Genomic DNA, 1140774 nt, shown 5'->3' with positions numbered 1-1140774 from the left:
AGACGGTTCGGCGAACACGAACATCACGGTAAAAGTTTCAATGTTTCGTCTCTTTTATGAGACGTTTGCCGCGAATGAACGTCTTTCGAGAAAGAAGTAGAATCCCGATCAGATCTAGCGAAACGAGTCTCGTTAAAAGAGGCAAACGCGGACCGCGCGGTATCCTTTCTCGAGCAAGAAGAACAGCTTTAACCGTAAGAGCGTCTCGCGAGTAAAACGAGTGGTCGGTGAATAGAGTCAGCCGGAGTATACGATAGACGTCGCGTAATCTGAAAACCGTTCGGCTGATTAAATCGTGGCTGAGCGAACGTAGGTGTCGTTCTATAGCCGTGACCCGGTATCCTTTTAGAAACGAACGGATTCGCCGGCGCAGGAAAAGGAAACGAAGAGTGTACGTGCACGATGCCAGCCAGAACGACGTCAAAGGGTAGAACGCAGCCAGAAGCGAGCGGAACGTGGTCGAACCGATACTCGCAACAACACCGTTCGATTTTACACTTTTATACGAAACGAGCTACGCCGATCACCGTTTCCGTGTTGTTTCGGCCTGACGGTTGTGCCTTTTGATTCGTATACGAAAATAGAGGCGAGTGACCGGTGAACGTTGACTAAAGCGCGCGACCATTGCCAACAAACGGAACGTCGCCGCTTGCCTCGTCGACGTCGACATCGGCGAATCAACGTTGACGCGAGAACGATACGGGAAACGGTGGTGATTCGAGCGGCGTGACTGCGCGTGACGATCGACGCTCCCAAATGGATGGAAAGAGTACGGCCGAGTCTTAACCGGCCTGTAAATAGTCTGTCGTAATTCTCGTCACGCGGCTTCGATATCCCTTAAGTGGCGATATCCCCGGTCGGGTTGTTTCGCAAGCGTACGCAGACTTTCTTTCCTTTTCGCGAGCGAAACGAACCGGAGGAAATAGTGCAGTCTCCAGATTCCAATCGAGAAAAAACGAGAAAGCAGGAAAGGAGAAAGGATATAAAAGGAAACGTCCAGGAAGGAGCCTAATGTTTCTCAACGACATGGAGCTGCTAATGTTCTTAGCAGTAACGGCCTCTCTTTTGGGTTATTGCCAAACAGATGAAAAAGGTAATGTATAGACGTCACTTGGACGGTGACGAAAGAAACGCGAGCTTTGCTTTCGGCTGTTACCATCGCGCGATCGTAAATCCAGGGATGCACGATGGAAAACCGGCAAACATCGACAGAGATTAACTTTTATGGTCAGCGAAACGAGTGGCCGCCGCGAATGTACTTATATCACCGATACCGACCTCTTTTTCAATGGTCCAACGATCTACCACTGCGCTTTTAATAACCAACGAAAACGCGCCAGTCGTAAACACGGGGATACGGCTTGCTCGTTCTACGATCAGTCGATCCAACGGTTCTTATTTTCCAACGATTCCTGGATCGACGAAGCTCGCGTGTATCCTTTTAACGATAATTTTTCGTCGAACGTTTGCTCGTTTCTTTCGAACGGACGCAAAAATTTCAACGATACAATTGCGATACAACGGAAAAAGGAACGCGAAAAGAAAAAGTGCACCGTGAGGCTTTACGCGCGTAAAAATGAATTTTCAAGGATCCAATTATTTTCTCGCGGATAATATCGCGAGAGAAATTTCCATTTTGACAGTAATTCAGAAACTGTTGACCGAAAGTATCGAGAAAGAAGCAAATGAACAGCGACGACGGAGTATCACTCCGTACGGAATCTCTGGCCGTTTTTAATTAGAGTCATCAATCGCGTCAGAACTAAAAAATATTTTCCTGTTATTGGATGACAAAGTAAACGAAACAGCAAATATGGAACGGTTAATTGCAAATATTAATTACAAAATTAGTTTGCTCCGTTTCGTTTCGCGAAAATTATAGCAAAGAGAAATAACGTAGTAATATGAGATGTGGTTCGCTCGGTTCACGGTGACGCAGATGAAATACCAAAGTATGATATCTGCAGTCGCGGTTTCGATCGTCTCTAATTGCCACGATACAGTCCGTGATTCAGTGATTTTCGTCTCGTGTCCTTACCTATTTATGGCTACCGCCCACTTAACGACACGTGAACACCATCAGATCGATATCGACTTATTTACGTTCTGTGGCCGAAAGAACCAACCCAACCCAAGTCTATGTTTTTCGAAATCCAGTTATACACACAGCGCGTCATTGCACTTTCTTTATTTTATCGAAACAACATGGGCCTATTTACGTTCGTTATAAATAGAAAAAGGATTTAAGTGGATGAAACAACCTTCAGTGGCCGCTGTTTATCCGTATGGCGTGGTCTTTTCGTTCTATTTCCTTTTCAACGATTTATAGTTAACGATTCGATACACAGAGACAACGAACCTTTCGGGAGATTTAATTTTAGCGGCGAGAGAGGGAAAGAAGAAACGACGATCGAATTGAAAACGCGGAATCGCGATTTTTCATCTTGACACGACTTTGATGGAGCGCGTAAAAAAACGGAACTAGCCACCGTATCCATCTCTTTATTCGAGGCTACGCATCACTAACCGATCATCGATGCACCGATAAAGCTTCAATTAATCCTCGTATAGAGCATACGCGCCGATCATTCGACGAACAAAGTACGAACTTGACCGATTAACAGATTTTCGAAACCTTTCATCTAAAATAACGTTGCCTGGAGAAGGACGCGGCGCGCATCGGATTTGCGTATAACCGCCAACATCCGCGAGGGTTATCAGTTTTACGTAAACTGTGCTTCATCTACTCACTTCGTGACTTTGATCGGGTATTAAATTTTAGCGAAAGGATACGAGGAAGAAACGAAGAAAGGATAGCTAGAAGTTTGCCCATCGACCAACAAGGTGTAATCAGTTTTTCATTTAACCGGCTAATCCATCGTTTAGCGGATATTGCGAACGCCAACGATCGAATTATATGAGGTAGAAACTTTTAGCCGAAGCTTGAAAAACAATTACCTGCTATTTTTCGTTGTAACTGAGTCGAAAACGAAATTTATCGCTATCGATTTTACAGAAACCATTCTTGATCCTCGGCTACGTATTTCTGTAATAGCCGAACGTCGAGGGCAATCTAGCCGAACATCGAAATACCATGATGGAAATAGCAATAGCAACACGAGTTTAATCAATTTCCCGTTTATCTCGCGTTCCATTTCACTAATCCATCATTTTGCTGGGAAATTAATGCTACGTCGACGCTCGGCCCGCGATCCGAAAGCGTCCGTTTTTCGAGCAGTCGACGCTTTCTCAGTCGAAAGGAGCGTATCGACAGATTTTGTTAATTAAATACGACTGGCCGTTTAACGGCCAATCATCGTTGAAAAGCCGAAATCTCTATTCAGTGCGGCATGCGGAAATTTCGCGCGTCGATTCGCGGAAAATCGCGAATATCGTGAAACGTGGCATCTTAATCCAACGCATTTCACGCGCTCCATTGAAAACCGGAATCCGTCGACGCGACAAAAACGGAATCGCGATACAAGAACAATATCGTCGTAGTCACCTTGCCGTTTATCCAGCTCATCTGTGCTTTATAGACTGCTATAGTTGTTCGTTGGAAACTTCGAACCGACAGGTGCATCGCCGAGTAAAACCAATTCCACCGACGGGACGCATCTACCACGCGACTATGTACCGTGTACTTGTCTCATCTTGTCTCGTCTCGAATTCAACGTGGGATTACTTTACCGAAAAGAAGACGAATACGATGCGGCAGCCGTTCGATGCTTTACCATTCGTAATACGCGAGTTACGAAGAGACAAAGCCGAGTTCGGCTTCGATTCCATGAACACGTCCGACGTCAAGTATCAGCTAAGAATGACGTTTATTGGTCAGACCTGGGGTTAGCTTGCAGAAACGCTACCCCCAAGCGACTGACTTTGCGCCATTTCTCTGCCCTATTATCTTGGTAATTAGCGATCGATCAACATTTCCGATAAGAGAAAATCTGCTTGCAATTGGATAAGGATCTCGACCTCGTTTATTTCTAGGTTGTGCCTTGCGCCGATAAATTCGAACCGTGAGAACAATAAACCCTGTGCGTAAAAATCCACGGATTCTGGTTAACGGGTACGCGTTAGCGTCGTACGGTATCGTCGCTGAACTCTGCCATCGCAAACCAAACTACATTCAACCGCGATACGAAGCTACAGGAGTAGTCTATGCGCGAATAACAATATTACGATCTACACGGTAACCCGAAATCGATGAAAACGATTCGCGGTCGACGTTAATGCTTTTATGCGCTGTTCGACGATGATAGAAAAGGAAAAGCGAAGAGAAAGAAACAGAGATGAAAGAACGGCCCCGAAGAAAGAGAAAAAGAGGATCCTACGTAGTTAATGACCCGTGCGGTTATTCTACGTACTCGACCGCTTTCTTAGATCATTTACACGCCACTGGGAAATAAACTCTTTACAAGTCTCAACGTTCGGTGTAAGAGGACGTCCGATTTCTCGGTATACAGCTAGATACGAGATCTCTCCTTCAACGGTCGTTTAAAGGAGTTGAAGTCGTTCATTCATCGGTCTTGCCAACCTTTTCAATCGTCTACTGTATTTTCTTTCTTCTCTTTTATCCCTCCTTCTTCTCTTCATTACGTTGTCCTCTTTCTCCGTGTTCGACACAATCGAAGTACATCGAATGATGGAAAATATGAAATCATAACGATCGACGACGTCAAATAAATTTTGCTCCGTCGTGGCGCGGCATCGGTCGTTTATTTGCCACCGCTATAGTCCTCCTTTCGCAGTTGTTTCGATTTCCGTAAAATTCCCCGTATTTTGCGAGGCTTCACCGCAGCAATGTGAATTAAACAGGTAAAAATCCATTTTCATACGGTTGCAAACGCGCAGCAGCTGAATATTTTACATCGGTAAAAATTACACGATCCTTTTATTCGCGATATAAATGATAAATAGTTTATAAGCAGGCTTTAACGTTATTAAGAGCGATCAATTATCGCATAGAAATCTACACTGGAATTATTACTTACTGTACCGAATGAAAAGGATTGCCCGAACTGTGCCATATATACAGAATTTTCTAGAAAGCACCCATTACGCGTCTAATCACATTCCTCGACATAAATTATTTATCAAGGTTTTAATAACGTTTCGACGTGTATGAGATTTTTATACGAATGATATGTACGGAACAAACAGGCGAAAATTAAAACGTTGAAACATACCGTAGTTCGACAAAATCGAATATCAAATTCAATTTGATTGTTCGAGGAATTAAATCGCTTAAACATCTACGATATAAAGCGACGCGTTCAAAACGAACATTTTTATCGATAAAATGGAAAAGCGTTCAAACAACGCGTGCGTTCCTCCACGAAACGCAGAAAAGGAATAATCAACAATTTCTAAAGTTTCCGTTTATTTGCAATGTTTGCACCGATTCGTAGAACTCATGCCCAGCGAAATTAAGGGAACGGAAAATATGCGTAAACAAGGGTATCGAATTGTTTCACAGATTCTATTGGTTCGTCGATCGATCGCTATACATTGTCGTGATCCGAGATGACCTTGACCGCCAATGAAACGACCTCGATAACTCCCATGTCATTTAAACGACCTTAACTTCTAACGACGCACGATCCGATTCTCCAAACCTACCTTATTTTTTATTCGAACTGAAACTTTCATAGCAACAACGAGATTACCTACCACTGTTTATAACAAACCCGATACGACTATATTTCCGTTTTATCGTGTCGTTTTCCTCTTTTAAATCCTATCCTTTTAAGGAACGATTTTAAGAAACTAAACTGTACGTTCATGCGTCTGTAAAAATACGCTCTACGTTTTGTAGCTTATTTTAAGTAGAAACGTGTATGCCTATGAACGTGTTCAAAGCGTATACACCTTCCGAGTAACTTAGTACAAAGGAACGAGCAAACATATACTATACATTCATATTTCACGCATCGATAGCTGAACGATTGCCACCCGGAAGGAACAATAAATTTTTCAAATTTATTACAGTGTCGTTTTATGGTGCGAGCTACATTCATCTTCCGGTACAAGAAGCTAAGGGTGCGACTGACATCAGCTTCCGGTTTCGAACTCATCTCGCGGACGCTATGCTGCTATTGGCCGCTGGCAAGACGGATTACTGCCTGATCAAACTCGAAGCCGGCAGATTGAAGGTTCGTTTGCCCTCAATGCTTACTTCTATTAATAGGCTTTCTGTTTGGAGCTCCGTGGTCGCTCGTCGTTAACCAACCGCACGTGCTACAGTCCGACGCGACAGTCAGACTTACGTCCCTCTCTTCCTGTCCCCCTTTCCTCTGTCTCTCTTTCTCTCTTTCTCTTTGACTCTCTATCTTTCTACAACCGAGCTAAGAAATTAGGCTTGCTTTGATACATAGAGAAAGGGATGAAAAAAAGAGAAGGGGAAACGCATAGAGCTAAAACACTACACCGCGACCGCCATAAAAAATGCGAATGGTGAAATACGATTTTCATGCACACGTCCAACGATGACGTTTTGCCGGTTGGTTTTATAACTTCGATAAAAACCGTGATTTTAACGTCGCATCGTTGCCCCGTTTTATTCGAACCATTAAAACTCCGCAAGTAAAAACATCTTATTTATGTACGCCGTTGCTCGTGCTCCTCACGAGCAACGGTTAAAAGGGGGAGAAACAGGGCAGATCGATGCATCTCATGGCAGAATAACATTTATCGGCGAAAGAAGAAAACAACCATCTTTTTTCTACTCTTTGCCTATTTTTCTCTCCCTTTCCCTTTCCCATTACGTAAAAAGCGTTCGTAAAATTCACTCTAGAGCAAAGTTAACGCCTTCCTTTGACTTTGTTTAAATCAATTCCAGGGCATTAAGTTCTCTCTGAATCAGCCGGGCATGAAACGCGCCAAGCCAATAATGAGTTTCAGCGTAAACTTTGATATAAAATACATACCGTTACGACACGATTTTGTTGTAGTTAATAATCCATCGCGTAACTACTGTATCGGAATGATCTCTTTATACCAGGTGAAATAAACAATACGACATTACAACCCATCGATCGCCGTTTCACGAGACAAACAATTTTCGTCGCGTGTCTCAAAAATACAATAGCGGCTCGCGGGCCGGCGACTATTTTTAATTGAATTAAATATGACACGCCGGGATTTAACTTTCACGCGCACGCCACATGAAATAAAATATTGTAATTTATTTCAAAGCAACATCCTCTGTAAACTGCCGTGAAAATTTCTATTTGCAAATAATCGTGAAAACTGTTCTTCCATGGTTGTCGTTAAAACGCGATCGGCAGCGAAATTTGTAACGCGAATCGTTACGTTTTAACTTAGCAAAGAAAAAAAATACCAGCGTTCTATGTCGCACGGTCTAACGAAAAAGTATGGAGGAACACGAGATCGTTTCGTTCAATTATGTCGGGTCGCGATTATACGTCATAATTTGTGCCGTCGTGGGTTTCGTCGGAAACTTTTATGTTTGTTTGCTTCCGGATGATTTTGCTGTAACACGTTGAAGCGTGCCGATCGTTAAGGATTCAACCACGAGTTCTCGGTGCTCGTATGAACGTGCACGGTTATTAACGATCGCCGGTGACGCCGCGACGTCGGCCCGAAACGAATGCTCGTTGCTGAGGAATTAAACGACTCCAACGAACGTACCAGGTTGCATTACGAGGAACAACGATGCACGTGGGACGACAGTGCCCAGATGGACCACTTTGCTCTTAGATAGTAATCGTCGTCGAGCGAGTAGTTACAAATTATGAATCCGTGAGAAGAATCGCTATAAGTATGACGAATTGGAGCAACATCGCCACAAAATGCGTACAACTATCTAACGATAAATAGGAACCAGTTGTTAATCCAGCTACGCTCGTTACGTTTAATTCGAATATATTATATCCAGCGATCGCGTTCATACGATGCAAACGCTTGATAAGTAGAAACAAACGCGAAAGCCCGAAACATTTACAGAGCGCTGGCTATTAATCGTCTGTCAGCGGTTATTGTTACCTGGCCTCAGACAAGGGACATTAATATTCTTTAGCGAGAGGGGATTTGCAAACTTTGAATCGGTGACGCGTATCGTTCTTGATTGAACGTTTTAGACCGATTCTGGCATTAACTTGGGTTAACGCGATTAGCGAAAGTCGCGTTTCGTGTCTCTCATCCTTCGTAAACGCGTTCGAACGTGAATCGATAGACGCAAACGAGATCGTAACACAAACCACGTTTCACCGACGATGAATCTTCGTTAGAAATTGCGAACGTGTAACTCTCAATTAAGAAGCTACATAAAGGGAAGAGACGCAAACAATAAGCAACCGGGCAGACAAAACAGTCTTGACGTCCGCGGCAAGCATTTAACTGCCATCGTACCGTATCGCGCGATTATACGAATACGAGAGGAAAAATTCTCGAACGAAACTCTAATTCGATCTAATTCAGCAAGGAAGAAAAACGAGGAAAGCGCCAGTTCCTTCGCGAACTCTAATAAATCTAGAAAATTGCAGACCGATCAGCCTATTCAGCTGGCCGAGCGAGACCCTGGAAATGCGAATTGCTATAATTCAGCTAAAAATCTAGAACGTCGTGAAAGCAGTTCCCTTCTGGATTCGTCTTAAATCTTTCGGAAACGTAGAGAAAATTACAGAGCAACTGACTTCTTCGATACTACTACGCAGTGGTTAATGCGTGAACGTAACTGTCGGCCGTCTTCTAGGAAATTTAAATCGTCGAACCCGAGTCTTTTTGCGACAACCTTAAGACGATGACTAGGGTAATCCAGTATCGCGATAGAGTGTTGAAATACCGTCTAAGTGCATTAGAGGACGAGGAAAATGCCGTTTCTCGGTGGAGCGCTAGGATCCAAGGTGAAAACCGCGCGAATCTAATTTCGCGAAGGGTTAAGTCCACAGGTCGAACCATGAGAAGACGGGTAGGTGGTGTCTGAGCTTAATTAAATTTGTTAAGAAGATCGTTAAAGAGGATGAGAAGGGGGATAAGCGAGAGAGCAAAAAGTGCAATGGAATCGTTTCAGCCTTGTATGCCTCGGTACGCTGTCGGATCTGCCTCGGCTCTCGTTTCGTGGTTTTACTCGCTTAAAATCTTTTCCATCTTCACGGTTATTCAATTATTCGGAAATTGGAGCTCATCGACGAGAAGTATCGTTTACTTCCGATTGTTTCAGCAGCGCGGTAAATTCGCATGAAAATTTATTCTATTGCGCGTTACAGCGTTTATATTTACCGAATGAACGAAAAATCTCTATGAATTTAATCAAACGTGCATCGTTTGCTTTGTATCGAGAGTCCGTCGAAATGATTCGATGTCCGCCGAAGCACGCAATTCCGAATTCGGTCCGGTAGCCAGAATGTGCGAGAGAGAAAGAAGAAAAATATCATCCTTTTTCTCCTGGTTGTAATCGACCAGTCGAATATTTGTCATTGTTCCCTTTCCAATCACCGGTGCTGCATCGATAATGCACCGACGTGGTCGTCTCTTCGACCTTCGAAACGTATAGATTCGCGTTTACACTCAACGAAGTGTCGTGTCTCTCGCGCTTATACATATTAATGGGTTCCTGCATAGTCATCGGACATCACGCTACTACCGGCTGAACTTGCAACTCGCAAAAGCTCACGCCTTTATTACGGAATCGATCGCAGAACGAGAAGAGACCGTCTGAAGCGTCGGTGTTACGATCGGCTTCGATGCCAATCGCGCAACCTCGTAATTTCTACCCGCCTCTGCGAACGATCGACTTTTCATTAAGGTACGATTCTACCACGGCTGTCTCGGTGGTTCGTTCCCCTGTTCAAGATCAACGACGAAGAGATCGTGGCAGTTACATCGAAGACGTCGCTATAAGTCTCGATCGGTCGATTTAGGTCGCGATTAAAGACTCTTTATCAGAGGCTGCCGCGTCGTCCCACGGCAAAGCGCGTCCCGTACCATCCTAACTCGATAATGCATTACTCGAACCAGTCTCATAATGTCGACCCAAGATGCCGCAAAACGGAAAAAAAAGCTTCGCGTAATCCCTGCCCGTTTGTGGCGTCGTACCGGATACCTGTGCAAAAGGGTCGAGCTTTGGATTAATAAAATGCACTAGCTAGACTACTATGTCAACCGTTTCTTTTTAACCGGTACCTGGATTATCGTGGCCGCTTTCCTTTTTCACCGGACGGACAGTTCCTTGCAGATTTTAAACGAAGCAAGTGTTACGTAAATAGATGCTAATTTTTATTCTAATTTACTTAGATGCCGGAGTCAAGGAGTCGGCGCGAGTAAGTTTCCTAAATAAGGGAAGGATTATGCGGTGAGCTGTTTGCCTTCCTTGCTATTCTTTATGAATTATGTTCTCGGGTATGTGTTCTTCGCAGCTTTTCAAAAACTCGCCCACAGGTTTCAGAAAATCCGATTACGTGCCATCTAGTTAGAGGTAGAGCCTGATAAACGAGCAATAGATGGCAATCTGAGGAAGATCAATATTTAATACGTTTCTAGAGTATCCTTTTACACTACGCATGCATGAACCGAGGATGTGATTCTTGTTAAAGTAGGATGAAAAATGGGACGTTGAATCGCCAAGGGTTTCTCTCGGCCCGGCTTGTCGGAGAAATTTCAAAAAGTATTACTAGCACGAGCTAACCGCAAGAAATCTGACTCTTTTCACAGTCGCGTTTCTTCCGAGATAATAGGAATACATAAACCCAAAATTGTACACCATCGAAAGAATAATTCTCCTTCCATGCGTCACTTTATCCAAATTTCCAACAAGGAGCAATTATCCTTGGAAGAAAGTTGTTCGACTTTGGCCGAGCATCGAAGTCCATGTAATCCAGTCTGTCTTTAATCGAGCGACTTACGAAGATCGTTTCTTTTGATTTTTTTCACAGGTTCACATAAATTTAGGCGCAGGTGAAAGCGAGATGGCCAGTGCTCGTGGATTGACATTGAACGATCTGAGCTGGCACGAGGTAAACCTGACGAGACGAGAAGCGAATATCACGCTACAGATTGACGTGATACACACGACCAAGTCCCTTCTACCAGGACGTTTCTTCGAACTGAATATACACTACGGAGTCTTCATCGGGGGACAGGGTGACTTTAACGAGCTATTTCTAGGTAAGGCGCACCGGCAAGCTTGACTCACTCGGATAAATCGTCGCGCCACGTGACTGCACTAGCTTACTAACTTACGCCTCGTTTCCAACGCGAGGGCCGCACCAGCTACCACGCATCGATTTTGATGAAGTTTCATGGTTACATCGAGAAGACAAATATTTTTTCCTCGAGCCAATCCGCGATAGTCCGTGCAATTACTTCACAGCATTTAACGTTTCTCGTTTAAGATGTTCGTAACGTAGAGCGACTTTCTTGCAATTTCTTTGAAATTTTAACGATACGTTGTTTAACATATTATCTGTATATATGTATACAGACGTATAAATATACATGATTCAATCTTTAGAGAGCCTAGCCTTAGCGAAATGGAAATATTCATCTTCAAAGTTGTAAGTTCTAACGCGTAATCCCTATAGAGATGCTGCATGCCGAGCTGTTGCAAAAATAACTTTTTGATGAATTGCAAAAGAACCGTTCTTACGAAGTTCTTAAAAAAACTAATATGTAGTGTAAAATGATTAAGAGATTTTTTTTTCAGAAAAAAAGTTAGTCTTCGCCCAGCCGTTTCCGACTAAGAGTAACGTGAAATATCGTAATATCGGTATTCTCCGCATCGAAATTGCCGTGTACATTACAACGCGAATTACGTCCATTTCCGAATTATTCGTTCGTACGCGCACGTGCAGACAGCTACGAGATTTCTTCATAGAGAATCTCGGACACGCATGCTGAACATGACCTTCGAGTTTCAACGTGTTTTACTTTCAATAGATACGGTTGCGTTACAAATATCTTAAACCGTTTTCTTCCTTAAGTCGAACAAGACTACGATTTCGTTTCCTTTTGTTCGGTTGAACGATCGCCAACACAGCCTTTAACATCTATCGGAGTGAAAATTTACGAGTATCGTCTACGAGGCTACCTTCAACCAAGATTTTCACTGATAGATTTTTACTACTACCCCAACGATAAAATCCGTCGCGACCGAAATTGAAATAGAAAAACAATATAAGGACGTTCGACGAAAAATATTTCATTGACGCGGTCGAGTGGAACTAGATTTGACAAACCCCACTTCGATTCCACACGCCATTCGTATAAAAACTCATATTTTCGCAACTGCAAACGGATTATACAGAGACGACCAGAGGTTTGTGTTACGTGATCACGGCCCGGCAACAACCAGTTGGGTTCAAATATTCGTATTGCGTTTGTTGCGGCAAAATATCTACTCTATTGCAGAGATTTTCTCGCTCTACGTACAATGGAAGCAACGGATCCCACGATTCGGCAGTCCAGTGTTTCTATTTATTATTTCTTGTGGCACGATCGAATCCGCGAAAAATATTTCCACTCAGGAATTTTCGATTACGAACTGTTTTCGCGATTCTTCTACTCTTGTACTAATTGTGAAGTAGCTGATATATCGTACCAGTCAGAAAGCAAAAGAGAAAACGACAAACGACGATTACGTAGATAAGTAAAAATACAGGATGAATCACTCGAAAGCAATCGTTAGAATCGCTGGTTTTATTTTCTTTCTTTTTTTTTTTTTATAAAAATTAACGCACGACTCGCGGATTTCTCTTCGTTTTCTCTCGAGTATCTTTGAGTGGCCTGGAATATCCTCGAATAGTTATTATTCGTCGTTGAATTCGAAGGACAAAAAGATACGAAAATTTTTCAAGAGGATTCTAGTATTTTTCGTGCTAGTAGCAACGAAGTTTCACTGATAAAAGCTTTCGATTTCGATCTCGATCGTTTAACGATAAACAGCGATACAGAAGCAAATCGATAAGGCAATCGTGGGGGAAACGGAGTAAGCAATTAAAACAGCGATTCGCCTCATATATCAAATAGCCAGTCTGTATCTTTCGACATCGATCTAGTGAAATATTATTTAGTGTACGTCATGGGGGATATTTACTCCATCCATCACTGACGTGCGCACCATCAGCAACGGTCATTGAGCAAGATTAGCACGGAGAATATTCTGATAGTAGGACACCACGACACTGGCCGTACTCTCTAAACCTAATTTCTAGTCGCTGACGGATCGATCATCGATCTCCTTCCCCGACAAGATGAAATTATCGAAGCTTACCGGAATGGCCGACCCGTTAATCGGGATCGTGAAATCGTAAATTGGATGTGTACGGTGCGTACAGCTGACCGACAGAAAGGCCGGTTTCGAGAATGAGAAGCTACTCCTTTCATTCGGATCTAGGCATCCAGATGATATCTAAGTAGCTCCGACAAGATTATACCCGATGAGAAACAATCCAAGCGAGAAATATATGTTATGAATTTTGCTCCTCGCGAATTCCACCAGACTTCCGCGCGGTCGAGTTCTGTCTCTGGTATCTCTGTTGCGTATCTCTCGCAGCTATTTCCGCGGGTTAAATCACAGCGCAAGGATGAACGGTATGGTTCGCCTCAAGCTAAAACGGCAATAACTTGGATCGCAAGAGCACAGTGACAGCGATAGAGACCGGTTGGTTAAAAAGCAAAAATTCATCGGAAGGTGACCGAGGTGACGCGTTCCAAATTGAATACGATCAGTACAAACAGAGAGTGTACCGGTGACGCTCGTTCCCCGCCGTTATTCCCTCGAGCATCTCGTGCAACGCTCGACGACCAGCTCGAAATTCAATTTACATATTCATGACAATTCATTTGTACCCCATGGTACGACATAACCGTACCCACCACCCCTCCAGGATCTCTTATTAATTCCTGCTACCCCGCGAACCCCGTTAAATTCCCGGAGTCGAGGAATAAAGAACGAGGAAAATGGCGAACAGACCGTCTACGTCGCGCCAGTCTCGGACTATTCGTTCGTTCGTTTTTCGTATACAGAGTTTTCGTGTTCGTGCGCAATTTTAAGAAGAAAGGTCGGAACGATCCTACGAAGTCGCTTCTATGCGACCAGACCGTAGAAGAGTTGGCGTAAAGTTAGAATCGCGGCGACTTTTCATTTTCCATCCATCTCGCTGAAATATGCATGAAAACGGTATAGACTGTTAATCTAACTGCGAGACTCGGATGCTTCCTTCTGTCGACTATCCGCGGATTAAGCCAACGACGATAAAACGGCTAAACATTAAAATAACTTTTCATTCGGGTCTTCCCGTTATACAGGTAGCATTGAAAATAAAATTCTCAGCATGAATTTCGTTTATCGAGTGACGTTTCCGTGGCTACGCGAAAATATAGAGAACACTCCCCACTAGACATACATCCGATACCGGGAAATCAATAAAAGTATATACCGAGATGTCGGTGTCAATGTTCTATCGCGAAACATTCGATCACGGTTACGTCCAAATAAATTGAACAGTCTTGAATGTGGCGACAGGGGAAATTATTTATTTTATGGTCGCTCGGCTTCACGACCGCGAATACGGCGAATCGTTTTCATCTGCGAACATTCCGATATCACCGTCTCCGCAGCGACGAAATATCGCGATACATATGAAAGCCAGCGCAGAATATTTTTTATCGCTCCCTCGCTCTCTCTCTCTCTCTCTCTCTCTCTCTCTCTCTCTCTCGTCGTTATTTTCTTCGACGATGCGACGAAAACTACTCCCCTTTCTTTAAATGAATACGAATACGAATTACCAGTCGCCGAGTAAAGCGGAACTCCTTGTACCTGTAATCTCTGTAGAGCGTTTTAGATTTCATTTCATTTCATTTTAGGTTTCATTCGCGACCACGTGCACAAAAACACCAAACGCAGGCGAGGTCCGTGCAAATGTGAAAGATGTTTGTAGCTAATTGGGAGACTGGGCTCCCCCCGATAACCCGTCCGAATCGCGTTTTCTTGGTGATGATCCGCGGTGTTTGTACTGCCTTGGCCCGTGGACTCTTCGTCGTCCCGTTAGAGCAGAGTCTCTTGGCCCAATTATCCGCGGAAGGCAAAATAAGAGATATCCTATCCTCCGTTTGTTCAGATTCCTTCCATTCGATTGGATGCAGTGGATTAGGATTTACAGCCGCATGCGTATGTAGCCATCCTGCTCCATCGTGTCGATCTTTATCCGATGCTGTATCGTTCCGAAGTTGTCCCTTTGATATTGTCGGCGCCTTGTATGCGATAACGTCCGCTGGTTCCGCGTAACTCGGACTGTTATGCCTAGAATCTGGTTTCAAGGGACAGTTGCTTGCGCTCTGAATTGCCCGGCATTAGGCCTTGTTTCTTTCCGAAAGGTGTCACCATGCTGGGTGTCACCTTGCCAGCGCACCGAATTATTTGCCAGCCTGAGCGGCAGAGCGACTTATTTTCCATCCCAAAAAATTCCATATTTTCATGAACTTTGCCAAATGAATGTTAAATATGTTGCAAATTATCGACTAAAGGTCAATCGGTCAGGTCAAACCGATCGGTCGATATCGCGTACCTCGAATGAATTAACGCTCAAGGTGGAGGAGGTTTAATAGATCGAGTGTTAGAGTAATCCAACACTGTATTTGCACTTATTGTATAAACGTAAAGTGTGATATTAGGAACACGGCGGTGTTAAGATCTTGTTAGGGGCTATATTTCACCCGTACGGTACGATGTCTGATGATGAATTGTCCTCCTACGTTGCTGATTATCCCTAACAGCTTTCGTCTATCCCTCGTGCCCTTCCGACTATTCCTTTCCCGGCGTTTTCTACTTGACCTCGGAGTCATTAGGTTTACAGCTCGGGGAGGACATGTAATTCGGAATTTCCTAAAGAAGGGAAGGGTCCATATGAACCCCCTTGAACGGTCCCGTTTAAAAAATTGCTGGTAGTGGTATATATTTATTCTGTAGGCTCTTGTTCTCGTCGTCGATAGGTAATGGGCCATTTTATTGACCTTAAAACCCTGCAAGAGCGATGCGCAGTCTCTCCCCTTCGGAACGGGACATTTTCCAGTGACCTCGGTCCATTTTGCGGTTATCCGCGGTATCTTTAGCCGCCTGTAGGAAAAACCGTTCTCGAAACTTCTCCAATTAATATAATCGTGAAGCACGCGAGAGGATCACGTAGAATGGAAGCTGTGGCACGGTTGCGGCATGAACGATTTACCGCACTATGAACGGCTGGGTTTATTGCCGAGGTTTATATACCGCTACACCGGAAAATGTCATCACGAACCCCTGTCAGTAAACACCCGTACGGTTTTGCATCCTTGTGCGTCTCGTATTACCTTACCCCGGGTATATAACCGTCGTCTTTCACGGAACCGCTTCCACTATAAACGCAACTTTCAAGCCGATACCACCACGCGCGAACAAAATCGGATTCGTTCGATCGTACACCAAACTCTCTTTATCAGGAAATGAATTACCTTTGGTTGAAATTGCTACGTAGATCGGGCTCGTTCTAATAAATTAACCGAGTTACAGCGCGATTATTTTCGTGAATTATGTTTGACGATCGTGTAATGGAATAGGTGGATAGCTTGAGATAGGTTCGATAGCCTAGTTGGTTCCCTGGCAGCCAACGAAACTGAGATTATCTGGCCATCAACCCCGATGTGGTTTGCAACTGACGCTTTCATTACACCGCTCCTTCGCGAAGACCTCCGCCACTGAATAATACCTCGTGAACCGGTGCCAAAGGGTGCCACCGCGTTCTCTACGTTCCGCGAGACTATAAGAATCAGCCTGGCCATCGAATTTAATATCCGCCCGTTTCGTTATTTGCTCGTGCGAACAGTTCGTTCAAAGGGATTTGCAAACGCCGAATCCGAAAGTCGCGCGACGCTAACGACTCGAACGAAATCGTTTAGACCGTTGTTCCAATCGATCACGTGAAATCCAGCGAGTTTCCTTTTTCAAATTTGACCACAGCGCGTCGACGTCGACGATATCTTTTCCTTCATATGTTCCTCTATTCTCAGGGCACACGGATTACTTGAGAGGCTGTATGGCTGACATAATCTACAATGGCGCCAGGGTAATAGAATACGCCAAGTCGAGAAAAGGCCAGTCGGAGGCGACTGCCGTTGCGTGGAGCTGTTCACCGGAATTCGACGCTACAAGAAGCACGGAAGTTAGTTTCGTGGAGGATGGTGCGTTCACAGCGATCCCAAGACCTATTCCACGCTCGGGCTCCAAGTACGTAGATAAATACGGTCCTTTGCGCCGTATGAATTACATCCAAATACTCAACTTGTGGAATAGTAGATAGTCAAATTAATTAACGTTCGAGCAAGGCCTGTCATAATAGAAACGTTATTTCTATTATTAACCGCTCATCGATCTTGCGCTTTTCTCAAACGCAACGATTTCGGTCGCGTAAGTGTCAGTTCCAACGAGATATGCACGCGTACACGTAGCCGATTTTGTAACAGAAAATGAATCGACCTAGGACGATATTATAGACGAACGAGCCTCGCGCATGACGCTTCGTCAACCGTCAAACAGCTGTTATTAGCGGTTTCAGAAATTATCGATAGACGGATGAACCGCTATGAATACAAACTAACAATAATATTTGATGCGTGTCTATTTAAAGCGTCGGGTAGATGTAAAATCTAGTTCCCAAGTCAATGTTAGTGCCAGTCTGTGAGAGACTGCGTGCTTATCAAAACTAATCGACGAGTACAAGTTACCCGGCGAATCGTGCCGAGCTTGATGAACCATTAATAATCGGATAAATAATTTAGCAAGCTAAGAAGGATCTAGCAACACGGCACGACGGAGGTAATTTAATTTCCTCCGAATTTAAATTGCAAGACATTCGTCAGGATGTTTTATAATCGTAAAATCGCGGCGGTATCAAAGGTAGATATCTTTTACGGAACGTATCTTTGTATTTCTTTCGTAGCAGATACTAGTCGGGTAATGTTCTTAATGTTGTTGCAAACCTTTGACGAATGTCCGTACTACTTTCAACGACAAAGGCCAGCGAGAACGCTAGTGAAGCATTTCGGAAAGCTCCAAACAAAAACCGCAATCGCGTTACGACGAAGACGTCGCTACTAGTTACAACAATATCCGCGATTCCTCGTATCTCCTGCTCTCTAAGAAGTACTCACTTTGATCTCATTTTTCGGAATAACAAAGAGTTCCAGGAATAAGAGTTTTGATTGGTTCCACGAATCGCAACGGCAAACTTCTCTCTCTCTCTCTCTCTCTCTCTCTCTCTCTCTCTCGCTCTCTCTCTTCTTCTCTCTGGTTAAACGAAAGATAGTGTTCACGAAATTAACACTACTGACAATTGTACTCGTAAAAGAAAGATCATAATGTACATATATAAGGTATCTCTAGCGTGTAATAGTTCTTTCGTTGAACTTTTAATCGGTATCATTGTGCATGAATTTTGCACGATATGCAAAAGAGCGGTACGGAATACAGGGAAATTCCCTTAGAACGACAATATCGCGAAAATCTTCCGCGCGATAATTAAAACACGACTAACCGAATTATCTTTCCCGATTAACAAATATACAGGAATATCCGAGCTCGATATTCTCGGATAGAATAGAATTCATTTCGCGAAGGACTGAAACAGCTTCTTCGAATTGCACGCGACGTAAAGAATGAACGGGCACCTGGAAGTCTTTGTCTCCCCAAATTAAAAACGAGCTCGTCACGATTCTTAATTCGAAGCTTGATACAGAGGACAAAGGGGGTACGGTACCTGTTGCGTATCGACGGTAACGACGGTGTCGAAACAATGCCAACAATCCTGTTCCCTTCGCCTCTATGTATTGTACGTGGAACATCCTTGGACATCGACGGCTGATGAATTCTGTCGGAGCGTCAGAACGAGCGGCGCGCACTGCAAACATGCCGGCGGAAATGAAAACGCTCGGTGTCGTTTAGACGGTCCTCTTAAACGCTCCTGACCGAATTCAACCAGAAACGTGTAAACAAAACGTTAATCACCACGGAATCCAACAATCTAGGACGACCATTAATTCCACGCGTCCGCGTCTTCATTGCTCTCGTCCGTGTTTTTCCGCGCATTTACGCCATCTTTTGTCACGTATCGTCGCATCTCGAACATTGCGTTCAATCCCGGGAAGATGACAGTCCTAAAAATTGATTAAAGAAACGCTTTTCAGTTTTACAGGAAAGATTTGACAAAAAATTTCAATTTGATAAAAGTACCGCGAGATACTCGTAAGCCGCGTGATCGTCCCGCGATCCATTTAACTCTCGCTGGCAATGATATCGCGCCGCTTTTAATTCGTTTCCATCCGATTATTCTTATCGCGCATCGATACAGCGTTCGAACGCGCTCCCATTTCCACCAGCTAATAATTCATAAAGTTCTAGCAGAGGATTTTCAAGTATTTCGTTAAACACGTTTCGCGCGAGACCTGCAAAACTTCGCGTAGGATAAAGGATGCGAACGATCGGGTAATTTCGCCGGAGCAGTTAAGAAAGTGGAAATTTCGCGTGGCGCTCCCTTGACGGTTTAGCGGGTCCCCATTCATAGGCGGTAGACGCGATCCGAACAAGTCAATTTACGAAATTCTAGCTCGCTCGTGAATAGAACCGGCGATGTTGTTACTGGAGTTTTAACGTTATTCTCAAATACCGTGGCTCGCTTCGTGTATCCGGGCATGTTGGATAAACGCGGTTTGACGAGTTCGACTCGCGTAAAGTAAAGTTGGACAGTGCCGTTCGGCCAACGACTTCCTTCACAATTTTGCCCTCTTCGATCGATCCTCCCCTTCCCTTCATTGTTTCGTAGATGGGAATTCGAGTTGAAGACCGGCGCGGAGAGTGGCCTGCTGCTCTACAACACTGGGCAATCGTCGTACGCCGATTACCTCGGGATCGAGTTGTTCGAGGGTAAAATTCGACTTCTGATGAACAAAGGGAACGGGCCGACCGAGTTGATACACGGCACGCCGGTGGCGGACGGCAAGTGGCATCGGGTGGCCGTTGACTTCAATCCGAGCGGAATCGGGATCACGGTCGACCGTCAAGAAAAAACGATCACTCTACCCTCCGGTGGAAATCGCTACCTCGATCTGGCCGACACCCTCTACATAGGCGGCACAGAGCTGAATAAACGCGCCAGAGCGCTCGGCAAAGGCCTAAAGTCCGGTGACGTGAGCTACAATGGTTGCCTGCGAAATATGCTGCTGGATAACAAGGAGCTCGGTCTGCCGGACGTTAAGATCAGCCAGGGTATCGTCGTTGGCTGCGTTTGGGGATATCCCTGTATCGATTCGGATCCCTGTGTTTCCGAAGCAGTTTGCTCGCAACTAGGCGTCAGCTCTTTTAAGTGCGACTGCGATCAACCACTGTGCATCAGAGCAAACTACGCCGAGGATCACAAGGTAAACGTTTACAAATTCCGCTTTCCGAAGAACGTTTCTGCTTTGCGATCGGATTTCTACCTCCTTCCGACGTACCTTCCATTTTTCCACCAATTCGCTCGCATCTTGTCACCCAAGGAGAAATTAGGTAAGAAGAGAGGCAAGGACCTTCGTGATACGCCTCAATTTCAAATTCCGTAGGTTCACTCGAGGGTAAATTTGCCCGTGAATTTGGAGATACTCTCGCTAAGGCCCTTGGTACTATCCGAAGGGGAACACGCGCTGCTGACGAGCGATAACATTGCCATGGTACTAGACATTGCTAAATATGGGATGGAAGAGGACGGTGTTATCTTCAACTTGGTAACCCCGCCCACGTACGGTACCTTGGCCCTGGATCTTTTAACGACCAGAACCGCGCATTCCTTCACTCTTCAAGACGTTAATCGAGATAAGGTAATGTGTTTCTGCTACCAGTACGCGTGGAACGGTTTTCCAATATCCGTGAAATATCGTAACGTGGAACGATCGGTGAGAAGGATGAATCGACGAACGGCAACGATCCAACAGGTAACCGATATATTCGAGCAACACAAAGAAAAGTGGAAAATCACGTGTTCTTCCAGTTTGTCATAAGGCCACGAGCTATAGATAGTCCGCGGCACAAGGACTAACTTTAGAACCGTGGGGGGCCGCGTAGTGGGCTCGTGTCGTCGGAACTCTCGGTTCGGTCTGTTCTTCTTCTACTTACACCCGATTTATCCAGCGACACTACGTCTATTTATAGACACCACCACCACCACTTATTAACGTTTTTTTTTTTTTTTCGAGGGTTAACGTCGAGCCGAAACCGCTTATCCGTTAAACGTTTTCTTCGAAGCTTAAAAAAGCGAAACTTTTTTCGAAAAGTCTACACAGAGAACGGGCAGAATCGGTAGAATTCGCGCGTCGATTCAGTATGCTAATCGTCGATTCATAAGCTCGCCTCCGCCGCTTTAATTAATTTGAACCGCGGGCAGACGGCAGATTTAGCGCCGGCAATGATTCAACGACGGGAAAGCGTAAAGGGAATCTTTAAGGAAGTTTAATTTTAAAAGCGGCGAGTCACGCGGAAGGTACGAGTTTCAAGATATTAAGGCAGTTTATTGGTTCGTTAAGAAGAAAAGTTCTCCTTGCAGACGCATGTACATCGTGAATAAATCATGAAATAAGGTGAGATAAGTGTCTCGTTAATGGCGAATCTACGAACGACTTTTTATCCGTTTTTTGCAAAAATTACCATGCTCGGTGAATCGTAAAGACCGTTTGCCGACGTTGCTATAAATCGTTATCATTGCGTGTTTACGCATCTTTAGATCAGAAACATGCATATTCATAAGTACTAAAAACATTGTCTACCACAGGCTACATTGTCTCATTAGTGTGACGCAACTCCTTGGCAGGTACAATACATGCACGATGGCAGTGAAACCACAGAGGACAGTATGATCCTGGATGTGAGATTAGTGGCAGGAGCTGGTTACACGTTGCCAGGCTACCTGCGAGGGCGACTTAGGTTTCCACTTCACGTCAACGTTACACCCGTTAATGATCCGCCGTTGCTCGAAATATCGACCGCGAAAGTGCTACGACTCGCTCAAGTAAGACACAAAGACCTATAATTCTTCTATCGAACGGCCGCACGATTTTTCTCCTCGAAACGAGCCTCCGTCCGAGAACTCGAAAGCACGTGAACCTAATTGACGCGAAACAGTCTGAATGCTTCACACGACCCCACTAAATCAATTAATCGAATTGAAGAAATTATAGCCTGCCTGCAGTGTTCGTATCTTTAAGCGAGCATGGCGGTCGAGTCGTAACGAAATCGATTTAAGTCGCCTCCAGTCGTTGCTCCTAATTAACCACTTAGAGTTGCGATCTATCTAAATGGAATAACTTGCTCCGTCATAAAAATCGACCACCCTCGCCGCGTTGAAATCTATGAAACGGTTCAACTACAAATCTTAATGTTTCCATTTCTTATTCGGTTAGATAGAATCGAATTGACCTCTTTATCTGATCGAATCCGACGATAAATATAATCAGCCGTTTATAATCCGTAGGGCACGAGGAAAATCTTGACGAAAGAATTTATTTGGGCGATCGATGCTGACACGCCGTCAGACATGTTGGTTTACACGGTCTTACGTACCGACGCGGATGCTGGCTATGTGGAAAGAGTGACTTACCCGTCGCGACCAATCGACACGTTTACCCAGGCTGAATTAATGCAAGGATTAATCGCATACGTACACCGTGGAAACGGTAACAGCTTCATCGATATTCGCTATACAAACGAACATTATTGCCTGTTAATTGCCATCTATTCGCAGCTACGCTTTATCAAACGTACGCTTGAATTACGTTTTTCAGCGAAACCAAACGCGAAGCTGGATCTTCGAGTGAGCGACGGGATAGAAAGCAGCCAGCCGGCGAGTTTAAGGGTGGCAGCTCATCCCTTGGAAATCAAGTTGATGCAGAATACCGGGCTGGTCGTGGTGCATCGGTCTTACTCGTACCTCACATCAGCGAATCTCTCCTTCGTCACCAATTCCGACGACAACACTATCGATATACGTTACGATATCGTCTCGCAGCCGCAATTTGGAACGATTCAGAAGCTGAAGGACGTCTCGAGTAGTTGGATGAACGTCGACCGTTTCACCAGCAGGGATATCGAGCTACACACGATACGGTATCTTCACAACGAGGGCAGCCCGAATCAAGACGAGTTTAAGTTTCAAGCGAGCGTTAGAGAGGTAACGGCGCAGCACACCTACGACTTTCGAATCACATTCATCGATCTCGAATTGAAAGAAACGAAGAGGGTGCCGATTAACTTCACCAACGTAGCGGAGGTGTCGGTCACCGGGCAAAATCTGAAGTTCCAAACGAATCCATTGACAACCACGCTTAACAAGATCGCGTTCACCGTGACAACGGGACCAAGGTACGGTAATCTGTTCCTTTCGAGTCGAAAGCTAGAAACCGGAGATACGTTCACCCAAGAGGACATCGACTCCGGTAAATTGAAATATCGATTGTTCAAGAGAGCCTATTCCACCATTCTCGATGAATTCGCCTTCAAAGTGAGCGCCCCACAGTGCATCGATTTGCACTCGATCTTGAAGTTTAGGCACTACCTCAGCAAGAACGTGAAACCTTTGGACAGCCTGGAAACTCTGAGGGTGGACGAAGGCTCTAGAGTACCTCTAAGAATACTGCGAACGAATCCAAGGGATTACGGAGTTACGTCGCTGATATACAACTTGACGATAGTTCCGCATCACGGTTGGTTGACCGTCACGAACAGCTCCAAGTCTCACTCGCGGAACAACACCTTCTATTTTACTTCCGAGGAACTTTCATCCCAAAAAGTCTACTACGTGCACGATGACTCAGAGACCAGAGAAGACTCGTTCCAGTTCGTCGCTATCGCCTCGGACGCGGTGGATTTTATGTACGTGGGCTTGTTCCGCGTCGAAATCACAATGAAGAACGACAACGCTCCGGAGCGAGTGGTTCACAAGGTGTTTCACGTGGTGTCGAAGGGCGAAAGGCTGTTGACGAACAAAGATCTCGCGTATATAGACAAGGACATCGACACGAAGCCTAACGAGCTGATTTACACGAGAAGAGACACCCAGAAGAATGGAATATACAGGGTGACCAATCCCACGTCGCAGGTACATGAATTCAGTCAGCAAGACATCGACGACAATCAGATACTGTTTAAACATCAGGGCGATGATCACGGAAAGTTCGAATTTGGTGTTACCGATGGGCATTTTTACACGGCCGGAGTCCTTGAAATTCAAGCCAGTCCTCCTTACGTCAGGTTGAGAGAGAGCAATGGGTCCGTCGTACAATTTAATCGATCGGTTGCCCTCCGACCCAACGAGTTGGATGTTGAAACGAACGTGTACACCTCCGACAAGGATATCAAGTACACGGTGTTGGAGAAACCAAAACACGGGGTGCTGTTGAAACACGGTAGAGAAACAAACTCGTTCAACAAAGAGAATCTGCGTTATGGTATAGTCTTGTACAAACATCTCGGCGGATCTTTGGCAAAGGACGGTTTTAAGTTCAAAGTGTCGACGAAGGGAGCAGAGGCAGAGGGAATATTTCTAATTAAGATTTATCCCGAAAGCTATTGGCAACCGTTGATCGTGCAGAACAATAAAACTGTGTTCGTGGAAGAGGCCACTAGTATCTTGTTAAGCAAAAAGAGCCTGGAAATTATGCATCCCAAGATAGCGGATTCTGAAATAGTTTATTATTTGAAGGAATGGCCACAGAACGGGTATCTGGAGCTACAGATTCACGACGAGCACAGCGACGAGACACGAGAAGATTATATCGGAAACGCGGTGAAGTTTTTCGATCAAAGTATGATAAACGAGGGTCGCGTGTTCTACGTACAATCCGTGATGAATCAAACGAACGACAAATTTGTCGTCGATGTAACGAACGGAATAACTTGGCTGCGCGATCTAAGCGTGAACTTCGTGATCGTCCCGGAGAAGCTGTACGTCGAAACGAAGGGTGTCGTCGTGATCGAGGGAAAGAGCACCATTCTCGATGAAACGAACTTCTCCATCCTCACCCCTTACTATTCCGGCAAAGTGACGGACTATCGAATTCTAGAAAAACCGAAACATGGCGTGATTCTGGAATCAACCAAGAATTCTCAGGTGAAAAAATTCTCGCAGAAACACCTAACCGGAGGAATAATATTATACAAACACAACGGCGATGAATCTTCCAGAGATTCGTTCAAGATGGTACTCGTTGCCGGTGATAAAACCAGCGAACCCTTCGACGTGTGGGTTACGGTGCAACCCGTTAACGACGAAGTGCCCGTGCTCGTCAACAGAACTAAATTAACAGTTTGGCAAGGTGGTTCGATCGCGTTAACGCCTGATAAATTAGCCGCTGTTGATAACGATACCACGGCACGTGACATAACGTTCAACATAAGCGGAGTCAGGAACGGATTAATCTCGTTAAAATCCTCTCCGGAGCTGGATCTTTACAATTTCACGCAGCAACAGATCGATGAGTCGAAAATCATTTTTACCCATACGAGTAAGCGCTTCGCTTTTTATTGTCCGAAATTTCCCGCGATTTATTCGTGAACACGAATTCTTTAAGAGACTTTATGTTCCAGATGGATCCGACGCTGAGTTCAATTTCGTGCTGTACGACGGAGTACACACCACGGAATCTTATACGATACTGATAGCAACTAAACCGGTTCGACTGGCTATCGAGCAGAACGCCGCACTCAATGTTTTTCCATTGACCAGAAAAATGTTATCGAACAAACTACTGTTGACGAAATGCTCGGATGAAACGCGAGAAATAAAATACACGGTGCGAAATGGACCGCATCTCGGCAAGATTATCATGGAAACGAGCGAGGGCGCGTGGTTGAACGTTGAGCGGTTCACGCAAAGAGACATCAACAACAGCAAAGTTTTCTACGAACATACTAAACAATTCATGGACTTGACCGCCAATGATTCGTTTACGTTCGACGTGGAAGCACACTTCGCGGAATCCTTAACTAATCAGGCGAGATTATGATCTTAAGACTCGTTAAACGTTTGCAAGGTGTAAGGTGTCGTTAACTGTGTTGTATATGTTTTCTGTTGCAGATGTTTCAAATAGATATTTCAGTCTCCAGTGGCGGATTAGACAGATACGTATCCGTGAAGAACGTGAGAGTGGAAGAAGGTGGTTCGGCTCAAGTCATCATGAACATCAGCGGAATCGTGTCGTTTCTTCAAACTCACGCTGGTATCGAGAATCCGGCGGTGCTCTCGAGACTGGTCAGTCAACCTAGCCACGGCCACGTGATGATTCTTCCAGATTTAAATGTCACCACTTTCTCCCAGCCACAAATCGAAGGTGGAAAAATCGCTTATTATCACGATCATTCGGATACGTTGGAAGATCGCATCAATTTTTCTCTTTACCTGACCCCTGGTCACATACTGCTGTGCAACACCAGCATTCCGGTAATAATCGAACCGGTAAACGACGAACCGTTCAAATTGATCACGAACGCGCCATCCATTACAGTGGTGCAAAATCAAAATCAAACGATAACTAGGGAGAACTTGTTGACGACCGATCCAGACACTCCGCCAGAGGAAATCGCATACGACGTGATATCTAGGCCAACGTACGGTCGTCTGTTGCTTCTACCATTCAACGAAAATATTTCGGAAGTTCGTCAAGTGAACAAATTCACTCAGCACGATGTCGACTCCAATCGACTGGTATACGAGCACAATGGTCCGCTTCAAGCAGCTTCCTTTTACTTCAGGGTGTGGGATGGACGTTTCAATCCAACGTATACGGTGTTCAACGTGTACGTTTTACCCATCAAACTGAACGTTACCGTTCCCGGTCCTGTGAACCTGCAACAAGGCTCGAACGTAGCTCTAATTTCCGAGAGCAACGTAAAGCTCGATACTAACGCGAGACAAGACTTGGTCATTTACGAAGTAACGGCGATTCCAAAGTACGGGGTGTTGTACGTACGCGACGGTGCGGCGGCCAGCTTTAAGCAAACAGACTTGCTGTCGAAAAGCGTCATGTTCATGCAAACGGACATGACCGTATCGAACGATAGTCTCGAATTAACCGCACGACTGAGCGGATTTGAACAGAAACGCATAAGAATTGAAATAAAGATAGTACCCTTGATGATTATGAACCCTATGATCGCTCTGGCAGGCGAAAAGACCAGGATAACGTTGCAATATATGGACGCCACACCGTTGGCGAAGTTAACGAGCAGTAATCCCATATATACCATCGTGAAGAAGCCGAAATTTGGTAAGATAAAGAGAATCATCAGAAGTTCTTCGTCTTCCGGCGAGAAACGTGGAACTCGAGAAAAAGAAGTGACGAAATTCTCACACCAGGAAGTGATGTCAGGTGTGATTTACATGGTTTGTAGAAAAATTCCAACGATGGAGTACGAGGGAGTAATCGATAGCTTCGTGTTCATCTTAGCGGCCTCTATCTTTCAACCAGCCGTAGGTGAGTTCGAGTTTCGCGTGAAACTCGACATGGACGACTATAATATGACGCTGGGTGGCCCGATGGATCCGGTGGGTCACGAAGGTGAAATGGCGATCGCACCCAATATGAGCAACGACTACCTGTTAATCCTAGGAATGCTTCTTGGCGTATTTTTGCTCGGTGTAGTGGTGATCATTACCATCAGGTGTAGGCATAACAAATACAAACATGCCGAAGAAGAAAAACCAGAACCAACTCCAGCGGTGGGTGTAATGCCCCTTCCAAGACCTCCGGATCATTTAATGCCTGTGACACCTCATGTGAAGCGTTACGCCAACGATCACAATAGCGTTGCAGCCAGTACACCGTTACCGGTTCTACCGACGATGACGTCCACCCTACCTCAATGCAAGGTGATACCTTTAAGTCCATTGGAAAGTATCACAGGATCCGAAGTGGACGTTTCAGCGAAATATCCGTACGGTGTCGCGGATGGGGACGAATGGAGCAGCTTCGACACGTCCGATCTACCTTGTCAATCGGCCACCACGCAGAGGACCAACAACCCCTTGTTAAGAAGAAATCAATATTGGGTCTAGCAAAAGGAGGGCTGTTCGCGATTAAAGCGAAACAGGCCGTAACACTTTCTCAAACCTGAAGACTGTTTTTGTTACAAAACCTTGAGACTAATCGTCGATTAACTATGGTCTTAATGTGCCTAAAGATAATAATTGACTCTGCGAGATGGGAGTATTAGCGAAAGCCTCGATTTTATACCAAAACCTTGACGGAAACTCTTTTCCCAACACGCTCATGCGTAATCGAAGCGTCGATAAGAACATGTACTCGATTACGTTGCTATCAGTTAACGGTTATTCATACTCCGTAAATACTAAAATTGTAAGTACATTGTCGTTAACAATATGTCGAGCATCAGAGTTTCCATCAACTTTTTCGTTTTCTTTTTTACATCATAGTCTCCAACAAGAACGCTAAGTATACATATAATCGAATACCTAGTGAAAGAATACCTTTTTGCGTGGTCTGCACGTAAAATGTTTTGCGATGTATCTTGTTAGTACTGCAAAAAAGTCCTTGCGATTCCGGGTAAGGTGAATTCGTTAAATCTAAAAGAACCCAAGACTATCATCGCTATTATGGATCGAATGTGCCTAAGATATTATCGATTCTTGTAAGAATTTTTCCACGAGGCCTGCACGATGTCGATTTCGCTGTCTTTCCCCGGTTGGATGTCCAGGTTCAAAACGATGCTCTTTAATTCAATCGAGATCGTTTTCGAAACTCGTCTGCTCTCAGCCAAATCTACGTCACTCGGGATACTTCTCCTTCGATGCTTCATGGTGACACTTGTCTTCGTCGATACAAAATTATTGTTTCTCTGTGAAAACTAAAAAGAAAACCGTCACTGTTACATACACTCAATAAAATATCGAGGGTAAATGTCACGGAAATATTAACTCGAGAACACCGGGAGTACTTAGAGGTATTATCAGACGCGAAACATTATACATATGTATTTACTTGAAAAAGTTTTGTAAAGAAAAAGACTACAAAACCGACTGCGTATTTCCGATTTATATACACATATGACGAATATATAAAAATATTCGCGACTTTTCTAAAAAAATATGCACATTCAAAGCATGCAGTACAACCAGAAACACTCGAGTTTTCGCACATATCTTTTTACACGATTCCCGCGATTTCTACTATTCCACATCGTACAACGTCGAATTTTTTAATTGTCATTATATCACTTGAGGTCGCTCCCGTTTCTTTCCGATACACCATCTTACCTTTCGAGCAAAATCTTCCCATATATGTACATATAGAAACAAAAAGATTTGCAATTTCTATTGCCAAATTGAAATTCGGCAACAAAAGATAACTCGAAAAATATGTATAAAAAATCTTTTTCTATCCCTACAAAAATAATTATATCATTTTCTTTATACCTACCAAGATTTATCTCGTCGACGTCGTGAAGGTTAAGTTCATTGAAACTTGTCGATCGAACATGAATCCTCTTATGTGAATACTCTATGACGTTGAAAAATTTATCGTGAATCAATTTTCCAACAGCAACGACAAATTTTATTGTACCGTATTCGTAAATTATCGACCGGCGTACAGAACGCACAACAATGAGAGATACACACATTTTCTTCAGTATTATAATAAATTAATATATCGCTCGATCAATCGATATCAACTTGTTGATTCGCGCGCTCGCCGATTTTTCGACAGATATTTAAACGTTATGTCTCTTAGGGCTGCGCAAACTCACAGTGACCTTAACCACGATTTCTATAAAAACCCTAGGAAACGTATGATTAAGAAAATGCTCTAACGTCGATGTTAATATAGTGATAATGATAATAATAACGATAATTATTATTATTATTATATATAAATATATGAAATATATACACTCCTAAATAGAAGACACTGTTTCACAAATTCGCAGCATATGCATTAATATGATAGTTCCAATCGTGTGGCAAAGAGAGATAAGAAAACGTTTTTAACAGAGATACGTGTGTTGATTAATGAATATGCTAGAAACGAACAGTTAGGCTTTTTTACATCCCCAAAATGAATCGATCCGAGTGCCAAACTTCTATATTATGTAATATATAGTTATATAGGACTGTATTTTCCCTGCCGACTGAATGCATTACTCTTGTAATTCAAATAAACTGAATGTGCGATGTTATATAAAATGAACGAATCATAATTACCTTTATAGACCTGGCCATGATTAATCTATTCTTTGATCAGTTAATTTCATGCATCGAAGGAAGAAATATAACTTTGCTGTGTTGAATATTCTTTCCTCCTTTATAACTTTTCAAATATATTTTACAATAGATAATAAATAATGATATTTCCCAATTCGAGACAAAATATAGAGAATCCTGAACAATTCCTAAACTTGCCGCTCTGAAACGTAGATGGTATAACCATTGTCTAAATATAGAATAGATATGACATTATATGAAGCTACGTGTCTCACGTTCTGAAATACCGACTTCAGAAAAATCTGCGATTTGCTACAGAAAATACAGAAATCATATTATAGGTAAAAGGATCTTCATTTCTCATCTCTGATTACATATCAGACCTATTTTATATCCCATCAACATATGTTAGTTAAACCTACTTTGTAGCATAACGAAATTTCTGATTTTTTGCGCAATCGGTATTTCAGAACGTGGAATACCCAGTCCCATAAGGTGATGAGTCTATTTTATATCTCATCTGTGACAAAAATCACTTTTCAACATGGCCTCATACGTGCGGTAAGTTACTTACTTTCGGCCTTTTAACCTTCAAAAAACGAAGTTAATTCTTCATGAGCGGAATACATCACTCTATAAATCATTCCGCACTTAATTCGTCTTGCTTGTACAAAATAACAAATTAGGCTTCTTTATGTATTTACTTTTATAATCCAATCATGATTACGCTGACGTGTCCATGATAATACCGTGATTTGATTCGGCACGCAGCATTACTTTTCTCTGTTTAATTTGTTTATAAAAATGTTATTATCTGTTCAGAGTCATTAAAAACAGGAGGCCGTTTTAACGTAAAATGAGAATACAATTAAGTGTATTACAAAAGCAACAATAACAAATAACAAAATACATAATAATGTTCTTTCCGCTATTGTTCAGGAATAAAACGTAATTGATATTAACAAATTAGAGTATTTTTCATAACAGAAAATTTTATGAGCTTAATATTTTATATTGTAGATTGGGATTACTATTTCTATTAGTCTGTTCTTTCCTCCTTATCGATGCAGTTAATAGAGATGTATTTAAAACATGCGAACAGAGTAGCTTTTGCAGGTAAGTTTCCAATACTGTCTATCATTTCTGAGAATGTAACTAATTATGCTACTAATATTAATACTATATCAATATTATTAGACGTTGCAGAAAAGTTGAGCCTGGAAAAACACCATATCAACTTTTAACAAATACTTTAACTCAAAATGAATCCAGTATAAGTATAGACTTGTTTAATAAGGATACAAGAGTTCTTTATATATTGCAATTAACTGCATTAAAAGATAATACATTTAGACTCCATATCAATGAAAAAAATCCATTACGTGACAGATATGAGCCTGAATATGCTCTTCAGGATCAACCACAAGTATCTAAATTAAATTTAATTGAAAAAACTACAGATCATATAACTATAACAAGCGGAGAAAACAAAGTTATTTTATATACTAGTCCATTTAGAGTGGATTTATACTCTCAGAATATATTGGTTGTGTCTGCAAATGCAAGAGGTCTTATGAGATTTGAACATTATCGTACAAAACCTAAGTATGCCTCATAAAGTTGCTTTTGATATATTATGCCTAATTATTAAATATACATAATTAATGACATTTTTTAATAATGATTAACAGGAAACCAGAACAAGAAGAAAATGCTGAAAATGCTGAAATAAATAGCAATAGTGATGGTCCAGGTGATGGTGCAGATGATGATCCAGGCGCTTGGGAGGAAAGTTTTAAAACTCATCATGACTCAAAACCTTTTGGCCCAGAAGCAATTGCTTTGGACTTCAGCTTTCCTGGTGCTGAACACGCATATGGTGTACCAGAACATGCAGATTCCTTTGCTCTAAAATCTACAAAACAGGCTGATCCTTACAGATTATACAATTTAGATGTATTTGAATATGAAGTCAATGAAAAAATGTCACTTTATGGAGCAATACCTGTTCTCTATGCTCATGGTAAAGAAAGAACAACTGGTATCTTCTGGCATAATGCTGCAGAAACGTGGGTCGATATTTTATCAAGTGCAGACAATAATGTCGTAGAAAGCATTGTAAACTTTGTATCTCGATCTGCTAAAAAATCACAAGTGGATGCTCATTTCATGTCAGAAGCTGGTGTAATAGATGTGTTCTTTATGTTAGGTCCTAAACCTCTGGATGTATTTAAACAGTACACAACTTTAACGGGTACAGCACCATTACCTCAAATGTTTACTTTAGGCTATCATCAAAGTCGTTGGAATTACAACGATCAAGATGATGTTATACAAGTAGCAGAAAATTTTGATACACATGATTTACCTTTGGATGTTATGTGGCTCGATATCGAGTACACCGACAGTAAAAAATATTTTACTTGGGACGGGCGAAAATTTCCAAATCCTATTGAAATGGTGCATAATTTAACTGCAAAAGGTAGAAAATTGGTTGTAATTATTGATCCGCATATTAAACGTGACCCTGGTTACTTTTTGCATAATGATGCCACAAAAATGGGTTATTACATTAAAACAAGAGATGGAAAAGACTACGAGGGTTGGTGTTGGCCAGGATCATCCTCGTATTTAGACTTTTTCGATCCAGCGGTACGAGAATATTATATCAGTCAATATAGTTTAGATAAATTCCATGGTACCACTAATGATGTGTACATCTGGAATGATATGAACGAACCAAGCGTATTTAATGGTCCCGAAGTAACTATGCCTAAAGATGTGATCCATTATGGTGGTTGGGAGCATAGAAGTGTTCACAATATTAATGGACTTCTTTTGTCTATGGCTACATATGAAGCTTTATTTAGAAGATCAGAAGGCTCACTACGGCCATTTACACTTGTGAGATCTTTCTTCGCTGGTTCACAACGTTATACAGCTATGTGGACTGGCGATAATACAGGCGAGTGGGATCACCTACGTGTAAGTTATCCAATGTGCCTCTCTTTAGCCGTTTCTGGAATGTCATTCTGTGGAGCAGATATTGCTGGTTTCTTCAAAAATCCAGACTCTGAACTGTTCATTAGATGGAATCAAGCTGGTGCCTGGCTTCCCTTTTATCGTCAGCACTCTCATATTGAAACTAAACGGCGCGAACCTTGGTTATTTAACGAAGAAACTCTTCAAATCGTCAAAGAGGCTTTTAGAATGAGATATTCATATCTACCATTATGGTATACACTTTTCCGAGAACATGAAATAAATGGCACTCCGGTAGTGCGACCTTTATGGGCTCATTATCCAAGTGAAACTGAGACATATGCTATCGACGATGAAATATTAATCGGTGACTCTATACTTGTACGCCCGGTCTTTCAACCATCAGTTACAGATGTTAACGTATATTTCCCTGGAGAAGGCACAGTAATTTGGTATGACGTTGATACCATGCAACCATATTACCGACCAGGCTTAGTTAATATTCCGGTGACGCTTCATAAAATTCCGGTATTCCAAAGAGGCGGCTCTATCGTTCCACGTAAAATGAGAATACGTCGTAGTACAGTAGCAATGAAAAATGATCCCTATACTTTGATAGTTACCACAGATTCTGCGGGTAAAGCTAATGGCACATTGTACATCGATGATGAATCTAGCTTTGAATATCGTCATGGAAAATACTTGTATTTAAGACTTAATTTTGAAAAAAATAAATTAACTTCTACATTTATCGACAAATTATCTTCATATCAGACAGAAAGCTGGTTGGAAAGGGTAGATATTGCAAATCCACCTAAAGGTGTTAAATCTGCTATATTAAATTCACGCAGTATGTATCATCCTAATTCAATTCAAAAACGTATCATTTAACATCATAATTAAATTACGAATTATTTGTGTTTTAGGTATGGCAAAGGTTAATTTGGAGACTAAATACAATCCAAACAATAATGTATTAACCGTGCGTAAGCCAGGTGTAAATATGGGAGAAGAATGGTCTATCGAATTGATCCATTAGAAGTTTACTCATCATAGACTCAGTAATCATACATTAATGCCAATTTTCTATTATTCACGTATTTTTATTAGCTATGTGTGATCAAAATGCCATTATATACCGTAACGAGATAAATACAACATAGAATTAATGTAAATGATATATATATCAGATATTTCACCAAATTAAAGATTACTTTGAATTAATTAAACAATAGAGAATGTAAAACTATTACTTAACGTGTAAAGTTTATAATTATGCATGTTAATTTGGACAAAACATATATAGGAGCATTATCATATGTAAGTACATATTAGAGGTAGGAACATTAAATATGTTCCTATGAATAAATATTTAAATACTTAATACATTAAGTTTTATGTTCATATATTTTATAATTAATTTTTAGTTCTACATGATGTTGTTTATTTCTTATTTCGTTAAACAAACTTATTTTGTTGCAAAAATGTAATCAAAGGAGCTGTAAACATGAAATTACAAAGAAATTTTTTATTTTCATCGTAAAAAGATGTTTTATTAAATTAAATACGTTCTGCAGGCGCTTGTTTATGAGCTAAATATAAAAATACTATTGATGATAATGCAGATACCAAAAATATAACGTCAAACCACCTATGATAAAAATTAAATTGCAATTCTCCTAAAACTTGAGTTATTATAATCCGATATTCCGCAGGCATATTCATTCGCATTAGAAGCACAGATGACACAAAATACATACCCTACAAAAAACACATAATTATATCATCAAAAAAGCAATAAACTTTTATCCATATCAAATAAAATAATCTTACCATTATTTGAGCAAGTATAAGTACGATAATATTCGATGATTTGCTGCTTGATATCGCGTAAAAAAACTGAAATAACAGAATAATCAGTATTTAATAGATATTTTCAAACTTCTAAATGTTTTCGAAATAATACAAAAAATATCTGCTTCAAACATACCTTCGTGAGTGTTAGTAATAAACCACGAATTGATGTTAATACAATACAACCAACAAGATAGAAGGAAATGTGTTGAGACCAAAATGTAACATCGATATCAAAACCAATCCAGTGTACTGCAATTTCAATTGCTCTAGTTACGGGATCTTTCTTGCCCACACGATCGAAAACAATATTAATTGTTGACTAGAAGAAAACATAGACTTCAAATCTATAATTTTTTATACAATTCTATTGTATAGATGCTTACAATGAATATTTTCCAAGTACAATACACAGAGAAAAAGTACCCTAAAACATTAAAATATTTCCCCTGCCAAGTAGCAGCCCATTCTAAACGTTCTCTTGCATTTTGAATATCGTGTGCTTCTAAAAATAATTGCCGAGATAATTCTTCTAACGCTGTAACTTCAGTTTGTAACTGTTTAATACCTGCGATTATATTTCATGAGATGTACATGTAAACAAAACTATTTTATATCCTAATCATATCAAAGAATGTAATACATACTTTCCTGATTACTTTTAGTACCACTTAAAGGACCAAACATCCCCCAAAGTCGAGATCTAGCTTCAGTTTGCCCTACAACTTCTCCCTTCTTAGCTAATGCCATTCTCTTTTTCTTAGCCACGATCATATCCATTGTTTGTAATAATCGTTTTTCTATAGCCTGTACGTCAGCATATGTTACAGGTCTCATAAAATAGGCCATTGAAGTATATGGATAATTTACAGCACCAAATCCTGACAATAGTGCCATAACAGTGACACCAATAACTCCTATTCTACTAACACCTTGTTCAATGGATAATAGGCCTTTTTTTGGACTTAAGATTGGAAAGGGATTTCCCACTTTCCAAAACAAGTAAAGATAAAAGAGATATACAACAACTGTTAATGGCCTTATTAATTTCAGTCTTACTGTAAAAAAATGATCGTTTAATATATTCAATATTACATACTAATGTAAATATTTATAAAATACACTCACCAAATCTGATATTGCTAATGATGAAATATGCTATGTAAAATGGAATCAAAACAATTACCATAAATAGAAGCATATAAAGGCCAACATTCCAATGAAAATATCTAGAACTAAATATACATTATATTATTAATGCTCAATTTAAAAAAAATCATTTACTTACCTGGAGTCAAGAACTCCAATTATTTCAAAAATAATTAGTTCGAACATAGTACAAGATAGTGAAAATGTTGTGGAAAAAATTAGTTGTACTAATCTGTGATGAACTTCATAATCCCGAAATAATTTTTTTACAAAAAATACCCATCCTCCCAAGAAGAAAATAATCTGCAATATGCAATACAAATACATAAAAAGATAAAAATAAACTAATTAGGTCTGATAATACATAATCTGGCTAGATGAGATTAACAATACTTGTTATTTTAAAAATAGATTACACAATTTCAGAATGGCACATTTATTATAAAATTATTAACATTAATACAAACAATACATAGTACGTTATAAAAATTTAATAAAGCTAACACCCGACTATTACACAGAAAGTTTAAAATAATTTCACAAAATTTAATTTATTAATTTGCATTTCAATATCCATGAAACGTAAATATGTTTCGAAATTCGCATTATTAATAAAAATAATGTATAATAGAAAAACATAAATATTACAGTTACAATCCTTTAATAAAAATATCAATCACTTATAACCTAACTCTGTAATATCTACGAGTACCGGCAAGAATCTATTTATATTAGTGGAAATAAATTTCCACCTGTGTGATTAGAATCACGAATGTATCTTCCAAGAAACCCATTTTTTAATATCACACACACTTCGCATTGCAAAGTATGAAATTGATCTCGTTGCTTGTCAGAATACGTCAATGAAATTGTCACTGCACATAACGTAGTAGTCGTTATTATAAGATTTGCCCCACTCCGCATCCATTAATACTTTACAAATTATGTTGTGATAAATGCATATTTATACATGTACAAACATCATTGAGAAGATTGGTTTTTGTAACATATTGAACTAAAAAATTTTATACTTGTTTTGATACAGTGCATTATATTTTATAAAGATTACTCTTTGGAAAACGTTATCAAACTAATAAAAATTATTATGAATTACTGCAGATACTACCTATGAATCCGTTTGTATAAACTAAAAGTAAATTCAATAAAATAAGGAAGAAATAAAGGTTTATAAAAAGATTTAATTAAATATTACGTTTACTATTTTAATATACATATGTTCAATTTTATTTTGTCGCATTGGTTATAAAGTATTTATGGTTATAAAATTTAAAAATTCATAATTAATAAATTTCCACATACTACATACGACGTTATAATTTCTTCGAAGGTTATTTCTCAGCTTGTATCTACAGCTTGTTTTGTAGATGTATTCAGTGGTATTACAGGCTAATGGAGATATATACAATAAGCAAAATATTTTATTAAATTTATATTAAAAGTACTGTATATCCAAACTTACCTCATTCTCTGTATCTTCAATATCTTTAAGTGTTTCTCTATACCTTTTAAGTAGTCGTTCATGTGGAGAGGTTTTAATAAGCTTTTTAGAATACTGAAAATCCTTCTTTGCAGGAGTTAAACCTATTTAATTTCAGTTAAACAAATAATTTTTCAAAATTATGGATATACATGCAATATATATAACAATAGTATAAATACTAATGATCATACCTGTTGGATTATCGCGATATAAATCTTCTGTAAAGAATTTGTCAACTTGATCAAGTATTTCTTGCATTTCTAAAATACTTTTGCTATTCACATTTTCTGCATTAATATTTTCACTCTCAAGCTTTTTACTCATTTCTTTAAATACAGTCATAAATGCCATTTTACAATCATCAAAACATTTTATATGTTCATTGCTAGTGGTATAAACTTTCATATACATATCCTGAAAACCATAATATTAAAAATAAAATGAGAATTGAAATAACTTTAACAATTTTAGGTGCCAACTTACATTGATTGCTGACAAAATAAAGCTTTTATCTTTTGCCATCTTTTGCTGCATTTCCGTAATATTATTTTCCACGCAATTTTTAAAACTCATTAATGTATCACAATTCTTATTTATGTTCGATTGGAACTGATCTATTGATATTTTACCTTGTGCTATAGCGCTTTCGTTCAACAATCGAGACTATCAAAAGAAATGAATATCAAATTACCTCATAATATTGTACAATAGGGAATCTGCTTTCCTAAGAAATTCAGTATTTTTTACCTTATCTGTTCCTTCAACAACTACCTTTTTTACTATTTCTAGATCACTTCGAAATCTTTCTTGCAAATCATTTTGTTTTTCTGTCTTTATTTTGCAAGTATCTGAAGCTTGATTATTTATAGTTCTACAAGTTTCATCAATATTGTCTAATATATTGCATATTGAAAAATGATTCTCTTCCTGCTCCTTTTGTACCTCATTAAAACAACGTTGCAAATCGTCCATCATCTGCAAGTAGACAATATCAGGACTGCAACAATATAGTCCTTTTTTTAAAGTAACGTACCTTTGCAAAATTTGTCCGTTTCTCGATAATATCCTTTTGACCCTGTCGAATATTTTCAATATGTTCTCTAATTTCTAACATATCGTTATTTAAGCGAACCCGCTTTTCAGTTGAACATTTAGAAATTGATGTCATGGATTCTTTTGTAGATTCTATTAAGTTATCAATATTTTGAGAAATATCAGTGTTTAGCGCTTGCAAACCTTCAGCTAGTTTATTCTCCAGTAACTGATGAAATTTTTGTACAATATGGGAAGAAATATTATTTAACATACTAATTTTTATATTAGTCATAGCTGTAACATTTTCACTTTTATTTCCCAACCACTGTTGATGCCTTAAATACTAAAAAATAAATATTTTAATTTGATGAATTTCATAATAAAAATATTAATTGTATTTTGTTACATACAGAATCATCCATATTTTTCATCAACTCATTGATAATATTTTGTTTAAAATTAACAAGATCCTGGGACATAACTTGAATCGCCTTTCCAATGTCCTCGCTAACTGATACACTTTGCGCTTCTAAAGAAGCAAAATAGTAAGTATTTACTTACAAAATTCAATATTTCTACTGAATATTCTACTTACCAATATGATCCTTCATAGATGTAGAGAATTGCATTAAATTTTTGGTATGCGATGCAATATCAGCTTCAATTTTTTGGATTCGTTCTTTAATGTTGTTCTTAAACTGTTGTCCAAGAGATTTATTTTGCTGTCCTATTTGTCTATAAATATAAAATGTTAATTTTAAATTCACAAATATAATCTAAAATTTAGGATTTTATCTGAGAGAAAGTGCTTACAATTTACGAAAGATTTTATCATGAAGTTTATTTACATCAGAGGTGGCTGTATCAGCAACATCTAAAACTGTTTGTACTTGTGATAAAAGAATATTTTCAGTATTTGCATGTTTTTCAACAAGAAATTTTTGTTCCTCTTTTTCTCGTTCCGATATTGCCAAGCGTGTTGACGTTGACATTAAAGCATTTACTGTGCTTTTCAATTCATTTTTTGTACTTAATAGTTCATTTGCTTGTTTGGAAGTTATTGATTTTAATTCGTTAAATATTCGCTAAAATAATAATTTTGATTTTTGCATTGTGTAATACAATAAGAACATAATAGAAATTATAAAACTTTGGTCAACAATCACCTCTTTAGAGTTCATACATTCTTCAAGTGCTTTAATATGATTCAATTTTTCCTCTATTTCTTTGCTTTGAAATTCTATCAAAGATTGCATTTCATTGTAACTGTCCGGAGTTAGATAAATACCATTTCGTTCACGACATGCTATTAAATCTTTCTTTAATCTTTCAATTTCTTCAATATATTCTTGAAGTAATGCCTTCTTAGAAAATTTTTGATTAACTTCAGGTCGATTTGTGATATTTTTAGCACGATGTGCATAATCTAATGTTGACAAGGTTTCCTCAAGATTAATACTAGCAGGAGATATTGTAGCAATTATTGAAGTTCTTGTACGTCCACCTAATGATTCCTGGAGCAACCGTGTTAATTTAGATTCTCTGTACACAAAAGATAAACAAGAAAATTCAATATTTGAATGTATGTTATAAATTAACTATCAGAAATTATATTAATTTATTAATAATTACTTAATTTTACCTATAAGGTACATGTGGAGCTTTTTCTGCTAATGCTGTTATAACTCGACCTAAAGTTAATAAAGATTGATTGATATTGCCTGCTTCTCTTGCTCTTCGGTCAACAGCACCAGACCTTCCAACATTCTCACTACCAGCTAGATCAACTAAATTTAGTTTTCCTGTTTTCAATAGCTCTTCACCCTCTATAGTATTCTCCCTTATATGAACAGTAATAGAAAATATTGTGTGGGAACGACTAAAACGCAAATAGTATTAATATTGAATTTCATAAAATAAAATAGACATAAATAGCTATTTAAAATATAAAAGCAGAATATTTTTTAACCTTGAATGATCATTCATCAGAGTAGCTGCAGTCTGCCGTTTTTCTGATCCTTTCTGAAGGATGTTAAATACTTCATTTTTAGTATGTATTGACATTTCTTCTAAACCATGTACTATTACAGCACCTTTTTTAGTTGGATCTTCATATATCCTTTTAAATCATTATACAGAATTTTGAGAAAATAGCAATACATGAACAAAGGGTATAAAAATCAAATACCTTATTTTAGCAGCATCCTCACTAGGAGATAATAAATCAAATATTTCCTCGTTGTATAATTCTAAATAGCTGACTCTTACTGAGTATTCCTGTACGCCTAATACGCGCAATTCATCAAATAAGTGACTTAAAGCTCGAGGTATGATTCCAGCAGTGGTATCCTGTAAATTTTATACATATATACATATATATATGTGTGTATTCATATATATCTTTATATATATATGCATACATTATAATATATAATATATTCTTTTATGTTGTCTATTTCAAGACTACTATTTGTAGAAAGAAAATGTTAAACCAACTGTTTGCCAATGTAATGATGGATCATTGTCAGTTCCTTCCATTGTGAAAGTCTTTCCAGTGCCAGTTTGTCCATATGCAAACACTGTGCAATTATATCCAGCCAAAACTTCTTCCAGCAAAGAACTGACAACTGCATTATATACTTGTATCTAAAAATTTATTAATAATTATTCATCTTTTTTAAAATGTTATCTATATAATATTAAATACTAATTGAAAGACGCACCTGCTTTGAATGAGGTCCAAATACTTTGTCAAACGTAAACTTTTTTGTAAATTTATCATGAGGTCTTTCCCGAATGACGACTTCTTTATTAGATGGTATATCAACAACTGTTGCCGATTTCCCGGCTTTCTCAGCATTATTTATTGGCCTACCATAAAACAAAGCAACATCAATATAAAATTACATTTTAAAACAAAGTTTTGTTTAAGTACTTTAAGTTTAAGTTTAATATGGAATTACCTGACACGGACAAAGACTTGTATATGCTGCTTTTTCTCTTTTTTCGCATTACGCGTGTCGTTCATTTTTGTGGAATAAATCTTCTTTACACTGTGATCGCTTTTAGTTATTTCACCTTAAACATTCGTCTCTTTTTTTCGTAGAATAAGTCGCTACCTTTCACATTGTATATAAACGCTTCCTTATATTATTAACCGTTGAACAATTTAAAATCTATGTTTTACAACAGTTCCAACAGAGGTCTCTTACATCGAACTGTACGTAAAATCACAAAAATTTATCCTCAGTTACTCTATAAATTACCAAAGCAAAACCAAGATATCACTCTACAATCTCCAAACAGAAAAGAAATTAAATAATTAACTAACTACACGGAAACAATAGTTTTATTAATCTATTGTGTAATGATTACAAAAAAATCAAATATCTATAAATCTTTTTATGTAACTTTCAATATCAATAATAAAATTTTTACATATATTATAGAGACGAGGCAGTGAAGAAGTGAAATTCGAATATCACTAGTCGGCAGCCAATAATTGCAAGCGCGGCAACCAAATTTTGTTTCCGTTTACTGTCTCGTTTCGTTGGACAGACTATAGATAAATGTACAGTTACTGATATGCTTTGAAATACTTCGAATCCCTTCAAATACGTAATCAAAAAGAGGTATTGTATTAATTGCATATAATAAATAGAATTACATAGAAGATCAGAATAATATGCAGAGTAAATTTATGAGAGTTGAAGCTTTAATTTAACTCTTGAACAGTCCAAGAACTCGCTTTATAGTTCGAGAAGTATCATTCTTTAATTATAAAGAAATTAATTTCACTGTTTTACGGTTAAATGGTTATAATTTTTCCTAGATTCATCAATGGAGCGATTTTTAAAATTGCTATGAAACCAAAAAGGAGAGAGAATATTTAGATAAAACTAATCTCAAATAATCCCTTATATTCTAAACTTTCATTTGAGCCCTCAAAATTTAACACATTCTGTCTAGGAGTCGAAGAATTTGGATTTTTTAATTTTGTCATTTGTCGATTGAACAGAATTAGATGTTACATATGTACAGTTCAGACGCAAATATCTTAAGAATAAATTATGGGGACGGTATGGTTATTAAGGTTGTTAAATTTGTTTTCTCGCGCTCTACAAAGTTACAAAAAATGAACATGTAGTTCTACTTAAAAAAGATGACGATCTTGAAATCTTGTAAAAAAAATGTTCATCGTTGAACGTGGCCTTCGAAATACTGTAATTTCTGATAACTTCTTAAAAAATCGTGTTCAGGGTGCTTCCTTTTTTGACAGTACTAACAAATCGTGGATTACGTATAATTATGAATTACAAATTGAAGTTCAAACATCTATCACAGTAGAGAAACTCAATTCTTCTTATCAATTTATTTAAAATCATTCATGATATCGTAAATTTTGTAGCAATAAATTTATTTATATTTATACCGGGGGCTATAAATAAATGGCTTAGAAACATAAATTAATTAAAAAATGTCTATGAATGAAATTTATATGTATGAATTCGTTCGTATGCTTACTTTTGGATTTTTTCAAAAAGACTAAGGTTTTTTGGTATTAACTTTTCCATATCTATTTATTTATGTTCTAAAAATATTTACCATGTTTTAAAGTGAAAATAATTCAAATTATCCAGATTATAAGGCATGGACTCTGTGTTTTATTTAAAACTCGTGTAAGTGCATTAATTTTACGAATTTGACAAAATCTTTCTACAAAAGAAATTGATTATTTTTAAAATTATAGATTAGAATATTTACTTAATAGTTTGATTGAATTACATAGAATATATAAGCATAATCCTAAAATTGTATCACAAATTTCTTTCGTTTGCATCTACATGGATCAGAACTGTTTGTGAATTGTTTGCATATACTACTGTAAATATAATATTTCATAAATTAAGATATTTTGCTATACTAGTGCCTTCTTCCTAAACTTTTTCCAATAACTTCCCTTTTCACTTCCTCTCTTTATATAAGAGGTCTATATAAAAACATTTGTAATAAAACATGGCTATTTGTAAAGATGACTATGTCAATCTTTAAGAAAGCAAACACATTTGAAGGATTGTAACCCATAGAATATGAACGTGGGTGCTATGCCATAAAAGCTGTAAATATATTCGTTTTATAATATTTTAGTTCATTTATACTTTCTTTGATATCAGGTAAAGCTCTGTGACAAAGTTTCTTTTCTGGCATATTTTTATAAATTGTTGGATTCCATCTCCTAAAATAAATTATGCATTATTTTTAAAAATAATATAAATTAAATATAATCTATAATAGCTATTACTAGAGTATACAGATAATTTAAATGCAAATACCTGACTAGTTCTTTAATCACACTGCAATCAATAATTCTATAATGTAAGTAATCATTGACTAATGGCATAAATTTTAATAAGAATAAACGATCCATGTAAACTGTATTACCAGCTAGGGGACAACTTTTACTTGGAATGTAGTTTTTTAACAAATTAAGTAACATTTGTTCTGCATCCTTTAAACTATATTTGCTACATTTAGATTTTGCTATCAAGCCAGTCTGGAAAAATATAGTTCTTATGATAAATATAAGTTATAAATGCATGTTCAAAGTTCAAATAATTACTATAGTAAAAGATAGTTGATTCACCTTTGTATGCCAGTTAGTGCACCATTCATTCATATTTTCTAACACTACATCTGGTTGATTAATTACAACATTAAATTCTTCACTTATAATGTTCAAATCTTTGTCAGTTATCAAACAAGCAACTTCCAAAATTGTATCCTTTTCTATATCAAGTCCAGTTAACTAAAAAGGAGTTTAGTATAATATTTTTATACGTTTAAGTTTATGATTACAGTGATTGTATATTCAGAAAAACTAAAGCAATCAAATATGTATACAAATCCTTATGAGTGTATACTATAACTTAACCTAGAAAAAATTTCATAAAATATTTACTTCTGTGTCTATCCATACGATGCAATCACGATTATCATATGCCATATTTTCGCTTGATGAGATCTAAAATATAACATCCGTTTTATAACTATTCTCGGAAAAGGATTTAAAAGATAATTTATCTTCCTCTTTTATCATTATGTTGAAATGTATTCTTTTAAAGAAAATTTTAATATAGATAAACTGATTTGCATAAATTGATTTGCAATTTTGATATATATTACAGGCATCGTTACATAATAATTGATATTTTATAATTATCAAAACAACGTATTTCTCGTATGAAAAAACGTGAAACATAAACTCGAAACATAACCTAATCCCAAATTAAATGTCTATACTAGTATAATTACATAATTGATTATATAGAATATGACTATAATATACTATAATATAACTATTACAATAAAAACTTATATTTTACTTTAATTAAATACTTTAGTAAAAATAAGTTCAGTTATAATGCACTTACTGAATGTAAAACTTAATGCTATGTAATGTACTGCATGTTAAAACCTTATAGAAACTAGAATGACTCTTTCCTATGCCTATTCATTCCTTTCCCTTTTGTACAGCATACAGTATCAATTATATATCAAATTATTTTTAACTCATTACTTATAAGGAGTTCATATGCCAATTTTCATCTCTTTAACTTTAACATCTTGTGGAATATGGGTATCTTTAAAAAAAAATGTTTTCTACCATTTTAGACTCCGTATTTCCAAAAATTATTTCTTATTTCATGTCTACGTCATAAAAGGAATATGTATATACTATACTGTCAAAATTTCACGTTTCTAGATACAACGGGTTTTAAAAATATTGAGGATTTGTTCATATTTTTGTTCTTTTACAGAACATAATAAAATTTCAAATATATATATAGACGTCGTCTATAGACGACATTCGCCCGATGACCTGTGTGTACGAGCGTCGCATAAAGACGACGTCCGTGGGATACCACTTAACCATGAGCCCCGCGCAACGACGTTTTCCGTCGCAGTGCTCCGTTCAGTACCGCTATTCCGGCGGCACGATGGCCCGTACAGCGGTGTCATTCCGACGAAGCATACTGCCGTATGCGAAAGGGTTAATGACAGGCTACTTACTCAAAACGATACCTTTTATGTACACGAAATGAACCTGTACATGAAAATTAACAAGAAGTTAGAATTCAAATTAAACTTTGTTGTAGAATGTCCTTTTTTTTAATTTAAGCTGTAGTTCCACCTATTATGAATTACAATCAAAAGAATATACGAATAAAATATACACGAATAATGTAACGTATGGAATATCGAACTGTTCTTTCGAGAAAAGGATTGTTGGCCCTGAAAAGGGCCGTTCTTATTTTTGCTGCCAGAAAGCATTTAAGCTCGTTCTCCACGAATTCTACGTGCCAACTGGATATCTTTTGGCATGATAGTAACCCTCTTAGCGTGAATAGCACAAAGATTCGTGTCTTCAAAGAGCCCAACTAGGTAGGCCTCGCTTGCTTCTTGAAGCGCCATAACTGCTGAACTTTGGAAACGAAGGTCAGTTTTAAAGTCCTGTGCAATTTCACGAACAAGCCGTTGGAAAGGCAATTTACGGATCAAAAGCTCAGTACTCTTTTGGTATCTTCGAATTTCACGAAGAGCAACAGTTCCGGGACGATAACGATGAGGTTTCTTCACTCCTCCAGTTGCAGGTGCACTTTTACGCGCAGCCTTTGTCGCCAATTGCTTTCGGGGCGCTTTACCACCAGTCGATTTACGAGCAGTCTGCTTAGTACGAGCCATTATACTCTAATATTACACTATGCGCGCAGAAGACAATATACAAATAGAGTTTCCCAGCTCCGACGACTTGGAGTTTATATATCTCACGAGGCAAGAGCTGTGAGCGTCTGATTGGTTCATTGCGACCGAGAAGGGGCAGTCAATCCAGGGAAGTTATTTTGGATTGGCCAGCTCGATAATAGTGGGGGATCAGTGTTTATCATATACAGAGGTATTTAATAACTTTTTAATTAAAAGTGTAATTATCGCTACAATTACAATCCAAAAGAGGCACCATAAAACCAGCTATGTTCCCCTTCCGCTCAATAAAACTACAATCTAACTGCCAGTTAATCTTAAAATTCTTATTCACCAAGCTTGTATCTATGTATATTGTACATGCCTTATCTGCTTACCAAAGCAGAACATGGTGCGATTTCGGAGGTTAAGTTATAAATTGAGATTAATTTTGTATAATCGATCCTTTTTAGAATCATCACTATTTTTAAATGTATGGTAATTCTCCGTTTATACAATAAGACAACAGTCTACTATGTTTAAAATTAAAATAAATATTAATAACTAAATATTAATTCCTCGTTATTGTCTGTCGTTAGATAAGGCCGATGATATATTGTTATAACAAACAGGTGGTTAGTACAATGTAGTTAATAAGATATACATGTTTAAGTTCCTGAATTATATTTCAGATATATGTATTTGAAGACAAATGGAGCCATACAAAAATGGGCACATGAGAACCTAAAATTTTGATGGGAGTTGTATATAAAGAAGTTTTCAACCTTTCTTAGTACTATGTACTACATATATATTCTTTATACATATTGTACTACATATACAAGTCCGTAATAACGATTTTGTCCACTTGTAATTCTTTTAGTATTCTAGGCTTCTAATATGAATAGATATTTATATTTATATTACACTTCGTTCTCCTTGTTTCCCCAATTTGTTAAAATAGTAATTGATATTTGCAGTTTTGCTATTTCTAAATGAGGTAATCATATATCGTTTATTGCGTGATATAAATACAATGTTACAACTCCAAGTCTATGATACTAATCGGCGCCGTTATTCTATAGTTTATGATCTTGCTACATACACGTATCTTGATTGGATAATACAGAATTAATAGATAGTATTGCGAATGATGTTTATTTAAATTTTACTCAGATTACAATTCTAATCGATTAGAAGAATTAAAAAGGAAAACAAGCAAAAGTTCCAATGAAAAAAAGACATTGGTGGCCCTGAAAAGGGCCGATCTTTTTAAGTTTGTTAAAGAAGGTGTTCTCTTGTTTATTTGGTATTTGTATACTTAGAAATTGCCTTTGTACCTTCGTTAATTGCATGCTTAGCAAGTTCTCCAGGCAATAAAAGCTTGACGGCGGTTTGTATCTCTCTCGGTGTAATAGTATTCCGCTTGTTGTACTCGGACAAACGAGATGATTCGATAGCAATTTTCTCGAACATATCCTGCAGAAAACTATTCATAATCCTCATGGCATTGCTCGAAATACCTGTATCTGGATGAACTTGTTTAAGTACTTTATAGATATAAATCCCATAATTCTCCTTCCTCTTTTTCTTTTTCTTTCGATCCGGTTTGTTTATATTAATACTTTCCTGTTTCCTTTCTTGTTTTTCCATTATTTTTGCAATACCTTTGAGAACCATTATTAAATACGTATACTCTTTACAATATAAACACACAGAACATCTATACTTGTTAAAATATAAGCACACGAAATATCTATACTCGTCAAAATATAAACAATCTATACCATCTGTATTAATTGAAAAATAAACACTCAGACTATTTATATTCGTCGAAATACAAACATATACAATGTTGTCTCGTGCTCGTCTCACGTTTCTATTCGGTTCTTCTGCTTTTATAGAAAACATCGTTCAATTCTCATTGGTTGAAAATGTAACGCGTTCATTAATCGTTCCAATGTTCCTGAAATGTTTCCAATGTTTCGTTTAAATTTAAACAGTACCCAGCAGAGACGTTAAAGTAATCTGGTTTTACTTTTCCATGCCTTTCGAAATGCTTTCTTAACTACTAATCGGTGGCAACTTTATCTGTCGAAAAAAGCAAACTTGACGAGGGAGATACACTTCCAAAAAATTTCAAGTATCTTTCTCCTCGCTTCACGAAGTCAATTTCAACTCTCGGTGGTGATAACGGCGACAGGCAATTAACGAAGCAAAGACACAGTTAACCAATGCGACACTATCCTTCTGCATACCATGATACGAAATCAGTTTCTTTCGTACGATAAAAATTTCTCTCTCTCTCTCTCTCTCTCTCTCTCTCTCTCTCTCTCTCTCTCTCTCTCTTTCTCTGCATAGCTGTTGCGCCGCATAAAAAACGACACGATCGTTTTTGTCTTTGTCAGAAACAAACAACAAAAATCGTGAACGTAATGGGGACAGAATCCCAACTGTTAGATGCCTCGAAGGGTCGATTTCGAAAGACATTGTCGTTTTCCAGTCAGATTTTTGACGCTTCTTAATTGCCTTTGCTTCTAGTACTTTTCCAATAAAAATATTAACATCATTTTTAAGGAAGCGCAGACAAAGAGCAGGTATATAAAGAAAAATCTATCAATGGATTTTACACAGTTCATCATGATTTCGATAAGTGTTAAGTCTTTATACATTTTCATTTTCCTTACTTTAGCTGTAAACCGCAATGTCTTCTGCATCTCCCGCAGCGCGTTCGAAATCAATCAATGGGATACAAACTTGATACCCGATTCTTCGTATGGTAAGTAGATACATTGATATAAGTAGATATTTTATATAGTTAATTTATTAAATTGTGTTTGATAATAAAAAACAAAACGAAACAAAAAAGAAGAAGGGGTGGATGAATTAGACTCGACCAGAATCGTCGGTGGACAATTCGCAGTGCCAAATCAATTTCCATTTATGGCCGTGGTGCATCGATTGCTGGGCAATGGAATGACCTCGCAGTGCGGTGGAACGATTATTTCCTCAAGATGGGTGTTAACAGCAGGTCATTGCGTAGTATCTGGACCTAAACAATTTCTTGTTGTTTTTGGTATTTGCAACAAAACCGGGATAGAGTATAATTCCTATAACGGGCCTGGTGTAGCCATGTTAACGAACAAAGCTATACTTCACCCGAATTATCAAACAACCTTGAATGATATCGCACTACTGTACATGCCACGCAATATTCCATTCAGAGGTAAGATCCTCATCGAACAAAGAAGAAACGTGCCCAACAAGCAGATTCGTATGTAAAAATATATTATGTCTATATTATTATTAAATCATTTTTTTTAATTTTTAGCAAGCATTCAACCTATTAAGCTCGCAGGTTATAACTACGTGAAAAAATCATTCACTGGCAGAACAGGTGCGGTCATCGGATGGGGAAAAGACGGATCTTCCGGAGCTGGAACGAAAAGACTAAAGTACGCGCTTCTACCAATTATTTCGAATAAAGAATGCTCCACGTATTGGGCTGTAACGGAGAAACACGTATGCACTTCAGCCTCATACCATCAAGACGCATGTCAGGTAAATAATCTTGTCATTTCCTCTTTTTTCGCAATTTTTTTGCTTAAAAATGCGGAACTTTATTGGTTTTACTGGAAATGCAGGGTGATAGCGGTGGCCCGTTGATCGTATTCAAAAATAATGTCCCTCTTCAAATCGGAATCGTTAGCTATGGAGACGGATATTGTCCCAGTAATAAACCTGGCGTGTTCACCCGAGTCGTTACATTCATCGATTGGATTCAACAAGTTACCAAACTTCGCTTTTAAAAAAATCTTGTACTTATCATATTAGCGGTTTTACAAGAATAGCGGTGGATATTGTTATCTATCTGTTAACGATATTTTTATATATTTTGTGTATTATAAATAAAATTGGGTTATAGACAATTTTAGCCATTTGCAGTTTATAGCTACGTTTACGATGCTATCGAAATTTCCGGATCTTAACACGATTCAAAGGAAACCGATTACCAGATTCTTAAATTCACTAATAGCCGACATGAGTTGCCTCAAACGCAATCGACGCATTGTAAACCTTGTAAACGTTCCTACCTCATTTCGTAAAAAATCGGGCTTTTGAAAAAGAATATCTAACAGCAAGAAGATTTACACCTACATTTTCGACAACGAATGCGATGAGTCTCGCGAAGTATTGTCTTGTGAAGTACATACCGTCTCATAGAGTATTACCTTCAGAGATATTGTTTGAGAAGTATTTTTTTTTTTTTTACTAACAAATATTGCTTTGAGAAGTATTAATCTGTGTGCGACGAGTTGTGTTTAATCCGTATAATCAGTAAATCACTGTATCTCACCTTATCAATTATATTTAGTTTAATCGTTTCACTTTTTGATTTCTAATAGTTGACTTGTAATAGTCTTTCGAAAATATCTCGAAACAAAAAACGTGTATAAATTAGAAATTAATATGTTTCCAATCTTTTTGTACCTATAAATATCTTTTGATTTAGTGTATGTATGTAAGTTGGAAGCAACGCAAATTCAAATATCTAAAGGCGGACTGGTGGACGGTGTGCCGGCGGGTCTTTTGTTCTCAGAAAATATGCAAGGGATACACCTGGGCAGCTGCAAAACGGAGGGGAGATCCCTTTGCTGACTTGACTGCCCATGTGATATGTAGTTGGTAGGGTAGGGTCTCAACAGCATAGCTCCGGAGATTCTAAAGTACATATGTAGCATACGTTACATGTATACATATATATATGCCGACCAACCGACGAAGAATGCAGCTACATTTGGAAGATAGATATTCGTTTTCAGAGCAAAGGGCCTTGAATAAAACTGCTGCAAGATTTAAGATATTTTTAAGGACGTTCTGCTTTCTCTTGATCTTGTGATTTCCCTTTTCAGTTCAAATCTAATGAATTATAGTGATATTTTAATAGTTTTTTCGCAATCAATAATTAAAATCTCCTATGGTAATTCATTATCGGACGCTTCTGTTAAAAATTTCATTAAAAATTGAAAGGAAGCAACGAAGATTATGCAGTAACATTTATTCCGTGTTTCAATGTACAATGTACATGTACTTTATAATCGATAGAATGTATGCAGTAATATCGTATTATTAATTTTGTTATCGTAGTATTAATCGTTTAAGGTATGTATTAGGCAATGAGAGGGAAATTGATTCTATATTAAGTTTCTTTGGATATATGTATGGTTCTATATAGCCAAAGTTTAACCAGACTTTCTAGTAACACATAAAACATCATTTTTTTAATCCGAAATATATGTATAAGTATGTCGGTATGGCAAATTATTTATAATAAGTTAATACTTATTATAGATAAGTAAATATTACTTAATTTAAATAATTAATTGAATTTAGCGATGGTTCGTTATATGAGTAAAGAACCTTCTACGATGCTGCGCTTTTGAATATGCACTGTAGATGTTCGAAGGTACTGATATATATAATCTCTGCTTGAAACGTCGCGATATTTGATTGGCTGGTATGAAAGTGGTGGGGAATATAGCTGTTCGAATGTATAAAAGCGCTGGCACTCGATGCGACGCCAGAGACGAATTTAGTAACCTTAGTGGTAACGTTAATATTGAAAGTGCTATTTGTCAGGACAAAATCTTTCACTAGTAACCAGTAAATTTTTCGATATGACTGGTCGTGGAAAGGGAGGAAAGGGATTGGGAAAGGGAGGAGCGAAGCGTCATAGAAAGGTACTTCGTGATAATATCCAAGGTATCACGAAACCAGCAATTCGTCGCTTGGCTCGTCGTGGTGGTGTTAAACGCATATCTGGCTTGATTTACGAGGAAACTCGTGGTGTCTTAAAAGTCTTCCTAGAAAACGTCATTCGTGATGCGGTTACATACACCGAGCACGCTAAACGGAAGACTGTAACGGCTATGGATGTCGTATACGCTCTGAAGAGACAAGGACGTACTCTTTATGGTTTTGGAGGTTAAAATGCAAAATCATTGTTCTGACATGCAATCATGCAAGCAGCAAAACGGCCCTTTTCAGGGCCACAATTTTTTCCTAACATAAGAACACTCGTTGTACTTCATTTAGAATGTTTCTTGATACATATTTTTCAAATAAAATTGTCTTATGTATTTATAATTCCTGATTAATTTTGTTCATATGTTCAAATAATTTATGGAGTAATTCGATACAATCTGTTTGTAGGTATCACTTTTATTATTACTATGAGATCATTATTCCTTTAGAGAGAACTACTGGCGCTGAAAAGAGCCGTTTGTGTTTGAAAGGTTAATTATGCTTTTCCTTTGGTAAAAGTTCGACTTGAATATCTGGCAGTACGTCTCACAGCGTTATTATTATTACAGAAAGTGATTTGTTGAGTTTTTTGTTATTACAAATATGTAGCTAGTTACAAATGATATGTATGTGTAATTTTTGTTTTCTTATTGTCGCGAGCAACATCAGCCAACTCCGTAAGAATCGTGCTTTGAATAGAAAGGACTATTTGGTTACAACGACAAGTTTGGTTAGGTCAGTGCGCAATCGAATTACAGCTTATTACCACGTGTATTTTTTATTACCAATTCGACTCGTTGGACTGACTATAGATGAAACAAATATGGCGTCCGAATAAAATCATACAATATGCATAAATTTCTCGGTACAAATATCAAATTTGCAATATATTATATTGCCGATTATTAATCCATCCGATAGCATTCACTGAAAATAGATATATTAAGGTTTGTCCTTGACAGCGAAACGAAAAGAACTGATCAGCAGTTCTTTAGCAAACAACGAAGCTAGGGGAAACAAAGCATTTACAATGTAATTACACCCATTCACCAGAAAGTCTAGCGCAAATCAACATCATTAAAACGACTGTGGGTTGGCGGGTACCATAATTATCTTTTCAAGGTCTCAAAGTTAAGAAAAAATGACGAAACAAACTGTGAACAACCTCCAGGCAAGCTAAAAGACAGAATAGAGAACCCTACTCCATAAGAGTGAACAGAAGATCTATATTACTAAAAGATCCAGACAAAATAGTAACCATACAAGTCCAAGGCCCAGAAACTGTGAGTATGGTGTTAACTCTCACGCTAAACATACCAAACTTTAATCCATTCAAATTACTTAGAAACTGCTTCAACACTGAACACAATCCATCCCCAAAAAGCACACCTCCTTTCCTCATAAACTCAAACAAAACAAAAAACATAGAAACATACATAGATAATACCAACACAAAACACACATCATGTAAACCACCCTGATCCATTATTCTACATACACTCACAAAAAGATCTCCATAACACATATGATGATGGCTTGTGAATCAAATGTTTTTTAAACCAGACTAAAATAACCTTTAGAAACACTCAGCAACATGACATTTTGTACCAAAAACAATATCCAATTCCATAATTACTCTTTACACACGAGAAGGCCATAACAATGTCCTTAAAAGGACTTCCTAAAATAGATCACCATGATATAATGACAGAACTCAAAAGCCATAATCTAAAGCCAACATCCTGTACCCAAATACAAAATGACCAATTCTCAAGCTACCCAATATACAAAATCATGTTCACTCCAGGAACCAATGTATTAGAAGTCAGGAAATTAGGAATCATATTTCACTCATGTATGCATTGGGAAAAATATGACTCCAAAAAACCTTTCAAACAATACTTATACTACTAAGCACATGGACAAGTCAAATTACAATAAAAACCCCAATAGAAACCTTTGCAATACACACAGAATAAGCACATATTTCATTAATTTGCAAAATATTGACTTCAAGATAAAAAAAAATTGAAGAAAACAAGCTACATAACGCATACAATAAATCCACTTTCAAAACCAAAATATACATGTACACAATAACTTCTGATCATTCTCCGCACCAACTCATCAAGTCCAGAAATAGACAATAAGATTCCCAAAACACAAACTAGCCAGAAACATTCTCATCCCACAAATCAAAACAAGCAAAGTAGCACCACCAAATCTAAATCCTCAGCATAACAGATAACTCTCTAGAGAATATATAACGCACTACACAATAACTACTTTTCAATACCTTCTCTAGAAACCGAGGCTGAATCAGTCTTTTCAAAGAAGGAGAAAGCTGAATTATTAGCCCCCACCTTCCACAATATACCAAGTATTTCCACACCAACTACTAGCAACACAAATAGTAACTCAAATTCAAAATGCAACACACCCTGTCAATTACAACTATATAATCCCAGTAATAGTTAAAAGATACATGAATATAAACACATAAAACATAAAAGGATTAATACGCAGGACATTAAACAATAATCACAACAATCCACTAATAAACAAAATAGTACGATACGACATAAACGAAATTCCATTAAGAAATAGAAAAACTAACCAAAATTATCCAGAACCTTAGCCCCATTACAATAACCATTATGCTTATGGGTTTTGAAACTTTTATCCTATCACTACTGAAGTGAATGTACCTAATGTACCTAACCAATAAATTACAGGTTTAGAGCGGACATTAAGGCACACAACAGCCTCAGGTACCACATAAAAGCCACACGGTAAAAAATAAAAAAAATTTTTTTGATGTTAAAAGAAAAAGATTTTGAATTGTCAGATGGCAGTAGAAGCGCATTAAATATAGGGAGGGGTTAAAAAGCCGAGTGTTTCTCAGGTGCTGCATTCTGATTGGTGCGCTGCTGTTGGCCCGGCTCGTAATAAATACGATGAACCGGCTTGTGCAGTTCATTCACAGTAATACTTCGAACGAGGAAGGTTCTATTCAATCGTTCGTCTTCATCCTAGTGTAAAACTAAAATGTCCAGTCGTGGAAAAGGAGGGAAAACAAAGGTGAAGGGAAAGTCATCCCGTTCGTTGAAAGCGGGACTCCAATTTCCTGTTAGTCGTATCCATAGACTTCTGAGGAAAGGTAATTACGCCGAACGCGTGGGATCTGGTGCTCCTGTCTACCTGGCTGCAGTTATGGAATATTTGGCTGCCGAAGTTCTGGAATTGACTGGAAATGCAGCACGAGACAATAAAAAGTCCAGAATCATACCCAGACACGTTCAACTCGCCATCCGTAATGACGAGGAATTAAACAAATTACTATGTGGAGTCACCATCAGTCAAGGAGGTGTTTTGCCAAATATTCAAGCGGCACTTTTGCCAAGAAAAACAGAGAAGAAGGCATAAACAATAATACATCCACAAAATGGTCCTTTTGAGGGCCGCAAATTATCTTCAAGACGAAGGATCTTTTCGGATTTTGCTTTGTTCTTTTAATCCTTCGGATTTACACAATTGCCACAATAATCATCGACAACCCACGTTACTAAATTTTGTAAAATGATTAAAATAAGAAAATTATTAGGGTCATAAAATATTTGGATATTTTTCTGTAGCTGTATATAGCGTATTATTTTAGAATATCTTATATATATAAGTACTACAGATTGAATCTTTGGTAAGTTTGTCTAATAGACCAATGGATGTCTTTCATGTCCGTCGTAAAATGAAACGGACAGCTGTGTTTCATCTGGTACACGAAAGGCCCCAAAGGGTGCTAAAAATTATAATAAAGAACATGAGTACTATGGGCCGTACTACAGGCCCTCATAATCGTATTGGAAAACTGTTCGCATTATTACCAGAAAAATATTTCATCATTGTTTTACAAATTATTATTACGTTGTATCATTATATTTACTATTTATTACCCGTACAATCATTTATGATCAATGTGATAAGAAACTTGTAAAAAATGCAGATGAAGTTGACGGTGATTTGGATTTGGAACTTTTTGACAAACTTATTATACAAGTTCGAAATGAATCCATTAATAATAGTATAATAAATAAACGTAAATCAATAATGCCGCCAAAAACTGGTGGGAAGGCAGTGAAGAAGGCTGGTAAAGCCCAGAAAAGTATTAATAAAGCTAACAAGATGAGACGTAGGAGGAAGGAAAGCTACGTTATTTACTATTTTATTATTTATAAAGTTTTGAAACAAGTGCATCCAGGTACTGGTATTTCTAGTAATGCCATGAGTATCGTGAACAGTTTTACAAATGATGTTTTTGAACGCATTGCAGCAGAAGCATCTCGCTTGGCGCACTACATTAAACGATCGACAATTACTTCTCGAAAAATTCAAACAGAAGTACGTTTGCTTCTTCCTGGAGTGTTGGCTAAGCATGCGGTTAGTGAAGGAACTAACGCCGTTACGAAATACACCAGCTTAAAATAAACAAATGATTACTTCAACTACTGGCCCTTTTTAGGACCACAAATGTTTAACTTATCGTGAGAACTTATCCTTTTCTATATTTTCCGTTCATATGTATTTTTACCATTTTATAACCCACTCACAAATTATTATTGGATTCATTCAGAAAATGAGCCTTAATGAAGAAATCTTTTAAAAAATTTAGTTCGAAGGTATGTACAGGATACACGTATGTATATATACCAGTTTTAATATTAATTAAAATAAATTCCTAATGTTTTATATGCGAAAAATGTATATACATCAAGTAACATGTTAAAGTCGCATAATTGTACACAAAGATAATTTATGACTTTTTGATTAGTGATTAGTGATAGCAATAGAGATTAATGATATTTCATTTAAATGAAATTGAAAATATTAACCATTTCAAGTAGTTTAATAAATTAGAAAATGGAAAGTCAATATCAAAAATGTTTACACGGTCCTGGCCAAGATTTTATATCCTTATGTTAATTATATTTCGATCTTGAAATATCGTAAACTAGTATTATAGAGAGGTCTAAGAAATAGCAAGTGTTTCTTTTCTCCATTGATAATACCCGATACGAAATATCGAATTTCTAAAACGAATTGTAAATGAAATAAACATGTTGGTCGTCGTTCTACAAAGCTGCTTACAAGAATTATTGGAATTAATGACACAACGCGACATTATTTTTAGAAATTTCGAAAATGTAAATAATAATTTTAAGTAATAATTATATAATAGTAAGTAATAATTTTTGTACTTAAAATTATAATTTTCAAATTAAAATCATAGTTCTTCAGGAATTTGTAATTAAAATTCGAGTTGATTTAATATCAACGTCAAATAATACAAATTTTCGAATTTATATTATTTATATTATTTCGAATTTATCGAGAATATGTAATATGAGGATAGATTTGGGCAACTTAAAATTGATGACTAGGTTAGGTTTTTTTATTATCGTGTAAAAAAATAAAAAAGATGAAAACGAATACTGTTGAAGTTGTTTTAAGAGTTGTTCCTTATCAAATATGAATTTGTGGCCCTGAGAAGGGCCATTTATTTTTAGAATAAAATTTGAAAATTAAGCAATTATTTTTTTGCTGCTGATTTCACCGTTCTGGAAGCCGCAGCTTTCTTTGGTTTTGGGGTTCTTGTCTTAGCTGCTGGTGCTTTAGTTGTCTTTTTACTCTTTGATATAGCCTTAGATTCAGTTACAGATTTAACTTTTTCAACTTTCCCAGGTTTCTGAGTTGCTTTGACAGTAGATTTCTTCACAGCTGTCGATTTCTTAGCATCTTCGGTTTTCTTTGGGGGATTCGACTTCTTCGGCGACACAGGTTTTCGGATCGGTGACGTTTTCTTCTCTACGGATTTCTTGGGTTTCTTCAGTTTCGATACTTTGACAGTTCGATGTATCTTCTTCGACTCGGAGCTCTTAATTGTAGACAGTTTAAATGATCCAGAAGCACCTTTACCTTTTGTCTGAACAACAGCGCCAGAGGTAACGGCTGACTTCAAATATCTTTTAATAAATGGTGCCAATTTCTCTCCATCAACCTTGTATGTCGATGCAATATATTTCTTAATTGCTTGAAGAGATGATCCCTTACGATCCTTTAGTTCCTTAATGGCAGCGTTTACCATTTCAGAAGTTGGTGGATGCGAAGATTTTGGCCGTTGCGATTTTGTAGACTTCGGCTTCGCTGCCTTCTTCACTGAACTGGTGTTTTCCGCACTCTCCACAGAGTTATTCCCAACTTTATCCTCCATTTTTCAATTATAGGTACAAATAATCTCCTTGAGAAACGAAATGAAGCGTTTCTCAGCAACAGATACCGAGCACAGTTAATACGTATACCGACAATGCCTACTGACGCATACTACCCCTGTATACGTTTGTGACTGCCGACCATAGAGAGTAGCCTACTGAATATGTTGAGCGTTGAGTTTCTCGAAAAACGGTGAAGCGGTAAATAATCGGTTGAATTAATGCATGATTATTTAAAATAATGCATCGATCGAGGTACAATAAATGCATGAGTAAATTGCCACGTGTATCAGGTCTTATTCAACGGCTTTTATTTTTTGCTAAATATTATTTACTTTCATACACAGCCTGATTTTCGAACGAGTGTCTCTTCACGGCGTCAGGATAGCTTGTGGAAAAACAGTAAAAATCCTTTGATTATTGCAAAATTATCCGGTAATTTTCATTGTTAATCATTCTAATGGAACCAACGCTGCTGATTATCAAACATTTTCCGCGAAAATTCGATTAATAGTTGTGAAATTACAAGTTTAAAATAGACACTACCGAAATGCATAGTCTTCAAGAGAATGGACGACGAAGCCTGTCTTGATGTTTTATAACTCAATGATCTATGGTATAAAATTGATGTAATTTTAGATGAATCGTACATTGATACCATAGAATAATGGTAAAATGGTAAAAATTTATAAGAAAATTAATTGAGAAAAGGCCGATTCAATACGTTTGTTTCGAATGTGATGCACAAAAGTCATAACCTCATTAGTATATAAAAAAACAAGTTATTTAATACCATTCATGCAGTATCAAGTCTGATTTTCATTTCTTTGCTAGAATCAAAATATATTTTGAAAAAAATATTAAATTCAGCCAGGTAAAGTTATTGTGGAAAAAAGAAATTTCATAAAAAGGAAAGCAATATACATATCGATGATGTGATGGTAACACGAGCTTGGTATTGCATGTGTGAACAATTTTTATTCTTATAAAAATCGCATTAGCTATTTAGAGTTTTAAAACACTTAACAATATAAATAACAATAAAACAAATAACAATATAAATCATGTGATGCAGACATAAAGATTGCATTATAAGATGGATACTAAGCATCTATTGCGCGTAAAAAATGGTTTCATGTCTTATTATAACAAAATTTTGAATTTCCCTTATATAAATTGTAATATATATGATTTCTATGATGTTTACAGTTATAATGTAGGTATATAACATAATTATTTTAACACAAAAGTGGTGCAAAATTATCAAAACATCTATTTATTTGAGATGAGAGTGTTGCTTAGTCGTTTAAAGTAGACATCTTGTTTTAAATATAATCTTTTATAGTCGTAAAGTAACATAATCCTTTATTAAGACAGCGAAATATCCTATTTACCCAATTATTGGTGTCACAGTATTTTGTAAAGCAATAATCAGGTAACATGGAATTTATTTCGTTATTTTTTAGCCTTCGTCTCTTAAATTCAATTTTTTTTTCTTAATGTGTATGTGTTCAAATTAGAAGAAAAGATCTGCATTTTTTATCATATAATTAATCAAATACTATTCACACATATGTATACATATATATATATATATAAACATAATAAATGATATGTTCAGAAATGGAGTTATAAATAAAAGCAAGGTACTTTTACATAGGGTGCGCCAGTAGTTTAAGAAATTTCAACAATTTTAGCTGCTTTGTTACGAAAGAATATTATTTGACGAAATCATTCATCAAATAACATATGGTATTTTTTAATCATTGAAAACTTCGAAAAGAGTACTTTCATTTAGCGATAGCAACCCTAACTTTGAAGAAATTATTTATACTTAAGTTACACAACATAGAATATATATACATATGCTTAAAGATAAATAATGGTTCATTCTTTTAATTTAGGCACAGTAATAGAACAGTTTATGTTAATACAGCAAGCTTTAACTTAAAATTGTTTACATTTAATCATATTTTATTGAAAAATTGATAAAAATAAAATTATATCTAATACACATATTAATTTGGTTAATTTTTTTGTAAATAAATTGCAATACATTTTTACTAAATTTTCACATTGAGGTTATGTCTCGACTGCATAAAAATTGCATTGAGTTTGGGTTTGAATACAATTCTTTGAATACATACACGTATATTTATAATAATTTGCATTTCAATGAATTCATTATATAATGTGAACATAAACTTGCGATATATGTTTCACTATCATGTGATAATTGTTTAATCTACAAAAAAATATGTACAAGTGAATTTATTGCCCTTTTACATTTAAGATTACATTTACGTAATTGAACGTAAAAGTGAATTTGAAATAAATAAAGATCAACAGGATAGATTAGTCGAAGCATGGGTATCCTATGTAAGCGCGCGAAAATTTATGAGAACAGTGCGGTAATAGTAGTGACAAAACGTTTTGCAGCGGTCGGTCTCTTTGGGTGGGGAAAATCAATAAGAAAACCGAGGTTAAATCACGAGTATGGCTCATTAACGTTTAACGAATAAATCTTGTAGTAATATTTTTTAATATCGCGATATACATATGAATGTGTCTGTGTTTGTGAAATCTTTACACTGACGCTTTCAAAATGTGGCGTCTCTTGATGGACATGGAATTTGACTGAATATAGTGCGTACTCGGTTATCTTTAACAGCTGTGTTCAATAAGAGGAAAATGTTAAAAAACTATGAAATTGATGCTTCTTGACATCTAATTTGAGGAACGAGATATCGAGTTGCGCTTAACAATGTTAATACTTCGAGAAATTTTGTTAATTTACTTTACATTGTGTATCATATCACAAATCAACTATGTTAAAAGTACACATATTTCGGGTACCTTTAATACAAAGGAATTCTTCCGTTTTCTCATAAAATTCGGTTTTCAAAAAACTGATCGTCATCGTCAAAAAGATTCAGTTGGATATATTTTCGGCAATGTAACGTCGAAAAGCAACTTTTCTGCTCCAATAACATTGGCAGTTTTAGATCGTGGTTATTTTTTAGAATATTATGGTAATCGTACATTAAGAGACAAAAACACTGCTTGTACTCTTATGTTTAACACTTTGAATCAAAGTTCTTACGATATGCATTGTAATGAAAAAGGACAAGACTTTTTGAGGTAAGTCGTTTTTTTAAATTCTGTTTTATAATTCTTCAAAGTAGCATTAGAAACTTCAATTACTTAATGTCTTTTTTTATGAAGGAGAATACCTTGCCAAAAAGGTAAATTATGTCCAGATGAAGATTCCATATGGAACATTGTAAAGGGATATCAATTTACATATGTTATACAAGATTTTTGGCAGCCACGTTTTTGGTATATGAGTCTAGTGGCATGTTACAGAAATACAACTACTTGTCAGTGGGAATACTATGATAAACATGATGAATTAGAATATGATATTTGGCTAGTAAATGGAAATCCAAATACTAGTGGCCTAAATAGCTTAACATATCAGTTTTCATATGATAGACAGAATACTATAGAATTATACTTGCTGTTTTTTATGTGTTACATTATACTTGTGCCACTACAATTATATGCTGTAAGATTACAAAAGCATCCTGTAACAAGATTATTCACAGCTAGTTTATTATTAGAGTTTATAGCAGTGTGTTTAATTTTGATACACGTGTTGAAATTTGCTCTTGATGGAGTCGGATATGAACAATTAGAAGTTGCTGGAGATATTTTTGATATTTTATCAAGAGTGAGTTTTAATAAATAATTTTTGTCCTCTTTATTATTTATAATCAAATAACTTATGATACTTTAATTTTACATAATTATTTTTATGTGGTTTAGACATCATTCATGTTACTTCTTCTCCTACTTGCTAAAGGATGGGCTGTAACTAGAATGGAATTGACATGGAAGCCATTGGTCTTTACTATATGGCTTTGTTATGGAGTAGTTCATATTCTCTTATATGTGTGGAACATGGTATGCTTCTATTCATACATATTTCCTTCTGTGAAAATGAAATTTCAATTAAGTACAAAGATAATATTTTTAGACTGAGGTTGATATTATTGAAGATATTGATGAGTATCAAACATGGCCAGGCTGGTTTATACTTTTATTTCGTAGTGCAATAATGATTTGGTTTTTATGTGAACTTAGAAACACTATGACATATGAACATAATACTCAGAAATTAAATTTTCTACTTCATTTTGGTGCATCTTCATTGGTTTGGTTTATTTACTTACCTATTATAGCACTTATTGCCCTTCAAGTAAGTGCATTGTGGAGGTTTAAACTTCTATTGGGTAAGTACATCATAAAATTTTGAATATAACACCATTTTTATCTGCGCACTTTATGGTTATAGGTATTACATACTCTGCTGATTGTTTTGCATATTGTGTAATGGCACATTTACTTTGGCCAACTCGAAGTGAACAATATTTTTTACTTGCACAAGGAGCAGATAATGGGGATGAACTTGATGAATTTAATGAAGCGCCACATGTATTGAATAATTATGTAGAACCTCCAGAACTTACTAAAATAATTACTTAATGTCAAGGCACAAAAGGCAAAGAATTACAGATATGAAAACTCAAACTTATAGTTTGATACATACTGTTTGCCAAATAACAAAAATTTTATAGAATTGATAATACTCTGCTATATACTTGAGACTGATATATTCTGAACACTGTGTAATTAGAGATATACTAATAATCAAATTTACATTTGTGATAGGAAGCTAATAATTGATACAATGAAGAATAAAAAAAATTGGTGAGTATGATATGAGTATCTTTAAATAATTTTTTATTTAGGAAAAATATAGACATATGATTGAGTTGTATCAGTTTGTAGATATAAATAGATGTTGTTATCTTCTATGCAAGGTGTTTGCTAAAAGATGGTACAAAATTTAAAGGGTACTTCTAAAAGTCAAAGTAAGACAAAAATAAAGAATAGAAATCAACTAAAATAGCTACAGTAAAGTTCTTTACATGAATGTGGATGGATGGAAGTGGTGCTATGATATATGCGCAATACAGAGAGAATATACACATATCAAAACAAACGAAAAATAACTATTACACACAGTAATATTTATATATACACGGGTATACACGGAATAAAAAGTGAGAAAGCAAGAACAACTAAAGATAGAACAACTACAGAGAAATAAATTAAATCGACATTAGTACTACAAGTTATTAACTACGAATTAATATATAAATAAAAAAGAGATTTTAAGTTACTACGTCAAATAGTTTTTCCAACGTTCCGGTTTCGTTGTTACAATAATTCTGTCGTTCTGAAATTATTCTAAGTAAGAAACGGTGACGATATCTTAGAAGTCGTTTTCAAATAAAGATATGATCATTATGGAACATATATACTGTTTACTAAATATGTTTAAAGAACGTTTATCACCTCTAGATCAAAGATCAGAACAATAGGCACAGACTTGCATTGGTGGCTTGAAGTTACCATCACCTTGCCAAGCTTTCGCAATATTTTTATTGTTTTTTACACGTCGGTAACTAATTCAATTAGTTGCAAATGCAATTTTCTATTTTTCACTTTCGTTTTATTTTGACTTGTAGAAATACCCTTTAAAATGTTTACCATATTTTACAAAACATTCTGTATAACTTTTATGGTACTGTATATAATAATAATTAGCTATCAGTATCTAATATCTAAGGGATTACATGTTATTTATAATGGTACTTACATATGTATAGTCTTTATTCATATTTTTTACTATTTACAATACTAGTAAATACAATCCTGTAATGTCAAATTTCAACTTTAGATTGCTCATGTCATACTCTTTGATCATAAGAATTTAACACCAAGTACTAATTTAATTCTTAATACTTCATCCATCACTATTTATTAATTATATGTGAAAATTTCAATGAGGTAATCATACACAGTTGTATTTGTAAAAGATTTATGTCTCAGTTTATTCCTAATTCCACATTCTGTACTTATGTATATTTGCTCTGTATGAAAACTGTTCCATTGCACATTTTAGAAAAGTATGAAAGCTGAAAATAAATTAATTGACTGTCTTTATGTTTATTTTATTAGTATATATTTGTAAAAACATGTATGATTCTAATGTACATAAATGAAATTATTCATCACTATATTATACATAAGGTACTCATAAAAAGTATTCTATATGCATTAATAATTTTTTCAGTATTATATTGCAGTAAATACTGTGTTAAAATTTGAACCAATAGGATTATCATAAATATATCTTTTATACGTATTTTAATAATGGCTGTTATCGTCTTAATATATTTTTTGGTCTATAACTATACTTTTACTTTTTCTTTTAAATAAATAGCACCACAAAACATTCAAATATATGTTATTTGAAACATATAAAACTGTGATGCTTTATGTGAGAGTTTCATTCATTAACATTTATTTATGCTCTTATAGGCAACTATAACTTTTTTGCTCAATCTTGTAACAAATCAAGTATTAAAGTAATAAAATATTTACCTGGTATACTTATAAATTGTGTGCATGTATTCTGCAAGATACAATAATTCAAATATATTAATACTTATAAAAATAAATTATTACAATATAGAAAACTAAAACTATAACATTTTCTTTAGATTCATTCATAAAAATCTCACACTCAAGAAAATGTAAATAAAATAATTCTAAAAAAATTGTTCATGCATAGCAGTGCTTTTTTATTTTATAAAGAGGATCAAAATATTTGATATTCATAGGATATGTACAAATGTTTATTCTATTTTTAAAATATTGCTGAAAGTTTGTAAATTAATGTATGTGAATCAATTTTGAAAATATGTACCTATTATTCCTAGATTGGTAATTTCAAAAGTAAAAGACAAATGTGCAAATTATGCTGGCATAAGCTTGCATGCAAGATTGTATGTTATTATATTATAAAAAAATAGAGCGATAACTAAACATGTTCTAATTAAAAATATTCTGTATGTATATCTTTTAATACATAGAGTTTTTAACAACTACATTTTGTTGATATCCTCTTGTATGAAAGCTACGTAGAAAAACAAAGCATTAATAATTAATAAAGTATTAATTAAAACATAAAAGTTTCAAATCAATTATAGATTTATTTGGACAATGCCAACTAATTATTTCTTTATACACTTTTAACAATAATAATCTTACTCAAATTTATAATAGCTTTAATTGTGAAGTGAGATTGTCTATTAATTGCTTTGGACCAGGCCCAATTCCAAGAGTAGATGTTGTACCAGGTTTTAATTGAGTTTTGCCTGCATCTTTTATTATAGAAATTATTAAACCAGCTTTACGAGCATCACTAGCCAATGACATTAACTTCTCTTTATCAGATATCTGTAATACAATTTTAGGTTGACCTTGTAATAACCAAGATGCATATATTTGCTGATATTCTTCATTAGCTGATATTTGACGACAACACTCTACTGCAGCATGGGCACATTGTGCAGCAATTTTTCCCTTTCCCATGGTAATGTCTGATCTTACAACTAGCACCATTTTATAATGTTCACTTTTTGAATATTTTATAGGATAAATAAACACACGTTTTACATAATTCATTAACGACATGTTTATTTATTTAAGTATGACTTTTCTCTTTCTTTTTGATATTTGTCCATACACACTTTGAATCTTTTTACTTGCTCTTGACACTTTCTCCAATCTTGAGTTTCTACTATACACTCCTAAAAATGTAATAAAAAATTAATAATATTTTTACATTATATGATTTCATAATTGCACATATAATATGTGTATATGTAATAATATAATAACAAAGTTAATACTTGAACTTCATAATGCAATTCCATACAACCAGTTTTTTTTAACATTTCTTCAACCGGGTCGTCAACATTTTGTTGATGCGTATTTAAATTTGGAATCATTTTACGTTTAAGTTACACGCATAATATTAAGTTTTGTGGTTATAATAGTAAAGTTTAAAGGTTATTTTTCATGTATTCGCTACACTTTAATACAACTACGGCATTTTATAATTAGTTTAGTAGTAGCAGAGATAGCAGATTGTAGAGCACCATCATATAAACAGGTTTCAATCTGGAGTAGGGAAAATCGTCTGAAAATTGAGTCACGTCTAGTCGTGAAAAATCACATGGATGGTCTACAAAGTTCATGTTCTTGAGGTAGACAGATATGGGTACAGCATCCTTATCTTTTTTTAAGCGTTCATACCATGTCACGCATGCGCAGAATGCAAACCTTCCTGTTTTTCATGTTGATATTTCACAACTAGCCATAATTCAATTTTCAGATAATTTTCCCTAGACATCAATATATAAGTGTTTCATATGTGAAACCTATCTTCTATAAAACCCGTTTATATAATCGTGGTTTAGAGTGCTGTGTATATGATTTTATTTGCAAATGTTGAAACTTTTAGCCAAATGCGAGTTTATTTTTATGATTGTATTTGTTCTATCAGAAATAACCAATCAGACTCCTCTTTCGTATGCCATGTTATGTGACAACTTATTAATTTTATATAATATAAAACAATAGAGAACATAAATCTGGTAATACTGACAAGATTGTAAGGTTGCCCTCATGTAAACATAACCTTATCAATACAATTTCCCTGACTATGAAATGCTTGTGTGATAATATGTGCTGCCATGCTAAATGACAATAAATAATAGATAATATAATAACCTAGATTTGTTTCTTATTTATATCTTTTTTATTTTAATCTTTTCACAGTAATTTAGTAGCACATATATTTTTACATTAATATGTCCTATTTTTATTCCGAATATTTATATCTTATTTCTACTTTATTACAATTATGGTATCTATGTATAATTATAAAAAAATAAAGCGTATTCACATCAATTTTTCGAGGAAAACATTAATCACAATCCGTCTATGCGTTCTAATACAATATTTCAAACATTGGAAATAGAACTTCAGTTGTTGTAAATACAGTGTTACCACGTTGAACATCGCCATTTACTGCGCTACCTTCAACACATAGCTGCTACTAGTGTCTTGAGTTCTCCACCAGACGACAACAAGCTATGGCATAGTAGAGTAGGCAATATGACAAGTAATATGTTCTATTACGTGTGCCGCCAATATTCTTTGATTTTTATGTCCTATTATCTATCAGCCAGATATGCGTTAAATTAGAAAACGTGTCGATGATCGTGTATTACTGATCATACCTGCGTTCACACTGGGGCGTTAAGTGTTCTTCTGCCGGTTGTCAACTGTAACATTTTCGTAAGTATTTAACGCGTTTTTCTTATTGCGATGACTTCAACAACTTTCCTTTTCTTACGAATATAATCACTAGTCACGAGAAACTGTTCAATAAAGATGTTTCATTTATAATTCGTGTTTTTTTTCATTGTTGTAATTCGCAAGATGATATAACAATCCCATAATTCCATAGCACGTGGGTGACGTACGTAAAATAGTTATATATGAATATATTAAAACGAGATGTTACTATATTTCATTGATTTATACATAGAGATACACTTATGCATAAAAACTTTCATACTTGAGTCAATTTTATGGGTAATTGCTGCATGACAAGATATTGGAAAAAAGAAAAATGTAGTGTACAATCATTTTGCAAAAGCAAACTTGCGTGATTATACTTGACTTCTGTATTTTATACATCGCTACGTATCGCAGTATATTTTAATATCGGTTCCGTCCGTTAAAGATCGAGTTACATCACATATTAGAAAATGAATTAGTTTTACATATGTAAGTACGTGCTAAAAAACAGGCACCAAATATAATCGGTAATGCGGTTAAATAAGGTTGCAAGTATTTTAATTTAGACATGTTATTTTAATCAATCACACTACAATTATCGGATGAATAATTCGTTTTTTATAATATCATAACTTGTATCCAATTTTTATAAAGAAATGTATTTAAATTCTATTTTGAATTAAATCTTCTATTTCAATAAGAATTGTTTAAAAACGAACATATGTATGGGTAACGTAAAATCGGTCAATAATTTTTATATAATGTAATAGTGACATTATGTGCACGTTGATGGTAATTTGCTTGTTTATACCAACGTAAATAGTTTTTTGTATTTTCGCGCCAAGTAATACAGCGACTTGTGAATAATAGCAGAAGCTTTAGTTCTCATTTTGCCACTAGGTGGCTACGATTGTCTGTTGTATTCTCGTTAGTGTCCGATTTTGCGTTCAGTTTATATATAAGAGCAAGATGTTAAAGCTACTGTTGGATAGTCAGATGCTTCCCGGGTACGATCAGCGCATATTGGGGCCATTTTACAAGACCACATTATGTGTCCGGTACTTTATGGTTAAAACCTTATGAACGTATCACAAAAATTTGCTTGCTTAACTCATGTAAAACTATCACCGTGGAAGCGTTATATATAGACTATCTTTTGCCATTTGTATATAAGTAATTGTGTTTTATTGTTTTTCGACGTCTAGGTATTAAATTTTGTTTTTCTAATATTCTTTATCATTTCATTGCGTCTTTTATATAAATTGTAGTATTAACTTTTACTTGTCGGAGTCCACGTTTTGAACAGTATTTGTTATGTTAAACTTTTATTCACACAGCAGCAGCATTATTTTGATTCTATTACTCTGGTTTGCTTTACGATGCATTTTATTGCATACCTATATGTATATATATACATATATATAGACATCTATTTATATCTACGTATTTGCGATTTTATTTTATATATTGACAATTAGATAATTATTAAATGAAGCTACAATCACAATTGTGCCACAAGAATGTTTAACGAATGCTTATATCCGTGATTCTTGAATCAGATTAAGACTGATTGAGTCAATTCTTTATTACTATAACTATACAAAATTGAACATCACTGATGGAGAAACCGAAACGAGGCCATGCGAGTAGCGATCAGTTAGTTTTGATATGAATGGATCAGTTGAAAAGCGCGGGAATTCATGAAAATGCTAATAACGGCGGATAATCTGCAATGGTAATAGGGGACGTGTGAATTACGAGAAAGCGGGTGGGATCGAACGATAGACAGTTAATTTTAGAATGTCGCTGTTGCTGCTGACGATAACCGCGACAAACGGACAAGTATCTTTCGAAACAGAGAGAGAGAGAGAGAGAGAGAGAGAGAGAGAGAGAGAGAGAGAGAGAGAGAGAGAGAGAGAGAGAGTGAGAGAGAGACGAGAAGGAACGTAACTTGGAACGGTACGTAATAAGTTTTGCGATGAGACGAAGCAAGAGGCAAGGAAAGCAGAAGGCGAACGAACAAAAGCACCGGTGGTTCGCGCGTATTCTCGTGGTCGAAGTGCGTCCGATGCATCGGGAAGATGTGCTAATAAATACGATTTTAATAAATGACCTTCGCTTTTTTTCTAGTCGGAGAACTGTGTTCGAATCATTTGACTCTGACCGTGGTGGTGGGCACAAAAAGTCAACGGTGCAAACATTCTTCTGTTTCGCGAAGAATTAGCACGCGTGCTGCTTCCACTAAATTATTGATCTATCGATCATGGAGGAAGAAATTGTGAATGGGATTGCAAATAAAAACGGGAATTCAGAAGTGGACGAAGAAATGAAACAGAACGAAGATGGGACGTTCGACGTATCGAGCTACCCGGAGCTAGACCGCTCGCAAACCGGTCGCAGAACGAGTATCTTCAAGTATTACTCGTTCAACAAGAAAGGTGAGTCCGGCCGATTTGTCTTCGATAAAATTGTAACATATAAAAAGGAATCGTTACATCGTTGTCAGTTTTGGAAAATTAGAAAAGAAAGCCATCCTGCAAGTCGTTGCAGGTTGCAACATCGATGCAGCATTCGATCGATGATTTTTCTTGTGCTCGTCCAGTTGTCGAATTCCTTGTAAGTTAATCCTTTTTATCGGGAGTAATATGTGGAGCCAGAGTTTTTATCAGACATATCCGATAATAAACGATAGAGAAACGTCGATCTTCGAACCGTCGATCTTCGAACCGTCGATATTGTTTGGAATTCAAAAATTGGGAGATATAAATAGAAATATTAGATAAGGTAAACAATCAGAAATTCGAATCTGTCGAAGAAAACGTGATAATATGTGCACTTATGATTATACAGTGCATTAGTAGTCTGTTTAAAAATGTAAGAATACAGTATAATTAAGATATAAATATATTTATGCGCGTGTGCATAGCGGATAGGAACGATTGATAGAAAGAATGTTCAATTTCACGCGCGCTTATGATTTTGATTACATTCTCAGACCGATCGCCCTTAACGTCGTAAATGAGATTATTTAAATTTCCAAACTCCATTATTATTATTTGGGTTAGTTATTGGTAGCGTTCAAAGAATGATAAGTATATTTGTATTTAAACACGATGGATGGGGTTTTGCAATCGGAACAAGGAGCATTGGCATTGTGTATGCAACGATAGGTGATGCATAACGTGTCGCGCGCAGTTTCACGAGATTGACAGTCTCGTATCTTGCCGATTCTTCTGCCAAAGTATGTGTCAAACAATCTCTAATTGCGTATGGATGTTTTGAAGGCAAACGTAATCAAATCAGTTATTTAAGGTAGGTCGCGATCATACAAAAAATAGTTTTTGGCTTCCGAAACGGGAAATTTATATAAACTACTATCTATATTATTTATTTCTACTTATATACTATACTATTTATATAACAACTATCATCTATATAAATGATGTTATATAAAGTACATACTCGTTAACGTTGAGCAACAGGGAACTTGAATCATAGAGAAAGATGTATTTACGCCCCAGTCGCAGTACATTAAGCAAAGAACGACATCTTCAAATTTCGAGCATGACCCAAATTAAAAATGCGAAAGTATTTCTTCAGTAACGATTTTATTCTGCACAATGAGACGGGCCTCGTTTCCTCAGGGCTCTCGTTCACTTCTTCCCATTGAAGAGCAAAATCGATAGCATAACTCGGTCGAAAGCCTAAACCTGTTCGCAGACAGATGAGCATAGGGAGTAGAAGGCAAAAATGCACGTTTATAGCAGCAGTAGTGTGTTATGCAACATCGTGTAGACAGTTCAGGACAAAATATTTTGTACGACGCATCGTCGTTTGTAAATGTGAGCGAACCTCTGCGGCTGGGCAATCTAGCCCATTTTTATCACGATGCATTCGGGTTGAAAGATGATACGTTTCGAGCCCGCGTGTGCATCTCGGGTTATCGTTATCTATATATCTGTATAGATGCGCGCTGTAGGCTCTCGATGCACCGAGATCGCATGTTAAACGTGCCTTAAATTGGAGCAAGTCTGCAGGAGAATTGTCGGAGACCTAGTTACCTTGGTCGTTCGACACGGTTTACTTTTGTCTTGGTAGGAGAACAAAATTGGGTCGGAAATTTTAATTCGTATAATATGGAGCAAATTTGCGATTTAATAAAGTATGGATGCCGGTATATGGCATATTGAGCGCAGTTATGGTGGAAGGTAGATCGAGAGTCCATTGCGATAGGAAGGTATAAGAGTGTGTTTCGGTGTCTACCAGTCTCAGACTTGTTAGTAAAACTATCTAGAGTGGTTCCAGATGGATCGTCCAGGATAGTGGAAGACAGGTCAGAAGGTGTTTTTGTAAAGAGATAATGGTTAAAGTCTTTCGAGCAATCGCATTTTTAGTGTCCCTCTGGTGGAGGGTACAGGATTTAATAGTGGCTTTTTGAAAAGGCATATGATGTTGAAGTTATGTTGTAATTATATTGTCGAATGAATACGATGTCGAGGAAAAATTAGTACGATTAGAACGAATGAAGTTAATTAAACAACGTTGATAATGATGCTACTGGTTGCTTGTGCACGTCTCGATATTTTTATAATTACAAAACTGTATAATATTTGCATAAACAAGCGATTTACATAACAGCAAAGTAAATGAACAAAAAAGACGGCAAAAATTCCATATGTCATTTCACTAACGTGTTGTTTATATAGTTTTGATTTTTCCTTCAATTAATTTTTACCCGACAAATTCTTTTTCTCGCCACCCATTTGCACACCTATTGCGAGGAAGTTTTATCTGTAGAAGAATTCCATTATCGCTTCTTCACGATCCTCCTTATTGATTTACAAAGAACAGCCGCCTGAAACATCGAGACAATCGAAAAAAACAGTTTAAAGTTCATATACTGAAGCACAGTATATATATGCACATAGTAGCAATAGAACCGGAAGTTCACAGGCGAATTATTTCATCGCTCGATATAAATTTCGTAAGGGGTACCAACCGCATTTAATAATTTTATTAATTACCTCAATATATTTCGTTAACGTATCGAAGCGCTTTTCAGTATTTTTGTAACAGGTACGTATCTTAAATTTTGCAAAGTGGAGAACAGGTCAAGAGCAGGAAGAGGTAATTAGCCTTCAGCGACAATGAAATCATGCCTCTTCCGTATTGCTCTATTCCGATTTAAAAAGTCGCAACGATACTCACACGCTCACTCCCGCTCCTCTCGTACTACGCGATGCGACGGGGAGAATCTTCCGTGAAATTTTCATTGAATTCCTGTAAAGATTTTTGTAAAGTGGGAAAAACGATATTAGACTTTTTCATCGAGAGATTTCGTGATGTGTAATTGAAGGTGTCGAGATAATAAAGTCGACCGAAAAGTGTTTTTATCTTTAATCAGTAAGCGTTTTAATCTTACATTACATCGGTACAAGGAAGGCTAGACTCGGTGGAGAAAATTGAACTTGGAACTATTGCAACAGACTTCGGTTTATCTTACATTGGTGATTAGATCAGACTAAGATCTACTATCTAGACTAAATAAAAAACAATTGATTGGTGAACGATCGAAGAATAGTCCATATGAATTCTGTTTAAAATTGGCAAGCCTACGTTCGTACATATATGTGTATAAATGGTATGGAAAATCTGAAGGAAAACAGGTTTTTACAATTGTATAACGATTTAACGAACAATATAGCATAGCATTAGATAAATTTAATGATATAAGCTCGATATACGAAGGTTACCAAATACTTTGCAAATACGTTGGAAGATTAATAACCGCGTTATTGACTAAGAGAAATCTTTTGAAGATTTTCTCGCATATCACGTATCAAGTTGGTTTCTAATCTTACAACTATCGTTTCAACCTACTCACGGGTTATCAAAGGACATAATGAAGCATGATAAAAGAGCATATCATTTATTATGTTATTAATCCTTCTCTTTGTGTAACAGAATTACGACGGAATCGTTAAATCAGATTGCAAGTAACACCGTTTGAATAAAATTGTGAGACGTGCATTGCACGTGGCATGTTCACCTTTTTCCTTTTACTTTACAATTCAAAACTGTGTTTGCCAGATCTTGTAAACGTCACGCTGTAATAATATTACGTTTGCTTTTTAGATACAATGCCAAACTTGACGAAGAAATCGGGCCCTCTTATCGGAGTAATTGACGTTGGCACACGGACCGTTCGCTTTGTGGTGAGACATTTTTACAGTACAGTGTATAGTTATTCGACGTTGACTTTATTTGAGTTGATGTTTCATGTAGAATCCTTTTACTACCAGCTATTCTTGACAGAAATCATTTAAACTGGAATAGTACTTCTTACACTATAACTCTTTTAATTTGGATTGTAACAACTTTTATGATCCATGCTATGAATGTATACATTGCTCGAGTATATAGAGTTGTTAACATTAATGGTTTACTAATTGAATCTATACCTTTCGGAAATAAGAGGAACATAAAATGGAAATAAAGCAGAATTGCGTTGCAGGTGTTCAATGCAAAACACATAGCTGAAGTGGCATCTCATCAAATCGACATAGAACAAATAAGTCCGCAAGAAGGATGGATGGAACAGGACCCGAGAGAGATTCTTTTTGCGGTAAAGACGTGCATCAAAGATGTTGTTCGGAAATTGGATGTGCTTGGATTGAAAATAAACGAAATAATAACGATCGGTATTACAAATCAAAGAGAAACCACATTGGCATGGGATTCAACGACCGGTGAACCGTTATATAATGCGATAGGTGTGTCTTGATAATCATAATGTAATATATACATAATATAATATCATAATATAATATAATATAATGCTTATTAATTCTTCTACTATTCCAGTGTGGTCTGATATCAGAACGAATCCGATCGTCGATCAGATAATAGCCAAGTTTCCGGATCAAAGTAAAAATCATATCAAACCACTATGCGGTTTACCAGTGAGCCCGTATTTTTCGGCACTAAAAATTCGTTGGATGAAAGATAACGTGCCCACTGTTAGAAAAGCGATGCGAGATAAGCGATGCAAAGTGGGCACGATGGACACCTGGATCGTTTGGGTATGTGAGTACTGTACGTTTGAACGTAGAGCTTGTCTAGGATTCGAAAACAATTATTATACCTTACAGCAAAAGGAATGATAGATGATGACATTCATGATCCAGAGAATTCATTGAAAAATGGTTACAGAATTTAACGGGTGGCAAAGATGGTGGATTGTATATTACTGACGTAACTAATGCGTCGAGGACCATGTTAATGAACATAGAGACCCTCTCATGGGATCCCACGTTATGCAGATATTTCGACATTCCTATGCAAATATTGCCAGAGATTAAAAGCAGCGCTGAAATTTACGGAAGTATTGCGATTGGTCCATTGAAGGGTATCACCATATCTGGTGTAAGTTACATTTCTACAGACATTTGAAAAAATTGATGTATGTGTCAGACATATAAGACTCTTCATATTTTTAGATTTTAGGAAATCAGCAATCAGCGTTAGTTGGACAAAATTGTTTAAAGAAAGGACAAGCGAAAAATACATATAGAGGTGGATGTTTTCTGCTCTGTAATACAGGAACGACAGTATGTAATATAGATAGATAATATAGTGTGATTCGTTCTAGTATTTGATTAGGAATTATAAATTGTTACAATTTTTAGCGTGTGCATTCTTCTCATGGATTAGTTACAACAGTGGCATATCAATTGGGTCCAAATAGTCCAGCTGTTTATGCGCTGGAAGGTTCAGTTGCAGTAGCAGGTGCTGCTATTAAATGGTTGCGAGATAATATGAAACTTATAAAGGATGTTCATGAAAGCGAACATTTGGCTCAAAGTGTTTTCAGTACTGGCGACGTATATTTTGTACCAGCTTTTACAGGACTGTACGCTCCATATTGGAGAAAAGATGCGAGGGGGTAAGTACAACTTTATGAAGTCTTGCTACATATAAAATCGATATACATATCGTTTACTTAAAAATATTTTTACAGAATTATTTGTGGTCTTACTGCATTTACAACGAAACAGCATATAATAAGAGCATCATTAGAAGCTGTTTGTTTCCAAACTAGAGATATTTTAGAAGCTATGTACAAAGATTGTGGTTTTCCATTGACTAAGTTAAATACGGATGGAAAAATGTCAACAAATAATCTTCTTATGCAATTGCAAGCAGATCTTTGCGGTACGCCAGTATGTAAGTACACCTTATTAAGTATTACCAGAAATAAATAAACGTATGCATTAATGTTTGTACTTATTGGCAGTCAGATCAACGATGCCGGATATCACGGCGTTAGGTGCTGCAATGGCTGCAGGGCATGCAGAAGGTATAGATGTTTGGGAATTAGAAGGTGAAGAGATAGAAAGAGTGCCCAGTGATACATTTTTACCAACGACCACACCAGAAGGTAAAAAACTTTCAAATTTAATGACATCCATATTTTATCTTTTACGAAATGTTTTTCTTCTTTCTATAGAGAGAGATGCTAGGTATACAAAATGGAAAATGGCAGTTGAAAGAAGTTTAGGTTGGGCGGCAGTAAAGAGATCTGACCAAATGACAGGTAAATTTTATAATATCGAGCAAGTAAGATCTGAGATTTCAGGTACATTTAAAGCTATATTCCTCACTTTCCGCCGTAATTTAATTCGTTATTGAATTCCTATCCTTCACCTGCATGCGCTTATTGTAAATGTATCATGCTCATAAATAAAAAGAGTCAGTGTATGTTTGATGGCAATGGGTTTTCCCTGTAAAATGCTAAAATTAATTTAATTTGTATTGGATTGTCTAATAACTACTTGATACTATGGAATGGTTTGTTAACATTTACCTTAAATCCTTGTCCCAGACTTCTGTTTATAAATAAATATATGACCTCGAATATCTTGTTGTTGTTTATAAGCGTACGTATATCTATGTATGAGCGAAATCATGTGAGAGCCTGTGGTTTCGTAACTTAATTCAAAATCAATAATTGAATTTTATGTGAAAGCTCTATTAATTGTTGGAAATCTTCGGGAAATTTTAATGTGTTTGCTTATTTAATGTTCCAGACGAAAGATATTACGTATTGGCATCGGTCCCTGCAAGTTGGTTCTTAATGACAAGCTTTATTTTGTTACGATTAAGTTATTATTTGAAAAATCGGTGACAACATTCATATTGTTACAATGGAGGATCACTTAGATAGCAGATAGCCTATATTGTATTACAAATGCAAATAGGAGTATGATTACCAAGCTTTAATTATAAATAGTAGATCAAAATATGACCATCAGTAACCGATTAAAAAACAAAAAAGTAATACAGGTAAAGACAGCTTTGATTCAATTGAGTAGAACTACCTATACTTTCAAACTTTGCCAAAAGAAATCAATATAGTTAATTAAATGAAGCGCGACACAGTAAATAGCTACCAAGTTATTCGGAATTTCAGAGAAGAAAGTACTAGAAACAATGCACACATACAATAATTTAAACAATCCATTTATTCGTTATTTTTTATTTGTTGTTGATACAAGATAACGTGATATTTCGCGAACCATTACTGCCAAGTTAACAGACACAGGGCTATAGTTTTGTATAGTTTTGTAGGATTGTAAGCATTCGTAATATTTTAGGATTTACAATTAATTAAATTTTTATAATTTCAACTATTTTCGTCGCTTTATTTTGTACGTTTAATTTATTTGTTATATCAACAAAAATCCTGTATGTATAATGTTACAACTATTGTATCATAAAATCAAACATTGGAAATACACGTTCGTCTTGTTTTACCACTGTGTTTATTTTTTCAATTTTGACACTCGATCAGAATATATCCAAGCGATTAATAAAAAAATAAGAGATGTAATCTGGAAAAGTCGTCAGTGTTTAAATAGAGCGCGCTATAAGAGCGCCACAAAGCGTCACGCGGAGGCGAGTGAAACCATAATTAACGAGCTATGGGCACGCTTGGTCGTGTCAGTGTAGACTCGTAGGTATCCGGTGTTGTCAGTACGGAGTAGAAAGAGTAGGATGTGGTATCGTACAACGTTATGGTATATCTCGTGGCTGCGACTTCGTGAGAAGGTCGTCGAGGTAATGAACGCGTCTCGTTGAAGGAAATGCAGTATATTGTATCACGCGAGTGCAGGGCAAGCTAACCTAAAGCAAGGTGTCGGTGGGTTTGTCGAAGGTGAAGTGTAAAAGTGCGCGGGACTCGCATCGAGAGCGAGCACCAAGGAGTCCCGGTGTCGTGGGATATGCACGCACACGTCAAGATGTCGTCGGGAGGACATAGCAGTCGTACTCGAGCTGTACACATAGGTTCGATCTTCCAGAAGCTTCATGGTCGTTTTGCTGATCCTATGACACTGCCGAAACTTTCGACCGACAAGCGAATGTTGGATAAGACCTGGAAACTTATGGACAAGGTAGTCAAGTTATGTCAACATCAGAGGATGAATTTGAAAAATTCGCCACCGTTTATCCTGGATATTCTACCAGATACGTATCAACGATTGAGACTGATATATAGCAAATACGAAGACAGGATGCAGGTGTTACATAGCAACGAACACTTTTGTGTATTCATCAACAACCTTATGAGAAAGTGCAAGCAAGCGATCAAGTTGTTCAAGGAAGGCAAAGAAAAGATGTTCGATGAAACTTCGCATTATCGTAGAAATTTGACCAAACTTAGCCTTGTATTTAGCCACATGCTGTCCGAATTGAAGGCCATTTTTCCAAATGGTGTGTTTGCTGGACATAAATTCCGTATTACTAAAGCAGATGCGGCCGAGTTCTGGAAAGAAAGCTTTGGAATCAGGTGCGTATCGTTTAATCATCCTTTCCCTTTTTTTCTTTGGTTCTTCCTTTTTGTTTTTGATCATGTAAACAGGACACCTGTCTCGTCGCGTGTGCTTTCCACTCTGACGTGCGTAAAAACGAATAATAAACGCGCGCTCTGTGGCTCGCACGTGCGCACACCTAACCTAAAAACGGCTCTGCGTCTCATTGATATTGACATTAGTACATGCACCAAAAACCGGGACGTGTCTACTGGTTTGCACCTGACGCCATTCGTGAAATGTACTTCATCGCTAGCGGAAGTGTTCTTTTTTATGTACGAACTCGTATAAAGGAAGAACTGTATTTTCGCACGTCCTCGAATAATGAAAATCGAATCATTTTAGTCACTCTGTACCTACTATTGTTTTGATAATAATTTAACAATGTTACTATTGTTACAGGCTTTTTCTTATTAAAATTACGATTAATTACATACTAGAAATGTAGACACAATTGTAGGCAATTCTTTTAAGCAATAATATTAATGTACGTAAAACGATTTAAGATTTAAAAACGTTATGGTATCAGTTCCCTTTTAACTTTGAAAAAAAAAAAAAAAGATGAATCGTGTTTTATGTTTCCGGTCTGAAATATCGGTTATTTAGACGATGAAGCGATAAACGCGGTCGTTGATTTAGTTCGGTATATCGAGTAACAGTTACCGCTGTATTGGCACAAAGTTGCTTCCGGTGCAATCGGAATTTCATTTATACTTGGTTGTGGACTGTTGAACCGTGTAAATTGTCAGAATGAATCGTTATCGGGTTATTGTCAGTGATCGGTTACAGCTCATTGACAGGTATTGCAACATACGAATGAAAAGACTAGGAAAGCGATCTACGATTATTTGAAGTCTAGAGATACCTATATCCTGACAAAAAGATAAGAGAGAGAGAGAGAGTGAGAAAGAGGGATAGAGACGTGTAAGGCGGGGAAGTTGGTAGAACGGCGGATCGATTGGTTAGATCCGTTTCCTGGTTACTATTCTTGGGGGGCCGGTGGTTTAGTATCGTTTTACAAAACTGATACACCTACTTTTACTGGAATACGTCATGACACAGTATCGGGAAGCGCGTGCCGTGCGCTCTGGGCTACGTGCCGCGTAGCGATTTATCAGCCGGTATAAATAAACGAGCAGCAGTTCGAGCCAATTCATGAATGACTGACTGCTGTACGGTGTCGCGAGAGATCGTCACGATTTGTCAGAACACGAGACTCGTGAACGAATACCCTTTCGTCACACGCGTTCCGCAGCCACTCATCGCCATGGATTTTGCATACACACTAAGATACATATCACGTATACGCGGTTATCTCTTACTTTTTCTTTGCCGCTGTAAGAATATAAATGCAACTATTTATCATTTCATCTCCATTCGTATATGTACACATGTACACCGTGTATAAATGTTTTAATTGTAATTTATGTTTCTCTACGTTACGATGATGTTGCAATATAGTCTATTATCAATCGATAGTAATGGACTATACACAATTGTTTAGTTAGTTAGTTGTTGAAAGTAGAAAATACGCGACTAAAAATAGAACGAATTTCCTGAGAAACGATAAAACATTAATACTGTATGCGGCGCGGAATCAGTTAAATTAAACATCGCCAGGGAGAAGAGCAAAAGAGAGATTCCAGTCGTGGGTTGTACTTCTTCCGTTTCTCTCTCGGTTAATTTCTCGAAATCGTTTCCATCGCCTGCCCTTTTTTCCGCTTCGTCAAACCGTACGTTCGTAGACGAAGTACGAAGCCTACGCGTTTTCCAAGAAAGCTAAACAGGAGTTTAAAGAGCTTTTATCGGGGAACCGTTCTTGTTTTGAACGTAGGATGCGGGCGATTGCAGTATGATTAACATGCGGCGAGCCGACTCGATTACGCCGATGCGCGAACTTTCAGTTTCCGGTCAAATGATCCGCGGACATCCGGTGGCCTATGTTACGCTCTTTGCGCTGTTACGTTCTGCCTCTTTAATCAAGCAAAACCCCTGGGTATTCTTCCTGCGCGTTCAATTCGGCGTCGATGAGATAAGCGTAAGTCGTGATTTATCTTACCGGAAACAATATTTATCGTTATTACGCTGTGTAAGATATCTTGAAATATTATCTTGTATCTCGGTATTTTTAATCGACCTTCTCGGCGCATAATGCGCGTCGCTTTCAAAGAAAGCAATTAACAGAGAAAATCGAACACAGACCTTTACAAAGCGATGACGTAACTCGAAAGAAGAAAATACCTCGAAAAACAAATCGAACGTGCATTACGACGATACGAAACTATTCCTTGAGAAAATTTCATTTCGTCCCACGTACCATTTTTTTTTTTTTTTTTTTTTTTTTTTCTGTAATTCCAAACTCGGGTTTTCCTCTATCGGCGCATCGATTCGTAACACGCTAATGTATTCGGACGAAATGAAATCCACGTTTCGCGTGCGAACGTATCCTCGACTTGTTAATGGATGTTTTTAATGACGAGTATACCGGAAACGGTGGCAAGGGATGAGCTTTTATCGAAAAGAAGACCGAAGTCATCTATCCGTGACACAGAGAGAGGAGATGGGAGGATAGTAGTGGATTCGTTGCACCGTTCTGTAATCTATAGTCGCGAAGGATTGTACTTTGTGCTGGCTCGAGCTGGGGGGCAGAATCTTCTCTCTTCTGCTCTTTCACTACGATGTATACTTATAACGATACATCCGGATGTGGGTTGGGAAAGCCATATGAGAAAAAAGTGGTGAGGCAGAATGGAATTCAACGAGGTTGAACATTCCGGTTTCTTCGTCTCCTACGATTATTTCATTAACGTATCTCCGGTTCCCTTTTCCCCTCTGGTGAAAATAATTGAACGCCAGAGTCTCTGTCCTCTTCGGGGACAAAGTGGCCAATATTCACAGCGACTTTCGTGCGTTATATTTTATACGGCGTAGCGGTGTATCAAACGTTTAGATAGAGTCAGAAGAAAGAGCGTGAATCATCGACTTACGGCATCCGTTCTAAAACTAAAGGTAGAAAGAGAGGAACGCGTTAATTCGACCGATGCGACGTCGAAGCGATCGATATATTTGGAATTCCGTTGGAAAGAATCCCGATGTTTGCACGCCTCTGTTTATTCTTGAGATATCGGGTATCAGGTGCACAGCGGATCTGATGTCTTGAAAAGAGGGCGTCGACGCGGATGCAATATGTCGCGTTTGCGAGCCTCGTTCGACTTTACAGTACGATGCAGTGTTCTCTCGCCCTCGAAGGTCTCTTGTTCTCGAGAAAACACCTCGATCGAATGGAACAAAAGAAAATATCATTGCAACCATATTGCGTTTCCAAGCAATGAAAAACGCTTCTTTTATGACCGATATACAAATATCTTTGCGGGGGTAGCTTTACGACTCGACCTTCCTTTTTAACTTTCGCACAGAATAAGGCAATGTAAACTTTGAAGAATTACGCGATATAACTCGCTAAACAAATACATTTTCTGTTCCGAAGCGTGCAACGCGTAGAACGTAGTAAAATCCCGAACACAGGAGATGGAATAAAATCGAAGAAAGAAGAGAACGAGAGTGAAGAAGGTGAGCAGATAGGAATCGTCGTAATCCGGTAGACGAAGAAACGCGCTAGCCTCGTTCGAGGAGACCCACGAATGACGAAGTATTGGAAATAGGTTGGGCAGGCAAACTGTTGAAAATCATTAGCGACGTTTAACGGCGTGGGTGGGAAAAATGGAGGTGTGTGAAAGGCAAGACATGCTCGTCCCGGAGGATACTTATTGTTAGCGGAGGATACTATATTAATTCCGGTCGGCAGGGGTTGGAACCACATTGATAGAGTAGGACCGATGCGTATCAGCTATCCGTGTCTGAAGAGTTACGAGCAAAGAGGTCTGTACCCTCCTCCCCTTTCGTAGTCGGCCAGTTAAGCTCGCATCCGGACGTGAGCCGAAGCGGAAGGAAGGGGACGTGACGTCGCGATTAAAGCGAATTAAGCGGAGCGAACTGTACGAATCGGTGTGGCCGCGTCCACGAACCGGGATCCTACTCTTTACTTACGTTTATCAGAACAGCCAAGTGTTTGCTTCCTTTCGTTTATTCGGTAAATCGTATCTCTTATCGGCGAGAGAACTGGAGTTTGGCGTCGTTCGTATCTACGAGCAGATAATTGTTTCGAACGAAAGAGTCTCCCGATGAGGTAGAAAGGTGTGGAATAATTGCAGAGCTTAACCGTGGGATGCTATATACACGATATGCTTGCAGGCAGTAAAGTACCGCGTTTCCTAGTTGTTCTTAGCTGTTTCTTTCGTTTTTTCAAATATAATTTGGAGATTTAAAGCGCGTACCGATTACGCAATGATGCATTTAGACGTTAAAGGCAAGCATGTGTTTGAAAGTTAATTACATATCGGTCGGATATAAAAGAACGCGTGGACACACGACGCGTAGTAGTTCTGTGTGCGCCTTTAAAACCATCCTTGGCTTAGTAGAGCAATGACTGTGATACCCGATATAATACCGATAATACGATTAACACAGGCATCCATCGTCAAGGGAATCAGCCGACGGATTCACACGAGCGTGCAAAACCTTTGAAATAAGCGAACCATCCTTGAAACGCGCTATGTACTCCGATCGTTCCACTGACATTTTCCATGGGTATATTTTTGCCGTCTATTGCGTAATCACATTTAGCCATCGATGGTTAGAAACTTTACCTCGTGAATGCGAAAGGTGTAATTAGAAGCAGGCAAATTTCAAGTTCGGGTCGTGTTGCCCTTTTGCACTACGTCCATCGTTAAAGCAAATGGAACAACGAGAAAGTAAAATTCTGGAACAAAATTCCGTATCAATTTGAGAACTGTGTGTTGGATTTTAAGGTTCAATACAATTATCTGTCGATCATTTCGGGATTTTCTTTTGTCCGCTAAGATATATAAATTTCGAAAGAGCTGCGTGATAACGATGGCTCGTGGATTCTTACCATCGCATCGTTCTCAGTCATCTAATCATTAATATATTACCGCACGATATTTTTAGTACCTGTCTTAACAAAATCTCTATAACAGCGCAGAATCGATCGCGAGTTAAAATTGTTAAAAGGAGCCGTGCTATCACCCTGATGTTATAAAATATGAAAGATTAGTAAAATTATTTGACGTTAGATTTGACGATTAAATTTGGAACGGTAGTTGCACAGAAATCGAAAACATCATACGGATGGAAAGATAGGTACGTTGGAAAAGCAGCGATCTATGAATGGAGGTGAGGCTTGGATCGGTCGGCAAGCAAGGACGACTAATTGTAGCGGTAGTATCTCTCAGCTTCGTTTTGTACGTTGGCCACGCATCGCCGATGTATACATACGCGTGTGCAATACAGATATATCACGGAACATTCAATTCCGAGATAGTACTCCTGCAATAGAGGACGTGACCCAGTTTAATGATGACGTAAAGCGGCTCAGGATTGAAATTCAGGAAGGACACGAAACTCCGTGAATCGTAGTTCTTTCTTCTTTTGCTCCTTCTATTTCTTTTTCATCCTCTTATTCGAACACGCCAGGTGTCTATTTTCGTAATATGAATTTTAAATGCGTTACGAGAAAAAGGGAAAAGAGGGGGGGGGACATTATAGGTAGAGAAGTATTTCACGGACCGAGTTGAGTATTCGCCTTGACCCGCTGGGGACATGATGGCCTGTAATTATGTCATCGTGTTACTCGAATCTGCCTGGGATACATTGACCTATTTTTCCAAGCACAGGACGTTGAATCAGTTTCCCTGGGCAGGCTGTTGCGAATCAGGCAAAATCGCGTGACATCGAATCAGGCCTGACTATGTTTGATTTTCACTATGTTAAGAAAGATGGAGAGAAGAGGGTTGCAGATTGATGGCTAAATAAAAGACACTAATGACGCTAAAAATAGACAAGGTCAGGAATTTCGTGACGTAGCGCAAAAGTGCGCGGGACAGACATTTGCCACCATAAAAAGAGGCAAAGTAAAACACGCCGAGAAAAGCTTGTAACAAAGCATTGTTTTTGATAAAACGTGCTACTAAAATGTAAAATCATTTAAACGAAACAATGCTATAAATGTAGTGAAATGAAAAATTTTAATAAATGAACGTTGCAACAAGTACATATATTATACATGTATAAAGTATATTATCTTCTTGTGCTGAAAACGCGATCTTTTGATGATATAACATTTATTTCCTCGTTGATATAATATCAATACTTACAACACTTGTTTACAAATAGAAGATGTGCAATATTCGATAACTAAATAAGAAACTTCATTGAATAAAAAAACTATTTATCTAAAAGCTTATAATGGATAAGAATAATTCACAGTTCATATATCGTTCTTAACGATATCGGTTGATTGGAAATAGTGCTACTAATAAAAATCATTACATATATATTAAATAATAGTAGAAAAATGCTTAGAAGTATTTTTCGAAATTGTTTTTCAAACTGTTGGGATCCACGTTCGGACCATGACGTTCAACCACTTTGCCTTCTTTGTTCACGATGAATTTTGTGAAGTTCCATTTTATGAAATCACCCAAAATTCCTCCTTGTTCTTTCTTTAGATATTTCCATAAAGGATGCGCCTTGTCTCCATTGACGTCAATCTTTTCGAATATATCGAATTTAACCTGAAGCAAAATATAATAGTGTACTTAATAAAAATCAAAATGGTAGAATGTTCATCGGATTAAGAGATTCGCATTCCTATACCTTTTGTCGATCGGCAAAACTGCATATTTCTTCGGTACCTCCTGGTTCCTGTCCATTAAATTGGTTACAGGGAAACGCCAAGATTCGTAAACCTAAAAGCACGATCTTTCAACAATCGTTTTGGAAAATAAAACGGATATAATTTGTATATCTTACCTTTAGAGTCAGCATACTCATCGTACAGTTCATTCAGTTGTTTGTAATTTGTGGCTGTAAGGCCGCACTTTGATGCTACGTTTACGATTAAACAAACGTGACCTTTGTAACTGTAAGTAGGTAAAAAATATATTCGCACGTCCCTGAACATGGATGAACACATAATATATTACTTACTTGGATAGAGGAACTTCTTCACCTTTTATGGATTTAGCAGTGAAATCGTAAATCGATTTCGCTTCCTTGTAATTATCGTTCCCACTCATGGTTGCTGCTATAACTGAAATAATTTCGATCGATGTTTAAAATATCTCAATGTATGTATTAAAAAATCTAATACGAATTCTAAAAATGTAATTTACATAACAAGTGAATTATTCAGGATATTAGAAGCACATACCAAACATGGGGGAAGTAAAATACTTTTTAATAACATTAGTAAATTGGATATTACTACTACTGAGCTTTGTCACTGTTATTATTATCGAGAGAAATATCAAAAAACACACCACCAAATAAAAATTATATATTGTACTTTTCATCCTTTTCATCTTTTTAACATTTAAATATAAGAGGTATATCTTTTATTATAAAGCTTTTCATTCTAACTGATGTTTACGTCGTATAACGATAATTCGTGATTTTGAGATATGCGTAGATTGTATTGCCATCAACATGAGACAATATCGATCACGTATGCAACAAGGTTACAGTTAGCATGATAGTTGAATATGTTATTTACCGGGATATTTATAACAATCTTATTTTCATTGTTACAATATTCTTGTTGATATTATTGTATATCTGTGTAACACTGTATTGTGATACTGCAAGCATTCAGTAAAGATGATATGTGAGACGTACGTCGTTTCACTTACGCTGCGTCACGACTTTCCGGATATGTTGAAATTTGAATGTTCAATGAAATAAATATTTGAAGAAACAGATTCTTTGAAAGCACACCTAGAAGTTAATGACTAGATTTTGGTGTTTATATCAAAAATGATATTTTTTCCAAAATAATATTGTCATAATAGTGTTTTTTTTATATAAATAAGCTTTTTCATTTCTTGCAACAGGGAAACAACAGGTTTAGGGAAACGGTAGATATCAAACTTGTAGTACGTGCCTGAAAAATTTCTGACTTGAACAAAGCCCACCGGCAGTAGTAGTTTTAAAATATTCATTCTTCGTTGTACAATATATGGGTGAGGAAGTCAATAAAGACGCACAACTATGTTCCTGAAATTTTTCAGTACAAACACTACATCTTATATTATGAAAAGTTTTATATAAGCACTACTTGTATTTATTTTGTAACTTAGCAAAACGTGAAATCATCATTCTATTTATTGTATTATAATCAACTGATTATTTGGATTACATGTGATAAGCTATATGGTACTTCAACCGAGTAAACTTGTGCTGTTTGTACGAATTATGTAATATTTTTCATAATCGCAGTAAAAGTTAATCATATTTGAAATAATGTATTAAATAGAATAAAGTAAAACGATGAAGTGAATATTTTTTGACAATGTTTACGGCAAGCTTAAATCGATTGCCATCTGTCGTTCACTGGATAAACCTCAATGAATTGCATGAGTTGTGATATTTTGCGCCTAATCATTCTGTTTTAATTTTGGATTTTCTTGTGCGATGTAATGAAGGTGTTTATGAAATGATTATGAAACTTGAGAATATAACGTTTGTAAGGGAAACTAAATGAACCTTACCGGCAATATGTAGTCAAATGTCGCAAAGAGAAAACTAGGGATAGAACTGCACTCCAAGAGCTCTGTCTTTACACTGGCGTATCAGTTATGAACTTACAGCTTTTATTGGCTCCCATACAGGCGCAATATGCACCTGTATGCGAACCGGTTACTCAATATTTTGTAACAAGGAAAAATGACATCAAATTCATTTTTATTAATTATAATGATCTAGATTACAATAACTATGTATGTTGTAAATAATGTAATATCGGTTAGTTGTTAGGTTAGGACCGTATTATTGGAGTGGTATTGTTTGTACATATATTACTAAAAAGTCACTTTTATATATGTTTTCAGTACGCTGGTTCCATGGAAAGTTTTCAAAGACAAGTTAAATGAAGTTCATCCAATAAGTTCTGGATTACAAGCCATGGCATTAAAATCGACGATAGATCTCACGTGCAATGATTATATCTCAAACTTTGAATTCGATGTATTTACGAGGTAAGTTTGTAAACATAAAAAGCGATTTGTCTTATATAATTATAATAAATTTACTTATTATTATAGGTTATTTCAACCATGGTCTACACTTCTTCGTAACTGGAAAATTCTGGCTGTGACACATCCTGGATACGTAGCTTTTCTTACTTATGACGAAGTGAAAGCACGTTTACAAAAGTATTGTAGTACTAGACCTGGAAGTTACGTATTCAGACTAAGTTGCACAAGGTTAGGACAGTGGGCTATTGGTTATGTTACATCAGATGGCGATATCCTCCAAACAATACCTCACAACAAAAGTCTTTGTCAAGCACTGCTAGATGGATATAGGGAAGGATTGTAAGCACACTATTTCTTTACTCATAAAAAATTACTAGTTTAAGATTTCTAATTAAACTTAATAATTTGTTTTTAGCTACTTATACCCTGATGGCCGTAATATAAATCCAGATTTAACATGGGCAGTTCAACCCACTCCTGAAGAACACATAAAAGTCACAGCAGAACAGTACGAATTATATTGCGAAATGGGTAGTACATTCCAATTATGTAAAATTTGTGCAGAGAATGACAAAGATGTGAGGATAGAACCTTGCGGACATCTTCTTTGTACTCCATGTCTCACAGCTTGGCAGGTATTAATATTTTACTTAATCTATATATTTTCGAATTGTTTGCAAGAAAATACCGTAAGAATAAAAACAAGTAAATACTTTTGTAGGATTCTGAGGGACAAGGTTGTCCATTTTGTCGAGCTGAAATTAAAGGGACTGAACAAATAGTAATCGATCCGTTCGATCCACGAAGAACACATCGACCGGGAACACAATCAGCATCTGCTAGTAATGCGTCGACTCCCACACGGGATCTTGACCCGGACACCGAGGTATCCGACTAGGAGTAGCACCTACCCTCATTACATTAAGTGTGCTCTATGTATAACAACTTCTAGCAACACACCCCATTTTTAAAGAATGCTTCATGCAATTCATGTGAGATCTCGAGTTTGTACGATTGTCATGTCATGTCATTTATAGAATTATCATCAAACGTGATACCTCTTATGAGGTATGCAAGTTTAAATATAATGACGAACTTACTAAAGTTAATATTTCGGAAAGTAAATAATGTAAAAAGGGACCAACTTTTTTGTCTCTATATAAGCTTCGTTGGAATTGTATTTTCTATTTTTCTTTTCATTTTTCTTTTTCTTTTTTTTTTTTTTCTTTGCATTATTTGTATATAGAATAATTCACAGAATAATTCTGAGAGAGCCTAAGTTTACAAACGATTAATATGAATGTTTTTTACAGTTCACTTGTTTATTTAAACTAACATGTGTTTTTAAATTACTTGTTTGTATGTGTCACAATTTACAAAAAATCTTCCGGTTTATGGAGACCCTAAGGTAGGTTGCTTTTTTGCATTACAAAATCGAGGGCTTATTGTACGAGTCACCGTTCTTGTTTCATTACTACAACTGCGTTTGCACTCAGTCACACTCTTCGTACCGTTTAACATACACATCACTATGTTGTACTTGCTGTGCAACGATTTAGTTAAAATAATGGAACGTACATTTTACTTACGACAAACAGATAATATTTAGAGATAACATTGTAGTCGATGCCCATATCAACTTTACGATAATAATTACATATGGATCACATTTGTACAATAGAGTAAAGGTTTTTGCTCGCGACTAATCAAGAAACCAATCATATTTTAAATGCATGTGCCAATGTATAGCTGGCAGCGTCTTCTTTGTGGTGTATGCATACAAGACTTGAAGTTAGAATGCTTCATCTCTACATATGATTGCATTATTTATTAAATAAGAGATTTGTAACGTCAATATTTTTTCAACAGAGTATTAACCCGTTCATAAACTTGCGTTATGTCCGCACAATTAGGAAATCTTTCGCTGTAACTGAAATCCGTTTAACGAGACCTTGATTCGACACTCCTCGCTTCGTGTTTTGTTTGATATAAATTTAAATTCTTTTTATTAATTGGTTTTTTATTAATGTGTATATCGAATTATGTTCACGAATATAAGGAATGACATGGTAAAAGTATAGAACAAAAGGAAATAGTGATTTTTGTAGTACTAAGAGATAAGAGGCAGATATATAAAACAGAGTGATCTTCCAACGGAAATGACGTTGCTTACATCGAGCAATAGGAATGCTACGTAACCCATGGATGAACAGTCGTTCATTCGTTGTATTTTATTAGAATTAATTATGTACCTGTTGGCGATAGAAACAATGTAATAACATGCGACATCTTTATCAGGGAAAAGATGTTATTATTTTTCTTTACTTTAAAATATTTATTATTTATTCTATTCACGCATAAAATGAACTTTAAGGAGTTATACCAGTGATTGTATGGTAGCACTTCATGCCGAAGTTTGATGCTGTGGTATATACGTTATCATCTTCCCTTTCCTTTTTTTCAATACCTTACTGCTGTAGATCCTGTATGCATTGATGCATGCAAGAGCAATTAAAAAGTCGAATTCACCATAAAAATAAAATTTATATTTTTTTAAGATATAAATTGGCAGTTAGTAATCTAAAAAAGGGGAGTAATAATTTCTTAAGCGTAGTATCACGTATCCCTATATCTACGAATCTATAGATAGTAAACAAAGTCTACGACATGTTGCACTAAAAACTTAAAATTAAAGATAGATTTTTTTACTGCGTTCACGTGTATCCATTAGCGTAATTTGTACAATGACTAGTGCTGCTAATTGATCAGTCATTTAGATCCATTCATGCTGTGCATATCCAGCAATGAAAGAGGTCTAAAATAAATAATTCATAAACATTACAAATTGTAGCGTACATTTCTTCCTATTCATTGTAAGATATTAGGGATCTGAGAAATATGTTCTTTGTTTTCTTTTCGTTTTTTCTTTTTCTATCTTCTTTTCTTTTTTTTTAAATAAAATTGTATTATCATTACATCGTGTTACTTTTGCATATTGTATACATGCATCCCTTTTGCTGGATTCTAATTTCCACGCCTATTGAATCAGTGTTCCAGCAACAGGGAACTACTGAAAATGAACCAAGGTGTTACATCGTTATATCGTTCGCATGATCGTTTATCTTTATTTCATAATGTTATCTACTGGGTCCATTGCTCTGCCCGCTGCATGATCGAAAACTAATCGATAATGTACATAGCCGAAGGAAATTTATTTTGACTCATTGAACGCAGGTAAGTGAATAAATGCATTATGACCTTCTGCTTTATCGCTTTGTAATTATGCTCGTTCTTAATTGTGATGTTCTTTCTCATACAGGTTTTTTTGCTACATTCTTATTCTTTATATTAATTTAAACGATTCTTGTTTACTCAATATAGTTTTAAAAAGATTTATTCGATTATAGAATTTTATTAATTATTAACAAATTTATCATTACTTAAAATCAGAATCGAATAAAATATATTTTCTACGCAATTATGCGTCTTCTAGCGTTAAATAATAGCAAACGTTATCAGACTAAAACAATCTTATTTCTGTTGGCCTATGTCATAGATATTAATGCATGTTTTTCGTTTATTTTTAATGTTTTAGGAAATCATGGATTTGTGTAATGGTCACTGTGGATTGATGTGTTACGATTCGGATGAAGAAGAAGATTCCAGTCCAACAAACTCGCCAGTTTCGACACGAAGAATTGTGCCAAGCCCGCCGCTACCTCCTCGACGACCCTCTCCATCCCCCACGCCAAATAATCATTTGAGGAATGGTCGTCTGTTAACTGTTCCAAAAGAGAATGCTCCACCACCACCTTCATCGACAGCTCAAACGACATTCAATTCTAATACTGACAATCAGCAAAATAATAACAGTAAGCAATAAAAAGTAAAACAATTTAGAGAAACAGAATTTGTTGCGATGTTAATTATTCCTTTCTATTCTGTCTAACTAAGTTGTTTTATAACATCGATGTTTGTTTTATTTTACCAGTAAACTCCGAAACAGGGTACGATATGCTACATCGTGCCTCTTCACCGTCTCCAATGCCACCTTCTGCACCGTTTACAGTAGTCAGAAGTCACGTTCGTCGATCACAAGGAAATCATTTGTCCACAACGCAACAGCAACCACCGCCGACTTTACCTGAGAAATCTAGTCGTATCAGTGGCGGATCTTCGGCGATGACCAACCAAATTACGTCTAGCAATAATGTGCCACCGGTTCCACCACCATTGTCGGTGCCACGACCTCCAAAAGCAACCAGCAAAGAGCACAACAGACAGGATCACCATTACGAGAACACGATCGTGATACCCGGTACGAGACAACACGTCGTGAGGAACATTAATCTGGAAGCGAATACAGCTCGATTGTCCGCCCTGATGAGAGGTAAGGACAATCCCACCGGTTCTTCTAAGCCAGAATCCGCGGCATACGAGAACGTGAACGTCGAACACATTTCCAAGCTGACGGCTCTCGGATTCGCACAAGACGCCGTGATTAGAGCTCTCGGTATTACTAGGAACAATCTTGAAATGGCTTGTGACATACTACACGAATTTGCCACGAAATCGTCTTGACCAGGTATGCATAAAGTGCAAACCTAAAAAAAAAGCAGCAACAGATTATCGTGTTATTCACATTTTAATGGACACTACCTCATAATTCTATTGAACGATAGTGTTTTCCTTGAAAAGAAAAAAGAAAAAAAAAAAAAAAAAGAAAAGAGTCAATACATGATAGACTAATAAATTTGATACGGTAGAAAAAAGTAGTAACCGCATTTCTTCTTTTACAAAGACCAGATTTAGTCACGGTCTCTTCCTTATTTTTTATGTTTCAGGATTAAATACAGAAGAATCGTAACTGGCTCTACTTGCCGCACTTTTAATGTACATTATAAGTAGAAACGTGTAAAACTTGCTGTCGCTGATTACTGGAAAAAATCGTTTTTTCCCCCCCACAAGCTCAGATATCTGGAAATTCGAGCAATACACGCACCAAGAGCCGACAAAGATTTCCTGCCCAGTTAATCGGCAATATCTTCGATCGTTTTTGCACGCACCATATGTCGAAACAATCTTCGTAGAAGATATTCTGAAATACCAGTGTATTTCTTTTCCTTACACATATTCACATATATACACGATCAATACAAATAGAAGAAGACTGCTTAAAACTGCGAGAAGACGCGACAAATGTTACAAATGTAAGTAAGAGTTTTGAACTTTACAAGAATAGTTCGCGGCCGCTGAGTACAAAGTCTTTCGTTTCCCGCGATCGATGCAAGCGAAAATTGCTACCACATGTTTCCCTACGTAGTTCTCCAATAACTACATTTTTCAATCTAAATACTTAAGACAAGGATTTATATATACATTTTTAAAAAGAGCATCTGCATGCAATTACACGATTGTACAGTGGCCAAATTTATTAATAAGCTAATTTAAACGATTCTCCCTTTTTTATCCACATATGTATTTGTCGTTGCTTGTTCCTTGAGAAAAGGAATATTCAGATCAAATTTTTACAAAATATTTGAAATAATACCTCATATACATATAATATATAAATCGAGTTTAACTACGCGCAAGTTATATTCGTTCCAATCCGATGCAAAATACCCTTGAATATTTTTCATGTGCTCCATAGAATTGATATTAACTGTATGAAATGTTTCGTCGATCGCATGTAGTGATTAGCGTTATTTATCAAATGTGATACTTATGTTTTAATAATTTTCGACTGCACTGAATAGACCCATCGATGCATGAGAGGTGAAAATTGTTAATCGATATTTAATTATATTTAGAAAGAAAAGTGTGAAGAGAAAGAACCGAATACTAGATCATGCGATTTGCTTTTGAAACTATTTTTAATAGTTTTGATTTGAGTAATCTACGAAAGTTCAAAAATAAAAATACTCGTAATTGTAAAGCCTCTCCCTATAAGATAATTGAACTTACGGTTAACGACGATTCTTTGAAATTCTGTGACTTTTCTTTGTCGTATCAAGTCATATCTTAACAATTGTAAAGAAAGACTTAATTCTTTCCGTGTAATAATTAAATATTGTCGTCGTGAACGATGAAGAAAACGAAGCACACTTCAATGTCGTGGACAAATTACATTGGAATCGATCCTACCTCGCGATCATACCAAAGGAATGTCGTTATTCTGTAATCGAATGAAGTACGTTGTTAAATGCCGCCTGTAAAACAGGAACAATTCGTTATATTAGACTGTATATTTTGGAGAAGGCAATTAAAATGTTTAAAAAAATTGGACAAGAATCACAGTATTGCGCTTGCAAAATGCAAGAATGTGAATAGCGTTGTTTCATAAATAAAATAACGGTCATTTAAATGGATACGATTTGTCCTACAAACTTACACAATGATTATATTTAACAAAAATAGATGTTTATTTACATACTTTATTAACAAGTGTAGTAAAATAATCATTCAATTCCATTTGCGAAAAGAATTATTAGCCTCTGTTACAAAATTTCGTAGTCCGATATAGGTACTCGATGAATTCAGCTACTCTATTTTTCTACATTGTATACTATTTTGAGATTGGTATGTACTGTAACGTGTTACAATCATTTTGAAGACCGTTCTCTCGAAAAAAATCAATCGGTACTACTACGTTCTCTATCGCGCACTAGCATGTAAGATGAACCGTTTGGTGCAATACCTAGAATAGAAGGTAGATATCTTTCTTGATTGAATTATTCGTTGTAAAAATTATTTTACATATTTCTCCAAATAAAATAACATGTCGTTTATAAGACTGGAAGATGTTTTACCTGATGCTTAAAACACAATTGGGTACATCACGATACAGAAGATAATTCTATCTGCATTTTTTCGTATCTTTCTGCTTCTTCCTTGCTAACCGATGGAATCAATTCGTGTGCGGCTTTTAAAAAGTCTTCCAATTCTACGCCAACATATTCGTCCAATTTAATATCGTTAGAGTTATCGTGATAATTACTTAAAACTCTTCGCGCAGCATTCAGCCATGCATTTGAACAGATAGAATACAAATCTGCACCAGTTGTGTGTTCAGGTAATTGATATATTAACTTTTCTAATTCTTCTCCATTTTCATGGAATTTGAATTTACGAGTCAGTGCCTTTAACACATTAAATTGTGAATCACGATCGGAATGAATCCCTACATATAATAATTTATCGAATCGACCAGGTCTAAGAAGGGCTGGGTCAATCAGATCCGGCCTGTTTGTGGCTCCTATAATGAATATACTACTGGAACAGTCAAGACCATCCATTTCAGCGAGTAATTGGGATACCACACGATCCATTACACCTCCGCTATCTCCACTTCGTCCACGATTGGGTGCTAACGAGTCCAATTCGTCGAAGAATATTATACAAGGTGCTGCTGCTCTTGCCCGCTCGAACACTACGATGTTGCATTTTTTATTTTTCAGATATATGTTTAATACGTATTTTCATTACTTTACCTTGCCTAACATTTTTCTCGCTTTGACCGACATACATATTCAACACTTCAGGACCTTTAATTGATAAGAAGTGAAGCTGATACTCTGTCGCTACAGCTTTAGCAAGAAGCGTCTTTCCGGTTCCTGGTGGTCCATACAAGAGAAGACCAGATTGTCCGAATCCTAAAGTGTTCATCAAAGGTAACTGAATTCGCCGCATTATTTCATGTTTCAGCTTCATTAAACCACCTATGTCTTCCCAATAAACTTTTGGTACACGCGGTGCACCTTTACAATCTGTATATATCGATTGCATGTATTCTGTAAATGAAATTGAACGAATTAAAGCTGATATATTGTAAATAATAATTATTTTTACAGCATTAAAAGTGTACCATAAGCTTTATCAAAATCTTCTTGTAAAAGTGTTAATGGTTTCAAATTCTTAGTACTATCTTTGCAGTGAAATTTTACGGCATTGAGTATTAATGTCGATAAGTCTGAATATCGAAAGTCAGAACACATCCCAGAAATTTTTGATAAATTGACCTGATGATTGAGATTTCGTTTCATGAGTAACCACGAAATTAAATTCGTTCTTTCATTCTGATCTAGATGTTTCACGTGAATCGTTTCGATAAAAATTCTGTTTAGTTCAGCCGGTATATCAGACTCATTTGTAGTAGCTACTATAATAACTGGATATCTTAAATATTTATTATATAATGAATTTATTTCGTTGGAAAAGGTTGATATCACTCTTTCATCCTTTTGACCTTCAGAATTTCTTCCAAATACCTACAAATACTATCTTAGAATATTTGCAAATAAATTAACAAAAATATCTTCAAAGTACCTCTATATTATTTAAGCACAGGATACATGGTACAGATTGTTCAGCATTACGCAGTACAATACGTAATTTAGCCTCTGTCTTTGCTGATGTTAAAGCTTGAACTTCAGCAAAATCTGTATTAAGAAAGTTTAAACCTATTTTTTCAGCCAATATTTGGACTAATTTACGTTTATTTAAACCCTGTGCACCCTTAATAAGGAATATTGGCTTTATTGATAATTGTATATCTGTTTAAGAAATAAAGCATTAAATATCTAATTTATATTACTTAGATGCAATTAGATATTTAAACATTAATCTTTACCATGATTAATAAATGGCAAAATGCAACGCTCTAATTGTTCCAGAGGTGCTGCTAAACTTGATGGATACGAGTTTACATACTTCTCTTTGGTTTGATTGTAAATAAAATGTTTTTGAGGTAGATAACTATGTATATCCGATTCCTGAATGAGTGTGGTTTCTCCATATAAAATATAAGAAGTATCACTATCTGTAAAATCTCTATTATCATTGATGATAGAATTGACTTTAAAATATATTACAGACAGTAAAGGATTGGTATGCAAATACATTTGGTCCAATATATATTCCTTTATATTAATGCTAAATAAATCATTTTTTCTTAAAAATCTAGGTTCAGAGAAATAATTTTCTAATAAAGTACTTATTAAATTATCTGTGCTTTCATATTGATTAGAAATCATAGAAATTTTGGCTTCTCTAGCAAAGTTAATAGTGTCATCTTTTGCTGGCACTGAAAAAGATTGGAAAAATTGATTTTTTATCAAATTCTTATAATCACTTGTCCATTAAAATATATTTTGTACTTACATAAAAAACATTTATCAATAGTGCAATGCAATGCATTTTCTATATTATATTTCATAGTATTTGATGTAAATATTTCAATTTCATCAGTGTTATTTAAAGGTACAACTAAAACTTTATATTTTTTTATAGATACTGTAGAACATATATAAAACCAAGTTGGTGTAGTAATTCTAACATATTTTATGTTTGCCAATAAACAAGAATAACAGTCTATATAATAATTCTTTTCATTATAAAATTGTTTTATTAAATTCTTCAGAATAAAGTCAGACAAAATAATCCAGTTATATTTTGTATCAATTAATGTTTTTAATCGAAAAAGCGCGTACTGTACAAATGTATAAAAGAGTACGTAATTATAGTTGTATTTCATTAATAATTTTGTTAATTCTCGTAAAAAATGTATATAAGAGTATAAAGAATTCATATTGCATTTGTTTCGATTAAAATTGAAAGTTGGAGCCGCATGCTGAAAAGTAAAAAGAAATCGATTTCTATGCAATGAAATGAGAGTCAAAGTTATTTAATAATAGCATTCGCAGCATGAAGATATAGTAAATTTTATACTATCTCTTATATATAATACATAAGTATGTGTATTTTAAATGATATGTCTTGATAAATAAAAATTTTTAATGAAACTTCCAAATGATTTGAAATGAATTTTCATAATAATCATAAAAAGGAAAAAGATAAGATCACTGGCGTACCAATTTTGGACCAATCTGCCAAGTTACTATAGAAACAGTGACGAAGTGGAAGTTCGAAGATCATGCGAAGTCCCTCTGCAACAGCTGTCCTATTGGTAATTTTCAACAGAGATTTGCGTGAAAACTATATTAAGCACGATAAATCTCTGGCTGCATCAGTTCTCAATTATTTCGCATAGTAGATCCAATTAAAATTCGTGATTAGTGGGACGGTAACTCTTGCATCATTTAAAGCACAGCGTAGCAGAAGACAGTGAAAAACCGTTGTTGGCCGTAGCCGTTAAATGAAAAACTAACCTAACCTAGACTGATAGCGTCCTTATTGGAGTTATCAAGACTAGATTTATTCAAATTTGAAGGTCCGCCGCGATTCGAAGAATATTATGCAAAGTTTTAGTACGTGTGAAAGGTTAAGTGTTTCCTAAAAAGACGTTGCTTACGCTTTGTCCTACTATTTCATAGCTTGAATGACTGTTTGCATTATGTTTAACTGAATACATTTTATGGATTAAGTACTTACGGACTTAAAATCTATTCGATTTCCTACATTCTCACACTTTATAACAATATATAATCACTAATATGTTGCATTGTGACACACTGAATAACGAGTCATTTAAAATTTAACATGTAGTTCTATTGTTCCAATTTTTGAATACAGTTTGAAATACCTTTAATACAGACATTTAAAAAATAATCTATCAACTTTTTATTATTTCAATCTTTTTATTTTTAGAATATAAGGTGATTTAATTAAGAAATTATAGAATTAAGAATGGATCCTGCTACAGTTATTGCGCTTTGTAAAGAAAATATTCAACCATTACGTTATGGACGAAATGCTGCACAGTTAGGAACTGCATTAAGGGCACAAGAGGATGCAGATGTTCAACAATTACTCTTACAAGAAAAACAGTGAGTTTAACAATTAACAATTCCTTTTATTGAATTATGATTAAATTAATAGTTTTCAAAGTAAAGTTTTTCTATAATTTATCATGATTATCTCATTATATCCTAAAATAGTAATTTCATGTTATATTTTTAGGATGTATGAAGATGCAATAAAAAATTATGAAGGAGATGATCCTTTAGAAAGTTGGTATGAATATATACTTTGGGTAGAACAAAGTTACCCAAAAAGTGGACATGAGTCACATATTGGGAAACTTTTGCAACAATGTTTAGCTATATTTGAAAAAGAGACCAAATATCACCAAGATCGTAGATATATACGTCTTTGGATTAATTATGTAAGATATTTAAAACATATTTTGTGTTAAAGAAATGTCTCTCTTGTTATTTTATAAAATAAGCATTTGGTTGCAGATAAGTATGCAAAAAAATCCATTAGAATTGTATCAACTTTTACATAACAATGGAATTGGGACTATGGTTGCAGATATGTACAGGGCATGGGCTTTTGAATTAGAACAGATAGAAGATTACAAACGTGCTGATGAAGTTTATTTAATGGGTTTATCTGCCTTAGCAGAACCACAGGACGAATTAGATTATGCGCACAAGTATTAATCACAAAACATACAAATACTAACAAAATTATTAACACAATAACATGCACTTCATCCATTGTAGAAACTTCCAACTCGCAGTTGCGCGTAAAACATTAGGACGTACGGATGATCGTAATGAAGTATCATTGCTTGAACAACGTCAGGCTTTTAGTTCTTTAAAAGCAATAAAAGCTGGGAAAAGAATTGGTAGTATACGTACTGGACATCGAGTACGTGAACACTTTCCTGGTACAGTTCCACAAATTCCATCAACGATGCATCACACTCGGCCAAATTCCAGGATACAAGTATATCAGGTATAAAAGTATTAAGATATTCAAAATACGGTAGTATAGAAATACATCGAGATGTTTCTATAGGATGATATGCCAGCTGAAATGAAAAATTCAAGTATATTAGATCATGTACCAGTAGAAGATACAGTACATAAAGAAAATACAATTAAACCTGGCCCATGGAATGGTGGAGGTAGACGATATCCGTTAATGACACCTAGTACAAAGTTAGCTTTCAAAGGTGCAATTTTATTTACAACAAAATAATATTACTAATGCGTAAGATCGCTTTTTTTATGCATTTTATTGTTACTTAAATCTTAGTTCACGAGGATCAACCAGATGATTTTGATGCAAACAATCTAAGATTATTTCCAAACCATACATATTTTTTTGATGGTAGCAAATACCCAGAGCATTTAACTGTGCCTGTATTTGTGCCAGATCCTCCAAATCCAAATATTATATTAAGGCCACATTATCCCAAAGAATTAGTTTATGCTAATAATATGGATCAAAGTATGGAGGAAGTAAGAGCCCAGTTGTATTTACAAAGGTAATTTATTTTTGTTAATAATTATTTAGATGATAAAATTATTTTGAATAATTGTGATCAATATTTTATAGAGCACAAACTTTAGATAAAAAACATGATGTGTCAGATATAAGAGGGACTAATCATCAAGTGCAGCATAAAGGTTTTGAATCTGAACATCAGAGACACAATGTATCTTTACAAGAATTGCAAAGACAGAGGCAAGAATTTGAACAACAAGAGTTAACAGAGAGACAAAGGAAAGTAGAACAACAACTTAGGGAAGCCGAACAACTTGAGTTGGATAGACAGAGACTTCAAGCTGAACAACAAGAACTCCAAAGACAGCAGTATGAAGCTGAAACTCAAGCATTAGAAACTCAAAGGCGTAAGGCAGAGCAACGTGAATTAGAACGATTAGAAGCAGAAAGAATTGAAGCCGAAAGGATCGAAGCAGAAAGACTCGAAGCTCAGAGAATGGAAGCAGAATTGAATTCGCAACGAAAATTACAGTCTAGTTTTATGCATCAACATCATACATCATCATTAAACACTGAGCCTGAAGAACATTTACTCGGACAAAGTCTTACCGTTAATACGAAAGAAGCAATGTCAGTCGTACAAGACATGTGGCGCTCTCCGGATACAGTACCTACAACGCCTAATTTTCGTACTCCTATGACACCTAGAATTTCAGATGCCAAGACCAAATTATCTTTTGATATACATATGGATAGTTCAATGACGCAGCATGCAATGTCAAACAGCAAACATCATTCGGGATATAACATACAACCTTATAATGATCAAGAAAATCACCAGAATTATTCTGCTCATCAAAGTTATTCTAATCAAGAACATCAAAACTCTTATAGTAATCCCGGATTACATAATACATACCAATATCAAATGCAGGTATAATATAAGTTATATATAAAGAAACATTTTTATATGTAGGAAATTATTATACTAATTCTTAAAATAATTAATTACAGCAACAAGTACATGAGCAACAAGTACAACAACCTCATTCCCGACTGCATCATTCACAGCATCATCAACAATTAATTCAAGCACATCAACAGGCTCACGTGATTTCTCATCATCATACTCTTCCCCATGTCTCGCACTTGCAGTCTCATAGTCAGATTCAACATCATCAATCTCATCCTCAACAACATCAACCATCACATAATCAACACCTTCACCATCAGCCACACCAAGCACATCAACACATACAACATATTCAACAAGTTTATGGCACCATAATGCCCAATGACATTGCTTATCAGCAGTATCCTTCACAGCTAGAATCTACCTTAATACAACAAAATGTAGAGCCTCAAAAGCAGCTTCATTATCCCCCATATAACGAATTAGACATTGAAACTAGCAAACCATACAGGATGCCACCCGAATTACCGTATATAAAGTCTCCAGGAATGAATCGTAGAGATATTAAATATCTTGAAAGTGCCGAAGATAAAGAAAATGCTATCGTCGTTGATTATAATGGACCACTAGAAGAAAATATGACGCCAAAAGCACCAGATGAAAATAACTTATATATTGACGAAAGTCTTGGTATTAGTCCATTGACGGGAAATAATGATACTTGTTACACAGAAGCATTTAATACACAATTAACAAGTTCTACACCTATGACTAATCAATTTAGGCAGTCTTACAAAGTAGCAGAAGGAACTTCACAATATCCAAATCAGTGTGCTGCACCTCTACCGTATGCGACTTTTTAATTACATAATTAATTAGTACAACAACATTCCAATTTATATTTATTTCATATCTCATTTACAGCTCTTCAGAGGCACCAAATGCAGAAACTGAAGACAAGTTGAGTGTCATACTAGAATCTACTAGAGAATATATTTCAAGCAGTTCTGGCAGCAGTACCCATACAAGAAATACTGTATTGGGCTTTACATTAACAAAAGAAGATCTGGTTCCTATAAAAGAACAAAGTATTACTAGAGGTATTTTAATCAAATATATTAACATTTTTTTATTTATTGTAACATTCTTTGTATATGAAGGAAGATTTTTTATCTAACAAGGTGGAGAAGATGAAATAAAAGATGTTACTCTTTCTGCAAACCAACCTTACGAACAAAAATTACAAACCCAAATTCAAGCTGTGCACGCTCAAAGTCCGCGTACGGTACAACGTAATGTGGATCAAATTACTTCTGAAATTAAGAAGAATTGTGATCTACGAAAATCAATTAATTTTAAACTTAACGAAATAGAACAAAAAGAAAAAGTTGATACAATGGAATGTGAAGAGCACCACGAACCAATGGAAGAAGCTGAGGAAGAAACTTTCCAATTACCTTCAGGAAATATAAATCCTTTCGATAGAAATTTGATAACTGGTCTTTTAAAAAAAATAAAATTTCCTCAGCCATATCATGCAGAGGGATATGTGAGATTAAATATTAACTTAAATAAGCTTGTGCCTTCTACTATGATTACGCTTGGTCAGTGTATTTCGATGTAAAAACATCAGATGGAAACATTTTTTCGTTGTTTCGATACTTCTTACCTTTACTTGTTTCACGTATTTAGGTACTGAAGCGTACGATTTGGGAAAGTGCCTTGGAAAGGGAACGTACGGTACAGTATTCAAAGCAGTGAATTTGCAAACAGGTCAAATAGTTGCCCTGAAAACTCAAAAACCTGCTTGGGTTTGGGAGTTTTATATCACTAGGGAAATAAAAAATCGTCTTACTAACCCACATATGGTAAAATATTTATTTATAGTATTCATAAATAACGACTTTAATAAATAATAAATAATAATTCTTTTTCTAGTTACGTGGATTTATGGATGTCTCGATGGCATACGTCGCGAATAATAGTAGTGTATTAGTTTCAGAATATTCCAGATTTGGAACATTATTAGCAGTAACAAATCAAATAAAAATTACCACGGGAAAACCATTGTTAGAACATTTGGCTATATTTTTCACGATTGAAATATTGCAAATTGTGGAATATTTACACAAATGTCAAATAATCCACGGAGACATTAAACCAGACAATTTTCTCTTAATGCGTTTGTATGTACATTTACATGATATATTTATATTTTATGAAACAAATCTATCGTGTTACATTTATAAATATAATTTTAGACCGACGGAGGATGTAAGGCCGACGATACAGTTAATAGATTTTGGATGTAGTATAGATATGAGTCTATTACCAGAAAAAACGACATTTACTCAGGTCATAAAAACAGAAGATTTTACGTGTATCGAAATGCAAACTGGAAAACCGTGGACGTATCAGACTGATCTGTATTGTTTAGCAGCGACAAGTCATTGCTTACTATTTGGTAATTATATGAGAGTTTCGAATATTGGTGGTCGTTGGTTTATCACATCGAAAATACCAAGGTATTTATATTTAAACAAAAGTATTTTTTAGTTATAAAGTTGTAAAGGGTATGATGCATTAAAGATTTACTTAAAAATACAGGTATGCTAAAAAAGCTGCTTGGGAGCAATTCTTTACAGAACTATTAAATATTGAATCGTGCGATAAAATGCCCGATTTATCAAAATTGCGCAATATGATGGAGGAAACATTAGCACAGATGACAGATGCCCAACAGAAATTTAGAAATTTTGTCAATATCTTAAACAAACGATAACAGTTACTGAATATACTGTATCAAATGTTGTGTCCCAATGTGTGCACATATTTAGAAAAGAACCAACATTTATTAAGAAAAATTAATGTTACTATGCTATTTATTATCAAAGTTAATAATATGGTGATATATGTAATACACAGTTAATAATACATGAAATGCACTTTATGGCCTGCTTCGTGGAGGCTTTAATGAACTGTATTGCTTGCACATAATCAATTATATTAAAAATACGAAATATTTCATTCGACGAAAGAGAAAAAGAACTTTTCAATCTGATATTACAGACATTTTATGCTCCATAAGTTATAAAAATGTCTTTCAAGATACCTCGTGACATAGTACCTGGATGTTAGCATCTGTCACGTAAGTTATGTAAAGGCAGATTTGTATAATAAAGTTGAGTAAAAGTAAAACTTTGAGAAAAACGAATATGTAAAAAAAAATAAATATTTATAATACAATGCGCGTGAGATAAATGCGGATGGTTTACTCTACGTTTTGTAATTACTAATGTCTTATAATTACAAGCAGAAAAAGTTGTGTACTAACATATTACCAAGTACACGATACAAGCTTGCATACTATATCTAGATAATATGTATGTATAATATGACCTATATGAGATAAAATAAACTTTTGTTCTACAGATATCAAATTTAAAATTCGAAATTTTCTTACACGCACGTACATGTATTTTAATGTAATAATGTCAAAAATCAAATTGCTCTCATATACTCTGTAACAAAACAAAAACGTAATAAAAGCAAAAACATTTATGCTTCAACAACTGTTCTTGATATTTTGTTTTATTTTAGATACGCTTCGATGATATTTGATAACAAAATATGCAAGCTCATAGTATGCAAAGATTTAACACAATATATAACCAACTCTATACAAAAGTTATATTGATGTATGATTTTTTAGTTTGTTTTATATTTTTCAGTTTAAATGTGCAGGCTTTTTTGCCAATATCCACTAAACAGGCCTTTATGTAGTATATTTTATAAAATGGAATTTATTATATCTCTAACACGCATATGATAGAAATGTCAAAATTTGTGTTCAAACGATTTGATTTTAGATTTTATAAAATGCACAAGAACACTAGGTTGTCTAATATTTAAAGGATGATATAAATTACATGTATAGCATTATAAAACATATTGATAATAATAGACAACCTATTGCTCTCATTAAAAAATTTCTGAGAATATGCCTTATCTTATTTTAACGGTGCAACGTAAAAATATTTATATTCGTATAAGATATATATATATACAATTAGTCGATACATCCATTATAAAAATGAGGGACAAAATGACGAGTGGTACACATCGATGGAATTAGGTTTAATTATACAAATAAATTTAAAAAGAGTATTATCTTAGCAGTAGGTGATATTTACTACCGTTAGTTTACTTATTTTTATAAAATTTAAAAAATATATATTTCTCTCTTCTAAGATTTCTAATCATATTTAAAAGCTTTTGTTCCATAGACTTCTTTGTGTATTATTGTTAAATATATCTTATTACATGAAATTAAAAGTAATTGAATCATTGCAGGCAAGTTTTACATTATATATAAATTAGTAAGATCTTGTAAAATTTTTCTATACCTTGTTATGTTATACTGGTCATTCACAATAACAGATACATGCATACCACGAAATCTTGTATTAAAAAAAGTCAGATTCTTCTAAATATACCTATTTACAAATATTAATCATATTTTAAAAATTGTTATACGGTAATTGTGAATTTTGTAAATCAAATCTAAAACTTTCACGAACTATAAGAAATTAATATGTGACAAATCTTTGTTTAAAAGCTCATAATTGCAAGAGGACATTGCACAAGTGCATAATTTTCATATTAATATAGCTATATAAGTAACATAATTTAATCCTCTCTTCTTTTCAAGTTTTACCATAAAATTTTCGATTTAATAAATACAACAGCAAATTTACATTAACTTTTGCTTTACCAAACATATCCATAATTGGTGCACCTTCAAACTGTAACTCAAGTAATTTTTGTATATCGATATCAATCTTTTCCATTTCTACTCCCATAAATTTACAACGCACGCTAAAAAGACCACTATGTTCTGTTGGACTTATTTCAAAAATTACATTTTTAAACTGCGATTGTGGAAGTCCATCAACTTCTAACAGTACTCCTTTTTCTTGTAGTTTGGCCGCAGAATATTTCAGTGTCATCTTAGATCTTAATTTAACTTGATTATTTTTTTGACTGGCTTTAAGTGCTTGCAAAGATCTGTAAACAATTTGTATCCATTACAAGTATGAAATGTAAGGAAAAATTATATACATACCCTTTGCCTGTGTGTAGATTCTCCAAACATCGTTGTATATATTCATTATAGTACTCTACTTGTTCTTGGTAATATTTGCATTTTTTTTCCAGTCTTTGTTTAGTTGTTCGTAAAGTCTGTAATTCTTTATTCCGAATAATTCGATATTTTCCTTTATTACAAAGATCTTTGGCCACTGCAGTTATAATATTTTGATACCCATCGTCTCGACTGACCCATCCGTCAAGTTCGAGTTTATTAAGATACGCCCGTAACTGAAGCTTACAATCATTCAACGATGAACTGTAAATAAATTTTTATTTTTTTTTTTGTTTAATAATTAATAATTTGTTTCATTACTATATACTATATACCTCTTATGAATAGTAATTAAAGTAGGTGATAAGCTGGAGCATTTTACGTCGTGTAGGTTTTTTTGCACAGGAGAACATACAGGAACTTCTAGAGCTTTAACTAATGTTTGACCTTTTAAGAACTGCAGTACAGAAACCAATAATTCTTTCGTTTTTATGAAGAGCTTGTTCAAACTAGCATCTTCGTCTTCTGGTACTTGAAATTTATTCGTGAGTACCAGACATACTTCCATTTTCCCAAAGCGTATTAAATTCGCTTCACAAGCAACATCAGCTAATAAATAATTGTAATATAACATATTAGGCTCGATTAAATAAAATGAATGATAATAAATTATTTCTTACAGATTCCAAGTAAAGATGCAACAGTTGGCGCAGGACCTAAATCATCCAATAAATCATGTAAGGAATCCATTGGATCTGATGCTATCTGATCTTGATATTCTAACATAAGACAATGAGTATCACAAATTTCCTGTAAGTAATATAATTAAAAAGATTAATAATGAGAAATTTCCGATTTTTGCGTGATTATTACAGTTCGTTTACTTGTAAAGAAATATAAATCTCAGGTCTCTGAATGAGTGTGGCTTCCGTATATTCGTGTATACAAAAATGTTCTTCTAGATCTTCAATTTGACAACAATAACGGAAGAATTTTTTAAACTTTTCATGGCATTCAATTATAAATGGATTCAAACAAACTAGATGTGTGGCCTCTTCACCAAACTAAAACAAAAATTTATATAAAATGTGTGTCTTTTGTTTAGTTCTAAAGATTATGATTGTTAAAATGAATGTAATTACCCCTTTCTTAGAAGCAGCAAATTGTAATATTTTTGCAATACTCGCTAAATTTCTTCGTTGATCATTTGATAATGATCTATCAATTGGTAATGTAATTATATCGAAAGCATCTGGAGCTACAATAGCTGCATTTATAAAATGATAATAAATCAAATTTCCCACTACTTTCAAAATATCTTTTTCTGGAGCATTTGGAAATTTTTCAGTTAAGGAGTCGTTTAAAATTTTAGCCATATATAACATTCCATATGGTATCAAATCTCGTGATTCAGTTATTTTAGTCAAAAATTCTAAAACAGTACTTTGTAATAATTCTATTCCTTTATTTAATCTAATTTGTACTTGCTCATAATCTAAAGCTTGTTGTTGTGTTACCGTATAAGGCAAATTCCTGTTGAAACAAATGATTATAAAACAACATTGACTTACATATTTGCTTTAAACTTACGATGTTTCTCCTGTTTCCATTTCTAACTGATTTCGCCAGCACTTATAAATATCAATGGGATTCGTTTCTATATTTAATGTACGATCGGCTAAAATTTTTTCAATAATTGGTCCAACAATTTGTCTCAAAGCTCTTTGACCATTTAATTGCCGTGCATAATTTACTGCCATTTTCAAGACAAGAGGGTTTCCGGTAACGACTTCAGATGGTTTTTGAAATTTACATCTATATATTAAATTATAATTATTAGTTATCTTACATTTGAATTATATTCATCATATCATATTTTTATGTAATGGTCACTATACCTGATTTCTTCTTGTAATGCACTCCCAAATAATTTTAATAACAAATATTCTTCTCTGATATTTGATCCAAAGTTAAACAATGTTAAAATCACATTTTGGAGAAACTTATTTGTTTTACTTTGAGGTAAGAGGAATAAAAGTTTTGATAAGTATTTTGGATTAGTTTGCAGTGCATAAAACAAATGTTGATATCCTTCCAACATTTTTCGACCTTCTTTAGTTAATGATTTTAAGCCTTTGTGTGAAATAACACCATCCGATAAAGAGCTTCTTTGATCTCTGTTGGAATGCTTTTGCTTTGCAAGAGTTTCTAAGCTCCTTCCATGGGCTACAACATCCTAAAATTTATAGTCTTGTAGATATATTTTTAATCAAGTCTAAATTCAATATATTTTTTTATTTTAAACATTACTTGTAGTGTAATTCTATTTTGTATAAGTAAACCAATTTTTATATCCATACTATCCAATTGTTGGGATAAAACCTGGTTGTGTCGTATACTTTGCACAACTTCGAGTTTTAAATTCTGTAACAGTAAATTCACTATAGAATATAAATAATTGAACTATTGTTATAATATTAAACACTTATACTTGTAACTCTAAGTCTTTGTCATAATCCTCTGCGTTAAAATTTAAAATCGCAGAAAAATGACGAACTACAGGAAATGGTGGTTTTTCCTTATGTAACAATGAACGGAAAGCATGTCTTTCGGCACGACTCCGCCACAAAGCTTGTATTTTTATAATTTTTTCTTCCTAAAAAGTATAATATATTAAATAAACTAATTCAACTCTTAATGCATCATATATAAAGTTGTAACAAAAAAGAAATGGATCATTTACATGTTTTCTATAATAATCCAATATGTTTGCATATTTAGTTTCCACTTTCAAAGACGTATTTTGAGATTTTTTTTCATTATATTTTTTTTTATCTTCTAGTAATTTCTCATATTGTTTACGCTGTACTATACTTCTCCACCAAGCTTGGATTCGAATAATTTTATCTACATTATTATAAAAATATGTAAACCTGTTAGAAAGTTTTTTTCTCAATAAATATCCACGGGCATAAGCTTGGAACCAGATTATCTGATTATTTATTTTACACTTTTTGTGTTTTCTTGCAGTAATGCTTTTTATTAATTCCTGGAAATAACGAACAGATATACCTTTTAACATTTTTTTGATTTAAATGGCTTAAATCTTTTAGTTGTACAATACTTTTATGTCTTCCATATCAATATAAAATGTTTCCGTCAGATTTTTTGGACAATCCCAAGTATAATTGTAGTTCTTTAAATCTAAATAGGATTCATTATTTTTATGAGTAACATAACGAACAAGTTCGCAATTGTACTTTTCACTCTGAAATATGGAAGAAAATTATTAAATTACATTCTGCATTAAATATATAGTTTACTATACAATTATACCTTCATATTTTTTAAATCGTATAAGGTTTTATAACAATTTTCTTTATATTCCTCTGGTATTTTAATACCAAATTTTTGAAGGCATTGAAGTATAAATGACATATCATTTTGCTTTAATCCAATATTAATGTTTGATAAAAATTTACAGACTGCAAAAAAAACGAAAAATATTATTAAAGCACTATAAGCATAATAATAAATAAATAACATATGCATGCATTGTACCATTTTTAACATTTGAAGATTCTGTATTAACAACTTTTGTTACATTTTCTACATCTTCTAGCCACAATTCAGAACCATCAATATGTTTTTCTTCGAGGCATTTTTTAAATAATTTCAAATAAAGAGATACATCTTCTGGTGAAACAGGAGTTTGTAATTTTAAAATAGAATTTTTTAAAGCAGCTATAATACCATTTCGGTCATTTTCTACGACAGCAGAGTTTAATTGACGTAGAACTTGTATTACTGTCAAGACATTAAAAAATTAAAAATATTGTATAATTTACATAGATGTACACAGTTTACACAAAATATACCTTCATCATCAATTTGGCACTGTTGATTGACAGCATCAATGCAGTCTTGAATATCGATATATGTTAATAAAGGACATTCTTCATCAGCTGCCTGCTTTTTACATCGAACTGCTGCTAATGCTCTATAATACTTTACTTTATTCCCTTGATCTAATTCCTAAGATATGATATGTATATATATATATATATGTATATGTACACAAAAATAATTACTCATTACAGTTATAATTATAAAAATATAAACTCACAGAAACATGGCAATCTGGATTTGTCAATGCTTGATAAACTAAATCTGGATTTCCCGTGTCTACAGCTTTACTAATTTCTGCAATCGTTGATAAAACACGCGTACTGGCTACAATATCGCTATATGAAAGGTCGTTCTATTAAGGATATTATTTTTATTAATACAAATTTTTTACATTATTTTATATCTTACATATTCTATTTTTACCTGAGATTCAATACGATCAATTTTCATCTCTTCATAATATAACGGTAATGCAAAATCATCAATTTTTTCTCTCAATCCTAAATCAGGTTTTTTTAGAACTTCATAGAAATCATCTCGTACACCATTTTGTAATATTAGATTTAAAAGTTTTACACAATCCTCACCTACGTTAAGAAAAATATTTGGAATAACAATTACATTTAATAAGATAATCTTTGTTATGCGATACTAACGTTTCCGAGATTTAAGTGCGGTTTCATTTGCTTTATCAATTTCCTTCTGAAATAGTTGCTTCCAATGATGATAATTGCTTTCTGAATATATATTGTTCCACTCAGAGCTTTCTAATAATTGCATTAGTTGTTCTTTATACAATTGTGCGTTCTCGTGAATGATATTCTGAAAAAAATAAAATAATACTGATAATAGAAGAATTATAAACGAATATATTAATAAGAATGTCAAGGTAAAACATACTTTTAAACACAATGTAGACGTCTTTAATATATCCATAAAATCATTATTTTTACAACGAATAGACTGAATTATATTTTTCATAGTACACTGAACTAAAAAAGATGTGCATAGTTAGAAAGAGAAACATAATTCAAAAAATAATAATTAGAAAATAATAATTCTCATTACAACTTACCATTAACACAATTAATATGACCTTGAATTTCTGCTTGAGTTAATAATTCATCATATACATCTGGTACATAAGTATCATTAAGAGACTGTTAAAATTATATTATTAATACTTATTAGAGATATAACTAAAGAAATTTTGATTAGGAGAATCATTGCTTACTCTATTAAGCATAGCTTGTGCTTTAGATTCCTTTGCTTCAAACAAAGCATCAGTGTATTCCTTACAGTAGCAAGGCATAATATTGTTCAACTGCACTACTTTATTTTGAAGAGCAGTTAATATTTTCTCATTATTCTTAAAATGAAATATTCATTCATTAATTATTCAAATTGTTACTTAAAGTACTTTATAAATAAAAGTGACATCCATACTTTTTCTGTAATAGATTGATTGACTGCTATTACTGCAGCATGAAGTGTTGCTGCATCAATCTCCATATTATTTGCTAATAAGCCGCCAATTTTTTGGAAGGAAGGCATTTGAATTCCATATTTCTTTAATTCCTTACTAACAGCATTTATTTCTTCCTCTAGAAAGAATGAAATGGTAACAAAATAACATGATCAATGGATTTTTTCACAGTTTAGTAGAATCACACAAGTACCAGTAAAATTCACTTTTCCATATAAGTCTTGAATTTGTGGAGCTTTGCCCAGTTTAAACAAATGAGTACTCAGAGCATGAATACAATATATTGCACGAGGCATATTTTTTTTATCGTAGATATCTGTTGTTTCTGGCTGAAAAGTCTATTAAAAAATTATTCTTATTATTTTAGGTAAATATAATTATAAATAATAATTTAATCTTATGTAAAAAAAACACGTACTAGTGGTAACTGCATGGATTTTAAGCACTTTAAAAAGTGGTTAATATTATCTGTATGTTTAAATTGTAAACCAACTGCTGCATAGCGCTTTTGTTCAGAGTCATATATTTTATGAACAGACAAGGATTCAGGTGCCATAAAATGGGCAAGTTTTGCTAAATACACTCCGTTTCTTAAATTCTCTTCTAATTCAGTTGTTGGTGGTAAAGTTTCTCTAAGACATGCTTCCATCCATCTATTAAATAAGGAATATTTAGTCATTCTTAAGTAAGCAGAATAATAACAATTTATTAAAAACTTGGCAATATATTTACTTCTTGGCTTCCTCTAAATGACAGAGGTATTCATAAGCAACTGTTTTATGACGTTGTTCATCCATTTCATCTGCCGATTTACGGATATCCGACCCTGCAAAACTTTATCTTCTAAATAAAGAATCAAAATCTAGGTATGTATTCCATAACAATATTACTACAATATTCAATTTCATGTTGCAACTTTCGATTTGACATTTACATGATATAGAGTACAAAGAGAAAATTAAATGTCCACACTGATCATTAATTTTACCTCTTTCATGATTACTTAATTTATCGTCGATATCACTCATATCAAAGGATAAGAAAATGCAATTAACACACAAAAAGTGAGAATGACACACAATAGTTGGAGTACGTTAAATTCTACAAATTCAAACTTGTTCAAAACTACAAGAATGGTGCAACACTGACAAATCGTACCAACTGTAGCGTTGTGTATCTCTAATACACCGTCCAATACTATTGGACAATCTTGTATGAGAAAGGACTATTGTCTACTAACTTCGTACCTCTCATAATTCAATTCAATTCGATTCGATTCGATTCGATTCGATTTAAGTGAATAGACGTAAAACATAAATAATAAATGATTGTTCTTAACTTATTAAACACCAAATAAAATAACTAAATAACAAAGAAAAATTCAATTTCAATTTTATATATAGACTTTAAGATCCAAAGTATTAAAAATCAGTTAAACTAATCAGTTAAGAATTGAAACTAAAAGGAAAAGTTTCTTGAACGTCAGGAATTACTCCTGATTATAATTACTTATATTATATGTGATTAAAGGAAATAAACGATATAAAACGTAATTACAAATAAATTTTATTCAATACTACCAGTAGTTCTAAGTTTCACTATCTTCTCATTTTTATCTTCTTTACTTTTGTCATTTCATAAACTTAACACGTACATGTTAAACCAGCATTTGCATTATTCATTTACAGTTCAAAAAATCATAGATTCATAAAATCTAATGAAATTAATAATCGATTTAGAAGATATAAAATATGTATTTATTACTGGAACCTTGAAATATTTTTATCTTTTTCTCAGGATTTTTGCGGATAATTTCATATAGCATTTAGCTTTCTGAAAAGCCAAAGTTTGTTAACGTACATTTGCATGCGTTGCTTCATTAATGAAACGCACATATTGTGTATACGTTAATATACAGATATTGTCGAAGTAGTGTATGTAGAAGCTAAGGAGGAAACAACGCAAGAATAAGGGAGGGGGCAAGGGGGATCAGATAAAGCAGTTGACCCTCGCCCCTTCAATGACCCGAGAGATATCGTTCACTAAATTCATTGACGCATCTCAGTCGAGTGCGTGGCCTCTTCTACTATACATCATACTGATCGGTACTTTTCGTCATGGTCGTTCATTTCGATCGTATGTCAAAACCGGAAATGCATCTTCCAAAATTATTTCTTCTTTTTTTCTTTTTTATCACAATAGGCCAATGTGATGTTCAAAATTCTATTGGTAAGTGATTTTATATTTTACGAAACAGAAGTTTTCACTTGTTTTATAACTATGAGATAAATCGATTGTTAATCTATGATTTATAATTATGATCTTTATTACGCGCAGTATTAGTAGGATCGATGAAATCTCCTAGTATACCGAATCGTAATCATCATTGTTCATATTATTTAACTCAATCTTCGAGTGATAACGCTTTCTAGGAAAAGATGATACCACAGCACAAATAGCGCTTGGCGAGAAGCGACTCGAGGATCATATTCGCGCGATTGTAAAGCACTATCAGCAAGAAGATCCGATAGGTCTACCTGGTGTGCCTATACCCGATCCCTTGCCAGTACCGGATATGAAGCATTCGTTTTCTATGTATACTATGAACTTCAAACAAATGAATGTTTACGATTTATCAAAATTCCGGATAGTAAACATGGAATCAGAACTGGCTTTGATGCAAGTGAGATTTTTTCCAAGCTTATTTAGATATATACATATATATATATATATATATATATATATATATATATATATGTATTCGATGCAAAAGTCGTAAACATGCGAACTACTTGTAACACCGCCGATAATGCAGCTCAATGTAATCGACGATGAATTCACAAATTTTACAGTATCTTGAAAACGAAAGCTTTGGAAGTCTGAAGCGGAAATTTATTTCAATGCCGACTAGCGGCCAATAAATGACAACATTAGTCTATAACATTCGTTATTTAAAGAACAATTATCTATGCGTCGACTCTTCTTTAAAAAGATATCCATCGCTTCGTCTAAGAACGTCTGTCATTACGAAAAAAATACATGCTAATTATACGACTGTAATGTAAAACGTTTCGCATCGGTGACTAATTACAGATACGTCGCGTCGCATGATCGAGCCATCCTAGAATCTTTGCTAAATTGGTTCACATGAATATTATAGAACGAATAAAATATAATTGCATGGTTACAACTACATCGAATCTAAAAAAAACGCATTAATATCGATTTTCATCTTGATATGCTTTCAAAAGATTTCAGTGACTTTAAATATGAAAAACCTGAACATTCGTGGATTCTATACTCTCTCTTCTTGGCTATCACGATCGGCTGGTAATTTTACTGTGAAATTGTCGGGAGTGTACGTGAAAGGACTTGGCAGGCTGGAAGTGGCCAGCGATGGTAAACTGCAAGCACAAAACATCGATTTGGATTTGACATTTGAAAAGATAGACATGGATTTCAAGAATTTGGGCTTCCTGGGCTCTGTGTTTCAAAGCATGATCAATTCTGTAGGCACCTTTATTTTTGACAGTATCAAACCTTTCATATTGAAGGAAATAAATACGAAAGCTAGGTAAAGATTATCTAATTTGACATTGTTATGTGCTACAGATAAAAACGGTTACAAAATTTTCAAATATTTTAGGGGCGAGGCTAACAAACAAATCTCACAATTGCCGCAGCAATTCCCGAATTCTATATCGCCCTTCGATATGTTAATAACCGAGATCCGCAGACAAATATCTGAAAAAGGCTACGATCCGTTCAAGGTGAAGGATTATAGCCAGACCGTCGGTATATTCACAGTGATGTCGACTCATACTTGGATCACTGGCCTGGGAAGCGTTTACCGAATGGGAAACGTTACTTTAAGCATACAGAACAAAACAGTAAATAATTTGCTTTAATAATTTCCAAAACAGTTTAATTTCAAACTTTTTCTATCGCAGCTGCGTTGGGATTGAATAACGCGACACGAACGATACCTGTTGATATATTATGTAAACACAACACAATGTGCCTATTTATTAGCGTGATTACATCAGTTATTACGTCGTACATCGTAAATCGTAAACAGGCTTTGCTAATTAATTTTAATTACGATCCGTAATTATCTCGGTTCTGCTGTAATCTAATTTGTAGGCGTTGATGCATCTCTAATAAGTATTGTTTGCTTGCTTCCATTTAAAGGTGTATGCAACAATCGATGCTGGTACCCAAGAAATTGAAGGAAAGACTCATTGGGAAATAAGCGTGATTGGTGGTGTTTTATCAAGAGCTGGTATAGTTTCCTTTACTATACAATATTTCAGGGTTCAAGTAAAATTAAGCCAACCCCTGGACACCCGGCAAAAGCCGAACATGGAAGGTCTCGATCTTGAATTGGGTAATATTCAAGCAAGAGTGCATGGAGCTGGTACCGTCGATTACTTAATCGAAGCAAGCATTAATATATTACCAAACCTTTTAAGGTTCGATCTCGATGTTTATCCACTTCTATGTATACGATTAGCGTATCTGTCCATCGATTCATAATGCTATTCAGAAAGGAATAATCTTTTTATAGGTATCAGATAATGGATGCAATAGAAGGACCACTTAAAAGACGTATTCAAATTGAACTAGACAAAGTGGACGTCGAAAAAGAGATTTACGAACATATTCCACACATAGAGGAACATGCTACTAGACATATTCATGGTTTGGTTCCTCCGGAAGAGACGATTTTAGAAGGGTTAATGCCGCCTCAGGATCAAGATGAACAACCATTTTCAGAAAGTGAAGAAAATCGAGGTCCTTCGTAAAAATTGAACTTATTATAAAGTACATAAATAATAAAGTACATTACGCGGTATTTAAATTATTTAAATTTGAAGATACAATTTTTTAACGTCATCAAAGTTACAAAAAAGATCTGTTTACTGACAGAGGTCGTGATAAATACACTGCGCAATACACTGTGTGCTTTGTAAATATTTTTGTTCTATTAAAATATAGTATTAAAATATATTATTGTTATAGATTAATGATAAAGAATCTTCTTATTTCAATATTTAACGTTTATTTACTGAAAAAAAACTTTTATTAAGGATACAATAGTGTACACGAGTGTATATTAAACTATAGTTACAAATATAATGTCCATAACAAATTTTTGGCAGGACATTGTACAATTAAATTTCGTAATATTGAATCATATAGAATATAGATATTATTAATTAAATTGCGTAATAATGCGGTTAAATTACTAATTAAACATCGGTATAACGATGCCGTCATATAGAAATTCAATTCATGATATTTATTTTGATCCTTTTTTTCATAGTATTTCATACATATTCATAGATTCTATGTCCGCGGTTCCTATACATTTCAATATATTGACATTTTTACTATTTACAGTTATAAGTTACGAAAAACGTGTCAATACGTTGAAAAACCTTAGTTACTATTTTTTATGCAAGCTTACCAGGACAATAAATCAGATGTTAGATACATAACCTATTACAAATAAATATAAATACATTGCATACATAAAGAATATATTTAGGGTGATACTGTACTTTGAATTTTACATTTAAATGTCTTTAACATACTGTTTCAATATGTGCGATTTTTTTAAGCTTAAAGAAGAAGTTTCATGATGAATTTCTATGTATTACACGAGTGTCGATTAAAAGAAAAATGATAATATCATTTATTATTTACGCCTTAATTGCTAGCGCGTTACTTCGTTCGATTGGTACGATTCTTTCTCCTGGTGCTGGTAGAGCGAGTCTTGGAGCAGTGACGGTGAGAATACCATCGGACGACAAACTCGGTTTAACGTGGCCGATATCGTATCCTTGTGGTAACACGTATCGGCGCACGAAATGTCTTGACACGTAACCATGTTGATCCTTTTTCTCTTCATGTTTACCCTCGATGGTAATAGATTTGTCGTCTGTTCTGACAGTGATTTCTTCTGGTGCGAATTGCTGTACATCGACAATCACTTGATATTTGTTTTCATCTCGTTCAACGGTGGTCGAACCTCCAACTTGATGTTCCAAATCTTCTATCATGTTCCTCCATGGCTGGAAGAAGTCCTTGAAGGATGGCATTGGTGGTAGTTTCCAAAAATCGTCTCTGGTGCTAAGACGTCTGAAGTGTTCTTCCAATTCTTGATGATAACGATCCATATCCCTCCACCAGTTGCGGAAAAGATCTCTAGTTACCAGTGCCATATCGATGCGAATGATCTGCACAAGATAAATGCGTAATTTCTAACGTGTGGCCATCAGAAGCAATTTCATTGAAAAAGAAGATTATGAAGGTTAAAAATATTCAGTACAAAACAAACTTGGAAATTGAAAATAACGACGAATTTCGAATCAAACGTAACGTTGATATAAAAAAGATTAACATCGACGACGACGTTAGAATAGCATATACAAACGTAAATACTTCGTATTGTTCTATCAAGAAATAAAGCATTGCATGTCACGTCAAAAGTAAGTATGTATATACTTGCTGGAATACCGATCGAATTGCACCGTGTTTTTACGCATTTCAAGAATATCTATTCTTAGATACACGAAACATATCCATAATACGTTATATCAACGTTACGTTTGATTCCTGCAAATTACATTTTCTCTCTCTAAAGGTATTCACTTTTATTTTCTTCCGTTTTCTTTTTTCCGTAAGGATAGATAATGAATTATAAATACAATTTAAGACAATGGAAATAAGAATAAGGAAAACAAGTTTATGATAAAACGATCTAAAAATTACTTGAATTACTAGAAAACTTTGACGAGATTGAACAAAGTTAGAATACATACCTCTCGTTGGATATCCTTATTTTATAAACCACTCACAGGAAGAAATAATCGTTCGTTTTGTATAAAGTCGTTCGTTAGTAGCTCGGAACGTTGTACGAACCTTGCACTTCAAGTTGCAGTTTTTAACTGACTGCGCAATACTGCCGGCCGGGGTTTATATTTGATGTGGCGCGCTTTTCGAGATTTTTCGAACTGTGCATGCGCAGACGCAAACCGTTTCGAATTTTCTTGCGTCAAGTTTCTACTCGAATTTACTAGCAACCGTATCCTAGCCAATCAACGCTTATTCTTAGCACTAAGCGGCTTCTCGTTTGTTCGAGTATTCTCTATTTTTTTCACGCAATTCAAAATACATCGTTTTACATTATGTTTTCTATATATTTTCCAATCCATGCATACTTATATTTTTACTTTTTATGCAAATTATATCTTCTGAATACGTTAGATAACGCGTATAACGTATTTAAGTATATTGTAATATTTTATTTTTTATGACAACTGAAATATTATAAAATATTTTGATTATTTTTATATTTAACGAGCATGTGTTAAAGTTATCTTAGAGTATAAATCATGATTTCTTCCAGAACATTCGATTACACGAAAGAATTTATTTCTGTATTTGTTTACAATATTTTTGAGATTTCCTATTTCAGTAACCATAGTAATCTTTACGAACTCTCATTCAGTAGTCATCAGGGATAAATTTAAGATCAATGATGCACCGATGTACGATGATGTAATATTTGCTATTCTAAAAATATTATTTAACGAACAATTTTAATCGATGACGAATGAATTTGTTCCAGGATATTTTAGCATAGAGGCCAATTTCGAGAGAACGCAATAAGGAATTGAAAAATTAGCTAGTGATTCATATAAGTAGAATAGGTACATACATATATTGAACGTTGATTTATGCGTTTGGCATTTCATCCAAAGATAGACATCGTTTCATAAATATGTTGACTGGATGGTAGCGATCTCTCTATAGTCTTACAAATACTCAATGCAGTAAACAATTGTAGAGTCGGTATAATAGGATACAATCTGTTCCTTTACCGTGGGCCGATATAATAGAATTCACCAATCATAAGCGCGAAAAATTTAAAAACTTTTTAATAAAATCACGTTCCTCGGACTAAACTAATAAACAATTCCAATAACTTTTTTACCGCAGAAAATATAAAAGACGAATAAGAACATTTAACAGATATAAAAATGATAATTATAACAAGGAGAAGATACAATAATAAATAAGGATAGATATTATTTTCATGTATTATTTTTTTCATTTGATATGTTTCATTTATTTAATAGCATTGTATTTATTCCTAAATGTAAATACCTACTTATCGTATATTTTATAATATTACTTATCCTATTATTATACGGAAATTTCTAATGGATATAACACTTTATACGGATTAAGTATTCCATTTGGATCCATCATCCGTTTCAATTCATGCATAAGTTTGATTTCAGAAGAGGTTCTACTCATATGTAGATATTTTGTCTTTGTGAATCCTATTCCATGTTCAGCACTTACGCTACCACGAAGACCAGACACGTATTCGAAAATGAAAGGTTGTAGTTGTGATGCTATGTCAGATTCGTACGACAATATTGAAATCTGGACGTGAATATTTCCATCACCTAATAGATAGAAAACAAATAAAAGTATGATTTAACATTAAAGTCTTCAGCTGCTCGAACAAATTTTCAAGTCGTTCGTATATAAACCAATTAAAATGTTTAATAGGTAATTGTTCAGTCATATACCTAGATGTCCATATCCACTGATTCTTATGATGCGTGGATCGCGTAATCGTTCCCTAAGTACCTCTATCACCTTATAGAAAGACGGAAGGGGTATAGAAATATCGTATTTAAAGACATAACCTTCTCGTAATACTCCTTCGCTAATCCGTTCCCTTAGTGCCCATATATTCTAATTAAAAAAAAAAATTATATTTTTTAGTTCTTATCAAAGATATGAATCTTTTGTAAAAAAAAAAAAAAAAAAAGAGAGAGAGAGAGAAAAAAGAAATCCACCGTAAGTGCGTAAAGTCAAAATTATTATCAAAAGTTCCAAAAGTTTAAAGAATATAAGAGAAAAAATTCACGCGTTACAAATCGAAAATGATGTTTGAAGTAAGAACGTAGTAAGAAAGCAAGAAGGAATAGTTTCAAGAAATTTCAAATAAAAAATATAATTACTAACTTTGACTTTGGTGGGGTCCGAAGTCAGAGTACCGTCTTCGATGATATCGTCGGCAAGCGCTTTCTCTACGAATGAGGTGAGCTTCTCCTCATCGTGACTCGCGTTGCTACCCGAAGTTTCCATCAACACGTAAAATTCGTGACCGTCGGTTCTCGATGTTAGTGGACTTTTTAGGCCAAAAGCCTCAATGGAAACGTCTAACGACAACTTGTCCATCATCTCGAACGACGACAGAATCTCTCCCAATTCTTTTTTCGCCAGACGAAACGCTTTCAACACTTTGTCGAAACTGTTTAGCCCTACAATGGACGATGAATTCTTACGTAGAAATACAGAGGACACTTCCGACAATCTGTAATACCTAAGAACGCGACATTGATGGCCGCAGGAAGCGGTGGACATTGAATGGCGACTTTCGTTACAATTCCCAAGGTTCCCTCCGACCCTATAAAAAGATGTTTCAAATGGTAGCCAGTGTTGTTCTTCTTCAGCGTATTCAAACAATCTACCACGTCCCCGTTCGCCTTCACCTAAAATAAAACGGCTGAACACGGGGAACACTCGCGAGAAAATGTCGCGGTTCGTTTCTGGAAGCTTGGAAACTCACGGCTTCGAGACCCAGAATGTTTCCGTGAAGATTACCATAACGAAGAAGCCTCAAACCTCCTGCGTTCGTGGACACGCAGCCGCCGATCAGACAACTACCCTTGGCACCGAGATCAATCGGCATCATTAATCCTACTGTCGCTAAATGATTGTCCAAATCTTCGAGCACGCAACCGGCTTCACAGGTCAGCACCCCTAATGCGAAGAATCGCCAGATAAAAGAATCTTTCGCTTTCTCGAAGTTTGTCATTTAGACAAGGCCGTTGCAACGTCGGTGACCTTGCCTTTTTGTCCGAAATCTCTGACTTTTCCCACTTTCCAATTTCGTACCCCGGAGTATTATCGTTTCGAATCATTTCGAATTTTTACCAACCTGCCAATTCGTTCGTCTCGATGATTTTATTCATAAGCTTCATAGAAATAACAATCTCGTCGAAGACCGGCACGCTACCACCTACTAGGCCCGTATTTCCGCTCTGGGGGCATACGGCTAACCGATTGTCGTTGCAAAACTTTAATATGGCAGATACTTCGTCGGTAGTTTTTGGTTTCAATACGAGTGTGCTCTTTCCTGTAAGTAATTCGTTTCAACGCCAAGCAATCTATTATCTATCCGCGCTTACGTTGTTTTTCTGTTCGATGCACTATACTCGTCGATTCGCAAGCAAGACACTGCAAAACTTATTTGCTACGATGCATGGAACGTCGTTACGACACAGAGATATCTTACCACTTCGTACGAAGACGTAAATTCGATTTAAAATTCGTAAAAATTTATACAGCACAGTCCGAATGATCGACGAGGAGCGCTGTTTTCTCTTACCTCTGACGATCTTTGAGTAATCTATGTTGTATCCTTCGCATTCTTCTGCATCCGTAATCATCCTGTTTCGTCCGAGCAACTCATTGAAGAATGCCACGTGATCATTGGAAATGTTCGCGTACGGGCCTCTTTTCATTTTGTATCTGTCGCACGTGAACGCCGGTTTCGTAGAAAAAAATCGACATATCGAGATATGCCGGAGCGTCCTAAGCAGCGTTGGAGAATTCATATTCTGTAAAAGATTCACCTTGTCGATTCAAAGTAATTCGCATCGGTGTTACCGGCGTTTCTTTTATCATCTGCAAGGAGATCCGTTCGTTGCGAGCGCACGAATCTCTTCCGGTGTCGCGCCGGTCTACTATTTCCGGTGGCGTATTCCGTGATTAGCGACTCGATTGATCTCCGAGAGAAACGTTCGTGATAATTTAAACGTTCCTCTAATTTTTACTACGGAATTACATTTCAACCCATCGGCGATTGGATAAGTTTAGTGCAACGAGTATTTTTACTCGCCGCGGTTAAAGCTCGTGGATGGCAGAGTCTAATTGAAACAGGATATTTCCGTAACCCGGTCAAAAATTCAACCGATGAAAATATCCGCGGGAGGATCGAAGCGATATTTAAATGCTACAGTGCGATTAATTTCTGTGTTACGTTATATGAAGTATCAAGATGCGATGCGTGAATCGTAGTTAGGTTTTTGTTTAACGCTTTTAAATGTTTAAATCAATACGAACGAATAAATTATAAAGTATGGTATATACTATTTGTTATAAGATGAAAAAACGTGTACACGAGCTAAGAAACAGAAAATCGAAGAAAGGAACGGAAGGAAGAACGATAGGATGAAATTTCGTGATTCTCAAATGATATCGTGATAACATGGTAAAAACCAGGCGTGGCGTAATTACGGGCCCGGGGCTGCTTCCATTTTCTACGCGCTAATTCACCTCTGATGCTCAATCGACGGACATCGAATATTATAATCCACAATGAATGTTGATGGGTAACTCCCCTCCTTCTTACGCACTACCCCCTACCTGCCCCCAGTCAGTCAAGAGGATTCGCGGCGACGCGTGGTAGAATTACAATTGTGCGAAGCGGTGGGGAAAATAAGGTCAGGGGTAGAGGGGTCGAAAGAGCAAAGAGAGAATTCGATGGAAAAAGAGGACGAATCGACTGACAGAGATGCAAATCTGTTGAGATAAGAGGAAAGAGGAGAACACGAATCGGAGAGAGAGAAGCCAATAAGAGATTGGAGTGGGAAGGGGACCAATCGTCGCGATGACTAATACATTCTACGTTTCGATGTACATGCATGAACTCGATTCGCTCGTGTATGCTTTGCTTGTAGCAAAGAATACGACACTCTTTCGCTTCGCATACATATACATACACGGATACATGATCGCGCAGCTGTGTACAGCAGAGAAACCAACACACAGAAACTCGACTACGAACACAAAGGAACGAAATGTACGTACGATATTCGGTGGGACATAGATGTAGTCGATATAGATGTAAGATATTGCTATATCGAAACGTACGATACGTAGCTACGGGTTTCTAAGGAAAGACGCATGCGCGACACCGCCAAGGAGTAAAGCTAATTTCTCAGTGGCGGCTCGAATCATTAACTTGTTACCTTGGCAACCCCGGTCGACCTAAACCATTGGCTGTCGCTTTCCCCCACTTTCCCTTTGCACGCTCTATCGGTCGAACAACAAACTACACACGCCGCCACACTCCTTCGTGGAATATTGTAATTTTCCTAACCTCGCGTGGACAGGAGTATAGACTGTCGCTGTTTCATTCGACCCACACAATCACGCTATCGGACATATACTGTTGTATGTATATGTCAGACATGCCACCGTAGGGACGCGGTTGCTGGGATTGGCGCGACCACGATTCTTCCTACCCTCTGCACGGAACATTCTACTGTCTCGCTCTTTGTCGAGATCCACGACCGGTATTAGAAGATGACCGATAAATCAGCTACGTTTAGCGCTTTATTATATGTACACCTTTTCTAACATTTTATATCGAATCACGATATTGGTTATTAACAATTCTTAACAATGCATATATGTATAGTAGCACGTACGTATATGTACGTATATAGAATCCCTCTTAATCATAGCACAAACAATATAGAAAAAAGAATACATTTATAGGAAAAGTACATATTGGTGATGTTAGTTACATCGAAAGATAACGAAGCGCGGATGAATTAAATCTATAAATAATAGCAAATAAAATTTCAAACTTATAATTTACAATCGATACTAAACAAGAATCATCACACCATAATGTGTAGGATGTAGTAGTAAACCATTCAAGTCACAGTTTTAACAATTTAAACTAAATATAAAATAAGATAAATTTTATGTTTTCAAGTAAACTAGTATTTTATCTCGTAATTGAAAAATATAATTATAGTTTTTTGCGAAAAAGTATCGTCCCCATAAAGGCAAAAAAGTCAATGATATATAAAATCCCATTACAAGGTTTTGAACAGGACAGTATGAAGCTCAACTTAGAAACAGCTGTGCCAGGAACGTAGCGTATATTCGCGAAATTGAATCGAAAAGTACCAAAAATTGAAAAATTTACGAAAATTATTATTTATACGAATGTAATAGTCTAGTTTCAATAAATAGTCATATAAAATTCAATCCTGAACGTATACATCCACACACATAGCTACACGAACACGCACACGCATATACGCGTATTTTATTTTGTATTATTTATGCATTTTAAAGACTTTATTCACTTTCAAAATCTATCTTTCTATAATTAATTATACCGAATTATTATGTGGCCACTATGGATTACTTAGAAATAATTCTAATTGATAATCAGTTATAAAACTACTTATTTTCCTTAAACAATTCGTTAGGGTATCACGGTTGACGATTTTATATATATTATTATGTATGTTCATTGTACATATAAAAACAAGATAACAATTGTATTAAAAGATGAAATTATATTGTAACGCTGATATATGCATTAACAACGTAATAAACAATGTCGAGTACGATACGTGCTTTTATAATAAATAAATTACATTAGAAATATTCAATCTTAAAGAAATATGCAGTACATATATAAAAAGGTAACATAAATATTAATGAAAAAGATTTTTACTTTTCACACGTTCAAATATATAATAGAGTTATGTAGAAATATTACAAAGTATGTATAATATTCATGAATAATATAGAATTTTAATACAGGTAGACTAAAAAAGATAAAGTCCAATAATATAATGAAATGCAACGGGGAATTATGTGACTAGATTCGTTCCTGATGGTATCGTGAAGTTATACTGCGAAATATTCTGCAGACTATAATCACGTATACATGCAGCAGACGGGTAGTAATTGTATTAGTGAAGAGTGTACAAGTATGTGAAGTAAGAGTATGAGTACCGTTACGGGGCATGCGCCTCCAGCCACCATATCCAATGGCCCCGCCTTTCACGGTGCAAACGATGCCTTTGGGATTTGTCCTCGCTGGACCAATGAGCGAACGAGTTTGTCATACGCGACGGGAGAGGTGAGGTTGTAGGAAACGAAGTGGTGGGAAGCAGACAGGAAGAAGGGTAGGGGGGGAGAGAGAGATTTGAGAGAAGCGAGGGGTTCCGCAGATCGTGTGGGAGCAGGGAAGCAGACAACGAATACGACGATTGCTTACGAAACCTCGCGACGTCAACGTATAACAAAACTTTGTTTAAAATACTCACAGTGCTTTTTAAAAACCTATGAAACACAGACGTGTATGATTGAAAATTTGGTCAAGTTAACAGTGGAATCGTGAGGTGACAGTGTCTACGGCGTGTTCGAAAACGTGATAGGTGTGACTGCGCAGTCGCCATGTGAGTACCTGAACAAGTATCTGAAACTCCATGTTATACCGTGTATTTTGGATCTTTAATATTTCTTTGTTATATATTGTTGATATATCGATAATAATCACACTATATTCTACATAACATTTCATGATAACCGACAAATATAACAAATACACAACACAGAACACACTGCATTATATCCCGCCGGATCTTCGAACGTGCTTTATTTTGTAATCCAATATGTCGGCGTTAGGGACGCTGTTCGGTATTCACCGAGATACAATTCCTCTACCGCGCGTATTATAATTTTTTGATAAATTACCGCTGCATAGATAGTTTCTGAAGAACCGTGTGTGTTGTTATTCTCATTATCGTCGATATTACCATTATGGCGAAATCCATGTTGTCAACCGCCCCCTGGTACGGTCGCTTCTCCCCTTCTCTTATTTTTCTTCCCCCTTCCTCCTACTTCTCCCTTCAACCCCACTTTCAATCGTATTTCCCGCTCAGTGAGATGTATTCCCTCTTTCTCTCTAAACCCCTCATCATACTACTAATTATGGTGCTAGTAAGACGACATTTTGTTCGTTCTATCCAAAACTCAAGATGGATCATGTGTTTTCAGTTCATCGATACTTTGAACTCATGCATGAATACAGATTTCTTCTTTACCATCTGATCATCGTGTCTCAACTGTTTTCATCCTTCCGATGTATATATTTCTTTAGATACATACCATATATATTATTTCTTTATTAAATTAATTTATCAAACATTTTGTATACTACCAAACTTTATGTCATAGTGCCACACAAATATTTCTAACCTGATATATTTTTGTAATGTTTAATATAATTAAGGTTACTAATTATTTGAATAGTCAATAATCTCATACAAGTAATTGACAACTATCCCAAAATGATTGCAATTTATCGGAATTTATGTTTATATACTATGCACATGGAAAACTTCAAAAAGTATACAAAATTATAGCTTATATGAATCCTGAACTGCACTATGTTCACGATTAATTTAAGTGCTTTTTCCATCTTATGTTTACATTTCAATGTGTGTTGTAATTATTCTAATTCATGCAATGAGTAATATGATGATTTTTTATAATGATTGTTGTTATGTTTAGTACCTTGTATATTCTATGTATGATCACTTATTTGAGGTTATTTCTCATATTCTAAATATTGAACATTATACGTATTTTATAATAAAATAAGTAATACTATGTATTATATATCAAATAAGTTAATAAATTGATATAACGGTATATTTTGTTTATCACGAATTTCTTATTTTCATATACAATTACATTAAATATTATGAACTAATTTTTACGTACATTGGTACTAAACGAAATGACTTTTTATGTTACAAGTATGCAACAGTTAATTCTTTATTGTAAAACACTTACATTTAAAGTAATATTTGCCACTTCATTCACCTTCACACTTTATTATTGATATTTCACGTCGTAATAAACGAAGAAGAGAAACCAAATTTGAACGCTCCACATTTCACGTGTATCAAGTTATCAAGGTTATGAGCAATAAACATTGCGTAATTATTTTAGATATCTTTACACTAAATATGTTGCAATTAACGTTTCAGTATATTAATTGATAAAAGATTTATATTATGTATAGCTAATGGTTCTTCATTTCTAAAAATTTATAAAAAATTTATATCAACTTTTTAGTTAAAATTATTATAAAATCTATGCTCTAATAAATATTTGTTTGAGAGTGAGAGAAAATGAATGAGAGAAAGAGGGGGGATTATATTAAGTAGAACTGTAAATAAATTATATAAAATGTAAATAATTGTTATTTTCAATATATAGTCGTAATCTACTTTATACTTATAAACCTATCTATGTGAAAAATATTAATCTAAAACAATTTTTCTTTTAGGTGCAGCAAATTAAAAAGATTAAAAGTGACATTTTAATAAGAAATCTATATAAAATGGCAAGGAAAAAAAACATTGAATTGTTAAGAATATAAGAGCAGGAAGAGTACTTCTTAAAGGAAGTTTATTTAAAAAGGTATAAGGAAACATGACAGATGTTAAACCAATTGGAATTTCTCAAAATCAGCCACAACAAACACAACAACAGTCACAGCAGCAGCAACAGACACAGCAACAACAGCAACAGCAGCAACCACAACAACAACAATCTCAACCACAGCAAATGATGATTGCAACCCATGATATTCAACAACAGCAAAATGTACAGCAGCAACAGCAGCATGTTCAGCAACAACAATCTCAGCAACAACAAGTACAGCAGCAAGCGCAACAACAAGTACAATCTCAACAAGTTCAACCACAACAACAAATTCAACAGCAAGTGCAATCACAGCAGCAAATGCAAGTGCAGCAGCAGGTACAGCAACAAGTGCAACAGCAAGTACAACAACAGCAACAGCAACAGCAACCTCAACAACAACAATCTAATAGTGGACCACATAACGTTGTTCCTACTCAAGTGCAGGTACAGCCACAGGTAGCAGCAATTATGCCCCAGCAACAGGTAAAAATTTGCACAAAGGCATATTATTGAGACAGCTTTAAGCAGTAGATTTAAAATTTTTCATCTTTGAAAATAAAATATTTCAGGGTGCTGTTGCAGTGTCAATGCAGCATCAGCAACAGGGTGTTGGAGGTGTATCTATGACTTTATCTGGTCAACAAGGAGGAACGACTATAACTACTATGGCTGCGCATCCACAAGCAGTACAAGTTATTCAACAACCTATGCAGAACCAAGCATATCATTTGCAACAACTTTATAACACCCAAGGAACTCCACTATTGATGCCAGGAAATTTAGCTCTCCATCCTGCAGGCATCAATCCTTCGTCCATACAGGTACTTAAATACAATCCTGATGTTCACTATTATTGAGGCATATAAATTCCTTTCTAAGTAGGATACTTTACAGGTCATAACAGCTGGAAAGCCATTTCAGTCTGCTGCTCAATTAACACCTCATATGCTAACGACAGCATCGACACCAGGTCAAGGAGGTGGTCATCCTGCAGCTGGAGGAACTAAAGTTCAAGGGTTCCCTACAGGTTACTTACCAGTACCTACTTCAGCTACACCTGGTGCAGGACAAACTCTGGTATTTGGTCAACTTGGTGTACTGGGTTCTCCACAACCACCTCCATCTATACAACAACAACAGCAGCAGCAGTCTGCAAACAAACAAGATCAAGTACAAAAGGTATTATTATGTTAATTTTATTTTGTAACAAATATTCTATATTTAGTTCATATTTTATATATATTGCTTTCAAAATGTGTAGTATACTACGTGTACAGCGGCTACTCCGTCCGGCGGACGAGGTGGTATGCAATTTGCTCCTTGGCAATTTACACCACAAGTTGCTTGGACTGGAATACAACCACCGGCGCTTCTAACTAATCAAATATTCATTAGAGGTCCTACTCAACCTGATATGTTTATACAAAGTCCACAACCAATCCAAGCTCATAATGGTTAGTTGTGAATGATTAAATAAATTTTGTATTGTCAACTGAACTAATTTATCATCATCATATTTGATCAGCACTAGCTACGCAACAACAAATTCAGGGAGTACAACAAATTGCTGCAGCTAGTGGAAAACCAAAGGTAATGGATATACAACAACAACAGCAACAAAGTAAGCAAAGTTCAGGTGGACAACGACCTTTGAGTATTTTACCGTCCTCTTTACAAGCAGTACAAGCTGCTAACATACGAGCTGCCAGTTCTGTTTCAACGCAAACTGTTCATGGAGTACAAACTACGGTACATGTACAGGTTACTATAATTAACAGCAACAGTTAGAAAAATGATTTCGACTGCTGCAATTTTCGAATCACGTGCAAACATATAGAAGTTTTTTTTCTGTTTTCGTATAATGAAGAAGAAGTTTTTTTTATGTTTTATAACTCAGAGTGGCAAAGGAAGCGGTAGTAGCGGTAAAGGCCGTGGTAAGCCATTGCAATCGCCGCAACAACCGCAACAGCAGTCACAGCAAACGATGCAACAACAACATCAACAGGTTTTTATTCAACAGAAACAGCATACGCAGCAGCAACAGCAGATGCAGCAACAGTATCAACAGCCGCAAGTGCAGCCATCGCAACAGCAAATACAACCAAAACCAATAATGAGTGAGATGACGTTTCATATACATACTATTTATAGAAAAATGATATAGGTTTTTGTATATCTAATCGTTACCTTTTTTACAGCAAACATGGCTCTGCAACAACAACAACAACCAGGTGTAGTCCTTAGTGGGGAACGTCCGATTATGCCTGTAGTTTCGGTGAGCGGAGTTGGCGTTGCTACATCTCAAATGAGTCAAGTACAACAATCTCCCATGTCTGCTGTACAACAATTACCATTACAAGTATTAAATGTTTTATTTCCTGCAATAAAATTTCCTTAATTTAATTAAAAAATATTTCCATTATATGTAATGTAATTTTTCTAGGCAATCAATTCGACAATAATTGGTAGTCAAATAGTTAGTGGAACAACACAGGTTCAAACGATGTCTATGATAAATCAGTCGGCGGATCAACAAACACATGATAATAATAATTCCGCAATAATGATTGCATCACCCGATCGTAATCACCAAGCTGAATGTTCTTTAGCATTACCATCTGCTGCAAATACTCCTACAGCAAATGAAGAGAATTCTAAATCAATATTGAAAAAGGACGATCCAATTCCAATAGAAGAAGTGACCGTATCTCAGCCAGAAACGACAGGTTTATTGATAATATATACTACATTGATATTCAATAAATGTGTATGTATGTATATATTTTGTATAAGCATTTGCATCTCATTACTGTCATAGATGGGGACCAATCTAAGATAACTTTAAAAGATGAAGAAAATTTGTCGGTAAAGTTAGAAGAAAAATCATGTAGTAATCCTTTAGCAGGATTAGCAAATACGATTAATTCTATTACGAATGGTATCAACAATGAAGACTCAGCGGCAATTCCTGCTTCTGTATCAGTTAGCGCAAATAGTAAACATGTACCACCAAAGGCAATGGTCAAACCACAAGTTCTTACACATGTAATTGAAGGCTTTGTTATTCAAGAAGGTACAAGCTTAATATTTTATATAGATGTTATTGCATTATTAATAGATATCGTTATATTACTTTATATTTATATTATTGATATGTATATGAATATTTCAGCGTCTGAACCATTCGCTGTTAATCGAACGTCATTGAATAATACAGTTAATCAAGAAGCAGGTAATATTTTAAACCGCAGTACTAATTCATCATCTGAAAGAGATAGTCATGAAGAACCTCCAAGTAAGACTTAAAAATTCAGTATTTTTTTAATATGTGTGTATCTTTTTGCTGTAAGATATAAAATGAATCATATGTGTTTATTGTGTATGGCAGGGAAAAAACATGCACCCAATTATCCGAATGACGAAGATGTAAATAATGTTCAAATGGGAAAATGCGAAGCTTGTGGTAATTTGATAGATGAACAAAATACTAAATTCAAAAAAGAGAAACGGTTCTGTTCCTCTAGTTGTGCAAAAAGGTTGGTAAATAAATTATTTCGTAAGTTAGTTATTAGACTTGCAGAAAAATGTAATATAAATTTTGAATCAAATAGCAAAAAGCGGGAAGCAAGAGATCGTGACGGTACTGAAAAACAATGGACTGAGATAGAGACTGAATCAAAAACCGATGGAGATATAAAAAAGAACGGAGAAGAAAAGTCATTATCTAGTACAACTACTAGTTCTTCCGTTGATGAAACACTGCCGAAAGTTAATCCTGTGAAGTGGACGGTATAGATATATATATACATAAATTTATTAAAAATGAAGAAAACTGATATAATTGAAAACGCCTGCTTTTTTTATAGGTTGGAGAAGTATGCGATTTTATACGCGGATTACCAGGGTGTGCTGATTACGCGGAAGATTTTGCTATTCAAGAAATAGATGGTCAAGCACTAATGTTACTCAAAGAAGATCACCTTATGTCGGCCATGAGTATAAAGTTGGGTCCTGCATTGAAAATCGTAGCCAGAATTGATTCAATGCGTGTGGAGTCGTCAAATTCTAATCCTACAACTAATAGTTCGTAAATGTTTATTGTTTAAGGTTTCTACTCGCAGAATTTCAAATTGCAGCCTATGGGCTACAGGGTTTGTGCAAGTATTTGATCGAATCATAGAATTAAGATTTAAAATTATTAAGGTTCAGTACTTTCAATTCTACACTTATGATTTAAAGATCGATCTATGTAAGACTAAGTTCCGTATTATTTTGTTGCTGTATACAAAATAACAATATTAATATTTTAAATTTGGTGTACTATATTGTCGACATATACATATATATACAAATCCACTTTAAAGGGTAAGTCTTACACTGATTGATTTTTATAAATGTAAATAGCATTCAGTTATTGTAACTTTTCTTTGAAATTGAAATGTATGTATATCTGCTTTGGAAAATTTTTCTAAAATATTGCTGTTTAACTAGTATGATCAAGAAACTGAGTACAAATTATGTCTATTACACAAAAAAAAAGATAAAACGTTGTATATAAAGTATCCGGCGTATGTGCGATGTATTTTGTACTCGAAAATTCCTTTTGGAAGCTGTATAAAAACTATTGCCTTCTGTAAGACTTACAATAATCTCGAAAAATATCTGGCACTTTTAAAACGGTTAAGCTTTGTGATGAATAGCAATTTCCATACATAACAATTTTAAATTGAGGTACAAAGTATTTGAAATAATGCGATAACACCTTTGACTATGTTTTACTTTGTAAATGTTTCATGTGCACTCGACTTACATACGTGTAAATATTAAACAAAATGTTTATTTAATATACAAATTTTATAACATAAAAATATTTTATAGTTGTTAACACTAGTTGTCCTTCCATTTAGAACTAGATATTAATTTAGATACAACACTCTAAATGCAAGAAAAATATATTTTAATTTATAAAATATGTGATGTTGATCAAGAAATAAGGCAAATTGTATAATATCTTATAACTGTGAAGCATACTCAACAAAATGAAACGAGTATGAATGTATTATATCATTATTCAACATTTGCAATTGCCAACAATGTGAATATAATAGTAATTGTCTAAATCTTTATTAAGTAGATTTATTAATTTTGTATTTAGTAACACAGAGATCAGTATATAATTATAAAAGAATGTATTTCAAAATTAATATTTTAACGAGGAAAATATTTGCATTTACGAAATGCACAGTATTTTCATATTACAATCTATATTTAATTTTTAATAATACCTTATTAATAGCGATAAAAATCAAGCATTACAAATTTTATCCGTAACAAGTAATTAGACAAAGATATAGTATATGCAAAAATAAAATACAAAACGCATTTGTTAATTCAAGATTTCTCAGGGTATAGTCTTATTATATATCTTTTTATATTGATTTGAATGGCACCTGAGTAACAGATGTGCACAATTGTGATGAAATTTAAATAAATTAGAGCTCTAAAAATATTATGAATTAAAGTCTATGCACAAGTGTACTTTTTCCCCTATATTTTAACAAATATTTCATGCACCACCTATGCATATTTTAAATTTTCTAAATATGACAATGTCCTCTAAAATATATAAAATAAATTCAATATTAGTGAATGAAAATAATTCTAAACATTTTATTTAAATTAGTATTTTATTACGATCTGCATACATATTCTAATTTAATTTCTTACTTTAATTAACAGCTGCTATATATTTTCCTTCTTCTAATAATTCTTCATCTTTCTTCATTTGCATTTCTTGTAGCGCTGGTCGAATATATCGATAATAACAAAACCCTTTATACGCTAAAGCTATTCCAGAAACTACTGTTAAACCCATTAATACCGTTACAGTTCCTCTGTGAAGTTTATCTAAGATATAACTCCTTTTCGCATATTTTGGCAACATTTTTTATTGATATTTTTGTCTGTATCAACAGTTTTTAAAATATATAAACCTGGAAAATATATAATTACTATTACAAATCGTGTAACTGAGAAACGTAATAAAATGTATTTCAATTTATATTATTAATTACGTAATTTGTTACAAGCACCTATTCTATACGAAAGTAAATAAGATAACAGTATATTATAGAGTTAAAAAGGTTTTGACTTCTATCTTTTTTCTAAAGATTAAGCTTTTTATATATAAGGTTAGGAACACGTTTGGTATTCTCTGCTCCAATAAATACTAAGGCTAATACACACACATTCGATGTGAGACGTGAGTCTAACGCGTTGAAAAATAAACGAACCTATAATTATGCAATCTTTTTGTCAATCAAATGAGGTAACAACTTGAATATTGATGAATTTGATATATTTCTATATTTCGTATTTCATAACATTTAAATAAAGAATATAAAAATCATTTCTAAAAATTACTATTTAATTCTTGTACAATTTATATAGATTTTTTACATAATTGTGTATTACACTTTTATAATATATTTAATAATTAATTTATAATATATTTTATAATTGTTTATTGTATTTTTATATTTTAAGACACTTAAATAGATTTTAACAGAATTATTTTCTTAATAAAGTAAAAGGGTTAGTTTTTTAAAAATTCATTAAATATTGTTGAATCTACATCCAAAACTATCTCATCCAATGAAGGCCCTTGTTGTGTCACTGGCAATTCTAAAATAAAAATAAACTTCACAAAACTGACTTTAAAATTAAATTAAATTTGCATCCTTGAAATATATTAAAACGCACTTGATATGGATCCTGTTGCTTTGTATTCCCTAAGCTCTTCTTTAAAAGCTTCATCAAATGTTTCTCGTCTTTCTTTCATCATTTTCTGCTGTTTAAGTTCATATTTTGATACTCTCTCAATATGTTCATCAGCCAATTTTGCTAAAATTTACATTCAGTTTCAGCATTTTTATAATTAGCACATTTTAAATATTATACAAACTACCTTTAATAACATTTAATTCTGCAAGTTTTTTCTCCTTATATAAGGCTAATTGAAATCTATGATCCAATTGTCTACTTTGCAAATCTAACATTTCATTTAAATTTTCTAATTGATATATAGCACCTTCTACCTCCTCAAACATTTCTTGTAATGTTCCTTTAATAACATGAAGTATTTATGATTAATTTTTATACTCATAGTATTCTTGAATTAGAAATGCATTTAAGATAGAAGTACCTATTTGATCCATAAGATCCTGTATTGCATTGTTGATTTTTGGAATGTAAGCTAAAGTACTATTTAGACACGTAATGTTTTTCCATTCTTGTTCGAGTTTTTCATAAATAGTTCCAATGAGTTTATCAGCTTCTTGAGCTTTACCCGAATTTTCTTCTGCTAGCTCATGTAGTTCATTCCATTGCAATTGAAATCTATGTAAGATATCAGCTCCTGCATTGTAATTAACATTTCTGATGTTTCCAGTCTTTTTTTGTTTTGGATTTTCAACAACAGTTAATCCTCTAATACTAAAACAACAAAGTTAATCCTAGACTTATATAAAATACATAGTAAATTATCTTTAACTTTAGTTTTTATTTGTATAAGGTTAAAATTAAATCTTTTACCTAGCAGATATACCCTCTTGAACTGTTTGAAACTTGTTACGCAAAGTGCTAAACATGTTTATAAATTATTTTATTTTATATTTATGATTATAATGGTATATATAATTCAAGCCTTTCAAATTAGTTAATACTATTGCACAAATTACTAATAAGATTTAATTTATTATATTATATTTTCTATATGTAAAGTGTATTATTAAATGTATCATTATCATATGAAATAATTTTTTTGTTGACACATGTATTATCAATGATGAAAATTGTTCATACCGAGCTGATTTTCATAGTTTATATCAAATTGATCACTTGTTTGCATTGAAATACTGATATAAGATAACACATATTAGTTCACAATATTTATAATGAAAAGTTATTGTAAATATTAGCAGCGTCAATATAACCTCTATTTTGAAGACACTAATAGTAGCCTATTTATTTTCATTCATGCAGTATTGCATGTAGAAACCTCCAAAATCAATTGTTAATGACAACTTAAAACATTTGAAATTATAATTCGAATATTAATTTTAAACATAATAAATATAAAATTAGTTAAATTACGCATAATTTAATAAAAAATTCATTATTCAAAATATCATTTATGATTTTTACTTAATCCAAACATATAATTAGCTTATGTACATATGTTTTAATTTCAATCCATTTTTTCATATTTTGTGAAAGATATAACACTGCGCAACCTTTCTGTTAGTTGGCAACACTGATAACGACAGTCCATGCACACATACATATGTACATTTCATTAAAAATAATTACTTTTTGTGTTGTAATTGTTAAAATGTTTTAAACTACGAATAATAGTATTAACATAGTAAATTTCTAAAATACATAAAATAATAATTTTTTATATATTGCATGTTAATACATAATATTCTATTAACATTATGTGCGTTCGATTTATAAAAGATATAATTTTACATTTACAAATTTTGGTTTACATGTTAAGTAATAAAAATGTTAACTACTTATATTCATATGGATTCAATATTATACTATGCTGCATTATAAGGATAATTGTATACTAAGCACGAATGAATAATTTTTGTTACGTTTATGACGAATTCGTGATTTTTACTGCATAAACAATTTAGTGCATTAGATTTTGACTATATATTTTCAACATGAAACAATTTGGCAACATCGTTAAAGCTTAACTCCTTCCCTTTGACAATATGACTGGTGCCTAGCAACCAGTGAGGTCAACAAACGAGGTCAAATTGCAAATTACCTGTGTAAGAAAAATCAGTATATAAATCTAATGAAATAATACATTAAATTACTTTTAGGTAATTGTAAGGGGTATTAATTGAACAGAAAGTAGAGACGATACAATTCATTACTACTAACATTAAGATGAAATTATAGACAGTTAATATATTAACCTAAATTTATGACAAATATTTCAGTTCAAAAAAAATCTCCTTATTAAGAAATATTATTATTATGTTCTTTTTTATATACTATATATTATATTACTTTATCTACAGGTGTAAATCGTATTAAAATACAACAATTTTAGAAGGGTGGTATTTATGTATGTACGTACATAGTACTTACAAATATCTTACTTTTCTAGTTTCAGTTAGAATAATTAATAACTAATTGTCATGCAATATAAATTCGGATGGTTGAAAATAAGAAAAAAGAAAGTTATGTGTTAGTGGAGTCTACAAGTAAAATAATTCTTATGAAGATACATGGCGGAACCGTAGAACTATGTATGTATGTATATGTTGGTATTCCCTGTGTTGCCAAGTTTTCCTCTACCTGCGTGTTCAATTCTGAAATGTATTGTATGGTGATGTATATACACAATGACAAAATCGATAGTGATGAATTTCTAAAACAAAAAATTGTATTTTTGTAAACTTTATTCTATTTCAAACTTTATAAATGCTATTTCAAATTTTAATATGAACATTTTACTTACATTGAATTAATTATTTTTCTGCTTATATCTTTTGTTTATTTATAAAAATGTGTCATAATAAGATGAAAAAATATAATATGCTTTAAACTATTTAAATGATTGATAAGTAATGTAGAAGAAAAACTTCATTATTTTAAAGTTAGAGGTTTTTCCATTAATAACCTTGAACAAGTTGGAGCAGTCCTGTTAAGCAGAGCCTTCATTGAAATCTTTATCTTTTTCTATCCCTGCTACGCACGCAATGAGCATAACTTGAACAAACCTTACCAGAGAAGGTTCGAGCTTAGAAAGTTGTGCGCAACTCGCAGTGAAACCAGATTTGTGGGAGGAGATGCTGGAGAGGGAGGAGTAGTCAGGGATGTTGGGTCAACGTACGTATCCAAGTATCCCCTTTCTCCTTGCATCAAGTTAGACCACTACTATATCGTGGTGAACTCGTCTTCTCCATAAAGACGATTACCTTTCTGCGCATACTATCATGACTACGGCGCATACTATGTACTAGGAGTTACCAACTAAAGGACGAGAAGTTCGTGGTAGGGATGAAATCAATAGTCAAGTATTCCGCGGAATGAGAATGTCAACTTATATTTAACCATTCAACTGCTTGCTTGAGTTTTATTCATCATAAACAAAGCAGCAAAAATAGTTGAGAGTGAACCGCTAATGTAACAGCAACTATTCTTATTTTTTGAGATAAAATACACATTAAAGATAGTGTACAACTGTGTAAACAACGATTCATGAATGTAATTCCTGACTATTTCGAGGTCACATTACTCAACATAGATACGAATGTATCACAAAAAATTAATGCCAGACTATTAAGTAGATATAAAAATCTATAAAGTCGCAATCATTTAATGCTCATAATAGAATAATATAGAATTCTATTCGAATTAAATATAGAATTTTAAGCTCGAGTTGTTTGAGTATCTGTAGAAAACTGTACAGAACCTACTACGATCAATAGATGCCAGATTCGGTCGTTTTCGACATGTTCCGTTAAGTTCCCCTACTATATTCATTCCTGTTGGCCTCCAACCATTTCTGCCACGCCTTGTTCACATGTATTTTCCCGGCAAAACCGGTTATTTCAGGCATTCTTCTTGGTTCACGCTTTTCCATAGAAAACCTACACGTAAAAACGTTTCCCTACCATCACATCAATATTAAACCTTGACTTTCCATTTGATCGAAGAAGACAAATTTGAAATTTGAAACATACGATATGCATATATAATATCAGATGGTAGTGTACGACATATACAAAATGTATAGACACATAAAGTATGTTTAAAAACATTAAATTGTTTTTATATACTGTGTACATCTGTAGTAAATTACAACCATACTTTAAAGTAGTAAGATGTGTACGAATAAATTTAAGTACACATATTCTTACGTAATATATGTTTAAATTGTATAATTTTAATATAAAAAGTCGTAGTAATAACATTGATACGATTTTCCTGAAACCAACAAAAATCAATAATCACCAGAAATTGTGGATGAAAACTGTCATCGCTACACTACAGAATTTAGGCACAATGGTTGATGGATAGTAATTGGAAGTTAACGTTGACGAGAATTTGCTGGAGAATGGTATGGATTAAGAAGGGACAGCGTGGAACATTGAAAGGATAACAGACGGAGACAGTAGAAGTTAGAAAGAGAGAAATAACAAAAAAGAGAAAATAAGAGAATCAGTTAATGAAAAAGGAAGGGAAAGAGATGGCCTGTTAGTAGGAATTGAGAGGAAAAGTAGGGAGGGGTAGAAAATGGGAGAGAAGAAAAGAGTTTCACAGTGATGTTCGAGTTGCGCTTGCGTCGACAATACTTGCTATGAACGGATTGGCTCCCTACTCATACTTGAGTGCATGTTAGGTTGACTTAATTTCAATTCGGGCTCCTCTGCTTCTCCCTACCATTTTCAGTTCCACCATATATTTCGGTTGGTTTCTTTTGTTTTATTGGGTTTTACACAAAGGGCGTACAAGATGTTGCAATACACGCTTACTTTATATATCTTGAATAAGTAGAAATATGAAAGGGAATGAGTCTTTTTTATCTTTGATAAGGAAGATATGACAGTGTGGAGGTAAAAAAATCAAGAAAGAGAAGAGAAGAGAAAAGGGGAAAGGCATAGGGAGAGAGGAGAGGAAGTGGATAAAGGTGGTGGTTGGTGTGCAGTGGAGGAGAAGTTAGATACACAAAGATACGAAACGTCAAGAGGAGAAGAGAGGAAAGGAGAGGAGAAGAGAGGAGAGGGAAGCGCTCAGCGTTTGCAGCGATCGGCGCACGCTACCCCGCGCGCGCGCGCGCGCGTGTTCTTACAAAACAACGCATCTGAACACTCTGAACCCGTCGCTGAACGCGCTTCAACAGTTCGGCACGAATTCACATTGAGTTGATTATTCTGACGGACGCGCGGATTTCATCGCGTCGCCGCCATATTGGCGGCTCGATATAACACGTACTAATAATAAGTTCAGATTGGTTACGGTAGGCATCGTAGTTGACGCGCCGATTTTATCATCGTTGAATGTCGCTACTACAAATGTGCCATAAACAGCGCAGTGATCATGTCATAGTCATAATATTGGCCGTCATACTTAACTATATGTAACAAATCGGATAAAAACTTCATCGTCTAAACATAAATGGTACTACGTGTTTTTTCTCCACTTAATTATATACATTGAATAAATCGTGATTTCATTTCTTCTTTTGAAACGATACATGTAATATCGACGCCGGGTCGGTTGTCATTAATTAAAAGCAAATATAATACTTTCTACTTATATATGTATACATATATATTTAGTTAACAAAATACTTATTTGACACACGTTGAAAGTTTATCTCGTGTTGAATTGACTTTATTACCATTTATATCTTCAAATATAATCATAAACATTAACGAACATCTCTCAATAAGTTTAAATAAAAATAAATTTTGGTAGGAATCATTTTTATGACAATCTGATTAATTTTCTCAGTGATTAAGAATTCTGTGAACTGTTTATTACTGCAAATTAGAATATGTGGATTTTGTTGATTTATAAATATTATCGACGTATTTAGTTGCCAGTAAATAATTATCTAAATCAAGATTGATCATTGTTAATGACTTCATGACAATTTGTGTTGTTAATAACAATGCCTGTAAGTATGATATAGAATAATAATCAACCATAATTGTAATGTTGTTATTAAAAAAACTTTAATAACGATTATACTATACAATAATAGAGAAAATAAATGATTAATTTACAGAGTGGAAATGAGCAATTCATTGGATCAAGACTTTGAGGAATTTAGATTTTCAGACCAAAGCAAAATTTGTAAAGACGATGCAGTGGATGATTTGCAAAAATTTGGTATGTTTTTTCTAAAGTATTGAGTGAAAATAAAACAAATGATATACATAAATGTAATATACACAAGAAATAGTATTAAACGTAGGTTAGTTTCTATAGATTACTTTCTTGAAAATTAACATTTTAGTGGAATATCCTCATTCTGTTAGATGCACTTTTTTTTTTGCAGAAAGCAATATATTTCACTTAAGATATTGCTATAAAAGATTAATGTTTCTAATACTGTGTTACTAATTTATGGTTGTCTTTGCAAACCTATTTTGCAAAATTTCTCTAGCCAAATCTTAACATTGTTATAAAAATGTGGATAAAAATACTATGTTTTTTATTTAATAAAACTTTTTTTTTTACTTTAAAGTGTACTTTGAGCAAATTTTATGGATTTATACTTTATAAGTAAATGGTATTAATGAAAATTTGTATTCTAAACTCTTGAAGAGAGGTTAGGATTCTGTTAGTGCTGCATAATAATTGGATAAATTTGGAGGTTTTTGTCATTTGTTATTGATGTTCCGTTAACAAAATTATTTGGTATAATTTACATTTTTTTATTTAATTGCAATAAATCACAAACTGATATCCTTTCCTTAACTAGAGTTATGATGATAAAATTTGTAAAACGTAATTTTATTACCTTTTTAGCCCGTTTGTATAATTGAAAATATCCCATTGATTATACATGTACTTTAATAAGTAACATTATCGTAAATTGCTATAACTATTTAAGACCGGTAAAAAGCAATTTATGTATGTCCGCAATGGTATCAAATGAAATGCGTTTTGATACGATGTATATCGTGGCGGGAACGTTGCGCTAATATGAAGTGAACCAATGGTGTTCGTTCTTTAGCTAGTATCGATTGGAGAATCCCGTTTTCAATTCTCGGCAAAAGCTGAGGCAATTATCTCGCTTGCGTTAGGTGGTCTGCTGTTGCAACCATTTTGCGTGAACACTTGCTGTTGCTGCATATACATCGGCATCGATTGTTTACATCCGTTGTAACACGGGGAATGCGCGTTGATGATAGTAAGTGAACCTTTGAAATAAACATGTTTGAATATAATCGACGTATAGTTCTCAGACATATCCAACGGGAAATTATATCAGTTTAGCGGATTTGATAGTAGCTATGAAAGCGCGGCAAATTATTTAATCCTTACTTTTCTCAGTCTTTTAATTAAAAAGGTGATTGGACACATCCAGTTTTGTTTTTTTAGATATTCGTCTTCAAGTACAACGTTTTTCGTAAAATAATGCGATTGACAGATGTAATTAGAAAATTATTATATGAGTGTATTGTAATTATTGAGGTTTTCTTTTTTCAGATAAACACATAGACAATCAAAGTACGATATTTTCCTTACGATTTCCATTATTTAACTGTGAAATCTGTAAAAAACAATTTGTAACAAAAAAGCAATTACGTACTCACATTCAGACACATTTAGGAAGACCACGTATAGTTTTAAGAAGGGTTACTTTGAAAAGTGTCAAGAAAAAGAATAGCAATACATATTGGCTAGACCCAGAAAAGAAGGGTTCTTTGAAATTAACGTTAAAAAAACAGAATTTCAACGATCCTCTGAAACTTAAACTCAAAAAGTCATCAAAATCGGAAGATTTTACTGTTGTGAAAAGCAACATTAATCTGGGAACTGAAAATCACAATCACAGAGACGTGGCTGGCGCAACAGAGAATGATCAAAGACATGAAAAAGATACAGAAAGTTCGATTAATCAGCCGTTTGAAAACGTGATGGTAGAACAACAGGTACATTATACTTATAAATATGAAAAATGTTAATTGATGTAATTCTATGGAAAATATTATTATTAGGATGAATATGGAAGCATTAAGTTCAACGCTGACGAACATAATCCATTGGAAGAAAATGATAGACCATCCATAGATGTCAATGAAAGTGATTCAGGTGTAGGAAGTGATATGGCAAATCCATCTGAAAAGGAAGATCAAAATGTTGATGACCTACAAAATACAGATCAATATGATAATTCGGATAAAAGACTCTCTGAAACAGAAGATCATGAAGAATCAGATGCATTGGAAGCAACATGTAGAGAAACAATTGAAAATCTCAAGAAACTTGGTGAACAATCCGGGTAATATGGTGTATTTAAAAATAATCCTCGAATGAGAAATATCCTTACTATAACTCATTATTTAACATTTTAGATGTAGATCTATGAGTCGATTAATTGATAATGCAGGCATTGAAGAGGATGATGATAGAGGACATGAATCAAACATGATACATGATTTAGCAGAGAATCCAGCCATTAATATTATTTCAAAGTCTTCTACGTTTTCAAACCATACAGCAGATTGTACAACAGTGTGTTCTGAAGATGAAGATAAACCTGAAGAATCAACAGAAAGCACAACTGGTTTTAATTGGAATCAACTGTCAACTAATTTATCGAATAAGAATAATGAGAATTCTAAAGAAAATGAAGAAAATGCGGGTGATAATAATATTGAGAATGCTGGGTCCCTTTTACAAAATTTGATTGAGCACCAAAGACATAATCAAAATGAAACCTTATCGAATAATTTACCTTCGGAAACCGAATACGTTTCGCTTGAAAAGTTAGCTGAGACCGTTAGTACTTGTCGCGTTTGCAACGAAAAGTTTAAAGATATTGCTCATTTAGATGAGCATCGGAGCAAAGCTGGACATTATCAATGCAATATTCCGGAATGTATAAATCTTATTTTTCATTCACTATTGGAAGTCTCCATGCATAAAGCTCAAATGCACGGAACGCCCCTTTCTCCGAGCGTGAGCCAATTGTCTCCTCATCTAAATACGAGTTCACCTCATTTGAATCAAAATTCACCCCATTTGAGCCAAGCATCTCCGCAATTAAATACACATTCACCTCATGCAGTATCAATGGAATCTGCAAATACAACAAACTCGCAACAAATAAATAGGAATTCTCCTTTAACTTCACCTCATCAAACAAATTCACCTACATATAACGCAGTAGCTAGTGCTGGGCAGCAAATAATATCACCTGTGAATTTTGAACAACTACCCGCACCTGTTCAACAACTAGCTCAACAAGTACAACGTATGCCACTTCCGCAAACGCAAATGCCTCCAAGTCTTCCACCAGGTGCTAATACAATGATCCCTGGCCCAAATTACTTTGTACAACCATCAGGAAGACCACCGTTGTATAGAGTTCCTGGTCCACAGGGCATGCATTATCCTCCTCATATAACACACCTATATCCGCAGTATGGGCCAGGTCCATATCCACAAATGACTGCACCGCCACAAATGCATCCACAATTGCCTCAGCAAATTTCACGTGGAAGGTATCCGACTCTTGCACAAAATAGTCGGCAAGTACTGTTGATGAAATAATCGTTAAAGCATGTAATATGTTTCTAATCAAAGTTAACAAGATATGAAACAAGATACGAAACATGATGAATTCTCTTTCAAATAAAGTATTAAGCAGTTTAATTTGCATTGTATGTATTGCAGGGCACCAAGGATTCCACAAACGGGATCAACACCGCGGCAACGTATGAAACGTCCTATGCAACAATCAATGCAAGTGCAACAGAATAACTCTGCAATGAAACAACGACGGATGGATGTTTTATTACCAGATAGAAATGAAGATGCAGATTGTCATGTTATTGCACAGCAAAAAAGAAATGACGGTCTGCCTGTTATACAAAATGTTCAAGGTGCTACAACTCAACAAACAAATAGAAATGATTCCACTATACATCTTACGGATTCCATAACTCTTAGTGTTAGACAACCAGGTACTTTTAACACTTGATTATATATTTCTTCCTTAATGTATATTTTATTGTATGTATTTAATTTATGTATTTAATTCTAAATACCTCTTCTAAGATTAGTTTCGATATTAGAAATAAGATTTTATATTTTTATCATTTTTCTATGTTTGTTTTTCTAAATTTACTTTTATGTTTGTTTGATTATATGTTCTGAAAGAAAACTTAACTATTCGTGGAAGAGGTGCATTACAAGAATAAAAAGAACATATTTTACTAATCTAAAGGTTCCGCTCCAGCTCAAGTGCAGAACACATCAGGTGCTGGGGGCAAGAAGTCTGATGCAAAGGCTGTGGCTAATGTACTGGCAGCCAGAGGTATTACTGTTACTCCAGCAGCAAATAAAAATAAATCAAGTGAACAAAACAAACAGCAGATACTTCCCCAGCAACAGAGGACTACATCTTCACAGCAGCCTTTAAATGTTACAGCGCTCACTCTGAATTCTGCTATTTCTATCATACCAGCTAGTTCACAAAAAAAACAGCAAGATCAGGGTCAGTTTGCTGTTCCCCACAATAAACAAAACAAACCAGCTGTGAACGAAGTGGAAAGACCTCCGAGACCTCCCACCGTAGATTTAACGCAAGATACCCCACCACAAATGCCAGTAGTTAGACGTGGAAGACCTCCACGGTAAGATAAATTAAAGGAAGATTCTTCCACATTTATTGATAATATAATATTCTTCATTGTTACAGAGCATTATTAACTTGTCAAGTGTGTGATAAAAATTTCCAGAATCAGGAAATGCTAACTCAACACATGGCTACCCATCGTGCACCAAGTAAATTACTTCACAAGTAAGTATACTTTCAACAATAATATAGGGTACATTTCCTAGATAATAATTATAATACTATTATATATATATAATAATAATGTTTGGTACTAGGTGTAATCTTTGTCCTGCCCAATACCCAACAGCTCAAGCGCTAACAACGCACAAACAGGCGTATCATAAAGAAGTAGACACAGTAGCACAAAATGGTGGTGCAGAATTAGCATTACCGGTCGTAGATTTGAAATCTCCCCATGTGTTGAATCGTTTATCAAATCTTGGTATACAGAGCTACATCCCGTTGTCACAACTAAGTGTTCAAACGGGCGGGTATTTTGGATTACCTATAATTACAATAGACGGTGCACGAAATCCTAATACTTGTAATTTAGGTGCGCTTGGTGCTACATCTATTCTAAGTCTGGGTCCTCTTAAACATTTGTCAAACAGGTAACTGTGGACAATTTTACATTTGATCTATGTTTTTTGTGCAATGTTTTTTTGCCTTTCTATAATTTTCAACAATAAGAGTTGCTTATTATGAATATTACTGCATTGCTTATTTACTGCAAAAGACTTGCTTTTATTCTTTTCATTTTCTAGATAAATTAGATGGCACAAATTCGATTTATTTAAGAATTTTATATAATAATGAATTTGACACTTTTTAGTTTATCTGTGTTCTTCGTTATTTCGGGCAGTTTTACGTTTTTTATTTTGTTTATATTATTAATTTTAGTTTATGTAATTCTAAAGCAATACAGTATTTATAACGAAAGCTGAAGAGGTGTTTGTGTTAATTTAGAGTAATGTAAAAGAAGATTTAAAATACACAATCATTATGACAAGATAGTGTATATGTACATCATATAGTATATTATGAGAAAGTTGCGAGATTCAAGTTGCGCGTAAATCATCGCCATTATTAGTATATTTTTTTTTTAAATGATTGGAAACTCATCAAATGTATTCTTCAGAAGTAATTTTTCGAAGATACAATCTACATGGATAAACAATAGTTCCAAATGTAGTGCCACTCATTAATGTATCAGAAGTCATTGATAAAGTTATACAAACATATTAAATTATTAGAACCCTGCTGCTTGAAATTAGAAAAAAGCAACTCGTTAAGATTAATGAAAAATCACATTGGTTTTACTCGACAAAAATATCATTCATTTGAATGAATACTAGAAACTATCGTTGTGTGATCTTGTATCACTTGCGATATGTGATATACTATTTTGAATCTGATATTGGGAACATTAACATATACATTATGAAAATTACGAAGGTACCTAATTACTAGATTCGTTCATCTAAGGAATTATCCTGGATATTTTAACCGATTTTTCAGGCAGTAAGTAGTTGTATTATACAGTGTTGTTAAATCACGTCCGTGTTTTGAATGAAAGAGTTATAAATTATAAAACCTACAGAGTTAATACAATGAAACTATAAGAGTTAATTATTTTTTTGTCAAACGATTTCGTTCAAACGATATTCGTACACACTATTGAGATGTAATACCGATTGTAAATATATTTTTTAAAAAGGATTACAGTTAAAGCATACGCTTGTTTATACTTGAAACTTGAAACTCTATAAAAATACCATATAGTAGTTGCGTAAGTGATACTTAAACAGCGAACATTTATTCTTATGAAATCATGAGCGATCTTTATTTATTGTCATTCCTATTCAAACATTATTGTATGTAAATAATTATCATTTTTTGTGTACTGTGTATATTTTTAAATAAGTGATCCGTTCCGTTTAAATTATAAAAAATGAAAACGATTACTAAAACGCGCAAGAACTGATTTAAAATAATAATATTGTATATATTTGTATGATAATAAAAAAGTAAAGCATATATATATATATATATACATATATGATAATTTTAATGAAATCTAATTAGTTATATAGCTAATAATGGGGCATTATATTGTTCTAAGTTTACAATAAAGAATATAAGTTTAAACAAATTTTATTCTTAAATAATTCATGAAACTTCAAAATTCATTTTCATTATTAATTGCTTTGAAAAATAGTATTGTAGAACCAACGGAGGATATGGAACTGTCCTATTATAATTTTAAATAAACAGAACATAAATAAATCTTTTAGGAGACATGCTAGTATATACGAATGATTTAATATACATTCCTTCCCATTTTATTTCCAGTTAATACATATTTATAAATATTTATTCACGTTTTGTATAAAGTAAAGAAATTCGAATATACTGAATGTATTACTAACTCTATTACTAAATGTACTACTATATTTATTGAAATGGTTATTCTTGACAAGTTTAAATATTAGAAGATTTATCTAAACAATATATTTAATTAATATAGATTTATTGTTATTAATCAAATATCATGTTTCCACTTAATTAATATTATTTAAAAACAATTACTGTAAAAACTTTTTAATTATATTATTACACATCCGAATGCAATAAATAGTAATTATATTGTTATATGAATTAATACGGAGATATATTAAAAAGAGTGAGGAAGTAAATATAATTTGTATCATAAAACTATGATTTGATTTTATTTCCGGTTGAAATTTTTTATCGCAGTTTTAAGAAACGTCGCCAAGGAGTGTCTTGATTGTTGTCTCAAATTGTAATTATATTTTTCTTTACTTTGCAATCGATAATTTCATATTTTATCTATCTATTAGTACTTATTGTTTTTTATGATATGCGTTATAATTTGTATAAATTATTTACTTTTTTAATTTTATCTATTTTAATGTTATGTTGTAACGTTTAATATAATTACGAATAATCGCGTATGTGAATTATATTTTCAAATCATAATTTCATGTTTCAATAATTTAAATGTTTATCTTAACATATTTTTAACGTATTTTTGTCTTCAATGTCTCAAATAATTTATAATCAGTGATATGTATCTTAAAAAAGAGGGAAGTTTAGAGATTTTAATGTAAAAACATGTGTTAGTGTGGATTCACATATGCGCTGCATAATTGTGACGTTCTGTCATTCAATGTGTAAGCTGCGCATGAAACATAGTTCTGTTTATAGATAATTTAATAGTTTCATTTCACAAAGTTTATGCTCGTTGTAATTGAATTTTTTGTGTTTCGAATGCCTTGTCATCTTCTATTTATCAGTAATTAATAATTTTCGAATGGTATCGTAACCTGTATTCTGGTTTCTCTATCGCCAATTTTTGGATTCACTCTTTTATCACATAATATTACCATCATCTGATTTTGTATTTGACAGAAGCTTATTCCTTCTTATTGCAGATATTTTCTTCGCGTTAGTTTGAAAATTTCGTTATGAGTGCTACATTAAGCTCAAGAGCTGAACAATATTTCTACAGTATAAATCCTTTGGCACAAAGGATAGGAGAAGATATAACTGCAACTAAGGAAGCTTACGAAGGCCTATGGAACACATTAAGCATAGCAGAACGGAATCAAGCAATTAATGAAACTATCATTCAACCAGAGGTTGCATTAAAATATACTTTGAAAAAGCATGAGGTCACTAGAGAATTACCTGAGTGGTATCCGAAACTACGCATACAGACAGGAATGAAATATGTTATCGATGAAACTGGTTCTGTAAGTACTATTTATAAGTTTATAGTAATATTATGTCATAAACTATATATTTTTGCTTTAATATACAAATATCGATTAATATCGGACTATCATAAATATATAATACTTTGAGTGTAAAATATTTTACTATTTATGACTTAATATATATATGCGATCAAGTTCAAAATATTAAGTTAAGACTTCTTAGTTAAAGCAAATTTTCTTTACTATGATATTATAGACATTGCGATGGCGTGACGAACATTCAGCTCCATTTTCATTCATGACTCAGTCACAGATGAATCTTAGTATAATAGATTCAACAGAGGATGCAAAATCAAAATTAATAAGAACTCAATTTGGAGAGTTACCACATTTCTCAAGCCCAGCGAAATCACATAGAAACAATTCAAACTCTCTTAACGATGCTTATACTTCGTCTCATACGGTTAACCGCTTCCAATCTGATTGTTTTTCAAGTAATATCTTTGAGAATGAGCAGTGTAGCAGTTTGTTGAAAGGCAATGTTGATAACGATCATTCTGAAAGTATATTTGCTAAACTGATGAACAAAACGTCTTTATTAAAATTACAAAATAATTTGGCAGATGATATGGAAAGTTTAGTTAGGGAAAGGGACTCGGATACTGATAAAAGTCAAACAAATACATTAGTGGTTATGTCACGTACAAAATCAAGTGACATTAATGAGTCAACAGCGCTATTAGAGACTCCTAGTTCTTACAGTAGTTTTCAATCTTCTCAATTGAATCAGGAAGAAGAAGAAAGGACTATACCAAAAACTGGTTTTGAATTTCTTGATAATTGGTAGATATATTGTGATACGTGCGAGATACTAAATACGTTTACATTTAAATTGCTACATATTATTACTAATTATTAATATAAGTTTACGTTAAATCGCGTTTGTACAATTTTAGTTCCTAAAACGGTAATGCCATGACGGTATTGATCAACATTTCTTTAGATAATATTCATTTTTTAAGCTACATTTCTAGATATTTTCTAATGTCACTTATGATCTCAAATTGCGATGCATTTGCGAATTTACTTTGCTATGAAATATGTATTGGTTGCGAATTTGAGCTTAACCATGGGTAATGTATGCATATTCAATACAGCAGAGTTTCTATACAATTTATGTAAATTCTCTATCTCTATAATGAAGAGGCCTTTCTTTACATCTAAATACTACATGCGGGAATTTCGACATATATCTACTGATATATGAAAAAAGAGAAAATAATCCGAAACATTGAGAAAAACACTTTACAAGGACTTAATGCTTCAGTATTTGTATTTTCATTTAGAGAAATTTTTACGATTTTATATTACGTGTATCTTTCTAAGATAATCATTGACTTTCATTATCTGACCATGAAAGATCGTCGTCAGTTATATAAAGGATATTTAATGAAAGACTGAAGAGGCTATCTCATTTCATTTTTACTATGTTCATATTCGATAAGATTCGCCATTAACTGGTTTCTCAACCGTACGATGATACATTTTATATAGACTATTTAGACTATTCAATGGTTAAATATGTAGTCCTCTATAGTAATAACGATAATTTAGGATAATTGCTGTTACTTGCTCTCTTCTTGTTCTTCTGTGTCGTGAGAGATGAATTAACGAACAGAATAAATCACGTGTATGTGTCTGCGTGAAACGGGTTGTGCTTGCATGTTTAGTAACTGAAAAATATCAAGTCATTTTTTATTGAAATATACATACATGTATATATATGATACAGTATTTTAGAAGCATTTATTATAATATTTAAATACATTCATTCATGTAATATGGTTGCGTTTTTCAATGAATTTAACCCGCTGAGGTTCATTCCTTCCACGTTGATCTTCCTAAAGTTCCCATCTTCACGTGGTCCAAAAGCCTGAGAGCCAGACTAGTAGAAAAAATATTAAAAGGCTACTACTATATATATATATATATATATATATCTTCCATTTTCATATCTCCAAATGACCTATACCTTCTGTCCTGGGTGATTGAACGATAGTTATATTCTCATCTCCACCGCCAATTTTCCCCACTTTTGAGTTATTGTAATAGCCGAAAATATTTTTATTCGCTTGCGTTATACAGTAAAATTCTTCTAGATCGGTTGATCTTGTTAATTTGGCTTCTGATTCTTTCTCGAAGGGTGACACCAGTATCAGACGCCTTTTTGACGATGCCCGGACTGAAACTGGGATAATTGTTTCGTTATATTTATCACGGAAAAGGAAACAATATTTAAAATCTCAATTCTAACGTTAGGAGATTATCGAATCGGACTATTTACCATTTCTGTTCATTTCATCACCTGATGCACCCTTAGCTGTGTTTTTCGATTTACGAGATATTTTTTCAGACAACGTAGATAAACTTTTTGATAGAATGTTCGATCGACTATTTTTATCGGACAAAGATCGACCAGGGATACTGCATTCATTATTGCTTTCTGTTTGTACAAAATAATCCATGTTTTCCCGAAAATCATCTACGATTATTAAATAAATGATTGATTTACTATTCTACGTTCCTTTTGATATATCGTTTTGTCAATATCAAATTAACAAGAAAAATCAGTAAAAGAACCTTCTTTCTTCTCTTGCGTATTCATCGGACTACATCGTCCAAAACCGGAACATTTCTCTCCATCGTAGCAATTTTCTTCTCTAAAATTTCGTTTAAAACTCTCGCAGGTGTCTTTATCGTCCATTAGCGCACGCGAAACTCCTGCTTCCTCCTGTACGCTTCCTCCACAACACTTGTATTGTTCCATCGCCTGTCTCTCGAGCTCCTACAACGAAATCGTTCGTCTTTCGAAATTTTCGTGGCGCTCTCGCTCACGCAGGTGAAATACCATTTCGATTTTAGTGTCGTTAATATGGTCGTAGAGGAAAGACGCGTCTCAGCTACGCGTGCGAATAATTTTCGTAATTTGGCAAATGTGTTGATAAATTTGAAGCGTGGTAAATGACGAGGCGATCGGTGACTCGGGGTAAGTAAACGTAAGAATAAATTATTATACTTGATATTTAAGCGCCAATGATTCCTCGGACGTTCTATATTGCTCCATTGCTTGCTGCTCTAATTCGTCGTATCTAGCGTTGGACACGTTTGTATTATTACAATTATTATCACCAGGCTGCGGATTTTTATGCATTTTTGCGAAATTTAAAGACACGATAGAGTATTTATTAGGATATTTGGTAGATGAAACAAACATTTATTCAAATTCCATTTCTTTAGACGCGCCCTAAAAGATACAGAAATGCGTAAAAATCCGCGATAATAATCATCACATATCGAAACACACGTGTAATATATTGCTTAACTTTATGGCTCAATGGATGTTATTTTATGAACCGTTGTAGATTAAATAGCGACTGCTTATACCTTTTCTCGAATACGTTCTCCAAGGTGGCTTGGTTAGCGGAAGCATTGGTTAACACGTCTCTGTAAAGCCTTCTTCTGTTTCGTGTATCATTTTTATCCCTTTCGCTGATCGACTTTGCCTTCGATCCTTGTACCTCTGGTTTTATTCGTTCGCCGATTCTCGCGTTGTCCTTCTCCCTTTTGCCAATCGAAGTCTTTCTGTCGCTTCTGCCGTCAAAATTCCTCAATTCCGTTACCAGAGTGTTGCCGCCAGCGAGTTCCTTCGTTTTCGACGAGCAACTTTTATCCAGCCATTGAAGGACTTCCGATTCCGATTTGCAACCTCGATTTTTCCCTTCCATCAGATAAGACGCTTTGTGTTGCGAGCTTTTCGATTGTCCGCGGTGCGTCTTCATCGCGTTCCTCGTCAATAGTATCAAATTCTTGAAATCAACGCCTTGGTTTTTCCTCTTTTGTCCCGTTTCGTGATAAAGTTCTATCGGATGCTGATACACCGGTATCGGTATAGGATTCGATTGTAAAAACTTCTCTTGCACCTGCAATATTATTACCTTCGATCAATGTTTAGCTTTACTTTGGATTGAGATATCCGTTCGCAACGACTCTTCATTTTCCACCTGTACGGGATGATGAGTAATGGTAGCAGTTCGCAGTGGTTGCACGGAGGTGCACATTGGGGTCGACGAAGAGCCAGATATTTGTATTTGCGTCGGTTGCGCTGGAATCCTCTGATACCATTGTTGAGGAGGTCTGATAAACGTGCTCGTGTCGGTAGCTGATAGCAGAGGTATACCCGTACTCTGAAATTCACAAGCGTTTCTCTATTCTCTTCTAGGGCGAGCGTTGGCACGCCAAAAGTTTAGGGTTGCTTTATAGAGTATGAAGTTGCTACCAGCGATAGCGCAGAAGGTAATCATTTATATTATTTGCAAAAGGATAGGGTATACTCTGCACTGATTTCGACGATCTTGAAACACGTTTTCTGCGGACACGATTGTGAACAACTTGTCTTTAAATTTCTTTATATATGTTACAGTCGCTGGGTCTTAGTTTTCGAGTTACACGCAGGAATACTTCCGAAGTTTCTTGCTTTCATTTTAAATTTCCTGCCACGTGTAACGATAATTGGAATAAGAGTGTAAATACGGAAGAGACTCGCGAGTTATCCTGTCTTTGATCGATTGAGGATCACTGTCCGCCCCGCTGCATAGGCTAACCTTCTTTCGTTCGTGCAAGAAGGTTTGCTCGCGTGCAGGGGTATTTTCAATTGCCAGTAACTAAAAAACAAAGCCGAAAACGTAACTTTTTTATAATATCAACACCCTGTATAGTATCGAATATATTTCGAGAATATCATTATTATCATTTATTAAATTTCAATCTCGCGAGTCTAAAAATGGAATTCTCTTACAATTCCTTTCGTTCGACCTTCTATATTTATCGTACGTGTCTCACTGTAGTTCCTTAGTTAACTAATCGCTTGTTCACCCAAACTATTCTACTTTATTTCTATTTTATTACTATCTAAACCTGCGTTTATATTCTGGGAATATATTTGCGAATATCGGGGAAACTAAGGCCGAGCGATGATAACACTGGTGGAAGCGTGTCGTTCAGTATCATGCTCCCGACAATACAATTCGTTTCTAGATCGTCGAAACCAGAGGCGATTATCCTTTCGTAAGTAATTAGAGACATTCATTAGAGGAGCAAGTTAGGATTTTAAACCTGGTATATAGTTGCGGTATTTTCATAGGTCCTGTTGTAAGGAAACAATTCGTTTTGGTAACTTCGCTCGTTAAGGGATGGAAAATATTGTATACGATTAACGTTCTGTTCCTTGTTGCTGTTGAATCGCGTTACCGGAACTTTGGGGAAAAATTCCGGCACTTCCGGGCTGAGAACCGGCGGCGGATGTTTCCTCGTTCCATAAGTTTCCGTCCTTACCGTTTGGCACTCTGTCCTAAGTATCAGTGGTCGATATTGAACCGCGTAATAGAATTGTTGCTTGCCCTGACAATTCTGCTCTCGAGATTGTTGTAGTTTGTAACACTGCAAGCGCATTCTCTGTTGAAGGAATTGTTGATGAACGTTGCTGCCGCCCGCTTTCCATAAGCTTCGAACCGCGTCGCTAGTTACGCGAATGTGCAGCTGCATCTCCATTGAATTTTCGATGGTGTAACGTTGATACTCGTAATAACTGTCCAGTTTTTCCGTAGCATCTGATTCTTGACAGACATCGTTTTTTTTTAAATTAGCGACAATCGAATAGAATTTCTAGCAGGGAATATAGCCAGTTATTCTGGCGAATTTGAAAAAAGAAGGATGTCGTACGTTGTTGGTTGATCGCGACCGTGTTACCGATCAGGTTCGCTTCTTTGCTCGACTCGTGGTTCGTTCTGTTCTTCCTCTCCGTCTGGCTGAACCTCTGCGCGTGTCGACCGTGCGAACAGTCTTCCCAATGCGACTTGTAGCCGCATACCATCTTCGATACTTCGTCGTCGGGCTCCGATATCCTCGTTGCCGAGCTTTGCAGCATCGATCTTCCGCGCGAACGTTAACACAGAACGATCGAGTATTGGATCACAGCGAATCATTTGCTAACGTTTAAGTGTAAAAGCTAACAATTCACGATTCGTACGCGGCCCGCTCGACGTTAACCAGGCGAAGTGCTTCTCCACCTCCGGTAGCATCCACGGCTCGGTAACTTCCGTCCAGCAGAAATTTGGTAGCGAAACAGGAGCTGAATCGTCGTCTGACTTGTACGCGTTCTCGCGGTCTTCGTTGTACTCGTAATTGCCATAGCTGGCCAAACGCGAGTTAGGAATAACATCGCGTACGCTTTTCGTTCGATGGACGGTACCATTCTCTTTGTACTTTGCGGTCAATTTGTAATTCTGTCGTAAGACGTATCGTTAATACCTTTGCATTTTTCTATTAGTAGGTGGTTAGCGTATGGAACGATCGAAAGAGAAACAGAACGATTCAGGGAATTTACGAGTATTTTACCTGAATCGACAGAGATTGATTCAATTTTTGAAACGGATCCTCCTTGTCGAAGGTCCAGGCTTTGTCAGCGATTAGACTTATGTTCGCGTAGGCGCTGTTCAGAAGCTCTTCATCGTACGACGGGAATGAAGATATCATTATCTGAACATTCTAACTGGTATCGAGTAATATTTTAGCAAACGATTAAAAGACGTATCGATACAATCCCGTTCTACGTGTATTATCTTTGGTTTGCGTTGGTAGATTCGCGAATCAAGTCGTTTAATCGGCCTGTTTTCGAGACGAATATCGAAACGATAGAGGACTCGAAATACGTTCAGGACGAGAAACGTCAGTCGAATGTCTTCGCGTTTGTGATATCGTCGTGCGGTATAAAATCGGTCGGATATTCTAAGAAAAAAAGCTTCAGGTAGGAAGGAATAGAATATGATCAATTTTTCTCTCTCTTTTCTTTTTTTTTTTACAAATGTCTTGTTTATTACAAATACGATCGATGATAAAGTAGTACACACGCGGCTCATTCACACATTTTGTACAGATCAGGCATACGATATTTACAACGGGCAATTCGCGTAATTTACAAAATTTTGACGATCGATGGTATTGTAGTATAATCTATCATAACGCTTCGAAAGTTCGTGGGAAAAATCAGTCTGGCAATTACACTCTGTTCAACGTTCTCGACGAAATGCTGTAAAATACAACCGTGTATAGCGAGACGTTTAACGAATTTTTCAAGTTGATCGATTACTTTAGCGATCTTAACGGAACGTTGAACGAGTAGCTGTGCAGTCGTCGCGATCGACGCCTACCATCAGGAACGCAAAAAGCGTAGAGAAAAGATCGATGCCTTTCCCTCTATTTCGTTTAAAATCGCATCACTCTCGACTTAATTGATCATCGTTTGGTATTGTGCGACTGTATCGAGATTATCTGGCACAGAACGTCTCAAAATATTTATATACAAGGAAACCTAGTGTACTTATAATAGTTATTTATATAATTGTTGGCGATACAGTCGCACAATAATTCCATTTCTCATCGACTGTCGAAGTGTCGTAACGAAATTCGTTGCTAACAGCGAAAGTTAAGTGTTACAAGGCGATTGTCAGGTCGATACGCGATACAAATTCGTTAAGACTCGACGAAAGCACGGCCGTATCGTGGCTCGTATTTCTAACGATAAAAAAGGTAGTCTCGGTACACTTGAAAAAATCGCGGATTATTTACAAATTCACAATATCGTCTCGACGCGATATAAAGTCCAGACGAGTTCGAGACGATGTTCGAATCATGGCGTAACTCGAGTTCTGTTATTATGGCAAGATAACGATTACATTCTTCGTAGAGCAGCGATCTTGAGCTATCGAACGAGCCAGGAAAATCCAGGAAAAATGTAACGACGCTGCTCGTTCCTACGATTCTAGAAAACGTTCACTTTCGTTCTTCTATCGCTCGCGTTACTCCTTAGGATTTTTGTCGCTCATCCAATCGACGATTAAAGCGTATTCCATTCGCGATGGTATTTTGGTTATTTACGCGTACCTTTCATCTAGCCGATCTTCTTCGATCTAAAAGAAAAAAGTGGCATCGTTGTGCTCCTTCTAACTATGCTACCTAACAATTCTATTATAATCGACGTTGAAACGCTCTTCAGACGTATTCCTCTGATGGCTTAGGTATACTAGCTGGTAATCTAAGCGTACTTGGAACACGATTGGCACTGTCCGGTAGTTCGGCGATATCGATGAACACTCCGACCAAACTATCAAAGTTCAGTCCCCAATTCAACAGATAGTCCCAACTTAGCGCGGTGGTTGTCGTGGATGGCGATCCGCTGTTGTTCGGTCTGTACAATCCTCCCATGTGCGTCGATAGGTCGTCGTCGGAGGCTACCAAAGTACTGAGTGATCCACGGAACGAGCTGTCGAAACCGTCGTAATTGACATTTGGTGGCAGGGGTGGTTTCGTCGTTTGGGAGGACTCGTTGCTTCGTTGATTAACTTCTTCGTCGTCTTGTTTCGCGAACGGATTGTCCGACCGTTTGTCACCGACCAACGAGGTGTTGTCGTATTCCGAGCAGGTGAAACTGTCGTTGCCGCTTTCGTCCGTTGTCGACGAGTTTCTTCGTTCGAGTCTCTCGACCGGTGGCGTGTGTCGTCGGTGAAGATGCAGAGGACCGTGGGTGGGCGGTCCTCTGGCTTCGCTGGAGGAACTTACGGCGTCTAAAGTGGACACGAGGCTCGAGGTTCTTGGCCTCGAGTTCAGTCTTTCGATCTCTTCCGCTGTTAATCCCATCGGTCCGGAAGATACGTTGTTCACGGAATTTTCGTTGTTCGATTGAGGCGCCTTTCGACTGGCCGTTGATCCGGACAGTTGACTCATGATCGGCGAGTTTAAACTTCTTTCGCTGTTGGAGTTTAAAGCGTCTTTGCCTACTCCGCCGGAGGAAGACGTGGTGGCCAGCAGAGCGCTTTGCAGAGGTTTGCCACTGATGTCGTGCAACGTTAGTATTCTCGGTTGCTGAGCGGATAGCTCGCTGCTAGGCGACAGCCTGGCTAACGGCGTGCTCTGTAACAGTTTCTGGGTCGGTCCTGGCGGCTGGCTCACGTTCGGAGGTGGCAAGGCGCGCGGTGGGAACGGTCCGGTGTGTCTGTGTTGCTGACCCGCGTGCTTATGATGGTTGGCGTAGTTGTTAATAGGCGGAGGAGTGGCTTTGTACTTCCGCATACCATCCCGATAACCTTTATAATGATAGACGATATCGATGTCGCTCGGTGCTATGGAGCTCGCGTTTTCCAAGTCGTAGTGCTCGGGCATGTCAGGTTCTGGATTGTGTTCGTGAGAATGTAGGGAAGTTTGAGCGGGCGGAGGCAGGGGAGGATGTTCGTCTCGAATGGGTGGCGATTTCGTTACTTCTCTCTCGATGATGTCCGGCCTCTGAGGCCGATGTTCGGTGGTTGCGTTAATTTCTCGTTCCTTGTACTTTTTCGAGATCAATTCCGGGCCCATGTGACCCACGCCCCGTAGGTCGGACGTGTCGGATATATAGGTATTTTCGTGGCGAGACATCAGATTATCGTTACCCGAGCCGACCAACGGATTTCCAGTCATTATGGCGTTGGTATTTTTGTTCACCACCGATGGAGCTGACTTTTCCTTGTTCTGTCGTCTTAAACGGAATACGATGAAACTGACCAGTATAGCGATCAGCAGAATAACGAAGAACACTATGACCAGGGTGATTCCTATGCTGAGAGGATCGGCAGTGGCCGCTGCGCTGATTCCGATCGGTCCTCTGCATCCGGTGCTCACCTTCGCGTGATACAGCACTTCCTTGAAGATCGAGCCGGACCCGTTGAACGGCTGAATCTCGTTGTTGATGGTGAAGTTGGCCAAACAACCCTCGAAACTCCTAGCGCCAGCGCTGTGAGCGTAATACAGGTCTTGGCTAACTCCACCGATCGATAGGACGGATAGATACGGGTCCAGGAAGTCGTGGACACCGACAGGGTCTAATTCCTCGCCGGTTTGAACGCCGTCGACGAACAGCCTTAAGCCTCGAAAGTAAGAGTGCAGGGTCAGGTTGTGCCAACGGCCATCCGCCAAACCTCCTTCGATGTTCGCGGTCATGTTCACTGGCGATCCGAGAAGAGACGCGTAAAATAGTTGCCCGTTGCGAAGCTGTAACACGAGATTCGAGCCGTGAATTGAAAAGAAACAAAGAAGGAAGGGGATTGTCTTTTCTTTTTCTAATCTGGGAATTTTTTCTAATATCGTTGAGGAAAGAGTTGCTCACCTCTACCGATGTAAAGTGTTTGTTGGTCGCGGCATACACGAGAACACCATCGGGCTTCACCGTTCTGAACATCAAACCGATCGTTTTAAAGGGCGATGGATTGGTTATGAAGCTGGTGTCTTCGCTGACGGTGCGTTTCGCTCGATTCTTATGCCACAAGGTCGAGCCTCTGTAAAGATATTCCAATAACTGCATTCTTCTGTGTTTCTCCGAGATCTGCAAACGACGAAAAGACGGTTATTCGCGATTGGTCGTCTTACTCGACTGGGAATTAAAATTCAAAGCTCGCTTTTAACAGTTTGCGCGTACTTTAAATTCGACGTATCCACCCTCGCTCAACGTGATCGATTCGAGAGCTGCTTCGCAATTGGGCGCGGTTACAGATCCGCACTGGCAGGTCACTTGATGCCATTTGTCGTAACACTTGGAATTCGCACCGCAAACGCTGCCCGAGTCCTTTCCACCTCTCGAGCAAGAATTGTTGTTCGATCTGATGCAGGTGGACTTAACGCCGCGCGATGCCAGCGGATTCGACAGATTCAATGCTCTTCCATTTATAGAAACCGAGTGGACGCAGCCGACGAAATCGTCGGAATGCACTTGGCCTGGCCTCTCGAGCACCGGATCTGCGTTTTCCAGTCCTCCCACCAGAAGTGGATTGTTGTTAAAATTCAGAGTCCTGTAGAAAGCGATTGTCGATGTTTAGTCGGACGATTTTCACGTTTACGAAAACGAATAACTAAGAACGAAAGGCGATGCTAACCCGGTTGGTCCTACGTCGTCCGCGTAGCAAGTGCCATCACCGGGTCTACAATCGTCGCAGATATCTCCGTGTTCTCTGCACATGGACACGCTCAAGGACACGACTCTGCCGTTTCTAGTTGCCGTTACCTTCCTCCATTCTCCGTCCGATACGGAGTTCTCCGTTTTTATGGTGACCGAGGTGATGGCGCTTCTTGCACCTCCGTATGAAAACACCACTCTTCCGTCCACCAGTTCCAATACCACGAAGTCTGAACGTCCTCCGGCTTGTGGCGCGTAATTGTACAGCAGTAAGGCGTCTGGTTTCGTAGTGGCAAACACGATAGTTATGTCGTTGGTGTTGGAATCCAAGGCTGGGAAAGTCATATAAGACAATTCCTCGAAGCCAAACGTGGATCGTTCGCAGTGTCTTCCGTAACGACCCTCTGGACAACTACACGTGTACCTGAATTGGAACGTTGATCGTCGATAAACTTTGAACGAGTGTCGCGTGTTACATGGTCGATAAAAATGCTTACCCAGGTTTTTCTCCTACGCATAAACCTCCATAGAGACAAGGATTCGGTCTGCAAGAGTCCGTAACCGCCTCGCAGTGGTTTCCTCTGTAACCAGCTCGACATAGACAGAAGAAACTGAAGCTATCGGGACTCTTCCTACACGATCCACCGTTCCTGCATGGATTACTCGCGCATGCATCGCCTCTTTCCAGTTCACATAGCTTCCCATCGCGATCGATCGGACAGGTACACTGGAAATCGTATCCCAGTCGTCGACACTGTCCACCCTGAACGTGGTGAAATAACGAAACGATCAAAACGTTAGGGAAAATATATGAAACTAAATCGGGGAATTTTCGTAGTATCGGTACGAATATTTACCAATAAGCAAGGATTCGGAGAGCAAGGATCTTGTCTTCTTTCGCATTTATCGCCGGTGAAACCGTCGCGGCACTTGCAGGTCATCTCGTGCATCATCCTCGGCGACGTGAGAATCAGCGCTTGGCTATCGGTGATTCTGGCGTCATCGTAGATGACCAACTTATCGCTGCAAGAGCCCCCGTTCTCGCAAGGTATGTGCTTGCACGGCGAGTAGCCAACTGTGAAGGTCATTCCCTGGAGAAGCGATCGGATTTTGTCCCGATTACGGTTTAGCAATTCGGTGACTTCGTATTTGCTGCGGTATCCTGTGCAATGAAATTCAATCATTCGCATTTAAACTTGTCAATTTTCGAATCTTGCAATCTTTTCATAGTTCTCGCTCTGTCAAATACGGTTACGCAATGTGAAATACCTTCAGGCGACTCTACGGCTACGTGGATGTTCAAGTCAGATCCAGTCTCTCCAAGACTGAAGATCTTGAGGGTGTCTCCAACATCGACTTCCTCTTGCAGAACGTCCAGCAGAGCACGATAATACTGACCTAAAAAATCTCTCGAGCTTAGTTTCGTTACTTGCAGGGTCACGCTATTTTCGATCGTGCTGTTGGTGAAAACGAGGAATTCCACTGTGACCTTGGATACCACGTTAGGATGGCGACCGTCGTTGCCAGACACGCTTAAAGAGTAGCCGACTCCTGTTTCGAAACACGAAAGTCGCAGATGTATGAGATTTTTCATCCGTCGATTCGAATAATTTCCTTAAATAGATACTCTTCCTACACAAACCTGGTGTTATTTTCTTCGTGTGAAGATCGCAAGCGCTAGGAATACTAAGAATTTTCGGATTCGATCCTTGAAGTATCTTACAGGAATAGCTGCCGGTAACATCGGGGTCGTTAGGATGTACGTCGGCGATCTTTCCCAACGGTATCTGCTCGTTGAAAGAGTGTACTATCACGTGAACCGATCTCGGCGACGATGGACTATCGTTTTGATCCGTGACGATCACGGTTATCGTGTGCTCGCTTCTCATTCTCGGTACTCCAGAATCTTCCACTTCGACCTGCGAAAATCAATCGAAGATCGATCATTACGTCTTATCGAATTAATTCAAAGCGACATATATTTGTTCGTTAGAAGATCTCTACTAACCACGAGATCCAACTGAGGCATAGCTTCTCTGTCCAAACTTCTCGTAGTTTTCAATACCCCGGTATGCTTGTCCAAGGTAACCATATCGCTCTGTCTTCCACCAACCAATTTGTACGTAAAAGGCGCCCCATTCGGTGGTAGGTCAGGATCAGTGGCGCTCAGTGTCATCACGATCGTTCCAGCTGGTTCGTTCTCGTTCACGTAGCCCACCACCTCCGGTGGATCGAAGGTAGGCCCGTTATCGTTGATGTCCAAAAGTTCGATGTGAATAGCCGCGGTGCCGGTTTGCGGCGGAGACCCGGTATCGATGGCACCGATCGTCAGGTCGTAAATCGGGATCGTTTCTCGGTCCAGTTGTTTGGCAGTTTCTATATCTCCGGTCTGCGGGTCCACCTTGAACGCTTGACCCAGATTTCCGCTGATGATCGAATAGGAGAACTGATTGTTCTGCGGCTTTATATCCTTGTCGACCGCTCTAACGGTCAAAACTCGCGTCCCGTGCGCCGCACCTTCTGACACGGTAGCGTCGTAGGTATTCTGCAGGAACTCCGGAGGATCGTTTCCATCTTGAATCGAGACTATAACCTGAGCCTCGTCCGTGTCGTTGCCACGAATCCCACCACCGTTCTTCGTCATCACGGTTAACACCACTCTGTTCTGCGTTTCACGGTCTAATCTTCGCGAGACACGAATTATCCCGGTCTCGGAGCCGATCGAGAAGCCGCGGTCGTTGGACGAGCCGACGAACAGATAGTAGACTCTTCCATCTTCGCCCGCGTCCTGATCGGTTGCCTGAACCAGGCCCACGGACGTGCCAACTTCTGCGCTTTCCGACACGTCCATATGGAACACCGGTTGAATGAACTTGGGATAGTATTCGTTCACGCCTGTGATGTGTACGAGGACCGTGGTGAAGCCGACCATTTGCGGATTGGAGTCCGGATTGGCGGCGACTATGTCCAACGTGTACTCGTTGGCCTCCTCGTAGTCGAAACTGATCAAAGAAGCGATCTCACCGGTATCCTCGCGAATACGAAAGTGATCCTTGCCAGTTCCTCCGAGAATTTTGTACTGGATCACGGCGTACTTGGGCGAGTCGATGTCTCGGGCGATCACCTGCGATTAAAGAGTATCGTAAATGGGATCTAAAGCAAGGAATTATAATTTCAAGCGAAAAGAACATGGGATAAATTTAAGAATATACCTTATAAACGAAACTATCCGGCGGAGAATTTTCAGGCAAGTAGGCTTCGTAAATGCTCTGATTAAACGTCGGTGGATTGTCGTTGATATCGGAGACGTTCACTGTCAATATGGCAACGGCTTGCTTCGGTTCGAATCCCAGGTCCGTAGCGGTGATGTTCAATTTATACTCTTGCACCAGATCGTAATCCAGAGGCTCGAGTATGGTTACCGCGCCGGTGATCGAGTGCACGAAGAACTCGTTCTTCTCGTTTCCAGCCGATATTTTGTATCTGATCATTCCGTTCGGCCCGTCATCGCCGTCGGTGGCACTGACCGTTAGGATGGTGGTGTTGACAGGTTCGTTTTCCGGAACTCTCACCTGATGGCTAACAGCGGCGAACGTGGGAGCGTGTTTGTTCTCCCCGGATATAACCAAGGTCAACGAGACCTCGTCCTTCTGCGGTGGCACGCCTTTGTCGATCGCTTGAACCTTCAACAGGAAGGTGGTTCTCACTGGCACGTTGGACAACGTATTTCGAACGTACACCCATCCGGATTTCTCGTCGATTGAAAAGTATTCCGTCCCGTTAACGTTCGTCATGAAGTAACTGATTTCTGCGTTCACGCCGAAGTCGGCATCGTCTTTCGCCGTCAATTGCACCACCCTCTTGCCGACTCCGTAATTCTCCGGCACAGGATAGAGATAAGATCTCTGGTCGAATCTCGGCGCGTTGTTGTTCGCGTCCACTACGTTCACGTAAACCACCGTCTTCGACGACAGCGGAGGTTTCCCGTTGTCGGTAGCTACGACCGTCAACGAGTATAGGTTTTCCGGCGAAGACGGCCGATGAGTGTGTTTGTACTTGAGAGTCTTCTTGCTGAAAACGTCACCGGTGGCTGGATCAACGGTGAAAAGGTCGGACGGTTGCAACAGGCTGTAGGATATCACGGAGTTCGGACCTTGTTTATCGCGATCGATCGCGGTGACTTGGCCAACGTGCGCAACAGGCGGTTGAAGCTCGGGGAAATGAAAGTGATAAGATTCTTCGTCGAATTCCGGAGGGTTGTCGTTCTGATCTTGGATGGTAATGGTAAGGGCGGTTGCTGCTTGCCAAGCACCGTCCGCTGCCACCAACTGTAACAATACGAACGATCGATTAATGGAAATTGTGCGATGGACGAAGGTTCGTTTCCTACGTTCGTTGATCGGCGCGAACCTTTAACAGATATTCGTCCTGTTCTTCTCTGTCTAAGTGTCCATCCACGGTAACGTTACCGCTAAGAGCGTCCATGGCGAACTTCTCGCCGGGATTCTCCGTGAACCTGTAGGTGACGTTTGCGTTTTGACCGATGTCCAGGTCGCTGCTCGTGATTCTTATGACGAACGTGCCGATCTCCGCGTTCTCCGTAACGTTCACGCTGAATAGTCGAGTGAATTGCGGGGGATTGTCGTTTTTGTCCAACACTGTGAGCAACACAGTCGCGGTGCCTGTAAGCGACGGCTGTCCTTGATCCCGTGCTTCTACGATCAACTCGTAAGAAGCGATCTAAAACGAAACGATGCTCTTTTCTTTTCCCTTTTTTTGGCAAATTGGCTTTAAGTCTGCTCGATATTTTCAAATACTCACCTCCTCGCGGTCCAGTTTCGCGTTCGTGCTAATCTCTCCTGTATCGGAATCGATGACGAAAGTCTCGGTGAAATCGTTGACCAGATAATAGGACACTTGCCCGTTCTCGCCGGAATCACGATCGTTCGCCGAGACTTTGTTGACGAAGAGAGGCGGGTACTCGTCCTCGGGAACCGTAGCGTTGTAAATGGCCGCCTCCATTATCGGTGCATTATCATTGGCGTCCGTAACATTCACGAGCAGTTGCACAACGCTCCTGAGAGCCGGAGTGTCCGAATCACGAACCTCTACCCAGGCTTCGTAGAACGGCGCGGTTTCGTAATCGAATCCAGACGCGACTAACACCTAAACGAAACGACCCATCGTTTTACCTTTCATCGAGCGTAATCGTCGAGAACGATAATTCGTTTCCATTTCGCGCAGAGCTACAAAGATCGGAAAATATCTCGATCTATAACTCTGCACCATCTGTCATATGGAAATCTGTTTTATCGAACAAAATATTGTGAGAAATGTCGATAACGATGGCGCGAATTTCACGGTGTACGGAGCGCGATACGAATAATGGGAAAAGATACGAATCGAATTGCACAGCGAATACAAACCTCTCCGGTGTGAGGATCGATCTTGAGCGCGTCGCCGACGTTCCCGCCAGCCATTCCATAGACCAGATTGCTGGCGGTTCCAACTTTCGGCGTGGTCGCGCTCAATTTCGTGATCACACGACCCTCTGGAACGTCTTCCGGTAGCGTGAACCTGGTGCTAATGGTGGATCGAAAGCTGGGAAACAGTTGCCTCTCCCACAGGTGTATCACCAAGTCGGCGGTGACCGTTTGCGGTTTGACGCCGCAATCGGACGCCTGGATTTGCAATTGGTAGGTGGTTTCGTCATTGGCCAACTCCTGTGTCGTCCTTATCACTCCGCTGTTCGGATCGATCACGAACTTCTCCGCATCGATTCCCTGGAGACGATACACGATCCGGGAATTCTCTCCGTCGTCGTCGTCCACCGCTTTCGCGCCGAACACGAAATCCCCTTTAAAGGAAATTAGGTGTATTTAGCGATGTTGCGTACCAGCTACGCTAGCTTCGCGAGCCTCTGTTATTCAGGTGTTACTTAACGCGTTCAGGCTCGCGTTCAAGTTCTCGAATGACGGGTTAGCCAGTTACAAACTTGTCGCGTTTCTCATTTTTACTTTTCCTTTACGTTCATTTGCCGATGATAAATCCTTTACCTGGTTTGGTTGCACCCGGCACGTAGGCCGTGTATCTTGGACTAGAAAATCTAGGGGCATTGTCGTTCACGTCCTTCACGAAGATCGTCAGATTGACGGCGGAGGCCTGAGGCTCCGTGGGACTCGAATCTTGAGCGACCAAAGTCAAATGGTAGACCGAGGTTTGTTCTCGATCGAGCGGTACCACCGTTAACACTTCTCCAGTTTCGGGTTCCACGGTGAAACGTTCCGAATTTTCTCCCAGCAAACTGTACCTGATGATAGGAAAGATTCGATATTTACGGCGAGTTTAGAAAGATCGTGATTATTTTTTCTTTTTTTTTTTCTGTTTTCTTTTTGCAAAACGCACGCATTGCGAATGTACCTGATTTTGGCGTTGAGGCCCTCGTCTTTGTCCGTAGCGTGAGGTTTGGTGACCCACGTTCCGGAAGCCAGGTTTTCGGTAACCGTTGCCCTGTATTCCTGCCTGGTGAATTCCGGAATGTGATCGTTGACATCGAGCACGACGATTCTAACGATGCCCGATCCAGTCAAAGGCGGAGAACCTGTAAAACAGGTTCGGTAATCGTAGATTGATCGTTCTATGATTACGCGAATAGATTTGGTCGAGCCAACGAGTATAAACAACGCGACCTCAAACGCGAAAACGTGTCGTTTCCCTTTTTCAAACTTTCCTCATCCGCCATTTCTTTCTCTTCCAATCGTTTTTCCGATTTATCCTTGCGATTATTCGCGAATATTCTTCTTTTCTTTTTCCTTCGGACGGAAAGGTTTCGCACGAGATAGCCGATATTAGCGGGAGGTGTTCGAACGATTCGATCGTCAAACGTTGAGTAAGACAAATTGTGATTTCACAAAGTATCGAACGGCCGGGGTACCGGCGAGTTAATTGCGCCGCCTAAAACAGGCCATTATTCTCCGGGGGACCCGATTTCTCTGATTGCAGCAGGTACATTGTACGCGTCGGCGTGGCCCTGGGCCACGCGCCTCTATAAGCGTATATCGTTCAATCACGTGGACCTCTCACGGGGAGGGTTACGGGCACAACAATTGCAAAGCACAATGGTGTGGTCCACCATAGGCGGTGTTCGCCTGGTGGGCAATCCGACAGAAATATACTGACTTACACTAGGAGCGTATGCCGCTTGTTCGTCTGCTTAATTGATGGGGACAAGAAGCAACAGCCCCCCTTGACCGCCCCCTCTCGTTCACCCTCTGTCTCTTTCTTTTCACATTCGTCCCGTGTTATTAGGCGCGTGTATACGCAGTATAGTTTGGGATAAGAAGAGGCGAGAAAACGCGAGATCCCAACCGAAAGATCTTCTTGTCGGTCGTCCTCGTCGCTATCTTCGATTCGCCTGTTACGAGCCATTAGTATCATTCGTTCCCCTTTCGCGTTACTTCCTTGCAACTCCTCGTCGATGGTCTCGCCTCGAGTGCCCCTTTTTCATCCGGATGACACGAAACGTAACGCGGTGTAAGGTGGATACCTGGCATCGTGGTCAACCGTGCTAGGGTCACCCGTTTCCGAGCGGACACGGTTGGCATAAGCGCTATAGGTGGCGGATACACGCGACAGCCATGACGTACGAATAAAATAGGAGTATAATGCGCGTGCTCGAGCAGGATCTCGAGAGATGCGCGTTTGGCTGCGAAGAGACGGTCCAAAAGATCCAACAAACGAAAGCGGGTGGGGTGAAGGGGAGCATTAAGAGTAGGAGGAGGTGGTGGCGGTGAAGGTGGAGGTGGGGGCGGAGATGGAGAGAAGAGAGCGAGAGCGAGAAAGAGAGAGAGAGAGAGAGAGAGAGTGAGAGTGAGAGAAGGGAAAACGAAGAGAGGGTGGGGAGAAGGAGAGTGCAGCGTGGAGGCAGAGGAAGGCATTTGAGAGCGATTATCATAATCGCGCGTCATAACTCTGCAGGCTTGTCTACCTCGGCGGGGACCGATTGGGCCATCGGCCCCCGATGGCTGGTCGAAGGGGGCGGGCGAGGGGCACCCTCGAATGGGACTACTGGCTTCGTCAGAGGAACGAACGATAAAAAAGATTTCGCCGAGGAACTGCCCACCGCTTAAAGAATCTCATCGAACAACCCACAAATTTATATCCAATTTGTATATTACCGCTCATTACTTAAAACCATGCCGTATATCGTCTATTGTTTTGTCTATTCGTCGAACGAGCAGCAAGGGACAAGGGGGAGGGGGTGACATTTTCTCGTCTTAGGAGGCGCGCGACACGACAGTTTGTGCAATCTCGACGCGACGGTTCGAGTTGAGAGAATTTATAGATGGAAAAATAAATTCATGCAACGATCGGTCTGGCGAATCGCCACGCGTATCGTCGTATACGTATATTGTCTTTGACATTTGATGACATTTCGTTCGTTGCGTCGACGGAATGGGACGGCAACAATTTGTACACGGCTTCGCACATTTGTCAAAGCAGCCGGACGAATTTATAGTTGCCTGTGTACTTCTTATTACGGGAGTTGAACCGCTTGAGAAGCAGGTCTTTTCAACGTTAAAATCGACTTCTCCTTTTCGTCTTTTCTTCTTTTTCCCTTTTTTTCCTTTCTTTTTTCTTTATTTATTTCTTCTTCTTCGATTCACCGCGGCTTTTTTAGAAGTGCCAAACCCAATATAATTAAGTCCTTTGTTCGTGCTAATTCGCAACCAGTTTACATAGAACCTAAGACCGGTTACTAAGGTGGCCGGAAAAATATTCTCTCCGAAGAATACTGACTACCCTTTCAATGCCGTCTCTTTGTGCACATCCTACCAGGTATATACCTATTTAGCTGTTCCCCTAAGGTACGCCTGCAAAGAATCTACTGGGAATACCTTCTTACCCGCGATTTCTTTATCCTTTATTCCCTTGCACGCGTGTTTGCCCTCCCGTTGTCCTTTCCCCTCCTCCTCTTTCTTTTACTTTGTTTATGCAATTATAAATTAGCCTTTGACGCTACGTTTAAGGAAAGATCTCAGTCGTGAGAATTATTCAACCAACTTACCGGTATCCATGGCCACTAACGTCAGAGTGTACTCCGCCACCAGTTCTCTGTCGAGGGGTCGAAGCAGAAAAATGTCGCCGGTACTCGCGTTTATTCGAAACAAGTCCGTGTCGCCTTCCTTCAAAAAGTATCTCACTTGGTCGTTGTAAGGTGGAGTATCCGCGTCGTAAGCTTTGACCTGAGACCGACAGATCGAACGATTTTTTCATTTTCCACGTTGAAACGTTCGGAAACGGTTTCGATCGCTGTCGAGCGATTACGAACCGTTTCGTCGAATTACCTGTATCACGAATCCGCCCCCAGGTGGTACCATATTCTCCATAACGTGTGCCAAATAGGGCGAATCCAAGAAAACCGGTGCATTGTCATTTATATCGATGACAGTGATGGTGACCTGAGCGGTATCGCCCCGTGGTGTTTCGCCTACTTCCGAGGCACAATCCTCACCCCTTATCGTCAAATAGTACCTGGATTTCCGTTCGAAGTTGAGATTCTTCGCCACTCTGATGACACCGCCGTCCTCGGAAATGGTGAAATCTCTGTTATCGTCTCCCATCGCGATACCGTATCTCACCCTTCCGTTCGCACCCTCGTCGCGATCCATCGCCGAAACCTAAAATTGAAATTAACCGGCTCGCATCGATCGGAACGAAATAAAAGTATCGACGCCTTTCAACGCTGGTTAAGCGTTCTTCGGGACTTTGCTTCACGCTTCAGTTGCAACGCCTCTCGCCCAAGAACATACTCGTTGCGACTTTAATTAGCGTGACGTAACTGCTCGTGTAATCTCGATTTTATGGTGACTCTTCGCGCGGTGAAACCGCATTCGCAGATATATTTACGAGGGAAAAGGAAATACGAAAAATGCTAACCTGCAGCACGCTAGCCCCGATACTGGCGTTCTCGGCAACAGTGGCTGAGTACTGTCTCGGATCGAACACCGGCGAATTGTCGTTCTCGTCGAGGACCGTGACAGTGACTGCGGTCGAGGACGATCTCGGTGGTTCACCGCGGTCTTTCGCGGTTACTTCCAAGGTGTAGTTTGACCTTAATTCGCGATCCAACGAGCCAGATACGCGCAATAGTCCATCTACGGGACCAACGGTGAAGGGAAGCGTCGTGTCCTCGAGGGAGTACTCCACGTATCCGTTCCGTCCTTCGTCCCTGTCCACCGCCTTAATGGCCATCACTACCGTGTTGCTCGGCGCGTTCTCTATTATCGAAATCTTCGTCGGCGATATGAACTCCGGCGACATGTCGTTTACGTCCAGCAACACCACGGTCACCTATCGATCGAATAACGTTCACGATTAAGTCTCTATCGAAACATTCTTCGCCGTATTATTCACCGACAAAATTCCTTTCGTTCTAACGGTATTTTTCGCCAAAATTATATCAGCTATAGTTTGCGGTCGAAACAATTCTTCCAGGCTAAAGGTAGAAACTAGGCGAATTATCGTTAGAAATACGATAGCTGGGTTGGATGGTGAATCGTGATCGATAGCGCGAGACTGGAATTATAGTTCGTTACAGAAGATGCGGACAAACCTGTACGGTGGAAGACAAAGGCAGAGCAGGTGGCAAAGGGCTATCGGTGGCGCTGAGGATCAAATTGTAAAGTGGCTTTTGTTCTCTGTCGAGTAACTTCCGAGTGAAAAGGGTGCCGTTCGGTGCCACTCCGAAGTCACCGTTCTCGTCACCGCCGGCGACAGCGTAAATTACCCTGCCGTTATCTCCGGAGTCCAGGTCCTGGGCGGCCACGGATAGGATCGGTGTGCCGATCGTCGTATTCTCGACGATATCCGCGGCGTGCGGGCCCGCCTCGAAGATCGGCGCGTTGTCGTTCAAGTCGACGACGTTGCAGTAGACCGTCACCGTCGAGGAAAGCGCCGGGATGCCGCCGTCTGTCGCTTGGACCACCAAAATGTAGTGCTGCACCTGTCGAACGATCAAACTTGTTGTTTTCTTAACTAGTCGACGAACGCGTCTTTCGCTCCTCGTGGGAAATATATTCGCGACGATAATAAAAACATACGAACGGCCAGCAACGGATATAAAGATGAAAGTGACACGGCCAACGACTGCCGAACAGTGTATAGTCGAAAATGGTCGTTTAACGCGAACGACTTAATCGTCGAAAAAGGAAAGTAAAAAGTAGTCGGTCGTTTCGAAGAACAGTTGTTTCCAACGATGTTTTAAAAGAGAGGGGGGAACTTTTTGTTCGCATTAGACATGCTCTTCGCTTGCATCGGCTTCTCTTACGGAGAGGCGCCTAACAATTTTGCAAAGACTAATACGAGTTTCGTGGAAGCAACGTGCTGTTTCTTCGTTTCCGATGCGCTCCGATCTTGCCGGCTCTGTTGTAAAACGCTTTCGCAAGCGCTCCAACGATCCCGCCCAATATATCTGGAAACGAATTACGATGATGAAAGGTTCTATAAACTACCCTCTTCTTCTATGCACCGTTTGCGCTCTTCTGTCCGCTTCTCATCGAAACTCTGTATTAGACCATTTCATATACAGAGCGCGGTCGAATAACACGTACAAGCGGGTGATTCATTATGGAAACGTAAGAGCAGAACATGGAACGAAATTTGTTCATCGAAAGTTTAGTTTTCGAGAGAATCAAGCTTGATAATTTATCAAGCATACTCGAACGTGGTTAATTCCGGATTGGACAGGACTGAATAATCGACAGCGGGTTGTTCCACGTGCGAAGATTAATCGAAAATTGTATCTCGAGACGCTTTGTTTCCGAGAAAAAGAATTTTGAATATTTATCATACGCGTGTACTATATATCTATATCTATTCTCTTGAAAATGAAGCCTGGAGCGGAAAATCGTATTCCACGTTTTCTACTTATCTTCTGTCGATTATTTAGTACTTCCCAGTCCGGAATTAACCGATAAATTTTCAAACTGCATTTTCTGTACACGTTATTCAGCCGCGCTCTGTACGTGCAAGGTAAAGTGTCGTACGCGTTTGTCGTTTACGTCTAGCGATTACGCGCAATTTCGTTAATTCTTGTCCTTCGAACTCTCGTTTCGCTCTGCGAAAGGATGTGACTTTTGGGAAGAAAACGTTACAAAGGGAAGAAAGAAACGACGGCGATTTACAGATCACAGCGTACGCTTTCAACGGTTGAAAACGAAAATTGTGGGTGACGACGTTGGACAAAATGAAATTTATGCGCGCGTCTCGAAATAAGTATGGCTTGTCTCCGAAGCGTAACCATCGGACAGTTGAAAACGTCCGTTGATCGATCTGTCCGACTGTTAACGCTAAACCCTAAATTCTAGCGTAGCCTTCCAGCCGAAAGCTAATATAATAGGCGCGTTCGAGGTTAAACGTAGAGGCGTGTTCATGGTTATAATCGTTGCCCCGGGCTGCTATGCGTTTCACGGTATGTGGATCTCTCGCGTGGACGCGTCGATCGGTGACGTGTGTTAGGAAAATCCGCGGAATTCTGAATGGAAAAGAGTACGTCGTGGATCGGGAACGATGCGTAACTCGCGTTTAGAATTTAAACGAAACGCATCATCGGTGTCGTCTGTTCCGGCTCTGGCAAACACCGATGAAACGTCGATTTCCCAACAGCAAGCGCATCCGATGTTTTAAGTTGGAAGACGAAAGCGACGTATCGCGTGTGAACCGTGTTCCCAAATCGTTTTACACGCTTTCTAAAGATCGATTTCCAGGGATCGACGATCGTACGAACCTGTTCGTAGTCAAGGCTGGCCGTCAACGTGAACACGCCGGTGCTAGGATTCAGAGAAAAAACGTCGTTGGCCCAGTCGGAAATCAGAGTGTAGCTGAGTTGACTGTTGGGCCCGTTGGCGTCTGCGTCAGTGGCGACGACCTGACCTATTCGGCTGCCCCTTGGCACGTTCTCCGGCACGTCGAACGAATACGCGGTGCTCTGGAACGTCGGCGCATTGTCGTTGGTGTCGGTCACCTGTAAAATCGAAAGACACTCTGGTTTCGTTGGCTCGTTTCATAAAATCCTCGGGTACCTGTTCCACGGTGTTAACGTCGAGTTACATCGGAACAGGATAGGAAGATCGATTTTTTTAGGCTTCCGATGAGAGACACTCGTTCCATATATTTTTAGTAGATAGTTGAAGTAGGTGCGCGTAAAGGTAGGAAAGAATAATCGATGTTATTCTTGATCATACTGGATTCATGCTGTTGGAAGGGCTGCCGGCTGTCCGATCGAGAGAAGAAGAAAGGTAACGGGTCAGGATAAACAATTCAGAATCGGAGCTAACGCTTCCTGTTCTCTTTCGATTGTACTCGACGTCGTTCCTGAATAAACATATTTCAATCAAAGCTCGAGACAAGCGGTCGTGCTCGCGGAGCTCGGTTCACCTTCGAACCGCCGCCGGTTTGCGCTTCGAAGAAAGTTTCCTGTTGTTTTTACAGTGGCGATGAATCGTGGAACGGGCTCCGCGAGGAATTTCAAGAATGTTTTTCCAGAGGGAGATTCTACGGAGGCTCGATTCGTCGATAGCGTAGCGCGATCAAACGGCGAACGTTAGCTTACAATATATCGGCGGATGGTTTCGTTTTAGAATCGGACAGGCGTTCGGCGCGTAACGCAAGTGTGCTCGATCTGCAACGACTGAACTGTACGCAACTTGCAATCGTATCTTGCTGGTCAGCGAAACGAGTTCGATGTTCGAAGGTAGAACGAGGAGAATCGCAGGATGGTTGGAATTTTTCGCGCGACCAGCCCTCCGTAGTGGAAGTCGCGTCTCGTTCTCGCCGCGAATAATTCTGTTCGAATAGGACGGCTCGAGAGGATGATCTCGATCCCGGTCGGAAGTCAGGGTGCGAGCCCGGTGAATAGGTTTCCAGCGTCGAGAAGGATCGACACGCGGTGGCGGTATAAAGGAATCAAGCGGAGGTGGGCACGGTTTGATTAAGGAGGGTTCGGAGACGTTTGCAAAAAGTGACGGTTACCCCGAGACACGTTGGATGACGAGGGGAGAACCGAGAGCAGAGTAGAGACCGCGGTGACCAACGATGGAAGGAGGACGAGGAAGGAAAGATGGATACGGAGGGAAGAAGAGGGAAGAAGAGGGAAGAGGAGGGAAGACGAGGGCGAAAGGGAAGAAGCGACGGTGAAGGAGACGGGAGGGAAGAGAGAGAAGGAGGGAAGATGGAAGAAGACGGGGCGAAGGGAGGAGGTCGAAGGAGAGAAACTCTTGTGCGAGGTCGAGCGAGGAGAAGAGGAGAGAGGATATAAGGGGCCAGAAGAGGCAGATTCCGCAACTGTCGGCAGCGGGCCTCTTTCATGGAGCCCCAAAGAGCCGAGCTATGATCGGGACTGGCATTCCTTTTGCCTTTAAGAGACCCGGATAGAATAGCGGACGGCGGGCAGCGAGAACCTTAAAAGAATTCCAGCCATTGCACGTCATAAGGATAATTTTTGCGATTGTCTCCGAGGGATCCTTGGCTGGCCTGTGGCCAACTCCTTCCCGCTACTACCACCATCTTCTTTCCATCTTCGTTAAACATCCCGGTCGCCCTTCTTCGCCTTTTTTATCGCCGCCAATCGTTTTGCTTGGCCACCGTAATGAATTACAAGACGAAACGCACGGAAACCGAGCGATTCCACGGGCCTCGAGAAATCGAGTCTTCGCCCTTGAGTACCAGCGCGTAATCCGCTTTCTCTTCTCGATCGATCCACCCCGAGTATCAAACTGGTTGCTACCGTCGACCGATAGGTCGCGAGAAACTTGGAAATTTTCATCGGTTTCACCGAATCTTCCGTATTCTCGTCTCGTTTCCGTCTCTTTTTGCCGTACTCGGTGTCCCATCCAATCCTGTACGATAATGTCATTTCGAGCAATAGGCGCGTCTCTTTCTCAGCATCAATATATCGCGAATCACGCCGATTGATCCCGTAATGATGAATAGTGGTTGAATAACGGGACAGTGGGTCGCACAATGATCAAGGTAACAGTAGCATCCCCGTATAATTGCAGGATAATAATCAGTGTGCAACGGGACTCGATGGAGGACTCCATCGATACGCGACCGGATCCCTTCCTCGTGCGCGCTCCTTCTCTTCTTACCTCGTCCTTTTTCTTTATCTCCTGTCTTTGCTTCGTCTTTTTTTTTTCTTTTTGTTCTTTCAAACGAACGCTCATCGTCCTCGTTTCATTTCCGACTAACTTTTCGTAACTTTTCGTATCGGACCAAATCGTTAATCGTTGGAAGGACACGACGCGACGCTTCGATTTAACCGAGCCCCATGAGTAATTGCATCAAAAAATCCGGCAAAGGTTTCTAATTAGAAGCACGATCGCCGGATAAAAAATTATGTCGAGTCAAGGGGATGATATATGGAAACGAAACGTACCTGAATGGTTAACGCGATGTCTGTGTGTTGCAATCCATCATCGGCTCGAACTTTCAGGACATACTTTTCTCTGGTCTCTCTGTCGAGAGCCTCGGCGAGTGTCAGTTGTCCCGTGGTCGGATGAAGTCTGAACTGACATTGGCTTTCGTCTTGGAGCTCGTGTTGGCTGGCCGGGTAGAAACCAAGAGCGGTGCCAGGACCTGGATCGGGCCGATGATTCGGTACCAGGGTGTAAGTCAAGGTTCCGATCGTATCCGGATCGTACGCTTTCAGGACCGTGACAACGGTGTTAGGCGGCGCCTCCTCGGAGATTTTGAATTTCCAGGTGCCGGTTCCCCAGGTCGGTGCCACGTCATTCTTGTCTAGAACCGTCACGCGAACCTGTAATTAAAAATTTTTGTTCGATCCTAAGAATTGCTCGTAATTACACGCTGTGTCTGGTAAGCAATAGAGAAGCGTATGATTTCGGGTTAAAAGTCGTTCGCAGCTCCGTCTTGTCGAGCATTATTTTTATTTCGATCATCGGTCGGTTAATTAATTACGGAACGATATTGAAAAGAAGTTACGCGTCGTCGGTACCGAGCGCCAAACAATTAAGAGTTTCTAATTAATAGTGTCTTGGATGCGATTCCTCGCGTGTTAACGATAAATCGAAAAAAGTACAAAGATAAAAGTGAAAGAGAGAGAGAGAGAGAGAGAGAGAGAGAGAGAGAGAGAGAGAAAGACTGTCTGGAAGTTTTGTCAGTCGCCAGGATATAATTATGTGCAATCAATATAAATCTACGGGCCGTTGTTGCGGCGGAGTCACGGTATGCATGCGAAGAATCGTGAGAAAGTTAGTTTTTCGATCCAACTTGTGCATGTCTCATTTCATTAAATTCTCAGTCACGTCAGCGGCCAAGGTTTATGTGACTACCAGAAGCCAGTGTATCGAAACGACTCGATGCTCGAAGGAACAACGATGGTACTATTGGAAAAGCATCGCGCTAGCGATGGCAACATCTTTTCGATCGAGGAACGAACGGTGGTCGCTCTTGCGGCCGTGGAAAGATTTATTCGAGTAACCGTACGAAGCTTTATATTCCACGCTAGAAACTTTGAACGTAATCGGATCGCGTTGCGCGTAGCATAGAAAATCGCTACCGAGACGTTAGACCTTCCTTTCTTTTTTTTTTTTTTTTTTTTTGTTATCCCTTTTTCGTTTTGTATTGGAATTTTACGAACGAAATCAAAGAACCACGAAAGACGAAACTCGACGAAGAAACGACGACGTAATACATCTATTTTCTTATTCTGTTCGCGATCGATTTCTTCATAACTGACGCGATCTCGCCACGTCGAAGAATACTAAATATGGAAGCACGTAGATGATCTTTCAAGCTTATGTAATCCCTGGCTGGAACGCATCGATCTTCCTGGTAATTAGTCGGAGTTCGGCCGTCATTGACAAAGTGCGTGCCATCGATTATTGGCCTAAAATGTTTAGGCGTGCCAGAACGTACGTATCTCGAGATGACGAAACAATAGTCGGTCGCTGGCTCTCGCAACAGTTAAACGGCCGATTTCAGCGTGACACGCGTATGAATAAATTTGACTTTTTAATTATTTTCCAGTGCCGGATCTTGTAGCTGCCTCCTTTAAGTAGCTCGAACACGAATACAATTAATCGTTACGACCGGCGAGGCTGTGTGTCCGTTTGTCATTAAAATTCAAAGGTGCGACGACATCGAAGTCTCGCGTCGCTTATTGGCACAGATCGAAAATACCGATATTCCTCCATCTACCGTTTCTAATGGTGGCTGTGTTCGACGTGAGTACGCAGGAACACGAAAACGCTATATTTATGCAAAATCCCTTGGAATAGCGGCTACCTTCGAGACAGCACGAGACTCCAGCGAGCCGCAGCGGTGTCGCTAATTACGTTTCTACCTATCCACAGCTTTAGGCTAAACGGCCGAAGCCTGTCCTAAGGCATAGTTCGCACGATCTCTTAGATAGGTTATCGTGTACAGCGTTAAACCCGGTAGCGTTTCGATAATCCCGAAGAGGAAGAGATTACCCATGAAATTCGTTGGTATCGAACTTGGCGAACGATCGATAAGAAACTTCGAAGTCGAAGAAAATTCCAAATTTCTCGATCGCTTTGCGAAACATTTCGTTTTAGCACGATCGTCGACGAGAAGATCAAACGAACGGTCAAAGGCATCGGTTAAAGTTTCGAGTTTTCATGGATCGAGTTTTGCTCGGATCGCGAGAGTGTCGGCAAGCCGGTTGCTTAGGTATTTCTCGACTCGTTCCGACCTCTGTCTATTGGCTCGTTAAGGGGATCGATGCAAGGAAGTGGAATCTCGCGACGTTCGTAGAAACAATATCCGTGGATGGTCGCGTCATCGTCACGATCGGAAAACAAGGATACGGGAACGGCAACAATAAGCAGACAAATCAGTGTGGTCATATAGCTGTCTCGGATAGAATATTCCTTCTTCTTTGCTGGTCGCGGCCGAGAGGAGAGAGGGATGAGGTATATGGGCGGTAAGAAACGCCCGGAGAGCATTCGGAGTGCAAGGAAAGATGGTATCTGCGTCAGCGCGGTCGGGGATCAGCGGATCGGATCGAGTCGCTCAGCGGGGGTTTCTTTGGGTCATGCACGAAGTGAGTCCCATTCTTCTGTTGCCCCCTTCACCCTGCCCTGCCCCACGCCTCCTCTCCTCTCATCTTCTTCTTCTTCTTCTTCTTCTTCTTCTTTTCTTCCTTCTCCTCCTTATTCACCTTCTTCTTTTCGTCTTCTTCCACTTCTTCGACGTTTGTCCTTCTCCTCGTCGTTGTCGTCATCGTCGTCGTCGTCGTCATCGTTATCGTCGTCTCTGTCTCTCCCTTCTTTCTTTCTTCGTTTCTGGCTACTCTCGCTCTCCCTTTTTCTTCCTCGCACGCTTCTGTCTTTTCTCAGGCCGGTACTCCGTGCGAGTCTCTCTATCGCCTCTCTTTGTTCGGCTTCGAGCCGATACCAAGACGCTCACGGTTCTCTCTTCTCTACCTCTACCTCGTTGTCCCTTTTACCGAACGGGGTCCTATGGGTTCTCTATGAGGGGTCGAACCACTGACATCGGCCGATTAATAACGTATCTTCGTGGGGGCCCCCATAGACCACGACGGTAACGACGACGACGACGAACGTACGAGCAAGAGGAGAACGACGAGACTAGGAACGAAGGTGCATTGGAAACTCACGGAATTCTGTATACCCATCGGGGACAATAAGATATATATCTATTAATAATTCCCCCCGTGCTGTCCTATGTTTCTTCCTTTTTACCTTTTTTCTGTCGGTCCGCATCGCGATAGTCTGACGGGATAGAGATATTTAGTAAATGGAGGTGCATTAGCTCGATCGTTTGCATCCGCTCCTCTATTTTTATCGGCCGAGATTCGGGTCCTTGTGCGTCGAATTTTATCGCGACCAGCGCGGCGTTTCTTTCGTCTTCTTCTCTTCTTTTTTTTTTTTTGTTTTTTGTTCTTTTGACAACAGACCATCCAATTTTTTCCTCGTTTTTCAACTCGAACAAATTCAACGTAGTAACAGTTTTAACGCCGAAGGATGCGATCGGAATCACAGAAGGAGAGGAAGATTGTTTAACCGGCGAGTTTCTCGTGTATAGAGTTCGTGGTTGTTTAGCGAACGATGTCCCCGTACGAGTGGCACAAGCCGCGAGACTTCTCCGTTCGGTTAATAACGCTTCTTCGAATGAATTCCCATAGGGTACGGGTAAGTTAAAGGGTAGGCTGTAATTCCGCCTAGCGGCTGGAGACAATAAGATATATATCTACGGTTCTTACGACTAATAGCTTTGTTTTCTCTCGAGTGGCACGACACCGAACGGTCCGTCCGTGGACGGGCTTCACTTCGCCGTAGATATGTCTACGTCAAAGCAGCCTCGCCGATGAATACTCGCGCTTACGTTCGAGTTAAGTTGTCTTTCGATCATTTATAACTTTCTGTCGCGCCGAATGCAAACGCGCCCCGTTGTAGGGCGCGCAGTGCCATATGAAATATGGTGGAAAAATAATCCGAAAAAAGACAGCGGTCGAGTGTGCCGCGGCCGGTAAGCAGACGAGTAAACATAAATTAACGAGTGACGTTCCATAAATAATCGGTCAAAGAAACGGGAAATATCTCGCAGGGAATTCACCGATCGGACGGACAAAAGTCTCGTTGGTGTCGCGTTCCAAGCCGATCGAAAAAGAATCGCCGAGTTCTAAAATAACGAGCAACGGCACTCGCCCTCGCCTACCGATGTTTAATTAAAACGATGCGAGCTCGCGTGAAAGCCGGTTGCCACCGCGTGACAGCGAGCTTTGTCACCGTTCGACCTCATCCGACAAGTTGCGAGCGATAATCGCCGGGGGAAAAGTTAAAAAGCACTTGCAATTCCGATAAACGCTATTAAACGTAATCACCGGTATTCCCGTCCTTGATCTTGCGCCGTTAATATTTCACGCGAGGCTAAGATTTTCGCTCGTAATTTTCCGACGGTGAAATTAAGCCGGCCGTGGCCGGGGCACGAGCGTAATAAAATACAACGATGATCGGCGGACAACAACGTAACGCGTATTAATGAGCATTCTTTATGCACGGACGGCTCCAGATCGCGGCTGCTTCTCTTATGTAACCGTCCGCGCAACCAGTTACACACTTGGTCCGTGTTGTAAGTATGTATCTTTATTACGAGTGATATGTTAGTTGGCATACTGCGCGCGGGAGATCGCGCCAGCTTTTCGCATACTGCGAGCCATCGTGAAAGGAATTCTACGCGAAACCCGCTCGACTCTACGTATATGTATATATACACGAATATTATATATATATATATAGATATTTATATATATGTACGAGTATATATCTATATATGTATACAAGATTCAAGATATATCGAGTTACCGTACGATTAACTCGCGAGTGGTGACGTTAAATTCTGTCGCGACACTCTCTGCTCCGTGATAAACATACTAATTTATGTCGGGACAGGTCGACATAGTAAACGTATTAAATTAGGAAATTCAAGTAGCCCTACCAGCGTTCGTTACACGCACAGACGCACAAATACGAACAAGTCGATCGCCTGTCTCTTTCCTCTTTCTTTTTCTCCCCCCCCATTTATTTTTCACCTGTTGCCCGTTTCACGATTCTTCAACGACGCACGAGCGTCGAGTTTTTCTCCGCCGTTGCTCTCGGTTCACTCGGCGACGCGTTTTCAACGCGATAGACTGCAAGTAGACGCGAGCAGGCAAAGAAACTGCAGTTGAAACGCGAATTACCGATGGTCACGGCAGCGATCGGCAGCGACCCGGCAGTTTTCCCGGATAACGAGCGGATCGGTTACAGTATGGAAATTGGACTCGATCGATCGTAAAAGTGTCATGCCCGGTTCGCGTCACGTTTCCCCTCCTCCGGAGACTATCGTCGCGTAGAGAACGGTCCTCGATGCACCTTGCCGAGGTGCGCATATGACGCTACGACGAGCTGCAACGTTTTTTCCCCCATCGAACTCGACGACGCGATTAAAACGAAAAAGCGAGCGAACAAACAGAAGAGACAAGAAGGTTGGCAAAAAGGGGGAGAAAAGTACGTAGAGAAGAAAGGGAAATGATGGGACGAAGAAGGGAGGAATAAAAAAAAAAGGGAGCCGGGTATCGAACACCAGCGAGGAGAAGCCATGGAAGTTTCTATTGCGGTCACTGGCTTTCTGCAACAGGTTCGCTTTGTTTTTCTGCCCCGTCGTTCATCCCCTAAGAGAGAGAGAGGGGCCCTCTCCTGGACTTTCGTTCGATGGGCCAAGAAGACAGGCAAAAGATATTGAATTTATACCGGGAGACGTGGCCTCATGCGAGATGGTACAGACCGCAGCTTGCGGGTTAAGTGTCCGTTACAAGAGGAATATGTCACGGAAAATAGCCGTGAACAGATCGGTGGTTCGTCTTCTTTTCTCTTGTTTTTATGGTTTCTCTTTTAACCCACATAGACGCGCCGCCAACAATGTTCCAAGAGACGTACGTTTTGCGTCAACTCTCGATAGAACAACGTTTATCGGGAGCATACGGTCGCGTTCAACTACTCGTTGGTGTATTACGAACGTACCGCTAGGTTCGTTAGGCTATCCGTATACCGGTACGTAAATAGGTACGTTTCGAATTTTCTTGTGCCGAGCGCACGATGCATTCATCGATAGGATCGTTGCCGCGGGACCGCCAAGTAAAGACAGTTGGCCGGATAAATTAGCGAAATGCATATAGATTTTTAAGATATCCGGGTACCGTTACGCCGGGCTAAACATTCTCGTTTATCTTACGGAGATACAGGCGTATTATAAGTCGAGGAGCAAGTAAGAATGCGATCCACATACTTTTGTAAACGCTTTCGTGAAAGGAGGAAGCGTGATAAATGGAGTGATCAGCGGATCCTAGGAGCACCGTTGATTTCCGCTTATTTCACTGGTATATCGAACGTAGGTATCTCGCTATTGTCAGGTTAATATTCGAAGGATCCCTTTTCTTCTTCTTCTTCTTTTTTCTTTTTTTTTCTTTGAGAAATGTCCAACGTACACGCCAAATCCTAATTTAGCGACGATTATTTCCCTCCTACTCTGTGTCTCGGCGTATCTCCGTCGAGGACAGAGAGAGAGAGAGAGAGAGAGGGGGGGGGGGGGGGGGAAAGAGAGAAACGTCGGTCAGGCAGGTGTTCTTTGTGCAAGATCCGTCAGAGCGTCGTGATGGATCATCCTTTTCAAAATCCTCGGCCGATTTATATTTTTATTTCGTGGCTTCGCAGAATTCGTTAAAATTATATTACAATACAGCTCAAACGAAGAGTAATGAATACCGTTGCCCCGGAACGATAAATGCGCGTCACGATGATCGAGACGTAAAAAGAGTAAGGATAGAAGAAAAAGGTCAAGAGGAACGGGGAAAGATGAAAAAGAATTCGTTTCCACCCGGAGGAAATGATAATCATATTTTACGAAAATGCAAGAAAGAGAAAAGATAGTCGGCGAGGAAGGTGGCGCGACAAGTAAAATATTATCTCGTCACGTTCCGTTTCCCTTGACACTTTGAATCTTCTTGCTGCAACCACCCAGAGCGTCGAATAAATAAAGCGATCATCACACGTGCGCGATTCGTTCGATGTTTGGCCGTGGACCAGAGGAAATTAGCGAACTTCGCCTAATAGCGGAGAACTAACGTTCCCCGCCTTTCGACAAATTCAAATCGAATCGGATGGAACGGAAGCACGGAACGGCGAACGACGAACAGAGCAGCAGTGGAAGGTAGGAGGTGGCGGAGGAGGGAACGAAAGGGGAAGTGGAAAAGGACGAGAAAAGGCGAAGCGGCGATCCGTCCGCGTGGCGGCGGACGGAAGGAAAAGAAAGAAGCATGGCAAAAGCGAAAGGGAAGATGAAGGAAGACGGAGGAACGGCGATGAGAACGGCGAAAAAAAGGTGGCGCAAGATAAGTGGTGTGACGTGCGTGGAAGTAGAATAACGAGAGAAAAAGAGATAAGGGAGAAAAAGATGACGAGGTGGAGATTGTCTGCCGAAGAAACCTCTAACAACCTATGATCACGTTATTAATTGAAAGAGGACCGCCGATGCTACCGGTTACGCCACCGACTTTACGTGCCGTCTTATGGCCATGCGGCACCGGCACGGGCCCATTTTTTAACCAAAACATTCTCGTCGATACATAAAATCTCGACCAACTGCCAAGCCTCTGTAAAGCTTCCGTAATTCCAGATAACCGAGAGCTCCGTAACGACACTCTGTCTCGTTCCGTAGCCTACGGTGTCGGCTTTGACTTTAATTTCCCTCCTTCCGTCCGACGACGTCGTCTTATCAGACGTCGGTACGCAATTAGAACGCGTCTGATACGACGCGTCGTATTCACCGCGACGCGTTCGGATCGGCCAGACGAAGTTTCGCTGGAATCGGTAAAATCGCATGGAGACACAGCGTGGAGGACGTTGCTCGGCAATTCCGATCCCGACTCTCGTGATCGACGTTGACCGACATTTTCCACGAGGCGGTCCGCTTTCGACCGACGATCCCCTGTCCCCTCGAATCCTCGTCTCCTCGTCCAGCCAGAACTGGTCGATTTATTTTAATCGTTGCGACCGCGACAACGTCGAAGAACCGCACGATTCCGCGCGATTTACCTCTTAATCCTTGCGGAATGATAGTTCCGAGCGTGTTGCCACGATTTCCTTTAATTTGCCCAATTTCGTGCTCGTCGTCGGACGATATCGGAATCGACATCGACGTGGACACGGATCGGCGAACGAAATAGCGACGATAAATCGCGGCGAATAGAAGGAGAGGGAGGAGATGGCGAGAAGCAAGACGGCTTCTTCGACCGGGTGGGCTCGTCGATATCGTCGAGCTTCCACGGAGAGAAAGTCGCGTCAATTATACGGGGACGTGGCTTATGGCAACGGTACTACGTGTCTCTCTTTCGTGAGTTCCTCGCCGTGTACGCTTTACTTACGTGGGATACGACACACTCTGTTCGTGCCAACGAAAGAGAAAGGGCCATTCCGCACAAAGGGTTGCAGCCTGTTTTTTTTTTTTTTTTTTACCTTATATTCCTCCCCTTTCTCTCCTTCTCCCCTTTCTCTTTCTCTCGCTCGTTGCACACCTCTCTCCTCTCAGGGTCCCTTTATCATTCCTCCTTTCTTTCTTGCGGGCTCGTTCTGTCGCGCGCGCGCTCGCGCGCGATCTCTCCTTGTCGCTGGACGAGAGAGTAAGAGAAAGAAGCAAGGCGGGAGGGCGATGGTGGAGAATAAAAAGTACGCGCCGGTCGAACAACTCTTGCACGACAGTCACGAGTGTAGGTACGTATGCGTATATGAGCGTGCAGGCGCGTAGAACACGTTCCTCTCCCCAGAGGGGAAAGGGTAGTAGTTATCGGAAAAATGCCTGGTATGCGAGCTGTCACTTTTTCGTTGGCGGTTACTTTTCTTTTTTCCAGGTCTGTTGGTTTTTCGATCGCGCAGCCCGCGGATCGATCTTCGCCACTCTTCTACTATTCGTAGTCTTCGTATCGACTCGCTCGGCTATTCCGCCGTTCCACGAAACTCTCCGTCGTCGAAAGTTTCGCTCGTAAAGCGGTCGATTCGCGCCGCGGTTGACGCGCGAGTCAGACACCGTTTCGAATCGACGTTTCTTCGGCCACGTTGAAGTTTCGAAGGAAGAGGGAGAGCGCGAAATTCGGAAAGACGACCGGCGTACCGTATTGTTCTCGTCGTCTGATAAGTCTGGCCGTGCGAAGACGATCGCCGCTGCCCGAGCGGTTTCGCGGCTACGCCCTTGTAATACGTACAGCACGTACAACAGTACGTACCGGCCGCTACGTTTCTCGCATTCGGCCGGAGGCTGTGGGCTGCGCGATAATGCACCGACATGCACATTCCTCGATTTTCTGCGTCTCCAATAACGTGGGTAGCCTGCCTTATATTTGCGTCTGAGACCCGCCACGTGTGCCGACCCTCTCGGCTCGAGCTTTACGCGCCGAGTAAAGTGCTCGCTCGCCTAACGATCTATAGTTTAACCGATTTTTCTACTTCCCTCCGTTAATTTCCTTTCGCAGATATCTCTGCCGCGCGGAACCATCACGTACAACTTTATCTTTCTCCGGATCGAGAATACCATTCGATCGAGACAATAATTCCGATCGGTTTCGCGATTGCTCCTTCTCCGAATCGTTACTACCACTGCGACCTAAAAGCGAAGCCCGTTATTCACATTTGGCAAATGGTTGGCCGATTACGCGATACCTTGATCAGGATCGAATGTCCGTGTCGCTGTGCAACAAACGCTATCGAAACGGTATTAGTCGCGCTATCGTTTCCAATCTCGCAAACCTTGACCATAAACTATAAACTAACGAATTCACGACACCCGGCATACACGCATAGGGCAAGTTAAAAGTGAACGTCACGCTCAAATAGATACGCGTATTAACGTTAATAAATTGTTGGAAAAGGTTAGCTGAAATTCCGGGAAATACGTCGAATAATTCGTTATCGAGTACGGAATTATCGCGCGCCTTATCGCCGGTCTCGCCGTTCCGATTGCGCAATCCTTCGCTTAACCACCTCTCTAACCGATCGCTCTACGTCAACCGGTACGCACGATAATCCCGGAATTTCTTTCTCTTTGCGCCAGCTATATTTAGAACGCTGGTTCGCTGAAACACGCGCACATTTCCATGTTCTCTTCCATTATTCCGTTTCTCCCGGCGGCTCGCCACGGCTCGCAGATATTACAAATTCATTGGATCGTAGAACAGATCGGGTTACTTTCACGATTAGGTACGAGCCTGAAAGGCAGGGCTAACGAGGTAATCCGGTGAATTTCGAAAATATGCTGCCAGATGATCGTAGAAACCGAGCGGACATCGGCGAAGCTCCTTCTTTCTCTTGGTTCTTCGCGTCCCGTGAAATTTTCGCGTCCCGATCGGAAATCCGCGAATTTTCTCGGAATCGCGCGACGAGGAATCGTTAGGTTTTGCGCGAGTACCGTTTCGACGATACGCTCAGGTAAATATTTGCTCGCGTCTCGTTTCAGATTCGAGGAAAATCCTGTCGATGGAACGCGTTGAAATCGGCGTAGGAGACGAACGAAGGACAGGAAGGTAAATCATGCGACGCGCAGTAGGAAAAAGCGTTCGAATTGGCGCACGATGTTACAAGGGGCCATGTTAATCGATTTGGACACGTGGACGAAACCTTTTCGAAAAGTGGCGATCGATCGGTCTCGGCTATGCGACGATCCTAATCTTGTTCGGATCAGGAGGAGAGGCAAAACCAGAGGAGAGAAAAAAAACGCTATCTCTACGACTCAATTAGCGTGCGGCGAACGGCATCTAAAGTTTCCGCGGAACAAGCAGAAGAAAAATACGAGGGAATGGTAGAGCAAGGAACCGGTGAAAGGTCGAAGAAAGTTGTCCCAGCCTGTTTAGGCGACTATCGATTAAAAAACTTGTCCCGAATTCTTGGTTATCGGGACTGCCGTGAAAAAAAAGAACCCGTATTTTTCATCGGTTCCAATTGCGCGACGAACGTGAGAAAACGAGAGGACGAGAGAAAACGTAGGAGAGCAAGTGAGAGAGTAACGGCGAGAATAAGAATAAGAGAGCGAGAGCGGGCGAGAGAGAGAGAGAGAGAGAGAGAGAGAGAGAGATAGAGAGGAAGAGACAAAAGAGAAGACGAGTCGAGTCCATGGTGCGTGGTCGAGGGCAGACGCGGACGCCGAGAGGAGAAAGAGCAGAGAGAAGGCAGAGGACAAGGATGTAAATCATAATATGTAAATCCGTGTGATTTCGTTTGACTCCGGCTGGCTCGAATGACCGGCGCTCCGAACTGATGGCCACTTGGCGAGGAACTCGAAAAGGCATTCCAAGACTTGCGCCTCTTTCGGCTCGTCGCATCTTCTTTCAGCACCGTCGTCTTTTCTCCTCTTCTTCTCCCTCTCGTTCGGTGTCTGCGCGTCTTTCGTCGATTTTCTTTCTTCGCTGGCTGCTGCTGCCTTTGCTGCTGCTGCTGCTGATGCTGCTGCCGCGCTGTTGCCCGTCGTAGAGACGTCGCCCGTTGAAGGTTCTCGCGAAACCCCGAAAAACGCGTCGAGGAAACCGTGAAGCATCGTAAATAATCTCGTTCGGGCTTCTTCGTGGTCTGCTGCTTATTTTTCTCTTCTTTCCGCGTCTCTTGCCTCGTCTCGCGTTTTCCCTTCTTCTTCTTCTTCTTCTTCTTCTTCTTCCTCGTTTCCCTCGTCCTCGCTTCTTCTACTCGTTCTGCCGGAGGGACAATGCGTCGCGCATCCAAGGATTTTCGTTTCGGTGGTCTCGATCGGCGGTCGATGGTCGATCGGCCCGGTAATTATCGTAAAGGCGGTTTTCAACAGCGATCAACGCGTTCGGTACGCTCTAAGATATCGTAGATGCGTTATCTCGCGAGTAGGATACGTCCTTCTCGGATCCTCTCTCGCGAAGGCCAGTCAACGGGCCAGGTAGCATTATAAATAATTTCCTGGAACCGATTACCCGGAGATAGGCAAGGGCTGTTCACGGTGTTGTAGGGAGCCAAATAGAATCGCGTTTCGAGAAAACCGTGACTGGCTTTCTATCTGTCGGTTGCGATCGGTAAACGATTCTCGAAAGAATTAATAGAAATCAAGCGACGGGTAAACTCCCGTGTATCTCGCCGATGATCGGTAAGGTTATCGAGAAGTGGAAGAAACAACACCGATACGTTTCTCTTTCATCCTTATGCGTTGTTTGTTTATCGATCTATTTAACGATATAACATCGAGCACACGGATCGAAGTATAAAAACGGTAGCACGAATTTGAACGTTACGATTTTTATAATCTCGTACGAGTTAAACATGGAGGATGCTTTAAAGGAAATTACGAATCCGTGAGAAAGAGCCGCCGATTTTGTCACGATTTCGTCGTTCGCAGTTCAGCGAAATCCGTGGACGCGATCCAAGTTACGTACGAAGCAATACAAAGACGCATGGGTACGCTAGGAGCGTACAATTTAAAAAGTTCAAAAGATTCCAAACAGTCGACGAATGTATCGACGATTTTAGAAACTACAAACTAGAAACTATATTCGACTTATTAGATCGTTTAACACTTTGCGCGCTGCAGACGCGAATTCGCGTCTTACACGCTTCGTGCGGTATCCTACAAAAATGTCATTTACTGTTAACAACGGTATAAAATGGTAAAAAGAGCAACGTATGCTAATACAAACGAAATGTTCTGAACTTGTTTTCACGTTACGTGCTTGAATAATACGAAACCGTTATCGATATATCGGATACGATATCGTTCGGAAAGTTCGTGGCGATTCTTGAGGAATTTGATAAAATGGTAAATTTTCCTCGGTACCTCTCCATCGGAAAAATTGTTTTCGAGCGCGTCGCGCTAAAAGAAAAACGTTACTAGTTGATTTTTAACAAAATATCGCACTCGTTGAACGCTGGTCGGAGAATTCGTTCCGACTTTTAATTCCTTGGTCGACGTGAGAAATCACATCGAGAAGCTTCTCGCCGAAAACCCGAGACGTTCTGAAAGGATGGAACGTTGGAGTTGCTGCAAGATTGTGGAACAGAATGGCATCTACGTAATTCGATAAACGCGTACATCGAAACGATCGCGAAATCTCTTCGATCGATGGAAAAATACACGGCAATTGCGGCTGTGCGGTTGTCGGGGCGTACGATCCTCGAAGCGTTAATTTCGCGCCGTTTCGCAACATTCGTGGCCAATCCCCGTGGCCGGGAAGCTGGACTGAGTTTCGCGTCGCTGAAGGGCTTCGAATACTTGTACGGACTCGTACGTGGCTCGTAGCCAACGCGGCTCACCTAGTCAAGGACAACGTGGAATATGGAATCGAATTCCAACGAACGCGGGAAAAATTCCAGATAATCGATCGACTTGGTTCATTGAAAAGTAACGCCGGACGAACACCGTGGCGAAATTGAAGCGTATCTCGATCGTAGGCGGAACGATTGCTTCGTATTCTTCGGGGCGGTGGCGGTGAGCAGAAGAGAAGAAGAGGACAGGGAGGGAGGGAGGGAGGGAGGGAGGGAGAGAAAGAGAGAGAGAGAGAGAGAGAAAGAGAGAGGAGAAGGGGGGAATAAATACGATTCGCTTTCATTCATGAGGAATTTAAGCGGTTCTCTCGACCGCGGGCGTTGTTTCCTCTTTACGAATTACAAGGGAAACAACACGCGACCGCATTGTGCCGCGCGAAACGACCGACAAATAAAAGAAAAACGCAACGACAGGCACGGAATGCGGCGATCGTACGACCTTGATCGAACGATTTACCAAGCCCGAATAAATTTCGATGGTAGGCAGATGCGATATCGCGCACGAAAGAAGAAGAGGGCCCCCTCGGTGTACTGTTATGCTGTTACGCTGTCTCGTGCGAAATGCTGGATAGGCGCGGAACAGCGAGGCAACAGCAACGGCAAACAGTATCGGCAACAGCAACAGCGGCACCGACGGTGTCGGTAGCAGGGAAGGAAGAAAAAACAGCCTGCCGAGCCTGTGTGGTATCGTACGAAGGAAAGATATTCACAAAGTTATAATCACCGGCGGCCGCTGGTCTAAAGAGTCACGTACGAAATGCAGCACACGAAATTCAGGCTGTCAGGCAGCAAGATGCATAATTAAATGTTGCCTCTCGAGGGTGAGGCGCGGAGAGGAAATCGCGCGAACGGCCACGGACACGGGTGCGGGCGCGAGACCCGGATAACACACATAGGGCGGAGGGAAAAAGGCTAAAGGAACAAGAAGAAGGAGAAGATGCAGAAGAGGAGGAGGAGGAAGAGGAGGAGGAGGAAGAAGAAGAAAACTAAGAAGGGAGAGAAGAAGAAGAAGAAGAAGAAGAAGAAGAAGAGGAAGAAGACGACGAAGAAGAAGAGGACGAATAAGATGACGACGAAGAAGAAGAAGAAGAAGCGAGGAAAGAGAGTTGCACGAACTCGCGTGTCGCTCATAGCCAACGGCTCGCATAGTCAAAGGCAATATAAAAGGTATAGAGTATAGAGTGTGGAATTCAGCGTCTCTCAGCTTGAGACCCGGGGTCCGGGCTTGACTCGCTTCTTCGACTCGATTCTCCAGACTCTTTCTCGAGAGTCTCGTTCTCGGCTGATGGTGGAACGAAGCATTCTGGTTCCCGTCATGCTAGCCGTAGGCTTCGTGCGGCTCTTTCGCTTCGCATGCTTGAAAGTCGGTTCACAAGGCGAGCGGTTCAATCGGAGAGAGAAACTTTGGCCGGCCAGGAAGGATCTCCTCTGTTCAACCGGCCGGTTCAGGTTCGTTTTAAATTGATCGACGACCCACCGTCCACCGTATCGTCAAAAATATCGAGATTTAAAGTGGACGAATAGATTGCGATGGAATGTCTCGCGCACCACGATCCTTCAAAGAATCTCAACCATTTCTTTCTTTCGTTCTCTTCTCTTTCCATCCCGCGTACCCTTTTTTTTACTTTATTTTATTTTATTCTTCTTTTCTTTTCTTTTCTTTCCTTTTTTTTTTTCTTCTTTTTTCTCTCCTCTTCGACCGTTTCTTTTCTCTTTGCCGATATCGACGACGTATCTGCTCCTCGTGTCCAATCGCCACGGACACGTTTAATTCCCCAGCCCGTTTGTTTCTTTATTTTCCATCGGGGTAGAATTTGATGTTTCTGTTGCTTTCGTTTTATCGTAGCAGCTTTAAGTAAAGTCGTTTGTTCCTGGAATTTATTGAAATGCGGGAATGCGTCCGATTATCGAACTTGACTGCCTGCTAAATTATTCTTATCCCAGAGATAAACGCAGCCAACAAAATTGGATACCTATCCGTTCTTCTCTGCTTTCATCGAGTATCGATCAAAGTGGCTCGGATAAGGTTGCCCAAAGTGGGCAAATGATACAAAAGGAGTAGCACGACAGCGATGCGAACGACGTCGGAGAAAACCGCGATCACCGAAGCGACGAGGAGACGCGACAGGACAAAACCGGCGGAAAAATGACGACTTTTCCATGGCGCCACTTTCTAAACCGCGTCGATACGGTTAGACGATTTATTTAGAGCGCGGTAGACCGCGGTGGGGATATTAGAAAGGACGGAATGATAATCGAAGGTCAAGTACTGAATGCTCGATACCGGTCGAACGAAACAGCGCAATCGTGTCTCTTACGCGTCTCTATGTAGACAGTTGGTCGTTACGAGGGGGAAAAAAGACAATTGAAAGGTTGTGCTGTCGAGCGGCGGATAATAATCGTGATAAATTCAATTATCGGCTCGTCGAACGATCGAAAGCGAAACGTTAACGTTGATCCGGAAGAAAGCGAATCTCATCGATGAGAACGACCGCGAATCGTTTCGATACAGAGCTGCCAGATGAACAAACACGCGTGAAACAAAAAAAGAAAAAAGAGAAAAAAGAAAGAAAGGAAAACCTCAGTCGATGCGGAGGCGCGAGGAGAAAGGGAGAATGTAAAGGCGAGAGAAAAGGAGGACGAACTGCGTGAGAGTAGAAAACGAAATTTAACGACGAACCGCGAATCGTGTTGGTTAGCCTCGCGTGTTAATTAACTCGGTAAAATCCATAGGTAAACCGATAAAAGGGGCGAGTTTTATTACAACCGTGTTGTCAGGTGAAATCCAGCGCGAAGAAGGGGGATGTTAATCACCGGGGTACAGTTACAGCGACGTTAATCGCGAGAATTCCTCGCTCGGATTCGTACGTGGCCGCGTATCTTCGATGTCGCTTAGTATATAAATCGTGCTCGTAATTATGTGCAAAGTAATGAATTCTAGCGTGGTTTTATGTCATAAAACGAACTCGTAAATATCCGGCCAAGTATCTGACCCGACGGTCCCGGCTATAAAGTACCTACAGTTTCTACTATCAGCGAGCGTTACCGGTTGACACGCGTAAAAACGAAGAAGAAACGTACACCAAGTCCCTTCTGGTCGCTGTAAAAACCACCATCGATACCTTCTCTCTTCCTTCTTTCTTTCTCTTTCTTTCCCTTTTTTTCCTTCCTTCTCTTTTTTTCTCTGCCTCTACTTTCCTGCCTCGAATCGTTCCTTTTGCTTCGCGCAGCTGCGATCGCATTTACAGCCGAACGTTATATCATCGTATTGTCGTAGCCCTGTTGCTTTACGATACCCTGTTCCAACCACCGACGTTGGATAAAATCGCTGGCGTCTACGGAAATACATAAATAGCAAGGTAATAACGTACTGCTTGATAGGCTAATTAACTCGAACGATCGCCAACTATGAGTCGGACCGAAGGCTGTGCCAACTTTTACGTCTGCATTTTCTACTTACTTCTCGAAGCTGTACGGCGAAACACGCCGGCGATTAAAGGCGTGATTTCTGCGATGTTTTCGATCGGAGATATTCCACGGTGCTCGACAAGCCAGAAAAATCTATCGGAGTCCGTTCCAACGTTCCGTAGAGCCGAGAAAACGACATTCGATACACCGACGGTTGTTTCCAAGGTTGGAATTAGTCCGTTTTGTAAGTAGCCGTACTATAAGGGAATTTTTTAACCTACTCGGCGGACGGTCCTTTTTTTTTTTTTTTTTACGGTTCGAAAGTCTCGACCGGCACAATGGCCACCGAGTACCATTGTACCGATTGCACATTTACCGAGAGCTTTTTGTCTCGCGGCGCTCTAATTCATGCCTGCACAAAAGTTCGCCTCGCGTCTACCGCTGGATGACCTTCAAAATGGAGCCTTTATTAATGAGGGTATTCTCTATGCAACCCCTCTCCATCTTCTTCTTTTTTCTTTTCTTTCTTTCTTTTTTTCTCTCTCTCTCTCTTTCTCCTCTTTAACCGTCTTTTGCTGGCTGACACTCTTTTTAGTCCGCTTCGCCATCCCCCGCACGATCAGCACGTTCTGCTGGCTGTTCTTCCCCTTGCGAGATCTTATTTCCCTTTGACCGACGTATTTCGGGCGTTCCGTCGACGAGGAGTCGCGCTCCACGAGACGGTGCCAGCCTTATTAGAATCCGTTGGCGCGCTCTTACGAAAACATACGCAGGAACAGAGGAACGTTGTCGTGTTCGACGAGGTGAACTTAGGCTGGTTCACGGTCTGTCCGGAGCACGTGGAAATCGCGCGACAAATACGAAGCACGAGGTGGCTCTTCCCATCGTTCCCATTGAAATTTACGCAACAGCTTCTGTATTACATTCACAGAATGTGGTCGGCCTTCGTTCGCGACACTCGTCGTTAATCTTCTCACGCCCATGTTTAAACGCTTTGCACCGTTTAATGGCTGATTGAAAATCCGTGACATTTCGTCCGTACACAGGTACCGATCCTTAATGAATCACGCGACCGACCTGCGAATTAGTCACGCGCGCAATAAGCAGAAGAAGAAGACGGTTCGCCGTTAAAACCCGGACGATTCCATTATTTCGAAACTTTGAGGCGTTGGCATTTTTACCGCTAAGTGGCGAAGCTGCGTGAGACCGGTCGCCTTTCCAGATGTGTCAGTTAGATTCGGCGCAAGACAGAAAACGCTTGCTTCGAAAATCCTGTCGCTAGCCGCGAAACGATCCGGCGAACGCCGACGAATAAGAAGATAATGCAGCAGTGGAGCGAAACGTCGCGTCGTACCGTATCGCACCGTACCGCCAGGGATGTCAAGCGTCGTCGCTGGTCAGCTCGATTCCTGGCATCGAGCACCGTTTTCCAAGGTCTCGCGTCTGCCTGTTCTCCGCGAGGTCAGCCTCGCCGGCTTATGCCTCTTTCAGTCGTGAAAAGAGGTTCGCAACAATGCTCGCGAAAAGAGATCCGCGCCTCTCCTGTATACGCTCTTGAGCAAGATCTCGCTCGTATCCGAGTTTCTTTCATTCCACTTCAGTCTGCTCACCTTTTCCCTTTCTTTCGCCACGGTATACCGGGTGTCGGCGTATTTTTTCGTATCTTTGATTCCTCCTTCGTATTCTTTCGTTCGCGCCAAGCACCTACTTATTAGCCTGTGCGGATTAGCGTCGTTCGGTTTTGCGTTTTTAGCGGCATCCAATGGAAATTTGGAAACCGACTGCCAATATACGTACGCGAGTTTTAGAATTAACGTAGACTGTACGAGATTTTCTGCATCTCTTTTATCGTAACGCAGATTCGTCCGAAAGAAATATATATATACATATATTTTTGTGTGTGTTTTCTCTGACAAGAAGAACAATGGAAATATCAAAGTTTACGGATGATCGTGATTCGGCCTAAGACCGAAGGGGGAACATATGGAACATGGACACATGGAAGCGCGCACCCCTTTGAATAAATCAATTTTTTAGTAGCGTCGCGTCGCAGAGGAAATGATCAGCCGTTTGGGGAAAAGGGAATTCGTATAAAACGAAACGAAGAAAGGGTGATTTACAGTTTGAACTCCGATATAAACTTCGGTTTACAACCGGACGCATGGTGGGCCGTAAAGTCGTTCTTAAACTAAACGCGCGATCCTTTACCGAACCAACGATTCCCAGCTCCCTGTCGTATTCTCGCGTCTAGTGTCGCCGGCTGTGCCAGCGGGGCAGCGGGACCTTTTCGAACAGAGGATCGTCGTACACCTACATGACCGACTATTACCCGTCCGCAGAACAATGCTCACGCTCCACGGTCCGGGCTAAAAACAGGAATAGTAATGAACGTGATTGCCGGCCGACGTAAGAACTTCGTATATAACAATTACGCGTGCGTCTCGACAGACGCGAGTTGAAAGCAAAACGAACGTCGCCGGAAGACCAGGGTCGTCGTTCGGCCTCGTGTCCTTCGAGTCCACGGAATCTCTTCGCTCTCGTGAAAATGTCTTTTTCGTCGTACGCGCTGCTCGTCGATTCCTCGTACAACGTGGAGACGTCGTCGCGACGCCACTACGTTTCCATTTGGACGATAGTGGACGCGTCGACGGTTCGTTACGCGGTGACTCGAAGACGAAAGAAAAATGAGCGACCAGCGTAAGGGAGCCGAGCGACTCGGTGGTCGGAACAATTAATATTCCGCTCGTTTCTTCTTGGGACGAGCGTACTGCGTTCCGCGTACAACTGTATCGCGAAACGTCGGTTTCGAGAACAGGGACGGATCGTTTCTCGCGATCGCGTCACCGGTTAACGGGCATTCCGGTTGATAAGCGTTTCGACGAGCGTCGCGTTTGGCAAACCTTGTTCCCTGCCCTCCTCTTTTTCTCGGGATTTCGATAGAAAGGATTAAGGAACCCGTATCATTGTCGCATATTTTCTCGCGTACCGTTAGAAATTCAGGAAATGCCTGGAATATTTTAGTCGCTACCGGGTGTTCGAACGAAGCGCGCTGATACCGCGTTTCAATTTCTAGAAAATCGTGGCGCATTCGCGTCCTATCGTGTCCACGAGGGAGTCGGCCTTTTGGAACGCGACTCACCACGGGAACCGTGCGGCTCGCGGTACCTACGAGGAAGACGTTGATACGCGCAGCAATGGAAACGAGCAGAGAAAAAAGGTTCTCGGAGAAGAGACGCGACAGACGAAGAAAAATTTACACGTGTTTACACGATGTTCGGCACGATCCAATAGCTATGTTTGAGATACAATTAAAAGAAGTGGGAGGAAAAGAGAGAGAGAGAGAGAGAAAAAAGGCGAGAAGAACGAGCCAAGTGACCGAGCGGGATCCGCCCTTCGCCCTCCGCCTTCCTGCGTCCTTTCCAACCTTGTGGCCTTTGAAAGCCAACCGTAAAGCGAGCTCGCGTAGCCGAGAAATCGTAACTATCGCCAACCAAATCGTCGTTACCCTACGTCGCGTTTTATCTCTTTCGTATGCGAAGAAATAGATACGGTGATAGCCGATGAGGAAAGATAATTGAGATTAAAATAAGAAATTAGGATTAAAGATAAGCGAAAGGTATCAATCTTGCGGTAGTCGCGATCCATCTGACAGATACGCACATGCCGAATCTTTTTCCAAGTATTTTACATAGGCATGTTGTAAAACTCGTCGGCCAACAGGCTATGTATATTAAAATAAGTAGTAGGAACCGAATCGAGCGTGCAAACGGTCCATTTCGGTAACATGTTCATTCAAAGATTCTCGGCATCTAAGCGTTCGATTTATGTTAATTGGCGTTCTCACGGGAAACGATCGTCATTAGGGATGCGTATGTCGGCGGTAAACTAATCTTTATGACCCTAATGTCCATCGATGTTTAGAGGAAACGTACTTAAAGCCTGTGATCCTACCGGCGGCGATGGGATCGAAAATCTTTCTCGATCGATCGGGGGGGGGGGGCATGGAATTCGTTCGACGTTGAACGACGGTGGCATGATTTAAGCGGTTCGCGGATATAGATGTCCCATCGAGGAACGACGCACTTGTCGCGTGAAACGTGTAATCGCCGAGTGAAACTTTCACGCGATCCCCAACCTTTCGTCTGTCGTCGTTTAAATTCGTACCGATACCGGGACTCGTTTCGTTTTAAAAATCGAAGTTGAACCGGCGACTCGGTTATTTGGAGAGAAGAACGTAGCGCGTTCGCTGTTTCACGCTCTTTGTTTCCCCCTAGGTTCTATTATTTATATTTAAGAATCTCTTTCGTACAAAGTACACTGTTTCGTTAAACTACCTACGCGGTTCGTCCGTCTTCCCGGAAAAGAAAAAACCAAGAGACGGAGCCTCGAAAGCGTTATTCTCAGAGAACAAAGCGCTTTCCCCCCGCGTATAAAGATCGTCGTATTTTTTAGCGACGATCGCGCCGGCTCCAGGTGATTACTAAAAGAAAAACACGAGCCGAGATGACTAAGGTAAATTTTCGAGTGAAACGCCGGACATCGTGTCGTGCGCCACCTTCGGTCCGACCATTAGTTCTCTACTCGACTTGACTCGACGCGACGCGAGGTTACTTTCAGTCTTTCCCTTTCCGTCACACCGACCACACGTACGATAATTATTTCTTAATCACTTTTTACTCTCTTTCCCCCCCCCCTTTTTTTTCTTCTTTTCCTTTCTTTCTTTTTTTTTTCTACAATGCACGTCGATGCGAAAGTAACACCGCGCGAGTCTCGTACGGTTTGTTCGTACGAATTTTTATATAGTTTTCGAGGGACGAGCGATTCTTCGATATCGTGGCTTCCGCGAGCAATTTTTACGATACAAAGTCGTCCGTTAAACCTGACGCGTGCAACCAACTTCCGCTTCTACCCTGTGCGCCTCCGATAGATTCTTCGAGAAATTGGCGTTGCTACGGTGGAGCGGTGACGCGTAATCGAGAGATCGCGGACGGTTCAACGGCAATTACGTGGAATTCCTGGTGAATTTGCCGGACAGAGTCGCTAAATCGTAAAAAACCGACGAACGAACGAAGGAACTGCTACCTCGCAAAGACACGTTGCGCAACGATCGATATAATTATATCCGTCGTTGGCCGTTTTTCTTTCGACGTCGCGCTATCGTTTCGCCGTTTAAATCCGTCCAATGATCGATGATTATTTACATGAAATTATTAGCTACCGCGGCAAAGAATTATAGTGCGCGGTAAACGATACAGGAAGCGCTGGATCGCTGTTGCGAGAGAATTTTCAAATGAAATATATTACGTACGAATAGCACGTAGAGACCGAGTCCGGTTGATAGTTTAAATAAGAGAGAAATTAGACTTTATGCTCGCACCGTTTCTCCGTGTTCGTTTCACGTACGTACGTAAATGCATACGTAGGCGCGGAGGATACTTTTGCGATTTTCTCGACGAACGTCTCGCTAGACGCCACATCTTCTTCCGACGATTCACAATTCCATACAAAGTTTCATACAAAGATCATAATCGAAGAAGCGAACGATTTAAGGTGGAGATCCCACACGCGTCTGACGAAGCGACTCGGTCGACCGGACTAAACCGCTTACGGAGGAATTCTCGTGTAACGTCGATAAGAGCTAACGATTTTTCTGAATTTCGTTTAGGCTAACTGTTAGTTATATACGAGATTAGGTGTTTTTGAGATGTAAATATAGCGCTGAAGCGGAGATGTAATTTCGTTTCATCTCGGTCTCTTCTTTGTCGTTTGTTAATTTTTGAAAGCCCGATAATTGAAATACCAATTGATTAATCAGTTCGAACGAGGCTCGTTCATCTCGTCGGAAATTTCTCCAAGGATCGAGCCTCAGATTTTTATTCGGTCGTTTATTTATGCTATTTTTATTTATATCGAAAGAGTTAATATTTCTTCTGAACTTTCCAAGCTCTTTTCCTTCAAAAATAGATTCGATCGCAGCGTAAACCATGAACATTTGCGAGAACCCGTTAAATTTTGCATTATGCCGACTGCGACAGACGCTGTGCTGCGCGCCAACGATGGTTACATCGTCAAAGACTCGCACAATTTAGGATAAACGATAACGCGAACCGGAATAAAGGAATTACGGATGCTCGAAGACTACCCGATTTACATGCCAAAAGGGTCTAATTCCGTGTAACCGGTGGTTAGTTCGAAAGGAAATTCATAAAAATCATGTGTATCGTGCGTCGCTGCGCGAGAATCCTCCCTTTAGGTTTCCGATATCCCGCCAACGTTCGATCTCGTGACGTTAGAGTAGCTCTAGATTCGCGTCGAATCGTCGCACGAGTGTTTTAATGCGTTTTCTACGGAACGAAAGGTGAAACGCGGAACGAAAAGGAGAAGAAAAGGGGTAAACGAGAGAAAAAGAATGGCTGTTGGATCGAAAGCTTGGCTCTTCGAGATCTGTACATCCGGGCCTCGTAAGCGCGTAATATTTTCTTTTGCAGATCTCCGCTCGAAGATCGATTTATGTTAATTTCCGTGCGTGCACCTTCCTTTTTATTCCCCGCGTCGCGTCGCATCGACGAGACTCAGCTCGTTGCACCTCTCAGCATGCATGCATGGACGCGTATTTCTCTTCTTCTCACCTTTCGCCTCCCTGTCTCTCCTTCTCGTTCTCTTTCTCGCGCACGAACAAGTATTCTCGCGTGTATACGCGAACTTCCCAGCCAAACGGAATCGATACGTAAGTACGGACGAAAATCGAACAGGAGGCGCAGATCTCGTGGACGCTGCCTCGCGACTAAACGGGATGCTAACCGGGCGAAAAATCGATGATTTACTCGCGGTCATGGCTATCGGCGAGCAAATGGAAATCGATTAAATGGCGTTCGGCTGGTTCGAGGAATTTTTGCCCGGTCGCGTACCGAGTCCTATCGCCGCTTCACTCTACTCGCTCGATAGCGCTATTAATTAATTCGACCGGCCGATTTTTTTCCTCCAGCGAATTCTTCACGAGCGTGGTTGCTGCGATGCTGCTGCGCGCTCCTGTCCCGAGAGTCGCTCGCTCGTTCGCCTGCGCGCGAGTACACGCCGGCCTCGCGCGTTGCTGCGTCTCGCGCGATTTTCTTTTTTTCCCTCTTTCGTTTTCTCTGCGCGCGCTCATGCACGCACACGCGGATACGCGCAACACAGCCACGGACACACGAACGCGCGCAACAGACACGTGCACGGCCAAAGGTATGGCTACGCATTTTTGCGTACGGCAGAGAGCAGATACGTTGTGTGCCTTTACGTATGCCACGTGTGAGGACGGGCTCTAAATCCGCCATCGTGTGTGAGCACCGAGCGTGTTCCACGTGCGTGTGCGTGTAACACGTAGGCAAGAGTTCCCGCGGGGCTCAATCGTTATCGCCGGGGCCTTATCTCGTCTTAAGACTTCTTTGCAAGAGCAACGCGAAGGGGCCCTTCTGCAATTATCCCCCTGTCCTCTCTCCGCCGCTCCGTGCTCCACACTCTTGCTTCTCTCTCTCTCTCTCTCTCTCTCCTCTCTTGTTCCCCTCTCGAAACGCTTTTGCACCGTGTTCCTCCACCTTCTTCTCCCCCTACCCCTGCGGCGGTGCGTCTCTCTTCCTCCCTCTCCCGATCGGAGAATTTGATTTTTCCGCGACCGGCGTATGCGATACGTCGATGCCGGAGGAAGACGTCCTCGTTGGTATTTGTTTAATTTCAGTTGAAACGCCGTACGCGCCAGCCTGCTACGACGCCTGTTCCTTCTTCTTCCGCTAAAGTCCAGAGACAATTTCGCGAAGCTGTTCGTTTTTCCTTACTCGCGTTCATAAGCCGATAAGCGTGTTCGACCTTCGAAACCGAAAAAGATATCGAACGGTTGATTCCTTCGGTGCCGTGCGATCGAAGAAACAGAATATCGCGGCGGAAGAGACGGTTCTCCTCGGGTATAACAACGTTGGAACGGGAGCATTGCATCGGTAGGGCCGTAGGAACGTGACTCGACCCGTTGTGCGACGTCCGATCACCGAAGTTGTCGTTTCACATGGTCGCTTTCGCGACCAGACCCCCTCCAGCGCGCCCTGTGGCAAAATTCACACCCACGCGGTTTTCGTTGCAAAGCGTTTTCTATGGACGGTCGCGTTAAGGCGATCTCGATTTATTATCGGGTCGAATCCGTATTTCTGTAGCACCCCGTATGCGCAATGCACACGAGGGGTGCGGCAGTTCTGGGTTGGTCGGCGGAGGGCCTGACAGTCACTCAATGAATTATTGGCCATAATAGCAGTGGCAGCCGAGGCTGGGCCCTGTTCTCTCTTGCATCTTGGGCCCACGACTCGGTTCCCGGACCCTGTAACCCGTTGGCGTTCTACACCACCGGACGATAGGTATTGTTGTTGCTGTGCGCGCTCTCTCAATAGGCTGCGGCTCTTTCCACATGAAAACTCTGGAATTCCACGATCCGAGACGCGGAACGAGCTTCGTCGAATTATCGTGCGTCGTGTCGGCGTTTCGATCGTGGTGTCCGTTTGTGCGGGGTCGCACGTGTGAGACGAGCAGATTTCACGCGAGAAATCCGCCGAAACGAGCAAAAACCGACCACGCGATAGCCAGAAAATTCACGTCCTCGGTGTTGCAGCGAGTCTCCTACGAAAAAAGAAATGCGTAACGGTTCCCCCTTCTAAAAGTCGTCTGCCCGCGTTCGGATTTTCGACCACCAACTCGCCGCTCCTCCCGTTCCAACGCGCTGATCGATACGCGCGAAACGTCGATACCGGCTCATAGATAACGTAATTAGCGTTACGATCGTTGTTAGCGCTCTTACTATTATCGTTGTCGTTATCGTCACTGTTATCCTTATTATTTTATCATCGGTGTGTTGCTCCCTCGGGTGTCTACCGAGGGGTAGCGGAACGATGGTCCGTCGCGATGGTGACGAGGATGGTGCTCGGCTCGAGAGCCGAGCGAAGGAGGACGACGAGATGCTTGGCGAAGTGGAAGAAGCGAAAGTGGAAGAAGGAGAAAAGCAAGAGAACGAAGAGGAAGGAACAACGAGAAGAGTGAAGCGAAAGAGTAGAAAAGGGTAAAACGCGGCAGAAGCGAAGAGGAAGAGCAAGAGGAAGGTAGCGAGGTGGATGAGAGGGGAAGTAGAGAGAAGGGCTACAGGGGGGCGAAGCAAAGAGGCGAGGGGAAAAGAGGGCAGAGAGAAAGAGAGAGAGAGAGAGAGAGACAGAATGAGTGAGGGAGGGGAAGAGGGGGAGGGGTAGAGTACCTACGCATTGCAGCAGACATTATGCTAATCTGCGAGCGAGGATGTATGCCCGATAAGCCGGCTGTGCCTCGGTATATAAGTCCCCTTCTGCCAGCAGTGAAGCCCAGGGGCCCCACGCCCTCGATCTCACGTACGTGTACATTATTGGGCCGGTGTGAGTGCGTGCGTGCCTTACATTACGTTACCTTGCCGTTTCGTACCCCGGCGTTATCTTCTTTTAACGAAAATCTGGAAGAGCGTTTGGTTGTCTCTCGAGGGCTCGAGATGCGAGTCCTCGCGCCTCCCTTTTCTTTCTCTTCGTTTCGTTCTCTTCCCTCGATATCGACATCGAGAGAGAGAGAGAGAGAGAGAGAGAGAGAGACAGAGAGACAGAGACAGAGACAGAGAGATAAAGAGAGTTAGCGAGAACTAGCGAACGGTGGATCGGTTCGCATAGCTAAAAGCTTGCCACGCGTTTCTATGTACGCATCGCGGGATTCATAAATAACGGGTGATTACGCTTGCTCGGTAGAATCGCGCGTGTAACCGTGGCCGGTTCCGTTCGACCAGCACCGGCAGTGCCAGCCACCGTGTGTCTCTCGGTTCGCCGGTCGGGTGTCGCTTAATTTGCCAAAGATAGCTCGTTAGATATCGTTGGGAGGTCGATTCCTTCCGGAGAAGTTACAAGCTGGCGTACGGTACTGCCGGAGAATTATACGTTCGGGAAGCGAGCCGGGGAGAACGGGCGAACTTCCACGAAACGTTTTCGAATATTTCAATACAATGGTCCATTTGCTGGAAATTAAGCGGGCCGATTCCCTCCGCAATTTCTACACCCCCTATTGCCAGCCAGCCAGCCAGCCAGCCAGCCACTTGGAGCCGAGTCGACGAGGAAACGATATACTCGACGCCCTTGCAAGCCATCCTATTAGAAAATCTCTCGGCCTGGTTATTCTATCTGTCTATTCCGCATTATTTTTCATGCCTGTGCTCGTGCAGGAAGCACGATCGTGTTTTCGAATCGTTGAACCCACGTACTGGTAGCCGAGTAGAGAAGGATGCAACAAAGGATCAGATCGACCGAACATCCTACTTTTCCTTCCCTTTCTTTCTCTCTTGTCTTTCTTTTTTTTCTTTTTTTAACCATGATCATCTATTAGCTACAGTCACTAGGATTATCTTACCACTGGCGCGATTAATATTTCACCGCGAAAGAGATTCGAATCTATTTTATTCGTCGAAACGAGAGGGTGGCAAATGGGAGGAAAATTACGACTAAATTAAGGATAAATTAAAGCCGAGAGACGAGGCTGAATTTCGTTAACTGCGTTATTATACGCATCGACGGCAACGTAAAAACACGACGACCCGGTCCCACAGATTACCGTAGCTCAGCGTTATCTGGTTTTAACGAATTTCTGGAAGAGTATTCGGTTGTCCGGCAGGCTTAAAATGTTGCGGCTCCGTGTGTCTGGACCGCTGATTGTGTCCGTCGTTATCTTTACGCGCGCGCCCTATCCACGATTGGAAGCATCCCGTGACAATTGCTCGCGGTGTGTACGTACGCGCGTACCAACAGAGAGAATCGTTATGTACGCGGCGAACGACCGAACCAACGACGACACGCATTCCACGGATATTTTTCATAATTCCCTCGCGGCGTGATGCATTCGTAAATCCAATGTAATTCTTCCGCGACAGCGAATTAAACTCGCCGCCGTACAGATGATTCAGACACTCTGGATCTTTCTCCTTCTCCCTCTTCGTTTTCCATCTCGGTCGATGGTAAACCAACGCCGACCTCTCTCGCATCGAGATCTTTCTCTATCACCGTGGATTACGGTTATACCACTCTCGGACGAGCATCTTGGGTGGTAACCGATAAATTTTCATAGGCTCTGGCCGAAATCGTACGTACGATTGTGACGTACGGTGCAGTCGCGGGCGAACAGCCTCATTTGAATACAATGCGATTCGAATATCCATCTTCGCGCGTTCTCTCAGCCGCGAAATTCCGTGTCTTTTCCTCTAAGCCACCGGTTATCCTGCCGTCGCATCGGGGACATCGATGCCCCGGAAATTTCGGGCGCGACGTGCCTCCATCAAGTCGCTGGGACGTGGTCGGGACGAGACGCCTTCCTATTCGGTGGAATCGAATCGAAGGTGGTTTCGAGATGAGTCGACGCCGATTTCCGAGAAAATCGTGTCACGGTAACACCGCGGGCATCGCGTACGATTTCGCGATAACCCAAACGCCGTAAAGTTGCTCGAACCAGCGAACTTTGCTCGTGGATCGCGCAGATTTTTACTCGAATTTTCGTACGGCCGAAGCGTTTGAAAAGCTTCGAGGTATAAGAGGAGAGGCTCGAATTGCCGTGGCTCGCAGCAAGGGGCGGGAGGGCAGGCTTTCGTAAGAGAAAGAGGGACAGAGATCTGAAGAGAAAAGAGAGGCCGTCACGCGCGGCGGCACGGGAGGGGGGCCCAAATAATATTTCAAAATTAATGTCATGCGGGGCCTTGCAAAGGGGTCCGGTGGGTTCCGCACCACCTTTCTGCATAAGATAAGGACCCGTTGGCCACCGCGCGAGAGAAAGAGCAGCCTTGCCGAGGGAACGAGCCAACGTGACCACTCTGCGAGCTGGCCAAGTGGGGATGGATATATGTCTATGGAATGAAAGAGCCCTGAACGAAGGAACGAGCGAGCGAGCGCGCGATTCGCACGCAGCAGAGAAGGACGACGCTCTACGTAGGTACGAAACGAGAGGAAGAAGAGGCGCCGAAGAAGAGGAGCAGGACGACGGCGACGAAGAAGCGGAGGAAGAGAGGTGAAAGGTAGGGAGAAGAGAAAATACAAGGAGAGAGAGCAAACAAACCAGCGAGGAAACGGAGAAAGAAGCGCCAAGAGGGAGGGACGAGCAGAGTGTAAGAGAGTGTAGAAAAGAAAGAGAGAGGGAAGGGAAAGTGTGAGGGTAGCAGAAGGAGATGGTAAGAATGCGTGAGGAAGAATGTAAGAAGTGAGTAAGAGCATCGTTGCCGGTGTACGATGAAGGGAGCGCGGCAGCCGTGTAAAACGAAGAAAGAGAGGAGATTGCGAGAGGACGAGAGACGAGAGAGTGGACGAGATGAAAAGGACGAGCAGGAAGAGACCGCGGAGCGTGTAAGATGGAGAATAACAGTGAGTAAGCGTGTAGAAAGGAGCGAGAAGAGAAGGATAAACGTAGAGACAGCGGCGGCGATGACGACGACGACGACGACGACGACGACGACGACGACGACGAGGAGGCTGACGACAGCGACGACCGGCAAAAGGAGAGAGTAGTATTCTGCGTGCAAGGTAGACTAATACCGTAGACGTAGCAGCCTGCATGGTAGTAAGAGGAGGACGAAGGAGGATAACGCGCGACTCTGACCTAGGAAGGAGAAAGAAGAGAAGAGAAGAGGCTCGACCCCGCTGAAGAAGAAGAGGCTCCAACGAAGGAGACAAACGAGACTCCTCCGGAGAGTCCTCCGAAGAATCTAAACTCTCGGGGTTAACGCGTCTCTTTGCCTGTCTTTGCACTTTTTGTTAGCCTCGCTACTACTCCTTCCCTTTCCTCTCCCCTCCCCCCTTCCTTTCGTCATCTTTCTTCTCGAAACATTCTTCTTCTTTTATACTGTCTCGGTGCTTCACCATCGGCGTCTTCGTCTTCTCACGATCTTCTCTCGCCGTTCTCTTTTAATTCCAACGAACGTTGCCTCCGATCGAACAGAAACCCAGTACCGGCCGATCGTCAGGAAAAATCGGATTTCCTTTGCGCTTAAGCCTTCCTTCCCTTCTTTCTTCCCCTACGCTAGTTCTTTCTTCTTTTGCCCGCTACCTCGCACCCGTCCTTCCCTCCCCTTCTCCCTCTTCCTCTATCTCTCTCATCGGTTCTCTTCTTCGTCCTTTCTATCGGTCGAATAGTTACATTCCTGATACGTATCGTACACATACGCGAGGCGCAGCAGCAAACGAAGAGAAGGCGCGCGCGCGCGCACACGCGCGTCTTTCTTTCTCCTTTCTCCCGTAGCTTCGCTAACGCTAATTCACGCTGACGTCTCCGTGCACCGAATAAATCGACGGACAGATGACTGTTAGTTCTCTTAGGTAGGATGATACGAGCAACGAAAGCGAATGCCCGATTATCGGCTCTCGAATCTTCAGAAAATCTCTCGCGGCATAATTGTGCGCGCTTAATTAACCTTCTATTAACATACGGGGCTCCGTTTCGCGGTAATTATCTCGATTAATCTGTTGCTTAATTATTTTGTACAATTGGCTGGTCGTTAAGCAACAAGACGGATCCCAACGTGTTTCGTTCGCCATTAATATCCGTACGAAGGAAATCGCGCGGCTATCGTGGCCGATCGGGTGTTTTCAAACTCGTAAGGCGATATCGATTCACCGAAAACACAAGGCAAACACGGTGGTAGTCGACGAGATGATTAATCGACGATTCGTAGTATTCGAAGAAAGCGGAAAGAGAAGAAAGAACGTCGCGATACGAAGGGGTTTGACAGATGAAATTGCTTGGGAGTCCGGTAGACGTGTAGAGATTCGTGTTCCTTGTTCGAGTGTTTGTCTAGGGGACCTAAATAAATGTAAATCAAGCGCGGTAATCTCAAGGAGAAGCTTCACGGCGGGCCACGGGAGACCAAATCTACCGATGCTATGCATCATTCGATTTTACGTTTAGGCGACGCGTGTTCCTGCGAGCCACTCGAGACAGACGTTCAACCTTTTCACTACCTGCTCCTTTTAAACGTAGAGGCCCAGCCACCAAAACTAGCCTGCCAAGCCTTTTCGATCGATTTATTCCACTCATCGCCTATAACTTTCGATAAGAATATACACCGAGTGGTCGTATTTTCCTCTCCAGGCGAAGTCACGCGGCTTATTTGGTCGAAACGACGAGAAAACGAAACGTTTGCGTCGTCTGGTTCGTCTCGATTGACTGCGGAGATTCGCGACACGTGCACGCACGACGTACCCTACTCGCGTATAATTTATTATTACGTAAGCGAAAATACCTGATCGATATTTCAGTCGCCATCCGATGTAATTACGCGAACAGGGAAGAGAAAGAAGGTTTACGGTCGATAAACAAATAGCAGCTGTGCGACGAAATCGGCTTGAAACGATCGTCCGCGCCAGGTTCCAACGACGGTCGTCGCGTCTCTCGCTTCCCGCGAGCTTCCAGTCAACTTTTTCGTCCAGCCGGTGAATAATCGAAGACCAACCGACGAACGCGTGTCTGTAAATGCTCGTTTTGTTCTGCTTTATAACCGGTGAAAAAATTCGTCAGAATAATGGGCAAGCCTGTAACGTGATGTAACGTGTTTACGTTTAGCCGGACCGATTTCTGAGTCACGATGACGACGGAAATCTTCGGACGACACCGTTGAAAGAATGCGTTGTTTGCGACCAAACGAATTAAAACATGGAAGGAGAAAGGGGCAGGGTCCCGATCGTCGAACTTTTAAGAAGACCGATAAAAAGACGGCGCTGTAGGATAAGTGAAAAGTACAAAAAGGGGCTGCATCGATGGTGAGAGTCGGTTAATGGACGTTCGATCTTACGATAAACACGAACGTGTTTTTCCGCTTGCGTTTCAGAAGAACGTGGAAACTCGGAAGAAGAAGAAGAAAAGAAGAAGAAAAAACGATAAAAAAAGAAAGAAATGGAAGATGGTGACGGGGCGAACAAGCACGCGGACGATCGAGTGGAACGCAGACCGAACTCGATACGGCAGAAGTAGAAGCAAAGTAGAAGCACCGGTGGCAGCAACAGCGGTACAGGTTCCACCGAGTGGTTAGTCGTCGTGGGTAAGAGCGTGAGTCGGGCCGAAAACGCTGGAATCGTATCTGACGGTCATTAGCGAGCGCGCGCTTCTGAACCGCGAGATAAAAACCAGAGGACCAACCAAGTAGTATTTTACCGGGGACATAGTTCCCAGGAATGATCACTATGCGAAGGTCAACCGATTATGAAAAGATAGCGTTCGTGGAATCGTTCTTCCCTTGTTCTTCGCTTCTCCGTTTTCCCCCGAATTCCATCGACGATTTATACTTTCGCACGCCAACGTCGATAAATCCTTTTTAATCGTAGCTTCTTGATTTATAGGAAATATCCGATATCGAGGTTGCACGATTAAGCTGAAATATCGTTGTTCGCGTGCCCGGGATTTCCAAGGCCGAAACGACGATCGAGAAACATCGGAAAAATATGGAATTCGAAGGATATCGAACGACCACTAAACGCAAGGGGCAATATTCCCTTATCGCGGTGAATATGGCAATAAAAACGAAGGAAACGTCCTGAAAGGGTTAATTTCTTTTTTCGCAACTTTGTTCCGCGAAACATTCGCACAGCATTAAAAGTGTTTACACGCGGAACATTTAGATAACTTCATTTGCCACTTACGCTTCTACTTTACGTTACGTTCCGGTATAAATTTCGCGTTGAGTATCGTTTAAAAATTTCCGTCGAATTTCGAGCGGCGTTTTCGATGCAAGCGGAGAGGCCAATGGGACGGACATATCGTGGAACGCGTTATTTCTGGACGCGTTTACGAGTGATGAAAGAACAGAAGAGGGCAGACGGTGAAACGTCTCGAAAGCGCAACAAGCCCTTAATGATGTCATAATTGAATAATGCCCATAATCTTCCGTGGATCTGACTTTTTGCCGTTTTCTTGCCGTCGCTTTTCGTCGATCGCTTTAAATTGAAGCAGTTACACACGTAAATACGTCGGATAAAAAGATGCTGCCGCCTCGTAAAAACGTCGATCATAGTAACGAGTATTAATTTGTAACGCGTATCCACAAATTGATCGATTCTTTCCGCATCGGCTCGTCTTTCCACGCTTATTTGCAAATACTCGCCTAGAATCGTCGTTAAAGTCTGTTTTCGTCGGTCCAGCGTCCAACGTTTACCAACTTAACAACCGTGTAACTCGAGTGTAACGAACGAGATACGTCCGTATGGAGGTAAAAAAGAAAACGAACAGCAAAAGAAAAACAAGAAAAGAAGGTAAGAATTAGAGGAAACGTCGAGCCAAGCCATGGACATCGATAGGAGGCAAAGTAAACGAAGGGACAAAAGAGGCTCATTAAGCCCTAAGGTAGATAAATCCGAGATCGGTGATCAAAATCCATAAAGCGTGAAGAAAGACAGAGAGAGAGAGAGAAAGAGAGAGAGAGATAAAAAGAGAGGAGAGTGAATGGGGTGGAGGTAGGAGAAGGTAGATTTCATGCAAAGGATACCAGTGAAATTATATGGCGAGAATACCTGGTTTTCGAGTGCTCGTGTCAAATGTCCAGGACATTGGGAAAGCAGGTAAAGATTAGGAGGAACAACAATGCGCGCGCCCAATGGCCCTGCATTGGGAAGGCGAACGACAAACGGCGGACGGTGAACGAGTGGCAGCAGAAGTGTATAAGTCCTTTAAAGGATTCGACTATGCTGGTGGAAGAGAGCGAGAATCGAAGATGACGGAGAGGCAGAGAAAGACAGAACGGAACGCAGAGATCGAGAAGATATCCCCACGGGGCACGGGACGATCATCCATGGGATAAACGGTATGCGGTTCTGGAATTTCGTCCTTTTTGTGCGACCGGTGATTTCAATAGACGAATCTCGAGACCGGCATAGGTTCCTGCTGCGCGTATTCTACGGTGACATTTTCAGAAGACTAACAAGAATAATATTTCAATGGGGGTTCTGTTGTGCGTTTGGTCTGCTCACTGCGACGCGCACAGGAATATTGTTGCATCTTCGCCGCAGAATCTTACCGACGCGTATATCTAGAGAAAATATATCGACGCTAAAAGAGCCACGTTCGAATCTTTAACGTCTATATCGATAGCGAGGAAAGATAAAATCCTGTACGACCTCCCCGTCACGCTTCGCTTCCTCTCTTCTTTTTCTTCTTCTTCTTCTTCTTCTTCTTCTCTTTTTTCTTCTCTCCTTTTTTTTTTTTTTTTTTTTTAATCGATCTACAGCCCATCCTCGGCAACTTTAGGTAATTCTTTCTCTCGCTCTCTGCGCGTACGACCGAGATCGATACGCCGACTTTCGTTCAAATGTGCAAGTTCATCCAGTATCATATCTTTTGAAATATCGTTCGGCGTAGTAGGAATGCGCGCGCGGGCGGAACGAAGCTTAAATCTCCCTCGTTAAGTAACGCTGCCATTCCTTTTCTCTTTCTCTTTACCTTCCTTTCTCCTCCTCCGTACACCGGCCACCGCCCGCCTTTAAATTGTCTCGTTTCTCCTACCCCGTTGCCGCCTCTCCTCTTTCTCTTCGTTCTTACTTTTTCCGCGGCTAATTTCCTTATCTCGCGGCCACGGATTTTCGTTCCTGTGATTCGATCAACGACGGGCATCCGTTCGTCCGTGGTTTCCGCGCCACGTTTCGTCCGAGGAATCTTTTCGCAACGAGAATACGTACGATACGGAGCCTAGTAGAGAGAAGAGAGAAACGCACGGGGATGAATTTTGCGAGCGAAGGTGAGCGAGACTCGCTACAGAGAAACGATTTTAGAGCTTTCGTGTTCGCAATTCCTCACGCCCACAGATTTGATTTCTCCGTCCGCGTCGTTTCGTTCCGATTCTTCTTCGCGCTACGCCTTCTAAAGAAGACGTTGAAAAATGAACAGGATGACGATTGTGATTACGAGGGGACGGACAACAGCAACGAAGCGAGAACGAAGATGATGATGATGAGCAAGTAGAAGATTAGCGTAGCATTAAAGGTGCCATCCCGATTTCCTTTATTTCGTGCCCCGTGAAGATCCACCGGCCGACGAATGAACGCGACGAACTTTATAAATGCACCCTTGTAAATCATTTTCTCTGCTCCTTTCGCAGCTCCGCGCCTCTTAATGGCGCAAGCTTTTAATTTCAATAACTTACGGTTAACGCGTCGCAAAAAGGAAAAAGAAAAAGAAAAAAAGAAGAAAAAGGAATATATATCAAACCTATAGAAAAATATAGAAACAATAAAACGAATCGACGACCGGATTGGATCCTCGTTTCGATCGTGACAAAGTTTACGGGAATTCGCGTTACGTAAAGCTCACCGGATCGGGGTTGATTATTTCCCTGTGAAACCTAATGGGAGGGGAAACATCGTGAAATGGTCGCGGGATACCGTTGTTAACCACAGAATGCACAGCGAGGCATCGCTCGATCGGCGGTTTTCATGTAGCGGACCTTTTTTTTGCGAGGCTACCGGCTAGACTTTGTTGCTGCAACGGTACAGGCGCAACGTCCAGGCGAGCAAAAAAAAAAGCAGAAAAAACAGAGAAAATAATGATGATGAGCGAGCAGGGTATTAACGTAGACCTTTCCCCTTTGGAGCAGCTTTCCCGTAGATCGTTCCGCGGGGTTAAAAATTCTCTGCTGCGACTTAAATGGATAGCGTATCGTGTCACGACAATTTCTCCGTCCGACAGACGGCAGAAACGACGAATGGAAAATTAATTCGTAAGTAGAGAGTACGGTTTCGCGTTTAGCGGCATAAACTGTATCGAGCAGCGGGACGACAGACACGGAAATCACGATCGCCAGGCATTGGATAAGTGCATTTGATAATAACACGTCGTACGATGATTGGAACGATTCGCTGTCGTCGAATGACGAGAAAAGAAAAAGAAAAGTAGAAGAAATGGGATCATCGAAATGCATAAACGACGTACTTGCATGGAGATTACATGAAAAGAAGAAGGAAAGTTGCGGGAGACTACTTTCGTTTGCGAGTACCCGTTTTGTTACGTAGATAGAATATCGAGGAAGCTCTTTCAAACACATTTTCTTTCCCTTTTTGTTTTTTCCCATATCGACCTCTCCGGAGAATAGTCGAATCTTTATCGAGCAACATCTTTCCACTACTCGGCCGGTTGGTATCGATAAACTAATCATACGATTCGCAGTAGAAGAGACGGCGAATCTAATCGCGGCCTTCATCTCACCTTTGTGCGAATTAATTTCAACGGTACGCTATCTGGCGAAGATGGCGAGATAGTCGATTGTGAATGGTCACGCGTTCCGCGTACGATATACGGATAGCGATTTACTTTGTAGAGAGGTTTCGGCCGGAGCTGGTTCCGCGTTTGCGGAAGTCGAACGGAATTCGAACGATCATCGATGAAATATTAAATACAGAGGGTCGAAAAAGTGGCTCGCAGTTCGCCGTTCCAAATCCTTAATACGGCAATAACGATTTAACCGCTGGTATCGCTATATACGTTATTACGCGGCCATATTTCAGAAAGGACGAAAACGTCGGCGTAGTTAATTGACGGTTTATCGCGGCTAAACGAGCGCTATTAATCGGACACCGACATAATTATCATCGACTATTATTAAATTCTCTGGGCCCGTTGGCGCGCGTTCACTCGGCCGTACACGACCGGTATGCTACGCGCGCCAGCGAACTCACGCTTTACTCCAGATATATTTATCTAACGTGGCAAGAGAAGGAGGAAGAAGAAAACGAAATAAAAGGAAAAAGAAAAAAGGACGAAGGAAACATTACGCCTACATTTCGCACGAGCTCTCTGGACCCACCCATTGGCGCGCGAACGTGTGTGGGTTTGCCGTTCCGTGGCTCGCGCGCCCATACATCAAGATCACGTTAAAGCCACTTTCTTAAATCAAACGGCGTGCTACTTACTTTATTTATCCGTGTTTCCCTCGTTTTGTCGCCCGGGGATTATCGTATTCCCGTTGAAATCGCAACTTTTCGACTCGATGGCGACCCATTGTCAACGATCCCCGCTGCCCGAGACGACCCTTTTTATTCGACGACTCTATCGGGGCACGCCGGCTATTACTCCATGCTATTATTATCCGTTCCAACTTTCTAATATTAGATACAAACGATATTTCACGTAGGACGAATGGAAGTGGAAAGTTTCGATTAACGAGCCGGCCGTGGCACGCTCTCCTTCGAAGATTTAAGGGGTTTAAGTAGATCGTGATCGATGATAAGTCGGAAAAAGAATCTCAAATCGAGAGCATAATATCGATAGCGCGAACCACCGTCGGTTGAAACTATCGTGAGACGGCTGGCTCGCGACCCAGGCTAATTTACTTGGCCGTATTACTTAACGTTAATTGTTTTCATATCGTTAGTCGTTTCTTAAACAGATACGGTACGTTCGTAATTATCACGGCACTCGCGTTAATAACACTGTATTACGAATACGAGTTACCAAAGGTAAGTTTAATATCGGTAATTAGGTCCGTTAACATCGCGATCCTAACGAAGGAAATTGAATAATACTCACGCTGAGGCGCGCGTTCCTACCAACGATCGAGTCCACCACCCGCTTCGCTCTTTTTTCTTTCACCTTGAAACGCCTCGGTTCCTGGTGTGTACATAGGGCGACCGCGCTAATGAAATTCGTCAACGAGGCGATCGTGAACGAACTATCGGAACGTCATCGTCGACCACCAACTTTTCGAATCAACGGAAGACAGCGGGTGAAAGTTAAAGGCCGATGGCCCTGTTAATTTTTCCCCTGGAAACTCTACTACGGACTCGCCTTGTCCGACATGCAAATCGAATTACCCCGGTCGAGGAATGTTCTAATTGACCGGGCGCGGTAAGGTTTGACAAAAATGCCAGGCGATCCGAGACGACATCGGCTACGAATATGTCTCCGCTTTCATCCCCGTGCACCCGGTGCAAAAAACCGATGATACGAAGTCGATGGCCGAACGAAGAAAAAGAACCGCCGGGCCCTGTTGCAAAGGTTGCGCGCACCGAGGTACCGCGCGCAGAGAAATCAGCAGAGAAACCAACAGAGAAACGAACGGAGAAAGGGAAAGGGTAAAAGAAAGATGAGGGGCAAAGACGTAGGAAGAAAGGGAGAGAACAGAGAAAACAAGAGAGAGAGAGAGAGAGAAGGAGGAGGAGTGGCGAAAAGAAAGAGAAAGGAGCAGAGCCGAAGAGAAGAGAGAACAAAAGTCGGGTCTGGAACAAAAACGTCCGAACTGTAGTCGGTTCCCGAAGAGAGTCACAGATCCCACAGCGAGCGATAAAGGTAGGGTCAAACGAAACGACGAAGACGGGGACAGACGAAAGAAACGAAAGATAGGAAGAAGCAGGGCCCGAAACTGGGAGCACACTCCTCCAGGGGGAGGAGGGCCAGGCAAGCCATAGGGAGAGATCAGGGTGGGAGAGAGAATCTTCAGAAATGAAGCAGCAGCAACAACCAGCAGCAGTCGCACCGGGGGTAAAGATGGACCGACTTTTACCTACGTCCGGCTGTTTGTATGCGTTCACCCGAGATCAAGTTTTTCTCGAGTTCTGAACCTCCGGCAGCGAGCCAGCCAGCAGCACCAGCAGCTCCGACTCGAATCCAACTTGATTTCCTGGCACGCGGTTCATCTTGTCGTTTATTCTCTCCCACTCTTTGGTCGCGCGTCTTTCTAGCTCGTTCTCGTCGTCTTTGTCCCTCTTTTCGTCCTTTCGCTTTTGCTGGATCATCCCCGCTATGGACGTGTGCGTGACTACGTGTATATAACCGCATACACACGCACACACACGTACCTACGCTATATGGATATCGCGAAGATAGTCGACGATAGTGCTGGAACGAGGGATGGTCCCGCGCTGTGGAACACGTGCCCTTTTCCAAAACGAACAACTATCCTATTCCCCTTGTCGCCCACTGGTTGCCTTTTAGTTGGGAATTATACACGGTGTCGCGTAACCGCCTAACCACCACCAGAAATTCTACGGCTAATTTTCGGTGAGAAATGTCCTATCGGAAGAGGACGGTCCAGCCGCCGCCTCTTGCAAATTCGACGACCGTGAATTCCTCAATTCGGAAACGATTCGAAGGAAAGTGGCCCCGCGCAGTCACGGCCGTTTCGTTTTTCCACGCTCGCGTATTTCGCGTAATACCCGATCGCAAAGGCTAATAGCTCGAGGGAAGAACGTAAGTACGTACATAGTCGATATCGATTTCTCCTACCATCTCGCGATTAATCCGATCTGTTCTCTCGAGCCGCTATTACGGTCGTCTCCCTCCTCCTCATTCCTCCCTTCTCGCTCATTCTCGACGACGTATTGTTTTCGACGATACTCTCGTCTTGCAGATTCTTAGCCGCGACTCTCCATCGTTGACCCTAATTACGTTAAGATCATTCTCTTACGTAACGCGATTCCCAAGCAGACGAATCGCCGTGTCTATCGTGTCGTAAGACGAGAAGCCTGTACGCGTAACGCGCCCTGACGGTGGATTAATAAATCCATGCAGTCGCGTTTAACCGGTGATGAACGAGCCGCCGGTGATAAACAAGCTTGCAGGACGGTTGGCTGCGCGTCGATTGCATCCCCGTGTTTCTCACGATTATCTCTTTCTTTCGGTTTTTCTCTTCGACTGCCGCCTCCCCCCAAAATCGAGAGGGAAACTGCGCGCGTGTTAAACCGCACATTACTGTCGTCGCTATCGCTCGCTTTCTCAGGACGGATCGTTTCGAGCGAGCACCGGATGGAATTTTTAGCACGTCGACGTGCGCGCCGCGTGAAGCAAGACGAAACGCAAAAAGGAACGAGCTAGAATCGTGGGCTCGCGGTTCTCTACCCCGGAGAAAGGGAGAAAGAAAGCTGCACGAGGGGAAAGACGAATCTGCTCGACAAAAAGCGGCGAATGACTTTCAGAACGCACCGGATCATTAATATCTCCGGGATGATCAATCAAAGACGTGAACTTACTTTGGTGGACGTCGTACTGGGCCTGGTACCACCAACACCGATGGCGTACAGCTCCACCTCGTACCACTGGATTCCTGTTTCCCTGTCCAGCGCGGCAGCCGTCGACAATATACCTGTCTTGGTGTCGACGTCGAACAATCTGTCGACCTGCGGACCGCCGCTACCAGCAGTCACGTTCGTCACGTAGTATTCGAGATCGATATTCGATCTACGACTGCGAGCACTCACTCTCAAAATGCTTGTGCCGATCGGCTCGTTCTCATACACGCTGCCCTCGATCTGGCCACGGTGCTCCCATATTGGTTGATCGTCCCCATCTTCCCCGGGCACTATCAGGGTCAAATAGGTCTCCGTGGATCTTCGTTCCGCCTGAACGGCCTCGTCCGTAGCGCGGATCCCTACTTGATACTTGGAGACCCGCTCAAAGCTGCTCTTCAGCGATCGCGGCAGTCTTATCGTCAGGTGGCCCGTGTTTCGATGGATTCGAAACATGTCCGGATAGTTGATGCTCGATCTAAGCAACTCGTAGGTGACCAAACCGTTGGTGCTGGAGTCCAGATCTCTGGCGACCAGCTGGGTAACCGTAATCTCCTTTTGATACTGATAGTAATTTCCTTTGAGCGGTAACACGACGGCGGACATGCTGACAAAGATCGGCGCGTTGTCGTTGATGTCCTCGACGATGACGATGACCAATTTTTCCGCGGACAGCCTGGCGCTAGCTGGTTGAGCGCTATCGGTCGCCACGACCACTAACTTGTAGGTGTCGACTTCCTCGCGATCGATCGGCAACAGGGTGTGTATGACACCGGTGGATGGATTTATACCGAATCTTCGAACCTGATCCTCCGGATCTTGACTAGCGATAGAGTACGTGACCACTCCGTTCTCGTTCGAGTCGGGATCCTCCGCCGTGATGGTTACTATCGGCGTGTGCACCAGAATTCCCTCTCTAATTTGTCTGGCTATCGCGGTGTTGGGGAACACCGGCGGATTGTCGTTGGCATCGATAACCTCGACGATCAACGTGGTAACGGAGCTCAACCTCGGATGACCGCCGTCGCTGCAGGTCACGTTCAGCGTATACTTTTCCAGCTCCTCATAATCCAGCGGCTTTCTCAAGTACAACGTCCCTGTCAGAGGATCGATGTAAAAGGTGTCCCTCCTGTTGCCAGCGGATATGGCGAAGGCCAGCTCGCTGTTCGGTCCCAGATCGTTATCCGTGGCTTTGAACCTAAGTAGTTCCGTGTTGGTCGGTGTCGTTTCGAGAACGGAGATGCTTGATTTATCGTCGACGAACAGGGGCACGTTATCGTTCTCGTCGAGCACTTCGATGTGAACGGTCGTGCTCGAGGACAGACGAGTTTCCAAGCCGGCGTCGTGCGCCACTACAGTCAACACGTACGCGTCCGTAGTCTCGCGGTCCAACTCCTTCGTCAGAGAGATCTGTCCGGTCGCCTCGTCTATGGCAAACCGGCCGTGTTGATTTCCATCCTCCAGAGAGTAAAACACATCCCCGTTCAATCCTTCGTCGGCATCCGTGGTATACACTCGTAACAGTTGCGTGCCGATCGCGGCACCCTCGTTTACCTGTACCTTGTACGGTAACCTCTGAAACTGAGGGATATTGTCGTTGACGTCGGTGATGTAGATGACGACCTTGACTCGATCGCGAAGTCGATTGACTCCGTTGTCGGTGACGGTAGCCTCCAAGGTAATGTAGCTGCTACCGGTATTGGTTACCAGCAGCTCCCTGTCGAACACTCGAAGAGACTTGATGAAACCGTTTCTGGGATCGACGGTGAAGTCCTGTTGACTAGCTGGAAGGGAGAAGACGAGGTCGGCGTTGCGACCCACGTCTCGATCGGTTGCCAATAATTTCCCGACGAACGTGTCCGGTGGCTCGTTCTCGCGTAGGTGGAGGACGAAGCTCGAATTGGTGAATTCCGGCGCGTTGTCATTTTCGTCGATTATGTGAACGACCACCGGTACTACCGAGCTTCTAGACGGGCTACCTTGATCGGTGGCCGTTACCTCGAGCGCGTAATAGTCCAGCTCCTCGCGATCAAGAACGTTCTTCACGTATAACTGGCCGTCCGGGAATATTCCGAACCGATCCTCGGTATTTCCGTCGGTTATGCTGTACAACACCCGGCCGTTAGCTCCGAGATCGACGTCGATAGCGGTCAGGGAGAAAAATCTATCGTTCACCGGTGTGGACTCCGGTAGCGACGTCTCGTAGCTGGTCAGCTTGAACACCGGCGTATGGTCGTTTACGTCTTCGATGGTTACCCTGACTTGATGCTGGGCGGATAACGGCTGATTTCCGGAATCCGTGGCGGTTACCTCCAGGTGCAGTACCGTTCCCGGCGCAGCTCGTATCGGCTTGTCTAGATAAATAATGCCAGAATTTTCTGCGACCCTGAACTGTCCTCCGGGATTGTGAGTCAACGAATAGACGATCCTCGCGTTGGCGCTGGCATCGCGATCCCTGGCGCGAGCCAGGCACACCTCTTGTCCTACCGCCGCGTTTTCCTTCAGAAGCACCTCGTCGCCGATCTCGCCCTTGGGAAACCTCGGCGGGTTGTCGTTAATGTCCAGCACCGTGATATTTACGGACGTTTGCCCGTAAGCGAGTCCGGCTCTGGCCGATAATTGCAGACTGTAGTAAGCCACCTGCTCCCGATCTAAACACCCGGAAGTACTGATCGTGCCGGTACTCTCGTCTATCTTAAAGTTACCCTTCGGATCGCCGAACACGATGGCATACGAGATCTTGGAGCTGTCGTATTGCGTAATCTGTACGGTGCCCACGTCTCGAGCGAACACGTTCGACATCGCGCCGCATTCTCCTCTGTCCTCGGCTATCCTGAACTCGTAACCGTTGTAAGTGTCGAACTCCAGGTGTTCCAAGTCTTCCTCGCGAATGATCTCAACCAGAGCGTTTCTGCCAGCCACTCTGTCCCCGGTGTCTTTGGCCGATATGTTCAATTCGTAGAGGGTCTTGTGAGCCGCCCTCAACGAACCCTGAAGAGTGATCTCACCGGTTCTCTCGTCGACTGTAAAAAGTCCCTCGCCACCGGATTCCAGCGAGTATCTGACCTGAGCGTTTTCCCGAGCATCGGCATCGGTCGCCGTCACTTTGCCCACCGATGTTCCTGGCGGGGCGTCCTCCGGTATGGGCATCAGGTACCTCCACGGATAAAACACCGGCGAATTGTCGTTGACGTCCTCTAGAGTCAATATCACCGTCGCCGTGGACGATTGCGGCGGAGTACCTTGGTCCTTGGCGATTACCAGAATCTGATATTCGGCGGTGGTCTCGCGATCCAAGTTCACCTTCGTGGTCAATTGGCCGGTCAGTCCGTCGAGGGCGAACGTTTTCGGATAGTCCCTGGACACGCTCGAGTGAAAGCTGTACGCGACGCTACCGTTCGTTCCTTGGTCGTTGTCCACCGCCGTCAACGTGGCCACGAGACTCTGCGGCGGGGTATTCTCCGACAACGTAACGCGAACCACGTTCTGCGAGAATCTAGGCGCCTCGTCGTTCTCATCGAGAATCGTGACCTTGAGGTGAGTCGAAGCGTACTTGGGATTAGGACCACCGTCTCTGGCGGACACGTGCAACTCTATGCTTCCTTGCACCTCCCTGTCGAGGGTCGCCACGGTGGTGACCAGACCGGTGTCCTGATCGATCGCGAACCAACCTTGCTCGTTGCCCGAGTCGAAATCGTAATAAATTCTCGCGTTCAATCCGGAATCGGCGTCCGTCGCGGAGATGCTAGCCACGAAGCTGCCGGTAGGCGAAAGTTCCGAGAGCACCGCGGAGTATTCGCTCTGTTGAAAGACCGGTTCGTGGTCGTTAACGTCGTTCACGTGGATCACGAGGTAGGCGGTTGCCGATCGCGGCGGCGTGCCTTTATCGGTCGCCACCACGGTCAGATTGTATTTCGGTATTTCCTCGCGGTCCAATCGACCGTTCACGCGAACTATATCGAAACTAGGTGTATTGTCCAGTCTGAAGTGGCCCAATTCGTTGCCAGCACGAATTTCCACGGTGGTCTCGCCGTTCAGGCCCTCGTCGTTATCGATAACCGCGACTGCGGCCACGATCGAATCCTTGGCGGCGTTCTCGTCGACGGTGGCGAACCCCGGCGTAGATGGGAAATAGCTGAACTTTATTTCAGGATCGTGATCGTTCGCGTCCAATAGATTCACCGTTACGTAGGTCCGGCCATCCTGCCTCGGCGAGCCGTGATCTCGAGCAAAGACCGTTATGACGCAGCTCTTTGGACAACCGTCTCCTAGACGCGCCGCGATCGTGCAACTCTGTTGCGGACAATCCAAAGGCTCGACCGTCGTTATGGTGCCTGTTTCCGGATCTATCGTGAACTGTCTCTCGGTATCCGGTAAATAATACGTCAACTTGGAATTGTCCTCGGAATCTTTGTCCGTCGCGTGAACCGTCAACACTTTGGTTCCTACCGGGGCACTCTCGTTTAAAGCGACCACGTAGTCGCTCTGCTGAAATATCGGCGGATTATCGTTCACGTCCAACACGGTCACGTTTACCAAAAGATAACCCAACCTCGGTGGTCGGCCTCTGTCCCTCGCGCAAACGTTCAACGAATAAAATTCTACCTGTTCTCGATCCAATTTTCCCGTCGTTTCCAAATGCAGATAGGACGTTTCACCGGTCGGATTACCGGTCACTTCCAAACGAAATTTCCCATCGGTGTTCCCATTCACGATGAAATAATCGTCGACCACTCCGTTCTCCAGCGTATCCTTATCCGTGGCAGCATCCAGCAACAATTTCGTCCCCACCACTGCCGATTCCGAGAAACTCACGGCTATACTCGACTCCGGAAATTCCGGATCGTTGTCGTTGATATCCAGCACGAGGATCCTCACTTCGATCGGATAGGTCGGCTGGCTGGACAACACGACCAGGTCGAACCTATCGCTGCTCAACGCTTCCCTGTCGAGGACTTTGGCCGTTCTGATCTTGCCGGTTTCGGGATCCAGCACGAATTCCTGCGGCGGCTCGTTGAACCTGTAGGTAAAGCCAGGCTTGACCGGTATCAGGCCTACCAGGGTCCCCTTTGGCTCGCCTTCCCTGACCTCCAGTTGAACCCTGGTATCGACCGCTCTGCTCTGCATCGCCAGGCCCATCGCGGCCGCGCTGTCCTGCGGTAACATCGGTGACCGTCGTGGCACCAGTCTCGTCACCCTTTGAGGTAGTTTGCGAGAAAAATAATCGGACGCGTGTCTCTCCTGGCCGTTGGGTTGGCCGCCATTTTGGTCCACCGACAACAGTGCCAGGACCAGGGCTAGGACCATCGAACTTCGAATGATCATCTCTTCTGTCCCTTCGAACGCGCCCCCTTCCTTACCTAAATTCCTCTCGTGTTCGACGACATAAAAGTATCGCTGCTCCTTTGATACTACCTCTCGTTCTTTTTCCTCATCGTCGGTCGCACGTTCATCTTCCCTCTTGTACGTTTTCTTCACGTAGTTGGTGCTGGCACGCTCGACATGGCACGACCGAACCACGAGGCCAAACGATCCGAGAGTCAACGAGCGGCCGACCAGTTGCTTCGATCGCTAACGGATTCCATGCTTTCGATCTTTCTCTGTATGTATTCGTTTCTTTCCTTCTTTCTATCCGTTTGCTCATCCGTGTTCGTAGGTTCGTGTCTCTCAGCTTCTCTCGGCTTCTTCGTTCGAAACCGGGCTACGTTCTAACCGGGCTCGGCTCGAAATCGGATTAAGGATGCCTCGAAGGTGTGGGCGTTTTCTTTTTTATTCGCTCCTTTTTGCTCGTTGCCGCGGAAAGTCAAGTGAACACGAGAGACTCGAGCCGACAGAGGGGGCACTGACCCGCAGAGCCGCGCCTCGCGAAACGCGTCTGCGGATGCTGCACGCCTCCGATCCTCGATACTTTTCCACCTTCCACCGATCACCACCACCACTACTACCACCACCACCACCACCACCACCTCCACCACCACCACCAACTTTTCGATCCTCTCCGAAATCTGAACGATCCACCCTGTGATACGCGCACGGTAAACAGGGTAAGGTGGTTCGGTGGCGGATCGTTGTCGGATCAAGATTTTTCGCGCGACGCCGCCACGGTTTCCGACCACGTTCGCGGTCGCTGCTCCCTCGCGTTCCTCCGTGTCACTCGATACACCGACACGCGCGATCTTTCCGTTTTCCGCGGTTCCCACCGCTTTTCACCCTCTTCTGTATCGGCTTTTCCTCTCGACACGACACTTTCTCAAAGTTCCCGTGTCACGTACGTATGGGATCAGAGATCGAATCACTTTCCGATATCGAGCCTTTGCTTCGCACAGTCAAACATCCAAAGTTGATTCCCAGCAGCACATCCACCACTAACGGCACAAAACAAACACGTCGTTGGTGAACGATAACCACTGACTCGTGGATGACGATGATGTTCCGGCGGCACGACACGGTGCGCTTTTCCTCGGTGCGACGTGCAACGTCGTAACGAGATCGTTCTTCAAACGTTACACGTTATGATCGGACCATCGATCGGCCAACCGGCGGTTGGCGAACACTTGCTCGTGGAAACTCGAACGTCGTCGTATCAGAGTCGTAGTTTGTGTCGCGATGAGTTTCGCACTCGCGCACGCGACCGTGCTTCTCCCGTGCGTCCACGTTCGCGAAACGTTGGTTTCACGGGGGGAGCGGGATGAAAAAGATCGAGGGGTAAACAGCGAGAGACGCGAGAGCTAGAGGCGAAAAGACGCGAGTGTGCGCGACCAGCGAAACTTACAGGGGGAAGATAACCGAAAGACGAAGAAGAGAAACGAAACGAAAGGGTAAAAAAGAAAGACACGCGCACACGTACACGAAAGGAGCGAAAAGAAGGAGTAACGTGGGCCGTAAACGCGACGACGTAAGGCCCCGTGAACGTACGACGACGAAGAATATCACCTTCCCGAGGACTGACCTGACTCGACTGAACCGAGACGGTCCCAGAACCTCGCCGCTGCCAGGAGAAGCATTCTTCGAGCTTGCTGACGCCGTCCCTCTCCGATCCATCGGGCCCGATGTATGCATCTGTTTCTCTCGCTCTTCCTTCGTTCCCCTCTCTTTCCTTCTCCGTTTCTCCTCTCTCACCGTTTACACTCCCCGCTCCTTTGCCGCGCGCTCGCACACCTTCCATCGATATCACTTTTTCTCTTTCTTCGAAGAAACCTTCGGCTTTCTCTTTCTCTCTTCGGCCACCGTCTTTCGCGTTTCCTCTCTCTTCCACGCGCCAACGTTCTTTGTCGGTGTTCCTCTCTCGCTTCCACTTCCTTTGCCACCCTTTTATCAATATCTTTCCTCCCGTTTCGACTTTGTACAAACTTCTTTGATCCATCGTCTTATTCCAAGCTCGACACTTTCTATCCCTCTTGGTCTCCTGTACTCTCGGCTTATCTCTCTTTCTTTCGTCCCTCCCCCCCCCCTCACATCTCCTGCCACTGCTCTTCGATCCACCTTCTTTCTCAGACGTATTTAGAAAAGCCTCATCTGGGCCCGCATGCTCTTTCTTTTCTCTCCGATTTTCTCAGGCAACCTATCTACATCGCATTTTCTCCCCCCCCCCTCTCTCTCTCCCTCTCTAACTCCTTCCTTCTAGCGATCGGTGTTGCTTTTCCTCTTCGTCTAGTAAAGCATTCGCGAACCCTCCTTTTCCGAGACACCGGTTTCCATCCTTATCTCTCTGGAACTTAGACCATCTTTGTCTAACCAAGCATCGATAGCGTTTTCCCTCTTCGTCTAGAGAAACATTCGCGGTTCTCCTTCTCTTGGCCCTTCTGCCTCTATCCTCCTCCATCTAGGCTCTTTGGTTCGTCGCATCTTTGTCCGTTCCGGTAGTGTCTCCATCTTACCTTGTTCCTTCTTCGTCCGATGCGAGGTTCGTCGGTCGAGCTCTCTCTCTCTCTCTCTCTCTCTCTCTCTCTTCAATCGGGACATGCTAGTTCCACCATCGGCGTGCACGTTCCCTCCCACCCTGGGCCCTACGTGTCTTTTCCTTGCCCCTCTATTCTCCTGCGGAAGGTGGCCGGGCCCCTCATAGCGCCCTCGTTCCCCGTCTCTGTCCCCGCGGCCGTTATCCTCCCACCTTCGACTCTATCCTCGCGCATCCCAGCGTCGTCTCGCGCTGAGATATTCTCCCTTTTGCCCTCGAGGAACGAGCAATGCGGAGGCTCAGGTATGCAAGATGGCCGCCGCTGAGAAGCGTTCGCAACGAGGACCGCTTACGGGCGAACCAGGGAAAGAGACCGGCTATCCGTGAAACAGAGATGGAGCTAGCCGAGGGACGAAGACGGAACTTGCGTCGTATCGGAGGGACGAGGAAAGGACGACCGAGATGAATAATGCGCGGGGGAGGAGGGGTAGCAGAAGAACGAAGAGAAGAGGACAAGAGAGAGAAAGAGGCAGTTAGGTTGACAAGGGTGTGGGGTAGCGAGGAAGAGAGGCGGTGGAACGAGAGGTCTAGAACCACGATGCCGTAGATATATATCCGCGGCCCTGTAGCCACTTTTATAACTAATCCGTTACCACGATCGAACGCTTCGCTCGAACTTTCCACCTCTCTTCCCTCTCGGCTCTCTTCCGTCTTCTTTTTTCTCTCGATCGAGAGCACGGCCGCGCGAGCTACACGCGCGACTAGATTCTCTTCGCTGTTTTCCTTTAATCTAGTTTACTGGGTACCGGCCGCTATATGGACACCAGCGACTCCTCCTCCTCCCTCTACCGACCGTACGTGCCGATTACCGTATCGATAGCTAACCCGATTTACGCGTATGCGCCCACCGCCACTTCCTTCCTTTCTTCCTCTCTTTCTCTCTTCTTTTCTCTCTCCTCTTCCCTTTTTTCACGACGTAACGTAGGATCCTGAACACAGCGTCGCGTGGATAAGATTAAACCCGTGTACGGACGGTCCGGGGAACGTTTGAGAAATCGTTATCTAGCAAGAACGGAAAGTATGCACATACCTACTAGGCGCGCGGGATGGAATGCCACGGGAAATTAGGAGTCTCAAAGTTTTGCCTCCCAACTGTCTCGACTATGAACGTTTTAAGGATCTTTTTATCCGAATGGATCTGGTCGAGGCGTTTCAAACGGAAGCTATCCGTCGGAAATTGATCTTTTGCTTGATTTTTATAAAGTGACGCTCGACAACGTGTCGGTTTTATGATATCAACTTCCTGATTGGCAAAGGTTAACGACAAGTATTCGTCGCGAAGGAGGGCGCGGCAGGATGCCGCCGGTATCCGCGTGCTTGATATCCGATGTTGAGCGGTACGACAACGTGCATGCATATGCCATTTGTTGGTCCATGATATTCGAAAGGTTACGGTCCGAAAGACGACAAAAGATCCTGACATTTATCCAGACGATACGATACGAGCTCTGTGTGATACGACCAGTTTTACAATTCATCTGGTCGCTTGAACCGTATCGCGATCGCGTTAGTGTGAGAAGAACTGCAACGTTAAAAACGATTTTCTCGAACGTAACTTTGATTAATTGGATGCGAGTTTTGAATGGAAGTAGAAGTCGCGGTAAACAAGTAGTAATAACTGTGAAAAGTCAGCCAAGATGACTCGCGGTAGGAATAACTAATCTCGGCACAAAGGGTGATTTATCCGCGACACGCTTCCCATAAATGAACGTGATAAATTTAATAGAAAGCGAAATAATCGCCGTTATTCTTGAAATCTTCCGTTCGACGTTAAATCATCCGCGGCCCTCAACAACCGGTATATTAGGTATTCTTATCTTGCAAGTATCTCAACTTGGTATCATTTTCCGAACACACGTAGGGAACGTACTTTCCTGCAGGCCGATTTACCAATATAATTGTACAAGATAGATCGCTTGATCACGGTAACGCGCATCCACCAAAGCGTACTTCGTAAATCTTATCGGTAGATCCGCGATGGTACACGATGGATCTTCGTCGAGAAAGCTACGATTCGACCAGAAATGTGATCGCTTTCCGCGTAGATAAGCGTTACGATCGCCAACACGGTCTTTGCCGAATCGCGATATCTTGGCCGAGTGCGAAAGTGGATAGTTGCAAACTTCTTAACAACTTATTTTGCGAGTCACGCCCGTGTAAATTTACCGCAGATCGTTCCTCACTCGAAATGGTCTTTTGCGCCCACTTGTCTAACATTATTTCGCGTTGCTACCATATACGGGGCAGCATCATTCACAAAACAGTAAAATTCTATCGAGTTGCGGTGTGTCACGTGGGCGTTACATGCAACAGCTTCATTGTTTCACCGAACAATAACTGTAACATGTTCTCTTCTGTTTATCTTCGACCGTTGGACAACCGCACAAAATGTGTCGATTGTCGGTCGCTTCTGGACTACCTTCGAATGGAAGAGAAAAAAGCAATAAAGAAAAGCAGGGAAGAAATTTCTTTTTTATGTAAAGAAATCGTTTCGTCAACGATTTATTCGTTAATGAAGATTATTAGAGAGTAAGATGTACAAGATTTATTACATAAATTTATACAATAAAAAAAGTGTGTTTATTTTTTAGGTGCTCCATACGCATCCGGCATTCTTTCTATGGTGTATCTATGCTGAGCAACGTACATTATAGGTACACCAGGTATTTTTCGTATTCTCCTCTTTAGATCTTTGTCGTTAGTTGCCACAATGTAGCATTTATGCTAAAAAATTGCAGTATTATAATTACTATAAATTATAAGTACTGTTAGGTAGACCTTTGATTTTGGAACAAATTATACTCACTTGAGTTACTCTATTGACGATACAGTCATCCGCATACGTGCCTTTGTGCATACAGTTTAACCTTTCAAATCTAGGATCTTTCATAATCCTTAAAGCTATTTTATACTTTTGGCCCAATTTTTCCATTTCACCCAACACACAATCCGTTATATATGGAATGCATTTAGCATAAAGGCATTCCATCATATTTTCTATGATATCTAATTTATTTTTAATAGAGAAATTTATAAAATTTGTATCTACCAAAATATGATAAGGAGGTCCTAGTTGTGTGTTATATTGGAAAAACAATGCAGAGGACTGCTGGGGACTATAATAACATCATAATGGTATAATTTTATAATCTAATATTATAAAAATATTACAGCACATACAAGAATACTTACGCTTCTGTTATTTTAATTTCAGTTGGATTTTCTTTTTTAACTTTTCTTGGTGGTGCACGATGCTCTGGTTTTCTACAAATCGTAAATATGCATTGTGTAGGTGGTTCTACATAGTAACACTTTTTTACTTTGTGACTGATAATAAAATTGACTTACATTCTTGAATCTGTCAGGCTTATCATTCTTTTCATTTGTGCAAATCTTTGCATAACAACTTTTCGCGTCCTCTTATTTTTTCCCTGTACATTTCAAATAAGTTGAAAAATAACTTTATGTTTTGGCGTATAAGTTAAACAAAATCATTGCAATATCAAAATTTAAAAACATAACCTAAATACGCGTTTAACATATTTTATAAGAAATGTAATATTTTATAGATAAAATGTTATTTACCATTTTTTATGTTTAATACTCAATACTCTATTATGTTTACAATAAAAATTAGTATATCGATAATCTAATTTTTCACTTCAAAATATATACTGCGCTATAAATTGCGTGCAAAACTGTTCAGTACTACCAACACTAGTATTTTCTGTTTAATTATCTATTACCAATACCAACGTAAAATATGAACCTGATTGTAATATATACCTTAATATCGCCATCCACGTGAAACTACCCGTAGAATATGTGCGCTGTTAAGTGGCTCCACCTAGTGTAGATATTGGCACGGTAAAAATAAATTGTGCAGCAACGTGGCCAAAATAACGAACAAAGAGAATTTAGTAACAAATTTATTGATTAAATGCAACAAAAATGTATGTAACAAATGTAACAAAATTATTTATCAATTATAATTATAATTATTCGCCAATTTTCATACTTACCTTTATTGCCATAGAATAATACATCGCTAAGACAAATCACTCGCTTTGCTATATGATATACATGAATAAAATCAATCTTTATTACATAAATATTACACAAATTTATATTGGATCTTAAATAGAATACTTTTTTATATCACAAGGTAGCAAGAGTGTACTGTAAGGTGATTCATGTAGTAATGCAAGAATGTATGTAAACCGGAAGTCGTCCAAATTCGAAAGGCAGGGACTATGTTTAATAAATAATAAAATAATAAATAAATAGAATACTTTTTTTCAATTTTATAATCCGTATATAATAAAATAATAAATAAATAGAATACTTTTTTTCAATTTTATAATCCGTATATATAAGCAGAGAAAATAACGATTGAAAAATAAGGGAGAATTGTAACACTGAACTCAGTCTAGATGCATTTCCTAAAAGCGCAAAAATTGTTATAGTTCAAAGTTTTCTCAAGTTGTAATTAAGTTATTAAAATATAATTATTTGTTTTGAAGGTTATTTCGTTCAAGTTTTTGCTCATTTCTAAGCGACTTGTTAATTTCATTAAACAATTCAATTTCAAATTTTGCAGATACAAGCAGAGTGCTTCCGCATTTGATTGGTAACAACCCAACTTGAAATTCTCCGAATTCCTGAACAGCCACGCAACGATCTCGTATACTGACAAACGAGATAGACATAAATTTAAGAAAAATTAACTGATTCCTTTGTACTAAAATTACATACTATATGACAATTATCTTTTCATCGTAATTCATAACTGTAATTTGAACAGATGCACAAAATATTCTTGCATTTTAATATTTTGGATTTTACCATTGACCGGAAGTACCATCCTTGCTGACCCCCCACCTTTCTTGCTAGCCCCCTACCTTCCTTGCTGACTCGCCATTTTCTTTCCGCTTTCTGGTAGTGACGCTGAGTCGTGTGCAGGAGACGTTCAGAAGCACCGTGTATTTCTGCTCTTTAAGTACAGATCAAGTACAGTGCAAAATCAGTTGAACTATTACCATTTTTACCAACATATTATCATTGTTGTTGCTATAAATATAATATATATAATTTGATTAAGTGCACAAAAGAATTATTTATGCCTTAATGTTTCTATAACTATCGAAACTTGCAATGGGCGTTGCACTTTGTTTCTGATCTTTTGTGGTTTTGTGTTGCTGAATTTGTAAAAGATGCCAAAAAAATCCAATAAATCGCAGTGGGGTGGCCGAGGTGGAAGACCTGGAAATTTTGATGATAAACACTATTTCGGTATATTTTTCATCATTATTCTTAGGTGATAAACGTAAGTGAAATTGGTCGCGTCTACATTAATTTTTTGCTTTACACAGGGCACGATGACCGTGTACCCAGAAATGATAGAGGTTCCTACCTTGGTAATAGGCCTAGAGTATCATTCAAAACACAAGCAAGACCAACAAGGGATGTGCCTAGAAGTCTAACATTAGCATGCTTAGACGAAGATGTACAAATGGCAACAAGTTCCAATAATAATAATAACAATCGGCAAGTTATTATAACAGGAAGAAATAGAAGGACGCAACGTGGAAGAAATAGCCCTGTGCCTCATAGAAGATATAGGACTAGTTTAGTTCCTAGACCTAAGCGATTTCCTATGGGAGAAACCAATTGGTATAAAATTACTGTAAGTATATCAGGAAATAAATTTTAATGTTCGGTTTAGTTTTAGTTTTAATCATAAAAATCATTTTTGATTACAGATACCATATGGGCAGAAATATGATAAAGATTATATAATAAATAATCTTCTTAGTTATATAGCACCAGAAACTTTTCTTCCAATAATGGTAAATATGAAACATTTCAATTACATTATATAATTACAAATAAAATAATTACAAAGTGTGAACTCTGTACAAAATATAAAAATTTGTCAACAGTACCGAGTTTTTGGAAATGAAGCCAATTTTTACGTAGATGATGAGAAAATAGCCGTTGCGTTACTTGATTGTGATCGTAAAATTACAACTACTGATGGATACAAATTATTAGTAAGAGTCTCCAAATCACCGTTTCCTCAATGTGAAATTGATGCCAAGCTGAAAGAAAGATTGAAACAAGCTATGTCTAAACGATATATGCATGCTACAAATGCACTAGACTTGTCAAGGTTTCACAGAGATCCAGGTTAGAAAAATTTAAAGTAATATTTTACACATAAATTTCTTGTACGGAATATTGTAGTAATTTTGATTGTTACAGATCTGGTTTCTGACTACTTTTGTGCATTATTCCAACCTTCAATATTAAAAACAGTGTTGGACATTGTATCAGAATACATACCAGATTTGGAGGCATTAAATTTGGATGGAAATAAGTTGCAGACAATCCAATATTTAAATATCCTGAATAGAAAATTTCTAAAGTTAAAGATATTGTATATTGGAGATAACAGGGTATGTAATTTAAGCTGATATAAGCTATGAGTATTTTATCGTTTATATCATAGTGATTGATTCAATATATAATTAACGTTTTGTAGATAAAGGATATTAATCAACTGGATATTATCAAAGATCTGAAGTTGGAAGAGCTTAAATTGGCAGGGAATCCTATATGCAATAAGTATAAATCTCGACAAAATGACTACATCAGGTAATGTAGTAGTTCAATACGATCTTCCCTTTCACGATCATGTATTTTCCAAATCTGAATTGAATTGATACTGTTTACAAATTTTAATTAATACCTACAATTAACAGTATATACACTAAAAATATCAACCTATTTATTTATTAGAATATCTATCATATTTTTAAATTATTTGAAATGAAGTAAGTAGTTCTTAAAAATTCCAAATTATTCCTGTATTCGTTCCATTACATTAAACCCCTACATTAATAAGGCAAATATTTCTGTTATTACGATTAACTTGGAGCTTCCGGGCTTCCGGCTTTTCTGTCCTGACAACAGCGACGTGCGGAGGAGGTTTCCTAAACTCCTGCGACTGGTAAGTAATAAACGATAATCGTATTATCAATCACTATACTTCATAAAATGAATGAAATCAGAAATAACTGCTTTTTATATTTTATAAGGATGGTATGGATCTCCCGAAGCCAATCTTATTCGATGTAGTGGACGAAGGAAACAAAATACCCCCTTCTCAGAGGATGTTTGTTGCAAATGCTAAAGCACAAGAAATTGCTAGTCAATTTCTACAGCAATACTTCCTCATATTTGATAGTGAGAATCGTCAACCATTGCTAGATGCGTATGTCGAACATGCGTGTTTTAGCATGACTGTGTCTTATCCTCCTCACTATACTAACAAGTAAGTTTCTGCATACGGATTAACTCAGAAATAAACGACATATATTTTAATAATAATAAATAAATAATCTAATAAACGGGATATTACAGATTAAATGGATACCTAATGGAAAATAGAAACCTAATGGAAAACAAGAACCTAATGGACAATAGAAACCTGTACAGAACAAACGATACAAACAGAAGACAGAAGTTATTAAAACATGGTCGTTTGCCTGTGGTTTCATTTATTTCCCAAATGCCACAAACTTCGCATTATCTAAATACATTCACAATGGACATCAACCTGATAACAGTAAGATCTTATTTCTTTGTAAACAAAAACGAAATGTGCAACCTATTCATTGTGTTATACAGCAACTTTATATTTCTAGGATGGAATAATGTTGATTACAGTCACTGGACTGTTCAAAGAGCTTGACAAGAAAGAACAGCATATTCGTTACTTTAATCGAACCTTTATAATAGTGCCGGAAGGAAATGGTTACTGTATTCGAAATGAACAATTACATATCAGTCAACCGACAGACGCACAATTAAAACAATTGAGTAGTCAACCACAAGCGCAAATACCAAATCCAGGATCACAGACTCCTTCAATTAGCGGCAATGAAGAATCATTAACAGTTCAGTTGCCCGAAGACGTAAAACAACAAATGACGATGACGCTCAGCCAACAAACAAACATGAACTTGGAATGGAGTTTAAAGTGTTTACAAGAAGTATCATGGAATTATGACAATGCGCTCTCAGCGTTTCAAGAATTTTACAAGCGGGGACAAGTACCAGCGGAAGCATTTAATAAATAAGAATATAATACGTGGAAAAGTAAGACTTAGAGAAATTTCAATTTTATTCGTTATTCTTTTCTGCTGCATGTGTCTTTACAGTACATGATAGATTTGTATCTTAATCAGTGTAAAGGTGCAGTTTTCCTAGATATTAGTTCTTTTTCTTTTCTCATCAAAAATAGGGAGTTAATTTTAATCGTATTCATTATGTGTTACAAATGGACATTGACTTTTTTTTCTTACTTTATAATTATAAGAAATTACTGCTTAAAGTCTTATGCGTTTATTGTCTTTATAGCGAATAAAAAGAAGATTGTTGTAAAATACTGAAAACAGCCAATAATTTTTTCCACAAAGTATTGTATTTAATAGCAATCTTCTTTTTATGTCAATGAAATGCATAATGCTTTTATCATTAAAGAATACAAGATGTATATTATTTTTATTTTAAGAGTAGTTGTCTCTCGTAAGTTAAAATTTAGTCATGATTTTTAGCTTTAAAAAATTTCAGGGGATGTTGATACTAGTGTGCGATACAATTGATTTTGACTTTCATTTTTGTATGTCTGAAGTTTCATACAGCAATACAATATTCCAAACTTCAGATTTTAATTTCTTATAATCATTTACAACATACAATTGTAATTCACTTTTGGAATTATATCGAACATGAGCATTGTGTTCATTATGAGAAACACAAATAATACTTAGATTTCTCGCACTGCTAGTTCAATTACGAATCATATTTCGTATGTATATAATGATGCACATTTTATATTATGATTCAAGTAATCTATATCTGATACGTTTGGTCTATCCTAGAATACGTGTGCGATAATACTCTAACGTTTGTAAATAGACAATTTTATAATACTATGTAATTATTTGTGCCTTTCTTTGATTAAACTGTCAAATGAAATGAGCATCATTATGTATGTGATATAGATTAGTTTACATTAAATTTAATAAGGCTACAATGTCATGAATGTATAATCTTAGAAAGATTATATCACATCTCACTTCATATCATGCTGGTTGTTCGTATTTATAATAAATATGTTACATAATTTTATGAACATTTAAATAATGAAAACATCTGTCACATAGCGTGAAAAAAATCTATTCTCTCTGTAGCGAATTTCTTTAATCAGTTTGATATTAAAGTTATTGTGATAAAATAATAGTTCTAGCAAAAGAATTTAACATCGATAATAAAAGAGATACGAATCAACCAGCATGAAATGTTTGTATCAGTTGTTGGGAATTGAAGTACCGCGTTAATTTTATACCTTTCGGAATCTGTGCAAATTTATATATAGATGCATTGTTAGTATCTATATCCATTATTATATGTTTCTGTCAAATCTGCAAATCCAAAGATTAGCTACAGTTCGTGAGCATAAATTATTCGTTGGTATCCGTAAAGAACGCGCGTTTAATAAAACTATATCACTCTATTATGTTACACATATCCAGGGGATAGAGATGAACTAGCCCTCACGATATGTAATCTATTTAATTTATTCATTTCTGAAAATGGTCGAATTGCCTTTGTAATGAAAAAGAAGGACACTGATGAAAGAACGAAAAACAATAGTTCTGATGGATCAGCTGAAATTCTAACAAGGAAGTTTGATCTTTCTTGTCGAAGCTTGTCGATATGCAACAAAATGTGCTACGACAAACAGTCTCACAATATTTGTGCAATGTTAAGAAACAACATGACATTGAAAAGGCTGAACTGCATTCGACCGTATCAGTTACTGCTGTGGACTGAACCCACAGAAAGTTTTGTGCCGTATTGATGTCGATCAGACAGGAGCTATAACCGGCTCTTAATTTTGTGTCTTTTTGAAAGACATAGTAAATCATACTGGCACATGAAACTGATCGCAGTGGTATGACAACGAAACTAAAGAATGGAACAAAATGTATTCGATGTAACGCAGTTTGTTTGAAAGAATTATTCTACGACATAGAATTATTAGTACAATTATATAAAATAAGCATGATTGATATATTACCGAGAGTATAATTTATGCTCACATTCTGTACAGATCTTATTAAAATGATAGAATATTTGTAGCAGTACTGCAAGTTCTTCGGGAAAAATATTTGTTCCAATGTACTGCTAGTCGTTATCAAATATTTTTTCTTTTGCTATATAGAAAGAATGTCATTCAAAAAGGAAGCGAGAGGAAATGTAGAAAAGGAAATAGGGAAACTCAAAAAATGTGAAAAAGATATTTTTATTATCATATACATCACATATGTAGTAATAGATCGATTGATTCAGTAGGGAATATTATTGTTATTTCATTGCGAACTATTGCGTTTATAACTTCATCTTTAATTAAACAAAATATGTAAATAACTGATTAATGTATATGTTCAAGATACATTTTTACATTATGTATACTTGTCAGATTAGGGTACTTGAACATAACATACAAGATGGAAATATGTAACTTGTAATTAATAAAAGTAGATATTTGTATACATAATATATAAGCGTTTTTCATCGGAGGCAATAAATGTAATGTAAATAAGAATTAGAAATTTATTAAATAAAATTTGGTTTTTACAGAATAAATGTGAAGTATTTGATATTTTTTAAGTACTTCCCGTCCACTAAATATCACGTATTTTCAGGTTCAATCACCGCCAAGATCCCGCTTTCTATCACTTACGAATAAGATGTTAATTAATTTTTACTTCTAAAATCATAGGATGCCATAGAATACTTACTTCATCAATTTCTTGTTTCGTTAAGTCCTGTTTTCCTTTCCGTTTAAAGAAACCTAACTGAAAAATGTTATTAAATAAAACATGTTATAATCACGTTCAATAAAAAGATATCTTACCATGTTTAAAATTGCGACACAAATGCATAATAATAACAGCCCCAGCAAAACAGAAACGATAATAATCCATAGCTGTAGCTTTTCCATTTTTGGAGTGTAATAGAACATTGTCATAACTTCTATTGTGGAACTATTTTTAATCATTTTTAAATTATTTCAGATAATATATAGATACAAGTACTTAGAAAATATGTAATAAAATGTAAAATATATTTACCGGGTTCCATTGATATCTAGCCTTTCATCTGGTTTTATGATTTCTACGTTCACCTCGGTGGTAAATTTGACAACGGCTCTTTTATTCCTAAAGTTGGCTTAAGATATCGAAAAAAGCGTAAACGAATGAAACATGTAACCGTATGTTATAATATATGTATGAAGAAGTAATATAAGTGATTACCTTTAAATTTATCGACATTTAATAAAAATTTAATCACCAACTTTCCAACATCTTGTAACGTTTTCAGCGTATTTAAACTGCATACGATGGTCGTACAAACTATGTCAGGTGTTGAACAATTTATATAAATAATATTATCTGTCAAATTTTTGTTCAACGTTTCTGAAGTTTGAACATTCTTCGCGTCACTTAGGTATACGGCTGAAGCCTCTACGTTTCTTTTGTGTATATCAAATTTATCTAAGAATGATTCCTCTTGAACTTCACCTAATTGACTATCCACTAAAATACTCTCGGAAGAGCATTCAAAAAGTTCCCCTGATATGTATAGCTAAAAACATATTTCATCGACAATTTATATCTACAAGAAAGAGAGTCCATAGATTCTTACTTGAGGTTTGTACATGTATATCAAAGTTGTTGAGTCTTCAGTAGCTAATGGCACTTTAATAGCAAGTTGTGCATCTTCTATAGGCGATGCTCCAAGTTTATACACTTGATAAGTATGTTGAAAAGTAATATTTGAAGAACTTTCGTTTAAAGTAGTTAAATAGTAGGCTTCTTCATTTGCTTTCCTGAAAAATAATATTAGTCAAAACAAATGTATTGTTTGCTACAAGACAAATATATCTAAATAATACGAACCCATGCAGAGATAGAGAAACCTCGTTTACTAAATTAAGAGTTTTGCTTATATTCGTCGTTCCATGATTTATACTACGAGTTTTTATGATTGCGTAAAAATATAATTTATTATGGTCATACAGCGATCCATTAATTAAGTGTCTCATATCCAAGTTTAATTTAACACTTCTCTATAAAAAAAAAGCATAAATTTTTATTATCATACATTAGCAATACGATTTGTAAGAAAATGTTCAAAGTACCTCTTCTCCGTTCCAAATGGGGTTTCCCGTATCACAGATTACTATCAAATTTTCTTTCGAGTTATCTTCTTGACAAAAGGGTAAAATGCTACGTAACATTATTCTCTCAGGTAATGTGAACTCAAGTATGGTAAGGTACGCAGGTTCTCCATAGTTTTTCAAACTGATTTCTAAACTTATATCGCTCGAACCAATAACCCACGTATCGTTGTATTGTATATTATAAAATTTTGCAGTAGCGGATATATTAGAATTACAAACTTTATCTTCTCCACAACCGATGTTGAAAGGAAGGAAAGCTTGAGCAGTTTGTAATTTATTGTTTCGCTTTTCAACAAGACAGTATTTGCAAAAATTACTCGACGTATTATCATATAAAAAATCATGTTTCGCAAAAATACTAATCGGCTCGATAAAATCTCGTATGTTTCTCTAGGAAATATCATATTAAATAAACCATAAGTTGATATAAAATTGACACAAAAATATGTTTAATATTACCGAAATATTAACTTGAGCAGATAGGCAAACATTTGACGTCAAGTTAGAAGATTTCAACTCCAAAATTGTTTGTTGAGTTCGCTGGTAACGTTCGTCTATAGTAACTGTAACCTTAGATTTTATAGCTAGAAATGAATTATGATTCACTGAAAAATATAAACAGCTTTAACCGTATGTAAAGATTTACATAATTACATACATGTACCTTGCTCACTATTATAACGTACATTACGTACAAAGTATAGCGGGCATATTTTAACTAAGAATTGCCTAGCGTCTCTTTGTAAAGTATTAGGTACAGTCTCAATTAAAAGTTGTGTTTTTGTTACTGGTTTACTACGTAGTATTATAGCGTGTCCTGATTTGTATGCTCCAACTGCGATATCCAAATATCTGCGCGTAGAAGATTATTGGACCGGGTACTGATCAAATAGATTTAAATATCGCATGGTGAGTTTTACCAACCCATTTGCATCGATATCAACCGGTTTCGATATTGAAAATCCAAATCTCTGTATTTTCTGCGAAGGACGCCGTAAAAATTTTGCAGCTTCGATTCGCTCCGACACTTCCAGATAATCTGAACCGCCGTTAAATACATAGATCACGCCGTCATTCTCCCAAGGTGATCCCACAATAATATCTATTGCAATAAGAAAACAAATTCTATAAAAACCTACGCCATTTGATATAAATGGATTCGGATTACCATCGAATCCATCGGCATCCAAATCACCGCTAGCTATGGCATATCCAAAATGACCTCCTTCTGCGGTCCCGTATAATATTTGAGTCATTTCAAATTGTCCCTGCAAGAAATACATAAAGTACCTACGCCAGAGCTCTGCACTATGCAGTACGATATACTGCGAGACAATATATTTTCAGCGCGAAATACTTCTTACTTTGGATGTACCGACAAATACATAGACTCTGCCGTTATCTTCTCCCCAAAGAGGTGCTCCAATTAGAAGATCATCTAAACCGTCATTGTTTAAATCCCCTACGGCCAAACTGGCTCCAAAAAATTCGCCAATATGAGTTCCATCTAGCTTTGTAACGAACTCACGCGACTCCGGGTTGACTATTATTACCTAGAGAAAGAAATTGTTCATCGAAAATCTTTAATTTGATATAATTTCGAGATATTGTTAATTACCGTGCCAACATAGTGCCACCCGGGAGCTCCACTGGCGAAGAGTAATTGATCTTTTTTGAAGAAGTAACCAGATTCAACGCTGTATCCTGTAAATGTATATCGTTGCATACTAATCATAAAAATAAGTTTGTCGGTATAAAGGGCATACCAAACTGAGATAAATTGTCAAGAAACGACAACTCTATGGACATCGTTTCATTTAAATATACTACATCCACGGTGCCATAATCTTCGTGTTTTGGCTTCCCTACGATGCGATTTATTTTTCTCTCTTTTTTGCCTTCGTTGCCTTTGGTTTGCTAGATTTTATTATAAAAACGTTACTATATGATATAAAAGAATATAACAGTCAAAAGTAATATTTATATACCTTCATTGAAGCATAATGGACAGAAAAGCCATGAAGCGGATTGTACCAAAATTTCGAATCGAAACCTAATCGATCGAAATGATATAATTATTTAATACATACGTTATAATATTAATCATAATTTTAATAATTAATTACATACTATAGGACATAAGATTCTTGTCTTCGATTGACAACACGTCCGAAGAAACTTTCCCACTGTAACACATGCCTTGCAAAGTTTCGAAATTAATATTTGTGAATGGTTTTGAAATCACTACAATTGTCCGCGGTGCGCACACCTATGATTAAAATGTCATTAAAAATTGTATTTAATATCACGAAATTGTTATTAACATTCCACTTACTGTCAGAATCCCATTTATTTCGTCTACAGAAATGGCACTCCCAAACCAACCAAATTGTTTCCGTATAAGTATGTTCATTGCGAACCGCGTTTCGTATCCTTTTTCGTTCTCAATCTTTTCTGGCTTGATTATTTGACATTTGCTATTTTTAATCGCACACCGGAACACGACACCAGGTTCGATCAGGTACGGAAATCTCTGTATAGAAGGCGAGGAATAATTTCCTTTCGGTGCTCCAACTATCAACCTTTCGTAATTATTATATAAAAATTAAATACGATCTAAGAGAACAAATTGATCGATATTTCACATACAAGGAATAATATACGTTACCAGGGTGTATCAGTGTCCGGTTCGTAGTATAAACGTACAGTGTAACCGAAATAATTATTAACGTTATAAGAATAAATAATAGGAAAATCTATGTCTATATTATATCCATACACTGTTCCAACGAACAAGAGGAATATTTCTATAACAAATATTCTGTAAACCATCGTGGCGAATTCAAACTTTACGTGCTCGTCGGAAAAAAGTATAAAACTATCGCAAATTTTTATTCAAGCACAGGAAGACAAATGATAATACAATCGTTGAGATATGTGTCATCATAATACAATTTAACTGTGACTAATGAATCATTTATTTCATCAAACTCATCGTCGTATTACAAGGATATATAAAAAGAATCTGTAGCTGCATTTAAAATCGCATACCTAAAATTTTTGAATTTTTTAGCATGTGTTTTTCGATATCCTTCATGTAATATGGTAAACGATCTCGTGGGTCCTTCGCTGGTAATTTAGGACACTACATATATAAAACATATTCACAACTTATATATTTCTAATGTGACATTTATACTTTTAAATAATCAAAGATTGTAAGTATACTTTGGATTGTTCCCTTAATTCCAAAGCTGCAGGCATTAGTTGGATAGTTCTCTTTTCTCTCTTATCTAAAGTAGGGTGATTCATAAATAATGGTATTTGAAATTTATCCTGATGTGTAAGCTCTTCAAATTTTTTCATCATCTCCCAGAATACTAAAACTTCTCTAGGGTCAATACAACTCTAAAAACATAAGAAACATTATTAGGACTAATTGCAAGTTATCAAAATTCTAAAGCTATATTAAATAAAAATTGCACACTTTTGCAGCTAATTCAAGTCCAACTTCATCAGCCTCAGTTTCAGATTTTCTTTTGTACCAAGAAAAAATGGCACCAAACAATATATACATAGTTAAACAAAGTGTAGCTGCTGCTCTACTTTCATAAAATACCCAAATTAGAAATGAAAATACAATAGTTGCAACGTAATTTATCACTCCAAAAGACAGTATTTCTGACTAGAAACAATTATATTATCATTAATTATTATTTCCTGGATTAGCATTTTCTTCTTTTATGAAATATTAATTATGAAATATTAAAAACGTCATTTACAAAATAATTATAACTCACTGTATGAAGAAGCATATTATGTGATATTTCATGGGCTAAAATAAATGTTAGTTGATCATTGCTTTTAATAAAGTTGAAGATGTCAATAATTACAATGATATTTCTATCCTAAAACATTTAAAATAAAATGTAATTTTTATTATGTAGAGTAAAATTTTATTTCACTTTTTTATATATGTAGATGATCTACATACTGGTAAGATTATAACATTAGGAAATGATGCTATATTATCAAATATACGATGGATTATAGTAATAGTCCAATCAGTGTCTTTAAATAAATTTTTATTAGAGTTCATCAACCGCTTTAGTGCTGTGGCAATTATTTTATATTTGGGATCATGTAATGGTACCACGTTTTTCTGATTTTGCACTATTACCTATATAAATTTGTGACTATGTGAAATACTGCCATTACTTTCAGTTCACCCAAATATTTGTTTAAGTACATACTTGAAATAAAATTTTAGAACTTTCAATTTGTTGAGCTTGATCAACTAAAATTAAACGTAGTTTCTTTCTTATTGGATCTTCCTTCAAATGTGTCAAGCAATAAACAAATAAAATGAAAGATAGAAATCCCAAAGAACCTAGAAATACATATAACATATATTTCTTATGTTATTTTAAATACTTATAAGTGACAGATAGTATACCATAAATAGTATATTTCCTTCGGTTAAACCACCTTATATATTTTTGCTGTTGTTCTATAGTTTGTTTCAACCACCATTTTCTTACAAAATGACCACAACAGCATGATCCAAAGCACAGAATTAATGGTGCAGGACAATTTAATCTTTGAGTTGTATGAAAATTTGATATTTGAAATTTCAAACCCTGCCATCTTCTTTCAAGTTTTTTACATTGAATCGAAAATGTTCTATAATTGGTACTATACAATAGACTTCTTTTTGTACATGTTAAAGCTCTACCAGTCGTTAATCGAAGATATTTGAAATACATTATTTATTCAGAACATTTATATAAATGAAACCATTATAGCAGTATAACTTTTCAATAAATCTTTACGAAGGTTATACACTGAAAAACTTTGCATAGGTCTTTCCTGAAGTGATAATTACTTTGTATGGCATAATATAAGGTTAGGATACATCTTGTTGCTGAAGATCAGATGAAAAAAGAAACATTTAAAGGGAAAAAAAGAGAAAGAGCATATGCTATATGTACTGTAATATATGTTGCTTGCGTTAAAAAGAACAGTATTTTTAGAAAGAAAACCATAAATCCGGTATACGAATGCCTGACAAATGTTTTTTATAATGGTATCAGTGTATTGATGCATCAGCTGATATGTGTCAAAAAAGGCAGCTTCGCTTTCCTTCGTACAGACGTGAACTGTTGATACTTTAAATGACCTCTTGCGAAGAAGGTTTACTTAAGAATTGTATTATTGTATTGAGGAAAAAAATGAAATGCTCCAACGTATTTAAATGAATCTTGCAATTTCATTATATCTAAATATATTTTTAACTGAATATTTAAGAACTATTTAACGTATGTAATGTTAGAGATTTGTCATAAGGTTATAATCGATAATTCAAGCAAGATCGATTAATAACTGTTACAATAGCTGATCAAAACTAATACATAGAATCTAATTTTTTTCCAAATTAACCGCAAATCGAGGATACTCAATTAATTTTCTCGTTTCTTAACGTACAATACACAATATATCTCTGCAAACGTAAAATATCTTAAAATCACTTTGCATAGAAAATGTTGAGAAAGACAATTATATGTATACTTTATTTATGTCTTTCAATCTTAAGCCATTCTTTAGGGATAACTAGTAAATTATTTTTTCACAAATAATTGGAAAATTACATAATTGTTTATATTTATTTATAACATTCAACTTTCAAACAATATATATGCAAATGACCAACGTTATTTTAAGGTACATATTAGTCTCCTCTTTCAGTTATCAATTTCAAAAAAACAAAACGAAAACAAGTCGGTTCGGTTAGAATAAAAATATTTAAGAAACTCATGCGAAGATTACTATGAAAATAAAACGAAAAATTCACAAACGAGACTTAAATGCGTATGACGTATATATGCATATATACTGATCGTTCTTGAAAATAAACCGGACAGGGATAAATTTATGGAGATACAAATTAGAAAGGAATTCGATTGAATATTGAATATGAAAACGGTGCAATTTCTAAGAACAATATACCGATACAGTAAGCGAAGCAGAAAGCACGTACTCGTACGTCTGCTATAAAGGGTTCGGTGTTGATTCTCGGTGCAGCTAGCGGCCAAGGATGCGTGTATTTGTGCGCGTTTTCATGCGCCGGTATTTGCGCGTGCGTCCGTGTGTAAATGCAGGCGCAAGAGTGTGTATGTATGTGTATATGTATATATGTGTGTGCTCGAGGACGTACATGTGTATACGTCCATCATGAGTCAGAACCCATGGTCGGTCCGCGTTTCGTAATTAATTTCTACGGTGAGGAGAAAAATGCGAGTCTAGACTCGGGACTACGACACCTGCTCACTCCCGGGCCGCTTGTCCTCGGAGGACATGCCCGTTGTGCCCGGTAAATCGTGCACCTTTTATCGTCTTTCTGCTCTCTTCGTATCCATTATGTGTGCTTAGTGTTGTGTGTTTTCTTCTCTTGTTTCTCTCGCCGAATCTTCTGTATTCCTGGTTCTGCCCTTCCATCGGGTTAACGTTTCTCTGTCCTTCATCTACAGGTACATCTTATTTAAAACAGGTCTCCCCGTTCGATTCTTCGAACCGCCTCTACGATTCCTTTTTCAGTCGACCAGAGCATAATTTATTTCCTGTCTTCATATATGTTATGAATTTTCATGCAACAACACCAACAGAAGAAAGGACTGTGTCCGAGACGGCATTTTAAGCCATCAAAAGTACGGACACACAAATGGTTCCTCGACTGGTACGTTTGGCCGATTTTGAACTGTCAGTCTTGACGTCGATCGAACTTTCACGAGAAAGAATGGATTGTGAATTTTTCGACAGTTTTGTTTATCGGACTTACCTATCGCTTTGTTTTGCTTTCGTCTGAATAAGACGAATTGAATCAGGTATATATTTACCTTTTATATTCATATTTTCTTTTTCGATTTTCTTCTTTAATTCTTTAATAATGTCAATGTTTCTTCCAAAATAATAAAAAGAATGAAAAGTTGCTAAAAGACTGATTTAATTTTAGGTAACATAAATAATTGAGGGTAAAAGAAATAGAAAAAAAACATGGACCAGAACAGAAATAGACCAAGTAGACCCCGTCTTCGTTCTCATGGCAATTCTGCCAGAGTACTCGTATTTGATCAAGCTGAAAGCGAAGAATCTGCATGCAGCACTGAAGCAGAAGTGCAAAAACGTCCAATTCCACCAAAAGTAGAGAGCAAGGAAGCTCCAGTTCGGCCTGGTTAATAAAGATTTATTATATTTCATTTATTTGACTATTTATTTCTTTATAATTCTTGACATTTAATTTAATATCTGCAGTTAGTGGAGAACTCTCAAATCTGGTTCGAATGAGGAATTCTGCAATTGGGAAGTCTGCACCTTCGTTATCTGTTCACGTGGTTAGTGATATTTATTATTAAATGTTAAATATAAATACACAAACTAATAATAATTATCGCATAAGCCAAATATATAATATGCATATTGTCTGTTTTAGCGTGATTTTAACATTCCCCGGCGTGCTGCTAAAGCAGCTCATCGTAAATCTTTTATTGCAACAACATCTCCAACTTTACCACGTTGTCATTCACCATTGTCAGGTGATATAAAATTTTATTCTTTAATGCTTTGTTTCTGATTATTCAAATGATTCTTCAATGATATTTTATGTATTGTTTATGTACAAATTATTTATGAGTGCTATGTATTTTATGAAAATGTTATATAAGCATTCTGGCATACCTTTACCCAAAATTTTTAAATACGTATATTTACATACATATATACATCATAAATACATATATCCTTGGTTAAAAAATTGTAACACAATTTTCAGTCTATGCAGTCAGATTTAGAAACCTTAACTTTTACCTTTAAAAAAATGTCCTTAAAAACAAATTACTTGTTAATTACTTAGAAGTGTGTATTTTATATTATTTTTACAATTCAATCATCATAGAAAACTAATTTCTTTTTTACTGCTTATTTCCTGATATAGCATTTGTCCCGATTGTAGGCAGTCCTCTAGAGAGTCCTAGGATGTCATCCAGTCCACATTTTGCTTTTGCTCCAATTAAAAGGTATCTATTTCATAACTACTTTTAGTCTGTTTAAATCTGATCTGTTTACCTATATAAGTAGGTGTCGTCATTGTCAGCATTATATTTTTAATACATTATTAATAGTAAAGAAAACAAATGCTGATGCAGAAACTAGGTTGTGAAATCTTTCATAAAAAACTAAGAATATGGCTGTAAGATTTCTTGTTAACAAGTGGTTGGCTTTTCTTGTATATGTTAACATTATTAATTATTATATAGCATTATTAATTAGCATATATCATGCATAGTAAAGTTAATTTTTCATACTTAAATGCATATAATATTTAAGGATCGGTGGGGGTACCACAGGAACTGGAGATGGCAGACGATGGTCAGTTGCTAGCTTACCATCTAGTGGTTATGGTACAACACCAGGTTCCAGTAATGTTTCGGTTAGTTAATTATCTCGATAATTCGTTTAAAGATACTTACAATAATCTTAAAGAAATCTATTAACTAATATACTCAATTAGTCACAGTACTCGAGTCAAGAACGCTTGCACCAACTTCCAAATGTTCCCACCAAGGACGAATTACGTATGCTTTCTTGCCATTTTTCTAAACCCGGCACACCGTGTTCTTCGCATCCAGGTTTTCCAGGATCTAGTATTTCTAGTATTCCAGGCAGTGTATCTCTCAGTCTCGATGAAGAAGGTCGTAGGTCACCGTTACACAGACCACGGTCACGAAGTTTAAGGTAAATACTGTTGATATAATTTCTATTTTTCAGACATTATATTTTCGCTCAATTGTACGTATTTGTTTAAATTATAGCAGTCCAAGTCGATCTCCTGTATTGGACAGCGAAATTGTTATGATGAATACTCTTTATAAGGAAAGATTTCCAAAGGTACATTTTAATAGAAAGTTTATGTATATCGTGATGACATAATACTATATTTACGATTACACTTAAGAATTTTATTTGATTAGGCAACACAACAAATGGAAGAACGTTTAACTAATTTTATTAATGAAAACAAGGAATTGGATGAATATGAGGTAATGGCAAATATGACCCAAGATTCACTACCGATTTTACGGTTTGTGCATCATCAAGTAATTGAAATGGCGAGGGACTGTTTACAAAAATCTCAGGAAAAATTAATTACAACTAGATATTTTTACGAAATGAGTGAAAATTTGGAACATTTGTTGATGGAGGTAATTGTATACAAATTTACATGATAAAATAAATAAGCAATGAACAAACGTTTTTATTTATAGACAAAAGATAAATCACTTGATGCAGCAACAAGATTAACAGGGCTTATCAAAAAATTACTATTAGTAATATCACGTCCAGCTCGTCTATTGGAATGTTTAGAATTTGATCCAGAAGAGTTTTATCATTTACTCGAACAGGCTGAAGGTCAAGCAAAAGTTAACGCGGGAATAAAAAACGATATACCTCAGTATATTATTAACAAACTTTCTCTTAATAGAGATCCAATATCAGGTAACATTTCTTGTATAACTCTTCCTTCTATTCATCTAAATTCTGTGCATATTCACTATGTCACTATATATTAGAACTGCAAGAAGATTTAAATAAACTAGAAGATTCGGCAAGTTCGAGCGATAGTAATTTACAAATCGCTTCAAGTCCAAATAAAGACGATGAAAAGTCTCACCGCGTTCCTTGTGAAGGCGATTATGAAGTATTGAAACTCATTAGTAATGGTGCATACGGCGCAGTGTATTTGGTTAAGGAGAAAACTACACGACAAAGATTTGCTATGAAGAAAATAAATAAGAACAATTTGATGCTAAGAAATCAAGTAGAACAAGTTTTTGCTGAGAGAGATATAATGAGCTTTACAGACAATCCATTTGTAGTTTCTATGTACTGCAGCTTCGAAACAAAAGTGAGTAAACACATATATATAAAATTACATATATAAAATTTAAATATCTGTTAACAAACATTTGATTACAGAAGCACTTGTGCTTAGTAATGGAATATGTAGAGGGTGGAGATTGCGCGAATCTTTTAAAAAATATCGGTCCATTGCCACCGGATATGGCAAGATTTTATTTTGCAGAAACCGTTTTAGCTGTTGAATATTTGCACAGTTACGGTATTGTTCATCGAGATTTGAAACCTGACAAGTACGTAAGAAAAGCATGTTATTAATTCATTCACTATTTCATATATTGCTTCTTTTTTAGTTTACTTATTACTGCCCTTGGTCACATTAAGCTTACTGACTTTGGTCTCAGTAAAATGGGTCTTATGTCCTGTAAGTGACACAAAAGATCGATGTTCGTGAAATATAGCTTAATGATCGTCGAACAAAGTTCTTTTTTCGTTTTCAGTGGCGACAAATCTTTACGAAGGATACATAGATAGGGATACGAGACAATTTTCCGATAAACAAGTGTTCGGCACACCTGAATACATCGCCCCTGAAGTTATATTACGCCAGGGATATGGTAAACCTGTTGATTGGTGGTCTATGGGCATTATATTGTACGAATTTCTAATTGGCTGTGTACCATTTTTTGGTGATACTCCAGAAGAGTTGTTTGCTCATACTGTTAACGGTAAATATTGATATAAGATATAAAAAAAGTTATTTAAGAAGTACTTAATAATATGAACAAAATGATTACGCCTAGATGATATCGATTGGCCAGATGAGGATGATTGGCCTGTTCAGCCAGAAGCAAAAGATATTATAACAGCGTTGCTTCAACAAAGTCCTAGAGATCGTTTAGGCACTGGTGGATCTCATGAAGTAAAAGAGCACCCTTATTTTTATGGAGTAAATTGGAATAGTTTACTCAGACAAAAGGCTGAATTCGTACCTCAATTAATCAATGACGAAGATACAAGCTACTTTGATAGTACGTATAACACATTTGATATAATTCCTATCCTCGTATTAATATTGAAAATTAACAAATCTGTACTATTTTAGCTCGTATGGATAGATATAATCACGATATAGGCGACGATACTGATGACACCGATGACTCCCCTTTGTTCGGATCGTTCTCCTCGTATTCTCCGCAGTCACGAAAAATATCTCAAACCCGTCCACCGCAGATAAATCCTGAACAAACAGAGTCGGATGTCTCAAAGAAACAATTATTCCGTACTGAGCTCGAACGCACAGTCGCGCAATTGTCTTTCGGATCTAATAGCTCAACTACTCCTCCATCCAAATTAGCGGAATCAACTCCGTCAGAAAAGAATCGACCTTCTTCGTCCATTAGAAATACCACGTACATCGAAACGCCTCCAAAGGCGGACAAGTCGAACACGTCATTCACGAGTCCTGCCACGGTGACCAGTGGCGAGTCCCAACTAACAGTTATTAAAAACAGTCACATAGAAGGGACGTGCATCAGTTTGAGTACACCCGATTCCTCGCAAACGGAGTCTGAGGATATCAGTCCGCAGATCCAGAGAAAACGACACGTGCATTCTCGTGATAAGCTGCCCAGGTTCAGTATATGCATTGATGATGAACACATGTGAGTCGTTCAAACATACATCATCCCGAACATTATAATCATTATCACGAAATTAGCTCCACTGTCATTGAATTCAATAATATGCATATAAGCCATCCAAATTTCAAAGCATAATGGATAAAAAATTATATATGTGTAGTTATAACAAATAAATTTCATTTCAGGTTGGATTTATTTGCTGCAAACAGAGATACAACCGAGGAAAGCAAGCATAATTCTAGTACCGATTCTTTCGAATCATTCAACGCCATATCAATTATTCCATCCGCGAAACAAAAGTCGCGGTCTGTAATTAAGTCCGCATCCACTAGTGGATTGTCCTTAGTTATACCAACCAGTGATTTCTCTTGTACATATTATGAATTAAATTATTTCGTGTAAAGTTTTAATGTTCAATTTTAATTACGAAGTCACACTTTTTAGATGATGCGTCATTAAATACTCAACCAATCGAATCTCCTGGTGGATCATCCACTGCCTCTTCAAGAGATACATCCCCTTGTCGCGAACTGAGTCCACTGGTAACTAGCCTAAAACCTCCTATTATCATTCGAAGAGGGCCGTGTGGATTTGGCTTCACTGTGCACACTATCAGGGTTTATTATGGTGATAGTGATTTTTACACTATGCATCATTTGGTTATGGTATGTTACAAATAGTTACACAAAGTCAAATTTTAGTATGTATAGTTTATTTGAATTTATTCCATATTCAATAGGCTGTAGATCAATCCAGTCCAGCCTTTGAAGCTGGTTTAAGACCAGGAGATCTTATAACGCATATAAATGGAGAGCCAGTCCAGGGTTTATATCATATACAAGTTCTTCAATTAATGTTGAGTGGTGGCGATCACGTAACATTGCGTAGTACACCATTAGAAAATACTAGTATTAAGACGGGCGGAAGGAGAAGAGATCTGACTCAGAGCAAAATGGCACGCAGAACGCTGCATAAACAGCGCAAACTAAAACGTGATCATTCCGATAAGAAACGAAAGACGTCCCTTTTTAAACGAATTAGTTCGAAACGAGCTAGTGTAGAGATGCAACAGGTATAGAAAAAATTTACTTCTTTTTTGCTTTTAATCTTCCTCTTTTTCTATTAATCTAAACGAATTAATTTGAAGATACGTGTTAGTGGCTTTTGTCAGATCACTTGTGAACATTTTGAAGAACGCCTTAAATTGTGAATGTACGAGTATATCTGTACAATCTTCTTTTTTATTTTAACACGAAACTACTACTGCTACTACTATACTACGCGCGGCATAAATACTAAAGCACCGGCAATTTCTATGCAACACACTTTATTATGTTAAGTATTACTTTTTTTTATTGCAGCCATTAACTATCAGTTGTCCATTGTCAGCACCCATTCTATCCAGCGACAGCAAACCTCCACTTATGGTATGATTTTTCGTAACGTTCCGTGAACTTCTTGCTAACTTCATTTTAGTTGCTGTTTCTTTGATCGATACTTATTTGCCCGATACAATCCCGTGGCTAAATCACAGCTTTTACATATCTGTTCTTTTTTTAATTGACCGTGACAATGTCAAAGTTTTACACTGTACACTGATCACAAAAAATATTTGAGTGTTCGAAAGAAGAGAGTTTGATGTTTCATCTTCTGGCTAGTACATACTAGCATACCTATTGGCTGGAAACGTTACACGACCTTTTTTGCAGATGGCTGCGGGAATCTGTTCGCCGTCAATGGTAACACCTAGTCGGTCGTTCCAGTCATTCACACGTTCTCAAGAAACGTCACCATACTTTGCAGCCTGTACAAAGTCTGTCTGCAGCCCGTCACCTCCAACAAATCGCGTTAACTCGGATTCTTATCACTCCACGGGGAATTCAAGTCCCTGTTCCAGTCCAAACTCTTCGTCTCCAGGCTCCACTACGTCTGCTGCAAATCTACCGACTATCGCCAATCAGTCCCATTACCAGAGGCCGAGCACGCTTCACGGTTTGAAGCACAAATTACACACAGCTGCAAAGAACATTCATTCGCCGAATCGTAGAAAATCTGTGGGACATATACCATTGTCTCCATTGGCGAGAACTCCGAGTCCATCGCCCCTTCCAGCCAGTCCTACTAGAAGTCCTAGTCCGCTAGCTTTTCCTACAGGACATCAACCTGGTAGCTCGAATACTACGCAGTCCTATAGCCCAGGTAATATATAAATCGACATACGAAGCTAGTAACTTTGAAATAATACTTAATTTGATTTTGAATTGTCAACAAACAATTTTTAACTTTAAGTAATCGTATATATAAAATCGTAATAGAAAAAGTTAGTATTATACATAGAGTTAAATTAAACTGTTGCATTTATAAACAAGCGGACATAAGATGATCATAAGATGATCGATATAAATATGTTTGAAACACTTAGGTGTCTGCTTATCAACGCCAAACAATCAGAAAAAAAGTTATGGACGACCGAAGTCAGCAGAGCCTGGTTCCCCGTTGTTGAGAAGGGCGCTTAGTCCAGACAGACTTCATCCTCGATCTGCGGAGAACAAAACATCGATCTCACCATTGGCAAACACAGTGGTGAAAGTAACTCCACGTGCAACTATAGCGCAATCCTACTCAGAAACCCCCGAGGAGTGTAGTGATAGCTTCAAAGAGCCAAACGACTCAAAAGTGGAGAAGAAAGTGTCAACGGAATCAAAGTCGGATTATTCGAAAATATCTCATGGGATATCGATCAATTTGGGAAACGTAGGTATATCTAATTCTTGCGGCAGCACACAGCTGCCCAGAATAGCAGAAGAGAAGGATTCACCGACCGGTTCAAAGGCTGACGATTACTCGAAGGAAGTTCTACCTTTAGATAAGATGGATAAAAATAACACGTCTATGAGTAAATTGACAGAATCAGAGAATACTGATGACCGTAGTGATCGTGTTGAATCAAAGACAGAGAGGCAGAATTTGTGTACAAAAAATTTAGAAGTTTTATCTATTAATAAGATTGAGGAGGGCGCTCAATCAGATAATTGTTCTAATGTACAAGCGCGTAGTTCGCAAAGCACATTTCACAAGCAATCTCAGAACATTGAAAAAGGTTCACAAGCTTCATCTCAAAAGACATCATCACAAAATAGTGAAAAAGGCTCGCAATCTTCGTGTCAAAAAATATTGTTGCAAGCTAGTGAAAAGAGTTTGCAATCTTCCGCCCCGAAAATATTATCACAAGCCAACGAAAGAGGCTTCATGCAAGGTGTATCACAGAAGTCATCTCAAAACAACGAGAAAGTGTCACTGGCTGCGGTGCAGAAACTACTTCAAGGCAATGAAAAAACATCTGTGCCTCATAAAGTGACCGAACAAAAGGCAGCTGGTAAAAATTCAGAGGCTAATCTGGAAGGGAGGAAAATATCGAAGAAGTACAAAATTGATAGCTCTGACGGCTCAAGTAACACTTCCTCCACACAACACTCGAACACATTTGAGGCTATGGGGACTGGGAAGGACAAGAAAAACAATTAAATAATTATCGTTCGATCGATTGTTTAGATCTGAGAGTGTAACGAGATAAAATGTTTGCGTGTAATGATCCGACTTCTTCTGCCAATGGAACAAATTGTTTGTTTTACAAAAGATACAATTTTACGAAAGAAGAAAATCGAATGTCTGATAGATACACAGACGTGCAAATTGTAACTCGAGTAAGATCAGAAAGATAATGAATCAAAAAAAAAAAAGGTAAACTGGTTTAATGTTTACAGCTTTAAAAGGAAGTTTGTATTCGAATTAAGTATTTATAGGCTTCCATCGAATAACATACCTGAACACATAGCTTTAGCTGGTATTTCTATCTTGTGGCGGTATTTAAACGCTACCGCTATTCTGTAACCGTAATTTTTGTCATACGATCATTGAATACAAACGTAATCCAGATGAAAGTAGAGGATAATTGCAATTAATTACTATTTCAACGGTTTTAAATGAGCGCAGTCTGTTGAAATTACAGTTGCTAATTCTCTCCAAGAAATTAAGAAAATAAGAGCGAAAAAATTGGTGTAATTTACACTTCGGGCTACAGTATTTATACGATCTCATTTACATTTACGTCTAATTATTACTAGCGCATCATACATATATGGATCAACATATAGCAGTCAGCGAATCGCGTACAGATAGGTTTTCAGTATGTGTAATATTTGTGAAGTTAAAGAAAAAAAATGGAAGCAATGCATATCGTATATACTCGTAATCCAGATTCAGATGGAAAAGTTTTTAATGATATCTTTTAATTTATTTAATAGAATAATTCATCTGAAGTTATAATTTTTTCACAAAAGTCAGGTTTACATGTTAAATATTTATAAGATGCATATTTGTAAGTTTTGTGAAATAATGAAACTTTCGTTTTTACGACTTATATGTTTCATTTAATATCGATTATAAACGAATGTCTTTGAGAAGGTTCTCTTAAAACCGGCCTATAGCGCGAGTATATACGGTAAATAATTATCGCCGCAATGATTAGTGTACAAGATGCTCCCGTATGCACAATGATATTAACCTGTCTCAATTTCATTCGACTACACACTGTGATGTATTTAATTGAAATTAATGCGAATTGGTGCTAACATGTACCGCTCAGGTATCTTCGCGAGAACTGGTGCTCTCAGACAAGTTTCAAGTACCTAAATCACTCACTCGTTTAGAAGCAGTGATAAAAGAAGAAGCAGAAGAAATAACAAAAAAGAAACAAGAAAGAGAAACATAGCATTAAAAAGCACGGAGTAGCGAACATATCGCATTGGAAGCATCTTGAAAGTTCTTTAGCGATAAAAGAAAAATAAAAGTTGCGACTGTTTCGAAGGGCAGACTTGGTCCTCTGAGACACAATGTAATCATTTTTTTAGTATTAGGTATGCGTTAATTTATTCTGTATATAAAAAACTATGTATTAGTTAACGAAAGAAGCGTATGTTTTAATTGTGAAAAAAGAAAAGAAATGGTGAGTGAGACAGGCTGCAGTTTTTGGTTTTTATAAGTTGTTTACCGCGTTTATCGACGCTTTCTTCGCGAAAGCTTGCTTATTGTACGGAAAAGGAAACATTGCCATAAGGAGCAACACGGTATATATATACATATAACGTATGTGTGTCTCAGCCATAAGAAGTTACAGTTTGCTCTTATAGATTTTTAAACATATCCACCATGATTATCATATTAACGATGAACTGAGCAATTGTTGTGTTATATATTTCTTTCCTTTTTCTTTCTCTCCAAGAAAATGAAATATATTTGTTTCCCGTCTATTAGCTAAAGCAACAAGAAATGACGAAATAACATAGCCGCGCGATATTGATCATTTACGAGTAAAGTACGAGCTCCTATTGCGTTATGTATTGTACACCGTTTTAAATATAAAGATAGACGATAAGGAAATACTTAAGGAAAAACTGGCTTTAGAGAAGTAAGCAGCGTTACGAGGCACAGTTTCGAGTACCATTGTCATCATCTTTGCACATACCTTCCTAGAGGACTTTTCGTTAACAAGTATTCGCGACAAATTCTAACCGAGATTATTGGCATATCGTTTACTCTATATTAAATTATTTCTCATGCAAAACACTTTGGCTCCGTTCGATTTTTGTATCCGTTTACGAAATGACTTTTCGAAGTCAGGTGAAGCATCACGATTAACCTTGAAGTTTGATAAGAAGAAACTCGCGTGTCGATTATTCGATGATCGCATAATCTTCTGCATCGTTACTAAGACTTTTTCAGACAGCCATTATTGCACCTCTCCTCTTTATCCGTATCCCCTTTCCTCTGCTTAACATATGGTTGATATATGGTCGATGTTATAGCGTTGATGTCGTCTTAGTTAAGAGTCCGGTAGTCGTATTGCGTTTCCCAAGAATTTCGAGGCAGCTTGGGCGTTTTTTCGAATCCGACGAATTCGCTGCTCTATGAGGCTAACGAGATTAAGAGAAATTAAGAATAAGAAAATTAATATGAATAAAAATACAAATGTGTCGTGATCGGAGACAAAGAAGCTCCAAGGAAATGTTGAATGTTTTTCTCCGGACATTTCGTACGATGTTAAATCCTTTTTTAAAAACGGAAATGTATATTCGGCACGGATTCTAGAATTCAGAACAAATTCGAGGAAACGAAGGAATAAGAAACAATCGTCCCTAAGATTTCGATGGTGAGATATTATTAATCTATTATAGTAGACGTATAATATGGCTATTATTCTTTGTAGAAGCGTAGAAGAGCCACGATCGTTGTTGTTTTTATCATTTTTGCTTTATAGATTATTTTCATTCTCGTTCTGCACGTAGACGAGTAAGTGATACTAATTAGCGTTCTGCGATGGGTCAATGGGCGGCAGCAACTCCGGTCCTTAATTGTAAGAACAAATCATAAATGGACGAGCTAGAAATTCGAAAGCTACAATAACTGCTAATTGATCCGTCATAAGTTCTATTCGAAAACGAAAAATAGAAATTTTTGAGAAGAGATTTTTCTACGTATTGTATGCGATCTAAGTGATGTACAGCACAAGACGATCGATGCTTTGTTTGTTGAACAATGCTTTGTTATATTTATACGGATTGTGATCGCTGCAGGGATTTCATGAATTTGTTGGGAGTTGTTTTACGAGGCAAGCAAGCGTTAAAGATGATTCTTTGCTGACGCCAAGCGTTGTTGTATCCTTCAAACGACGAATCCTTAAAATTTGTCAATTTGTTAACAGAAAAGTGGAAAACTCGAAACAGCTTCAAGGATGTCGCTTCTTAATACGCGTTTTTCCTTCCTGTTTCACGAGGGTAAAAAATGTTGTAACTGCGTAAAAATAATAACGACGAATATTTCTACATATAAAACGACACCATATATTCGTCTGGAACTGTTCAATTTTAATCAACGATGATCAAACAATTTTAGAAAAAAGAAAACACAGGAGAGCGACGCTTTGCGATCAATATTCGAATTCTGATAACTTCTTCTTCATTTTTAAGATCTTCTATAGACTTCGTTGTTCTTTTTTCTTTGTGATAAGCAAACGGATATTCTCCATGAGAATGTTTATTAGCGAACTTGATGAACGTTTGATAATTATATTACACACTCTCCAGATGAAATACAGTTTCGTTTCTTATTACACGCTTTGTTGTTTTTCCTTCCGATTCTATTCATATTGTGATACAATGCGCGCGATCCAAGCTAACGTTCGAACAGAGAAAAAAATTAAAATTGGAGTAGGTCAAGTGTGAACGTACTTGGGAGACGTTTTTTGGCATCATCTTTTTGCGTCAGTGTCTTCCAACTGTGGCGTTTTTTCTCCCTTTTTTTTTTTTTAATATATTACCGTTCAAAATTAAAGAACTCGAGAAAATTCTCACACTCTGAAGTACTATATCATTGAGTACATATTTTCTTTAGCTTCTGTTAGAGCTTCACAATTTTTAGCGAAGCATTAACGTTGCTCAATTCTCATTCTAATATTCTTCGTATATACCTTTTTAAATCTGAATTTATGTTAATTTTTTTTATAGAAACGTTTGCGAGTTTTGATGCACTTTATTGTTAATCGTTTAAGTTGAACGTGAAAGAGTGATTTATGACATTCTAATAATTTGCATCATTTGCAAAAAAAAAAAAAAAATAGTAAAATATTTATCGATCATTTTGAAATCGATTCATAACGAAATATGTATTCGATTCGACGTGTGATTGTTAAATTAATCTTCATAACGTGGTATCGCTTGACGCTTTTTTATTTAATACAATAGGAGAATACAAGTCAGCAGAAATATCACTAAATATAGCTATTTATCTTTAATAAATATTTCGATATCTTATTTACTAAATTAACTCCATTATACGCTCCCGCCTCCTTTGACGCTCTACGAAGGATTTCTATTTTCTTATACTTAAGAAGCTTATAATACTTAAGATCTATACTAAAAATCTTCGACATTAGAGAGATCACCTAAATATCTGCCTTATTTATGAAGGAACTTGTCAGGACAAAGTTGAAGTATTTCAATCTAAAGCTGAGAAAGAATTTTTTCTCGAGTTCATTTTTTTAAGAGACCTCAAAGTCATCGATATGTTTTTTAATAAAACTCTATATATTTTTTTACTCCAGTAGATGTAGCTTTTTATTCCGTGTACGAAAGTACTAAGGCACTTATGTACTTTCCTTGTCTCCCATACGGCAAGTGTTACGAAATTAAGGTTAAAATATCTTTTAAACTAACCGTTTCAGGCACAAGTATCTTGATACGTATATAGAACAAGAAAATGCGTCAATTGATGAATAATAAAATATAGAATTTCATTTAAAACGTTACAATTTGACGAAAAATGATCTTCAGAAAAAATTCTTCCCACCGATACACGTGCCCCCTGAAATACCTTAACTTTGTCCTGAGAAGCTTATCGTACAACCGTACATAAGGCAGATATTTATGTGATCTCATTAAGCTGAGACACCCCGTATAAAATATTAACGAGTCCATTGTTATTCTATTTTTAAATTAAAATATTCATGGATACTTTTGACAGAGCGGTATTCCTAAAATGGTAAAAAACGCATCAGACGTCGGTGGATCGAGGATTCACGATTATGATACAGCACTGCAGCTACATTTGGAAACCAGAGAGAACATGGAGGGGATAGGTGATTACGTATGTCTCGTGTGTGGATCACATCTCACAGTTCCAGCTTTCAGCTCTCCTTGAGGGACTTCAGTATGAATCGGGACGGTTGAGTAGTATCCACGATGATGAGGTTCGTCATACTCTTGTTCTTCTGCGGCGCGATCGCTGGTAGTAACGACACCTTGAGCAACGTAATCCCCAGCGACGAGCTACTGGATTTAGAAGAGCAGAACGAGGAGAATAGACTCGCAAATAATAGAACTCTGAACGAAATATACGAGGATGCTGTTCACGCTTATCTGGACGAAGACTGGGATCGTTGCATTCAAGACTTCAACACAGTTTCTCATGGGTAAATCTGAAATTGAAATTATGAATTATAATATATAAATTATGAATTATAAGAATAATGATTATATCTAATTTATAATTATAGATAATTATAAAAAGAGTTGGTAAAAAAAATAATTAGTGAAAAATATTTAGTAATTAGCGCAAGAGAATCCTATACGTATACCTTTACTACTTACTAGAAAATAGAAATTCAGTTTTTAAACTGCAAACATAACAAAATATAAAGTGTTTCACTGTGCACATATATCTTTTTCAATATTCTTTTTATTCTATTTGATACTTTTTTTAGATACAAGGCCTACAAGCGAATGATAACAAATTGTAGACGAAAGTGCCGTATGAAAGCTGAAGGTACACCACCGATTTTTCCACAAAACATCGAGGATTTACACTTTTATGAAAAAAAGATCAAAGAGACACTGTGTCTCTTAACGTGCAATAACGAATATCGGGAGATCGTTGGCTCGAATGTGCTGAAGATGTTACCACGTGAAACTGAACAGAAATTGTTGAACAATGGTATTTATGAATACCTGCATATTTGCTACTATCAGGTAACTAAAAAGAAAGAATAACTATTAGAAATTATCTTATGATTTAATCCTTTTTTTCTTTGGTGCCGCATAAGATAATTAAAAGAAGCAAAAAATATTAAAAATTATAAAATGGCAAATATATTATTATGTAAATGTGTATTATAAAATATGGGATAAATTAATCGATTTATTATAGCTTTCAGTCTTTAAATTTAGCAAAGGATTGATGCTTCTTTAGTATCCCATAAAAGAGTCTGGCGAATTCTAATAAGAGAACTTACGCAATCGTGGCTTCGTAAACCTTACACTAGTGACTTTTTTAGCAGATAAATAATGAGTTTAATGCTCTGAGCAGTCAACTCGACCATAAAGCCTAGCCTACGTAATCGGCGTGCTGATGTTCGGTAGCAATGTACCGGAGCGTATTGCATATGCGTCTCATAAAATATCCCTTCAAACAATCAGATCTCATAATTGCATGAAATATGATTCTAATAAATTTTCGTCTTTCGCAATACTAATCAACTTTTTCACACTGATCCCATGTTTTAGTATAAGGTTTCATATACGTTGCATCATCTCTTAATTCCATAAATTCTATTCTGTTTTTTTTATCATTTTTTTAATAAATATATTTTTTACAGACACATCGATATCAAGACGCAGCCAACGCGCTATTTACCTATCTAGTCGTACATTCTAATCATGAGGTGAATCTGAATCTTTTCAAACGCTATTTAACACTGCCAGGTGTGGAAGAGGAGAAGGTGGTAAATCTAGAAACACCGACTTATGTCAGCGTTTACTTCAAAGGCGTCTCAGCTTATGAAAACGGAGATTATGCAGAAGCCGTCGGTCTGTTCGAGACATCGTTACGATCGTACTTAGAAGCCGAGGAGGAATGTAGATTTTACTGCGAAGGTCCTTTTGACCAGGGTTGGCATCCAGAATTTACTTCCTCCATCGCAAGTGAGTGGATCTGAAACATAAACGAAAGCCGGTATATTGTTGTTTCCTAAAAATAGCCCTCCGTTTCTTTCAGATCATTTTACGTACTGTTTGAAATGCAAACGATCGTGTTCGCGTATGTTAAACAATATAAATGGCGATTACCGCAGACACATGTTCAGAAGTCATTACGATTATTTGCAGTTCTCTTATTACAAATGTGAGTATACTCGCTAGTCGAATTGCGATGCGAACTTAAGATAAGTTAATAGGGATTTTAGAAGCTAGGAACGCAAAATTTTAATTATAGCTGCACAAAACACGTATCTATCTCTAACTTCTGTGATAATATACGCTGTACATTTTTCGTATTTAAAAAATGCATAGCCTTGTACCAAATAAGCTAACAATATATATACTGGCGCATTTATCGCCACCAATATCTTGTTTGTAAAATGTAGCGAAGTTTTCTCTGAGAAATTTTATGAATACTAGAGACACGTGATTGAATAGACCACAAACATATATGCGTCAGTTATTCATGAAATTTACTGATAATAACACCTTGATGTACGAATAGTTAACTTATAAATGTTACACCTTTGCAATTACCATGGCAAATTAATTGTAATTTCGTGAATAGAGCTCTTCAGGAAGCTCTTAGTCATAGCTCGAAGGACGTTTAATTGGATTAATCTTGCGTAAGTGCTTAGGCTGTTCCATTTTAATGATCGACATCGTTTATCCGTGGAAATAGCTCCGAGCTGTTGCCTAATCTAGTTTTTTGCCGCTGACTTAATCTCTCGTTGAGCCAATTTATTTCCCACCATGGGCAGCCTTGCAAAATATTATACTACATTAGTATGTATCATTACGTGTTTTTATAGTGGGAAACTTAAAAGCAGCCTGTGCCGCTGTAGGAAGTTTCTTGCTCTTTGATCCGGTGGATAAAACGATGCTGCAAAACAAAGAATACTATAACGCTCAGCCAAAAGTCAAGGTTGACTATTTTTCTCCGAGAGAGGTGACTACCCAACCATTTATCACCTAAAAATATGAAAATACAAAGTGCAACAAATGCTAATAACATGTACAAAATTAATTATATTCCTTTTTTATTTTTTTTTTTTTTTTTAGGACGCTATCAATTACGTAAAAAGACAGGAATACGAATTGAACCTGCTGCATTACATTTCTAATGAATTTTCGGTTATAAATGAGAAATTCCAGAAGATAAAAAAAGAGAAACAGAACAATGAAACGAATAATACCGAAAAGAAAGAGCCGAGAAAGGTAAAGAATGAGATATAAAAAAGATTGAAAATACATATTTGATACTAATAAACCAATCGACTGAAACACTTATTCGATTTTTACGCGTACGAATCGGTCAGTTATTTTCTAAAGTCTAACATGTTTGTACTTTAAGAAAAGCTCTTGATTACGTCTGTGTATCTTTTGAAAGAAAAAGATAATAAAATATTCACAAACAGAAATACTTTCTTTTTTATCAACTAACTAGTTCTTTTTCCATTCGAATTACTTATGTTTCTATTGGATGTCATATTCGAATTTTCGTTGAAACGCCTATGGGATGCAACCCAGAATGCATCCATGCGTTTATTATACAAGCATGTAGGCGATTAGTAGATTAATTTTTCTAGGAATCCACTTTTAACCGGTTATTTTTCAGATATCAGATACAGAAGCAATACTGCACCCACCACCTGGTTATTCGTTGTTTTATTACACGAAATTATCAAACAATTTTTCAATGAAACGATTCGAGGACCACGAAATACACGATAAAAGATATTTTGAGGCCAAAAACGATATTTATTTAAAAGAAGAGGATCTTGGTGGGCAAAATCGTTATGTCGCCGATGGTTTCCTTAATTCCACTGAGTGTGAATCTATGATGCAGTTCGCTACTGTATGTATCATTAAGAACTTCTATTTTACTCTTCAAAGTTTGTATCTGTATTAACAATTATTTTAATGTACATATATGTATATGTATATAATGATAGATGACTGCGGTAGAAGGAGATGGTTACAGTGAAAATAAAAGTCCACATTCAAAATATGAAAAGTTTGAGGGAATAACTGTTGGGCGAGCGGCTTTGGTAAAATATTCTTATTTTATATAATGTCTACAATAATATGCTGATGTATTAATGATAATGATGTTGATTCTAGATGGTATACTTTGGACAAATAAAACCAGAATGGTTGGAATTGCTTTTAGAAAAGACCGAACAAGTCCGGGACCATGTGGAAAGGTATTTCGGACTAAATCATCGACATCTGTATTTCACCTACACTCATTTGGTCTGCCGCACAGCTCTACCCGGTAATTTTCACCTGATGCATCATCGTGCTTCTGGTTCCTTTCGCAGCCGAAATCGCGTTGCACCGATTCACTTGGTACGACTTGTGGGTAACGGTGACCAGTCAAAACACAACTAAATAATCACTTCCAGATTTTTCCTTTTTCTTTAACCTGAAAAAAGAAACATATACACACAAAAGAAAAAAATGAATACCTATCCCGTAATAAAGCAGCAAATCATTTTTATTTCAATTTAGATTCGCCGGTGAATCGAGACGATCTGAGTCATCAAGTTCACGCGGATAATTGTCTATTGAAGGATAGAGATGTCTGTCTTCGCGAGAGTCCAGCTTATATTTGGAGAGACTACTCTGCGATTTTGTATCTGAATGACGATTTTCAAGGTGGTGAATTCTTTTTCACCGAAGATCGCGTTGTTCGAACAACGGATAACGTTGTTTCACCACGTTGCGGACGAATTGTGGCCTTTTCTGCTGGTAAAGAAAATCTCCATGGAGTTCGTGGTATTTTACGAGGTAAGAGATGCGCTTTGGCGCTATGGTTCACTCAGGACAAGAAATATCTTGAGTACGAGAGAGTATTGGCATCGGCAATCTTGAAAAGAGTTCAACGAGTAGGACCTTTTGAGGGAAAGGACATCCAAGTGCCTCCGAAGTAAATAATATATTCAATGCTTTAAGTATTAATACGTCAAGTAACTTATTGTCTTAAAATATTTCTTTGATCTTCAGGTACGAGGATATGCTTATCCAATATATGCACAGCGATGAATTGCTGAAACATTTTTTGAAAAGTTCTCTATAAGAGAAGTACGAATGGTTGTGAAGGATAGCTACAATACCGTGTTACAATTTCAGAAGTTCTACAGGAGAAGAATAATTTAAAGAGTAATATATGTATTTTTATGGTTAGTAAAATCTGACCTAATATCCAAACTGGGACCTGAGAAGATGCATTAATAGTCATTAACAAAAACAGTGAATCCTAGTAAACATACGTTGAATTATAAATTCTTAGTTTCTCTGTACTTATAACGGAGTCGCTTATTGAAATTATGTACCTTATCAGTATCGAACAGTAGGCTCTTTCGAATAAAATGTCGACGGTAAATTGCTTAACATTAGTATGTGATTGCTTATATAAATTCCGAGCAAGTTATTCTTACATTACATTATATATACATTATATATATATAATACATGAAATTTATTTTGTAATAAGGATGGTATAGAACTTGCAAGAGATCTATACAAGTGTTTTGTACCGATTATAATGAAATCAATTCGCAACACTCGATGTACTCCGCTTGATGTTATATTTTTTTTTCATTTTTATATATCCTGCGTTACTCACAATTTCTCCTTTGATTCATTCATACCATTTCATTTCCTTTTTTTTTTTTTTTTTTTGTTTTAAGTGTACAAAGTATCATTAATTCTTTTTATCAAACCTTCTCGTCTCTGTTAAACATATTAGATCGGCGATTTTATACATTAGAAATGAAATGTCAATATGTGTATTGACACGAAGGATGTCCATAGTCACGGCACACATACACAATTGATGGTTTATTTATATATAAAATATCCTAATCTTTATTAGAACATAGACATTACATGTCAACAGGCTTACATAACCATTCTATGTATCATGTAACATGTATATCGTATTAATTTATCTTTTTGTTCGTATTTATACTATGTATAAGAGTTTATTATGTATATGCAATTGCATTGCAATCCTATCTTTTAACGCATTTCTCGCTCTCTCTCTCTTTCTCTCTTCCTTTCATTCCTTTTTCATGCTCCCTTTCTCTCACACATGACTTTAAGTCCTGTACACACGACTGCCTTTATTTTTTTGTATGCGTGTCAATTCCAACACAAAATGCGCGTGTTTGTTAAAGTTTCTTTCGTGTATGTGTGTGTATGTGTGTGTGTGATTTTATTTATCAGAATCTGATAAAATTGTATTTCTCGTCATTATTACAATAATACGTAAAAAGCGAGTCGCATAAAATCTAATCATATGTTTTATTTCTGCGTAATCGTACGCATAGGAATCGAAAAAACTTATGCCCGACTGTAATGATATCAAAGGGTGATTAAAAGCCGTAGTTAAACCACGTTTTCTTTTTAAACACCGTCAGTTCTTTGTTCGGGAATTCAGTCAGGAAGAAAGTGAACGCGATCATACTAACATTAATTATGTTTCGTTACAAACATTTATTACGAAATTATAGTGACATCTGCGTATCACAGAAGAGCTCAGTCGATTTTTCGCAGGAACCACTCCATAATAATCGTATGCTCTTTTCTTTTTTTCTTCGTCCTTATTTATCTTTTTTTTTTAACATTATCATGCCCAACCATGTACCAAAGATAGATATTTAATCTTTAAATACTGTCGATGTACATAATCAAACATTTCCAAACAATTTTTTCCGATCGAATGCTTTCAGAATAGGATCAATCAATGTAAAAGCTTTACTAAAAGAAACATATCAACATATTTGTTAAGTATTAAACAACATCAAATGGAGTGGTCACCAATTTTATCGCATTACTTAGATGGTTTCTTTATATTGCTCTTCGTAGACCTTTTCTTTGTTTTCCTTTTTCACATGAGTATATGATAATAATAGTAATCATTACTATAATAATAACAAAATGAAATGTAAATTCGTAAAATAGAGGTGGAGCTTCGCGGTTAAACGCTAAATAGTTTTCTTAAAATATAAAATCATCTTACAATGTACCTTTCAAATGAATGATAGCTATAAAAAAGTTTACCGTGCTTGTCATTCAATAACCAAACATAGCGTTCGCACTTTTTCTACGAATTACTTCATAGCTTAAAGGATAATGCACTTTTAGAGCCAGGTAACGAATACCTTGCAACAAGTATCACTGGGACTCGTGCATAGATCAAAATTGGACAATCTAGATCTTTGAGTATGTTAACTGAATTTGTCATTTTTATCGGACGTTATAAATATAACATTAGGGAAGAAATAAACAAGATAGTTTTCATAAAATCTAATAGCTTTGTTAAAATATCAATAAAAAATTAAAAAGTAAAATGTTATAACTTTTAAAACGAATGGAAGAAACTAAAAAAATATTTTACACTATGTGAACTATGCACGAGGATACAACTTGTTGCCGATAATCTAAATTTGCACAAAAGGAAGCATCGTGTGTGCTGGACTATATAATAATATTCGAATTCGATTTTTTCAGACTTATTCTTAAAGTTATTACTTCGTTTTTATATACACATATACATATACACACAGGCGGTATGTATGCACATGTAACTGTTAAACGAGATGGACTGTCTCTAAAAACGGTCGATTCGCTTTAGGAATATATCGCAAAATCATTACAAAAAATACTGAAAATGAAAGAATAAGGAAAAACAAGAAAACGATAGGATACAGTCGATTCACATTAAAAGTTAACGTAGTAATTCTCGTTTTAAAATAATAAATATAGGAAATATTTAATGATAATTATACAAAAAATATTGAATTAATTTTGCAATAATGGAAAGAATGAAACGATCACTGTGGAACTACCATGAAATTTAACTTGCAATTCTTCGAAACTTTCATAAGATCTAAAAAATTAATCGCAAATCGCGCAACTAATTTGTTTGTTACAATGTTAAAATCGTATGTTTAATCATTTTAATAAAGCATTTCCTTTCCATTACTTGCCAATTTCACTTAGCATACGTATGAACTATTACTAATCTATCGAACATTTTGTTCTTAACGTCCTCGCTATTTTCTTTGTTCATAAATAAAGCAAAACTACGTTGCAATTCTTTTTTTGCTTTTTTTTTTTTCTTTACCAGCGTCAACGTACGCAGAAATCGCCGCGCAATAAAGTTGAATTGTGTTGTGAAACAAAAAACACGATTTCATTTCGAGAACCATTAATTTTTTAAATGTACGTGTAACCAAATATTTTTTCAAAAATTCCGCGGATATCGGTAAAAACAGATCTGAAAACGTATATCATAGGACTACATCGAAAAATTTAAAAAGTAAATATAGGGCCTTCGTATAAAATAGAAACGCTAATGTACAGACACGAAGTTAATTGGTGTTACAGAATCTTTACATTTCTTTCAAACCTTCTTAACGATAAGATAGCAATATATAATAATTACATTAAAATTAACGCAAAATTTAACAATAGATTAAGAACATTGTACTGTTTGATGATCTTTTCTAGAGCTTTTCCGTGCTGTTAGGTAAAAAAAGTCATAACGTATGTATTTTGATTATATATATGTATATATATATATATAGACACAATAATATGGCGAGAATATCGTGGTGAAAAATATGCTGGACACCAAAGGTTTTATGCGAGAAAAGTCTACTTACTCTTCGACGTTTTAAACGTTTTCTGCTGTCGTTATCGTCATCGTCGTCGTCGTAGTTACACCTCGTTTACGTATCACGTACAAACTTTACTAAAATAGTACAATCTAATCGAGAATATATAGAAAAATTGAAAAATATACAAGTTATAAAACACAGAACGCTATTCATCAGGTAGCGAGTGACTTACGAAGTCCAACTATGTTTTTCGTTACATTTCTGTCCAAATATTTTCTTCGCCTAGGATCATATATATCGTACCATACTCATCTTAATTTATGAAGGATACGAATTTATGTGATCTTCATTTGCCGCTTTCTCGTATCCAAGATCCTTTCTTTTCCTTTTTTAACACGTAACGCGAATAAACTTTACATTCTGCTATATGGAAATCACGTAGCATCACGGCATCTGTACAAATTATTCGTCTACTATGTAATCTTATTATTGTATCGCACACGTTCTTTGGTATCCAACAGGCTTCCCCACGCCGATTTCGAATTTGAACGAACATTAGTCGTGGTATGGGCAGTGAATGAACAAGCAAGTGCCAATATTAAATGGGCAGGCTCTCCCATTGAGGCGCCCATTCTGGAAGTCGTCAATCCACATTGGATGGTGGAGCAGCGTATCTACTTCGTGAGTCAGAATCTCCATCACAAATATACTTTCCTGAAAGTACACAGAAATTGTTCTCGTAATGTAATTTATATACATTGTTAACTTATTGTAAGAACATCGCGCGTGTAAGGACACTATCGTAACTAAAGAAGCTAAAGAAACAAATAGATAGAGAAAAAAATATAGAAAGTAAATCACTCACCAGATACGAATCTACGCTTTACTAAACTTAATCTATATCCCGGGCCTAAAAGCTCGAACTCAACACCAGATAATGTGGTCCCTTCGCAATTAAACTGTGTGAATATGGTTCCTTGGTTTCCTGGCCCATGCGCAAGTTCCACCCGAGCTTTCAATGAGCCTACGCCGTTACCTTCGCTGTGCTGCGACAGTTCCGTGAACTTCCACAGTACCCGATTCGTGTCTTGTAACCACTGTGCCTGAGGTTTACTATTCAGTGACTTGAAACCTCCGTCTATGGGTGCAGCCACATGAAGGTTTAACAGTGGACTTGGAGAAGCCATAGCACGACTGTTATATTTATAATCAATCTGAAACACCCGTAAATTGTTTGTTTAGCAAAAGATTGCTGTAGTAATGTATCAACGATAAGTACGTACCTTAAGATCGGTATGAGTCGTTTCACACTTCCAATAGGCAACCAGCTGGAAAGGGCATGAACCTGCTCCCTCCTTGCACTTGATTTGATACTTGAGTATGTCGACGTTAAAATACGAAGCTGAAGGGTTTTGTTCAGCCTGTTTGCGTAACAACGTAGTTAAGGCACTCATATTGAATTCAAAAATTGTACTGTCGACAGTTGTCTGCGTTGCATCCCTGCACAAAATATCAATATTCGAACATTCTCGTACGAACTATTTACCACAATCTTCATCCTATCGTAACTTACATGCTGACAAGCTGATTATTAGGGAACAATTTTTCCAATCTATTACTGTTTCGCACGCGAAACGTAAGTTTCGCAGGGCTTGGATTATTCGCTAACACGGCGACGATACCAGCAGGAAACGATAACATCATATCTCCACTGAGTTTCACCTGACACCGTGTTTCATCGGTACCTCTGAAATAAGAGTGTACTATCTCATGGAAAGCAACTGCTAAAGGTATAGTGTCTGCGAGTCCAATCGTGAGCGGAGATGGGCCCCTGGAGGAGCCAACACCAACACCAGCTGTACGAAATTCTAAGCTAGCCACGCTATCGGCTCTGGATATAGTTGCCGGTGACATTCTACCCCTTGGCGAAGGACCTTCTCCTCTTCGGGACGGAGGTCTAGGAATGATGATGGATCCTGTCGGAGTGGAGGATGCGGATTGCTTGGGAGGTAAGGCCGGAGTGATGTCTCCTACTTCCGAAAACAAATCTCCATCTGCAAACGATGAAACCTTCTACATTTCCTGTACATAGCCTAAGTTCCCATAGTACACATATAACGACATGATACTTTTGACAAGACACAGAAAGCGTCCCGATAAGCTGATAGTGCGACGACGAGACTCCCATAAACTCACCAGGGAATCGTGGGTGAGGATGTGTAGGTGGTGCGGATTGTGGCGGCTGTGGTTGAGGCGTCGGTGACAAAGACAGTGGCGGAGGACTTTGCAATGGCGCGTACGGATGACTACCAGTCGGCGTTGAGGCGCTCGATGGTGTACTGCTAGGATTGAACAAGTTTAGGCCAAGTAAATCCGAGCTTGGCTTACCTCCTAATTGCTGTGACACTGACTGAGACCTTTTCATATGATGATCTGAATCGTTATTTGATCCTCTGCGTCCCTGTTACGTAATCGGAAGGATATCGTTGGAGAAAAAAGATCCTCTGAAAGTATTAACACCTAAGAAAGAAAAATCGAAGAGAAGTGAAGAACGTACCGTCGGTGCAGGCGATAACGATAGATTTTCCACGGTCGCCCTGAGTTCGTCCACGCTGGCGCTCATCGGTGCTCCGCCGTTGCTTAGTGGTTTTATTTCTACTCGGATCTTTCGTTCCCTCTCATCTTCGGAATCGGTATCTGAGCTAGAATAAAATCCTTTCTCATTCTCCCACGGCTCTGCCTTTGGTCTAATACAGAAACCATCCTCATCTACTTCCGGTGTCGGTGTTTCAGACTTTCTACTGTCATCCTTATCCTCCCTATTATATAGAATTAGCGCAGTTCAGTAGGATATACCCTCAAGTGTTCCAGCAGGCCCAGTGCATCATGTACACATGATAAAATCTCTTTCTTTTCTCTGTCTTTTATTTTACGTATCAGAAACTAAATTATTAATAATCGTGCGTTATTTTACGTTACAACGTCATTGTGCTTTAGCGGTACTAACGTGCCAATAAAAATTGTAAAAGAAGAATAAAAAGAAAAAAAAAGAATAAAGGAGGTAGGCATAAGATCTAATACTATGATCAAGCTTTTTGTATAAAAATGCTATTTGTGCTACTGGTTATCATGGTTTTAATATTCTCCAATGATAAATTTTTAAGCTCGATCATGGGATTGATCTCTGGTGCACTAGATCTGCTGAATGAGCATATACTGACAGGTCAGACTTTTCTTCTTTGTTGCTGCTCGTTTCCACAATATCCTTCTTCTTTTTCGCCTTCTTTTCCTTTCTTTTCTCTCTTCTGCTGCGAAGAAACCCTGTTGGTTGTGGACACACGGTATGTAGAGAACAAAGCAGCACTTAACTTTTCGTAGTAAATCTGAATACTCGATATCAAAAGTTCTCATACAATGACATGTAGTATTTCTAACTTCTAGTCATTACAATATTAAAAAACGATAAAAATTATTCTCTTCTCTATAATATATAAGAATCAAGGAAACTCGTTTATTATTATGGAAAATAAATTGTACCTTTTAATCGCAGTTAGCGTCAAACGCTACATTTAGGTGCATAAATCGAGTCTAATAATAATATATTACTCTTGAGAGAAGCAATTTTTATCAAATAATTATTTCGTTGATTAACTTAATTGATATGGCGTTACTCTTCTTAATATAGAGTAAAAGGAAACAATTATAAACTAATTGTAAGACTAATTGTAAGAAGCAGAAAGGAACTACGTTTGCGGTGTCAACGTATCTGTATCGAAAAAGATAATATCATTAATCGAGAAATTAATATAAAATCTCCGATTCAACGACAGATAGAAATCAATTTACTTTCCAAGTGTTTAAGGCATAGCGCAACGTGATTAAATATCTACAGGACAAACAAAATAATTGTCACCGGATCAACAAGTAGCAGATGCACTTTTCACGAGCTCTTTTTTGACAGCATTCTCTCTAATTATGCTGACATAAATTTCTGTGTCCACTACACTTATATTCTCTTACAACTTAATATTCGTTTTGAAACATCAACGATCTTTCAACAGAAAAACATATCAGCACATTCTAAAATCGACAAAATAGTTTTAATTGCTGCGTTAAGTCATTAAAAATAATAGATAGGAGATACAGATAATAGCAAAAAAGTATAGCACGTTACATTAGCAGAGGTATAAGAAAACCCATACACCATCACCATCAAATCATATACAGATCTGCAGAAGTCCAATTTCTTCTTTTAAATTGTTTTTCTAACAATAATGACATATGTACTTCCTACAGTGTTAATGATAGGATATTCTTTTCTCGATTTTTCTCAGAACAGTTAACCATATATAAGAGATTACGCAATTTCATCTCGTGTTTGTATATCTCTTGTATACTTCTCTACGAATCGCTAGGGCATACGATACACATGTTCTGCAAGCAAAGATGTTAACTATCGACATGCGAAATTACGAGTAGAGTGACGATAATTCGAAAATGAGATACGATAACTTCATATAATAATTTTGAACCTTGTACATATTGATTAATCGTATTAACTTTAGCATTACGAACATTCAATGAAATAAAGAAAAAAAAAAAAAAAAAGAAGTACAAGAGGGGAAAGAGATATCGTGATACAAAAGGAACATTTACAATAACTACATTGGACAATGATGCGACTAATGAATATAAAAAGGGTTGCTTGCAGAATCACATTACGCTATATCATAAAAGATATCTGCACTTGGAAAATAAATACGAATTACAAGTGAGCCATGCAGTAACAGACTCATAAGAGGCTCACCTGAGGCCCCGTCAGTAGCCAACCCCACATTCGTATTTCAACTTTATCCAAATCCAACTCCCTTTATTTAATTAATTCTATGAGGACATGTGTTTGTTATAGAGGCAACAGAGAAAGTTTCAAAAATTAATTTACAATTGACCCGTTCAAGAATCAGCCTCGAGATGTTAGGTACTGAAGGTTTTTTTTAAAAGGAAATAGGAGATATCTATGAATCAATGTGTATGACATGAAATTTGCTACCATTTTATTAATACACCATAGATAGTTTCAATTTCAGAAACTTTCCAAAATGCACAATTCTTCTTAACTCTAACTTCTATGTTAAATTAATAATGTCTTTTTTATCAAGGAAGAGTGAGCATAAAATATAAATAAAAATTTCACAATGAGCCGTGTTGATAGAAGAACCCCTTGATATAAGTTTACATAAAAGATTGTTAGAAAAACAATTTATGTAAGTAACACTTTATGAAAAAAAAAACAAAAAAACAAAATATTAAGTTGCCTGATTAGATTACCATGTAATTCTAGAACTAAAGCCTATTGTCTAAGCAAGCTTGTTTCAGTGTTAGTCAAACAAGAACAAAAAATATTTCTTCCCTTTATTGTGTGAGATGTATCTACAAATATAAGACCATTTATGTTGACTGAAGAAATATTTTAAATGTGCTTTCAAAGCTAAGAATAAATTAATGTTAGATATGTATCCTTCTAATTATCTGTGAATTAGCAGTATATCACCAGTTATTATCTTACAATATGTCTCTATGCACGTAACATTAATTTATTGTGCTTGAACAATGTTAGTATACGTACACTGCTGATCTAAAAGAGTGCAGAGTGGAGGAACCATAATACACGTTACCACTGTAAGTCACCAGATATTTTATTTAACCACATATCCTGTATGACAATAGAATTATATTGGAAGAGCTATGGTAATAAAACTGTTACCAAATACCATAGATAGAGAACAACCAATAGAGCAAGATAAAGATAAAGGTGTGTGAAAGGAGTGCTTCGTTAAAATTGGTCACTTAAAATTCTATACAAATATATCTCTCCGTTAATTTCAACTGAACACAATCACTTATTTATGTTATATTTTAATTATATTTCATATAATTTTTAGTTATATTCAGTTATATTTTAATTATACGATGGATCTTGATATTTTCATTATAATTAATTACATCTAAATAAATCAATCAAATATTCATAAAAAAGAACAATTAGGTATAATTAGTAACAATGCAAACATTTAGAATACAACAGCAAAATTTGGAAAGATTTGTAAATTTTAATGAATATCGATATTTTCTTAAATAATTTTTAATAAAGTTTTGAAAACATGTTATAGAAAGCTGCAGAAATTTACTAATGATAAACCCTCACCTTAAATGCTTTGATCTAACTACCAAAGAAAGCAACATTTTCATACAGATCTCTTGTATGTGTATGTGTAAAACAGTACCTATACTGTGGTGTGTAAAATAGTACCAATAGTCTAGTAATTACATTAAAATGCGAGTAATGGATATGGCAAGGGTATAGGTAATGACAATGTAAGCAGTTACATTTAGATCCTCTGAGAGGGTTCCTGGAGATGCTGGGAGGTGGAACAGCAGGAGGCAGGTTGTTCCCCTGAGGAGTTGCAGGTGCCGAACCAGACCCTGCTTGCTTCTGTTTGTCTGAAACAACACTCATTGCTTATATCTTTCAATGATCTGTGACTCCAATGGCCCTTTTTTCTTCATCTTGCTATTTTCATACTTATATCTATTAAAATTTAATTACACTATGCACTTTCAGTGGCATCAATAGCACTCCAGAGGGATGTTAGTTTAAGTGATATCATTTTATCATAAGATTTGTATTAAAAAGAACCTGATAATCTTGTAATAAAAACTGTAAATATATAAAGTGTTGATTACATTTTAATTATAAGTTATTTTTAATTAATAATTAATTTAATTATTAATTAGATTTAATTATAATTAGTAAATTCATTCACTTATAAATTCAATATTTATGCTAAAGAAAAAGAAAAAAAAAATACATTTATAAACCCCCTGGAATACATGATAACTTGCAATGTCATCCTCCACCTATTGTTAGATTATAACGCGCAAGCATTGTAACACAACCACATAAGCATAAGTCAATAAAGTTGTTTCGCATATGCCTAGATTAATTAAATTTGTGATTCAGTGCTAAAAAATAAATTGATCAAGTGTATGTATGTGAATAAAATAATAAAATAGTATTGATGTGATAAATAAAAAACTGCAAAACACATCTACCAAGACATAATGTGTGACTGGAAAAATCAATTTCACGTATTTTTAAATAGCTTAAATTTTAACAATTTTATTAGTCATAAAATTTGTTATAATTGATATTGATTATGTTAAAGTATGATACTTTATAATAATAACCAAAAGTTACATTACATCAAGGTAGACAAAAACTATTGCAATTAAAATAGAATGAGGTCTTGTACATTCTATTCAACTTTAAGAACCTACCCTGGGAGTTGGACATGAACAGGTTGAGTAGCGAGGTAGTACGCCGGGAAGCCTTGGTGGCTTGTGCATGTGACAATTCTCTGTCTCTTTCATTCAGATTTTCATTTGTTTTTTCTTGTACCGTCCCCTTTTCCTCATCCACCTGACAACCCTCCCCTTTTAATCCCCGATCGTTTTTTGAACTGTGAATGTTACCAGCAACGCCTGTTTCTCCATTAGCTCCTTTTGATGTTTCCTTAGGTGTCTCAACATTGCTTTCCAACTGAGAATGACTGGTCATTTCTCCTAAACCTGTTATGATCTCTTCATATTCGAATGTACCTGATTTATGAGAAAATGATTTATGTACTAAATACTAAACTCTGTCCATATATTACAAAGATTTTTACCTGGTTTCTCAAAACCTGTATATTTGCTTTGTACAAATTGCTCTAATAATTTGTCCACTGTCATGTCTGAACATTGCCGTTTAAAATCAATATGAACTTGACCAACTTGTTCATGATTTGACTGCAAAACATCAGCATAGATGTTTAAAAACTCCTTCATATGCTTTAAGTGTGTTTCCTCTACATATTGGAATCGCTTAATAAGGAAAGAATAGATTCATTAGTATTATGCCAATTTTCATAGAAAATTTCATTTAAGAGTGATAAGTTAGAAAAGTACCCTGCATGTTTGAGTCATTTTGGTTTGAAAATCATTTCTTATGCCCATATATTTATCAACCAGAGTTTTGTAATCGTCCTGTGCTTTTTTAAACTTAATTTCTGCTTTTTCTAATTCTTTTTGGCTGGCATTGTCTTTCCGCAATTTTTCTAATTCAAGACCCTTTTGCATACGCATATCTTTTGCCTTATGTAATGTCACAGTAATATTCTGTATACTTTGCACAACTTCCAAGGTAGATGACTCTTCCTCTTTTACCTACATATTATTTGTTTTGTTTACATATATGTTTTTTTATAATATAAATATAACCAAGCATCAAAATCAACTACAAAGTAATATGTTAATTAATTAGCTATTTCAAATAATTGTTTATCAGTGTTATTTGATAAACATTATCTTTATATCTTTACAAACACTAGTGTCTGAGAGAACCTAGTGACCTGACTGTGGGCGGATACTGATAGGGTACAAAATATACAAAATGATTCATACTTCAATATGATAAATAGTTACAATAAGTGCAACAAATAAAAAAAACATGTTGCAACATAAAAGAAGCTTTAATTGTTAATATAAAACAATGAAATTTATTGTAAATATCTTTTCTATGTATTACTAGAATAATCCATACTATATTACTTACTAAATATGCTTAGCAATTTTAACACATTCTATATAAACAATTATTTGCAGAAAATATCTAAAACTTTGACTTATCTCTATATAAGAAAATTAAGAAGAGAAAGTTACATACAGCCTTGTGTTTCTTATGTAATTCATCTGTATATTTTGATACATCTTTTATTAGTTCAGTCACTCTTTGGGCCATTTGCAAGTGCAAACCAGCAAGTTTTTCTGCTGCTCCTCTTAAGGCAGCCCAAATAGGTGCAAATGTTCCTTGTGTACTACTGCTACTGCCAGCTTGTTTAGCTAGCTTACTCAGAACCTTATAATTATTTTCTTCTATGGTTGATCGTTCTTTCAGAAACTCAGCCAACTCCTTGCTTGCAACTGCACCATGCTTCATGTTATGATATAACACGTCATATCCATTATTCTTTTCGCCCTTAAATTACAGAAAAATATTCTTTTTGTCTAAATACTTTCTATCACATTTACAGTGCATTCACAATGTATTATTCTATATATCAATACACTTTCATTTCTTACTTTTAATACATATTAATAAATGCTTGAGAACTATTTACTGATATGTTACTAGGATCAGAATTTTTTTATTAATAGAAAATATATTTCATTTGCAATTAAAGTATCATGCCTAAAAGACATATACTAAAGCTATACTTAAGACCACTTAGCCACTTAACACTTGAACCCTGATCATGCTGTAAACTCACACAGAGTAGAACACTTGAGTAACGTCGCTACAATAAGCTGTCATTACATATTATTACTCTTATCATCCTATTGTACATATTACTTGTCACTCATGACATATGGCATAAATTTTTATTGCAAATTTTATTAGTACAGAATAACAAAATTTACAAAATTTTGTTTTAGTTAAATTAATAGACTATAACTCGTTTTCTATAGATTCTGTAATATTTTTCAATAGAATATAAGCGAAGGAGGCAAGATCAATAAAAATCCCTTTTATTTTATAAATTCTTAAATACTATAATAAAACATTAGCTTCATAAAAAATAAATGAATCATTATAGCCTTTTTTTATAAAATTTGATATTTGAGTCATCATAATTATATCCTACATATAATAATCTTCAATAGATAAAATTTTAAGGGAAATGAAAGGAAGTGGTAGCTATCTTATCTGTACCATGCTTCTGTCAGGAAAACAATGTCAAATCCTCCAAAAAATTTATAAAACTAAAGCCCTTAACACAAAATTATAAGAAACATTTGAGTCTTTATGTCGCTAAAATTTGTTAAAGCATAGAAAAAATGCAAAATTTCCAATAATTCTTGTCTACAAAGGGAAATTTTCATTTAGTAGAGATCTGTGTTGCAATCATCTTAAAAGAAAAATATACAAAATTTATATCGAAATATGTAAAACTATACAATAGGAAAATATAATTAATAATACAAGTTATGACAAAAGATCTTGGAACTTTTAAACAAACCTAACAATTTCACTTTCTTCTGCACTTAAACTATAAACATGCATAGAAAACGTAATACATATGTCAACGTGCGATCATTTTTCCATAGGTCATGGAGATGATAGGAAAACGAGATGACAAGGAGGTGAAATGAATAACCTTGTATTCGCGGAAAAGTATAAAGACAAACGTGCCGCGTAAAAGAGAAAAGGAGAAGAACGAGGATGATTATAGTACGGTGGAAGAAAGACAGAAAAGGAGATTTCATTAGGTGAAACACGATAATATTTAGACGAAAACAAAAAATGTTACAGTAGCGTGACGTAGGGACAGTCACGAGAGTAGTTTGTTAAGAGTTTTTACGCAGGATAAGACAAAAAGGGAAAGGAAGAGGGTTTCTCTCCGTACCTAACCTAAATCTAACGAGGATGACATTCTGGGATAACAAGCGAAAAGACACTCACCCAAAAGTAGTCGGCGAAATCCACAGTCATGTTGGAACCGCGATCAGACCATCATAATTTATCTTCTGATATATCAGGCCGAACTGCACCGTTAATAACGAATCATTGACACACACACATGCACACACTGAGGACTACACGATGCAATATCCGAACCGTACAACAGATACGACGAGACGTAACTCAATTTACGACAAACTAACGTAACGTTTCGTGCTCGAACGTTTCGAGCAGAACGAGCGCGCTCGACCGCGGAGACACAGGTCAACTTATTTCAACTATCTCCGTTGCACGTTACTCGTCTCCCTTCCTCTCCTTTTGATAAATACCGTACAGCGTCATCTTACCAACCACGGGCAAAGCTAGTAACTAAAACCAAAACAGTTGATAAAAGTACTTTCTTCCTCCGCATTTAGCACTGTGTATTATTGTTAAAAAAATCACAATTTACAATCAGTGTTGATACGTAATTGTACAATGATCGTATTCCGATTGAAATTTTGTATTTTTTGCTTTCTTTCAAGTATTACAAAACAATTACTTTTAACAGAGATTTTATTTTTGGCTTTCATGTAATATAAATTAAAAATAATTATCACTATGAGCTGAATTATAAACATTTCGAGAGTTTTCGATACAATTGTCAAAATAAAAAGTGAACGCAAGAAATCATATTTTCTTTTAGGCCGCTATTAACGAATTCAGAGTTAATTGTTTATTGCCAACAGTGGAACCAGAAATTAATTAACGCTTATCATAAAACAAATACTATACATATGTAAGTATGTACATATTTCTTTCATCCTTGTTTAAAACCATTCGTATCACGTAGTTAAGTGATTTACCACTTTCGAACAGCGGCGCTACTAAATGTCCAGGGCCGAGCATTTTTTTGGTATCTAACAAACATCCCCCACATTTTTTTTTAGATTTTATTATTTTCAAAAGGCGCCTAAACATCGAACACTCGCGATTGCGTGAAATAACCACGACATCAAATTCAATGATTGGTTAGAGTGTAATGAATAAAAAAAAGGCATTGAAGATAACAGGTTGTAGGTGAATTTTGAAAATTCGAAAGGGGCGGTTGTTACGATGTAAGGTCGGAAGACGGGAGGCGTGGCCTCGAATAATCAGCTCAGGGTAGTCCAGTGTCCTTGCGCATATCCAGTAGCTATACGTACACATGTACTATCGCTCACGTGTGCATCCTATATACTGAGAAGAGAGAAGTTTCGAGCATTATCAATCACTTTCGTCGGTGGACCGAACGGTGGATCTGTTCTCGACGGTCGTCGGCAGGTAAAACGACCCAATTTCCGTGGACTCGAAGATTACGGCGATGCCCGCGAACAAGGGAAACCTGTCGACGCCTCATAAAGAAAAGCCCGGAAACGGCTTGACCACGGGTGCCTCCAAAAAGAAGAAACGCTGCACCGTTAAGCATAAAAGACATTGCAAGCAATATCTGGTGAGTGAGCGAAACGAAACGTTAATTCCTTGCGAAATGAACGGCCATATTGCGATCGAGTCGGGAGCGACACGAGCGTCTTCGATGTGAAATATTTCGTACCTACGCTAAATCTCGATACTAATACGATCGAACCCTTACAAGTATTAAAGTTAATTTCGATGTTCGATTATATTTCTTTTTACTATATTTTGTTTATCTCTACGAACGAAATATAAGCGTAAAATTGGAAAAGTCGCAATGGTAGAGTAGGTTATGTGGCGTAGCTGTCTCGAGTCGAAACACGTAGAGTTTGTTCACCTTTACTGATGCATGGTCGAAGTGTTATGAGTTGCAAGTTCCAACGATCGATCGGTACGAGCATGCTTTGGTGCCGGTCACGATGCAATTTTCATTTCAAGTTCCTCCTGTGATTTAATGCCAAGCCGAAACGATCGAGTAATTTACATATTTCCCTGGCGTTCTTCAAACTTATACGTGCGATATTCGGATTTTTCTCTTCTATGGATGCGATAAATTATTCATCCGGCGCGGCGGTGTATTTGGTAAATGCTTATCTCGTACCGATTCGTTTTCTTTGTCTTTCTTATTCTTTCTATTTAAATATCGTATTTTTATCAGCACGTTGCATTTTTAACTCGTAGACATAAAAATTTGATTTAGGTATTATCTGCAAAATGTTCTCATTAGTTTGTCTTTTTTTAGTACTTTTTATACGATATAAACCATTTACTTTCTTTTATACTTTGTCTTTTGTAAAGAAACTGAACGATACCATGATACGTTCCATTATCATTGGTAACACTCGAATTGGTACGTGATAAAATTTCCTTGAAAGAAGAAGGATGGCTATCGGTCTCTATCCGCATTTTCGGTTCAATCCGCAATCACGAGGGATTTCACACGATGTATTGCTCCGCGAACACGAATTTCGGCGAATATCGAAAGAGTAAACTTTTCAAAATCCTACTGTATAATGTGACAATATATAAAAATAACCTTTCTTAAAATACATCAGTTGAATGTTTTATTTTTTCACGGGCCTTGCATTTGTATACCCTTTACCTCTCCTATCCTTCGAACAGTCGAATTGGTTCTACCCTTTTAGCACCTATACGATCCTTCCTTTACATGTTATACAGATTAAACACGTTCCAAGTTTGCGTGGCCCCATTGCTACTAACTACGAGAGGGTCATTATGCCGTATACATCCGCACAGATCTAGACACACGGATAGAATAAGCGTTCCATCATGTAAGATAGAAGACACGAAATCGTCGAATTATTTCATTAGGCTAAATTCGAAAGAACCGGACCGCTTAGGTATCTGTAATAAGAAACTCGACGATTCGTGTCAAACAACGTGTATATAATATTATAGACTAGCGATAGGCCTGCCGTGTATTAGAAACTTAGGAAGCACGTATTGATTTCTAAGAATGCCAAGAAAAAGAGGTTGGTGCTGATTCGGCGAGAACAAAAGACGACACCAATTCCACTTCTGCAGTCCACTTGAACCACTTGCTATTATGTCTTGTAGGTGTAGAAGTTGGCAAAGCCGTATTGGCTTACCTACATATGTGAACAAATTCCTGAGACACCTTATTTTTCTAATTTCACCGAATGCTTAAAATTAATCTCGTGCCTGATTAACGACCCGATCGTCGAAAATTCAACCGACCAATGGAATAAATTATAAACGTCTATGTGCGATTGACATTTGCTATTGTGATTGATGACGGACGAAAAAGGAGGGAAGGGAGAGAGAATGGTTAAAGCATCGCAAATAAATTTACGGCATATGGCGTACTGCTATTTTTTCCTTTTTTCTTTTTTCTATTTCACACCAACGTGCATTGGATGCGATGTAATTCATGCAATTCGAGCAGGTGCCGTACGTGCGACCGAACGTGGATGCAGTGAACGGAAGCGGAAGTCGAGCGTAACTTATCATCGGCAAGCGCAGGGTACTCGCGTGTATATATATGTGCTGCTGGGTCACGTTCAACGTTATGCTTTAGTGAACTTTGCGTGTCGACCAAACGTTTCTTCTATTCTCCGACCGGCACCCCTGTTAAAGGCTGTCACCCACTTAACAGCACAGCGCATGAACAACATGAAATTAACATCAACGTACATTGCGTTCTGTACTTGAACGTCAGACTAACCCAAATCCATTTTTTTTTTTTTTTTTTTTTTTTCGAAATTTATATACATTAACTCGTCGATCTTCCTTTACTTTCATCGAAACTAGGGTTAGGGATCTATTTACATTACGTTGTAAATAAAGAAAATCTATCGAAGTAAAGAAGTGTATCTTAAGCACGTTATTGCTTCTAGAGCTACGTAAATTTAAGTCCTTTCGTTTCTCGGCAATAACTTTATTCTAAATAAGTCGATTCGAATTAATATTGTTTAGACGTAAGATCGATATTAGTAGAAACGCTTCTTAAATTATTCTACATTTTATCGCGTTCTTCGTTGCTTCTTGAAGCTCGGAGTGATATTAAAATTTGCTAGTTGGTCGTGGCACAGACGTCTCGGAGGAAGTTTATCCGAAGGATTTTATCAACTCCCCTAGTTGATCGGCGATAAATTTGCAAAATAGGCGTACACCGGTACGATACTTGGCTAAAGATTTTAATTAACCCACTTGCGGCTGCATAGACGCTGCCTCTAGGCTCGGCTCATTTTTAACGAGCCGTGGTGATTACCGGTGGTAGGATTCTCGCGGAGGAGAATTAAATCGAGCCGTCGACGTGCTCTTTGTTGGATATCATAATGTCCTATAATTTCATTATTTTTCCTGCTCCCCCCATCCGTCTGAAATTTCCCGGGATGAAAAAACGTCGCGCTTCCGGTATCGTGCGCGTCTCCTCGTCTCCTTTTAATTAACCACGAAAATTAGGCCGGTTACCTGCTTAGGATGGGAACTTTAGGAAACAACAATGCGAGGCTGTGCTCCACGCGAAAGCATTTTTTTGCTTTCTTTCTTATTCTCTTTTCCCTTTTTTCTCACTTTTTTTTCACAAAACAATTTTCCTCCTTCGGTATATTTCTGCTGCGTTGTCAAGGACACTGGATGTACTCCCTTTTTTCTCTCTTTTCTTTTTCTTTCTTTTTTTCCCTATTCAGCGCAATTACAGTAATTAGCCACGATCAGTCGGCTGTTCGCGTGACGATCAAACGGAAACAAAGATCGGATAATCCTTTTGCTATATCGCGTCATAGCCGAACAACGAGCGTAGACGTAAATGCAACGATTAGAACATTGTTTCCTTCGTGACAATTTTTAGATTCTAAGGAGCAGAAACGAAACGCTAAGTGCCTAATTGTCTCTAAAAAGTATCCAATTGTTTCGAGCAACGTGCGCGGATTATCCGTTTGCTGAGAAAGAAAGGATAGAACGAGAAGCAAGCTGCTCGAGATTCGTATTCATTTTTCCCGAGGAAAATAATTTTGACGATAGCAGGAACGATCAACGCTGTATCTGACAACTGCAGCCCCCGCCGTTAGAGTTTGAATCTTCGTCTCTACATGGAGTTCGATTTTAGGCACACACAGCTTTAAGAACACGTAGGAAGTTGAAAAACTCGTGCCCGCATACGCGATTCACCAGTGCCTGTATTGCATAGTCGCAAGTAGATGGTGGTACGTACGTACACGTGCGAATATAAAAATCAACATTTTATTCTGTAGCTTGCACGCTATACGATGCGGCCGCGTGGAACTAAATATATTAATACCGCAGGTAAGTATAAATTTCGCGTGTCGGCCGTACGTACTTACTTTTCTCTCTCGATCGTGTCTGCAGGAATTTCGCGATAATTGCGTATCGTTAATTCTTCGATCTATGACCGTACACTCGTGCATTTCGAATCAAAGATTCTCAATGTTCAGGATCCAGTAGAAATAACAGATATTCGATATTCCGCGAGACTGTAGGATTAAAACGGCGAGTGCGATCAATTCGAGGCACTTGCAAGTTTCATCGGCAGTTGAAATCGTTGATTTCATGGAATTGCTAAAATTACTGGAGAATCTAATGAAAATGTGATTGGAATAGTCGAGTGCGAACGGTTAATTCCTAGTCCTTACTTTATCTACATTTTTCTTTTAAGGCTTTGCTCTTTAACAATTTCCATCCACTTCGCGTGGCTGCGGCCGAGCCGCAGCTCGAATTAATTACGGAGCGATTCGACGTCTCAAAGAAACCGATCGAAGGATAGATAAGAGTACACGTAGACGCGCTAACCGTGAAAATTCGTCAGCCAATTATCGTTGCTTCAAATTTTGTACTTACCAATTTGACGATTCTACGAAATTACTATCTACTCTATAGACGCGTCAAATCCAATTCTATCGGCGTGGCACGCACTTGCAAAATTAGAATAATTAGCTGCTAAATAAAGATAGAGTAAAAGTATCGATTAAATTCGTTTCGTACTTTGCTTAAACGAACGCTCGGATTGCTTCTTCCGAATACAATTTGAGACGCGTTAACCCTCTATCGGTCTTCTGCACGATTGATCCAAGATTCGCGGCAGGAAGAAGGATACGCTTCCTTCGAGAGACAGACCAGACATTTCCATTTGCAGTCCTGCATTCGCGAGTACGAGTATACTACGACGTATAAGGGAGGAGGATCTACCGAGAGGTTTTTTTGAGCCGACGTCTAACATTCTACGTCTGGTTATCGAAGATGATGAAATTCAGGATTATTTAGGTCATGGATATGTTATTTAACGCACACGAAGGAATATCTACGTGCCGGAGAATATCGCTGGGAAAGAGAGTCCGGGTCGATGGAAACGTGCTACTCGGGAATGGTTGGCAGGCGTGTCCCTCCCGCCAACGAAAATAAGTGTTTCACGGCTAAACAGGATATATTACGTGGTGTTACGTAACGATCATCCCTTCAAGAGATAAGTCGAATCGTATCTGTTGTGTGATGTTGGCAATGTTTGCGGAGCTGTAGTTTCTCAAGGTTGAAACGATATCTAGAAGTCGATTAGGTATGATTGATGCGCAGGTAATGGCCACGATGGACTGCAGTCGAGTCGGGATCGGAATAGAAAATTCTACGCGGTAACGCAATCGTAGCGCAAGATCTCGCAAATGATACCTGTACTCGTCGTTCTCCGTCGTTCTTTCATATTTTGTTGCCTCGGAGCGTACGATACTTATTTCTATCTTTTGAACAGAATCTGCCAGGGTTTCTTCGGATCGCGCCTAATAATCTTATCGGTTTAGATCTTTCCCGCAGCCATAAACCCGTTGTTCCTTATTCAAACAATACGCGATAGTCGGCTGAATCAATCGGCTGAAGCCAGACACGGCTGTACACTGGCGGACACAATATCGAAAACGATCCGCGGATCGCGGCGAATCCCTCGAGCGTGTCTCGCCCCTTTTCAATTCGCGCACCGGCCGAACCATTATTCGTCTATTCGAACAATCAGCGTCCCCCTCGTAACCCATATCCCCGGCTGCGTGTCCAAAACTCACCGTACGAATTTCAGCCGCGCCTGTTCTCTCCATTGTCTTTCACCCGTTAAAAAATCGAGAGGAAACATCGAGGAATAGAGAAAATCATGCACGTGCCGTTTTTAGAAATTAGGGGAACAAAAAAAAAAAAAAAGAGAGAAAAATAATAAAAAGCAAAAATAAAAAACGGAGGAATTTAGTCGAAAAACGAACAATGTAAAAGTATGTATCAAAAGCGGTGGTCGAAGCATGGAACGCCGCAAAACGCGCCTATATCTGCATCCGCAGGAAGGTTAGCAGCGTCGCGACGCTGGCCCGACATAGCGGCGCCGGCTACGCGAACGGGACGACTAACAGTCGAGAGGGGGAGAAAGATGCACGATCGAGTGCCGCCTAACGCTCGCGTGGGTGGGAGACAGCCACCGAGGAAGAAGAAGAAGGGAAGCGTCGCGGAAAAACGAGAAAATCTCGCGCGCACGTCAGGATAAGACGATGGAATTTTTACGCAGGAAATCCTCTGCGGAACAGCGTGGAAGATGCATCGACAAATATGAAATGCGTTCAGGGTACCAGCGTGCCATTATCTCTTTGTAGTCGAGCTACTTTCTGAAAGTCTTTTCGCACAGATTTCGTGTTACGACGAAAAGGGCATGGATCAGACCGGTAAATCGATGTTGCACAGGGAAAATGTATAAAAATAAACCTCTGAGACGCTGGCTAAGGGGCAATTTCGAAATGATGTAAATACACGTACACGTGTATGTACTAAAGCAACGAGACTCATCGGATAAATCTCGAGAGTAAGGACCGCAGGACTATTATCGGTGTAGGAGGGTAAGATCCTGCAGGGCATGGCTTTCGTCACGGTTGAGAGAGCATTTTGAAAATTTATACGTTGCTGTGGGGAACGTCGAAACGTAGAAGCGATAGTCGAAGTAAATGAGAAGCGCAAAGAAGAAAGAGAGAAGAAACGGGAAGAAAATTCAGAAAGGGTAACGGTGCTCGTAGGGGGATGAAAGAGACAGGTTGACCAAAAGGGAGTGTACCTTGGCGATACACGGGGCGAAAAACAAAGGTGACTGAGAGGCAACAGAGAGCAGGAAGAAAAGAAAGAGGCACACGAGGAGGAATATAGCTGCAGACGGAGACAGCGACGTGAAAAATCGCAAAAATGCTAAAAAAGTGGGAGAGAGTTGGAAGTCGGATCTAAGGAGAAACGAAGATAGCCACACGGTAGATAGAAAGAGAAATTGCAGAGAGAAAGGCGATACGAAACGGAGAGCGAGAGAGAAAGAGACAGAGAGGGGACTGGAGCGAAGAAGGAGAGAGGAAAACAGGGAGTAACGTTGCGGACTATCGACCCGATCCGGTTGGGCGCCTGCGCTCTGGCAACCCCTTCTACCGTCGAGCCGTCTCGCCGGCGACGCGGCGCTCTACGCAAAGTCGTCGGTGCGATCGGTGCGACGTTGGGACCAGTGCCTCTCACGATTCCGTTCTCGCTCTGCCCTCCGTCTCGTTATTCCGTACGTACAACGCGTCCGAGTGTTACTTTGCATCGTCGCTTGTAATACATTACGCTATATACACATATAATATACAATATATACACATTCGCGCATATACACACATCCGTACACGACATACACGCATAGACACCCGCGCGTAACCAACACGCACGCACGTATGCACGCGAAAAGATTACTTCCGGATGCGGTGAATTTCAGCCGGTGAACATCACGCCGGGCCAATAATACTCTTGGGTAACGCGATCCATCACCGAATCACGGTTACGAGTTTAACTGTCCTCGGAGAGTGGTGAAAGTTGAGAAAGAAGAGGAAAGCAGGAATATATCGGTCTACGGGAAGACAGCGGAAAACCCCCAACGACGGAGACGATGGAGTGGTAGGCTTCGAATACGACCCAGCCCTACTTTGCCTTCCGCTTCCTGTCTTCGCCTTTCCTTCTCTCGCATTTGTCTTCCCTTCGATATCGTTTAATCCGTTCCAATGTCCCTGGTCTCTGGTCGTTGTCCTTCCCTTTCGGGCCGTTTCCGAGGCACGATCGTCACTCCGACGATACTTCGAACAAAGTTATCGCGTACGCGATTCTTTCTTCTTTCTTTCAGCTCATTGTTATCGTACTCTATGGAAAGAAATACAGCCGGCTCCTCCCTCTTTAATTCGATTGCTTTCGACCATTCGATTTAAACTGCACCGTAGATCGAATATCGCCTATCGGTCTTACACCCTATCCTTTTTAGCCACGAACTATCGCGAGCGAACCCTTTGCATTAGTCACCGGCAAGATCCACGTAGGCCATCCTCGCGAATCTACTCTACAAGATTGAAATTCCATCCAATCGAGTGGATAGCAGGAAAGTAACGTAATAGAATTCGATTCGATTGCGATTGCGGGTAGAGACGTACTAGCGCAAAGGGTTAAAGCCCAAGCCTGAAGGAGACCGCATCCTTGGACGAGCCGGCGCAAACACCTTTTCCTTCCCTTTTCGCTGCTGGTACGACACGCTCATACGTCATGTCTTTTTCTCTGTTCTTTCTTTTCCAATCTCTCCCTATCGGCATCGCCACGCTGGTGACTCGCACACCGGCGCTCTACGTCGATCGCGCGCACGCACTCACTGGAATCGCGCGCGCGCGCGCGCGTGCTCGCGCTCGTACTCGCCTGCCTCGTCTACCATCCTCGTGCGCTCGTACACACGTACGCTCAGACGGGCCACAAGACGGACGTCCGACAACCGTTCGCGAATACTGCCTTGAAGGAAGAAGCAGCAGGAGTATAGCCACCGGAGGAAGAAGAAGAAGAGAACGAAAACGAGGAGAGGAGGTAGGAGCAGGTGGTAGAGTGGAGGTGGCGGCGGCGGAGAAGAGGAGAGCAGCGAAGAGAGGCGAAGGTGAGAGGCGAGAAGCGAAGAAGGAGCAGGAGGAATCGAAGCAAGTGTAGCCGCATCGTCGACGCCGAGGAGCCACGTCCTCGGGAGGGAATCAACCTGGCCTGACGACCGTGCCCGTCGTCTAAACGGCCCCGTCGCTACCGCAGCGGCTGTGTGTCACTACTGTTCCACTGCCCCACACACCGCGGCCTCATGATTGGTTCATTCTGGAACCTCTGTCGTGCGTGCCCTTCAATGCCAATTGACAAGGTGAGAGAGAAATTGACCGGAACATCGTTGCATCGTTCGTGGATCGTCTTCCTGATTTTCTAACGATATTTTCACAGAGTAGATTCGCCGGAAGATGTTGGATACGAGAGCCCCGCTTACAAATATTCTCGAATAGTACACGTCAATGGTATCGGTGTACGATGTACAGAGATTCGGTTATTCTTTGTCGTTCCCTCGAGGCTGTTTCTCGATAATACCAAAGCAACAGCACTCCCGATACTAACGTACGATAGTTCTCGATCGTTTGGATCGATGTCGTATCTTTTGGAACGAGTATGTGTGTGTCTCCTACTCGTAGGGGATATTATCGAAGGAGTAGTATAGGTTGTCAGAGGTATTGGAAGAAGAAGGATTCGATCGAGTGGCTCTTTTTCGTATTATACGAACCTCGACGATATAGACGACTCGAAGGGAACCGTCGGTTCCGGAAATACACGATCAAGAATTTTCAAAGAGCCGTAGCTCGATCACAAAGGTAAAAAAGTAACAGCTTGCCGAGTTTCTTCCTCGTCGATTCTCGCTATTATAGTTTGGTATTCAGATTCTCTCGGTACTGCCTCGCCGTATACTTTATCTCGACGATCGATGTTATCATCGTATCGAAATCTCTGTGTATAGCGGAGATTTAGCGAAGAGGGATCGGCGATTTTATCCGACGAGAGAGGAAAGTTTGGCTAGCACTCGAGCTCGACGATCTTCCTAATCGAGACTAAGCTTAAAACTCGATGGTTTATTCTCTTCTAGCAGTTTCATTCGCCATGCAAGAATGATATTTACGTAACACTGATTATGAAATATCGACGAAAATCGTAGCAGATCTTGCGAGCCGCGTTCGCGCTATTTCAACCGTTGCTCTAGCTATTCAAGGTTAATTCTACGCGTTCTTCCTTTCATGGAGAATCTCAAAGCTCGGTAGCGCTTGTTTCACCGAACCGGCCTCGATTAGGCTTTACTACGCGTGACTTTTGTTTCCGTCGCCTTCGTCCGTGGAAACCGCTTTATAGCTTTATCGATCGTTCCTTCGAAAACCGAACTCCTTTTATTCGTCTACGCTCGAGACAACACGTGCTTCCGTAGCGCGGTACACGATGTCCTCCTCGATATCAAAATCGATGCCGGCGTATCGACTTTTACTTCGCTTTTACTATTTAGCTTTTACCACTTGATTGTCAAATAAACGAATTTCCTCCTTTGAAAGGGACAACGAAAGATCAAACACGAAATCGCGTGGCTGACACAGTATGGAATTATAGACACGTGGAATACTGCGTTGAAAGTTCTCCTCGTATCTCAAATTGCCACAATGACAATTCAAGTTCCACGAGGCATCCCGTGCATCTCGCGTACAAGAAACTCGACGACTTTCGAACAATTCCTCCGTGGAAATTTACGAGGTCCACGCGCAATAGTACTCGGGAATCGAAGGTGTCGGTAAGGCTGGTTCGATTTTCCAACCGGAAAGAGGGTGCGACTTACTCGAATATGAAAGTTTCTCGCCAAACTAAAGCCGTTTCTTTCTTTATCCACGTACGATCCTGGTAAATTCTTGCCCCAGAAAAAGCCGATTCTCTCGTCACGCAAATAGCTGAAAAAATTATCGAATACTTGGAAATCACGAGTGTACGTTCGATAAGTAATACGTATTACGGATTATCGGTCAGAGGAACCAATCATCCGCGTGCACATTGTTAGGAACGAACAATACGAAGTTGGACATTGATCGACGGGGATACGTCTGCACGGAAATTATTTCGCGAATCTACTTTGCTCGTCGAACAGATAATTCCTACCATTCCTAGAACTCGCAATATCGTTCGATTAGCAATAACGGTAATAATTCGTCTGGAATACCTTCGAACGTAGTTCGTCCCTAAAGTATTCGTTTGACGATTCAAATGGATCAACGATAATACGCGCGAATATTCGCGATAAAGTTCGTCCAATTGTTTTAAAGCGGATATAGTTTGATACGCGCTTTGTCACTCTTTGTTCTATCTTTTTCCCAATTTATTATTCTCTACGGTCGATGAAAACGACACGCCGGTGAAACACGTCGGCTGTCACGTCTCTTGGATTAATTCGCGTGCGAGGATGAAAGGGTGAAAAGGGAGACGGTTTGTTGGCATTGCGGTTTACTCGAAGGCGCGACTCGTAAATCTCGAAACTAGAGAATTGCCGTGTTCCCGGCGACGCGACGGTTCGCCGTTCCTGTCCCATTTCCCACCGCTTCTCGCGATAACAGCACGTACCAAACTACTATGATCGTTCGTATTAAACGTACGAAATTTTCAACGAGGCAGTTCTATAGCATTCGTAAAACAGCTGCCAACAGTGATTTATAATTTATAGTCGAAACGATCACGGTAGGAATCGTATAAATCCCGAACAACAAGCTCGACTAAGATTGGCAAACTTGATTAGTTGCGCTCGGGAGGAAATGTATTCTGGCGAATCAATGCTAATCCTCTTCCGTTTGTTTTCTAACGAGCGACCGTGAATTTGTTCTGCGAAGAAAGAGCAGGCAATAGAGAAACGAAAGGAAGATGAAACGAAAGAAAGAGAAGGGAAAGAGATAAAAGAGGCAAAGACGGGCAAATTAATGGCTGCTAGTTGAACGGTATATTATACCCATTGGGTAATTACACATTTCATTAGATCGTAATCAATTGCGTGAACAAGTAGACGGCTGCGAACGTTTCGTCGTACACGTATACCATCTTTTATCCGGGAATTAATCACAAGGAGAAGGCTGTAAAGCTGGCACAGCCTCGAAAAGCGTATAGATACGTCTTCCTGTTATCGTCATCCGGTTGTTTCCCGGCGTCTGTACTCCTTTTCGATAAAAAACGAAACTTCTTCCTATCGTATCGATAAACATCTGTTTCTATTTCACTGTCTCTGTTCGAAAAGTAGAGCATCGACTGTGCTTCTACGCTCTGGTAGCCGATTACGCGATGAAATTAGTTTAATGTGAGATCGCAACACACCGGGTAACATCGACGACTGGAATATTTCCTCGGTAACGACGTCTGTTTCCTGTCTCTTCCATCTCAGTCAGAAGAAACACCATTTGTTCACCGACTCGCTGACACGATGACAAAAAGATGCGGCGTATCGATTTTTCGACGAATACGCTCGTCGGTCACCTTGCCGACTAATAAAACGCTGCAACGTTCTTTCCACGAAAGTCGAATTAAGAAACTAGGACGTGTTAGTACGACTGTTAGAACGATGACTAAAAGAAAAAACGACATTAAGTTACAAAAGAAAAAGAATGATGATTCATTTCAAATTAGAGCTATAGTCTCGCGATGGACATAAAAATATCGTTGTTGCTATATTTCCAACACGAGCTATGCCATTAGTGGGATTAATTTGTAACGGAGCTCGCTCTAATACCGTCCACAAGTCGATTCTTTGTAAAACGGATCGAACGCGTACGTTACATGAAATTATACGATGCATTCGTTTTCTTTCAGCCTTATGGAAATTTATCGTCGATTTGTCAAATCGTATCTACGGCTGGCCGGACGTTTTAAGGTCGATCGAGAAGATAAGGAACGAGGCATTCAGAGTGCATCGCATCGAGTTCGAACGATGTTTCGCCCCGTCACCTCCGGTACAATCGTCTAACAATTCGCGTGGCCGAGCGTCATGAAAAGTGGTAGGAGAACACCAGCACTGCGCCACTCTTCATTCGTCGATATGCACTATCACGTGCACCATTCTTCTGTCGGACGTACATTGACTTTTACTACTTGGTCGTCCGACTACGGCTGCAATGCGCAACGCCGGCTAAATTAGACGAAGGGTTCGCGAAACGACCCTTTCGCCAGTCACGGTAAATGGGATAATAAGCCTCGTTCGCAACAACGGAAGGGTAAAAATACCCGGGAAGAATGCTTCTCTTTTGCTTTGCTTGACGTTTCGAAACAACCATTCACGTTGAAATAATCGCTTTTTTTTCAAACGACTTGTAATTATCTTTCACTGGCCGAAAACGGTACATCTCCGTGGCATATTTTTAAAATGGTTTATAAATATAATACAAATACGCGGGTACGTAGGTTGATTCGTAAACCTTGAAGAAACCGCGCTTGCAAGAGGAAGCACTTCGATAAATAGCGGGTGATAGAAATCAGGTTACCCGACTGTAAGCGTTTCAACTACTAAAATTTCTGTGGAACTAGGCCTCGCGTGTGCTCGATTCATTATTTTCATAGGCAAAATTAACCCCAAAAGACTATGCCCTGATATACGTACGTACGTTATCGTCTTGTCCAGAAATAATTGCTCGCCACTCCAAAAGAGAGAACTACGAAATTTCTCCTCTTATTCGACTCGTGACGGATCTCTATTTTCATCGAATGTTCAAAATCCTATCCCAAACGTTAACGTTCCCAAACTTTTTGGACGAAATTCGTCCATGTCCGGCAGAAGAATCTTAATCGAGACGAAGTCGAGTTCTCCCCGCGGGCGGAGTATAGAAACGAAAACGAAGAACGTACGAGCAGCCCATGGAAGAATGCAAGCTGTCACGATGAATTCAACTTTGACACGCAGTATTTCGCCGCTTGCATGCAGCTGGCATCAGGAGGTCGAAGTAGTAGGAGAACACCGGCACTGCGCCACTGTTTCTCCTTCGTCGATATTCTCGGTGTAGCCGGTCGGCGAGTGGCAGTACGTTGACTCCTACTACTCGGCCATATGCCTCTGAGCATAGATTACAACGCGCAATCGTGTTGATAAGCCGCATGTTGCACCGTGTTGTACAGGTGGGAACCGGCCAAGTCAAAGGGCCGTGTCTCTGTTACGTCACTATCTACGCTGCAGTTCCTATCCTCTCCTTTCTTTCTTATTCCTTTTAGTCGTATTTCGTTTGTTCCGGTTAGCAAGCGACGCGTTGGCATTTCGTTCTCTTCAAAGTCTGCAGGACGACGCTCGTTTCCTTTCTTTTTCCCCATACTTGCTGAGAGAAACGGAGTACGTTTACGAGTACGAGATACAACATCTTCTTTATTTTCGTTTGTGTAAGTTTGCTTGATTCTATCGGATGCTATAAAACGATAAGACCGAAGGGTAGAAACGTCTTCTTTCGTTGACCGAGAATACACGAAGATCTTCGCGTTATACGAAGCATTTTGATCGTGCGACGTTGCACAGTGGAATCTTGTTTACTGGGCGGAGAGAATTAGGGGAATTTCTCCCCTATGCTTGTACTCGAGGATACCAAACGATCGCTCTAGTTTGGGGGATGTTTTAGGAAGTATTAGAATTCGTTGTTATCTTACGTCTTCCATCGACCCTTAACGTACGAGGTTTTCAAGGATTACGATATATAGGGCGAGCAGCGAGGGTTCAAATTGAATTGACAGAAATCTACAAAGACAAGAACCACCTGAAAGGTTAGCTAGGGCAGCATCGACTTCATATATATAGTCCTTAGCCTTGGTTTAGTTTCTATAGAATATTCCATTCAACGCTATATATATATATATATATGCATCGATGCATCAATCGACTCTATATTTTATTTCGTAGTCTTCTACCTTTACACGCTTGTACACTACATTGTCTTAAACGATACACAGTTGCAAGAAACTTGCTATATATTTTCGATTTCTTTTCTTGGCAAGCGATACGAACCCGTTTCGCTAGTCTGCGAAATATGTCGCCAATGCGGCACGACACACAGTGAAGAAGTTTCGACCATCGTACGTTTCTCTCTTTCCTCTCTTCGTCAAGAGGTAGATCTACTTTATGAAACATCTTGTTCCACTTCGTCTTCTTCTTCTTCTACTTTTCTTCTTCCTCTGATAAGAATTACGTGCAAGTTACACAAGGACAAGACTCGATCTTACGCTTCGTAACTCCTGCAAAATGTTTGTCTTTTCAACTTTGAACAAGCATTGGGCTACCTTCCTTTGATCAGTATCTGTCGACTCTGTTTGCTGATCCTTCCACTTACATTAATAATCGTCCGGGGAGTTACTATTTACTATTCAGACGCAGCGTAGATGCTTTCCCGGCTCGTTCGTCTTTTCATTCACAATCGGGGTCGTGTTTTCCACAGTTTTAATTATTCTTTCTGACACGGTTCCGCATCGTTATTTCCGCCTCGTCACTAACACGTCCCTGCAATTTTTCTTTCCACTACGCGCCGTGTTTCGCTCATCCTGTGAATCCTTTCGCGTCCATGTTCGTCCAGCAGGATTCATCTGAATTTCAAGCAAGCGAATTTAATTTTTTCTCTGCCATGGTGTTTCCCGCTCCGATTTGTTTTGCCCCTTTCGAATTCCCTACGATTGATAGGAAAATGAGGTCGCGCAAGATTGTCAATACGAGTGCAGGCCACGCTAGGTTTCGACGCAATTGCACGACTTTACTCGACCGATCGATTCTTTCGAGTCGTGTAATAAAAATGAATTAAATAACAAATTAAAAATACGTCCGCGCGAAACTGCATGTTGAATCGTTCGCTTTCTTCGAACAAGTTAGTTCTGAAACGCAAGCGAGAGCAAACACGAGAAAGAGCAGAAAGCAAAACTGCAATAGCGAAAGAGTTTCCTCGTTAAACCGCTTCGAGGACCCGCTATGTCACGGGCTACGTTCCGAGCAGTCGGATATCGCAACGAGTGGCTCGTAAATCCTCGAGTTCACTTCACTGACACCGATCGCGACGGTGACGATCGTGCTGTTGATCATAATGACAACAAAAAGCAACCGTTCAGCGTACTCTGTTCTCGCGATATCACATTTACCGGGCTCGTTTGCCAATCCAATCTCTTCGATCTGTTGACTGTTCAATTTTTTTATAGTCAAACCAAAAGAGTCCTTCGAGTATGAATTTAACGCTTTCTCATAGCGGCGAGTGTTTGCTTAGGTCATTCGTCGTGAAGTTGCTGGTTTCGCGAATGCAAGAATCATCGTCGTCGTATTCTTCGTAAATTTTCACCACAATTTCGATACGAATTTCTTCTCGAGCACTACGCGGAAAAGAAATTGATTAATAAAAACATCGAAGAGTGATAAGCGGGGCCATGCTGGGATATAGGAAGAACGATAATTGTCTTGGAAGTCTAACCAGGGGAGGAAAGAGGAGCTACAAGGGAAAGGAGATAGGATCGCTCTCTCGACGATGTCATCTCGACGTCTCATCGGCATGCAGCCGGTTGGAAAAACGGATTTCTCTCCGTACTCCGCCGAGGCGAAAAATCTTCGATCGCTTGGAAATTACCTCGTGAAACGAGAGACGCGAACGGAGCGAAAAAGGCGATGTCGTTTCGCCGACCGAGAATTCGCGCAACATTTTCGTCAGTCTGTCGGCTGACGGCGTGTAGCAGTGCGCCTTTTTCGAACGTTCTCTAACCACTGACGTTCGAGTAGCGAAAACGAAGGAGTAATTAAAAGTTTAAATTGCCGATTCGAAAGTTATTTGGTCGAAATACCACCAACGATCTTTTCACTATACGCGAACGAAAGACTTGGAACATCGTTCGACCTCGTTTTATATTTTTCTCGGTACGTAACATTCGCAGTTGGTTCTCCGAATTCGTCGAAGTAACTTCTACATACTTCTCTTTCTCTTCCTTTTTCTTCTAATATATGTTACGAGTGGAAACTTTTCAGAGCTGTAAATATTCAAACGCGTGTCCACTTTTCGATCGAACTTTATGGAATTTGTCGATCCCTTTTAGCGTAATGTACGACGTACTGTCGAAGCCTCTGGGATTTCCTCGCAATTCGGCAGCGCGTGAAATATTCCTATTCGAAGCGAAGAGAAGGAGCTTGGAGAAGAAAAAGATCCTTCGGGAGGAGGTCGAGAACACCGGGGTGACAGTTGTATTCGTGGAAAGGAGAGTTTCATTCACACCCGGATTCGTTAATGAACTGCCGGTGTCTTCACTCCGTAGTTCGCGAATTTTATATTCATCTATTTTCGACGAATATCGATCGGTCGCCGCCGCAGTCGAACGATTGCGTCGAATCCTCGAGCAAGCGAATGATTCGCCGACTCGACGAATTTCCTCTCAGAGACGAGTCAACGAGCGTATAATCGGCCAACTTTTCAGACAATTATCGAAGTCGCGAAACGGCCGACTTCGTCGTCTTCGTTCCGTTTTCGCACGCGTTCGCAGATTCGAGCGAGCTCGGTATAATTTCTCGTTAGTTATTCGTGTTTTAATTACGAGACGCGTTCACAGCGGTGTCTCTATTAATTGCACACGCGACATCGTTCGGTGCAGTTTTCTTTGTACTACGGCGTAATTATCAATTAACCGGCTATCTCGTTAAACGCGACTTTTAACGACAATTACTCCGCGGGCCTTCGCGTGTTTCGTGCCCGACTACCGCTATCTAATTTCATCGGAACAATCACATCGACCTTTTGATTTTGCCCTCCCTTCCTCGAATACCGCTTCTGCTTTTCATTTCCGCGATCCACGAGCTCTCAACGATTCGAAGTCGATCGAATCCTCCGCTGGGAGACTCTCCATCGCCTACATCGTGATTAAGTTAACGTAAGTTCTTTCGCTTCGCGAAACTAGTTTCCACCAACAACGGAGGTAGCGTTGTTCGCTTCTTTTTATTCTTTCTTTTTCGTTCTTTTCTTTTTTATGGCAAATAGGAAACTTTCGCGTCTTAAATTGTACCTTTTACCGGTATTTAGCGATCAGAGCGACGTCGATTGAAAATTTCGCAGTAGGTCATCAAATTCCGCTTATCGTTGACTTTGTAAGCGATCGGACGAAATTATGGAAATGTTCGCGTGGTAGGGCGAGTGGCGAAGCGGCGTGGCGTGGCGTGGGCGCGGCGACATACGAAAAGGTTAACAGTGCCCCACATCGGCATTAATAAATGAACGTATAAGGATCGATAGACGGTCGTAAATACGGCAGTCCACCGCACTAGCCGTAGGTGCTGCTTTTCCGTTCTGCATCGACGCTATACTTTTAAATCAACCGATCCATTTTTGATCGCGCCTCTCCTCTGCTTTGCGTTCACGTACGCCACACCGCAACAAATTGTTTCGAAATGCAACGGGAGAAATGCGGTTTGTAACCGACTGCGTAAATATCGCGTCCCGAGGTCGAATACTCTTTGATAACACAACAGAAGAAGAGAATACAATTTTGTAACAAGATATTATGAAATCTATATAAAAATAAAATACAAATAGATTAGCACGACGTCGGTACCATCTCGGCCTAAATTACAATAATTATTTCGCTGCGCGATAGACATATGAGCCTAAAGCTTTTGCAAATGGATTATGGAAGCCCCATGCATCGACCTGTCTGTCTATCTATCGAAACCTTGCAGCATGTTTTAATTGGTACAATGAACGCCCAGATACACAACGTTGGAAATATTTCATGCTCCTCGAGTCGCCCTCGAATCGTTAAATATCAGTTTCTTTTATTTCGGAAATGTCGAAATGCGTAACTTGGTTACTGTTATCCGGCTCTGTAGTACAATATTTGAAGATACAACAACGACGATCGTGCTCGTTGTTTTACTTGCTCCTTGTTAATGGGAAAAAGTCCGGTCGGACAGATGAGCATGGAAACGAATGAAAATATTTAGAGAACGTAGCCGGGTTGAGCATACGCGCTGGTACGCGTGTCCAGACCACGTTGTCACCTCCGCGTTCTCGGACATAGAACCGACAGTATCTGGGTTAAGTAACTAAATCAATCAACTCTGAAAAAACAGGACAACGCAATTAGCGACGCCGCTACAAATCTGTCAGGTTTATAAAATCCCGCGGAAAGAGACAGCTTACCGACCTGCCTGCTAATGCGATAAAATATATCCCCGTTCCTCTTATGCCTTTTAGAAAACGTCTTTTCTCCTCGCCTATCCACGGTCCATGAAAACGATCTGACGTTTGTCGAAATCTTCGCGCCGGTAAAGTGGCGTCGTTCCTTTTTCTCTTTTTTTTTCTATAATTCTCTTCCTTTTTTCTTATCTGTCCTCTGTCTTTGTTCGTCGCAACCTTTACGAAGCCGCGTTGACGCTTTATTTTTATACCAGCGTCGTACATTCATCGAAGGGAAACCGATCGACATTCATGGAAACTCCATTTTTTACAATAAAACAAAAAAAAAAAAAAGAAAGAAAGAAACGAAAGGGAAGGAAGGAAGGAGTCGTTTCTGGTCACTTCTGCGAATCAATACCCGTTGTCATCGTATTCGATTGTACGTGCATAGGTTCGAACATTCTCGCCAACAGCAGATACGATTGACTTCTCGTTTCTACTTGTCGCAGGGAAATGTAAAGTCTATCCAGATATCCGAAGTTGAATCGTACACGCGATATACAACACCGAAGGGGGCCGAACTTATGCTTCGATCGTCACAGACAATCGGCAAATCGTTTTATCGATCGCCTAACCGTTCGTACTGGATTAACTCTGACACGATATGGTTAACAAGTTCGACGTAACGGATCGTCCTATTTATTCAAATTCCCGGCCTTTCTTTTCAAACGTTTGCCCTCCCCCCCAATGATTTTGAGTTCGACGATTCGATCTTTACATCGTTAGGTGTTTCGAAGGTATATCGGATCGGTGAATATCATAGGTGTCGAAAGCGTCGAAGGGAAAAACGCAACAAAGTGTGCGAAACGAAGAGGAGGTGGATGTTTTATTTCACAACGACTCGCGGTGCTTAAAGGGAAAGATCCACGAAATCTACTATGCGATATTTCAGCTATCGTTTTGTAATAACTCGCCGCATCGATTCTGTATTACAGCAGCTCCATTCAGAGTATAGGAGCACGTACACATGGCACGAGTACACTGGGCCGCATCAGGAGCATACGGTCGTTCGTCGAGCTCCGCAACCACCGCCGACGTCGAGTAAGTTCACTCTATTTATTATTTAACTCTCCGTTTATATATACATACTCTGTTCACGATCTAGAAAAAGTCAGTCGTTTGATCAGTACGATCTAGTCTCTTAGCTAAATCGTCGCATAGTTTCGATATCGGTATGGTGTTTGAGTAAATAAAACAGCAGCAGAGCGCTTTAGCAAAAAAAAAAAAAAAGAAGAAAAAATCTACGAAGCGGTTTTCACAAAGAAACTAAAACGAGCAACGAACCTGATTAAGGATGACTGGATAAATTTCCTCAGGCATCCATACCGTGCTGTTTAAAGGTTACATAATTGTCTCCATAAATTCGTTAGAATCATATCAGCAGTCGCGAGCGTGAAAAAGAAAAAAAAAAGAGAAGAAAAAAGAAGAGAAAAAAAAGAGGGAAAAATAGTGACGCGTTCCGCGTTTTTATTGCAACAACGTCGCTGAATCGTCGGGTTGAATAACGTTGTTAGAGACGCGATTAACGTACCATAGCCTCGAAATTCATTCGTAGAAATATGCTGCGAACGGCATTTTAGTTTTCACGTTACGAGCGTTCTCTGCTACGCGGCGACGCTTATAGAGAAATACGCATTGAAAACGCGATCGGTGAATTAAGTGGAAAAACGTGTAATGCGAAATTTAAATAGACGCGATGACGATGTTGATAGCGATAATAATAATGATTATGATCACATTTTAGATGAAAGAAGAAATTCACGCTCGTATCACGCTCCAGATGATTCGTACTTATCGACTTCCATTTTTCTCATGATCTTTTCTTCCCCTTGTTAGTATTGTAAAAGGTGTTTAGCGATTTTATTTCTTTCTTTGATCGTGCTACTTATAGTCATCATACATCTGGTCTCATTAATACCGCACACGCTCTGTCGTCACGTTTCACCTCCCGTTTTCACACCACCACCGCCATGTCTCTCACCTTCGTGACTCGTATAATCGTACCATATATAAGTATGTATAACATTTTGTTTCACTACGTCTGTCTTATACGTCCAATTATACCACTGATTTCTCCATAACGTGTACATTCTTTGTTCAGTCTTGTCGATGTTGTGAACTCTTCACACTTTCCTTTCCTCCATCTTAATTCCTTACTTTGATTGCCGACGTTTACGTGAACGTGTGACAAAACGCTTAATTATATATACAGCTATCCAAGATTCTATATTAATACGAGCCTAAACGTCCTATACATCCTCAGAGTCGCGATTCATAAGATCGCAAAACGTCTCGAGACACGTGGCCGTCGATCACGCAGACTATATCAACCCAATCACGGCTCGTGAGCTACCGTGAAAATAATTAATTAATCACTCGGCGTAGCTATCGGTTATCGATAGCGGCCAGGAATTTACAAACGATTCACGTTTGATTTGGCAACGAGCTTGCTTGGACGTTCTCGTGAACGTGGGATCGGTTTTCGGGCCAATTTCTCTCTCTCTCTCTCTCTCTTTTTTTGTTATCTTTTGTTATTGAAAAAGAAACGCAAAGACAAGCGGTATCGAAACCGAAACGGGTCACTAGACTAGGCAGCCAAAATACGGATAACCGGAAAAGAGCGAGTTTAGCGAGAGAGAAGTAAAAAGCGAAGAACGTAAAGGGAAAGAAAAGTGAACGAAAGACAACGAGTAAAAGGGAAAAAGACAAAACGAGAAAAGAAAATGGGAACGAGAGAAAAGAGAAAAAGAAAGACGAATACGGTGCCAGCTGCGAATTTTGATTGCAGCGAAGCAACCGAGCGCGAAGCTACAATCGGCCAAGTCAACCGAGGATGAGAACAACGAAGGTAAGACGAACGATCGGAGCTACGCAAACATCTAGATTATTACGGTTTATTTCGCTCGTTTTAGCCCCTTTTTTTTAACACCTTTTGGGGGGTGGAATTTCCACTTTGGCCTTGCTCCGTTTCATTCTCAACTCCGCCCTTCTTTTCTTTTAATCATCCCATTCCCCAGGCGCGAGGAGATCCCATCCAACGTAATTAACCCTTCTGAAGTAACTTTCGCTTTCGGAAACGTCGCCAGACACCTTCTTCCGAGCTCTGTGCCGCGACACCGTCGATACTCGTCGACGTTCTATTCGCGAGTTTCACGGTCGAAGGGTTAATAGAGCATGCTTGCTTGCGGTTGACCGATAATTCCTAAGACTCGGTTCGCATTGCTATTTTGTAATCGCGGTTTTGCATCGCCTAGAACAATCATAGCGATAGCCATATAGCGTGTCGAAGAAAAGTAGAAAAGTACCGTGCGATTACAGACCACCGGTCGGTCTCGTGTTTAGAAACAATTCCGTTTTATTCGACCGTTACATACGCATTAATTTCTCGAGGGCAAAGCCGTGCTCGATATAGAATGTTTACGAAGCTTTCGAAGCGACCTTCGAGCTTCGCGAGCTCGAAAAAAAAATGCACCGGATTAAAACACAAGTGCGAACCAGGTCTGAACGTTTCAATCTCCTCTCTGCGCTTGCCTCTGAGTTTTGCGACGAATCTCGCGCGAACATTCTCATCTGTCACGTCGGTGTGTGAATGCATCCATTGTGCAGGCTGTGTTTAGGTTGCATCGACTGTCCTTAGGCACGCGTTTCTTTTTCTTTGTACCCGTTAGATCTTGTATACGTAGGGCATGTTGGCATAACCGATCGAGGTACTTCTCTCGAGGAAACGCGCCAAGTGTACAGTCGCTACGATCTTGAAAAACAAAGAAACAAAGAAGATAAGAGAAAAAGGGAGGAGTGGGGGAAAGAACGTATTTCGTCGAGAAGCGTATCTCATCGAACCGAAACGAACAAAGGTGCACCCTTTTATTTTTCTATCTTGCCCCTTGGAAGAGTCTCGTTTGGAAACGGTGCTCCTTCGAAGACGTTTTACTCTCTTTTGTTTTTGATTTCGTGCATTGTCAAATGTTTTATACGTTAACGTTTGCCAGTAACGGACTGTCCGTTATCACGGACCGCTCGAAACACGTACAACCTTTACCTCTGCTCCAAGTAGATACATAGGCTAGATAGATACTGCACGATGCGCCTCCGCATTTACTTGCACGAAAGTTCGCACAGTGGTTTGCCTCGAAAATGTATCGTTGTATATACGCAGCATATACATATATTGAACTCTATACAACTTGTTACAACTTGTTCCAGAATTCTCGAACTATCAGCTTCGCGATTCGCGCTAAAAATAACCCCTCGGCCCCTCACGGTTTTCGCCAAAGAATTCTCGCCCGAGAAAGTTGAGAAAGAGACGACACGCGATTTTTCAACATCCAACGATTGCTCGATAAACATTGCGTATTGTAAAAAACTCCGAAGCAAATCAATTCCTTCTATAGACAAACGCGGGTTTCCCTGTCCATTTACATAAGATAGAAGGACGATGAATAGTATCCTTGCGGTGCTCGACTTGTCAAGACGTTTCGACGAACCGCTTATTCAACTTTACGTAAAACGGGGAAAACGCGAAGAAAAGAGAAAACGGACTCTGTTTCTATAATTGTTTCCTTTTTCTTCCTTTTCTTTTTTTTAACATCGAGAAAGAAAGCTTCTTCCTAGTTGTATCTGTTTCTCATTTTATTTGCTGCGTCGATCGCGCCTTTCGATTTAGCGCAGTAGAAACGCATTTCAGTTTTGCATACGTCTCTGCGTTTGGGAGCCTCTTAATTGAAATCGTTAGGTCGAAGGTACCGCGCGCGTTTCCTTAGACTTTTCTGCTCGCCGCATTTCTTTTCGCCTGCACGGCAATCAAATATTTTTCGCGGCGCTTGCCTCTATACTTTTGCCGCGTTGTAGGTGGTGTACGCCCTCCCATTGGACTTCAGGCCGATTGTAGCGATTAATCGTTGCAATTAGACCGCAGCTAATTAATTTTCAATCCCGATTCGTCCCTGCGATTGGCAAAACACATGCCGCTATTCGTGTACGCGTGTGTATAGATACTAGATACGCGTATATGTGCGTACGCGATTATCTCGTACGACCGAGACGCGTGATCGTCTGCGTTCGAAAACTGTCGATCGTGAAATTGCGACGATTAATCGTCCCTACGATCGGACGAGACAATCGCTCGAGACAATTAATTCCCGTGTCGTACGCGGAAAACCATCGACTAGGCTAATGCCCGTCACTGGCTAATGAGCAACGAATTTAATTATCGGCCGGGAGATGCGAGACACCGCCGATATTAGATGAATTTGCGGCAAATTACGCCCACGCAAAACCACCGACTCGCCTAACTTAACGGGATTAATCAACGTGTTACAGGGGCCACGATCGTAGTGGATTCGTCGACGGTCACCCTGGCGTTCTACGTTTTTTCCACTTGAAAACGTACTCGATTCCTCGATGCATCGGACCATCTTTTTCTCTTCCTCCTCCTTATCCTCCTCCTTCCCTCGCCATTCTAGTTTCTTGGCAAACGTAAAGTTATATACACGGAACAGTTGCTACGGACGACGTAAAGTCTTTTATCGCGAAAATATTCCGCAATTTTTACGGTGGAAAGAGCCCAACCGTTTCGGAAGACTAGCGGCGACCCACATTTTCGCTACGATTACCGGTTTACTACACTCTGTTCGGTCTGAAAATTATTCCCGTCTGACCTGTTTTCCACTGCCAACGTTACGACGCGACTAATCAATGCTAGTCCATTGCGTATTGCCCGCGAAATCTTCTTCGAATAGCTGTCAAGTGGCGCGATTTTGCTTGAAAACTCGATCGATTCGAGGAAGCACGCAGAAAACGCGATACGAGAAACGTGCGCGGCTCGTAACATAGTCGAACGACTATCGTATCGGTAATCCGGTGTATATCTTTTATGACAGTGGCCTCGATGATTATTAGTTCGATTCGATCTCGTTGACGAATCACCCATCGTTATCTCTGCTTAAATACATTAAGCCAGGCAAGCACACGATTCTACGCGTATCGTACTCGTTTCGACGTACACGCTATCCAAATACATAAACACACACGGTCAATATTGTAATTCTAGTCTCTGATTAATATCGACGGCAATTCACGTCCGATGAATAGTTTCTATCGTTTCAATTGGAATCAGCGCGCAAACGTCCGGCTCGATGATTTTGTCCGATGCGCTTATATTTCGATCAGGTTCGAAGGGGAAACTTATCAAAAATGATCGATCACGCAGCAAATATCAACTGCGTAAATCAACGTTCTATCGCGTGAATACACGTTGAAATTGGCGGATAAATAGCATCAAACAAACACTCGACGAAAATAACTTTCCCCGCGTGCGAACAGCCGCTTCAGTGTAATTAATTTATTTGCAGCCCGCGCGTTGGGAATCGTCGAAACGTGACGCGACGGAAAGAAAGGAGACGAAAACGGGCAAATCTCTCGTTCCTACCTGTTATTTGCTCGCCTTCTTTTCTTCTGGAAACCGCGAACTTTTACTTTCATCGAAACTTCTCTCGGTGAATCCTTATTCAAAGGGAATGAGAGTTGTTTCATTGGCTGAAACGAGAACGTTAGCCCGTGAAGATAATTAATTCATAGCCAGTAAGTCGAGCGACGGTTGAAACTAGAAGGCGTAGGTGCTAGTGAAAGAGGAGGCGGTTTTATCTGTCTCACAGCGGCTATTGATATGCACGGAAATCCTTCTGACAGTTTTCTGGCATGAACTAAAGTCTGCGACATGGGTGACCGAGAAATGCCGGCTGACAATTATATTACGCGACTGTCACAGCTCACGATGGTATTACAATTAAAGAGAAAAGCAACAAATAGGAAAACGGTTGATGGAAAATTCTCGTCCGTGACTCTTCCGTCTGCTTTTCGATTTAGCAAAGCGAAAGGAGCAAACGATCTTACGTATCAGTGCCTAACGAACGAGCGTCCAGTTTTCCTCATTTTTCTCCTATTTTTATGTCATTTTCTTTCCTTTCCGCCGTCAAGTCTCGTTCTTTTTATGTTTTCGAACACAGGAAATCTTTCTTTTTTTCTTTCGGTATTAAATCAATCTCGCGTGCACCTTCGTTCGTCGATCGACTGAATACTTGCACGTTGCACGATCTTTACGAGTGATCGGAACTTTGATCGTTTCTTTGTCCTATAGACCATTGGTATCACTGCGTTCGATCGTGTTTGCCATGCATATGGAAGTTAAGCCTAACATTATTCATAGATCTTGAAAGTAGAGCATCTGTCTGCGGAATGAAACGAAGCTGATGCATGTTTATTCTTATAAAAAACGGTACCGTGTTATCTTTCGAAGCGATCGTTCGACTTGTGTGGCGATGAAACGATAAAACCGTTTTTTCTATTATTTCCCTTGGTGCATGATCTAATAATTCGGCGGCATAAAACGAAGCATTCCCCTACGGATGATCGAGCAGAGAGCGTCGATCTCTATTCACCTACGCAACTGGAGCACAAAGCTGACATCCTACCGATGCGATTAGCTTCGATCAAAACACACTGGAAGAATGGTCCTTATTCGATAGACCTCGCTATCATTCTCCTACTATCTGATTTAGGTATAGATCGAGCCATTTCCAACAGGATACTGATTTTTCGATTCGATTCGTTCTGCAAACTGGCTCGTTGGTAACAAATCTAGTTCGATTAATAACCGCAAACAGATCAACACTGACACCAAAGTGCACGATATCGTCGTATTAAAGTTTCAACGACGCTTATATAACCGAGTTAATGATCCACGCATCGTCACACGCAGAGACACGCAAACATGGACGTGCAAACACACGCGCCACGTACGTACGCACACAGATAAAACAGTCGCATTAGACGATCAGAAACGAGGAGAGACGAATGCATAGACGCTCAACGTCGCATCGATCATTCGTGTGCACGTTATTGTTGACTGTCCTAGCATCGCCTAGCGATAATGGCCGCACTGAAAGCGGAACATTCGCGACGAATCGGTTGCACGGAAATGACAGAATGCAAACGGAAACGCTTGCACGCGAAGAATCGGCCTGTCTCTCTCAAACTGTCCTCTCTTTCTGTTCTCTTTCTGTCACCTGGCTTTTCCCGAAACACTTCGAAGCTTGGAATCGCGTGACCGAAAGCCGGCACGGCACGACTTATCCTCAAAGTACCGGCGGATTACCGTATCCGGCAACTTTTCCTCGAAACGACAACTTAACTTCGTCTCGTGTTCAACTTTTAACCCCTGTGCGGCGATTTCAACGCCGTCTCTTCGGAATCCGATTTCCGTTGACCTTAATTCAACGCGCGGCGCGTCAGCGACGAAACAGCACCGATGGAAACGCGGTGCCGTGTCGCGTCGATTTCTACGAAATACGATTTCCAGTGAAATCGAAACGACGAATCGTTGAACACTGCGTGGAAATCGTGACGGGAAGGACGCGAGGTCGCGGAACGATGGCGAGATCTCTCCGCGAGAACTCGAGACCGAGGAAAACATCCAGCGGTTCACAAAAGCAAGCTTCGCGAAACTATGAGCCACTCGAGACGCTTTCTAAGCTTTTGTCGCTTATAATCGTCTTTCAGCAATGTTCCAAGCGTTCGAGCCTCGAGAGGAGAAAGTGCCTCTTGCAGTTTCTGCTCCGACAGGCGGCTAGCGAAAATATAGAGAGTTAATTACCAAGCGTGTTGGTAAGAGGGCGAACCACGGCTGCTGGATGCTTATGCGTGGACGTGTTGCTTCGAAAATGAAAAGAAACGAGAAAGAGAAGGACTACAAGTTCATTTTCTTCTTCCCTGCTTCTTACAGAGGAACGCTTTTTTTCCTTTCTACGACTTTGTGTGATCTTCTGTGTGCGGCGTACGCGCGCGTGCCTGCAGATACTGCAAGATGTAGCAGCTTCCCGCTTGTTCTGTGTGTTGTCGCCTCGAGATGTTCGCCTCTTTTTATAAGTTCGTTTCCCGTGACATCGTGCACGTTCTCGGCCGCTGTTTAATTACCTCTATTATCAGAAATCGATTTCCATCACCAAACGAAGTCTCGAGCCACTCGAGCGTCTCTCCTGGCTGCTCGAAATTTCCTCTAACCGTGCGAAATTACTACCAGCAATAGGGAGAAAGAACGGAATCGATTTCTAAACGATCGTACGTTCGAATCGTGACGCGAACCGAAAGGTTTCTTTCCACTCGTTCGAAGGAGAAGCGGTCGAGAACGCGACTCGTGTAGTGTCCCTTTCGTGTAAACGAAAGACGATAGATACCAAATGAAAGATCTCAAGCAGCCACGTTTATTCGTTTCAGGACCCACTTTGGAACCACCATTGCCACGGCGAAAGAAATGCCCGGAGCTGGCGTACAAAACGCACGAATTCATGACGGCAGCCGATGGGGGAGGCATCGACGCCGTCGATTCGAACGTTGTAGCTGACAAAGTTCGAGTAAGTGCGAGTCGACGAGCGTGCGAACGTCCCGCGTACTTTTCAGATACGACGCAGAACGAACGATTACTCGGACACGAATGAGAGAAAGGTTGGAGACCGACAAACCTATAGCTCTCGTTATCCATGTCGTACGCGTATCGAAAATCAGGAAATCGATAAACGCGTAATCGGTTCGTTCCTATTTTTAATCGACGATAGAAAAGGGGGGATGTGGGCGGAGGGATGGAAGCAACGTAAATGGAGTCGTAAAAGTTTATTCGAAGCTTTCTTCCAACGCGTAACCCGCAGGCCAATTTCCTCAAGTTCTCTGTCAACAAGTCGTCGTCATCGAGTTTCATCTCGCTCGACCTGTTTTTCGAATGCACATTGACGCGTGCGCTTCTCCCGTACGAGCGTCCCTTTCTTACGCGCGTTCCTCGTGAAAGTACGCGAGCCTCGTAGCCATGGAATAGCGTAGCCTACGAGGCTGCACATCTGAAGTTAACGATCGTGAAATCGTGATTACAGGAAGTTACAACGCAGTCAGGTTTGCCACCGAGTCAACTGAGCAAAGCGATTTCGCGGATCAGCACCGAGTATCGGCTGCAGTTCGCCTGGCCTAGAAGACCTCAACTGACGAATGGCGAGACAATGGCGCCGGAGGTGTTGGCCGCGGGACTTCCTGCAGGTACGACAGGCCCACCTAGAAAATCTCTCAGCATGGGAGCTCTTAAGCAGGGTATCGCCCCTACAGGACCTGCCCCGGTTCACAAGAAACGACCCGGTGATGTCGATCATAAGCGCGATGGTAAATGGAACATCTCGACAAATTTTTTCTCCTCCGATCCAACTTGCGTTTGCTTTCCAAGGGGTCTTGAACCATTTCAAGTAGAAAAAAGTATCGATTTATTTAGTCACGAAGACGTTTCTCCTTCTGGAATCTTTTTAACATTCGCTTGTTTCTCTTTTCCTTTTTTTTCTTTTTTTTTTCTTCTTGTCGATGTATCACAGGAATGCAAGCGTCGGAGTTGGAGCCGCTGGTCGGAGGAACCGGGGCTGACACCATCGACGGAGTGGTGCCCGAGGGCGACGAGCGCGAAGAGGATATGCCGGACTTGAAAATAGCTTTCAGGTCAGAATTCAAGATGACGTATATTAATCCGAGCTAGCTTATCGTACACGGTCCCGTATGCAGCATCGCGTAGACGAAGAGATTCGAAGGGAAGAACGAGAAAGCATCTACGACGATCCGAGGTCGATTGCGACGTGTTTCGCGCGTGTATATCACACTCATCGAGAATGAGAAAAAAGAAAAAAAAAAAAAGAAGAACATACGCTAGAGTACCCTACAACCACGATTGATTCTTTTCAGGGGTAAAAAGTCAGGTAGGACCGTAAGGATATCGGATGATAAAGGGCTGAGCAAACCGCAGAAGAAACCGTTTCCTACGTCTGATGTCATCGAGCTTAGACGACTCGCTGACGAGTACAAGGTAATTCCGGGAACAAAGATGCCACTGTTCCATCCTTTCTTTCGCCGATATTTGTTCTTCGAGTTTCAATTTGGAAACGATATTCCCCCTTTACACCTTTCTTAGTGTCTTTCGTTTCTCGAGTGTTCCCTAGGCAGGCTTTCGCCATCCATAGAACCATTAGTGTACGTGTGTCTTTGTAAATATCCTAAGTGTTACAAATACAGAGCCAAAGGATGAACGTTGTCGATTTACGAGTGCATTCAAACTTGCATGTGTTCGTCTTATCATTTTTTTTTTCAACGATTTCTGAACGTTTGATTCACAACACGACTCAATATCGATCGGCCATCATCGTCAACGATCACGACAAATCTCTACGATCTTCTGTCAAACTCATATACTCATCGTACACATGCATGCACATATTCCTCAGACGTCAAAACCGATCGAAATCAACGAAAATCGTTTGCACACGAAACGTAGTACGATCTGTGTCTTCCATAGCATGTTCTCTATACACGCGCGCGCGTGTGTGTGTTTGTGTGTGCGTGTGCGTATGTGCGCTCGCGCGCGCCATAGTGCCGCTGCAAACGCGTTATAGCTTAGCGCCTAGGAAGTAAAAAGCAACAGAATGATTGATTCTGATTTATATTAGCATCGCGACTGGGGTTGCGGTCTGGCAGCAGAGGACGAGGCTTCGCTGTGGAAACGAGTCTCCAGTAACCACGCTCTCAACGCGCTGTCCCTTGCCAGGCCAGTACACTACTCCACTCTCAAACATTCAAGTTTTCCATGTTACTTGACAATCAATGTCAATGGTAAACGGTATCCGTTTCGCAACGCGATGAACAGAAATATAAAGGTAGAAGAACATCGATAGCAAACGTTAAACAAATTAGACGTAAACGAAAGCTGATTGTACGAATGGAAGGAAATGAAATTTGCCGATGAATTGACGGATAAAAAATCGTTAGAAGTAGTTGCACTCTTGCGATATCAGACGGATTGTTGGTTATTTTCGAATATGGCTATCCATCGAGCTACGAGCACGATCGATCGATCGACAATTTTTCAAATTTACATATTATCCATTCTCGTTGGTACGTATAATTCTCTAGTACTGTGAACGTAGCAGTATCGGCGTATGCATAGGGAGCATCGGCGTTTGACTTGGCACGATTGGATTCTACTGGCGTCCGACTTATCAGGAATGCGACATCGGTGATTAATTTGACGATGAGTTCTAGCATTTATCGTGAATATTCGCTAACCAATTATCGTCAGAGACAGAGACACCTCCATTCATGTACACGCTCTACTCGAGCCAGAGAAAGAGGAGAAAAGAAAAGAAAAGAAGAGAGTCAAGCGTAGTTGTACAGGGACGAATTGTTCGAATCTTCGTACGGGTTTTGTCGTAGCTGCCTTTTATTTCTTCCACGCGATTGTGCCTCGTGCCGAATTGTCAGTGGAAGAAAAAACCCGGTGACAAGTGGTTGCATATTTAGGTCAGTGACGAAGGAAGAGAAAGAAAAGGAGAACACGAGGAAGGTCGCCCCCGTTGCCGCCACGATGACCATGCCCCCTGCTGGCCGACCATCATCGGTACAAGCCAGACCCGTTCACGGAATTTTGCATGACGATTTTAAAGTGGTACGTACTTGTCCACTGACGATTCATTAATCCCAACGATATCGATAAAATTGATGTATCGGCCGACAGGACCCGGAAAGAGCCATTGCTCGCGCAAGGAAAGATTTCTTGATCCGCCATCACTTGGATCGTACAACTGGCGTGGGTAAGTACATCGAAGTAATTTCAAACGGTGCAACAACGAATTTTATGAAAATAGAAAAAACCTGTTCTCCTTTCCTGTCAGGTGACGGTGCACTACTTCCCTCTCCAACGAGAGAGAAGTTGGAGCCCGTGATACCACGACGTCGAGAGGAAACGAAAGAGCACCGCGAGGAGATTCAGCCTAAGACCAAGTCCAGTCCTAAGAACAGTCCAAGAACCGGTCGTTCTCAGAGTCTTGGTCCTACCGTGACCGAACGTCGTTCACCTAAACGTCAACCACCGCGTGCACCGTCCGTCACTAAAGACGCCAAGGTATTTCTTTAAGAAAAAGCCTCGATGACAACTAGCTACGTTCTCGTCAAAGAGACTTAGTCGATATTTAAGACTCGATCACGTGTAAACTGGAAATAATTCCAAGATTAATTCGATGATACAACATTATCGATCGAGTGCCTTTTGTTTAGGAGAAAGAAAAGGAGCCGAAGGACAAGGAGAAAGAGCAAAGGGAAAAGGGCAGTGAGCCTGAAAGGCACCCACGACCGAGTAAGTAGCACGAACAGGCATCGATACGTCCTTTGTCATCTCTTTGTATCGGTACAGTCGATCGATTTAGTATTCAAGAGATCGTAACCCAAATCGATTGGCGCTCGTAATCAATTACGAGTTCCGTGTTTTGCATTTTCGCATATACCATTGAATTTGATTGATTGATTTGGATAGAAGTCTTTATACACATTATTTATATACATATTATGCGAGTTTGGTCTGCTGTTTGCTCTTGTGGGTCCCAAAAGCCAAACCGTTCGTCATACCTGACCGTATTTACCCTGTTCGAATCGTGTTGCAAGAGACATCCACCGCTTCTAAGAGTATCGCTGTACGTGCTTGTATCTTTCTTTGTTCGTACGGGCCGTAACTTCATTGAAAAGTGTCGATCGTAGAAAGATTCGTCGCAGGCCGATCTGCAACGCGCATCTTCTTTGTCAAATGAATTCTTTAAGCGGTGTGTGTCGGACGCGTTAACTGCCAAGTGGTCGTTAATGTTTTAGGCAAATGCATGACACTCCTGTTTAATCGTTTCTATCTTTTTGTCTTTGCCTATGAGTCCAAATCTCTAGTAATCAGTAGCCCTATTGATTGTCCGTGCAGAAAGTTTTGCAACATGTTGTTTACCCCTTTCTTTCCTGAACAACCTCCGTAAACCGCGAATTAGCCCAACCAACTCGTTTAACCGTTCTTACAATTAGCTATAGCAGAATGTTCAATGTCAAACATATATAGTATCGGACAATGAAATCGATCGAGTAAATTAAAGCTATCTGGATAAGTGTGTCCCTTTTTGAACGCCGAGCATTAGCAAAAAAGAAAAAAGAAAATACCGTCATCTTTTATGAAAATAACACATCAACGCGCTTGATCCAAGCATCATCGATAGATAATCCTTGTCACGTTGTTTCACGTATCAATAATATTGTTTCATATATCTGCACCTAGCACCATGACTTTTCATCCTACGTGACGCCTCTCGTTCACTCGTAATCATCACCAGTCACATCTCTTCGATCTACCATCGTCCTTCATCATCGTCACGGTCGTGTAGTCAGCCAAATAGTCATCGTCATTTCGACTCATCCATTGAACCATCTAACGCCGAGGCGGTGAGCAACAAGCATTCGTACGTCGGTCGTAGTCGCGTCGCTGCAACTTCAGCTCATCTGAACTCATTGAAATCATTGGTCTCAAGATAAACGAAAAACCGTACTATCCATTATTTGATATATCCTATCACTGTATGCTATCGATCGAAATCACTGGATGCATCGAGGTAGAGATAAATCTTTGATAAAACAAACATCCCTTGCGCCCGTTCATTCAGCCCTCTACCTCCAACCCCCGTTTCTGTCCTCTGTCAATCTATTCAGTCATTAATCAGGCTAAAAGTTGCTCGCGCGAAATCGATCGCGATCAGATCGACGATCGTCCGAGCATCGTGATCGGATTGATCAGGAGTGGTAGCGGGTGTTTCAGTCACGGGCCCTGGCCGTGTGCGTTGGAGCATACGGGAACCGTCGACGGTTTCCTCGGCGGGTTCGTCGATCAGCGTGCCGCCATTACCGCCACCACCCTCGGGCCCAGGGCCTACTCCGTTCTACAGGAGGTCCCCGCAGGTCCATCGGAAATGTACGTTCTCTGTACCATGTACCTGCTGCCCGCTAGCCCGTCTTTCACGTATTTTAGATATCTCTACAACCCTTCATCCTGCACCAGTTACCACCCGATCACCGTTATACCCTGTAACCCTCCTGCCTTTAACCCTTGAACAGTTTAGATGCTCACATAGGATAGAAGAGAACGTTAAACATAGAAATTACTATTACGATACAGTGCAGTGTCTGTTTATCTAGTTTGGTTAGTCTATCGTGTCTTTTTTCTTTTCTTTCGATTAAACTGTTAAAGGGTTGAACCGTGTATGAAATCGCGTTGGTCCCAACGACGATAGATACTCGATAAGAAATTCGTTGAGAAACGTTAGGATTAAAGTCGATTTTCGAATTATTATTGCTGGCAATAATTGGGAAGTTCTGTGTGGTTCAACACGCGGTTGAATATTATCCCGTTTAAATGATTCTCTAATCGCGAATACCGCCGCAATATCAACCGAAGCTTATCCGTTTTTTATCTTTCTCTCTCTCTCTCTCTTTATCTCTCTATCTCTTTCTCTCTCTTTCGCTGTTCCAACTGTTCAAGATTCATCTATGCTCGAATATTCTTTGACTCGAAATAATTTTCGAAAAAATAACGTCGAGACCGACTATATACTTTACGTACGTGTGCGTATCGCAATGAAATTCCGCGGTCGCAACTTAGTCGTCTACCGTGACGCGACACGTCTTTTGCGTATACCGTGACTACTTGGAAACGGAAATACGAGGAGACCTCGATATTCGAGTGTGGACGTAATTCTGAGCGGGCTCGATAACACCGGGAGACCCTTCAGCCCTCGACAACCTCTCCAATAAGAATGAATCTCAACGAAACGGTGCAGCCTTGCTTAAAATGTTTAATCGGAACGAACTTTTAATATACGAGCCACGTGGACTACGGAACGCGGATTAAACATTCAAGTGGATCGCTGAGAAACTTTGCATCGTAAAAGGATCGAATTTAACGAAATACATCGTTGCAAAGTCCGAAAGACGTGGAACGTTTTTACAGCAACGCGTTCTCCAAATATTCCATCCAATCTAATCCGAGGTAGCGTGTTCGAGGTGCTTCGCTCTACACGCGGATGTTACATTTTAAGCATGGTGATGCATCAGCGAATACTGTCTTACGCTCTCTACTAATTTCCCTTAATGAGGACGATGGGCTTTATTCATCATTGTACTTTGTGTACCGTATGTTCTAGCCTTCCTCGCAACCACCGCTCCCCCCTATCGCCCTCTTCATCACGCGAAACCCTCGACCACTACCACAAGTACCACCACAATTACCACTACTACCACAACCACCACTACCACAACTACCACTACCACAAACACGACAAGTACAAGCGTAAAACCCCCGGTAAAGCATTCGGTTCATACGAGTGTCCATCACCCACCTACGTCGAGCGCTGCTGCTGCGGCCAGGCCGGACCGTGTTAAAGATATAAGCCGGTCCCACCAAGGTCCGAACGAGGCAAAAACGGGCCGCGACCAGACAGCTGCGGCTGCGGCCGCAGCCGCCGTCGCCGATCCATCCAAATCATCCTCCGATAGTCGATACGCGTCAAACCAAGCCGCTACTGCCGTCCAACCTAGTAAGTAGCATGCTCTCTGCCAAAAAAAAAAAAAAAGGCCTGTGTTCTTCTCCGTTGCCTACATAATTTTGTTCGCTCGAACACAACTAAACAACGCTTTCCGTGTCTTCGTTGCTGTCATTATCGTTGTCGTTGTCGTTGTTACCATTACCGTTATCGCTGTTGTTGTCTTTGTGCTGTTCTTATATATAACTACATCTTTTCTCTGTCTTTCTCTCCTCCACCGGTTATCCGTACGCTTTTCCGATCTTTCTTTATTCTCGACTTCCTATTCTCGTCTTCGTATATAATCGCTACTCGAATCCCTACTCTTCCTCTGTTATCTCATCTCGTCTGTCCGTCTTTCTTTTCACGTTTCTCTTATTTTCTTTATGCGCTCTTTACCGTTCCACCGGTACAACAACCGGGGAATATCCTTCGCACAACTTATACTTCCGGCGCGAAATAGAGCGGCCGATTCTCTGTGCGTTCCTCCTTTCTCGTCACGCTTTCATCGTACAGATTACATACCGCGCGTTTTCACCCGGCACACGCGCCTCTCGGCAACCGTGTTTTTAAAAATCCACTCCGCTGCTGCATCTCTCTATCGCTCTGTCCGCGTCTTCCCGCGGTAAATCAAGGGATTCGAGGTAGCTTCGTATCCAACTGTGGTTTGTTCTTTCCACCACGCTGAATCCGTCTCGCAGACGTGCCTTTGTGCGTAGTCGGAGCTGTCGACCGTTTGTTAGATCAGCTTTTCGCACCAACACCTGCACCGAACCACGATTCGAGTCGTCACACTCCGCAGACACTCGAGCAAAAGGAACGAGAGGGAAAAAAAACATGTACGGGAGTTAAGAAGAACGAATCAGGTGGCAGTTAAACGTAAGTGTGCTTCCAACACCGACGAACGATCATTCCGGCCAGAAAACACGAAAACGTTCCTTTTCACGCATAGAGAGACAGACACAGGCGCAACGTGATTCTGCTTGGCTCGTGATATGCGTATCAAGCAACGCGCGACTCTTTCGTTCTTTCCTTCTTGTACTCTCTTTTTTCCTTTTCTTTTTTCTGCCTTTCTTTCTCTGGTCGTGTATAACTCACAGGGTGCCGCGTTTCGTCAGATCAAGGGCCTACGAGAGGAAGCAGAGAAAAGAGGGAAGCAGATTATCCGCGATGTTTCACCACCGGTCGGTCGACGTGCAATCGAGTAAATGTTTCTGCGGTAGAGAAAGAACAATAGCCTGTATGTTAGAGCCCTTTGTCAACCTGTTGCGTGGCCGTGCAACATAGCCGCACATTTACACACATACTATGCCGACACACTAAATCTATGTATTTACTTATCTATCTATGATCTATGTATTTGTGTATACATGTCTCTTCCTGCATTCTGAGTACGCTAGTGTACTTTTTATTCGGATGCTCTGTGCCCATTGTGTAGACCTCTCGTCTAGCCACGAATTACAACCGATTTACGATATCAGCGCTCGATGACTCGACCAACGCTATTTTGTTGCCTTCCTTTTCGCCGATGCCACTGATATAAATCCTTCGACGAAGGACGAGATAAGAGTCCTCTCCTTTTAGCGTCACACGTGGTATTCGACGTTCCGATCTTCGTTAGAGATTCGAGTAGAGAAAAAAAGGAAACCTCGTAACAATTCGAAGCATCGAGTGCAGTTCCGCCCGAACTCGGGCAACGAAACGGATCGACGAGCATATATCAAATCGTTAAAAGCGTGGATAAAACGTTTCAGTGACGGCAGAACCGCAAGTGAACGGGGACGTGACCGGAGGAGATTCGAGCGTCGCGTCGACACCGCCGTCACAGACGCAGTCGCAGCCGCCCGTTTCGGCCACCACCGCAAGCCCGTGGATCGACGACGAGCCGGTAGTGAAAAGCCCGCCAGAACCGACAAGGGTAAAGTCTCCGGAGCAGATGATCATGCGCTCCCCGGAACCGGTCAACTGGACGGTGCCATTGGACACCGGCAAAACATTCACTGTCACTCAAAACGTCAGAGAAGGTAGCTAATATTTACATATTTTTTTGGAGCGTTTTCGTTCTTCTAATAGAATAGAAAAATTGAGAAAGTATTCCGATAGACATCGATGAAGCCAGTTTGGAATCGTTTTGTCAACGACTCTAAACGATGGAACTCGATATATCGAAACGTGTACGTGATGTCTCGGACAGGCTGGGTTACGGAAGAGACAAACGACCGGTTCTCATGATCTCTTTAATCCGTTTATTTTTAAGAACCTTTGACGCGTCCGCATAGCGAAGCGAAGAGCTGGGCACCTTCGTCGGTTCCGTCGGCCCCGCAATCTGCACCACCTGAATTGGCGGCACAGCACAAATCGCAGCATTCTCAGCATTCCGGATATAAGTCACCAGAAAGCGAAAGCGTTTCTATCGGTAGCTTTAGCGGCTTGAACGGGCACAAGGACATGGATTCCGAAAGGGATAGTCCATTGCCTTCGAACGTTCAGGCTGGCGGCACCACCGCACTCGATGAAAATGTAAGGATCTCTGTTTTTAATCGAAACATTGTCGATGATATCGCAAGAAAAGTGAGAGTTTGTTTATCTCTATCTCGATCCGAAACTGAAGGAATTTCTAGAGAAAATAAGAATCGTATGCTCGTTGTAGGAAACAGACGGTACCGAGGAAGAACCCAAGGAACAACAGAGACCGGAGCCATCGATAAAACCTGTGTCTGGGACGAGTTTAAGATGCCTAGAGGATCCGAGTTTCGAATACGATAGAAAGAAAGAAGCTGGTCAACCTGCGACGACAACAACCATGACGACACCGTTATCGTCTACGGTTCCTCAGCAAGGTTACCGTATCCTAGAAGCTGAATCGCCTCAGGGTGGTACCACCGAGGGCGGTGGTGGCGGTGGAGGTAGCATGGGTGGGTTAGGAAGTAGTAGCGGCGGTGGTTATCACGTACTGGAAGCACCAACGGTGGTTCCAGGCTCCGCACAACGTTCTGCAGCGAGCGAGGTGCTGGAAAAGGCGCGAAATCGCTTCGATAAATTCTGGGGGAAGGGCAGCAGCTCGGAAAATTAGAGCGTTCGAAGGAAGCTGATAAATAAACGTAGTAGTTAACGTCCTCGAAAGCGGGGGAGCAAGCAGAAACGAAGGAAAACGAAGGTAGAGAATGAAAACGAAGAGTAAGAGATGAAATAATTCGACGAGGTTCCTGTGAAAGCTCCTTTCGTGGTTCGTCTGCTCGTTCCTGTTGTTTTTCAGCGGGAAGGAGATATTTCGTAGGTTCCTTTCCGTCTTACTCATCACGTGTTGAACGTTCTTCGTTCGTCCTGAAAAGCCTCGAGAGATCTAGATGCTTTCTTTATGTTCGACGTCTCCGGAACGAGAAGAAGAGTCGTGACGATTAGAGAGGATTTTTTTTAGGAGAGAAACAGGCTTAGAGGCGAGTACTTGAATGCGATCGATAAAGTACCTCGAAGGAGAAACGTCTCGTAGCGAAGAAGAATTGACGAACACCTGCTCCGTAAGACGATCGAGAACGAAGACGGTGCGTGCAGGCAACGCGTCAGTCTCGTTGAAACTCGAGGAATAGTTGGGAGACACGCGTTCGATGAATATACATGTACACATCTACACGATACACGCGCGTACACGGGCAAAGATTTGTTAAGTTACAGCGATCATAGTCATTCAAGCAAAAATCGATCTTGACTTTGAGACGATCGAAGAATCGAAAGGACGAATTTCCAATCTACACACAGATCACGCGGATACTCGGTTACCCATAGATACACCAAAATGTCACACGATAATACACGAAAGGACACATAGAAAGACACGCAGTTAGACGAACACACGCGAGTCAGTAAGTTTCTAGGATATTTCAAGTGATCTCGAGAGATCTGCCGTAGTTAAGCCCGAATTCTTTTTCCATTGATGAAGAGAACAAAAGAACGAAGAATAAAAGTGAAAATAAGATAATATCGTGGCGAATCGAATCGCGAGGAAATAAAATACGGCTTGTCGCTATAAATAAGAAAGGAAGGATATAATAGCCTTCGGCCGCTTCGTGCGTTTTATATAAGTCTATATACAGAAAACAATTACGTACGTATACACGAATATGAATGTATACAGTTAATGGGTATCGCACTCGCGGATCATACGATCACGGTACCGACAAAATTCCTCGGATCTTTCCCGTCGATCGTTCGACCTCTCATCTCCTCAATCACTGGCTCTATATGTATTTAGAAAGAAAGATTTTTAGCAAGAAAATTAATCGTCCGATAGATCCGTTGAATTATCGATGGCACCGTGGAAAGGTTAGTTTCTTTTAAACACGAAATCATTTTCTTCGAGCGTTTGCCGATCCAGGAAATGGAAACCCGTTCCATTTCCGCGTGGAATTCTCGATCGTTCTAAAAGAAATTTACAGAATCAAGAATTACTGCTGCACAATGTTAACATTCTTCGACTTTGCAAGTTCATACAAATTTATAAAAATTATCCGTTCTGTTCTTGTTTCTGTCATGTTTTTGGTTAAAGGAAGATCATTAGCCTCTCTCTCTTTCTCTTTCTATATACATATATACGCTAATGTTGCCCGACAAAATTTCTTGAAGGACGATCGAGCATCGTACGACGAAGAACTTCCCGGAAGCCTGACAAATAGAAACTACCACCAGCAAGCGAAACGAATTACTGTAGTGAGGCGTAGTGTTTTTTTCACACATGACAGGAATTCTCGAGGTTCACGATTTAGATATCGAAGGAACAACCGAGGACAACAAAGAAAGACGAGTAGGAGAATTCGTACTTGCGAATTAGTCGAAATCGTCGGGAACCGACGAGAATCGAGGTGAAACGAAGGGCCAATTCCTTCGGATCTCGCGCAAAAATCACGCTTTCACGCGTCGCTTCGATTTACGATTTGAAACTTGGTGCTAGTCGAAAATGCATCGAAATTACGGAGCTACGAAATCGTTACGGAACAAGTTGTTAAACCGAAGGAGAAACGGGACGAAGGAAGAAGCGGTGAACGCTATTCTCCCGTTGCACGCTGCATTCCGTCTGATTTCTTATATGACAAATTCATTCGTACGTTTCTCTTTCGAGCTAGTCGAAGACGAAGAAGGAAAGAGGAGAAAAATTTGACAAGCTCGGGGCTCGATAACGAGGGTCGTGCTCCTGTCTTGGGGGAAGAAAGCGAGCAGGCGCAAGAAACAACAAATACGAGCAACAATATAATTCGAGAAAGTAACAGTTGACGGTGAAACCGAGCGGATAACACCGAAACAAGAACTGTCAGGATAAGGCATATTTCGTGATTACGGGGAGAGATAGGAGCCCCTTGTTCTCACTTCGAGGACGATGGAAGGAGAGGAAAGAGAAATGCGGAGAAGAAAGAAAAAAATACGAAAGGAATCGAACGATGGAGCTTTTTCTCTCTTTCACGCGCATTTGGTACACCGGTACACCACACTCCATCCAGATCCACGTCCAAGAGTCAACCAACCGTAGTGAAGCAGTATAATGATAATGATTAATATGATAAACGATACTCTAATAATAAAGAAAAACTACTAAGGCAAAAAAAATGAACAAAAAAATGAAAAAAAAAAGACGTATGGTAAAAAGTTTACTGAATGAACGACTGACGAGGGATTCGACGAAAGCGTAAAAAAGATCATGATAACGACGAAAGATCGTGGCTAACATTTTTGGGAATGGTTGACCCAACGATAACCAATCGATGATGATCGTTTTAGTTCTTTTCCTTTTCCGTTTGTGTTTGTTTCGGCGAAATTATTCGTAGCTTTCTACGAAACGAAAGGAAGAAAATGATCCAAGTAATTCTATAAAGAATCAATCTAACGTCTTCGAAAGTTTCTCATTTGACAGATCATTCGTGTTCGAAATTGTTTACTTTCACGACATTTTTTAACGATCCGATCTAATCCCATGGTTTTTCTCACAGAGAATATCAAAGTGATCATGATTATTCACGATAGCAAAAATATTGAAATTCATCGTTGATTAAGCTGTCGTTCCAAACAGTATGAGACCTATCGGTACGATATTACCGGAAACACGGTTTTCTTCTTTCTTTTCTACGAGAGTTACGATCCCGTCTACCCCTTTTTTCCCTCGATTAATCCCTTTCCTTTCCTTCGGTTACGTTTAAAAACTAGTAACCTTTACGTCTGCTTACACCGATCTGTCTGATTCACGACAGAGACGAACACGGTTGGATGGAATGCGTGTAAAATGATACAGGAAATACGCGGCTTTGATCAGAGATTTATTATTTATTCTTGAAACCTTCGATGCAGTGGCGGATTATTAAACAAATTCTATAATCTATATTCCGGGTCGAATTTCTTATCTTCTAAATCGTAAGGACGATTGTTCCATTATTTTTTCAAATATCCATGTTCGATGTACGTGTGACTTTTAGTATTAAATCCGTCTCAGCTTCGACGTTCAATTTAGCGACTCTTGTGCACAATACGGTGAACGGTAGCAGATTTCGTTTAGCGAACTTGTGTCAAGTGTCGGAAGCTGTTTTAAACGCGCTCGCCATTTCGGTGAACACGATCTATTGTGATAAGCGCTCAATTATTCCATTCCGCGCGCAATAGCCTTGAAACTGGAGTTACTATTTAATTAGAACGAGCAGAAACTGAAATAACACTGTTACGACAGTTCGTCGAATATTTCTAAGAGATTCACTCGGAACAGTGGCGTTGTACAAACTATTATTATTACTGCGCTGTTACTACGATGATTATTCTAATTGCGTAATTGCGATGATTGTGATAATGTATATTTACTTGTTGCCACTTGTTAGAAGTGTGCGTTAGAAGGTTTTTGAAAGCGCCACCGATTCGACGAATTTCATGTTGTTTCCATTTCTTTTTCGTTTTTTGTTGCTAAATCGAAAAGCTAAGAAGAAGGGAGCGCAAGAGGAGAAAGAGAAAGGCATTGAACAGTTTGGTGTAAGCGCATAAAAACGGAGACGGAAACGTTGATCGACAAGGCTCGTAGCCGCTTTAAACGTGTCGAAGAAGCACCTCGCAGAAGCTTACACTGCCCATCCGAATTTAGAAGCTGATTTGTCCTGTGATTTCCAGAACGTCACCCACCATCTTGTAGGGCTATTATATATATAAACTGCTATATTTTGCTGGAAGCAAAAGTCGCGAGACACGCGTGCGGCATGGCACGGAGGAAACGCAATTTCATAAACCAAACCTATCAGACCTATCAACTGGCCGCCGTATATTCGAAAATTGTTCCTGTTTCCGAACGAGGTGAAAACTTAACGAACACCGTGGAGAAATCAAGCATTTCAAACCTTTATACATTTGTTTTTATCGTGTACGTCGATGGATAATCAATGGACATCGAGCTTGAACCGTTTGTAAGATTTTTCGCAAGACTACAACAACGCCCTTCTGTTAGGCGAAATTCACTATATGTATAAAACCTTCTTTCGTTTCTATATGATTACGCGTGTCTAAACATAAAGGAATTATGTCTAGGAAGAGGCTTGGAAATTCGAGGATCGAATGTTTACGATAATCTTTTCTTTCTAGTCGATCGAACGATTTGTTGTTTCGCGTAAACGTTTTCTCCTTCTAAACTGTCGAACCAACGTTTCGCTTCTCGTCGTTCCAAGCCTTTCTTCTCGCGTACACGCGTGGACAGATTTCAGATTCTATCACTGTCGAAAACAAGTTGCAAAACCATCGACGAACGGGCCTTAAGAGAAACGGCAAATCCCGTGAACGTGCTGGCCACGTTCTGGACACGCGCATTTTTTCTGTGTCCAACGATTCAAGATCGAAGAGAAAAGCCGATAGTACGCGGAGTAAAAGTACAGTTTCCTAATACGTTAGGAGACAGATCTTTACGATGCAACCAAAATTGGCTAGGTAGAAACTCTGATGATAGATACTACTATCGTGAAAATCATTTTCTTTCAAAACAAGTAGGAAGAAATTACAAAATAATATAATACGTGAGTGATTACCGTTTGGGGTTTCGCCTGTATTCTCGCCTCAGTTTTTATGCCTACTTATACATACTTAGATAGGTTGTACGAAACACATATAAAATATGTCTATATACATTATATAGTATATTATTAAAAAACAATGCGGGTGGAAAGAAGATGACGTTAGAACAACGATGGTATTTAAACGAAAAAGGCTGAGGGGATAAAGCAAAGCAAAGAGGCTGTTTTGTCAGAATAAGAGAATCATGTGTAACTGATCAACTATTATCGCAGAAATAAGGACGACGAGTATGCTTTACAACGAATAGAATGAATGATTATCCGGTACTGATTGGGTCGATTCTTAATTTTCTTAAAACGTTAATAATCTCGAATCAGGAACCGTACGATTTCTTCTAGTACTTTTCTTTATTTTTCTTTTTTTCTTTTTAGGAAAAACATAAATCATTGATCGGTTTATTTGTAACAAAGGAATGCGACACGACAAGATTTCTCGTATTTTACAAAACAGATGGACAGACAGTAGTAAGGGAAATCGAACGAGTACTGCAAAGTTGAACGATCGTGATCGACGATACCAGAAAAGTATGCGGATGACGTGTTTCTTCGTTTATATTTTGTCATACGAAAATCTATGTACGCGTTTCTTCGATCAAGTACATAATCACTCGTTATGTCGATGAAATATCGGATCTGAATCGTTTGCTATAATGTAACATCTGGTTATTTCATCGAGACGTTATTTCATGACGTTGCAAGATATTTCAAGATAAAAATTTTAAGAAATTTCAAATCATACGCGAAATTTTTAACTTCGACTTACTGCCAAGTCATGATATCTAGATATACAAACACAATTTCCTGTCGCGTTACCGCAAACGATTCGATCGCTATACATCCGATCCCGATTCCGAAATTTAGGCAACGATATTCCAATATCTCCTATTTCAATATCTCACGTAATTTAATAAATAACAAAAACGCGATAACGAGCGGCTGGAAATTTCAGGAGACCGACTTCTTCTTTCGCGATCACTGACCGTCTTCTTTTTTTCTCATATTCCCTTCCCACGCTCAATGTGCACATTCCGGGACCGACGATGATCTATGTAAAAATTTGTTGTTTGCGAACGAAAGCAAAAGAGAGGAAATGAGAATGATTACTTAACGTGGGTTGTTACAAAAGAACAACTATCACGGCGAGCGTAAATGTTAAGCATTACGTAACACTACGGTACTTTTGCGCATCCCCTTCTCGTCCAAAATTGCGTTTTTACTCTCCGATTGCATCGTAGAGAAGGATCATTTATTACAATAATTGCAGATTATTATGGCTATATATATATTATATATATATATATAAATATATATATTATATATTAGAAATTGAAATACTCGTAATAAAGAACACGCCGACGCTTCCTCTGACCCTGGACTCTTTTAATTGTGTTTCGAAAAATTAATTTCCTTTTTTTTTTAATACACTGCCGTTTACCACACCACCAACCTTCGATACCAATTTCCTTAAAAAACATAATTACTGAGGAATATGAAATAATACGCGCGAGCGCATAAGACTTTGCCGTTATTTAAGTATCCTAAAATAATTTATTATCAATATACACAATTCGGTAAAAAATACATATATACATTGCCATACAGTGCTCAATTAGCAGCTTATAAGTATCCTAGTCCAATAATGGAAAACAGAGAGAAATTTTCAATTCTTATAAAAACTATCTTAATAAATAGGTCCATCATCTAAATTATCGTTTTCATCGTGGTAACCTTCTCCATCGTTAGAATAATTATACAATTATTCACGTTATTGATTCCCTTGCTCATTTCCTTGTCGAGTTCTTTTCTTCCATCATCCTTCTCCTTTCTGTTTCCTTTTCCTTTTTAGGCTTCTTCAGACCTTTATGATTTTACAGCTGAGATTTCAATTCTATCGACATTCTCTCACAACTACTTTTATTCCCGATCTTGGTACTTATTTGAATACTTCTTTGTATCTCTTTTATTTATGAGAAACAACACATTGTTAATCTTTTTGTTCCATCAGATAATTAGCTTTAAGATTAATATCAAAGGACAAATGTTTTTACTTCAAAAGAGGATATTTGTCTTTAAGGGTGCAAGTTGTCAGACTGGTGGTGACAATACCTCTACTTTAGCAGAGTCTAATTGTTTTATGCTGATTGACGTGGAAAGTTTTCTGTTATTATCCATTATAATTGTATTATACATGTTCTATTTTCTAACAATAACAACCAATATAATAGAGAATTAAGGGCAATTTGAAAATTTGTTTCAAATCTGCTGGTAATTATGTACAAATATATTGTATATACATCATAATATTAATTATATATATATACATATATATATACTTTGGCCATTGTTCGTGTGTCCAATTTTGTTCAGCTTGAACGTGTGTATGAAAAATACAGAGTATCAGTATCTTAGAAAGTCGTCCAATGTAACTCAAACCTTTTGGATCAAAATCTGTTTTTCCTCATCCCTAACAAGTTCTTCTTGTTTAGCTGCAAATGCCTCCTTATCGTAAATTACTTTTATAACCAAAGAGCACGAAGGACATGTGGCTTCTTCCACACCAGCAGCTAATTCTTCTTTAGAGATTTGAAACTGATCCCCACAAGGGCATGGGTAGTAATATACTTCTTCGTCCTCGTCATACTCAAAATCTTCAATTTCTACTTCATCGTGATATACAGACATAATTCCAATAATCCGTAATAATTGAATTCTTTAAATAAGCTTAGAGGTTAGAAACACACACTTGACCGCTGATCATAACGAAACCATGAATACGACATATGATGGCATACGAAAGTATGTACATGTATACTTAGGTACCCAACTATAAGAATCATATAGATAGCTAACTCTATGAAATAAAAAGTCTACATAATTCTATTCTTTCTTTCTTTGTGCCTCTCTCCTCTCTTTTTTTGAAATAGAATGTAACTTTATAAAAGTATTTATTTCGACTTCCGTATAATTTGAAAACACAACATGATAAAATACAGAATAGCACTTCTTATCTCATATACCAATTTTTGTACAATATATTTAATATTAAAGTTTCTAATATTCTTATGTAATTTGTACAAATATAAAATCATATTTAAGAAATAAGAACAAAATGTGTATACATTTATGTATATATACATATAATGATCATAAGAGAATATAATGTTAATATAATATATAAATAAATCATTCAAAAGCATATATACTAAATGTTACCTAGAATTTCCACAGTACAATGAGGAAGTATACTCATTGCTTTAAAAATGAATCTCAAAATGATTAACATTCATAAATAAAATTTTGAGATACATTTATATTATATATACCTAAAAATAAATTATTCACATTTTTTATAATATTGCATGAATTAACATATATGCATTTTGTTAAACTCAGCTGTTTTGTATCAGGTGATTTTGACATTCTTATCTTCTTTCAGATTAAATGAAATCATCTGTTACAACATCGTTCACATCATACGCCTGACATGGAAGGACGTACACATAACTCATGCGCCAGTGTAACTATTGATATAAACGGCTACAATAAAGCCTTTTAATAACTTTTTCATTTAACTAACAAAGTAAACGCATCAATGCATTTTTCTTGATGCATAAGAACATAAAGGTATGTTTTTTGGACTATGTAAATGGAACAAAATGAACAAACACCTCATTATAATACAATAATCGAGATCCCATCAAAATGTTTACCAAACGTCACAAAAATACATTTTAGACAAGAAATAATCAAACGATGAACCTACTACCATACCTTTAATACGTCTAATTATTATTTTATGCTACATAAATAAATTGACTATTTAAGTAATTGTACAATTTGTACAAAATCCGAAAATATGTATTGTAAAACTCTGTTGTTTCTGTATGGTTAGTGAAAACCCTTTCTGTTGAAATTTGTATCTTTTGTTCCCTTTATTAATAAAGCAGTAATTTAATTACTTCTTTGTTATGTTCTCACTGTTTATTCATATATTAACACACTTAATATTTTAATGTTTATAAATAAATACTAAAAATTATAAGGTTATGAGAAGAATAATATACCTACTATATGTGCACAAATTGTACATTAACTGCAAGCCTTGTAGAATATGCAATTTAAAATATTTCTTTATAATAAAATAATATACTCATATGATATTTATGACAGATGACAACTGAGGAATATGATACTGAAATGGATTGCTCCGACTCAGATTGCGGAGATCCAGGTTATGAAGATTATTATAATGTACACCCATGGGATGGTGAAGGTGACAATGATATAGATAATGATCAAAGCCGAAGAGATCCTGAATATGCTGTATATGATTGTTTAAGAATTGAAGAAGTGGAAAGACTTTTAAATGAAGATGTAGAGTTGTTAAGTAATAGTCTCCATATAACACCATCCTTAGCCAAAGTTTTATTACACGCACACAATTGGGCATTACAAGACATCATCGCAAAGTATCGTACCAATGCTTCCAGTTTGTTAATTAATTCAAAAATAAAATCATTACCTCCATTGGAGTCACTATCAGCACTAAAAGGTCAAAGGGGTGGATTATGTTCCGTTTGTGTTACAATATATCCAGCTGAGAAATTTTCTACTCTAACATGTGGACATTCATTTTGTAAAGACTGTTGGTGCATGCATTTTGAAGTACAAATAACCCAAGGTATTTCTACAGGTAAGTTCATTGAAGTAGATCAGATTATCCATTGAATCGAGCTCAGCTAAGTTAATTTAAACTAGGAATAAGTTGCATGGCACAGGATTGTAATGTCTTAGCTCCAGAAGACTTTGTTTTATCTCTACTTACTAAGCCTAACATGAGAGAAAGATATCAACAGTTTGCTTTTTGTGATTATGTAAAATCCCATCCACAATTAAGGTTTTGTCCCGGACCCAATTGTCAAATGATTATGCGTTCGAAAGAGCAAAGAGCAAAAAGAGTGATGTGTTCATCATGTAGAACTGTGTTTTGGTATGCAACTAAAATTTTTTAATATTTATATTACTCTAGTATAGTATTAATCAAAAGGTGTAATTATTGCAGTTTCCGGTGTGGTATTGATTACCACGCACCCACTGACTGTAATACTATGAAAAGATGGCTAACAAAATGTGCAGATGATTCAGAAACAGCTAATTATATTAGTGCCCACACCAAAGATGTTAGTATTTAAGTCGCATATTTCTGTGTATAATATTATATGTAGTTTTATAACAAATATCCTTTAATTTTTTAGTGTCCAAAATGCCATATTTGCATAGAAAAAAATGGTGGTTGTAATCACATGCAATGTTATAGTTGTAAGCATGATTTTTGTTGGATGTGTCTTGGAGATTGGAAAGCACACGGAAGCGAATATTATGTATGTTCAAGATATAAAGAGAATCCTAACATTGCTCATGAGAGTGTTCTTGCACAAGCAAGAGAAGCTCTAAAAAAATATCTTCATTATTACGAAAGAGTAAATTATTTTCTTCAAGAATTAAATTTATATTTAACTGGCATGTTACCAATATTTTTAAACATACTTTCAGTGGGAAAATCACAGTAAGTCGTTAAAATTGGAAGAACAAACTTTAGAAGCTATAAAGATGCAAATAAACAAGAAAGTAATGAACTCTAGTGGAACGTGGATCGATTGGCAACATTTATTTGCAGCTGCGTCGCTTTTAACGCGCTGCCGCTATACTTTACAGTATACCTATCCTTATGCTTATTATATGGAACCGGGACCGCGAAAAGAATTAGTAAATATCTATTTAAAATTTTAAAATACTAAATAATTTTATAGATAGAAAACTAAATGTGTAATAAAATGTATAATGAATATTTAAAGTTTGAATACCAACAAGCGCAATTGGAAGCGGAAATAGAAGATCTTTCTTGGAAAATAGAACATGCAGAAACAACAAATCGTGGAGATTTGGAAAATCAAATGGATATTGCTGAAAAACGTCGAGTCACTTTACTGAAGGATTTTCTTGAGGTATAAATACCAAGTGATCGTAAATATTTTGTTACATCGTTGCAATCTCTTTCACAATCATGCCAAACTTACAAAACAGCTATAGTTTAGTTCTTGAAGTATTATATTCCAACAGCTATTATTTACACATTAGTTAATCATTCGTCATTAAAGAAAAAATTTGGAATAGTGCGTAGAATCATTTCAATTGACAATGTTTTAGAAAATAGTTTTAGATTTAAGTATTCTTTGCCGATTAAACGATTTTTAAATTATTTTTATCAGATAATTTTTACATTTTTATTAAAAGTGGTGTCTGTAGAAAAGAAAATTGAACCTGTTTGTTATTTATGTAATCCTATATAAATAAGGAATTTTATTGATACCTTAATCAAAGACAGCAAGGAGGTTAGAGAAGGAAAGAGAAAGCATCAATGAAGAATAACATGTAGGAAAGTATTAACTTTTATTGACTGATTGTTAAAATTTGATATATAATGTATAATTTCCTAGTCTAAGAGTATTTCCATGAATATTGTTTAATTGCATTTTCTGAAATTCATATTTAGAAAATTGTTTTTATTGATGCTTATCACACAGTTGAACAAAAGATATAAGAATTATTGATTTTATGGATTATGATATGTGTATTTTTTCTCACATGAGTTTAAATATGAATTTCGCTTGTGCTGATTCGATGGATCCTCTAATTTTTCCATTAAAGCATTACTACTACTAAGAAACATTTTAGTATCAACGACTGGCTAAAGCAAAAAAAAGAAAGTGGAAGAAAACACATAGCCTAACAATTTAATTAGGTGCCAATAAATGGTACCTTTAACATGTAAATATTGTGGTAATGTAAAAGAACGTGACATTTTCTGTAATTAGACTTGAGGTGCATGCAACGATCAAAGACATCCATTAAAAACTATAATTGAATTTTTTTTTAATTATTTATACGCGATACATTAGAATAGATACGATCGATCATTTAATAAAGAATCCCGTTTAAACTTAACGACCATTGTGGAAAATAAATGTAATAATTAATATGTCACTAAAAGAAATAAACTTTACCGCAAGAATTGTATCTTTTTGAAAATATCTTTTATAAAATCATGATTCATTGAACTGTTATGTTTCAGTAACTAATATATTGTACTAGAAGATATTAAACAAGTTATTTTGAATGATTTTAAAAAACATCGATTGCTTTTACTACAGGAAATGTTTGTTTTCTAATATTTATAACAAATTGAATTAATCATTCTTATATATTATTTATTTGCTACGATACAACTTGAAAATCAACAATATTATCGTATTAAACATCTAGTTTTTTAAATTTCAATATAGCTCAATATCTTTCCGTTCACTTTAACGGGTAGAAACCGTAGAAGAAATCTTTATATTTTTATTTCACAGTCAACGGTATACGTTTAAAATATGATAAAGCTTCTGTATAATGGTTATTTCTATAATACGTATTAAATTTTAAAGACTGTTACCTTCAAAACTCCTTTTGACGGGATCTGGAACATTATTCTTTCTGATACTTAAAATTAGTTACACAAAAAGATTAGGAGGTTGCCTTAAAAACTAAAACATTCGAAATTCGTCAAAATGACACCTTTTAAAATTAAAGTTGATAAGTTACATTAAAAATTCACGATTGATGAATTCTGTATATAAGCTTTCACTGTGTGCACAAAATTTTGTATTCTTGCTTGAATTTTTCACACTAGCGTTCACATATTACTTTATTTACGTTCAAAAGTTATGAAAGGAGAACGGTTTTTTTAATCACAAAAATTCTATGTTACTGATGAAGCAACTTTTAATTGACCGATGTTTATGGCGCGAGATTGTTGCATATTTGATTTTTCAAAATTTCAAAATGGCGCGTTCGATTGATTGTTACGGTTAGACAAGCAGACTGTAGACTCCGTGAAATCGCGATGTATATATTGCGAAAATATCGAAGTATCGACGGATTAGCGAAAAGAGCGCTACTCTCCACCGTTAACTAGTAGGGAGAAGCATATCACTGTCAGTAGCGAAGAAAGAAGATCAGTCGGTAGAAAGAAAGAAAACATAGTAAGAGTAGGGTGATCACACTCCTCCGTATGACAGACGGGGCTGTCATATTCTACCAAAGTGTACATTTATCCCCGAAACTTTCAAAGACATTAGTACAACAATGGCGATGGGCAAAGGGTTTCGCGTCTACGAAAAGTTAAAACCACCTAGTCCTCATTCACTTATATTGGAACAACGAAATCGAAAGGAAACTGTTCTTTTCGAATCACAGGCAGTCGCTGTTCTTTGTAAGTACTTTATCGTAATTAATATTTTTCAGCGAATATCCTTTAACTTTAATCTTTCAATTTTTTTTTTTTCTTTAAAATTATCGCTTAGAAAACATAAGAAGTGATATCTATCAAATAAATTCCTTAATTTTTTAAATATTACTTTACAGCTGCTGAAGAAACAGACACTTTGAAAGGGAAATATACAAAATTATTAGATGCATATGGATGCTTAGGCGTATTGCAGTTAAATGCAGGTGAAAATACTTTATTATATCTTGTTCTTGTGACTGGCTGTTTTTCAGTTGGCAAAATAGGAGAGTCCGAAGTATTTAGAATTACACAGACTCATTTTGTACCACTTCATTATACACAAAGTAACGAGGATCGTGTATCTGAAGTTAGAAAAGTTCTCAACTCTGGTACATTTTATTTTTCTTGGTCTGCTAATCAAGAGCCTCTTGATATTACCCTTAGTGCACAGAGGAGATGCAAATCTACAACAACTGACAATAGATTCTTTTGGTCAGTACATAACATATATTATATGTATGTATGTATCAAAAATCTCAATGTTCTTTTTTTTCCATGTAACAAATAGGAATCGGATGTTACATATACATTTATTAAGATATGGTGTGGATACATCCCATTGGTTACTTAAAGCAATGTGTGGTAGTGTGGAAATTCGAACTGTATATGTTGGTCATAGACAAGCTCGTGCTGTCCTCATGTCTAGATTAAGTTGTGAACGGGCAGGCACAAGGTATTCTTAATTCATTCTTAACTGAATACAAATAATCCATAAACTAATTATTTTACGACACCGAAACAGTAGTGCCACTCATATCAGTTCTTATCATGTAATATAATACAATCATACTTGATAATACTATATTAATCATTTAAAACCAAGCTTGCATTTTACATTAGCAATATTCTATAGATTTATGTTCATTATCTAGGTTTAATGTCAGAGGAACTAATGATGATGGTCATGTAGCAAATTTTGTAGAAACAGAGCAAGTAATATATTTAGATAATGAAGTAACCTCTTATGTGCAAACCAGGGGATCAGTTCCTTTATTCTGGGAACAGCCTGGCATACAGGTTGGTTCTCACAAAGTGAAAATTTCTCGTGGTTCTGAAGCTTCTGCACCAGCCTTTAATAGACATTTGAATATGATTAAACAAAGGTATGGCCAGCAAGTAATTATCAATCTTCTTGGATCTAGTCTGATTGGGAGTAAAGAAGGAGAAGCAATGTTAAGTCAATTATTCCAAACTCATCATAATATGTCAGAACATACTGATGTACCACATATTCTATTTGATTACCACCAAGAATGCAGAGGTGGAAATATGAAAAACCTTTCAAAGTTGAAAACAAAAGTAGATAAATATTTAGAATCATTTTCCTTGTTTTATGCGGCTGGTAATACTGTCATTCTTGAACAAACTGGGACTATTAGAACAAATTGTCTCGATTGTTTAGATAGAACAAATTGTGTACAAACATTTTTTGCATTGGAGATACTTAGCAAACAACTTGGATTATTAAAGTTACTTGAAAAACAGCAGATGGTTTCAAGATTTGAAGAAGTATTTAGACAAATGTGGATCAACAATGGTAATGAAGTAAGTAAAATATATGCTGGTACTGGAGCAATTCAAGGAAGTTCAAAATTAATGGATGGTGCAAGATCTGCAGCTAGAACAATACAAAATAATTTATTAGACTCCAGTAAACAAGAAGCTATTGACATTTTGTTATTGGGATCAACTTTAAATACTGAATTAGCGGATAGAGCTCGATTACTTTTACCTTCAAATATGCTACACGCTCCACCGAGCGTTCTCAGAGAAATGTGTAAAAGATATAATGAGTATGTAGCTACAATGAATCTCAGAGTAAGTGTTGGTACTTACAACGTTAATGGAGGGAAACACTTCCGAAGTGTCGTGTACAAAGATGTGTCTCTTTCTGATTGGTTACTAGATGCTCCACGAAAATCATCATGTAAGTTCTAAACCTAAATATATTTTCTGCTATTAATAAAATAAATTTTTTACGAATTAATTATATCTTTTTTACAGCTCTAGTATCAGTTGAATATGACAATATTCCTGTAGATATATTTGCGATAGGATTCGAAGAAATCGTTGACTTGAATGCTAGTAACATAATGGCTGCTAGTACTGATAATGCAAAAGCTTGGGCAGAGGAATTGCAAAAAGTACTTTCTCGGGATACTGAATATGTTTTAGTCACATATCAACAATTAGTCGGTGTTTGTCTTTATTTATTCATACGACCTGAGCATGCACCTTATTTAAGAGATGTAGCTGTAGATTGTGTAAAAACTGGTTTGGGAGGTGCAACAGGAAATAAAGGAGCTGCTGCTATTAGATGCGTATTGTATTCCACGTCCTTTTGTTTTGTTTGTGCACATTTTGCTGCTGGTCAATCTCAAGTGAATGAACGCAATGCAGATTATGCGGAAATTACGCGAAAAATTACCTTCCCTATGGGAAGAACATTGAATACTCACGATTACGTATTTTGGTGTGGAGATTTCAATTACAGGGTTGATATGGATAAGGATGAGATGAAAGAAATGATCAAAAGAAACGAATTTGATCAAATATTACAATATGATCAGTTGAAGGTAAAGACAATAAATTTGTAAAGTAAATACTTTATACAAACATGTTTGATAATTTCCTTAACATATTTCGAATTTAGGTTCAACAGGAGCAAGGAAATGTTTTCAAAAATTTTTTGGAAGGTCCTATTAACTTTGCTCCAACATACAAGTATGATCTTTTCTCTGGTGACTATGATACTAGTGAAAAATGTCGACAGCCTGCTTGGACGGACAGAGTATTGTGGAAACGTCGAAAACAAGTACCTGACATCGGTTAGTTCCATACAATTATGATTCTCGTTGGCATTCTTGTCACTTTCGTTAATTACATTTTCGCTCATTTGTTTTAGATTCCCCTACAGATTGGAATCCAGGAAAATTAATTCATTATGGCAGAGCAGAATTGAAACAAAGTGATCATCGGCCGGTTATTGCCATTATAGATATAGATATTCATTGCGTTGAATCTGAAAAGCGCGAACGAGTATTCAAGGAAGTGATTCAAGATTTGGGCCCACCTGATGGCACTATAGTAGTTAAAGCAGTTGAAGAATCGGATGATATGGACAGCGTGTTCGATGAAAATTTCATGATGGCTCTATTGCAAGATTTCTCTCATATTGGCGAAGTAATCCTTGTCAGATTCGTCGGTGAAACAATCTGGGTAACATTTAGAGATGGACAATGTGCTTTGTCAGCAGCAAGAAAAGGTATGACTCAAGTATGTGGTCAAGCCTTGAAATTATCATTGAAATCTCCAAACTGGGTACAACTAATTGAAAAAGAAATAGAACTTTGCAGTAATACCACAGTTGCACAGTTTGTTTCAAATTCTCCAATGAGGAGCCCTATGCAAAGATTAGAACAATTAGACATAGGAGAACGATCATCCCCTAGTAGAGGTAGTCCAAATGGAGTAATTCCTCCACCCAGACCAGCTCCACCAGGGCGTCCAACTCAACCTCCAAAAAGTCCAGTACAAGATCGAAAACAAGGACCACGAGCTGGTGTATTTAGCGTGTTGCCCAATCAATATCCAGCACCTTTAGCCAGAGAAAGAGAATTTGACCAAAGCGAAAGGTTATCTCCGGAATCTGCAATTTATGAAGAAATAATGGATGGATCACCTAACTACCCCATACCAAACCGTCCACCACCTCCATTACCTCGTACGGATCTTTCGCAAGAACCTAGTAGGCCACCCAATTCTAAACCACCTCCACTACCTCAAAGACAAGCTCCTCCTCCTCCTCAACATCCACCACCTAGTTTACCCGCGTCAAATGCTCCACCACCAATACCGGCAAGAACATCAGGTGGACCACCCATTCCAGCTAGAAATCCACATTAAACAGTGGTCTATATAATTTCGGTATTGACTCGTTATGTGTCATTGTGTAGCTAATTATTTATAAATATAGATAGAGATTAAAAACAGAATAGATTGCTTCTATGTAATGTACAGCTGTGTAGCATACTATAAATCTCAAGTCTATTCTGGTTAGTCAAATTCAGTTTTCAGACACTGTAAGAATTTATGCTTCCTGTCGTGCATTTCCTTATTATACTTTACATATAAACAAATCTGTTAAATACCTCAAAGATTTGATTATACATATAGGAGGGAGCCCCAGTTTTTTTCTGTAAAACTTTACCAGCATATTCTATAAGTAAAAATAAGAAAAAGATGTTGTACAAATATATGCCCCTAAATGTTTTATTAAAACAAGCTATAACACAAATACGAAATGGTAATAGACTGCTTTCTTGTTCGATACCACATAGGAATAGATTGTCGGTTCACATTATAATTCCATTTCAAAATGTCGTTCGTTATTATGAATACAGGATTGGTATCTTCAGAAAATAGAATCTATTGCATTACTCATTTCTTGTTCATTTTTCTTAATTGCAACAAATAAATCATGAATCCTTTGCATTAACCCCTGACACCTATTAGTTTGTATTTAATAAACTTTTTCTTTCATAGTTCTCCACAAGTAAAAATCCATTGGCGTGCAGCAATGTTCTTATGAAGTGTTGACGAAATACCAGTTCGTTATCATTTCATATGTTTATTATAATTAATTAATTTAATTAATCTTGCTTATAGCATATGTTGGTAAATTTTTGCGGAAAGAAGCTGAATCATCCTGTATATCATAGAACATATACAGAGTTTAAAAATGTACCCAGTTTAAATACTTCTTAATGATCGTTAAAACAAATAAACTAATAATTATGTTAATGAAATTTGTGCTGTTGAAAATGTTATATTAATATAATCTTTGGAAAAAATTTATTGTGGCTAAATATAAAGAAAAAAAACTAATACTATTATAAAATACACAAGCCACAAACGTTATATTTTCATGATATATTAATTTTACAATCAATGTTAAAATGATTTATTAACTATGTTACACCTTACTGTATTTTATTACAAATAGATGGTAAACATGATTTTTAAAAATTGAAAGAGAGGTAATTTATGTTTACTGCTAGTTATAATGATAAAAATAAAAGATTCAAAGAGCAGTATTCATACAAAATATTTTCCATAAGTACATATATATTGTATGTATAAATCAAAGTTTTAAACACTGTCAGAAAAACAAAATATTACTATATTTATTTTGTAGCTTCACATGTATTGTATTATTGTACATATACATATAATATAGAGATCGATACGAATTACAACTAAAATGAGATTCTGTGTTTATACAACGAAGGAAATATTCTTAATTATTGTGGAAGATTTGGAATAATAAGTACTTAATGTGTGAGTATCATCATTTCTATGAGTCTTTTCTAAACGGAAAATTTCGCGAAAACGTTACAAATCTAAAATGACATGATTTACAAATCTAAAACAATATTAAAAATACATGAACTTAAACATTTTTATAAATTGAATCATGTATCTATTTGATGGAAATGTAAATAGAGATGACTTTAGTGAAAAAAGAGAAAAACTCTTGTAATTTACATACGTTTCCTAGATACACCAAATACATTATGTATTTTGTTACTTTCTAAAATTCACTAATCTGCTACCATCACTCTGTATTTCAGAACGGCAAGCATAGGATTTCAAAAAAATATCACTTTTTTAAAAAAGTTTTTTATTTATTTCATCAATATAATAAGACTGTTTTCTAAATCTGTAACTAATTCTAACATTGTCATTTGTTTGGCAGATAGAGCAATAATGACAACCCTTTAAACATTATTTAATGATACGTATAAAAAGGTCCTTGTCTTTTTTACAAAATTTTTTATCAAATTTAGCTTGTATAAATATATATTGTCAACATGATGAACTGTGTCTGTCATTGCAGTATGGACAAATTATTATAAGAGAAATGAATAGCTTCGAGCACTGTTATGGAAATACATTTCCATTCAGTATAAACATATTATTTTTAATGAATAAATTATATACAAAATGGTATTACTAAATTAATAGCTAACTAGTTCTGGTTAATATACTAAACACAGTTAGCAGTGAGACCAGATATTTGTTTGTTTGAAAACAGTATCTGCTCTTTTATTAAGATAACAATTTAAATTTTCAAACATTCCAATTTTACATTAGTCATTTAAAATAAAGTAATAAGTTAAAAGTAACCAATTACAACGAAATGTCATGATATTTTGCATGAGAAAGATATAGATAAGGATCTAACAAATTATTTCATAGTACTATTATTCATAGTATAAAAATATTGTAAAAACCAACAGGAGATGACAAAATGGAAAGATAGCATTATTGGTATACATGGTGGTATACCCAAATTATATTTCTGTTCCTAACAATTTGTTCTCAGTCTCATGTGTATCCTTTGTGCACTCACGTAAGTTTATACATCTTAGATATCAATTTACTCATTTTGATTTAATAAGATATTGGTATGTTTAACTTAATAAACCACAATTACTCAAATTGTTTTTGATTATAACATCGGTTACAGCATCAAACACAAATTGTATATTAGATGTGTCGGTAGCACATGTAAAATGTGTGTAAATTTGTTTCTGATCTTTTCTTTTATTCAAATTTTCGAATTTCATTTGAATGTAAGAAGCACATTCTTCATATGTATTAGCACCCTTATACTCTGGGAAACAAATAGTCAATGGGCTCCTAGTGATCTTTTCCTCAAAAAGATCTTTTTTGTTTAGAAATAAAATGATCGATGTTTCAACAAACCACTTACTATTACAGATAGAATCAAACAATTTCATCGACTCTATCATTCTATTCATTTCTTCATCCTCTGCAAGAACCAAGTCGTATCCACTTAATGCAACACAAAATATGATTGCAGTAACTCCTTCAAAACAGTGTATCCATTTCTTTCTTTCTGATCTTTGACCACCCACATCAAACATTCTGGTAGAGCAGAAAATTTCTTAGTAATGTTTCGTAATACAAAATTAATAAAAACATCTTGAAATAAACTTACTTAAAATGTAAGCCTTTGAAAGAAAAGTGTGTTTCTACTATTCCTGTTGTTTTCACACGTGTTCTAAGAACATCTTGCTGAGTAGGAATATAATTAGGTTGTGCTATACGATCTAAAGCATTAAGGTAATATGCCGCAGAATCATTGAGCTGGTATTCCCTACTACGTGTGAAACAAAGTTGTACTCCAGCGTCCTGCCATAATCGTTTCATTAATAGTGCCAGTTCCCCAGTTAGCTCACCCTCCTCTGCTGCAGAAGCTAGGGTAAAGAATTGACGTGCTATATCCTACAACATGATTAGATTTCTCTATTACTGATAAAACATGTATGATGTAATAGTATATGAAACATTTTTATTTAAAATTAATGTATTTACCGCTTTATTAGGGTCTGCAAAGTCAATTCTAAGTTGACCCATGGCTCTAATTATTGTCATAAGACTTTGAACTGTATTACTACAAACTACAGGTTTATATTGTTCACATTCTTCTTTACTATAGCCAGTTTCATGGATAATTTTCATTTGTTTTACTATAGTAGATTTTCCAGATTCTCCAGCTCCTTAAAATGAATACATTCGTATGTTTAATAAACATGTATTAGTGCATGTCAAAGCGTTTGATTTCCAAATTTGTCCCTTTAAAACGATGATGAAGATACCGATATTCATGAATGGAAATTATATCTGACTGCAGTTGTCGGTAATCGAGTAAGTGTTCAATACGATATACAATGATTCATTCTAAACGATGATTCAAAGATTTCAGAAAAGCGCCCGCGCTACAGTTGCACGATTGCGCAAATCCGATAATTGATCGGAATGTGAATGACGTGAAAATATTATTGGGAGTAAAAAACAAATATTACTTTAAAGAATTGGTGGAAAAATGAGCGGAAAAAAACGTTTTGTCAGTAGTAGCACAGTGCAGCGATTTATTTTTACGACGAATTATCAAAACGTCGAGGAATACATCGTCTTCTAAGAAGAGGATATTTTCGAAACAATATCATGAACAAAGTGAAGGAAGAAATGAAAGAATAACGATGGAACGATTCTTGTAAGGAGAAAGTATATAAACGAAAAGAAAAGGAATAGAAATTACCGAGCAAGAGGAGCTTGACCTCACTGGCGGCCCGTTCCCCATCGGCTCTGAGATCCTTGTCGATCTTCTTAGACCTTTCCGCAGCTTCTTTCTCGCCGGTGGTGCTCACCGCACAACCCATTCTCGCCGGTCGTTCTTTCTATTCGGTGAAGAAAGAACGAGCACCATGCACGGTGCTCTTCGGAATAATCGGTTATTCGCCGCGCTCCCGTGTATGACACTTGTTGCACGGACGTGTGGGAACCGCCCGCACGCGGTTGTGCTCGCATACACACACTGATCGGATGTACAGCCTTGTACACTTGCTTATACGTCCCTCGTCAATGTAGCTATTATCGTTCAATACGTGCATACGTGCAATCTATTTCTCGTGATCAGTCGCTGCTCCCCGTGATCCCGTCAAAAGCGATGACAATGGACCAAAACTGCACGAACCTGCGATACCGGCACGATCACTTTACGTACAGTTCGTGTACCCTCCTTCCTTGCTCTACAGGACACAGTCAGGATTTGTCGAGATCTCTCGATCACGATCAACGGCCAATCCATGCTAAGATCGCGAGTCCTTTCTAGCCAATGGAAACGCTACAGGGATTGTATTTGTTCGAATTCCAGGCGCCATCTGTGTCTACGAAATCCAGAATCGAAGATCGGTCCGACAGCGGGAGGATCATCTCATAACTTAATTCATTCGATGATTATGTTCTGAATCATTTGGGCCCGCGGGCCCCAATCGAATACATACACGGATTCGTATATTAATGTAAAACAATATAAGTTATGGTATATTTATTGTTCGAAATTAATTAAGAATCATATCTTATCTTTATAAATATTTATATCAATATGCTATCTTAGGAAGCTGTTATATTACATCATAGATTAAAATCGGATGTAACATCATCGGACGTAATAACATTTTGTAGATAAAAAGAGATAAGTATAGCTATATTTATGTTCAATACAGAAGTGAGTTTAAAATTAATCAAATATCATAAAAAACAGATACGTCAATAACTATATCGATGTTATTTTATGTTATATTTTCAATGCGTGATAATGACTAATAAAACATAATTCATAATATTTATGTGACAAACGAGAGTGTTAGAAGAATAGGAAAGCATAAAATCGTTGTATTTGGACCCTGAGCTAGTTTCATCCAATTGTCAGGTTCATTATATAAGTCTATTTATACATTCCATTAATAACAGTTGACTAATCGGAATTGGCCCAACATTTCACTGGATTCGATAATTTTTAAATTTCTGTGAACTCTTTAGAATACGTCCTCTTCCATCATAGTCCTAAAATTAACTTCCAATTTAAATTCTTATTGAAAATTGCATTTGTTTTTGTTTTTAATGATAAATTATGTACAAATAAAAATTTGTTTAGCAAGACAATTTCACTTGATTTTTATTCTATTTACTCTTCTGAATTATTATTCTTAATATACTTATGTTAAATTCCTTTTAACAGAAATCTTACTCACCCTTATCATATTCAATGAATTATCACACAATTCTGATCATGAATGATTCAAATTTAATAATGGTCGTTACTTGTTGATATTTGATACAGCTATAGTTGTTTGTATGTGTATTCAGTCGACGACCTGTAATTGTCTTTCGTGATCAATTAGTACAATAAGCTTTCATGAGTGAATATGAATTCGCGCATCCGATCTGTTTAAGATCATGGGATCTTTAAAAATTTTGGTAAGTGTAAATCAGCCGTTCAAACGAAAAATTCGAATTCAAAGCTTAAAAATCAAATTAAATTTTTTAATTCAAATTTATAATGTTACATTTTAAATGATTATATTTTTATGTTACCTCAGCTTCTCTTCGGTTACATCAGTTTCATTACTGTGCACATTTCGTTAACCGATCATTTCGACGAAAAGTTAAAGCAGACAAAAGTTGAGATAGCCAAACTCTATTTTCGAGAAGAACCACCAGGTAAAAGAAATCAATAAACAATAAAATCATATCATAATTAGATATTTCTAAAGCTACTTTAAAATATGGTAATCGTAGTTCATAAACAAGTCTACGATGTAAAATGGGATCAATTATGGTTAAAGGAGATGTACAAAAATCCACCTTTCATAGCGAATATATACGACAAGATACTTTTAATAGAAGCAAATCGTTTCATAGAATTTTCACTTAATTCTCCTTCTTCTAATCATACCTTATCGCGAGGAATAATCTCAACTCTCAATAATGGTCCCATTAAATTTGTCAGGGTAGGTAAATTAGCGCTAATCACGATTACTTAAAATCACATTCGATAGTAAGTCATTTCAATTAATATGCTACAGAGTATCGTTTGGAGAAGTGTACTTTATCTACTAATTTGTTACGAAACTGGCTCGTGTAATATCTATACAAAAATGGATAATTTGCAATTCAAATATCGGCAGACCATTCAACATAAAGGATGTCCTACGGATGCCAATTTCTTCGTTCGTTCCAATCGACTTTATCTGGTAGTAGCCGATAATATTGGTCAATTTTCTGTACCTTCTTTGTAAGCGAAATTAGTAACCATACATTTTGTAATTATTGTGTTTCGGAATTCACATATATTTTATATTAACGTAGAATATATCATTGGAGAGAAACGTATATGGATATAATAAAAGAAGTGATGACCATCGCCGCGATATCGGTCACTACGTTCAAATATAAGCAATCGACGATTATAATATTCGCACAGAATAATAGAGATGCATCGGGAATCGGTTCCCTGGTGTACGAGTTTAAGGAAACCAGCCTGGATACCATACAATTTTTGGAAACTTCCAATCCGATTTCTGTTCATCATTACAAACATGCGGACTTTAATTTCATTTTGCTAATAAACGAATATACACCGAGCAACTTGCTTTGGTGGGATGGTTGGTTTTTCTTTTTACTCGTTTCCATTTACTTATTATCGATTTATGGAGAACTTATTCTTTTAGGACATGAACTATTAAGCTGGCAACAGTTGCCAGAAATAAGGACACTCAGTTTAGTCAGCATAGTGAGCATCAATGATGATACCTTTTTCTTTGTAGCATATGATGTAAGCATAAAATTTGATAACTAATCAACGATTACGGAATTTTGTTCGTAAATACTAATTGTATCACAGAACATCTTGCAACTGTACAAGTTTGAAAATGCATCGGATTATATCTTAATACACACTATGAAGCTACCCAATGGAATTCTGATTGATATACGAACTCGAATCGACAATTCCACGATAATTATGGTGCTGGTTGTTATTAACTCGGATAAAACTTATAGCGTAGAATCGTGGAAGTTGCGCATTGAAGAAATTCCTTCTGGTTAATTATTCTGCTTAAAACAATAGCCCTCCAAAATTATGCATTAATTTAGTTACTGTAATGGTATTTTCAGAACATTCGATTAAGGAAAGTGATACTTTATCGAAAAATTTGGCGGAACTGGTTGAAATATTGCTACAAAGAAAACCTTTCGTGGAAGAAGCTGAGTCTTTATGGCCCCTCTTGCAACCAGTACACGAGAACTTAACGATATCGGAATCTTTCGTTTTGCCAAATTTAATATTAGATGCAGGAACTGTAAATAACATCGACATCTTCGTAAACGAAGACATCGTTGCGCCTCGCGTGATGGAACGGCGCTTAGAAAATTTAACCCACGAAATTGATGATGTTTTATCATCTAACGAATATTTAATGATGAACAATACGAATTCTATAATTGCAGATATTCTTGTCGATGGCAATGCATTCATTGAACAGTTGCAGATTGATAGAATGATTGTAGATTTCGTTAATGATGTTGATATGCATTTGAACAATAATTCGGATAAGATACAAGAATTTTCGAAGAAAAGAAATATCACTGTAAATGATCTTAAAGTAGATTCCATTTGTGGAATTCCATATCAGTGTATGTTCAATATTATTTTATCTAACAATAACAATGTCCCGATGATACGAAAGAATATATATATTTATCAAAAATATGATGTCGTTTTAGATTGGGCTTTAACCAATGATACATCGAAAATGAACATAAATATAGAGAAAGATGAAATTGAATTTTCAAACAACATCATATATTTAAATTCAAGTATATCTTTGACGAATTTAAACGTAAAAATGTTAAACGGCATAAATATCAATGATCTCTTCAATGAATTATTTATCATTAACCGTAATCAGAGAATTGAAGGTAGATTTCAAACCAAAGCAAATCATCTCAGATGAACTCTTTGATTTAACAGGCCGATATTTAAATCTGAATTAAATTTTTTAGGAAATGTTACCTTCAATAATACATTACAAATCTACAATTTTACGATACAAATGTTGAATGGAAAACCATGGGATAACTATATGAACACAAAAACTAATCAAACTTTTGGTAACTTTACCATGAGAAAGCTTCAAGTAGAAAATTTATATACTGATTTGATAAACGGTGTTCCGGTTTCGGAAGCAGCGCGAGTATCTACCGTCAACGTAATCAAAGGTATACGAAGTATGATTAGTTCAATTTTCGAAATCTTTTCGTACTATCTACATTCACATGAAGTATCTCGTGTTTCATAGGGGAGACGAAAATTGCGAAATTACACGTAACAGAGAAACTTATAGTTGATTCAAGCATTAACCCACCGATAGGTCCGTCACATCAAATTTACTCTAATGTCACTATTCATGGTAACTTGAACATTGGAACGCTAGATCTAGACAAGTACACAAAAATCTTTCTAAATAATGAAGAAATAGATCTGACTAATATCTTTGGTACCTTTTGGACGAAATCGACTAATCAAATAATCGAAAACGATGTCATTTTTGAAAATAATTTAACTATAGATCGTTTGAATGCAAAATACATAAATGGATTTTCTGAAGATGAATTTTTGTACACTACTACAAGTGTTATTTCAGAACGTTTTAAAAGGCTACATTTTGAAAATGTTCACGTAGACGATATGTTTTTCACCGAAGGAGAGGGCGATAATCTTTTTGAAATCGCTCCAGAATCAGTCACCATTCGAGAAAGATTGCATCTAAAGCATCTACGTGGAAACCAATTATTGACTGGCGTCTTTAATGGCCTCCCAGTAACTGACATTTTAAACGGAAAGCAACCATATATTTTTCCAGACGATATGAATTTCTTGACAATTAAGACTAAACAAATAAACATAGACGAGCTTAATTTCCCTTTCTTCTTACAGAATGCGAGAAATGTTAACAAAGGTCAGAGAACGAAGTTCATGAAGACTCCAGAATTTCACGTAGAAAATCTTTATGTTGAAAAGATTAACAATGTTGAAATGAAGAAACTTTTATTGTTAAGAGATATGAAAATAGCTGACATAAAAGATTTGGTAATAAATGGTAATCTAACGGTTAAAGATGATTTAAAAGTAGCTCAAATTGGTGATCAGCCATCGATGAACTATTTAAGGAATATCCGCAAAAAAAATGTGTTTAATAATAAAAATACGATAATATTCCAAGAATTAACTGTACGGAATATTACGTTGAAATTTCTGCATGGTCATGACGTGAACGATATTTTCGAAAGTTTCCTTTCAAAGTCAAGGGAACAAAATATATCTGGGAAGTTCACTTTTTACAAAGTTACAACTGATAACATTAAAACTAGCTTCATCAACAATCGGAACATCTCTAAGTTGACATGGATCGACAAGCCTCTATTTCTAATAAAGGATATTAAATTTGATGATTTATTTGTAGAAGGGGATGCTGTAACAAAAACTTTAAACAATCTCGATGTTAACGAGGTAAACACTGAAATATGAATTTATGATACTTTTGTTTTCTTATTATTCAATTGAATTTAATTATTCAAACATTTTATTACAGTTGTACGAGAGCATGCTTAACATACCAGTATCAAGAATCGTTGATTTAAAAGTAAACGGGAATATTTCTTGGGATTTTCCCTCAACAAGTTCTGCTTCTTTGACATCGTTATTCAAAAACGCAGTAACTACAACTACTAATCAAACTATTCACGGCAGCACCATTTTTCAGGGAGATATATCAGCATCAACAATTGCGGGGCAATGTAAAGAAATCGACGAAATACGTGATATCATTGTAGATGCTGTGATAGACGATAAAGACATCGAAATAATTGGCCAAAAGATTTTTAAAGATGATCTGGATATCGATACTATTTCAGTGGTCGATGATATTGATATTCCTATGATTAATAATATCAATATTTTCGAATTTAATAATTCTGTAGCGAGGAAAAGTAAAAAAGAAGTAATAGCTGGAACTATAACATTCCTCGATGATGTAGCGATCGATCAAATCCTTGTTGATGATGATCTTCATAATGTTCCTTTGAATGGGGTAGCTCTGGTGACTGATAAATTACCTACGTATACATCTTTAAAAGATCTTGTTATATTGGAGGATATATATTTAAAGAATCTAGATGAAGTAAATTTTGATGAATTTTTAAAAAATCGTGTAACCATCGACGGAGAACACGAAATACTTACTAACGTACAATTTGATGACACTGTTGAAATAACAGGTATATAATTATAAACATATCGCATTAAAGATCAGATAATATTTAACTATTATTTCCTTTTCCATTAAGTTTTTAAAGCTGCAGTTTCATTATTTCAATTGTAAAGCATATACGATACTTACGTAATTACTTAAATTATATGAATTATTTAATAATATACCTTAAGTTCTTAGATTACAATATTTTCAAAAAATCTTAGGGAACACGAATCTCTCGCGAATTAATGGCATCTATCCCTCCGATTTGGTTCTGAATAAAAGAAAGGAAACACAAGTGGTATCTGGTTCGAAAATCTTTGAAGAAAACGTGATAATAAGTGGCAATATTTACACATCGTTCATCAATGAAGTAAACGTATCGTTAGAATATTCTAATGGTATACAAAACGACGAAGACGTGGAAATCATTGGAGACTTGGTAATGTTGCTCGATTTCAATATTTGCAAGCGGTATGATACATTTAAAAATTGGATATTTCTAGATTTTTGAGTCGAAAGTGAAGGTTCCAGAAAACGTGTTTGTTTCGAACTTAATGAATGGAATAAATTTAAATACTATTTTCTACGATTTACAACAAGAGACACGTCGAACCCTCCACATGTTCACGCAGAATGAATCTGAGATAGAGAAGAACATTGTTCGATCTACTTCGATTTCTGAAAATCTCGGCAATGTTTTCTTCTATTTGGAGCAAGCAGATGAAAAGTTGAAAATTCAGGCGCCCAACATCAAGAAGATTGATGTTGTTTATTACGAACAGATCACAAAGCTGAACATGTTTGGAGAAGAACCAGGATCTCTTTGCGGACTTTCAGATAACTGTTCTTGCCCCACTGAATATATGGCTGAGCTCACCGAAAACGATTGTTACATGCAAAGAATAAATAATAATAAAATAATACGAAATTATCACGAATTTCACAGTACATTTGGTATAAATGTAGTATCAAACACAATATCATATAGCCGTGAATGTACTTCAAACAATACCAAAAACGAATTCATTATGATTTCTTGGATTAAATCTGGACTGATCGGTACAGAAAAAACGTTAGCTAATGTAAAGGAAACGCCTCTAAAAATTCGAGGTTACATAAAGGACGCAAAGGTCTTCACAACACATGATAGTATGATATTTAAAACTAATAAAAACTCTTAAGATAGAAACTATTAAATTAATAAAATTATTTGTGTAATTTTTGTTAAATAGTACATAACATATTTATATATCTATGTATTTTAGATGCAGCTTTCGTAGTATTGGCAGTGTATTATGATACACTACTCGCAACACATCACACAAATTCTGTAATTTACAAGATTGATTTTGAGAACAATAATTTATCGTTGTACCAGAATATATCCACTGATGGAGCTTGGGCTATCGACATTTTCAAAGCAAATCATCGGGACATATATCTGCTGCTCGGTTGCTTCGGAAATTCTGAAAAGTCGTATCTGTATAAGCTGGACACTATTACCTCCAAAGTAATGAGCACTTCGTCTTTAATTATTTTATAAAAATATTTTGGGCGATGATCTGATATAGGTATTATTTTTTAGTTTATTATAATAAGAAGCTTTGAAGGTAAAACGCACAATGTGAAAAGTCTCATCCAAGAACAGGATTGTTTCGTTTTGGTAGACGATTTTGAAACGAATGCGATAAATATCTTTTATTATGATCCAGAATTTGATAATTTTTATGACTATCAAAGTCTATTTCATGATTCGCGAATCCATGGAGTAGAATGTTTCTATACAGATGGTACGAGCAATATTAATTGATATTACACTAAAATAACATTCACATTGCAATATAGTAAATTTTAAATCGTATTTAAGATATTATCTTATTTCAGATTTTGGGAAGAGCGACTCCTTTATCATCGTTACGACGGAGAACGATCAGTTTTACATTTACGAATATATGTATGCTCAGGTAAGTTTTTATTGATCCATCAATTAAGTCGTTGAAATAATTTAGCTTATATGTATATGTAAATTGTGTCACAAAATGGTTATTTTCAGAAGTTTCAATTGAAAATACATCACCGTATAGATGATTTACAAACGATGGTGCCATTCTATCATTTAGAAAATTACTATATTTTTAAGGGTACAAGCACGAATAGCACGACATTGAAAATCATTAAGCAGGGACCCTAATAATATTTTACAAAAACTTTAGTATATGAATTTATTTACCGTTATCGATGTATTATCTACAAATTAATGTACATACACACACATACATGGTATGCAATGTAGTGCAGAATAAATTAGAACATACATACTATATAATATATATACATGTATATATATGTATATTTATAACATAAATCTGTAATTATATGCATCAAAGTATTAATATATTTCTAGCATTTAATATGTATACGATTTTATTTTATTGCTCTGGTTTGAGACATCTATAATATTTTCATCTAAAAAGACATTTAATGTTAATCGAATTGCGCCAGCGCGATTCGGACGAAAGTATTGGACTTTAATTCGTTCGTTTCTACAAAAGAGATTTAAAGAACAACCAATGGCATAAAAATTATCACACGGAAATAGAAGTAATTAAATCAATTAAATAGCAAAAATTTTCAGAACAGCCGTAATAATATTGCACGACGAATTCTGTGACTGTCGTAATATTAAGTGTTAAGGTTTCAGTTTTTCACAAAGTGGAAGCCATCGAAACACATTGCCTGTTCTTCATTGTTGCTGTGTGGCACTATACTTAAAGTTTTAAGGTACATACAAATATAAAAAGTGCTCCTTTATATACAGAAAGATTAAAAATGTTGTAAAATCAATGACTTAAAATGAAACTGTCAGGGTATCATATCACCATAGACGGGTAACTTTTATTTGTCTGTAATTAACCGTAAGCAAATTATAGTTCAAACATTAGCGTATGTAGATTAACTTACTTAATATAATTACGGTAGATAGAGGCTCTTCTTCGACTTCAAAAAATTAAAGCATAATCAACGAAATTTAATTGTCTGCTTGTATCCTGCATGTCTTTTTTTGGTTATGTCAATCTATGATGATTTGGCATAATAAAACATTTAACAATTCATTAACGCGATGCCGATAATATTGTTACAGTCGATTTTGCTAAAGTTAAAACAATAATTTTAAGTTTTCCTTTTAACGAAATCTTTTTATTCTTTTAATCGGTAAACTATTTTAAGGTTATGACACGTATCAAAAATCTTCCATTACTAAATGATATTAAACACCCTATGTTTGTGTCATCGTTATAGCGTAACGTGTAATCATACTATAATTAAATTTGTCACTCCAAACAGAGCAGTTCCTTAAAGGCAGTAATGGCTGTCAAAGGGCTGGTAGCAGCAATTGTTCAATTCTTAACCCAGCAATTAGAAGAAGGTGATATTACAGCAGATTCTCGAGAGAGCCTTGAAGTAGCAATACAGTGTTTAGAAAGTGCTTATAATGTACAAGCATCTGATACTCCAACAAATTTTAACTTATATGAAATATACAAGTCTTCCATCGAAAATGCAAAGCCCAATTTAGCTCCAGAAGCTACTCCAGAAGCAAAACTCGAAGCTGAAAGATTAAAAAATGAAGGAAATACTCTTATGAAAGCTGAAAAACATCACGAAGCTCTTACTAATTATACAAAGTATATATTTTTCGTTTGAATAAAGATAAGATATATATTTTTCTATAAACATTGTGATACTGTTTACATAATAGTATAATATTGTTTGTTTAGAGCAATTCAATTAGATGGTCGTAATGCAGTATATTATTGTAACCGTGCTGCAGCATATAGTAAAATTGGCAATTATCAACAAGCAATTAAAGATTGCCATACTGCATTATCCATTGATCCTTCGTATAGTAAAGCATATGGACGATTAGGTTTAGCATATTCTAGTCTCCAAAGACATAAAGAAGCTAAGGAAAGTTATCAAAAAGCTTTGGAGATGGAACCTGACAATGAAAGTTATAAAAATAATTTACAAGTAGCAGAAGAAAAATTAACTCAGCCAAGCATGAGCAATATGTCATTAAGTGGAGGTACATTGCCAGGCATGGATCTCAGTTCACTCCTAAGTAACCCTGCTCTTATGAACATGGCCCGTCAAATGTTATCTAATCCAACACTTCAAAACATGGTGAGCAATTTTATGAGCGGTCAAGTAGAACAAGGAGGACATATGGATGCTCTTATAGAAGCGTAAGTATCACTCATACTTTTCAATCATTTGCTATCTAATATCATTAAAAAATATATCATATTTAAAAATTTTGTAGTGGTCAACATTTTGCTCAACAATTACAAAATGCGAATCCTGAATTAATTGAATCCTTAAGAAGGCAAATGGGAGGAAATCCAAATGATCCAGATCCACCACAACAAAATTAAGAAATCTATGATTATGATATATTTTAAAAATTCCACATAAAATGAAAATAACTAAATTTAATTCGAACACATACATAGTCACAGAACAGTGTGTATCATTTTTAATATGAAAATGTGAAAAATGATGACTAAGATTAACTTACATTACCACTATCTTAAAATGATATTCATATACATATACTATACAAATTTTCCTATGACTGAATTATTGAACAGAACATGATAATTTGTTTTTTGGGTGTGTGCTGATGATGTTTGATATGTGAAGATTAAATAATAAATGTTAGAATATAGTGAATATTTCGTGAATGAGATAGATATTCCAACATGTACTGTGTTGCTTTCTATGTCTTACAACATCGCTTTGAATCTATTCTAACCGATTTGTATAGTACAATACATTTTCTTACTTACCGTAAAAATAATTTCTGTTTGATAAATTACTACATATTGAAAATTAAGAAAAAATTATGTTTCTTACCACCTACTTTAATGATAGATATTTTGTTTTAAAATTGGATATGAAAGTATCAGAAAATTCAAAATATTTAAAAAGTTATGATGTTAGCTACCTTTACAATAAAAAATGTACATAATTAAATACATTCTAAATACGTAACAATCATATTAAATACTTTCAAAATATATTTCCTGTATCATTTCTTCAATTATTTCGCAACTAGTATTATATATAATGTAGAAATGTTATTACAAGAAATAATCACTATGAAATAAAAAATACATTTTTAATCCAATAAGTGTATATTTAAGAAAATGATACAAATCCTCAGAGCCTTATTTGATACATTGTTTCAAATTAATGAAACGTACATGTCAATTCTGTGTGCGTCATACACTAGCGCGATCGTATGTCGTATACAGTGTACAATAGTGACATCATTTTTATTTAGTATATACGAAGTGTACATATAAAAACACAAACTTTTTTAGACTTTATGCTCTATTTTGTTTTCATATTTGCATGTATATGTAAATTTATATTTATGGATAATTGCAAATTTATACACTATTCGCCTTCACAAATAAATATCACCATCGATTAGTCTATTCGTTTATTCTCACCCTGGAGAATGAGTTTTTCTATTATGTGGTAAATTACATCTGTCATTCCTGAATTTCCATGAAACCAGTAAATTATTTGAAAAATAAAAGTAAAGTGATATAATGATAAGAATAAAACGATAATATTATATGAAAACATAACGTTTCATTCTTTTCTTATACCGGCTAAGTTTAATTTTTTAGGCGCGTTTGCATTGTTCATTCGAAATTATATGCCACGCATTATCATATTAATCTACGAAAACATAAGTGTATGTAAGTAATGTTATATCTATTACGTGAATTATACGTATAATTTATTACTCTTATGCTTTTTTAATAAAAGATAATGTTCATTTTATCAGAAAAACAATGATTATATATATATATATAATGAAAATTAAATCGATCTTAAAAGCAAATAGTTTATTCATACTAATTTTTTATTCGTTTCATGATTATAAAGTTAATGTCATGATTTTCACGTGTTACATACAAGGGGCGCTGGGTGACGAAGCTGCGATGCAGCATTATTTACATATTTTCCAACCCTTCCCGTCATTCACCCACATATACATACATCCGTGAAACATGATGTTGCATGCGCAAAGTCCCTCTACAGGTTCCTGATATGCGCGGTGGCGTATGATTCGTTGGTTTTGTAGCATTGCCCAGGAACGTATCATTAAATGGTGCGTAGATTAGACATCCATATATTCATAGACAGATTAGACTAGCTGATTAGACATAAAATAAGTTTTTATTCAAATTTATAATAATAATAACAAATTTTTGAAACATATTAATATTATTATCGATTTTCTAGTATTACTATATTATCATCGTGAATAAAACCACTTGATAAATAAGAATTGATATAACAATACGTAGATAGGCTCAGAAACGTTTTAATTAATGTAAAGTTGATAAAGACTAATATGTTTTTTTAATTTTGTAAAAATATTCATGATTAATAATTTTACTTATAATGTTCTATGAATATTCGGTTTCAAACGTGCTTACAACTCTTCTGCTATGAAAATTTAATCATATAAAATACATACTGTGTTTGATAAATATCGTGACAATTTTTATGGAAAATTGACCGGGAAATATTTGGAATTCTAGGAAAGGGGGTTTCAAAAACAACAATACGATCCTGAGTATAATGCTCCCCCCTCACTAGCCGATTGCCGCACACTCACAGATTGAGGTGTGGCCATCGAAGGCTGCCATCTTCTTGACTTTCTGTCGCTTAACATTTCAGGTAAATACGCAATTATTTCTTAAGTAATACTGGTTGGAGTAGTGTGAGAGTGTGCTGTGATGTGTGTCCGGGTGGTTTAAGCGTGCTACATGTTGCTTTGTTAACGGCGCAACGGGGAACTCTGTGTGTCAAGGAGGGAAAAAACGTTCTCCTCCTCCTGTGATAGAGAGAGGGCCGAGGGAGTGCCATGCGTTACGAATCTACAGCATCTTCGCATGACGACCGTTTAATTCAACATACGAGAAGCTACACGCTGTCCACCGCGACTACATTCAATCACTGATTTGGGATCGTTTCTACCAGTTCAAATACGACCTGGGCTTTAATTCAGTATGTAAATCGTCCCCCAGGCTCTAGACCCCTGCGTCGCTATCCTGTCGCACCCCTAGCGCCCCCATCCTCCACCTCTTAGGCTTAAATCCCCTCCTCTCTCCCCTGGTTTCGCCTGTGCACTTCCGGCTGTGCAAAATTCGGCAAAAAGCTCTCCGGATACGTGTCTGGAAACCTAGTAAGTAAATATCTGTGTCACGGTTTCATCTTGACATTCCTTCGTCGTCGTTTACCCTGTCAGATCTGCGATAAACAAAAGGTCCGGTACGTTCTTTGATATGTTAGAAATCATCGCGTTTCTATCCATTCTTCAAAATATCCGCGTACCCCTAATTCTGCTTTTACAATTTACATCTTTGGGATGATTTCATCGGAATTTCCGAATGCTAATAAAAGTACTAGGTGAACATACATCGATTTTCGGTAAACAATTGGCTTCTGTATACTTGGAATATATGAGTATATATATATTCTAAGTATATATTTGTTATATATATATATATATATATATATATATATATATATATATATATATATATATATAATTTCCATTTTAAATATTCTATATGTGTGATAGACCAAAGTTTGTAATAAGTCGCATGATCTTCATTTAGTTTAATATAAAGTGAATAATTTAATTTCTAAAGGATACTAAAATAAAATACTATACCATTGTGTAATCAATACTTTTTGTAATACTCAAATATGATGCAAAATTTAAAGATTTATATAAATTGTATTGCCTTAATATTAACATATACAATCCTCATTTGCATTGCTTTTGCTATACACTAGATTCTTTAATGCTAAAGTCCTTGCTTCTGATCTGTATGAAAACTTTTAAATTAGAATCTCCTCTGTATATTAACAAGTGTGACATATAAAACAGAAGAATATCTGCGTTATAACAAAAACTTTTAACAAGTAGGATTCTATATTAAAAAGTTTTAGTACTCTAATTTATATCATAACATACATATATTTCTTAAATATACGTATTTATTTATCACTGTCTTTAAATAAATAGTGAATAATCATAACTTCTCTCATTAAAATATTATAAAGCATCTTAACTGTGTACAATATGAATGTGTTGCCTATTACATTTAATTTATGCTTTTCAAAAATAATTTTTCATGGGTACACATGTTTCTTAATAGTGCATGTTTAATACAGAAAAGTACCAATCTTATGTGTTTATGCATGTTCTTTGAAGACATCATTATTCTTTTGTAAGGCATAAGGTATGGTCTTACATATAATATATTAATATGCAAAGACCTTTGTATATGAATTAAGAAATTGATTAAATAATAGATATAATATATATTTCTTTTTTTATACACACTGTAGTTAAAGCTCTACCTTATGCATTTCGGAATTCTGTAATCTTTCATCTAAATGTGTACATGAAGTCATTATGATAACATTATGATAACACTATGATAACATTAAATTCACATTATATTTAGTTTTTGGTATTCTTGTAAAGCCTTGTAGTGTACATATTTTTATATATATCTGAAGGAAAGAGTTATGAATCAAAATTATAAAGATGTTGTTCAATGATTATAGATTATATGTAATACTTTTGCAAATATCTAAATACATAATTGTGATAGAAACAAGACATATGCATACATATTTACATATATATGATATTTATATGACATCTGTGTAGTAAATGCAGTTATTTCGCAACCTTTTATCCATTCTAACATATAAAATGTCCACTTAAAGCAGAGACGCTGAAAGAAAAACTAAAAACATGGGATGCAATATGGGCCGATGCCTCGGTCCAGACGATACGGGGTACCCTGGATCAGGTACGACCCAATCAATATCCTTTCAATCTTCAGCCCTCGTAGGTTGCTTTCTAAATAGTACTAAAGTAGATATGAAATATAGACACAAAAAGATGTTACCTATCGTACCCACTATATAAGTAGCAAACAGTTATGAAGTTAGAAGCAATTTTTAGCAACGTAAATTTAAGTAAACAGAGGGCTGTAGGGAGTGTATGTTTGTAATGCTAGTACTAATATAGTACTTTGTTTAAATACAAATGGATACAATATTTTCAGGTAACAAGTTTTATACCCTACGAGGTTTGAATTCAAATCATTCATTATAGTATTGTCAAAAGATGAATCTAATTGAACAGTTTCAAAAGATTACCCTGACTTCTTTCTAACTCTATCCTGAAGAATGCTTTTTCTCAATCTTTCTCACTACTTCCTTTATGTCTTTATATCTATTTACACTTGTATTTATGTATTTAAAATTGCTTCTTATTTGTTTATGCCTTACCAAGGTGCAGGAAAAGTAGTTTCTGTTAACATTGATATTGATTACATCTTTTCAACATTCATCATATTTTCCATTAAGTTATTATCTTATCTTATGTGTATTATGTGTTCACTCACTGCATGCTCTTAGTTAAACTAATTTTAGGTGGTGTTTCCAAGATATTAACTCAAATAACTTAGATCCATTATCACTAGTATTTGAGTAGTCCTTAAAATACTTCATGCATTTATATTGTATACAAATGCAATTAGAATTTATTGATATATAAAGTACAATTTACATATTAGCATTCATAATTTATAGATTTCTTATTGTATATACATATATTTGTATGTGTATATATGTATACATATAAAATGAAAACAATAGAAGTTAGGTATATATTTTTATTATTTTACTCTGATAAATACCAAGATCAAGCATATATGTTCTGTATATATTACTGATCGCTAACAAACAAAAATTGTTAAAATTAAATACACACTCATTTTTGTTTGAACAAATATATTACACAAAATTGTAATATTTATATATGGGTAAGTTATTGAAAGAATATTAAAACACATGCATACTCACTTATAACTGTTATTAAACATAACAACTGACATATTCAATATCTCTAAATTATGTACATAAAAATTTGTCAATTGATGTGAAGTGGATGTTATATTTTTATTTTATTTTATTTAATAAAGTTATATGCATAAAATTAAAATTTTAATAATGCAGGTTATATTAGAGTACTAATAAAGGAGTATTTAATAATTTACATTTTAGAATTCATGGCAGCCATTAGGAAGAAATTGGTTATCGTGGGTGATGGTGCTTGTGGTAAAACATGCTTACTCATAGTCTTCAGCAAAGATCAGTTTCCTGAAGTTTATGTACCTACAGTGTTTGAAAACTATGTTGCAGACATTGAGGTTGATGGAAAGCAGGTAAGTGCTACAAGAAATTGTTTCACATATTTAATATTTTTGTATTTTTTCCAAATATATTAGAAGAACATTTCCTATAACAGGTTGAACTGGCTCTTTGGGACACAGCTGGGCAAGAAGATTACGATAGGTTGCGCCCATTGTCATATCCTGACACAGATGTAATCCTAATGTGTTTCTCTATCGATAGTCCCGACTCCTTGGAGAACATTCCTGAGAAGTGGACACCAGAGGTGAAGCACTTTTGCCCAAATGTGCCCATTATCCTTGTTGGAAATAAAAAAGACTTGCGCAATGATCCTAATACCATCAAAGAGCTTAGCAAGATGAAACAAGAACCAGTTAAACCAGAAGAAGGTAGAGCTATGGCTGAAAAAATCAATGCTTTTGCTTATCTTGAATGTTCTGCTAAGAGTAAGGAAGGTATTAGGGAAGTGTTTGAAACAGCCACTCGGGCAGCGCTACAAGTAAGCATTATTCATTACAGGTTTGCATGAAATTGAATATAAATTGATCAGACGTTATTATAAAAACTATGTGAGTTCGTAGGTAAAAAAGAAGAAAAAGGGAAGATGTTGGCTCCTATAATTCTTGAACTGTCACCGATAATGAGACAACACTAATGGAATTGCTAGTTGCAATGAAGCTAGTTGTTATGCCGGAAGCCCCCAGCGGAAACTATAATATAACAACAACAACTTATCTTCAATTATTTTACACAATAAAACAAGTCTATAAAAAAAAAGAAAAACTACCACAAAATACGCCCACAATACAATATATACAATATATGCAAATTAAAATCCGTTGCAAAATTTGCAAGTGTTCTTTTATAATAATTTGCAAAGAATGTACTGTTAATTACGATTGTATCAGTTAATCCTTTATGGACTCTCTCTAATGTTGCAATAAGTGCGATCGTGTTTTAAATGAAATAAATTACTAAGAATTTGTACAAACACTACTGCAGTTTTTATGAGGATATGCTATGAGTTACAAGATATATCAATATATTAACTGTTATCATAGAAGTTACTTATCGTTTTGATCCTTATCAGAATTAAATGATTTTCAGATATTGTTATACAAAAATTATTAAGACTGAGTTTTGGGTAATATGCTTTAATGAAACAAAAAAAGATGAATAAATTCGTAATTACATCTTTCTAAAGAAAAGGTTATTGTTACGTGCACAAAGTTGTGAGATAAGATTAAAAAATTTAAATTTCTATGTTTAACAAGGGTTAAAATAGTAACATTTCAGATATATCATAGTATCTATTAAATTTATTATTGTCTACGTAAAGAGAGCGATAAAGAACTCTTTTGTTGGTCTATATGTTTGGTCCATATAGGATTAAAGATTGTACATAAAATGTCACCATTCTTGGAATAGATGAGATATTATGCCTTCATGAATGTCCCGTGATTTTTTAAAGCATTTTTTTGTCTATTTCATGGTATAAAACAACAATAAAAGTACGTATCGCTTTACCTTATTTTCTTACCATAATGTTACGAACAAATATATATATAATAAACGTATCACTTTGACTTCGAGGATCAAAAGGACATAAGTACTTGTATACTTAAGACACATACGGAAAAAGAAAGAATACTGAATACTGTTTTCTACATCTTCACAATTCTTTATAAATAGTTTTACGACGTTATAATTCGTCGTATCAGTAGCTAATTGAAAAAGTTACTTCCAGGAGAAAACTCAATCATCTGTATGTAGCACTTTTTTAGTATAATTTTAAAGGGAGAAAAAAATTTTTTACGATTAGGAGAGTGAAGCCAGGATAAGTTTTTTGAGTTTTAAGAGACCGCTCTATAGTTAATTAGCCTTAATATAAGATATTTACTCCATGATTACTATAATAAATTGTAATTAACAATAAAAATTACTAATCAATGCTTGTGAACTATTACTCCTAAAGCAGTTCAATATCTGTAAATTTAAATATACAAAATTCAAGCAGTAGGATATTTCTTAGAATTTACAAGGAATCTGTGAAGGTTCATGAATGTATAAAATATATCACTTATAAAGTGAATCTTCATTTACAATTTTATTGAATAAGATTTTTTCTTTATTTTAAATATTTCTTAAAATATCACGTACGTATCAGGAATCTTTTTTAAACTTAAAGAATATAAATATAGTTTTTCAATGCACAAAACTGTATAAAAAGAATTTATTTTATTTTGGATATAAATGAAAAAGTAATGTATTAATTTCAACTTATTATATAGTCAGATATATATGAAAAATGGAATGGAAAATTGAATCTTAGACATAATTTGTTAAATCTGGAAAATATTGACATCATAATTCTAAATCAGTTCTGCATAGTTTTACATGATATACAACATTATAAAGTTACATAATATATATAGACAATCCTATTCTAATTATACTTTTTCACTTTGTTTTTCAAATACTTTGTAAAATAAATGCAGTCATATTACCAAATGTCTTTAATTTCTTTCATTCATAAAATATTTAGCTTTTACGTTTTTAACTACATGCCACTTTTTTCACACTTATAAATCGTACAAGGAAAATTTCACTCCAAACTTTGTTGCTGAGACTTACGTAAAAATTGTAATAAACAACTCCACATCTTAATGTGAAAAAATTTACAATTCATCACTTTTCGGCTTAACAGTCTTTCCCTTACGATCAAATCCTTTTAATTCATTGGTCGCGTGCTTAGCAATATACTTGATGAAATCATCAAGCTCCCTGCCACCTTCATATTTTACTGGATTATTCTTGGAGTTTTTGGGCGCCCAATAAAGTGTTGGAAATCCTCGAACTTCGTACGGGGCAGGAACATCATTAGCAGTGGCATCAAACTTCACAATCTCGATATCTTCGGTCGCAAGTTTCTCACCTAATTCATCGTAAATAGGTGCCAGTTTCTTGCAATGACCGCACCAAGGTGCATAAAATTCAATTAATGTATCTTTGTTATTGTTTGTAACAATTTCATCGAAGTTTCGGGCTACTCCAATTTTAACATTTCCAGTGTTATCTTCAGGTATTGGTTCAGATTTTAGATATGGTTCTAGAGTGCCAGCTTCTATATCTTTTAAGAATGTCTCAAATGTATCGACAGAAAATTCATCCTTCATAACGAACTTTTGGTTATTAGCATTTCTTGCTAAAACAACAGGTTTATCACCCTTAACAAAATCAATTCCAAAATCGTTTAATTCGTGCTGGAAGTCGTCTTTGGAAGAAATAGCGAAATTTAACTTGGGGAAGTCCTTAGCAACTTTGATGATTCTATTACGCCAGTAGTTTGTACCCTTCGGATTCTTAACATAATCCACTGCATAGTATGCAACAACTAATGGATTTTTAAACTCTCTTTCATTATCCCGGGTACGAACGCCCGCAATACCAAAGCTGGAATACACATTTAATTAAAAACGATACTTATGATTTAAATATCGTATTAGTAAAACAAATATTCGTGAAACTTACTAATTTTTATTAATGAATTCTTGAATGTCACCCATAGACTCTACATATTTCACAGTGTTTGATTCAAATTTGTTCTGTAAAATTTTTGGTCTATATAGAACTATAGCATTCCTAAAAATCAAGAAAATATATTTTATTTTATGTGTAATTTTAGTCTTAAAGTAAATTTATGACAATGTAAATAAATTACTTATGTCCTTCTTTCTCTAAAAGTGATTTTGCTGTTGTATGTGCAAATCTAACTTTTTCTTTAAGTTTCTTAGAAACAGCATGGAAGGATGTTGCTAAGGCTGAGTCTTCCTTTTCAAAGAAACCTACAACGCTTACTTCATCAGAGTCTAAGAATGATTTCAAACAAGTTTCTCCACTTAATTCTTTAGATGCTGGACCAACTTGTGCCTAGAATACATCATAGGTACTTATATGAGATGATTAAATAATTTGTATATATCAAAATCCTATTTACCTTCATATATTTGGCAATACCAGCAGCTTCTCTAGGTCCATTGTAATCGCTAACAAAATCACCTCTAGAAAAGATTTTCAATGTTGGATAACCACTAACTGAGTATTTGTTGCAGCTATCCTTTCCACTTTCTGTGCAATCTACTTTGGCAAGAGTAATTGGAGGATCATTACCCAAGAGCATTTCAGCAGCTTTTGCATATTCTGGTTTTAATCGTTTGCAATGACCACACCTGAACATTTGGTATACACATAGGTAAAAAATTAGTTTCAAGTGTAAAATTAAATTATTTTTATATTCACAGAAGTCGTACAAGTTAAAATAATAACAGTTCCTTTATATAAAAACAAGAATAAGAATTTCAAATGTAACACATTCTCAACTATTAACGTGTCATAAGCCGGTATACTTGAAATTATCGAAATCGAAACTTAGAAAATACCTCCCTTGATCAATTTTCTTACAATTACAGTTGGAACAATAGAACAATAAAACAATAAAATTATTTTTGTTTCTATACAATTATCGTAAAAGAAACTACTTACCATGGTGCATAAAACATAACAAGCGTGTTCTCAAGCCGCTCTAATTCATGGCTAAAAGTATCATCGGTAAGTTCCACCACATCTTTTTCTTCAGCCAAGACATTAACGAAGATCAAGGAAAGGAAGGTAAAATACTTGAGCAACATTGTGGACAACAGTACTTGTTTCTAAATCAAATTCGGAACGCAATCTTTCTTCTAAAGACACTGCCTGTCGAAGACGTGGCTTTTGTTATAAGTTAGGGTAGCCACGCAGTGCTGTCGTGTTCTGATTGGCCGTTGCTTCTGAATGTGTGTGATATATTTCCTTTACACAAGATCCGACACCTACACACTCGACTAAGGCAAGATTCCGAACAACTCACAGTAACAAAATGTATTTCGTCGACGTTCGCTTTGGTGGGGAAAACTGAAAAAGAATTTATAACAGTATCATTGCAAAGAATCTCTTCCGTCACAGGATGATCTACTTTAAATATAAACCATGATGTTTAACGTAAATATATTTTAACATTAATACGACCGCTTGAATACATGTCTTATATAATTTAATTATTTATTTAATTTAAGTATAGCAACAATACTGGTAGTAATCATAACATAAGAAATAAATTAGTAATGATATGCAATAATTAAATTTAAAATGAATTTATTTTGTCGAAATATCACAATACTAATACTAGTACTGGAGTATCGATATTAAAAACTTGATACATATTAACTTTAAATCATAACATTTATCAATTATATATGAAAAATTCGGTTCTAAATTTAAATACATTGAAAAATGGTAATCTCAGATCCCTCTAGAGTAATCAGCGTGAACTAAATAGGATCATTGCCCGTGGCTTTTTCAAACAATGGCTGTTAAAACAAGAGTCAAATTAAAATTTTTAAAAATCGTGGTTCATATTTTACATCACTTAATTTCTTAATTGAAAATTATTTTGTAGTAATATATACTTCTATCCTTGAAATAATAAAATGTAACAATTTTATTTGTGTATAGCGTATATTGTGTATAAAAATTTATAATTATTCTATGTGAAATAGATAAACAATAAAAATAAACATACATGTTGATGACAACAAAATATTGATTTTGAGAACATTTGATTTAAAGAAATTATTTATTTAAATTAAACTATTTACGAGATACTAAAAATCGATTACAAGCGGTTTGAATTAACAAAAAGCTTTTTATCATTACACATATATGTACGTAAAATTCCGAATAAAATGTCGGACTAAAAAAAGACTTGTGCAACAATAAAAATGTAAAGGAGTATCTCAGATTACATAATAATCTAATCGTGACAATGTTTAAGCACACAGATCAATGTATTTTTCATATTACTTATCAAAACTTATCATATATATATTGATATATTACTTATCAAAACTTATCATTCTACACAGAATTTCGGATAAAATGATTACAAAGTGAAGAATATATTATGTTTTGTCACTTGAGTTATCCATTACTACAAAGCGCGATATTTGCTTATACAATATTAACAGACATGTTGCTATTGCAAGACATTGAAAAGTCACTTACATAATATTATCGTATTAACAATAACTATAATTATAATAATGCAAAAAATCTAGCATATAGAATTTCGGACAGCGATAAGAAATGATTCTTAATACAAAAGAGTTTGTTAACATTGTTATGATCAAAGATAAAAATATACATAAAAAAATGAATAAAACAAATATATAAAAAATGACAAAGTAATATAAAAAGACATCAAGTGTGTTGCTATTGCTATGTTTTCTTAGGATACAATGATATTTAATTAATGATTTGATTAACGTTAAATAATTAATTATATGTGGAAATGCGCGTATGCATTTGTAGTAGTGTTATATATGTAGCCGCAATAAAGCATATTTTGAAGCACAAACTTATTGAATGTGAATGGAATTGTAATAATCCTTTAAACGATAGTGATTGGTCGTTTGTCTGTGTCTAGCGTGAACATGAATTTGCAGAATGAAAAGGAAAAGCCTTATGTAACCAAAACGGGGATACGGGGAACAAAAGCATAATTTGGTTAGTTGCAAAGACGCTGTGTTATCTTGTGTTACAAAATATTAGGAAGACGAGAATTTTATTTATCTTTCCTATTTAACTAACGCTACAGATATCGATTAGCATGCATTATGGTAAGTATTTGCGACATTATTGCAATAAAATTTAATGTTCTATGCATTCATCATATGGATATTCAAATATTTATACATTTTATTAAAACTTTTAATACTTAATACAAGTAATTAATATAAGTAAAAATCAAATGGAAAGAAAAACTTGAATAGATTTGATATCTTTCTCTATAATACATTATGTCTGTTATTAAATTGAATTGATCGTTAAATATTCCGTGTAAGATTCGTACCTTGTTGATAAATGTTGTGAATGAATTACTAAATGTTCCCTTGCATATCAGTTTTCTCAACTAAGCAATTATACGATACTGATGTTTATATCCTGGAAAATAAATTGATAACAGTATTTGATAATTGATTCATTTCATTTCAAAATCATAATGAAATTAATGATTTATCACCTAATTGCGCATGACAATTTTTCAAAGATTAATGGAAGTAGCCCTACACATAACAAATTCGATATCGTCCGATCGCTCGAATCGACCCAATCTTTTTGAGACTATTAATAAGCGAACTTCGCAAAGCTAATACATCAATTGCGAGCATTGCAAGCTGCGAGTTACATAAAAATGTAAGGATAGAGTAGTCGAGTCATATGATACCATGTAAGTAAATGCGATATTGGAGTAGAAAGGGAATGCTGTATAGAGGCCCCTTCTGTCCTTGTCTAATAACGCATGCACACTTGTACAGTAGTATGTACAGTCTAACGCCGATCAACTAGCGCCATTGTACATACCTGATTAGACAAGGACAGAAGGGGCCTCTATGTAGCGTTCGCTTTTTATTTCAATACTGCTTTTTCAGCTCTCATGTCAGCTTCTATCTTTATATCTCTATAGTTGTAATTTTATGTTGTGACAGAGATGACTAGCTTGGGGTTATGACCTAGTTATCTTTAATTGTGAGCATAGATTTATACAGATGTAATCACGGGGAAGAAACTCCAGTAGAGGGGGTAAGGCTTTTAACTTCCAAAGGTGTGCTTCATAAATTGGTCGTAACTATAGCGCTGCAGTGGATTTGTTAGACTTTTACATTTAGCGCTACCTTTGCCTCTGAAGGTAAAGCAGGCATAAACTAAACTGTTTTTCATAACTTTTTTCAATGTACTTAAAGTAAACATACAATATTTTATGTGTTACAGAAAAATGTTGTTCAAATAAATGTAGATTTACATAATAGGGTAGAGTTTAGTTGTAAACACGATCGTATTGTAGATTGCAAACACAGAGCGCGTTACACGATAAAGCCTACGAAATCAACTGAAGCGCCTTATTTGAGAAACATCTCCAACACACAAGAGCCATACTCCCACCAACAGAGTTTCCAGATCTGGTATATGACAATACGACCGTGATTCTGACTTCGTAACTTATCCCTACCCTCCACCTGCATTAATATGTATACCATACATTTAGTGCCTACCTGTCGGTGTAATAGGTTTTAGATCTGCTATCTAATTTTTTCATAAAATTGAGTTTATTTGATTATCAATCACAGTATTCAAGTTTCTCTCACCTTGATAATTAAATGTATTAAATTTTTTATATTTCAGTTTGTTCGGCAATATATCCATTACGTCAACGTGTATCATTTATCCAGTGTTATAACAGGTAACACATTTTTGACTTTTGAAATGTCGTATCATCATGACTTGTAGTTTCACTTTTTCTTTCATCGACTTTATTTTTTATACAACTGACCTCGATACCTTCTTTATTTAAGCGAAATAATTCTTTATCATTTAAACAATCGCATTTATTACATAATTTTTTAAAATATATGTCAATTAACAATAATATTATGTGTAACCTTTATACCATATATATTTCGATTTTATATGTTTTAGGCAACTTAAAAAACATGCCCTGTCCATTTTTGACACATCTTTCTGCAAATTACATTCGTAATTATGGAGCTTCTGTAATTATGAACTACCGTCAGCTTTGTCCAGTGATGTCTCAATTTTTTAGCACTCAAGTAAATAGTACTGAGTCTGAACAGATTGAAAAAGCTATAAATAGTCAATGTCCATTTCTTGCTAAAGAACAAAATGCTGTAAAAGTAGCTAGTCCTATAGTTGAGGAAGATATTATCAATGTATCACCTTTAGAATCAAAGGAAAAAGGAAGCTTTCCATATGAAGAATTTTTTCATGAACAAATTATGAAAAAGAAAAAAGACCATTCTTATAGAGTGTTTAAAAAAGTTAATCGTTTAGCAGAAAGTTTCCCAATTGGAATAGAATATTCTTGGGGTGAGAAACCTATCACTGTTTGGTGTTCTAATGATTATTTAGGGATGTCACGACATCCAGCAGTGACAAATTCTGTTCGAGAAGCATTGAATAAATTTGGTGCAGGAGCAGGAGGAACTAGAAATATATCCGGAAATTCCATAGGGCACGAGATCTTAGAAAAAAGACTTGCTTCTTTGCATCAGAAAGAAGCTGGCTTATTATTTACCTCTTGTTTTGTTGCTAATGACTCCACCTTATATACTTTAGCAAAACTTTTACCACATTGTCACATCTTCTCCGATGCTGGAAATCATGCATCCATGATTCAGGGTATAAGAAATAGTGGAGTACCAAAACATATTTTTAGGCACAATGATGTAAAACATCTTGAAGAATTACTTTCCAAAGTAGACAAAACTGTACCAAAAATCGTAGCATTTGAAACAGTACATTCTATGACTGGTGATATATGTCCTTTAGAAGACTTATGTGATATTGCACATAAATACAATGCTTTAACATTTGTTGATGAAGTTCATGCTGTTGGATTATATGGCTATTCAGGTGCTGGCATTGGAGAGAGAGATTGGGTGCTTCATAAAATGGATATTATATCTGGTACCTTGGGAAAAGCTTTTGGCAATATGGGTGGTTACATTGTTGGATCCACTAAATTAATAGATATGATACGAAGTTATGCAGCAGGTTTTATTTTTACGACCTCATTACCACCAACAGTACTATATGGTACCTTAACAGCTGTTGAAATTTTAACTTCAGATGAAGGAAGATCATTAAGGGCTAGTCATCAAAAAAATGTAGCTTATATGAAATCTATTTTAACAGCTGCAGGTCTTCCATTAGAACAATCACCTTCTCACATTATACCGATAAAAGTAAATTTCCTTTATATTAGGTTTTCTACGCATTATTAATATTATTACATTAAATTACAATTGTCTTTCAGATTGGAGATCCATTATTATGTAGTCAATTAGCTGATTTATTAATAAAAGATAAGGGGCATTATGTTCAAGCCATCAATTATCCAACTGTTCCAAAGGGTGAAGAAAAATTAAGACTTGCCCCAACTCCAAAACATACTCTATCTATGATGGATCAGTTTGTAAAAGACATATTACATGTCTTTCATCGATTGAATATACCGACGGTCGAACATAAGCCAGACAACATTCCATGTGCAATTCGAGTTCATTGATAAATATTAAATTTAAATGAATAAACTATCATGATAAAAATTTGTATAATAAAAATATAATTTATTTATGTACACAAATTTATATTATGTGAATACTTTTGCTGTTGAACAAGCATCTATTTATGGTGAAATATAAAAGAAATTTAATCAAAGTTAATTTTATTACATAAAACATTCAATAAAACATTATTTAATAATATAATAGTATTTAATTACTCAGCAAATCTCTTGTAATAATAAGATTATATATATAATATTGCAACAGTTAGTTTTACTTTGGTATAGTATAAAAGCATACGAAATTGTATTCGAGATGAATAGATCAGATTGTATAAGATTATTAAGTCTACAATCTATACTACATTTTGTCTATGGTTAAATCATATTTCACTAGAAAATTAAATGGTTCCGTTTCCGAAGTAACCAAAAATCCCTTGATCTTTTTCCGGTTTATCATCGTGTTGTACGCACAGCAAAATGAAAGCCAAGGGTGAAGTAAGTAAATATTTAAAATTATCTTTGAAAATTTGCCACTTAAGGAAAATTCTTTTTAATACCTATATTTTGTAAATTGTAATAGTTTATTCAAAATTATAAAAGTGATAATTAGATGACATATTAACAGTGACTAACCTAACACTTTATGGTCGCTAACACATGTTCATGTATGATTTAAAGCTTTAATAATTTTTATATTTTGTTAAATTGAAGTACAAAATACGGTAGATATCAGCGTAGAATAATTTATATTTTCATCTCCATATACAATATAGTTAATGTGAAAGAAATTGGCTTTAAAGCATTTAATTTAATTTAAACTGAATTAAGAAAAAGGAAAGAAACAATTGTATATACAAGAAACAAGTGTATAGATACTAAATAAAATTGTATATATATTAGAAATAATCTCTCTACAACATTCTTTGTACAGTTGAAGGAATTTGAAGTAATCGGTCGTAAGTTACCGACCGAAAAAGAGACAACTACGCCGCTGTATAAAATGAGAATATTTGCACCTGATGCTATCGTCGCAAAATCTAGATTTTGGTATTTTTTACGCCAACTCAAAAAATTTAAGAAATCTACGGGAGAAATTGTTTCTTTGAAACAGGTAATTGTTACATATATTGAACACTAATACAAAGCTTTTATTAAATATTTTATCCTAAATATATTATCTTTCAGATACCAGAAAAATCTCCAGTCAAAATCAAGAATTTTGGAATTTGGTTAAGATATGACTCAAGGTCTGGAACTCATAATATGTATAGAGAATATAGAGATCTCTCTGTCAGTGGTGCTGTAACGCAATGCTACAGAGATATGGGAGCTCGTCATCGTGCCCGTGCTCATTCAATTCAGATCATTAAAGTCGAAGTTGTAAAAGCGGCAAATTGTAGAAGACCTCAAGTCAAACAATTCCACGATTCGAAAATTAAATTCCCATTGCCAAAACGTATTCATCATAGGAATCGTATGCCACTTTTCAGTGTTCGAAAACCACGTACCTATTTTCTTTAAATACTTTGAATTAAATGATTTGCATATTGACATCAAATATATTACTCTAAATGAAATAAAACATCTATTATAATGCACTACCTTGTCAATTGTTTACCTGAGTTAATACATATATATAATCCCATTTTTGTCTTCTAAGTAATTTTTATAATTTTTACAATTTTAAAATTTTATTACAAATAGTTATATAAACTAATTGAATTTTTTACCTTCGTTAAATTGTATAATGATGTCAAAATTGTTTACATAAACATATTACTACTACAATTACGCATGTACTTAGTTTGTAATGATTCATAAATGAATCATTACTATTAATTGGATTTGACTTCAATGTTGAAACTTGTATAGATTCTTAACTTTTTTATCGTTTTGATTGAAATAACAAAGCTGATAAATGTAAGTGATAGTTTTATTAAAACAATCCAAGTCCAGTCAATAGTTTCATTAAAGCAGTTCGAGAAGGTTATGTAAATAACTCATATTTGAAGAAGCATATGTAATTTTTTAAGTTCTATTTACATTCTTAAATTTTTAAATTATTCTAAACATCAAAATTGTACAAATAAAAGGCAGAAAATATTCTTCCGAAAATTAATATCAATAGTTTTACTATATTATTTATCAAAACAATTATTATTTATTCCTAAATAAAAATGGGACAGTTTCATGGCAGTGGTATGAATACTCGCGTGATGTACGATGAAAAAAGTGATAATGGATTAGTTCTTGGTGGAAAATATTTACCAGAAGAATTATTAGCAGAAATTTTTTGTTATGTTGATTATAAATCATTATTAAATTGTCAATTGGTTTGCAAACTTTGGAAAATTTTAATTCAAACTTACGTTTGGCGTAAAAAAGCAGAAATTTCTTTCGGTCGATCACTTCTTTTGTATAAAGAAGTGCCCTGGCATGTGTATTATCTGATGTGTAAAAAGAAACCTTTTGAAAGAAACTTAGTGAAAAATCATTCTGGAGAATGTGGAAGAGATAAGTACTGGAAAATTCTTAGTGAAGGTGGTGATTGTTGGAAAGTAGAAAATCCTCCAGTGGGAGTTCCACCTTTGCCAAATAACGAACTTATTTTTGAAGGAAAACAATTCTGTTTTGTTACTTCTCACCAAAGTTGCACTAAAGCACAAATAATTGACCTAGAAGTCGAAGGATTGACACCATATATTCTAGATGAGTTACAGCCTATAATAGTGGTATTACAAAATTTTAATTGTACTTAATGTAAACTTTTGTAGAAAACATATTACCTATATTATTATTTATATTTATGTTTATAGGTGAGTGAATGGTACAGTTGTCGTTGGGATTGTCCAGCTATATATGAATGTGCTATCAAATTATTAGGGAAAAATAATAGTGTCATAGACCTTTTTCACTTTCGTGATAGTATTGAAGGGGAAAAACAAAATCAGTGGCACCAGGTATATTTTATACATATAATATAAATATAAAATGTTGTAGAAATAATAAAATACATTTACATTTTACTTCAGATGTCACATGAGTTTAAAAACTATGGACCTGGACTCAGAAAAATTTCTTTCTATCATGGTGGTGCTGATAAATTATTTTGGGCTGGACACTATGGTAGTAAAATGGCAGGCGCATGTGTATATGTGAAAATTCCTACTTGTCAACTTCACGAAAATGAATAAATCAATATATCACCTAATGTGGACTAATAAAATATAATGCAGAATATGTTATTGAATGAAATTTAAGTAAATTTTTATTAAAAATATGAATCATGTTCATACGATTAGAAACTATTTTCAAAATATTTATATTATTCAAAGTACATTTCGTTATAAATATTTGTATATCTTATCATTGAGTTATTAAGAATATTTATTAAACTGTATATAAAAATTACAATGTAACATGAATTTTAAGCATATATAATATATAATGTTGTATAATATAATGATTATAATGATTAATATTTTGTGCAAACTTATATAAATGATATAAATGTACATGTAATATCATATTTTATAAATGTTGCATAATTATAAAAAATAAAAGTATTTAATGCTCTATATTTTTTAAAATCTCTTAAGATATATGAATAAAAAAACAATTAAAATATCTAAAGAAGAAAAAATTTGTCTTTTTTAAATCAAATATTTAACATTAATAAAATAGTAAAATGTTATTGATTTTTTAAAATTTTAAGAAATGAAGATATTTTAAAAGGACTAAAACTTATGTTAGCGTGTGTAATGAATGTAATTTAAATGCTATTTCAATTAAATTTTGTGGTGCAGAATCCTGATAACATACATACAACTCCTTTGGATGGGGAGTTGTATATAATCGACCAACAACCCAATAAGTTAAATTTTCCCATTCAAATAACACTCCATGCTCCTTAACAGCAATTAAACTCTTATTAATGACAGTTTTGTCCACATCTGAGTTTAACATAGTTTTAAATCTTACTGTATTATGTAGCAATTTATGAATAATATGAACACATTTATTAAAATTAATAAGGAAATTAGGATTTTTTGCTAAATGTTCTAGTGGGTTTGAGGATAGAAGAATTCCTTCAATCATGTCCAAGTGTATATAATGATATAAATAATTCTTATCACCCACTGTCAATACTTTTGGTACTAAATATTCAGCTTGATTTAATAAATTTTCTCTTATATTAGATATGTCCATATTTAACATTCGACAATCATTCTACAATAATATACTTTATGTAAATTGTCTAAGATAACAGAATAATGGAGAACAAATATTTTAATAAATTTATTATATTGATTACCTTATACACATCAAGATCAGAATCGCTATCATCAGAATATCTTGATCTACTAACAATTTTCTCTCTTGTTGCTCGTCTTCCTAATATAGGCAATGCTTCATCGCTTATTTCACTAATTCCACCAGTTCCTTGACTTAATGAATCCTCTGACGTATGCAAAGAGTATACTAAAGTAAGATAAAATTGTATTTTTTTTAAATTTATATTACATGTACATATTATTACATGTATACTATATGTATACTACATAATCGAAAATAATAAAAACAAATAATTTTATTTACCTGATCCTAAAATTACAGGACATTCTTCTGTATTACGTTTTTTTAGAATTGAAGGTATTTCTTGAGATCTTTTGTTAATACTTAAAGTATGAGGTGGTTTGACAGATAAATTTTGCACATCTGTTGATTTTATGAGACCTAAAATATTCTCAGCAATACTAGATGATGGTTTTACAGGCACAGGATCTTCATAAGTTATTACTTCAGGTCTAGTATTTGATGAAATCCATTTAGCTGCTAATGTTGTTACCCCTATTTTTTGTATATGCTTTAAAGTCTCCTGAGCTTCTTCTACATAAAATATATCTGGACCTATAGTTTCGCTGCATCTATAGAAACATTTTTAAATGATGCATACAAAAGTTTTAAGAGAATGACTAAGTCAATAAAAAGTATAATAGAAGCTATAAAAAATTACTTTGCAGTACATCCACCAGATTCTAGAAGAACTGCTAATAAATCATGTCCATAACCAACAACGAGTAAGTACCATTTTCCATTGAGAACAAATGGTTGATTATTTTTGTTTTCTATATCGTTACGATTACATGAAGAAGGATATACTTTTTTCCAAATAACAAGACTCTTTACAGGTTCATTATTTATCAAATTTAAAATACAATTTTGCCTAAGATAAGATTCTACTTCAATTAAATCACTGTGTGCTAAATGAGATCCAAGAAGATAATGTTTATGATAAATACAACTACCCAAAATTGTATATAACCTTTGACAGTCCATAGGATCTTCATTCTGAAAGCATAATATTATTTTTCATCATTATTTATTTTCTCTTATTATTTCATTATACAATACATACCCAATCTCTGTAATCCATGGCTTCCATTTCACTTAAAGCTGCATCAATTTGAATTTGTGCATCTCTTGATAACTCTATAAAATTTGCAACTGAAAAGGTGCTTGTAAATTTGTAACTTTCCATACTTTCAATATCATTATGAATCTCCATACATGAGGTGGTTAATCCTGCATTGTTTGCATAACTCTTTATGTCTAACAATCGTTCAATAACTAAAATAAAGAAATGATCTAAAGAAGAATGAGTTTCTTCAGGTGTGAAACATTTTTTCAGTGACTGATATGCAAATTCTAATGTTCTCACTATATCACATGATAAATTGACAGCTTCTTCAAGGCTACAACTAGAAATATTAAAAACAATTTAAACCGAATACATATGTATATTTATATTTATTTATGCTTATATAAATTATAGTCTACCATTTTTTTGGTAATGCCATTAAAAATAGTTCATCATTTCGAGGTGTGTATACAACATGAATTTCCTCTTCTGCTATCTGTATTGTTGTACTATAAAAGTTGTACTATAAAATATGATTGCATATATGTTATAAAGATTATGTATTTATATGGAGTAATAAAACCATTCAATTATACCTTGTAGGTTGTAGGCCTCCAATTCCTGGTAGTAAATGATTAAGGGTTATAAAAGCTCCTCTTGCTGTGCACAAAATAGAATGCATATTTTTGCTTTCGGACCGAGGAAATGCATATAAAACACCTTGTAGTTCAGGTCCCACTTCTGAAAGTTCTGTGGTTTGTAGATATAATACACCAAGTGGATAATCTACTATTGAATGCATTAAATCTTTACTTTCCTCTTTATTCAACAGTCTTTGTACCAATACAGATTGCTAATGACAGAAAACATGCTTTTAGTTCTATAAATTCTCTAAATTATATATATATTATCTAAAATTGTAATTACTTTAGGACAATTTAATCCAGACAATGTTGCTGTAACATCAACACCTGCAACTCTTTGTAATTCTAATGTTACCTAAACAAAAAATGAAAATTGATTATGATAAAGTATTTTATATTTTCACAAGATAATAACAATATAAATTTATAATATGTACTAGATTTTAATTCTTACATTTGTTGAAACAGTTATTTCAGATAATATGTGATCCAAATTTTGATATGTAACATTATTTGAATTCACACTTCGTAGCCAATCTCCAATTTTAATATTTTTATTTTTCATTGCTTCTCCATCTGGTATAAATCCAGCAACCATGATACGTGTTTTGTCTGAAAAAACACCTGGGATAATTCCAAAATATGCTTCACACAATGTGGCTCTTCTTCCCAGTTTATGTCGTCTATCTGGATCAACCCATAGTATAACTTCGCGAATTTCACCTGCCTGCAAAATTCACAAAATAAATTTTTATATAAAGTATAGTATTATTATTATTGGGAATGCTCAAATTTTAATTGCAATCATTTACTTGAAAATCTCTAAAAGTGACTTCTTTAATTGTAGTTCCATCTTTTCCCGAATTTCCAATATTGTTTACTGTGATATTGAAATTGCCTTTTTTATTTCTTGTGCTCAAACGTTTACTCTCCTTACGTCTTATAAGTCGCATAAGTTTTCCAGCTCTAGTACTACGTCGTCGTATCAATTCTGGCTGAGAATCAAGTTTTGTTTCATTGAATGAAAATTGTTCATCATTTATATTGTCTACTAGAGATTCTATATAAATTAGTTCTCCGTTAGGGTTAATTTCTGATTCCCATTCTGCTGTGGAACTACATATAACAATTTATAACAATTGTAAAATTGCATAATAATGGTATATTCTAATAATATAAAAACGGCTAAAAAGTTAGTTACCTATCTGTATCTGAATAGTATGAACCAGTACTTGATCCACTATCACTTGCCCACCAATCATGTTCATTATCATCTTTCACATTTTCTGAAGAAAACATTTGATCAATATATTTACATTGTGATTTCAATGACACAGTCTTAGAATTTCCTTCATCCATTTCTTTTAAAACCAATTATGAAGATTTATATAGTGAAAATGTTTTCAAGGCAGATTTACCAAGAAAACTGTTGTTAAATCTTTAGTATTTCCTCTCTGTTTATACAATAACTTATATACTATATTTAAATTTATTTGATAAAAAAGAAATTATATTAACGCTTTAATATTAAGTTTTAAAGAGAAGGTATCTAAACTATCGCTATATTCTATTTTAACACAAACTACCTATATCTTGTTTAATTAAATCATTTTCTTGAAGAAGTGATCTGTAAAGTTTAATGTCGGCGTCGGCACTCGAAAGGTGGGGAGATTTACTACAACTTTCATCTTTACCTAGCAGTAGAAAGAATTTAGGAAGTACATAATGTGAGAATAAATTAAACAAAAGAGTTTATTATTTACTATATTTTTCCTTTTGCCAATTTTTTACAATCTAATTAAAAAGAATAAAAATTCCAACAATGTTATTTATTTCATTTCATGTCAAATGTTTTTACAAAAACAACATATAAATTAAAAGAACCGTGCTAACACGGTTAGCTGGAACTGGGCAGAGGCTGGAGCTTTGGATTCGTAACTCGTAACCGAGTAGCTCTCACTCTTCACTTCTCGGCCCTTCACCGCAGTTTGAATCCGAATTCCGGTCGATTTTCAACTGGCACTTCTGCAACTCCATTTCTTCGTAGTTGTATTGTGCTTATTTTTAACGCGGTTTATGATGATTCGGAAGCCACTTAAAACTATAAATCAACCAAAGACAAAGAAAAAGGGTAAAAAGATACCAAAAAAAAGAAGGAAGAGATGCCAAAAGATAAAGGCAAGAAGTTCTTTTCAGTGTTATGCTTTTTTCAATTACTGACCCGAAGGAAGAAAAATAAACTAAACTAAATCTCTAATTTAAAAATATTTCGATACTTATTTCAGATACTCGTTTCAAATTTACTTTGGCTTTATTTCAGTTTAGAGAACATAAAATTATTGACTTTTATTATATATTATGATAGTTTTCAATGCATAGAATCTAAAAATGTAAGTCTTAATTTTAATAATCTACAGGTCAAAAGTTATATATATCTAAAGTTGAGCTTTTTAGCGTATTTTACACCTTACTTTGACGCCATTTTGATTTCTATCCATAATTCGTCTAAATAATGGAGTCGCCGTCTATACATAAATGCACGTGGGTAACAACCATTTTGCGACGGGATTTTAAGTTATGAATATTGATTTTTTATTTTAAATATATTAATAAAAAAATAAATAATAACATAAAAAATTATATCACTAATTTTCACATTTATTAAAATACGAGTTATTAGTCATTTATTTGATTAAGAAGTAATATATAGAAGTAAATTACTTCGTCTGTTAGTATAAAAATATTATCGAATCGATTGCTTAAGTCTAGACGCAACAGATTTTATTTCATTCGTATCTTTCTTCTTGTGTGGATCAGGTAGGAAACATTTCCATAATCTTAAGGTTTCATCAGCTCCTGCACTAAGTATTGTAGTACCATCTGGAGACATTGCTAAATGTAGAACGCGACTAGAATGACCTGTAAGTTCTGCGACCTTCGTCATTGCGGGGTATTTCCAGATTGTTAACTGATTCTGTGCATATCCATGACCAGATACAATCTCCTTATACGTTGTAGACCAAAGCAAAGAACATACTTGTGACTTCGTATCTACCATATTTAAACATGCACCTGTTGAATAAATATTTGTAAAAAGATTTTTGATTTCATTAGAATTGTTATTACTGTTGGTTTTACTGTGTACAATGAATATACACAATTGATGCTTTCTTCACCTGTATTACAATTCCAAAATCGTATAGTTCTATCAGCAGTACCACCTCCACTAGCAAGAATATTATTCTGCCAAGGACACCATGCAAGTGCTTTTACAGCAGCTTGATGTTGATTTAATGAATAAATTGGTTGTGTGTTTGTATGACTTTGTACAGAGATTGATGGCCATATTTGAAGCATATTATCATTACCACCACTTGCTAAATACTTTCCATCAGGTGACCACTTTAAACCACATACTTCTTGAGCATGTGCATTAATTGTTGATATTAAGTGATCCCTTTGCCTAACATCATGGTGCACTATTTGTCCTGCTCTATATAAAGGGTATAATTAAAATTTTGTCATCAATATGTATTATGAAATTTCATACCTGCAACCACTCGTCAAAACATGTGAATTCCAAGAAAGAGAACCTACTCTGGCCGCATGACCATTCATTACACGTACTCTTTTTATTTGACTACAATCCCATAATTCTGTATTTCCCACTGTAGTACCTACAGCTAAATAGGGACCTTCTTGAATCCATGCAACAGAACAAACATAATCATTGCCACTTAATTCAAGCAACTGTTCAATAGTCCCTGTTGCTGCATTCCACAAATATACACTAGCACCTAATGCTACAGCTAGAATATTATTTTCCGACCAATCAATTAAATTTAAATCTGAAATGTTTCCAAATTTTCATAATTGTTTGGTAACAATATATATTAAACATCTATATATTAAACATATATTACAATAATCATCAACAATTTCTGGAGCATCCAGTATTCTATCAGGAGTTTGTGGTATATATCTTGTAGAAGCTTTTATGCTTGCTGGTGTTTTACTTTGGCTATACACAACACGCAATGGATTTTGATAACCCTCTGGAGGGGCTGGTGCTTTATTTTGATAAGACAAAACTCTCATCTGATTAATATCACCACCATGTAAATTTTCTCCCATGAGTCGCTGCATTTCCCTTTTGGAAGGACTTATATTGTCTACTTTCTCTTCATTTTTTTCTATATTTGGTTGTTGTTGAATCTGAAATTGAAAGATTTTATATTTAAAATATTGCTATCTACTATATCAAGATAATAAAATTTATATTAAATAATATACATTTACCTTATAATAACCAAGATCAAAATTAGTAGTTGCTCTTGAAGGAATAAATCTATCACCACCACTAGGTGTCTTAGCTGGTGTAGAAGCACGACCTAATTAGATAATATTTAAAAAACTATGTAGAACTGTTTCTATATATCACTATATATTATTTATATATGTAGACAACAATTACTCTATTTCTACATTATAGATATTCTAAACTATAAAAGTGACTTCATACTTGGAGATTTCTTAGAAGTTTTAGATGGTGTTTTCTTCATTCGAGTGTCACTCTTTTTCGTTGGTGTTTTTCCTGTAGTACTATTTGCAAATGATCCGTTCGTAATTTTTCGTGATGAATTAATACTAAGGTTGACACTGTACATATGAATTATTTTAGTAATAAAATATATTTTATTTTGCTTCTAATAATAAAATAAATATGAATTAATAAAGTAGTACCTGGAATTTGATGTTTCTAAACATTTTTTCTGCCAACGCGGAAGTGGCCCCTTAATAGTTTCATCCATGCGAGTTAGATTATTTATTTCTTTCATATATTTTAAGTGAGACATGATGAAAATGTTTAAAATTAACCAATAATGATTTATTTTAAAAATATGAAATACTTTGTAATATTATTGCATTTTAAGCAATTAAATTATTAGACTTCTAGTTAAGATTTATTAAACGACAAATTTACTTGTAAAACGAAAAGAAGCATTAATATATAGAATTATGAAAAAATATTATAATGCCGCGTTAGGAAACACCAAATTCTCCATTCACACAACTCAATGGATTTTAAACGAATGAGTAAATAAGTACTAGCTAAAGGTACTCAATATTTACAAAGTCCGTTAAAATTTAAAAGTCTTTGTATAATAATTCTCCAATAGAGGCCGCACTACGAATCAAGGAGCATTTTCAAGAATGAACCACGATGAACATAGAACAGTAATCAATTTTATTGAACAAAAAATAATTTGAAATAAATTTACGATTATTTATATTTTTATTTTTTATGTGTAATATAATATATTTAGATTTAAATTAAATATATAAAAGTTTTTACAAAAAAAGATGTAATATAAAAGTTTCTGAAAATTCAAATTGAAATTCATATTATTATTTTAATTATAAAAATTGCTTTATAAATTGGAACTGTCATAAGATTGTAAATTATATGATTATTTTATGAAATATATAGGAAAACAAATAAAAATCAATCAATTTCTATTTATGTAAATACATTAACTTTTTAATTTTTACATTAATCTATAAATAATCACAACGAGAATATATGTAAGACATTATAAAGTGTATGCATTTTTATAATTCCAGAATTATTTTACAGTTTTTAAATATTTTTACTTTATCCGCACTTATTACATATACATTCTATTCGGAAAAGATGCTTAATATCCAAAAAAGTTTTCAAGGCAGTTGATGTTGAAAATTTATTGTGTACTATCTTATCTATCTGAATCATATCTTAGCTATGATATAAGAGATAGGGCAAATGCAAAATCGATTTTCTAGGAAATTAAACCTTTAGTAAAAAAATTATCTACACATTTTGATTTATTTTTACATAAGAAATCACACTTTCTGTGTACCATACAATACAATATTTCTAGTCTTATTCTATATATTGCTTATATACATGAATACATTATTATTTGTATAATACTATAAACACAGTTTCTGAAATATTGTAGATATTTTTAAAGATCAAAATAATTTTAACTTTTTTATACATTACAACTTATTACACATACTTCTTTTCATTTAACAAAGCATTCTTTAACTTTTCTTCAAGTAAGTAGCTTTGTTTTTGATGTTCTTTCAAACGATTTTCAATTTTTTTTGAAATATGGTGCACTTCCATTACTTGACTACGACTATTTTCACAAAACGTTGCTAATGGTTCAAGTTCATACTTGCTTTCTTGAAATTTATTTAACTTCCGTTTCTTTACCGCTGGTTCATTAATATCGATTGTTTTCTTATTTTCTTTTTCAGTCTCTTGAACATTAATATTTTTTGGTACAATTTTATATTCGGTTAATAGATTAGACTTTAACCACCATGGTAAAGTTCGAAAACATTTCAAATAATTCTTATTGTAAATTACTTTCAAATCTTTAGCAAGAAGATATATTTTCTGCTTAATAACATATAACAATACATCGATAAAATTCGACACAGTTGAAATTCCAGTTGTAATAAACAGATTACTCAATATATTATCAGATATTTCATCACCAGAAGTAAATAATGCTTCTTGACAATAATTTGTTATATATTGATGAAGTATGATACTATTATTTATAGGCCATGGATACCTAGAATACATATTAATAAATTGAATTAAATATGAAAACAGTATTAAATATAATATAAAATATTTATGATACTACTTACTTCCACTGAGGCAACTTAAAGCTAGACATTACTCTTTCTAATTTTGCTTTATACTCTTCACTTTTCCAAACATCATCAAAATGTTCATAACTACATGGCATCATATAGTGATTTTTAACGAACTTTCTAAACTCTGGGGCAAATTTTGTATACATAAAAGATTCAGGGTCTAAGATTATGTCTATTACATGAGAAACTGCTTCGTTATGTAAATCAATTATAAATTTAGGCTTCTCCAGAGCATGTAATAATTTTTCATTGAAGAACGAATTATCATATATTCTGTAAAAATTACAAAATGTTATAAAAAATTACATAAATTTATAATAATTAATATTCTTTAATTACAATACCTTAGCCATAAGTCTTCTGTTAAACAAGTATTATAAATATTTTGTAAATAATCCATTTCTAGTGGATTCTGAGGTGATTTGTTAATGGACAACCAAAGAATTGCACTTTGTGTTAAATTTAAAATTGTTTTCTCATTTAAATTTTTTTCATGTATGATTGTGTACACTGACAGATATCCAGATTTCAAAAATTGTTCTAAAGTAGAAATAATTTCTTTATCTTGAGTTTGAAATGTTGAGTCACCCAAAATAAGAAATACAAGTGGTATAGGCATCAGCCTGTCTCTGGATAACACAATTTTTGTTAAACGTTTTACAATAAATTTAATTTCTTCAGAAGCATCTGCTGTAAATAAAAGAGCATCTGATCCTATTAAATGATGATTACTAATCAGGCCTTCAAAATGTCTAATACAAATATGTAATGTTTCACTTTGATTTGGTTGATACAATTTTATAATAGGATCTGCAGAATAATCCTCAGGGCAAAGATACTGATTCATTATTTTTTTATAATGCCATAAAATTGTTTTGTTATGTAAGTTTGGCCAAGAGATAATTAATTTCCAATAACAATTGAAATGTATGTCAATGTTTAAAGATTTCAAGTGTTCTTTAATACCAATGTGGATTATAACAGTAATTGGTGCTAAAGATTCAGAATAATATTTAATATCTCTTATCTCTTTGTACTTTTTGCACATGCTTCTAATAACTAAATCTTGTTCCGTAGTGTACAATAATTTTGCACATTGTTCGCTAGTATGTTTTTGCAACCATACAGGTGTATTTTCTAATGCTGTTCTTTGTTGTTTTTTCTTCAATGCATTAAATCTCCATTTATTGAAATATTTTACAATTACTCTATTTTTTATTTTCACTGATATTTCATGTAATTTTCGTGCATTAACAATTTCCTTCTGTAATAAATTATCACAAATTTCAGAAGTTACCTCGTTAAAAATTTCATTACTGATATCCTCGCTAAAAGTGTTGTAAATATATATCTTATCTGTTTCTTCCTTTACTATAGCAGAACAATGTGCTTGTACTAGTTCTGTTTCTAAAGTGTTTAATATGTCTTTTGCAATATCATTAATCTCTTGCATCCTTTTAATAGATTCTTGTTCTTCTAATTTTAACTTTCCAGTTTTCTCTTCTTGTGGAACTTGCCTTTTTACAAAGAAATTTGACGTTTCATTTGGTATAGTTTTACCCATGAGAGTTACAGGATTTACAATGTTTGATGATTTTGAAATAGTTTGTACATTCGAGTATGTACTAGAAAATACTGTGGAAGATGTAGGATTTTTCATATATATATTTCCTTGTGACATCCCTGAAAATATGCTTTTATTTGTTACTGTTGTAATATCATTGTCTGATGGAGGTTCAAATTGCTTGGAGAATAAATTAGAAGTTTTAGAAGTTGTTGGTGTTACATTCGATACATTAGACAAAATGGAAGATTCATTTGATTGTTGTGCTGATACAAAACTAAATATCCTTGAATCTTTCTGATTTCCTATCTTTGATGTTATTAATTCTGAATTTGTATTTATTTGAAATTTATTTATTTGTGTCTGAGATTTAGAGACACAGGAGGTATTAGCATTGGATTTCATGGCTAAAAGATTTGTATTAGCTTCAGTGGTTGAAACAGTCTTTAATGTAATTGTGTGTTCAGTAGTAAGCACATTTTCATTATTATTTTGACTTTTCTCAGACATTGATATGGATTGCTCATTGTGCATTATATCTTCATCTATAAACTCATATGGATCAGTTGATGAAGAAACAATACTTTTATTTTGATCTTCTGCATTAATAGAATCAGGCATTAAGTAACCATGTGAATCAAAACTATTGTGAGGTTTATGATACTTATAAGCTTTTTCTGGCATTTTTCCTCCTGCTATACATTCTCCAATAGATAAACGTTGCATAATTCTTTTAGAGTCTATTAAATTGCATGCTCTTTTTTGTTTTATATGTAATACAGGCATAGTAAAGTTATGTCTGTTCAATAATACATGTAAGCCATCTTCTGAAACATTTAATCCCACTTGTTCACAAAAATATATAGCTTCATTTTCATCCTCAAAACCTAAAGCATCTATTAATTCATATAATGGATATGCTGTCGACGCAGTCCTGCAATAAGCCTTGACTAATACTGATAATGCTTTTAATCTCACTTGATAAAAATATCTGAGTAAGATGCACGCATTTAAATATGTAGTTTCCTGAACAAGTTTAAAGAATTTATAATAATTATTAGACTCAAGAGCAGAATATGTATCTAATGCAAACTGGACTTCTGATGATTTTTGTATGTTGTTTGGTAGTCTTTGCAAATCCCACATAAAATTGCCATTGTTTAAATTCAATAAAATAATATATGCACGAAATTCAGGTTCATTTTTACAGCTAATTTCTTTTACTCTTAAATCATGATACATGTACTTTAATGATTGTAAGCATTTTGTTAAATTGTCAGAATTAATTTTTTTATCAAAAACAGATGGTTGTTCTGCACAAAGTCTCTCTGAACATACTATATGAAACCTAGCACATTGTTCAACTAACTCTACACTATCAATACAACATAGCTCTTGCTGTGTTATATCTTTCCGAATTCCTCTTGTTCTATCCCATAAAAAATGATACCATTCTCCCAAGTTTGTACCCTGTTGGTCACAAAGATTTACTATCTCGTGAAGTAAATAACTCATAGTCATTTTTAAAGATTTTACTGGTCTCAATTCATGTGCCATTGGTTCTTCTTGATCTGCAGAAGATCTAGAATATTGTTTAACTGCAACCATGTGATTTATTCTATATTCATTGATTTCAAGCTGTTCATACAATGCCACTTGTCTTTTTGACTCACGCATTAAACGTTCTTTTTCAGGACACATATCAGGACATGTTCCAATCATTATTTTAGCTGCTGCTAATGTATGTGATTTAATTTGTCTCATCCTTATAAGTCGATCTCTTGCTTCTAATACCTTATACTTGTCTTCAGAGGTATATGCAGGTTGTTGAATTATATTTTGTAATTCTTCGATACTAGCATTTGGTAATAAATCAGATATTTGACTTTCAGCTTTAAGTTTTTCAGCTTTTGCAGATGTTTTCTCTAATCTTGTAAATGACTTTGACATACTTTTCGACTGTAATATTTTATGTCTTTTAGCCAAAGTCTCATCAAAATTATTTCTACTATGTAAATTATGCTCAAGATTTGTCATAGCATCTAACTCTGATTTAATTTCATCGTCAGATGATTTAAAAAAATTAGATACAATTTGTGATACATTGTAAATCTTGTTTTTTTGTAAATCTTTCTTTTTTGTAGGAGATTTTGGTGGAACGGATAATTTTGTCCATTCTACATTAAATTTTTCTCCTAAATATTCACCACTTTTACTATAAGCTATATTTGCTTCTTCCTTAGTAGTATAAATAATAGTAATTATTTGTTTTCTGGGACGAATAGTAATTTTTAAAAGATTCCCAAATTGAATAAAATATCGTTTTGCTGTTGCTTTTGTAAGTAATGATTGAGGTACATTTGTGCATGTTATTGAATTTTCTGGATTAATTTTAGTAACTTGTGACCTGGAATTTCTTTTTAACTGCTCAAACATTGCAGTATCTTTAAGTGCTTGAGCAAATACATTAACAGCTGGTTTGTAATAATTTCTTGATATTTTCGGCTTATATTGCTTTTCATATATATCCGATTGAAGAGTGGATATATCTTGATTATGAGATTGCGTTGCTAAAATTGGCATAGCAAAGGTAAATGAATTTCTCCTAATATTGGCTGCATCTGATATTTGTTCAAAATCAATCCCAGGGTTAACAGGTCTAGGAGGACTAAGTACATGTGGTTCAGAAAATATAAATGTTTTGGAAATCATACGTTCTGTCGAAAATATATCCCTCTGAATGTCTTCTTTACACTCCATCTTTTCCCCTTTCCTGTCCAAATTTCATTCAGTGAATGTCAAAAACGTTATTCCAAACTACGACCGCCTTCTAGTTACTAACGGCGACATGTCTAATGTAGCTATAATCACAATTACATAAACAGCTCTCAACATTCATACACCAAAAGAAGAGAGAAAATTTCATCTCTGCAAAAGCTGGCGAAAACCGTCCGAAAACTGAGCGGTGACTAGTTGTAAAAAATCAAGATGGAAGACAAGAAGATTCGCGTTCTGTGCATGCGTGACATGCTATGAATCTCTTGCACAGAAACAGAGATACTCTACTCATCTCTGTCTGTCTCGCAAAAACGCAAACTTCATTGATTTTCCATGTTGATTTTTCATGACTCAATTTTCGAACAGTTTTTCCTAGCAAATGCCGAGACATGTTTAAATGATCGTGGTTATAATAACTGGTTAGAGTTAAATTATGCTTGCGATGTATTACACTACCAGAAAAGATTATCACAGCAATTATTTATAATAATTGTTTCACGTTTTTGTTTAAACATATAACTTAATATAAAAACATAATAATACGTAAACATTTTTTAGATAAAATGCATTGTGAACGATATAAATATAAATTACTTTAATTCAAATTCAAAAAGGACTAATGATAATTTATATATAGTATTATAAACTTAACGTTTATTTAAAAGTTATTCCACATGTAGTGTACCACGTGCACGGTGGTACTATTAAGCATTGAACCGCTCTACTTGACAAAATGAGTGAAAAATTGAAAACGGCTATTAGGATGCAAAAATAACTTTTAAAAAACTAATTTTGAGATTCTGCTTTGATCCTCCCTGAATCTAGAATCCTCCTCCTCTTCTTGGCTTCATTCTACCTCCAGACTGATTCTATCTCCAGTCGAGACGAAAACGTTCCATCATCGTACTTGACAACATTGTATAACATGTCAATCAGGGAATGAGAATACGTTCTCAAAAATATTTATGAATTATTTATTTTTAAGACGTGAGCTATTTAAGATCAACCATCTACGGTACATTTCTTGATAAATTACTAATTTATTACGTTTGCTAATAATTAAACTTAAAATTTTCTGAACAGTTTATTTCCTGGCTTTTGAATTCCAATTTTCTTCTTGTCATATCATTTCTACCGGATGAAGAAGATTCAAGTGATGATTAAACTAACGAAGAAGATTGAAGATATATGTTTCGTATATGTATAGACGATTTAAAATTTCGTGCACCTTATGCATATATCGATAAGCATAAAGTCAACTTCATTTCAAATAATAGCGTGACTATGGAAAATGTAGGGAATTTTTATTTAACAGAGTGCGTTGTTTTGTAATTAATGAAATAATCATTTAGTCCTCACCAAATAAAAACTGAAAATCATCACGACGTAATTGTGCTATAAACATGTAACATTAATTGTATATTAACTTCAGAGTTTTTAAATATTATATGAGGCATTTGTAGTACTAGTGAACGTCTACAATGTTTCTTGTTCTAGACATTGAATTCGTACGTCGTCATCAAAGTTTGATATTACAAGGCAACGAAAATGGCAGTGTATTTGAAAAGTACTTTTCGTTTTTATAGGGGGTAATGATGTTAATATATATACAAAATAAACATCTTGCTGATATTTTATAAAATGGTTATATTTGAATAGTAAAAAGAAGTTGCATGATACTTATGAAATATCGTATATTTGAATATACAATATAACCGGAAGAACTCAACAACGTAACTGATCAGCCATCATTATTTCTTCATTGACCAAGTTTGAATCTTGTAACGGTCGCATAGGTAAGTAAACATTTTTTTAATATAGTACATATCGTATTTTCGCGTACGTCATAATAATTATAAATTCGTTTGTATTACACATACCATGCAAATGTAACCGTGTGTAGGTACTTAGATGGATCCAGTTTACCTTTACTACACCTATTCTAACCTTCTGTGTGTTTATATTTATGATCTCTGATTGTGTTAATTAAATTGTATCCTTTCTTATATCGGTTACGCTGATGACAGGCTTACTCAGTTGGTATTCACAATATCAGATAATAAATAAGAACCAATGATGGAGGATACAAATGACTTACTAGTATGTGCATCTGAGTTCATAAAAGGTAAGAAATTAAAAAAAATATACGATAATATGCTATTATAGTACTTAATTTATGTCAAGTAATGTATTATTTAAATGTTTTTAAAATATCACTTATATTTTTTTGCTTATATTGTAGACCGATTATATTTTATAACATTGAGGACAAAGCCAAAGAGTACTCCAAACATCCATTATTTCAGTATCGATGATGAATTAATCTATGAAAATTTCTATGATGATTTTGGTCCACTGAATCTTGCTATGTTATATCATTATTGTCAAAAGGTTAATAAAAAACTTAAAGCAGTAACTCTTAGAAGAAAAAAGATAGTACATTATACAACAATGGATCCATCAAAAAGAGTCAATGCTGCTTTTCTTATAGGAAGTTATGCAGTAAGATGTTATTATATTAATTTCATTCACATTGTTAAATACATATATTTATTATACATATTCAGAAAAATAAGATTCATTAGTATATATTTTTTAGATATTGTATTGTAAACGTACAGCAGAAGAAGCATATAATTGCTTAAATAGTAGTCCTGAAAATCCATCATTTATAATGTTTCGGGATGCTTCTGTTGGTACACCTTGGTTTGAAATATCTTTGATTGAATGTCTTAGTGCCATATATAAGTGCCACAAACTTGGATTTTTTAATTTTCAAGATTTTTGTGTTAAGGAATATGAATATTTTGAAAGAGTTGAAAATGGAGATTTAAATTGGATTGTTCCTGGTAAATTTATAGCATTTTGTGGTCCTTATGCTAAATTTAAAATAGAAAATGGTAAGTTAAGTTTTAGATAAATTTACCTATTCTACCTATGATTCTTTTTTACATTTCTATAATTTATTATCTTTATTTTTTCTTTTTTACAGGATATCCACTTCATGCACCAGAATCATATTTTACATATTTCCATTACAATAATGTAACTACAATTATACGTCTTAATAAAAAAATTTATGATGCTTCAATCTTCACAGATGCAGGATTTGATCATAAAGATTTGTTTTTTATTGATGGTTCAACTCCAACAGATTCAATCATGCGGCAATTTCTTAAAATAGCAGAGAATGCAAGTGGTGCTGTTGCTGTACACTGTAGAGCAGGACTTGGTAGAACAGGTTCATTGATTGGTTGTTACATTATGAAACATTATCACTTAACAGCTCATGAAACAATTGCATGGATACGAATATGTAGACCAGGTTCTGTAATTGGACATCAACAGGAATGGTTGGAAAAGTATGCATCGTTATTAAAATATCAATATTTACAGCTTGTGTTTTAAAAATAGTACCATCTTTTGACACCGAAAGATTAATAATTTTATATTTTAGGAAAGAAGCATATCTTCATTCTTTATTAAAAGAGCCACTACAACCTCAAAATGAAAATCCAGTTCATGAATACGGTATATATTCTATAACTGGTAGACCGAAAACATCATTCTTATCCAATTTAAAAAGTGCTCATGTGGTGCAAGATAATGTTTCGGGAATAATGCATTGTGTGGATGGAATTACATTAGATGATCATGCAAGCACTAGCACAACTAAATATACAACCTTAACTCAGGGTGATAAATTAAATCAAATTAAAGCTAAAAGAAAACGATTACCAACAAATCATACTTCTCTTAACACAACTACTAGACCATCAACAGTAGTAAAGTAAAAATCATAATAATACAATTTAACTTATTGTGAAAATACAGAATGTTGTAGTTAATACATGAATATTATCCTTTCAGTCCATACTTAAGGTCATTATTACAAACAAGAACTCAGAAAAATACAATTAATACATTAACTGGAAATAAAGAAAAAGATTCTACAAAAAGACTTCTCCCTAGATCTACTACGACAACTATTGCTAAAAGGTTAGTTAAAATGTATTCAATATATTTAAAAAAGAAAGAAATTCACAAGTTATTTACACTAATCTTTTTGCCCATTCCACTTTTGGCTAGATTACTTTGCAATTTAACTGATAAATGTCATAGAAGTAAATACGAACTTATTTAAAAGTATATCAATATATAATTTATTTAAAGTTTATACTAAAAATTATAGAAACAGTTGGCTAGTCAGCAGTACATGTGAACCATCTCCGCCTCGTATTAAGTCTACTAAACCAACAACAAGGCTCCACAATATCAGCAACAACACATCTTCCACTACTCGTGTTACTACGATGCCTGTATCAAAACCAGTGACAAGGGCCAGTATCAAAACTTCTTGTATCACAGAAACACAATCGACAAATTCGTCCGCAAACAATTTGATAACACAACCGCAGCGAGGCATGAATATGATCCTCAGGTCTGCAGATCGAGTAAATCGCTATCATTCTCTAAGACAGTAAGTCTTTGTAACTGTTACTTTCAAAAGGCTAAACAAATTAAGTAACAGTTATATAGTTCTTTTCATAAACAATTCTCGATTGCACTTTTTAAATGAGTTTTTTTTCCACATTATATTATATTTAAAAATGAACAATACTGTATGAGACAATACTGTAACAAGACTTCATATAACTAGCTGTATATATTGTCTACTTTATCTGGGAATCATAATTTATTGTATATATTTATATTTAGAAAGATGTAAAACTATATATATAAACCTTACATTTGTCATTAACATTAATTTGCATGCAGCATGAATTTTTTATTAATTTAAAATATGCATGTATTGACAAGAAATTTATTCAATTTATTACAGAGTAATTTTTAACCTTTGCATTGCATAATTAATATTTTCAACTCTTTGGAAATGTTCCAATCTGAAAAAAAAATTAATTTTTCTTTTTCGTATTTGTTGTGTTATTATCTTCAACCATAGTCATATCACAGTATAAAGGTTAAGAGACTATCAGACTTTAAGAATGAAATGATATATTTATTAACTTTTATACATAAGAACTTTTTGCTGAACTGATACAGAACATGTTTAAATAGTACAAGAATACAAATTTATGTAGCATTTATTCTGTGAAATTAAATAATGTACAATTAAAGCTTAAATAACAAGCAACGCTAAAATTGCTAACAAATTGCTTCTATTCTTTCTATGACTTGCAGTGCGCGTACGACCAAAAGTTATAAAACTGCATTTATCAGATGACTAACCGATATTCTCAATGGCATTGGAGAAGACAGTCCGGTAGCTCAAGCACCTCGACATCGCAGAAGATCTCATCGTTTAAATTCAATCATTCAGTAAAAACATCATACTAATCATCAATTTTCAATTCAAACAATTGTTTTTGTCGCGATCAACGAAGATCAAGTAGATCTACAGCTGCTATCATAGTTTTTTCTATGGTTCACTGGTAGGTTGTTTAGGTATGGTTTCTTGTAGTTATATTTTATGTTTATATTTGAAACGTTGGATTATAAGTTTCTCATAATCATACAATTTTTTCTCTTTGTGGCTTTTAAAGATTCTTCCTTATTTCGCGACACATTGAACGATAAATAAAATAAAAATATAATAATATGATTTTATCAAATTTGATTTACTATGTTATCTTTCTGCTGGTCAGAAAAAATAATATTATGGATAAATATCTTCAAATAATTAAATTCGAAAATTTCCACTTTGTCTACTTATTACTCTTTTAATATAAATTTATGTATTACTTGATTTTATTCAAACTTCGATTTTATTAAAAGAATAGTAACTATTGTCAAAATGGTAATTTCTCTCTTATGTAGAATTTTTGTATTTATTTTAAATCATGTTATCAGCATTTTTCAATATGTTATCAAGAACTAGTATACAGAAACTTGTATAAAACGATTGACATTTATCATTATTTCCTTTTTTTGATATTTTGAATTATTATTAATTATTAAATTTGATTTTAATGTTTATTTATGTGGCAATTATTTTTACGAACTATAAGTTTTATTACATTCAATAAGAAAAATAATGAAATGAATAGAAACTTAAAATCCCAATATGTGCATTCTTACTTATAACTATGTAATTAACATAATTTATTTATCTTAATGTAAAAGGTAAAGTCACCCATACATAATTCTTGAATTATAAAAGAATATTATGTATACTAAATAGATTTTTAAACTTTAAATTAAAACAACATTTTGTGATGATCATAAATTTTGTAACTAGATAGATTGTAGAAACTTGTTATTGTGCTAATCATATTACTGTTCTATATAGTATTCTTTAATAAGAAATTGCAATCCTAATGTAAGAGAGATCAATTTATGTATAGTACTTATATAAGTGCTACATGACATGAAGTTATATGATCAGTATAATTATACTAACGATATGTAACAATTTTAACTGGGTCTTCAGGTTATCTTATTTTATATCTTTACCTTTTTATATTGTTTTTAACACAAAACGTGTAGAAAATGTTATTAAGCCCTGGTACACATGAGTGTGTGACTCCGCTATATGAAACAAAGTTGTTGAGTTGCACAGCATCACGTCATTTATTTCTACCCGTTTTCAAAGATATCATTAAAGTTATTTTGCAATACAAACTTCTTGTCATCATATCTTATCATGAAAAAAAACAGATAGTTTAAACAAATGAAATAAAATATATTGAAAAAACGATTTGGTTTATTAACAATTTTATTACATTTGTTTAATATAAACCCAATTAAAAATAATTCTAAACTTTCATATTTCTTCAAATAATCTGAGGATACAGTTATATATATTAACTTTCATTTTGTAGCCTTATATAGAGTGTAAATAGAGGATGTAAGCTTAATATTCGAAATGCTGTTAAATATAAAAATAAGGTGATAAATTGTTGCTGTTATAAGTGTTTATATATTTTCACGCTTTGTTTTTTCTAGATAAAAATCACTGCTTTTGGATGTTCTTAATTATAACAGTATTTACAAAACAAAACATCTAACTTGATCAATATTTTTCGTGACTTTTATACTTCTTCATAGTCTACTATTTTTATTTAAACTGCTTTACTAAATGCTATCTGTATTCTTTGCCACATAATGTTACTCTACATTTGAAAATCTCAATTTGATAAGAGTATATTTTGAAAAATATGCTTAATAATACTATAAAAATATTATTGTATCCCTAAGTTTTTAAATATGTAAAAAGAATTGCGTGAACTTTATCATTGCGTCGATAATAGAATAATAACTGAAATATACTCGTGTAAATGTGTTCGTGTATGATTCTGCACGATACATAGTACGATTTATATAGAATTATTGTTTTATTCCTTTTATTAATAGAATATGTATACAAGTTAGTAAATATGTCAGTACTAATATGTAATACGTCGAAAATATGAAGGGTTTAATTACAGATATCTTTTAGAAAAATATAATTGTATACATAATTTATAATATGTATATATACGTATAATGTGTATATACAAACAAATTTGATGAATATTTTAATAAATTAACGCACTTCTTGAAAAAATATTATTGATATACATATAATGGAAAGATATTTTATTAATGTAAAATAACATATTGTATGTTATTAATATTTAAGGCTAAAAAGAAATTACATTTTTGTTAATTAAAAAGTTATTGAATAGATCACAAACATCATTACCTAGAAAAAAGAAATTGATTTATTAATAAAAATTATAAATATCTCTCATGTACAAAATTTTCGTGTATAATTTTGCAGTTGTAAATTATATAGTTGAATATAGAATTATGTATATATCATGATCAGCTAATATTAAAAACATAAAATATGCTCTCACTGCAGTATATTAGAGAAACTTTACGTGTACAAGAGTTAGTATTCTATTTCAATTGATTATCATTTGGTTTATAAATAATGTTCTGCTAGTATGTAGTGTGTTATATGAGAAAGAGAAATGAAGAAAAGGGGAAATAGGTATGTATGAACATATAATTTCAATTTTTGCCTTAAATACGCAATTCGATATTGGATACAAAATTTTTCATATATTTTATTAAAAACTAGGATACAAGTAATTCTAAAACATTTTTTCCTTTAGTGTTTCTAATTTAAATGCAATATACAGCACATTATGTCATAATATTACAAACATAATGTTCTTTATTGTATGATTCATTGTGAGCAATAAAAATTAAAATACGACATTATTGTATTTTGATTGAAAAAGTACTTTTATTCGCTATTATGATTATGTTGAATTTTAATAATATTCATCAGCTTGATAGCATAATATATGTCACTGATGTCTTTTTTAACAATACATAAAGTTTTTAGCGTTATTTGACATTAAGTATATTATTATTTATATTGATTTATTACTAATTATTTGATATTATGCTTTATGTACACTTACATTCAAATATACTTTATAGTTGTTATATGGTTAATATGACTAAAAACCATGTATTTTACCTATTTTACAACTTTTAGAATTCTTGTGCTTGTCTCATTTATGTTGATAATTCCTACAAAAATCTATTAGATACTTTTCGGCTTATATTGAATATTACAATTATTAAAAAAAGAATAACATTTATATTCAAATTTAGTTAAATAATAAGTTATATATGTGATGTACATGAATTACTGATACAAAAAACAATATTAAGTGTTCATTATTAGAAATGTGTTAAAAAATAAATATTTGTGCTTACAATTAGTACTATCTGATCAAAAAATATATGCAGTATGTAGCAAATACTACCCAATGGCTAGCAAATCCAAGTTGAGACCATTTTTCAATAGTATGAATGTAACTATATCCTGTTTCTTGTAACTCAGATGTATCAAACATAAGACCTAAATAAGCTAGATGAAAAATTGATAGTCCAGAAAACATCATGTTTATTAAAAGCACCCACCATGAATTGTGAATGTTATATGCATGTGTACATTTAGTTTTGGTGCACTGCTTTGATGCAACACATGCATCAAAAATATTAGCAAGCATATATCTAAATTGAAATTCTACATAAGTATAAAATCCAAGACTAAGCAAAACTGCTGCTAACTGAAAATTTAACCCATGTAAAAGAGCACTCGTTAAATATGTCATTGTTACAGCTCTAAACTTTCCCAAATATTTAATGCTGGGACGGAATATATCTGAAAATTTATATAAAAACATATAATACTTTCAAAATTATTAATGATAGAATTTTAAATATGTATGAATTATATGAATAGTTTGGATGTTTAACGTACATGTTTTTAGCCAAAAATGCATTGGTATATTCCAACAAATAACAACATGCACAAGTGAATGTGGTAATTCTATTTTTAATGGTTTCACTACAGTACTTAATGTAGATGGAAATCCTCCTAGTAATAATAAACTGGATGCTATATATGAAATAAAGTAATGAGACATTCTGAAAGATAATGCATCTCTATAAGCTAATAACCATCTAAAAATATGAAAGTATATTAAAACTTATTATATTATAACACATAATATATATAATAATATTTACTAACTTCCAAGAAGTTTCTGCGATCATCCATTGTGCCCAACAATTTGAAATAGACAAAAAAAGCAAGGATAAGAATACATGCTGAATAGTATATAATATCCACCATTTATCCTAAAATTAGAAAATATTAAATTTTTAATTTTGTTTATAGTAAATATATGACATGTACAATAATAACAATTGTACATACTTGATGAGTTGTGTAACGTATTGATATATAATCTTTAAATGATATCCATGGACCAAAGAGGCAAGTGACACTACAAAACATATATCCCATATACGCAAAGATATTAGGTAAATCATTTGTATCAGATCGGTCTATCGCTATACTAATCGTTTTCATTGCCATAGTCATTACTACACTCCGTATTTTATGCCATACTATAGATGACATAGTAAATTCACTGAAAAACGTTAAAAATTATAGATGAAAATTGATTGCATATACATATATATTTTTGACATTTAAAGTAGTTAATGTCTAAACCTTACCAATATGTTATAATAAAAAGTGATGGTAAAAATATGCCCATGTATTTACAATATTTTTTGGGTATATGTAAAGTAATATATGAAATCGTGCAAAGTATTAGTAATGTATATAAACATTCTGCTACATAACGATAAATATTACATATACCAATCAACATTGATAATATATGAAAAGTTCTATGTGATACATGTCCTGCAACATTAGATTAAACATCAATTGTCCAAATTTATATTTCTTTATCATATACGTAGGTACATTTATAAAAATATGTCTTACGAGAATATGCACATAATCTAAATATTATAGTAGAAATAAATAGTGGCAATATATATGATACTGTATCATAAATAGTAGGTCGAAGACAATATTGATATAATTCAAATAACGTTTCTCTTTCCACATTTTCATATTCGTATTCATATTCCACATCTTGTAAATATTCGTGCTCCACAAAATCAACTTCATCGTCGTAAAAAATTGGAACTTCTACATCATCCATTACAAAAGAAATGAAATTGCCGGTGTTTCACTTTTATAGCAATTTTAATGTCAATCGTGATGCCATTTCATTTATTCTAATTAAATGATAATTATAATCTTTTTGGGGACGATTGTAGTATCTATAAAAATAAAAAAATAAAATATTAAGTTAAACATTATTAAGAACTTTAAAATTTATACCTGATGTCAACAATAACCTATTCAGTATCACTTCTACACTCTGATATAGTTCACTTTTTATTTAATAATTATTAGACGAATTGTTATATAAAAACTCATAATTCATTTATATGATAAAAAGCAATTTATTAAATATAAAGATAATTGAATATTCAGTATCAAAAAAGGTAAGATACGAAATACTTAGGTACATAAATTTATAATATGACAGTGAATATCCTTATGTCTTCATTTCATTTATTAACAAATATGTAAATAAAAAAAATCCTTATAGTATGATATACATATTTTATTTGTTTCATTTACATTATATTCTTATGATAATTATGTTTAAAATAATAATTAGTACTAAATATTTAAATAATTAATAGTAAAAATGAAATGTGTTGAAATGTTGAACATTATATACAGTAAAAAGAATAAAGTAACTTATACTTTTAAATTTACAATTTTTATACATTGTTACTTATACTTTAATAAAATTATTGATTTACTTTCAAGATTTTGTAATAGGCATAGAATTAGGCTCAGGTAACAATCCTAATGTTTGTAAACAAATCTGTGCTGCTTCTGCCTTAGCTTGTTTCTTGTTTGGACTCGCAACACTTGGTTTGTATTCAATTCCATTTACTTTTACCTAGGATACAGTATTAGATATATATACATAATTTAGAAACAAAAAAGACACACAAGTATAATTAGCACAAAATTACACATACTTTAAACAGGAAATTTTTTCTATGATCTGGTCCACATTCAAAACATAATTCATAAACTGGTGCACCAAGTTTTCGTTTTGAACAATATTCGCCTAATAATGATACTGGATGTTTACCTGCAATATATAAATTTAAAATTATTTGTTATATCAAATTGCTACAATATGTAAATTTTCACTAAAATATACCTTCTAAAGTTTTGATTGCTGGTACTAGTGGTTTGGTTGCTTTCCCTATTTTTTGTCCGATGTCTTGCTCAGAAACAAGTCCTCGTTTATCCAATTTTACTTCAAGCTGCAAGGGCTCAAGAGTACCTTCTTTATTTTTTCCCAAACCCTCCCCTGGTCGCCAACCCATCTTCTGTAGTAAAGCCATACCCATCCCACCCGAAACAGGCTGTGCTGATACTAATTGGTCCTAAATAGTTTTTTAAATTAAGATATAATGAATTTCACAATGTTAATGAAATTAAAAGTTAAAAATGAGAGAAACATATAATCAAAATTAATAAAATAATTTAGTTATTCTATATGCAATTAATATTTTTTTTTTAACATTATTCTAATATTTTTGGGGTGAAAATACTTACCAAAAAAATCAAAATTTGACATCACGCCGCTGAAGTTGTTTCTTCTCTGACGTAGCTATGTGCCTGTAACAAACCCTCAGGTGGATGCAGACTAATGCTAAATATCCCAGCTTTATAAACAAAAGATACAGTAACTCCAGATGAAATCCTGTGATAGGAAGCTGATGATAATTAGCAATAATCTAACAAGAGCCCATTATATACAAGAATTTCATGTAATCAATATTTCTATACACTTATCTTTGTTTTAAGTACACCTACAATTTATTTTCTTAAATACTAAATGTAAAGTATAATTACATTAATTATATAGTCTAATCATACAACACAAAAATCTATAAAATAATGGAGCTCCTGTGTCCATGCAGGCACAGAATCTACTTCTATGTAAGAAATAGTCTGTGCCTACATTACAGTTCTTATCAGATCTGCTATATATCAGAATATAGCATTGATCTTGATAGAGACTGTACCTGAAAACTTGTTACAGGCAATATCAGTATCAGGTAATGCATTGTTAAAAAAAAGAAAGAAAGAAAAGAAAAGAAAAAGATATGGAAAGAAAAAAATGAAATTGTATTATGTACATATATATAACACAACAGTGTCAATATATGTCTTAATGTTCATATTTATCATCTTATTAGTACTATAAATTATAAATTAGGTTACAAATATGTATTTAATTAGATTATTCCTACCAGAATTGCTTAAAATAGTTTCCCATACTTTATATATATATATATATATATATATATATATATATATATATATATATATATATATATATATATATATATATATATATATATATATATATATATATATATATATAGTATAGTATAGTATAGTATTTTAAGCAATATATATATATATATTCTATATATATATATAGAACAACAAATAACAAGATAAATTATCTAGTAATAGTGTTACCTTACGAGCCCAGGCTTGATAACCTGAAGTAAGCTCTGCAGGTGAAAGTACTTTGGCTCCTGTACTCCCAGTAAATTGACCTGGCATTTGTTTACTCTCAGCCCATGTTTTCATCTATGTAATACACAAATAACAAATATATGAAAATATTAAAATATTTGTTAAGTAATTACATACAACAGTACCTCATTTTGTGCTCTATACATTTCATTTTGAGCACATACATCATTTGGATTTTCTCTTAATTTTCTCATTGCTGCTAATCTTTGAGATACTATTGAACCAATATCTATTGGCTGAAAATATAATGTACATATAAATGCAAGTATATATGTAAAACAATTAAATAATAATTATCTATTTTCTATACCTCTGCTGCTATCGAGTGAGAAAAAACTGCCGACTGCACTGGATATATGGATGTAGTCGAAGGTGTTATAGGAAAAGATTCAGTTGGGACAGTAGCTGGTATAAATTGTTTTTTCGTTTCTGGCTTCTTTGGGGCGACTGGTATCCATTCATTTTCTGCAATATACAAGAAGTTTTGAATGATAAAATCATTTTGATTATAATAACAAAAACATTACCACTTTTTCTATGATGTTGTCCACTTGATACAGGAAATTGTAAACGTAATTGATTTGATGATTCTATTGTTTTTTCTTGGAATGTTTTGGTTGGTAATTGCTTTGCATCCTAAAACGTAATAATTATAAATAATTTATTAACATAATACATATACATAATATATATACAGACGCAATATGTATTTAAAAATATATATATATATTAAACTTACCTTAATATTCATGATAATAGAACTAGGTCGACCCTTTAGTAAAAAAGGATGATGAAAACCTTTTTCAGATTCACTTCCATCTTCTTCTGAAGAGATACTTGAAAGTTCTCCTAATGCCTCAGATTTTGATAATGACTTGCAGAAGTCTGAAATAAAAAAATAATTATTATTGTAGCGGGACATCAGCTAGGGAACAATTGGAGCCATGCTGTTGTTTTGCCTCGGAGTACCAATATCGTTAGGATATACATAATGTAATAATAAACCAACTCCGGGCAAAACAATGTCGCCGCTACGTGTAACCGTCTAACAAAGGCGAATTGAAATTTACCGGTACACCCTCGACCAGTATAAATAAACAAACACACAGTCTTTAGCGAATCAATTAGTACCGAGCATCTTAGCATACATTCTCTTAACCACCTGTATCGAACAATCTACGGTTGAGTCTGTATTAATTACTTTAAAATATATTTGACGGTTCCAACATCGAGTAATCTCATTATTGAACTACCACACGACCAACTATCCTCATTATAAAAGAAAATTATTAGAAAATAAAATTACTAAAGATTATTATAAAATAATTATTTTTATCAAGGTATATACCTGTGAGTTCATCCACAGTTTTCCCTCCAGCTTGTATTGCAGCAATAGCTTTATCTTGTTGTACCAATGGTAATGTACCTTGTTTAATCATGTTTATTGCATTTCTTCTTGCTATTTCTAACAATTTCTTTTTATCAATTTCTATCCGTTCCCTTACAAGATATGGAAATTAATGAATTATACATGTAACTGTAAATCTGTATATATTGACATATACATATAGTTATAAAAAATAATACTAACTTTCGTTCTCTACTTCTACTTCGTCCTCGTACATATTTATCTCTGCTTCTATCATCACTGCGGCTTCTATGTCTTCGTCGCTGTCTACATTTCAAAGATTCTCGTTGATCACTACTTCGACTTTTGTTGTATCTATCTCTACTTTTATCTCTTCGTTTATCCCTTTCTCTACTTTTACTTCTACGTAAACTCACACGTGTACGAGATTCAGATCTTCTTCTCTCTTGAGAATGGCAATTATGGGTGTGCTTGCTATCTTTGTTTATTGTAATTTTGCTGTTATAATTATATGCTTTTTCTTTGTATTCATTATCCATATACAATTTTGATTTTTCTATTCCTTCTGATCTTTTGTCCACATCTCCTAATCTTTTCTTTTCTTTCTCCCTCAAAATTAATCTTAAATCATTTCTTGCTGTTACTTCTCCTTTTACAGGACTCAATGGGGCTCTGTTTTCTACCTTTTCTAAAGTTGGACTCAAAGTTGATGATCTAAATGAAGTACAACGAATTGGACTAGGACTTAATGTTGGAGTTCTATTATCTGTACTACTATCAGATAATTCACCATCTTCCATTCGAGCTGCCTTTTCCTTTTCTTTATTTTCTATTTCTCTAACTGTATCATTATAAACTATACTATTTTTAAGATCTTTTATCAATATTTTCCCTTGATGTCCTTGCTTTGGTTTTTCTGTGTATAGAAAAAGATATTACAGTAGCAATATATATCAATATGGATAATGATTTTTTATTTAAACTAAGACTTAATGAAAAAAATGTATATTAATCAACAATATATTTTAAAATCATTTTTAACATAAATGGTACAAACCAAGAACTTTAGATATTAATTGCTCTTCAGGATCATCTTCAATTTTTTTTGAAATAGGTGGCAATTGAGGACTATCGGGTTCCTTTGTAAACATATTTTCTAATTTTGGATTTTTTTTAATTATTAATTTCTCAAAACTTTCTGATCCATCTACATCTTCTTTTCCTAGTCCATTATCTTTATTATAACCTTTCTTTTTCATATTGTTGCATGTATCAAGTTTTGATATTTTACTTTTGGGTTCATCTGAATCTGACGACTTACTTGAATCATCTTCATGTCTCCGTTTTGTTTTTTTTCTATGCTTTCTTTTCTTTTTAATATCTATTTGTTATAAAAACAAATAATGTTTAATCGTAAATAATATATACACTTACCTATTTCTCTAGTTATTAATAATGTTTTGATATTACTTTCAAGATCACTGTTACTCTCAGAAGAATTTCGCTTTGACTTTTTTTTATGTTTTTTGTCTTTGTGCTTATGTTTCCTCTTAGTTTTTTTTTTCTTGACCTGAGATTTAATAGGTTTCTCAATTTTAACACTTGCATTTGGAACTTGCTGATCAGTATTTTCTGATGACACTATTTCTTCTTCAGCATCAAATGTGCTAAACAACTCTGTTAAAATTTCATTTGAAGATTTTTCTGGCAGTCCGGGTTCCGGCTTAATTTTTATTCTATCAACACCGACAGTTGTAATTAAATTTGCAATATCAAACAGATCTCCCATTGCTGATATTAATTCATTGTAATGAGTTACAAAGAACACAAATATTTAAATCTGTATCGATTTAAGATATTAGCATCCATCACATTCTATCATTTCATTTATGTCATACTATCGTATCGAACAGTCGCCATTTTAACAATCACAGCGACATCTAAATAATTAAAACTATGAAGAAAGAAAACATTTTATGTATCTTCCATAAATAAATAGAGATAGATCATCCTAAGAGTAATATAGTTATTTTATTTTTCATTCAAATTATAGCTGTATGTTCCATCCTTATCGTTAGGTTTTTTACATGTTAAAATCTTTGTATGATTTATCATATATTTATACTTTAATTTGAAAAATAAAAAATATCATAATATATACATATGTATATGAGAACGTTAGATAAAAATGAACGTATCAGAGTATATATAACAAAAAGACTACATATACAATATTAGATGCTTTAAATCAGAATTTAACAGAAATTATTTTTCAACTAATGCTAAGACTACAATATGTATACTTTTAAAGGTCATTTAAAGGGTAATAATAAAGATATTGTACTTTTTTATTATACATGGTCATTAAAAAAGTTATATTTCTAATATACATACATACTTTAATGAAATTTGTATCCTATTTTCGACATATTACAAAAACGCTTTTAGGATTTTGATGATTTTTACAGAACATGTAAATGTATATGTAACAACGTATTAAAGAAACAAACAAAAAAAGATACGACAATCCATTTAACATATGTATAAAAAAAGGCGCAATAAATAGAAAATTAATAATATTGGCGTGTAAATTTTGAATATACAAAATTTTAGAATATCTTAGAATATTACATAAAATTTAGCAATTTTACCCAATATTCAACTTCACATGGAATAAATTTGCTTGAATAAATAACAATATATGAATAATAATAATTTAAAAATTTGGAAATGTTAATAAACGTGTTTGTACTTTTCATTCGTAATTGTATTTTTAAATACCGAAATTGTTTTTTACATACGCTAATTTTTATTGTATTATTTTAGGTTCACATAAATTATTTACTTTACTTAACGCATGAAGTAGAAACTGCAATGGAAATGAATGGAACAATTGTAGATAAAGATCTGTTACATACAGGAAATATATTTGTAATAATTCCACACTTTGCACTTTACTTTTAACTGTCTTCAAAAAATCAATATTTAACTAGAGAAATTTAATAAAAATGCAAGATTGTAATGCATTTCGTATTCTATTTTATTATTTTCTAATCCTTTAATCCCCTATACCAAATACTTACATTTGCTATGATAAGTGATAAATACTTTTTAATCGTGATACATGTTAAAAATGAATTTCTTTATACATTGATGTGAAGAATTGAGAAAGTCTAACGTACACTCATGGCGACGACTTGGCTTCTTTCGCTTTATTGCTCTCGAAACTAGCGCGTTTTTTCGTTACAATTTGATTTCTTTCGCTTTTTTGAGTTGTATCGAAGCATTTCGGGAAGGCGAAATTATTCATTATCAGGATGTATACAAATACTATAGAGCTGTGCTGGCTCGGTTAGCTGGGGCTTGGATTCGTAACCGAGAGATCCATAAGTTCGAATCCGAGTCCCAGTCGATTTTCAACCAGCACACCTGCAACTCGATTTATTCTTAGTTGTATTATGCTTATCTTTAATGCTGTTTCTGGTGGTTCGAAAAAACACTTAAAAGTAAAATTCAAAGGACAGAATCACCATAAATATATCATCCATGTATGCAATGTATTTTTATCTATAATTGTAGTAATACTATGAATATGTATGGAATACTATGGGATGAAAGCTCGTACAGTCATCGTAACAGGTTCTCTACATACTGCACAAGTTGTCATGCCAGGAGCACATTTTACACAAGCAACCATATGTCCACATGGTAAAAATACCACTCCTAATTCTCCGTTATAACAGATTTTGCACATTCTTGCATCATCAGTAGGTTTGGTATTTTGTGTTTTTATATTTGATGGATTTTCTGCTGGCTCGGATTCTAAACTTCTTTTTATGGGTTCTGTATTGCTTGCAATACCCCAAATATCATTATTTTGAGAACTTGATCCTGGTTTGCTTTCTGTCTCTTCTTTCCTTTCTACTTCTACACTTGTAGGTTGTACTTTCTTAATAAAACTGGGTAGATTCATCTGCATTGTTTCCTGAAATAAATACAATATTCATAAGTATGTAATGCAGTTATTAATTACTTATTATGCACATGGCATAAAATATGCAATTAAGGATATAGATTTGTGTACTTACTTCTTTAGAAGGTGGAGATATATGCTGGCCTGTTATTTTATTTACATAATCTTGCCCTTGCACGATTAATAAATAACAGCATTTAGAAAACCACTTAGCGTGTTGCTCCCAAGGATCATCTTCTGGTTCCCAATCTTTCAAACCACCTCCACAGTGGTAACACAAGGTTTGGTCACCTTTCCCAGTATAAAAAAAGCCTGCATCGGCTAATTGTTCTTTTGTTTGTGGCATAGATTTAGGCCATGTTACAAATGTGTGTAACCTAGCATCATAACTAGCATATTCTGGATGTACTGGTCCCTTAGTTCTTCCCAGACCTAAACAGCCAAGTTTAGCTGTGCTTGCTAGTTGTAATTCCATTGAAAAATTATGGTCATCGGGACCAGATGTAGGTCGATATTCTAAACCATAAGGACTACATACATCTCTACTTCTTGGTCTTGGTGGTATCACCGTACCAGGATCTACTCCAATGGGTATATTACCACAGTTCAGTTTACGAATAAATCTACACCTTGCAGACCATCTCTGATGATCGACCATGGGTATATCACCTTCTACCCATTTACATATCTCAACTTCACATTCAAAACATTTTACTTTGTCACTTTCACCCGTATAATAAAATCCTGCAGCTGCAAGCTTTTCAGGTTCAATGTATGTTACAGGCCAATTTTCAAAACTCTGAAGTCTTGCTGCTTCAAAATGGTAATCTATATTATCTGCTTCATCATGACATATATCAGGTGTTACAGAAACTGATGGTGTTAAATGTACATTTCCTGAAGATTTTAAGTTTGTATCATTTCCTAAGTCTCTGTGTTTGATTATACTAATCATTTTATTTGAATTATTGTTAAAAATGTCTTCAAACCTATTAAAAAAATTGTATTTGTTATATAAAATATTAATTGTAAATAAACTTTTATTAAAATATTATTGACCTGCAATTATTTTTTCTACTCTAAATATCTTTCATAGCATCAATTTCATTTTATTAATAAAAATAAGTAAAGTTAACTTGCAATTATATATAATAAAATTGTGCAACATATGGAATATGCATATTTAAATATATACTGCGTTGTATGTACGATCGTATAATACATTTATGGGACATACCACCCGCATTTGATAAGAAAGAGGGAAGGGGAAAGAACTCTAAACTTGTTAGATGATTACAATGCCGTTATGATTCGTGAATGACGGAGTATCATGGACTTTTCTCAGTACATAACGTTGAAATGACGCAGCCTACGTATCGCACACAAACGAAAACTTCCGAGAACTCTCTCTCTCTCTCTCCTTCTCGATTCTTAGAGTTTACACAGGCTCATGCTCTGTTCACCGCCCTGTGCAACGTTGCCGCTTGTATGGCCCGTATTTCAACTTCTCTTGTTGCATTACACCACTGTATGCTCATGAGAATGAAATGCATCGACAAGGGCGTAGCAACTAACATTTTACATTATTTAATACTATAATTTAATGTTACAAAATCTTACTAAATTTATTGGTCAACTAAAAACACCTAAACACTTCATGCTACTTTCCATTTTAAAGTTTTTATATAAAACTGAAAATATGTAATAAATACTATATATATATATATATAATATATTTTAATAAGTACGAAGATCATTTATTAAATCTTAGTTAAAGAAAATTAAGAACCTTCCACAAATGACGTTATAAGATTTTGACTTTTAATCTAATAATAATGTTGTGATACTATTAGGAAAAATTGTAGTTTATACAGATCACTAAACCGGTTTATTAAATTGTATACTAGAAATCTGTAATGGACTTTTTTCTCTTTTTTTCAAAACGCATACTTTTCTAATGTTCCCGTTTAAAAGAAACGTAGTACCGATGCCGATGTCGAAAAATTTTACAATGACTGAAACACGTTTATACGATATAAAATACATATACACATAATAAAAAATGATACAGTTATTAACAACGTATCTAACTTTAAAACAAACTTTTTCAAACAGTATATATTTTTTAATGTTCATATCTCTCTCATGAAAGATTAATAAAACTTGATATAATTAAAATCAGAAAAAGGTAATTAATCGATTAATTAACTTTTATATTTCGTCTCTAAAGTAAGGAAAATATTTTAACAATACGTAAACAAGAAAGAGAGAAATATACAATATATACATCGCGGAATTAAATCTTAAAGTTACACTGAACTTTCACATCTGTTTCATTTTATAACATTTGGCAACAGCGTAATCAAGAGTAGAAAAGGGAGAAGTGGAAGAACACAACGGAAGTTGGTATGCAAGAAAGATAGCCTCAACCAAACATAACTCATTATCTTCTTACAGCAAAAGTTAAAAATTGTTTTTTCAAAATTAGAGTGATTGTACAAATTACTATATATTTATGCTATTTAGAGCACATTTTAATATTTGAAATGTTTAATCGAAAGATACAATTTCTGTATAATTTATGTAAATTCCATAAACTTGTGTAAATTATTAACAATTTGAGTCCATGAAATTATTTCACTAACATGTTTCATATTTTCACTAACAAATAAAGAAACGTTTTCAGTTAATTTTTTCTCGAAAAATGTTATATCTGTACGATTGGTAAAACAAAAATGCATTACATATATAACATACCAATATCAGACGTCCTGACTTCGACAAGTCGCCAAATGTTCGAAAAACACTATTATCAACGTTATTATACAAAACTCGTCCATTCACTCATACCTTTGGCGTGCTTGACACTGAACGTGGCAAAACTCCTGTTTCTACCTCCTACCTATCCTACCCTGCCACATCCCATGATCCCACTCAAGCAACTAATTATCGATATTGCGCATGCGCGTGCAGCACCACGCAAAGAATCTACCTATGCCTAAAGCGGACAACACATTTGCCATTAGTCATTTAGCGCAAAATTTAAATGGAGCTTCGAATCTCATCTTTCTATTATTATTAATTTCCTAGCAGAAGTTTATATACATGATTATAGTCGTATTTGGTAACATACCTAACGTATCTGTCTAACTTCAATTCAGTTCTTTTTTCAACTTACTCAATTTTAAGTTTAGGTAAAGTTAAAAATAATTACGCTTTATTCATTCATGAACATTATCTTCCACCTGAAAATATAATGCTTCTATCCAGAGGAATTAGAAAGAGTACATACATATATGTGTCATTCGTGCAGCGTTTTCGCGGAAACCTACTTCGCGCAGCGTAGAAATACGAAGTACGATTAATGAAATATTTCACACGAGGTTGAAATTTTCTTCTTAAATTCTATGCGTTCGAAGCTCCAGAGATGTATCGCGTTTCTTTTATTTGCGAAAAAATGTAATTCCTTAGAGAAGATATTATTTCTCATACACCTAAGTACAACTTTTGGACTCTGTATTTTATCTTTTTTTTTTCGTAAATATTTCTGTATAACTTAGGATTCCGGCGCTATCGCTTATGTGCATGCCATCGAGATTGTTATTTAGGATTACGATGTAGCAGATCTTCATTGTGGGCCAACTAAAGAAATGTCACTACTGATAATAACAGATGATAAATATTTGAATTAATTTTTAAGCAATTCAAAATTTTTTAATAATACGAAAATGCAAATAATTAGGATATAATTTCAAAACTATCATAACTTCTAAATGTAATACAATCTTATTTCATTTGTTTGATCAGATATATACTTAAGAAATGTATCATTCTGTTTTCCTTCCAGTTGAGACAATGAATCAGTTTTTATGACCCTAAAATAATTCTATGACTAGCGTATTTTATGACTCTAATAATCACAATCGATGGAACGGATATGAAAAAGCGGACCTGAAAATGCGACCTGATATAAGATCTGGAAAACAATAACACCCAAGAAAATAATTTGGGTCTATATCGCATATCAAAGAATTAAAGGGTACTTAATCATGTATACCCTTTATAAAGCCTGTAGTTTTCTACTCCGGACATCTTTCAATATCTTATTTTCTATATGACGGTATTCAATTTTTCCATGCGATAGTTTTCATTTTTAACATCACATTGCACATTTTACGTAATTCTTCCAACCATCATCTACTATCACTACGTTGCATCCAATGAAACCTCGAATATCTTACTATATATAATTTCACATTTGCATTTATTTTTATTTTTTTTTAATTTCGTTGTTTGTACGAATGAATTGACTATATTTCCGATAAACAATCTAATCTTAGTATTCCAACTATTAATTAGGTCTAATACCGAAAGTCAAGCGATATAATCAATTCTATACAATCAAGCAAGAATTCTTCTGAGAACAATTAGTCAATTTCTCTATCTATTGATAAACACAAGCCGAGTTTTGTATTCAAAGAATGGAATTGTACTCTAAAGCTATCTGTCGATAAGGAATCAGATATATCGTAAATCGAATCTCAATATTCTCCACCCTGATCCAATTTTGCAATATAATGTAAGAAGACACGGCAGCACACGAGAATATATGTATATACATATTATATTTTTAGTGTAATTTTTTATTTATTATATCTTTCATACTTTTATCATTAAAATAAATATATATTAGTAAACATACTAATATAATCTTTTAAGTAAAAGAATATACATATATCTAAAAAACATAATGAAGAGGTTTCAAACGATACATATAAATATATGATCAAATGTTTTAATATCGAATGTTCTTAGGAAACAACAATGAAGTTTTTCCCTAAGCCCTGTAGTTCCCACTCAACTTGATTTAACTAAAGTGTAATAATAATAATGAAGGTCGTAGAAAAAGCACCGATCAATCTACTACGTTTTCTTTGTATGTATGTTTTTAGTTGCATATTAATCCAATGCGTAAATTTCTTGGAAATATTTCTTAAAATGACAATTTGATAAAATCAATACATATGTATATATATCTATTTTTTTAAATATCGTCAGATTTAAACTTTTTTTTATTTACATTTCAGCATTTCTCTGGTATTTCTCTAGTATTTTTACCATTTTTATATGTAATACAAATTTAATGTTTTTAGAAATATAATATTATCTGTTATAGAATTATTATAACGAAATATGTTAAAGATATTGTTTTATATACGTACTTGGCATCCGGAAATACACAGTTAAGAACATCAGTTTTACAGTAACAACTAGTGATGTATCAATAACAAGGACTATTTATGTTACTAAATAATCTAAGATAGCTTATCTCAGTTTTAAATTACATTGAAAATGTACTGATTAATGTTATTTTTTAAAAACGAGGTATTTTATTTGTAACACTGGTGGGGGGCGCACATAATAGATCTATATTCAATGTATAAATGAAATTACTTTTATATGTTTTATACTGTATTAATTTTGTCATACCATTATAGTAACGCTGATAATAATAAAAAATTTGTAACTATTGACATTTGCTGTATTTCTACTAATCCAAACCTCGTAAACCAAATCTTAATACTTTCCGATGCGATTCAACCTGGTAACATAATGCAACACAACCCAATATACTACAGACAATATTAAATTCATTTCGTTCAAAGTACATAATTGTAATTAATATCAACTACATATGAAGATATAAAATTTTATTTATTTACGTAAACATTATCTGTATTATCATTGTAATATTTAATATTATAATTTAATGTTTATTGTAATTTATTATAATTAATTATTGTAATTTATTAATTATTGAAACCATTAGACGTAATAACACAATTTTCTATTTGAGAAATACTGTATTAGTACATAATTTGTTTCTTTTACTATTTTTTGATATATACTCTTATTTTAGTGACTAAATTATAAATACAATGATATACATACATTATTTTCACGAAATATACAAAAAATATATTTTTATACATGTATATCTTTACGTTTTAAATTATTAAATTTGCATAAATAAATTTAACGATATATTCATCAATTAATATTTTACTATCTGTTTTATGATAGAAATGTACGGACAGTTGCTTTAATTTCTTGTCGACACATTAGACAATATGTAAGAGATGGTGCACAGTAAACACAAGTTGCTAAGTGTCCACAAGGTAAAAATACAATAGCTATTTCTCGATCCATGCAAATTTTACATAAACGAGCTTCTTTTAATTTTCTGTTTTCTTCTTCCAAAGCTGCTAGAAAAGTGGGCAGTATTTTTCATTAAATTAAGTATATACTAAGACTTATTATATACAAATTTAATTCAGGTCAATGATTTTATGATCAATCTTTTATTTTTATTACTTACTAGATTCCTTAAAGTTAGCCTTTTTGTCAGTATTGCTTTTGTCATTGGGTATTATAGAATTCTCATCTTCAATTGAACATACTCTATATTCATCTTTTTTAACGGTATTACACTGTTCTATACCACTACTGGTTTGCTCCCTTAGCATTATGATTTAACATAATAATTAATTCTAGAAGAGATGGCTCAGATATATAGCAAATAATTTTATTTGTTACTAACCTTGTTAATTCTTCCATAATTTGATCACAAAGAACATCTTCTATAAGTTGATCAGAATTTGTATATGGTGTTCCTATTTCCTCCATTCGTTTTTTTAATGCCCTCTTTACTCTGCCCACATGCAATCCAATTTCTAAAGCTTCCTGGGAAAAGATAATGTCCATGATTATATTAAATGTATTTTAGAAATAATCAAATAAATATATGAACTATTACCATTGCTGGTGGACTCTCTAGTAACTTTTTTAATGTTGCTTCAGTAATTTCTAATGAAGGTACAGTAGTAGGTGGTGTATCAGCTATATCTGTGCTTTCATCTTCTGTTACACCTTCAAAAATCTATACAGATATAAAGTAACTTCAAATTTTTACAAAACATATGATATAAATATAGTTGTATAATATTTACTGATTGATCCAAAGGTGGTCTGTTGTTAATGCACTGTTTGATAAATTCTTGCCCTCTTACAAGATTCACAAATTCGCATTTAGGAAACCATCTTGCATGTTCAGTCCATGCATCATCTGTTGCTTCCCAATTTCGTAAACCACCATCACAGTGAAAACATCTAACATGGTCACCAAACCCTATTATAATATTTTCATACTATTAGTCTAGTATTATTTAATATTATAATATCTTTGTTCTGTATAATTTATACCATCATAATAAAATCCAGCACTAGCTAATATTTCAGGAGTTTGCTTAATATTTTCTGGCCAGCCATTAAAGGTTCGTAATCTTCCTTCGTATGTTGCACAATCTGGTTTTTTAGGAGTTGTGTGTATTTGTATTCCTAAGTCTGAGAGATTTGATGTTGCACCAGGCATTAATTTTACATTAGTTAAATACAAATTATCTAATGAAAGAAAAATTGAAATAAAATAATTTCTGTACAGAAAAAGAAAAAGCTTTTTTAGCATACAAATACCATCTTTATCTTGATGAGCATAGAAGTTACAATTAGGGAAATATTCTCTATGTTTTCTCTCTGGATCATCACCAAGTTTCCACTTTCTTAGGATACCTCCACAATATGTACATTGTACCTATAAAAGTTTGTATATTATATAAATATTATATAAATATGTATCATGTAAAATTTATATTTTTTAAATATATTATTACTTCATCATCATGTTGAAGATAATAAAATCCAGCTTTAGCAAGTTTTTCAGGCGATACAATAGAAGAAATTGGCCAATTAGTAAAGGATTGTAATCTTTGTGACATAACCCTACATTCTTTTTGAGGTTCTTTATTCTGATAAGGGTTTATAGATTGACATTCAACTATGTTATTATCCTGTGATGTTTCTGTTGATGATGATGCTAATCCAAGATTATTAATGGGTATTGGTATCAGAGGGACATTACAGGTACTGGAAGGATTTTGAACAAAAGGACAATTGGGTTCGGCTAATCGATGGCGCACTATAGCTTGATCACCATAATTCCAATCAGAAATTTTTACTCCACATAAAAAGCATTGTACTTCTAAGGCATGTCCAGTGTAGTAAAATCCGGCTTTTGCTATTCGAGCAGCATCAACTGTGGCATTTACTGGCCAATCCGTAAAAGTTCTTAGTCTACTTTCTTCAACATTCATTTTAGAAATTCATTTACCTTTATTTGAATGTACAAATAGAAAAATTAACCAATTTTAACAGAGTCGTATATTCGATTTACAACGTGGAATAAATGATTATTGTATGTATTTTACGTTGGAAGCCTCATTATTATACTGATATTGTATTTATACTGAGACATACTGATTTGATATAATAATCATCTACATATCACGTCATATTATGTAGACTAATAACGAAGTAGGGAAATATAATTAAAAGGTTACATTTCTACGCGTGCGCGATATTTCAGGGCCGTCTTTATTAGGGTGTCTGTATTTTTTTCAGACTTTTATTAATATACACTCATAATGCAAACTATAAAATTTACCAATTTATACAAATAAAAGTTTATATTTACAATAAATAAAAATTTAAATAAATTATATATATGCAACTATTTTGGTTATAACTATTATAATACAAGAAATCCACGGACTTATAAACAAGTCAACCATCAACAAGAAAAACCATCCGAAAATTGAATCGTGAAAAATGAATATGGAAGACAACAAAGTTCTCGTTCTGCGACACACAGCATAAGTAGAGTGTTTCTATCTCTGTCTGAAATATTCATAGCAGGTCATGCGTCACGATGCGCAGGACACGAATCTCCTAAACGTGAACGCTTGTGTGAACAATAACAATTGTTTCCTATCTGTATTTCTTAAAATAATCTGATAATATAAATTATTCGTCCCTTATTATTTTTATAATTAATTTCTCATTAACCTCGCGGACCGGATTGAAAAAGTTAACCCAAATTCAAACTCAATATGTACATTGATATTCTGCTTTAATTGAATTATAACAAACATTTCTTACAGCCTTGCATATGCAGTTGTGCATGAGGCTTTAAGCACGCCTAACCTTTATTCATATATTACTATATATACACAAAATAGGTAACCAATACTAATGCGTATGCTGTTACGGACGTACAATTCTAGACACAATTCGCTGTAATGATATCTGCATATAGTTTTTTTACGAATATTTCGTTAACAATGATTGACTAATAGTTACATGTTCAGGAAAAGTTGCTGAAAATGTTGATTTCTATAACATATCGAGAAATCGTCGAAATCGGTGAAGAAGTAAATTTTCTACAGTTTTATCATAATTTTCGATATATATATTTTTAAATAAGAATTATTACACTATTTGATTATAATAAATATGTTTTATTATTCTTTAATTTATTATCTATATCTCAATATGCTTAAATTATGTACATAAAATTTACAAAAATTTATTTTATAAAAAATTCTGTTTTATTGTTTAGATTCTTCTCATGATTTACGTTCATATAGTAGGTTGTCCGGAAAGTGTCTTTCTTTCGCAAACGTATTTTACAACAGTGTACCTTCATACAAACGTGAAACCAAATCTGTGAAATGTAGCGGTATTTATCTCAATAGAATAAAATGGATCGTACGTAATTCGATAAAATAATATAAAACAAAAAACGTTGTGCGTTTATTATTTCCTCATAAAACGGAAGAAACTTTTCGGACAATCTAATAGTTTTAAAATAAAACTAAATGATGTCATTATGTTAGTGCAACTAAATCCCTCATAGGATCATTTCTTGCTAAGTTTAGCTGCACCAAAATTTGGAGACATAAAATGCTTTTGCTCGTGTTCATCCACTAATAAATTTACACAAAATAGCTCGTCGAGAAGGATTCAATCATATGATATTGCAATGAATATAATAAGAAGGGCTTAAACCTTATAAAATTCACTGCATTCAAGAACTCCACATAATTATGCCACTCGACGAAATTTTTCCCGTTGGATGCTACATAAGTCGTAACGTGATCTACGCTTTTGAAACATATGTTATTTACAAATAAAAGCTGTTTCTCACGTAATATCATACTCAATGAACAAAATGCCAGATCTATATTCACAGAAATCTACATGCAATAGTTGAAACGATAGGAAGCGAAAATGTTTATAGTTCCAGTGAACAAATTACCTCCGCTGAACAATTTAAAAATCCGATTCAATGTGGTTTTTATCATACAAAGTCAATACGTAATCTCGATGAGAAACTTGATCGAAGTATAGAAGTGAGTTTGGGGCGGTTTAAATAGAAAAAAGAAGAAAGAAGAAAGAAAGAAAGGAAGGAAGGAAGGAAGAACAAATATAGGATATATAATCGTGAATATGGGTTATTTATGCGCAACGATAGATGCTACTTTACCTGCATCTGATCGCAGAATGTAAGCACATTATAAATAAAGTAAGTTCAAAAATTAATGGAACTTTAACATTTTTTCCCAAAAGAACGATTGAGTTGCGATCCATGGTTCCTTAATCCTTTGTGGACAGGGCCGAGCTGCTGTCGCGATAGTCATTTAAAATTGCCAGCGCACATTTCTGCTTAGACACGATTTTCGTTCATAACACTCCAAGATGTCAAATTCTAACCATATGTACATGCACAGAATTTCCACGGAATAGATAAAATGACACACATATGAGTCTTTTATAAATACGCATATATGAGTCTTTCGGCTCTACCAGCTGTTTTCGCCAAACGCATATATGTGTTACTCGACCAAATTGATGGTTTACGCAGAACGCATATAAGTGGCGGAAGTCCGCAAAGGGTTAAAGTTTTTTATCTTCATGATGAGTAGAATATAAGGTAATAAAAAAATGTCTGACCTTAAAATTCAAGGTCATAGTCATTTTTGTACGAACTTCTTTTTACAAATTTTCATTGATACAGAGATGTAGAATCATGCTATGATGGTTTTTATACTTACTTTTTATACACCCTATACATTCAATTGAATACTATGGGATGAAGGCTCGTAAAGTCATTGTAACAGGTTCTCTGCATACTGCACAAATCATCATGCCAGGAGCACATTTTACACAAGCAATTATATGTCCACATGGTAAAAATACCACTCCTAATTCTTCGTTATAACAGATTTTGCACATTCTTGCATCATCAGTAGGTTTGGTATTTCGAGTTTTTGTATTTGATGGATTTTCTGCTGGCTCGTATACCAAATTTCTTTTTATGGGTTCTGTATTGCTTCCAATACCCCAAATATCATTATTTTGAGAACTTGATCCTGGATTGCTTTCTATATCTTTTTTCCTTTCTACTTCTACTCTCGTATGTTGTACTTTCTTAATAAAACTGGGTAGATTCATCTGCATTGTTTCCTGAAATAAATACAATATCCATAAGTATGTAATGCAGTTATTAATTACTTATTATGCCCATGGCATAAAATATGCAATTAAGGATATAGATTTGTGTACTTACTTCTTTAGAAGGTGGAGATATATGCTGGCCTGTTATTTTATTTACATAATCTTGCCCTTGCACGATTAATATATAACAGCATTTAGAAAACAACTTTGCGTGTTGCTCCCAAGGATCATCTTCTGGTTCCCAATCTTTCAAACCACCTCCACAGTGGTAACACAAGGTTTGGTCACCTTTCCCAGTATAATAAAAGCCTGCATCGGCTAATTGTTCTTTTGTTTGTGGCATAGATTTAGGCCATGTTACAAATGTATGTAACCTAGCATCATAACTAGCATATTCTGGATGTACTGGTTCCTTAGTCCTTCCCAGACCTAAACAGCCAAGTTTAGCTGTGCTTGCTAGTTGTAATTCCATTGAAAAATTATGGTCATCGGGACCAGATGTAGGTCGATATTCTAAACCATAAGGACCACATACATCCCTACTTTTTGGTCTTGGGCGTATCACCGTACCAGGATCTACTCCAATGGGTACATTACCACAGTTCAGTTTACGAATAAATCTACACCTTGCAGACCATCTCTGATGGTCGACCATGGGTATATCACCTTCTACCCATTTACATATCTCAACTCCACATTCAAAACATTTCACTCTGTCACTTTCACCCGTATAATAGAATCCTGCAGCTGCAAGCTTTTCAGGTTCAATGTATGTTATAGGCCAATTTTCAAAGCTCTGAAGTCTTGCTGCTTCAAAATGGTAATCAGTATTATCTACTTCATCATGACTTATATCATGTGTTGTATCAACTAGTGATGGAAAGTGCGCATTCTCTGAAGTTTTTAAGTTTGAATCATTCTCCAAGTTCCAGTGTGTGATTGTACCAATCATTTTATTTAAATTATTGTTAAAAATGTCTTCAAACCTATTAAAAAATTTGCAATTGTTATATAAAATATTAATTGTAAATAAACTTTTATTAAAATATTGTTGGCACGTAATTATTTTTTCTACTATAAGTATCTTTCATAGCATCAGTTTCATTTTATTAATAAAAATAAGTAAAGTTAACTTGCAATTACATTTAATGAAATTGTGCAACATATGGAGTGCGCATATTTAAATATATATGCGTTGAATATACGATCGTGTTATACATTTATGGAACATACCATCCGCATTTGGCAAGAAAGAGGAAAGGGGAAGAATTCTAAACTCGATAGTGACTGCAATGCCGTTATGATTCGTGAATGACGGAGTATCACTTTTCGCAGTACATAACATTGAAATGACGCAGCCTACGAACTGTACACAAGTCTGAAGTTCCGAGAACTCTCTCTCTCTTTCTCTCTCTCTCTCTCTCTCTCTCTCTCTCTCTCTCTCTCTCTATCTATCTATCTATCTATCTATCTATCTCACTCTTTCTCGATCCTTAAAGTTTACACAGGCTCATGTTCTGTTCATCATATCATCACCGACATCACCCTGTGCAACGTTGCCACTTTTATGGCCCGTATTTCAAATTTCTACTTCTTTTGTTGCATTGTGCCATTGAATGTTCATGAGAATGAACTGTATCGAAAAAGCATAGCAACTGATATTTTACATTATTTAATGCTATAAATTCATGTTAGAAAATTTTACTAAACTTATTGATCAATTATAAACACTTAATCACTTCATTTTATTATATACGGTGGTCATTTATTAAATTTTAATTACTGAAAATTAAGAACCTTCCATATACAACGTTATAAGACTTTGATTCTCAATCCAGTAATAATACTTTAATACTATTATGTAAGGTTAGTTTATACAGATCACTAAACCGGTTTGTTAAATTGTATACTGGAAATCTGTAATGGACCTTTTCCTCTTATTTTCAGAACACATACTCTTTTAATGTCCTTATTTAAAAGAAACGTGAAATCAATGCTGACATGGAAATGCTTTACAATGATTGAAATATGTTTATAGAAGATAAATATGACAGTTTTTTTACGTGTTTCGGTCTACAAAAACAAGTTTCAAGGTACGGAATCCATTGATTTGAGAGCCGTAAGTATATGAAGTCAAGCATCTTGAGCGTATTTGACAGGTTACTTGGACGTCATATTGACTTCTAGCCACGATTTGTCTAGTGAATGTTGTTGCTGGCTGTAAATAAATGCACGTGGATGACAACCATTTTGCGGCGGGATTATAAATCGTGATTCAAATTATTACTTATTAATTTGATATCGGATTAGATATGGGTGATAGTTTACTTGCCGACCAGTTATAACCATGAAGATATAAAGATAAAGTGTGTGAGTGGGCTGAAAAAGTGATATAGGAATAGAAAAAGAAGGCTGCTACAGACTCCCTGTGTCTTTATTTAATCGTGCACATTCGTACAATAAATATGCAAGTGTAACACCGATTAACGAGTGGTTTTAGCGTACATGCCTGATTAGAGAAGGGCAAAAGAGGTCTCTATGCAGCGTTCTCTTTCTATTCCCATATTCTTACAGACTTCTGTGCATATTCCATTCATTTACATGAAAACATATTCACCCGTACTCTATCTTTATATCTCTAATTTCCTGCGAACTTTAGTTCAATGCTCATCTGTGCGAACCAGTCATAAGATGGATAGAAGCCAATATGGCGTTGAAGTAACCTTTCAAATACGCCACATCTGCTTGATTTTCTACATGCATAACTTTTTGAATAGATCCTGCACCTTAAAATTTGTTTTTTAGGTCAGAAATTACAAAATTACAAGGAAAGTCAATCATTTTGCATCCTCTAAGGTAAAGATTGCATTTATCACGTTTGAAAACGACGTAATCAAAGGTAGGAGAAGAAAAAGTGGGAAAACACAACGGAAGTTGGTGTGCAAGGAAGACAGTTTCAACCAAATATAATTCATTACTTCTTTACAATAAAAGTTAAAAATTGTTTTTTCAAACCTAGAGTGATTGTACAAATCGCTATATATTTGTACTATTTAGATGTTATTTGGTATTTGAAATGTTTAATCGAAAGGCACAATTTCTGTATAATTTATGTAAATTCTATAAACTTGTGTAAATTAGTAACAATTTACGAACAATTTAACAATTTTGAAACATCAAAAAATGTTATATTTATATGATTGTTAAAACAATGCATTACAGAGATAACATACCAATATCAAAAGTTACGTCCTGACTTCGTTGGCTTGCCAAATCTTTGAGAAACACTATTATCAATATTATCATACAAAACTCAATCATATATTAAAATTTGTTCCAAACTTGGTTCAGACACTAAACGAGGCATAAATCCTATTCCTACAATCCTACTCAGACATCTAACTATAGGTGTTATGGATGTCCATGCAGCACCGCGCGGGAGGTCTATATTTACCGTCGCACGGTAAGATGTCGCTCGTGTACATTTAGTCTAAAGGACAACGCATTTGCCATTAGTCATTTAACGCAAAACTTAAATGGAGCGTCGAATCTCATCTTTTCTCGATTTATTATGTAGACATAAAATGATTATGTATGTATTTTATGTTGAAAGCTTCATTGTTATTACAGAAATACTGATTTGATATAATAATCACGTTATACTATATAGACTACAATCAATCCAATAAACAAATTTCGACCATGGATATATGCATATGTGCATGGTCTTGATACTGAATTGATATTGAAAGTATAGAAGAAGAAAGTATAGAAGAGACCATCCGAAAATTAGGTCGTGAAAAATCAACATGGAGGACAAAAATGGGGGAGCGGAAGTTATTCGTTCTACTGATCTCTGTTTGTCTCGCAAGAACGAGAATTTTCATGTCTTCTATGTTAATTTTTCAGGACTCAATTTTCGAGCAGTTTTCCTTAGCCAGTGCTCAGATCTGTTTATATGATAGTAATATAGATAGTAGTATGATAGCTAATACAAAGTAAGGAAATATAAGTAAAAGGTTACATTCCTGCGCATGTGTAATATTTCAGGACCGTCTTTATTAGGGTGTCCGTATTTTGTACAAACTTTTAAAAATATATCCATAATACAAATTAAAGAAGTCACAAATCTATACAAATAAAAGTTTATATTTATAGCAAACTCAAAGTATAAATAAATTATATGTATGCAATTAATTTAATTATAATTAATGAGATATAAAGAAACCATGGATTTGGATGCAAATATTGCTACTTTTATATAGTGATTAGTTGGAACATAAGATTAATCACTGAGAAGTCAAGATAGTTTAATCTTGTGTATCAGTTTATGTAGTATAACAATCGTAGGTTGTTAAATTTTTTGTCACAATGTTGCTATTAAAGAACATAAACAAAGTAAGTAGTTCATAAATTGTTTATTGTAAAATAAAATTAATTTTCGATATATATATTTTTAAATAAGAATTAAACAAGAATTATTGCACTATTTCATTATAATATATATGTTTTATTATTTTTAATTGTGTCTTATAAATAATAATGTATCTTAATAATGTATTATAATAATGTATCTTAATATGCTTAACTTATGTACATGTAATTTACAAAAATTTATTTTATGAAAAATTCTTTTTTATTGTTTAGTCATACTTTTTTTTGTTTAGATTCCTCTCATGACCTTACGTTCATATAGTTCTAAAGTAAAACTAAATGATGTCGTTATAGTTAGTGCAACTAGAACCCCTATGGGATCATTTCTTGGAGGATTATCAAGTTTAGCTGCACCAAAACTTGGAGCCATAACTATAAAAGTAAATATCAATTTTATATTTACTAAAGTGATAATGAATTGCTGTAGACATATGTACAAAACATAATTATAAATTATAACAGGCAGCAATTGAACGTGCTGGAATTTCCAAAGATAAAGTTACAGAAGTATATATGGGAAATGTTTGTCAAGCTTCCTTAGGTCAAGCTCCAGCAAGGCAAGCTACGCTGTTTGCAGGTTTTTTTGTACTATTATTTTATTTGTTCTAAATTATAATATCAATATATATATTGATAAATTTTTAAATCAGGTCTTCCTAAGTCGACAATATGCACAACAGTTAACAAAGTATGTGCAAGTGGTATGAAAAGCATTATGCTTGCTTCTCAGTCATTACAATGCGGGCATCAAGAAATTGTTCTAGCTGGTGGTATGGAATCAATGTCTAATGTACCATTTTATCTACCACGAGGGGAAATTAAGTATGGTGGTATAAAACTTGAGGTATAATAAATGCTATATTTAATGTGTAAAAAATAAATGTTTTTGTGCCTTTTTGAAAAAAGTTGTAATTTATTAATCTTTATATTGATTATTTGTAATTTAATAGGATGGTATTGTATTTGATGGTTTAACTGATGTTTATAATAAGTTTCATATGGGAAATTGTGCAGAAAATACTGCCAAAAAATTAAATATTACGCGTGATGAGCAAGATAGGTATGCTATTAATAGTTACAAACGTAGTGCTACAGCATATGCAAATAAAATCTTTCAAGATGAACTTGTTCCTGTTCCTGTGCCTCAAAAAAGAGGCAATCCTGATATAGTATTTAACGAAGACGAAGAATATAAAAAAGTTAATTTTGATAAATTTGGTAAATTGAATACAGTTTTTCAGGTACAAGATTAAATTAATTGAGAATTACTAATACAAATTTCAAATAATAATTTGACTTTATTTATTGCAGAAGGAAAATGGTACAGTAACTGCTGGAAATGCATCAACTTTAAACGATGGAGCTGCTGCATTAATCCTAACAACTACAGTGGTTGCACAAAAAATGAATTTGAAACCTTTAGCACGAGTTATTGCATTTCAAGATGCTGCAACTGACCCCATTGATTTTCCAACTGCACCATCTTTTGGTATATCTAAGGTAAACTTCTTACGACATATATAACAGAATGCTTAACAAAATTTTGATGATGTAAATTATTATATCATGTTTATGGTATATATTGAATTATTGTAAAAATTGTATAATATATGGTACATTTAGCTGTTAGAAAAAACTGGACTTAATAAGAATGATATAGCTCTCTGGGAGATTAATGAAGCTTTTAGTGTTGTTGTAATCGCAAATCAAAAATTACTTGATCTGGATCCAAATACAGTAAATATTCATGGTGGTGCTGTGTCTCTTGGTCATCCTATTGGGTAAGTATTTGGTTATTTTTGTAAACATGAATAAAAATTTAAATTGCAAACATTAACAATTTTAGTATGTCTGGAGCTCGTCTTGTAGTACATTTAGTACACGCTTTAAAAGCTGGAGAGAAGGGTATTGCATCTATCTGCAATGGAGGTGGTGGGGCCTCATCAATTTTAATTGAAAAATTGTAAGTTTATAATGGAAGAAGTTTCATATGCCTATGAAATGTGATATATAATTATGTGGTAATAGTTGTTTAATGTTATGCAATATTTTATATAATGGTTGTAAAGAATATTTTTATTTCTTTTTACTATGCACAAAGATATACAATTTTTATATCTGTACAATTTATTTTTTATATCATATTGTTACGATAAATAAATAATATTAAAAATAAAGTAAGAATAATTATCTTTGAAGGAATATAATTTTTCTTTCGTTCTATAGGTATCATACAATGTCTTCTCCACCAATATTAACATTATATACAAAACATCCTTGTCCACTTTGTGATATTTTAAAAAATGAATTGCAGTTGCGTTTTTCTGGTCGTTATCAATTGCAAGAAGTTGATATTACTACGCCTGGGAATGAACGATATTTGGAACTGTACAAATATGAAATCCCAGTTCTCTTTTTAGAACGGCAGTTTCTTTGTAAACATCGTTTAGATTCAGAATTATTGGAAAGAAAATTACAAGAAGTCTTCCAAAATCGAAAACGATAAATGCGTGGTATGGTACACTAAGTGTAAAAAAATTATCTCATTTGAATACACATAGCTGTATATATTGACTTCTATGTTAATCGAATGCGTGATCAGTAAATAAAAATTAATTAATTAACGACCATCAATACCTGAGTGTTTTGGAAATAATAATAACGCAAACTAGAATGTATATGGCTATATTTGATGTACTCAAGATTAGCAAGTATCGTTGGTCGGCATATCTTATAGTTCGCCTGCTGCTTTCGCCTGTATATATGTACATACTTGTTCTCTTTGAATCGCCTACTCTTTTTCACCCTGTCACTACTGTCTCTGTCCTCTTGCTTCCCTTTCTATCTACCATTCAGTCTGAATATGTATTCTCTTTCCGATGGGTAAGCAGGCAGGCACGCACACACCGACATGTCGAAGATCGGCAGTGAATTGGTGAATGCACGCATCGGACTCTCCTTGCCGACGTTCGTTCTTTCTTCAGTGCGTGCCTTACGCCTTACGCGGATAACGTAAAGTATTTGTTTCTTTCATATCATCTACGTGGCGTATTGTAGTGAATAATATGCTTAAATTCCTGGATTACGAAAGGAAGTGAAAAGACTAATAGATACTTTTCAAAATTGCTGAAATCAACAATGAATGTTGAGTTTGCTGCAACTGTGCTATTGAAATCATGTCAGTGCTCTGTTTGGTTTTTCGAGGGCCGACGTAACCAGTACCAAGAATAACGGATAATAATAAGTGTAAAACTGATCTTGATCTTATTTAAAAAGAATTGCATGATCAAATTTGGTGACTCAAGTGTTCATAGATCTTTCAAATACAGATAAAAAGAAAGTTCTAATAAAAGTGAAAATTCGAAGTTTAGATTAATAAATTAATTGAGTTATCATTTAAAAAGCGAGATCATAAAACCATAATGAATAATATAATTAGACATAATACCACTTTTAGATGAATCTAAATAACTGGGCAAGATTTGATAGAAAATATTAAACTAAGCGCAAATGTGTGTGATTTCGAAGTAATAACGACTATTCCGAATTTTGCAATGTTGAACTTCTGTTTATAATATAATGAGTGTATAAGAGAAGCTGTATAATAGAACATATAGAATTTATTTTTTTTTTGTTCTAATAGGCGCGCTTTGGGCTAAATAAGCTTATAATATTTTTAGATGGCGTTATCCTCAGTTATGATCGGTTTACAAATTCTAGAGCATTGCTATATTTTAAAAAAACATCGACAGCTTTCATTTGTTTGAAATATACATATAAATTTCTATATATTATAAAATGACGTAAGTAAGAGATGTACTTGTAATATACATCTCATTTTATTGTTTAATAAATAATTGATTAAATAACAAAAATTTACAAGAAGAAATGAAATCGTTTATCAACGTTTGCAATGTTATATCTTTTGCGAACAGCTATACTGAAAATTCTAGGATTTTAATTTTCGGATATCCTTTGCGAAAATTTACATAAAATTTACAAGATATGAAAAATATTCAATATTTTACTTTACAAGACTTCAATCACAATTACTTTTAAACTTGATTTATTAAATTATATGTGTTTAGTATTTAGTAAATTAAAAAATAGAAAAACTACAAATATGATAAAAAAAAATGTCACATGTGCTAAATCTTAAAATCATGTAGCTGTTTTTATGAATATGTAGTTGGCCTTCAAACATTGACAGCTATTACACGTTGTTTGTATGTAATAGAGGATATCATTAGTGTACTAGCTTAACCATATTTATAAGAAAAATGAAACTACTCTTATACAAACGACAAAACGAGTAGATCATTTGTCATCATTTTGTCAGTTTATTTATTTTTGATTATTAACTATTGCTTGTACACTTTATTATTGGTATTTTATCGAGGAGAATCAAATAAATATTGTACAAGTATTACAGGCTATGTAGATGTCTCTATGTATAAAAGCAAGTATCACACAAACACACACATAGAAGAACATATTAAATATATGTTTCACGTAAAATAAAATTTCTTCATAGAAAAATAATATTGTGCGAGTACGTGAATAAGGAAAATGAATTAGATTATTTGGCTATAGTATTGTTTTTAGGATATTGATTAGTTTGAAACTCTATAAAAGCATTCTGAAGTTGTTGTCCTGGTTCATGATTCACGAATGAGTTATATAGAGCCGTAGCCAGCTGAGAAGGTCCGGTTACTGGTTACCTGTTACCTGGACAAGTGTGCTGGCAACGGGCTTGTCCTAAAGTATCGACCGTGACAGTCGTTCCAGTCGATTCCAGTCACAGCTTTTAGATCGATAGTTTTCTGACAATATCGATCGATAGCTTCCTTTTGACTTTTCCAATCATGCATCCACTATTAAAATATATAGAAGTGTAAAAATTGTTAAAAATGTTAAAAAGTACAAAAAGTATTACAATTTATTCTTTCTATTACTAGTATTTCTCTACGAGTTTTGTAAAGGGACAGGCGTCGTTCGGAAGAGTAATATTACAGAAATGTTTCTGTGTTCTTCCGTTCCCGAGTACTAAAGGATATGAATCAATTAATAAACGAATCATATTTTTTACCAATTCTGATATGATGTACGTAGTCAAATTTTTAATTTATATCGGTTACCAGTTCTTACTTACTTTTTCACCTACTAGATAATACCAGATAATAATTTGAACTATTATCAGTCGACAATAGATGCTAATGGCTGATAATTGATACGACAATCGAGTCGTTTTAGATGAAATGTTACTAAATAATAATAAAACTTTATGAATTTGTGTCGATAATACTTTTGATTGATATTGTGTGCGTATTTTGGTAGGTATGAGGAATGATTCATATGTTTATTTCTTCATTTTTATCACAATCACGTTAGTACTGTGGTAGTAGGATTAGTTTATAAATAATCGGAGTTGGCAAATTGTCTTTAGCATTACATCGTTAATGATTCCTAATAATATAACACCGTGGGTGAAGCTGTAACTTATTTTCCTCAACGGCCCGGCATTCATACCTGTTTCTTTATACCGTAAGGTTAAACATCCATTTCAATCAGTTATTGTTTTAAATCATGTCAGCTATATGGATATTTCATAACGTTGTCCAATATTTCCAAAATAGTGAGTCTGTCGTAGCATATTCTACGGTTTTCACAAAAAACTAAAGATAGTAATTTGTGTAATAAATCTCTACATAAAAGAGTGGTTTTAGAATCAGTTTTCATCGCATCGAGATAAAATGACGGATATATATGTACTTGGTTTCCAAGTGAAGCGAACGTAGGAGAGGTTTAGACATTTGAAACGAAAAAGTATCGGTCTACTTTGTTCAAGGGATTAAGTTAGCCTGATCGTAGAAATTTAAACATTTAAAAGAATGCACAGGATTGTTACCCTACTACAGATAAACGTTCATTTTCTCGTTGCAGTAGTTAACCATTACAGAATGACTTCGAGCGAAGATGGTGATTTGATCGATCTTGGAAACGATAGTTGTGTACCACGAGTATCGATTCAAGAATCATCGCCTGACGAGCAAGAACATCTTCTCGATGTGTGCCTACCGAAGTTAGAACAAGCATTGTCATTAACCAGGAAGCAAGAACAAGTACAATGCATAAATGACAACGGTGATGTATTAGTCACGTTAGGTCACGATCAAGTGGTGCCGATTCGTAAAAGAATCGATGTCGTTTCATCCGATACGATAAAAAGGGTTCGTGACATTACCAGGAACTTAGAACCAGTTATAAGAAAGACTTGTTCCGACATTAATGAGGAGCATCAAGACACGGTTGATTATGGAAGTTCATCGGATAACAAAGACGGACATTATTCCAGTGAAAAGCTCGAAGACGATACGTTCGAGGCACAGGAGATCAACGATGCTTTCAATTTTCTCACAGAACACGATGACAACGATGATCCAGCTGAAGCGAAATGTAACCGTTATGACCAAGTTATACATTCACATGGACTGATCCTATTAACCTCTCGTACCATAAAAAACGAAGATTTATTGAATTACAATGGTAAAAGTGCTTCACAAGCACTAAACTGCTGGAAAGCAGACACGGATTTAAATGATTCAGCTTTTGAATTATGTTCGGGCAACCCTTCTGAAAGTATTTCGAGGAAACCTAGATCCGATCCTGTTGATTATGAGCTTGGAGCGAGTAGCATTAATGTGGTTGAAAATCATTCCGAAGAACAAACGTTTGTACGAACAGCTAAAAGAAGATCATTTCAGCATACACATCGTAAATCTTGGACGGAAGGAACTACACTCAAAAATGCAGCACAGGATACATTTTCTCGGTTCGATAGGTCAACTAGTTTAAGAGGATATAATTACGCGTCATCAACTTCCAATGGCATTCATCGGCAATCCAGCTTTATTTCGAGGTACGACAATTTTACTACTTGTTTTCACTCTTCTTCGCACGTAATGAATCGTCAGCTATTAGGAGCAGGAAATGTGACATCGTTGTTAACGTTAATAATATATACGATAATTATTTAGTAGCGAGTTTATTCACAAATATTCCAGTTCTTAATTGAGCTGAATTCTTCAGATATGGTTAATATTTATCGTGAAGTTTAAAAGACTTTTGTTTAGCTCGTGTAACAGTGCTTGTATAAGAATATAAATAAAAATAGGTCCGACTTACGTCGAGTTCATTGGAGTAGAAAACGTTTCGTAAGTTATATTTTTAAGAGTAGAAGTAAAGGTGAAGGGTCAGAGGGTCTTCCGTTAGTTTACTCTAGTTTCTAGAGTGTAGTTAAATCTTCTTTTTAATCTTCAAAATGCAAGGTGTTATAACGCTGTTGATTTCCATCGATTTCATAAAGAAACGTAATATGTTAAATTCCTGGGTTAAATTGAAATCAGTAATGTGATTCATATAGATGGAGGATAGGTTGCTTTTACAGAGATTACGAGGAACGATATAAATACATACTCGTAGGCGCGTAATTTCGTTTCGAATATCCAAAGAGATTCTCCGTCAGACAACACAGTGACTAGCCGGAAGTAATGGCACGAGTTATGTGCGAGAAGCGTGGATTCAAGTCGACATTGAATAGATCTTTAAAGTGGCACGTGTAGCCACGCCTGAGAGACAAAGGTTTGGTTTAAAACTTTCTCCATATGGCTTGTGCCTCGGATGTGTCTTCCTAAGGTATATAGTATTTTCTTATCATCTATAAGATATCTAGGTAGCACGCCTAACAAAGCCAGGAAGAACAATTTATATTCTTAAAGTATAATTTATATTCTCTCTTAAATTAATTACGTAATAATCCTAAGATAAACAGGGGAAACGATAAACTAAAAATTGTGATTGTCTACAGTTGTTCAACGGAGGAAGGATTGGAAACGAATGGAGAGGATCAAGAGGACGGATGTTCAGAATGTTCGGAAGTAGATTGGTCGTGGTTAGAGGAAGTAGAATGTCCGCGGGCTACGGAGTCGTTAGCACCCGGTGTGGTTGACGCGGTTCAGGAGAACACCGAAGGAGGGAATGCATCCCCCACCAGTGAAAACGCAAGACGCAGGCGCGGTCGCGAGCATCGTGCTACCGAGGCGGGCTGCAGTGTCGCGATGTCTGTCTCCGGGACAGTAAAGTCCCTAGTGGTCGGTGGTTCGCGATGGTTAACTTCCGATCCGCCGTCCGACTGTAACGGCAATAATCAGGATGAAAATGTACGTTGCAACGCGAGCAACGAAACCATCGATCGCGAAACACGTGACAATCCTACGCTTGTTAATTCTTGGGTACGGGCTTCGATGAGACGTTTGCGTCATTTGAGATTACCGGAAGAAACTGAACGACAACGAAACATCGATTTGAACAGTTGCCACGGAACTGTCGTATCCGCGCCAAATTCTTTGCCAGATATCGCTTTAATTGCTCCAGAGATATTAGCTGCCCAAACAAACGGTACTTCCGGCACCCTCCTTAGGCCATCCAGCGCTCCTGTAAGAAACTCGAATAATTCAAATGTAGTGCCATCGCGGAGAGGCGGAAGACAATTTAGAGCAAGTCGATCGCAAAGAACGCGAAGCCGCGACATTACTTCGAGGCAAAGCAGCGTTTTATCGTCGACTACGGGCAGTGATACAACTGCTTCAGGAATCACGACATGTTCCAGCTCTTTTGGCGGTGCTTCTACGAGTCCACCTTCTAGCACGGCGACAAGTCCGCAACGCATCGCTTCCAGACGGTGAGATTTCCCTTTCTTGCTATTACTCGTTGAAGTTTTACCACGTCAACGATAGAAACCGTTAGGACCCAGGAAAATATTCGATAGATCACACGTCTCGAATTATAGATCAAAACTTGGAACATAAAGTTACTAATGCTCTGTTTCTTATTTTTAATATTGTATTTTCCGAGGTTAATATTAAGGACAGTAAACTATGCCGTTCTAGATGCTTGCTAAATCCACGAACCGCATCTTTCATTCTCGTTTGTTCAATCTTATTGCCACACTCACCGGAAACGAGAATTCGCTTAACGAGTTAGTTGTTGGTCGTTACTCATCCATGCTTGACAGTACTTGCGCTTTAGATCCTTCTTACGCAAACCACCGGTACACTTCGTGGACAGAATAGTAGAAAAGTAACTCGAGAAATTATTTCTATGTATATAGATTTCTATGAATATCTTTATTGTACATCATTTACTTTTATCTAGTTTCACCTGGAAAGTAGCAACGTTCGTTCGTTTATCAGCAACGAGATCGTCGAATCGATGCTTGTCGTATGACGTTGCAAGCAATTCTGACTCGTTTCCTTCATATTACGGCGTCTAATGTGTTGTGCGTTAAGAATTAAGCAACCGACGAATTCTTTCATTTTATGATTAATTGTGATTAAATGTGTAACTTGGAGATCTAGAACACGCACGCGGTGCATGTCAGGAATGGTCAACGACGAAAGTTGCGATAATTGTTCGTTGTCCTGTGTACTGTTTAAACGTGCGCATGCTTTACAGTTTCGTCACGAATGCATGCGCTCGATGAAACGCGTTACGGTAAGAGCCTAACAAATAGATCTTATTTTCTTTCACGTATATCGTTTAATTAATTTTCTTGCTACATACACCGCGGACAATCGATTTTGTTTCTCGTGTAGCGTTATAATCTTAAGATGGTTTTTCTTTTATATTTCGCTCTTCTTCGCTCTTAAAGCACGGAGTCGTCGAGAAACGACGGAGAATTTCAAAATTTGAATTACTTGTAATTAGTTCTTGCTGGAAAAAATATTACTAGCCGTTGCATGCTATTTAGTCGGGTTTATAAAGGCCAATGATCTCGATCGCGCACAGATTGTTTCACCGTCGATGAACCGCGCAACCTGTTGCGCAATCCACTATTCTAATGTCGACATTCTAATGTCGTCGAACATGATCTTTTGGGAAAAAGTCGAGAGAACTTCCTTGCTAGTGTCTGTTCCACGTGAGAAGATTTCACTGTTTTCAGAGATTCGTGCTTTAACCGCAACAATTTCATTTTTTCCATCCACAGAGTTATATCAGCTTTGCGTTGATGTAGGTTTGACAATTGATCGACAAATAGATCAATTTAATCCGATACTCATACATACATACTCGATCCGTACTCTAACATTTACGAAACCATTGTAATTTAACCTGGCCACTTTCTCCTGTAATTCGATGGTTAGAACGCACGTATGCAATTGAACAAGAAAACAGATCAGAGTTTCGCTGGTTGTTTTAACGGACTTACCAAAGTTCACGATGCGATTTTTCCGTCACTGAAGCATATTTCCTGTTGGTTTATTAATTTCATTTATGGACTTAATAAATTAAGAATCGAGAGGGTTCAAAGGAACGAATGATTTCTGGACCGTGACTGTTCGTGATGCTCTTAAATAAATACCTCTCCCATTAATATTCCACTTACTAGCATATTTATTTTAAACGATATTTATTTCGTTTACGGCGACACGCGATGTATTTATCTTTACATCCTCGCCTTTCTATATTAATCACATTTTACCGATTCTTAACGAGGGCTTTCGTCACCTGTTCAAAATATATTTAAATGTACGAATTATTTGGAGAATAAGATTCAAGGGACATTAATACATTCGGTAGAGTGTAAATACGTACATTCTTGCGTGTTAATGCAGAGTGTTACGTGTAATTGTATTGATTCTTAAACAATGAATGTTGTTTTTGGGTCAGTGGTAGCATAGGAATATCGCAGCTCCAGGTCAACGGTACTGCCTGGTGTAGTTCCCTTAACGGTATATCGGTGCTATAATTGTGTTATTTTCCTTAAAATTTTATAACTGACTTGTTTCGTTAAACTCATCCGAGATCTGATTATTAAGACGCACGAAAAGAAAGATTAAACACGGTATGATTATTAATTATTATTATAGCCGATTATATAACAAAAGTTTCATAGATTTATAGAAACAAAAGGATGTGTGTTCCGCTTGGATATTACATTAACCTGCACGTATACCACCGATATCTCCTCTTATTGATTACTTCCCAAGTGAGGTGTTTATACAAATATACTTGACAAACAGACATCAAGTACATGTACGTAACAACGGTGCCAACTATTATCGGAGACATTTCGTATCTTCGCAACGAACGCAAAAGTCAGGGAACGAAGAAAGAACGTATGAAACTTTTTATCATAATGGGAAGATTCGATATATATATAAAATTAGTTGGCCTTTTTATGATATCTGTCGTAGAAATCAGAAAGACTTACCTTTTTCTTAGATGCGGTTAACGAGCGTATGGGTAACCGGTTTCCCTCGTGTTTGCTTTGTATCTTTCATTTCTTTGAGAAGTTTGAAAAACTTGTTTTTTCGAAGGTAAAACTATCGAAACAGCTAATTAGAACAATAAATAAGAGAACAAACACGTACTTGTTACATTTATCATGCGATAACTGTAGCATGGAGTATTCGGAGAAAGTTAGAAGAAATACGGTTAGAATATACGCATGATTTTGAAACGATGCTAGACAATTAGAAGCTGGAAGTTCTACGATAGTTCGAATACAATGTAGTTCTTTTCACGACATTCTCGTGCTGGAAAAAGATAACGTTATCAGACTAAACACGTAACCTTCCTTTTCTCTTTCTCCGCTCTCTTTTTTTCATTTCTCTACCGCGTCATGTAGTAGCCACAGTGCGTGACTTCTTTCGCTTCGGTTCACCTTCCTACTCATTGTCATTGTTTGTACTATGTTGAATGCAATTGCGTACGTGCCTGGTAGGATACATACATACAATGAATGTGAAATACTGGCCGAAACTTGACTTGCGAATGTCAATTGTGAAATGTTCTTTTAACGGGAACGGTCGTATTTTATCGGCGATTGTTTTCCCATAGTTCTAACAATTCGACGCTTTCTTGAAAAAAATAATGTAATTTCGATTGTTTAGATCCTATTGCGTGTGACACCTGAGAATGCCATCGAACGATTGTTCAATAAAATAGGATATCGTTATTCGATGGAGTAGGACGATCGAAGTTACGTGGAACGAAAGAGTTAATCTACTAGTAACTACATATAATGATCATCCGTATCGCGAGTTGTTCTCTTCCTATTTATATTCAACGACATGTATGTAACGATCAGTATATAAGCGTGTTTCGTGCTCAAAGTTGAAGATTTCTGCTTGTAAAGGTTTTTCTCTTTATGGAAGACGAATATCGACGTGTTAAATGCCAATAAGCGATTGACGACGATCGATCGTAATTTTGATTATTTTGACGAATGATCAAGCACGCAAGCGTAAATATGCACGTGCGTTCATCTACCTTGTTCGTCACGTGACTCTAACCGAGTACAGTTATACATTGGCTTCGGAGGGATCCCACGTACATACATACGGTTCACCGGGAATAGCGTATTCAGTATAGCAAGTCGTTGGAAGCACGAATGATCGTGGAATCTTTGGAAGTTTGATCGCGGTAATGCGACAATTTGTTCCTCAGTGTTCATCAAAGACAACGACGTCGTACTAACTGGTTCCTATATCGGTTGTTTGTGCATCAGTTTTGTGTACTGTTACGCGGTGTCGGTAATTTCTTTCGAACGCTTTTTACCTTACGCACCTTACCTTTATGCGTATCTTAAAAACGAAAGAGATTGGAGAAATTAAAAGTAACGACGATAGTAAATGTCGATGTTGCATTGCTTCTTTCGCGGCATTTTACTACTGATCGATAATTCGCACAAAGAGACAAGTTTACTCCGAATGCCGTGGTATATATACGAAACGCTATCGACTAACTACATTCCATTTCGTATTCGTATCAAAGATCAAAGGATGTTTCTACAGAGATACAAATTTTTTGCGATTTTCTAAACTGTGCGTTAATCACAGCAAAAGAATTTTATTTTGAAAAAATGTCCCATGATGTCATACCTGTGATAATTAATACGAATGTCGTTTTTGTATATATATAGCCTCGTGTAGAAATTCAGAGGAACGAAGGATATCAATGAACACATACGAAACGATGACTATATCTTTCAAGGGTTTTGCCCGAAGCGTCGTATTAGTTGGCAAATCCCGGTAAGCGCTGGTTGCCTTAGTTGTAGAATCGATCGTCGTACCAAGAAGCCATATGCCTCGGTAAACTTTTCGAATGCTTGTTTACAAAAATTCTGTAATAGACGAGATTTGTTGCTCTTTTAAGAGACTCCGGTCATTTTTTACCCGAAGGGACGATCAAACGAAAGTGATTTGAATCAGTGGCGCTATTACACCTGCAACTTTGCGATAGATGGATCGAAAACTTTTGGCATTCTCGTTAAAAGAAACGAACGATCGAAAATCAACACGGTTCTTTGATCGATTATCGCGCGTAAAATCAACAGCAGTGCAGTGCGTTTAAAACATAATATCAATCGATTACGTCAGAACGCCTGATCTACAAAGTGAAGTTGAAAATATTTGGAGAATACTTTGCGAAACGAATACGTTTCACCTTACACTTCGCCGATTAAATAAATTGCATACCGCATGACACGATTAATATTACTGAATCACTGACCAAACGTTTCGAACATAAAACAACGGTGCGTGAAGAATATCTTACGAACACAAAGGAACGCACAAACTGGAAAAAAATAAAGGAACAAACACGGTGCTTTGCGTGAATGTGAAAACAGGCCAACAAACTATCTTCACATCGAGAGAATAGTAGAAGACGAACGAAACCGTAAAATCGTTTCTCAAAAGCGAGACCCCGTGACGCCGAGAAGGCACAGTTTTGAAATTCGATTGTTCTTACCTCGTTAAATACAGAGCGTTGAAACCTTGAACGACTGTGAAATTTAATACACGATTTTCTGATATCGTGTAATTATTTCTTCGAAATTTGTTAATCTTGGGAAATCGGTCGATCGAAAATTTGTCATGAAACTTAGTTTCATTATATGTATCAATCGTTACTGGTAGAACGGCGTTTGAAGAAAGAGGATAGAATAATAAAGGCGACTGAGCGAAGAGGAAAATCGATCTCAACTCCGTGGAAACGAACGGTCATCGACATCATTGGCGTAACATGTATTCATGATGAACCACGATCCAACGATTTGTCGCCAATACTTTTACTGTAGTCAACGTAGACATCGTATCAGGTATATTCTACGATTGTAAGAGTTTCTTATACCGATTTGTTACGATTATCCGATTAATTACGTAGATAAACAGTCGTTCGACGATCTTTACGATGGTGTTACCTAGCAATTTTTAAGTTATAAATTATATCTAACCACCGTAACGATATTTAATTTGCTTCAATGACAAAATTTAACCTTTTATAGATTGAGCCAAGAGGAATTGTACCGATCATCGATGAGTTGTTTCCCTTGAGAAATCAAGTTAAGTCCCTGAAGCTAGACAGTTTTATTATCAAGGCTCCGAAACTGATCATAATTAGCTTTTAGAGAAAAACATTTAGATGGAAAGACAGCGATCGTTTCAAAAGAAAACGACTCGTATAATAATAATAATAATAATAATATTAGTTCAGTATCAAGTTTGTCACTGATCAATTACGAATCGTTTTGAAACATACTATTACTATCCTACGTACTTGATGCAGCTATTTGCCGAAGCTAAACGTGTTTCACTAACCGTTTTTGTCGGGAAGGTTTAATAATACGGGTATCCGCAGTATAGTATACACTATTAGTGTACGTATTACGCTGAAAGCTTACTCAGAGCACAAGATCTCCGTCGTTCCCACGATTTCATTGTACGTACGCTGTAATATACGCGATTGGCAACAATCGTTAGAAGCACAAATATCTAATTCTAACATTGTTTTTCTCTGGAATTTTTATAGCCAACGAAACACAATTTTGCGCTATTTCCATCGAGTGGTAAATTTAGTCTGACGCAATGATCGTGCCCAAGCTACTGTTTGCGTGTTTCTAATCTTCTATATTATTTGGACACGCCACTAAAGATATCGTGGTCATTAGAAGTGGTCAGTTTATTGATTAATCGATAGAACATTTTAACCTTGCTTTTCTCTACCATTAGAGTTTCAGGATTCGAAAGTTCGTGACTAGTTTTCAAATTTTCAGCATTCAAAGCGATCAGTTATATAATGTTAAAGTCAGTCTAAATGTATTTCTACGCCTTTAACGTTAATAATTTACAGAATAGTAATCGGAACGGGCTATTTTGTCGGTTATGGAACAATTATAAAAATTTTATATTCGTTTTAGACGAACGTAAGAATGGTCGAAAACGATCGATTGGTATTGAAAGGAGTTTCAATCTTGATCGAACGAACGACAAGACAACGTGGTAATAAGCATTCGTTAACCAGAATCGAGACAATCCTCGTATTCATACGTATATGAATAATTCACGAATAGTCGTCTAAAACGTCAGGAGAATTGCGAGATTGGTGCAATGAAGGTGGCACAGACATACTAACTTCTTCGTATTCCTCACGCAAAACAAGGTCGAGTTGTGTCTTTAAGTCGAAACCCAGTAGGAATGTTCGGTTTCTTTTAGGTATTCATCTCTCTATTCCGTGATAACGGTACATTGATGATTCTCGATCTTTTATCGATGCTGGCAACAATCGTAGCTCCTACTTATTATAAATTGTTGTTTCTTTATTTTCTTCTTTTCTTCTCTACGCTTAACTCGTACCCGTATTTCACAGTTTATTGTACAATGGCCAAATGATATAGAAGTACAGTTAACATTACGGTATATAAGGTTTAAAAGTGACAGTATACGAATGCAAATACTCTGTAATATAAATCTCGTATTCAATGTCTCACGATTAAATCCTAATATAGGCTTTCATTTGTCGCAACGCAGTCTCGATCGACCGTGAATTTTCTTCGGCAAGAGCGACAAATAAGATACAATTACGTTCGACCCAGTTTTACGACAAATCGATACGACCTTTAACATGATTGTTTTACATACTCTTATCAGCAGCTGTCAGCCATGCTGTGGTATATTTAACATTGTAACCATTACTTGTGCAGTATACTATTTCGTTTAACTATCTACCTCTCAGGCGATGCGCTGTAATTCTTTAATTAATTTCTTACCTTTTTAATACTTTGTTTATTATATACGGAAGAAGTTAAACGGATGCAATAGTATTGGTTACTTTCTTGTTCTCTTTTGATTTCATTTTTTTTTTTTTTTTACGGAACAATGTGTTTGTTTAGAATATGTGACAGACAGAGAGACGTTGATAGGGATGAGGATAGAGGAGAGGATGAGGACGAGGATGCTAATCCATTGGGAAAATGGCCACATGCTCTTAGTCCAGCCTTGGCGTGTCTTAGTTGCACCCTTGGTCTTTTTAATATAAGTAGATTTTCTATTCTTAGTGTACAATTTGGAGGTGAGTGTAGAAATTGCTATTACATAAATACTTGTGTAAACTACTACTCAATTTTATCCATTATCATCGCATCTTTAATTGTCTTTTTCTTTCAGCAAATTTCATTGTACAGTTCCTGATTTTATCTTTGGTATTGGGTATTCCACTTTTGACATTGCACGTGTGTCTCGGTCAAAGATTGGCGGCTGGATCCGTGGATATGTGGAAGATTTCACCCCTCTTTCAGGGTGTTGGTATAGCTCTTCTAATTGCACAAGCATTCATCGGTATCTACAGTATCGTTGGTGTGTCCTGGATGTTCGTCTACTTTAGGTGTGTTGATTTGTTTCCTGTTTTTGATTTATTCATAATTTTGATAAATTTTCTGATAAAATTTCTTACGATAAATTTTTCATTTTAAGAAAGACCAATAATAATGAGAGAATATTTTTATAATCTTTTCTAGAGATTCATTTATAACGAAGCAGGATAAGTACCGATGGGCAGAACCGTTTTCCTTGTACAGAGAAGATAAACCTACACAGAATAATAGTAATTTGCATAAATTATATGAGACAGTACCAGATTATTTTAGCGGAGTTGTCTTGCAAAGAAATCATTTAAACGAATCAGATCCCGGTGTCGTAACGTTAAAGTTTCAAGTGGCTTTCAATTTAGCTGTTGTATGGATGATCGTGTTCGTATCATTAAGCAAAGGTATTTCATGATTTTATTAAACGATATACATATCTGTTTTCATTATTGTTTTCTTCTAATATTTAATAATTGTTTCAGGTCTGAGATCTTATGGCAAAGTAGTATATGTTTTTACGTTGGTGCCTGTATTTGGTACATTAGTTCTTTGTACGAAATTACTTGGCCTCACGCCACCAGGCTCTGTACATCAACTTTTTCCTGCCACTGTGTGGACTGAGTTTTTCATTAATGGCAAATCGTGGGTAGCAGCATCCATCGAGGTTTTCCTCACTTGGGGATTACTTGGTGCAGCTGCTATGCAGGTAATTACGACGTACTGTGATGCATTTAACTAATGGAATCTTTACTTGAGGATATTATTGTTCTTCTAGATAGCTGCTCATAATAAGCACAAACATCTATTACAACGAGACACGAGTCTAGTGATCGTGTTAACTCTCGCAGTTCTACTTCTCGCAGCTTTTCTGGCAAATACTTGCGTGCAAGTTTTGCGACATCATGGATATATTTACATACCTAGCTCATTTGGTAAGCAAACAACAGCTCATTATCAACTCAAATGAAGATCTCAAAATTTAAGCGTAATAAATTTCTGTTTTAGAAAGAATATCGTCGTATATGTTTATGCGACCTGTGAACCAGCCGGCACCACCGGGATATAGCAGTACACCAGAAAGATTTATGGCACATGCGTCGTTTATTGTTGGAGAACGTGTAACTCGTCCCGGTGCGGACTTTAGTGTTGAATCTGGTTATCAAGCCTTGAGATTTTCGACTGAATTGGTTCCTGCAACGTTAGCGTTACTAGGCACTGAACAAGTGTCACCATTCTGGGCAGTTCTTTTCTATTTTATTCTTATCCTATTTGGAATAGCTCAACAGGTATGCGATTCAAAATATATGATAAACCAAAATCGAAGATACAAAAGTTTCGTTATTATAGCTGGCAATATGGCATTGTGTAATAACTGGTATTATGGCAATTAATGCAAAAATGATGAAGTTATGGGAAACTACTATTACATTCTTCAGTTGTGCTTGTGCTTATATACTAGGCTTACCCATGGCTACCGAGGTAAATATAATTATTTACATTTACTTGGTAATTTTTAATTTTCCAATATATTTGTGCAATATTTCGAACTGGAAATTGGAGTAAATTTCAATAAAATAATATTTGTTAATGTATGATTATATCGTCGCTACTAAAAGTAAATTAAATCGCTGTTCTGTTCAACCGTTCAAGAGGATTTAAAATTCTCTTCTTATCAGACAGACCATGTAATATTCTATTTATACAGATAACGATTATCACTCCAAGCACTGAAATGATTAAAGTATTTCATCAGTATCGTTGGAGTCACCGTACGTTTCAGAAAATGAGTAATCGAGTCAATTCTATAGTACGGCGGAGCGTACCTTGTTACTTTTGTAACGATTTTTTCGAAGAGAAATATCTATACGATCACGTGAAACATTGCGGATCGGTTTTAGAAGAATGTTCTTTCAAATGTGGAGTTTACGTACCTCGAAAAAATATGGAAGATCATCGAAAAACATGCAGAAATTTTACGAAAGAGAATAATGAAATGAAGGAAGTTCAAGATTCTTTATGGAGAAGTAAAGTGTTCTCTGCTCTAAGATTGCTTCGTTCTGTAATAAACCATGAGGAAAAAGAACGCAAAATTCTCCAGGATAATATGTCTCAATGTTTAAAGTTATTGAACTCTCAACAAGAATTGATTAATTCCTTCCGGTTTCAAGTTGCGGAAACGACAAAAGTATGTTATCAATATAATACAACGTTAAATCAAAGATTAAATGATTTAGAAGTAACTAGCGACAACATGGAACAGCGCACCAGCTTAAGTTTTCAACGTATCTCGGAACAACTGAAACTTTTACACAGTGAATTGACTAATGAACAAAGTAAGCATAATAAAGTACTTGGTGATTGGTACATAGAATTAAATGATCTAAAAGCTTTCGTAACAAAAGAGAACGTACACATAAATAACATATGGCAAGAACAACAGCAATCAATTCACGATCTTAAATTAGAATTAGAAATGAGGTGTAAGAATTCGAAGGAATTAGTGGATCAACAAAAATATATAATTGAGAAAATAAAAAATTTAGAAGAAGAAATAGAGCGGCAATCAGAAACCTCAACTAGCCAGAAAAGTAATATTAAAGGGTTGAAGTTTCAAATGAAAGAAAATCTAAAGTATCTGGAGGAATTGATTACGGATAATTCAAAATTAAATATTCCGGAATTCGTCGAGTGTCCATGTAAACAGGAATGTTTTGAACAATATTCAACTAATGGTCGTCTTTTATGGAGAATTGACCGTTATAAAGAAAAAATGACCGAAGCAAAAGAAAATGACTGCGTTCTTTATAGTCCAAAATTTTTAAATAAAGAATATGGATATACTTTGAGAATGAAGCTATTTCTAAATGGTATAGGACAGTGGAAAGATCGACATATTATCGGATGCCTACAAGTTGAAACCGGAAAATGGGATCCATTGTTGGATTGGCCTTGTGTCCTTAGAGCAACAGCTACATTGAGAAATCAAGAAAATCCAGCAAACGATATAAAAAAAATTGTTAAAGCTATAGGGCAAGATAAATCGAATTCTGAAGACATGAATAAAGAAGCTGGGATCTATATGTTTATCCCGCATACAACTTTAACTCGATATTCTGGATATGTTAAAGACAATGCATTGTTTTTAGATATTCAAGTGAAAGATATAAAAACTAGTATCTCTACGCCATCTCTAACGTCATAAATAGCCGCAATATTAAAGCAAATTATTAATATAAATATTGAAGAAAATGCGCGTATCTATGACTTTTACAATGTAGTTATCCTTAAACAACAGTAAAAGTAGATTTTGTATGTCTTATAGGAATTTAATCATTTGTTTATAGTTGGGCATACACGTCGTATATTATCTAGACTACACAATTGGTGGTACATGGTGGATAATGATCTTATACTTGGTGCAAGTTGGTGCTGTATTCGCAGTGCGCGGACGTCCACATAGTGGTGAAGCGGTAGTAGCCGAGTTGTTTCCTCCAACTGGTCGATGTCTCAGACACTGGGCTGGTCCTCTTCTCTCATTCACGTGGAACGTTATACTGCCTGTTATTCTTATGGTATGTTTCTATCAAAATATTTATACCTTAAAAAAAAGGTAGTAATATCGTAAGCAAGTTATTGATTTAAATCCAATAGGTACTTAGCATTACAGCATTTAAAAATGCTGGATTTCGAGAACTTTATTCTTACCGACGTACCGCTAGAGAGTACTGGACAGTTTGGGCAAAACAACTCGGAGCTACAATTCAATTAGTACCAATATTGACGATACCGGCAGTGGCGATTATACAAACATGTCGATACTTGAACAACGGTCCACCCGATATTTTTGATGTGAGAATTCGATACAATTTTAACAAACTAGTATAATAATTATTAAATAATATTTTTTACTTTCCATTTTAACATACTAATATACATTTGACATCAATTTTTGTTTGTGCTAACATTAGAACAATCAAGTGGAAGTTAATATAAATCACTGTGAACAATGTAATGGTGTAAGTTTTCTAATCGTGTATATGTCTTACATCCACTGTTTTTATACATAGAAAGAAATTTTTATTTTGAACTTATTTATAATTAATATATGTGATTTTCAAAAAATTTTAATTTCACAGAGAATTCAATTATTGTATCGACCATCTTTGGAGCCTGATGATCCACGAGATGCGCAAACGCATACTGGAAACGATATGAGTACCAGCATTCACGGCAATGGTATCGTACATACAACGACAGAAGTACCATTTGAAGATCCACCGCCAAAATATACACCTCCTCCGAGTTACACTACAGCAACGGGAGCGAGAATAGCAAAGATGTTGCGGCAAAGTTTTCGAAGAAGTGTACGTCGAATAGCGAACGTGCTCGGTGAGAGCAGTACTCCGAGACAGAGACCGGCGCTACAACCTCCACCTCCTGATTACGCCACTGTACTTGTAGAAATGAATCAAAGTAGGCAAACCCAAGATGTAACAATTCATATAACTGAAGCAAGAAACGAAAACATCAATTCAAACACTCAAAGTAATGCTACCGAAAGACATAGACCTAATACGATAGATAGATCAACAAGAATTGGTGTGGTAGAACGCTCGATAGAAAGAACGCATTCGACGCTCGAAAGACCTCGTCGACCTTGTATGACTTCATCGAGCAGTTCGAATTTAACTGCGGCCGATGTGGCTAATTTACTTCGTAGTAGCATTAGGAGAGGGACTACGCGAACTCAACAGTCCCTGCGTAGGAGTTTCTGCCAAGACGAATCAACGGTAGCAGCGTCCGTTGAGAATCTAGTCGAGGCTGCAGCGCCGATCGGTGAAGAATCCTTGGTCCTTCCAAAGGACGTGTCTCTAGTCTCTAATGAACAGGCTAACAGTAATAGCGACGATAAAAAGACTGCCGAAGAAACGGATGATTCCGTTTCTGTGATATAGACTATATCTTTCTTTTGAGCATATAAGAAGAATAATCTGATGGTTATTTAATTTCTGCTGCATAGTGTTACGGTGATTTATTCCTTGTTTAACTTGTATTCAATATTCATTTTCACAAGCTATTCTACGAAAGATAAACAAGTTGCTGATGATTTCATCGATCAATGATCGAAAAAATAATTTTATCTCTCAGACTGAATTCAGTATTTTCTAATCTTGTCACACTTGACAAATAAGTGCATAATCTCATCACTTTAATTACCGTGACAATTGTATAACGCGCAAATGAAAATTGGATAGCTATAAGCAGTGAAACATATAGTAAACTCGTTTTGTTACTTACTACAATAGACATCGATTTTATATTGTATATGTTGAACTTCATTGAGGTTCAGTTTGCTTTCAATCAGTCTATTTTAGCATTTTGGCATTTTCAATCGAGACTGTGTAACTAAAATATTTATGTAATATATACTACTGTAACATTTTAGTAGTTTTATGATATTAGTGTACATACTATTTTAACGAATCATAAATTCGCTTATTAAGCATTTTCTTCATTAACCATGATGGTTGTTTAATGTTACAATAATATAATCCGTCCAACATTCATCAAAGCCTATGTATTAGTTTTTGTGCAATGGTTAAAAAATATATACGACGTATTCTTTTATTTTAAAATATTGCAAAAAAATCGTGGAGAAAACATGTACTGCAATTGAAATTATTTATCAGAGAGTATATACATAAAATGAATAATCATTGAACTAATTGGATAGAAAAGAGCGGAGAACTCCAATATTATTTACATAATTATGTAGCATATATATATATATATATATATATATATATATATATATATATATATATATATATATATATATATATATATATATGTATGTATGTGTGTGTGTGTGTATTTTACCGTACAAATATTCTAATATTTCATACGTGTAATTGCTATACCTGATATTATGGACCATAATAAAATTTTTATGTTCTTTTTTAAATTTATAGTGCTTCTATGACATCTAATTTAATAATAATAAGATTTAAACAACGTTCATACTTTAAATGTTGCATAATTGCAGAAATAGATATTAATATAATTGATCAAAGCAACAAAGTACAAAGCATTTTAACGATACTCATTTTACTTTTTTAATAACTCTTGTAAATCGTACATTAAGTTTTTTATTAGATACCATTCAAATAATATAGATTCTACAATACATTCGTACTTACACTTAAGCAAACACAATGTAACTTTGTTACAGAAAGCGGTCTTTGAGTTTTAAACGTATACAAAACTAAATAAACTATATATATTACAATCTCGTTATTACATCAATTCTAAAACGGATGTCTTACATCTTTCTCAATTATGTTAATTATCAAGAAAATGATTCATTTTAATGCACGTTTACAAAATATTGTGCTAAGAATCGTTTTGAAGCGATAAATAATAGTCTTTGCTATGTATTCAATTAGTATATTAGAAGAAACGGGCAAACTTTTTTACTGATGACTGTGACATTGACAGAATACTATACTAGCTAATTGGATCTCGTAATATTTAATACTTTATAAATAATTAAAGATGAACAGATTAATAAACATCTCGAGCAAACGGTACAATATATGTGGAGGTTCTTTACTACTTCATTTCTGAAATGTTCATTTGCCCATTCCTTTATGACTTTATCGTTATATTATTTGTTAAATATCGTAGTTTGCTAATTTTATAAGTATTAATTCAAAGCAGTAGATGTAAGAACAGCGACTCCCCTCTCATAAAAACTGTGAGGATCTTGACTAGGAGCAATGTTTAAATCAACGGTAAATAATAATTCAGTACGTGTGCTGTTAAGATAAACCGGTAAAGACAATTTGCCCTTTCGTACATCATCGGTGGTAGATCGTATCCACCTCAACATGGTAACTGGTAAATCGGTCATTATAGTTGAAGTCAAATACAACTGATTATCTTTACATTGCGCTCCTTGCAATTTAAGACCGGTTACAGCAAACGAACAATCGTCCGTTGCAATATTATCACTGTCTCCTATAGTTACGTCGAGTTGCAGTTCTTCCAGTGACCAACTGTTTGCTTGCGCTATGCACTGTCTCGTTGCTGTAATATATGCTTCGGGATTCAATAATCCACCAAGCCAAACAGGGAAACTCTAAAAGAAATATGGTTATAGGAAATGTGAATAATTAACTACGTAAATAAGTTTAATTAAACAAACCTTAATTTCTTTAGCTCCGCCTTGAGATACTAATCGTGAAACTTCTTGCAATTGTGATACTCTATGACTAAAGTCTGTTATCCATTGTATTACTGTGCATCCTCTTGGTACCGTGTATCGTCTCCAACCACCTGGTAGAATGCCTTTCACTAATTCTGACAACATAGTTCTGTGATAATTGGTTTGCTTCTTTTTACCCTATAAAGAAAACACAACATTTATATTTAGTAGATCATACTAAAAGTTCTCAATTTTTTAACTGTTTACTTTAGAAGAATATATTTCATGGAAATTTAATGTTCATTTTCAAATGAAAGCTATCATGTTTAATGTGCTTCTCAAATCAAATGATATCAAATGTTGCTGTATGATCCTCAATGATAATATACGTATATTGGATGTAATACTTATTAAAAATAAAGTATTGAGTGTCAAGAGATCGCTCTTTCCTAACAACAATATCAATGTAAATTAAAAAAATACCTGACAGATTAAAACAACGTCTTCTAAATCATGGATCACATCTTGCAGCAATTTAGCACCGCTATTAACCTCTCTCTCAAAATACCTGTAGAGAGGATCCTTTATATTTTCTACAGTTCTTTTCAGTGTCGGTAAATTTTTTGGAAGTAATTGTAACCATGTTGATGCTGAATTGTGTAACGTTCTCATCCATGATGGTCGGCCATCAGCTTCCGCTTCTCTAGGTGTATCTAACGATTCTTCGTTAGAATACGCTAATTCATCTTCGTCTTCTAATTGTTGCATTTTTAATAATTTAGATACCAAGTCTGTGCCTCTGGTCGTGAGCAGTACTTTTTCCGCATTATTTGGTAACCCAAGCCACGAGGGCGTTTGCCTATCAGATAATGATTCAATCCATTTAAGGAAATGATCACGCCTGGTACCATCTGGCATAGTAATATGTCGTTGACCTCCTTGCAAGCCGTCAATGTTAGCAACGAGCGCAAAATCGGCTTCAAAGGATCGCGGAGTGAAAAGTTTCCGAAGGAACGATGCAAGAAGACGTTGGTCAAAATCGTTATCAATTTTACCACCGTATATGCATTGAGATAGCAGTGTCACTAGAGCGTCCCAAGGTACTTTCTCCGGTGGTAAGTTAGTTCTGCCCATAGCAGTAGCCTCTATCCATGTATCCAGAGTGTCACAAGCTACTCGTAGGTCGCTCTCATTGAATTCGTAATGTTTAGCCCATCCTAACGGGGCATAACGAAGACGTTCTTGAACGATAGCATGGAACCATGCTAGTAAGAAATAAAGACGGGCTCTTTCGTTAGGTACTTTCATCATTCTTGATGCTGGTACCGTACTGAAAGTTCGTAATAGATTTGCTCTAATTCCAGGAGGTGGTTCGAAGACAAATATTCTGCCAGCTCTAAGTAAATTAACTGGTACTTTTGGATTGATCTCCATGGTTAAGAATAATCTAAAACTGGCATGTGGTTGTAAACTGTGCAATTTCTTTTCAAGTTGTACTAACCACTGTGGTGCTAAATGAACATTTTTCAATAATACCCATCTACCAGCTTTAACAGCCATGTTTATCGCTCTATCTGCTTGATTAAATCCTTCTGCAGATCCAATTGCGATACTAGCTATTTGTTTGCCTGATTCAGCTGCCAAATCATCCACTCGGCCAGAGGCATCGAAACCTGGTACTGAACAAAGCAACGCAGGTACATTAGCTTTCAATTCATTCTCAACTACAGAAGCAAAATCAAGTTCTACTTCTGCAGCTGCCATGAATGATTCTCCCAGAGCGGAAGTTACTACTAAAGACGCAGCAGCTATCACACGATCTGGTCGGAATGCTTGAATTATCAATAATTGATGCATAGCTGTTCCAGTTGGCGTCAATGGCTTTTCTTCGTCCCAAAGCTTCGGCACACACGTCTCAGGCGTTGGTGATTGTAACCACGTATTGAATTCTCCATTTTCTTGAATTTTCTCGCGCAATTTTTTAAAAGCTGGTAGTCTAAGACTCAAGCGCATCATAGCTTCTTGTTGTTCTGAACTTAAATTAGGCATTATAGGATCTCGTATATTTAATACACCTTCTTTTCCACGTAAGAAAAATGTAAATTCACTATCGTAAGTGGATTCTGTGGCAATACCTTTCAGATGAATTCTACATAATAACAATGCAAATGTTAATCTATCCGTATGCAACATTCCGCGAGCAACGCGTTCGTAACAAGCAGAAAATAAATCGCTTGTAATAACCGATAGTCTTTGTGTATAATCTGATATATTACACAATCTTGGATTTTGAGATAAAACAGATGTGAAGACATCTAAGAACATTTTCAAAGAATACTGGTATAAGAAGTGCACTTGATTCAAACTGTCCATCGTGAAATACATATTTGAACAAGCTTGAGACAAAGGCATGTACTGTTGAGAAACTGTTTCAATTTCTGCTATTACTTTATCTGTCTCTTCGACTTTTTTACTAATATCAGCCGCTTCCTGTTTCAAAGTTTCAAGGGTAGTTATCACAGAATCATCATCAAGGATTTTTCCTTTAGCATCGTTCAATGCTTGCAATAAAGATTTCTCAAGCTGCCTCAGCCGCAAATGGAATTCACCTTGTAATTTTAATAAATCAGATCTCTTCTCATCAATGTCCGGACGTTCGGCTTTCAAAACTTGATTTAAGCACTGACTTTGCAACGAACTTCTAGTAACGGTGAAGTTTACAAAGGTAACACGAGAACAAATGTCAGGTGGAAATTCTACAGTTGGGTCTCTCGTTGATAAAAAGATTACGAAAGATGGTGAAAGATCGATATCTTGATCCCCAAGGGTGATTAATACACGCCCACCTGTTCTTCTTAATTCTCTATTTAGAACAGGATTTAGTATAGGATCATAATTTTCGACATCCTGTACTAACAAAGGATTACCAAAGCGTAATGCACTCTCTAAATTCTTTCTAAACGAGTCATCCAAGAAACTTGTTTTCGTAATCTTTCGATCTTTAAATTCGTTCATTATAAATTCTGTTGCTTGTCCAGATGGATCGATAATTAATGGATATCTATTGAATCGCTTTAACATAATAGCATTTTCAGTACACAGATCATCCGTTGGTAAAGCATTAGCTTGCCACCTTAAACGTTCATCAGGATTTGAGAGGTATTCTGTTCTCGCTATATCCGGTCGGAACTGTAGGTTTGCATGTTGTAAATGTTGACACCAAGTACTGAACAAATTTTGTCGGTACTAAAATATATCAAGGGTTATATATGTCAATATTCTATATAGAAAAACATATACGATAACTTAATAGTTAAATACTTACATGTTGATCAAAATATCCAGCATATGCTAGGAAAGCAGATGACAAGAGTACATCTCCAATAATTGTAGACATTTGACTCTTAAATGTTTCGCTAGTTGCTTCCCAACGTTCTCTTTCAATCACTAACGATTTTAATAAAGCGATAGAACGATCTACTTTAGCTTGTACGCTTTCTAAGTCGGCTTTAATAGCTTGCGCCTGAGAAATAAGCTGAGCATATTCTTCCTTATACGACGCTATGCTTTGTTCCAACTGAGCAATCAAATTTTTTACTTCTTCACCCTTCTGCTTATTTGTTTCAGCCTGTCGTTCTAACGAATGAAGTTCATCTCTTAAAGGTTCTACTCGTTTCAACATGTCTGCATATTCGATCTAAAATTTTTAAATCATATGTTTTTAATAATGATTTCTTTTTTTAGAAACGAAATCTATATCGAATATCTCCTTTTAAATATTCACCTGTGCAGTAGCCCATTTAACGAGAGGTCCGCAAGCCATACTGGCTCGGTTAACTTTTTCAAAATTATAGTCAGGATTACTTAAATAACGACTCTTCATTTTCTCTCTTACTTCATCCCTAAATAAATGTATAAAAAAATTCTTTAAATTTCTTAATTCAATAATTTGATAACGATTTTTAACAATTTCAAGTTTAGTATACTATATTATACACATAATTTTGGTTAGTAACAAAGTTGCTAATTATCGTTCACATGCTCTAAGTATCAATTGTGCTTTGTGATTTGTCCAACATTTGTTTAGATTTGAGATCAGCAAGCACAAAGATTAGTTGTAGATACATACAACAAATATTAGTATTACACATTTCAGACATTCTTATATTATTCATCATCTTCTTCTTATTATAAACTTCTATTTGATGAATCTTTTAGAAAATATTTGTATCAACGAACCGTGTTCGCTGATCCCTACATCAAAGAATTATACCATTTGTAAAGGTAAACAAACAATGAAAGCATGCTTACGTAATATCCTCAGTACTGAAATTAGAGACAATAGTATTGATAAAATTGTCCCTCATGATGACAGCGCGGATAGATTTCCAATCACTGGCATTTTCACCGAGCAATAAGCAGATAGACTCCAGTGCAACCTTCACGATCGCCGGCGGATTCGCCATGGACCGAACTTCGACTAAATGTTGTTTCTTTATCGATTTCACCGCTATACGAAAAACGAAACGATTTTATATAGTACAAAGAAAATAAAGTGCAGGCATGTGCAATTAGAACAGTTATGACGATGTTACGTGAAGAAAGCTCCGCAGCAGACTGCACATCGTTTTAAATCACCTATAGACAGTTAGAGATAAAAAACACGATACATTTTATTTACAGTAACACAGTATTTACGTATCATGTCACGTCCTTATAATTGTTGCTAGAAAATATTTAAAAATTCATATATTGAAAATTAAAGTAAAATAATCTGTCTAGAAGTAATTAATTTAGAAGTTTCTTTCTACTTATAAGAACGTATGCTATACGTAGGTGAGTATATTGTATTCAGCCAAAAGTCATAACATATACATATACATATGTCAAGCGGTTATAGAATTATATGTATTTGCCTCGGTAAATGCCCACGCGAGATTGAACATTCAGCAGATCCAGAATCATTTCTTACGTGATGTTTTCTGTGTTGAAGTTGACGATGGTCGGTATAAAACTATCCTTCATAATAATAGCACGAATCTGTTTCCAATCGGTAGCATTTTCCTCAAGTAACAAGCATATAGATTCTAAAGCTACCTTTACGATGTTTGGAGGATTTGCCATTGATCGAATTTCGACAAGATACTGCCGTTTAATCCCCTTGACAGCTACACTCATTGCAAACGTTTGAACACAATGCGCGTCACATGTTTCAGGTATTCAAAATAAAATACGGATGAACATCGATTACAGTTATGTGTCAGAAGTATAACAACCGTTTGTACTCATTGCGCCGATTAAAACTAGAGTATAAATAATACATACCGTTTTGTGCATCAATAACAGCTGGTTCAACTTGTGCTAAGTCGGCCATGACATCATCTCGTTTTTGGTCAATAGCAACAGTTTGTATTGCTAATTGTTGTTGAATTTCTTGACTTTGCACCTTCTTCTTTTCTGCTTCTTGCTGATCCTTAACCATTTGTCGTAATTTTGCATTTGCAGCTTCATTTTTTGCATGCAATTCCTATATACAAGATATACGTGAGAAAAAGCTGTAAAAGATATTTTTTTTTCATTTCATTATCTTACCTGAGATTTTATAGCTAAACTTTTTTGCATTTCTTCTACTTGTTCTACTGTTTCTGCTATTTTGCTTAAACCAACGTTTAAATGCAATTGTTGCTCCTCTAAATCACTTCTCTTCTCTTGATACAACTTTACGAAATGATGTATAAAGTCTAAGTAATGACGAGGTGTAATAGCCATTGTCCTACCACTTCGTTTCGCGAGCCTAGCATTAGCTTTATGTAATGTTTGGTGCACATAAACGCAAGCATTTATTACAGCATCTCTATGAGAAGGCTGTGATGGTATTAAAGAACAAACTGAAGGGAAGAAATCTGGATACTTCCACATAGGTCTTTCCAAATCTACACGACTGGTAAACTCTTTGCCAACTTGGAAAAGTGCATTATCTGACCAATCACCAAACCAATTTAACACGCATCTATTGAACAATGCAGGTGATGTCGCAGCTCTATCTTTAAGACCATCGGTACTGGGGTTCATCGTAAATACTACATGTAAATTCTTCATAACTTGACCAGTAAACCATTTATACAATTCTTCGTTAGAATCTAACATGAGACCTTCGCGTTGTGCTCCCTCCTTACATTGAGTCATAAGTGTCGTATACTCATCACCTTCGAATAAACCAGGTACTTCTCCGTTTGCAAGCAACGTATTCATACGTTCAAGAAAGCCAGAATCTAAAACGTTCGATTCATCAAGAATAAATGCTATTTTCTCATCTTTACAACCAGATCGTCTTAACACTTGACGCAGATCTTCGTCAAAATCTTCTCCGGTATATTTATTATGAACCTTTGATATAAAATATCAATACGTTAAATAAATTGTAAATGAATAATTCTAACAGTTTATAGATAAATACCTTTATTTGAAAAATGGATAAACCATTCATCCAAGCAACGAACCTAGACAGAGTTGTCTTACCAGCACCAGAGACACCAATAAGTAATAAGTGTCCCTGAGGCTGACGGAAAATTCTGTCGATTCGTAAAACATGTTCAAGAACTTCGTCAAAAAGTACCAAAGGAACATCTAATTCCTCTTCATAAAATACTTTCAATCTTGCTCTAACATAGTCTCGTAATTCTTGTCTATTAACTGGGACATAATCTTTAGATAACCAATTACTATATAATATAGGCCTGGCTAATGCTTTCTCCTTATCGACACCCATAAAATGTTTCATGGCGACAGTATCTATGTTTTTGTTGGTCCAAGCTCTTTCGGAATCTTCTACTAATCTATCTTGGAATAAACGAAGAGCCTCGTGTGCCCATAAGCGTACTAGACCTTCAACCGATAAATTATCGAGGGGCCTAATAGCTTCACAGATTCCGCGTACCCAACGTGTCATTTCACGCGGAGAGTAAACGTAATGTGGTTGCATGTCTTGTGTAAATCTTTCTTGTGAAGCTAGATAAAACTCTACCATTGCATTCGTTAAAGGTTCTGCGTAACCTCGTAAAGAGGGTGTTAACCTGTAATAATAAATTGTAGAGTGAAAGAGCTATTCATTACTTCATTCCAGCAATTTTAAGATGATCATTCGTTATCGTTATTATTACCTAAGCATAGCCCGTGTAAATGTACCATAAATTTGTTTTAAAGATGTTTCTCCCGGGTAATCGACGTATATAACTGGAACATGTCGTAAGAACCTATGACTAAGCGGCTTTCTACCTGGATCTGTTGGAGGATTACACGCTCCGACAAATTGGATCCGTTCCAAAGTAACCCATGCTTGATCACTAGTTCGATAGAAACCCCTATGTTCTACCAACTGTCTGAGGAAGGAGATTACGCGTTGTGTTCCATAATTATCCATATCGGGTAAATTAATTTCATCGCAAAATAGAACCAGCCATTTGCCCAATTGTACTGGTGAAAGTACAACACCATTAGGTGTTTTGCGATATTCGCAATAATGATCAAAAGTTTTTAACAATAATTCAGGCGTAGTAGCGGAAGAAAAGTTTAATCCAACAACTTCCATGTCAGGCAAAGCTCGTAAAGCAGAGAAGAGCGTCATGGTTTTACCAGAGCCAGGTGGTCCACAAAGCACTATAAAAATTATATACTCTATCATTATATGCTTCTAATTTTATAATAATTTTTATAAGTATAATATTACCTATTGGTTTATGTTCTGCCAACCATGTGTAAAGTAGACTCTCGTGCCTTACCGTATCTAAAGTAGGTACAACAATATCTGGGCTAGCAACTTTATGTGTTTCCACTTCAATCTGCGGAACTTTATTACTCCAAGGTAACCATTCACCATGAATGCTTACTTCAAAATCAATAATAGGAATGTTACTTTGAGTTGGTAGAGGTACAGTGGTAATAGATCTAACAAAATCTCCCAAATCAGATCTAACTTTTAGTTTCGCGTCACCTGCGAAACTCCACAGCAAGGCATATACCAAGCACTTCGGCATATAACGTTCTAGTTGTTCGCTTGGCAACGGAAAATCTGTATGTGAATGATTATACTGTAAAACATTGCGCACAGCTTGATTTAGCATAGAGAATAAAGAGCTTAATGCTCGCAGACGTGTAAAATCCATTATATGTTCTTGTTTCATGGCATACTCTAAACATCTCACTACTAATCCATCTGGAGCAAAATAACTTTGTAAAATGCTAGCAACTTCTCTTTGTACTGATAATGCAGGAGACATAGTATCGTCTTTTTCTGTTGCCTTTTTACTAAGATTATCTTCTTCTCCATCTTCGAGAGGAATGTTTCTTAAACGCAGCATGTAATTTTCAAATATCATCTCTGTAGAAAGTACGTCTTCAGAGAACCAAACCATGCCGCAACGAGAAACAGTAGCCAACGTGGCATACTTTAGATCTTGCACTTCAAACATAACTCTCACATTTGGAGGTAAACTTAAACGTTCACCGTTTGGTAGCGTAAGTAGTTTATTATCGTCGAGTACAGAATTCAGGTTTTCAACCCATTCTGGATCAACATCACCATCAAATATGATCCACTGTCGTTTATTGATTTCCCCTCTTACATTGTCTATAATTTTTCTAAGAATATGTGTGAAGAGGCCATCTGTCCATTCACGTGTATTTGGATCTAGTACACCATATAATGTTTCCTTGCTAATAGCTTTAGGATCGATTACATGTGCGACACCTTCTATTCCTTCGAATCTTTCTAAGGCTTTTAACAGTACTTTCCACGCCGTCGTTTTCCCAGAACCACTTGGACCAACCATCATTAAACCATGATTTAAGTTACAAATTTGATAAAGTTGCAGTACCTAAATAAAAAGATTTATAAAAGTAGTAATTATCAAAATAAGAAAAAGATTATAATCATGCGAATTTGTGAAGGATGTTATCTATGGAGTTGAAAAATGTTGACCATGCAATGCTATCCATGATTTAATTTTCGTCTCACCTTTTCTACCCAGGTCTCACCGACCATTTCCTAGGGAATGCATATGATAAAAAAAAATTCAAAAATTAGGAAGATATTATCTATCTTACATAACATGTTCTCAGAAGAAACAGTAGTTTTAACATTTTATGTATGCTATTTCTTTTTATTCTTTTTTTATGACAATGATAAGACTGAATATAATGAGAAGATGATTATTTATTGCTCTCTATATTATGATATGTATATTACCTTTTCCTGCCAAGCTCCTCCTTGTTCGTCACCTTCACCACATACTAAATACTCTTCCATGCATACCTTTCTAATCTGATCTTTCAATCCTATGAATACATATTTTATTTGTAGTACATAAAGGAAAATTAGCATATGTATAAGATATCAAAATGTGACTTTAAATGTAGTAATTACCTTTCATTTCAGCACGTGTGTAATTTACATTCGGAAATACATCGTTAAGTAAACTAAATAGTAATGGAATATCTTCAGCGACTAATTTTGGTACCATTGTTTCACAAACAGATTGAATAAGAATTTCTTGCTCTGGCAAATTTTCAGCGATCGAAGCCTCATCAATATTAGTTTCGCCACGATTCTGCATGCCTTCTTTAATTTTTTGAATTCGATCGCGTTTAACATTTCCAGCGGAAATAAGTACAGATTTAAGTGCCCGAAGACCAAAATCATAATGAGATTGATTGGAAAGTTGTTCATCACATAATCTAGTAACAATATCATAAGTTTAGTAAGAAAAAGAAGAAAGGTATATATACTTGAATGATATACCAGAATAAAAATCTCACTTAAAGAATGGTACGATCTTGCATGCTAGCTTTTCAGCAGATCTAAATCCTTGACTGAAAAGCATAACTTCAGCAATTAATTGCCTATCTGGAGTAGTCATAGCTAGTGATCTAAAGAGCTTCTTTAAATTATCAGGAAGATTTGATCGTCCAGCATAGCCTGGATTCATTGTAATAAAGATTGCCATATCTGTGGATACTTTAACTTGTTTCCCAACTAATTCTACACAGAGTGTTCCTTCTTTCTTCCCTTCCATCTGACTTTTTAATGCTTCCTGAATGGTTTGCACTTGCTGAGAGACAGCTGAAAGCATACGCTCTTCGAGACGATTAAATTCGTCGAAACAACCCCATGCTCCAACTTGACAAAGACCGACAAAGATACGACCCATAGCCTAAGAAATGCAATAAAACATTATTAAAATAACTTCTTAAAAGCTGTAGAACCATTGCTTTGATAATATTCTTTATTTACCTGAAAGTCGAATGTTTCATCGCAATTAAACACCAGTACAAATCTTCCGAGCTGGTGACCGAGAGCTTTAACCGACTCAGTTTTTCCTGTCCCAGCTGGTCCAAATGGAGAACCTCCAAGACGAGCTTCTAAAGCCTGTGTCATTGTTAAATAACATCTGTCTGTCAAAGGTGTCTGTACTAATCTATCTTGTACTCCTAAATATTCGAAACCATAATAAAATTTCGCATTTGCCATATGTATCGTAAGTTGCTGTAAAACTTCAGTTTGCCTCGGATCAAAGTAGAATCTCATTTCACATAACCATTCAAATGCTTTGGGATTGGAAACTTTATTTGCAATTAATCTCCTTGTTACTGTGCGTTTATGTACAAATTCGTTAATTAAATGCTCTAACTTTTTCCGTCTTAACGCAGGTTGTTCTTGGAGAACAGAGTCTGCTAAGACATTTAATGTACCTTCAACTTGTAGTAACACTCTTTCTAAGGAATTCTTACTTGGATCGCTTTGCGACTCATGCAACGCGGCTTCAACATCTTCTGACCATAAAATCTGAGCTGCTAAAACTATAATCTGAGCCTGATAATTATCACACCATGTCATAAACGCTTGAGGGTTAATATTTCCATCTTTGAATTGTTTAATATCTTGTACTGCTCTTGCAAGACTCGATGCTAATGTAACTCTCATTTCTTTTTCTACAAGTGTCAACCATTCATTGATTTTTGGATGATCAATTGTAGATACAGGATTTTGGAAAAGTACTTCCTCTCCTTCGCGGGAAGCGATACCAGTAATAATAGTGTTATCTTCATTCAAGAGAATAGCTGCTACACCAGCAAACATCTTTTTGAAATGTTTTTGTAATCTAGCAATGTTTTTGCTATTACCAATAATTTCCAATAAATCCTCATCGCCCACAAAATAAAATCGCGGGAATGACGTTCGTTCTCTTTCAAGATATTCTCCTAAAGCTTTCTGTATTTTGCCTAGTAGATCAGCTAAACGTTCAAGTGCTCTTTGTACACCAGGAATGTTTAGAACATCCATTACCATGGGAGATTTAGATACCTTTTTCATTAAACCAAGGAACTCAGAACTAATGCTTTGGAAGCGTGATGTCTCAACAGGCAATAATGTTTTAATGTCAGCACTTCCTGAGAAAATTCCTTCCAGATAAACCCAACGTCGCTGAACATCTATCCATACATCAAATAATGCATTGATTCTATTCAATTTTTCTTCCCATGTTAATGCTTCTTCTTCAAATACTTTGTAATAAGGTGAAAGTTTCATAGCAGCCACAGAATTGATGTGTTCCTTAACTTTATTAAAAAGATCATCCCAACCACGAATTAATCTACATTTATTTTGATAATTGATTAAATCCAATTCATAAGTTTGCCAGGATTCTCGAACTTGTTTTAAGAATTCTTCTAGCGCCATTTCACCTTGAGCGACAAGAATGATATCTTTTACTATTCCTTCATTTTTTTGTAAGTTTACATCCCAAACTTGACCAAGAGTAAGTTCACTTAGTACCCAGTTTACTCGAAGTTGCTTTGTTAATTGTTTCCAATGTCTTTCTTTTAAGGCATCAGATTTTAATTCGAAAATTAACATGTTAACTTTGGTGTAACTTTGCAACATTTTTTTAACATATTCATATGAAGAATACTGTCTTAATCTAGCTGGTAGCTCTTTCAGTTGTGCCATCATTCCATCTAACTGTTGACGTAATTTTCTTGGTTGAACAGATAACCATGGCTTCTCTCGCGTATCATCGATTTGTGCCCATATTTTCGACAATTCAGACCAAACGCCTCTTAAATCTTGAAGCTCTTCAAATACTACTTGCATTCTATCTTCGCTAGTTGATACTGCTCCTGGTTCTTGCAATTCTAAAGCTTCTTTAGCCTTTGCTACGTTATCTCGTTCTTCTTTTAATCTAGCAAATTTGCTTTCAAACAATTGTAACTGTTGCAAAGCTTCATCTGGTCGTAAATGGCCCTCGACTGGTTTTCCTCTTTCCCAATCACTGAGGAAATCAGTAGTCCTTATTTCAACCGCTTTATCTTCCGCTACTATTTTCATCTGTAACGACGCAACTTGTGTCTGTATACTTGTGTCTTTTCTCTTGATTATTTCATTGAATGCACCCCATTCGCCTTCTATGTTGTCTACGTGCAACCATGAAGAAGGAAATTGGAACCTTTGACGTTCCAATATTCTTTGACCCTCGCGATATATATCGACTTGTTTCTCCCAGACTTTCATCTTACGTTTCAATGATTGAACATAAGTTATGAATCCCACAGCATCAGAAGTACTAGCAGCTTCAATGGATTGTTGTTCTAAATCGCTTCTAGATTTTGATACTTGTGCGTGGAAGCTTGCCATTTCATTGCCGAGAAGAGTGCCGAATTTTCCTAATGTTTCTTTGTGCCATGAGTCATATTTCAAAGATACTTTACTTTGTACTTTTGCAAAGTCAATAATAACAGGTCCAAATTCTCGTCTGGTATCTGATGTATCAAACGTAGCTCTGGTCTTTTTAATATCATTCAAACATTTCATCCATAAATTTATATTTTCTCCTAACTTTCCATATAAATTGTCTGGTTGTAAGTCCCAAAGTGCTTGATAACGTAACCATTGATCTACATAATCGGCAATATCTTTCATTTTAGATTCAACCGCTTCATAAGCTGCTTCCAAAGGTTGTTTCCCATTGGGTAACTTCGTAAGTAAATTTCTGTAAGTACCTGATTCAGGTTTATCTAAACCCACTTGATACCTCGAACTTTGAAGTCGAATTTGAGAAGTAACAATAGCTTGCCATGCAAATAATTGTTGCATTATTTGGAATCTTGCATCTTCAATGCTTGGATACAAGTACATTGTTTGATTTGTTATTCGAACTTCGTGTATCTGATTTTGAATTTTTGGATCGCCACCAGGTTTATGAGTGGGCTGAGAAGGTGCATCAGTATCCATACTTAAATCTACTTCTTTCTTTTGACCAGTAAGTGCATCAGTCCATGCTTTTATTCCCGCCTCTAACCTAGCTGCTAAATTCTTCTCTACTTCCTCATCAAGTCTAGATACCCAAATAGTTAGATTTGAATAATTTTTTAAAGATAATTCATCTACAGCTTTTTGAATTTTGGAAAGTATATCAGCAAATGTATTTGCTGAATATGGACATGTTTCGAGAGATCGGACATCAACATCTAATTGCTCTTCAACTACCACAAGATCTTCCACTTTTTCTTGGAATGAAACAACGGCATCGGAAAGACGTTGTACATATTGATCTAATTTATAACTTTCCCAAATTAGAGCAATTCCCTAAATTCAAAAATAAAAATGATTGTACTTAATAGTAAAATTTTACAATGTAATAACATAAATAAGACTTACTTCGGAAATAAGGGATAATACATCGTTACGCATTCCAGCAACCAAGGGAATTATACTGGCTTTATCTTCGATCTAGGAAAAAAAATGAATTATGAAATACAATTTTAAAAACTTATATTGTAAATCATATCAATACAATTTTACGACATAAATTACCATTTACCATTCAATAATGTACAGACAAGAAGGCAAAACAAAAACAAAAGTTTTACATGTTCATAGCTTATGCTAAAAAATTATATGGCAATTTTCATTTCCGATTAACATGTTACAAAAACTGAGAAATATAAGATATTACTATATCAATTACAGGCAATTAAACTTTTTGAATATGCGGCCACTTAAAGTCTGCAAATTAATTATGATTACATAATGCAAATTTCAAGTACCACTTAGTAACACTTAGTAACACTTAGCCAACTGAATAGGAAGATCTCCCCTCTGTAAAGTACATCACGACGTGATCGAACGGGAGATCTCCCTTTTGACTTTTGCAACGAGTTTTCTTTTCGTCTTCTTTTTTTTTTTTTTTTTTTTTGATACCAGTTATTGTTTACCTGGAATTGTTCCCAATTAATTGCGCTACTTTTTCTGCTTTTATAAAGTACAGTATATAATAAAATACATCAATTTGGTGGTGTTAAAATTAATTAGAAAGTTACACTATCCGTTATGACTAAATGAAGTTATAATCGAACAATACCAATGTAAAAAAGATATTAAAATGCATTATGAATTTTTAATTTCACGTTCAAGTTGTGTTATTTATCTTTAATCATCTTTAATGTTTCTAATTTTACCTATATTGTTTTATACTTTTAATATATACTTTTAATTTGATGTTTTGTATAAACAATATGTGAAATCGTTAAATGAAATCATTACCGCAAAATATAAGAGACCGCTTAAGTAATTTTTAGACTTCTTTGTTTTTTAAGTAGTGAATATTAATCCTCGATACTTAGAAAAATGCGCGATGGACAACGTATAAGTTGGCTTGTCCGAGCACAGTGAGAAACGTATAGTTCGCTATGGCGCGCGCGGTTGGCTAAGTGCTAAGAACATGGAACAGAAACAAAGGTTTCTTCACAATGGGTTTGAAAGTTTTTGTAAAATGTTCGAAAGCCAACAAAATCAGAAACATTACGAAGAATAAAAAAATTAATATTGTAATCGAAAATGAGAAAGCTTTAATTTTATGGGGTTCCCGCACATCCTATGATTCACCTACTCATACTTTTTTCACTAGTTTCTTCCATTTGTCACGTTACTAAAATAAAATCATATCATCTTGCAGTACACATTTTTCTACAAGAACTAAGCAGGCATACAATATAATTCGCAGATATAGGCAAAATGCATAATTCCTGAAAGCATCATATATGACTACCTTCAGTGCGGGGCAGTGGGGACTCCGATTGGTAAGCTAAAAATGTTGGACACTCAAGGAATTAAAAATATCAATATTACTAATATATAATTTTATCCTGGTTCTATTCCCTATCATTGTCTATCCTTTCATTTGTATTTTTAAAGTTTTATATTGTTCATATTATTAAAATAATAATTGCAATACAATTACGTTGCAATATTTCAATAAAATTTCTTTAAAATCATATATGAATTATAGCACTATAATTATAAATAATAAAATGAAACGAAGTATTACCTTTTCAAGTGTTCTTTCGTAGGTTCTGATACTCTCAATCAAGCTGATGGCAAAGGGATATAACTGATTAGCCTGATGTGCTCTATTCACAATTGGTAAAGGTACACGAAAGCCGAGATTCCTTAAATTTCTAACTTCCTTCGATAATGTAATAATCTCAGGAAGAAAATTCACTTTTAATTTTAATACATTGCCACGTCCGGTTCGTGATCGTACATTTTCTATTGTAAAAATCCTTCCAGTAACACCAAGATTTCTTTGTTGCACTTTACGTGCCCAATCATCAAAAATTTCCTGGGTTGACAGTTTCATGCGAAAACTATCCCCATCAGCTTTCAATTTTTGACCTTCGATATGAGTTTCCCATCCTTTTCCTATGAAAGAAACATAAGTGAAAATCTAATGCGACTATATAAAATAATTTTAATATTTACCTAAGACATCTTCAACCCGTTTTAAATACATTGTAAGCTGATAATCTATTTGTTTAACCCAGATAATTGAGCCAGCAACAGGTGGTAAATCTCTAACCATACTCATTCTACAACATTTGCTTTGTGCATACTGAACCTAGATTGACAATGTAGCTATTAGTACAAATTAATAATCACAATTAAAAGATTTGAGTGCCATATTTTTATACCTTAAACTTTTCATGTAATGCTTCAATATCATCCTTTACCCTCTGTATCAGTTGCGTTTGATATTCTCTAATGGCGCCTCGAATATGCGGTCTTACGAAAAGTGCATTAAAACGTGAAAAAATTCTAAACATTTCATTTGCATTTTTCGCAGTACCTAATTGATCTCGAAGATGTGCAGTAATTCTTGCTTCAACTCTCTCAATACGTTCTTCGTATCTACGGACAGCAGCTTTCCATGATTCAACACCTTCCTTAGTAATATCAAGACAATCAATTTCTTTTACATTTTCGTATGCTAAATTTACTTCGCTAATGGCGTTTGCGTCTGCTGCATCCAAAGCGAATTCAACTTTTACATTATCATTATCTGGATTCTCCATTGAAGCATTATTATTATTCTGACGAACGGTAGGTCTAAGTACACGAACAATTACTGTTCGGAGTTGTTCGTGTTGCCGACGGAAATTTCGCATTTGCTCCATTCTAGTTTGTAATTTTTTATGTGCTGGTAATACTCTCCATACCATTTTCATATGTTCATCGCGTTTTTTCTTAACAATATCTCTTAATAAACCAGTTAATTTTTCATATTCATCATCCCATGTATTAAACACTTCAAAACATTGTTCCATAACTTTTTCAAACTCATCAAATGGAATGTGCATTAATCTTCTTGTACCTAACACTTTAAGAAGCTGCTGTCCCAGATCTCTAGAAATAGCTTCTATCAACCTCAATACTCTTTGAACAGGATATTTAGTACTTCTAATTTTGCGTAAGTGCATAAATATTTGTTGAACGCTAGTTCTTATTCTTTCAAGCTCTGTAGCTGATAATAAATCATTTATTGGAAAATCTTTCATTAATGGATTGTAGTCATTGACAGTAGCCAAAGCTTGTTGTAGGCCAGTATCTATATCAAAACTAACTGTTGCATGAAATCGCTTTCCATGTTTAAGTATATCAAGTGTCAAAGTGATTTCTATACTCTCTCGTTTCTCCTGTATTCTGTGCAATGCTCTTTCCAAATTTAACCAGAAAGAAATTTCTTGCAGAGCAGTACCTGATTCTGGGTCACGATTTAATTTAGTGACCTATGAAAAAACAAAAAGATAAAGTATATATACATATATATGTTGGGTTTACATTAGAATTAGAGTTAGGGGTGTGAAACGAATCTTCGTTCGGATTACACGTTGTCGTTATGCAATAGAGAAGACATTGATTAGTGCAAATACGATTATTATAGAATTGGACAAGTAACCGTGGTAATTAGATACTCGAGAAACTAATGACAATGATCTTAGGTTCAATAACGAATCCGCGGTCAACGGGATGATAGATGAACATGCTTACAATATCTAAGTCGGACTCTTTGTTAAAACGTGGAATATCCACCGAGCGTACAGACACTAAGTAACTCGCTAATACGACTTCACGAGAGAGAATGACTTTCCGTCGCGATGATACTGCGGAGGAAAACTATGATGGGGTGTGTCTAAGGACACGAGATCATCGGATTCGTCGAGGATAGCCTTCGTTCAGAAGGCGAGGGAAATTGGCATATATATAATTGACATATATATAATTCATAAGACCTTTACCTTCTGAATTTCTTTAATCCATCTATTAACACCATTTTGTAATTGATTTAGAAATGTTGAATCTTCAACTTTGTCACCAAAATCAGCAACTTTGGGCTTACGATTTTCTTCTGCACATTGTTTAATTACTTGTGCCACAAGTGGATGAATTTGCAATGAAATTTCAGGAATATCTATGTTCTGTTGTAGATGCAATAAACCCATTTCAAGTTCTGCTATTTTCTTTTCAACAGATGGTGCCATTTTATCACCATCTCTGTCTGCACGGCCTGTTTCTTTTACATAACTTTTAAAATATGGTGCCATAGTTTTGCTTATTGCATGCAATGTTTCATATGGTGGTCCATCTGAGAATGTAACTAAACGCAGCTGTGAATGGATAGATTTATCAGCTTCAATCACAGCTGCACGTTTTGTTAAAACTAAGGAGGCCATTTTAGGACTAGTAAAATATATCTCATTTGAGATATAAAAGATAGTACTTTCTTTTTCTTCATCTCCTTCATTGTTATCTTCCTCTGAAAAGTAATAAATTAGTTGTGGCACATTTATAAAAAGAAAAGGGAGAATTTAATTGAATGGAAAGTCAATTTCCATTCTCAAAAAATAATGTAATCTAAAATAATAAGGGACCACACATTTCTTATTTTCACAAAGCATTATGTTACTTCATGACAGTAGATATATGATATATAATTGTAGTTACAATAGGTTGCACATGATGATTTAACTTCGTATTTTTTCTTTTTAACTCATTATAATTTAAATTATTTTAATCTTATATTAAATATGAAAATAAAAACATAATTAGTGTAAAAAATATGTACCGGTATATATTTATGACATCTGGTATATACGAAATATTAACGAAAAAGAACATATCAATCCTATTACGTGTATTGATTATATTAACGTATGAGTCACGTTTACGAGAAATTTAAATGCATCAAACGACAAACTCCGCACTAATATTCAGGATACGTTTCCTGTCGCGGATTGATGTACCGTTGTATCGAAATACTGCAATGGAGGATATCATAAGAGGACAGAGTGCAAAATTCTCAACAGTAAATTAATTAATTATTTATTGTAAATCAATCCACGTACCTTTACTGGAACTTCTTTGTATGTAAAGCGCCCACACTTGAGAATCGCTTACGAATTTTCTTACACATTCTTGATTGCTCTTATCTTCTAGAGCAGAACTGAATGCGGGTGGTACCACATCTTCATCGGGTAGAAGGACCGTTACGACTTTCTTTAAATAATTAGCGAATGCTGAATATGATACAACTATAACAATTTGAGACTCCGGGGACGGTTCCCCGGTGCCGTCCAAGGAGTCACCCATCTTTCGTTAATCAATATCGCAAAATTTAAAAAATCTTGAGCGGGTGATCAGTCGATCCCCGCTCTAGGATGAACTGTCACACGAGTGATGACGAATATAGGAGGCATAGACTACGGCACGGAACTACCTATACGAACTGCAACGATTCCAACGATTCTCTAGTAATAACGCCATTTTCTCACTCCCTATTTTATCCAGCATTTTGGCCAGTTTTCATATTATTTCTACCAGCTGCTACCAACTTTTACCAAATCGTAATTACACAGTTTTGCATTATCTTTATGTCTCTTTTACTTATTATATTTCTGGTTTAAAGTAAGTTTATACTCTTACTTAATGATTTTCAGATATGTACAGTTATTATAAAAGGATAACAATTTTTCTACAAAAATTATTTGCATATTTGTAAATTACTTAGAAACGATTCTTTATGTATAAGATTTATACATAAAGTACGTTTGTATATGTAGCGTTAAATATCATAGGATGCGTACGCGTGTGGACTATTTGAGGCAGAGAATGGGTGGTTGGAAACAGGAGGTGTAGAATTGTTGTGGTGATTTTGGCGAAAGTATTTGCATAGTAAAAATTAATATAGTGAACATTAACACTTGCAAATAATTGTATTTCCCTTAAAAATACTTTAAATACTATTGTTGACGCATGTAATTACGTATAGTAAAAGAGCATTTTGCACCGGCTCGTAACGCATAACTGTCTTCAGTCAAGCAAGAATCGATTTACCTTGCGATTATTCTATAACTATAATGGAAGCTTTAATACCTGTAATAAATAAATTACAAGATGTATTTAATACCGTTGGCGCTGACGCTATACAGTTGCCTCAAATTGTTGTACTTGGAACACAGGTCAGTTAATTTTTAAATGGCAAAAAAATAATTGGTAACTACAACCTTAATTTGAATATTTTTTCTTTTTGAATGTAAAAACATACACTTTCTAAATTATAAATAATGTCGAAATTCTTCATTAAATATAACATTTTATCTGTTTAGAGTTCAGGAAAGTCATCTGTAATTGAAAGTTTGGTTGGTCGGTCTTTCTTACCACGAGGTACTGGTATAGTTACTAGGCGTCCTTTAATATTGCAACTTGTTTATGCACCTAAAGATGAGCGTGAACACAGAAGTGCAGAGAATGGAACATTAAACTTAGATGAATGGGGCACATTTTTACACACAAAAAATAAAGTCTATACAGATTTTAATGAAATCCGTATGGAAATAGAATCTGAAACAGAACGTATGGCTGGATCTAACAAAGGAATTTGTCCAGAACCAATTAATTTGAAGATATATTCAACATCAGTTGTTAACTTGACCCTCATAGATCTCCCTGGTATCACAAAGGTACCAGTTGGAGACCAACCAGAGGATATTGAGGGTCAAATACGACAACTTGTATTAAAATATATATGTAATCCTAATTCTATTATATTGGCTGTTGTTACTGCCAATACTGATATGGCTACAAGTGAAAGTCTAAAGCTTAGCAAAGATGTAGATCCAGATGGAAGGCGTACATTAGCTGTTGTTACTAAATTGGATCTGATGGATGCTGGTAGCCTATTATTATTATTAAGATCTTTATTATTATAATACTTATGTGCTGTTACTTAGAATTTTTAATTTATTATAATAATTTGTAAAATCATCATACTATATATCATTCTAGGAACTGATGCTATAGATATATTATGTGGTAGAGTCATTCCTGTAAAATTGGGAATAATTGGAGTAGTTAATCGTTCTCAACAGGATATAATGAATAACAAAAGTATCCAAGATGCATTAAAGGATGAAGCTGCATTTCTGCAACGTAAATATCCTACTTTGGCAAATAGAAATGGAACTCCTTATTTAGCTAAAACATTAAACCGCTTACTCATGCACCATATCCGGGACTGTCTCCCAGAATTAAAGGTAATAATATGGATTTTGATTGCTAATAATTTACAGTACATAGCTAGAAAAAATTAAAAGTAAACATAATCTGGTAGAACTTATATTTTTCAAAAACAGACAAGAGTAAATGTAATGGTTTCACAATTTCAAACCCTTCTTAATTCATACGGTGAAGATGTTAGTGATAAAAGTCAAACTTTACTTCAAATTATTACTAAATTTGCAAGCAGTTACTGTTCTACAATTGAAGGAACAGCTAGAAACATAGAAACAACGGAATTATGCGGTGGCGCTCGAATTTGTTATATATTTCACGAAACATTTGGGAAAACACTAGATTCTATACACCCGCTGGCAGGTCTTACAAAAATGGATATTTTGACGGCGATTCGAAATGCAACTGGTCCACGACCAGCGCTATTTGTACCAGAGGTTTCTTTTGAATTATTAGTTAAGCGACAAATTCGAAGACTCGAGGAACCCTCATTACGATGTGTAGAACTTGTACACGAAGAAATGCAAAGAATTATTCAACATTGTGGTACCGAAGTACAACAAGAGATGTTGCGCTTTCCAAAATTGCACGAGCGTATCGTTGATGTTGTAACGCATTTACTACGTCGACGTCTTCCACCTACTAATCAAATGGTTGAAAATTTAGTTGCTATAGAATTAGCATATATTAATACCAAGCATCCAGATTTTCATAAGGATGCAGCTCTTGTGTCATCTTTATTAAAAAATTCTAATGTGGATCATGTAAAACATAACAGGAAAGTTCCTTCTACTACAAGTACCACAACAAATACTCAAGTAATAGTTTCAAATGAAACAGTAAGTAATTATTGATAACATTCACAATTGTGTTAGAATATTTCAAATGTAGTAATCATTAAACTTATCTAATAGTCATAAAAAATGTATAATCAGTGTATTTACCATCATTCATTGTTATAATATTTTCAAAAATATTTTTTTAATATTTAATAATTTCTCAAACGTATTTTTATAAAGATGTGATTAATACATAATTTTATTTTATTTCGTTATTAAAACATTAATATTCTCTGATCAATGTATTTTGTGTGTTGTGTAACTAAATGCATATAACGTTCCTAACAGAATGTAAAGTCAATCAATAATCAAGATGAAGTAGCATCTTTTCCTGAGCAGAGCAAGGATCAACAAGGACATCAAATGGTATTAAGTAACTGGTTGTTAAACAATCTTATGCCTCAAGGAAGAACTGATTCGACTAGTTCGATTGATGGTTCTCCAGTAAGAAATCGTGAGAACAGTACTTCTCCTCACCAAAATTCAAACCTAGTAATTGAGATGCAGAAAGCATCTCCACAACAGAAACCAGTAAATCTATTGCCGGAAGTACCAGTACAAACATCTCGTAAACTGAGCGAGCGAGAACAACGAGACTGTGATGTAATTGGTAAGGATAGAAATGTAGTACACTTTTCTAGAAAATAATGTTTTATATTGTTTCTATTTATATACACCTTTTCTTTACAGAAAGATTAATAAAATCATACTTTTATATTGTACGAAAATCTATACAAGATAGTGTACCAAAAGCTGTCATGCATTTCCTAGTCAACTATGTAAAAGATAATTTACAAAGCGAACTCGTAACACATTTATATAAATCAGATCACGCAGATGTTCTTTTAAATGAAAGTGAACATGTTGCTGTTAGACGCAAAGAAGCAGCAGATATGCTAAAGGTATGCAGACAGAAATAATAATAATTTTGTTCTTGATATAAATCTAAATTGTTAATCTGTTTGTACATTTTTCTCTTTCTTTGTTACAGGCACTAACACAAGCTGGTCACATTATTAGTGAAATCCGCGAAACGCACATGTGGTAACTTATTTTATATATTATTCACATGATTAATTTATAGTACAATATAGACAATTTGATGGTTTAATAGATAAATTGACAGATACGATCACATGTACGTCTAAACACTGTATATAATTTGTATTTTTCGTTCAGGTAGTATTTACAATTACAACAATAATTTTTAGGATTTTAATGTACATTTTCTTTTAGTTTTATTTTAGAGATATAAGAAATAAAATATACAGTCACATGTGCATTTATAGTAAATATCGATATTAAATGATCAAGATATTGCCACTTACAACAATGGTGCTCATACCACAGTTTTGAAAGCCTTACCAAAGTTATGCGAATGTCTAATTTACATTAAAACATCAATCATTCTATAACTACGAAATGTAAGGGCAAATGTAAACGATTATGAATGCTGAGCAGTTTATTATATTTTGTAACATTTTGCATCACATGAAAAAATTGAAAAATGAATAGTAATCTATGCAAAAGGTATATAATATAAAAAATCTTGTTTTTTTTAATACTTGTGATACAGATACTAAGTCATGTGTACGATTGCGTGTTCATGTATGTGTGCATATAATGCATATATATATATATATACACATATTAATATTTTTTGCTGATTTATTGTTATTAAGAAGTACAGCCAAACTGATTGTAACACTGAATAATACATTGTTGCGTTTTGATAGCTTCCATGTTTGGTGTGGTAAAACACTTTTCAATAAATTGTATATGCTCAAGCAATTGAGGGAGGGCCTGTTCATAATGACCTTCATACATTTTAGAAATGGCATCTAATCTTTTCTCAACTGATTTTCGAAATTGATTCTTTATTTTTTTTAAATCGGTTTTCTTATTGCACTTACAACATTGTTTACTCGATACGTTTTGCGTATGTTTTTCGTCTAATGTGATTGTACCGATAATTTCTGAACACATCTTGCATTTGTAATTCATTGTTTCGGGTAGCGGAAATTGCCAATTTTGTGTACAAGCTTCGCATGTACATAAGAAACAATACTTTTTCCATAAGTATTCAAGCCTTGATAACCTTTTCTCGCTAAGCCAGTGTGGCCCATAACAATCAAGAATCTCAGTACCCTTACCAATAAAACGCAATGTTCTTAGCACAACTGTCCCTGTCGAAGATTATTTATTATATATTATTATTAGATTATTTATAATATATAAAACATAAGAAATCATTAATTAAAAGCAATTAAAAGCACATTTTTTTACCTGACGGATAAGAATGACGAACTACATTCGGATAACAACTATGGTTTATAAGACTAATTGAAGGATAAATTGCTCCACCTATATTTCTGGGTTCCCAAACATGCGTTTTTTTATCATATATATTTTCTACAATTTCATAAGCATTGCAATTAATAGCCTGCAAGTTATGCAACATTGCTACTGCCAAGTAGATGAAAGATTCTTTTAAGCAAATAACGTCCATTTTACTCAAGACAAAAGTAAAGCACTTCGCTAAAAATATAGCTTCAATAGCACGAGCAAGATTTATACTAGATTCTATCTTCGTACACTGAGTTTCTAAATTTAATATAGTATGGTAATCGTAAGTACAATAAGCTTTATTTATGCCTAAATCTTTATATTCCTTATTTTTTATTGTAACATAATCTCGGAGGAAATTGTCATTCATAAAAGGAATTTTGCTTTTTTCCGTATTGTTGTTAATTTGTTCAGTACTTAAAGATAAAAACGCTGAAATTATCATTCTATACGCTAGCAACAAATGCGACGTGTGTTGCATTGATTCAAAATCATTTCCATAGAAAGCATCAAATATAAAACATTCGTATTGATGATACATTTGCCACGCTTCTCTGCGACATTTTTCCGAACAGAAAGATACCTGTAGAAGTACAGACTTATTCATATTTTTAAAATAATATATTAACATCATGTTAATAGAATAATAAAATACGAGAAGACAAACATGAACATGAAACACGATAAAAACGAATCAAGATTATTTATATTACTAACTGTTTGACAAAAATGGCAAGGAATTTTAACACTTTCGCTCGATTTAAGAGTAATATGACAGTGCAAACAATTTCTATCGAGCGCTTCTTTATTTGTACTGAATGCAAATGGTGTTTCGACAATAAGAACAGATCCTGCTTTGATGTTTCTGGTAGCTATGAGATGACGACCTCGTTTCTCATCAAATTGTAGTTCAACAGCATCCGAACAACTTTTAAGAATGGTATGTTGCTTCCCATCAACGATCGGTATCACTGATGCATTTTTTTCTATTAATGCATTCTCGAAGGTAACACTTTGACTTTTATTGTATTTTTTACGCAATCTTTTGTCCTGAGAAGATGATACTTTCAAATTTTTATAGCATTCACGCTCTAATTGGATACATGCTTTTCTACATTCCGAGAAATCGTTCAAATATTCAGTAGTTTTATCGTGAAGGTTTTCAGGAAGTGCAAGCATGCATTCGCAATATTTCAAGCATTTTACGAAAGCTTTTGAATTATAACAATCTTGTGCGCAATCTAGAAGCGCATCCAGGAACAATCTACTATTTACACTGGCCTTAAACAGTGTTTCAGTAAGGATACTACTTTTATCTGTCTCTTCGTGCACAATTCCATCCTTAGCTATTATTCCGCGACTTTTCCTGTAAAGTTCTGCTGCTTTAATATCATCCTTACCCCTATATGATTCAACTATTTTTACGTTTTCAATATAGGGTATGTCTATAAGAATCTTTATCATTCCCTCCCTATCTCCCTTTTCAGAAAATTCCTTGAAACGATTTGCATATGGTTCTACAATTGCAGCATTATAAGCAACTTTGAAAAATTCTCCGAAGTTGATGTACCTATGACAAATTTCAATCATTTATACGTATTCAATAATAAAATTAATTTAATAATTAACGCATAATTCATATAGCCATGTGCATAGCTAATTTAGATTTCTAAATGTGCTAGTGGAAGTTAATAGATGGTAACTAACGGAAGACCGAAATAGTTCGAGTAATAACTTTTTAACTTTTACACATGTATTTGCGGTGGTATTATTTTTTACTCGTGGTATTTTAACGTATAAATTAAACCTTGTCATTAATTTATGTGCTTACAAACTTAACTATAGTTCAGTTTTGAAAATAAGATGCAAAAGATATTTTTTTAAATGTATAAAAGATCATAAGAAAAATTGTTTGCTTACCCTTTGGTAAAAGACATGATTTTATAAAATATTGATAAATTATGTAATTATCATCAAATTAGCAGTTGCACGTTTATTGTAGATACATAACAAGACGAATGAGCTGTAAGGAATTCTAAAATTAGATCTTAGATTCCACGCTCAGACGTATAAATGATACCTATCATTGCATTTTAAATTTAAGATTGTTATTAAGAAATAACACATTAAACGTACTAACACTATTAATACTATTGTCGTGCATTACTAGCTTTTAGTATTTGATAAAAATTCAACAATAAAATGGATATAACCAAATTTGTAAAAATAAACAAAAATTAATATAATGCATATATTTCAATATTTCTAGTGATCTACAAAAAATACAAGTGTATGCTTATGAAATATTTTAAGTAATTCTAAATATAACAATTTGCAAATTCTGTTAGAAATTAAAATTTAAACATTGATTTTTAATACAACTTTTTTACAGTTGATGTCACTAGTGTAGGTAACCATCAAGAATACTAAACGTCACATGATAAAAACGGGTGTGAGCGCTGTTCTCTTACTTCGTACATGAAATGTTCTTATTTTAAATATTTCGAAAACACTACGTTGTTAACATATATTTTAAAGTTGAAATTATTCATTTGTTAGCGTTTTCGTATTTCTCTTAAGGAAAACACGTAAAACAGAAATTAAAAGTAACACAATGAGATACATCTTGGGCACTACTTTTGCAGGCACTGCTTCTGCAACTACTCTAGTATTAGGTATTAATTGACTTTTATCTATTAAATTATTAAATATATCAATTTCTCAAATAAAATCAAATATTACAAAAACTAGTTATTCAAAGTGAAGCAAATTTGTTGCAAATTTTATTAACAAGAAACTGATTATAGACATTTTACCTTTGTAAAATTTAGTATGTCTTAAATATCTTAAATATCGTAAATAATGCTTTATTGCAGTATTGTATCATGTATTTACTGGAAAAGGAGAACGTGTTAGCGTCGCCTGGTAAGTAAGCACATTTAAGTTAAATATAGTTTTTATTCAAAGTTCCAAAATACAAAAAGTTATAAATATGTATATATGTATGTATAGAAGGATATTTTTATGAGACAACATTATTAGGTTTTTAGAAAATACATCACCACACATGTGGGCAACTCTTGGTATTGGTCTTGCAGTTGCTCTGTCTGTAGTTGGTGCTGCATTGTAAGTTTTATTCTTTTATAAATATATATAACACACCTTCTTATATATATATATATATATATTGGACAATAATATGAATTCATTGTTTCAGAGGCATTCATACAACAGGAGTTTCAATTATTGGAGGTGGTGTAAAAGCTCCAAGAATCAAAACGAAAAATTTAATTTCTGTAATATTTTGCGAAGCTGTTGCTATTTATGGATTAATCACTGCCATTGTGTTATCTGGAATGTTAGACGAATTTAGTTATCCTATTCAAAAGGAAGAAGTTCGTAATCAAAATTGGTTAGCCGGCTATTTAATATTTGGAGCTGGCCTAGCTGTTGGTCTTGTTAATCTCTTTTGTGGTATAGCCGTTGGCATTGTGGGTTCTGGTGCAGCTCTTTCTGATGCAGCAAATTCTGCTCTTTTTGTTAAGATTCTAATTGTAGAAATCTTTGGCTCTGCTATTGGACTCTTTGGATTAATTGTTGGAATTTATATGGTAAGTTACTCATTAAAAATATTGCTATGTTTAAAAATATTAATACATTTTTTTACATTTATAGACGTCTAAAGTAAAAATGGGAGATAAGGTATAAGTTTAAAATAAATAGAAATGCTACGAAAAAAACCATGAAGTATTTTTTAGAATCACAACATTTCATTCCATATTTAGTGACGATTAAAAAGAAGATTAATACAAAAGAAACTATTAAAAGAAATAGTGTTTATTGAAAAGAAAATAAATACTGGAAAAGATGTTAAAAAGCATAATTTGTTTGTTTAAATTAGTATAAAAAACCTTTATACAAGGTTGGTATTTGTTGTTACAAGAGGTTCCAGGGAGATTTCAATTTGAATAGCTGTTACAAATTAATAACTTAGATATATAGACTTTTGTGTATCAACCATGTGTATAAATAACTATTTCTGCTAGTGTAAAGTTTATTGCTGTAATGCAGTCTTTTGATTGGTGTTCTGAGTGCGTTATAGCGCTCTCTCTTTCAAATGTGTCTACTGTATATATCTTTTTTAACCGAAATATTACATTAAATAAATATGATACTATGTTACATTCATTAGTATATGTGTAAAATATACTATGTATAATATTATTTATGAGCTGTCTTATCTTTATTAGATAATACAAAAAATATACTTCTTTGTTTTATAATAGTACAAAAATTCTTAACTAATACATTGTATAAAAATTCAAGATATATAATATATATAATATATATATATATATATATATATATATATATATATATATATATATATAACCAACAATATTAAAAATTTTTTTCATCCTTAATACAATAATAATTGGATAATTGCACATATGTAATACTATCATTTCCCACAAGTCATTATAGAATGAATGTTTTTAAATGCCTTCTCCAAGCATTTTACATATTCGTTTGCGTTATTATTCCTTTTATAACTTGTCACAATAGCTCCCAATCTTTCATCTTGAATCATGTATCTAGGCATTAGAATAATGTGTTTCAAACAAAATATTCAAACATTCCATATATGTTATTAAATTGCAAATATGATGCTTGTAAAAGTAATAAAGAAGAAGTATATCTTACCCAATTCCATATCCATTGTTTACTACTGGTCCAAAACCACCAGCACATATAGCTGGATCTGAAAGAGTTGATGTAGATAAAATATTATGATTTATATTATCATACGCCGGATCCGAAAAAATAGCTGGTTTCGGAGTATTTGAATGCTCCCAAATTTTTTTTAACGCAAATAAATGTCTATCAAATCCTTGCCCTATAAGGAAATATGTGAATAAACTTTCAGTATCATTTCAATGTTTATTGATATGAAATTTAATGTTTTATAATTACCCATAACAGCTTCCTTGGAGAGTTTATTGTGAACGTTACTGCAATTAATTATTAAATTTTTCAATTCAGATTTGGATAAATTATTATTCTTTTGAGCTATAGCTTCACATGCTTTTTTCGTTTCGATTGTGCATGATCTCAAAGTTTCTGTTCGACCATGTTTAAACGCTGCTGTACTACAAGATTCATACGTTGGTACTACACAGTTTCTTTGATAATATAAAGCTAGCTGGAAAGCTAACTGCATAATTGCATCAGGACTTACACCAAATGTTTTACACTCATTTTTACCAAATTCATTAAATATCATATGATCAACACTTAATTCTCCTATCCATTCTCCAAATTTTTCCTTTTGTCTATTCACAATATCTTGTACTTTGTCATCTATGACAAAGTTGAGTTTCTCGACTTCTACTGCTCCTTTTTGAAGATATTTAATATCATCAGCACAGAATTTTGGTTGTTTTGTTATGTCATTACCTATATCCTTAAAATGAGAAAAGAAAAAGAAATGAAATTGAACATTAAAAACTTATTAATTCATTTCTACACAATTACCTTCAAAAATCTTAAGACAGCTACACCATCTCCCCATGAATGTTCAAAATTTATTCCAGCATATCCATCGTTTGTAACAATTAAAGAAAATGATTTATCAAACCACCTATTTGTTCCATCCGCATGGAGATATGTCCTAATTAACTCATTATAGTCAGTTCCAACATGCATGTCATCTAATATCATTGTAAATATAGCAGAATCTATTTTTTGTAAAATTTCTTGGTTACCAATCTGTGACAAATATGCTCTTGTGTTGGCCCACAAGTCACGTTCTGATGTTGTAAGTATTCCAATAGGCTTTTCATTGATGGATATGGTAGCTCCTAAAATAGATTCTAAACAACTGGCTATTTCCTTTGGTTTACGAATATAGCCATTTTCATCTATTACATTAAAAGAGTAAAAGTGCCCTTTTCTCATGACAATTATGTTTTTGCCAGTTGCATTCTCATAAATTTGATCTTTTTCTGGCTTTGGTAATCTTGTTGTATTAAATAAGTTGTGATATTGTGACATATCTAATGGAAAGGCCTGAAAAAAATTTTTTTATTTGGGATAAAAAAGGATTATTTCATAGTATTTATAATTCATGTAGAACTTGTGATTTTTACCTTAAATAAATAAGCTCCATACCAACTGAATTGAGGAGGTAGAAGTCTTGTAATAGTATGGTAAACATTATTCTCATTTGTTTTAGGCTTTAAATAAAATACTTCAGGTCGTAAAACATTCTCTTTTAAAGACTTCATAAATCGTAATGATGATACAATAAGATTTGTGGCTTTTACTAATTGTATATTATGTTCTGGATTTGATGCTGGATTAAGGACTAAGAAAGGATTATAGTTGATAGGTAAAGGTCTACGATCTCGAAGATACATATCAAACCAAGGTTCACTAATATAGCTAGTATCACGATTTTTAGTATCTTTTTCAATTAATTCTTTATGCAATCCAATACCATCTTTAGTCAAAAATTCATTAACATAAATTTCAGTTTTTTCTAATTGTTCCTTAGATAACAATGGTTTTTGTGCATTTAGATACCTTCTACATGTATCCTCTAATTTTGGAATAGGTAAACGTGGTAGAGATGGTTGAAAATGCATTGTTGGAGTCTTACTTTTTTCAATATATTGATATGCTTCATCTCCTTTTACAGATATACTTCTGTAGAAAAAATATATGTATATATATATTTCTCTCCTTTTCTTTTTTATGGTAAGAGTATAATGTTTTACTTATTAGTAATATATTGAATATTCAAGTGTTATTTACCTTGGAATTTGTAAAAATAATTCTACTTTACCCTGCTTAATCTAAAATATAAATATTTTATTGTAATCATAAAATCGTTGTACATAAATTATATTTTAAATAAACAAAGTTGGCGAATTTCTTACCAGTTCCTTTTTAAAATAATTACGTTTGAATACAAAAGGCAGCATATTGTACTTATTCTGTAGTTTTTATTTATACTGGCACACACTATATATATATATATATCAAACTTTATAAAAATGGATCTATAAATTATGACAAGTAAAATTGTAATAGACAAAATATATTGAGTAATATCTTTTTTACGTCAATACTAATTTAAATAAATGACACTCATAAATCATTCTTAAAATAATCGTTAGTATTAATTTTATTGTCATGTAAAACAATGTAGAAGAAAGTGTGTATAGCATATACATATATAATATATATCCATTATTCATAGTATTACAAATACATTGTCTTTTTTCTTTTTTAATTAAACATATAAATATGTATAAGACTTATATATGTATATGATTTAATATATATCTATACTATGTAAATATTAAGAATTAACGAAAAGTTAAAAGTTTATAAGGATGCATTTACAAGAATTGCCACAAAAATATTTATTTAGGAAAACACGTTTTTCAACCAATGGTAAAACACTTTCTACATAATCGTAAGTGTTCGTGATTGGTTGTTCTAACGCGTTTCATGAATTTCCCGCTTTTCAGAATGATATAGAAGCGTAATGGAACATTTGATGAATATAAATAATGTATTGTGCATTTTTCAGTTTGTTTCCTCAAAATTTGTTAGAGTTCTGTATGATTTTTTTTGATACGGTTGAGACTGTTTTGTCATTGATTAAAAATGTGCCTTAGAAAAATGTTAGATATATCATAAAACTTTTGTGTGAAAAAATTTTCTATTCTTTGTGAATATGTACATTGTAATCAAAGATTCTTAGTGAGGTGTAGTGAAATTCGGAATAGTACGGAGTGCCAGAAACAAGAAACTAGAATACAGTTAATTTGTATCATATTGTTTGTTAAAAAAAATGAGTGGTTGTCGTGAATGTAAATGTCAGCATTAATGTCATAAAAATTTAAGGTTACATTCGTGTTACAAGTTGCATATTACATTCTCTTAGTATTACTTTGTTTATATGATAAAAGTGTTTATAAATAAATTATTGAAACCAGAGAAAATCTACAACGTAGGTAGCTCAAGAACACTCTTCTTCATCATTTTGATAGTGTGCATCGCTCAGTGTATTACTTTAGATACAGCCATCTAACATCTACGTGATATGTTTCAACTTTGGTTACTGCAAAAAATATAAACATGTTAGTATAGATGAATCAATGAATAGGTTTTGATATATTTGATAATCAATGACTATTCTAAAAGAAGAATATGTAAACAAATTTTTATGTACTTAATAATTTATAGGGCAGATCGAGATTATGAAATGGGTCCAACTACAGAAATGATGGTAAATGATTTTGATGATGAACGGACTTTAGATGAAGAAGAAGCTTTAGAAGGTAGTGAAGATTCTCACAACGAGTTGTCCAACTTACAAAAGGTATAATTCTGAAGTGACAGAGTTAAATATTTAACATATGCGATGTTCATTTTGTAACAAGATTCTGATCCCAACTATTCTAGGATCAAGCCTGTGAAATGAAAAAATCAAGCCCATAAATAATTACAATTATGATAAGTTTCTACAACACTTTGGACTCAAAGTGCGTTCTCGTAGTGAGATTCGTATGTTTAGTCAGTTTGCTATATGTGGCATAGTAATCATTTGTGTTCTTGTCTCCTTTCAGGAAGGTGATATGCCACTAAAAGACCTACTTGCGATGTATGGATACGGGGACCCGTCTACAGAAAACTCAAACAGTTCAGACCAAATGCTAATCCCATCTGGAAGCGGCGATCCAGAAATTGAAGAACAGTATTCAGATAAGGGAGATAACGACGCGGATGACGACGAAGATGATGACGAAGCGGATGCAACTAGTAACGAGCCAGATCTCAAGCAATTTTACACAGAGATGTTGGTAAAAGGAAAAGATTCGTCATCGTTGGTGTCAGGATCGACGATGAAAGGAAGTAATACCAGCGATGTAGGTACTGGAGACAATAACAGACGACACAGAATTCCCGATGATGATGAAGACGATGAAGAAGGTGAAGGGGAAGAATGTTCTATGATCGATGGTTGTAGTAACAATGAAAATACAAGGACGACTTCAACAATGGGTGGCACTACTACTGCCAAATGCAGTAGCATAACCGCGCTTGCTAGCTGTACAAACGATAATACGGGAGGTGGAGTAGAAGGTAGTGTTAGCAGTGGTATAGTAGATGGAGGAGAAGATGGAATAGTTAGCAGTGGTATAGGTAGTGGTACGTCAAGATTATTGCGAAGCGTTTCACGACCACAGAGCGAAGAAGAAGAAGACGATTGCGATTATAGTCCAGACGAAGAAGAATGGAAGAAGACAATCATGGTCGGTATTAATTACCAAGCGGCTATACCAGAAGGTCTCTGTCATTACGACGACGCTTTACCTTACGAGAATGAGGACAAAATGCTGTGGGATCCCAGCCACATACCCGAAGAGGAAACTGAAGAGTTTTTAGAACGGGCACAGTTACCAGCTGTAAAAGGTGGTTCTCTGCCGACAGGATCTCATATTAGAGACGACGAGCAAGCTTTATATCTATTGTTACAATGTGGTTACAATCTCGAGGAGGCATTAAGAAGACGAAGAATGAACGTCGTACCGCCAACGGATGCAGTTAGTCTTTGGTCGGAAGAAGAATGTCATAATTTTGAATCTGGATTACGAAGTTACGGAAAAGATTTTCATCTTATACAGAAGAATAAGGTATGCATTAACCTCGAACTACTTCCCAGTAGCGAGAAACAATTGTACGTAACATAAGGGTCATCGTAACAGGTTCGAACGCGATCTGTTGGCGAATTGGTGCAATTTTATTATCTTTGGAAGAAAACGGAACGGCATGATATATTTACATATAAGGCTCGCTTAGAAAAGAAGAAGTATGCTTTACATCCTGGTATCACGTGAGTATTTTCTCTGATTTACACAAATAGAATTAATTGTTTAGAAGATCAAATGTTTATAAATTTAAATTGCCACAATGATCGAATATACTGTATTTATATCTTTTTCTTCTTTTCTTTCATTAAATCTTCATTAAATTAAGTTTCAATGAAATCATATACTTTCTGTTGTTATATTTTTATGTTACGATTGAAAACTTGAAGTATGACAAGATCGTTGAATCGTAAGCAGGGACTATATGGACCGATTTCTGGAAGAACAAGAGGGTGTTCGCGATCGTAGCAGTTCACCAAATGTTCATTGCTTATTGTATGGTGATGCGAAACGGCAAAGGACAACCGTTAATGCTCCAAACAATGACGAAGCAAAATCGGCGGAACCATGGGATGGTACCGTAATTGATCCTTTAGCAGATTCGAATGGACCAACGCCAGCACCGCCGCCACTCCCTCCTCCACCTCCACCACCACCGGTATCAACCGCTGTGACTGTATCGTCCTCAGGTTCTGTTTCAACTACATTGTCATCATCTATATATTGTACTACGTCAACTCGTCATTCCGAATGTTCACCGTCCGATTCTAGCTACACTAACCCACATATGTGGTCGAATTTGACGTCTCGAAGTCACTCTACCTCCTCTATTGTAACGACAATTACGATAAATACGACAACAACTAGCACCGTTCCGATGGTTACGGCCGTTGGAATTACAAGTACGGTTACAAGCAGTTCTACCATCACTTCTGCCGCCTCTAATAATTTCTATCATTCGAGAGTGACGTCGAGAAGCAACGATGTACACGATTCACCATCGCCAGAGAACATTTTACCTCATTTGCCCCCTTAGCGTCGAACACGACTTTCAGGTTTTAAGCCTGGAAGACGTCCTATGTCTTGGTGCGATGTGATCCATTTAACACTCGCGTTATCACTATTGTCGTAACATATAATATTCGTTAATATCATGAATTATATTTTTGTACTGTATCGTATAAATATGATTATCGATCGATATAACGGAAACAAAGCAAAGAACAAGTTTTTCGCAAAACTAAAATAAAATGATAGCAAAATAAGTAAATCGAAAAGATAATTAAGTAGGATAAGTGGCACGTGAACGTGAATTACTATAGCTTTTTCCATTTTCTGCTTTCTACTTTCCGACAACTACTTCTGGTTCCGTAGATGAGGTTCATACAGGAAGATGAGTTTAAAGTATTCGTACTTTACAAACTAATTAAACGTTATTAACGTTACAAATGGCAGGATTGTATAAATTGGATGCAAAATTTATGAAAATAATTATACTGTTGTCGTCTAAGCACTAGGGATGTGCTAGAATCCCATAGTCAGGTTGGGCCCCAAAAGTATTTGGAGACTCGAGAATATCGGGATTCCCGAGAATTTCGACAATGTGGACTACATTTTAGGACTAGCTCTGTTGATACTAATGACAAAGTGAGTTCGGATTCAGAAAATTCTTAACAAATCCCGATATTCTCGAAATACTTTCGAGACCTGATCTGACCCGACCCGATATTTTTGGTTCTCGCACGTCTCTACTAAACACGTGTCTAGCTCCTGATACTACTAAGTGTACAAAAAAAGCGATCTATAAGTTTGATGAAAATCAAAATTTCGATAATCTTTTAAAATGGTTAAATTAAATGAAATTTAACGAAAATGTACTTATTTCTTTTTTTTTTTCTTTTGTATTTTCACCAAGGATACACAACATGTTAGACGACTCTAAATACTTTGGTCGTCGTTCTATCATATTTTATTTATAAGAAACAAATTTTAAACAGCACATTTGTGTATCCTTGCACTTAATTTCTTTATCCTTTACACACGCTGAAGACGTAGAATTATATCTTAAATAAAAAATCGTTACTTTATTGTGAATTTCCATATATACTATAAATAATCATAAATTTTTACTTCTTTTGTACGATGCCGAATATTTTCCTGTCGTTTTCTTCCCTTTTTCAAAGAGTTCAAAGATTTATCGCAATCTCGATGCTGTTATGGATACTGTGTTAAATCTAGCGATTCCACCACTGTTTTCAATAATTTCCTCATCAAAGGTAAAAACTGTACACTACTGATATTGGTTGTGAATTTTCCCGTAGTTAATATGTCTTCTACAAGTTCCTTTCTTTCTGTCTCTTTTAATCTGGCGGGTAAGACAACTTGATTGAAGTCAACAGTTTGTTGAATAGTTCTTACGCTTTTGGCGTCGGGATTAATTAACGATCCTTTAACCTGCCAATCGTCGGGAGTACCTCGATGTTCCAGAAAATCGAAGAAAACTCCTAATTCGGTCACCGTTTCGCGCGCTATTAGCTGACGATCTCGAAGTGCGATTCTTGGACTCCTGACCCCTTCTAGGGCTTGACACAAGATTAACACGAGATTGACTTCAAGAGCGAATCTCGTATTATTTTCGTCCATAGATTCGAACCAAGGGTCGCTAAATTTTTGATATTTCGCTACGACAGGGCTGTCATTTCCGGCAGACACTCCTTTCGTTACGTGTCTACCGCTTGTCAAGGCCGTTGCTCTTGACAGAATAGTATTTTCACAAATAAGTGGATCGTACGGTCTCCGCACAAGTCTTGGACTACTTAACAGTGGCACAGTTACATCTAGGCCACTAACGTACACCAAAAATTCACTCGCTACGTTGGAAGATGATCTCGAAGTGGAACCGGATGCCGCATGGATAATCCTCCTTAAATCTTTGCTCGAATGCATTCGTCGATCCTCTGGCGCGGCATGTTCCCATTCCTTCTTAGCGGAATCTGATTTATCTGGTTGGCCACCGAGAGAAACGGACAAAGTACTCACAGGTTGAGATCGAGAATGCAAAGCTTGCGTAAATAACTGTGTCGAGCTGATTATCGTGCCGTAAGTTAATCGCGGGCCGGAACTCATGCTCATCTGAGGTGGTCCGAAGTTCATTTCCGCCATGGGAGTATACCAAAAGTCTTGCGTATATATAGTGTCTACGAGAGTGTTTAGTCTTGGTGAAAAGTGAACGAAGCTTAACGCACAAGTTGTGTTTATGACGATCAATTTGTTAACTAGTAATTTTAATTCACCACTTGGTGATCTTTTGTCACAAGACTCCAATTCCTCGGCACTTTCTACGCTGATACCGTCGATGATGAACTTGAGAATTCGCGGTCGCAGTAACAAGTTTACGGTATTATCGTATGCCAAATACATACATTTGATCAGAGTCTCGCAAACGTTTGGCTGTATCGAATTCCAAACGTACGGCTGTGTTGCTACGATATGAATAAGAGCAACGAGGGATTGTACCAGATCGGCAGCAAAAAGATCCGCTGTATGTCTTAACAAGGTCGATGCAACCATTAATTGATATTCGTGAGAATTAAAAAATATGACGATAGATTTTATGTAGATGGTAGGTGTTTCTCTAGTCACGAGTCCTATTACAAATTCAAGACCGAGCGTATAGAGCGGCCACCAATCTTGGCATCGCCACTTTCCATTCGGGCAATCGTTGTACAACGAGTCCAACATACTATTTCCAATGTCGCTGGGAGGAATTAGGCTCAACCATAGTTTTGCAATATCATTCTCATTGACGGGATGTAGAGTGTACGGCGAACGAATGATTAAATTGAGCAAATTAAGAGCGGCCGTACTAAACCTTAAATATGGATACTTTTGCAAAGTAATACCGATGCATGTCATCAATTCCGGTATCATTTGTCGAAGTTGCACGCAGCTAGACTTTCGTTGATGCTTCACAGTAGAACTTCGTTCCACGTAGGAGCGTAATAATTGGGTAACCATGCAAACAGCCAGTGTTGCTGGTAAACTTTCCCGAATCCCGCGAACGGTTTCCGCATTTCTTTCATCGGCATTCTTTTGCGCGATCACGCTATCGATGGTGACTGTTTTGTCAATACCTTTTCGTTCAACCGAGTACTGTTGCTGTTTTCGTTTCTCCAATTCAGTAGCGGCTTCCTTCAACTCCTCTAACTCGCTGGCAGCGATTATACAGGAATGCGATAAAAGATATTCGAGACTCGTCACGTCTTCGCGTAAAGTGCTTTTCACACATTGCACGCATCCGAGAAGTAGAGAAATCAGCGTTTGACGCAAAGACTTTCCATAACTGCGATAAGCTTGGCCAATTTCTTGCATTAGCTGGGTCAATCCCGATTTGAAAATTCTAGAATCATCGACGCACATCTGTTTCCAAGAAGTGATACATCGAAGCGTTAAAGACGCCAGTAACATTGTAATTTTTTGGCTAGAAACATTATAAGATTGTTTGATTCGTTCCAATAACGATTCTAAAGAACGTTGCGTTATCAATTGCGCTTGGGATACGTTAATAGGATAATTTTTTGCTATTCTTTCGTCGGTTAACGTGACGATAAAATTATACCAAGATTCCAAATTAGTTTCATACAAGGAATCCGTAACATTACTATCTCGCTTCTCATTTCTGTTTGACTCTTCGCTATCGGCGTGTACATCGTCCAGTATATATATCGTCAGTTTCTTCCAATAATCCGTTGATTTATCTAAAAGTTTCTTCAGGTTCGTGTTAAAATCGTCTTCCAACGTGGTACTTTTGAATAGCTCTAATGTAATTATATCCAGCAGATGAGAATAACCTTTCACACCTGGTACTATTTCTCTAAAAAGCGGAGCAAATAACTGAGTCCAAAAGTTCTCCCGCTTTCGAAAAAAGTTAACAAGAATCTCGTTTCTATGATACCACATTGCTCGTAATAACGTCATCGTGCTGTTATACAATTTGTCACACACGATGTTATCTTTTTCATAGATTCGATTTAGGTATTTAACTAGAAATTGTCTGCATCCTTCTGTAAAAAATTCTTCCACCGATCGAGGAAATATTCGTTTGCATTCTGCTGGATGTACGATATTAAATAGGGCTTCCGTCAGGCCGGGTTGCTTTTCTAGGCACACAGCAACCAGTTCAAGAATAGCGACTTTAACATCCGCGACACAGGTTGGCGACATAAGCCCTCTACGAGAGGCAAAGGTCTCTCGTATAGCGGTACCGTCCATACCCATACAAACTAGAAGCGACATAGATGATCCTTCGGCAAATTTTTTCAACAGTCTAACAGCCATCGCTTGCAAAGGCGGACTAAACCAGACATACAGATAATTCACAATTGTAGGCACTATTAAGAGACCGTTTGGTACACGAGGTGAAGAATATAAGGCAGCCTCTAACGGTGACCTATCTCTTATTTCAAGACCCAATGATTTTCGAAATATTAGTAATCTATTTACCACGGACAAGGCTAATTGTACGCTTTTCATCGCTTTGAATCCCTTTCCTCGAATCCAATCTGTTTCCGCCATCATTTTATTATGCAAAGTACGTTCGCCAGTACGAATCAATTTTAATAATGCGTGTCGTGGTTCTAAATACAGTAAACTATACGCGACAACAAGTTGTAATTCATTACGTATATCCTCCTTTGGTAGACTAGATTCGAGCGCTCTATGAAGGCAAAACATACTTTTTAACCATAAGTCGGTTCTTTCCGCGTCCAAATCGAAATACCAAGAATCTAATTTCGGTAAAACACCTTGCAATAAAAATACCATACCAGGTATTTCTATTGTATATAGAGCTTCCTCGTTATACTTTCGGATTAAATATTTCGATAAAATATCTAGATATGCGTTTAGAATTGGATACGAGTGTGCAATCGTTTCTATAGCAGATAACCACGACGCAATTATACCACCATCGAAAGAAACCGCTTCTGCAAAATCTAATGTTTTTTGATACCGATTATTGAATCTTGGATAAACACCAGCTCGCATTCGCGACAATATTTCTTCCGGATACTCCAACACGAGTTCGGATGAAATACCGATGCAAGCTGCAACTATTTTGTATATGTACATTTTCTCTTCAGGTAATACTGGATAAGAAAATCTGTTTATAATTTCAAAACTTAGTTCTGCTGGAATGACCATACTTTGTCGTATCCATGTACGTTTGGCTAATGTTTTTAACAATTTTAAGCCCTGTGAGACGTGTTCGGGCAAATTCTTATTCATTTCATTAGTTCCTGTAATTCTGCCACCTGCTTGAGAAAAAAGTTGTTCTATCTTGTGATGTAAAGCGTCCCAATAGCTTGCCTTTTGACGAAATATCACTACTTCCCGTTCACTTGACAATATACGTATATTTTCACGAGGACAACCTTCTAATATCGTATACGAGTTTTTGTGAATTGTACATTCTTGTTCGTATGGTCTCAACGGTTTATTATGGTCTCGTTGTCGTGGTATCTCCAATGTTAACGATTGAAGATTATCCAGTTCCATTGCGATTCTTTCGGCACTTAATTCTGACGCGCTCGCCAATCCGATTGCAATGTTCGTTAACGGTTCAAACTCGTATGGAAACTGTTCAGCTGCGAATTTATAAATCAGCCACAAACCATCGTTACGCTCTTCCCAAAATCGGGCCGCAGTTTCACTAAATTGAATTGTAGCAGCTACAGCATTGAAAATATCATTTAGCGCGTTCAATTTATCTTCGTCAACGAAAGCACATACCAAAGTAAGAAGATTATATACACTGCTCCGTACAATTTCAGCATAATGGGTTTTTTCACAAATCATTTCGCTATTCATTAAATCTTGTAAATAATGAAAAACATTCAGTTGTATAGCTTTAATACCGAATGGTCTAAATCGATTCATCGTATCAATATTTTCAGGATCAATGGCATAATTTGCTAACATCCAGGATAAGAATAGTGGACTATCTTGAGGAGAATTGTCGCGAATGCATTTTTGTTCAAAAGTTTCTTGCATACTCTTTCTTACGCTCTGTATCCACTCTTCCATGTTGGGACTATAAAGAAGAAATATTTTTAACATAAAAATTATAGTTCATTCTAGGTAAAAGTATAAAAAAAAACATACTGTTTTCTGACATCTAATGTTACTAAAAATAAAGCTGCTTGACTATACTGTATTTCTTTAATTTTTCTGGCAATTGCTTTTTTATCTTCGTGACTTTTTGTACTTGCTAATCGCCTTGGTTCTCCCTGTAAATGTAAAATTATCAGATTATTAGAGATTATTAGATTATTAGATACTATCCACAAAATATACCAAGATATGTAAACTTTGGGCAATGCTTACTCCGATGCTTTCATAAAATTTCATAAATTCGGTCTCGGCGATATGAATATCGTGAATGATGACCGTTAATATATGCAGTAATTCCCGCATTTCTATAAGGCTACTGTTGTATAATCTGTGTAGGTACTCTTCTGTACACAGCTGCGATCGTATCGGTGGGTTTACTGTTTTTAACGCTTCTATCTGTTTTCGAATAGATTCTAATAGCGCTCCAAATAGGACATCATCGAAAAACTTTGCAAATTCTTTTTGATAACGATGCCCTTTATCTTTGTATTCGACCATAAGTTTAAGGCACTTTATCACGGTCATTCTTTCAGAGTAATAAAATTCCCAAATATCGTCGATCAATGCTTTCATCGATGTAAAATCTATAAGTTGCGATGCGAAAGTTTCCGCGCAATTTCGATACTCGTATTTTATAAAATTACATACTAAATCCCATGTAATTATGGCGTCTAAATTCTAGAAAAAGAAAAAAAGAAAACAGAATGAATCGATCATTTTTCACGATAATTAAGGAAAGAAAAATTAGATGCAAAAATTTATTTGTAATACATACGAGAAGTGGAGCCAGTTTACTAATTAATTCGTACATTCTAGGGGATGGATCATTTTTGGGAATGTTTTGAAGCGATGCTTCGGTATATGGCTTAAAAAATAATAGCCCTTCTTTAAGCAGTTTAGTTTCCTTTTTAATTTCATCTTCTACTAATTGTTTTTCACACCGGCACACCGTATCCGATATTAAAAACCATAATTCCTTGCAATAACTTATATTCCATATAACATGAATTCGTCATTCGCGACAGTGATAATATGAAAAAGATTCATTTTTATGAAGCAATAGAAATAGCAAAGATTTCATTAATTAAATAAAATTTCAAATATTATTTACTTACGGTAAACTTCCTACGGTAGGTACTTCCATCTTCAATACATTCGTTTATGTAAAACATGTAAAATGTGTTAAAAATTTCTTATAAGATACTTAAGGTATACGAAATTTAACTAAATATACCATTTAAACATCCTATTTATTTCTATTTTACTAACATGTCTTTAAAACTACTATTATAAACAACGATCGAGACCTAACCTCAATCGGCATATAAAGTCTTTCGTCTGATACCAACGTACGAGTTTTCGGTTAATTGGACGATAGATTTGTATATTTCTGAAACGATGATGTACTAGGGATTTTAGGTTAGTTTATGTTGGTCGCACTGTCATAGATTTCCCGCCAAGAAGTGGCGCGTAGTTACAATTATGGCTTCTCGTTAGTCGAATGAAAGTGATTCTTTCTGGAAAGTTTGTAATTTTTGTACAGAAATTAATGTTGCTAGTATCAAGAAGCAAGTATACCTGATAATATTTATTTTAGCATAATTTTAGGGGGTGTTGAGTGATGTCCAAGAATTATCTTGTAGTGGTGTCGCTCGTTTTAATTAATTTTCACGGATGAATAAGTAGTACACTGTGCTATTGTGTGAACGTCAATTTTCGTCCCAGGCAAAAATGAATAAGATCGAAGGAATCATTTCTGTTAGAACCGTACGCAATATTCTTGTCGTAGTCGCCATTACGTACCGAGTTAAAATCGTCTGTTTTGCGTGTAAATCATGATATTTCTCATATTACAGTAACTGACTAGATTACAGTAAAATATGCATATGTTATTCTAAACACAACGAAGATTCGTAGTTCGTAAAGATACGAGCGGCAGGAGTTGGTACCCAATAGACATTAGGAATAAAGATTGGGTTTGTAAGACGTACGAAAGAAAAATCAGTCTCAAGAGAGCGAGATAGAAAGAAAAGAGCACTGTTACAGAGACAGATGTCGGATGCATTTGTTACAGTTAATACCTGTAACTAGGTATAAGAAAGTTGGCAACTGGCTTATCACGCTGGTTACTGGTCGACGGCGGATCATATATTTTTTCTTCTTATACAAGCTTGTTATCCATCAAAAGAAGCTGGTAATTTTGTCCGCTACAAACAATGAGCTTTTCGGGGCAATACCGACCTGCCGATACGTTTGAGGTTTGTGGTAAGTAACAAATGTCGAATCGGTTATCGTTAACGCGAAATCAGAAATTTACATGAAAATAAAAATAACATGAAAAAAAGTGCGTAGGTGTCATGACAGCTGCTGTAGAAGAAACGAAACGAGATCGTTTCGATAGAACAGTAGCAGGTGAAGAAGTGGTTCGCAAGGAAAGAAGTGGCGTTAGAGCGCCGACGCGAGACGTCGAAACGGCCGACGCCGCGTCGTAGACACCGATTGTTCGTCAGTGCACGTTCGTCTTGAACACAGAGCGAATCGGGTGTTACGTTGTCGACGGAAAATTACGTTTTGTTCGGTTGTGCACGATGTTGTTGCTGCCAGCGTGAGTGCATCAACGGAGGAAACTGTACATTTATCGGGATTACTATGCGACCTGCTACGCATCATTCTTGTAAATATCTCTATTTTTTCGACAATCGGTTACTTTTCGAATCGATGAAACACACGGGACACGCGTTTTCGCGATCCGTTTGTTCGACGACCGATTTGCCCTTCTCCATATTTTGCGTATTTTATACGATTAATAAGCTACAGTACGCGACATTCCCAGAAGCCCTTTCTTACAGAATTTTTCTTGACGAAAGTGAAGTTTCATTGGAGCATTGACGGAAAGCTCGTACGACGATTTTGATACCGATCGTTTAGCTCGATGTTTCATCCGCGATATTCGAAAGTATCTTATAAACGTAAAGCGTGAAATCATTGGGGAACGTAACAACAGCGAACAGGTTCAGGGGGCTACGAACAAGTCGGCGAATATTTCATTTCGAGCTGCTCCCGGACGTGTTTGTTTCCATAATGTATGTACGTCGCGATTCTTGTTACCGTGGATGCATCCGTCGGGAAATACAACCTCGAGTACGTACAGTATTCTCTGACGCGTACGTAGCATGTACATGGTGCGCGTTAAAAGTATTTTCGCGTTTAATAGGACTTCCCGAAATTCCAGAATGTTGCACCGCGTATGCGGCACTGCGGTTCTCCGAGCTCTTGCTCGGTGGCCTCTTACTCTCGTAATTTAATTGCGCGATCGCAACGCAAGGTGATCGAGCTTGCTCGCAATCGTTTGGATTGCGGTGCGGCGATCTGAAATTAATTTCGTGTTTGCCCGTTACGTCAGCTCGATTCGCCAAATCTATGGGTTTTTTCTTTCGAGAACGCCTTCGATATTACTCGATTACCGGGCAGAAAATCTTTCGGTTACGAGTGGGAAAATAGCTGAACGTGATTAGCGACGCCGGCGTACCTGGCCAATAAACGATAGCGCGAATAACCCTGATTGCGAGAACTTCTATCTCCATTATTTTGCGTTTCTGTTTATTATTTTGATGACCGATTAAGATCAAATTTCTGTTTGCCTTCAACCAAACGGAAATTTAGCGCGTTAATCGACGCGACGATAAACGATCCCGAATTGTAATGTAAATATTTCCAGAGTTTGGAATCGCGCGCCAATCTAAAGGTACGCCGGCATGATTGTTTCTCAGTTTTCGTATTTCGAGCGTAATGCGTAGTTGAAAAGCGCGTGTTTATCGTTAGAACGACGAGGCTGAACCGGAGTGTTTTTATTTAACGCTAATTCGAAAAAGTCCGTGACAAAGACGAAACGTGTTTTCTACACTGTAAGAGACAGGGAGGGGGGGGGGGGGGCTCTGCGTTGGAATCGGTAACTCGATCCTCGCGTAAAACACAAAGTTTGTTCGTGGCGAGACAACGATAGAACATGTGTCTAGGTGTGCGGTTGACGAACCGGAGCTGAGATGTACGTCCTGGCGAATCGTTTCGCGATGAACTGATCTCGCGATTCGAGGGACGACGTTTTCTGGTCGAGTCCGTGATCGTGCGTGGCTGCCAGGACAAACAGGGACGAGATAAAGAACGAAGAAGAAAGCGGCGGAGGAGGAGGAAAAATGAGGGCCTCGTTGCTGTTGCTGGGGGGCATCGTGGTATTCTCGCTCGCGGTCGCGAGAGCTCTCTCCTGCGTATGTTCGCCCTTCGAGTGTGACATTCTCACCGACGACGACTGCCCCGGAGGCCTCACTTGGGATCCCTGCAGGTAAGCCACGCGCCAGTTTCTTTTCCTCGCTAATTCTCAGGTAACTAACTCTTCCGGAATTCTCAACGATTCACGCGATTTTAATAAGCGTACGTTATAGCGCGTAAGATACAGATATTGTACGTAGCATTGTAAATAATCTCCGTGGTATAGCGACAGTTGTAAGTCATCGGTATTCAGAGCTACGTAGAACGCGTCGGCTCTTACCAAAGATTCGCCCGTTCCACACTATTCGCCCGAATATCCAAACCTTAATACTCGCCCGATTTTACGATCATAAAATTATTATACGGCAATCGAGCTTCTTCGGAATCGTGTCTACATCCCTGGCGCTGGTTTATTCTTCGAATTAACGTCTGTCACGAGAAAGTGCACGATCGTTTCGTTTCTGTAACTTGCCACTGCTCTGAAGGTTGTCGCGCGTACGAACGGTTCTTTCCGCGTTCTTCGCGCTCTTCCGATCGGTTAAACTTTCGACTCGCTCCACTCGTCAGCCAACAATTTTCTTTCAACAGCCACGACTTACACATAGGAAACATGTTACAGGCATCGTTAATCACATCCGCCAACCAAAAACCAATATTTAGCTTTTTCTCCTCTTCCTGTAAACAACATTCGACATTTTCGCGCGTCTGTCGTATTCATCGAGAGATCCCGTGCAATTAAAATCCCTAGTAAAACAGAGATTCCGGTTCCTTTTTCAACGAAGAGGAAAAAGTTCTGCTCTTTGTTACGCAGCGTTCTTTGTCAGGTGAATTTTATTCCGGTATTAGCGGCGCACTGATGAAAAATAGCGTTTGATAAAGCGAAGCTTGAATATTCAAACTAGGAGTGAACAAAAGCGTCAGTCATTGAAATTTCATGCCGTTTTTTGCTTGCACGTTCGATCGACCAGCGAATCGATCGTTTTTCCCCCATAACACCATATTTTTTCCCCACGCAGCGGTAAACAATAAATCGATCAGCACTACGATTTATAATATTCATTAATCTATAATAATTGTCCTGTGGAAATTCGAACGCAAACAACATCCGATTGAAATTCTTCCTTTTCCTTGAGTAAGACCTTCCATGGGTTAACGATGCAGCCCTCGTTTGTCAAATTGAAAATGCGAAGATTGAATTCGCGACGGATCTTCTCCATCTGCAAGGGCTGTGAGGTCGTTTTGAATTCGATACGCGTAGCTAACGTTTATCACGACGAGGAATTCTCGGTGAGTCCTTTAGGTAAAGGGAATTACTGGAACGGGATGGGACGCGATGCGATGGTTAAAATCGAGCTCGAAGACGTAAACGGAAGGGTAACATTCCGGTAAACGAGATATTTTAAGGCGAAGGATCTGCGCTCTAGATTTTGCACAGGGTAAACAGTTCACGATCCTCGAGTCTTTCTTTCGAAAATGAAATTCGCCGTATTTCTGTTCATATTCGTAGTCTCTCGTATTGGTAAATTGCTCCGTGATAGCGATACGACGATCAAGTTGCGTTTTATTTCGTTGGTTATACTAGAAAAATCTCTTCTGCAAATGACTAATTATCGATAGTTAATGGCCTGCGGTAAACGGGAATCGTACGATAGCAACGTTTTTTCGCGTTACCATCCGATGACGAATCACGCGGTTTCCTTGTTCGAATGGCTCGAACGATTTAACCACGTTCGCGCGATGCAACAGACACTTTAAGATAGATTTATACTTTGTACCATACAGAAACGGTAACGTCGCACGTCTTCCGTTCGGTGACGGATAGTGTGAACGGTCTCGTCTGAAACACATGTTTCGATGTTCTGTCGTGCCAGCGCCGTTCCGTACGTAACGTGTCGGAACGGATCCGCTACGCTATACGTATACGAACAGACCTATCTTACTACTCGCAAGAATGTTCGTCGGGAGTATGTAAGTTCACCTTTAAGGTCGATTTATTATTTAATCGTATTCGACGCGGAACGCACACACACAGACGCTAGTATTCGTATTGTACGTACGTTTGTCGAACGACGACATTCAATCAGTCAGTCAACACAAAGCGATTCGTAAAGGTCTATATTGGGTTGGCAAGTAAGTGATTGCGGATTTCGTCATTAGGTGGTATTGACAAAATACGCAATTAATTTTAATTAATTAATTGCCAATCCAATAATACCGAACAAAAGTGTTTTTTCATTGAAGTATGTACATATGTATCATATAAGTACGTATTACATTTACCGGATTCTTCTAGTTTCCTTCCAATTTTAACCTATGCTGCTCCTTTTTCTTCATTATCGTCGCCATTTCTATCTTGTTGATCGTGTGAAAAAATATAATCCCCAAGTTCAATAAGTTTTTCAGAATCCATCATTAGCGCCTGTTGCTGTTACTGTTACGTTCGAACCTACGACGCACACTGTCAGCATCGACGCGTTCCGTATCCGACAAAGTAAGTTCGTTCCGATTTACACTCGATTCGATATACATTTATTGAATTATATAGGTGGCATTTTGTTCCACAACCTTTCTCCATTTACCATCTCAACTCGAATATTCCATCCTCTCTCAGAAGCTCTCAGGTTTTTCGGTGGAGAACTTTCCCACGCGATTCTTTACGTCGACCAAAGTGCTTAAAAATCGGAACGAACTTCCCGAGCGACCCAATATATTACGCGAAAATGCCGGACGGTTGGACCGATACGCGTCTGTGCCGATATCATACGATACGTATAAATATTTGTACTGAAATACAAAATATAAAAAAATATTTGTCTGATCGGTGCTGAATTGATACATCCATCTCGTGTTTGCGCGGATAATATAATCCGACCTTTAATCGTAGTTCGTGCAAAGGCATTTACGAAATCGGGGAAACGCGTTCTAAGCTTTGCGCGTTACCGTATGATGTACCGTTGTGCATGTTTCTACGGCATTCGTGAGTTTCGATTTGAAAAAGCTCGTTCCACGATACAATTATACCTGCGTGTTATCCTAACGAACACGCGAGTTATCGTTTCAACGTTGAATCATCTTGTTAAACGTACACACGTTGATAACCATCTACATGGCAAATTTTTCTTCCCTTGTACTCATTCCTTTTATTCGTTCGTTTACGTTATTAAAATATATCGCGGCTCGGTACAGAAAAATCATTCGGACTTTCCGAAATTATACGATAACGATAGTAGAGATTCCGAGCGGAAAGTATTTTTCATCAAGTTTTTGTGTCACAGTAGTAAATACTTCATTGCGAGGTAAACCGGATGTAGACGAATCTTGTGTTGTATTATACCGGTTATAAAACGCGTGACGGCAAGGAAAATTGTTTCGTGGAGAGGATGGAGAGAACGCAATATAAAAGAATTGATTGCCCTCGATCCAACAATGAGACCAAGTAATAAAATTGCTCCTCGTACTCGGAAATTTTCTGTACAAGGCGCAACCGGTTCTTTCCCATTATTTTTTCCCTCCCTTTTCCCATTTCTTTCACCCTCGCTTCGTATTTCTTCCCCCCCTCCCTCTGAACCCGAGCATTCTTGATTTTCATAAAACGTAAGCGTTATCTTTGGACCGTCGATATAAAACAAGTTGAAGCTCGTTTACTTATCGCGGCTATATTACGTCTGAATTTGTTTTCCAAGAAACGAACAATACGATGCTTACTCCCATAGAGAATCGATTTATTTTAATACGCTTTTATAAATTCGCCAAGTCGTTTCTCGTCATTTCTATTACGTTATTGTTCACGCGTCGTGCAAACAAACAAAGCAGTTGTTGCAAGCTTCTTCGTGTACGAGTGAATACCCTGTAATGGTTTTCAGATGCTGCAAAGTGTGCGCTCGTGTCGAGGGAGAACCGTGCGGTGGCCTATTTGGATTTTCCGGAAGTTGTGCTGACGGCTTACAATGTGTCATCAAAAATTTGCTGCCCAACACTCGAGAGGTGGACGAGGGAGTCTGTACAAGTGAGTGGTATCCCGATTTTATTCTCGGATTTATCAAAGTACCGTGGAATCTATTACCTTTATGCGTGGAATCGATGCCGGTCCGATAGCGAAGGAAGAATAATGGTGCGTAGATTTATGAAGCGATTTAAATCTCTTTAGGAATCGATCTTTAGAATCACGATGATTAATAACTCTTGTGCCAGTTCCTGAAACTTGTACCGATCGATTTTTATCATAACGCACAGTTCTTTCGTCTCTGCTTTTTCTTATCCTCTGCAGCGTCAAATTCGATGAAAACTCACACAGAATCACAGGTCATTTTTCTCACGACACGTACTTCGTAGAGGGTACGTTTCTAAGTACTGAATTCTACAGCGGCATGTATATGTGTATACAGTGTATTGATAGCAATCGATAATTTAGCACGGTCGATGGTAAACTTTGGTAAAACGATCGTTTCACCGAGGACATTAACGTAATGACATTTGCATCTGACGAAGGCACGAAAAGCAACGTATACGGTAGTTTTTATCCTGCATCGATACAGTTACGTTCTTCCTTTGAATACGTACGTATCCGTTATCGGTTCGTGCGATGCTTTCCAAAGTAATCGATTAATTAGAAACGATCGGAATTCATTCGTTACGTGGATATAACAACTACGATAGATATGTGGCGAGCAATCGAGAAAAAGAAGAGCCACTCGTTTGCTAATCGTGTTGAAATGACGTTAACGAGGACAACCTTTTGCGGTCGTGATTATCGACATGGGGAGGTAATAATAGTATTGCGCCAGGGACGGGTAACGATGCTTGGAAAATTTTACAAACATATTATTTCTATATTCGCGCGGTTGTAAATGCGAATGTAATATAAATTTATTTGCTCGTAATATCACGGCACACGATTTAGAATACAAATTGCGTCGTAAACATTATCACGGTGTAAACGTTCGCGACAGTTGAAAAACATTTGGCAACTTTTATTAATAGAAGTAGTTACAGAACCGTTTATTAAGCGCATATCCCGTTAAAAGTCTGGTCGTTATGCACCAACTACGGCCGTCAAGTTTTCGAATTCGGCCGAATTTCTATATCGTTTTAAGCGTCCTTTCGAGGCAAGTAAAGCAAAAGCGTAGCTTAGGATACATCTTACGAAGTCAATCGATATCGATCTATTCGTCTCGAGCTTTCAAAGAAGCGACTCTTTTGTAAGTTCTATAAACGCTTCTCGTAAGTTCTCGTTTCCGACGAGTAGGTTACCTCGAGGGTTGGAGGATGGTGCGCGATAATAAGAATTGATTTCAAACGAGCATTTACAAGCCGTGCTTCGCTTGACATTCTCTACTAGCGTCTCGTCGCGGCGCACCTTCTGCGACGATGTTTCGTGGTCTTTCGTATTTCAGCTGTTTGCCAATTAACAGTTGCGCACACCTACAAACGATACAAGAGCTTTATCTCGTTTCCATGGAACTCTGCCAACTCTAGTCTCCTCTTCTTTTGACTTTACCTTTTATTTCCCCTCTTAGCTTCGACCTACGGTCCCTTCGTTGAAACTTCTTAACTTTCGACTTTGAGCAACTCGAGCCATGACTGTGGACCCGGCTAGATACGAACGAGGCAGCTCCAGCCGCGAATTTAATTGAACAATTTTTCCGCTGCTACTCCGCGTTGTTATTACTTTGTCTCGTGTCTCTAGCGAGGTTAGCAGAAGAAGATAATAGAGGAAACTTTGAAAAAAAGAAAATAAAAGAGAAAAGAACAAAAATCTTGGATTTGGTACAAAGAGAGAAACTAGAACCGCGTTGTTTGAAAAATCTTGAGATACGAAGAAAAAGATTCGAACGTTTAAAGTTATTCGGTATCGTCGCCAGATATATGCGTTAGGGTCGTGATCGTAATTTTGAAGTCTTACATAAGTTGGAGGAATAGCCAGGTACCTGTTTTGGTAGCCGTGCCTCATCGTGGATTCTTCCGAACATTGCAATCGTCGTGTTATACCCAACCTGGTTTACTATGTACGTTTGTAAATGGCATCGAGTCGATTACGCGTGACAGCGGCTCGAGTTGCTTCTAAGAGTCGAACGTGATCGGTAACCTTGTAAACTGGCAGCTGCCTCGATAGCAAAAACTCGTGTACGATCGCGTGGATCGCGTTAACATCTCGATATCATAATTATCGTTCAATTTATTTACTTAGATCGAGTACGGGACGGATCCTTTGATCCGAACGTTTACGAGTAGCAGTCACGCAAGCGAAACAATATTACACGAGCAAGATTAAACGAGGAGCTGACTAAACGCGCAAGGTAGCATAATAATAGAAACAAAGTGTAAGAACGAAATAATGATAATAATTTTGCTAATGCCATTCGATGATACAATAGAATAAGATAAAGTGGAATAAGGTAGCGAAAGGAAAGGTAAGAGAGAAAGGAGGAAAATGTTAAATGGAACCACGAACAGTCATCGGAGTGGCGCGCTTAAAAGAGTTTGGACAGCTAATAACGAAGTAAATATCAGTGATTCCTTATTTGCAGTCATTAAGTTTGCGTATCCTAATCCTGCAGTGCCTTGAAAACCGTTGTTTTCGCAGAACGATTTGTCTTCTCCGTTTGTAAGTAAAATCAGCGCTTTTCAATTTCGAAGCGCCGTCATAATTGAAAGAGTTCCTCTTGTTAATGGCGAAAGAAAATAAAGGAGCGATTGTACTCGAAATCTCTTTCCTTTCGATCGAACGCTCTTCAGATTCGAGATCCAACAGCTCATGAACGCTTCGATACTAATTACTCGTACCATCCTCTCGTTATTATCTTAAAGTGGCAGGTAATTGAGTTACTTTGACTCAATTTCCTCGCGTTGGGAATCAAGACTATCTTGCCTTTTATAGATGTATATGAAACGTAGCTGGTCGGCGACGTTAATCCGAGAAAATGCAGTTTGAAAGAATTTGATTTTCGTTCTTTGACATGGAATACTCTTACCTGTTCTTTTTCCGCTGCTTCCTCCTCTATTTTTACCTGCGTATTACCCGTTAAACGCCACGTTCTCTCCTATCGTACCGTACTTCTATTCGGCTTGGGTTTTACTTTCCTCGTAAACAGATAATCCTATCAGACCATATAATTTATATAAATCTATTAACCTTTTGATTCGCTGCAGCCTTTGGGAAAGTTATAAATCAATTTTCACGACCATTCAATCTATCGCAAGATCCGAAAGTCTCGTTGGAAACCGTTTAAGAAAAGAGCTGCGCGTACACTTTGGTCGCGAATATGCATGCCTCCGTGAATTTAAGTCGATGCATATGCTCCGGTACTTGACGTGGAAGCTCAGGTACTCAGTATTCATGGAATATCGTTGCTCGAACGTAAGAGGTCGTGACGAGGGGAATAGAGGGAGACGAACAAATTAGTTTAGGTCCTTTATATTTACATTACCGTGCTTTCATTTAAAAACCGCTGGCACAAGCACGCACGCATCGTAAAACTCCAACTTAGGTTTCGCGGTTCGTAAGCTTCCTCGGTAAAATCCTTTCGCTATCGTTTCGTAGTTTTAAATAGGGACAATAGAACGAACACGAACTCTGTGAGCATGTAATCCGTACTAACGAAACCGATCACATGGAACACGAATGGAGATATACGAAAGAGAAAAAATAAGCATGGATATAAAAACCGCGAAGAGGAGAAAACGGTGAAATTTTTACACGTTTGAAACTTTTCTGCTCGTGGAACGTTATTTAACGTAGATGAGAATAATTAATTGCACCGCGTATATTTATTTCATCGTTTGCAGGGAAAAATTTCGTTCGACATTATGGAACGCGTGCAGTTGCGCATATTTTATCCGCTTGGTATCCAACGTGCCTACCGATAGCCAAGTCAGATAGAACCCAATGTATGTTACATCGATTTGTATAACGTGCAACTCAATTAACCAGCGTGATTTACTTTAGCGATCTGCGAGCGCATTTCACGCGACACCTCAGATTATTATTGCAGCCGTACCGAAACCAATCTCATAGATCGAATTTATCGCACTCTCGGATACTTTCTACGTTCGAACGATATTTTTCTCCATTGTTTTTGCCTGTAGGTTTATTTAGCGAATCGCGATGTTCTTGCGAATGAACGATCGATCGTTTCGACGAAATAAAATGAAAATGGAGAGAACACGCGATTCAAGCAAGTTCGCGGTATCTTGGATATTGTATAATTCATCGATGCGATAACTCTGTGGTAAGATTGCCAGTTGTAGTTTTATTCGCGTCTGGGATTCGAGAGTACGCGTACGTCGTAAAACGTAATGTTTAAACGGATAAAGATCCATCGATAAGCGTAACTTATCCGAAATATCGGACGAAGGAAAGGACGAGCGCGGATAGAATTGGGGTTGCTGAACAAACGACGAAGCGTAAAAGGGAAGACGATCATTATCTCGCGGTAGGACGCGTTGTAGTCCATTGAAACGAGAACAAGTCTGTCTCGACGATCTCGGCGTGGTTAAGGAAAAAGAAGGGAAAGAATGGGAAAGACGGTAGAAGATATCTGAGCATTTACGGACCATTTCCTCGCCGTTGCTCATAATGACGTTATTGCCTTTTCGAGGTTGGCTGGAGGTTGGTGGTAAAACTGTATCTGAATTCGTTAACCACAGACATTATCGGTTTTCGGTCGACGTAGCGGACATGTAAATTCATCTGAATTAGCCAGTACTCGCGACAAATATTACGTTCCTTTTTGCCACACGTTACACAGGAAAATCTGTAGGAGAATTTCGAGAGGAAGGTTCAATTTGTTGCTCGTTTCTACCAACGATATCAAGCACGCGTCTCGTGCATTACCGGACTCATCCGCTTCTGACCGTTGCGATGAGAATGTGTCACGTACGAATGTCGTATACGTAGATTTATGTTTTCTAAAATCGTCATATTGTCGACAGCATTCAACGACGTCCTTGACGTTGAAAGCATTTTTAATCCCTTTGTGTGCATTGCATTTCGTTTAGATGATATCGAGTCTGTCGGACTCGTCGGCTAGACGTGCCGTGTGCCGTTGCTGTTATTCAGAGAAACGCAAAGGGAAGCTTCACGTTCTTTTCCATTTTATTAAGAAGATAGAAGCGGACAGATGCTTTTCCTGCTTCGGCCAGTTATTATTTCCCTGTAAATGCAGGCTGCGCTGCATCCAGTTACCTAGCCTTTATGTAATTGCTTGTTGCAGTGGCCCATTTTTTTAAGCGTCCTAACATTCCACTTCCATAGTTTTTCTATAGATATACGTATAGGTAAAAATTCGAATCGGAGAAATCCGTGAATTTGCCTTCGTACGATAACTCGAGGCAAGGACACTCGCGCATCCATAGTGTATAGGCACTTTATACGGATCTTGTTCTACGATCTACGATACTCGTATATCCTTGGAAAGAGAGAAGACACGGCAGATCGGCTCTGTACAATCGTACAGCGTGATGGTTAAGTAAACGACGTTAAATAGTTCGTTTTCTTCTTTTTATACGACTATGGATTAAAAATTAGATTATGCAGGCTCGAGTAGGTTTTGTGGTGAAATATTGACCGTAACATTATCTGCACGAGCCACGTATCGTATAGCCGTGTATGTGCGTACGTGTATACGCATACATATATAAACAGCGTGTACGCATCGTTTGCATGGTCGCAAAGTGATATCGAGCTCGATTAACCAGCACGAGCACGTCGTACCCTCTTACGAGTAAGGCGAGATCCTCGGTCAGCCATGAACAACGTTTATGCGATAAATTAATCACAACACTTCAAAGCTCTGCTGTACGAAACATAATTGCGCGAGCGCTTAACAAACGCTACAGGGAAAGTTGAGTTTTTAAACGAATTTCATGTCCTGTACCGTCCGCTTCACCGTTGTAAGTTTCCAAGCTGTTGTCTGCTCAGTCTATGGTACCAGCCTATTCGACCGAAAGTTTCAATTATTTCTTTACCTATTTATTTATTCGTGTATTTATTTATTTACGGGGAAAAATAACGCATTTAGAGTAAACGCGTTAATACGAAAGTATCGCGTATTAAATTCATAAAAATACATAGACGCCGATTTATACAGATAAAATTCATTAAGGACAACGAATCAATAATTGTTGATTAGAACACGGAACGAGATACGAGAAATTCTTAATTACTAGATTGAAAGAAGATATCAATTATATATACATATATTTATGAGACTCGGTTAAATTTCGCGAATTTTTAAGCGTCGCTGCTCCAACTATATTTACATATTTATACTTCCAAGATTCTTTCGTAACGAGAGTCCTATTAAAACCAAAAGCACCGTGTTTACTCGGCGTGAATATGGGTTACTACTTAAAAGAACGTGGAACGGCTCTTTCATAGGAGTTGCATGCCTGTGTCGATGGAAACCGAAGGAAGTTTGGCAAACGATAACGTGGTATACATTCGGTAAAGTTCTTTGCCACGGACCGTGACTAATTTCGCAGAAAAGTTTCGATGAAACTGATAGTCGCTAGACTGCGAGGAAATTCTATAGAATTTAATAATCATCGCCGGGATCTCATAGAGATCTGTTTTTAATCACGGTATGCCGAAATTACGAAACGACGAATCTGACTTTTCACCAGTTGTTCTACGTATACGTGTAATATCGTTGCGCCGTTCAACCAATGCACCGCAGAACTACCGTGAGAAAGAAATCGCGAGAATTTGCGAGCGTTCTTATCGAATCTTACATGACGTAGTATCTGTTGGTACCGGAACACTGCATTATCTACGTAATGGAACTGCATTACGAAATACTTTCGTCGAGGATTTCAACTAAAACCACCCTAGATAATTGAAGAACGTCGTTGCATAAAACAATTTTCAAGCAATGTTCCGTGGCAACATGGAAGCAAAGAGAAAACCGATTGGTAAGTCCGTTGATCCTTGTTTGGTTTCCCTCGATAAAGTTTCCTGCGAATATGTTGGTGTTCGTAGCGAGACGATAGAGAAATAACAGTTAGCCAAAAACGGTGAAGCTTCGGCTTTGGAAAATCTGCGGAACGAATGGAAACGATCGGTCGAGGAAGGTGTGCGAAATATTTAAGCTAAAATACGAATCACAGCCTGAAAATGTGAATGCTTCTTCTCTTTCTTTCGTTTATCGCGAAAAATCTATAATCGCTGGCCGTTTTTGCATCGGTACACGGAGTGCAATGAACGCTGGCGTAGAAAAAAAGCTGCTCGTCCTCGTTCGTTGTCGAGGGGATGCATACATGCGTCACGAGTACACGCTTCAGGCTCTATGTCTTATGCAGTAGCGTAACGGAGATGATTCGCTTTTCAGAAGAAAATCCTTAGCGCGAGAACACCATGCATATTGGAACGGTGGAAATGGCGTCGAAGCGCGACGACGACCGGGCCGATGGTAGCGGCGGGTCTTTAAAGATGAATTCGTTTAACTCCCCTGCCACGGCTCGTCATTCTCGAGTATTTTTTACTTCAACCGTGAGTTCGTACTGTGGCATTACGTAAACCTTCGGATGACTGCTTTTCCACCGTACAGTAGTCATTCTGCGAGATACATTGTACCGTAGCTGTTGAAATAGTGCGAGCAAGTTTACAACGCGGTGCCGTCGTGCACCGTGTTTCCTTCAAATATTCATAAACGAGACGATGAAACGCGCTAAACTCCATTTACTCTTGGCGACGCGACAGTTCGCGCGATTCCTAAAGCGTTTCACCGTGGTCTGTGCACACGCGATAACTTCTCTATCCTCGCGAACGCGTATTATAAATATTTGAAACGACACAGTCTGATAAAACGTCGTTGCTGTCGACGACAGATGGTAAAAAGATTGGGCGCGGCGCGCGGTACAGCACTGCGTGAAAGAGCTTGCTCGCAATTTCGATGTTTGATCGCTTTTACGCGCTTTGCTTCGCGCCCGATTTACCAGCAACGACGGGACAATGAGAAACCATTTTTCCTTTTTAACGAACGCGCCAACCTTTTCTAGAAAAAGAGTTCACGTTTACGCGCGCTACTACGTCGAAAACGTTGCTTTGTCGAAAAGAGTAATGTACCGAGCGCGCGTATTCGCTTTTAAACCTACCCTTAACATTTTGTCACCGAGTACAGTGTAATTACGAAGTCGAGTCCGGTATGCTAAAAAAAGAGGAACGCGCATATTAAGCTTGCTTTTATGACAGAGAATATTACACGAACGCAAAGTTATATTTTTCCCTCGCTGGCTAATTTAGCAATAAAATGTAGAATTTCCAACAGGCCCGGCCGCGTCTCGCGAATATCGTAATAATATCGCGATGGATCGATTTTAAGGGCGCTTACAGAATACCAGTATCGAGGCTGATTCCGTTTAATTGCCCCGAAGAAAAAGATAGCGAACCGATCAACAACATTGAAACGAAATCGCGGCGGTTCACATATCGATGTTGGATATTCGATTGCCTGGTAAGGCCGCAATAAAATCGCAAGGGTCGCGAGTAATAGTCGGTCTGTGGTCGATGGCAGGCTTCGAGTCGGCCATCGAGGCGACTCAACGTCCATACCGGGAAACCTCGTTTCGAATCAAATAAACGAAGAATAGTCCATTTCCAACGACAGATGTTCTTCCGTTCAGGTGCATATAGATCGCGGCTGTATGCATGCCACGCGTCGAATATCACCGTCCGTAATAGCCTCTGGTATAAACAGTAGTTTACATCGCGTCACATCGGTCCGCACGAGTTTGCCTCGCGCAGTTATACGTTACATTATACGTACACCTATGTTATATATTACCTTTATATATGTATTTACACAGCGAGGGACAAGAGTATTCGTACATTTTTTAGAACGGAATAATTTTTTTACAATTTTTTTTTTTTTTTTGAGAGGTTGAAGAGATTAGTTCTTTGGATGGCGTGTAAAACATTTATTGAGAAAATCGTAATTGGTCGGAATAGCGAAGAAAATAGCAAAGGTCGGTTTTTTGCGAGTTTTTCATCCGGGTCCCTAATGAAAATTGAAACAACGCGCTTCGAAGAGGCACGTCAGGTATGCAGGATGTAACAGAATACGCGGAATCCACTGCGAGAGTTGATCGTACACCTAGAAACGATGAAAAAGGTTCATATAAACGTACGATTTATGAGGTACTTCGTTTATGAGGTACAACCAATTTCGTGACGCCTATTGGAAATGTCGAAATACCAAGGTCTCGGAATGGAACGAGCTTTCCAACGAATTTTGGAAACACCAGTAACCGGCCATAGTGTAACCGGACCGTGTAACCGGAACAGTGTAAGATAACAAGACGTCTACGAGTTTACTTTTAAACGCAAGGTGGTCGTTTCGAGCGTCCCTCTGTGTAGCTAATTAAACTACAAAAGAATCGTAACAGAAAATTCGTTATATCTCATAAACGAAGACGGATAGGGTATGCGTATGACTGTATGAACTGTTTCCATTGCTTTTAAGTGTACAATCAGCTCTGGAAATGGTTGACACATGTTCTGTCACATCCTGTATGTATGCGGAAAATTGTATGCAAATCGGTTAATGTGGGAACAAGCGGCAGGCGTCGAAAGATGTAAAAATGATCAGATTTTGGACCGAAAGTCGCGAAAAATTGCAGGTTTCACCGTTTTTAATCGTTTGTTGCTTACAACGATGTTAACCGATTTCGATGAAATTTTCAACATGTATATAGCTGGTGTACATCTTCCAAATGCGTAGCTCAAATTTTCATTACAAGCCCAGATTAAATGTCGTTAAAAGCGACAGTTACATTTTTTTTTGCGCGCGCTAGTCCGATCGATAGCGATTTTTTTGTCAAAAAACTTTTTACCCTACATATTTCTTCATCTATCGAACCAATCCTCTTAACTTCTCGAAAAGAGGCTCAAGTCGTTTGGTGCTATTTTAAAAAAAGTTATTCTGTTTCGAAGAGTGTACGAGTAGTTTTGTTGCTCGCTGTATATATGTACATGCAGGTACGCACACAGGTATACATGTATGTTTCAACCTATGTGTACGTATACAATGTATCGTATGTACATTGGCGCAGTAATGCAGACACGCGAAAAAATACGTGAATCGCGTGAGTGGAAATTCTGCTTGCACGCGAATGAGGATATTTTGATTTTAGAACGGGTTTCATGTTTCGGTTCTCGTATTTTTTTTCGACTAGTTTGGTAGATGGAAAATTGCTAGCCGTGCGACAAATGTGCCCGAAATACACGCCGCTTCCAATTTGCACGGTTAAAGAACGACTCGGATTGCTCGCGAGAATCGCGGGGCGTAGTTTTCTATTCGTGTCGATTCGCGTTTCAATTCGCACGTATCGCGCGATTCGTGCGACCCGCGAATCACGAACGCGTGATATTTTACCATGGCGTGGCAGAAATCTAACATCTAATACGCTCTTAGACGTTACCGTGTTCCAAGTGTCTATAGACTACTCTCTTTCTTCGTCATTCGCGCCTCACCTTTCGGGGTTCGAGATAAAATCGAAATCGTTTGAATTCGCGATCCAACGTTCGCAGAATCGTGGCGTTAACGTCGATCGAAATTAAAACGAAATACGGTGGAAGTTAGATACTTCGAAGGTAACGTTGGAAGAAAAAGCGCGTTTTATAAGCGTGGAAGAACGTGGAACCGTGGGAAGGGAAAGAATATTTATTTTGCCAGCGAGTTCTATCGAGTCGCTTCGGTACTTTTCAAAGTTGAAACGTTCGAACGCTCGAAACTTGGAAAGTCATCGGCTGATTTCCCCTTCGGTTTCGCGGTCTTTACGTCCGAGTAAAGAAGTCGTATCGCTAACGGGACGATCGCAAAGTATAGCCAAGAAGGAAAGTAAACGGAGCCGAGATTAATAAATGTACGTGACCGGATTGCGATTTCGACGAAGAAAAAGCATCGCGAGTAACTCTGTGGCCTACGTATCGGCGTACGTACGGCGAGGCAACGTAGGAAGCCCAGTTTCTCAATGTCGAGCAACAAATCTTGAGAATGGCTCGTAAGCGTACGCGCTACTTGGCTGGCATTTCTATGCGACTCTTCGTTCGCCTGTATCTACCTTTTCGTAACTGTGCGCCAAATGAATTTCGCACGAGAACGAACACACGCGCTCAAAAGTCTGTAGATCATCTCTGCTATTCGGTACGCGTTGTTCGATCGAACGTACTTCTCCATTTACGATCAAAGAAATATTTAACGTAACTGTCGGAACGCTTTCATTGCGCATCTTCCATTACCGTTCCTGTGCTCTAACGCTGTACAACCGAAAAAGCGTAGGTGTCTTCGCCCAAATACATACGCGTACTATGTACACTCTGGCTGAAAGCGCGCGCTAGTTATCTCTGAAAGGGGAAGAGAAAAAAAAATGGAAAATCGGATGGAATCGCGTCGATTAAGATTCGTAGGTTTTCGTTCGGTGCGTATCGGCGAGCGACGTCATAGATAGAAGGTAAATAGATTTGCAAACGCGGATGTTGTTTAACGAAAGGCGGGGAAGAATACGCGTAATCACGCGAACATAAACGGTCGATACAGAAATCGACAAAGGAGATATTGTGGCAGGTATATGGCGACTTTCGCCCGTGCGGTAGACGGAGCGAGTACGCACTTACTTTAAGAAGGATAGAGTAAATAAGTTGAGCGAAGGACTCGTTGTGTACGCTGAGTTGCGAGGTCTATAGGCAGTCTGTCGGTCTGTATACGACTGCAATCGATTACTTGCTTTATTTCGCGTAAGCCGCTGGGACTTCGCCGAGCTGTGTGCGATTACATTGGCAGCCGCGTTGCGTTGGTGTACGAGCGTGTGCGAATGCGCCGGTGCGCTCGCGTGCGCTGCAGGATATCAGACTGAGTGATGTGCAATTCGTGACATTACGTGAATCGGTAGGAGACAGCAGATCCGAAGCGAGAGATACACGATGTTATAACATCGATGGATGCACGGGATGACCTGAATGCATCGCATGGATTTTGCGATTTTATATCTGATAGGATACTGATCGAGAGAAAGCAAACACGCAACTGCAATTTTTACCGTGTTGTGGATGTCTCTATCGTCGAACGTATCGCGCCTGTGTTCGCATTCTATTCTATCCCGGTTTCGATACAAGTCGCGTGTCTTGACGCCTGTCCGATCACGCGATCAAAAACGATCCATCTCATCGTTAAAACTTTAAACGGTGAACGGCTCAAGGGAATCTCTGCTTTTTTCAAACGCGTTATTTCGAATTCCGCGGCAATACAACGCCAGTTTTCAACCTACTTTCTGCGAATAGCACGAATCGTAAGAAAAATTTGCTCGATTTACAGTCGATACGTATCTATATGCATATGCGTCGACGAATCTCGTAACGTTCGTATCGTTACTCTTTCCGCCAACGTCGAGATGTTTCATTGAATTTACTATAATTTTCTGTACTACCGTGCGTTACGTATGCTGTAAAAACAAGCTCGCTTCTTTCCGATAGCTGTTCTTTGTGACTGGAAAAATAAGGGCTTGGAAACGGAACGTCTACTTCGTAAGTAGACAATGGTTGTGGAAAATTTATGATCTCGATGGAAAATTTTCTGCATGTATGGAATAATATCCGGTGGCTGCCCGAGGAACCGACCCGTTTTTATCGTCCCGCCGTGCAACAAATACGCGTAATTTATCCCTCGCTAACGAATTTCGCGCGTGATTTTTCATAAAATTACGGAAAAGTCCACCCGAACTCGATTCGCAAATACGCACGTTTCTGCAAACAACGACGCGGCCTTTTCGTTCTCCCGATATTTCCCCGTTCCATTCTCAAAGTTATACTTCCGCAAACTGGAAATTTAATTAAACAAACGTAATCGCGGTAACGCGAACTAACAGATAGCGAAATGGAATTTTCCAGGGCGTCTTACCATACATCGGGCTTCGTACAGCGCTGCTCGATTCTTCGAATTAAAAGACGCTGCACGCGTCGCCTTTATTTCGCTATTTTTCCTATGAATAATTTACTCTGCAGAGATTATAGAAGAAAGTTATAGGATAAATCCGTCCGATTAGGAGTTTTGCCCGAAGCGAACAATAACGAACGTAGCTCGTAATTGTTGTAGATCGTCGATCATCGTTCGCGTGACAGGTAATGAGAACGCATAGTTTTAGTTTCCGGTTCGTTTAATTGTTACGGACGCGCACGTCGGGTCGGAAAACGGATAGCTGTCAAGCCGGACGGTGCATTCTGATTTCGCGGTTTTTGCACTATGCGCGCGGATGGGATTGAAAAAAAAGTCGCCAACTAGTGCCGGTAATTTTGCATTTTCCGTCAACGGATGATTCTGCACCGTGACTTCTGGTAAACGCGCACGGACTGATTAAGTCGTCTCTCGTTTCGCGCGTATAATTTACTTACAATTAGCTTCTGACGGAGCCATTATTTTTTATAACAGTATTTGCTTCGTAGCCAGGGACGTACATATACGTTGTCGTTGTCCCGCGCTGACGTTTCGCACAGAACGCGACGTGCGGTGAATTTTTTTTCACTCGTCCGCTGCAGGAAAATCAGCTTCCGCGAACGCAAAATATTTAACTATTGATTTTTCGCCGCGCGCGCAATACTGGCCGGTCGTAACAAAACTTGATCAGAGATAATCTCTTTGTTCTGTTTGCGCCGAAGCAATAAACTTTTACAATATTTTTACGCGCATTTTCGTTCCGCTGGCATGCGCCGTGCGAATATTTCTCAATCCTTTACCTTTCGGAACGTAAAATCACAAATTTAATATAGCTGGCCGAATGTCGCGCGTAAAATACGATTTCTACATCCGTGCGATTCTACACGCGCTCGTACCACCGGTTTCCGCTGAAATAAAAAGCAAGAAATCCATCGGAAATTGCCAAATATCACGCATACGCCGCCATCGTCGCATCGTTCGCATCGAAATCGTCTACGTAGTCGTACTTGCGCGTATCGTTAGAACCAGCACGTTCAAGCCTGCGTTCTAGATTTACTTTGAAGGCATCCTCGTTATCGGAAATGGAACATCTTTGCCAGTTGGTGATGAACTCGTCTAACTCCCGCGTTTCCGACGATCGCATTGTCCGAAAATTTCACTCTGTCTTGATCTAAGGACGTGGAACGCGGTTGCGGCGGTGGCGGAGCGGCGCGGCGCGGCGCGACGGCGGCAGCGGTGGCAATTCGGTAGAGTGCGTTCGCTCTCTTGGTGTGTACTCGGCGAACCACGGCCAATTAGCCGGAAGCACATTCAAGCCATTAGCCCGAAATGAATTCGCGTTTACAATTTGCTTCAGCGTGGAACGTCGATCGGTAAACCAATCGGTAAATTCGATTTCCGGGACGCTCGACCGTGGATTATTAAACTTATCGATCGAATAAGCCTGGCTTTGCTATATCTGCTCTCAACTTGCTTATAGCGAAGTTACGGCCGTCCTTCCGACGAGTAATTTCGTTCTTCTTATTGCTTCTTCGCGCTTAAGACTCTATAAAAGCGAAAGCAACTGTCTCGAAGAGAATCGTTTCCGTGTACGTGTATACGATATTCCAATAGGTTCTAAACCGTTCGCCTGATTCTCGGTGGATTCGCAATCCGGTTTTGCACGCCGCTTGTAATTGAATCCGAATTTGTCGTTGGAGCACGTAGCGAGTATCGTTAGGAAACCGCATTATATTCTCCCGGGTACGATAGGAGCCTTAGTCCGATCTGACATACATTGTACCTGTCCCGTTTACCGATGTTAGCAACCGCGTAATTGCATGGACTTTCTCGCGTCCTCTTGTCCCCCACGAGAACTCGCTTCGCATCCCCAACGACCTCACGTTCTCTCTAATCGTCGTAAATATAGATTATTCTTTTTTCGATCGTTAATGTCGAAACGAATCACAATCAACGACAACCCGCCTACCTCGACACTAAATAAGATCCCATGGAATTTTTGTGTCCGTTTCTTTGGCGCGTTCTACTAAACGCAGATACGTACGGCGTATTAACGCTTTCAACGTGCTTTTTTTTTTATTTTATTACGATCGGTACGATTAAATATTCATATTTGTCGCGATACGTATAATCGAATAAGGTCGAACGCGAATAAGGCCGAAGGCAGAGGACGAAATAAAAATTTTTACGTTGCGGTAGTTACAAACGGTCTGGCAGTTTCGATTTCCATTTCGGATCTATCTCGATGTTCCGTTTACAATTATTCATAGCTAGCTCGCGAAAAAAAAAAAAAAAAAATAAAGGGGGAAAGGTAAATAAAACAAGGCAAGTTGCAAATAAAGCTGCGGCAACGACATACGTGTATACGTGATCGCGTTGTTTACTTACGCCCATTTCTAGTTGGCGTTCCATTTTTTTCCTCTTTCTACCCTCTTCTCATCCTCTTTTCGTAAACTGCAAACAGCGTAAAACTTCAACGGGAAGAGAAATATCGCAAGTCGTTGTAACTTGTTTTTTGTGGTTGGCCCTTTTTCCAGAGATCCCAGGCAGATGGAGGAGGCATTGCCCGCACGGGCCAAGAATGTCCGAACCTGGTTGCAACTTGGTATCTGAGGGGACCGCCGGACAGAACGGAAATACGGTTGCAACAGGAAAATGCGTTTGTGGGCCGTCGGTGCCGTGGTGTCCGAACGAACCGCGTCCCTACGATTATTCTACTCGACGCGAGTGCACGCTCAACCTTGCTGCAAAGATGAATTACGGTAAGAAATTACCATTATTAGCACGAGAGATTACGATATATCCGATGTACGTATATTGTTCTTGCGATTCTCGGGCCGGAAACGAAACCAAATCGAAAATACCGATTTACGTTTCGATACAACGTAAAAGACATTGCCTTTTCTATCTGCAACAATGGATTTTAGAATTCCAACGCATATAATCTTCTGTGTAGTCATTTCGCTCTTTGTTTGCATTTCACGAGGATATTGAAAAGAATAAATAGGAATTGACAAACAAATCGGTTATAGGTATTCGCCTATATATACAGTTGTCCCTCCTTTTTTCTTTTTTGTAAATTGTAGTCCAACGATCATATCGTCAATTTGTCAGTATCGCCATTGGTTGTTGACTGTTGTAATCGTTACGGGTTGATAAAAATGTACACAGCACGGATCAGTTTGTTTTCGATATAATATGTGTATCATAGGGAATACGTTTGCGAGTAACACGCGCTTTGAATTTTCAGACACGCGATTCTCAAATATTATAAACGTAATGTTTTGGGGAAAAGAAGTTTAGTCTCTATGACCTTGGCATATGTTTCAGAGATCTTTGTTTGCAACGTAGACGGTTTCCAAAACAATTTCCATTTGAAATCAGAATCAGGACACAGCGCTGCAAAAATATACCGACTAGTAAACAGTTGCGAAGTAACTACGAAAATATGTAAAATTTCTTCATTTGCTTAATATTCCGTCACTGTCGGTACACTACGGCATTGCCGTTTAGTTTCGTTGCGAGTTTCGAAACAAGTAAGATTTACAAAATAGCGTATCTCAAGAATCAAAAGAGACCGCCGTAAAATCGAAAGCATGCGTTACTTGGAAACTATAGCCTCTAGCCTGTACGTATATGGCAAAAGGAAAAGCATCTGTTCTGTGTAAATTTTTATCAACAGTTGCCTTGTAATTTTATAAAATATCACACCATTGTATTTTGCCGACGAATGAAGTAGTCTACTCCTCGGATTACTTAATTGTAATCCATATATACGTGCATCCTGTACGCGTGGTTGATGTGTTTGGTTGTTTCGTTTCGACGATAAAGCGTTCACGGGCGAAAGAAAATGAGAATCGTTAAAGTGGATGAAGTACGTGAAAGGAGAGCAGAGTTGAAATAACGAAACTGCGGCTGTTGCCCGTTAATGAAAAGAAAACATAAATAGTAGGAAAAGAAGGAACAATGGCGACTAAGAGGAACGAAAGGTCAGGAAGGTGAAGAGATGTATATGGCCGGTGTTAATGAGAAAAAGACATAACTAGGGGTTACGTCTCGTGACGTAACTCACATTCTTTCCCTTTCTTTGTTTCGGATTAAAGTCACCGAAAATAACACGTGCAACCTCGATACGGACGCGTGCCGAACGAGTAACGATACTAACTGTAAACCGCAGAGCAAACAAATTATGGCGGATAATCGGAAAGTTATCTACGTAATAATTGAGATGCAAAACTCATCGTGTACTCGACGAACGGTCTAACCAATAGGATAACGTTCTATGTTTCCACGATATTAGACAATCTTCTATGGCACGTATTGTGGTAGCTAGAGCGTGGAAGAGAGGAACGCTTGGCGTTGTTCTACTTCGCATCATTACCAATACTTACTCGAATGAAATAAGTTTGCGGTAATTACGGCTAGAGAGTCTCTCGAATCGTTGCATATATAGAATCGATAGTTAACTCGTCTTTTCATTGAGGCAAACTTTCAGCACATCTATTCCAGCACACTTTGGCGTTGAACGTGTAACGAAGTTGTTAGCGAGTAACAAAAGTAGTTACCTGCAACGGTGCAGAAAGTTAAATTCGATTCGTCGGGCAAAGTTTAATCGTGTACGTACTTTGAAGGTGGAAACCAGACGGATTGTTCTTTTGTCGAGGTTAAGTACACGACTAAAATTTCGAAGACCAAGTCCAAGTCCAAGTCCATGTCCAGCACCAAGTCCAGGTCTAAGTCGAAATCCAAGTTGAAATCCAAGTCCAAGTACAAGCCGAAATACGTCAAAGAAAGGTACAAAGAAGCGAACGGCGAAACTTCTGCCTCGGTTTGTTTCACGACGATAACTTTCAACTTCGGAATCGTTGCGCTTTTCTTATATACTATATGTTTTCCACGAATAATGGGAATAGCAAGCGTTTTTGCTCGGTCTATTGCGAGTTTATAAATTTCCAGCTAACTGGCTTTTCCCTTTGCTTCTTTTTTCTTCTTCTTTTATCATAATATCAGCCTCCACTTTTTTTTCTATAAACGAGTAGTTCTTCTTCTTTCCTATCAACGATAACGCTATTAATTCGTATTTATATTCCATTTTGGTAAGCATATTTCGGAGAAAAGGAAATATTACGAAAGAACGACGTTGCAATTATCTTTATCTCTAAGATAACATTGTAGTTGGAATAATCTACGTTATTAAATCTTCTTTGTTCGTAACACAACGTAATTAGATTTTCTGTTCGAGTAAAGAAAAGACAGTAAGATATATGGTATATAATTCTAAATTTAAAAAATATAGAATACATCGACGTTGAAAAGTTCTCAATGAGAAACCGTACACCGTGCTGCACGTGCTGTATCGTTAACCGTGTGACAGCCTTTAAATCAACGTTATAACAAGCTTAGTTTCAGTTTATATTAGTGTATTGCTTTGGTTTCATTTCCTACCGTACGTTAGAATTCAGTTGCTACTACGTTTCTCTGTGGAAATCAACTGTGAAACTAACCGATAGATGGATCGCCTCAACGATTGTTTGGTAGAGTTTCGTTTACAGCTCTGTACGCTCTCGCAGCTGAAATATTTGCCGTTACTTGAATAAGTTAGTCGCGTTATCGCGCGAGGTTAATAATACTTTCTTTCTTTTCTTTTCCAAATCATTTACGTTTGTAGATGATAGCCGTGTTTTCTGTCGATCGTAAGAAAAAGATTAGCGCGAATGGAATGTAAGATTATGGAAAAATTTATGAAAGAGCTACTTTCTTTCGTACACTTGGACGAGCAATAACTTCATAATTGGGTCATTACACGAACGGTTTATTGATCGCGAAATTCAATTTAATCCCTTTCGAAGACGTGGTCAGCTACGAGTTTGCCACAACTTCAAACTGTGTACAAAGGATATCTTGGAATAGAATATCATCGAAGCAAGGATGAATCTGTTTGGTGAAAAGTCAGCCATCGATGTTGTGAAAGGTAACAAGGATAGAACCGATGCGCGTATCTACTATTCTGTGAAACGCGCGTTGTTATAAAATACAATAGGTCGCGCGTGTTAAAAACTAACGAAACTTCATAGAATCGTCGATCGGCATCGTTCGATCGTCGTTACCTTTCGATAGATAGCAACATTTCAAACTGCACTGGGGTAAATGTTGAAAATATCCAAATTTTCCAACACACCGAACGGATGATCGATGAGAGTAAAGTGCTGTTACGTGTCTACAAATATTAATAGCAAATACCACGATGCTTGTCCGTGGAAGATTAACCAGAGGATTTCGTGGTCGATACTTCCGGATAACTTTACGTTTGTTCAGGATCCGTGTCGATGTGCGGAAACTTGCCATATTAGTCTTTCGCTAATCCGTTCGAGTATTTACATAATAAATGTCCCCTCATAGGTGAAATATCGAGTTGCTCAAGTACAAGTAAACAGATAATGTAGCCGTGTACGTTAGTATCATTGTAACACTACCATTGTTACGTCGTACGAACATGAATATTCGGTGTGTAGTAGGTTTCAACGTTAGCAAAAAGTTATTATTGCTTTCAGTGTTTTCTCTCATTTTGCGAAGAAAAAGGGGACACGGTGTTTCTAATATAGCGATGTAAACGAGGAAGATCCTTCGATTTGGTTTATCTGTTGAAATGGACAAATAATTCGATTATTCGAAAGATTAATTGATGAAAAAGTATCGTTCGGTAGTTTAATCTTCTTATTTATTTGCGTGTCGCTCCGTTACGTAATTTAATAAAACAGATTACGAGGCAGAGAAAATAGCGATTGAATTGATCTGTGTCGGGCGTGAGCCGCGCGACTGTGTGTAAGCACACGTAGATACGTGTAACCGCTTTCTGGGCTGATGTTGATGAACTTCTGTTTCAGATGACCTCTTTAATTCCGGAAACACGCCAAGCGACGACGTTGAAGGTGAGTCACTTTTAGTCAATTTCGAAAGTTCCCGGGAGGAGTTTTAATTGAGTGTATTTAGTATTCATCGGCGATTGAGAGTTTGAGGGATTAAAGTGAAATTACACGAGTACGCTTGTGTTAACGAACTATACGCCGCGTCGCGCTCGTAGCTTTCAGTTTATTCCGACTTTTACCTCTACATCGTCTCCACGATGAATCGTTCGAATAGTACATTTTCCTGACAAAGATATAAATTCCTTATAATGCTTTCAATAATATCTATATTATTTTACGTTCTCCTTTCTCTCTTTTTTTCTTCTCTTTTTTTTTTTTTACGCTATCGATATTCCTTTAAACGATAATCTCTATAACGATAAATTGGCCGGAATACGTGAAAATCTCGTTTCTCTTTATGCCGAGACGCGGAAATTCATCTAGTGTGTTATTTTTACGTATCCGAGCGACGGTTATTAATTTAATTCAATTTGCTGCACGGTTAATACTGAATTCGTACAAAAGATAAGGATATTAATATAGCCGAACGATCGTTGTATATCTCTCAATATTTTATAATATTCTTCGCAACTAAAAAGGGAATATAACGTTATAAACAAGGGTACACGTATTTTCTGAAACGATTTATTCCTATAAAATGAAACAGCCAGAGGTTTACCATATTTGATCGATGCGACGATTGCTTTACGCGTGTATCCGCGTGTTCACAAAGGCTAATAGTGGAAATGGTGAAAAAGCTTGCTGTCAGACAGAGTTTTTAACGAGTTCCGTGTTGCCAGTTACTACGTGTACTACTACAGCCACGGTAGAAGAGTCTCCGTGCGAGATGTTTTCTGTTAGCGTGTTCTGTTCATGTGTTTCCGCGATGTGCCGTCAGTGGTGTTTCTTAGGAAGATCGACTAATTAGAAGCGACCGGTGTTGTATTCGCAATTAGCACACAGCGTAACGAGACACTTGGAATTAGTTTCGTTGCCAATGGTACAATAGCAACAGCGTTAGGCAGCGCGTGTCTCATAGCGTCGAGTATTATTAGCGTTTGAAATTTTTGAAGAAATATCCGTTTCAAGGTGGAAACGGATAGAAACGAAAGGACAGAGGAAGAAGAAACGTTCAAACGTTTCTCGCGTGTTCACGCTTGGTAAAATCGAGGAGAATAAAGTAGCTTTGATCAGCAGCCTGATTACCGTGAACATTCAGGTAGATTTTATGCCGTATAGAGATACGAGGGAAGGAATCTAGTCTGGGCGGTTTTTATTTAGTTAAACGAGAGCGAAGCAGCGGGCAAGAGAATAGAATAGGGTGTCAAGATAGATGGTCACGTGGAGCATAAGCAAGGAATTGTATTACCGAAGGAGACGGCGAGAAGCGATGGCCAGGTCCAACCAGACCTGGCGGCGTACCAGTCAGATCCACGAGACGCAAAGAACTAATTCAATTTGGTAGGCGGACGTTTGGTCTTTTACGAAACAAGAACGAAAGAGCAACAATGCCGCGATAAGAACTTCCCTTTTTAGGCGAGACGTTCGCCTCTTTCACGTGGTACGTTACAATCAATGAGAGGAAGGGAAAAGGACGAAACTTTGCTGAGAAACAGGCCAAATGATAAAAGAGGTTCCGTAAATTTCGCAACGCTCGTGGAAGAGCTAGCTAGAGACGCTGCGTTCCTTTCCTTTTAATTCTGTTTCTTTCCTCCTCTCCTTTTTTCCATTTTTTATTTGTCTGTTTAAATAAATCCTCTCGAGCCGCATAACGTGGAAAGTTTCCGAAACGATTTAATAAACTGCCCTATTTTAGATAATTTTGCGGCTCGAGGTATCAAAGTCAACGTAAAAACGGGAGCCGGTAATTAAATCGTTTCCCTCGGTTTAAATGCCAGGTGTCTTTGTCAAACGTCGGATACCAAATTGAAGAATCTTTCTTCTCGCGTATGGTTTCTCAGGACGCGATTAATATAATGGATATTCTTTCACGTTCCGTCAAACGGGGAATATCGAGAACCGCGATTTTACGTTGGCAACGTGTTTTCAAGGATCGCCAACCCCGAGAAAGTTATTCGATCGAACGTAATAAGAACTCCCGTGCATCCAAGATATCGATTCAATTTGCTAAAATTAATTCGTCGATTCTCCAACTGCAGTAACCGAGTTGAGGATCGTCTCGTCTTAGTTTCTTCCCTCGATATAATTATCAGACAGCTGGAGAATCGCTGGTTTAAATATCAGGAGAATTAAATCTGCTCTCGATTAGGAGTTTAATCGAGAAATCGCATCGCCGTCGTTAATCATAACCGTGCAGCGATCTGTGTCGTGATGGTAAAGTTAAACGGCGATTGCAGAAAAACGAGCGACTCGTTTCAAGCGTATGTTATTTCAAGTGACTTCTAGCTCGACGAAAATTCAGGGCTGGCTTCTCTTTCAGAAATTACAAACGTATTACATTTCCCTTGGCTTCCCTCGAAAGGACGACGGGGTAGATTGAGCGCCGAGATCGTATGCTTATCTTCTCTATGTGAGTCGAGTCCCAGTTGCTTTCCCTACTTACGAAGAAATCAAGTCCGCCAAGTTTACTTTAGGTAGGTGAGTCGAGCCCCATCTATATAGAATTCCGCGACAGATACCCAAGTCTTGCCAAAAAGTCTACACGCTGCGTTTTAAGCAGAAATTATATACAGAGATATAATTTTCAGCTGAACTAAAATCCGATCCTCTTCGTGGTATCTCCTGAAAAACGTTAACAAACTGAGCATCGAGTCACCAATCGCGGATATAACTAGCGAATTTTCCTATGATTTAATATACAATAATATAAAAAATTGCTGCAAGTATAGTCAACACATCCTGCTCTTTGGTTCGTTAAGCGTACGTCTCGGGAATTATCAAACGTACGAACATGTCTATGCTTCGTTAGTTAAACCGCAATTACTCTACACATCGGTTATCTGGTTTGTAATTGCAGTAAATTGCAGTAATAAGATTAAAAGATAAAACAGTCATTTCATTACGACTTAATTCTATATTATAACAATCACTCTGTACTCTGTGTTTGAAGAGTATTTTCGTTCTTTTGTTTTATCTTTTTTTTATCTTTTCTTTCTTCCTCCATTGTATTCGCGGTTGTATTCCTTTGCATTTATTATCAGGCTCAGTTCGTCTAATAGTAATAATAACAAGGATAAATTACAGCGATCATTCAGTCATTTATAACATAAGTAGCGAACTAATGATCCAAGATTTCCGCCTTTTCTCTCTGTTCGAATCACTTAGGTATTCGATTCACCTAGGTAAGGGGAACAAATGCGATTCGATCCAATTTTGGACTCGATGCTCCAATTTGCACGCGGAGTAGAGACAGACACATACACACACACACACAGAGGAAGAGTTCCTCGTTTGCAACGAGAAGCCACGGATCTCTCTCACATTTTTTGTTTTCTTCCCATCGAGTCAACATTCTTCGTTGCATCGTAGAATCTTTGCAACTCGTTAGTATCGCCAGGCTAAACACGGTTGAGGTGTCGTATCTATCCGAGATCGGCGTCCTTTTCCAGTTTCGAGTTCTCGACAAATATGTGAAAGTCGGCGAAATGTCTTGGCGTTTTTACCAACTTCCGGAATGTTTCGAATTTCTGCAGTCGATAGTAGTTTTGGCGCTTCGTCCTGTTCCCACGTTTCAACAGGACTCTCAAACAAATCACCTCAGATCGCATTCATATTTATTTCTTTTCTTTCCAATGGACCTGGACTCTTCGAAACCGATTCTTCGAGAAACGTTCGAAGAAAAAATATTCCGCTAATTTCTCGAGTCATTGGCGAACGATGGGAGAGGTAACGAGAGCCGTGTCGTTAAAAGATCGTTACACGTAGACCGTAGATCCGGATTCGCGTAGCATTTCGAATTTCAAGAGACTCGTCCGGAGAGCGTTTCATCGTAGCACGAAGAAATACTTGGACGTATTAAAAAAGAGCTGGTAGTACATTTGCCGATGAGCGCGTGCAGAATGTATACTCGTATAGTCGGATTGGCGTTTTTCCTGTTGCTGCCGGAGCTAGTAATCCTCGAGGGAGGAGAGTACGCGGCAACTGTTAGCTCCGCTTGCGGACCTCCAGCATATTTGCACCGATAAAACGAATAGATTGTCCCGGGCTCCACGGCGACGACCCCTTTTATCAGAGACTCCGAAGAAGGGACACAAAGGGGGAAGAAAAGACGGTTCCACTTCGACGCAGCGAAATAGAAATCGCACCAGTGAATATCGTTACCTTTGCTGGCGTACTTGTGATGAAAGTTCTATCGCGTTCTCGATTAAACAAAAAGGGAAAGAAAAAGCCGGATAGAACGAGGAGGAAAAAGGAATAGACGAAGGAAAATTGTTAACGAAGGCAATAAAAAAGAGGGGAAGAAGGAAAGAGTAGAAAGGTGAAAGGACGAAGAATGGAGGAGAAAGAGACGAAGGAAGAGAGAAAAGAAGGAAGAAATATCGATGAAAAATAAAGTTTGTATCCGTACCGGGCTAAATGAAACGAAGCTTTCTATTAAAAAATCGTTCCAGGCTTAAGCGAATTTCGAAAGTTTCCGCTACTCGTCGCGCAAGTCTCGAGAATGTCACAGGGCACGGATTAATTCATCTCCTCCTAACGAAATACTTTCTTTACAACTGTTAATTTTATTAAAAATTTGTCTTCTGTTCTAACCGGCGCGCCACTGAAACTTCACCGTAACAGGAGAAGTTCAATTAGCGCCGTTAGCCACTGAATCTACCGTTTCTTTTCTTTCTTTTTCTTTTCTCTCTCTCTCTCTCTCTCTCTCTCTTTCCGTCAAAAGCTGCTTCTCGCAGAAATTAATTTTCCTTCTTTCCTCCGTTGTTTTTTTCCGCCGTATCGTATTTTTAATAAATAACTTGTCGCCGATTTAACGACGTGCGAAAGTTTCCCATGTATACCGGAAAGTAGGTAATTCGAAAAGCGCGAGTAACGATGTAGTCGGTATATCGGTTCCCGTGGGAAATCCAAGTGCTTCATAAAGGTAGCGGGTGTCCGAAGGAAGGAAATCTCAAGTGTGACAAGGTGAGTGAAAACTCTCGGCCGGAAGAATCCGATGAAACTGTTCGTCGAAAAAAAGTTACTTTCTCGGTCGGGAGAACACCATCTTTCCCTTTAAAATAGTCCCAGATGAAGTTACACGTAACGGCGAAAAGGAGAAAACAGCGTAGCTTGGCTTAACAGTGGAATTTCAAAGCGTTTCGGTGCAGCGCGGCACCGCGTTAATCCTCTCTGAAACAAGAGCGTCCGACACTCACGAAATGACTGCCATTGAAAGCTAACGAATCATTGCTTGCCGCTCAACGAGAACACGTACTGTCGCGTTCCAAAATTCCTGTTCAAACGCCTCACGCCAGTTACTTCGTTCATCTAATTATCCTGTTACGAATAGATTCGATGATTCGTAAAGAGTTTATATGCAAGTTTATATCGGTTCCATTACGTTTGTACCCGACCAATATCGATCGCTAATTTTACGGCCAGCCGGCTATTACGAAAATGGGATGTACAAACTTTGCGTTAAACATTACTAGCATAGCAACAATGGTTTGAACGCGCGCTCTTAAATAGATAGGACGATCGAGCGAACGCAATTAAAACGCGAATTTCCTGCAAGGGAACGTTCTGTTACAACTTTCGTTATCGAAACAGAAGCGCGAAGCAGATAGATTAAAATCGTAGAAGCGAAGAAGGACGGCGAGAAAGTAGCGAATTTACAAGCCTTCGGGCACCTGAAATTCTAATAATTCATCGTACGTTAACGATGATTTAAATTTAATTCTATTTACGGACCTGGGCCCTTGCGCGTAAAATAATGCACGATACAAAATACATCGGCGTTGAGACGCGAATAATACCGAGTACTGTTATGCAAAATTTAGACAAGTGTACTCGTATACGCGCGATTAATAATTCAGCAACGTATACGTAAGTTTAAAACGTGTTCGATGAGATCTTCTTACGTTCTATCGTAGCGATAGCAAATCGACGAATAAGTCGTCTACTCGATCCGCGTACTCATTCGCGGTACTGCATATTCTAACAATCGTATCGGTGTGATCGAATTTGGATTTAGAAGCCGGTACATAAAATAAGGACACGTGTCCGATAGAGCGGCAGGGCAAGTTAAAGTTGATCAAGCCTAACAAACGAGGGCTATTGATTTTATTATTTATAGTATTGCGAAGGAGGAAAAGTTAGCTAATAGTTGTGAGCTGTTGGAAAGCTTTTATGTTAAAAGTATTCATAATTGCGACGTAATCGTGATGATGGTTTGCAAGAGGACAGTGAGTTTCGTAGTCGAGAGTTCTCGATGTTGAACTCTCTGTCGAAGAGATTACAAAATTTCTTGGTAGCGAGTGACCAGATAATCCAGACACGATCCAGGCAGGATAACGGGAAGGAGACGCAGAAGTCTAGAGGAGCGTAAGGATTCTTCGACTGTTTATTAATTCCTGGTTTGCCATTGTTGCAACAACTTGTACGCGATAAGGACAGGAAAGAAATTGAAGGAAATTGTGCTATTGTACGACACGTCAAGGTCACAAATAGATTTTATCGAAAAACTATTTTCCGAAGAAAAGAAGGACGGACTATACTATATCGTATACTATATACTTCTGAAACGAAATGGAATGTATCGAATACGAAGAATTATCGTAACAATATATATATAAAATGTATCGAATTTATATATGAAATGTATGGTAGGAAGAATTATTGTTGCAACATGCATAAATATATATTGTTACTTCTGAAACGAAGTGGAATGTATCGAATACGAAGAATTATCGTAACAATATACAATACAATATATATTTATATCGTATTGTCGTATTTAGAAGTAACTTATAGTATACCTAATGATAAACGAATACTCGTATGGCGATATTTTACCTTAATTCGTGGAGTTTCATTTTTACCGATAAACAATCTGGGCAGTATGTTTTAACACGCTACAAAAATATCGACTTTCCTTTAAAAAATAGCCTTCGAATATTTGCAATTTCGCGTATTCATTTCGAAGTTACGATCGTTCAAAGTCGGAGAGTTTCAATTCGTTTTTCGGGGTATCGTGAATCTCGTCTACGTTGTTTACAACTTTCCCATCACATTTGCCATAAGTTATGGCACTTGCACGGTATCTTACGATCTATAGAACGATGCTTATCAGAATTTTAGGTTTTTGAAGGGTTATAAATTTGACGTTTGCCGGTCATCCTCCTCCTTTCAATGGGATCGAAAAAGGACTGAAAACCGACAGATAGCGGTACTCGAGAAGGGACAAAGCTGGTCGTAAGTCGCATGCCGCATTTCCAACGTTCGATTTCCCATCTTATTTCCACGCGAAATAACCTAAGAAGGAGAAACGAAACGACGCGGGTCGTCAAATTTCTGAATACAAGGAACTTCTCGTGTTCGTACGGCCATCGAGGTAGTTACACATAAGTAGCTTACCGTGTAAGTATATCGCGATAATTTTTAGTTATAAACTACCACGTGTTACCGTTGTCGGCGCACCGTCCACGGTTGCACGAGCCGGAACAGCCGAGCAAAAAGTCGAAAAAGACTCAGACGTCGCGCTCTTATTCATATTTGCATCCGTTGGTGAAAAGCTCTTTCGGTAGCTGCACGTAATTCCATTCCCGATGGTAATCTTCACCGTGGCGTGGGATGGTGGAGGCGTAGCCGAATAAATTTATGGGAATCGCGCGAAAGGAATTCACACAGGTTTCGAATGTAAAGCACGTTTTCAATGTAAGTGCATTAGGGAAAGTCGGACGGTTCTCGGTTAATGGGCTGCCGATAATTCAGTTAATCGGTTCATCGACTATCGAGACGAACGCATCGAATTAGCCCTGCGCATTCGTAGTTTACTTCGAGAGGTAATTACGTCGATCGGCATTAAGGGTGGACTCGATCGTAATTCTACGAATACAAAAGAGATGCAAGGAAAGAGGAATATAGGAATCGAACGCGTTGTTCTTCCATTTCTCGTGTCCGACTGACAGACGAAGGAAGAATAATATCGGAGTCGCGGAAAACGCAAGTCGAAATCGCTAGCGAACATGGGATCCGATATCGAGTCAGAAATGGCGCGCTGTCTGCTCGGTGAATGTATCTATAGTCCGGCCTTGAAGCAGGCGAGGGTGAAAGGGGCAATCAATCTAACCCCGGTGTTTCCTTCTCCTAGCTTTTCTTCCCTTTGACTCGTTCCGCAGGAACACCTCCTCCAAATCACTTTTCGCGCTCCTGGAATACTCCGTCGAATCCGAAAACGTCTCGCCGCGATGCGGTGTTCGAACCTTCTCTATCCCCGCCTTCTTTATTTTTGCTTCCCTTTTTCTTTTTTCTATCTTATTCCGGTTGCTCGACACGTCTGCCCGAACAAATTTCTATTGTATATCGAGAACGCCTGTGCCGCGTTGTACGTCGAGGACATAAATAACGATGGAACAGCCGCTGTATCCGTGGCCTTCCTTTCGCCCTTTTCCCTCCTCCGATTCTCTGTTTCTTCTTTTCCTTCTCCTCTCTCTCTGACGTAGGAAAATTCAATTTTGACAACGCTCGCCACAAGCCGAGAATCTCGATAAATTTCATTCCTATCCTTTTATTTTCGTTTCGTACCGTTTCTTTATTATCTTTGCGTTTTACCGTTATCGATCTCTTTTCGTCGGGTTCTCTTCCGCGAGGAAGAGAGAGACGGCATCGTTAGCGATGTCTCGCGACAAAATTATCACGATGCTATCGTCATTATCGCGACGAGGAGAGTAACGGCGGCTTCAAAGATATCGTGATACGGGTTGGCGTGAATAGCAGCCGGTTGCACCGCTTTTACCTCGCGTCTCTCACCGACGGTCGAACGATTTGTTCAACAACGGTGATCGAACGATTGCAGCCTCGTTCGTAGCATTATGTCTCTGGATTCTCGGGTATTTAGTTGTAAATGTTGGTTCGCTAACGTTATAAATCTGAAATGAGATTTCAAATTGCGCGACTGACGTTTTGTCGATAAATTCCGACTGCCGGAATTAATTGGGTCAAGCAATAAACCGAATGAGCCACATTAAAAATAAAGCTTACGCTTGGCGATATCAATTTTCTATATTATACGAATATCGTGTACGCGATACGTGTGTATATGTATATATACTGTTTTCACGTGTACGTACAACTCGAAAAGATAATAGAATCGAGGCCACACGTTTCGTCGCGAATATCAGGAACGCGTATTCGTATATCCGGAAGCACGGGAATTAACCTTCCGGTCGAACGATAAAGTTAAAAATATGATGTCATGTCGATGATCTACCCGTGAAACGTGTCATTGATGCTTTACCAGCGTGACCTTTTTGCTGTCATCGGTTCGGCCGATTTCAGTGAAAAAATTAGCGCCGAGTTACGATGGGTAACGCGAAGTGCAAAAACGACCGTGACTACAACGATCTGTCGGCATGCATTTGCACGCTACACAGCTTACCTACACGTAAATGCCCGGTTAATGCACCGTACCGGGTTTGCCCTCCGGTAGAACGCACCGCAGGAAGTTTCAGCTTTTCCTCTTGCATCTCCTTCACCGTCTAGCCCCCTCGCCCTCTTCCCTCCTCTCTATTTGCTCTCACGATGGACTTGCGTACACATCGTAAAATATGAAATATACAAGCACAGCTAGAGGCATTTCTGCAATTTCCACGAACGCGCAAGGCCAAGCTTGATTATTCCGCCGTAGTCTGCGAGGATTCGTCGAGACATTGTCGTCTGCCGCGTTGTTACGTGTAATTTTACGGCGCGGCGGCTCCCTTCGATCCGTCAGTTTTCTTACTTTTCGCCTGTTTCTCCTTTCCTTTTCTCAATTTTCCTCTTTTCTTGTTCTTTTTTTTTTTTTTTTTTTATTTCTTCTATTTACTTCTCGAGTTCATTTTTCTTTCACGGAACGCTTCCCTTCGTTATCGATTAATTTCCCGCTCGCACTCTTTCCCGTTCGACAACGCTTCCCCCTGAAACCCAATCGCTGTCGCACGGCGTATCGATCGTATCGCAATGAAAATAGATTTGGAACGCGACGGTACGATAGCCCTCTTCCACACGAGTTTGCGTTACTTGCACGTCGCTTTGCCACGTCGTTTATTACTTCGCGGTCCCATACAAATAAAGATTCGAACGAGCAGTCTGCACGACCTTACGGCCGGTAGTTTAACGAAGCGGCGAGTAAAGCCGAGTCTACGCACAGTTCCCTTTGAAGGATCGGACGAGAACGAATGCCACGTTTCTCGATGAATCATGGACGGTGAAACGGCGTAAATTCGACTTTACTCGCCTTTTAACGTACGATAAGCGGCGCTCGAAGATACCAGGGTACTCGAAGTCGCCGTTTGTGTAAATAGAAGCCACCGACAGGGGACGATGTAACGAGTTCGAAGGGTGAACATAACAAAAAAAAAAAAAGTAAGGGGATCGCTCGGTGAAATTACGACTTCCCGTTCTCTCCCTATTCTCTGCGATTTAATCTTACTTAATCTGGGGAATTCAGCGTATATTAACGTTTCTTATCTTATCAAAATTTAAACTCGTCTTTACGTATATACTACTTGTGCGTGCTTGCGTACCGACCAGACGAATATGCTGATGGCGAGTGTGATTTAAGCGCGATCAAACCAGAGAGATAATACGTTACGGCAATTTAAAAGCACCAAAGTGGTAGGACGCTACAGAGTATGGCGGTGCATAGCCGGCTTGCAAGCGGAAAATTAAACGCCAGTATGATTTTAGGTGGGCAATTTATATGTAAATGACACCACGACCATTCTACAGCTACGTCCGAGATCTCTCTAATATCTCTTTCTCTCTCTCTCTCTCTCTCTCTCTCTCTCTCTCTCGGTCTCTTTTCTTCCGTCTGCTCTCTTTCGGACACAAACGGCACTTCGTCTACGACAGATGTCTAATAACGTTCTCTGTTTCGATGTCGCCGTGATTCCCCATGGAAACTAATCCACGCTCGAACGTACGCTTCGCACAGCCAAATTGAACTCCTACCCCACCCTTTAGACGGATTTCTCCCGTTGTTAGAATTCGTGTTTAACAATCTCTCGCGAAATCCGCTACGTACACTCGAACGGCAGATCGCGAACTCGAGCCGATAAACCAGCCACGATATAGCAGCGAATAAATCGATTCTCGTCGGTCTTTCGTTGCCTAATTTTGCCATTGACCGAAAGAGAAATAACGATGCAAATTCGTTTGGCTCGAGGCCGAGCGTTGGCGTGATCCCACGCTCTTGCCTCCCATGATTATTTCATAAAGCTGGAATTCGCTTTAACCGAAACAGACGTCTACGCGTTTCCCATAAAAATATCGCGTATTTATTTTTTTATCGGGTATCGAGTAACTCGCGCTAATAAAGACGGTATTGCACCGAGAACAGGTTGAAATCGATGTTGCTGGCTGTCGCATTTAAATAGAACGCGTCTGCTAACTTTTATCCTTCTGCTAGACGCAGCTGGCAAATATTCGGTTGGCAACTAAATGATTGCGGATTTTGTCATTAGATGGTATTGACAAAGTCCGCAGTCACTTGGTTGCCAACCCAATAGAAAACGCTAGGAAATGGTAGAAAACGGCAGGAAACTGTACGCGCGAACGATTTGTCAAGTAAACGGCGTTTTAATTGCGCGCATCGTCGCATGCCTGCCATTCGTTAATTATCACGATTATATAACGCGAAAATCAGACGAAATTTCTTACGCCGCTATCTACGTAACCGTGATCACGATGCAGCCACGCCAATTATTTCTCATTGATTCGGTATCCGTTGCATCTTGCACGATGCATACGCGTGACACGCCTTTGACGCGCCGTTCGACTGAGTTTGCACACGACCGCGCTCTCTTCCGCCTCTCTGCCGACGAGTATGGATCGCCCGAAATATTTTCACGTTCGATTCGTACAAAGATTTCGTGCCAAAGTCCGATAGTGCAGCAAGTTACGAGCTTAGAGCGAATTTGCCACGAACGAAAGAACCGTACAGTTACCTGATACCGACGTGTGTCGATAGTTAAATACTTGGTCGTTACAACGTTAAAACGCGAACGCGATCTTTAAACTCCTACGGTATCTGCTCAAATTTTCGGAGATTATCGAAAAACTGTACGACAACGTCTTTAAGTGGAGCGAATTTACCAATTCGGGTAGATGGTTCGAATTTCGTTTGCCGGCGGCTTTGAAACGAGCGCGTTTCAGCGTTGCGTTAATTAAATCGACGACGAACGAGAACGAGGCGCGGACGTCACGCTATGTTCGTATCGGCTCCACCTTCCGGTATTATGCGTCGTTTTCACCGGAAAAGAAAACACGCGAGGTTATGCGCCATTCGGAGAGAAAAAGAGGTCGAGTCGCGAATGAATCGCAGAGACGCGGATTCGAAACGCTTTCCGGAGCCGCTTCAGCGCGGACAATCGTCTTTTGCAAATTACACACATATATCGAATGCATTTAATTCCGTTTTACTGGCTTTTCTGCTGGACGTGTTTAACTTCGGTTCGATTCAACACGAACGAAACAATCGACGTTACGCGGCGTAGTAACTTTATGGACAGTTTACGACGCTTTTCAGCGAATTACATAATAGTGTAGCTCGATTTTGCGTTAAACGTCACCCAACGCGATAACGTTCGACTTTTCCAACGTCGCGATTCACCCGGATTAAGCTCTATCGTCGATGCTTCTTCCGCGAGTAAATCGTCAGACGGAATAGTTTAGACTCATCTGGCTGCATAATGCATAAGCGCCGAAGTACGCGCTATATCGACCGAATTGCAGTTTCCTTGTGACGGTTCTCGTTTCGTATCCGACTCGAACTTTTTTCCCATTTTGACCGACGCGCATAGATCGCCGATCCAGCGCTCTCGGCGAAACGAGTCGCGTTTTTACGAAAATCTACCGTTTTCCTGGATCGAATCGAACCGCGTCCTTTCCGATAACGGATCGCGTCGCGTCAACAACGACGACAAAATTATCGAGATTAGCTTAGGCTCGGTAATCTGAAGATTTTTACCTTTCAACTTTTAGTCCCGTTTATTGTGCTCCGGTCCGTTTTACGAGATGGTTGCAGAGTCGACGGATAAAGGGATAAAACGAAGCACGGGGAAACGAGGAGCGTGAAAGAACGAAAAGCCGACTCGCCTTTGGAAATCCTTCTATAATTAAATTGTCTTTTATATTCAGACGAGAGCTGAAAATGAAGCTAGTCCAGGATAAACCTACCAAGTCATTTCGCCGGCATTCCCGGTCGATTCTCTGTCTCTCTCTCTCTCTCTCTCTCTCTCTCTGCGTCCCCTCTTCGCACGTTCTCCATCGTTTCCCAACTTTTTCTTCGATCCGCACTCCCCCTTCGTCGTTACTTAGCCCGCGCGACTTTTCTTTCTTTTCCACGAATTCTAAGAGGAGAGGGGAAAGTGAGAGGTAGACGAAGGGAGAACGAGAGAACCGTGACACATTCTCTTCGACGATTCGTTTCGTTTTCCATACCCAATTTCGCCCTCTCGCGAAATGAAGGTTCTTCCCCCTCCGTCTTTTCTCTTCACCGCCCGCGCCCCTTTCCATTCACCGTGCTCCACGATTCTGGCCTCTTCACGAGGACGTTTCAGACGCTTTTCAAGGCGAAGGAAGTTCGGTCGACCGATATCCCTTCATTTTTTCATCCCGTCTTAGCCTTCGCCGTGCCGCGCCGCTGGTCTCCGTCCTGGTCCTTTGACCCTTTTCTGATAGCTGTCCTTTCTATGTATATAAGTATACGTAGCATCTTGTCGACTAGCTCATTTGACTTGCAAATGTAATCACTAAGAGCATCCATTCGACCTGATCCTTCTATGACCCGACACTGGGCTCGCTGCTCCGCTTTCCGTATCCCGACGAGCTATCCTCCCCTATCACGATACCTACCATCGTTTCGTGATTCACCGGGTTCCCGATGTTTGCCCTAGCCCGTGCGATTGCAACTTCTCCAAGAACGTTACGTTTCTTCTTCGCCAGAGTCGAAAATCTCGGCCAAGATTCGTTCGTTTCGATTCGCCGATTAGGATTTGGTTCGACCGATCGATTCTTGGCCGGGACGTGTTTGCAGTTTGCGAGCCAAGCATCGAGCCGGAGGGCAGCCTCCGCGAGAACGACGCCAACGTTTCACCTTTAAGTACAACATTTTGTTTACCGATGTCGTGCAAGTGTTTCGCGAGCAAACGTTCTTATCTCGAAGCACGGAGCGCGCGCCGGACGTAAATATTTCAAATTCTCCTTAGTCGGCGCATTCTTGCCTCGTCGCCGCTTGCTTTTTACCAAACTCGCCGACAACCGCGAGCGCCCTTCGTTCCCGAGAGAAACGATCGAATCGTTGCTTATCGCACTTTCCCGCTAACTTAACCGTCTTCACTTCCACGCGGAAGCGCGTAATCGACGATGAAACGAGAGACGAAGCCGGATGCAAAGGGGCGTGTAACGACCGACCGGTTGGTATTAGCGAGTTTCGGAACAACGAGAGAGGGAATGCGGCGAGATGTCGGAAAATCGGGCCGGAAGGTGTCGACGAGCTTCGCCCTCCAACTTATCTACCGTATCTTGCTAAACCATTTTCGAGTGTTTGGCGTGCCTTCGCGTAGTTGCTCCCACCGTTACGGAACCTCCGACTGACTACAAATTTCGTGGTTTCTGCAAGTCCGCCTTTCTCTTTCCCTGTGTTTCCCCACGTATCGAAACGCTCACGTCAACTTCTCTCGTCAAAATACCAGCCGAGTCTAGAACTCTATCCACGCAGCCTGAGAGTACGGAGCGTAAAATACCATCTCGTTTCTCTCTTTCCAGTTTATTTGTTCGTAAGATTTTTACGCTTCTTACGTGTATCCGAGCGAGAATATTCGAAAGTACAAATTGGATCGTATGGGCGAAAAAAGAGTTGGCATTCCTTTCGCGCAACGGTGTATACGTAGGTTATGATGGAAGATCGAAATCAAGTTCTTTGTTCAACCAGGGAACGAGACAATCCAGTCGCAGAACATGGTTGCTGGAAAGCAAAGATAAAGAGGAAAAGTTTGGATCTGTTGGAATCCTGAAAGTACTCACGGTTGACCGATCTTGTCACGTACCGTGGAAATCGATGAGTGACTCGCAGGAATGCGAAGGAAGAAGCGAATCTCGAAGACCGTCTGCCGCCAGCTTTCAGGGGAGAAGGAATCGTCCTTCGAACACGGCGAACGCGTATGAGATTCCCGTTTCCCACGGAAATGGCAATTTCCAGCGCAACTCTTCCACGCACACGACTTAATTTGTCCGTCTATGAAGCTTTTTTCTAGATAGTTCCAACTACCAGACTAGACGATATTTATTCTATTTCGTTCGTTCTTTTCGACAAATCGCCACGATATTTAGGCAAGCGATTTTATCGTCGTGGACATCGTTGAAGTTTAGCTGCAGCGGCCGAGTCCGATCTACGCTGACGGATACTCGTTCGCAGACTCGTGTTCCGTGGAACATCCGCGAACAACGGGAGAGAAAATTCAAATCCGAAGAGAGTCAGGACAGACGATCGTCCGCAGTCGATACGCGTACGTTGTACCAGGAAAAATCTGGAAATAACCGGAGGTAGAAGGCGAGTCCGTGGACAAGTATTTCCTTTTCGACGTCCGCGAGCAAACGTTGGATGAACGTGCAAACGGACAACACGCAGCTCCGGTTAATCGTCTTTTCGCTGACAGGCTCGTTTTGCTTCGATTTTCTTTTTCGTTGGCAACGGTTCGACAACGCCAACGGTTCGGCAACGATTCACGCGTTTCTCTCTATTTTCGGAGCAACTTTCTGCGCGAACATTTCGAAATCGCTCTCTGACATCCTTACGAAATTCCTAAATCCGGAGTCGTCTTCTGGATGCAAAGAGATCGCAATGTATGTCCGCAAAGAGATCGTCGTTTCTACGCCGATAACTAGACCGCGGATCGTTGCGAAGTTTCACATTTTTCTGAATAAGAAGGTCATGTGCCGTCTTCGTACCGGTCGTACAATTATCTGGCGGTGATTTCCTCACGGACGTTACGGTTTCGCGACTTTTCGACCACGAGGCGCTTTCGACCTACGTCTAAAATCGGGCACGCGTCGACACGCGCGTACGCCGATCTTGCAGCTCGGTCAGACCGGTAGTTGCCTACTAATAGCCGCGTAGCACGGCTTCGCGTCGCCGTCAGGTTCACGTCGAACGCCGGATCCTTTACGTAAAAATCCTGGAGAGCGCGTAGGCTCGGGCGTGCGTCGATCGGTTGCAGTTCCCACCGGATCGGAGAAGACGGTACCGCGTGGATCTCCGACGTGACGGTCGTCTGCAGAGATTCCACCTTCTCTATGATAGGCGTGACGATTATCCTGGCTGACTTTACGAATCCTGGAGAGTAGCGGTCTGCGACAGCGCGAAAAGTCTCCGTAACCAAACAGGAAACGCAAAGACAGAAGATGTTCGAACATTTACTTCTCTCTCTCTCTCTCTCTCTCTCTCTTTGTTGCGGTAACTACCTACATACTTTCAAATCATGCGCTCCTACGTCAGATATGTATAATACTAAGAGAATTGATAGAATGTTCTGGAAAGTACAAAACGGAATTGTTCGTCGATTTCGTGTATTTTTGTCGGTGCAAATTTGGCTCGTATATGACAATAGGTTTTTTGCACGCTGCACGAGTTTTCGTGCCAAGGGTACGTTATACTGCGCGTCGCGTCTTCGGCATTGAGCCACATATTACGAAAACTAAATTTAACAAAAAGGGAACTAACAAAGGCGCGGGTTCCTGGCTAACGAATGGCTTTCGAGAGCGCGCGTCCTCGCCGCTGTACCGTCCAAGACTCGCGGCCGCGGTTCTCTTCATAATTCAGATCCCCCACCACCGACTCTATAATTTCTGCTTGTCTTCCTAGCGAAATGTAATGCGATTACGAAACGAATAGAACGACCAACTATCAACGATACTTTAGATCGGAAAGCTTATAAAAATACGCGAAATCGATGTAATGTTAGAAATTTATATGCCATAGTATATACAAGGTGGTAGGTAACCGGTGGTACAAGCGGAAACGGGGTGATTCTACGCGAAAAAAGAAGTCGAAAACATACAATACAAATTTTTCGTTCGAGGCTTTGTTTTCGAGAAAATCGAATTTGAATTTTCGCTCGGTACGCGTGCGGCACGTTATAACGGATCTCACTGCAGATCGTTGTGTCGATGGAAAAATTAAAAATGTGTTTACGAGGTCAAAATAAATTGACCTCGGTGTTTAGGTCAATTTATTAAGAAACATCTTCTTTTGATCGCGTCGCGTATTGCTCACTATTTCGCTAGTCAATTTCACCGCGCGGTTACAACTCGACTTTATCGCTTCCTGGTCCAAACCTAATTGTCTCGCAGATTCGATTCTTTTCTCTTTGTCGCTCGTCAATAAGGATTGTTAGGATATCGATGGCTCATTAGGCACTTCGCCTCGGCGATATACTTTGCCGCCACATACTAATACGACACAACAGCAACGCGAAGAATTGATAACGCGATGGAAGTAGTAACGCGTCAGTGATTTCGTAAGGGGAAGAATAAGACGCGAGGCTCGTTGTCGGCGATACAGGCTCTTTCATACTCTGTCCACTGCAACTTTTCCTTCGACGGCTGCCGATATCAGGCAACAGGGTTGGCGTTCTCTCGCCTGGACCTCAGGTGTCAAGTACGGAGAAGCGGTTACATACAAAGGTTCTTGGTAATTACGTCGATAGAGAACAGCAAGACTCGTCGACGGCTGCACCTGGCGTAATTGTTTCTTTGTACTTTCAAATTCTCCTACGTAAAATTCAGATACGTAAAAATCTACCGATAAGCTTCCAAACTAACTAAAAATCTCCGCGATAGTTTAATAGTTCGTTGTTTCTTCCGCGAATTAAACGATACAACGTATTAGATCGTCCGAAAAGTTTTTTCGTTTTATAAGGAAATAATGGAAGCACATTTTCCGTTTTGTATTATTTTATCCAATTACGTCTGATCCATGTTGTCCTATCAAGATAAAAATCGACGAATTAGTTTTCATATTTGTATAAAAATGCGTTGCTATAAAAGACGTGTCTATGGAAGAACGACACTTTTCGGACAACCTAATACAGTGTGGTCGATTGATCGCGACAGCAATTACGCTGGAAAACATAGCTGGAAACATCGAGCAGATGTGGACATTAGGAGCGTGCGAGTGCTCGAGATTACGGGTTTCGGGAAGCGTGGAAAAAGTCAGGCGATCTTGCACCGATTTCAAATCGCTGGTAAACGTTCAGCACGTTCGCATGGTTGTCCACTTTTGGTGGACAAACGACGATAGTCTCCGTACATCGTGCGGCGAGCGTAGACCGCCTATGCCAGTCAGCGTAGACGAGAGAAAGGCGCGTTTACGGAGAGTTAAATAGGCGTTCGTCATTCTCTCGAAGTATTCGCCTATTATTGGATCGTAGCGAGGAAATGCGGTATGGCGTGGGACGGTTGGAAGGTACATAAACAGAAAGCTCTGACGAACGCGGCGCCGGGACGAAAACGCGATCGTTTCTCCGTCCGTTTCTGCGTATTTTCGTTCGGTCGACGCTCACGACTGTACGACACGAGCACGCAAAACCGGTATGTAGTTTGTTGTTTGGCATTCTTGCATCGTCTGGATACCTAAATACACAACTCGCAGCCCGAAGGATACGCGTTGGAATAACATTTTCGAAAATTGTTGATAAATTTAGCGACGAGGTGGAAGGTGGATCGCGGTCGGTTTAATATTTCGTTATAAGCAATGGCCAGCTCTTTTCCGTCATTACCTTAAATCTTTCGGTCGGTGGTCCGGTGGAGCGATTAAATTTTGACCGAAAGACCGCGAGGAAATAGCGCGAACGATCCGCGCGCTGGAGAAAATAAAAGTTTAATCGAGAGGCAAATTAAAAAGTCGATAAAACACGTATTCGCGTTTTATCGTGTAATTTTAATCCATAGCCGGTTAAATTTAGTTTTATCGGAAACCAATGTTACCGACAAATTGATAGAAACTTCGCTTTCCGTGTGCCACGAATACGTAATATTTGCGAAACGTCAATGAGAACGAACGACGATGGACATCGGCGGAGGTGATCGGTGAAACATAGCGTTCGTTTTACAAAGCAAAACTTGACTCGAAAACTTGAAAGTTGGCGAGCGGCGTTGCGGTTTTCGAAATCACAAAGTGAAATAGCTTTTGGTCGACCGGCAGCGGTCGACCCGGTTGGCTTTGCAAATCGATGCTCGTTCGTAAATGTCCCTCGCGAAACGATGCAACCGCACCGGCCGAATCCAAGGGCCAACTACCTTTGAATTTCGAACGCGCGTCACTCTCGTTCCTCGCTCGTTTCCCGCTCGCTCTTCGTGTCCCAACGCTGCGTAAATTTCCCGCTACAGTCTAAACTTCCGCACCTCGGATCTCTGCTACGATCCGAGCACACTTCGTTTATTTATCAGGCGCGTGGCTCGTACAGACCAAAAAATCCTTGGATCGCGTTCGACTTCACCGCCTGGCGAACGTTCGTAATTTTTCACCCAGCATCCCCGGCTTTCTCCGACCGACGCAATTTCCTCGGCGCACAAAAATCATCTGGCTCCGTTACCTAAGAGTATCGCCCGATATTGGAAGACATCCGATAATCCGAGATTACTCGAGTCGCTACGAATATCGAGCTACAGCCATTCGATGTCCGTGCACGTTCTCCGCGCGGCACTCGGTTTGCCGCTGCTGGTGCTATCGTTTTAAATTACGCTCACACCGGTTTCCCATCTACTAACGATCTTGTTCGCGAGAAAAATCTCCGTGACGGAAACGTCGTTGCTGCTACTCGTCTCGTTCGATAACGTACTTTACCTTTCGCTACGCGATCGCGAATTTTAAACGGTGGAAATATCGACACGCGATCTTCCAACGAGCTCGATAACGTTACAGGCAGGACAGCGTGGATTCGAAATCGTCTGGTCGAAATCGGAATACGAATATCGGAAATCATCGGAGTCGGAGGCGAGGTTGAAAGAAAATACGCTGACCGTGGCTCGGTGTTGGCAAATTCCGCGTAAAATGAAAAATGTGGCGAAAATAATTGAAAGTTGTGATAAAACCGTTTACATGTTAAAAGCGCTGCGTTCGTATCGATGCGCGAAAGTGCAAAATGTGCGTAATCGTCGTATAAAACGGCAGCTGCATTCCTATGAAATGTCGCGTTGTACCAAACCGAGTAGTAAATATTGAACTTTACCGTTTCTCGTATTAGAGAAGAGAGACCGTGAATTCTGAAACGTTTTAGAGCGAAATTCGTGCCGTAGTTTGTTTCCCGGAAGCAGAAGTAAAAGTACTGGAATTCGCGTTCCTAATTAATAAAAGAAATCGTTGTAAAGATTTGGGGAAACAGCCTGTTCGTTCTTCGTACGTCGATATCGTCGGCGTCATCCTAGCCTCGATAAATCTGTATTTTATGGCGCATAAATTAGTTCGTCGCTGTTCGTCAAACGTACAACATACACGTACACATATAATTAACGCGTTAACAATTTATCGTAAATGGAATCGGGGTCGCAGTCAGAGTGGGAGTCCGAGGTAAAAACGAGAGAGGAAAAAAAAAAGAAACAGTCGGAATCGGCGCCGGGAATTTTGACTGCCGACTTCACAGCCCTGTTTATAGAAATACGTCGTTTATAAAAAATCGCGGTATAAACGAGAATTCGACGTCACCCGAGTTTCGACGACGCGTATCGCTCGATACGCTTAAACTGCGTTTTAATTTTAATTAGCAGTTCGTGCGAGCAACCACTTGGATTAGTCGACGATTAATCCGACCAATATGGATATATCGGCTGGAATATCGAAGACGACGGTTTCCGATTTCTCGTTCACTTGGCTTTTCCACGGACGCGTGGAAATACGCGCAACGAGAAACTTTCCGGTGCTTCGGACGAACAAGTGGAAACGAAGAAACCACTTTCGCGCTACTTTCTTCCGTCTTGGAGTCTCGTTTTTTCGGCTCCGTTGTTTTCTCGTTCTCGTAGTACAACGCTTTCGGCTTAGCAAAGCTTAGCGGACGTATTCGAGAAGCGAGCAGATGTCTGTGTCGCGTCGAATTCTTTCCGTAGATTTACTCGCGTACGCCTCGACGCATGAAAAGATAAACGCGCGTTCTCTTGCGAGGACGAGTTCTCCGAGACGTTGGGAAGAACGATAGAAAGTTGTCGTTCCGTCGTCGAAGAGTTGCTCGTGTTTTATTAAAACGCCGGCCGAGAAGTTTGCCTGGAAATTTCATTTCTTGGTCGAAGTCGACGCCCGCCAAATATTTCTATTCGCCTGCGCTACACGTGCAGGTAATGTCGCGGATCCTACGTCCCGATATCGCGGAGCAACGTATAACGGAGTAAGCAAAGTGCCGTTCATAAAGAAGCCTTTGTTCCGAAGGTAAGACAAGACTCCGGACGACTTAAGCCAAGTGGAAGCCGCAGCTTGCGTCGCGGTTCGGATTAAATCTTAAATTATATCCGGACCATCTGCATAGCGCCGTATCCTAACGATCGTAATTCATAATCGCGATACGTCGGCACGAGCAGCTCGAACCGTTCCGCTTTCCGATAATCTCTTCCACCTTTGCAGCGAACGATTTCTATAGCTGAGAAGCAACGACGCGAGGGAAAGCGTGTATACGCGCGTATAGAAAGAACACGAGAAGAAAGAGAAGGGAAAACGCGCAGGGTCCACCAAGCGGCACCGTCATCGAAACCTCGAGCGGATGCACGCGTTAATCCACCTTTTGCGCGTCGAAGATACGCGAGAACCAACGTACCCCGATCTACAACGCGTTGCATCACGTTACGTTACGCGCAACGCGTTGAAGCTCTAACGCGTTATGTATACGCGCGGTCACGCAAACACGACGACGTAGGTACGAGAACAGCACCCAAAAAGCAAACTACCGTAGCGTCCTGTTTTGCGACCAAGTTTTCAGGACAGAAAAAAATAGTAAAAAAAAAAATACATAAAAAAGCTCCGCTCCCCAGCAGCTTAAATCTAAAAATTGTATCATACAACGAAAAATGTAAAGAACCGACACATAATACAGCATGGCTACGTCGTACCGCCGCGTATCGGTACCTTTGCCTAACATACCATTACAAAAATTCTTTAAAACTGCATTCTTGGACTCAATAAACTTTAAATCTCAAAAAAAAAAAAAAAAAAACGTAGGTACGAGAACGGAGAACATGCGAGTCTGACAGGCCGGGAAATTAATACTTCGCCTGGTTTCAGGCATCGCGTATGCACGCACGCGTTGGCGTAATCGCCGACGTTCGACCATCGCGGCCGACGTAGCCAATCGTAACAGTACGCTGCTCCGTTTATCGGCGCCGGTTGATTTTTAACGCGATGCTCGCTGTCGATCGGAGATGGCGTCGCGCGAATGCAAACGTATCGCACGCATACTCGGCGAATCTTTGCGGATATCTGGCGATGCAACAGCATCGAGATGTTCGAGAGCTTCGATTCGACGTTTTCCTACCCAGTGGTATTCGCCACTATAATAATACACGTATTTTCATAGCTGCTTTCGTACGTACGGGATTTCGGCTGCGTGTCTGTATAAACTCGGATGCACGTACTAACTGTGTGGGTGCACGCCAAGGCAATTTTCCGTGAGTAAACTCGACGCCTTCGTTCGGAGGTCTGTGACGCGCGTTATCTTACGGCTCTAGTCGGGCTACGAGTCTCGAGATGTTGGCGAGGATCTGACAGCGGCAGGATCTGTCTCTGTCGGGTCGAGGATATGGATTCTCTAGCTTCTTGCTGCCACGATGATTTCTAGAAAGCAAAATAGGAAGACGTAGGGGAGAGAGAGAAAAGAACGAGAGTTGGAGAAAGAGGGTCAAAGCGGAGAACACCGGTCTCCCTTGGAAATCGTCTAGAATTCGCTTGTAAACAGTGCAACTTTCGCCGCGATCGTTACAAACCACTCGTCGCGTTCCTTAGCGTCGAGTATCGGCTGGGTGCTGTTGGCTTTCAATTGCTGCGAAAACGGAGTGCACGCCGGTTTCTCTCGCTTCACGGTCGGGCGGGAAAGCTCGCGCGTACGGGCAACCAGCACGGTTTTCTTCGGTAGAATGGAAACTAAATTCAGCGCGAGGGGGTGGGTGGGAGTTGAATTTAAGATCGACGACGAAGGGCGAAACGGGAAGAAGCTAGCACGGTTCGCGAGTTGGGCCGAGTTGACTGTAGTGCGTAGTGTATACGCATCGCGGCCGTAGCGTGTCGGGGGGGAAACCAGTCACTCGTATAAAACCGTAGTCCGAGTCACGGCTCGAGTCAGTTTCGCTCGCGCCTCGCGTGAGTTTCGGTTCGCGGTCGTCGAGATAACGACGCGTCGTCGTTTCCGCGCTCGTCGACCAACTTCTACTCGTCCGAGCAAGAAAAGCGTGAGCTGTCGTTTCGCGATTTCGCCTACGTCGTTTGTCGCGTGTTTTGGTGAATCGATAAGCTCGAACGTTGTACGAGCCGTTGAAAACAGTGTGATACAGCGTCGATTATTATCATGGTCGACGGGATAGATGGGCGATACGGTAGGATCCTACGGTGTTCGTCGATCGGATGTTTTCTTTCCGAGGGATATCCCGAGTAAGTAGCGCGTAGACACGCCGAAGATTGCCGGTGCCCCGCGATCGTCGCTAACGGACGCGCGTGTTCTCTCGACGAGCGACCACCGTTCAAGGACGATCTAGTGCGTAGATCAAGGCCATCGAGTAAGCGGCCTTTCTTTCCCTCCCTCTGCCCCTCTCTCGAACGATTACGAACAACTGTAGGAACGAAGAAGAGAGAACCGCGAAGACAAGAGAATTATGGTGGAAGGGCGTGCAAGGGATTTTAGTTTGCGGTTTTCTCGTTGCCAGCCAGATATCGTGCAATTTGAATTCGTCCCGCGCCCCTCCCATTTATCGTTGGCCTGGAACTAAACTGGAATTTCAGGGTTGACCTTGGAGACCGCTTCGCTTATCGCGTCGTCAGTTGATGTTTATTTTTCACGAGACGTTAACTACGAAGCTCGGCGCGGTCGTGTCGGTTGCCCGTGCTTTTTCCAACCTACAGTTTCTCAGGAATTCGCGGTGGCCGTGAAAGACGAGCAAAGCCACAGGTGGCGGTCAGAATGAATCAATGGTGGGACGGGGGAAGGGGCGAGTCAAACGATGTTTTCGCTCGCTTCGCGTGCTCGCGACGCTCGTTTTTCCTCTGGCTTTGCTGTCGGGCGACGAAGGCCGGCCGATCGACGCGCGCTAATTACCTACATAACCGTTGACTCGAAAAATACGAGAATACGCGCGTCTTTTCCTTCCGCGACGTTCGAACGTCGAGTAAAATTGCAGAACGTTCAGCCTTTAGCCTGGCTACCCGCGCTCGAACCACTTTGTCAGCGTTATGCAAATGGAGCAGAGAGCTCGTCGTCGCACGCACCGACAGCGAGCAAATTATTCGCCGGTTCCGAGAATTCTAGGTAATAATTAGAACGTGTTAGGGAAATTGCGGCGGCGGAGTCTCGGCTCGGCTGACGTAGACGTCGACGGTTCTCGCAAAGTGGCACGCGCGGACGTTCGAATGCAAGTTACCGTGGTTCGGCACGAGAACGCATTTAGACCGGTTTACGCGGATGGATACCGAACGTACGTGTACACCGATAGAAGAAAATTCGCGCGACCATACTCGCGATTCGAGCTGCAGTATACTCGTCTCGTGCATCTTGGCAACGGTACTTTTCGTCAACCAGGCGACGGACGCGTATCCGAACTTGCGAATTTCGCCACTCGTCGTTAACCGTAACCGCTTTACCACGAGGTACAAGATGTCCGGTGTTGTTGCAACATTTACCATCGGGACACGAACCGTCAGGTTCCGTGGGACAAAGGACGCGAATGAACGCGAAATGGCAAAATATGCCGATCGCGAACGCAGCGATATGGTGCGGGTTATCCGAGAATGCAGGAAAAGAAGTCGCAGAGGCGAGCACCGAGAGGTTGCCACAGGTCCGCCTGCCAGAGGCTAGCTAGTATTTTGGTTGAAAATTTCGCGAGGCACGTGGCATCGATTTAACGCCACTGCCGCGTCGCATCGCGTTGCGTCTCGCAGAGTATTTCGGGCGACGATCGGCCTTCGCCGGACGATCGATCGTAAACCAACGGCGAAACGAAATTTTCGATGGAAAACGGCGAAATGTGGACGATTTCGTAACCGTTTGAAAACGCGAAGCAACGTTCGAAACGGCATAGAAAAATATACGACGATTCGTCGGTATATTTTGGATGCCGCGAAAGAGCACGAGAATCTCAACTTTTTAACATCCACGCGTGTTTCGAACATCGTTTATCGATTCGATCTTTCGTCGATAAATTTAATTCGAGTCGTTCGGTCCCTCGCCTCTCTGCTCCTTCGATTCGGCAGACAAATCGAGTAAGTGAGATTTATTCCCGTCGCTTATCTTATCAGACTACGTCATCGTTTTGAGAATGCTTACCGGCCGATTCTCTTTGCCAAGCGGCCGATCTATGAGTGCATCGATGTCAAAGCGATCCTGTCTGACGCAGGATTTTTTCCAACTCTGTATACGTTCCCAGCATAGGTGCATAGATGTCTATATATATGTGTATCTTGATTGATTTTCCTTTTTTCCGCGCGGCGTTATCGAGCAGAAAAGGAACGTTTACGCAGAGGTAGAAGATATCGGTGGCTTTTCGCGACGACTGACTGGCTGTCCCATTTCTGTAATTCCTTTTCCTTTATACCTAGTCGGATCTGCTCTGTTCTCGCTCCGTTTCATTCGTCGCAGCTCAAAGATACGAATGTCGGTGCTTTTCGCTGTTCGAGCGATATTTCCGACCATGTGAGATTTCGAAAAGTACGCGAAACGGAAGAAACGTCGGGCCGAGTGTTTGCATTTCGAATAATTAACGACGACCGCTGGAAAATGGCAACTGAAAGTTCGCCGGACGTTGAATACCACGTTCGAGTTTATATAATTTTATCGTATCGGAGCGAACAGGAAAATGGACGGAAGAGCCGCAACGAGCGTAAAAATCTCCTGACCTTTCGTTATCTCCGCGAGCGCAGATAAACCGTAGCTCGGCAGCGAAATTTTCACGTTTCCGGACGATTCGACGAGGTTTCGCGGTTTCTCAAATTCCGGTTAACACGTGACGTTCGAACGACGTGGTCGAACACGATCCAAAGAAAACGAGAACCGTGGCGATAAACCGGTCGTATCGGTCGCCGCGTAATCTATCGCGATACTAACGCGAGATCGCTTAAATAGCTCGAACAACCGGACGCCGCTTTCGTTCGTTTCGGCCGAACGTTTTCCATTTGGCAAAGCAAGGAAAATAATAGCTCGTTCGAAGCGGATCGTGGGCGGTAGGTCGCGTGGGCCGCGAAACTTTAAAGAAGGTCGTGGATGCAAGTTCTTTAAAGCTCGCCGATGGAAATGGGCAACGAGCCGGACGGCTACGCGAGTGGAAGCGTAATCGACGAACCGTCAACGGCAGATACGTTTCGCGTCGCATCGCGTAGGCGTTTGTCGGGTGTCCCGTTGGTTTCAACCGCGTGTCTCCCTTTCTCCGCGGCAGTCTACGGAGATGCGGGTTTGTCAGAGTCGAAAACGCTACACACGGACGGATCTCGCGCTCACACGGTGTGTGTAGGTGCGGTCGGAACTCCGATAACGGCACTTTGCACGAGGAAACCGACTATTCGCGTTCGCGCACCCGACCGACGATCGCTTGCGATCGACAATTCAGTCGCGACAAATCGCGTATTCCATTTGTCGTAATGGCCGGTCGAAATATTCCGCAGCTCGCTTACCCTGGATTCCTCATTTTTACGCGAAACTTTACGCGATTTTCTTGCAATCGCTCCTTTCCTTGGCAATTTTTAGCGATCGGTACTCCAGCGAAATTTCTATCCAGCCAGTCGTCCAGGCGAGTCGTCCAGGCGAGCTTAATTCGCGGTTACCGCACCGTTTTTCCGTTTTCCCGACTGGCAAAAATTATCTTTCGCAAAGGTGTTCGTCGCGCGGCCTCTGTATCGATTACCCCGGTGTCGAATTCCGCGTATCGATACGTCGCTATCCCTTTCCGGGTCGATCGCGTAACTAGAATGGTCACGCTATCAGTTTGATTTCCTCGTGCACGAGACACGTAAAACCGGTTCGAGCGTTCGATATCTAGCGCTACGATCGATTAAACGTTAGCCAGTGGTCGCCGTCGGTACTCTTCGACCAGCCTCGGAAAACACGCGTCCCCGCTGCCAATTTATTTTCACCGACGTCATAGTCGACGATAATCCGTTTCCCCCGCCGCTTCGTTTCTCTCCTTTTCTTCGTTTCTCACGCACAGTACACCAGGTTTACCGCTCGTTTTTCATTCTGACAAAGCGAGCATCGCCAAACCATCGACTATTCCGCGATAGCTCGTTAAATACCTAACGCGATTCTCCTATAAACGATTTGTCCTCTTCGCGACACTGTCTCTGTTCCTTGTCGCGTATTTCCGGCATACCTTTCATCGCTGCACGTTCCGCAGCGGTCCGTTCGATGGAAGCTTCGATCGCGCGATTCCGATCGAACGTTTCCACGATACGCTGTTTGCAAAACGTATAGGAAGGAGACAGTTTCATCGATTAGACGAAGTAAGTTGCATTCGGCGTATCGGTTAGTCGTCTCGATCGCCGTTCAGTGGGGAAACGAATCGCTCGTTGATCGATTCAACGTATGATACGTTTGAACGGTTCGAGGAACGAGGGGTGGATATCGAACGTACAGCGACGAGCAGCATCGTCGATTAAAACGATCGACCGAATTTACCGCTTCGCCGAGATTCGTGTGGTACGATACGACGTATTTATACGTCGCAAGGGTTTGCAAGTTCGAACGAAAGCAAACGTGTTTGCAGAATCGGACGATCTATTACGCTAATTGGATCGCCAAACGAAATTGTCAGCCGTGATAACGGTTATCGTTAATTGGAATTCGGAATTAGCGGTGGTCGCAAATTTGCTGGTATTACCAATGCGTCGCGTGCCACGACGTAGCACGTGAACGTACCGTGTAAGAAATTTATTTAGTTCCTTGTTTGGTAAATCACGAGCATAAGCTTTCTGGCGAAAAGAAGGAAACAAAGTTACAGTAACGAGCAATAAACGTAAGCAGAAGGGTACGAATAAACGTAAAAGAGAATATGTTACGGGAGGAAAATACAAATATATAAGAAAAAAAAAAAATAACAAAAAGAAAAGAAGAAATGACTGTAACGTTGATCGTCCTAATCTACGGTAAGATCCAGAGAAGAGATCGTCTCGTTCGGAGATACTTTCGACGCAGTTGCGTATTTTTGGTGACGAGATCGCGAGATCGGAGAGAGAGGATCTTAAGGAATTGTGTTAATTGAAAAAATGGAATGTTAAAATATTTAAAAATTAAATGTAAATTTAAAAAATATTTCGTAATATAGTTTGTATATTGGTAGCTTCTCTTTACGATAATTTATCTTACAAATATTGTCAAGTATTTCAAGGCAACTTCGATGTCCTTAATTAATCTTTCAACACAGACATGTTTTTCAAATTATTAAATTTATATCATACACGAAGACTAAAATAAAATATCAAAGTTCTTTAAACGGACAAACGTAAACTATAATTCAGAAATCTTTGTAATTGATATTTCAACGTTGAAATCCTTAAGATCGTCGATTTTTACAATTAGATCGTTAGGGTCTCTTGAAAATCAAACCGAAAGACCGGAGTATTGCGTAAAGACGCGAGCGATCGTTAAAATTAATAAATCGAAGTAACAGAACACTGTCAGTGCGATTATTGATGATTTTAAATAAAAAGAGAATCGTTGTTGTCGCCATCGTTCTCCGGTCCTGCAGTTGTATCGTGTTCAGTGTGCCGAGTACGGGGTCATAGCCGCGGACCCGACTCTGAATTGGACGACCAACCGCGCACGTGATACAAATCGCAGGAATTTGTGTTGAGTTCTTTCGATAATTCGAACGTACGTGGATCGATAGAGAGGCCATACGACGCAAGCACGTTCCAAGCGAGGTATAATCAACGAATTGTACGGAGTTTTCGACGTATTGCGAATGGATCGCGGGAAATCCATACAGAATCCAAAGATAAAACCAAGGAGCCCGTTTGCTCTGTCGACGATGCTCGGAATACGTTTGGCCTCTTACGATTTCTACTAAGTAGCCGAGTATCGTTAAGAAATCGTACGGATACAGAACCTTGTTGCTAGTGCGCGACATTCTCATCACGCGACGCTTCGGTATATTTAGATACAGTTTATTGCAAGTGTACCGATTTGAAAGCCTATTAAGGTCATCTTGTAATTCAAGTGCCTTGCAGTAATCGCCTATCCTCGTGAACAACTTAAGCCCGCAAACAGGAGAGATTTAGCCTTATGAAATATATCAGGTAGGTCGTTGATAAAGACGATGATAACGAGCAACGGGGCCAGATGGGAGCCTCGAAGCGCACACCCGACGAGGCAAGAATTGGCCGCGAGAAGCAATTGCCAATTCTGAGACTCGATTTAAAACGTAATCGCGAAGCAAACATAAGAGATTACCGCTGATTCCAAAATTGCACGTGGTTTAGCGGATAAAACGCTATATGGTCGAGCGGATCAAACGCTTTGCCAAAGTCGGAGTATGGAACAACCAGATGAAATTCACTGGGTTGTTCCGAAAGTTTCTTTCGTGTTATAAAAAAATAATAGATGCGCGACATTTTTTGTTTTACATTATTTTGCCGAATTACGCGCTATCTATTTTGTTCCAATGGAAATAAAGACCACGGCATTCAGCTTTCGTGTTTAGTTCGTATAAAGATGCATTGCCGTGAAAGAGACGTTTGTAAAGCAAAGACGCTTTCTCGACGACCTAATACCATCAAGCGCACGTGTGACGTAATTATTAAGTAGGACGAAATCAGCGACTGTAGATCTGCCAGGCGTGGAATCATGTTTGCTGAAATGACACATAGTTCCTTGATAGTTGGCATTAATTTAGCAACGGCGATAATCTTCTCGAATAATTTCGCGAATGAGCTCGTGATTGATATCGGTGTGTAATTCATAACCATCGTTCCGTCACCGGATTTCCATATAGACGCGATTTAACTAGACTGCCATTTACACGGCAAGATCAAAATCGACGATTAAAGATCAATGGAATATTATCCGTAGAGATCGAGACATGATGAGATCGATGGCTTTTTGTAAAAACAAGAGGAAGATACCATCGTCTTCGGGACCTTTGTCAGCGTTCGTACGACCAGTCGCGGTAAATACATCACTCGCGTTAGCCGATAAATCGTCTAAGTGAAATCGGGCGAAGCTCGCGAAGTTATCGATGGAGTGCGAGCGACGACAAAAAGAAGAGCACGCCGATTGAAAAAATGCGGGCGAATGAGTCAGCAATCGATTCGTCGGGTTCGGCAGTCCGATTCACCCACTTCGCGCGAACGAGAATGCTGGATCGTTGAATCTGTAGGAGCTAACGATATTCTGAAACGTTCGCGGACAGGGTGCTTTACACAATAAGTGTACTTTATAATTACGCAGTAAAGATCGGCTAGTTCGTCTTTGATAGGCACTCACGTTGGCGTCTGAGGTTGGAACATTTTAGACAATCGCGTAATCACAGTCAGAGCACGTTTTTTTCTCCTCGATTAATCTCGTAGGTTCGCTAGAAAACCACCGCGAGTAGGAAGACGTGAAAATTGTAATCGAATGTCCGTCAATATCGTTGTAGATAGAAAGAATTAGGCGCTTGATCAACACAGATAAATGAATCGTAAAATTGTGCTGGTTAATACCGTTTAAGTAATTAATTGCCACGGAATAACGCGTCTTTAGAATCAGGTCGTAAACCGTAGAGTAAATAAGGTTGCAGTCGGCTGCACTTGTAACGAACGAGCTCGCTGGATGATAGGAGTCAAGAGGAAGTAAATGATCGAGCGACGTAAGGAGTTCATCGATGGGAAAATTGAAGAACATTAGGTCTAGTGTATTTCTAGATTAGTGATATCGTTATGTCGCTTCAAGTTGTACAAGTCGTAGAATTCCGCGAGTGTGCTAGAGACGAGGAAAATGCTATTGTTCGGTAACGGGGGATCTGGCATCAGTCGCAGCAGGCGATGCCACATTAGGTAAATTCTGATTACCCACAAAACATACTCGAGGTTTGTTGCGAACAACAGACGGCATCTCGTTACTATGTGTACAGTAATGGTGAGAATATGTCGATGTTGAAGTAACTAGTTCGAGAAAAACTCTACGTCCTTATTTATGTATATCCGTGACCTGGGGATAGCTATTACGCAGAAATATTCTAAATAATAACATTATTGTACCCTTGAATATACGTTGTGTTTTGGGTTGCAAGGTCTAGGAACAAAGGAACTAATAAACAGATTTCTGTTTACGTTTCTTGTAGCCTCTAGCCAAAGCTATAAGCTTAACTTTTTTGGTAATGTCATTTTGCTATAAATATACGAACGAGCTCTCTGTCGATTCCATCGTATCGTAATACTAAGAGAATAGGGATCTGAATTAGAATAAACATATTCATTATACTTATACCTTTAATTATTTCAATATATTTTTTTGTTACAAACACATCCACTCGTTCTTGAATCAATCAACCTCAACAGTTGAGTCATTTTGCTATAAATATACGAACGAGCTCTCTGTCGATTCCATCGTATCGTAATACTAAGAGAATAGGGATCTGAATTAGAATAAACATATTCATTATACTTATACCTTTAATTATTTCAATATATTTTTTTGTTACAAACACATCCACTCGTTCTTGAATCGATCAACCTCAACAGTTGAGTCATTTTGCTATAAATATACGAACGAGCTCTCTGTCGACTCCATCGTATCGTAATACTAAGAGAATAGGGATCTGAATTAGAATAAACATATACATTATACTTATACCTTTAATTATTTCAATATATTTTTCTGTTACAAACACATCCACTCGTTCTTGAATCGATCAACCTCAACAGTTGAGTTAGGTGGAACATAAATGTCAGCGATAGTCGAGTGGGGAAAAGATGTTCCACGTTATTTAACGCTGGCCTTACCAGGCTCAACCGAATGACCGGTTTCAAGATTTCATTAAAAATTGTACATTCGTCGTTATTTCTTTCGTTCGTCTAACCGTACAAAATTCGTAAATTTTAAAACCGGTAGTTTGACCGGGCCTGGTCGTACACGATGGACGCGTTGCAAAGTTCGTACAGTACGAAACAGTAATTTAACGATAGGTCCGATGGAATCGCGTTTCACTGCCACTGTGGCTTCTGATATGCTCAGCCGATCTCCGTCCTAATTCCATGTGGAATGGCTCGACTACGATCTACAAAGACGAGGGGCAAGGACCTCGTTGCCATCCGATCGTACAAACATTCTCTACCGTTCCTTCTCCATTATCTTATGTCTGTGTATTCCGCACGGATGTTCCCATGTGACGTATCGTGTATCCAAGTACCTTTGGCAAAGCGTAAACGTATAGCTCGATGAGGACAGAGTCACTCGTTCGTTACTGGTTGAAAATATCTTACGCTGCACGTAGCCTGCGCATTTCCATCGATACACGAGACTTTGTTGGCGGACGTGGAAAAGAGCCGACGACCGCTTTCTTTCGCTCGGCGAGTCTCGTAAAGACTCGCGAACAGTCCGTTAACAAGCGAATCCGCGCCAGCGCAAATGCGGTTATCTAAATTTCAATTCGGCATTGGCGATGGTGGTCGGTGATGGTATCGCTGGTAACGACGATGGTGGATGCGCGAGATATCGTGGAGAGGATGGTAGATCAGGATTCAATGAATAGCGCCTATAACAGAGGAAAAAGCAATTTTCCGACGCGTATTCCGTTCGCTAAAGTAGCACATATCGATATTCATGGCCCGAGAAACGATCGTTATATCTCGGCTGGTCCCTCTAACGAAAACGGTTCTGTATGTTCCTGTCGGAACGTTTATTATTGCTATTTTATTCGTTAAAATAAAAATTTGGAAAGTTTTGTTAAGGTAGGCGTAGAGTTGCAACGTAGAAGCGCAACGCAGCTGTGAGATTGTAAGATACAAAAGGTGCGATTAGAGCGATTTTTGGAGTTACGCGTTCCTTTATCGGTAATTTGCAATTTATTCGGCTTTCGAGCTTCTCGTCGATTCCGTGATACTTACGGAACCGCGAACCAAAATTTTCCGCTTTCACGGTTTTCCATATTCTTGGAAGGAATCCAAAGGTTTCTCCTCTTTCTTCCTTTTTTTTCCTAGCTTTCTAACACGGAACGAGAACGCGGACGCGCGTGCCAGACACGATTCCAGCGAGTTGTGGATCCACGACGAGAAACATGGTCGTTATATCGTGGAATATATCCACGCCCGAGGTAAACTGGAAGACCGACTATATCCTGCAGGGACTGTACGGTCACGAGTTCATACCCCAAAGTGCCATAAGTATCTGCTATCTGGCGAACGTATCTGGCTGTTTAGCGAACGTGCTTAGACACCTATTCCGCTTAGTGCGCCATCCGAGAGCGTTGCAAAGATCTTCTTCCCCCGAGAATCGACGCCTCGCACGCCCGAGATTCCGCGTTTCCTTCTCTCGCCGATCGTCGAATCACGTCGATGCTCTGTACGGTTTGCCTTTTCGTCGCGCGGATCTCGCTCGCGTTTTCTTCCGCGCAGCCACGAACATCGAGATCGTAATTCGTACGGAGAATCGTCGTCGATCAAAGCTAATATCCTCGGTTTCTTCGTGACGAAAACCAAACGGCTCGCTACACGGCGAAAATAAGTGCCTGCTTACCGCGTATGTAAACGCACGAGCGAGTATGCGCGTGTATACGCGTGCTCGCGGTGAATGTTTACGTAGGCGAACGTGTAATATGGGTGGTGATGTCAGAACGAACTGCTCGTCGTGTGCTATACGCACGAGAGAGCTAGAGTCTTAGCGTACGTCAGCTACGTTCCAACCACGGCACCGCCATCGTTCATAATACCTTTTCCCTGTGACGAACTCGAATCTTAATCCTTTAACGAGAGAGGACAGTGTCTGCGTATTCGCTCGCGATATCGTAACGTCGCGAAGAAACGCGCGTGGCGTCGACTCCTAAGGCAAACAAAGATTAACACGTTGACGCCGGCGTGTACCACCGGTGGGTCACGCGTGTCTGTCCCGTGCATTCGGCGCCACCTCACAGGGAAAACCCTGAATATCGGCGCCGGCGTCAACGTGTTAAGATCGCGATCGAACTTCCGCTTTGATCGGTTCGTACACGTACGACGTAAGTATCCGGACAGTGTATTTGATGGATTTCGGGTAATTCGCATTCTTACGGTGTCCTACGATCTTGATGTTATTCTCGGACGATGTAAACGATGTTTATTAGCAGATAATATCGATAGAATTGTTAGGAAGACAGGCAAGAGGAAACGTACGTAGACTAAAATCATCCGAACGCCTGTGTTGTTCTGCTCTCGTGTTTATCGATCCTTTGTATTTGTTTATTTATTATAAAATCGCACTATAAGGAATTGTGCGTAATATAAAAGCACGCCGACGCAGTAAGAAGATAAACACAGGAAGAGAAATATAAGAGAGCAGATAGGTAAGGAAACAAAAGAAATAAGAAGACCCGGCAGGCGAACGGGAAAACAGAGGAAAAAGAAAAGAAAATAAACAGGGAGAAATAAAGAAACGCGTACCGTGTGGATTAATAACATTCTGAAAACATATTCGCGGTCATACGTGTTACACCGATTCGATTCGGCGTACAGAAATTTGAAAATTACCTGCGAAAAGGCTCTCGATGGCCTTGCACGTGCATACAAGTTGATTAGCTCGAGAAGTCGAGGCCAACGGACGGTAGCGCCCAAGTATGAACAGAACTAGAAAATCCAACGCAGGTGTACGAGTTTCAAGTTGAGCCTAATTAAGATGGTGTTATAGTTACGATCAGCAATCGCCATCCTCTGTCCCAACCTGTACGCGACAAATCTCAAGATGCGACGCTGAACACTGCGATGGAACAACTACCGCGTATTTTAGACCAGGTCTAGTTACAGCGCAATTCAGTAGCCTCGAGGTACTGGGATTTTTTAATTTAATTTGTTGCTTTATTTATCAACGAAACGTGGAAAGATCCCTTCTTGCAAGAAGGTGATACACGGTAAGAGGGAAAGCAGTGTTGGGCTACACATACAGTCACTGTGATACCAAAGGACCAAAGGATACCCGGACCTTCCGTATGAGATCGCCAATTGAAGTGGAAAAAAGTTAATGCCATTGCACAAAGTGTTACCTAACTTGCCTATACGAGCTCATAGCGTTTATGTAGCCAAGTCTGGAGGAGAATGCCGCAGAGTGGAATAAGGAGACCCAGGATGCAAGTTGACGAAGCTAAGGAACTGTGGACAGTCGATAAATCCATTAAAAATTTTAAATAGAAAAATTGCTTCGTCAGCCAATCGCCTGGCAAACGAAATTTATATTTAGCTACGATAGAAGCGTCACGAAGGTTCGTTGAATGGCCGGATTTATAAGCGAGAAACCTCGGAGAAATGTGCTGAATTCTCTCTAGGTGGTTTCTGCGTCTAGTCGTACGGGATTGCCATTTGACGTGATATCCTGGATACGAAGGAAGAAGTTGGAAAGGTGTGCGAAAGAAACTGCCAGATTCATCGGTATCGCCGATTCGACGCAACAGAATCTCTCCGCCGTGTTCGTAGCTGTGCTCGACGGGACGTAGCTTCCGGGAAGACCTCGTAAGAAAACATTTGCCGCAGTTCGATGGCACGCCGTTGTTGATCCCACTCCGCAGCGTGCCAAGTCATTAAAATCTTGTTGTAACAGACAACAGTCCGACGTGTTCGTGATCTGCTTAAAGACGTTTAAGTTGTCGATGTATAGCGGGAAGCGGCGATATTGAAGCTCTTTGGCGATGTTATTAACAAACAAGGTGAATAGTAGAGCTCCCGAATGAGATCCCCGTGGAACATCCGAGGTGACATCGATCTGGTATTAAGCACAGACCAGCAACCTTACAAGGTCACGCGAGCAACTCGCCAGCCAAGGCAGCAGCGGCTTACGGAAGCCTGACGAATACGATTTTGGCAAAAGAATTCCATGGCACGTTGTATCCAACGGCCTTCTCAAAATCGGTCTGAACCAGCGATATCGGTGTTCACTCGACCGAAACGATCGAGACTGGCCGAGACATTGTGACAGTTTCGGTTACGTAGGTTGGTAACCGTAGACAGCGAAGCCATAAACTATCGTCGGAGAAAAATAGATCAGGAGAAGATCGGAAACGGTGGAGAATTTGGTTTATCTGGACTCGACCACGGCAGTTAAAATTGTCGACTAAAAATTCCAGCGAAGTTTCTAGCTTCCTTTAGACCGCAAAAGAGACCAGAGGTTGGATTTTATAATAATAATAATAATGGTACTATTTATTTGTAACAGGAAGGGAAACCCATTTGTACGCGTAGTTACGTATCAGAAGACGGAGTTGGAATAAAAAGTAACGATGCTACGTAACAAGCGATATATGATAAATGGGAAAGAAAATAATAAGATGGAATATACAATTGATTATTACTGTATATACGATAATATATATATACACAATAGCTGATAGTTTGAAAGAAGCCACAGATTTACAGAAGATGTGAATGCTATTGCAAAATTGGTTAATTAATATTATTTTGGTAATTCCCATTATATATACAGAATTATTTGAATGCGTGTGCATAACTTTGGTATCATTATTCGAAAAACGCACACGAAAGCTGCAAAGTGATTTTTTAACTGCTATCGAAACTCCCCTTCATCCATGGTGAAGTCGTCGCCGGTGAGCGTTGATCGATCGCAGCGATAAACATTATAATTCAGCGACTAAAGTTCAGACCAGAGTAGATACACATAGCAGGGTGAAGCGACGTTTCGACTAGTAAGATGACGTCGCACGATCGAAGAGTGGAGGAAATTTCAGCGGCTGCAGCTCGAATACTTCCATGCGGTGACTGCTTACATCTCCATTCAATTCTAATTTAATTCGTGCAAGTGTTTATGGAAGTTTGTATATGTCGAGGTTATTGGATGTATGAACAGAGGAACGCGTGGATAAATTCTAAAGTAGAAAATATATTTTAATACAGAAGCGTAAGTACAACTAGCGATATAATTTGAACTGGTCCCGATCCGCACGCTAACAATGTTGCCCTGTAACTGAAAACCCCGAAGCCATCGTTGCCCGTCTACTGTCTATGGTCTGCCTCCGTCCCAGTCTATTGTCTATTCGCTGTCGATGGCTTCGGTGCTTGAGAAAACTAAAAAGACCGGATGTAGAGTTTTCTTAAAAGTGGTGACCACTTCAACGATGTACAACTTCGCTGCAGCGTTTTTAATTGCGATTACCGATCGAACAACGTAATACGAGAAGATATAAGAAAGATAGATATACAACAGTCGAGATCGCTATATTCCGATGCATAAAGTATAGTTGAGCGCGGACTAATCGGTATTCTACGTATTCAAGTCGTAAGCCCTTGGACAGGAGGGGAGCAACATCTTACCCGATGCAAACGCTTTGGTGATACGCCGATATAATGGGAAAATTATGCGTTTCTCTTTAGAGCGACGATGGCTTTAATACCCGTCCAAAGATGCAGAAATATCAGACTCTACAGGAGACGAAAGTATGAAATGGATGGCACGGTGAAAACAGTCAGACTGGAGACAATATCATGGGAAACCGTATTTTTATCATCTTGATGCCAGATGTATCATTTCTATACGTACGTTTACGCTTACCTCCACTTTATCATAATTTCGTCCGTGTTATTTCTTAACGGACATCGTGGAGAAATAACGCGAGGATAACGTAGGGCGACGTAACGAATTCCTAAAAGAAACTAAAGTAAGATATTTATGCGAAATTGCCAGGTATGTAGACAAGTGTCCGAATGTATACTTACGGACGGGAATGTACACAATCTCGCGCATAGATCCGTTCTTCTACCCGGGCGATCACGTTCAAACTTCGCGTCTTTCCACTTAATCGTTTTCTTGGCGAATCGTTGGAATTCCACGAATTTCGAAACTCTGTTTAACAGGCGATTCTCTGGCGACGCGAACCTCTTAGTAGGAAAAGGAAGGAAAGTTGCGACTTTATCGATATCGCGGCCCCCTTTGGATTATGTCGCTTTTCGTGGAATATCGTCGATTTCGTATCAGAGAATCGACGCGTTCCGCCTGTCACCTGTCCAAACATTGCGAAATCATTAGATCGGTCGACCGCGTTCCATGGCTATTTTCGAAACGGCACGATCAATTTTCTTCTGGAAATACGACCGGATTCGGCTGGAATCGACGAGGCGCAGGGTTCGTTGGCACGAAACACGACCGGCGTACGCGATTCATTTGCATGGCAGTTTGGAGAAACGTATCGACTTGATTAACGACCATGTGCTTTCGCGCGCTTACAGGTGTTCGTATAGATCGCTGCAAAGGCGTCGATCGCTATTGCGCGAACAAACAGGTGTGCCTGATCGGAGCACGGTTTCGTTGCTCCTGTCACGCGCTCTCCGTTCCACAGTTTCGTCAAATTAACACGCATCCGCTAATTCCGTGACCCAGACTCGGCTCGTCGGTTCTCAAAAGCCACGAACTCGCGCTAACCGCGCCTATTTCCCCAGCAGAGGGGCGAAAAATTATCTGAAAAATCGGTGGAACTGGGGGGACGCGTCTTACACGCTTTCGTCGCGTCGCCCCTCGAACAAACTGAAAATCGCGGTTGCTCGAAATTGAACGTAGAAAGTAGCCTAAGAACGAAAGGCGACCGAGCGGAGTTGGAAACTTTAACGCGTACGATTTAGATATTTCCGTGGCAAGCGCAACCGCGTATTTCGCGTACATCGGCCAACACGCGACCTAATTTTCCATAATTTCGTGTAATTTCAGATAGCGACCGATACGACCGTGTCCAGGTTCGAACGAGCAGCTGAATTACCGCTTACGCATTGGTCGTTCGGCGCCGAGTAATCGTTTCGCGCGATAAAGCACGTTTAAGTTGTAAAGATAAACCGTGATTTCCAGGTTTCTCTGGACGAGTATCCCGCCGTATGTACAGTACTACCGTGTACTTACGTAAATACGTTCCACTAGGTTCGCGGAATCTTTCGTTGCCCGCGACGCGTGTAACGCGCGTGTCGAGCCCGCGATTCGCACCGATCCCGGTTTACCCGCTTTGTCGGCAAACGCTATAGTCGGTGAAGTTCAAGGTCGTTGGATCGCGTCCGCCAAAAATACAGCTTCTCGACGAGTCTGGAAACGATAGCTTCGCGACACCGCGTGCCATCCGTTGCGCCAGCCATCTTTCGCCGAGAACAACGACGATTAAATCTTGGCGCGGAAAGGCTGCCTCGATCGTAAAGCTTCTAGCAGCTCAACGAGATCTCTTTATTTGTGACAAATGGCCGGGGAAAGGCACGTAGAGGGATGGCGTAAAGGGGCGAGGAGGCAAGGGAGGGAAGAACGTGACCCAGCATCGAAACCATATCGCTCATAATCTCTGTTTGGTTTCGCGGCAGAGAATTCGATCGGATCGTCGTTAAGATAACTAATTTATCGTATCGACGTAGCACCGCGAACAGGTAGAATCGTGGAATCGAAGTAACGCGGCAGAGCGCGACCCACGTTCGATACGCGTAAATTCTTCGCCCTGGACTAGCCGCATTGGTGGAATACGGCGGCGGGAAAACGTAAAAGCGGCGAGAAAGCGGAGAGAGAAAGGGACGAATTTCGAGGTTGCGATCGCGTTATATCGATCAATCTAGTTCGACCGGGATTCCGTTGGATCGTCCGAACGTGCGCTTTTCTCGACCGTTAACGAGATACCGGCACCGGCAATATCGACGCCTCGATTGGTAACTTTAGCGTAATCTATTTACCAAATCGTGCTGGAACTTTGTCAGGGAATAACATCGCTGGATATCAGACGCGATAGAAGATATAGGAGTAGAAGAGGCGAGGAGAAGGCGAGGAAAGCAAAGATCGGAAAATCACGAGTCACGTACGCCGGAGAATTATCGACTGTCAAGTTTTCTAATTAGCGTCGCGCGGGACGCGCGCGCGTCTTCCAAGTGACAGGCCGGTGACTAACCGCAAAGTCGCATCGATACCGCGCCGCCGTCAACCATCCGACGAACACGTACACAACGTGGAGAGCGTCGGTTTCAGAAAAACTTTCGGAATCATTTAATTAAACGAGCAGCGAGCAAATTCGAGATAACGGCGTAGCTGGAGCAAGCAGTTGCCACGATAACGAAGTTTCGACCGACGAAACGATAGATTCCAGAGAACTTGGAAGGAAGCGCCGGCTGGGAAAAGAGATTATCGAACCGACCGGCCTATTAATTACCGGAGTTGCAGGGAAAATTTCCACGAAAGCGTGGTAGGGCAGTATCGAGGGAAAAGAGAAATAAAGAAGAGAGAAGAGAAGAGAAGAGAAGAGAAGAGAGAAGAAGAGAAAAGAAACGGCAAACGCGGTAATAGAAGAAGATAAAAATCGAAAGGGAAGAGCGGGTCGATAGCTTCTTCGATCAGAGTGTTAGAACGCGTTTGCCTGGCACGGCGCCAGCAAACGTCCGAGAACGTAGACGATCGCTTTTCGCGTTCTGTGCGAGAAGGTGAGAGGCATCGGTCGATCTTGGACGATCGAAGGAACACGACGAATCGTGGTAAAAGCTGTGTCGCGTCGCAGTGCCGCGAGAAAAGAGAGGCAAAGTTGAGAGGTTTTGTTGGAGCGCGATACGTACACCGATAGAGATAGAGCAGCAGCAGCAGCAGCAGCAGTAGCAGTAGCAGCGAGTATAGCGCGGTATTTCGAAAGTGGAAGGAAGAGAAGCAGAGGCGCGAACTAGAGGCGCGAAGCAGAGGAAGAGAGGAAGAACCGTGGAACCAAGTTATTAGCGAACAGCGTCGTTTCTAGCGTCGGTGTGAAAGAGTGTTAATCAGCAGCAACAGCGGCGGCGGCGGCAGTAGTAGCAGCGGCGGCGGGATATAATGGCGGTTCGTTGAAAGCGGGAACGCACGAGGGAAGGTCACGACGTTGGTTCGCGAGACAGCCTGGTATGACGTGACGAGAGGAAAACGCTTTGGTGCACTTCCATCGCGAGTATTCCAGAAAGGAAATCCACCATGAGAGCGTCTCGAGTAGCTGCGCTGTTGATCCTCTGTTGCGCCATCGGTGAGTCGAGTTTCTTAATACTAGCGCGTTTCCACGCGATTACCGTTTTTCCGATAATTTCTTCCTCGAAACAAATCCGTTTACGTCGAGGCCCCTCTCGAGCTTCTTTCGCTACTCTCGTCGAGATTTCTCGACCGATCGGATCCATAGATCGCCACGTTTGCAATAGGAAAATGCCGCGAAGCGAGTCGTCCGACCGCCACGCGCTAACTTTTCCAACCGTGTCGTCATATAGCAAATTGATTCAATCTCGAATGATTGCCGCGCGTCACCGATTCTCGCGCGTCTCGTCGATGCTCGCCGTTACGGACGGACACTCGTATCGTAAACCAAGATTAATTGCACTTTCACGGTCGATCGGCGTCGCAATTGCTTTATAAAAGAAATTAAATTGTGATTTATACGTCTGATTTCGAGCGTGGTTAGTGGTGTGTTCCTTTTAAGGAGTTGCTCCAATCAGGACGTCGTTTTAAGGCCGTTTACTTTCTCGACCGTAAGATGTAAACTCGTAGAACGCGTAGCCTTGGCGGACGCGACCGCGAGCGTACGCGCGAAATTAGGTGAAAGCCGGTTCGCAAGCGAAAAGGTAGAATTTCGTTGGAAAGACGAATACGTGACAACGATCGGCGGATAATTAAATTAGCCGTTAGGCGCGGGGGTACCGACGGTTAGAAATGTCGCGTCGTTTCACGCAACCTTTCGATAGACCGTAGAGGCAGCGTTCGAGAGGCCACGTTCGCCGAAGGATAAATTTAAAACGAACGAAACACGCGCGCTGCTGCTACGTTTCGACTCTCCGAACCGGCACGGCCTATGCTCGAAAAGGTTAAAGATCGATCGTCTCGGCAGATACCGCACCGGCGAGTCCTCGCTTTACGTCCGTCTCTTATCCGAGTAACGCAGTGCCGCCTCGCGTCGTTGTTGCCCGAATACGTCGAATAAAGTCGAAACAACCTTGTGTACACGTAGCCGTATTTAATCGCCAACGAGATATACCCTTCCGCGACATATTCTCTTCTCGTAGGAAGATACACGCCGCGTACAATTGGAATTACCGTCGCGCGTTCCTCCTACCGTAATTACGTCAGTTACAGTGCTTGTTGCAGTCGCTAAGGAAAGTCGGTTCCGCGACGTCGGTGCGGTGACGCGAGATCGCGACGTAAAAGCGTAATCCGTTTTAAAGCGGAACCGCCTGAAACGTTCTGAATGAAAAGTTGCCGGCCGGTTTATCTACCGGTGAAACAAAATCGTCGATAACGTTCGTCGATTCGTTCCTCGTCGGAGGAGTAGCCTTTTTTTTTTTTTTTTTTTTTTTTGCTGGAATTAGTCGACGGAGCGACGAATCTCGGCGATCGTAACCTCGTGTAATTGGTACGGTGTTTGATACGCGCGTCTGTATGCGAGCAACGATTCTTGGCCATCTGTGTGTCCGATTTGATTCGCAGATACGCTCCGCTTAAAACGTACGATTTGTTGGGAAAACGGACGATCGGTTCTCGGAGAGGGCATCGGTTCGGCCGAAACAGAGCGGCACCGTCACGTTCCTACTCTTGCCACCGTTTAACGTTTCGTTGCACCGCGAGATCGATGCTCGTTAGTGGGATCGCGTGAAATCCGTTTAAAGGATATACCGTACAGTAACGATAGGTTTCTCGTTGCCGCTCCTACGATCGATATTATTCGCTGCTTCTCGCCGATCGATCGAAATAGGAGCTTACGCTCACCTCGATGCGATAATCGGCCAGGCGTTGCAGGCGTCTGTTGCGAACATCCTCGTACAGCGTAAAAATATTTTCACGTTCCGCGTCATGCATATTTTTACACGGCGCGTCAGTCACACGCGAGCGGTCGGCTTTCGGCTGCGCGACGTTAAATGCGACCCGGTGAATTACCACGTAAGGAGTATTGGATTCTGCTGCGTTCGGAGCCGAGCCGAGCCGAGCCGAGCGCTTGATAATACCGGCAATGGATCTCGGATTTCGCTTCGGCTCGCGTAACGTTTCGTGCGGAACGCGTCAAGTGGAAACGAAACTGGAATAGCTACATCGAACACGGTCGAGCCTTTAATCCCGTTTTCTACTAATCCTGTTTTTCCTCGCAAATGCTCGCCAGCCACGTTCGCCCTGTTCCGATCGTATTCGACGCGTGCGAGCGTTTAACGCGCCTCTCGCGGGATCGGCATCGAGAAAAACGAACGGAAAGAAGAAAGCGAGTGGAGGAAAAATCCTTGTTTGCGATTGCCCGATGGCTTACAGACGGCTATAACTCATGCACCGGTGAAACTTTTGCCAGTTTAGCGAGCGAGCGAGAGAGAAGAGACCGAGTCGCGTTGTCAGGCCGATCGATTTACGATGAAAATAACGGAATCGGTAGCTTATGGGTCGGCGGAAGGAGCGAAAGGAAAGTGGAAAGAGCGTAAAGGCAGTCGATCGCGAAAGGTCGATCCATGGAACTTTGTCGTCGACATCGGTGAGAAGTGGCGGAAAATCGTGTAAGGAGAAAAGTTGGATCGCCGTCTCCGTCGCTTCCACGGACAATGGATTTTATCGTTGGTTGTAATTCTCGGTCGTATCGGTGTACGCTTCTCGTTTCTCCTTTCCCTCTTTCTCGTCCCCTTGCTCGCAACTTTTCATCGCGACAGCCTGACAAACGCGTTGCCACCAAATTTCCCGTTATCCGAACTGCGAGTTCCGGCGAATTTAAAGAGTCGTTAGCCGAGGTTAAGTGGCGCTCAACGAGACTAAACTAGTTCGATTCGTCGAAGCGTTATCGGGCGAAACGAAAGCAGAATGCGCCTGCCTCTGTACGAGCAGGTTGCCCGGCCTCCGTGTCAGCTGCGATAACTTAATTAGCGGATCGACGCAAATCGGATTAATGCGTCTTGCAGCTGCACGATACCAACAAATCTTGGTTAAACTCGGTATCTTAATGGCTTTAAGATGTCAGAACTGGCGCGGCCTGGTTTGAGGTTTCCTTCGCCAGGCCGTTTGTTGCCGTGTTACGTTTGATACGTCATAAAGGTTCGCGGAACAGCGAGTTTCCTCCTTGTCAGACGCAACGCCACATCGTAGCGCGATACTCCGGATATCCTCGTTTCCTCTCCCGTCGGCAGAGATCATCGAGCTTTCGAGAGTACGGGCCGGTTCGTAGAAAAATTAAGCGGCTTTTCGGTGGAACGCGTTCCACCTTTCAATCGTCGCACGAAGGATCGTCGATCGAAACGCGTCGGCAAACTTAAAATTCCAGCGGCGATTTCCGCTTCATCTTCGTCGACCGAACGATTACGCGAATTCGGGATCGGTCGCGTATGACTCGAATCGATAATCAACCGGTGTTAGGGCGCGGTGGTCGAGCGATTCTCTAAAAAATCGACCCGCGGAAACAACGCACGGCTAAGAGTCGTTTATCGTGCTTCGGACCTCGGTCATGTACCTTTCTTGAAAGCCAGAATTCCGTTCGGTAGTCTCCGAGCTTCGTTCCTATCGCGAACCCAACGATTATTTCTCCACGCGTCGTTCGTCTCGTCGTTCGCTCGTAGCCAGTAGCGAATCGTCAGCCTCTCGACGTTCCACGCCGATCTATTTTTCGTCGAAACGGAACCATCTTCCCGTGGTATCGCGCGGTCGCGTTTGAACGTTCGTCAGCAGGCACGAACCATTAAATCCGACCCGATTGTTAGCGAGCTGCTGCCGTTGCAGCTTGAAAACGTGTACAGTACTCGCCGTCACCGTCGCCGTCTCCCTCGTCACCGGCGTCGTCGTCGTCGTCGTCGTTGTCGCCGATGGCAGAGTCGGACGCGACACTCGTTCGTTCGTTACCGAGGGCCGACCGAAACGCGAAAATCACGTCGTTTTTAATGCCGTTATCGCGTGCCGTTCTATCGTCTCGTATATATCGTTCCGTCGACGAGTAAATGTTGCGGGAAGGAAGAGAGGCAGCGCTTTATGAAAAGTATATGGCACAAGTTGTCCGATCGTAGGTGAATCGCGATCTCTCGAACCGTATTTCAAGCGTACGCGAATGAAAGAGCGGCAGAGAAGAAGCAGAGGACGGCGGAGGTGGCCTGGCGTGCACAGACTCGGTCGAGTCGGAGCGCTGGTTTTATTGCCAACAGTCGCGCGAGATAAAAGACCCGAGAAGAAAATGCGAAAAGTTTCGCGATGTCGGATACGCTGATGCTTCTTCGGAAAGACCAGCCGCCGTTATAACTGCGGCGAAGAGCTTGCGCGTGTATCTACGCGAAACGGCGATACTTTGGGAAGCGGCAGCCAGTTTCGCGATTTATAGTGTCAGCCTTTTAAATAACTCGCGATAGAGCGGGCGATATAAATCACGGCCGGTACGCTCGGTTCTTCTTAATTTTCCAGCAAACTGTTTAACCCGGTTTGCGGAAACGCGGCCAGGCAACGTCGGTCGCCGACGCGCCACGAGGATCCGCAGAATCGAATCGGCATCGTTTTATTTCTCGAAAACGCGTAGACGGAACGCGTTCGATATCTCTGCGTATCGACTGGCTGTCCATTCTGGAGAATCGCGGGAGCGTCGGACGCGACGGTTCGAGACCTCGACGGAGACCTAAACGTCCGTTTAAAACGCATCGAAAGAGATTCGGCGATGGCGGCGCCAGTCACTGGGTCGAACGAAATTTTCCATCGGCGTGTTCGCCGATCGAAACGAAAACGAAACAGCCTGCGACTGGTCGGACACGGTCGACGCGTTCGTCGTGATACGTCGTCTCGTAAAACGCTCGTTGCTGCGATGCGCCACACCAGTGCGGTCGTGGAATGCGAACGTTTCTCGACCGCGCGAATGGCGTCCTCGTAATCGATCGCGTCCGTTTTCTCTCGTTCCTTCGCTCCTTTGCCCCGCGATCGTTTTCCACGAAACCGACTCGTTTATTTTTCGTCGTTTTAATCGATGTTTATTCGGCCGGCCAGATAGGATCACGTATCGAGGACACGACGCGGGTTATCGATGTAAACTCGTTCTTGTATTTCGTTTATTAATTACGTCATGGTTGAACGACGGCGTCCGGTCTCTCATCGAGGGACTCGACGAAAGAAAAACCCATGGGTAACACGTTCTTGCTATGGTTAAATAGCGTTTAATCGCACCGGGACCTCCGGTCGTTTATTAAATTTTTTAATCGATGCGGGAGAATAGCGGCCAACGGACTTATGCAATAGCTTGACTACTTTGCATAGAAAGAAGGTTTAACCCGAGTTATTTCTTCTCTTCACCTTTGTCCTTATTGCTCTAGTTGGATATTTTTGAAACGAAGCCGTGCGTCCGATAGTCGTTTATTTGTTTATTTATTTATTTATCTAATCGGCTTTTCCGGTATCGGATACACGAGCTGATATAAAAAAGATCCAGCGCTAAATATAACGACGATTTTTACAATCACGTCCGAGATATTAACGGACGCTTCGAAGGAGGTTACGGGTCCGTGAGAAACGATTTCGCTAGCGTAGTTCGCAGTCGAGGAAAGTCTATCGATACGATCGAAGTGAGCCAAGTGAATGCGGTTCCTGTGTCGTGCGAAAAACTCGCTGCCATCCTTTTTCGATGGAACGATGGTAGGAGGATGTAATTGGAAAGGTAATCGTTGGCTGTTAGCGGTTTGTCCGGCGGTGCGTTACTCGCGGAATCAGCGAAATCGAGTACCGTTTGCAACGCGATATTTGTCTTTTCCGCCACGAACACGCGTTATTCGCTAATGAGACACCGATGCGACGATAGCCGTGTTCTGGCCTACGTTCGCCCCGTCAATTAGGGTAACACGCGGCCTACACGCTTGATTTATAGCGGATAATGGACGAAAAGAGCGTGGAACGCGGATCGTCGAGGGCAAATAAACCACAACCTCGACACCTGATTCTCCTATAGACATGGTTCTGTCAGCCGCCACCCGACTATTCATCATCCTTAACATAACCGGCCGCTCGCAAATCGATCACGTTTACTTGAAACGACGCGACGTCTCGAGCGACGTACCCAAGTATGCACTTACTTGGCTATTGGAAATCGAACGTCGAATACGATCAAAGATGTTACCGAAAGGGAATTCGGTCGAGAAGTTGCGAATCGGTTGTTGGAAACTTTTGCATCGATCGACCGGCGCGAAGCAAACACGAGCAAACTGGCGTCGGTTCGCGATTCGACGAAGGCACGTTTTTAGTCGCGGTCAATTTCAATTTCTCCGTCGCCGCGTCTTTTTCTCTCTTTCTCGTTTTTCGTGGAAACAGTCGGCTTCGAAAGGTTCGACGAGGAGAAAAGTTTTGCCCTGCGCGCCGATAGATCGCAACGTAAAAAGAGGACTTCCTACTTGTAGGCTACAAGTAGGAAGAAAGTTAACGATCGAACAGGCAACGAGCGTCGATGGGGCATCCAGTTTTCCTTAGTTTCTCATCTGCTCCAACTCGATCCTCTTCCACGATAGCCGGACTATCGTTTTCCTTCGGTTCTCGAACGTCCGGCAACGTGGTCGAACCGATGGTCGTCGTTCGATAAGTAGGCTAATTTGCTGCGAATTTGTAGCCGCGCGACAAAGAAGAAAGCAGCGATCCGAAGCACTCGGTCGATCGGATCGGTACACGAGGGTCGAACCTTGAGATAGAAGAGGGACAACGGCTAAAAAATATTCCGGAAAAGCGGCAGCTAATCGCGAAGCTATCGGCACGATCCATCGCGGTCACGAGTTCCGGGTGTAGGAGAGGATAGAAGGGAGAAGAAATAAAAGCTGGATCGCGAGTTGGCTTAACGAGGTAGAAGAACGATAGGCGGGGTCTGGTTGGCATCCTTCTTGTCACACCAAGTGCTTTACCGTCTCCTTTTCGTTCGAGAGGATACGCTTGGGAATGGAGATATCATCTCTCGACGAACGATAGTCAACGGAACCCAACCGGTAAATTCAAGTGCAACGAACTGCCTTGTTTGATTCGAAAGTCGCGATAAAACGGTTCTCTCTCTCTCTCTCTCTCTCTCTCTCTCTCCCCCCTTATCCTAGTCGTTGTGTTTTTCGTTCCTCGCGTTTCGCATTTCGCTGTAGAAATATCGCGACAATTACGTGTACGAAGACAGAGTTAACCCGCTCGGTGATTCGTACGCGAGAATCGATCGCTTTTGGAAGCTCATAACGCGTGAATCGCGTCGATTCGACAGCATTGTAAATACTCGATGAAAGACTACTTGGTCGAGCATCGAGAGCAATACCGCGACTAAATAACGTCGGTGTAGAGGGGACGAGTTTTTCGACAGCACGCGTTCCTCCGCTTATCGTTGCGTCGGTTTTCGAACGTTTGCAGTTTGGTCGAGTTCTCGTCGACGTAGAACGGCGAACGTTCGAAAAAAGAAGAGAAAAAAGCGCTGTAAATAAAGAACGCGTCTCGGCGTTCTTTCGAGTCGCGCTGATAGCGACACGCGCGAGTCGTAGCAGTTTTATTTTCGAGTGGCGGGAAATTCGGAAAATACGCCGCAACGGAAAAGAAGAAAATATCAGAGTTGTCAGCCAGGAGCGATACGCTGGATTTTTCTCCACGTGTTCGAACAAATGAAACGTGGCCGGCTCGTTGGTCGTTTTTCATCTTGTTTTTTTCGGTCGCGTCAGGAATTTATTCGATCGCGCTTTTTCATCCAGTTTCGCGACGCATCGCGCGCCCAAACGACGTTACACTGTAGCCTAGAAACGTCCGATCGACGGCGTCCGATCGTGCGACATAAATTTGAAAGTTGGTGGGGTAGAGTGACGCGTAACCGTATTAATAACGGGTGAAAATGTAGTTTTCGTCCGGCTGCGCGTGGGGTGACGGGGCAGAGAGGTGACACGACTCGCGCATACATTAATTCGATAAAGCGCGATGTAACGCAATCGTTGCTCGGTAATTGCGGTCAAATCGGACCAAACGTTCGTCGCGCTTCACCGAGGGTCGCGTTTTCGCGCCGCGATCTACAGAATACGCCGTTCGACGATTTCGCATCGATCGTTGGACACGCGAATCGAGTCGGATTAATCGGTGACGATTTACAAATGCGACGTATCGCGCGCCGTCCGCGACGCGTTCGACTTTCCTGCCGCCAACGAAACTGGATTTCGTCGATAAGAGCGGTTTTTCCTGTCGACGCTTTCGCGCTAGTCGCACCGTAGAAACTACAGAGTGGCAGATACGCGATACCGATACCTTCGGACAGCAGTGGTTGGAATGCGTTGCACCAGCAACTCGGATCCGTCTCCGATAACTTGGATTCTCGCGTTACTGCTTCGTAGAGAAGCCGCTCGCGAATCGTTGCTTCGCTTATCGAGTAGCTTCGGATTAAACGACCGACCGAACGAAAATATTTTCGCGGTGACGCGCAGTCGGAAGTTGGCGTATTAAAACGAACGTTGTATTACTCGCTGGTTACTCGGCTGTTTCTCGCGCGACGATTCTTCCGACAGCGAAACTCTCGAACGTTTAGAAAGCTCCGGTCGAGAGCTAAAGGACGAGGGGAAATGGATCTTTCCTCTGGAAGAATCCTCATCGCGTTGCGCTTCCTGGTAATCGATTTAACCTTTGCGCTCGAGGCCTTTTCGCTGGGTCCTGCCTCCCAACTCGAGACGATTTGCCGCTTGTTCGGTGTACTCCTTGCAAGCTTAAAATGATCTCATATACAAATTAACGTAAGAAACTATCATATTTTAATACTTTTCGCACGTTTGTATCTCGAATCTCTGTACCGTCGAGTACCATGCGTACAAATGGAACTTGGTCGTTTAACGATGAAAGATCAAACCTATCTCCGCTTGAGCTGATTTCGCTACCACAATCCATGCTCATAGGGTTCATAAAATTTGAAGATATCGCTATCGCCGCGACTGCCAAGCTTGGACTGACGCTGATGACGCAGCTCGATTCGTGATCACGGACCGACTTGAAATAAGAAAATCTTATGGCCACACTAAGCGTATCGTTCTACGCTTCGAACGATTGCACGTAGAAAGCTTAGGAAGCGATTCGCGAGGAAGTTGTATCGGCGTGGAAGCTTCGAGTTCCACAGAAATCAAACCTAAATAGACGTCGTCACCGCGTCGAAGCAAACGCGACGACCGAGAGAGTCACCTCTCCGCTGCAAATAGTTAGATACGTATATTTCTTTTTATTATTATTTAATTTGCACTTTACATTTTATCCACCTGGGCATTCGGTAAATGGGTAAATGCATATATGCATTAAAAAAAAAAAGAACAAGTTTGGACGTACAGAGGCGGAGATATTTAGCTCGCGGCTTTTGATAGTTGGGTCGCCTTTGCGGTGACCAACGCGGCGACCGGTGCTCGCCCGTTCTCGTCGTTATCGAGATCAATTACGAAGTTGGCCGTAACGCGCACACGGAACGTTAACGGTGCAATCGTTGGTCGATGGCCCGTTCACAGTGGCGGGCGTGCTCGCGGCCCGAGAAATAATCGCGTCGTAACGGCACCGGTTTGCCTGTCAGCGCACACCGACAAAAGTATATCGCGAATACGATTTATCGGACGTGAACGAGATAAGGCTCGAGAGAAGTCTGCATTGTCCGTGGCGAGGCGTCACGAGGCTATTGATTTTCGGTCGATTCAACGGGACGGATTATCGCCTGGCCTGGATAGCACGCCAGAGTATCGCGATACCAGCAACTCGCGCTCGATTTTTTCACCTCACCCTCTGCTTCTTTGGCGCCCGTGCGCGTGTTCCTTTCGTTCGATTTGAAAATTATATTTCTTTTTCCTTTACGATCGATCCACGACGAACGCGGTTGGGTACATCTCGATGTATCGAGTCGTTCGCAAGAAAATAGAAGTTGGAACACCCGCGGCGGCCACCTGGCCTTGCTCACCCTCGACTAGCGAACAGAGGAAGCTTCGAGAGATCGAAAGGTGCCATAACGCGAGTATTCGTCCACGCGGTGTGTGGGCCAGTCGGCCCCGACGTCCAGCGACCGCGAACGTGCTCCGTCGTTTTTCGCGCTATCGTCAACGTGGACGTCAAAGCAGGCGAGTTTGGCAGGTCAAAGTATACGGAATATACCGCGAACGCGACTGCCTCGAACTCGTTCGATCAGTTTTTTTACACGTTTTTCTTCCAAACGAGAAAATTTCAAAGAGATTTCCCTCGAATATTCGCAGTATCATGCCGTGCTTTTACGCGCACGAAAGTCGATCAAAAATTTGGGGGACCATCCACTTTGGTATTTGGAAATTTTGGATCGAACGTTCTATACGTTGCACGACTAACCTTACCTGGCCCGCCAGAATGTCCGGTCTGAGAGTCTAATTTGAAATTGTTTTTTCGTTCGTCTAACTTAACGTAAATTCTTAGACAAAAGGGAAAAAAAATGGAGAAATTGATTAATCGGACGATTACATAAAGTTAGACGCAAGATTAGTGTCGGGACTTAAGACTTTCTGCCACCAGAGGCCACCAAGCGAATCTCCGATCGCTTTTCCAATATCACCGCGTGCAAGAAGTAGCGTTTCCACGCGTTCGTCTCTAATTACACCAGCTATACGGACGTCTAATTAGCCGCACGTCTCGATACATCGATATTTCAAATAAATTTCGATAAAATTATATCAACCGTAAAATGTCTTTGATTATCCTGCTACTCGTATCGGCCGGTTCTACTGGGTAGGCAACTAAGTGATTGCGGATTTTGTCGATACCACTTAATGACAAAATCCGCAATCACTTAGTTGCCAAGCCAATACTTCAAAGCATCGAACGAACGATAGAGATTGAATTTTGTTGGAAAATTTGGAATATTCGCATAGGCAATCGTCACGATGGAGTTGATGGGTGTGAACGTGGCGACGAAACACGAACGAATCGGACTCGTGGAGATCGACGATGACAGGTCACGCGCGCGCGTTTCGAATCGAAATGAACGCTCGGTCGTCGTCGGTCGTTGCTCGTCGACCGTCGACCAGCGACCACACGGATGGCTCGCGTTCCCATTTTATCTCGTCGAGCAGATTCGTGGTCGGTTCGGCGATCCGTCTTCTCGCGATCGCACGAAGAGAAAGTTTCGAAAGAAGAGAAAGATCGGAGCACGTGGCACTTAGGTGTTTCAGTGGGAGCAGCAGCGAGTCCTCTGTTGCCGCTGCGCATACGTTTCCGCTATCGCTCTTACGTACGACCATCAACTTGACTTTCATGAGTCGCAAGTAGTCTCTCGAGCGTTAACTTTTTCGTCTAAACTTTTCGCGCGAGTTTCCTCGCTCGCTGCCTCTCGTCTTGCACCTTTCCACTTTCTTCAGCGGGTCGCGCGTCGCGCTCGCCTTTGCGCGCGTCCGTCGTCGCACGAGTCTTTCGTCGAATTGCACGCAGCCGGAACTTGGACGGACGACGACGCGCCGGCCAACTTTCGAGCCGCGATCGCCATTTCCCTACGTTCTCCGTCGTCTGTGTAGGCGCGCGATTTATCGTCCAAGGTTTCCGGAGTAGAGAAACAACCGTCTGTGGTCGTAAACGCGCGCAAGTAAATACGTATCCCGGTGCGCGTTATGCATCGCGCTCGAATTCCTCTTCTCCGGTTCGGTTGGCAGCGTTGAAATTCGCAGGTTTCGAACGGTAGCTAGTCTGGGAAATAATTGGAGCTCGGTGCACAGCCGGTTCGGTATTTTCCGAAACGGCTGCTCGTAATTCCATCGTGGGCGGTTCTCCGCCACGGTACAGGGGAAACGATCGTTTTCGTTCGTATTCGGAGCGCGTTTCGCGGCCGCATTAATCTCCACGTTTATCGGCAAGCTTTAAATTCGATTTCGATTTCTCGGCGCCAACGATTCGCCGCGGCAAAAGGGGAAAAACTTTCGCTTTTCGTCGACTAGTTAAGGGCTTCTCCGCGTGGTCGAGTGCGGAAATGGGACGGCCGATCGTTTTCGCGTAAATCCTCGGGGACGAGAACGGGCAGAAACTTTTGCTAAAATTTCGATCGGCGTCTCGTAACCGAACTGTTTTGCGGCTTGTTAGCGTTTTCCTCACGCGCGTCACGTCGCGCGAGCTGCTTCGCAGTTGTCGTAACCCACCGTTCGCCGCGACGTAACCCACGACGTCGCGTTGTCTAATCGCCAAGACGATTCCGTCTTTTTCGATCCGATTCGAAAATCGCCGCGAAGACGCTGCTAGCGAGCTCTCTCTGGGCCATGGGCGACTGGTAACGACGATAACGCGTCTCGGCGTCGAGGAAACGAGCTCGCGAGAGCAGAGGGAACGAAACGATTGCGAGGTGAGTAGTTTGTGGTTATAGCGTTATTGCTCGTGTATGTGTCGCCCCTGGTGTATAGGATTTTGCGAGATTTTTGTCTTCGTTCGGGTTGGCTTCTTCTCGGTTAGGAATCGTGGAGAAAAGATCGGACTACGAGTGCCGGGATTTGAACCGGGTCTGCTGGAACGTTCGTAACCAACGACTCTAACCGCTACTCTGTCGTCGTCCGGTCGATGATAGGGTCTTTGGAGTGCAAGCCACGGGACAGAAACCGTTTTGAGGTTTGCTGTCGAGTGCCGCTGCAGTTGTTTCTCGAGCGTTTCGATCGCGAGAGCGGATTCTTCTCGTCTTTGCCTCGTTGCTACTCGTATTTACCTTACCTTTGTTTCGCGGGCAACAAAATTAAATCGCGCGACTATACTTCTTCTACGAGGGGAGGAAAGAGCGACAGAAGGACGAAAGCTAGCGACAAGGACAAGAATCTCCTTCTCCTTGTCGAGAGACTACCTCGAACGAAGATAATCGCGGGCAAAGTGGCGAGGCGTTTGACGAGGCGATGGAACGGCTCGGCCTCGATGTTTCTGCTCCTCGCGCCTCGCTTTCCGGTGTTCGTCGCGCGACGAGTCGTCGACAAACGTACGAAGGGAGACGCATCGCGTGGCCGTCGCGGAAATGAGCACGTCAAAAAGAGGAAATTAAACACCGAAGACGGATAAACAGCGGGCAAAGATTAATGCTCGATACGTGGTACGCGACGATACTTCCGATCCAATAGCGCGGCTTGTAGCTCGCTTTGCTGTGCGCGCGGGTCACGACTCGTAACAACGTGGAATCGGAGAAACGACTTTGTTCGGATTGGATTTGCGAAGCGTCGCTGCTGAATTCGTGATCGCGTAACTTTGCTCCGCTTCCGAGACAAATTTATTTGTTTATTCGCGAGGAGAACGAATCCTTTGTCGTGCATACGGTACGAGGAAAAAGAGGCGAATAGGCGAAAACACGCGTTATGAAAGTAGAAAATGCGAAAGAAAAAAGCAAACGTAAAGTTTAGACGCGTGTTCTTCCTATATAGGCGAGCGTGTCGAAGAACGTTCGAAGGAATCGAGAGATCGACCGAACAGATCGATCGTCGAACGTACGCCGTCAAAACGGACAGCTATGCGATTTACGCGATTAAAATAGCCGCGTGGGGGACGACGTTGTTCAGGACGCGGTAAATTGAAATTCCTTGGAATTCTAGAAGCAGCGTTTAGAGAGACTAGCTGAACAATGCCAGGACAATGTATAACAGCGTCGAATATCTTACGGGCGACAATCACACCGAACGTCGTCCTTTCACTGCTCGATGTCCAAACACTCGAGAACCGCGACGTTAAACGCGAGCAAAAGGAGACGTACGACAGCAACGATGCTTATCACCGACTCTCGACAATTTACATCGAATACTTTCGATTTCGTAACTATGCTATTTGCGCTAAGGCTACCAGATAAGACGACCGTGTTCGAAAATCGGTCTACTCGGTAGCGGACGGCACGAAATTCCGAGTATGTCGACGCTACGAAAGAATTTTCATACTCTGAACGGATAAGCCCTAGAGACTTGAAATAACGAGACTCGTTTGTTTATTCGTCTATTTATTTATCTACGTAGGCGCATAAACGTACGCGTGTGTTTCGGTGTACGGGAAAAACCCTCTCGAGTAACATCGGCTCGCAGCGTTAACGACGAGTCGCTCGAAAGAGACACACGAGATAATTGCAGCGAAACGCGACCGACAAATTAAACACTCGTATCTGAGCCGGATATTTTTTCCCGAATGCCGCCACAGTGCGCGACGCAGTCGTTCTCTCGTCTAGCAGGTCGTGCGATCGAGTCGTTATCGCGGCGGCGTTTATCGTTTCGCGACGCGAATCGATTACGAAACGCGAAGATCGCGGCCGAGCGGTGGCGAACGAATTTAGAAGGCGGGACAGCGCGCGAAAACGAAGCGGCAGCGAGCAAGATCGTGCGCGTATAAGGCTGCGGTGCGTTTCGTGGAGAGTCGAGGTCGCGGCTAGCGGTTTTCGTTTGGCCGACAACCGGTTTGCTCGCAGCCGTCTGACGTCATTCTACCTGCATGCGATTTTAAAGCGGTCGAAGGACGAGCGAGGCAGGTGAAAACGTGGCCGCGCCGAAAAACGTAAACACGCGAGTTTTCTTTTAATAACGATGACGCGATCCCGCGAAACAGATCCGACCGAATTTCGCGATACGCGTACGTACTTTCATCCGGGTGCCATCGCCGCATCTTTTTCTTCGAAAAAAACAACGCTCCTCTCGAGTTCTCGCGGTAGGAACACGCGCCACGTTCTATCGTCTCGGTTGGCCGTTACCGCGTCCGATTCCACGACGAACGTAAAACGTTGGTTACGTCGGCTCGAGCCTCGTTTCCGTAGGCAGAGTTTGCTCTGCCTACTTTCCAATCGGTCGACTCGGCACGCTGATTCGACGAGACCGCGATCTTCTCGCGAACAGAAGTTCCATTTGCTTATTCACGCGCGCTTATGAACGTAGGTAGGTACATGCATAGGCGAGAAAAAGCCTTTGGAACAACGTCGTAATTCATGCGAGAAGTGGTTCGGAGTGTCGATAAGCGACCTCTTGGAACAGCACATCGTAGTTGCCGAAAAGATCGATAGACCGCGACGGTACTCGCGGCGCGATTTACGGAGGCGATCGATGCGACTAAACCGGATTAAAGGGTGCGCTGTGTGCCAGGGAAAAATAGGGAACGGCGCGTGATAAGTAGTCGTAATCGGAGCGCAAAGTATCGCCGGTGACAGCAGCTTCGAACAACGAACACGATTGCGGAGAAGTTAATGTAAATTAGTAAACTGTCGGACGTCACTCGGCCTTTTTCCAACCTACGGACGTTATTTCTCGCCGGAATAGACTCGTTCGTTGCGAGACGCGTTCCGCGTGGATGAGCGAACAGTAGGCGATTATCCAGCCAAATACGACGCAGCGAGGGAACAGGAAGCAGCCAGGGAGGAAAAGACGAGGGGAAAATGAGATGAAACGGAACATAGGGGACGGAGCGTAACGGGAATTCCGAAAATTCCAGCGCCCAAGAGCTACCGATTACGACGTCCGAAATGAATTTTCTAATTAAGATTCAGTCGCGTTGCGCCACGCTTTGCTCTCCACGCTTTGCTCTCGACCCCTTTGCGAGATAATATTACCCGAAACGTTCTTCCACCAATTGTCTACGAGGAAAGGTAGACGCAAGCGTGGTTCGTTGACGTGTTTTCGGAGTTTGGCCAACGAACAAACGCGAGATGGACGTTTTATCGCGATCGATCGCTACGAAAATACGCGTCGAAGCATCGACGTTTTGTCACGCGTACGAAATTCGGCTCGTTGAACGACGTCGCGCTCCGTTGCGTCGTTGCGGTAAAAAGGCGGTGGTTGGGCAAAGGCGCGAAGACGACCGGCATCCGGTTCGCTCGGACCAGAGTTTTGTAACTCGTTCCCCTTTGCTACTTGCTCGCAATTACTTCGGCCACGATTTCCTTAATTATACTGGGCTGTACGGTCGCGGGAAGAGGGAAGGAGAAAGAGAAAGAGAGACAGAGAGAGAGAGAGAGAGAGAGAGAGAGAGAGACGATTGTAAAGGCGAAACGGAAACGGAAAGGCAAACGGGGCATGATTTCTGTGCTACGGTTACCGCGAAGGATCGTTTTCTCGAGAAACGAAGTAGCGAGCAAGTACGAAGCAGCGAAACGAAACGGCCTTTGACGTTTGCCGAAAAACACGTGCTTAACGTTTTACGCGGTTTTTACGGCGTAACGTGTGCTCGAGCATCCGTACACATCCGTAACTGGAATGAAACGGGCCGTGCGAGGTCGCAATGCGGAATAAAAGGTTGGCGAATCAATCGTACGGTGAACCGTGACGTTTCATCGTCGTTCCACGTGCCCTTTTTTTTTCGCGCCCAGAAGTTTAATCTCCGCTTCAAACACAGAAATGATACTTTGCCCGTTTATAGGCCGCATCCGCAGTCCGAATCGTCGGCTTTTGGAATCGTCGATTCTCTCGTTTCCGACGCTATTCGCCACGTTACAAACTTCATCGCATGCTAACGCGTTTGCTTTTCGGTTCGATCGTCGGCCAGAATTTGAATTTGTTCGATGCGGTGACCACCGCAGAAAGCGGTGGATCAGCACCGAGGGAAATTGATCGGACAGCTGCGTTTGCATCGTCGAGACGAAGCTCCGAACGACGGAGCAAACGAGTAGATTTGTACTACGCGTTTCGCGGTCCGACCAACGTCTTTGCGGGCGATAACGCGGGACAGTTCGTATAAAACGTGGCGGACACGTTCCAACGCGCGAAGTACGCACGGTACGGTCGTCGATACGACGTGTGGCGGCACGGGTCACGGAATTTTCTGGACACAAAGCGCGACGCCGTCAAAGCGCAACACCGACGTGCCCAATGTACCATCGATATCTTCCCAATTTTTCCGCCGAATTCTCGAAAGAGCATACACGTGCCAGCCGCGACGGCACATCTACCGAATGCACGCTAGTGGGGAAGATATCGAAGGGCAACGAAGGGAAGAATCCGTTCGATCCGGAACAAAAGGGCAGTCAGTCTGTCTTACGCCGTTAGATGCATAACTCTTCAGTACCATTGCATAGAAACGCGTCGAATGATCTCTCGGTGTCTGTTGTTACTTGTTAACTGTTTCCAGTTATTCGTTAATCGTATCTGTTGATCGTTTGTGGCGGATGAAAAGAGGAGAGTTTGCGTTTCGTCCCGGGACTGCCGGTGGACTCGTCGGTAAGGCTATGCCCGGTAGTCCCTGCCTTAGACGTAGAGGGAGTCTCGCTAGGTGCGGTATCTGTATCAATCGCTCGTATATTCGACCGCCTAGCGATCCGCCACATGTTATTTGTTGACTCTGACCGTTAATTCGTTCTTAATAAATAATCGTTCGTTAAACACACCGATCCTCACACACCCATCGCGACACACCACCTCAGACGAATCGTCGAAACGTACGTTTTAAGAACGAGACGCCGCATATATTCGTCAGCGACATTCGTCGCCGTTAGGCGATGGCTCGTGTCCTATGTCGTGTAATGTAAATCCATCGTAACGCGCGAGTTTAACCATCGGTTGCGGATTATTTTCATCGACGGTGGATGTTCCGAGCAAAACTCGGCAGATGGGATGAAAAACACGTTGCCGTCCGTTAATATCGATCGCTTTGCTAATTCGGTCCGTGGCAAAAACGTCGTCGATCGTCGACGTTCCGTCGTATTTCCGTCGCTGAAGAGAAGAGGAACGCGAGAACAGGCGTACACCCCGTAGACGGCGTAACCGCTTTGTTTGCACATGGGATTATAGCAACCCGAGTAATTCCGTCGGATTAATCCGGAAGTAATACCGCGACAGGCCGATAATCGCGCGTCACGAGTTCTCTAATGAACGTCTCTCGGACAAAATCCGAGATAAACCGGTTGTCTCTATAAACGTCGTCTACGTACTCGTAACCGTGCCGAGTGTCGTCCACCTTCCCTCCAAACAATCCCTCGACTATCACCGTCGTCCTTGTCTCGAATTACGTGGCTGGCCGATCGCGAGAAACGCTCTGGATCGAGTCGAATCGCGGAGAAACTCGATCAACGGTCGGCGAAGCGAGAAAACGGTTTTTACGCGTAAGATCGCGTTGCGATCTCCTTCGTCGCGAGAACTCGTAGAACGCCGTACGAGAACGACACGAAGAGAAGAAAGCGGAGAAAGAAGACGCGAGAAGCGACGGAGCGACGTCCGACGAACAAACGTCGGCTCAGCTGATCGACTCTCTCCGTGTTTTTAGCGCATCCATGCACACGCTGCGGCTATTAGTGGCCGCGCGATTAAAACGGGTGGTTACGCGAGCATACCGGACAGAAATAAACGCCAAGCGAAACACGCGAACGTATCCTTCTCCGCGGTGCTCTTTGCCTCTCTTTGTTTCTCTTTCTCGTTCGCCTCCAACCTCCTCTCGTCGCATCCTCGCTCCAATCTTTTCTCGTTTAGTTCGCGATCGAAGCTACGGCCACGTAAGCGCGCTTATTATTCTCCTTCTTCTTCGATTTGCGTCCTTCGCGTCTTCCTTCGTTTCCGCTGCTTGTACGCTCGGACGACGCGAAACGCAAACCGCGCGTCGATTTCGTTTTTCATCGCGGCGAGAATTTCGCCGATTCGTCGAGTCGCGTACGATCGATCTCCGCGAGTTGGAAAGATGGACGTCGAACGCTGGAACTGGACGAGTTGTTACGCGTCTATTATTAAGCCGCTGCGGCGTAGCGAGGCGAGGCGCGCCGCGAGCAACGCTCGCATCATTCTCGAAATATTTGAACCGCGTCATCCCAGACGCCAATTATTTCTGGTACTTGTTAAAAGCCCGCGTACTTCTATTTTCGTCGCAAAGTGTCCCGATATCTGTTCCATGACGAGCAAAAGTATCCTTTCCGTTTGCCGGCTGCAATTTTCCTAATGTAAATTACTTACGTCGTCGTTGGCCCCGATCGAATTAAATTACATTTCAGCGCTAGTTTCCGTTTCTCTCGTCTCTCTTTCCGCCTGCCTTTTTTTCCTCCCGCTTTCTCTCGCTGTCTGCCGTATTTCACTGTATTTCGCTGCAATTTCCTCTCTCGTCGAGGAGACTCTCGCGATATATTTCACGGTTAATAAAAGTACCGCGGCAAACTAGAACGTAACAGCGACTATTTAAAATTATAATTAAGAGCGGTTGTTGGCATTACCAAGAGCGGTGTCAGCAAGTCGAAACGCTGGTTCGGTACGCCGCGAGACTGAACGTGCCCCGCGAATTCGCCCAACGGCTCTACGCAAACGTTCTCGACGCCGAAACTCGAAAAATCGACCTCTTCTCGTTATCCTCCCAGCCGTTTATTTGTTTTATTCGTTCGTTCGTTCGTTTGTTTATTCACGGTTATATACCCTTTGGTATACGCAATTTAGACGACAAACAGCCGGTTGCAGACAGCGACGTGTCGTAAATGTTACGCCCGAAGGAACATCGAAAAAAACCCCATCTAATTCACCGAGTTTCGCAAACTTCACCTGATCGTAGTTATTCGGTTTGCGCGGTTACTCTTGCAGGTTGTACGGTTTCTTACAAGCAAGTTTCCGGTCTTGAAAATAATCTGTTTCTCGAAAATAATCGCGCGATCTCGCGATCCGACCGCGCACGAACGTCCTGGTTGATCGAGACGTTGTTCGATGCCGGATAGGATATCGATATCTCGGTGATTTTAATGGTCGGAAAACATGGAGAACCGGACTGGTCCGGGTAAGAAAGTTTCCGCAAATTGCACGGATGAAAGGTAACGAGGAAAAACGGAAAACTGAGACTCGACGATGTTGCGTTAATAGAAGAGGGAAAGGAAAAGCAGAAGGAAAAGGAGAACGACTGGTCAGCGGTACGGCACGTACTTGCACGTACACGGAGAAGAAGCAGAAACGGCTAGCTGATCTCGCTTTAACGAGCCTGTCCCTGCCGTGGCATGGCGCGCCGCACCGGTCTCGTTGCCCCTTTGAAACCGATGCTACGGAAAGTTTTATCCTGCCATCGAAAACCACCGAGCAAAGTTGTTCGGCGAGCTCGACCGAGCGGAGAAGCTGCTCTTGGCCTTTCCAGCTGCTGACGATGCTGCCTCCTTTCTCGACCGAGAAACTCCGATTTACCGATTCCTTTTTCCAGAACAGGACACCGTCCGACCGAGTCGAATTTTCGTTCGTACGCTGCGCCTGATCGATCGTCCGTTCTCTTTTCGCGCGCACGGAGAAAGACTATACTTTCGAGTTTGCTCGCTACGCTACTGCGAACGATCGTCGGTTCATCCGGAAAGACGTTTGGAAATGGAATGCGCGTAGTAACAGAGGCGGTTGGTCGAAGGGACGATCGCTCGGGGAAAAAAGACGTAGGAGAAAAGAAACGGCGCGAGTTCGCGTGTTTGTCACGGGACACAAAAGCGGAGCGCGAAAGCCGCTGGTGTGCGCCGTTGATAGAGAGAAGACACGCGTGCTGTCGGAGTTTTCCATTGTCGATTTAGCCCAAGATATTCTTCTCTCTTTCTCTGTTTCTCGCCATGGGATACCGGCATTCGAAGAACGCGAGATAACATCGAAGGTAATTTGTGGTATTCTTTGCGCCGTAGCTGTGCACCGGTCGATCGACCGGGGCCAATGTAGTACACGCGTTTACGAAATCGCGCAATCCGTTCGTGGAATTCGTTCGGCACTCCGCGGTATTTTAATTTATTCGATGCAGTCGATTTACTCGCCAGACAAAAATAACGTATTAGAGTAAACACGTTATACGAGTAGATAATTCTGGAATTATCGCAAATTCATGCAAATTCAATTCATAAAGGTACGTACTAGTTCGTACAAATTAAATTCGCTACGAGCTTTATATATATATATATATATATGTCGGAGATGAAAGGACATCGGGACTTCCCTTTTGCAATGTTGGCAAAAACCCCAGTACCCTAGTCCAGACTTTTACTGCAGCTATACTTAAATGATAAAAAATAAGATTTAACGTTCCAATCCGACTTTATGACGATGGGCTTGAGCTCTAAGTGACATAACGGCCGACTGAACGTAGCCACGGTCACGAGAGGGACGTGTACCTGACAAGAGGTACGGAACGATTATATGGCTCTCCTTAAAAGCAAAGATTGACCCGAGAGGCGGGGAGAGGAATATATAAGGGAAGTTCTACTTGCACTGCGTGTGAGTTCGTGCAGAAAAGTTTTACGTGTACGTACAGTCCTACGTGTATCTCATCGCATTCGTCATCATTTTGACGAATTTTGGATTCGTTATCGAACCTGAAGCCATTGTCACTGGCTTTGCGAGTGTCTAATCGCCATGATTATTTGTCAAGACTGTAACACCCTGTTACAAACTACACTTGTGTTGTACCACATCAATGGCCAATTCCCGCGAAGATTTGACGCCCACAACCTTGATCCCTGTGCTCATCCGACATATATACGTTAGGATGATGTACGATGCAAAAAGTTCTCGATTACGTGGCCACATTGGGACGAAACAATCTTCTTTTTCTTCTCTTCTCTTCTCGCGAGCATTCCGAGTCGAAGCGAGGATTATAAACGACGATTCGGCGGCTGTTGCAGCCTCGGTAGGTTCCTTATACGTCGTGATTCGTCACCTTCTAAACGTCGTCCGAGGACCACCGTCTTCCGAGTGTTCCAGGAGCCTGTTTCTTCGGCAGTGGTCGAACGTAGAGGATTAGCGCGATGATCTAGTTTCCGAAATCGTGCCTGAGGGACGAAACGTGGAAGAAAAGACACTGTCCATGTTCAAACCCCACGCGATCTGTATCGTTACGATACTCGTACAACGTTTCGCGCGGTTACGCACACGACCAGGGTCGTAATATCGCAGATTTCTCGCAGGAACGTTTCATTTAAAGCGATGGATAATTTGGGGTGAGCGAACGAGGCCGTTAAATTCTCTCGATGAAAGCCGCTGCGAGATGTCCAATATGCCAGCGCGGTTAACAAATAGGCGAGCGACCGTTCGATCGTCGCGTATCTGACCTCTTTCAAAGATACGCGGGAAAGTGTAACGGCGTGAAAAATTTCAATTCGAACCGACGCGTTTTCCGCTTTACGCGATCGTCTCTCCCCTTTGCCACGCGCGTATTTTCCGCGCGCGTTGTTCCGCGCTCGGACGAAATTTCGATCTCTTGCGAGTTACGAGGCTACCGGAACGTGTACGCTCGATCGATGTTCGCGTAACGCGAGTCGCCTGCAACGTCCCGTCGTTCTCTGAAATTAAGTTCCTCGACCCGGCATATTCCTCGTACTGGAGGTATCTTCTCGTTTGCAACGGAATTGCGAATTAAGTCAATGTCGACGTGGAAGAACGTCGAAGCGAGGCGTAAAAGAGTTTCCCAGACGTGGAAGGTGCACAGGATGTTGCCTCTCCGCGCGGATGACCGGCCGAGATGACGCAACCTGGCGAAATAGCGACAAAGAACTCCCTTATCTTTCTTGTATCGCGCCAAGGCCGACGACGCGACTCTACTCGTTAGAGCTCGCGCAATCGAATCGCGCTTACGAGCGAATCGATAATTATTAAACGTCCATGTATATAGATTCCGATTGAAATATCGACTCGTTGGCCAGATGGCCCTTGGTGGCTGCACGTCGCGTCCCGCCGTCGTATTCGTATTACGAACCGAACGATCGTTCGTCGACGAACCAAGGCCGCCAGATGTCGCGCGACCTCTGCGAGTTTTCCGCCAAAAACCGGATAAAAAAACCGGTCTACCAGAGTCGTAGATCTTCTTTCCCGATGATTTTGACGATCCGGTTTTGCGGCGGTTCGCAACGACGATGAGAACGACGTGGCCGTTGCTGGTTTATAGGAAACGAGGGTCAAACAGCGAAACGGTTTCCCGATTTCTTTGCCCAATTACCGAGGCTTTAGATCTTAGCGACGATTAGAAGACCGGCGATGCTGTTATCGCGTGACTTTCACCCGCTGCGCCGCCCAGATGGAAAACGAAGCGAGTGGTAATCGCCGTGGAACGAAAGCCTGGCACGAAGAATGGAAATTCGTTGAGAGGCGAAACGCGGACGAGAGAACGTTCGTTCGCTAGCCTCGGCGAATTTACGCGAATCGCCTTCCGTTTCTTTTCCACGAAAGCGTCGATCCGTTGCGAATCGCCGATCCTCCGGACGAAAAACGCGCGCATAGAAAGCAGAAGGAGAGCGGACGAGCGGCGAGAAGCGCGCGCGTGTTCGTTAGGTCGACGCGGGCTGTTAGCGCGCCGGTTGTAAACGAGGAAAGACGTTGGAACGGAAAGAAGAGGAAGGCGAGTCAGTGAATGAACGCCGCTCGGTAGCGGCGTGTGCGTGGCGGCGTACGCGCGGCCGTGCGTACGCGAACGCGGTGCGTGTCGCAGGGAACGCGCTAGCGAATGAATGGACGAATTCGAGTCGCGTATTTTGGCCTGTGCGTCACGACGCGCGGTGGAACGGCGCGCACGGAATTCAACGCGCCGTCGTTCATTAACGATACTTTGCGAAATCGTGATTGCCATCCAGATCGCAGTGAAATACGCCGGCCTCGCCGAGAGACTGGCAGCTCGTTATCCTCGCGAATGTCGCGATCCGACGCGATAAACTAATCGAAATTCTGCGATCGCCGCGTTCGCGAGTCTAGAACCGCGTTCTTGTTTGCGTATTCGTCGTGGCTAACGAGTAAGAAACCCTTTTAGTGTACAAAGAAGTAGATACGATCGTAGAGAGACGTTGCAGAATGATAAGAACTATGATACGAAAGAAGCGCGATTCGCAGAATTCAAATTGGTCGTAAAGAGTCCTATGCTCGCTATACTGCCTTTCGCGCAATTGATATCGCAGCTGCGTCCTGTCGCTGGCCAAGATGCGATTAGTCCAAAAGAAGATACAATTTCGAGGACGAGTAACAGCGCGTCGTTGTAAATCTCGCGAGCGAACAATAAGTCAAACGTAAGACGACGACCCTCGAGAGACGCGAGTTTAAAGACGAGACGGCAGACTCTTGTGAACGTGGTGGTAGTGGAGCGACGCATAGGACTTGGTCATATTACGGTCGGCTAAGCGCCAGAAACTTACGTCGAACGTTCTCTATTTGGACGCGTAAGTATCGTTGATAAGGCGGCCGAACGATCGAAGAACGCTGCAAACGTGGGATAAAATGGGATAAATTGGAGGAAGATAGAGCATCCGAATCTCGAATATTCCCCGAGGAGCACGAAAATCGAACGAGAACGTAATTACACAGTAAGCTACTCTTTAAGAGCGGAAAACGGATAGCAGAGCACTTGGAAATATCGAGAGATGGCTTATTTCGCTTCACACCGAGGTTCAAGATTGAAAAGATCGCGTTGAATAAGAAACAGGAGCTGGACGAATTCTTAAGGGCATCGAAGCGGCTTTAAATCGTCCGCGAATGAAAGAAATAGGCACGAGAGAAAAGCAATCAAACGTACTATCGTTAATAAACAGACTAAAAAGTCGAGATCCAAGATGAGAACCTCGACGTAACTCGTTTACGGTACTCGAGAACGAACTACTAAATTCAACAATTTGTAACCTGACAGATGTGGAGCTGTTTTTCACCAACATTCGCGCACGTTCGTTGCTCCGTTCGTCCCTCAGCTCTAATAACTCGAATGTGATAATCAAAAGCGAGATTGCTAGTAGTAGAATAAATATGTAGGTCGCGAATTTGTTGCGTAGATGTTACGTCGGTACCACGATAGAGAAAGAGAGAGAGAGAAAGAGAGAGTATGGCTAAATGCTAAGAAATATCTTTTACGAGAGAGACGAGACTAACTTTGCATTCAGAGACATCGAGGAACGAGCGATTACGGATGCCCGATCGTCCCGATCGATCGATCAGCGCGTCGTTTTAATCATCGATCGGCGCGGGTGTTAATTCTAAAAAAGATGTTTAATCGAGTCGTCAGCGCGCAAGAGAAGCAAGTAAGATTTTAGTAGCAAACCGATATCGTTAACGAAAACGTTGGATAGAGGAGATCCGAGACGCGTTATACGTATACGTCATCGGAGTTAGGAATTCACGCACTCGTCAAAGACGAGAGACGAAGATTACGCAATTTTGTCGCAAAGTCGTCGGCGCTTCGGAGTCGCGAAATTACGCGACTCGCATCGAACGATCACCGAGACGTCTAACGACGCTGGTATCTCGCGTTCCTTTTGCCACTTTTTCTATTTTTCATCCGACTTCCTTCGACTCGATCTATTCGAGCCGCGTGCCTTTTTTACCGTCTTTTTACGAGACCGGTCCGTGGAATACGCGCGCGAGGAAGAACGAACGAGGAATGAAATAAAGGAAACGCTGAACGTACACCGTGGAAACGAGTTTGTCGCGCAAAACCAAGGAACAAAGGACGATATCGACGAGCGAATCTCGATGTTTGTCGACGAACGGCATTGCGCTTTTCTCGCGAGCTCTGTGTTTCCGTCTACAATACGCGGATACGTGCCAGTGTTTTTCATAGCGCGACGTTGCGACATTGGAATCGCGACACGCGCCACTTTTTTCTTTCGAAAACGTCCAAGAACTCGTATGCAGTGCAGCTTCAACGACGAAAAAAATTCGGAACGTCCGATGTTTTTCCAACGACCGTCGAACCGTATCTTCGAATTCCGACGTTCGAGCAAATATAACGTCGCGTCGCCGTTGTTGTTTCGGCGTGTGGCGCGTTAGCGTCGACGTTTACATACGAGTGGCGTTCGCGTAAACGGCGAAAAATCTTGGCTCGCGCGCGCGTGTCATACGGCGTAAAAAATACGATAACGCGATAAAAGATTCTCCGAAAAGGAGTTTCGCGATTCGTCGCGATAACGTGCCGCCGGCTCGTACAGAAACGAACACAGAAGTCTTTCTTGCCGAACGCGACGCGCGGCTCGTTATCTCGATCGACGACAAACGGCTACTTTAATTCATTTCCCGGTACTATCGACTCGAGTGCTTTCTTTTCGATGAATCAGCGCTCTGGCACGCGGCGGTGATGTCAATCTTTGTACAGCTGACTACGAAAAATACCGACGAGCCCCACCTTCGCGAACCAGAGACGACTCTTCCCTGTCCTTGCATTCTTTCGGTGTAACCGCGAGCTCGACTTTGTCCTCGTGACGCGCCACCCGCGACTTCCCCCCTCCCTTCGCAAATATCTCGTTCTCGCGCAAATTTCTCTACGGACGTCCCGCGAGATCGAGATTGCGCGACAGAAAATAGAAAACTGCCTGTTTATTCGTTTATTTATATTTATTACAAGTTCGAGTAACACCGTTTTTTTACTCAGTCAGACGCAAGTTTCTCGCGTGTTTCTTCGAAACGATTCGCGAGACTAGTCCAATACACGGCACGTTGGCAGATGCGATCGATAGATACAGTTTCTACCGGAGACAAACGTAACGTCGGCTTACGAGTCTCTGGTTCGTTTCAGCGCGAACAATCCCGGGCACGTTGATCAGTTAACCGCGGAATTTAGTTTTAGAAATCTCTCGCGGGGTTAGATCGCGAAGTTTGTAAAAGGATACGAGCGACGACGAGTAAACTCGTCCGATACAGTTAACCGGTTAAGAGCGGATCGTAGTCGCGGCGTGTTATCGGAATGGGCTTGATGTTGCCGAATTGACGAGTTTCGAGACGAGCCGTCGTTTCTTGTATTAATTATTTTTATTACCGGCGTTCGCGATCGTGTAACCCTTTGATATATCGTTCGATCACAAGTCGTTTGTGGGTGACGACGCTGTCTATTAACGTTTGTTCGTTTATTTCAACGGGATATAATCCTCGTTAGCGTACGATGGAACATTGTACGCGTAATGCACTTACGTACGTACGTAATAAATAACAAAGTGCACAGCGAACGTATACGGAAGGTGGATGAAAAAGTAAGCAGATGCAACGCGTAGGAATGCAACAGGCGAAGAAAAGAAAGTGTAGTATGTTAGAGACGCAAGAAGAAAGAAAAACAGGAGAGAACACGATTAAACGGAACATTCGCGAAATCGTAACTATTCGTCGCTTGAGAAATTCGACAGACCCGGTGAACAAATCGATGTCGTTTTACTCAAAGAGTTCGTAGTTTTACAAATGCGACTAATGGGATCTGAGATGAAAGAGGAAGACAGCGACGTATGTATAATACGCCTAATATGACGTTACGATGCTTCGTAATATCATACAGGAAGAAAGGATTTGGAGGAAAAGGAAGAAGGAGAGAAAAAGCGTATCGGCTGGCAAAATTCACTGACGTTTATTATCGTTCGGTTAAATTGGCCAAAGGTCGTAGGGCGAGCTGTTCGACGCGGTGAACTAAGCTTTCTTTCGAACGGCGCTGACGTGTTTCACTCGAAAGGAAACAGTATTTCAGTATTTTCTATGCCTCTTGTATAGAATCGAGAGCGAACGAATTCCAGCAAAGGTGAATCATCGGAACGAAACGCGTCTTTTCGACGTCGAACGCGAATCGATCTTCTTCTTTCTCTTGCTTCGCCGTCGAACGCGAACGTAGTAGAAAGAGTCGAAGAAACGGTCGTCTTTTTGCTCGAAGATCGATGACGCACGCGTGCGCGTGCATTCTCGGAAAAGATCGCGAACAACCCTGTTGATCCGGACGAAGGATCCCTCGTCTACCGACATTTTTATCCAGCGTTCGTTTCGTCGAATTCGTATCGCCAACGATTCCCGACTCGTCACGATTTCTAATAGATGATTGTTGCGTATATCGTCACAGAGCCATAAATCGGCGATAGAAAAACCAACGAGATCTAACGAACATTCCGCGGCCCATCGAAACAGCGACGTAGAGAGCGTTCGAGCGCCAGGAAACTGTAACAGCGTGGCCATCTCTGACCTTGGGTCCCAGCGACACCTCCATAGGAGCCAAACGCAAATATAAAATTTCCTAAAATCAGCTCTCGACACTCCCTGTTCCAACACTCTGTACCGTCACTCAGATGGATTTGTACAGTAAATTTGACCACTATATCTAAAATTAACTTTCATCGAAAGAAGATTAAAAGGAAAACACCCCACTGACCTTACTGAAGAAATAAAATAGTTAAACTCGAAGATGGTATCCCACTGTGGGTAGCCATCCGCGTGTTATTTAGCAATTAAGTTAATAAGATTTATCAGATGTTCGGCTGGACGAATTGTAAATAATAATTGTAAGTAATAGAAAGGAAATATCCGAAGTTCAATTCTTTACCTTATTTGTGAAACGTTCGAACTGCGACGCTAGGAGATCACCGGTGATATGTCAATTTCGTGATTTCTTTAATTTTTTACGTGACAATATGAATCGCGACGAGTATGTATTTATTTACTTATTTATTTATTTACTCGTTCGTTTAACGGGCAGCATCCTTTTGGAAAATTTAACGCAATAAGAAACGAATGAATGATATATATACATAAAGAATAATACGGAGCATGTGGAAACAGCGTTAAGATACATCGCATAACTCAGACACTGAACGTTATACCGTAAAAGAGCGAAGAGAAGAGGCGAAAGATGAAGTTGGCGAGCGTACGAGTTGGCCCGATACGGTTAAATACGGCGATTAACGGTAACGTTAGTTCGACCTGGAGATACGTGAAACCGAGCTAAAGCGAAGATGTTAAAAGGTGTAGTGGGCGCGCTAATTAACCATTTGTTCAATGAATGACGTATATATAACATTTGATTTATTGTCTAACTTGTAGTTAAAAAAGAATCTTTTAACGTACAAGTAAATGTACGATCGGTTTCGTCGTGTATTCGAAAGCGAGACAGGAACGAGAGGCGTCGTTGAAACGCGTGGACAGAAAAAGTCAAGAACCTCGCACAACTCATTAACATTTATAAAATGACCATGAAGAGCGTGATGCGACCGTCGCGTGAGAAGAAAACGATGTCTCCAGCCGGGCCGAGAAACGCACGATTTCAAACGAAATCAAACTTTCCACTACGTATTGCGTTTAGTACTTTGTGCGCAAGTAGCAACTTCGTTTTAAGTCGTTGGTCGTTTTAAATCGATCGTACGTCGCAGGTGAACAGATACGGTCGCCGTATGACCAGAAAACGAGCGACCAGACGCAAGAACATACGCCGAATATCTCCTTGCGAACCTTATTTCGAAAATACTTTTCTCTTTTTTATTTGCGAGAATTTTACGATCGATTCTCATTGAGAATTATAAGTAAATTATTCTCGTGTGTTTCTATGTCGTGTTTAATAAGTGTTTATCGAAGTATTTGTTCGATTCTAGTTGAATCTAATGCTTCGATCTAAAGGGTAATGTCTTTTCAGCCTGCGTGGTTTTGTAATGGGTTGTGTGGGTGTAGTGGGCGTAGTGGGTTTTGGTGGTTCTTAATTCTTATGTTATCGTTGAGAATTTTGGATCTTAACCCATTTGCATCATGGCCCTACTTTCAGAAGACTGGTTCCTATCACCGCGCGTGGTCGGTCGTAGTTGCGGTAAATGACATTCGAATTCTTCGTGGAGTTTATCGAAAATTTACTCTTCGAGACGATTAGGTAGACAATGTTACTTCGCAAACATCGCATCTTACGTTCCTTATAGCTGAGAAAAAAAGAAAAAATTATTTATTTAGAAAAATAATAGGAATAAGAAATAAGAAATTTAATCGTATTATTTCGCGTGGAATTCTTTAAAATGGTCGAAACAATAAACCGATATAGGCAAGATGCTGACAAACGTGTCAAACGTGATCTCTCTGAATCTGATGCGATCTGAAGAATACTTAGCAACTGAAATAAAAAGCAATATCCGCGCTTGGATGCAAATGGGTTAATAGCCGAAATAATGGTACAGGAATACTAAATTTACGCTTGGAATTCATATTAGAATAGTTATATATTTATTCGATAAACGATTTCAAAGATATTCGTCGATACAAACTTGCACGCGTCTCAACACTTTCTTCCATAGCCCACTGTTAACCGACTGAACAGTTTACATTCATCTGTTTTCGAGACACCGCGTACACACATACTTCCACACACTCATATTCACATACAAGTATTACTATTACGCATCTAACCTAGTGTAGCACATAAAATTATACATATCTCAATAGTTCAGATATAACCGAATTTGGATATTTCTTCTTTAAATGTTGGTATCTTAAGGTCGCCATGTATTGTTTCGTTGGTAACATAGCAAGATGCATCCTATCAAGGATCTTAGAGTTTTCGGTTGGAATCGTTGAAGAATTTCTATGTTGGAATTACTCGCTGTTCCCCATAGTTGGATCGCATAAGTCCAAACAGGTTTTAATATGACATTAATTTCGAATATGATGGAACAGAACAGCGTAGAATTCTTAATGCGACTACGCTCTTAAAGCAGCTAGATGTTCTATAAATGAAACCGAGTATTTCGAACGCTGTAGCCGCAATTTCGGCAATGTGCTCGGCGAACGAAACGTTCGACGACAATGTATTACGTTGTCCGGAAAGTTTCCTTCGTTTTATGAGGAAATAATAGACGAACAACGCTTATTGTTTTATATTATTTTAGCGAATTGCGTACGATCCATTTTTGTTCTGTCGAGGTAAACACCGTGACATTTCACGGACTGCACTGTTGTAAAAAACGTGTTTGCGAAAGAAAGACACTTCTCGGACAACCTGATAACTTGGAAGCCCGAATGGCGTTAACAGAGACGAAAGAGCGGTGTCGTTTAGAATATAGAAATATGGTAAATATTAGGCGAGAAGCTTCTTTTCCTTTACAAGGAAATAACGCGCGAGATTTGTCGTTTTATATCGTTCCATCGGATTACGTACGATCCGTTTCGTTGCGATAGAAGAAAATAATATAAAAGAAAGAGAACGTCGCGCGTCTATCGTCTCCTTATAAAACAAACGAAACATTTGACATACGTCAAATACCAAGAATACGTACTAAGAAGCAGATGGGAAGAAGATAAATAAGAAAGACTACAAGTAAGATAAAGAAAATAACGATCGATACAGATAACTGAGAACAGCTACTGCTACGAATAACGAGTCGAAGGTGACTCGCTTCGAGACCGTTGTTACAGAATCATGAAAAATATCAACTTTGTTATCAAGCTTGTTGACCGACATACACGTTCGTTTAATAGCATTAAATTTACCGTGAAAGAGGTACGGCGTCGTACGAAAAGAGTAAACAGGAATTTGCAAGGCAAAGAAGCTCCGCTGCAAGATGTACAAACGTGGAACAATTCGAGAATTGCCGGACGATTCGTGGCACCGGCTAAGACGTTTACGTAACGTTTATTTATTTATCGCATAGGCGTATGCGCGGTAAAATCGTGTCCGGGACAGGTTGGACGCTCGATCGTTAGCGCGGAATTTGTCGGAGATGGGTTAATATATCGGGGACGACGTAACGAGGTTAATCAGCGCAAACGGCGCGGAAGTTCTAACGATAACAGATATCGCTGGCGCTCGCGAGAGGAATCGCGATTGCGAACGACCGGTTGCGCGTTCGCTTTGTAGGTAAATTAGCGAAACATCGGCGTGGAATACCTGGCGGAAGCAAACCTAAAGTCCTTTGCGGAAGCGAAAACAAATAGCGAGGCTCGGTTCGAGCCATTCGCGCGACCAATTTACGGCATTTGCCAGTGAAACTGGAACGGGTTCGCGAGTACAAGTATCGCGCCGCGTCCTACAACTTCCGACAAGCCACGCGCCAGTTTCATCGTCCCTTTCAAATTACTCCGGCTAATTATTCCGCCCTTTCGAAGTAAGTTTCGGTGGTCCGGCAATTGCCACCGTTTTCTCTCAATGATCGATTGGATGCGACGCGACGGCAAACGACGACCGCGAATGGAAATTCCCCCCACCCCACGGACGTTTATTTTATCTCGACCGATTAATCGGATATATCGAGCAACCGCCACGACTGCGCCGCTTAATCGTATTTATCGTAATCCGTCCGCGTCCCGATCAAATCGCTTTAGCGTCGACCAATCGGCTACGTTCATTACGTACCTCGCTTGTTTCAGATATCGTTGTAATAATTAATTCGTCGAGAGACGTTTCGCCGCCGGCGTCCAATTTCCTGCAATATCGGCTCGCGGCATTCGCTAGAAAACGCGATCGCGTTCGCGTTTTTCCCTCTGAACGACCACCGATCCTCGTGTTTTCACGGTCTGAATGGACGAGTTTCGTAGTAAAACACGCGAATTGGACGATCGATTCGAGTAAATCGTAAGAAGAGACAGATCGTAGACAGATAAAGAAATCGCGTTTCTCTTAGGCTTACTATCTCGTACTACGTTCTATCGCGTCGTCTTACGTCGCACTTGCCACGACTCGGTCGCGATTGGAATTTCATTGCAGCCACGTTACGGCTGCGATCGATTCGAAGCAGAGACGCGAACGCGGGACGAAGACGGCTATGCGAAACGAAAGGAGAAAAGCGTATGCACGGTTCGAGGTTCGCAGAGAAAACCTGTTGAGCGATTATTATCCTACTGGCCACTTTTTTCCGCTCGGTGGACCGGTCTCCGCGTACGTTCGACCGACTCGGAATGATTCAGTCAACGCGATCCACCTTTTCGGGAATGACCGTGGCTTCTCGAGCGTTGCGGAATATCGTCGCGGAGAAGATTACTCCGCTCATCCGCCGAAAGAAACAAAATGTTATTTTATCCGTAAACAACGTACGTGATTTTACCGTCTTACGTTAATCGCATTAGCAACGCGGCTAACGAAGCGAACAGGTCGCTTGGATTTATATTTACACCTGGTAGGAATTTGAAAAATTCTACGACTCTTGCAAACTCTCTACGATTCTTTGGTTTTGTCCCATTCGGAATATGCCAGTGTCGTGTGTAATCTCCTATCTATCGATCGAAGCGCGTCAAAAAGTTGTGGAAAAAACACGGCGTAAGTTCTTCTGGTTTTGCCCGATGGTGTCGTTCGATGTACAGTCGCGGCCACAATTAGCTTGTCCGAGAAGCGTCTTTCTTTTACAGACACGTCTTTTACAACGACGCATCTGTACGCAAACGTGAAAGCTAATCTGTCGAACTCCGTGATCTTTAATTTTGATAGAACAAAACGAATCGTACGCAATTCGATAAAATAATATAAAACGAAAAATACCGTGCATCCATTATTTCCTTAGAAAACGAAAGAATCTTTCGGACGATCTAATACAATCCCATACTCGAGACAGATCGGCTTGTTATCGTTGTTAATTTTCCCTTTAAAATAAATTCCGTTTAAATCCTCCGATTAAAACACGCGTGAACCGTTGGTCGCCAAGATTTCTGGAAAGAGAAGATTCGTTCCAAATAAATGTGGGATGGTGTGACGTCAGGGAAGGAGGTGGCTGATCGTTTACAAACGTTGTCAAGATACGTTAACGTTGCCAAGGAGTGTCGCGAGCGTTACCAAGGTTTGTTAAGGGAAAAATGAGCGTGGAAAATACTGTAAGAGTCGAATTAATCGTGGTCGAGAGAAGTTCGTCGTGACGCAGAAATAGCGAGAAACGAATACGCGAAACGCGATATTCTATCCGATTGAGTGCTACGATATTGTATTTATAATACTGTTTCCTATTAACTAATAATATAGCATTCCTATATAAATACACATAGGAAATATCTTTTATTCGAAGAATACGACGGTAACTGGCGCGTTGACCACGCACTTAGAACCACCGTCGTAAATCGAATACGATCGCGCTAGGGAATAAAAGACGGGTCGTCGATATTCTGTTTTCATTCGAGGTTATAAATAATCTCGTCGATTACCCTCGACTTTTCTCCACCTTAGAAATTTCAGCGCACGTTCGCACGCTGCTACGATCTCGCGGCTTGAATTCTTCCTGAACGATATTAAAAATAGCGATCCGATTACCGGAGTCTGTACGTATGCTAATGCAATAGTCGATCGGGTTGATTTCTTCTCTGTTTCCCTTGGCAAGTTTAGATGCTCGCGATATTCGCAACCTCCTTGAACCATCGTAACGTACCTACGTTTCTCTGCTTATTTATTCTACCGTTGCGTTGTACTCGTAACTTAACTTTCGTATCTCTGTCATTCGTACATTTAGTTTTCTCTGCGGTATTAAGCAGCTGATGCGCGTTAATTATGACAAACGAATAAATATCTCTCGCAGCTGTCCGAACATCGATATCCGGATGCGACTCTGTCCAAAGGGTCCGAGCGAATTGTCGCGAATTCACGAGAATAACGTCGTGCGACGTACGGAGTATCCACTGGAGAATTCGCAATCGGCGAAATGCAAACCGGCGAATATTTACCGACAGGAACAAACGGTTTATGCGCTTGCTTGTTCGACTCGGACGACGCGACGCGCGTTCCTCTTCGTCCGCTCGCGTCTCGCTGAAGTTACTCGAGATCGCGTACCGCTACGCTGGTCGTCGCCTTTCTTCTCGTTGATAGCGACGATCAGACATCTGGGAATCTCACGAATCTTGGAGACGTTCCACGTTCTTGGGAGCTGGATTCGCGCGAAGAAGTTCTGTTGGAAAAGGCTCTCGCCCCGTCGCAGCGTCGACAGTTGGACGACAAAGATCGTGGCGCGCGATCGATCTTTCCCCTTCTCGTGGATGAAAACGCGCGGATCGCGTTTCTCAGACGGGAAATGGAAAGGCGAAATTGCTTTTCGTCGTATCGTTGGTAAATAACCAGGGAGGGGGGTTAAAGTAGCTGGCAAGTAATTTAGACGTCGATTCGACTGTGCCGTCGATTTGAACGCGATCCCCGTCCAACGTAAAGTTTCGAATCGAACAAAATATTTGCCGGAGCACTCGGCGCTGCGCGAGATCGACTATCCACACGGAAAACGTCGAAAGATTTCGCAGACCAGCCGTTTCTGCCGCAACGAGCGCCGTAGCGTCTTTCGTACGCCGTACGCGGAAGGCTGAAGGAAACATCGTTGATCAAATATTTTAGCAAGATCCGCGTTGCAGGAACTCGCGGATCTCGACATTTACGTACGTTATAATAGGCAAACACGGACGGCGCGTTTGTTCCCGACCGTTTGCAATTAGCAAACACCGCGGTCGAGCTTTCGTAGCTCGTCGAAGATGGTGCCGGGAGGACTCGAAGCGGCGCGCGATCCTTCTCCGAGGACGCTTACGGATCGCGGAAGCTACGCGAGCACGACGCTGCTGGGATTTGGCGGACGTATCTCTCGGACGAAGAAGGAATCGCCTTCCCGACTTGACTCGACGCGTTGACTTACCGCGCGAGAGCAAACGCGAAGGAAAGGAAAGAAATCGTGGGACGACGTATTTCGCGAGCAACGCGTCTCAAGAAGAAGCAGATTGCCGTTGCTTCCGTCGACCTAGAAATCTCTGCTCGCACGACGACGGTCGGAAATGCGGAAATGGAGTCTCTCTGGTCGTTTCTCCTTTTTCGCGAGCATCCCGCGAAGAAACGCACGTTTTTTATTCGACGACGCAGCCGTGACACGCGTGCGACTCCCGCACGCTCGCCAAGAACGCTCCTGTACTGATGACCGTTCGTAACGATCGACCGCGCAAAGAATCGCCACGCTCCGACAAAGAATTTCCTACCCTTCGACGTACACGCCGCAGGCGCTCTATCTACGGTCTACGCTCTACACGCTGGTCGCAATTTTCCTCTTGCCTCTTCGAGAGATTTTCCCTTTTCGAGAGAGAGAGAGAGAGAGAAAGAGAGAGAGAGAGTACGCGATTTCGAGTCGCGGCACCGATAAATCACCGCCGCAGAATATTCGAGAAGACGAGCCCGGAACATCGTCGCGGAACGCTCTTCGCTGGCTTCCGGCCGGCTCCGCGAACGTCTTTTCCTCTCTTTTCTTGACTTTCCACGGGTCGCTCTCTCGCCGACTACGTAGCTCGTTAATCGCGCGACGATGTCGCCGCAGTGGTCGTTGCAGCCAAAGGTCTTCGGGAAACGAAGAGAAACGGGTTTCCAGCTTTCGGCCGGCTGACGCTAAAACACGGAAACGCGAAAACTCGGTGGTGCACGGAGAGGAGCGCAGAGAGAAAGGGAGATGGCGAGTAATTGTTGTTGCATCAGCGCACGGTTGCAAAGAAACGACGCGTTGCAAAACGAAAGGAGAAAGGAGAGATGAAAAAGTGGCGAGAGCGGTCTTTGCGATCTAACGCAACCGTGTCTCTGGACGAGGATCCGCGCGAAGCCAGCCTCCGCTGAGGCTATTCTCGCAGCACAGCGATAATTCTAGCGCTCGAAAGTCCGCGAAAATTTACCCTCGCTCAAGGGGTTAAAAGACCGCGAGCAACGGCACGCGCGTACGTTCGCGAAATCTCCAACCGGCGTCAGACTTCAACCCTCCGCGGCTCGTCCGCCCCGCTAATTACATCCGTTTTAATTACGTCTGTTTCACGGGCCGGTGAGCACGCTCCTCTGCCGGTGAAAACCAACTATTCGAAAAGGATCGGAGTTTCACTGGCTCGCGATCTTCCACCTTCGCGGACCATCCTCGTGCTTCGCACGAAACGTCCATCGAGCGAAACCGGAAGTCTTGGCCGACAACGAAAATACCCGCAGCTTGTAATCGATGGTGGAAACGCGATACCTGACCCGTTTCACCCGCAGATTCGTCGAACGCGAAGAACGAAGAACGCGTTTACGCCGCGGCGACGGACGTCCCGAAAGAAGACGGACGACTCGTTAAGGCCGGAGTCGTTATTCTCTCGGTTTTCCTTTCTTCGTACGCGACGATGGTCGAAGGGACGAACGCGCGCGCCCTTAATACGCGGTATTAATAACGAGCGGTTTTATAGACCCACTGGATGGTTGGTCGCTTCGCAGCCGCAGCCGCAGCCACAACCACGAACCGAAACGAGATTCTACTAGGCTAGACGTTATTATTCGCCGCGTCACTCTTGATGTCGCATTTACGCGATCCTCGTTTGTGCGAGGCGAGCTCCCGCACGGTTCGCTGTGCCTGAAAGGACCGACAGTATCTACGCTGGCTCGCTTATTACGATCCCTCGCTTTCCTTCTCTCGCCTCGTCGTCGCTCGGCTCGTCGATGCTTCCACGATGCCCTGGCGAATACGCCTCTTCGAATTTCACCTTCTTTGCGGCCAACGTTTCCTCCTCGCCCTGTTTGCCAGCCGCATCGATTCCGCCCGATCGCCTCCGTCTCTCTGCGTTCGAGCGAAAGCCCTCGCTTCTTTCTGCCACCTTCTCGTCCGTTGCGTCTCTCGTGCGAAAAGGCGATTTCGCGAGTCCAGGGCGACGGAGGAACAAGGAGAAAGGAAAAGGGTTAAGGGCGCGAAAAATCGTTAAATCTGTAGCGGCACTCGACAGCAAACTTTCCAACGGGTTCTGTCCCGCGACTGGCAGAGCTGTGGTTAGCGCAGTTGGTTACGAACGTTCGAGACCTGCTTCGAATCCCGGTTTGTTACACAATTCCTAACTGAGAAGAAGGCAACTCGGATGAAGACAAAAATCGTATACAGCGACAACACGAATCACCTGCTATCCATCTCGAATCTATCGGATTTATCGAATAAATTAAGGGAAAACGAGAAACATTTTGTCGCGATAGCGAGTATAACGCATTAGAACGGATTACACGTTAACGAGGATACGACGAGGACAGAGAGTAAAGCAAGGAGAAAGAAAGTTAGCGGTGAAACGAGTGCCGCGACAGAAGTTTCTGCAGCATTGCAAAAGCGATTGTAGTTTATGGACGAACGATGGAGACATCGCGTATGCGAGCTGTAGAGCGTGCGATTAGTCGTGGGCAGAAGGAGAACAATTTCTAGCTATAATGCACGGTAATGTACAAGTGCAAATGATGTGGAACATGGAGAGAATTAATCGGCCGATTAATAATCTTGCAAACAAACGGTGCATCCGCTATCGCGCGAAGCTGTCCAACGGTCGATAACCTCGTCCGCGTTAGAACGTTTTCGTAATCGCTACGATAGCATTAGGTTGTCCGAAAAGTTCCTTTCGTTTTATAAACGCAAATAATAAACGCACAATGTTGTTTGAATTATGCACGAACATGATAACAAAAATAGAACTAAATGGATCATACCTAATTCAATAAGATAATATAAAACAGAAATTGTTCGTTCGTTTATCGTCGCCTTACGAAAGGAAAGAAACTTTCCGGACAACCTAATAAGAAACACGCGGACTTGTGCGATTTGCGGAAAGTGCTAGAAATTTATACCGCGCTGTTTCAATTTGCGAACGATCTGATTATCACAATACGGTGACCGGAGCCGTATTTCAAACGCGCAAGGAAAAACGAAACGAACGAAAAGGAATCGCTGCCTTCGATCGACTTTCGTTCGCCAGCGTTTCGCGCGTCGCTCGTGGAAGCCACGCAATCTCACGAACAAACTCTCGATTACGCAAAAGCGTCTGCTGTTTTACCCAGCCCGGCTTGTTCCCGTAGAAACTTCACGACGAGAGAAAAAAGCACCAAGCGACGACGATGTGTACCGATGAATTATATGCGTCGCTCCGCCGCGCGTTTCTTCTTCCTTTTCCTTTTTCGTCCCTTTTTTTTTTTCTCCTCCCACTTCTCATTAACGATTACCGAGCCGCGCGCAACTGGTTCGTTTGGACAATCGATCCTGCAGCCTGGAATTTTTCGTCGTATCGACGCGCTCGCTCCACAAAGTCTTCCGCGATACGTCGCGCGTCCGGCTTCTTCCTTTTTATTATTGTTATTTATTTGCCAATATCGAAAGCCTGTGATTTATTTGCTTGCTTACACATATACAAAAAAACCCTTTGGGAAAGCGTTTAGAGGCTCAGAGTGTATCGACGCGTGATCCCTCGAAAGACTACACAAAGTCGTGGAACAAAATCGATAGACCGGCTGTAGCTGTCGCGGAATTTACAAAGGCGATCGATACGATTAAACTGGCAGTAAAGGACGCGACGCGTACGTACGAGAAAGAAGCGAACGACGTCTGATACTTGCGACCGGAGCGTAAAGTTTTGCGAGAGATAACAGCTCCGGGCAATCGATACGATTATGGAGAAGTTCATAAATTGGTAAAATATCGAACAATGCGGGTGGTCTTTTTCCAACGTCGTAAGGTTAATTCTCGATGGAACGAGAGCATCGTAGTTGCGAGACGTTACGTCCGGTGACTCTTCGCGTTTGAGGCGGTCACCAGCTGTGCACATAGAATTAAGCGGACAGCGGTAATCCTAAGGAATTGTGATAAAACGAGGCTTTTTGATTTACCGTCAAGGCCGTTTCTTGGCATAAAACATCTTCGAGTCAAGAGGTTTCTTATGGTTATTGCTCCATCGGGTAGAAATTGGGGTTTCCCCATGTTTCCCGGGATTCCACCCGTAAGCGACAAGTGGTGGGGCGATCACCACCGGGCAAGAGTTTTCCTTTGCGGCAACATCGTCACCGGACTTCACTGGCTCATCGTCTTTAGAACAGTCAACATCTCTTTATCGAGTTCACCATTCGATCGTTCACCTACTTAACTACTTAACTAAATCGTGTTGTCTTGCCTCGGAGTATCAATATCGTTAGGAAACACGTGATGTGATAATGAATAAACTCCGGGTAAAACAACGTGCAACCATCGAACAAAGACAAATTTAAATTTTCCGACTCTCCCCGGACCGGTATAAATGAACGAACGCAATCGAATAGAGTTTAGTTATCGACGAGTATCTACGAGTTTCTAATCGACGATTGTACACTGTCTTGGCGAATACGAGCGTCTCAACGACATTATTTATACTTATTTATTTAATTATTTGAAATACGTTTGACAGGTTATTCTGACTACCAATCCTCTACAAACCTCTACAAACTTATACCTTATCTTTTCTACAAAGTTGTTGGAAATATATAATATCTTTGAACTGTTAATCGATTACTATACTCATTGAACTACCTCTATTATCTTACCCCATTTGCTTCAGAGGACAATTGAAGTCATCAGCGGCGTCCAACCAACGACCGCGCGCGGTCGGTCGTAGGTGCGGTAAACGACATCCGAATTCTTCATGAAGTTTATCGAAAATTTACCGTTCAAAACGATTGGTAGACAATGTTACTTCGCAAGCATCGCATCTTACATTGTTCACAACAGAGGAAAAGAATTATTTATTTAAAAAAAGAATAAGAAATAAGAAGTTAAATCGTATTGTTTCTCGTGGAATTCTTTAAAATGGTCAATACGATAAACTGATATAGGCGAGATGCTGACAAACGGGTCAAACGTGATCTCTCATATCCGAAGAATAGTCAACGACTGAAATAAAAAGCAGTCGCAGCGCGCGTAACAATTCGCGCTTGGTGATGGAAGCCAATCGCAGCGCGCGGATTAATCCGCGCTTGGATGCAAATCGGTTAATCGAAACAGGGGATCGGTCAGTTTGTGGCGTCGATTGTCTAATCGTAACGGGAATTTGCGACTCCGATTGACGCGTTTCCCCGCGATCGTCTCTCCGCGAACGGTCGAAAAAACACGAGATGTAGTTTGCGTGGGAGAGTTGGCGCGAGAAGACGCTGATCGAAGGAAACGACGATGATGTATACTCTTTCGATGGTGTGCTGAGCGAATAATAGGAGGCCGAAATTACCGGTTGCGAGCCAAATTGCAGATGAGGTCGGAAAAAAGAACAGCGCGGCGTACGCGAATTGTTAGTAGTGGTGGAAAAATTTTGATATTCTAAATACGAGAGTTTCGAGTTGCTGGTCTGTAACAACTGGAATGTGATAATCGAAAGAGAGGTTGGCAGTTATAATAGATATCTAGGTCACAAATTGTTCGAGTAGACGTTAAGTTGATACGACAGAGACTATAGCTAAACGTTACGTGATATCTTGTACGAGAGGGACAAATAACTTTGCATTCAGAGATATCCAAGTACGGACGATTACGTATGCTCCGCTGTGCCGATCGATCAAGATCTTGTCGTAACGATAATTGATCGGCACGAGTGTTAATTCTAAAAAAAGATCTTTGAATCGTCAACGCGTAAGAGAAGCAAGTAGGCTTCGAGTATCGAGCCGATGTCATTAACCAAAGCGTTAAATAAAACAGGCCCAAGGTAAGATTCTGTCAACTTGTTAGTCATTTTTAATTCGTCGAAGTAACTGTACGATTCAGAAAGTCTCCCATTTTTCGCTGTAACGTTGCTCGAACGCGAAACCGTTCGCACAGGTTTCGACGAATTTTTTAACAGGCCGACCGTATCCTACGCTTTCCACTTAATTGAAAACGTAGGACTCTCGTAGTTTCGCTGGGTTTGTATCGCCTTCCGTCGAACGAATTCGCGGAAATTGCGAATAATCGCCGAGTCGCCGCATTTCCGTCTCGCGAGCTAAGCTCCGCGCCAACGTAGCCAATTTCCAAGAGACGCCGTAACGCCGTGTCCAAGCTTGCGAGAATTTTAGAAGCCGTAGAAGTCGTCGAGTTAAGCCGAGAGAACGTGTGACCCTCGTAAAGTCGGTTTCTCGCGCACTCGTTCGAATGGCTGCGCTCTACGCACGTACTAACGTACGTACTGTATCTCCTTTCCGACGTAGAGGCTGCCGATAAACGTGGTTATACCCTGGGTCGCCGTGAAACGTTTTGCTTTAGAAGGCGATGTTTTATTTGGATCCTCGTCGCTGACCCATCCGGTCCGACCATTCTCGCGAACCGTCCCGCTCTCGAACGTCGTCAACGTCGCGACGCGGCGTAGCTCGTTCCATCGCCAAGATCGAAGATCGTCCCAAGCGACCGATTTAGCGAACCGAGAGAGAGAGAGAGAGAGAGAGAAATTGCGCGTGCTCTTCGGACGACGGTAATTCGGTAACGCGCGAGCTCGCGCGAGAACGCCACGCGATTCGCTGCGAACTAAACAGCCAGCGATCGAAACTAGAGATCCATTTTCCCAGCAACAAACGATATATTTCTGCGCTTCACTCTTGCGAAACAAAACCCATTAAAATAGTTGATCTCGCCCGTATTACGTATCATAACTTATGGTTATGATTGGATTATGAATAGAGATAAGGCACGGTATAGAAAGTTGCTAATAGCTCGGCAAATTTCACAGATTATATCGATATAGACGGAGGATGCGCATTGTTGGTATTTAACGCAATGCGATTAAAGCCGCTCGGGCAACCGAACGATGTATCGCCAGGTTGCACACGAAGGAGATGGTAATCTCGCAGGTTCCTAACGGGGACATTGATTTTCAGATCCTCGATGATTCCAGCTCTCGTCTATAATGGTGTTGAACGCTTTACGAGCAAATAGGATATCGCGAGCTATTCTTCGACGTTGTAGGACCAAGAGCGGTCATTATGCAGATAATCGCGACGCGTAAACCACGCGAATTCGTTAAAATGTGTCACGCCTGTACGTAAAAATCTATGCTGAATTCTTTCGAGAAAAGGTATATGCTGAAATACGATGCCCAGATTATGGATCCGTATTCCAATATCGGCCAAACTGGGGTACAATGCAATAACCTTACAGTATCTGTGTATTTGGAAGAATTTGGCAATTCTGTGTGTGTGTGTGTGTTTGTGTGTAGTTCAATGCCCTGTACCTGCGAGATACAATATTTATGAAAACTTCGCTAAACGTTTAGTCGATGGAATAACTGATAACTAGATCGCGTATTGAAACAAGGGAAGTTGACGCGTGATCGTTTAAAGGCTAGTTAAATATAATATTAGGTTGTCCGGAAAGTTTCTCTCGTTTTATGAGGAAATAATAGACTCACAACTTTTCTCGTTTTATATTATTTCGTCGAATTACGTACGGTTGATTCTGTTCTGTCGAGATCGTCGAAGTGGTCGCCACTTCTACGAAAACTCTACATTCGGTCTTTTTAGTTTTCTCAAGCACCGAAGCCATCGACAGCGTATAGACAATAGACTGGGAGACCATAGACAGTAGACGATAGCTTCGGGGCTTTCAGTTATAGCGTAACACTGCTATGCGTTTACATCGGGACCAGCTCAAATTATATTCCTACTTGTACTTACACTTCTATATTAAAATATATTTTCTATTTTACAATTTATCCACGCGTTTCTCTATTCATATATCTGATAAGCCCAACAGAGATGAACACCGCGACATTTCACACACTTGCTTTCACGTTTGTACGAAGGTGCACTGTTGTAAAAAACGTGTTTGCGAAAGAAAGACACTTTTCGGACAACCTAATACATTTTATGCGTAACATATGTTGATAGTCTTACGTATACGTTATATATATATATCGACGGAACTGTTTGTTAAGATGAGTACAAACTGCGGTCACAGAAACATAACGATACAAGTTGAGATTTGTTTCGCGAGTTCCTTTTAATACGCGTAGAGAAACAACGAAAGATCGTTATCGTCGTTTGAACGGACTTCACAACCGCGAGATTTGAGACGGAAGTTTGAACGGACCTGGTGTGGAAAGTCGACTGTGGATCGGAAGTCGATCGATTCGACGGACGAACGATCGTTGAAGCATCTTCTCGGCCGTACCGTTGCAAGATCCACGCGACATCGGACGAGGGCGAAACAAACGAACCCGCAATTTATCAAAGTTGGTGCAGCTGGGGGCGAAACTTAAACCGGTCTGCCCATTACTAAGTATCGAGTAATTAGTTCCCGGTAACTGCGCGCAAACTGTGCCTTCTTCGCCTCCCAACTATTACGTATACTTACCGGCTTGGATTAATTAATCCAAAACTCTGCCGGCCCTGCAGCCTCGCGTTCCCCCGATCGAAAGGGCGCGCGCGCGCTGCAAATTCAGCCCCCAGAATAACTAATTTTCCACGAGGAAATAAGCTCCACTCATCTATTCTGGCCGATGGCGGCGAAAGTTCGTCAATGCGAATTCTCGTTACTCGTTCGTGCCACGTCGTAGTACGATCGGACAGGAAAAATGGAGGGAAAAAAGAAGGGAAAAAAGAAAAGAGGGGAAGCACGAGCGGTCGTTCTCGAAGGGTCGTAACGCGTTACGATAAAAATGGGTTTCGATGGGCGGCGCTCAAGACGACGCAGAAATCGTAGGTGTAAAAAAGAATGGAAGGTCGCGGAGATGAACGGGGAAAAGCGAGATAAAGAGGATCGAGAGATTTGGGATCACCGAATCGTTTCGGTCTCCAGAGACTACGAACGACGGACGATTGCTCGCCGGCCTGTTCGATTTCACGCGCCGACCTTTCGACCCGACCGCTTTCGTTTACGCGTTCGTTCGCCGCGTCGATATTTCCCAGCAAAGAGAAAGAAGCGTTTCTCGAGCGCGATTTGCGCTCGCGAACTCTCTCGCCGCGAGAGCAACGAAGGCTGACGCAGCGGCGCCATCCGCCACTGCATTTCCATATATAAACGGAGGAAGGATTCGTCGGAGACTGGACAGAGATTTGGCTGACAGCCAACGACAAAGAGCCACCGACTATCGCTCTATTCCGGCGTTGCGCTACCTCCATCGACGGATGCTCGTTTCGATGGCGTTTCGGCTACGCCGGACGTGCGTTTTATTTATTTATTCGTTTATTTATTAACGGGTTAAAGAGGAATCGTTTTCCGGCGTACGGCTAAATGCAAGGTTTTTCCTTTCGCTAGGAAATAACAGATGCAGTGCATACAGAAATTTCCTTATAAAATTATTTCCTTATAAAATTAGAGAAACTCTTCGGACAACCTGATAATACGATCATCACCGTCATCGTGTACACGAAAGCAAGACGCGATTAACACGTTGACTGTCACGCGTCTTTTCGCTGAAATGTCCGTCAGGCCACGCGTGCCGCGGTATCAAGCGTTCTCTGCTAGGTACTGCCATCGATGTTTTAGTAAGTAGCTTTTTTAATAAACCATTTTCGTATTACTTTTATAACGATTCGATAGTTTTATCATTCAAATACCTACGATGATCCTTTGCAAGTAGTCGAATAGGTGTCACCCGAATATGGGTGACGCGGCTCCACCGGAAACTTTGCCGTCACCCGAATACGGGTGTCGTGACAACGTGGTCAACGTCTTAAAACATCGTCCAAAAGTGGTATGGGAACAGAGAAAGTCAAGAATCTCGAACAACTCGTTGACGTTGGAACGATGCGCTCGATACAGTTGAAACGATGTTGCGTGAGAAAGAAACGACGCCTTGCGTCTGATCGAGGGAAACGTTACTTAAACCAGGATGAAATTTCGCCGCTTACTGAACGGTATATGTAGTAGGAATTTTATGTGCGAGTTACAGGTCCGCCATGAGACGTTCCAGCGATATTAGATACTAGATCGAATCGATACGTCGTCGGTGAATGGTCGTGGTCATTGTAGGACACGCGGCTACCAAGAAAACGAGCAACCAGACGCGAGAATTTATTTACTCGTTTATTCACAGGAAGAACATAACGCGTTAGAGTGGACATATTAGGTACATAACGTGAAATTATCGCAAATTCGTACAGATATAATTCGTTACAAACTACCATAGATTAGGATAAATTACGATACGACAGGTTTTTAATTACGTGGCTAAACTGGGGCAAAGCATCGATGGAAGAACAAACGTTAATTGATGTTTAACGAAATGGAAAAAATATCGAGTACAGGGGAAAAGTGGTTTGCAGTGGCACGGTATACCATAAACAGGATCAGAATTTCCGTACTGGGAGGGAAATCTACGCGATAGAATTTTTTTTTTTTTTATTTGGAAGAATTTTACAATCGATTCTCATTGTGAATTATAAGTAAATTATTCTGACGCGTTTCTATGTCGTGTTTAATAAGTGTTTATCGTTTAATTCTAGTTGAATCTAATGCTTCGATCTGAAGGGTAATGTCTTCTTAGCCTGCGGATCTGATCCGTCCTGTCAAGCAATTGGGTAATTTCTTTTGGGTTTTGGTGGTTGTTAACTCTTATGTTATCGTTGAGAATTTTGGATCTTAATCCATTTGCATCGTGGCCCTACTTTCAGAAAACTGGTTCCTATCACCGCGCGCAGAAAAACGCGATACGAAGCTCTTCGTACGTCTAAAACTCTTCGAGTGGCTGTATAAATGCATAAATGAAACCGAGCACATATTTTGAACGCTGTACCGGTAATTGCACGCTTTGTCGTTTCTGCCGTGTAATTTCCATCGTCGTGTCCGGTATCGGTATCGACTTCGGTATCCCGATCCGACTGTACAAACGGGCGAAAAGATTTCCCGATTGCTCGTCTGGTCGGACGTTAATTAACCATCGGTAGAGAGGAGATGGATGCAACGGCCTTTGGTCGTGGAATATTGCAAACGAATTTGGTCGATCGGCGGGTGATTCGATGGGAAAAGCAACGATAGATCAAAACAGTAGCAGGAATCCGCGTAATTAATCCGAATCGCAACGATGCGACATAATAACGCGATACCGTTGACGTGGAAGCGACGAGGGGGAGAAACCGGACCGACGAGCTCTCGCGATGTACCCGGGCGGAATCGACGTTCGTCACAGCACGGACCATTGTCAACGAGAAGAATCGCTTAATCGTCTTCGCATCGGTAATTGCAATAACCGACGCGAACAGTGGTAAATTGCCGCGTGTTGCGACGCGCGTACATTCACCGTGCGCATCGTATACGAACGTGGTTTACCAATGATGGAGCCGTTGCCACGGAAAAGTTGGACGAATTTGTTTCTCCATCGACTTAATCGAGTTTAGCAACGAGAACGAAAATAAATCGTTCGGGCCGATAGTCGGCAAACTCGTAGCAACAAAGTCCGCCGTTCGGTAACTCGGTTGTTCGGTTTTGTTCTCGACGAGCACGGAGTCTGTCGGTGCTCTAACTGTACGTTTGATCGTTCGTCGAGGGCGGATTACCGCGGAGAAATCGGTGGATCGATAGCGGATAGCAGGAAGAGACGAAACCTGGCGCCACTCGCGAGGCTGCGAGCTGAGAAGTAAACGCGTTATCGCGATCGAACGTCGAAAGATCTTCGCCGAGACGCGTGCGAGAGTTTGCGGATCTTCTCGCTGAAAGTGGGAACGCGCCGGGATTAGAGGTGCGCGAAGAGCAAGTCGAAAGCCGGCGATATGTTGGTCGATTTTCGATTTACGAAGAACGCGTCCTCGGAATTTCGCCGAATCGAAGTTGCGACGAGAATCGGGACGACGAAAAGAGAAAAAGCCGGGCGACGATTTCGTCGACTTCCGCCACGAGTATCGGCCGAATTTTCGCACGTTGGACGAAACGCGAGACACGAAGGGCGAGGCAACGAAGACGGAGAGATTGCGAATCGTCGGATATTGGCTACGGCTCGGAAGGCTCTTAATGACATTTCTGAAATTGCTCGTGGCGATATTCCATGTCGGACGGTCCATCTAGCTTCGATGGTGTCGCGTGGTTCGGTATCCGAGCGTGACGTATCGGTTTAACCCGGTTTCGCTGGCATCCTCCACGCTGCTCTCGCTTCCAACCGGCTCTCGTAAATAGAGTGGGTTCGACGGTCGGCCCCAACGTACGCGTACCTAATTGCTACGTCGCTTCGTGAAACGTCGGCCGACCTCGCGAGACATCCGCGCGCCAATCGTACGCGACACTCTCCGGGTTGAGCGGAGGACAACGCGTAACAGCCTCCTAAACTATCATCGGTTATCGATCTTCCGGCTAAAATTACTCCGTCGTTGGTAAACCGAGCAAATCGGCGATGTATACGCGTTCTCGGAGCAGAAACGGCGGCGGGTTCACGAGCGCTACCAACCCGCATCACGGCTTGCTTCAAGGACGATGCTCGATCCGCTCCGTCGAGACCCTGCCACCACCGAGATAAATTGCCTCCGACCAACGTTCCCGGTCCACCCTCCTTGTTCCGATCGTTTCAGAGACAGCTGTGCTTTCCCCGCGTTACGAAACGTTACCTCTTCAGCCGCATCTTTATCTTCGTTCGCTCCTTTCTGTAGATTCGCCGTACTTTTGTTGCGGTCGACGCGACGAAACGAAACGAGCAAATTGACAGAGATACTTGGCAATTCATCCAGCTAAATATCGGCCTAGCGCTCGACAAAACGACGACTATATCGTTATTACAGCAATAGGTCGGTATAAACGAACATACGAATAAAATAAAAACACGACGCTGATCGTACGTAGTGCGTGGTTCAAAATATATTTTCCTCGAGCGTCGGCGACGATTCGTAGAAGAAGCGTAGGCTGATGTGCGCGAGTCGAGTTACTATATGATTGATAGAACTGTTAAAGACGTAGTCGGTCTTGTGCTTGCGTGTGTGCGATAAAGGAAATCTGCTGAGCGTCCTCGGAGGAGCATCGAGCTTTAATAGCTGGAGAATTTCCAAGCAGTTTACGCGCATAGGTGCTTACAATTTTAAAGACGAATGTAGCATCGGCGATCAGTCTACCTTCTCACGATATAAACAGTGTCCGTGGGATGTTAAAAGCGGATCGTAGTTGTTGCTACGAGTTTACCAATTTTATAGGCAAAAAGCGCTGAGATTTACGTCGCGTTCTCTCGATGGAATCGGTATGCGATGGCGCGGATGGAACAGCAGCGTTCAAGATGCAGGAGAACCAAAGCGATATAGAGCGTTCCGGAAGTTGAAGGTTTTCTGAAGTTTGCGGACGTTCCAACGATAAAGCCAAAGACCTTAGAAGCTGACACGGTGATACGCTAAATAATCGTGGTTATCGATGACCACGTCCGTAGCGAATTTGACGAACGTTGGAAATCTCGGGACTCTACGTTGAACTCTTCCTACAAGAGAATCTCTCGTATCTCTCGTACGCCGACCCCATACTTCTCAAGCATATTCCAGATGAGATCTAACCGGAGGAACATATAAAAGATCAAGGATGGAAATAAGTTGGAAATCAACTGAGAAACGCCTGGCAAGTCCTAAAGTTTTCATAGCTCGTCCAACAACGTAATAACGAGTTAGAAAAGTCGAGATTCGACGCGAAGAATATTGCCGACTATTTCGTTAAATCGATTTCTACCGACGATCGATTAAACACATTTTGTTATTACTGTCGTTATGTACGAACGAGTTATAAACCCTTGGCTACGAAGACGCGATACGGAGAAGGATAAATTATACACGCGAATACGAACGAAAGCGAAGAAAAGCAGTGGGGAAAAAGGGAAAGATGTAGACGGGGGTTTGGGAGAGTGGCGATGAACGTGAAATCTAAACTACACGTTCTAAGCAGCGTGTTAACGATGATAAGGATTGGCCAAATAGATCGACGTTGTAGCGTACGTAGCTAACAAGATGGGTAATTCGATCAACGCAGTTAAAACAGCCTTAAGTACTGCACGCTGCTGCCGTGTATGTAGAAAGCAGTAATTTCTCAGCGATGTGCAAGGTGCATACGTAAAGAGAGAACAATGATCGAATGAACGAGGACCAAGGTACAAGACCCTTGTCTACTCTACTTACGGACACGTTGTCATCGTGTTTTCCACTGCTACTCAATGTCAGAGGTAGTAACAGCCGGCACATGCTTGTCGTTTGATACAGCGAAAGCCAATCGTTGCTTATGTCGTGTAAAACTACTTGCGAATAATATGTAGAAGTAAAGAACTGGAAATTAAAAGCAAGGAAGGACGCCAGAGGATTAAGGTTACTGTCGAGAATCGTGAATCTTAATTGGCGAAATAAAAATAAAGGAACACTGAGGTTACACTTGCAATTTATATTAAAATAGTTATAGATTTGTTTGATAAACGATTTCCAGGATCTTCGTCGATATACGTGTAGTATCGGGGAGAAGGGCCCAAGAAACGTCGAGCTAACTACAGACAATGTCGCGAGAGCCGAGGCGCTGTCGGCTCCATCAATGCATTACCGGGTCCTTCAGGTAAATAGCTTTGCCAAAAAGGCCTACGTGACCCTGGCTACGAGCGTCTGTAGAACACGTGTGCGGTGGGCCCAGCAATAGACAATAGAGTGCTACAACGGCCAGAGAGTCAGTCGAGAAGCAGAGTGCGAGTTGAGCGGACACGGAGTGTGAGTCGGCGTGCGACGATATTGTAGTCTGTCCTTTTGTTATCGAATATCACTCATTAAAATACATCAAACTTTAAACTCTACCATCATCACTTGTCCTTACTCTAAGAAACCATCGGTTACTACATACGTTTGCACGTCTCAGCATTTTCTTTGTCTCGCCATCTTCCATACTGGAACGATTACGTTCATCTGTTTTTCGAGACGCCGCGCACGCGCATACTTCCACACACTCATATTTACATACGTGTGTCACTACTACGCGGCCAATCTAGTCTAGCACACAAAATTATACATATTTCGATAGTTATTTAGCACTATGTGTAACAATTGCGAGAGTCAGAAGGCGAAGGATCACCGCTACGTCTGACAACGAGTCTCGTCAACGATTTATGCCGGACACTCAATGTCGTTGATACGCGAATTACGATGCGGAGACTGGATAATACTGCAAAATAGATCTAAATAAATAGGCAATAGATAGGTCTAATTTGCCAACGATGCATAACGAGATTATGCGACCGGAAACGTTTCTCTGGTTGCGCGTAGAGATCGCGCTCTTTCCGATTAGCTGTAGCGAACGGATCGTCGATTAATCGACGCGGATTCACAGCGATCATCGTCATCAAAGGTACATACGTCGTTGTGTTATTACAGGTAAAACTCGTTGAATATCGGCAAACGACGACTCGTTCTGCTCCCCTCGTCCCATTCGAATCTCCCCGCAATTTACGTTAATGTAACGAGCTCTGCCAAATGTTGGCTATCTTTGGAAACGAAATCGTATCTCTCGGGGGAGAATCGCCTTTTCGTCCTGCCATCGCATCAACGGTCGGCCGGCACCGCCATTTTCTAAGCTAATTTTCCATTTAATTATCCTCCCACGGAGTTTCTCTATTTATCGTCGTTTCACCGCCGACAGTACGACGTCTAAAGCAGTCGGAATCCATTTAACTAATCCGATGGCTCGCGTTCGCGTTCGCGCGTAGTCACGTTCCACTGCTCCCGTAAATAATTAAACAGAATTCCCTTCGCTGTTTCGCCAATTTTTTTTAGCGCGGAAGGCATCTCGTTTTGCTGCAGATATATATATATATATATCGTAGAGCTTATCGAAGCACTGGTGAATAAATAACGAAACAAAGATATATATAGCACTGCACCGTGTTCGTTTCCGAATATCGGATACTCGTTTCATCTTGTCCGATCTCGATAAACGACGACGGGCCAAAGAAGATGGACGGACGAAAGGATAGAGAAAGGAAGATAGAAACGACTCGACGCGAGAACAAACCCTTCCGTTAGATTTTTCAAAGGGTGAGCAGCGTTTTGTCCAATCCTACGCGCCGGCTATCGCGTTCGACAAACGACGCGACGAACCGATCCAACGAACGCGCGTTCATCTTCCCTCTGTCGATCTAATTTCTAATCCTTTCTCGTTTCCATCGTGTACTCGTCGCGTTAGAGAGAAAAAGGTGAAAATGGAAAACAGATGATACGATGTACTCCGCGCGTACGCGCGAAATCCTCAGAGTACCGGCGTCTCGGTACCAAAATGTGTGTCTGAGAGTACCGGAACGCTCGCACGCGAGCACCGCATCGACGAATGTGCGTTGCTTAACCGAAAAGCCGATGCAGCCAACGCAGTTGACGCGATATAAATTTCTAATTTCAATTTGGACGTTCGAATAAACGCGAAAGAACCGATTGGATTTCGATGCATCGCAAAGTACGCGTACATATTACAAGAGTTTAAACGAAGAATTTTTAAACGCGCCGAACGAAACCGAGGAAAGGCCCGATACGAGACAAAAATTATTTGTCGTTCGACGCGTTCTACGAACGGGGCGGAGTTGGTAAATTTAGAAGCAAAACCACGTTGCAAATATGTATCAAGTTTTCCGAATATCCTCGCAGGACCGTGTAGAGATCGAATAATTTATGCGATTATGAAAGGTAAACGGAGACGGACCATTCGTCGACTTAAACAGTAGGATCAAGGTCGCTGCAAACCTCCGTGAGACGAGCGAGCTTAAGTTTAGTTTACTTAAGATCGGCACATAACAGCGGTCAGCGATATTCGTCGCAAGTCTCCACTCGAAGGCCGGAAATTTCCAAAATTTCCACCGTACGTCTCTGACGCGCGAATGTACCTAATCGCTGCCCGACCAGCAAGCCAGGCAACAATTTAATACAAAGGAGGATTCTGAAATTCGCCGCATACGTCGTTCTAGCGTATCCAAGCGAAAGTAACGAGTAATAACAAATTACATATAACGATAACGATAGCGATGAAACAGAAGGAAACACTTTGAGGGGACACGCGCGTTTTCGCGTTATCGGAGCTAAAAAAGTTTGAACTCGGTGCGAATCGATTGCCAAAGTCTACGCGGATCCCGTGAAACTGTTCGAGTTCGGTTCGGTTCGGATCGGTATTTCATCGCGGATGTATAACGGCCGTGTCAGCGTCAGCTTCGCGATTTTCCTCGATCGGGATCGTTCAAAGAAACCGTTCGTCACGCGTCGTTTTCTTCTCTTTCTCGCACGTTTCTCCCTTCCTCGTCCTTCTTCGTCGTTTTGCCCCGTGGCTTTCGCGTAACTTTGCGATTCGTTCCCTCGACGAGCAGCTGCTTCGCTCCGGGCCACTTTTTCTAATCTTCGTCGACCCAATTTTCTCGAAATACTTGCTTTCGGTTTTTCGAAGCCGCGCTTCTGCGCGAAAGGAAATGGAGCAACGGTGGGAAATTTTAATAACGCCGCTGCAGGGCTCGTACGTCGAGCGAGACCGACGCGCGACGGTGGCAGTGCCGATTCTATCGCAAGAAAGATCGATATACCCGCGGAGTAACAAAGAGGATACGAGTCGACGACTCGGACGGAATCAACTTTCGCCAACCGAGTCGACAAATATCCGAGTATTTCGGTAATTCCCTGAAATACACGGTTGCCGAGTGTTCGATAATCCGCGTGGCGCGTTAAAACGGACCGATGTCTCGACCTACGAACCACTCGAGGCAAGTTCCTCGTGGCCGTTTCCACCGAACTCGCGGAGGGCCGACTCGAATCTTAAACTTTTTTCCATCCAAGTTCCGAGTTTCGAGTTTTCCCGGAGCTCCTCGATGGCAAGAGAGAAGAAAAACGAGCGTCTGGCGAGATCCGCCGACCGATCGAGCCGAAAGCGGAATTCCTAGGCGTTTGCCTGCGCAGTTTAAACCTTCGAACGGTCGGGACGTCGAGCGAATTAATTCGAACCGCGTGATTCACGACGCGGACGCGAAAATTGCCTTTCGCTCGCCCTCTCCTCCGCGAGAAGAGGAAAGATCGGTGGAGAAACGTTCGCGTTCGCGGTCTCGTCCGATCGATGTGCGAAGAGGAATGGGGAGCAGCGTGGTAACACCGGCACCATGCACCGAGAGAAAAGAATCGAAAACGGGGGAAAATTTCCCTCGAAAGCGGCAACTGCAACGCCAGTCAATCTTCCGAAATGGGCTCATCTCTCTTTCGCAATGTATGCTTCGCCAGCTTGAAAAATGCCTGCACTTTGATACCGCGAAAGCATTTTCATCTTGACCACGCGAGATCGCGTTCCCTCCGGAACAAAACCGCGCGTAACGTCCACGAGATTCCCGTCCCCCCCCCCCCCCTCCCCCTCTCTCTGTCTCTCTTCGTCGTTTGCCTCTCGAACCGAACAATATCCGTGATTTTTCTCTACTCTCTCACTCTTCCTTCCTTCCATCTCAGCCGTAACTTCGGGAAAATCCATAGAATCGTGCGAACAACATAAAAAGAAGAAAAATGTTACCCGTTCGGTCGCGATGCGACTCGCGCCTACAAATACGATCGTTGTCAGGCGGCGGAGGAGACGGAGCGCGTTCGTCTTGCCGAGATTCTATCGGAAGTTGACGGGAAAGGGAAGAGCCGTCGGACTTTTCCAACCGAGTTTCGACGATGTCCGCCCTCGAACGCTCTCCGCGTCCATCTAAATCCGTTGAATCGATTCGGACCGGCGAGAGAAACGTTCATAGAAAATAGGAGTACGCGATGTAAATTTCGCGGGACGATGCGATCGAACGAGAAACATTGGAAAAACGCGGTGGTTGGCGAGGCGGCGCGCGGGACGAGGTATCACCGTTATTTGCCATTAAACCGTGGAAATACGCGTCCTTTTTTCGCGAACCTTTGGCCGAGCTTTTCCCATCCTGTTTTTTGCCCCGCGTTACCAGCGTTCGATCCGACGCGACGCATCCGAATCTGCTCCACGCAGCAGTCTCGGAAACGAGCGGATTTTGCGGCCTGGGTGGGCACCGTGTGGCAGGTACCGGACGTCGCGTCGGCCCGCCACCACCGTGTACCGGGCTAGGGGAAGCGATTGCAACCGCGAAAACTGCCGATACAGTCGAACCATGTCCCCTTTAATTTATATGCAAAGCGGTCCATCGAGCATATTGTTATTTTAATTGATCGCATCGATGGCCTACGGTATGGGACATCGGCAATTCGATTATACGCGTTCCCTGGCAATTTCCAGGCTCGAATCGAACCCGGCAAGATTTACCTCGTCAGCCTTTGGCATCCTCTCAGCCTTCCTGCCTCTTCCCTAGCCTCGCCCTCCGACGATTTCGACGTTTCGCTCCAGCAGACTTTTTATTTCTCCATTTCCCGATTTATCGCGCGCTCTCCCCGTCCGCCTTGCGACGCGCCCTTCCACGCCGTGCCCCGCTGCGTTTTGTCCGATTCGTTTGTAAAAATAAACACGTGGGCGAGCCGATTCGCCGGCGCGTTTAATATTACAACGACGCGGTTGTTCGCTCTAACGTACTATTGAAATTTATGATAATTGGAGTCGCTCGAAGCATCGAACGCGCACACGCATCGAGACAGAACAAACGCAACCTCGTGTTTATTTCGCTGCTTTCGCCGTAAAGCGACGGTGCTAATTTTTCTTTGAAACGCGTCTAACGTGTGTCAGAACGCGTTCAACGTTCGTCAAAACGCGGCTACTACTCCGTGTCTGGGGAAAATCGTTGGTCGGTCCAGAATCTCGTAACCTCGTCGTCCTTCTGTTTCGGGGCAGCGTCTCGAGCGTATCGGCGATTCGGAACAGAAGAGAATTCCTCTCGATCCTGTTCGATCGATCGCCGAGCCGCGCGTTAAATTTTCAGTCGTCGCAAAACTCGGCGATGCACTCGAAGCGATTGGAGGCGCGCGGCGGCGGAGACCAACTTCGGCGAAAGCGTCGTCGCGGGAACGACGCGCGCGTGGAACGTTTGGTCGAGTCTCTTGCGCGAACAACGCGGTTGACGAAAACTCGAATGGTCGATGGTAAAATACAGACTCTACGTGGTCGATTTGCAGAGTTCCATTCAGGATATGTGCGAGTCGATCGTTGTTGCTACGACGAGGCGTTCGATAAAAACGAAACACGCAGACCGCCGATTTGTTCGACGAATTTATCCAATGCACTCTGTTTCCGTTTCGAATCTCGTTTACGCTACTACGCTCTCACCGATCTCGTCGATCTCTGCCGATTTATTTATACGCGCATCCTGCGGTATACATCCTCAATGGCAATTGGAAAAAAGTAGATAACTCGAGGACAAAGAAAATAAAAGTACGCCCCAAGGTGTAGGTAGAACAAGAACAGTTAATCTCTTGGCAGTGCAAATCGGCCTTTACGACGAGCCTATTAAAATACAATTTCGTTGGCCGTAAAGGCTACGGTGAGATTGCTGCTTAAGAAGAAGAAGGTGTCCGATAGAGGGCCGAGATGTCCATAAATTAAAGTGCTTCGTAGTTTCGGTGCCATTTACGTTGCCATTCGATATTTTCTGTAGAAGATTAGACGAAAAGTTAGACGAAGCGTTACGCGTCCGAGCATCATTAGGTTTAGACAGCGTAAAATTTGAGAATAATCGCGATCGTTAAGAGACACGAGACAGTCTAAAACGCGACCACCTAAGCATGGCAGTCTGTGTCGCGTACGTTCTATATTCTTAATGAGATATCGATGCTAAAGCGATGCTAAGGTGACGGAGCAGTAGCCCAAACGAAGCCTAATCAGAGCGTTGGGTCGCTTGAAAAACCTTAGCGCACTATGTGTATAAAACCAGAAATCTTGAGCGCCGGTAACTTTGGTAAAAATTTGGTAATTTATCGTTGGTTTCACTTGGGAAGAAAAATCCCTTTAGCGGAGGAAAGAAAATAGATGCAACGCAGGATGTACAGGGACGACAGTAAGACGTAAGCCGATAAAAAGCGAAGAAAAGATAATTAACAATCAGGAGGAAGAAGCTGAGGTGCAGTATTAAGAATTAAGATAGACAAGTTGTAAAATCTGTGTTAAGAAGGATCTTAGGGATTCCATAGATTAATTAAATATATCAATCTTGTGGTGGATGGAGTTAGCCAAGTTCATCAACCTATTAAAACAACTATGGTAGCCATAAGCGGTACGACGTTGCACACCGCTTAACAGCAAGTAATTTCGCATTCTTCCGCAGGCTACACGTTTATTCAAGTAGCGTAATTATAAAGCGGATTTCTCTACCGAATATCTCGACGTTTCCTCGACGAGCCGAAGATCCGCTCGTTTGCTCTTGGCCGCTTTGATTCGTCGCTCCGCGCCGCTTTCATTCGTCGCTCCGCGCCGCTCCGTGTCCATGAAAGGAAACGATCTAGTCTCGCGTCGCGAATCTCGCAAACACGTTAAACCGTCTCTCCTTCTCCGCGATGAAGCCTCTAGAACAGTCGGGAATAAGTTACAAGACCTTTAGCGTACGACGCAACGTGATTTCCCCTGGTGGCTTTCGCGCTGGTTTCTCCGATGCTCGAGTCGCTCGGCCGTTTCGGTTAATCGCTTTCGTTGCATCGGCTCCGTTGGGGCTCGATCGAATCTCGTTTCTCTTCGCGTTCACGCGTTTCATCTCGAAAGGGCCGCGCGATACCTCGACAAATTTGCCAAGTGCTCTTGTAACTCGGCTCGAGTCGCAATTTGTTCCAGCTTCTTCCGACGAACCGTCACCTCCTTATCCCTCCAAATGACGTCGTCAAAAACCGTAGGTGCGTTCTCTTTCGGCTATTCTTTCGCAGTTATCGCGATTATTACACCCGCGTTTCGTTTTCGATCGACGCGGCTTAACACGTTGACTGCCGTGTCGCGCGTATTCGGGTGACAGCAAAGTTTCTGATAGGGTGACGCTTACTTGGCTACTTGCGAAGGATCGTCGTAGGTATTTGAAAAGATTTTCCACGGGAAGCGATAAAACTACTGAATCGTTATAAAAGTAATACGAAAATGGTTTATTAAGAAAATTATTTGGAACGTAAAACTTTGAAGCATTCTATACGAAGCTGAGGTTGGTCGGGACAATTTGGACAATAAGCAATTTAAATAATTTTGCAGCTAATAATTCTCTAAATCTTCCAACATTTACATCCTTCCTCCTTGCTATTTTGTACGCCGTCAAAGCGTTTACAACAGAAATTCGCAGAAGGAGTTGAACGCCAAGTTTTCCGTACCATTCGATTCCTTTTCTAATCGCAGTGGCATAAGAAACCATTTGGTCGGAATAATCTATACCACCACACTCGTGGTCTGAAGGAGATTTCATTAAAAACACGCGTGGCAGTGAACGTGTTAAAGCGGTGAGAAAGGCGAGTAAGAAAAAGACGTATACTCACGCGTATTTAAATGCTTGTGCGACACACGAGTATCGAAATACGCGTGAAATATGGATCGGTGTTACATGGTAACGCGTCGACCAAAGCTTCCACGATTTTCAGCGATCGTCGACCGAAGTCGAAGCCGACGGCGTGTAAAGATCTTGTTCCGCTGCGGTGGACGAGAGACGATAACGCGTACGGGAAAACGAGCGGTTCGAGCAACGAAAAAAGAGCGAAACGAGATTTATTTTCACTTCGTTCTATTTCGTTTTATCTGTTTATTCGGTATAATAAACGTGCGGGTCTCTTTTGGAGCAGTATCGAACGTGCGAAACAAAGCAAAATTGTTGGCTCGATGAAAAGCTCAAGTAGATTGATCGCGAAGCAGCGTACATTACGCGATTTAATTGTAGCGTGGCTGTGCGTGCGCAACGAAGGCGAATTAACACATCGATCAACGTGCAACGAGGTGAAATTAACGCGGAACGTAAATAGTACGGCGAAGAAAAAGGTACATGGAACGTTTAACTCTATGGGAGAAAAGATGAAAATGATAGTGAAATCTGTTGGTCGTGTTGCGAAAATTCGTCGATGATATCCGTGTGACCGCATTCAGATGTACGAGAATGTTGATAAAAATAGGTTCGAATGTCTGAGAGCGTGGAGCGGTACGTACAACCTCAGTGGGTGAAGAGGAGCAGAACAGCAAATCCTGTTATTAACAATTTTGCAAAGATCTTCGCAACAGCAGGTGTATTGTTTAGAGAACAGTCTCTAAAGTGGAATCTGGATATTATGCCATTGCGGTTGTTCCATTGCATAGGAGTATCGGTCTTGAGTGATAGAAAAATGTCGGATTTTTTCAAGCCATATGACAGAGGCATGTTCGAGATGTGAAATGGCCAGAGACAAAAAATGTTATTTTGTTTTATTTGATTTTATTCCGTTTCATTTCGTTTCATTTCATTTTATTTCATATTATTTCACTTGATTTCATTTTATTTCATTTCATTTGATTCCGTTTCGTTTTGTTTTATTCTATTTTACTTTATTTTATTCTATCGAAGGGAAAACCTCATTAGTAACGGAAAGGGGAAAAGTTTCGCAACTAAACGAGTACTCTGTGATCGATAGTTACAATTGATAAGAACTTAATAAGTAAGACAGACTAATCACGGCTGACAGATAATTATTAAATCTTGCTACTTCGATTTGCCAGATCAAACAAAGAAATTTTCATCGGTCACGGGGCTGGCGTATTTCTTCCTTCCTCTTCCGCCTCCGCCCGAACCTCCTTCCACTCCGTTTCGCCCTGTTTCGCTCCCGTTCGTTTCCAATTTTACTCGTCAAATATTAGTCGAATCTTGCGACATCGTCGAATCCTTTCGCTGGCTTAATTAAACGAGCGGATCGATGCGACGCGTCGACGTTACCGGATACGCTCGATGGAGAGCCGTCGCGTCGGCCAAGCTTATCGAATTTGGATCGTACGATAGGTACGCGACTTAAGATCGAGACGTTCGTCGGGAAGTCGACGGTCTCGCCAAAGGATATGGATCTCCGGACACCGTTTACCACGTTTACTGGCGCGTGCATCGAATCGATGACGCGCGTAACAGATTTCGTATCGCGCGTCTCGTTGCCTTTAATCGAGGATTTCGCATTTCGCAATCCATCGCGCGAACTTTATCTTGCCGTGCGGAGATACGTCTTTATTAATCCAGTTCGATCCAAGCCATTCAAGCGCAAAGACTGGAGACGCGTTTGCAAATTCGATGCAACGACGATCGACCACGCGTTTTTATTTATCTGTTTATTCGCTGGTATAACGAACGAGCGAAGTCCTTTTAGAACAATAATAAACATTGATTTATTCGTTCATTTATTTATTTATTTATTTATTTATTTGTATACGGGGATGAGAATACATGCATTTACGACGACAGATAAATTTAGGATCGAGATAACGCGTCGCAGTTCGTTCGCTTGGATGACACGTCGTCGCTCACAGAGAAGAAGTCTACGCGGTCAGAGAAACTACTAATTAGACAGTAAATGGCACGAGAGCGTGACACTGAAACAACATGCGGTTTCTTTAAAGATCTAAATTAATGTTTCGTGCGGTTTTATTCGCGGACCTGGCAAACCAATTTATCACGCATCGCGTTTATCAATTACCGCGCGAAATTCGATTTGCCGTGATTACCAGCCAACAAACCGCGCGCTCTTTTTCCGCTATTCGATAGAAAAGAACGTTGCAAGATCACGCACGCGATTGATAACATTTACAGCGTACGGATAAACGATAGAGTTGCCGATCGACGCGAATTATATGACGTTTGCAGATGATTCTCAATCTGTTTTTGGCGCACGATGCACCAAATCTATCGAGATCGGCGTGTTACAGGTAGGACGCATAATCCTACGCGCGTCACATCGTACGGATACAATAGTATTCGCTGGAGGGCATAAATACAAATAGGTCAGGCAATATTAATCTTTACGCGTCTATGGGGATTCACATTCAAGAATTTCACTGGTCGGTTGACGAGCATTCAGGTGGGATGAGACGCGACCTCAGTCGACGCAGTCGGTGCAGCGCAGCGATGAGAAAGCGCGCCACGTCCGTCAGATAGAACTCGTGGATATAGTAAACGACAAAGTAAACATTATCCACGTGCAATTTGGAATTTAATTTCGTAGATGGAACGAGAGGAGAGGCCGAAGCGAAACTTGTAATTAATTTGCCAGCTGTGTTACATATTGCAAAACGTCGATCGACTCCGATTCGTTTGTTCCACCGTGTGCTTATTCGATGTTGTTTAATTCGATTTCGATCGAATTAGAAGACCCTTGGAGCTCGAGAGACGATCGAGCTCGTAGTTTTTCTTCAACGCGACAAAGGAAGAAGCGCGCTGCTAACGCGGTAACGCGTATATCGTAAACCGGTAAACCGGACAAGATTAAATCCTCGAGAAAACTCGATTAAATCCGAGGGAAAACTGATACCTCTCGGATCGAGACGATAAGCTTTAGACGTTGCCAGTCGACCGTTGCCAGCCTGCCCGTTAATGGGAAATGTCAAGTAATCCGATAACCGGTGCTCGGTAAACGCGGTGCCTGGTCGAAATCCAAATTGAATTTCCAGAGGTTACAAAATGCACGATTAAAGCAGGAGAAAACGATGCGAAGAACGTTCCTTGCGAATCGCGCTCACGCGTCGAGGTACTTGTTCGACGTGCAGGATCGCAGAATGACGTCCGATCGATCGCACTGCGTACAATTCTCGCTGTTCCTCGAACGATTCCTTGAAACGGCTGGAAATATCTAGTCCGCGTTTGAGAAAGAATAGGCTAACGGTCAGTCGTGTTGGCGAAAATGAGAAAGAAAAGCGACGAGAGATGAATGACACATGGATCGGGCAAGAAATATTCGACGTTTAAAAAAGGCGCGTAGATCGCAAAGAAAAATGGATCGACGTTGCGCGTTACGAATTTCATGAATACCTTTTCCACCACGACCGACCAGATTTATTTATTTATTTATTTATTTAAACTAATAAACGAGCATACATTCCTCCAATGTATAAAAACAATTCTCTATAATAATACAAATAAAATGAACGAATGAAACACAAATAGGAGAAAGAAATATATGAAATATAAAAAGTTAAAAAATATGAGTTTTCTTTGAAAATGTAAAATAAAAGAAATTAAAAAAAGAATCTAAAGAGAGGAAAATAATTTTCTCAGTCAGATATCGTGAAGTAATTGAATGTAATAACAACACAGAGGGAAACCTGTGTATGATGAGCACACGCGATAACCATGTAACAGGGTCACCCAATTATTGTTGATCTCGTATTACTAGAAATAAAAAGCTCTTGGCTGGCTGATCGCATTAACCTTGCGATGCATCCTGCGTGCAGCCAACGTATCTTCCATTCTTTTGAATGAAAAAAGTTCTAACGAAGGCAATCGTCTGATGATCACGAGGTAGCGGAATATTTGGAAGGTAAAAGAATATTTGACGCAAATCGTAAATCCGAGATTTATCTAATCAAACGGAGAGTCTTTGAGAGTATTAAAATTGTGAAAGCTTTGCAACTAATCCAATATCAATCCGTCGGTTTCTTTATTTTTAATAATACGATTGCAACAATTACGCGACACTTTATTTATAATCGACATATACAAGCTTGGCTGTATATTATCGTTGAATTCGATCACTTGATGATACCCGACGAAGAAAATTATTTTCTTTCCTTCGGTACGTTTCTTAATAAAAACCATTCTTCTTAATCTTCTCCAATTTACGCGAATTAATTTTTAACTTTAAATCTTTGATTTCTGTCGTCCGACGATACACGTTCGACCCGGATTTACTTTAAGCAAATACACAAACAGCCAAATTTTTTGAAATTATATTGTACCGCCGGAATCGGAAATGAGCGTGCGTTCCAAATGTCAGCTTCCTGGCTGGCAAATGGCTGAAATTTCGTTTACGGAAATTCCACTCAGAAACGGACATACGGAAAAGTAAGCGGAGTGTCGGAACAAACAAAAACACAGCTGTGTCTTACAAACTAGACGCTCTAATCGATTGCTTGAAACTGTTAACGAAATCCAAAAAAAACAAAAAGAGAAATATCGAAATTATCAGCAATATTTATTATCAGCGTGACTGCATATTCCGATAACGAGGTCGGAAAAATTCAGATCGTTTCTCGAGAATGTGAACACGCGTTTTAAGGTTGACGAGCAACTGATTCAGCTGTAGCGCAGCGGAATACATTTAGCCGAGTCAGGGTCGTTTGTCCCGCGAGCGAATATCTTTCGGCGGGATCGCGCGTCGTTCGAACGAAACGAGGAAGCTCGCTCGTTCGCGGCGATAAACGCGAACACTGCGTTCTCGAACGGAGAATCGTTCCGTGAGAGAACGGAAGAGACAGATAAGAGGTGGGCCGCGAGATATCACCGCGTCGTTCCGTCGAGCTAGCACGGCTCTCGGTTAATTGCTTCCGCCGTTTCACCGATCGCGAGAGCACGACCAAAGACGAGAGAACGGACCGATAATACGGGTGAAAGGGGTGGCTCGATCGTTTCTCCGATTAAATCCTTTAATTACGACACCAGACGTTCGACGATTCTGCCGGTGAAATCCGGCCGGGGAATGTAATCCGTGCTCTTCTAACTTTTCAATCGTTTCGTCCAATTTTGAATGTCTCTGGCGCCTGATATTTCTTCATCTTTTTGTCTGTTTATCTATCTATATCGATTAACAGCCTTCGAGCGTCTGAGAAGCGGGACGGAAGGTAGCAGCCTTTCGGAAGCTTAACACGTTGACGCCGACGCCGATATTCAAGGTTTTCTCTGTGAGGCGGCGTGACAGACACGCGTGGTCCACCGGTGGTACACGCCGGCGTCAACGTGTTAATAAATTGTAGTCTCGGGGAAAAGGACCTAAGAAACATCGAGTTAACTATGGACAATGTCGAGAAAGCCGAGGCGCTGTCGGGTCCATCAATGTGTCATCGATCTTTTCAAGTGCATAGTTTCGTAGAAAAGGCCTACGTGACCCTGGCCACGAGCGTCTGCGGAACACGTGCGTGGCGGGCCTAACAAAAGACAAAAGAGATGCTACAACGGCCAGAATGTTAATTGAGAAGCGCAGTGTGAGTTGAGAGGTCACAGAGTGTGAATCGAGAAGTCAGAGAGTGCGAGTGGAGGAGCGGGATAGTATGACAATAAGACGTACGACGATATTGTAATCGGTCCTTTTGTTATTGAGTATCGCTTATTAAACTACATTAAACTCTAAATAAAACATCATTACATGTCCTTACTCTAAGATCCATAAGTTACTACATATAATGCACACACAGGGCGCGGACCACCGAGCTAAGCTTGATCACGTAACGAGTACTTTGTTACGGTTGAAAAACGAGGAGAAAGAAGAGGCGAAAAAATCCAGTCGCTGGCTAGACGAATTGGCCGGTCTGCAAATGCGGTTAATCGCGATCGTTAACAGCAACGCTGGTTCGACGTGGAAAAGCATGGAACAAGACGGATAACACCTAAGGTTCCGCGGAGCGGAGCATTAAATCGAACTAAACCGAGAACGTCCGATCGGCCGACGCGATAATTTAATATTTGAGAAACGAAGGATAAGTGGAATGTAAGCGCTAAGGTTGTTCTAGTCGCTGCGAAGTCCTCGTCTGCTTAAATCATGGGATAAGTAATTATAGGAAGTTTGCGAGATTGGCTGATGGATTTTATAGGAAACGAAAGAGAGAAATTTATTTGGAATTTTTCCTATGGAACGTGCGCGATTTCGATGGCGTGGATTGAACGATATTCGAGACGGTCTGAGCGGATCCGAGCGGAGTAAAAGATTTCGAAGGGATTGACATTGGCGAAGTTGAATGCTGTTCGCGTAATAAGACGGAGAGCTCCGCAGGCAGCAGCGGTTGTTTAAAAGAGAAAGATTCGTTTAATGCGATCGGCCATAGGGACAAGATTGAAGCAAACCTTATTCCAAGATCCCGTAAAGGAGTGATATTACGTTAGCAACAGCGTAATGATAGAAAAAAAGGCGCGTGCTTGCGCTGAAATTGCACGACGTTACGCTTAGAAATGTTGAGAGTCGTGAAATTGGATCTGCATCGGTTAGCGATGTTTGCTAAGTGCTGCCGTAAAAGTAACACATACCCTGGAGGTATTCGATCTTAAGAAAAATGTTCACGTCGGCCGCGTAGAGGTGTGTAATATCGTATCCAATGTCGTCGATAAATAAGTCGAATAAAAGAGAGCCAAGGTGAGAGAGTCGCGGTATTCCGGAGCAAGACGTTTCGCTCTGTCTGGAGAATGTACTGGCACATCTAACTATTCGAGCACGACCTTCGAGACAGCCTGACAACCAGGAGACTATGGAGCCAAGGGACACCAACTTATTCATCGAGACGTTACGATTAACCGTGTGAGAGAAGCTTTATGAAAATTTGCAAACAGGACGTCTACTCGCTCGTGCCAGCAAACCCTTGGACGATGCGTGTAATTGGAGAAAAGATCAAGGAGATAGGACCCTGATGCTCGTTGACAACGCTTCGCGATAGAGGAAAGCTTCTCTGCAGCCAAGTTGTCGAATTGTTTAAGCGCGACATTTAGTAAGAAGATCCAGCGGTAATTGGTGACGTTGGATTTGTCGCCTGACTCGTAGATACGGGCGATTAAGTTAATAGATTTCCACCTAGCGGTGAAATTGTATTTCGTATCGCACGTTGTATCTTTCGAGACAAAACTATTAAATCGTCCGTGGCTTAACTGTCGGAAGAAACAAGCTAGAAATCGCCGGACGTCTCCTAACCCGCGAAGTATTGTTATTAATTATTTTCTTATGATCCGTACACAACTTCCTGTTGTAGATGGCTTCTGGTTACGTTTTCGTTTAGAACATCTTCTCCTATCTTATACCGATCTCGTCACAAAACCTATCTTCCCACGTCCTCGTATTCTCGTTGAGTTAAAATCGAAACCGAAAGCGTGAACCTAACGCGAAGACCTCGAGTCGCTTCAACTCGAGTCGAACTTTAAACGCACGAAGCGCGTTTACGTACGCGTTTATAGTATATCTTGGATCCTCCTAGCATGTACCTCCGGCCCTAATCCATCGACTAGTCTTCGTAGTTCTTTCCCGTCGAAATTAACGAAAGGAGACCTCTTCCGCGCTCTTTAACGCTCTTTAAAAGGGCGGCGTTTGGAAGATCGGATTCCCCCGGTTGCGATGAGAGCGACGTTCGAGCGGATCGAGCGGAGCGTCACCTCCGGCTGTCGCATCAGCTCCGTACCACGAATTAAACTCGGAATGTTAATCGCTCGATTAGCGTGGCACACGTGTTAGCCACGCGCGTGATTTATAGGTAAGATGCGGCGCGGTAATCGAGCCTTCGGAACATTAATGGCGTAAACGGAATCGCAGCGTGCTCCATCTCTCATCGCGCTAACGCGGACAACTTTATTAGACGTTGTTCCCGTTATCGATTGCCGGTCGTCGTCCGCTTAAATCAAACGCGCCTACTCGACCACCGTAATTCGTCGCAATGCAAAGGCAGAGCTTGGTCGACGCTGTGGATCGATCACCACCCCAACGTTGCATGCGCCTTATCGCTCGTTTTACGCTTTTCTTTGCCACGGCAAAGACGCGTCCCAATCTTTGCAGACGCTCGATCCCCATCAGCTCTATCTATCTTGTTCGATAACGAGCCGATCACGTGCCGATGTTGGACGAGGTACGCCGCCGAGTACGAAGAAACACGATAAAGCACGGTCGTCGGCGCAGAAACTTGCTCCGCGAGTCTGTCATACTTGCGCACGCCGAAAGGCGGAGTTATTCCGACGTTAAACAATTTCAGGAAGCTTGCCGTACGGTCGCCAGAGTTTTACATAATTGCACACACGCCAGCAAATTTATAAGCGCCCAACTCGGCAGCAGGCAGCGTGTTGCGAAAGTGGATTAAAGGGAGCGACCGGAGCGTCGCAGCCGCTCGTAGTAATAAAATTTCAGTGTCGTCGTTGACGCCGATGTCGGCGATGGCATCGTCGCCACGCGTATCCTCCGTCGGCGAAACCTCCATCGGCTTGGAAAGGCGAAACTACGACGGAGGGGAAAAGCTCGTAACCCATCGAGTTTCGATTTTCGAAAGTTCGTACTTCCATCTGCCGGTAGCTTGGTTCGGCGTAGCACGGGCACCTCTGGTATCCGACCGAATAATTCATCTTCGCTGTCTCGTCGAACACGGAAAGCGGAGCAATCAACGAACGAGACGTCGTTGTTGTCGAAATTAACGAATTCGCGTTCGCCTCTTTGTCCGTAAAATATAGCGACGTTTTTATCGTTGCACCGGCTGCCGTATCTCTCTGCTGGAAAATTAATCGCTTTATCCGGCAGATCGGTGAAATTAACCGAATATCTTAAAGCGCGACACCTCTATCTTGCCAGCGCGAATCCCCGGGGATGGCAGAGGTAACGAACAGCGGACCGTAACTTTAACGAATCCTCTTAAGATCCGGCTGTGCGCTTAACGCGTGCGTTCGACGTTGAAAGATTTCCGTTGAAAAAGAAAAGAAAAGAAAAAGGACAGAGAGGAAGGCGAGGAGAGAAAGAATACCGCGAGTTCTCGCGTTGTCCGCCGGAACAATTTTCGAAACGAAGGGAACAACGTCGAGAGGCAAAAGAGACGAGGGAAAAGGCGAAAAAGCAGCGGCACAGATATCGCTCGACGATGGTTTTCGGTTCTCGAGACAATGGCGTTAACGAGAGTCGGTCGATCGGTCTGTCGTCGACGAGAGGCGACCAATTATCCATTCATCGCGTATACTTCCGTGAACGTGGTAGCTGTCCTTTTTTCGCGTAGTCGCTTCGCGCGGATCCGCCGATCCGATCGGAGCAGCGATCGGAATCTTGGAAAGACGCGCATGAGCGTTTTCGAGAACGTTAACGAAACGTACTTGGGTTAGCGGAGAGGCAAACGCGTGTAGAACCGAGCTTGTAACGGACAGCGACGAGCGACGAGAGGAAGCAAAGAGGGAAAGCGAAACGAGAAGCAGGAGGAGGAGCGAAACCGAAATATCGATTTCTAACGATACCCTAGAGAACAACGGGCGAGCGGGAACGTTATCGAAATCGATTTAATTACCGAAGCCATTACGATAATTGCTGGAGAAGATGTACTTTTTTCATGGGTGATTTCGCGCGGCAACGTAAAACGCTGGACGTGGTGTAGCGTCGGTTGCGCGATGAAATTGCGCGTTCCGGAAAATAATTTCGTTTCGATATCAAAGGTGGGCGAATTTCGTTGGATTACGAGCAAGTTACGGCTGGAAACGATGTAGCAGGATAATTGCAGCGTCGCGCGTCGCTCGCCGACCCGTAATTTTCGATCGACGTCCCTGGCTAAAAAGTTACCGAGGATAATTAAATGACGCGCTTTTATCGAAGGCATCGTATCGCGTCGTTTCGCATTGCGTCGGCGACGAATCACGCGCGTCACCGAATTTATCGAGCTCGCTTTATTCTCCTTGATAACGGTCCTCGATTTTACGGGGGTGGCACGGTGAGGCGAACGTGGAAACCCGGGGCTATTTCACGCGCGCCGTGTATTATAAATTTCAAAGAATCGAATTCGACCGTATTATCCAAACTCGGGGAACACCGCCAGCATCGATACGCGCGTGATTAACGGCAAACGTATTATTCGGACTTTCCTACGATATGCATATTGCGCGCACGATAATTAATATAGTCGGGTGGCTAAATGAAAGCGTAGATCGAAAGGGAACACAGCGGTGCGAGAGTTCGGTCGATCCGAGCGATTCGCCGACGGGTGTTTTTCTGCAACGGTACCGTGGAATCGCCAACGTTGGTCGCGGCTCGCGTTCGATGATGAAATTTCGTTGCACGTTCTCTTTCTTCCTTCGATCTCGCTCGAGTTTCTTCCAAAGAAAACTAAAGCCAACGATCGTCTCTCGGTGTGACGAGCGAATCGATGGAGTCCGGTGTTCGTTTCGAGTCGTTAAAGAAAAATTACGAACAAACCGTGAGAAAAGAGAAGATAAAGGGAACGAGGATAGGAGAAAAAAAAAAGAAATAAAGAAGACAGAGAAAAGAAGGAGAAAAACGAGGGAAACGGATTCTTCTTCGCCGTACCTATCGATTTCTACGTCGTTGCGATAACAGGTGGTGTCTGATTTTACCCCGCAGGGTTTAACCTTATTTCTTTGCTCGACCGACGGCCGACACACCCGTTCCACGCAACAACGGCTTGCCAGTCTTTTTTAGTCGGACGGGACTTTGACGTTGGCGAAACTACGTTTCCAGAGGGAAGCATCTTGCCGTTGTTGGATCGTGGCCGGTCCGTACGTTTCCCAAAGTGGTATTTACCTTCCTCTTGCCATCGGTGACGACGTTTCTCTCGGTCTCGTCTTCGACCTCGACCTCGTTCGCTCGTCTTTCTATCTTACGATCGAGAAACCGACCGACGCAGCGTATCCGCGGTCGGACAAACTTTTCTCTGATCTTCGATCTCGGGATCTCGTCTCGAGAAACTGCGACACAGCGACCGTCTGCTAATTCCGCTGCGTTTCATTCCCGCGGCCTGTTAGCTAACTAATTGCACCTTTTCTGCCTTTGCCTGCGCTTCGTCGTCCTCGACGTCGCGTCGTCGGAGCTGTCGCGAATTTTCCTCTCTGCTTCCGACCCGCCCATCCCACCCTTTACGTTCCCTTCGCTTCCCTCTTCCATTCCTTTTGCTTTCACTCGCTTGCCGACGACCAACGGAAATGCGCAAAACGCTTGATTACTCTTCTTGTCCGTCCCTTTGAGCGTAGCTACGTTTTTCGCCTTTACTTCGCCGAATGCTCTAGACAGCTTCGCCTGCGATCGAGCCAAGCCATTCGCTTCGCTCGAATATCCGCGACCGAGCTTACCGCTGCTTCCGACTGGTTGCTGCGCGTGTATCGGTATCGCGATTGCGATCGTCGTTGCGATCAGCGATTTGCTTCCTCGCAGACTCCACTCTGTAAAATCTTTCGATGCTTTTAGCTGAAAATACCGACGGACGACCCGTGCTCGTCGCGAGGAAAAAGATTCCATCGGACATTCGATCCCTCGGTCGTAAAAATCGTTTCGCAGCGCACGTATTCGTAGGTGGGTTTCGACTGTTTCGAACGAAGATCCGAATTTGATCGCGAAACGACGTAAACCAAACGGACGTTATCCACTCGTTCGTCCGTTTCGTGCACGTTAATGGATTCTCATTAGCGTAGAACGAGTCGGTGTAAAATACGCAAAGGATCGGTGCGATGCAACAACGAAGAGCGCAAAGAAGAAAACAGGCAAAAGCGAACACGATGAAAGATAAAAGGATGAGAGCGATTAGAGAAAGAGGAGGAGAAAGGACGCGCGTTTCGTCGCGGATATCACGAGACTCGAATCTGTCGGTGAAATCGGGGAAAAAGTGGAAAGCGTATCGCGTACGCGTTCGCCGCGTCGCATACGGAATCCGGTCAACTGGATTCGTGTGGCAGAAATTTGTATCTCGTTGAGAAGTTTTGGCGAGGAAAGAAAAGACGAGTTTCGGTCAAAGACGAGTTTCGGTCGTGAAACGTTTTACGTTCGGTTAGTAGGTGTCGATAACGCTCGTTACGCGTTCGAGGTTTCGACGCGTCGAACGTATCGAACCGGGAAACGCGACGCGCTAAATAAACGCGTGACGCGTGCCGCGGGAAAACGCGATCGCCGCGTCTCGTCAAATATTTTACCAAGTTTAAGGATTATGAACGGTCCGGAGCACTTTCCGCCCTCTATCGCCGAACAATTCGGTGCAATTTGTTTCGATCCACTTCGTTCTCCGCCCCTTGCCCTCCTACCGCCGGCGCCAGCCTGTCCGTTGTTTCACCGGTAATTCGTTTTCAAATACATCGTGGCCGCGATAATCCCAGGCTAATAATAATCGAGCAGAAACGGCGTGCTTGGATCATTACTAGGGCGCTCGGTTCTCCGAACTTTAAATAAAATGCTCCGGTTCCTCGTTAATGGGATTAGCGCACGGTCGGTTCGATGGCCGCACGGTTCTCCCGCGGAACTCGCGATTACCCTCTCTGCAACGTATTTCCCTGGAAAAACCTTTGACGAACGATCGCGGTGAGTAGCCGGATATACCGGAACGGAAGGGAACGGTCGAAGGCTTTGACGGTTCGCGGTCTGCGAGATGAAAGCGGAAACGAACGTGGAACAGCTGGAACGACGATGATGGGGAGGATGGCCGATAGGAGTCGAGAAAAGGACTCTGAACCGGAGAATGAATCGAAAACGAAGGGAAAACCTAATAATCTAGTCTTCCCTCTCCGTGACCGCCGCGATGGCGGCAATAATGGACGTCCTGGTGTACGCTTGCGATCCGAGGTCGAGGAAAATTGGATTCGAAATCGAATTTATTCGATTTTATTTGCCAGAGACGATGAAAATCTAAATTCGTCGGGTACACGTCTCTCTATTTTTCTCTATCTATCTATCTATCTATCTCTCTCTCTCTCTCCCTCTCGGACGAACAAGGAGATGTTTCCCCGTTTATATGGATTTTCCACCATGTTCTCCCCCTTTTTTTTTCGGTTCGCGCCCGTTTCGTCGAGAGGAATCGACAGAGATCACGGACGAACCAGAGTTGGTTTTCCAGGGAAGCGAGAAACCTTCGGACAAGAGGGAAAATTACCGCTAGAAAACGATCCGATATTCGGGTTCGTAACCGTTGCTGGTCGGCCGCTTTAACCAACGTTATGCTACCTTCCTACGGTTTAATCGAGCTTCTCAACGCCGCTATCCACGACTTATACCCGCTTCTCATAAGTACCTATCGTAACACTCATGAGAACTTGATTAAGAAACGTTAGACCGTATAAAGGGTCCGTGTACGTATATTCTATGCTGTAATAATAATCTGGTGAATTCGATAGAACGAAAACTAATTCTCTTCTCGTCTGTGGATACATGCCGCGTGTTTGATCATCATTTTCATCGATCTTGTCATTCGTATTAAATATTATCGTGCTCCCGACCCCAGGAATGCGTCATAGGATAGTAGAGAACGCTTTTCCACGTATTTTAAAGAGATTTCGTCCCGAGGCAGGTGCACCTGGCATTTCCTCCTCTGTATGCGGAAACGGGACAGGGAAAACGGGAGGGGTAGGCGGAGAGATTTTTGAAAAAAAAAATGAAAAAAATAGATGCTGCGGTATAGGTGATTTTACAATACAGTTTGCTATATCCTATCTAATCTACCTTCAATTTTTTCGATACAATTTGGTTTAGAAAACGTTCGGCGTCCGGACGAGCACAATTTTGACAAATTTCTTCTATTTCGCGCATTGCACCGCGATCTCGCGCGAATATAAAATTCTCATCGAACGATCGTTTCGTCGATACTTTACGATCGATCGTCGCTTTTTCTACGAACTCGGTAGGTGCCCCGATGCTGGCAAAAGGAATTATACTTGGCGGTGCTTACAGAGATTCGAATATTCTTCGTCGAGAAAGATCGGAAGAGAACGATTTCGATCAGCGATCCGTTCCTTCTTCCGGTAGCGAGTCCTTCGTTCGAAGAAATCGAGTTAAACGAACACAGACGGAGAAACGTGGCTCGTTCCACGCTTCCGTCGGTGGAGAGATCGTGGTCGCAGTTACGCGGCGACTTCGCGGAACAGTCGAGACGCATCACCGCTCTTCTATAAAATCCACCGACAAATATTTCAAGCTGGCAACAATCGCCGGCGCAACGGTTGACCCAACGAGCTGTCGCGTGTACGCTCGTTCGATAAACTCTGGAAAGTTGGCGGCCGGTGGTCGAGCTACTCGAACAAACAGTTGGATGCATGACGGCTGAAAATTTGAGCGTTGCGCTCATTTAACACCGAATAGCGTCGCACGGCATTGTACCGCGTCCAGCCGTACCTCCAGCCATGGAACAATGCGAAATAATGGCAATTTCGTGATCCGGTTTACCGAGTCGACGAACTTTCTTTCCTCGCAAAGAACGAACCTACCATTTTTGACGAGCAAACGTACGTTTATTTATTATCGTTATTATTTATTGGCGGATATTGGCCCTGTGATACAGTAGGGAAAATTTTGTTTTTATTTGAAAGTAGTTTACTGTCCCGAAAGTAGGTTACTCATTGAGAATTATAATTAAATTATTCTGGCGTGGTACTATAACGCGAATGATATCGTATGTTTGATTCTAGCTGAATCTAACGTTTAAATCCAGAGAATAATGTCTTTTTACCCCGCGCATCTGATCTGATCGTGTCAAGTAATCGAGTAATTATTAGGTTTTGGTGGCTGTTAATTCTTATGTTATGTCTATTACTGAAAGGGGAAAACGAATGTAGGAGTTGCAAGGTCACAGAGGGTTTCGAAGTTAACGAGCGAGACGAAAGCGAAGCAGGAACGCGTCGTTAGGTAAATATCTTAAGGTATAAATAATCGAGCGTTGTATGTTAAATTATTTATTTACGAATTACGTAAATTTTACGCCCTGTAATATACGACGATTGATACAGAATGAATAAAAGCGATCTGCACGAAAGTAGAGAAAGAAAAGAAATTAATCTCGCTATTTACAAATTTACGTTTGTTGTTTGTTATTGTCTTACGTTGCATAGACTGTAAAGTAGATTAGCGGCTGCGGTATGGGCTGGAGAAGGTATTGTAACGTGCAATGTGAGAACTATGGGAGAATGGTGAAGCTACATTCTGTAGCTAGGGTTTAATCCTATCGACACAATTATATCGACCGTAGCAGGTTCGATGGAATTTTTAGTAGAAAAGGTTAGTAGAAACGTAGAAAGGTAGAAAGGTTTGGTAGAAACGGTGTCTAATAGAAGGCGAAGAAATTCGAAGATCGGAATGCGCTAAACTTCCGGCGCGATCTATTGTATTAAGACGTTTGGTACATTATGTGCAAAGAATAGGTCAAACGGAAGATGGAGCCGGTACGTTGTAACTGAGTATTTATGGCCATCGTAGAACACGGGACTGCTCAAAAGGCGGACAGCCAGACGCAAGAACTTGCGTTGAATATCCTCCAATCTGATGCAGAAATTTCGACGATAGAGCGACCAAATAACGGAACAATACTTGGGGCGAGTGCAGTATAGAATTCTTAATGTGTTTACGCTCTTAAAGTAATCTGAAAGTAGATGCTCTGTAAATGAAGCCGAAAACGTATTTTGAACGCTGTACTGGTCGTTTTGTCGATATGATCATCGGTTCAGTGAAAGATTAGATGAAAATGTGTAACTCCAAAGTTCAGAACAGCGTTAACAGAGGAAAGAATAGCGCCGGTAAAAAGATATATATTTATTTATCTTTATTCAGATGACAATTGAAGAGATAAATCCCCATGCATAATGGTAAATACATAATTAAGTGGCATCATAAACGCACATATGACAAGGGACGTGTGACGATAAATATTTATATCAACCAGTTAACCGCGGAATTTAGTTTTAGAAATGTCTCACGGGGATTGCGTAAACGCAACTACAGGCGGAACGCGTCATACGCAATCGAAACTGGCTGAAGCGTCGTGAAATATTTTCGAGCGAATTTCCGAAATTACAGATATCGATGCTAAAGAGATCTAAGCCGGTGCTTAGGTGCGAACGAAGTTCGGAGGCTGCGAACCTACCGGTTACGATTCGTAGTGACGTGGTAAAAAAGTCCTTGCGAACTTAAACGACCTCGGACGAGAAGCACAGAGATTTAACGGTTCGATAAGTTGCGGACAACGAATAACGTCGTTGACGATTCTTAAAAAGCAAAAACAGCAAAAGATCCTGCAGGACTCTGATAGATTCGACAAAAATATAATTAGCCTGTGTAATCGTAGTCATACGCCGAACCAACTTATAAGTCGCAAACCTAAGGGAACCGCGTTACATGCTCTCAACGAGTCGTTTATATTTTAGCTGGTTAGACGACCAGATGACGGCCGCCTTTTCCAAGCGTTGTCTAACTACGGTGCGCTATGACAGTTAGAAGGATCGAGGATTGACAAAGCTCGAAAGAGGCCATTTAACAAATTTCAATCTGTCACAGGCAAACGATACGTTGGTAGTAAAAATAGAATTCTGTTTCAAGTTTCTGAAAAAAAAAAAAACGGTTCGATTTTCGAGGGAAATTGCAGGCGAAGCGAATTCGTGCGAGGAGAGAGGGACAGTGCCGCTTTCGGTATCGCGAAAGACATAAAGGCACCCTGACGCGTTCCATTATAACGATGTCTACGGCGTAGCTATCAGCGGTAACGGACCAGCTGACGCGGCAATGCAAACACCGGTTTTCCACGTAACGTGGTCCTCCGCTCGGCTTGCCCGGTTCCTCGTTACATAGGTTGCAGCAACGCGCGTCGTTGCCCGGTTTGCCATTATTCTTTTCGCGCCCCGGAATTTTCGCCGTGTCTCCGTGACGTGGTGATTCGCGTTCCACCGATTAATCGCAACTTCGATGGCCGACTCGAACGATACTTACTTCGAGGAGATTCGATTAGCCGGCGAACGCGCGAAATAAGGCGTTTACCGAAGCGGCTCGAACACCGATCTCCCGAGAAGGTAACTTGGAGAGCCTTTGTCACGACGTTTACTAACTTTTCAACGTAAATTCGACGGTTACAAAAGATCAAAGCTTCTTCCCTCTTGGCTCGCTCGCGCGCTCGCACCCTTCCATCCTTTATACCTCGGCTACTACCACGTAGAGTTCGTCGAGCACCGGCAACGACCGTGCACTCCCCGCTCTTACTCTCTCTTTTTTCGTTCTTCGCTTTACCCGTTCGTGCCAGAAACTACATTATTCATGCCAAACGAACACGTCGGTGAACGTTGCTCGTTTCAGCCTCGTCTGGACAATTTTTCTACATTTTTCCCCCCTCTCCTTCCCCGCGCTCGTCTTTCTTTTGCAAATTTTTTTATCTCCTCTTTTTCAATGCTTTCCACTCGACGGCCCACACGGATCAAGGTCCGCGTGGAAAACGTCGACGACGCAACGTCGTCGAGCGACTCGGTGCCTTCCGGGAGTCTCTTTCACCGACGGCGTCCTTCTTACATCTATCTCGTATAATTCGTTCGTTGCCCTTCTGCCGCGCCGCTTTTTCGCGCGGCTAATCGCGATTTTCGATAACGTTCTCGGGTATCGCCATCAGCGAGAATCTCTTTCGTTTCGAAATAACAGCAGCAACGTCGTAATACCTACGGCTATTTGAACTGCATTAATCGAATCGCCCACCTCGTTAACTCCGTACAGCTCTGTACGCCACGATATCCATCTACTTCGGCAATCCTTATCGTCCTTATCGACCTCGCGCTTCTTAAAAAGTATACGACAGTTTTTATATTCATCGCCACTTACGAACCTCCGTTGTGTATCTTTCTCCTTCTTTGCTTTCCTGCCCTTTTCTTTCGTATATATCCGCGTGTTTTCCCCCCGAGCGTAGTTCCCCACCGATAGTTAAGACGAAACTATTTCTACCAGAACCAGTGAAAATGACTGTTGGTCTTTAAAAAATACGTAATAATTTATGTTTATTGATTTATTACTTTCTTACAGAAGCAATTCCGTGTTATGTAGTAGATTTTTGATATTATTAATCCATCATTGAAATCCCTAAACGAGGGTTGACACATTTATAAAATTGTAGAACCGGTCATTCTGACCGGTATTGGTATAAGTAGCCTTAATGCAAAATTATTTTCAATTTGAATACATAAAAAACAAAATAAAATGCATTACATTTAAAATTCATTAAAATTCAATACTCAAAAAACGAAATAGAATTCAATATATTATTTTTTTAGTTATCGTTACGAAAGTCGTTACATCATTGCGGGAAAAAATGTAACACAAAGTAGGAATTTTAAAATAAAATTGCAAAACCAGTCGATTTGACTGATGTGGTAGTTCCAGTGTTAATAATAATTCAGTAAACGCGGACGAGCGACTATGAAATCGATCTACTCTTAAAACACAGTATACTTTTAGCCAATACTTTTATATCTGTACCCTATCGGATCAATGATTTCCTTCTCTTTGCCTATTTTCCAACGCAGGGCTACGCTCCGACTCGTTGACCGAATAAATAAACAAATAAACGAAGTAAATAATTTTCCCAGGCGATATCGCTATAGAGTTTCGTAGCGCTGACGCGCATGACTCGCGTCAGCAAAGTGCTCTTATCGGTCCTCGTAACTTTTATTTCCCCGTGTAATCTTCGAATCTCGGTTTCGCCAAACTACCGACGGATCGAACGACCATTTCCCTGTCGAAGCAACCGCGCAATATTATCGAGTAAGCGAGTCGATAACACCGTCTCGGTAATGGGTTTTCGGCTGCAGTTCATTTTCGCGTTTACAAGTGAAATTGCGTTTCTAGCTGTTGGCGAATGTTTCCAACGAACGATACGTCGCGAACTCGTTTGCTCAGCTCGCCGACCGCGAATCCGAGCACCGTACGGAGAAGAAGTTCCAGCTTATTTAGAGTCCGTGGCGCGTGAATGTCGCGCGCCACCCAGTCGCATTTTTCGGCGTAACGAAGTCCACGAAAGGAGAAGAAATTGCGGCCGCCATGGCTCGCAAGTACGCGCGAATTAAGCGAGTAAACCGCGATCGTCGTTCGCGATTGCAAGGAAACGCGCCGCTGAAAGAGGAAAATCCCGAACCATCGGATTTGATCGAGGACCGAAGATTCCTCGCGGGAACGCGCGTTTCGGCGGGCGAGAGGAAAAGGAAAGAAAACTTTCGACGACGTAGGATTTGATGGAAAGAGGTTTTAGAAACGCTCCTCCTCCGTTTATTTTTCTAGTCACGAGCCGAAAGAGGAGCCGCGCGCGCGTCTTTCGTTTCGACGAAAATATCGGAAGCGATGCTCGTTCCGTCGAAATCCTTGGCGAGTCGCGATGTTTTCTCTGTCGGCGACGCGTTTGACGCGGAAGCGCCGCAGAGCTTTCTCCCTCGGTCGATCGCGAGAAATCGTCCGTTTGGCGAGGATTTGCGCTCGAACGGATCGACGATGCGCCTCGAAACACCGAGCCCAGGCTCGACACGCGAAACAAGATTTTTCGAATCTATGGAGGTCCCAAGCTCGCGTCACGGTTTTCCGTGCGCCGCTGCGCGGAGCAGATTTATCTCTCACGCTTGATGAGTCCTTTCAAACGAAATGAAAAGGATTAAGCGAAACGAAGCCCCGGATGAAAAGGCCAGAGTATACGCGCGCGTACGCATTGGCCCTCCGCTCTGTTCGTGCGTTCGGACGTACGAGCGAATTTTGTTTTTCCAAAAAAAAAAAAAAAAACAAAAAATAAAAAAAGAAAAAAATAGGAAAAATAGAAAAAGAAGAAAAGAGACAAAAGCCGGTGATCAGAGGAGGCACGATCCGGCAAAAGAATTCCAACTATCGAGCAAGATCTCGTAACCACTGGCGAATAGAATGCCGTTAATGGACAGTTCGTTTCATGTTCTTTCGCCACAAGTGTGTTTTTTTTCACCGCGAAAGGAAAAGCCAATTAAAATCTACCACTCTAGTGATTTTTCGGGGCGAATTCTTCTTTTTTTCGTCGATCAATCGCGTTGATTTCGCGCAGTTTCGCTCCGTTTGAAAACGAACCGGCTCGGCTCGGCTCGTCTCTTTCAGTCATTACGTTCGTTTCATCCACATATCCGATTTCAATTAGGCTAATGATTTCAGCAAGATATATCATTTTCGTCGGCCGCTTTTTGGCTCGGCTGTTTACCCTGCATTTGCCGGATTGGATTTATCCAAGCTTTTTCCTACGTTTTTAGTATTCGCGTCGAGCTTCGCTGCATAACGTCGATTACTCGTCGATCGCGCCTGGAAACGCGAAAATTCACCGGTGGAGGTCGTGCAATCGAACGCTCTTCGGCTTCGTAAGCCGCGTAATATTTTTCCAAGATGCATTTTCGCGAGGTAATAAAGCGACGAGGAGAAATAGCGGGAAACTAAGGGGGCGGAGGGAGGGATAGAAAGGAAAAAAAAGTAGATGACTGGCCGGTGGAACGCGTCGCGGCCACGACTGCGACGTGGAAAATGCGGAACGCCGAGCATCTGCTACCTGCGGAGTAGACAAAGACCCGGAAGGAATTAATGGCGGGTGGAGGGCTTCGCGCGATTTCAAAGCGAAGGGAAACGAAGCTCACGGTGGCTGGAAACTAGGCGCGTTCGTAGCTTTGACTCGCCGTTTCCACTTTTCTCCCCCTTTTGCCATCTCGCCGCGTTTACTCATCTTCATGCTGTAACTTCGCTGTAAACGAGTTGCAAATACAGCCATATGTACGAAATGAAATTCTTATCCAATCGGACGCGCGCGTTGGTCGACGTTAGACCCGACGCAGACGAGCGGTTTTTTTGCGACGAATCGCCGCAGCACGTTGCAAAAACAAGGAAACTCGTACGCGCGTATCAATGTTTCGTGGCACGGAAGAATTTTATTTCTGTGTTCCTGTAGCGACGCAGCAACGCCGTCCGTATGGTAAAATCGTCGCACGTGTGCGTTCAGGGTTGCATTCTACGTATTGGGTTGGCAACTAAAAGTGATTGCGGATTTTGTAATTACCACCTAATGGGAAAATCCGCAATCGCTTAGTTGCCAAGGCAATATTTACCGTACGAATGTCGAATATGCGTTATTGCACAAGGACACGAGCAAGGAGCCTCCGTGCAGCGTTCTCTTTCTCTTTCTATATCGGTTTTTCAAATCAATCGTCCGACTAGCCGATGTAGGAAAAAAGCGAATAACGGATAACGCAGTTCTGCCCCTGGAGTGGACGGGGCTGGGTCGTGAGGCAGCGCGGACGAACAAAGTAACGCGCTTTTCCAGTCGATGATTCATAGGGGAAAGAATATCGAGAGCCTCTCGACTCCATCTCCGGATCCGTCTCTTTCGTTAAAAGATATCACCGGTGAATTTACGAGCGAGTCGTGGCAGCGTAGCGACAGCAGAAGGATGCACCCGGAATTAAGTAATTTCGTTTTGACAGCCGACAGTTTGCTATCTTCTTCCTCTTTCCCCTGCTGCTCTAGCCACACCCGATGATTTAAGCGGCCACGTAAAACCGATTTGTCGAGAGGAGAAATCCGCTGGGCTGCGAAATCGACGTTAGGAAAAAGGCACCGACGATTTCTGCGCGACGGAAACGTTCTCTAGATACGTCACTGGCAACGGCGAATCGTCGTCGAGTTTATTTATTTGTTAAATGGCAAAGAGAATCGTCTCTGCACGTACGTGCAATCCGATAAGGGGAAGCTAAGCGTCGGGACGATACAGTCGCCGCGAGAGAACGAGACGAACATGTGGATATAATAACAGGCTACGCTGGCTGTTGGCTCGGGCTAGCTAAGGGCGAATCTTTGTCTTTCTTTTAAGGGCGGAATTACTCTGTCTCGCTTTGGACGAACGCAGCAGGCGATTCACCGAAAAACGGAGCTCTCGTTTCGTTCGTGGTGTCCCTCCGGAGCGAACCGAGTACAACCGCTCTGTTTCGTAGATCTTCTTTCTCGGACAGCTGGTCGACGTGGAAGAGAAGTTGATTCTATTGCATAAAGCGTGGCCCAGCTCACACACACGGCCGATAGCGTCCATGTGGCGAAATCTGGAGGAGAAGCACCGAGGATAGAATAAGGAAAAGTGGCGCGGAGAAAAGTAGCACGGTCTATGGAAATTGATACGGCTAAGGAACTGTGGACAGTCGATAAATCCATTTAAGATTCTAAATAGAAAAGTAGCCGATCGCCCGGTTGCAGGTGGATAGAATTTATATTTAGAGGCGTAGTCGTGGTCGCGAACGTTCGTTGACCAGCTTTTATCGATATCCTAGCAGGATTTATAAGCGAGCAACCTGAGAAAAGAATTCCAAGCCCTCTGAAACTGATTTCTCCTTGCCTGGCCGTACGAGATTGCCAGATGACCGAGACAAGGTGAGGGAGTATAAGGAAGGGTACTAAATCCTGATTAAGGTACAAGGGTTGTCGTAATGACCGCAGCTACGTTTAATGAAACCCAGAGTGCCGTAGAAGAAACAGAGCGGTAACGTGTGCTAAGTGGCGTAGAAACGCGAGGCCCGACCTCGTTGACAGAAAGTCGATAAGTCGCGATGAAGGCGACTTGAAAATGCTCCAAGGTTTCTTTCTCGAACGACGAAGAACGCGCGATGCCATCGAGAACGCGTTACGCCATCAACGATATTACTCGAGACAATGTCGTGCCATGGATAATGGTCGTTCTCGCCGCGATCATCCATCTTTAGGAATGACACGCAATGCGTTCAACGACTTCCACGACGCTCGATCAGGGCGGAAGGAACGAGAGCTCGACCCAAGTTTGATCGTCGTGCGTCTCACGATGACCGATGAGTCGTCGTCGATACGCTCGACATTCGCGCGCTCTCGCGTTAAAATTTCTCCGCAAATTCTCGTTCTCTCGACGCGATGGGAAAAAGCGAGCGAAGAAGAGAAGCAAAGCGAAATGAGAGAAGCTGAGAAATACGAAGATAATGACAAAAAGCAAGCAAAGTCGGCAAACGAAGTTCGTCCAATTCCATCGTCGGTGAACGATAGCAACGCTCTTTTATCGTCGTAGAAGACGCGAAATGCGACGTACGGTTTCGCTTCCTGCGGCTCGTTGTCCGTCGTCGAATTAACGTCGAAATGTTAAACCAATTAAGCGGAAGCTCGATTACTCTCGACCAGATAGCGGAACGGTTCGACGAAGCTCGTCCGAGCTCCGGAGATCGAGCTCGTCTTTTCCAACGCTGTTTAAAATTTTGTCGGCGAACGTCGCACGTGATGTCCGTTGCGAGGCGGAGCTCGAGCCTCGCTACCTTCCGCTTAATTGCTTTATCGAACGTCAAACTATCCGCGAGAGGGTAGCCGTAAATGTTTGCTCATATCCGAAGGGTTCGCGTACACGAGGATGACGTGCTCGGTCGAGAGGCGAGCGTCGCACCGAGTTTTCCCAACGTGGGCGAAAACCTTTCGCTTCGATGAGAGAATTCGACGTTGAGAATTCGACGAACGCGGATGTGTACTTATGGCCGACGTCGTTAGCTTGGATACCCTGGCACGTGGACAAACACCGCGTGAACGTAGCTTCGGTTACTCGCTTACGCGCTGCGACGAAAGAGAAAAAGCTACGATCGCCGATGGAAAAGCGTATCGGGTCCTGTTCCGTTGCAGGAAAACGTCGACTCTGACGTTGACGGATGGACGAGGCTGGCCAGCGGAAATTATCATCGATGCTCGTTGATAGGATGCCGCGTTTTATCGCGCGCGCGTTAGCACGACCAAGCATCGATCGCTGACCTTGACACGATGAAAAGCGACGAGCTGGATGGAAAGCGAGAAACAAAAGTCGATCTTCTTTTCGCAATGTGTCGGCATTTTTGCCATACTTGCACGACGAGGTAAAGCTACGCGACGCGATGCAAAGGATTCCTCGTAAAGAGAGAAAAAAGAAAAAATACCGTAAATCGATCATCCTCGTTCGTTGATCGCGGATTATGTTAGAAAGCGATTTATGCCCGACTGCCATAATCCAACCAAATGCCTCGAGGTCTAGTTACAAATGGCAACAATTTCTGCAACGAACTCCACTTTTTCCCTGACTCTGTAACTACCTTTCGCCACTCTGCTCGCGTGACCGTATGTAAATCCTGAAATCGCTTGCGTAATCTCGTACGAATCAATCTTTCCTCTTTTTTCGTTTGCTACGTGCACCTGTGTTTTGCGACACGCTTATATAATTGTACGTTTATTGTAACGAAGGATTTATCTCGCCGATGCCACCGAATAAATAACAATGATTACACAAAGGGGACCAAGTTCTCTTACGTTTCTTTTTGTCTGTAAAATAGATAAGAGAGAGAGAGAGAGAGAGAGAGGAGAGATTCGGTCGATCTGAACGACGTACAGTCGAGACAGAGGGGACGGTTTGGTTTCTCGTCGATCTCCGACCGACGTCCCTTCCGGCACGTGGCATGCTGGCGAATCTCAACGCTATTTTTCTTTCGCGTCGCTTCCGCCAACCGGAGCGATGTTATCAAAAATCGAAATGTGCAACTGCGAAACAGAGCCGATCGAGAACCCAACGAAAACAACGATGCGCTTTCTGGTCACGAAAAAATATCGTTATCCCTTCGGCATACACAGGCCGGTCGATGGTCAGCGAACGTTGGAACGATTTTTCACGCGTAATTCTGGCTATCGTTGATCTTCGTATCGAGGCCGTACGAAAGAGTCGGATCGTGCGGCCTTGGCAACGGTTCCAAGTTCGAACGTATTTAGCCAATCTCGACTTCTTTTATCGAAACCTGTTCGCGACCAGCAGGTAAACGCGGCTGTATGGTTTCGACGATTTCTCCGGGTCGGCGCCGTTTGCGTGGCCAATTTTTCTTTGGGAATGTGCCATATCCTGCCTTATCCTCGGGGAGTAATATTTCAGTAACGGGAAGCAACGTCGTTCTCTGCAGCGCAACCGAGATTACGGTAAACGAATCGATCGATGGAAAAAAACGGCGCGTTCGTTCGAAGCGACGGTAAAAAACCAAAGCATTTTTCATCCCGGCCTCGCCGAACGATAGTCCTCCAACGCTGGTCCTCTTTCTTTCTTTCGTTTAATTTAATATTAAGTATTAAACGGCTTGAATACTCTTTTTCGTGCGAACGTAATCGCGTACAATGTCGCATATAGAAGAGAGAAAAAAAGGAGAAAAAGAAAGAAAAAAAGGAGACGAACAGGTAACGATACGAGCAGAAAAAAAGGAACGCGATGGAAGAACGATCGAGCGAACGAAGACAACAAGACAGAGCCCGGTTTAGGCTCTGATTTTTTAAACCCAATTTAAGAGGTTTTTAATATCCATTTGCATTTTCCGAAAGAAAGGTCAATTTTGTCGCTGTAGGAATTAGCAAGGGAACACGGTCGAGCAAGCAGCGTCGACCACATCGAAGCGAGACGAATGAGGTTGATGCGTTAAAATTGACAAGCGATAAGACAGCAAGTTGGTTGTTGGTTCGTCCGCGAGTAATTTTATAAAGAACGCAGAGGTCCTTGATAATTCTTCGAACTTCGAACGAGGTGATATTCGACGTTCGCTTCAGGGTTTTACAAGCGTGATCAAGGATAAGCTATAGGACGAAGCAACCTGTGCTGGATCCTCTCTTATCGTAGTTTATGTTTGACGTATGTGCGAAGAGTTTAAACGACAGACGCGTATTCGAGTATAGGTCTGACGAGGAAGAGAGAGAGTGACGTCGATAAAGAAAAGCTTTGAGATTTCTGAAGTCGGTGCGCTACGGCGTTCGAGTAAGAAAGCGACCGATTCGGATGCCGTCGAGACGATATCGCGTAAACGAATATCGAGAGACGACGTGCACGTTATATTATAGTAACTGCAAGGTCACGAGTGCTTCGTACGATCATAAATCGTTTCCTCGTTCGTTTCTGACGTTCGAATCGAGACGAAGCCGATGTTCGGTAACGAAAGTCAACGCGAACTTAGCGTTGTTAAAAATTTAACTTTCTCGATGGTTCTGTTCGAAGGAGGCACGCGTGGCGTCGACTGCCCGGAGGATAGCGTCCGAGGAGAGAACGGCGAGTGCAAATGCGCAGCCATCGACTGTCCATCGGTCGAATGCCAAGCGGGTCAACGTCCGATGCAAGTGAAGCCAGCGGACCCTGAAACGCCAGGTAGCTGTTGCGCTCGTTACGATTGCGTGCCCACAGGTAAGAGATCGAATTGGACGCGATACGACGCAGTGAACCGTTCGCGTGGACAAACTCCGCTCAAAGCGTTGTTCCGTTTTGTACGAAAGACCCTCGAGGATCCGAACCGTGTCCGGAGAACAGCGTGCTCACCGAGGATGGAAAATGCGAGTGCGCGCCCTGCCCACCGGCTAGATGTCAATCCGGACATCGGCCCGTTCAAGTCAGGCCTGCCCTCGATCGCGAGACGCCCGGAAGCTGTTGTCCGCTCTACGAGTGTAGACCCGCAGGTAATTCTTTCCTCTTAATCGTGCTCTTTTTGAAAAGAAGCTCCGACCGCTGATTCGAGAAACGCGACCGAGTTTACACCGGCATCCATCGATACCTGTTGAACTTTTACGAATTTGTCGTTACTCCGGTGAACGCGTTGTCGAGGACCGCGTTCGGATGCGGCGACCACGTTCGAAGCTCGATGGCGTTCGTTTCGGTATCCGATTACGATTCACGCGGGACGTTAGCTCCGGCACGATTCGCCGCTGGCAACGTAAAGCACGTTCGTTTTCCTGCTCCCCAAACGCGATTACTCGTCGATACGTCGACTCTATCGACCACCGGTTTCTCCCTCGAGTCGGTCTATCGACCGCGACCGGGCATTCTCCTTCGTTTGGATGACGAAGAACGAGTTATCGCGTACGCGGATACGTGTAACGTGAATCGACGTTTTCGTCTGCCTCGCAGAGTCCGTCTACCGGATAGAAGTGGCGACCGAGACGACAAAGAAGGCAGAATATTGTATCTACGAGGGCAAGGCGAGAAAGTTGGGCGAACGATGGCAACAGTCGGACTGTGTGAACTGCGTTTGTCAAGAGGACGGGGTATCCTGTCAAGAACCGATGTGCAAGTCCTGCGAAAACGCGATTCCTCCCGATCCTGGCGAGTGTTGCCCTCACTGTCCGCCGCTTACGAACGCGACGTTTCACGAACCCCAACTGCCCTGTCGAACATCGTTGGAAGGATGCGAGTTAACGTGCCAGCGTGGTTACGCCACGGACGAAAATAATTGCCCGGTGTGCAGTTGCGACGAATCCAAGGTACGTATCGAACGACGAAACGCTATCCGACGCCCACGTCCGATCGAATTCCATTTGCAGGACGACGACGCGACGATGACGCAACGTCCGGCTACCAACGACGGCAAGATTTGCCCGAAACCGCCGCGTTGCGAGGTCAACTGCGAGATCGCGAAGGACGAAGACGGGTGCCCGATGTGCACTTGCCAGAGTATGGAGACCTTCGAGCAGCCTGTCACCGACACCGTGTCCACGGACGACGAGGGGAAGAAGATTTGTCCCGAGGTAAAGTGCGACTTGCACTGCGAACGGGGATTGGTGATGGACGAAAACGACTGCACGTTCTGCAAGTGCCGGGAACCGGACTCGCCGGGCTGCCCGCCTCTGCTCGGATGCAGGAAACGATGCGCCTTTGGTTACAAGACGAACAAACGCGGCTGTCCGGTAAGTAAACGTCCCTTCCGTTTGTTCTTCGGCCCGAGTGGAATTCTCGATACGATCGATCCGTAGATGTGTCGCTGTCGTGCTTCCTGCATGGACCATCTTAACGGAACGCATCCGGAAGGATCGACCTGGCATCAAAACTCGTGTACCTCGTGCACCTGCGAAGCCGGAGGGAAGCTCAGCTGCAAAGAGACTGTTTGCTCGGTAGCTTGCAACGATCCGTTGCCCCCGCAACCGGGAACTTGTTGTCCAGTCTGTCCAATTACGGTAAGCTCGCGGACTTCGTCCAATTCGCCAACTTGCCGGGCAACTTCTCCACGAGTTCTCAGGATGGACGATCGATCGCTATTTGTCGTTTGTTTTCAGCCGTCGAAAGGAAACGGAGCGATCAGCGGACATCATCCGGCGGGCAAAGGTTGGGGCACGGTACCGATCACTTTGATCGCGATATTGACGTTGCTCTGCGTGCTGTTGATCGTTCACATCGTTCGCGGCCGATTCCGAGCTCGTCTCTCGCCATCCGACGCCTCTTACTCCAGCTATCCTCCGCAGTACTACAAATGCGTGCCAGCGTACGACACGCCGGTGCATCGAAACGAGAAAATCGTACCTTTGTAAAAGACTGTCTGACGAACCGGCCAAAACACGAGACACGGTTGGACAGGCGGTGTTTAAGCGCCGGCTACGTCTTCGCACAGCGTCGAACGAGAGAACGAGAGAACGAAGACCGAACGAGAGAATATTTGCGAAGAAACCGCGGCCGCCGCCAGCGAGTCCGAACCTGCTGTTCGACCGGTTAAAAATACCATATTGTAGATTCAGTATTATTTGTAAGTAGCGGACGGTTTTTCGATCGTAAGGGAAGACAATTGGAACATTGTTACCGAAGTTGAAAGCCGTGATCCACGGCCATCGGTACCTTCTCAGACGCACCCCTTACCAATCCCATCCCTAATTCGATGCGATGTCGTGTTGCGATGTGTAAATTATAATATAAAAGCTAGCGTGATTATCACGAAGAGGTAAACAGAAGTAAATACGCTAACGATAAACTTAGTAGAGATCATCCTAACTTAGTCGTAGTATTAGTTTCCTCGATCTCTGGACCATCGTTGTGTTTCGCGTTGCCGATACTTGCGTCATATTTTCGCCACTTTCCACGCCATTCCCACGCGCTCTGCCCCTATTTTCCTTTGGTATAACGCCTCCTCTTTTCCACCGACTCTCCTGCCTTTTCCCCTTCCCTCTTATCGTTCTCGTGTTCGTACGTGGAACGCGTTTTGTTCTATCGAGAATCCAAGGGACAAAGACGAACGTCGTCGATCAACGATTCTAAACGACGTCCCTTGTTCTCGGAGCTGCGTTCGTCTCTAACGATGCATCCTGTCGACGCGGAAGATCTTCGACTACGGAATAGCACGCCATCTTCTTGCACCATTCCCGATGAAATCGTCGTAATCTGGTAATTTGTCATCGACTAGCGACCGCGCGAGACGAGGGAATAATAATCCTTTTCCCATTCGTACGAACAGTCAGGAAGCTGGCAGGCTTAATCCTGCCGCTTAAACAGAGACTGTTCCTACACGAAGACGTCGTCTATGCTTCGTTCTGTGAAACGTAACGCTGTGAAACGTTCGAGCGAGGATCGAGCGTATTTTATCTTCGATTAAACGCGACGTTCTTATTTCAAAAGCAACCGCGCGACCAAATTCCCCGCGTACCAGCCGTTTTATTTTATTCTCTTTTTTCTTTTATCTTTTTCTAACGAAAGATAAAAGAAGCGTCGAGCGTCTTCCGCCACCTCCCCCTTCCCACCCTTTTCGATTTTGATCCAGAGCAATTTCGAATATGCACCGCTCCGTTTTCACTCGGCACACACCTGTACATATCTATCCGAAAAATCTACTCGCCCTGTACAATCTTGCCATCCCGGCGGCGTTACTTGCTAAATATTAACAAGCGATGCGCGCGTTCTACGAGATCGTTCGGGTGTATCGTGCTCGTTTCCAGACTCGATATCACGCGGCAAGTGTATCTCGCGCAGCAGCGATAACGACGCAGCTATGACATAGCCTGTAATGTACTTAGTTACTGCGAAAGAAGGAAACTGCGGAAAGGAACGGGAGAGAAAAAGCGAGCGAGAGGGGTAGCGAGAGGGGAAGCGAGAGGGGAAGCGAGAGGGGAAGCGAGATGGAAGATTGCGAGCGCCTACTCGTGGATGCATGTATAGCTGTAGTATAAGTAAGCGAGAGAGAAACAGAGAAAAAGAGGATAAAAGTGGCGATCGAAGGAAATTGCCTTCGAACAGCGTAGCCTAATGGAAATACGAAAGAATTTCGTTTGCGTCTCGTTTGTGGCGCGTCGACGCCGATCGTTGTTGTAACGCGCGAAATAACCGATTTGTCGTGCAAAACGTATATTAAACATATCTCTCTGTGCTTGGACGCAAACGCGCGTGCCCGCACCTAGAACCTCGTCTTATCATTCCTTCTCTCCTAAACTTAACGCGTACATATATTTTTCCAATGCGACACTCGCGTCTTATTGTACATCGTCTCTGACCGTTTACCGTCTAGTAACGCTAAAATTGTCCGCGTGTACGCGTATTGGCGCGCGCGTCGTGTCTACCGTATGTAGAACGATCGTCGATTAATCGCAGACTGTATTTCGTACGTGTAAATGTACGTTGGAGACAATATGTATCGACGACAGGTTCGTACGATGTTCCCGTGACGCGCGACAGCGATGCGCGAGCCTCTGTCGTTTCTCCCTCTTCACCGCGTTCTTACTGCGCGTTCCGCTGCCAAAACGTGTAAACGAGAATAGAGTATCTCATCTAGTCCCGTCTTGGAAATCTCTGGCTGAACTCGCTGTTCGCTGTTCGCTGCTCGCCGTTCCCCAACTGTTGGCCCGAACATTTTCTATGGAGGACGAAACGCCTCCGCCTAACGCGGAGAAGCACGAGACCAGTACTACGATCGTCGGAGTTGTGGCGAAACGTTCGCGAAAGTAGTAAAATTCAGCACGGAGCGGTGGAGACGCGGTGAAAAGCAGCCAACCGAGGAGGACACCGAGAAACGAATAGTCTCGTGCTTGCGCGCCCTTTTTGTGTACAGTTTCACCGTAACGAAATGTCATATCAATGTAACCTAGACTTTATTTAATATATGCAAACTCGTATGCATATTGAAATCGTGCGTCATGTTTAAAAGATAGCTCTTGTATGTTAAATAAAACGAGACTAAATAAAATTGTTGATATGTGATATATTGTATATGAGAGGTACGTGAGCTGATAGGTAATTTATTTCTTCACCACCGAGTTCCACGTACCTTCGACGTAACGCATGCAGGGTTGCTACTTTACGTTCGTCGAATAATTAGAAAGCAATCGGTATAATTCGTTTCACGTACATTACCTATTCACTCGGGATAAACTCATCGATACGATGGTACACGAGATCCTTTTACGTCCTTTTACGTCGAAAGCCCGGCTCTTCGTCTTCCGTGAATACGATTCTTCCAAGGTGGTCCATCGTTGTCCATCGTTAACGAGAGACAGGCACCGTTATAAGATCGAATATAAAGTCGAATCCAAAAAGAAAAAAGCTCGTACTTGAATCACAGAGACGAGGAACGTTTAAACGCGTCGATTATTTCCGAAGTACTCGAAATTTTCTGTAGATGGCGTTGATGGTAGACCGCGATGCCACGGGTAAGAAAGCGTACGTCATTATCGGGTAAGTTCGTAAATGGCGCGCAACCGTTAACCAAACGAAGCAACTAGCAAGCGTAACACGCGTCTCGTTCGTTTCTGTCGCTTCTCTTCTATCATCGATGAGATCGAGCAGATTGTAAGTTGTTGAACGATTCGTTATATCGTACAAGTTAAAATTACCTTGGTTATCTCAAGATGCACTCGATCGTTGTTTCGTTGATTTCGAAATCGATCGATGGCGTCTCCTATTGCATTCGTGTTTTCGCGTTATTCGATATTAACCGACGATTTATTCCGCTTTACCGTTCGTTCGATCGCCTTACGACTACAAAGCGATAGGGTTTCGAGTCGCGTGCATCTTTCTTGTTTTGATACGTCTTTCATACCGATCAAAGCATAAATCGAATAACACGTTTCATATGTTGTACCGTGTATATTGTAATCGATACGTTATCTAAACATATATATATATATATTTGACATCGTTTTCACGTCGAAAGGCGACGAAACGTAAACAAGATCTTTTGCCTAATTTATGTTTCCGCCTTTCTTTTCAATCAATCGTTCGACTAGTTTCCAGACTCGTAAATATAAATAAGCTATGTACATGCGCGTCATCGAAAACAATTTCATCGCTGGATCGAATGCATCTTCGTGTACGTTCGTTGCCAGTCTCGAAAGCTATTGAAACTCGTAGATCGTAAATCGAAAGGAACGGAAGGTAACGAGGAAAAAGCGTGCCGTACGAATCTAGTTCCATTGCGTTTTAAAAGAGGACGCTAACGGCACGTTGCCCACGGTCGATAATCTAGTTTCCCGACGATAATGTCGCCGAAAATATCTATTTCGCAATACGCGTTTTAAAATTTCAACGACTAATCTCGTACGTGATTCGAATCAGGAATGGATCAATCGGAGAACGATCGATTATATATCTTCTCGTTTATACGTTAGTAACGCGCGCGCGTGCCATTAAAGTGTAGAAACGCGAACGTTACAAGGCAAGGATCATGAAAATTTGGTGTAACAAAAATCGAAACGTGATTCACAGATTTATGATTTACTTAACTATACATCTAACGCGTCTCACGCTCTCGCGCTCGTAGTTGTACAATAAATTTTCGTCAAAGCGATACATCGTTTGCCGAGAGATCGTTTCTTTTCTTTCGGGACACGAGAGTCGAGTTATCGAAGGGCAAATTGTCCGTTCGTACGCTCGATTCTACGGTCAAAAATATATTTCGCACCAGAGATTGAACACTGTGATCGATCTATATATATACATACATGCGTACACACGTACTTACACACATGCATACGTACTACACATACGTATGTACATCGGCGAACATTCACACGCGCACACGCACGTACCCTAAACGAGTACCCTAGCAGAAGTCGCTTCTTCGTATCGAAAGAATCGAAATTTCGGAGCGGAGTAACAGCGCAAATCGATCGTGCTCGAATCGAAATTGAGAAACGAAAGGATCGTAGCTGCGAGAACGGCGCAGGTTTCGTCGGAAGCGGCTCGTTTTCGTTGAAGAGCCACGCAGCCACGTTTCACTCTAGCAAACCTGTTACGCGTTCGGATAAGAATTTACGAGGAGACTGTGCGAAAGGAAGAGACGTACGCTCGAGGAAGTGATTGGCGCAGCGACGCGTTATCGATTTGCATTCGTGAAATGCGCTCGTTGCGCGGTCGTTTTACTCGTACGTAGAAAGAGGAGGGAGGAGCAGCTGACGAGACTCCATCGCGAACACCTTTGAGAAGGGTGCGCCTGTTAAACCAGTTCTCGTCCGAGGGAGGCTCCTCCCAGAACTTTTACGCAAGAGGTTGCGCCTCGATTGGCTGAAAAACACGCGCACGATCGATGTTTGTGATCGCGCGAGCGTCGAATCGTTTCTACGCTTTTCGAAAAAGTAACGTCCGCGAATGGGAAAAATGTACAATGAACGTTACGCGCGTTAGGAACGAAGCAGTTGGATCGCGCATCGATAGGATTAGTCGCACGGTTTCCTTCAAACGTTGCTCGGGCATAGAGGCGCGACCACACCGAGTCAGGCAAACGCGTGGACACGAGCAAACAAATCGTCGGCTTGGCCTGAATGAACCGCGTCGTTTCGATCGGTCTCGTAGTCGGTTGGTCACGTCGAGTGCTGAGGGGGCGGAAGCGTAATTTCGTATCCGGTCGGCATGCCCTGTTGATGATGCTGGTAGTGATGAGCGCTGGACATCATCTGATGATGCGTTTGCTGGTAATACTGATGATGCATGCTCGAGTGACTCGAGTAATAGACCGAGCTCTGTTCCGCGTCCTTACCTGAAACCAGAGTATTTCGATCGCGTACGAGTAACGGACGATCGACGATAGAATCGATGGAAGAAGAGAGCTTACCGGTTTCGCAGATTCCACGTCCGTAGCACAGCGCTTTCACGTCGTTCATGGGACTGAGGCCGCCGCTGTGAGGGTGCGTTGTGTGCACGGACGACGAGACCATCGGTGTCGCGTATCTGGGATGACGGGGAGCCATGGGGCTCATACCCATCGGGCTGCACGGGTTCACGGCGACCGGCGACATGCTCATCGTCGAGAGCGGCGACATCGCTAGATTCGTGCCGTTCGAATCGATGCTCTGCAACGATTGAATGCTTTCTCCGTTGCTCACCGAACTGCCGATCACGTTGCCGGCGTTATTCTGGCAATTTAACGGCAGCATATCCCTGAAACGAGGAAAACGGTGTAGAGGCGAATTCAGCACGCGACGTGATACTCGAACGAAAGTCGATCGTTCGACTTGGAATACGCGAAAGACACGCGCGGCACTGGCTGCGCTCGGCCTAGACGAAGAAACAGAACGCCGTTAAGAGAAATTGCTCTTGACCCGTCATAAATCTCCGCGTCCGTCCCATGAACGAGTCCCGACGAGGATGAAAATTCGAGGGAAAGGCTCGAACCGAGAAGCATATGCGAGGTTCCTCATTGTCTTACGGGTCGGAAAAAACCTATGACCCTTGGCCTAGGAGGGACCTGACGATTAGGGACTCGCACGCACACACGCGAGTGCACACGCGTTCCTTCGTTCCGAGAATTTTCTCGGCACACCGTCGGAGAAGGTCGGAAGGAGAAAAGAAGAAAAGGAGAGCAAAGGCAGGCTGCTCGCGACGCATTGTTCCGCGGTCGATGGTAAGAAACTCTCCCCGGCCATTTGCACGCGCGTACGTTTCTCCCCGTCACCCGGCCGCCGCACTGCCGTCGTCCATCTCCGCACGGCTAATCGCGCTAGAAACCGCGTATACGTGTTGTACGTTAGCGTTGGTATTAACGTTGTTAATGTCGACGACACGCACGTGCACGCACGGTGGTCCATGTGCAACCAGCTCCGCCCCTGACCACTGGTTTCTGCCGTTTCGTCTCTATACCGCTCCGCCGTCGTCGACCTTCCCTCGTCGCCCTGCCACGAACTGCGCGCATTTTTATGGTCGTGTTCCAAGGTCTGAACTTCGAAACGCGTCTCTCCTTTTTCTCCGTTGCTCCTCGAGCAGCCTGCAGACTGCAGCCGATTTCCTTCGAGCATCAACGGCGAGCGACCGCGGCGCGCCCTACGCGGAGGCGATTAATCGCGTGCTAACCGGCCGCGAATCGAAACGAGGAAGCGCCGCGAGACGGTCGAAGAACGATACGAAAACGAGGAAACGGAAAAACAAGGTTGTCGGAAGGGAACGACGGCCGAGATAGATGGAAATAGCGTCGGAGAGGGCCGGTCGTGGCCTTTATGTAGTAAACTATTGGTAGTGCGAACAGCTCAATGGTGAAACGAGAGACGTAACCGAAGCTGCGTCATAAAACGGTAATAGGGCGTCGCGTTTCCTTTTCGTAGAGGTTTTGACGAGGGAGTGGGACGTTGCGAGGGGCGGAACGAGAAGGAAGGCTCGGACCGAAGCGTTGTCGCGACCGAAAACGACCACGTTTTCGGCGAACCTCTGCGCGAGTTTCGCGAAGAAAACTCTCGCGAGCGAAGGCAGAAGATGGAACACTCGGTGGCAAAACGAGCGTAACAGCGGTCGCGGACTTGCGAGCGAGCGAGCGAGCGAGCGACGTCGCGTCAGCGTACGGTCCAAAGCGGACCGTGACCGAGCCACGTCGTCGTAGCCATAACAACGTTCCTCTCTTTCTCTCTCTCTCTCTCTCTTTCTCTCTCTCCTATTACCTTTATCCATTTTGCACGAGCGCGATCTACGTAGCGGCAAAATTCGAGCGATCGCGGCCGATCGTTGCCGCAAACCTTCTGAGAAAAAGGTTACGTCGAGAGGAGAAACGAGCGGAAAGTCGAAACGAAGCGTAAAGGAACGGGTTCGACGTGGTCCGTACGTGGATGATTCGCAGCGTTCTACCAAACGACAAGAAACGAGGAAAGGAAGCTTTTGTTCGACCGATGGGGAACGAATCGTGGATCGGGACGTTTCCCGTTGCAAGACGACGAACCGTCGATATCGCGCGCATACCCCGATGATTTCCTTAGACGCAGTTCGTTCGGGGCAATGATTTACCGTCTTGAAAACGGTCAGACCCTCGAGGAAAAACGCACGTCCCTATACACATGTCGAAACACTTGTTGCTCGGTGGAAAAGTCGAGGACCCCCCGTTGACACACGTGCCCTCCATGCAGGACAGTTTCGCTCACGGGACGCTTTCGCATCTCTGTCGGGAGTCGTCGTCGTCGTCGTCGTCGTCGTCGTCGAGGAATTTTCAAGACGAGAAAAGAACGCGCTATGAAGGACTTACGTTCTCGTTTGCGGCGTGCGATCCCTCTGCCGTCGATTCTTGAACCAGTTGGCCACCTGAGTCAAGGTCAAGCCGGTCTCCTTCGCCAGATTCTTCTTCTCCTCGGAAAGCGGGTACTTGGTTCTCATGTAGCACTGTTTCAACGCGTTTCTCGATCGCTCCTTGAAGCAGTACACCACCTCCTCGCCGTCCCAGATCGTCTTCGGCAACGGATACTTTTTGCGCAGCCGATACTTGTCGACCGCGCCGAGCGGTCTGCCGCGGATCTTCTCCGCCTCGCTGTAATGCGACTTGAACCACATCTGCTGTAGCTCCGGGTGTCGATCGGGTGAAAACGGATGGCTCTCCAGAATCGAGTAGAGCTCGTGGTAAGCGCCTCGATGAAAGGCCACCGTAGCTCTCGCTATCAACACGTTCTCGTCGCGACGAAGCAACTCGCCGGGCGGCAAAGACCATAGGAGCCTGTCATCCAAACACATCGTGTCTTCCTTTTAGATACGATCCGCTTCGACCGACGGGTCGCGTCGCGTCGAATCGACCGCGAGTCCGCGAACAACGTCGATGAAAAATCATGAAATGGCCGCGGCTGAAACGCGAATTTCTCGACGATAAAGAGATCGCGATCGTTCGAGAACCAGTCGAATCGGTAAAACGGAAGACAAAGGCAAAGAAAATAAACGAGAAGAGAAGAGAAGAGAAGAGAAGAGAAGAGAGGAAGAGAGAAGAAGGTAAAAGATACGAAACAAGGAACGATGGTTACCTCGTGAGCTTCTCGATATCCTGTCTCTGCGATAACGCCTTGCACATACAAGATATCTGATCCGGCGTATAGTTACTGGCCGTAATTCCCAGAGAAAGTCCACCGATGTTTCCGATATTGGTAGACGTATTCGCGGAACTGCAAGTGGTCAACTCTTGAGGATATTGCAGGCTACCGTTCGATGCCGTCGTCAGGTTTTGCGAATGCGAATGATGCGTTAACGCGAGCCCGGGCATCGACGAGTCGTCAAACTGTCCGGTGGACGCGTTTCGGTGCATGCCACCGATCTGGCTGTTACACTCGCTGTTCGGCGACGACAGTTGGTCCGAGCTATCGGGCATTCTCGATGTCGATTCTCCGTTTCTCGCCGATCATTCGATGCTCGTTTCACCGTCGCGTCGCGTCGCGTCTTCGCAAGAAAATTCTCTTCGGCCGCCACCGCCGCCGCCGCCGCCGCCGCCGCCGCCGCCGTCGCCGCGTTCGTCGGACGTTCGAGCGTTCCAGCTGCGACGACCACGATCGTCGACTCGCGTTATCGATCGGAGAATAAACGCGATTGCAACTCGTGCCGTGCGTACCTACGATCCGACGTAGCTTATCGCGAAAATAAGCATTCGCTGCTCGAACGGTCGACGTTTATTCGATAAACCACGCTTCATTCACGTCCCCGCCATTCGTGTCTTCATTCATAAATCCTCGTTGCCGGTGCGCGTCACTCGTATCTCCGGTGCGACGTAGTTCCATCGAATCCAGAAACGATGCTCCTCAATCGTCGCGTGTCCCGTACATCCTGGCCGTGGACGATTCTCAAACAGCTCACACCGCACCGATATCCGCCGATTATCACCGCTCGAAACACACTTGCTTCACAGATTCGACGTCGATGGAGGACGACCGGATCGCGATATCGATGGAAATCGTACGAGCAAGAGTAAAAAAAACTGTCGGCTAAAGTTCCGCGTGGAAACGCGTTAACGCGGTTCTGCTGCTACTGACAACTCGTACGATTATCGTAGCGGTGCCAATGGCACTGCCGATCGCTCCGCACCGATGCCAATGCCGATGCAGTTGGCGGTGGAGGTTGTCGGCGGCTGCTGTCTCTCTCTCTCTCTCTCTCTCTCTCTCTCTCTCTCTCTCTTCGTCTTCCAGTCGGCCTCCTTTTTCATTTTTTTGTGGCGCGCTCGTACGACGAGGAGTGGAGCGCAGCACGGCACGGAGCGAAGCGGTTGGTCCTCGCCATTGGTCGCCGGGGAGCGCGCGAGCTCGTCCCATTGGAGGAGCACGGGGGCGGCGCATACTTCTACCCCCGACCGAAAGCCACCCCATTCGGTGTCCACGGAGACCGGCTTCTTCTCGCCGGTGTTTCCTCACCTGTGAACGTCTTCGACCAACTCGAGGAACGATCGTGCGGATCGTTGCCGCGTCCCCAGTCAGATTCTGACTTGCCAGAAAAATTCCCAGCGACTTCGCTTCCGTCTCGGCAAGTCGAACCGCTCGAAAGTCGAGAGCGAGCGAGCGAGCGAGCAGGCTGCGACGAAGCGGGGACTCGAGCGAGTGCGAGCGTCGCCCGAGACCGCGCAAGGCCAGCGACAAACACCGGAAACGGAACGCGACAACGTTACCGTACACCGTGTTGTGATTCTACGTGGTGCTATCGCGTCTCGCGTTCGATTAATTTCACAACACCGGCAACCATTCTCCCGTCTCGCTCGTCCTCCTCTTTCCGCCTCGCTTCTATTCCCGATCTTTCTTCCTCTGTCCCTCGGCTGAGAACGCGCGTGATTTTACGCGCGGAAAACTTGTTATCGGCCAACGCGATGTTCGCTACCGGCGTGCTTCGCCGGTTTCTCTCCACCCCGCGGCCCGTGTATTTACAGGATGGAAAAATCGTCGTTCGAGTCGCCGTTTTCGCGCCACCCGGGTTGCTTCGTAAACGGCGAAACGCGTTTTCCATCGAGAAAGCGATTTGCGACTGGCGACGCGGTCAACGCGTCGTACGGACGCGTATACGTATATTTATCCGTACACACGTATATACGCATACGTAACAGAATCGCGCGATCTGCCAGGACCTTGTCTCGTCCGTCGGCAGGAAGCGGATGAAAATAGCATCGAGCTTGACGGACCACCGTCGGCGTTACGTAGATCAATGAAAGCCGATGTTCTGGCAGAGACAAACGAACGCGTGTCTTTTAACGGGCCACGAAAATCTCGATCCTGTCCGCCACGCCTTGCCAATCCTTTGAATCCGCTCCGCCTTTTCCGACTAATTGCCCACCGCGTCACTCCCCGAAGCTGTGACTTCACCGCTGAGAAACGGATCGCCTCGCGAGACTCCGACGATTTTCCCCTGGCCTTTTGCTGCTTCTTGGCGCGTAGCTTGCCAGCGTCTCATCGCGGTTCCTCTCGGACCCGGTTATTGGACAGGAGAGACCGATCGTTCGGATCGACGACGGATCGGGACTTGAGTCGCGGTTATGAGAGAATTTCGAAACTCGACTCGAGACATCTCGGCGTGTCCAGCGACGAGTTGCGCCGTCCATAGGAAAAGTCGGTGGAATTTGGAAAGCGCGCGTCGGACGGAACGATAACACTCGCAGAGGCAAGAACCGATGATAGAGGGGCGGTGCCGCGCTTTGCGATGGCGTCTCCTTCGATTTGGTGTCGGATGACCTCCGAGCCGCCATTTTCCCGCCCCCTCTCTCTCTCTCTCGCTCGCTCTCTCCCCCCTCTTCCGCTTCCTCTTCCTCTTCCTCGTCTTCCTATTCCCTCCCTCGCCTTCATCCCCCGAGTACCCTCTTTGTATGCCGTGGCGCAGTTCCCGTAGGACAGGGGTGCGCTTTCTTATCAAAACGATTCCCGGCGCTTCCCCTTCCTCGTGCTTTTCGTTTTCTTCCTCTTGTCGGTCGCTTTTCGTGCGTTCGCGTCTTCTTTTCGCGGAGTGCCGGAAAATTCGCTGGGCGCGGAATTCCTGCCGTTTCGAAGGCGAGTCGCGGGAAACACGGTTTCCGGTTAATTAAGACGATGGTCGTGAGACGATTGGATTTTGCGAGGGGCCGCGACAGAGAAAGCTCGCGCTCGGTTGGAGAGCGAGCAGCGAGCTCGTACCTGGATAAACGGAGGTATTCGTAGCTCGACGAGTAGGAGGCAGCGGGGACGGGGCGAAGGCTCGCCACGATGGGATCATGGGAGGATGACAGGAGGAGGGAGGAAACGAAGGGAGCGAAGCAAAGCGGAACGCAGCGGAACGGAGCGGAGCACCGTCACTGGTAGCACAGCACCAGCGTCGTATTTCGTTGTACCGCGTTTAATTGCATTCCAAAATGGCTCTGTGCAAAATCGACTCGACGATCCTCCGTTTGTCCTCTCGTTCAGCCCCTCGAAACTCGTCGGCAAGCAGCCTGTTGGCATCTTCACCGGTGTAAATCCAGATAAATTAAACCGGACTGCCTTTCGTAGATTCGAAAGCGCGACGTTTCGCAACGACGCTCGTTCCACCGCTCTGTCCGCCACGATGTCAAGTATCTACGGTTTCACCTGAACCCGTCGAACAAAGCTCACACAGAGGGCTTTGCGACGATGCGTTTGTAAGTGGCACGCGAGCAACGCTCCGATGCAAGTAGAGACCTTTCCTGACGGACCTTGTCGAAACGCGTATACCTGTACCTATATATACCTCGCGTAAAGTTCGTTAAACGAAACGTCAATCTTTTTCCCCGAGCTTCTGCGCGTTTAAGCTCGGTCAGCTGCCCGGAACCGTCGTTCCAACTACGCATACAGTAGCGGTACGACGATACGTACTTGGGTTAAATTTCGCGAGAAAACGGACGAATCTCTGTATGGCCCGCGTTCCGGTCGTATCGGGTATCTCGTATTTCCGTACAAACGCGTACTTACGCGGTGGAGTACGACGCGATCACGCGGTTACCGTATCTCTGAAAGGAATATTGGCGAACAATAAGCGACGCGTACGGCACGCGGGGATCGAAAGTACGGACACGATGCGACGCAACGCGGTGGTCGCGTTGGTGGCCGACATCGGACACCGGCTCGTCGAGATAGCGGCTATCTTCGCGCGGTCGTGTACATATCGCGTATAAGCGAGACGACTAGAATCGTCGACGATTATTTTTAGAAAGCTATTCCGTACGTGCTCGTTGCATACGCAGGTGACAGGCAGCGTCTAATACGTCCACGCTGTCCCTCTTCTCCTCTTTTTTTCCTTTTTCCCTTTCGATTCGCTTTCTCGAGAAAATACACGTTCCCGAGAAAACACGCGATCGTTGGTCGAAATCACGGAGATCCTTGGCGATGAGAAGAGACGAGGCGCGATCGAGAATCTCGCAAGATTCCTCTTGTCTCGCGGAACAATGCGATATCTCGTTGACGAGTGGATTAGGCGACGTAATCCGTCGGTTATTTTCCCATTAACGCGGTTGGTGGAAAAAGATCGGTGCGGGAGATTCTTCGGCTGGAAAGCGCGAACAAGCGTGAACACAGGTAGCTACTCAGGACCTTCCTAATGCCAGAAAATATGCCCTTTATGTGTCACTGCCCACTTTATGTCACGGTTCCGTGTCAGTGGGTTCGCGTTCCAGATTCGAAAAACCGATTTGTCCTACCGAACCATCGTTCTTCCCTGTGCTTTCTTTCCGCCTTTTTTTCTCCATTCTGGCCCGCTTATCACTTTCGCGAGTAAATTCTCGAAAGATCGGTCGTAAACGAATTCTTCTACCGACTTCGGGAAGAAAGCCACGTCGATTCGACGCGTGTATTTCTCTTTTCCTTTTTTTTTCTCGACGCTGCAAATTCGGCATAACGTAGAACCAAAGTCGCGTCGTTTATCCGACGCGAGCTTCGATTTTAATAGGAACGCGCACGAAGATTCGTTGATCGCTGTTTGCCGTAGTTTGTCGCGCGTATCCACGGAATCGTGTTCGAGGTAGTTTGCGAAGGGAACGCGTAGAACCTCCTAATAGGCTGAAATTGTCGATTACACGGTTAGTTAGGCGCGCGCTCGGTGATTTGAGGGTAGTCGAAACGGTGGACTGTCATCGTCCCTGTTGTAACGCGCATCGAGTGGACGCGTCGCGCGGGAAACGAGCCCGATGGTAAGCAGTCGCTGGATTAAAAGGGGTTTGCTACGTCCTCGAAACATCGAAAGGAACGCGCCACCTCCTCTTTAACGTTTCACAGCCTTTGTTCCGGCGTTCTGGCTCTCGGTCGCACCGTGCCAACTATACGGGCCGTCGATCAAATGGAAACGGCAGGAACGTGGTATCCTCGTTTCTCTTACATCGGACACCTATGCTATATTATTCGCACGATAGGAAACGCGGAATGCATTTGCAAGACGCGCGCACGTTAAAACGAAACTCCTACGTATTGCGCGTTGGCACGCGTTTGGTATTTTGATTTGGCGTTGGCACGTGTCACTCGCTCGCGAAGAAACCGTTTCTAATATATGCTACCTGGCACATTCGGCCTTCTCTTATCTGCGAGGCCTGTGTCAGGTGAGTTTTGTGGGAAAAAAAGGTGGACGCAGGTCTCTAACTAGCGTCGTCTTACGCTGACTCGCACGATTTATCTGCAGGTAAAGTACGACTGTTGCATAGTGGCATCGTGGCATAAATCTGCCAAGCCCTAGAAACTCGTTCTCACACTCGGTTTATTGCGTTTCAAAATTTCGTAGCTCGGACTTTCAGCAAACTCGCGATCCGTTCGAACAACGCGAACGCGTTCTACGATCTTTTTCGGCGAAATCCTGGACGCGGCGACGACGACGACGACGACGACGACACGTTCGACGGAATCGAGCATCGATTCGAACGATCGTACAAAATTTTTCGAGAAAAAAATTCTCCTCCGCATCCGCCGCTTCCTGTCGCGGACAGCGTGGCCGTGGCCGCGCCCGCGCTGACACCAACAATAAAGGCTTGACGCCATAGAGGTATTTGCCACTGTTATGTCGACAATATGTTCCGGATCCTTAATAACGTCGACAGCGAGCGGTATTAAGAGGTATTACAAAGCGACAACACTTGAATACGCGTCGAGGAGGGTTCTCACTCTTGAAAAGAGCATCTGAACACAGAGAACCCTGTTGCCCCCTCGATGTTATTATGAACTCCCTCCATTCACGCCACGTTCCTGTCTTTCCCTGTAACCTTTCCCCTCTCTCGTTCTCCTTCTCTCTCTCTCTCTCTCTCTCTCTCTCTTTTCCCATCTCCTGCACCTCTACTTTCATCCTCCTTCCAATCCGATAAACTTTCTCCGGTCCTCTTTTTCCGACGAACCCTCGTGAACGATGCAACCAGTAGGTAGGTACCCACGTACGCGTACACGACATCCTGCGCATTCACGAGTCGATCGACGGCGAATCGAAAATTCAGCGAATCGTCGAACGTCCACTTTTTCGATCCTCTGTCGTAAATTTGTTCGCCTCGTGGGTAATACGGAAGGTTCTAGCCCGATAAAACGAACGGCACGCGATAAAACAAGGTAGAACGACGGGGTAAAAAATGCGAAACAAACGAAGAGAAAGTTTGGCGGGCGTCGCGTTACATCGTTGAATCTGTCGGTTCGAAGCACCCCAAAGGGGGGTAGATAGGCGCGTACATAGACGACCAGCGTCAGCCCTCCAACGTCTCTGATTCCCGTGTTCCGCGTATCATTGTCCCCCTTTTCCACCCGGGAACTGGCTTTCGAGCGATGAAATTGTCCGTACCGCAACCAAGATTTATTTAATTAGACGTTACACCCTCGTTTCGCGTTCGCGGTTCATCCTCGGGAAAGCAAGCGGAATTTTTGTCGGTGACAAATCAATTTCCGTTGGTTTGGTCGAGGCTGAAGATCGAAGCGCGTTTGTAGAAAACACCGTAGGCGACGAGCAACAAATTTTTCAACGGCAAGAGAAAACTCGTACGTTGTAACGTGGTCGAGGTTCGCGAAAAAGAAAACCGTCTCTGTAGAAAAAAACTTTGATGCGCCATCTTTTATTCGTTTAGAGAGACGACGTAGACAAAAGCGAAGATACGATCGACTCGAAACGTTTGTACTATGCCAGTGGCACCGTGTTCTAGCGTTATTTATAGCTACTTGGAATAGAAAATTGCGCTTAAATTCTGTGCCGCGGTATTCTCATTGGCGAGTAGAACATTTTCCGATAGAGAAACGACGTTTTTCAATTCTGGCGCTTACAGTGTGCTCTACGAGCACACCCTTCGATCGTCGGATAGTCGCGAAACGCGATGGAAGCTCGCACGACTTTTCGACCGACGATACCCGACACGTCTATACGAGTTCGTAGGGACGAAATCGAAACGCGCGATGTTACGACGATTCTTTGCGCTGACCGTGCAAACATTTCAAGGCCATGCCATTCTTCTATCGGCTTATCACCGCCAAGTCGTCCAGGCTATTCGCTGCGTTATGAGAATCGAGTAATTATCGCGTCATACCTCCGAGAGTCGTATTTATAGCGCCTCCAGGAAGCGTCTCTTCGGTCCATCCACGTGTACGGCCGATTAAAACGCAACAACCAGCCACGGACGAGTTGGCGTTCGTGCTCCGAGACCGATGCTTCGATAATATCGGGCGTCACCGTATTTCTTTTTACGTTGATGCAATAAGAAAACGGATGGGATTTGGGACAACGCGCGAAGGCTAATCGAAGAACGGCCGTCGTTTAACCGGCTGTCGACATCCGATCCGATAGTAGGCGTTTCTCCTTTGCGGTTTACGCAAACTCCATCGTGTAGTTAACCGTTCGAAAGCAAACACTCGAGGCTCGCTAGCTTGTCACAATATGGTCGCAATTTGTTTTCGAGACCGGGGGGACAGGTAGCTCGAGCGGCTTTTGTTGCGAACTAAACGGATTCCCGGCGAGCTAACCGCTGTACGTATTTCGCTCAACAAGGTGTGAAGTACGTTTTAAAGAGGAAACGAAAAACCTATTCGACCGTTAAAGTCGAATCGCGTGCTACGAAATGTCGGGTAAAACGCCCGCTATCGTCTTCTCGGAGATGATTTTCGCATCTTTTCGTTTTTTCCAGCTATCCTTCGCCAGACGTTTCTTCCCATCGCTGGTCGTTCCTTTAATCGCGTACGCGGCGGAAATTAAAGCAACGCCATCAAACGGGAGTGCAAAAGCCGCGATTTATTAAGGGATCCCTCGCGCGGCGGTGTCACGCGTGACGTAACTTATGGTTGGACAGCGATGCGAACGATACAGAGCACGAGAGAATAGCCGTATATAACGAAGGTTATGGTGTTACCGGTGGATGCTGGAGTGGCAGGGTGTCCAGTGACTCCCATGTCGGCTTGTTATCCGGACCGCCTCATCGTTATCTGCAATTACCCCAAAACAGCCCCTAGTTTATAAATTATAGGCCATCCCCGTTCCCGTCCGCATCCCTCTGCCTATCCCTATCCCTCCTTCGTTCGTCCGTCCGTGCTTTGTGCCTGGAACCCCCGCCAGGATCGCATCTGTCATCAAACCTGACCAATTACGCTCAATTATTTTGCCAACCCCTTTTACATCCTGATCGTTGTTATGTCGCGATGCCGTTGTTACGCGTTGTCGCGTCATCCTCCGCAAACGATTTTCATCGTTCGAGAGAATACTTTTTACGACCGACGAACGAGCAAAACTGGAAGGCCGCGTAAGATCCGAGAGATTAAGGGACGTAACCTTTCCTTACCGACCCGATCTTTCCGAAAGATCGGCCTAGCCAGCCAGCCAGCCAGCCAGCCAGCCAGCCAGCCAGCCAGCCAGCCAGCCAGAGGGATTCGAGATGTACGCGGACGACAATGCGATCAGCCTGCTCCACCTATTGTCGCGGAAATTTCAATGGACATTGCGACAATGAACTGTATCGACAACTGTGCCCCGCGTTGCGCAAACCCCGGGGGACTCCCCGCACGACGACGAGACCGACGTAAGCCTGCTCGACTGCGCTTTTCACGCCCTCCTCCACGGACTACCAGCCGAAATTATTACGTCGCTCGATCCCCTTCTCTCTCTTCCTTTCTCTTCCCATCCACACCTACGTACTTACCTACGGTCCACGTGCAAATTCCGCCCTCCGTCTAATCGTCTCTGGCTGTTCGTCGACACCTTGCCGACAAATTTCCGGTTAATCGAACACGCAACAAACAAACTTGTATAACAGCCTTTATTTTTTGATCGACATGATACAATTCTGTTTGACGCGCGCTAACCACGTAACTCGTCGTTTCGCATTGTTTCTCGTGTACCGCTCGTTACATCGATTCTTACGAGGCTCGAAGCTCGCCGCGTATGCATAGTATGTCAAGCAATACGAGATTCGTTGGTTCCATCTCGTTCCATCGAAGTTTTCCGCGGCCTCGCGCCTTCGTTTCACCTTTGTATCCTGCTCTGTAATCTCATTTCCATACACGTAAGTACTTTACAACCCCTGCTATGTGTGTGTTTTATTGCTGGCCGATGCGACGCTACGCCGCACCGGGCCGCGTCGCGTCGCGTCGCGTCGTTGCTAACGCCTCGTAACGGGAAACTGTGAAAGTCACAGGCATCGAGCTACCGCTTCAATCGACCGCTATCTATCGATAATGTTTATAATAAGATTGACTTTAGCACAAAAATACATTTTTATAATTACATCTAGACCATATTTTTGCGTATCAACAATGCCGGCGTATTCTAACTAATCGTATTGTATCGAAAAATTCAAACGGACATCACACGCCACCCTATACAGAATATCCTCGATTCGAGACGCACGTCCTTCGAATTTCTCCAGTTACGTGAAAAAGAAGACACGTTTCTCCGTTCTATAGACGAAACATCGCGAATCGATCGTTACCACGTTAATTTTCACCTTCAATTTTATTAGATATGTATGCCGATAAGTGAGATACGCGATAACCATAATATCTCTCCTTCGTTCTTCAAATACATTTTTTCTCTGTGTACGCGTGTGTCTGTCTGTGTATGTATGGTAGTGTATATAACATACGTGTGTGTAAATGTTCATAAATATATGCATATACATGTGCAATACGTGTGTATATATAAATGTACACGTATTCTATGCGTGTATATATATATAGGTATATACACACAAAAGTTTAACTTTAATACACGCTTGGAAGACAGAGGTTCGTGTTACGCACATATCCCTAATTGTAATATTATTCCTGCGAAACACGCGTAAACATATACGCACGCGTACAGATTACGTTTAAGTACGACGTTTGGGATCGAGTCGTCGATCGGCCGGTTCGATTCGATATCCTTCCCCTTCAATTGTCTCGTCAAGCTTCGTTTTTCTACCTTCTCCATACTCGCACATAGCGAAAACCTTTACAATATCGTTGATTAAAGATCGACGACCACGTGTATTCGCTTATTCGCCTCGCCTGTTCCCAAAGCACGACGGCTCACCGTCGATTCTTTCGCTCGATCGTCTCGGGGATAAGTTTACGCGTTAAGATATGTATTTATACGTAACAATGGTCTATCCATACGCTATAGAGTAGTAACGAATGTTACTTTAGATTAGTAACGAATTTGAACAGACTTAAGGTAGGCGAAAACTCGACGCGTTCGCCAAAGTTTGCGAATCGCGTCGCGGTTTCGTTTCGCGAACGATGGAAAAAGAAGATGCGAAGGATAAGAAGACGGATCGGACAAACGATACGGATAATTAATCGGGACGCGATTTGTTACGCGTTAACGTTGAATTTCCCTCGAGCAACGTAGGTAGCTGTGCTTCTCTCTCTCTCTCTCTCTCTCTCTCTCTCTTTCTCTCTCGTTGGAAACGTTGGGCTTTCTATACAGGGAGCTTCGCCGATCGCGTCCTAATATATTTACACGATATATTACATCGAGAATTAGAAGATAAAAACGAAACGACTTAATCTAGCGATCGTCACACATATAAAATGCAAATGCCACACGCCGATCCACGATTCGTAAATCGCGCGACTTTTGTCTCGCTGGTTTATTTCAAACGCGCTTAAAATAAAACAGCGAAACGATTTCTACTCGACGAAGTAGAATCTACCGTTTATTCGGCCGTTTACATGAAATTAAACGTCGTATTTGAGTCTTGTCATTTGCGACACGATACGTTTACGACGACGCTGTTAAATACTATGTACATTTGAAAACGGAAGAAATGACGAAAGCTTAAAACTAGCAATCTGAAACCGTCGAACGATGCCGAATGATCTGAGTATCACCGCGGTATAGAACTGTGCTCGTCTATGCTATTCGTTTTCCTAACGAATCTACTCTCAGCTGCCAATCAGGGCTTTCCTTCCTCGGAATTTCGAGGAAATCGACGATTCTCTCACACTCTCTCTCCCTCTCTCTCTCTCTCTCTCTCTCTCTCTCTCTCTCTCTCTCTATTTTTTTTTATCGTTTTATGATATAAATTACCGAAGCGAAGGATTTCACAAATCATCGGAAGCAAACGGCATCAACTCGACACGCGTACAAACGGACATCGTAACGTAGAAAAGATCAATCCGCTTCGAGATCGCTCGCTATACGTTAGAATTATGTGTACGAGATTCCTCGCGACTCGCGTCGCAGCTAGCTATCGATAAAAAGTACGAAACACGATACAAACATTTTAGTTCAAGTATACGATTTGTGAGAAAGAGGGTGGTGTATCTCTCGAACGACGTAGTCTTCCGAGTATTCCCTCCTACGTAGACGATGTTTATTAATCCGCGTTATCCACGACAGGGAGAAGCGGACCGATATCTACCAAATTGGAAATCTATCGATACAACCATCGGAGCTCGCGAACACGAATTTAACACGAACACGGTGTATTTTAATTAATAATTATCCCGAACGTTGCTCGTTGGTTGCTTCGATCCGTCCCGATCGATCTTCTTCGCAACCAACGACTTTTACGGAGACAAGTTGTAGCCGTTTGCGACCGACCTAAAAGTACGAACCAATGAAGTTTCGTTTGACGTCTACGCGTCGATACGAGTTGCAAACGGATGGCGAAGAACGCGTTTCACGAATTGGACAATCATAACCGCACGGATGTTTTCTTTTTCTTCCGATTGACGTCGTTAACTCTGAATAGGACAGTTCGACGCGAATAATGATTTACAAAGGTTCAGGGAACATGGATAAAATGTTGACGTTGGTGTACTGTCGGGATAGAAGTTTCGAACGAACGTAACTCCGGATTCTGGAAGGAACGTTTGCATCGATGAATTGTTGTATCAAGGTGGACCAAGACAATATCGTATCACGTCGTCGACGACAGCGACGATTACGCGACCACAGAGAAGAGCATCTCGTAGAAAAGATTGGTCGTTCTCCAAGTGTTGCATCGCCTTAGGCAGCGTCCCCCGGAAAGCTTTTACTCCATAGTGTCGTATTTGACTTTCTTCACTTTGAAGTAGCGATAGGCCGCATAGCCGGTGATAGTAAGTAGAACGGCAGCAGCCAACGTCGAACCAACCGCGACAGGCGCTGTTTCGTCCCGAAATCCGCGCGCGCTCAACGACGTGCACGAGAATTCCACAGCAAACTCGTTGTTCTTGAATTTGAACGGCTGCAGCTTCATGTCCCTGAAATTTCGAACAAAAATCCATCCGCCGATTATTAACTATAGCCAGCTTAATTATTAACACGATTCTCTGTACTCTAAGCAGAATGTCCTAAGATTAATTTTTGCTCTTGATATTTGTTAATACCTGAGGAGCACTATGGCGTGATTTTTCCCATCGGTCAATTGAACTTCCGTTTCTTCGCTGCAAGCGTACGACTTTCCAACCGGTGTCGGGAACAGCATGGAGCTGTGCTTTTGTCCGGTACTCAATCTAATCGTTTTGTCTTGAAAGAAAAATGATTCGTGATTATCTGATCGGGGAAACGAACATCTCGCGCGACGAGCCTTCCGCTCCAATCGACTTACTTGGTTGATCGATATTTAAGAAGTGTCGATCGCTCGAGTTGTACGTTAGTTCGATCTTCTCCACGTACCAACGTTCGCCACCGGGTGTCTGAAAAAACAATTCGTTTGCTCCGTTATTTCACCGTCGTCTTCGGAATCGGTTCAATTTCGATCGGAGGATGAACGATGAATTTTTCGGACGATGTAACGTCATTAACGGAAATCGAAAATCGTCGCGCACGGATGAAAAACCCCGAAAGAATAGAATCGCAGAAAAATGGAAGGAGGAAAAAGGGTTGGTCGCGTATCGATTTGTACGAGAGAGAGAGTAACGCAACATTCGTGACCTCGACCGTTTCTAGGAATGGCCCGTGTATAATAACTAAGCGTATAACTAAAGGAAAGAAGATTATTACGCGTCTACTTGTCCAGACAAATTAGTTTATCGTCTTAAAAACCTAGCTTCCCTGAAGTACGATATTTTCGTTAAAATGATCTTAATTTCTTAATTTAATTTCCACATACGAAACAAACCCATTAGATCGCGAACGCAGTTGCAAAATGCGTATAGATTACAAAAGTTTAAACGACGACTCCTAGCACGCGCCAAAAGAAACTGAGAAAAACTTCGCTACTAAACAGTAATTGTTAGCAATCGTGCACATCTTATGGACGGGGTTGAAGCTTCTAAATTTAGATGTAAACCTACGCGGTAAAGATATATCCACTTGCCTGAATGTCTTCAAAGTAATTAAAAATTTAGTAATTTTGCCAGTGATGGATAGTACACAGGATCGTTTATCAAAATGATACCGATTTACGTCGAATTATATACGATTTATCGTACGATAAGGTCGCTTCAAGGTTATTCAATGTTACGGCGGAATCAGGAGGATGTGGATAAAATTATTTGGAAATCTGCTGGCAGGTCGTTCGACGATGGTGCGACTCCTATAAGCTCTAGGCTTTAAATAATAAGGAACTAGTAGCCAAGAAAAAGATAAAAGACTATAGTGAGAAAAATGACAGGAAAAACGATGTGTTACCTACCTTTGCGAAGCTCCATGATAGTATGTACGCATCCCACTTGAGCAACATCGTCACTGTATTTTCGTTATCGCAATTGCCGGTCACGGTAGCGTCGGTGGGAACGTAAATATTCGCCACCTAAAAAAAAGTACAATATTCGATGCTTTTTTTCTCGCAACTTTCCTCTTGTATTTTCTTTACGCTGTCTTATCTTACTTCGTCCTCTCCTTTTTTCGTTCGATATTTCACGGTGATCAGGGCGTCTACTTGCAGAAGAATACAAGCTTGCCCATTATTACCGTCCAGACGATACAAAGGTTGCTCGGCGGAAGATGATCTATGCGTCGTTGTTGACTCCGAGGACATTGTAGTAGTACTCTTCGCTTCGTTCAAATTTCCCACCAGCTTTAAAATGCATCGATATGAAGATTATTCTTTGAAAAAAGAGGATTTAAAATAAATGCCCCTTCTCTCGATAAATATAGACCAGCTTCGCGAAGAGTCATATTCTACGTTTAAATCGTTTAATCGATCGCACATGGATCTACTATGTGTATATTCCGGCACGATAGTAGCTGGCTTTATTTCCTTACTTTGTGAAAATTGCAAATCGTATGGCGAATCGAGTCGAGGTATCGTAGTCGAACGGTTGTATGGTTCGCGAAAACAGTATGAAAAGAGCAACAGGTTATGCTTGGGCTATTTATAAAAAAAAAAGGGGTGAAGAATCATGATCGTGGGTCACACGATGGAATCGTGTGCAAAAAAATCGCGAGCGCTGATAAAACGTTTGATTGGGAAATAGTAGTTTTGCAACAAATACATACGTATCCTTTAAGACTTCGATTAGATAACTATTCGTGTATACGTATGTATGTATATCGATGACGAGAACTACTATTAAAACTAGATGCAAGTGACGATGAAATGAACTTTGGTGCAGATTACGGGAATGCGGAATTCATTTTGCTACATCGTTTGCGCGATTGCGTTCGTTCACGTTGTGACAGAGTGTTCTTACCAAAGTCTGAGATGGCGAAGTCTTCGACTTGGACTTGGAACCTGGAAAGTCGATGAGAATTTTCGGTGTTCGACGTGTCGTGTATAGTTGGTCGTCCAATTTTTGCGGCGTCGGCGACGAGCTAGGTACGCTGAACGCGGTACTCAGGACACACCCTGAAAGAAAAAATCATTTGTCACGATACGACGAGCTAGGCTTCTTGATCGTGATTCTTTTGCCACTGTCCTTCCCAGGAAGGTGCGCGCGTCGATGATTTTTTCAATGAAAGTTTCTCACCCCTGTCACTCCCAATGAATGATTCAGGGTAGTTGACTTTATGAAAACCGCCCCGTAAAAATGACGTCGCGCGCTATCGCATGGAGCATCTGGTGAAACGTTGCTCCCTTATTTTTGCGATGGTCGCGTTAAAATCTTATTCTTCGACAGGACGTCGCTAATTAACGATGTAATTGTAAAATACAGCAAGAAGGATACAGCACCGCTGGAATGAAAATCTCAATGCCGTGAAAATGTCAGCGAAATTCGACTGACACGATGTCCCCTACTCTCGTTCCCACTATTCGGTTAATTAAAGTCCTTGGCTTTTACAACATAATGTTCAACGTAATGTTGCAAACGCGATGAAAGCAGAACGAGGCAACTTGACGAGTTAACCAGCACGATAAGTCGATTGGTTGCGTCACGATCGAAAAGTTGGATTTTTAGTTTGATTAAGCAGCCCTATTCCTAAGCCTGATAGTTAATCGAAGAAACTCACAGAATATAAATATCGCCTTGGTGTTATCCATACGGTGTGGCATCTTTTTCTCTTTGCTTGTACTCGTAACGTCGACAAGTATGAAACAAATAAGTCTGATCTGGTCGGTTGTGTCGATTGCACGTAAGACGATTTCACCTAGGCGACGTACGCGAAGCTTGTGTGCCGAACGCGAAAGCTCAGGCGCAGATGGATCGATAATTGGAGCTTTTAGCATGCGCTGCAAAGTCTTTCCCTATACACAGAAACGTAGTGAAATAATGCACAAGAATATAGGTTCGTTCGGTATTTCTCTTCGGGGTGGCGTTGCTGATGACGTTGAATGTTAGCGTTAGCGTTGGCGTTAGCGTTGGCGTTGACTCTGTGGTTGGATTCGACATTGGCGTCGGCATCAACGTCATCGTCGGCGTCGGCGTCGGCACGCTTTTCATTAATTTTATGCGCCCTCGATCTATAGATATTTCTACTTAACGATGATTCATCAACCGCATTGAATGAAACGACGAGGAATAGTAAAATCGAACGATGCTCCCGTATCGACAGATAGCTCGATATGTTTTCTTTATCGATAGTATTTGGATAATAACAAACGTGTGAAATATTCCGCTCTAGCTACGACTAGTGACAAAAGAAGTTAAGTATCTAGGTACGCAAGAATCTCTGTACGCGAAAGTATTACGTTTAAAGATTATGTTATCCTTATTTTGATAGAACTTTCTGACAAAGCTTGGTTATTTGACCCATAAATAGAACGATATCAAATAACGGTATATCTTTGTTCCGTCATTCGATATCTATATAAACTATCTTCTTCGAAAAGGAACCGCAACGATGACGACCGTTACTTACGACTTACGTCATTATCCTTCTGACTTTCGATTATTAAAGTTGCGTTCTGACGTACTTTTACCTAGCGTGAATAAGCTTACGTTCGTAAAATCCAGCGATTTTGCACAGTGGGTAATCACCATACGTATCACCGTTACATCTATTATAATAAACTTTGTATTTTATTATATTGCATTTATTACCATGGAACGATGAATTTTAAACAGCTTCAGGAAAATTATAAAAATAAGGAAATTTAATTGCATACTCGGTATATGGAGCGTAATGTACGAGGCCAAAGAACGGTAAACTATGAAAAGAATTTATCGTATATATCTAAAACGCGAAAATTAGAATAAATGTTGCGTATGAACCATGTATGGACAGAGATGTCGGTTTAAATACAGTATTCGATAATGGAGACAGATGGCGCATTCGCGTTGTAAAATTAACGATACGTATGCATCGCATTCCACCAGATGTCTCTATGTAAGTTTCGTTGCGGCAACGATTGTCCTCCAACTACGTTTTCACCGGTCACGACCGCAGACGAGATAGAAACAAAACAAGACTTTGGCATAGTTCTCGTCGTGTAAACTGGGATTCTATACGAAGCTGCAAAGGTTCGAAATTGGCTTGAACTTTTGATTCGAGGAAGTAGAATTCGATGATCGGTAAAAGTCGTTAACGATTTTTTCGAGTGGAAGACTATGTTGACACTCAGAGTAAGGGACGAGGGGATATCAAGGGCCAAGTGAATTGCGTAGTGAGAGGAGAATTATTTTTGATTTCCAGGCGAACGTCGTCGATCGTTTCGCAGTTACCGCCGTAGTTCGATCCATAGTTGAACGTTTCTTAGTTCAGAAGAGTTTTGCTACGTCTGTTAATCATCCTGAAGCGAAGATGTCGTTCGAAGTTGAGAAACGTAAGGCAAACGATCATTTTATTTATTTCGATAGTTACGTAAAAACTGATGTTGTCGATCGTTCGATACGATCGCGAACATCGATATGTAAATTATATCGTTCTAAAATAGAGCAAACACTTGATTGCTGTTGGTTGTTTGTTCTGTTGGTAGAAACGATAGGAAATACAACGACACGAAACGTCGTCGATTATCATTGAATTTCTGTTGAATAGAGAAATTCTTGACCATGCCACTAGAAGAAAAAAGAAAATATTATAAAGGGAGCGTAATTACGTTGGACCAAATTCCAACGTGGGCGGAATATTGGACTAAAAATAAAGGAAATATCGGTATAACGAATCTCGAGAAAGTCGAAAAGGTCGAGGAGGAAATGGCTAAGAAAATTTCGATATGGCAAGGAGATATCACCTCCCTCGAAATAGACGCGATCGTTAATGCAGCAAACTCGAGTCTTCTCGGCGGCGGTGGAGGTATTCATACATAGGGACATTACCTAGAAATAAGAATCGATAAAGTATAGCCCGGTATATCGAGAAATGTAAAATATCTATTCCCTAGTTGATGGAGCTATTCACAAAGCTGCTGGACCAAATTTAAAGAAAGAGTGCGCTACTCTGGGAGGATGTCGTGTCGGTGAAGCAAAAATAACTGGGGCTTATATGTTGCCTGCAAAGCGTTAGTATGACAAACTCATAGTCAGGGGTTGTATTTTCATGGGTGTAACTTTTTAGATGTCATTCATACTGTTGGTCCGCAAGGTGAAAAGCCAGAAAAGTTGAAGGAGTGTTACGAAAATAGTTTAACAGTTGCCAAAGCAAACGAGTTGCGCACAATTGCTTTTCCTTGTATATCGACAGGAATTTATGGATATCCTCAAAGACCAGCAGCCAAAGTGGCTTTATCGACGGTCAAGAAGTTCCTACTCGACAACAAAGACAGCGTAAGATTTCGTTTTGATGAAATATGGCAACGTTCCAGTGCGATGTACAGTGTCAAGATATTGATAGCTGTTTGAAATTGCAGGTGGATAGAGTAATCTTTTGTCTATTCTTGAAAACCGACAAAGACATATACGAGGAATTGTTACAAAAATATTTTGCTATCGATTAGACGACTCTCTGACAGAAGTATCCCATGTTTTGAGGTTAAACTCGAAACGAACAAAGCTAAACTGTATCAGTGTACATTCGTCGAATAATATTCGTAGAAAAGTATGAAAACGAGATATTTTTCCTAGACATCTCCTCCGTTCGAAGCGAATTCGGGAATTCTGTCGTTGATGGTAGGAAACGCGTCGCGAGAATATATAGCTGATTCGAATGTTGGCGGGTTATCGCATCGTTCGCCGCCGCGTAGCGTCCGTGATCAGTACGATTACAGCGCCGCGACTTTACGGCCCATCCGCATCGTGTTTCGACCCGACGACGGTGCGTCGCCATCTTGAAAAATCGAAGTGTGGTAATGTCTGTATGTGGTAATAGGTGGGGGACGGTCGTTAATGTGGTGCGTCTCGTACGGAAAATCTGTCACAAATGGGTAAATATCTCTTGTATCGAAGCCGCTCGATCAAAGGATCGGCTCGGTTTTGATTTATTTCGCGACGAGCTAAACGTAAGAACGCTGGCAAAAGGAGCACACCCATAGTTCCGTAGTGCTCTTGCCGATCTGTCGTGGCGAAGGTGCGTTCTCTCAACCAAGATCGCGGCTAGTGAGTAGTGCTTGCGTTCGAGGAGTACAGTGTCATTTTTGTGGACAGTTTTCACGATTTTAAGGTCAATCACATGGTCGAGATTGCATTTTCGTCGTCTCACCGTTAGGAAAGCAACGTCGTCGACGTCGTCGACCGTCGAAAACGGAGTATGTGCTTATGCGAGTTCGTGGCGTGAAAATCGTCGAATTAGTCAAATCGATCGCAACGGTCATAACGGTCGAATCGAATTTAAAATATTGGGATTTCGTGATCGGAACGAAACATAGGTTGTATCCCCTCGGTCGATCGGTCGGACAAGGCGGACGTACGGACGGAGTCCCGTAATCCTGAATGGCCGCCGCCACCGCTTTCTAGGTTACTGACGGACATCTAAAGAGAGTGACAGAGAACGACCGAGTGAAAGAGTATACGCGCACACGAGAGGGATAGAGAGTGAAAGAGTAAGAGAAAGATAGGAAAGGAGGCGTAGTGGAAAGAGAACGAACGAGAGGGAACGTTGTCTAGAGAGAAAAGAAGAGAAGAGCAAGGAAAGGAAGGGAAGAGAAGAGAAGAGAAAGAAAAATAGCGTGTGAGCGAGCTAGCGCGTGCGCTCACTCACTCACGCCTTTATACACGAGCGAGTACCGATGTGCGGCCTCCGAGGTACCCGATCACCATCGTCTCTCGGGTGTATTTCTCGTGTTAGTCGCCGATCTCAGATCGGAGACTCGTTGCATGCGGCAGACGAAGCTTGAATCGCTGGTGCTGCTACAGCCGCTGGTGCTGCTACCACCGCTGCCGCTGCCGTCACCGCCGCCGCCGCCACTTCCACCGCTGTCTTCGTCGTGCACCTCGACTTCGACGCTGAGACTTTACCTTAGATAAACGCGTGCTGCTTTCGTACTCGTACGCGTGTATATGCATCTCGACGCGTACGTATCTTAACGGACTAGTGATATATCCCCGTGTTGCGTCCTACCTAGCAGTACAAGTGGGTGTGGGTTTCGTTCGTACGATTGGCGTGTATGCATGCGCGTGTGTTTCCGTCTACATATACGTGAAATTGCGCTCGCGCGTACCATATCGCTCGTTTATATGCACGGTCGTGTAACGTGGTGGTAAGTATGAAAAAAATCAGGCTCGAGAGGAAGGAGTTGCCGGCGAACCATGTCGCGAGAAGTTGCTTCCTTTTTTTCCATTTCTCCTTCTCTCTGCCGTCTGCCGTCTCCTCCGATGTGGCTCTCAACTCGGAAAACGCTTCTTCCCCTTGACTCCGACTCTCGTCGTATTTTCTCACTGCTTCTCTCTCACCTACTCGTGCTTTCGTTCGCCGACCTAACCCCACATTTTGTTCGTTCGCGTCTGTCACGAGCATGCCTCGAGCCTGACCGGGGGCCGGGTTTCTCGTTGACGTATCGTTCCGATGTCGGAGCTGTATACACGACCACCGAAATACCGTGTTTCCACACCAAAAAAAAAAAAAACAGTCAAAGTGCGTGAAACCGACTCGGCTGCAAAAAGCGAAGGAAAAATGGTCACGTCGCCGAACCAACGTTTACTCGTTGTCAAGATCGCTCTCTCGCGTAACATATGTATGTACATATATATGTACATACGTGTTGCACGTCGTAATCGAAATATATTTTTACCTGTCTCAGACCCCCGTGTTCCTTTCGCCGCAAGTTACTCACGCTTCTCGATGCTATCAACCTTTTTCGATCGACGCGTCACAACTCAGGGAAACGATCACCGGCTATAATATCGATTTATCGATGTCTTCGATCATTCGTGAATCATCGCGTTTCCCCGTCTTGTACGAAACTGTTACAATCGTCCGTCGTAAAATATCTTTTCGTCGCGATTTCTCTCCTTATTTCGATTTCGTTCGTTCGTTTTGAACTTGCACCGATTTTGCGAGAATTCAATTTGCAACGACAAGCCGATGTTGCATCACGACGATCGATCGGACGATGCCGATGGAATTTAACGCGACTCGTTCGAACGATATCGCCGTGCATCGATCATTTTTAACAACCCTCTGTACTTTCACAACCATCGGTTCACGATCACCGAGATATCCGAGCATTGTTCTCCAAACGATTGCGCACCGTTTCTTAAAAGGCAAACACGCTCGATGCGCGAAAAGCTTGGCATTTTGTCGTTACTCGTACTTCGACTGTCTATGTACGTGCCTATATACGTATGTGTGTGTATGTATGTATATCTCTCTGCGTACGAGCACGCGCGCGTTTGTCGGTTAGGTATCGCCGGTTGTTGTCGAATAGCTTGGTATTATTATCGTCGAAGTTTACACCGCTTAGCGTCACGTTTGTCTCTTTGCCGTTCTTTTCTCGATCGATCTGAAACTTTATTTTTCCTAGTGAACGAGCCAGCGAAGAAAATAGATAGGAAGGGGAACAGGTAGGTAGGATATATAAAGGGAGAGGGGTGCGAGTGCTGGTTGTTACTCGTTAGCCAACGATTTATTCTTGGATTACGTTATGGAACCCTGGTTCGCGAGTTTATGTAATAGTCTTGGTCCGTGGCTAGCGCGCTACAATTAACGGAAAGGCGAAACAAAGCGAAGCAAAACAAACGGGAAACTTTCCTCGCGATTCACCGAATCACTGAGCCGAAATAGGAAACGCGCACGCGTTTTTCTCACTCTGTTGAGTGTAAGTCGCGTCGGCTCGTTAGATTCTCAGGCTCGAAACGATAACGTTTCGTTCGCGTGTAAAGATGATCGCGAAGGGAGCGGCGGTGGCAGCGGCAGCGGCAGCGGCGGCGGTGGCCGGTGGTTTGAGAAGTTTCGGAGTAGTCGTAGCGGCCACCTCTTGCTGCGCGTGTACCGCTGACCCACTTCATAGGGATGGTCTGAAACCTAATTTCGCCCGACGCGACGCTCCGAGTGCAAACCACCTTCGACCGAACGAGAGAATCGTTGCCGCGTTCGCGATCTCTCGTACCGCGGCCACGAGTACAGTCACGATCGTAGACACGGTCGTGCGCGCACTTCAACAGCCGGTTCAAGCTTCGACGCTACTAGCGCACGCGTCATCCCTTCGCCGCGAAATTCCCAATCGAACTTCTCCTCGATTCGCGTAAATATGAACGCGACCGCGTTTTACCGATTCACCAACGATTCGCTCGCGCTCGCCCTCGTTGATTCTATTATTAGCTGGAAACGCCTCGCAGGTGTCCGAATAAAATTATCTTCCAAACACCTGTTTCTCCTTCGTTCGGATTCGAGCCCATTGACAGATCTTGTCGCGTGGTTACTATCTCCGATACGATACGCGCAGTGGATACACGAGATACGCGCGCACGTCCTTAATATTTGATATGTTGGAGCTGTCGGTCTGTGGCTTTCCCGTTGTAAAGTGGTCGACCAAAGGCGGAAGCGTGTCGCTTTGCGTTTCGTGTCTCGACGAAGGGTGTGCGTTGCAGCGAACGTTGGAGAATTTATTCACCGGTCGAAATTAGTCGCAGCAACGCAGAATCGTTTCGTATCGTGACGTTTGCGAGATTGATGTTCGCAACGGAGCAGGACGGACTAATAATCTCTGTGGCGAGGGACGACTTTCGCCAACCTTGTTTCACCCGAGAAATTCGCGTTCGAACGTCCGAACGCGTACACGCTCGATAAGGTTGACACGAGGCGCGCGATTTCATCGATAACTTCCTTTTCTTTGCTATCGTGTAGCCGGCCTCCGTTCGTATTCGTTGTCAGGGATTTCCTTCCATATGGTTGGATCGAAATTTTGGCAAAAATCAAACTGAAACTATCGCCGTCCAACATTTACGCTTCGGTGACCATTTTTTCCGACTCTTACCGTTCGATCGATTCGCGGAAAAGTTGGTTTTGTCCGAGGAGACACACGGTGGAAGTGTCGACGAGAAGGTAATCGAGCGAACATCAGTGCGCGAGTGTCACACGGAGAAGCAACGTCTATTTGGAACGCTCGGATACAACACCACGCGGCGAAGTTTATCGTTTTCTCTTTTTCGCCGTTGGAAACGCCGCCGCTTTCCCCGAGTCGATACGTTCGCACGCGATTTTCCTATTTTCCGAGCTTTCGTTACCTCCGATCGCACGAGCCTGTATGCGTAAAGACCGGCACAAAGCGCGAGACTTTTACCACGGGTCAGACAGACGAGAGCCAAAGTTGGCCCGATGTTACGTTCCGATGTACAGTCGGTAGCAAGGTATGATTCACTCTCTCGCCTACCTGTACAGGTCGGGTTTCTATGGCTGACTTAACGCAGCAGGATTCACGTCCCCGTTCGCGTACCGAATCGTAGAGCCTCGGGTTTGCGCCCAACTTCTCTCGAAGATAGATCGAACTTGGAAATTGTGGATAGTCCGTTTTTCACGGAATTGGTACGCGGCTGACAAATAGATCGCACTACTAACTTTTCTCGGCGAAACGGATCGAAGACATTTGGCAATGTTCCTGAACCGTGCGTCACGATGATCGGTAACGTCACCGACGAATCGAAAACATTTTCGCTCGATCCACGCTCGGATTCTCAGCGTAGCGCGTAGATTCCGAGCGTCGCGTGAAAAAAACGCACGCATCGCGACGAAGCAGATTCTCTTTGCCGTTCGGAACGAACGTATTCGGTTGGCCGCGTTATTAACAAAGGACGGTCGGTCGATGATCGATGGACCAAACTTATTAAATTGGATCTCGCATCGATGACCGTCGACGCGAGGACAACCGTACCTTTGGCCGTCTTTCAGATTTATGGAGATACATTTTCATGAACCGTTGAATCTATTCGGAAAGCAGTTCCCGAAAAGGAAGTTTTAATCGTTGGTTCGTACATTCTGTTTCAGGCGTAGGGGGAGAGGGTGCATCGTCGAAGCGTTGGAGGGTTTGAGGCAGTGAAACTGGCTGGCCTACAATGTCCGCTAGTATGCGGAGCACTTTGCAAACCGTTCCAGAATCAGTGCCGGCCGACCACGTCACAAACTCCAAAGTAAGTACGAAAACATGAGGAACGCCAAGCTCGTTACGCTCGTGTAATCGTAACTGTTCTTTCTCGAGGACGAAACGGCACGCCGTGTCTGCGCGCTCGTGCGAACGTGTCCTTTCCGCGCACCATAAGGTGCTTGAAAATGTCAGGCTTCTCCGATCGGTTGGCGCGCGCTCTAAGACGCTTCTTCGAGCTGCGATTTCGTACGTTCGCGTTCCAACTATATTTTCCATTTCTCTGACCGAAGAAAATGTAATCACCGCAGGAACGACACGGTCGCCGTTTCGTCGGTCGATAATGTGCCTTGTCACGCAAAACGTGTTAAGGGTATGGTTGAAGGTTGAACGATTACGCCTGGAAGAATGGTTACGTCCGCGGTAACCGAAAAACGAATTCGCCTAACGACCTGGCGAAACCACGCGTTGATGTTGCGAACAGAATCGTAGAACTGGTATCGTGGAAGATAAAAAGATGGTCTTTGCCGCGGAGAATACGGTTACCGCGAGCGTAGTCGTCCGCCGAGCGTAAGCGTGTCTATTTGGTAATGTTGCTCTGTTGTGACGAACGCGTAATTCTAAAGGTGCTTCGTGACGTCTTTGGTTCGAGGTATCGCAGTGTACTAACGTAACGCTTCTCGATAAGATGAGATAATCGAGAACCCGAACGATCGAATTCGTGGGATATCGATTATCGATTATCGATTCGCGATGTTTACTCGATCGAAAATTATCGCGATCGTTACGCGAATACTCGATTTTTCCTCGATCGACTAGCTGGGATTCTGTTGTCGCGGATCAGGACACGAACGATACTCGATGACTCGGCTGAACAGGTTTTCACGACTGGTTGCTTTCGAATTTTCTCTCGGCGGTAGTGGCCGTCGAACGCTTTATTCTCCGGACCGGCCGAGCTTTCACGTCTTCGTTTCGTATGCGTGACAGAAACGACCGTCAGTTCCTCGACCGCGTACAACGCTGCCCGGTTTACCGTCCCATAGACCTTCGATAGGATACATCGAACATATATACATGGTTTCGCCAGAACATACTTATTCGGTAGTACGGTCGATGACGCGCGATCCGTTTATCGGCCGGTTAAACGGCCGAAACCCTCGTACATCCGGTGTTCGTCGATCTGGCCCGTACAAACTATGGCACGCTGTCCATTTTTGCCTTCTTCTTGCTCGTATTAGCGAACAGGCTAGTAAACGAATTTTCTATATTCTCGCGTCATTTACCAGTAAAATGCAAACGGTCCGTCCGATCGGTTAAGTTTGAAGAGAAGCTTCGATAATCGGAGAGAAATTGGCCAGCGTTGCACTGCGCCAGATCAAACGTAGCGAACTGTACGTTTAATCGCAACTAGTTATTTTCGAGCGATCTAGGCGTAGTCGACGCCGACAGTGACCCGTATTTCGAGTCGTACCGCTTTGAATCGCCTAAGTATCGTCTCCGGTTCACGGAATTCCATCGACTGTTTTAGCTAAGTTTCTTTAGATATTGGTGAGAGGAAGGGGGGGGGGGGCGGAGCAGAGAAGAATCAGTCGATCGATTTCATAAAAGTTCGACGAGAATGTCTAGCATTACCGGCTCGTCAAATCGCGGCGACAATTGGACTATGCGTCGTCCAGGATTGCATGGGCGCTGACTCGTTTATAAAGGTCATACGTGTACGTCAGTCGAGTTTAATTCGACTTGCACGACACTCCACCATTGTCACTCCCCCTTTCTTTCCGTCTCTCTTTTACCCACGAGCCGTGCCAGCTTCTCTTTTGCGTCGACGAGGTACGAGTTTCCGACGCGCTTAATCGTTGGCGTTGGTAATTGTTGGTTTCAGTCGGCAATATCGAGCAACGACAAGTCGGATCGATCGAACGATCTCTCTTTCGCTCGTTCATCTCCGGAAGGAAGTATACCGACGAGGAAGCAACCGGCGAAACTTTAAGTCGTCGTTCTGTCTTTTCTCGTAACACCGTCCGATCGTCTAAATTCTCGAAGCGACGAGTCGAAGCAGCCAAACCAGCCTCCGCGAAAGCCCCGATTTGCACAGATATTTTAAGTTGAAAAAGCGCATTTACGATCTTGTAACGCTATAATCGTAACGAGTAGATCAAACGCGACTCGTTGGGGACAAAGGACGAGGGTAACGTTACCGGGAATAGGAGCGAGCTCGCGGTTACCTGTGGGATCCGTTGGTAAGAAACCATCGACGCTTCCTCGCTCACGGCTCGTCGGGGTTATCGGTTCACCTTGAATCGTGCGAATCCGATTGACCGCGAACTCTACGCTCGCTAGCTGATGTCTAACTTTAGCCACTTTCTTAAACGCATTCGTTTATAATTATTCGTGAATTTAGTTCACGGCATTTCGCCAATTCGCCGCAGACTCTGACGCGTATTATCGAAGCCCGCGTTTTCCATGTAGCTGCTAATCCTCCACTCTCGGTTAGCAAACGTACCGTCTTTCGTACGAAAGCCTCGCCCCGTTTACCTTACGTACTTTTCGCAGCCTTCTCGTCTAAGAGGTTGGAAAGGTTCGACTGGTTGCTCGATCCTTCGAGATTCTTTCCTGTAGCGTGACTCGATTCCTATTCCCGCCGTTGTAATTTCCATCTTCCTTTTTCCGATCACCTTATCCAACAGCGAGCAAGAAGAAACTCTCTTGTTGCTCTTCCGTGTACGCACATGCTCATTAGATAATCCCGGAGCGTCGCGATTCAAACACGCAAACTTTAACAATAAGTAGACGATAAACGGGGAACCGATAGAGTTTTAAGGTTATTTAACACGGCCAACGCCAGATGGCGAGCCTTGTCTTTCCGCTCGAATCCATATAATGGGAAGAGAGAGAAAGAGAGAAAGGGAGAGACAAAAGAAGTGATCGACGATGGTGTATTTTGTTGGCTGCACGGTATATATATCGATATATATCGAACGAGCTATGATATTCGCGGTGTACAGTTTCCTTCTATGGGCCTCCGTCGGTGGAGGTTTTATGGAGAAACCGATTTGAATAATATTTCTATATATTCGATCGGACCACAGGGTCTCCGAATTTTCGAAACGATGCGTCTTTTGGCCTTCGAGCGCAACGTCGAATCTTTTATCCTCGATGCGTCTGTAAAATAACGCGAGACAGCTGCTGGATGGTCAAGAACGACAGCGGCGAACGCCATAAATGGCAGCGTAGTCGTTCATCGAGAAATAATTGTCCACGTTTGGTAGGCTCTCCTGCGAGCTCGTTGTCTCGGCTCGAGTCAATTGTTTCCACGTCGATTTCCACCTACGAACGGTAAACAGCTTCGCGGCTCGACCGTGTCGCTACACAATGTATATACGCCATCGAACGATCGTTCGAATATACCAAACGCTTAAAAAATCTGCGCTTTCCATCGCCCAGCCCAGGTAAACGTCGAAAGAATTTCGATGGAAATCGGTGTACGAGCGGACAAAGTAGATCAGCGGTCATCGAAAAGGAAAAGAATTTTTCTTCGAGCATGGCAAAGCGTCTTCTCCATCCTCGATTTTCATCGTGAAAGAAAAAGGTCTTCGCGATTTCACCGACAGAAGGAAAACGTTCGTGTTGAGCGACCGCGTTTCACTTTTTGCGAAAACGCGATTCCGCCGTTGAGACACGCTACGCAAAAAGGAGAAAAACATCAGATGTAGACGAAACGGGAAACTGTCCGTAGTTAGTTGGTTGATCTTTCGAAGATAGGCTTGTACGCGATTTCGTGTCACTTTAGACGTCGCTCCCGGATTCACGCTGGCAAGGATACAAAGTTTTTTGCGGATTAATCGAATACGGGCGAGATTGGGATACAAAAGCGACGTCGAGTGATCGACTGAGCGCGCCTCGACGACTATGGATGTTTCACGTATATCTCGTCCTCTTTCGTGTTTGATCTTGACGCTGATCGTTGACAAGAACGGCAAACGTTGCAACAGCGGACTCGCGTTCGTCGAATTATTTGCACGTTACATTTCAGCTCGCCTGAAAAATCTGTCCCTCTTGAGTGGCTCGTTAAAAGGAAACCGCAACTTAAAAAACTTCTTTTGCCTGCGGTTACGTCGCTCCCGGTGCGATTACGTAACCCCGCTCGACTTTACTCGGTCAGTTTCCTACTCTCTAAATCTCGTTGTCGTTAGGCAGGGATCAGGGAAAAAAAACACGATGCCACGATATCGATTCGTGCTCCGACTACTATTCCCGAACATCTGGGAGGAAAGATTTGCCGCGATAACAAGTATATAATTTCTTGTTTGAAAGCAAAGACGTGGAACGGTGGGAAGTTCGCTGCGGGGAGGGGGGGGGGGGGGATTATTCCGAGCGAGCGTGCGACGAAAGATTGACGAAAGTGCTTGTCCATCGTATCTCTCGGCCAATATTAGAAGCAAGCAATTTAATAGCGATCGTTCCTTGTCCTTAAAGCGAAGTAGGCACGAACTTTTGACTTTCAAAGGATCGGAAGCGTCTTAAGACATTGCGGTCGGGAGACGCGAACTCGCGTCTTACGTATTTCACGCGGTATCTTATAAAAACGTTAACTACTGTTAATTAAAACGGTAACAGAAGCAGTGGATGCTATAAACGAAGTGTTACAAGTGTGTTTTTACATTACATGCTTGAATAATACCGTTACCAATATACGTGATATAATATAGATCGCTCAGAAAATTTGTTCCGATTTTTAAGGAATTTAATAAAATAATAAACTTTGCTTAGTACCTCTCCATCGGGGAAATTATTTTCAAGTATATTGCATAAAAAAAACGTCACTAAAAGTATCTTTAAACGTACTCATTCACTTTTAGTGAAATATTACACTCGTTGAACGCTGCTCGCAAAGTTCCTTCCGATTTTTAACTATTTGTTCCACATAAAAAGTCGTATCGAAAAGTTTTTCGCCGAGAAGCCTGAGAGATTCTGGAAGGATGGAACAATCGAGTCGCTCGAAAGACGGAGGAAGGTCGTGGAACAAAATACCACCTATATAATTCAATAAATGTAATCGAATCGAAATGTATATCGAAACGAACTTTCCGAGCAATCTTTCGAATCTTTTCGATCATTCCAAAAATACACGGAAATTCAGGCTATATGTTTGTCTGTATATGTTTGAGGCGCAATGCATTTAAGGGGCGTCGCCGTTCTTAGTTTGCTTCCCAAACCGAGGAGGATCGAGTTTTCAAGAATACGTATCGTCGACGATCATCCACTTTCTCCTAATCCCTAAACCCATTTCCTACCGTGCGTAGGTCCTTTCGAGACTGCTTCTATTTTTAATACAATGCCAAGGACGCACTTCACCCACTCCTCATTGATTGCACAGGTTTGGACGATCGATAAATCGAAGGTTAAATACACGCGACTCGTCGTCTGTGGAGAATAATAATATCCGCGTCACACGGGATTCCTACGAAAACTGCTAATCTTTAACAAAGTAAAAGGATCTTCGCGGAACCTTCCATTCTTCTCGGTGAAAAGCTATTTTCGCGTTTGGTCGTTAGTTGTTCTCTCGTCGGTCGAAAGAGAAGAAGGCAAGATTTCTTTTGTCATCGAAGCGACGTAAACAGGAACGACGACGATCGTTGCGTCACTTTCGTTAGAACGACGGACTGTGTAGCAAAAGTGTCGAGAACTGGAAAACAGCTTAATTAAGATATTTGTAGCGTGACAGTATCCATCAAAAGTAAAACACGCTGACACTCTAATATTCCATATTAAGGATTCTTCGTGCACGTTTGAGATTCTCTCTCTAGGAAAAAATTTCACTGACAAACAATTCAGAAGTACAGAGAATGGCAATGTTGTAAAGTACACGGCAATTTGGATGCCGAAATTACCGATATTGTATACTTTACGATCCTTTCGTTCTAAAACCACGAGGTCCAAGCTGAATTCTTCTTTTTTTTAAGATTCCCCTAGCTATTTTACGCAACGTATCAACGAGCTTTTCCGTCACTAATTAAAAAGTTATTTTTGCAGAGGCTTATTCCATAGAAATTACATGTCGAAATTTTCGACTTTGAAAAAGAATATCTTCAATTCGATAAGACTAGACTTTCTAGAAATCGAGTCACGTATAGATAATACACCAAATAACGTATCGTCAACATTTCGAAGAAATCGTAAGAAAGTTGGTCTATGGTGCGCTTATCGTAGCCGACTTTAACACACGACTCGTTCGTTCTATAGTTACAAAAACTGATTCGACGTAACTTCACAAAGCGTATCGGACGATTTGTTCCGCGGGCTCGTACCCGATGATCGATCGTTGAATCGAGAGCACAGCGTAGCAACTCTGCCGTACGTGTCACATTTTGCGTTTAAAATAAAAAATCTCCTCCCTCGCGTTCGGTTCACCGTAAGAAACGGTAAACCAACGATTAACTAGGTCGGTATCTAGATACGGGTGCAAGTGGATCGTGTCAAGGATGCGTACGCGAAGCTGACTCGAGAATCGATAACCGTTCTCTCACTCGCTTTCACGATCCATCGAGTCGATACCGTTGCATGGGGTTCGCTTTCTACATCAGATATTCGCCGACTTCTTCGGGTCGAGAAACTTTCCGATCATTGAACGTATCGACCCCGAACTTTCCACTCTGACAGGCGAACATCTCGCAGTGTGATCGCACTGCACAGATCGATCATCTTATCCGGTGTTGTCTGCGCGCCGAGAGAAACAAATAGATTCGGAAGATGGCGGAGACGAGGCGCTCTGGCGGAGAAAGGAGGAAGGTCCATTGGGACGAAAACCGCGATCTCCTGTGAGAAACGGGACAAAGGGATTAAGGGACCGCGTAAAAGTCAAACCGGTTTACCTTGACATTAAACGTTTTATCCGTGAACACGGTCTCAGGAGACTCGTTTCGTGCATCTTTTACCATGCACCGACTTCTAAAGTCAATTAATTTAATGGACCTCTGACCCTTTTTATCTGTCTATTCTGTGTGTTATCTTTTCCCCCATCCGTACCTACCTCGTGCGTTCGTTCGCTTGAAATATATTCGTTGCACAACGAACGTACGTATCTAGGCGCGCGATACTGTTTAATTTCTATTCAAGCGGCGGCATCCGATGCACGCAGAAATGCATGCACGTCCAGCGATGTTGTACGTGACTAGGGTAAACGTACGGTGCATAAAAGAGGGCCGTCGTTCAAGTCCTAAGCGCATTTGCTGACCTCACCCGCCGCCGGCGTTAAACGCTATCGATGCCTGCACGCTCGACGTCTCGCCGGTCGTTCATCAATGGATAATATCGAAACCGATTTCGAGTCGGTATATCGCGCACGTTCGTGCGTAACTGTGTTCCGCGAGCAACCTTTCGAAACTGACCAACGTCTTCCCGAAACGACTCGATCTAACGAGAGAAACAGATTCGTCTCCGATTTCAGGCAACGATACTTGAACGAATCACTAGCGACAATGTTGTCGTTTACGCGTTGTTGTGTCGAATACGATGATATGCGTGCACGCGTAGACACGAGACGGCATAGGGGGCAGTAGGAGAGGGAAAGAGAATATGCGTGCCAGAAGAGAGACGGAGCGAGAAAGGGAGAGAGTGTATCGGCGGCGGTGTAAGATCCAGTAACGAAAGAGCTCGGGTCGAGCGGAGCGCTCGCGTGTCTCCGTCACGGCCGTTCTACGTTCAGTTAGCAAGAGACTCGCGATCGAGCAGCATACTCGCTCGACTCGTTTGCTAATTCCGTTTCGATCGCGGTTCGCTCGATGCGAGTCACCCTGTGTCCTTCCGTTCGATTTTCGTCGACCGATACGGTAAACAGAGCGGGAAATCGACACGACCGCGCTTCGATTTTTTGTCTCGTAACTCGACACGATTCTTATCGTTCGACGCTGCCCCTAATAAACAAATACGCGATCGGAATCGCAATTCGTCGCGCGTGTGTCGATCGTGCGGGAACTACCCATCCCGAGAACGTTTCTCGTTGTTGTCGTTTTGCTCGAGATGCTGCGCTCTACGGAAGGTGAACGAGTTACTTCAAGGTATACACCGTGTTTCTTTCTGTATCCTTTTGTTCCATTCTGTTCCATCGCCTTCCCGTTGCAACGAACGAACGCGTGGAAAGCGAAGGATGCGCGCAAACCATTCGATCGCCCGTTCGTTCGCACGTCCGTTTCATTCTTTCGAATACTTCCGAAAAGGTCTTATCACGAACGAACATTTCGAGTTGTAGGTCGACCGTGAATCGCATAATAGCGCGCGTCAATTAGTATGCGATAGGACAAGTCTGGAACGTTAACTCTATCGACGATAACTGTACGTTACGTAGGCTTAACGGCAATGCTCGGCAAAGTGAAGTTGATACCACGAACAACTAAAAATGTCTGACCTCTGATATCGAAAACACCGAGTCGCTGTGTTTTTTTCAATCGCCATCGCCGTTTATCGATGATTCCGCGCGTCGATCACGAGAAGAATTTACATTTTCGCCGGTGACTCACACCGGCCAACGGCGATTATCGATCGAAAGCTTAGCGCGAGCAGCGAACAACGAAGAGACGCGTGACGCGAGTAACGAACGGATCGGTGACATTGCGCGGCTAGTTCGGTACGCTCGTTGTGTGCTACCATTGTCTTTTAATTTGCGTTCCGCTGATGCAACAGGTTTGGCCAAGATCGGCAGTCAGCTATTGTTCTCTTTGTCGCTTTTTTAGCAAACCCAAAGAAAAATTCGAAGTTCTAGTGTTTTACGACGCGAAACAGCCCGGTGCGAATTTTCGCACCTTCGACGCGAAATCTAGTCGAACCGGTCTTTCTACCGATGATACTCTTTCGTTAGCCTAAACAGCGAGCCACGTGTACATATATGTACTTATTATTATTATTATTATTATTATTATTATTATTATTATTATTATTATTATTATTATTATTATTAGTATTATTATTATTAACCCGGTGATCGTCCCCATCGAGCAGCTGGACGGATTTCGTTTCGAGCGAGCTTCGCATTAAAAGCAATTTCGAAAGTGATCGAGTATTTTCCATTCTTTCGTCGATGGAAAGGGTCGTCGAACACCGTCTCGGTTACGTCAACGTTGACGTCTGCCACACGCGCGCACGGTCTGCGCGAAAATTGTCAACCATCCGCTAGCTGGAAAATATTACGAGGTAAAGTACCTCGTGGTCGGACCACGCGATCTACGTTTGCACCGCTATATAGCTTAAGGTTACGTACTTGTTCGGGTATCGAAGAACTGGCCTAATTAGTTTAACTTAACGACATTAGGAAGTCGGGTACGCGCTCTCGTTCTCTCTCTCTCTCTCTCTCTCTTTATAACTCTCCTTCCATTCCTATCTCTCCCCCACCTCTGCCTCTTTCGTAGTCTGTTTGTCTGGCTGTCTTTCTCAAAACTGTCGCATAGTTGTGAGGAGAGTACGTTCGCGACAGGATCTTGCTGGCATCCGGTGTTCGTGAAAACCTCGGAAATCCCGCTTGAACGCGAATTCGACGGTACGAGTGGACAGGTTTGACAAAAGTGGCTTTAAACTTGACCGAGCGATCGACCACTGCTATCCGGTATAGATAAACTTATCGACGTAAACATCCTTTTCTCTGTGCACGATCTTTGTTTACTCGTTTGCGGAACGATCAACGATGTGTTATTTTGGGTGGCGCTAAAAGGGTTAAAGTCAGGTAGACGTCATCGACGAGTCGAAACGGAAACGAATAGCAACGATTTTGATACTCTCGACGAGAATTCTTCTCAAAGACTCGTGGTCGCGAGTTGCACGACATCGGTACCGGATTTCTTTTGTGGCTACGTCTAAAGGGAATTGGAAACTGACGAAGCACGAATCACAGATAACGCCGTGTTGGCCGATCGCGGCTGGTCTCGTGTCGTAAACTTCTTTGCTTTATCACGATCTTCTAATACTTAACGACACACATGTAGGCGTATTATAGGCGTTCGTTGAACCGAAACCGTGTTGCATTTTACACGCGTATTCGAATCGAATCGATGACAGATACCTAACTGCAACGAATCGTGACTCAAGCGCGAGTTACTTTCCTCTTTCGATGAATTACATAATTCGCGATAGTAAGATGATTGAGTAATAGGTCGAAGACAAGGTCGATTTATCGGAATATCGAACATTTTGCGAGTCTAATATCATCGGCTGTTTCTCCTTCTTCCGGAAGGGGGGGGGGGGGGGGGGGGGAGGACGCGTTTGTCATGCTGTTGGGCGATTCGATTGTCCGGCGTGCATACAGTGAGCAACTGTACATATATCGTCGACACGATGTTCGAGTCGCGTAATCTTGGTGTGATCGCGTACGCAAAAGTTTCCATTGTCGTCGACGCGTGGCAAGCGAGCAAAGAGACGAGTTTCTGACTCGTTGGAATCTCACGGCAACGGCATTGAAACGTGGGTCGAAAGATAACGTAGTTTGACAAAAAGGGATTTGCCAACGATTAGTTCGTTATCGCTCGCACGTTCTTTCAAGTTTCTACGATACCAACCAGGTATTTACCAACTAGGATCCGTTTCTTAAGAGAGACACCTTATTTAAAAGGAATAAAGGATTTTTCACGATTTTGTGAAAGTAACTTAATCGTTTCGATGTACAAAGGTAGCCACGTTTCACAGATGTTAGACTCTCGAGCAAAAACCGCTTGTAATCCTTACTCGTTGTATTCGGAAACTTTCAGTGGCCACTCGAACAAGTTCTTCGCTTCCACCTGCCGCGATAATCTGGCAACACCTGCACCCTTAAAGATTCGCACTCGTTCGCACAAAATCGCTCGTGTTTCTTCGTCTCGGCATCCGATCGACGGTCTTTCGATAAAGCAAACGGAAGTCGATCGCGTTATTCGTCGAGCGATCGTATTGGTTTTCGGAAGTCTTCGTTTTCCTTTTTCCTCTTCTTCTCTCTCTCTCTCTTCTCTTCTTCTCCCGTAGAAATACTTTGCCATCCTCTCGAGTTGAAATCGACGACAACGGACAAAGCGTAGGGAATGTGAAACGTGTGTCGATTTCTTGCTAGGAAACAGAAATTCTAGAGGAAGATAGTACGCGCGAGAATTTGAACGAGCTATCGCGTTTCTGCCACGATTCGATGGTTTCCGTGGAAAAGGACATCAAAGAATCGTTCCATTTAATCGATGTATCGTTGAGATACACGGTGAGAAACAAGTGGAAGAACATTTTGTGTCTATCGGTTAACCGGTACGTCGTGGTGTCGACAAACGTGTGAACTTTTACAAAGAGTGTATCGAAAAGAAGAGAGCGATCGGAAAGAGAACACATACAGCAGCAAGCCAGGTATCGCGCAGAGAGACCGAAAGGAAAAGTCGGCGATATTGGGCCACAGCCGAACAACAACGTGGCTGGAATGTACGTGACAGAGACAGGTAACCACAAAGTGGTACCTGCGCCCACTATCAGATCAAAAATGGTCGAATACAAAACGGCTAACGAAACTGGCGAACGCTGTGGCGGAGGCGGCGGTGGCGGCGGTGGAGGTGGCGGTACACATCTGGCCGCTACCGTGAAAAATACCGTGCGCCGTCTGCTTCGTCGGACAAAAAGTCACCGGGACGCGCCGTCCTCGAACACCGCTGCGGCCGTGCAGGCGGCAAATGGAAATCGCGCGAATAACCTGGCCATTGTAAGGAATAAAACGAACAATGCGAACGATCCAACCGCCAGAAGATCTCAGCCCCCTCTCCCGCCATCTTCCGATCAACATTCGAGCAGAAACACTTACGGAAGACGACACTCCAGGCTGCGCGTTAGACTTCAGGTAAGAGAACGACGCCGTGTCGTGGAAAAATTATTCGCGATATTCTTCCCTTTCTCCGCGCTATAGTTCGCGCGAGCACCAGGCGTGCGAACGGCATACGGAATATCCGTGTCGTCGTCGTCGTCGTCGTCGTCGTCGTCTATCTATGCGATGTTGGTGGAAGCTATCTGCTAGTCGAGATAATTTTATCGAGAAAATCCACGTCTAGCGCGAAGCAGGATATTTTCAACGATCGTCGTGTCTTTTACGATTTTCCCGCTTCGTCCGGCCAGGCTTGGCTGGGACCGTATCAATCGTTTCATCTGCCTTACAGATTTCTCGATTGGTTCACTGTTCCGTTTGTCACGGTGCGATTCGAGCGGGTTTCTGCTCGGACGGTTCACACGCGTTTACGTAATCGCATTGTGATCAGCCTTCTCGTAAATTACCGATTTATTTCTCTTTATGTCTGCAATGACGAGCTGCCAAGAATATCGTCTATGCTTGCGCAACACGTCGACGATTGCAGACAGAGCTTCGACTTTTGAAAATAAAAAAGCGTACGTTCGATCTGAAGAAAATGGACGAAACAAGTCAAACGGCGCAAGGTGACGAAGGCGAAACTCGCAAGAAAGAAACAACGTTCTTGTTTCCATGGCGAGCGTGTTGGAGCGGTGCGAATTCCGACGAACCGTCTTTGTGGATCTTGTTTAATTATCGTAATATAAGGGTATTGTATGAGCGTCTCCGCGAACCAGCTGTGCTACTCGTCAATAGCATAATTGTTTGCTGCTTAATTGCCCTTAGAATTACGAGTCGCAAAAGGTTACAACGAGCCGAGACGTCGCGAAACGACTCCACTCGTATCGTAGATTCGAGCGTGTTACGGTGACACGCGTGCGGCGCACGACTTGCTTAGAAACGTCGAAACAAGGTTGATCAGCGCGCGTCTGCAACCTCCAACGAAAACGATAATTACTTCTTCCTTCGTTGCGGAACAATGAATTCTCGTAGCTTGTATCGTAGCTTGTGAAACGGCCGTTTCTCTCGACCGGGTGCTCCTTTGGAACGCAACGAGTCGATTGGTCTGCCGATAGAGGAAATCTATTCGGTTCGTTGTCTAAGCGATGGCGATGTATACTCCGCCGCTCCCTTTTTACGAAAACTCATTTACATCGCACTTACGCCATAACGACGAGGTAGTGTTCTCGATATCTAATCTCTCGTACGAGTCTGCGTCTTTCTTTCCAAACATTCGTACGTCTCTGTTAATTCGATTAAGCGTCTCGCTGTATCCTGTACGATCCATTCTTCGAGACAGAGACAGCAAACAGGGAATTACGAAGGTGAGAAGAACGATAGTGTGCGTTTCTCGATTACCTGTGCGCACAATGTATATACATACCTTGGCGTATGCTTCTCGACTCGCTTTCCTTTCACCATCGAAGAATGTACGCGCAGCCATGCACGTTACCGTATAACTCGGCTGCGTGATCATACGCCATCGTTTTCCGCTTAAATCGCCAACTTAATCGTCTAACGATTCCGTGTCTACTCCAACAAGAGTTGTTTCTTTCGATATCGAGAAAATACGCGCGACACGTAGCTACTTTTTCTTCGCTTTCGCGATCTCCTCGAAGGCAAATCCAACGTTTCCATCGTTTTGCGCAATTTCGATGTAACGAACTCGTTGAATCCGCGCTTTCTGCATCGCCAAGATACAGCGATGGTTATGAAACATGCGTGACCTTGATAAACGGCGAACTGGACGCGCGATTTTATCGCGTTATTAGGTTAGCGAAACGAAACGAATCTATTTGTTACATACGTGACTAACACCTATTCTGCCTTTGAATATGAGAATAGCGTTCGTTTGCAACGCCAGACGTTTCTCGGAGATTGAAAGCTTGGTCGAGTGGGCGGTGTCTTTTTAGTAACGATTACAGTGACGTGATCCAACGTGTACACGGTTCACACGATCGGTCGTACGCGATCTTAGAGAAAAGTAGAATAAGAGGAAATCGGCACGATTACGTTCCTAACATTTCGTGATTCGATTCGCCACGGTCTATCAGCGATCGACGTCCGATGGTATTTCGCTAGTTTCCAACCAATTACAAAGATCGTCGTAATCCTCGATCGAAGCCACACCTATCCTCAAACCGACTTATCCAAACTCTCGTTCGAGTTACACAAGACGACGCGAAGTTATTAAAATTCACTTCGGCCGCGCTATCTATTCCGTAGATTATCGGGGGTCAAAAGAACTCTCGGAGTGCAAGTTTGCTTTTACTTAAGCGCTAAATACCCTTTCAACGTTGTACGATGTATCGCGAAACACGAACCATGCAATCGCATCCAACACGCGTACGTACCGATATTCTTACGACGCTTTTACACAAAGCTACGAACAGCTTGTATGGAAATGGAAAAATCCGTTTGCAAGGAGAAGAGCAGACACGGTAGCGGCTTTCTATGACGTCCATGGCGATGTTTCGCCAAATATCCAGCGTTGCGATTTTGCTACTGAGGTGAAACTCGCTGGAAAAAAAAAACAGCTAGTTGCCATTGGTGACGGTAAACTATCTTTCGCCGACACCGGCTAACAACGGCTCGTATGTACTTTAAACGATTCACTTCCGCGATAGCCATCAGGGGACTGTCCATCCGTACGTGCATATGCAACGTTTGTACGGACATTGGATGGGAGTTTTATCAAGGCCGTTTCCATCTAACGAATCGACATTCCCCTCCGTAGCCGACTGTAGTCTTACTGAAAATTATTTTGGACACCGTTTAAAATATAATAGCTGATGAAATACGTTGTTCGTAACGGACAGCGTTGGATATTCGGTGATTTCGCAGTTTCCTTAACGATCCATTCCGCCTTCTTTTCTTTAGCGTTTCGCTGGTTGTTCGCGTGGAATTTCGCGCGATCGGGCAAAAAGAGAAGAAAAGGAAATTTGTCAGGCAAATTACACGAGCTTGACGTCATCGATGCTTGTTCGCGAACCGACGCGTGCATTTGCTGCTCCTATGTTACAAGTACGTAATTAGCAGCGAATTCGAAATTTGGCTGTACCGTCGAATATTGGAGGAGGAACGCCGTTCGCGCGCATGTCGAAACGAGGAAGCTGTCGCCGTATATCGAGTATCGATTCGCCTGCGATGATTACGAAGAAAATCGACACTTTAGTATCGTAGCGATAACTGTGCTCCCTATGTCGATTCGAAATTCCCAATTGCGCATACGATACCGATTAAGGAAGAATTATGTAAACCAACTTGGATATTTTCATACGCGTGGCTTGCACAACTGAAAGCCAACGCTAGGTCATATCGGGCGGACACGTGCATGATAAACAATTAGTAGACGCTAGACCTTGTTTCCTGATTCAGTCGGTTTAGATGCTTCGACATATTCTCGTTACTTGCAACAATTGTCGCGACGAACGCTATATTTTCGACTATTGTCTCCGCGTAGTCTTTTTTTCTACTCCGTTACACTTGGACGGTGGCGAAACACAGAGTCGATGTCGCAAACAGATTCCATGAAAATCGTAAAATTGTTATCGCTATCGAGACGTATGTCTTACAGGTTCTTTCATCCGTTGAACGTTTCCTTCGATGTAAACGAAGAACAGAACGGTTCGTTATCTCGCGAGTATAACGAGCGTCGAAAAAGCCTTTGATAAGCGTAGACCAACACGAATAGGTAGGTTACGCGAAAACAATGTTGCATTGCTCCCATACATTTTGCAACAGTCGGTCGATCCGAGAACTGGACGGGCCAATGTCGGTACGCGGTGTAGGTCTGGGCAATTCGAATTCTATGAATTATTTAAAAGGGCGGAACGAGTTCCGTGGCTATTCCGGTGGTTATTAAAACCCGATAAGAATCATCGTTTGTTTATCGAGTTGTAAAACGCGATTAGGAAATTATTCGTTTCAAACACGACGAATCGGTATTTGGCGCGGAGCGTTCTCGACGCTTGCGAGCAACGCGTATAAACCCATTATCGTGATTCGATTTTGGAATCACGGAAACAAGAGGAATCGAAACGTTCGATCGCTTGCCGGCCGAAAGAACAGAGAAGGAAGAGGCAAATGTACGTTAACGGAAACCTAACCAGTTCGTATCGAGATTGTGGCCGCGTGCTTTTTCTTTTTAAATCGTTTTCTTTTTTTTCTCTTCTGTTTCCTCGTTCGCAGCCGTCGTAACGAGCGTGCGCTCGACCGTACGAGAACAGGGTTTCTCGTTGAAGGTGCTGGTAAATTATCTGTACGATAGAAAGGGGCGTGCCAGGCATCGAACGTAACTCGGTTACTGCGAAAGTCTGACTTTTCTGCGAGGTTACGGCCTACACGGGAATATTCCATCGATACCGAGACTCGCATTCCTCGCTAAATGAAATTTCTTACGATTAGTCTCACCTCGAGTGTATCGATACGGAGAGTTCAACTCGCAGTCGTGCGTGCGTATTTCGCTTGGAATTTCCGTCGTTTATCTTCCATGCGACGATCGTCAACGAATATGATCGCGAGATCCTTCGCAATACGAAACTGGCCCTGTCTTGCTACTACGATCAACGACAACGATGGAAGTGGAAGAAAACAGAAGGAAACGATCGTCGTGCGTATCTTCGAGTAGCGAGGGAGGGGAAGAGAGAGAGAGAGAGAGAGAGAGAGAGAGAGAGAGAGAGAGATGCCAGCAAGAAAAGCAAATAGCGAGTCACTGACGAATCAGTGTCAATTACTTGGTCGATCGTGTTCGCGGAATCGATGATGTCTAGTCGGTTTTCGGTAAACAACTACTCTCCCACTTTTCGTCTTCCTTCGTTTCGTTCGACGTCTATGACGCGTGTGTCGCTAATTCGATATGTCCGCGATGACAACAGAAAAAAGTATGCTATCTCGCGACATCGCCGTTATCGTTGGTCTGTCGTCACGCGGTTATCGATCTTCATTGATCCGATCGATAACAAAACGGGAAAAGATGCAACTACGATAGAAGGACTGTTCGTAATCGTTGGCTCTCGTTTCGTATCGATTCATCGGGTTCTTTTCTCGTACGCGGCTCACGGCCAGTCGCGTACCAGCGCGATCTTCGTTCTGCCCCACAATTTCCTTTGTTACGGCGAATTTCCTTTGTCGGAACAGTCCGTTACACGCGGTACGAAAATTTACGCCTCGTTACAGAGGCTAAAGCTAGTTCCTTCCAAAACGTAGACACGAAACGGTTGGCTCTACCGGCCTTTCTTCTTGTAAAATTCCATTTAATAAGCTGTTTTGTAACATTGTTCCCTTTGTTTCCTACCTTTTCGTTCTCCGTAAATGCATAGAGAGCGTGATAAGGTACGTAAAATTCTTTCACATCGTCACACTTCCGCGAACCATCGGCCTGACTAACGCGCAAGGTGAGTCGATAAGAAACACTGTCTAAAGTAACTCGTTAACTCGTTGGTTTTATCGAAAACTGTTTTGAATAAATTATGTCGCGCTTCGAGGGACTCGACGACAGGACGGATGCAATTTTATTTTCTGATATCTTACGTTTCATATCACGTTAGATATCAGGCTGGCCTTGAGTTTTTTAAACGGCACCGTATTTCTTTGTGTATATTCTCTACGAAGAAGCGTCAATCCACTTGTATCGAAGAACCATTAGTTTAAGAGATATTTTCGCTTGAATTTGTCAAATTTAACGCACGAAAAACAGGTGACGTAAAACGGGTAAAGAATACCGTCCCACCCCTTTCCTTGCCTCTCCTACGTTAAATTTGACAAATTGGAGCTAAAGTATCTGCCAAACTAACGGTTCTTCGGTATAAATAAGTTAATACCGTTCTAATACTTTGGAGAACGTTCAGTTGCGTCGAACATACGGCACAGTGTTTAAAAAGTTCAAGAATCACCTTGATATCTGAGAAAACGCAAGATATTAGAAAATGAAATAGCGTCCATTCGACGAGACCCTCGGGGAATGCAGCGTAATTCGTTTAAGAGGTTTTTCGACGAAACCAATAGGCAACGAGTTGTTTCAGAAAGTATCTTTTATTGACTCACCCTGTATACACATACATGGACAAACAAACGTCAGACGTAAATTTCGGAAGCTGATGATTCCTCACGAGCCGAATCGCCGTCGCTGTGATCGCGTTCATCGAAGGTAGAAGCTAATCGAACGGAATTCGATCGTCGGATGCGTAGGTAACGCGAAATGGGCCATTGCATCGGCGCACGTCAACTTTCATTTTTACTCGGCGTCGAGCGTGCACGTTGGGACGCGATAATCTTCTCCGCGAAAGGTTAGAGAAATGTATGCCCCGAACGCGACTAGTTTACGGAAGGTCACGAGAAATCGCGACTATCTCGCGCTCGCAATCTCGTCGAGTTCATTCCAGTTGATAATGCCGCTTAGTGATTCGTCGATCCTCGACCTCGCCCGCTACTTTCAACGACTCTTCAGGGAAGGGACCTTTCGAACGGCGCGAGAACCTCCGCTTTGGACGTCGTGGAAAATTTCAGCCAAAGGTCTAAACTCGAAATACGATGATAGCGCTCGAACGTGGATCCGTTTGTAGCAACGAAGTTCGTAAAGAAATGGACGCGATTTATGCGAAACTAGTGGAGTCGAGAGGTGGAAGAAAAATATTTTCGCGCGTTTCGGTACGCCTACGGCGACCAGGCGAAAGCAGAAGTCGCGAGCGTGATCCAACAGATCTCAAGGTCGATGGTCTCGGCAGTAGAAAAGATGGCGGCTCGAGGGTACCGAAGCGATCAAATACAGACCTGCTATCGGCACTTGCACTTTGAGCTCTTAACACGATGGCCGATCGCGTTGGAAAAGGAACGCCGTCAGCCGAGAGAGACGAGAAACGAAGTTTACTCGATCGACTCGGTGATCAATCGCGCGCGTGACTCACGAGCACGGCTTTCGTCGATCGCGCGCACAGTTGACCGCAATTGGCGTACGCGGTTGCGCTCGCACTCGCGAGAAGTTTTCGCGTCGCGCCGAAGACGGCATATAGCGTGGCATATGGTTGTGGCGCGGCATGGCATGGCTCGGCACGTAACGCGCTTCGTCGCGTCCACCGGATGCAGTCTCATCGGGGATCGGCGAGACTGCCCGACGCGAGCCGTTTCAGTGGCCGTTCGTCGAGTACACGCGCTCCATCTTTTCACGATTTTATCGTTTTCGTACGTGAAGCGATCGAAAACAATCGGACAAACTCAGTGAATAAGTGCGAAAACTGGCGCGCCTTGTTAATTTACATGTACGCGATATATATCGACGATGCGTCGCACGAACTTCTTCGCTCGATCGCTCCTTCCTCCGACTCTTTCCTCGATTTCGCTTTCGATGGAATCGTTTTACGCGTATAGAATACGTTTCTTTTCGCAACTCGAATAGCGCACTCGAGACTCTTAAGAATATCGTTTCGCGACAATTGTACACGGTTCCCTGATCCTTGTCCAACGAGCGAGATAAGGATAGACTGGGAACGATCGAAAAAGGGCAAAGCCTGAAAACGGAAAGGTAAAATGTAAAAGAAAGGAAGGTGGACGCCGAGGCTTTACGTAACCTGCGTGTAATTTCACGTTACTCGAGAATCGTACGATTAATTGGTACGTCAGTAGGCGTAGTTTGCCAAGTTCTCTCGAACCAGTCGTTTATCTTGTATCTTGGATAATTCGCTATACGCGGATTAATATCGTACTTAAGGGAAAGTTTACACACCGAATTAACCACGAGAAATACGCGTACGATGGAAACGAATGTTTAAACATTTAGCGTTGCTTACCGCCGATATCCAAGTATCTGCGCTCGATGGACCAGAACGCTGGTAAACGTTCGATGCAAACAGTTGGCTGCTGTTGCTGCTGCTGCTGCTGCTTCGCGTTGATTGTTTTTACTTATGTACGCACGTTGCCACGCGGTGAATGCAAACGAGAACTCGCATCAAGTTCACGTGGGTGAGGCGCGATTTCGATCGGACGAGAGTGAGATATCTTTTCCAGGTTAGCCTTGTTAGCCACCTGTTCCATTCTTAACCACGACTTATGCTTTACTGCCTCTACGTATTCAACGCAAGCGGAATGCGCGGTCTCCGCTTTATCGTCTCGACGACGAATCTATCCTCCAGACCAGATATACAGATATAGCTGACTGTCTTTGGTAGGTTTTAACCTTCTCGGAAATCGCGATTTAAACATCTTTGCCAGCGATAAGAAGGCTCTCTCTCTCTCTCTCTCTCTCCCTCTCCCTCTCCGTCTCTCCTTGACCTCACTCGCTTCCTGTCCAATCGCTCGACGCGAGTAAGCGAAAACGGAAATCTCTTATTATCGGTCACGATGCACTGCTCAAAAATTGTCTTTTTCCGTGGGAATTTTTGAAAGAAAATCCGCAGAGGGGAATTTCGTCTTGGCAAACCGAATCGGAGAATCGTCGCAACGAAGCGATCCGTCGAAAATCGATTACAAGCAGACTTCTCAGAAAATTACGACGCGAAACTCCTTCGGATAATCCATATACTGGGTAGTACCAGATACTTTGAGCTATTGTAGATACTTTTATCGTTAGGTAGAAATGACGAGGGCTCGCCTTACTCTGTAAGCTAGTTTGTTTGAAGACGCGCCTTTGTCAGTTTTCAGGTTTTACTCGTCATCGTTCTTGTCGTTTCGATTAAAAAAAAAAAAAAAAAAAAAATTGCTCCCACCGACAAGGAGAAAATATATTATTTTTCTTGGCTTGGTCGTGTTGGAGATTCTCGCAACTTGGGCGTCGGAATCGAGCTCGAGTTAGGTTGCTTGTATCGCTTATCAGCATCTACCGCTGATAACGGTCTAACGAAGTCAAGTTGGCCGGTCGTGCGCTTATCGTTCGGGGGAAATGGACCCAGTTGTTCGTAGCCGACCGTTGACGCGCAACCTCGCAGCGTTCGTTCCTTTTCGGCGATCGATCCGCCTTTTTTCGCAAAGTGTCCGCCGCGTCGCACGAGCGTTCCATCTTGGACGACCGGTGACTTAGTCGAAGGAGAGATACGTTGCGCGTATTCGATATAGAACGATATAACGATTACGACTACGGTCGATCGAACAAAAATTTCCTCTCCGACCTGCCATCGACGTTCGTTCGCTACCGCGTACAGATTCGTTGCTTCCTTCGTTTCTTTTCTTCTCTTCTCCTATTCGTTTACGTCGATAACGCGAGAAATTTGCATACGTTTCCGTAGGTTGGTGCGTAGCGTTTATTCTGGTCGGGAAATCGGTACCGTTTCTGAGATATCGCGCCGCCATCGAGGCCAACCGTGAGATTATTACAACGGAAAGAGACGCGTTTCTTATCGCGCTCACCAACCTGCACTCGAAACGATTCCAACTTTTCCATCGAACGCACCCCGATCCGTTTCGCAATTAACTGCGAAGTTGCTTTCTCCGAGTTTTACCGCGGCGTTCCGTTCGAACAATTTCCGCCGGGCGATGTCTATTCCCCGGCGAATCGAATAGTCGGTTCGTTCGGCTGGAGAAAACGTGCCTTTTCGTATTCGAGCGCGAGCTACTAGCGACCATCGAGCGATAAGCAAGTGAAAAAATAAACTCGAAGATCGACGAATCAACACCTTGGAAAGACGCGTGCGTGGCATATCTTTATCGGTCGGTTCGATGTATCGCGCGGAGTACCGTAACATCGGTGCCATCCACTTTCTTTTCTCGTTAGTTGTATTTTTTCTTTCGTTTCTTCCTCGTTTGCCTGTCCTTCCGTGTATCGACACCTTCCACCATCGATTTCCATCGATCAGAAATTCGTGCCGGACAACGTATACAAGGCCTGTGTATTCGTCGCAATCGTCGCAACCATAATCACCTTCACGCTTCGATTTTTCGAATCGGCGAATAATCGAAATCGCCTGTCCGCGAGTCGACGCACCTGGTACTCTGGCGAGATCGATCGCCAAGAAAGTATCACGAATCACGACCGTTCGCCTCGGTCGAGGAAAGCTTTCGTGTTCACATAAAGTGTGTCTGTACGCGCCGCTGCTTTTTGCTTGTCGATACCTCTATATATATACACACACACATGTATATGTCATTGTTGCCAACAAGAAATAAAGTATAAGACCGGCGAAGGATAATCGGCTGGATCGTGTCTCGTGCCTCGTGCCTCGTTCCTCGTGCTCGGGTTTTGGGTAATATACATACATAAATGTCTCAACGTGTGAAGAGTGATAATCGTCCCTTCGTCGACGAAGATCGTCGCCCAGCGAAGCGATCAGCGGCTCCTTAACGAGGATAACGCATGTTTTTCTAACAGAGAACGCGACCTGCCAAGCTGCCTGTGGAAGCCGATCCATTCGGTCGATGAAGGATCCATGTTGAAGAATTGCCGCTGGTGCCGCACGACGTTCGAACATTTTCCCAAAGTTTGCTGACGACGCGTGGAAAACTATCGAATCCCGCCGAGTGTATCTCTTCTTTCTCGCGACGAGAGAGAAAGAGAGAGAGAGAGAGAGAGAGAGATAGAGAGAACGTTCGAACGTGATAACCTCTTCGTCGATCGACCATGGAGGGTCGAGAAAGTCTGTTCTCTCGAGCCCAATCGAGCAGAAGCTCGATTCGATCGCAAACCGAGCGGCAGAGCCTCGAAACGCCGAACGTCGCGACGACGGAGAACAAGCAACGTCAGATCGGTGGATACCGATCCGCGAACAGAGAACCGACGAGTCTCACCTCGGCCCCCGGAAGGTACGTGGCGACAGCTCGTACACCGATGGACAATTTGAAGCAGTGGGAGTTGGTGGAGCACGATCATCGTCTCCAAGTGATAGAAAAGGGAAGCATGGCGAATCCTTCGACGAAGGGTGGTGTCGTCAAACGTTCACCGAGCGTCGCTGGCAACGACGCGACATCGATCGCCGGTAAAAAGGCTGTCGCGATCGAAACGAGCCTCGAGGAGAAATTGAAGGCGTTCAAAAACTCGAACATCGTTCAACCTATCGCGGTTCGTCCTCGACGCGATGACGATTGTTCCGACAGCGACGCCAAACTTCCGGTTAAACTCGAACTGATCCTGAAACAGCGAAAAGGTTCGGGCGCAGAGAGTACGGATATGCTTCAACGATTGGAGCAGCAGGTCAAGGCCATCGAAATGGACACTCTCGCAGCCAGAACGCGCCAGTTGGAGATCAGCTCGGATTTCGAGCCAGAAATTCTATACACGGACCTTCGATACAGGGAACACGAGGATCTACTTCGAAACGTGACGGATGACGAAGCCGAGGGGTAACATTTTCTCTCTTCTCATCATACCGAAACGATAATTCTTTCGCGTATATACATGCATTCGCAACGCGCACTACTACGGTCTTCCGTCCCATTTCCATTCCTTTCTCTCTTATTTTTTGTTTTTTTTGTCTTTTTTTCTACTTTCTTTTTTATCTTTTATCCATTTAGTTGTTTTTTCTCGGTTCCCTTAAATCTGTTCCGTTCTCGTTCGTTGACTCGTCCGGCAAGGCGTGACTCTGCGAGATCCGTTTCTCGCGCGTGCAACGCGTCGCGTATCGCGATCATCGACGTGTCGTTCGTTTTATGAAGCGTCGAACACGCTCGGCAATACGCCCCGTAGAGCCGGGCGAAGGCAAGCGCGACGAAGAGGCATGTCGATCTAACGCCTAAAATCGTAGAAAAAAAAAAAAAAAAAAAAAGAACGACGAACGACAGAGTTAGAGAATGACCATCGATGAATTAAAACGAAAAGGGCCTCTCCGTTGCATCGAGGAGACGCGACGAGGAACTCGACGGGAAACGCGGGTGTTACAACGAAGAAAGCGACGACGAAATTGTCAAGGACAGCCTCGGACACGAGGCGAGCACAGGAAGCGGAAGTGCCCCTTCGAGCGCAGACTAGGATGGTGCAGCAAGCGCGTGCGTTCGTCGCGGCACGGGCCAACAACAACGCGAAGAAAGATCAACGGCAGCAACAACGGCGACAAACCAATGCGGTTAACAACGCGATCAAACCGTCGTCAGACATCATGCAGAAGAGTGGCATAAATGAGAAGGAGGTAGATATTGTTTATAATGGACGGCAATTAAATAGAAGTAGTAAATCCTTTGGAGAGCGGACGGAGAGAATGAGAGTGAGAGAGAGATGGTCGAGGGAAATTTCCCAATGACAAGCATTATTTCATCTTTTCTCTTTTCAAACCTTTTTCTTTTCTTTTCTTTTTCGATTTCTTTCCGTTTTAATTTTCGTTTACCGTTTTGTCTCTTCTTCGAACAACGACGTTAAATCGCAGCGAAACCCATACAGATCGAACCATCGAGTCGATAGGATAAGTGGAATGCTGATGAGCGATGTCGAGACCGATGGTCGGTCGCGTCGCCGTATCCACGTTCGGCGAACGTAGTTACAAACCCCGGCTGACCAGTCGAGTATAACGAGAGCACAGCAGCGTAAACGCATTTACATACACGCCCGGATCACCTACCTACTTAGACTCGCAGTCTGCTCCTCGTCCGTTTCAGCTAGAACGACGCGGATGGCTTGCGCGTCTACTCGCTCGTACGAGGGTGTATCGTCTAACGATCGTGAAACCCATCAAAGTCGATTTCCCACTTTTGCGTCACACGCTTTTTTACCCCGCATCCCGTTTCTTATCTTCTTTCTTCCTCGTCCCCTCTCCCCTCTTTTTTCCTCCCGACTCAGCAGATTGGAAGCGACCCGGTCCAAAATATCGAATCTCTTCACGCGTTAAGCCAGCGCTTGGCTCGCCAGTCCCTTTAAATCGTATCTCGTTGCAAACCGAGCAATACACCGAATTCCTGTTAAGTAACTCGCTCGACACGACTCGATCGTTTTCCTCTTTTTCTCCTCTTCTTTCTCTTCGCCTTTTTCTTCTTGTTCTTGTTCTTCTTGTTCTTTTTCTCCCATCGAATTAACAACGCGACGAATTCGGAAACGACGATGGTCGTCGATCGAACGCGTGATCAGCTGACGACGCGAAAACTCGGTTTCGATCGCGCGCCCCAGAGGACGGAGGTGATTCGCGAAAGTTGGCAAGAGGGGTTGTTGGTAGTCGGTACTTATTGCCGAGGTTGACGCTTGCGCAGACGTGATCATCGTCGTGCTCGTCGTCGTTGTCGCCGTTGTCGCGGCCGTCGTCGTCGTCGTCGTCGTGGTCGTCATCGTCGTGGTCGTCATCGTCGTGATCGCCATGAACTTGTTCGCCATGCTCGCGATACCGCCGATGGTCGTGCTTGTGTTCGTGCTCGTGATTGCGGTGGTCGCATGGAGACAATCGTAGGGGAAAGCGGACAAGGAAGGAGAGCTGGGAAAGCTCGGCTATCAAGGGTGGTTCGCTTGTAGAGTAGCAGTAGGGGGTGGCGGCATTACGCGTATTGATTCTCCTTTCGCATCCCTCGGCTGTGCACTTCTTTGGCCGGCAAGCGAGTCCGCTCTAACCGACGAATACGAGGGAGAAGTGAAATACGAGTCTAGTCGTCGGACGGTGACGCGACGACGAGCAAAATCTCCTTGGACGTCACGCGTCCTGTTTCGTACGTGGTATCGCGTGGCGACACCTTGGAGTCGGATCTGTCACCGACCGGAGGACGAGGATGCGTTCCGCTCGGTCCTCGCGCGACCTAACCCAGAGACGAAGGCCGCCAATTGTGATTAGTGACGTCAGACGCGTACGCGCTCGCGCTCGCGTTCGCGTTCGTGGCACGCCTCCGGGACTTTGTGTTCGAGCGTCGATCGTTGCTTTTTTCGTTTCCGTTCGAGCGCCGTTTCGATTCGTCTAACGAGTTTCGGATCGACCGACACCGGGCAATCTACGTTTCTCGCCATCGATGTGTACGCTCCTCGCCCCTTTTTCGTTCTTCGCCGTCACCAATGCAGGAACTACTCGTCGGTGAATTCATCGAGGCGACAGTGCGAACAGCCGAGTGTGCACTTTCGCTGTTGTCGAGCGACCAATCTTGCGACGCAAACAGTGTCTGAGTGATACGTGCTGATTCGTAAACGACTGTTTCTAATATTCGTCGAGATTCGTGCACGCTTTCGGACTGGTTTTTGTGAAAGGAAACAGGAAGCTACTCGGCAATCGTTCGCGAAGATTGTTCGAACGAGACGATGTTTCGTTTCGTTTCGCTTTGGACACGCGCACGCAGTTGTATGGCTGCCGATCGCAACCGTACGAATCCCTTCCCCTCCTGTCTTTGCCACTTTCGTTGAAAGTCAACGCGAGCCGTCGTTGCCTCGGTAAAAGCCTCTCTTCTGTCCGATAACTCGAGTATCTTTTTACTACCGTTTACGAAATAGTTGGACCGGAAAAGCGCGAAAGGAAACGGATCGTGTGTGTCATTATGCGATTCTCAGGGAAGGATCCCTCGCAGAAAAGACAGAAAACAGTTTGTTCCGCTTTGACGCATCTTCCCACATCTGCGATGTCGTATACGCGCTTTATCTGGCTGATTTATGAATAAGGTGATACGGACTTGGTGCACGTCGGCTGTAAACGAAAATGGCCAGGGAAGAGTACGACGGAGAAGCGAATGTTACTCGCTCGAGCGTTCCGATCGTTGATGCCCTTTTCTTGCTAACCTCCGAAGCGGCCGAAAGCTTGTTTCGATCGAGTCGGTGGCCATAAAGGAGAAGGTGCCGCGAGCAACATCTTCTCGATTGCCGGTCGATTTTCTTTGTTTCTTTGCAACACGCCGAAGAAAAACCGATCAAACTGGCGGCCTCGAAAGTTGCTGCAGCCTCCTCTTGCAAGATGGTCACTCGTGGCCATACGCGGGTAATTGACCTTGTACAAATTATTATCTCTGCATCTTCCGAGCTATCTTCACGTTTCTTTTGCAATGCAACTTCATCGACAAATTTCTGCACAGCCTGTACGCTCGAACGCTACGATATTAGAAACGCAATTCGCATGAAGTTTCTTTAACGAGGTTCGATTAAATCCCATCGACGAGTTTCCGTCCCTGGAAATGTGAAACGTGATCGCGTGGTCGCGTGGTCGCGTGGTCGCGACACGCGAATTGCGTGCGTAAAGCTCGACGCGCTCTAGTAACAAGTCGAGCAAACTCGAGCGAATTCGAGCAAAATTCGAACTTCGCCAGCAAAGACTGATATATATATATATATATATATATATATATATATATATATATATATATATATATATATATATATATATATATATATATATATCATATATGAGAATAAAGAAATCTCGCGTAAACGACCGAAACGTTGAGTCGGTCGGTAGAATTCAGTTTTGTCGCAGCAGCTGCAACGCCATGCGAGAATCACCACCGTCCCTCGTATTCGGTTTTAATCTAACGAGATCTACCGCGTTTATTTCAGACAGGGGATGGCGTGGGAGTGTCGAGTAGCGGTGGTCGACTCTCGTCTCGAAGTCGGACCTCGGAGGAGCCCCACATCGGCAAGTACAAATTACTCAAAACAATCGGCAAAGGTAACTTTGCCAAGGTAAAGCTTGCCAAGCACGTGCCTACCGGGAAAGAAGTGGCTATCAAAATCATCGACAAGACTCAATTAAATCCCGGTAGTCTTCAAAAGGTAAGGAATGCGTTGTTGTTGAATCGTCGTCAGAACGAAGCTATTAACGAGAAGACGTGATCGGTGTTCGTTGCGTGTTACAGCTGTTCCGCGAAGTCAGAATAATGAAGATGCTCGACCATCCGAACATAGTGAAGCTTTTCCAAGTAATCGAGACCGAGAAAACATTGTACCTGGTAATGGAGTACGCTAGTGGTGGTGAAGTTTTCGACTACTTGGTTTTGCACGGTCGAATGAAGGAGAAGGAGGCTAGAGCAAAGTTCCGGCAGATCGTCTCTGCCGTGCAATACTGCCATCAAAAGAAGATCATTCACAGGGACTTGAAGGCGGAAAACTTGCTACTCGACAGCGAGATGAACATCAAAATCGCAGATTTCGGTTTCAGCAATGAATTCACTCCGGGCAATAAGTTGGATACCTTCTGCGGTTCACCTCCTTACGCAGCACCCGAACTTTTCCAGGGTATACTTTGTCTCTCCTTTCCTCTTCTTTTCTTTCTCTTTTTTGTTTTTCTTTCGAGAGAAAGCAGCGATTTCATCGATCTATTTGTTTGCCATTTAGGTAAAAAGTACGACGGGCCCGAAGTGGACGTTTGGTCGTTGGGAGTGATATTGTACACATTAGTGTCCGGATCACTGCCCTTCGACGGTTCGACGCTGAGAGAACTGAGGGAACGAGTACTACGAGGAAAATATCGAATACCGTTTTACATGTCCACGGATTGCGAGAACCTGTTGAAAAAGTTTTTGGTGCTCAACCCGACGAAACGGGCCTCCCTAGAGGTAAGCGGCCCGACATGATAATCACGGCGAACGTAACGCGATCAACGGCCGCGTACAGTGTCTGCTTCTAGAGCGTTCCTATTTTTCTCTGCTTCTAGACTATTATGAAAGACAAATGGATGAACATGGGATATGACGACGATGAATTAAAACCGTACTTAGAACCTGAACCTGATTATAAAGACCACAAGAGGATAGGTGAGTCTGCCAGTATGTACATAACACTTACTATTTATTGTTTCTACATAAAATAATAAAACTGCATGATTTACGACCACCCAGTTGTCACGTCGACTAACGTCGCGTCGCATCGTGTAACGCTGCTCGGCATCGAACGTGCTATACAGTTCCGTGAACGGTATACGACTCTTTAATCAAGCAACGGTTGGTCGTAATTAAACGATTCTTGAACTCTTCGCATCGATAGGACCGTCAGACGATCTTACTACGTACGAGAGCTGGCTGTGTTTTTAATGTGTGCGCCGAACTATGCGCAATAGAGATAGTAATAGTAATAGTACTAGAAACCGTGTTAGTGACAGTAGTACTAGTAGCGGTAGTAGTAATAGCCATAGCATTATTGGTAGTAAGAGGCGTCTGTGAATGCATATTTTTCGCACAGCATAGCACCGGGCTTCTTTTGAAAATGTTTCTTTTGTATCTATAAGTGTATAAAATCGCGAAAGTGTATAAAGCCGTAGTAATGTAATGTTTCTCTTGTGTCGAATCGATCGTATTATTCTGATATCTTTAGTGGTTGTGACTATGCCGTTACACCTGTTTGTTTTAGAGGCCCTGGCTAGTATGGGGTACACGAGAAGCGAAATAGAAGATTCCTTAGGACAGGCAAAGTACGATGACGTATTCGCCACGTACTTACTCTTAGGAAGAAAGACAACCGATGTGAGTACGGAAGGAGACTCGATTTATCGAAAGTACGCGTAAGGTTAACGCGATCGATGAAGAAGTAGAAATGAAAATGATTCGTTTCGTAGCCTGAATCCGACGGCTCGCGGTCAGGCAGTTCATTGTCGCTGCGCAACATTCCACCGCAAGCTGGTTCGGGAGGCGGCGGCGGCGGCGGAGGAGGTGGCGGAAGCGGCGGAGGCACAGGTGGCGCTGTGCAGAGTCCGTCGCATAGAGGTGTTCATAGAAGTATTTCCGCTAGCAACCCAAAACCAAGTAGACGAGTCTCGTCCGGTCTTGAAACGCTTCGTAAGTAACTACCGTCAAACCTCTCGTTCCAGCCATATTCCAGATCAACGACTACCACTGTAAACTTATTTAATAACCTCTGCGTCAATCCGGATTGGACGTATCGCTTAGTAACGTATGCTACGCTATGCTGACGAACCTTAAAGACGAAGTAAATCTATCAGCTGATTAGGAGATTATCACGAAGCCTATGTAGGTAGTAGTGGCGATTCGATCATCGAACGTGTCTATGTTTCAGCGAGAGTTTCTCTTGATTTTCAGTGTTTCCCCGTGCTAAAGGATTAGCAATTACTACGAGGATATTCGTAGGAAAACTCTTAGTAACGACCAAAGCCCACGTTGTTACGCGCGCGACTGATCCTATTCTTGTTTCGTATACGACGTTTATATTTTGCTAGGAGCAGCACCAAGTCCAGGAAACGCAACGAACCATAATCACGCGACTGCTACGACTGGTGGAACAGTGACTGGTGGCAGCGGTAGTAATTTTAAGAGACAAAATACCGTGGACGCGGCCACCATCAAGGAGAATACCGCTCGTGTTTCTGCGAGTCGACCTTCGGCTCCTAAAAACAGTCCTGGCCAATTAGATACTAGTGAGTTATTTTCGTTATCCTGTGACTTGTACCACCGTAATTCGATCGGTATCTGTTCAATTGTTTTTTGCGGCTCTGTAATTGTGTAAAGCTTCCACGAACGTGTTCTGCTTTGGATAAGATTGCCCGTGATTCGTACCCTAATCCACCAATGTTTTGATTAATTCGTTATTTATATATTGTTCGTTTCTCTTTTACCCTTTGTCTTGTTTTTACCCCTAATTCGTAAACGTTACCGCAAGGACGTATCGATGCTGTGCGCTAATTCTAGATCGTTGTAGTCCTTTACTCTCCGAGAGTAGCGAAATCACCGTGTATCGAAAGTAGTTACATTTTTTTCTTTTTTCAACCAATACATCGATCGTAACGACGTCTACGTATTCGCTTATACCGATGACAGTTACAAAGTTACGATTGTACGTGTACGTGTAATTTTAGCGTCGCATCTGCCTCTCTTTGATCCTTGCACTGAGAATTTATCACGTACGTTTCCTACCATTTATCGTTTCAACGAATAAGAAAAACAGAATTCCACGATTCTCTTTACGGATGGAAGCGGATGAGACGCTGTGCAGTGTTTTGCACGGTGCAACACGTGCGCGCCCCTCCCCAATTTTATTTGTACTCGTTGCCATGCTTGTTATAATTTAGTAAAGTACGCTGCTTTGTTTTGTGTTGAACTATATCTAATGAGGCTTGCAGTGACAATGTTCATTCTAGGCGTGGGTACAAGTCCCGGTGGTAGGGCATGGGCAGGCAAGAGCAATACGATGAACGCAGGGGTAGGTGGTGGTCGGCCTCTTACCTCACCTGCCCCTGGTTCTGTTGGTCGACGTAGTACCATCTCCTATGATCAAGCGAAAACGTCCTCCTCGTCTACCGAAAGAACCAACGACGCACCCAGGTACAGTGATATCCAATTGTTTTTCAGATCGTATTATTAAAAGGAATTCTTTTCTTTTCTCTCACGATAAATCAAAGGGCGAGAAAGATCGTAGAGTAGCCTCGATGAAACGTAGACGCTGGATCCGCGCGATCGTACGCAATATACGTTCTTCCCGCGTTCAATCGCTGTACTTGTAAAAGTAACAGCTCGATCGTTTTTCGAACGCGAGTATTCGAAAGAATCGCGAGCACGATCCAGTGTGTACGTCGATCGAACGATTAAAATTAATTTCGTTAACGCGCGCACAAACATGCGCGGCCCGTGTAATCGTATATACGTTACAGTGTTCCGTTATTGACTAAACAACAATGTTTTCGTTGTACCGACTACTAACCACGTAATAGGTGATTAACTCTTTAACTTTAACGAACAAACGTAGAAAAACCGGCCGATCGATAACAAAAAATCTGTCATGATAAGCCCCAGGGAGTTTCTTTGTTTGTTGCGTTGCTCTAGCATGTTGGCTGCTGCCTGCCAATCGTTCGTTCGCAGATCACTTTCTTTATGGCTTGACAGATCTACCGAAACAGATAGTCTAATTAAACGTGTATACATATACAAGTGCTTGCTAAAATTATACCGAATCACAGTTACATTCACATATCTCTTTACTCTGTTTTTTACCAGCGTATGTCTAGATTTATCAGCGTGTGTGTATAAAAACAGTCATTAACATCATCATACATACGTCACTGTTTATGTTTTAGCGTCACATTCCGTTCCCCTTATCGTAGAAGTTCTCGCGTGCTAATATCATTGGCAATGCCAGATAGAATTTTCATTTGTCATCCGCTCACCTCAACCTACCCTATGTATCCCCCTACTACCCATCCAACCCCCGCGGTAGCACACCCTGTTCCTCTAGTTTTCAGTGAATCCGTTCGCGTCCTACGAAACATACCTACGTATCTATGTAGTACGATCAACGTAGATGAATGAACACGCGAACCAACACCCACCATCGGTTCGTTCCGTTCCTCTTCTTTCCCTTTCTTTTGTTCCTATCCTTTCGAACAGTTTCTAAAAACAGAGAAAAAAAAGAAAAAAGGAAAAGAGTTACGGGATGTCGTTTGACGTTGAAGCGATAAGAAAACATTCGCGTATCGGAATAACGTAACCTTCCGTTATGAAATTCCGATACGTGTCACCAAGAAATTCGACTACGAACGTGTAAAGAAATTCAGCGAGAATCTTAGAAACGTTTAAAGCAAAAAAAAAAAAAAAGAAAACGGAAAAGAAAGAAAAAAAGAAAAAGAGAAAACGAAAGAAGAAGGGGAAGAAAAGAGAGAAGCTAAAGTAAAGAGAAACGCGAGAAAGTAAACGTAACGTCGTCGCGAATAGCTATAGAAATCGTAGAAAAGTAGGGCCGGGCAGAGTGCTGATTAGTTTTGTACACAGCCTTGGCGAGGGCACTAGACCAACGCGGGGTCACACCAAGTCTGCGAGCATCAGCGCAGGTCACCGTTCCTCGAGTGGCGTACCCCCCAGCGACCATTCACTACTGGACCCTCAACCACGCAACGCCCACAACTCCTTACTCGCCACTGCTGACCCTCTTAGACAGAGGTACAGATCCTCAAAGCCTTATCAGCCAACCTGTATACAGTCCTCTATTAGATATGCGACAAAAGTCTAACGTACCGCTCTACCGGTCACACCGATTACATCGTTCTACCACGAATCTTTGTACATTTTAAATTCAAAGGGATCGCTTAAAGTTTAAGTATACGATTTCAAATTCCACTCAAGAGATTCGATCCGGATCGGTCATCGAAGGCCATCGAACCTGTTCCATATGGAAAAACTCGTTCATCGCCGACCCTAAACGATTTCAACGAGGCACGGCAGAATTTTACGTTAGACTATTGGAGCACACAGTAACTGCAAAAGATATTCGAGTACATTCTTTTCATTCGTTCATATTTTACATATTTATTTCCTTCTTGGGCCACTAACTCTCTTAGGGCAACTAGAACTTGTGTGTGGCGCGTTCGTGCTTCGAAAGAAACGTAGAAATTGCACAACGTCTTGTTCGCGATGCAAATCGGCCCTCGTAGGTTCGTCCTAGGACAGTTTCTGGTCATTTATTCGTAATCACCTTTGTTTTATCTAATTTCTGTTTCTAATTTGCATGAGTATCGTCGTTGTTAGTTATCTACTAGCGATCATCGGCTTTGGTCACCGGTTTCTCATTTATCCAAACTACCTTGTTTCTCGCACATAATTCTGCGCCTACGACTACAATCACCGTGTTCACACACGAACAGCTAAACGCCATTCTGCATTTTTGCTCCAAGTTGTCTTTCGTTTTAAAATTAGCGGGTAACCATACGTTATAACACGAAACGGTTTAACGTAAACACCGCGGCAATGCGACAATTTGCGTGTGCCTCGAGATAGCAACGCGCGTGACAGCATACGCCTCGGCGTAATGAAAAGAATATCAAAACGTAACGTCGGAATCGTCGAGTATCCAGATACGACGATCGCGACGTCGTCGTCCTATCGAATTGGCTATCGTTTCGAACGAAATTTTCCGTGCTACGTGCACGCGCGCGTACGTATCGATAACTCGGATCTTGCAAACGTGTCCAATTCTTTCTCCTCTAACCGATACGAATTTAATCGGTGTTTCGTCAATTCGATGGAGCAAATTACCTCGAAACAATCGTACGTCCTGTCGACGCATACGCAAATAGAACGCAAAACTGTATCGTTACATTTCATACCCGCCAATCATCTAACTTTCACTAGATAAACCAAACTAATTCGTTTCAAATTCCGCTTTCTTAGCTGAGACTGTCGAAGCTTGTTTTGCAAGACATACAAAGATCGCTTGTGCATTATCTACTTTTACAACTGCCCCCTTGAACCTCACGGAAGAATTCGCGTGAAAAGTGAACATTTTACTTTACATCCTATGTTTCTCTTATTTTGCATCCTTGTCTTTTGCTTGTTTTTTTGTTTGTAACCATAAGATGTACGAAACGGAAACGAGGAATCTTTCGTATCGTTTAAATGCACAAATCTCTAGCAAAAGAACCGACACGGGCAAAGCAAACATTATCGATATGTATATACATAAGTACACATGTATATACGTATTATGCACCGATAGACACGCGCGTTACCCATCAATTACGAGAATAATAATAGAAACATGATCTTTTCTCAACTAGTTTGGGTGTATCTCCAAGCAATAGACTGGCAACGCCTACAACACCGGCATTTCCGAGAAATGTTCCAAGCCGTAGCACGTTCCATTCTGGCCAGAATAGAGCTCAGCGAAATCATACTCAGGTTCGTAAGTTTCGATACATTTTTTTTTTTTTTTTTTTTTTTTTTTTAATGGTATCGATCAGAAAATTTTAATGATCTATAGATCGAAGATGATCGAGATTTCCGATATAGACGTTGTAAGCTAACAACTAAACGGTTAAGTTTATTTATCGCGTAACTTTCCATTACCATGTATAGTTGTGTTCTATAAACTTTCTAGGGTCATACGCATACACAGGACACAAATGCAATTAGTCCATTAGCGAGACCGTCCTTCTTCTCCAAGTTATCCTCGAGGTTCTCCAAACGGTAAGTTTTGCCGATTCGTTATACGTACATACATTGAAAAAAAAAAAAGACAGAAAAAAAAACGGTTTCTCGTATTCGACAGCATGCTAGTACATGTACCACTGTAAAGTACCACCGTTCGTCCACAAATATATCTTTAGCTTACGATCGAAGTTCGGCCAAGTGTCTAATCGTAAAATTTCGATGGACGACAATCGATCAACCTTGTACGATAAACGATGAAATTCTTTTCGGAAATGCAAATTTTTCACCGATCCGCGTACCGAACGAATCGCGCTCGACCACGCTCCGATTTGAAAAACGTTCTTTCTTCGTGAAATGGAAGGAGAACAAGTAAACGTAAAGTTGTAGTAGAAGTAACGTAAAAGTAAAAGAAAGAAAAGAAGAAGAAGAAACGGCGGCAGAAGAAGAGAAGGAGAGAGAGAAAAAAGATAGTCCATGAACGAAAAGAAAGAGACAAAACGAGAAAATGGTGTACGTACGATACGTTCGATTCTGATTCGCGAGCCAGGCGTGTACTTCATTCGATCTTGTGATACGGTTGTCCGATTATAAAATCATCGCTAATGTCTATATATCGGAAAGATAAAGTTGGAAACACAAAAGCTTTTACAGTGGGCCTTTCGATGCATGCGTAGCAATTAATCCCGTGAAACGAACGATTTTTCGACTGTATTTATACTTATGCTACAATAGTTTAAACGAGTCGAACCTATCGTTTTGCATGTGATATGATATTTCTGTTTTAAGGATGCACAATGACTATGTAATTCTAAAAATTTCTTATCGATACGTCAAATATTTCCGTATCGTATTTAACGTAACATTTCTATACAAGTATACGTAATATACTGCAAAAACGATATACAGTACGATCAATTAGTAACCCGATGAGCGAGCAGCGACCATTATCAGTGAAAGCGACGAAAAACGTAGCTTGTTCACGATACATCTCGTAGTTGTATTTGTTTCTACGCCGTTTTCGCCGTTTCTTTATCCCATAAGCATCTGCTTCTCAGGTTTCTATAGCACCCTTTTAGTTCGACTCTACTATCTTCGTTAACCGATTGTTACACACACACACACACAAGCAAACAAGCGAACAAACAAACAAACAAACAAACAAACAAACACACAGGCGCACAAAGACTGAAACGTACATACATACGCAATACATATACGCACACACCTTGACAATGACCGTTCTAATTCTCATCTATCTTTATCTATCTACCTGTTTCCCCCTTCGATTCCTGTCTCGTTTTCCTATATAAGAATATAATTCGTTAACCGAGAAGAAAAGCATCAAGAACAATTATAGGAAAAACGTATTCGTCGTCCGTTCTGTGTCCTTCATAGCGAACGTACCGTTATCGTGTCTGCTTAATGTTCGAACGTTCCTATTTACGAAAGAAAATCCTGAGAATTCATCGACGATAGTAATACCGCTTGGCCAGCTCGAGTTCAGGCCACCTCGCATACTCATTGTGCATCCCTTTTTGACTCGACTGTAGCGAGGCATATCCTTGACTTAGTACTTTACCTATACTTTATATATGGAACCTTGATTTTGTCGCATACAACAATCATTACAATAATCGGAAAAAGTGAAAATGCGTGTTGTTATATTGGTACGCGTAGAATAGAGGTAGAGTAGAGGGATAAAGCGTAGGCGATAAAACGGTTCGAAGCGAGGACCCAAGGCCACAGAATAACGAGAGCAATGCAGCTTGTTCGTCTCACCGTCAGCATCTTTTCTACTTTCACGATATGGTCACTGTACGCATCGTCGATACGTACTATAGACACAACTGTTCGATCAAACCGAAAATTCTGTCCGATTTGCCGACACAGCATAATAGCCATTGGTGCATCGCTCAAATTCTTCACACTTGGATTAATGTTTACCGGTGTATTGTATGCTACAGGACATGAACCGATTAAATCTTGACATCGCTCGAGCTTCGTCAAACGATGGCCGTAGAGACGCGCAAAACTTAACGACCGATGCGCGCGACAGAAATTCGCGCGAACGCAGCAAGACCAGCGAGCCGAGCGCGTCGCGTTCTATCGGCCTGAAACAATGGTAACAGCATCCGTGTTACCGGCTCAACGATCCACGGATGTCGGAATGCGTTTGACCAACGAACGAGACAGTACGAAACGAAAAGAAAGGAAAAAAGGAAACGGAAGAGGAAAGAAGAGAAGAGGAGAAAAGGGAAGAGAAGAGAAGAGAAGAGAAGAGAAGAGAAGAGCAAAGAAAAGAAATAACGTGTTCCGTCTCTCGCTCCGTTATTCTGTGGTGTATCGTCAAGCTTTTCAGAGTCGACAGATCGTTGTCGTTGATTATAAAAGAAAAGTTCTTACGATATTGTTACCGTTAGGCGCACGGAGTGCGACATTCTCGCGTTCATCCTATAACGATCCTTCGGAACGCGAAGTGTCTTCCTGACGCGCGACGATCCAACAATCCGTTGCTGTCGCTGTTTTGTCGTCACCATCGTCACTACCGTCGTCGTCATCGTTACCGTCACTGTCGCAGCCGTCGTCGCCGCAACTGCCAGCCCGCAGCCTTATCCCCTTAGACTTAGCATTGAAAATCGTGCCTTTCCTGATTCAGCCTGCCAGCTATAGTGAACGTGCACTTTCATGCCGCTCATCTTTTAAAGACGTACCTATCTATACATAATCTCTTTCTATTTTTATACGTATATTCATCGCGTCGTACGTCAGCTTCGTTTTACCTTCTTCGTCCTAAAATAACCGTAACGAACGTCGGCCACTCATCGTCGATAATTCATCGATCTTTCGTCGATCTTTCGTCGATCTTTCGTCGATCTTTCGTCGATCTGGTTCATGCGAATCGATCATTCCTGATCTTGTTGAATAACCCGATCCTTTGAACGCTTTTCAACGGTTTACTTGATCGAACAGACTAATCCACTTTTGTACGTAACGCGTAGCGCTCGCGAGTAGTCGCGGTACGATGTGCTCGTTCGTCCGCCTGTCCAGTTTTCCTGTCTTTAGTCTCGTGGCAAACTGACAAAGGAGCGACGAAAAGAAGAAGAAGAAAGCAGGAGAAAGAGAGAGACAGAGAGAGAAAGAGAGAGAGAGAGAAGATGGAAAAGGGAAGGAAAGAGAGTTACGTTGGAAAAATAGGAGAAGGAAAAAGAATTGTCAGACCTAAAGGGGAAATAGGGTAAAGACGAGATGGAGTATTTCGCGCGTACCGTGATCTTAAGTCGCGCGTGGCACGTGGCACACCGTTACTCGCTATCGTTGCCAATTTCCGTTTCCATTTTCGTTTCACTTCTTGTTTTCGTTTCCGATATTATTACTTTTAGCGTTATCGTTACAGTTACCGTTACCGTTACCATCATTATCGCTGTTACCGTGTTTACGATAAAAAAAAAAGAAAAAAAAAGAAAAGAAAAAAGAAGAAAAATACGCGTGAAACGATGTCGCTGCAAGCGTGACTTTTTACGCGTGGACAGTGCCAAAGTCGCACGGACAAAATATATAATCTTGACGATTCAAATCACTCGGTAAAATCCATCGTTGTCGTATTAACAATCGCGAAGAAGAAAACATGCAGGTGGTACCGCTTAATAATGTCAGCGTGTTTTTGCCTCGTTAGACTCGCGACCTTTCCCGAAAAGTAATTGTCGTTTGTCTACTTTAGGTCCGATCAGTTGACCAGAACGTTTGTTTTACCGACGAATTCGACGTTGTCGATGAAGCGACAACGTTCGTCAATCGTCGTCCATCGCGTGAACGTTCTATAGCTTTGTTTTTGTTATCGAAAACGTACGAATACCTATCCTTTAGTCCTCGTAAAAGTGGTATAATTGTACTAACAAACGTCACACGGTTCATTTCACAACAATAATGGAGTACATGAGAATTCTTCGTACGTTGACAGGTTTTCTAAGTGAAGGCTGAAGTCTCGCCTTGTTTCCCTCGAGCCGAAATGAGAGCGAGCCGCACGCTGAATATCAAGCAACGGCAATATACAGACATTTTACCGGCACAGTAATTAAAGTCCGATCGACCGGCCGACTATAACTTCTAACATTAGCGTATTCCTATTATTTTCTTTTCTTTCTGTCTTCATTTGTCTGATGATAATTTTTACTTAGATTTTGTATCAAAGACATATATCGAGAAATGGTTAAAACTTCGTAGCGATGATACATCGTAAATTCGAGGAAATATGTTGGATATCGATAATTTTTTAAACTCGCTCGTCGATCGTTTCGCGAGCAAAATTCTCCGGAGTAGAACCACGTAATTTTATTCGTCACTTCGTTACGCCAACACGCTTCAACCATCGCTTTATTCGATCTCTTGTTATTAATCGCTCCCTTTCAAATCCGAGAGAATGGGAGAACAGCTAACACACGTTATCGCAATAATGACCGAGCGTTACGAGTTCTATCGACTCTTCGTTCTTTGTTTCTCCATTACTTATCAGTGTCTGTTCCTTTTTTCTATCGATATCCAAAATATTTGTTGCCTTACGTCGGAAATAAACGCGAATTATGTTTAAGTTTGCAATTGTTACATTTCTATTCGATACTGAAAGCAAGATAGACTCGACTGAATCATCGACTATAAGAAGATTCTTATATCGATTCTTTTCTTTAACCGAAAATGCATTTTTTTTTTTTTTTTTTTATACGAATGTACATGTATGTCGCAATATACATATGCGTGTAATTTATGTAAATATATGACATATATAGTTTCATACATTTCATGATATGTAGTTTCAGTATTTGCATTCGTAAAGTATTTTGTACAGCTTCTTAACGTAACGATGAAAATAAATTATATCTCAGAAAATGGAAAAAGAACCGAGAACAATTCAATGACTCGTCGAACGTACAAGAATTCGGCGACGAATTCTCAAAGAATCGATATCAGACACGTTGCACCCGTTTATCGGCTAACAAGCAGCTTTCGCATTCGTTATTTTATATTCGTTATATTCCCTTTTTACATTTGACACTCTTATCCTATCTAACGTTCGTGCTTCGCACTCCGTTGTTACGAATCGGTCGATCCGATTCCATCGACACGCGATGCATTTTCTTACTTCTATTCCGAATCGCTACGAAACACGATGTAACGTATATCATCAAAGGCATTCCATTGTATTTTCTCCTCCGCATGCCTTTTTTTTTTTTTTTAACATACTCGCCGTAACGAAACGGCAACCATCCGTTGCTCGTCGACTTATTTATCCTGGAAATTCAGATTTCCTTCAGACACCTTCGAATTTCGAATTGCAGCTCAATTCTCGAGTTCGAGTTGCGTAAACGAACAGCAAACTATTCCGTTGCGCGGATATGCATTTTCTTCCTACCGCTAAACAGTTTATTTAGCAAAGAAATATTAATAGTAATAATTACGATAACAAACGGACGAGGAAAATGAAAAGAGAAAAAGGAGAAAAAAGAGCGAAGCGACATCAGGTTTTCCATTTCTTTTGCATTAAAGCAATACGATATTGTTTCGTAATTGATCTCAATACTAAGCAAGTGCGAGGCAAAAGTGAAAGAATAAAGAAAAGGTCAAGTTTTAAAACAATGGGTTATCTCTAGCGTCCAAGAGAAACGCGACTTTTGTTAAAAGAGAAGAAAGGGGGGAAAAAGAAAGAGAAGATGTCGAAGATTTAAAACGAACAAGACTCGAACGGTTTGTTCCATATTTTTATATGCGATATTATCTTATCGCAATTGATGTAGTACGCTAGTTAGTTAATTTAGTAAAATCATATACAATTTATTTTTTATGGTAATCGCGATTTAACAGAAAATTACCTATTCTTCAAACGTCCTTTTTTTTAACGCAACAATGTTTCACGTCCGATGGTACGAATTCGTAAACTTCGAAGTCGTTTTTCCACTACGATCGATGTCATATTTTTGCGAATACCTATTTGTTTTATAACTTGTACGAGAGATACGTAAGCAAACCACAAGAACGGAGCAAACAGTATCCTATATTTAAATACGAGCGTCCTCTTTGTCAAATAATTGTCAGGTAATTGATCGTCTAAATGGTCTCGAATATTGCGTAAACCAGATCATTGTCGAAACTGCGTGCCTTCCTCTTTTCGATGTTATACATTTCATGCGTATTTTTACTATAAAAAAAAAATAGAAAAAGAAAACGAGAAAAAGGAAAGAAAAAAGAGAAAAAGAGAACGATGAAACGAATACGAATACTATGCACTAGTTTTTCAAGCATCGATACAAATTTCACACAGTCCGATGAAAATGCGTAATATGTACATACCGAACGATACGATAACTACCATTACTTACAAAAGAGAGAATAAGAAAGTAAAATAAAGATTTGTAATACGTTGTGGTGTAAGTGAAGAAAGAAAAGGATCATATGAGGAAAGTGGGTGCCTGATCGAGCGAACGAGCGAAAGAATGAATGAAGGCCTTGGGTGAATTTAACGATTAAAACTGCCGTAAGTCTTTTTGTTTTGTCACGAGTTTTCGTCGATCGAACGAGGTTGCCTGCTGGTATACAAAAGTATCTTTTCGCGCGTTAATTCCAACGTTTTTCTCAAATCAAAGAAACAGTTCATCGCGATTAATCATCGACCGAAAATTTCTTTTATTATTCTTTTATTATAGTTACTCTACCTAATTTGGTAATCTTCGATGTCATACGACGCGCGTTCGTATAGAATCGAAAGAAAACGTTGGGTTCCATTGAAAAATTCTTTAGATCCCGGCGATGGAAAGGAAAAATTGATAACGTATTCCCAAGATCTCCAAGTAGATTGCTAGTTTACGCGCACGGGAGAAAGATACAGGAAATGGAATTTAAGCATCTCGAATTTGTCGTGTATATTGTAATACGTATAAAGATAGGAGGGATAAAGGAAAAGAGAAATGACACCAACAACGCAAGATTTTATACGCAAGATTTACCAATATAGCACATCTGTAAATGATATTAAATGCTCTTTGCTGCACTCCAGCTCTCATCCAACTGTTTAAACGTCTGGCATTTTTCTTTTCTCTTTTTTTCTTTTTTCTTGATTTTTCCCCCCCTTTCGTCGATGGATCTTTGACCGAGAACCGATCATTTTCATGGATCTATCTGAAAGGCGATTACTTTAGATCTTTACGATACGGAGGGCAGTAAATAGCTAATAGAAAGTGAATAGAAATATTATTTAAAATAATTTTAAGAAGCAATAATAGTAATAATTTCATATTAATAAATATGTTAAAACTGCCTTATACATGTGTTGTATCAATTTATTTCTCAATCCTCTATTCAAAAGCAATTCAATTATTCTACGTGTGCGTTGTACGATATATTGTTTTTGTTAAAAGCGTTGCGTGCAATTAGCTTTAGTTCGAACTGTAGATGCTCGAACGTTTGAGACAGGAAATGGACGTGGACGTATTTTTGTACCATTGACAACATGTATGACCATCGTAGACGAGTAACAAGCACTCGATTAACCTTCGTTTCTATTTATATTTCCCTGAAATGCTAGAAAAGAACGGTAATAAAATTCGTTTGACTCTTTTAATCAATGCTATCTACCGTTAGAACTATCTCTGGTATAACTCGCCAATGTTTGCGATAGGTATGCGATGGTGATAGAAAGAATGGTGGTGCTTAAACGTATGAACTGAATTTGCCTGAATTTGATTTGATGATTTATCATATTTAGTATTTGCAACTACCTTTGTTTTGTTATTTCAGCCCCATGGACCCATCCGTACCTCCCAAGCACCCAGTAGTGAGGTACGTTGCTACATACCATAATACCATGGTCCACACATTCTAATTTCGTATTTTATCCATTTTGTTCTCTTCTGTTGTCTCGTTCTTTCTTTTTATCTTTCTTTTCTCACCGCTTACTACTTCTTCTCTTTCTTTCTTCTTTTTTTCTCTTTTATTTTTTTTTTTTTTTTTTTTCTCAAGATTTCGTTCGTTATCGCGAATCATTCGAATCTGTATCTTTACTTGGATTATTCTTTATCGACGCTTAACTGCTATGTAAATCCATACAGTCTCATTACGACGTAGAATAGAGTGACGCCTCTTTCTGTAAAGCAATGTGTTCGTTATTCGAAGAGCAATGTTTCACATGTGTATCGATAGAAAAGCACCGATGTATATACTTGAAGCATACGTATACGATACAGATGCGTTACTTGCCACGCAATAATCGTAATTGCGTACTGTATACCGTGTACCGTATACGAACCAGCCGAACGATCGGCTGGATAGACAGCAATATACATGTCATAGGAACAGAACGTTCCTCGTTCAATTTTTCACATACTCTTTCTTCTTTTCTTTCTCTTTTATCTTACAGCTGTGTGATTATTTTAACTACATTAAAATGTATTAGGTCGGATCGATTATTTTTTTTTTTCCATATCTGACGATTCGATCGCGAGACGAGTAAGAAAAAAGGAAGAAAGTTTCTGTGTGTAATCGCGCCGCACGCCGATAATTCAAACGATGCGAAACGAAACGAAACGGAATGCAACGGAAGGACAAGGAAAAGAAATCGAACGTTAGAGAACCGCGATACACGCTGTTTCAAATTCGAAATCTTTGACCGTCTTTACGTATAATTGACACGTTTCTCGGGAAAATTGTTAGCTTTTTCTCCTATAGAAGTGTCGGTATGTATGCATGTGTGCACGCATGTCACGTTTTACGTTGCGTCTTTCGAATCATTCAATGATCTACGGCTTACGAAATCTTAATGCACGTGTTCCGCAACTATCGAGATCTCTGTGAACGACGAGACGGGAAATGGGAGACATGGATGCGATACGACACGAGAACGCAGAAAAAGAGCGGTAACGACAGATGAATGTTTGACGATTAATCGATACGTTTCAGTCGCTCGAAAATTTTCGTACGAATAACGCGTAACTCGATCGAGAAAATTTAATCTGCAACGTCGAGTTGAACTCGTGATACGCCCTTCGGGTCAATCATAAACAACACGAGCATGAAACGTATGTTCTTCGGGCTACATACAGGCGACAAACACTTTTTCTTGGTCGCATTCGGAATTTAAATCGTAGGGCAAGGGGTTAAAACGTTCTTTTGTTACAGCGGAGCAACCACTAACGACGAGCAAGTTAAACCACGCAGTCTACGTTTCACTTGGAGTATGAAAACCACGAGTAGTCGAGATCCGAACGAAATCATGTCCGAAATTCGAAAGGTATTGCAATGGATCGTATATCCTTAAAATATCCTTTTAATATATTTGTTCGTGTGCCTCGTAGAAGAAATAAAGAAAAGAAAGAGTACAACGATGATTGTAGCGCGTTGTCTCGTAGAAACTCTGATATTTCTCGAATTTCGAATATCGTAACGACGAGCATAAAGGATTATTTACTAATGTGTGTCGATCGATTCTCTAGGTGTTGGACGCCAATAAGTGTCAGTACGAGCAACGCGAAAGGTTCCTGCTACTGTGCGCACATGGAGACGCGGCTACAGATAGCCAAGTACAGTGGGAGATAGAAGTCTGTAAACTGCCACGACTTTCTCTGAACGGTGTACGGTTCAAACGGATCTCAGGCACATCGATCGGCTTCAAAAACATTGCTAGCAAAATAGCGAACGAACTCAAGCTGTGACTGCCGACAACAGGCGCTCTATCCACTCGCGCCAACCCATAACGCTCTCGTGATCGATGACGCAAATTCACGGTTACCGACGACTTTCAGTTTTCCTTCTTCTGGGACTTTAACCTCGTCGACGATACTGATACCGACACCGATATCGATACCGATACCGATACCGGTGCCGATACCGATAACGATGCCGATGCCGATTCCGATGCCGATACCGATGCCGATGCCGATACCGATGCCGACGCCGATACCGATACCGATACCGATACCGACGCCGATGCAGATGCCGACGCCGATACCGATATGGATACCGACACTGACACCGACACCGACGTCAACGCCCATACCGATACCAATACCGATATCGATTCCGATTCTGATTCCAGTTCTGGATCCGGTTCTAACCCTCGTTCCGAAACCAATAACCGAGAAATATTCGTTTGAACAATTGCCCGAATTTTGTCCCAGTCGAACAACGAAAGTAACGTCGGCCGAATCAAACTCTCACACTGATCATCGATCACCGATCGTCGATCATCGATCTATCAACGCGTTACGTCGTCGTCCTGCTATTTACTCGGAAGCCTCGAAGATACTGTGATCCGTGACCGTTGAACGCGCGCGTATTCAAATACTCCCGAGTGCCAAAACGAAATGAAACAGTCGGTTCTTCGTGAAATCGTTACTGCACGCGGACCGATACGATGACAGGAAGATTGGGAGTGCGAGGAGAATGGAGTGTTTTGCCGATCGGACAACGATGAACGAAAGAATCCAATGGCCACGGAAATGGGAAAGAGGCGAGGCGAAAGGAAGAAGGAAAAAGGAGAAGAGAAATGTCGAATTATCATCGAACGCTACGATCGCGGTAACACGATTTTGACGTTCTTTTCGTTGGTATACAAAGGATAGTTCCTGACAACCTCGATACCTCGAGGGTATCGTACGCATCGTCGTATCGATCGTTCGAGACATGCTCGATCATGCACACGTTACACAGGAGCGGTGGCCTGTCACGTTAGAACTTGAAACGCTACGCGTTTACAGTATTATATATTGAGAGTTATTTTATCGATGTTACAACACTGTTTCCGGTGAAACTGAAAAATTGCCGTTTTGCGTAACTCAGGCCAATCTTATATTCCGTTACATTCTACCGTTTTAGAATTACACTCGAGCTTTCTTTATTCTCGAATTTCTTTTCTCTTGCCGCTAAATCGTCAGGGCCGAAACTTGTTAATGAAAAACATATTACGTTCTATGTAAACTGTGCCTAACGACGCGTATCGATAGAATTGACAAACTGTCTTCTCTGCGAACAAGGTAGGGAACAAGGGGATGAAGAACCGCATTTTTCGGCGAAAAACGAATGTTCTAGAGCGAGACGTTCGATCGAGCGCGCATTGTGCAGAACATCTACTACGTCGTGAGTCTTTCTTTTCGCAACGTTCACTTTTCAAATTGTTTTATATGTGAAGAGCACTTAAGAAGACAAGCGGTCTCTTTGTACATAATCGATCAAACTATTCGAGTAATCTGTAAAGGAATACGTAGACTTTTACTCGTAACAAAAGCATCTTTACACACTTGTCATTCGTTAAAGGTTGATGGAAATTCAACCATTTCGAAATATTACGCGAGTGTATCAACACGTCCGCGCCCAACCATTTATCCTTTCAAATATTTTTACAACACCTTACTTTTTTATCTATATCGTAAGTTTAAAAACTATGCAACATTGTAGGCATCAGCCAAATTAATTAATTAACGCGTTATTATTACTATTACTATTATTATTATTATTATTATTATTATTATTATTATTATTATTATTATTATTATTATTATCATTATTATTGTTATTATACATATTTTTATTTTTATTTTTATCAATAATGTACCAATAATATTACGACACAATGTTAAACGTGTCGGAACAAGATAGAGAAAGAGGAGCTACTAATTATCGTAACTTAAGGATTATTATTGATCGAATTCACTCGTATATATCTCGCGCGAGTAACGATGCAAGTAAGTACTTTGCTCCGAAGCGATTCCGATATACCTAGCAAATATGCACGCGCGCACGACATCGTCGATAACGAGATCTGTTATTTCTACGAAGGATACTATGTAAGATTATATTTAAGTATTGTAATTGGCTATATACTATTACGCTATTTAACCTTTTATTCGCAGATGTATTCGCGGTTGAATGAACTTAAATTAGGAATTATTGTAAATGTAGAGGCGTCTAGAGAGACTTGGTGTATATACATAATATAATATACGAAGGTACTAAATTAACCAAATAAATGAAGCCTCATACACTATGAATGCAAATAAGAAATTTAAAAAACGGCGAAAAAGGGGAAGGAAAAAAAGAGAAAGAAATAGCGGAGCTGAAAGAGGAAGAGGAGGAGGCAAGGGAAAGAGAAGAAAAGACAAGAAGAATAGTGCAAACAAAGCAAGGAGAACAAAAGAGAGAAAGTTCGAGACTCGAGTAATCGCGCGATCCTTTTATATTTGCCTAAGATTGATCGTCTACATTACACAGCAGGCAATGACTAATTTATTTAAATAAATACAAAACTCGAATGATTTTTTCACGTTTCTAACACGCGTTAAAAAAAAAACCACACGAACGTGCCTCCAAACGTCGAGCAAAATCTTCGTTTTCGATTCGATGAAAACTCTTCATTGTTCAGCGCATGTTTCTCCGGTGCATGGTTCTTTCGAGTCGCCGGAAACGACCGATAACGACCAAGTATTATTATCAACGATCTGTGACAATGTCGTTCTCGCGTTCGTAGAACGAATTCGCGAAAACTCAGTTTTCGATCTACGATTAACTACTGTGCGTATAGCGTTTAAGTGTAACTTCATCAATATCTTTTCCTTTTATGACCCAAATAAGTTGCAAGCAAATCGTCTTTCGACTAGTCTTCGATGAAGCTTCGTATTTTGAAATATTATTCATATCGAGAGGCTCGATACGAATAATTATGCTATGTCGGACACGATTTTCGACGAATGATATGTAATACAGCGAACGGAAGATCCTTGCGACACAAGTCGAATCGCTGTCCGAATTACCGATCCGTAAACTCTCCCTTTGTCGATTCCTTTACGTATAAAAAAGAAAAGAAAACAAGAGAAAAGAAATGGACGTGAAAACAAAAGGAACAGATAAAAAGGGAGAAAGAAGAAGTTTGAAGCAATGGCAGACACGGAGAAGTAGAGAAGGAAGTAGTAAACGAAAAAAGGGAAAAAAAAGAATGTAGAATCTGTTCGCAATGATCACGCGTGTCAATGAAACAGCACTGTGTATAATTCCAGATGCAATCGTCGTTGTGCAAAAAAGACACGATACTGTAGAAAACTGTATCTTTACCATAGCAATTATGAATTAATGTTACAAAATAAGATCCTTCGGTAGCGTTAATGATATATCCCTGTAAGATGCAAGTAGGCGCGAAAACGGTATTCCACTGTAACGAAATAAATACACATTCGTTCGTGCGTTCGTTCGTGCGTTCGTTCGTGCGTTTGTGCGTTCGTTCGTGCGTTCGTTCGCTCGTTCGTTCGTTCATGCGTTCGTTCGTTCATGCGTTCGTTCGTGCGTTCGTGCGTGCGTTCGTGCGATCGTGCGATCGTTCGTTCGTTCGTTCGTCCGTGCGTTCGTTCGTTCGTGCGTTCGTTCGTTCGTGCGTTCGTTCGTTCGTTCGTTCGCTCGCTCGCTCGCCGCTCGCCATTCGCTTGCTTCGTCAAATAAATATGTAAATTGATGATCGATGCTTAAAAAGAAGAACTCGAGTTTAAGAGGAATACTAGTGGACAAATAAATCGTAAGATGGAAAAGCTGAACGGATGACACACCAGCGCAGCGATTCGAAACGGCGAGCGCATGGTTCGCTCGTGTCGCGCGTTTACCCTCATCGCGCCGCACCGCGAAACAAAAAGCTTTTGTGATTTTTCTATTATGTAAGTAGTAAAACGATAGAGGGAGAAACGAATACCGAATCTGATCCGGTCCGATCCGGTTCGATTCGATTTGATTTGGTTTGATTCGATACGGTTCGGTTCGGTTCGTCATCCATCCAGTGACATCACTTCGCCCTGCACGCACACATATATACACACACCTACACAACACACGGACAAACATATGCGACATACACGTAACAATTTGTAGATAGGTACGTACATACAGCTTTGCTAAGTGTTTTCTGGTGATCGGTATTTAGCCAACAAAATGTAGCAGAAACATTTATAATAAAATGGTAACACACATTGTTTCCCAATTCCTTTCAAAATTGTACACGCGCAACAGGGTAAATGTTCTATCCTTTTAAACAATTTTTTAACATGCCATAATGTTCTGTGATACGATCGCTCGAACAAGAATGCTAAAAAATGCAAAATGGAAAACAAATTCAAGACAAAATTGAAAAACACGTCAATATATATTTCTTTATTTTTATTTATAAATCCGCGTTTTCATTACGAATATCCAAAACCTCGACTTTCTACAAAAATATGTAAAACACTTGTTTCCTGTTCACTGATGTAAAAGGAGAAATGTTAAACAATATATGACTCGAGGCAAAACAGAACATTTCATTTCTCAGAGAATAATATCTATTTCTCACAAACATTTCTCAGAATCGTCATGGAATCCTAGTACCGTAACGTATCCTGTAATGCTCTCCGACAATACTTGCACGATATTTCTGGTTTTTCTTCTAGCTTTATCTATTCGTGTGTTAAGATAGATAGATAGATACGAATAGACAATTCCATGCGATTTTTACTTTAATGCATTAATTACATTAGTCTTTTACTTTTAATTACATTAATCTTCAAATAGAATAACATCTTTCGTCGAGCTATTCGAATCTAATTTCATAAATAATTAAATTAGAGCTTTTTCTTGTCGCTATTTTGTCGCCACTTGCCTGTCTGTTCCGTGGCTGAATGAAACATAAACACTAGCAACAATTTTTTAAGTGAACGCACAATGACGGCACGCGCTTGCGGTTTCGTTGTATTTCGACGTGTTCAAGGAATAATCGAATATCTTTTAATGCAAGTATCTTACGGCACGCATCATTGGACCCCACCGAAAGGTTTGTAGTATAATCGTTTGTTCGTTTACTCGTTATTTCAGCACCTAACCTTTTAACAGAGTCGAATCTCTTTTTTGCGGACTATATGAAACAACGGTACCGTTTCTACGTTTCTATGCATGTGATAGATTCCTATATTTTGTGTGCAGGTCATGTCGATCCTGGTGAATCAGACATGGAAGCCGCGCTACGTGAAACAGAAGAAGAAGCGGGCTTATTGGTTAATGATTTAAATATTTTCGAAAACGTGAAGGAAGAACAAAATTACGAAGCAAATGGGAAACCGAAAATTGTCATTTATTGGTTAGCAGAATTATTAGATCCTGAGAAACCAATTCGATTGTCACACGAACATCAAGCATTTAAATGGCTTCCACTGGAAGAAGCTTGTTCCATAGCAAAGTATAAAGAAATGCAAAATACATTGAGAAATTTTAACGATTATATATTAAAAAATCTCTCTTAAATAGTAATATAGAGTTTCTACAAATCCTGATGCTATTGTTAAAATTGTTATCTTTTCTTTCAAAATGATATATATACGTATAAGATCTTCCCCATAATCTCATTTGTAAGTTAATGGTAGTCATGGTGTTCGCAAATTTTTTTTTATACATTTCCTTATATATATAATCCAATCAAAGATAGTGTATTGAAATTTGTTTCTATCGTTTCATTGTCGATTCCCAAGGAATTGTTAACATTTGGCTTAAACATAGTTTTAATTTAATCATTTGTTCGAGTAATCGAATTCGATTTTTCGTGAGACTTCACGCTTTAATGTTGGTACGTATCACATCTATATACTTACTTACTTACTTATCTTATATATCAACTGGTATCAACTTATCAACGCATCGTCTCGCTTGACGTTCTTTTTATTTTTAACTCTTAGTACATAACCTCATTATTTCGATTGGAGCATCTCGTGAATAATAACAAATATGATTAATCCACTTCAAAGGTTATTTTCTTTCTTAAAGTATTGGTACTTTAGATACATGCTTGTTACGGAGTTATACATGGTTGAAGAATGGGAAAGAAACTTCATTAGTATCCTTTTAAAAATCTACACAAAAATATACACGAAACTTCATCAGTGAAAATTTACACGACCACGATATTATAACGTGTAAGTCTATATATTTCAAAAATGTTAACAAAGTATCGTGATGAAACATTTGAAAATTAATATGCTATTCCTATATTATATACAGATATATTTTTGATCATATTGTTCTTTTCCTTTTTCTGGTTTAATTGTAAAATAATGCTGCCTGTTATACAATACGCATTACACTCAAAAGAAATATTGTCTTAATTCACTGTGTTTACTGTAACACAATTATACTATGTTGTGTTTTGACTAAAGCAAAAAGAAATTATAACTTATACTAATATTGCATGTTAAACCAATAGTAAATTTCTACATTCAAAGTTATGTATTAATCTGTTACGTTATTTTAATAAATTAAATTAATCTAATTAACGTTTTACTTTACAAATTAAATTAATTTAATTTATCATATAAAGAAATGCGTTTTTATATATCCAAGACCATGTGTGTTATATGTATAGTAAAATGTTAAGCATTCATTCTCTCTATACGTAATAAAATATTGGCATTTTTCAAAGTGTAATGTGATTGCTGATAATTACTCTGTCAAGGTCAAAGATAATTACATACATTCAGAACATATTCTTGCTATTTTCTGTATTTAATAACAGCAAACATCAACACAGACAGTTTTTCAATACAACTGGCATTTCATATAAATAGACAGAGCAAGAAGATCAAACTTTTCGAAAAATAAAAGTCAACAGGTATATGCTGATATAAAGCACCACAATGGTATTGGATTTCAGATATTTTTAATCCTTTTCAACCATAATTAAAATAATGTATAAACCAAATTATACTTCAAACGAATATCGATTAAATTAAATTACAAATAAATGTTAAAAAAAGACACGATAAGAAAGATTTCAATACTAAATTACATAAAACTTATAATATGCAATATTTTTCAAACTGCTATTTTAATGTATTTACATGGTACTATTTTTTTTCTTTTTTCTTATTTTTCAATTAACATATAGATGTATTTGTGATGCAAATGTAAGAGATCATGATAAAATGAAAAATGACAACTACTATGTCAATTATACTAATGTTTCGTTTTATGTAGAATATGCGTATGATTTGTTTGCTAATATGTATTGTGATCTTTCTATTAAGCGCAAAGTGTTCTGCAAACATAATTTTAATCTTTAACATTGTAATATTATAAACAAGGAAGTAGTAGTTCCAAATCGGCCTTTTTGCAAACTCTTAAATTAATTATCCGAAATATTTGCGATCATGGAGATACACATCGAACAAATGTAATTATAATCGGAAATATGCAATATATTACAACGTGAAATCAAAGGACGGATACTACCAGAAAAAATGAAATAGCTTTTTCAGTTTTAGAACATTCACGAAAAATTAATTATAGCTTTTATATATATATATCGATACCCGTGCAGTGATATTAATTCTGCTATTATATATAAGACATATATCACTGTAATAAAGTGATAGATGCGAATGCAAAATCAATAAAATAATGCCTGACAAACTCTATTAAATATGAATACAGAGATTTATATTAAAGGTAAATATGATATGGATCTTCCATCTGATTGTAAATCATTCTCAGTATCTAATCGCCTAACTCGTACTCTTTGCTTGTAGTGATACTCCTTGAGATAACTCTTAAGCGTCTTTGGCAATTGTAACTTATTTATACCATCATATGTCGTCCGTGTAGTAATTACTGCTCGACATAAGTGTTGTAAAGGAAAAGCAAAATTTCGATGAAATGGTATTGTAAGCATAGGTTCAAAGAACATAGAACACGATGGATGCTTATAATGCTCGATCAAACCGCACACCTGGAAAGAGTATATATTACATCGTATACCTCTATTTACATGTACTTTTTCTTATACTTATATTTTTAAAAATTCAATTATATTCCATACCGTTTCTGAAGCATAAACTCCCGGATCGTGCGAATCAAAACTAAATTTATGATTCCATTGTTCGATTCGGGCATGCAGAGATCGTCCATATTTTCGAAAACTAACAGAAAAAATAAATTCTTCCTGGGCCGAGTCACGTAACAAGAATGTACCTTCTTGCTTGCCTTCTAATAAACGTTCAGCTTCGTATCGATCCATTTTACCCCAATAAAAAGAACAAGCCGTAATTGATCTAAGATCTGGCACAAGACAATGAACATAATCAACCTGTGAAAATATATACAAATACGGGTTAACAATCACCAACCTAATTCAAATCAATTATTCCTTCTTTTCCGGTAAAAGTTAATCGATCTACCTGCGTATGCGCTGGCCTCTCGATATTTGGAATTAACGTAAAGTCGATTTGTGATAACGCTGTCAAAGCAGCAGCTTGTATACCGGCATGCGCCTGGAACAAAGCTGCCAAACTGTCTACTGTTATTCCATTTGGATGTACTTGAATTGCTGAAGGATAATTAGGTTTATAACCCGGAGGAGGTTCGACTCCCTCCTCCATTTCTCGTGCACGTTGTAGTCGTGCTCTTTTGTCACAATCCTGTAATGCAGACTATTAAGTACTAAGTTTAATACACAAGTTTATTACAGATGCAATAAGACATACTTCCATAGGAAATTCTTCTGGATTGAATCTTGAAAGGTCGATCACAGGGCTGGGAGGAAGCGGTCGTAGCACTGGACTTTGAGGAGCAGACCGACTATTAAATATAACACCAGCTCCCATAGGGTGTTCTTCGGTTCTTCTATAACCAGTGCAAACACAATCTAAACTAGTATTTCCTTGACCAGGAATAATATCTGTACTTTTAGAACTTTTATTCTTAGCACAGTTAAATTTTAATACCCAGCTACTTCGTTTCTTTTTCGAAGATAAAATATGAGTACACACTGGACTTTGATCCTTATTACGTTGTTTACCTAATAATATTAAATTTCATATCAATTTATAACACAAATTAATAAAATCCACAACAAACATATAAACATGAGAAAGATAAAAAATATATTTTTTACCTTTTCGTTTTCCAAATGATAATGTTTTAGAAGATCTTCTTAAAGGAGGATTTATAGGACTATCTTCAGAACTACTACTAGTATTACTACCCCCAGAACTACTACAACACGCTTCCTGTTGCTTAAAACATATTTCCTTAGTAATATTTCCATTATTATAAATCTTTTTTGAATCCTGTGTCTCGATTGGTTGACTGTATAAAGTTTCAAATTTAGAATTATGATTATCTAGGTCTAAATTTAAATTATCATTATCCAAACTCCCATCTGTCTTGCATTCTTCATGAAGAATCAAACTTAAATTCAATAAATTTTCTATATCATCTTGATTCATCATTTCTAATTGCGTTGGCTGGATAACATTAGTACATGTTTCGGAAGACTGCCTTTCACCATCCATTCTAAAAAATTCCCTGAGACTAGCGAAATGCTGTCCCATTATTGAATGGATTGACAGGCATCTTATTGCCCTCAAAAGTATTTCATTTCCATTTCTCCTCTACAGAAATGTTATTAACACTTTTACGTTATACAATATCATTGTATTGTTATATCAGATAATTGCCAATCGATTCAATCGAAGGAGGTCTCGTTTATCTACAACAAAGTATATTATTTCAAAATCAATTAAAATAGAAGACTATCTAGTTTTAAAATATTGCAAGTAATTGTTATTTCCCTGTAAAACAATTATTTATTCTTTTTAATGTAAAATGGCATCAATTTTTAACAAAAGGAGACTTATTTAATACAAACATAAATTTCATCTACTTTAGATATGAATTTTAATTACATATACATATTTACCAGCAATATAAAAATCCTATAGCATAATATCTTCACAAAGGCTATAGAAAAGGATTATTCAGACGTTCATAATGAACATTTCTTAATGGCAGCTAGTTGAAACACGTCCAGACAAGTTTTGACAAGATTTCCCTCTTCAATTTAGGCACGTGTGTCGACAAATATTTTTAGTCTTCACCAAAGTACGTATTTCACAATACAATTGAAGACATATCTTAAAATATAACACACTTCTCTCTCAATTAATGTAATGAAAGGAGTAAATTGTCAAAACATCACCTAATGTATCGTCAGCCATTTTCCCCAACTGATTCTCTCTTGTGCATCATTGGTAAGATACAAACTAGATAGCGACTCACGCATTCGACAAAGAAAATATATTTTAGATTCACAAATAAATTATAATATTATACGTCAAATGTCTTATAAGGCTATATTCATTTGATGTTTATAAACGTTCTTGATCATATATCCTAGAAATTGATATAAAAAAAAATGCAATTTACAATGAAATCAAATAAATGAATGTAGATAGAACATTATGGTTAAGTAAGTGAAATAGCATTTTTTCCATTATTGACAGATCTTTATGAGATCACTCTTATCAACTTGTGACAAAATGATAACAGCAAAGTTTTGTGTAAATCGAATATTATTGAAATAAAGGAAACTGTGCTTTTTCAAGTGAAATAATTGAATTTAACAATGGAAATTAATAAAAAGTACACAGTATTAGTAACCGGATTTGGTCCATTTGATAATCATATCGTTAACGCTAGCTGGGAAGCTGCAAAAGAATTAAATAAACTATGCATTAACTCGAAAGAATTGATGGATGTTGAAGTAATCGTAAAAGAGATTCCAGTTTCGTATGAAGATGTAACTAAATATGTACCAAAGTTTTGGCAAGAGTATAAACCTATAGTAAATTTTGATTTGTAATCAAGTTACACCTTACCACTCGAATAGCAACTTTCTATTTTCCCTTTTTTTTGTTAGGTGGTTCTACATTTAGGAGTAAGTCGCCAAGCACGATGTTTAACTATAGAATGTCATGCTCATAGTAATGGTTACTTAAGAAAAGATATATTTAACAAATGTCCAGACGAAAGTAATATTGAATCTGAAATTTTTGAAACTAAAATCAATGCCAAACAAATTTGTAACATAATTAATGAAAGTTCAGACAAAACAAAATGCAATGCTTGTATTTCATACAATGCAGGAAGATATTTATGTGAATACATATTTTATAAATCTCTACAGATTGCACCTAAAAAAACACTATTTGTTCATGTTCCAGATTTCAATCAGTATTCAAGTGTACAAAGTGCAAAAGGTTTATATGAAATTTTATATTATATTATCGAGGATATGAAAAAACAATAGACAATAAGCTTTGTAATATAAAAATTATAATTGTATGTGTGTATCTCCAAAGTATTTAATAAATCACTATTTAAAATACTAAACTTATTCTTAATGTAAAAAAATGATTGTTATTTTATATAAATATATATATATGTCACAGATATGTTGTTACTTCATCTACGATCCTCCATGTTGAAATCTAGTACGTGCTGGTGGTATATTGTATCTAAGCTCTAGAAACTCTGGTTTCCTTATCAATGAAGCTACATGACCCATTTGAATTGTACAGTCAGGATTAAGATTTGGAGGTAATAATGTACACTCTCGTTCTAAAATGCAAGCCACTGCTTCTAGAAGCTCTATAAATCCCATTGATGATGCAGCTTTACGTAATCGATTCACCTCCTGCAGAAAAATATAAAAATATTATGAATAAGAATATTCGCAACAATTTTGTGTTGTCTCTTATTACTTTACCTTATAGAAGTTTTGAGTTTTCTCAGGTAACTTTCTTGCATGCCTTAAAATTTTCTGAATATCTGACTGTAACCCGCCTTGACGAATCCAAGAAGGTCCACTTTGAGTATAACTCCTTTTGTCATTTGGCCTAACTGGAAAACTAACAGCAGTACCTTTAGCTGCATCAATAGGACCTAAATTGCTGAAGTTACCTAACCAAGGCACAACATCTAAACCTGGTTCTAATACTGTTAACATTAAATTTGACTTTTTTTTTGTATCTGCCCATGAATATATAAATCCATACCATTCACTGTTTAACAAACAGAGAGCTACCATATTTTCAACCTATAGAAAATATCTATTCTATAATTTCTATATAATTAAAAAATATTGAATTTGTTGAAATTTTGTTACCTTTAGTGCTCCATGTAATAACACGCAAAAGGATGGTACTTTTCCTTCATCTCCATTCTCATCCGTATCTGAATCTTCTTCTAAAGATATTCCTTGCATGCTTGAACTCTTTTCTGTGGCTAATGGTAACACTAAATGTCTAGATATAGCACTAGGACTACCAACATCTGCTACCGATATAAATCCACAAATTTCTATGGTTTTTGATATCATTAACCCAGATGTTAATTCAAAATCTGTCTTCTTAGTGTATGGCTGAAATGTAACAACTTTGCTTAAAACCTGAAGTAGGTTTTCTTTACATTTTATTATTTACCATAGGTGCTGGTGAAAGAAGAATGCGAGAACCCAAATTTCCACACTTCAAATATCCTTGAAAAGACACATAATTAGCTTCTGATAATTTTTGAAAACAAGTTGTGACCGAATGTTTTGAAAGTGGAGCTTCGGGCACTAATACTATGCTATCACCACCAGCAAGATCAACTAAACGTTGGTACAGTGGTAAACCAGCGTGTAAACCAGCATCTGACAAAAGATTAAAATTACTTAACATATTTAAGACTATTGAAATATTGCATGATCATATTATAACATACCTTGTTGTGATGCAAGGCATATAACGCTTAATTTTCCTGGATAAGGAAAAGGTAGTGGAAATGGATTTACATCTCTTGTTACATTTAAGGAATTCAAAGAATCACCTAAAGACATCGGTCCTACTCCAGGATTACCATCAGTGATTAACACTACTTGACAAGCAGTAGTATTACCCCATTCTGCCATAATAACATTATTAACACCATGAAGAGCAGTTTCAATACAAGTCTTGTCACATTCTTCGATATTTTGTAATTTTGAACGTATGCTATCATAATCACGAGTGAATGGGCAAATAACTTCGTACAATGAGGAAAACACAACCTAAAGTAAAATGAAAACATACAAGTAATACAAGTAATAAGGAACTATTTATTATTGAGAAAGGACTTACTAAAGCCACAAATTCTAATTTTGAGTTTGCTTGCAAATAATGTAATAATGCATTTATGCCATGTACAGCTAAGTTATGTCTTGTTAATTGTTCAATTTGATTATTTTCACCAGATCCGCTTCCTAATATAGGACGCCTCATTGATAAAGACACATCTAGTGCTATAACTGTTGGCATCTTTATATATTACTAAACAAAAGTTTTAATTTCCTTTATATCAACACAATATTTATCCGCATTTCTTTCGATATTTATCAGCTAAAAAATAACGTAATAGTCATTATTCGAAAATTTTAGGTTAGAACTTTCAAACGTTGTCTATATATATGTATGTGTGTACACCGCACACACACGCGCGCGCGCGCGCGTATATTACTTCGTAAATATCGTTTTCCATTCAACAGTATTTTGTTCTGTTTTGTGTTTTTATGTTATTATTTATCTTATCTTATAATCTTTTTGTTCAATCAATTCAACTTTAACCATTTGTCCTACGATAATACTGCATTTTGCGCAATTGTTTTTGTCTTATAACTTATTTTGTCAGATATAAGACAAGCTTCTATCATGATATTTATCTTACAGTAGATGTATGTAATAACAGATTGTACTAGGGATGAGTAGGAAGATCGCCAATGCAATGTTAAAAAAGTCAACCAAAATATGCGCACTAAGAATGAAAACCTCTAGCGGTCACCAGCCGAACTCTACGCATATTTCTTCTCAGGTGCTTGGTAGGAGTCACATGCGTATGCACGGCGAGAGGGGAAGTGCATTCGTACCGTCTACCGAAGAAAAAATGTGCGCACTGTATAGGGTGGGAGTTGCTGCAAAAGTAGACCTGTCAGATTAATCTTCAAAACATCCATTGCCGGGAAAAATTATAAATAGAAATTTTTTAGCATAAACTGATTCGGTACATTATTATCAATGAAATTTATGTGTTTGGGACTCTTGTAAAAAGTTGGGCGCCATTGTTAAAAATGCACATGAAGGTGTGAAAGTGATTTTACCGCACCTAGAAAGAAACATAAACATTGAAAGTAAATTGCATTTTGTTATTGATTACAAACATACTGGGGACAGGAGCAATAATCATAATACCAGAAGCAGCTGCAGCCTCCAACAGCAACCAGCAGCAACGATTTTCATGGAAACACATAATACAATGAAAGTAAAAAATGAGATTACTTATTTTAAGCCACTTATACAGAATGTATTTGGAAAGAGTTTCAATAAGTCAGAATAATTCTGCAACATTTTACAATCTTGTTATTTATTCTTCTCAGTATCGAATCCCACAAAAGCCCACCAAAATTCAAAAAATGAAATCGAAAAATGGCGAAGAACATGCGGAATTTAAAGAGGAAGAAATTTAAGAGGAATTTAAAGATAACACTAAACTCCAAGAATTATCGAAATAGTGTCACCTTCTATAAGATCATATCCTCTTCATTCAAAATCGCTTCATAAAGTTCAAAGTTCTGGTCAAAATCTCGAAAATTCAGTTTCGAAAAATTCCTGGAATATGACGTCATTTTCAAGATGTGGAAATTTCCCCTCTTGTCGTGTATACACAGGTTTCTCCCATCAAAAGTACCAATTGCACTGGAGAGAGAAATGTGCGTATAGTTCAGCCGTTTGACCGCTAGAGGCAACAATTCTTGGAACTCATTTTTGGCTGAATGTTTTCCATGCTCATCGGCGACTATCGTATTGAGTACGATATTTTCGATATTGGTGAATCTCAAATGTGTGCGTCATCAGCTGATTGCGTACTATCAGCTACGTGACCAAAAGAAAAAAATTCATTGTTAGTGCAACGATCTGTTTATTGTATGTGTTTGTAATTGAATCAACGGCTATCCCAAATAGTGTTGTCAATTATACAATATAAATTGAAATGTACAATTTTAATGTCATTGCATATCTAATCAGTAGAAGAGTTTAACATAAAATGCGTTTATATCTTGTTATATACACGATTATTTCTTTATCTTGCTTTCTATCTGTAAAGTCGTGGCATTCTAGAAATAAACAAATATCTCCCGTTATACTTGGTAATTATTTTTCATTATATGAAGTAATTTCGTAATGCATTATTTTGAACATTGAAATTAATATAATTATTGTATTAAAAGTTCCAGGCGATGGTGGCAGTCAAGTGGAAGCAAAAATCAACAAAACCACAGTGGTACATTATTTATGTGAGAAAGTTTCTACTGAATATTTTAATATCTGGTTAAATTTAGAATTACTTGTACCAGTCATCATAGACTGCTGGGTAATTGTTGTCATATTTTATATTTCTTATACTTTTAATAGTATATAACAAATTATTTATTTATTATGTCTACTGCATCCTAGATTGACAATATGAAATTAACTTATGACAATATTACAAGAACAACAAGAAATCAAGATGGTGTTGATATACGTATACCAGGTTGGGGTGATCCATTTGTTGTTGAATATTTAGATCCAAGTAAAGCTTCTCCTGGAGCATACTTTAAAGACATTGGTAACATGCTAGTGAATCAACTTGGATACGTCAGAAATCATTCTTTACGTGGTGCACCTTATGATTTTAGAAAAGCACCTAGTATGTATAATTCATTATTAAAATATATATTACATAATTGTGCTTACATGATATCATTATATTTTAATTTTACCATGATTCAAAGAGAAAATCACTTTTTTAGATGAAAATGAAATGTTTTTCAATAGATTGAAAGATTTGGTTGAAGAAACATATAACAATAATAATCAAGTCCCTGTAACATTACTAGCACACAGTATGGGTGGACCAATGTCACTTATATTCTTACAACGTCAATCTCAGAAGTGGAAAGATAAATACATCAATTGTCTGATTACTCTTTCAGCTGTTTGGGGTGGCAGTGTTAAAGCACTTAAAGTCTTTGCAGTTGGTATGAAGTACGCATAATATGTATGCATGTTATATATATAAACAATTATACTTTTATTAATTCCCTCTTGTAGGAGATGATTTAGGCGCATACCTTTTACGCCAAAGTATTCTGAAAGATGAACAGATAACTAGTCCTAGCTTAGGATGGTTATTACCATCAAGATTATTCTGGAAAGACACAGAAATATTGGTACAGTCAGAACAAAAGAACTACACATTACTCACATTACAAGATTATCTGATGTAAGATATACTATATACGATAATTAATGAATTATGTAATTATTAGTATTAATAATATTTCAATAGTTTTCTTATGTTATTAAAAATGATATTTATTAAATCTTGTAGAGATATAAATGTTCCAAATGGTTGGGAATTTAGGAAAGATAATGAAAAATATCAATTAGATTTTACTGCTCCAGAGGTTGAGGTTCATTGTTTATATGGAAGTGGCATAGATACAGTAGAAAAGTATGTTAATTCTATCCTTATCATCAGTTTAATAGCAATTTACAAGCTCCCTCACATGTTTACATATAACTTATTCCTAGGTTATATTATAAGCCTGGTATATCAATAGAAGGAACTCCTCAGTTAATTCCTGGTGATGGTGATGGTACTGTAAATTTAAGAAGTTTAGAGGGTTGTAAGTATTGGCAGGGTAAGCAAAAACGGAAAGTTTATTCTCAAGTCTTCCCTGGTGTAAATCACATGGAAATTCTTAACAATAGTTCTGTATTAAATTATATCAAAATTCTTTTAAAAGTATGATATTATTCAAGGAATTGTGTCTTTAAATATAATTTACAGTGTAATTGCCAAATCAAATAATTAGAAGATGTAATAAATTGTAGAAATACGATAATGATCACGATAAGAAATTACAATTAGAAATAATACTCTTTTGATTATGTGTACATATATACAACTATTAGTATATTTTCCATTAAGTAAATATTAATATTAGAAAAATATAATAACACTCCAGCTTTGTACTCTTGTTTATCTATGGCTAAACAGTTACAAAGATATATTATAGCTTTTATTTATTTTATACTTTTAGACATTGATATTACTTTTGAAATTTTATTCTTCATTATAATATCTATGTAATATATTAAAAATCTATTAGCACATTTTTCCTATCTTAATATCTCAGGTACAAATTCATTTAGAACATACATTATATGATTTTTCTATTTATAATATAACTTAATTTGTTTACATTTAAATCTTAACAAAGCCTTTGAAAGTACAAATTGTTTACAGCAATATATATTTCTTGTAATAAGTCTCAGATAAAAATCACACACGACAAAGAGAAATGTAACTGAAAATGTATAAACGGAAATAAAAAAAATTATAAAATTATATTTTTTTATTAGTAACCATTAATTTGTTGTTATACTAAGTTAATTCTTATTTGCAAATTTGAATATATACATACTTGCATCACAGATCGTAAAAATACGATAATAATCTAAACAACAAATATATCTTTCACGTTTAAAAATTCTTTTTTAATGTTTCAAAATATACATATTACAGATATATTTTTTTGCAAGCACATGTATGCTTTGTCTCTGCCCTTCCTTTCAATCTCAAAGATCTGTTTACATTTCTGACACTGTAAATATATGTGCACAAAATGTTCATATCGATTTCAAAGAACACAGCATAAAGGCAGCACAGGAATGCTCAATATGTTCCTTATAACACATTCAGAAACAAATTCGTTTAATCACTGATTAATAAGATTACCAACGGTCCTTATCACGTGTATTTTATAATAGTACATCATTATTTCATTATGTTTGTGTGCCCAACAATTTGTTTTATTTACCAAACCAATGGCATATAAATAAAATGGAATTTTGTTTCAAGGACACAGAAATGAATCTATTATCTAAATAGATTATGTTCATTTAATGTCAGTTAAGACCAGATGAAGATCTTAAAAAGGCATACAATCCCAGAGCCAAAATAGTTACTACCGTGATCGTTTTGTAACTTCTGATACGATACGGTATTCTTGGCGCTGATTTTACAATTCTGAGTTGACGTTGCTTTTCTCTTTCTTGACGACTTGCTTCTGCCTTTGCTTTCCATTCTTGTTCTTTACATTTTCGTTTTCGATCGAATTCTCTAACATCGTTACTTATAGATTCAGGTGGATATTCACGATATAAATTTTTTGCTTCAACTAGAAGCGTTTCAAAAGGTAGATCGTCCGGTAACTATAAATAAAGATAATTCTTATGTAAAATAAACAGACTTTAGTGCATTTTTACTTTATTAAACATTACTCACAGTACATAAAACTTTATGCGTGTGACCCATATCAGGCGTAGTATTAAAAATTTCTGTTGCTCTATGTGCTACGATCACAGTACTTAGATAAAGAGGCATCAGTGGGGGACTGCCAAGAAAGTAATCAAATAATCTGTGTAACAGTTTTCTATTTTCCGCATACTTGTGCGCATACCATGTTGTATATTCAGCCAATGCAAAATGCGGAAATAATTCTACACTATAACATAAAATAGATTCAATTTAAAATTCTGTACAAATATCATGTAAAATTTGTATTTATCAAATATATATAATATATGTTTATATTATACAAACTTTTCCAAGTGTTCTAATAAAGTGGGATGCACTCTCTCCAAGAGTGCAAATATGTAAAATAATTCTTGATTCACTTTTTCCATTGTTTTCTCCATAAATCTTTCAAGGAATTCTAAAGAAATGCTTTCAAGTACACGCAAACCTTTTTCTAAGCCCATGACAAGAAGTACAGTTGCTGCTATATCATTATATCCCTGGTAATAACTAAGTACGTATTATTTTATTTTGTATTATCAACATACATATGTCTATAGCAAGCTTTCCCACAATTATAACAATATGGAAATGTTGCATGTGATGTGTAAATGTATATATAATACTAACTTCAACATAGAATGTTTGTGAAGAACCCAACACATTAATTGTGTTAACTGTTCGTGAAAATGATCAATCTCATGTTGTGTAGCATTTTGCGAAATATGGCTGCCACTGCGTGCTACATCCTTTAATATTTGTTGGTAGACCTCATTTGGTATATGACTATGTATAGTTTCTAGTCCAGTTACAGAAAAAGTGGTTTCTTCCGAGAGCCGCAATAGTGTTGGCCACAAAGCTCTTCGTATATCATCTATAGATCATCTTTATGACTACAAGATTTAATTACATGATATAAAATTATTTTCAATAAGGAACCTATATATAAGTGTATGTTTTACTATCTTAAATAAGTTTGTACAATACAATTTTCATTTAGCAAAGGTATAACAACAAATTACATTGTATTATTCATGTAGAGGTTTCTTATTGATAATAATGCATGATCATGTCAATAAAATACCATTAACTAAACCCTCACTGCTGCAACCCAGTAGCTTCAGTTCTCCTAATGTTAGGTTCGGATTGGCGACGCTTCCTCGAATAACACTTATCTTCATCCGTTCTCTATTCGTCAATGGCTCTGTATCACCAAAATTATGTTCTAATAAACTGTTATCGTTCTCGTGATTTAACGCTCCGTTTTGTTTACCTGACAAACTAAAATCTGCGATGTCAGGTATTTGCGGCATAATATTATCGCACCATGCCTTCGTAGAATCGGACATTCTTACAAGAGGTACATCACTTTTCGTATCAGAAGTTTCTTCTTTTGATACAAAATTTACTGTTTCAATTACATTCCTTCGCCTAACTTTTAGGTTAGGCTTTTCAATAGGATCTGACATCTCCGTAATTGTTTCTGGGACATTGGAATCCAACGATATTTCGTCCTCCTCGGGCTCCATGTTATTCGACATAAATTCATACCAAAAATTTTTCAAAATGATGTGCCATTATACGAAAAATTTACAGAGATCTCCCGGAACTTCTGACAGAACAATGACAATCTGTCAAGAATGACACGCATTGATCACCGTCACTCACTTTTAAGAGAAGTTGCTTATTAATTGAAATTGAGCAGACGCTGACGTGGCTCATCATTTCTCTTGCTTTTATGTTACCACAGATAAGGTATAAAATAGATATATTACATGGCTTGAGTTCTCATAAAATCCTTTTAACATTTTAATGTTGTACTTTTAATTTCTAACATAACTGATCTAGTATAAAGTAAGATTACGTATATATAACATATATGTGTAATCCTTGCCTATGACTAGCGTTACCAGATATGTACTCTATGAATACAAGATTCCATGAAACGATTTGATCTTGGACATATCATGGCTTTAGTATGTAGCGCCACTATCGTTCGACCAGTGTACTTCACTTCCCTGTATTTCCCTTCGCCCTCATTTCACTAATAGATACGATGTGATATAACTGTATAAGTACATATTCTTTATCCATAATAATAAACAAAACGAGAGAAATGTTAGAAATATTTTAAATTCACTATTCCCTTTCTGTGAACTTCATTAATCATTACTTCATATTACCTCATATTACATTTATATACGTATTTCAGTAACACTATTTTCATTTGCTGTAGTTAACCTTTTTGAATTTCAAGCAATTTGTATTACTATTTTGCTATTCGTATATCGTATTACATACATAATATAACAATATATTTTTGTATTACATTATTAGTTTAGTCTCTTATAAACTCCACTTTTTGAACTTTGCGCCATTTTCCCTTAATACATCAGTCGAACGATAGCGGCGCTGGCATATATAGTCTCTTTTAATTTGCTTCAACTGCGGTATAGCTGGTTTATGGTAATCTCATATCTCGTATAAACAGTATATATTATACTAGACTATACATATCAGTGGGCAGAGGGCATATAAACAGGTCTCAATAATCATATACCGAAAGCATAGAAGAAACCGTCTGAAAATTCAATATAAAAAAAGTAACAAACAATGCAAGAAGGTTCTCGTTCTGCGCATGTATGACATGCTATGAATGACTTAGACAAAAACAAACATTTGACTCATAAAATTATCCTATAATCCTATCCATGCCATTCTTTCTATCCCATTCTTATCCTACCCTGATGGAAAGAATCCACCATCTTCTCGTGGGTCCTACCATACAATGACATTTCTTTACAAATAAGCATAAAATGAGGGAACTTGTAGAAATTTGATTATTGTAAAAGTATTGTTATTGGCCAAGGGTGGATTAGCCAAATTCTGTTGCAGGTATAAATAACGGTATTGACCCTGTAGTAAAATCTTTTGTAGATTTCACTGAAACAATAAATTTAATATCTGTTCGGTTCGGTCAGCCGACCATAAAGCGGACCACGCGGTCCATCTACCTTACACAAGATTTAGCTATTGTAAGCTATTGTATAGAGAAAACTTCAAGAAATATGACAATAACCTTTCGGAATTTTTAAAAACGCAACCTTGAAGTGGAATTTGCAAAATAAAAATTTGTTCATCATTTTTCAACACAATAAACATTTATTCAGAAAAAGCTATTTTTCCGATTTAAACGAAAGTTTACTCAATAGGATAAATAATTTCCGAGATATAAATTAGAACGTACAACACATTTTTCCAAAAATGAACAAAAATCACAAAATCCAAAGGCTTATATTTCCCAAAAAGTTTCGAAAGGAGTAAAATGATGACTTAAACCCCCCCTAATTTCATGTAAACAACATCATATCCCATTTTGTATAAAATTGCAGGCATCAAAGGAAGAAGTGATCGGTTTAAAGTAGACACCGTTATTATCCTTTCATTTATCTACAATACAAATAACATGTCACTAGTTACTAACTGTACTACTTTCCCCCACTACCTTCAAACCTTTCCCTTTATTCCCTCCACCTGGTAACAACAACACGCTGGCCGTTAACTGTAACGCCATAAGCTACAGCTGCTACAAGCTATAAATGCACTGTGCGCACGTTGACTTCAGTCATTTTGCCTGGAGATCTCCGGTTCAACGCACGCGGGAGTGGGAAAGACGCGCGATTTTTAACATCAGTGTTACAAAAGCGTGATATATCATCTCGTCATATGGTAGTTGTAATATTAATTAAAGTACAAATAATCTTCTACGACAAGAAAGGACACCAATTCACACAAATAATCGTCGATTAAGAAAAAAAGCAATGGCAGATTCTATGATTGGTAACTGTGATACAAAACCGGCAGATGTACCCTTACCAGATGATGGACTTTCAGCAGCACAATTATTCGCACTTGGCGATGGTCTCACCTATAATGATTTTATTCTTTTACCCGGTTATATCGATTTTACTGCCAATGAGGTTGATTTACTATCGCCATTGACAAAGAAGATTATGATTAAAGCACCACTAGTATCATCTCCCATGGATACAGTTACAGAATCCGACATGGCTATTGCCATGGCCCTATGTGGAGGAATTGGCATAATACATCATAATTGTACGCCTGAATATCAAGCCAATGAAGTATATAAGGTATACATATACTTTTTAATTTAAACATTTTCGTTTGTCTAGTACAACCGCGAAATTTTTATCGTAACTCACGACTTCCCTCACAGACACATTTGCCATTCATATAAATGGAATGCAGGTTTCATCTCGTCTATCTGTATCTATGATCTTTTTCGAATTCGATTCGATTTTCGATTTTCGATTCGAATAATAACATTATTAGTTTTCAATGACAACATATAAATCGACGGTAAATATTTTCCAATCTAACTCCGATTTAAGAGACATAAAATTATTGACATCTTTTTTTGTCATTGAATAGTTTTCGATGCGTAAAATCCAAAAATGTAAGTTTTAACTTTAAAAGTCTAACGGTTCGAAAGTTATGCGTTTGTAAAGTTGAATGTTTTAAATAAAAAGAACAATTTTATGACCCTTGAACTGAAGTTCAGCTATTCCAGTTTTACACCAATGTGTCTAAACCTTTTTTTCAATTTTTATGATTTTAGGTCAAGAAATATAAACATGGTTTCATTAGGGATCCAGTAGTTTTATCACCCAATCACACAGTCGAAGATGTCCTAAATGTGAAAGCCAAATATGGTTTTTCTGGTGTCCCTATTACAAATACAGGAAAAGTTGGAGGTAAACTATTGGGCATTGTAACATCTAGAGATATTGATTTTTTGAAAAACACAACAGATCAACAATGCATAAAATTGGAATCAATAATGACAAAATTAGAGAATCTGATCACTGCAACTGCTGGTGTAACATTACAAGAGGCAAATGTAATTCTTGAGAAGTCTAGAAAAGGAAAACTCCCAATTGTCAATGAGGAAGGGGAATTAGTATCTTTAATGGCAAGAACTGACTTGAAAAAAAATCGTAGTTATCCAAATGCTAGTAAAGATGAGAATAAACAATTGTTGGTTGGTGCTGCTATTGGTACACGCAATGCTGATAAACAAAGACTGCAACATCTTACTACAGCTGGTGTTGATGTCATTGTTTTGGATTCTTCTCAAGGCAATTCTAAATATCAAATTGATATGATTAAGTACATTAAATCAGAATATCCAGAATTGCAGGTAATTGCAGGCAATGTTGTAACAACTTTGCAAGCTAAAAATCTTATAGAAGCTGGAGCTGATGCTTTAAGGGTTGGGATGGGTTGTGGATCTATTTGTATTACTCAAGAAGTTATGGCTGTGGGAAGACCTCAAGCAACTGCTGTATATAAAGTTGCAGAATATGCAAGGAAATTTGGTGTACCTATTATAGCTGATGGTGGTATTCAATCTATTGGGCACATTATTAAAAGCTTAAGTTTGGGTGCCAGCACAGTTATGATGGGATCTTTATTAGCTGGTACCTCAGAGGCACCTGGTGAATATTTCTTTAGTGATGGTGTACGTCTAAAGAAATATAGAGGTATGGGCTCCTTAGAAGCTATGAATAGAAAAGATGCACAAGGTTCAGTAATGGATAGGTACTTTCACAATGAGGCGGACAAGTTGAAAATAGCTCAAGGTGTTAGTGGCTCAATAGTTGACAGAGGAACTGTTTTAAAGTTTTTACCCTATCTAATATGTGGCATTAAACATGGATGCCAAGATATCGGTGCAAAGTCTATATCTACCTTAAGATCTATGATGTATAGTGGAGAATTAAAGTTCGAAAGAAGAACACATTCTGCTCAACAAGAAGGAAATGTTCATAGCCTTTTCTCATATGAAAAGAGACTTTTTTAAATAGATGAATATTAAATGAGCACCTTACAAAAAGAGGAGTACCTGCATTTAATTGGATATAACTTGTCAATTTTAACAAATTATATCCTGAATTATATGAACTCATATATTTGCTTGTACCTAAACATAACTATACAAAGATATATGAAACAAATTGTTTTTTAATGATAGACAAGTGAAATTTATTTCACTATCATTTTATATATAATGAAAATAATTTAAGAACCTTTTTTTATAATGTACTTATGAGATACAAATATGTATCTAATACATATACATGTGTAAGAAAAATTGAACGATACATGGGAAGAAGAAAGTTACTGATAATTAATTTTTTTAAAATCCTATAAATATAGTAATTTACATGATAAATTTTCTCACATTTCTGTGATAACTCAATTTATTACTATGTGTATATACGTACGTGCCATCCTTTAAGTAGATTAATCTGTCTAATTTACATTACAGATATGACTGAATTATTAAACAAGTTATAACTATACATTGTTGTAATATTTTTTTCTTGCTGCATTCTTTGTTTACTACATCCTGTGCACTTGATTTAAATCATTAAAATGTACACTGTTTGGGATTCTTATGAAATCACATTAATATTTTAATAAAAAAAATTAAGAAAGTATCTGAAAAGTACATAATATCCTTAAAAATCTACAATGCAGCAAGAAAAAGATTCAAGATTTAAATGCCAAACTATGGGGATACTATTTGAAAGTAATTTAATTGGCTTAATTGTTTATTAGCTGATTATTCATTTCTATCGTAACGCGATAGAAAAGAATCCATTACATTACAATGTTATACTTTATCAGGTATTTTAATATAATTTATCAAAATATATTTTTATGACTCTGATTTAATATAAGCTATCTCTCAAAAGGAAAGACCTAAATCCAAGTACTTAAGTTAATTGTAAGATAATTTTATAATTCAAAATATACGAATTAAAGACATACAATATAAACTATTTTATTATTATTAGCTGCAAATTTTACACAGGTTGTTATAACAAAATTGTATATTTGAAATAAAGCCGCAACTAATGTTAAATGTATCTCGTGTAAGTTATTATCATATAATCTAAATAAATATTTCTATCGAATAAAATAGATCATTAAGTACGTATCGCACTCTTTTTATATATAATTCAAAATTTATTCTGCGAATGAAACAAAAACAAAAGCTCGAAAAAGTGTGAAATTTGAAACAATGGTTTCATGTAACGTAAAATGTTTTACACAGAATTTCGAATTACTTACTTAGATGTATCATTATTACCATTAGAAACACAAGAAAATGTAGATATTAAATTTTGTTTTAAATTACTTTCGAGATCGCGATAAATAGATTTTTTTGTATTATTTTATAGATAATTGTTACTGCGGAAAAGGAATCGGATCAAAAGATAGAGGAATTTAAATTTAATACTATAATTCAGTCATTAATTGACAATTTGAAGTATTCCAACATATGTACTTGATAATTTGAATACGTAGTTTGGCAAATGTCTGACTGGCGCGTTGTCGAATCGAATACCCTTATAGAACTCTTCACTTTCTATCCCATTTACAATTGTATGTCGATGGCCCGCCCCGTACTATATAATTTCATATCATTATTAATGTTGTAACTTGTAACAGATTTTTCTGTGGTTGTAATTTTATTTTATGCTCAATACCGATTTACATTGCAAGTGACACAAAGTGCTCATCTACATGAAATATACGATAAAAATTTTCATTGAACGATAGATCTGTATTATATATGGTTTGTGACATAACCTAACGATCATTTACGTCATTTCGACTGTTGTATTAGAGTAATAAGAATAGTATATAAAGAGTGCTGCTGTTTGCGGTCGATAATAAGAGGAGCTTGTAAAATTAATAATTTTGTTCAAAAAAAAAGTTATCGAAGTCAAGATAATGGCTTTTATATATAACCTTTTTAAAAGATCTTCTACATTCACATTGAGCATTCTAGCAGCCACCTTTTTCTTCGAACGGGGATTTGATATGATTGGTGATACAATATTCGACAGGCTGAATGAGGGGGTATGTATAAATATACAAATACAAGTAAGAAATATTGTATACTTTAAAAATATATTGATTTTTTTGTATAACAAATTGATTAAAATAGTACTAGTTCGATCTAGTTATTTCTCATTGTATAATAAATCTCATGCTCAATCCCATTTAATTTTATGTTTTTGATAAAGCATTCAATAATATATCGTATGCTATTGTAAATTGTATGAATAAAGCTATGTAAAGTAATATAAATCAATATTTCATTTACATAAGTTGAATGCAATTTTAGTAATCCTATAAAAAGCATTACATAACAGGTATATTAGACTTAAAATAAAAAAAAAAGAAAAGAAAATAAGAGTCAAACAACATGATCTATAATTTTTGTTTCAGAAACTGTGGAAACATATTAAACGACAATATGAAGAACAGTAATGAAAAGTGTTAATTATGTTATGTTAGATGTGTATGTTTGTGTATATCATATAGGTATGCTATTGTATAAATAAAGAGCAATTCGAATAAAATATATTAATTTATATTGCTTATAGAAACGATATTTCCTATACCACGGTAGTGTAAGTTTGCATGTTAAAAAATGTGAGCGTAACGAAAACGAAACACCTGTACCCAAAACTTTGAGCGTCGATGAGAGACAGGGGAGAGGGGGATACCGATTACCCCACTCCTTACGAAACAAATCATCACTGACCGTCAATAAAATAAGACTGGTGTGTTCAGTTTTCGTCACACTCTCAGTTGTAGACTGTAGCAAAGCGTCAATAAAGTAAGTGTACAATATTTTTTATTTATCCTTACAATAACTTATTATCTATATTCGTCTACGTGTATTTGTACGGAAAAAACTTCCTTAAACATTATTGTTGATTTTAGTACGTTATTCTCTTAGTTAATTTTTGACATTTAACGCGAAATAAAATAATAAATTTCCTTGTTTTCATCCTACGCTCATTCCACAATTTCCCTTTTTCTCCCCTTAAATATCATTTGTGTTTATGTTATTTATTTTTATTATTTATTTACTGCCAAAATAAAAATCATATATATTATTAATATTTTCATATAACTTTTAATTACATAACATAACACAAATTAATTTAAACGTAAACAGTCAGTACTACTTACAGTGGTTCGATAAAGCGACCGGAAAATAAAGTCATGTTTAAAACGGTATCAATAATCATAAAAAGAAATGGTCTGTCCATTTTAACGTCGTTACCCCATGATGACAGAAGCTCATATCCGATTTCTGTAACAGTATTCTACCACTATATTTTTGAGTCTATTTTATAGATGAATCAAATTAAAAAAAAAAAAGGTTCAAAAACCTGTATCGGTTGCGGCTAGCGTTCCTTCTTCATCTATTTCCAACTTAACATTTTGCAAGATACTAGTCACATGTATCGAACTGTCAGAAATCATTTTGGACAAATTCGTATTGGGTTGAAATATATTCTCGATACCCAACTGAAACGAGAATAATTTTAACACTAATCTTTACTTACTAGTAAGTATACTTTGCTTCCCATTAAAAGTAAATTCGGGTACGATAAATACATACGTGTCGTAGCGTGGGCACTAAATTAAGATTATTCTCAATATTGAATTTTGGAAGATGAATAGTAATATCTTGCTTTTTCAAATTTGCTAAGATCGCAGAAACTGGAACAGTAATCAAATCATCGGATAATATCCGAAGGTATGGATCATTTTCTCTAGACCTTGGCATCAAAGTCAACATTGATGTTTTACCATCCTGGGAAATTTATCAATGCATTTGCGTCATTATAATAAAGTATGTGACATTTATTTCGGTGATTGCGTTTCAGATTTTTGCCTTACCGAGTATGGAATTTCTAAAACATGTGCTTCAATGGAAGGTATATAAGCATATCGATAAATAGATCCATGTTTCATGAAGTACGTGTTTCGACATTCTCCATTAGGAATATAGAAGCATTGTAATTTTGTGTTCGCCTTATCGAACGATTTTAACCAGAGTCCTTTAAAATAGATGACTGAAGTCAAAATGAGACGCGTATCAGGTGGAAGGTCATTTAATAACAAAGCCGAAGAGATCGTATTGTGCGTTACACGACGAACCCATTCGTTGATATGGCGCGCGGTACTTTGCGATTCCATAAAATTTACACTTTCTATATCTCCTTGGTAACGCGATCGTAGAATATTTTTGTAATTATTTGATACGCGTAAATTTTCGTGTATCCACAATCGCGTGGTCAAAGCAATTTCCGTCCCGTTTTCATTTCTCTGAAATTAAAAAGATTTTGTGCCTTTATTCGTAGCAGTTCTATATACATATATTTTTATGAACTTCGATATCGTACGTTTAAAGACGCGAGAATACGTTGTGCGAGTTCTCCTCTACGCGACTTTCCTTCCGGTGGTAATCTTAATACCGAAATAATTTCCGATTTCGTATTACCATTCGCACCTTCCATTAACATTGTCAAAATCGTTTTAACACTTGCAGGCGATGATACTAGATTTCCATCTGTATATTTCTTGCTTAGAGCCTACGGTGGGAAAAGATTACATCGGATTTAATTTCTTTCGATTATTCGACCCGTGTGATGTCGAGTTCACCTTACCTGTGGAAAGTACATATTGAAAAGATTATTTCGATCTTCGGCATTCAAGCCTGCTTGGGAAATCGAGTCTAAAAATAGTTTTATATTAATAATCGTATGTAGTGTGTTATCTCGTTCATCATGGAAATAGGAAGACAGGAGACCATTATCCGTTACCACTGATACAAGTTATCGAGGAACCGTATAATGATGTCACGAAGCAGGAAGAGATTAAGCGTAATTTTTAAATATACCTAGGAAAAGAACCTTCGTGCAATACGAGTGTAACAGTTGCTATGTTTCATAGACAAATGTACATAGTATAGTAAAGTAGTAAAAAGCAGTATAGTAACTGTAAAGAAAAAGGAAGATGTTGTATTTTATTAACTATTGGTATACAAAGTCGTTTAAGTACTTATTTGTGCGACGATTAGTATAGAAAGAAACGAATGCATAGAATAGTTATTAAATCCTGCTTGTATCTTTACATTACGTTATCTTAAATTAGTATTTAGTTGTAAAGTAAAATTGTTGTTTTAAAACCCATTGTCACGAAAACCGGGAAGAAGAGATTAACCTGCATTTGATATCCCTGCGTTAAGCTTGGGCGGTGATTGAGATAAGTATTGTTCCCCGCTAGCGGTACTACCGGTTGTATCAAGAGGATTCATCATCCTGCCGATATAGATAATCGTTCCTGTGGACTCATCTTCGATGTAGAATAAGAATGGATGATCGGCGTGGAAGATTTCCTCCCCGATTTTATTCCCAATATCAATTTCTAGGAAACAAAGCGGAAAAAGTAACATTTCGTATGTATACGTATACGAGAGAGCAAAATAGAAAAATTTACCAGTAGCCACATAAGCCGTAGTGCCATTTTCGTTCACTTCGATTCCAGTTTTTTGTAAAATATCCGACACTTTGAGATTACTCGAAATTCGTCTGGTTTGAGCTATGCCCGTTAATGTCGCGGTATCATCAAAAATATTGCGAATACCAACCTAATGAAACGAAAATATAAAAGTATTGAAATGAAATAAATGTAAACGAACGAATGGGAAAAGGTGAAGAAAGTGAAAGGAGAAAAGCTACCTCACGGAGAACGGGTTCCATGTGACTGGAAAACTGGTATTTAAACTTAGGAATAGAAACAGCAATGGGCAGATTTTGCATCTGCCATACGTATCGTGTCAACACGAAAGGAGTAACTTCGTTAATAAGGTGTTCTATTCCATCTAATGTTCTATTCCGTGGTAATAGCAAGTACAAGGCAAACTTGCGCCCCTAAAATAAGGTAAAATAAGAAGAAAAAGCGAAAAAGAAAGAGGAAGAACGTACGTCATACGGAATTCGTAGAATTTTTGCGTCTAATTCAGGCGAGATGGCGTAATAAAATCGACCAAATGTATGCATAAAAGGTACGTCTATAGTTCGGTTATCGATCGTATGAAATTTTCCCGTTCGTGTATTTTCCGGAGAAAAATATTTGTGACGCCACGTTCCTTTGAAGAAAAGCGTGTTCATGATCAGCATCAAAGAATTCTTAACGTTGTTTTCTGAAAAAGAAAAACTCGTTTGTCGAAAGTACTTGGTTTTATTGCTGCTTATTATCGTTGTTTAATTTTTACCATCTTTTATCATTTGATCTATGTTGGCATCGGTAATATTGCTGACCCAGTCGTTAATCGCTTGCACGAGTGGCTGCGCGTCAGATAAATTCGCGGAAATTACGTCGGTGTCGTAATAGGCTTTCACGGTGGCTTCGTATTTTTGTCGGATCAAAATGTTTGAATCGATGTAAATTCTCGTTCCAATATTCAAAATGTACGCTGGAGGATTGGTCTGTGAGAGATGCGTCAAGTATAATTTTTTAAAGAAAATCTGCGCGTCGTCGTATTTCTTTTTGACGTTGATTTTCACGAAATTCAGACTTCCGGAAAATTACCTGGAGCGATTGTAAAATAGTGGAAAATCTCTTTCGTATAACATTTTCGTTGGCGGGTAATTGCATCGCGGTAGCGAGTTCGTGTGCAGTTTCATCCTGAGCCCCTTCGTACAATAATACCAATACGATCTTTAAGGATATAGGCGAGAGCAACATATTCCCAGAATATTTCTTGCTCATAGTCTACGATAATGCGAATTGAATGTTGTCAAAATAAAACTATATATGCATGCGTATGTATACAATCGATACAGTGTAATTAAAAGTTGACGCTTATTACTCTAAACAATGCCCAATCGAATATGCTAAAACGTTCTCCTTGATAAGGTATAAAAATCTCATCGTCTTCGTCGCGGTTAACAATTACAGGGCCAGTGCTTGTAGTTCTGTTTGTATCCAAATGAGACGGAGATTTCGTTATCTCTGATTTACATTGTTTTATAGTGAGGGTCACGACAACGATATACGATACCAGCAGATATCCTGAAAGTAAATAATATCGCCGTATGATCGTGAACGACGATCGTGATTTTCAAACATGATCATGGACCGAGCGATCCAATAAAGAAAAAGAAACTTCAAGTTTGAATTAATAAAACCGGTCGTGAAAATGCCAAACTAAAGTAAACGTTATCGCTCATCTGCTGCATTGTCCAGAAAAATTTATGTGTACATTTGCAAAATCGTTTAAATTCACTTCTCGATTATGTTTTCACACTCCTCAAGAAAAACCAATTATTCTTACCCATTATTCCAGTTATTCCAACGACACGTTTCATGGTTATTCGACTTCAATTTACCGTACAGACAATGCAGTCGAATACTCAATCTACACGAACAATTCCGCGCGATCCACTGTATTCTATTAATACAACGATTCGCGATGCGCTGATCTCAATCAACTAGCATCCAACGGGTATTCAGAAAACTAAAAAGAAACCGGTTGGTCGGCTTATCTATTCATTCGTTCGTTCGTTCGTTCGTTCGTCCGTCTGTCCGTCCTTCGTCCACGCGTTTGTTTGAACGACGCGCTAGCCATACGATCAAAAACGAACAGGTTTTTTCTGGATAGAGATTAGAGTAGATCTCAGTATTTAAATATTCAATTTATCATCTTTGTTTTTGTAAATCGAATAACTCGAGCGATCCAGACAAACATAATTCGTAATTCACATCAAATTACTTCTGATTTAAAAATAAGCGTGCATACCATGTAGCGTCGTTTGCATTGATTTAGGTTTATATAAAAATCAACTCGAACACAATTAAAATAGTTCCATCATATTAGTTGTTACGTCGCGTGAGATGGTCCGTGCGACATCCTTTATTGTCTGACCGTCAAAGGCCCACGCACCGTTATACAGACCCTTGATAAATCTAAATACTAACCTTAAGACCCTTAATGAGACCCTTAATTTAGATTTCTACTATCTGGTCTTTTATCTGCCAAACGACATTTAAGTAGAAATTCGTTCATTTACGAATCGGTAAACTACAAAATACAGTAAAACCACAGCTCCGCTTCGTAGATACCTTTTAGAACGAATAAAATCTTTACTTTAATCGATACTTTCGACCCAGATGATTGAGCAAAATATTCATAGTCCTAGCTTTATATACCTTCAAGACTGAAAAAGGAAGGAAGATCGTCCAGGTGAATTATCGTTAGGAAAAGTTAGGAAGTTACTTTTTTTCAAATTCCAGCTATAATTAACGGTTTAACCCTGGTCAAAGATGAATGGAAATTTCACTTTCGTAATGGCGTTTCCTAGCATACCTACGATCGTAAAACGCATTACGTTTGTTTTGTGTGCATTATGAGTTACTGCTATTTCCTATTCTGAAAAAGGTTGTAATGACGATTCAAGTACGAAATCCGAATTATATGATTTATTTTTTATCCCCAATAAATAGAAGACTGGGTAATTTTTATGCTATAAAATATATATTACAAAAGTGAAAAGAAATTATCAGTTTATCATTATGTACACTCGATCACGTTAAGGAAACCTCACAATTGCTTTAACAACATTGATTCATCCTTAATCTGTTTGCGCAATATTTCAGCTTCATCTTCACTGCTGCTACTAAAATAATTTATTATATTTCTCCGTTTACTTCTTTTCGCTTGCCGGTTCGATTGTTTATCGCAAGACCGTTTACGTTTTCGTTTTTCAAGCTTCAGTTCAGCCTTCTCTAGTTCAGACAGTTCACTGTCTTGAATAATATCTTCGCCGTCACTTTTATCTTCTGCTATACAAAAGGAATCCTAAAAAACAACATCACCACTTTTAAATTTATGCGTTTGCACGTTATTTTTATATTTGCAAGACTATTTATTTTACTTACATTAATATAAGTTTCCGCTGTTTGAGATACAGCCTGTGAATATACATCTATACTAGAATTAAGCGTATGTTGCTGCTTGAAAATGAAACCACCCTGTCTTTTTATCGGGCTCCTAACGGTTTGTAAGTAATGAGCGTGCATGTCAGATGTATCATGTATATTCTGTGTATACCTAACAAAATCTTCTAGATCATCATCGGTTTCAGAACTTTCATCCGTTGTATCGCCATTTGGGGAGACCTCCGCTTCCTCGCATATAAACTCATTTTTTTTTCTTCTTAATTTTCGGTTGCGATTACGCTTTCGGAAACATTCTACTTCGTTCTTCTGACTTTTATATCTTCTTGTATCATTTGATTCGCTGACGAAGTAAATGCTTCTTTCCTCTTTTGCAGATAAATCATCGTTCATCGAATCGTTCTTATTTCTGGAGCAACTGTTCTTTGAATTCCGACATTTTCCTACGTTCGCTAATTTTTTCGCTATAGTCATACATTGAGGAGCGTTCTGCTTTGAGATATCCATTGGCTTTTTAAATGAAATCCATTCTTCGTTATCTGAAAAATACTCTTCGTGATTGGTTTCCGCTTCTACCAATGTTTCACTCTTTCGTTTTTCTTCAAATGTATCGAATTTCGCATAATTTTCTACAGCGTCAGTCGGAACTTCAAAATCGTCGTCCCATTCGAATTCTTCCATTTTTACCTCGGAATCGACCGATCGATCGTTTGAACCGTTTGGATTTCTCGGTTTATCAAAATTCTGTTCATCTTTATATTCAATTGGGTTAACCATTTCTTTATCATAATTTGACTGGTCATCGATTTGCAGTAAGAAGCTGTCGTCTTGAAATATATCATCTTCGGATTCCTCGATCGTTCTCGAATCGATTGAGTTTGAATTTAATTGAGGTATTTCCTCGATCGCTTGCGTTATGCTAAAAATGTGATTATCTTCAAATTCAAACATTTTCGACGAGTAACTACTCTTATCTGCCGTTTCTTCGTTACAATTTTTTTCAAAATCACGTTTACATTGGTGAATTGGAGCCGAAGAAAAATTTTCGTTTATTTCGATCGCCCCTTCCATATTGGTTTTTGATTTGAAATTGTGATTTAACTTTATATCATTGGGAGAATTTTTTATTTGTACATCATTATTAACATCGGTATTTTTTGTACAATTTCGTTCAAAATTATCAGTTCCAGAATCATCGGATGTTTCATCCAATAGGTCTTCAAACGTACTGAATTCCAAATCTTGCAACGTGTTATTTTTATTTCCCGCTTCGACTGGTTCTAACATGTCGTTCTTTACGCATCGACTGGAAGCGATTGAAAGATCACAAATAGAGTGTATATTGCTATTTTGAGGATTATTTTCTTTATTGTCCGATAAATCGTTTTCGTTTGAATCACTGCTATCGTCGAGCAAATCTTCAAATCTAGAACACGATAGTCGTTGAGATTTGTCAACGATTTCTGTTATTCCACTTTCCAATACACATTCATTATAATACAAATCGTTATCATCGTTGTTCTCACTAGCGTTATCTAATTTATTTTTATTACAATTAAGTGGAACGACATCGTTTAGTGTGATTAAACAATCAAGAATTTTAATATCAGGTATAGAAAATTCAAAAAAATCTTTTTTAGTAGAATATGGTGATATGTGATATTTATCGATTTTGCATTCATTCTTTATTTTCTCTTCTTTTTCAGAGATCCTTAAAGCACATATCGTAAGAAAATCAACAGCCTCGTTATCGCAAGAAAGAATTTTCACATCTGATAACGGTATAGTTTTACAACTGTTATTATTTTGAATTATTTCGGAATTATATATTTCGGAACTACCTTTTTTGTGTTCTTTAATTTGTTCGATTTTCAAATATTTCATCATTGAAAAGTTAGCTCCATCTTTTTGCGATTCAAAATTGGATTCTAAAGTGTGTATATAATTAACGTATTTATTAAAACAACTTACAAAAAACACTGTAATGAAAACAATTTTACAAGATTGTTACCTGTATTGCTAATTTTGTTTAAGGTATTCTGGCATTTTTTTTCTGATTTTTTATCTGATTTTCCTTTGCTTTTTTTATATTTTGTAACTGGACTTTTTGCTTGCACAGAAATCTGCATTCTTAGACATTCCGGTGTGAAAACATCGGGGATCATACGAGGATTGTTTTGATAAAGCGAAGAGAAAATATTACTTGTATTTAATATCTTATAATTCAAAGAATCTCTTCTAGCCATTGTGGATTTTAATGTCTATAATATAACAACATTATCATTTAATATATGAAGTATTTTAAATATTTTGGAATGTTATATTTTTGACTACCTCATGTTCTTTTCCATCTGTAACTAGAATAATTATATGCCCATCGCGTTTTCGTCCCGTTCTTCCCATTCTTTGTACTAACCGCGTAGGTGAATGTTGAGATACATCAAAACATATTATTAAATCTACTTCTCCAACATCCAATCCTTCTTCCCCTATTAAATATCAAGCGAAAATATTTCACAAAGCTTTATTTTCATTAACAGCGTGTTACTCCTTTATACATTACTATTGTATATATTACACTACATACCTATACTTGTAGATATAAGAACATTAACATGATTATTTCTAAAATTCTCCAACGCTTTTATCTGTTGTTTTTGTTTCTGTCCAGCTTGGCCAACAAACATTTGTGGCCTTATTAATGGTCGGCATTGTAACAATAGAATATAAACTTCAGTCACAATATCCCGATACTGTACAAAAGAAATAATAAAATAACAATAATAAAAGTCTACTGCAGCAATGAACTTGAAAATCACAAACCTCGACAAAAACTATAGCTCTTGTATCGCTTTGTTTCTCTTCACTTTTCTTAAAATGATGCAGAAGTAGTTCTTTTAACTTGTCAAACTTAGTATGTCCAAATATAAGATTTTGTGGTATCTGAAATTAATTTTTGAGCTACACATAAAAAAATATCAAATCTCCTGCATTTTATATAAGGTTGTACGAACTTCCATTCCAGCTTCTTCACATATATCCGGGAATGGACCAAGATACGTTGTAATATCTTCAAGCAATGTCTGCAATTGTGGTTCATCATTCATCCAAAACTTATCAGAATGATCTATTAGAACAACGAAATAAGTAGTTAAATGTAAATTTTATGAATAAACTGAAAACAAAATGAGAATTCCATACTTTGATAAAATTTATGAAACGCTCGAAGTCCATCTCTAATCATAAGTTCATAAGCATGGTACATTGTCATTAATATATTTAATGTCTTTATAATTTGCCCATAACTTCCTGATTTATGTGTTTTCTTTTGATATTCTTTTAATAAATGAAATATCTAAAACAGTGAAACAAATTGTCTTACATTATTATTATTATTACCATCTAATATCTAGTAGTATAATTTACCCTTCCTTTCGCAATATTTGCTGTATGTCCATGAAGGACATTATGTTGAAGTAAAATTTTAACATGACGATCCATGATAAAGATATACCTCTCTTTGTACTCAGCTAATTTTTTGTTAAGTGGTACTAAAATTATATCAACTTTTCTTTTATTAATATAAGGTATAATATCCAAAGAGGTTTCATCTCTTAATTCTACATGAGCAATTAATAAATTCTGTAGCACCTATAAAAGATAATTTAGTTATTTGCATAAAATATAGTACAACTATAAAAAGTATTTTAGTAATGTCTATATACATTTTAGTAATCTTTATATAACAAAATATACCTCATGAACGTTATCAATTTTATTTCCTGGTGTAGCAGAAAGGGCTAATACCCTGAAAGTTTGATTCTTCTCATTTAATATTCTAATACACTATGAATATAAAACATACTGCACATTATTCAACTTATTAATAAGTATTATAATTAAAACTTTTTGGCGTTCCTTTATTTATTTATTTTTGAATAATAACTTTCTTGTGTGGAATAGATACCTCACAGTAAGAATGTTTTCCCAATGCCTTATGAGCTTCATCTATAACTACACATTTTACTAAATCACTAGGTACAACATTTTTGTCTAAATCATTATGGAAAACTTGAGGAGTAGCAAATATTACTCTTTTTTTTGACCAAGCTATTTCACGCTGCTTGTGGTTGACTGCTCCTGTAATAATATAATATTTTGATAGTAAAGTAAATATAAATATATAATTTATATAATATTTAAAACATTTCACGGATTAATATACCTGTAAGCTCAATAGTTTCTATACTAGGAATTCCCATTGTATTATGACATGCAAAAATTTGTTGAGCAACTAATGGTTTGGTGGGTGCTAAAAATACAACCTTCCCACATGGATACCATCTCCAAAAGTTATACATTACAACCGCAGCAATAAATGTTTTCCCCAATCCTAATAAGAATAAAATATATATATACATAAGAGAGAAATAAAATATATGTATATGCCTTTTTGTATGCAACATTTTTAAAAAATAATTTACCAGTGGGTAAACAAACCAATGTATTCTTGTATAAACATGCTTGAACTATATTGAACTGATAATCTCTGATAGGATAATTCTCAGGATATATCCATGTTTTACCAGCAGATAAATCAAATCCTTTTGTTCCGTCATCAGACGAAATGCGAGAATTTTGTGATAATTCCATTTGCAAAGTTCTTCTTTCAATCAATTCCCAGTTACAGAGAATTTATATATTTTATCATTTTGGTATAGTTACATATATTTTAATAAAGAATAACTTTTTAAGCAGAATTCGAAACGACTCGTATTTGCAAATAACTGTTTTCGTATATAATTAATGATAATTAGTTAACCTGTGAAATGAAAATTGTAATTTTTGTAGTAATTTGTATAGTAAACAATAAATTGACACAATGATCAAAATGTAAACATTATATATCTATTATGTACGATAAAACTTATTGAAACTTAAATTTTGTTCCTTTTACTAATCTGGTAGAAAAACTACATCATACTAGGGAATTTTTTTACGCGGCACAAAATCGGATCGTAGAATCAAAGATTTCCTCTGGTAGGATCTTCTTCGATTTGTACGCGTATATGAAATTCCTGAAATTAATTTGAAAGTATTAAAATCATTTTCATATTGCTATTACCACAATTATCAGTATGTTAATTATTGTAGTCGTAAAAAACTTTATATCGTTAATATAATTTATAACTTAATAGTTATACTATTAAGTTATAAATTATATTGTGATAATAAACGTTCAAAAACCTAATATACATATGTTTTTACAAATGGAACACATTTAATTTGTCATATAGAGGTATTGGGAGGTAAAAAGATGGGATCGTCAAAAATTATTTAGAAATTAATTTATTATACGTAAAGATATACAGAAAAGAATATGATTGTTTGGGTCGGTCAGCATATAAAACAGATGTAGATAGACGTAATCATCTTTACGCGGCTATATACGAACAGTGCTTAATAGAAAGAAACTAAAAGCCGAAATATAATAGACTAGATCCCGTTGATTACGATGTATGATTTGTTGATAAATGACTATTTAATGCAGCTTTATGGGTAAACTTTTTTAAACAAATCAGGCATTCATGGGTTTTTTCGTTTATGTGCACGGACAAATGTTTTTTCAACGTTGCTTTATCCTTAAATATCTTCTGACATGCACTACATTCATATGGTCGTTCTCCTGCGTGTACTAATATATGACTATTTAACGTCGTTTTCTGAGTAAATGCTTTATGACATACATAGCATTCGTATGGTCTATCACCAGTGTGACTTAACATATGTTTCCGCAACGAAGATTTCTCTTTGAAGGATTTTTGACAAATATGACAGGCATGCCGTTTATCGCCAGTATGCACAAGCATATGAGAATTTAATCTAGTTTTTTCTCTAAAGGCCATGTCACATAGCTCGCACGCAAATGGCTTTTCGCCCGTATGTATCAAAGTATGTCGATTTAAATCCGATTTACGCGTAAATATTTTATCGCAGACTTTACAATCATATTGACCCCCGGTATGTAATAGCATATGGCTATTAAGATCTGATTTTCGAGCACAAGCCTTATGACATACCTGACATGCATGTGGTTTTTCACCTGTGTGGACAAGCATATGAGAATTTAATTTTGCCTTTTCGCGAAAGGTCATTAGGCATTCTTTACATTCGTATGGTCTTTCTCCAGTATGAACCATTGTATGCCTTATTAATTCTGACTTTCGTTTGTACGTTTTTTCACAAATATTACATGCGTGCGGTTTTTCACCGCTGTGAGCTAACATATGGTTGTTCAATGCTGTTTTCTGTGTGAACGATCTATGACACATTGTACACTTGAACTGTTTGTTTCCACTGTGTAATGTCATGTGCATATTCAACTTTGCTTTTTCCCTAAATGCTGCAAAACATACATCGCATTTATATGGACGTTCCTCTGTATGAGTAAGCACATGACGATTTAGACTAGATTTCTCTTTAAACGTCGCGTGACAAACATCACATTCAAATACCCTTTCCTCTATGTTCAATGATTGATCATGCTCAGAATCTGGTCTTTTCATAAACACTTGTTGTAACGCATCGTTGTCATATGGTTTTTCTAGCACATGCATTTGCATGTGGCTACGCAAACACCATTTGTAAGCGAATCGCTTTTGACAGACATTGCATTCCAGTGGACTCATTCCAACATGAGTCAACATATGAGCATGTAAACTAGAATTATCCTGAAAATTTTGTTGGCAAACTTCACATTGATTTCCACTACAGTGCATTCTCAAGTGAGTAACCATAGAATCATTATTCAAAAACCATTTTTTGCAAATTGAACATTGTATTTTATAAAATTTCGGTTGCTGTCCATTTTGACAAAATCCTGGATGTTTTTCTGCATCATGCACTTGAGCAAAGTTTGGATTGGTTAAGCACCTTTGCATAGCACCATCTTCTTTGTCACACAAATTTGTGCTTGCAATTTGTGCCGTCCAATTTTGATGACTACTGGATTCCCCATCCAATTCGAGTTTTACCTAGAATCGTTTTGTTGGATCGATTGACTCTTCTACAAACAAAACTCAACCGCTGACAATTTTGAATGAAATTTACCATTTCATTAGAGAAGTCAACTTCATTATTTTCGATAGGTAAAAATACCTTCTCGAATGTCCCAGAGCAGATGTCCTCCATGTAGTCTGGATCAAATCTATCGCCTGGTTCTTCTTTAAGTACAACGCTTACAATGTTTTCGTCCTTAAAGTAAGGTTTAAGTTAGAGTCCTTGTGGAAGCATTGTATTGTATGGTGCTGCTGTTTCATAGAAAACGTTTACCATAACCTGACTGTCTATGTTTAACGCATCCATTGGTTCATCTTTCACTTTAAAATCTTCCATTTGCTATGATTTAGTCTGAAAGTGAAATTTATTTATTTATCTGGTCTTATCATGTTTTGCATATAAATAACCTGATTATAGCATAAAAAGCACAAATAATGTTTTAAAAATGTAGTCAATAGTAGCGTACAGAGTCGTGTAACCTTAAATGTATATATATGGCGAACGATTTAGTCGATTCAAAGATTTTTACGCATGCAATCATTTTATTCGTAAGATTCTATTTCATACGATAATTCCGTTCCGTTATTTGTTACAACCAAACTAAGTGCACACGATGATTTTTCTATATCTATACTTACTACGGAGATTACACATTTCACCCATAAAGCAGAACGAGCAAATCAAAATCTGTTAATTCCTATTCTGCTTGTTTTCCGTTTTAGCGTATTCAATTTCTTGTACTCTTTACAATTATAGACATATCCTTTTATTTTCTTGCAAAGAATTATATCTGTTGAATCGATCGATTTACTCCTATATCACGAAACTATACTGCGCGTTCTACACACATGACAAGCACACGTTACATAAATACCATACATCTACTACACAATTATATGTATGTAAGTACATACGTAAATTCGTTGCTTGACCATACCACTATCTAACAAGTTTTACACGGAACTGCAACTTGAATGATCGCGCTCGATAACGATATATTACAGAACACATCTTTTTCGATACATACTATATGTGTATATATTTATTTATGACGTATATCTATTAAAAGAAAAAAAGAGAACGGATCAAGATATTTTTATTTCGAATTATTTATTGCAAATATTTTATATGAAATTATTCGTTTCTAATTATGTATTTTAATATCTGTTTTATTTTATTATATTATTTTCTAAATGTATTTTTTTATTTTATTCGAATAGTCGGAAGAATCTGTTTATTTCGATATATTCTACCTCATTATAATAAATTATATTAAATTGACGTATATTGTATCTTTACTGCTCATGTAACGAAGAGAAGTATATATATATATATATATATATATATATATATAGGCAAAAATAATGAATTTAAAATTTCTAACGGTAATTTATGTATTTACTTTTATTATAAATAATGATACTTATGATTGAAAGCATACAATGTTCTATCTACGTTTATCTCTTCTCCAAAAATTTATGATCTATTTCATAGAAAGGGCCTCGTTTAAGCATCTTTGGTGATGTAAACTAGGGAGAACTCAATTAGATTGGCTGGTGAACGTTCATAAATTGTAATGTCTTAATGTAACATTATCAGTAGAAAGGATATATAGCTGAGTGATACTTTTAATATCTGAAACGATGCTAGGTAAAAGACAAAGGCAGAAGAAAAAAAAGAAAAGGAAAGAAAAGTAGGCTTTTTACATTACAAAACTTTAGCATCGTTAGAGGAAATAATTTTCCCGTGGTTAAATGGACCGCTCTTTGATCTTGCTATGATTATAATTAACCTTTTCGCTTTCGTGGATTTCAGGCTTAGCCACTCGCATTCGTATGCAGTATTGTGCACTCCTTCGGATTATATGCACAGATGAATGAATACCAATAAATGATGCAACGGATCGTGAAAAAACGGTATTAAGCATCTCTACCTATTTGACTTACTAACATTTGTTCTGTCAAGAAATAAAGAGACGTTTGAAGAAATGTATTTACAAAATTACAGAATAAGTAGGCCACTTAAAATACGGTAAATCGCTCTTTCCCAGCGGATATCTATACATATTTAAGAAATATCAGAATTTAAATATCACTATCATTAACTTTACGATTTGTTTCGCAATTATCTTTCGTAATTCTATAAATCAATTCACTTGCTGTGATTAATAATAACCCATAGATACAGGCACATATGTCGAAATTAATCAACAATACGAGAAATAACAGCGTTGATATATTTTCGATCACGTTAATCGCTCTATAATTATAATTGTGTATATTTAATAAAAACATAATATAATACATATATATTTGTAAATTGGAAAGAAAAATAAGAGAAAATAACGCAGACCTGTATAACGATGTTAATTGAAATTCATATGTATCTGATGAGTCGTATGTGATCTTCTACAGTAGCTCCTAAAACGTGATTAGAAGTCTCATATCCATATCTCGAATCCTTCATATTGGTGAAAGCGAAGATTTTCTAATTTGCCGCAAATATGAAGGATTAATATTCCAAAAAAAGTTATCGACCCCGATATAACAAAATGATGCTATCAACAAATTGATATATTGAACAGCGTACATTATTTCAAAATATAAAGTTTTGGAGACATTATAAGGGTGATAAGTTGGCAATGGGAGGAGCTTTCTTGCATCTGTCCCGTTCGTTACGTATCGAATAATAATACTGAATATCGGCAGAATCATCAGCAGCCTTATCAGGATATATACTAATATATAACTGAATATATTGACTGTTCTTGCCACTCTTATTTTAAGAGAGCAACGAAAATCCGATCAAGATTAACAATAAACAAAAATTATTTGAAAAATATCAACTAATTATAAAATACACCTGCTGAATGTTCCATCTTTGACTTTGACATATTCATCGCATTCAAACTTTTTTAAATGCTATTGTTATCGTTTCTTTCTCTCCTTATGCGTGAACAGCAATAAAAATGTCAAATGACAATGTTAAATACTCACGATAATAACCTTACAACATGGAAAAGATAGTAAAATGTTTAATACTTTCTTTTGTTCTCGGTCGTGAGAAACGAAATTTGTTTCTAACGTCGTTGCTTGTTAACATACAGGTTACTTTTTCACTTGTGAAAGTAACTGGAAACAACAACGATGAAACATTTTTTTGTCAACTTAACTTTTAAATAGACGGGGGAAATAGTTTCTCGTTTCTCCTTTCTCTCGTACATTTTTAATAGCTCTGATAGGTTCGGACGATCGATCAACTAGATCCTGTAAACGCTTTCTTTCAAAGAAAAACCAAACGTTTCACGTCGCGATATCATGAATGATATCTTCCTACTGTACAATCGTTCTTTGCACAATTTAACAATCTTTCCAAAATACAGATTGCGAATACAGCAAACTGCACATATATCTGATTTATACGTATAATATCTTTCCCAAATGCTATTTGTTAAACTCAAAACTCGTAATTAATATATGTAAGAACTGTTATATGTATATATACGTTTAAGCGAAAGTAGGTTTCGAAGGAAGACACACAACAGTGGAGATATTGAATCGAGTATTTTTATCATTCCGATCTATATATATATATATACAGGTATTAAATTTCAGATATTTTTCGAGAAAATTTATTTCAAAATTTAAATACTCGTATCCGTTTTATTTAAGATCAAAAATGTTCCTTTATGAACATTTCGCACAATTTCAAAAGTTTTCATTCAATTTGTCTTTCGAAAAAATGTGTTCCTAGTTCGCATAATATACAATACGTACGCTGACAGGTAGAGTTAGAATGATTGTGAATCGATGTATCCTTTCTTTTCGAATCATGATCGGCAATTGCTTTCTCCCGACACAGTTTTCTATGCGTTACGTTCTTTGTGGTAATCTCATTGCAGGTGCTACCTCACGCACATTTGAGTAAATTGTCACGAGCCAAATGCCAAGAAAGATTCGTAAGCTCTCCGCGCGGAGCGCCGGTGTGTGAACGACCTGTCGAAAGGCTAAATGTCGTATTTACTTATTTTAATTACCCAAGTCTTTTATGTTTCGGCACTATTTTAAGTTTGGCATTTTTTCAAAACTGTGTGACGTTAACGGAAAACGATAATTCCTCTGAAATCTAACCAACAGATCAAAGAAACTATTCGAAGGCGGTCGCATCACGTACTGGTAGGCGTTGCTGTCATTTGGCTTCTCTTCCTCTTTATTATTTTCTCTAAATTTTCTACTGCATAATTTTTTACGATTTACATCTTTATTTCCTCTTAGAACGTAACAATTAATCTTTCAATTATTTTCGATTATCACATATATTCTATTATACATCAAAATTATTCTTTGAGAAGATGATGCTCTTGCAACAAATACAATTGACAGATTCAAATCTGTTACTCTCCAGGATCCTCTTGTCGTTTGAAATATATGATTAAATACTCGTTAGACTACGTGTTTTGCAAACATGTTAACATATACAGATGTTTAAAGCATTATACTCTTTGATTTTAATTGTATCTGGAGTATTTTAATATTAATATAATTATTGTAGGAAGGGCAATGTTTGCCAAAAAGAAGAAGAAACCACAAATATCTACTCCAACAAATTTTGAACATCGTGTACATACTGGATTTGATAAACGCGAAGGAAAGTTCATTGGACTTCCGTTGCAGTGGGCTTCTATTGTTGGAAACAATCAGATTTTGAAATCTACAAATAGACCATTACCTTTGGTGGATCCAAGTGAAATTACACCCACGGAAATTTTAGATCTGAAAACTATTGTTCGAGGGCATAATGATCCAAAAGGAAGAACTTCCACCAGTGAGAAAAATACTGAAAATGGATTGCCCAAAACCAGCACAGTTGCTAGATCTAACTCTCTTCGTTCTTCAAGTCCACCAAGACTCAGAAGGGATTACAGGTAACTTTTTTCTATATGTGTGAGATTAGGGTGTTATTATAAATAAGAAAGACGTTGTTATAGGTGTTATTGTATATAACAAACATGTTATTGTAGGTGTTATTATAATTATTAAGTATCTTATTACACTTTATGTTACAGGCATAATAGTAATTTGCCACCATCTGTGCCAGAAGGTCAAGAAATACCTTCTAGTACTAATCAAGTACAAGGATATACTAACTTTGGAAAGCAACATAATTACCTTGATAAAATGAGACAAAATTCACCGAATGTTGCAAGCACGTTGCATCCTAATACACAAAATATGATCCCAAATCTTCAGAATCTCAATCCAAATATGCAATCATCTCCCAATTTAACGCATGTTGGTTCTAATGCCCAGAATTTATCTTTAAATTTCCAAAACTTGAGTCCCATTACAACCCCACAGTGTCCTATGCAAAGTCCTAGTACTCCCCAACTCGTAGATTCTGAATTTCATAGGCTAAATACTCAGATGACTACAAGTACGTCTGGACAATACAATGGAAACGTTCAGGTAAGCAGTGCTATGCATAAGTATTATTACATTTTATCAATGTTTAAAAATATATATCAATATTTATACAGGCTTCACATATCGAAACATCCTCGAGGGATCAACAAGTAACTCAAAATACTCTTTTGCATAAGCTGCAACCTAAAATTTCACCTGTTGGATCCATCGCTTCACAGCGACCGTTGAGCCAATTGAGTACGCATAATGTTAATAAATATTCACAAGCCTACAGTACGCCAGAAAATTCATCCATTTTGCAATCTCATATAAAAAAACCTATTGAAACGTCTCAATCGATGCATAATTTGTCAAAGTCCAATCTACCGTCCTCTGGAAATAGTTCGACACCTGATCAAAATCAGAATATGAAGAGTGCTTTATCTTCGGGAAATCTAGCAGTCGGTTCAAGTTCGAGTACGACGAACAAACAAACAGCAGAACAAAGACTCACTCATGAACAATTTCGAGCGGCTTTACAGATGGTGGTAAGAAACTAAAGATTAGCATCAATAATCAATATGAAAAGAATACGATACTTGACAGTTTTTATTTCATTTTAATCGTTACTGTTATACTACGTAATACTGTAGGTAAGTCGTGGCGATCCAAGAGAAAATTTAGAAAATTTTCTTAAAATCGGAGAAGGAAGCACTGGAACAGTATGTATAGCAACTGAAAAAAATACAAATCGGCAAGTGGCAGTGAAGAAAATGGATTTAAGAAAACAGCAGCGGCGTGAACTACTTTTTAACGAAGTGGTTATTATGCGAGACTATCACCATCCGAATATTGTCGAAATGTATGACAGTTTCTTGGTAGATGACGAATTATGGGTCGTGATGGAATACCTTGAAGGTGGAGCGCTTACGGATATTGTCACGCATTCTCGGATGGACGAAAGTCAGATTGCCACAGTGTGTTCTCAATGTTTGAAACCACTTGCATATTTACATTCTCAAGGTGTTATTCATAGGGACATCAAGTCTGATTCCATATTACTAACAGCCGATGGTAGAGTTAAATTATCCGACTTTGGATTTTGTGCTCAAGTGTCTCAAGAATTGCCCAGGAGAAAGTCTCTCGTTGGAACGCCATATTGGATGAGTCCAGAAGTTATTTCTAGGTGAATTATAACTTTTCTGTTCAATTTCGTATAAGTGTTCTGTTTTCAATTCATTAATGATATATTGTGTACATGTATATATATGTATATGTATTCATATATGCATTCACTGCTTCAGGTTGCCATACGGTCCTGAAGTAGACATTTGGTCATTAGGTATAATGATCATCGAAATGGTTGACGGAGAGCCACCGTTTTTTAACGAACCTCCTTTACAAGCTATGAGACGTATTAGAGATATGCCTCCTCCAAAGTTGAAAAATTCTCATAAAGTGAGTTCAAAATATCCCACAATATATTATTTATGCAGACATAATGATATGATTTATATGGATTATTTATTGATATGATTGTCACTGTTGTTATTCAAAAGGTCAGTCCGCGTCTTCAAGGGTTTTTGGAAAGAATGCTTGTTCGTGATCCGGCGCAAAGAGCCACGGCTACTGAATTGTTACAGCATCCATTTCTTAGGCAAGCACAGAGTCCAAGTATTTTAATTCCATTGATGAGGGGTTCCAGGCATACGAACTGCTAAGTGCTGACAAGTTGGTGTAAAAAGACGGGTGTGGTAATTGATTTATTAACACGGACATAGATTACAAACGTAATCGTGTTTACGATTGTTTTTTTAGTTTGTTGTTAGATCGTACATTTTAGAATATATAGAATATAGGAACATTTAAGTGGCCTTTGATTGTTGAAAAAAGAAACTTACATTCCATTGTGGCCTTAATCTAGAAGCGTTATATCATTTATCTACGTTGCCTATGATAGGCATTAACGTTGTAAAAGATCCTTTTTTATACCGAATTATTTAACAAAGTATTGTACACATTCAAGTGCCTTAAGCAGCACTGTTTTTGTGCTCTTCTATTTACGACTTTCATTTTGATATCGATTTCACTATTTGTTACCTATGGAATCATTTGCAAAATAATAGATAAAAATCTCATTCCCTTCGTTGATTTAAATGACTATGAGAGATATTACTAATCAGCAGAATAAAAATATTTTTGCTAAAATATTGCTGTCATGCATGTACTTAAGGTAACTAGTAAGTAGTCATATTTAATTCAAGAGTGTCAATAAGACAAGTTGAAGTATTCTGAGAAAGGAATAGTTAGCGTCGATTAATACATTGCTTAAATCGACGATTTATATGCCGCGTAGTTTAAAAAAGCAAAACATCGATCTTTTATCCTAATTTATTTGATATGCGTTGGTATAACGCTTTAAATGTACGCGACTGGAATAAAAGTTATTGCAGCTCGGCAAACAATCGCCTAATCTTTTGAGGCTGATAAAATAACGTGATAAAATCGCCATAAAGTGATTCAAATTACTCGAATATTAGATCCAGTGCGCTTTCTTCAGTATTCTTAATATACATATAACAGAACATATGACAAAATATCTTAGGTTCAAAAGTGCGCTAAGAAAAATATGCCGTTAGTAAATAGACATCTGTAATTATTAACGTACTTTTCAATATGTAGATATTTCATGTGGAATTAACTAGAGAAGTTTCGAACAATAGGTGTTTCATTATATTAATTAATATATTTTAAGATAAACCGCAATGATACCGCAACCTAATGCCATTTACTTTGATCGAATAAAAGATCAAAATACAATACGGACAAAGGCCATCGATCGGATAGATGATTTATGATAACGATAATTTAAGATATGCATCGCAATAGAATTTTTAGAAAATGTAGATATTATCGAATTTCATTACATAGATAAAACATTTAAGCAAGAACAGTGACTGTAAAGTGAAATGAATTTCCTAGCTACTCGCCATTTATAGAAATTTAAGAAACAAAAATTATGCGAAACAATCGTTATGCGTTTGTCGTAATCCTTACAAGATACTTCACAATGACGTTTGCCTGTGCCACTCTTTCTTTTTCTTTTTACCTATACACATGGAGGTGCACGCCTGCGACTACAGAATCTGTATGTATGTATACGATAACATATTGACTATCGATAATTGATATTAAACAATTTAATAGAATGAAATCAAAAATATATGACAAAATAAAAAATAAATTTAATCAATACATTTACAAAAATATACTTCAGACGTAATAAAGAGTTCGTTATGTATTTTTTATTCCATGAATAACACAATATCTTCTATAAGAATTTACATTATTACAATGGCAAAAAATGAATCGATTGCTGAATTGTTGATCCCATTACTTTCGATATCTTAATTCGATATCCATTAAGGAATACATGTTGACGTAATTAAAAAAATTTATACATTACGTTTCAATATTTCTTTCAATACAAAAAATATTTTGATTATAATAGAAAATATATGGAAATTCGAAAAAATTCAGAAATTCTCGTGCAACATCGATTCTTTCAAGGATATATACTTTGTATTATGCGATGACTAAGAGACGTCGACGAAAGAAAAGATAGAAATCGTATGAATACGTAAAATGAAATCGATTTATCTTACCTTATAATCGTCAGAGGCGCTGATACCGTACGATTCAGATAGAAAGATATTTTGAAATACCATTTAGCCGATTGGTGGAATGCGACGAGCCTTCGCGCTAAGTATGCTTGGTCATTGGCGCCACTGACGTTTCACAACCAAATTTAACCGATGTTTTCTCAGAAACTACACTACAAGGAATTCACATTGCGCGATGCATATGTCAAATATTAGTTGGAGAAAGTAACAGAATTCCGTCATCGTAATGAAAATATAATATACAATCTGCTTATGATAATGATTTCTTCACTAACTGAGCATATTTTTTATATAAAATTCAAAGATAAAAAAAGAAAAACAACCAATATAGTAGTCTACAAGGTATATGCGTTTGTTTATTACTACGTGACTGTGTGCGATAGCGTATTCGCATACCGGCGTATGCTAATCTACTTATTTTCCTCGCTATTCGTTTTAAGAAATATATCGTAACGTGATTTTTTACTTTAGTGACCTTATAAATTCACGTTTTCTAATGTACGAGACGAATGGTTATATTTATCGACATACTTGGAACTAATCTATTTGATGTTTAAATATTCATAACCGCGTGCAGCAGAGCTAACGATACATATCACAAAATAATAAATTACTTTATACTGCAGATCCACAGTCCAGTCCCGCAGTCCTAAATTAGAACCAATGAGAAGGCAAGTTCTGTGGAGGCTCGACTCAAGTTGACCTCGAGTCTACATACCTACGTCGCGTGTCCGCCTTTCAAGAAAAACGTGACGGACAAACTTGTGGGGTATTGCGTCATTCCATATCAATGCCTAACTGTTTTCTCTTCTCTTCTCCCTAGCTCTCTCTTTCGCTTTCTTCTCTTTTTCTCTCCACAAACGTGCACGTGTGTATAGTCACGCAATTTTGGTATGGTATACGTCAGATTGTGTGCTTATATAAAATGTTGATAAAATAATTAATTACTTCTCAAATAATTCTATTTCACTTTATTCTTTGTTAAATCACGTATTTTTCACAGCTTAGCACGACTTAACGCATCATATCACTTCGTGCTAAACATTATTGTAATAACGAAACTTTATTTTTATCAATAATATATGTAGACGTCCTTAAATAACAAGTGAGATAATTTTAACGATAAACGCCGACGATGCTAATTCCCACATAAATATAATATGGAAAAAATTGGACGAAAATAGAGAATATTATTAGTAGTCGTTACGTAAAAATTGTAAAACTATTATTGCCTACCATAATAACGGTAGCAGTACATGGTGAGATTCTATATAAAATTGCAGATACATTTGATATTACCGATCGATTAAGAATTCTAATGAAAAATTATAATTGAAATATTATATTATCGTGTCGTCTAAATTCTCAAAAATCGCGTAAATTCCATATAAGAAATAGCCGCAAGTTGGAATAGTTGGAGGAAGGAGAAAAAAATGGTGGCATAAAAGAGTAGGAGAGATTAGGCGTACATGTGTGCGTATGTTACGTATAGTATATGTAGGTTCACAATGATGGTAGAGGAAGAAAGAAAGACTCGCCAGAGGCAGGAGAATCAAGAAGGGATAGAGGATAGCAGGGAGCAGAGAGCGCAGGGTGTAGAAGAGGAAGAAAAAAGGAACACGAGAGGTGACGGCAACTGCGAGGTCATAAATATAAGCGCTGTTATACCCTTCTACCATCCGATTGGTCGAGCCTCCAGACGAGCCTCCGTGGTCGTGACGACACGTAACGCCAGGCAACGATAGAATGGACAATCGACACGGTGGCGAGTGCCCTGACAAGGAGGAAGGGGAACAAAAAAGAAAGATCCAAGACGAACCAGACGGGGATAGTAGAAACGAACAGGTTACGAACGAAGAAGAGAAGAAAGGAGCGACCTTCGAGCGTCGGATTGTGGTGATTACGTGCTAGTCGAGTCGTACCACATCGTAGTACACCCCGTTTTGTATTATGTCGCGAAATTTTCCGAATTCATCAGAATTCTGTCTAATCGTCAATAAAACGTAATACTAGCGAATTAGTCTATCTCCTTTTTTTATTACAAACAATATAGAACACTCGAGATATAATCGAATCGATTTTTCGCAAGGGTTCTATAGAGGTGAGATAACTATTTAAAAATAATTCAAACGAATGAGCTATGAGAATCGTTAGCCCGCATGGCAGAACACTATTTTAGTCAAGAATATTTGCGTAACTCGAAGCATGGACATTGAACTCTCTCCTTTATTTTCGATATCTACCGATAATTTTTAGCATTATTTATGATGTAACAGAATTGAAACTAAATAAGATATCGATAGATATTGAAAATAAAGTAATCACATTATCTTATAATAGATAAGGATACACGAGCACAAAATGCACTTTGCACTTTGGAATTTTCTATCGCTGTTTTTAATTGATCGATGCAATTAGCGATGGTCTAATTTTAAAAGTTCCACCTTCTAAACTTATCTAGTGACAGGTTAAATTCGATAATTTGATACCATTCAACTAGAGGCGATCAAAAAAGATTTTCTTCCTACGTATTAAGCACATATTTTCGCACTTTGATCGAATTTGAACCTGACTATAATACGATCCTAAGTTCAAGCAGCTTCCACCTTTGATCAAGTAGAATGATTTTGTAGTTATGTAATTCAAGTTTTAAGGCGCATATCTTGAAGAACGGTAGGGGGAAAAAAGGAAGTACTTGAAGAAGAAGAAGAAGAATGGAAAAAACGTAGAAAATGTAGTGTATGAAAAGGAGGGATAGAGAATGAGAACAAACAATGGATAAAGGAAATAAAGAGGCTGTGGTTAATGTCTCGCTCGTTTGGTTTGGTTATTTTCCCATTCGTTGAATGGACCACTCTTGTTGGCATAATGGACAACGATTGTTTTGTTGCACCCAAAGAGACATGCAACAGTAGTGAAACGAATGATTGCATTCTCCCCAAACTACGACGCAATCTTGTCGGCTATCGTCCTTTTTGCTTTCCGCTTGACACCGGAGACACGCATCTGAAAATGAGAAAAAAGGAAAGAAGGGTGATTAAGCGGTATCTATAATTTTTTTTTTTTTTTTATTAATCACGTGCGTATTATACCTTTATGACATTGATAAAATTTAATGGAAAATTGTAGATAATGCAGACGTAGACAACGTAAGTAAGTATTTAATTGGATAACATATAAAGCAACGCGTACACTGTAACAGTAAAGTTGTAGAATCTGTTGAATAACGAGAATATAACTTTTAGGAAGTTTTTAGCGATGAATCGTTTGTAAAAACCTAAAATATACTCTTCGTGTAAGAGAAGTTTATTCGCCAACCAGCCGACGATCGACAAGTATCATCGATATCGTCTCGGTTGGCCTCTGTTGTCTCGGGTATACGAAGTACCAGAGTATGTACAAGTGTATGTGCATGCTTGTAAAATTCCATCGCCTTATCTGATGAACGTGTATACGATGTGTGTGTGTGTGTGTGTGTTGAGAGTAATTACATACTGGGAAATCAATCTTTCAAAGAATTAGAAATAAACTTACGCGTATCATTTACAGGTATAATATTTTTAGCTGGAAAAAGTCAAAGTAAGCCGAGTCGACGATCGGCGATATACGACGAATGTTGAAACGTTTACGATGGGAGTTACACGACACGACGGTTCTGAAGAAACGATAGTTGGTCGATTAATCTTCGACAACGATTCTCAAGAACTACTTCTCGTTGACCCACACCGGGGGATCCTGACAAACGTATCAGTCGTGCCCCCGGGTCTTAGGCGAGCAGGGTATCGGGCCAATTAACTCTGACGAACGGGACAACGACAGGCGTTCGTGCATCAGCCACCGTGCTTAGAGGCTTCTTCTGGATCGTTCTTTCCTTCCCTCTTATTTTCCATCTACTTTCTTATTGTCACCAACCACGTCAATCAACACGCGACCTAACCAAACGTATCTTTTTATACAGTTGCCGGGAATTGACCCGTTTCGGGACAACAATCCAACTAACTTTACTCGTCTGCTCTTCGGTTAACCCAGATCGTCGGCAATTATTGATAAACAACGGTAACTTTCCTCAAAGCGTAATTTATCGATGCAACGGAATTAAGATTAGATCCAAACTTCGACCAACGAGTAATCGTATTCGGTTGGTAACAGGAGAGAATAATTCATCGTACTCCGTTTTTAGACTCGGAAAGGTAAGGATCGGCGGATATTAACGCCGATGATATTGCTGATAGTCAACGAGCTATGCCTCTAATCTGACTGCATCCATCACTTCGATTCTCTAACGAGTTTCTCGAACGTTCGAAGAACGCGCCCTATCGATGATATCTTCTCGTGAGATCCGACAGCCAATAAAGATCGATCGATATTGCGTACGCCGATCGTTTAATTAATTCATTCGGTTGATAAACGTCGTCCGGACCGTCAAAACAAACGTGAAATTAACATTAATTAGGTATATCGAAATGTTCGAGTCAGTCATGCGGAGGATTGACGATCGAGCAATGTACATATGTACTTACATCATACGTTTGGATTTAAACGGAGAGGAACGTAGGATCGAGGAACTTCGGTCGTTAGAAGGCCTGGCCTGGCAGACGGCAGATGACGACGGGACTGCATGATATTGCAACGAGAACTATTGAATGGCGCGCGCGTGCGAATGTTCCTTTCCGATGTTCGCGTTGCGCTATTAAAATTGCACGCTATTAATTCTAGCTTACCTTGCTACTACTTCTATATTCGAAAACACTTTGAAAACATCTGTATCGAATCAAAGTTCGCAATATAGATCAATGCATATTGCATGTAAACGTATCAATACTTACTCGTTTTTTATTGCCGCGCCCATTCACATTTTCCTTCTATATATACGCGAAAGGAACACACCGTTTAATACGAAATACCTTTCGCTTTATCAAACGTGAACACGTTTTGACGAACGATTTTCTTTTACTTCCGACTCGCTTTTTCTTTCTTTGCACATACAAATAAAGCGAATATCCGAAACGACGTTAAACATTATCACGTTACGTTACGAACGAACCAACTTGGCTTTGATTTGTTTTCTTGCGTCAGAGTGTCGCATTCGTAAATTTTTATCAATCATTGAAACTACCAGGTATTTTTCCTTTGATACTAACAATTTGCTTCATCGATTAACCCCTATCGATCAATGAGTTGACCGTGTTCCGTGATGTAACGATATGCGACAATTGTCGAAGAACTCTGATCATCGGAGAAACGGAGAGAAGACAACAAATTGATCTTCGGCTGAAATGATATTTGCAACGTAGTCGTCGTTCTCCTCTAGAATTCAATATCGAAATCTGAATTCGATGCCACGCTTCAGGCGCTCTAATAAGATGACCAAAGACGACTATCAGATGACACTCTAATAAGAATAACACTAATAAGACGAAAAAACAATGCTCTTTCCTCATTGGCTCCTAACTTCCTATCATCTCTCGCGCCCTCCCCTCTCTTGCAAATCGCATCGAAATTTTCCTCAATTTAATACCGATTTTTGTCATTTGGTAACTTTTTTGTCCCGAGACGATGCTAATTGCGATCAATCGTTACACGTTACGCTGCTCATTTGTATATCCACTAATACACATATATATGTACATACGCGTATATTAATACATTCTGCTGTGTTACACGTGCTTTATTGCCTTATGCATATGTATGTGCGTTGCTAGCAAACAACTCACGGTTAAAGATGCGATGATGCCCGACTGTTAATCGCATATTACGTTTTGATAATGCGTAGAAAAATTTATGTTTAATTGGATGTCATTGTAAATAGCGTTTTGCATACCGATGTAAAGTTCAAGTTCAACAAATACGGCTTTGATCGCAACGACTTCGATTTCATTAGGAGAATATTTAACGATTTTTACATCTATCGCTCTGAACGAAGATAAGGTTGCTTCGTGAATTTAAATAAAGACAAAACTCAAGTGTAAAGGCAGAACGTTGTAAGACCTCTAGCGCCTTTTTGCCTTTTTGGCGTCCTTTGCTTTCGTTTAAATGGACGTAAATTGCAGTACATGCAGGCAATATTCGACCGCTGTATTAAAATTTATCAAAGTAATTTACGATAGTAAAAGCACAAAAAAAAAAAAGGGAAAAATTTTCTTGGGCAAAAATAAAACATTAGTGACGCAAACAAAACCGGTTATCCGATAGACTATTTACTGTGTTATCGTAATTTATATACGATCGAGCGTGTGAAACATTAAAACATTGCCAGTACTTGCGAATTGAGTGAAATCAAAGTGTACGATCTCAATTATAATTTATTTTCAAGAATATAAAAGAGAATGCAGTAGGAGATGAGATTTTATACGCGTATACGCATGGACAGGATCGAGGGCGACTGTATACGGTCGCGACCGAACGAGGTCGAACGACTGGAACCTTCCGTGAAAAGTCCGGAGGATATTGGCGTCGTAGTTTGATCACTGGAGAAACCCGACGTTCCGATTTCATTTCTCACTATTCGTGTATTCTTTGTTCCTACTGTAAGAAACCAACTATACACATGTATACATGTGCATGTTTGCGAAATGTCCCTGAATCGTAATCATACTTAGTCGAGAGTAAAACAATTGCCGGAATCGGAATCCACGGTGGAGAAAGATACGGAAGGAACCAAACGGAAAGCGAATCCAAGTTCGACTGACTTCCGAAAAATAAACGAGATTAAATGGTGTGATATACTAGATCTAATGGTATAACATGGCACTGCGTATAAACTACAAGGGAGTCTATGTTACGTTTACAGTCAGCATCGAATTCATATGAGAAATCGCAGGATAACGCGTGGCATCGTGACTACAGCAAGCTGACGCGGCTGGACGAGGCGATGCGATTCACGGTGAGGCGAGGTGAGGTAGGGCAGAGCTATGCCCAGCGAGGTACGATGAAGCGAGGTGAAGCGAGACACGATAAAGTGCGACGAGACGAAGTACGGTACGGGGTGGAGAGAGGCCAGAGACGAGGCGAAACGTAGCCGACCGATGGACAAGAAGGGTGAGAGGAAGTGCCAGGTCAGCGCGCATATCCCCCACCAGCGGCGCGCGCCCCAATGGAGGAGGCGGTGCTTACGACCACACCGGCTTCTATATAAAAGAGACAAACCCCCCGATCTGATTAGCAAAGTTCCAACACACGTAAAAGTGCATTTCACTCATATTTTGTAACATCCAAATTTACGGTCAACAGAACGAACAAACATACGATAATAATTTGAAAAACGGTTAGAACTGCGTAAACCACGCTCTTAATCTCGAGTGACTCAGACGAGAAACGAGCGTATCGGTAAACGGAAATCGACGTTGGAGTCGGTAATTACCGGTAAAGAAAGAGAAACAGAAACGATTGAAAAAATTTGTCGTGATCGACTGTTTAATAGATCCCGCGATCATTGACACAGGGACAGATAAACGTGTGTGCTGCAGATGCGGCAGATGTAGCAGGAATAGCGCAAGCCGGGAACGTAGGAAGCATATAGACGGATAAACAGTGGACGACACGAGACGGCACGGAACAGCATAGCACGAACAGGAGCAACAGCACATCAGAGAGGAGGGTAGCTGTGGTGTCGCTGGTACCGCTTAGCAGTGGTGGTGGTGGGTTCGGGCTCGAACTCGAAGCTCGAGCTAGCTAAGAAATACGTTGAATCGTCCACGCGGCATCATTTAGACTTTAGTCATTTGCCGCGCAGTCTCGTAAGGGTGGTTGTGTACACACGTTAAGAGAAGAGATACAAGAGGAAGAAGAACATTTATTTGAAAAATAAAGACCGCGTGACTCGCACCGATCATTATTCGAATCTATACTTGCATTAAGGAAGTATCGAAGCAAGCGTGATATATATATTCTGTTTGTATATCGCGCACGATTTCACGCATCTCGTGACAGTGTCAACGACGCACTGTAAACGCGATTCCAAGCAATCGCGTGAAAACGCGTGAAACAAGGAAACACCGTTTTCGCGACAAAGCGAGTCTCGTATCAAGTCGCGAGAGAAAGATAGCAAAGGACAGAGAGAGAAGAAAGTCGATAGGGAGTTTCGAGAATCTGGTCGTGGGTAGAACACGGGGATTCAGGTGACGCGAACCAGTCCGACTAGCGACGCAGCACTAACACGAGAGTATTTTGAGGCCTGCCGACAAAATGTCCAATTCCCAGAGGAGACAGATGATGCAGCCATGGCCTTTGTGCCTTGTGTCTTTTTCAAAAACGAAGGTAAGATATGTACGTACGTTATCTCTCACGTAACGCGGATTCGGCCGATCGCAATCGACGTATATTCCGTTCGTTCTCCGCCGGCTCGTTTTCGCCTAACCATGTCACCAATTCGTGTTCCCTCGTTCATTTTCGGTGCCTTCTTTCTCTCTTCCTCCCGCGTCTGTTTCCACAATTTCGCACTCTCACCGCTTTGCTCTTTCTTCCCCTCCCGAGCTTCTGGAAAGTTCCACTGTACGTGCCACCGCCACCGCCACCGCCGTCGCCGACGTCGCTAGGCCCGGTCGCCCGGTATACTCTGTGGCCGGCGCCTCTGCCGTCACATCACGTTACCACCTATCGTCACTCTTCGCAATTTTTCATCATATATCTTCCTTCCCATTCACTGCTTATATCATCTTAATCTTATTTTAAATTATCCCCTCAGCCTTAGCCACCTTTCTCTTCCTCTTCCTCTTCCGCTTCCTCTTTCACTTTCAATCGTTTCAGTTACCGTTCTCTCATGCCCTTGTACTTCTCGCACGCTGATCGATACCTCCAGTATACATACGTTCTATTCGAACGCACGTGAAATTCTACGATCCTTTTAACCAGGACTGCACACGCACTCGAATCTTTGGGTTTCCATTTTGCTCCTCTCTTACTTGCTACCTTCACCCTCTCACTTTTCTGTCTCTCTGTTTTACCTTTCTTGGCTATCCCCTCTCCTATGGAAAATATTGGAATTTTACTGTGCATCACCGGTAGTCTGTTTCGTTGCTTTTCTATTCAGCCAGTATGCATCCCTTTCGTTCGTACTGAAATTTCTTCGTTCTATATTTAAAAAGGACGATCGCATGCATCGATGTCGGCGGAGGTTGCCGGGTGTATCGTATGTCGAAAGCTACACGCAAAGCGAACGATACTTGAACATTCGTGGTACATACCGACTGTGACGTTCGGTGTTGTTCATCGCGGTAACGTTCATGTGTTCGCGCGCGTTTATGTTATATGTATTTTTGATACTTGTCGTTGGTATTTTTTTGAGTTTTCGAATTTCGGCAGCGCTTGGTACGTGACCGTCACCGTCCAAAAATATCGATCGTCGAGTTAAAACCGCGCGTCTGTATTATTACGATTCAGTTAAATACGTATCGCATAGAAGCATTTGATTTTGGTAAACGCAAGCGACAATTGTAACGTTTCGTGCGTTAATCAACGAGGTAGCTAATTTCGGTCACTGACGAACCACTACGCCTCTGCATCATTATCGGTTAAATGGTGTTCGCGCCTGTTTCATTGAATAAACGAGATTGCGTCGTCGCGACAATAAGAGCACCTTTAAACGCTGTTGCTGTTAGTCATCGTTTACCGCCTATAACCATTTGCGTTCGTATTGATATTCGTAATTCGTAATTATTGAAACGCGAAATATATATATAATATCGAAGTTTGAATTTTAGGACATGTCGTCCACCAGAATCGTCGATCGGCGTGTGCCGATCAAAAGATGACAAATTTTGTAATACAAGAAACATATTTTTCAATAAATGGCATTTTTTAATCGTTAACAATAGTTTCTAAGTGTTTTCGGACCCGCTTCTTCCATACCATTCACACTCGAACGTTTAATCATCGAATACATACTACATTCATTGTTTTTGTTAAATCGAAATTAGTTCTACTTTGTATGTACCGCCGCTTTATTTTCTCTTTTCGTCGTATAATTTTATTTCGAAATGTTTTATTGAAGATTCCATTTAAAAAGTTTCAGAACGCCGAACCACGTATCCGCGATAAATATCGCACGTAAAAGAGACCAATTGTTTTGGAAATGAAATGCGTACACGTACTTACGTACAGGGTGTACAAAAAAAAGAAGTAAGTGTCAAAACCAGCGTAATTGGTAGCGTAATCGTACGCCTTCGGGTCAATGGAGATTTGTAAAAAGAAAATGCTTGTGTCGGAGATTTGTAAAAAAAAAAAAAAGCAATTTGACCTTGACCTTAAAAGCCAAGGTTAAATTCTTTTTTTAGCACAGTATATTTTCCTCTTCATCGTCAGAATCGAAAGCCTCAAAGAAACTATCGATCGCGACTTAACTGTTCTCTCGGAAAGAAATTGTAGAAGTTTCAATAATTCTCAACCTCTTCGGTGCAACGGCGTTTGTCCGGCACGTAGTCGCTTGACGGCCGCGAACACCAGCGATTGCGTAGCGCTGGAAAAGATTAAACTTACTGAATTCACAATGTGTCATAATTGCGAATATGTTGCACATTTTATCGGTGTAGGTAAATAAACGAGGCCAATAACGCGGTTGCCAAAAATTCCTGCCCATAAGTCGATTGTGGAACGTCCTTGGTTACATCTTTCAACCATTGCATGGGGATTTCTACGAGCCCAACTCCTCGCACTTTGCTAATTGAACACGTTACTACTCGAACAACTACACTCGTCTGTGAACAACGCACGTTCCAGAGAAGCGTGGTTCGCGTTGCAATTTCGGAGCCAATAAGCGTGGCTGATATTATGGATCCACTTCTTGGACGAGTTCAGATTACACGTAGAGAATGTCATTCGAAACGCTCTGTCAAAACGTAGTTCTGCCCCATCGCTTGTAACAATGGCTACGACAAGTAAAAGTATTACCGCGAGAGAATTTGAAATCGCGAGTTTCGAATTTTTCAACTATAGCACACGAAATTGAAATATCGAGTTTCACGCCTGCAAGAGACGCAGCCTGCCGTTAGGATAAAAAAGCGAAATTCTACGCCGTAGCCGGAAGGTTAAGACGCTGCGGTATTCTTGATTATCAAATTGTTAATTGTAGCCGCTGAAAATCACGTTGCCTTCGAACCTCATCCACGCGTAAACATCTCCGTTATTTCTCGCTGATTTTTCGAAAAATAACATTTTGCGAGTTAGTCTATAGTTTCCAGTTACTTTGTCGATCGCGCGCTAATTACTTTCTCATTGTAAATGTAAAGACATCGCGAATAAGGTCAAATCTAGGATCAAATATAATATTCGGACAGGAAAATTTTTGATCTCAACGTGCCTCCTCGATGGTATTGGTTGGGCCGTTAAAGCCGAAAATGAGATTCATTTTTCACGGAAACGAGAAAGGGTTTTGAAAATTCGGTCTTACGAACATTCGGGCTACGAAGGTCTTAAATCCGCTCAAGATCGTGATTGTACAGAGCGGTTAGCGGTAAGCGGCGCAATAAGCGACGGAACAACCAATGCCAATGCTCCAAATGCCTATTTTACCACTTACCGCTTACCGCTTTCTGTATGATCACCGCTTAACCGGTCGTCGTGAGGCGGCCGAAAAATAAACGATCGACCCGAACCTAATGCAATACTTGTGACTCCGATGTATACAGAGTAAGCCATACAGTAGGTTAAGAGCACCAAAATTTAAAGAAGGTACGATCACAATCCATGAGCGAGATACACATCGACAGGTTGACCTAAATTTTTGAAGCCTTATTTCCATGAAAAACGAGCCTCGTTATCGGCCTCGACAACCTCAAAGTCCCCTAAAAAGTGTCATTCTAGTCAAATATTTTCCAATCCGAATAAAATACCAGAGCCGAAGACACTTCAAGAATTACCGAAGCTTTAACAATTTTTTTCGAGAGAACGGTTGAGTTGCGACCCATAGTTCCTTATTGATGAACAGAATACGATGCAATAAGAAGGACTTAACCTAGAATTCCAAGATCAAGGTCAATTTTACGCCGACTTCTTTTTTTACGAATCTCCAACGACCCGAAGGTGTAGAATTACGTTATAGCGGTTTTTACACTTACTTTTTTTACACCCTGTACAAATACGCACGCGCACGCTGTCAAACCGTATGGATCTTATTCCTTTACCGATCGTATGTATTATAGATAGAGTAAACGATGCGCATTCATAGTTCGAAAGATGAATCTTCTCACCATCGTAAGCTCCTCGTCACTGTGTCTCCATTAAGGGCACCGTTCGATACATGTAACCACGTTTGTAACCACGCGTCTTTACTCAAAGCATTTCTTTCCATTCTCATGCTAATTGTCAATATCAATATTGGTTTTTGGTGCAACGGGGGTTCATCGCTCTTTCATTCTTCGATACCACGAATATCGACACTCGACGCAATACGATTGTAACGAAGAATAAAACGCAACGAAAAGATAACGCAGAAGGAGAGTCAGAATTCGATTGGAAGCGTGTTCGCTGTCGAAAGTCCGCGAGATTTTACGAAACGAGACTCATAGCAACGCGCGATCACATACGTCGGTGTTTATCGTAAAAAAAAGCTACTACGCTTCGAAAATGAAATAGCATAATTCGTGTTTATTATACATTGTATCGAGTCGCGTTCGACGACGATGTTGTACTGTCGCGAACCGCCGAGAAACGGGGAAGAAATGAGGGGAAGTAGGTAAGACGCCATACGGCTTAGATACATAGGTACGTAGCAACATCAAAAGAGTCGTATATCGTAGACACTGACAGGCTAGATATCAAAGATTACCAACTATTATCTAATGCTCCCCGCTATACCGCTTTCCGTAGCATAATATATTTCGGCCAGCAAGATGTGGATATTGCAGTCGACTTATCTCTACGTTAATTGTCACGGACGCAGCGCTAAAATGCTTCGTCAGCCACGAGTGTCTACGCCGCTGGTACGTCACACTATGTATTGCTCTAAGTCAACCGCACCTTCATTTCGAAATCTGCATATAGAGAACATGTGCGTAGCTTCTCCCGTCGATCTCCTCCACATGGAGATTCATTCGAAACATCATGCAAGATTCGTCGTGTCGAGAGGATCCAGTCGATCGAGCGATGTACGGATAGAACACGATCGAGTCATAGAGCGCGGAATCGCTGAGTGAAAGCGCAGAGTATGCCATGTCGTAGATGCATGGTCCGACAATCTCTCTTTCTTTTTTTGCTTCTGCTCGTTTACACGCTCGCATACATAAACGCAAAAGTAACCCTTGATATTCGATATCCTTGAACGTCGCCACTTTTTGTTTCTTTCTTTTCCATCCTTTCGCATTCTACTTTTCTGTTTGTTGCGAAAAATGTATACGATGTGTTTGCGTTCTATGCCCTTCGTCGAGTCATAGTTACGATACGAGAGAGATTCGAACGGTCCTTACAGTTTTCCTTAAAATGTCACCGAAGCGAACCTCGTGTAAAAAAAATTTTTGCAACGATTCTAACTACACATGCATCTTATCCTTGTCAAGCTAAACTAAGGCGAAGTACATATTATCGACAGAAATATCAATTTGCTTCTAGAAACACATTCCGCCATAAACGTACGAGCTTCATTTTCGGTGGCATATAGCCGAATCAACAAACTCGAACATTATATATAATGTATCGTAAGCGAATCGGGATCTGCATGTACAATGTACATCTACGCAGATTCCGATTCACACGGTATTTGTACGTATCGTTGAAACGTGCGCACAAACGCCAGTATTCAACGTCAATTCACGGTCGGGCCAAGATCACTGGGATTAGACTGATGCGCGCGCATTCACACGTATTCCGCATATCGATGAAATCCCTTCCTGTGTCTTTGGCATATATATATACAACATTCATATGTAAACGAAACACGTGACAAATTGATTTTCATGAGCAACTTACACAACTTAAACTATGTAATACCACAACGATGTTACGATTATCGTGAATTTCATATTTTCTTACCGATAGTAAATACCACAGAGGCGTAACATCGAGTTAAGAAATTCGATTTCGATTCGAATGCATATTGACCACGCATGTTACATTTGGATTTGAAATCAGTGCGCCTTTGTACGAAGATGTTGCAAAGTATCTGCTTCTCTTCTCTGTATACTCTTTTCCCTTGTTTTATCGACTGCATTTGCTGCTCTCGTTTTCTACGTTCCCGTTCCATGCAAGCACGTGTCGCGTTAATTTCATTTTCTTTTTATGAAATGATAGCCACGTCTTACTTCGACAATGTTCAGAAGAAACGAAAATAGTATCGTCGTACGATTTAGACTACGCAAATGGAACGATGAAAGTACACGCTTGTTGCACGGGCCTACGCGTGTTTGCAAAACAGAATAACAAATGTAATATCGAACGTACTTAATGCAAGTTTACGTAATTCTGTTCGAGCGGTATGTTTGAAGTCGACGATGTAACGTATGTTTTTTCTATCTTTTTTTTTTTTTCAAAAGCACGACCGGAATCGATGAATTTATTGCGTTTCATTAGCATTTACGCTCGTTATTTCGCAATACGTTCTATCACGCGACTTTGACGTATCAAAAACGTCGACGAGGCCGAAATATAAATATTTGCGATATTTTAACGTACATATGTACACGGAGAAGAGACAACGTTGGAGAGTTAAAGATCTATGAATGCAGTCGGATGAAAATAACGTACCTATGAAAATCGTTCGTCCTTCGAAAAGATTGACATACGATGAATTTTTCACGATTTTGTAGCAATAAGATTGACAAATTTCGCGAAACACCGAACGAAAAATGTCAAGAGCAAACGAGAGTTACTCGAAAGATAATAACTGGCGATGGTCCGTGATGCGAATACAGCGATCGCAGGGTACGCGCCGCACCATTTTCACAACTCCAATTCGTTTCTCGTCCGTCGGTTAACGGTGCTTAACGTTCACGTTAGATAGCGCCACGAGAATCTGGCGATATTGAACCTATATATGTACACAGTGGGCGACCTCGGGCGCACGCTCGTGCCCGCGTTTTTTTAAACGTTTTTTTAGTTGGAGCGATTTCGGTTCACGAACCGCTGTGTCACGATCGTAAAGGTCGAAGATTATTTGTACAGTGTACATCGTGCGAGAACTACACCGCAAGAAGGCGCGTTCATTGTTCTTTTTACATTTATTTAGTACTACGAAGGACAATAAGCGGCAAGTTACTACAAGTCGCGAACATGTCGTATCCGTATCGAGGACGATCGGCTATTGAGTCCAAAGGAGAAACGATAGCACGAATGCAAACAATGAAATCATCGTTTCTTAAATGCGAGCAACGAGACTATAATGGACTATCGGCCAGCTGATCCAGCACGACGAGTTCAATTTGATAAGGGAATTAGAGAAAAAATAGATTTCCGGCAATTGGAAATCAAATTAGCGAGAGAAGTAGTAGTTTTCGGGCGATAGAGACGCGAAAGACGAACAAGAAGGAAAACGAATGGGACGCGTTGGGACGAAAGGGGTTGAGAAATGATAAAAAAATGTGCCGGGTATAAAGGCCAGGGCCAAAGGAGGATAGATAGTCGTTGGAAGCAGAAAACATTTTCTTTTATAATTATATAGGAAATATGGAATATCGATCGTGGAAAATGCTATATGACACTCGCATAAAAACAATCGGTATTACTCGAATAGAATACGAAAACGATATATTTGCAAGTCTAGATCAACCGGGAAATCGACGTACGTACGTTTTCAATTTTGTACGGATATCGATAAGCAGTCATTGTGAGATTGTAGCTGGTCTGTGATATACGCGTTGCCCGTCGTCAGATACGATTTTCGGAGAATTTGGAAAATTCGGAGAAATCGGTGAATCGATCGAAATATTGTTCGAGATAAATGGAATCGGCATACGTGCGAAGATGCGTCGCAGTCACGAACACAACTTTCGCGAAAGTAAAGAGCTCATGATTCGTTCGTGAACATAGGGTTAAACATAGGTCATCGATAAACAGGAGTAAAAGTCATCTAATGGTACAGAAAGAATCACGCTGTTTCTCGCTCTTTGTCGTTTTTCGTCATTGGTTCGTTACGATAATCGTTACATGCATCCTACTCTCCCTTTCGTTCCATGTCGTTTCTCTCTATATGACTGCCGATAAACGAAACTAGTATAAATACTCCAACTTGAAAATTCCATCATCCCCTTGATGTATGCAGTCGATCGTTCCACGGCGAGCACTGGATTCGCGTAGCTCTCTGCTGTTCGTTGACTAAACGCGTATCGGTTTCTTCGATCGGTATTTTCTTATATCTTTATACTCTCCGATAAATTCTGTTACGCCGGTTCGAATAAAAGAGAATTTGCGACGAAAAGCGTATACGGGAAAGCGGTGCACGTCCCTCCTACCAGGAAAAAGAAGAAAGAAGAAGGATCGATCGACCAAGCAAGTAAGTTCGATTTTCGTTCGGATCGGTCGAATAAATGCTGATTCGGCTTTTCGTCGAAAGTCGAATCGCCTTTATTATTTATCGGTGATTCGCCTTTGCTTCGTTCTGCCTCGGACTATCGACCGAAAAAGCTCGTATCTCGTATGGCGCGATGATACGCGAACGCGAGATCGAACGAAATAAAACGGAAGGAAAAGAAACAGAAGAGAAGAGAAGAAACACGAAAGCGAGAGAAACGAAAAATTAACAATGGCAAATTTATCTGTTTACAGGAACACAACGTTTTACCAAAATATTACACGAGGGTGCCTCCGGTTACGAGATCGGTCACGAACGATTCGGGTATCAACCTAGATTGTTCGTCCAACACGACGATTGCGACGAATGCGAGTCCGTTCAACAGCCAGACAGCCTTGATCGCGGAGAAAAAGGTGATTCTTTCCGGCAACAGTGTCACCGCCTCCAGTAACCACTACTATGCGCAGAACTTGAGGAACAATCATCAGAAGACCCTGAGCGGGTCTCATATGTACGATCCCCTCGACAAGGGTATCGATCACGATTACAAACAACTCGATCCGTTGTTGGTCGGTGAACCCCCGTACGCGGGGATCGAGCTTACCAAGCCAAGCATGAGTTCTCAAAATGTCAAACCGACCAAGGACTCGGACACCGTTATGCAGTTCCAGAAGGAACCGAAACCATCCATCATGCGTTATGCCAATCAGGTAATTTATCGTTTGTCTTCCTAATTTTTTCGTTGTTTCACACAAAGTCGTACACAGTGGTCAGGACTTTGGACGCGTTGCAACAAGTACCGCGAACGATATACGACAAAATCGCGTTCGCGTAATTCTCGAGTCGGGCGGAAAGACGATTATCGAGAAACCGGTTACCGTTTACAGTTGACACTGACGAAACACGTGGACCATTCGCAAATCCGTTTTCCCGTCGTATGAGTTTCGACGAGACGATAGTTACGTACGGCGAGAAAACGACAAAGGCCACGTTCTTTTCTACTCGTGTACGAGTTTCAAGGATAACTCGAGGAAGCATCCTTGATCCATTTTCCTTGCGACTCGCCTCGAGCCTCTTAGAATCCGGACTCGTCCGCCACGTGAGTCTTACGATCGAATAGGCGCGAATATACGAATATTACGATCGTGGAAGGTTTCGCGATTTCAAAAGAATCTTGCACGACCGTTGCACGAGGCGGCATCGCGATAGCGGTGCAGGATCCCGAAGCTTCTCGCCCTCGACGCTTTTCCTTCTCACGCGAATCGAATGCCGTGCGTGCCTTCTCCGCCCTGTCAGTCACTCGATCTAAACTCGAGGGCATCGTGATCTTCGTGCTTACGACATCTACATTACGTATGCGTGTGCATATATATACATATATGTGTGTGTGTGTGTATATATGTATATTCAGAATTATATTTGTTGTTGCGCAAACGGGATAAATATCGTGAACAACACGATATTACGAAAATACGCCAAACAAACGCGATGCTGCTCGATTCAAAAAAATGGGCATCCGGTATCCGAAAAGCTGTCGGTTCCTCGTACGCAGCACACGTCGAGCGTTGAACGTGGAGCGCGGAACTCGCAATTAAACCATCGCTAACGAGATTATATTTTACTCATCGTCACGCCACGCTCTTTTTATTCGTGGCACGCGTCCGACTCGAATTAAACTATGTACATAGTAATCTAAAGCAAACTAAATCGGTCCGAAAGAACACACAGAGAAAAAGGCGGCACGGGTCGCGTCTATGGATGGGAAGATGTGAGTGTACGTATAGACGGGTGGGAAAGGATGCAGAAGCAAACGGGACAGGTGTAATAACGAGAAAAGGGGAAGGAATTGCGCATTGATCTCGCGCGTGTTTCGTGATCTCTCTATCGAAAGAGGCAATTGCGGAAAACAAAAGGCGAATGCATGCATCGCATGCGTGCATGCACGTTTGTACCCAACTACGGTGACCTTGCACGCTTCTGATAATAACTAACGACTTAATTTCCTTCCACGTATGTACATCGCTGACGTACTCTCGAGACGTTTGCGCATCATATTAAACAATTAATAGTGCAAAATGACAAGAGAGATGCGAGGCGTGTAGCCGATCAACAATTATCGCGAATTCCACGTTCGATCGTTCTTAGATCGGTCCGTTCGATCTTAAACGTTATCGAACGAACGTCAAATCGCAACGAAACTTTTCGATACGATCCGTCGAGATCGCACGAGCATCGTTACGGATGCGTTCGATCGCACCGTTTTGTCTCGCACGCGATCGCAGAAATGCTTTTGCATCCATCTTCCATCGACGTAGTCGACGGCGTAGTATATCTCGGTTTACGGAGATCGTCTGCCGCCGATCGCGCGTCGATGCAACGACCAAGGGGACGGAATGGAACGAAGTGGAACGAAACACGGTAGCTCGTACTTGCACGCGGGAGAGAAAAAGAAGAGCAATGCGTTGTGCTCCGACAAAGAAGATTACGCAACGCGAAAGAAGGTCGCGAGTAACAAGATCGACCGGTCGCAACAACGACGCGGTTCCGTCGCGAGATTCCGAGGCAAGGCTCTCTTTTTAAATAAGCGCTCGTTCGATCGCGGCCAACGTATTCGAAGAAAACGAAGCGGCCAGCGGCTAAGGGGGATAGCTCGACCGGCCGTTCGTCGCGATCGACATCTTCGTTTCCTCTCTTTCTTTTCTTCTTCTTCTTCTTTTCTTCTTTCTCTGTTCGACGATCTCTCGAAATTAGTCCCACGTGTCGGGATCGAGTAACGTGCACGAAGGAATGGCACGAGTTACGCTCACGCATAGAACCCCGCGTACGCGAAAGCAGCGCGCACACATACGACCGTAGGTACGTATAATCGTCCGATTCGCGGACGGATGGATCCTCGCAATGACAAGGGAAGGGATAGTCGCGGCCCCCCAGCATCGTTTCCCTATATAAACAGGGAACCACCCGTCGGTCCACGAGTACCAATAGCGTGTAATTGATATACGGGAACAACGTCAACGTTAACGACAGCTCCGACCGCATCGTATTGACGACGACGACGACGACGACGACAACGCTACCGATACCGTCAACCTTGACGACAAAAAAAAAATATCAATTGCACCAACGACAGCAACATTGGCAGCGACAGCGCCAGCAAGAAGAGAAGCACAAGTAGAAAGAGAAGAAGAAGAAAAAGTAGAGGAAGGAGTAAAGGAGGAATAGCAAGAACGATAACAACAACAGGACCAGAGACGATATTTCATACGAGAACAACAATAGTGACAGGAAATCTCGCCAACGCGACGCGCCGACAGTTAAATGGTCGAAAGGACACGATCCGATACGGTGTAATAATAAAATTAAATCGACGTTGATCGGCACGCGCGGATCGCGAGCGTGTTGGAACAGTTTGTCCGGCATCCTACGATTCGAAAGCAAAATCGAGCGGTTAACGTCTAGGCGAGAACGATCGTAGGGACCGTGACGCTTTGGCAGGACATCTCCGCGAAATTTTTCGTCCGACCTTGCCTCCGTATCGTTCTCAATCATGAAGATTCTTATGCGAGCTGATACCCATGTGAACATCGAATTGCCGGGCAACGCGCCAGTCGCTAAATGCACCTTCACTCAGGTATCGACATAACACGGCATTGTGTACTTTATATAGAAATCTCTGAACGATGTTATTAACGATCTTACGCGTGCGAGCGTCCCTCGTCTTCCGTTGTTTCGTTCGTTCGTCGTTTATTCCTACGCCTGTAACCATCGCTCGACCTTTCGTATCGAGTATCGGTCGAGATTTTACCGGATCTCGCTCGACCGATATTATCTCGTAAACATCGGGCTGTTACAACCAGTAGCTTATTTCGTAGCTGATGAAACTAAACACGAGTTGTTACCACGTGATTCTACGAGTCACTTCGACACGGGGCACGCTCTTGCGACAATTTTTATCCACCTTATTAATCGACGTTTTAATTCAAACGTTTTCAGGTGTTGGCTGCCTTGTCGGTGTCCATGTGTTCCATGGTGGTAGGTTACTCGAGCTCCTATACCTCCCCAGGTTTGGTTTCGATGCGGGACAACGCCACGGCTACGTTCGAAGTAACGAAAGAAACCGTAAGTAGCACGAAAGTCTTTCCGTTACGTTCCGAGATGTAAAAGCGACCTTGCGGAAGGGTGAACCGAGCGAGGAACGAAGGAACCGAAGGGACCGAAGGGACCGAAGGGACGACCGTCTCTCGTGGACAACATTGTTTTTAAACAAACGTGCCTCGCGAGGAGATCGCGCAATCTCGAGTGTTTCGGTGAAACGAGAAACCGTACGTAACCAAGACGTTATCCGAATTCTCCTCTTATCCGAAGACCGAGCCAAGGTCGAGCGATCGTTACCGAGGCACGTTTGTTTTCGAACGTATTTCGATTATGCTTCCGCCGTCGTTCTCGATTACGCGAACCAGTGATTTACCGTTCCATCGCGAATTTCTTTTCAATCGACGCGTAACTAGGTAAAACGATCGCGTTTGGCAAACTTATGTTACGCGAGAAAGATCGTTTCGCGTCGGTCGTTTGAAAGAGGGCGACGATCCTGAGAGACAGCGACAATGGATAACAACGACGCGAGGAAAGATACACACATATATACATATATGTATATATATGTACGTGTGTATATATATATATATATATATATATATATATATATATACAGCATCGATATCGAGAAAGGGTCAATAAATGATTGAGCGTTTAACCCATCGAGTGCGTCAATGCGACGTAGAATCAACGATTCGACGCGTTTCCCATACGACCCCGTGTCGCGTTTCGTTCGTTCGACAACCATCGACGCGCCTTGTCCAGCCTCGATTGGCGGGACACGCGATTGGTTCTTTGTTGATCGATGCCGGCACGCCGCTAAGTCGCCTACGTTGCTAGTTGCTACGTCGCTCCCGGTAGTCGTTACGTTGTTACGCCATGCGACTTTTGCCGTGATTTACCACAACCTTCGATCGGTCGATGATGCGCTTGGAGGTTTAATCGCGCGCGTGAATAAACGCCATGTAAATGCTTCCGGGTTCCTCAATGTCCCGTGTCTCTCAACGATCGCCGCTGTACGCAGATCAAGGTCTACGCTGGCGCGATAACGCTCCTTAAACAATTTCTTCGTTTCTTCCTTCCTTCCTTCCGTATTTCCTTTACACCCCGGACTTGTTTATATTCGAAGGTCGACGAGCGATTTTGAATAGGATAACGAGACCGCTCGCGCCTACGACAAAAGATCGAGGACCGGTAAGGACACGATCGTTACGAGAGGTTTTTGTTTCAGGGCATGTGGATAGGATCGATCATGCCGTTGAGCGCGCTTTTTGGAGGCATGATCGGCGGACCAAGCATCGAATACCTTGGTAGAAGAAACACTATTCTGGCCACCGCATTACCCTTCATCGCAGGTACGGCCGCGTTCCCGTTCCAATTTTCCAACGGACAATACGTTTCGACGATCGTTCGGATCGCGACGATCCCCTACGTCGCTAACGGCTCGACTAATCGATCGATATCGTTTCAGCCTGGCTACTAATCTCCCTGGCAGCGAACGTTGCCATGGTGCTCGCCGGCCGTGCTCTATGCGGGTTCTGCGTTGGCATCGCGTCGCTTTCGTTACCGGTGTATCTTGGTGAAACGATACAAGCCGAGGTACGTGGTACCCTCGGTCTCTTACCAACTGCTTTTGGTAATACAGGTGAGCAGTTTCTCCATTCCAGTTGTCGAGATATCCAAGTATCGATATTGCGATGGAAATCGAACTAACTTTGTTTGCCTTTTGATTTCTTTAGGAATTTTAGTCTGCTTCATAGCCGGCATGTATCTAGACTGGAGAAACCTCGCGTTACTCGGCGCTGCTTTACCGATACCGTTCATGATTCTGATGTTCGTGATTCCCGAGACTCCTAGATGGTATATCTCCAAGGGAAAGACAAAAAGGGCGCGAAAATCGCTACAATGGCTGCGAGGCAAAGGCACCGACATTACCGACGAACTGTCCTCCGTTCAAAAGTTACACACCGATAGCGAACGTAACGTTTCGCAGGGTGCATTCATGCAACTGTTCAAGAAAAATCATCTGAAGCCACTTTTCATCTCGCTCGGCCTAATGTTTTTCCAACAATTTTCGGGAATCAACGCTGTTATATTTTATACCGTTCAAATTTTTAGGGTAAGCTTCTGCTCTTTATCCTGTTCTTTGCATATTCGCGTAGAGATTAGTAAGAAACAGAACAAAATGTACATATATTGTGTGTATATATATATATATATATATACACGCACACACACACACACACAAGGAAACGAAGATTAACCTTCGGATTATTCCGATGGTATTTTTCAGGACGCTGGAAGTAGCATCGACGAGAACATCTCTACCATCGTTGTAGGTATCGTAAACTTCATTTCAACGTTCGTTGCGGCATCCGTTATAGACAGACTAGGCAGAAAAATGTTGCTGTACATAAGCGCTATATCGATGTGTCTAACTCTATTCACGTTCGGTACGTTCTTCTACGTGAAGGCGACAGGAGTGGATGTGACGGCATTCGGTTGGATACCGTTAATGAGTCTGATCGTTTACGTAATCGGCTTCTCTCTGGGATTTGGCCCGATTCCATGGCTGATGATGGGCGAGATTTTACCGGTTAAGATACGCGGTTCGGCAGCCAGCGTAGCCACGGCCTTCAACTGGAGTTGCACGTTCATCGTCACGAAGACGTACGAAGACATTGTTTCGGTGATTGGACCGTACGGCACTTTCTGGATGTTCGGTACGATCGTTCTAGTTGGTTTCGTCTTCGTAATCGTCAGCGTACCAGAAACGCGAGGTAGATCTCTCGAGGAAATCGAGAAAAGATTCACCGGACCGGTGAGAAGAATGAGTGCGGTCGCTAACATGAAGCCTATGCCTATGGCCTGTTAATTGTTCCTCTCTCGTTCGCTCTCAACGTCGATAATTAGCCAATCGATCTTTTCGACTAACGCGACGATGGTCGCGACGTCGACGCTAACTCGCGCGTGTTTCGCTTCGTTATGAAACGAACGAATCCTACAAGTATAGTTCCTTCGTTCTGTCGATAAGAACGAGCGAAGGGCACGTGTCTAGAGAGGACCGTCTTCCGGATCGATTCTCTCCTTTTTCAACCTTTTTTCGATTCGTACGCGGCTGCTCTTTGCTTCGTTCACTTTCGTTTCTCCGATTGTCTCTTTATTCCGGCCCCTTTCCAAACGACCCTACACGTGAAACCGTTCGCTCCGACGACACCAATTTTTTATTTCCTTTTGAACCAAACACCAAATATACTCTTCGTTGTCGGAGAATTATTTCCATTGCGTCTAGCTTCCTGGAAAGGTGCGAGCAGATGGCAGCCGAAGAAAGCAACAGGATAAACGCGCGAAAAAAGAAAAAGAAACGAAGAGAAAAGACGAAGGAAGTTTTAGAGAGCGGAAGTTTCGGTAGATCAGCTTGTTGTTTGTATGTACTTACGAAAAACGCTTGCTTGACGCAAGACCGGCTGATAGTTTAACGACATAATTGCGAACGCAAGCTCAACTTGAGAGAACGATCCGTCGACTAGACGTCATACGTAACCGTTATTTTTCTTATTTCAAATACTTTACAGGGTCTACCTCAAATTAGTACTTTTACTAAAGGTATACGAGTAGGTTAACGACAAGGATGAATTATTTAATTAGTACACGTGTGTATAGATTCGAGTACACCGATATGTTGTACTTAAGAAAATGCGTATAAACAACGTCGAAAAGGGAAAAACAAACGTTTCTTCCTTCTGTATCATCGCGACAATAAAATTTTTACGCGACGGTCGTAGAGGTAATTCTTGTGCATTTCTATCGATATCGACCGTCGCGTTTGTACATATGTATGTAGTTACCGATTTGCGTCAATGAACAATTGCGTCATCTATCAACGAACTAAACCGTATCATTCAGATATAAGTTAAGAAATAGAGGTAAAATAATACGCGTTTATTTTTTCATCGTTGAAATTGATGTAACTCACGAAAGAAACGTATCGCGCACAATGGCGCACGACATATCGCATTTCTTGCGTACACATGTATATACTGAATGCATGTATATACTTTGAGAATCGGTTCTCGTTATACAACGATATATATTTGTAACGCGATTTTTACACAGTATGCGCTTTTAATTCTTCATTTTTATTCCTAGTTTTCGATAATATGTACCGAGATCTGTTTCAGTTCAATCGAATCTCGTTTGTACTTAAGCGTCGCGCGTTCTGTCCTATCCCGTCGTGTCCCGGCCCGATTCATTTTTCTTCATACTCCCTTTCCTCCTTCACACCTGTATTTTTCTTCCATTCCTTTTTCTCAATGCGTGGATGTATGCATATCGTTCTCGATGTCGTGCGGTTAAACTGCCTCTATTCTCGCATCGTCATTCCGAATCTCACCGCTGGGACAAGACAAGAAAACGTTACGAAACATTCCTATCTCGTATACTTTCACGTACGATCTAGATCTATCACGTCACGAGAAATACGTGTTCCCTCGGGAAAGGCTTTGTTTCGTACGCTCTAGCCCCTTCTTTTTCCTTCTACTTTTACCTTTTTAGTCTCGTTTCTATTTACCCAATTAACATTTCTATCGCGTGCCGCTTAGGCGTAGGGTGCTTGCCAAATTTTGAGAAAAAATATCGCTCGAAGATTTGTAACTTTACTATTATTATTTCCACTCGCGTTAAATTGACATGTACATTTCTAAGTTATTAAAATATAACGTTTGACAAAATACTCTTTGCTTCTCTTCTCTTCTCTTCTCTTCCCCTTTCTTCTCCTCTCTTGCTTTATCCGTTCCATTGTCCTTCCTTTTTCACGCGATTTTTTATCCCCGCCCTTGTCGATCCTATCGTCTTGCATTTTGTGTAAGGTAACGCCATACGTTATTCCACATATACGCGATATATATTTGCTCGTTGGAACGAATTTGATCGTTGAATAAGGATACGAAAAGAAACGGAAAGTCGCTAACAACGGCAAGATCGATGTGTTCGTAAGTATGTTTGTCGAATAGGCATAGTTTAATATCGTTTCGATCTTTCGAGCAAAACGAGTCTTCGAGAAACGCCTTAATCTATGGACTATATGCATTTGAATGCAAACTTACCCATTACTTGAACTCGGCATATCGCGCAAGTGTCACATTCTACGTCCCAGCTCCACATAGCCACGGCGTTCCATTTTTTTAAGATAAACAGTTTATCCGGTTTTAAATTGTCGTTGTCAGCACGATCTCCTAAATCTTGCTCCGTCTCGGCCATTTCGACTTTTTAGGTTAGAAACGACGAGGCGACGCGAACTCTCTCAATGATTCAAACATCCGTCTCCGATGAAAATCTTCAAAGAGATCCCACACCTGTGACGCACACCCTGCGTTTATTCAACTTTGTCACGCGCGTTCGAACGATATCAACGACACCGTTGTCGATTTTGGTATTGGTATACCGTGAATCAAATACGAGCGGTGTTCTTCCTTCGAACGCGCGTTTTCGATAATGCAGATCGTGCGCAATCGGTAACAAACGGTTCTATGCCCCGTTAATCATTCGGCTGTATATATATATATATACAGTCGTGAGAAGGACGAACGTATAGTGCCATCTGGCGATGAAACAATCATGTTCATCTCCTTAAATTCTGTTGTTGCACGAATGGTGTCGCGTTCTATTCGATATCGCGTTATGTATATAGTTGGATATATACGGATGAATCAAAAGATCGTAAGGTTAGATAATCCAATCGCAAAACGGTACCTTTGATAAAGAAATTGTTAATTCAGCATGTGAATCGTGATCCAACGGTAACGAGGTTTCTTCTAACAATACTAACTTAATTGCGGCACAGTTGTAAATACGATTCAATCGACGATTATTTGATAATTACTTATTCATTGAATCCGATCTTACGAAGAGAAATGGTAGAACATAACCTATGCAATGTCATTTTTTCAGATGCTTTGCGTAAAATATGCCAAGAAAACTAGTGCTACGATTCTGTTTAATGTGTTTTCAAAGAGTCGGTACTCTCGACGTAGCGATAAAAGCACCGATTCGTACAAAATCGTGCAGGCAAATAGTGAAAACTTAAATGGTAAATGTAATCGTTTCTTTGCGACGATAGCTTAACAACAAAAATCCTTTTCTTATAGTCGTTCTCGATTGTTTCCAGATGTGGATGGTGCTGTACTTGGAATAAATTCCAATTGGGAGCTTTTAACACCAAGGGGATTCAGATTTTATTTACCAGGAAGCATTGGTCCCGGCTGGTCGGATGTAACCACGACCATTCAGGTCAAGACGCAATTAGTCGACCTGCATTCCAACAAACAGATCTTGGTAGATGGTCCCAAAGAAAAATCTGGTCGCTTATTGAGTCGTTCGAGAAAGAACAATCAGCGTCCAGAGCTTCGTTACGTAGCGCAGGAATGCCCTTTGTTGCTAAGAAAAGGTATAGAGGAGCTATTTCCTGGATGTTTAGACGTCGGTTCTCCTCAGCTTACTATCGTTACTGTCAGCCAATCGATTAACCCGAAGGTTATGAAATGGAACAGAGAAATAGAAACTGAGAAGCTAGCTAAATACGTAAGTATGTATGACTTTGTTAAATTATACCGAAAAGTATCCTTGTCTATATATTTAAAGAGTAGCCGGTGTAAACCAGGCAGTGAATCGTCAATACGATCCGTACAAATCGTTTCTTCCTTTATTTACAGTTTGTGCTAGCTGCTTCAGATATTTGTGCAAAATTGAGAAGAATGGGTTATTGGGCAGACTTCATCAATCCATTTAGTGGACAACCTCATTTGAATCTACAAAAAAATAGTACTCTGTACAAAACGGACGAGCGATTCCGTTGCTTAGGATTTAAAATATTACATAGGAGCAATTGTAAGGTCATTTTGAACGATAATAACGCGAAAAATTTTTTGGGTAAGTAAGCGTAAGCGTATGCTTTATTTTCAATTATAGATCAGTCGATCGCTTATCGAAGATTTTGTCGACGTCGCGCGGTTGTACGATTCAATCGACAATACGGTCACAGGTACCGTTCTGTACGTTGCAGGAAATTTCTACACCACAGCTCCCGCGAGTACAGAATTTTTAAGAGAGATTCTACATGAATGCGAGCTTGTAAATGTTAACGAAGCTTAATAAACGTAGAGCGAGAGGAGAAGGAGAATAAAGAGCGTCGATATATATATATACATATATATATATATATACAAAATACGTTTTTACGAGTGTTATATTGTTGTTTTTCATCATTCAAATGATACGTAATTTTTGAGTTGGCATGTATTGTACAAATCTAAAAAGAAATTTCATACGATATAATCGTACGTAAAATGCTTGTTTTTTTCGGTACGCTTTACATTATCACGTACGCTTTACATTATTTCGTACTTGGACAGTTGCGAACTTGCAACAGCTTGCAGTTGTACGTTAAAGATGGAATTACTTTCCTAAGAATGTGCAACGTGTGTCATTTCTTATTCTATGTTGTACGTAAATTGAAACGATCATAGGTAACTAATACCACCGGCAGGAGAATTCTGATATACGAGGTAAGAATAAATATTTATCTAGGAGCGCGAATAGATTCGAGTTTCGTTTAAATCGTTTCGCTGCGAGCGAAAGAACGCGAAGAGACGCGAGAGAGGATCGCGTTCGCCAGGAAGAAAGAATATCAGTCGACTTCGAGTTTGCGGAAAGAGCCAGAGATACCGCACAAATCGTCGTTCGTCGAAACATAATGACAATCCGCCGATGTAATCTCTATGTACATGTCGTCGAGCTCCTTTATTCGATTCCTCTGTTCCCTCAAAGTCTTCTTGAAATTTGCTGAAAAGCAAAGCAAAACTGAAACTTTGACTAAAACCAAAACTACATGGTCGACGATGAACGATTATCAATACGTATATACATACCGATCATCTCGCAGAGTGGAATTTCTCCCCCGTACTCTTTCGGCAAGATTGTTGGATCAATCGCTGTTTTCAATTCGTCCAGGCTCTTGTGTACCTTAATGCGAGTATAGCACAGAGATTATTCGAAGATGAACGTTCGATTAAAGAAAAATGTAGGATCGCGCATACAAGCGTACGTACCATGATTCGATTTTTCAACTTATCGTTCAGAAGAGAAATGCCAAACTCGATGACTTTGATCGCGCAACTCGGGATATTAACAAAGTGAGTTTCTTTGTGTCTCATGGGTGTACTGTTTTGAATGCATCGTAACATGTTACGAATATCCGTTAGGGACCAGGCGCTAAGATGACCCATTGTCAATCCAGATTCGTCGTTGATGTGTGTGTATCCACGGACCTGATTCTCCTCGTCGTCCATTAGAGATTCCACTACGAGACTATGAGCTCGAGCCATTTGAGCGGACGTGTATTTGTAAGGATCGAAACGCCCTTTGGGAGAAAGGATGTCAGTGCTTGAAAGACGCGTGCAAAGTAACGGGAGGAAACAAAAAGACGAGGGAGGAAGAGGCGGAAAGCTTACTTTGAGAATAGAGCAAATCAAACTACTTACATATTGTGGTGATTGGCGGATACTGACCTGCGCAAGAGAGTATCACTCGTCGACCATGACGGTCGCGTTGCATCAACGGTATCAGATAACCAGCATCTATGATAGCCTCGATGTCTTTATCTTCGACATCGAGATTTTGAAACCAGTTTGGATACAATTGTCTGATAGTTAGATAGCGTTCGAGCATCTCTTCCGCCATCGGCACGCTGAACTTCTTGGTTCTGAGGAACCTGAGGAGAAAGGCCGCGTCCGTTCTGCAACGCTTGATATTAGGATGCTTTTGAATCCAATCTCTGAATTGTTTCAAGGTTTCTTCCCTGATGGCATCGTCTTCGCGAAGTTCCACGCGGGCGATCGTTCTCGTGCTCTCGCTTAACGCGCATCCGTAATTTTCTTCTTCCGACTTTGCCATCGTTCGCGTCCGAAAGAATCGGACAAGTACCGCTCTCCTTACGGATCGCTCCGCGCTTTCGGTTCCCCTCTTCCTCTTGCTCTTCCTTCTGCTGCTGCTGCTGCTCCTCCTCCTTTGCCTTCTTGTCCTCGTTCCGTTGTTGCTGTTGCTGCTGCTACCACACTACTACTACTTTTATCCCACTTCTGCTCCTTCCCCTGCGCTTCTTCTTCCTTTCTCCGTCTTGCCGCGTCCTCGTTTCGCTCGTTCGAATTTTAACCAAGCTACCGACGATTACGAGACTCGGCGAGTTCTTACGCCATTCGGCGACTCGTCGTCGAGGAGAAAGTTCGACATCGATCTACTTGCGAGAGAACAACTGTCCTTGCGATTCTTCGCAGCGCTTTCTAACAACCAACGATACGACCTCGCCGATCTTTCGCGTATCTTCCGATGTCCATGTTTACGACCTCGTTCTCCTTCTCGTTAACCAAGCGTTAACGGGCGATCGCGAATATCCGTTGGTCGCTTTTCGACGCGCAATCGTCGTAAAATAGTAACCGCGGTTCAAACAGAATATAGAGAACACGCGAGAAATCGCGACGTTTATTTATAGATGTACGTTGAAAAATCGAAACGGTTGGTTCGACGTGACACTCTAGCGGTTCGTAGCATGGTGCTGGCAATCGGTAACGCGGCACACCGAACGACGTTCGTATCCTTACAGTTACTCGGAAATACACGGCTAATCGCGGCTAGCCAAGGTCGTCGATCACTATTCGCGTCACAATATCTTGTGCCGCGTTGAGAAATCTTTCTCCTCGACCGACTTGGACCCGAGTAATCCGCTTGCTTGCTCGCTCGATCAATTTAAGGCCAGATCGTGGTACGCGAACCGCTCTTACCGCTCCTACTTTTCCCGCTCTTACCGCTCTGCTTCCTCTCTTCGCACTCGCTTTGCTCTTCTCCTTCCCTTTACATAGTTCTTTTCATTTTCGAATGCCTAAAAGATTCGACACGCACGCGAATAATACTCGTCGCCGTTCAAAGGTTCCCACTTTAAGAAACGCGACGTCGTTTCTCCACGCATTTGACGTATCTTGGACGACGGGAATTCTCAAGTTCGCAACACTCGATTCGATTCGCGGACGAACAATGCGCCTACGTTATTAGACGGTATTAAACGGTATAAAACGGTGGCCACTCGAGGGTTCGCTTTCTTCTCGTAATTTTACGTTTTACTTTCACCGCGAGTCTCCTTTCGGTCGGCCAGCTGAATATCGAGGCTGCGTTTTATATACTACGACGACATAGTCATCGACGAAACGATCGGAAAACTCGGAAGATTTGCCGTTGTTCGTCGAAAGCAGCGAACGGCAACGCCAAGGTAAAACGCGCACGCCTAATAAAATCGGGCTTTTTTACGATATTACTACCGGTCGTTTTTTCACTAACCGCCTTCCGCTTTTCTCAACGTTCTATACTATTTCCTTTCACCGTTTGTTCCCTCGTCGACTCGGATCGATACGCATTCCTCGCGATGTTTATACGTTCTTTTTTTAAACGCTTCGAACAGGATTTTCTCGATCATAGGTCTACGATATATGATTGGCCGTTACACGTGACTGGCGTTTCTTCCCATTTGCTTGCGTAATCAGTCGTGTACCAGGACGTTTCTCGACTCGGTGAAAGTCGCCGTTCAATCTGCATTTGTAGTTGTGCCTTTCTATTCTTTCCTACTTTACGCGTATCTTTGCACATCGGTTCGTCTCTCGTGCTTTCTCAAGCTGCGCTTTACATCGACGTTCCGCATGGCTATTGGAAAGTCGTGCGACTTACGTTTTCTTTTCGAATTGGTATTTACATCGATGTTGCAAGGAAAAAGGGAAACAAAAGAAACGACTAACTGGTGAACAAAATATAATTGGTGTATAACGTATGCTTACATTTTTGTTTCGCTCCATACGTTTCTCGTCGATCGTCACTGTACGTTATACAATCATATATAATATACGATCAATGTACGATGTACGATACACGATCGTATTCGTTTATCGAAGAACATCCAAGTTCCGTCGAATTGCCCTTTTATTTCACCCCTGTACTTCGGAATCCATCGATAAAACGTACTTTAATACACGAAACATTACGAGTTTCGCGTTCGTACGCGAAACTTTTGCGCGTACGCGTAAGTACATACTCGATAGATAAAATATTACACAGAATCGTTGAGAAAAGTGCAAACGTTGCAACGAGATAGCGCGATCCTGCAATTCGGAGGGCTACCAGCCAATGTCGAACCTGGAACCATCTGATAAACGTTTCGACGAAAACTCCAATTGCAACAACCGCGTGAAACATCCAAAGAGTCATCTAAGTATTACATTGTCGAACGTCAGGTCCCTACTGTCGCGCTGCGTGACCGACTTTTTAAACGGATTCCACGGTAGTTTCTTAGCTACGTGGGCGGTGGTAACGGAACCGGCAGGACTCGGTTGACCCGAGGAAATGCCGGAAGAGCTGCTTGCCGAAACGCTTCCCTTGTCCTGCTGGTTAACCTTACCCGGTTTCTAGAAACGGTAGCACAAGTCATTAAACGGTAGCACAAGTTATTATCGTAGGCCGTTTCCGTAGGACAATGTCGACGAGACCACGTTTGCGTTTACCTTTAAATAATTTCTGTCCATCGGCGTAACCAGTTTTAAGTTTATAAAATCACCGGATTGCTTAATCAGCCGAACCACTTGTTCGTGGGACGACCACTTGACATCTTTATCACCGATTCCTACTATAAAATCGCCTTCCTTCATGCCACCCAACTGAAGAAACAAAACCGCTCGTTATAACAAGTATAAATATTACTTGCGAGACCCGCATTTATACGTACGTCGGCCAACGAATTGTGATCGACCGCAGCTATTATTACAGGAGCATCACCCCGTACACTGAAGCCGAACCCTTCGCCGTCGGGTCCTCGTTGAAGCTGTATCAATCGTGGCGCGGTCCAATGTCTTTTAGCTGAAAATATAGCGACCGGACCCAACGATCTGAAAAGATCTTCCACTCCGTGCTGTCCGAAATCCGGATGGGTGATGCTCAATTGGAACTTGGTGGATGCTACGTCAGGGAAAACGATACGCAGTTTCATCACAGACGCGCCGGACCATCGAGAATCTAAGGTCTAAGAATAGACGAAAGAACCCGCGCGTGTTACCTATGATATCCGGAGGATCCAACAATCCTCGAAAGTCATCCTCGTCCCCGATGCCATTGTAATCCTCTACCGTCGATTCTTGTACTCTCTTCAGAACTTTGGCAAGCGCCTGTTTCGCTTTCAAGTCTCTGCACATTCTTTGCAGCCTCTGACTTTCCTCGTGCAGGACCAAAGCTTCCCTGAGATGCGCTTTCGCTGAAATAGCGAAACAGCGACAGAGGTAAAATACGGACGGAACAGAAATCGAGATCTCGGATCGGGTAACGATCGCCTACGCACCCAGTAGCTTCCTTTCGTTATCGTCCCGTGGCACGATCACGTCGAGCTGCGTCTTTCCGTCGCTCCTTTGCACGTGTTCGAGCGCGAGTTTAGTTTCAGCTCGCCATTCGGTGATCGCTCTATCGAACAATCCAAGTGCGAGGTGCTTGTGCGCGAGAGCCAGGTGGTGTTCCCGTTTTACCAAGATCAACGATATCCAGGTTTCCGGTACGTAGTCGCGGACCGGTTCGCGCGAGATCAACCCGTGGACATCGCTGTAGACGGCCGCAACCTAGGCAATCGACGATCGTACGCCATTGGGTAAAATGGTTCGCGGGATCTAAGCGAAATACGGGCGTATTAGATTTACGCGTACGTAAAATTTTGTCGGCCGCTACCTGTGACGCTTCTTGCGCTAGGTCCAACGAAACGTCGATGTTCCTGCCGTCCTTCGATTGAAGTTCCAATTTTTCGAACAAACATTCCCTCGCCTGAGCCTGAAACGAGAGAAGAACGAGACGAGCGTCAGACCGTGCTCCAACCGTGTTTCCCCACCCGGACACGCCGCTCTCCTTCGATCGTAATCGTTCGGTTTGCGGCGAATTCGAAGCGCGTGCTACGGCTACGAACGCGTCGTTACCAGCATCAGTTGAACGAGCATCTCGAGCATGTCCGGCCCAAGATCCATACTCGGTGCGTTGGTAAAGTTTTCGTGTATGTAACGAAAGGTACCGGCGGCTCGCAGGAACGCGTCGATCGCCTGGTCCAAGCCTCGCGTGGACAGACGATCCTGCTTCGCAGCCAATTGAGTGTACAGAGCGGCTGCGTTGAACAAAATCGAAGCCTTCTCGAACGCGACGGTTCGTTGGCAACTGGGAACCCCTGTCAGCGAGTCGAACCACTCGAAATAGATGCCCAGACTTCGATCGGGAGGGAAGAATCTTCGCTCGACGAAGTACAGTTGATTGTAGTAGCGTAACAACAACGCGATGCCTGCCGCGTCCCTGGTCGGCGTCCGCGTCGCCTTCGAACAACACCAAGAAAATCCGATTATCTTGGACTTAGGTTGCGTCGTAATCGTACGATCTTGCTCGTAACTCACCTGTCTGGTTTCCATCAGATCCGCGATCGCCTCCTCGTAATTCGTTCCGTCTTCGCTATAGTGTTCGAGGATAAAGTCCTGCGAGGCAACATTCGAACGACAGTTGAATAAAACGGTGAAAGAGCGAAAGAGAGCGAAAGAGAGAAGGAAGGGAAGAGACAATCGAGCGCGTTACGTCGATACGCGCCGCTTAGCGACCGCGTCGAAGAGTTTGCGTCGGCGGATCAAAAGCGCGCAACAAAATGTCGAGAATCACGCTCGATTTATTACGAAAGCGTTCGGAGCACAACGAGGGCGAGATTTCGACGCTCGAGGAGATCGCGTTGCATCAAGAAAACATCGAGAAGATCGAACTGATCGACCGAACGTGCAAACATTTGAAAATTCTCTTGCTTCAGAACAATCTGATATCGAAGATCGAGAATTTGAGCAAGTTGAAGAGGTTAGAGTACTTGAATTTAGCGCTGAACAACATAGAGACGATCGAAAATTTGCAAGGGCTCGAGAGCTTGAAAAAGTTGGATCTAACGGTGAACTTTATCGGTGATCTTCGTGGCATCAAAACGTTAAGGTACATTTGTTATACATATTCGTTATACATATAGCCGTTCGATCGGCGAAATTGTTACGTTGATCGTTACGCGCGCAACGTGTCGCAGGTACAACGAACGCTTGGAGCAGCTGTTCCTCGTGGGAAATCCGTGCGCGGATTACGAAGGGTACAGGGAATACTCTATCGCGACTCTAACGCGATTGAAGGAGCTAGATGGTACGCCAATCGACAGATCCGAACGGATAAGAGCGTTGCAACGTTACGCCGAGACCGAAGGGGAGATCGTACGAAGTTGCGCGAGATACAAGAAAATACGGGAAGCGGAATTGCTCGATTATCGCGAACAAACTGCCAAGTCACGAGCGGATCGAGTAAGCGAGTTTTCCTTTTCGCGCTCTGCCAAGAATTCTTCGGCCAAGAATTTGATCGCGTTACGTCTATTATCCGTAGAAAGTCGTGGACGCGGAGGAACATCGCCACGAGCAAGAGAAGAAGGAACGAGCGGATAAAGAAGTAAACGAGGAGGAAGAGGAGGAGCAGGAGGAGGAGGAGGAGGACGACGAGGAAGAGGACGAATCGTTTTGGAATCGAACCAGTCGTCACACGCCGGAGGAACGCGTCGCCATTGCGGAACGGTTTATGCGAAAAGAGAAGCGAAGAAACCGGCAGAAAGATCGGAACGTCGAACCGCGAACTACCTACAGGTTGAAGCTGTTCGATCCACAGGGTAAACCGTACAACATGAATCAGCCGAAAGTGCCGTTTAAATTGAACGAGGAGCAGTACAGCGACCGCGTCGTCTTGGAGGTGGCTCTGTACAAGTACGTATCCAACGTACGACGAGACGATCGATCAGCGGACTCGACCCGAATACGAGATCGGCTATGATTTCAGATATTTAGACACTTGCCACGTTGACGTGGACGTGCATCCTGAGTACGTGCGCGTCACGATCAAGGGAAAGGTACTGCAGCTGACCCTGCCGTGCGAAGTATCGGTGAAGGATAGCACGGCTCGAAGAAACACGACGAACGGCAGATTAGTGGTAACGATGCCGCGTTTGAATCCGTTACCTACGATTCTTCCTTTGTATAAGCAGGCGATCGAAGAAGAACCCGACCGACGTAGAACGACGATCGAACGGCGATCGACGACAAGCGTACGCGAGTACTTGGAGATAGGTCCGTCGCGAGCGAGCGACTTGGACTTTTCGAGAATCGTCGCTGAACCGTTGGTCGACGGGCAAAAGGAAAATCGTTGGAAGCCGAAAGACGAAAAAGTTTGCAGCGACGACGACTCGGAAGTACCGCCGCTCGAATGAAAGCCAGTTCTCGCGTTAGGCGGCGCTCACCTTGAACGGATCCCGAAAATCGATATCTTTGGTTTCCTTCAGTCCCAACGGTATCATCGGCATTGCCGGTTCCTCGCTAAAGGCAGAAAAACACAGAGAGTCAGGCTGGTTGCTTAGAGCGGCGTCTTAGGTTCTTACGTTTAACGTTGAAATCGCACGGAGAAACGACAATCTCACCGACCTGTCGACATTCTGATAAAGTTCGACCGAGCTGTTCAACTCGGCAAGCTGTTCCTTTAGCAACTGCAAGTTCGAATTGACGAAACTCAATTCCAGCGCAACGGTCTCTCGCAGCTTTCTGTTGGTCGTGGCCCTGAAACGTAAAACGTACACGTGAGTGCGAACGGCGCGCATTCTACGAGTCGTACAAGGAGAAAGGCAGTTACTTGAAGAGGTTCTCCGCGCCGGCTCGCAACCGAAGCTCCTTGTTGATCTCCTGATTCAGTTTGCTTCGTTTGTTCTGCAATTTTCCTCGGCAAGTGGCCACCCTAGGATCGGAGCCCTGCACAGCCAGTTGAACGTGCCGGTTACCAATCGTGACGCGAGAGTTGGCTCGAGTCGAAACTGCTGCCAAGATCGTCGCTTATACGATATCGCGCGATACCACGCGCGAAAAGACGAGCGACCAAAGTCCTATCGACAGGAGAGCCGAAGCTCGACCGAGTTCGATGCGAAAGAGACTCGGGGCCTCGATTAGAGGCAATCGCGACCTGTAAACGTGCGATCGATTCCCAAACAAAAGAACGTGATTCGAATATATTTCTCACCCCCAGGCTCTTTTTCGTCGAGGATTCTCGCAATATTTCTACGTCCTCCGACCGACAGGAACAACCTTTTCCTATTCGCAAATATCGCGACGACGCATTCCCGCAGTCCGTCCTCTTCTCTCGTTCGTCCAACGAAGTCGGCCGGGATGCGCGATTCTTCGACAGAGCCGCGTAACAAGTCCACTTCAACATAGTACTCGTTCTCGCAGCCACATTGTTCGTCTCGATCGCTATTCCATGGCCGTTCAATGCTGCGAATACAGAGAGGAAATCGAACGCGTTCGCCTTTCGTCTAACCTCTCTTTCGATTTCGTTACTCGTCGAATGCGATGCACGCACAAAGGAATCGACGCACAAATCGCGATCATAAAGGCGATCCAACGTGACTCTTCCTACCCTTTTCGCGTTACTCTCTACGATGTGATTCTTTCATACCATCCTCGATGGTGGAATCGCGTGCGTCACGTCGTGAAACTCGGCGCGAGTCACGATCGCCGATGAATTTCGACGCTTGTCGCAGGAATCGTGATCGAGAATCTGGTCCGTCGAACGAGAACGAGAAGGAGACAGGAACGCGTTTTGCGATGAAAAAGTTCTCTGGTTTATCTCGCGCGGTACATCGTATCCCGAGGCTTCGGCCGACTCCGCGGAGCCATTCGATTCTCGGTGAAAGGAAAGAAACTGTTTACGAATTATGGTGGGGAGGAGGATAACGTTCGCTCCGCGTATCTCGCCGGGTGCGGCTGCTACGTAGCACCGTAATTTTAAGGTCGACGCGCTTCGTGCTCGATTACCGATTTTCCTCGCGGTTCCACCGCCTCTATCCAATCGACCGTCTTCTTCTGGAATACCGCGCGTCGATTACCACTCACCGCGCTCTACCGATCGCCGGTCGGTCATTTATCGCATGAAATCGGCCGGAAGCCGGAATCGAGCCGCGCGACCACCACGCGCGAGAAGTAGCAAAGAGGAAAACGGTGCAAGGCCTTACCGTCGTGATCACCGGTCGCCTATCGCGTTCCATCTCCGCGCGCGATAACATCGAAGAGAACGAGTTTGACGCGAAGATGCGGCACGCTAACGGGACCTATGCTCAACCTCCATTTGCTCGAATCCCATGTTGGAGAACGATTTGCCATCAAACTTGAAACCCGTTGGCGATATCGTTCCGGTTGCGTGGGGCGATACGGCCGATGGTGGCGGACAAGGAAACGCGAAGGGAGGCGAACGTAACGTTCTTGTCCGCAGCGGTGCTAGATCTCGCGTTACGCGTTCCACCTTCCACGTTACAGGTTACGCGTGGTGCATCGCCGCTCGAGTTCACCGGACCAGGCACGCTCTACCGGATCCGAGGCACGCTGTTTACGCTCGCGTTCAAACAGGAAATGCAGCCTTCGCCTGCTGCCCCTCGCCTTGCGACCCTCTTCCTCCTTTTCCTCTTTACTCTCCTGTCGTTTCAACCGTTTCCCTAGATCACGAATTTCTCTCAACGACCACGAAACCAACGATTTCGATTTACCTGTAACCTTAAATCCGGAAGAATCAGCATCGTTCCCCGAGTTTCTGGGTACACTATCGAAAATATTCGAGTATTCGGCTAATTTCCTGCTCTCCCGTCCTTGGAACGAGCACTATTTAATACCAACAAGTGGAAGCCACTGCTAACGGGTAGATCGCGAAAATCAAGTTCCCTCCTGACGAGGAACGATTCAAAATAATCGACCTCTCTCGATCGCGCACACGTCGAACAACGATAAATCCGTGTCTCTCGGTTCCATAGCCAGTTGGGTAGTAGAAACACCTAGTATGCGTAAGCCAACGCGAAATATATCGATCGTGTTTCTTCACATTCCACTCGCGTATACAAATCGCGCTCGAAACGATAGACGGAACGTTACAGTGGTAGACGCGTTCGATGTTTCCGCGATGCGTTTCTTTTCTATGGGAAAGCGGAATTCCCAGGGCCGACGAACGGTGTTACCCTCGTGAAAAGGAGGGAGAATGAAACGAAGTTTCAGTGAGAGGGGATATAGACGAGTGAGAGCAGGAAAGAAGAGAAGATCGTCCGAGAAGATTTACAGATCACCGTTGACTCGCATCGATCGAAGCGCACGGAATAGCGTGCGCGCGCGCCCAACACAGTCCGCTGATTTCTCACCTTCCGTGGTCTATTCCAGTTGACGACCGATCGGGCCCCTTTACTCCTTCGGCAAATGTCGTTTCGACTCGTCACAGTCCGCTCCCTTTCGGGTACCCTCGGACTGTTTCGTTTTCTAGTCCCGTACTCCACCACGAATACTCGCAATAATTCGGATTCGCGCACGCACGCCGATCTTCGTAGCCACGCTAGACGAGTTTTCGATCGATTCGCGTCGAGCAATCGCGTATCTCGCGCTTTCGTACGCGCGAAACGCCATTTCTCGTACTCTTATCACTGCTTCGCGTAATCTTCCACTCGAGATCGTTTACTTTACTTCCGAGTTTCTTCTCCGTTCGGCGAATATTCATACCAAATCGTTATGCCTCGGATACATTTTCGATGCGAGCGATCATAGGGGATGGTCGATAATTATGTAACCGATTACGCGATGCGTTGTTCGATAAGTACGATTTGTTCAAACATTTTCACCTTAAGTCATGCAAATTTCGATCATGTATTTTTTCAGGCAGTTGACGATCACGGTGAATAATCCTATCCAGGACCGATATTCTAACGTTTATCAATGGAGAAAGTCGAAATTCTATCTGTCACGTTTCACTTTCCGAATTATCCATCGTGGATCGGTGGAATGTTTGGCACTTTTTCGAAACGCCACCTGTAACCGTGACTTTTTTTATTCGTTGTTGCAGTTCTATCGCGTTTCGCACGTTTCACCGTCATATGTGGCGAGTGCGCGAGCTCCATATGTGTCGAATCACTCGATGAGACGCAGAAACACGAGTCGTCCAACGTTGTTCGATCAATGGCAGAAAGATGGCGTGCGATCGAACGAAGAAATCGTACGAGCGCGTTACGATCGATCGGCGAAAATACGTCGCGACAAAACCTAACAAGATTGAAGCTAGCATACTCGTGTACGTTCAGATAGGGGCGCATACTTTTTTCTTTTCACAGAATTTATTATCGCTGCGACTTACTACTTCGGACAAACTACACGATGAATAAAACTGAGATTGCGACGCGTTCCCAACGCGACATTATATTGTGTAAACTCGCGCGTCTCGGTTTGGTTGACGCAAACAACAACAAAGGTAACGTGTATGACGTATGACGCACGATGTATGACGCATAACTTAAAGCCGTAAAATGAAAAATTCGTTTACTTATCACGATACTCACCCTAACGAAACGTGGCTTATGAATATCGTCTTCGACGATATCTCCCGATACGATAGGTATGTTCATTGTATTCTATCTAGCGCGCATTTGCATTCTATCGAGCGCGCAACACGTTTCACCTTCGGAAAGCGAGAACACGATATTCAAGATAGAACAGTGAACGTTTTGTTCACGATGTCAATGTTTCCTTTTCCCGTATCCTTGGATCGAGATGTTCATAATCGTAATCGCGAGGTGTTCGTAAAGGAACGATTGGCTCGCGCGATCGAACAGAGATATGGATCGATTCGGTGGAAAAGCAAGGATCCAGACTGCAGCGTCGATCGGTCGTCCTCTAGTCGATATTCGAGGTTGCACAGTCCGCTGAACGACGCGATTCGTGCGGAAACCGAGTACCCGCTTTCCTTCTCGGTAACGAGACTAGACGAAACCGCAGCACGAGCCATCGGTTAAAGATATTTCGAGGTTGAAAATGTCGTGGTCTTGGTCACTCGCGATCACGTGCTCGCGTGCCACAGTTCTCGAACACGTTTCAACGTGAACGCAGCCGCGTTTTGACGTACCGAACACGACTGCGAGACTAGTCGAGAAATACTATTTGCCGACGCGAACGCGATCGATGCACTGTCGAGAACGTCGAAACGATAGAAACACGTCATTTGCTTGTGCCCCAAGTTGCCGTCCGTTGTTGCCTCCGTACTACACTCGTTCATCCAACACACGCGTGTACTCACAAAGGCATAGGGTCCTCTGATCGCACGAATACGCGAGACCTCGCCTGCTCGCAGATGGATTCAACCGTTCTCCCGCAGGTGTGCACGCGAGTATGGGTGTAATGACGCGGCCAACACTATCGCTAGCGTATGCGTGTGCGCACGAAATACCCCATCGGTGTAGCTGTTATGTCGTAGGGCTTCTTTCTTTCTCTCTCTCTCTCTCTCTCTCTCACTCTCTCTCTTTCTCTTGTTCGTTTCTCGAGCGACGATCGAAAGGCCGCGGAGCAGCAAACTCTATTCGATAATTTCGATGCGATCTCTGCTATTTCGTTTACTCGAACCACCGCCGTCCATGCAATTGCGAGAATTCGCGCGAGAGATTCTTTTTGAAAGGATCGCGACCGGTTACGCCAATGCTTCCGTAGCTGGTATATATACCCGCGACACACTTTGCGATACCGATCGTCGCTCAAACACAAACCATGTTTTCGCGATTCATCCATTTAGTTATCGAATACCACTCCCTTCGGTCAAAAAGGTGTTTCTATGTATCGTAGTAGTATAAGTAAAGAAAACACGCTACGTTCGATTGTATTGATCGCAATGTATTGATACTATCTAAATTCACATATTCACAATATAGGTACAAATTTCTGTTGGATCCGACGTCAGTACATACAGTATAAACAATCGTCGAATTCGAGATTCGAAAAATAAATTGGTCTTCGGTTACGTTAACGTACCATTCGCATCCATGGCCTAAAATATGTTGAAATTTTTACAGATTGTTTCACGTTCGAACGTCTTTTCCCTCGACGTTTCCATCGATTTGGCACGGTTTTCAAAGGTTTCGCGTCGAGTCAACGAGTCGATTATCGCTACGCCCGTGTTCACGCGATCGAACGAGGCTGATCCATCACCGTGCTCGAGGGATCAGCCGTCTTTGGATAAAAGTTAAGAGAAACACTTGCTGCACGCGAATGTACGTATATGCATATTTACATCGTATATTACTTTGCAATTGTAAAACGCGAACTTTACGGCTAGTAACCAATTTAAAAATAGATCGATCGATAAGTCGAAAATCTGGTAGAAAATTCGGTGAAACTACTTTTCACATGTATTACGTTTATCGACGCATCGAAGTAGCATTCAACGTCATATTGTATATATTATTATACCTACGAAACAATCTCTTGAGACATATCAAATAGAGCAATAGGAAGACTGCTAAATTAATCGTAACTCGTAAAAATCGAAGCTCGTTCTTCCTCTGTAAACCGATACCGAAGAGTCGCGAGGCTTCCCGAGTTTGTCTTTCTTTCTTTCTTTCTTTCTTTCTTTCTTTCCCCGCTTCATCGTTTACCGATAAAACAAACATTCGATCCATCACAGTTTTGAGTTTAGGACGGAAACAGGATATTCCATGGATTATGCCGAGCTTAACAGTTCTCTGCAACAACGATCATTAGGCAAGGTATTATTTCGAAAGTAATCTCTCTATCTGTCTATCTCTGACGATTTTATCTTTGTCGTGATCTCTTCACGCAATTTAGGAACGTATCGTACGCGATAATCGTTTTCGAATATCGTGATATCGATACGCGTATAAGTACCACATCGTGGAGAAAAGATCCAAATACGTATACGCTTAATACGTGTCTAAATACTTACGTCGAAAGTTCCCTTCCCAGTAAACCAGTCCCGACTAATCCTGTACGCGATCGACTTCTATTAAGTTGAGCTCTTCTCTCTGCTGTAAAAAAGAAACATTTACGTCGTATGTATCCGTCTGTTGTACACTTGTACGTGCTATATTAACTCGATCGGTTTGCGTTACGAACGATCTACGTTGTAATCCTTTCTCACACAGCTACCTAAACTTAGCTGGCTAAATTAACTACTGTTTCAGCGAAAATAGTTTAAATACTGATCGATAGTACAAAAAATTTCCTTTATTTATTTGAAAATTACGATATTTACAACGGATGCGATTACAAGTGATCGATGTAGGCGCGCGAGTATATATTCGACGTTCGTCTCCGTATCTAGATCACAGAATGTTGTACAGTCGATAAGTTTTCGTTCCTAAAAAATTAACGTTAAATCGTATTTCACGTGTTTCTTTCTTCTTCACTTTTTTTCCGCTTTCGATAGACTTGCAAAGTCTCCGTCCTCGATTAGTCGTCGAGCTAATGCGATTTTTTTTTAAAAATGAGACCAGCTGGTAAAAATGAGTAATGAGAAGTCAAAGATGAAAAATGGATAAAGTAAAGCAAGCGTGCGTTTGAAACGGCCAAACGCCATCCAATGACATGAAATTGAAATTTCGTAAAAAAGAAAAAAAAAAGAAGTGAAAAGTAACTAAAGAAAAAAAAAAAAAAAAGATGAAAGGAGCGATGAGGCGAGATTCAGTCTTGTCTTGTGGTAAAAAGTACAGGAAAGTAAAGCATCATATCCTGAAACCGTCGTAGTCGTGTAACGTGTCATGTTCGAAAGCATCACGATAACGTCTACGATAACGATACAGACGTTCGACGTGTACCGTCTACCAAAATTTCCAAGCCCGTTTCTGACGTTTCCTTTTCATTAGAACGGTTTGTTTCTCTTTGGTTGTAATCGAAGGTATATCAAGGTGAAAGATATCGAGGTTGTTGTTCATTCGAGACTCGAGAATGGTGTCGGTCACTTGGACAGCGAGTTTGTTCGATTCGGTCGTTTTCATGCTTGTATTCGCGATTTCAGGTTGAACTAAACGTTTCAACATTGTGAATTGGCCGTTCGAATGCTGTATGTTGCACAGATTGTTCTCGTTCTCGTCTTTCCAATGAGCGTTACTGTTGCCGAAATTTTTCGTTCGAATCAACTTTAACGGAGAGGAGATCGTTTTGCCGATTTTCATCGCGATATCACCCATGGATCGCGATATTCTGGTCGACGCAGTGTCGGAACTGGTATCGGAAGCACGGCAAACGGAATAATTTTCGATCAGCGAAACGCTTTCGCTGCTTGGGCTGCCTAAATAACCAAACGATTTCGTTTCACCGGCGATCGTCGACCTCCTCGCATGCTTCGATCTACGACTTTGAACGGCACGACGCACGATACTGTTTCTCTTATGTTTCTTACTTACTATAACGCGTCGTCTTCTCACCGGGCTAAGTTTTAAAGCTTCGCCTACTAAAACCGTCTGGTACAAAACACAGGGTGAAAGTTGTAAGCTCGAACACGGCGACGGATCGTTCGACGCTAGAGATTCGACGTGCGTCGGTGTGCGCTTCTTCAGTTCGTCTATTACGAGTCCATATGACGAGGCCGACGATAAAGTAGCAGCGGTCACGACACTACATTGAACAGAATTGTTGGATGAATTCGAGATTTCATCGAAATTTCGAGATCTTCTTATAGAAATCTCTCTTCTCGGAGTTTCTTCGATCATCGATCGATCGACGCGTGCTCTCTTGTATACGATTTCGGCTTGTTTGCTTTTCTGAAACGAACTGACTCTAGACAGAAAATTCTCTCGCTTGGGCGCTCTCGTGGCCTGATCGAGCAACAAACGCTTATAGAGATGTTGATTCTCTTCCGGTGTCGTATACTTTTCGAAATCGGAACTTGCCGAGCTCGTGACTGCGCCACGAGGAAGAGACGAGGCGACGATTTTATTTCGATTTCGAAGCATGCGCCGCTCGGCTTCTCCCGATTCGTACAATTTAGCCAGCAACAACTTCTCCTTCTTCGTAGATTTCGTCGTAGCATATGCAGCCCTATAGAACTTACCACCAGCGGCGCGTACTTGACGTTTTCTTCGTTGATCCGGCCGACTGAACGCGGAACCAGTTTGAAGAGCCTCCATCAAGCTGTCCATGACACCTTCCTGCGTTTCGTGGGCGTTCATGTCAACCAGTGCTCGTTTCCGCGCAGCCCGTGCTGCTTTCTCCGCTTCTGCTTTTTCTCGTGCCTCTCTCGCTCGTCTTTGTTTCTCTTCTCCCTCTCGTAGTTTTATTATTTCCTTCTGAGCGTGCTATAAGAAAGAAGGAAGAATAGATAAAAGAAACAAACAGTCCAATTCTTCTTGATTTCTTCGCTTACCATAAAATCGTCTTTGAACGTTTTTATATCCCCAAAAAATTCTTCGATCGTGTACTTTTGCTTGTCGAAAGAAAAAAATTCCGAAATTTCGGTGTACAAACTGTCCATATGTTTAAACATATTTTGAAGAACTTCGTAAGATTCACGGGCTTTCTTCGCAAAAGGCTGCGAGTCGATTACACGATAATTAAGGAAAATCGATATATACGAATACAATGCTTATTTGATCAACGACAATTTGATTATCAATCAAACCACGTAAAAATAACGTTCGTATCGTTTGAAAGCGGGCAAAAAGAAATGCAAAAAAGGATACACCCATAACATGCAGGAACAAATCGTCGTTCGATTGTGGGATTTTGGCATTCGATAAATCTTGTTCAAGATTTCGAATATTGGAATCCATCTGTCGCAATGTTCTCTGTACATTTTCTAAGGAAACGCGACTAGCTCTGTCCACGTGTGCTAGCTCTTCTGGGAAGCTCAGACACTCGGGGAATTGTCGTTCTATCGTGTCCACCAAATAGTGCATCAGAGTTTGTTTGTTGTCGACGTCCTTGGTGCTTGTTAACTGAAAATCGAAAGGAAAGATACGATATCGCGAACGATGGCGACACATCTCGTGTTTACGGTCCAATGACAAAGCGTTGCAACACACCTTGGTAAGAAAACTGATCTCGAATCCGAAGGCTTGGCCGTTTTTCGAGCCGGAATTCATGTAATTGCCAAGCAGGAGAATAAGTTCGAGAATTTTGGCAAATTTTTTGCTACCTTTTACTTCTTCGCAGGCTGCCGTCCCCGCTACTATGTCCGGCTTTACATCTTGCACCAGTTCTTCGTACCGTAGCATGAAACTTAACGATCTCAGTCTCGGCAATAATCTCTTGATCGTTGATATCTATAGTACACATCGATTCGAAGATGTTTCAATGATCTGATACGTTCAAAGAATCTTCGTCTTCCGCATGAGCGGAAGGTCGATTGAGATATCTCAACTGTACTCACGGTAATGCAAAATTGTTCGGCCTCTGTCAAGTCGTCGTACTGATCTTTGTAGAGTTGTAGTTTCGACAGTTGGTCCGGTGGTGGTAAATACTGTATCAGCCCTTGAAGTATATTGTCCGAGATAACGGGTCCTTCGCACTTGAGTAAACATGACTTGACCTCTTCGTACGACGTGTGTTTTAAAGTACCATTAAGTAGTATAAGAATATTTTGTGCAGCTTTGCCATCCAGGACTTTAAGGTCTTTAACTTTCTTCGACGGAGCTGATCTGCGCAACCAGGAGGAAAAGATAACAATTACGTTAGCAAGATTCTTTGTGTTTCACATTTTAACAACAACGGATAATCGTTATTAGATCGAGAGAATGATTGGAACGCTGTCAAATTACTTGTCCACGACATCGTCGATTTTCTTCCCGCTCGGTTTCGATGCGAACTTTTGAACTAAGCCGTCTAATATCTCGGGCCTGGCCAACTTATCCTCTTGCACTTTTGTCCAAAACGACTTTTCGGTAAGTTTATGAGGCATGATCTACGGCACGTGTTGCATCATAATAGTTTCTCTAATTAGAAGAAAAAGGAAAGTCGTATCTGATAGATATTCACCGCCTTCCAGTTTGCTCTCTTCAACGGTGCGTCAACTTCCCACTTTTTCTTCGGTTTCAGTCCTAAAGGTAGCGATTGCGGAGCAGCGTTCAAGCCTGGAACGAACCCAGGCATCATCGGTGGAGGTACCGGACCGAATCCTGGCATCGGTGGAGGTGCCGGTCCCGATCCCGGGGCCATACCAGGCATAGGCGGTGGTGGAGGTCCCGCAAATCCGGGAAGAGGTGGCGGAGGTGGACGCGGCCCGCCGAAACCTGGTAGTGGCGGCGGCGGCGGCGGCGGTGGCATTCCCGATCCGGGTCCGCCCGCATTTGCGAGCGGAAGCGGTGGAGGTGGCGGTGGATTGGCTATTCCTGGTGTGGACGAACACTTCGTACCATTCTGTGTGCGCGTATCGTAAATCAAAGGAGGCAGTTATTACTAATTGACGTAAATTACAAACGTAGATTACAAGCAGAAATCTGCGTTTACTCGGCCGAGCGAATTTAACGGGAAACTCACAGCGTTAACACCGGTCGATCTCGCTCCTCCTTGTTCCAGCTCCCTAATCTTGTTCTCCGCGTGTTGGAGTTTCGCCTCCGCTTCCTGCTTACTAGCTATGGCCTCTTCCAACTTTTGCGATACTTCGACCAATCGTCTTTCTTCCTCTGCCCGCGATTTCTCCACCAACGTATCAATCAACGGTTGAACGTCGATTTGAAAGCGCTTGGTTGCGCTAAAATCCGGATCACAGCCTGAACGGTGCAACACTATTTGCGATACGCATTCTTCTATCAGTTTATAGTAGGCCGGCCTGTTGGAGGAAAAAGAAAAGAAAAGGGAGGGAAAGGAGAGCAAAGGGAAGCAAAGCATAGGAAAGAAAAAGGATGGAAGGAGAACAAAATAGTAATAGTAACGATGATAGAAATAATAAAAAAAAACGATATCGATGAGTAAATATAGTATAACAGCATGCAAAAGGTTGTAGCTCTTTCCTACCTCACCAGAGCATCGTCTCTGACGAATAAAAGATGTTGAAGTATCGACAAAAAATATGGTTCCGCGGATGTTTCCATCACCATATTTTTAATCACTTCGAAACAATCGTTTACATCGTCCAATTCCAATCGAACATGATCGAATCTTTGAACAAATTCTTCGTAATCTTCCTCCTTGTGATCATTGAAAATTTTTAGATGTCTGGCCAGATCCTCGGATTCGTTCTTTTCCAACGTCTCTAAAATATCAGCCAAGCCGACTCGCATGATTTCATTTCGCAAATGCAATCTAAAGTCTAGTTCTTCGGCCGAAGAAATGATGGAATTGATAAGTTGAAGGCACTCCACCTATCGAAAGAGCGTGTCATCGAATTACGAACCAAACGAGAACGAGAAAGGACGAAAAGAGCGAGGGAAGCGAAAGAGTCGAAGATTAATCGGAAAAGACAGGAAGAGAAGAAACGTACCCGTAAGTTCTCGTTCTTCTTGTTCATCAGGCCCTGTACGATCGGTAAAAATCTTTCTCTTCCTTTGAATTCACCGTTCATGGTGATCGCGTCCAACACTTTCTTGTGGCTGTCGCTCGAAATGAGACAAACCGCGCCAAGCAATTTCACAGCTTCGGACATGACCGATGGTTTGGTCGGCTCTAACGATCTGGCTACGATCGTGAGTGCTTCGTGATGAGCCAACATCTCCTTTATGCCGACGGTGTTATTCATAATAGCCTTTAAACATCGGATGCATTCGTACTGTATTCGCTCGTACCGGTTGTCACTGTCACAGAACATGGAAAGGCATCAGTGTAACGTCATCTGAATCTGTTACAGCGAACAAAATAAAAAATAAAAATATAGTTCCGATAAGCTACAGTCGAGCCAACTATTCGAAAAGAAATCGCGAAGGAACTGCATTAGCATCCATCATCGTGGAACGTTCGAATAGACTAATTTCGAATGGCTCTCGATTTTCGACTAGTCGACTAGCGCTATTGTACAGAGCATCGCATAGGCAGATCATCATGCAATTAAATACCGATTGTGAGTTGATATTACACGTTTCCTAGTTTAACTCTAATCGTCGAACCTTTGAAAGGTATACTTTCAAAAGAAATAATAAGATAATTAATAAATAAAAAAATATATATTGAAAGGAGCCGGTTGTTGGCATAGAATGGATAGAATATCATCCAGAAGTTTATGTTACATACATATGTATATGTAGAAGGTGTATTATACGATTATACACGTATAGGATAGGCACGCGCGCTATCATACATACTTAAACGTGCACCAACGTTAATATCGAAAGCTAAAAATAAAAAAAGGAAACGATGCAGAAAAATCTATCTTGCTAATAAAATTAAAGCAAATAGTATTTTTACATAAATTACCTATCGTAATATATGAAGGCACTGCAATAGAACAACACGAACATTAGAAATTCTTAGTCGGACAATATCGAATACCGATGCTATGACACAACGCAACGATGTTTTTTTTATCGGTAATACTTACTTCCGATAGCATTCGTTGAGCGTCGCTAAAACCTGTTTCAATCCTTTGGTGCCGAATTCTTGAACCCAACTCAAAGGATTGTTCGTCAACGCTATTCTTAACGACTCGATGCAGTTGTAGATTTTGTTGACGCTCAAATCGGGTTGCGCCAAATACTGTATGTAATCCGCTGGTTTATCAAATTTTGATCTATTCTCCTGTATGCTACCTTTGTAATGCAAAACCAGCATCTCCCTCTTCTTTGTTTCCGATTGTTGTCTCAAGGGCTCTTTCTTCTCCTCGGTCAGATTCATGTTGGCCTGTTTTTCGCGAAAACTTGATCATCTCGAAAACCTCCACGCGTGTCCGGATAGCGGTCGTCAATCGAGAAATCGACCTCAACTCACCAACATCTCCTCGAATTTGTCGTTCACCGTCTCTTTGTCCATTCTTTCGATGATACAACGTTGTTGTTCAATTTCATTGAAATCGTCACCGGAATGGGGTCGTGGTATAGTGTTGTTTCCCGAACCACTTCTGACCCCACCTCCACGCCCGGACTTTTTTGGCCGGCCGAACCATGTGTCCAGCTGAAACGAAAAATTAGAAAGAGATAAAACGACAAAAAATATTCAAACGATCGCGTTCGTCGCCGTTCTAATACGACCGGATGTTTTAACGCGGAAGCTTGGCACGCGCGTGGCATTTACACACGGCGCCGGCGTTACGTTTCAATTTCCAATCGTACATCATCGTTCAGCGAATCGACGGATAATCGTCCTCCGTCTCTGTATCAGCTTCTTTCTCGACGATAAACAGTTTCGCTTCTCGATATCGAGTCTTACCCAATCTGTGATCATCGGTCGATGTCTTCTCGTATACGGTAACGGTAACGATGCGCTAGAACCGCGCGACTCATCGGAGCTTCTCTCTCCGAATCAGATCTCTGACAGTTTCTACCACGTAAAAATTGCCGATATCTCTTGCCACTTCTTACATCGATACTTTTCAAATTTTTCAATGTACGATCCAATCGAACACGACGTTATCGCGATATTACCACGATCTTTCTCAAAAAGATATCTTTCGCGATAAAGAGAACTTCATAAAGTTGGCGATATTCGCGATTATTCGTCGCACGAGGTTTGTTTTCACACAGCGGTAAATCGAGACAATGCGAGCGTATCTCTGGCTCGGATAGGCACTGAATCGTAGAGCGAAACGTATCCTCGAAGTAACCTCGCGAGCGGATGGTAAGATCGAGTTAACGGCATTAAGAAGAGCGAGTCATCGAACGGGTCGAAAGAAGGGAAGTTTGAGATCGCGTTAGTCAGAGTGGCGGATTGGAGAGACGCGCGTGCGTAGTCGGTGTGAGTCTACCCACGACCGGCCGAGTAGATCGTCGTCGTGTCATGTCGCGCATCGGTGTTTACACGTTCGCGCCTCTCGATGCGTTCACCGACGGATTCAGGCAACCAAAGGTTTCTTCAACCTTCCTCGCGTTTATCGCAACGCTACTTTCTCCCACAATTTCAGTCCCTTACGATCGTTCCAGCGCAGTTCCTTTCCTTTTCTCGTCTCGCCAGAGTTCTTTCTCTCGCTCTCTGATTCTTAACTTTCGTTCTTTCGCGTAAAATGGATAAACGCGTAATTATTCCAATATCGATAGAATCGCATTCGTCAGCCCCTAAGAAGAACCGAGTGTCGACGATTCTCAGGTTCGGTGTCTCCTACGTGATACTTCTGATTGTACGTCATAACCGCGAATAGCTCAAGGTTGCGGCAGTTCGTATAAAAATGTGGTCTGAAAATGATGGAAGCGTCACTCGTGCCACAAAAGGTATTACGTTTCGATACGACTTTGCTTTCAAGACCCACGTCTAAACGCTAACCTTCCTATTGACTATAAAAACTGCAACAACAATTCGTTGATAACGCTGAACGTGACAAACAATAAATATGTCGACGCAGAGTCACATAGTACGAGAAACGAAATATCTTTCGCGCGTGCATGAGATCAGTTGTGCGAATAATCGATGATGTAATCCACTAAACTGACAGCTGACTCTACTTTCCTTTAATTTTTTCCTCCATTGTCTCTTATTCCTCTCGTTCCCTACTCGTTCCTGCGTCAGAAGAGCCAACTGTAACCGTTCCCGTACGTTGTACTTACTTTAAATACCAATTCTCGATTATTTATACATCAACCGTTAGAAATAAACATAGCGTAAAGCGTTAGAAATCTTTTGAATTTGTGGAATGTGAATGATGGAAGAGAGAAAACCGGTTTTTATTCGTCAAACTCTTCTAAAATGCATGAAAATATTGGAAAAGATCTCAGTTACGGTAAAAGAGATGAAAAAAGAACGAGGAAAGGAACGAAGAAGGAGATGAAGGGAATGAGAGAGAGAGAGAGAGAGAGAGAGAGAGAGAGAGAGAGAGAGAGAGAGAGAGTGGGGTCAGGGGTGTGGAAGCGACAGAAACCGATATGAAAAAAAGATGAAATGGAAAGAGTCAAGGTATATCAAACTAAATTGTCGCGTCCCTGATAGCTTGTTACCTTGTCCTAGTATCTCATACGTCGTGCATTACGCTTTCGTGGAATAATTGTCTTTTCCGTATGCGAAACAATTTACCTTGAACGATCGTTGTGACTCATACGCGACGACACTGTTATTTTCGATTACAACGGTCGAAAACTCGACCACCTTTTCTTACTTATTCAGTCGGAACTGAAATTTATTTTGATTTAATGCCTTTTCCGTTATCGCGTTGCGCCGCAAAGAAACTGATAATTATACGGCAGGAAATGTAACATATATACTTACATACGTGTACGTATATACACCGTATCGCTATTTCGCGTTTGACAAACGTATATGCATATTCCACTACTCAAAAATATTCTAATTTTGTCTTTTCTACGTTTTCTTTCTCTCTTTTTTTTTGTTCATTTCTATACATGTGCATATACTATAATGTTGACGTCACGCGTTAATTTCAACTTGGTGGATATATTTTGCTTTTTACATTTTCATTAAATTTTCTAACTATTAACAGTAAAATACTTACAAAACCTACAGATGTTTTGTCTTTTCTGTTGGCCATAGCTCGATCTCCTTCAATTGTTACCTTCTATTGTACATTTTTCTCCTCTGTAAGAAATATAAAGAACTTTGTATAAGCATAAATCTTTAGTAATGGTCTACGTATCAATGACATAGACTGCTTTATGTCGAAATAACTACTTTACTGATAACTAGCTGTAATTACTTCAACTAATTTTAGTTAATATTTTAGCTGATTGTACGTGGTAATGTTTTAAACTTGGAAAAGCAACAACAGGTGGTTCCGGAAACCAAAATACTACGTATGATTAAATGATAATCAAATATCATGTACAATATCTTTATATTAAACTAAAGTGTAGTAAATCAAAGCTAGTAAATAATGACTATCGTTCTTGACCCTTATCTTTGATTCCTATTTAAGCTATGTAAATTAAATTTTAAACGGATCAAGCTGTTACCAAGCTGTTCTATACAAAAAAATTTTCTCAATATGAAATATTTGCTGAAAATGAAGATACCGTGAAAGTAGTACCAGCAAAAGTAGTTAATTCCGATAATACATTTTACTTGAATATAAAATGACCTTTTTTACACAATTGTTTTGAATACTTACCTGATTTGATTTAAAATTTTATTCACCAAGGGATACACTTTTGGTAACCATAAATTCAGCGTTGTTCGCATTCATTCGTAACTTGTATAAAATTAATTCGGCGAACAAACTTAATAATTTGTAGTAAACCATAAGAAAAATACTTGCAATTTCTTGAGCGAACTAAAATGATCTTTCCACAGATAAATATTCATTTCATCCGTTATGACAATGGAACACCTGCCAATAAGATACAACCTCCTAAGGAGAGAAAAATTGTCAAGTTATTAACTAAAATTTCTACACTTTCACGCAAAAAGGTAATGGACTGTAAAACGCTGATAACGAATTACATCGACTAGGGAAAGAAAACCGTCACATCAGTTAATATTCGTTAAACGAATAACCGTACCACAACGAGTAGCATGCGGAGAAACGTTGCTCGAACACCAGCGCCAATCAGCAACGAACCACAAATGCTAGTTTCGCCGCAAACACCTATCTGCGTCGGTATCGTAGAAATTCTTTTATCACTATTGACTGCTGCCTTCCTCCTATAACTCTCTTGCGTATTATATTCTAACGGTAGACGCGTAACAAACGCCAAACGATATTGTAATACTCTAGTAATTGTTACATTACATATAATCTATGTATGTATTCTTTATTACTTACATAAAAAAACATTTATCTATTCATAGACTCTCTCGTATTACCGTAGTGTGAAATGATATCGAATAACGAGTTCTATAGAATGCAAAACATTTATTGGTTTATATAGATTTCATTAGATTTAAACCATATCAGTTCTGTGCATACATATTAAAGTAGAATTATTACCGCTGATCACATTAAAAATGTATGTACAATGCGCGATTTCACTGTTATTCGTGTACCGAACTACTGCTAGGTAGAAATTGATGAACAAATATTAATCCTTCTGGAAATTTCTCTTTCCAAAAAGATAATTTTATGTCTGAATTCGTTTCTACTAGTATCGCTCGTGTAAACACAATGAATGCGATGTTGCTATAAAAATATATCTTTAATGAAAGATAAAACGACTGTTTCTTCGATTGATTCGATCTAGTTTACGAAATATTAAATTTTTCGTTTTCTTATGGTATTTCTTACTGTATTTATTTAGAAACATGCACTATAAAAGAGGAATTGAGTTACTATCTCACACGATATACATACTGACTATTCGTAGTTAGATATTATGTACATAAAATTAACTTCGCGGTTGATTTTAGTCGATATACGTATGTATACATACATATATGCGAGGGGTTGTATGTAAATAAATACATACATAAATCTACGCGTATGTGTCAACGATAATTTGTTAGTTAATATGTATTATACATGCTAAACTCGTTTCAATGAAATAATAATCAAAGATACATCGATCGCATTGTTGTACAGTACGTACGCGATACTTTTAGCAGACGATTGGAATAAAAAGATATACGCGTTTCGTGAGATTATATGCAAGGGATAACGCGAATTAAACTTTATAATACAGTTTAATTTCAAAGATTAAAAAATTTGTACAGTCTCAACAAATATCTTTCATCCGAGATTAAGAAATCGAAATGTGCTCGCTTCAACTCGGTAATCGGATCGTTATTTTACAAATGACAAGGATATATCTAGTTTCTTGCGAAATTTCAACCAGCCTCGGTCCACCACGTAAACAATAGCTTTTCACAGTAATAACGTGTATTGCCTGTTGTATCGCGGTAATTAATTCATGGATAATAAATTTACCAAAATTACTATACCGAGGATTTAAAAGCTCGTGAAACTTAAAAAACATTTTTGATAGGAAGAGAAAGTAACTGGCAATGTTTGAAATTACGACCTTATACTACAGAAGGAGGGAGTGTTATGTCGGGTTGCGATGTAACGCTATACATAATTTAATGTAAATCCGACATATGTATTAATTCTAACTCAGACATGTCGAATCACTTGTTGATTTCACGATCGTTATAGACATTGAAAAATAATGCAATCTTTTTTTGTATCATTTTTATAATTTTTTCCCTTTTTTCTTGCAAAAATGACGTAATGCTATATCGCGGAAGCGAAAACTATACTCTTTTTCGCATCCGATTATAAAATATATGAAGTCATTCATTCATCAGAGTCGTTCTATGTACAAGCTAAATGTACATAAGAATTTATAAATATATACTGCAATAAAAAAAGTAACCGTTTATACTGTGCACCAAAGGCCATGTCGTCGTATATTTTAAATCGCTTTCCATGCTTTTGCTAGTTGCCACTATAATTCTTGCGACCATTTCACACTAGGTACGCAACATTTTATTCGATAATAATCCTGCTCTTAAAATACGCATTAAATCAGTTGCAAACGGATATTGTGAAATAATTGGCGAATACACGACGGACAAGACGAAATCGTTAAGTTCGCGTGTCTCTGTAATGTTCACGATATAATTATACATACTACAGACCCAAGTTTTCAATACGCTAATTGTTACATAAAAACATTGCCATATTTCAGCACTTCATATAGAAACTTACATAATCATTGCATATATGACTCCCATACCTTTTCAAAGATACGACGCAAACGAATGAACAATCAACTATTTTCGTATATAAATGTCAATCTTACGTAAAGATAAAACATTATCTTATATAATTAATCCTGATTAACAAATAACTTTATCGTAGCATACTGTTTCACATTCAAAATATTATACGAAATTAGTAAACTACCAGTTACCTCAACGCAATCTCTTTTTATCTTTTTTGCAAGTTTATGGATTACGGGTACAGCATTGCCATTTATCTAGCAGAAACACGCGAGTATGTTTTAGTTCGAAATAAAGATAAAAAGACTGTCACTCTCATTCTCCCTCTCCCCTCGTTCGCCGAGGAAAAAGAAAATTAATTAAAAAAAAAAAAAAAAAAAAAAAAAAAAGAAAACGGAATGGAATATACGAAAAGAAAGAAAGAGATGAACAACGACGGAAAGGGAAGGAAGGAAATATTCTCGATAAAAGGGAGTATTTGTTCCCACGTCTATCGAAGAAAGATATAAATTCAATTAACGAACGATGATAATACGTTCAATGAAGTTCTTAAAGTTCAAACGCAATTCAAACAATATACCGTACACATCTACAAGACCGCGAGGTATTATGTTATAATAAACATAATATAGGAATTGGATTTCCGTTAAAAAAAAATCATGCTAGAAATATACTTTACAAAAGCAAAAAAGGAAAAATAGGAGAACGACGAACAAAGAGCATAGGAAAATAAGATGTGTAAGTTATGCGTTGAATATGTATAATCAATACCTGCTTTACGTAGTAAACTTAGAAAAAGAAAAATTATAAACACCATACAAGATATATTAAGCAATAACTGCGTTATTTTCGATATAATAAATACCGTTATGTTTGCAAATAAACGCAAGAGGCATACGTATATTATGTGGAATTTGGGTATTGATTATACTAAAATATTTAGTTATATGCAAGAAATATTTGATTAATCTTAACCGTTGTAACAGTATTAAAATATTTGCGATTTTCCTTCAGTGTAATTTGTCGTTCAGTTAATAATAATAATGATAATAATAAAAAGCAAGTTTTAATGAAATGCCAAAAAATATCTAATAACGTTCAACTATCGAGAAGGATTGGCATCAGTTAGTAGAAGTTCCAGAGTTGTATATCTCCCACATTTTAAATGAGATAGTCGATTTAAATGCTGATTGAGCGTATTTGCAGCAATCGGTCGACAAGGTGCGACACAGGGTGGAGTTTCACCAATTATTTCGATGATGTTTGTTATGAAAGATGACCAATCCGAAGACGAAGAATCATCCGTGGTATATAATTTTTCTGCTTGTTCGAACATCGAAGCAATTACAGATACACCAAACTAAACAGAAAAGCGTACAAATGTAGAAACCGATGTACAAAGAAATGCGGAAACTTAAAAGGTTTAACAGTAAGATTAATAAACAAACCTTGTTTGTCAGTGCAAAAGCTAAACTGTTGTTCTTGATTGGTTGACTAGCGGAATCAGACAGCGATCGAGCTAGTCGAAGTATTGTACCGAATTTGTGTACGGTATCGAACCAACGTTGAAATTCCGAATGCAGACTCATCAATAGATGGGAATCTCTACGTCCTATCATAGCTAATCCTCGAAATATCACATTCCATATTTCTTCTAATTGATTGCGATGTTCCGTTACATTCAAATATGGGAAAAACCTCAGTAATAGCGTCTGTGGCAAACAATGATATTGGAACGATAGAGACATAGTTTCAATAACGAGAAAAACAAGTTTCTCTCTTTTCCTTGTTTTTAAATATTCCTACTTTTTTTTAACAGCATAATATTTCATTCTTAACTCTTACTTACCTTTCCTTTTCGAATACTTAGCATGCTTGGTAATTTATCATCTTGTATTAACTGGAGAAAAGCCGATAACATCATATTTATTAAATCTGTACTGCTTTTCTTATGATTATTTGCTTCGTTTTCGCCTTCTTGATTTTGTTGTTGTTCGTTAAGCAGAGCCAAAGGATTGTGCAGATCTTCTAATCTCAATTGGATTATATATAACTGAAATTATAATGGTTCACGTAATAGATGCTTGCAGATAACAAAATAGAACGTTTGCTAATTAAACGGACGAGAGAAAAAGCCAATACCCTTTCAATTTCCAGTAATAATTGCCTTGTTCGTTTCGTATCTTTTTGTTGTATTTGAGTAGTTAATTGAGGATCACTATTCGGTACAACATCCATGTCAATGACTTTTCGCGGTGCAATAACACTGGCGAACTGTAATTTTCCCAAAGAATTTTCAAACTGTGCCGGTATATATATGGGCCTTGAAAGCACATGTGGTTGTTCTCGATCCCTGGAAATACAGGTAATAACTGCGGTGATAAAGAGATCAGGTGAAAACCCCGAAATTGAGAGAAACAAGAAGAAACAAAGCGAGAGAGAGAGAGAGAAAGAGAGAAAGGGAAACAATGAAATAGAAGAAAAAGATTCACCTGGAATCTCTATGATAACTATTATTATTGTTATTGTTGTGTTGCTTTTTATCTTTTTGTTCTTGATTTATACTCTGTCTGTTTCTTCTGTCGCAGAAAACAATATAATAATAATCGTCGACATATGGCTCATTTGTGTTAAGTTGCAATAATTGAATATTAATTAACCACTGTTTCTCTCGACTACTCATGAGACCGGCGTATTCATCATATTCTCCCGAACCTATCACACCATTTATTCCTTGACAGTGATGATTATAATGATATTGTCGCTGATTATTTCGATCATGGTTACGATGATACTGGTTATTCTTAAAAAATGGTTGATGATTTCCTTGTTGTTCCCCATGATGGAAAGCTCTATTTTGATTTCTTTGATTTCCAGAATGCGAAAAAGAATGTTGCTGTTGCTGATGACCAGTCTGATTGCTAGAGAAAGGAGGTATTATGCTATGGTCGGCTCGTAAAAACGGAGGAGGACATAAATTCGAAAGCGGTGCTTGCTGCAAAAATACGATAGATTTTAGTAAAGATAAAAAACTTTTCTTACGAAGCTTTTCTTAAAAGATTTACGTCGAAGTAACTGTAAAGATAAAACTTACTGGTGGAAAATTATTGCAAAATGAATTATGAATTGGTTGCCGCTGAGCAGTATGTGGGAGCATCAAATGTGCCGCTAAAGGATATCTTAATACATTTCCAGTTTGATCTATGGAAATAAATGCGTTGGTTTTAGAAGAAAACAACATGTATTTGTATTTGTATTTTCCGGATTCGTCTGTGTTAAAATTTAATCATTGCGAAAATGTACTTACTTGGTAATAATCTAGGGTGCTGTAAAAACTGAGGATGAGGAAATCTCATGTTTGGTGGTAAAACAACAGGATGTGGAGGTGGTATACCCAACCCCGGTGGGAAGCGCGGCGGTGCAGATAAAGATTCAAACAAAAGCGATCCATCGGATTTCTGTTGTTGTTGATGTTGTTGCTGCTGCGTCTGAACAGGTTTATTTAATCTAGGTGGTGGCCTGTTTGCAATTAATCCCTTTTCTAGTTGTTCAACCGTACAAACATTGGTTAATGGGGATGTTAAGCTTAATGGTGGTCGAAGTTTAGGAAGGGATAAGTTGGAAGGACAATCCCATACTCCAGGGCGTGGAATGATACCTTCTTTCTCATCTAGTACCAAGTGGGATAAATTATCTTCAATATTTGTATCAGTTACATTCTGTAACAATAATCGTATCACCAAATAAGTATATAATAAGTTAGTTTGCCATTCGGTATAGATATTTTTTGTAAGAAAAAGATAAGCATTTACTTTTTTGTCTAAAGTACTTTGATGATGAGGACGACTGGATTCTGTAATCTCGGCAAGTTTTTCATGGTCTTTCTCCCAATCGCCAATAGTAGCTTCAGAACCAAATGTTTCATCGTTTAGAGCATCGTATTCTTCCTCTTCTCCCAGATCATCTTCCTCGAATGGACACCCAAGACCATCCTCTAAACTGTTATTCTGTATAAATGAGAGAAAACAAGGTAAATAAAATAAAATAAACTAAACTAAAAAGACACGTTACTATGAGTAAACTATCGTAGATAAAAATCAATTCTTTCGAGCTAGACAAAATTTCGATAGGATAATGAGATAAAGGTACGCGAGTAGTAGGAAACTATTCAATGATCGTTCGTTTTCCTGGCATTGCTGAAACGATAGGCATAGGAGTCGTCGAACGGAAAACTAGAACGAAACAAAGTAAAAGAAAAATTAGGACAATAATAATTAATACGAAGACGGTAGTGTTAATGACCTTTGAAGGGATCAAACATTGGCGAGGTTATGCGACGTACCTCCATAACGACTCGAGGAGGTACTGATATCTACTACGTGCTTTAGAAACGATATACGTACGCATAAAGAAATAATATGCGAATTCAAAATATTAGAAATTTGGTAAACAGACTTTGTCGATTCCTATATTGTAAATAAGATACTGGCTATCGAGGAACTACACGAACACTGTTCAATTCTTTTTACTCCGGGGAAACCACGACGCGATTCTTAGTGAAAAAGTCGTGCACAATCTCGTACTTTCGTCGCGCTGTTTTCCACTCTTTTCAAATAGAGTTGGGAATGTAAGGTTCATCCAACAGAAAAAGGCTTACTTACTGCAAGCGACGTATCAAAACCGAAAAAGAAGTCTGCCATTTGTTGAAATTAAATGTGCAAAATGACATGTTCTGACCAAACGTCAAGCGATACGAAATGCATCAGCTGTCATGGCGGTCATACTGTATAAATTCACAGCTGTATTCTAGATGTCGCGGCCGTTCCTAGAAAAGCCATAGAATATTTACTACTTGGTGGCTAGAAGCTAGAACTAGACCAATGGGAAGATCATATCAAATTTTCTGTGTTTTTTTCGCTTGAATCAGCCGAAATAGGAACGTATCGCAATGCGAGTAGTGGTAAAATCGCCATCAAGAATGCGAAGGATATCGAGGCGCTTCTAGACTACGCGTGCATACGGTATTTATTACGCTAGTTATTTGCGCTCGATTATTTACTTTCAATAATTCGAATAATAATTTGAATGACGCAAAAAAGGGGAGAATTATATTAAAAAAGACGAATGAATTGAATGTGCATTTTTATTGCCATCAAGTCTTTTTGAATCGTGCTAATATTCTTTAAATTTCTTCATCCTAATTTAAACGTTGAACGATGATCCACGCGTTAAAGAACATTAAGTCTAATCGCTTAATTGGCAGACTGTGCAAGCTCGATACTCCGTATACCCGGAAAATTTGAAATATAATAGGGTAACGTGTATGCTCATATGCACCTTCGGGCTCGGGATATAGGAGTGGGCGCGCTTGCATTTGCGCATGCGTGTGTTCCTGCGTTTGCACTCGTGCGAAACGTTAGCGGTGAACGACGAACGTTGTCGAAGAGCGCGCGCGTTATCGAGCTGGAAAACGAAATCGCAAGTACTTAAGTAAGTAGATGCAATCAAGGTATCGCCAGGTTTAAACGCTGCTAGTGACGTGACAGTCGTCCAACGTGGCTAGACTGCTGGCTCTTAACGACGCCAGACTCAAGGAACTGTGATTCAAAGTATTCATGCCGTGAGGATCTTCGCAATGCAGGTACAATCGTGAACTAACGGACTTGTGACAGTCGGGGCACAGACGTTTCTTCTTTTTGTCGCGTCTCTTCAAGATATCGTACGCACACCTGTAAATGACACGGTTGCGGTCTAAATTAGTGAGAACGACTCGAACGAAAGGGAAGAAGGAAATTTACGTTTTCGATTTCGCTTCACCTGGCATGCAGTATATGGGAACAAGGCAGCGCTTCCAAGGAATCGGCTTCGAGGCCGAAAGGCTCGTTGCAGCCACCGCATCGCAATTCTAAATCTTCTTCCATTGCCGTGGCTAATCTCTCGTGATGAGCCTTCTGCTCTTCGTCTCCGAGAGAACCGTAAATTCGCGAGAGCCTCGATCTCACGGTTCTTACAAGGAACTACGTTCCAGAAAAAGGACGAGAACGGTGTGGCATATGGTGGGACGAGGGTTGGAACGGGAGTAGAAAAAAAAACGGAAGCGAGTTGATCAGTGAAAAGTAAAAGACCGAAGAGACAAGGATGGAAGATCTCTTACCTTCGCACCGACCGACCCAGCTACTTCGAGCAGCCTGGTGTTGAATTCGAGTGGACGACAGTTACATATTTTGTGTTGGAGTCGAAGAGCCTCGAGACACCTCGCGGCACCGTCCATAGCTTCCATTTGGCAGAGTCGATCTCCGGTCGCTGCCGCGGAACCCATCGCGCTCTCGTACTGTCGGAATGCTTTCTACGACCAATTCGATACGTAACACGCAACTATGTGTACCTATTCCGTTTGTTCACGTGGCAACAATAAATCGTTTTTCCGCTTTTCATACATTTTACGCGTACTTACATTTATGTCGGATTTTTTCCTATAAATATCTCCCATTATTCGTATACTTCTGGCGTAGCTAGCCTGATCCCCAGAAACAAGGGACAATCGCGTTGCCTCCTACGAGATAAAGAGCGAAAATTAGAATAGGATATCGGATAGACACACGGACGGTTGTGGATCGGAGAAGGTCAGGAAGATCAAGTTTTACCGCCTACCGAACAGTAATCGTGGGCGTCGCCGAGTTCTCCTTTTTTTCGAAGCGCCGCTGCCATTTGAAGGAGAGCCGCCCTATGATGTCGGGAGTTTAAGTCGCCTAGCTGCAAACTTCTCGATAGGTCGTACGCTCTAGCCGCGTACCTGGCGCTCTTGTCGGCGTCGTGTAATCTGGAGAACAGCTCTGACAATCCAACGTATACCTGCGAATCGATAAATACGGGGTACACAGAGACGCACGCACGTACAGACACACAAACATCTTGCGTCGTAGCTATCGAATTTCCAATTGCTTACCTGCAATTCCAACGACGGGTCCTGAATCGAGTGAGCAATTTTGTGAGCTCTCTGAAAAGCTTCCAAAGCTTTGCAAAATCCTGCTAATTCCAAGTGAACTCTGCCTACGGTCAGGTGAACCAATCCAGCAGTCGCGCACTGGTCGCATTCATTGTACAAGCTGCGAGGTAACGTACAGATAGAATAATATCGTTCGTATCCTCGTCGAGTCGACGAATCGATCAAACGACGAAAAAACTCGAGAATCGAAAGAGATTCAAAGGATTACTTATGGTACTTATAGCGAATACCAAGAAAGAGACGAGTACCTATGTCTGGCATAATCCAAGGCCCTATCGAGCGCGCCCAATCTTTCGTGCGCTCTTGCCAGATTTAAGTACGCTTCTGCCCGCATGTTCGGCGAATCCAACTCCTCGGAAATGCATAACTGTTTGTGCCCGAAGTCGATGCTATCTCTGAAATCATCATCAATGTGTACGATGAGGTATCGTTATCGCGCGTATCGTATCTACTCGTATTCTACTCGATCAAGGTCGAGAGTTCCATTCGCGGAACGCGTAAGAGAAACGGAAGGAAGATCGTAAGTGGCGGGAGATGGAAGTGCGCCGAATGCCCTTTTAGCGGAGAACGAGCGTAACGAGCATCCAAGAGCAATAGCGAACAATTTGGTTGGTCGAATGGCTGGATTTTTTCTCGCATCTGGCTTCTGGCGTTTCGTCTCTCGCTTCCGGAGAGACCAACGAAACAGCTTGATTTCCATGTCAAGGATTTTCGAACGTTTTCGAAGTATCGCTACGACTTACCAACTAAATACCGTCTCTTGTTTACAGACTCTCTATTAAGCTCTTTTCTCTTCCTGGTTCGTAGTTACAAGGCTGACGTAAAGCTACAAGGCTGACAGTGCCTCTCCATAACGGTGAAGTGGGTTGAACAGCCTGGATAACGGGTGCCTTTCGGCGAAACAACCCGACTCGTTTCCCTCTTTTCATTCATCTTTCCTCCTTCTCGTCCGACTCTCGTTCTTCCTCCCTCTTTCCCTGCTCTCTCGTTTCCCACCCCCGTTTCCATTTACTTCGATATCGGTACTACTCGTTCGGAATGCAGGGCGTATTTCGACTCGAATAACATACAACGAAACGTTTCGGAACAACGTTCGAAACGTTCGAAGGAAGAAGAGAGACACTAGCGTTATAGAAGGTAGGTCGAAGCGTGGAAGCATTCCGTTCGATCTTTAAATACGTACCTATACTTGCCCCAATCCATATAGGCTTGATACAGATAGCCGAGAAGAGCGAACTTATCCTCTCGTTGCCTGATGTTCTTCAATGCACCCCTCCATTTGCGAACGGCAGCCTGCTGTTTGTGAGCGCGATACAGCTTCAAGCCTTGTTCCACCTGAAACAAGCGAATTCATCGCGGAATGCGGAAATTCGTATTCGTTTGGCGGAGTAACGGTTATTCGCGGCTGCGCTCGCACCATCACCGGAAACAAAATCGTTCGCGTTACGCGTTCCAAGCTCCGTTTCGTTGTAGCGTCGCGCGTAACATCGCTAAGCTAAAGCGACGAGGGAGAAGGTCGTATCGATTCGGCCTTGAACTTCCTCCACCGGTGGTTTAAGATCCGCCGATCCCGTGTAACATAAATAGCGCACGGTCGACCTCGACGATACCGGAGGGAGCAAAGCGATCAGACTGCAACGCGGCAACGTGTAAACGCAACGCGACTAACACGCTCGACGAGTTTAAGCGTTTTAAGCGTTTTTCCGATCAACCGGAAACCCTTTCCTTCCTGACTTATTTCTCCCCTTTCTCCGCTGTCACCTCTCTTTCCCTCCTCATCTCCTCTCTTCTCTTTGCTTCGCTTCGCTTCCGTTCTATGGCCGTTGCAATCGCGCGATCGTTGGATACACGTAGCAAGGATGCGAGAACACGAATATACACGGATCGATTTTACGGCTAGCGTGACTGGCGATCACCGTCGCGTGCACCTCGTTCGCGTTCTCGACAATGACCGTGAGCGAGAGATTGGCAGAAGGGGCCAAAGGGACATGCAGATAGGAGGGAAAGGGGAGAAGAAAGAGGCGACGGTCGCGTGGCGGTCTCGAATAGCGATAAAAAGTCGCGGTCGCCCGGAGATAGAAAATTTGCGATGTTTTACCCGTCTCCGAGCCATGTGCTGGTCCAAGCGACGTCTGCAGCCTATCAGACATTCCCAGAGACCAGAGCCGGACCTGCCGTTCTGGTAATGGCCGTTTCCGTTCGAATTCTGATGACGATAGTCGTCTTCGGTGAATTCGCAGACGTCCAGCGGATGCCGCGACCCGTCCGGACTTCCCAGCAGAGCGGTTGCGGAGAGTTGATGACTGGCCGGTCCGCTGTAAATTTCCAGCAACGATTCAGAGCGTCGTTCAACTCGTCGAGCGTATCGTTGTTTTTCGATTCGCGGACCGAGCGTACGACCGCGTCGAGATCGAGGATCGTGCCTCTGTCACGCGGTTACCGGAGACAGTTTGGCGTCGTTCCAGCCATCGTGTCTCGATTTTCTTACCGCCAACGCCTATCTACGTTTCGGATCAACGTACCACTGCATTGCGACCCTTAGCCCTTTTTATCCTCCAGCTACTACTATCTTGGAACGCGATCGCGATTGCATCGTCGGCCGAACAAAGTCGACGTACGAGCGTACGACGTATCTCATTGACGCGACGCGACGCGACGCTTCCCCATTGGTTGTAGCAGCCGCAGCAGAACAACAACAACAACAACAACAACAGCAGCAGCAGCAGCAACAACAACAGTTACGGTTACGGCGGTTGTCAGCGTTGAAGAAGCGCGCGTGTCCGATCGCGAAATTCCGTTTGCCAGCTTGAGACGAACGACCTGTGTGCTAGTCACCGTGGGCGAGGCACCTGTGACCTCTTTTCCTGACCTATATACCAACTTGCCGAGTACCGCCGCGGTACGCGACAATTGCCCCTCCCCTCCCCTTCCGTTCCGTTTCCTTCCGCGTTTCGACTCTCCGGAGAGAAAGCCGAAACCTATTTCGAGCGAGCAAACGAACCGTTTACTCGTACTTGCCGTTCAAACGAGTTTTTCGCCCGGGTCGATACTTGCCCGAGGTAATCTCTCGAAGAGACAGATTCCCACGACATGATTGCTTTTGTTTTTCCTCGTTATTTCGTCCTCCGGTATGGATGTTCCGATACTCTCAGACAACAAGAGCATATCAACTTCCCCCGTCGGCAGCGGCATTGCTCCGACGATGCTCGCGAGTCGTCGTCCCGAAACGGCACAACATATCCCTCTCGTTACGTCGTACCGACGCTCGATGTGCCATCACGAGTGTACGTCTCGTCGCCTCGACTCTTTCGGTCTCGCGAGTCGTTCGGATCTCGATTCGACGAAACGTTCGAGGAAGGAAATCCACGGCTGGTCGGCGTCGGTGCCGATCAAACAGAAATTAGAGCGATGTTTTGAGGTAGCTTCTTTTAGTGACGCATCCGTTATACTTGAGTTTGGACGAGTTGTTTTTGCGTGTCGACGGAGTAAATTACATTCGCGCGATTCGGAAAAATAGAGTTTCTGCTTTCGCGAGTCTTTGTACTTGCGTTTAATTGAGCATCGCGCGTGAGAGCTCGCTTTCCGAGAGTTTGTCCAGAAGGAAATGAAAGAACTTTACGGTAACGACCAGAGAGGAAAGGATGGATAGATGGAGGATAGAGAGAGAGAGAGAGAGAGAGAGGGAGAGGGAGAGAAAGAGAGGGGAGTGGAGAGGGGAGAGTGGTAAAGGGAAAGAACAGAGGAAAGGAAGAGAGATTGAAACGAGAAGAATTAGGCCACAGGGGTGGGTGGTAAGTATCGCGGAATGGGATGTATTCGACGAGTGCCAGGAATCGAGCCACGCATAAAGGGACCGACTATCAAGCGGTAAATAATTAACGTTCTGGCAATTTATCTTCAATTCGATTATCTTCGTACGGCCCGATCGACCATATCTTACCCATCGAACGATATCTCGGAAAGTCGCGACTCTCGCGCTTTTCTATACTATATACTTGACTCTTTGTGTTTCGCACGCTTCCAGCGTTCCGCGTCTTACTTCCCCTTCTATTCGAACTGATTATCGTTAAACGCATAACATTCTATAATCTTTAATGTAGTAACGAGACATGTACATAGATAGATTGACGCGCGCCGCTGATCTTCGCGTACGTACTCGCGTCTGAGTGCTTGTGAGAACCGAAGCACGCGTTGTGTATGTGTGTGTATAATATATATATATATATATATGTATGTATAGATACGTAACAACTATTTGGTATCGAACACAATGGTACTAAAGATAAAGCTAGAACACGACCGAAAAGGTTCGGTCGTAACGCGTCGCGTTGTTAACTCGTTCGTTTCATCGTCCGAGAACGTCGCGTCGTGTCACTTGCTCGATCTCGATCGACGACGCGCGATGCGTCGCAACGAGCTACGTAATCGACACGGCGTATTTCTTTTACGATGATCAGGTTCTTTCGTTACAGTTTTCCTCAGGTGATTTTCCGATCATCGGTTCGTTCGTTTCTTTTCTTCATTTTTCGTCATCTTCGGTCTCGTCCTGCAAAGGCCGATCGAAAGTTGGTCGTACGCACGCACGCGCACTCACACACACGCACTCACATGCGACTCGAAACTTCAGACAGTCGAAATGGCAAAAGATTCGCGCGGGACCGAAGATTATTCGTCTTATTCGCGGCGATCGACGCTGTGACGCCTACCACGACGCAGTCACGAGTTTGGTAAACGCAATTCCGATACCGATCGTCGTATCAAGGGAAAACTCAAAGCGGCTCTGGATCAAAGCATCGAACGAAAGACTTCGAAACGAAGGAGCCGATTTGAGATCGTAACGGTAACCGTAATGGCGACCGAGATCGGTAGAGAGAAGGTAGCCGTCGACGACGATTTTTAGCGCCGATTCGGGGACGAGGAGAACTTGGCTTTCGAATTTGCCGCTCGTTCCAAACCGAAAGGTCGTACGCGTTCGGGATCGAAACGCGTTCTGCGGCGTTTCGGTTTCGTAAAATCGGTAGCGGCAACGATCTCGCCCGATTCAACACGGTCTCCAGATGTATCGTAGTCCGACACGGTTTTTCCCCGTGTTCCCGACCGAATCTCCCTCTTATTCTCCTTCGCGACTTGTCTCGTTCCTTCTTCTGCGTTTTTCTCGTCGCTCGTCACACGCCACTCTCGCCACCTCTTCTTTCTTATTTCTCCCTCTTGTTGGCTCGTCTCGTGTCGTGTCGTCACGCAATCTCGAGAGGTATCTGTTGGACGATCTCGAGCAGCGTCGAGAGCGCGCGTCGCGCTTTACATCGACGTACGAGATGCTCCGAGGAGCTCGGAAACTCGGTCGAATCGTTCCGGATCAGGACCGGATCCGTCGTTCGACCGTTCCCGAACTGTCGGGATGATATCGTCCTCCCGTCGTTACCTCGTGTACGCGATCGCCTTCTCGCGAAAATCAACCGGCAATGGTCGGGGTAGAACTGTCGCGCCCGAGCCGCAGCAGCCCGCAACACACGACCCGACCGATTCTCTCTTCTCCTTCCCAACCACCTCTCACCCCTTCGCGAACCCCTCGCAAAATCCCTCTTCTCTCCTCTCTCTCTCTTCTTCCACCCCCGACCTGTCCTCTCTTCTCCTCTCTTCTCCTCTCAACCCCTCCGCTTTCTATCCGCCTCTCACCAACACTCCCCGCCGTTGCTCACCTCACCTCGCCTCACCCCTCTGCCACGCTTTCCAACACCACCCTACCCTCTTCGCCTCGCCACCCTCGCACTGTGCTCTCGCTGTTCTCCTCGCCTCCTGCCGCATCGCCCTGCCACGTTTTACCTCGCCTCTCCTTTCCACCGATCATTGCCATTCCCTCCTGCAACCCCCTGTTCTATTCTGTCCTCTTTCTCTTCCTCTACATGGGTACATATGCACACACACATACACACACGTATACTAATGCGCGATAAAGCACACGGGAACGGAATCTCTTCCGTATCCGGCAACGGCCCATCCCTACGTGCTTTCCGTTCTTCCACCTTCGTTGTAGCTACCAACAATTCCTATCCGACCTTCCCCTCTCGTAACTAGAGATTCGTCGCGCGTTTCGACGGTTCACCGAATCGACCTTTCATTCGATTCCTTTCTCGGGATACGCGGACAGAACGAACCGACGTGAATCGCACGAAAAATCTGCTTCTGCTCGCTCGAAGAAAGGAGCCGAAACACACGAATGAGAAGATATGAAATCGCGCGCGCGCGCGCTCGCCAATCTTCCAACTTGACCCGCGTTTTCCTAAAAATGGGCGAGGCATTGCCCTTTCCTGAACTTTCAGCTTTGCCGGATGAGATATCCCAGCCAACCGAATCCTGAAAGGAGAAGAGAGTGACCCGTTTTTCGTCTCGCTTCTCCCATCCGGATCGTTTGCCTTGCGCGCGATTCTCCCTCTTCGTTTTCGACACGATCGTCTCCGAGTCGTTCCGAGATTCCACGAGAACCGTGCCGTTCACGGGGGTGCGATACAGCACTACCACCCCTGCTACGCGTGTCAAACTTTCTCTTCGTGCTTAGCTACTTAACTATCCACATACGCACGCACGCACGCACGCACGCACACACACACACACACACGTGTTACCTCGACTCGGATACGCGTCTCTAGACGCGTCTGCGTCGGACGCCCTTACCCGCCACGGTCATCGAAATCACTCGTCGTTCCCACCGATCGTATTGGATCGATAGCGAATCGACCGAGAAGATTAAAATTTTCGTGTTCTCGCGAAAAGGAAACATTTTTTCAGACAATAGGTCGTTGGTCTATGGTCGAGAACGCGACGAAATCGAGACGCTCTTCTGCGTTGTCTCGTCCGTTTTGAATCGTTACGATACCTCGCGATCCTGTTTTATAAAATGTCGCCTGTAACTCGCGCGGTCCCTCGCCGCGATGTCGTTTCGCTATCTAGGTAAAGAGGTTACCGGTTCAAGGTCGATCCTAGTCATTCGTAGAATGTAGCTAGCGCGTTCGTGTTCGCTGCGTCGCTCTCGCCACCGACTCCAAAGTTTCCGTTTCTTTTCCTCTTTCTCGACCTTCGAACGGTCGATCGTTCGTTCTCGTCGATTCTTTTGCTTCTCTTCTATTACACGCGAATTAATTTCTCGTTGTTCGTTTCGAGGAGTTCTCTGGACTCTGAAGAAGCTTTATTCGTTCGATACGCTCGAAGTAGTTCGAGGGGAGGAGAAAGTCGATCGCGTCCGTCGCGTCGCCTCGCGATGTTTATACCGTATTAACGGTAAGCTGCACTTTGAATTCCAAGCAGGGTCAAAGTGTGGTAATTTCAGTGGACGATTCGATCGACGAGAAGATTCGATGATGGAGCACGCGCAACGAAATTTGAGAAAGTTGGATCGAGTTGGAGGCGAGCTATGTTTCGCGCGACTATAAAGCAACGTCGAGCAGCGGAGATTCCGGCGTTGCGACGCCGATCGCGAACAGGAGGATGGATCGTCGAGAGGAAAGCGACGATGGAGGCAGCGATTGGCGACGCGAGAACGAGTTCGGATGGAAAATGGAAAGATTCGAAACGCGGTATCGGCGGTTAAACCACACCCCGACGTGACGAGATTTGACCAGCCATTAGATGCGAGTAGGGAAAGAGAAGAGGCGGGACGATGCTGCTCGATCCCGGAGAATTTACACGGTCTCTAATTGGTCCGTTTCTCGTCGAAAATAATCCATCTGGGTGTAACCAGCTGCTAAACGTAGCTCGTAAAGTGTTCGAACGGTGTTGGCTAGGCGTGTGGGTTTTGGCGGTCGTAGAACGTGGTCCGATGCGTACGCGCGAGTGCGAGTGCGAGTGCGAGCGTGAACGCGAACGTGGTCGCTTACGATCGGCCGCTACGAGAGTCGACGAGAGAAAAGCTTTCGGGCGGCATTCGCGCACGTTTCAGGGCCACCCGCCGGATCCCGGTAAGCCCGCCGCGCCGCTTCCATTTTTACACGGACTTTACTTACGTCTCTGACTCGTCGAAATTTCCTATCGTTTCGAAATTTTCGATCGTCCATCGTCGATCGACGTTTCTTCGACGACGCGTTCGCTCTTTTCGTTCACTTGCGTATTCTCGCGTTACCATTTGCCCGAGAATCGGACGATTCGAACGATCTAGTGACCGCTAGGTCGATCGAACGACCGATCGATCGATCGTTCGATAGACAGACAGGTAGATCGTCGATGAAAACGGGAATGGAAGCCGGAACGTGGCCGTTGCTCGCGACGATCGCGATCGTTTCTCGCGACACGTGGTGCTCGACGTGAGAATCCGATCGTATCGCGAGTTACAGTTTTGCGGTGGCAAAAGTGGAGAGACGTGTTTCGAGGAACGACGTCTCGTCGGAAAGAACGAAAGGGAAAGGAAGAGGTGGGAAGGGAGGAGGAGAAAGAAGCGAAAGAAGAAGAGAAAGAAAGGGAGAAAGAACGCGTGAGCAAAAGCTTCGTATCGACGTGGTTCGCGAGAAACGATGACTCTCGTGACAGACACGGTGTCTTACGCGTGTCAACCGGTCGGTAGACAGTCTTACGACGACGTTTACCGTCACCATCACCTCCAACTTCGACATCATCATCATCATCACCTTCATCGTTACTATCACCATCGGCATCACTATCACTATTATCATCATCACCACCATCATCGCCGGCGACGAGGAGCGTACGCATCCACCGATGATCCATCGATCGAGTGCCTGCAAGGATACCTGTCCGTGGGAAACGTGGACGAAGAAGCGAGAAATCGAGTGGTCGAAACAGGCGAAACCGACTCCGCGTTAGGATCGGCCAGCTCTGACCGTTATCGGTACGATAACCGCATCGTGTTCACCGATTCGAGTTCGACGATTGTCGTTCCCTCTTCCCTTCTGCCATCTTTTTTTCTTTCCTTTCTTTCGAGATTCGAGCGAAACTCACAGCGTAGCGTCGCTCGTCGTTATAATTCGAGATTAAACGCGTCGACGGTTTTATCGCGTGTCAAACCATTTTCACCTCGTATTTCGCGTTCCGTTTAACCGCGTTTACCATCTTGAATCTATCGTCGTACCGACGATGCTCCCCTGGCTCTCGTGTTGTCAACCACCTGGAACGATTCCAATTGGGAACAACGTTCTCCGTGAAACGCGGTCCGGTCGCGTCTATCGAGCAGCGTGACGCGACGATATTTCCTAATTATTCGACTCGTTCCCTCGCTTGTAAAAGCCAAGCAAGAAGAAAGAAAGAAAGAAAGAAAGAAAGAAAGAAAGGAAGGAAGGAAGGGAGGAAGGAAGGAAGGAAGGAAGGAAGGAAGGAAGGAAGGAAAAAAGAAAGAAAGAGAGAAGGCAAAGTAGAGACGAAAAGAGTAAAAATTTATGATGGGTCGACAGGTCGCGAGCATCGCGGTACGCGGTGGACTCGGACGACGCGTCGTCCGTTGTATCGGTGGATGCTTCGGCCGATCTCGAGTCCGGTTCCGTCGAGGCCGAGGAGAGCAACGAGGGTAACGAGTCGAACGAACCGATCGAACCCAACGAATCGAACGAAAGAAGCAACGAGTCGAACGAGAACGAGCACGTGCCTCATCCTCACGTGGCACTGGACACCGCTGACACCACCGCCTCGACGCACGGACCACGTCGGTGTCTGCTCTGGGCTTGCAAAGCCTGCAAGAAGAAGACTGTGACCGTCGATCGAAGAAAAGCTGCTACATTGCGGGAAAGAAGGCGCTTGAGAAAGGTTAGCCGAAATAGAATACGTTCGAATAGAATACGAGAATCGCGTGCCGGATCGATCTCCTCTCCGATCGATAGGTCTGCGTTTCAGGTGAACGAGGCGTTCGAAGTTTTGAAAAGGAGGACGAGCAACAATCCCAATCAACGATTACCGAAAGTAGAAATTCTACGGAACGCGATCGAGTACATCGAAGGTTTGGAAGCGTTGCTGCAGAGCAACAGATCCTCCGTAGCTCAGGGTCGCGGTTCGACTAACGATACGCCGGTAAGTATCGAAGGAGCCGATCGATCGTGCCCTAAAGATATTTTTCCTAAAGCTTACTACTCACGACTACGTAGGTTGCGTTCCTCGCATCGGTTTTCATATCGGCCGAAGCTACTCGTATTTCGTATTCGGTCGAAACAGAGAGAACGAATTCGACCGAATAATTTTTCAAGAACGAGCACAGTCGACCACGTGTCGTACACGTGTTCGTGACGCACTCGCACGAACGTTAAGTTTCGCGCTTAGACATCTTTTTGCGACATCCGGAACGACAAAATAATCGTTGGTGCGTCGTATCTTGTTTATACTTTTCCGTAGTAGTTTTGATCTATTTAACGACGAATTGGCAAGATACGGCGACCAGGAAACCGAACAGGCAGCCTGATGAAGTTTAACAAGTTACGAATAAAACAACCCGACTGGTTGGGCGAAAAGCGCACGAACTGTCGCGTCGTAGCTCGTTGCACGGTCTTTGAAACGCAGAGCCAACGAGCCAACTACTTCGGGATTCTTCTCGAGGGGATTATACAATGAAATATATTTTCCTGGTATTTCGTATCGTGCAAACCGGTCGTCTCGTATCCTCGCTAAATATAAGCTCGATTCTGCGCATCGATTCGTGCCACGTTAGCGCACGCTTTTCTTCCATTCCACATGAAACGAAAGTTACTTTGCGCTCCGCTCCAGACCGAATGAAAAATCATCCTAACCGTCGTAGTAAACGCAATAGGTGTAATATACAAGAGGACTGAAAATGACAGGATACGAGCACGAGACAAACGAACGATCGGACCAACGGCTACTTGAAACGATCGTACAGAAGATGAAAAGTGTCGTTGTACAGGTTGCGAAGAAAGAGAGAAATGGTCAAAAAATTCGTAGCGTGTAAATTAGGCAGCGAACGATCGTCGATCGCGACCTGTTTTCGTGTTTTCGAAAGACTTAGAGATAAAGGCTTAGAGATAAATTCGAGATTTTATATGCTCGAGAAATTCGACTTTAAAAAGAAGACAACTTGTATCGACCTCCGACATCGAGGACGCGAAGCCATCTTCCAGAGCAAACATCGTGCTTATTTAAAGCAGCCGTTTCACACGCGAGCACCAGGCGGTTAACGTATCCTACTTTACGATAAAAGCTCCTCGATTTCACTTTGCGTTTCATCTCAACGAGCATCCCGTCGCGTCGTGTTGTGTCGTTCGTCACAAGTTTCATCGCGTTGATCTCTCCCAAAAAGTCGCAGTCGTTTTCTCTCCCGTTGTCCAAACTCGTACCGCTGAAAAAATCGCTCGCGTTTCTTTCTCTTTTATCCTCGGTTTCCATCGTGGTCGCGTTAAAAAATAATCTGGAAAACGTATTTCCCTCTTCGCAGAAATATATTCCCGCAGCAAGTACACCTAGTTTCGTTGATAGCAGCTTCTCGTAACGAGCTACGAACGCGCGTCGATAAACGTACGAACGTACTTATGTACTTACGTTCTTGCGCACTTATGTACGTACGCGCGTACGCACGCATATACGCACTCGCGATACCAAGCGATGGACAGTGCAGCGACGAACTGCCTTTACTCTAAGAATAGTTGGCCGCGACGACGCATATAGATACACCGAAACAGATAAAATGTATACATGGTGTTTAGCGTTTGACAGAGAGAGGAGAAACTTACGCGAGAAAGAAAGTCGCGAACACGTTCACCGGCGACTTATTCGACGAAATTTTACCTTTCTTTTCGATTGCTCGTTGTCATCGATAATTTACGTTCGTCGAACTTGCTCCGAACTTGGTTCAACGTTTTCCGTTTCTCGATCTTCAAAAGTCGCTACATGGCGAGCTGATCGTTCGTAGCTGACGCGATATTCGTACGATGGAATCAAACGTTTCCTAAGTAGACGCGTATTTCGCCATTTTATCGTAATTCGCTATCGTCGCTAAAGCCGATAATCGCAACAGCTGGCTTCGTTATTTGCAGGGTGCAACTTCCCCGCGATACGTGACGGAAAGGCTGAGACAGTTCTCGGACCCTCTGGCGAGGTTTCAACCCATCAACGGTGAGTGAGATTCTATCCACGAAACGGTAATTTTCGTTCGCGACGCCACGTTGAAACGCTGAAACGTTGAAACGTTAAAGCACGTGGAAAGGGAGGAGGAAGCGACTATTAAGGAGCGTGCGACCCATCGACCGGCTTCTCTAGTTTGCGCTCAACGATTCCAAAATGGTAGATCGTGCGTGTTATACCGGTATTTTTAAGTAGATTAATGCTTGACACGAGACGGAGCATTAAGCAGATCGGTATTAATGAGTTTTGTCACCCTTGAGTGACACTCCGTTTCTATTCGGTTACACTCGCTGCTATAGATAGCCCACCCGTGAGTTTCCGAGGAGATGCAACGTCCTCCCGTCCCTACAGTCCGATACAGTCGACCGCTCGCGTCTCGCTCGCGTCTCCCTCGCGGGTCGCGTTACTCGCGACAGTCTACAAGCCACGCGCCACGCGTCATGGTTCACGGTGCATCGTGCATCCTACACCCTACTTACTTACACCTCTAGCCGGCAACGAAATCGAGAAATACACGCGCGCGCTTCCATACATCCTCCTCGGCTGCTATCGTTCGATGCTCAACCCCGTTTCCTAGCTATTTTCGCGTCCGATATTCTACCAGATTTCCCTGTTTTTCCGACCTGCCGAATACACGGCGGAATTAATTGGCCCAGATTCCCAAAATAGACCACCGGTCTCATCTCCGCTTTCGCGCAAATCTGCGCTACGCGAATCTCCTCGCGAACAAATCGAACGGAAACTGTTTGTCTCGAGGCATCACGTTCGAGAACGACAACGAAGGAAAATCGGGGATATTCGCGTGCGTATCTACTTATGCCAATTCGATGGCGCCGTCGGCTAAACGAATCCCTTTGCGAGCCAAAAAGAGCAGCTCGCGCAACCCTGCTATTTCGATCGTTGAAATAACTCGAGATTAATTAGCGTTAATGAATATCTGACTATTGCGTACCGTGAAACATAATTCAAGTCACCAGGAAGAAGAATGCGTTCGTTTGCTCGAAGACGAGTCGCAAGATCGGCGAACGTACGAGCAAACGAGCACCCGTATACACGCGTACATGAAATCATGTCTTGTATTTAGCGTCGAATCGCGAGATTTCTTCGTCACGGTTCTTTTCCCCCTTCTTTCGACCGTCGTAGTAACGATGACTTGCAACCGTTTGGAAGAAACAGGTGACGAGGGAAGGAGCAAGACACGGAGAGAAGGAAATGGTGGCAGTTGAATTTCGTGGCACGAGTTTCTCGTTAAACGAAACAGTCTATAATTCACGATCACACCGCGACGCATTCGCCAAGTCGCAGTCGTCCACGAACCAAGGAAAAAAGAGCTGCGAGCTCCTCGGTAGGAATAGGCATCGTTGCAACGACGAGAAACAAGTTCCTCTCTGTGAACGTGAAGGGTACCGATGCCAAGAGATTTATCGAACCGTATCCCACTAATGCGGATCCTGATTATTTCGATCAATGTCCCAAGATTCCGTTACGCTACGTAACAAATCATATTTCACAACTTTTAACCGAACGAGTTTCCAACATTTCACGAAATTTCTAATATTCTTTGGAAACTCCTTTGGGAAATCGTCGTACCACTGCCGTCATTTTTTTCTCGTTAGTCGCTATTAGCAACGATACGATACGATCGCGTCACCGCGCTGAAACGCGTGTACATACATTTTCTTCCGATCGATCTGTGCTGATAACCGCGAATCGTCGTACACAGCGCACGCAAGTAGTCTCAGTCTGTAAGCAACTACGTTACCGATTTGGTGGATCGTCGAACGATAAGAAAATTCAAGTCGCCTCAAAGTGCCATATATTGCCACGGTACATTAGTATGACGCATCGTCGCCGGACCATCCTTTTGCCAACGGAACGGTCGTTTAAGCGCGGCGGAAGCTGCGTCCAAAATACATACTTTGCCACATCCAGAATTCTCTCGAAAATTTCCTTGTCTCCGCTTGTTTCGCGCTTTTCTCTACTCTCCTTTCACATTTTCCACCCAACTTCTACATCTTGTCTCGCTGTCGTCCATCCGCGTCTTCCGTTTTCCCTTCCAAACTACGCGTCTATCTCTTGCCTCTTTCCCCTTGTCGATTTCCATTCCCAGTTATTCCTTTATTCTTCGATATTTGCCGCTTCTACCATTTCCTTGTTTTTTCCAGTTCGACGAAAGCAACTTTGTTCGACGAATTCGCTAGTGCACGATACGATCCAAAGCGTTGCGATCCAAAGCGTTACGATCGAAAACAAAGAGCGTCTTTACCGAGGGACGTTCAATGTTCGCGAAGGGCTTCTGACGTCGTTGTCGCGTTTCTCGCTAATGGGACCAAGTGAAAGGTTCCTTGTGTTTCTCTTTACCGTCGAAAAAACACAAGCAACGGTTTGGGCCGCCGCTGCGTAATGGTAAGGACGAATCGGGCGAACTGCGAGCGAATCGGTGCTCTTTGAAGACCGCCAGGGATGTAATTAAGCCGTTTCGCTTTCAGCTTTCGCACGACTTTTCCTTCTCTTTTTCTGATCGGTACATCCTCATCGCTTTCAACGAGAGGATCTCATTTTTGACTCGGTTTTCTCCAATAACGCGTAATTATACCGTTAATAATACCGGTCACGTGCGTCGTCACGTGCCGTTGTTACGTTCGATGTTTGCGTAGACTTACGGTTAATTCGATTAACTCGCAAACCGAAAGCTTCTACCTTTAGCAATCTTGCGAGCATGTTTATAAGATAAGAAAGCGTTAGATAATAATTTGTGCAAAGTGATCAGCGACGAAGTGACATGAGTGATTAGCGCCGGTTCGTTTGTGTCTTTCGACAGGATTCGAGGGAACGGTGGAACCGCAATCGTCCCAGCTCAGTGGAAGCAGCTTGGATCGCCTCAACATGATCGTCCAGAGCATCAACGGACCGACTCACGGGGCCACCGACGCGCTTCGATATCCTTCGCAGCAGTGACACACAACGGTGTGTTACAGATACAGGTGTTCCAAAGGAATCATCGATTTTTCTCAATTCACTGTTCCTGGAACCACCGTTGAACGCATCATCGTGTGGATATATCAAGTTCCTAAAATGCATCGGCTTAAACGTATGCTCCTCTCTGTAATATCGCTCAACGATCGTTTTATTCGAGATAGTTTCGTTATCAAACGAGTTCTTTCAAGTGAAATATTTACATACGCGCTATCCTTCGACTATTTTCTGCCGATCGTGTAATTGAATCGTAATCGAAATAACTTATCTGCATCGCTTCGAATCGATCTTATTCGATACAGCGACAGCGCGTACTACTAATTATCTCTCTGTATATAAATATACATGTATACGTATATATACATAAGCACGTGTATGCAGACAATACATATACATATTCATATACATACATAAATACATTGATACATACAAATTTATAAATGCGCACAATAATAAAATATATCGGGATACGTGAAACTAAATCTTGCAAAAGATATGCGCGCTCTTGTTTAAGCTGCCTCCGTATTTTATCGTGTTTTATTTATTATACTTTCCCTTCTGTTTCGTGCACATCATCCATTTAATTTATCGTTGCATTTTTTTATCGATGACCACGCAACCATTGCAATATTGTAGCCAACGATTATAGGAGCGTTCGAAACATTTATCGACCCTTGGCGTTTCGAATGGTAAGCGGGAAACCAAAAAACGGCTATTCCCCTCCACACTCAACCGAAGATACGCACGTGCATCTGCTTTGCAACTACTAAATACATAAGTATATGTACACATATGTAAGTACTTACATAGTAGAAAGACAGACGTTGCTAACGCTCGATTTCGTTCGGACGACGACAAAGTGTAACCGTAAACGTAAACACGGTCTATGTATTATATAGACACGTATTCCTCTTGGCTTCATCTCGCTTTCTTTCTTTCAACGATATGGTTCTTCGCCCAAGGAGACAGCTTGAGTCTTACTCGATTTATGAATGCGCCTTTGAAAACCAACGGTCGGCACGACCAAAAGATCTAGCTCCGGAAACCAGAGACTACTTTTAACCAGATAAATTGGGAGTCTTGGAAAATCTAGACTATCAACGTGTTCCCTCTGTCGCGATATCGGCACGTACTCAAAACATCCTGTAAAACGCATCCCTCGAGACACGCATCTACACATCTGTCCTCTCCTTCTTTGGTATTCCCCCTTGTTTTCCCATGAACGGAAACTTTAAAGACTACCGCCACACATTATCGTGCTGTGCCATACCGTACCGAGACACCATTCTGCTCGGACAAGAATCTTTCAGATTTTTCCTTTCTTCTACCATTTCCTCCTCAAATCCCAAACGCATAAAATCATACGCCATCTGCCGCATGCTCTTTCGTCAAAAATTTCCATTCCATTTTGATTCGTCCCTGGCAAACGACGACTGTTCCTCGTTACAGAATGTTTCTTTTCCCATAAATTGTCATACATTTTTGAAACGCCTGTAATATAGGAAAAATAATAAAATACAATTCTACAAGGACTACAAGCTCATTTTGAATTTTAACCTTTGGTAACAATGAATCTCTGTAATTAAGAGAAAAGAGAGAAAACACTGGGGTACTGGGGTTACCCAACATTAGCCGAAAATATCCATGTCGCGGGAGTAAGAATAGTTGAGGACGACATAAATATTTTTGGAGTTACTGACCCGTCAAAACTCTCCGTACTTTGAGCAAAGCATATATCTTCCGAATGTCTCTTTGAATACTGGTCGCTCCTCCGTCGAAACCGAAGGAATTACAACAAGCGGCGCGGAAACGGTAAAGTGATACAACAATCGCGATAGAAAACATATGCCTCCCTTATGGCGGAACATACTTACATACATCTCTGACGAAATTCGCACTATGCTTAAAATTAACTGCAGTGACACGAGCTTCTTGCAAATTCTAATTCACCGTTAATGAAATAAACGTGCTGTATATTTTACTTGAGGACACAATCCACGTACATCTATCGCGATACGACAGGCAAGTAGTCGATACTCTTGTCGCCATCTGACGATAAGAGAACAAGCATTCATTCTCGAAACGTAGATTTCGAGGCACAGGCTCGGACTCGATGTACCGCAATTTTTTTATCATCCGGTTATACGCACAGGTGTGATAATTTCCCTGGATGAGGTGAGTCAGGCTCTCATCAATTGGAAAATGTTTCTCAAATAAAGCGCTTCGATCGATGTGTTAATTTTCATAGTGCGGCGCGGCCTTACGTCTCCAGTCTGCAATACTACCGTGTCTGCAACTGAACTCTATTCTATCATGTAAATCTACATCTATTTCAATATTTTTTTGTATCACACGAAATATTGTATGTATACTCTAAATGAATTACGAAAAGTTATGGAAAGCACTTTATATTCTTTACTTTCAGTGTATACAGTTAATGTTTCCACCAAAGGATGGCGTTAAATGCAAGAGTCTAGCAAATCGATTGTAGCGCTATGACAGTTTCCAGTTTTTCAGATCTGCGTATACGACCGTGGTTCAGACGCTGGAACTACGTAACCATTGTCGTAATAATATTTTCGTAATAATAAGGTATAAAACAGGACATTTTGCGGATGAAATACAGAATTCTATATTTTCTCAACATATATTGTACACCAACCATATTATGATACAACTGATTGAAACCTATTATGTTTCTTAATGTTTTCCAATTTTAATGCGTTCCAACTGCTGATATTTCCCGACATTTTTGAGACTATTAATTTAATAATAAGATTTTAATAATGCAATAATAATTTCTAAATGAAACCCATATACGTTCAATATGCAAATAGACTAGCTACAATTTAAAGAAAAATGGTGAAAATTTTTTTAATTTTCAAGCATAATATGTTAGCCAAAGAGTTGTAGGATAGAAATGTATTATTTATTACGTAAAGTTCCTTTACATATTTGAAACGAAGAAAGCTAAATCAGGACTTTCATTTGAATAATAGAGTAACATAAAGTAATAAATATGGCATAAAAACGTATGTTAATTAAAGTAATTAAATAAAGTCAATATCGGCGTAGGTTTAATCGGTAAAAGAATGGCTGTGAAAGTAGATATCACGTAGTAGATAAGTAGAAATTTGTCGCGGAATTAAATTGGCACGTAATCTAATACACGTTTAATTTTTTCGATCGCCGACAGACTAGAACGACCCCCTGTACCGCGGTTTATCCAGCGAATTTCAATTAGTGCAGACGAGACGGGTAGTTCGCAATGTTACTATAAGTTTGAAAGTACGAAGTTTATGGATTCGAAACGTGGATACTTGCGCATATAGAAATTCAATATACACGTCATAATATAATTTTATTCAATAAAACTGATTAATACATAGAAAGTATAAAGATAATAATTTTTAATTCAAAATAGAATATTTTAGGTCGGAAAATTGTAACTATATCTTATACATATGTATATTTATACATAATAATATGTATTATTTTCTTATTTATATGCTATTCGTATGTTAATTTTCACTAACTATTGTTATTTATATTTGTGTAATATTTATTTACTGTGACTATGTGAATGATTTACCCTATATTTATACGTTATATTATATTACTAATCGTTAATACTATCATTATGATCGATAATACTATATCGGTAACATTGCGATTATAACTTATTATTTGCATAAATGTCATAAAGTGTTAAATGTTTTAAGACAAATTTTCTTTATCGGTATTTTCTATTGTTTCTAATCTTGTCTTCATAGAGGAGAATAAAATAAGATTCGAATGTGGAGTAGGGTCATAATGTTAGTGATTAGAATAAAAATAAAATATCGTAAAAGTTGGTTATTGCGTACAAAATCGAAAAATAATAGAGTTATGTATAGTAAGAATATCTCGTTAATAATCTTATTTCGATGTACGAAAGAGAAGGTAAGAAAAGGAAGAAAAAATGTGTGTATATTACGAAACAAAAACATCCATTACACGAATTAAAACAATGTGCATAAGCACGCAGATAATGTTTTAGAACAACAAGATACATACATACACACATACGATGTTCTTTCTGTGTGCTCGTTTAACATTTCGTACCTGCTCGTACGACTCCCCACCACGTTGGAAATTGCGCGTGACATTGTGGTGCGGGGTCGTGGAAGGATCATTTGGCTGTCGAATTTCGTGGCGATAAGGCGTATAACGTTTCGTCAGGTCTGTAACGTATTCTAACTTATTGGCGTCATTTTGATGGGGTCACTTTTTTATTACTGTCAGCATCTTGTTATTGTTTAATTAATATACGTTTATTTAACGGTTCATTGGATATTAAGATAACGAAATTAAGTAGTTCTTTGAAATCTTTTGTTTTAATTTTTCTTCAATTGTTTATTTTATTGCTTGCGTTACTGGTAGCTTCCATCGCAATTTTTTGTGATAGAATTTGAGTTTGATTGTTGTTTTATTGTAATGTATTTACTTTCATTTTATACATTTGCCTTGACTTTTGGTTTCTTTTTGTGCAGGTTATTGGTTAATCGCAGAGATGACATAGAAGTAGGAATAGGAGTACGTATTAATATATAGACGCCACGATGATTAATGGTCAATCCAATGAATTTTCATGGGTAATGTTTAATTTATTTTTAACGAAGACATATATATGAATGATTATACTGTCTTTTTATTGAAATATTGGTAACATTTGATATACAATTCATATTTATTTTAAAATATATTTGACATACAATTCATATTTATTTCACAATATGTGTATTTGGTACGTAATTCATAATGCATAATTTCGTAATTATTTCGAATACCACGCTGAGAATAGAAACGATTAAATAGATCACTGTTCTATTTCGAATATCTGTAACCTTTTTTTAAAATTCTCGATAGTTTAACAATAGCTTCACTATTTCAATAGATATAACATTCGATTCAAATTTTTTGGTATATTACGTGAATTTGCTACAGTTAATGTCATATGCTTGCAACTTTACAACTTATATTTTTTTCATAGAGGTGGCGCGCAATTAGACGTCTAGTCGCTTCAAACTAAGACTTCGCGCGCGATTTTGCTCAGTATTAGTCTCCAATTATTTACATTGAGTTCTGAAGTTTTCATTTTTTGCAAAAAGTATAATTTTTGTAAATGAGTGTATTATATTCATAACATTCAGAAGCATTTTTCAATGTTGTGAAATATCTTTTAATGTATATCTTTTATGCATATTCCAGTTTCTTAATAATCATTTTATAAGTGTAGAAAAATGGCAGTATTTTCTAAACAAACGATCGATAAGAAAAGGAAGCAAAATATGTAAAAACGGTATTCTGTTTCATTTCTAGCCCCCTTCTCCCAAACTAAACAGTTTTATTTTCTGGGAATATTTGTGACCGCGTGTAATGCGGTTGGTAGACTCAGTGTTTGCTACGCAGTATTTAGTTTATTTAAATATTTTTAAATCATTCCAATGAACGTTTTCCAATGTACGTTTTCGGTATTAGAGTCAGTGCATCTTTCAAGAAGATAAAGCCTTTTCAGGAGCTCAAAAATGTAAGTAGATTTATATACCGTTCTTCAATTTATTTAATTTTTTGTATTTTGTTTAAATTATCGTTAATTAAAAAACAAAAGTGATTGATTATTTGGAAAGACGTAAATATTTTTTTATTGAAATGATTTCTTAATGATTTTCTTTCAATTTTAATGACGTTTTATCTTTTATCCTTCGTGTATTGCATCCAACTGTCGACAAAGTTTATTTCAAATGGTTCTTTCGTATTTACAAAAATACAATTAATGACCAATCTTCTGAACAGAATCGATCAACGTAACTGTCGTCTTGGACTGATGTCTAATCGACGGTCGATATTACAGTTTAAAGTTTCCGTACAATGGTAATTCTATTCTCCTAGTTAATAATCGATGGTACTCTAAAAGTTACGAATCATAAAACGAGATCTTTCAAATGTTTTAACAACGGTGAATAAAGTGTAACTATTACAAAGTATTTTAACAATGTTTATTTGAAAATTTAGCCATGATGGAACATTATTGAATCAAATTTATTACATAATAGTGAACTTAAAATTATCTTGCCTTGTCAAAGATATCCTAACTATTCCACTTTTGATCTTGCAAAGAATTTAATTCGATCTTTCATATAATCGAATGAAGAACGTTTTCTCTTGTCTTTCAAATTACTAATCACGAAACAAGCGTAGCATATTATCAAAAATAAGGGCAGGATAAGGATCGCTATAGTTCCATAGTAATCTATCAACGATATATCATGGCCGTAGTAACGCAAATGTTTCGATTTGGAAAATTTGATCACGTGCTCCACATTCCATATAGCTCGGTCCATTGGCTTTATCAATTCATCTTTTGCAATCTCCGACATCTCTTTGATATTGTTGTAGTATCTGCAAGCGTAATGTTAGTTTTATACATTTTTAACGACAATCGAAGATTCCGTTTTAGAAGTTAAAAAGTATGTCGGCCGTGAATTTGAAAAAATCGTTCTGTCAGTCACTCACGTTTTATTCTCTATAACTTCGGTCAAAGTCCGGACGACGGACTCTTCGGTGATGGTATCAATGTTCAACGTAAGCCCGATACCAGCATCCAGAATTTTACGCGCGTTGAAAAGTTGATCCCCGAAAAAGGGAATGGCAACTACCGGCACGGAATAGTACACCGCCTCTTGCAACGACTGCAATCCACCTTGCATCACGTAGACCATCAGTTTCGGATGTGCTGTATATAGAAGCAATGTTAGTATCGCGGATTAGGCCGAAGTAAAGTGGCATCTTTGCAGATTATCCTCTCTCGAGCTTTAAGACTATGCTCGAAGATAGATGAAAAACAAATCGACATGTAAAAAGTAAAGGAGTGCTTCAAAACTTCATTGGGATAACTGTATATTTTATCGTTTCATTTTGCACATACTCGGTAAATATTTAGCAAGTTATTAAAGCTGTATGATCTTGCTCTGGTATTTTACGTTATAGAGAATGGTACTTTAATAATTATCCGGTAAACCAGCGTAAAGCAAAGAAACGGCAGAGCCAGGTATTCGACGTTTCGATGGTGAAATAAAATTTAAAAATTACAAAATTTTTGATGTATCTGAATGTGAAAAATCTATGTAAAAGTTAACAAATTTACGCATTTGAAGCGTTCATACTTGAACAATTTACAATGTTTCAACGAAAATTAGAAACTTTAAGGATTCGAATATTTGGACATTCGTACGTAGAAATTTGAAAACGTCGCCTTTTCGTAATTTCTGTTAATAACTGCGAGCTTTAGGAAACGAAGAAGAGACCACGCGAGCGACATGAAAAGACAAAGTTAAAAGTGTATCGGTCTCTCGTTGTTCTTTTATTTTCATAATTAACGGCGAAACGATCATTTTTCCACGGTGACGAGAGCGTCAAATTTGCGAAACATAGTGAACGATCAGGAAGGTTGAAACGTATTACGTCCACAGGAAAGTTTCATTGAAATCATCCGACGTGTTGAATTTCGGAACTACGTGAACCGTAATAGGCAATTGAATTGAAATTCTCATTATTTGCATGACGCCCACCAGTTACATTTCGCATTTCCACCTTTAATACGCGTTCTACAGCGGGGAGAGATTTAGGGAAGGGGTGGTGAACGTAACCTGTCTGTCAATGTATACGAAAGTTCGCGCTTGCTTGCATTTGCATCGAGTCCGGACGTTACCGCGAACGATGCAGAGTTGTTTGTCAAAATTTCCCGAGAGAATTTTGCTGCCGTGTCATGAGTTATCTTTTCGTTTCGCAATGAATCCTGTAAATCGTCCTTTCTCTGGATTCAATGGAGTATCGTCGTTTATCTTTTCTCGATCGTGCCGCTGGCTTTCCAAAATACATCGGCAATTAACTTTCGTAATAACAAAACCGTTCGATACTCGGGATCTACTTCTCTCTCGCTCTCTTTCTCTTTTTCGAATTATTTAGCCCCTTTTCACGTATTTCTATCCGATTTTTTTTTGAAGACTTTTGTTCGAAAAATCTCGAACGTTTGAAACGAGTTGAATTTCGGTACGAAATAGAGAAAAGCTATAAAAGGAAATTGTATCGCGCGCGAGTCGCATTTGACGCGTGATCATTTAAAAATGAGCGTGGACGAGGTCGTTATATAGCACTTGGTTACCCGAGAAAATTAACATCCCTTCCAAATGAAAGGACCTGCAAAGTCGTCAGCAACTTCATTAAGTATCTGCGCGAGCCTTTGCTCGCCGTTGAATCCTGTTTAACGAACAGACCGTCGTGACGAGTTTTGACGAGTTGTGTATGTAAATCAAACGGAAATACGATAATTAACGAACAAACACGTACTTACGAGCACCGTAGACAATTACGCAAAAAGTTTCTTATTTCGAAGGAGAGATGAAATAAAAAAAAAAAAAAAAGAAAGAAGAAACAGAGGAAAGAGAAGAGAATAAAAAAGAAAAGAATCTCTAATGATCTCTAAAAAATGTCGTGTCTTGCGTCCGACGGAATCAATGAATGCATTGTATGATACTTAACGAGCACAATTTACTCTATTCATCGGTTTATCAGGGAATAATTTAACCGGGGCATAAATTATCCGTTCGTTACGACGCTATTAATCACTTCGTTCCTTTTCCATCGCGTTAACGTTCTTAAGGCATTTTCATCGTTCGGATAACGATTCTTGTGTGCGCACGCAAGCGATGTCTAGAAGCTAAGCTATAAAACGGACATATCCCGAAGCGGTCAATCTAAGTCTCGCTCAAAGGAGCCGCGAGGAAGCGAAGGGTCAGCTTAGCTTTCGGTAGCCTTACCGAGAATCGCTTGCTGGGGTGCCCACTTCACAAATTTGATGTTGGCTGGATGAATGGCCATGTCTCCGGAGTGTTTCCATAGAACTCTTTGCCTGAGCGAGCTGAGCGCGTTACACAATGCGGTCAAAGGGCCGACTGGCAACTGATGAGTTTGCAGATTCGAGCCTAGGGAGAAATAGATCGCCCCGTGCTCCGCCTTGTCTAGGAATTCTTCGATGTCCTATCGTTAACAATACATCGAACGTTAACCTCGATTCTGCTGAAAGAATTGTAGTTAGAAATGTCAAGATATAGAAGCGACGTAGATGCGAAACTGATTAACTTCGTTGTTTGCAAATTTCTGGATTTCATTAAATAAGTACACGATTAACGTGTTCAATCGTGAAGAAACGAACGACTTATTGCCACAAGTTTATTTATCTTAAGAGGATGATACGAATAATTTTACGTTTCAAGGTAACTGTAAAAAATAATGTTCGTGTCATCTTGGTTATGGAATCAGGAGAGAAAAGTATATGTTATAACTATAGATGTTTATAGAGATCTGGAAATCTCTAGTCTATTTTTAGAGTCGCGTGATATCGACAGTCGAAACTGTTTCTCCTTGTGTGTTTGAAAAGTATATGCCCTAATTTTTAACGAGTACGAATTAATTTCTACGTACTGACACGACGATACAGGCAATTTTGCAACAATCGGAGGAGATAGCTGCAACAGAGAAATCGTATCTCTTGAAAAACAAAGAGAGGTTTCATATTGAAAAAATTTCGGAACAAGAGAATGATACACGCACCTCACGTGGAGTAGAAGGTATTGTTATATTAATTGCAGCGGACAGTAGGACTCTCTAGCGAAGCGAACATGCACGTGGATGGCGATCACGTTATGCATCTCAATGTTTCGCATTAATTCCACGTGATACGGATGCAACTGCGTTTCGGGGGATGGTGTATCTCGAAAAACGTGCTCTAACGTCCGAATGAACGTCGGTTTGTTGGATAATTCTCATCGACGTGTCACGGTACACACGAGGGTTTAGGTGTGTGCCGGTGGTTGTTTGGAGAAGGCAGAAAGAATCGGCGAGAAACGACGCTGGTATCCGGATTTTTCTTGTCGAGGGAAACGAACCAGGAGGCTGGAAAATATCTTTCGAGAAATATTTTCTTTCGCGGCTCGGTGTGAAAGGTAAAGGGTAGAGCGGGAGACGGTAAATAGCAATGACCTTTACTTTCGCGTCGCAATGCCGAGCCGTGGGTAAACTTTCTCCTATACCGGTTACCTGAGAGACTGCTACGTATTTTCCCCCGGAGAAATCATTCTCCCTGCTCGCGGTATAGAATTCTACCCTTTGCTGCGGCAAAAGTACGCGAAATAACGGCCGCCGCGTCCCGCAAGGGATAATATCCGTAATCGTTGACTGAATTTAAGTTTCGCAATACCGCGACTCGTCGATGCATCGTGCGTCGACATCACCGAATGATGGGAGAATCGACCGTGACTCCTTGGAACTTGGACGTTGGATCAGTTTACAGGGTTGGCTCGACGAAGAAAGTGGCGTGAAAGCTCGACTCTGAATTTGTCGGGGAATCGTCGACGAATTATCGTATGATCGACGAGTGACGAAGCAATCGACGAATCGACGACGATTACTTTGTCGTTAGATCAGCTTATGGGTGAGCTTCGTAGAGAAAACGACGTCACGTTAGGAATTTGTCAAGTAATATCTAGGATTTACCTAGCAGTGAGCAATTGTGTGGTTTTACGATTTAATGGGGTAGCTTAGGAATTCCGTCGATACCTTGGGCAAGGTTTCCCTTTTCTCCGTGATCTGGAGACTGTGAACCTCGATTACATTTGGCAGCAGCGGTTTCGGATATCCGAATACGTGATTGTTTCCCAATATCACTAGACTGAAGTTTCTGTCGATGTCCTCGATCGAAACGTCAGGCATCCACTTGTTAACGATCTCCTGAGCCCTTGGTAAATGCCAGTATTTATAGTACATTCTGGTCCACGTTGTATAGACGATGTTCCAGATACGCTCGTTCAGGCTCATTTTATTCGTGAATGGATATGCCATGTCGGGGTTCAACAGCGGGTCGTCGGGATTTCCTAAAAGTGAAAACCAACATATATATATATATATAAAGATCATATATAAAAAAGAATCATTATATATACATATAAGTGACGATCGAGAAAAAGAAACATTCGATTCTCTTTTACCGCGGAAAGAAACGACCAGCTAGCGTGTCTCTGTCTCCTTAATTCTCATCTGATACGAAATCGGTACAGGTTAAAGCACTACTAAGCGATCTATTCTTTTCTACGAAAGCTGTCTCTCTGCCCCGATTGCTCGCACTTTCTACTTTATCGACAATTTACGTCAATTTCGGGTTCACGGCATTCTGACCAAGCGAGGCACGAAAACAGTAGAAAAAGACGTCGCGAGATGAGCGCGGCCGGACCGTCGGATTCTACTACCGTAGCCTTTTTCCGCCTCATATTTTCGATAACGTTTATCGCATATAAATATACGTATAGTACGCTTACCAACGGAGTCCATAACGTATGGTAGGTTTCCAACGCTAAGGAATCCGATTAGAACCGGTGAATTGTAATGCTTGACGAGGGCGTAGTAGCATTGGTACCACAACTGTTCTATAACAACCGCGTCGAAGCTCTTATTCCTCCTGAAAAAAAAGAAGAATACCGCGCCGCGATTTCGAGATTAGCTTCAACCGATGAAGTTGCAACGCGATGGAATTACTGTAATTTCTTTGGCCGGTTGTCGTTTCTCCCCCTCCCTCCCCCTGCCCTCGGCATAAATGGCAATAGCAAGCAACGGCCGGTGTGATGCCGGTAATTTTCTACGGCTCACGGAAGAAAATTGCGCCGCTGCACTTTTTCTTCTCCTATTCCAGCTTTAACGAGTTTACGAAATGAACTTGTTTTTATTCCACCGGTCTTGCGCTAGTGCACTGTCTTAAATAGAATGAGAATATTCTGTATTACGAAATTAGGTGCTCGATGGCTGGGCTGAACAGTTGCTCCTCGCAAAGCTCGTTCGCCTCTCGCATGTTCTTCCGCAGAAGGGTGAACGCTCCCATGTGCCTGCGAGAAAAATCAATATTTTAACGGATTTAAGCACGTGAAATTCTTCGTGTAACGCAAAGATGCGTGCGTACCTTAGCCCGGTGCAGTCACTCTTCCGATAGGAAAACGACAGATCGACGTCTTCGTAGTTCTTGATCGCCTGCTGAAAGATCACATTGACGCGTATCAATTCTGCCTATCGCGAATTTTGAATGTATTTGTAGCCTCTCATATACCGCGATGGTTTAGTTTAATCTCTGATGTCTATAATTCGGACAGTGTTCTCAGAATGTTCTCTTTTATCTATTCTGTCTGTGCGGATTTTTATAATCGATGGATTGCTTCTATTAACGCGTGGAATTCGTCGATGACGAACTTCTTGCGTTATGATAAGCGAGCGAGGTTTATTTATTTTAAGAGCGTAATAGATGAATTACCAAATATTAAGTTATCTTCGCTACGAGATTTCAGAAATTACTCGAAACTGTAGCATGATCATTTTGTAAATGTCCTTCGATAATGATGATCGGTAAGACCCGCTTGCGTTAATTCGTTCGTCACGTTCAATTGGCGGAACAACGGACAATATCGCGTGTCTGTGACGAGAATTTATGAGAATTATGACAGGCATATTTGTCGTTGATTTACATGGTATCATCGAATTCTTGATTTCTCTGGAGGTAAAAAAAGGAAAAGGTGGATAGAAAAAAAGGCGGAGAACGGCGAGCATCGGGTCACAAAGAGATGCGTTTAACAAGAAGAAACGTTAGTAAGGGTAAATTGAAGCCGAACGAAGTTTGCGTAACTTTGAACCGGAGTTTATGGAGAGGGTAAAGGAGAGGGACACGAAAACGGATCGGGGCCAGAGAAAAGTGGAAGTAGAGCGAGACAAGAAGAGAAAGAGAAGTAAAAATGAACTGCCGGGCGAACGTGGGAAGAAGGCACGAGAGGTACGCGTGGCCGAAGTGGAGCACAGAGTCAAACACCTATCCGAGATATCTTTTCGAACTTTTCCCTACGGTCTACGCGATATTATTGAATTATTAAACCATCGTTATAACCTTGTTAGAAGTGTTTTCGCGCCTTTTTACTAACTTTCCCAACGCTGATAAATGACGGAAGTTCTAACGTGATTGTATTGCGTATAAATTGCCATACTTTGCCGGTAATGGTTAAAACTGTTTCTAACTCGATAAAATTTCTCCGTTCTCCGATTCGGAAGAAAGAAAGTGGGAAAGAGGGAAGAGAATGGAAAAGGGGGAACGGAAATCGATTAGATGGCGAGCAAATACGCGAGAGAGTCATCGGCGAATGATCGAAATATCATTGAAAGATGATTGAGAGTCAACGAGGTGGAAACGCAGAGAAAAATGAAGAGAAAGAAAGAGGAGAAAAATCGCACTTACCTTTGACGGAATGGTTGATATCACGGTAACGTTGTGTCCACGAGCCGCCAAAGCTTTCATCAATGCTTGAAAGGGTTGCTGGTGACTGTAGCTCGCGCTGGGACAAATTCCGAGGATGTTGAATCCAATGGCGGGCGAGAATTGACGAAAGAGTAAAAGCGCCAACAACATAGACAACATCTTGTACAACACCGTTGTACCAACGTATTTCGAGAATACACTCGAGCCACGAGAAATAGTCTTTCAATTTTTTAAACGAGAATCGAGGTTGCTGGTGTTACGCCTTTTGTAGAAATTTCTAAAGGGATCTAGCAGACTGGAGGGCGGGAGAAGAGGCTAGAGAACGATCTTCCCCGTGAAAAATTCACAACATGTTTCACGATCAGTTTGCTTGGGGCCACGATAAATAAGTGAACCGCTTGTACATCGGTCGCGTGTTTCTCGCACGGCTTGCCGGAGAAATAATGCAAAGCCGGCTTCGACTAGTGATAGATATTTTTATACATCGCATCGCGTGAAACATAAAAGCGTCATTCAGAGGCTATGGAGCGTTTCATGGAATCTATTACCTTATCTCTTTAGCGAGTGGTAAGAGGCAATTGCTTCAAGGTCATCGTATAATATATACGATACGTCTCCATATCTATATTACAGTGACTGTTATAAATATTAAGTAGTAGTATTCTTTCGTAAATAATTTGACAAGATAAGTCTATATTTGTCTGTGCATCAAATTTTTAAGCATCGTTCATCTCCGCAACGTAATAAATATGCATTCCGGTTGGAAACTTTTAGCCAACCTGCATGATAGATGGAGAATTTAAATAGTTCTTCGATTCTTCGCGCGAATAGAATTCCTCGAAAAACAAACGATAAACAAAAAAGGTGATTGTCCCCGGAAAAAAAAGGAAGGAAAGAACGAGATGGTTCTCGCCGGATGGTTTCGAAATTTACGTGTAAATTATGAGTCGGTCGAGAAAGCAATAATAAGAAAAGGGAAAAAAACATAGAAGGGAAAAGGGTCGGGTGGAGACGAATCACCGAGAGTCGCGCCATTAGCTTCGATGTACGCTTCTGCCTCGCCGTCAAGAGAATGGCTCGGTTCAGCGTACGGAATGATGCGGTCGCTGGGGCCGAAGAAAAATTGGTCAACCATTTCTAAAGAAAAGTTCCAACCGAGAAAAATGTCATCTGTTTTCGCGAAAACTATGCTACTTTTTCGTGTTAGTCGATTTTGCCTGCGTAACAATATCGTGACCATATACATACGTAACGACGATCATGTGACATAGATTTCACGTCCCATAGACCAGTTACACCGTGTAGCTTCGTTCTCGTAATTTTCCAAAAAAAAAAAAAAAAAAGAGAAAATGGACATATAGAGAAAAATAGATAGATATATATAGACAGATAAATAGATAGAGAGAGAGAGAGAAAGAGAAAGAGAGAGAAGAAACGAGAGAAAGGGAATAAAGAACGAAAGAACTGACTCATTGGCCCGTGATGCATATCGTTTAATCGTTAATTAAAAACTTACAACGTTACGTCATTACGCGTCGGGCAGATAAACGTTTCAGGACGAAAACAAAAGATTTTTGCATGGCTGGCGTAACGGCGAGCTTAAACGCGTCTCATTACTTAGAGTCGTAATAATACCTGGAATACGAGAAGAGCCTCGTTAATTCGAGATATTGTGCGCACCGTTGCACCGTAAAGGTGCATCGTTTGTGTTGCCTGAAAAAAGTCACGAGGACTCGTCCCTTTAATCGGTCCCCCCATTTACCAGCGGCCATTCCTCAGGAATAATCGTCCTTACCGTTAATTTTCACGACATTTGCAAGATCTTGCCTCGCAGAGTTCTCGTTTACCGCAAAATACTTCTCCAAACGATCGTTACTTCCGGTTCGTTCTTCTGGAAGAGGTACGGGTTTAGGTGCTCCTGAATGTTGACAAGTTAGACATTCCGGAACACGTAATAAGCAACGTTACGACTTTAAAGAGCCCCGGCCAGACGCCGCGGGAAAGCGGAAAATTCGAATCGCGTGTCAGAATCAGATGCGTCTGATAAGGGTTGAAAGCGGTTGCTGACAGTTAAGGGAGCTCGTCTTCAAACTCGGCGACAGGTCACGAACGAACAGATCGACGGCGAACAGGGACACCGAGTGTAATAAAGGGTTCCAACAAACTGTACGCGTCAAAATCCGTATTTCGACAAATTGTCGTCGCCTATCAAGATACTTTAAGGACACGTGGCACGGCGATTTATTCGATCCAACTCTCGCGCGTTACTCTTGCGCAGTCACTCTCGCGAGAATGATCACGAGAACGATACATTTTTCGAAAAGCTAGACGCGAGCGGTTAGAAGCGGTTAGATAACTGGCGACGATATTGTCGACGATAGCCGATATTAATACATTCGACGGCCTGGCGATAAATGACAACGCGACGTTCGAGAAGTTGGACACGAACGATCGATCAGTTTGAAACACTTGGAATGTCTGTCATACGTAGTTTAAATTACTCTGTGAATAATCCAACGTATCCTGGAATAGAATATATGAGGGGGGGCGGGGATGAAAGAGGAATAGAGAGAAACGTTTAGGGAGGGAACACGATGGAACGAGGGTAAGATAACTGGTGTGCCCCCTCTTGTCAAGCCGCAACACGAGCCACGGTTTAATACAATGCCGTCGAGAACGATGGTAGGGGAGAAATAGAGGCTTAACACGAAGGGAAAAGGGGGTCAGAAAGGAACGGGATTTGAGATGAAGAGAGAGAGAGCGAGAGAGAGAGAGAGAGAGAGAGAAAGGGAGAGAATTCAGCTCCGACAGCAAAATGCTGCGTGTGTCACTAAGTAAGCGTCTAGATTTGCTCGTCCTTCTCTACTCTAGAAAAGCCAGTAGACTGGCAGAGGATGTGTCAGCTTCAGCTGTGTATGTTTTGCGAGATCTCTCCTCAGTTTCTCTCTCGTCTCTTTTCGTTACGTTCTACGTTCTCCTGTATCCTCTATCACCCTCACCTTCTATCCACAAGGTGTCTACCGTGTCTTTGTCCCTTGTACTCAGTTTCTACCGTGCGATTGTACGGGCACCCACTTGCGGATCTCTCCATAATCCTACTTGCTTTCTCTCTCTTGTCTTCCCTTCCTGGTCGTCTCTTCCAGACGGTATCCAGCAGAGCCAGAAGAGAAGGACAGAGGGAGAGAGTGTTTTTGCGAGAACGCTTATGTAACCGAAATTTAGGATATCCGCGGTTAACATCAGCGACCTCGACGAACCTCGAAGAAACGTTACCGGTGCGTTGGCTTGTCAGAAATTTTGTTACGCCTTTCTTGCGACGTTCTCTCGTACTTGTTACTCCCGTAAATCGATTGCGAAACATCAGTGTCGCGCGGATATCGTATTTTGTCGTAGTCCAAGGAGTCATCGATTTTGTTTGCTACTTCACGTATCAAAGGCTTATATAACTCTGACGAGTGCTTAAGGCGATACGAAATAAGCTGCGTCAAAGTTTCTCGAGGTTTTCTAAATCTTTGGAGCGATCCACGTCGAAGAAGGATCCTCGACATCGGCTGGAGCCTCGTCGATATACGTCCATTAACTTCGGGAGGGCCTCGTCGAGCCGTGTAAACCGTCGTTTCGCTCATTAACAAGTGTGCTCGGTGGCGCGAATCATTCCATTCACCCTCCAGCACACAGGCCGTGGTACCGTGTACATGCACGAAACTGTGGTTGCTGATGCAGGCATCGTTCGGTGTACGTCTATGCAACAGGAACTTAAGTACCCGTGATTAGAGTTCCCGTGGGAGCGTGGTAGGGGCTTCAGGCGTCCACAGGTATACGATTATATATGCCTAAGTACATATTTCCCACGCGTATGGTTTCTTTACGAACTGCTAGATGAGTTTACGGGGCGACTAATGAAATTATTTCTGGTCACCGAGCGCCATAATCGTGTCAGGAGAACTTTCCACGTTTCTGTGCCGCGACAAGGGCCATCCGGCTTGGATCGTTTTCGCATGGCTCTTTGCGCTTCTCCCGCAACACCCAACCTACCCAAAGATAAATATTTGCGAGCCCTTCATTACGCTTTATGGAATATTTTTTTCCCATCTCCTTTCCTCTTTTCTTTTCTTTCTTCTGCTCCCACTCTCTCTCTCTCTCTCTCTCTCTCTCTTTCTCTCTCTTTCTTTCTCTCGTTCTCCTTTTCGTTTACATCATCGTACGGAACCGTATAATCATCGCAATGTTCTCTCGGCCGCTTAGCAAATTTTGCCAGGCCCATTGCGAGGAAGCCACCCGCCCGTATTCTCCATCACGCTCTGCCGTTTTTTGAACTTTGTGTCCTCTTTTTCTTCGCTCGCGGCTCCCCTCTCCTTCCTCGCGGATATTTATTTTTCGCCAAGTTTTGAGTATTCTTGAGAACGTGAGATTTCTTTGAGACATCTACCGTGATACCGCAGAGGTTAATTTTCTCGATGATGTTACGAATTTGCACTTCGAAGTTGTTTTTAAAACTACCACAAAGGAAGGCACGGGGAAAAAAGAGACAGCGAAGATTCCTCGGGAGATGCAACAACTTTCCGTGCTTGAGGATGGTTTATTAAGTACCGGAATCGCATAGACGTCGTGCTCGAACTTCGTTATCCGTGCCGTTTCCTTCCCCTCGTTCGCGTACCGATAGATTCGATTTCGTTCCCTTAAAGTGGCTACTTTAGCCTTTGCTTGTGCAGCCGTCTAATCAGAAAACGAAACAAATCTCAAAGGGATGCGCTTCGAGCGCAGCATAGAAAGTGCAAGCCGAACTTTCCGAGCGGTATCGAACTTCCATCGAGGAAACGTTCCGCGCACTTGATCCATTTACAGGATGAGCTCTCTTTGGCGTAGGTAGAAATAAGAAATGGATGGAACGCGCGCGGCTCCTTTCCCTCCATTTCCTTTTTCGTTTCACTCGCTGATCTTGTTCCTTCGTGTAGGCTACGTCTAAACTCGTGCAATGTGCTCGCAACGATTCTACGTCACGGAAATAAAGACTGTTCGAGCAAACGATAACGGCCACGGAGAAACAACAGAGGAAACCGCACTCTGTAATTCAAGGTGCACGCTCACTAGGATACCTCGATCGTTATTTTCATCGTTGCCAGTCGCTATAATGTTATTATTCTTAAGCGTCGTTAGAAAACATCGGGAACCATCGGAAAGGAATAATATTATTCCGATGCTTCTGTCTCCCTTTCCTCCGTTTCTTTCGTTCTTCTCCCTCTTTTCTGCTGTCGAATGGTTTATTAAATCAGATTTAAAGGATTTGCACGTTTGCATTATCTCCTTTTCTTGTCCCTTGCCTGAAAATTTTGATTTATATCGACACCCGAGGTTATCGACACCCGAGATGTTTGTTCGAAATCTTCGAGAGGACATATTTTCAAGAATTTCCTGCTGCTTCGGTTTTTACGTACAGAGTCGTCGGAATTTTATCGTTGACAAAATGGTTTGGTTTAATCGAGGGCTGCGTGATAAAATATTAAAGGGCGGAAAGAACGTCGGCACCACCAATCGATCAATTAATTTCACTTAAGAATGTCTCGTGTGCACCGTGGCTGTCTACTCTCGCCTCGTTATTCGCGAAATATCCCGCAAGACATATTACTCCCTTTTTTAATCTTTCTCTAGGCTCGATGCGTCCCGCTGTTTATCGCGTCGTATCTCTTCGGGTGCACGCATTGTGCTTCGCATTACAATATTGCGAACTGCTGTTGCGACCAGAGGAAAAAGAGAGACTCGGAAAAGCCGGAGAGAAAAAGGGAGCGTAGAATATAGAGAAAAAAAAGGAAAAAGGTGAGAGAGGAAAGAGAGAAAAAGAAGGAGCGAGAAGAAACGAGGAAGAAAGAAGGAGGACGAAAGAAAGGGAGAACGACCGACACTGATACGAGCGGGGGAAGAAAGAGAGGAACAAGGGACAAACAGAACGAACACGTAGTTGCCGGTGAACGTGTAGGATGAGTAATGAAACGGTCAGAGACAGAGGTTCTCTAATCCCTGTGGATATAAGATGAAATCGTTCAGGGAGAGGATAACGGCCGGTAAACCGGGAAAACCAAAGAAAATTCGTGATCGTTACACCAGAAGCATCGCCATCGTTTTTAGATTAGCTCCAACCAAACGTCCAAGATATTCCTTCGTCACGCGAGATACAAAGGAAAGGTTGGAACGTGAACCCAGGTTTCGATACGAGAGATCGTCCGAATTGCCTTCTCGTCAGGATCGAACTAATAATTTCGTTCGATCGTACTTGAACGTTTCATGGATTTACGTCTCGCGATAGAAGGAACGACTATGCTAAATATCGTAAGAAGAATATTTGTTCTCTGTTTCTTTAGCGACACCTTAGTTGCCGTATCGAACACGGAGCTGTACAATTCTAGATACGCTACAAATGGACGATAAGCAGCAATCCGTGGATCTCGTTTCGAATGGGGGGAAGTTAGGAACGCGAAATTTTGTGGCGCGCTCGTTGAATCAACTTAATTAAACTCCTTAATCCATTTCTATAACGTCTTAATTCCGTTTCTCAACGAAACTCGCGAGTTCTTCCAGGGTCGGTGGAACTTCTTCAGACGTATATTCGCGTGTCAGTTTCCGCATTAGAATTCAACGGCGACGGATGGAAGCGCGGAGGATCGCGGAAACCACTCGCTCGGAAAATGAAATATCGTTTCGCGCGGAAACCAGATTAACCGACGATCGATCTTAGAATTACCGCGTTGCGGCGGGGATATTTAAAACGACGTATATTCGGCGTTGAATGCAGTCTTCCCAGTAAAATCATTTGTTTGTCACCTATTTCCGGTTCTTCGTTATCTAATTGTTGAATCGTTGCGAATCTATGCCGAACAATAGCAATTATGCATCTTCGAATTATAAATAAATATTCGCATTATAAATATATGTCCGCTGTTTGTGTTTGTGACGGGCACGATCTATTTAAATCTCAAACGCGATTATTCGTAAACAATCGTTTATTCATTATCTATTTTAGATCGTTCGTTGTCTAATCGTTCGATTAATCCCCGATAATGTACGAATGATAAGGATTAATCTCCAAACGCGTTGTAAACGTGCAATTGTGGTGCCTGTGCATAATAGGGACGATCTACTTGAATCCTACCGAGAACCAGCGCGTATCATCGATCGGTTAAACCAAGTTTATCGTTCGATACACGCTACGTTTTATCGCGACGAGACTGCTCGACGAGTCGATCGCGGTTATTTAATTTTTCAATGTCATCGAACGATCTTATTCTTGTCGAATCGCTTGGAAGTAATACCCATGATTACGCGTCGGAACATTATACGAAATGACGTGACAATTCGTTAACGCGTCTCTCAGGATGGTTTAGGTAATGCATATTGCATAACTTTCAACGGCGTGACTGTGCATTCTGCGTTCCATCCTCCCACGTATTTCTCTCTCCATTTCTCTTTATCTCGTTTCGTTTATTTCGTCGCGCCGTATCTGTCCGCGTGTCTCAGTTTGTTAAAATCGTCGCTGCGATTCGACTCGATTCGATTGAACAAAAGTTGAGTAAGTGGGTCAACCACGGAAATAGACAACGAATTAGTTATTGATGTTAATTAAGGAAGGACGATGGAATATCGCGAGGACGAATTAGCCGAGTAATCTACGTGTACGGTTATAGGATTGTCGAGAAAACTGTTGAAGATGAAGACAGAAACAGAAATAGATAAATATGAAGAATAAAGTTTCCTAAAGTGGCACTTTTACGTTCTACGAATATCTAGTTGTCGCGCGGAAGCGACATTTCGCCCGAAATTCAACCAACCACTAGCATTTATTATTCTATTTATTGTAATGATTTAGGTGCATCGCGTCTGCATTAATATGATTGAAAGTCCTGTGTTTACGGGACGCTAGATTATGGTTGAATTGACTGCACGTTCACGCAGTCAATTCAGGTTAATGATTTCACTGTAACGCTCCGTCATGGACTCATCGTTCGCACATGCGGTGTAACGCGATCTAATTTTCGACCGTAATAGCCAGCCCGGATTCGAATTTGCATATTTCTCTACTTTCAGGCGTAATTCGGGATATGTTAAAAATTAACATACGTCACACGGAGAACATACATCGTCATAGAGAAAATGCTTATCGAACGTTTCTTTTCTTTTCATACTTGTTTCAAAGCTGAGAAAGAGGATCAAAACTAAAGAGCAGATGAAAGGATAAACTTTTTCTTGTAAATAGTTAGGCAGGCTCTCTCATTCGGTCTAATGAAAATGACCGCGTATTTCCACGGTGTTTAATACCTGTACACGTATGTATCTACATTTCAAGGTATAAAAATGTGACAAAGAGTAGTCAACCATGGGCGTAACGTGCTGGAAAACGCGAGAGTCGTAACACCATGAAATACCAACGTTTTGTAGATCTTTGTCCTCCGATGGTAATTATTCATCGTGGATTTATTATTTATATTCTCTTGATTCGACGTGTTTCGTGATCGTAGAATCGGCGACGTTACGACGAAAATCAAATGGACTGGTAATACAGAGAGTGTCGCAGCTTAGACAAACGTTCGCAACATTATCGAAGCCGTACACGGAGTGCGTTTCTATTCGACGAACAGCCTATAAATCGCGTACGCGCGTTCCTATCGATCGCCATCGTAGAAACTCGCCAATCATGCCGCTACTACATGAATTTATTCGGCTTACAAATTGTTACGACGTCGACCAGTAGCTCGGAATTCATAGAAAACTCGAAAGTTAATGCCGGTTATTTCCCCGGCTGGATATTAGATCCGCTTACTCGGCTCGGTTCGAAAACGCAGATTTACTCGGCGAATGAGATTAGTATCGAGATATTTCACATGGCACGTTTGCGTGTACTGGGTTATTGAATCTTAAATGAGAGAAAAATAAGAGAGCGCGTCACGAAATAGTATCGCGATGTTCGCCCGATGATTGTTAGCCGGTATAACGACGACAACGTTTCGTAATTTTGCCATTTTCTACGCCACTGTTTGCTCAGCGGACAAAAGTACATGGACTGCATCAAATGTATGAGCAAGATCGTCGTGAAAGAAACATTTCACGCTGATTACACTCTGTCTCCGAGCGCTGTCAGTCTGCCCTTCTGATCTGCAAAGAGTTGCTCTTTAGGAATATTAATCCGAGAGACGCCTCCTTCCATTGAACTTCGTAATTGATCCTGCTGTCGGAACGAGAGTACGACCTTGGTTGTAAAGGATTTGTAAATTAAAAATTGAACATTTTTGCTAGATTTTAAGGCTAGATACAAGCCTGATGCAAATGGGACAGTGGATAATGGTTTACAAGTATGATTCTTCGATGTGCTATAATGCAGGACATCTAACATAGGTAGAAAATCTTTGACTGTAAATGTTGCGTATAACACATTCGTTTCTAAAATATGGCCGTCTCTCCTAAAAGGTTGTGTACCTTGTCGTCATAGCGTATTTAATCTTGAAAAATTCGTTTAGAAAAATAATTATAAAATGTACGATGGAATAATTGACAGCTGGTAAGTGAATAAAGATGAGCAGTAAGCTGAAATAGATCAGCAGGAAATTACTTATGGAAATGCACGTAGTGTGATGGATGGCAGGGAGGAAGGTACACATACGTACGTTACATTCACCTGACAATATATATATATATAATTTCTTTCTTGGTGTCGTGTCGTTAAAGGAAAGAAAGAGAAAGAGAACGAAGGAGAGAGAAATATAGCGAAATAAAGAAAATACGGGGCTTCGCTCGAGCATAGAGCTTCATTGATGTTGCATCTGTTTTAGCTTTCACCGTTTCTTGAGAGGCAAAACTAAAGAGTTGGTCGGACGAGGAAAATAAGCCGCTGTCGTCGAGGATTTTGTTCATTCGCGGCCTACATTATCAAAAAGTCATATTCGTACCGCGTCTAGTTATCTTTCTTCGAAACGTACTCGAATCACATGGAATCTAAGATACCTCTCTCAATTTCGATATATGCATCTCATCACATATTTCTTTAATTACGTAATATAACGTATGATTCTTTATCGATCATCGTACACTCGTTCAAATCATTAACTCTCTTTTTTATGATATACGATACTTTGGAAATATTCGTTTCTACGCGCTGTGCTCTATGGACGGTTTCAGCGATCACTGACTTCCTACATTTTATCAGCATTCTGGATATTAATAAAAACCATCGTTTCCTTGATTTTCTGCACCGATACACCGCGGCTTTCACGTTCCACGACGCGATTGTCAATTACTGGTATGGATCAATTTTTCGTCCGTGCATCTTAAACAGTTCACGACGGAAGCAATTACACGAACTTAGAGACGCAAGATGTCGTTTTCCGATAGCGTGGCAAAGGCACGGTTAAGCGAGGTTTCCGTGTAGATCGGGCCACGAATTTGGATAGTCTGAAAAGTGTATGCAGGGTACCCGGCGGGCACGACACGAACCTGCACAAGATATTGCTACTCTGTGGCGGTTAGACTTTCTGCAGCTAGAGCATTCAGAGTCAAAGGCAATTGCTTGTTTATAGGCAGTATCCAATCTACATTGGGGGGGAGGCCCAACGGGGATTGGATGGGCTGAATGGGGCGGATGGGCTGATGGTGGTATAGGTTGCTACAGGTGCTTGAACAAACAAGATGTAAATTCGCTGTGCCACGGACCACGGAGGAAGCAAGTAATTAGATGCGTTGTTGCGGGGTCCACCTTTGAACTCCTGCTCGGTATTAAGGGCACTGTTTCCCCTGTTCCCGCGTTTCCGCCCTCATCATTCCCCTCTTTGGCGGACTGTGTTCCCTTCGCTCAAACGAGCGTAGCATACGCACCCAAGCCTTTATACTAGCTCCAGGTTCCGACGTTCGAGGTTACGTTTCCGCGCGCGCACGTCCACGTGCTCGATCGTGCGATAACAACACGTAAGGATACACAAATCTGAATTCCAGATGAGCCGATCTGGCGTTCTACGCGGCCACAGTGACCCGGCCACTGTGTGTAAAAGGATAACAGGCAGTTGATTAGCGTTTAATGAGAATCGCTGGATTAAAGTTGTAATAGGGTTATCGGATTAGAAAGCATCGAATTTATGTTAATTTTTGTATATTATACGGAAGTGATATACATTCGAGCGGAGGAAAGCATTCTTGATATATATTACTCACCATGTATCTTTTTTTTTCTCTTCATAAATCTCCAGACGGGGATAAATGAACGCTGTAATTACAGAATGAGGTTGAAATTTATTAAACGTACGTATTAAGAGAGAGAACTAAATGTATATACCGTTCCAAGTCTACTCTTCACGACTGAGCTTTCTTTTTTTTTATCCTAGTATCAACATGCAACAAAAATGTCAGCCTATCAGTTTGCGGAACTTCTCTGTTTCCTTTTACTCGGATCATCTGCTACTTAAACACGAGTCGAACGATTCATAGCGACCATTTTGCAATTGTTCTGAACAACGTATCACGCCTTGAAAAATCTTGTTAGGAGGCTATTTTAAGAAACACGATGCTCGAAATTAGCAAGTTCGGTGACTTATAAACGGAAGGATCGTAGCGGCGGTTTATATATTTCAACGATAGCTTTATCGGATCGAAGTTGCAACGGAAGGTGATGGAAGCCGTGCTAACAAAAGGATTCCTTTGGTTCAACAAGACCGTCGTACCAACTGCCGTCCCTTTTTACCTTCCGCCCAAGTGTAAAATCTTTTCTTGACTCCTTATCGGTTGAACCGGGGAAAAGGGGAGAAAAAAGGCAAGGAGTAGGTGGAAGGGTCTGTAAACTCGGCGGAGTAGCAGCAAAGTCCCTGAGGTAGCCTCCACTTTCAGTATTTACTGCGTCCGAGGAAAAAGCAACGGTGCTACGGAAGATCGTGGCCGCTCCTTTAGGAGGCAGCCTTCCTTCACCTACTCCTCTATATTTTCCCACGTCCTCCTTTGTCGACGGCAAGGTGGGCCAACTCGGCAATTCGAGCTCTGTCTGTGTTCCTGAATTAAATACCCCATGAGGGACATATGTTTACGAGACTTCCTCTCTTTCGGTGAGTTACTTCTAGATCAGTGCTGTTCACCACCAGGCTCCCCAGAGCTGTATCCCTATCCTTCCCGGAAGAATATAATTGTATTGACTGGTAACATGTTTGCGAAGTTCCTTGGCCGCTTATTAAACATGCAGTTAGAGCTCCGGTATAGAATCGACGAGCTTTCCGGAAAAAGGTCTGCAGATCTACGACGAGAATACGTCATATGTAGGTACCAAGGGTAATATCTAGTCAATTTTGATCCGTTTGTATAAAAAGGACAAAGTTGTTTAGATCAAAAGAACCATTATAATCTTCGGTATAAACATAGTCGATATTAAAAAACCAGAACTAAAGCTGTCCGAAATAATTTTATTTGTCCGGTGTTTTGTATTACGGGACCTATCTCGGGAAGCTGCGCGATTCTGAATCGAAATACGAAGCCTCGTTTGTCTTTAATCTTCAGAAACGTTTAACAAATAGAAAATTTCAAGTGACGATTATCGATAGAACACAACGATATGACGCGATTATCACGATATCGAATGAGAGATGGATTAACTAACAAGATCGTAAAGTGTTTAAAATTCAGAATCCTAGCGTTTTTAGCTAGCTACCACTTTTTGAAACTTAGACACCATAAAAAGCAACACCAATTTGCCTTTGTCACAGTAGGCGAAGGTAGTTACGAATGTGACCCGCCCTATACTTCCAATTTCATCCTCCCTACGCTCCATTGCACGCGTATCTCGTTCCACTACATTGTTGCCTACGAGACGAACGAGTTTTGACTCGATTCTATTTAAATAATTGATAGCTTCGGGAGGAAGTTATCAACCACGTAAGGAAAGATAGACCACGGAGCTCCTATCACCTTCCCTACTTACAATGGGTATGTAATGGCTGCCCTACGGGTGATTGCGTATTCTGAAGCGACAATTATGATCCTCACAAGGATGGCGATAATTGTTTCCGCGGAACAGGTAAATCACTCGCGACTCGTTGACAGATCTGAAACCCTAACCTAGACACGAACTTACGACTAGAATTAATTTAAATTCAAACTTAAACTAGATCCATCGCTATGACGAAAATGACGACGAAGAAAATCTGAAATGATACATTTTCCAATTAATACGCGCTTTCAATTTTCTGTATTGTATGTGGAATAATTTCAATCCAATTAATTTTAAACATATATTATGCTAAAGCTTTAACGAACGAATGAAACGTTTTCGATGAATAGAATGTCGGTACGTATTTTCTCCTTTTCATATAATTTTATTCCATTAATAAAATGAAGATTATAAAACAGAATAGAAGAATATTAATTTTCGAAGTTGTATGAAAGAATGGCTATTTTAGCATAAACTTCGTTTTAATGTCCTTTATTAAGAGACGATGTGCTTCGACATTCCCGTGTTTCTTTATTCGAAACGTGTAAAAATGAAAATTATGTCTAATAATGAAAAAAGCGAACGGATCTAATCCATCGAACGTCCGAATGAATTTAAATTAAATCGCAAGTGTAATTTTAAAATATCGCAGTCGCATTGCAGTCACCGTGGCCAGCCGTATAATTCGCAAACTCTAATTTAAAAGAGTCGCGACCAGGTACAACGAACACTGTGAAATCGCGAGTGTACATTCTTGTCGAAACATGATTTTCGATTTTAATAAAAAGATCTGTCATCTGTAGGGAGTTATTGAAATCTATAAAAATTATTTCGTATCGATTTTTAATAACGCTTACATAGAGAGTCTATAAAAATGATATGTCATAGCGCGATTTTACATCTTTCGATTGGTGGAGATCTGTTATTTTCTTCTTTTGTATCATATTCTACTTATTACGCGGACCAAACTTGTCAAAGGAACTACGAGTCGCAGTTGAATCATTCTCTTGAAAAATGATATTCAAATGTGTTAAAATATTAACGAAGAAACAGGAAATCCTTATATATTTAGCACTTGAAATAGCCAATTTTAATCACGGTGAAATGTCTAACTTCGTGACTTCGATTTACTCGAAAATTGCTTGCTATATGAAAAAATATTTCAAATAAAACATTGAACACGGTGTCAAAGGGAAGGCCGGGAACAATACCGATGGATTTTAATAGTGTGCGACACTATTTTGCTAGTTTCAAAATTCGTAATAGAAAATATATTTTCGTCCGCAGATAAAAATTGAAGCTAGTCGATAGATACTTGAAAGTAAAGCATACGCCTGATGAAAAATATTCACGGTTAAAATATAAATCGTGTAGGTATCAAAGCATTGGTAAATCTGTTTTCTATAATATGAATAATATCGTGCTTCCATCAAAGTAAAATGAAATTTGTGGATAGATATGTGTGTATAGATACGTAGTACTTTGGCCGTGGAAATTTACATCAAAATTCGGAATCAATCAAATTCGATCAGTCTACGCATTCGTATTTTGAATGTATCAAAATTTATTAGTCCAGGATGTTGCACGAATCCCCGTCATTGTTTGTCGCAGCTTTGTTAAAATCTTCAATGGTGGAGTTTGCGGAATTTGTTGGATATCTATGTGGTTGGCGAAAGTAAATGTATTTCGATACAGTGCACGAATAAATAAAATTATCTCCATTATTTCCTTCTTCTTTTGCAATAACATACTGGTATTTGTGTTCTGTTCCACGTACAATTATTCCAAAGTCTGCTCTGCAATTCTTGTTTAAAGCGGTAACATTAAAATAATTCGAAAAGTTGAAGCGTGAATGCTTTGAAATAACTTTTATCAATTGGACCGTCTATTTCTGCTTTCTCTTTTATGCATTCTCACGCGTAAAATGTTACCGTGAAAAATAATTTCTCTCGTCCGTTCATGCCTGTGCATTACGTACATAATTAAACACGGAAGAGAAGATGAGGAAAAATCGTGCATCGGGAGATTCGAAAGAGGGAAAGGGCACGTTCCACAGGAGAAATTCCTTGAACATCGTAACGAAGACCCTTGAACATTCACGGAAGCCGGGAGGCGCCAGACAAACGAGCACGGCGAAAGAGCTTGCAAAATGCACGCAGTACGGAATATACCGAACTATATCAAACAGCACGACGGTTAATATTGGATTCTGTTAGAGCGGGAACGAACGCAAGGGTCGAACGTGTTTCTCGTTAAGTGAAGCAATTACCCAGACCTATCTGTTACTTACAACAGCGTCAGCAACCACCACAGCCTTTTAGTTTTGAAGACTGTCTCAGCTTTACGTCACAACCTGCACAGTTCGGCATTTTTCATCCTGTGTGAATTTTTTTCCTCCTTTTTGCCCTTCTCATTCTACCTCCCTCTTTTTACTTTTCGCTATCCTTCTTCGGCTTATATCAGCTGTGTTCTCGCGCCATAGTCTTATTAGTTTCACTTTCGTATCCACGCGACGCGACAAAGTCCGTCTCTATGACGAATAATCCGTTCAACAATGAAAAAGCATTAGCATTCGCCGTTTCTATCATTTTTTCTTTAGGTTATACAAATAAATAATGGATCCTTCCAAATGAAATGCCACCAAGGAATGAAAACTCTTGACGAAACGATGCCTGGCAGCTAGATTCAATTATTATATTTATCCAACTCGCCCCCCTCCCCCCGTATCTGTAAATTATCGTTGCGGAACGAAGAAATTGGTTCGCAGCAGTCGCTTGCCAATTTTTAACCGTGGCTCGCGTCAATTTTACTTTACGCGACGCTGCACTCGATGCATCGATAAACTTGTAAATAATTAACGAACGCCACTCCTTCCCATCGTTAACATCCACCCTGTTATTGATTCTTCCTATTAGGCGGCATTCCCGCGAATCGCGTCGTTCCGCGAAATTCGTTATATCTGCGTTCGAGCGCGTATACAGCCATTAAGATCGTGACTTTCCAAGACAGAAATAACTGCATTCCGGATTGAACGTATCGAAATGCATACGCGGGGTTCCTCAAGTTTCTTCCGTCTACGTCTATGATACGACTACCCAACTCTCAAAGTGTTTGCTGCTACTCGGCTCTTGAATTTTCTCTCTGTTTCCCAGGATTCCCAAGATGATTTACGTCTTTCGTTTTAATTTACGTGAAACGAAAATGTTTCCTTTCTGTATACGTTATTAGCTGTTACTGTCTGGCCGATTTGGTGAAAATTTGCCTTGGGATTTTGTCCGTAATCAGCGTAGGATTTTAGTAAGGGCGTCAGGTTTCAGGGTGGCTCGCGTTCTGTGGGGAAACTACAATGTATAGTCGTGTCTCGAGTACGCGAATGTACGCTTTGAATCTTAATTCGCTTTATTATCTTTAAGCGACTATATCGGTGCACCACGATCAACGCTGTCACATCCGTCTCGTAAATGAAAAGGGTGAGTTTTCTTTTAAATCCAAGATGAAACACCGTTGATTCGCGTACCCCATTCAGCGTCTTAATTACGAAATGAGTTCCTTAGGAAGCTAAACTGACCCCATCTTTTATAAATTTCTCAATTCTATTAGCGAGTCTCTCTGGGTGTGTTATTAGCGTAAAATGCAAAGCGAATGTCTAAAAAATATTTATAACATCGTCGCTTCTGTGTCGCAATGTACATAGAAAGCAGTGGGTGTCCTTTCAATTAGACAGCGATTCTTATTTAAATTTAAGAGCTCCTTTAACAAGAAAGTTCTCACGTAACTCCGTCGATGATACTCGTTGATTGTACTTGCTATAAAACTGCAACAATCGAGGCTGCAGTTTACGAGGTGATATAAAAATAATGGATTAAACAGGAGTGGCAACGTATAATAGACCGCTTGACATTCTTTTGTCTCGTCGGAACGACCTATCTTCTTAGATCATATCAGCTAATTACTTGACAGCGTAATTATTGACCTAGCCGGAGATGGTCTACGCAGCGGCACAATGGCCGAAAGATGGTCGAAATTTTCTACGTCCTTGTCTCCCGAGGAGCCAACCTCGATGAACGGTTGCGAAATAACTTCGCACAATTTTTTTGTCCGATAGCGGGCAGCTTATTGCCAAGTATTCGTTTAAGGGTGACGTTAGCCCTCGAGTAAAGATTTATCGATATAAATGAGTACTCGGAATACGCACGGCCAATCTCCGATCAATTTTTATTAAATCATTATTTGCGACTCCGCACGTTATCGTTATTCAATATTAGAAAGAATTTTATTTCTGCGAAATAGTCTGTTATAGTTACATTTAAGCGGATGGTATTCTTGAGATCCCCTTGATCGCCGCTATCGCCACCACGGTGAATTCTATGGAAATAAAAAGGAAATTGGAACTGCGAATGGTCCGGCGCCACGTACCGGTGTAATGCATTGAAATAATGAAAACCTATAGATGAAGAAGCTCGAAATGGCTTTTGTGCTTTTTGCTCGTCTAATGAAAATTCGTTCAGCTACAGCAAGGATCCCGCGGTGCGGAATGTGTAAAGTCGAGCGTATCTACGAAAAGAGCGACGATCGATAATGAGCGGTTCTCGGCCATTGGAAGCGTTAAATTGATTTAAATCGCGGGAACGTGTGTAGATGAAAATGTAGAGCGAGAGAGAAAGAGAGGGCGAGATTTTAAATTGCCAACTTGCGCGTTGGAGATATTTGTAATCCCATCGAAATCTCCACGGAATTCTTGCGCGAGTCTTCAAATAGTTGCACGTATTAATTTGCTACCATAGAATTATAGCAGAGAAAGAACGAAACGTTCACGGTTTACCTCGCCGAGTCAATTCTTTTACGAGTTTTCAAGTAGTTTCTCGTATCTGATTAACAACACTTGGACTAAACTGTTTATCAAAAGCGCATCAATCACAGCCGTGTCACTCACAACGGGTCAAATAATCTGTTTTTGAGCGCTCAGTGTGTAATTGTTGGCGATCAAATTTGCCGAATTACAAGAAAACTCGCTTAGCTTGACCCAAATAACTCGATTTCGTCTGTTAACTTGATAGCGTAATTTTGAGAAAGAATAACACACTGACAGATTATCCGGTCGAACGAATCTTTCGAAAGTCACGTGTATCGATTACAAGCTCATCAAATTCTACTAGATCACTTACGTAATTTGATGTTCATTCGCATCTCGTATTAGAACATGCGCATCGTGAGCAACCATGGAGAAGGCACCTGTAATGGGAATGCAGACACATAGTTAGTACAGTGGCTTTTAAGGGCGCATGCTGAATTCTATCCTGTACAAGGAGGGAAGCTGAGACGTATTTTATGTAGGCTTAACTAAGATTTCCGATTCGTATCTTCTCAGGTCTCCGTCAATCTGCTCGTTCAAACGTTTGAACGTAAACTCCAACGTCGCATCAATTTACTATTATGATTGATCCTCAGAGAGAACATAAAAGGGGACACAAAGAGGAAATCTGAGTAGCAACAATGACTTTGAAAGTAAACGATCATTCTTTTAAAAGAAAATGATACACAAGATTCCCAAGATAATTACCATAGAAAAAATGTGTGGATCCTAATTTCGATGGAATTAATCAGAACAGCAAAGCCAGGGATATGTAAATGTGGGAGGAACGTACACGCATACACGCATGACCATTGACACACATATTCCAGTATATATAGCAACCACGATGATATATTTGCATGTAAATTAAAGCACCAAATAACCGCGTAATGGATACCGAACTTTGACATCTGATCGATGCATCGCGAAAGATACAATACATTTGCGTTCCAAATTTCGTCGAACTTTCTCCCCTCACCATTTCCCATCTACCTTTTCTATTCTGGCCCCGATCAATCTCTTTTCATCGAGTTACATCAATCGGAGTTGTATCGACAATGTACTCTTAGGTTTCACCTAAATTATCCTTCAACAGAGGATTCACTTTCAAGATTTAATCGAAATTCGGTAGGAAGACCCGACGCTGCGTTCGTTACCTAGTTTCTCGTATGGTTCTCGTCCTCCTGGTCGGAATTGAAAGCATCGTCTGATGCAGGGATGCAGATACGGAGGATGTGGTGGCTCCTGGTAGGCACGTACGAACGGCGACTGCTTTTCTGTCTCTCCGCGCTTACGCACGGCAGCAAGGATTACGTGTCACAAATTGGCATTACCCACTGCGAACGCAGACGCAGACACAGAGCCAGGTGTGTACGCGGTATTTCCAGAGAAGTGTCTCCAAGTGCTTGCAGCATACCTGATGCGATTGTGCGCGTTGAGGTTTGAACCGAACGGCTCTGTGACAGGCAATTTGCTTTGGGAGGAAATAATTACGAGTGGTTTAAGAGTTTGTCAGGGTCGAACTTTAGGTTTTACTACTTATCGAACAACAGAACTACACCGAACTTTCAATCATTGCCCGATTGCAATGGTTGCACTGTTGCGCCATTTACGAGGAATTTATCGAGAAACACGGTTGATATTTTACATGGATCATCGATTAAGGCGTTAATCGAACGTTTGAATTTTCTAAGGTAGAGGCTTACGGAGGTAGGAAAGATCGATCATTTCGAAGGTTTCTCTTCGTAGTTAGCGCATTATTCCGGATGAATAGGTAATGCTACTTTAAGTACTTGCAACGTCAGTTAAAACGGCGTAATACATTTTCGCGCTGGCCGGAACAACTTAGATCCTCTTCTTCCAATTAAACTTGGGAATCCTCTAGAATTTCTTCGCGCAACTTTTCCCACCTCGCCGCTCCTTTTTAGGCGGCGTTGCTTTTATAAATTCTCTCGGTTGAAATTTTTATATTTTCCCGATACATCGAGACGCAGAAATCACATATCTTTCATCCAGATTTTATTCTCTCCCATGTTCGTCTCTTCTGATTTATCTGTCTTGCATGTTGCATCTCGAGAGTCTCTGGGTGTCGCGTACTGATTCGATTGTTAGATAACGAAAGACATCGACAGTATGACAGTATCTCTTAACAGCGAGAACATTCGTCGAAACTTCATCAAGTCGGAGATGTTTAACGACCAAAGCTATGCGTGTTTATGACCCCGTGGGACCCAGTGTTCGGATGACGAGTCTCGCAATGAAACGACGAAATTCAAAGGAAAGTAACGCGGCTCACCTCGCGCCGGAGAACGTTATTGTCCGAGGAAAATAAAGGATACGTATCCATGCTTCTACACGCTGGGATTGCCCGTTATTCGTGTTGCGTTGAAGATGGCGACGAGGCGAATTTTCAACGATATCGCGACCGCGACGTTCGTGAAATAACACTCGTTTTCACGGACACGATATTCCCGTCTGTTGTTCCGTTCCTTCCTTGCGTGGAAGTTGCGTGAACAACGAGAACCGGAGAATTCTCGGTAAATAGACTGTCATGAGCGAAAGGCCGGTACCGATATATATTTCTTATCGCTCGAACTTTGGGATTTTTAACGCAAGACCTGGAGAATTTTCAAAGCTGACAAAGGGCATCGATCACTATGAAACTTCGCATAGAGAAAATCCCCTATACCGTACCAGATACCATACTATCCGATGCGAAAATAAACAAGGAGAATCCGGTATCTAGAAGCAATATTTTTTCTACCGGTATCGCAACTCTCCGCTCCAACGAGGTGAGAAAATAAAGTGAAAAAGTACTTATCATCGATCGATCGATCGTTGTGAAATTAACAGAGAGAAGGTGAGTTTGGCCTGTGAATTTTTTAAATATACAGCTTTTTTAAATTTGAGGTCGTAGGGAAAATGGTGATACGTCACATTGTTTGTTTCTTATACGAGCACAATCCTAGAGCCTAATATCTTGTCAGTGAACGACGTGCGTATTACCAAAATTATCTTTTCGTAAAATTTGGTTATTTAGTGTTCAAATATTTACATGGCTAGATTTTCCCCACAGATTCTATAAATTTTCAAATTCATCGATCGCTAAAATAACGAGTCGAAGCTTTTATCCACTTTATATTAAAATACTTGAACTTATCATACCTACTTGTCATATAATAATCTTTTTTAATTATAAAAGTCAATAGAACTTCGTAGAATAATTCTGATAATCTCTTACAGGACAGAAATATCAATGCAGCTTGTTCATCCCTTGTTCAGTGCCACGTCGCGGAAGGATGCTCGTGTTTATCGTGAAATATACGCGTGTGGAAGACGCCTTGAAATTTTGTTGGTTCGCGTAGGACTGCTGGCGAAGCGATTTCTTCTGTGGGGTAGGTATCAAGGAATTCCTTACGAGTTGGTTGTGCTCGATCGGCGTGGAGCGTATAGCCGATGCGGGGGCGCAAACCGGTTGAGCGTGTGCCCGACATTGTTATGCCGCTATCATCGTAGATTATGCTTCGAGGATGTTGCTTTCCGAACACGTCAGGATCATTGAATCCTACCTTGGTCATTCTTTAAAACATTTCCTATAATTCTGTTAAAACTTCTGCCTCCGGCTGATTTTATCGGTGGTGGGAAGTTTTGAAAGTTCGTTGGTCAGGTTTGGAATGCTTACCGAGCCAATCGAACTGTCGGTATGAATAATTTATTTAATATAAATATTGGTTTTCTCTCTCTCTCTCTCTCTCCCTCCCTCGCTTTTGTATAGTTGAAACAAATGATCCATATGAAAATCAACAGTTACGAAAGTTACTTTATTTACCATTCATCTGTCAATAGCCATGCTGCTAAACATTAATAGCAATCAATAATCGTGTACCATTCGTCAATCGCAATTCTAGTTAGCGAGTTTGTAATTCTCTCACGCAAATGACACACAATCATTTTTGAACGGTTGCCTGTGTCAATCTAACGAGACAAACTTTGGCCGGCCGAGGTGCAGAAATAACGAGGTGAAATACATATATTTCAATAAATATATTGTTATAATTACAATAACTCACGATGTACTCGCAACTCTTGACAATCGTATTGCGTCGTTTTGTATTTTCTCTCGCGTTCCATTTGGAATTGTAGGATCTTACAGTTTTGCAGACTAAATGGAACGAAAAGCGAGCGAGTTTGTAATAAATGGAAAAGGTTACGGGCGAGTGATAGGCTTGCGGTTGACCCAGGCAAATAAAGTCACATAACAGCTTGTGCACTTTATGGATCGTGTTTTAAAGAAGTGTATTTTAAACGATTCGAACGCAATAAAATTTTGTTTACGAATCTACAGAATAATGACTCTGATTTATATAGAAAAATAAATACTAACCAAAGACCCTATAGATCTACATTAAAATTCCAGCACGAAAAAATTACTCATTTCGTATTCATAATCGCGAAACTGATTCGTAATTCATCCGCTTGCTCCGTCTCAAAGAGCAAAAACAGAATCGTTCCGAAACATTGGAAAATGTCGTCCGTTTCATTCAGTGAGAAATTCGGAAATCTGAAAAATTCGGCGAAGGTGGCGGTGCGAGGGAAAAAAGAACGTTTCCGAAGGAGGCAGGCATCAAACAACCCCTACTGCCGGAATCGCGCGAGGTATTGCGCTCGCGCAATGCCGGCGCGCGTGTCCGTGTTCGCCGTGTAGTATATACGAGGCGGGTAGAGCAGTAGCACCGGCACCACCATCAGCACCAGCCAGCATTCAGCAGCAGTAGCCTCGTCGTGGCTAAAGGGGCTTCGGGATGTTGTACCACGAGCTAGTCAACCGCGGCGTGTCGTCGTGTTAACCGTCGTCCACGTCGTTAAGGACGAAGGAAGTTACGAACGAACGGGGTGCTGGCCGGTTATTACACGCGAGCTCTTCGACTCTCGAGTTTCGTTGGTCGCTCGCGGTTCTTCGCGCGGTTCCGACCCGACGGGGGACCATCGGTGCGCCCTCGGAATAAATTCGAACCAAGGGATCCGAGTCGTCGTTAGTCGAGTTCGAGCCGGTGCGCGATACGATCCTCGACGTTGACGGAACGTCACGCAAGATTTGTCTCGTTCGCACGCTGCCTCTGATCGTGCACGACCATACACACGTACACGATCGTTTTGTTTTCATGCCTGTTTCTTATGCCTTTTTTATCCCCTTTATCGACTGGTTCGGAGGGATTATTCTCGTTCTGGATGAGACGAGCCTGTGATTCGTCGTTGAGTTTACTGTTGTGTTAGAACGTTGCTGTTACGCGAGGAAGAGATCGTTACATGGTTTTGTTTAAAATAGTAAGTATCGACAGGATCACGGAGTTCGTTATCGGAAGTAAAATACCGTATTCACGGACGGTGTGAAGGGAGTCATCGACAGGCAAAGGGTGAGCGAACGTGCCGAAGTGGCGTTCTTGTAATTGGAACGGGAACGTGTAGTAGACGATCATCTGAGAACGCCCTCGGTGTAAACTATTGTCACCGCCAGAAATTTCTCGTTTAGTATTTCGTTCCTTTTTCGAAGAATCAGCTTGATAATAGAGTCGTTGTAACATCAATCGGGAACGATTTCGTCGTTCGCTAGAGTACTTTTTAATACATCTCTGGCTGTAATAAAAATCGCGATATACGTTTGCCTGGTGTTGGATGGCCAGGCAAATATAAGAATAAGTTTGAATAAAAATAGTCTCCGTTGTTCTGGTACGTGGATTTATACAGGAAATCCGGTGGTCTGTAAATCGTTCTCAAGATTTATGAGGATCATCAACGATCGTTTGCTCACCGACCAGCCGTAACGGAACTATAATATTTCCGGATCGATCGTGCACCGGTGATCAGAGGCTTGGCGTGGTGCGAATGATCGCATTCCTCCTACTATCGCGGTGTTACGTGTACCACACGCATGATTTTACCAATAAATAACCAGCTACATTTATCGAAGTCCGTTGCACGCGGTTTACGCTGATCACTCGCTGTGCCGCAGGACCGTTATCGTTATCGATTAATCAAACATAGCCAGTACGCAACGAACCAACGACGGAGGAGAGCGAAAAAAAAAGACAACGGTAACATTATTAATTAAAAACGAAACAGCGTGCAACAATTTTTCACGTTGGTCTCCTGCATCGGACAAAATATCGCGAGGGACAAAGCATAGAAGCCAGCCGAGCTGCGTTCGTCGATCAATTTCATCGCAACGATACGAAATATAAACGCATCGCGCGAGCTAACAGCTCGAAATTGAGAAAATAAAAGGGACATGTACAAAGGGATCAGTGCAACGATTGTTCCATCGAACATAGAAGTTCAGCAAGAAGAAGATCCGTAGCGACTGTTAATCCGAAGGCTAGGCCGGCTAAACCGCGGCGGTATCGATCGATAATCCTTGGTGACCCGTGATTCGCAGTGAATTTTTAACATCGCACGGTTTTATCTCTCGTCGATTTTTTACGAGGAACGCGACCGATTCAGTGCTGTGAGATAAATGTTTCATAGACAGCAGTCGTGGTACAGGTAATATCGAATCTCGAAGACTTACCGTGGAATCAAAGGTGGCTCGAGGATCCTCGACGATATGTCCCCGGAAATCCAGGGACTGCCGTGAAAAAGTACGTATTATCTCCCGTTCGAAGCTACACCCGGGTTAACGTATCGGGGATTTGGAGCTTTGTCGCGGGAAAAGAGTTATGGACGATTTGTAGGTGCGCTTTTTAAGAGACTTATTACAGGGGCTTTCTTGATAAGCACTATAAATCAAAATTTCCAATTGGCCTCGGTATTACATCGGGGCCTGCCTCTAAATTTCCTTGATTTATGAAAGCCTGTATTTGAGTTGCGCGTTATCGTTCACGAACCGATCAAAAAGAGATCCGCTCTAGCTTGCGGAATGTAACTCAGTCGAGTCTACTCGAATCTATTTTCGTCGAAAAAATTCACGATAAACCCGGTGTTTCGAAGTACGATCACGTCCCTGCGAAGTAGGAGAAGTGGAAGAAGCGGAAGAAACGGTAGCCGAATCCGATCCGTGCAGTTTTAATCGAGACGTCTAATGGATTCGCGGCATTTGTTCGTGTTTCGTCGGATACCTACCAAACTCTCTTCTTTTTTTTCCCTCTCTTCTTGACGGCGAGTGTTCTCTTTGAGTCCGTCCGACGCAAACATCAGCGACTCGTCTCGCTACATCCCCTCTATCCATCTGGCTCTCTCTCTTTCGATGACTTCAAACGGTTTCTCGAGTGTGCTCGAGCCGAAGTGCTCTTACAGTTACAAAGATATACGTTGCCGATCGGAAAAATGTTGCCGCGGTATTCCCCTCGTTCCGCGACAGTGTGCAAGCTTAACCGTTAAAGAACGCTCGAGCTTGCCGATGCACATTTTTGCGTTACAAAGAATGATTATATTCCCAGCGGGGAAATACCCCCTCGTGCTCGTGAATGAGATAGCGTCGCCGTGCAATCATCGGCAAAACGTTTCACGCCTACCAGGGAAATAGAGAGATTTTGTATGGATTCTTATACGAATTTCAGATAGAGAGGATCAATGGAAATAGGCATGGGGTGCGAAGACAATGACAAAACTTGGCTTAGATATTTATTCCTTCTTTCTCGAGGTCATACGCGATTGCAGGCGAAACCGAGGAAAGAGAAACGCTCCAGTCAGGTACGAATAAACGTATCTACTATGATTTAAAAAAAAAAAGAAAGAAAAAAAGAAAAAGAAAAAATGAATTTACGTAAGGAGTCTTCTTTGATTTACTCTATGAAATTGTTGAAGAGTACGCGAAGACTGCCGGTAAGCATAACTTTCCTCGTTAAGAAACGTTGATCTGAATAAGCCCATTCTTCGGTTGCTCGTTGAATTCCAAAGAAGCACTCGCCAAAGAGTCTCGTCATCTTCTTTTTTTTTTCTCTTTCTCGCGCTTTTCTTATCCCCCCTTCCACTTCTTCTTCCCCACCTTCTTCGGCATTGCTCGGCATGGCAGTTTTTGTTGCTTCCATAGTGCCGGTAGTTAAGAACTTTTAATATTAGATAAATACGCTGCTTCGCGATTGTCTCGACTACTATCGTAGTTGTCGATCGCGTTAACTCCTTCTTCGATAACTTCTATCATCGTGTACTCTTCGTAAACTCTCATTTTAAACGCGTGCTCTCTACGATCGAAAGATACATACCACTTCGAGAAGAATTGGCTTCAGCCCGGTTCTTCCTTTTCTATTCACCATGATTTATCGAGGGCTCGTGAGGGAGAGCCAGCGAGGGAAAAAAGAAACATGTTAACTGCGAACGGGCAGAGGTAGCCGTGGTCTAATGGCGATTTTATTTTTACGGAATGCAGCGTAGAACGTCGCGCACGCACGTGAAACGGCGCATTAGCAGGTGCAGACTACGATGTTCTGTGTTCGCCCGACTGGTATACGTGGCAGGATCGCGTGTCGGCAATTATCCAAGACACAAAACGATACCGTGAACGCACGCCACGTCGCTTTTCGACCTGCTCACTTCCGGAATGTAATTACGAGCGTTTTGTCGCAATCGCGCCACCGTCGTGCTTGCCCCGCGATTTGCCGCGAGTTTTGCGGCAAATTCACGGCCCTGCTGTTGCATAGAGAACGCAACTGTCGCCGATTAATTATTTCCCTCCTCTGTAATGAGAAATTTATCGTCATTCGTTACGTTCGTTGTATTATATTTACTCCGATCATTGTGTCCGTTGTATTTGAAATTTTTAGGAATTTCGTATTCGAAGATTACGTAGGGGAAGAACGTGACAAGTCACGTTTCTTATTTTCTTTTATCGCGAAGCTATTACAATATATACTATTAAAATATTATTTACTTGCCTTAATAATTACATGGCTTCTATCTTTGAACCTGACAGGTTATTTCATTTTTACCTATGTCGTGTTAACATTGTCTCGCTTTATCATAGGACGACGATAAAGACGGAAAACCATCAAAAACGTACGTGTCGTTCTTTTCTCCTGCGATTTTCACTTCACGTGGTATTATTTACGTTGTTTCGCAATTTATGAGAATTCGATCACGTTCCAAGCAATTTATGTAAATAGTGATGACTTAACGTAGATAGGACGATAGAACTGAAAAGGTAAAGAGGAGAAAAAAATCTCGGCTGTTTTAAATCCTCTCGTTAGGAGAGCTTTTTCATGCGAATTAACGAGACTAATACGTTCAACGTGGAAATCGTTGCAGCTCGAATTTCGTCCACGGATTTCATCCCTCTTTCCCCATTGCTTGCCCGCGTCTGTATTTCGAGCAATCTCTAACCGACGTTCAAAAGAAAGAGCAGACTCTTGCTCGCGTTTGGTACTTCCAATTCGCTCGATATCGTTCTTTGCTCTCTGCTCTCTCGTTGACGATTGTACCGGAATAGCAGAGAGATACGGAAGGGTAGAGTCGCGGGCCGTGTCATCTTGCCTGACCCAAATAGGAAAATTGCTGGACAGAGGAGCACAAAGTTGGCCGACGAAATGTCAGGCGATTCGAATAATCGTCATTTCTATCTATTCTTCTCCCTATAGTTTTCTGTTTCTGTCGACTTTTCCCTCGGTGTTGGGTTCGTCGCGATCGCCATGTATATGCATCGGATAAAAAATATGTCCTCGGTGAAATAGTCTCTGTAACGACAGCGAGATCGAGAACGCGATTCGATATAAAATACTCGATAAAAAATTCGATAAAAAATAACGTTTTTAACGAAGACCGTACCGTGAAAGATGGCACTTGCGAAGACAGTTGACTGAATTGTGAGGAAGAAACATTTCAAAAAGTACTCGAAACGAATCTCTGTAATTTTTCTTGGTGATGGGATTTCCCGAGTTCGTATAATTTCTATCAACGTTACTTTTTACAACCGTTCCAATTTCAATGTTTACCGAAGAAAGCTTGTCACGAGTTCGCGTGACGGTTGTGTTTCAATTGCGTTTTATAAATCATTTCCAAGTCGATGGTAAAATCGTTCAACCAAGTTCATTTTTTACTTCTTCGTTCTTTTCTCTGTCCACAAAAATCGACGATTTTAACCGACACCTGGGGGAAAAAGACAACAGATAAACGAAACTCGATGTTATCGGGGATCGGTGCGTATTATACGACGACGGATTGTTGCGAAGCTACCCTGGTATTTGTGTTTCGCTACGGTAGCGAATGATGAAAGTAATGTAACCAATAAAAGACAAAAAAAAGAGGAACAGATCACATTGCAATGGTGTCGAGCATTCTTGGTTGACACGAACGTGATTTCCATCGTACGATAGCAATTACGTGAACATTTTTCAGTTAGGTTTGTTACGAACACCGCACGAACCTACCATTAAACTACGAGATCCGTCTTGAACCAGCATTCTATCCTATTATACCCTACATCTTACGCTTTCGAATAAATTAACTTCCGTATCGTCAATCTCGACGCGACTCCCATAAGCATCTCGATTCTGACTCACAGTCACGATCAATTTTCAGTCATTTCCGTTGAAGGTAACCGCGAGATTTACGAAATCTGTTTCACCCAGTTTCCCTGTTAATTCAAATTCATGGACAAGCGACCAACGAGAAGCAATCTCTTTAACGGGCCAGCGTCCGCTGTAAAAATAAACCGACGACGTCGGAAACAGACTAAATCGGGATTTCGTCGCAGGCGGGCAGATTAAACGATTATTTTCGACGACGCCCTTTCGGTCTCCGCGCGTATGTTCAGTTATTTCGTTGTCCGCCGTGTACACAGGACGGAAGAGAGGAGAGGCAGAGAGGGAAGGGAGAGAGGAAAAATGGTTTACGACTTTTTGCGAACGAATGCACGGTGAATTCAGGACGCACGCTAATGTCTGGCTCTGGCCTGGTTATGGTCTGGCGTGGTGCGTGTATCGGCGCGCGGAGACTACCGGCGGAAACGGAAACGCAGTGGGTCGAGAAAGAGAGGGTGCAATGACGTAGGTGGAGGCGGTGGACAGGCCACGGTGGGTCGAGTTGCGACGACCGATTTCCGGGATTTGCCTGACGTTTAATGAACGCTGGCAGACGTTTTGATTTACAGGACAGTTTGATTTCCGCGCGGGGCACAATAACCGCCAATTTGTAAATCGCCTCGTAAATCTGGACGGGCAGCAGCAGCGGCAGAAGCTCGTTGCAGACCGATGCGAGCCGACGTATCGGCGCTCGCTGCGAGTTCGACCTAACGGCCGTTTGTCCAATTGGATTAAACAATCGGTGCCGTTAAAAAGTACGGCTGTTTTGGCGTATTATCGGTAAACATTCTCGTAAAAACGATATAACACTCGTTAGGGTGTGGGAAAAATAGGATTGGACAATTTTCTGATTGCTCCGGGCTCCGATCTGTCCGGTACATGCCTAGTGTATGTGTTCTTTACGCGATTTAGTTTTCGAGAGTATTCTACGAGTATGAATATTCCTGATACTTATCTTGGTGCGCAGGGTTGTTTGTAACAGCTAAAATTGATAATCGGTAACGCGAACAAGACGCGGTGGAATATTTTAGATCGCGAAATTTGACGATGCTGACGAATTTCGTCCGTTTCGATTACGTATCGAAGGCTTTAGGCGATGAATTAGTACGGCGGATTTCGCGTTATAAATTCTCGATCGGCAGGTGTTACGATATCCTGATAGATCGAGACGACGAGCATCGGGTTTGTAGGAGACTGTTTAAACTCGTTAGCTTGCGACAAGAAAGTTTCACGGACGTTTATTAACCGGGAATTCGTAACGAACGAAAGGCTAACGGATAATGCCGGCGGCTACGAGTAACTTCCTGTTTCACACTTACGAGGGACTGTCGCTGGTTGGAAAGGAGTTTGCGAAACAGGAGGAAAAGGAAAGAAAGGAAAAATGCAACGGGCCACGATAGCGTCAGTGAACGGGCGTCATGTCGTTAACCGAGTTTACTAATTATGGGTCGAGCGCGATAGCTGGGAGTTACCCCCCGGTAATTTCAACGCCGTGGATGTGTAAAAGCGTGATGTAGTAACAAGAGCCGCTTTACTAAAGTGCCTGTGTGATATTACTCTAAAAATCTCCGTTAATTAACTCGTAAAACTTGTAATAACGCAACGAATCAAGTTACACGGTTACGGCTCTTAACGTTCGAGTGGCCCGCGCCTGCATGCTTTCAGCGCACCGACTAGAAAAAATCACCGTGACAATGTTACTTCGTGAAATATGAAATTTGTAAATCAAGTTTAATCTTCGCGCGCGGATCGCAGCGAGACTTCTGGAAACGTTAAACGATCGAGATTATTCGTCCGTGATGTCGTTTCGCGCAAATAGAATCGTATCATGATTATACGCCGTGGAAAACATTAATCGAGAATTATATATAAACGTTGATACGAAGAACGATACGCCGAAACAAGAGAGAAAGATGCGACCAAAGAAAAAAGGAGAAACGTTCTTCAGAGATGAGAGTTCTTTTATTATCGCGATATGCTTCTTGGTAAAATATTTTTCGCCGGCGAACTACGAGATCCGTGAATCGATTTCACGCCTACAGATTACGGACGAGTAAAACGTTTTTGTCGCGAATACGCTGAAGCTGCACTTTTCCAACTTTCCCTGCAGCGCGATTAAAGCTGCTGTCTACCGGTAAAATCGCCAGAATTTTAAACGCAATACGTGTCATTTTAATACTTTATTTCTCCTTTTCCTTCTGTCTCTGCCTCCTTCCTTCTCTCTCTCTCTCTCTCTCTCTCTCTCTCTGTTTCTCTCTCTGTTTCTCTCTCTGTCTCTTTTCTTCGTGCACTTATCCAATTGTTTTTCGGATCGGGATAACACAATGAGAAATCGTATATAACAAGCAAATAATTAACGCAATATATAAATAAAATATATAAATACGCGAGACCTTAGAATGAACGATAAAATAAATTCAGCCGATGTTCGTGTTACTTTAATCATTAGCTGGAAATATCGGTCTCTCGGGTCACGAGAGAGCGTTTCGTATCAGCGTAAGTCGTGTATTCGCGTCAGCAAAAAAACTGCATCGCGGAATTGAATTAAGAAACTCGTTGATATCATATTTTTGTTAATTAATCGAATTTAAATCTAAATTTATTTGTAGATTAACCGCGTGCTCGTACCAACACAACTTGTTTAACCCATTAACCGTTTCGTGATTCGTTATTAAATAAAACTATAAAAAATCTCGCCATCGTTCTCTACGTTCGTTCTTTCCACGATGCTGCAGTTCGAATCACACTCGGAATCGCGTTTCTTTCAATTCTTTCCTCTCCCCTGGAGAAAAGTCTACGGATCTGCTCTCTTGTAACTCTTCCTTTTTTCCCCCCTTTTCATCTCGTTCATCGAGCCATATCAGAGACTGATTTCTGTACCGTATCCCGTAGACGTTCGCTGCACGCGAATACAGTCTCTATCTTGTCGAGTGGGTGTACATATATTACAGCCCAATAAACCTGATTAACATTAGGTGTTCGTTAATTACAGCATCCCTCTATTACACTGACTTAGCCATGCGTTAATGATTTCACGGCCTCGTGGATTTCCGACGTATCGACGAATCAACGATACGGTGCATATGCATTTGGATGTGCATCCTAGACTAGATGGATGCGTATTTACATATTCCTGTCATGCTTGCTGCGTACCTTGATATCGCACCCTCGATGATAGATCTGGGCTTATTTATTAATTACCTCCGATCCTTTTCATAACGGCGCGTATCGATCGATCGTTTGTTCAGCTTTCCTTCATCCTCCATAGCCTTAGAATTCTTAGAATAGTAAATGCTCCAGAGTCCGTGATATATCGCGACGTTGAGTACATATATTCGCGTAATCTTTGTTCGCAGATAAGCTTCGAGGTGCAAGACGTGCAACGGCGATAAAATGGCGGACAATCAGAGAAGAAGACCGTATCTGACCATCAGTATACTTCACATCATCACCATCATGTGCCAAGGTAACCAAAACGTTCTTTCGTATAAAGTCAACGCTACTGGTATTTCTCGTACGAGCTTTAGTTGCTCGTTCGCACGAAATTTACGAAACAATTGGTTTGAAAAAATGGCGAGCGTAATTCACGTTTTAATTCGGCCGGTCGCGCAGAAATCTATTGTAATTTCAAGGATCGCGGCGAAGAAAAGTGATTCGCGTAACGCGCGTTAGATCTATAGCAGCCGGCGCTAATGGAATTCGTGTAATTATAAAGGAAACGTGTAGCAACTACGAATGCTCGTGTAAATAATTACGCCGGCTAAAATAATGTCGGTTTATATCAAGTAAATTAGTATTATATTTCGATTAGATTCGCACCGCAGGCTTCCTTGGAATTTAGCTGCGACAGCTGAACGGTGCTCGCGAGTCATTTAAACGGACGTCTTGGAAATGCGGGAAAAATTCGACAATTCGTACGATCCGTTACTTTTGCATTGATAAAAACGTCTAGCAGATCTCAGTTGCATCGGCGGAAGATAATTCGATAAATTCCAATTTGTAGTTTACAAAAGTTTGTGTTGGCCAAGTTTTCGCGACTGCCTCGATAACGATGGTAGTTTCATCGAGAACATTCATTTTTGGTTCTTAGGCGCCGTTTCTAGCACACGTGCCGCGTTATATAATACGGCAAATGTATGTACGCTCCTAATTGCTGCACGCAGACCTTATCCTTCGATATTCGTCGTGAAACAACGAATTTCTCTTATCGTTCATTTTAATTTAACTATATTTGGCCAATTTATTAAATGTGAAAATATCTAACAAATCCATCGTTAGAAAAATACCAAAGTTTGGTGGGTTAGTACGCATAAAAAATTACACATTTTTTCATCAGGAATTTCTTTGTTCCGAGCGATGGATTCTATTTTTTTTCTTAATTCACCGTCCATTGTTGTTTTTTTTCTTTTGACTTTTCGTCTTTTATTGAAACGCGTAAAAGCATAGCGGTGGCGTTACAACGTTGCTCACAATTAGGTACTTAAATCGACGCAATGTATCCAACAGTAGCAGCGTACACGTGTTAGCTACCCCTTGAAAAACGACACTTTCATTACACTTCGCCACTACTCGGTGACGATATTCGTTAAAGCACGTTTTATGCGGCTTATGCGAAAAATAGTTGGAGAAAAACTATATATAATGCACGTTTCTCGTAAAATGAATCACTGAAACGACACGATGGAGGTTTGTCTGTTTGGCGGACATTCGTCGACTAGGGAATCGATGCTCTTTGTGAATCATTTAGTTGTTCCAGTTAACAGAGCTCTCGTCGACGAAAAGAATGACCGATTATGTTGAATAATTTCTATTGATGGTATAAATTTAGTTTCGAGTATGAAAGTTACGCGTTACCAAATTGTAACCGCGGATACGCGCGCGATAGAAATTGCTGTGTAAGTAACTCGGCGAAGAAGTAGAAGTTATCGGTAAATGCTGATAAAACGTATTGTCCATTAGTGTTGGTAAGGTTAATCAATTTTCCATTCAACGTGCAATCTCTCTCCCTGCCATCGAGGCTCCTCGTTCAATGGGGCAAAAGCGGATGGAAGGGAGGTAAGGGGTCTTAAGATCACGAAGACAGCGAACCAAGGCTTAGGAACTCGTAATTATCGCTAAATAAGAAGGTGGTTCGCTTCTCTTCGGCATCATCCCGTTGAACAAGATATATTAAAGCATCGTGAGGTAAATTGTTGGGTTGCCTCGATAGCTACTTTCGAAGTTTTAAACGACGTGACACGTCTAGTGGCTATCTTGTCACGAATTCTACGATATTTCTCGCCTCTGTTTGTTTGTAAAGTTACGATAGGTTCGTAGTATTAAGTTTAATCCGAACGTTTCCAAGCTTTCCTCCTTCTCGGAAATTTATATTTTCACGTCAGTATTTTTCGGTATGTTTATATTGAAACTTTCAGGCTTTATCGGAAATCCTTTAAAATTACATACAGCACCATTTCTCGTGATTCACTGCGGTGTTTTTAATTTTTTTACTGCTAGGGTTTGCCATTCGGCTAAAAGAGGAGGGCAAAAAATGCTATTTTTCGATCGAATCGGTGCGGGGCTTTGTCTATCGACAATTTGACTCGGTAGCTGAGTTTGCTTTGGATAACGTGGAAAATGTTTGAAGTTTGTCTGATCTGTTCCAGGTTAAAAATTTATTCGTGCCTATTTGCACCAACATTTATGCGAAAAGTACAATGCTTTTTATACATGGTAAGAATCCGTTGAAAAATATTTCAGAATCTACGACTGTTATTCCTAGTATCTTTCCTGTAATCATATTTGTAATCTCGTATATATTTCCGAAACATCATTTAAAACGTTATTCGTTTCAATTTATACCACGTTCGGGCTCGTTAAAAAGCAGCATGACATTCGCTGACGGTAAATGGTAGTTGCATCCCTTTCTGCAAGTCTTCCTCTGATAAAAGAAATTTACTACAGCGTAACGATCAACTACCGCCTTTTGTATCGTCATTTTCTCCGTGCAACTCGCTACGTCATTTGCTTTGGACCGTCTCGTGAAACAAGGCGGCTAGACGTGTTTCCATTTTCATCGTTTCTTGTTATTACGATCAACGTCGTTAGCTATTTCATGGAATTCGAAAAAGAAGAGCAATCGAAATTGATTTCCAGTCGAACCGTTACAAGTTATTTTCTATATTCCATCGGTGCAATTTCTTCTTGGTGTAAGTACTTTTATCGTAAGAAAGTACGTCGATCAAGGAACACGTCGACGGCCCAAGGAGGTTCGAAGAAGCAACGCCTGCATCGATAGCTACCCGAGTGACGCGCTGTAATTTGGGATCGCTTTGAGGCACTAATTTAAATACATATTAATACAACGCGTATGCAACATCCGTCGACGGGCTGGAAGCCTTGTAACCAGGCAACCGGTGCAATTATGTGCATCAACTGCACGGACTTTGTCGGTTAGAGTGCCAGCGACTTGCGTGCCAACCAATCAGCATAGCCGGCTATGCATACGAACGAACTCGCCGACGGAGCCTAACCCGGACAAATTCGAATCCTCGCGACGCGCATCGTCGTCGGTTCATTGGCCGGTGGCGCGGCCCGACGAACCGGATCGCGTGGTTATTGTCGGTTTCCATCGATTCTGTCGCGAACACCTGGCAAATTGCTTCCCGTAGACACTGGGATATAATCGTACGGTTTCGTTGATCGAGTGGCGTGAAAGGCAGCCCAATGGTCCTGCGAGTACATTACAAAGTCGCAGAATTTTTAGCATCGAGGTAGCAGGTTGATCGAAACAATGTATTATTGACCTCGCGATCATCCAGATAATAATTGGCCGACTAAAAATCGTAACTGTGCGCGAGGCAAGATTTTGAGAATGTGAATTCAATCACGCGTTTTAACTTGTAAATGTATCGTGCTTTTAGTTTCATAATTAATGAAGCAACAACTTTGTTTTCTACAGCATTGTAGCTTGTTTCGCCAGGGTACGAAGCGATTCGCGTCAGACTCGTGGCATCAGAGTCTCGATTCTAAAAAATCCTCGGTACGAGATCGTAAAAGATTCACGTCTCTGGCAATGGAAATTATAGAATAAATAAATAACCATATAATTCCAGGATCGAAAAAGATTTGCTTGCCATTCATGCTTCGGGTCATACTATAGTCTTACATATTTATTTATCTAGTCTCGTATGTTTTCTCAAATTTCGAATGAGATTGGAACTTTTAGCTATGGAGTTTACTTCATGCGGTTCGAAGGGACGTGTACATCGCGGGGGGAACTTATTTCGCCGGACCAACACTTCAAACAGAAAATCTCGCCATATATAATAGGAAAGTGTGAACGATGATATAAAGCCACAGAGCGAAGCGTGGCTACGTCGTCAGTGAACGTCGAATCGGAAACGAATGTGGCAGAATAAAGCATTCCGGAATTCGAGGATACACGCTGTTTGCCTTTCCAATACGCGTTTCATGTCGATTCACCTGCGAAACGTAGAATGTGATCCGCCAATACTTTGTGGCTTATACGAGTCATCAATTACTCGCTATCCTTTGAAACTAAACATTTCCGACGTGTTATCAAATCTTATAACGTATAAAAACACTTTTTAATTTCATCTATCCGATCTGATCTAACCGAGGATCTTCTCATTTGAGAGAAAGGTGATTAGGGGGTGGGGGGTGGGAGCAGAGTGGACAAAGAGGAAATTTCATGTGCGAGGAAAATAAGAGGAGGCCGTGCTTACGTCTTTTCTTCCGTCGTTCCAGCGAATGGAAAAACTTCTGGTATTCCCCTGGTCGACAGTGAGATCGTAGATTCCTGATGTAGCCTTTGTGCTACGGAAAGAGAAATAGCGGCGAGGAGCGGAGGGAAACGTGGAAATCCTTTTTGGAAAAAGTACCTTGCTTGGCGGGCCGCTCCGTTGACTCGAAGCGTCGGTTGCCATCGCCTCGCGTTGAAAACTTTCTTTCTCGCGGTCTCCGTGCGCTCGGCTTGGCCGCGTTTTTTCCACTGTAGGTCGGGGGGTGAGAGTTACCCGTTCGCTACGTAAATGCAAAAACATATTTAAGATGTTATCTCCGGCGGAGAGCACGACCGCATTCAAAGTTAAGACATTAAATGTACATTAGTGCCGTTAGACTGGCGTACCCGCTACTTAACTCACACACGTACGTTCTTCTGTGTCAATTTGAGTCGCACTTTTCTCCTATCTGGTCTCTTCTTGACATTTTCCGTAGTTCCCTTAGTTTTAAGGATAATCTTCTTCAGTCTGGTCACTTTGTGTCGCTTTCGTTAAAAAATTAGTTGTCAAAAATGGTCCATTGCCGAAAGGTGATCCTTCGAACAATCGGTCGACGAAATAGTCGTAAGGACGGTTTTTTTTTTGATTCAGTCGCTGTATGTCATCCTTTCGAAAAGTCAGTCCCCGAAAAAGAGAGTCAGTTCCCAAAAAGCAATCAGTCCTCGGAAACAGTAATTCTTTCGGAGTGGAAGGAAAATGACAAGTTCACGGCATTCGAACTTCGAGCAGTTGGAAAAGCAGAGAGTTTATGCCTTCCACCAAGGCATAACGGGAGCAATACGGGCAATACGGGAGCTTCTTCAACCCTACAGTTGTTTAAACTGGGGTTGTTTAAACCCCGAGCTTATAACAGTTTCAATTTTTATTCCATAACGATGCTCACTTCTCAGGATGTCTATCCTTCTCGTTATGGATTTTCCTATTATGGCCTGTGATGTTATTCACACGAGGACGAGGCGTGTCTCTATACATCAATTTAGACGAACTACGCCCAGGATGACGATGACGTCGATTCAACAATTTCCAGGATAATGGACACATTTTGAATTTTCCCTGGAGACTGTTCCGATCCTCGAGTAGCTGTCATAAAGTCAGGTGAATATTATCCGTATACGCACACGCACACACACACACACACACAGACACACAAACGTATGTCTTATACGGGGAATAGGCAAGTTGTTGAACGGAATCACGAACAGTGTGTCCTAGATTTTTCTCTAAGAACCTTGGAAATATATAAGTAGGGATACTCCTATACGTGGCTGCGATCGTGCGAGTTGTTTAATGCCTAAAAATAGGGGTAGTTTGCTCGCGTCCTCGTGCTTGCACGTTATTGCGATCGGAGCCGGGGGAAACTCGAGCGCAATAGAAAAATATCACGGCCGTCGAAGCGCGAAGTAGTCGGCGAAAGTTTGCGAATGCATAAAAAGCGGCTCGATCTACGAGGCTGTTTTTACGGCGACGTCGCTTCAATAAACCCGGCCTGAATTCGATACACTCGGCGTGGAACGTGCATTATTCTCCGCGTGGAGAAGCGTAGTCCATCGGCGCGGAAAATATAAAGTGATTTCTACCGAGAGTTTGACGGGAAGCATAAATGACGATGCAAAAAATCGCTTTGAAAACCATGGGCGCGAATGAACGCCATTGACTGTCGAGTACACTCGAACGAAAGAAGCCACTCGTTAGAATAGCCGCTTTACGTGTCCGTTTTATCGTGTACGACACTTGATCACACTTGATTTACACGGTACAAATGATGCATCCTGTATACGAGTTTGTATCGCAAGGTTTGTTTACCACTGGTTGGACAGAGGTATTCATTTTTACTTTAGAGAAATCCCCATTTCGTTAATTATATCGGGACACACGGTGTCGTAAAAATATGCGGCTCGTGTTTAAAATATCGGCTACAATCGACGAAACAGGTATTTCGAAGCATTTATGAAATTGGAAAATGCTAACAGGGCAGAATCGTATGGACGATATAAATGGGAGAAAAAAGCGATAAAATTTCGAGCGAAACCGAATCATCGTTGCGTCTCTTGCGCTTCGTGAAATTTCTGACTATTCGGCGAATCACGTTGATACGTAATTGATACAGAGTACACATCGCGTAGCGAAGAACGACGCGTTCTTCGTTTCCATTGCTGCACGAACGAAGCCGTACAAAGGACGAAAGCGGACACGACGCGGCAGGGGTTGAAACAAGAACCATCGGACTGGCTGAAGTTTCTTCAACATAGAACACGTACGACGTTTGTGTTCTTTCGACAATCGCATATCACCGTGGCTCGTTAACGAACGAGTATCTTTTTAGCGCGACGAATCGACAAACTACGACTGTACTAACGAGAAACTGTAGTTTATATCGTGAACAAACGAAGGAATACAAATGGTGCTGTAACGTTTCTTCCTCGGCACGAGTTTGATAATGGAGCAACGTTCGGTAAAAGTTGGAAAGAAATCATACTTCCGTAGGATAAACTTAAATAGAACTTTGCCAGGCTTTCGATGAAGCTTGCAACTACATCTCGAGTCTTTAGAGCGCTCGTTTTTCCATTGATTTCCCCGGACAGACGAAATTACAAAGATGTATAACAGCTGTAAAGCCGGAGATCGGGTCGACAAAATAATTCCCTTTCTTTGGGTCGTCCCCGTGAAAATACTCTACACTATCCCTGGGAAAGTTAATTCTTCCGAAGGAAAGTTAGCCGAGGGAAAGCGTTCGGAACTGGGTTAAAACCATTAGCCAACGGCTATGAGATCAAAATACATTTAACGGTTTACTAGAAGTCGTGAACGTAATTGCCTTTCCGGGGCGATAGTCCGCGCGTTGGAATTCGTCGTTTGAGCTTGTCGATACCCTTTTATCTTTCCACCAAACATAGTGTCGACTAAAGTATCGATTAAAGTCGTGCACGATATCATAAGTGGTGGATATTTAGTAGGAGCGACGTCTATTGCCGCTATTATATCGTGCTCGGTCTCACGTGCGTATACACGTGCGCGTACACACCTGGGAAACGAGATCTGCGACAGCCATGTGACATACGTAACGCGAGAGCGAGCAAACATCATAATATGGCTGGTTACTCAAGTCGTAAATGGGTATCGGCCGCTCGAGTACACTCTGCAGTCGGTAGATATCGCCAAGAATTCCTAGAATATCGCCGAGATTTTTTACTTTAGATCGTGGTATTATTTTACGATACTCGGCCAAACGATGGATTTTTCGTTCAAACAGAATACTCCGAGAACGTACCGAAATCGGAAGAATATTTTTCCTGAAATAAACCCGTTGAAGGAAGATAGAAATGGAAACTAAAAAATGGGAACGTATTCTTATTAGTAAACGAAATTATTTCATAAACAATGGTACAATAATATAATTGTACTGTTCTGATACGGCGCACGTAATGGTGTAATGATAAAGTAATGATGGTAAATAATGGTATAATAACAATAAAATAACAAAGCGTGAGAAAAAGCAAAGAACTAGAATACAAGTGTCATTGAGATTTATAAATGATCTACTACATGTGTAACGGATTAATACCATAAACGGTTGCAAGACGCGTAGGATCGATTTTCCGATAAAGGATGACGTCGAAATCGATACGTATCGCTTTTAACGCGCGTGAAATTTTCAAATTCCATCGACTCTGATGGATAGTATGTTACTGTTACAAGCTGTCACTGTAGGCCACTACGATGTAGACTGTAGACCGTACAGTACCACCAAACTGTCATTTGGTATTTATAGAACCAACTCGATTCCCGATTTCCTCCTATTCTTCGACTCTATTATCCCAAAGAAATCTACCAATCTCTTGGGAACGTTCTCCTTACGTTATTTTCCAGGCACACTCTCAGAAATTTTCCCATATACGCACGCGCTCGCATCGTTTTACACTCGTTAATATTTTATAATCTTCACAACTCGCTGCTATTTGCCACGTTTGCTGTGGTAGACATTGAAGGTTTTCTTGCTCTGTGGTGTTCCCACTGGCACGCGGTCCCTGCTCGTCCAAATATATTTTTAGGTGTCGTAGTTGGTAGAACGGTGCGCGATACATATGGAATCACATATGTGGCTAGACATGCATACTTCATGAAATAGTAACTTCCAGGCAGCATTCGGGACGCGTGTGCCGAGTCAGAGGGGCGGGGGACGCCTTTGCAAACTCGATTCGATGAGAGAGCGACGCTGGCTGCTCGCGGCCCGTTTAATGGCATTTCCGTGCTCCCTCTCGAAAAGAGAAATATTAAATTTCAGCACGGAGGAATTCGAGTATCCGTGGCGTGGTATTCTTAGAAGCGGTGGGTGAACGACGACGGATGCACCAGGTTGGCCCACTTTTAAAAGACCGATATAACAGCTAGCCAGACGATGTCAGTTATGCTCTTTAACTCCAGTGCACTGTTACACCAGAGCTCGTGTATCTTTTGAACTTCCCCATTGATATCCAACTACCAGGATCGCGGAAATTTGGGAACGTTAATGCTCTTTAGGTAAATTCCATGCAAAATATCCAATGATCACTTTGCGTTATCCGTTAGGACTCATTTATCGTTAAACGATTGTGTTCGAGTTTGAAAAGATGTGCGCTATATGCCGATTAATATCTTTGGAAAGATCATTCATGCTGATGGACTTGGGATCGTTATTAATTAATGTCTACCGCGATGGATGTTCTTCGTTGTACTTTTCACTGAAATTCTACGAAGGTTATGTTTCTGGTTATACATAAATCGCAGATTTTTATGCAGTCGTGGGGAATTTGAGCCGCAAAAAATGCATAGACTGCAGGTAGTATGGAAAAATAAAAAACGTCCAAAGTGTGGTACTTGCTGTAATATTTCGTATGTTAAACAATTTTTATCTAGGTTTTTTAACTATCCGCGTAAAAATATGAATTTACGTAAATACCAAGTTATGAACGTCGATTTGAAACTACGCGAGAAACACTTTTGCAACTCTGTGTATATCTATGTCGTAACTATACTAAACTGTAACTATAATATGCAACTATTTCAAGGACTGTCTGGAATTTTTAAGGCTTTGTATCCTTCTTTTCGAACGGTAGAAGTTGATTTCATCTCTCTAAAATAGCAATTATCCTGATCGTATCATAAGATCGTTCTCAATGAGAATCTTCCGTTCCAAGTGATACGAATCAACGATAGAACGTCCAACGTATCTATCCCTCGTTTGCTCGAGTATCACGACCCCTAGCATTTCATATATCTTGCGTTCTTCAAATTCAACTCTTAAGCGCGCTCGTCTGCGTTCGTCGAGCAGGCGACGAACGAACACGATAAAAATTTAAATAATACCGCGGGCTCGCGGACATTCATCGTCGTTATCGCGAGTGCAAATACATTCGCGGAACTCAGAGACACGGCGGCTCGTGCTCGAACATTAACTATATCTCGGTTGGACGATCTGCGGCCAAGCAGCGAATAGCAAAAATTGCCTTCGTCGTGTTTCAACAACGAGACTAGTTATGCGGCTACACACGTAGCTACGCGGCCGCTCGTGCACCTACCATACGCGCGTTGGAATTCGCGTACGAATACAGAGTTTGCGACAGCTGCGGACACGTACGGCCTCGTTGCGACCAACCGTGATTCCTACATCTATCTGGAATATCTGTAACGTTTAACTTTTTTAATACGGCTGTCATCGATGGACGATGATACGAAAATTTCGTGAAACAATGCTGCTGTCGGTGAGAGATATTTAGATTTTAATCCTCGGCGTAGGTATTACAAACCATCTGCAGATCCAGAAATACTCTGTTAGTTAATAAGCTAAGTTCGCCTATTTATCATGAAGTATTCGTATTTATTACGATCATTACGACGTTTGTTATCATTTTCAATGCATACCTAGCATCTAGAAGGCCTTTGAAATTTCTAGGCTGTAGTTGCCTGTATTTCTCTCGATCCCTACTGTAATGTTGATTACAATCTGTTCATAAAAAGTTATATTCAAAGTCATAAATGGCCAATTAATCTTTCAGTTAATTACTCGAAAAATATCGTAATTTTTTTGTAATTTTTTGCACCTAAAGAAATGATTTATGAAGATATACTCGTATTTAAAGGACTAAAAGTTTCACCGATGTTACAAATGTGAAATTCACCCGTTGCGTGCAACGTCGTTCGTCTTTCTAGTCTACGTTTTTTTCCCCCTTCGTTCCTAGTCCTGAGTTTCGGTCGGCTGGTGTTCGGAAACGAGTTTGGAACAAGGGAGGCTCGCCGCGACTTCCGTGCGAGGAATCGTAAACTGGCTCGTTCGGCCGTCGTTATCGCCGCTTGTTACACGATTTTACAGTTTCCGGATGCTTTCCAGCTGTTCCTTAATACCTGAAGCCTCCGGCCTCGAACCGCTTTCAACGTTCGCGAAATCTGTAAAATTTTTATCTCGCGAACGCGATGCACAAAGCCGGTTTTATGGACGACAATTACCACACCGAAGAAGTGGGTTATCTTTTGAGCAGTTTTATTTCTTACCCACGCGATTCCGTTGAGAAACGGCAGCTGGTGAAGCTAGCTTAATTCTGGTCCTTCCGGGCTGAGGATACATTTTCTTCGGTTCAACCAGGATAACGTTCGAGCTTCGGTTAGTGTGTAACACTCTGCAAGACTGTGGTTTGAACAGTTGCGGAGAGATGTTCTTAATGGTTTTTAATTGCGAGGATGATCTTAGATATCAGCGGGATGCATAGAAAGTTATCTTGCCGTGAGATATTTCTTCGCTCCTTTTGTATTCCTTTGTGCAGATAGAAAATAAACGAAATTTCTAGAATCTCTGACTCTCGCGTATTTTAACGAATGTTATTAATGGAATTTTATAAGTCGCAAGTTATCGGCGCTGATAAATTCTTCGGCAAATTTTAGAAATTAATGGACCGACAGCTACAATATTTAAATTGCATTTATCGGAAGATGAAAAGAGATATTAAAGATTCATGTCGTAAAATAAAACTTTAGCTGGTCTTTGTTGATTTACCGAAATTACTGGAAACCGCTTCGACTATAAATAAGTTGATTATTCCATTTGACTAATGAATTTGGTCAAACTAAAGCTGTATAATTTATGGCTCGTAACTGGTCCGTTCATTGATGTTATTAGTCGTTAAATTATTGAGTAAGGAGATGCAAGAAATACGAAAGGCAGGCTGGAATTTTCAGCAATGTTTTCTACAACTTTCCGTATTGATTTTAAAAGAGTTTGGAATTTTGGTGAAATATGCATGAAAGAAGGGGTGGAAGTAACGAGGTCGTGAACTCGATACATTTCCGTCGGGTCAGAATCGATATCAGGTCTGGAGAAATCTCTTCTTTTGAATTCTTCGGTCAAGTCAAGGATCCCCATTACAGTTATCAGCGATTGCGGATGCTCGAGATGACGAGGAGGTCGAGCAGAAGGCGCCTTAATGCTCAGCACCACTCTAATTTCGCCGTTTCAACCTACCTCAAGGTTGAAATGCAATATCGTCGTTAGGCAGGCAACTCGAAAGTATTTCCGACATTTCCAAACTATTTCCAAGACGGATTTCTTCCTCACCGGTTTGGAAACCGCCGTGAAAACCAGAACTCGAATTTCATTTCGGGTTTGCTAACGATCAACCGATCGTTTTCACCTTTAATTAATACCTTACGCGTTCGGTTTACCCATGGACCTTAAAATTACGCGATAATTGAGACCTAGTCGGCGAGGCTCGAATCGCCTGCAACCTTCGATTCTCTGCACGAAAATTTCCATTTCGAAATGAAAGTTCCCTAGATTCGCGACTCGGTGTTTGGATCTCGGCAATGTCGAAAAGCAACGCCGTGTTGAAAGAAAAGAACCGAAAGGAAGAAAAGGATCAATGGCTTTTGTAGGATTCTTGGACTGGCGGAGAAGCGAGCGTTCCCGCCCAATTAGTCCACACACACTTGTACAGTGTTTCTGCGGATGAAAAGGCGCGAGTGTATTCAAAGATTCCCACGGATATCCGTGAAAAGCCACGAAGCGGATAACATTATCCATTCCAAACGTTCGTCGACCCCTGGAGTCGTCATTTTGCAATGATAAATTGTAGCCAGGGAATCGCGAAAGGTCGGAGAGGGAAAGTGCAGCGAACGTTATACTTTAGGATATGGATCAAGTGGTCGTGGTTGTACCGGTTGTACAGGAACAAAATGTTTAATTGCACCGTCCTTTCTAGGCGCTATTTTCTCCCCGCTTTCGCATCCCCTTTTCCATCCCTTCTTCTCTCTCTCTCACTCTCTCCCTTCCTTTCTCTCTCCTCTCTCTCTCTCTTTTTCTCCCCCTCTCTCGCTCTATGTCGTCGAGCCGTGTCATCGTCGTTACGTTGTATCATCTTCCACGAAAGGTACTCTCTTGGTTGCCTGTTAGCGCGATGGAGAACCGTTTGTTCTCGGAGGCTCGGAAAGGATTACGGCTGGAGGTTCTCGCAATTATTCCGTTGAAATTAGTGCCGTAACTACGGTTTTGTGGCCGTTTCGTAGACACGAAAGCGAGAAAGAGAGAGGGATAGGGAGAGAGGAAGGTGGTTAGCGGGCAACTTTTGTTCGTCAAATTTTCCGTAACAACTTTTCCATGGTGATTAAGTGGAGCCGTGATGCTTGCGTTTCGAGTGCCTTTCGACACCGGGGCCGGAGGTGCGGGTCTAAAGAGGCCGAGCGAGAGAAATTGTTTTTCGCGCCAAGATAATAACTCGGGTAATGAAAATAGCGAGCAACGATACCATACAGCCGGAACGAATCGTACTTTAGGGATGCGCCGCATTGCGGTGATCCAGTTAAGGAGCGAATTTTAATTGAAGCCACGTTACCTGTAATACCGCGAGTAATGCATAATTTATGACGAGCATACTCTGTCGTCGACCCGGTCGGACATCTTTACGTCCTGGGTTACTCGAACCCTTTACGAAACGCAGCGACATTTCCACCGAATTCCAAAGTTTAATATCGTTTCTCGTGCTTTTAATAATCACCTATTGATCAACGATAATTATTTACATCGATTATTCCCGATTATTTCAATTCGTTCGTCATCAAATTTCCGTTGCAATTAGTTTAATTATTATCTGCGAAACCTCCGAACGTATTATTCTCGATGCGTCGACACGGTCGGTTTCATTATAACGCGTTATTTCGTAGCGGGTCGTTAAAAAATATCATCCGTTATCGGATGAAAAAAAAAGAGCTCGTATTTCGTTTACATTGAATGGACCCGTTAAAAACCGGACAACGTTAACACGTTTCTCTCGCCGGTTCGCGTCGCGTTTCGTTGCTCCGTTAAAATCGGTTTGTTCGTCAAGCAGCGGTGGAAAGTCTCCCGGGGCCAGTGGTCGATGACACGGTTATTAAAAATGTAGTGCCATCGATCGATGATAATCTACCATTTCCTCTGTATTTATATATTTCAGTGACGGGATGAACGCGGAAAATTCATCGAATCGACGCGACGTGAAATTACGCGGCTTTCGACACGCGTTGGTTTCACGCGTAAACCCGGTGAATCATCCAACGTCGCGGAACGATTCGATATACGGCATATTTGTGATATGATTGTAACTGCAATTGCGGACGATCGTTGGACGTGTCCCACCTTGCAGTTGCACTTAGATAAAGCCGTTCTCTCAACGATGAAGGCATTTTCAGACGAAGAGATGGGCGAGGTAGAGAACACTCGGGTCCACCAGCGTCTCCACCATCCGATAACACGCCAGGATGGATTGGTTTTTTGCGCGTGGAACAATTCTATCCTGGCTATTATCCACCCTTCGCTGCCGCCATTTCTTCTTCCTCTTCCTCCTTTACCGCTTTCTTTCGTCTCTTTTTCTTCGCCGAACCCTCGACCCTCCCTGCCGATCCGCATTTTCGTGTCCATATTTCCGGCGTCGTGCAAAAACTGTAATTGCATAACGGATGCCCCACGCCGCGCTGGCACGTTGGCTCCTCGCGTGCCGTGGAGCCGGGCCAACCGGCAACTATTTCCATATATCTTCTCATTGATTCCCGTATGGAATCTAGCCAGTCGCGTGAGCGATATTCAAAGATTTACTCCTCGAACTTGAGTTATCTGGACGGATGCATTTACATGCGGTATCTTTGCGGTGAACCGTCGTTATTTCGACATTGGGGGAAAAAATATTTCGATATTTTTTCAAATAGACTGGAGATCGTGATTTGACAAAATCGTGTCATAGCATAGAATCATTTTGATAAGGTTGTTATTCCAATATTTCGACAAATTGACGTAGCGATATTCGATAAATTGACGCGGTGATATTCGAAAAATTCCTCGCTCGATTAGCTGACAATTATTTCATGTTTCGATGTAACATGCATTGCGATGACAAAAATGCAAAAATCCCAAAATCGAAGGTAGCACGGACGTGAAATTGATCGAATGCATATCGAGATGATTAAAAAATGTGAGTCCTCTATAAAGTACGGAAAATACGACTTACGGCGTATCTCACTTACGGTCTTTGCTAAACGGACATTGCTAAAAACAATATTGCTAACGTAGGAAACGACGATGAAACACGGTGTCCATTATTTTCGTCGAAATTGAGGGACGTCTGGGAGCGATAGTGTGAAAAGCGGACGGGGCTAATGGCCGGCGCGCGCGGCCCGACTTCTCGAAAACGATTAATGCAAAGTAGCTCATCGTGTCAGTTAGCATAAACTGTAAAGGTGGAGCGTATCGCGGCGCGGAGGGACGTGTAAGCCGGCTTAGTGTCGAATGCCGAGGCATACCGTTTAGCTTGGCCGTTGCCGTGGCTCGATGCGCGTCCGCAATTTGTAAGCGGTAACGACGCCCTTTGTGCCCGTTAATGCCGTATACGATTCTTTGACCACCCGGTATATAGAGAAGTACTCGAGCTCCAAACGAGCTTTTTGTGCGCGATTGTTGGACGTCGGACGGCCGCGAGAAACGGCGCTGCGACGCTCGAAAAGCTGTGCAACGGCAAGAGTATACGAAATGAACGGAACGAAAGCGCGATCAAATTTATTCGAGAAAATGCCTTTGTTTTCGGCTACGCTGCGTTTCCGGAATTCCTGGCGCGCGCGTTTTGTTTATAAAACGATTAGTCGTATCGTTCACTTGCTACGGACCGTGAAGTTACGCGCGCGCTTATGATCTGGTTTCACGCGTCCTCTGACCCCCAGTGCTCACCTGTTGACTTTCCTTTTTTATTCGCCTTTTGGTTCATTAAAAGCTGGGTCAGGGGATCGCGCAGGATTGATCTCTCCTGTTCACGATACGAGACAGGAAGGGGGGCTTAGCTCGGATCGTGTTCGCTGCCGGGCCAGGCGTAAATCGAATCACGAAAGGTACAGCTGCGTAACGAAAAATTGGCGACTTTAATAAAATGTTAGAGCCGACTACGTGTACCGGTGAGAACAGATGACTTTCGCATGACAGTTATTGGGCTGGCCGACGAGAGGGGCTGGCTTTAATAATGCAGGACAATCAATCTTGCTACTAAGTGCGTCATACGAAGAAAGATTCTCGTTTACGGAAACAAATAACGCGCCAGCGTACGTGTTCTCTGTGAAACACTCGCGCGTTGCTATTGGACGAGCAAGTAACTTGCGACCAAAAAAAAAAAAAAAAAAAAAAAAAAAGAAAAAGAAAAAGACAGAAAGAAGGAGAAGAAATCTACTGGTGAAACTGATTCTAACGTTTGCGAGGATGCGTGGTTATTTGTCACGAGAGAAACGGAGGAAAATTAAAAGAATGAGGAAGGAGGCGAGGGGTAGAGCAGAGGAGAGGCCAGAAGTCGAATAATCACGGAAACTTTCGCCGAAGATTCCCTTAATTAGCGGAACAAGTCTCCAGCCTTAATTACGTAATAACAAGTGGCGGTTCCCCGGAACTTTACGCAAGATGACTCAATTATTACTTTCGGGAAGGAAGACGTAGCGTCGAACTTGGGCGTTCTGGTTGTCTCTCTGTTTTGCGAGAATTCTCGATGAAACACGCGATGGCAGCGACGTCGGCGGATTAACATTCTCGTCCCGAATCAGCTTCGTTCTGGAGCTCGGCGAATTCTTGAAAACGCGAGCTGATGCAAAGAAAAAGGTAGAGAGACCCGTCGACTGCAACTCCTTCGTGCTAATTTGAATAACACTGCAACAAATACTAATTTCACCGTGCTACGTTTACGTCGTTACCCCGGGAAGCTGGCGAGGAAGCTCGCCTCGCGTGCACGAAGATACATAACGGCGGGAGGATGGAACGACTAGAGAGAGTCTTAGATTAATCTAGGGCCGTAGCAGTGATGGTGTTAGTGCCAGTGCTGGTGCTGGTGCTGCTGTTTCCAAGCTAAAGTTTTCCTCTCGAAGCTACGGTAACCTAGCTAACTCTCGTGACAGGGGGAGAGGATACTTGTCCAATACTCGTATAAGTATAGCCGAGGTAGACCGACTAAATGAATATAAATGACGTTCTCGCCTCAGCCGCTGACCAGGACGAACGTGTACCGAGGATTTTCAGTGTCTGCCACCGACACACTTCCATCTCTATGAAGTCCCCGCATCACTTAGCGACAGGATAATGTATGTACACGGACGAGCTGCAATGCAAACGAGCCGCCGTGACCAACGGAATGGCTAATCCCGGTGTCGATGTAATTCCATTAAGTCGGTTTTTTAAGAAAATCGGATTTCCCCTTTTAATTTCCAGTCTGAATTATTTGCCCGCTGTATGCAAAGCGATATGCAAGCGAGGATTACGATAGTCCACGATAAACGAATCTGCGACTCACGCTTGTGTTTATTAGCGGATAAGTTTGTCGTATCTTGTATCTTTTCTAACCGAGAGCAAGAGTCGTACGAAACGTCTTCTTTTATACGAGATGTATACAAGATACATAAGACTTACGACGCCTCGTTCGTTTATATATTCGTCGTTAATTTTAATTGCTTGGATTACATCTGCGATTTTAGTAACGACGAATTACTTATAGTTGATTAAATTACAAGATATCTTCGAACGCGAGCAGTCTAATCTCCATCTAAGCTTTATGTTATTTTAGGATCCTGACCAACGATTCAGAAAAAGATGTATGTCGGATATTTGGAAATGACAACTTTAAATAGAAACGAGCTGGATTGATACGCGACGATATAAAAATATACGCGAAGTATTATAGACGCTAAATTTAATTTTATCGTAGAGGAGTGTCATTGATGGAAGAATTCCCATTGTATCCGCAACAATATTTCAATCAGGTCGACGGAGATTATTTAATAGACGCTGAGAGAATAATCTCGCGGCGTTGTTGTTATGATAAACAGGTTCGCCTACGTTAAAGTACTCCGACGGCGTTAAGACTACTTTAGCCTACTTTAGCAGTTGATCCGACACGGTCGATTCAATGGACTTAACGGACTCATCGGTACGGTTTACGGATTCGGTTTGCCATGTCGGACATGAATTTTAACAGACATTTTTGATGCCTTTGTTGTTTGCGCTCACTTCCTCTTCCCATCTGTTCCCTGATGTTTTCACAGTCAAATTAAAACCCGATCCCGTTGATGTTACGATCGGACGGCCATCGAAACGTTCGGCAGTTTAAACGTTTCTATGCACGACACGCGAACAGTTACGACCGATAGAAGGGAAATTTAAAAGTGGTTCAACGAGCAAGGGTGGAGAAGCGGGGAAATAAATTCAACGAGGTTTAGGCCGGTGACAATTTTTTTTTCACCCTACCGATCGATTCGATACGAAATCCCCTCATACGGACGTACATATATTTTCGAATTATCGACAGCCGACCACGCGACAAATTGTGCTCGAGCACCCTTCTGTCGATCGCCGACAAGTTTAATAGGTTGTGAAATCATTTTGAAAAATAGTACCGATTCTTATGAGAGATGCGTATACTATATACACTTGCCGATCAAGCATCCTCCGTTAAAACACTACCCTGTGAAGTTCACGGAACAAAGACTGCGTCGGATGCAATAATGTATTACGGTTTGTCAAACCGCGATCGAACGTATTGTACGAAGATGTCGAACTGTTTGAAGAGGATCGAAATTTTCCATGGTTCTCTTGATATTTAAATGACAATCGAGAACCGTAGAGAAATTGCAGATACGAGCAAAGATTGTTTCGTAAAATATACAGAACCGAGAACGTAATCGTCTTTGCGAAACGCGCGTAACTCACGTCAATGTACTATATACGGTGGAATCGTGAATGGCCGGCAGTGCGGCACTACCGGTCGTGTCAATAGAGACCGGCGAGCAGAGTTAGAGGATGGAAATCGAGAAAGGCAAGCAAGATCGTTCGGGGTCTTGTAACTACTGACTAATTCAGCGGAAAGCCGTTAAAGCAACATTTGGATACGCGCGGACGTCGATCAGCGAAGCTCGTGTTCAACTTTCTTCGCGTGACAAAGGGACGACATATTTCAAGATATATATATATATATTCTTCCTTTAATAGTCGTTCCAGTTAACACAGCCACGGTCATTTCACCTCGTTTTTACTTCGGTATTGTTTCAGTGGAGCGTCCATGAAAATTGCAAAGTTTGCTCCATTAGATCCTGTCCTTTCTCCGAGCTCCAACATCCCTTCTTTTACATTGCTAATATGGAATAAAATTAAGGACGACCCCGCAAACTTGTGCAACGAAATTAAGCTGCCGCGCAAACGGTCAATTCAATTAGTCTCCTTTTTTCACGCGGCTATCCTATCCCGATCTCGAGCTTCGTTTCTTCACCGCGTTGGTTTCCACTCGCGGTACGTTCCCCACGTAACAAAGGCAACCCGACGAAGATTCTTGACAAACGATCGAAGTTTGAAACGGAACCGATTCGACGAAAAAGAACAGAGAAACTTTCTCATCGCTCGTAAATTCTTTCTTTCGGTTTCGATCCGCCGGATTAACGGCGGAGCGTATCGAGAAGGCGTTAAAAGCTTCATCGGTTGTAACTCGTGATGATCGGAAACGGGGATCGCGGCAGCACGATCTAACGATAACGATCGCAACCTCTATACGATGGTGCATTGGCGAAATATCAGCGGGATTTCGGTAGGAATTAAAAAAGGTGCGGTTATATAAGCTACGCTCGGCCAAAAGCCAATGGCGTCTCCGTTGAATGTAACAGATTCTAATGGTTATGTTCATGGTTACTGCCGGCGAGAGAGAGAGAGAGAGATAGAGAGAGAGAGAGTGAGAGAGCAAAGAAGAGAAAAAAAGAGGAAGAAGAGAATCGGAGAGTACCGGTAAGCGAGATACTCCCTAATTACTTCGGGTATATCTAGCTCGTTGAGGACATAGTCTCGCGAGCCACTTACGCCTTACTTACTGCCACGAATAACTTCCTTTTCCACCTCTTGCACCCTATTGTCCCTTTTCTCTTCCTCGATTTCCGGATTAACGACAGCCGTTTAATAAATACCCACACGGTCATAGCGAAACGAGGCATAATTTCGCGCTGGGACGCTATCGTCCGGTATGAAACTTTGTTGCGGGAGTTGAATTATCGCGCGAACTCTACGCGTTCCAATGCCCGTCCCGGCCCCCGACGTAATGGAATATTTAATCCCTTTTTGACTGGGCTATTTAAATTTTCCCCGCTTATGCATGAACAATGAAATTGCGCAATACACTCGGGAATAATTGGATTTATCTTTATTTAAACGGAACCCCCATGCCCCGAGCGTAGTTCTCTCACTGTGTGCTTTACATCACGCGAGGTTTAACGTTCACCCAAGATTCCACGCGTACTGGTTTGGTTTATTCAAACGATACTACGTTTCGTGTCTCGATAGTGGCCGCCAGACAAGTAGAACGGGTCCGTGCATAGTCAGACGCAGTGAGATTTCGCGTTATCAACGCAACGCAGTCCTTTCAGACGCGTGTTTCGAGTTTGTAGAAGACGATACTTGGTCAATTATTATTCTTTAGTTTAGTCAAAATTAATCGATCGATAGTATCTCGATGAATTTCGAAATGTTCCGTTCGCTATACTGAATGATTCGAACGTCGCTTTTTTGTCAGGTATAATACGATATATCCGTGCAGGGAGCTAGACTTTATTTCGTGCGATTTTTCTTAATTTTAACGTACGACGTGTATCGCGTTGTAAACTTTATCCACGAGATATCAGATTCTGCTCGAACTAGATGGGTTAAGATTCTTCGATCTTACTTGACTCAGAAGAGCGTTCCTCTTCTCCAACGCTTTCTTCTTACTCATTTATACTAACTCCGCTATTTCGAGCGCATTTTCCAAAGTACGTACTTCGTGATCCCATCTTGAGCAAATTCACGATCGCTGGAATGATCTAACTCGTAAAGACACAACGAGTGGTGGAAAAAGGCGGAAGACGTTAACGAGATCGAAGTTTGGTTCGCGTCGCGTGACTACAGTGGAAGTTTGTTCGGTGAAAAGTTGGCGTTACGCGGCAGCCACGCGTGCTGGTCTCGTTGATTCTTAGTCAAACATACAAGAAGACGAGGGGGACAAAGCGGTCGTTCCTTTGCACCCGAGAACAAGTGCTCGCAACTTAAATAATAAATATGTATAGCGGAGTTTGATATAGTGTAATTTCGCGAAGTTTATACCGCGGGATGTATCTCGTGGCTGAAACTTTACTTCGGGAGTTGAATTACCACGTGTACTTGCCCCGCGCGGCCCTGACGGTGGACCAGTTACGTGACTGAATGTTTAATATGCTTGGACGCACTACCATTATCGCGCTAGGCTTTGAATATTTTATAGTTGGCGTCATTTGCGCACCGTTGCGACACATGAACTTACACACGCACACGAACCTCGGGATACAGGGTCATTCAAATAGAGAGAGAGAGAGAAGTACGCCAACACGCTCGGCAGGTGTCATAACTTTAATCCTTAATTTTGCGTACCGGAATTTGTGCCGAATTTCTTTCGACGGATCGTCGTCTGTCTCTCTCGTGAATCGTTTTGGAAATATTTCTATACATTCTACGGTTGTTGTACGGTCGTTTCGTCTCTTCGTGATCCACGATCGTGTCGTTCTTTATCTGTGAGTTGTAAACGAAAAACCGTAAATTCCGCGAGATTCGCCTACGCGGAATTTAATATTTCAAAGTGACTGGAGGGTCGCGTAAAAGAATAATAAAGCCGTCAGCTTTTGATCCGACACCGTTAATTAAACACGAGCGAGCAACACAGCGGAAGCTTACGGCGCGCCAGGTAAATTCAGCCGACGAATTTCACCAGGGCGGCCGTGTAACCCTTCTTTCTTGAAGGATCGTTTTTGCTTGCGTCCAGTTAACCAGGCACTTTGCTCGAAGAAAAAGATTTAAGCCGAAAGTTAAGGGAAGCTTACTGCACTTGAGTCGAAACGACTGGCGCAGGTTTCGCTCGCGTACACGGCCAGTCACGCCGAAAGAGGACAAAGTAATAAAGTTGATGGCAACAAGGTGGACGAGGACCAACAGACAGTCCGGGAGAAGAGCGTAAAGGCAGAAAGAGAGAGAATAGAGTAATGAAATGGAAAAGTTTCTGGCCGAGCCTTCTCTTACCGGTAACGACTGCTAAGCGAATTAAAGAACCGGCTATCTTCGGGCCAAGGAAGAGTAGCAACTTCTTGCTAAAGAGGACGTCGTTAGAGTTCTTTCCAGCGTCGAACGGGTCTAGATACGTTTCCTTCGCGGACGTTTCTCCCCAGGAAATATTACCGGAAGATTATCCGTGGCGTTGCCCCGCTTATCATCCGGAAGATGTTCGTTAATTATACGCCGGCATTTGCATACGCCACAGTCGCGTATCAGGATAGTCAGGATTGCTCGTGAGTCTTAATGCATGACTTACTTATTAATCTTAAGCATACTGGCGTTTTGTCTGGCGTAAAATTGCCAAATCGATTATCGATACTGGCCGATACAAGCGGTACGGGACGTCAGCCTTCGGGACGTAAAACAATTAATTTTCCCAGCACGCGTTTGTTATCGTTTATATCGCACAACCACCGGTACTTCCTTGTCAATCTCGACACGTTAAAGTATACTGTAATTTGACCGGAATATTCATCTCATTTTTTGTTCCTTGAGTCGTGTTTATTTCGGGCAACTTTTCATTGACCAATTAAGCGGATCGATTAAAGCGTTAAAAGGTACGACGTTTTATCGTTCAATACGGCTAGTACGACGCGTAAAACAATTTGCAAACACATCGTTAATCGTCAACTGGTTTTTCAGTGTCTACATTTGGAAGCTCTAACACGGTCTTGCATAGTTGAATCGATTAATCGCTTAATCAGAGGCAACTATTTTGGTAATAAAATTAATGGAACTTTACGAATCATCTCTTATTCGAGAGAAAATTATAAAATCTTAAAGAAGGAGTCCACGATCTGCAAAATGTAATTTGTCAATGTATCGATAGTACCTGTTAAGCAAGAGGATTCTAATCGTTCAGCTAAAAATGGACGAATAGAGAGACGATTAGAAACTCGTGATCGATATCGCGAATAACTTTGGTTTCGAAGTCGATTGTCCGACCAAAAGTAACTCTACTAACGTAAACTCGATTTTATCAGACTATTCTTTTTCCTTTAATGAGAATCGCATTAAACCGAATGCTGGCAAAACTGATTGTAAACACGAGGAAGAAGCAACGAACAGCTATAGAAAGGTTGGAAGGCGGATAAACGAATCTCATTTGGTCGACGCGTTGCCATGCTAGACACCCTCGGGGTGATAACTACAGGAAGCAATGAATTTGACGAACTTGCTGTATTCGATTAGCACGCGCGTTGCTCGTCATGTAACTTGGAAGGTATTCAAGCTGCTCGGTAAGTGGAAAGTTGCGCGATCTCTATGGTACGCGTTACGCGGTTATGCTCGAGCTACGACCCTCAAAGTGCTCAAGGTTTGTGATCGCTTGTCCCATGCTTGTTCCATACTTGTTCACCAACGAGAAAGGACTATGTAACGTTTTGGGATATCAAAAAGCAATTTTCGACTTTTGTCCGTCGTTGGCTTGCGAACAGAAAGTTTCGGCGTTTAATAAAAATTTCCCAGAAAAATGTTTCGTATTTAATTTAAGCGAAAAGCTTGCTCGCTGCTCGCAAACAGCCACGGAACAAGTTAAATTTAGTCAGTTTTCCGTGGATACTCGATGTGTCTCTCCTTTCCCTTCTGCCGCCCTAACGAAAATCGCGGAATTTAAATTGAATTTACGCGATACGGATTAAATTTAACGAACGACCAGAAACCAGCGTTCCACCGTCTTACGTCGCTCGGTATTGTGTACATATATATACACACCAAGGTAAATTTATTTGATAGTACAAACTGTGCCCCCTTCGCGACCGGCTGGAATCTCATTTCGCGTTGAATCTGTACGTCCGGTAACTAAAGCGGAATCCGGACGTGCTATTATCCTTTATCTTGTATCGCGAGCACGGACAGTTAATCGTTAGCAGGTTGTAGCCGAGGTGTTGCCAGACGATATGGACTCTTTGCTGTTCGTTGGACGCGATCCTGCTTCTCGTTGCTCCATTTTTCGGTTAGTCTCGGAGTTAGTAGCGGCAGTATCGCGCTTTTATCGTTGTCGATTTTCTCGATAATGCTTGCACTCCGCACGGTTCCACCATTCTTTGTTCGTTTAAGCCCGAATATATTCGGTCACATTATGAATTTTATATTTTTTTTTATATTTTATTTTTTATTTTTTTATTTTTATTTTTTGTCTGTCTCTCACGACGCGATAGCGGAATTCGGAATCCATTGGCAATACGGTACGCGATATTTACCAAATGAAACGACTTTTATTTCGGATTATGGAACCGATGTTCAGATGGGTAAACGAGTCGAACACGATCGGGGCGAGCAATCGCGTGGAAATCAAAAACCTATTTGAAATATCGTTGGACGAGGCTCGTTTTCGTTCAGCTCGGTCTGTTACCGTCTGTTACGGGCCGTGTTCGAAACGGCACTTCATTCCTCGCTGTAATACGCTAAATGCAATGTACAAGAGAGCCGTATTTGTTGGAAATTGATCGAATCCGATTTGTAAAAGTTGTCTGTACCGTATAATGATTTGCGTGGAATGGTGTGCAACGTTTTGTTTCAAGTAATTGGTCATCAACAGTCTTTAAGTAATAAATACTTTGTTCGATAAACCACTCCGACAAAATATTTTAACGTACTCTCGGTCTCTCTCTCTCTCTCTCTCTGCTTCGATGCTTTTCGTTCACGATTTATTCACCGAAATTGTATTCAAAAAACACACACGATCAACGGATTTTAATTAAAATCACCGTTACGTACTACAATATAAATTTCAGTTTACCGATGGAATATATGAAACGAGGGAGAATCGGCGCTGTATTCACAAATTTCCATGAAATTGAAACGTCTGCTTTCCTATTTCGGCAACATTTCGGCCAAAGCCGGAGATGTCGCTCTTTTCTCAGAAATCGTGGAAAGAGGCTTGCCAAGTCTCGAGCGAACGTGTTAATTTAATAAGCTAATTTGGCAGCTGGCCAAAGTCCCGAGGTTTCTGGTTTCTGTCCAGACCAAATTGTACGCTTCTACGGCATCGAATAATTAATTAATTATCGGCTCCTCCGACTTGCAGTAACTACGCTTATAACACTAACGACCCAAGTATTCCGCGGTCTTAAAACGATAAATCGAGTTACATTTTTGTTCCCGTTTCGCGTCTAACGATTCAGCTTGGTTTCGTTTATCTCGCTATTATTGACGATTACCAGCTCGTCGAAGAGAGCGAGAGAGAGAGAGAGAGAGAGAGAGAGAGAGAGAGAGAGAGAGAGTTAGAACTATCCGGCAGAAGCGATAAAAACGGAGCAGGAAAACATTTTGTTCATTATTCACATTGTTCTTGACTGCTTCATTATTCTATCATCATCTAGATATTTAATTCACTCGATTTACTTTGGTCTCAGTCTCTTATTTGTATATCCTTGAATACCTCTGAAATTCTGAATATATTGGAGTTGGTGTTTCCTCGATCGAATAAGTCTTGAAATAAATCACCGGGAAACCTGGAGTTTTGTCTACTCGATTATATATATATATATATGTGTGTATATATATATCCATTGGCACATTTCTTCGTACGTAAAATTTATGATTTTCTCGTAGATGACATTGTTCGAAATAAAATGGAAGGTACGGTACCGTACGACGGGCCACACAAGCTCGCGGAGCATGTGGTCTCTAGCTGTTTTCGCGTCGTTTCCCGAGGGATATGGAGGATGCTGAAAATAGCATGTATGTGTATAACATCGATGTCGATATCGTCCGCGTTCTCTTCGTCATTTTTCGTTTTCTCGTTTTTTCGAAGACTAACGGATACCTTAGTATACGAGACGCGTCCGATAGAAACGATCTAGAAAGTTCCCTAAAAATAGAAATTGAGCCGGGGTATCATTTTTTCGTCGAGAGACGTTAACAGCGCGTGTTGCATCGACTCAATTTGTCCTGCGGTAAAAATTTCACCGTGAGTTTTTCAGTTTTGCGCGATAATTGATGCAGGCTTTTGCAGGTGTGCGCGGTTCATGCTCGAATTTGCGTACGAAAGATCGTGAAAACGATCAACCATGGAAATCCAATAACACTGTGTTCGCCACAAGCACGTAGCTCGACTAGTCGTTGGCTCGATATTTACGTTGTAGTTATATTTACAGAGGACTGCAAGGGAATTCGTATCGTAATTTCTAATCAGGAAACTACGTCGTCCGACTATGTTCTCGTCGTAGTTTCTCTACTTCCGTTGGTTTGTAGTCTCTCTCAGATCATCTCTCCATATCAGATACGGCCGCTTAATGAATTTATGGCGTTCATTTCGAATGCTATCAACGCTCAGCCAGGACAGATTTATCGCCGATTTACGTACACCAGCACGTCCTCCCCGGGAGAACGGCAATTCGGATTCAAGTGCACGCACACTCACGGATTTCGTTTCCGATCCCTCGATCGACCCACTATCCGGTCTTTGCTATCTCTGTTATATCTCTAGACTCGCCATCTCTATCTTTAGCGTTGTTTCGCCATTTTTTTTCTAGTTTTTGTTTAATAGAACAAAAGAAACTCAATAGAGTTTCATATCGAATACGCTCGAATAATTTCCAGAGCACCGATTTCCACGTCACTTGCTCCATTACGATACCTACGAAAAATATTTTGTACCTTTATTTCCCAATGAAACAATTTTTCATCGGATTTTACGTTTCACTTCTGTAGAAAGTACGCACTAAATTGTCTAAACGATGCGAAATTTAACTTGTATTTGGATCCAATTAAGAAGTACGTAAGTGGTATGTACATATACGTATAGTTCAATGCAATACTTTTTACAGTTCTACGTATAAAACGTTTAACGTGACGCTTGTTATCGATCGACGTGACCAAAAGGAAACTATACCGAGGAGACGTACAAGAGAACGAAATACATATTCTGACGTTTAAATACGTTTCTTGCGTGGGTCATGGACACGAAGAGTTTCGGTCGTCGCAACCGAATCATATTCTCGTCACAGCTGTCCGTGACCGATGCTCGCACGTTCCAGATATTTTAAAACTATTAAGCCCGCAATTTACAGTAATGGCCGTTATCGCGTAGCAAAGTAACTCGTATAGGCAAATGTCCGTCCATTACGCGTAGCATAGTAATTAAGCGGCGGTGTCCCGCAACAATCCACGTCTGCTCGAAAGGGTGTAAAATCTACAACGGGCAAACGGGGGTAGCTCGGACCGAGTGTGTTTACAACGGATGGTCGATTCGGCGAAACTTATTACAGTTGGCGAGTTCAACGAATCCTCGGTCTCGCGAGCCATAGGTATCCTTGCTTCGGGGCCACGTTCCGGATTGGATACCAGGACCATGATGAAGGGACGCGGCGGACGTGATGTATGACAATGGATTTTCCCGGGAAAGCATTCGTCTAATAACGTTTGCAAACTTTACGTACTGCCCGGTATACAAGAGCGGTTCCCAGTTGCACGCGATCTATCAATCGCGACTGGGACGGATTTAGACGGCGTTTCTACCGTTAACGAACTTTCCATCATTTTCGCCGAAAAAAACTCTGGATCAACCGACTCGGAATCTTAATTTACGGCCGCGACTATAATAATTTCTCCTGTAGCTAAAATCCTAGACGATAGGACGGAACCGTGAATGAGTCTAGCGTCAGATTGCATCGAACTTTCCATTGATCTACGAGCAGGTTACAGGTTAGGCATCGTACGAACAACGGGTTGCCATTAAATAAACCGAACAATTTATCGTCGACTTTCACAGGTCCCCCATCCGCCATCGATCTTGCGTTTCACCAGTGTCAAGGTAAACCACGCTTTCGCGTTGTTACGCTCTGATAACACTAATCTGTAGTTACTGGCTGGTCGATATACCCGGTCGAGCTCCCTTTCGACCTATGTATGTGTACGTGTATGAGGACATGCGTGTGCGTGTTCATGTCCATCTAGTACAGGTATAGCCGGCAACATTATCGGTAAATCCGTGACAGAGTTGCGCAGTGGCGATTCGATGGGGTCGGGGAGAAAACGGTTGAGAGATAGAGAGAGAGAGAGAGAGAGAGAGGGAGAGAGAGGAAGGGAGGGAGGGAAAGAGAGAAGGAGAACACATGGGACCAATGCGGGCACGGGGACGAGAATTGACCACCGTTCTAACTGCTACAAAATAGGCGTGCGGTCGCGTTTCAAATCCGGATACGGCTATTCTACTTTCGAGTTTAATGCTTGCCACCCCTCCGATTCGAACTCTGCTTCTGGATATTAATTTACGCGTAGCGAATCGATATAGTTTTCCTGATTTTTTGTTTACAATTCTGTCCGGGATCGGTTCGGTTTTATCGGTCAGTCCGTGTTCGCACGTAACAATTCTGGATACGATCACCCATGACGTTAATTCTGCTTCTTAATTCGTCGTCGGAAGCTGGGTAGATATATCGTTGTCGTTGAAATGGATATTGCCCGAAACTAGAAAGGTGACGAGGGTATAATTAGCGACGGATTAAGTATCTTCGGTCGTAGCGTATTATTGGCCAAATTGGTGACATCTATCCGTGTAGAACTGTGACAAATCTCCAGAAATACCACTTCCTTCCTCTGTTTCTGTCATTCCCTGCTGCACGATCGTATTTGTAGACGCGAACTTCTAACCGATGAAAATGCGAACCGTGTCTATCTTTCAAATCGTGTTACGTTCATTGTAAGTAGCCGGTCGGACACGCATTCTTCCCGGAAAACTTCTTTTCGTCTCTCCGCAGTACCAATTGCGTCGTCCGATGAGTCGAACGAGCGAAATATCCCGCTTGCCCCTTCACCACTCCACTGATCTTTTCTTCAGCTGTGCACGGCAGATTGCCGTGCGTATCTCGCGTCCTAAGTAATCCACGAGCAGTCTAGCCAACGCGAGAAGGATTTATATCCGCGGATACGGGTGGTGGAGCTGGCGCGTGTCTTCCAGCCGGCGCGACGCGTCACGGCAAGGAAATATCTGCAAGTTCGGTCGCGCGAACAACTTGGTTTCTGATACTAGCCGGTCGCAACGTATGTGTGAGTTAATCGTGATTTATCGCGAAACTCGATGTCTCGCCGAAACCAAAGTCGAGACGGCTTGTTATCGTGGAAATTACCGAAAAGGGGACAGGCTTGGCAGGAGCTGAATAAAAAAAAAAAAGAAAAAAGAAGAGAGTAGACGAAGCCTCGCAGACGATGAACTCGTGAAACCCTTCTGAAATGAAGTCACGAGCAGATCGGACTTGTTTCAGCGAGTCTGACATGTCCCCGTCATAAATCTGCGGTACTCAGTAGCTCGGCTGTGCGCGAGCCACAAGTTTATAACGTGACAGAGACCGAGGGAGTCGGTAGCAGAGACAGGCCGCGAACGAACGTAGGAGCGAGAACGAACGACGGAGAGGAATAGACGGAGGTTGAACAGGGCGCGAAAGGGACGGCCATAGGAGAGACAGAAAGTGGGTGGGAGTTGGCGTACAAGAAGATGAAGGGTGGCGGAGGGGCGACGAGCAGAGAGGATAGAGTGCGCGGGTAGCACAAAAGTTATTAAATTTGATTAGACTACGGCGCATAGCTGTGCTGGAACGAGAATAGGCTAGGTAGCAGGGCTATAGGACCAGAATGGAGCTGCGAAAGGGGGTAGATTTCACCTGGGGTTGGTGGTCGCGGCCGAGACACGAAGGTACGAGTTTGGAACTGGTATGGGTGCCTCGGTTATCTACGGCTTATGACACCCCTCTCTTTCGCCCTTACACTCGCGCATCGTTCTTTCTCTCTCCCTCTTCTTCCTCTCGGACCAGAACTCTCCTTCTACCTTGGTCCGTCGCATTCTCTGTGCACCGAGTACACGTTCCTTGTCCTCGCTCTGCCTTCTCCCATTGCTGCCGCTGGACCTGTATCGCATTAAATATAATTGTTAAAGTTCTTCCGCACGAAGGGATTACAGTTTGGGCGATTTACGTTATTGTTAACGGAAGACGTGCTGCATGGTCTGCTCGTTCCGCTTGTTAATACGTTCGCCGAGTTTAGGCTGATTACGATTCGTACGACGATTGACGTCGTTTTGAACGAGTCGAGTTTGGATAATACCTCTCGTACGGATTACGTATTATGTACGTGTATAATGCTTCGCCTAGGTCGATCGATATATCGAGGTTGTTTCTTTGGCAGGGGATCGAGGGGACCGAATGAACGCGTTGGAAATAAAATGAAAGGCCTAGACGAGCGCGCATTTGTTGTTCGATTCGCGTCGAACGATACGCGATACGTCTGTTTCCGATATCTGAACAGGAAATGCTTTATTTGAAGAGGGGCATGATCAACGTTCTCGGGGCGAGAAGAGACAAACACACCGAGAACAATCTGCAAAACTTTCTCGATCATCGACCGGGCCACGGGGGAGCTGTTCGACCGCGATTTACGACGAGTGGGACAGAGAAATAGGAGGAAAGAGTGGCGAGGATGGGGGGAGGGGGAGAAAAAACAAGAGTTCGATCGATCGCCTCCTTTGTCGACAATCGTACCGTGACTGAACGACAGGTACTGGAATAATCCGTACTAAAATCCTTGGAGACTGTACTGCGACAGACGGTCGCTATTGAATCGAACGTCACATAACGTCGATTTCTCTGCCTCGTTCGCTAGGCTTTGTACGATATCGTTTTTTTTACTAGCCGTGCATTCCACTTCAATTAATGATCCAGTTGCTTTGTTCGGTGTACACCGATGCTCATGCGTATTTTATTTAACCGTACTTTTATATAGTATTTCACATGTATAGTATATCGTTATTTTCGTTCAACGGTAATATCGACTTATCAACTACCATTTTTCACGAGGAAAATTTCGGAAGCAAGATAAACTCCTGCCGCGGTTTTCGGAGGAATCGTATAATCCAACAGCTAATTCCGCTATATTTATCGCGGCTAGTTTGTTAAAACTCGCGCGCTACAGTTACCGAGCGTAAATATAGAAATATCGGTTCCGCGGTATTCAGTGCGGCTCCCGATGGCGTCTCGCATAATCCAACGATTTGCAGCATCGTTTGTGCCCTCCGCCAGGAAGCCTTCCTTCGATCCCCTGCCTCCATGTTGGTTGAAAGGGATTTTCGGTGGTGGCGGAAACACGAGCGTGTGTTTACGCGCTAACCAGTCCACGTCTACGTTACGATCTCGCGGCGCGCTCGCTAAGCCAGGAGACACACAGGAGAATGGCTCTACATGGGATCAGACAGTGGTGCAGCCCATATGTAGGTCAGCCTTGACTGCGACACTACGTGCTCCGTAAGCCGAGCCAGACCAGGTGTCGCCCTTCTTCCCTCGTCTCGGTTACATCGTGTTCGTCCGGTTTCTTCGCTTGCTCCACCCGGTTAAATAGCGTCTAACTGATAGTGTCTGATCGCGTTACGTTTGTATAATTCTCCGGTATTACCTTTGTTTTTCAAGACCGCTTTGTTTTCTTTACACGTAGGTGCATTCGATTAATTTTCTCACGTTCTTCGTCGAATGTACGCAACATTGCGATCGATTTATGAATTAATCGAACGATAAAGGTGCTTGGTTTCGTTAATGTATTAGAAAAACATGTTTCTTGTATCAACGACCGATAAAAATTATAGTATTTTTTGTTTCTCATGGTTTAACAAGAGGACTCAGCTTTTAAAATGATTAACGAAGCGTTCGTACTGATGATCCTTGAAAAAGTGAAAAGTTTCTTAAACTTGAGAATCGTGCGCGGACGAAAGATATCAAGATCGATAAATTTTGCGAGGAAACTCGAACTAAGTTTAAGAAAATCTATCTGAAATCAATTTCTGTCGTCAACGGCGCTATTAAGTAAAACGAAAGGGAGGTATCCATTTTGCGGGTGAAAATAAGGCACTTCCGGTAATGCGGCTTGAATCAGCGCGGAAATCGAGGTCATTGAGAAACGCGGCGATGGTGGGGCAGAATGGATTCGCGTTTTACGCTGGTAAATGGCAAATTTTCCACGAGAGTTTCATTTTCTCGAATCACCGTTCAGAGATTCGTCGGATGTCATTATGTCAACACGTTGGCGTTTGTTCTTTTTCAACAACAGTATCGTCCTACCAATGAAATTTTCAACAAACGTATCGTACAACCAATGAAACTTTCCACGAATATTGTCAAGTCGAGACATTAATAAAATTATATCACCCGTAGAAACAAAAAATATTCGAATTTACCGTAAGGAAGGAAAAATGAAAATCTCTATAATTGTACGATAAGTTGGGAGGAGAGCAAGGTGTTGGGGGGGGGGGCAAAAGCAACGATAGAGAAAAGTTCGTAAAGCTCGTGAGAAATTGATTTATCGAGAGAAGGGCGTAGATTCGGTCTTGGCCTCCGCCCTTTGTTGTTGCGCAAAATTGGCTCGGCGGCCGTGTTCGTACCGCAGAATGCGCATTTAATGACGTTATCAAAGGTATGCTAGCCGCGATCGTACAGCTATTTCGGTAAATTATGTCGCGCTGCGCTCTGTTGGGGGAGAGGGAGAGGGGTTAGCTTCAGGAATCCCTCAGAATACCAATAGCCACGGGTCTAATTACGACCATACAGTTAACAGTGACCAATATTGCTATTAAGCTACTCCTCTACTCTATACTTGTCTATCAAACGCACAAGCAAACTATCCCATGAAACATGCGGCCGTCCCGACCACTCCACGACATAGTTGTCCTTTCTTATTGACGTGAGCAAACAGTTTTCGCTTTGTCGTCTCCTATGGTTGTACCGATATTAATTTAAACGCTCAAAAGCTTCTACAATATATTCCCTAACGTTTCATCGTTCCTGTGAAATACAAAGTTCTTATTGCCGTTCTTGAATATTTCCGTCCCAATGTGCGGAACATCTTCGAAGGATAAATTCACACGTCGGTAAGAGTAACAGATTATAGATTTCCAATCTTTTACTGTTTCGTTTCATTTCTGTTATAAATAAATTGTATCATATTTAGATCCAGTAAAATTGAATTATCTAAAATTGATTTGCCTTTACCAGCTATTAATTTCATGGTTACGAAAGATTTCGAACGGAAAAATGACACGGTTAAGGGATTAAGATGCGAAAATTCTTGCATATTAACACGAACTCTGTCGTACTTTCCTCGAATTTAACGAATATCGCAAAAGTGGTAAAGCACGATCGTGTAAAATGTGACCTGGGAAAGACAGTAAGGGTAAATATGTAAACCGTGTCATGTCGTGTTTAGCGACAACTTGTTTTAAAATGTATTATCTATGTTTGTCACAGATTTACGAGTCAGCTTATAGAATGAAAAGTAAAAACACGTTTTCTCTGGTCGACGTTTCGTATCGTTTACCAATCGATCATAGAGGAGCGGGGGTGAGCGACGGTTATGCAATTAACGTGTGCCAATATCGCTGTCAATCTGCTTTCTCCATACTTCCCGCGGTGATCCGTAGGCCGGGCAAATTTCCTCGGTTCCAATTACGGGAATTATCGAGACTCACGATGGATGATCACGATGGTTGAAGCCATTCCAACAGACGGAACGGGTCTGTCAAATAGCCGCGAAGCAGACAGGAATTTCGAGAACGCTTCAATCCTGGCTACCCCCGAAACCCACGTGGTGTGCGCGATGCCCGTTAGAAAATTTCTGCTTCCTTCGTTGCCGTGATCTCCGATCAGAAATATCGGAAACCGCGTGGTTCCATGCTAAATACCACTGCGCGAGCTCGTGGAATCTCGAATTTTTACGGTTACGTGCCTGAAATCGTATCGAGATTTTCCACCAGAGAATTTTACGCGGGCCAAACGGTCACCGTGATCGTACTATCAGATTGCGTATCGATTCAGTATTTCATCTTAGTTTGGACAGCAATATTTTGGATGACGATCCATCGTCGATCTATCGTCGAACGATTGTGATTATTGAAACGTTACTGGCAAGAAATAAGTTCGATGAAGATGTAGAAAGATGTAGAAGATGAAGAAATAATAAGATGAAGTCTAGAGATTGGAAAGATTTTTGAACGTAATAAAATAATTCAGAAGTAACCTGAATAGAAATTTGGCTTTGAAGAATGACTGTTAAAAATTAAAAGGAGTACTTTGTGTATTTCATGTATTCCGCATAGATACGTGTAATTCCGTAGTCTACCGATGACGTTACAAACGTTATCCTTTTAAATTTATTTTAAAATTTGCTGTTATTTAAGTCATCTTATAACGATAAATAAACTTATGGTAGCAAGTCGATTGTTTCTTGAGAATTGAACGTTAGTCGTATGCAGTATCAGTCATAAGTAGTATAGTACTTTTACGCTCATTGCGCTTACTCTTTATATCATTCATCATATATCTGAGTGTCAAATTTCTTACAACATGAAATGCTATTATAAACGAAGTAAAATTGAAGTTTTGAAGAAAATAGAACGGGCGAATACCTTCTGCGATACTCGTATACGTTATTCGCGAACATCCTTTTAACCAGAACGCACAGATTCGACGATTATCCACACGTTCCCCACATGCTCGGTGCGTCAACAAAATTACCAGCGAAACGATGGAACGGAGGCAATAAACGGTTGGCCCTGAGCGAAAAACTTGAACGGCGTGGGTAAATAGAATGCGGTCTCTTTGTCGGCGTTTCATAAAGCTCTGCCTGCCGCGCACACACAGTAGAATCCAAAAATGTTTCAAGACTTTCCCTCGGTTGTGCGCGAGCTGGCTTTGAAAACTGGTTGAAACACGTGCCCATTACCGTATATCGTAACGATATACACGTTACCATATACATATATCTCGTTTGTGTCTAATTAAAGGTTCGATCCTCTCTTCGCAAGCCGCTTAAAAGCTTGATTATGTTGTTGGGAAAAATCGGGAGTTTCCCGAGGGAATTCGTTCGCGTCGTTCTCCATGTCGTGGCGCCATATCGTAGACTTTTAATTAAAACTCTCGTAATAAGGGCGTCGCCGTGGGTATCCGAGCTATTCGAAATCAAATCGAAGGGAACGCGAGGAGGATTAGCGAGGACAAAGACGGGACAGACGAAAAGTAGCACGGATTAAGCTGGGTAAAATAAAAACGGAAAGAAGGATAATACGGTTGAAGGTAACGCGGAAACATCGGACGATAAACGCAAAGAAGCTTCGACGCGGACGCGTCTCATTAGTTTGGGATTCGAACCGACGATGTATTTATTTACTCGTGTCTGAATATTAAATCTGATTGAAACAACAATCCCGGGAGATGATTAAACGCATCGAAAAGCTGTACAGATAGCAGAACGGAACCACAATCGTGCCTTTTGTTACCGGAGATGGAAATGACGGATGGCCTCCGTTGTTTTAGTTCCGTGACCTCAGCCTGATCCGTATTTCCTGTACGGTATCGCACAGTTAGAGCGTACAAGCGAATAAACCGCGACACATTCACGAGAATTAGACTATAAAGGGCATCTTAACTGGAGAGCCCTGCCGGACGACAGTTCTCTCTCCTCCAGTTTGCCAGTAGCTTTCGCTTCGTTAAGACCAGCGCCGCAAACTTGCCAAAGTGTTCCGAGTGTCCGCAAGTCGCCGATCACACGCCTGCTGGGAGCTCGTAAGAGCGTAACCTCGGAATTCCCGAGGAGACACTGCGGATAACTGCGGCAGTTGCGGTAGACGCAACCTCATTTTAATTCTACATAACACAGCGACGCAGCTCCTTAACCGTGTAACAGAAACTTCCTAGTCTTTCCGTATCTTGTCTATCTGCATCTCGGTACAAGGTCGAAAACTCTTTATTTTGTTTCACAAATATCTTCCATTTTTCTTCCAGCTTCGTTCATAGCGCGAACTAAAAAGAAGAAATTCTTCTCGCCAAGTTAGGAAACAGCAATAAAGCGAAACTCTCCGTTAGTGCGTCGAAAATTCTTCCTGTTCTAGTTCTCTTCTAGTTCTCTTGTAGCCAGTGTCCGTTCGAGTTTATTCGAGGGGACGCGGAATCGTTGGCACGAGTTCCACGCATTCTACCCGGTAGTTAACCGGTCCGCTGCTTGAGACAAGATGAACGCGTTCCTCGAACTTGCCAGACGTTTACCGCACACCGACATAGGGGAAGGTACACGGAACGAGGCAAGTGTCACGTATATCGTGCGCTCAGACAGACGTTACGCGCGTTATGTAATAAGGTGGCGAGCGAGGAACAGGGCTGGGAAAGTCAAGATAGTTAGGTGGCGCCTCAATTTTCGGAGAAATTGCCATTACTTGGCCTGGTGGCAGAGAACCGTTCTCACTTTGTTTCCCTTTCTCGTCGTTGTTTGCCGTTTTCCCTTTCCTTCGGGGTAATTTCCGCGCCACGATCCTCTTCCTATCCCGTCTCCTTCGGTTCGTGTTCTCTTTTGTCGATTATTTCTTCTTCCCGTGAATATGGAACGACATTTTCGTCAATGACAAAACTTACCACCTAGAAATTACGTAATTTCCTTTCTCGCTCTCGTTCGTTTCCGTATATACTTTTACCGTAATGAAAATTGTATAGGAGCACTCGATATCGCGTTTGACCCTTTTTCGATGGAAAACGCATTGTTAGAGCGAAAGTCTCGTGTCCTGCTTTCTGCTCTAATCCCTGTTCCGCTATCTAGTTTATTCCGTTTCGTGCATCCGGCGCACCTTTCTTTAACCGTGTCGCGTCGGTTATTCTTCCACCGGTGCGTTCTTCGTTTCGCAGTTTTCTCGTATTTCCATCCTTTGTAGCCCGGTTGAGCACTCTTGAGCGGAAGAAGTACGCACGGGACCGGCGGTGTCTCCCTTAAGGCGGTGGCCACAATGAACGGCTTCACCGTGGTAAACGTTTACGCTCGTTGTTCGCACAGAGAAATCATCTCCTCCTTTCCATTTGACTCGGTCGGGTAAAAGGAGAAAGGGGAACCTCAAAGATGCCTGCTGATCTTCGTCTTTTTCCTGCACCCTCTCCATCCTACTCCTTTTTCCTTTCTTCGTGCACGATACGGGGATAATGCTTTCTAACGTATCTTCCTCTCTATAAAATCAGACCAGGAACCTGCTGAAAATATCGTAGCACTGTCTTCTTCGCCATCCACGAACAAATTCCGCTTTTTCATCTTTCCATTTCGCCATTCACCTCCGCCTTTTTTCCCCCTCTTTCTTAACATTTCCTAGTACCCTCTACTTTCTTACACCGCTCCATTCCCGTGCCACTGTATCCTAGACATTTTCCTTCTACCGGCTTCTTATCTACGTTCCTTTCAGACTCGTGCCATCTTTTTCTCGCTTCTTTCCCCCCCATTTTCCTCTCCGCTCTTTTTTGTTCTTTTCTCCAACGCTATCTCTGTCAATAGCTCCACTCCTAGGTATAATGTCCCTTTTCGTTGCAATCTGCTCGCCACTTTCAATGGAGGAGGATAGAACGCGGTAGCTGCCTTCGCTAAAAAGGGATGTACGTCCTCAACTTGGTAAACGTTACGATTGCTAGTTGCATTAAGAAATCGTCACCCTTCACGTCGATGCCAGCTCCTTTCATCGAAGTGCTGTTGTTGCTTCTCAGAAGAATTTTAAAGGAAACTTTCTCCTCTCCTCTCCTGTCACTTTCTTTTTTCTTTTTTTTTTCTCCGCCGGGACGGTTCGTTCCAACCGATTTTTATCGTTGTTGCGATTTTCACGAAACAAAAGCCTGCCCCTCCTCCGCAAACGCTTACGTCCGTTCTTAGTTGTTCCATCAGCTTTATTAATTTCCTTCTGCCGCTCCTTCTCTCGTATCATAATATTTTCCGTCTGGACCGACTCTCCTCTTATTTCTTTCTCTTCCTTCTCGGCAGATTTGTTTGCAGCCATCCGCTGATTCTCAAGCCGCTTTTATTTCCACTTTTTATCGATGCTTCTGTTCTCGTTTAACGTTCTCACGTTAAAAGAAGCGGATGTAAATGGCGAATTCGCGTCTCGAAAGCACGTGTTCCACAACGAATAAGTTAACCCGTGCAAACGTCCTTATTTGTGTCGAAACGTTCCTCTGTAACCCGTTTTTGCGTTTCGACGTTGAAAAATGAAAATTATAATCCCCGAAGGGAAAAGAAACACGATCAAATCGAATCATGGTTTCACTGCTCGCCATTAACTATCGACCTCGCGGTGTAATAAAACGACGATGAAATCGAGATTAGCGATTTAGAAAATAATCACTGTTTTATATTCAAGATCGAATGTACCTCTGATATTAAATACGACAAATACATATTACTTTCGATTCGTGGTGGGAAATATACATTAATACTCGTATTACGCGTAATAAATTTATATTACGATATTAGACAGTTTCCCCGAGTCTTTCTCAAATATTTATAAACGGGGTTTACTCCAACCAAAAAAAAAAAAAAAAAAAAAAACGCAAGCGTCATGTTGCCGTGAAATTAAGTACAGGTATTCTCCAGAATGGCCGCCTATAACGTCTCGTTTCTCTCGTCTTGGCGATATTGTAGCCACTCCGTCACAATTTCGGTAATCTGTCGTAACGAATTGTATCACCGTGTCCTATGGAATTCCTCGCTCGCTTACCTTCACACCTACAACTTGCTCTTCTCTCTGTATAGATTTCTTGAAGAAAAAAAATTCCAACCCAGAAATATACCGACAAAATTGTTGATATCGCTCGTTCGCGTGCCACGCTGTTCAAATTACATGGGTCCCGCAAGGATGCGCCGGTGGAGCTCGCAGATAGCGCAAAGGGAAATATGATTTTCGAACATACGTCTATTTCTGCGTACGTGTCCGTAGATAACGGCACCTTTGTGTACAAACATATATTCCACAATCTCTGTGGGCAGCGGTTAGCAGGAGGTTTGCGGAAGGAGGCAATGGGCGGCCAACGAAGGTTGCTTGTTTTCTAGCAGCTCTCTCAGACAACAGAAGCAAGAGGCCTTTTGCACGGTTGCCACGGACCCTACCTCTTGCTACGCCCTCTCCTACCCCTCAAGAAACAATATAATGTGATTTAGTAGACCATTACTGCCACTGTACTTTCCGAGTAGCAGCGCCTAGGTGCGGTGCACCGACCTTCCATAGACATAGCGAGCTTACCCCCTAGTCACGTATAACCGACTGTTCTCTATCTCATCTGCCCCCTTTCCACTTGTCTCTTATTTCTCGCCCGATGCCATGACCCCCGTTGTCCTAACCGTTTCTCCCTTTTGGCTTGCCCCTCCAATATCGCCCTAATATACAAGCTGACACGTGGAAAAAGCTGCTGGAATTTACGGGGTGCGTGGCCGCTGGGAACCGAACTGGTCCTTGGACACTTGTCGTCCAGGTATTTTTCATTTAATCGAAGAACGTTGCGCTAGCAGTTCGTAGCGAATATTTCGTTTTTAAGGTAATTTGGAATCGATTACGGGAAGCACACCGGAGGATAATAGTAGCGGCTTGCGGAGAGGATACGCGCGCCCCTAAATTGAGAAATTTATGTTCATTCTTGCTTTGACGATGAAAATTGCAACACAGAAACTCGCTTCGGAGTATGATCGTATGTTCTTACGTACGCGTTGAATATACGCGTTGGCTAACTTTATTAGTCAGTTTCCCTCGTTTTGCGAGCTGCTTCATTAGTTCTCTTCGTTAGCTAGTTTGGGAGCTATCTCGTTCACCCTAGCAGCAGGGTATTCCCCCAAATAATCTATCCGAATATCTATCGTGGTATATTCTTGCCGGCCACACGATCACACGTACGGTCGTGTATTACAGTACAAACGAATGCCATGGAAACCGACGATATCGCGAGGCTTCGTTAACGTTATGTCGCGTGCGTTGTCGCGTACCATTTCCATTTGTTCTTCGATAATCACGAGACTTAATCAAAATATCATCGTTTCATGTAGTTGTTTTTATAATTCGACGTAGGTACACAGAAGTCGATTATTCGACTGTAGAAGAAACGATGCATCCATCATGATCCTTTCCCTCGAAATTTAAACCAACATTTTAATTCAACCTGTCCGTTCTATCGTGTCGCGCAGGATTGTGCGAACCTCTTTAATTTCTTTCCCTTTGGCCGTTAGCAGCGAGGTTGTTATAACAAGCGATATAACGGCGAACGTGCGTATCGTCATGATTTCGAAGCTACGTGACATTGTGTGCGTTAAAATCAAAACCAAGCCATCTCCACCTTCGCCATTATCTATCCGCGGAAATGTTCAGCAGCAGCGGTGGCGGCCGCTCGCACATTCGGAAACCTTTCTCACTCGCGATGCAAATTAATCCGATTGCTTCGGTTATTTTTATTAATTAATCCGCACGATGGAAAGTAAATTCCATCTCGTTTCCGACATGATTCAATATTTAAGTTTAATCATACTGTAGCCGCTTTCGAATCGACCAATAATTCCAAGAGCGATACCGACCACGACGTCCGCGTTTTCATCCGATCGTTTGTAAAACACGACGAATTTTATTCTATCTCGCGATTCCTATCTATCTCGTTTCCATTGTGTACTTTGCGCTACGCGGAAGAGAATTTATTTCAGCCGAAATAACGGGCAAGATTCGTTATCGTTAGAATGACTAATCGCTCCATATTTTGGTTGATTAATAGGCAAAAGCTAATATGGATTGCTTGTTTGCTTTAACGAAAACAATCGAATTTTTATATTTCTTATCGCGTATTATCAATTCCTAGGACAAAAGAACAAAAAACGAAACAGATGAAATTGCACGATAATTCGAAGGTTTGTAACAAAGTGTGAAACGTGGATTCCCCTAAATGTGCTGGTAATACGAAAATGTTATATTTTGTTCTTGAAATGTTTTATATTCGTAGAGATAGTTAAAATTATTATTCATTGTTGTTAAAAGTCTAGATTCCTCTAACGTGTTAAATGAATGTATGTACAAGATGAAGATTATGCTCGCAATTAACATCACAGGTTTCAGATTAGTCCGTAGAAATAGTATCCTGTTACACATGTTATCGCCCTGTTCCGTATTAACCTGGTAATTTATTTTTAATTAAAGTAGTAATAAAACGAAAGAAGGGAATACACTGGAAGATAAAAGATATATCCTCCTCTTTCTTTCTGTCTGAGAATAAGGTTCAAGGTTCTCGCTAACGTGATAGGCGAGGACTCGGAAGCGGAACGATATATTCTTCGCGGTTCTTGCTATAGAAACCAGGCGGTAGTCCAGCAACCTTCTACCCGCGCCATTCGTCCTCTCGCGGGAGCCGCAATTCAGCTCGCTCCAGGTTGAAGTAGCGGTTTCTCTGGCAAAAATTGCCGTCAGGAGTGTACGTACATTCGTATCGGGACATCGACACCTGGTCAGGCGGAAAAGAGAAGCTCGTAGATTGGAGAGAGAGAGAGAGAGAGAGAAAAAACTGGGGGAAACAGAGGAAAAAAAGGGGCGGTTCGGACAGGGGTTGACCCTATATCTCGTTGCTGCTTTACATATCCCAAGCGATCGTGCTGCTAAATCCACGGAACGAATCGATCTTTCTTTCTTCTCTATATTTTTTTTTTTTTGTTCGCTTCCCACGACGTATCTCGTGGGAAATCGCGACGAATCGCCAATACTAACGGTCGATCGGTTGACCGAGCGGTTCTCCATAAAGCGTTTTATTGGAGTTTATGTGCTCGACCGCAGTGTACCAAAACTCTTTTTTAAATTTGCACCCAGCCGTTGATTGTTTGCGGCAACGAGACACGCGAAGACTATTCTTTTCAGTCGACTCGTCGCTATGGCTCGTTGTAGAGAACGTTCGAATATTTAAACCTTGGGAAATTTAAATAATGAACCGGTAGGATTCAAATATTCGAACGGACAGCCAATCAGATTCAAATATTCAAACAACGAACCACGTATCGTATTTACATATTAGAAATTTATTTTATCCACTCGTATCTGAATTGTTAACGTCTGTTACGTGTACGGTGTATAGTGACTTACCAAAGTATTTGAACACCTGCCATAGAAAATTCCGATGGGGGTATATTATGTCTGTGATAGGAAATTTTTGCAAATATCATTGGTACCGTAATCGAACATTCGTATCGTCGTTATAACGATAGAATTTTAAATCAATTCAGAAATATGGAAAGTGTTGATATATATATGTATATATATGTGTGTGTCTTTTTATTATTATTCCTTCCGTATAAATATCCCATATTCCGCGTGTACACCATACGCCATGATAAAAGCTGCCCAGCACTATGTAGCCCATAATCTTGGAGAACGCGAATGCGTAAAACGCCGGGTCATTATCCCGACAGATTTTAACGCGGCTTGTTCATCTACTTCATAGTGTTTTTATTGCCTTCGCGTTGTGGCCCTTTCGAACGAGCATCCAACACCGGTTCCATTTCTCCCCATAGCGATGCCAACTACGTAAAGCGAGTTACGCGTTTCTGCGTTCATCTCGCTGCCATGTGCAAGCTCTTGTCACCGTGCTATTGCACGATGTGGTTACACAGGCTCGAATCGATAAGGCAATTTTCACCGGGCGATTTTACGGCAAAAGTATCGGTACAGTCGATCTAGAAATGTTCGCGCCAATCGCCACAAAATGCTACCGATCGCGAATCGCGTTATTTCTCTTCATTCGACGATTTCACAGTTTACGCTAGCACATTCTACCATAAAAAGAAATTTTGTGAAATTTTCAGATAACAGTGTATTCTATTAGCTGAACACAAAGCACGTGTTCTGTCTTCTAGCGAAATAAAAATTAAACGGTTTTATCAACATTTTTGTTACAAGTGCACGATTTTATTATGTACATAGCTCTTGTACGATATAAAAACAGATACACATTTTGCTAAACGATGTGAAATGTATCCAACAGATATTCTTCCTTTTTTCTAGAAAAAGGCAAGCAAAAGGTCAATGGCTATTTTCGTTACGAGCCTTTCAAACGTTCCCTCCATTTGGAATGATTCGAAAGCTAATTTACCCAATGATAGCAAAGAAAACACCACCCTATGTTTACTATGTATCTTACTTACTCGAGCGTATCACGATTTCAGCAACACAGCCCGATAGCGATGTATCTATCGAAGGAAAAGCGTAGCTCGGCCCGGTAATCGCCGCGAAGACAAATAATCGTCGGAGCCGGTTGATTCGATCGATCGAATACACAGCTAATCCCCGAGTTGGCTGTTGCCTTTTAACGGCACTTTCGTGAGTCGACTTTGACCGCAGGGTGGAAGCATCGATAAAGTCAAAGGAGAATTTATCGTGGTTCCCGCGCCTGCAGCGAACGCCGTCGAACACCTAATCTCACCCCTAATCTCCGCCCGGTAGACAGATTCCTCGGGGAAAAGACGCGGCCACGGAGAAACCAAAGAGCCCAACTGACCAACCCGAGGGGGAATATATCCACGTCGTCGCTAAGAATACGTCTTTCCGAATTTATCGCGCGTTCATTTAATTAAGCCCCCGTGTCGTCGCGACCGCGAATCTCGCTCCCTTTTTCTTAATTAACTGCAATACCTAAAGATCATGACGCTGTATCTTCTTTTTCTCTTTCAGGTTGGATATTAATGTCTTTGACGTATATAAGTTTCTTTCGCGCGTTGAACAATTGCTATGTTTGAAGCAGGGATAGACTGTTTTTTTTTTTTTGTCACATGGACGTCAAAATTCACACGATCACGAGTCAGTAGATATTTCTTGCAATTTATACGCACTTTAGGTTTCGTAGCTTCGTTAGACTTATTCGCGACGACTGCCGAATTTGATATATTTTGTCGTGGGAGGCGCAGTATCTCAGTCAGGCGCAGTATGGGAGGCCTCAATCTCTTCTAACAACGTCATCCAAGTCATCAACATTGCTGGACATTTTTTACTCCATGAAACTTCTTTTCTCATTTTAATCGTTCTAAAAGAAATTTAGTAGACTTTAGGCGTCTTGCGACGATGACCAGACACCTAACATGCTCTCACATTTAGCTCGTGTTCACCAAACTTCTATCCACTGCCGTATCAAAGAACATCTGTTCTCTTTTTCGACTCATTAAGTCTGTAGTTTTGTCGTCGTGTGTTTCTTCGAGATTAATCGTTCAGTCGTAGCACTGACGATAGTGGAAAACCAGAGGGAGAAGAATAGCGACGAGTGAATGGATCGTCGGGATGGAAGGACGATAGCGTCGTTGCGTTTCGACGATCGCTTTGCATGTGATGTCAGCCACCGGTTCCCGTCGTGCACGTTTTGGCAGCAGGCATATGCGCGTGTCTGTGTCCGTACGTGACGGTAAATTCCATAATAATAACGGCACCGTCACGACTGCCATTCCGAGCAGTTCTCGCCGCGGATGTAATTATGAGCACGTCTCCGCGGTTATCGCCAAATGATGTCCCGCCGCGACGCGGCCTCAAAGAGCGCGCGCTCCGTCTGACGCATGACGTTCTTGATGGCGCAATAATTGAATTTTAAGCGCGTCTCGCGTGGAATTTTGGCCGTGGACGTAGTCGGTTGTTTTACGGGGCTCGGGGAGTGGTTGGTTGGTATCGCTTTTCAGTTACTCTCTGTCTCGTGTGTCGCCAACTCTACGAATCGTCCGAAAGTTACACCTTTCACCGATGTAATATCGCGTCTTGCCAACGTTGATGGCCATTTTTCCCGTGTATTTGAAACTGTTGGAACACTCGAAATTCGATGTTACAAGAATTTACAGTGGCGTGTAAAAATTTCCAATTCGATGGATTTTTCACTTTATATCGCAGCGGACATATCTAAAACAATTTGAACTAATATCGAGCGTGAAAGCATGGCAAGTGAAAGGGAACAGCGCAACATATAAACATTGTTATATAATTGTACGACATTAGTTGGAATTTCTTAATATATATGGCTTGTAGGATAAAAGGTAAAAAATCTATTTAATCGGAAATTTTGGCGCACCACTGTACAAGCTTCTTGCCTCTGTAATATTATTAATCGTTTGATTTACGCGACGTGTCAGAAATCTGATCTCGGAAACGGCATTTTTAACCTACCGCCTCTTTTAAAAGAAAACTCGTGACCTCCTTTAAAAATAAACCCGCAAACCAGTGGCCGACCAGGTAGACTTAGCCGGCTCTTGCTCGGTAAAGAATCGGGATCGTTCGGATAAATTAAAGAGGCGTCGCGTGATAGGAAACGTCGATGAAGATAAAAAGGAAGCGGAACGACTAGAAAATCGTGCACCAGAATCCTGGACAAGGCACGCGGCTAATGCCATTATCGGAATTAATGTTTCACCGTAGCCGCGAGAGGCAGAAGTTAGTCGACCGATCTCATGATGGGGGGGCACAAGCGGGGATGAATGTAGGTGCATGGAGTTGGATAGAGGGTGGAACCGGTCGTCTTACTGCTACTCCTTTGGTAACTCTGAGACGGGCAGTGTTTTAAGTAGTTCGCCCGTTTTAACCGTCTCACCTATAGCTGCTACTCGCTACGGTTGACCCAGAATGCGAGAGCGCCGCGTGTTGCGAGAGAGCACCCGCCACTCCCGCGGCTCTTTGGGGCAGTTAAATTTGTAATTTAAATCAATGTTAATCCCGAAACCACGGCGCAGCACACCGAATTCGGGATTCATGGCCGGCTTTCGTCGAAAAGGCGATTATCGGTTGAATCGTGAAACGGAATCTTAAGCGATTTTTGCGGGGGAGTGTCGACAAGCCTGTTTCCCCGGTTATGTCAACGAATGGCTCGTAAATATTTCCAGACAAACCTGCCTTCTGTCTCGGTTTACGTGAAATACTCGCCAAAGTATTCGAACACTTGTAAACGGTTTCTACGTGTCCTGTACGAAACATCTTGAAATTTTATTTCTCGTTGTTACGAGATTCGGCTATCACGATTAAATTGGAAAAATCTGAAATCGATCTGAAGATATATGTACATGGAAATTGCAAGATATTTGTTACAGATATGTGTTTGGCGGTGGTCACGAAAATATTTAAACAGTCAATTATCTATTACGTTAATAAACTTCGATATCTGTATTTAACTTATTACATGCTGAAGATGGCTAGTCATATCGTATAGTAATTTTTTACAAAGCATATGTCTGCAATAGATTTTTTCCAAATTCGACCGATATAATTACGACAGTTCTGTCTCCTTATAACGCCAATGAAAATTTCACAATGTTTTATTCGACAGGTGCGATACGAGCATAAAAGTTTTCTATGGTAAGTGTTGGAGTACTTTCGCGAGCCGGCACGGTTCAGCTCGTAAATACTCGTATAAAATCAATAATGGTATTAGGACAGAAATTCACACGGGCCCATCAACGTTAACGCTTTTTCGTTTGCATTCATTTAGCCACCCCTTTTGGTTATTTGGTATTCAACTCTTAAGCTCGACCGTCGAAATGACCGGGAGAAGGCGGCTTAAATCGTTTTCATGGAGATTCAGGCACGCGTAAATTAGCCACCGCAATGACATTTTTATCTGCAGTTGGAAAGCGGTGTTTGCTAATGAATCGTCCCCCTTCCTCCCCCTTCTCGGTGTGGCCAGGTCTTCTTTATCTACGATGTTCGTCGTTTACGGCGACCATGGGTTATGGTCGAACGTATGTATGTGTAACGACTGGTCGTCGTACGTGTTGCCTCCTCGTTAAGGAAGTAACACCGTGCCGTTTTACGCGAGATTTACGATAGCTTGTGCACGCATGACTTAGGCCACCTCGCGCGTACCAAATCGATGCACGTGCACCCCCATCGTGGTCTTATCGACAGGAAATAGGGTATTCCGACCGCCTCCGGGTGAAATGTTGCCCCAATAGAAAGATACAGCCACGAATATTTACTTTCCGCCGCTTATCTACGCGGGAGTAAATTTTTGGCACGATTGCTGGCTGCCCGGCTACATTTTCCAAAACTATCGGCGAACCCTGCAGAATAATACGAAGAATATCTAGAAAAGGTTGTGGTAAATTTATACGTTTAACGTCACCATTTTTTCTAACTAGATCTGATCGTATTAGTACGCTCGTTGTTCCAATTCTTATCTAGTTTTATTTCTATCTTTAGATTTCATCGTCGGTGAATTCGATTTGTTTCGAGCTGCACTTGCAATTGGAACGAATTTCGTACATAAACGAAGACACGTATAGATCGTATACAGAGTTTCAGTTAGTTTATACGAATACACACGAGATGAGTTGTAGCTTGGCATTGAAATCGCCGGGAATATATTACGTTTGCTTGATCAATTACAGGACTTCTAGGGACCACGTGGAGTGAAAACTTTCGCGTTATCCTTTTTCTACTCCCCTCTACTCGCTGTTCGTTACTGCGATTCATTCTTCAGCCTAGAACGTTTCTTCCTGTTGGCGATCGTTGTTCAGGTAAAAAAGCGATGCGAAAGTTGGTTCGAGATCGACGCTTGACTTTACGATCGCAGGATTGCAACGTGTTTCTCGGTGCTCTATTTATCAATGACTTTGATTCATCGACACATCAATCTGTACATTTAGATCTTTGTTCGATACTGTTAAACCTCTGACGCTGTCGCGTAACGAATATACAGGTTCGTTGGTCAATTTTCACACCCGTTGAATTGTACGAGCACTTTCGACTACAGGTCTCTCCAACTTTTTCCTTTATTTATTTCAACTGTGTTACACCTCGTTTTCTCGATAACAACGAAATGCTCGTTTAACCATGGACGTGTCTAGCTCTCGTTGGGAATCTTGAAATATTAATTCGAGGTTCATAGGCTGTTGCAAACGGTCGTCGTCATTTGACTTAATTATCGATATGTTCCTGTGTATAATTACGCGAATCGTATGTCAATTCCCACCGGACTAGTCTCCGTGCTATATTCAGGTGTGCGTATAGAATACACGTGTACACGTCATTATGCAAGTATACAGGTGTACGTCAAGCGGACAGACCGCGTTCAAGCTTACTCCCGCGTATTCGTCGTTATACCAATATGTTGGAAAATGCTGACCTACCTCCTCGGGGTATACACACATCTGGAACTGCCTGTTGTTTTCGAACGAACCTCTGTATTCTCGTAAATATATAATGATGTAATACGTATAATATTTCTGACTTAATCACACATCTTCCGTCTTGTAATTCTATTTCTTGAAACATCTGCTGGTAAGCCTCGGTTTCCATAAATACGAATATAATTGATTAAACGATAAATAAAAATTGTCCAAATTACTTTTAATTAAATTACTTTTAATCCGCCGAAGGTAATCCTCGCAACGTTGGTAATCTGGGTCATTTACGTTCACATTTTGTTCTATTATTAGGTTTTCCGAACTTGGAAAATACATCGAAAATTTAAGCAAGACGTTTGAAAGATCTTCGAGAAAAACGAAGATCCCTTTGAGAGAAATATACAAGTAAAATTTTTTGAGTTTGTCCACGCTGGTTTAAAATTACGTGAACACCGTATTCTAAAGACGAATGGAGAATCGTTTCAGAAGATTCTATCCGTAAGAAGAGGTTAAATAAAAAAGACAGAGAGAGGGAGAGAGAGAGAGAGCCAGAGGGTAAATCTACGAATTGGAGAAAAAAGTTCCGCGGGTGAAAGTTTAAACAGGAATTTATGAGTGGGTGACAGGTGCAATCTGGAGATTATAAATTTCGGATGGAGTCGGTCGGCCGTCGGTTTAATTATGAATTCATTGACTGGTGCTCTGCGCTGCTATGTAAAGCGGTCGCGGGATGATCTTGTACTCCTTTTCTCGAAGAAATATGATCCTCTTTGTCATGGTACGCCGTTTCAGAAAGAACCCTCTGTTCCAACCAGGCTTTTTCGGCCGGTTTAAAAAGAAACCGCGACCGAGTTATGATTTATCGCTGGAACGGGACTCGACGGGATCGCTGAAGGACTGCGAGGAACCGAGAGGAATAGCGAAGGGAATGGCGAAGGGAATGGTGAAGCGGATGAGTGGAACGTGGCGAGGCGTACGTACACCGGAGGACACCTACATTTCGCTGCGGGTCAAACAGAGAAACGCACGGAATGCACCAGGTGAGCCATGGTTCACATGGGAAATGAATGTTCTGTCGCGAATGGAACATGCTCCGAACAGCCAGCCCGTATAAGCGATCCGCTCCATTGACCGGAAGCGACGCGTCGACCCTGGAATCGTTTATGGGGTTGCGTCAGAATTTGTTGCGTGCGAACGTAAAATTACGTCGATCGTTTATTCCGCCACTTCTCCCTGTAATCCTATTTTTATCTTTTTCATTGCCGTTCCACGGTGATTGCCGCGCTGTGATTCACAAGATCAGGCTTAGATCATCGCAATTAAAATCCAATGCAAACGACGCCGCCCTCCTGTATTTTTATTTCCCTCTTCTCGTTTTTCGCCTGTTTTTCCTTCTACTATATATTTTCTCGTTTTTTCCTCGGTTCGTTTGATCGTCGAATGCCTGTTGATATGGGCGAGCAGCGGGGATTTCAATTTTCGAACGACGAAACACGACGGAGAATTGGAACGTCGTCGAGCGCGCGCATGAAATATTAATGAATTCACGGGGGAACGAATATTGTAAATAACGGAACAGTCGAATTAAAATTTACTAGAGTAACATCGTTAAAACGCGTCGTTTTTAATTGTATTCGCGGTCGTAACAACGAGTTCGAGTAGCGAGTCGAGTCGAATCGGAAATTGTTAGGCAGCGGACAGAGAAAATTCGCGGAGAGACAGAGCTGTTAGAAAATCGTTACGTAATCCGTGGTCTGCGAAACAGAAAGGGGGAAATTGGTGGTGGTATCGAGGCGTCGTGCCGCCGGATATTTCCAGATAGCCTAGGTCGAAAGTTAAGGATGAGCCTTGATACCATATCTAACCACATTTAACAGGTTCTCGCACCGGCGGTAACTTAATCACCGGTCGGTGGTTGTTCTTCCGGCGGTTTTTCCAGCCATTCGGAACGTTTGCCCAGACACTGGAGAAGAACTCGCCCTTACTTACTCCATCCCCAGTGCAAACAGGCCGCGAGTACGCCGGGATAGCACCGTAAAAAATACACCTTCGCAAGTGGTCGTGGGAAAGCTGGATTCTTTCAAACCTCCAGCGTCCCATCCCTACTTTCAGACAACCTTTATTTTTTTTTTCTTTTTCTTCCGCTATCAGAAACGCGCTAACGATTCCAAGTGGGATGAGGTTCGCGGCAAAGGATGATGGAAAGCTGGTGGCCAACCGGTGGTGCGGGTACGCGCCATCCTCCAACCTTTTCCACTAACTTTTCTGTACGCTTTGCTATCCAATCTTTCCCCGGCTCCGCTATACTTTTCTGCTCGGTTCTCGGACTCGCCTTCCTGCTCTCGCGTGTTCTTTTCTTCCAGTCTGCTTCCTCAATCCGCTTTATTCCCACTTCACTTGTTATCTATTCACGGGGTTACGTTTCGATCTGGACGTTCTGCTAACTGACCCAGCAATTCATTCTAGTATTCGAACGCGACTTTGCTTTTAAAAGGGGGGGAAAAAAATGGAGAGAATCGTGACAGCACAGCCAGCGACACGGTAACGTTACACGAGTGATCCTTGATGGATCGTGTGAATTGATTTGTTTTTTTTTTTTTTTTTTTACTTTTTTTTCTAACAATTGCGTGTATCCGAGGTAGAAGAATCGGGCGAATACAATTGCCCTTGTTGTAACACGGAAAATGTTCTCGTCTGGTTCAGTGCAGCTCTTTCAAACCAATTGGTGTTTCGTTTCTTTTATCCCCTCTCGTGTATTAACCAGCAGCTACTGGTACGGTTATTTAGTCGGACAGTGTTTTGGAAGGACTCTGTACCAGCATTCAGCGCATGGAGTTTGTAGATAGTTGGCTCGTGCAGGCAGTAACCGTGGCCGACGCAGTTTAACTACTACGATCAGACGAGAACCGGTGCTTCCTATATGGTCAAGCTGTTGGCAGCATACACCGACTACTTGTCTAGGACAAAAAGACATTTCCTTCGCTAGCCATTCATTATCCTGAACTCTACAACACGAATGTATCCTTTTAGTCTCTATCCAGCCGACAGATGGGCATTCAACAAGTACCCAGCCTTGAAAAGGTCGCCGTTAATCGAACGCATACCCAGACGAGAGGAATCTTTTTCTCTGAACTTTAGATATTTTTAGTTCAATGATGACGATGTAACTGAAAAAACAAACTTGGAGAGGAAGGAGGGAGAGACGAATAGAAAGATAGGAGAAAGGATAGGAAAAGTAAAGCGAAGAAAAAAAAGAGAAGGAGAGAGGGAGGAAAACAGAAGAAAGGGACGGAAGGTAGAACAGAGGAGGCAGTGGGAGGAAGGAGAAGAGAAAAGGGAAGAAACGAATAGAAATTGAAAGAAGAGTGAAAAGGAAGTTTCGGTTTCAGTTTTCTTCAAGCAGTTTCACAGTGCAAGGAAACGAAAAATTCCTCCGTAACAACGAATTTCGAAAGATCGGCCGGACAAACAGGTCGGGGGTAGTTTATCATTGGGTGGAACATGGCCATTCCCCGACGAAATATAATGACATAAATCGCTCAGGAAACGTCGGTAGGACAATAGGAAATTCTGTGCCACGCGTTAAACGTCGTCGAACGGCAACGTCTCGGTGTTGCGTCGGATTACTTTTCTTCCTACTTCGCCAGGGGGCGGGGGTGAACGAAGGTTGATGGGACCGAGGATCAGGCGCGTGCACTGCAAACTTAATGGCAACGTGTATATAATGGTTATTTATGTGACCACGAAACGCCGTGGGCGTAAGTTTGGTTCCCGTGTTTGACTCCGAGGAGAACGGGACTCCGACGTATCGATTCACCCTCTTTCGCGTAAAAGTCACGCCAACAAATAGCGAGATTTATCGTTGACGTATTTATAAGAGCCGTGGGCATCGTCGAGTGTCGTTGCGAACGAAATATGTTCGTGTATTTTACATCGTTGGAACGCATCGCCACCCTTGAAACGACTGTTCGCGTGGAGCGAAGGGTCGTGGAGTTATCGAATGATTTGACTTGAGCAAGGGTTGATGACGAGGGTTGAAAGGGAAAAGGCGTCGTGACAGATTGTTTGACGCTGTCATATTTTTAGAATAGTTTTATCAAGAGATTCTGCGAGATTTTCCTTTCACCGGTATTTCCAGTCCTGTTCTTCTTGATATTTGAGAATGTCCAGCACACTCGTGAAATCTTTTGTTAAACATTCGTTGGCGAACATAATCAAAGCTGAATCAGAATTGATTAGCAAAAGAAATCGTTGTTAGCTGCGGGACGCTATAACAGTTAACAAACGTCTCTATTCGAAGAATAATAGAACTTCGACCGAAATGTGCTCGGAGGTGTACGAGCTTTTTCGAGTGGATCCATTAAGACCACTTCGCCGCGCTTACAAAGAGAAAAATTTCCACAGAAAATTTTTGTTCGTGTATCTTGGTAGATTTCTTTATTTTTCAAATACGCAGCGGCGAAGTTTGTAACGAGACGACTCTTTAAAGTTCACCAGGGAATGCACTCCGCGCGAGAAGCTCGCGTGTTATTACAGGAAACGCGAAACAAGAATTCTCCAAGCGGCAGACTGCGTATTAGCAATTTTTACAGCTACGTTGTTTTAAATTTTAAAACGTATCTTCTCTTCCGTGATAATTACGAAGAAATCAACATTATTCTTTCTTTTTAAGCTAAGAAATTTAAGAACAGTTAAGAATAGTCTTCGGATATCCTGTAATCAATTTTCGATCATTAAGATAGCAAAGGAATGCTGTCGCATTTTTTTTCCTTATCGTGGCGCGTGAAATTTCCATTCGAATCACCAGCAGATATCAGAGATATCCGTAACGCTCGATATTCGATGGAATTTTCAGTCGTTCACGATTTTACATCCATGGTAGAACACATTTGTACGCGTGGCTCTCACTCTTTCTGCTCTTTCCTTTTTTCTTCTTTTTTTCTTTCTTCTTTTTTCTTTCTTTCTTTTTTTTTTTTTAGTAAAAGACACAAATGCGGCCAGGCCCTTGTTGCTGCGGTTTCCTGACGATCCGTTTTTTTCCCCGGAAGAGTTCAAAAAGAGAATCGCATCGAATCGACGTCAGTGCGCCGCAATAGCAGCCGTTCGATAGTCGTTTCTGTCGGTGCAATTCAAAGGATGCGTGCAAACGCGTATCAACGGTGCACGACAATACCAAAGAGGAAGAAAGAGAAAGGAAGTTGGAAGGAGAGAGAGAAAAAAGCTGAAAGGGAAAAAGCATTGGCATCCTTTGGTTAAAAAGAGGCCGGTAAAAAAATGTTTCAACCTTATGCGCTTTGTGTCACGTTGTCACGGTACGTTGCGATAGTTTCGTCTCGAGATCGTGGCAAACGTTATGGTCGATTCGATGCTCCAACTTAAGTCTTTATGTGTCATTTGATATTCACATGGTCAACGAACGCATCAACGTTTTCGATCGAAATTCTTCTCCTTTGCAGCGACTCGTGAAAGTATTCATTTGAATATTTACCGTAGTTTTACGTATATATCGCGTGTATTATACAAAACACTTCACTAGCTCCGTGACAAGATACGACTATCTATTAATTTTTTAACAGGTATATACCCGCGGTGAATATCTTGCGACTTTTATATACGTTTTCGAATTTATCCGAGATTTTACTAATTTAAGTCGTAATGCTCTTAACGCAGTGTTAATAAAATTTCGAAATATTCCCCATGACGCGTAATATAATCGTAGAAGATTTCTATATAAGCGTTGGAATAATTTGCTGAACAAGTGAAATTACGTATGAAATTCGCCAGATTTTTAATACATATTTCCGATCCTTATTACGTCTTCTCGCCTCTTGTCAATTTAAGAGTCTCCAATACTTACCCTCTGTCTAATATCGTATTCCAATGGATGCGCAGCGGGTCGTCGAAGTCCGTTCCCGCTGCTCTAATTAAAACGGTAATTAAATCAGGACACACTTTACGCTGGTTAAATAGCAGAGGATCTGGAAAAAGCGCGAGAGCGTTCGCTTATTAACGAACGCAAGGTTATAGATCGTTCTTATTGAAAATCTATATAAGCGAATCACGCGAATCGTATAGCGCGGTGTGGTTGATTTCTTCGAATTTCGCTGGACGGTTCGGTAGCGTCACGCACCCGAAACTTTCCTATTCCCTTTTCGGCGTCTGGTTGGCAAAGTACCTCTCGGCCGGTTCGTCCCGTGATTACAGAGATCTGAGTTTAAATTGATCCCCGTGTTTACCAGTCTCTGCAACGTGAAACAGGCTTGCGGGCTTCCCCTCTTTGTATCTGGAATGGTGGAGAAATCAAGCCGTGCGAGCTCCGTGTTGATCGTGTCGCGCGAAAGCTAAACTTTATCCTCGCTTGGATACATGACTGATTGGACGATGCCGGGAAACGTTTCGATGTTTTAAAGAAAACTCTGCGAGATCAATAGGGTTTCCCGTGAGCTCTGATTACAGTGGATGAGTGTCGCTAAGCAAGTAGATAGAAAAGTTATTAAAAATTATTATTTTATGGCGATATGTTTTCGGCGCCGTAACTGGAGGTTATTTCAGGTCGCGATGAAACTGAACTTTTATCGAGGCTATCGGTTTTAGGTATCGGAGATGAAAGATTACGTACTGTTAACTGCGTCGGAGGAGACTGGAACGAAGGCGACTGAACCCGGCGTCGATACGACCGGTGCTTAATATATACCGAGACAATACCGATAACGTACGACATGATAAACCAAGCTAGTCGACTTTTACGATGTCCTATATTTCGCTCGATATTGACATCGAAGCGTCACAATCTCTTGGCACATGGTCTTTTATTCACCGTCATTTTCCTTACCTACCGCGACGCTTACGCTCGATGATTCATTAAATCGGATGAGCACGAATCTTTGAAACAATCGATCGATACTTATTCTTGTATTTATACGAATTTTTACATTGGGCTTTTATTTCCGTTGAAAAGATGGAATTGGGAGACAGTTTTATACAGCGATATAAAGCAATAAACAAGTATATTGGAACAGTTTTAAGTACGTAGTTATCGTAGTACTACAACTTTATAAAACATCGTAACAACTCGAACCTCTTGTAACTTGTCGGTGTTACTCAAAGCTAGATACCAGTAGATATCTGTTTCCTATTCTTCGCGCAACGTAAATGCAGAAAAATACGTAAAATGTAAATTATTTTCTCAGAGACCAGTGCAGACACCGACTTGAACTTTTTCTTGAATTAAATGGTTCCAAGATTACCTTAAGGTACAAAATATTTGGAGAATAAGTCTCGAAGAGTTAGAATGAGCGCAGCCTGCGTTTCTTTCTCAATGAAACGACGCGTTTAGCTTATTCAGTTATCTGTGAATCTAATAATATTTGGTCACGTTCAGTCGTTCTCCAGTGACCATACGCTCTTTTTTCCATTTTCAAGCTCTCGATTCTTTTATTGCTCCCTAGCAGCCAAAACTCAGTCACTAGGTGATAAACAGCCACACCAAATTCCCATTTGCACGTACTCAACCATAAATATAGAATATAAAATACGTAGTTATTCAGCGTCCTCCAGTAACGCTCACTTCCTACATGCTTTTCTTCGAGTCTGCTATATCGGTCGACGATACGAGGCGATAAAAGTCAACGTAAAGCGTCACGAAGGATATCAAGTACGGTAGCTGTCGGAAAAAGAGGAAGGAAAAAGAGAAAGATGAGAAAAATGATAGAACGGTGAACGAACGATATGCGCTGCGTTCTGGAATTGCCTTTGCTATGCATAGCATTTTAAAGTAAGTTGTTAATGCTATAAGCAGCGATACGTAGGTAACAGGTTTCGCCTTTTCTTTTCGCGCGCCGACGAATTTTGATACTTTTCCCTGGTGGAAGGAAAAAATTTATCCTGCCCCCGTCGACCAAATAATTCACGTTCCACGCCGAAAAGTTGCTCGCCTACAGCGCAACCGGATTTCCTCGCGGCCACCCTCAAACGCTCATATATCTATGGATACCGCGAGACTATCGGATCGTCCGAGTTATTCGCCGTTTAAAATCCGCGATTCGCTGCTCAGCCGTTTAATCTTTTTCGCTTCGTACATATTTTACCCGAAGAAACATTTTCCCGAGGATCCTCGTTCGAGTAAAGGGTATGGAAATTTCATACGTTAGAAAAAGAATAATTATTTTTGATTCGTGGGAATACGATGGAATACTCGAACGAAATTGCTCGATCTAGATTCTGTTCGCTTTAGATTCATTTTCTCTGTATAGTTCTCCGCGATGTGAAATTCTCGTGAAGTTCTCGGTTCAGGCAAAACGTATCTATTTCGTTCGTTTCTATCCTCATTCCCTAGAAAAGGATCGTATCGTAAATGACTGACAGTTTATCAAATACTATAAGTGATGGTAAATCCAAGGATTCACACAGCTTTACGACTGTTGCACGATTTTAACAACTCGAAACCAACGATTCGCTCACGACTCTTTTACGTTTCAACCATAGCGTGCTCTTATGCACCCTATATGTGCGTACCATACCATGTAGCACCATGCATCACCATGCATTCATTCATGTCCCGTCATCAACTTTCACTCACTTCGTACAAATTTCCATACTCATTCGAAATTACGATACTCACGTGTCTTTGGTTTATAGTAGTGCGCGCGATGACAATATCATGGAAATATATTTGAGAATATTTCCGATGTTAAATATTTTCGACTAATTCGACATCTAGAGCGCGTATAACAGAGTAATGCACGGTGGTGAAATGCGCAATCAAAGATATCCTTAGCGAAGTAATTAACATGGCCACGAGGCTCGAAACGATAGCAGTGCTCGGGTTGAGAAATTCCGGAATCGCGGCGGTTGCAGAATCGCCATCTCCTATTCGGTTCTCGCGGCTACGAAAGTGTTTCATCGTGTCTGCTTAAGCCACGGGGATCCCGGCCCATTGCAGGAGTCCGGTGAATCGCGCAATTAATCTTCGATTCAGAAGCCTGGCTGTCGACCACTTCGGCAATCTCGCCTCCTATTCGGCCATTCGACGGCGTAAAACGATGGTTAAAACGATGACCAGTGCAAAATCTCGACGTCGCTCGGCCGCTGTCGTGCCGCGTTCAGAACGTTTCCGTCTTCCCACTCCTCGCCCTTCGTTGCTCTTTCTTTCTGTTATCTCGAGCCAGTTCCAATGGAAAATCTCTCGAACGTTCGATCGTTCATTGTTGCATACCGTCCAGCTCGATTGTTCGGCCGATTTTCCTCGCAATTTTCACCTATTCGTTTCGCCTATTTTATTCTCTCCTCTAAACTCTAAAGCTGTCCGGTAAAGGTAAGAAGTCTTCCAACTTTTTAACATGTCTTTACCTATCTGTCTCTTGAAAGAGATCGCTGGAACGCTGGCGAGGCGAATTGGAAACGTTCTTGCAAGTTGACACGAAATGACCCGAGAAACTCGTCACGTTTCTGCAGCAGACTGTTTCTATCTGTTGGCCCGGCACCTTCGTCGGTGAACCTGCCAGTAGACGACGAAACCTTTCGAACTGACACACTGCCTTGGCGTATTCCTGTCACGAAGTGACGTTCATTTGCGAGTAGAAGTAGGCGCGCGTTTACTCATGACGATTTCATTTCATTGATTTTAATTAGAGGCCGTTTGCGATTTTACGTTTTCTTCTCTTCCTTGTAGAATTTCTCTTGTATGAAGAAAAGGCGATAATCGTTGAACAGTGTCGCAAGTCTGTTAAAATATGTTCACGAGGTGACACTAATTTGCACATGAAGGTAAACGCTTCACTTTACGATTTACTCGGCTTGTTTCTGCTTTCATTTCGCCTTCTGTGTTCTTGCGACGATCCCTCGCACGAATTAGACGGATTTAACGATGGATTAGATGGGTTTAACGACCGTTTGATGGTGTTGCAAATCTACCAAGATATTTGGAGCGAGAAGCAGCGACAGACGAAAGTCGCTTAGCGATGATCGACAAGCGTGCAGTTTGTCGCGTTTCGTCCGTTGTTTACGTTGCTCTTAACTTTCCATTTTCGACCGGTTTCGACCAAAACCCTCCTGCAGGATGAGCATCGTAAAATTGTTTATACGATCAGCCGTAAAGCATGGCGGGAACGAACGAGCAATTTTCGCGACCACATCTTTCGTTTCGTGCTGAGTTAACCGCGTCTGTGTATATCACCGACGACACGCTTGCCGAGGTTATTAATTCGCTTTTGACTTTACTACGTTCTGTCGTCTCTCTCCATTTTCTATGATATTAATAACAACGCATTGGGCTGCCAAGGCGAATATCACTCCTGTTACCGTAGGCTACTCCAGGGATATACTCAGCAATGATGAAAAGATGACTAATTGGTCGTAATTTAATAAGGACGCTTTATGGCATATTACGACGAGCAAAGATAGGGCAGAAGAATTTTTATTATTAAGTGAAACTTGATACTTTTTATGAACACAAGTGAGGTAATGAATGAATTCTAAACAGTTGCTGCAATTTGGATATTTATATATCTCGCGTATCACGTGCATTATTGCATTTTCAACTTTGCAATAAATGCATAAATATCCACCTAATTATTATTATTAATCGAAATTTCATAGAGATGCGTAAACGTCCGCGGTTTGTTTATTACCCATCGAAATTGTTATATTATACAAATAACATGACGAAGATCGATAACTGACCACTTCGAGACTCGATGACGACACAGCACTGTCCACATTCAGAACTTTAATCGCTGTGACAACTTAGAATTCCCGATGATACGATCTGTCCTTCATCGTGTCGCGCGTTACAAAATATTCGACGATAACATATCTTCTATATTCCAAACTTATAATGGAAAATGGAATAAACGAAATATCGTATCATCCCCTTAATAAACTTGTCACCTCCGCAAATAGTGGATGTCTTAATAAAATAGGAGTATACCTGTGTACAAATAATAGAGACACCTTGAGGAAAGCAGGGTGAAAGCACGTAGCAACGTTAACAGAGAAAGAGTGGACGTGGTTTACCATGGAAGTGGCCTCGAACGAGCAATTCGTTTCGTGCGAACAGTTTCTCCGGTCTCAAAAGAACCCATCACCCTTGAGCAAACACGAGGCGTGGATTTTAATCGATACCTTGTCTAAGGTGTTTCGCGAATTCTCGTGTCGCTTCGTATACGAGGGTTTGGCACGTGTGAGCGAGCCGACCATCTAGCCAGTCAGCCAAGGGTGGCCCAGGGTGGTCCAGGGTGGCAGAGACGGTATACGGAAAGATGAGGTAGCAAGACGTTCGGCGGGGAGCTGCCGAGAGGACACTGTATGCTCGTCACGTTGAAATTTCGCCCACGTACCACTTTCCCGAAGTCTGCAACCGGGAAAAGGGAGAATGGTAGAGGAGAGCGGAACGGTCGAAGTTCGGTTCTATAAGAAGAACTGCGCCTTTCCCCCTATAGGTAGAGACGGATCCGTGGGTGTGGGTAGACGGCTGATACAGGGCTGGGGGCAGAGGCGGATGCCTCTTGAATATCTGTATTTCGCGATGCAGATGGAAAATATTCAGGTGCCACCTCCATCGAGATGGTTTCATTTACATTATGCACTGCCCCTCCGCTGTCTATGTTTGTGTTTTATCGACCGGCCTCGCGAAATCTTCCTCTCTCTCTTTCATTTTCCTCCTCCCTTAGCCACAATTCTCCTGTTTCCTGTTCGCTTTCTTCCTATCTTTCTCGCTGTTTGTATCGGCCTCGGTGTGTTTGCACGTATCACGTTGGCTGGTAATAACGACAGCACTGTCGTAGCCGTGAAAAGACATCGAGAGTCTTTCTCAAATACGTGCCGTGGATAATTCGTGGAAGATGAAGGAATATCGTAGAGAGGGGGTGTTTTCCTTCTTCTGTCTGTGATTTCGCGCGAGTCGCTGCCCAACCAACGTCGAGATTAAATTTCAATTTTGAGATTTTCTCGGTCGACGATGCGAGAACCGGTGAACGTGATTCGATCTGAGACGAGGGCAAGTCGCCGGTAAATATTTGAGCGGCGACTGGCTTCTATTTTTAGAGACAATATAATATGACGGCTTTCGAGTTCGTGCAATTATTCAATTATACTACACATACGAAGACTACAGGCGAAAATCACGAGAAATTATATCATATACGTTTTATAGGGAATCAGCTTTAAAATTCAATACCTTGTCAGTTGATTCGTTATTATAAAAAATCTCTCCTTTCTATGTGTTGTTTCATTCTCTTAGATATTTTCAAAATATAGCTTATCTTAATAATCATATTCTTGCTTCCTATGAAACTTCGTCAATTCATTGCTTACTTTTTAAAAGACCCAAACATCTTTGAGCTTTATACGTTGTTTTCCTTTTCAATAACAATGCCGTATACGATTCTTCTGTTTAATCGTAAAATAACGTTAACAAAATATACCGATCGTGTTCTCTTTTATGATCTTTCGTATCGAAGGTACGTGGTAGGAGATACGATTGTATGCGAAACATTCGAGAAGGAAACGAGGAGCAACGGGAAACATACCAGAGAGTAGAGCAAGGCAGAAAAAGGACGACGATTCGTGGCTGCCGAATATCTCAATCGCGATAACCCAACCCTCGCGCGCTAGCGATCAGTCGATTCCATTATGCCTGGAATTACCATTATTCGTCGGATGCCGCGGATAGTTGAAAATTTTCATGGAAAGGCAACGGTACGGCCGGTTTATCCGGGATATACGCACCCATCGACCGCGTAATTCGTTCGTTTGACGTGTGCTGTCACGCGATCCGACCGCACGTACGTGCGTTTCGAGCGGCCCTCCACCCAGAACCCTACCGGCGAAATATTATGTATTCACTATTATTCGCCATTTTAATAATAGACCTCTCTCTGGCAATGATAAAACACGAACGGACGCGGCTTTTCTCCGAAATTTTTCAACCATATCGCGTTTTAATAAGTGAAATGTTTCAACCCCAGCGTTAAATTATGTAATAAACCGAATCGAGTAATGGTCGTCGAGAGATCAACGAAATTCATATCCGCTGATTTTTTATTGTTACATTTTACAAATCGCGAGACCGTGGCGTTCGATTTAATTCCGCTTTTATTACCAAATTTCATTATTTTCTTTTTTTACTCATTTTTCCCATTTTTCCGTAAATGTACAAATATAAAGCATCAGCCTCTGTATAAAATAACATTTTATCGTGGTAATAATATTACGCTTTACCGTAACTAAAGTACGATCATCGAGAGAATGTCTAGTAAATTAGAAAGATATTACGTACAAGTTGATCGGAAAGTTCGTAGCTGAGAACGTGGTATTGAGAAACGAATATTTGTTGCAGATCTATCTAAAACGATGAGAGACGAATGTACGTAGAAATGGCGAGATTAATTAGACGGCGAATGCAACGGTTAGAGAAAATCGTATGGTATCGCTAAATAGAAGCAAGTTGTCGTTTGCAACGTTACTACGCTAGGCAAAGTATGATAAACGAAGTAATAGTTTTCAAATTCTTGTTCTCATTTCAACTTCCAGAACTCGTCATTTTCTACTTTACGTTCTATCGCTATAAAAGTACAGGCCGCGAATACGTCAATCGCGACCAAATTGCGTACATTACTTTTAACCGAGGACACTAGGGAATTTCGCGATATTCGTTGTTTCCGTTATTATTATAATTATTACTATATGACGAATCTGTAGGATAACGCGGACACGATCGATCGTTGGTGACAACAGTCGGCCGCACCGTTTATTACTTCCGACGTGATTATGTTTTTTTTCCACGGACGATTCCACGTATAATATAATTACAGGCATCATGACGAATATTCCGTTGGAAATTTCGAAACGCGGTGTCCAGTTCGATTCGAGCTGTTTCGTCTGCGTAAAACGTTTTCCCTCGAAACATTCGACGATTGAACAACGCGCTAGCTTGCTCGCGTCAAGGCACGACGAACTGACCGAACGAATTTCATCAAAATCACGTAAATAAATTTCAAATGGCCGTATCTAGAAAATAATCGATGCGCTGAAAGCGTTACGATAAATTGAACGAAATCGAAGCCGATCGAAAGAATGCATCGAGTCGAGCAGCCAATTCATTTGGTCGTGATCGACGTCTGAAAGCGATATTTGCCGTTTTGTTCGTGATTAATGCGATAGCACGATCGTTTCAAACCGGAGTGGTAATTATGGACATTTGGCAGAGCTTTCGCCAGTGATTTCAATATTCGACGATACATATATTAAATGTCTCTTTTGTTTTTGGTTAAACGCGTAATTATTGCGATCTATACCCGTCGAATTGTTTTGATAGTGTTGATTTCGATCGCGATTAAGCAACGACAGTTATTGCGGGAATGTTTGACAGAGTTCACTTTTCGCTCAATGGTAGGCGCGGCTAACATCGATATTTCGTTAATTTCTCTATTCTATTGTTTGCCATTCGCTTCGAAACGTTAATTCCATTCAAACTTGATCGTTTTCTCGTTGTGATTCTGATTTTAGATCCATAGAAACGTCGTTATTCAGAGTTCAATCGGAATAATTTTTGTTGCTTGTTTCGTTCGAAGCGTCTCGATCTTAATAGAATATCGTCTAGGTGTTCGCGTAGAAGAAGACAGAGAATATCAGGCCGTTTTATCGTAACATTCGGTCGATTACGATCGTTCTGTTTCTAAATAGACGTCTTTCGTCGTGGAAGAATTTCGGTGAATGGTAATGGCAAGCAGTCGATCAATTTCCAACGGAACAGTCTGATATCACACGGGCCGCTTTCATCGATCGATTCCCTCGTTACAATGAACGCTCTTCCCGTCGACGAAATCGACGAAAAGAGTCGAAGGGGAAAGGAAAAAGTGGAAAGCCCGTGGAATAGGATGCAAACCGTGGATCGAGGGGACGAGTCGATATTGTCGGACCTTTCGAACTGGCTCGTGGCGAAGGCCAGACATTGTATCCAATTCCTCCTCGGAATCAGATTGAACCGGGAAAACTCTGGAGTGGTCCGATTTTCATCTGACAAGCTACCTGTGTGTCGGTAAAGTGAGACTGAAAAAGACGGTAGACGCCACGATCGAATCGTTCGTTTTTACTTTCTCTTTCTTCGTTTCGTTCCGCTACCATTTCTCTCCGGCCTTCATTTTTTCTGTTTTTCTTCTTTCACTGTGTTTCCACGATCCTCGCAGCTTCTCCCTCTGACGCTATTCCGATCGAAGACCGGTTATGGCAAGGGATTTTAGGACCTAATAACCGGAATTGAAGATCGGCTGCTGGCATCTCGCGTTTCTCCATCTAGGATGAAGGAGAACGAAGATCGAAGCTTATGGCCTCGACCACCTTTTCACCCCCCGAAAACGCCACTCTCTCTGCCCCATTTCGCTTAACCCATTTCCGACCAATATTTCCTCTCGCTCTGACATCCGTTCTTTTTAAGTATTAATAGCGATCATACTCCACCAGTCTTTCTCCATTAATCTGGTCTGCCGTTGTACCGGGTTTCCAACAATGAACCACTTGTTTTCGGTCGAGATGCATCAAGCTGCCCTCTCGTTGCCAGCGTCTGCGACCGAAATAAATTTCCTTTTATTTAATTTATAACGGCTGACGTTCGTCGTGTATTGTCCGTGTTTATTAGGTGCATGGGACGAGAAAGCAGCGGTTCACGCAGTAAACCGGTATGAATAATAAGTCGAATTACCCCGGAAGTCGGCCAGAGAAATTCCGCAGAGGATATCTCTCGCGTGTATGCCACGTAACCAGTGACACACAGGTCAGAGCCAAGAAATTCTCCGTGTACATCGCTCTTTCTCTCTCTCTCTCCCTCTCTCTCTCTCTCTCTGTCCCTTCTTCTCTTTTCTCCTTCGCAGGCCGAGCTGCAGGAAAGCTGCTACACTTTCCAGATGGTATTAAAGTAGCCAAGCCATTGAAAGTTTAACGTGCCGTGAGCACGTGAGCGTCATCCCTCCTCCCTTTACGTGGTTGTATCGCGCGCATTCAGCTTTTTCTGTCCGCCCGGGCCAAGATTGTACGGCAGATCTGTGCGCTACGGGCCAGCAATAAATAAGCAGCCCGCCGCTTTTACTCGTGGCCACCATACCGAAACACGCTTCGTTGCTCAGCTTTCGTCGTGAAATTTCGTTTCGTTTCATCGCCCATTCAAGTATGTGTACTTTTGATTAGGAATTTTTCTATTACAAAGTATATAACCGCTGTAACCTAACCACCGTTATCATTGAGAATCGATCTCTCGTACCAAGTGCTCGTATAAATTTCGAAAATTTAACAAAATCCAGATAATCTCGCGTATCCCTTCTCACGCTTCATAAACACCAGGCTGTAGCTAGGTCCGTGATTTACTGCGCGCGAAGCTCTTTTCATTACCGTGTGTAATACGGGTCGAGCATTATTCGGCCTTATGTTCCTACATTTTTGTAGTGCGGCTATTTGCAGAGTTTTAGCAGCGCCTCTACCACCGGCCGTGCCGCGATAAAAATCGTAATTGGCATAGTTATTCCGCCGTGGTTTAGCTTTTTGTCGGTGAGCTTGCAGCGGCTCTTGTTCCACCGACCCTACACTCCCTTTTTATCCTCGTGTCAGAATCGTCGCTTCCAGCAGAACGCGAGAGACACGAAAGTGGTCCTTTTGTTCGCCATAAGTACAATGGCAATTAATCGTCCGTCGTCGATGCGACAGTTAATCATCGCGACGCCTCGATACAAACGACGTTGGAGGCCAGCCACGACGATTCTCCCTGGTCGACCGAGTGGCAGCTAGCCTCCCAGCGGCGCAATCGACTCGACGACTCGTTACGGGCGAGCTGTAATTTCGATTTTCTTTGGAAACTCGATAGACACGAACCCAGCCCTTCTCTTCGATCCATAGGGAGTTGTACGCCACCAAAAGACCAGACGACGCAGGCTAGAAACGGGAGGGAAACGCTGATCGTTACGGCTTGCCGGATAAGAGTTTACGTGGAAACTTTTCTCAACGATACTTTTACATTATCGTTACTTTTTTTTCTTTACCTCTCGTGGTAAGCGAACGCGACTGCGTTTTCCGCGGAGGATAGTTAACAAAGACAAACACGACACCAACAGTGGTTTGCAAAATATTTGCAAGATATCGCTGGAAAGTTGGAGGCTGTTTGCTTCGGTGCCTTGCAGCGGTGCCTGGTCGGATCGCGTGCACAAGATCAGCACGGTTTGATGCGACGACGACCCACCATCCATCGAACCGAGAACCCTCTGTGGAAATATGAACCACGAATTTCCATTACGAAATCGTTTGTTTTCGCCGCGACGGAGGTTAACGATACCCGCCGCTGGCCTGTGAATCGAATGTAAACCGTTCTTATGCATATATACTCTCCTCTCTCGTTTCATAATCCGACAGATTTAATTTACTACCACCAACTACCGTTGTCCACGGACAAACCGGCTCGAAAAACGTACCGCGGAAACGGGTTCACGTTGATGGTAAACCGAGCGACGTACTCGCGAGATTGTTTGCCCGTTTATTTAAGAACAATCCGGATTATGCGGATGTTAAGGAGATTTAGCCGTTCCGTTAATTGAGCGACGGCTACGCAGATCTTTCGAATATCTTTTATGCTGACAAGATACCGCGTTCATCTTTATTTTTATCGTAGTAAACCAAAGTACAAGTTTCAAGCGATATATTATCATTTATTAATATATAATTGTTGTGTTTTTAGCTTGAAATAGCTTTCAGATTGCCTTGCTATTTATACACCAATATAATCGAATAATATTCTTTTACGATCAAAACGACGATACTAATCGTGCCACTTAGATATCACGTTAATTAATCCCGAAATTGAAAATCAGAGAAAAGTGATGTCACGAGCATTACCGTTAAAAATCTACCGTCTATATTCTTCGTTTAATCTTCCTATCTAATTAAAAAGGAAAATGAAGAACAGACTGGAAGAAACCAATAAATGTACATATTCTACGAGCATGTTACAATATTAATGGAGCGGTCGACCGATCGTCACCTCTATTTTAGTCCGTTTCTCTTTATACTTCTAACCGTTGGTATCGATCGTCCCATCGTGTCTGACTCTGACATCCTATTCCACTGCGTGACGCGACTAGCTGCGAGCGTTCGGTCCCTTTGCTTCTTCCCTCTTTGAGAGACAGTTGAATGGTATAAAGGTATTCGATGAAAGGGACGTCCCTTAAACGTACATCTTCTCCGTGAGTCGTTATCGGGGATGGGCGACGAGGAAGATGTCGCCGATTCAAGGTCGAAGCGGCAGCAACCGCCGGCAGCAGCCAGTAGCTTAAATTCCAATAATGCGAGATATGAGTAACGGCGAACGCTGTTACACTCGAGGGCTCGGCGATATGAACCACGTCCTTTTTCAGCGTTCACTAACACGCGTATAACTTCGCGTGTGTCAACACACACGTACGGCAGTAACACACAGAAGGAGACGCGCGTAAGCGTTCCTTCGTCTGCTCATTCTCCAGGCTCCCTGGTGCTTTTTGGTCAGGATATAGGGTCCTGGGAATCGGAAAGATAAAGTTCCGTCAGCGTTTTTGAAATATTCTTCCTTTAAAGGCTTCGCCGAGTCTCTGCGGGTTAGCTTTCATACGGAACGAATTCTATCCGTCCTCGTGTGTTCTACGCTATTTTTTCTTCCCATTCGAAGAACAGTTTCGATAAACGTATATTTCGAATGCGTAATTTCGGTGAATTTTTTCCTATACGAAGCCTATCGTCGCCTTCTTATCGTAATCCTGATCGTGATTCCGATGGAGCGATTCGAATTCCAATTCGTGTCATTGATCGAGTTTTTTTCCTCGCTGGGAGAAAGCGCGATCTTTCGCTTTCGTTGGACAGTTATGGATACTGTAGGATATATTGTAGATTAGTTTTAACACGTGAGATCTCAAGTAGAATGATTACGTTTAACAATGGTGATATAATAATAATGATTACTTTATAAATCTTGCTATATTCGATTAAACTTTGCGCCAACTTCTGACTCCAAAGTCGGTACTCTCTGTCAAACTCTCTCTTCAAAACTTCCAGTTTCATCGCGGAACTCTATCTCAACCACCTGAGAATATATCTTCCACTATCATTTATTCTTGCACACGCACATTCTGTTATTCTCTTTCTGTCTGTCTGTTTGTCTCTCTCTCTCTCTCTCTCTCTCTCTATTTCTTTGACGGCTATACTGACATTCATAGAACCGAAAGTGGTGTTTGGATGCACTTTTTATTCACGTACGTCGCGCTGTCAAACATTTTTCTTTCGCGTCTCTCGTATTATTCTACGTAATTATTTATTATGGACAAAGTTAAGTAGACCAAGTTCTTTTAATTCATAATTAATAATAAGCACGAAAAATGCTATTTTTTACGTAGTATTTCTCGTTTAATCCGTACAAATACCTATTTTCCTTTCCTTGAATCGGGGAAATTGCGCGGCAACACGGACTTGTTTGGCTTTTTCATCCGGCTGTTTTTAGCTTCCTTCTTGCCTCAACATTACGTGGCCATTTTCCGTGGCGGTCGTTCTATATTTTTCTTCCTCCATTACATGTGTTTCTATCCGTCGACGGGAGTGCACTCAAAAATGTCGACCGTCTTTTCCCCGTCCCGCCGTGTTCAAACGTTTGTAATGATCGTCGAAGTACGTCATCGTCACGAGCAACGAGCTCGCACGATGCACAACTGCTAAAAGTCGCTCTCGCCCGTTCAGAGCGAGAAAAAAGGGAAACGTTGCTGTAGGAGTTCAGGACGAGATCGTTCCACGACGGAATTTCCATGAACAAACTCGATCGATCCTCTTTTTTTATCGTGAATTATTCGCTGAAAAGTGGAATGTAAGTGGTTATTGTTAGGGGTTGTAACATAGACGGAATTATTTTTCAATAATATAGGAGTAGCTTTGTAATTGCATCCTTTGATAGCGTAATAAAATGTCGTAGAATTGAAATGAAAAAACCTTTTGCTGTTTAACTTCAAAGCCAGAAGAGAAGACAATTCTGGTAACATGGAACTAATTGACATTTAAATCTTAAAATTCTACTTTTCTGTAGAAAATAGGAAACGTTAATTGCCACGTTCCTCGTCTAAAATAAAAATAAAATTAAAATATTTCCCTCTATCGCTGCTTTCGTCGTTGTTTTCTTGACGAATCTTTCTCGGGCTAAACTCTGAAAGGGTTAACAAATCGTAAGAGTCGCCCGCAATGGTCTCTGCTTCCATTGCGTTTATCGAAAAGTATCCGCAATTTTTCGTTGTTCCTCGTTTTACCGACATCTCGATCCTCCGCCAATTCCTTCTATCAGAAACAAACTTGGACTCGCGGTCGATTGTTGGTTAGAAAAGCAAGTCAGATGGGTTTGCAATTGCACCGGAAAGTGGTTTGGATCGCGTGGAGATGATCAAGAGGCTATTTTGCAACCGAGCAGAGCCGGTTGGCTAGCGTAAACAAACGGAAGGACGGTTTCAAATTAATTGAAACTGGAGTAGCGCGTGGCGTTCTCTGGTCGCGCGACGACTATCCTTCAACGATCTCGCGTCTGGCAAGTCGCGTGTACACACAGCGTGGTGAAGTATTTGGGTTGGAGAATGGCCGGCTCCATAAATTCACCGGCGTATCGAGCCATAAATTGAAAATGCAGGCCAGAGTCGGGCGGAATGCTTTTCCACGTTCGAAGGAAGTAGTTGCAGCCGCCTAGCGCGGCATCGTGTAAAAGCCCTCCGTTGCCTCGGGGAAACGTTCACCTCGCGGCCGGTTATAGACGCTCTATCGACGTCGTTTCTTTGCCCGTAATGTCAGCTCTACGATCTAGAAAGGAAATTTCTTGCCAGCTCGTTTCGCGTCTGTTGTGCTGGCACAACAAGTGCCGAACCCTGCGACAGAGATTTTACACGAGCATACAGCGTGTCTATGCAATCGCGATACAATCGGACAAGTGATCATTCCCGATCGAAAGATAAATGGAAAATGTGGAATAAAGTTTTTGTGTACGTTCGTACGTTCTCGAGGCAAACGTCTTTGAATATCTGCCTCAGAAACGCGTCTTCCAACTGTGAATTTCGACTTGGTGGATTTCGGTTTCTCATCTTCGTTGTATTTATAGACACGGACTGTATCGTCATCCGTCTGGCGTCATTGTTACCTTCTGTCAATATCTACCCATCAGTCTCTTTTATCGTATTTAATTCGAACGATTATATAATTAAGCACGAGATTACCGTTTCTTAGAATTCATTTCGCTAACGAAGAAATTATTCAACGTATCGATCATGCGATATCGCGCACACAGTTACGTTCTTTGAATTATTACACAGGCCTTGCGGTATATTCATTGGATTCTTTTAATAGAACGAAAGTTATAATTGCTTTTAATTCTTCATCTATGCCGTGAACTGGATAGATTTTCAAAATCGTTTGCCTCGAGAACAAAAGAGATTTCGTTGCCGATGTCACGCGGCAACAAATTTTGCTCGAGATTTTCCGCATATTTCTTTCTGATGAATCGTTTTCAGCCCGGTTGAATCTCATTCGATAATGGCGGTGTAGAAATTGGATTTATTTCGAACGGCTCACTGAAAAGGATAACGTATACGCCTAACAAGTAACAATTTCACGTGCTCGACTCTCTTTACACGTTCCTTCTACGAGCACTCCGCCGCCACTTACCGTTTTTTACTTTTAGACGCGAAGAATTCCTAGGGTCCATTCAAAGTTTCCCCATAAGTTCCATAACGTCGCGTCGACTCGCGATGCTCGTATTTAAGGCTGCCGGCGAGAAGCTGACTGAAACTGTGTTGATCCCGGGGATCCGAGGTGGCGCGAAAAATCGAGGGAATTTTTATTGACTCGGTCGGATCGAATCCCCTTTGGTAGATGGCGCGCGCGCGCGCTCCTCGTCGATATTCAGATATCAGAGCCACTAGAAGTACACACGGCCAGCGACAATTTTTCGCGATTGCTCGCGTGGTCGTATCCTCGCAATCCCATCCAGACGTCCCCTCAATCCTTTCGCTTCCATTTCTATCTGTGGTAATTCCAATTCACCGTCGTCAAATCGAGAGATTCGATCGAAGTGACTTGGAAATGTGTCGCGTGCGCATTTCTTCCTCGCCATTTCCTCCCTCCCCGCTTTCATGTAGGTAGGTAGGTAGGTAGATCGGCATCGTATAAAGGGAACGTGAGGACAATGCATGGATGGACCGATCCTGTGAAAATGGTGAAACGTCTGCACGTGCCATCTGTTTCCACTATCGTGTCTGGTTTGTTTGATTTCTCAAGTATATCTCCTTCGTTTGTGATTCTATGGCCCGGTTATTTGGTGGATATCGAACGCTTCTTACATCTGCGATATTTCAGATATTTCGCGTGTACGCTAATGCGTTTTAGGAACTCGACAAGTTTGGAGAGACGCGTGCGAGTAAAGTTCTCCGAAAGAACTTACGGGCTATCGTTTGATCGTGTCTGTGGAGCGATTCAGTCGCGATAATTTTGAAATTCTTTCGTGAAAATAGCTTTCTAATTTCGCTTTCCAGGAGTAGTAGATAACTACGTATCGAAGCGCGCAATATGAATTTTGTAAAGCACCCGTTAAATATTTAAAAGGTGTAACAAATCCCATAGGACGATCATGTTTCGTCGCGTCACAAACGTTGTATTGAAAATAATCGGACAGGAGATGTTTGAAAACAGTGTTTTATTTAATATACGCTCGTAAGCGTTAATTTGGTATAGCGTATTCGCGATGAATATAAATATACGATCGAATCTTTGAGTAGTATATATTTAGATGATTCGTCTATCGGCTATTCGTAATATCGATTTGAAGCTATTTTTCTCTTTCCCATTGCCAATCGATAGGTGATCAAAATTTGATGCGACGCGATAGAACAGATATCGCGATCAATGCGTTGCCTCTCTTGGCAGGCAGATTTTCGAAATGCTTTTTGCGCGCACGTACGCGTAAACGGGTCCCATCCGGACCGACTATAAATGCTCGTAATACGCGAAACCAAAGGCTGCCTGTATGAAACGTGTTGGAAGCTCACGCAGCATGCGCTGCCTACCCTGCACACGCCCTCTTTTGCTCTTCTCTTCTCGGATTCTTCGTTTCTCTTCTTCGGCTTTTTAAAATTTGCCGCGCGTGCTTAGAATGCGCGCGAGGCACGTAAGGGCGCAGAAATGGTGAATCGAGAATGGAAAGTAGAAAAAAGTAAGTAGGCCGTAAGGGTAGATCGGAGAAGTTTGAAAAGGGTAGCTGGCGAGGAAAAGGCAAAGTAACCGACAATGAAGGAAAATGATAAAAAGAGTTACTAATTTTTACGTACGCAACAGATCGTCAAATTTCTCTGTTATTCGCGACGTAACAATCGTATTCGACGTAACAATCTTTATTCGCGTTTATTGACTCGATCGTCGGAGGACAGGCATAGTCTGGTATATGAAAGTTACAAGGAGAAAGTACGATGAGTCCATTTTTATTGACTTTTTAATATCCATGTAACTTGATGGCTGGTTGAAGAGAATATTTGAATATATTCGCACATTCGAGAAGAAGGAACTCGCGAAGAGGGAACTTGGTTATATAAAATTGACCGAAGAATGATTGAAAAATGTGACTTATCGTCGTTCTCCTCCTGCGATCTTCATATCTATATCCTTCGTAGCAAACTTCAAAATCCCTGGGAAAGAAGACGAAGTAAGATAAATAGCGACCAAAGGACGAGAAGAGGAAATAGAAACGCGAATGACAAAAACAAAAAAAAAAAAAAAAAAAAAGAAACGATATCGTTCTTGTCGTAGGAAGGGCGAGGAGGGTGAGAGAGGGATAGCGACGCAGCGAGGCATAAAACACGGCACGCGGAGCAACTCGTATAAAATGCGAATGTTTCGGAACGTAAAGCACGCGGAACGACGTCGAAATCGGCGCGCATGCGATGACGTGCGTATACCAAATCGCGAATTGCAAATGAGTGCACAGCCATCATGGCGGCCGATGGTTCCTGCCTCCGCTGATTTTTATTGTCTCCCACGGCGGGTGCATTTTAGTTTTTCAGCAGGCCGGATTTATTCGACCGCTGGTTAAATTGCAAGGGACATCGCGCACGATGATGTTTCGCTGATTTATTGCGAATCGATCCCCAGCTTTATTTCGCTCGATGAGCCCCATCACCTATCCTCTAACCCGCTATACCAGGATATTGTTTTCTCTTGCTCGCCCATGCAATGCCGTAATTTCATCCCTTTTAATTTACAAATTAGCCGATCGTTTTATCAATTCCTCTTTTTTATTTTTCACTTTGTCATTTCTTTCTATCGAAAGATAAAATAGAAGCGATTTGCAACGACTCGGTAACGATGAAATTTCCATGTGGAACGCTCTCTTCTTTAGTCTCTGACTTTAGTCTTGTCTTTTCCCTCGCTCGTCCGTGATTCCATCTAATTTAACTTACAAATTAAACTAATTTTACAAATTAGCCGATCATTTCCTCTTTGTCGTTTCTCTGTTCCCCTCTTTTTTTAATTGTACCAAGAGAAACAATGGAGGCAATTCGTAAAGACTCGGCAATTACGAAGTCGTCAAGTGACATACTCTTTTCTTTAGTCTTTAACGAGACACGCGTCAAAGGCGAGGCGACGCGCAGACCTTTTCAGTTCGTGACAAATAAAAGGGAGCGTAATTTCGCGACTTCCCGTGTCTCCACTAACCGATACGCATTATGTACACGAGCTCACGCACTCACACTTTGCTTTACGGGCCGTCCGAAACGATTCGTCGCGTTCAAAGGCTTTTGTGTCTGGCTGCGCGAGGCTCGCCACCACCGGGCTCGCAAGACTCGAAACCTCAGCCTCGCCTCGTCCCTCTTGTTGCCCTCTTGCTCTGTACACGAGCCTTCGATATACGCGCAGACGTCCGCCCTTTCCTTTCGTCCTCCCTTATAGTATCTTCGTCTCTCTTTCTATGTCTCTACTCTTCTTGTTAGGTCGATGAAAGACGTGGCTATGGATGCGGCGATATTGCCAGGGATTAATCACATCCGTATTGTTGCCTCCCTCTTTGTCGGTTTGGCCGCTGACAGACTATCACGTTGTAACCGCGATCAGTAGTCCTGCATAGCCGACTGGCCGACAAACTTGCTGCCACGAGGTTGACAAGTGGGAATCGCTAGGTGTTTCATGGTTGATGTTGACAGGCTTCGTGTACCGTGGCTGGCTCGGTTCGTTGAAGACACTTGGAAGGAATGCAAATCTGATTGATTATTTCTCGTAGATTCGACGCGATCGTAGAAATAGACACGCGTTTGTCGTAAAGTTTCACGTCCACGATACAAGCAATGGATTGTAAATCATAGCGAAGTATAAGCGAAGATTTTGTAAATTTGGAATCACAGTCGTCGCATATTTTGATTTTCATGATCAATTAATTTACTACTGTGTACTTTGTACATTTAACGTAGCTTGAAGAAACGTGACAAATATTTTGTAATAATGGAACGTTACTTTATGGAAACTGGCATAATTTTCAGCCGAACAAATAAAATTGTATCGTAAATTTGTTAGTTTGTGTCGTGGTTTCTGATAACGCATTTCATTTCGGTGGCCATCCGCTATACGCGTGATTTTGCAGATACGTCGTTCGATTACGTTGTCACAGGACAAAGCCATACATTTGTCGCGACAAATAGAACCTCCAAAAGCCAGGTTAAACTATTCTGATCTGACAATGAATTTCATAGGAGAGCGTATGTAATCCTGTAATCTACGTATACGTATATATAATAATAAATTGTAAGTTTAGTTGGACACTGTGTCGCAGCCCCGTGTATCTTCGTCCGCCAAAAGATCATACATCCTCGCGCGTGAACGAGCAGATTACTCTTCTTACTCTTGTATCGTCTTAAATTCCACTTTCCCAGCGACAAGTAGTACAGTCCTTCGCTGATCTGTCGATTTCCACGTAAAAGGTAAAAGTAGTTTCGTTTCATGGCTCGAACAACGTAAACTCGTGCACCGTCGTTATTAGCAACTTGCAGTTGTTTTACGATCGACGGTCGACGAGTGTACGTGCGGTGTGCACGTCAGGAAAATAAGTGGTTCCATATGCATACGTAACAGACTTGCAAAGCTAAGCCCTGCTCGCACCTAGCGATAAAGTAAATCCGTGGTAAAGCCCGTAAAAGATATCGATAGAAGAACTTGCGATGGTGTCATCGAAAAACAATCTAGCTTGTGGAGCTTGCAGAGCCGCGAGGACGATCGGAATATTCGATCTCGAGGAAGCCAAAATATTCTTTGCGATGGCGTTACCGAGAAGTTGGCGAATCTCTTTCCGTTTTATTGTTCGGAGCCGAGCAGTCGATCGGGCCGCAAGGCTACTGAATTTTCGATCCTAGGACGGTCAGCAGCATACAAAATAGTCCGAAGCTTTTTACGACGCTTGGCGGGAACGTGTCGCCTCGCATGCGCACGCTCTTTCGCGTCACGATTCGTGGTAACGGGTTGGTCTTCGCTTGCTCTGTAAACGAAGCCTGTAGGAACGCGTTGTCCCGCGCCCCACAACCGGAAACACCCATTCCTCGCCGTAAATTCTTTATGGTTTTGTCGCGGTCTGACTTTTACTCGTGTGCTTCTGCGCCGCGCCCGCCTCTTGCACTTTCTAGGAAAAGTGCTTCATAAAAGGGCCTTTTTTTTCGAGCGCAAATAGTGTAATTTGATAGAAAGATGTTCGAATTGGGCTCGCTTCCAAAGTTTGCATGGGATTCTTCGAAGAGAATAGATGGTAGCAATTTTAAAATTCCGAGAATATGGTTGATCCGTTTGAACAAAATTCTCTTCGCAGTGGAATTTCCGATCGAACATAGGTTTCCTTCGCGTTCTCTATTTTTCGAAGACTTATAATTTTAAACGCAGGTACCCGAGAATTAAAAAATCAATTACGTTGCTAATGAAAGTTGAAAATGTTTTGCAAGCAATTGCATTTCTGGCGAACGAGACAATCTCCAAGTATTTGTCAGATTTAAACAAAGGCATCCTCGGAGTTACAGAGGGCGATCGATCTTTCCTCTTATTATTCAAATATTCATAGTTTAGAAGCGAAGCGGTTTGCCAGCACCTATTTCTTCCAACTTTGAAAAACATTGCCAAGGGAGACAAGAACCAGCCGCTGCCTAGCAAACTTCGGTCAATCAAGCGTCTTCAACCACTTGCAAGAAGAAAGACGCTCTGCTCGACTCTTTTCGGACGTCGCGGATAGTTTCTTCCGTCGCAGTCGGCCCAAGAGTTCCTTCGCGCCTCTTTGTCTTCGTCCGACGTCAAATTAGAACCGTTTGCAGTGGCTGCGCGCTCGAGAGGCAGTATCTTTGTCGCGCGTAAGAACGTAACTTGATTAAAACTTTAAGACGAACAACACAAGGGGCGAAGAAAACGCCGCGTTGCGCGCGACGCGCCGGCCGCTAAGATGAAACGAGGAATGGTTGACGAGTGTTTGGAAAGGATAGAATTTCGTGTAAATGATATTCAGCATTTTCGAGACAGTTTAACCATTCCAGCCTGTCGGAAGTGAAACTGATCAACTTCGCCTTCCCTACGTTTCTTAAATCGCATTGTATAAGTACGAGATTAATACTCGATTCTCGACAAATGAATGATTTACTCTCGTAATTTAAGATTCGCTGCAAGAAGATAATATAAACAATGGTAAACTTTGTGGTAAAAGAGAATAGTGTTCGTAATACCGTCAGCTTTCTGTACTTTTCAATTTATTGATCAAAGTGGCTTCTCGTTTCAAAGATACGGAAGGAGCGGTAGTTACTGGTGTGAAAAAATAAAATGAGAAGATTCTGCTCCCTCTGTTCTTACTTCTGTGACAGCAGGTCTTTGAATCTTCTTTTAATTTCACGGTTTCGTCGCTTGAGGTTGCAGGATCCAGACAAAGGCGGCAAGAACTTACGAGAATATTACGCGATAATATAAACATCGTGCGTCGCTAAAGAAATTCCAGTTTACCGTTTGATCGTTCGTTTACACCGTTTACGTCAGAAGCGAAGAAATGAACGCGCCAGCACGCAAAGCAGCTTACATCGTCCGTCTTACTTGCTGAGAATTTACCTCGTTATTTGTTGCGAGTTATTGGGAATTTATGCGCACCGGCTACAGATAGAGAGCGACGCGCTCGATCGATCGGGATCATTCGTTTCGAGAAGAGCAGCTTCGCTTTTCGACAACGAGCTACGCTGTCTATCGCGCAGATTAAGAAACTTCCCTCGTTAAGCTTCGGTTCGTTTGTATTACGCGGAACACGAACTTCACTGTTCTTTTTCCCCTCGTTTTTCATCGTATCTTTTTTCTTTCTGTCTTTCTTGCTCCTGTTTCTTTTTCGTGCTGCAGTAATTGTTGGGAAGTATCGAGGAAATTCTGTCGAGTCGAACGAGCCGAGTGGATTCGCGGAGAGAATTCAACGTGATAAAATTCGGCGAAGAGATGGCGTGACTGTAATTGAAGGCAAACCGAACAAGGCGAGGCTAATTGTGCATCCACGAATAACTCGAGGCAAAGATGAGAGAAGCTCGCGAGCCAGAATTTATACGCACTCATTTACGCCGATTGATCATACGCTCCGCCGAGCGAAAATACGTCACGCCAAAGTACCGCTAAATTACTCAAGTGTTCGTGAGTGTGCACTCGAGAAATTGCAGGATGCACGCTTCGTGCTCCTCTACCTGCTTCCGGGTTTCAATGCACAATCGCTGCGGGTTTGCCGACTATATCGTTCAAAGGTTTCTTAATTCCTCTTGATAATAATATTCCGATCGCTTGTTGCATCCATCCTCCACAAAGGTAAATTAGATTCTCAGAAAGGTACTAATCATCCGCAATTAACCGCGACGATTTAGCTCTGAACTTTCCTCCAACGATTTTCTAAAACGTTAAAACAAACGTTCAAATATTTGGTCGAGGATTCACGTCACAGCATCTTGCCACGAGATTTTCTAAAAACGTCTGCTACGTTTCAAGATCGTTTTTTCTACGTCTCAAAGAATACATCCAAAGACGTCTTCGTCCAAAGACGTTGGCATGTCTGGGAATATTTGTTCGGTTCTAGAAGGCGACGAAGAATCGCAGCTTTTCCTCGATCGACGTATCGTTGCTTAACGAGCGAACTTCTCGATGGAACGAACGCGGAGGACGATCCGGCCAGAAGTTTCGTTCCGTAGTCACAATTGTGGTGATAACTCGGGGCAAAGTGCAACTGTGCAGGCCTTGACGCGACTCGAAACATTCGTTAAAGAGGGGCGACGGATAACAATTCGCGGCAACCCCTTCCTTCTCGTTCATCGATTTCTTCTGCCTACCGTTCGCCGCTTTTCCGTCGGGAAACGGGAATCCATGCCGACAAAAGGATTGGAAAGTAACGCGAGGAACGAACGATCGCATCTAATTGAAAAACGCTACCGTCTTGCCTCGTCTACGCCGGGGAAAATTTCATTGGACCGCTTTAACAATCGCCTCCTCTTTGTTTTCTTTCTCGTGCCTCGTCGTGAAAAATCGCTCGCCTAATTGAGTTACGCAACTTTTAATTGCGTCACTTATTGTTAGCGTTCCGCTTCGGAGCGCGGATCATCTCGCGAGCTTCCTTTCGCTATTATTCTTCCGGCAGACTTTTTGTTCGCCGCTGTTTCCACCCGTGGAAGCGGTCTCTCAGACTCTTTGCGTTCTACTTTTATGTAAAGTAGCATTAGCGTTAGGAGAGGACGCCTCCCCGTTTATTTCACGCTGTTTTATGTTTATATTCGATATTCTTTACCGCGGCTTCTTTATATTCCTTTTTCGTATCGTTGCGTTTGACGGTAACAGTGTGAAATGTCAAAGTGCCGCGAAACAGAAAATTAACACGATAATCGAAAATTAAGGATCGTCGAGGTTTGTTGATATAATCTACCGTTTAAGTATTAGCGTCGTTTCTGTGAAATATACGCTCGCGATAAATACCTTGTACCTTGTAAATAGCTTGAGAAATTTTTGTATCTATATATTTTCTTCTTCCTGCTCTCTTTCCAGCTTTGTCAATACGGCCATGATTAGTCAAGAATCTCAACGGTAAGAATCTTAATGTCATTCCAAGATGTTTGGTTTGGCACGACTAATGTATCGCTAAAAGCAGTCTACAAGTTTTCGAATACTTTGGCGAGCCTGTGTTTGTATTTCGAATCTCTCCACGTTCCAAAATTGTTCCACGTACCACGGAGAATAACCGTAAATAATAAATTATCGCGGAACAGGAAGACTCTACCTCTCGTGTAACGATATTATTTCCGATTACTCTTCTAGCGCTACGTGGAATACGCTTTCGATTCGGTGTATCGATATCGTTGCTCTCACCCTGTTAACCCTTCCCCCATGCGTTACGAGGTTATTACGTTTCTCAGAATGTCTGGATCCAAAATGAAAAGCAGCTTAGGTTGGTGGTTACCAGTATCGGCAGCGGTTATGAAGTAGAGAACATCGGCAAGTCAGCCGCGCCGGTAGCTTTTCGTCTGGTCGGCAATAAACTGGAAGAAACGGGCCGAACGAGAGGAATGGCGAAGGCTGTCGTGCCAAGCCCAACTGTTTTCCTTCGAAGTGGTTTTGTGCCAGGCGGCGCCTCGCGTCGAACCCTACCCTTCTCGTGTAGCAATAAACTGGCTGAACGGTCAAAGGTTCTCAACTTTTCATTTCGGCGCCGGTAATAGAGTCCCCTTTCACCACCATCGACGAAGGGAGACAGAGGTTCGGGGAGAGCTAACGAACCAACAGGGAAAAGAGAACGAAAGGTGTACGGGGATGGGGTAAGATATGGGCAAACAAAGGTCACCAGAAGGGTGGGAAAATATGGATATCGGTCTTCCATGAACGAAGCTGTTCCCTGAACCCCGGTATCTCCTCCCCTTCTGTTTAGCATTACGTAAACGAGGTTAATCTTCGTTCTTCCACGAAGTTGCTTGATTTCCTCGAGATACGCCGGCCTACTAATTGATTCGACGAAAAACGAACAACTTTGACCTGGATGGTATCTTTTTACGATCAACTCGATCGAGATACGCGGAGAATTTGTGGTTCGTCTCAACAGAAGATCGGTACAGTAGAATTTCATTCGTTGGAACGAAAATTTGGTCGGTGCTCGATTAAACGAACTCCTGCCGATTGAATGCGCTTGCACGAACCAAGTTCCATCGTATATCGTTATCCGACACCGATTTTCGTTGCGCCAACGATCGATCCCGTCTCTCGTAGTTCGAAGCACTCGTCATTTGGCCAAATTACCGCAGGAAACAAACGATTTGGGAAGAGATATATTCGTTCGTCGTGGTACGCGGGCTGGCTAACAGCGTTCCGTAACGTAAATCCATCGTCTTTCGTACGCCGTAACGACACCATTAGCAAGGAAACGAGCAGACGCACGGACGAAGCCACGGTTAATGCTTAACGACGTGATCTCGTTGCGAAAGACGGCGGGCTCGACTCGAAAAGCGGCGTGCCAGTCAAGAAATGGCACGAACCATTCCTCGATGGCCCCTTCGTTGTCTGCTTCCAAAACACGAAGGTGTTTCATTACCCTCGTGGTCGAGCTACTTTCGTTTCGTTTGTCCTTTTTTTTTTTTTTCGTAATTATAATATCTTTGAAACGGGAAACGAGGATGCGTTTAAATCGTCGGAATACATTAGCCTCCGTAGGAAAATAAACGGAGGTTGGTTCATCGACGGTGCTCGATGAAATTTCGTCGATCCATCAGCTTCGTGGAATTTCAACGCGTGAACGTGTTGCGTTTATTAATCGACGATTCACACAGTAGAACGGGACGTTTCATTAAGAAAAACGAACGCTCGTACTTCTCTTCTAGCCCCGTTCGGCGTGCCGTTTCTTTTCTATTTCCATTTCAAAGATGGCTTGATTGCGAGAAATCATAGCGAATCGAGCGTGCTCGCGGCCAGTGTTGGACGCCACCGTTCGCGCTAACTGCTAACATATTTATCCGAAGTTTAAAAAGTCATTCGAACGTACGTACGCCCAGGGAGCAACGGCAGCTGTCGCTCTGTCCACGTCCATTAGAAATTCTAAGTTCATTGCCGGTGAACCGCAAAGTGGGAAGTTTCACCTTCGTCGGAATCAACGGACCGTACACGGCACTCGTCTCTCTCGCGCCACGTCGAGCGTCGAGCGACTGCATTTCGCACGAACGTTTCGCAAATTCGTTTCCTTATTTCGCAAACACGCGCGCCGCTCTCTTCTTTCTGCATTTCGGTTGCGACTGTCACGCAAAAACTTTCCTCCTTGGAAAATTATTTCAACCACCCGTTAAAACGTATCCGACGATCGACGAGACGTTACGATCGTGGCCGCAACTATTATTTTGGAAGCTATTTGATTCGCAATTTGTATTTCGTTGCATGGACTCGCTGGCCGCAAACAATCTCGTCCCGCTTCGACCATGGTTATTCAAGCTGAAGCAACTCGTTACATTAACCATAGATCAACCGTTCCAATTACCGAGCCGATTAATTCCATTTTACGTCCTTGGCCGCGCAACGGGCAATTTCGCGTCGGGATGCGGCGCGGGCAATACGACAAAACGAGTTGGCCGCGAGTCGTTGCCGGCCTGAAAAGTTTCCTGAATACGCAATTTCGCGAATAATTAATGCATCGCGCAGCAAGATGGTGTTCGACGTTACTTCGTAAACGAAGTTTCACGGACGAACGAGGAAATACCGTAGCAACAACTTATTACCGGAAAAGCACGCCCGCCAGCCTCCGCGAAGAAGAAAATTTGAACGCGGTGTTTGGCGGATCGTTGGGCGCCGCGGTGACAGTAATGTCGCGCCGTGAAATATATTCGAGAGCGTATCACACACGCGAAGCGCAGATATACGGTGAATAAGAAAGGATGATTATCATTTCGACCGAACTGGAAACATTTTTGCGTTCCATGCACGCCAGTGATTACATCAAATGACGCGCATTTGCAGAAATTTCGTGGAGCGTGACGCAAATTGCAATCTCTGGTTACTCGTTTCAGCCGTTATTCAGGATTCACGATCCGCAACGCGATACAACGCGCTGGATACCTTTCATTTAACGAATTTACATTGCCCGCGCCATTTTCGTCCTGCTCACCGACCGGCTCCGGAAGTTCGTTTTTCCGTCCGCGAAATCGCCGGAACAGAGAGCGCGAGAATCGACCGGGAAAAAGCCCGGAACCGTCGAAATATTCCAACGACTCTGGCGATTCAAACGTAACCGCGTTGAGAACCTGCTGGAAAAATTATCTTTCGTCTGTTAAGGTAAAAAAGAAAAAAGAAAAAAGATTGAAAGAGGACAGGGGAAAAGGATGGGAGGATTTTTACATAAGCGTCTGATAAATTTCAAAAAAGAGACAGTCCTCGAAGCGCGGTACAGGCACTCGCAGAGAATCCGCAAGTAAGTTCTTATTTATGCCGGCTAAATGCACATTACTTTCCGCGGACAGCCTCGAAAAGTTTCGTGGAACTTTTCGGAGGACGTAATGGCGCGTAGAAGGACCGCAGTTTTTACTCGTCAAATATTTACTCTTGAAGCTTGCAGCATTTTATTTGAGCGTAGTGGCTTATATATTTCATTGTGCGATAACTTGTCCTTCGTTAAGAAGTTCGAAACTTGACGGATCCTTCCCACGCATACCAACCAACGATAGGCTACTCCTATCCGTAACACGTTTATCATGTTAATATTTGCTCTTTTTCTTTCGTCGGTCTCGACTTCGTTAACGTTTGACATGCAAAGCAGATATACCAACAGTCGGTCCCTTCGGTTTCACGGTATTTCGTTACCTTGGACACAGTGGCTGCTGCCTAATCCATCAATCATGCTCGATTTTATTCCCGTTTTTTATTCCCGCAGCGAAAGATCCACGGAACACGTGTACCTACGCGAATGCATTCTAAGTAGCGGCAGCCAGGTCACGTACGAACACGGAAACATCGCGTGCGCGCCGTTCGTAAGTTTCGCGACGCGCGCGTTATTTCCTTTTAAAATGCATTCGAATTCTATCAAATACTGTTGCCGAGAGAAATAAAATCGTAGCTTCGTTTCGGGCGATCTTGTTTTACCAGCTTCGCTGTCCTCTGTGCGTCTATGGAAGTAGCAGCGAAGTGTCGACGAAAGTGCGCCAATATAATCTAATCTGTGAAACGATATTCTAAGATTCGTGCGAAGATTTTATTCCTTTATCAAAGTATATGACCTCGTTCATATTCAATTGGCGGCACGAAACCGAAGGAACTGCGGCGGGTTAAAATGGCCGATAGTATGGAACGTATGCGAGGAACGTTCACGAGGAAAGTTTTCCACAAATTATACGCGAGAGGATACGCGAGAGTATCTCGATTCGAACGTTAAGAATTCGCGGGGAAACCAAGTCTGCGTTGACCGCAAGCTCGCGAACCAACCGTAGAACGGAGAGAGAAACTGGGGCAACGAGGTAACTTAACAGCGAGACTTTTCACCCAAACTCTCCTGGTCCTTCCGCCCTTTCGCGATTCTCGTCGGTTCTCCTTTTTCCACCCTGGAGCCTACATGTCTCCCGGTTGCTGTGCGTTGGCTGGCCGCGAGCCGGATACGAGGTAGATTCATTTCGTATTTATTAAATTTCATAAAGCATCCCAGCCAGACAACGGTTGTATTTTCCATTTTCTTGTTCGTCAGCGTAGAGAGAAGCGTGTGTCGCGGAAAATGGAGAAGCCCGCAAGATGAGTACAGGCGAATCGCACGTTCTCTCCTTCTCGTTTCCCCTGTTTATCTTTCTCCAATCCTCCATTATTCTCCCCAATTTCCCTTCTGGTTGTCTCGTTGTCTCGTTGTCCGGCTGTTCGCACATCGTGCTTCCTTTCGTTTCCTGGGTTACGTGTCGTCGTTCGGCCAGTCAGTTTTACATTTAAAAGCTCGTATCTCGAAGCAGAGGAATGGATTCTACGTGCGGGCCGTGTCCGACTGCCCGGCGAGATCCATTGGTCGAAGCCGGCCAGTGTTCCTGAACTTGGAATACCGGCCAGTCGAGCTGTTGCTTCCGAGGGAGAAGTTCCGGCAAGCTACGGTGATTGAGAGCGACGTTTTTTGCTCCTCCCGGGGAAAGTTCCTAGAATTTTCACCCCGGGACGCTCCGTGTTTCCTCTACGGGCTGTAGATCTCTCTATTTTCCAGCGTAGATCGATCGTAGCGCGTAGATTAGCCTTGTCTACGATGGTTTCGCCTGTTCCTCCTGCGTCGCTGTATCCCGCATCTACTTCGTCCTAGAAATGGATGAATTTCTACACGCGACAAGGCGAGTACTTCCGCGAGGACGAAAAATATATCGTTACGAACGGTGGTGTCTTTTTTCAAACGATCTATCAGTCACGATGTTTACGTTTGTGCCTAGGAAACTCGGATGAAATATAATTTTCAGGTGAGACTTGAAAGAATCAATGGAAATGTCGACGAAACAATACGTAAGTGCGATTATTATCGGAAACCCGAAGAATCACAAATACGACATTCGGTCATCGTGAAAGTTTGATATCCGAGAAATTTGAATCGAGTCTTTGACGAGTTTGTGGTAACGATAGAAACTATTGGTTGGTGTGGAATGAAATGCCCCGCAGACGGTTAACGGGACAAGAAGAAAGTTCGCTATACATAAGCTATTTTTCCACGGAGAAGGTAATAACGATAAACGAAGTTAGCCGGAGGAAACGAGGAGAATCAGGTCCTCTCTTGGCCTTTCTATATTGGAAGTGTTCAATATGGAACTGCAAAACGCCGATACATTACGGTGGCACGTGTACAAGATATTGACCAATGACGTTCCCGGGAATCGACTATTATTGGTCGAGATCTTATTGGAGTAGCATCGTGCTGGGTCAGTTGTACGCTCAGACGTCTATATTTCGCGATAGCTACACCGATATTGAAATTGGAAAAGATTCACGAGGCTTTTAATGGACCCCCTTTTCCGTGGCTGCGTCGTTTGCTGATGCTCGGCCGTTTGATCATATCGGGAACTGGTGGCCTGTTCGTTAACCAGAGTTACAATAACGAGCAGTACCGTTGCCACGTAATTAAAGTACTGAAATGGAATAAATCAGCCCCCGACCGTGTCGTGCCTTCGTTCGTATACGTTGATGACAGATTACAAATGCTTCATCGCGTTATACTTGTAGTCGGAATGTTTAGCCCGAGAGCCGGATGGCGTTGATCGAGCATGGTGTTGCCGTGCCTTGTGTTTCTCTGATAAATGGTTATTTAAGAACGAGCAATTCTCTCACCGGCCAGATATGGAAATTACACCTTTGTTCTTTAATAGATTTATTTACATTTCTGCTCAGCTTGTTTACACGTTTCATTCGTTTATTTACGTTTTGGTTTGTTCCTTCTACGTTCTCCTTGGCAATTCGTTGCCGTGAGTGAATCTTTTGGATTTGGACATCGAATATCGGAACTTTGCGTTATAGAGACGCGTGACTATCAAGGAGCTCTGTCGTTTTGTAGTAGTTACTCTTTGTTACAAGTCCGACATGTCGGTTACTGTACGTAATTCCTTGAAAATTCAAAGATCATTCATCTCAAATCTCTTTGGTTCTAATGAAATTTTTTAAAGTTTCATGCTACACACGCAATATATATATATCCGTACGTGAAAGCTTTCTACGTATGATAAGCGTTCGAATGCTTCTCGACCTCAGTCTGTGTTCTATGTTCACGAATACTCCTGTATTCCAAGGTATCTGTAGTTGCTATTACAATCCCATCTCTCCGCCCCAAATCTCCATAAAATTACCACGTACCTAACACGCACGCAGAAGTATGCCTATTACAACTATACTTTGAACAAGACCAAGTCCAAGGCCAATTATCACCATTCCTCCGGATATCGCCTCCGGTCGGATCATTTACGCGGGGTTAAATAACGAACATCGAGTTGGCGCGTTTCCGGAAAGGAAGCGGAGCAGAAAGACGGGACCGGCCCGAGCCATAGAAGCCCGCAGGAGTTTCGTCTGGCGCGGAGCGTCGCAAAGTTTTCGCGGCTTGCGACTACGACGGCGGCCTAAACTAGCAACTCTCTTTCTCTCTCGCTCTAGCGTCTTGAACCCGCTCTCTCGCTCTCTCTCTCTCTCCCTCTGGCCCGTCGTTTCTAGCCGAAGCCCCGTCTCTCTGCTCGGCGTCGCTCTACGAAGGATTTGTACGCTTTTAGCGGTAATCCCTCCGCCTTTCCGTGCCGCCAGACCATTCCATCCGGTATTGCAACGACCCCCGAGCAATCTGGAATCACCGTTCAACCCGCCGCGACGACTTCAGTCAGCCGTCAGGTCCGGCGGATGCTACCAGTCCCTGGCGGACACATGCACGGCTTGCCGCCACTGAAACTTGCGGATTAGTAAAACCCCCGAATTAAATTTTAATTAAATCTACCCGCTCCGACACCCGGCGCTACACCCCCTCCCCCACCACTTATTCTGCTCCCTCGCGAGAGCGACTATTTCCTCCGTCCCACCGGCTTAGCTATGATTGTTTTAAGTAGCTATAGATCTCGCAGATCTTAATCGGTCCGCGTAATTTAACCAGGGATTTCCGCATCGCTATAGGAGAGTTCGTAGGGGATGTTCGTAGGGATCGCGTTTCGATGGGTTTTGCATATTACGGCCGTTGTTCGTTTCCTTAAACGAGATAGAGCGGAAAAGTTTCACGTTTCGTACGTATCGAGCTAATAGGGCGGACTGAGAATATCGTGGCCGTGTAAATCAAAACTTTAGGGATTTCAATTTGACCAGGTGTTTTAATTTTCAAACGTATCGCTCAGTTAGGTTCCTCGTGAATTATGTTCTAATTATACGATGTTACTTTCTGGCACGATAATTCGGTATCGCTTGGGAAAGTATCGTCGACGTTTTAGAACGGTAAACGCGGAGCACTGCTTTACAAAAATTAACAGCGAACTGATATTATACCGCTATTAAACCATATTCGTTCGAATGAAATTTTCACGCCATCTTCTTCAGTAAAATTTGAATGAACACGAACCGTTGTTGCGCGAGCGAAAAATGACAGACAGTAGAAAATATCAGTCTATCCTTATGCTTGTTGTTATGTTCAACTCTTATCCACCGATACATTCGTAGAAACGGTGTACTGCTGCTATGCTTCAAATAATTCCATACTCCGAAACGAAGATCAAACGGGGAAAGAAAAATCGTAGCAGCGTTTATTTGGAAACCATTAACGTCAGGTAACCACCAGTCCGATCCCGAAGGATCGAAGTCATTACAGCATTCGCGACTTTTTTCTCACACTAGTCGTAATGGCTGACATCTGTAAAAGGGAGTGCCGGCACAGAAAAGGGGTTGGCAAATGATCTTGCAGCCATTAATCGCGTCGCTGAACCCGGAATCGCTGTCGATGCCTACCGGCACATTGCGGAACAAAGACGCTTCTCTTTCAACCTTTTCTCTCTCGACCAACTCTTTTTCTCTTCCTCTTTCTCTCTCTCTCTCTCTCTCTCTCTCTTCCTTATCCCCCTTTTCAACCTTTTCCATCTCTTTTCTCGCTTTATCCGCGTCAACTTTCGATCCGTTCTCCGTTTCCATCGCGATCAACGCTTCTCTCACCCCTTTCACGTTTCGGCCAGTGGAAACGAAAAACGCGCATTGTGGACCGGACCGATGGTGCTTGATGAGCGGTATCCGCTTCCGGCCCGTCGAACAAAGCTTCGTTCTCATCGGAAACGACGCAACATCGTTATCGCGGCAACGATTCCCTCCTCTTCGTACGCCACGATACATCCACGCAAAGCGAACTGTCTCGCGTACCATCAAACGTCAGCCTTTTAACCGATTGCGAAACGACTGATTTCTCGAAAGTGGCGCTCTCGTTCTCCGTTTTGAGTCTGTCCACTCGATACGGTGGAGAGCTTTACATTGGCATCATTTACATCAGCAGGCTGCTGTTAGTAGTCTCGATGTGTCTTTGAGAAGTGGAAAAAGGACTAAAATTCACCAGGGAAATATTTTTATTTTTCTTAAGTCTGTTAGATTTTGGCTAATATCGTCGACATTTGAAGAGATCGTAATCAGGTTTTTTATAGAATTATAAGACAATGATTGTGCGAGAAATCTGCTCCTCGATAGACTTTATCCGCAGTTAAAGACACTCGAGCTGCTCGAGTGCGAAGCCAAGCAATCTCCTCAACTTCGGAAAATGCTTTTGGAAGCTTCTGAATGTCTTTAATGTCCCGGTAAAACCAATTATCAGAGCCACTCGAATTTCCGGAGGATACTGATAGATCGATATGGACTCGATTATTTACCATTGGAAGGCCCTGTAAGATTTTTGTATCTTCGCGGAAAATTTAAAGCCACAACACTGCGCATAATACGCAAAAATATATCAAATATCCGGTTTTGCTTGTATCCTTAAAAATACAAATTTGCATAATCGTTCACAGTCTAACGCTAAGAAATCTTCCGATCGAAATAGCGTATAGTTAAATTCTCTCCTAAGATGACCGTATCTTATACAGTTCGAACATCCTCTGACGTATATCCGTATATCCGCCAAGTTTGCCAAACTTGCAGTGTGTCCTACATGGTGGAACGTAGGATGCTACGTACGTACCTTAAACGAGAATGATAACGACAAAGCCGAGGACGATCATAATTTATAAAAGAAGCGTGCATGATCCATCTCATGAAGTGTCTGAAACCCGCCAACTATCCCGATTTACGATATATATCTGCTGGATTTATGCGATATTAACGACTGTCACGGATAAGGCGGAGAAAGGAGACGAGATTTTAACCGGCGATGTGTCGAGATAACCTGTCGCGGAAGGAATGGCGGAAAAGGGTGAGAAGTAGAAGGGAAGGGCAGAAGCTTGCGTTGAAAGGGAAGGAAACGTCGATATCCCGCGATATGTGGTTGGCCGGCGTTCGGTTGTTTCTCGTGGTGTACCGGCGAGATTTATGCAGCGCTCGCAACGTCGAGATGCTGGAAACAATGGGATTACGGGTAACAACCAGATGAAGGGCTTCGTGTAACGGACGGTGTTATCTGGAAAGGATGGGACTGATCCAGTTATCGTTCGACGATTTGCGGATCGATGCAGGTTCCAGAGGACAAAATAAACAGGCACGAACAATCGTTCGTCACGTATTCGATTTATTCGATTAATTCGTTGAAGAGAGAATTACGGTGTTACGATTAACGCGAACGATGCGACTGTTTAACAAGATTGCTCGACACGGCTTTAATGTAAGAGAACGTGCGGTTTGGAACCTTCGAGACGGATATCCGCCGTATCTGATGAGATAAGTCCAGTCTTGTCGCTAGACAGGAAACATCAACTAACGCTAACAAGACGAAGGATTGGCCGCGCAGATTTCATACATCGTTTCTTGCTTAAGAGGTTTACCATAAGAAGGCATCCCATCGAGAAGAACTGAAATTTTTATCAAATCAATGGCATCTTGGAAGAAGCAAGGAAAGAGAAGTAAAATCGTGTTCGAACGTCTCTGTATTCTTGAAACTCGTTAAGCTAAATATTTAATTTAACGTATACGTAGCCTGATGCCAGTGTAATTAACCAGTGTAGTTACCAACGAAAAGAAGAACTCTAGATACAATGTCAAAAATAATATTCAATTAAAAGCTGTCAGAGAATGTGCGAGGCGAAATACGTGCGTTGAAATCTCGGAGAATTTTACGCATGATATCTTTTAATTTCTCCTCTCGTTTCCGAGAAGAGTTTATAAGTAATAACGCGCGTCAATCCACCGACATCAACCAATTAGACATGGTATTTTTCTTACATTAATAGTACGTGTTACGTATAATATTATACACGTGAATTAGAAGTTTCGAGGAGAGCAGCGCTCCATGGATATGGATTCTCCGGTAACGCCTTGCGTCCCAAAGAGCTTAGTCGTGAATGCAGATCACTTAGCCGTGCCTTATCACGGAAATCGTCTGTTAAGCTTGCCTGGTTCCGTTGCGTGTTATTGTTACTTCGTGTATCAGGGTATCTTCCAAGGAAGGAAGTTGCAACGCGTTATTTACAATGGATACCACTTCCACTTCCTAAACACTCATGGAGAGAGCCAACTATAATTTACAAGAGCAACAATGGGGAACGTTTAAAATCTCGCAGGCTGCTTTGCATGAATTGTCATGAACTGTCGTTATCGAGGGGAAACATCGGTATAAGAGAGAAAAAAGGGAATCGAGGAGCTGGATCAAACGAGGAAAGGCGAGAACGAGAAAGCAATTATGTTGAAAACGAGCGAGAAAAAGACGGAGAATGAGAGCGCGCGAGAGAGAGAGAGAGAAGGGCGGGTTGATTCTCTCGGAGACTTTGTCCGGGCTCGAATTCGCTTTCCGAATCGTTCCAACCTCCAGTTGGCAAATAGACGTCGCAGACAGCCCTCCAACAAAAGTAATTCCCGCCGAAATGGAAGGGGAGGGGGAAAAAGTGAGTCCACGCGACTTTGCACGGCGAATGATAAGAAGTTCGCGCGAAGTCAATCTCGACGCTGTGGCACACTTTCTTCTCGCGCAACTCATCTCGTCTACGTGCATAGGTTTCCTCGTCTAAGCGACGAAACGCTCCCGTCGCGTCGCTTCGTCGAACGCGCTTTTCATTGGTTTGCGAATATCTTCGTACGAACGTCGATACGCCTCGTCTCTGCTTTCGTCTTTTCGCGTTTCTTACAAAATGTTCGTTATGGATACGTCGATTCTTCCACGTACGACATTGAAAAATACGATCCTATTCGTCTAATTATCTTTTCTTTCTTCTCTTCCTTTCTTTCTTCTTGCTAATCTTATCGACTAGCACGTTCGTTTGACGTTTCTTCTCTCTTGTTCTTCTCTTGCCTGTTCAATATTACAGCGCGCCGGAATAGCTTGAGCCTCGCGTCTCTTATAAATGAATTTACCGGAGGTTGTTGATCCTTGAATTTTACACGGTATATAGTAGAGAGAGAGACGTTAGAGCTGCCGAGAAATTAATGGCTATCGATATTAATTTTTGTTCCCTGTTCGTGCTCAGGGTTCAGGAAATGTGTCGGTGGAAGCGCTGTTTAAGTTACGGCTCTACCCTCCGGGCACGCCTTTTGTTACACCCTAATCCAAGAATCCGTGGCGCGCCTTGCCGCGACCCGTAAAAGGCGGTCGGGGTTTCATCCCTGTGTGTCGTTTGTCTCGCACGATAAATATCCGTTTTATCTTCTTCTCGTTCGTTTGTTTTGCAAAACCGTGGCAGCTTGGCGGTTACACGAAACTATAGCGTAAGAACTCGTAAGAAAGAGACAGGTAAGAATGGATGAAGTTCTACGATGTTTGCTTCTCTCTCTATTTCCCTTTCTCTCTCTATCTATCTCATCTTTCTAATTGCATCGCCCAGCACCATGCACTAATTAGATAAGTCGTGGAACTCGAGGGTAAAAGTCTCGAGAACACTCGCAGGAAAATTCAGTAATTTCTATGCAATTAATTAATTAGCTACGAAATGTCAAATGAAATTTCGAAAAAAAAAAAAAAGAGAAAATAGAAAGTAGATTAAACGTTGAATTTTGAAACGTTCGTAAAGGTGGAAGAAGAACAACCTGCGAATCGTCAGATGTCTGCGTTGGATACGGTTCAGCCCTGAGGGGTGAACGGTTGCTGGTAAGCGGCTGGCAGCGATCACCGCTCGTTTTAATGCGCAAAGCTGGAAAAAAAAATGAGACCGTTTGGGAGAAGCGTTCACCGGAACGCGATTTTCGCGATCTCTGTACCGTTTCGATCCTCTTCAGCCGAGCGGTTAAGGGGAACACCGGCTCTCTGACCGCTCTTATTGTTCTTCTTCTCGCCGGTGTAACGCTGGAAACCGGATTCTCATCCGGTTTTCCGGCTCTTCTCTTTTGTCTTTTTCGCCAGGGATAGCCGAGTCTAACGAGTACACCGACGTTTGCTTTTTACTGTTGCTCACCATCATCGGAGTTCATTGACATCGGATGAACGTTTAGAAAATACACACACGTGCACATGTACACCACACATGTACACACATTTACACAGAGACCAGAGACGGAGTAGAGTTTTATTTCAAAAAATTTCAAGCTTCCATTTTATCTCTTACGAGTATCTGTTTCATCTGTCCTATTAAAACTAATATTATCTTTTTTCTTTCAATCGCGAGATGTTACTCCAAGTATAATGGTACGCGAAATTGATCGAAATACGTTACTCAAAAATCTCAGCCGTCGGATTTCACCCTCTTATTCCCGCCCGACGTTTGCTCGACGAGAATGGTCGAGACGGGGCCGAAGAGTTTTATCGTGCCACGATGAACCAATAAAATTCGGTCGTTATCGATTCGTAGGAAATTCCATCTTCGTGGATGGACGCGACGCGGAAGAATCAAGTTATCGTTACGGCTGAAACACTCCGCGCGAAGGGTGTCTCCGAGCGAAGGGGAGCGACGAACAAACTCGCGAAAGGAGGAACTATTCGAAGAATCATTACCGTCGTTCGTGAAACTTTCACACCTTTCGGAATTTCTTCGCAAAAGCATTCACCCCCGACAGGGGAAAATACGCGGCAGAAAGCGGAGAAGGGGTTTTCTCTGCTCTCTGCCTCTCTGTCCTCTCTTCTCTTCTCTTCTCTTCTCTTCTCTTCTCTTCTCTTCTCTTCTCTTCTCTTCTCTTCTCTTCTCTTCTCTTCTCTTCTCTTCTCTTCCTTTCGGGTCTCCGTTCCATACCGTCCGTCGTCGTCTGAAGCGTCAAAAAGAGCAGGAGCATGAGCAGCTTTTCGATTTCCGTACCACTTTGCCCCTTTCACGAGAGCCGAGAAACGCTGCGAAAAGGGTGGCTGACTGCTCTTATTGTCCTCGTCGTTCCCCGTAACGGTCTACTCGGATTTCCATCCGGTTTTCTTCAGTCGTCTCTCTGTTCCCCTCTGTTTTTCCAACCTCTTTCCCATTCCCCTCTCTTCTATCTCCGGCGGGCGGCCTGTCGCAGTTCAAATAATTGTTACAGCACGCCGCTGCTGGCCAAACATTTCGCGGAACGAGCGCATCTCGTTAGCCAAGCTCGTGATCCGCGACAAACGGAAACTTGCCACCCTCTTTGCTTTTTCACCTCGTCGTAGCTTTCTCTGGCCTCGAAGCGAATCGAATCGTTCCGACACTTTGTTCTTTGTTCACCGTCTCGCCTGCTAGGTGTAAGTACGTAGTCGTACCACTTAGAGAGAACGATCTTGTTCTGGGTCAAACTACTCGATAACATTCCCTCCTTGTTGATGGACAGATCCTTCCTTTTCCATTTTGATTTCTTTTTTATCTTTATAGGTTTACTTTATTTTATGGATGTAGGAGGATCGAAGGTATGAATCTAAACGATACGACAAGGAAAAATGGAGCGTCTTTCGCACGAAAACGTTTGTTGGAAAATAAACGATAATTATCTCATACGAGATTCCGGCGCTCGCTTGGCGATGTTTAATTGTCTCGTCCGGCGTATCGCGTTATTGGCCCGTAAACAGCGCACGATACACGCGTTAGGAATTAACGCGGCCTCGTTTTAGCCCGACCGTTCTAGCACGCGTTATTTATTTTTCCTTTTACGTGAAACCAGACCCCCATAAATTTTTCCGAGAGCCAGCGAAGGCCCGAGTCGGGGACACGCGGACCCGCGCGCTGCGTTTCCAGCATAGCCATTCTCCATATTTTACGCGTAAACGTTCGTGATTTATCGCGTTTTGCCTATCTCTCGCGGGATATCGATACGATTTCCCAACTTTTCGATAATAACGCGAAATTGAATAGAACTCGAAGCTGATCAAACGTTGATTTCCATCGCGGATTATCCGCCGAACAATGCGAGTTTTCCGGTTCTCGTCGTTCTCTTCTTTCCACCTCGATGATACGCGAAACACGAAATTAAAATAAATTATCCTCTCGTCGAATTACGCGATTACGCTATTACCGTGGCTACCCAAGGTAACAACGATGGGAAAGCCGATCCTCGAATTCTTTTACCAGAGGAATCCAGTTAGAATTCTCGTTTACGATTTATATTCTGGTTCGTGAGCAACGACCAGACATGTAAAACACGATAAGTCACATTTCACGAGCGATTGCAAACCGAAGAAACTGTCTGTGCATTTGATCTTGGGATTAAATGTATCTTTTCTTCAACTTTTGTAACGTACTTGATTGTACGTTAAAAACATATCAATGACATTAATTACGTAGAATATTACGTAGAATATTACGTAGAGTATTACGTAGAGTACAAAATTCTAACCAATTTAATCTTCTCTGACAATGTACGTCGATTATCGATATCAGGTGCGTAAAACGAATAGCAGGTGTCCTAACGGTTATGAACGTACGTGTGCACATCAATTTTTGGTATTCTCCCCTAGCCATTGGTTAGGAAAACGAATTAGCGGTCGTCCGGCTGAATTTTCTAAGATATTGGAAGGGGAAAAATCTGTCACGTAGCACCGATAGATCGGGTCGAAATGGAATCAACGGTAAATTTATTACGCAATGACCCTGCTAGAGTGGATCATCTTTCTGAAATGGCCAGCGCCAGAGCTAGCTACATCTCGGAAGCTTAAACGTGGAGATTCCGAAACGAGAGAGCCGAATCGAACATTCCCGGTTTTCGAGGGTGAATTCGGTAAGAAACGAGAGTGTGGGGAACCGAAAATTCTAGCTACGTGACCGTCTTTCCGATCTCATCGTCGAGAAATTTACCCAGCTGAGAGCATAAACTGGACCTTCTCGTGGCCACTGGCTACGTTCCACGTCGGACATTTATTTCTTCGCTGCACGATGAAACTCAACCTCCGTCACGTAAACGTGTACGCTCGTACACGCTTCTAGTTGCATAAACACGTGTGTATAATCTTAACGGCATTTGCTATTCACCGAGCAACGGTTGCTCGCGAACTACAGAGAAAAGCTTTTCCAAAGTATGGGGGCCCGTCGCGCCACTGTCTCTTATTTACTTTGCAAGTTGCTCGAGTGGGATTCACGAGCTCCGCGTTTCTCAATTACGAATGGGGAAGAGCTCAGCTTCTCGTTTCTCAAGATCGAATACCGATCTTACGCCAAGTTTTTATCAAGTACTTGCGTTGATCCTAATAAGCGAAAGTAATTGAAAGTGGTATAAATCACCGAGGTCTAGACATTTCTACTTTCGCTCTTTACTGGTGGAACGTGTTATCTAACGCTCTGTAAGGCAAACCCGATCGCTTTACTAATCGCCAACTTCCAAAAATTCAACTGTATCGTTTTTCGTTAAGTCGAAGATGCGAAACGCGTTTCGAAGCTCTCTGCATCTGGTCGTGATTGGTCGATCGAATTAACGTTGATCGAGTTTAGAACGACAGCCGAGTTTCTCTCTGTGTGTATAAGAAATATTCGGCGAAAGATCGCGCAAATATTGCCAACACAGATAACCAAATACACACACACACGGACGACATATTACGAGTTGTAGTTACGTTCGAGTGAGTTCACTCAGCCTTGCATTTCCTACCCTTCTTCGCGCCAGCTCCAGTTTCTTAACGAAATGTATAAACGCGTTGTATCGAATTATTCACGAGATCTTGTCGTTCGTTCCTCTCGGTTACCATCGTGTTTCTATATGTTTATTGCTGCGTATATTGCTACGTGTAACTGTGTATGCGTCTCTGTCGATTGCTTCGGTAAGCGTACTCGTGTCTGCGCGAGTCTCGAGGAAGGGGAAATTCTCAAGTGCAAAGTCAAAGTTCGTCGATTCACTTATCCAGGCCGGCAGGCAGGCAAGCAGGCAGCAATCAGGCCGGTAATCGACGGTAGGTAGTAAATCAAATTTCAACTTTAATAGCCCTCGAAACTTATTCGATTCATTTAAGCCTCGCGGAGCGACCGCGTACCGCGATAATTCCTTTTCCCTCAGTGGCCTTGGCGGATGGCTGAAAGAACGGAGGTCCTCGCCCTTTCTGTCGTCCCGTACTTTTGGAATTTATTAATTCGTCGCTTTCGACGTCGTTTTCGTTGGCGTCCTGTCGTTCTCGACGTTGACGGTGCTTAATGCCTAACCGATAGGGCGTGGCGAAAATCGACCGTTTTGTACTCTGGAAACTTGCAGCTTCGTTGTCTGGCCGGTAGTTTAACCTTGGTCGATGGTGGCACGCGAAGGAATTTTGCGAAACAGCGTACGACCTTGCGTCGTCGTCTGGCCGTTTATGAAACGAGAAATTTCACTCAGGCCGGAGGTCGAGTGTTAGATATACAAGATTAAGCGAGAAGAAAAATACTTTTCCCCTTAACGAAGTAAGTTTAATTAAAATCTAGTCGACTTTAATCTAGATTTATGGCGGGCCGCGATTGTATCGGGTAGCGAACGCTTCGAATCGCCGAGGCTCACCTGGCAAAGGGGAGAATCGACGAGCGAGAGAGCAGCTGGGCCCGGGGAAAGTTAGTTTCCTTGTTTTCCAAATATGCTCGCGCGAACTTTGCTGCCGCGAAACGAAAGTGATGCATTTGCCGAGCTAATTAAATGCCGGCTAAACGCCTGCGCGATAAATAAAGCGCGATAAGTTTAGTTAACGGGCGAACGTTCGCCCGCTGGGAATTGCTGCTTTCCACGAAACATTCGAAATTTCGGGGATGCGGCGCCAGACCTCCTTTTCCCACGCCTTTTCATCGAACATCCTTCACGAACGTTCTAACAAATACCTGCGCTACTTGGAAATGGCGGAACTCGTGTTTACGGTTCCCTTTAAATTACCTTCAACGGACCATACGTAACGATTTCTCTTCGTCTCCGTTGTGCATCTGAGAGTTAATGAAATCAACGTGCCGGCGATAGAAACTTAATGGTACGACGTGCTCGTCCACCTAAATACTTTACGTTAACCAAGATAATCGAGATGAGCATAACGATCCCTTATTCGCTCATTAAATCCTATTATCCCGCGGTATAAATTTATTATCTATTGGCGGAATTTCTGCTTTACATCGAGCTGGATAAGGAGCCGTCCCCGTGTACCATAACGCGAATTTACCGATCCGGCGTCGTATTCGGGAAATTAAAGTTTCAGCAGGAACGTAGCTGCCGGATTAATCAAAGGTCTGGTAATCAGGCGGAAAGCGGCCGTACACGAAAAATGTTTCATCTCGGTAATAGCCTTTTATCTTGCCGCTCGGCCGCGAACACGAGTTCGCTGGCGCGAAATTCGTCCGCTCGCGTCACGTTTTCGCCCCCTCACTCTCCGCTCTAACGGATTAAAGTAATTTAACTGCGGCCGTGTATCATCCAGAGCGTTTTCCATAATGTTTATTAGACGAATATAGTCCCGGGGGACGAGACACGCGAAGTCTGGCAAGACGGTGGGCCGACTATCGTAAATTACGGCCGATGAATTACGAAAATATGTCGCGAGCCAAATTTCGGAATAGTTCCCCTCGAGACATCGCCGACGCGCGGATGGGGTGGCGGCTGCGTGTGAAAACGAATGGCAAGGTGCTCTGTAATTAATTGAGATTTGCGCGAGATTTCGTGAGATGCGGGTGAAGTATGATGCGTTATTAAATAATGGAGTAATTTAGTGTCTTGTGTAAATTTGCTTTGAATTCTGAAACGAGAGGTGTCGTAGGGAATATGAAAATTTAACCTTATGAGATGAAATAACGTAAGTATACTTGAAATACTTTGATCAAATTCAGTTGTAATTAAACCACGGATGTTTACGCATTTATGGGAAATTTTACGGTGGAAAAATTAGCAGAACCAAGTATATCGATCAAAAATATATAAATATTACTTTCGCGAGAATATGCAAACGTGCGCAGTCTATCTACGATAACGTCGAGTGTTATTACTAACTATTATTACTATTCTATTAAAACTTCTACTAAATTCCATAAGTCAACGATCTCATCTTTTCCTTTTTTCCTTCTTTGAAGAATTTAAAAGTACGATTTGTCGTTTCTATCGCGATGGACACACTCGTTATAAAAAACAGGAAAGACAACTCGATCACAGGATCGGTTCAATTAAGTGTTCCTTGCGTCATCGTGCGCTTTGTATCGACTCGATTAATTAGACAGCTCCCGAGGGACTTCATTTTCGGTTCCAATTAATTGAACACCGGCCGGCGCAGGCATAATAACGTGGCCCCGGAAACTCTTTGAACCTCGTCGCTTTGGAGATCTTTATCGACCCCGTTCGAAACACCCGAACCAGAGTGCTTCGATCCGAGTTTCAGTGTCAACTTGGCTGCCACGTTAATGTACTCGCATCTTGTGCTCCATTGTCATTAACAAGCTCGCGTGTTCCTATTCGCCTGTAAATCACAGGATAATGGAATATATATATATATATATACGTATTCTGGTATCAATTCCGCACACGAAGCGTACAATTACTCGACATGAAATTCTGTTAGAATAATTGCCCTTGTTGTTCGATTATTTAGTCTGTTTATATTTTACCAAGAATATAACGATAAGTAAAATATTTCGTGTATCTATCGACGATTCTTGACTTTGATTCGAAGTCGAAGAAGAGGGTTGCCACCGCGAGCTAACCATTACGTCTCCAAATGTGCCTGTTATTTGTATTTATGGGCAAACAACCTGGATTCCCTCTTTCTTTCCACGCTGCCCTCGTCCCATAAATTCACGCACCCTTCCATCCGCCGTAAACCAACGATACGTTTTTTCTCCTCATAATATCTCTGGATGTTGCGGATCTTCGTAAATATCAGACTAACCAGCGCAAATGATGAGATAGACTTTGCGACAAACTGAAACGATATCGGGCAAGGAAAGAGAGGTAGGAGGGAAAAAAGACGGAAGAAAAAGAGAAATAAGAATAACGAACATTGAAATATTCCTGTACGAAGGTAGCGGCAGAGACGCCTTTTCGATCCATCCAGATATTCATTCGCGTCACGTTTATTTTCTTGCAAAAATTGTTTTGCCCGTGATATAAGGGGAGAACTCGCAGGCAGGAATTCCAATGGCGTCGCGTCGCACGAAATCTTGAAAATATAAACGCTTTTCTGGCCTTACGCAAGTCTCATTCTCGGATTACTTTACCCCAGCGACGTAATAGTAATGGAGGTTTTCCAACTCCGGACGAATCTAATTTTCCAGGCCGGGGCTGATGGCGCGCTCTGAATATTTTATCGGCACCGCCCGGAACTTCTTCCGCCGCGAAAGATCCATCGCTGATTCCGATCGGGCTGATCAGATAATGCACAATACCGGCGTGCCGCGTCTCGCTTCGAGATTTCTCCCTTGTAGTCGCATGATGGAGCTTAAATTGATACTCTGCGGATGTCGCGTAGCTCTGTAGATAGAATAAAGACGAATCAAATACGCCCGGTCTTTATTTGTCGATTCTATTATTAGCGTGTCTTCTGTGAAAGATTCCCTGAAGAATGTACGACACAATTGTTTTAACCCGTGACCACAGCATTACTGCGTGTTTCAATTAGCGAAGTAAAATTATACGGGCTAATTGAGGAGATTTTCTCCGAACGCAAAATGCCAAATTAAGTAAATTACATCGAAAGCTTTAGTTTTGGTTTTATTAGATGAAGTTTAAATTGATTGTTATAACAGATTTTTTTTAGAAAACTTTGTTCCTTTTATATCTGCAAAATAAATAAAATTTTGCCAAAATAATCAAACTAGAAGATACACCTATATATCAAAATGCATGTTTCGTAAAAGGTTCTTTCAACTATATCTAACGATCTAAGAATAAAAAAGCTTTCTGTATTTATTTCGATGAATAGTAATGAATACGCTCTTAGACGTAAGAGATAAAACAAATTGATTAGCATATTTATTCATTTATGAGAAATTCTAAAATACAGTGAACCGTTTGAACGACCGAGTATTCTCGAGATCAAACTTGTCGACCCCGCGTCTCTATCTCTTAACTATACATCAAAATTCCAATAAAATTACGAACGACGAATGCGTGTCGATATACAGTGAAATACAGCGATGTATATTTAACGATAAAAAGCGAGAGACTGTTTCTCGTAAATGTTTCTCGTAAATGTTGATTCAAATTTAATAGTCGATCGTTGGGATCCGTTCGAAGACCACCGGTTCCCCAAGACACGAAGTTGACTAATAACCCAACGTTCCCATTTCTTGCGGAAAATGGCGGCAAGCTTCAGCCCCTGAAATATTTCCACTTACGTCGAAAGCATCGTGCCAGGCATACACTGAAGCGATTCGCAAAGATACTTGCCATACAGGTCGTTCACGTCCACAGACTAGACGTTCAGAAAGGAGAGGTTCCGCAGAGATATCTGGATGTACGGCCGGCTAGTCCTAACTCGAGCTGGCTTGATTTGGTACGAGCATCACGCTCGAGGCATAACTGACTGACTTCCCGAGCCATTGCCGAGGCTGTGATGCCGCGCCACCCTCAGACCCCGCATCCCTTATCTGTAATTTATACTTTCAATTTACTCGAACCGGAAGATTCCGGGCAGCAGCGGGTCGAAAGGTCGGGCCACTTGGTCGATTTAATGGTTTCGTTCGGATCCGTCCTCCTTTTTCAATTTCACACTCTATCAGGATCATTAAGGTCGCAACTCTGTCCCTCTTCTTTAACCTCGCCCCACCCCTCGCCACGCTTATCGTCCGTTATTTAAGAGATAATTGAGCAAGATTAGAGAGGAGAGGCTGGGAAGGATCTTTTTGGCCTGACGAATCTCTCCCTATAAATTGTGATATTTCACGGACGAATAGTTGGACCGGTTAAAGCGAAGACATGGTTTTGATTCGTCGGTATGGTGATTCTGCTTTTTATTTATTTCAAGCAGATCCGATCGTCTTGGGCTAAATTGCCAGAAGTTCTCTTTCATACTCTTTGGGCGAATAGTCGAGTTGGTTAGTCGGTCGAATTTACGATTTCGATCTTTAGAAATTGTATCATAGAGTAGCCGTTGAGAAACGTGGATATTTTTCGATTCGTAGATGCAGTTCGAGTGGTGTAACAGAAGAGAGAATTTAAAGCAGATGTTTTTCACCTGCTGAATTTCTATCGATCGCGGTGTTTCATGGACGAATAGCGAGATTGACTCAGGTTATCGTGTGTCAGCCGAACAAGGGACGTCGTTATAGGTAGGTACGCATCCACCGTATGCAGTTAGATTTTTGTACATTCGCTTGCGCGTAAAGCCACTTGAACTTTCAACGTTTTATAATCCGCGATTTAACGTTACGCTTTCCGTATTTTCTGTTTATTAGCGCGCGTTCGGCAGCATAGCGGGACAGAATTGTTATTTAACGATTAAATCCAACAAGCTGCGTTAACAAGAAGGCTTTGTGCCTCTAAATAAATTTGCAATTTGCCTGCAGTCCATTCACGTCATTCGGTGTTTCTAGAAAAAACAATAGAACGGTTCTACCTCGATTACGGGATCCGACAAATGGCAAAACACGATTGTTCATCGCGATTCTTTCTCAATTTCGCGGAACAGGTGGGGCAGTGAGAGTGGTGTAAGTGGATACAACGGAAATTCAGCGGGCAAAAGCGATAAGAAAAATTCAGTTAACAGAAATTCGTTCCATGAGCGGTGTTCGCGACACTAGAATCAGGCCGACGGATCACTTTGGCGAAAGATAATTGCTCCGTCGAGTGGAACAACCTTGTAACTGACGTCGCGGTGAAAAACGAGGAAGCCGCGAGGACCGCTCCCGATTATTCTATCTCCTTTTCCAGTTCTCCAACGGTGTTCTTCGATGGAAGAGCTCATTTCTCTCCTCATAAACGACGTCCACCTTAATGAGAACGTACCGTGCTGCCTGTTTGCTCTAACCCTTTGGGGAATAATTTTCTCCCGTGGAGAGTCGCGTCATCTAACGATGTCTTTCCAACTCGTCACGCGCTTCGACAACAAAATCAACGTATAATAATCGCGCTAGTTCATGGATAACGAACGAAATACGTAAAAGTGTCATTTATGGCGAAGGACAGTTGCGAGTCACGACAGTCGTATCACGATAGCAATCATAAATGGAGGAAATTACATTAAAGTTACGGGGATCGTTGCGTTGTTGGCACTCGAGTTTGTCTCGAGATTATAAAGATAACGTAGTCAAACTCAGGATCGTTTGGATGTCGTAAAAGTCATCGAGGCGATGAAATTTAGATTGCAGGCATTTGAAAATTATGAATGATCATCTGGTTCGTATACATCGAGTACAGTCATACTCGCCTGGAGGAAGGACGATAGTCAATTTGTATGATATTGTGTAAAAAGTATTACGTAAAATATCGTACGGAGGGACACGATTGTTTTCCAGATGAGTCGATGATAATTTAAATGGGCAAGTTGAGCGAGATATTAGTCTAGTATCTACGTACGAGTATAATTGGTGGCCTCTCAGAGCTAGTTTAGCTTGGGTCAATTATAGCTGACTGAGTCAACTAGTAAATTAAGCAACTCACTTTGCCTTGTCTTGTTGACATTTGCCTTAACTAGTCCATTCAATGTTATACCGGGTTTAGTTGTACAATAGCAAGTTATAGGTATTTGATATCAATGTCCGATATAGTATACTAATTACATGGTGTATATAAACCATACTATAAACTCTTCTAACTTTCATTTCCACGAGCTCGAGTGTTTCCCGTATTAATGCCAAAATAATAATTAGGTTATTATCCGCGGACGTTACTCCAGCCTGGTTAAGAAGTCTGAAATCGTGCTTCGTCCTCGCTACCGCTGAAACTTTGGCCCATTAAGCGCCGAGGGAAAGAAAGTTCCGCCGTAAAGACACCCTCGCTTCAGACCTCTGTCGCGTTGAATAACCAATTTCGCGTAATTAACATATATACACGCGCATGATTAATTTTCTCCTCCTTTCCATTTCGCAAGTTCTTCATAAAGTAGACCGATATAAGATGTCAAACGTTAAGGAATTATCATAAGACGGACATCTTATAACGGTCCCGCGAAGAGGATTGTATCGTAAAAACGTTGTACCGTATTTCGCATTTGTTACTTTCTAAAGTAACTTAGATTTACGCGTTGTTCGATCAAACAATACGAACGATTTTATTTTAAAAATAGATCAATTGCAACATAATTTATGGAAAATTACAAGATGCCAAAACGCGCAAAATGCACATGAAGTATCTAAAACACGATACTCTTTCCCTGACATTTACTCGATAAAATAATTTTCTACCTAAGTTTCTTAAATTGTATTCGCCGAAATGTGAATTTTTTTACAATTATCTGCAATCTAAATATCGCATAGGGGTAAGAAGCATTTTCAGTGGACTCTGCGCTTTTGTCGCTACGAAATAAGCTATCCAACGCTCACGATGACAATGACTCAGCCTTCGTTTGTCAAGAATCAAACAACTCATCCTCCTTTTCTACACAAACATCCCGTATAACGAATGAACTCGTTTTATCGTGCCGATAACAAGGATTTCCGTATCGCATTCCCCAATTGACCGTCATTACGCGTCAGCTTGAGAAGCAAGCGACGTGGCTAAAAGCTCTCAGAGGTAGCCAGCCGTGCACGATTCGCGTTACGTTTAAACGCCCGAGACGCATGTAAATGCGCCAGCTATCGCATTACGTAGCGACTGGAAACTCGGTTACGTGTAACACGGTGCGAACTGCGACGAGCGTTTGCAAGAATCTAATCGTAGCCATTCTCTGAGCGGCGGAAACGACGGGCTATTTTCTAATAAACGTCGTTTCATCGTTTCTCAAAGTTTTCTTACATGCACGCTTCGTGAGACGTTACATGCAGCCTAGTAGACGCGAGATTGCGTAGAACGAGAGGGGTCGGTATCAATGTTCGACCTCTGAGAAACGAGAACGAACAGGGGTTCGACTTGGACTTTGTCACCGAGCGCCTTGGAATTTTCTTCTCGCCGCCTCGCCGTCTCGACGCCTTTCCCTTACGCTTCTACTTTGGTGGCAATTATACGGTCCAAAATGACGCTCGAAGGTTTCGTTCTCGGCGACGACGTTACGAGCGAATTGGATAGAATGTCAAAGGGATGCCAGCACGGGTTTCATGGTTGGCGTGGTACAAAAAGCGAGAAGAACCAGCCGGTAAATTCGCGATATTAATTCGCGAGCGGTGACGCTTTTCATCCGGTGACTTTACGCGCGGCAACTCTCACGATGATGGCGTATTTCTAACGAGCGGCAACGGAAGAAACGTGCCCGAAAGTGCTGGCATCGTCGTTAATTAGCTCAGCAATCTCTCTTCGACACGCAGCGCCGGCTAATAAGCGATTTACGCTTCTAGCTATACCCCGTTTTGAAACTATTTCCTGCTAGCTGAGAAATTTAAAGCGCGGATTTAAAACACGAGTAAAAGAAGCATCGTGGTGTATCGTGTTGAAATAATCGACGCTTTCTTTAGTTCGATAACAACGTAGATACACTTGTTTCGTATATGTTTGATGTACGTTAAAGCTTCCTTCGATATTTGATTTTGTATAATTACCTAATTTCACCTCCTGTTACATTATTGTTAATTTACTCGCTAATCGGATGATCGCAAGGCGTTTAACAGGAAATTCCACGCGCACAGAAACCCGTGTTCCCTGTTTTATCCTATACGCGGATAATGTTATTCGCGACGCGGATGAGCGCGTTACGTGTGCCCTATTATTTCCGGCGAATTACTGGGCACCAATCGGCCGCGTTACCGATGTACGAATATAATCCGGAGTAATCCAAGCGCATATTTGATCTCCTCGCGCGAAACAACGCAACATTTCAGCGGTGTGCTCAGCTGCGCTTCGCAAGATAGCGATACTCCTAATTAGTCGTCGCTTGTAACGCTACATTCGCCACGTTTCGATATACCTTAACCGTTTCGATCATTTTTTTTTTTCTTATCTTCGAATAACGAATTATTACTCGTTGTTATTGGAATACCGAATGCTGACGCATTTATGGAAAATATAAAGATGCAAAACTGTATACATGATACGCAAGGATGTACAAAATACCTAAAGGAAAGTACCGGTTAGAATATTTAAAGGGTGAGACAGATAGACGCTTTACTTGCGTCTATAAACATCTAAATTTATAGCACCATAAAACAAGAATATTGATATACGAAGACTACAGGGATGCATCGTTAAGATTTCAAAATATTACACGTCGTAATACAAAAATGTCGATGACATTAAAATATCGCTTATCTCAATAATTTCTCAAAATGTTGTCAGCTCATCGACTATTATCAAAAAACTTGCATCTTTGAAACTAACAAATTCCTTTCGTTTCTAAAATCTCTTGTTTAATCGTAAACCGGCGTTAAACGCAGACGACTGAAAGGTAGAATTTGTTTTCGCGAATTGCTCGATGTCGCGATCCTCGTGCCGAAAAATATATACATTGAGAATCGTAGAGTACGTACCGTGTCCCGTGTCCCGTGTTCGAGCCCGGAGGAAGACTGGAATTTCATCAGCGACGCGAAACGATCCGGTCGTCAAAGGGATGCCAGTGCTTTCATGGTTCACGAAATCGCTACGGTCGAGAAGGAGAAAAGAAAACGAGAGGAGAGAGACTGCTATGCCTAATTCGCGAGTCGCTCGTTCGCGTCGTTAACCCTTTTTGTGATGCAAAGGTTGGGCCCAGCAAAACAGGGCCCTCGAGACTCTTACAGCCCTCGATTCCCCCGACTTTTTCCCTCTTCCAGATCTTCTTCTTTCTTCTTTTTTTTTTTCTCTCGATCCACCTTCATCACCGTTTTCCGTTCTTTCTCTCGTTTCTTCTCCTTCTTTCGTTGGTCGGTTGGTTTTCCGACTCCCTTTTGCCTGGTCGACTGCGAGAAAAGGCTGTCGGTGGCGGCACGCGCCCCAGACGCTTCGAGAATATTAAATTCCCAGGACGGCGCATAAATTAAAAGATAGCGGTTTTCTACTCTGGCTGCGTATAAATTTCGCACGAACCGACGAACGAACCGACGGGAAGAAGGGGCTTCTTAGCTAGACTCTTTGCGACTATTGCAAATCTTTTCGTATTCCAACCGCGTCCAATTCCCCCACCCTACTCCACGTATCTGCGTCGTTCTGCTACTATCGTCGCTTTCCAAAAATCGTTGCGTCCTATCGTATTTTGGTATAAGAGTACGGATAAAACTATGGTTTACGAAAGCATCCAACATGGAACAATTCAACGTGCCACTTGGAAAGACATTCATTTTCCACGATAAGGAACTGACGACTCTGGTATCCAAGTGGCAAGATACTTGAGCTACGATTCATCAAATTGTTAAAGTTCATAAAATTTTAATGCGCTCGGGAATCTTGAAGGAATATCTAGGATGAAAAACAAAAAAAAAAAAAAGAAAAAAAGAAGAATAGAAAGAACGAGAAGAGCGAAAGATTCAATTCCATTTCAAGTTTCATCGTAGCGCAACAGGAAGACGGATGATTGGAGTGCGTCGAACAACAACGCTTGTAGATCATAGTTTCCGTGACGTGCTCGTTCCATGAACCGGCAGAAGTCATGAAAAAAGTATCCGACTCGGTCTAACGAAGCGTTATTCTTTTATCCGGTAACGCCGTTCGCTTGTGTTCTTCGCCTTTAATCACTTTTTCGCTCGTACACGCGCTTGAATCCGCGTAACCAGAGAATGTTACGAAATTGAGAGGTACGACGAATACGCATGGAAACGCGCACAGCCACGCACACACTGGAAAAGCTACACCTTGCGCGACGCTAACCACGTCCGTGGCACATTTAAATCTCATAATTCAAATATGCTGCTCCCCTCGACGCCACTCGCGGAACATTTTTCACTACTTTCTCGTTCCTGTATCGCTCTTGTTTCTTTTTCATTTCCTTATTCCTCTCTTTTTACATGCATATGCATATTATCCACTTCATACTTTCTTTTATTTTTTCCCGCATCCTCGTTCTCCCTTTTTGCCCTCGCGACTCCGCGTCAACGTCCAGAGAGATATTGTCAACGCTTTGAAATTATGAGTTCTTCCCTTTCTCGTAAACAGTAGCTGGACGCTCACCGGACAATTCGATCGGTCTTTTTAATCTCGAAAGCAAGCGTAAAAACGCGCTGTCGGAGATACTGGAAAAATCTCTTCTTATTCACTGGCGCGATATAAATCGACGTTCCTGGCCAGCCGGCGAAATTTCAACTACCACGATGACGATTCACAGAGAGAAAGATTAATCGAAACTGGGTTCAGTTGGAAAACTTTGTTGCATTTGTTTCGGAGTAGCGATACAAATTTGTCAATCCCATACGTTGTGATTGTCTATTACAGAAGTGACTATTAAATTACCGATGTTTATTCATTAGCAAAAATATATATTTGAAGTTTAAAGAAAGGAAAGTGCATAAAATATCTAAAGCAAAGTATTCGTTATAATATTGCGTGGAATAATAGATGGAACAAATTTCTCCTTATGAAATACGTACGAATTTAAATAATATATATTTAACTGAATCATAAAAATCTGTATAAATATCCGTAGTGTAACTATTATCATTGCGAGTAATATTAAAAAATTTTTACGTTGACTGATCGGCGCAGCGACGCCGCGGCGACGGTTTAATTCCAACTTTATTATAATCGATCTTCCCGAATAAGAATACGAGAGCTTTATATCGGATTTAAAATTTTTTACTTGAGAGACAGTTAATCAGACTTTTAATTAAATGTTAACGAACAAATTCTTGATCCTATTAAAAAAAATTCCCGGTATCATTAATCACCTTTGTAGTTAACATAATTAAACCGAGCCACATTTTCAAGCCCGGCGAAAGGAGCTTTCTCACTCGACTTTCACGCGGAAAAATATCTTCATAATGATTGCGGTCGTGTGGCGTTCGGATTTTCCCCGGCACTAACATAAATTGAGCCCGAAGAAGAAGCGTAAAAGAGTATGAGAAAAGCGAGAGATAGAAGGGTAGAGTAGGAAACCGTGAGATACACGCCGGCAGAACCGTCGAAATTTGAATATCCCCCGCGATTTTTCCTGTGGATTTTCTCCCGGTCTCGACTCGCCGCAGTGAAAGAGAAAGAAAGATATGGAAAAGGGGGGGGGGGGGACAGAGAAAAGAGAAAGAGAGACGGAGAGAGTCGATGGCACGGTTTTTGAGACCTCGCATTTCGAGCTGATGAGAAGAGCGCGTGCACCTCCGGTAGAAACCGCAGAAGCTGCACGCGGAAAAGGCTAGCATAACGGTGGGCGTGCGGCATTGGCGCGCGCGAGCGCGCTCAGCTCTTTGTAAAAATTATTCCGGAAGAAAAATGTCTCGCATTTCTGGCGTCCGGTTGCTTGGTAGCGAAACGGCAAGATGTAATTCCTGTACATATATTATATGTACATGCAAACATACGTACATATATACCGGGTGCAGGTATTCTAGTTTGCTCCGTTAATGAAAGAGAATTATGGCGCGCCCAAAGATGCTAATTAAGCTAATTAATTTTATCCTTACCCAATAACTTTGGGATCCTTATAACGAAGGCCAAGCGAGAACACGGACCAGTCATTACGCAATTCATTCGCGATGAATTCTCTGCTCGACCTGTAATATTTATTGTTCTTTCGATGAGATTCTAAATAGCTTGAAATTTCATTAAACTCGAGTTACCGTTCTTTAACGAACCCGTTAATCTTTCTGTTTCAGGTGAGTCTGTTTTCTTTCGGTATCATTAAGGGAAGCGTTCAACGTTGCTGGAAAGGTAGAGCGAATTTAGACGTTGGCGGCTCGATGATCGGAGATAACCAAGATCGAGTTAAGCAATTTGAATGGTAAGATTTTTCAGGAAGAACCGGTTCATTGTAGCCGCGTTTAATCTTTTAAATCGTTACGTAATCAAACGTTATATGGTTGATGATCATGTCACGAGAATACCAAAGCGAAGCGACGCGAGTCTGACCGAAAGACACTTTCTACTGTCCGACGCGTACCGAATTCTTCCACTATCTTTTTCTTTCGCTCGTAGCGTCTTTAAGCTGTACAGCCTCTCTCGATCCACGATATTTTACACGACGTTTCACATTCTAAAAGGTTCGATACCACTCCGACGATACTCTCTTGTACGTCAAAGTCGTTCTTTGATACGCTGGTAAAGACGTCAGTATCCACGTCGGCGACAACTTTATATCTTTTTCTACGTCGTGTGACACGGCTCGTGCGGCACAATCATAAGGGCTCGGTCAAGTGCACCGAACAGCCATACGTCTGCGTGGCTACCGCCTCGTAAAAGGGTTAAAGAGCGAAAACTCGACCAACGAGATCCACGTTTCTTGCGATACCACTCTCTCGTCCTCTACTTCTCTCTCGACACTGTGTCCACCTCTCAACAAACGAATCTCGCTTCCGTGTTTGCTTCTCTCCTATGGTCTCATCTTCCTCGGTGGTCCGTCTCTACCGAGGCTCGTTTCGTACACGTAGTATAGCAAGCGTGTTCTCACTTCTCGCGAAGCTCGCCGATTTATCACCCTCCCGAAACTTATTTCTCGGCTCTCAACGTACAGCCATCCCAGGTCCATCCTTTTCCACCCTCTCTGTGCTCTTTCCGCCGCCACTCTCCATTCTTACACTTTTCTATCCTGATAGGCGACGGTCTCCCTCTATCTCTGTCGTCTTTCCCGTTCGACGTCTCTGTTCTTCTTCATGCCGAAGCTGTTTCGAGCACCACTTGGAGCAAACCCCCCTGGCGCTTGCGTCGCGCGGCCTGCACTTTCCAGCGGCCCTATTATTTTCATCGCTAACAGACTCATCCGCCCTCTCCATTTCGTGTTATCTCGTTCACGAGGTAGCTTGTTCGAGACCCGACGAGATCGTGACGTCATCTACTCTTTTTCTCTCCTCTATGTAGCATCTAGGCTAACTCGCTTTCTACTCTACCGCGAAAACTAATCTCCAAATGTACTTTTCTAGTTCGTTATCGTTCACGGCTACGTCTCGTTTACACTGTCCTGCCGATCTTCCCCGCGCTTCCGTGTCTTTTTACCTGTGTTTGGGGACTGGTCGTTTTCCGACACCCGGGTCTTTTTGATTCCAGCGAGAATTACAAAACAGCTGGATGTGTTTCTTCTTTCTGGTTATACAAGTATACAGAACTTCGACGTAACGTTGCAGTTTTGTCACAGTTGTGTTAGGAGATTCGGTGGGTTTGTATCTTTAATGACACGGTGTATAGGATCGACAGATTCTCTTCTTAAAGATATAATGTTGCCAAGTTGCGTAACGTCAATTGTATGATTGTTTCGTATCAATGTTGCGTCGTTGGTTCGTGTGGTAGCGAATCGAAGAGAGTCGATGTGGAAGAAGAAAAAACCAGAAAACAACGCGATTGGAAACACGCGTTGTCACCGCGAAGTAACGAAAGGAAGCGAATTTATTTCTATTTTCACAAAGATTACACTTGATCGGACAGCGTAGTTATCATAATCGTAACGTTAAGCGCGAGATAGCAAACCACAAATATTTACACAGCATGTATAAGACTTCGCATCTTTGAAAGACTCGTCTTTGAAAATCTAATTCAGTCTACAGGATTAACTATCCTGCGTGTCATACGTACTAAAAAAAGCAAAACCACGAAACATCGTAACTCTTGGTAATTACATTTTTCTAACTCTGCACCAAGCTTTTCGGCGAACGACCAAAAGCCCGGCTACCATGACAAAGAAGCAGAACAAATTGGAAGAAACCCCGGAGCATCGAATGTCCGCGTGTTTCGAGCAAAGTCCACGTTAGGGACGAATTACTATCACCGGTGGAAAATCTGGCCAGCGATTCACCGGGACAAAACGACACGCAATCTCGTCCCTCCCTCTCTTCCTTCTCGCCCTTCCACCGTTCTTCTCTGCTCTTTATAACTCTAAACTCTTCCCTGCAGGGTTCGTTTATTACGACCGCTCTAATTAAGCCATACAGCCAATTGCATGGAAACAAACCAACGAGAGGAGATGTCAGGCCTCTCGTAGATTGCATCGTCGTTTACCTACAACTTGCAGAAAGAAACACAAGCTTGTGTTCTCTTCGTGCGAGAAAACCACTCGCCAGGGAAAAAGTTGACGACGATGACACACGAATTTATCCGAGGTCGATGGAATATCGCGTAGGTCGTCATTTACAAGGAGGTGCGATAATTAATTATTCGCGTTTCGTGTCCGGTTCGCTCGTATTATATCTACTGCGAACAATTACTTTAATACCTTAATACTTGGAGGATGCAGTTTGTCGACGTTATGAATTCGGTTTAAAGCTAGCGCGAATATTGCACGACAATTTGCGTAAAAGCATGCACGCGGGTCGGTTCACGCGATAATATACGAACGTATATACGTGCATACTATGGTGGGCGTGAGAGTGTAGTCGGATGGCGATGTTCGCTCTGTGTTTTCTAGGGACCCCTCCATTATGTTGAAGCTCTCCTATCCGGACACTAGAATAGCTAGTGCAGCAATTGTATACGTCCACGTAGAAGACGTCACGGCAGGCATATTCAGGATTATTAATTACGTCTTAAGCGCGAAAAAGTTTTGTCGCCCTGGCCGAGAAACACACAGAGATACTCTGATCTGCGCACTGGTTCACCCTCGTAAAATACGACGCGACCCATGAATTTTTTCGAGAAGCATCTTGAGGCCAACGCTCGGAAGAATGAACGATGTCGTTCTAAGTGACGCCGGTTCGTCTGATAAATTTCCTCGTTACGAGGCTAATGAAATACGACGCGATAACGAATGAACGACGATGGGCTACCCGAGTGGGAGGAACTTGGCAAGGTGTGAAAATTTATCCGATAGAATACGTCTGGCTCTATTCCTAGACAATAAAATGCGATTTTGATAGTACGTGTAACAATATTTTTCAAGGATCGCACAGAGTTTCGAGGAAAATATTGACATTGAAAACAGAGTGCGACCATACACACAAATCTCCTAGGATTTCTAGGCAAATAATTAATTGGTTAGAATTTTGTACGTGTGAAAAGTAACGATAGAAACGTACGAGGCGACGAATCGTCGAAATATCCGCAAGAATTCTAGAACGAAATAACGAATTCGTAATTACATGTCGATCTAAAATTCGTTGGAAAAGAAGATGAATTGAACGGTGCAAAGTATGAATCTAACTTACGGTATTTGTAATATGTAATCTAACAGTGGCGTATGGAAGAGGAAATACAGTGAAAGAGCCTAGATCGGAATTTTTTGAGGCAGTCAACGTGGACGAAATCTAAATTCATATAATTCATATGAATTTCACAGTTCGTATAAATTAACGTCGACTTAATATTTCAAACGAAGTTCCATCATTTCTTAACAATTTGTCTTGTTTATTTGTCTTGTTTCGTTCATCTTGCTTTTCACTGCATATCGTAATATTTGATATTATAAACGGGGATACCTGTTCGAATAAACATGAAAGACCGCCACCGCTTCGTCACCGCTTCACTACCGCGAATATTGAATAAAATTTTTATTTCTCTGCCCGGCGGGCATTTAGTCCCGCTCTTTTTGTCCAAGTGCCGGTATTTAGCGTGTGGTGGCCAGATGGCTGACCGCCGCGAAACCTTCGCGCGCTTCAATTTTAGTGGGAACCGTGGTAGCTCGATGCAATTTAAGGGCCGTAGAAAGTCGAAAGAGAGACACGGCTTTCTTCTCGTATAAACAGAGATGCTCCAACAAATTTCATAATCAGAAACCTTGCCACTATACCAGATACTATTTAGTATCTAATAGTAATTTAAAAAAGAAACACACAGATTTTGAGTGTTTAATCGAAGAACATTGCATATTGTATAATACCACTAATATTCTAGATATTGTCGATTTTTTCAACGTTTCAAATTTATAAAGTTAAACAGCATGGCTTTTCAGCGATCAATTATTAACTCTGCTCCAACGAAAAATGATTTTAGTCTATGCGGACGATTATTATTAAACGAAGTATAATTAAACGAAGTCGCCCCAGCCAACATACCAAACATACCAGACCCAGACACGTGGATGGTGGAACAATAAAACCGCGTCGCGTGGTTCCCTCGGTCGCTTTGATCCTTCAATTTGTCGTCGTCCGTCTCATCCAAGATTCAATACCGTCTTCCTCTTATCGATCCTCGAAAACTGTCCGAAGAATCGCGTCCGTCCCTTTCGCCAGTCTCTCCCTCCTTCTCTCTCTCTCTCTCTCTCTCTCTCTGTCGCCTTATTTGTTCCTTGTACACCGTATCCTGGTGGTTTTCGACGATTCCTGGAACGCAGAGCCGACCGGTAGTCGGCACTCTCTCGTGCTGCACCGTTGCACTCTCTAAGTCCCGAATCATTTCTAATTCACACGATCGTGTCTTGCTCTTCCGTTCGCCGCTCCGTCCCATTCTCCCATACGTTCTGCTTCCTTTTCTGGCAAGTGGAGGAAGAGAAATTCGGTTACTGGAAAAAGAAGGGAAAATATCGTACGATTCGACAGCCAGGCATATTGAACAGCGTGCACGCAATATACGTATAGACTGGTTTCTCAGGCGCGTCGAGAGAACAAACTCGAATCGAAGGAGAGAAAGAGAAAAGAATGTGGAAAGTTCGCGGAACGCGGCGAGTTCACGTGTTTGGAAGTCGTTCATATCGATCTGGTTTCCAAGTTGACGCGAGTGCCAAGAAGTCTTCCTTCTGATTATCGGAATGCGCCACTCGATCTGGAAGAAAAGGAACGAAGAGACGCGGCAAGAATCGCGTGCTTTTCTTCCTTCGACTCGTTGGAATTAATAAATCTTCTTGCGCGTTGCTTACTAGGCTACGGTTACGCCGAATACGTGTCGACGTTCCGACGAACGGAACACCTGAAACATTCGAACGTGCAATGCACACACCCGTGGAAATCCGTGTACGTATTCGACCACTTGGACGCATCGAATTCATCAGAGAGTTGATTTATCCGAATACGCGCAGAATGCCTCGACTTATTCATATTTCCCAAGTTACTTCTTCCAACAACAAGAATGTTTTTTATCAGCAGGAATTCCCACTCGATTCCTTCGAACTTCCCTCACCGTTCCGCCATCGTTCCCCGATATCTGACTTTAATATTCTTCCTGAAGATTAGCTCGCGTGGAACCGAGACCGACCATCGCGACCAATGCAATTCCGTGGGACGAAAAAAACGAGCCCTGTGACTTCGTTATAACGGGATCCGTCCTAAAAGAGAGCACAGCGTCCCTTACGATTTCATAACCGTTGCTCTCACCGGTGGCGATTTGCATTTTCCAACGCGAGCTGCGAGCCTTGTTGGCCGTCAGAGAGGAACGAAGAGAGACGAGAAATGAAACGTAGAGGGGGAGAGACAGAAGGCGAGAAAAAGAAGAGAGGAGCGAGAGAAGGTGCGAGCATAGCGGGACGCGGTAGTAGGATGCTGCCGCGTTGGCGGCGTGCATCGACGGTTGAACCGGCTTATCCGCGCGGAAACCGCGGCGTAGCGCCTCTGTGGGGCACACGATGGCCGGGTATGATGTTTGAGCGCATTTGAATATCAGGAAATGAAGCCTCTTGTCCCAGGGGCGTCTCAGCTGCGTGCGAACCGTCCCACCGACGAGAAAGAGGAGAAACGTTAGGTAAAGAATATCGAATCGCGTGGACGAAACGAGATGGAAAAAGGAAGATGAGAGAAGGCGTAAGTACGAAGAGAATGAAACGTGGCCGAGTAAAGAGAGAGAGAGAGAGAGAGAGAGAGGGTGAGAGGCAGAAGGTAAAGAGAACAAGAAAGACCAATAAGGGACAGGAAGAGGAGGCGTTGAGACAGAGCAAAGGGGTGGAGGAAACCGGTGCCATTTGAATAATACTTTGCATTTAAATGCAAGCGCCGATAAAAGAAACGGTTCTGCCACTCGAAATATCTTATTACGAGCCATGATCTTTTCGCTGGCCAACCATCCAAACGATAGTGAACGTTTCGCTGTTGAAACATCGAACGATCCTCTTGCCAGAGCCAAACATAAGTGTGACGTTGTTTGTTTCGCGTTTCCCTTCAGATGACTTTTCGAAACTTCGTTATCGCGCACGCGGATTTTTCAAAGTTTCTCTTTTCGACCGCCTAGTTTTAAATCTTTTCTAGGGCAAAACGTTGTTTCACCGACCGCGGAAGAATTTATGAGACGCGGGGGTTGCATTTTTTAGAATTCACGCCGCGCGAGAATACATTCGGAACGGCATTAAAATGGAAATGTTCTCCGGCGGAACATCTCCATATTCTTCGAGAATTTCTCCCGCGCACCCGTAATAAATGTGGAACAGGTGATCGCCGGGAGTTGCCCGAGATTTTAATGCCGTACCAGCCCGAATGAAAGCGCGAGACCCGGCGCTCTACCGCGAAGCGTTCAAGGGGAGCGTTTTTAATCACGATCTTCTTCGGTGAAGAATCGATTCGATTAAAGCCACTGCCGGCTTCTTTCGAAACTTCGATGGCATGGAAATTTTAAGAGACGCCGAGATTCGTGGAGCAATTTGAGAAAAGGCGGAAGGTCCAGCTTCCGCAGCCAAGAACAGTCCCAACATTTTTACTAAACTTTTTCCACCACTGCGCCTCGTATTCGTAGAAATGGAACGGAAAGCTTCTCTCGGAACCGACAGCCAAGTGGCCGTACTTTCCTCTCGGCTCTTACTTCGATCACTCTCGATGTTAACTCGATTTCTTCGTTGAATCGTCTACGATGTCCAATTGTACGCGCGCCGATAATAGTTATTTTAAGACAAAGTTCCATGGTTATACATGGCTGCGGATTTCTTAATTCACCGGCTACAATTGCGCTCTTTTCATTAAGGTTAAACGAATCGATTCACGCGAGATGGAAAACGATCGTCAATCCCTTCCGGTTCGTGTAATAATCGCGTGGAACATTCCTCGATGATCGTGTGAATTCGTTCGTAAAAATAGAAATGTTTCCAAATGGAACTACTAAAAAGCCGGCGAAGCTCGTGTAAAACCCTTCAAAGCATTGAAACAGACGAACACTGTATGGGAAAGATATAAGCTGATTTTTGTTAATTTTTGGACTTTTATATCGTGTGGTGGCTGGAAAAAATGTATTTTAATACGACATAGTTAAAAGGAGAATAATTTGAAGAATATCGTGTACCCGTTTTTTAGGAAAAAATATTCGCTTCAACGATCTATATTCGATTCGGCTAACAAGCGCTGGCACTGACAGATAGCAAAATATGTGTACGTTTCTTGCTGTAGCTTAGCTCGCGTGTCAACCACAAAATCGTAATGCCTTATCGCAGCGGTGCTAGTCGATCCACTAATCTCGCGAACTTTCGCGGAAGTCGTCAATCACGGTAACGAGAATGCTGTGAATTTAATATCTTCTCGTGCAAATCACGCGCATACACGGTGAGTTGGCACCGGTCATGTGTATCAATCCGGTCGATAATAAATTCGTGTCTCTTTAATCAATTTTTCGTATCTACACTTTTGCCTCGTCAAAATATCCACGCCGCAACTTAAAAAAAGAAAAAAAGAAAGAGAAAAGAGAATGGAACAAAAATAATACTAATTCGTTAACTTTCCAAACTTTTTTCCCTTTGCGCAAAGCACGTCGGTTTTTCTGGTCTATTAGCACAATTATTTCGTGTCCACTTGGGTTCCTCGAAAAAGTTGGAGGAGCAGAAACGTTTGACCGTAATGGCGAGCTTTAACAGGATTTACTTTCGTTCCCGTTTCGAATCGGATTGCAAGTTTTAATGAAATATCTGCCCACCGTGTCAACTATGCCCTGACCATTAAGTAGTTACTTCGAAAATGCGAAAACCAAGCTTGAAAGCTTCCCTTTTGATCTTCACTATCTCCACGATCCTTCTATTTACATGATTTCCACGTATCGAATTCATCGACGATGCATTTTTCCCTGGAAATGTCAATCGCGCCTCGTTCGCGAGAACCATCGTTCGAAACCTAAATCAAACGATAGCTTTGTTTCACCCTTGGCCTTTCCGATCTCCGCTGGAATTTCCAGTCGAGAAATCAATGGCGAAAAAGAGCAAGCGATCTTTGATATTCAAATCACTGGCACTGTCCTCGTCAGAAAGGAATATGCAATTTCATGGAATTTCATGAGGATGTCGCCCGATCCACGCTCGGACCTGCCTCTTTCCTTGAATCTCCGATCAATTTTCTCGGATGCCAAGCGACTTTTTTCCTTCCACCTATTCTCACGATACACTTTGCTCTCGCATTTTCCTGCTAAATCTCAGCTTCGCGAATGAACGATCCAACTATCGACGAGATCGAGCGAAGACTGAGCGATTCCCTGGTAGCTTGGGATTATCAACCGATATATATCTCGTATCATCCCTCGGAGGATTCCGCGTGCTTTAATATCGATTCATCGGTCATGCGAGCTTTCGATTGAGATTCGAGCAATGACAATCCAACCACCGCTGCGCCTTGCGTATTAGTCTCGTATCCGGATGAGCACGACGATCTCCAGGAATCTCGGATCTATCCTCTCGCCAACCTGGATCCTTTGCCCATTTTCGAAACGCGTATCCCGAACCGTATTCGCATTGTACCTTGACTTCGGATACGAATTAAGATCCGGTAAACCAGCGTCCAATAATCCCAGCCAAAAATGGAAGGTTCGGATCGATAGGACCACCGAATCGAGACATACCTGGATTATTACGTGTATTCATGTTGAAGGGTGGAATCGCTTGTATTTGTGCTTCCACGAAGATGGCAGATTTAGAGATCTTTGAGAAAGGTTGGAAGTATTAATCCATTCGATGCTGGGCGTTTTATTGAAAGATAGTTCTCGTTAGTTGTGAAATTTGATATACACCGAAGAATAAAATGAGTGATATATCCGTAAGTGTTGTTGGTAATTGAGCTATCGAACTGATATTATCGGGAGAAGTTTTATCGATGTTAGTAACTGTTAGTAAATGTCGATGTTAGTAAATTTCTCGAAATTTTACGAAAATTATAAAATCGTAAGAGGAAAGTCTATGATCCACGTGCGTAACTTGCGTAGTACATTTGTCAGTTTATTAAATGTCGAAGAATGTAGCGTGGATTCGAGCGGATTAGGTAATTTAGGAGGTGAAGAATTTTTGTTGTCTTTCGTAAAAGAATTGTGAGAAGATCGTTAGATGTGTCGTGTCTGACTATGAAAATATTCTTCGAGTACGCTACGAAGGAATAGAAAATATTCGTAGATAGACAAGCAACGAATATTTTGCATATTTAATGGCCAAGTATAGAAGGATTTCGATACGTAAAATTGAAAATTCGCAATTTTTCTTTGATACGCAGTTAGCTTGTTTACGGTGTCCCGGGCGCTCAGGCGCGCAAGCCAAAGCAAAAATATAGTTTCAATAACCCAGCCTCCACCTCGGGTAGGGACTCGATAGAATCACGTGCTAAATCAGTCTCTGTGGAACTTAATGTCGAACGCGAGGGTTTAAACGACCATTGGGATTCGAATCAATCCATAAAAAAAATAAAACCTATTCACTCTCTCTTTCTCTTACTCTAAATTCTCCTCCTCTTAGCTCAACAAAGGGACCGGCGACAAACGATTGACTCTCGTCCGAATACAAAAACACTTCTCCCTATTTTGTTCTTCTCGTGAAACGGTTCTCACCAGCTGGAAAATAGCCGAATTTCCTACAAGACAAAGCAAGTGGTATCGCGCGAAGGGCACACGTAACGACACGCTGGTTTCTGCAAACAAGGATCTCGTGATAAGTCGTGTTTGCAGTGTGCTTTGGCACTTGCACGAGAATTCTAATCTCCACCGAAGAGCTCTATCGAAGAGAAAACACGATATTATTCGCCAGGAGAACGCTTATTTATTTTACACGCGATTATACCTCTCTATTCGCGATATCTCCACGGTCAAATCGAATACCAGAGCTATTAAGACGCGAACCACGCGCACCAAGCTAGGCTTATAACTGGCCAAAGTACTCAGACGTTTCGGGATTGAATTTTTACACTCCCGCGATTCCATTCTCCCCGTAATTTCAATGAATCCTTCACCGACGGTTGAAGAAGAAACCTCGTCGTCCCTTTTCGACGCGATAACGTCGTCGAGCCTATCGAGCAGCGACTCTCTATTCAACGCAGCTGTTACACGCTCCTCGGGAAGAAGTAAGACTGACGGGGTAATGATGTATATTCTTCCAGACGCGTACACACGTTTGTATGCATACATAGATATATATGTGTGTGTGTGTATATGTGTGTGCATGTGTGCGGATAGTAGATTCCACCGAGGAAAGAGCATCCATGAGAACCAGATGGTTCTGTCATTGACATCTGCCTGTCTGCAATATCGCTGTCTCTATTTTCGTCTCTCTTACATTCTCGCGATTTTCCCCTTATTGCATAGCTTTATTTAAAAGTGCATCGTAGAGAGTCGACTCGGTAACCTCGTCGAATACACTGAGATAATTCTGAATAAATTGAGTAAGGTTAATATCGGAGAAGCTTGACAGAGTAGCGGAATTGTTGGTCCCAGACGATTCGTCATTCTTTTCAATTTCCGCTAGACAAATTATCGCAAGGGTGGGACCTTGGATGACACGCTACGTTCGAAGCATTATGTCACGCGTAAAGGGAAATAATATCGATGATTAATTGTCCTCCCTTTGTATCAACTTGTTCCCGTTCATATGTCTGTTTTCACTTGACGCTTCGAAGGGTGCGGACGAAGCTTGCGTATGAGGGTGAGAATCTGCCCGAGAGGGAGTTTCGTTTAGGGAACTCGGCATTCAGATGATTTAAAACGAAGAATATGAAATCGGCTATGGGGTTAGACAAAGATGTTATATTGGGTTGACAACTAAATGGTCGCGGATTTTTTCATTACAATCTAATTTTACCATCTAATGACAAAATCCGCAATCATTTAATTGTCAATCTAATAGTTTACCGAATGGAATTTAATGACAAGTGCAAGAATGTTCGGTTACGCGTGACGATATGTGAACATTCTATTACGTTACGATATGTAATGTTGCAGAAAATATTAAAATTTATGTTACACGCGAAAATACGTATAAAGAAATCTATCTCTCGTCGTTATTGCTAAGAGCATACGTGAACCTGCGTACGTATAAAAATACACGCGTGCAAAATTTGCTTCCGCGTGTGAGAATTTGCACGTGGAAAATTCGCGTATCCAAAATTCACACGTAAAAATCTTGGTTCTGCGCGTGCAGAATTCACGCGTCCATAATGTACCCATATAAACGTAGGCGTGGAAAATGGGTAAAAATATAGAAAACGCTTTGCGCGGCGAATCACGTCGTTAGAAGCCACGATACGTCTATACGGTGCGATACTTCGACTGTCACGAACTTGCCGCGTCGTAAGAACAAATGACTGGCGAAATTGTTGCTTTTAATCGAAAGATCTTCAATGCAAATCAACGAGAACGAGCGTAATTTCATTTTACGATAGCGTCGATGTTGAACGGTATTTCGGTAATAATTAATCACGGCACGCAAATGCAAATCCCTTCGCGAATGGCGCGTTCTCGTGGAGCGCAGCTCATATTGTTATTCCCGTTGATGTGGCCACGGTGAAATTAAATTCGACCGCGAAAACGGCAATCCTTGCCGCATAAAGCTTCGTCCGTCCGATTCTACGCGAAATTACTTTTTAGTTTTTACGAACGAACCCGCCAAGGATCCTATGCAGCGACCGCAATATGGTCGCGTGCATACAAGTATCTGCATAATATCAAAAATGTGATATCAATTCTGACAGTAGAATGATTTAACATTGTTGCAACCGATTCTCTCATTATGGACAGTTTCGTTCTTAGACGCACGAGTTTGCTGTATCGTTACGCGTTGCTTAGATATTTGCCACTTCGTTTGAAAATGTTAGTTTAGAAACGCAAGCAGCAAAAATACTGCAATATTGCGCGAGAAATTGATATTAATTAAATACCCTTGAATAAATTGTTCTATACAAAAATACACTTTCATATTCTGTATGAATATGAAGTTGCAAAATATGCAAATGGAGGTATATTTCATAGCCTTTTTTAAATAGATAGTTTCTTATAAAATCTTGCTGATACTTTCTCGTAGAAAAATGTTCGTTGCTGAGTATCAGGCTATATCTCATCAGACTAAAGAAATATTTTATTAACGAAATGGGAAACTCGATAACGAGGGAATAACCGAATAAATGAAAAGCTAAAGTCGAAGACCGAGTGTTAGAAATTCTAGTCGAAACTATTCGTTCATCACGAGGAACACAAATCGGATCATTATCCGATCAACCTAACTACTCGCATGAAAAATTTCACGGACAATTGCAAGAAGAAAAAAAGAAAAAAACTAATCGCTGCGCACATTCGCTGACGAAACTGGACTGTATCAGCTGCTTCTTCCGCAAACCATTCTATCGCCACTGGAATCACTGTGCCCCGATACGGGGGCGCTTTAAGTTCGACCAACCGAAGGGTAGCGAAGCCAGAAATTGGAACTGGAGCAAGCATATGCCATGCTACGGGTCACGTACACATGTAGAAATCCGTGTGTACATTTCTTAGGGCAATTCAGAGGGCCGTTTCATTTGCGCTCTACGTCTCGGCGCAATATTCCTGCCACGGAAGCCAGATAGAAGGAAAACGTACGCGAAGCTAGATAGCAGTGGGTTTTGTGATAACGCCGATATCGGTAGATTCGATCGGGATTCGCCAATGGAATCGTAATGAAAACGGTCCGCGTATTAATTGCTTTTAATGTTGGGATTCGCGTTGTTTCGCGATGTCGACTCCACTCCGACATCGGAACCCCTTAATGCAGTTTCCTGCTGGAAAGAGTGGAAATTGCTTTTAATGTCAATCGGTGATCGATCGCAATTTAATTGTCGAAGAACGGAAACGAGACCTCCCTCGCTTTCGACGTCGATAGAGGTTTCGATACTTCCGGAATATATGACCTATCCACGCAGGCACAATAAAATATTCGAACGTTTGTAGACACGTTTAATGTATATATTATACGCGTTATACGAAACCTTTTGGATCCTTGTTAATCGTATTACGAGACTCGACTATTATGGTTATGTCGGCTAAGTTTGAAAGCTGATCTGAAAATTATTTGGTATAGTAACAATATAAATGAAGATTAAGATGTGAAAATGTATATAGAGATTACGGGATGCTTAGCACAAGTATATATTTTTTGTAAAAATCACAGAATTATTTGAATCTCAATATTCAGTGGGACCATATTTAACATTTTTATTGGTTTTTCAACTAAAGACAAATGTCACCCTGATTGTTGCAAATAGGGCTACGTATTTTTGACTTGATAATCTTTTGATTTCAGAAACTTGGGCTCAATGATTAGATACGTTACTATGGAAAATTATTTTATTTCAACCGAATTACATATTCGGAACAACGTTATAACTGTCGGACTAATAAGCTTATTAAACAGGTTAATTCGGAGAAAAATAGTGTTATTTGCAAAAATCGAGATGACCTTTACCTTTCTATCGAAAACGCAAATTTTTGGAAAACTTTTTTATCGCAGCTCGTAGTTCCAGACTGATTACCTTTTGCTTCGTACATTTTCTCGTAGGATTTTTAGAAATGTCATGAAAATGCTGGATTCTCTTAGACTGTACACTGTACATTCTGCGTATGTAGTAAACGTATATACATTATATAGATATTTTCACGGAAGAGTTCGCATTTGGGAAGAGAATTAGACGCGACGCGACGTAAGAATGTTCGAAAGCTGGAAGAACGACGCTACGATGAAGTTGGCCATGGAAATTTGAGGGCAGTGAACGAGGGCAGGATAAAATTGAGAGAAGCTTGGTCAATGGGCGAAAGTAACGAACCTGGTGGCCACGGTTCGCTCATTTTTCCACCGGAACTGCTGCTTCTCTCTGCGGTCATTATACGCGGTGGCCAAGCAGCAACGTGTACGCGAACCAACTTTTAAATTAATTTTGAGATTCTCCTGCATGGACGGCTGATATCTACCTATTCCTTGGTGGCTAGAATTCCGACCATTAAACGTCCCGTATATAAAGAAAAGTTAAATATTTCCCACAAAACAAAATGATTCAAAGAACAAAATGTTCGAACAGCTAAGAAACTAACGTAAAAATCCTGTAGTCTGATAAAAAGATAGAACACGAAGTTTGAAAATCACCGGTCATGATTTTCTCAAGGAATCGTTTGGAATGCCAAAAATAGCGAAGAAAGGTTAAAATATAAAAGAAAAAGAAAAAAAAATGATGTAAATAGATGATAAGTAGAAGATGATGATAAGTAGAAGATCGTTCACAAGTATTCGGATAGTTTTATCGACTGGTGGTAACTGGTGGTGAATTTTACTAAAGAATTATTCAGAATTCAACGCAACTCTATCAATTAAGCAGAGCGAACGATATTAGAAATTTCACTCTTTACGATTCGTATTAAGATGTTCGATTGCTTGTACGACTTTTCTTCGACAAATAAGTTCATGAAAGTTAATTAAACATTCCTCGAGCAATTGAACGCCAATTAAGTTTCAAGACGATGAAATTGAAGAAATCACAAAAATGGAGTCAATCAGTTTGACTTCTGAGAAGCTCGATTAACGATTCATATTCGTTTAGATGAATATAGTGACAAAGTTACCGAATATAGAAAGTATCAGGTACCGTGTATATTCTTATTGTTAAGAAAAGACAGAAATGCCAGAAAAGGCGATGCTGGCCGATGAGCGCGAACATTTGTCCGTGTTAGAATTTAATCTTGGAATTAAGATTAATAATCTGTGTCAGACACAATGTTTGTGTTGAAATTATATAATGTGATATTTATTAAACAATTATTACGGTGAATATAAGTAAGTGTTATGGAATGTAGACAGTTGGCTAGTTATTCACAGACTGACTGGCTTAGTGACCCATGGCTCTTGAAAAGGTTTTGAACCCCACTCTCTATGCAGTAATGAGTGTGACCTGTGTGGATGTCTGTGCGGCGTGACATGTGCCACAGAACCTTCTAGTAGCTTCTCGACGTGCCCATCGAGAATGTTCCATCCATATCCTTACGCTTCTTCCGCCGCATTCTCGAAAGGGCATTCACGTGCTAGCCGTCGTGGTACACTAGTGGGGATATCGCTGGACAACGAAGGAAAGAATCCGTTCGATCAATCACCTCATCTGTATGCGATTAATATCGTTGTATTCCAACAGTCCGAAATGTGGGGAACGTGTGCAGGGACCAACGTATATTCCCCCATTAATTGGTATTGACAAAATTTGCATATCCTTAGTTGCCAACCCAATAAAATTCCTATTTTCATGATCTTTGCCAAATGGATGATAAATTGATTCCTAAACAGATATTCCTCCTACTTAGTCGTCAACCTGAGCGGCGCACCGACTTATTTGCCAGCCCAAAAAATTCCTATTTTCATGATCTTTGCCAAATGGATGATAAATTGGTTCCTAAACAGATATTCCTCTCGTCTAGCAAATGCTCGACGAGTATACTCGACGTATTACGAATCTTTACGTATCTTTGTACGTCTTTATATATTTTATGTACACTTTATTGGTTTGGTAGCTAAGGAATGCGGATTTTGTCATTAGTTAGAGTATTGTCAAGTAAGTGTATTCCTTCTCCAATTCGAGTAATGCAGTCTGAAAGACATACGGACGAGCTCCCTCTCTCCTTCCTTTTCGTACCGTAGAATGCGTTTACCGTGTTCCACGAGCAGCCGCTTTGAGATTCGTTTCGTTTCCCGGAATCTTCGCGCGAACGTTGTCATCTACTTCGCAGGCCAACCAACAAGCTTATCCGAGCCAACTTTAACTCGTTGCGTACTTCAATTTCGCCAAAGAACTTGCCTTTTGTCGCTGCCCCGTCGTTCATCGTTTCCACTTTATACATTTGAGAACGCCTGCTGTCGAGATACTTTTGAAAATTGTTGAAAACTCATCCAGAGAATCGCACTCTAAGGAATCGAACGAATCGAATGGATTAGACGACACATAGGTGCAATTTCTAAAGCTTCCTACGTCGAATGGCTGAAGGTAAAGCGACGCGTGTGAAAATCGCGTTGCAAGAACAGCAACGAAAGTACGAACGAACGAAAGTACGTTGTAAATTCGTAAGATTTGATTTTGAACGGGAAAGTAGGGGGTGGTAAGGGGCGAGGCTCTTTGGGGCTCGACGAACCGTAATCTGCACGGAAACAACGTAACAGAGCACGGGCCGATCGCGTGAATGCCTCGGATGCGATTCATCATCGGTTGTTCATCCGGCGAGGAAAGCCTCCGATTCTCGTTACTTGCGTCACGTACGTTGAAACGCAATCCTCCCCTTCGTTTCCACTCAGGCCCGGACGTACTTGGCTACGTGTTTGCGGTAAATACACACGACACGAAGGCCAATACTCAGACCCCGTTCCACTCGAAGCTTTGTGGTCCGCGTTGCGCAAAATTATATCGAATCTAAAAACTTATCGGGGTAATTCGAGTTCGTTCAAAAGAGTTCCACGTAAGAGGAGAGCTTTTAAGGACCTCGAAAGGATAGGAGACCTGAATGGGGCCTGAAAGCTTTTTCTGAAAGAATTCCCAGGGAAAAAATTGAGTATCCGCTTCTATGGAATCGACGTGGAATCGGCTTCGGAATTCGATGAAAATGGAAAATGGCGGCTAAAGAAAATACAGCCAGAGAGTTGTCAGCCGCGATGTACGACCATCGATGGAGATACGGCCGTTTCGATCTACTAAGCTTCTGCCCGACGAAGGAGCCGGTATCAAAATTTGATTAAGCGGCTCATAAATCGTAATCGAAGGACGCTTATTCTCGATGAAGGTCGATCCCGCGGAAAATTTCGTTCCCGGAACGGCATGAAACTTCTATCGATGCAATTCAGCCGGCGGGATCTCAGAAGTTTCAGCGATTACATCCCAGATTGAAATTCTATTTGGGAAACCGGTGTACGACCGGTTCTCGCAGTGCAAACACACGAGTCCAGCAACAGAGAGAGAGAGAGAGAGAGAGAGAGAGAGAAAGTCTAGGACCACTCTCCTTTTATACACCACTGCCCTCCTCCCCCTCCTGTCACTCATTCTCTTTCTCTCCGGCTGTGTCCAGCTCGTGTTCTGTCCTCCGGTTCTGTTCGCTCGAATACAGCCGCTTTCTGCGGAAAATAAAAGTTGGTCGAAAGAGTTTTATCGCATGTTTGCCTCATCGTAATTGCTGTATCAAGCGGCCGCGAACGAAAAACCGTGCGACCGCCCGTGGAACCGCGGTAACGAGTTTACCTCGAGGCAGCGCAAGAATAACAGACGTTTTTGTAGTCCCGTCGAAACATTTTTTCGCAAGTGGACGCCGCGTGAGAACCGTTTACTGTTTTCCCTTTCGAAATAGCGGTCGGGCTCTCTTGCGCGCTCCCGTGCAACAAACAAACAGCATTCCCGCGGAATTGCACGCGATTTCAAGGATCAATTTTTAGCGTTTTTCTTTTCTGCCTCTCGTTTCTCTTTTTTCTTTCCCTCCTTTTTTTCCTTTTTTGCTTTCTCTCTCTTGATGGGCTTTCTATTTTTTGGGAAACGTGCGTGCGCAATAAAAGACACGCTCGTGCAAAATCAACGTGCACACTTGCTCGTTCGAGAGAGAAAAAAATGTTGGACGATTTAGGCGGATAACAAACAAATTTAGACGCGTGTTCGTCCGACACGAGTGACGGAATGAGAACGCGAGGAAGAAACAGGCACGAGAGAAAAGAACGAAAGGGACGTGAGAAAATTATTCGTTGTGATATTTCCAGGATGGAAGAAAATTCTACTTAATCTCTACTTGTTTCTTTTCTATTTGTGTCTAAAAACGTGACTTAGCATAGTCATCTGCGCTCTATGTATTATTTATTCTACGACGTACATTTAAGCGCAGATATATCGTTCGAAATCAAACTGCAAAATTCGCAGAAAGGCAAAGGAAAGAAAAAGAAAAGAGAATAAGGAAATAATAGAAAAGAAAGAGGAAACGGGAAGTAAGGGAAGCCATTAGGAGTAAACTTACTTTCGCTTTTGCTGACTCATGGATTTAAGCAGAAGAAAATAGCTAGTCCGACAATTGGATGAAAATAATCTCGCGTTAATTTCCCTCTTAAATACACTATGATCGTTCATTAAACGAACCTCTGCATGTTTTATGACTGTCTAACGGTTAACAGAAAATTGTCTTTTCCATATTGTAAATACCCCCGAGATACGAGGCTATAACCGTACCTCGTACGGTCCACCAGAGAATCCGCTTCCCTGTAGCAATCGATTTCCCATCTTGAACGTATAAGAATTCTAATCTGGCGCGGCAGAGAGCTCGTAATGATGAGCGGCGTTGATACGCGGAAGGGGACGAACGATAGGGGTCGTAAAAGAAAAACACGCAGAGAGGATATCGATATAGATCAAGGGAATTCCTTCTTTGACATGGGATCGTTATTTATTATCGTTATCGGACAGACGCACTTGCGTTCGTTCGATGATTCTTAATCCTGGTCAAACGATACGGTTCGCAAAGCGGACTCGGACTTCGGTTTATCCAAGTATCCTCTAAGCTTCAGTAAGTATCGAGTATCGAGTAAGCTTCTTGGTCGTCCAAATTTCAAATAGAGAAATCATGGAGCGAAAAGTAGTAAAAGCCAGGTTACCATGAAATATTTAAACGCAACGCGTATTTCATTGGTTTAGGACTAAGAAAATAGCCCGGTGTAGAAGCGGGAGAATAATCTTGCGGAAGAAGGGTGGCTCATATTTATACGCGTGCCTAGAAGAGTTCGGAACGAGCATTGGGTTGGCTGGTCGCGTGTTGGTTTAATGCCCTATAAATCGTGGTCTAAACTACCGTTGGTCCGGCACATACACACCCTCGATTCACCGTTTCGTCGTTTCACGTAGTCGGCTACTACGGTTCACCTTAGGAAAACGCGTGTAGAACACACCACCAAATGGTCGGATCGCATAGAACCACACAGTCTCGCGCGTGGCAGAGGAAACTCGATTTCGCCAACAGACGCCAACACCTGTGCTACTTTGCCACTGGTCGGTCAGCTGCATTTGTGTGTCTAAAAGTTGCACCAGTTAGGTAATATATATATTATATACACACTTAACACATCAGTAGAGACAAAGTCACACATACGTAGTATATGTATATATATATATTTATGTTTGGGAGTTCTGTCATTCTTCGGCCGATAATACTAAGTGGTGTCCAGAGTGTACGCGAGCGGTGTAGTACGTGGCAAGTGTTGGGAAGTTTATTTAGTCACGTACAGATACACATGCTCACAAATTGACGTATTCCCCTGTCTATAACTAGATGGATGGTCATACAGAGATGTATATAAACGCGTGTGCGTCGACGGCGACACGGGCACGTGTTACGTGTTACGTGTAATATTTATGTGTTCAGCTGTGTATGTGGTTACGCGCGTACATCGCAGCCTGCGTAATTAATCCTGCGTGAGACTATTCGGATCGGTTGTACTAATTATCCACTTCTCGCGCGACCACGTCGCGCGTATAGAGTACTGTGGATCATCGCGTAGCTGATCAATGTTAGAAATTTCTCTACAAGCGCTGTTATTTCGAAATTTCCCTTTGAACGACCATTCGCTATCGACACATGTACAGCCGGCCACCAAATAGACGAGCTAATTTATAGACCTAATACTAGATATCAAAATGATCAGAAAGGTTCACGTGCAAATACACCGTTTAAGGTTTATGTTACGAATTGTGAACAATTTATTTTATACCAGAAATGTACCGGTATCGAGGAATCAATTGACGAAATCTTCTTTGGATCTCATTCGCGCTTCGTGTTGTTCATCCCGAAATAAATGATGTAACAACTGAAACTCTATTCCATCATCCTGTTCCACCTGCACTTGTTCCGTTCAATTTTTATTCCATAGAAATCCCAGCAGCAATAATTTTAATTGGACGATAGATATCGTTGTACCAACAAGAGGAACAACAAGCTACGTTTCATCCGGAAAATTGTTACTTCACTCTGCCCGTTAAACGCGCTTTAGAGCCTGAAATTAAGAATTCGAAAGAACGAGAGACGACGTTCTTCTCGGAACGACTTCTTTTGTTTCAGTTCGAGATCAACGGCCGTGAAAACTCTCAGCCACGTTTTCCATCCTCGTTTTGAACACGTTGCTCGGATCCATTGGCATCGCTTATTACGCGGTGAACAAAGTCCTCGTCGGCCGTAAACCTTCTCTCATTTAATTCCCCGGGAATATGTGTTTTTACCAGCGGACGAGCATTTGATCGGTCGTAAGCTCGTCGCGAACGTGCGTCTCTCGGCCGTCGAACCGAACGAGAAGGAATGGAGCACAGGTCCTCGGTTAAATCGCCCGATTCTGTCTTTATGGGTAGCCTTAAAGCGAACGCGCGAGCAGGATTGATAGTAGCTACTAGTCGGACTGATTCAAGGCTTGCCACGTTGAGCGGCGACGACCACATGTTCGAGGGCTGTTAGAACGTTACTGCGCTTAGGAATCACTGTTCCCGATGCGACCGCTCGTGTAGACGGTTCTTTATCGCTTATTGATTCCCCCATGACTAACGACGTCTATAGAAAAATCTCACTTCCTCGATCCCTCTCCCTCGGCTATATGTTCCTCGTACCTCGGGCAGATCAAATATTTTAAACCTTTCTTTTTCTAATAGAACCTCCCCCTTGAATGTTAGAAAACGCGATCTAATCGTTGGACCAACAAACGAATCAAAGAGCAAACAGAATTCCCATTAAACTCGACTGTGCCTCCGTCGTGAATCCGTGACATTTTCAAGAGTAAACCTTCGAATCAAACAAATTCCAACAACGACACGTCCACCCGCCATCGCCACCATCCTTATCCTCGACAAACAGTAACAACAACGAGACTAGACTTGGGTCTCGGGTGGCCAAGCTCCAGCCCATCCTCGATCATCCCTCGAGTAAACGTCTTGAACCGGTTGCAGCAACCTCTAACTCCACGAGAAACGATTCCACGGCGAAAAAAGAAGCTCACGTATCGATAACGCGACGCTGCACAGGGGGCGTGTCGTATTCGCGGGGTATAAACCGGTGAATCAGGGAAGGAGCGAGAACGGTGGAAGTCTTGGAGAAACAGCCTCTACGAGAAAGAGACGATAAAGAGAGGACAGAGGGAGACTTTGAGCTTCACTGACCCGTGTAACGTCCGGACGGCCTCCTCTATCTGTACTTTACAATCGAGGGTTTTATTGAAATCTCACCGTTCCCTATATAAACTCTAACAGACATTTTTATCTGCTGGATAAATTTCCCTGGGTCGCCCTCCACGAACTTACCCGAAAGAACACCCATCCACCCGCGTCGTATTCTGGCCATCCTCTAGTTCGCTCTCTCTCTCTCTTTCTCTTTCTTTCTCTCTTCCTCTTTTTCTCTCTGTTCCGCCGCTGGCTAGAGGACGAATTATTGGCAAGATATGAAAGGACCGGAGTTATTGGCGATAGCGAGCGAGCATACGCTTGGAAGTCGTATTGTACCGGTGGACCGCTGCGCCGCGGGCAATTTATACGACTACTTACCTTGCCGTTTCTTCATATTTTTTTGAGCCACCGTGTATGCGTCTTCCCGAATGTACCAGAGGAATGTTGGTTCGGTAGGGTTCAGTCAGTGGTGATTTAGATTTGTTCTGCAACGATCCACTCGCCGAATACGACTCGGTTCCCTTAAACTCTGCCTCTGTGAAGTCTCACTTTCGATTCTTCCACGATCTTCTTACGGTTTCGAATTTTTCCATGATTCAGTCGAAACTCGTTCGTTCGACTCTCGGATGATGATGAATGGGATAATTACGATTCACAAAGGGATTTCACGTTTATTACTTTCTGTGTTACATTCAAATATTACTATCCTATGAAACTGTACGAACAATTTCATCTAACTTCCGAGCTAATTTAATTATCGTGTAAAAGCAAAAGACTGCTTCGGTCATTTGCTCGCTGAATAGCTGTAAAATAAAATACTTGATCTTGCCGATAACGATGATCCAGTTTGCACGAAGCGGGAGTTAAAGATCTCACACGTACAATAGCAGTTTTATCACGTGTAACCGAATCTCTACCTTTGCGTGCATTTTCCCAATTGCTCTTCGTTCGCTACCGATACTCTGACACAAATATTCGCTCGGTTCTCGGTGATTCGTCATCCACGCAAATGCTCACTTTCATATAATAACTTTTTACTATATGAACACCGTGCAACGTGCCAGAACCGTAGAACTCGTGCTGAAAATACTTCTGCTAAAATTACGAATCTTGACAGTATCAAACGTTCCGTTTAAGCGAGACTGAGGGATTTATCAGTGCAGTTCCTGGAAATGAGTAACGAGGAACTTGATCCGAGTTAGGGTGTACGATCGTACGTCGAAGAGAGAACGGTTGTTCCAGTTTCACAGGATGCATTTCTAAGGGTGCGCGGGTTCGATGCTTGCGGCTTATTAATAGCGACGTGGCTCGATGCACTTTCAAGAGTCCATACATCTTGGGATACGTGTTGGACGGATGGATGGCTGAATGGTCGGACAGGCGCGTTACAAAGATCGGATCACGTATTCGACGGGCTGCAGATATTACGTAAAGTCGAATGATGCGGGATATATTCGTCGTGTACGTGTGTATCGAGATTGTTATTCGCTGTTGTATAAAAATTTGCCCTTTAACGTGCCTCTACTTTACCTTGATTTCCATTTCTATTCGTCTTGATACACTCGTTTGCCGGATCTATCTAACAGGATATACAGGCTCCTCTTCTATATCAGCGGTGATGATATTTACGATTTATAAATCATTCGGTTAATAATGCAACGAAGAGATCGATATAGAATAAAATTCATTAAGACTAATGCCCGAAGTGAAACCCTAATATTAATTGCCAAGGATAAAAATAAATTCCATCTTTAGAATTCCAAAAATAGCGAGTTAATGGTACAGCGAATATTTAAATCGACGTTGGACCAAATTCATGGATAATCAAAGCCAGAGGTAAAATTTAACACGCGCATCATATCTAAAACAAAATCGCAACGAATCGGGCTATTCGCAGGCCACGTTGATTAACTCTGTCGAATATTACAGAAACTTCGTACTCTAAATTTACCTGACAATTTATTATTACATTTATATCATACTTTTGCAGTCAATGAATTTATGAAAGCAAATCAGTTTGTTTCTTGAGAATTGGAAACTGCTTCTGTATCCGTGTAATGAAACTAAGAAACGAAGAGGAAGTGAACGGGTGATTAGCGCAGCTTCCGAACGACTCAATTATCAAATCTTGCGATAACAAAGTCACTCTCCCGCCAATCCAGTTCCAATCAGCAAAATCTGCTATTTCGTTCGATCTACTCGGTTGATCCAGTCTAGTGGGTCGTATCGACAGGAACGTACCACGTGCCTGTCGCTATCCGAACGGAATCCATATCGATGGCGATTCCCTTAAAAGCAAATAATACCGTCAGCCGTCGGCGTCGACGCGTCCCGAAGAATTATCGTCGGCACGGATCGATCCGAGAAACGTCAACGACTTGGCGCAACGTATCGACTAAAGTGTCTTCTATCTGTTGCAGATGCAACCGGCGCCCAATGCGCTCCATCTCGTTCCGATGCAGACGGTTCTGCTACTTCGAAAGCTTCTGCTAGTGGCAATTTCGCGAACGCGCGAGCAGACGTTCCACGAACAGCTTACTGTCACTCTTCTCACGACGTCGCGTCCACCTCCTCTCGTCTACCACCCACACCGCCCAATCTCTCGTCCCTGTTCCACGATCCCTTTCAGCCCATTATTCGACACCTCGATTCACTTTCCCGGCGCGAAACGGACGAAGAAAATCGTTGCTGGAACCGTGCCTGATCGCATATTCGCGGCATCTGCCGAAATCTCGGATCACCTCACGGACGCGTGCCGCGTTATAAATATCTATTCTTCCCCGTAGTAACACACCGAGAGACACGCGTGGTTATAAAATTTCCAGTGGATTCGTTCGAACTGGTTTCTCGCTGTCGTGTTTCTTTCGTACGTGTCTAGGAGAGCGTATACGGGACTTTAGTTTTACGGTCAGATTATGACAGTAAAAGATATACTACGTCGGTACTACGGCAGAGGTATTAGGTTGTCTCGACAATTTTGAAAGCTCAGAAATTGGGCGGTGATTTCGAATTATTTATTATGCATATGGATCAACGCGTTGACTACCGCGCGAATCTTATGCTATATTTTTACATCGTAACGGTTAACTTTTGCGAGATATTACACTGTATTTGCGCAATTTTACTTTGGCAGTGTTATCTAGGTCATTCGCCTTGTCGGAGATATTTTAGATTCGTCATATTTTAATCGTTCTGAAGAATTTAGCAACGCGGATGACCTGCCACGGTCACCGTGGTAATCGTCGTGTTAAACAACGATGTACAAAATTCAAATAAACACGGCTCCTAGTTAGGCGTCAAATGGAATAATAAAGATAAAAATACATAATTTAAAACGTGTCAAAAAATCGCTAATTGAAAGAGTCGTCGTTTGTCAACAAAACGAAGTTGGAATAAAAAGCGTCGATTTTTGCTCGGAATACTGTATCTTGCTGTAATTGAAAAAGGAAAAGTTGAACGAGAAATTGATGGCGACCCGATCGGCTGGTATTTCGTTCTCTTTATCGGCGGTTCACGCCTCCATCGTCGCGCTGATATTTACGGAACAACACGCGGATCGACGCACCGCACGCGGCTTAATAATTTGATTAATTGCCAGAGATATCCTCTCTTGCGTGCGGCTCCAATCAATTCCATTAACCGGCTGTTGCACACGGCCGACAGAAAACGGGGAAGCTGCAGCTCGACGCTTGGATTTCATCGATCCTTCTTCCCAAATCGAATATCGTAGCCACCTATTCGGGTCTCTTATTTAGCGCGTATGACCGTGTCGATTAACGACGTTCGACGGCCAGTTTATTTCGCTAATTAACGTTGCTCGATTTTATGCCGCGAACGATCGAACTGCCCAGTCCAGGAGACAAGGGGTAGAAAGGTGGCGCGTTAAACGGTATTAAAGAAGAGGAGAAGCCCGTAGGCGATACGATACCCTTTGCTGATCTCGAGCTTTACTGCCACTTCGCACGATATAGCCGAACAATGATAAATCTAGGGGAAGTCTCGGCTTGAAGCGATAACGGCGTCTTAATAATCAGACGGGGTGAAAATGATACGTTGGAGAATTGTGCTTTCCGTGCTTTCAGTCCTTGTTATTAATACTTGGTGAGCAAACTGTAATTGCATGATTGCGCTCCTATTGCCGGTTAGTTGATATTGAAACGGAGGTAAGTAGTTTGACGCGGTCTTTCGGATTCCGAATTTCGGCTTGCCAAACTTAATTCTGGATAATTTTAATTCGTTTTCAATTCGAAACGTTAAATGTATAAATTTCAAATTTGAGATTTCACACCTGAACGTTTCAATTTTTCAATTTCAAATTTAACGATCGGGGAAGCATAAACCAACCGATAGACTATAACACCTTCACATTGAACGTTCCTACTTTATACGTACTACTACTTCTCTCAGCAAAAATTACTATATTTCAACAGCATTCGTTTCTTTCCTGCTGACAAATACTGGAAGCAGGAAGGGAAGGTGTATCAATTTTTTAAAAATTTACTTTACAATTTTCCATTATTTACACGTCGTCTTCTTGCAACGAACGAACTCGTGCAAGTAGGTCATCCGTTTCCCGAGACTTGAATATTAATGCGCTTATATGATAAGAAATTACTGAACGCTGGGGTTAATCGATTCGAGACTTCTGACAAGCTTATGTAGAAATTAATAAGGAACAGTTGCTAAATCTCAGACTGTTTGTCAGACGATTATAAATACCAATGGATTAATTATTATCCATCGTGACTTAATCTGAGAAAATTCTTTTACTGTAGCACCACTCGAATAACATCAGGAAACGAAGACCTAGAATCTAACAAGGGATATCTGCAAAATTGGATTAGAAGTACGACGAGCAAGGGAGAATCGAGAGAATAAGTCCGAACGATTTCGCGGAAAAAAGAAGGTATAGAAGCGAGCAGAGCATGTGGATATAATGGGGGTGATTTGAGCTTCGCTCAGGAGGGCTCAAGTAGGTCTGAGAGGGCGGTAATCTCTCTTTTTTTTTTTTTTTTTACATCCATTCGTCGTGATTAGAGCCGCTGCTTTTACAGGCTATATTTTACAGTCCTATCCCTTGTATTTATCGCTGATGCTCTTAACCTGCCGGGTGAAACCACGCGACGCGGAACAACCGATTCGAAAGCGTCTGTCTGGCCGCGACGAGAGGCGATGTTTCAGCTTACGTTTTGGAAGCCGCTTGGAGAGCCTCTTGCCAACAAGTCGCCCATGAGTCATCGCCATTAGGTGGGTGTCTAGAGGCGTGATAGAGTATCGATGACTCATTAACAAAGCGGTTCTCAGTCGGCGTTCTACGACAATTCTACGGTTATACGCGGCTACAGACAAACGTCCTATTCAAACAATCAAATTGCATTATGGCTATGATATCGTGCACTTTCTATCAACGACTCGTGAAAGTATTTGAACACACCATAGAAAAACTTTTATGTACATAATGTGTGCGTTATATGAAACATTGAAAGATTTTATTGGTGTTTTAATAAGACGTGATTATATTATATTATTGACAACATTTCGAACACGTTGGTAAAATAGGTTCGAGGATCACCGTATAAAATGCAATTATGTAGATCGAAGTCTATGAGATTCTGGAAAGAACTTTTCATACTGACGTTTGAATCAAATATTGACAGTTTTATATTGACGAAATGAAAGGGATTGACTTTTTCTTCGGAGTCACCGCGTCGAAGATCCATCACGATCTAACAATAAGTCTTAGGTCTTGAAACACGATCGCTTGGCGTGGGTATCGAAGAGGATGCCTCATTGTAAAGTAAATATTACAGAGTTATCGATGTCCTCGTTTTATCTGAAATTTTAACGACTTTATAAGAAAACATCGTAATTAATAAGGAAACGCGTAATGAGTCGAAAGCATATCGGGAATCTTCCATTTCCTCGAACAGCGTCGAAAGTCAGGTTAAACGAATGAACCTATCTACCAATCGATTGATTGCACTTTGAATTTTTCAGTAATTACCGCGTTCACCTCGGGTAAACGTATTTCCTTCTGCTCCAGAATTCGGTCACGAGCGATCGCTTCTAATCGATATTTTCCCTCCCGAGGCAACCCTTATCGTTCTCCTTCCTCCGCCGTTTAGTACCAATCGGTAATTTCATAATGGTGATTCGATAATAATCGAACGCGTTATCCAGCTCGAATACCGTACCACGAAATCGGATACATTATCGTTCCAATCTTTTTCCTGTCGCGTGACGCCAACACATGGAACAATTTTGTTTACCTCGAACAATATTACAACGCTATTCGTAAATCAACGTATCGAAATAGAATAAAAATAGAAATAGTTTTTTCCATCAGCGAAGTGCTCTCTATATTTTCGTTTCTTTTTTCTTTCTTCCTTTTTTTCTTTTTTTTTTTTTTTTTAACAGCACAGTGGATATACACGTAGGCATATAGCCACGTACAACATTGAAAATCGAACGACGCGAAGTATAAAGACTCTCGAATTTTTCTGCTGTCAGATTTTCAACGTTCCTTCCCACTCTTTCATTCTACAGCCCATTTCCCACGATTTTTCACTCCCTTTATCGTAATAAGCGACGCCAAAGTGCGATGGGACGCGTGTCAAATAATATTTGCCGGATTTCCGATACCGGATCGACGGTTCCGTGCACTCTAAATCGCAATAATTAATGTCGCGTTTGTTAATTTACGATATTATAACGCAACGTCGAAGCTTGGTCGGTAGCGCACGTGTGTACAATACGTACAGGAAGTCGACTAAGTGATAGTTTGTAGTTTCGCTGAATAACAAGGGAGTTTGCGAACGATCCATCAACGAGCAACTTTGAAACACCGATCCGTTTATTTTATAATGATCAAACACAATGGCTGTGTGCGATTTGTACAGTTCGATGCCTGCGCGATTACTTATTTGATCGTGTCGACGCTCTTCCGCTGTTTAAATATTTAGCCAAACCCGTCGTGGTAGAAACAACGCGATTACTACCATCCTTCTCCTTCTACCTTCGCTTCTCTTCACGACTCAACGATTCTGCTCATACATCGTAAAAAAGCTCTTCGTACGGGATAATTAATCAACGAAGTAATACCAGCAAATTGACAAACTGCAAGTTGTAGGTGATAGACTGCTGTTGTATCAACGGCTTTCGTAATTTTACAATTTTGAATTAAATAGCCGCAGTCCACTGACTCGTAAAATTTATTCTTTTAGAACTTTCTTTTATTGTTACCATTAAACAATTTACGACACTTGTAATTTATCAGGTGTAAAACTTGGAGATATTAGTAATACTAGCTGGATTACGCCGATCCAGACGATCGTTAGATTTCAAACGATACAATTTTGAAGGTTTCGTCGAATTTTAACTGAATTTCGAACGATCCAATTGCAAACCTGCTGAACTTTTGCATTCATCGATCGGCCATTTAACCCAAAAACCTGTTCACTTCGATATTCCCTCGCTATCAAACCCTGTCAGCTATCCCAAGTGAAACAGCGACTCTTTGCAAAGCGGCGAGCGAATAAAACTGACTTGCACCGTAGAACCTCCTTAACCAGCGAAATCGAAGAAAGTTGGGAGCAATCCGATCTTATACTCGCAGTTACCGTTTCATCTGCCGAAAATTTCGCCGGGGGTCGCCACGCTCGACTTTACGACGAGAACTTTATCGAGCAACTTCCGGTTCGTTGGAAACGAACGAAATGGCGGCGCGAGAACCATCGAGTCGATTCCCGAGTACTTTTACAGTGTCAAACCGACTAATGTCCGCCCTCGGGACGCTCGAATTCATCCGTGACTATCTGTTTTCACCATCTATCGGCATTCTCGTCCGGTTTATCGTGACTCGATCGCGCATCGAACGAGATCCACGCAGTTTGTCAGCGATGAAGATGGCGAGACGCGAGAAGTTCGATCGATTTTCGATCGATATTCCACGACGGGGCTGTTTGCGGTTCTTAACGCGCGTTCTGCGTCTGACAGATTACTCCGCAGGGACTCTTCCTGTTCTTTATTCGGAAAGGGCAAGTTCGATGACGATGCTCTCCCCGGTCGGACCGGAAGTTTCCGCGGTGACGGGATAAGAATCGAAGTTAGTTCGACGCGGGGGACCGGGCATCTCGCAAAGTTAGATTCAGCAAGAAAGAGGGCTGTACCAATGAGAAAAATAATTCCGACGGATTAATCCAATTTGAAGATTTAAGCGTGCATATTAATCAACGTATTTTGGAACCTTAAGTTTCAACCTTAAGTTTCCAGAGCCTCGAAACGTAAGTTCGTCTTACTTCGTGAGAACTTGGCTCGTGAAAATTTGTTCGCTCTGTCTCCTGCTCCATGTCCCTGGTATCATCCACAGGCTGTCAGGAATACCAGACAAAGAATAATCGTGACAGCTTCGTCTTCGTGGCTCGCGTCTACGTGCTTCTTACTTTGCACGCTACATTTCCGAATGTACTTGGTCAAATTGCGCGATGTTTCATCCGTGAACAATCCGTTGGCTCTGGTATTAACAGGGTCTAACCGTTCGAGTTTGTTGACGCAACTACCTGCAAGCGAAACTTAATCGAACGTGTTCAGACCGTGGTACGGGGGATGCTTCCTTCGTTCGGGGCGGAAAGAAACTCGGAGGAAGAGAGCGCACGCGGACCTCGTTATTTCTTTCGCCAGCGTTTTTTGTGTTTCGCCCCGGAGCAACTACGCTTTTGTTACGATGACAATAATCGAGGGGCAATTCCGTCGCGTCTCTGCATGGAAAAAGTTAGTCCGAGGAATCGTGCAACAAATAACGATCGCGAGAAAAGGGATTCTTCGAACGTATCGGATCCCGTAAGAACGATGATCTACAGTAAAGTTTAAACGACGAAAATTTCGAAATTTCCGACAGTACGATTCAATGGGGAAAAAGTGTGTTTATTCGTTGAAAGCTTAAAGAAACCTGATTGTAAATGCGTCAGCGCGAAAATCTATTAAGGGAAAAAGATTTAAACAGAGCTGGCGAATTTATCGCGATGGAAAACGAAGTGACTTAGTTTCGCGATACTTCGGCCGGTTTTTGTTACAAACGCTCTCGCTGTTAATATTCCGCGTCAAAGCTGGCCAATCCATGACACGCGAAACTCTAAAAAACAACAGAGGGAAAATTTATATACTGGATTTTCTGGTCTCAAAAGGTTGCCGTCCACCAGCGGCTTGTCAAACAAATTTAACAGTTTAGAACGTCCCGAAACTTGTTATCTTTTTATTTTGTTTCTATGTCAATTTGTCGATTCGAAACGTTGAAGATTATACTGTCACGATGTCAAACGACCGTGACTTTTTTCCCCGTTTTCTGCTTCTTCCATAAATTCTATATGGAGAAATTTTATATGCCGATATACAGGATGAGCCAGTAAAAATTATCACTTTAAATAACTCGTTATCCATTGACTCTATAAAGGAATGTTTGAAGTGAAATTTTATTTAACATTTAAATTTTATTTATTTATTTTATTTAAGAAACCTCGTCAGGCGAGAACATTTTATTTCGTTTCAATACCTTACACTTTTTGAGAGATCGAGCTAACCGAGATTTTCGAATGGCACGATATATTATTTATAACATTAGTCGATCTAACTAGACGTTTTCTGCAAAAGAGCATTAACCTATTTATAGCGGCAAACTTCAGCAGGTACTTTAACTTTAACTTTGTTAATTTATCGTACGAAAAGTAAAGACAACGTAAACACTGCCTTTCCTTGTCCTCCAGACATTAAAAAGTTACGAATTAAAAAGTTAACGATTCAACACATGCAGTGGCTACAGAAAGCATTTTTCTATATCCTTATTTCCCAAGAAAACACATCTTTCTTTATCAGATTTTATATATTTTACTTCCAAAGTATCTAATGTTACTTCCAGACTATATACACCTAATTAATTAGTATGCCAGTGCTATAACGAGTATAATGGATTCCAATACAGCTGAATACACAGATCCGATTCGTGACTCGTCTCCACTGATATAGCCATCCGATTTACGGTTTGCAAAAGGTGTGAAACGTAGTTCGTTACCTTGAAGAATTCATATAATGAATGAATCACACGATCAGCCACGAGTCACGACGACAAAATAGAAGATATCCAGCTACTCATCCGCGCTGATTGCGCGTTGCTTTCAGACACACGCGAAACCGAATAAGTTTCATGGGTCAATCGTAATTTCCAACAGAATTCGAATCTGTCTCACGCAACCATCGTTTCAATTTATGGATACGATTTCGTAACGATTCTCCTCCCTTTTTTTTTTTTTTTTTTGTTTTTAATTAACGAACACAACGACGGCTAATCGACTGGTAAAAAAAAAAAAAAAAACGGAAAAATGGAAGGCAGTTACGTCAGTTCGTTTCGCGTGGAGGACGTACGTTTACGCCCCATGTAATTTTTCGATTATCCAGCGATGTTATTGCATCGCATTGTGCCGACGTTGGAAACACTCCCATCGAGTGATTCCTTTGAATAGAATGCACGCGGCACTCTTGGCTGTTAGCGAATCCGACATAACAGCTGCTTCGCGGTTTTCAATCGCCATCGAACGGAAGTTGTTATCGCGTGTCGGTTAACCTTGAGGACAATACCAACATTGTCAAACAAATTTGACACTGAAAAGAGTCATTCACTTTTAATAAACGAGATTCACAGCGTATAATTAACTGCTAGTAACGATTGTCAGTTTCGATTGTTTAACGTACGATGATGTGGGTATTTCCGAGTGTCATACAATTTTGCAAGCGACACCTTTTCCTACATCGTACCACCTGCGTTACGAAACAGGTATTGTACAATACAGTATTATACAATACTTACGAACCCTTTGTACTTCTTAATGAGATGTACACAGATAGCATACTCCGTTTAGACATAGTTGTTCATCGCGATATTTCTTTCAGTCGAAGTATTTTTTTACCAATTATGTAAAATATTTATGCAAATGCTTGGATACGTTAACGTTCTAGAAACTTATCAAAGACAATGGCAGAGCGAAGATGTTGTAAGTCGTGACAACATGCTGTATCCGCAAATAGTATGCCGAACTATATCTATTCGATAAACGAACAAGAACGTCGAGTATTTTAGTTACAACAAAACAATCGTTTCGCGTTATAATCGTTGGAAAATTTGCCCAGCAGCAAAGTTATCGGTTAGAGCGTCCTAGAACGAGAAACAGAAAAAGTAGACATTCTTCGCGATCTTAGAGAAACACTGGTTGCCGCAAGAACAGTTATAATTACCGCACTTACCGCAAAGACGTCTATCCGTCTAGGCAGTTTAGCATTGTACTCCGACCGACGCTGCTCCTCGCATTCTTCTCGTTGCTAGTCTTGTTCACGTTCAAGTAACACGTCGTCCGTGCTATCTGGAAATACGAATTCGCTTTCTCCTAATAACTCACAAATGGGTTACAAACACGACCAATGCTGGCTGATGGCACCTGCAAGTCTAAAAATGCTCAAACTCACAGTTTCGGAATATTAAGAATTTCAAAACCGAGATGTTTAAATCTTCAGATTACTCTAAGGTGATTGTGATAAATTTGAAAAATTGGAAAGTTTTGTATTATAAACGTCTATTTCAATGGCATAAACGATATATATTTAACAGACATACTATAGAACGCAGAAAGAATCTTTACATTTCGAAAGAACGGAATATTTTCGAATAATCGATGAGCTCGCCAACGCTGACTAACGTGTATTTCACAATCCTGAATCTCTGTAATCGTTTAACATGAGATCTACGCTAATGACATATCTGTCCATTGAAATGATATAAGGTAACAGGAAGAAAATACACGAAACATTAAATCATTACTCGGATGATTGATAAAAGAAGTTGAACCGGTGAAACGAAAAGAGGAGACGACAATTTCGTTGGCCATTTTTGTCCCTAACGGCACTACAAAACCACGCGATGTCACAATAAAAAGTTGTACGTCACAGTGACGTTGAAATAGCTTTCGTAAAAGTGGTTAACCAATGGTCTATTGTACGAGTTTTCCAGTTCCACAAAAACGTACCACAGGCATGCGCTTCTTCACGTTCACTGGTCCCAAGCATCGAGTTCCATTCCGTGAGAGAACGTGGCATCCAAGTCTATCAAGCTCGTGTATTTTCTATCACGATCGTGAAAAATATCGTTCACGATATTCATCGTCTAACACGTTGTTCGTCGATAATATATTCTTTATTCTACTATTTTGCTTACAAAAGTAGAATCACCTTTGGCGTTACAGGAAAGACATACATAAGATCGGAGACCCCTTTATTTTCTTACAATAGTCGGTCAATGATATGTAAATTATACGAATACTCGATTAAATTTATACATCGCTGACAGAAATTTACACTTGAATAGCCGACAGGCGTTATGATATAAAATTCTAGCAAGCTGTTTCGTGTTCGCGTAGAATTTCAAACATCGTAATTAATGTTATTACGAAATAAATTATCAGGCCGAAATTAACGAAATTAATAGAATAGAGGAACGTAGAGAGGATCAAATGTTTCTGCTTTTCAAACTGCGGCTTTACGAACGATTTTTCCAAAGGATACCGTGAAAAACGTTGCAACTTCAACGGTACTTTCAACAGTATATTCAAAACGAATCTTCAGCCAACTCATAATTAATCAACGGACCGTACTTGTTTACAAAGAATCCATGAATCGAGCTAACGACAATTTCGACGCGATTCAAATCGTTTCGTCAAGGTGTTTCGCATCCATTCGCGCGAACTTCTTCGTTCGGCGATTCGAACGTCGTCTTACAAATCTTTTCAGACCGACCAACCCAACGGTCTGAAATTTCTGCAAGACCGTCGTCGAAGAAATTGTGAAAGAATACCGTTACCAGTACCGAGAATCTCGAAGACAGACGTTGTTTACGAGGCAGTGTAGCGAAGACACGCGACATTGGCGACTTTGGCGACTGAAACTTTCCAGGAAATAGCGCGAGCTTCAATTAAAACGTACAGACAAGATACGACAAAACGGAGAAGTCTTATCCGCGTTTCTCTTCGCTCGAACGAGCCATTGTCTCGTTTTCTTGATAATGGACGCGAGAATGCTTTTACGAGGTCCATCGGTCGTCGTGGATCGTACGAACGAATCTACGAAAGTATTTCATTTCTCGATGACCAGTCCTTTGTTTCCGTACAAACAGGTAATAACATACACAAAATAATGTACAGGTAGGTCCTCTGTCCGCGAAGCTTTTTACAGGCGCGTATTAGACGCGTCGATGTTAACGATAGATAGAGTAATGCTACAAATGCACAGATGCCCACGGTAATATGCAACTGTCCACGAAACAGTAATGAGCCGTTTTCGTCGCAGCGCGTTTTCGTCGTGACGACTGGCGTTAACATTGTCAGTAGCGAGGCGTACGTTGCAAGTACGAACGAATGTAGCGATATAGGATGAACGCGTTTTCCTCATCGCTCGACATTTTAACGACGAGACGAAGATTGTACGCTTTGTAGTGCGAACACTGTCGTGAACTTATCGTCGACTTATACATAAACTACGCGTCGTGGGCGGATACTGGGCCTTACTCGACTCATAACCTAGAAATGACAAACTCAGTCGGATAGTTGCTTTGAACGTGTCACGCGTACTCAAGAATCTGAATAAATTAGAGGACAGAATATTGTATAAATATAATACAAATAATACTACTAGTATTTTTAATAAATATTAATAATACGACAGGTGTAATTAATATCGATATTCTCTCGAATCGCGACACGATCGTAGAATTTTTCGAACGTTAAATGTTAAACAATGTCGGACAAATGTTGCGTAAGAGAAAATTGATCGAATATTGCTCGTTGTAAAAACGATGAAGCGAAACTGGTGCATTGAATTTTAAAATGACATTGTCGATTTTTCATGACGTAATACGAACGGTTTTATTGTTCGTTAAAATCAGGCTTTATCTTATAGGTGTTGTATGAATGGTTTGCTAAAAATAGTTCGTCGCCTGATAAGTGATTCTAAACGAACACCGCGAATCGAACGGTACATCGTTTTTACGAATCACTTGAAAATACATCGTTTCCAGCCTGAGAATGCTCATAGATGGTTATAAATTTCAAATTAATTAATTACAATTTTTCTCGCTGTCGGTTTCGCAGGTTAACGAATGTTTGAAAAATAATAAACTCTTCATTTAAAAACGGCAAAACGTTCAATCGTTTAATTGCCACTTCAGTGAACTCGGAATCGAAGGTAGACCAGTGCGACGAAATAAATTATGAAAATCATCGATCTTCGGAGCACTTGTATACCGATTCGATCGGCGAATATTTATGGCAAGTAATATAACGGTAGATTCGAGCTTCGCGTTAATTCTTTAAATTACGAATGAAACATTCTAATTATGCTACATTACGAATAATGCTGAATGACGCAGATAGATAACTGCGTTTGAAATAGATTGGTTCGGATTCATTTACGCGACTAACGCGTATCTAACACAGAACCGGATCCGTGTCTTGTCGTTTATCGATTTCGTTTTAATTAATCGAAAGTCGAGATTCCAATTTTTTACGAATTTCGCTCTGATGGCATAAACCGTTCATCGATATTTTACATATTTCGATATCATTCACACTGCGCTAATTATAATACAAATCTAACAATTCGTTCCATTTGTACAAGTTTTCGAAAGTACTCGAACGCGTTCACACATCTTTCACGAATATATCGTATTACGCGAAACATTAGAAAATTTCGTTAGCGGTGTTGCGTGGTTCGACTATCATGATATGCTGGTAAAGTTTGCAACAAATCCCGCAATGTGTATAAAAATTACAAGATATTTATTGTAATCGCATACACTTTTCAAATATCGCAGAAATGTTATATTGTTCGTTATACTAGTAAGACACGACATTTACAGAAATCATCTCTTTACCACTAACTACACGTTTTAGACGACTATTCACGCCGTGTACTGATCTTTTACTAATTGTAAATGTGTATTTTCAATAAACGTAAGTGTAGTTTCGATGTAATCGCGATAGTCGTGTCTCATTAGAGAAATAATTGAAAATGTTTAATATGAGACATGTAATATGGTTTTTCTATATCGTATTTAAGATGTGTATAGAAGTGGGACGTTGATAAGGAAACCAATAAAAATATATATGTCTGTGGACATTAAAGTTTTCCATGGCAAGCGTTAAAATCGCTTTTGCGAGTCTGTATATAATGTGTATAACCCTGATAAAATCTTAATGCTTAAATAAATTCGACAGTCGTAAACTAAACGTATTTTACGATAAGTTAAATTTGCACGGTGATATGTGAGAAATGTGCGCTAAATCAGTCTTTGAAAATAGACCCTGTAAGGTAACTGCGATCACGTAAAAATTCCTGGAGGTGACATTTCGATCGGCTGAACCAATCAGACAAAAAGTTTTGCGTTCGTGGCTGTTTCTGCTTATGAAGAAACTCGCAAAGATTGCATACACCTTGTTGAACACCATCCTCGATCTTGTAATACGTTTTCCAAGCAAAGTACTCGCTGTATTTTCGCGGATTTTTGATTAGCTCCTTTAGATATTCGGCCAAACTCTTTGGCGTGTCAAAGTCGAACACGTCTATGTAAGATCGTGGTGGAGCATAGCGGCTGTAATTGGCGCCACCATAAACGATGGGAACCACGTTGTATCTGGAAACAGAACGGAAACAATGCTCTTTGTTAGGTTTCCTTTAGCCGTGACACCTTTTATACCTCCGCCTATTGTTGTCTCGAACAACGAGCATGTAAGGAGTAATTAAACGCGATATTAATATCAAATATATACAATTAAACAGGCGCGATAATATGAAATGTCAACGTGTGATAGCAAGGTTGAAAGTACACGTGAAATTTAAGCGCTATTTATGTCAGAACCACTCAAGAACCAAAATGGTCAATTCCACTTTTTGTAAGCTTCTCAATTTTTTCTCAATCTTTACGAACGTATTTAAAGAAATTAAATTTAAACACAGATTCCCTCCTCTCATTAAATATTCTATATATATATATATATATATATATATATATATATATGTTTCTACACGTTACATGCGCTCTGAATATCTACGCTTCCAAATGCCCCTCGTTTATTCACGTTCCAGTATTCGCTTCTCAAGAAACGAACGATATCGAATACTAAGGTAAAGAAGAAATCAGTAATTGACCATCTGCCTCTACTTTTCGATTTAGATTCAATGTGGTTTCTGAACGGTTCGATTAATATTGTTTCAGTCGCCCAAGTCTGCGCTCCCCTTCTAATCTATTCGTATAGCGCTCGCCACAGGTGCAGGTATACAAAAAAGAGACAACGAAAGAGAAAAAAAAATAGAAAGCATCGTAGAGAACAAAACGTGGGGAAACGAAAAAAGGTAGAAGACCGGGCAAGCCTATCGGGAAGGGAGAGGATGGCGATCGCTCGCAGAGCATGGTCACGTGTCGAAACAATTTTATACGGATTCGTCGTTCGAAACACGAGTCCGTCAGCCGATTTGAAATCGGTCAGCGGGCACACGGCAGGTACGAGCTGCGACTGACAATTTTATAGTCGAGATCGTCCCGCGGCCATTGTTTTACCTGAGGCTATTGTACAGCTTCTCGGTTACGTAATCGTCGCACAACGAATTCTCGAATGACAGGTAAAAAAAATAGCCAGGTTCCACGACTCGTGCGAAGCAATCCTCGTTACGGGGACAAAACATGTTGCCGCATTTTCCATAAACGTCGACCGGTATGTGCTTGGACAGTTCGTTCACGTACTCTTCCCGGCCGCTTTTTGCCATGCAGTTGCTCACGAACCAGATTATCGGCTTCGTCTTGCCTCGAATCGTCTTCGACAACGACGCGTCCACATCGTAGGCGATCGTTCGATTACCTGTGCAAACGGATCGTTGCTTTGATGACACCATCGATGACTTTAACCGGCATTCTATTCGCTCTAAAGACCGCCCAAGCTCGTTCGTGTGAAATAAATTTATTCTGCGTTCATGATCGACATCTACGTCTTATCGTGACGATTAGATTTACCCGATTGAGAATGCGCTGTATGTTTTTATCGCGAATCTCTCGAATAAACATGAATCACAGTAAACATTAAACAAATACAGCCTCGTGCAATGCCTCGGTTGGACAAGATCAAGAGAAACAAGAAAGAAAGAAAAAGAAGAAAATCAAAGAAACCACAAATACGTATTCGTTTATGATCTTTCTTTCTTGTGACGTGCAATTATCGAAAATTACGGGGAACGATCGAAGGAAAACGAACATGACATAGCTGAAAAGAGCAACCAATCGTAAAGATAAACAAACGCGAAGGACAGCTAATTTGTAACAGTTAATAAAGTCATCGGCGACACTGTAATTAGTAAGATTCCGTGCAGGCTTTGTACGTTGCGCAACGCTATTACGCAAAAGAATTGTTACAATCTGCGGCTATTTTCCGGCTTCTAGCGACTTACTAAACCTCCTCTTTCCTTTGGCCACAGCGCACACACGGATTCCCCGAGGAAAATTACACGCTAACGATGGTATCTGATTATGGCGCGCATAACATCAACGTTGATAAGCTAACGATCGTAATTTAATTTCAACTTAATTACACGCATCAACGCGTAATCCGTTCTCCATTCGATAACCAGTTACAACGACCTCGTTAGAGCTTTTATAATTGTATCCTATTTTTTGCTTTCGCCACGCAAGACACGTTTTCCCCGGCTGTTCCCTGGTCGCATACGAAGAAACTCGTAGCCGCAAAACGTTTTTGCAGCACGTTTCAAGCGGCTGCGCGGCTAGGAAAGAACAGCTACCCGTGTCTCGTGTTACGCCAGCAAATGGCCGTGTTCTTTGTCGTACCGGGCAAAAGCAACGAGGGGGAACCGAGATTAATTACGCACAGCGACGATTATGAAGCACGCGGGACAAGATGATGCGTTCTCCACGAAGCAACTACCGAGGGTGAAACGATTTTCGCGCGCCGTTCTCTATAGTCGGGACAACCAAATTTGATGTACAAATTTATTGCTTTGTTTTTTATTATCTCACGTACTAACAGATCCAAACAGGAATGTATATGATTTATTACAGTGTCGTTTCTTCGACTAAACAAGAAATGATTTATGTTAGAGTATCTTAGCCTTTCAAAATAGTACGCCCTTTAGATTGTAAATAAATTTTTCTTCGTTTATTATCGACAATAAAAACACGTGTTTTCGTATGACACGATCCGAGCAAATACTTCTTCAAACTACTGAATTATCGGATATAAAAGAATTAGGTAGAAGTAGACCAGTTCGACATTCAGGTATCAAGTTTGATCGTCGTAATTATAGCGAAAGATGAACAAAACGGAAAAATTTCTCAACCAGATAATCGATATCCAAGGATTGCTTAAACGAGGCTATCTTTAGAAGATTCAAGATTTTCTTTTTTTCCTGATTTCATTACCTGACCCAGCGTAAAAGGCGCTCCAATTCACATTTCTGCTAGGCGCTACATTTACGTTGGTACGAGCGTCCTTAACGACTGCATAAGTCCACACGATATCGCTGTCCAATCTGTATGTCATCGTGATGTTAAAGAAATCCTCGTAAAAGTAGTTAGTCACCGGCCTGTTGGCCGGGCTTTCCAAATTCACGAAAACGTACCACTGCCGTGGACTCCGGTTCTTTGGCAAGTCTTCCAGATTAAGATCGTTCCCATGAAACAAAACAGCGTCGAAGTCTGTCGGATTCACCATATGTCTGTTGTTAGTCGCGTAACAATCGTTCACGGGGCAATCGCGGGCGATGTAGCCTGTGCCCATGTAAAATGTCTCGTTGCTGAACATCTTTGTCCAATATAGGATTTTCTTCGTCGTATTGGCGAATCGTAGATCCTGGTCAAAGACTCCCCCGAAGCGTAAGAGATCGTCGTCGCTCCCGTTGAAGCAGAAAGACAGAACGTACAGAGCGATTGTGAAGATCGTGAGGACGATCAAGCTGTTTTTTCCAATCACCCATAATTTCATATCGGTCATCTATGGTTATTCGTCTTGTTTCGAATTTTGTCTCGTTGCTGAAAAAGATTGTTGCGTGATTTTCATTGACGAGATCGTTCTCATCTGTTTTTCTGTGTCTTGCCGATTCCTATCGAGGTATTGTAATTGTTTAACGTATCGTTAAGCTAGTTCCTTTTCTCTTTTTCTTTTTTTTTTTTTTTTTTTTTTTTTGTCGCGCAGTCAAAAATGCGTTTGTTACGTTCGAGATAACCAGCTGAATTGATCTTGAAGAGAGTTTAAATGAAACACAACGGACAAGGAGGAGGCTCAGAGCAACAGATTTCGATCTCTCGAGTCTTAATTCACTGTGCAAAGTATTCTAACGAACAGTTGATGAGTCATGTAGAGGTAGCGTAATGATGAGCAAATGTATTGTTTGTGATAGTAATCCATTAAGAACATCTGATATGCAATTCGTTACGCTACAGCTATCGTAACTTTTTGAATAATTCACGACCTAAAAAAATCACTTATAATATATTATTCAAAGGTAGTAGATCGATTATGCGCTAAAGCTATAAGTAGATTTTTCTGCGAGTCACGTAATCTAGTATGAAAATGAACGTTTTCTTTGGACTTACAATACTTTCAAACAATTTAAAGGAACGTAAACGTTAAATACAATGTTCCTTTATTACTTGAAGTACTATGCGCGTAGATTACGACAATGAAGCTAATTGAATACGTAAAAATTATCCGACGCCTAATACATAAACGATAAAGAAAATTAACAAAGCATCGTTCTTATCGTTTCTCCTTCTATCTTTTCTTCTATCGAGCTCTTCGTTGACACACGCAACAGGCTGATACAGATAACAACGCTACAGAGAGCAAAAGAAACAGTCCGCGATATTATCAGATTTCGTTTAATTGAAAATGCCTTCCAAAATCGTTGCCTCTCTCTTGTCGATCGAAAATTCTGTAATGGACACGCGTCAAATCAAACGTATCTCTGTTCTCATTCTGTTTTTTCGTTTACTAAAAGAAATTTGGCTAAATTTCCGTTACTTCGAACGTCGTGAAAATTACGAACTTACGTGATTATACAAATTTTAAGGTTCCCAATGAAAACGAGTTTTCTCGCAAGCGAAATCAATCGAAAATTGAACAATTGCGTGATCGAGGCAAGTCTATGGAAATCGAAATCTTTCCGCCGGATTGCAACGAAGTTTGGCTAAAAATCTGTTGGTTCGTGTGTTATGCCCAAAGCTATGACTACGTAAAATCATTATGTAAGATTTTAAAGTTCACCATAGACACTGCACTCGCGATCTTTTTTAATCGTTCGCGATTCTTAGAAATTTCGTGCATCGAGACGCGATTGTATCGGAACGCGTCGAATTCAAAAAGGGAGGGAGTCCGTTTCCGGCGAAGGATCGACGATGAAAAGAATGATAAAGCGTGTGATCGATGGTTCACCATTGCCACGACGCGTCCAACATGGAATCCGAATGTGGGACACAGGTGTTCGATGAAGGAATTTGTCGGAAATCGCCGCAGTTCGCAGTTTACTCTCTGAAAGTCTCATAAATTTCGCGTATTCGCCTCGGTTGTCCTCTCGTCCTTCGGTGTGTTCCTCGCGTTCTCATCTCGAGGAACATCCGATGTTTCGTTCCTCCTACTATGTTTCAATCGTGATTCGCTAACTTCGACTATCATCGATGGTTTCTTCTTATTTTATCCTTGTATCCGGTTTTTTTTTTAGCTTGCACCGATAAACTTCGTTTTAAGACAAACTAAACAATCAAAAAAAAAAACCGAACGATCGAATGAAATCAAATGGAGACTTCGCGCAATCAAACGTGCAAAATATCGAGAATACAAGATAGTTGTAAAATGCAAGAGCAACAGCAACCACTATAGAAATACCACGAATCGCGCAACTACCGACTGTGTCAGCAGTTGTAAGCCGACTGGTCTAGAGTTGGTGGTGGTCAAATGCGATGTGCACGCTGTTATGTCTATGCTAGTCCCGAAGAAGGCATCGACTGTGCTCGGTGGGGGAACTATGGATGAATAGAGACATTCTATTATTTTTTAAACCGATTAATAGTCGTTGGTCGTATCATGGAACCGTTGCGTTATCGGTGGTATCCGTTATCGGATTGTTCTACGTATAGAGAGGTATAGATATTGACAATATAATTATAAATATGACTCGTTTCTGATATGAAAACATGTACGTGTTTGAATTGATACGAGGCACAGTTTTACAATAAACACTCGTAAGTTAGAGTTGTTTACAGTATGTATTATGATACAGTTACTATTACGGAACGCATGTTATTTTATCGTATTAAAAAAAAGGCTATATATTTATTTAGTTATAGTTTTTTTTCGCTCTTGGATTTGTATAACGCGAAATTCGTATAACACAGAACGTATGTCTCGCGTTATTAGAGGTCCTACTGTATAGCCCAACATGGCTTGTTCCAGGCTGGACAGGAGTAAATAATGAAATAATGAAATAATGTAGTACCGTTGTGTATCATATCCATATGGAACTGTAACTGTAACAGGTTTACTTGTGGGAAAGCGAAACGCTCGACGGATCACGGAGGTCATAACAAAGTACTGGTGGATCGTGTTCCAACCACCTACTCCGTTTCCTAAAACATTGTTTCCCTTGTTCCCTTGAAATTTATGATACCTTAGGAAAGAGGAATAAGAAGACGAACTTGAAAGGATTAATTTATAGTGAAAAATGTAAATGAAAATCAGATTGAGGGCGAACGAAACGTATATAAAACAAGACAAGAGGCAACAATTTGAAACGATTGAAATCGAGCTCGCTATCGGAACGAACAGACTTTATCGACATATCGCCGACGAAATTGAAACTTATATAGTACAGCTTGCTCGCGAGTGACGCGGATCGCTCGATTAAGAGGCTTACCTCGAGGAAATGGAGCGACTTAGCGGCGTATAACTTCGCTCCTTATATCAACTCAATCGTAAAACTTAGTCCCTCACAATCGTGCTTGAACGACACCGCAACTTCCGTCGGGACAGTATCAAGGAAGACGGAGAATCACGTGCGTCCGATGTCGTGATTTACGAAAGGAACTTCTACCGCGACAACTCTCCTTAACGATCATCTGGCCGCGATTCCTTTCCGTTTATCAAATATCCACATCAAATTTCGCGAAAGACGGATAGAACGTACTAAATAGAACGAAACGAAATAAATTGCCGACAGGTTCACGCTCCACCAGCGTTTCTCTCTTTTACCGGATTTTATCACTCTAGTGTTACAAAGATGAGATTAAGAGACGAGATTACTCACGCACAAACTTTTGTACAATGCTTCGAAAATTTGTCCTCGTATATGTTTTGTGTGAAATTGTCTCACCACTGCAGGATTAATTGAGGAACTCAATGATTACCGAAGGATAGTGTCTAGCTCTATTCCTGAATAGGATATCAGGTGGCTCTGTTCAAAATAAAAGTTCGGAATACGACATTGGTACTACCACGACGCGGATACAAAGGCACTGTACACGATTAGGTTACGAAATTACGCTTCGCGGAATGATACACAGTTCCATGACAATAATGGCGATTGAGAATATGAACGTTGAGTTGAAAAAGGATCAGTTGACCATGAGCAGCACGACAATTTTAAAGCTACAACTTAGCGGTGCTAAAACGAAATGATGCAAACAAGTTAGAAAGAGTGGCATAAGGACGGTTAGGAATAAAATTGATAAGATAAGAATATCGATAAGTGAGCATTCTGTAAATCGATCTTTTTCGGGAGTTACTATAGGCACAGAACGTTCGTAACACACACGCGTTACACAATTTATGTAATTTTTAGGGCAGAGTCGTATCAAGCTATCAAGATATAAATTCTTTTTTCTTTTTTCTTTATAAGCGATTCCGAAACGGTATATGAAACGATAACTAGAATCAGAAGCTCGTTCTTCTAATCAAATAATAGGAAATTCTCTAAGAGACTGCTGTACCGGTTGGTACAGATTTGAAAACCTTGAAGAACTAACGATCGTTTAGAAGATGCGCAAGAAGCAAGGCAGCGTTGGTAATCTCGCAACATCGAACAGCGACGCTATGATTAATTCTTCTCATTAATCACAGACCGATCCATCATCATGGTATCTGCGACGTTATTCTTTGACGCCGCTCGAAACGCTGCGAAATCAATCATAATCGGAGTTTAAGAGGATGCTGCTACTTTGTAAAGTCTCTCGAAAAGTCTTTCTGCGCGGATTTATCGTGCTGGTATAATCCATATGTATGGGCAAACCCGTTGTCACGTAACTGATTAACAAAGTATCGCATAAACATGATTTTCTAGCATAAACTAGTTCATAAACTTCATAAATAATTTCTTACGATATCTTAATAACTTAAGCCGAGGATGGTACATGTAGCTCGTTAACAGTGATTTATATCTAGATTCCATTTTTATTTATAATACTAGGCTTAATTATATACATCATTTATAAAAATATTGGACAACCAATCGTTTTATCCAGCCTAATCTAATACCTCATATATAATACGTCATATAAGATATGACTTTATAAGAACATTCGTAGGTTGCTGATGATAGTCGCGAATGTCATGACAGTCACATAGCGTAACGATTACATCAGCAGAGTAAAACGTTCAGTTGGAAAATATTTGACGGATTTTACGATACATAAGATATCGGTAAGCGAAATAATTTATCACGACGTGATATTATACAATTTCCAGTTGGAGACTCGCTTTCTTCTGTATACGCTTCGAGATAGAATCGACGGTTTCCTCTTCCACTCGAACGATCAACCAACTGCCCTCTTGCTTCACCCTTGACCAATTCTGAAACTTTCCCAACGGATTTCTTGACTGGTATGACTCGCGGTGACCCGCTTCCTCTTCCTCTTCCTCTTCCTCTTCCTTTTCATCTTCTTTGGAAACTTGTTTCTCACCTACCATGCGTTTCTATCTCCACCGACATCGTATGTAACTGTTTCGAAAAACATCCTCTAACCTTTCATTTCGACAAGGTATCGATAATTTACGATGTAAAACGAACCACGTCGATGAATATTAAAAGCGAATAACGTAATAGCTAATAAATATCGTTTCGTCGTGTTATTATAAAAAGCAAGATGAATATTCTCGATGATTGTATCGGACGATAAATTTACCCATGTCGAGGGTCGATCTGTGAAATCGTCTCCTCGAAACATCAAATAATTAACACGAGGAAGAAACTAGCGATTAATGGAATTTTCTATCTGTGCAGCTCTCTCCGATCGACCAATGTTTGCCGAGCCAATACCGAACGTCACGGTGCCATTGGGGAGAGACGTCAGCTTACCCTGTGTCGTTGAAAACCTCGGTAATTATAAGGTAATTAAATCGAAGAATCAATGCCATATCGTTCTATGCAGTTTCCGAGTTTCGCTAATATATGTACACGTAACTCTCTCTCTCTCTCTCTCTCTATTTTTCTCTCTCTGTGCCGTCGAAAAGCTTCTTGTGCCGAAGCTCTCTTTACGATTGCAAGAGAACTCGATTCGATTCAACAAGTTCTATCTAAAATTTCTTACGTTTTCGTTACGTGATCGAACGTTCGGAGATAACGCGTTAAGTACGTAAATGTACGTCTTTGAATTATGAACATATTTTGCGAAGAACCAGATTCAACGAGATTGAAATTTTTCTAATTGATCGCACGAGAGAGCGAGGTACGACGAAAAGTTAAAAATGACGCAACGGGATGATTCACACACACACACACACAGTCACGATCTCGGTTTGCACTATCGAATTTTCTGTGAAAGCTATCTCGCGAGAAGTGTGCGGTTGAAGCAGGACCTGGCGCTTACGTAAGCGCACGTCAATGGCTCCATTATTACGCAATATCGCGTGTAAATAATAAACGCCGCCGCAGACGTTGTAACATCGCCGCGTTCTGAAATATTTACGCTATCTGCTCCCGATATATCGATTCCCTGGGCCGTCCCTCCAAGGCAAAATATTCGCTGCTGCTGGCGAAACGTTTTGTCGCGGTGTGCACGCTCGAAATACTTTTGTTGCGACGATTTTAAATGGAACGACGCGCACGAAGGAGCCCGTTCGACCGAACTAGAGCTCTAGGTGTCGCCCACTACAACGTGAATAGCGTTTTCAAAAACCGAATAAACACGTGTCACCGTGCAGAATAGCTGGTTTTCAAAGGATGCGAATGATGCTCCTTTCGACGAACAACTTCCGTCTTCTCGCTTGTCCTGTGCAATTCGATTAACATAATCGAACATATTCGCAGTAGCTGACCAAAACTATTTTGCGTCGTCTGGACGGATAGTTTTGTAGCGGCATTATTATTGTGCCATTGAATAGTAACGTTGTTTTGGTTTACAATGTCTAGAGGCAAATGAACTCTGAACAGATTGTTATTGCCGTTTCTTGTACTCTTCAGCCAGAGTTACGCAAATAGGAAGATTAACTTTTTGTGGTAACGTTCATTGATATAAATGTATGAACGTGCTCCCTATGACAGAGTATTATTATCTTCTCTTCGATCGGCATAGTAACATTGAGCAGGCGACGATTACAACTGGCATACATTATCTTTGTATTTGTACTTATACTGATTTTAATACGTCAGACTATTACGAAATACACCTACACGTTTAATCCATATCAGTTTCATTCGGATTAATCAAATTATCATGCTCGTACAAGACAAACTTGTGGACGATTTGGTGCACAGTTGGTTTGAGTTTATTTGTGATCCATCTTTCCAAGCGTTCTTAGAAATAATGCTTTTCAGCATACTTCTCGCCATTATACTCGACTCATTCCGACTGCCTGGTTATCAACCGTATAGTGATCTTTAACGACAGAAAAAGAGGCTAAGAGACAATTCATTTAGCTTGTAATTAGTTTCCTTTCCTTTGAAGAATCCAACAAGTTCGAGAGACTCGACATGAAACAGATACCGAATGAAAAATATAATCTAAAGAGGAGTCGTCGTTAAAGAACCAATATCAGTAAGAACGAAAGTAGAAATAGCATTACGTTACCTAGCAATCGCCGTTCCTTTCAAGTTACGGAACAGCAGAAAAAGAAAATTAAGAATAAACAGAAAGGGAAATGAGAACGAGAATGGCCGTTCATTTTCTCGGAAACGATCGTTTAAACATCTCTGCTATTATCGCGCGTGTAAAACCACGTCGGAGCAAGATCGCCGCGATAATTCATCCGTTGGCCGGCACGCGTAGCCATCGATTAAGGTTATAGAACAGCGGGCAAAGTAAAATAAAAGGGTAAAGATCGGGTGGTATAGTAATAAAGAAGATCGGAGAAAAAAGAAAGGACGAGAGATAGAAGAGAGAAAGAAAGCAAAGAAAAAGTACTACGAGAAACGTTTGCATTGGTACACACGATCGCTCATTAGGATAATATTGGTGGAGCGCGTAACGCGTGTTCCATATTACTCGAGCATTTACCAGTTTCGCGGTCGTAAACCATTAAACGAGGAGAAAATACAAAAGACGTGGCCTGGTTGAAAGGAGACGGCGAACAAACGGAAACGTAACGCGGCTCGCGCGCTTCTCTCGTTCGTCCCTTCGGTTTATTCGCTGTCTTTTCCCTATCCTCTCTGACGTTCAATTATGTACTTGCACTGCATCGGAAGATCCCGGAGTTATTAGCATTACCGCGATTCCGACGAATGCTTCCTCTCCCGTTGGCCGGCGTGTCGGTAATTTCCATCGGTTCTTTTCTGCCGTGGACCGCAATCTCCACGATCCAGGGGCGGATTCTTCGACGGTATCTCAGACCAGCTCGATGCCTCCCACCGACCAGCATCGGAGGACCGTTGTTATGCAACCGCCTCCGCCACTGCGCCTCGCCACCGCTATTGGAAACGCATCAGTTGTCCCGTGAAGGAGCTCGATGTTGGTAACTACGAGGCCAGCCTACGGCAAGATCGACATTACACGCGAACAAACATATCGGCCAGCGGAACCAGCGACCATCCACGAGACGGATCGAGAGAAACCAACTCTACCGTAGACTGAAAAACTGGCGAATAAATCGCGGGACCTTTGTCGAGAATAGTGTCCTCTTTATATTCTGTCCATGGAGGAGAGATTATGGAAAATTCTCCTGTGTGTGTACATATATAGAGATAGTAGGTGTATATAGATGGGTATTTTATAGCGTATGTAGGTACGATAGAGACGTTAAGATTGGAAAATTCTAGGGAGAAATATTTTCAGTAGGGCGTTCGAAGCATCGGCATTTCGAAATTGCAACGCGGAATCTGTTTCGTTTTTAAATGCAGGAAATGAGAAGCGCAGACGGTTCGGCGACTGGTGCCGTCGCGTTGGTTCGAATTAAATTTTGAAACAGGTAGAGAGTGGCGCGACGGCGGTAAATATTTCGTCAGCCAAGTTTTAAGGGGTTGATGCGATTTTTATTTACGTTTAATTTGATTTCGTGCCAAGCGGATTTTCTCATTACGTTTCACCGAATTCAACATAATTTGAAAACTGGTAGAATTGTATATCATGATTAATTTGCCCTATATAGCAAGTTTTCTGCGTTCGGCAATTTTTCATGCTCTGACTAATTTTATTTAGCGATCTCTCCACGATTCAAATATATATATATTTATAGGCTGCCACAAAATATAGGGGGGCGAGGGTGCTATTCATAGGGTCGATTCTAGAAGTCAAAGCGATAAAAAAGGTTCGTGTAAAAAGTCGTCGTTGGAGACTTATCTTTGAACTTACAAACAATTTCATTTTACGCTAGCATTATACCGGCTAATCTTTCTCTCTATCTTTTTTGCGCTTCGTATTTATCATTCTTAAGGTCCATGAAACGAAACAACTGACAGGATAGACGTAAATGTTGATCATTCCCCCTATTTGTACAAACAGAATTATTTCCACTTACGAAATGTCTTAAAATAGCGATTTCTCGATAATCTTGGTGTACGTTCATAACCTTTGAATCCTCCGAAACGGTTTCGAAACGACGGCCGATTTGCGTTGCCCGTGTAACGTAAGATAACGAAATTTCTCGGTAAATTCAGAGTTTACGATACAACAGCGATTGCGATCTCTTTCTTGTAAAATAGATAACGCCGGGAAGGCAGATGGGAGAGGATACGCCCGACCGTGGCACGAGGAAGTCGCAAGAGCGATAGTCTCGGCCACGATCCCGTTATCACGAAGAATTTCGCGCAATTACGTGGCCAAGAGATGATTGAGCACCGCTGCGAGGTAGATGGGAGCGGCACGTGTTCCGGGCCGAAACTTGCGCCGCATCCCCGTCTGCATGTCTTCCACGCACGTGCACGTGACTGCACGCGGGAACCCCGGAGAAGACATTGCCGGTCGGTTGAAGGCGCTTATTAGTCCGAGCCAATTACGAACGCGAGTTCCTGAACGACAACGTGCCGTACCCGGAAAATTGCCACTCTCGCGCTCGTCCTCTTTCCAACCGGATTCCAAAGGGATTCGAATCCTTCCTTTGTTCGATCCCTTTCAAGGAATCCAACGCAACCGATGGAAATTTGATTTTCAACCGACGAAGGGACAATTTGCGGTAAAGGGAGAGTTGGGCGCTGAATGTAAAGAATTTCGGTAACAAAGGACACGTATAAGGTTAATTTAATAAGCGAACATCGTGAATGATCTGACGGATACGTACAAGATTCTTCGTATAAATAGATACATTTTCTACGTAGATGTAGTCAGTGGAAAGTAGATTCTGTGATACGTGAAATCTCTGTATCCCCATTGATTGGTATTGGATAGATACATATTTCGTATATATTTCGGTGGGCGTGAGATTGATGAAAAAGTACGCAGAGGGAAAGGAGGAGATTGGGAAAGAAGAAAAATCGACAGAGGATTAAGAGAAGGGAGGAAGGAAGGGAAACGCGAGTGGATTAAAGAAAATGAAAGGAGTAATAATTATTCGTCTTTACATCCTTTTCGAGATAAGTGTATATCTACGTTTGCGTCAAAGGAGAGTGAGTAATTATAAATATTATCTGTATTAATTAAATTGAATTCAATTATTCGTGTATAATTTCATGCAAAAATTAATACTGCATAGATTAAAGTCACTGTATATCCTTCAAATACGTTACAACTTTTAGGACCTTAAATTCTGCAGGGTAAAATAATAATTTTCTCGGATTGAATCAAGATAGTATTAAATGACGAAAGATTTCGAGGTGGCGGAACGTGAGCGGAAATGCAAATTAATATACATCCAGTACCTATCCATTGAACATTATCCTGGTTGAGAGGAAAGGTCTTAGAAAAATCAGATATTACGGCGAAAGTACCTTGGAAGTATAAACGGGAATTAAAGGAATGGTAGACGGTGAATGGTTAATAAGCAAGGCGATGATAATTCGTTATACGTAACTCCAGTAACGGGACGAAAGTGTGCGAATTCTTAGAGAAACAACGAACGTTGCAAAGCCGGCAGAAGAATTTTAATAATTCGGCTGATCCATTTTTATGAAGGAAGAGACGGACGTTACTATGCGGCGACAATAAACTGTAAGCTCATCCGCGTTTACAGCTTCGACCATTATACCGGAGAAACATAAAGATGTTCGCAGCCCTCTACGTTCTAAGAATAAAAATTGAGGCCTTTTCAGTCGATTCCACCCGCGATCAGAACCGATAACTTCACGGAGAAAGACGTTCCCCCCGACGATCGGTGTCATTTTCCTTTTCCTTAAGAAACCATAAATGGACATGTTACCACGAAGGTTGGTAGGTCGATAAATGTCCCACGCCGCACGACCGTTCCTCTACTCTTTCAAGAATCTTCGGATCTTTTCTATACTTATATAAATTATGTATTTTCTGTAGAAATAAAGAAAAAGAAAAGAAAAAAGAAAAAATGAAATTCGCCTGGCTCGTTTGCAAAATAATTGTCATATTTTTATGGAATCTAAAACAGAGATCTATTACACGTTTTAAATGGCGAATACTTCATTTCGATTATTTTACAGATTTTGTGGTATTACGATGGTTCTATAAACTTGCAGAGATTAAAATTTGTTCATAGATACATGAGAATCCGCAGCCTAGTTATTGAGCGATCAAAACAATTTTATAGTGCGCTATAAAACGTCAAAATTGATTTACAATATCGTAGCGAAATTTGTCCGGTATTAAAAGGTTGCTGATCGATATTGGAGTAAACAAATGGAAATGTTATCTGGAAATTTACTGGGCCGAACGCAGCTCGAAATTTCGCCCGGTATATTTTAACAATTTATTCGATGCCGGTTCGCTTACGTTTCTCCATTCCAGATTAACGTTTCATTAAAACTCGTTGCTTCACGGTACACGCGGAAACATTATTTTGCGTGATGGAGTACGCTTTTGAACCACGTTCTCCGTTTGCTACCGAATCGAAGGGGTTCGTTACACGTCAGTCGCTATCCCAGCTTTTCCATCGGTATCGTACGATCTACCGATGGGACGCAATTCACGAACGCGTAGTCTGTCCTTTAATCTGTTCCAATAAAATCAATCCGGAAAAATCGTATCGAATCACGATACCTTGCCTGGGCTGGAGAACCACCGCCAGGAACGTATTAACCATTATCGATCCTTCCTCCCGTTCTCCTCGTCGTTCCATCATTGCTCGCCGTTCCACCTATGGCTTTCGATCAAACGTAAAAAGAGAATCTACTTTTCCGCGGTTTCATCAATTTTTTATCCGCGTTCTTCGCCAGCCAACGAGCACGCGTTTGAGTCTGCACAGACGACGTTGGAACGTTATTTTCGAGAACGAACAGCGAGAAACAATCGGTCTGCCAGTTTTTCCCTCGACTTTGAAATCGTGTATCACCCATTTCACCGATCTAACAGTCTCATTAGATTCGACGTTTCACTGGTACAGTCCCGAGGGACCGAGTCGACTTCCAGTTCTTTGATCGGAACGCCAGAAAATTCTATTTAACGCCTGCAACGAGGTATCTTCGCTCGTTCCCTATTTAGAATGCTCCAGCCGATACCGAAAGAAACCGTACGACTTTGTCAATTTCCACGAATTTAATTATACCACGAAGCCAGGGAATCACGATGAAACTCTTTCGTTCAAATGAATTCCTACGCTTGGTCCGCTTGTAGAATACTCGGCACGCGTATTCGTTACGTGCTCTTGAGGTACGATGGACGGCAAATTGAAAAAAATGGCTCGCCATATGTACGGTTTCGTAGATTAGGTTGCAAGAAGAGGCAGACGTGCCGCAATTTTGTTCCATTATACTCGTCGGAAATTACAACGCGAGGACGAAATACGCCGAATATGAAGAACATAGATGGTCGCCTTGTTTGTCATCGATCTTTCGTCGTTCGTTATCTTGAATATAAGGAATTCAAATTTTCCGCGAATTATAAAAACAATTACAGTTTTACCTTGTTCAGTTATTTTTTCATTTATCAGTTATCGTATCTGTAGGTGTACGGTATTGTTTAAATTGCAAAAGAAAGGCCGGTAAGAAAAGAATCGATTTAACGCAGAAGAAAAATTCTTTAATAAATAACGCATCTTTATATTCTACAACGAAGAAGAAGGTAAACGATTGCTTCGTATAAAATTTGTTGTTCCATATATAGCGACCTTTAATCAGTACGCTGCGATTGTTCGTGAATTTATGCAGAAATGTACTGGATACGCGTAACATGCAAAAATGTATAAAACATCCAGTAAAGAGAGTGAATATTCGTTATAATATTAAAGTAAAGTATTCATAATATTTTTAAAGAATGAAATAAATCTCTATTTAATTCTCGTTTCTTTTATTATGTACACGTGAACGTGAATTTGAATAAACATCCGCAGTCTACTAAAAATATTTTAGAAATATAATGTAATTTAGTTTGGTCCGTCGTATAAACAAGCCATCTTCATTTTGTAAGTATGAAATTAATTTATCATTATACAGGATCTACCAAGTGCTTCGTAACTTATTAACTGTTTCATATTCGATGTTGAATATACGCAGCATCGTGCCCTTTATTTAGCTTACTAATCGATTAAACGATAAACGTACTTCTTTTCAGTAAAATTGGTCCCAAATTTTAATACGTCGTGTCCTCTTTACAAAACCAGCTGTAGCAAAACATGTTATTAACGATTAACAAACACAATATTTCTCAGAAGGTAAACGAATTCAGTTCTGGAAAAGTAAATATGTTCTTTATCAATCTTGATATTTTCGTAATTACAAGCACCATTCGAAAAACATGAAACGATATCGCCTTTACTTCCACTTACATTGAACTCCTTATGAATGTATTAACGCGTTATCAAGATATTAGAATACAATACGTGTGAGACACGACGAGATCAAAAACATCGAACACGTTGAAACGCGTGTCCATTATTGACAGAACGGAAAGACGAGGGAGGTGAGCTCTTCCGGTAAAAGGGGAAAAAGTGGAGGCAGCACGGTTGCGCGTACTCTGTAATTAGCTAATTAGGAAATGAATTTAATAATTAATTTGCTAACCGAATTACAGCGGTGCGATCGTGCGTCGTCAGGCGTCGGCGCCACGACGCGCCGACGATTTGGACGTCGCGTGTCGCCGTGAGTCGCTTCTCGTGGTCTGTGAAATTATTTTTAATTACCGCGCCGATAAATCGTCGAGTTAACTCGTGCTCGAGATCCGAAGGAAATAGTGTCAGATCGTGTTACATCATCCAGGAAATGTATTCTTCGCGACGAAAAACATCAAGTAAGAAGGTAGTGATAACGTTTATCGATTAACGCGAAACTTTCGCGCCAGAGAATAATTCATTTCTCGCCACCTTCCTTCTCCCTCTTTAATCGCGTCCAACATAGAATTTGCTACAAATTGATTCTTTCTAGATTCTAGATAAAGTCTATCATCGTCTATTATACATCTTATCGAATCTTCCTTTATTTAGACATAGATTTAGACATTTCAGTACTATTGGTCATTTCAAATTACAGGTAAGATTGCAGACGTAGCGACACATGTTGTCGAGAGCGACACATGTTTTTGAGAACGACTCATGTTGTCGTTTAGCCTCGGGACACGGACACCGCCTTGAAACATAACGATAAACAGACTCCGGGCAAAACAATGTTGCCGCTACGCGCAACCGTCGATCAAAAACGAATACAAATTTTCCGACTTTCCGCCGACCAGTATAAATAAACGGACGCGATCGCGAGCTAATCAGTTATTATCCGAGTTATCATACGAATTATTATACGAACTATTAACAGTGACTAACGGAGTATACGAGTTATCGAGTTATCCGCGAGCGATCATACTCTATCTTTACGAATACGTTTGTACGAGCGTCTCTCTACAGTATTTATATTATTTAATTTATTTAATTTATTCCAAATATATTTGACGTTGCAACAGCAATCTCTCGTTCTCGTTATTCTATATTATGATACTCGACACTATTCACCACACAGATGAATGTTAATTTCCTCGAAAAATCTATTTTTAAGCTACAACATTTTCGCTAGAACAGATCGCTTTATTTCGAGAACATGATTCTCTTATAGCTGATATTTTCAAATGTGTAGATACCTTTAATGTAATACGAGTATGTACAACCCTGAAATATCCTGTACTTTATCAATCTAGGTACATCCAGAGTTAAAAATAATCATTATCGGCTATACTAAACGTTATCCTCGGCTAAACAAAAGCATACAATACAGATAGCATAGAAGCATAGAAGTTACTATATTACTCATAATAATAATAATAATAATACAATAATAACTGCGTTATTAATCTATAGATTATACTATTTATTCTATTACAATGTCAAAACAATTGTTTACGCCTTTCAAGTTTGTTATCAAATTAGAAAGTGGAGGAACTATACGTATAGTTCCCACTGGGATACTGCAAATATCAATACTAATCACATTCCGTAATACATCTTCAACTTTCTCAAGACAATAAGGACGTTCCATCGCGTTTGAGTGAAGCAAAACTTCATCCTTTCAGAGTTCCAATCTTTCCCCTTGATCTCTCCACCAATCAACTTTCCCCTCTAGTCTCCGCTTCTGAACTACGGAAACTCCCTTTACCCACGTCAACGAATCGATTCGCACATTTTAAAGAAGCGTCGAACGACAGGCGGCAAAGGGAATGAGTAAGTTGCTCCCATCTGGTCTACTAGACGACATGTTCGGATTTCTCCGACGACGACCAGCTGTCAGCAGATGTTTCATTTGTAAAAAAAAAAAAAGAAAAGAAGGGCGGGGGAGAAAAATATGCCACAACAACGTTAAGGCTAAAAACCGCGGAGAAATATAAAAGCGACCTTGTGGGAAATCAAGTTCGGTCTAATGACTGTGCCGGTAAACGTCGGAAATATTTTCGCAAAGTTGATTAAAACGAGCAACTCCCCTCCTCGACGCTAAACGCCGGGCCGTTGTTGGAATTGCGCGTCGATTCGACCTTCCTCTCCTTTCTCCTTGACTCTATCCGCCACTCCTGCGTTCCCCCTCTCCGTTCTAGCATTCTCTCTCTCTCTCTCTCTCTCTCTCTTGTTATGTTCTCCAGCCACTCGGTTACTTTTTCTCCCTTCGCCCCATTCCATGCGGTGGTTAATTAAATTCTAGATCGACTGGTCGATTGTTTTAAGAAACTCCGCGTAAACTCCAACGACTATTGCCCCCTTTCCTGTCCCTCTTCCCTGCCTTTCTTTTTTTATCTTACGCCACGACTTAATTTCGGACGATATTTAAAGAGATCGAGGAACATTCTTGCGGAAACACGAGCAATCGATCGTCCTTTTGCTCTTCTCTTATATTTCTTTTTTGAAGTACGCGAAGGTGCAAAGTCCGAGATACGATGACTACAATCAGTATTGGACGTACACTCGTACTTTCCAATGAAATATTTTTCTTTCTATCAGATTTTACATTTTTACTTGGTCCGAATTCGTTAGCGCGTAAATACTACACCATACGCGATAGTGTACCAATATTCAGTGTAGCCGCTGTACTTTCATCCAAAAGGTCAATTTGAACAGCTACGCTGCTCTAAGGAATTCCTCTATCGGAAAAAGGAAAAAAGAAAAACGAAGATCCGCCTGTAACCAGGTTGATGTATTCGCGAGAGTCTTTATTAAAACACATATAGCTGAAGTGCGTTTTATCGAAGCTTCGCGAAAAGTATTTTCACGGATGACCACCAGGCCATGGTTTCTAACATTTTTTATAGTTCGCAGTTTGCATCTAAATTAGTATTTCCCAAACCAGCCTCAGTTCCCAAAAGTTCACCATGTTCGTTTCTGACCAACTTCCCCCTGGCTCTTCTCAATTTACTCTTTCTTCTCGTCTTTTCTTCCTCCTCGTTTCTTCTTAACCAACCCTGGGCGCAGCACTTTCGAATTTCACCTTGCAGCAACGCGCACCCGTTACAGCCACTGTAACGACTCTCGAACGAGAGCGAACGAGTATCGTTTACGAGGCTGAGAATTTTCTCGGAGGGTTATTACTCGCCGGAAAAAATTTAGAGCCACGCTGTTGATTATCGAGCGTGCGTAAAAAAAGAAGTATGTAGATGGTGAAGAGCAACGGGTTAATGCTAATGTCCTTCCTCGAAAATGCGCCTCATCTTCGTTGCAGATAGGATCTCGGACGACAGCGCTTTAGAATTCCCTTTAACACACCCCTTTCGCTGAAATTCGAATCAAATTCCGAAGGATTTACGAAGAGTCACGCTGGATAACGACGTCTGCTTTCCAAAAGGATGAACGAAGATGTTGCTAAATTCTATACAATCTGAATTTGACGAACTGAAACCGAGTTCCTTGGCAAGATGATAATTATGTAGGTTATCGACCGGTTCGTATAAATGAACTGAGTAATTGGCTGACATTTACGGCCAAGAGATCACGTTTATATTCAGCTGGAACGTTTCAGCTGGTCAAATGGAGATTCGTTGTGAATGTCAACGGCACGTCGGTATTGTAGACTGTAGACGACTGACGAAGCACGTATTTAAAGCGAGACAAGCGTAGATTCCGTAGAGAGTTTGTAACATTAAGATGGCACGTGACTCGTCCTGCTTCCGAGCTACCAACAACTACGGTCGCCGAGTAATTGCTGTCATTCGAAACTGGACCGTGATGAGACGGGTGAACCGCGTTCCGGATGGTTTCAGGACATATCATCGATGGTTAATGTTAATCTAAAAGACACAAAATAGTGACGACCGAATGTTGAAAACACAATGGTCGAAGGAAGTATCGGCACACCGTTGTATTCATTATACAGCATTTACGTAGTAATTAAATTAGCTCCAAGTACATTAAATTTTGCATCAGTTAATGGTACTTTCTCGTATGACTGCGAAAATTTGATACCATGAAAATGAAATATAAAACCTGCGGCGAATATTTTCCGTAGCCACTGTATGTTCTAGCAACGGAACGCGTCTTTAATTACGTTTATTACGTACAAGCCTTGAGTCGGGAGTGGAGCAAGAAGGTTGTAAACGATATTTAAGTGGCGAGAAATTAGATCGGAATCGGTGAACAACCATCGACTCGGTTTTAAAAAAATGTTTCCCGTGAAATTGAAAAAAATTATTTCTCTTCCATTTTTGAAGCGTGTTTTTCCCTTCCTTTTTTTTTCATTTTTGACGAGTTGCGTTTATTCCTTTTCCCGTCACCTTTTATCGGTTTTATACGTGCCGGTCATTTCGGAGTACAAAAAAACTCGATTTGGTTGACAGCCGCTGGCACACGAACCCAAAAGTGATCGGGCCAGCACGATGAACGCGTCGATCTATATTGCACTGAATCATCCGCGTGACTGTCGATAGATAGCAACAAGCGCGAGCAGCCTGCACCGTTGATTTCTGTTCAAGATGAAAGTGTCGAATCCTACTCACAGGATAGCCGTTACTGAAAACATCAAACACAAAAGGAGGAACTTTCTAAAAATTGTTTCCAGTTCAATAAACGTCGACAAATAGTTTGTAAAATATCTCTAAAATTTAGTATCGCTACCTTTACAAAAAAAAAGGGTAGAAACATTGGTGTTTACCAAGAAACTTCCACAAAGGCAATACCCACTTAAAAAAAAAAAAAGAAAAGAAAAAACGAAGAGGCAAAATCGATCGAAGTTTCTTAAACAGGTTGACCGCTACAAAAACTCGCCGCTACCGACATAACGCTTTTTCCTCGCGATATAAAGCGTCAGTTGCCAGTATCGCGGCGGCAGTTGAGCTTGACTTTGAACCAGTGCCAGGGATTTCAATCGAGGCCGCAAGCGGCGCGAGCTTTACCTCGAGATCGTTTAAAGGCCAATATAACGCCGGCAGCTACCTTTGCGCATCAGAGAGCCGGCTCTCGTTTTCTCGATCGAGCGCCATTCAGTTTTCACGATCCATCGCCCGGGATTGCGACCAAATTTTGGTCAGTAACTGTACCTTTGATCCTTTAATAATCGGTTTAGAACGAACGATATTTCGTATGAAATGGTAGCGTAGTAGATGATTAATGAGTTTGAATGATTCATTTGGAAAGGAACGCGGTTAATGACGACGTGATTATAAAGGGAGATGGAGAAGACTACCGGTGGAAGTTTCGATATGATGGAATACGAGGTACGTTGGATGTAAAGAACGACGTATATGACTACACTGGAAACTAAGGATTAACCGATTTCAACTAAGCTTTAATCTTCCTCGATATGGCGTTCCTCCAAGCGGTTGTTAGCTGCCTCGTCTGCGCTCCTTTGATCCTTTCGATAAATTAAATCAACGAATCGAGCCATCCGCTTTGATCGATGTTTAGCGTAGAAACAATTTCTGCGTAATTTCCTAGTCGTATGTTTTTAATCTATGTTCGTATTTCGGAAGTTTTCAGACGAAATGCTCAGAGGTGTTTTTAAAAATCGTTGCAATCGAACAAAGTCTTGGTCGGTTGCTTTAATTATTCGCTAAGATCGAGTAGTTTGTGTCTGACTACGAAAGGAACGATTCTACCGAAGCATTCTTTCGAGAACAATTAGCAAAGTTTCAAATTCTGTTGCACGAGTTTGAATCGTCGAATGATCTGCCTCTCGTCGAGTCGCTTAATTCCCCTGGCATGGTACGCTTGTTACGTAATTATGCGAGCAAGTATTCTCCAGGAAAGATAAAAGAAAATAATCAGTGCGACTTGGACAATGTCTTCCGAATAGTTTCCCTTACAAATAGAGGGAACCGTCGCCTCTTGGAGCATTCGACTCCCTCCTACTCTCAAATGAGATGAGAAGGGACCAGAAACAGGAAAAAGGAGCGTAGAATCTGTTTATATCTGGCTGGTTTATGTCATAAAATCGATTAGAAATCTGTCGTTCTTCGTCACAAAGACGTCCTTCGAATAAATTTCCAATGAACCAGAGCAATGGACCGATCGTGCCACGAGAAAAGAGACACAACTTCGTCCGTGTGACGAAGGTGATTCGTCAAAAACGAAGAAGCCGAGAGTTGTTAGAACGTTACCTTCGTACGGAGATACGACTAAATGTATATCGAGAAAGAAAGGCGAAGAAGGAAAGAGGTGGAAAAGCAAAAACAAGGAAAAGTGGCGCTTTCGTGCAACGAAGCGTTCTCGAGCGTTGGCAAGGAAATGAAAAAGAAGAAGTAGCGTGGCAGGAGAGCACGGCGAATGGGAGGGCAGCCAGTTTAACCCAGAAATCCTCGAAAGTGCATAAGCTTTGTCGTGGAATGAGCTTAGTTAGGGGAACGCTAGTCCAGCCGAGCGTAAAATACGGTCGTAATAATGTTTGTTCATGTTGAGGTTATTCGATGTGTAAACAGAGAAAACTCGTGGATAAATTGTAAGGCAGAAAATATATTTAAATAGAAGTGTAATTATAAGTAAGAATACAATTTGAGCTGGTCCAGATCCGCACGTTAGCTGTGTTACCCAATAACCGAAAACCCCGAAGCCAACGTCGCCTGTCTACTGTTTATGGTCTGTCTTCGTCGCAGTCTTTTGTTTACACGCTGTCGATGACATCGGTGCTTGAGAAAACTAAAAAGATCGGATGTAGAGTTTTCTTAGAAGTGGTAACCACTTCAACAGTTCATAGCATTTCTGATGCAGAGAGGGTTGCGCAGCGTGTCGTTGCGGCGCAACCCGGCGCTGGCCATCTTCTTTCTCTCTTCGGTTGTTCCCAGCTTGTTCCCCGCATCGGGTTCCTCCACTTGTAGAGCATCCGATGGATCGCGACCCATTGACGAGCGGAAATTTGAAAGATTTCGCGCGCAAAGTGGTCGCACGAATCGCTCGTTTCTGGCTCGTGTATCAGGAGATTCGATATACCGTTGATGGTTCTTTTGCAAACTATGGATTTCCTCTTAAAGTATTCGAACTATATCGCTACAAGTAAAGTCGAGGCCGCTGAAATTGATACGCGAATTTACTTCTTTTTTTTTTTTTTTTACTTGATCGTATGTACCGCTATAAATTGATGCACGTCTCCTTTGCAAATAAAAATTGCAAGTCCATTTTCTTTGATACGGTCGAAAAACGATTATATCGACTATATCGAGACCAAGTGATCAAGACCGAAACTTCACCGCTAACATATTTAATCGTCTTAAATTTAATCAACTCGGTTATGGCTTTTACTCCTATTTAGTTTCTCAAATAGAAGAAGAAAGAGCTTTTTGCCTGTATCACTGTAGAAGAAAAGAGACGAAGAAAGATCTGAGAACGTTATCCAATTTAATTCGCAGGTGGCGTGGATTCACGTAGGTCGTCAAATGCTCTTGACCATTCACAAACACGTGGTCGTGAAGATACCGAGATTCTCGGTGTCCCACGACAATCAGAAGACCTGGCTGCTTCACATCAACAACGTGCAGCAAGACGACCGAGGCTATTATATGTGCCAACTGAACACGAACCCGATGATGAGCCAGGTCGGCTTCCTTCAAGTTGTCGGTGAGCATATTTAATCTTCTTCCATCGACTTAAGGCATGCTGTTGTTACATTATTATGTGCGTCGAAGACGTCCGAGCAGCTTTAACGAGAATCCATCGCGAAACGTTCGATAGAATTACTTTACGGAAGAAAAAAAGCGATCTTTTTACCACCGACGTGCCAAACGATATTTATACTTAAAAGCTTTGAGAACTTGTTTGTCGAACTAGGCAACCTATCAGCTTCTAATTAGATCTACTGACCTTCTGTGCTTCTCTATTTGTTTCCAAGTACCACCGAACATTTTGGACTCGTTGTCCACCGAGAGCACAGTGGCGGTTCGTGAGAACCAGAATATTACGCTGACATGCAAAGCAGACGGATATCCAACGCCAAAACTGATGTGGAAGAGAGAAGACGGCCAGAGTATAAGCATCAATCGGCATTACAAAGGTGAGCGTACAATTTCTCGACCAGTGTCACGAAGTATAAGACGAAAGACTGTAATCGCGTGTGCCTCATAGAGAGAACCGAGCTCCTCGCGTTAATTATACGAAACGATGCTTTACAAGCAATGAAAGTAATTCTCAAGTTTCCACTCGTTGACCGGCCGTTTAATTTCACCAATTAGCGAAAATCGCAGGGAAACAGGAAATTTCACGAAATGCTGTATTTATTCAAGCGCGATTCTTCGAATATTCGCGCGCCGCTGTTCGTCTCAATTAGCGCAGATTAAACGAATTGCGAGCTGTTACGTATAGTTTATAACATCTTCGATTTAAAATCGTGTTGTTTTCGATGCTACAACGTCAAAAATCTCGTTTGCATAACGTGTAAACGTTAAACATTAATCACCAATTATCGCGAAAATAGATTTACGCGCTGATACCGTGACTCGCGAAAGTATTTGGACACCTGTACAAACTTTTTATGGATATAACGTGTACGTTGACGTATTTTGAAATTTTCCTGCCGCTATAATATGTCACGACAACCACGATTACTACGTTGATGAAATTTGAGACGAATTTGAAACCGTACATAAAAGTTACATGTATGTATAGAGCGTTGTATATATATAAAGCGAATATAGAAGTCATTGAAATGAAAATACACCATCGTATTTGAGTAGTTGATTATTCATTGTTCGTACCGTGTAATCATTTTTATCCAAGTGTTCACGTGCGATAAATGTATCGTAGCCTCATCGTATGTATACATTCAAATCAGTTTGATATTTTGTCAATATAATCACGATGATCGTACGTCGTCATAATGTCAACGAAATTTCAAAATGTTTCATTTATCGCGCATAATATAACTCTAAAGGCTTTACTATAGTAAACACTCGAATACGTTCGCGAGTCACTGTACATACCTGTAAGCGTAAACTGTGAAACTACAATTTTCAAAATATTGAAAATAAATGAAGCAACTTGTTCGATCGTTGAAATAAAGCTGTTTCCATTTCCCAGACGGAAGAACGTCTGATTACGGTTTCCGTACGAGTCGGAAACCAACGTCCCCGATATTCGCGCAATCAGAAATCCAAACAATCATGTTCCGAGTCGTTCTACTGATAAACATTAAAACTGGAAGCGGCGGACAGATGTTCGATTTCCGGTGATTAAACCTCAGAGTCAAACGTGACGTTAAAATAGCCGCGAACGTACGTTGGGAACGTCTCGTCCGCAGCGTACCGCGTACGTGTAATCAATTCGAACGAAAGAGAAAGGAGAGGAAGGTAATGTCGGCGGACAGTAACAGAATCGGAGTATTCCGTTGCTTTTGTTGCTCCGTTCGTCATCGATTTTACACGTCAAACAACGAAGCCTGCGGCAACGTTTCCGGTAATTTCCCTAATGCAATGGGACACGTAAATCCATTCTCGCCGACATATTATTAGTATTACGGTAATTACTCGTTTGCATGGCCACCGTTCTCTAGACTCCTCTCCTCGGTTTACGTGACTGTCGAATAAAACAAAGCTTGTCGCGAGTACATATTTCTGTTACTGAGCTTTACCACGACATTGTCTTGCTTCGTTATCTTATACTTCCGACGGAACGTCGTTCGTATCGTGCATCGCGACGTTTCAAAATTATAAACATCGTTCCAGTTCGGTTCAGCGACGAAATGTTATATCGCGATTAGTGCCCGTTAATTGAACACGACTTTGAACATCAGCTGATATAAATCACGGATTAAAAGCGACAACAGCTGATGAATATTTCAACAAACGTGCGACCCCGTTGCCGCGAAAGTGCGTTTAATAACGAACGTTTTGTAGATCTCACGCCTGATACGAGATCGTATAAAGTTATGGGGCGGGGCGAACACCATGAGCGAAACGACGCTGGAAAATTGTGAATTAATTCCCTGATGCTTTCTCGCGATACGAAACAGGCTAATTTCTAATACATTTATTGTACAGCGGGGTTCTCGCGATCTCGCATGCCAGGCATTTATTTTTAGACCGCCAGTCACTCATCGCACCTGATTTCACTGGCACGTGTTTGCTATATAAATTTTTACCATGAGTCACCCGTTTTTGTTTCTCTCTTTTTTTTTTTTTTTTTTAGATTTCGTTTGACGAAAATTTCATACGCCGTTTGCGTTATTTTTTTTATTCGCGGTGGCCATTCGCATCGCATGCGCTATGCTCAAAGCATCCTCTGTTTCCACGAAGACAATCGCGGACCGATTACTCGCAGCGAACGGAAGCATAAAAAAGAGGACGAAATCGAGTATGAATTTGATCGAATTTTCGTTTGTAAAATACTCAAAAAATTGCACTCCCGTGGTTGCCTCGTAAAGCTCGTTCGTAGATGATTGCGATTCTGCTCGCCCATTTATCATTCGTTTTCCAACGAATGTTGGAATATGGTTACAACTATCTCATCCACTTCTTTGTTTACTGATAACGATGTTTTCAAGTAAAAGATATCACGAAGGTGAATAAAATTACGTGATCGTGTTATGGTTAACAAGAAAGAATTGTAATTGGAACTAGTAAAGTTACAAATAATTTAATTTTAAAATTCTGGAAAAATGATAGCTAAAAATATTCTCAACGTGACTATGATATACGCAATATATTTGACGTTATATTTTTATTGACTTCTTGATAAACGACTATCGTCACACTTGAGAACAACGTGAAAACAGCACAGATCCAGTAGGAAAATTCCCAGCGGTTGCAGTTGGTCCGGTAATAAAGCGCAATAAACTATATAAGCTCACCCTTACCAGCGCATTATTAGAAATGCAATTAGCCGCCCATGCAATTTTACTCATTACCATTTCACGCGAATTCCAACTTGTCTCTTTTTCTGCCCCTCTTTCCATTCCATTACGTCTACAAATAAGTTTCAATGAAAACGATTCGAATAAAACTTTAATATCAATGTTATTCTATTAAGAATTCAAAACTGTATGGTATCGTCGTCAAACGGAACATCTGCAGTGTTTTCTCTTCCATTTCCCTCTGATTAAAATAAGTGACGAACAACGTATCTTAAATAACTCCACGACAAAAGTTGGACTCATTGTCCTCGCTGTTCAAGTCTGGCTATTACTAACGTCGATATCGTAGAATCAGGAGCGAATGGGAAACTACACTTTCTTACAGCATGAACACGACTGATAAATTTCATTTGAAATTAAAATTATATTAAGCAGGAAGCAAGCAATCAATTCAGCGGTTTCAAAATTTACAATATCACGATTCACTTACTTTTCTCTCGTTGATTATCAACGTGCAATTCTTAACTCTTTCTTTCTTTAAAACTGTTTCTGCAACGACTCGATTCTTAATTCTCGCGGCTCGCCCATTTGCCTCGGTTTATGTATCAGCTGATCGATACGATGCGACGCATCGCGTCGTCGCGACGGTTACACGTTTCCTCGCCGACAATTCTTACTTTTCTCACCTTTCTCCGACAGTAACGGCTCCGGTGCCGTCCGAACCGTCGCACATGCACGTACACGCTCCCTACAGTATTATTTTCCGAAGTAAGTCAGAATAGACTTTTGGAATTTAAGTTTAAGATTGGATAGTCGTTGGTTGAAATTACCTAGGAGAAAATTCCAGGTAGGTTTGCCGCGTGCGATCCAACGCAATGGACTGCGAACAGCTATAGTAATCTCCTTCTCTCTCGCTCTGGCCATATTATTAATAATGCAGTTGCGTGTTTGCACGGACGTGACTGTTGCCGGCGTGCGCAGCATTTTCTCGGATATGTTCGTGCAAACTGGGAACAAACAAGCTGTGTGCCGAGAAATTTTCATAACGACCGGTTGCTCTCGTGCATACACCGCTTCCGATAGCTAATCTAAGAAATCGCGACTACCAAACTTGTCAGATGGATCGATGGATCGTGCGATAATTTGTACGATGAAAGAAAAGACGAAGTGAGGTATGTCGTAAAAGAGCGACACGACGGTCGATATTATTCTCGATATCGTATTGACAATATTGTATTGATCGTCCAGAGAGTGCATACCATAATCTCGAGAATGTTAAATATTGACAATAATATCGATGATAAAGTTGATCGTTACATCGCTCCTTAGCAACCGTGATATTGACCTTGTAAAATATGCAAGCTGAAATCTGATTAAAGCGAAAGATTCGCGATTCTCTCGAAAAACGTTCTTTTTTTTCACGGACGATAACGCGATTATACGCTCGTGATACGTGCACGTGGCTCGTCACGGTAAGAGCGACAGAAAAAAACGTGCCAATGCGAACGACGGATAAACTAGACAGAATTTGCAAGAAAAACGGTAGAGAAACAAAGCTCCGGCGGAAGGTCTTTTTTCTCCGGCTGGCTGCTTCTTAAATATTGTATAGATTAATCAACTCCGGAGCGCGGTGCTACGCCGCTACTGCTACGTGGCCGGCTGCCAGTGGCGCAATGGCCAGGAGTGGGGATAATCAAGGGGCGGTACAGAGCGGGATGCAGTGGCGGCGACGTGAAAATTATGCGCGCACATGGCATATCCATGAAATATTCACTGGATGCTAAAGATGCGTGGCGTTCTCGGTAGCTGTTTTCGGGGAAGATTAAACAGAATCCTCTGTCAGCGGTGCTCGGCTAATTCCTCGTGCTGTTTAGTTTCGTAAAAGATAAAGGGAAAGTTGACGTGAATTGATATTTTGCGCTAAATTTTCTCGGTCGTACGAGGAAGAAGGAGGCCGTGTCTTGCGTTTAACTGTTTAAAATTTTCGAGACCTGTAATACGAGCGAGGATAAAACTTTAATGTGGCACAGCCTAGTTCCGCTACGTGGGATAATTCCGTGGCTAAGTTGACCAACTTCCGACAGTCCTGGTGGACTCTCTGTCATCGTAAAACTAGATGGATTAAAACCAGTCAGTGCTATAGATCAGCGAGGTCCTCCGGGAAGAACCGTGAGTCCTGGCGTCTCGGACACCGAAGCATCCGAATGTCAGAATGTCCCAGGTGGCGCAGACATTAGCCCACGGGTAACGTACACGTGCACCAACCGCTGTGTTAGGCTGACGGAGCTGCTGTGGTTTGGCTGTGAGAGGTCAAACGTCCCTCTATCGGTTGCAACTTGTATTCGCCTAAAAGCCTGATGACGTTTTACGTGGCATCGTTGCCACTGGTACTGCTCTGTTCTCGATACTCTCAGGAAACACGATCCAAACGGGTTGCTTGCAATTTACTGTTAATCGATACTAGCGAATAATTTAATTAAACATCAGAATATTCTCTCTTCCTCGCTGACAGCGAACCGTATTTCAAGATTAAAATATCTAAACGATTCAGCTGGAATTATTACTGATAGGACGATTAACATTGACCGACCGATAAAATAAACGACTGACGTTGATGAACGAAACTAGGTAGCCGACATTGAAACAAACTACAATCGGAAAAAAGAAACAAACGAGAGAAACAAAAGAAACAAACGTACAATGATGGAAAAGGAGGTCTCGAACATATCACGAAGATAAGATGCTCGTAACTTTGGTAGCATTGGCACGAGCCAGTGTCGGTCCCGCTGGATTATCGGAAATTCAACATCATCCTGTCTCGTGCAAGTAAACACGATTGAACCGAATCATCCATCCGGAAGATTACGTAGGAACCGATCCGATCGTAGCTGGAATTCGAGGCTTTCGCTTGAATCCGTATAGGAATCTTGGACACGATTCTTGCACAGTCCTTCATAGTACAGAAATCTGCATTCTGTCTGCATTTTCTTCAAGTAGGAACTTCGCCGAATAACAATGAACGATGATCGCTGTTTCTCGATATTCATCGAATTAGAATAGATCGGCTAGAGAAGTTTCTCTCCCTAAATCTTCAATCAATTCGATAAACAGAAAGGGAGGCCAGAAGTTTGACAGTATCCTCATAGAACAAGCAGAATTTCTCGAGGAATGGAAAGATACGAAAAAGGTTAACATTCGTTGACTGGATAGTGAATTACGTTTGAGAAAACTTGAAAGAAACGAAATAATTAGCGGTGAAACCATCGTACTCGGTAACTGGAGACGATAGTTCCGTTCGTTAAGCCGTGTCAACGTTTTGTTGTTCGTGATTAACCGAGCAAAGACCTGAAAGTAGTACGAAAGCTTTCGAGCTTCCAGCTAGGATGAATCGCCTGGGCGGAGCTTCCAAATAAGAAAGGTGTTGCTCTTCTTCTTCCTCTGTTTCTTCTTCTTCTTCTGGTTGCGGATTCTTCTCCGCTCTAATTTCTGCTAATTAAAGCGGTCTGCGCTTTTCCAAAGCGTGTGTAGCGGCTGCACTACGCCAAGTGAAGTCATAAATACTGCGAAAGAAAGAAGGAAGAGGGAAAGATGGCAAGAAAAGGCAACGCTGGATGAAAAGGTCACGGAGAAAATATAATATTGTCCGTCATGTACACCGGCTGTTTTCTTCGCCATCGATCGTTAAATCTCGCTTGATCGAAACGATGAACGAAGACGCAGTCGAACCAGCTCGTTCCTTTTTCGCGGCAAATTGTCTTGGCCATCGAACGGCCATCTACTTCTACCGTCAACTTCTTTCGTTAATTCCGCTTTCAGCAATGAAACTTTGCTCGACATTGCCAGTGGATTTACCTCAAGCTCAAAGCTCTTTGAAAAAGATGGTCCGCAATGGGACGTCGCATCGGACACGTTACTCGGAGAGCCTTGTCAAGCTTTTCACGATGGGTTAACGCAATTTGGATGTTGTAAAATACACGTTTCTGAAGTTTTTCATCCGAAACACGATGGATCGTTGCTATGATCTAACATAGCGAGTGTAGTGGTTGGATGCATAAGTGGATCTATCTATGCTCTTGTATTATCCTATCTTCTAATTACCGCCAATTTTCCATCTACTGACGCTGTATAAAGTATCTTTTCCTGTATCTCTATTTTTCAATAAAGCGTTGCTTCCATCAGACTCTACGTTTCGTTTCTGTGATCGCACGAAGGTAGCAAGAAAGGTACCACTAAATGATGCGAAATTTAAGTTGAACCGAATTAATTGGTGTGCACATACCATAATACGTACAATGATGCACACACGCACCTTTCGTAGCCGCTGTAATTCCCACATAGCTACACTCTTCCAAAACTATCTCGGCAAATCTCGTCTATTTATACGAGCAAAATATCAAATATCAAAAGATGAGAAATACGCGGTGCAAACGTAACTGTGTAACCTTGACAAGGCAATTAGCGATATCCCGCGGAAACTTGGAATTGCCAGTGCAAGTGGACAAAATGCAACGGTATTCACGATTGTCCTGCATCGCCTCAGACTATCACTTTGACGTGGCTCGTCGGCATGGAAATCCGGCCGATATATAACGAGCGACATCCCATACCTAATATCGTTCAACGGGGAGATGAAATTCGGTGCGCGCAGCGAGTTACAGTCTCGTTAAAAGTTACCGACGCCAGCGAATCGAGAACGCTGCGAAACCCGCTTCGAGCGGAGACGCGACATTATCGGGGCTGCCATTCGATCGTTCGCTCGCACACACTCGCCACGCAAATTCGCGAGCAACTTTTTTTTTCCTCTGACTTTGGCTCAGGGAACGAGACCCAACCGTTTCAAAGGTTTTCCACGGGTCAATGGATGTTGATTGACCGGTCCTCCAGGGCCATTCGAACGTGGGCACAATGTAAAGTGGCGAGAAATCGGGCTCAGTTCTAGGAACATTGCCGAGGACAGAGATCAGGGAAAGATCGTTCTGAAAACGTGGATTGAAAGATAGAAGCTTTACTTGATTTTAGGAAGCGATTCTTTCGGATTGAATCGACTAGATTGTTAGAAAGAGATGAAACGCGTAAGAGTGATAATCTAGCGTTGGCAGATAATTTGATTTCGTACGCGGTGCAGCAGAACGTGTTATACAACTGGATGAAAAGTTATTTTACGTGTAAAAATAAATGGGAAAGCTAGAATAAAACGACGTAAATAGAAGATTCGTTTTCAAGGACTCGTAGCTTGAACCGCGTCTCTACATAGTCACAGAATTTTCGAATATTTTATTACAAACTTTCGACGTTATTTTTACATGTAGATAGAGTAGAACTCCACTTGTATAAAATTTGTTGGTTTAAAGAAAATTTTAGTTAGTGCTGGATCGTATGAACTGCCGCTATTTTAATTCTCCTTAATGTTCAAATGCTTTTAATTTGAAAAAGTCCGTTAAACGTTTGTCGAATACCAGTGAATTGATTATATGTACAGACACTTTCCTACGAGAGAAGAAAAATATGACAAACTAATTGGCGATACTGGCTCTCAAGACTTTCTTCTTTATTATAGCGTAAATACGTACGCGACGCTACACAATATACACGCATCAACGCGTTTGGTACGCGTACACACATCCGAAAGTCCATCAAACGACTACTGAAACCGGTTTATAATCGTGTCAAGACTAATCGTCCTTTGACCATCCCACGCGCCATAATATGGCAGACTTGTGTAACAGACGGTGCAATAGAAAGGAAGCCAACTCGAACCGTGTGAGAAATTGCTCAGTTATCTTACATCTGTGCTAGCCGGTTCTCGAAAGCTGCAGAGTGAATTAAGAGAATAAAAGAACTTTTGTTTGTTCGTATTTAATGAAGCCGGGAGTAAACGGCGCGTTGCCTGCTTCCTCGCAGAAAAATGAACGCCGCCAGCCTGCGAAATGTAATTTTATCTAACGTTAGACGTTTAAATTCTAATGTAAATGAAACTCTTTCTTCCATTTTTTTTCCTTCTTCCTTTCTTTTCTTTTTTATTTTTTTGTTACACTTCAACGTTAAAAATTAAACGTTATCCGTTGTTTCGGACGTTGGCATATCTATTTGCGTGTTTTACGACATATAAAAATGGTTGTCACGATACGATCTATACAATGATGAAACAAGTGTACGAGACGAGTATCGATTTTGAAGAAGCAAGGCGAAGGGGATATGGAGTGTTTTTAGCTCGATCTAAATTCGGCGTTGATCAAGTGTCGAACCACGGGAAAACGATCCATTTGAAAAATGAAGAGTTACAACTCTCCGGAATGGCACTCGTGTACATACATACGCTTCACCGGGCGACGCAGGATTAAACGGCGCTCACGCAATATTTATACTTCATTCTATTTATTGCGCTTGGCGAGTATTTACACATAAATACCGATGTTTCGATGTATAGCAATCGTGTCAATATTGTATCGATAGCGGCCGAGAGTCGCGACGCGCGTCGCAATATCGCTCGGTCCCAGCATCCATCCGACGTAATTAAATGTCGAGTAATGATTGACGAACCTTTGCTCGTAGTTTGCCATTTGAAAGTGTTCCGTTTGCCATCGTCCTATCCACTATACCGAGCAGTGTCCCTGTCGAAACTAAATTCCCTAGCGAAAAAGCTGCACCAAAACGCAAAGCGCAAGAGAAGAGAAACTTCGGCGAATCGTCTTTCATCGAACGTCCAGACGGATCAAACGCTATCGGCCGAAAGGAGGTTAATTTGTTTACGTGCGCCGGTTCGAACAGTTTCCCGTTCAATTAGCCAACCAGCCATTTTGGTCCGCATGAATGTTACAGAACCAAGTTGTAGCGACTCGATGTGTACAGAACGCCTATTGAAATATCGTCGAATGATCGAACTACAATCCGAAGATCTGATGAGATATAGAAGCACAGAAAGAGAGAGAGAGAGAGAGAGGAAGGAGAATAAAAAATATCCTGTTGCATAGATCCCGACCGACGGTTAATATTGTCTCTTGACCCCAGATATATTCGCGTGGCCACGACGTCAGAGAAATCCGAATTGTTATCGGTTGCGTGAACGTTAACAGGCAGAATAATCAATATTTGCCGATACGACCGAAATTCACCGGCCCTCGCTAGACGCTTATGATGTTGATTTAGTATATACGATATTGCCAGGTAAATAAGCCACGTCGATATTCCATTACTCTTTCGTTTGCTGTTTGTTTAATCCCCGTTTGCCTATAATTTTACACTTTAACTAGTTTTCCCGGTTTTATCTTTCGTTGCGTCGGCTACGACCGTTCGTTCTAACTCCGTGCCTTTTATCACAATCGTCGAAAACAATTATCGCTACTATCTATCTTAGAATTTTAACTTCGGTCGTTTAAAAATTGATAAGACAGAAAAATTGTAAGAAAAAACATGACCCGTCGATAACAAAGAGTAAATAGTAAGCGATACGACGCCCGTTGCATGTTATCACACGCCACTCACTGTAAAGTGAATCATTCGGGCCACCAAAGCGCAAGCACCACTTAAATCAAATCCTATCGCGTTAGATGGCGGAACGGTTTCGCAATGTTCGCAATTTCAGCGCGGACAAATTCATAGCGATCGTCAGCGGCCGCCACTTAAAGTCTCCGCTCATGACACACCCAGCTGTCTCGTTTTTCGAGCGGTTTCTCGCGAAATTCTCGTCCGTGGCTCGCATAGTCGGTGTGGATCGTAAAAGGCTGGAATTTCTACTCAAACATCCGCGAAGCCACGCTTCGGGGCATCCGCAGCCTCTCTAAAGCTTCATACAAATTCATGACCGGCTGGCCTAACCATTTCGCGGCGAGTCATTCCCCTAAGTTTTGGGGCGATAGGCGGCCGTGCGGCGGTTTCGTACGTTCTAACACGTGGCGTTCGCGTACGCGCGGTTTGTAACGCTGTTTGCAGGCCCCCCGGGCCATTTGTTCGTTGAAAACCGCGACACCTTTAAACCATGGGCTTTTCTCGCGATTACATTCGTTTTTTCGCGCCTACCGTGCCAGCTGGCAGAGAAAAAGCACGGAGAAAAAAGAATGCCGCCTCTTTCCCCCTTTCATCTCGTCAGGGCGATAAATGAAATTAAAGAGGCGTGGAACAAAGACGACAGGGACGTTTAATTAAACCGGGAATCGAATAATTAATCGCTTAATCAAATTTTACTAGCGCCGAGTGTAAATCGGTGGAGATGTGCTCATCGCCTTCGAGCCCAGATAGTTTTCGGGCGAAAGTAGAATGGGACCGTCTATGGTCGGACACGACACGATGAATCGTTTAGAGAAATTTTCTGCGGTCGCAACTTCTGAACGGTTTATCGTGTTACGAGTATCTCGAACGAAAGTTGCTTCATAAAATTATAGAATGGGAGAATTACAAAAATATTACGGAACGAGAGGGAAACGAAGGAGGAGTAAAAATTAATCTTTGTTAGCAATTTTCGTTCCACGCTCGTTCGTCGTTCGGTATTGCATTCCATCGGAGAGAAATTGCATTACTTTGGAAAAAACGATGTTAAAACGAGCCCTGAAACAAGTTCCAACGATATTCTTTCGCACGACACACCAGCACAGCCCCCGATAATGAAGTTTCTGCTTGTCGCTGGCCGTTATGCAGCATAAAAATTTCAATGAAACTCTTCTTTCGAAATGGCTATTAGCAACCGCCTGGCTCGATGTATCGATTTGCATCTCTCTCGGCTTTGAACCAGGCGCTACTCCCTAAACACTCTTCTGCTACCAATAGACGAATACATTAATAGAGAATGAAGCGATAGTGAAATAAAGTTGTATAGGAAGTCGATATCGTTCCGATAGAAGGACAAACGATTGTCGCGCGTACCCTTCTGCTCTAATGTCCGATAAACCAGTTGTCCAACAATATGTCTGAATATTTTTATTCGTTGACCGTAACCGAAGAAACGTTCATTATAGTCAGCAAAAAGCGGCATAACGAGATCGTAAAATCAGGTCACGAGTTAAAGTTTGCTTTTGAATTTAAGGTGTTCCGGCGAACATACGGATGTGGAATTTCGCTTAAGACGATACGTCTTCCTTTACGTCTAAAAAAAGAAAAAAATTAGTATATCCATCACTATATCCTTTAAAGAACGAGCTCTTCGTAAAATGGAACGTTTATAATCCAATTCTGTCTTGTATTCTGAAACTTCGTCGAGCCACTAACGACAAGAAGAATTAATTTCAAAAAAGCTGACACGAGTGCTTGCGTGCGTATAAAGTACGTACGGCTCTAGGTGCAGCTAATCGATCGATGTCATCACTTAACTCTTTACTTTACGACCTCAATACGTATATCTTTCTCGTCAATCTTACCGTTTCTCCATTATTATGTTCGAAATACGAGACTTCGATGAATAACCGTACGAATCACAGAAACGAAACAGAAAAATAGAGAGGAAAGGTCGACGCGTGCAGCGAATTATCTCGCGGGGCAGAGGTCGACAGCCGGAAGCAGGGAAATTCTGGTTCCTCTCAATTATTCGTCGGTATCGATCGGATGCCTTGGCGGACGCAAGCGTTGCGACGAGTGTCGCCGGTCTGTCGTACACGCGGAAAGACAGTTTGGCAGGGTATGTGTCTCGTGAAAGAAACATTGCCACCCGCCGACGCACTAATGGCCGGTAGGTTAATCGCGACTAGGAGGCGAGTAAAGCCGGAATAAACCCGCGTAAAGATTTATGAACGCACCGTGAAAAGAGGAGATTGCTGATTCGCCGCGCGGCTGCCGCGGGATTTCATCTGTCCGCTCAGGGATTCTCGTGGCTCGTGATTGTTTTCCAAAGAGCGCCGCCGATTGAATGAAGTAACGTTTCCAAGAAAAACATGCGCGCGCGATTATACGAACGCGAATGAAAAAGCCGAGCGCGCCCCTGAAAATTGTTTGCTTATTTTCAAGAATCGAGAGTGGATTTAGAAAGGAGGGGAAACGCTCGAAAATGATAAAAAATGCATGGGGAAATTTTCGAAGGAAATGAAATCGAGTTTATGTAAAATCGAGCGGAACCGGATGGAGATTTATGAACGTTAACAAGTCGCGTTGAAGAGGTTAGATATTGTCGGATGGTCGTAAAAAGGACCGTCTTCTTTCTAATTTATCGACTTTCACCGGCGCTCTCATTAATTATTTTCACGGATAGATGTCGTAAGAAGCCGAAGACGTACCAGAGGACTTGCTCTTAATCCCTGTGGAAATATTTTTCCCAGGGTTTTCCCACCGCGTCAACGAGACCGGAAGCGAGAAAACGAGGCCGCATATTTTAATAATATTTGATGTTTAAAGACGGAAAAGTACAATCTCTTTACCCTTGTGAATCGAGGAAAGTATGAAGAAAGTGGTGAGATACCGATCCCTGGTCCAAAGAACCGTCGGTTCACCCTAGTTAAGCAGTCGAGAATTACCTGGTTGCAACTTTTTCCAACAGCGATATGAATTAAACAATCACAACCGTATCCGCAGACTGTTTCTGCGAAACAGTCGTCCAAACTTTGCCGGAGTAATTTCATTAATTACTTCTGGTATTCGCTCCTTCGCAATTTTTACTCGTATTTTTTCCCGCGCTTATGATAAAATATCTTCGATGCAAATTCTAAAATCCGCATAATCGATGATCCGAGTTTAAGGGAAAGAAGTGAAGCTATACCCATCCGGTTCATCCTCGTGAAATTTCTCTTCCTTTAATGAATACGCATCGCTCCGAACAAAGAGCTCGTTAATTAGAATCACTGCACCGGTATAAATATATATTTACAAAACGAAGCTAATTTCCGTTCTTCGAACGCAATTAAATTTTATCATCGATATCATAATTTTTGCGTGAAACGACACTTCGCGAACGCGGCGTTAACCTAACGACGCGACGCCTGTGTCAGGCTAATGAACGGGACGCCGTTTTGTCTTCCACGGGGAGCGCAAGGGAAAAAAAACGATCCATTTTCTCGCAGCTGCGATGATAATGATAATAATAATAATTACGAGCCTTTTGCCACGACGCGGCAGTTCCTCGTGACCTAGTATCGTTCTTTCACGGTTTATTCTCTCTTTCTGCCCTTCGTTTCTCTTACCTTCCACTTCTCTTCTTCTTCTTCTTCTTCTTCTTTTTTTCTGTTCTGCTTTTTCTCCCTCTTCGATGTGAGGAACTAGGTTTTACTCGCAGAATCGTTAAAAGACATCGGAACACCGGTCGTACGTGGTCGATGAAACACCTTCGGGAAGCTGACTCCGCTCAATGTTAATACCTTTGAAATCGAAATCGCGAAGCAGTTCATTTACGAAACCGTTGGAGCTCGGTATTTCGCACAGCTTTTCCTTCTTTCCCTTTTTCGTCCTCTCCTCGCTGCCTCTCTTTCTTTGCTTCTACGACGATATGAAGGACTAAAAGACGGCTTAACGACTTGGGAGGCGAACGACAGTTTTTGATATTCGTCCCGTAAAGGCCGGCCTCGCCGTCTTTTTCCCTTCGTAGTCTTTTACCGCCGCACTTTCGGCCAAACTTTTAACGCCGCGCTAACTTTTTACGCGTCGTCGCGGGAACGCTTCGTCGAACGATGGCTTAAAAATTATTCGACTGGCAGGACATCGTGACCCCTTCTCTATTAACTATGAATTGGTTTCAAGTTGTACGAACGCTCGCGCCTGGATTCGAGTTCCAAAGATTCGACGTTTCGATCGTGCCTTCCATTGTTTACGACTGCACGTTGCAACAAAGTTTTACATTACAACGTTCCATTCCTGTTTACCACGTCGCTGTTCTTCGTTTACAAAGCTCGCTTTGGCGAAAAGGAGAAAATGAAATGGAAGCTCTAGCGTGTAAATTAGCAGGAAGATGAGGCTGTTGAAACAACATTCAAAATAATGATTCTTTTTCACTTCATAATTATTATTCAATAACGCAAGAACGATCAACGAGGATAAGCTAATTAATGTAAATTAAAATATAACGTACCCTTTTCAAGTTACCTACGAATTGCGTCGAATGTGTTTTAAAATGACGTGGCTACGATAATACAGTAAATTAAACGAAAAATACAGTAAAATTAAGTAATTTGACTGAAATTATCGTGAATCATCCTATTCGAGGATACCAACCGAGGATTAAGTGGAATAGAAAACAGTGGTCATTTCTATGAATCGCAACAGACTGCATTCGTAAAAAGGAATTAAACGTCTCTCAAAAAATTTCTCTTTTAAGGGTCGGTGAAATCGATAAAGGGAAGACAAACGATGACGTCAGGAATAATAAAAAGGATAGAAAAACTCGCTCGGTAGATTGATGCGTGTTCCAGTGGGTTCGCCGGTTCGCTTTTTCCTACCTCTTCCTCTTTTTTGTTTACTTCCAATTCTCTCTCTGTCTCTCCCTCACTCTTTCTCTCTCTCTCTCTCTCAAACACAGACACACAACCACTTGTTCTCTTTCTTTTTTTACAACCCGCTCTGGAAAAAGGGTTTCATTTAACCGAGAAAGTTTCGTCGATAAAACCATGCCGGTTTTCTCTTCGGAGAATCCTGTTTATACGTTTATGTCGAACGCGACTGTTTGTTCCGGGCGCTACACGCTATATTTGCACGGGCGACCGGGCTGAATCAATTTCTGCTTTTGGTTTCAGTGTCTCTGTACGATGGCGAACAATTAAACTTGACGAGGATCACGCGCAATGAAATGGGCGCGTATCTGTGCATCGCGACCAATGGCGTACCACCAACAGTCAGCAAAAGGATCACCGTGGACGTCGAATGTGAGTGGATTTGAAGATACGCTGAAGGGATACACCGTGTCTGTGTGTGTGTTCGTTCATCGTGTTACGCGTATCTAAGTCAACCACCGCGTTTTTAATCTCCTGTTACCCGTTGTATTTGCTTTGGCGAGTCGAAAAGGATTTCTCTGTCAGAGATACTCGATTCAATAAGAGAAACAAGATGCTCGGTTATTATTAACGAACGCTGGCAAATGATAAAATAAAGGAGCGTCGAGTTTCAGCTGCGTTGGTTCGCGTTTCCTTAGGTTTCTTTTCAATTTAGTTACTTGGGAATATTTATTTACTCGTGGACGAAAGTGGAATTTCATAGAAATTGATCGACCAAAGAATCCGTAAAAGAGCCCGTAAAATCGTTATATTCATCGGCAATGTTATATCTACCGGATTTTGCTTATCATTTTACTATAGCTGTTTAAATGAGTTTTAATTATTCAACGATGTGATTATTAATTAGCTTGTATAATGTCAAAAGCATAATATTGAAAGTGTACATAATTCATATTTAACCCGTTCACGCTCGTACACTTATACGCGACATTGGACTTTATAACGTTAAACAATTCTTCTCGGCACAGTTGGCTTCGATCGGCTTGTGGTCTTACGAAAACATCAGAGAGCCTATGTTTCTATTACGATTAATCAGTACGAGCAATATTTTTCGCTGTTTAAAGAAAGTTTTATCCGCAAAGGACTAGCAAGTCTGGATTTTCGAAATTGGCTTGAAATTTTTGCGCGTTACGTTTCCCCTGCGAATTTTCTCTCGACGATCTTCTCGCAAACTTTAAGAAAATTCGACCGCGGAGAACTTTGCGCTAAAAAAAATTGCAGCGAAGATTCAAATTGAAATTAACTTTCGTCCGAAATGAAACGATATCATCTGACGCAAATCCTTCTCGATGTAACGAGACAATTGACTAAAAGAAACGTAATCAATGCGAAACGAAAGCGGTACAGAGAATGATCGAGGCTAATGATACTCGAAACGTTCACCGCAGAAAGTAAATTCCATAATCAAGTACCCGAGAGGGAAGTTGGAGAAAAGATGCTTCGACACGGTATTGTTTGAATTTCATTTCACGAATTGCATCGAGCTCCGGCGTAGGCAACGCACCGACGTCGGCGTCGACGATCCAACGAGAAAGAAGGGAAGAAGAGGGTGAGCAGATGCGCCGTTAGGAAAACTCGAGGGAAATACCAGGGCAGGTCGACGGGAGCGAGCGCAGCGTCCCGCCGCTGCTGGTCATTTTTCCCTTTTATTCGTTCCATTCGTTCGTGTCACTTGACGCCGGCTTTGTGTGCGTACGCGTCCCAACAACCAAACGAGAGGAAGAGAGAGGCCGCAGGACAGCCAGGCGCTGTCCTTTGAATATTTAGAAAGGTGCAGACATATTTTATTTAGACCGACGAGAAAACAGCCGGCTTCCGGCTCTCTGCTCACGAAACTCCGCCGCTCCAGCACTTTTGTTTCCCTGTGCCTTCTGCTTTCCGTGACGCGTTTGAATAATTCTCACCAGTCCTCTCGAGATCCGTCTCTGCTCGATTCCTGGACCTGCTTCGATATCTCGAATCAGGAAATTAAGAGTGCATTAACGATTCGAAGATCACGAAAGTTTTCATCGAAATAATTGTCAGAGATTTTGGTTCAGTTGGGCGGATCACTCAGAACGCACGCGTTATCGGCAAGGATTTTCTTTCTCGTTTTGCGATCGACTCTTCTAGAAAGAATATTCGTGTTCTTTCGGACGATACTTCTATTCCTTTGCCATTGCGAGAGCCTCACGTGCCAAAGAATCGTTATGGTTGGAACAGCGAGAATCGACACTCAAATTGCACGTATCGCTTATTAATTGTTCGATGAATATTAAAAACGGAAACGTTGGATATGGATTAAATTATCTTTCAATTAATGGACATGCCAATACTGTTGATTAATTCATTTTCATTTCGATCTATTTTAACGCACGGAACAGACAAAAAGGGATATTAAGCGATTGCTGTTGCTAAAAATCACCAAGCAGAGAGGCCGTGAACTTGCGCGTCAACATAGGCCAATGTAATTTCTGCTCTCGCCCATCTGTACAGCAGCGCCCGAACTTCAAGAAGTGCCTTCCATAAATCGTTCGAACGTACAATAGCAACATGCTAAATACCGTCGACGGCCCTTAAAGTGCGTCGTTGTTATCACGTTTACGTAGTTTTTCCAGCGATAGGGTTGTTTTATCGTTTCATGAATCAGTGGCAAGCACAATTACAACCAGTAATTTTGCTTCTCTTTGGAAGAAACAGTCTCTCTCCCGGGACTAAAGACTGCAATACCCTTCCCACCTCTTGCGAAGAATTTATTCCTGGTCGACCGGCCATCCAGAAACATCAAGAGAATACACTTCCTCCCCCTTAATCCAGATTGTATCGGAGGGATTTCCGTTTCGCGTATTCTACTAGCGCCACTTGCGCCCGCTTTGTTCGAAAGCGTGTGGCAAAAGGGGAACGAGAACGTGGGGCAGAGTGGCTGGCTGCTTTGAGTGCTTAGGGGAGACATATTTTATTCAAATGCACAAGATAATCTCGGTTTGCGTTGCGATCGCAAAAGATTCTCCATCTTAGATATTCATCTTGCCAACAAGGATGTCATTGTTTAAAGTCGACGTTGTTTGTCTCTCGCGAAAGTTTTCCGTCTTTTTACATCGATTGGTCGAAACAGGCTGTTTGTGCGACATTTTTCATATACGTAACGAAGCCATGTCAACAGTCGCGGATTTACCAAACGATTCGTGACGACGTCTTGTCTTCCGTGTCACCGAGGTGGCTAAATCCATAGTACGAGCGAAGCGAAATGCAGATTCTTTGGTGCGAAATAAAACGAAAATGCAGAATAAGAAAATGGATACCTCGTTCTCGAGGTAACTGAGTTCGAAAAGTTGTCAAATATGCAGTTGATTTATTTCCAATTGGATAAAACTGAATAATTGGCAGCAGGTTACCGTGCGCGTGAAAATAAATCAAAAACGAGCATAATTGTTCTAACTTGGCTTGTACCATTAGGCTCGCGATATATACAAATCCTGTTCTTTCAAGTGTAAAGAAGCGTAAATCGAAAATATTGCACGTCGATGGTAGAAATAATCATTCGAATAGGAGGAGGCGATAAAAGAGCCGGTCGCACTGGAGAATGGGCTTTTTTGCGGCCAGTGAAAAATGAGGGGTGAAACGGTTATCTGGGATTACCGGGGTGGGACCACGGAAAAAGATATTCGATCAACGCGCGGGATCTGAGGTGTCCTTGCTGGATTACAAAAGTCCCGCGATCGTCTCGCTTAATGCTCTTCGAAGTCTCCTGGGAGGCATTATACAAATTCTAACCAACCTTGGACAGACCAAAGTGACAGAAAAATAGATTCGCGGCGTCCTTTGGCCGCGTTTTCCTTCCATTCGTTCGTCATCTTCTCTCGTCTGACCTAATTTCAACCTAATTCCTCGTGAGACGAAAAAGAAACAAAAATTATCGTACGTACATTCGAATCTTAAATCTGTTCGAGGAAATTATAGAAGATTCAACGGATTGGTACAAAATAGCTGTTCTTTAATCTCGCGTTGGTGGGAAAAAGTCGAAGGCAAAGTACCAACAAGAATCCGATTAGTTTTGTTGCTCGATTACGCGATAACTGGAAACTCGAACTAACAAAGTACGCCTAGCCCTTGGTAATTAATGGCTACATTCCTAGTTTCGATAATTAAGATGCTGCTGAAGCAGAAAATCCTTTTGAAGACAACAAAGTTCATCCTATGGAAGAGTAAACCTGCTTCAAAATGTTTCCTTTGTTCCGAGTCTCGCGTGTTTTTAGACATTCAGAAACGAAACATATTTTCTCCGTGTTCTTCGCTTTTTGTCGCTTCAGAGTTAGCCAGTGGAAGGAATGCGAATCTTCCAGTCTCGATTATTGACTGCGATCGTCTACAGATCGGAGAAGAAGCAAATAGCATACGTATCGTAGATGGAAGAACATTGAGGCAATTTAAATCGAAGGCTGCAAAGATTAATTGCGAAATATTTGCTCGGAGATTTTCATTTCAATAATTAAACGTGTGCTTTGTCTTACAACGTGAATTCATCGTTTCGACCGTTAAACACAACCTAAAGGCCGCGACGTGCTTTGCGATATGCGAGCGTGTGTCGTGAAAAATGTAACAGTCGAGACTTCGCGTGTATCAAAGCTGGAGTTGCGGAACAAACGTTTGTGACGTCACGCTAGTCAAGTTTTCAGCAATGCCTGCTACTATTCTCTAACACATTCCTTCATGAACCGCCGAAAATTTACATAATCCAGAACATCCAATCTTGTGGAAGATTGGAAATACATTGAAGCGATTTATAGACAGCGCGCGTCCGCTGGATTAATTTCACTGAGAGCAACAATTCGCGGGAACGTTGATGACGAAGAGGAAAGGCGCGGAAACGAAGGAAAGGCGAACGTAGATAGAGTCGATGGTGGGAAATCGGGAGAAGTATGCGTTAATTAGGGTCAGCGCTGGCAATTTGTGGATTTGTGGCCAGCCTGATGCATACCGCCGATGGCCAGCCTCGAGAGATGGTTGCTGCGCCGCCAGCTCCATGTTATTCGTCTACGGTTAACCTCGTTCGTTCCGCCACCAGTTTTGCCCCAGTCGTCGTCTACGCCTACGTACACGGCCTATCTGCTGCACTTTCGTGTAATTAATTGCCGACGGTGGTTCTCGTTAAATCGCCCGATCGTCCGAAACGTCCGTATCCGGCGGACACGAACTCGCGTCGAAAGGTCGACGAGTCGAATTTGCTTGGGAAGTCACCGATGACGCCGAAAGCCTGACCGAATTACGCGACCTGCATCCTCCAGATTAATCTCTAAACTAGCTAGTTTCCACCGGTTCTAATCAAATTGTCGGCGAGGTTGCGCCAAATAACTTGCTCAAACGTTCTGAATGTTAGCAATCCTCGATCGGTCGGAAGCTCGAGGCGAAAAAATTCTTGGTCCTCGTTTCCTTTGGCGCGTTTCAATCCACGGAACGCCCAATTCGACTTTATCCCCGTTGATTGGCCTGCATGGTTTCTAATCCGGGGTTTCATGCAGCCGCAACAAAGTTTCCCTGCCAGTTTCCTGTTTATTCCGGCGGATTGAACTACGAACGTCGCACGGTTATTTTCTACGCGGTGCGCCATCTACTCGGCGTGGTATTTACATTTGATCAATCCCAGGAGAACGAAGAAAGATGGAGAATATTACGTCGTAGCCTGGTGTTTTCGTTTTATGGTTGAGCAAGGGAAAAAGAACTCGCTCGTAAGGAAGGAAGTTTTTCACCTGGAATCTTTGCTTTTAGTGGGTTGATGATGCGCGAGAACTGGCGGGACTCGCGGATCCAGAAGTTCTTCCGGAGCAATTCTATTTACAGCAGGGAACAGGATAGAGAAGAAAAGATAGTATCGTATAAAATAACATCCGCGTTATTGTTCTCGACAAAGAGGTGCCGCTTTGTTTCTCTTCTCCTGATTTTACTACTTGTTTCATTCATCAAACTTTGAATCGAGTCGAATATCTCCGAAGACCTCGTTCTCCTATTCTTTCTAAACAGAGTTGTTTAATTATCAAACTTCACGATCCACGGTCAGGATCCACGAGTCCGTCAACTTCAGCGGCAGAAGGAAAATAAATTAAAGCGCAAGATTCGTTAACGACACTGATACTTCAACGTTGGCAACCTAAGATCCATATTCCACGAAAGCTTTAAGCTTCTCAACCGTTTATAACTGTGGGCTATCGATCACCATAATCGCTGAAACAGCTCGGTATAATTCACAGCCAGTGATTTCGTGGAAGATAAATCGTAGAACGGTTCGAGCATAGTCCCCCATAAACATCCACGTCGACTTAATCGTTGCCGTGGACGTCACCGCGGACGATTATTCATTCGCCGTAGACCAGGTTTCTCGGTTTCTAATCGTAACCGATTCCTCCGTTTATTGTTAAAGTCTCGCCGATGATCTTCGTGCCGAATCAGCTGGTCGGTGCACCAGCTGGGACGAACGTAACGATCGACTGCCACACGGAAGCTTATCCACGGGCGATGAGCTACTGGTTCCTTGGCGCCGAGATGATACTGTCCAACGAGAAGTATACCACCAGCATCATGGAGAACAGTTACAGGGCGTACATGAGGCTGACCATAAGAAATCTGCAGGATGGTGACTTCGGCAACTATCGTTGCATCAGCAAGAACTCGCTGGGCGAGACTGAGGGTTCCATCAGATTGTATGGTAAGATAATAATAAATAAATAATCGAAGAACGTTAAAATCGTTGAAACGATGTTTCAAGTTTTCCGCCGTTTTTTTCTTATCCATATCTTTGCGTCATATTTTTGTATCTGTGTAATTAGATGTAGGAAGTATGATTGGCGGGATGATACACTTTTGTGCACAATTCAAGCGACACTTGCTAATTGTAAATACTTAAATAACATAAAAGTAAATATTAATCCGTGTATTTTCTACTAGTGTTACTAGTTGGCAGGAAATTAAAGGTTTCGTAGAAGAATACCACTGTAAGTAGAATTAGTGGTCAGACAAATGCGACTTCGTTATTTTATTACGTAATACCATTAGTAGATTTGTCGATTTTGACTCATTTGAAATATGGACAAATATTTTAAACATCTTAGAACGTAAAAAGGAATTCGTGTAATTTCAAGGTAGATTCGTAATTCGATTGTTCAGGCGAAATTCTTCGTGGCATCTTCGTAAATTCAGTGATCGATCGATGACTCGTGATAAAGTTAAAGTTGACTGAACGATTGGGAAAATAGCTTCGAAGCTGAACCTTCAAGATGCATAATTTTTATTTCAGCAATTCCGAAACCATCCGCAGCGCCGAAGGCCACGGAGATCAAGAGCAGCGCCAACAAAGAAGGTGAGAGCCTCATTGAATATTGCACTTCGAGCCCCGAAATCGATATCACGTAGGTCCTCTCCGACGCTTCCCTCTTCATCGAACTCATTATATCCGTGTTTTATTTTCGAATCTACTGCCAAAAAGTTGCACCCTTTGCGTTTCCATGCAGCTGCAACCACCAAGCGGCCAAACAGCACAGCTGGAAATTGAATGGTCGAGGCTAAACCAGGCGAATTGCGAAATATTTAAATTTCGTAGTAACATGCTCGACCATTAAATTTCACGAGAGATCAAGAGGTTTACTTTGGTAGTCCAAACAATTTAGACGAGAGTCCCGTGTCCGTATCGATTGCTTCACGGTTGGTTGGAGCACAGTAGGAACGTTGTCCCATCTCCTTCGAAAAGGGATACGTTTCCCTACAATCGACTACGAACATCCTCGATACGCCAACGACATCCGTTTTGCCTTACAGTATATCATCTCTTTTAGATTCGCCAGTTTGATCTTTCCGTTAAAGACGCTCGTCCTATACAATTAGAAATTCGAAGAATTTGTCCACTGACGTAATTTTGACCAGGGAATGGGCCTCCTTTTAATTTCACAGTAATAAAATTGGAAAATTTCTAGTTGAAAATTAACCCTTTGTCTGATATCGAGTTACCGTTTCAGTTTGACAAAGGCAGATTCTGCTTGAAACGAAATTTCATTTACATCCTAATTTTGCTTCCAATTGTTCAGATCGAAGAATTACATATAACGTCTCGACATTTCACAGCCAGCACAGTATTGCAGATTACGACAGTTAATAATTGCTCGATCAGCTATTTCAGAAGCTTACGAGGCAAGCGATCAAGGCCAAAGACAAATCCATGAAAATGTGTGACTATGTTTGACGGTAAAACGCCGTGGCGTTGACCGACCAGAGGATTATTCTCGAAGAAAAACATCTCTGAACGAGCAATTACGCAGGAGCGCAATCCTCGGCGAAACTAGCGATTCTAACTCTCGAATGTAATCTTTGCATTAGGTGTGCACATTGTGGCGCGTGTATTATTAAAGCAGCGCGAATAACTTGGGCGGATGCCTAGGTCAGGTCCCTGTGGCTCTGGCCCGGTGTTCTCGCAACGAAACCAATCTCAATATGCTGCATTATTAACGCCATACAAGGCTCGGTCACGACGGTATTACCACCATTAAGCTTCGCGATTTTACTCGTAGCTTGACTCGCCCGGCAAACCATGGATTATTGTTAGATCTTACGACTTACGCGACTGCCCTTAGCTACAGATTTTCACCTGGGACACGATCTTTGTCCCGCCGTTTTTGCCAACCTACGGCTAACATTTGTCGAATAGAAAATCCGTTCTATCGTGCGCAGATTCAATTTTCAAGAGGTTCTGCCTTGTCGAAGACTGAACACGCGGAACGATCGAGTCATGATTAACCCATACGTATCCTAAAGAAGTTGAAAAGTATCGCCAAAGATGTCGTTCGTTGGATTTTCAAGTACAGATAGATCAAAGACGGTAGAAATCTTAATATCTCGAGGGAATATTTCGATAAGAAAAGCAGTACTAGCGTTTTAAACGTATCGCGTTACTTGACAGATGTCACGCCAAAGAAATTATTTATATTATTGACAATTTCATTAGTATCGACAGATTGTCTGCTGTCAGATTTTCATCTCGCGGGTCTAATGTAATCTCCGGTCTAATCGAAATTACCAATTTCGTATACAAGAATACCGCACATTTTTCTTCGCCATTTAACGAAATTGCAAACGTAATCTAAAAATCGTCTATATATGTTTCGGACACGTACGCGCAATACAGCTATCGATGGCTGGAAGTGCGGAAAATTGTTAAGGAATTTTAAGAGAATGAAATTTAGGCTATCTTTGAACGAATAAATGGAAAAAGGTTTATTCGTGTTGATAATTAACGGAACTTAAATATGGTGCAATTTTCCGAGCGTGTAACTCACGCGTTCATTAAGGTTGCGAGATGACTGGAAAAGGGAAACGAAATGTAACGACGTAACGATCCTCTCGAGCGAGGATTTCCAACCTGTTTCCAGTCAGGCATCGTGCAACTGTCGCACGGTTTTATCGTAATATACGAGGCGGATGATTGACTGCCGTGCACGAGAAAGTTTCGCGAAATCGGGCGGTGGTTCGTGTTCGTCGCCTTCCGTGGCTCGAAATCAATCTTAATATTAGCGAATTATTAATGACCCGACCGTGGCGGGCAATAACTCACGAATGGGACGTTAAGCGCCACCGAACAGTTTCCAATGGGACCGCGTTGCTCCTTATCTGGCCAGATAAGACTCGAAGAGGAAGCGAGACCTTCGAGGTTGACGTATCGATCGACAAACCCCTTGACACTTGGCTTTCCTCCATTCAACCATGTACAGATCATTTCTTTGAATCCGTGTCGAAATGATACAATTACAAAATATACTTCGTGGAAACGATATACAACGAGATCGTGAAATCGGTCAGTAGTTAAAGTTTACAATTTTCGATAAATCGTAACATCTAATTGAAGATACATGGAGAGTCGTAGGGACCTCAAAATCAATTCTTTCTTCGCGGTAAGGTAACATAAGGTTATTGATCTTATTAGATTCAATCTTGATCGTCGCACGGAATAATCAAACTAGTTATATATCGTAAGACGCTACTACGATGTAACATGATAACGAAAAAGTGAAAAACACATATGTCTACGATAAAAAATTTATAGATCAAGACATCGTATAGATCGTTACAAGATAATCGTTATGTAGCTTACGTCGAATAAAACAGACAAAAATGGCACAAAGAAAAACAGCGAAACATCGCTTCTTATCAATTTTGAAATGATATAGAAGACATCTTAACCAAGTCGGACGGAACTGGTATCTCGGCTTGGTGCTTTATCTTGTGAGCTCGCTATTTCTTTTCCATCGAGCATAAAGATAATACAATAATTCAAAATAATTCGCCTTTTATATATATATATATCGAACTTCCGAACGCACAAAAAAGGAATGTTGCTGCGTTTATCGGTCCATGGTGATCACCCGCGAATCTAAAGGATGATTTTAATTTTATATCGGAGCATTATATTGTCGGGTCGACCGGTGACCCAATTAACCGCATTTAGAATTCAATTACCGCTGTCCTGGCGAGAGGCCGCGCGAGGCCAGATTGCACTGTTGCGAACAGATATCCGACGAAATCGGTATCGGCTCGCGTAAGAATCGCAAAATCGCTCGGCCAATGCCAACGTTAAAGAAATATTCCAAGTTCTATTCGATTTAGAATGGTATACTTTGCTGTTTGTCACGTTACTGTGTAACTATGTAACTACTATGTAGTGTTGCTATAACGAATATGTTTAAAAGATGCAGAATTTTCCTATGATTTTAGACACGTTTACTTTATTAGTATTTTTAGTATAGACTAAGTGTTGTAACAAGTATGTTTTTGAACGATATCTTAGATCTAGAAACTTCGTATATATGTATACTTTCCACCTTATAGATAACCATTTTAGTTTAGTGTAAAATGTAGCCTGATTTAGCGTTACCAATATGCATCGTGCAACAGTTCCGGGATGCTGCGAGAATTAAAAAAGAAAAGTGCTTAACTTACGATGATTCGTTAGAATCTACTATGTAACCTGATAAATTCTTATTACAAATTTCGCTGCTATAAAGTCGAACTAGCCGGTAAATCTGCACGGAGCGAGCCCATTATTTATACCGGCTTATAACTCGTTAAACACGTCTCTAAATCTTCCTTTCAAAAAGTGAACTTTACGATCGCTTGGAATTTCCTCTCTTTCTCTACCTCTTTGTGCCCTCCATTCTGTGCCCCTTCGCCTCGTTGGAATGGTTGCTTCTCGCCGAAGGGTTGGGATTAGGCCCACGAGAATATACGATATTTAATAATGCCTCGACACACTAGTTGCCTCTCGGGACACCCATCGATCCTACCGGCCGTAATTAATTATCGTGGAGCAAGGAGGCCGGAATTATTTCTGGTATTAGCCTCTGGGCTCTGACGCGTCGACCTTTTTACTTGCGAGTATGCTTTATCGAACCATCGACTCTAGACACCGGACGAAGAGATCGATGCTTCCTTAAAAACGATATTTCCCTACTTAGGGACGCTCGTCTTCGATGGAAAACGTAATACTAACGCTTACTTGTTGGTTTCAGTACACGTTCGCGACAGGGCGAATTGTAACTTTAGTCTCCTTTCTCTCTCTCTCTCTCTCTCTCTATCTATCTATCTATCTATCTATCTATCTATCTATCTATCTATCTATCTATCTATCTATCTATCTCTTTCTCTATACGTAAATTAGTCTACAGAATCCCTTTCTCGCGCAAGGGAAAAATTTCAACGTTTACAGGGTTGGTTAAGCTATTATTCGGAGACAAGAGAAACGGATAGAACAATCAGCGTTAACTCCCTGAACACGTCGATTCGTTTGATTCGCGTTTCAATCGGCTCAAAGGCTCCTATACGCACGGGAGATCAGGTCCGATTCGAATCGCTTCTAACTTCCAATTGAATTACTTCCGACCGATCTCCCTGGCCGTTCGCGATCTCGCTGTCGGGCAAGACTCTCGTCCCGATCTTTCCTCCGCGTCGCATCGAACAAGACACGGAATTAATTTCTCGATTTGTCCGAGGCGATCTCTTGTTCGAGCCACGCGGTCGTTTAATAAGTACACAATACCGCGGTACAAAGAGCACCTCGTCGTCTCTAAGAAGAAAACGAGACAACGGTTGACCCGTCTATTTCCTCTCGTTGGCCGAACTTTTCCATTTAAAAGCAGATATAGGAGTGGCTCGAGTCCAAGGGTAGCCTGTTCCCTCTGGATGCACCGGAGGAATCCACGATTACCCCGCTACTCGATCCGCGGATTCCTGTTTCACGGTGGATGCGTTCGCAAGAAACCAGAAAGGTGGCACAGAGCCCTTAAATTTTCAACAAGTTATTCGGAAAGTTGGCCTGGACGCGGCAACACGGAGGAAATAAGAAAACGGAGGCTGCTTGAGGAACAAGGAAGAAAATAAGGGTGGAGAAATGGTACAAAGGTGTGGCGGACGAAAACCGGATGAAATACGAGGCTGGTCGCGATTGCTCGGGCCGTCGGTATACGAAAGGAAACACCCTGCAGAGAGAGGCGGTCTTTGTGCGCTTGTAGGACGAGGATACACAAGAGCCGGCCGTGTTCTTGACTCAGCAAAGATGGTAGCCCCGGCCATATTGTTACGAGAAAGCAGAGAGGACAGGGACGAGCCAGGGACGGCGACGACGTTGTAGCAGTGGGTGCAAAGGCTACGAAACAAAGTTCGTGCGGGCGTATTTAAACTTTTATTCGAAAACTTTTTAGCGTCACCCCGTAGCATCGTCGACGATGCCGTTGTCATCGTTGCTCGCGTGCAACCCCCGTGCACGATGTTTAAAGGGCCGCTTATTTGCCAGCCAGAAATGAAAGAAAAGAGGCTTCTGCGAGAAAGTTGCTCCTTGCATAGGAAGAACTCGCGGGCAACGCGCCGCTTCTCCTAGAACCTTCGAGAACATGGAATATTTCAGGAGAACGAACGAACCAGAAGTACGAAGGAGCGAGTTGACTCGGGATTATGAATCCGGGAAGGGAATTAATTGAGCGGATGCCTCTCTCGAAATTCGCCCTGCTAACCTGCTCACCTGTTTATTTTCGGACCAAGCTCCGTCGGCGAAGCTACTTCTTATTCGCAACGCGAAAACTTCCCCTCTTGGAAATTAATTATTTCTTGTCCCCTGAACCGGCGTTTAATCTCGCATGCTTTTGGTAAATTGTTAACGAGCCGACGAAATTTTCTGTGAAATTCCTATCGCTCTCCTTCCGTAATCGGTTTAGCTTTTCGCTCAGACATACGATAGCGTAAATTTAATCGCGAGGTAACTATATCATGGATATATACGTAGCTGGAGAATATTTCTTATCGACGAATAAGTATTCTTCTAAGGGACAGGCGCGAAACTTGACATCGTCTTGTACAATTATACGACGCACGCGGGATAACTTGGAATATTCCGAGCGATTATAGAGGCCAGAAATAACTAGCGAACCATCTTACCAAGCCACAAATGTGTATAGAGGCTAACGATATGTACAATGGTATATGGTCCCGTGTTGGACATGAATCCGAATTGCGCCCTTGGTTGATGCGCGCTATGCAAAATTACCATCCGAGCGAAGTTTCAATCTTCTCTGCGCAAAGATTGCCTTAGGGCCACCGCTGTAGCGGTTGTAGACCTTGGACTTCAGTCTGGCTATTCCGCTTTGTTTTCACTGTATGTATAGTGGCTCTAAGTTTGTTTATCGACTAGTTCAAACCGATCGTAATTCGATAGAATCATATGGCACGTCTGTATTTTGTTCGATGAAATCGTTTTCTCCGATTCAAAAGCCACGACTATTAGATACAAGTATTTTATTATCACTGTCAGTTACAAGGAGAACTCGAGACGGGCAAACGAGGAAACAGGAGTAACAGACATAACAGACATATTTGTGTAACATACTCGGATCGAAGGGCGGCTTCCGTCGTAGTTGCGAGGAGTTGAGAGAACTCCGGGCCGAGTTTGAGAATTAAGAGAGGACTCGATCCTTGCGAAGGACGTGCGGCAAGCGCGGCTGGATGGAGAAGACAAAAAGAAGCCAAGGGTAATATCGAAACGACTGAATTCCGGCGAAGTTTTGAAACGGTAGCGTGCTCGCATCCTTAAAGAAAATTCCAGTTTCAAGCGGTTTGCGAGAGGACGTATTTCGCGTGAACGAACTTACAGATCCTCGAGCAAACTCGAGAGGATCCCTGACCCGCGTTCGATCCGTGGAATTTCGAATTCGCTCGTATAAACCCGCGTAGCTGGCTTTCCCATATAATATAATAATACTTCCGACTTCATGGGCCATTTATTCGCCAGTCGATATTCCTCTTTTTCGACCGATCGAAACGTAGAGCACGCAAACCAGAAACGGTCGGAAAGCAGCGCCTGACTTGGTCGAGAGCGATTAGATACGAAAAGAAGAAGATTTGGTCGACCGTGAATCATCGATGTCGAGAATCCTGGAAAATCGTAAAGAATCGCTCGTCCCGTATCCACTCTTGTCTTTTTTTCTTTCCATCGCGACTCTTTGTGCGGCTCTTCCTCTTTGTCGACCGCGCACGGTTCAATGGAACGTCCGTCACCATCGAACGCAACAAGTTGAACTTGGCTGCTTTTCAAAGAAGCTGCCGGAATTCATCAAACCGCTGCGCTGCCGCGCGGTCGGTGCTTGCCCGTTTTCAACTCGTCCACTCGAAACACCGTTCTCTGTGAAACGATAGAGGACATTCTGGCTGGCGTTTCCTTTCCCGATGAACGATCGTGGCCATCCCCAAACCCGCGAGCAACCCTCGTTCGTTCAATGCTTGCGTTTCACACACGGTGTGTTTCGTTTTATTCGACGAAATCCGCAGGAAACGCTGAGCGTTCCTTTGCTTTCGAAAGGGTGGATTTTCGACATCGAGAAAAAAGAAAAAGACGACGATTATGAAGCTCGAACTAATCGCGCCGGATTACCAACTGACTTTAGCGGATAATAGGGCTACGCTCGGTGGTTTCGCAGTTTTCCAACTTTCGCTCTCCCGTTCTATGTTCGTCGAGTGCTCTTGATGGCTCTCCGAGCACGTTTTTAGAAAGTTCCACTATGAAGGGTATTCGAAGTTCCGCCGGATCAGGATAAAATATCTTTCGCCGGAATTTGCCTAAACTTTCTTTGCCCGTATTCGAGAAATGCATATATAAACCGGTGGAATCCTCGGTCGTCTCGATTCCGTTTCCAAATAACCGTCGATACCGTTGCGCGCGATACGACATCCATACACCAGCCTCGTTTAATCGGTCGAATAGAAAAAACGAATTAAATGGTTTCCTTAACCGCGCATCGTATTAAGTCCCTATGGTTACGCAACGATCTCGCGCAGCTGTGATCGGGATTCAATTAAGAAACGGGAAGAGATCGGTTCCGATTGCAACGATTCTAGCCGTGAAATTCGCCCGGGTCTTGTATGGGGTGCGATGGTTGCACGAGGACGACGATTAAACGATAGAAAGGCGAAACAAAAATTAGAAAACGAAAGAAAAAGAAATGATAGAGTAGCGGGGGAATAAAAAAAGAAACGACGAGTAAATAAATAAAAAAGGGAAACATGTTTTCGTAAAGAGGAAAGCAACGGAGAGGAAGAGAGGGAGAGGAAGAGAGTTGGCTGGGTTAGATGAGAAAGGTCCTAATCTATTTTCAGGACGACCGAGCACGCCGTCACCAGCAAAAAGGCCGACCACCGTGTGGCCATCCTCGTACAACCCCTACTATACGAAAAGGACAGAGAGGCCGCCTCCCCCGAGCGAGGAGAGGGTCGAGAGGCCAGAGCAGAAGCTACGTGGTAGCCAGAGCACAGGTGAGGCTTGCATTCTCTCATCTGGCCCTCCCTCTCCCGCTCTTTCTTTCGTTTCTCGTGTGTCTCTGTGTTGACTCCCTTCGATTTTATTCATCACGCACATAAATACACGCAAACACGCCACCCTTTTATTCGCCGCGCGTCTTCCAGGCTGTTCTCTGTTACGCGATATTCTGCACCAATGCATCCCACGCGCACAGGCTAAATTGATTGGAACGCGCGTGTAATAGAAAGGAAGACAGATCTTGGGGCCGGGAAGGGGTTGATTCGCGACGATTGTTGCCGAAACGTTCGATACTCGATTTCGATAAGACTCCGCCGTTTGCTTCGAAACTATTAAGAAACGAGGAAGACTCGTGCCGTTTCGTGGAATAACCACGCTGGCACGAGTTTCAGGGGAGGAAAGTTGAACTCGAGCTCGCGCAGCTGAAAGAATATACGCGTCTTCCAGGTTCGGTCGTACGAGAAATATACAAAATTTCCTTAGTATCGCTGTCAAACGTTTTACGGATGACCAAAGAACGTCCTTAAGAGTAACGCACAAGTTTATCGGTGCTTTTAAAGCTGCCTTCTCGCCGTACAAGGAAAGTAGCGATATTCTCCGTTTACGGTAATCTTATGTTTAGAAGGTAGAACGTATGAAAGTAAATCTTGCTGCCATATTTTGCGCTCTTACGATTGCCAAGCTTCGCAAACATTTTGTTTTGTTCCTTTCTTTTTTTCAACGATGCTAGTGGTTTGTTTGCGCGTAGCTTCTTTGAAACGTAGAACGCTTAAAAATAGAACGGCGTAGACGCTGATTTAAATTTCACGGTCAACGGCCGACAACGACCACGACATTTTTAGTTATGTCGCGTGTGTATTTCGTTAAATCGCACTGTCCTCGTTTCCAGACCCAAGATATCTGCTTACGTAAGACATCAGGCGTCTTAGTCTAAAGCAGCTCGCTGTAAACTCATCCTCGCGTTTGAAATTTAAGGGTAACCCTGTTTGCGCTGCATAATGCATCGCGTGTTTACAAGAATCCTTGCGTAGACAAGAATTTAATGCGTTAAGGGGCGCGTGAAGCGGAAAACAGCCGCGGGCTAGGCGAAAACAGCCGCATACCTGGTCTCGTCGCCCTCTTCGACTCATCCTCTTTTCTCATTTACGCAAATAAGATCGCGACCCGGCTTCTTTACGGTCTTGAAAGTAGCAACGACGTAATCACGTACGGGGTAATTCGGACAGCGTAGCGTATAATTTCAAGAATTCTCTCGGTGAGACAGAAAAGATTTGCCCTTCCTTCGTGCAACCTGTAAATTTTATATAAAGCTCTCTTGTCCTTGCCTTGTTCCATCGAAATAACCGAAGTCGAATTTATCCTGTTCCACTTTCACTTCATACGCTTCATACGCGATGAGACGACGATGCGAACAGCGTTTATCCGCCGTGTTCCTCCAAACCGAAACCGTCTAATAAAATTCGTCTTGAGATGTTAAAAAGAGGAATCTAACACGTTGCAGATATATCATCGCCACGCTCAAGCTCCAGTCTCGAATTTATTATACGCGTTATGCGAAACAGTTTGAAATTTGATTAGCACTGTAACAAGAACCGATAATCGCGATTATACGTGTATAAGGTTTAATGTTTGTATGCAGATGCATCGTTGTAAAAGACGTGTCTGTAAAAGAAAGACACTTTCCGGACGACCTAATACATGTTCATAATTACGACAGTTATATCTCATTACATTGATAATGTAACGTCAAGATGTTTCGTATAATACATACGATAATACGTAAAAATTTGTATACGATAAATGTTCAAGTGAAATTTGTCGATCCGAGATAGCAAAAAGAGTCGAATTAAAAGGACGTGTTTAGAATGTTGACGGACCACCGCGGAGAAACCGGTAGTTTGCGATCAGGTCGTTTTGATGAAGCGTAGAATAGATGAATGGCCACTCGAATCGTTAAGGAGATAACGAGCTTCACTGAAATGGTCCGGGAAGCCATTCCATGGCAACGTCATTAAATTCAAACCGGAACCATGGATCGACTGAATGAAACCTTTAATAAGACGTTTAGCCCTTAATGGCCAATGTCGGCCACAATATTTATCTTAATAGCCGATGAATGGAACGATGCTTTCGATTCACCACGATTCGTGTAGTCGTCGTAATATCATCTGGCGCTTCAGCAATCTGATTTCCATATTCGTGCAAAGTCAATATTTGTAGACCTGAATTTACCATTGTTATGTCGATTAAATTCGAACAGTTACATTTATCGTCGTCAATGCGAAAGTAGGAAATATGACTGGCTCGTTTATCACAATTTTTTGACAAAGGCAAAAAATTGTGCATTATTAACGTAGAATCTGTAGCAAATTGAAGCTTCAACGGTTTTGGAAATTTGTCTACGACTGTGCGTTAAAACATCCGCGACTCAAGCTGTAAATGAATCGCGTTTAACTCTTCAAAGAATCTATTAGGTTGTCCAAAAAGTTCCTTTCGTTTTATGAGGAAATAATAGACGCACGTTTTTTGGTTTATATTATTTTGTCGAATTACGTACGATCCATGTTGTTCTGTTGAGACAAAAGAGAGATTTCACGGACTTGGTTTCACGTTTATACGAAGGTGCATTGTTGTAAAAAATACGTTTGCGAAGGAAAGGCACTTTCCGGACAACCTATATTTCGAACGAGGTTTTCCTACCGAAAATCATTCGCGAAACCGTATTGGGGAAAAAGTAAATACCAGGCCTCGTTGAAGTATTTATCGTTTCGTTGTCGTGATACAAATAGCTCGGTGCACACCGGCCATAAAGTATCCTCGAGGGTGTTATCACGTGGCGATTCGTGTCACCGGTGAAGCATCGTGCCGACTGATGCCCATTCATTTCCATTCATTAACGACCGTTAACGGGGTAATGTTTTAGCCGATCCGGAGAAAAATCAACGGGAGGTCTATCCGGGAATCTGTCAATTATCCGCGAACTTTCGGCCGTGAAATAGCACCCGATTCGCCGTTTGCCTTCTCTGCGATATTTTAAATAACGATCGAACGAACGCCCGTGCGACGTTCATCTTTTATTAAAATACCACTATCGATTCGACTCCTCAGCGACGAAACAATTTGACAGGCAAATGACATAGGTTTATTTTCGAGAAAGGAGAAATGGAATGTCCGATCAAGAATATTCTACCTAAGCTTTTATAACGTTTTCAATTTGTACACTTGGGAATTGCAAGAAACACTGTCTTTGGTAGGAATCGTAATACACAGAATGGCACAAAAACAACGCAACTCTAAGTTTAGATGGCGTCAACATTTTTAACGATAGAACCAGCCTCGACTAAAGCGTGAAACTCGTATCGTAGATATAAATTTATAAATACAAAGCGAATGAAAATTCTTTACATTTCATTTTCACGGCGTCAAATTCGTAGAATTATTTTTCTGAGAAATCATAGAACAGTCATTTCGTCCACTTTGCCAGCTTCGGCATTAAAAAAGATACATTGGAAGATGTCTAATGATCTGACTGCATACACACAGCGTCATACCGTATTATTTTCGTGCGACAACGTAAAGATATAGTCCATCAACGAGTTTCAAAGTGTCGTTAAAGCCGGGGCAAATAGTTTCGCAACCGATTCGTCTGTCACTATGCAAACTAAAGTCTGACTCGTACGGTCCCATTCTACTGTACGGTGGGAGCCGATCACCGCGGCCGAACGTGACCAATTGTACGGCGTTTAGACTAAGTTCCCAAAGGAAAATGCGTCCGGAATTTTACGCGACACCGTGGCCGCTGCACCGATGTCACCGCGACGAGAAGCGGCAAACACGCGCGGAAAGCTCGAACGAAAGTCAGCGAGCACGTACTCGGCCGCGTGTGGCCGGGATTGTCGGACGTATCTAACACTGGTGAAACGTGGGAAAATCTAACACGGACAGAACAAAGTTCGATAAAGGGGCGTAAACTCGGAGATATTTCTTTGGCAAAGCGAGACGGAATCGAACGTAACGGAAGGATCGACTGGAACGTACGACACTACCATGAGAATTGCTGTCGTAACGCGAGTTTGACGAATAAAATGCTCCATCTTCGCTGCGAATGTAAACTTCAAGCTTGAAGTGCTCGCTTTTGTGAGTGTAATAGAAAGATTTTCTTTTTCCTCCCTTATTTCGTTCCTTTTATTTTTATTCTTCCCCTTTCTCTTGGAGGAATAGAGACAAATCTGTAGCACCGCGAGTCTTGTAAAAAATATACGCGAGACGTTCCAGTCGATCGATTCAATGCGACACATTAAACGTGCAACGATACCTTCTCAACGGGTTCCCTTTACACGTGCCGAAACGACGAACTCGTTCCATCGATGCGTTTCCCTCGGCCAATGGTTGTTACCCTCTCTCTACCGCACGACCATAAGTGCCCGATCTAATAAAATAGTGAAATAAGTTCGTGCCGTGGCAGCCGTTACCCGGGCAACACGCGCGATTTCGCTGGCTTTCTTACGACCGGTTACAATTGCATACATTGCGTCGTTATGGGGCAAAAGAATACTCGCTGCACTCGCTACTCCCATAGAGAATCTTAAAAGTTCTCAATAAACTCCAGGTAATATGTAGTACAATAAAAACGAAAAGGAGGAATAGAATAGAACAGCAGGTACTTTGCTCGAATGAAACTCTTATACATACTACAAAATACGCTGTAATTTGTCGCGGTAAATAATACCGCGCGTAGTCAGACACCGCGGCAATTAATAATAGACGGTGAGCGTGAAGAATCGCTTCGATCAATCAGCGATACGCGCTACCATCTAGATTTGGTAGCGCCGTGTAATCTGTGTATTCGTAAATGTTGGGATCAATAGGCTTATTAGAATCGAGATTTATCACGTCGATGAAATTCAGTTAAAAACAGACAGCTGATTATTCTTGACAATTTACTTTGTTCCTTGTCATAATCGATATTCACCTGTCGGAAGAATTCCAATGCATTTGCACGTAACCTGCGAGCACGCTAAACGACAGCCACTTATCCATTTCTAAGCCACCGCCTGCGTCTGGAAATTCTCGCAGCATCAAAGACACGGGCACACCGATAGACAGGCACGGGTCGAGAGTGTCGTAGGTGGCGTTTTGAAATATGCATGGGCATCCCTTAGTACGTTTAGTAGGAAATTACGTAGGAACAACACGCGCCGCCTCTATAGCACGCCGTTAATATTAACTACACCCCTCTCGAGTATTATCCCAGGGGTAGCGGAACCGAGGCGCAGCCACCTGCTAGTGGGTTACGCTTTTAGGTTACAGTTCGCCACCGAAACGCGTGCGCGTGCCGGCGAAAATTGCTAATTTTAGTTTCGACGTTGGGCGCCGGATCCATTTACTTGTACTACTCGTCCGAGCGAAAGTGAAGTCTTTGAGATGTACTACTTAACAGAGTAACGAAGTGTTCGGGAAGAGCGGTGAAAGAAGTTCGATGTTTGGCGCGAGATCCATTTACCTGTACTACTTATCCAGGCGAAGGTGAAGTCTTTGAGATGTACTACTTAACGGAGTAATGAAGTCTCTGGGAAACGAAGTAAAAAAGTTGAGATAGCAAGATTTAAAGATATTTTACGCTGTCGATCGGCCAATTTTCATATAAAACTTCCACGTTTAGCACTGTATTAAAAATATGATAATTATAAAGATATCGTACGATGTCATAAAATAGTAGACACCGGAATATAATCTTCTTGCTACTTATATACCTCAGGCCATTCCTGTTCCACCGATCTATCACAATATATCGAAATTAATATAAGACGAACTGTGCCGTGTCCAATCGTATCCGCTAACGAATCGTATAAGACGCAAAGCGAATTAGAGACGAATTGGATGATAATGGTTAGCACGGAAGGAAAATAGAGGATCATAGGATCAATAGAGGAACGTACATAATTGATCGGTAGATTTATCTTTGAAATTGTCGGGTGTGTATAAGCAAAGAATAGCGATAAGAAATTACCGAGTAAAACCACGAGGAAGATGTTACATCATCGGCGGTCTAGTTGCAAAACGCTGTCGTGCACGCGAAGCAGCCTGCAAGGAAGACTTTAATTGCGGCGTTCCGTGCAAGCGGACTTTAAATAACTTGTTGCGGATTGGACAATTTAACGGCGCGAACGTTCCTTGCATAAAACGGGATTAAAGGTGCGACGAGTATCGCGAGACTCCGCCACTTGGAGGTTAGTGGTTCGGAAACAATGCACGAAAAGACACCATTTTTAAATAACGCGATAAAGACTTATTCGAACGACGGTACTTCTTCCTTTAAAAATCTATTTCGTAGATAATTTCTATCTCCTTTCGTTGGATTCCTCTTGAACGATCGAAACGTTATCACAAAATCACTGCAGTGGCTGTGCAGCGACGACGCTACTGGAAGGTGCCATAATTCACGAAGCAGGAAGTCATGTTGCTATGTTTATAATGAGAAAAAAAAACAGGTCAGCGAAATAAGATCACGTAGGAGTGTCGCGAAGAATATTGTATGAAATTACAAAGTACATGATATTATTTTTCAAGACGAAGAAACGACGATGTCGTGGAAATGTCTGTTTCTGGAGATCGTCTCATTAATGAAGGGATCCGTAATTTCGAATTAGTCAGGACGAGTATTATTCGTTGATTATCTTATTAAGATCTAATTAGGCAATTAAGAAGTGTTTGAAACGGAAATTAAGCTCCGGATAGCAGGAGGGAAAAGCACGTTTATGTGAGAAAATGGACGGTCTCTACGATGGCGCGAACAGTTGGCAGCAATTTCCATCAGCATCTCGAAAATTCCTATTTCGTAGGTGGTATCGGGGCCGCGAACAAAAAGCATTAGCGGTTCTGCATACTGGCGTATCTAATCTATGAACGCAATGTAATCTCACGAGCGGTTGATGCTGCTAATGTCTACCATGCCAGGCATCCTCGACTCCTTGAAATTTCGTGGACACTTAGTAGTACGAAGCTCTCTAACAAGAACCACGGCCCTGTGTACGTAGCCGCCAACACGCTCGCGTTTCCCGGAAATTCAGTCTAATCTCAATTTTCCCGCGCGTTCTTAGCATTAACATCGGTTGACCGACGATAAACTTCCGGTCTATCTTCTTGCTTCGGTGTTTCCACCTAAGAAAACTCCCTGTCGGTGTATCCGACCGAGGTAGAATGTGCAAACGGCGAGTTCTCGCGACTGACATCGTTACGAGGACCATTCTCGATCCACGAAGCTTTGCAGCGGGTATTTTCAAATATTCCTGCGGCATTATTATTCGAAAATACAGGTTTAATATCGTGCGAAGATAAAAGAAAAGTTACGATCAAGATCTAGTTACACCGGTAGTGATCGGTGAATTTTCGATTCAAATTGTAAATACTCGTTTCGATAAAACTTGGACGAATGCTGAAGAATTGAAGGGGCACAGTTAGCAAGGTCTCGAGCAATCTCAGAACGCCGTAACGCGTAACAGCAGTTTTGATCGTGGTTTTCCTCGTGATCGCATCTTCTTGAATTCGCCAGCACCGCTTATAGCCACTATCTCCAGCAGACATCGTTGGCGTGTTCTCTTCCTCTTAAAGAACGTTTCTCGCTTCCCTCCGTGCACTCGAGTTCCGTTTCCACCGATTGGGGGTTGGCCTCGGAAACGTATACGCCAAGAACTCACAGCTAGCTCGATAACCAGCTAATGCTCTCGACAAACAGCACCGCGCTATATTTCTATCGATTTTCATGAGTTTCTGGATACTTTTCTAGCGCGGGTATTGCGGCTGTTTCGATATTGGCTGAATGTTCGATGGATATTCGTAATAGAGAGTTAGGTATATTTATTTATTCTGTGATTTTATGACGAATTGTTTGAACTCGCGGCACTTTTTACGTCCGTCAATCGTCGTGCCTCTACGACTTCAAAAAGAACAAAAATTTGAGGGAAAAAATTCGAAAAAAGCAAACGAAAAATATAGCGATAGTTGATGCGGTTCTCTTTGTTCGCAAACAGATTTCTCGGGCCTGTGGCTCTATTCAGGTCGCGGCAGATTTTATTTGAGAATTTTACAAATGGTTATATGTCATCGCGCGAATTCACGTTCGCTACGTCACAGATATAATTGTTTCCCAGATCGCGGCTTAACCGGCGCGGAAGTTTCACCGCTTTCCATTTGCGATGAAATTGAAAAACCTGGGAGTGAGATGTAAGTGACAAACTGAATCGATATGCAAAATTATCCAAGGAAAAAAACAAACAAGAAAGAAGAACGTACGATCCTGAAAAAAGAGGAAAATTCGCAGTTAAAAACACTGAAAATCTCTATTGATCTGTGAACCAGTCTATCCAATTTTCAAACAAATTTTTTCGTTAAAAATCGGACGTATTTTTCCTTGAAAATGTCCACTATCCACGATACGTGAATTTGGATCACGTGTTGAATGGAAATCTATATTTACCTCGGAGTCAACGTATCGAATACTCAAAAAGCTATTTTCACTAAAAATCTCACTTGTTGTCTCTGAAAACGTTCCACTGTTCACGGCGCATATATCTCCAGTTTCTCTTGAACGAAAATTTTTATTAATTTCTGAACCAACCAGCCAAGTAATCAAAAAAGAATTATTTTCTCTAAAGATCATACGGATACTCTAGGGAAAATTTTCATTATTCAGGACACGCGAATCTCGAACCATATCTTGAACAAAAAATCTCCATGCTAAAAATTCTGAAAAAATTAATTTCATTAAAAAAAAGAAACATACTCTCCGGACATTTCCGCTATTCACGGAACGTGAAACTCGAATCGCTCCGTGAACGAAAACTTGCGTTAATCTCAGTGTCAATCTACCAAATTATATAAAAAGTTATTTCAAACGAAGATCGAACGTATTCTCCGAAAAATGTCGACTATTCGTGACGCGTGAATCTCGAGTTCTGTCTGCAACGAAAATCCGTGCTGCTCGCGGTCGGCTTGAATTTCCAGCGTTCGACACGATGGTAACGTTAACAAGGATCACCGTGCCGGCTGTCCGTGTGTATCTGTTAGGTAGCAGCAGCGTTTAATCTCAATTTCCGGGGCTCGGTGTTCCAAGGCGCGCCGGCTGACGAGCAGTAAATAGCTAGCTCGCCGCGTTACAGCCAGATGCATTCTCGTTGCCAGTCTGTTTCCCATTTTCCCCTCTGTTCTCCGCGTTATTCTCTATCCACGTTTCTTCTTCTTTCGCGTAGACGTCTCCGTGGATAAGAAGGAGTACAGTTGAGGCGTGTTGGTTAAGCGGACCACGTTTCCGCTGTATCTTCTGCCAGCAGCTTCAGAGACGACTTTCTTCCTCCGAGGAAGATGCTCCCTGAATCTTCCTCCAACCAAGGATATTTCAGCTTCTAAACTACCTACCTTGGCCTTCGTATTTTCTTATTAATCTACCTATCCCTGTACACCTTTCCAGTCTTTTTTTTTTCCTTCTATCGAGACGGTAGCAAATTTCGGATCCTCGACGTGTTATTTTTTTTTTTTTGATAAAAATTATCGGATTTAATCAAGTACGAGATAGATTGTATTGTAAGAAAAAACGAGAAGCTTGAAAAATTGAGGATACTCGTTCGATTTTTCCTGATACTATAAGACTGATTAGAAGATAGAAATTTAATGAAAGCTTAAAAAAATCAGGCCTCTGTCAGTGTGAAATACAGAGAAGATCAGAAATCGTACATCCCTTGTAGAATCGTTGGCAATCTTGCAGACGAACGTTCAGAGAATATGTATTACTTTTTCTATGTTCATTTTGGACCTGAAAATTGGTTCGGTGTATTGACGTTCCCATCGAACACATCGATCGACAACATCAAACGAAGTTCTTTCACACAAGCAAGCGTGTAACAAAGTCCAGGGTCTCTAAGCGATTTCCGATCGGCGCACTCGAGTGACCAGAGTAGTTGGTAATCCCCCGGTATCCCGAAGGACTACAGCCTGCTTATAAACTCGCCACCGTTGAGAAGTTAATCACGAAGACTTAGCGACCGCCTAATGCCCATTAGCTGACAGCTCGCCACCGTGTTTCTTTCGAAATAAACATCGATTAACCAGCTCGGATATTTTCACGGCGAAACTACCAACTTTCTCGTCGATTCGACTTCTATCATCCTTCAATAGTTGATACGTGGCGCGTATCGAAAAATCGCTCGTATTGTACGGAACAAAAGGTAAAAAAGGAAGGGACAAAGCGAATTAAAAATTGCTACCTGTAACGTGGCATCGATAGAATATCGAAAAAAATAACCGGCAAAGCGGGAGTTCCTTTCACAAAGAATGCTGGTATGTAACGGCGCGCGACGTTCGACAATAACGCCGGCACAAATTTGTCGAGCAAATACAGGTTATAGCCGTGGAAACCTTCGGCACGAGCGCGAAATCCGCGCATAAACGCGTTCGCGTATATTCCTATCGAATCCGGATGAAAATGATCTGTGATGGACGAGCGGTGATACGTTCGCCAGATTAAATTGTTGGACAACGTTCTCGAACACGTGAAATTGAAACGTTTCGGCCGGCGTTGCCCTCGCAACGAACCAATTTTTCCGCGTGCGGGCACCATACTCTCCGCCCGTTGGAATTTCCTAAGCTGACGCATCGTTTAGAAATAAACGATACGCGGAGTACGATGTTTGCGGTGAAATTGAATCGCTTATCATCCCCCCGATCGCCGTTCAATCGAGGAATCTCCGGCCTGCTGCCGCTTTTCACCGGCATAATGTTGATATTAAATTTCCAAGTTATTCGATATCGATCATCAATCACGGTGACGCCGACCGGCAAACAAGATTCGTACGGGAAAAGGAGAAAAACGGTACCTGTTGCGCGATAGGGTTACAAACCCGAAGATGGGTATTCCGCGGGATGGAAAATCGTTTCGAACTGAACGCGATAACCGGTTCGATCAATTATCGAAAATATCGTCTATATTTCTGTTGAGTTATGACTAAAAAAGTTTCAACGTATAGCTGTAAAGTATGTTTGATTTTAGAGGACGAGATACGAGAAACGCTTTGGGAAAGAAGGAACTGAGAAAATGGAAAAATATCGTGTAGACTTAAAGCGGCGAGCTTACAGTCTCTCGTGGCAAGTTTGAAAAAATATAACCTCGTACGCTAATTGGTAGCATTATACCGGTCGTGATTCATTACGCTACGTCCATTTCTTGAACGACACGTTATACGACTCAGTCAAGGGTATAATCGATGAAATCAAGGGGCGAGCATTATCAGAAACTTTCTTTTTTTACCGCTGTCTATCACGCTATGACGCGCAAGAAGCACGGAATACACCTGTTGCTCACGGCCATCGATAGACCTATCCAGAAGCTTTTTAAAAAGCGACGACTCCGCCAAGCCCATAACGATTGAAATTTATCTACTTTCTCCGCGAGCCGTTTCAAACCAAGGGTGTTCATTCGAAGGAATTAAGCGGAACAAATCGACGGTCGTTCGATCAGGACCCCCGCGTTTCCATCGTCCTTTCACTAGAATCTATAGATACGTTTGGAACGCGGAGGTTCTAGAGATTCGCAGCTAATAAAAATCGTTTCTATATTCGGAAAATTAATTTCCAATTAGTAGAAGATTGAATATAGATATAAATTTAGAATGAATCTTTTGCAATTTCTACAGAAAGCGTTCGTATATATTCTTAAATTCCAAAGAAGCGTTCTTCTCGTTATTTCTCGATGAAATCTTTGGTAGATCTATGAAAGTACCATTATACACGTAATTTGCCTCAGTCGAAGAATTTACTCCGATATCTTACAATTAAGATACTTATCGTAGATCAAAGTGGAGCGCAGAATTGGTCATCCAACGGTATGCGTTTTTCCTCTTTTCTGTTTTTCCGTTGCCATGCCATTCTTTTCGCGTGAAACACAGGCATAGTCCCGGTGACAAAAACGGCAAGGCAAATGTTTCCTGTTATCCCGGCTGTAACGCCTCGAGTTACAAGCTCGCTTTCTATGCAATTATGTTTAACAACGGAGAAAAAAGAACAGGGCGTCGCTCGGTCTTGTCCTTCGTCTTCATTTTTCGCGCGATAAAACGTGCCGCGCCGGGCGTCGCGTCGAGGAAAATTCGTTTCGCAAACAGGTCGCGCACGCGGAAAAACTGCTGTCGCGTGCCAACGAAGAAAAGAAGAAGAACGAAAGCGACCCGCGTATTCCGTAGACAGTCGACTATAACAATTATGCTCGAAACGCGTTAATTTTTGCGCGTACCGGCTGAAGCCAATAACGCTAAGTGACGCTAAGTGACAAATCTCGCGTCCCTTGTTCGTTTCTCTCTGATATTTCATGCGACGAGCACGCCTCCAGAGTAGATTTTTATCTGGACGATTTATTGTTTACCCACGTACTAACGCGTTTATCTACGCCAGTGGATCTTCCTCGGAGATTAAAGCTGGCAAATTATAGTACAAGTAACCCGAGGATTTTATCGCGATCTAAGCGTTAAGGTTGTACTGCTTTCAGACCTCGAGCTTTTAACTTAACGGCACTTGAGAATCGAAGAGAAAACTTTTACCGATATATGGCACAGCATTTTGTTGGCAGGAATATCTTTGCCCTGGCTTTTCGAGGTCGAAGCTTTTGGATATCGTACATTCCCACGAAATTTCTACGAGATTCTATCATTTTCTTTCTTGCGTTATAACAGCAAACCATAGTGGATATTTCCTTTCGTAAATTGTCCAAGTGAAAATTCATTTCGATGTCGAACGAATGTCTGTGCCGGAAAGTTGATAGCAAGAAAGAATCGATTCAGAGAATACACGCGAAGATTTGGCATGAATGATGCGGCGTGCAGATTCGATTACGCGTAAGATCTTTAAGATCGAGACGCGTGAAAATCTCATAGAAATTTCGTCGGGAGAATTCAAAGAGACAAAGTTTAAATAAAAATCGACTCGTAGTAAGAATTCTTAAGGTAGATGAATGATTATTTTATCGTATATGTAACGAACAAAAACGTGTCTACGCTTCGCTATTTCTATAAGATCAGGAATACACAAAATGATATTTTCGTAAGAAAAGCGGGAATAAAGTATCCTGGTAGGATAACGTTGCTGTGACACAGAGAGACGCGGATTCGCGGGAAAAGAAGAGCTCACGGCAGAAATATACGTCTTGCTTCTTGGTCGATTCGTCTTGCCGCGGAAAACTCTGGCGAGAAACGTTTCCGAAGCTTCCTTGCAGCGGCGCGACATGAGCTTAACACGATGTAAGCCCCGCCCGGTGTGCGGATATATCGCGGTTTCTGCGGCCCGTTGCTATCCGTATCCATAAAGAATGTAAGCTTCCACGGAGACTCGTATCGTATCCTCCCTGTGGCGCAATAACGGCGACTCTCGGGATCCAAAAATTTCATGCATACGATATAAAGTATAAACGACGACTTCATCATCCCCGACGTTTCGCTCCTGCGTCTCCGCATTTTCTTTTCCATCTCCGTGCTACGCAACTTCGCGTTTCGTTCTCGATCTGCCGCGTCTCTGGTCGCGAGTGTCGCGACTGGAAAACGGGAAGGTCGATTTCGATCTTTCCATCGTCTGCAAATGTCGAGCTCTCGACTTGTTCTATCGAGCTATGAACGCGATACAAAAGGAAGTACGCGGAGAAAATCGGCACGCAAGGATATTGAAACGGCGAGCGGGAAAACGTACGTTCGCACTGAAACGTCTGGGATTGATTTTTGGCCTTTTCTGGAATAATAACCGCGCAAATACGAGGCTTCCCTCGTCAAAGGAATATCCGCGCCAATATCGACAGTTTGATTCTTAAGGTCGCGATGCCGGACGTGTGGCACCTCGCGAAAATTGCCCTTCGCCTGTGAAATTTCCTGGAACCTTCTTTCGGTATTTCGAAATATCCCGCTCCTTTGAAACGGTTACGCCGGAGGAAATGCCGCCTTCCGACAGCAGAAATTGAACGTTCACACGATGATGTTTCGTCGGAGAACGCGTGCTCCAGCACGTTTGATCGTCGGTTCGTTTTCGAGTCAACGAGCTTTCATCCTACGATGCTGTTTGCGCCTTGGAAACTGGATACGAAGTTATGGATATTTGTTTTGCTGAGTTTACAAGTATCGCACGAACCGTGTTATTTAATTGAAGACGCGAAACAATAGCGTAAAGCTTTTTACGCGATAGTATCGTAGACTTGTCGATTTGCTGGGAAAAGACGAGGCTCTGAATTCACAGTTACGGTAAAATTTCGTCACCCACACATCGAGCTACACCGACCTGTGTTCTGTCGGCAAATGACTGTTTACGGTAACGACAACGATTTTGGCTTCTACCTCGCCTGCGGAATATTTAAGGAAGCTATCTGGAAGAACTGTTTGTTGGAGGTAGCGAGAAAGAAATTCATGAATTTCCAAACAATCGACTGGTATTTTTCCTTCTTAAGATTATTAAGAAAAATATAATACCTGACTCTGGATAGATTCTACGAATTCAGATTTATTTTCTTCTATTTTTGTAATTTGAAGTTGTTGAACAATTTGTTGTTGTCTTCTTCGCGTTTCTTAAATGTTTCTTAAATGTTCGAGAATTTTCACAATAAACACTTACAGTCTCGAATAGACGATAATCGGATTAAAATTCTTCATTTTTTACGATTAGATCTACGACTCCTTTCAAGATTACGTAATTCTCATGGGAAACAAAAAAAAATCTGCGAAGACTGAATCGAGAAGTTCGTGAAACGTTCGCAAGATGAATTGTAACATTGATCGAGCAAATTAATTTCCATGGAAGTGATATAGTGATTTTCATGAAACAAGGACACGCTAACGTTTCGTTCTATATGGCAAGTTAGAGGATGGAAATGAAAATGGAGACGAAAGTGAGATACAAACCGGTGAGGACACGCTGCTAGTTCGTGGTTTAACACCTGCGGGCAAAGAACAGAGCCAGGTTTCGGGCACCAGGTTTCAGAGACTTTGACCGCCGAACAGGTTCGCAACGGAGCGTAGAAGCACAGCCTAAGGCGTTCCTCGATAAATTTGATGAAAAAGTTTCGCTTGGCGGCGAGTCGGCTCGCGGCGCCAAGCCGCCCCCAGCGAGAAAACGATACCTTTTCCGAGTTTCGTGTCACCAGGCTTGATAACGACGTTCCGTACCGTGAAAAGCTTAAACGTCGCCCGTTCTCTGCTCCTTTCCTCCAAGGCCCGAAGCTCTTTTTGCGATTTCCACAATTTTTTTATCTTTCTCCTTTTTAACGCAAGAATCGAGGTCTGAAGCGATGAAACTTGAATCGAGATACCACACGCTCTTTCAGAAACATATTTTTTCATAAACATGACGGTTTCGCGTATTAATTGATTTTTATACTCTCCGTTCCGTCGACGTTGACGTTGACGTTGACAGATTTTACGAGACGCCGAGCGACGCATTTGCAATTATTACGTTACATCGTATATTAGTATATATTAGCTCGTATCGTCATCTTGTCAGTCGTAAAGCTAAAGCGAAGTAGGTCGAAGTCGTTTCGACGATCGCCAGCGAGCGTAACGCGTGTTTATTGTCCTAATTGCTGTTGAGCAAATATTTTTCACGCGACGGATCGTATGTGAAGTTTGGCCATCAGAGAGGAATTCGACAGCAGCGTATAATGCATAATAAAGCCAAAAATCAGAGACAGCAGCGCATTAATTAAAAGGGGAATTAATTAAAGTTTCGCCGGAGAGGGGTTACGTGTCGTTAGCAGAGTCGATCAGGACCGTGCTCGCGGTCCCTGATAAATAAACAATTTTCGGCCAGGTAATCGACGGGGGCCGCGTGTTATTGCTCGGAATCCCATTAGCCAACGGCAAAAAGGAAACCGAGATAACGCTAACAAACTTCGGTGATCGCCGGCGCAATCGGAATTTCAATATTTCGCAAATCGATTATCAGCGCGCGGACACCGCTGCTGCCAGCGAGCCGTTCTCTTCGTCGGCCTACAATCCACTACCAACGAAACATCATGCGATTCTGAATTATAGAGAATTACACAGGGTCACGCCCAGTTCATGAAATATTAACAGTCCGATGTAACCTTCCAACGCGGCACTTTGCCCTTTCGTTTGCCCACTTTTCCCATTCTGCTGCCCATTCTGGCTATAGAACCGTTTATACCGGTTTGTCGTGCGATACAACGTTCTTGTCGATCGCTTAATCTCGTCCGAACCTGTCAATTACACAACGTTCGCGTTACGCTATCGTTAAACTGGATGCGTATCTCGACGAACTGTCAAAACCTCTCGAAGAGTGAAATGTATTGAATTGAACGGCGAGATCGTTTGATTTTTACCACCAAACTGAAGGACGTACTTTCTCCTTTACGTGTCCTCTTTTTGATCGATACATGCACCGTTCCTTTCGTCGACTTTTCGCCACCTCTGTGCTAACTTTGTTATCCCATCTATCGGCGTTGTTTAGTCCTCCAGCAAGCGAGCAAGAAACGTTCCAATTCGTTTCCGCAGTCTTCAAAAGTGAAGAAGATTTTATCGTTGAGGTAATTTTGTGTCGAATAAGCGATAGTCTGAGCGTGCGTGATCGAGAGAATGTCGTAGACGGAATGGAACATTCCATTCAAGTTGTAGGAATTCTTGTCGCGCGAAGATCGACGCGCCTGGTTTTGCGTTGTCTCGGTGAAACATGTTCGAAATTGTATCGGACTAACAAGAAACAAATATTCCGAAAAGTACTTGTTTTACACTCCACAGTTGTCTGACGATCGATCAACGATACCGGGTTAGACCAATTGAATCGAAGTTAGTGGCCATTGTTTAAACTCGGTAGCATCTCGCTATTAAAAAACGGAACGAACTTTCTATTTAACGCAATGTATATGCAGCTGTTCATAAAGATCTACATACACTGGCTCGCGAATGTATTTGAACACTTTTAGAAAATATTTACATAGCTATGTATATGTATGGATATTATTATATAACCAAGTTTTCCACTTAAACGCTCCAGCTTCGCAGAAACAAAGCAACGCTGACAAAATATTGCTTTAATATACTCTTTGATACTGGCTAGCCTTTTCTATTCTCCGAGCTCTTCTTGTCTCGCATTACCTGCCATCTTCCTCATTCTCCAACCTTTTCACCTCGTTCCGGCTGGTCTGTCGCTTCCTGTTTCACTTCCGTTTCCTCCGCAACTTGGCCTTTCCAGTTGTCGGTTTTTCGGACCACTTTTCCTCTGTTCCCCAGTTCACCCATTTCCAGACTGCTCTTCCCCTCGGTTTTCTGCCAAGCGTTACGCTTCTGTCCGTCCTGCAGCGTGCGCCTAATGCACTAAATTGCCAGCTAGCGAGCGCTATGCTAATGTCTTTACTCGCGAATCCGGTAGCCGAGCGCGCGGAAAGAAAAACCTCGGAATCTACGTCGCGCATTCTACCTTGATTCTTTGGAAAATTCAAAGGATCAGTTCGCAATCTCGTTTTCGTCTACGGTAGAATTTTTTCTCTTTTCTACACGCTTCTTACCAACGTATTACGAACATACCGTGTCTGTAATTTCACTTTTCAGTGAGATAATTGATACCGCGTCAAAGATAATGGAGATTGATCTAATCGATAATTTTCATGAATGCCGGAACGTTACGGTTTATTAGCTTTGTGGTATTGCGCGATCCTGAAACTATCCGTCGTTACAATGCGGCGTGCGTTTATGACGATGATGATCAGTGTGCTCGCGAGTCATTGTCGTGGTAGGTACCTAAATTTTGCTATACAGACGGCAGGTCGTCGATTCATAGCGCAAAGTCGGGAGAACGAGCGAATATATGAATTTAACATTTCTCTGTCTGGTAATCTGCACAGGTGAAAATTAGTTTTAGAAATTAACCGCGGTGGGATCTAATTTTCCACTTATGCGTCTACGCTTCCAGCATTCGGACACGTTATATTTATTGAGAAACTCTAGCAAATTATATTTCCTATGATGTTCCATACTATGGAAAACATAAATTATAGATATAAGTGAAAAGTAAGAGTTGTAAAACGCGATAAAGTTGTAAAAATCAACTGATTTCCTAATACGTACTTATAGTTAGCGGTATGCTTCGCCCATACTGTAACAAAGATCACTAATTTTCGTTATCGGAAGGAAACTATCGCATCCATCGATCGCATCAGCCGAAAGGAAAGAAGTGAACAAAACTCGTAAGATCGAGTAATCGAAACCAGCTACCGCTCGTACATTGACTCTGCGTCTATTGTAACACTTTAAAACAATTTATCCCACACAATTGGAAAAATCGTCAACGATACACAGCACCAAAAGAAGATGCGTTTTTAATTCGTTCATTGAATTCGTTTCTTTATCGTCCTCGCATTTATTGGGTCGGCAACTAAGTAATCGCGGATTTTGTCATTAGGTGGTAATTACAAAATCCTCAATCACATAGTTGCCAATCTAATAGATAGCTCCAATTATTAATACAGAGATATAGAAACGACATATTTTGAAGCGAGTTCGAACCGATATAACAGCAAGGGCAAAAGGAAGATGATCGATCGGCAAGAAAACAGAGCTGAAAGCAGAGCCGCATACGGAAAAAAGGAGGATTAAGAAGGAATTCGCGCGAGCCTCATCGTCGACAAAGGACATCCGTAATACGCGTGTATATTTGCGCAGCGTGTGCAATATATAACGCAGTGGAGCGATATTAAGCGGCTCTCCCGCGTTCGGGGCCCCTCTTTCCGCATCAAACGGGAATTATGTTACGGCAATGAGGGCGTAACGACGAGCAAACGAGGCTGTTTGCGAAGGCAGCAGCCGAGTAAAATCGTCAAACGTTTCACCGAAAAATCGGGGATATAGAACACCGCACGCCGTCAGAAGATGTTCCATTCGCGAACGCTTCACTCGTTTCTAAAACTCCACTCGACTTTATCGCCCCCTCGCTCTCTCTCTCTCTCTCTCTCTCTCTCTTTCTCTCCCTCTTCTTCACTATTTCTCTGTATCTCATTCTCTCGCCCCCTGTAAAATGTTTCTCCCGCGACGAGAATATTCTGACGAAACAATGAATGCTGCAACGGTTGAAAATCGAGACTCGGATTAATGAAGGGTATTGTTAGGGGAATTAGACGCGTATATGTACGATTGTGAAGAGCTTAATTGTTGAAAATTCTGTTATTCTATCGTCGTGTTTGTTGCATTTGAAGGAAAATCTTGGAGGCAGATCTTACAACGCTGCTCGTCGTAGATCAATTAAAGCTGATTAAGAAAGGAGAAACGAAATATCGGCTGCTGCCGTTTTAACGAGAAATTATCTCCGGTATAGGTATATTCTCCTCTCCTTTTTTCTTCCTCCGTTACATGACTTTAACGCGACTTTCAGAGGCCTTTTAGCAAGGAGTTAAAATCATTTTCAGTTTAAACGAGACACCCTGTGCGTATCGTCATCCCATCCTATACGAAACTAGACCGTCTCGATCTGATCCATCGCGCGTCGTTTCATATCAACGTTTCAAATCAATCTCAAACGCAATTAAAAAGTATTGTGCCATTTAGACGAACTCTCGGATGAATCTGAAACGTTCGACGCGGTGAAAAGGTCCGTCCATGGAAGCGCGGCAAGCTAAATTCGCTCGGCTGAATTTTCAGTTGCGAATTCGCCGAAAAAACGGTCGCCACCGAGGCCGAGGAAGACACGGGTGGCGTTCTTGGACGCGGCGCGCGTTTAACTTCCGCCGGAAGGGCGGCTCGAGTGGCTTCGTGTCCGTTCGTCGCACGAGGAGTGCACTCTGGGAACAGTCGCGGCGTGAAACGAGCGTGGAAACGCTCGCGCGATTCCCATCCTCGTTTCGTTTCGTCCCACTTTCCCCTGGAGAATCCCGGTTTATCCCCGACAGACTGAGAAAAACGTTTCTTCCGCTTCGAAATCCTTTTGCCGAGCCCTCTGTTTCACCGCGCCGCGAAGTGGCGATCAAGGGAAGCGACGTTTCTGGCCGATTTTACGGCTTCCGCTTTTTCGATGTGCCTCGCGAGCGTTTTCCGTGGCACCCGGGGCTTGCGCGCGCGCCAGTAGTCAGGGAAAGAGGAAGTGGCTTCTCGTCGCATCGCACGAAAGCCATGTTCTTATTGACTGGAAGCCTCCAGGTACGACGCGTATCAGCTTAGACGATTGGGTGTTATCGAATGGAAACAACAACGTTTCGTTTTCCGACAGAGTTTCCCGTGGCTCGTTCCCGGGATATTGCCGTCTTTGATCTCTATACCATCCGTTTATCGCGATTTAGAATAGCGTAGATCCTTTGCACGATAATCCTCCAATGATGTCTTGCGCAGCTTTGCTGGAACGCACAGTTACAAATCTGATTCGATAGAATGGAATAACGTGGTATAGAATTTGGATCCATTTAACGATAGGGATTATTGTTATCGAATGTCTCGAAAGTTTACTCGAGACTTGGATATCTCCGCTTCTGTGAATGCTCGAAAAGGTGGAAATAAAAATTGCTACTTGATCGAAGAGATGGTAAGGATCGGTTTCGCCTCTTGACGATTGTACTTCAACGATAAACAAGGAATTACGATATACAAGTTATAATACAAAATACGAAGGTATGTACCAATTTGAACGTACGTTGAACGTGAATGGCGCGTTAATTAACTCGCGATTAGGTTCGTGTATCGAAGCAGACAGAGCGTGGTTCGATGGAAAATCGATGAAAATTTTAAGCCGAATAGGAAAGAGGATGTAAAGGTAATAAGATCGACTTGTATAGGGATGAAATACGCGATCGATTAAAGAAATGTTGAAAAGAAGATGGGAAAATATCGTTGATGGAAAGAATTGTTGTAAAGCGTTAACGTCTACGAACTATCGGTCTTGCTGAAACTCGGTGCCGTGTTTATGCTGTCCAAACGGTGCATTAAGTCACGTGTATACGCGTGATAAATGAACCAGCGAACGGTAGAGCTATTAGTCTTCGTTGTCACGAATTATGGTGGACAAAATTTGTAGAAGTACATATGTACGTCGGTAGACGGCCACGAGTTGTCCCGAAATGAGATACAGAGTGTCGCCGAGCATTTCAAGCGCGCCCGTATTTCGTCAGAATGCTCGTCTAAAAACCCTCCTCGCTATCGAGTCGAATATTACCCTGGAAAAGTTCATTTTTTAACAGGGAAGGAGATAAAAAAGCAAAGGGCCATCCTTTTTCTTCTAAATTCGCGTAGACAGAAATAGATCCACGAGAATGGAGAAAAATGCGCGACTCGAATGAACTCCCGAGACCAAATCCACGTCGCAGATAATAAAATCTCGTTTCTCGGCGACGTAATTTGCGAGTCATATTTCCCGCGTACAGAACGATAGGGCTTCTGGTCCCCGGTTTCGCTCGAATTCCTTTCGTTTCCTACGAAAAAATAGCGCGTGAACTCGGCCTATAAATATAAAAGGGATACTCCGACATGGCAGAGGAAACGTGGTAAACGGGCCGTGTAAAGGGAAAAGAAAAAGGAGAGACAGGATCGAGCAACCATCGCTTCGTTCAGGTAATTTCCTTGCGAGGTATAAAAGGGTCAACGAAGGATGCCTTCTAGTCTCTCGAGCCTTCCTGGATCTGTTGCCCTTCACATACGTAATGTATACGTCGACGAAGACGAAGCAACCCCTATAGAAATTCCACGTTTAGCCCCGGACATATATACACAGTAGACCAGTGGAAAGGGGATGGGCTTGATAAATGAATTCGTGGGTGATACGCGTGGGTGAAAAACGTGGATTCTGATCTCGTTCTTTTCCGGCTGAGAGACTAAAGACACCTTGGGGCATGGCGAGAGCGGAAAGAAGAAACGACGATCGAAATACGTCTGGTTCCTAAGTGCACCATCGACCAACCGGAATCACGAATGTCTACATGCCGTAACAACGTCAGGCATTCGTGTTGTCGCGTGCTTCTTCCTGTCCACAACTGTTTAAGCCACTTTCGTGGCGAAGAGCAGAACGGTGTTCTTGCGCGAGGATAAATTATCCAGAGGAAATATCCAGAATTATAACTCTAATGCTTCTTAAGTCTGTCGTGCGTTCGCCTGACTTACGAATAATAAATTTCGTCTGGTTGCAAGCTCGAGAACATAATTTTGAAAAATAGCTTTTTACCTGATGGAAGTACGTTTGTTAGCCTAGTTTTACGATCACGGAAAAAATACAGGTACTTTTGTCAAAACTAGTACCGACTATCGCGCAAGTGCGTATCGAAGTTCGATAGTTCTATCGTTAAGAACTCATTTTACTTAGTGGAGAGATTTTTTAACCGTGGAAAGATCGTGGTTCTAAATGATGGTAGTACATCGATTTGATCTACCGCTGATATCGTGTGGATATAAAAACGATTAATATCGCGTGACAAAAGACATCGTTGCTAATTCGATATTCCTCTTTGTCTGCCACTCGTCGAATCCACGACACGGTTTATCCTAAATCATCCCATAGTTGCGTAATCGGCAACCGAAGTTCCATATTCTTGCCGTTCGTGAGATGCATTTTCCTGCATCGCGACGAGTCACCGGAACATTCCGCTGACTCAGTCGTTGCCGATAGTCTGCGACCATTAAAACAACAGCACGTTAGAAGTAACTTTAGACGTCGCAAATTGCACGTGCCACAAGTGCCGAAGCACTTTGGAGAGATCCGCTCCCTGCGCCGCCTCCGTCCTGCTTTCTCGTTCTCATGCTCCTGCGCTTGTCTCTCTATCTATCCGGTGCCGATATATAACCGATAACTCGATAACCTTCTTATTCCCTTCGACCTCATTTCCCCCGCCCATCGATTTACAACGCTATAACTGGCCTCGTCTTGTCTCTTAAAGCTGACGGCACCGCGGCCATCTTCTAAGAGAAAGAAAAAGATAGAGGGGAAAACCTCGTCGAGGCTGCCTTTCCGTTAACGTCGCGTTTGATTTTCGCAAATTCACCGCGTTATGACGTCCGATATGCGTACTATACGCTATTTACGTTGCAACGAAATATAAATTGCAACTGAATGGTGAACGACGTACGTAGATTTCCGGTGGTACGTTAGATCGTAAATCAGTACGGCTTATGTCTCGATACGATCGCCGCTATAAGCTCATCGCGCAACCCCTCCCTTCCGACGTGCCGGAAGGAAAAAGAATCACCTCTCACCTCATTTTTCTACACGAGATCGTCCGTGTACCGTGATACTTGACAACGCTTATCTAAATGTTCCGTTGGAAAAACGTCGGAAGAATCATTTTGTTTGATCGGAGATTATTCTATTCGAAGATTAATCGCGTAGATCTCATCGTTTAACTTCAGGAGCGATACGATGTTGAATTACGACTGAAATCGTAATCGATGCGAAAAAATGCAGTAGAATGCGCGCCGGTATACTGAGAGTAAAGAAATAAAATTCGTTCGTTCAGTGGTGTGTGGTTGTAAGTTTTCGTTAGGCGAAAGAAAAAAGGAAGGAAAAAGAGCGAGGGCAGGACGAAAAAGCGAACTGGTGTCGGCCGATAAAAATGTTTGCCACTGGCGTTACGTTAGGCGACCAAAGTTTCCCTTATCGTTGATTAAATTAGCGATAAGGAAGTTCGAGCGTCGTTTTAATGGATCGCAAAAACGGAACGCGAGATAGGAGCGGACGTTACGAAAATCGATGACTCGGCTAATCCACTTTTTACCCCCTCGTTTTGTACCGTTCCCTTTCAACGTTTCAAACATCCAACGAATTTCGTCGGTTACGATGGATTTTCGAGGAAAAGAGAAAAGAATGGATAAAAAAAACGAGAGGAAATAGAATTCGAAAGTTTCAGTTTCACCTTCGATCGGTTTGACGTAGAAATATCGCGAAAGAAGAAGTTAACGCGGTATTAAGTGACGTTTAGAGACAATGGTCGTGAAAAAGAACTGACGTATCGACATAACGACAAACATTAACCGTTCGCGAAGGATTTCGATTGGCTTTGAATTGGCGAACTTTTAGCCGGAAAGGAAACAGAAGGGGAACAGAAATGGATCGAGGCCGATGATGATAAATCTACGCGGACGCCGGGGTGTCATCGAAAAATTTCACGGCTTCGCCAGCGCGACACCTGTCGATATCGAGACGTTACATTAAAATTCACCGGCATGCACCCGGATTAACCGAGATTCTTCGCGACGTAACTTCCAGTGGCTTCGAAAAAGCACCGCGAAATCGCATCAACCCACACGCGGCCAATTTGCTTTTTTCCATGAATAATTCCGCCATGAATCTTCGATCGTCGCCGTGCAACCGAATGAAGGGTAACGCGTATGAAATACCAATATTGAAACGTCCCTGCGTATCGTGCAAGAGAAATATTGAAATCTCTCGGGGGAGAAGTTTTAGCTTTTTCGACCGCCTTAGTGTAGAAACGTATCTATCACGCGAATGTCAAAAGTATCCGTTTTACAATGGGAAATGAATTTAACGAGGATGACGTTCCAGAAAAGAAATGGACTAAAAATTGTCGAAGTTGTAGAGCCAGGAGCAAAGTTGCTACTTGAATTAGAGTAGTTCGGGTATCTTCGAAAGTCTGGAAGAAGTATCTTCGAGAACTACGTAACACGGAATCGAACTGGATATTACTCGAGTCAAAGAGAAAATGTCGTGGCTTCCACGAAGAGACAAATAAATCGTATAATCGATATTTGAAAAGTAATAATATCGTAGAAAGGGAATACAATTGAGCAATTAACGTCAAGTTAACTGAAATCAGAGGGTGGTAATAATCGTGGTAATAAACACGCCCGGTCTCATTGTTCGATCAGACACTCGTTCTTCGTATCGACGGCTGTCGATATCGTAGCTCGGCATTAAAATTCACGGTGGCGTTTTCCGATTTAGCGAGAACCTTCCAAGCGACGTCGTCTCTCTATCTCAGCTAGGTGCATCGAGTTTACGTCGTCGTCGTCGTCGTCGTCATCGTCGTCGTCGTCGATGATGGTGGTCTTGCCTGGTCGTCGGCAAGCTTGTTACTTTGCATTTGCGAACGACGCTGTCCGACATGCTCTATGAAAAATACATAATTCAGCCAGAAGCAAAGTGTCAATAATAATACCTATATCTGCGTTCCAGTCCAGTGACCGACGATATTTCAGAATGTGCCCCGGTCACGGACACGCGCCACGGGCCATTTTATTTCGCGATATAATGCTTGACTCCTCGTCCTTCTTACCGTCTGACATATTGGTCGCGATAGCGAGTAATCCGTTACGTCAGTCCGTATCCGCGATAAGAACGCCGCACGGTCCCCTCTTTCCTCTTCCTTCTTCCTCTTCATTCTCTCTCTTCTCTCCCTTTCTTCTTTTCTCTATCCTCTCCTTACTCCCTCTTTCCTTCTTCGTTTATTCGTCTCTTTATACCCTTCCACCCTCTCTCTATCCATTTCTCCGCCAACGTTTTCGCTCTTCTGCCTCCCTGCCTACTTCGTTTTATTTTTCCACTCCGAACCCGGTGCCTTTCTCATTTCGCCTCTTTGTGCTTTTCGTTTCGTCTGTTTGTCCCGTTTCTTTGTTCCCTTCTCGCATCTGTCCCTCTTTCCACGCGTATGCCTCTCCCCTCCGTCCCTCTGCTTCTCTCTCGTTCACCTCTTTTTCAACAATCTACCCCGAGCCACGATGGAACGGCCAATATATTTGCAGACGCAAAACTTCCAGCTAGATTCGCGCCGGCGTAGCGAGAATACAGTGCGCCGCATGGAAAACGTGATGCAGATCAACGATAAATCAGACGGCGAGCGGCCATGTAAATAAAAATCTTACGAAAAAGAGGAGCCAGTAGAGAGGGAAGAATGAAGCTTTTTGTGCGAAAGGGTGCCACTGGCTGTCATTTCGGTCGGCATCCAATTTGAAATTTTTCATCGGCCGATAACCGATACGCGGCTCGATTTGTAATTTTGTCCGCGATCAAGAAGCCCCATACCGCGGTCCCCGAACATTCGACGAATCCAACGATTCGACGTTATTTACCCGATATATTCCCTCCCTCATCCTCCATATCCCTCTATTCGATCCTCGGAATCTCTGGATTATTTATAACTCTATTTGCTCCATTCGAGCGAACCCGAGATAAATAGTCCAGACGCGATAAATTACGTTTCACAAGTTAGCCGGCGCTTAATTCGTCCCTACGGAGCCCTGCCTCCACTTGAGATTTTTAAGAAAAGCAACGCGAAGTCGAATATAGTCGAGGTTCGCCAAGAGACAGTTCAACTTTGTACTCCGTTGACAAATTGTTATTTCTGTTCTCGTCGACGAGAAACGAAAATGATGAAAAGCCGCCCGTACAAATTGATCCATAGATATTTGTGATCCGTCTTTCTTCGACAAATTACGTTCGCTTTCCAAAGGCTTCGCTGCAATAGCATTCGAAATTTGCTAGTCGATCGTATAAATATAAGAACTTCTGACGGTGCGGATAATCGAAATATTCGAAGCTCGACGCTATCGGACTACATATGAGAAGAAAAAAGGAAACACCGCGTGCAAAGTTTGCGCGACAAAAACGCACGTTTCCTCTTTCACCCCTTCGATTTAGTCGCACGGAACGATGAAGCGACTCGAACGCCTGATGCCGCATATAAACAGAAAGAAACGCGAGGGACTCGCTGTCAAGTTGACAGGTAATTCACAGCGCTGAAAGCAGCTTCTTCTGGCGGTAACTTTGATTTCGTGACCCTTCGACGAGACCGTCGCGAATTTGTGGAGGAACGAGTGGCAGGTCCGTGACAACCGGCTGAAGATCGACCCTTGTTTCTCTTTCTCCCTGTTCTGCTTTAAATTAAACCGTGTTGCTTCTACAGCATGAAGACACTGTAAGTTTTCTTAAAATTTCAATATCGTCGAGCATCGCGGGGGTGGGAATTCATATGGACGACGAATAATCGAGAACCGAGAGAATATTTATGCTAGAGTATTGGCAACTGAATGGAGAATGATTCAGAGAATGCAGGTTGAAGTTTCGTATATACTGTGATACGTGAATATTTTGATTATACCCGATAAGAATGTCTATTGTGCATACGAGATTTATAAAAGCGCATTGAATATGAGGAACAATAAGAAAAATTGGTAGCGAAAATTGAAATTGAGCGAAATAAGGTTCGAGAAAATGGAATCGTGTCGAATAAATTATTCTAGAATTAAATTATCGTTGTTCTTTTTCTATTGTATCGTTTCATTATAATTCCGCGTATTATTTTACTTTATGTTTATCGAGTAAAAAATTGCCTGCGATCCAACGTTGTACAAAGTGTTTTTCGATAAAAAAGGTAACCTATATACTTTAGAAATATTCTAGGAATACGTCGAAAAAGAGGTTGTACAGAGGAAAAAGAGTTCGAATACGATAACAAGTGTTTTGTTCGTACAATCATCTGAAACGCGAACGAAAGCATAGCAGAAATTTTATTTAACACCGACATCTTCAACAGAAGAGAATTTAGGTGTAACATCCGTGATAGAAGAAACGTTCTCGTCGTTCTAGCGAGGAAGGCTGTATTTATTGGAAAACCAATGAGATCTTGGTCGTTGCACGAGCGAGCTTAGATCAGAGATAGCACGAAAGAAACACCCGTGGGATTTTAGACGAAAAAGTTCCACTCGAAACTCTTCGCTTTCTCCGTTGCTTAGACGAGTTTTCTGGGACAAGTTTTCGCCCGGCGATATCGTTCTCCGCGTATGCCGTCACATACGCGGCCAGTATTTCGAAAATCCGTTCCTCTACTTTAAATGTTAATTTAAATTCCGTACGACGCGACCTTCTGTCGATGACCGAAGGCTTTAGGAGAGTCGAAACATTCGTTCGAGCGTAAATACCGGCTCGTTTTATTCGTTGCAGAGATAAAACAGTACTCGAGTAATTTTGTCACAGCGACGAGAAATGTTTGAAATACTTTCCGATCGCCGGTTGTAATTCAGCCGCGACCGGGATTCCGCGGTAGCGCGAAATTTTAAACGGCAAATGCTCGAATAGAATTCCATTTTGACACCTAATTACCGCGATAATAAGCTTTGGAAATTAGGAACGTCTGCTGACCACACGAGCTACGGTGCATGATTAACGTGGCCAGATTTACGCGTAAGCCAATGACTAAACCGTAATCTACAGGGACTCGAGTCGTGTAACCGGAAAATTATAATTCCCTCGCTCCCGTTCCCTTATGGATGGATTTACCCCGTTTACATCGTCGCTAAACAACGATGAATTCTATTCCAAGTACGTCCTTATAGATTCATATTCGTAGCTCGCGTAGAATTTTCCAGGCTCTCTATTCCAATAGCGTAAGAACAATCGAATTCCAAAGGAGTAATTCTCTTGGCTTCTCGTTCGAAACGAAATTCCCGTGGTCCTGTACGATCGTCTTGTATACGATGCATAACCGGAACGTGTAAGAGACACACACGAACAAACACGTGCACTCTACATCTTTTTATCGTGGAACAGAAGCACGGCACTCAGCCGGCTACGAGCGCATAAGGCGGCTACGAAGTAACGAGGAAAATGCATTTCTGTTTCAGGAAGCGCGTACATCATAAGATGGAGTGCCCCGCAACTGATGGTGGTAGCGGTGCAGTATATCCTCACGGGGCCCTATATGCCCCCGTACGTGCCCCAGACGGCGAATTAGGAGATGGACCACGAAAAACGTGGACCATGTTCGTCCAGGACGTTCTGTCGCGCCCTGTGTACGTGTGCCTGACCTTTGCATCTCGATCTACTCGCAGCGGAGAGCCGCGCTTCAGAATACGATGTATATGCGAAATACGATATTAGCGTATCGAACGTAATCTATCAACGAGACGAAAACGAGAGTGCCCTTTTTATTTTTTCGTTAATGGCAATTTGATAGGTAGGATAGTAAAAGTAATAACGAAATAATTTTGCGCTAGGATATATCTAGAACAATTATTTGTTCTATGAAAGGAACGAAACGATATGTTGGATTAATATTTGCGATTAGATTGACGGTTGATGCGATACATTAGCGGAAACAGACGAAATTATTTGTCAGCCGGGTTGTATACCTTTAATTGGATTGTTAATCGCAATCGAATATTAATTAGGGTAATTGAATTATGTATCGGCAGCCGCTGGATTACGGGCTTAATTAGCATCAGATATTTATTGTGAGGTGAATTATCTTGGTAAATTATTTGTCGGAAGTAATGACGTATGAACAGGAAACGAGCCGTTTTCCAGCAGCAATATGACATTGCACCGCGAGCCTGTACTTAATCGATGCAATTAGAGAGAAATTTATATGGTGCTCGTCGATGTCTCTCGAATTTTTATTTTTCACCTCTATACAGTGTTTTATGGTAATGATTTACAACCATACATGATGGCATGCAATTTTCATAATTCTATCATTCGAGAGGCATGTGAAACCGTGGTAGAGAATCGTAATGAAAATCGATAACACTTACGTTGTTTCGATGGTCCAGCGTAAGGCAAAGGATAACAGTCCCGGCTGACGTAAACTCTTCCTTCTTCTACAATTTGCAAGAAATGGAAAGTTAACTCGATCTTTGAAAATTTGAAATAAAGTTGCAAATACCGAGCGGAGCACGGTATCGTGACGAGATAAGTCAAGGCTAAAATATGAGTAAAAAAAAGAAAAAAGAACAAGACAAACGTTGGAGCTCTAGGAAAACCATCTCCAGGTCTTTTCATCGAAATACTCCGGGGTTAACACGTAGCGCGATAAATTCCGAAAACAATCAAACTCGCCGGAGCTCGACCGCCTTTCTCCCCAACGCTCAAAATGATAAATCTGTCCTATGAGAGTACATACTTGGCGCAGGTGAACAAAACAGACCGAACTCTGGATTCTCCTTGCGATACGCGAGCGTTTTCCATGTTGCCTCGTTCGACGTTACACAGAGAACATACGATATCGCGTCAATTAAAACGGCATCGCCGTTCCAATTGGGGAAAAACGCGATGTTGTTCGATAAATCTCGCAGATTACGCGATCAACCGGAAAGGGAAAAAGGAAGAGGAGGTGAAAAACTGGAAAGCGAAACACGGCGTGGCCGCGATCAGAAACAAGGTGTCCCTAAAGACAGGGGAGGTACGTGCGTAGGTTGCGTAGGTTGCGTAGGTTGCGTAGGAAAGTCGCTGAATGGAATCTGCGATGCCGGAGACTTTTCAAGCGCGACCAGGAAGTAGCATTCAAGTAGATAACCCTCGAGGGAGAGAAGGGGGAATTTGATTAATGCTTCGGCACGTGAAAAATGGCGCTCGTGTCCTCGCGAGCGAAATCACGAAGGTTGGCAGGAACGTAACGATGGTTTTCGTGATATTTTAAAAACGGTCGCCACCGGAGAATCCAATTATCGAAACGGTTCGTTGGATCGTTGCTCGACGGCGGAAACTTGGTTCTCGTTTCTCAAAAAATTTCACGAACCTCGGCAACTCGCTGATTTTCCTCCCAACTCGCTTCAACTTTCACAAATTTCATCTCATTTTCTCCCTTTTTTTATTTTCGTTCACTCTCATATTTTTCGCCCGTTTTGCAATTTTTCCTTTTTCCCTGATTTCCCGATTAATATCAGCGCAAATATTAACGCGTACCATCGCGTCGGTCGAAATTAATTTCTTCGTTGCGTTTTAATTCGCGGGACGCGTTGAAAATTCCTCGATGAATGGGGCATCCGGCGTTCGAATTTCGTGCTGTTTCATCGACAACGCTGGCCCGCGGATGGCGTTACTAATTTATCGAAATACATTAAAAATCCATGCCGCAATCGTGAATGATACACGAAGAGGAAATTGAAACGAAACAGGCTCGCTTCTAATTTTAACGCGACAAAAGTGTCGCTGAAGTGGCCGGTGAAACATTTCATGAAGCCAGCCGCGCGTTTTCCCTCGGCGCGCTCGTGCCTGACGCGCTCTCAAAGACCGAAATTACTATGATTTCCAAACGAACGTATTAATTCTCGTGGCCCCTGTAATTAAGAAACTTTCCATTACCGATCGTGTAATCGGCACGTGACATGTAATTGGGTTTCACGATATCGTCTGTGAGAAGCTGCCAAATTGAAATACGCTAGCCGCTCGAATTAATTACCGAAAGAAGACACAAAGACATCAAACGACACGGAGAATTCAATTCCCGGGCGTGACTGGCGAACGAATCGTCTACCAACGTCGGTGTAGGCCCTGGTTAATCGAAAAACGTTGATTCGTAGGCTGTCAGAGACGGTCGTGAATTCGAAATTGAGCTAACATTTCATAATCCAGTCGGTAACGAAACGCAAATATTAATAACCGGTCAGGTGCTTTGCCAGTAATTTAATTTCACGGAGCCCAATAACGAAACATCGGCTACTCGACGATGAAAATTATAAAACGATTTATATCGCTAGTACGAAAAATTTGTTCACATCTCAAGGCTCCCTGATCTTCTACGTTATCGCGCAACACGTTCCACAACGTATTCGTTTCCGTTGTCGTTTGTTGGTTTCCGGAAATCGTATAACGTCGTAAAAATTAAAGCCGAGTTTCGGCCGTGGATTCTATTTCACCGGTTTGCAACGACGAAACGTTTTCATTGGAAGGAAAACCAGGTTGAAAAGTCAGGGAACAGAGGCTACGCCATGGAATTAATAGCAATAGCAGTACTAGTAATAGTAGTAGTAGTAGTAGTAGTAGTAGTAGTAACAGTAGTAGGCTGGTTGACGCATAATTCTGCTTCCGGACGAATCGGTAGAAACCATTTGTGTGTCTGGTCTGGATAACTCCGTTCGTCGGTCACGCAAGCGGCTCAGGGAAGCCAGTATGAAAAGTTTCGATCGCGCGAAAAGGGCTTCGATAAAGTATCATTCGGTCGGAAAGTCTTGCAACTGGAAAGTTGGCTCACTTCGAAATTGAAAAGTTCCCTTTTATCGGTGATACCGACGGTACGGTGGTATCTTTCGCCGAATACCGAGATCCTGGAATAAAGATTCTTCGAAAACATCGACATAAAAAAGAAGAAAAAACGAAAGATAGAGAGAGAGAGAGAGAGAAGAGGGAAAGAAGAGAACGAAGAAGCAGAGAAACGTGATTTCTTGTTTAATGTACGAGAACGAGAGATAAAGCGCGGTGGAAACTCGTACGCGATGCTCGAGGAAATTTCCTTGGAAAACCGCGAGACGACTGATTCGAGCATCGAGAAACGTTCAACGGCTTGGTCTCTGTTTTCGGATTAGCATTTAAATGAAATGGCGAATTAGTGCGCCGTTTTAGATTTATCTTTCACGAGCGAGCGTCGTCAACGCGGCGCCACGCAAAGCTCCGACACAGTCGAACGATAGACTCGTTCGAATTCGGACCACGAACCAACCGAACAGCTACATTATACGATCCTCTCTACGGTTCTGCTGTAATTACCACCGCCGCCAACGATTTAATCAAGACATCTCTATTTACCTGTTCGTCGTAAAATATTCTAAAATATCTCCATTCAAATTTCCGATATTATACAAGATATTCGCCTGAATTTCCTTAAACTGAGACAATCGTGGATTTTCTACAAAGATATCGTCGCGACTGATCGATTACACGGATCGGAACAACGAATTAGGCCAACAGCTTTTCGACGTTCGTCCGTGTCGAGGAGATTCCTGGCCGAAACGGGTAGACGATCGTCACGCAGGGGAAGAGAACAGGCATTCAGATTCGAACCACGAAACAGCGCGCACGGGCGAAATATCTCACGCCAATATAATTGTACGCGTTTCAGAGGTATCATTTCGTAATCTATGTAGTCCTGGTCGGATGGGGGATTATGTTAAGCGATGCGTGAGCGGCCACAGTCCACGGCAAGCCAGGCGTAACAGAGATACTGCTCGGTGACGTCGTTACACGCCACGGGTGTATTGCCGCGTCCGCGGCCCGTGCACGCGCCGATAGAATACACACCTCCCTATTTAGATGCGTGCACGGATAGGAGCCGTGTATCGTCTGGTGCACGCGCGACGTGAATTTTATTCACAGCTCTCTCTTTCTCTCTCTCTCTCTCTCTCTCTCTCTCTCTTTCTGCCAGCCGTTATTCTATTTCACGGCCGTTACACGAAATTAATACATCGATTGGCGGATGTTTCGTCGCACTGCTTCACCGATATTAAACGGCAATAGAATTACTCTACGAGATGATTCTGGAAATCAAAGAGTAGAGCAATGGAACGATGACACACATAATGTGACACGCGACACAACGGAGTTGTAAAATTAGCGAGGAGTAAAATTGGTTCGTGTCATGGATGTCATAACGAGTGACAATAACAATCGACAATACACGGAGGGCACAGAAGCCAATCAACGTCAGTCTTTCATTAAGAATGATCTACGTCGTGCAAATACCTCTTATAATACAATATACGATCTTACATGGACCAGCAACATAAATCACTTACTGCCGCACTTCTCTACTGCCACTTTAATTTCCAGCTGTATTATAATCTAAGAAGATCGATTTCTATTGAAAAATTGCTATTACAAAACGCGTTATTATTGCAAGATTACATAAAACGACGTAGAGTTCGTTAAGGCTGGTCGAAGTTAGCTCTAGTTTACGTAAGAACCAAGCCCTCGACGAGGCAAAGAATCCAGGTTATGTAAATTACCTCTTAAGTAGATGATAACCCAAACTTAACCCAGATTCGAGGCACGGTTAAGGCTCTCTATCCTCCGCTCGTATCTTATCCTCGGTATATTATTTTTTGCGAGTCGCGATTAGTTGTCGATTACCAAGAACCAACCGTTAAATTTCCCGTTATTCACCGCGACACGAACATCCGTTTCTCGTCGTGATCACGTCCGAAAACGTTCCCGTCCAACATGCATTCCACGATGCAAAATAAACGAGAAACGCGTTCGCACGCGATCGCCGAGGCGCGCGTTTATCCTTCTGCATGCATGTCCGAAGGCGGACATCATGCTCGTTCACCGTGACACGCGGTCCGATTAATAAGCAGAAAATTGCAACAGTGCGAACAACAACGAAGCCGAGACTAATGGTCGTCCTCGTGGATCGTGCTTTTCTCTATGTTGAATTACAGAAAAGAGAGAAAGAGAGAGAGAGAGAGAGAGACAGACAAACAGACAGACAGACAGAGAGGGAGAGAACAGCTCGACGCTGTATATTTAACGTTCTCTGCTTTATATCGCGAGCTAGATTGAAATTTAACGATTTTATTTAACGAGAAAATTTTATATTGGACGATCATTGAAATTTTTTATCCAGTTCGATGAATTTCAAAATTACTTCCGCTCCAATGATTTTTTAATCCTTTCGCTTTAAATATATTTGTTATTTAACATTTTATACAAATTAAGCTCAATGACTATCATAAACCGCTGAATATGCTTCTTTCTGGCCGAAATTCAGTTCGAGTAAGAAGTTCGTTCGGCCGCCGGTATATTGGTATTTTAAACGTGTTACGCGCATGGTCAAACGTCGTGTGTCGGACAGTGAAAAAAATTCATGGCTAATGTTCGCCTAATTGCGTTACGATAGAAGCTGGATCAATTTCATCGAGGTCGGTCAGTTTGGTTTCCGAGGAATCAATCGTATTTTCTAGTGCTAATATTAGAATATTTCATTTTTCAGGGAATTTACGACGAGTAATATTTTATATCGTCGCTTTCACGACACGGAACGTATTACTAATGCAATAACGCGCGGTACCGCGTAAATTTTATTCCGTTTCAAAGCGCAAATATCGCCGCTAATTCAATTTAAAATATATGTATTCGTCATGTTTTTTCGTTATATTAAATTCGTAATAACGTTTCGCGAACAATCATTTTGAACTTGGCCGTCTGACGGTTCTGTAGCTTCTCGAACCAAACGTTAATTTCAAATTAACGACGTAAAAGAGGAGAAACGATTCGGTGGATGGAACGATGGCACGAAGTGGTCGTTGCCGTCGAACTCGTTGAACAAACGTGAAAATTCGAAGCGGACTGAAAACCGACCGAGATCCGCACAATAATCAAAGGTTTACGTTTCCCTGGGAATTTATTGCCTTCCTTCGCGACCCACGCGAGAAAAAAGTTGAAAGTATTTAACTTTACGACGAGATATCACGCGGAAATTTCTTTTCATCGCGGTATTCTCAAAGACCGGAGAAACTTTTACGAACGATGGCCATGTTTAGTATAGTCTCTGTTACCTTACAAAAATATCCTTTCGTCTATCTGCGATCAAAAAATGCCAAGGTAAAAAGCAATTGCGAGAGAGAAACGAAGGCAACTTTGGCGGAACGTAAACCGATCCGTAGCTTTTTATTGCGGCAGAAATCTGCTGGGTTAGATCGTTTTGTTCCTCTGTAGGGAAACAAGAGCGTAGAATTTCGTGGAAATTACCGGGCTTTGAAAAGCGAGTGGCGAAACAAAAGGATCGATTTAAATTACTTGGCCAGCGTAAGCGTATTTGCATGATAGTGATTTTCGTGGTTGTGTACGAATCAGCATAATAATACTTCTGAGAAATGTAACAGACCGGAATCGGACAAGCCGCTGTATATATAATATGAAATCAGAGGTTAGAGAGATGGAAGGATAGGCACGATACAGTTAAAATCGGATCCTATTATACATAATCTGTGTTACGGTCCGCGAACTCTTCTCGTCCGGTTTAACACGTGCCGCTCGTGGCAAAATTTACTGCCGCGAAAGTATTGTCTGCGAAACGTGTCCAATCTGTTGCTTCTTCCTTTGATTTCTTTCGTGACTCAGCTCCGATGAAATCGGTTAGCCGAATTTTATTTCACACCTGTGATCATTGGATTGGATTTCTATAGCGATTTCTCTATCGACACGGGAAAGGAAATTCATTTACGAACCACGTCTAAAATTTCGTTTCGCTTATTTAACGTCGGAAGGAAGTAGGTTCGCTGTTATGAAATCCCGTTGAATTCGCAATTTGCATTATGCGAAATTTATTTTTAATAAAAATCAGAGACAGCTGGGAAATTTTTTAGTGGGACCGCGTTCGCGGGATTAATATGAAAAAAACTTGGCCGGGAAATATCTTTAAAATCCATCCGGAGTTTTAATCACCCACCGCTGCCGGCAGAACCAATAAAACTAACCCCATACATATCGAAACAAAACGAGGCCACTGTTCGTATTTCGTTATTTCATATTTACCGGAAAAACAGGATATCGGAGATTAAAGAGAGAATACAGAGGCAGCTACTACGGAGGAATATCTTGTCTAGTTTCGATCGCGTAAAAAAAATAAAATGAGAAAAAACATCGAGAAATGCTCTTCGTGCAACTGCTATCGAATTTATATCGCTTTAAACGAATCGTCCAAGAATTTCTTACAAAATTCACCGTCACCGTGTCGTTATCACAAAACGGCAAGGAAGAACGGAAGAGCCACGAATATTTAAATTACAAACAGGCTGCGAAATTCAACCCCGCTGATCCTTATCGTTGTATACGCAGGGTACAACTGCATCGGGCGTCATAAATGTGTACTCGTTCCACCGAGAATCACGACGATCCCGTCAGAAACGCGAACACACGCGGTGCTAGAAGAACGAAAGTTGGGTAGAAACGACAAAATGGTTTGGCGTTCTAAGTTGAAACGAGAGAGATAAAGAGAGAGGGAGAGAGAGAGAGAGAGAGTAAGTAGCGTTGGTAAGGGTGAAAATGGAAGAGAGAAAGAGAGATCGTCGTACAGTGTGGGTGGAGAGATCCTGTTATACACAGTCTGTATCATCACTTTGCGATGTACTTGCGAGCTTTTCCCGCCTCGTTTAACACGGCCCATTCATAATAGGGTGACGGCCGTAAAAGTATTGCCGGTTATCGCAGCGGCCGCACCACGTACCTCGCCAAACATTGTCCGACCTCCGATTTACCACCTCTACTGAACCACGGTGGGACACCTATTGTCCTGAGTTACGATGCACCGAGGTTGCCGACCCACGGGCCGACACTTTTACGGGCAACCCCTGCGCCTCATAATTGCCAGATTGCTACGACAAAACTAGCTATCCTTTGCCTGTACACCTCTACAACTATCGGCGAATAACACGATAAATCTCGCTACCAGGACGCCGACACAATGCAGTCTGTCGTTTATATTAAATATCGTAACCGGGTAAGAATTACATCGGCAGATAGTCATTAATTACAACACGCACAGGTCGATTTCCATGAGTTTTTTTTACTTGCGTATTTTTTTCTAATTTAGATCGATTTTTCCGTCACGATGTAATACGAAATAAACGGAACGATTACTCTCGCGGTTACGCTTCGGTCGGTCGCGGTTAGAAGCGAAGCTGCGCCGAATCGTCTTTACGTCTAACACGTAAAATAAATACTTTCGTATCGAGAGATTCAATCTCGTAGAAATATATCAACGTAAACGTGGTTAGTTACGAAGATTTATATCCAGCCTGAGGATATTTATGCATTTGCAGAGAATTTAAACATGCAGAATACACATTAGTACGCGAAAATATACGAAACGTCCGATGCGAAGTATACGTTATAACATTTAGGAAATTAATCGAGTCACCGTATAAATTCCACCTCTCTATCCGATAAAAATATAAATTTTCCATTAACATCCGCAATGTGTCTGCAACTATGGCAAAATTATAAACAGCCACTGAATTCAGTCTATCGAGTTACGAGCCTCTCACGATAAAAATGTTCACCGGCACCGTAAAGGCATAGAAAGCTTCCTACCTCTTTGTTTATCGTCGAGGCAAAAATCCAGAGGTTGAAACGAGATGCACGTTGCAGACGTTTATCAAAGTCTTGTTGTATCACGATAATAGAAATGCTGCGAGATGTATGACGTTTAAGTTCCTCGGGGAACTGGTCGAAGAGATGGCTCTCGTCTCGCCTAATCGGAAAGTTTGATTTAAAGACGAAAGGTGGCCGCTTTGTCTTCCTGTCGATTTAAGGATAGCACGCAGCGTACTCGGAAGATCGGGGAGTTACGAGCTGAACTTCATCTACACGGGCCAAGTTTTCCGCGAACTTGGCGAATTTATTTCACGGCCGTATCAGACACGCTGATCCCTCGGAGCTTTCGAGGAGCTTTCAGATTCACATCGACCGACTTCCGCGGGAATGTTTCGAGTTTCCGGTGTTTCTCTACACCGGGACCGAACTTCTGTTCAACGAGCAGGCCGAGACACAGAGCAATCGTTCGATCGTTAAAGCGTCGAAATCCCTTAACGTCGTTCACGTTTCGCAGTAAAGCTAAGAGAATTCCGAAACTATCCGTTTTATCAATTCCTGGATAAAAGCTGCCTCTCGCTGGCCCAACGATTGTCTCGAAATCTGCTTTTCTTTGTTACCGTTTTTCCTTTTTTTTTTTTTTTTTGCGAAATCTATGAAACAATAGGAAAGACTTTATGCAACCTTGAAGAAGGAAGGGGTTACGCACGGCACTGTGTAAAATACTTGGACCAAAAAGTGTGTTGTTTTTACAATTGAATATAAAAACAATGTTATCGTGATTTGATAATTCGGCCCAAAAATATCGCTCGCTATTTCGTATACCATTCTCGTTCTATCTGACAGCAAGACGTACGAAAGTTGAAGATTTCACAGGCACACGAGAGGAGAAAATTGCACGATATCGAGGAGTAATAATAAATTCCGTTTGTTGTTGATTTTTAAGATCATTAGGGATAATTCCTCGTATCTACTCGTTTTCTCCCGAATCGCTTTCAAAACGACATAGGTTTCCGAAGGAATCTCGTTGTTTCGCGAGACGCGGCTCTCCTCGCAAAGGTTGGCGCACAAATTGCAAATACAATTGCACCGATCCATCGATAGGCAAATTGTGAAACAAGTTGAAAGTATTATTGCTTATACTTTAATGTATCGTTATATTATATCGAATGTTTTACGTAAGGACCGCGACTCGAGGTAAGTAACACTTTCGGTGCTCAACGGGAGACGAACGAAGGTTTATAAATTATATTATTAGACGACCGAAAGTCCCCGAGGCAAAAGTACCTCGTGGACGAACAAAACGATCGAATCGATGGAAAATATTCGAGAGGATGCTTGAAATGGCCATCGTTTTGATCGTCTACGGGACGTAGGATGTAAGGTGAATTGTAAATAGCTCAGTGTATAAATTTCAGTTCCAGATTCATTGTATAAACATTATAAATAAAAGAAAGGGGGGAGCGTGAATTCGCGTGAACCGTTCGTATCGATTCCCGGTCTTGTCGAGAAACCTTCTCGATACGAGTTCGACGCGCGAAATCTCTGTAAATAATCGATCACATAAGAAGTGCCAAATACGTGAGTCATACATACATACATATATACATACAAGTATACGTATTATACATACATACATACATGCATACATACATGCGCATAACACGTAAATACATGCACTTACGATGCATACGAATCGAGAATCGCGCTCGTTTCCTGCAATAACAAACGAGCCGGGTGGATAACCCAGTCGATACCGAAAGTTCGGGAAGAGAGGGAGGAACGTGATAGAATAGCGGATATCCGGCTACGTTAGCCGGCTATTTGAATAATGAATGGCCTGCTGGTTCCCATGACCCTGTAGTCGAACACAGAAGGATTCGCGAATACGTCTCTCGCGATACTTACAGCCGTCTCCATACGATTGTTTCTATTTCGTACGATTATATTTGAAAAGTTGAATGCTAACGCTAGAATTACCAGAGCGGTCAAAATAGATCGACCCATGGTTTTTCATATTAATCGTTATATTTTAAATACGTATGTTTCAGGAGATTTGTATATATAGCTTTTTGGCAAATTATACGGATAAAGTCTTGCTCTTTGCCGTGTAACGCGTATCTCTTCCTTTTCGTTCTTCAATTTCATCCTTTGTTACGAGTGTCGTATTTTAATCGTCGGTGGTTCTAGTGTTAAAATAACTTGGTTAAGCACGTAAATTGTTTCTCTTCGTGTATAATTAGAGCGCAAGCGAAAGAAACGATAAATGCCGCGTCTACGTTGATGAGAATTGTTCGCGAACAGTTCGCGAATTGTTAATGTCGTGGACAGATCTTTCAGCGTCTCGTCTCCTGGATAAACAGTATTCGCTATTCGCTTACGAGCTCGCTCACACGTTCCCTCGCGAAAATCGCTGCATCGTCGACAAACGTGATTTACAATCTGTTCGTGAACTGTTGGCGAACGTCACTGTAGACGCAGCATAAGGTAAGAACACTACGTTCCTTCCTACTTCCTTTGGAAGTTCGAGAAGGTCGTAGTCGACAGAAAAATCCAATAAACTAGTTTACTGTCAAACGTAATAATTATCGACGGACGAGCTAGACGTATCAGTGTGTTTCTTTATTTATTTTCCAATTGCGCCCTATGGCTGTAGCGACTAAAAGGGCGAACGATCGTTGAAACTCAACGAGGAACGTACAGGTGTGGGAAAGAAAGCGAAAAAAAGAAAACTAGCCATAAGGAGATTAACAATAACTAATTATGTCGTCGTAAGTCTCGTATCTCATAGGCAAATACTGCCGAATACCACAAAACCAATCTCGTTTACGCAAAAGCGATTCTTGTTGTTGATTATTACTGTTGAACCGAAACCAAAGAGACGATGCAAAGAGATTAGTAGAACTTTAAAACCGATGATAAGGTTGATTTTGTGGTTGGCAACGTTTACTGTGTTCCTGTAAATAAATATACATAAACGAAGGTGTAACCTGCTTAGATTAACTAACGGCGTAAATAATTATAAAGAATCGTCGAGAGGATGGAAACGAAACGCGAGATCGGCAAAATTGCCACGACGTTTGTCTTCTTATCTCCTCCCACTGTCTCTATATTTCTCCATCTTTCACCTTCCTTCTTGTTCGTGCGAACGCGAAAACAAATTCTAACGATTGCTTTCTCCAATTTCGTACGATCCTCCCTTTTTTATGAAACACACCGGGTGTCGGCGCGAGAAAGTATTTTATTAATCGATTCGTCGCAAAGACGTTGAAGGAAAATATATTTAACGTCTGTCGGTGTCAAATAAATTGGAAACGAATTCCGCGAACGAAGAGCTCGCGATAGCGGATCGCGGCAATTATTAGAAAATTTTCAAGATTCGAGATATTCGTTCCGGGAAACAAAAATTATTCCTGAATATTCTCTCTAGCGAAATTTCTTAAAAATGTTTTTTTACGCTTTATATAAGGAAAGAAAGAGATTTCGGAACGAATTAGACGAGTCTATCCGTACAAGATCGTTGCACGATCGAGAGAAAGTTCGTAGAGAAGCGTAAGAAAGAGAGAAACTAAAGAAAACCCAGCGACCGTAGATCTGCCAAAGAGAATCTCTAGAGAGGAGGATACACCTGAACGCCAACGATGAAAAGAAAACGAGCAAAAATAAAGAAAAGCACCGAAAATCGCTTTTAATGTGCACATAAACTCGCTGCGTAGTGTTACTCTAAATGTTGCTACATTTAACATGTAAGTATAGATTGTGTTTTGACCTGTGTAAAGAAAGAGAAAGAATCGGCGGATTTTTTTATTTCGTCACTTCAAGCGGGACGTTATGTCAATTAAAAGTGTATAAAAAAAAAAAAAAGAATAAGAGAAAAGAGCCCAGCGAGATATTGTTACCGATGGCTGGTCCTTCCTTTCGGTTTTCCATGGGAATATGTTTTCTGTCCGTATTATTGTACATTTTTCATAATTCCCTTATTGTGATAAATTTATCTAGGACTGTACGAATAAAAGGATACAGAAACCAAACGAACACGTTGTTCTTTATTCCTGAACTATACCTTGCTACAGAACGAGGCAGAATCGAGAACGTTTCCGATCGAGTTAACAGAATTTCGAAATGTTAAATCAAAATTTGTATGACCACTTCGTTATCGTAATTTATGTATAGGAAAGTTGCGGTAGTATAGATACAAAGTTGTAAAATGATAGTGTATTCGAATTGAATCTAATTAACAAACAGTTGTAATCAGGCCCAATGACAACGCTGATCCGCCTACAAAACTGTGCAAAACAGTGCGTCCATGCTTGGGTTATATTTCATTTATATGAAATACATAAGCATAATATTCACGTGTGAACCAACGATACTTCGGATTAAGAGATGAAACGAAGTGAATTTACTAAGCTTCCGTTTCCAAAGCCTCGGTAATATATTATTTCTGTTACAGGGCTACAAAAGAGCTCGAAACTTTTACGACAACGAGAATATTTCCAACTCGTATTGTATTAAATTAACCCGCATTTCGCGCATTGTCGAGCGAACGTGTTACATCCTTCGTATAGAGAAAATAAAAATTCCAGCAAACATCTGATTTGTTATTACGTAACGTAATTCTACGTAACTGCGACTCGCGTGTAATCGTGTAAATTCGAAAGAGAAATCGGATTAGTGCGTTTAAAAGCCACTGAAAATTATTGGTCTCGTGTACATTATGATAGGTATATTCGGGGAAATAACGTACAAGCTATACCTCATTGAATTGCAGAAATTTACTGTCGCGCCATTCACATTCGGTGCAATTACTGTCGATACACTATGCAAATTCGTCGACAATTTAGTGCTGACTAAAAATATAAAGTATTGAACACGCGTACGCTTTACGACACGCCGCACTGTTTCCCGAAATTGAGTTCCGAATAACATGGTCGCGAAACAGAGAATTTCATCGCTGCACAACGATGTCTTTCGCCATTGCGCTCGCACAGCACACCTTTCAAAATGAAAAAACAATTCCAATGGTAGAATTTTTCAACGAATTTTCCTCCCAAAATTAAGACACGTGTGTATTAACCGATGTAAATTCGATTACGAATGTTTATAGAACGAGGGATAAAAGGACGAATCGGGAAAAGAAAGAAAGGAAATTGGATACGAAGTATTTTCGAGAGACGTAAAAGCATCGGTGACAGCCACGCGGATCAATCGACTTCGTCAAAGTATCATCGTCCTGGCCCTTAAGCTCCTTCCGCGCGAGGAAGCATATCAGATCATCCGATCGATGTAAAACATCGCGACTTCCGTCTTTCAGCTCTGTCCTAGCGGATTCGAGGATTTCTTCTTATATAGGCGGAAGGAACCTGGCTTCGTTAAAAGCTCTCATATAGCGTTATTTCCTATAAAGTTGATCGATCAGGTCGGATATTGCCTGGCCGAGAACCACTGCGTAAACCGATGGGCAAAAGGCAGTAGTTTGTTTAAAACGAGGACGAGACGATATGCCGTGGCGTCGCATCTGGCCGTTGGCTTTCAAAATCGAGCTACGTCGAACGAAGAGAAGAAAGCTGCCCCTCCTAACGTGGTTAACGGCCACTTTATTCGACAATCCAGTACGTCTAGGGATAAGAGCGACTTTATTTTACAACGCGTTATAAAAGGACCGAAGCAGCTTATTTCAGAACGTCGCTTGGAAGAAGGTTAATAGAAAAGGTGAAATTTTATTTCAAACGTTTCCTCTTGTGTTTCCTCTCGCCGTACCAACTGCGGGATAAATTTGTCCTTTGTAAAATAACACCCTTCTTAAAAATAAAGACTTATTTTCAGCAGATCTTCCATTCTTATAAAACGTAGACGATAAATCGTACTTTCCTGAGGTTATCGCCGATAAAAAATATCGACGGACGTTGTTGCCAAACTATATATCCGATCTGATGATCTTTGCCTTATAATTATTACTATACGTGGACACGTATCGTCAACAAATTTACGAACTCTCGTAGAGAGTAGGTGATTTGATATTTATTCCGGCATCGATATCGAGTACTGGTACGTTGTCCACGGGTCTATCCCTTCGTAGACCTTCTACACCATACTCGCTCTATATTTCCTCCAATTTCGTATTTTCGATGCGGGCACACCTTTGACTCCGCAGGTACTCGAAGAAGACAAGAGATGGAAGACTTAAAGGAACCGCCGCGCCGGTTTCAAAGTGGCACGCGATATCCCCGAAGGACCCTTCTATCGAGGATTTGAATAATTCCCTCTCTACCTCTGTCTTTTCTCGTCCCTGCCGCTAGCCGCGCTCCAGTTTCTTGCGCGTATTCTCTCAAAGATTTCCCTGCACGAGCATTGCCAATTGATTTCATTTAAATCCAATTATTACGGACGACCCAAAAATGTTATAATGGCGCCAGAAAGACTACGCTTTTGACTTTAAAACCTGCAGACAGGTTTCTACGCGCAGCCAGCTTAGGTTTACCAAGAAAGGAAAAAGATAAGGAAGAATATGAAGAAGGAAAGGGAATGAAGAAAAAGGAAATAGGACGCCTTTAGAGAGACACTAAGATAGATTTGTCGTGCCTCTGATCTGATCGTCTTTCGTATAATTCTATAATAAATAGTAGAAACGTTCGTCGTTGTATTCGTACGATACTCGTGCAAAAAAATGCTACCGTAATACAGATTAAAGTAATTCTACATCTCGCGTATCTGATCTATGACTGAGTTTTAGAGACCACAATCTCCGCTGGGTAAAGGTACGGTCAGCGTAATGGCGCTTATATAAGCCGGGATGAAATATTGGGTTTTACCAGAGTTGAATGGTTTGAAATTAAATGAAACATAAGGCCGCGATTCTACACGCGATACGACATTGTTTCTCAATTGTTTCGAGTACACCCTGAACAAAAAAGAAAAAAGAAGTAAAGAAAGTATCGTCGCGAACTAGACCGACCTACTGTCTGTCCATTGATCGACACGATTTCCCCTCCGATTACGCGAGAATTTTCATTAAATTCTTGCGCTCCGTAACAGCCATACTTCAACGAGTGCTTCGCGAAGTGGAGCGTAAATGAAATCCAGCAGAGTCACCACTGAATGTAGTTGAAGAGGGGAAAAGGAAGCAGAGACGGCAGGAGGGAAGGAGGATCTCCTTAATTAAGATTGTCACCTTCGTCCACACGGAAGCTTGTATTGAACTGGCCGTGTTACCTTCTCTACTGCCAGGAAAAAGCGACTGAATAATGACTATGCATAAGGACGCGCAAAGGATTTCATATAAATGATAATGTTCCCGGTAGCTCCTTCCGTCTCCGGCTACTAGTAGGATGGGCTCAAAGGAATTACAAATTTCGACCGAGGGCCAAAATTGGTCGCATGAAAAATACATTTAAAAATATACCGGGGCCAAGACCCGGGGCCCCTCTCCTTCTCAATATCTCTGATATTGTCGGTAAGCTCGACTTCCCTTTGACCTTCTTTCCTCCAGTTCACAGGATGGAAATAGAACGAACACTCTGCAACACTCTGCGTTGCACCGTGTTAAAGATCAGGTTTGTACCAAGCATCTTCTCGTACTAAATATCGACAATCTCTATTTCGATCAGTCGATGATGTAAATAGACGTCTCAGTTCGAGACATCTGACAACGTAAGAGAAAAATCTCAGCGTATAATAAGACGATGGTAGGATAGAATGTTTCGAATTTTCAAAATTCTCGTGTTAAACCCAATTACTAGGAGAATATGTAAAAGACTCGCCAGGAATCTCGTGCTTATTCCCATCTTCCCTGCATCCGGCACATCGATTCTCCAACACCCTGTCCATTTCTCAGTCCCTTCACGTGTTTTACCAAAGTTGGTAATTTAGCTAAATTTTGGTGAACGTGGCATGGCTGCGCGACGACATCGACTGCATCCAGCCACTTGACGATAGAGTAACTTAATTCGGTGCATATTCACAGGAAACGAACGGACGATTCCCGTGAGGCGATCATACCATGGAGCAGATTCAACGAAAATGAATAGCAGTCTCATCGAGATTCCTCGGTTACAGATTGAAAATGTACGTAAGCCATACGTTGCTCGCATCGTATCGAGTACATCCGTAGAAACCGAATCAGCCCCTTGTCTGTTCGTCTGTACTTCGTGGCACGAAACAATTACAACGTTCCCCTGTAATTGAAACGAACGGTATTTCCTTCGTTTCGTGCGCTAACTTTTCGTACCGATCCACCGGAGCATTTCTAACGAGGCTTTTAAACTTCCGAAGAATTCCAACCGATAGAAACACATCGCGTTCTTCTTTCTTTTTCCGAAAGAAACCTGCTTTTTCGCTATTCCCATCCTATGCCTCGAGCTTTCAATTTCTACCTTCTCTTTTTTCTGTTATTTTTTTCTCTCCTTTTTCTTCTTTTCGTTTTTCCATCGACTCTCGAACGACGACGGGTTCGAACGGATTTTTCCCCGCAACCAACACGATCGCGTCTCGAATCGAGGACGCCGAAAGAATCGACATAAATTACGCATTAACGGGCGCCAGGCTTTTTCCGCGACGAAACGATACACTCGACTTTAACGACCGTCGGTTTCCTTCGTCGCTCGGGGGAAATGCGGCACGGCCCCCGCGGAATGCGACAACAAATCACATTCAGGAGTACACTCGTTCCTCGCGCACAGGAGCGTACGAAGGGTCTGCGTTTGATGTGTCAGAACCACGTAAATGTGTGTAGGTTTTTCAGTATACGCGCAACGCGACCGCGAGAAACTGAGGGAACCGAGTTCCGCGCGCGGATAGGGGCTGTACCGCGCGCGCGAACTAGATGCCGGGGAAAAATATTTTTTCTTCGCGCACCACGGTCTGTCGATAACAGCCATATTCGAGAGAGGAGGGTTTCAAGAAGCGAGCCATACCTCGCGACACCGTCGGGATCTCTGAAGCCGAGCTAAATCGAGCCGTGACAGCTTGAGTGCACGGTTTTCACTCTGTTCCGTGTATTTACATACTTCTCCGGGAACGTCGAGCATAATGACGACAAACCGTGACGAGTATAATGGAAAAGCTTAAGAGAAGCGTCGCTTTTTTCTTCGTCAATTACTTTGCCATCCTTCATCGACACGAGCGAAGAGCCGTAAAAACGAAAACCTTCGATTCACGTTGCAAGTGGCGTTTATTTCTTATTGGGCGAACCATGCGTCAGAAACGTGCGAACGTTCCGCTACGAGACTGGTATAGTATGATACAACATGGGAAAATTTCTTGCGCTTCCTCCTACAGGAACAGAGATAAACCGCATTTAAAGTTCTGCCTAAGCCAAAGCGACTGCAAACTTAGTTGTAACTGCGCCTGCTTAGTTTTAGCGGAACACGTGTGTGCAGGATCGCGCGGAATACATCTTTGGCGTATCGTTTCGATCAACTTGCTTTAATCTGCTTTGTACTGGAAACCGAGCGTGCGCAGTTTCTACAAGTTATCCGTATTCGGGATCGAAGCTCGTTTGAAATTCATGATGGAAAAGGACGATATATCGCTCCGTCGTGGAAATATTTATCGCCCATACGTCAATACGTATAAATGGAAAAGTAATTTCGCCAATTTACGAAAGATTAATCTTTCAGTCCTATGGGTACTCGATGTAGATAGGTCACGTCGCCGAGACCGACTCCCTATGAGAATGCGGCTTGCAAATTTAATCGTAAAGCCGAACCTCGCCATCGATTTTTCATTATCGACTTCGCCTGATATTTAGGGATGACCACAGGCAGAATACATGGACAAAAAGTTTCGACACTCGTGAGACTCGAGATCGGAATTCGATCGAGTCAGGAAAAATAGTAAAAATAAAGCAAGATTCGTTGCGAGCTTTTATGCCCAGATTTTTTTCGCGTGTCACCGGCACGATCTAGTGTCGCGTCTAATGGAAACATCGCGCACGGGGAAAAAACGACGGCCGAACTCGGTTCTCCCTCGGTATCGTTCGCGTAATCACCTTCGCGGCAGTAGATATGCTCTCGACGGATGCGACGATAAATCAACACCGAGGAAAACATGGATGCAAAGAGGTCATCTGTATCTGATGCACCTATCGCCATACGCCGAATGTATCTCTCGCTCGGGACCGGAAGGCCTTTGAATTTTTAAATTTTCTACTCTCTTTTTTTTCAGTTCCCTAGTCGTTCGTTTTTATATACATAGGTGTGCGTGTCCACGCTTCGTATTCCGACGGTGGTGGTTTGCTGGCAATTCGCACGTTTACGCGTTAATTCGACGATCAAAGCGAAAAGTTAGTCGCAACATTCGTAAACAGAATGTTTCCTCGATCGACCGGTACGCCACCCCTACAACAATATCGCGATTCATCGAACGGATTAATTATTTCGTTACACGGGATAAACACGAGCAAACCAATTTCGTTGATACCGGATTTATCGGTTTGTTAGTTGAATTTACCGGTAGATTATTAGTTTAATTCGAGTGCCGCTGAATTATCCACACCACCAGCCCGAAATCAAATCGAAAGTTCGGTTAAAAACATTGCCCAACTGGCCAGTCGCGCAAATATGCCAACGAGTTTAGCCGAAGACCGGGCAAACGGTGAATATTCCCGGTTAAAGTATCGGTACACATGATCAGTGTTCAAGTAGAATTAACAGAGAACGAATTCCACGACTCGACTATTCGAAAATTCGAGTCTACGAAAATATTGCACGCGTCGATCGTAAGTTTTCGGTGTTTTTCCAGCGTTCGCTTGCCCTGTAAACAACGAAACCGGCGTACAATTACAATGCGATAAAACAACGAAGAAACGCCCTCTCGCCTCGAAAAAAAAAAAAAAGAACGGTTTCAAATTACAAACACTAGGATAATTTGAACGGAAAAATAATAAAACAAGAAGCACGCTTGCGAATTACCATGTTCCATTAATTATCTGATAGCTTTTACGTGAAATTTCATACGGTCTAGAATACTAGAAGTACTACTACTACTACTACTACTACTACTATACTACTATACTAACTAGAAGTAGCGGAATTCGTGCAAGAAGGAAATAGACCGAACGAAAGTGTAATTTATAAAACTGTCGAATCGAACCGATAGAGACGAAACACAAAATTTCTCTGCGACTATCGAAGATCCTGAGTACGATGAATGACAATGAACGGACAGGTAGACAGGTGAAATCAACAGATTGATATTCTCCTCGGCGTCGATACCAATCGCGAGTTTGCATACGTAACCGGTACTTTCGCAGAGGCTATTATTCTCGCTGCATTTCCGTCGGAAGATGCATTCGATGTATCAGATAAGGGAGGAAGGGGAAGAGATCGAGGACACGGGAGGAGACGAGTCGCGCGAGAAGCAGGAAGTTCTATTTTTGTTTCGTCCCGGTCGACGCATCGACCGCCTTCCAGCAGCATACAATGTCGATAGCAGAGTTTCCATAGCCGGAATTATTTCCGGTTAATATTCTACCAGGCCGGCAGCAGCTAGATATAATTAAAAACCCCGCCATCCTGCGGGGAGCGCCTTCCACCGCGAAATTGCATGTAAAATTGGACCGAACACGCACACGTGCTCCCCGCGCCAGTGTCCGTGTCCGCGCGTGTATCGCGATACCGCAAAACCTCAGCGCGAGCTGGCCGTAGGTAATTTTCCAGAGGGGAGACTGTTCTCTACGTCCCTTTCTCTCTCTCTCTCTCTCTCTCCCTCCGAATCCCACGCCCCTTTATCCCTCGCCTCTGTTCCCTATCGTTGGTGAAATCAAAGCTCGGAAAAGAAAATCCCGAAATCCCGTGACCCGTGCGTGTCAACTGCATGGCTCTAGTTTTACCGCCGCTAAACACAGCGGCCGGACCGCATTTTGTGTCGGCGTACGAATGCGTTTGACTCGCGACACCAACACCCCTGTAACGTGACACACTATTTCCCGGCACGGACACGTCGAACCTGTACGAATTTCCATCAATCGATTTTCGACGTGTTTTATATGTATATAAAGGCTAGAGTAAATGTCCGAGCGAGAGAAGATGCGCGCAGTGAGTTTGTGAGATGGTGGTGGTTACGATGGTCGCTTAATCTATCGTCTTACAGTGTCGAGTCACAAGTGCATTTGGTATGGATATTGGTTGCGATTCGACAAATGCAGATTGTATTTATGACGGACAATCGATTTCGCGATTACTCTAACTGTAATTCCAATTCTTTAGACCGAAACTTATCACTTAAAAATTCATGGTAAGAATTCTTTATTAAGAATTAGTTAAATATACATCTATAAAATTAAGAATATCGTGCTAAGAGCAATGACTGAGCTTAATTTAGGCAGTTCGGACCAGAATCGGATAGAGAGTGGTGCTGGTCGATATGACAACGAGGAAGAAACGATAAATACACTGTTCGAGGGTCACGTGAAAATCTCGAATCTAGAACGAGAGTGTCAGATGCAATGGTTTGGATTCTCTGCCGCTAAACACGTTGCTACGACCGCAGCTCGCGGTACTTTCGTAGAACTAATATATGTGTCTGAGTTGTGGTCGGTTAGCCTCGTAAAGTGTCGGTATTTGTAAATGGCAGCGAAGCAAGTCCTGCGTTCGTATTACTCATACCGCGAATACTTGATTTCTTCTTCGTCACGTCGCCGAGCTACGCGTGGAAAGTGACTCCCTTCCGCTCATGGTGAAAGAGTACATTCCACCGCTATAGTCGCGCGTGACTACTCGGTATATTAACTTTCGGTCGTTGGAAAATTCGGCGTGAAATTTAATTTTCACCCGGCCGACAAACCGATGTCCGGTTCCGGTCGATTTATTTGCAAAACACATTGGAATCGCGAATGAATTTCAGTTTCCATGAATCCTCAACGTGGTTTAATTAGAATATAATTAGGCTTCGTTCAATGCTCGCGCTATTTTCTTTGCGTTCGTGCGCGTGGAAATCTTTCGCATAAAGTTCCCATTTGTGGTTCGTTTACGAACACGGACAAAAATGTAAAAGAGCGTACGAAACCACGGGAAAAAATTTATTCGCTGGTAATAACTAGATTAAAAAGAAAAGAGGGGAAAAAAAGGTAACATCGAAATGGATACAACGAAGGGAAAATGTTGCCAGATCCATGGTACATTAAATCTACGACGATACGTGATTGGAGTGGAGCTCGTGTTTCTTGTTTCGTTCTTGGATAATCCCTCGACTTTCGAACCGATCGAATAAACATTGATAAAAAATTTGTTACTTCCGTGAGCAGTAGCGGCGAGAAACCCGTTAAAAGGTATCTCGATAAGATATTCATAACGAAACCTCCTATAGATCCTCCGGGTCTCAATCCACTTTCTATACCGTAGCGTGCATTTATATTTAATGTAGCGTTCTTTAAAGAAGGGATTAAGGGAGATGACTTGCTACCCGCCATTTGTAAACCCGCCACGCGCGTCCCGATCTTTCAAATTTTCACAGAATAACGACAGTATCTCGTTGTGTTCATCTTTAGCGTGTACCACTCGTCATGATTTAAGCGCGAAATTACTACCGAGCAAACATGTCGATGCGAAACTTTTAATTTATCCGCGCTTGAAAATGCAAACAGCACGCGTGTATCTGCCTAGAAAATATATATTGTTGTACAAACTTTGCGCGCAACCATTCTTTATTCAATGGTTTCGATAAAGCGTAGGTACGTTCTATTGAATTTCAGCGCTCATATTTTAATACTCTGTTAACTTCATACTCTCACCTTCACCCCAAAGATATATATTTGCGATTAAATTGGTCGAATCAAAGGTATACAATGGAAGGAATTATCAAGAAAAGCTGACTCGTTCCCGCTCTGTCCTCGTCTTCTTCTACCGAAATCGTTTTATCGAAAAGAAAATCGTTGTTTCGATGGAAATTTCGAAATATCGTATCGTTTCACCTATCGCTAAATGCCCTCTGACGATAACGAACAACGTAACTTGGCCCAACACGTTGGTCGAAATGACTGGCCACGATACTTGCCCGGCAATTATCGAGCATTATCGATTCAAATTCGAGACTAATCGGCTCTAACTCCCGGTAGAACAGCATTAAGCACTGCACCGACCCGACACGACGTCGGTAATATTTTATGAAATTGATAATCATCCGTCTAGTATTTCCGGCGATTGCCGTCGCGTTTCCCGCTTGAAACCCTGAACACTTCGGGTGGGGAAGCGAACGTTTCTGATTAATCAAATAGGAACATTGAAATTCCGACTCTGATATCCGAATGTATGACTTTCGCGCAGCTACGTGACATACGCGCCTGCACCGACACGCTTACACGCGTGCGCGCGATGCAGACGTATGCTAACTAAGTAATACACACCAATATACACGGAACCGTAATATAAACCAGGCTTAATGCTTCGCGGTTGGCACGAAGTTTCACGAGGTTAAGTTATTCACATTCTGTAAACCCTCGGGATATAACCAAAGAGAGGTGGAAGTGAGAGGATGGCGTGGTAGAGGTTGCTGAGAATTACCAGAACAAGAAGAACTTACTATTTTCCGCATCGACGAACCTATAGCAGAAACCATGCCAAAAAGTAATTACACGAGCACACGCGTACACGTGGAACTCGAGGTCAATTCTATTTCTTGCTGGTCATCTTTGTGATCTCTTTCTCGGTGAAAGGTCAATGTTTAGACAAAATGAGGAATATACAGGGTGGTTGGTAACTGATGGTACAAGCGGAAAGGGGGTTATTCTACGCGAAAAAAGAAGTCGAAAATGTAGAATAAAAATTTTTCGTTCGAGGCTTTGTTTTCGAGAAAATCGACTTTGAATTTTGGCTCGGTACGCCTGCACTTTATCACGTCTCGTTATAACGTTATCACGTCTCGTTATAACATCGTTGTCTCGATGGAAACATTAAAAAAAAAAATTAAAAAAAGAGTTTTTATTCTATATTTTCGACTTCTTTTTTCGCGTAGAATCACCTCCTTTCCAACCACCCTGTATATGCATGATGAGTGTCCTAACGCGACGATTTAAAATAATTCGTAAGTTATTCGTTGTACGAAGAAATGTTTCAAACAAACGTTGCATGGTATCTAAGAGGACACATGGTTGTATAATCTGCTTTTAATTAGCTTGCTTTTTTAGCGAGATATAGGTCACCTTCAGTTTTTTTAACGAAATGTCTGATATTTTTTCTCAAATTCGAATAAATCGTCAAATTTTGGGTAAAAAGGTATTGCACAAAATGGAACTTGAAATGAATAATTACCGAGGTATTTTCAAATGAATGATCTTCTATTAGGAAGTACGCTCGGTCAACGCGATTCTTAACACGTCTTTGTTTGCCGTACGTCGTGTTTGTAAACCTTAGTTTTTGTTATCTTGGCCCGATTATTTCCTTCGGGGAACACTAAAAAATGAAGTTTATCGCGAGCCATCAACGACAGTGGAAAATATGCGACAACGTATTATTAGTGCATGCGCTGCCATAACCACCGGAACGCTCGAAAATATTCTTCGCTCACTGATAATTCGATTACGCAAGTGCATCAACGTGTAATGAACACCGCACTTCGAACACCGCTTGAAATAAAACCTGTTTTAAAATATTCGTTTTAAGTTCCACCGCGTGTAACACTTTTTATTAAAAAGTACGAATTTGACGATTTATCCAAATTTGAGAAAAAATATTGGACGTTCTATATAAAAAACTGAAGGTGACCCTAATATCTCGCTATAAAAGTAAGGTAATAAAAAACAGATTAAAGCGCTGTATGTCCCTCTATATACCGTGCAACTTTTATTCGAAACATTTTTTCGTACAACGAATAACTTACGAGTTATTTTAAGTCGTCGTGTTATGACACTCGCCCTGTATATATATATAGTTGATTTTCTTTCTTTATCTTTTTATTTAATATTCGATGACGAAGTAATTTTGGATTCTCGTGATTGGGCCCGATAAATCAGAAAGAATTCGATTTTAGCCACGAAAGATCGTAATTTGTCGGTGAGTTCAATCTTCTATCGAACGGTACGTCACACAGTGCGAGTCTGGGGAAGGCACCCGCGCGCATCAATTATTCGCGGCGGAACACGCGATTACGGGATACGTGAGTTCGAAAGAGAGAATGTAAGTATAAATGCGATGACCCACCCCGAGTCTTGCCCCTATAAAAGTTGCATTGCCGAACGGGGGAACCTCTCATGAATGTTCCATCCCAACAAGATGCCGTCCGGTGAAATCCACCAAGTGGCACAAGCCAGAAATTCTTTTCTCCGCTAAGCCGGCAAGGGCTCGATACGATGGTTTCGACGAAGGAAAAAGCTGCGTCGCTATCTGTCTCCATTATGTTTCCCAAGTAGTATGAATTTAAAATAGCATTCCGTAATCGTCGATTAAATCCTCGTCTTCTTTTGCATTTTTAATTTTATGTTTTTTTCGCTCGATATTCAATCGCGGAAAGTATCCAGCTGATGTCGGCGGAGTTTCTATAGAAGAGAAGAGAGAAACGATCAGAAGCAATTCCATTGGAAGAATAAATAAATCGTAGTTACGATTCGAGCAATAAATTCAATTTTAATTTTCAATTTGTCCTTAGCCATTTTTACGTTGTTCGTTTTATTTTCCTTCTCCTCTCTCATTTTTTTCACCTGATATTCCACTGAAAACGGTATCGTTCGTGCCAGAGAAGTTTATATAGAAGAAAGGAAGGGGGTGCCGATCAAACGCGAACAACAGATCAACCGAATGCAATGACATTTTAACTATGCCAACAGTCAGCGAGTCTGCAACGACCATCAAATATGTCACAGGCTTGGAATTCCCTTTGATGACCCGTATACGTAATAGGCCCCCGTCCTGTTAACCGATTGCTTCACCGGATACGTCAGGAGACAGTCTACATTGTCGTGTACATCGTATACACGTATTAGAAATCCAAACCGGTGTACTTTCAACCCTAGTTACGTCGGCGTGTTCGTCCGTGCTCTTCCAGGAGCTCATGAACTGCGCATAAACTGACCGCTAACTACTCCGCGAGTAGTTTGAATTGCTCGCGTACAATGCTTGGATGTGTCCACTTAAGTAGTAAACGCTCGACCGTGAAGCAACGTCGCGGAAATTGATATCAGCGTGTACTAACTGCTGCGTTAATTGAACGGAACGAGTTTCCGTGGAGCGACAATGATAAAGGAAAACGCGAGGAGAGCTTCTGCCAGAGGAAGGACGCGTTTCCCTCTCATCGAAAAGGATCGAAAGACGCGAAGAAATGCGTGGACGTACGGTGGAGGCGAAGAATAATCGATTTCGTTTTCTTAACGGTTCGAGAGAATCGGCCAATTATCGGACCGCAAATTGATCGTTCCGCGTTAAAGTAAGCGGAATTCGGGACGATGCAACGCCCGCAGAAGTGCAACGCGGATAACCGTGAGCCGGTCGATTAATTAGTATCGTATCGCGACGCGAGTGGCACGCTTAATTTCGCGCACGACCCACGCTGGCAAGTACTGGCGAGAATCGGCCGGTCTCTGTGCGAATCAATTACCGATTATCCGTTTAGCAGACTCCGATAAACCCCAGTGAGGTTTCAAGGAACGTGAAACGTTGCTAATGAAATGCTTCCGATACGTCCGATACTTCTCGGTCTCTGGATCGAGTAACATTAAACGAGGAAGATAAAAGCGACCGCTGATAAGTAGAATGAATCGTAAGACGAATAAAAATGGAAATGGGATCAATGGAATGTACCGTATCATGTACTGGGAATAGGTTCTAATTTCATTAGAAAATCTCGAGCACACGTACGTGCTTCGACGAAAATAATGATGCTTTTACACGTAAGTAGACTCGAATCTTGAACGAACGGGTTTAAAAGATGTAAACTATATGTTCAAGCGGGTCTGTATCTTTTATGAGCACTTTAACCGAAAGCTTCTTATTTTCCGCAAAGACGTATCATGGTGATACTCTTGTTATAACTTTCTCTTTATGGTATTGGATACAAGCGAAATCAGAATATACTGCAGGTGTAGGAGCCTATATCTTTCGAACACCAAAGTTCCCCCAATTAAGATTTTATGTTTCAGGTTTACAATATCTTGTCGAACGATACCCACCAAATATCGTCCCGATCGGTCACCGGAATCATTTGGAAGAATATCCTAGTTTCCTTATATGTAAGTGCATCATACGAGCGTTAGGTATCCTGCAAGTGAATTCCATATTAGCGAACATTATACCGATAATAAGTATACTAAAATTGCAACCAAAAAAGGTTTCAAATTTTATGGTCAAACGCGACTACTTTCTTCGAAGAATCACTATGTGACTCCTTATAAACGTATTCAAAAACATGAATGGTACTTGATAATGCGAACATCACAAGCTGCAAACCTAGTGAATGACACAACATTTCTTCTGCCGTACATACTGCACAATTATTTGTGAAACGTGCTTTGAATCCAGTTGACAGATTCAAAGAAATGGTACAAAAAGGCATTAAAATTGTATATATTTTCATCGCTTCGATTCAGCCACATTCGCGTTTCAATGTAAAAACGGAAACGGTTCTGCTTACGTAACTAAAAATGAATACAAAACTGTTCTACAAGGTAGAATTCAAGGTAATCTATGCGTAAACAATTTGTGAACGATAAAAATGCAGTCGTTTTAACGGATAGAGTCGTTATATTAATAATTAATAATTTGCGAATCGCGCCACACGATTTTTTATAAATATTCAAATATATTCAATCTGAAATATTTCCATTTGAAACATGCTCTACAAACTCGTTAGTCTAATAACTAGTCGATATGAATATGTATGTAAGTACTGACTATAAATTGTGCAAATACTTATGGACAGTTTTCCGGTAGCACACATTCGTTAGTGGCTTCATTTCGTAAAGTACCTCCGACACACTGACAGC

The 1140774-nt window shown here is 40.6% G+C and overlaps 95 protein-coding genes and 8 long non-coding RNA genes across 267 annotated transcripts in view; 54 read left to right on the top strand and 49 right to left on the bottom strand.

Moving 5' to 3' along the window:
- Positions 1 to 30213, top strand: part of LOC126869290 (chondroitin sulfate proteoglycan 4) — a 33604-nt gene extending 3391 nt beyond the window's left edge. For 5 of the 6 annotated variants that reach the window (XM_050625639.1, XM_050625640.1, XM_050625638.1 and 2 more), the window contains exons 2-12: positions 350 to 1093; positions 5995 to 6158; positions 10899 to 11130; positions 17005 to 17221; positions 19812 to 20406; positions 20587 to 20841; positions 21828 to 22025; positions 22488 to 22689; positions 22798 to 25515; positions 25598 to 26004; positions 26088 to 30213. In XM_050625639.1, the coding sequence (XP_050481596.1) occupies positions 1012 to 1093; positions 5995 to 6158; positions 10899 to 11130; positions 17005 to 17221; positions 19812 to 20406; positions 20587 to 20841; positions 21828 to 22025; positions 22488 to 22689; positions 22798 to 25515; positions 25598 to 26004; positions 26088 to 28064 (7047 nt within the window). In that variant the 5' untranslated portion in view covers positions 350 to 1011 and the 3' untranslated portion in view covers positions 28065 to 30213. Of the gene's footprint in view, positions 29 to 349; positions 1094 to 5994; positions 6159 to 10898; positions 11131 to 17004; positions 17222 to 19811; positions 20407 to 20586; positions 20842 to 21827; positions 22026 to 22487; positions 22690 to 22797; positions 25516 to 25597; positions 26005 to 26087 lie in introns of all 6 variants that reach the window. The other variant, XM_050625635.1, reaches the window with a different exon arrangement.
- Positions 30214 to 30687: 474 nt separating this feature from the next.
- LOC126869296 (neutral alpha-glucosidase AB) lies at positions 30688 to 34595 on the top strand. 2 transcript variants are annotated; one of them, XM_050625654.1, is made up of 5 exons: positions 30688 to 30788; positions 31248 to 31343; positions 31425 to 31832; positions 31919 to 34059; positions 34136 to 34595. In XM_050625654.1, the coding sequence occupies exons 1-5, from the start codon at positions 30772 to 30774 to the stop codon at positions 34246 to 34248; spliced, it is 2775 nt and encodes a 924-aa protein (XP_050481611.1). In that variant the 5' UTR covers positions 30688 to 30771; the 3' UTR covers positions 34249 to 34595. The 2 variants fall into 2 exon arrangements, with proteins under 2 accessions (XP_050481611.1, XP_050481610.1); XM_050625653.1 differs by lacking the exon at positions 30688 to 30788 and adding an exon at positions 30796 to 31175.
- Positions 34596 to 34717: 122 nt separating this feature from the next.
- LOC126869304 (Golgi pH regulator) lies at positions 34718 to 37257 on the bottom strand. Of its 2 annotated transcripts, none has more exons than XM_050625672.1 (8): positions 36925 to 37257; positions 36352 to 36515; positions 36192 to 36298; positions 35711 to 36121; positions 35450 to 35631; positions 35200 to 35385; positions 35043 to 35108; positions 34718 to 34970 (listed from the first exon to the last, which is right to left on the bottom strand). In XM_050625672.1, the coding sequence occupies exons 2-8, from the start codon at positions 36396 to 36398 to the stop codon at positions 34770 to 34772; spliced, it is 1200 nt and encodes a 399-aa protein (XP_050481629.1). In that variant the 5' UTR covers positions 36399 to 36515; positions 36925 to 37257; the 3' UTR covers positions 34718 to 34769. The 2 variants fall into 2 exon arrangements, with proteins under 2 accessions (XP_050481629.1, XP_050481628.1); XM_050625671.1 differs by having other exon boundaries at positions 36965 to 37257.
- Positions 37258 to 37391: 134 nt separating this feature from the next.
- LOC126869295 (kinesin-like protein Klp61F) lies at positions 37392 to 43168 on the bottom strand. The gene is made up of 16 exons (XM_050625652.1): positions 41712 to 43168; positions 41472 to 41619; positions 41245 to 41394; positions 40937 to 41097; positions 40718 to 40867; positions 40391 to 40627; positions 39915 to 40290; positions 39562 to 39833; positions 39344 to 39483; positions 39159 to 39277; positions 38747 to 39091; positions 38461 to 38688; positions 38197 to 38376; positions 37905 to 38127; positions 37693 to 37814; positions 37392 to 37619 (listed from the first exon to the last, which is right to left on the bottom strand). The coding sequence occupies exons 1-16, from the start codon at positions 41774 to 41776 to the stop codon at positions 37569 to 37571; spliced, it is 2967 nt and encodes a 988-aa protein (XP_050481609.1). The 5' UTR covers positions 41777 to 43168; the 3' UTR covers positions 37392 to 37568.
- Positions 43169 to 43389: 221 nt separating this feature from the next.
- Positions 43390 to 45384, bottom strand: LOC126869311 (probable oligoribonuclease). The gene is made up of 5 exons (XM_050625688.1): positions 45180 to 45384; positions 44708 to 44770; positions 44393 to 44554; positions 44082 to 44302; positions 43390 to 43984 (listed from the first exon to the last, which is right to left on the bottom strand). The coding sequence occupies exons 2-5, from the start codon at positions 44750 to 44752 to the stop codon at positions 43852 to 43854; spliced, it is 561 nt and encodes a 186-aa protein (XP_050481645.1). The 5' UTR covers positions 44753 to 44770; positions 45180 to 45384; the 3' UTR covers positions 43390 to 43851.
- Positions 45385 to 45815: 431 nt separating this feature from the next.
- Positions 45816 to 46669, bottom strand: LOC126869314 (histone H3). Its single transcript, XM_050625694.1, has one exon. The coding sequence runs from the start codon at positions 46489 to 46491 to the stop codon at positions 46081 to 46083; it is 411 nt and encodes a 136-aa protein (XP_050481651.1). The 5' UTR covers positions 46492 to 46669; the 3' UTR covers positions 45816 to 46080.
- LOC126869529 (chymotrypsin-2-like) lies at positions 46511 to 52128 on the top strand. The gene is made up of 6 exons (XM_050626180.1): positions 46511 to 46547; positions 46622 to 46702; positions 49181 to 49267; positions 49361 to 49714; positions 49820 to 50049; positions 50133 to 52128. The coding sequence occupies exons 1-6, from the start codon at positions 46511 to 46513 to the stop codon at positions 50295 to 50297; spliced, it is 954 nt and encodes a 317-aa protein (XP_050482137.1). The 3' UTR covers positions 50298 to 52128.
- LOC126869317 (histone H4) lies at positions 52054 to 52635 on the top strand. Its single transcript, XM_050625697.1, has one exon. It carries the CDS (start codon positions 52167 to 52169, stop codon positions 52476 to 52478), a length of 312 nt encoding a protein of 103 aa, XP_050481654.1. The 5' UTR covers positions 52054 to 52166; the 3' UTR covers positions 52479 to 52635.
- Positions 52636 to 52789: 154 nt separating this feature from the next.
- On the top strand, positions 52790 to 55927 carry LOC126869316 (histone H2A-like). Its single transcript, XM_050625696.1, has 2 exons — positions 52790 to 53576; positions 55029 to 55927. Exon 2 carries the CDS (start codon positions 55342 to 55344, stop codon positions 55717 to 55719), a length of 378 nt encoding a protein of 125 aa, XP_050481653.1. The 5' UTR covers positions 52790 to 53576; positions 55029 to 55341; the 3' UTR covers positions 55720 to 55927.
- Positions 55928 to 56353: 426 nt separating this feature from the next.
- LOC126869315 (histone H2B-like) lies at positions 56354 to 57777 on the top strand. Its single transcript, XM_050625695.1, has one exon. The coding sequence runs from the start codon at positions 56398 to 56400 to the stop codon at positions 56773 to 56775; it is 378 nt and encodes a 125-aa protein (XP_050481652.1). The 5' UTR covers positions 56354 to 56397; the 3' UTR covers positions 56776 to 57777.
- Positions 57778 to 58675, bottom strand: LOC126869308 (histone H1A, sperm-like). The gene has a single exon (XM_050625685.1). The coding sequence runs from the start codon at positions 58556 to 58558 to the stop codon at positions 57878 to 57880; it is 681 nt and encodes a 226-aa protein (XP_050481642.1). The 5' UTR covers positions 58559 to 58675; the 3' UTR covers positions 57778 to 57877.
- Positions 58676 to 60212: 1537 nt separating this feature from the next.
- LOC126869302 (integral membrane protein GPR180) lies at positions 60213 to 64627 on the top strand. 2 transcript variants are annotated; one of them, XR_007690889.1, is made up of 6 exons: positions 60213 to 61697; positions 61782 to 62289; positions 62385 to 62522; positions 62596 to 62851; positions 62914 to 63329; positions 63404 to 64627. XR_007690889.1 is itself a non-coding variant. In XM_050625669.1 (5 exons), the coding sequence occupies exons 1-5, from the start codon at positions 61321 to 61323 to the stop codon at positions 63102 to 63104; spliced, it is 1470 nt and encodes a 489-aa protein (XP_050481626.1). In that variant the 5' UTR covers positions 60213 to 61320; the 3' UTR covers positions 63105 to 64627. The 2 variants fall into 2 exon arrangements, 1 of the variants encoding a protein (XP_050481626.1); XM_050625669.1 differs by having other exon boundaries at positions 62914 to 64627.
- Positions 64628 to 65663: 1036 nt separating this feature from the next.
- On the bottom strand, positions 65664 to 66871 carry LOC126869313 (peptidyl-tRNA hydrolase 2, mitochondrial-like). 2 transcript variants are annotated; one of them, XM_050625692.1, is made up of 2 exons: positions 66386 to 66871; positions 65664 to 66283 (listed from the first exon to the last, which is right to left on the bottom strand). In XM_050625692.1, exon 2 carries the CDS (start codon positions 66165 to 66167, stop codon positions 65748 to 65750), a length of 420 nt encoding a protein of 139 aa, XP_050481649.1. In that variant the 5' UTR covers positions 66168 to 66283; positions 66386 to 66871; the 3' UTR covers positions 65664 to 65747. The 2 variants fall into 2 exon arrangements, with proteins under 2 accessions (XP_050481649.1, XP_050481650.1); XM_050625693.1 differs by having other exon boundaries at positions 66151 to 66283; positions 66386 to 66816.
- A 528-nt stretch (positions 66872 to 67399) lies between these two features.
- On the top strand, positions 67400 to 77659 carry LOC126869300 (glycerol kinase). Of its 6 annotated transcripts, none has more exons than XM_050625659.1 (12): positions 67400 to 67838; positions 69975 to 70282; positions 73980 to 74059; positions 74359 to 74617; positions 74709 to 74926; positions 75057 to 75269; positions 75344 to 75454; positions 75533 to 75789; positions 75865 to 76070; positions 76141 to 76284; positions 76354 to 76440; positions 76934 to 77659. In XM_050625659.1, exons 2-12 carry the CDS (start codon positions 70108 to 70110, stop codon positions 77029 to 77031), a joined length of 1848 nt encoding a protein of 615 aa, XP_050481616.1. In that variant the 5' UTR covers positions 67400 to 67838; positions 69975 to 70107; the 3' UTR covers positions 77032 to 77659. The 6 variants fall into 6 exon arrangements, with proteins under 6 accessions (XP_050481616.1, XP_050481618.1, XP_050481617.1 ...); XM_050625661.1 differs by lacking the exon at positions 67400 to 67838 and adding an exon at positions 69306 to 69803; XM_050625660.1 differs by lacking the exon at positions 67400 to 67838 and adding an exon at positions 69778 to 69903.
- A 172-nt stretch (positions 77660 to 77831) lies between these two features.
- Positions 77832 to 94624, top strand: LOC126869298 (E3 ubiquitin-protein ligase CBL-B). 3 transcript variants are annotated; one of them, XM_050625658.1, is made up of 8 exons: positions 77832 to 78693; positions 87682 to 87828; positions 87895 to 88167; positions 88244 to 88463; positions 88550 to 88714; positions 91424 to 91700; positions 91820 to 92218; positions 92673 to 94624. In XM_050625658.1, the coding sequence occupies exons 1-8, from the start codon at positions 78128 to 78130 to the stop codon at positions 92693 to 92695; spliced, it is 2070 nt and encodes a 689-aa protein (XP_050481615.1). In that variant the 5' UTR covers positions 77832 to 78127; the 3' UTR covers positions 92696 to 94624. The 3 variants fall into 3 exon arrangements, with proteins under 3 accessions (XP_050481615.1, XP_050481613.1, XP_050481614.1); XM_050625656.1 differs by having other exon boundaries at positions 91820 to 92413; XM_050625657.1 differs by lacking the exon at positions 92673 to 94624 and having other exon boundaries at positions 91820 to 92414.
- Positions 84801 to 87493, bottom strand: LOC126869310 (uncharacterized). Of its 2 annotated transcripts, XM_050625686.1 has the most exons (6): positions 87343 to 87439; positions 86736 to 86848; positions 85784 to 85886; positions 85607 to 85716; positions 85451 to 85542; positions 84801 to 85368 (listed from the first exon to the last, which is right to left on the bottom strand). In XM_050625686.1, exons 2-6 carry the CDS (start codon positions 86791 to 86793, stop codon positions 85153 to 85155), a joined length of 579 nt encoding a protein of 192 aa, XP_050481643.1. In that variant the 5' UTR covers positions 86794 to 86848; positions 87343 to 87439; the 3' UTR covers positions 84801 to 85152. The 2 variants fall into 2 exon arrangements, with proteins under 2 accessions (XP_050481643.1, XP_050481644.1); XM_050625687.1 differs by lacking the exon at positions 86736 to 86848 and having other exon boundaries at positions 87343 to 87493.
- On the bottom strand, positions 94230 to 97849 carry LOC126869297 (peroxisome assembly factor 2). The gene is made up of 8 exons (XM_050625655.1): positions 97701 to 97849; positions 96991 to 97459; positions 96461 to 96913; positions 96157 to 96383; positions 95696 to 96098; positions 95322 to 95621; positions 94641 to 95260; positions 94230 to 94528 (listed from the first exon to the last, which is right to left on the bottom strand). Exons 2-7 carry the CDS (start codon positions 97415 to 97417, stop codon positions 94668 to 94670), a joined length of 2403 nt encoding a protein of 800 aa, XP_050481612.1. The 5' UTR covers positions 97418 to 97459; positions 97701 to 97849; the 3' UTR covers positions 94230 to 94528; positions 94641 to 94667.
- LOC126869292 (serine/threonine-protein kinase pakA-like) lies at positions 97654 to 105291 on the top strand. 3 transcript variants are annotated; one of them, XM_050625644.1, is made up of 15 exons: positions 97654 to 97795; positions 98437 to 98615; positions 98749 to 98953; positions 99030 to 99226; positions 99297 to 99531; positions 99595 to 99751; positions 99835 to 100066; positions 100138 to 100960; positions 101041 to 101786; positions 101864 to 102039; positions 102121 to 102543; positions 102632 to 102807; positions 102878 to 103125; positions 103201 to 103464; positions 103547 to 105291. In XM_050625644.1, the coding sequence occupies exons 2-15, from the start codon at positions 98476 to 98478 to the stop codon at positions 103719 to 103721; spliced, it is 4197 nt and encodes a 1398-aa protein (XP_050481601.1). In that variant the 5' UTR covers positions 97654 to 97795; positions 98437 to 98475; the 3' UTR covers positions 103722 to 105291. The 3 variants fall into 3 exon arrangements, with proteins under 3 accessions (XP_050481601.1, XP_050481600.1, XP_050481602.1); XM_050625643.1 differs by lacking the exon at positions 97654 to 97795 and adding an exon at positions 97948 to 98096; XM_050625645.1 differs by lacking the exon at positions 97654 to 97795 and adding an exon at positions 97962 to 98109.
- Positions 105062 to 112967, bottom strand: LOC126869291 (ras GTPase-activating-like protein IQGAP1). Of its 2 annotated transcripts, XM_050625641.1 has the most exons (26): positions 112466 to 112967; positions 112210 to 112303; positions 111896 to 112130; positions 111671 to 111815; positions 111438 to 111595; positions 111226 to 111360; positions 111067 to 111151; positions 110892 to 110983; positions 110648 to 110813; positions 110415 to 110578; positions 110209 to 110343; positions 109961 to 110117; positions 109644 to 109889; positions 109419 to 109567; positions 109207 to 109350; positions 108826 to 109131; positions 108574 to 108738; positions 108393 to 108506; positions 107981 to 108318; positions 107673 to 107897; positions 107225 to 107615; positions 106967 to 107146; positions 106763 to 106892; positions 106418 to 106691; positions 106065 to 106346; positions 105062 to 106006 (listed from the first exon to the last, which is right to left on the bottom strand). In XM_050625641.1, the coding sequence occupies exons 1-26, from the start codon at positions 112503 to 112505 to the stop codon at positions 105646 to 105648; spliced, it is 4911 nt and encodes a 1636-aa protein (XP_050481598.1). In that variant the 5' UTR covers positions 112506 to 112967; the 3' UTR covers positions 105062 to 105645. The 2 variants fall into 2 exon arrangements, with proteins under 2 accessions (XP_050481598.1, XP_050481599.1); XM_050625642.1 differs by lacking the exons at positions 111438 to 111595; positions 111671 to 111815; positions 111896 to 112130; positions 112210 to 112303; positions 112466 to 112967 and having other exon boundaries at positions 111067 to 111126; positions 111226 to 111309.
- Positions 112968 to 113448: 481 nt separating this feature from the next.
- Positions 113449 to 117134, top strand: LOC126869303 (uncharacterized). Its single transcript, XM_050625670.1, has 6 exons — positions 113449 to 113706; positions 113910 to 114160; positions 114729 to 115051; positions 115124 to 115367; positions 115669 to 115949; positions 116045 to 117134. Exons 1-6 carry the CDS (start codon positions 113595 to 113597, stop codon positions 116280 to 116282), a joined length of 1449 nt encoding a protein of 482 aa, XP_050481627.1. The 5' UTR covers positions 113449 to 113594; the 3' UTR covers positions 116283 to 117134.
- Positions 116759 to 118463, bottom strand: LOC126869312 (protein lethal(2)essential for life-like). Its single transcript, XM_050625689.1, has 2 exons — positions 118305 to 118463; positions 116759 to 117719 (listed from the first exon to the last, which is right to left on the bottom strand). The coding sequence occupies exon 2, from the start codon at positions 117702 to 117704 to the stop codon at positions 117183 to 117185; it is 522 nt and encodes a 173-aa protein (XP_050481646.1). The 5' UTR covers positions 117705 to 117719; positions 118305 to 118463; the 3' UTR covers positions 116759 to 117182.
- LOC126869301 (D-2-hydroxyglutarate dehydrogenase, mitochondrial) lies at positions 118331 to 127396 on the bottom strand. Of its 4 annotated transcripts, XR_007690888.1 has the most exons (9): positions 127246 to 127395; positions 121958 to 122189; positions 121508 to 121705; positions 121136 to 121329; positions 120890 to 121058; positions 120529 to 120827; positions 120087 to 120255; positions 119204 to 119960; positions 118331 to 118802 (listed from the first exon to the last, which is right to left on the bottom strand). XR_007690888.1 is itself a non-coding variant. In XM_050625667.1 (8 exons), exons 2-8 carry the CDS (start codon positions 122184 to 122186, stop codon positions 119692 to 119694), a joined length of 1527 nt encoding a protein of 508 aa, XP_050481624.1. In that variant the 5' UTR covers positions 122187 to 122189; positions 125712 to 125842; the 3' UTR covers positions 119550 to 119691. The 4 variants fall into 4 exon arrangements, 3 of the variants coding, with proteins under 3 accessions (XP_050481624.1, XP_050481623.1, XP_050481625.1); XM_050625667.1 differs by lacking the exons at positions 118331 to 118802; positions 127246 to 127395 and adding an exon at positions 125712 to 125842 and having other exon boundaries at positions 119550 to 119960; XM_050625666.1 differs by lacking the exons at positions 118331 to 118802; positions 127246 to 127395 and adding an exon at positions 123603 to 124243 and having other exon boundaries at positions 119550 to 119960.
- LOC126869294 (polyhomeotic-like protein 2) lies at positions 125697 to 133410 on the top strand. Of its 4 annotated transcripts, none has more exons than XM_050625648.1 (14): positions 125697 to 125843; positions 127745 to 128367; positions 128454 to 128705; positions 128779 to 129063; positions 129146 to 129338; positions 129410 to 129645; positions 129782 to 130001; positions 130083 to 130243; positions 130328 to 130610; positions 130703 to 130957; positions 131057 to 131179; positions 131273 to 131420; positions 131496 to 131673; positions 131751 to 133410. In XM_050625648.1, exons 2-14 carry the CDS (start codon positions 127891 to 127893, stop codon positions 131973 to 131975), a joined length of 3036 nt encoding a protein of 1011 aa, XP_050481605.1. In that variant the 5' UTR covers positions 125697 to 125843; positions 127745 to 127890; the 3' UTR covers positions 131976 to 133410. The 4 variants fall into 4 exon arrangements, with proteins under 4 accessions (XP_050481605.1, XP_050481606.1, XP_050481608.1 ...); XM_050625649.1 differs by lacking the exon at positions 125697 to 125843 and adding an exon at positions 125850 to 126239; XM_050625651.1 differs by lacking the exon at positions 125697 to 125843 and adding an exon at positions 127511 to 127646 and having other exon boundaries at positions 129410 to 129633.
- Positions 133411 to 133530: 120 nt separating this feature from the next.
- LOC126869306 (dysbindin protein homolog) lies at positions 133531 to 141993 on the bottom strand. Of its 7 annotated transcripts, none has more exons than XM_050625674.1 (7): positions 137696 to 137974; positions 137591 to 137611; positions 135478 to 135525; positions 135089 to 135378; positions 134852 to 135007; positions 134647 to 134787; positions 133531 to 133877 (listed from the first exon to the last, which is right to left on the bottom strand). In XM_050625674.1, exons 1-7 carry the CDS (start codon positions 137830 to 137832, stop codon positions 133792 to 133794), a joined length of 879 nt encoding a protein of 292 aa, XP_050481631.1. In that variant the 5' UTR covers positions 137833 to 137974; the 3' UTR covers positions 133531 to 133791. The 7 variants fall into 7 exon arrangements, with proteins under 7 accessions (XP_050481631.1, XP_050481630.1, XP_050481634.1 ...); XM_050625673.1 differs by lacking the exon at positions 133531 to 133877 and adding an exon at positions 134226 to 134568; XM_050625677.1 differs by lacking the exons at positions 133531 to 133877; positions 137591 to 137611; positions 137696 to 137974 and adding exons at positions 134226 to 134568; positions 137056 to 137338; positions 137429 to 137552 and having other exon boundaries at positions 135478 to 136726.
- LOC126869318 (uncharacterized) lies at positions 136699 to 137434 on the top strand. The gene is made up of 2 exons (XR_007690890.1): positions 136699 to 136784; positions 136986 to 137434. It is a non-coding gene; the product is annotated as an uncharacterized LOC126869318 (long non-coding RNA).
- On the top strand, positions 139310 to 147315 carry LOC126869293 (uncharacterized). Its single transcript, XM_050625646.1, has 9 exons — positions 139310 to 140596; positions 140708 to 140811; positions 142138 to 142583; positions 142650 to 142933; positions 143007 to 144185; positions 144331 to 144620; positions 144884 to 145292; positions 145358 to 145459; positions 145552 to 147315. The coding sequence occupies exons 2-9, from the start codon at positions 140715 to 140717 to the stop codon at positions 145889 to 145891; spliced, it is 3147 nt and encodes a 1048-aa protein (XP_050481603.1). The 5' UTR covers positions 139310 to 140596; positions 140708 to 140714; the 3' UTR covers positions 145892 to 147315.
- Positions 145741 to 150856, top strand: LOC126869307 (uncharacterized protein C1orf198 homolog). Of its 4 annotated transcripts, none has more exons than XM_050625684.1 (3): positions 145741 to 145887; positions 148732 to 149052; positions 149273 to 150856. In XM_050625684.1, the coding sequence occupies exons 2-3, from the start codon at positions 148765 to 148767 to the stop codon at positions 149861 to 149863; spliced, it is 879 nt and encodes a 292-aa protein (XP_050481641.1). In that variant the 5' UTR covers positions 145741 to 145887; positions 148732 to 148764; the 3' UTR covers positions 149864 to 150856. The 4 variants fall into 4 exon arrangements, with proteins under 4 accessions (XP_050481641.1, XP_050481639.1, XP_050481640.1 ...); XM_050625682.1 differs by lacking the exon at positions 145741 to 145887 and adding an exon at positions 147992 to 148079; XM_050625683.1 differs by lacking the exon at positions 145741 to 145887 and adding an exon at positions 148235 to 148470.
- A 5057-nt stretch (positions 150857 to 155913) lies between these two features.
- Positions 155914 to 225689, bottom strand: LOC126869553 (cadherin-related tumor suppressor). The gene is made up of 22 exons (XM_050626238.1): positions 215316 to 225689; positions 175488 to 175868; positions 172839 to 173075; positions 170667 to 171056; positions 169991 to 170404; positions 169399 to 169731; positions 169119 to 169296; positions 166472 to 166652; positions 166108 to 166361; positions 165478 to 165908; positions 164873 to 165217; positions 164462 to 164791; positions 163264 to 164379; positions 162060 to 163175; positions 161694 to 161970; positions 161321 to 161602; positions 160909 to 161213; positions 160549 to 160814; positions 160032 to 160475; positions 159578 to 159947; positions 159269 to 159484; positions 155914 to 159153 (listed from the first exon to the last, which is right to left on the bottom strand). Exons 1-22 carry the CDS (start codon positions 220674 to 220676, stop codon positions 157123 to 157125), a joined length of 15258 nt encoding a protein of 5085 aa, XP_050482195.1. The 5' UTR covers positions 220677 to 225689; the 3' UTR covers positions 155914 to 157122.
- A 149-nt stretch (positions 225690 to 225838) lies between these two features.
- Positions 225839 to 227132, bottom strand: LOC126869619 (rRNA-processing protein FCF1 homolog). 2 transcript variants are annotated; one of them, XM_050626438.1, is made up of 5 exons: positions 227095 to 227132; positions 226657 to 226739; positions 226501 to 226572; positions 226115 to 226424; positions 225839 to 226032 (listed from the first exon to the last, which is right to left on the bottom strand). In XM_050626438.1, the coding sequence occupies exons 2-5, from the start codon at positions 226707 to 226709 to the stop codon at positions 225889 to 225891; spliced, it is 579 nt and encodes a 192-aa protein (XP_050482395.1). In that variant the 5' UTR covers positions 226710 to 226739; positions 227095 to 227132; the 3' UTR covers positions 225839 to 225888. The 2 variants fall into 2 exon arrangements, with proteins under 2 accessions (XP_050482395.1, XP_050482394.1); XM_050626437.1 differs by lacking the exon at positions 227095 to 227132 and adding an exon at positions 226894 to 227059.
- Positions 227133 to 227136: 4 nt separating this feature from the next.
- On the top strand, positions 227137 to 227835 carry LOC126869629 (uncharacterized). The gene is made up of 2 exons (XR_007690951.1): positions 227137 to 227261; positions 227345 to 227835. It is a non-coding gene; the product is annotated as an uncharacterized LOC126869629 (long non-coding RNA).
- Positions 227836 to 228223: 388 nt separating this feature from the next.
- LOC126869582 (nuclear RNA export factor 1-like) lies at positions 228224 to 234027 on the top strand. Its single transcript, XM_050626357.1, has 10 exons — positions 228224 to 228600; positions 228681 to 228994; positions 229071 to 229157; positions 229251 to 229497; positions 229573 to 229766; positions 229853 to 229965; positions 230284 to 230320; positions 230409 to 230644; positions 230734 to 230938; positions 231018 to 234027. The coding sequence occupies exons 1-10, from the start codon at positions 228522 to 228524 to the stop codon at positions 231450 to 231452; spliced, it is 1947 nt and encodes a 648-aa protein (XP_050482314.1). The 5' UTR covers positions 228224 to 228521; the 3' UTR covers positions 231453 to 234027.
- On the bottom strand, positions 233981 to 238459 carry LOC126869567 (integrin alpha-8-like). 3 transcript variants are annotated; one of them, XM_050626314.1, is made up of 19 exons: positions 238296 to 238459; positions 237963 to 238209; positions 237758 to 237896; positions 237616 to 237680; positions 237394 to 237544; positions 237246 to 237331; positions 236992 to 237180; positions 236796 to 236895; positions 236552 to 236729; positions 236286 to 236479; positions 236087 to 236211; positions 235586 to 236017; positions 235344 to 235513; positions 235090 to 235273; positions 234699 to 235029; positions 234516 to 234612; positions 234299 to 234428; positions 234183 to 234239; positions 233981 to 234119 (listed from the first exon to the last, which is right to left on the bottom strand). In XM_050626314.1, the coding sequence occupies exons 1-19, from the start codon at positions 238457 to 238459 to the stop codon at positions 234117 to 234119; spliced, it is 3042 nt and encodes a 1013-aa protein (XP_050482271.1). In that variant the 3' UTR covers positions 233981 to 234116. The 3 variants fall into 3 exon arrangements, with proteins under 3 accessions (XP_050482271.1, XP_050482269.1, XP_050482270.1); XM_050626312.1 differs by having other exon boundaries at positions 233981 to 234239; XM_050626313.1 differs by having other exon boundaries at positions 233981 to 234239; positions 236292 to 236479.
- A 122-nt stretch (positions 238460 to 238581) lies between these two features.
- Positions 238582 to 241627, bottom strand: LOC126869605 (metalloendopeptidase OMA1, mitochondrial-like). The gene is made up of 7 exons (XM_050626401.1): positions 240084 to 241627; positions 239881 to 240017; positions 239622 to 239807; positions 239428 to 239535; positions 239115 to 239312; positions 238856 to 239035; positions 238582 to 238772 (listed from the first exon to the last, which is right to left on the bottom strand). The coding sequence occupies exons 1-7, from the start codon at positions 240391 to 240393 to the stop codon at positions 238665 to 238667; spliced, it is 1227 nt and encodes a 408-aa protein (XP_050482358.1). The 5' UTR covers positions 240394 to 241627; the 3' UTR covers positions 238582 to 238664.
- Positions 241628 to 241746: 119 nt separating this feature from the next.
- On the top strand, positions 241747 to 254347 carry LOC126869557 (microtubule-associated serine/threonine-protein kinase 3). Of its 9 annotated transcripts, none has more exons than XM_050626252.1 (23): positions 241748 to 241997; positions 242290 to 242508; positions 242637 to 242855; positions 242936 to 243015; positions 243114 to 243216; positions 243615 to 243696; positions 244007 to 244109; positions 244191 to 244414; positions 244492 to 244567; positions 244651 to 244881; positions 244945 to 245176; positions 245251 to 245585; positions 245657 to 245829; positions 245890 to 245960; positions 246037 to 246264; positions 246340 to 246567; positions 246642 to 247200; positions 247365 to 247549; positions 247624 to 247844; positions 247919 to 248251; positions 248541 to 248606; positions 248889 to 249378; positions 249602 to 254347. In XM_050626252.1, exons 3-23 carry the CDS (start codon positions 242678 to 242680, stop codon positions 250702 to 250704), a joined length of 5301 nt encoding a protein of 1766 aa, XP_050482209.1. In that variant the 5' UTR covers positions 241748 to 241997; positions 242290 to 242508; positions 242637 to 242677; the 3' UTR covers positions 250705 to 254347. The 9 variants fall into 9 exon arrangements, with proteins under 9 accessions (XP_050482213.1, XP_050482209.1, XP_050482207.1 ...); XM_050626250.1 differs by having other exon boundaries at positions 242155 to 242508; XM_050626253.1 differs by having other exon boundaries at positions 241748 to 242154; positions 243633 to 243696.
- Positions 253267 to 262037, top strand: LOC126869574 (prolyl 3-hydroxylase 1-like). Of its 2 annotated transcripts, XM_050626337.1 has the most exons (12): positions 253267 to 253387; positions 255757 to 256204; positions 256496 to 256760; positions 257387 to 257711; positions 257785 to 257910; positions 258578 to 258714; positions 258828 to 258983; positions 259384 to 259623; positions 259721 to 259816; positions 259890 to 260043; positions 260280 to 260697; positions 260775 to 262037. In XM_050626337.1, exons 2-12 carry the CDS (start codon positions 255975 to 255977, stop codon positions 260845 to 260847), a joined length of 2220 nt encoding a protein of 739 aa, XP_050482294.1. In that variant the 5' UTR covers positions 253267 to 253387; positions 255757 to 255974; the 3' UTR covers positions 260848 to 262037. The 2 variants fall into 2 exon arrangements, with proteins under 2 accessions (XP_050482294.1, XP_050482295.1); XM_050626338.1 differs by lacking the exon at positions 260775 to 262037 and having other exon boundaries at positions 259890 to 260117; positions 260280 to 260427.
- Positions 261611 to 275250, bottom strand: LOC126869568 (F-BAR domain only protein 2). 11 transcript variants are annotated; one of them, XM_050626322.1, is made up of 15 exons: positions 274959 to 275250; positions 273162 to 273473; positions 272405 to 272662; positions 272125 to 272320; positions 271736 to 272056; positions 270785 to 270916; positions 270024 to 270074; positions 267619 to 267718; positions 266955 to 267216; positions 266809 to 266858; positions 266594 to 266736; positions 265971 to 266451; positions 265681 to 265897; positions 265263 to 265611; positions 261611 to 265111 (listed from the first exon to the last, which is right to left on the bottom strand). In XM_050626322.1, exons 1-15 carry the CDS (start codon positions 274986 to 274988, stop codon positions 265041 to 265043), a joined length of 2973 nt encoding a protein of 990 aa, XP_050482279.1. In that variant the 5' UTR covers positions 274989 to 275250; the 3' UTR covers positions 261611 to 265040. The 11 variants fall into 11 exon arrangements, with proteins under 11 accessions (XP_050482279.1, XP_050482272.1, XP_050482273.1 ...); XM_050626315.1 differs by having other exon boundaries at positions 266594 to 266858; positions 274959 to 275249; XM_050626316.1 differs by having other exon boundaries at positions 266594 to 266858; positions 267628 to 267718; positions 274959 to 275249.
- Positions 275251 to 275936: 686 nt separating this feature from the next.
- On the top strand, positions 275937 to 320813 carry LOC126869566 (proteoglycan 4). 18 transcript variants are annotated; one of them, XM_050626297.1, is made up of 19 exons: positions 283310 to 283440; positions 283642 to 283820; positions 284647 to 285078; positions 295858 to 295963; positions 297711 to 297770; positions 304193 to 304329; positions 304840 to 305209; positions 305323 to 305443; positions 305684 to 305804; positions 306442 to 306539; positions 307292 to 307436; positions 307506 to 307581; positions 307636 to 307892; positions 308045 to 308123; positions 309609 to 309761; positions 310990 to 311382; positions 313122 to 313391; positions 313625 to 313887; positions 314018 to 320813. In XM_050626297.1, the coding sequence occupies exons 3-19, from the start codon at positions 285022 to 285024 to the stop codon at positions 314438 to 314440; spliced, it is 3129 nt and encodes a 1042-aa protein (XP_050482254.1). In that variant the 5' UTR covers positions 283310 to 283440; positions 283642 to 283820; positions 284647 to 285021; the 3' UTR covers positions 314441 to 320813. The 18 variants fall into 18 exon arrangements, with proteins under 18 accessions (XP_050482251.1, XP_050482252.1, XP_050482249.1 ...); XM_050626295.1 differs by lacking the exons at positions 283310 to 283440; positions 283642 to 283820; positions 284647 to 285078 and adding an exon at positions 275938 to 276429 and having other exon boundaries at positions 304840 to 304999; positions 305066 to 305209; XM_050626303.1 differs by lacking the exons at positions 283310 to 283440; positions 283642 to 283820; positions 284647 to 285078 and adding an exon at positions 275953 to 276429 and having other exon boundaries at positions 304840 to 304999; positions 305066 to 305119.
- A 157-nt stretch (positions 320814 to 320970) lies between these two features.
- On the bottom strand, positions 320971 to 322247 carry LOC126869624 (diphthamide biosynthesis protein 3). The gene has a single exon (XM_050626445.1). It carries the CDS (start codon positions 322125 to 322127, stop codon positions 321873 to 321875), a length of 255 nt encoding a protein of 84 aa, XP_050482402.1. The 5' UTR covers positions 322128 to 322247; the 3' UTR covers positions 320971 to 321872.
- A 560-nt stretch (positions 322248 to 322807) lies between these two features.
- Positions 322808 to 326522, top strand: LOC126869597 (potential E3 ubiquitin-protein ligase ariadne-2). The gene is made up of 7 exons (XM_050626392.1): positions 322808 to 323069; positions 323616 to 324138; positions 324204 to 324435; positions 324508 to 324625; positions 324701 to 324925; positions 324999 to 325211; positions 325301 to 326522. The coding sequence occupies exons 1-7, from the start codon at positions 323052 to 323054 to the stop codon at positions 325454 to 325456; spliced, it is 1485 nt and encodes a 494-aa protein (XP_050482349.1). The 5' UTR covers positions 322808 to 323051; the 3' UTR covers positions 325457 to 326522.
- A 131-nt stretch (positions 326523 to 326653) lies between these two features.
- On the top strand, positions 326654 to 333182 carry LOC126869562 (synaptojanin-1). Its single transcript, XM_050626265.1, has 7 exons — positions 326654 to 327759; positions 327912 to 328266; positions 328343 to 328507; positions 328707 to 329761; positions 329839 to 330410; positions 330488 to 330662; positions 330740 to 333182. Exons 1-7 carry the CDS (start codon positions 327633 to 327635, stop codon positions 331738 to 331740), a joined length of 3450 nt encoding a protein of 1149 aa, XP_050482222.1. The 5' UTR covers positions 326654 to 327632; the 3' UTR covers positions 331741 to 333182.
- On the bottom strand, positions 332994 to 337219 carry LOC126869611 (guanine nucleotide-binding protein G(i) subunit alpha). The gene is made up of 4 exons (XM_050626414.1): positions 335966 to 337219; positions 335239 to 335423; positions 334862 to 335148; positions 332994 to 334788 (listed from the first exon to the last, which is right to left on the bottom strand). Exons 1-4 carry the CDS (start codon positions 336084 to 336086, stop codon positions 334311 to 334313), a joined length of 1071 nt encoding a protein of 356 aa, XP_050482371.1. The 5' UTR covers positions 336087 to 337219; the 3' UTR covers positions 332994 to 334310.
- A 202-nt stretch (positions 337220 to 337421) lies between these two features.
- LOC126869556 (uncharacterized) lies at positions 337422 to 344848 on the top strand. Its single transcript, XM_050626247.1, has 18 exons — positions 337422 to 337686; positions 337809 to 337929; positions 338008 to 338219; positions 338295 to 338503; positions 338578 to 338873; positions 338940 to 339043; positions 339113 to 339311; positions 339385 to 339903; positions 339994 to 340188; positions 340273 to 340488; positions 340569 to 341779; positions 341862 to 342546; positions 342746 to 342963; positions 343028 to 343673; positions 343790 to 344034; positions 344110 to 344314; positions 344409 to 344488; positions 344578 to 344848. The coding sequence occupies exons 1-18, from the start codon at positions 337666 to 337668 to the stop codon at positions 344713 to 344715; spliced, it is 5520 nt and encodes a 1839-aa protein (XP_050482204.1). The 5' UTR covers positions 337422 to 337665; the 3' UTR covers positions 344716 to 344848.
- Positions 344849 to 345033: 185 nt separating this feature from the next.
- Positions 345034 to 347258, top strand: LOC126869613 (small glutamine-rich tetratricopeptide repeat-containing protein alpha-like). 3 transcript variants are annotated; one of them, XM_050626417.1, is made up of 4 exons: positions 345034 to 345412; positions 345870 to 346210; positions 346304 to 346771; positions 346849 to 347258. In XM_050626417.1, exons 2-4 carry the CDS (start codon positions 345891 to 345893, stop codon positions 346958 to 346960), a joined length of 900 nt encoding a protein of 299 aa, XP_050482374.1. In that variant the 5' UTR covers positions 345034 to 345412; positions 345870 to 345890; the 3' UTR covers positions 346961 to 347258. The 3 variants fall into 3 exon arrangements, with proteins under 3 accessions (XP_050482374.1, XP_050482373.1, XP_050482375.1); XM_050626416.1 differs by having other exon boundaries at positions 345036 to 345305; XM_050626418.1 differs by having other exon boundaries at positions 345292 to 345439.
- A 1873-nt stretch (positions 347259 to 349131) lies between these two features.
- Positions 349132 to 353828, top strand: LOC126869617 (ras-like GTP-binding protein Rho1). Of its 7 annotated transcripts, none has more exons than XM_050626430.1 (5): positions 349205 to 349289; positions 351360 to 351445; positions 352707 to 352867; positions 352951 to 353334; positions 353410 to 353828. In XM_050626430.1, the coding sequence occupies exons 2-5, from the start codon at positions 351388 to 351390 to the stop codon at positions 353488 to 353490; spliced, it is 684 nt and encodes a 227-aa protein (XP_050482387.1). In that variant the 5' UTR covers positions 349205 to 349289; positions 351360 to 351387; the 3' UTR covers positions 353491 to 353828. The 7 variants fall into 7 exon arrangements, with proteins under 7 accessions (XP_050482389.1, XP_050482387.1, XP_050482386.1 ...); XM_050626429.1 differs by lacking the exon at positions 349205 to 349289 and adding an exon at positions 349296 to 349619 and having other exon boundaries at positions 351363 to 351445; XM_050626428.1 differs by lacking the exon at positions 349205 to 349289 and adding an exon at positions 349296 to 349619.
- A 1225-nt stretch (positions 353829 to 355053) lies between these two features.
- LOC126869598 (protein disulfide-isomerase A3) lies at positions 355054 to 360437 on the bottom strand. Its single transcript, XM_050626393.1, has 8 exons — positions 360294 to 360437; positions 359953 to 360106; positions 359782 to 359873; positions 357378 to 357785; positions 356833 to 357064; positions 356557 to 356765; positions 356367 to 356477; positions 355054 to 356288 (listed from the first exon to the last, which is right to left on the bottom strand). The coding sequence occupies exons 4-8, from the start codon at positions 357521 to 357523 to the stop codon at positions 355514 to 355516; spliced, it is 1473 nt and encodes a 490-aa protein (XP_050482350.1). The 5' UTR covers positions 357524 to 357785; positions 359782 to 359873; positions 359953 to 360106; positions 360294 to 360437; the 3' UTR covers positions 355054 to 355513.
- LOC126869590 (5-aminolevulinate synthase, erythroid-specific, mitochondrial) lies at positions 359238 to 363217 on the top strand. 2 transcript variants are annotated; one of them, XM_050626378.1, is made up of 5 exons: positions 360516 to 360618; positions 360702 to 360892; positions 361113 to 361170; positions 361407 to 362692; positions 362764 to 363217. In XM_050626378.1, the coding sequence occupies exons 4-5, from the start codon at positions 361421 to 361423 to the stop codon at positions 363013 to 363015; spliced, it is 1524 nt and encodes a 507-aa protein (XP_050482335.1). In that variant the 5' UTR covers positions 360516 to 360618; positions 360702 to 360892; positions 361113 to 361170; positions 361407 to 361420; the 3' UTR covers positions 363016 to 363217. The 2 variants fall into 2 exon arrangements, with proteins under 2 accessions (XP_050482333.1, XP_050482335.1); XM_050626376.1 differs by lacking the exons at positions 360516 to 360618; positions 360702 to 360892 and adding an exon at positions 359238 to 359548.
- Positions 363218 to 363361: 144 nt separating this feature from the next.
- LOC126869621 (60S ribosomal protein L18a) lies at positions 363362 to 364613 on the top strand. Its single transcript, XM_050626440.1, has 3 exons — positions 363362 to 363510; positions 363947 to 364126; positions 364201 to 364613. The coding sequence occupies exons 1-3, from the start codon at positions 363493 to 363495 to the stop codon at positions 364534 to 364536; spliced, it is 534 nt and encodes a 177-aa protein (XP_050482397.1). The 5' UTR covers positions 363362 to 363492; the 3' UTR covers positions 364537 to 364613.
- A 147-nt stretch (positions 364614 to 364760) lies between these two features.
- LOC126869614 (F-box only protein 44-like) lies at positions 364761 to 366593 on the top strand. Its single transcript, XM_050626419.1, has 3 exons — positions 364761 to 365747; positions 365832 to 365975; positions 366048 to 366593. The coding sequence occupies exons 1-3, from the start codon at positions 365193 to 365195 to the stop codon at positions 366207 to 366209; spliced, it is 861 nt and encodes a 286-aa protein (XP_050482376.1). The 5' UTR covers positions 364761 to 365192; the 3' UTR covers positions 366210 to 366593.
- Positions 366367 to 371640, bottom strand: LOC126869569 (protein inturned). 2 transcript variants are annotated; one of them, XM_050626327.1, is made up of 12 exons: positions 371553 to 371640; positions 370283 to 371182; positions 369894 to 370197; positions 369536 to 369808; positions 369365 to 369436; positions 369034 to 369290; positions 368857 to 368946; positions 368435 to 368777; positions 368033 to 368367; positions 367615 to 367943; positions 367331 to 367497; positions 366367 to 367245 (listed from the first exon to the last, which is right to left on the bottom strand). In XM_050626327.1, the coding sequence occupies exons 2-12, from the start codon at positions 370438 to 370440 to the stop codon at positions 366760 to 366762; spliced, it is 2814 nt and encodes a 937-aa protein (XP_050482284.1). In that variant the 5' UTR covers positions 370441 to 371182; positions 371553 to 371640; the 3' UTR covers positions 366367 to 366759. The 2 variants fall into 2 exon arrangements, with proteins under 2 accessions (XP_050482284.1, XP_050482285.1); XM_050626328.1 differs by having other exon boundaries at positions 370283 to 370558; positions 370668 to 371555.
- Positions 371641 to 371718: 78 nt separating this feature from the next.
- Positions 371719 to 374775, bottom strand: LOC126869591 (cell division cycle protein 20 homolog). The gene is made up of 7 exons (XM_050626379.1): positions 373825 to 374775; positions 373604 to 373740; positions 373381 to 373472; positions 373005 to 373296; positions 372632 to 372929; positions 372258 to 372574; positions 371719 to 372153 (listed from the first exon to the last, which is right to left on the bottom strand). The coding sequence occupies exons 1-7, from the start codon at positions 373935 to 373937 to the stop codon at positions 371825 to 371827; spliced, it is 1578 nt and encodes a 525-aa protein (XP_050482336.1). The 5' UTR covers positions 373938 to 374775; the 3' UTR covers positions 371719 to 371824.
- Positions 374776 to 374928: 153 nt separating this feature from the next.
- Positions 374929 to 380566, bottom strand: LOC126869559 (uncharacterized). The gene is made up of 3 exons (XM_050626258.1): positions 376143 to 380566; positions 375790 to 376071; positions 374929 to 375710 (listed from the first exon to the last, which is right to left on the bottom strand). Exons 1-3 carry the CDS (start codon positions 380120 to 380122, stop codon positions 375134 to 375136), a joined length of 4839 nt encoding a protein of 1612 aa, XP_050482215.1. The 5' UTR covers positions 380123 to 380566; the 3' UTR covers positions 374929 to 375133.
- Positions 380567 to 380672: 106 nt separating this feature from the next.
- LOC126869584 (dual specificity protein phosphatase CDC14C-like) lies at positions 380673 to 388367 on the top strand. 2 transcript variants are annotated; one of them, XM_050626362.1, is made up of 9 exons: positions 380673 to 381936; positions 382044 to 382265; positions 382383 to 382642; positions 382740 to 383040; positions 383133 to 383502; positions 383598 to 383930; positions 384011 to 384139; positions 384333 to 384581; positions 385343 to 388367. In XM_050626362.1, exons 2-9 carry the CDS (start codon positions 382214 to 382216, stop codon positions 385383 to 385385), a joined length of 1737 nt encoding a protein of 578 aa, XP_050482319.1. In that variant the 5' UTR covers positions 380673 to 381936; positions 382044 to 382213; the 3' UTR covers positions 385386 to 388367. The 2 variants fall into 2 exon arrangements, with proteins under 2 accessions (XP_050482319.1, XP_050482318.1); XM_050626361.1 differs by having other exon boundaries at positions 380681 to 381936; positions 384333 to 384620.
- Positions 388368 to 388862: 495 nt separating this feature from the next.
- LOC126869602 (protein-serine O-palmitoleoyltransferase porcupine) lies at positions 388863 to 391058 on the bottom strand. 2 transcript variants are annotated; one of them, XM_050626399.1, is made up of 7 exons: positions 390876 to 391058; positions 390471 to 390814; positions 390194 to 390386; positions 389889 to 390105; positions 389703 to 389809; positions 389430 to 389596; positions 388863 to 389330 (listed from the first exon to the last, which is right to left on the bottom strand). In XM_050626399.1, exons 2-7 carry the CDS (start codon positions 390691 to 390693, stop codon positions 388888 to 388890), a joined length of 1350 nt encoding a protein of 449 aa, XP_050482356.1. In that variant the 5' UTR covers positions 390694 to 390814; positions 390876 to 391058; the 3' UTR covers positions 388863 to 388887. The 2 variants fall into 2 exon arrangements, with proteins under 2 accessions (XP_050482356.1, XP_050482355.1); XM_050626398.1 differs by having other exon boundaries at positions 389430 to 389632; positions 390876 to 391054.
- A 91-nt stretch (positions 391059 to 391149) lies between these two features.
- LOC126869572 (protein Son) lies at positions 391150 to 396476 on the bottom strand. Of its 4 annotated transcripts, XM_050626331.1 has the most exons (12): positions 396019 to 396476; positions 395606 to 395929; positions 394771 to 395464; positions 394528 to 394679; positions 393919 to 394064; positions 393707 to 393815; positions 393490 to 393644; positions 393305 to 393415; positions 393120 to 393233; positions 391783 to 392011; positions 391595 to 391710; positions 391150 to 391512 (listed from the first exon to the last, which is right to left on the bottom strand). In XM_050626331.1, exons 1-12 carry the CDS (start codon positions 396335 to 396337, stop codon positions 391372 to 391374), a joined length of 2610 nt encoding a protein of 869 aa, XP_050482288.1. In that variant the 5' UTR covers positions 396338 to 396476; the 3' UTR covers positions 391150 to 391371. The 4 variants fall into 4 exon arrangements, with proteins under 4 accessions (XP_050482288.1, XP_050482289.1, XP_050482291.1 ...); XM_050626332.1 differs by lacking the exons at positions 391150 to 391512; positions 391595 to 391710 and adding an exon at positions 392184 to 392293 and having other exon boundaries at positions 391780 to 392011; XM_050626334.1 differs by lacking the exons at positions 391150 to 391512; positions 391595 to 391710 and adding an exon at positions 392184 to 392246 and having other exon boundaries at positions 391780 to 392011.
- Positions 396477 to 396878: 402 nt separating this feature from the next.
- On the bottom strand, positions 396879 to 401459 carry LOC126869607 (death-associated inhibitor of apoptosis 1-like). 4 transcript variants are annotated; one of them, XM_050626407.1, is made up of 3 exons: positions 401372 to 401459; positions 398637 to 399510; positions 396879 to 398533 (listed from the first exon to the last, which is right to left on the bottom strand). In XM_050626407.1, the coding sequence occupies exons 2-3, from the start codon at positions 399474 to 399476 to the stop codon at positions 398153 to 398155; spliced, it is 1221 nt and encodes a 406-aa protein (XP_050482364.1). In that variant the 5' UTR covers positions 399477 to 399510; positions 401372 to 401459; the 3' UTR covers positions 396879 to 398152. The 4 variants fall into 4 exon arrangements, with proteins under 4 accessions (XP_050482364.1, XP_050482361.1, XP_050482362.1 ...); XM_050626404.1 differs by having other exon boundaries at positions 401279 to 401447; XM_050626405.1 differs by lacking the exon at positions 401372 to 401459 and adding an exon at positions 399581 to 401263.
- Positions 401460 to 404217: 2758 nt separating this feature from the next.
- On the bottom strand, positions 404218 to 406941 carry LOC126869589 (putative inhibitor of apoptosis). 4 transcript variants are annotated; one of them, XM_050626375.1, is made up of 8 exons: positions 406252 to 406939; positions 406055 to 406172; positions 405785 to 405925; positions 405532 to 405710; positions 405339 to 405461; positions 405123 to 405265; positions 404901 to 405040; positions 404218 to 404787 (listed from the first exon to the last, which is right to left on the bottom strand). In XM_050626375.1, exons 1-8 carry the CDS (start codon positions 406729 to 406731, stop codon positions 404597 to 404599), a joined length of 1515 nt encoding a protein of 504 aa, XP_050482332.1. In that variant the 5' UTR covers positions 406732 to 406939; the 3' UTR covers positions 404218 to 404596. The 4 variants fall into 4 exon arrangements, with proteins under 4 accessions (XP_050482332.1, XP_050482331.1, XP_050482329.1 ...); XM_050626374.1 differs by having other exon boundaries at positions 405785 to 405982; positions 406252 to 406938; XM_050626372.1 differs by having other exon boundaries at positions 405785 to 406172; positions 406252 to 406941.
- Positions 406942 to 407913: 972 nt separating this feature from the next.
- On the bottom strand, positions 407914 to 413507 carry LOC126869608 (death-associated inhibitor of apoptosis 2-like). Of its 3 annotated transcripts, XM_050626410.1 has the most exons (4): positions 411167 to 411398; positions 410046 to 410919; positions 409531 to 409942; positions 407914 to 409429 (listed from the first exon to the last, which is right to left on the bottom strand). In XM_050626410.1, exons 2-3 carry the CDS (start codon positions 410883 to 410885, stop codon positions 409562 to 409564), a joined length of 1221 nt encoding a protein of 406 aa, XP_050482367.1. In that variant the 5' UTR covers positions 410886 to 410919; positions 411167 to 411398; the 3' UTR covers positions 407914 to 409429; positions 409531 to 409561. The 3 variants fall into 3 exon arrangements, with proteins under 3 accessions (XP_050482367.1, XP_050482366.1, XP_050482365.1); XM_050626409.1 differs by lacking the exon at positions 411167 to 411398 and adding an exon at positions 413167 to 413507 and having other exon boundaries at positions 407914 to 409942; XM_050626408.1 differs by having other exon boundaries at positions 407914 to 409942.
- On the top strand, positions 411414 to 413255 carry LOC126869626 (uncharacterized). Of its 2 annotated transcripts, none has more exons than XR_007690946.1 (2): positions 411414 to 412052; positions 412739 to 413255. It is a non-coding gene; the product is annotated as an uncharacterized LOC126869626 (long non-coding RNA). The 2 variants fall into 2 exon arrangements; XR_007690947.1 differs by having other exon boundaries at positions 411414 to 412651.
- Positions 413508 to 413707: 200 nt separating the features above from the next.
- On the top strand, positions 413708 to 417001 carry LOC126869596 (acetyl-CoA acetyltransferase, mitochondrial). 4 transcript variants are annotated; one of them, XM_050626387.1, is made up of 9 exons: positions 413708 to 414331; positions 414662 to 414747; positions 414830 to 414944; positions 415018 to 415211; positions 415318 to 415608; positions 415679 to 415867; positions 415991 to 416148; positions 416214 to 416330; positions 416594 to 417001. In XM_050626387.1, the coding sequence occupies exons 2-9, from the start codon at positions 414682 to 414684 to the stop codon at positions 416871 to 416873; spliced, it is 1410 nt and encodes a 469-aa protein (XP_050482344.1). In that variant the 5' UTR covers positions 413708 to 414331; positions 414662 to 414681; the 3' UTR covers positions 416874 to 417001. The 4 variants fall into 4 exon arrangements, with proteins under 4 accessions (XP_050482344.1, XP_050482343.1, XP_050482345.1 ...); XM_050626386.1 differs by having other exon boundaries at positions 413709 to 414331; positions 414601 to 414747; XM_050626388.1 differs by lacking the exon at positions 416594 to 417001 and having other exon boundaries at positions 413714 to 414331; positions 414601 to 414747; positions 416214 to 416565.
- Positions 417002 to 417299: 298 nt separating this feature from the next.
- Positions 417300 to 437037, top strand: LOC126869560 (sodium-dependent transporter bedraggled). Of its 4 annotated transcripts, none has more exons than XM_050626262.1 (14): positions 417300 to 417613; positions 420311 to 421286; positions 422235 to 423107; positions 430602 to 430780; positions 430876 to 431092; positions 431226 to 431476; positions 431555 to 431778; positions 431848 to 432004; positions 432078 to 432358; positions 432420 to 432551; positions 434417 to 434644; positions 434724 to 434921; positions 435041 to 435088; positions 435209 to 437037. In XM_050626262.1, the coding sequence occupies exons 2-14, from the start codon at positions 420328 to 420330 to the stop codon at positions 436025 to 436027; spliced, it is 4566 nt and encodes a 1521-aa protein (XP_050482219.1). In that variant the 5' UTR covers positions 417300 to 417613; positions 420311 to 420327; the 3' UTR covers positions 436028 to 437037. The 4 variants fall into 4 exon arrangements, with proteins under 4 accessions (XP_050482219.1, XP_050482218.1, XP_050482216.1 ...); XM_050626261.1 differs by having other exon boundaries at positions 417300 to 418170; XM_050626259.1 differs by lacking the exon at positions 417300 to 417613 and having other exon boundaries at positions 420112 to 421286.
- LOC126869599 (TNF receptor-associated factor 5) lies at positions 432558 to 434410 on the top strand. Its single transcript, XM_050626394.1, has one exon. It carries the CDS (start codon positions 432805 to 432807, stop codon positions 434272 to 434274), a length of 1470 nt encoding a protein of 489 aa, XP_050482351.1. The 5' UTR covers positions 432558 to 432804; the 3' UTR covers positions 434275 to 434410.
- A 168-nt stretch (positions 437038 to 437205) lies between the features above and the next one.
- Positions 437206 to 457485, bottom strand: LOC126869554 (dynein heavy chain, cytoplasmic). Of its 5 annotated transcripts, none has more exons than XM_050626241.1 (23): positions 457015 to 457485; positions 455908 to 456425; positions 454303 to 455397; positions 454094 to 454229; positions 453660 to 454033; positions 453381 to 453416; positions 451991 to 452062; positions 448568 to 451918; positions 448093 to 448487; positions 447701 to 448011; positions 447524 to 447612; positions 447293 to 447322; positions 446006 to 447152; positions 445440 to 445935; positions 444737 to 445352; positions 443872 to 444666; positions 443605 to 443806; positions 443252 to 443447; positions 442064 to 442181; positions 441605 to 441976; positions 438763 to 441525; positions 438280 to 438477; positions 437206 to 438213 (listed from the first exon to the last, which is right to left on the bottom strand). In XM_050626241.1, the coding sequence occupies exons 1-23, from the start codon at positions 457256 to 457258 to the stop codon at positions 437779 to 437781; spliced, it is 13989 nt and encodes a 4662-aa protein (XP_050482198.1). In that variant the 5' UTR covers positions 457259 to 457485; the 3' UTR covers positions 437206 to 437778. The 5 variants fall into 5 exon arrangements, with proteins under 5 accessions (XP_050482198.1, XP_050482196.1, XP_050482199.1 ...); XM_050626239.1 differs by lacking the exon at positions 443252 to 443447 and adding an exon at positions 442591 to 442789 and having other exon boundaries at positions 457015 to 457482; XM_050626242.1 differs by lacking the exons at positions 443252 to 443447; positions 447293 to 447322 and adding an exon at positions 442591 to 442789 and having other exon boundaries at positions 457015 to 457482.
- Positions 457486 to 457631: 146 nt separating this feature from the next.
- Positions 457632 to 461579, top strand: LOC126869573 (dynamin-1-like protein). The gene is made up of 7 exons (XM_050626336.1): positions 457632 to 458127; positions 458275 to 458839; positions 458954 to 459201; positions 459301 to 460017; positions 460306 to 460627; positions 460708 to 460919; positions 461009 to 461579. Exons 1-7 carry the CDS (start codon positions 458026 to 458028, stop codon positions 461063 to 461065), a joined length of 2223 nt encoding a protein of 740 aa, XP_050482293.1. The 5' UTR covers positions 457632 to 458025; the 3' UTR covers positions 461066 to 461579.
- Positions 461580 to 461667: 88 nt separating this feature from the next.
- LOC126869579 (SET and MYND domain-containing protein 4-like) lies at positions 461668 to 465318 on the bottom strand. 4 transcript variants are annotated; one of them, XM_050626348.1, is made up of 5 exons: positions 465180 to 465318; positions 464284 to 464386; positions 463081 to 463933; positions 462304 to 462946; positions 461668 to 462203 (listed from the first exon to the last, which is right to left on the bottom strand). In XM_050626348.1, exons 2-5 carry the CDS (start codon positions 464298 to 464300, stop codon positions 461695 to 461697), a joined length of 2022 nt encoding a protein of 673 aa, XP_050482305.1. In that variant the 5' UTR covers positions 464301 to 464386; positions 465180 to 465318; the 3' UTR covers positions 461668 to 461694. The 4 variants fall into 4 exon arrangements, with proteins under 4 accessions (XP_050482305.1, XP_050482304.1, XP_050482302.1 ...); XM_050626347.1 differs by lacking the exon at positions 465180 to 465318 and adding an exon at positions 464746 to 464888; XM_050626345.1 differs by lacking the exon at positions 465180 to 465318 and adding an exon at positions 464504 to 464652.
- LOC126869618 (V-type proton ATPase 21 kDa proteolipid subunit c''-like) lies at positions 464792 to 466587 on the top strand. Its single transcript, XM_050626436.1, has 5 exons — positions 464792 to 465038; positions 465240 to 465288; positions 465406 to 465489; positions 465581 to 465974; positions 466039 to 466587. Exons 1-5 carry the CDS (start codon positions 464978 to 464980, stop codon positions 466069 to 466071), a joined length of 621 nt encoding a protein of 206 aa, XP_050482393.1. The 5' UTR covers positions 464792 to 464977; the 3' UTR covers positions 466072 to 466587.
- Positions 466564 to 469608, bottom strand: LOC126869580 (carnitine O-palmitoyltransferase 2, mitochondrial). Its single transcript, XM_050626349.1, has 7 exons — positions 469305 to 469608; positions 469180 to 469220; positions 468513 to 469071; positions 467899 to 468432; positions 467338 to 467827; positions 467068 to 467260; positions 466564 to 466958 (listed from the first exon to the last, which is right to left on the bottom strand). The coding sequence occupies exons 1-7, from the start codon at positions 469347 to 469349 to the stop codon at positions 466826 to 466828; spliced, it is 1995 nt and encodes a 664-aa protein (XP_050482306.1). The 5' UTR covers positions 469350 to 469608; the 3' UTR covers positions 466564 to 466825.
- A 239-nt stretch (positions 469609 to 469847) lies between these two features.
- On the top strand, positions 469848 to 474217 carry LOC126869581 (mesoderm induction early response protein 1). Of its 6 annotated transcripts, XM_050626351.1 has the most exons (6): positions 469849 to 470280; positions 470373 to 470516; positions 470623 to 470758; positions 471006 to 472073; positions 472146 to 472273; positions 472503 to 474217. In XM_050626351.1, coding segments are annotated over exons 2-6 (1956 nt in total). In that variant the 5' UTR covers positions 469849 to 470280; positions 470373 to 470514; the 3' UTR covers positions 473125 to 474217. The 6 variants fall into 6 exon arrangements, with proteins under 6 accessions (XP_050482310.1, XP_050482308.1, XP_050482309.1 ...); XM_050626353.1 differs by having other exon boundaries at positions 469848 to 470516; positions 470628 to 470758; XM_050626352.1 differs by having other exon boundaries at positions 469849 to 470516; positions 472506 to 474217.
- On the bottom strand, positions 473967 to 480633 carry LOC126869555 (nucleoporin Nup188). The gene is made up of 5 exons (XM_050626246.1): positions 480374 to 480633; positions 480034 to 480244; positions 479472 to 479936; positions 479250 to 479374; positions 473967 to 479178 (listed from the first exon to the last, which is right to left on the bottom strand). The coding sequence occupies exons 1-5, from the start codon at positions 480400 to 480402 to the stop codon at positions 474303 to 474305; spliced, it is 5706 nt and encodes a 1901-aa protein (XP_050482203.1). The 5' UTR covers positions 480403 to 480633; the 3' UTR covers positions 473967 to 474302.
- A 1121-nt stretch (positions 480634 to 481754) lies between these two features.
- LOC126869576 (cysteine-rich motor neuron 1 protein-like) lies at positions 481755 to 637380 on the top strand. Its single transcript, XM_050626341.1, has 11 exons — positions 481755 to 481932; positions 483275 to 483597; positions 487388 to 487530; positions 502987 to 503211; positions 507334 to 507378; positions 632431 to 632613; positions 632703 to 632882; positions 633331 to 633683; positions 633744 to 634106; positions 634173 to 634373; positions 634473 to 637380. The coding sequence occupies exons 2-11, from the start codon at positions 483452 to 483454 to the stop codon at positions 634722 to 634724; spliced, it is 2091 nt and encodes a 696-aa protein (XP_050482298.1). The 5' UTR covers positions 481755 to 481932; positions 483275 to 483451; the 3' UTR covers positions 634725 to 637380.
- LOC126869627 (uncharacterized) lies at positions 526598 to 548824 on the top strand. The gene is made up of 2 exons (XR_007690948.1): positions 526598 to 531118; positions 547550 to 548824. It is a non-coding gene; the product is annotated as an uncharacterized LOC126869627 (long non-coding RNA).
- LOC126869604 (homeobox protein six1-like) lies at positions 635836 to 648716 on the bottom strand. Its single transcript, XM_050626400.1, has 4 exons — positions 643368 to 648716; positions 642608 to 643069; positions 640220 to 640545; positions 635836 to 640144 (listed from the first exon to the last, which is right to left on the bottom strand). Exons 1-4 carry the CDS (start codon positions 643706 to 643708, stop codon positions 639969 to 639971), a joined length of 1305 nt encoding a protein of 434 aa, XP_050482357.1. The 5' UTR covers positions 643709 to 648716; the 3' UTR covers positions 635836 to 639968.
- A 3810-nt stretch (positions 648717 to 652526) lies between these two features.
- On the bottom strand, positions 652527 to 659289 carry LOC126869609 (uncharacterized). The gene is made up of 7 exons (XM_050626411.1): positions 659089 to 659289; positions 658332 to 658486; positions 657527 to 657715; positions 657332 to 657448; positions 656303 to 656390; positions 656082 to 656220; positions 652527 to 655955 (listed from the first exon to the last, which is right to left on the bottom strand). The coding sequence occupies exons 1-7, from the start codon at positions 659129 to 659131 to the stop codon at positions 655745 to 655747; spliced, it is 942 nt and encodes a 313-aa protein (XP_050482368.1). The 5' UTR covers positions 659132 to 659289; the 3' UTR covers positions 652527 to 655744.
- Positions 659290 to 660380: 1091 nt separating this feature from the next.
- LOC126869616 (macro domain-containing protein CT2219-like) lies at positions 660381 to 662064 on the top strand. 3 transcript variants are annotated; one of them, XM_050626427.1, is made up of 6 exons: positions 660381 to 660539; positions 660712 to 660841; positions 661057 to 661314; positions 661403 to 661519; positions 661576 to 661784; positions 661868 to 662064. In XM_050626427.1, exons 2-6 carry the CDS (start codon positions 660820 to 660822, stop codon positions 661952 to 661954), a joined length of 693 nt encoding a protein of 230 aa, XP_050482384.1. In that variant the 5' UTR covers positions 660381 to 660539; positions 660712 to 660819; the 3' UTR covers positions 661955 to 662064. The 3 variants fall into 3 exon arrangements, with proteins under 3 accessions (XP_050482384.1, XP_050482383.1, XP_050482381.1); XM_050626426.1 differs by having other exon boundaries at positions 660408 to 660590; XM_050626424.1 differs by having other exon boundaries at positions 660408 to 660641.
- A 163-nt stretch (positions 662065 to 662227) lies between these two features.
- LOC126869563 (serine/threonine-protein kinase MARK2-like) lies at positions 662228 to 711975 on the top strand. 23 transcript variants are annotated; one of them, XM_050626268.1, is made up of 17 exons: positions 667375 to 667517; positions 689587 to 690554; positions 691030 to 691336; positions 694648 to 694863; positions 694947 to 695325; positions 695425 to 695645; positions 695744 to 695843; positions 696436 to 696548; positions 696641 to 696860; positions 697259 to 697456; positions 698159 to 698360; positions 699801 to 699968; positions 701582 to 701702; positions 701902 to 701990; positions 709737 to 709778; positions 711114 to 711225; positions 711428 to 711975. In XM_050626268.1, the coding sequence occupies exons 2-17, from the start codon at positions 689836 to 689838 to the stop codon at positions 711644 to 711646; spliced, it is 3426 nt and encodes a 1141-aa protein (XP_050482225.1). In that variant the 5' UTR covers positions 667375 to 667517; positions 689587 to 689835; the 3' UTR covers positions 711647 to 711975. The 23 variants fall into 23 exon arrangements, with proteins under 23 accessions (XP_050482242.1, XP_050482243.1, XP_050482241.1 ...); XM_050626269.1 differs by having other exon boundaries at positions 695744 to 695855; positions 698177 to 698360; XM_050626270.1 differs by having other exon boundaries at positions 695744 to 695855; positions 701920 to 701990.
- On the bottom strand, positions 708632 to 709859 carry LOC126869632 (uncharacterized). The gene is made up of 2 exons (XR_007690954.1): positions 709718 to 709859; positions 708632 to 709520 (listed from the first exon to the last, which is right to left on the bottom strand). It is a non-coding gene; the product is annotated as an uncharacterized LOC126869632 (long non-coding RNA).
- Positions 711976 to 712167: 192 nt separating the features above from the next.
- Positions 712168 to 719230, top strand: LOC126869622 (bis(5'-nucleosyl)-tetraphosphatase [asymmetrical]). 2 transcript variants are annotated; one of them, XM_050626442.1, is made up of 3 exons: positions 712168 to 716772; positions 716922 to 717825; positions 719069 to 719230. In XM_050626442.1, exons 1-2 carry the CDS (start codon positions 716664 to 716666, stop codon positions 717236 to 717238), a joined length of 426 nt encoding a protein of 141 aa, XP_050482399.1. In that variant the 5' UTR covers positions 712168 to 716663; the 3' UTR covers positions 717239 to 717825; positions 719069 to 719230. The 2 variants fall into 2 exon arrangements, with proteins under 2 accessions (XP_050482399.1, XP_050482398.1); XM_050626441.1 differs by lacking the exon at positions 719069 to 719230 and adding an exon at positions 717990 to 718257.
- A 152-nt stretch (positions 719231 to 719382) lies between these two features.
- Positions 719383 to 722014, bottom strand: LOC126869593 (suppressor of cytokine signaling 5). Its single transcript, XM_050626383.1, has 6 exons — positions 721684 to 722014; positions 720877 to 721473; positions 720467 to 720780; positions 720161 to 720400; positions 719803 to 720069; positions 719383 to 719712 (listed from the first exon to the last, which is right to left on the bottom strand). The coding sequence occupies exons 2-6, from the start codon at positions 721313 to 721315 to the stop codon at positions 719422 to 719424; spliced, it is 1551 nt and encodes a 516-aa protein (XP_050482340.1). The 5' UTR covers positions 721316 to 721473; positions 721684 to 722014; the 3' UTR covers positions 719383 to 719421.
- A 6-nt stretch (positions 722015 to 722020) lies between these two features.
- On the top strand, positions 722021 to 723215 carry LOC126869620 (pyroglutamyl-peptidase 1). Its single transcript, XM_050626439.1, has 2 exons — positions 722021 to 722607; positions 722683 to 723215. The coding sequence occupies exons 1-2, from the start codon at positions 722389 to 722391 to the stop codon at positions 723070 to 723072; spliced, it is 609 nt and encodes a 202-aa protein (XP_050482396.1). The 5' UTR covers positions 722021 to 722388; the 3' UTR covers positions 723073 to 723215.
- LOC126869594 (integrator complex subunit 14) lies at positions 723081 to 726184 on the bottom strand. Of its 2 annotated transcripts, XM_050626385.1 has the most exons (7): positions 725301 to 726184; positions 724925 to 725182; positions 724530 to 724854; positions 724247 to 724458; positions 723931 to 724185; positions 723532 to 723861; positions 723081 to 723459 (listed from the first exon to the last, which is right to left on the bottom strand). In XM_050626385.1, exons 2-7 carry the CDS (start codon positions 725099 to 725101, stop codon positions 723232 to 723234), a joined length of 1527 nt encoding a protein of 508 aa, XP_050482342.1. In that variant the 5' UTR covers positions 725102 to 725182; positions 725301 to 726184; the 3' UTR covers positions 723081 to 723231. The 2 variants fall into 2 exon arrangements, with proteins under 2 accessions (XP_050482342.1, XP_050482341.1); XM_050626384.1 differs by having other exon boundaries at positions 724925 to 726184.
- Positions 726185 to 726253: 69 nt separating this feature from the next.
- On the top strand, positions 726254 to 729233 carry LOC126869606 (phospholipase A2 group XV-like). Its single transcript, XM_050626402.1, has 7 exons — positions 726254 to 726984; positions 727066 to 727208; positions 727292 to 727526; positions 727630 to 727857; positions 727931 to 728102; positions 728211 to 728333; positions 728414 to 729233. The coding sequence occupies exons 1-7, from the start codon at positions 726882 to 726884 to the stop codon at positions 728631 to 728633; spliced, it is 1224 nt and encodes a 407-aa protein (XP_050482359.1). The 5' UTR covers positions 726254 to 726881; the 3' UTR covers positions 728634 to 729233.
- Positions 729234 to 729356: 123 nt separating this feature from the next.
- On the bottom strand, positions 729357 to 732077 carry LOC126869600 (TBC1 domain family member 20). 2 transcript variants are annotated; one of them, XM_050626396.1, is made up of 6 exons: positions 731458 to 732077; positions 731269 to 731388; positions 730815 to 731058; positions 730491 to 730694; positions 730173 to 730392; positions 729357 to 730099 (listed from the first exon to the last, which is right to left on the bottom strand). In XM_050626396.1, the coding sequence occupies exons 1-6, from the start codon at positions 731723 to 731725 to the stop codon at positions 729794 to 729796; spliced, it is 1362 nt and encodes a 453-aa protein (XP_050482353.1). In that variant the 5' UTR covers positions 731726 to 732077; the 3' UTR covers positions 729357 to 729793. The 2 variants fall into 2 exon arrangements, with proteins under 2 accessions (XP_050482353.1, XP_050482352.1); XM_050626395.1 differs by having other exon boundaries at positions 731269 to 732077.
- A 196-nt stretch (positions 732078 to 732273) lies between these two features.
- LOC126869592 (inosine-5'-monophosphate dehydrogenase 1b-like) lies at positions 732274 to 737532 on the top strand. 3 transcript variants are annotated; one of them, XM_050626381.1, is made up of 3 exons: positions 732274 to 734338; positions 734827 to 734962; positions 735020 to 737532. In XM_050626381.1, exons 1-3 carry the CDS (start codon positions 734006 to 734008, stop codon positions 736069 to 736071), a joined length of 1521 nt encoding a protein of 506 aa, XP_050482338.1. In that variant the 5' UTR covers positions 732274 to 734005; the 3' UTR covers positions 736072 to 737532. The 3 variants fall into 3 exon arrangements, with proteins under 3 accessions (XP_050482338.1, XP_050482337.1, XP_050482339.1); XM_050626382.1 differs by adding an exon at positions 734425 to 734567 and having other exon boundaries at positions 734191 to 734338; positions 734827 to 737532; XM_050626380.1 differs by having other exon boundaries at positions 734827 to 737532.
- Positions 737533 to 737861: 329 nt separating this feature from the next.
- Positions 737862 to 738661, top strand: LOC126869625 (cytochrome b-c1 complex subunit 9). The gene is made up of 2 exons (XM_050626446.1): positions 737862 to 738143; positions 738516 to 738661. Exons 1-2 carry the CDS (start codon positions 738015 to 738017, stop codon positions 738555 to 738557), a joined length of 171 nt encoding a protein of 56 aa, XP_050482403.1. The 5' UTR covers positions 737862 to 738014; the 3' UTR covers positions 738558 to 738661.
- A 249-nt stretch (positions 738662 to 738910) lies between these two features.
- LOC126869570 (uncharacterized) lies at positions 738911 to 744109 on the bottom strand. 2 transcript variants are annotated; one of them, XM_050626329.1, is made up of 15 exons: positions 743428 to 744109; positions 742963 to 743165; positions 742683 to 742865; positions 742366 to 742579; positions 742076 to 742293; positions 741830 to 742021; positions 741588 to 741738; positions 741312 to 741515; positions 740756 to 740913; positions 740492 to 740680; positions 739986 to 740414; positions 739705 to 739899; positions 739472 to 739610; positions 739269 to 739392; positions 738911 to 739165 (listed from the first exon to the last, which is right to left on the bottom strand). In XM_050626329.1, the coding sequence occupies exons 1-15, from the start codon at positions 743459 to 743461 to the stop codon at positions 739159 to 739161; spliced, it is 2640 nt and encodes an 879-aa protein (XP_050482286.1). In that variant the 5' UTR covers positions 743462 to 744109; the 3' UTR covers positions 738911 to 739158. The 2 variants fall into 2 exon arrangements, with proteins under 2 accessions (XP_050482286.1, XP_050482287.1); XM_050626330.1 differs by having other exon boundaries at positions 740756 to 740823; positions 743428 to 744108.
- On the top strand, positions 742007 to 760811 carry LOC126869577 (serine/threonine-protein kinase PAK mbt). 2 transcript variants are annotated; one of them, XM_050626343.1, is made up of 7 exons: positions 742007 to 742155; positions 756660 to 757032; positions 757174 to 757573; positions 757645 to 758058; positions 758164 to 758696; positions 758815 to 758968; positions 759070 to 760811. In XM_050626343.1, the coding sequence occupies exons 2-7, from the start codon at positions 756668 to 756670 to the stop codon at positions 759229 to 759231; spliced, it is 2028 nt and encodes a 675-aa protein (XP_050482300.1). In that variant the 5' UTR covers positions 742007 to 742155; positions 756660 to 756667; the 3' UTR covers positions 759232 to 760811. The 2 variants fall into 2 exon arrangements, with proteins under 2 accessions (XP_050482300.1, XP_050482299.1); XM_050626342.1 differs by lacking the exon at positions 742007 to 742155 and adding an exon at positions 756074 to 756283.
- On the bottom strand, positions 744558 to 750114 carry LOC126869561 (Fanconi anemia group M protein). The gene is made up of 13 exons (XM_050626263.1): positions 749534 to 750114; positions 749275 to 749442; positions 749017 to 749189; positions 748806 to 748895; positions 748476 to 748700; positions 748251 to 748404; positions 748064 to 748176; positions 747873 to 747992; positions 747637 to 747802; positions 747384 to 747538; positions 747061 to 747310; positions 745032 to 746977; positions 744558 to 744951 (listed from the first exon to the last, which is right to left on the bottom strand). The coding sequence occupies exons 1-13, from the start codon at positions 749700 to 749702 to the stop codon at positions 744694 to 744696; spliced, it is 3987 nt and encodes a 1328-aa protein (XP_050482220.1). The 5' UTR covers positions 749703 to 750114; the 3' UTR covers positions 744558 to 744693.
- On the bottom strand, positions 750383 to 756032 carry LOC126869586 (zinc finger protein OZF-like). Of its 5 annotated transcripts, XM_050626363.1 has the most exons (6): positions 755885 to 756032; positions 753023 to 753167; positions 752747 to 752948; positions 752382 to 752459; positions 752160 to 752303; positions 750383 to 752083 (listed from the first exon to the last, which is right to left on the bottom strand). In XM_050626363.1, the coding sequence occupies exons 4-6, from the start codon at positions 752442 to 752444 to the stop codon at positions 750560 to 750562; spliced, it is 1731 nt and encodes a 576-aa protein (XP_050482320.1). In that variant the 5' UTR covers positions 752445 to 752459; positions 752747 to 752948; positions 753023 to 753167; positions 755885 to 756032; the 3' UTR covers positions 750383 to 750559. The 5 variants fall into 5 exon arrangements, with proteins under 5 accessions (XP_050482320.1, XP_050482324.1, XP_050482322.1 ...); XM_050626367.1 differs by having other exon boundaries at positions 750383 to 752115; positions 752208 to 752459; XM_050626365.1 differs by lacking the exon at positions 752747 to 752948.
- Positions 760812 to 762149: 1338 nt separating the features above from the next.
- LOC126869623 (RING-box protein 2) lies at positions 762150 to 787220 on the bottom strand. Its single transcript, XM_050626444.1, has 2 exons — positions 786826 to 787220; positions 762150 to 764199 (listed from the first exon to the last, which is right to left on the bottom strand). The coding sequence occupies exons 1-2, from the start codon at positions 786977 to 786979 to the stop codon at positions 764021 to 764023; spliced, it is 333 nt and encodes a 110-aa protein (XP_050482401.1). The 5' UTR covers positions 786980 to 787220; the 3' UTR covers positions 762150 to 764020.
- On the top strand, positions 764097 to 765707 carry LOC126869628 (uncharacterized). 2 transcript variants are annotated; one of them, XR_007690949.1, is made up of 3 exons: positions 764097 to 764237; positions 764323 to 764585; positions 764743 to 765707. It is a non-coding gene; the product is annotated as an uncharacterized LOC126869628 (long non-coding RNA). The 2 variants fall into 2 exon arrangements; XR_007690950.1 differs by having other exon boundaries at positions 764206 to 764346; positions 764439 to 764585.
- Positions 768376 to 786452, top strand: LOC126869583 (facilitated trehalose transporter Tret1-like). 3 transcript variants are annotated; one of them, XM_050626359.1, is made up of 7 exons: positions 768376 to 769449; positions 777880 to 778335; positions 781619 to 781744; positions 782952 to 783075; positions 783192 to 783365; positions 783460 to 783839; positions 784014 to 785906. In XM_050626359.1, exons 1-7 carry the CDS (start codon positions 769378 to 769380, stop codon positions 784593 to 784595), a joined length of 1914 nt encoding a protein of 637 aa, XP_050482316.1. In that variant the 5' UTR covers positions 768376 to 769377; the 3' UTR covers positions 784596 to 785906. The 3 variants fall into 3 exon arrangements, with proteins under 3 accessions (XP_050482316.1, XP_050482315.1, XP_050482317.1); XM_050626358.1 differs by lacking the exon at positions 768376 to 769449 and adding an exon at positions 774003 to 774107; XM_050626360.1 differs by lacking the exons at positions 768376 to 769449; positions 777880 to 778335 and adding an exon at positions 780059 to 781256 and having other exon boundaries at positions 784014 to 786452.
- On the top strand, positions 786489 to 788964 carry LOC126869615 (cobalamin trafficking protein CblD). Of its 4 annotated transcripts, none has more exons than XM_050626423.1 (5): positions 786489 to 786711; positions 787670 to 787808; positions 787887 to 788299; positions 788431 to 788647; positions 788781 to 788964. In XM_050626423.1, exons 2-5 carry the CDS (start codon positions 787670 to 787672, stop codon positions 788867 to 788869), a joined length of 858 nt encoding a protein of 285 aa, XP_050482380.1. In that variant the 5' UTR covers positions 786489 to 786711; the 3' UTR covers positions 788870 to 788964. The 4 variants fall into 4 exon arrangements, with proteins under 4 accessions (XP_050482380.1, XP_050482377.1, XP_050482378.1 ...); XM_050626420.1 differs by lacking the exon at positions 786489 to 786711 and adding an exon at positions 787351 to 787518; XM_050626421.1 differs by lacking the exon at positions 786489 to 786711 and adding an exon at positions 787353 to 787443.
- On the bottom strand, positions 788780 to 792413 carry LOC126869612 (clavesin-2). Its single transcript, XM_050626415.1, has 4 exons — positions 790285 to 792413; positions 789826 to 790136; positions 789646 to 789739; positions 788780 to 789559 (listed from the first exon to the last, which is right to left on the bottom strand). Exons 1-4 carry the CDS (start codon positions 790667 to 790669, stop codon positions 789405 to 789407), a joined length of 945 nt encoding a protein of 314 aa, XP_050482372.1. The 5' UTR covers positions 790670 to 792413; the 3' UTR covers positions 788780 to 789404.
- Positions 789762 to 790198, top strand: LOC126869630 (uncharacterized). Its single transcript, XR_007690952.1, has 2 exons — positions 789762 to 789909; positions 789979 to 790198. It is a non-coding gene; the product is annotated as an uncharacterized LOC126869630 (long non-coding RNA).
- A 144-nt stretch (positions 792414 to 792557) lies between the features above and the next one.
- Positions 792558 to 802387, bottom strand: LOC126869588 (rhophilin-2). Its single transcript, XM_050626371.1, has 9 exons — positions 801234 to 802387; positions 795223 to 795300; positions 794761 to 795144; positions 794519 to 794617; positions 794142 to 794412; positions 793863 to 794057; positions 793536 to 793765; positions 793315 to 793467; positions 792558 to 793218 (listed from the first exon to the last, which is right to left on the bottom strand). The coding sequence occupies exons 1-9, from the start codon at positions 801297 to 801299 to the stop codon at positions 793018 to 793020; spliced, it is 1677 nt and encodes a 558-aa protein (XP_050482328.1). The 5' UTR covers positions 801300 to 802387; the 3' UTR covers positions 792558 to 793017.
- Positions 795307 to 797120, top strand: LOC126869601 (dynein axonemal assembly factor 11). Its single transcript, XM_050626397.1, has 4 exons — positions 795307 to 795793; positions 795882 to 796146; positions 796226 to 796596; positions 796670 to 797120. The coding sequence occupies exons 1-4, from the start codon at positions 795465 to 795467 to the stop codon at positions 797094 to 797096; spliced, it is 1392 nt and encodes a 463-aa protein (XP_050482354.1). The 5' UTR covers positions 795307 to 795464; the 3' UTR covers positions 797097 to 797120.
- On the bottom strand, positions 797308 to 815148 carry LOC126869565 (protein diaphanous). 2 transcript variants are annotated; one of them, XR_007690944.1, is made up of 17 exons: positions 813809 to 815148; positions 813197 to 813279; positions 810532 to 810714; positions 810146 to 810444; positions 809096 to 809405; positions 808630 to 808976; positions 808153 to 808444; positions 807652 to 808032; positions 807435 to 807577; positions 807047 to 807314; positions 806700 to 806939; positions 806358 to 806612; positions 806042 to 806206; positions 805730 to 805973; positions 803624 to 803705; positions 797513 to 797628; positions 797308 to 797439 (listed from the first exon to the last, which is right to left on the bottom strand). XR_007690944.1 is itself a non-coding variant. In XM_050626291.1 (17 exons), the coding sequence occupies exons 2-17, from the start codon at positions 813230 to 813232 to the stop codon at positions 803381 to 803383; spliced, it is 3288 nt and encodes a 1095-aa protein (XP_050482248.1). In that variant the 5' UTR covers positions 813233 to 813279; positions 813809 to 815148; the 3' UTR covers positions 802534 to 803380. The 2 variants fall into 2 exon arrangements, 1 of the variants encoding a protein (XP_050482248.1); XM_050626291.1 differs by lacking the exons at positions 797308 to 797439; positions 797513 to 797628 and adding exons at positions 802534 to 803402; positions 810022 to 810042.
- Positions 810989 to 819276, top strand: LOC126869631 (uncharacterized). Its single transcript, XR_007690953.1, has 2 exons — positions 810989 to 811964; positions 819235 to 819276. It is a non-coding gene; the product is annotated as an uncharacterized LOC126869631 (long non-coding RNA).
- On the bottom strand, positions 815298 to 821226 carry LOC126869575 (protein PAT1 homolog 1). Of its 2 annotated transcripts, none has more exons than XM_050626339.1 (9): positions 821019 to 821226; positions 820170 to 820364; positions 819665 to 820076; positions 819452 to 819558; positions 818850 to 819352; positions 818500 to 818710; positions 818207 to 818410; positions 817806 to 818069; positions 815298 to 817717 (listed from the first exon to the last, which is right to left on the bottom strand). In XM_050626339.1, exons 1-9 carry the CDS (start codon positions 821055 to 821057, stop codon positions 817460 to 817462), a joined length of 2193 nt encoding a protein of 730 aa, XP_050482296.1. In that variant the 5' UTR covers positions 821058 to 821226; the 3' UTR covers positions 815298 to 817459. The 2 variants fall into 2 exon arrangements, with proteins under 2 accessions (XP_050482296.1, XP_050482297.1); XM_050626340.1 differs by lacking the exon at positions 821019 to 821226 and adding an exon at positions 820700 to 820956.
- Positions 821227 to 821482: 256 nt separating this feature from the next.
- Positions 821483 to 839339, bottom strand: LOC126869587 (43 kDa receptor-associated protein of the synapse homolog). 2 transcript variants are annotated; one of them, XM_050626369.1, is made up of 10 exons: positions 839209 to 839339; positions 825462 to 825678; positions 824547 to 824698; positions 823612 to 823758; positions 823304 to 823463; positions 823009 to 823209; positions 822812 to 822910; positions 822512 to 822703; positions 822175 to 822374; positions 821483 to 822086 (listed from the first exon to the last, which is right to left on the bottom strand). In XM_050626369.1, exons 1-10 carry the CDS (start codon positions 839322 to 839324, stop codon positions 821879 to 821881), a joined length of 1692 nt encoding a protein of 563 aa, XP_050482326.1. In that variant the 5' UTR covers positions 839325 to 839339; the 3' UTR covers positions 821483 to 821878. The 2 variants fall into 2 exon arrangements, with proteins under 2 accessions (XP_050482326.1, XP_050482327.1); XM_050626370.1 differs by lacking the exon at positions 839209 to 839339 and adding an exon at positions 826418 to 828849.
- Positions 831149 to 838927, top strand: LOC126869610 (myogenic-determination protein). The gene is made up of 5 exons (XM_050626413.1): positions 831149 to 832199; positions 832759 to 833107; positions 833195 to 833368; positions 835339 to 835417; positions 838248 to 838927. Exons 1-5 carry the CDS (start codon positions 831865 to 831867, stop codon positions 838382 to 838384), a joined length of 1074 nt encoding a protein of 357 aa, XP_050482370.1. The 5' UTR covers positions 831149 to 831864; the 3' UTR covers positions 838385 to 838927.
- A 3225-nt stretch (positions 839340 to 842564) lies between the features above and the next one.
- LOC126869684 (lachesin-like) lies at positions 842565 to 1125898 on the top strand. Of its 4 annotated transcripts, XM_050626529.1 has the most exons (13): positions 842565 to 842623; positions 842935 to 843036; positions 843764 to 843971; positions 872822 to 872973; positions 883443 to 883552; positions 1036980 to 1037086; positions 1052482 to 1052689; positions 1052961 to 1053122; positions 1068554 to 1068682; positions 1074705 to 1074989; positions 1075578 to 1075640; positions 1083962 to 1084117; positions 1112687 to 1125898. In XM_050626529.1, the coding sequence occupies exons 5-13, from the start codon at positions 883480 to 883482 to the stop codon at positions 1112794 to 1112796; spliced, it is 1293 nt and encodes a 430-aa protein (XP_050482486.1). In that variant the 5' UTR covers positions 842565 to 842623; positions 842935 to 843036; positions 843764 to 843971; positions 872822 to 872973; positions 883443 to 883479; the 3' UTR covers positions 1112797 to 1125898. The 4 variants fall into 4 exon arrangements, with proteins under 4 accessions (XP_050482486.1, XP_050482489.1, XP_050482487.1 ...); XM_050626532.1 differs by lacking the exon at positions 1083962 to 1084117; XM_050626530.1 differs by lacking the exons at positions 842565 to 842623; positions 842935 to 843036; positions 843764 to 843971; positions 872822 to 872973 and adding an exon at positions 874317 to 876213.
- LOC126869681 (UDP-glucosyltransferase 2-like) lies at positions 843980 to 856426 on the bottom strand. The gene is made up of 8 exons (XM_050626527.1): positions 851763 to 856426; positions 850449 to 850519; positions 850276 to 850374; positions 849814 to 849953; positions 849059 to 849372; positions 847261 to 847480; positions 844958 to 845177; positions 843980 to 844843 (listed from the first exon to the last, which is right to left on the bottom strand). The coding sequence occupies exons 1-8, from the start codon at positions 851940 to 851942 to the stop codon at positions 844537 to 844539; spliced, it is 1551 nt and encodes a 516-aa protein (XP_050482484.1). The 5' UTR covers positions 851943 to 856426; the 3' UTR covers positions 843980 to 844536.
- Positions 1024913 to 1033680, bottom strand: LOC126869685 (alpha-(1,3)-fucosyltransferase C-like). Of its 2 annotated transcripts, none has more exons than XM_050626535.1 (4): positions 1032760 to 1033680; positions 1031131 to 1031739; positions 1029265 to 1029562; positions 1024913 to 1028340 (listed from the first exon to the last, which is right to left on the bottom strand). In XM_050626535.1, the coding sequence occupies exons 2-4, from the start codon at positions 1031699 to 1031701 to the stop codon at positions 1027992 to 1027994; spliced, it is 1218 nt and encodes a 405-aa protein (XP_050482492.1). In that variant the 5' UTR covers positions 1031702 to 1031739; positions 1032760 to 1033680; the 3' UTR covers positions 1024913 to 1027991. The 2 variants fall into 2 exon arrangements, with proteins under 2 accessions (XP_050482492.1, XP_050482491.1); XM_050626534.1 differs by having other exon boundaries at positions 1033142 to 1033680.
- Positions 1125899 to 1140774: the final 14876 nt, after the last annotated feature.

The sequence above is a fragment of the Bombus huntii genome, chromosome 9 (genome assembly GCF_024542735.1).
Source record: "Bombus huntii isolate Logan2020A chromosome 9, iyBomHunt1.1, whole genome shotgun sequence".
Lineage (NCBI taxonomy): Eukaryota > Metazoa > Arthropoda > Insecta > Hymenoptera > Apidae > Bombus > Bombus huntii.
The sequence above is the reverse complement of the archived record's forward strand: the minus strand, read 5'-3'. Positions and strand labels throughout refer to the sequence as shown.

Coding starts and splice junctions, on each gene's coding strand:
- LOC126869606 (XM_050626402.1), top strand. CDS start 726,882: ATGCGTTTATATCTTGTTATATACACGATTATTTCTTTATCTTGCTTT. Junction 727,527..727,629: donor TGATTTTAGAAAAGCACCTA/GTATGTATAATT, acceptor TCACTTTTTTAG/ATGAAAATGAAATGTTTTTC. Junction 727,858..727,930: donor ACTTAAAGTCTTTGCAGTTG/GTATGAAGTACG, acceptor TCCCTCTTGTAG/GAGATGATTTAGGCGCATAC.
- LOC126869291 (XM_050625641.1), bottom strand. CDS start 112,505: ATGAGTGATATCGACGATAAATTAAGTAATCATGAAAGAG. Junction 110,579..110,647: donor CGCACTTAAATCTCGGAAAC/GTTAGTATCGCA, acceptor TTCTTAACGTAG/GTGAGGATTGTGTAAAACTT. Junction 106,692..106,762: donor TGCATCTTTACTTGGAATCT/GTAAGAAATAAT, acceptor ATTATTTATTAG/CTGATGTTGCTTGTGAAGCG.
- LOC126869617 (XM_050626430.1), top strand. CDS start 351,388: ATGGGATGCAATATGGGCCGATGCCTCGGTCCAGACGATACGGGGTAC. Junction 351,446..352,706: donor TACGGGGTACCCTGGATCAG/GTACGACCCAAT, acceptor TTTACATTTTAG/AATTCATGGCAGCCATTAGG. Junction 352,868..352,950: donor TTGAGGTTGATGGAAAGCAG/GTAAGTGCTACA, acceptor TTCCTATAACAG/GTTGAACTGGCTCTTTGGGA.
- LOC126869307 (XM_050625684.1), top strand. CDS start 148,765: ATGAGTGCTACATTAAGCTCAAGAGCTGAACAATATTTCTACAGTATA. Junction 149,053..149,272: donor TTATCGATGAAACTGGTTCT/GTAAGTACTATT, acceptor ATGATATTATAG/ACATTGCGATGGCGTGACGA.
- LOC126869573 (XM_050626336.1), top strand. CDS start 458,026: ATGGAAGCTTTAATACCTGTAATAAATAAATTACAAGATGTATTTAAT. Junction 458,128..458,274: donor TTGTTGTACTTGGAACACAG/GTCAGTTAATTT, acceptor TTATCTGTTTAG/AGTTCAGGAAAGTCATCTGT. Junction 460,920..461,008: donor AAGCAGCAGATATGCTAAAG/GTATGCAGACAG, acceptor TCTTTGTTACAG/GCACTAACACAAGCTGGTCA.
- LOC126869306 (XM_050625673.1), bottom strand. CDS start 137,832: ATGCAAGGAGAAAGGGGATACTTGGATACGTACGTTGACCCAACATCC. Junction 134,788..134,851: donor AGAATTAAATGTTATTAAAG/GTAGTTTGTATA, acceptor TGTAAATTTTAG/CAAAATTGGCTGATGAACAT. Junction 134,569..134,646: donor AGCAACAGGATCCATATCAA/GTGCGTTTTAAT, acceptor TTTTTATTTTAG/AATTGCCAGTGACACAACAA.
- LOC126869559 (XM_050626258.1), bottom strand. CDS start 380,122: ATGGAGTGTAAAGAAGACATTCAGAGGGATATATTTTCGACAGAACGT. Junction 376,072..376,142: donor ACAGAAGACTTATGGCTAAG/GTATTGTAATTA, acceptor TAATTTTTACAG/AATATATGATAATTCGTTCT. Junction 375,711..375,789: donor TTTAAGTTGCCTCAGTGGAA/GTAAGTAGTATC, acceptor TATGTATTCTAG/GTATCCATGGCCTATAAATA.
- LOC126869586 (XM_050626363.1), bottom strand. CDS start 752,444: ATGGAAGATTTTAAAGTGAAAGATGAACCAATGGATGCGTTAAACATA. Junction 752,304..752,381: donor ACATAGACAGTCAGGTTATG/GTAAACGTTTTC, acceptor CCTTACTTTAAG/GACGAAAACATTGTAAGCGT. Junction 752,084..752,159: donor TTGACTTCTCTAATGAAATG/GTAAATTTCATT, acceptor AAACGATTCTAG/GTAAAACTCGAATTGGATGG.
- LOC126869557 (XM_050626252.1), top strand. CDS start 242,678: ATGGACCAGAACAGAAATAGACCAAGTAGACCCCGTCTTCGTTCTCAT. Junction 244,110..244,190: donor CAGGTTCCAGTAATGTTTCG/GTTAGTTAATTA, acceptor ATACTCAATTAG/TCACAGTACTCGAGTCAAGA. Junction 245,586..245,656: donor ACTGCAGCTTCGAAACAAAA/GTGAGTAAACAC, acceptor ATTTGATTACAG/AAGCACTTGTGCTTAGTAAT.
- LOC126869565 (XM_050626291.1), bottom strand. CDS start 813,232: ATGGCCAACAGAAAAGACAAAACATCTGTAGGTTTT. Junction 810,715..813,196: donor ACAAAACATCTGTAGGTTTT/GTAAGTATTTTA, acceptor TTTTCGTTTCAG/CTGGACACATGGTTCGGCCG. Junction 806,940..807,046: donor CCGAACAATTTTGCATTACC/GTGAGTACAGTT, acceptor TGTGTACTATAG/ATATCAACGATCAAGAGATT.
- LOC126869681 (XM_050626527.1), bottom strand. CDS start 851,942: ATGTTGTCTATGTTGTTGGCGCTTTTACTCTTTCGTCAATTCTCGCCC. Junction 849,373..849,813: donor ATACGTTATGGACTCCGTTG/GTAAGCGTACTA, acceptor TTTCACTTTTAG/GAAATCCCGACGACCCGCTG. Junction 847,481..849,058: donor AAAGGGAAACCTTGCCCAAG/GTATCGACGGAA, acceptor TGTTAACGATAG/GACATCGAAGAATTCCTAGA.
- LOC126869581 (XM_050626351.1), top strand. Junction 472,074..472,145: donor ATCTTATACAGAAGAATAAG/GTATGCATTAAC, acceptor TCATCGTAACAG/GTTCGAACGCGATCTGTTGG. Junction 472,274..472,502: donor GCTTTACATCCTGGTATCAC/GTGAGTATTTTC, acceptor TTGAATCGTAAG/CAGGGACTATATGGACCGAT.
- LOC126869569 (XM_050626327.1), bottom strand. CDS start 370,440: ATGGATGAAGGAAATTCTAAGACTGTGTCATTGAAATCACAATGTAAA. Junction 368,368..368,434: donor CCATGGATTACAGAGATTGG/GTATGTATTGTA, acceptor TTATGCTTTCAG/AATGAAGATCCTATGGACTG. Junction 367,498..367,614: donor TCCTGTAATTTTAGGATCAG/GTAAATAAAATT, acceptor ATCTTACTTTAG/TATACTCTTTGCATACGTCA.
- LOC126869624 (XM_050626445.1), bottom strand. CDS start 322,127: ATGTCTGTATATCACGATGAAGTAGAAATTGAAGATTTTGAGTATGAC.
- LOC126869616 (XM_050626424.1), top strand. Junction 660,842..661,056: donor GTCGTTCGAAGTTGAGAAAC/GTAAGGCAAACG, acceptor TCTGTTGAATAG/AGAAATTCTTGACCATGCCA. Junction 661,785..661,867: donor TACTCGACAACAAAGACAGC/GTAAGATTTCGT, acceptor TTGAAATTGCAG/GTGGATAGAGTAATCTTTTG.
- LOC126869316 (XM_050625696.1), top strand. CDS start 55,342: ATGTCCAGTCGTGGAAAAGGAGGGAAAACAAAGGTGAAGGGAAAGTCA.
- LOC126869594 (XM_050626384.1), bottom strand. CDS start 725,101: ATGCCAACAGTTATAGCACTAGATGTGTCTTTATCAATGAGGCGTCCT. Junction 724,855..724,924: donor AATTAGAATTTGTGGCTTTA/GTAAGTCCTTTC, acceptor ATTTTACTTTAG/GTTGTGTTTTCCTCATTGTA. Junction 723,460..723,531: donor AAACTCAAAACTTCTATAAG/GTAAAGTAATAA, acceptor ATTTTTCTGCAG/GAGGTGAATCGATTACGTAA.
- LOC126869303 (XM_050625670.1), top strand. CDS start 113,595: ATGGTCGTTCATTTCGATCGTATGTCAAAACCGGAAATGCATCTTCCA. Junction 115,368..115,668: donor TAAGCATACAGAACAAAACA/GTAAATAATTTG, acceptor TTCCATTTAAAG/GTGTATGCAACAATCGATGC. Junction 115,950..116,044: donor ATATTACCAAACCTTTTAAG/GTTCGATCTCGA, acceptor ATCTTTTTATAG/GTATCAGATAATGGATGCAA.
- LOC126869553 (XM_050626238.1), bottom strand. CDS start 220,676: ATGATCATTCGAAGTTCGATGGTCCTAGCCCTGGTCCTGGCACTGTTG. Junction 169,297..169,398: donor GGGGCGGATTCGTGATACAG/GTAATTCGACGA, acceptor TGTCGGTCTCAG/GTCAAAGCTTACGACGCGGA. Junction 159,154..159,268: donor AACACTTTACATCGGTAGAG/GTGAGCAACTCT, acceptor CTCGTGTTACAG/CTTCGCAACGGGCAACTATT.
- LOC126869317 (XM_050625697.1), top strand. CDS start 52,167: ATGACTGGTCGTGGAAAGGGAGGAAAGGGATTGGGAAAGGGAGGAGCG.
- LOC126869592 (XM_050626380.1), top strand. CDS start 734,006: ATGGCAGATTCTATGATTGGTAACTGTGATACAAAACCGGCAGATGTA. Junction 734,339..734,826: donor AAGCCAATGAAGTATATAAG/GTATACATATAC, acceptor TTATGATTTTAG/GTCAAGAAATATAAACATGG.
- LOC126869294 (XM_050625648.1), top strand. CDS start 127,891: ATGACAGATGTTAAACCAATTGGAATTTCTCAAAATCAGCCACAACAA. Junction 129,646..129,781: donor AAACTACGGTACATGTACAG/GTTACTATAATT, acceptor TTTATAACTCAG/AGTGGCAAAGGAAGCGGTAG. Junction 130,002..130,082: donor ACAACCAAAACCAATAATGA/GTGAGATGACGT, acceptor CCTTTTTTACAG/CAAACATGGCTCTGCAACAA.
- LOC126869298 (XM_050625656.1), top strand. CDS start 78,128: ATGCACGCACACGTCAAGATGTCGTCGGGAGGACATAGCAGTCGTACT. Junction 88,464..88,549: donor CATGTCTCACAGCTTGGCAG/GTATTAATATTT, acceptor ATACTTTTGTAG/GATTCTGAGGGACAAGGTTG. Junction 88,715..91,423: donor ATCTTGACCCGGACACCGAG/GTATCCGACTAG, acceptor TTAATGTTTTAG/GAAATCATGGATTTGTGTAA.
- LOC126869555 (XM_050626246.1), bottom strand. CDS start 480,402: ATGGAAGTACCTACCGTAGGAAGTTTACC. Junction 479,937..480,033: donor GTAAACTGGCTCCACTTCTC/GTATGTATTACA, acceptor TTCTTTTTCTAG/AATTTAGACGCCATAATTAC. Junction 479,375..479,471: donor AATTTTATGAAAGCATCGGA/GTAAGCATTGCC, acceptor TTACATTTACAG/GGAGAACCAAGGCGATTAGC.
- LOC126869611 (XM_050626414.1), bottom strand. CDS start 336,086: ATGGGTTGTGCGGTGAGCACCACCGGCGAGAAAGAAGCTGCGGAAAGG. Junction 335,149..335,238: donor TTGCAGACCCTAATAAAGCG/GTAAATACATTA, acceptor ATCATGTTGTAG/GATATAGCACGTCAATTCTT. Junction 334,789..334,861: donor TTCAAAGGCTTACATTTTAA/GTAAGTTTATTT, acceptor CTGCTCTACCAG/AATGTTTGATGTGGGTGGTC.
- LOC126869599 (XM_050626394.1), top strand. CDS start 432,805: ATGATTAAAGTATTTCATCAGTATCGTTGGAGTCACCGTACGTTTCAG.
- LOC126869590 (XM_050626376.1), top strand. Junction 361,171..361,406: donor TTTATCCAGTGTTATAACAG/GTAACACATTTT, acceptor TATATGTTTTAG/GCAACTTAAAAAACATGCCC. Junction 362,693..362,763: donor CTCACATTATACCGATAAAA/GTAAATTTCCTT, acceptor ATTGTCTTTCAG/ATTGGAGATCCATTATTATG.
- LOC126869589 (XM_050626372.1), bottom strand. CDS start 406,731: ATGAATGTTGAAGAAAGTAGACTAAGAACTTTTACGGATTGGCCAGTA. Junction 405,711..405,784: donor TGCTGGATTTTATTATGATG/GTATAAATTATA, acceptor ATATTATAATAG/GGTTTGGTGACCATGTTAGA. Junction 405,462..405,531: donor GACCACCTTTGGATCAATCA/GTAAATATTATA, acceptor ATATCTGTATAG/ATTTTTGAAGGTGTAACAGA.
- LOC126869597 (XM_050626392.1), top strand. Junction 324,436..324,507: donor TCATGTAGAACTGTGTTTTG/GTATGCAACTAA, acceptor TAATTATTGCAG/TTTCCGGTGTGGTATTGATT. Junction 324,626..324,700: donor TTAGTGCCCACACCAAAGAT/GTTAGTATTTAA, acceptor TTAATTTTTTAG/TGTCCAAAATGCCATATTTG.
- LOC126869310 (XM_050625686.1), bottom strand. CDS start 86,793: ATGAATATTTTAAAACTACTACTGCCGGTGGGCTTTGTTCAAGTCAGA. Junction 85,887..86,735: donor TCAAGTCAGAAATTTTTCAG/GCACGTACTACA, acceptor AAATTATTTCAG/TTATAGCAGCAACCATGAGT. Junction 85,543..85,606: donor TGAGTATGCTGACTCTAAAG/GTAAGATATACA, acceptor TCGTGCTTTTAG/GTTTACGAATCTTGGCGTTT.
- LOC126869295 (XM_050625652.1), bottom strand. CDS start 41,776: ATGAACGACACGCGTAATGCGAAAAAAGAGAAAAAGCAGCATATACAA. Junction 41,395..41,471: donor TTGGACCTCATTCAAAGCAG/GTGCGTCTTTCA, acceptor ATAAATTTTTAG/ATACAAGTATATAATGCAGT. Junction 40,628..40,717: donor CTGATGAATGATCATTCAAG/GTTAAAAAATAT, acceptor TTTGCGTTTTAG/TCGTTCCCACACAATATTTT.
- LOC126869311 (XM_050625688.1), bottom strand. CDS start 44,752: ATGGCATATGATAATCGTGATTGCATCGTATGGATAGACACAGAA. Junction 44,555..44,707: donor TCGTATGGATAGACACAGAA/GTAAATATTTTA, acceptor ACTCCTTTTTAG/TTAACTGGACTTGATATAGA. Junction 44,303..44,392: donor GCACTAACTGGCATACAAAG/GTGAATCAACTA, acceptor ATATTTTTCCAG/ACTGGCTTGATAGCAAAATC.
- LOC126869567 (XM_050626312.1), bottom strand. CDS start 238,459: ATGGTTTACAGAATATTTGTTATAGAAATATTCCTCTTGTTCGTTGGA. Junction 237,897..237,962: donor AAATAAATGGGATTCTGACA/GTAAGTGGAATG, acceptor TTTTAATCATAG/GTGTGCGCACCGCGGACAAT. Junction 234,613..234,698: donor AAATGTCGATAAATTTAAAG/GTAATCACTTAT, acceptor CGATATCTTAAG/CCAACTTTAGGAATAAAAGA.
- LOC126869579 (XM_050626348.1), bottom strand. Junction 462,947..463,080: donor CTTGCCATTTTTGTCAAACA/GTTAGTAATATA, acceptor GTACTTCTACAG/GTATCTTTCTGTTCGGAAAA. Junction 462,204..462,303: donor TCGTCATTCTTATCCGTCAG/GTAAAAAAATGT, acceptor AATCTTCGACAG/GGACAGTTGTGCTAAGAACA.
- LOC126869602 (XM_050626398.1), bottom strand. CDS start 390,693: ATGGATGATGTAGAAGTTCCAATTTTTTACGACGATGAAGTTGATTTT. Junction 390,387..390,470: donor TAGATTATGTGCATATTCTC/GTAAGACATATT, acceptor CTAATGTTGCAG/GACATGTATCACATAGAACT. Junction 390,106..390,193: donor CTTTTTATTATAACATATTG/GTAAGGTTTAGA, acceptor AACGTTTTTCAG/TGAATTTACTATGTCATCTA.
- LOC126869601 (XM_050626397.1), top strand. CDS start 795,465: ATGTCGAGAATCACGCTCGATTTATTACGAAAGCGTTCGGAGCACAAC. Junction 796,147..796,225: donor CCAAGTCACGAGCGGATCGA/GTAAGCGAGTTT, acceptor TATTATCCGTAG/AAAGTCGTGGACGCGGAGGA. Junction 796,597..796,669: donor TTGGAGGTGGCTCTGTACAA/GTACGTATCCAA, acceptor CTATGATTTCAG/ATATTTAGACACTTGCCACG.
- LOC126869575 (XM_050626339.1), bottom strand. CDS start 821,057: ATGGCAGACTTCTTTTTCGGTTTTGATACGTCGCTTGCA. Junction 819,353..819,451: donor TTTGCAATAATTTTCCACCA/GTAAGTTTTATC, acceptor GTATTTTTGCAG/CAAGCACCGCTTTCGAATTT. Junction 818,070..818,206: donor TAAGTATTCGAAAAGGAAAG/GTAAGTAAGAGT, acceptor TGTTTGCCACAG/ACGCTATTACTGAGGTTTTT.
- LOC126869313 (XM_050625692.1), bottom strand. CDS start 66,167: ATGTCGTTAATGAATTATGTAAAACGTGTGTTTATTTATCCTATAAAA.
- LOC126869293 (XM_050625646.1), top strand. CDS start 140,715: ATGAGCAATTCATTGGATCAAGACTTTGAGGAATTTAGATTTTCAGAC. Junction 140,812..142,137: donor GGATGATTTGCAAAAATTTG/GTATGTTTTTTC, acceptor TTCTTTTTTCAG/ATAAACACATAGACAATCAA. Junction 142,934..143,006: donor AAACTTGGTGAACAATCCGG/GTAATATGGTGT, acceptor TTAACATTTTAG/ATGTAGATCTATGAGTCGAT.
- LOC126869604 (XM_050626400.1), bottom strand. CDS start 643,708: ATGCCCGATAGCTCGGACCAACTGTCGTCGCCGAACAGCGAGTGTAAC. Junction 640,546..642,607: donor CGCACGCCGCAAACGAGAAC/GTAAGTCCTTCA, acceptor TCCTCGTTTCAG/GGATATGCTGCCGTTAAATT. Junction 640,145..640,219: donor ACGTGGAATCTGCGAAACCG/GTAAGCTCTCTT, acceptor CTCTGGTTTCAG/GTAAGGACGCGGAACAGAGC.
- LOC126869562 (XM_050626265.1), top strand. CDS start 327,633: ATGGCGATGGGCAAAGGGTTTCGCGTCTACGAAAAGTTAAAACCACCT. Junction 327,760..327,911: donor ACAGGCAGTCGCTGTTCTTT/GTAAGTACTTTA, acceptor ATTACTTTACAG/CTGCTGAAGAAACAGACACT. Junction 330,411..330,487: donor TACAATATGATCAGTTGAAG/GTAAAGACAATA, acceptor TTTCGAATTTAG/GTTCAACAGGAGCAAGGAAA.
- LOC126869591 (XM_050626379.1), bottom strand. CDS start 373,937: ATGTCTCACTTAAAATATATGAAAGAAATAAATAATCTAACTCGCATG. Junction 373,473..373,603: donor AACTTCTAAGAAATCTCCAA/GTATGAAGTCAC, acceptor TTATCTAATTAG/GTCGTGCTTCTACACCAGCT. Junction 372,575..372,631: donor GTTTTGACGAGTGGTTGCAG/GTATGAAATTTC, acceptor CCCTTTATATAG/AGCAGGACAAATAGTGCACC.
- LOC126869623 (XM_050626444.1), bottom strand. CDS start 786,979: ATGGCCGAGACGGAGCAAGATTTAGGAGATCGTGCTGACAACGACAAT. Junction 764,200..786,825: donor ATGCCGAGTTCAAGTAATGG/GTAAGTTTGCAT, acceptor TCTCATTTTCAG/ATGCGTGTCTCCGGTGTCAA.
- LOC126869618 (XM_050626436.1), top strand. CDS start 464,978: ATGAGATACATCTTGGGCACTACTTTTGCAGGCACTGCTTCTGCAACT. Junction 465,039..465,239: donor TGCAACTACTCTAGTATTAG/GTATTAATTGAC, acceptor GCTTTATTGCAG/TATTGTATCATGTATTTACT. Junction 465,975..466,038: donor TAATTGTTGGAATTTATATG/GTAAGTTACTCA, acceptor TTACATTTATAG/ACGTCTAAAGTAAAAATGGG.
- LOC126869554 (XM_050626239.1), bottom strand. CDS start 457,258: ATGGGTGACTCCTTGGACGGCACCGGGGAACCGTCCCCGGAGTCTCAA. Junction 453,417..453,659: donor ACGAAAGAACACTTGAAAAG/GTAATACTTCGT, acceptor CAACATTTTTAG/CTTACCAATCGGAGTCCCCA. Junction 444,667..444,736: donor TATCCATTTTTCAAATAAAG/GTATTTATCTAT, acceptor TTTATATCAAAG/GTTCATAATAAATATACCGG.
- LOC126869556 (XM_050626247.1), top strand. CDS start 337,666: ATGGGATCTTTAAAAATTTTG. Junction 337,687..337,808: donor TGGGATCTTTAAAAATTTTG/GTAAGTGTAAAT, acceptor ATGTTACCTCAG/CTTCTCTTCGGTTACATCAG. Junction 340,489..340,568: donor TACCGTCAACGTAATCAAAG/GTATACGAAGTA, acceptor CGTGTTTCATAG/GGGAGACGAAAATTGCGAAA.
- LOC126869576 (XM_050626341.1), top strand. CDS start 483,452: ATGAGGGCCTCGTTGCTGTTGCTGGGGGGCATCGTGGTATTCTCGCTC. Junction 487,531..502,986: donor GGACGAGGGAGTCTGTACAA/GTGAGTGGTATC, acceptor CCCTTTTTCCAG/AGATCCCAGGCAGATGGAGG. Junction 634,374..634,472: donor GTCCAGTCTGTCCAATTACG/GTAAGCTCGCGG, acceptor GTTTGTTTTCAG/CCGTCGAAAGGAAACGGAGC.
- LOC126869301 (XM_050625667.1), bottom strand. CDS start 122,186: ATGAATTCTCCAACGCTGCTTAGGACGCTCCGGCATATCTCGATATGT. Junction 121,330..121,507: donor CGAGACGAACGAATTGGCAG/GTTGGTAAAAAT, acceptor TCTTCGCATTAG/GGGTGCTGACCTGTGAAGCC. Junction 119,961..120,086: donor CAGTGGATATGGACATCTAG/GTATATGACTGA, acceptor TCTATCTATTAG/GTGATGGAAATATTCACGTC.
- LOC126869580 (XM_050626349.1), bottom strand. CDS start 469,349: ATGCTGCCTTTTGTATTCAAACGTAATTATTTTAAAAAGGAACTG. Junction 469,072..469,179: donor TTATTTTTACAAATTCCAAG/GTAAATAACACT, acceptor TTTTTTCTACAG/AAGTATATCTGTAAAAGGAG. Junction 468,433..468,512: donor ATGGAGCTTATTTATTTAAG/GTAAAAATCACA, acceptor AATTTTTTTCAG/GCCTTTCCATTAGATATGTC.
- LOC126869621 (XM_050626440.1), top strand. Junction 364,127..364,200: donor AAATTGTTTCTTTGAAACAG/GTAATTGTTACA, acceptor ATTATCTTTCAG/ATACCAGAAAAATCTCCAGT.
- LOC126869598 (XM_050626393.1), bottom strand. CDS start 357,523: ATGTTGCTCAAGTATTTTACCTTCCTTTCCTTGATCTTCGTTAATGTC. Junction 356,766..356,832: donor GTATTGCCAAATATATGAAG/GTAAATAGGATT, acceptor GATGTATTCTAG/GCACAAGTTGGTCCAGCATC. Junction 356,478..356,556: donor TTAGAGAAAGAAGGACATAA/GTAATTTATTTA, acceptor CTTGATTTTTAG/GAATGCTATAGTTCTATATA.
- LOC126869609 (XM_050626411.1), bottom strand. CDS start 659,131: ATGCCACACCGTATGGATAACACCAAGGCGATATTTATATTCT. Junction 657,449..657,526: donor CGAAAAAAGGAGAGGACGAA/GTAAGATAAGAC, acceptor ACTTTTTTTTAG/GTGGCGAATATTTACGTTCC. Junction 656,391..657,331: donor TATCATGGAGCTTCGCAAAG/GTAGGTAACACA, acceptor TTGTTTTTTCAG/ACACCCGGTGGCGAACGTTG.
- LOC126869296 (XM_050625653.1), top strand. CDS start 31,144: ATGTTCTTTCCGCTATTGTTCAGGAATAAAAC. Junction 31,833..31,918: donor CATTATCGTACAAAACCTAA/GTATGCCTCATA, acceptor AATGATTAACAG/GAAACCAGAACAAGAAGAAA. Junction 34,060..34,135: donor TGCTATATTAAATTCACGCA/GTATGTATCATC, acceptor TTTGTGTTTTAG/GTATGGCAAAGGTTAATTTG.
- LOC126869308 (XM_050625685.1), bottom strand. CDS start 58,558: ATGGAGGATAAAGTTGGGAATAACTCTGTGGAGAGTGCGGAAAACACC.
- LOC126869587 (XM_050626369.1), bottom strand. CDS start 839,324: ATGAAGCCAAGAGGAATACGTGTCTATATAATACATAGACCGTGTTTA. Junction 823,464..823,611: donor TTGGATTATGCCAGACATAG/GTACTCGTCTCT, acceptor GTTACCTCGCAG/CTTGTACAATGAATGCGACC. Junction 822,087..822,174: donor TCCCATATACTGCATGCCAG/GTGAAGCGAAAT, acceptor TGTCATTTACAG/GTGTGCGTACGATATCTTGA.
- LOC126869600 (XM_050626395.1), bottom strand. CDS start 731,725: ATGTCGAATAACATGGAGCCCGAGGAGGACGAAATATCGTTGGATTCC. Junction 730,695..730,814: donor CACAAACATTCTATGTTGAA/GTTAGTATTATA, acceptor ATACGTACTTAG/TTATTACCAGGGATATAATG. Junction 730,393..730,490: donor TTATTAGAACACTTGGAAAA/GTTTGTATAATA, acceptor TTTATGTTATAG/TGTAGAATTATTTCCGCATT.
- LOC126869622 (XM_050626442.1), top strand. CDS start 716,664: ATGACGGCACGCGCTTGCGGTTTCGTTGTATTTCGACGTGTTCAAGGA. Junction 716,773..716,921: donor TCATTGGACCCCACCGAAAG/GTTTGTAGTATA, acceptor TTTTGTGTGCAG/GTCATGTCGATCCTGGTGAA.
- LOC126869561 (XM_050626263.1), bottom strand. CDS start 749,702: ATGGAATTATCACAAAATTCTCGCATTTCGTCTGATGACGGAACAAAA. Junction 749,190..749,274: donor AGAAACTATTGAGCTTACAG/GTATATTAATCC, acceptor ATATTATTACAG/GAGCAGTCAACCACAAGCAG. Junction 747,993..748,063: donor GTGAAGAAGCTGGAATGGAA/GTTCGTACAACC, acceptor AATTAATTTCAG/ATACCACAAAATCTTATATT.
- LOC126869625 (XM_050626446.1), top strand. CDS start 738,015: ATGGCTTTTATATATAACCTTTTTAAAAGATCTTCTACATTCACATTG. Junction 738,144..738,515: donor TCGACAGGCTGAATGAGGGG/GTATGTATAAAT, acceptor TTTTTGTTTCAG/AAACTGTGGAAACATATTAA.
- LOC126869568 (XM_050626315.1), bottom strand. CDS start 274,988: ATGACTGTGGATTTCGCCGACTACTTTTGG. Junction 272,321..272,404: donor AAATGACTCAAACATGCAGG/GTACTTTTCTAA, acceptor TTCCTTATTAAG/CGATTCCAATATGTAGAGGA. Junction 265,112..265,262: donor AAAGCGTAGATTCGTATCTG/GTGAGTGATTTA, acceptor GTGTACTTTCAG/GAAAGTATATTTGTGATGGA.
- LOC126869566 (XM_050626292.1), top strand. CDS start 276,301: ATGCCCGCGAACAAGGGAAACCTGTCGACGCCTCATAAAGAAAAGCCC. Junction 304,330..304,839: donor TTGTAGCTGACAAAGTTCGA/GTAAGTGCGAGT, acceptor TCGTGATTACAG/GAAGTTACAACGCAGTCAGG. Junction 308,124..309,608: donor TGAAAGGCACCCACGACCGA/GTAAGTAGCACG, acceptor CGGGTGTTTCAG/TCACGGGCCCTGGCCGTGTG.
- LOC126869615 (XM_050626423.1), top strand. CDS start 787,670: ATGCTTTGCGTAAAATATGCCAAGAAAACTAGTGCTACGATTCTGTTT. Junction 787,809..787,886: donor AAATAGTGAAAACTTAAATG/GTAAATGTAATC, acceptor GATTGTTTCCAG/ATGTGGATGGTGCTGTACTT. Junction 788,648..788,780: donor TAACGCGAAAAATTTTTTGG/GTAAGTAAGCGT, acceptor TGTACGTTGCAG/GAAATTTCTACACCACAGCT.
- LOC126869572 (XM_050626331.1), bottom strand. CDS start 396,337: ATGGGAGATCTGTTTGATATTGCAAATTTAATTACAACTGTCGGTGTT. Junction 393,416..393,489: donor CTCACTCGATAGCAGCAGAG/GTATAGAAAATA, acceptor TTATATTTTCAG/CCAATAGATATTGGTTCAAT. Junction 391,513..391,594: donor GAAAAAATTTCCTGTTTAAA/GTATGTGTAATT, acceptor ACTGTATCCTAG/GTAAAAGTAAATGGAATTGA.
- LOC126869300 (XM_050625659.1), top strand. CDS start 70,108: ATGGAGGAAGAAATTGTGAATGGGATTGCAAATAAAAACGGGAATTCA. Junction 70,283..73,979: donor TTACTCGTTCAACAAGAAAG/GTGAGTCCGGCC, acceptor TTTGCTTTTTAG/ATACAATGCCAAACTTGACG. Junction 75,790..75,864: donor TGGAGAAAAGATGCGAGGGG/GTAAGTACAACT, acceptor ATATTTTTACAG/AATTATTTGTGGTCTTACTG.
- LOC126869607 (XM_050626407.1), bottom strand. CDS start 399,476: ATGATTAGTATAATCAAACACAGAGACTTAGGAAATGATACAAACTTA. Junction 398,534..398,636: donor TATCTCCACCTTCTAAAGAA/GTAAGTACACAA, acceptor TATTTATTTCAG/GAAACAATGCAGATGAATCT.
- LOC126869582 (XM_050626357.1), top strand. CDS start 228,522: ATGCCAAAAAAATCCAATAAATCGCAGTGGGGTGGCCGAGGTGGAAGA. Junction 229,158..229,250: donor AAACTTTTCTTCCAATAATG/GTAAATATGAAA, acceptor ATTTGTCAACAG/TACCGAGTTTTTGGAAATGA. Junction 229,498..229,572: donor AAGGTTTCACAGAGATCCAG/GTTAGAAAAATT, acceptor TGATTGTTACAG/ATCTGGTTTCTGACTACTTT.
- LOC126869596 (XM_050626386.1), top strand. CDS start 414,305: ATGTTGCTATTAAAGAACATAAACAAA. Junction 414,748..414,829: donor TTGGAGCCATAACTATAAAA/GTAAATATCAAT, acceptor AAATTATAACAG/GCAGCAATTGAACGTGCTGG. Junction 415,868..415,990: donor CATCTTTTGGTATATCTAAG/GTAAACTTCTTA, acceptor TGGTACATTTAG/CTGTTAGAAAAAACTGGACT.
- LOC126869314 (XM_050625694.1), bottom strand. CDS start 46,491: ATGGCTCGTACTAAGCAGACTGCTCGTAAATCGACTGGTGGTAAAGCG.
- LOC126869574 (XM_050626337.1), top strand. CDS start 255,975: ATGATGAGGTTCGTCATACTCTTGTTCTTCTGCGGCGCGATCGCTGGT. Junction 256,205..256,495: donor TTCAACACAGTTTCTCATGG/GTAAATCTGAAA, acceptor TACTTTTTTTAG/ATACAAGGCCTACAAGCGAA. Junction 260,698..260,774: donor GACATCCAAGTGCCTCCGAA/GTAAATAATATA, acceptor TTTGATCTTCAG/GTACGAGGATATGCTTATCC.
- LOC126869620 (XM_050626439.1), top strand. CDS start 722,389: ATGGAAATTAATAAAAAGTACACAGTATTAGTAACCGGATTTGGTCCA. Junction 722,608..722,682: donor GGCAAGAGTATAAACCTATA/GTAAATTTTGAT, acceptor TTTTTTTGTTAG/GTGGTTCTACATTTAGGAGT.
- LOC126869315 (XM_050625695.1), top strand. CDS start 56,398: ATGCCGCCAAAAACTGGTGGGAAGGCAGTGAAGAAGGCTGGTAAAGCC.
- LOC126869610 (XM_050626413.1), top strand. CDS start 831,865: ATGACTCTCGTGACAGACACGGTGTCTTACGCGTGTCAACCGGTCGGT. Junction 833,108..833,194: donor AAAGAAGGCGCTTGAGAAAG/GTTAGCCGAAAT, acceptor TCTGCGTTTCAG/GTGAACGAGGCGTTCGAAGT. Junction 833,369..835,338: donor GTTCGACTAACGATACGCCG/GTAAGTATCGAA, acceptor CGTTATTTGCAG/GGTGCAACTTCCCCGCGATA.
- LOC126869560 (XM_050626259.1), top strand. CDS start 420,259: ATGCACAGGATTGTTACCCTACTACAGATAAACGTTCATTTTCTCGTT. Junction 430,781..430,875: donor TCTTAGTGTACAATTTGGAG/GTGAGTGTAGAA, acceptor TTTTTCTTTCAG/CAAATTTCATTGTACAGTTC. Junction 432,552..434,416: donor GCTTACCCATGGCTACCGAG/GTAAATATAATT, acceptor ATTTGTTTATAG/TTGGGCATACACGTCGTATA.
- LOC126869614 (XM_050626419.1), top strand. CDS start 365,193: ATGGGACAGTTTCATGGCAGTGGTATGAATACTCGCGTGATGTACGAT. Junction 365,748..365,831: donor AGTTACAGCCTATAATAGTG/GTATTACAAAAT, acceptor TTATGTTTATAG/GTGAGTGAATGGTACAGTTG. Junction 365,976..366,047: donor AACAAAATCAGTGGCACCAG/GTATATTTTATA, acceptor ATTTTACTTCAG/ATGTCACATGAGTTTAAAAA.
- LOC126869297 (XM_050625655.1), bottom strand. CDS start 97,417: ATGAATTCTTTATACTCTTATATACATTTTTTACGAGAATTAACAAAA. Junction 96,099..96,156: donor TGTGCTTAAATAATATAGAG/GTACTTTGAAGA, acceptor TAGTATTTGTAG/GTATTTGGAAGAAATTCTGA. Junction 95,261..95,321: donor CGAGAAAAATGTTAGGCAAG/GTAAAGTAATGA, acceptor GCAACATCGTAG/TGTTCGAGCGGGCAAGAGCA.
- LOC126869593 (XM_050626383.1), bottom strand. CDS start 721,315: ATGGGACAGCATTTCGCTAGTCTCAGGGAATTTTTTAGAATGGATGGT. Junction 720,070..720,160: donor AGAGGCCAGCGCATACGCAG/GTAGATCGATTA, acceptor ATATTTTCACAG/GTTGATTATGTTCATTGTCT. Junction 719,713..719,802: donor GAGTTTATGCTTCAGAAACG/GTATGGAATATA, acceptor TACTCTTTCCAG/GTGTGCGGTTTGATCGAGCA.
- LOC126869302 (XM_050625669.1), top strand. CDS start 61,321: ATGTTAATACTTCGAGAAATTTTGTTAATTTACTTTACATTGTGTATC. Junction 62,523..62,595: donor TCTTATATGTGTGGAACATG/GTATGCTTCTAT, acceptor TAATATTTTTAG/ACTGAGGTTGATATTATTGA. Junction 62,852..62,913: donor GAGGTTTAAACTTCTATTGG/GTAAGTACATCA, acceptor TTATGGTTATAG/GTATTACATACTCTGCTGAT.
- LOC126869563 (XM_050626266.1), top strand. CDS start 689,836: ATGGAGGGTCGAGAAAGTCTGTTCTCTCGAGCCCAATCGAGCAGAAGC. Junction 695,326..695,424: donor AGCACCCGAACTTTTCCAGG/GTATACTTTGTC, acceptor TTTGCCATTTAG/GTAAAAAGTACGACGGGCCC. Junction 701,991..709,736: donor TCCTCGAGGTTCTCCAAACG/GTAAGTTTTGCC, acceptor TTGTTATTTCAG/CCCCATGGACCCATCCGTAC.
- LOC126869312 (XM_050625689.1), bottom strand. CDS start 117,704: ATGGCACTGGTAACTAGAGATCTTTTCCGCAACTGGTGGAGGGATATG.
- LOC126869529 (XM_050626180.1), top strand. CDS start 46,511: ATGCGCGCAGAAGACAATATACAAATAGAGTTTCCCA. Junction 49,268..49,360: donor GATACCCGATTCTTCGTATG/GTAAGTAGATAC, acceptor ACAAAAAAGAAG/AAGGGGTGGATGAATTAGAC. Junction 49,715..49,819: donor ACGCAATATTCCATTCAGAG/GTAAGATCCTCA, acceptor TTTAATTTTTAG/CAAGCATTCAACCTATTAAG.
- LOC126869619 (XM_050626437.1), bottom strand. Junction 226,425..226,500: donor GAAATTAAAATAACAGAAGC/GTAAGTATTCTT, acceptor ATGTTATTATAG/TCCCCAGCAGTCCTCTGCAT. Junction 226,033..226,114: donor TCGTCAATAGAGTAACTCAA/GTGAGTATAATT, acceptor GCAATTTTTTAG/CATAAATGCTACATTGTGGC.
- LOC126869583 (XM_050626358.1), top strand. CDS start 774,018: ATGTGGATATTGCAGTCGACTTATCTCTACGTTAATTGTCACGGACGC. Junction 778,336..781,618: donor TCATGCGTTATGCCAATCAG/GTAATTTATCGT, acceptor AAACGTTTTCAG/GTGTTGGCTGCCTTGTCGGT. Junction 783,840..784,013: donor ATACCGTTCAAATTTTTAGG/GTAAGCTTCTGC, acceptor GGTATTTTTCAG/GACGCTGGAAGTAGCATCGA.
- LOC126869304 (XM_050625671.1), bottom strand. CDS start 37,006: ATGGGTTTCTTGGAAGATACATTCGTGATTCTAATCACACAG. Junction 35,632..35,710: donor TACTAAAAGTAATCAGGAAA/GTATGTATTACA, acceptor ATATAATCGCAG/GTATTAAACAGTTACAAACT. Junction 35,386..35,449: donor GTACTTGGAAAATATTCATT/GTAAGCATCTAT, acceptor GTTTTCTTCTAG/TCAACAATTAATATTGTTTT.
- LOC126869577 (XM_050626343.1), top strand. CDS start 756,668: ATGTTTGCCAAAAAGAAGAAGAAACCACAAATATCTACTCCAACAAAT. Junction 757,033..757,173: donor AGACTCAGAAGGGATTACAG/GTAACTTTTTTC, acceptor TTTATGTTACAG/GCATAATAGTAATTTGCCAC. Junction 758,059..758,163: donor GAGCGGCTTTACAGATGGTG/GTAAGAAACTAA, acceptor GTAATACTGTAG/GTAAGTCGTGGCGATCCAAG.
- LOC126869685 (XM_050626535.1), bottom strand. CDS start 1,031,701: ATGACCGATATGAAATTATGGGTGATTGGAAAAAACAGCTTGATCGTC. Junction 1,029,563..1,031,130: donor CGCCTTTTACGCTGGGTCAG/GTAATGAAATCA, acceptor CCGTTTGCACAG/GTAATCGAACGATCGCCTAC. Junction 1,028,341..1,029,264: donor AAGCTGTACAATAGCCTCAG/GTAAAACAATGG, acceptor TTCTGTTTCCAG/ATACAACGTGGTTCCCATCG.
- LOC126869605 (XM_050626401.1), bottom strand. CDS start 240,393: ATGTATTTCAAATATCTTCGATTAACGACTGGTAGAGCTTTAACATGT. Junction 240,018..240,083: donor AAGGAAATATACTATTTATG/GTATACTATCTG, acceptor ATGTATTTCTAG/GTTCTTTGGGATTTCTATCT. Junction 238,773..238,855: donor AATTAAGGGAACAATCCAAA/GTATACTTACAA, acceptor TTATATATGTAG/TGTCCTAAATTACCAGCGAA.
- LOC126869608 (XM_050626409.1), bottom strand. CDS start 410,885: ATGATTGGTACAATCACACACTGGAACTTGGAGAATGATTCAAACTTA. Junction 409,943..410,045: donor TATCTCCACCTTCTAAAGAA/GTAAGTACACAA, acceptor TATTTATTTCAG/GAAACAATGCAGATGAATCT.
- LOC126869612 (XM_050626415.1), bottom strand. CDS start 790,669: ATGGCAAAGTCGGAAGAAGAAAATTACGGATGCGCGTTAAGCGAGAGC. Junction 789,740..789,825: donor AGTTGAAAAATCGAATCATG/GTACGTACGCTT, acceptor ACTCGCATTAAG/GTACACAAGAGCCTGGACGA. Junction 789,560..789,645: donor TCCACTCTGCGAGATGATCG/GTATGTATATAC, acceptor TTTGCTTTTCAG/CAAATTTCAAGAAGACTTTG.
- LOC126869292 (XM_050625644.1), top strand. CDS start 98,476: ATGGATCCTGCTACAGTTATTGCGCTTTGTAAAGAAAATATTCAACCA. Junction 98,616..98,748: donor TTACTCTTACAAGAAAAACA/GTGAGTTTAACA, acceptor TTATATTTTTAG/GATGTATGAAGATGCAATAA. Junction 103,465..103,546: donor ATCACATCGAAAATACCAAG/GTATTTATATTT, acceptor TTAAAAATACAG/GTATGCTAAAAAAGCTGCTT.
- LOC126869570 (XM_050626329.1), bottom strand. CDS start 743,461: ATGAAACGTGTCGTTGGAATAACTGGAATAATGG. Junction 742,022..742,075: donor TTCTACGAATTCCGTATGAC/GTACGTTCTTCC, acceptor ACCTTATTTTAG/GGGCGCAAGTTTGCCTTGTA. Junction 741,516..741,587: donor TACGGCTTATGTGGCTACTG/GTAAATTTTTCT, acceptor TTTGTTTCCTAG/AAATTGATATTGGGAATAAA.
- LOC126869613 (XM_050626417.1), top strand. CDS start 345,891: ATGGCTGTCAAAGGGCTGGTAGCAGCAATTGTTCAATTCTTAACCCAG. Junction 346,211..346,303: donor GCTCTTACTAATTATACAAA/GTATATATTTTT, acceptor TTGTTTGTTTAG/AGCAATTCAATTAGATGGTC. Junction 346,772..346,848: donor ATGGATGCTCTTATAGAAGC/GTAAGTATCACT, acceptor AAAATTTTGTAG/TGGTCAACATTTTGCTCAAC.
- LOC126869584 (XM_050626361.1), top strand. CDS start 382,214: ATGATGGAGGATACAAATGACTTACTAGTATGTGCATCTGAGTTCATA. Junction 382,266..382,382: donor TGCATCTGAGTTCATAAAAG/GTAAGAAATTAA, acceptor CTTATATTGTAG/ACCGATTATATTTTATAACA. Junction 383,041..383,132: donor TAAATTTAAAATAGAAAATG/GTAAGTTAAGTT, acceptor TCTTTTTTACAG/GATATCCACTTCATGCACCA.
- LOC126869588 (XM_050626371.1), bottom strand. CDS start 801,299: ATGAACATACCTATCGTATCGGGAGATATCGTCGAAGACGATATTCAT. Junction 794,618..794,760: donor TGCTCGTTCAACTGATGCTG/GTAACGACGCGT, acceptor CTCTCGTTTCAG/GCTCAGGCGAGGGAATGTTT. Junction 793,468..793,535: donor ATCACAATTCGTTGGCCGAC/GTACGTATAAAT, acceptor TTGTTTCTTCAG/TTGGGTGGCATGAAGGAAGG.
- LOC126869684 (XM_050626529.1), top strand. CDS start 883,480: ATGGCGGACAATCAGAGAAGAAGACCGTATCTGACCATCAGTATACTT. Junction 1,052,690..1,052,960: donor CGGCTTCCTTCAAGTTGTCG/GTGAGCATATTT, acceptor TTTGTTTCCAAG/TACCACCGAACATTTTGGAC. Junction 1,068,683..1,074,704: donor GATCACCGTGGACGTCGAAT/GTGAGTGGATTT, acceptor TTATTGTTAAAG/TCTCGCCGATGATCTTCGTG.